At 36.2% G+C, this 1,068,922-nt stretch overlaps 1 protein-coding gene and 2 pseudogenes across 2 annotated transcripts; 1 reads left to right on the top strand and 2 right to left on the bottom strand.

The window, feature by feature from the left end:
* Window positions 1-167,006: 167,006 nt before the first annotated feature.
* LOC147918092 (glutathione peroxidase 1 pseudogene) lies at window positions 167,007-167,624 on the top strand (annotated as a pseudogene).
* An 18,212-nt stretch (window positions 167,625-185,836) lies between these two features.
* On the bottom strand, window positions 185,837-186,320 carry LOC147918091 (cytochrome c oxidase subunit 6A1, mitochondrial pseudogene; annotated as a pseudogene).
* A 20,812-nt stretch (window positions 186,321-207,132) lies between these two features.
* On the bottom strand, window positions 207,133-1,030,707 carry NEGR1 (neuronal growth regulator 1). Of its 2 annotated transcripts, XM_087449002.1 has the most exons (8): window positions 1,030,319-1,030,707; window positions 690,763-690,995; window positions 550,918-551,043; window positions 483,719-483,850; window positions 393,492-393,612; window positions 376,205-376,356; window positions 314,218-314,259; window positions 207,133-211,156 (listed from the first exon to the last, which is right to left on the bottom strand). In XM_087449002.1, the coding sequence occupies exons 1-8, from the start codon at window positions 1,030,492-1,030,494 to the stop codon at window positions 211,032-211,034; spliced, it is 1,107 nt and encodes a 368-aa protein (XP_087305128.1). In that variant the 5' UTR covers window positions 1,030,495-1,030,707; the 3' UTR covers window positions 207,133-211,031. The 2 variants fall into 2 exon arrangements, with proteins under 2 accessions (XP_087305128.1, XP_004431559.1); XM_004431502.3 differs by lacking the exon at window positions 314,218-314,259.
* Between the last annotated feature and the right edge of the window lie 38,215 nt (window positions 1,030,708-1,068,922).

Genomic DNA, 1,068,922 nt, shown 5'->3' with positions numbered 1-1,068,922 from the left:
CCTAAAAATTATTCATGCCCCAAAGCACACATGTCCTGGTTTGAAATATGCTAGTCTAAGCATGTGTCCTTTTGAAGATAGTTACTGGTTATTCAATACTGGTTATGTGAATGTAGGTTTTTCTATATTGGAACACAGAGACCTATGGTAGATTGTATGTTCCAAAATTGCTGCAAAAAGATCCCCTGCCCCTTATGCTCTTCTTAAAGTGTGACATCGACACTTTTCCCATTGAGAAGTGAGGATCTATTTTCCCTTCCTTTGGATTTTGGGGGGATTGTGACTATGGAGGAAGTAACTCTCTGATTTTGGAGGCTGGGTCTTAAAAGGTGATAAAGCTTCTGCCTGTCCACATGGGATGCTCACTCTTAAAACCCAGCTGCCCTGCTGCGAGGAAACCAGACCAGGTGGGAAGGCTGTGAGGAGGTATTTAGGCTGACAGCCTCATTTGAGATCCCAGAAAACAGCCAGCATCCTAGTCATCTGGATACGACTGCATGAGGACCCCAAGCAAGAACCCCAGAACTAACAGAGAGAATGATAGAATTGTCACCATTGCTTTAAGCCATTACGTTTTTTTTTCACAATTTTATTTATTTATTTTTCCCCCCCAAAGCCCCAGTAGATAGTTGTATGTCATAGCTGCACATTCTTCTAGTTGCTGTATGTGGGACGCGGCCTCAGCATGGCCGGAGAAGCGGTGCGTCAGTGCGCGCCCGGGATCCGAACCCTGGCCGCCAGCAGCGGAGCGCGCCGCACCCAACCGCTAAGCCACGGGGCCGGCCCGCCACTATGTTGTAGGGTGATTCATTACGTAGTAAAAATAATCAGAATAGTATCTAACAGAATACCTAGTAACCAAAATAATTTGACATCCATTCAATTTAAAATTTATAAAAGTTCTACCTGATTTGAGATGAAAGTTATCTTTGCATATTATGAAAATTGCGAAGTACATTAGTAGTGCATAAAGATTGCAGGGAATATATTAAACAGTTTAAGTTTAATTTCACTAAAGAAAATATAGCTTGATTTTCATATGTTCCAATTTATTATTGATTAGAGTACTGCATATATATGAGATTACTCAAAATCCTTATCTTTTATTTTATTTACTTTTAAAAAATTTAATTATTATTCTCAAAGTAATACTTGTGCTTAAATTTAAAAGCCAAACAGTACTACAAGCCTAAAAACAAACAAACAAGTAAATAGAAGCAAACCCCTGTCCCCTTCTCATTCTCTTCAAGCAAACATTTATTTTCAGTCACTTTTATCTGTTTAATCTGGTATTTACCTCCCAATTTCTGACACCATGCCTTATTTCTAGCTCTGTGCGTTTTTGTTTTTAATTTTAGACATTATTTATTAACTTTCTTCTATGAAAGATTAGGATTATCTCTTTTATTCTGCCTCCTCAACTCTAATTTCAATGCATACACCTATTTTTCCTCCTTTTCTCCTATTATAGTTATATCAAGCTTTTCTGATATATCAATACTTATAGCTTAAAATTGTATTGTACTATGATTACATTTCCCCTCTCCTTCTTTTCACAAGTTTTTATTATGTCATTTGGTTTGTTATCTAGGTCCCTACAACTATTTTAGCCCCAAACTTTCTCACAGAACTAGAAAACAGCTTTCAATAAAGTGCACACCTTTGATACAATTTCTCTTTCTTTGTTTCTTTGTGTTTATTTCTGTTCTCTCTGTCTCTCTCTCTCTCTCCATTTATCTCCTCTCTCTCCCCTTCCTTCTCTTCTCTCTCTCTTTCTTCTGTCTCTCCCTCCCTACTTTCTTTATTTCTCCCTCTTTCTCTCTCTCTTCCTCTCTCTTGCTTTCTTTCTTTCTCTCTATCTTTTCTGGAGCCCATTATCCTCCTGTGCCAATGTGGATTCATTGCTCTCTAGGTTAAGGACCCTAGCTGACATTCCAGGCTGTCATTGCTGGGAATTTTCTTCCCTTTTCCTTTTCCACTGTATTGAATTTCTTATTTCTTGGATTTTATGTCTTCTTCCCTCTTGATCTATTTTTTTGTCTTGATGGAGCACATCTTCTAGGATTTTTTTTTTACAAAGGCTGTGTACAAGATAAAATTTTTGGAGCTCTTACATGCTGAGAATATTTTAATTCTACCTTTGCATTTGATTTAACTATAGCTGAAGATAGAGCTCTAGGTTAGAAATGACTTTCCTTACAATTTGGAAAGCATTGCTTTGTTGATTTCTGATTTGTTGTTACAATTTTTAAGTCTGAAGCTACTTGGATTTCTGATTTTTTGTATATTCCTGAGCTTTTTTTGATGATTTGCTACTTGAATCTTTGGTTTTCAGCTTCCCAAGCTCTGGTAATCAGATTCCACCAGTCCATGTCCTTTCAATCTTACAAAATTGTGCTATCTCTTATCTACTGTTTCTGCTGTCTCATTTCCTCTTCTGTTTTCTTTGTCCTTATGGCTGTATACATTTTTTATTCCTCTACTCTGATTTTAGTGGTATTTCAAGATTGAATTTGTTTAATCCATCATGTTTAACCTGAATTCTGTAACTTTTTAATGTTTTTCACTTCAGAAATTTACTCATTCTTCCCTCTGTAAGTTATTTTTAAATTGCAAGATTTTGCAGCATTCATCAAAAATTTATATTTGTATATGGAAAATTAGCAAAATTATATGTCTCTATTGTTGTCTCTAGATTTATTAGTATTAAGAGAGATAGAGAAGGTGTATTATTAAGTGATCATTCAGGAAAACATAAGAAATTGTTTATGAAATTGGAAAGACTGAAGAAGTCAAGAGGGGAAGGTGAGGTTACCCGTTCCTGCCACCTGCTTGGTGGAGGAGGAACACAGACAATGGGGTTACCCAGAGCCTAGGATTGCTGTGCTGAGAAGCCTGTTGAGGTTCCACTGTTGCTCTGCTGCTGCTGCAACTATCGCCACCCTTTGCAGGCAGCTAGGAGCCCACATCCCTACTGATGCTGCAGGAACCCAAGAGCCCGCAGTCTCCTGCTGCAGAGCCCGCAGTGGCTGCTGCTGGAGCCAGACCTCATAAGCATCGTGCTGTTGAGGCTGATGGAGGACCGTGTCTGCCATTGCTCTGAAATTGCACTGCCTGAGCAGGACCCCACAGCCTGCGCTTCCCTGCCCCTCTCACTGATGCTTAGACGCACCACAGAAGTAGAAAGAAACTCACAAGATTTCTCCCTCCCTCCTGCCTTTCAATCCTTCAACAGTGCCTCCCGTTGGCAGAACCTCGCTAGAAAGCAGCTGGCAAAGAAGTCTGTGTGATGTAGTTTACAGGCTCTCAGCCATGCTGCGATACAGAGGAGATTCCAGAAGGCTGGGAATAATGTGGAGAGCCAAATGACAAATAGCCAGCCCAGAGGGTTTGAAGAGAAAGTCAGTAACTGACTTGTGAATATTATCATTTTTCCGGGTAGGCATATCTATCCGGCACATCCTCTGTGTGTAATACACATCTATAAATTTATTGTATATACATATTTTTAATAGTCAGAGGCCTTTGAGAATAACTCCAGAACTGCTTGTGGCAAAGAGGTTTGGTAATTTCCCAACTGTGAAGAAAACTTTAATGATTATGATATTTCATTGATTATTTTGGCATTTTCAGAGTTTATCTTATATGGCACTGTTTTTGCTGACACTTTACAAAATTTGGAGCAAGTATACTAATTTAATAGCTTATTAAGTAAGATTTTTCCCATTGTCTCAGATTTTCAGTTAAGGCCAAAAACTGAGCACAAGAGATGCTAAATTCCTCACATTTTAAAGATTGCTGTGAGGACAGCCAAGATTAGGTTCTGAAACTGCTCCCAGGGCCAGCTGAGAGAGAGCAGGACTGGACCTACTGCCACCAACCTACCTGCTCCTTCCTCCCACTTTTCTTTTCCCTGCCCTGAACACACCTGCCTAGGATGAGCAACTGGACCATTTTATTTCCCTTTTTAGCTAGTGAATGTGACCTTTCAGGTGAATCTGACTATTTTTTTGCTAAAATTAAAGATGACAAAACTCCTGTTTGACTGGCCAATACATAATCATAGAAAATAAAGAGGTGTCTTTCAGGTTCCTGTGCTCCTCCAGTTAGAGAGACTAGTTCAACTCTGCCCCCCAACTTTTTGCTCGTGTTTTGAAAAGTTGAAGGGAGGGCACTTCCATGACTGAACAGAGTATTCCTATTGACTTGTTCTTATGCCTTCAAGGTAGAGCTATTCAAAATAAAGGAATGAGTTCAATAAGAGTTGATGTCAACATGACACTTGGATGGCATTTGGCCAGAGGACTCATGAGTGTCCAAATCCTGCCCTGCCTGGGCTGTCCTTCGCTGAGAAATCCTCAAAGAAAGTGTATGTGCAGGATACACTGATGAAGAGAGCACGGTGACATCACACTGTAACGACTGCTGGGACTTCGCTCCCAAACTCCACAGCAGAACAAGAGGGCGCTAACCAGGACTCCACGGAAAACTCCCTGATCTACATGTCCTGGAATGGCTTCAATGGCCTGGAAGCAAAGAAAGCCAAAAGACTTGTTCCGACCCTTTCTACCCCACTATCCAATCTCCGTTTGGATCCTACCATTCTCATGTGGTGAAAACTCCACTCACCGGTGCCAAGGTAGGAGACGTAAGGACAACTGGACACAGAGAATCTGTCCCAGTGCCTTAATGTGCCCTCCCCAAACTCTCTTGGGCTGTCGATAAGCCTACCGAGTCAGCTGCCATGTGGAAGAGAAAGAGAGCAGATGAAGAGAGAAAGAAAGAGCAGGGAGAGAAAAGAGAGAGAGGACCAAGCTTTCTCCTGGGTTGAGCAAGTCTCAAGCTTAGCCTTACTTCACCACACTCCTGGAAGTCAGAGTCCAGAAAGGCAAAGATTGAGGGGAGAGTTAGCCAGCCTTTTTCTTCCCTTACTACCAAGAAAACATCTTAGAAGGAGGAGAACTGGAAGATAAGATCACACAAAATTTTACACACTGTGTAAAAATTTTACTGATGGCCCTGGAATTGCTTTATCTTCTCATCTGCTGAGGCACTTCTTGTCTGCCTTGTTGATTTTGTACTTTCCAGACTTTATAATGTCTTTTTGTGTTTGGTCCTGTGTCCTCGACTGGACAATGTGCTCCTTTGGGGCAGGTGCCTTCTCACTTAGCTCTTTGTATTTCCAGGATCCAACACAGTGCTTGGCATTCCGTAGGCACTCAATAAATGTTTGATGATGAAGTTCCCTAGTGTATGGAGGGTATTATTTAGGTTCATTATGGCTTTACCAGCACACTTTTTTTTTTTTTAATGAAAACTATCTTCAAATCTCTATTTTGAAAGTTTTTCTCAGTATTTCCCTTTCTTAAAAAATTGAGGTTGTATTTTTAATATAGCTTGATGGGCTAAATTTATTTTTTTGCCTTTGCACTTGTTCTTTGAGAACATATATGTGAAGAACATATATTTGAAAGAAGATATATGTGAAGAACTGCAGAGACAGAGGCCATGTCTTTTGAACCAAAGTGGTACCTGAGGGGAAAGCCATAGAAGGTTCTTGCTCTGGAGAGACTCAGCACAGGTGATTGAAATAGGAAGCAGGGATCAATCCTGGAAGGACAGGTTGAATTGTTTTTTCATTCTCATTAGGCTCCTCTCCAATGGTCTTCCTCAGAGCAAAATGAGGATTATAGTGAGAAAATATAAGTGGGAAAAAATAATGAGAGGTGATTATACTTTCTTGCCAGTAAATGTGCTAAGTATATCAGCTCATTTAATCCATACCACTACTCTATAAAGAACATAGTGTTATTATCTGTAATTTGTGAACTAGAAAACTGAGGCTCAGAGGATTTGAGCAATTTGCCTAAGTGCCACCACCAGTCACGGCAGAGCTGTGATGTGAGCACACTCTAGTCTGGCCTATGACCTTGACCACCACACTCTGCTGTTGCCTCAAGGCTAAGAGTGTCCTTGGGAGCAAAAAAGAAGGCAACCTTGGAGACCAGGGATGGCTAGTTTTCAGACAACTTTTGGCAAGTTACCCAAACCATCAGAAATCTGAGTTTTACATTTTACAAAAGTGGCAATCAGGCCAATTGAGGGTTTACTTAGAGTTTTGGACTGATACTTTTACTGAGGTTTAGAAGTAACTAAGAGACACTTTAAGTTGAAATTTGAGATTGACATGTTTTGCTTACTATTCCGCACGGTAGTCATTTTCTGCTGAAAAGAAAGATTTACTTGTATAAAAGAATGACCTGTGATTGGCTTATTGTCAGAAATAAATAAAAAAGTTATAATAAATCAAGACAGGTTATTTTGAAGGTGGTCAAAACCTGGGATGAGGTGCAGTGTTAGCTTTTTTATATATGTATGTAATTTCATTTACCTTGTCTAGAGCATTGGTTTTTGTGGGTTTTTTTTTTTTTTTTGAGTAATGAATGGAGTTATTTTAACTGAGTGCTAATGTGGTGAGTGCCAGGTGAAAAATCCAATTGAAATGCTGTCACAAGATCCTTTTGTTTTACTGACAAGAGGTGTCATGTTCTCTTGATTCCCGATATATGGAGTGTGAACTGATAAATAGTTTGGAGATGAAATTGTCAGTCACCATTATCACACTCAAGCAATTATCTTTTCTGGTGGCTTGCACTGCCATGAGATTCAAGTTCTGGAGTGTGGAAGCAAAGAGAAGAAGAAAACAATATGGATGTGGCTATAAATTGGAAAAGTGCTTAAGTTAGAAAAGTAAGATTCCAAAGAGCTTGAGTGTAGGGGGGAAATTTACTGCTACTTCTGAGACTGAGAGAGGGAAGGAAACCAGAAAGAGGGGGCAGGTCAGAGGTGGATAGACCTTGAAGCTAATGAATGAGGCTTAAGCTTCAGGGTCCCTTCCATGGTGGAGATTATTCCAAGGCCTTGATTACGACCCTAGCCATGTGTTCACATGGCCATATACTTTTGTAAAATTTATGCAAGATATTTAACTGCATCAATTAAGTCTCCTGTCTTTTTCTGCTATGTCTTCTCTTCCATTACATTTCTCCTTCTTTGGGGTGGTTTTGGAGTGACCCCAGACATTGTTTGAGGTCTAGCCAAGGAAATTTGAGTGGAAAATATATTTTTAGTTTAGTGGAATGTATTTATGTGATTCACACCATCGCTTCCTGTATATTTAAGTTACTACTCCTCATTCTGGTGAAGGAATAGCTTCTAGGAATACTCCTATTGCCCACTCTGTGGACCTGATTGATGTTGTGGCTCACAGGTATGTGGCCAGAGTGATATGAATATGTCTTAAGGTGCTCAGCATCTAAAGTGTGTGTGCAGTGGAACAACAACAAGTTTCGAGATATATGCAGCCAGCAGCTCGCCTGTGGAAAATTTTTCTAATAATCAGATGTGTAAAATTATAATTGGAGGATGTGGTTCCTATCAATAGTCTCACCTATCAGGAATATGCTTAATAATACAGTGTATAAATTAATCATATGTTTTTGCTTTTTTGGGTGGAAATTGTGTGAAAGAGAATTTGTCAGAACTCCTGTATTTGTAGGACAAATCTGTAGTATTTCTACAAATAGTGATTATATCTATAACAGCCATATACAAAAGAAACTTTAGAAAGAGTGTATCAGTTACTTACTGTTGTGTAGCAAGCCTCCCCAAAACTTATTGGCTTAAAACAAAAATCATTAGTCTATGGTTGGCAATTTGGCCTGGGTTCTTCTAAGACAGCTCATCTCACTTCACACTGTGTTTGCTGGGCATGCACTAATTCGGGGATCTCAGCGGGGGGTGGGGGCTGGTGGTTTTTCTTTTCCCCACAAGGTATTGCATCCTCTACAAAGCAGCCAAAGTTTGTTCACATTCACAGAGTGAAAGCATAAGCAAGGTCTCTTGAGGCCTAGGCTCATAACTCATTCTGCTGCATTCTGTTAATCAAAGCAAGTCACAAGGCCATGTTGGAGGAGGTCATCGAGTGGACTTGACTGTTAGTCGACCCTCGAGGGGGACCTGGGCAATTGGAGGCTCCTTACTCCCTCCCCTGTCCTTGGAATGTGCGTTCTGCCCACCATTCCCACACTAGGAGCTGTTTTAAGGTCGCAGCCATGAGAGAGTAAGTTGTTGAGACCATCTGGACCGAATACGTGACTGAACCCAGTTAAGGCCTCTGTATAAACTTTTAAGATTTTGTGGGCAGTTGTGGAGATCTACTTGTCTTGCAGCCCCCCAAGACAAGCCTCATAAGTAAGTTCCCTTACTTATTAAACCTGCCATCTACCAATCTGGAGTGGTCTGCCTCTTTCCTTGGTCTATCTTTGCCACCACCGCCCTCCTGCCCACCCGCCCCCCACACAGTGTACCAGGGCTGGTTTCAGATTTCACCCAGGAAGCTCCTGAGGTTGCCACCCAACAGGCCAAGCCAGATTCAGGAAGTGGGAAATAGACACCACCTTGTGATGGGAGTTGCTGCAAAGAATTTACGGTCACTTTTTGTACTCTACCCTATAGGCTTTCCCAATTTGACAAAAACCTTAGACATTTACATAACGATACTAAGTTGTGAGTCTGAAAGAAATCCTAAACTATCAATAATAAAAAATTAAGTCAACTATGCTAGAGGCAGGGCTGAATTACCATTCTATTCTCTCTCTATAAAATGATATTAGAAAATTGTTGTCATATGAAGAGGTGATCAAAGAGTATGGAGCCAAAAATATGATGGGCATGGAGAGAAGGATCAACGACATGTGTCTTTGAGATTCAGCTGGATTTACATTTGGTTTGTATAACCCAGATGTCAGCACCACGCTTGGGAGCTCATAAGGCCTAGGTTTGGATAAGTTAACATTGCTTAACAGTTGAGAGATTTTCAGAAAGCTACCTATATCTTTGAAAATCAGTTTTTCATCTAAGAAAAGAAATAATACCTATTTTTTAATATTTTATGGATATTTGTGTATTAAATAATGTGTTAAAGTTTAATACTCTTCTGGCATGTAGTAGGCAGACAGAGATTCATCTTTTTATTTATTTATTTGTTTGTTTGTTTATTTATTTTTGTGAGGAAGATCAGCCCCGAGCTAACATCCTCTTTTTTGCTGAGGAAGACCGGCCCTGAGATAACATCTATTGCCAATCCTCCTCCTTTTTTCCCCCAAAGCCCCAGTAGATAGTTGTATGTCATAGTTGCACATCCTTCTATTTGTGGGACGCCACCTCAGCATGGCCGGAGAAGCTGTGCATCGGTGCGCGCCCAGGATCCGAACCCGGGCCGCCAGTAGTGGAGCGCGTGCACTTAACCGCTAAGCCACAGGGCTGGCCCCCAGAGATTCATCTTTATTGAACATGTCTACTGTGTCCCAGGTTTGTTCTAGGAACTAGGGTTATAGTGACGAACAAGACAAAGCTGACAAAATTCCTAATCTCAAGAAGGTTCCATTCTAGTGAGGAGCTTACATCTAGGCCTCAAAATTTTAGTTCCCTTTCTTAACATAAAGACATGAATAAAATTATGAGGAAAAATTCTTGGAGCAATAGTCTATGGAGATTTTGTATATTTCCTACTTAAAAGTGTGCATTAATTGATCAAAAAGAGTTTAAGTAGAGGAGATGCTAGGAGTTCACATATGATGAACTTGCCCAAACCGTTAATGGAGGCTAAATTATTTAGGATTACTCTAATCCAGTTAGCTAGGAAAATTGTATCTCTTTCTGTCACATTTGAAAGAAAGATTCTTATCGAAGGCAAGCTGTTCCCTTGTTTCTTTAGTATCCTGGAGAACTAAAAGAAAATCTAATTTAGGAAAGCTTTTCTGTCTTAAAAAAAAACTCAATGTGTTGAAAAGGCAACATTAAAAATGCGTTCCCTATCTGAATCGCAATTATATTGAAAATATCAAATATTGAGTTTGTATGCATTTTCTTTCACCGTCTACTCTTTCTATAGAAATAACATTACAGTATGCGTTAAGCCTATTAATCTGTTTTTCTCCTAGAGATGAGTATAATTATCCTTATGTAGTTGCCTGGCTGGGGGGGAAAAGAACCCTCAATTTTTTTACTGAAGTTACAGTTTCAAGGGAGAGCTCATTTTAAATCTTGTCTGTCTTTAAACTTTGGCAATTGGTTTTGTGCTTGTGATTAAGTAGCGTGTTTCCAAAAACACTAGGAATACTAGGAAAGCAGATCAGCCTCTCATTTTATTTTTAATTCAGCTGTAAAGCCTGCTAATGTTCTAAAGCTTTAAAAAATTATATTTCCTTGGGTTTTACAACACAAATTAAAAGTGATGAAGGGCATAGTTACTTTGTCTACACATGTCTGGGAGGACGTGGAATGTTGACATATTGACTGATATGGAGCATTAAAAAATATAACTTACAGGGACCAGCCCCGTGGCTTAGCGGTTAAGTGCGCGGCGTGCTCGCTACTGGCGGCCTGGGTTCAGATCCCTGGTGCGCATTGATGCACCGCTTGTCTGGCCATGCTGGGGCAGTGTCCCACATACAGCAACGAGAGGGATGTGCCACTATGACGTACAACTATCTATTGGGGCTTTGAGGAGAAAAGGGGGCGGGGAAGGAGGAAGATTGGCAATAGATGTTAGCTCAGGGCTGGTCTTCCTCAGCAAAAAGAGGAAGATTGGCATGGATGTTAGCTCAGGGCTGATCTTCCTCACACACACACAAAAAAATCTATGTGTTTGTTGTTTTATTGTTTCTATCTTCGACTTATGAGTGAAATCATACAGTATTTGACATTCTCTGTCTGACTTATTTTGCTTAGCATAATACCCTCAAGGTCCATCCATGTTGTCGCAAATGGCAAGATTTCATCTTTTTTTTACAGCTGAGTAGTATTCCATTGAGTATATATACCACATCTTCTTTATCCATTCATCCACCAATGGGCTCTTAGGTTGTTTCCAAGTCTTGGCTATTGTGAATAATGCTGCAGTGAACACAGGGGTGCGTGTATCTTTACACATGCGTGTTTTCATGTTCTTTGGATAAATATCAAGAAGTGAAATAGCTGGATCATGGGAGAAGATATTTGCAAACCATATATCTGATATGGAATTAATATCCAAAATATATCAAGAACTCATATACCTCAACAACAAAAAAGCAAGCAACCCATTTAAAAAATAGGCAAAAGATCTGAACAGACACTTTCCTGAGAAGATATACAGATGGCCAACAGGCACATGAAAAGATGTTCAACATCACTAATCATTAGGGAAATGCAAACCAAAACTACAATGAGATATCACCTCACGCCTGTCAGAATGGCTATAACTAACAAGACAAGAAATAACAAGTGTTGGAGAGGATGTGGAGAAAAGGGAACTTTCATACACTGTTGGTGGGAATGTAAGCTGGCACAGCCACTATGGAAAACAGTATGGAAATTCTTCAAAAACTTAAGAATTGAACTCCCTTTACTATTCTTAGTTCATTAAGAGCTGATTCCCTCTTGCTTTGGACTCTATATTGAAGGAGGATTTGAACAAAGATAAACACGTTTGGCTTCACTTCTCTAAACTGAGACTACATCATTTTAAAATAGTAACTTTTATAGAATTATAGTAACAATTATAGAATTGATCTTTTTTTCCCCCTCTACCCTAAACCAAATACCTTTTTAGTCATGCATTATGAGCAAGGCTGTGCAACCTTCTTTATATTCACATTACTCTTTCTCCAAGCAGTCCATTTCAGCCATGCGAATAGATGGTTTAAATCTCTGGATTTGAATTGTTCCCAGCTACACTGATCAATGCTATCTCTTTAACTTTTTAATCATTGTCAGCTCCTTTTTATGTAACCTGCTTTTTCTATAAAGGGAATGTTTCACAAACAGCACAGACCATTAAACAAAATCGATAAATTGAACTTAATCAAAATGCCAAACTTTTGCTCATCGAAATACATCATTAAGAAGATGAAAAGGCAAGTCACATATATCTGATAAAGGACTTGTATCCAGAATATAAAGAGCTCTTACATCTCAACAATAAGAAGACAAACAATCAAATAAAAAATGGGCATTTATTCTTTGATCAGATACTTCACCGAAAAGATGTAGAAATGTCATCACTAGTCATCAGGATAATGCAAATTAAAATCACAATGAGATACTACTACATAAAATGAAAATAACCAATAGTACTAAGTGTTGGTGAGGAGATGGAGCAACTGTAACTCGCATACACTGCTGCTGGAAATACAAAACGGCACAGCTGTTTTGGAAAACAGTTTGGCAATTGCTTATAAAATTGAATATATACTTACCATAAAACTGAGAAATTCCACTTCTAGTTATTTACCCAAGAGAAAGAGAAATGTATTCAAATGCTCTCAGCCACTTTATTCGTAATATTAAAAAAGAAAAGAAAAGAAAATAACACAAATATCCATTAACTGTAGAATAAATAAACAAATTGTGCTGAATCCATACAGTGGAATCCTACTCAGCAATAGAGTAGGATTAATAAGAATAATATTTTTAGTAAACTTTTACTTGGAGAATTGAATACTACAGAAAATGCAAAATCATAGTTGTACAACTCAGTGAATTTTCACAAAGTGAGTACACTCATAAAACTATGACAGGGCCAATGAAATAAAACATTCTTTAGCACTCCAGAAGCAAGTCCCCTGCCCTCTTCTAAGCAGTAACCCCTCTAGTCGGTAACACCAGAGCTTAGTTTTCTCTATTTTTGAAATTTATATATATGAAATTATTTACTTTACGTCTAGTTCCTTTAGCTCAAAAATACCTTTGCAGTACTCATCCGCGTCGCATGTGGTTGTAGTTCATTGGTTGTTACTGTTTTATAGTTTTTCATTGTATGAATATGCTAGAATTTATTTATCCATTCTACTGTGTATGACTATTGAGTTATTTCCAGCTTTAGGTTATTAAGAATAGGGTCCCCACAGCATTCTTACATATGTCTTTTGATGACTAGAATGTATACCTATTAGGTAATACCTAGGAATGGGTTGCTGAACTTTAGAATATCCACATGTGCAAATTTAGTAGATGCTTTTAAATAGTTTGCCAATACGTTGACTCTCACCAGCAGCGTATGAGCATCCCTGTTGATCCACATATTCACGTTCTCATGCATTTTTCACAGAATTATGGGGCAATATCTCCAAGTTTATTCTTTAAATATTTATAACTTTTAACAAAATTGGTCTCATATGGTACGCAGAGATTTAAATACTGTTTTTGAGTTTCTTTTTACTTAACATTGTAACATGACCCTGTTATTAAATATTTTTTAGAAAGATGATTGCTAATGGCTGCATAATATTTTATCATAAAGTACCACATCCTGCAGCCACTGTCTGAGCTTCAGTTTCCTCAGCTATACAATAGTGATAGTCATATCCATGTTGTAGGGTTTGTGTAATTGTGAAAAGTAATAATCTAAGTAGTGCTTTACATAATATCTGGCATGTAATAGATGTTCAACTAATTAGTTCCTTCCCGCTCCCAGCACTATATTCATCTTCTCTAATGGAGGAGAATAATTCAAATATAGTAAGTAGATCTTTTACAATTTCTTTCATTAGAGTTTTATAGTTTTATGCATATGTACTGTACATTTTATGTTAGATTTATGCTTAAGTATATCATTTTGGGAGGTGTTATTTTAAATATACAGTGTTTTTAATTTCAAATTCCATTGCTCTTTGCCAATATGTAGTAAAGTAATTGATTTTTGTATATTAACCTGTATCCTGCAACCTTGCTGTAACCTCTTAGTTCCAGGAGGCTTTCATTGTTGTTGTTGATTTTTTTGTGATTTTCTACATAGGCAATCATGTCATCTGTGAACAAAGACTATTTTGTTTCTTCTTTGCCAATCTATACACCTTTTACTTGCTTTTCTTGTCTTATTGTACTAACTGGGTCTTCAAGTATAATGTTGATAGGAGTGGTGAGAGGGGACATGCTTGCCTTTGTTCCAATGTTAGTGGGGGAAACATCCAGCTTCTCACTATCAAGTGTGATGTTAGCTGTAGATTTTTTGCAGATGTTCTTCACCAAGTTGAGGAAATTCCCCTTTATTCCTAGAGTGCAGAGAGATTTTATAATGAATTGGTGTTGGATTATGCCAAATACTTTTTCTGTATCAATTGATATGATTATATGATTTTTCTTCTGTAGCCTATTGATGTGATGGATTACATTAATTGATTTTCAAATGTTGAACCAACCTTTGCATACCTAGAAGAAATTTCACTTGATTATGTTTTTAATTATTTTTATTCATTGTTGGATTAGATTTGCTTATATTCTCTTGAGGACTTTTGTATCTGTGAGAGATATTGGTCTGTAATTTTCCTGTCTTGTAATGTCTGTGTTTGATTTTGATATTAGGGAAATGCTAACTTCATAGAATGAGCTAGTAAGTGTTCCATCTGCTTCTGTTTTTTGGAAGAGATTGTAGAGAATTGATATCATTCCTTCATTAAATGTTTGGTAGATTCACCAGTGAGACAATCTGGTCCTGGTGTTTTCATTTTTGGAAGGATTAATTATTGATTAATCAACTGCTTTAATAGGTATAGATAGGCCTATTCAGATTATCTGGTTTTCCTCATCTGAGTTTTGATAGTTTGTGTCCTTTAAGGAGTTAGTCCATTTCATCTAAGTTATCAAATTTGTAGGCATAGAGTTGTTCATGGTATTCCATTATTATCCTTTTAATGCCCATGGGATCTGTCGTGATGGCCCCCCTTTTATTTCTGATATTAGTAATTTGTCGTCTTTCTTTTTATCTTGATTAGTATGACAAGTGGTTTATCAATTTTATTGACCTTTTCAAAGAACCAGCTCTTGGTTTTCTTGATTTTCAACTATTGTTTTCATGTTTTAAATTTCATTGCTTTCTGCCCTAATTTTTATTATTTCTTTTCTTCTACTTGCTTTAGGATAAAATTTATCTCCTTTCTCTAATTTCCTAAAATGGAAGCTTAGATTATTTATTTAGATATTTTTCTAACATATGCATTTAGTGATACATATTTCACTCTAAGCACTGCTTTTGCTGCATCCAACAAATTTTTATCAGTTGTATTTCCATTTTCATTTAGTTATGCATATATTTAAATTTCTCTTGAGATTTATTCTTTGATCCTTGTGCTATTAGGTAGTGTGTTGTTTAATCTTCAAATATTTTGAGATTTTCTAGCTATTTTCTTGTTATTAATTTAGTTTATTTAGTTGAATTCCGTTATGATCTAAGAACACACTTTGTATGACTTCTACTCTTTTAAATTTGTAAATGTGTACTTTATGGCCAAGAATCTGGTATCTCTTGGTGAATGTCCCATGTGAGCTTGAAAAGAATGTGTATTCTGTTGTTGTTGGATGAAGGATTTATAAATGTCAATTAGATCAAATAGATTAATGGTGTTGTTCAGGTCAATTATATCTTTACTGATTTTCTGCCTGCTTGATCTATCAACTGATGCAAGAGGGGATGTTGAAGGATCTAACTATCATAGTGGATTTGTCTATTTATCCTTGCAGTTCTATCACTTTTTGCTTCTATTTTGATACTCCGTTGCTAGATGCATGCAAGTTAAGGATTATTATGTGTTCTTGGAGAATTGACCCCTTAATCATTGTATAATGTTCCTTTTTATTTATGATAATTTTCCTTGTCTGAAGTCTGTTTTAATATAGCTACCCCAGCTTTCTTTTATTTAATGTTTCCATGGCATATCTTCTCCATCCTTCACTTTTAACCTATGTCTTTATACATAAAGTTGATTTCTTGTAGACAACATAGAATTGGATCTTATTTTTTCTATCCATTCTGACAATCTGTCTTTTGAATGGCATATTTACCTCATTCACATTTAAAGTGATTACAGATATAGTTGAATTAATATTTACCATGTTTTTTAAGCTATTTTCTATTCATTGAACTTGTGCTACGTTTGGTTTTTTTCTTCATGAAAAGATGTGGGATGCAAGGACAGAGAATGAAAGAGTGGGGGATGAGGAACCTTTGATTTCTGATTGGCCACACGGGCACCCATGGTATGGAGTAGTAGTTGTGCTGTGGTCAGTTACTAAAGGTAAAAGTTACCAGTGGCATTTACAGGCTTAGTTTTGGGTTTGCTTACATAAACTACTAAGGCATTAGAGCTACCTCAGTCTAATGGCCTCCTTGCTTAATTAATTTAACAGTAGGGTTAAAACAATGGTCTTAATACCACACTCTTAAAATTGGGTGGGCCTAAGAGACTGCCAGCTGGTCCCCCAACATCAAAGGGCCCCAAACAAGTCCCTCTATTTACCACAGTTTGGAAAATTTTTAAAAGCCAGAAGGCAAAGATTACAATGAGAAACCGGACCTGCAATCTTTTAGGGCAATAGGCTGACAACTTAAGATAAAGATTCACAAAAGGGCCAGGGTCCCTTGGTTCTACCTCCTGCTGGGGATCCAAAACCTTTTGCCCATGAGTGGATAAAATGGTCAAGGGTGGAGAAGAGAAGTTCCACGTCTCCTTGATGTAAGAGCCCCACACTCTGTGGTACCAAAACCCATTGGTGAAGCCGTGACTCAGCTGACTTAGCCTGAGAGAACATAAAAATGTAAAGGTTGACAGGATTATGAAAGTTGGAATGTTTAAACAGGGTTTATGTAAAGAAGTTGTGTCTCCTTTACCTAAATGTTTTATGGGAATGGATATTATGTCTGGCTGCGGGACACTTCCCCTACCTACTGTGTAAAATCAAAATCTGTTGGTGAAGTTCTAATGGAGGCCATAGATAAGAATGTAAGGATTGATGAAATCAACGTAAAAGTTTGTAGAAGGATTGGTATGTTTGAATAGACTTTATGTGAAATGGTTGCGTTTATTTTAGCTGGTTTACTATGAAGAGGGACATTGTTTCTGACTGGGGAATGTTTCATCTACCTAGTATTGTAAAACAGAAGACATGTAAATCCAGCCTTCACGTAATATTAATTGGACATGATAAATGGAAACCAGTAAGATAGCATGAGCCCACACGGTGTAGAAGAGAGGCTGGAGTGCCGGTAGGGACAAATTCTCCATGTGATAGCCCTATGTGGAGCATAGACAGGGCTTATGGCAGAATACTGTTAGTGCCTCCCTGCGATAACTGCTGGGATTTTGAACTAGAGAATTTCTGTTTGAGGAGCAATTACTAGCTTGCTATTGGACATTAATTGAAACTGCCAATATGATTTAAGGACATAAAATAATCATGCTTTCTTGGGTGATGTCAGAGAAACACTCATGGGGATTACAGTGCTGAGAAGATTTCCATAACAAAGTGGAAATGGTTTATATAGGATGACGCTACCCAGGGAATGCGAGGAGGAGATACGCACAAACACGGAGCCTCTTTTCCCCTAGCACTGAGTCTGGAACTATGTGAAGAGCTGCTGGATTCTATTGTCACCTGGTCAGTGTCCTATAAACAGCTCTTGACTGACCAACAAACAGCTGCTTGGTTTGTGGATGGCAGTTCCCAGGTGAATGGACAACATCCTATTTGGAAGGCTGCCGCTCCTATAGAAGGAGGTAGAAACAGATCAGCTTGGTGAGCTGAAGTCCATGCTGTTTTCCCAGCAGTGATGGAAGGATTGAAGAGTGGTAAAAGTCCCTGTGGTGGGTTTTTACTGACTCATGCACAGTGGCCAATGGCCCAGCCAAATGATCAGACAGGAGGGCGATGGAAACATGGCCCGTTAAAGGGATGCCCATGTGGGTCACATCCTTGTGGAAATTACTATGGGAATTTGAGGGGTCTATTAAAGTAGGGCATGCTGATGCCCATCAGAACTCCCTTTCCTGTTCAGAAGGTGATTGGAATTAACAAGCAGATATTCCCATGTGCTGGCCTTAGGTGGCTACCTGGGTCCATGAAATGAGTGAAGGTGGGGGTACTGTGGCAATGCAGAGATGAACTGAATGTAGATATATTCCTCTTGCGCCCTCTAAGGAAGAAAATGCCAATAAGAACTGTTCCGTCTGCCAGCAAAAGAGACAGAGACTGCAGATGACTATGTGGCAGATTCCCTGGTGGGAAGGCCCTGAACACAGTCGGCAGGTCAGGCCGATGCTGGCAGCCCTGGGGGGCTACAAATGGGTCTTGACAGGAATACACACTGACTCTGGACTGGGTTTGCTTACCAGGTGGTAGATGCGAATGCTCCCAGTGATATGAAATAACTGGAACAGAAGATGTTGCTCCAATTTGGACCTCTGAGTCATATTTCTCCAGACCAAGGAACACACTTTACAGCTTAAAACATCCAACAGCGGGCAGAGAGATATCCTCCTTAGAGAAATAGTTTGATAGAGAATTGGAACAGGCAATCACAACATTTGTTGTCTAAAACAGGGGGGAGATACAGGCATGAAGCACTGGCTTACACAGTTTCACGAACGTGTGCTCACATTCAAGAGGAGTAGAGCTAAAGAAGTGTCCCCATTAGACAGATTCCTCTGTTTTCCTGGTGGCTCTAGGGAAGAGGGTGTGGGGAGGCTGCCTGTATGACTATGCAATTCTTGCCAAGTGGGGAGGACACTAGTGTAACGACAACACTTTTCTCTTTCTTCCCCACATTATCTCAATTTTGTTTTTTCCCTACCTAATGCAGTGGTCAGCCAGCTCTAGTAGTCTAGTGGTTAAGATTCAGTGCTCTCGCTGCTGTGGGCCGAGGTTCGTTTCCTGGTCAGCAAACCACACCACCCATCTTTCGGTTGTCATACTGTGGTGTCTGCGTGATGTGATGCTGAAAGCTATGCCACCAGTATTTCAAATACCAGCAGGGTCACCCATGGTGGGCAGGTTTCAGCAGAGCTTCCAGACTAGACAGACTAGGAAGAAGGACCTGGCCACCCATTTCTGAAAAAATTGGCCATGAAAACCCTATGAAAAGCAGCAGAGCATTGTCTGATAGAGCACCGGAAGGTGAGAGGATGGCGCAAAAGATCTGGGCAGGGTTCTGCTCTGCTGTCCACAGGGTCTCCGAGAGTCAGAATCAACTCCATGGCACTCACAACAAGTAAACAATGCAGTGGTCAGATGACCAGGGATACAACTGTAAATGCAGGAAGTAGGGATGATTCCTAAGCAAGAAACTAACTATATTTTTAAACCTTTACGTCAGAATTCCCAAGGGCCTGGGAATTCCCATCTGGCAAAATTGGGGCTAACAGTGAATGCAGCTATATTGCCTGGTGGTAAAAATAGCCCACTAGTTCTGCAACTGTGTAACCTTACCTTATCTGAATGGGAATGGAATGAGGGAGAGGTACTTGTTAGACTAGTAAACTGCCTGTAATCTGCTCTCATGACTTAATCACCTCCCAATGGCCCCATCTCCAAATACTATCATATTGGGGACTAGGTTTCAACTTATGAATTTTGTGGGGATACAAGCATTCAGTCTATATCATTCTGCCCCTGGCCCCCTGAAATTCATGTCCTTCTCACATGCAAAATACATTTATTATATCCCAACAGCCCCAAAAGTTTTAACTCATTCCAGCACGCCTCTAAAGTCCAAAATCCAAAATCTCTTCTAAATATCATCTAAGTCAGTTATGGATGAGACTCAGGACACAACTTGTCCTCAGGGAAATTCCTCTTTATCTGTGAACCTATGAAATCAAACAAATTATGTGCTTCCAAAATACAATGGCGGGACAAGCATAGGGTAGACATTTTCATGTTACAGGAGAGAAATATGAAAGACGAAAGGGGTAATAGGTCCCAAATAGGCAAACTCCATGAGATCTTAGGGCTCAAGATAATCCTCTTTGGCTCAATGCTCTGTCCTCCAGGTGTCCACGTTCTGGACCCACTGGGGCAGGGGTCCTACCTTCCAGACACACTGCATTAGGAAATCCTGGCCCCGCAGCTTTGCCAGGCGGGAGTTGGCCCCCCAAAGCTTTGAGTGGCCCTGCCCTTGCAGCTTTGGGTAGAGGTTATCCATCCTGATCAGAGCAAGGTGATGGTCCTCCTTTTTGGCACCTAGGAAGCAGCCCTGAGGATCTCTGAATCAGATCGTCTTCAGGGTCATTCTTCCATTGTCTTTAAGGATAGTGCATGTTCACAGCACAATAGCTCTATGGTCCTGTCCTATAAAATCCAAGTCCAACAACCTTTCTTTATTCCTTCCTGTCTCCTTCTGCTTCAGTTCAAACTGGCAGTTTTCTTGCTGGAGTGGCTGATTAAGTTTGCAGTTCACACCCATACCAATCTCCTTATTCAATGGTCATGGTCACTGGGCCACACCCTTTGGTTCTCTTCCAAACACACTTTCTCATTTTTTTTGCAAGATGGATAGACTGCGAATTTTCCAAATCTCTAATTTCTAGTTTCTTTTTAGTTAATAATTCCGTCTTCAAATCGTTTCTCTCTTCTCACATTTTACTATAAGCAGTCAGAAGGAGCCAAGTCACACTTTCAACACTTTACTTGGAAATTTTCTCAGCTAAATATCCAATTTCATCACTCATAAATTGTACCTTTCACAAAATACTAGAACATGAGCACACTTCAGCCAAGTTCATTGCCACTTTATAACAAGGATCACCTTTCCTCCATTTCCAATAACATTTTCCTCATTTCCATCTGCGACCTCAGAAAGGCCTTTACTGGCTATATTTCTACCAACATTCTGTTTATGGTGACTTAGGTATTCTCTAAGAAGATTAGGGCTTTCTCTACAGCTCTCCTCTTTTCTTTCAGAGCCTGCACCAGAATCACCAATAATGATCCATTCACGTCATTGTAGGCTTTTTCCAGCATGTACCTCGAAACTCTTCCAGCCTCTGCCCATTAACCAGTTCCAAAGCCACCTCTACATTTTTAAGTATTTGTTACAGCAGCACCCCCACTTCTTGGTACCGATTTCTGTGACAATTAAGACACTCTGTGGCCACATAGCTTAACTATCAAGACCAAGATTTGAGAATGCTTATCTTTACATGACTTACCTACTTGTTCCAGGAAATTCTTATGTAGGAAGATATGGCTTGTAAACTAGTAAGTAACTTCACTATTTGCTTCAGAAAATTCCTAACTTGTCTAGGAAAATTGTTGTCTCTCCTGGGCAAAGAGCTTGCTTATGTAGCAAGAGCTTACTTATGAAGACTTGCTTCACAACTCTTATCTCACTGTGTCTATCAGTCATAGACTATTATTAATTAATTTGCCCAATTCTAATCAGCTCTTCACCTTGAAAGACGTACCTGTTTGAACCTAAACCTCAAAATCATATATGTATATTTTCTTCTGACCTCCCCCTTCTGAGAGCTCCTTGTCTCTTGTTGCAGTGGATTTAATCAACTTAACTTGGCTTGATGTGTTAGTTGTTCTGATGTCTTGGACTCCTTGTAGTATTAGAATTTCTGAGGCAAGTGTATTGATTAGACTCCACTGTAATTCTTGAAACACTGGATTCTCCTGAAAAATTAAATCAGATAGAAAAGACAGGCAAAATTTTTCTTTGAGTTTCGTTGCCTGCTTCTATCTGGCCAGAACCTTAGTCCACCAATTCCCATCATAACCAACCGTTAATTCTGACACATCCTATAAATTAAGAATATTCTTATCTCAACTCTACAGGTGGGGAACTTGGGACAGAGGCTAATTGACTTGCTCAAGGTCACTACGTGAACCAATAGCCTGGACGAGATACAGCCCAGGTCTCTTGACTCTCAGGCCCATGCTCTGTGTACCAGATGTGCTCTGCCATCATTCTGCTCTGCCATCAATAAACTACTGATCTCATTTCCTTCTTGCTTGGCAGAAGTCTACCCTATGTCATTTCTATAGTTTGTACCTGATTACTTTTTTACCTGGCCAACTTTGCAGTATTTTCAGTGTGTGGCAAACATGCTGTAAGATAACCTTTTTTCAAAATGACATAAGATATAGAGGTAGGTGAATTCTTAAAAGATATTGAGTCTTACAATGTATTGCTTCACAGTAGTAGAAAAAATTCAAATAGGTTTCAAAATTGAGCTTTTTTTGTAGGTGAAATCTATGTAGCCAATCACATACTGTACCCTTCAAAAGGAAAATGGGTAACTAATGTTGCTTTGTAGCACCTAGGATATCTAACAAATCATAAGTTATGCTATAAATACAGTGTCCTTTATGTAAACTCACTTGATTTAGCAGGATATCCCTGAGTTATAACTTCCTTCCCATTTCTATCTTGGCAATGCATCTCCAAAAACGTCATGAATTGAAATGGTTTGTCTTTCAATGGATTCCACTTTTTTTTTGTTTTATATCTCCTTTCTTCATTCATTAGAATCATCTTTACTATAAAGCTGCCTTCATGATTTGTTTCTTTGCAGGCCAAACCTGACCAAATTGACTGTTATTAAGGTCAATTGAGGGCTTGATCATTCTCACTCATTTAGAAAGCATAAAGAGAATAAATAAATAAATCTCATTTTAAAGAAGTTTCTGAAGCTCCATGGGGGGTGATTAGAAAGAGCTTTTGGGGAGCTAGAAAGTGAGGTTACTCATCTGAAAGAGAAGCTCCTAAGAATCTTGAGTAACTGCTCCCAGCTAAAAGAAACACAAGGTAGCCTCTTTACCCAGAACTTAAATAGGACATGATCACATTATGTGTTGCAGAATTTCTGGAATCTCAAAAGCTTGACTCCTAATATTTTAAAGAGGAACACCAATTTTTCCCCAGTCTCTTTGTTCAGCATTGCATAAAACTTTTTTTTTTTTTTGAAAAGCTTTTACTGCTTATTTAGCGAAGATAGATAAAATTCTTGAACTGTATTTTTGTGAACCAGAGGTAATCTCTGGATGAAGGGATTTGGATGGCAGCCGTAGGAATAGGGGATAGGAAAGAATTGTTCTTGAAAACAAATCCCTAAGAAGGATAGCAATACTAGGCATCAAGTAAGAAAAAGTAAACAAAGTGTCTGTGTTGAGCTGGGCACCTACGTGCTTTGTAGGGATAAAAAGATGATGAAGAAACAGTTCCTGCCTGGCTCTAGCTCAATGGGGAATACATTTATATAAACAGGCCAGCAGAAGAACAGCTAAGTGTGGAAACAGGATTCACCCAAGCTAAGGAGGACTTCCTAGAGGAAATAATGTCCAAGCATATTTTTTAATAATTCATTTCTGATATTTAAAATGTGCTTTACTTGTCTAGGGCCGTCATAACAAAATATCACAGTCCTGGTGGCTTAAATAACAGAAATTTATTTTCTCACAGTTCTGGAGGCTAGAAGTCCAAGATTAAGGTGTCTGGCTGGTTTGGTTTTCTTCTGAGAGCTTTCTCCTTGACTTGCAGGTGGTCACCTTCTCACAGTGTCCTCACATAGTCTTTCTTCAGTGCGTTCCCAACCCTAGTGTCTCTCTGTGTGTCCAAATTTCCTCTTCTTATAAGGACACCAGTCGGATTAAGTTAGGGTCCACCCATATGATCTCATTTAACCTTAATTACCTCCTTAAAGGCCCTATCGTCAAATATACTCACACTCTGGGGGTACTGGGGGTTAGGGTATCAACATATGAATTTTGGAGGAACGCAATTTAGTCCATAACAAAATAGTACAGATCTCTGAAAGACAGCATAGACTCTCCCTTTCCATCTTATTTATTTTTATTGTTTTCTTCTTAATTGCGAAGCAATGTAGCATAACAACTAAGAGCCTGGGTTCTGGAGCCAGCCCACGTGAATTAGGTCTTTGCTGTGCCAATTACTAGGGGTGTGACTGAAGGCAAGTTGTCTGACTTCTCTGGATCTCAGCTTCCTTGCACGTGAAATGAAGATGTTAATAACTACCTGGCTGGGTTGGTGTGAAGTTAAATGCATGAATACAGATAACATACTTGGTAGTGCCCGACACATAATAAACACTCGATGAGTGTTAAGTATAAACGATAATAACAATCTCTAGGCATAAAATTGTACAGTATGATACTTACACATACTAGTGCTCATAAATAAAGATTTGTATTCTGTGGAGCTGTATCCCATTTTTCATCAAATGTCATAATCAGAAAGGAAGATGTGTAAGTTTAAGGTGACTATCCCAACTACAATTTGTGTCACTTACTATTTACATAGTCACATACAGCGTATCTGTCTGATCATCTGCATTTCTAAAATAATTCCAGTGAGATTTCAGACAGCTAATACCGTTAATAATAAAAACTCCATGTGTCTTTTACATTTGTGTGGATGGTAACTCCACCCTTTAGTGTGCTGTGCTAAATTCACCCTTAATCTCATCTTTAGTATATTTCTGATGCATGTGTTAGTCCTTTTATTTGTTCTTTACAAAGACATTACCATCATTCTCTCTCTCATCTTCACAAACTCTAAATAATAAGCAAGTAGAAAAAGTTTTTTTAAAACTGGTAATGATTATGTGTTGTGCTTTCATAGACAGCACCTTTCACTGATAACAATGACCTTCTAATAGTCAAATCCAGTTAACTGCTTTCAGGCATCAGCCAACTTATGCAAAGTGATGTCTCTGCAGCATTTTGTTCTTTTTATTAACACTTATATAGCATTTGCTCTTTGCCTGGCCCTGCTCCAAGCACTTTCCATATATTAAATCATTTAATCCTCACAACTGCTTTATAAAATAAATGCTATTATCTCCATTTTACAGATGAGGAAACTGAAGTACAAAGAGATTAAGTTACTTCCCCTTCACACAGTAGGTTGTGGAGCCGTCAATCAGACCTGGGTAGTCATGGTTGGATTTTCATTCCTGGCACTCTTTCTTATTTTGGCTTAGAACATCGTACTCACTTCCCATCTTTCTAGGATGGGAATATCCTTAATATCCTTTATTAGGTCTTCCTCTTTAGATGAGATGGTTCTTCAATATTGGAGTTTCCCAGTGTTCTATTCCTGGGATGCTTGTTTTCTCCCTTTAAACCCCCTCTCACTTATTTCTAGGGCTATCTATGATCTAAATAGAAATGGATCTCACATCTTTATCTCCAGAGCCACCTTTTCCCTGAGTTAAATACATATTTCCAGCTACCTGTCAGGCACCTCCAACTTGGATGCTGAACATACACAACACTGAACTCTCCATTGGCCTCAGTCTCCCCACACGGCTCCTTCTCCTTCAGTTCCAATTCCTAAGCCTAGTAGGGAACTCTAAAGTCTCCCTCATTTCATATGTACTATCTGGCACCAAGTTCTACTGATTCTAGCCCCACATAGCCCTCTAATCTTGCCCCTCATGTCTAATCTGACTATCATTGCTTTAGTTGAACATCCATAGGTGTTGGTTTTCTATTGTCTTACCATCCAGTAATCATGTTTATTTGCTAAAAGTTATTGTTTGAACGTTGTGCAATTAGCTCATACCAGCGTTCTTTGCAGTTTGAGATCTTCCAATCATTTCATTACTGTTATTTCCCCAATATCCCAGGCTTGAGCCAGGATTTTATTTCTTGAGCTAGCTTTCTGCCTTCTATTTGCTTGGAAAGAATCCAGTTCCTAGTTCATCTCAGTAATGTTCTTCTGCAGAAACAAGATACTTTCAGGATCAAGCCTTTTTCAGAGTTTTAAAAAATAGATGCGTTTTTTGTTGTCTCTGTTAGCACTTACCAAAGCACAAATAGAATACAAAGAGATAAGGATCTTTTAAGAAAAATCTGGTATATTTTTCTTTAGGCTAGTTCCCTAATCTACAAAATCTCTTTGGGGAGGATATTAATTACATTGTATATTATCTCCCACCTGGACTTTGGCAACAACCTTCAAACTTGTCTATCTCTCCACCCTAATTTATCCTGTATATAATCTCCCTAAAAAGAAAAGGAAAAAAGATACACTGGCCACTGGATTAAGTGAAAATTCTTTCAGAATGGCTTGCAGGCTCTTTGACAAGTTAGCTAAAAATGACCTTGCCAGCTTCATCTGCGTCTCCTGACTACATCCTCCAAATTCAAGGCACTGTAACTTCTGGTCTCCATGCCTTTGCACATGCTTTTCTCTCTTTCTCTAATGCCGTTTGCTCCTTCTGTATCTAAAAACCCATGCATGCCATCAAGACCTGACTCTGACGTGACTTCTGGACACTCTTACTCAGTGTCTCTAACTACCTATCCATCATGTTACCCAGGACAACTCTGCCTGTCCCCTGATTATAGGCCAGGCCTCTTGTGCCTAGTTTTCAGCTGGCTTCTGGCCTCTCTCACTTTTCTTATCATTGTCTAGTTGTCTAACTCTCAACTTTTGGTTTTAAAAATTGACTTGGTTTCTATAACTTGATTATTATCACTTATTTTGGATAAGGTTTCACCTCTGACTTTGTCCCCAGGCTTGTGAGGCAACCACCCTCAGGATGAAGCCTTGATCCTAGACTCAGTCAGCTTTCCGGACACTCCTAGAAATGTGATGGCCCCTCAAAGGAGGGATCATAGCCTGTTAAAAAAATCTTCCCATTTTCCTCAGACAGAATTGGTCACTGCATCCGTGGGGCTTCCTCAGTTGTCCTCTATTCATACTTCTATTATAATATTTCTGTATTGTAGTTATAGCTACTGTAATACTTTAGACCACATTTTCAGGTGTGAAGAGTGTAACTTGGTGTTTATGTAACTCCGCATTTATTGGACACTGTCAGCGTTGCTCCCAGAGCCTCTCATATCCCTTTTACTAATTCTGTGCATTCTCCCCCTGAGGTCAGTGTGCCTTCACTTCCCTCAGCCTGCATCTGTGATTCTTCTTCAGAGGACTGCCTCAGACTTCTGAGGCTGCTTCTCCCAGAAGCGCAAAGAGCTGGAGATGCCTGGGAATTACATCCCTCCACGCTGGCTCCTAGCTAATGACTGAACGGTGAGAGAGGGTCACCCAAGGGACAGGATCACTCTGCACCTTGAGGTGTAGGCTGAAGCCATTTCTCTGAGACTTAGCCTGAACATTTGCTTGATTTCTTTCTCCACAATGCTCTGCTTCCCCTTCTCCCTTATGGGTTCCTCTCAGGTATAATTTCCCAATAATTGACTTGCATAGGACTCCTTGCCTCAGGGTCTACTTCTGGGGATCTTGACCTAAGACACCACTTAATCTCCATTTCAAGTCCATTTTGTTTGATTATAGAAAAATTCAGTGAATTCTGATTAAACTTAGTCACTCCTGATTTAGTGTCAATCAAGTCAGAATTTCTGCCATCCAATATCTTCTCTCTTCTCCACAAGTCCTGGTAGAGCAGTCATGGTGTGGTGATGTTTTTATAGTGTTGTGAGGGATTGTGTCCATGTGGTCTCAGTTGTCAGAATCTGTCTAGTGACATAGTATCTTGCCACCCAATTATCTGTTTCCATGTTTGTTCTCATCACTATGGTTAAGGCTTTACAGTGTCTAGGTCTCTATCTTTTTTTTTCATTTCCAGCACTTAGTACAGGAACACTAACTGTTGGGCAAAAGAAATAATACAACACCTTTGTGGGCTAAGCATTATCAGCCTAGCTTTACTGATGATGTAAATGAGGCTCATAGATATTAAATAATTGAGGCAAAGGAAGATAATTGATTAATAGAAGAACCTGAATGCAGGTCTCTGATTTGATATAAATTTTTCCACACTGTCCATCCTTGCCTTCCTCCTTGCCAAGATCTCATGGCTTTCTTTTTATGCCTGGTGCTCAAGGGAAGGTCCTGCTCCTGATCTCAGCCACCAGAAAAGAAAGTCACAAACATCTTCCTGTAGGCCTGTTAGACAAGAGGAGAGTCATTCTAAAGCCTTTGTTACTACTGGAAATGAAAACCAGGATCTTCCTGACTGGGCTTCCTCCTTGAATGTGAATATTAATTAACACTTTTCTTTCCTCCTCAGAAAAACTCTCCATATCTCAAAGCTTTCATTGGAAATCCACTTGGAATAAGATCAGCATCAGTTTTGATATCATTTTTGTCTGTTTGGTAAGCCATATATTGGGAGGGGGAGAGGTCTGCCATGCTAGAGGGGAAGTATTGGGTCTTTAGGGCAAATGTGTACTTGTAGCTTGAATCAGAAACCAGACCATGTCATAATAGAAATATCTCATGATGGCAATAGAAGAAATGTAGTATAGGAATGTTTGATGTAAGGACACTGTTCTTAAATGATTGATATTACAATGATCCAGAAGTCTCAGCACTGTACTCTTTTCTAATCCCATCAATTCTCACTCTTAGGAGTTCAAAGCCTTAAATCAGGTTGTATCTTGTAGGATTTAAAAGTCATCTCTGCCTTTTAAAAAGATATTCCATGCAAATGGAAACCAAAAGAAAGCTGGAGTAGCTCTACTTATATCAGACAAAATAGACTTTGAAACAAAGACTGTAATAAGACACAAAGAACGACATTACATAATGATAAAGGGGTCAATCCAACAAGAAGATATAACATTTGTAAATATTTATGCACCCAACAGAAGAGCACCTAAATATATAAAACAAATATTAACATACCTAAAAGGAGAAAAAGACAGCAATACAATAATAGTAGGGGACTTTAATACCCCACTTACATCAATGGATAGGTCATCCAGACAGAAAACCAATTAGGAATCATTAGCCTTAAATGACACATTAGACTAAATAGACTTAGATATTCATGGAATATTCCAACCAAAAACAACAGAATACATATTCTTCTCAAGTGCAGATGGAACATTTTCCAAGATAGATCATATGTTAGGCCACAAAACAAGTCTTAATAAATTTAAGAGGGTTGAAATCATATCAAGCATCTTTTATGACCACAATGGTATGAAACTAGAAATTAATTACATGAGGAAAACTGAAAAATTCACAAACATGTGGATATTAAACAACATGCTACTGAACAACCAATAGGTCAAAGAAGAAATCAAAAGAGAAATTAAAAAATACCTTGAGACAAACAAAAATGGAAATGTAACAAACCAAAATTTATGGGATGCAGCTAAATCAGTTCTAAGAGGGAAGTTCATAATGATAAATGTCTACCTCAAGAAACAAGAAAAGTCTCAAATAAACAACCTAGCTTTACACCTCAATGAACTAGTAAAAAAGAACAAACGAAGCCCAAAGTTAGTAGAAGGAAGGAAATAACAAAGATTAGAGCAGAAATGAAATAGAGACTAAAAAGGCAATAGAAAAAAGATCAATGAAACTAAGAGCTGGTTCTTTGAAAAGATAAAGGAAATTGACAAACTTTTAGCTAGACTCACCAAGGAAAAAAAGAGAATACTCAAATAAATAAAATCGGAAATGAAAGAGATGTTACAACTGATACCACAGAACTGCTAAAGATCATAAGTGACTACTATGAACAATTGCATGCCAACAAATTGGACAGCCTAGAATAAATGGATAAATTCCTAGAAAAACACAACCTACCAAGATTGAGTCATGATGAAATAGAAAACCTGAACAGACCAATTACTAATAAGGAGATTGAAACAGTAATCAAAAAACCTCCAAACAAACAAAAGTCCAGGACCAGATGGCTTCATTTTGCTGAATTCTACCAAACATTAAAAAAAGAATTAATACCAAGCTCAAAAACTCTTCCGGAAAATAAAAGAGGAAGAAACTATTCCAAACTCATTTTTTGAGGTCAGCATCACCCTGATACCAAAACCAGACAAGGATGTCACAAGAAAATTACACACCAATATCTGTGACAAACACAGATGAAAAAATCTTCAACAAAATATTAGCAAACCAAATGCAAGGATACATTAAAAAGGCATACACTATGATCAAGTGAGATTTATTTATTCCACGGATGCAAGGATGATTCAACATCCACAAATCAGTCAATGTGATATACTATATTAACAAAATGAAAGCTGAAAATTATGTGATCATCTCAATAGATTCAGAAAAAGCATTTGACAAAATTCAGCATCCATTTATGATAAAAACTCTCAACAAAGCAAGTATAGAGGGAATGTACCTCAACATAGTAGAGGCCATATATGACAAGCCTACAGCTAACATCATACTCAATGGTGAAAAGCTGAAATCTTTTCCTCTAAGATCAGGAACAAGACAAGGATGCCCACTCTTGTCACTTTCATTCAACATAGTATTGGAAGTCCTAGCCAGAGCAATCAGGCGAGAAAAAGAAATAAAAGTGATCCAAATTGGAAAGAAAGAAGTAAAACTATCACTATTTGCAGATGACATGACATTATATAGAGAAAACCCTAAAGACTCCATCAAAAAACTGTTAGAATTAATAAACACATGCAGTAAAGTTGCAGAATACAAAATCAATAAGCAAAAATCTGTGGCATTTCCATACTCTAACAACAAACTATCAGAAAGAGAAATTAAAGAAACAATCCCATTTACAATCACATCAAAAAGAATAAAATACCTGGGATTGAATTTAACCAAAGAGGTGTAAGACCTGTATATTGAAAACTACAAGATATTAGTGAAAGAAATTGAAGAAGACACAAATAAATGAAAAGATATCTCATGCTCATGGACCGGAAGAATTAATGTTATTAAAATGTCCATACTACCCAAAGCAATATACAGATGCAATGAAATCCCTATCAAAATTCCAATGACTTTTTTCACAGAAATAAAACAAACAATCTTAAAATTTGTATGGAACTTCAAAAAACCCCAAATAGCCAAAGCAATCTTGAGAAAGAAGAACAAAGCTGGAGGCATCACACTCCCTGATTTCAAACTATATTACAAAGCTATAGTAATTAAAACAGTATGGTTTTGGTATAAAAACAGGTACGTAGATCAACGGAACAGAATAGACAGCCCAGAAATAAACCTCTGCATATATGGTCAATTAATTTACAACAAACAAGCCAAGAATATACAATGGGGAAAGAACAGTCTCTTTAATAATGGTATTGGGAAAATTGAACAGCCACATGCAAGAGAATAAAACTGGACCACTACCTTACACCATATACAAACATTAACTCAAAGTGGATTAAAGACTTTAAAGTAAGACCTGAAACCATAAAACTCCTAGCAGAAAATATACATGGTAAGCTCCTTCACATAGGTCTTGGTGATGATTTTTTGAATCTTACACCAAAAGCAAAAGCAACAAAAGCAAAAAGAGACAAGTGGGACTATATCAAACTAAAAATCTTCTGCACAGCAAAGGAAATGATCGACAAAATGAAAAGGCAACCTACAGAATGGGATAAAATATTTGAAAATCTTATATGATAAGGTGCTAATATCCAAAATATATAAAAACTCATACAATTCAATAGCAAAAAACCAAATGATCTGATTTAAAAAATGGGCAGAAGTTCTAAACAGACATTTTTACAAAGAAGACGTACAGATGACCAACAGGTACATGAAAAGATGCTCAATATCATTAATCATCAGGAAATGGAAATCATAAACCATAACTAGATGTCACCTCACACCCGTTAGAATGGCTACTATCAAAAAGACGAGAGATAACAAGTGTTGGCAAGGATGTGGAGAAAAGGGAAACTTGTGCACTTGTTGGTGGGAATGTAAGGTGGTGCAGCCACTATGGAAAACAGTATGGAGGTTCCTCAAAAAGTTAAAAATAGAACTACCATATGATTCAGCAATTCAACTTCTGACTGTTTATCCGAAGAAAACAAAAACACTAACTCGAAAAGATATATGCACCCCCATGTTCACTGCAGCATTATTCACAATAGCCAAGATATGGACACAACCTAAGTGTCCATCGATGGATGAATGGATAAAAAAATGGTGGTATATATATATTAATATTATTCAGCTATAAAAGAGAATGGAATCTTTCCATTTGTGACAACATGGATGGACCTTGGGGGCATTATGCTAAGTGAAGTAAGTCAGACAGAGAAAGACAAATACTGTATGATCTCTCTTATGTATGGAATCTAAAAAATACACACACACACAAACCCACAAAAGCAAGCTCATAGATACAGAGAACAGATTCGTGATTGCCAGAGATGGGGAGTGGGGAGTGGGAGAAATGAGTGAGCTGGTTTTTGTGTTTTATTTAGTCTAAATAAATTGAATTAAAAAAATTAAAATTAAAATAAAAAAAACAACGAAAAAACCTCTTTTCATCAGCTTGGTGAATTATATCACAACACTACACTGCTTGGACAGGTTTAGGCAAAATTTGACATCTACCTTCACTATCTTTTATCTATTGCTTTTGTGCACTTCTTTCTGCAGAGTTAAATCTGACACCATGACCACCCCCTAAACAAAACTGCATTTGTTGACCAAACACCCCTTTATGGTTGGGTAACTCTGTGCTGTGGTAGATGCAAGGGCTCTGCATACTTTACTCAAATATGCATTTGCTGTTATCCACACTACCTGACCTTTTCAACTGTGTTCAGCAGAATCTCTGCATAGGATTTCCCCTGGGATGTGTTGGTTTATTTCTGGATTTTAGCCATGTTATCTGCATATGTTACCACATCACAGTTGGCCCTATCACTTCAGATTCTTTTTGGGTAGCTTCAGTCGTTTACCAGGTGGACCCACAATGTCCCTTTTATTATCTCTAAATTCATCTCTCTGCCAATTTACTGAAAGTAGGGATTAACAAAAATGCAAAGGATGATTCCTATGCTGCCCAGAGTCCTTTTACCTCAGAGCAGAAGCATTTACTAACCAGGGAATGATTCTGATGAAGTAAGATAGGTGGTGTTAGCACAATTTGGAACACCTGGAAGGCATTGCATTCTAATAGAGATATTTTTAAGGAAGGAGAAAAGATCATTGATCCCAAAGTAACCTAGTGTCTAAGGAGGTGACATTCAGCTTCTAACTTTCTATTTAGTTAGGGGAAGATGTGTGCCCTTGTCTCAGGCTATCTCTTATTCATTCATTGATTCATATATTCATGCATAATAGGTGGTGAGTGCTTGCATGCCTAGCTCTTTCCATTGGTGTGATCAATGAAGTCCCTTTACCATCTATCACACACACACACGAAAGGCAACTCTGCTATCTTCAGAGCAGCAGAGGTGACCTGACTTCTTGCTCCTGTGCATGTGTGCAGCCTCTAGGCCCTCCTGTTGTAGCATCCTAGCTGTGCTGAGCTCTGTGAGTGCAGGAGCTTTGAGGAGGGAAGCAGTAGGAGGGAGGAGCAGTATAGTTTGAAGGACGGGATTTAGTTAATATGCTGCACTCTGCTTCTCAGGCACTTGGGGGCACATCTTTTGTTGTTCCGCTTATTTCTCTTGACAAGGGCATGATTTGGCAGTTTGTTAGGGAAAAACATTACCACTTAGTGAAAGAGCACTTTTCGTTTTAAAACTTTAACTAGAATTAATGTCATGTAGAGTATATTTGTTTTAACCTATTGACTCTTAGCACTTAAACACCTTAGGCAAGATCCACCTTATGTACAGAACCTGAAGTCATTGGCAATTTGGTACCGTGTCTCATTGTAGCATTTTTGAATGCCATTATGAATTAAATACAGTAGTATCATCTCATATTCCATTTTGAGATCTTAAAATTGACATTTACTTTTTGCAAATAAATTCCAAGCAAAAATTGGCATGGTACTCTCTCCACCTTGCACATTTATTGTATTTTAATCTTTTCATTTAAAACCTGAAAAGCAATTTGGGGACTTTTTTTTATTCCTAGAGATATATTGGGAATAAAGAGATGCCTATATTAGGAGGTACATTAAAAGGTAAATAATAATTGGTACATTCAAGACTGCCTCCAAATAAAATTTCAAGCTTAATAAAATTTGCCCTCAGCTAAAGCTTCCTACTGTGTGTGTCCCCTTCCTTCCTCTAGTGTCCACTGTCTTCAGGATGGCCTTTTACCTTGCCTCTCTTGCATATGTCTTCTTCTGTGCCTCCAGAAGTATGATCTCTTCTGTATCGCCAAAGTCATGATGATTCCTTCTTCTGCAAGGGCTGAGGACACCCTCCAGCTGGAGGCCAGGAACAGCCAACAGCAAGGATAATCGCAGGGTCCTCCACTCTAGCTCAGCCTTCTCGCTCATGAGAATTTCAGGCTAGCAGTAGACCCTCTAAAAAACATTAATTTTACTTTGACACAGTTTAAACTCATACTGAAGGAAAAAGTATTGCCTTATTAGCATGTCTCTGGCCTTGTCAATAGATATCCATAATTGGCCTGAAAACCAATGGTTTTTTTCTGGCTTACCAGCTCGACATAAACTCCACTTTAACTTTTATAGGCTATTCTCTTTGTTGCTTGGGAAATGGTTTTGGGAACCATATTCAGAGAAAAATCTTGATTCATTCATCTAATAAATTTAACTAAGTGCCCACTATGTGATAGGAGTTGTAAGAGGGACTGAGGAGACAATGATGAACAAGGAAGACAAAGTCCAAACTCTCGTGAAGCTCAAGTTCTTGATGTTGTTATGGGCGGTGGGGAGACAAACAAAAAACTTTATGAGTAAAGAAGAAAACTATCAGGTTAAGTGTTATGCACAGTGTTAAAATGGAGTGGTGTGATAGAGAGTGATTGGAGCTGTGTTGGATTTTCAGGGAAGGCTTCTTCAAGGAGGTGATTATTCAGCTGCTAGCTGAAGAGCAAACAGCAGTGAGCAATGTGTGGTTTAGCGGGATACGATTCCTGGCAGGGCAAAGGCCCTAAGGCCAGAATGAATCTGTGTTGTTACCCTAGAGGACCTGAAACAGCCAGGATGGCTGAAGAGTTCTAGGCAAGAGGAAGAATTGTAGGAGATAATATGAGAGAGGTAGGCAGAGGTCACACCATCTAAGGCTTTGTAGGCATGTTAAAGAGTTTGGATTTTATTGTAAGTCTATGGGGAGTCATTTGAGCTTTTATGCAGTGTAGTGCTATTTTAAAATGGTCACATTGGCTACAGTGTGGAAGGTCAAATGATGTTAAAAACTCACAAGAAGAAGACAGAGGAAGAAGGCTGGCAAATGAGCATATACTTTCCCTTGGAGGTCTCCGTTTTCCTCTTCTTCCTGTGAGTTGTTAGCAGCTTTTAACTTTTTGTACCCTCTTATGACTGCAGAAGTTTGCTTGAAATCTTGACTCAAAGATATTGCTTGGTTCCCAGTGTTAATAGATTCAACAAATAACAAAATTTCATATCCTTTATATCAGCTAGGGGAACCATGAAGACAACACAATTTAAGACAGAGGGAGTAGTGAGGATGGCCAGGTGTCTATGTTTAATAGATATAAAAACCTAGAGCTGATAGAGGGTTGTGACATTGCTTAGTCCTGGAAGGAAATGGGCAACAAGAAGTTTTAACTGGAGTGACTTAGATGCCAAAATCTTGTGGCTTAAGTAAGAAGTTCTAAATAATTCCCCCACTGACCATTCTGATTAGTTACAAGACTGCTGAGAATCATGAAAGTACTGTTTGTGATTCTTCAATTTCACATTTCCATTTGAATTCCCTTTTATTGGTTTTTACTGTGTGTCAGTGCTAGACTGAGATACTGCTAAGAAGAAGATAGTCAGGGTCCCAGGCCTCATGGACTTGCAGCCTAGAAGGAAGGAGCAATTAGACATTTCACTGATTGAGTATGATGAGTGCATATATGCTCAACATCAGTTATTCTAAATCTTTCTCTACATTTGGAAAATCACTGATGCCTAGGCCCTAAAGCCGACTAGAATCTCTGGGTAAAGCCACAGGCTTAGTATTCCTAAACACTCTCCGGATGATTCTATTATGCATACAGGATTGCGATCATTGCCCTATATCAGAGTTTCTCAGTCCCAGCACTACTGACAACAACAGAGACTGTCTCCACACACTGCCAAATATCCTCCAGGGAGGCAGAGTCCCTTCTTCCCCCTGGTTGAGAACCACTGCTTACAGGAAGTAGGCCCTGGCGATCCCTTTGACCTACTCTCTGACCGCTCTTTCTCTTGCTGATTCTGCTTCAGCAATAACAGCTCCTAAATGTTCCTCAAACTTTATGCTCCCTGTTCAGGCCTTCGATTACCTCTGACTATGATGGCTTCCTCCAAAAAACCCACTTGGCTAACTTCCTTCTTCTTTCAAGTCTGCTCAAATGCCGCTTCCGCAGGAAAACATTCCCTTATTATCCTGTCTAAAGTAGACCTTCCCCACCTCTCTTTATACCTTTACCTTGATTTATTTTTCTTCATAGAACTTGTTACTACTTGACATTATATTAGATATCTTTTTTAATCTCCCCCTCCCAAAGCATGTAAACATCACAAGAGCTGTTTGTGTCTAATACATAGTAAGTGTATAGTATTTATTGAATGAATGAATGAATATGTGTTATGAAATGAGAAGGGCAAGGTATGAAGGAGAATTGATGTCTTTGGAAAGCAATCTAAAATTCTTTGTTTCATCATCCTCCACAATGATTAATTTTGTTTTGAACTCTTATACAGACTAAAAGCTGCTCTTAAGTAAAGGTCTTATGTATGTGCACACACACTCACACCCACATCCACACACACACACATGCACCCAGGTGTTTAACCACTGACAGGCAAATTAATATTAAAATTTTACCCAGTTAAGAGGAAGCAATTATATTGCAAAAACTTAGCACTTTCTTTTTGAAGTTATTTCTATAAGAAAACATTGCATTTTGCATCTTACTGATTTCTTTTACCAATGCAAAATGTTTGTCTCCAAAATGCTATAACTTAACTAAGTAAGCTATATACCCAAAGCTTTACTTGTGGTCAAAATGTTTGACTATATCACACAGTGTCAATCTATAACAAAATTTAGCCAACATTGGTGATAAAAGTCTACATTTTAAAAGTATAGCAAAGATTTTCCATGGGATAAGGTAGGTTTGCCTTGTAAATGTTCAAGAAAAGCTTGACAATATTTTAAAGACAGAATGGTGACTTTTTACCTAGGACTATGATGTGAAGGTGTTAGAGGAAGCTGTGTAAAAGCAGGATGTGATGAATGTAGAGTGGTGCTTTTCTATATGCTTGCTTTACCACCTACCAATGGGGAAGCCAGACCTTGCTCCCACCTAGGTTAGAATCTGGCTAACCTATGAATTAACCCTTTATTTCTACCGTTGTCATGAACAGAGAATTCCCAAGAGAATCAAAGTCCATTTCTTTGGATGGGAGGAGCATGCAGTCAGAAGCGTGAGCATGGACTGATATGGAGCCAAGATACCACATCAAAGGTACTAGGTAATCAGGAGCAATCTGTGCTTCCATCTGGGGGCCAGAGGCCACCGACACAGTCAAGTAGGAGGGAAATTAATTAACTAGCGTGTACAGTTTGCCTCTTATTCACCAAGGACTTTATGTGCATTGTCCTATTTAATCTTCACAATTACCCTACTAGGAAGATGTTATTAACCCTATTTTACAGAAAAGAAAATCGAAGTTCAGAGAAAGGAAATAAATTGCTAATGTTTCACAGTTAATAAGTCACAAAGGCAGGATTTGAACCTTGTTCTAAAAGGCTCAAAATCCATGCTTTTACTGCTATAACATATTGCCTAGAAGAGAAAAAGAGGTGAGACAGATAAACTTTGACACCATCACAATTTTGTGTCATTAATCCTTGTCCAACACTACACACTGTGTATAATGGAATATAATGTAAAATAAGATGTATTTTTGATTTGATGAGGACAGCTACACTTTCAGAACTCTGGAGGTCACTGGAGTAGGAGTGTGCAAATTTTCATGAGAACCTAAAGTGCTCTTTGGGAGAGAAAACATTGCAAATCCCCAACCTAGCTTCCAGCACCAGACTTAAGTGGATGTGCAAGTGTATTTATTACACTGATAAAACAAGAGGGACCAAACCTGAAATACGTGAGGAAACTCTGGAGGGGTGACCCAGGAAGAGTTTTAGGACGTCTTTGTGGTGGGGAGCTGGAGGTTCAGAGATATATTCATCTGAATATTAAAAGAAAATATGACCTAAAATGTACCCACAAGGTGGTAAGTGGGACAGAGCTACAAATGGAATGGCGGTGGATTTCCCTTTCCCTCTAACATGTTATAATTTCCCCTGAGGATATTGTTTCCTCTCTAGTCTACTCTCGAGGGCATTTCTAAGTCCTTTATCCCTAAATTCAATATGTGGTAGCCAGTGCCACCTAAGTCCCTCAGGGACATCCTCACACTTTGGAATGCTCCCGTTGAAACTTTTTATTCTCTCACATGACTGGGACTGGCCAGGGCTGGTCCTACCATCAGGGAAGAGTGCCCCAAGACTAGATCAGTACCTGCATCGCATCTGGTCCCATCTTAGCCCCTTTGCAGTGCTCTCATGCCCTCTTCTTTGACCCCCTCATATGGTCACCCAGACGCCTTGAGCAGCCCTGGGACCCATGCCTATGAGATCGTCCCAGGATCCTGGACTGGAACTCAGAGCCAGGAGGGCGGCATGGTGAGAAGATTGTTCCTGCCTGCTAGCGTGGTATTTCTTTTGCAGAATCACATGAGACTTGGGATGATTCTCACTTACATAGAGCACAGGATGAGTTTGGGGTTCTGGATATGGGCAGTCCAACTCCAACCTTTAGCCTTGTGCTACGTATATAGGCTCATATGTCAGCTCCTGCCTAACTGTGTCCTAATTGCGGTGCCACCTCTGGTCCACAGCACTGGAGGGCTGTGGTGGTGGCAGTGGGTATCTTTACTTCTGTACATACCGCACCACTGACAACCAAGGCACCATCCCAACCCCTCTGCAGGCTCTGTACCATAGAGCGGGCAGTCTTCCTGGAGCAACCTCACCTATCTCCTCTGAGGGTTTTTGAGACCATTGCTCTGGAACACTAATAGGCCCCTCTAGTCAATGTCTTCTTCTGTTTCTGATGGATCTAGTAATGCCATGCTCTCCCTGGATGGTTGTGCCCACAGGAGGATGGCCATTTCTTCAACAAATGGAACCATTCTTTTCACCATGCCCATAATTGCTTCATGGCTTCTTCTAGCTGAGTTTGGTACGTGGAAAGGGGAAGGGTTGACATCGAAAGACATCACGTTTTAAGAAAGGAATGAAAATAGCTTAAAGAGTTTGCTGTAGACTAAATGTTTGTGTCCCCTCCCCGCCAAACTCATGTTGAAGCCCTAACCCCCAATGTGATGGTATTTGGAGGTGGGGCCTTTGGGAGGTGATTAAGTCATGAGAGTGGAGCTCTCAAGAATGGGGTTAGTGCCCTTATAAAAGAGAACCCACAGAACTCTCTAGTGCCTTCCACTGTGTGAGGACAGAGTGAGAAGATTATCTATGAACCAAGAAGTGGGCTCTCACCAGATACTGAATCTGCTGCCACCCTGATCTTGGACTTCCCAGCCTCAAGAAACATGAGAAATAAATTTCTGTTGTTTATAAACCACACAGATTATGGTATTCTGTTATAGCAGACTGAATGGACTAAGACAGAGTTCAAGAGAAGATATGGTTGGAAGAAGTATTTTCCGATGTTTGTGTTATAAAATTCTAAATGGTAAATTTAGCAATCAGAAAATGAATTGTCATTCACATTTTCCTAAATACCCTAGAAAAGACCTGCATTTGGGTTCATCATCAATGAAACACAGCAACAACCTTTGAAAGAGTCATTGGAAGCCAATATACATGGGTGGCACAATGAACAATTACATTATTATATAAATAGTGATGTAACCAGCATTAAATAAATGGTTTTAGGGAATTACGTAGGCAAGAAGATCTATCATGTTTCAATACAAAAGTTTTCAAAGAGCCATGGCATGTGAGTAATAACAGCATTGCTACATTTTTCTCTTAGCAAGAGATATGAAATTAGCCAGGAGTAGAGCATTTGACAGTAAAGAACACAAAGAGATGGTTTCTGGGCCTGAACAGAAAGAGATGGTAGCTGGACACTATAAAGAATCTTCACTTGCACTGACTGGACTATGAAATAGATAAGTATTTCTTCTCTGCCCACTATTCTGAATCTTTATTCAGGTAACTCACTATACCTAACATGGGCTTGTGACTTTTTAAATATATTTTAAAGTCAAATTGTTTATATTGTATATAAAAAGTTTTTTCCCAGCGTCCTGCATTACCTAGGGATTCCTTGGTGTTAGCGGAGGAAACTAAAGGCATCACAGGATGTCTCCATTATAAAGAACCTGAATGCATCTATCAAGTCAGGAAGCAAACGCTTTCGGAGAAAATTAATATGTGTATCTAATGGGCAGGCTGAGGAAGTTGTCTGAAAAAGGGGAAACTCCCCAAAACGTTAATCAGGTAAAAAATGAATAAACAACTTTTTGTGTCAGTAAGAAAATCAACATGAGCATTAGACATCTCTGAGTGCTAAGCTTTAATAACAGGGAGGGACACAGTATAATAATAGGCCCAGCTCCTGATTACTTTTCCTAATGAGAGTGAAGCACAGCATGAAAAAGTGACAACATGAGATGATTCAAAATGTCACATTAGCTTTGAGTTTCAATCTCTTCTATAACCAGTCTTCATAAAAACGCTAATGAGTAGTAAATTGGACTGATGTGAGTTTTACTTCAATTTGCTTCTTGTGCTAATCTTTAGAGAAAGGGTGTAAGGCAGTGGGATGTCATGGATACCATATTAGAGCAGAAGTCACGTGACCTGGGTGAGTCTGTGCTCTGCAATTAACAATCTATGTGGCCCTGGGCAAGGAAGACTAAGAAATCAGCTGTTCGTGAACATCTGTCAGGTGCCATATACTGTGCTAGGTGCAGAGGAGACAGGTGAATAAGGCTGGGGCCATGTCCTCAAGTCACTCGTGGTCTAGTGGTGGAGACTGACATGTAAAAAGATAATTGGAGTATCCTATGACAGAGTTATGAGCAATGGACTGTGGGAGACCAGAATATAGCGTGATTAACAAACAATGAGAAAATCAACAGAGATACATGCTAGTCAGTGCTGTCCAATAGTAAATAATGCAAGTAATAATTAAAATATGTAATTTTAGCATTCTAGGAAGTACATTGAAAATAGTAACAAGAAACAGGTGAAATTCACTTTAATAATATATTTCACTTAATCTAATATATCCAAAATATTATTTCAACATATAATAGATGTAAAGCTATTGAGATCGTTTACATTCTTTTTTTTTACTAAGTCTTTTAAATTCAGTATGTATTTTACACTTACAGCACATTTCAATTTGGACTAGCTGAATTTCAATTGTTTAGTGACCACACAAGGCTAGGGGCTATCATCTTGAACAATGCAATATTAAGTCTGCATTTATGTCCAAAAAGACTTACAGCATATGCGCACTGTTTAATGAGAGATTCCTAGCTTAACATGAGTACATGTGAAGAAGACCTAGGAACTTTAATTCTCTATGACAATGGTTCTAATATAGGGGTTTCCAAACTGATTCTGGACTAGGTGCATAAGAATCCTCCAGGAAGCTTGTAAAAAGAGAGACTCCTAGATCTCTGAGATTCTGAATCATTAGGTCTGGGTGGGCCTAGGAATCTACATTTTATAAAAGGACTCAGATTATTCCTAGGTGCATGCAGGGAACTACTGGCAATAGGCTCAGAAGGGGGCAGCTCTTATGATGAAAAAGGTAACTTGATTTTAGGTAGTATTAGCAGAAGGATCTTCTTCTGTGTGAATGAGCTGTAAGTTAAGTGTTTCTTGAGAAACTACATCCCTTCTCTTCTTGGATGAGTGTGGTGTATAGAGCCAGCTCTACCCTCCTAGCAGCTCCATCCATTGCTCAGCTGAGAGTTACTATGGTCTCTACACTCCTAGGAAGGCTTCAGGAAGGTGTGTAGATTTCTTTTTATTTTTTTATAATTTTATTTATTTACTTTTTTCCCCCCAAAGCCCCAGTAGATAGTTGTATGTCATTGCTGCACATCCTTCTAGTTGCCGGATGTGGTACGCAGCCTCAGCGTGGCCGGAGAAGCGGTGCGTCGGTGTGCGCCCGTGATCCGAACCCGAGCCACCAGTAGCGGAGCGCGCGCACTTAACCGCTAAGCCACTGGGCCGGCCCATGTGTGTAGATTTCATTTTCCCCTTTGGTTCACACTTTTTTGTCTGATGTCTTTCAGATAAGTCATCCCAAACCTGGCTATGAAATCATTCTAGGTAACAATAAAAAAGTTTTCCATGGACTCCTCTCCAGGTCTACCAAATCAGAGGGTTAGAGAGTGGGGGCCTCAAGCTCTTATTTTTACAAACTCCCCAGAAAGCACTTGGTGTGTGGAAAGGCATTTGGGTGCAGTGCCCTAGAGAATCCTTTGGGGATGTATTGCTAGGGTTGCTACTTTCATTGCCAGGTCTCAATCTGTTTTGCCCCATATACAGTGTGGTGTAATGGCCTTGGGCAGTCAGTCCTTGTTTGGTAAGTCTTCAGCTTACTAACTGTATGATCTTGTTAGGTTATTTGCCGTGTCTGAGCCTCTGTTTCCTCAACAGTGAAATGGGAAGAATAATCAGTTCATAGGGCTGTTGTTAGTGCTCTGGGGCTCACTTCTTGGACCTCTTCTTTGTGTTCCATCACTCTGTGATCTCGTCTGGGCTTGTGGCCTTAAATAGCCTCTAAGTTGATGACTCTCAAATCAATGTCTCTAACCTGCCCTCTTTCTCTAACCTGGACCAGCTGTGCCCAATGCCTATGCAACAGCTTTACTTGAATATCTGATAGGCATCTCAAATCTAACAAGCCTGAAACATCACTCCCTGATCAGTTTCTGAGATCAGTTTCAACTATAATCAAACTAGGTTAGTAAAGTGTAACCATATCCCCTTAAAATGTGGTTGAACAAGCAGTGAGCCTCTACATCATAATCTGTGAGTTTCTTCCGATAGAATTTGGACTTGGAAATAAGAGACGTGAGCCAGCATCTCTACAAGTACATGTAGTGGGTTGAATTGTGTTCCTCCAAAATATATGTTCAAGTCCTGACCCCTGGTAACCCTGGGAAAGTGACTTATTTGGAAATAAGCTCTTTGCAGATGTAACTGAGTTATGCAATGAGGTCTGAGGAGCAAAGGAAGCTGCACAAGAGAGGAGTGAGAGGAGCCAGAGAGTAAGCCCTGATGACATTTGAGTTTCTGGTTCCAGTTTTCCTTGAGCCCCCCCAAAATTCCCAAGTTGGCTTACAATAAATTTCCAAATCAGTTTTAGTTGATTTCTGTTACTTGCAACCACAATAATTTTCATCAATACATTTCTCCTCCAGAGGGACTTCTTTGGTGGATCAGCTTTTCCTTCAGAACTTCCCATATGTAACCCTTCTCTTACTGTTTTAGTTAGTAGTTATTTAAACTAAGCCTCACTGTTTATCTCTTAGGACTTAAGGCAAACCATTTGCGTTTAACTTGAATGCCTTTGGATTTGCAAATGACTCCCACAGAAAGAAATGTAAAAATGAGAAAAAATTGTCATCATTAGGAAAATTTTCCTATTTCCATGACTTCTTTTGAGACCATTACATTGGAGCGGTTTCTGAACTCGATTTCTGAGACCCTGCTACACGTAAAGAACTGTTTTGGGTGCTGGAGGAATGTAGAGATGAATGAGACATTGTTACTTTCCTCAGGAGCTTAGAGATTGGTAAAGGATGAGACTTGGAAATATTACATTATAAACTAGGATGGACTGAGGCCAGTGCCATGATAGACGTACAACCAATGGGTTCAGAAGAGTGTGATTTTTTCCCACTGAGGTTATCAGTGAAGACCTGAAGGATAAGCAGAATTTGGTACGTGGAGATAGGTGATCCCCCACCCTGAAGAAAACCCAGGTTAGATGTCCCTGTTAAATACTTCCTATACATCTCCCTAATCGCTGAGTGTTTTTACCACCATTCCGTAAACTCTGTAAGAGCAATGATCACATTTGTCATGGTCAACATTTTATCTTTGGAGCTTACTCACCATTATGCCTAGTATGTGGCTGTTGTCAAAATATGCTTTGTGCATGAATAACTGAACTTGGTAAGAGGGCCATGCCACATACAGAAGGGAGCAGGAGGGTTCTTCTCTGTCTGAGTGGTTTTAAGGACCACAATAGGAACAGCTCACGTAGTCTTACTCCAGTGCTTTTATGTTAATGTGACTAGCTCTTGTCTGTTTCAGCTAGCCAATTCTCTCTACTACTCTGTACAGGTTACTGAAAAAAGAATTTTGCTTATTTGTCCATCTTTTCCAGTTAGGTCATAAACGTCAGATGATATGCTGGCTACCTTTGGGTCATGTGTCTATCAGTGGGTCAACCATCCATAGAGGAGGTTCTGTAGTTCAAAACATGGATGTCTAAGCAGTGTGATTTAGTTGTGGAATAGTTGTACTTAGAAGGATATGTGGATTTGTCAGGCAACGACTGATCTATCTAGAATATTCCTGCCGTACAACAGCCTAATAGGTACAATGAGAAATTGTCCTATCCACATTTGATGCAGCCACGTTAGAGTTTGGAAGAGAATATTGAATAAGTTAGCAGATGAACTGGCTAAAATAGATGGAAATACTGAATTCAGAGGTCAGTGTGACCAACATAGAAACGTGGCTTTAGATCAGGTCTCCCAATTCTCATACATATAGGTTATGGTTTCTTATTTTCCCCATCTTTTTTTTCCTGCACCCTTTTCACCCTCTCCAGAAAGAGGGGAAAAAACCTACAGCATTTGCCTATGATTCATCAAAAACATTCTCTTGGGGCCGGCCCCATGGTGTAGCGGTTAAGTGCACACGCTCCGCTGCTGGCGGCCCGGGTTTGGATCCCGGGCGCTCAACGATGCACCGCTTGTCAGGGCATGCTGTGGCAGCTTCCCACATAAAGTGGAGGAAGATGGGCACGGATGTTAGCTCAGGGCCAGTCTTCCTCAGCAAAAAGAGGAGGATTGGCATGGATGTTAGCTCAGGGCTGATCTTCCTCACACAAAAAAAGAACATTCTCTTGATTTTGAGTAAGATTTTCAACTAAGTATAGAATTTGTCTATTATTATGTATTTATTTTTTCCTTTCCTGACTGAGTTTTAGCTTTTCATCCATTCTTTTCTCCCTCTGAAGGTGGATTGGGTAGAAGACAGTAAATGAAATTCACATCCGTATGGTTTTGGAAGTGAGGGAATCCAGAAATTCAGACCTTCTAAGTCCTTTTCCTAAGTTTAGGTGAGTAGGGGCGGGGAACACAACAAAAAACCACTACTAACAAAAAGGAATCCTTTTGTGGTATCCAGTTTGATTGGGCAAATATATATATGGCTGTTGGAGATATTGTTGGCAGCCGGGATGATATGAAGGAGGCAGAAAGTTGAAATTACTGACTGGCATGAGTGTTTGGGATGTACTTGGCATCCATTAAACTATGCTGTTTCTGCCTTCCAGTTCTTAACCTGATTGAGCAATTTTTATAAATCACTTTGTCCATAAGGAAAGCCCATTTCCTTAACTTTACTCTGAGGCAGTGTAGACATATTTGGTAGAGTTGTATTTGGCTGAAATTTCGTCATTCTGTTTGACTACATTTGAAGATGGTCCCTTGCTATTTCTTACAATGTATATGGACTCAGGTTGAGAGAAGTGACCAACACTCTATCATATGTACTTTCATAGACCAGGGCTATAAAAACAAAACTGACCAGCTAAAGCTTGAGTTAGGCGCCCTCCCACCCCTCCTATGGCAGTAGGTGATGGTGGCAGTAAAAGGTGAAGTTAAGAGGATTTTATTCAGGATAAATTTATACCCCATTTGTTATGGCTTACAACTAGAGGAACCCCACAAGAACACTGCTACTAATAATCCCAACTACCAAAAAAGCTAAATTAGAATTGTGTCTCTCCTCCTTGCCTTCAGCTTATAGAACTCTGTAGCTGAAACTACTGGTTGCTACCCAATAGTCATATTTCCTCTTTCTTCCTTATTGGAAGAGCCTTGGACATCACGACACCTAGATGCAATGCCTGGAACCATGGCAACTCTCTTGTTACCATGAGAGGAACTGGCTTGAAGACAAAGCAGACACACTGAGACTCGTACACTAAAAGATATAAAGGACTTTCGTAGGTCCTCAAAGAAATCATTAAGCTGCTGAGTTAACACAGGAGCACTTGGGAATTTATTACATAATTTATTATTATTTTTAGTTGTTTTCATCTATTTGCAATTGAAAGCTTTCCAAATGACGCTTCTTTCCCCTCTTCTGCTACCCTGTTTCCTTATTCACATGTCCCTCTCCCCTGCAGTAGACTTAAGCTGACAAGTATGCTGAAAGTGTCTTGAAGGTGGGGACTGTATTTTAGCCATATCTGTTCATAGCTTTTGTTTTTCACCAGTGCTCAATCAGTGTGTTGAATGAATGGCTGTCTGTCTGTCAATTTATTTGGATTAAGATGTTAATTCATCTCCCAGGTCACTGATAATAGCTTTAAGAATTTCCATTCCTAGGGATATTTACCTTTCAGAAGCAGACAAGGTAGAGGGAAGGTTCTGTTAAACACTTACTAGGTCTTCGGCAATTTGTATAATTTAATTTAATTTTATTCTCACAAGAAATTTTGAGTGTATATAGTATTATCTCTATTTTTGCTTTGAGGAAATTAAAAAAAAAAAAGGAATACAACTTGCTTAAAGTGACCACTGTAGGAGTAGCAGAATTATTTTAAACTGTTAATTGAGATATAATATATACAAAAAAGTACACATAAGTACACAGCCTGATACATTTTCCCAAACTGAATACACCGTGTAATTAGACCCACCTTGGACACAAAACATTGATTATCAGTACCTCGGAAGTCTGCCTTGGCTCCTTTCTACTGACTATCCCTCTCTCCACCAAAAATAACCACTAACTCCTAATACAAAAAGACTTGCCTGCTTTTGTTCTTTCCCTAAACTGAATCACAGATTGTATGTTATTTGGTGTCTAGCTTCTTTTGTCCAATATTTTGTTTGTGAGGTACTTCCATATTATCTCATGTAGTTTTAACTTGGTTATTTTTACTGTTCTATAGTGTTCCATGGAATGAATATACCGCACTTCCTTTATCCATTCTACCTCATGCTCTTTTTAAAAAATATTGTTTAAATTATATATCTTTTGATAAAAATTATATATATTTAAGGTGTACAACAAGGTTATTTGATATACATATACATAGTTAAATGATAACTGCAGTCAAGCTAATTAACAGGTCATCTCTCACATAGTTACCATTTTTTTGATGAGTGCTTCTGAAATCTACTCTCTTAGCATATTTCCAGTGTTCATACAGTATTATTAAGTGTAGTCATCATGCCTATATATTAGATCACTAGTTTTATTCATCCTACACAACTACAACTTTGTACCCTTTGAACAACATCTCTCCATTCCGCCCCCCACCTGCCCTGGCTCCTGGGAGGCACCGTTCTACCCTCTGCTTTTATGAGTTTGACTTTTTTTTTAGATTCTATGTATAAGTGAGATTATACAGTATTTGTCTCTCTCTTCCTGGCCCACAAAATGTTAGACCCCCACCCTTGACCCCAATAAAAGCAGAACCCCAGACCCCTACACTCTCTCTCTACCCATGACCTCACTGTGTGGTCCCAAGTATGCTGTGTAATTTCCAGGTCCTGTAAGTAACAAACCTTTATTTTTTCAAAGTTTCCTGATGGTTATTGCTGAAGGGTGTCTTGCAATCATAATAAGAACCACAAGGATTGGTCCAGACACAACATTGGCTATTGATAGGCTGAGATAGGCACAAAACAACCACTACATTTTTAATCCATTTGAGTTGATTTTTGTGTATGGAGTGAGGTAAGGGTCCAATTTCATTCTTCTGCATGTGGAAAACCAGTGTTTCCAACAAAATTTATTGAAGAGACTGTGCTTTCCTTATTGTGTGTTCTTGGTAACTTTGTCGAGGATTGATTGACCGTAAATGTATGGATTTATTTTTGGGCACTCTATTCGGTGTCATTGGTCTATATGTCTGTTTTTATGCCAGTACCATGCTGTTTTGATTACTATAACTTTGTAGTATATTTTGAAATCAGGTAGTGTGATCCCTCCAATTTTCTTCTTTTTGCTCAAGATTGCTTTGTTAATGTATGAAAATGCAACTGATTTTTGTATGTTAATTTTGTATCCTGCAACTTTAATGAATTCATTTATTAGTTCTAACAGTGTTTTTTGGTGGAGTCTTTAGGGTTTTCTATGTATAAGATCATGTCATCTGCAAGCAGAGACGATTTTACTTCTTCCTTTCTGATTTGGATGCCTTTTATTTCTTTTCTTGCCTCATTGCTCTGGCTGGGACTTCCAGTACTATATTGAAAAGAAGTGGTGAGAGTGGGCATCCTTGTCTTATTCTTGATTTTAGAAGAAAAGCTTTCAGCTTTTCACCATTGGATATGATGTTAGCTGTGGGCTTCTCATATAAGGAGTTTATTGTGTTGTAATATATTTGATGTATATCTAATGTGTCAGAATTTTTATCATGAAAATGTCGTGAATTTTGTCAAATGTTTTTTGTGCATCTATTGAGAGATCATATGATTTTTATCCTTCAATCTGTTAATGTGCTGTATCATATTTATTGACTTGCATATGTGGAACCATCCTTGCATCCCAAGAGTAAATCCCACTTGATCATGGTATATGATCCTTTTAATGTGCTGTTGAATTCTGTTTGCTAGTATTTTGTTGAGGATGTTTGCATCTATGTTTATCAAGGATATTGGTATGCAATTATCTGGTAGTTTCTTGATTGGTTTTGGTATCAGGGTAATGCTAGCCTCATAAAATGAATTTGAAAATATTCTTTCCTCTGTAAGTTTTTGGAAGAGTCTGAGAAGGATTGGTATTAATTCTTTTTTAAATGTGTGGTAGAATTCACCAGTGAAGCCCTCAGGTCCTGGGTTTTCCTTGTTGGAAGGATTTTGATTACTGATTCAATCTCCTTACTAGTAATTGTTCTGTTCAGATTTTCTATATCATCATAATTCAGTCGTGGTAGGTTGTATGTTTCTAGAAATTTATCCTTTTCTTCTAGGTAACATTATTTGATGGCATATAATTGTTCATAGCAGTCTCTTATGATCCTTAATATTTCTGTGGTATCGGTTGTAATGTTTCATTTTTCATTATAATTTTATTTATTGAGTCTTCTCTCTTTTTTTTCTTAGTTTAGCTTAAAGTTTGTTAATTTTATTTATCTTTTCAAAAAGCAATGCATGGTTTTATTGATCATTTCTATTGTTTTTCTAGTCTCTATTTCATTTCTTTCTGCTCTGAGCTTTATTCTGCTAACTTTAGGTTTATTGAGTTTATTATTTTTATGGTTCCTTGAGGTGCAAAATTAGATTGTTTATTTGTGATCTTTCTTCTTAATGTAGACATTTATCTTTATAAACTTTGCTTTTAGAATTGCTTTTTCTGCATCCCATAAGTTTTGGTATATTGTGTTTCCATTTTTGTTTCTCTCTAGATATTTTTTGATTTCTTTTTTGGTCCATTGATTGTTCAGGAGTGTTTAATTTCCACATATTTGTGAATTTTTCAATTTTTCTTTTATTATTGATTTCTAGTTTCATTCCACTGTGGTTGGAGTAGATATTTGACATAATTTCTATCTTCCTGAATTTGTTGAGACTTGTTTTGTGGCCTAACATATGATCCTGAAGAATGTTCCATGGGCAATTGAAAAGAATGTGTACTCTAGTGCTGTTGGATGGAATGTTCTGTGTATGTTAGGTCCATTTGGTCTATAGGATTGTTCAAATCTGCACTTTCCTTACTGATTTTCCATCTGGATGATCTATTCATTGTTGAAAGTGGAGTATTGAAATCTTCTACTATTATTGTATTGTTTTCAATTTCTCCTTTCAGTTCTGTTAACAGTTGCTTTATATGTTTAGATGCTCTAATGTTGGGTACATAAACATTTACAGTTGTTATTTCTTCTTGATGAATTGACCATTTATTGTTATATAGTGACCTTCTTTGTCTCTTTTGACAGTTTTGGACTTAAAGTCTATTTTGTCTGATATGGTTATAGCCACTCCTGCTCTTTTGGTTGCCATTTGCATGGAGTATCTTTTTCCATGTCTTCACTTTCATTCTATGTGTGTTCTTAAAGCTAAAATGAGTCATAGGCAGCGTACTGTTGGATCTTGTTTTTTTATCCAATCAGTCACTCTATGTCTTTTAATTGGAGAATTTAATCCATTTGTATTTAAAGTAATTACTGATAGGTAAAGATTTACCATTTCCATTTTCTTAATTGTTTATTGACTGTTTTATAGTTTCTTTGTTCCTTTCTTCCTGTATTGCTGTCTTCTTTTGTGATTTGATTTTTTTATAGTGGTATGCTTTGATTCCTGTCTCTTTATTTTTTGTGTATCTACTACAGATTTTTTATTTTTGGTTACCGTGGGTTTACATAAAACTTCTTAGAAGCATAATAGTCTATTTTAAGCTGATTAACAACTTAACTTTTAACACAAACACAAACTCTATACATTAACTTCTCCTCCCTCCACATTTATGTTATTGATGTCACAATTTACATCTTTTATATATGATGCATCATTAATACATTTTTGTAGCTATAGTTACTTTTAATACTTATGCCTCTTGACTTTTATAGTAGAGTTAAAAGTGATTTTCATACCACCTTACAGTATTAGAGTATTCTGAATTTGACTATATTATTATCTTTATAGTAAGTTTTATACTTTCATATATTTTCATGTTGTTATTACCCTTTCATTTTAACTTGAATATCTTCCTTTAGCATTTCTTGTAAGGAAAGTCTATCTAGTGGTGATTAACTCGCATAGCTTTTGTTTATCTTGGAATGTCTTTATTTCACCTTCATTTCTGAAGGACAACTTTGCTGGGTAAAGTATTCTTGGGTGACACTTTTTTCCTTTCACCACTTTGAATATATTATCCCCCTCTCTCCTAGCCTGCAAGGTTTCTGCTGAGAAATCTGCTGATAGCCTTATCGGGTTCCCATGTTTATGAGGAATTTTTTTTCTTGCTGCTTTTAAAATTCTCTTTTTGTCTTTGATTTTAGACAGTTTTACTAGAATGTGTTGAAGATCTTTTGGGGTTGAAACTTTTGGGGCCTTTGAGATTCATGAACTTGATTGTTTAAATATCTTCCCTGATTTGGGAAGTTCTCAGCCATTATTTCTTTAAATAAGCTTTTTGCTCCTTTCTGCTTCTCTTCTCCTTCTGGGAGTCCATTAATGTGTAATTGTTTCTCTTAGTGGTATCCTATAATTCACATAGGCTTTCTTTACTCTTTTTCATTCTTTTTCTTTGTTCTCCCCTGACTGGATAATTTCAAATGACCTGTATTTGAGTTCACTGAATCTTTCTTCTGCTTGATCTTTTGTTAAAGCTTTCTATTGAATTCTTCAGTTCAGTCATTATATTCTTCAACTTCAGAAATTCTGTTTGTTTTCTTTTTAATGATTTCTATTTCTTTGTTAAACTTCTCATTTTGTTCATGAATTAATTTCCTGTTTTTGTTTAGTTGTCTACCTGTGTTTTCATATAGTTCACTGAATTTCTTTAAGAGGATCTTTCTGAATTCCTTGTCTTCCAGTTCATAGATCTTCATTTCTTCATGGTCAGTTATTGGAACTTTATTAGTTTTCTTTTGGTGGTATCACGTTTCCTTGATTATTCATGATACTTGTCGCCTCGTATTGGTGTCTGCATTTGAAGGAGCAGCTGCCTCTTCTAGGCTTTACCAACTGGCTTAGGCAAGGAAATCCCTTTATCAGTCCACTCGTTCAGAGATTCTGGGTGAGTCATTTCTTGGTGTCTCTGGGTGGACTTGCCGCTGGAGTCTTTGGGTGGGTAGGTCTGGTACCTATGTTTGCAGGTGGGCAGGCCTGATGCCTGGGTCTAGTGGGACAGGCCTGGCACTTGGGTCCACAGGGCAAGCCTGGCACCTGAGTTTGCAGTGGTGGGCCTGAGACCTGGGTCTGTGTGCTTGGGCCCTGATCCTGGGTCTGTGGGTGCTGACCAGGTGCTGGGGACCATTGGAGTGTGCCTGGTGATTGGGCCTGTGGGGACCAGCCTGGTGCTGGGGTGGGCTTGGTACTGGGGTCCATGGTGAAGGGGGGTGCTCGCTTCACTCTCCTTTCCCCACAGGGAGGGGATCTCTCTAGGTACTGAGCTGCCTGGGCTTGGGGGATGGTTGACAAGGCTAACGTGAAACTGTCTTTTCTATTGTTTTCAATGTATCTTTTCTTGTTTATGTGTTCCACTCACCTGCTGTAATCCCTCACTTGGAATCTTTAGTTCTTATGAAGGTATTTTCATTCATGGATAGTTGTTCAAATTGACGTGTCTGTGAGGGGACGAGCATTGGAAACTCCTATACCACCATCTTACTGACATCACTCTCTCCTCATGCTCTTTTAACAATGCCATTAAGGGGCAGGCCCAGTGGCACAAGCGGTTAAGTGTGTGCACTTCACTGTGGCGGCCCGGGGTTCGCCGGTTAGGATCCCAGGCACGCACTGAAGCACTGCTTGTCAAGCCATGCTGTGGCAGCGTCCCATATAAAGTGGAGGAAGATGGGCATGGATGTTAGCCCAGGGCCAGTCTTCTTCAGCAAAAAGAGGAGGATTGGCAGATGTTAGCTCAGGGCCGATCTTCCTCAAAAAAAAAAAAAATGCCATTAAAATTTCTGGAAAAATTTTTCAGTCTCAAAAGAATAAAACTCTAATGGCAAAACAATAGTTGAATGTAGATGATATTGTGGGTAAAAGTTCCTACTTTATGCTATTTTATATTTCACCCCATAGATGCCTATTTAAAAGCTGGTAAAGACCTTGTCTTTTTGTCAGCTGAAAAGGGTTTCTCAAATTTCTTAAAAATCTCTTGGGGTGAATGCTAACATTTGGTGCATGATGTGCATTCACACTAGGCAGTACTTTCATGGGTTGATTATATCCCCTATCTGAGAGTACCTAGTGCAAATAATAGCTTAATGTTACATTAATCAGACCCATTCTTTGACTGTGACATGTGGAAGTCTCCCTTCTTCTCTTGGCTCAGTGTTGAGTGTGCTGTACCCAAGTGAGGGACATGTTCTGACCATGAGAATGAGAAGCGAATGAGAAAAGGCTGACAATCATGAATGAGGCCTCTCTTTTTTTCTTCGGCTCATCCACTGTAGATGTTTCACAGGAATGTAAGCTCCTGCCTTCCCTACCCAATGTCATTCACTTTGTCTGCCCTTTACTTATAGATGATCCCCACTGAATTTTCAATCCAATTCTGACTGGGTAGTCAAATATTAACAACCTTACTCTTACTGAGAGGTGGGATTCGAGAAGGTACAGGACTTTGAACTCTAGGGCCTCTAACACATTCAAATTAGAGTATTGGGAAAGAGAAGTCTGAATATGGGTGTGATCAATTTAAGCTCTTGACTCAAAGAAGGAATCAATCTTGATTCAAAGAAGGAATCTTATTAAGACATCTCCCTCCTGAAGAATTACTGGATTCATTCCTTAGCCCTTTCTTTCTGAATAGGGGTAAAAACTGGGTGGGACTTTCAAGGAATTGAGTCTTAATCCTTATGTCCTATTTAAATTTAAGCTATACCAGTCTTTCTAGAACTATGTAGACAAAAGTAATGACTAAAATCAAAGTAACCATTTCAATCACCTCTGAGAGAAAAGGTTTTCCTTAGATATTGGGCATATTATTTGAAAACACTTTCTGATGTGTTCTTCCTCCTCAGTGCAATGGCTTCTTTGACTATAGACTTTCAGTTTTAAGACCTTTTGAAAAGGGAATAGAAAGGGACACTCTGATGTAGAGCAAGTCTCTGCCAGACAGGAAGAGGAAGAAAAAATAAAGACCTTTCAGTTCTCAGAGAAGGAGGGAGATAAATGGAAGACAAGAAAGAATAGATCAGATGTTAATCATTTCTATCCAGGTGCCCCATTTGACGGACCCAGGTCATCCTTGACAGGTAAGAGCAAAGTATGTAAACACAAAATGTAGAATTTGTGGATGAAGTTGAAATAAGAAAAACTTGTGCCCCACTTCCTCTTTGGGTTTCTGGGAGGATACTACCTAACAGAATCACCTACATCAGCACTGGTGTATATATGGGTGCTGAGCTGAAGAGAATGATGATGTAGTATGTTTATCTAGAGAGAAGACTGGATACCAGACGTCTCCCTTGGTTCCCATGTGGTTTAGAAAAGATGCAGGATGTCCTTGTATAATCAGAGGAGATGATGCAGATATAGCTAAGTATAGAGAGCCAGAAGGCCGGGTTTGGGCAGGGGCCATGTGGAGAATGTACCTGAGATTTTAGATAATTTGTAGTATGACTGGAAGCCACGATGGGCCAAGTCATCACAGTGGGCACAGAGATTACCAATAATGCTAAGAAAATAGTCAAGTTTCATCTGCTATGAATTTCAGTAGCATATACCAAAGGGAAGTAAATATTCTTAAGGGACAAAGAACATTTTTAAGGGAGCCAACAAAGTTCTAGAATAAAGAATGCAGGACAACTCTCTGATTTAGGGATCCTTCTTCCCTCTGCCATTAGGACACTTAAGATATTATTTATATCCAGAGTCTATGTTGTCTTGGAGAAGGGGACATGGGAGAAACCTTGAAAGACCATAAGTACCACAAGAGATTATGTTAATCTGATCATTCAAATATGACTGAGTTATTTGACTTGGTAAATTTAAATTTTCCCACTGCCCAGTAAAATGGGGGACTTGAGAGCAAGATGAGGTCAGTTGTAGAAAATAAAGAACCCCTATTTTTCATGCAACTGAGTTTGTAATATGTGAATTATTAGCTCCTACAATGCAATTAAACAGCAAGCTTGTAATACATGACATGTGACAGGGAGCCTCTCCTCAAAGACCCCTCCTCTGGCGAATTCTATGTAGTATCCCTGGGTCTTGATATGTGTGGTTTAATTGTGTGATTTGGGGAAATAGCCCTAATTCTGTAGTTCTCAACTTTATTATTAGTAAGGCTCAGTTTTAAAATTTGCCGGGTGTGAAATCTATAAATTTTACTGGCTAGAACCCATGTCAGGGCTAAAATGGGAGAAAGTCTGTGATTAGTGGCCGGAACGACCTTGACTAGGAACCCATGCAAGGCAAAGATCATAGAACTATAAATGTGTGTGTGAACTAAGGACCAGTTCTGTATCTGGGTCAGGTTCTCTGCTCTACTCTGGTAGAAACTTCTTTCCCTGCACCAGCCCTCCTGTCATGCAGTTGACCAGGCTAATGATACATCAGAATACCATGATTTCAAGCCCTCTTGTGGTAGGATAAAGACAATGTGTTATCATGGTATTGGCTCTTAAAATTGACAGTAGTGAGCTGGTCATCCTCTTTTCCCGTTTATTACTATTCTCTGTTTGTCATATTTTTAACCAAGAGTTTAGCCATAGTTTCAGCATCATGCAATCTCTATAGAATGCAAGGTGAATTCCTGATACCACTCATTTCAGAAATAGAGCTCAGATTAACAAACATTTATTGAACACCTATTTGTGCTTGGCACTATGTCAGCTGCAGTGGATATAAACATAAACAAGCCATGGCCCACACCTTTGAGGATCTCACATAATAGTGGAATCTGTGTTTGGGGTATTCTGTAGGGTTAGTTGAAAATAATGGTGATGGTGATGATGATGATGATGATAATAACCACTATTTAGTTAATACCTACTTTTTAGACTATGCTGTATGTTTTACATATATTACCATCAATTCTTTAGATAATAGTGTAAAAATGCAATTTACTTGCATTTTAATTAAATAACTTCCCTAATTCACTCAGATACTTATGTAAGAGGTTGAGCCAGAAATTGAACCCAAGGCTCTCTGACTTTCCATTGTAACAATTTATCTAGCAATTGAATATACAAAGAAAGATATAATTCATAATAGGCTCATAGAAGCCAAGAAAAATCTGCCAAAGAAACCACGTTGGTGTCGAAAAGAACAGTTAGAGCAGGATTCACACAATTTCTCCACACCGAAAGAGGAGGGAGTCGGAACTACCTTTCCTGTTTACACGCAGAGAAAGTACTGTTTACTGAAGAGGTGGCTTAGTGGCTAACGCACGTGATCAGTGGCTGAAGTGCCTTATTACTGAGCTCATCTCCATTCGAATATCATAGTTTTTCTGTCCTCTTAGGTCTCTGAGAACAATAGTGTCTAACTTTCCGACATTAGCCGTTTTGAAATATAGTGATATTCTTTGTTTAGATATGAACATGAATTTATAGAGAACCAGCAGATACAATTATTAAGTAAAACGAAGTAAGTTTTGCTTTATGTTTCTTCTACCTTTACTTTACACTTTAAAGCGGAATATGGGGATTCTTTTGATAGTCAAATGCATCCATTTACGTATCCAGTAGATGTCAGCATTGGGCTGTTTCTGACCATTTAGTCTGTCCCCATATTATTTTGAAAGGACCATAAATATTCAGTATGAAATATACTGAGATGTAAAATAGCAGGTGCAGCAAATCTGTGGTGAGGATACATTTAATGGGTGAAGGATTCAATATTCCATCTACCGAGCAAACAACTGTATATAAAAACCCCATCTGTAGCTTTTTTATCCATGTCCATTTTAAAAAATCAATTCATTTCAAAATGCCAGTATAGTACTTTGTAGAAGATAGCTTTATACAATTAAGTGACAAAATGGATTAAAGTCAGTGACATAAATGTAAATATTTGAGTAATTTTAGGTTGCATCTGCTTAAAATCAGAAAAGGACACTGAAGGGTTTTAAAAAGTCTCATTAGGATATAATTTCAACCATAAAGTTTTTGGCAAAGTGGTTTTGGGTTATTCTCTTTTCAATATTAAGATTCCATCTCCTTTGGAGCACATTAAAACTACTTCTGGTATTATGCACCCCAATGAAGCCAAATGGACGGTTGATCAACATTAAGTGGAAGATAATATGTATAATTCATGCCTCCGCCAGATTCTAAAGTCGACACTAGTATTTTAGATTCTTGGCATATAGAACACAAGTTTCCTAGGGAATTGCTCAGTTCTGTGGCTGAAATAAGTAGATCAGGTCTTGTGTCAAACAGACATTGATTAAGAAGTCAAGACATCCTTGTTTCCTTAAGAGTGAAGTCTTATTTGTCCAGCCTTTGTCAATTCATTGTAAGTAAATATATAGTAGCAGAGGGATTAAAGCTGGAAAAAGCCAGAGAAATCATTTATTACAGCACTTTCATGAGGAAATTGAAGACCAACAAGTTCTTTCTTGAGATATAAGAGCTAGTGTGTGAGTATGAATCTTCTTTCAGTATTCTAGTTCATTTCAGAACAAAAAAAATATATTAAGAACCTGGGCAAAACTCTATAGTAGACTCCAAGAGGAATTAAAAATTGTCCTTACTCTCAAGGACTTTGGAATAAGATAATTGAGGAATCAGAAACATCAATAGAACATCAAAATACATTTTAGTAACTTTAATGATAGAGATATGCTCAGGGTACAGATGAGGACCACATGTCTTAGTTAGGGAGGGTCTTCATGACTTCTAGACAATGAGCTTTTTCTTACTTGAAACTCTTCCAGGAGCTGTGCTACCAAACTAGGAACAGAGAACATCATTAATTGATAGGGCAGCACATGAAGATGGCTTGACTGCTCCACTGCATTTTGGTGTTTGAGGGTTTTTCCCCCCAAGTTGAGGATCAGTCTAGTCCAATATTTCCCAAGTGCTCATAAATGCCTATATCAGAATCATCTCAGAGATTAGGATTCAGAAGACTGGGTGGCCTAAAAAACAGAAGAACAAAAATCAAAATAATAGCAATTTTGCCATACAGCCGACTGAAGGAACCACTGATCTAGCCTACACTGGGCCACCCACATTGTTTCATCTTGAGACCAACAGCATAAAATTTGTCACTAAAAGCGATATAGTCTTTGGTCCTATAAGAGAACCAAGTTAGATGGTTCATATAGAAATCAAAACCATAACTGTAACCTCGTTTATACTCTGTCCTCACTCACAAAAATCTTAGGTCACCATGTGTGATGACTACATCCAAAGCGAGTAAGTAGTTTGAGGCTTTGGTTATATGTGTAACTGATAATATCAATATGTTAAAATGACATTCAACGTATGACCTACTTCAAAATAATTTAGGTGAGTTTCAATGGTCATGCAATAGACTGCTATCTGGAATTGATGGTTTAACACATCTTTCCCCTGCTTTTTTCTGAATGATGGAAAAAAAAACACCTCTTTTATGAGCACTACATAATATTTCCAACCATCTTTTCTCATCTCTTTGGGACTCTGCAGGGAAACACATTAGGTCATAACTCAGTACTAGAGGAAAATTCTGATGATGAACCCAGCTTGTTCAAAGCCTTTTTGACATTAATCTGCCATATGCAATCACTGTGTGTGAGATTGAAGATCATATTTCAGTTCTGTGTACCAGAACACAAAACCCTACCATACACTTCATCCAAATCATTGGAGAGATATTCCTCTTCAGATAGCAAGTGCAGCACTAGGAATATGGACAGATTCCAGGGAATACAATTACCTAGTTTCTCAGTTTATAGACTACTTGGTGTCGTGGTCAGTGACAAAAAATATTGTGCATTCCCCTGGATTTCTGTGTGCTAGAATTAGTTACACCAGTGGGAAGAAAATGTGCTTTAATACTCGAGTAGCTTTTTGTTTGGGCTAAGTAACAAACATTCTAAATAATATCTTCAGTATATATTCAACACTCCCTGTTTCTGTATGCAGAGGACGAAAGGGGGTTGGAGACAGGGAGATGGTTATGAGGGTGCAGTTCTTCAGAGATTGGGCTTAGCAGATTTTACTCTTCATTTGTAAAATGGTTTTTAGAAATAAAGTCAAATTTGCATCTAATTCACTCAATTTAAGTAGATTTAATTTTTTTCAGATTTAATTCATAATTTTTAAACATTGAAAGCATAGATTTACTTTATTAAGATCTTCATTTTTCCTTTTTCAAGATGAATTATTTTAGCATGTTCACCAATCTTGTTTCGTTACTCTTGATACTTTAATTTGTTTTATCAACCAGCTGCCATTTGTCCACACTCCTTTCTGCCATATAAGTAAGGTATTTTCTTTGGGGCTGGAGACCCAAGAAATGGGGTGGGATATTGGAGAAGGAGTATTTGTTTCTTTCCCATGAGTATCCTAGAAATCTAATCTTTCTTACTTGAGGCCACATATTTTGGTCTCAATGGCTAGACTGATCACTGTACCAAATACCATCTCACTGATGGATATTGACTATGAAGTTGATTACAATGATTGACTCTAATGGACCATAATCCCACGAGGAAAATGCAGATTTAGGGTTCAGTTGACTTGTTGCCATTCAGAGAAACAAATATCCTGGAACCATGCTGCTGTCGTATAGTCTCTAGGGTCAGTCTATTTATTTTTGCCAATGTACCAAACAAGTCTTGGAGGGTTTTAGCATACTTTTGCTGGTATTAACTGAGAAACGTGTGTGTGTGTGTGTGTGTGTGTGTGTGTGTGTGTGTGTGTTTTATAGGTAGTTTTATTTTAATTTTATTCATCATAGAAATGAGAATGATCTGCATACCTCTTAATTCAGGGTTAACTTTTTTACTTGATTTTCTCTGCAGATTGCCTGTCAGTGCTTCAAAAACATCAACTGATAGATTTCTATACAGCTGCCTGGGCAGCTGTGGTAATGAAATGTGAATGTGCTTTCATAATGTCTGCAGACTTCTATTTGGGATTATAAGCAGAAAGAAAGAATAGCACTTTAAGAAAATATTGGTATATTCTTCAAATGTTCTGAAAATGAAATTTAAAATAATTTATCATTCTAGAGCTTCTTTAGCTTTATGGGTTCTAACAACAAGATATCCTCCCATTAAAATCCTTTGTGTCTCCCCCTCTCTCTCTTCAGGGCTCGTTATAACAGAAGTCAGGAGATCTGGCTCTCCAAGACAGCACAGTAATAAGCACCAGAGGGCTGTTCTCAAAGAAGTGAGATCCTGCATGGGTGAAACATGAGAGAAAAGAAAAAGGCCTTTTCAATGTCATATATGCATATACTCTTATGATTTACAGTGATTTAGAAATTATTTCCTGTAATTTGAAAGAGACAAGTCATGTCTTCACTGAGTATAAATATTGCAGATTATTTTTTGCAATCTCAGCATAAAATAATTATTCCCTAAAAAAAAAAAAAAAAAAAAGATTTAGAGTCTACATAAAATCAGTGTGGTCACACTCTGTGTCTTTATTATTTTCCTGAAATACACAAAGCAGATGATTTTATTTTATTTTTTAAATTGAAAATTAAAATTTCTATTCATCCAAAGAGCATCAGTGATAAACAATGTTTAGAGGTACAAACTCAACAGGCTGACTCCGTCTCAAGCCTGAAGCAGCTCTGTGTGCGGTTGCTGTCAGACCCCAGCCAGGGAACAAGCTAGAGGCCCAAATGTCACTGCTGGAAAAATACAATATATTCCAGAGTCAGTCATTTGGGGTCCTGAGGCTGCCAAGAACACTCTGCGTCAGTTGGCATAGAGAACATTTCAGCACGGAGGAGGGGTACGGGTAGAGTGCTCCCACCTCACCAGGAACAAAAGAAGATGGCTCTTACTAAAATATAATACACAGATTTTAGCGTAGGATATCCAATTAATGAGATATTTTTTAAGAACTAAAATGAAAGGCAATTAATACTACTTCACCTCAAATCACCAGATCCCTTTGAAGTGAACATCTACACAACATCCTAAAATTTTAAACTTCCACTGGAAAATTTGCCTCAGAATACTTGAGAGGAAACATGGCCAAAAGCATTGTTGGGAAATACACTTCTTGAATCCATTTCCTTTACAATAGAAATCCAGTCTCTCAGACAACACACAATGACATTATAGGAGAATATTAAATTTCTGTTTGTCCTGAAAATGTAATGTATTTCCTGTATATTCCTGCCTCTACCTTTCAGCCTCAAGCTTTACTCCAGGAAGGTAGCTCTGAACATACCTATCTTTTTGAGAGTGAAATTTTATGGAATCCTGGATTTCTCCTACCTAGGAATAACAGAAGCTATTTCCCTCACTTAATGTGGAATTTTACTAATTTATCTGTTTTGGTTTTGGGGAGTATATTCACTGAATTTAAAGGTTCCTAACCCCAAGGAAAGTCCTAAGTATATGACCTAAAGTACTTTAGTTCATGCAAGTGAGTTCTATTAACAGTTATTCAAATTTAATACCTATGGATCAATACACTTGAAATGTGAATTTTGTTTTTTTTGGTAAGGAAGATTTGCTCTAACATCTGTTGCCAATCTTTCTGTTGTTTTTGTTTGCTCGAGGAAGATTAGCCCTGAGATAACATCTGTGCCAGTCTTCCTCTATTTTGTATATGGGTCACTGCCACAGCATGGCTTGATGAGTGATATAGGTCCACGCCCAGGATCCGAACCCACGAACCTGGGCTGCTGAACTGGAGTGCAACAGACTTAATCACTACGCCACAGGGCCAGCCCCTGAAATGTGAATTTTTAAATGTTTCGATACAGAAGACAGAATAGGTAACAATACTCTTGCTGAAAGATCCAAGTATCTCCCTAAGCACAGAAAACATAACCAAGCAAACTCCAGACTTTTCTCTTCTAATGGGTAGATGGCATTAGGCATCAAATTAGAATTGGTTTCTTTTGGTTCAGATGAAATGTTGTACCACTACCACATGTTTGGTATTTTTCTAGGCATAGGGGTTGGGAAATGTTACAAAGATTATATAAAATCAGTCTTGTTCTCAAAGAGGTGACAGTTGGGGATGTTTAGGGGTAAGATCCAGACACAGGAAACACATTTCAGCTGCATTTAGTGGAACAGAGCCCAGCTCAAGTTGCATGTGTGAGATGGCTTGAGGCGTGTCTTCGGGGATTAGACACACTTCACTCGGGTTCATTTTGATGATTTTTGAGACTCTAATGCTGAGGGCAAGGATTCTGGTGTTGTGGTTTGGGTTTCTTCAGAAGTAGACCCTGAGCCAAGGATTCAAGGGCAATTAGTTTCTCAGGAGGGCTTTGAGCATTGTAGTAGAGTGGGAAGAGGGACAAGGAATGAAAAAAAGCCAATAAATGGTTTCATTAAGTAAGTTGCCACTCTGAGCAACTCTACCTTAATCTAGTTGGGGATCTCTGGGGGACTCTGTGCAATATGTGCCTCAGAGTTAGTTCTCTCTCGCCATTTCTTGTCAGTTATTGGTTATGGGCTGCTTTTAGGGTTCATTCATTCCCTTGCACTTCTGGCCTGCACCATGCATGTGCAGAGCAGGCCTTGGTGGCCAGAGAAAACCCTCAAGTAGTTGCAGGGCTTGGTAGTTGGTGTTTGGAAGGTGTGTACAGAAATGGTGAGTGCAGAGAGCATATGGGAGGACCCTGACAGCATCTGCTTGCTAGGACTGAGATATAAGGTGCAAAGATCTTGGATCGATTTCACTTTGGCAGTAGAATGAAGAAATATTTTAGACTGAGGTTGAGACACATTATAGGGCAAATGTTGCAAAAAATAAAATTATCTTTGGAAATCCATTAGGAAAACATCATTCTGGACACTGGCATACAGTTTCTCAATAGATCCATCTTCCAGCCTTATGTTAAATGTTGGAACAGAGCACTGTTTCTACAGTTGAGCCGATGAAGTGGTTGGCTCGCATTTGGGGGCAATATTGTATGGAAAAAACCCTATCTTTAAACTTTGGAATCATATTCATTCTTTGAGAGGCTCATGAGACCTGAGACTGAGGAAATAACGTAACTCTTGTTTTCACAATTAATTCAGGGCATGTGCTCCTTGAATGGAATGGTGAGTGGAATTACCCGCACTGTTTAACTTTTCTCTCTCTCTTTCTCCATGGGACTGAAGTTAATTAAGTGCAACTTAAATATGCATATGATGCGACTCCATTTATGTATAAAGACTAAACTTAATGGAATCATAAATAGGTCCGCTCTTTGGGTATAATTGGAAAATGTGGTATGCTTAGGAAGTGGAATGGATTACAACCACCTTTCCTAGCAATCAATTAAAGCTCTTTTAATGATTGACACAATAAGTTCAGGAATTAAACAGATATAAAGAATTAGCTACCAAAAGGTAAACTGCACACTCCGCTGTTCAAGATAAAACAGTAGGATTAGAAAAGCAAACAATGCTATTTTACAGTAAAATGTGGAAGAAATCACAGATCTTAATCAAATTCTTATTTCTTTGAACAGGAATTAGGGAAAAACAAATCAAGAGTTGAAAGGTAGGAACAGAGAAAATGAGAGAAAGATAATGCAAATATACTGATCTACATGATTACAACTTGTTGGCACTGTTGTTTAGAAATAAGTTCTAAATGGTGGTTCTCCAGGAGGAAGACTTTTCTCCCCTACCTAACCTCCTAATAATCCCACCGTTCTTAGCTCTGGATTTCTATTATACTACTTTTGTCTGATCTCCCAGTCAGATTAGAGGAATAGAGCTGAGCCCCTGAGATGCTGGAATGTATACCCCACAGAAGCTGAGAAGTTCGTTATGCTCCCTGCTGTATCCCCAGTCCCTAGTGCACTGCCTGGCACACAGCATGTGAGCAATAAATAACTATTGAAAGGATGAATGGTGCATGTATTAAGATGATTTCCTTCCTGGTATCTAGCCAAATTCCCTGATTTCCAAGTTCTAGGAGCCCCATGGGAAAGACCTTGAAACCAGTCCATAGGAAATGGGGTTCAGAGATATTTCACAAGGTGGAATAACAGGTGGAGGGAAAGCCTAATGGAAGGTAGATGCAGGGTCATGGAGAAAAAAGTTTCCACCTGTGAAGAGGAATGTGGTGTGATGGGCCCAGTTCAGCAACAGCGCCGAGTGAGGGAAGGAGCGGTGGTTCTGCAGGAGGATGACACAATACCTGAAGGTGCTCTGGATTTCCCAGGTATATTTCAAGGCCTCTTTGTTCTAATGCTTCCACCTTTTGTGTATATTTCCATTTTCACATGTATCACATTGTATTGTCATTATTTTTTGTAGGCCTAACTCTCTATTCTTAGGTTCTAAGATCACTGCTCCAGATCCTGGGCTCCAGGGAGAGAAGTAACAGGAGCCTTCACTTGCTTTCTAGATTGCACATAAACACTGCCCATGAACAGGCTATGGCAATCTTTTCCCAAATAGATTCTGTTTTCTCACATTCTATGCTTTTGCCCCTGTTACTTTGGCTTGAGATGCCTTAGATCTGTTAGTCCGCTTGGCCAACTCCTACTCATTATTAAATCTCAGCAGACATGCTGTGTCCTCTGTGAAGACTCTGATTAGGGGACGCTCTTCCTATGTTTGCACTGCATAGCACCTACTGCGTTGTATTGTAACACCTTGCCTGATGCCTGTTTGCCTGCGAGGCCGTTGACGGGAGCCGGGTCAGCCTCATCTCAGTGGTCTCCACCGTTCCTGCAGAGTTTGCCAATGACTCCAAGACTTACCTAAAAAGAACTGCCTAGAACATGCTTGGGCAATCAGTTACCCATGTCTTACAACAGTATGAGAGAAGGAGAGAATGCTTCCAGAACTCTAGAGACTTGGCCTGGGTTTAGAGAGTCAGGTGTATATGCGATCTCAGAACTTGCCCTTATTCCACACTCAGAAACCCCTGCTCTTGCCACCTTCAACTCACCCCATTCTCTCTGGACATGATTTTCATGATAATTATCTTTTTTCCGCTTCTTCTGTCTCATCAGCGGGGCTAAGCAGTGGGTGGAATATGGCACATGAGCATCTGGAATCCCAAGAAGCTGGAATAATTTGTTGGTTCTTAGAGACATATGGTGGATCTCATAGTCTCTAGCTCCATAGCTGTACATCCCTGAGGACAGATACTGGGGTGTTTCTCCTTTGCATCCCTAGCTCCTGGAGATTATTAGCTGAATGAGTGGATGAGACTACGCAGTTACTTGGAGATTTCTTTACTGCCCTGAACCTCTAGAATCTGAATGTGAACTACCTCGTGCTGAAGGATGATAAACCTTAGTATCAGTCTTCAGGTTCTGATCCAGCTAACATCTAGAAGATAGGAAACATTAATTCTATCCCTTCTTAGCCAATTTTTGGATTTATGGCCAGAAATGAAGTACCTTAGTTCCTTAAAGCATTTATCTCACCTATAAAATAAGAATTATGGCTTCCTATCACTTAAAATTGGAGAGATTTATTGACCTTAACCAAATGGTTATCTGGAAATAGCCATGTATTATTATACTTTACATCCCTAGGATGTTTTATTCTTTTTAAAACATGATCACCCATCATATGTTATTTGATCCTTTTAGCAACACAATGAAGAACATGAGGCAGCTGTTATAAATTCAAGTGGTAGGTAAAAGAAAAAGACACAAGGAAGCCCTGTGACTTATCACTGTCTTATAGCTAGTTAGTGACAGAGCCAGGGCCATTCCATGAGGCTACCTCATTTTTAATACATAGAACACTTCTTCAGCTCTTAACACGAACCAGGCTCTGTTCTATGTGTGATACATGTATTAACTTATTGCAGCTTCAGAAGAACCCTCAGAAGTAGACTGGTAGGCTGAAATTCTGGCTCAATTCTTTTGTTTTTTAAGATTTTTATTTATTTATTTTTTTCCCCCCAAAGCCCCGGTGGATAGTTGTATGTCACAGCTGCACATCCTTCTAGTTGCTGTATGTAGGACGCGGCCTCAGCATGGCCGGAGAAGCGGTGCGTCGGTGCGTGCCCGGGATCGAAACCCGGGCCGCCAGCAGCAGAGGGCGAGCACTTAACCGCTAAGACACGGGGCGGGCCCCTGGCTCACTTCTTAACTCCTCCCTGTTGGGCTCTTCACCACATCCTTGCCGTGGACTCATTATGAGATAAGCTTGTTTCTCCACCTCTTGACTTGGCCGTGTGACCTACTTTGTCCAGTTGCCTGTGGGCCAGCATGCCAGCCCCAAGCATAGGCCTTAGAAGACCTGGTGTACCTCCACTCTTCCTCCTGCACCTCTGCCATTGCCACAAGAGAAACATGCTTAGCAAGGAGGAAGGAGGCTCCATGCAGACTGTCCCAGCTGATCCATAGACCTGCAGTAAGAAACAGAGCTGCCCCAGCTGCTGCAACTAGAAGCAAAGAACCTCACCCACGCCCAAGCCCAGCCCAGTGTAGATCAGCTGGATCCCAGCCTATTTGTAGATCTGTGAGTATAACGTCTCTTTAAGCCATTAAGTTGAAGAGTAATTTGTTAGGCAGCATTTTTGTGGCAATAGCTTACTGATATACATAGGTAACACTATTTTTATTCCTATTTTATGGACAAGGAAATTGAGGCACAGAGAGACTAGGTAATTTGCTTAGAGCTGCTCACTAAGCAGAGGATCTGGGATTCAAACTTAGGCAGTCTTTCTCCACAGACAAAGTTCTTTAATCTCATACATTGTTCTCTAGTATTGTAATGGAATTAATTCTCCAAAAATTTAATTATTCAGGAATTTTGTTTTGAAAAGGGAAGCAGAAAGGCAGTGTGGTATAGAAAAATGTTCAAGGATTTTGGAGTCAGACATTCTCAGCTTCAAATCTCAACCCTATCACTTACTAGCTATGTGATTTTGTGTAAATTATCTGATGACTCTGAATTTTAGTTTCCTGAGCAAAATGATAACAGTATTGACTGTAATACAAGTATTCATCACTTCATTAATCCCATTTATTGAGCACCTCTTATGTACTAGATACTGTTCTAGGCACTCACAATACTGAAATGAGTATTTCAATGAAGTACTTGAGTACTTCACTCAAGTAGCTACAGTCTAGAAGCAAAAACAGGCAGTACACAGCAAGATAAAGGAGATGGAAACTATGTGTCACAGGGCAGATAAAGAGCACAGTTAAGGTCCTAAGCTTGTGTATTAGTCAGGGTTTTCCAGAGAAACAGACCAATAGGATATATATTATCCTGTCTAATATAAGATTTACCCTAAGGAATCAGCTCATATATTATGGAGGCTGAGAAGTCCAAGACCCACAGGCAGTAAGCTGGAGACCCAGGAGAGCTGATGGTATAGTTGCAATCTGAGTCTGAAGGTCTGAAGAGGAGGAGAGCCAATAGTGTAAGTCCCAGTGTGAGTCTGAGTCTGAAGGCAGCAGAAGACCAATGTCCCAGCTCAAAGAAAGGCAGAGAGAGCAAATTCTCCCTTACTAAACTTTTTGTTCTATTCATGCCTTTACTTCAACAGGTTGAATGAGGCCCACCCACAATGGGGAGAGCAATCTGCTTTAGTCAGTCTACTAACTCAAAATTAATCTCATCTAGAAACACTTCACAGACATACCCAGAATAATGTTTAACTAAATATCTGAGCATTCCTCGACCCAATCAACTTGACACACAAAATTAACCATTATACCCTGATTTGGGAGGTGGTCATAAAAGGCTTCCCAGACAAGGTGGTACTTATCCACTTTGCCTTATATATATAAGTCTTATATAGAGTCTTATATAAGAGAATATTTGTAAAGCATTAGCCTAATATATATTAGATGCTCATTAAATGCTAATTTTCTTTCTATTTCCTTCAAAGGTCAGAAGAACAAATATTATTTTGTTGGCCCAGCAAAAACTTTTCAGACCATAAAGCATGGGAGATTTTTTTTCCTTTTGTGCTGAACTAAAGAAATGCTGACTGTCTTGCTGATGATGAGTGTCACTGGCATGGTTCATTTGTAATTGCACAGCATAATTCCAGCCCCAAATAGAATGCTTTTTGATAGTGTTTTAAAATCTCCGATTGCTTTTTACTTATGAGGTGAATTTGCAGTGAGTTATGTTACAAGGTAATTTAACCTGACAAGACACACCATACTAAACATTCACAGACACAGTTTTGCTTCTCCCTCGAGAAGAAACTGTTAGAGTCGAGTGGTAATCGCTGTAACATGATCAGCATGGGGGAAGATTGATCGCACCTAGGAAAGTGACCTCTTGGAGGGTCTTTGCGAAAGGCACACCTTTCCTGTTGATTGATTACACATCAGGGTGACCAACCCTGGATGGGAAAACCCAGTGTGGTCCTCACCTTCTGCTGGCACATGCACTTCTTTTGTTAAGGTTCATGCAAGATTGATGTGCAGCAGCTATAGCGTAGGGCCCCAAATATTCATGCCGTGAAAATCCAGCTAGTTTTGAAAGAGAGAGAGAGAAAAGAATTTATTATCCATGAACATAAATACAATAAGCCCAGTTCAAAATAGTGATTAAATTTGAATAAACCCACAGAGGGCGGTCCCCTTCAGAATTGCTGAGAAGGAGGTTAAGATGTATTATAGAAGAAAAGGCCACTGCCCTCTACATCCTGTTCCCCACATGCCTCAGGGTTAGTGGTGTAACGGTTGTTTTCACTCTTCACTTTCTATTCCAGATCATTGCTCTTTCACTTTCATACAAAATCTGTGTTCATTAAGGCTTACTCCATCCTCCACCCCAAATTGTCAGTGTTATCACCTAACTAACAGGTTACTTCCCCTCATTCTTTGCAGAAATTGGCACTGGCTTTCTCATCTTTTTCCTCACGGCGTTTCTCTCCACCCTCCTGGGTAGCTTCAACACACACAAGGACGGCACGTCTATTCCAGTCTCTCTGTGCTTCCACCTCCTCAACCTCCGGGAACTTCACCTTTATTAACTCACTTCCTAAAACATGTCATCACCTGCTTGTCATCACCTGGAACTGTTTCAAATTCTGAAATATTAATTTAAAACATTCTAATCTCTGATCACATCTTCCTATCTTTTCTTTCCCTATCTTTGCCTTTTCCTCTGTTATTGTCACTATTTGTCCCTCAAGTTCTTAGGACCTCTAATCCCTTGATCCTTTTTCTTTTCCTCTGTCAGCTCCCTCTCCTTGTCACTTTCTTACCCAGCCTAAACCTTACTCTCTATCACTTCAAACTTTTTTTTTTTTTTGCTATTATTGTCAAATCTCTTGTCCTTTTCTTATGTCTCAGCCATCTGGAAAATCCTCAGCTTTAGATCAATCTCGGTTTTTTTTTGCCTCTTTTCTTTATCCAGGATGCTGAAAGTTACTAAAAAAAATGATCATACAACTCTGAAAATTAATACCATTTAATTGTTTTTAATGTCAATTAATTTTATGATCTCCAACCTCAAGTGGATCCGTACCCCCTAAAATTCCTTCTATGGATCCCTCATCACTCTTCTCCCACACTGAACATCAGCTTTTCAGAATTTCTCCACTCTCTTCAAATATCCATACTTCCCACTTGCTTCCTCTCAGCAGATGACTTTGCGTCTGGCTTCATATTTTATTTTATTTTTTTTTATATTCACAACATTCCTTTATTTTTGTTGTTGCCCTTACAAAGACAATAATCATCTTACATTTAGTGTGAGACAAAATTGTAAGAAAAAAATATTTTGATCATTAATGGTAGCATTGCATATATGATATCCAATTTTCCCACAGAGTCCAAGTGTGGGAAAAGAAGAAATTGTTTTAGCATTCCCTTGTTTCATAAAGTTTAGGTTGCTTCTTTCTGTTTTAATTTTTTTGTTTATTGCAGTAACATTGGTTTATAACATTGTAAAAATTTCAGGTGTACATCATTGTACTTCTATTTCTGCATGGACTACATCATGTTCACCACCAAAATACTAATTACAACCCATCACCACACACATGTACCGAATTATCCCTTTCACCCTCCTCCCTCCCCCCTTCCCCTCTGGTAACCACCAATCCAATCTCTGTCCCTATGTGTTTGTTTATTGTTGTTATTATCTACTACTTAATGAAGGAAATCATATGGTATTTGACCTTCTCCCTCTGACTTATTTCACTTTGCATTATACCCTCAATGTCCATCCATGTTGTCACAAATGGCTGGATTTTGTCATTTCTTATGGCTGAGTAGTATTCCATTGTGTATATATACCACAGCTTCTTTATCCATTCGTCCCTTGATGGGCACTTAGGCTGCTTCCAAGTCTTGGCTATCGTGAATAAGGCTGCAATGAACACAGGGGTGCATGTACCTTTGCAAATTGGCGTTTTCAAGTTCTTTGGATAAATACCCAACAGTGGAATAGCTGGATCATATGGTAGTTCTATCGTTGATTTTTTGAGGCGTCTGGCTTCATAAAGAGGACTCGTTAGATTAAAACTACTTCAGAGTTCTGTCATCTCAAACTTATTGCATTCAACCAGTTCTCCCTTGTTTTCGCATCCCTCTGTGAAAGTGGAACTGCAAATCCTGTTGTAAAGCTAGTCCTCCATGATTCCATACCCTTTCCCTCCCATCACTGTTAGCTGATCTGATACATCCAATTTCTTATGCCAGAAACTTGATTCTCATCTTTGACTCTCCATTCTTCCTCATTTTCCACATCAGACAATCACTAAGCCCTGTCAAAACTACCTCCTAAATATTTCTCAAATTCCTCTCTTTTTCTTCATCCTACCCCACTGGGTTGCTGAAATAGACTTTTTTTTGTTTTGTTTTGTGGGGAAGATCAGCCCTGAGCTAACATCTACACCAATCCTCCTCTTTTTGCTGAGGAAGACTGGCCCTGAGCTAACGTCCGTGCCCATCTTCCTCCACTTTATGCGGGACGCCGCCACAGCATGGCCTGACAAGCGGTGCGTCAGTGCGCGCCGGGGATCTGAACCTGGACCACCATTAGCGGAGTGCGAGCACTTAACCGCTATGCCACAGCGCCGGCCCCTGCAATAGCCTTTTTATAACCATCCATTTTTTGAGGGGATAAATTTGACATGTAACGTTGCGTAAATATGAGATAAATTGTGTTTCTTTGATACATTTATATATTGTAATATAGTTGCTGTTGCAACAATATTTGTTACATACATACTTATAGTACAATATTATTGTCTATGTTCCATAAACTGTCCATTAAATCTCTATGGCTATTTTAGTACTCATTGCAAGTTTGTCCCCTTAAACACTATCAATCTTATTCCCCCACCCCACATCCCATGGTAACCACTGTTTTACTCTCTGTTTTTTTTTTTTTATATTTTGTATTTTTAAATTCTACATATAAGTGGTATCATATAGTACTTGTCTTTGTCTGACTTATCTTGCGTAACATAATGTGCTCAGTGTACACCCACGTTGTTGCAAATGGCAAAATATCCTCCTTTCTAATGGCTGAATAATATTCTATTTTGTATATATACTGCATCTTTTTTATCCATTCATCCATTGATGGGCATTTGGGTTGTTTCCATATCTTGGCTATTGTGAATAGTGCTGTGACAAACGTGGTGGTACATATATATCTCGTTGAATTCCTGTTTTCATTTCGTTTTATAACCATCCCCTTGGCCTCCAGTTGTACCTCAATCCAATCTGTTCTTTGTATCTCAGCCAGAGTGATTTTTCCAAATGCCAACATAATCCTGTGACTTCCCAGCTTAAAATCTTTCCGTGCTCCACATAGCCTTTAAAATTAAGTTCAGAGTCTGTAAGGCAGCTTGCAAGTCTTCAGTTACCTTGTAAACTCACCTCTCCTGCTTTATTTCTCACCAGTGGCTCCCACCTCACCTTGAAAACTAAGCTGAGAATCAACTGAATTTCCACACATTTGACACACCTGGTCTTACCACATTGTCATTGCATTTGCTGTAGCTTTTACCTTTCTTTACGCCTGATCTTTACCCCACTTCAAGTTTCAACTTAGTACCTCTTCTATGGACTTTTAACTTGACCCTCCCTTCAAGACTGAGATAGATATCCCTCTTGTGTTTTTCCATTGTACCTTGTATTTTCACCATTTTCGTTCCTATTACCCTGTATTGCAATCATTTGTGTTTCTGTGCTCTCCCATACTAGGCAATGAATTCCTGAAGGGCAGGGGTTGTCTTTTTCACTGGGTTATCCCCAGGGGAACTGGCACAAAGTAGAGTCTCAATAAATATTTGTTGACAAAAGGAATTCCGGTAGCATAATCACACATGCTATTGTATTTCTCTTTACTGGTTATAGAGAGGAATATATGGTTGGAACCACTCATAGCCAGGTAGGCAATTTGCAGAAATAAAGAGGAAATGTGGGCAGCTCATTCACCATAGCATGGAAGAGAATCAAGAAATATAATCATGGCAAATTTTGAATTCATCTTCATTTGAATATCATCTTTGTTTTGGAGAGTTTCAATGGCTTCTGATATTCTGTGACATTCATCTTCTTGTTGTAAATGGGATGATCCTTTACAGAGTTTTCTTTGAGGGGAGGGGGAGTGGGTAGGGGAAGACAATCTCTTGTTTTTGTATTCATGCCAGAAAAATCTTCAAACATCATGGTAAGATGTAGTATTTTGTTTTCATGCCAGGTGATTAGGCTCCATTCAACAGTGGTATTTTATTAGAAATATAGTATCACAGATAATTTCCAGGAGGACATTTGAAATGGATTATTAGATGGAAAAGGAATTTTCAAGTACCCAGCTCTATACTTGAAACTCTTGGATAAAATAGCAAGAGTGTAGATGGTCTAATGGGACCACTTAAAATTCTGTGTTGCAAATAGTTTTGCTAAAGAGAACTTTTAGGTCTCTCATAATTCTGGGTTGCACCCACTCACTGCTAGTTTTAGTCATGTTTCAGGGAGGTATCTGACAACTGAGTAGTAATGAGGTTTAGTGTACATTTTATTTAACCTTCTATCAGGTAGGCCAATTAAAATGTTACATCTGAAAAAGCACATATTCCAATTTCTGCCTAGGGATGTAATACATTAACTTACATTTGGACATACTTTGCCTTATATCCTTCAATTAATGACATCTCCCAATTTACTCTCTTGGGCTGATTAGCTTTCCTCCTCAAGGTCCAATGATAATAAACTCCAAGCCATGGATTTGATCCCATAAAAGACAGTTGGTATTCACTGAGCAGAACATGAAAGCCATGCCTTGCCCGTGTCCATGCTTTGGCTAGTGCTTTTTCAATTGTGGTTAAAAAAAGCAAAAGTGAGATTGGATGGATTTTTTTCAAGAGCATTTTTTCCTTCTGAAAAAATAAATCAAAGCAGCCTGGGCAAGAGGGAACTATTACTGTTACTGAAACATTTTCTTAGTAATTATGGTTTCCTTAGGATCCCAGGGTAAGGTAAAGAAAAATGGACCAGTCTGGCTCATAGAATCCTAGAGAACTTTATTGTCTTCCTGATGACACGAGGATCATCAAGACAAGCAACATAACAAATTAAGCTCAATTCTAAGGCAAAAACATTTTCCCATAACATAGTTCAATGATTTATTTAAACAGAAAAAAATGCAAACTTAAACAATGATAAGTAAATGTAAAAGTACAGACAGAGCAATCATGGGTCTGTTTAGGGGTACAGGGAAAGAGAGAGACGAAGCTGAACATGGTACGTCTGCCATGTAGCACAGAGTCTTACTATTGGAATTCAGTTATGCCGTGCATGAAATCATGTCAGTCTAAGAACTGTAAATTACATAGTCTAATTATTTGGCAGGTTTTAGATCTAACCTTCAATTTTGGCCCTGTATTATTCTGCTTGGGCTGCCATAAAAAAAAATACCACAGACCACATGGCTTAAACAACAGAAATCTATTTTCTCACAGTTCTGAAGGCCGAAGGAGAGTCCAAGATCAAGATTCCGAAAGGGTTGGGTTTCTGGTGAGAGTTCTTTTCCTGGCTTGCAGATCATGGCTTTTGTCCTCACATGGACTTTCCTTTGAATGCTCCCAGAGAGAGAGAGAGAGATTTCTCTCTCTCCGTCTTCTCATAAGGCCACCAGTCCTATTGGATTAGGGTCTTACCCTTGTGACCTCATTTAACCTTAATTACCTCCTAAAGACACTGTCTCCAAATACAGTAACATTGGTTGTCAAGGCTTCAGCATACGAATCTGGGGGCGGGAGGGGGACACAATTCAGTCCACAGCAGGCCCTAAGAAAGACTAAGAGAGATGATTAGAATCTAGGAACAAATGTACAGCCCATATGCAGTAACAGGGCTGTGAATGAAGAAGGTGGAGCTTGTATAAAACCATTGATTTTGTTACTGAGCAGTTGAAATTAGAATCCCAAATTCAACTGAACCAAATTTTTGAAAAAGCAATATATAACCATTGAAACGAAAGAAGATAAATTGCACGGTGAACATGGAGATGTGCCGTTTGTTCCTCCGTCAAGGAGGGACTTATTGCTGAGCTGCTGGGCATGCTGTTTGCAGACAGACTTCAGTGGTCAGCCCCTGCAGGTACTGCTTCAGCTGTAGAGAGCCCCTTGCCCAAGATGACACCATCCCTAGGGCAGCCACTATCCAAAGACTCATCGAGGTAGGGCTATGAAGAGGTTGCTATTTCAGCACAGCAAGTGACATCTCTCATGCGCCATTTTAGCTCCGGAGTTTCGCACGGGGTTGGATGAAGCTGCCACGGGGCCCATAGCCCTGCTTGCTTCTTTTCCATTCCATGAGTGTTAATCCCATGGCACATGCTAATAAACATCCCACACGCTGTACCCCATCTCAGAGTCTGCTTCCTGAAGAACCTAACCTGCAGCAGGATGTGATCCAGTTCTGTATGACTCATCTGTTTAGAATCATTACAAAGCACGATCAAGAATGAGTTATCCTTTTTTTTTTTTTGTGAGGAAGATCAGCCCTGAGCTAACATCCATGCTAATCCTCCTCTTTTTGCTGAGGAAGACCGGCTCTGAACTAACATCTATTGCCAATCCTCCTCCTTTTTTTCCCCAAAGCCCCAGTAGTTAGTTGTATGTCATAGTTGCACCTTCTTTTAATTGCTGTATGTGGGACACAGCCTCAGCATGGCGGGAGAAGTGGTGCGTTGGTGTGCGCCCGGGATCCGAACCGGGGCCGCCAGTAGCGGAGCACGAGAACCCAACCGCTAAGCCACGGGGCCAGCCCAAGAATGAATTATCTTTATGTAAACCAACACCTAACTTTACAGCCTAATCCATTTGACTCATCACCATTTCCAAGGATTTCTATTGTTTGTTTTTTTAGTGTACAAATGCGTGTATGTATAACTTTTATAAAATTGGATCATTATATGTATACATATATAAATACATATATGGTCTTTTTTCCATATTAATACATAGATAGTTTTGTAATACATAGTTTCAGTTTTTCCCCCAAAACTTTTTTATCTGAAAAATCATAACACTTCAGGAAAGTTGTGAGAATTCTCTTTAACTAGATTAATCAATTATAAATAGTTTGCCATATTTTCTTTCCTTTTCTGTGTGTTAGGGTGTGTGTGTATATATATATATATATATATTTTGAGGACGATTGGCCCCAAGCTAACATCTGTTGCCAATCTTCCTCCTTTTATTTATTTATTTTTTCCTTTTTTTCTCCCCAAAGCCCCAGTAGATGTATGTCATAGTTGTCCACACAGTTGCTCTATGTGGGACGCCACCTCAGCATGGCTTGATGAGTGGTACATAGGTCAGCGCCCAGGATCCAAACCAGTGAACCCTGGGCCGCTGAAGCAGAGTGCGTGAACTTAACCACTATGCCACCGAGCTGGCCCCTGTATATATATTTTTAACTCAGTTATTTGAAAGCTAGTTGCAGACCTCAAAGACAGTTCACCTATAAATACTTCAGGATGTATTTCCTAAGTACAGGATTTTTTTTTTTTTTTTTGGTGAGGAAGATTAGCCTTGAGCTAACATCCATTGCCAATCCTCCTCTTTATTGCTGAGGAAGATTCACCCTATGCTGACATCCATGCCCATCTTCCCCTACTGTTTATATGTGGGATGCCTGCCACAGCATGGCTTGATAAGCGGTACGTAGGTCCGCGCCCAGGATCTGAACCTGCGAACCTTGGGCCACCGAAGTGGAACACACAAACTTAACCACTACATCACCAGGCCAGCCCCCCTGAGTACAAGAATTATCACTTAATTACAACAAAGACAATATAATTATCATACTCCAAATATTTAATATTGTTATAGAATTTCTAATATACAATCCATTTTCAAGTTTCCCCAGTTGTCTCAAAATGTCTTTTTTTAAAAAACATTCAGGATCCAATTAGAAATCATATACTGGATTTAGTTGCATGTCTCTTTAGTGTTCTTTAGTTATGTTCTCCATTTTTTTTTCTTTTTGGGTCTTTTATGACATTACCGTTTTCGAAGAGTCCAGGCCAGTTGTTCTGCAAAATGACCTTCAATTTGGATTTGCTTGAATGTTTCTTCATAATTAGTTAATATTATGTACATAGTGTATCCTTCAAGGTATATTATTTAAGGAGCTATATTATGTCAATTTATCCCATTGATGATATCAATATCTCCAGATTTCTCCATTGTGAAGGCCGTCTTTGAAGAAGAAAATTTTCATACAGATTTATATAGACTAAAACTCCTTTCCCATCTAAACAAATTCTTTAACTTTTACACTTTAGCTTATTTCCCAAAACCATACTAACCCACATCCCATGACAAACAATGGGGACATTATCAAAAGGTCTGGGGAAAGTGGACCTGTAAATGTGACATTCTTTCTCAACTTGGAAATGTTTGTCCTTAGAAGTACCATCTGGTAATCTTATCATCTTATTGTGGCCTTTTGTCATTTTATGACATGCAGTGTCTACCCAAAAATACTTGGGAAATTTATCTCATGGATATGAGCATTCCTAACCTCTTGCCACCTAAGATATTGCTCGTATCTGTATGTGTCCTCCCCAATCTCCAGTAAAACTAACGTAGATCACTTGGACACCAACACTATATCAACCCTATTTATCAAAGAGGGAAGAGTGAAGGGGAACCTTAGAAGATGACACAATGTAAGGCAGATGATCACCAGATGGCCCTCTCAAAGTTAGAAAGATGAAGGATATTGGAGATCATATTGATCAAGGAAAAGAAAAGAAAAAGTGGGGGCACAAATGTAAGCAAATTGACTGCAAATTTCTGTGAATAGCTCATCCCAATTCCAGCGGAATATTTCTCTTTTAACATTTGAATTAGCCAGTTTGGGTTAAAATTCTGGCTCCTCCCTTTTATCACTGTTTGATCCAGGACAAATTACTTACTTAAGCTCTCTAAACCTCATTTTCCTCATCTATTAAATGGGATATTATCCCATATTGCCTAATTTTTACGAGAATTAGAAATATTGCATGCTCAATTGCTAACTTCCATTAGGTATTAAACAAATGGTATCTACTGTTGTAACTATCACTAATGAACCTTTTTATGGTGCTCTGCTGTGTAGGGACAACATTCACATTAGACATTCTTTCACTTGAGGCTTGCAAAAAACCCGTTTTACAGATAAGAAGTGGAGGGTCAGCAAGATTAGCAGAACTAGCACTTGCCAAGTCACAGGTTGACAAAACATTAAAGCTGGAACCCAAACCCGAGCCTTGATTTTTGACTAGCATGCCTTTCACCATACAATGTTCAACTAAGAGAAGTAATAGTGCCATCTTCCTACACGAAGAAAATGCTTTTTTTGTGTGTGAGGAAGATTAGCCTTGAGCTAACATCTGTTGCCAATCCTCCTCTTTTTGCTGAGGAAGATTGGCCCTGGGCTAACATCCATGCCCACCTTCCTCTACTTTATATGTGAGATGCCTACCACACCACGCCCGGGATCTCAACCTGCAAACCCCGGGCTGCCAAAGCGGAGCACGTGAATGTAACCACTACGCCACTGGGCCAGCCCCGAAAAACACTTATTTTTAATGTCTTTAAAGTAGATGAATAAATAGCAATCACATAGTTTATCCAATACTAATATTAATGAAAGGAAAAATGTTAACTCCAAATCCAAGAAAATAAACCATTAAGCAGAATTGCAAGAAACAATGTTTCTTAGAAACAAAACAATTATCTCAACATTTCCTCATAGAAGATATTGTCCCCAAATACTGTGTGTGAAGACCAAACCACTGTTCCTTTGTCTTTTTGAAGATCTACAAGATGAGTGTTAGCAGCATGATTATTAGATGTGCTAGCACTGTTTGGCAGGAATTCATGCTTATTATAGAATAAATTATTCTTTCTAGCTGGCTTTGTGGGCACTTGTTTATACTCACATGAGTTAATTAATTATTCAAATGATCAATTATATAAGTATTTTAATATGTAAACTATGTGCTGGCCTGAGCCTATATAAAATGGCTTATGTCTACATGATCTTTTAATCTATTGAAAGATAGGTAAATAAACACATAATGTAAATAAATCAAATAAACATTCATTAAGATCCTACTATGTGCCTTGTACTGTGCTAGGCCCTGGAGATGAACAGCAGCAAAAGACACAGTTATTGCCCTCAAAGTGATTACCGTTTGTTGGAGTCAAACAAAAATTAATAGACAATGAAAATATATCATGCAATGTACACTAAAGAAGTTCCACGAAAGGAGGTTTGTGATATAGGTCACAAAAATAACAAAAGCACATCTTTTCAGGATTCCAGGGAATAAATTAGGGCCCTGCTTCCTTTTCTGCAAAGATCTGTGGGGAGTCAGTGAGATTTACACGTCTTCAGAACAGCTTTCTATCTCTCTGGATCAACCACTGGGCTGAGCCATGGCCCTTTGGGACTTCCCTGCCCTGAGTCATGTCTCTATGGAGTTGGAGTTGTCTTTCTGTAGAGTCAGCAGAAATGACTTTGACTCCAATCCAAGGCCCTTGCTTTTATCCAGGGACTTGTCCTCTAATATGAATTTTAAAGGAATTCTGTCAAATTACATGGCTTGGGCATAGGAGGGTGGACTGATATTTTTTTAGCACCAAATTTTTAGTCTCCATTGGGTTGCTTTTCTTACACAATAAAGACGGAGTGGGGTGAAGGTGCACATAGCAAGTTAGGCTGATGTTCAGAGGCCATCAAGGTGTGTTCTGATACCTGGAAAAAGAGATCCCTTCAGTATGGCCTTTTTTCTCTGACCATCTGCTTTGTTAAGCAGTTGGAATCATAGGAGTCCTATATTACAGCTCTTTATGGTTTATAAAGCACCTTCATGCATTACCTCTTCATACAGCAACCCTTAAAATAAGATGAGCAGCCTTTTACCCTTTTCTAACAGATGGGGAAGGAGAGAGACAGCAAGTTTATTTAGTTTGTTCAACATCACATAGAGAATAAAGGTGGAGCTGAAAGTAAAACCTAGTTATTCAGGCTCTGAAATCTCTGTTCTTTTCACTCCCTCACACCAGCTCCCTGCTGGGCTACCTGGAATATTATGGTGCCGTGTTCTCTGCTCTCCTTTTCTTCTTCTACCCTCCCTCCTTCTTTTTATCCCTACTCTTTTGGCCCCTTCTTTTCCTCCCTCACTCCATTCTCCATTCCTCATTCTTTGCCTTCCTTTCCTTTCCTTTCATGCCTCTCCTTCCCTCTCCTGCTCTCTTTTGTATTCTTCTGCTTGAAATTCATAACCAGACTGACATTGGCTAGGCAAAGGAAGACCTCCCTTATCAAACTGCCCCCACTTCAGTGATTTGTATCAGCAGGGGTATTGATTTTAAAGAAGCCCATAGGAAAGATTATATTTATTATAAAACCATAAACTGGGATATGTAGACTATCTGGGTTGGAATGAAACTTCAGTCCTTTCTACTCCTTCCAGTGAGGAGTTGATCTCCCTTTGGCCAGATAATCAAGCCTATGAGGGGCAGGGGGCTGGCATCCAAGGCAGCAAGGACACTTTCCATGGGAAAAGAGCAAGAGAGAAGTAATATGGGCTTTTGTAAACTGACAGCTCTTGCAAACAGTTCCCAATGTCATTTTCTGTCTGTTCCTGCCCATTTCTTGAAGAGTCAGATCAAAACAAGGCCAACTAGGGACATCTGTGTATGAAGCATAACAAAAATTACCTGTGTCATATGTGACACAGATGATACAAGAACAATTTCATCAAATAGTGGCCAGTAATTACAGTCTCAAAAGAGTAGCTAGGAAGTGGGAGATTGAACAGAGAAGTCATCCGTAGGCACAATGTTTCCATTCTTCTTTTCTAAACATGACGTAATGAACCTTTCATTTCCTCTGCCTATTTTGTTTTTGCCTATTTAAAATAAAGCACTTGTTGATGTATTTGTAATTATTTCTGGAAATAATTGGAGCATGCAATCACTTGAGTAACATGCAGAACATTTAGTCCCTTTCTCTTCAGAGCTTCAGAATGGTCCGTTTTGGAGTTTGCAACTCATCCACCCATCTGTGCATTTGGTCCTGTTGTTGTTAGTGCTGTTAAGTCAGATTCTGACCTCCAGTAACCCTGTGGACAGCAGATGGGAACACTGCCAAGTCTTTTTCCACCATCATCTCACCTTCCGGTGCTATATTAGACAACGCTCCGCTGCTATTGATAGGGTTTTCATGGCCATTTTTTTCAGGGGTGGGTGGCCAGGTCCTTCTTCCTAGTCTGTCTTAGTCTGGAAGCTCTGCTGAAACCTGTCCACATGGGTGACCGTGCTAGTATTTGAAGTACTGGTGGCATAGCTTTCAGCATCACAGCAACATGCAGCCGCCACAGTCTAACTGACAGATGGGTGGTGTGGTTCCCTGACTGGGAAATGAACCTGGGCTGCATTGGTGAGAGCGCTGAATCTTAACCACTAGACCACCAGGGCTGGCTTGGTCCCCAGAGACCAATGCAAAGGCAGAAGAGAGGAAAGTCTTTGGGAGTCTTTAGGCTTTTGAACATTAAAACCACTGGATCTGGAATCAGGAAAATTCTGGATTCTGGGTCCAAGATCTGCCTTTAGTACTCTGTGACCTTGGGAAAAAAACACATAATTTCTCTGCAATTTCCCTATATGAAAAATGAAGAGACAGGACTAGGACAAAATCCTGTAATTTTAAGATATCGCAGGAAAAGGCTGTGTTTCCAAAGGCCTGAAATGCCAAAGGAAATGCGGTGGGCCACTGGGGTAGATGAAAATCACTTTCTGGTTTATCTTTCATTGACTTTTACAATAACATTGTAATAGAACAGATGTTTTGATGTTTAATGAAAAATTAATATAAATTACCATAATAATATTGCTTTACTATTTTCATCCTGGTTCATTAACTGTCATGAAAGATAGCATGTGGCTTATATTTTACGTGTGCTGTGATGTAATCAGCTGGAAGCTGTATTCCTTCCCCCATCAAAGGATCCCCAAGTCTACCATTGGAATCAATGGAGGTGCGAAATTCATTTCCAGATCATCTTTTTAGGAGATCACAAGGTCACTGGCTTTCATCAAGAATATGGGTGAAGAAAACTAGATACTGGAATAGAGCAAGAAAGAGAGAAGCCAGTTTTCACCGCTCCCTGAAGTTTAAATAGTTCCCCTGTGGTTTCAAGTTCAGTTCTGTTCTGCTTTTAATTTAAAACCATTCTCTACCAGGCAACTGACTTTTGCTAGTCTCTTGGGTGATTTTCTAAGACAGATTTCACTGTATTCTACCCTTGTGTGTGCACTTAGCTCCCATTAGCAGTAATGGGTGTTATGCATGTATAGCTCCCATTAACAATAATGGAAATTATGCGTGTGCATCCAGAGGAAAGTATGCTCCCCGATGTTGGAATTTTTTCAGGAGGAAAAGTACTCCTTATGCAGCATTTGGCTCTTGTTTTAGGCTCTCTATTTTGGTGACGATTTGTGCTGCAGAGAATGAACACTGTGTGAAAGACTGCCAGCCTCCCCATGTGCAATCTGTACAGTATTTTTAAAAATCTTGGCTTATAACGTTTTGCGTGACTAAAACAACAGTCAGGCAAACTTGTTAAAGAAGTAAAACAGATCCAATCACTTAATAAAGGGTGGGGGAGGGGGCTAAGTGAGTCTCTTCAAGCCAGGAATTCTGGTAGGTAATGTTACCTGTTTCAGGGTAACAAACATAGGGTAGATTTGAACAGATGGAGAAAATAATTCTTCAGAAATAACTGAGTGCTATTTATGCAGACCATAATAACATTCCTCCAGATGAACATGCTTTAACCCAAAGAGAAAATTTCTATCATAATACAGTGAGGAAAAATGATAGGCCAAAGGTGATATTACTAGGGGTTGTGAATCATCAGCATATTAATTTTGGAACAAATCATGCAAAAAAGATATTTAACTGTAATATGAAGTCAAGAATATGATTCATCTTCATTTTTATGATTGGCAGAATGCATTTAACCCTTAAAATGTTTTTGAATTGTGAAAGTGATGGTCTAAGTATTTATCTCTTCTGAGAGTGCCTCTTGTTGAATTTCCAATATTATTGTTTATCTGTAACAGAAACTGGTCTGGGTCTCGTCTTGGACACCCCCCGGCATTGCTTGGAGATGTGTAAAGTGAGAGCCTGCGTGAGTCTGGGGCTTTGTTAGTAGGAGGGAGGCACATCAAAAGCCTTGGGGTGTTTAACAGCACAATCCTGGGGGAGAGAGACACCTAAGGCCAAATGATGCCTCTGTCACTTGGGGATTTATTTTACTTCTCTGAGCCCAAGTTTCCTCATTTGTAAGATGAGGATCATAATTCTCATCTTGCAGTTGTTGTGAGGATTAAATGAGGTCTAAAATTGCATTAGCTGAACTATTATTAACATATTTAGGGAGATAAAATTTGACAATACTAGAAATCAAAACATTTCTCTAGCCAGATCCTATTGGCTAGCTTCTAATTATCTCTAACATGTTGTATACTTTAAACACAAACTTAATTTTTCCCTTATTTAACCATAAAGATGCCCATGATAGTCAGTGTTTCTAATTTTCAGGGAAGGATAAACATAAGAATATTTTCAGGAAAAGAATTCCAAATGCATAAGCTGACATTTTCTTTATTCTTTTTTTTTTTTTTCCTTCTTTTTTTTGTGAGGAAGATCAGCCCTGAGCTAACATCCATGCTAATCCTCCTCTTTTTGCTGAGGAAGACTGGCTCTGAGCTAACATCTATTGCCAATCCTCATCCTTTTTTTGTTGTATGTCATAGTTGCACATCCTTCTAGTTGCTGTATGTGGGACGCGGTCTCAGCATGGCTGGAGAAGCGGTGCATCAGAGCGCGCTCAGGATCCGAACCCAGGCCGCCGGTAGCGGAGCACGAGCGCTTAACCGCTAAGCCACGGGGCCGGCCCTCTTTATTCTTTATACTAACCAAAGTTAAAAAATTATAACTCTAAATTTTTAAAGAATATACAACCACACAGGAACCTAAATTTCTTTTTTGAGGATGGTGAGGGCTCATATTTTCTTTCCCTTGTTGACTCATTACTGTGATATTGAATGTGCAAGAAGTTTGTAAACAATGAAATTCTTTGCAATGCTTGTACATACATTCTGACTATTATTGTTTTAAAGATATTGAAATATCATGTAAAAATAGAGATCTTACTCATTCCTTTAGTAGATTGACTAGCTGGTCACTTAGCATGTTACATTGGAAGGAGAAAGAGACTATGTGTGTGACCACGGATATGGTACTAATCTCTGTAAACATCAGTTTTTTCATCTATGAAATGAAAATAGCAGTGTTTACTTCAACAGGTTGTTTTGAGGAGTAAATAATATAACATATAACATGTATAAAGCACCTATGTTGTGTTTACTAAATGCCGTTTCTCTGAGCAAGGTCTTGAGAATGGGGAGAGCAGCCTTAAGAAGGTACCAGAATTGTAGGCTCTGGGCAGCCAGCACCACATGAGGTACTTTGGCTCCTGAGGAAATACTGGGATGGGAAGGGGAAGTACTCATGTGAATGAGGAAGGCTCTAGAAGGTGAGAAAGGATATATATTTTGCTGATTACTCAGGTTTTCCCAGGGCCAGCATAGCCAGCTGCATGAGGACACACCTAGGTTCTTTACAGAGTGGCCGGCCGTGAGGCTGAATGGGCACAGCTTATCTCCAAGAGACGCAGGGGCAGAAATCCCCTCTGCTTTGTCCTAGGATGGATGGTGATTACAACCTTATCGTGGCCAAGGACTACTTTGTATAGTCACTAATTTTTGGAAGGGTTCATTGTTTTCTACCAGGCAAATTGCATTTACTAAGTAATGGCTGGGGTCTCCATTTTTATGACATGTATATCTGTCAGTCAGGATTTATGATTAAGTCTAGATAGTCTGGGCTTCCACAGAGATGATATAATCTGTTTTAAAAGTTAAAAAAAAATAGCCTCTAATTATTTCTCTTAGGAAATATTCAATTTATGCTTTTATTGTTTATTGATTGATTGATGTATTGGAAACACAGAATATAGCTTGTGGACCCCTAAGAATCTATAAACTTGGGCGTATTGCTGTTGCTCACAGGTCATTGTATGTAAGTGTGTGTGCTGTGTGTGCTGATTGGCTCAGGTTGGGAAAGAGCCACTGGGTGACTAGTAACTGCTACCCCAACACTCTATCCTCTTACCTGAATTTATATTTCTTTTACAGCACTTACTTCCACCTGGACCTACATGTTGTGTTTTTGTTTATTGTCTCTCTCCATGAGGGCAGTGACTTTGTCTATTGTTCTTACTGCTCCATCTCCGTGACCTGGATCATTGCCTGGTATGCAGGAGTTGCTCAGGACCTATTTGCTGAATGAGCTGGCTGATGAACAGTTGCCTCCAATAATAGCTACATTCTCCTGTCTAGGTGCAACGGAAAACGGAGAAGAAGTGTCTGTGGACTTCTAGCTGCAAGACAGGCAGCACGGTATTGGGCACTGACTCGATTCAGTCTCTTGGGCCGAAGATGCAGGTGTGAGCCTTATCTTTTCCACGAGCTCTTCAGACATGTCAGTTAATCTTTCTGAGCCTTGGGTTTTGGGTCTGTGCAAAGAGGATAATAATACCATCCTCATAGGGTTGCAGTAAAGATCAAGCATAATAACATATGCCCTATCGTTTTGTGGACTGCAAAGCTTTGTTGTTCTTAGCGTGGCATCCCTGGAAAAAGCGAGACATTTGGGACATTGTCCAAACAGTTGTGCTCTGCCTCTAAAAGCTAGATGAGCTTGGGTCAAATCTCTTAACTTTCTTAAGAGGTCTCGATTTCTTCGTCTGGAAAGGGAGTTCTTATTAATGATCCTGAACATCCCATCCAGCTATGAAAGTCCATGTCACTAAGGAATATATTTTTGTTTTCATGTTCCTTCCTGAGGTTAGGGATTATGTAGGTGTTCCTCCAACTTCTATGAAAATACCATAAAAGAGATTTAATGTCAGGTGTTTGCTTCATTTTCTTTATCACTATTAGGCACTGTCCCACTTAGAGTGACAAATTCACCACCTAACAGTGCTCAAATTTTCAGTATCTTTTACTATGACAGCGCACAGTGGCTACAAGGAGCACCTTTTCCCACATAATTACTACTGTTGACACGAGACTCAGCACATTTGACAGAGGTGGCTTGCTGTCATGGCAGGAAGGGTGCCGAGTTAGACTGGAGTCCAGCTTTAATGTTCACATTATTCTGTCTTTGGAAAGTGTGTCCTCCACCCCCAACTAAATGTGAGAGACGAAATTGCTTTGCCTGTACAGAACACTCTATTTACAGAGACTCCCTGAGGAGATCGTGACAGCCATGGGCTGGGCTGATAGGTGAGCTGTGCTTAGCAGGTTGCATCTTACATCTTAGGATGATGAAACCCATGGTTCATGTTAACGTGTCTGGGCCAGTGGAGCTCATGCCTTCCTCTAGGAGGCAGGCCCTGAGGGCCTGGGAAGCTGCTGCAATGCACTGAGGGGCATGACAGCATGTGGAGAGATGCTGTTATTAGGAAAAGAAACCTCCTTTAGGGCATCGACTTTTATTCCACATAAGGGATATGGAACTGCCCCTGTACCTGTCTCAAATCCTAGCAGGGGCTGGTAAACAGCAATTGGACATGAAGCTGTTGGGAACTAGGAGTGAACACAGATAGACAGCTGCTAAGTCAGTATCTGAGAGGGCGGTTACACCTGGATTTCACTGAGATAGGTAGAGTGACAGAGAAACTGCTCAGACCAACTGGAGTTCAAGTACCTTATATTTTAATTAATTAAAATGTTTTAAGGCTTGCCATAACCTCATTCCAATTTATAGATCTAACTCTTCCCATGTCTCCCCAGAACCTGTCCTCAATTCCAATCAGGCAAATCTTACAGCCTTTACGAAGTCACATTGAGCTTCATCTATGTTGCTTTGCTCATGTGATGCCTTTGGTCTGGAGGTCTCTCTCCTTTCCACCAATCATCCAATTCCTGTATTTCTCTTAAGGTACAGATCAAGTCCTGCCTGCCTCATTTGACCCTACAAGCCATATAAATTTATGCTTTTCTGAAACTATTACCATGTTTCATGCTCACTTGTCAGATTTAACTCCGTCATAGATTATATGGCCCTCTGAAGTCAGAGAATACTTTTTTTTTTAAACGTCTCATGATCCTTTGTGAAGTGTTGGGAATATAGTAAGTTCACATAAATTTCTTATTTATTGGATGCAAATGTTTAAATGATTTTTAACAATCCTTTTTCTCTCTAATTCAAAATAAAGCATCTTTGATCCCCAACACTGAGTCTTTCATTTATTTTGAACTCTCTTCTTTTTAAATCTGTAAAGAGCCATGTAAAGAGCCTGGCATAGATCTTGGCATACACTAAATGCTGAATTAATGTTAGCTTTATCAGTGTCACCTTCACTGCTTTTTTTCTCATGGCTCAGGTTTTTGTGTCAACATAGAATACGTTTCACCCTTAGTCCTCCCTAAATACACATGCCCCTACATCCTTCTCCAAAGTCTCAAGGAGGAAGAATAACCCTAATTCATTTTCTTTGGGGGAGGTCACTATCTTTTTTCTCTCCCCTCCACCACCATAAAACTTTTTTCTGCTAATGAGTATTATTTCCAGCATCTTCTAAATTTATTTTCCCCTTTAACCAATATGCTGACCTTTTTCCCCATGGAATCTTCCATAACTCATGGGCTATTTATGCTTAATCATAGAATTACAAATTCATCGATGAAACTCTTATGAATGATAATAATTTGGGCAATTTTTGTGTACTTCTTTCTAAAATAGTGCAAGATCTTTCAGTGATTCTGTTTCATATACTTTATAGAAGGCATTCAAATTCATTTGCTTGGATTTTTTTCCTGAATGCTTCCTAATCATTCTTAATTAATTTTAGATGTAAACAGAATGAGACATCTTTTCTGTTTAAAGAAATGTTATTTACCACAAAAGTAGAGCATGCAACAGCTGGCTGAAAAGAACCCAAAATGAAGAATTATGACATCCTGAACAGAAAGATTAATTTTCTTTCTTATTAACTTGTTTTGATTTTTGAAACTAGCTTCCATGTCTTCTAAAAGTTGATTGAGGGATGGAGGTGGAAGGACGTAGGCTATATTAAGGGTGTCTGTGTACTGGAATCAGTCAGATCTATTTGGAATTCTGGCTTTGCCATTCCCTAACTGGATGACCTTGGACATTTATTTAACTTCCCTGGGCCTCAATTTTCTCATATATAGAATGAATATAATATAATTGCACCTACCTTGTAAGGTTTTCATGTTTTTTAAATTAAATAATGTTTGTAAAAGATAACCCAATGCCCCTATAGTAAGCACGTGTTGCCACTCTGGAGTGACCGTGTGTCAACCAGGAGAAAACTTTGCTTATTTCATAGTCCATCAATAATTTCCCAGGCAGCTGCCTTGGCCTGCCATTCTACAGCTTTGAAGTCACTGGCGTCACCCTAGCTACGGTCCTTTGGGAGTTGCAGAGCTGGGACTTCATTAATTGAACCATTTTGACAATATCTGGAGGGTTCTCTATGAAAACTGGGGAGAAATATTAGGAGGTTTAACCATAAACAAAGTTATGAAGGAGACAATTCATGGCCTTTAGTGTCTTTGCATTTTCTTTTTCTGTACTCATTGTTAAAACTGTCATGTGCCTGGGAATGTGTGGCAGCAGCTGTAGTTAATTCTAGATTTGTCATTAATTCAGTTCATGGACACAGCTTCAAGCAGAACATGGTAACTGGAGGCCATGGTAATAAATGACGGGGGCAGTTCAGGCAAGGAGTTAGGAAGCTCTAACATGGAGTCCTCTTTTACTCATGTATTTATTCATTCATGTGTTCATTTATTCATCCAACACTTATTGAGGACCTTCTGTGTTCTAGGCACTGTTCTAGGTGCTTGGGATATATAAGTTAACAAAACAAAGACGGAATGTCCTCCCTCAGAAGCTTAAGGTCTAGAAAAACAGATACACAATAAATTAGAATGGATACACAATAAAATGATAAGAAAAATATAGGAAGATAGGAGGGTGTAAAGAGGGACCTACCTTAGTCTGCGGATCATGGAAGGCCCCCTCAAAGGAGTGTTATTGAAGCTAAGTAGGCAATAGGATGAGGCAATGAAGCTTGTTTCAAGGAGAGGAAATAGCATATGAAAAACACAGGGCCTTCAGGAGCATGCTGAGAACCACAGCCCGTTAGGCTAACGTTTTGTCACCCCTTAAAATGGATATTTTGAAAACTACTTGTTCAATATTTGTTTCCTGGGGCCAGGAAGAAATTGATTTTTCTATTACAAAAAATTATAAGCAAAACACTTTCACGTAGTAATTCACTTCAGCTAGGTCAAAGCAGAATCGATATTGTAGAATTATTCAGTAAAATGTTCCCCATTTTTTCTCTTTCTTCAGTTTGTGTTTTGAACCAAAGAATTTCTTGGGAGGTGTATTAAAAGTGCAAAATGTAAATAATTAAATGAACTACTCATCCCTGATAAATAGCACTCTGCCACACATTACTTGGTTTTAGAAATTCAACTTATTGCCAACTTTCAGCAGTTACTCTAAATGTGTTTTCCAGAAATACTTATTAAGTGAGTATGTCTGGGGCAGAAGGAGAGTATTTTTATTTACTTTTGAGGGTGCTGACTCCTTTCCCAGGAGCAACCCCAGTGTAAATTTTGCCAGTTAAACAAGGAATTGGAGACCCAAGTTAGGAAGCCCAGTATTTCTAATGAGCTCCAGTGTGGTAAGCACCCGGCTGGTGAGCACCCAGCTGGTCCAGCCCCTAATCAAGCTCTTAAGTAAGTTAAGGGTGACTAACATAACTTAAATAAGTTAAGGGAGCATAACATCAAGCGCACAGGAGAGAGTGTGTGAGACAAGACTGAAAAGGTAAGTGTGGTCCAATTATGAGGGACCTTGCATGACATATGAGGGGTTTAGAGTTTGTGTATAAAAAAAACTTGAAACCATTGAAGGGCTTTAAGCAGGGAAATGATGTGGCAAAATTTTTGGTTTAGAAAGATCTTCCTGCTGCCATGTGAGCCAAGGCATTAGAGAGAAGCAAAACTTAATAAAGGAAGATGTGTCAGTAGAATGCTGGAATAATTGAGGTAAGAAATGATAGCAGCTTGAACTAGTAGGGTGTCAGTAAGGATGGTGAGACGTGGAGTTTAGGGAGTGTCTTGATATGTGAAGCATGGTAACTGGACACATTAGAGAAGGCATTATTGAGTGAAGCCATTGGCAGGTAACAAAGCCCCATCTCCTAGACTGGAGTCCAGGGGCAGGGCACCAATCCATAGTCATAGGGTATGAGTGGTAAGAGTCAGATGAGGTTTAACTAGGTGAGGTGGTGGCGTTTATAAACCTCCAGCTGATTAAAACAGGGATCCTGGCCGTGGGACTGACATGCCGGGTAGTCTTTATTATAAGAAAAAGGGCATGAGAAAAAGGAAAGGAGAGATACAGAGAAAGGTATAGTTCAGTGAGGGCGTGGATATGTAAAGGCCTCAGTCTGAGGGCTGTAATTGTCACACTCTTGTGTCAATAGCTCCTTGGAAAGAATTTGAGAGACAAGGATGCTAATAGCTGATAATGGCATAATGTTTTACATATTCAATCTTTGCCTCCCTCCACTTCATTCTCTGCACAGTAGCCAGAATTCTTAAATAGAAACCTGATCATTCATTGCTCTGTTGAAGACACTTCATGGTCTTTTTGGATAAAAACTGAAATCTTTGTTATGGTTTACACAGCCTTGCATACTCTAGCTGCTGCTCACCTTCTGGCCTCACTTTGAGGCACTCTCTCCACCCCTAGGGTTGAGCCACCAGAGTCTTTTTTCAGCTTTTAAAAAATTCTAAACTACATTCTGCCTATTTCAAGGCCTCCAGACATGCTGTGTCCTGTACTTTGGTATCCTCTTCTCCTTTTCATTTACTTTTTAAGTTTTAGCCTAAATGCTGCTTCATCAGGAAAGTTCCCCTGTTACATATTTTCACAGATACCTCCATTTTCCTTTCATAGTCCTTATAATTGTAATTAAATAATCATTTTAGAAATAAGTTTTGTCGTGTCTCTTTTCACAAGTAGACTGTAAACTCCATGAGAGGGGGATGGTGTTTGCTTTTTTATTGTGGTATATCTTATGCCCAGCACAGTGTCTGGCATATATAAGTTATTGATAAACATTTGTTTAATGAATAATTGAATCCATGGGTTAATATTAAGTACCCTGTAGCTATGCCTTAATCCAAAATATTTTGGATTTGGTTTCTTTAGTGGTAGCACCCCAGTCATCAGTAACAGATACAAGCATCTTTGAATGGGGACAGACCTTCCTCATATCCCTTAAATTATATCGCTTAGGCAGTTGCCTACTTTACCTAAGCGGAATGTTATCTTTGTTGGGCAAAGAGCAAGTGGATAGAAAGTGGAGAGTGGAGGGTAGGAAAGCTAGGCCACCTACCCTGAAGCAATGAAATCCCTAAATATAGATATTCCTAAGCAGAAGGAGGATGCATGACAGACATTTTGCTAATATGGATTCCCTTTTTTGATACATTAACTGAAAATCTGAGAAAATTTTTCTGCTTGAATTTTCCCGCTTTTCTGCCCTCCATTTGAGCAGATGAGTTCCATACTTTCTTGCCACATGAAAGGTTTATGGCAGGGTTTTCTGGCTTCAGTTTCCCCATTGAGGATAGTAGAATTTGAAGAGAGAGGAAACTGGTATCCCTGTGTGAAACCAGGAGAGACAGAAGGTTCCCCAAAGAAAAAAGAGCTTTCTCAAGGTCTGGAGGAGGAGTAGGGTCTGCTGGTTCTTGAACAGAGGGGACGTTTACCTCCTCCCTGGAAGCACTCAAGGCTGTAGCAGGACTTTGCCTCGTTCCAGGTGGTGAACCAGGTCGGTTAGAGGCCAAGCTGAGGGTCCGAGCCTTGTTAAAGAGCCCCGGCCCCAGGCATGGCATGGAAATGGCACACTGGCGGACCTGACGGGGTCATGTGGCTGTAGCAGAATGCAGCTGTTATCAGTGTGGGCAGCTGCCTAGTGATCAATGTGCTAATGCCTGGACCTGGAGACCTTAGAACCTCAATACAAACCCAGGTGTGGGAGAAAGCCTGGAAATAACTGAAGTTGAGTTTCTTACAACTGAATGGGACTGGGTACTCAAATAGAAATTAGATGATTTACAGGCAATAATGAAATGTAATCTTGCTTGTTCATCTGATTAAGACTCATACCTGTCATGTTAAGCAAGTGAACAATAACCAAAAAAAGATATACTAGTCTTCCTATTTTGAGGGGATAGTTCATTTTTATTTAACAGTTTTTGAATTCCTACATTGAGTTAAATGTGCAAAGTATTTTAAAGAGCTCTGCACTGAACTAACTGATCTCATCATCAGTAGACAGCTGTTAACAGTACCTTGACGATAAGAGTAATAAATAAAACCCAACTCTAATCCATTCTGATAGTCACATCATGCTGAACATGTCTGCGGGGGCTGCCCTCTTTATCTGGAAGAAAAAAAGTAACACTGAACACCAGTCTTCCAATAAAGAGTTGATCTATTATCAGCAAAGAGTGATTATCTCAGTGAAGCACAAACGTATTACCTTAAACAAAGTAAGGCAGTCAGATATGCATTCCCCGTTATAGATGGAAGATGCAAAGGCAATATGTTTATTGTAAGAGTGTGTTGATGATGGGCTGGCAATACCAACTTGATGTTGGTAGAGAATTGATGGCAAAGTGAAACTTGGAAATCAGAATGTTGACTACTTATTTATGTTGCTTGATATTGAAGCAAGATTTTTCTATTTAGCTGTTTTTACTTGTGAATTCTTTTACTCATTCATTAGATTTTTTTTCAACAAATATTTATTGAAGCCTCATTGTGGACTAGGCATTGAGCTGGGTGCTATGGGAGACACAGAAATGAATGAGACACAGGTTCAGTCCTCAAGGTATTTTTAACTTGGGAAAGTGATAAAACATGTGCAAGAATGACTATAACAAAGGCAAGTAATAAGTTTGTAAAAGACAGAGAAAAATGATAATCCTTCATTCCTTTTCTCTCTTCTTCTCTCCTTTTTCTTTCTCTTCCTTTTCCTTCTCTTCCCTTTCCTTTCCATCAATACTTGCATACTAATGTATAAAATTTTGTAAACATAGCAGGTTGACAATTTCAGCCTCTGTTACCAACACTGGGTGTGGATAGGAACAATAGAGTTTAGGAAGTGGCAAAGAGAGTGGGATCTGTGAATTTATAGGGAAAAGTGTTTCCCAAGGCAAACAGAAGTAACTTTTTCTGCTGGTAAAAAGCCACAGAGAAAGGCTGAGATAAAGCGAAATGAAGACAGCAGGGCCAGTAGTGTGTTGGAGCTAGCTCACATCCGTGAGAGATGCTTGTCGACTATTGAGGAATTTTGTGAGCCAGATGTTAAATCGTTGGTATCTTGAAATCAGCCATGGTGGAAATATTTACATCACAGAAAGAAGTGAATGCTACAAATTATGACTTAAAAAAAGAACAAACCAGAAAGCTGCTTTACCAGCCCACTATGGAAATGACAACTTAGTTTTTCACCTTCCTAGTGGGCAAAGGTATGAGTATTCTGTGTGTGAACTTGAAGAGCATCTAAAGGAGTAATAACATAGTTGAGGATATCCTAGAGATCACAAAAGAGTTATGGATCCCAGAGAAGCAGGAAACTTGTGGAGCTGAAAAGAACAGAGAAAGAGGGCATGCTGCTGATGCCCAGATAGCCCACCCTCCACCTTTTGATCATCAGGAGTAAGCCAACGGACAATTAGATGAGTGGATAATAATCATTTGGGGAAAGAGAATTTTCATTCCATATGTCAGCCACTGATTATATTTGCCATGGTGTTTTCTGTTAAATAACTTTCTTACTGTAGGCCTATGAGAAGGCATGATACATAACGGTAGCAGATAGCAGAGCCCGGTAATTGCGTAAAACTTAAACCTTTATTATCAGAGGTATTATTGTATAATGTGGACCTGACTTGTATCATAAGCAAGACTTACATTTCATTTTATTTACTTATTTATAACTATACACTTATATATGTGCAGACACAGTAATAAACATCTAAATGGTACAGGAAGGTACAAAACCAAAACGAAGTCCTTGCTTTCTAACTTCAGTAAGATGTTTCAGTCTCCTCCTGGGTTCTACTACTTGTAAAATGCAGTCAGCCACACTCCTCAAGCTGCTCTAGTTCCTTTTGTTAAAAAATAACAATAAACATCAAATCCAGGGGCTAGAAGTAGAGATTTTAGTATTTTACATGAGAATTGGGGATACAGCATGCTAGTAAGCCATTTGAGTTACAGAGCAGAAAATATAATTTTTCTTTTTAAAGAAAACAATTTTATGATGATATTTTCAATTTAACCAAGTTTCTATTTTAGTCTTAATATGAAAATTTTTAATCTAATTTCCTTTTTCTCCAGTAGTTTTGATGTAACTTATTGTCACACCAAGAAAAATTTTGTCTCCTATGTTAGAAGTCTCCTATGTTAGAAGCCCAGTTCCCTAGACTTGGCTACTCAAACAACGCCCCTTATCAGCATTTTAGAGGACAAACTGTCTGAGAAGTAAAAGAAATTCTACCCTCTTTCCTAAGAAATTAGAAAGACTATACAGGCAGATGGCATCCAGTATTTCAAGTGGAAGCCTATACAATTAGAAAACACCAGTGGTAAAAACATGAGCCTTGGTGATTTCGCCTAAAAAGAACCTTTAACTTATTATTTCCACGAGCACTTTAGTCAATATATATCTTTCATCTCAGATAGCTGTGATATTGAATTACAATTTATATATACAAACATTTATTACCTCAATGTCATCGTATCAGTCTAATTTTTCAATTAGAGAATGTCAGATAGTACATCTGAATAAATGCTGAGAATTATCAGAATGTTTTCAAACCCCAAAAGTTCGGGTGGAACAATTTCTGCAGGTAACAGCCTGGTTCCACAAGATCTACTCAAAATAGACAATAGCACATTGCATTATAACATATTTCATATTCAATATTACGTGTAAATTACATTTAAATATTCTGTAATTCTTTTACTAATAATTCCAGAAATTTTTGGTCTATTCCTAATATTTTTCATTTTAATATAAGATAAAAACAGAATTAAGTTTTAGCAAAGGAAGTTTCAATTCAAATATCCTTTCCAACCTATCTGCCTATCTACCTATCTACCTATATATTTGCAATAGTGGAGTATACATATGGAATATACATATATGGGATATATAAATATTATATATATTTTTGATAGGTTGATGCATAGTATGCCTGCATTCCCAAATTGGTAATTTGTATTAATTAAATGATCCTCTCAAGATAAAACTCCAATTATCTTATTCTTGTAATTTGGTAAATTTAGCCCCAAAAGATCCACAAATGTATAACATAGTTTTGCCAAAATCTTGACACTCTGACCAGGCATTGTGCTTCTTGCTTTTGGCTTATGATCAGAAATTTGTTCCTAAGATTCTGTGGTTTATTTTAAACACTTTACCACCAAAGAGATTCCCAGGAAATTAAATGCTTTCAGATTGACCCTGTCAAACTATAATCTCTTCTTTTGCATGTCCAATTAGCATCAGAACTCGTTTAGGGGAGATGCTGCCATTTGAGGGCACTGTGTAATCCTACACTTAGTTCATTCAAATGTCACTTCCACAGAAGACTGCTGGCCTTACTTTCAGTCTTCTGGGGCAACTTGCTGTGTTCTGTTGTATCAGTTCTCAGCATGTGGCTGTTCCTCTCCCACATTCCTCTCCCACATTTGTGGTGCTAGAATTCCCGATATTTTATTAACTTTAATCCATTTTTAACTCCCTTGTATAATATATTTTCCCTCAGCTCAATATTATCCATTCGATAACCCCTCCTATCTAGTCTAAGTAGGAAAATGTTTAGATAGACATGTACGAGAAATTGACATCCATAAGTTCATTTTCAGGATGATACATGGTTCCTAATAATACTGAATTATAATGTTGTCAACATAATTCATCTAAAGAGGATAAATAATTTATTCTCACAGACATAATTTTGTTTAGAAGAGATGACTCTCTTGGACGGGGCCCAACCGAGATAAGGAACAGACTGGTAATGCTCTTGTTTTCTCTAAGTCTACGAATCTTGGGGAAATAATTCTCCTTTATCTTTTCATTCATTTTTTTAAATAAGTGATTTAGAATCTCGATGTGAAGCTGTCATTTCTTAATAGAAAAGGGGTGGATGTTCATTCCTACAATAGAAAGTGAAAGAATGTTTTAAAACAGAGGTTGGCAAATTATAAAAAGTGGGCCAGATTTGGTGTGTAGCCTGTTTTTGTATGGCCCATAAGCTAAATATGGTTTTTACATTTTCAAAGAGCTGTAAGCACACACACACACACAAACACACACACACACAGGATATGTAAAAGGGATCATATTTGGCCTGCAAAACCTAAAATATTTACTATCTGGCCTTTTACAGAAAAAGTTTACAGAACTAAGTCTTAAAATAGTTGTATAAAATGATAATTTAAAATATTTTCTGTGTGACAAGTACATAGGATTTCATATGTATTAACTCATTGAAATTTCAAGGGAAACTTAAGTGTATTGAGTGTTGAAGTATTGTCCCCATTTTGGAGACAAAAAAACCGAGGTGTGAAAGGTTAATATCACATACCATGTAAGTGTCAGAGAAAAGATTTATACTAAGGCAGTTGGGGACTAGAGCTTGTACTTATAACCACTATACTATACTGCCTCTGAATGTAATCTGACATTTTTTGTTTGTTTGTTTGTGTGTGTGTGTGTGTGTGTGTGTGTGTGTGTGAATCTCACTCCTGACACCAATCTGCAATTAGTCAAAATAGGATGGTGATGTGATTGGCAGAACATTGTTCACACACAAGGCAAATTATACGAGTTCTTTTAAGCATGTAAAGGGCATAACTACTGCACATAAACTGACTACACAGTGTAGCAAACACAGCAACGCTATTAGTTGGATGAGTAAGACCCTCTTGCTCTCAAATCCCCATGAAGTTGTCTAACTGCTAATAATACTACTTGATCTGGTGATGACTCTTCATGGCACTAGCCTTGACATCCTCACAGTGGTTTATACCTTGTTGGTGTCTTACGACTGCTCTCTCTAGAGATTTGTGCTATGTGCCTGTTTGCCCAACATTTGAAATCACTGTAATTGATAATGCTCCCACAGCATTCCTCAGTGCTTTTGAAACACTGGAGACATTAAAGATAAATTCTAAGCTTGCCACCTGATTGGCAGGTTTAGGCTTCAGGCCTGCCTGAAGTATATCCCTACAATAGCCAGGCTGCTGTTCTTTCTCTCAGGTAGCTTTTCTTCTCTTATTCTTTGTATCTCTACCTATCAATTCAGGGAGAGGTTTTGGTCTGTCATGTGAAGAGTTCCTGTCTCTATTGCAATTTTCTCTTGTGCAAATCCTGAGCTCTGGATCCCTCAATTGTAATTTCTTTATTGATTTGATTTTAATTGCCTTTGGTTTTGCAGGTATCTGTTAAAATCTTTAGCTTGCTGTTATACTCTCAGTGCCTTTATAAATTTATTCCTTTTATAGTGTTATAGCACCACTTCAAGAGGACTTTTGGGAGGAGAGGAGAAGTAAACATACGTACTGGCTCCATCATTCTCAACTAGAACCTATCAAAATTTATGTGGCAAGACAACGCATTTGGGGCTACACTGATAGGTTTCCTTCCACTTCATGCTTTATTACATTTCTTCTCCTATATTTTGGGAGCTTTCTCATCAGTCCTGGAATCATGAAAATAAGAGAATCCAAGAAGCAAGTCTTGATTTTAAGTCAAAAAATCCATGGTGTAAAACAGAAAACATTTGGACAGGTATATCATTTTCCTGTCCCTAGACTAGATAGCACTCCATGCAATAGGACCAAGAAGAAAAGAGAAACTACGTGGACCAGAGTGAAGTCAGCATAAAGAGATCACCAAGCTCTGTCCAAGCCAGAATTCTCTGTGACTATTTCCTGGGAGATGCCGGGAACTGGGGCTATTTTTGAAGTCATCCAGCCTCCAATCTAGTGAATGGCATTCATTGCCTGGATTGAGCAGCTGTTAAAGAGTCCTTTTTGTTCCCATTGGTGAGGATCACTCATTGACAGACCTCGTCAGGGTGTTTGTTGATCTTTCAAAAGGGTTGAAGCCTTTGAGATTTTGTTTGGCATTTAAATGATCCAGCCAGTATGAATAGCCTCACTCTCATGGCCTACGACATTTTTAAGCAAACAAATGAGAGTGTGACTCTGTATACCTAGTGAAGAAATGGTGGAGATGTGTCTGTCAGTTAGGGGCCTGACAGAAAATAGTTGATACAATTCACTGGGTAATTTTAGAAGAGGTTAATCACATTCACAAATGTTTGGACAGGTTTAGGAAAATCAATCAAGTTAGTACAATATCCTATATCTATCTACAGCTGGGCTTTACTTTCCTAAGATCTGAAGGGTTAAGGGGAGAGAGTGGCTTAGAAAGGGTTCCTGTATGAAGAGGGATTGTAAAAAAACTTTGTTTTTAACCCAGCCTTTCTCAAGCTTATTTGACTAATCCTCTTTTTCATGTAATATCTACTACCATCTTGTGAACTTCGGGAAATGCTGGTATAGATGTATTCCTGCCTATTGAGGTAAACTAAATGATTCCTCCTGACAGTATTCCTAATTTTACGGTTCTCTAAAATTTTCAGAATTGGGTCTATCATCCAATAAGGCCAATTTAAAAAGCGGCCTTAGCTAAACTTTCAGTTTCAGAGTTGTTCTATGCTTTGTAGCTGCTTTTTATTGGAGAGTAAGAAACTTTTTCAAAGATTCATTCCTAATGAAGCAATTTTCTAATTTTATATTATCTTTTGCTTTTCATATTTATCTATGGTTTGTTGGGAACTTGTGATTTAGAGGAAAACTTGGGATATATTATTAAATACTTGGCTGTTGCAGTGCTTCATATATGTCAAGTTCTGAAAATCTATGATAATTTCATAGATATCTTTGAATAACAGTGCTGTGGAGCATTAATGGAGGAGGATAATTCATTTGATTTCACTGGGCATGTATCAGCACGTGACTTAACTATGCAAAATAAATTGTGTTAAGTTCAAGTGGGCATTGAGGGTAAAGATTTTGGCTCTTCTGACTTTTGTGACTAGATTCAAAATAAGGTACACAATCAAGGGTAGTTGGTTGTGGGGAGGATCAGAGACTCTTTTGGTGCCAATTCTGCTAGTTACTTATTACTTAATATCTGAATTTTCTGCAGGCAGAGAGTTGATTTAAAATCCTTCAAGGTGTCTCTTTTGCTGTCTGTAGTCTAAAAAAGAAGTTCTAACTTTTGTATTTTTCATTCTGTTTTCTACATATTAAATTTCTGCTTTGCTCAGAAAGGTCATTTAAGAGGGACAACAATCTATCACTTCATTGGTACTTGTTAAGTAAGTAAGACATTTAATGTATTGTGCATCTGGAAGTCTGAGGAGAATGGATTTTGTTCTTTTTCTATTACTGTAGGAAGTGAACATTTACTTGCCTACCCTAGTCCACAACATGTGAAATATCTAAGGGTATGTGAAATCTTTAGACCCAAGGGGTACAGGATTACATGGCAGTGATAAGACTAATTCTGTGACACAAAGATTGTGGCATAGCATTTTTGTAGAGAGAAATGATCACTATTTAAGGATAGGATGGTGTAATAGTTAAGAAAAATAATGTAATGGTAAATATTTAACAACCAGCCCTGATGGGGGAGGGGAGTGCTGCTAGTTTCTATGGTATAAATACTTCCATCACGGCCACTTTCAATTTATGAACGTGACGTCATTGAACGTGGAGTTGGGAGATGTGCAGTACCCCAACATTATATAAGGTTTCCACCATATAAAAATAAAAAGACTCAAGAACTTTGATAATAGTATAGTTAAATAATGAGAAAAAATTGTGTTTTGACTATTTATTACTTTTTTTTAAAATAATTTATTTAATTGTAAGTTTATATAATTTGATTTTCACTAATGCCTATGTTTAACAACCAACTCAGAAAAGTCCTAGAGATTTAACAATTGGCTTTTGTGAGCTAGTACACGGTGACTCCCACACATCACTGAACAAGAGTATGAGGTTTAAAATTAGATAGTTCTGAATTTGATTCCTTGCTTTGCCACTGACAAGTGGTGTGGCCATGTGAAGTTTATACTTCTTTAAGCCTAGTTTTCTCAAATGAAAGGCAAAGGTAAAAATTATATCTACTTCAAGTAGTTGTGAGGATTAAATAAGATGATAGTTCCTCCTCCCCTGGAGAGTGAGGGCCCCATGGCTAAAAATTTCACAAGATCCCTCTTAGAACTGTGATCACAAAACATTTTTTTTAAACTAAGACAGAAAGCCATTAAGAGGAGTATGCTCAGCTCCACATAATGATGTAATTTGCATAATTCAAGGGAAGATAGGCAGGCTTCTTTAAGGATTCAGACTGTCTTGTCACTGAGAATGAATATTTTTCCTTGGGATATGTGTAGTTTGGTAACAACAGGCATTCCTCCTGCCTTTAGTGGTAAGATTGCAAAGAAGATCTTATTCTTGGAGAGTTTGTATGTGCCCTGGAGTGTTTTGTGAGACCTGTAGGCCAAAGCCTCCTTCTTGGCTCCTCCTTACCATCCTGTGGAAGATGCTAAAAATGGGCGGAGACTTACACAGATTCCCTTAGAAAAGGAAGGGGGGAGACAGGCATGTCTGAGGTAGGGACAAGACTAAGAACTGCCAGTTTTATGATCACAAAGGTCAGCCACGGCTTTATACTGATGAATTCATTGAGTTCAATAAGTATTGTGATCTTCCAGTATGGTATGCTTCACTGAGAAATAATTTCATTCAACACTGTTTAATAAAAAATTGTTTTTTTGAAATTCTTCCAATAATGTTACAGAGAATCATACAGAACATAAAATAGGGAAAAATGTGACTCAAGGAGATATTCTGAAAATAAAATAAAGTGATAAACTATGGTGAGATCCTGACTTGTCTTTTGCAAGGCTAAAAGGTTGTATCTATTGTTTTGTTTAAGCTGTTTTTAACAAGACAGTCATTACTTACAACAGATGAGTTTCCAGACCAGATAGATGTGTATAACGAGAAACCTTGAAAGTCACGAAGACTCCACAAGCACAAGAAATCTATATTTACTTGGATTACAAAAAGTAAATCAATTACAAATGCCTCTACACTAACGTCTTGAATAACACATAAGAGAGAACATTCAGTATTATTTTGAAGAGCTTAACAAAAGTAATTAGGATTATTAAATTTTTAGGTGAAACACATTTGCCCTTCAGAGTTCACAATAAAGACTGGCTTTCTGCAAATTTGATCCATTTTTACATGAACAGTTGGGAAAATGTCAAAATGAAAAAAGTAAATGTGATATATCTGAAACAGTTTAAGAAGAATTAACTGTAATAATGGGAAAATGTGTACAAAATGAAATGGTAAACAAAATTGAAAAAAAGACGCTAAATATTAACTCATTTTTCTAGCTTCTCAACTGGATACAAAATACTGATTAATTAGTGGTTATTGTGCCTTAACTGTTTTACCAAAAAAACCTGATGAGTAATTTTTAAGGTTTTTGCCCACTGAAACATCCAGACATTGTGACTTTAAGTTAAAACAAAAAGAAATGAAAAAAGTTTGGAAAATGGTAACTGCTGAAAAACATTAGCAATAAATTGTATGACGGTGCAGCTCTTATGAAAGGTGAGAACAAAGGGCTGCAAACACTTGAAAAACTTTACTAAGTAAGCAGAATATGTGCCCTGCCAGCTCATTTCCTTAATCTTGTCAGAGGAAAGCTGCCGTGACAGTAGCTGAAACCGTTGACTACTTTAGTTTTTTGCAACAGTTATGTTTTCTTTCCAAATTCATCTCATAGAGTATTTTAAACACACGTGCAACTTAGATTTTCATTAAAAAATCTCAATCCTACCGAGGCCACTGATCTGGCTATTCCTTGTAATGATGTGCAGCAACGCTCTGTGCTAACAGCTTGGCTTCTAGAATCAGATCACCTGGATTTGCGGCTCTACCACTTAATGGCTAGGCAAACTTGAGCAGCACTATGTTTTGTCTTTTTCTTCTGCTAATGAGGATGGCAATATATTTACCTCTTTCCGTTGTCGTGAGGATCAAATATGCTGAAGAGCTCACTATACATTATTTAATAAATGAAAGATAAATAACACTGTCGGGGAAAGAGGGAGAATCTCCCTCTGCCCTTTTCTTTAAGGTTCTTATGGCTGGCCAAATAATTAACAAGACAGGTTAGCAGGAGAAAATAATACCAAGTTTAATAACATGTATACATGGGAGAAACTCAGAAATGAGCAACTCGCCCCTCTGTCTAAGCTGCTTGCTTAAGTATTGCAGCTAAAGGCGAGGAAGGTGTTGGGGACTGGTAGTGGTCTGGGACTTCAGAGGGCAGGAGGACAATTCTTTTCAGGGTCATCTATAGATAATGTGGTCAGGGAGAAACAGAGTTTTTGATAAAAGAGACTTGGTGCCTTTGCTATTGTAACCTCTATCCTACATTATTCTTTACAGCCATCATGATAGAAGATCTGTTCCAGGAAGGAGCCACCATGTCAAATTCTTTAGGCAGTTAGTGGGGGAGGTCAAATGTCCCTCAGAGAAAACAATCAAGGTAAAGAGATATATTTCAGGGTGGCCAAATCTTGATCTCCCACAATACAAATACCAGGGTGCCGGGTATAGTAAAAATTCAGGAAGGTGGAAGAATAGGAGGAACATGAGCCAAAGGGAATGTCATGATGAGAGGGCAGTGAGCAAAGACTGGGAGGAAGAATTGTCCTTAAAACAAAGCCCCATATGCATGGAATTCCACATTGCAAACTCAGCCTAAGGGCACTGACCGCTCCTTGTCTAACAAAGCCTCTAAGATTGGGCTGGTGGGGAGCATTGTAACTTATAAATCTCTGTTTGTTGATTCCTGACTTCTTCACAACATAGCTGTACTCTCTATATGAATTGTCTCCTTTGGGTGCCAGAATGACTACACAGTGATAAACCTCCTTCATTCTCAGAGGAAAGAAAACCGTTTCTCCACATTCCCTCAGGCATGGAAAAGAGCACTGGCCATCTGCCAGCAATCCAGAGGCCACCAGAGACCTTTTGGAAATAGGATATTTGCTCCAAAACAGACTGCACTGGGAGCATATTAAGGAGGGCACGTGGACTGAATGTGTGTGTCCTCCCAAAATTCATATGGTAAAACCCTAATCTTCAATGTGATGGTTATTTGGGGATGGGGCCATCGGGAGTAATTAAGTCATGAGGGTGGAACCCTCATAATGGGATTAGTGCCCTTATAAGGAGAGATGGGAGAGAGCTTGCTTCCTCCGCTCTTTGCCATGGGAGGATACAATGAGAAGGCTGCCATCTGCAAACCAGGAAGTGGCTGTCACCAGACACCTGATCGGCTGGCACCCCGGTCTTAGACTTCTCAGCCTCCAGAACCGTGAGAAATAAATTTCTGTTGTTCAAGCCACCCAGTGTATGGCAACTTATAGGAGCCCAAACTTGGCCTTCTTGGCTAGGGCCTGCATTGGTTTTCTGCAGCCCTTTTGCTAGGAGAGCAGCCCCCTACAAGGAATGACCTGTCCTCAAGCCACTCTCACCCATAATAATAACAAAAATGACAACCAACAGGGTGGAGCCATGAGTATGTCCCAATTCCAGGGTTCACTGTTTCAGATGCATCATCTGATTCCACCCATACCACACCCTCTTTTTCTGGAGGCAGCCCCCTCTGGCACAGAGTGAGCAAGTGGAAGATCTTGGTTCCTTCCTGAGTTGTTCACTTGGAAGATTCTCCTCTGCAGTGTGTGCTCCTCTCCATAACTCCCACTTCTCATGAGCTACTGGCACCATTTTTGTTGTTAAACTTTTTGCACACTTACGATGTGCCAGGGACTGTTCTAGGTGATCAAGGCACATCAATAAACAACAAAATATTGTCAATGGAATTTCGATTTGGTGTACACTTGGTAGATGCTTTCTAAGTTTTTTTTTGTAATCTTTGCCAAATTTGTAAATCCCCACCTTCACATTCTTACTTCCTTGGTATTAAATCATGCATTCATGTTAATTCTCATGTTGCCTTTTAACTGAAATCTTTCTAATCTGAATAAATTGAGTTATAATCACCAGTAACTTCTGGGTATAAGACATCGTTTATCAGGGATGGGTATGCTTTAAATTTTTCTTAGATTTCATAACCATGTTACATAGATGTGTTATGCTCCAAAACCACTAGAGGCCTGTTCTACTTAAGCATCAACTAATACTACTTGGAAGTGTGCAATGATTCTGGATGTTATATTTTGTCTAATGCTCTGTTCCTTATCAGTGACCATTACTTTCAGGTTAGTGGACTATCGGCCTCTAGACAAAACTTTTTAAAAACTGTTGGTTTCTACATTGCTCCAGGCTCGTACAAGAGAAGTCTGGAAAATCACAATTTTCTTAATCAGGTTGAAAAAATATATAAGCAGAAATAATATGGCTATGGTTAATTATAAAACCTATATTGCTGTTAAAATAGTTTTCTTCTGATTTTTAGAAACTAGGGCATATATCTGAGAGAAGGATAAAACAGGGACTACCATGAAATTAACAAAATAGACATAATTTTGCAATTGAGATAATCCAGCCAAGTTCCTTGTATTGTGGCTGTACTCAAATATGAGAAGTAGTTAGGATTTCATATGTGAATACTTCTGCAGACTCTTGGAATCCACATGGGAGACCGGCTGTAGAGCTATAGATCAGGGGAAATATGCACACATATCTTGTCTTGAATTCAGCCAAGGATTTGATAAAATGCCTCCATACTGTTGTCACTGAGCTGGAAAAATGCGAGTGGAATGAGGTGTAGATAAGTGAATCTGCAGAACCGTACTCAGTCTATTTGACTTATACATGTTCAGTAAATGTTTGTGGAGCTAAATTGAAATGAATTGATCTCTGTTAATCTGTATGGAGTGCCACAGTAATGTACACTGCAGCATTCCAAACCCTGTCCTGTTCAGTAGGCTGATCAAAGATGTGTAAAGATTTCCAAGACCAACTTGTCGAGCCACATTCCTTCAGTCAAATTGTTTTACCAAGTGCTTCCTAATAGTTTAAGCTAACAAGACTTTTTCAACCCTATCCTATCCACTGCGCCTGTGGCATGTAACACTGACTTCTACCTGTTTTTAGAAAATTGATCTTCCTTTGACTTTCAAGATACCATTATTCTAGTTTCCTTCTTAACTCTGAAAATTCCTCCTCCTTCTCTGATTTCACTCTTGTTTACCTCTTAAATATTCATTGTCCATCTTCACAATTTTACTACTCTCTGATTTCATTCATGCTCTTGGCTTTACTACCACTGATATTTATATGACTCCCAAATCCATATCTCCCATCTATAATATTATGACTCCCAGATCTGTATCTTCAGTCTAGACCACTTTCTTGGGCACCAGAAACATATGGCCCATCCCACTCTCAGCATATTGCACCCTCTTTTAATTTAATTGGTACCCTGAAACTATTCAACATAAACTATCTAACCTCCCTTCTCCCAGTTTCTGATAATTGAAAAAGCATTGGCATTGGACACAGAATTGTGTTTGATTTTTCACATCCATCACTTACTAGTTATATAACTCAGGGAAAATTATCCAACTTACCTGTATTAGTTTTCTATTGCTGTGTAACAAATTACCACAAACTTAGTGGCTTCAAACAGCACATATGTATTATCACTTAGCTCTTGTGAGTCAGAAGTCTGGGCACGGCTTAGTTAGATCCTATGATTAGGTGACTCATAAGGCTGTAATCAAGGTTTCAGCCAGGACTGAGCTCTTACCAGGTGTTCAACTGGGGAAGAATCCATTTCTAAGCTCCCTCAGGTTGTAATAAAACTGTGTACAACTTATTTGTATTTATTTGTAAAATGAGGTTAGGTATAAAACTCAGATAATTATAAGCAGGTGCTTTATCTACATGAATATTTGATGTGACTTTCAGAAGTCCTGTGGGATGTGGGTCAATTCTAATACAAACTTATTGTGTGCGTTTTTGGTCTCACATTAAATACCGTTAGTGTCTCCTATTTGTTTTGATAACCAGGAACACCTCCACCCTTTGTGAGTGATACTGCCCTCTTGCAAGTCACTGAGTGAGGGGTTTAAAATATCATTTCTAACAAACAAATATGCATTTTGTATCATAAATTAGTAAAAACATTGTACTATTCATTCATTCATTCAATAAATTCTTATTGAGTACCTCCTTGTGGAGGACACTGTTCTGGGTGCTTATTCCTGTAGTGAATAGGGCATTATCTCCCCTTCTCTCATGGAGTTAATATAAAACAACAGATGGGATCTTGAGAATAGATGTTGATCACTTAACTCTTCTTTGTTTCAAAGACAAACATCTTAAAAATATAGAACTTATCAGTTACCTGAACCCTCTGATTCTTTAACTCCTTGTTCAAAGTTCAATCAAAGTTCATCAGGCAATGTTCTGTGGAGAACAGGTATGCTTACTACACAATACATTTCTCCAAAATATGGCCACAACTTCCTTTCCAAGATTTTTTTCCTGTCTTTTCCCACATGAATTTTCTTTTCCAACCAAATTAGACTCTTGACTATTCTGTGAACCACTCTTAGACTCTTCTACTTCTGTGCTTCCCTTTACACTGTTATCACTGTCTAGAATGCTCTTCCTCACTATCCCCACATTTTCATCTGTCAAAATTCTATTCCTCTTTCAAGGCCCTTCCATGAAGTCTTTTTGATTCACCAGAATGATATGATGTGTGATAGATCCTACTTTTAAGTTACTATATTTTAAGTTACCACTTTTAATGATATTCTGTTCTCTTGGGCTTGGCATAGGGACAGAGACATATCAGGATGTCAATAAGTGTTTGCTAATAAAAAAGAAAGAAAGAAAGAAAAAATTCTGCCTTTTTGTATGGTTATCTGTGCATTTGACTAATCCATAGTCCCTATTTTATCCTAATGTTTAAGTACTTTAATGGTACAGTCTGTCTTACTCATTTTTCAATTTCCCTCAGAGCCAAGTACAGTATTGTATACTTACTGGTTTATTTTTTCCTCAGGAAATACTTGTTGAATGTCTACTATCTGCTAGAAACTGTATAGGTGCTGGGGTCCAGCACATTGGCTCTGGAATTAGAGAACCTGTGTTTTAATGCTACCCCTTCCATCTACTGACTGTGACATTGGGCAACTTCCTTAGAATCTAAAGGTCTTGACTTCCTCATCTGTAAAATAATGATGATAATGGTGGTTATGATGATGGTGATGATGATAATGAGGATGATGGCCAATGTACTGTGTACCGGGCACTCTATCAGGAATTAGGATCAAGAACTAATGTCTTTGGAATCAGATTGACCAGGGTTCCCACCTGGTCATTGTCTCCTAGCTCCATTGTCTACTAGTTGGGTGACCCTAAACAAGTTAATTAGCATCATGAAGCCTCAGTTTCTTCAACTGTTAATTGATTGAAGAGAGATAAACCTGCCAGTGCTTTCTATTGCTCATAGAATAAAATTCAATACTTACAATGGGCTAAAGCCAAGACCTACATCATCTTACTCCTCCCTCTCCATCTAAACTCATTCCGTCCTCTCATTTGCTTGCTTCAGAGTAGTCTGTTTTCTGTTCTTCAAATAAGACAAACACCTTTCCACTGTGGTCCTTTAACTGTCACATGAAAGGCTCATTTCCATGTTTACTTAAATGTCATCTCTTCATAGAAGTCTTGACACCACCTTAACTAGAGTAGCCCTCTGCTCCCCATCTCCCTCATCATCCAGTTGTTCTCTCCGACCTATTTATCATAAAAGATACATTATTTGTTACAATTATGATATCTAGTGATTTGTTTTTTTTTTTTGGTTTGATTGTTTGCTTGTTTATAGCCTATTTCCTTTCCTTGAAGGTTAGCTTCATCTAGGCTGGGCCAGTGTGTGTGTTTGCTAATCTAGTCCCAGTGTCTGGCACAGTGCTCAACCCAATTAGATGCTCCAGAAATAGAATTGCATGCATAAGTGAGAGAATAAATACTTCATAGGTTGTTGAGAAGATTAAATACATAGTGCCTGGGAGAAAATAAGCGATGAATTAATGTTAGTTATTATTATTATTACTAATGATAGTAGGGTAGAAACAGTCCATGCTTTCGTCAAGTTTGCAACTTAGAGAGGAAGATGCAGGTGTGTAACAAGCCAATTATAATAATAGTAGTGGGTGCATGAATGGGGCTTTTGTGATATGGGATCATGTAGACACGCTCAGGAAATATTTGCTGAACTGTCATTTTTACTTGAATGTTCTTGAAGAGCACTGCCTAGGAACAAGAACGGCATGAGAATGGAGGGTGGAGCCCATGCCAATCCTTCTAAATAGATTTAACATCTTGTTACCTTTAGAGGCAACTATCTGCTATCCAAGGCAGAGTAATTCAGTGTAGGCAAGGACTATGTTATATATTTCTTGACTGTATCATGTGCTCCATCATAGTTACTGAATGTGTAACATATCTTGGTGTAGATCATGTTTATGTTTTCATAATCTTTTTCTCTCCCTCCTAGCCCTGGCACCAAAAAGGGATTTATGAGGTTTATCCCTCCCATAATCTCTCAAGGCCTCTCCAATACTGCCCCAAATTAAATTCATTCTAACTGAAGGCATGTGCCTACCATACAGTTGTAGCTTCAAGACCAGTCCTCCAGCCTCCTCTTCCAACCTGTTTGCCGCTCCTAATTGTCTCCTGGGCAGACATTTTGAGGCTGCCACCTCCCTCTTTACTCCTTGCTTTGCCCATGCCTTGTAATCACCCTCCCCAATTCCACAGATTATACATTTATCTTCACAGAGTGTTCTATCTGCATCCTCTCTCCCCTCACCAACTCTTATTAATTACAGTTTTATTCTTAGGAAATACATTCCCTCCTATTAGAAAATCTTCAGAGCGCAGTTGTGGAGATAAGGCTGATCTCTCAAATTTTATGATTAGAACTATATGTTTCCATGTTGATAAATTATAGATATAGCAAGACAGTTTCTTTCCCCACCAGGATTTCTGTTTGGGCATACTAACATTGCCAAAATGTAAGAAGAGACAACACGATCGTTTTTTCTTGTTGGTTGATTTCCCACATCAGGGACATGCACTGGCAGGGGTTGAAATAAGAACATTAATTTTATTTTAAAATAAGAAACTACATAAAGCAAGATGTTAGTGTTATGTAGAAAATATATTACTGTTAGGGATGGTTCTGGTGAGTCATCTCTAAATACTTTCAGTTTGTTGATTTTGTAGACACACAAGTTCACATATCAAATAATGCCCATCGAGTTTGATGAGACACTAGTGACAGTTACCCTTCTGGCAATGCTATCACCGAACTTGTTAAGACTAACAAAGAATCCACCACTGAACCTCTCTGAGGACATCCCAGGCCCCTGGTAGGAGTGTGTCTAGGTGAACGGATAATGATTACGATCGACTAACTTTTAGAAGGAACAGGACCAACAACGACGTTTTGCCTCTTCAGATTATCAGGCAATAGATTTCCTGTGAGTAAGATTTTCAGAGAATTTCTTTGCCTTAGAACTTTAAAAAGAAGCTTAAAAGAAAATCCCACAAAAATGAGTGTGTGCTGCTAGAAGAAGAGATTTCAGGGTGGTAGTGGTAGTTGTTATAATAAACTATTATAACAATAACAATTACAACAGTATATGGGACAGACAACATACACATAGTGGCAACATAAAAACAGACAATATCAGAGAAAGTGACGAGCTAATGATGGTAGCTAAGAATTATTTAGCATCTAATGAATATTTTTACACTCATTATTTTATTTATTCACATAACAAACTGAAAAGATAATAAGCAAATAGCAGAGTTAACGTGTGAATCAAAAGCAGTCTGGCTCCGGGGCCCATGCTCTTAACTACTACACTATGTCACACTACACTATACTATACTACGTTATACTATACTACACTATACTCTTCTATACTATGTAATATAATGCTGCCTCTCCTGCACATTGTATTGTAGTTGTCTGTGGACCTGTTCTTATTTGTGTGTATCCTTCACCAGTTTGCAAGCTCCCTAAGAACAGGAACTGGATCTATCTAGTTTACCACTGAGTTCCCAGAACCTAGCCCAGTGCTAGGCACACAGGTCTCCAAAAAATGTTTATTGAATGACCAATGTCAACCAAATTAGGCATTTTTGGACTTAAATACTGAAGGAAGAAAGGAGTAAAACACCAGTATGCATCTTTCCTTTGAAAAACTCAAATCCCTTCATTTTCTCCTACTGTGTGCCATAACAAGAAAGCAAGATCAACAAGCACATTGCCAATGGCAGGCAGAAGGTGGTGGCCTCTGATGAGAAAAAGGAGAGCAAAGTGTTCTCAAAGGCTTTTACTAAATGACCATCAGTTTCATAAAACCTCAGGATATAGCTCTGCATGGCAGAGGTTAAATTTGAGGAAAGGCTTCCTGAATCCTAAGAATGTGTTCCATTTTAATTATAATTTTATTTATAAGAGTATAATCAACTAGACAAAGACATGAAGTACAAATTCCTCTTGGAGCTTAGTGCCCCATCCTCTTCTAAAGAAAAATTTGTACGAAGCAGTTTGGAACAACAGACCTATGTGATGTACAGGCTTTGTGTCTAGCACACCACTATGGGAGCTCCAGAAGAAGCACATATCACCCAAACATTCCCAAATCTCACCAAGCTATGGGTATAAATGAGATCAATTCTATTAATACCCAAGCTTTTCATTTCTAAGCTCATGGAGGAGTTTCAGTGCCTTTCAAAGTCCCACCATCCCACAAATATTTTTGGAAATCTTGACAAGTTTCTTACATAAGGTCATAAATTAATATAAGCTTGTATCATGTCATTTTATTTGCATTTCTGCAAGTCCCTCAGGCCCCTGCTAATTCACCCTGCTTCTGATCTTCTTAGTCTTCATGGTGCTATAAAATTTGGCAGCTCCTGTGAAGGCAAAAAATACATATGTAATGCTCAACTGGATGGTTTGTGGATTGTTTGGGCCCTGAACTATTCAGCTATTTAGGAAGAGATCACTTTCTGTTCACAGCAGTGGTCCTCTGTCTCCTTGGAGTGTATAATGCCACTGCGGTAGCCAGATTGGGATGAGATTTCAGTATCTGTCACCTCACTTTATCTTTGCTGTCATCTAATCTTCAAACCCTGTTGTGAAATTGCCATTCCAGATTCTTTGTTCCCTTGGTATGAATTCTCTCTCAGGGGATTTGCCATCTTTCTGTGCCATCTGGCAACCTTACTTTCTCCCTCTCCCAATCCAGTCCAAAAAATATATCTGTGTATATAAATCAGAATTCCTTTCACCATGTTGTGAATTAACCCCCATGTAAATCAGTAAATAGAAATAATGTGAAGGATGACATCTAACTCCATATGACAGTCATGTCTAACTCTGAGCCTTGGCCCAGCTGTGACCAGATCATGTAAAACACCATAACTGATTTGGTTCCTAAGTCCCAAGATATGTCTATCAATAACCAGGGCTTCCCTGGAGATTATACTAACTTATTCATTGGCATCCTCCTACTCTTTGGAAGTGGGGAGAAATATTTGATTCCTCAATTTACATATATCCATATATATATATATATATATATGTAATTGGCTCATGGAATTATGGAGGTTGAGAATTCCCAAGATCTGCAGTCAGCAAGCTGGAAACCCAGGAGAGCTGATGGTGTAGTTTCAGAGCAAATACCAGCAGACTCAAGACCCAGGAAGAGCCAAGTTTTAGTTCAAGTTTGAAGGCAGGAAAAAGCTGATGTCCTAGCTTGAAGGCAGTCAGGAAGGAGGAGTTCCCTCTACTCCAAGGAGGGCCAGCCTTTTGTTCTATTCAGGCCTTCAACTCATTGGATGAGGCCCACTCACAGTGGGGAGGGCAATCTGCTTTACTCAGTCTACCAATTCAAATGTTTATCTCATCCCAAAATGCCCTCACAGACACACCCAGAATAATGTTTGACCAATTATCTGGGCACTTCAAGGCCCAATGAAGTTGACACATAAAGTGAGACATCACAGGGATCATATGCCCTGATACCCATCCTCGAAAGATGTGTTTCCCTACTAAGTAGCTCTAGGCCTGGATAGAAGGTAAACAAGTCCCAAAAAAAGCTACAAAAGAGTGGAATCTTAGGCTTCAGATTAAAAATGTATAGTGGAACTATATCATAGAATCTGTGATGTAATAAACCAAAAGCGGAAAAAAAACCCATAAACGAAAACAGCCAAAAAATATCATCACCACCAACAACCGACAAGAAAAGGGGAACAGCACAATATCAAACCCTTCAGACAGACAGCAGCTATGGGAAGAAACAGCAGATTCTGGAGTGGAGCAGTGCTTTCCCCCTCACTGAGAAGCCTTTTGGGAATGTTAACAAAGTCCTGAGAATTCTCATTAATTCTGTAAATCTAGAGAGAATATGTTTAGGAGCATACACTTATGTTTTCCTTTCTCAAACTGGTTGGTTGACAGTATGAAACCATGGTAATGAACAAGAGCTGATTTTCTCTGAAAGAAGTTGTATTTTTTAGGTCAAAATTAGGCTACAAATGACAGAAAACTGAAAACAGTAGCTAATTAAGATATGCATGTATTTCTTTCTCAGATAAATGTCCTGGTAGGTGGCCCTGGGCTGGGTTAGGATGCTGGGTCTTATGAGCGACTTGAGGCTTCTTCTCCCTTGGTGCCCCACTGTTTGTTGTCTTGACCTCAGGTAAAACAAGATGACATTCACATTCTAAGCAGTAGGGAGGAGGAAAGAACAAGCATGCTTAGGAAGGTTCCTGAAAGCTTCACACACTTTCCTTGCGTGTCATCAGCTAGAAATTGGCCACTACACTCAACTGCAAGGGAGGTGTGGAAATGTAGTTTTTATTCTGATCAGCAGTGAGCACAGTTTATATCAGGAGTTCTATCACTATAGTAAAAGAGATTGGATATTGGAGAGAGGCAATCTGAATACTGATTTTACAGACTAACTAGAAGTCTGAGACTGTCCCCTAAGGGAATGACATATTTCCATAATTAGGGGAATTTAGCTCCAGTTCAGAGCATTTAACAAACTTTAGAACATTAGAACCCAGGGATTAGAGAAGAGATGCAGATTAGCTCATTACGCCCACTTTGATCTCTTCACCTCACCCTTTCTCGCCATGCCCTCAAGTTACAGAAAATGTGCGTAGAACATATAACATGGTCACACCTCAAACTGTAGATAGTTTGGAAGAGAAGACAACCTGGTCTCTGATGTTAAAGGAAGGAATCAGAAAGTCACTTACATTATAGAAGAGGAAATAGATAAAATTAGAAAATTAGGATAAAACTGCTCAAAGATAAACAAATGAAAGAAATGGCTTGGCTCAGCTATCTAAGCAACCTAAAAGAAATTGTTTTTTAAATTTACAATGCAAAAGACAAAATCCAACTTTGAAGAAAGAAAAACCCAAGGAACAGAAAGAAATTTCCCACAAGAGACTCGTGCTATGAAACAACTTAATAAGAATACAAGAAATCAAAGAGAAGATGACAGAACAGCAGGATGAGATTAGAATGGAGGCTGCATGTGAAAGGAAACAATGTAAAGATCAAAATAATATCATTTGGAACTACCAAAGATGCTGGACTAAAACTTAGAAATTATCAGTTATTCGGGCCGGCCCCAGGGCTTAGTGGTTAAGTGCGCGCGCTCCGCTACTGGCGGCCCGGGTTCGGATCCCGGGCGCGCACCAACGCACCGCTTCTCCAGCCATGCTGAGACCGCGTCCCACATATAGCAACTAGAAGGATGTGCAACTATGACATACACCTATCTACTGGGACTTTGGGGGAAAAAAAGGAGGAGGATTGGCAGTGAATGTTAGCTCAGAGCCGGTCTTCCTCAGCAAAAAAAAGAGGAGGATTAGCATGGATGTTAGCTCAGGGCTGATCTTCCTCAAGTCAGTTATTAATGATATATTTGCATTACAATAAATGGATGCAAATAATTCAGGTTTAGACCTCTGATTGTCTTTGCATTTAAAACAGGACAAAAAAGGTTTGGGGCTTGTGCGTCATATATATCATTTGATTGAGGAGACTGTTGTAGTTATCCAAACAAAAACATTTATTTTTTTCAGTAGATTAAATTACATTTTTTTTTAAATCATCCAAGACGGAAGAAACAAATGTGGAATGTGAAAATAGGATGCAGCATTTGACATTTTGAAATTTGTTTTCTACCAGTTCCGTACAAAGAATAGCTGCTACAACGCTGGTGTGAAATTTGGACCACAGAAAAAAGCTCAACATAGAGAGGTTAATGCCCTGAACAGACTAGACAGTTGGCAATTCACTCGGTCTTCTTGGTAGCATTTGTACCACCCACTCCCTTCCCTGTTCATTTCCTTGAGATTGCTACAAAAGTCAGCGAAGACACACATGTGTAGCTTTCAGAAATGGTTGGCTTAAATTTTTCTACTTGCATGAACTATATTTATCTAAACTGAAACTTGGCTTGAAAAGGTATTTTTATTATGGCTAGGTCTGTTTGTCTACATTTCGTTAACTTATGCAGTATATGTTAATTACCTTTTTTAATGTGAAAATATTTTGACATTGTCTTTTCTCATTTCTTTGACTTCTTGAATAATTTTATCATGAGCCTAGCTCTGAATCACATCTGCTCTCTGGGCTTCTAGCCTTTTATTTAGTGTATGCATCCTTTAGTATTGCTGCCTAAGTCTCTTGTTTCTGGAATTTTAAAACATTTTTTGCAAATTGGAATATTATTATAGATGTAACTTTAGTCAATCTCATTTTTTATTGTTTGTTCTGGATAATCACCCCATCTGGATATTCAAAAAGTAAAGATACACATTTAGACTAATTAAACTTAGACTTATTCATGTTCCAAGAACAAAACAAGATACGTACTTAGTTTTGCGCTGAGGCAGGTCATTCAACAAAATTGGATCTACCTGACCCTCTTAGAAGCTATATAATGTGTTTTATTTGTTGCCAAAGGATGATCAAAAAGATGTAATTTTTCTTTATTTGAAGGAAAGCATCCTGTGAATTCAGAGATAACACTTCTTACCTGCTCATCACTCTTCAAGTCTACCTAAGAAATGTACATGAGGAAGAAGACATGTATTTGTGAACTTGGGAAATGGATTTTGGAAGGTTTAATCTCTTCAATCTAATGCATTTATAAGCTTTCTAAAATCAAATGCCAGACCTAGATCATGCCCACCCCTGGACACGAGGCCCCTTGCTTGTCATTGTTTAGTATACGTATCACATTCCTTACCACCATCCTTTTCTGACAAAACATCACTCTAATGGTGCATTTAAGTGATGACAGAGAAAATGAACACGTAGTTCAAAAAGGCTCTCGTTGACTAATCACTTTTCCACACAGCTGATAAATCGTTATGGTTTTTTCAGCTGGTATTCCTCAAACATCTTATTAACAGTTACTGTTAGGAAATGTACACAGGTACAATGGGAATATTATGCTTCTTGCTGCTACCAGCTTGATATCTGGCCTATTAGAAATTAAAAAAAAAAAAAGTGGAAGCATGGTGCAGATTTTTCTCGGGGTATATTGAAGCAGCTTTTGCTATAGCTGTGAGATTTTAAAAAGTATTTTCCAAGACATCTATCTTACACAGACAAGACCATTTTAAATTGGACTCATTAAATCATTTGTTGTCACAGCCAACAGCCGTGTGGAGGATACTTAACAAATGAAAAATGAGCCTTTCTAACTTGTTTACTTTATATGGATGCTTCTTTTATTTTAGTTTTTTTTTTTCTTCTGGTGGCATACTGACTTAGGGGATCTTGTTACAGCACTGCGTGACAAAGACTAAAAATGTGAAGGCTGAGGATACTATAGACATGATGCCCAGGTTCACATAAAATACTGGTGAAGAGGTTCCCACTGGTGGTGATGTCTGGGCCTATCTTCCAGTTCAAGCAGGTGAGACAATTAAAACCTCATTTATGGGCAGGACCTGTGGCTTAGCGGTTAAGTGTGCGCGCTCCGCTGCTGGCAGCCGGGGTTCGGATCCCCACGCGCACCGACGCACCGCTTCTCTGGCCATGCTGAGGCCGTGTTCCACATACAGCAACTAGAAGGATGTGCAACTATGACATACAACTATCTACTGGGAGGAGGATTGGCAATAGATGTTAGCTCAGAGCCTGTCTTCCTCAGCAAAAAGAGGAGGATTAGCATGGATGTTAGCTCAGGGCTGATCTTCCTCACAAAAAAACAAAGAAACAAAAAAAAACCTCATTTACTTTGTTGAAAAGGTACCACGGAATCACTTGAGAAACACAAAATTCTTGGTGCAGGTAGAAAAAAATGATGATCTTAAATTCATCTCTGAGTTTTTCCTTCTTACTCTAGTCTGCTAGCTCAAGACTCTTCTCAACAATATAAAGTATCCTTGTTCATTTACTCGTTCATTCATTCATTCAATTGTTCATCAATCTGCTTCTAACAGCCACAGTGGATGGAAGCCACCTTTACAAGTTTGTTGGCAGGCAGTCGTATTTTTTTTTTTTTTTTGCTATTTGGTATAAATTAGTCTTCACTTAATTGTAGTTTATAAACATTCTCTTCTTGTTGTAGGACAATATTTGTGGATTTTTTTCCCATATTATTGCTTTCTTAGCTATGGCCTAGAAAAATGTGTTTACTTTTTCTTCAGTTTTGTTTTATTTTTCTTTCAGGAGTACTTTTTGGTTTCCTTACTTTGGTTTGTTTCCTAATAGCTTTCACTGAATGTGTTGCCAAATCTTAAGTGAAGTGGAATATGTTTTCTGATTAGCCCTGTGCAATGCTGTGTATCTCGGAGCTTGCAACAGGAAAATCTTGATGATGAAGAAGAATTTTGGGAATAGGTAGATCAAGATTTGAATCTCACTTCCACCAATGCCCACCATCTACCACTGGTTCCTTCAGCTCCTCAGCTTTCTCCTATTTGATGAGTGAATCTTGTGCAAATATTTGTATTTTTAAAAGAATTCAAATCAATTCTCAAATTTTAGTCAACTTAGGTTTTTGAGACAACTGGTATTACTTGAGAGTTGGGTCTTTACTGAGATTTGCAACAAAACTCAATTTAGGATTATCTACAGTTCGATTAATATGACATATATTTTCTTTTCTAGCTCATTAATAGCAATGTTAAAACAGCTCATACCTCACAACAATCCTGGAGATAGTACTTAGAACATTCCTACAATTTAATTTATTCCTATTTATCATTTCTCTACTCTGTGGTCTGATGATCAGTTTGCTTTGTAGAATGATATTGCAGAAAGCACATTGAACTAACCCCCCAAGTTGTTGTACTTTCTTCAAATTTCCCATTAACTCATATATTCTATTTGTTTAGTAGTTCCTGCGTTTATCCAAAATTTTATCTTCCCTAACTTTCTTCCCTGTTTCTCAAGTTTGAGTTAGATGTATCTCATCTGTAGTCTTATGTTCACTCAGTCAATAAATTTGTACCAAATGCCTACCATGTGCCTGGGATTCCTGGCACCAAGGAGAAAGCAATGACTAAAATATAGTCCCTGACTTCTTGGAAGTTACATTTTAGTGGAACGTGGATAAAGGCCAATGATCCTTGTGTAAGTAAATAAATAAATAATCTGATTTGAAATAGTGATGAGTTCTGTGCAGAAAATACAATATGGCAACAGGATAGGGACTTGGTGGAGTGGTGGTACAAGGGCAGTTATTTCAGCTAAGATGGTCAGGGAAGGCTTACCAGAAGAGGTGGGACCTAAGTGATGAGAAAAGAAGAATATGATAGGCAGAAGAGCAGCAAGTTCAAAGGCCCTGAGATGGGAATGGGTTTGGCATTTCTGAGGCATGAAACTAAGGTTAGTGTGGCTGGGGTGAGGTAGATAAGGGGGAACATGGCAGGAACTGATGTTGAGGAGGTAGGTAAGAGTCAGGTCATATAGGGCCTGGTCGGGTGTGGTAAGGTGTTTATGTTTTTTTCTAAAGGCAATGAAAAGACACTGGAGGGTTGTAAGCAGCAGAGTGGGTTGATCTGTTTTATGCTTTGAGAAGATCATTTTGGCCGTTGTATGGAGAATAGACTGGGGATGGTGAGATTGCAAGAGTTGAGGCAGGGGACTAGTCGAGAGACTATTGCAGTAATAGAAGTGAGAAATAATGGTGGCTTGGATTAGGGTTTTAAAGAATGGAGCTACGATAGATTGTCAGAAAGATTTGGGGGGCAGTACCAATAAGACTTGCCAATAGGTTGAATGTGAAATGTGATGGAAAGAGTGACACCTTGTTAAATTTAGCACCTGAGAGACTGAAACCTACACAGCAATTGTCATATGGCACGTAGTCATCTCGTTATGTCACTCTATGCACCCCTAAAGAACCTGGGAGCACCTTGAAAATAGTAACCTTTCTTATGTACCTTTGGATCACCAATACTATTACATAGTTATTGTTCAGTAAGTATTTGTGGAATGAATGGAAGACATGGAGATAAATCTAAAATTATCTGACTTGACAGAATAGTTGCTGTGTTAAAAACCATTTACAGGGCATGTGGTGTTGTGGTGTGGCATAAGAATAAAGGATACAACTTCTTGGCAACACACTTTATAGAATGATATGATTCACACAAGCAAATTTATATTCCAGAAAGAGACTGGAATGTTTACAGGTGAAGAGTAAGTATAAAAACACGCTTATGGATGGATCATAGACACCTTCTTATCTGAATGCTTAAAAGTTCAAAAATAAATAAGGTGCAGGTCCTTCTCTACTTGCTGAAAAGAAAATATAACTACTTTAAATCTAGAGCTGTTATTTGTGATATTAGAGAGACATCTCTATCAATTAGAACATTTCTGGATCCAATTGACCTAAGCCCAAACCCAAATGGTTTAGGTAGAGAGAACACTTATCGGCTCATGTGATAGAAAAGTCCAGAATAAGGCCTCCTTTGGGACATGGCCTAACCAGGGTTTAAATGATATTACCAGGGCTTCCTTTTCCTTGTCTTATGGCTTTATTCTTTATTCCTGCTTTAGCTTTATTCTCAAATAGAATCTCATCTTGTGATGGCAGCATCAACTCAAAACCCTACATCCTCTGATTTTCAGTGAGAAACTCCAGGAGAGCTTCAACAGTGCAACAAATGTCTTAAGCCCTGTTCTCATCGCCTCAGTTTGGATCATGGGCCCAGCTCTAAAGCAACCTGTGTGGCAGAAGAGAAGTGGTTCCTCAAAGGAAGTTGGGGTACTACAGGAAAGAAGGAATAGAAAAGGGCAGGCTAAAATATAGCAAATGTCCAGTACATAAAGGAATGTTTTCTGTCAATTTTTAAGCATGTGTGTGTGGCTTCAATACATTACAAAAAAATAGATAATGTTTTGAGGTACGTTAGACTTGCAGCTTCAAGAATGCAAGGACCTTTCATTATCTCTGTGTCTCTGAGGCTTACAGATGTTCCTAATATAAAGTAGGTACTCAATAATACTTGTTAAATGAATGAATAAACAAGAAACATCCCTTAACCTTACAGAAATCTTTGCTGGACTTCTCTATTGACTTGTGTGATAAAGCAAAATAAGAATCTTTATGCACATGTATAAATAGTTTGGAAAATTTATTCATAGACCACCAAAATAAACATAAAGAAGAAATTGTTAGATTCAATTACAACCTCCTGAAAAGGTTTTACAAGTTGAGATTTCGGCCTGCATTTTAGAATTTGGATTCTTTTTGATCTCTTTCACCTTTGGAGTATAAAATAAATGCCGTATTTCCTCTGGCATTTCAGAGAACTGAACTTGATCGTTCTGGCAGTGCTATTTTGCTCCTTCAAGACATTCAACAGCAAAGCACATATGTGTCTGACTAAATGTCGTTCTGCTTCAGGTTTCTGTAATTTGGATTTGGAAACTGGCAAAGGCAGAAGGAAGACAGAACTTTTTAGTTCTTATTATCCTGTCCATGATGTTTCTTTGTTCATTTGATTCTAATGATTCCAACAGGAGTTGAAACAAAAGCTGGAGGGTTGGCCTACCACGGGTTAATTACTTAGTGGAAGGGCTACGTCTTGAGTCTGATGATGGGGAATGGGTCAGAAAAGACTAATTAGACAAGCTTCAAGTTCTAGGGAAATGCTGGTGAACAGGTGAAAATAAACTGGTGATAATTGAGGGGCTAATTATCCTCCACCCAGCAATTGGCCACCAGGTGTTCTGTAGCACATAAAAGAAGGGACTGGCAGAGCAACAGAGGCTGTTTTTGTTCAGAGAAATAAGGAGAGCCGAGGGAAAAAACACACAAAAAAATCCCAGGGGGCTTTAAAATCCATAAAATGGTGTTCCTTATATTTTTCACTGGTTCTTTCCTGCTGCATTGGGTAGAAAACTGGACCGAGGATACGTGCTGGTATTTTATTTGTTTTTAAAGAAGTTGTGTCCCCTCTAGTCTGTATATTCACGAAGAATTTCAGTATTGGGTGTACATATACACATATCCTTGTAATTGAGTTTATCAATTACAATCTCTTAGTTTAACAATCTACATGGTGCATTTATCAGATAGAAAGTTTATTGGCATTTAGAAAGGCCAGGATTAATAATAGAGTGGAAACCAACCAGTCTGAATTGTTATGAGCAACGGTTTCCTAATGACCAAACTTTCTCTTATTCAGGCTGCATCGGAATATAATGAGTTCTTAGAATATCTCTAGTGGTGTGAGGGATATTACCAAGATATCTTATAAAGGATCTTTCAACTCTCTTTTACTGTTCTAATTTGTCATTCTGTTAAAAGTCAGCATTCAGAATTCAGTAACTAAACAGGACTATCTTTGATGTAATATTATAGGTAACATAAATCACTTGAAAAAGTGACTATCTGGGGTTAATGATCACCATTCAAATAACACAACATCCCGTTTATAAATATGTCTAGAAGGCAGAGACAGCATGACAAAGGTAGAAAATATCTTAAAATGACAAAGATGAAAAGTATGTTGTCAGAAGAGTTAACCTCAGACTTACATGACTCTTACCTTGTGTCCACCAGCTCTGATTCTGCTGTCCTGGCAATGATCAGGCTCATTTGGTCTAGGGTGGAGATGGGATGGCTTCTCTGGAGCAGGGCACTTTGCTCTGGAGCCAGGACACCTCTCGCACCAGACTTTCAGGGGTAGAGCTCCCCAGAGTGACACGGTGCTGGCCCAAGACACCTATGCTGCAGGTTGAATGGCTGCTTTCAGGCCTGGGCTTTTTTCCGGCTGTTGCCATTTCTCTGGGTAGGCAGGGCAATTGAAGGGTGACTTTGGAACTGGATTTGAATCATAACTCTAACACTTACTAGTGCTGTGACTTTGAGCAAAGACCCTAAATTCGCTGACTTTTGCTTTTTCTCATCTGTAAAACAGAGATAATGATTAGTACCTTGCAGGGAACGTGTAAGGATTAAATAAGATGTAAAATGCCTTTTGTATCGTTAAGGTCTAACTGGAAAAATGAAACTACCGCATAGTGTATAAACACCACGAGTGTGTTGTTCAGGGAACTGAGTACAGAGAATGTGTTACAAACATAATGGAATAGCCGAAAAGCCGAACGGGGAATGGCTAGGCAGCTTGGTGGCTAGTAGCAGCAGGAAGCCAGTCCTGCTTCTATGCCGAGAGGATGGGAGAGGGGACAGTGTTCCTAGACCTCAGGGATTATGCTGGTCTTGGCAAGCCAGAACGACTGCCTGTATGTCTCCACGGAGGACACACTGACAGTGATGCTCTAGGAACAGAGAGAGAGAAGGAGAAATATCCTGCTTCTCCCCTGTTCCGCCTTCCAATCTCTAGCCCTCACTTCCCATCCACTGAACTCAGCCAGAAGCCACCAGACCTGGGAGCCAGCGTGAGAAATACAGTGACTTGCTGGACACAACACCCCTGAGATATAGAGAGAACAAGAGAAAGGCAAAGAATGGCTCAGACATAGTCCAAGGCCTGGTATCCATGGCATGTGATACATGATTAGCACGTAATTGAGGCATCAATGGATACATGTCTTTTCTTTCCTTCGGGTCCACAAGCCTAGCAGCTCTCTTTCCCCTCCCTCTCTTCCCTATCTTGACCTTGTAAAGGTCCCTGGAGCCTGAGAGAGGTCAGAGAAGAAAGTTCAGCTTCTGCCTAGGGACTGATTCTTTCTAATGTTTCTCCCTTCCTACACCGCTAACCTGCTTGGAATCCATCTCTTTCCCTCCATTTTCCAGAGAGAGAAAATAATTTATCTTTTAGATGAATGCAGAGCGAGGATTTTCTTAAGACCTCTCACCTCCTTCCCCTCAGGGGAACCTTCCAGATTCCCAGTTCATCTTCCTAAATCCAGGGAACTTGATTTACTTTAAAAGCACACATTCATATTATTTAATCATATTAGGTGCTAGAAAACCCTACCATAACTGACTTTGATGAATATAACTCTTCAGAACAATGCCCATGCCTGATTAAAGGAATATCAATTCTTGAATAGCTGCCGAAAAATCAAGAAACTTTATTATTGACCCCTGGCTACATTTATTATAGAGTTCTCAACAGTCTTGTGTATCTGATTTCCCTCAGCAGGTCATCAAAAGCAAGAGTGTTGCAGGGGGATGAGGAAAATGGAACAATATAAAAATACACATATCCTTACAGATAAGCCTGGATTTGATGGAGAACATCAAGGAAGGAAGATGAAGAGCCAAAGTGAGCCGAAGCGTGTTGCCTTACTGCTCTGTATGTTGTGAATAATTATATTGAATAAAGGAATATTGAATTGTTTTTAGCATCTTCTGGTCATATACCTCCTAAAAGATTTTGAACCAAAAAAATGGTTAAAAATTTGACTTATTAAGAAGTAAGCCTCAGTTATGTGAATAATTATCTGCTCTGGGCAACTTTGACCTTCTGTTATACCATTCAAATGACGTATTACTGTAGAGCAAAGCCTGCTTTTTCTTTTTTTTTAAATAAGTTGCCCCACATAGGATCATCAAAGGCTTATCACTTTCTAAAAGCTGAATGAAGGACTAGATAACATTTATATTATAAAATAGATTACCTTTTCATTTTTCTGTGTTTAATATGTGTGTAGAAATTAGACGTTAAAGATCAGAGACAGACTGCAATCGCCGTCTTCTTTTGTTGTGCAGGTTCCCGTCCAAGTCTCCCGACTTAGAACTAGGAGAGGCATCCGTGGTGCAGGGAGTCGTGGGGATGAAAGGTTCAAGACGAGAGAACACTGAGTGCGGATCGTAATCCGCTGGGGAAGCTGTCAGCAGCATAATTAGAAGAGTAAGCTGCATAGGGACCGCGCAGAATGTGGCTGCCACACCACCGCCTATGACGATTGGGAAAATTCGTCTTTTTTAGCCTTAAAAAAGCTTTTCCCACGTCAAGGACCGTCTGGAGAACGTGTGTTCCGTCAACTCCGCGTGAAGAGCGATTTCAGATTACTGAAAGAACACAGCCCATTTCATGGGGTGCGTGTCCAAATCAGAACAGCTTTTCCTCACAGTGCCGCATCTCGTTAACTCTTCAGTGGTTTGAGGTTCTTGATTTTGTATGGCTCATGCTTTTTACGTTTTGAAAAGATACTTAGCCCAAGTCTAAATGATTTGGGAAGAAGAGTCAGCAATGGTTTGCTTTAGTCAGCTCCAACAGCCACCAATTCCCGAGAGAAAAGATAGGTAAATAAATCAACTGAGTCCTATACGAAAACATCTAGAAGGGCGAATGATCTATTACCCGGAAAACCAGCACTTGGCAGAGTAGAGGGAATAGTGAGAAAAAAGGGATTATAGATTCTAAGCCAAAGTAGTAAATTTTATAAACACTATAAGCGTTCAGGAGAACGCTTGATATTTCCATTAGTTAGGTGTTATTTTTGTTTGCAAGTAATAAAAATTCACTCAAGCTAGTGAAACAAAATGAGTTATTAAGACATGAAGTTTTGATTTTTGATTGTTCTTTAACTTCTTTCTCTCCTTATTTCAAATAGGTAGCTAGGCTCTTTTTTTTTTTTTTTTTTTTTGTAGTTCTTTTCCCCTCTCTCTTTTTTTAATTTATTTTTTTATTGAGGTAACATTGGCTTATAACTATTTAAATTTCAGGTGTACATCATTATATTTCAACTTCTGTATAGATTACATTGTGTTCATCACCAAAAATCTAGTTGTCCTCTCTTTTTTATTTTTTTCCAGTTTTATTTGAGATATAATTGACATACATCATTGTATAAGTTTCAGGTGTACACCATAAAGGTTGACTTACATATATTGTGAAATGACTGCCACAATAAGTTTAGTTAACATCCATCATTTCATACAGATACAATAAAAAGAAATGGAAGAAAAAAAATTTCTCCTTGAGTTGAGAACGCTTAGGATTTGCTCTCTTAACAACTTTCCTATGTATCATACAGCAGTGTTAGCTATAGTCATCATGTTGTGCATTCCATCCCTAGTACTTACTTACCTTATAATTGGAAGTTTGTACCTTTTGCCTTTTGACCACCTTCCTCCAATTCCCCCTGCCCACATCCCCACCTCTGGTAGCCACAAGTCTGATCTCTTTTTCTATGAGTTTGTTTTTGTTTTTATTTTAATTTCACATATAAGTGAGATCATACAGTATTTGTCTTTCTCTGTATGACTTACTTCACTTAGCATAATGCCCACAACGTCCATCCACATTGTCACAAATGGCAGAATTTCCTCTTTTTATGGCTGAATAATATTCCATTGTATATATATACCACAACTTCTTTATTCATTCATTCATTGATGGGCACTTAGGTTGTTTCCATGTCTTGGCTATTGTGAATATTTCTGGATAACCAGGCTCTTTATATTTCATATCTTCATGGTCATTTGCGGGACCTAAATTAGAAGCTGCTTGAAAGCAACCTCTCTTTCTATCTTTTGTGAAAGCCTAACGCCTCAAGAGATTACATAAGGGAGGAGAGACAAAGAAATGCCTTTAAGAGAATTTAGGAGAGAGAGGGTGAGGGCAAGAGCGAGAGCAAGAGCTTTTCTCCTCTCTTAATATGCTGAGAGAATAGCCTTTGTAGGTCTTGATGGTAGGGACTTGCTCAGTGCTCACAACAGTGACATCAGAAGGGCAAAACCTCAGAGCGTATGGAGTTGTGGTCACTGCCAGAGCCTAGACCCAAGGCACAAGACCTTGCAGTTTCACTAAAGTCTCACACACTAAGCTTGGCATGTGTGTCTGTGTCCTAATTTCCTCTTCTTATAAGGACACAAGTCATATTGGATTAGTCAGATTGGCCCACCCATACAAACTCATTTTGCCTTAATTACTTCTTTAAAGGCCTCCAAATACAGTCACATTCTGAGGTACTGGAGGTTAGGACTTCAACACATGAATTTTGAGGGTACACAATTCAGCTCATAACAGATAGATAGATAGACAGATAGATAAATAGATAGACAGATGGATAGAATCTCACTAGTTTATTTTGCCATGGAGAGACACTGGTCTGGCTGTGGGCCTAAGCGAAGAGGTCTGGGGTCCTCCTCCTTGCCCTAAGCCTTACTCCCACCCTCAGAGATTCCTAGCATCTGTAATTCCTGAGCCTTATGGGGACATGGCGTGAATCAGCTTGCTTCTTTTGATTTCCTGTACCCCATCTTTACTTCTTCCCTTTAGCAATCACTTACACCACAGAAAACTCAAACCATATTCAGTTAGTAGCCATCTAGCTGCTTCCTGTCTTCTGAAATATTGTTGGCATATCTTACTGGCTATTGTCTTTTCTCTTAATTCACTTTAACATTTTGATTTTTTTTTGGGGGGGGGGTTGAGGAAGATTGGCCCTGAGCTAACATCCATTGCCAATCTTCCTCTTTTTGCTGGAGGAAGATTGTCCCTGAGCTAACGTCTGTGCCAATGTTCCTCTATTTTGTATGTGCGATGCCACCACAGCACAGCTTGATGAGCAGTGTGTAGGTCTGAGCCCAGGATCTGAACCCTCAAACCCTGGGCCACTGAAGCGAAGCGTGCCAAACTTAACCACTACGCACTGAGCCGGCCCCTAACATTTTGGTTTTATACATTTTTTTTTCCTTCCTTTACGATCATTTTAGTAGGGTTTCATGATGGTGTGGAGATATATTTGCAGATTCAATGTTTCACGTTTAATTTAATTTAAAGTCCGTCATGTTACTTTTAGCATTGTTCAATATGACTTTAAGGTCCTAAACCCTGGTTTCTAAATCCTGGAGGGTCCCTTAATATTAATTGTGGAAAAGTGCTATTCTTAATGATCAATGCATTTATTATTATAGAATTATCTACATAAGAAGGGGTATTATCCAGGAAATTAAATATATTATATCTAACATTGGCTCTAGTTACCGTGGATCTGGTGAAATTTTTATGTATAAACCTGGGTCAATATATAACACAATAATATCACATCACGTAACGTTTAGATCATTAACAAAGATATTTGGCCCAATGTAGTTTTCAGTTGCGGTTCTCATTACTTGCTTAGACAAACTCTCATATAGTCCAACCGAATTATCAGCTATTGTTCTCTAAACATGTGCTGCACAGTTGAGCCTTTGTGCTTCTGTTTAGTGTATTTCTTCCTCTTGGAATGTTCCACCCTTATTTGTTAAAATCCTTTCCCTTTTTCAAAGCCCACCTCAAAAGCCACCTTTCCTGAGGCTCTTCACTCCATGTTCTGTCTCTCCTTTGAACTTCATGTTTGTGCTTCTCTTCTGGCCCTTACTTGACTCTAGTCAAGTTGTGAGTGAACTTGGTTTATCTTTCTTACTATAAGCATCTAGAAAACAGACAAAGTTCTAGTCAATTCTTTACGAGTGCGTAAGGTACCACTCTGCATTTAGTAAGAGATCAATAAAATCTGCGAATTTGGATTGAACTCCCAAGTCACAGTAACTTTTAAGTATAAAAGTATTTTAGTTGATAAATATCTCTACAAAATAACTATAAGGCAAAATCTGTTGTTAATACTATCATGCATCCCCTTGCCAAATTAAAACCCAAACCAAAGGATTGTAAATCCAAGATCATATTTAATTTTCATATTACATGGCTAATTTGGGGATTTTTTTGTTTTTGTTTTTTGCATTTTTTAAAATTAGGGCACTGTCTTGAAAACTGATTACCTAGACTCCTAAGGAAAGGTTTTAGAATAAATTTCATATAGGCTTAAAGACTTGTCAGTCTGTTAAGTGCAGAAGACCCAAGGAATGTCTTTGGTTATTATTAGCATCACAGAAAATGAAGAAGACATCTATTTAAGAGATATTCCTGCTGAAGCAGAATTGGGAGCAGAGATCAGTAGTTTAAGAAGGGAAGAGAGCAGAACTAAGCAGATGATACATCTAGCAGTTTTTCCCCAAGAGGGTTTGAGTGTAAAAGAGTGGCACTACCAATGTACTAAGAGCCCGTCAGGAGATCATGAAGCTTCAGCGCATTGATCTGTGCCCCAGCATAGGAGATGCAGAGGAGTGAAGATAGGTCGGCATCTGTAATTTCAGATGAGTTTGACTTCCTGGAAACCAACACACATTTCAATACAACAAATAGTATAATTTTTCAATATTGCACAGCATTACTGAGTGATAACCAATGATTTCTTCATTTTGTTTGTTCCATAGTTATGTCACCGGGGACAGAAATAAAGCAATTTTATTTTCCTGAATACTGTACACATGAGCAAGCAGTGGCATATCACAAGAAAAACAAAAATATAGGAAGACACAGGAATAGGCATTTAAGAAAATTAAGCAAAAGGAGTAGCTAACAGGCTAGTATTTTGTCACATTATGGGTAGTAATAAATATCTGCTCAATAAATAAGTAATAGGTTAATGCCTCAAATCTGGTCAATGATGATAAAGTGTTAATTGATACTTATAAGCTGATATGAAAGAAGTAACAAGAAGCAATCAAAATATCTTTTTCTATATTGTGGAAGTTGGCAAATCATGTTCCCTGCATAGACCCACAGCATGTTAGAACAGGTTATAACATCCAATAACTCATAGTTTCCCATTGTGTGCAGGTGAGCCTAGGACATGGATGGTTGAAGGCTTTTGTCCCGTTCCCAAAGCTAATTAGTGGAAAAGCTGGGACTAGAATTCCAGCCTCCTCCTTTTTTGGTCCACTTATCATACTTTTTCTATTCACCATACTGCCAAAAACAAGCTATGGTTATTGAGCAACAGATGCAACTATTCTGATAATTTACCAAAAAAGCACTTTGAAGCCTTAATTTTTTTTTATCAGGACAATTTGTATAATTCTTCAATTATCTTTATGTGTAGTGGTGTGTATTTATCTCCAGCTGGAAGGAATGAGTGACAACCATATGCCTTCATTCATTCACTTGGCCAACATTTACTACATTCCTACTATGTGTTAGTCTTTGCAAAATCTGCTGTTTCAGTTCATTGACAATATCCTTAACAATGATGGGTTTTTGATAAAAACAAGTACATTCATATATTTTAAGGGGAAACAAATAGGTTTTATAAAGCACATGACCCTGTTTTACTTAAGATCCTTTCATTTGGCACCCAACCTGTTTGCTTCTATGGCTATAAACAATTTCTTTAACTTGAGTCAGCTGTTAGCAAACCAATGCTCTTAATTCCAGAACTATTAAGAATATGGATGAATCATTGCACATTCTATCTTTTCTATGATAAGTAAGTAGCAGAGTCATATTATTATGAACAGAGCTACAGAGAAACAGGATGGGTCCACTATTACAGGTGAGATCCTCTGGTTTTTGAGGAATATTGCACTAAACATAATGTTATATAAAAGAGAAGTAATCTTAATAGCTATCTAACCGTCTTGCTGGAACTTAGTCGTTGGGTGGTAGTAAGGACATTTTTGGGGGCATTTGTGGTGGATTTCTTTTTATAGCTTTCATGATTATTAGGCAAAAGCATGTCATGAGACTAGTAAAGCCGTGTCTTTTGCTTTCTGAGCAGGTTTCTGTAAGCAATTTAATATGGTTCACCGAGAGAGGGTATGGTAGCTAGTCCATGTTAAGCCTAAACAAACTGCAGTAGAAATTGAAATGGTTGTTCCTGGCTCAATTCATGCCCCTGGATTAAATTGAAATATTACCCATGTCATGTAGGGATATTGAAGAGAGTTGTAATTCTGTTGGTTTCAACTAGGTACTGCCAGCAGTAACTGCCGTATGAAAAATAGTGAAAATACATTTCCCGAAGAATTATTAGTAAAAGGTGAAACTCCAACAAGGAGTGCAATTCAAAATAGTAATAAAATAAAGAATAAGAAAAATTATTTGCTATCTAGACGAGTAAAATTATGGAAAGCTGTCATCAGTGAAATTACCCTCCTCATAGAATTACAGAATTGTTAAGATTTCTTTTACTGCTTCTGTTGAGTAGGCTGAGTTTACATTGTTTCCAGAGATACACACATTATATTATTTATTTCCATAACTGGTAAAATTCCAGCATCATAAATAACTTTTCCCGCAGCCTGTATGGTTTTGTTTAGTGTGTACGTATTAATGCCTTAAATTATATTTCTATAGCACATTCAATGAGCATACTAATAAAATCATAGTCGCTTCAATGACCTTGAGAGTGAACCTCAATCCTTCACCTACAGAATTTTAAAAATACAGACATAGAGGAGGCACAGGGAAGATGCATAAGTAATTGTGAATTCAAAGCGTATGTTTATCTCTGGGAGTATTTGCTCTTCAAATGTTGTTAATATTTAAATACACATTTTCTGAAAGCAGCCATTCTCTGATAATGAGCATGCTTGCAACCAACTCAAAATTTTGCAGCTGCCAATCTTCCAGTTAGACCCCTTCCCTGTGCTCTATAATGGTAATTGTCAATTTGACAATCCCTTTAATCATCAAAGACTTTGCAAATATTAACTGGGAAATCTCACATAACTCCTCTGAAATGTAGTAATCTGCCTTCTTAGAGAAGGGACCACTGAGCTTAAGTGACTTATCCTTTAGCTGCACAGGAGTGGGAGGGACAGGACTGGGATTAGAATTCTGGGACCAGCAACTACTGAAATCAAAAATCTCGTATCAGCAAAGCTGTTTTTTGATTTTAATTCCCTAATGAGAAATGGAGTATAGAGACATGAAGATACTAAAGACTATTTAATTAAGTGTATTCATACTTTGCTTCTGCTGTGTAGGTTTATGTTTCCCTAATTCTTAAGAGTGAGCTTACAATAAAAAGTAATGGGACTAACAAAAACGCTAAAGCAATGAGAAGCTTTTTTTATATTATTACAACCTGGAGTGATCCCAAGTCTCACTACTACTTAACCCTCAGAAAATACTTGAAAAGAATCTCTTCTCTGAGAATACTACTATTGAGGACATCCCAGGGAAGGGCAATTAGGTGGTTATCAAATAAATAAAGTATTATCTCTGTTATCCCTCACTCTTTTTTAGCGTTAACATTACCATAGTATTTTAAAAAGTAAGCAGACAAAAAAGTACTTTTGGGGGCCGGCCCAGTGGTGTAGTGGTTAAGTCTGGCATGCCCGACTTTGGTGGCCCGGGTTCACCAGTTCGGATGCCAGGTGTGGACCTACACCACTCGTCAGCCATGCTGTGGCTGCGACCCATGTACAAAACAGAGGAAGATGGGCATAGATGTTAGCTCAGGTTGAATCTTCCTCACCAAAAAATAAAAACAAACAAACAATGAAAAGGTACTTTTGAGTGGTTGGTTTTATACCATCTGCTATTTGAGTAAAAATTAAAATGAGAAAAGTATATTTTTTCAATTTACATTCTACGGAATATGTTTATGTTCTATATTAAAAATTTTTTATTAAAAATTAGATCAATATATTTTTATTATGAATGTAGTATATACTTAAAAAATAGTTAAAACTAATATCACGAACACTATAAAAACCTGAAAATTAAGGTTTGGTTACAATTTACTTAAAGTGGAGGAGAAGATAGAAATATTAAAAAAAATCAGAAAATCTATTTATTAGGATAAGAATGGAGGAAGAAGGCAGAAGAAAAAGAGAGAGATGACTAATTAACATTCTGGGCAATTATTAATATGCTCTACTTCCTAGAAAATTCTAAACCACAAGCTCACTGAATATTTTAGACCTAGATGGATAGTGACAGAGATTATCTTTTAATATGTCTTCATTCAATACTGCATTTTCTTGATTCTAACACCCACAATTTTTCATGTCTTGATATTACTGAAATTGAGATGCATCCTATAATCAAAAGTTTCTTACTTTTACTGTTGGTTAATGTTTCCAAATTTCCAATAGATATTCATCTTTGGGATTCATGAATGAAAAATCTGAATTTCTGAAAAATTTCAGGAATTCTTTTAATTATGTTATTCTACATTTTTCATAACCCACTATTTATGTGTTTTAAGTAATAATGAGTGACCATAATAATAAATGGTGAATCTTTTTTTTGTGATAGGATTATATGGAGAGTTTCAGAGGTTTACTATTACAAACACTCAGAAAATGCATAGTTTATTGACATCATAAGTCAATATATTGTAATAACCCATAAATCTCTACCTGATGTAGACCTTTCTTAATGGGACACCTTATGAAGCTAGATAACAATCATTTAAAATATAGAAAGATTATACTAAGTATTTAATATCTAAAAGTTATTATTCTTCAAATGAAATTTTAAAACAGAAAGCATTAATTGCCCCATCTGATTGTCTTGATCTTTGTTTTGTAACAAATATTCCAGATGCAAAAAATTTCTTCCTTTTGCATTGATGTTAATTTGATTGAACTAAGAGTATGCCCAAAGCAGCCTTGACTTTGTCAAGTTTGTTAAGGTACACGTTGCTTCAGGTAAGCTCTTTATAAAAAAAAAAGTGAATATATTTTTTCAGCTTGCTTTGATTTTGATGTTGAAATCAATACTGCTTCTGCTATTTCTTATTTTAGGTCAGTTTCCAATTTCATGCTGTAGTGTTCAACAATATTTGCTTTTTCTTTTTGTTGCATTTCTTTTGTTAAAGTCTTTAGAAAGAAGTGCACCTAGAGCAAATATCCAAACACTACAAAATGCCGATGAGTATTACAGGGTAGTATTAGAAGAACATTACCACTGGATCTCCCAGCAAGGTCAATAGCACTACGCAGATTCACTTGTCAAAACTGCTGATTTAAGGACTCAAAATTTGTTAATTCTTGGAATACCACTCATAAGATTTGTATGAATATTCTATACTTAGAAACTTCTTAGTAATTATTTTATTTGCAAGAATGACTCACTGTTAGCTGCAGAAAGGACCACAAACTTGCATATAACATGGCAGCAACTACAGGCAAGAAGGATTGATTAGTAATGTCTCTCCTTTGGTTGCCAAGCTTTAATTTTCACAGGAGAATTCTAATACTTTCCCTCTTTTTTCTATTGATTTTTCACAAGATTTCAATTCAGATACATAGATATAAATTTCCTAAGGAATTTCCACATGGAAATGCTACTGTCAGGCAGACAGCAGTTACAACAGTTGTTGCCTGTGCATTTGTACACATCAAAGAATCAGCATCAGAATTTACAGAATGAGTGTCAGGAGCTTAGAAGAAAATTCCAGAGATAATAGTAGAGCACTCTTTTAATTCTAAATGGTTGTGAGGAAAAGGTAGAGCACATATCAGAAGTGTTTCACAACATTCCTGAAGTAAGTTTCAAAAGTAAGATAGTCCTACATAAATGCAAAACCTGCTTAAAAGCCCAGCACTAAAGCCTTTAGTTTTCTTAGCATTTTTTTCCCTTGAACTGCTGCACCAACAATAATTTCGATGGCACACAAGATGTTATAGTGTGGGGAAAAAATTGACATCAAATGACTCTTGAGTCAAAAAGTGATTCAGAAGAGTTGGAGTCTGCTGATCCATGAGCATAAATGACTGTTGTTTTAAGGCGTTGAGCTTATTTTTTCTGATGTAGTTTTAATGTGACAATACCTAACTGATATTACCTTTGAAAGATGGTGGTGAAACTTTGGGTAAATCTGTCACCTCTTATGACTTAGAGACAGTACTTGACGAACTTGTAAACCTGGCAGGATGGGTTCCAAGCAGAATGTTCCCAGTGAAGGCTGGTTGTTTTAAACCGCATTTGATAGTTTCCCTACATGGAAGAGAGAAGCTCAGATAAGAAGTTGATGGTTTGCAAGGAGAATTTAGAGCGAATGTAGCTGGCAGAGTTGGAGAAGTACAACTGTTTCTTATCTCCAGTTTCTGGAGTCAGTAAAAGATCCTCAAATGAAGATTGAGTTCAGAGACAAAAATTAAATCAAATGCATGAGCATTATGTATAACCTCTGATGACAGAGGCCACACTAAGGAAGTGGAGTTAAAACCTTTGTTAAGACCTCTGAAATGGTCTCTACAAAGCGTAAACTTGGGGTCTCATGTAAGCCTGGTGGGCCCAGAGTACCTAATTAAATAGAGAGAGAGGCATGTCTCAGGAGGAATTGTAAATGTGGCTTTTGACAGATGGAGTTGACTTGCATCAAATATACAGACAATCTATAAAGTTTTGAAGAAAGAACCACTCTGAGCTAAAAGAAGCTGAGGCTGTTGGAGTTTTGGAAAAGACTTTGTCCCTCAAATTTCTATAAGCAGGAAGCAGGCTGAGGAAACTGCTCAGCAATCAGAAAAGGCAAGCTTTCCCAAGCCTTCATCAGAAGTGGATAATGAGGATGATGGACAGGGAAGGAGCTCACAGAGGATGGAAGCAAAGCCTGTGGATAACAAGGGACGGGGGATGGACTCCCAAGCATCAGAACTAGGATCTAATCAACAGATAGTCCCTATCCCAAAGGAGGGTGACTGGCGGCATTTGATCAGTCAGATTTTCAGAACTGCTATTAAAGCAATGGCTGCTGTGCGCTGAGCCTGTCCCTGTTCCACCATGTGTTACTGGGTGCATTGGGTGCGGAGTAGGGGAGAACGAGGTGGGATAACTAGTTTTTTTAATTCATAGGTCTCTGGATTAAGAGAGACTGCATTTGGACCCGATATAGATCATAAGAGCCTCAACTCTCAGCCTGATGCCATGACTAGATTAGACTTTTTGGAGTCCTAGGATAAGACTGTTTGTGGCAGTTGGAATTATTGGCCTCAATTCTTCATTTCTTGTAGCATCCACAACCTCGCCATGCCTCCTCATGGGCGGAGTGCATTTCCCTACTCAGACTTGGTGCTTGGACTTGCATCTCTGCTTTCACAAGGAGAACTTTCTCCGGGTGGCTTCTTCCTCTTTCACCTGAGCCCTAGAATGAACACATGCGCAGCAGAGCCACTCCAGCCAACCCAGCGGAGGAAGCAGCTGCCCAGCGGAGCCCATCCCGTGGCAGCAGAGAGGCCCCGGTCAGGCTGCAGATCCGTGAGACCAAGCAGTTGTTTAAGGCAGTGGTTGGCAAACTTTTTCTTTAAAGGGCCAGACAATAAATATTTTAGGTTTTGCGAACCATGTGATCTGATTGTCTATAGTGCAAAAGCAACCATAGATAATTGATAAACAGATGCAATTGGCTGGGTTCCAATAAAACTATTTAGGGACACCAAAATTTGAAATTCATATAATTTTTACATGCACAAGATATTATTCTTATTTTGATTTTTTCTCAACTATTCAAAAATATAAAAATCATTCTTAACTCACTGGCTGTAAAAAAAAAATGTGGCAGGTTGGATTTGGCTCCTGGCCAAAAATGGTTTGCTGACCCCTGCTTTAAGGTTTTGAGTTTTGTGGTCTTATCTGAAATTTTCTTCACTACTCCAAGGTGGATAATCTACAGCCCATCACAGCAAATATTCCTAAAAACCCTTTACAGACACCTCCCTCTTGCCAAAGCTCCACTTCTGTGGTAGCTGTTGAAACTTCATCTTCCCTTTCTATTCTTTCTCTCTCTCTGCCAGATCCTAGACCCTTTCATTCCCATTAATGTACCTCCAAGCTATTTGTTACGCAAAACTACTTCTTCCCTTATCATTTTTTCTTCCATTTTCATTTTATCCTTCATCTCTGATAAGCAAACACCAAATGCTTTTCTTGGGACCTGCCCTCTTAGAAAGTCAGGTACATGGGAAATATATATATTTATCATTTACCCAGGAACACATACTTTACTGATGGCAATAGTATTACCACTTGATGCTATAAGAAAATTCTGTAAAATTATATTGTGTAATAAAATTAAGCCTTTTTAAAAGGTAGTATTTCATACAGATAGGAATAAACAGAAGGCTGGACTGAGTGCCTCCTGTCTTGGAGGCAGGAAGAAACGGTCCACTAACGGATGTATCAGAATTAAATGCAACCCCAGTCCCAGCATTTTTAAAGTGTGATTCAGCACTGCAAGTATTTTCAACTCCATTTCAGCAGATACTGACATTTAAACTGGGAGTTCGCTGTGACAACTACAGCAAAGCACTTTAAGTTACACATGTCTGCACTTGTTCAGATAAACGCACTCGCCAAACTCCCTCATTCCCTTTAGAGGGATAAGGAAGCCCATTAACCGGATCTCATCACTGACCAGGATGGAACTGGTTATCGTTTGTCAAGGACAGTTTATAACATATCCCTTGGTACCGAGAGCTATTTGATGTGCTTGTGGTATTTCAGATAGTGGAATATATATTCTAGTCTAAAATCCAAATAAAATGAAGAAGGATGAAGTCAAGCTTTCCTTTCACTATTTTCTTTTCCTCCTGACCTCCCTCATAATATTTTAATCTGAAACTATTTTTGCACAATATTTTCTAGGACAAAGATATGGATCAGGACATCAACCCCACAATAGTCAAGTTTGATTAATTTTCACCAAAACTTCAGAGGGAGAAAGAAGAAAAGAAAAGAGAAAGAGAAATGACAAGGAGAGGGGAGAGAAGAGATAAGACCAGAGAGAGGGCAAGATAGAGCAGGAGGGAGAGGAAAAGGAGAGGGAACCAGAGAAGAGGGAGAGGTGGGCAGCAAGGAAAGAGAGAGTAGAATTTATATTAGAGGGTGAGGGATGATTTCTCCTGAAATCTCCTGGATGCAGAGGAAGGAAGGAGCTGTGTCAGTTCCTCCCTGGTAGAAAAGACTTCATTAAAAAAATGAAAACTGCTGAAAATGCTGTTTTGTTGGCATAGTAGCTGTTTCAGTGTTAACAGCACTTTTGAATTTTAAACACAGCCGTTTGTCCCCAGTTCAGAAACTCTGGGAAAGGGATACATTTTTGAAAATTCAAACAGGAAAATACCTCAGCTTGGGGTCTAAAATTCTCAGGGCGAGGATAGCATCATGATTTCATCTTACCTGCCAACTCTCACCAGTTGACCTACACAGAGTGCTGTGTAGAGGACAAGTCCACTGCCACTTCTGGGCGTGGTGGACACGAGATGCACTGTCCAGACGACACTTCAAGGAAGGGTTTGTGGCCCAGCCGCTGGGAGAGCCGTCAGCAGACAGCCTGCGGCATTCTGGTGCCTCAGGGCTGCCTCAGCTGCAAAGAACCATTTCAACCAAGGTCATGCCCTCCTCAAGGCAGCCTACATCCAGTTGGGGTTATGAAGGTCCAGCCATTTTTGGACTATAGCAGAATGACTCTGATGGGCATATGCTCCAGAGCTCATGGGGGCGTTGTTGGAGGCTTTGTCAGGCCCGCATCAGACTTCCATCTCTCCCTCTGGCTGATCCTGTTTCCTCCCCCTACCTTCCACAGTGTTGATCCCTGATCAATATCCTGTACCCACACCCCATCTGTCTCAGCGTTTGCTTCCAAAGAACCCAGCCTGCAACATTAGGTTCAGGGACGTGAATGTTGTATTGATTTGTGATGTCTGCCGTGGGCAGGGATAAGCACGCTTTCTGCCAGGAAGAAAGCTGTTACTTCAAGCCTCTAACCATCAGGGAAGAATAATCAGTAATTTTCTGGGCCCGAGAGTTAACATCAAAGGGAATATTGGTCTCTTGTGGGGAAAACACCAGAAAGATTCAATCATTGATTCATTTATTGATATTAGCTCCATACCGGGTAGATTCTAACAGTACATACCAACAATTAAAATGTAATCTCATAGATACTACCTGGAACTCCTTAAAGGGACTGTGGAAGCTGAGAAAACTGCTGAGAGAAGTTGGCAAAAAGAAATTACATGTATTTTCCTACCATAGAAACTGGTACATCTTGGGTACCAAAGGTGGAATGTATACAGGCGTGAGCCAGGAAGCGTGGCGTGCTTGTGGAGCGGCAGGTGGTTTAGCATGATGAAGTGTAGGGTGAGCGAAGCTTGGAGAGGGGATCAGGTGGGGAAGCAGAATATGAGACTAGAACATCTGGTTATTGCCTATTGAGGAAGGTCTTTTTTGCCTTGCTCAGGAGTTTGGACTTTATCCAGCAGCCAATGGGCTCTTTTGGAAGGGAAACTGTGATTCTGTTATGTGTTAATGTCTTGGACAGATGTGAGGCTTTTCTTGTGTCGTTCTGGAATCTGATACTGTTGTCCTTTGGATTAGTTTACACCTCTGTGGCTTTTATCACCTAAAGAGGGTGAATGTTTCAGGAGTTCCTCATTTAGGAGAGGCACCCTTCAGAACAATTGGAGAAGGAGTTCCTGTTTCTCTCTGGGCTTCTCTTACTCTTGGACCTGAATTTTAATGAGACTCAATATGCTTGAAGTTACTGCGGAGTCCTGGGGTGTCAGGCAGGGTGGGGAGAGGGCCTCTGATGTGTAGAAGCAGGAAATAGGAGAGGGAACGGCAAACTCAAGGTGGTAAAATGTGACCTGTGAATCAGATTTCTGAATTAACTTCCTTTTTGTAATTCCAGAGCTTTAGGGAAATTGTGTGTGACAGTGTGCGTCTGGGCTGGACTGGAGGTCTCTCCCTGGTGTGCCAGCAAGTGGAATTAGGAAACAGCCCTCTGGAAGTCCTCCAGCTGCTCTGGGCAGGCTGTCTCCTTCACTGCGATGGGATGCTCAGGGACACAGACAGATGTCCGGCCACATTCCCTGATTTGTCTGGGTCTCAGGAGCCCCATAGGAAAGTCCGTAAACTTGTCCACAATTAGAGTTCATTACAGTACAGCTGATAGACCCAGTGAGGGGGTAGGAGCTCAGGAGGGTGGGAGGGAGAGGGGATGCTCATGGACTGGGGGAGGAGTAGACTCTCAGAAGTCTGAGTGCAGGAGCCTCACCAGGATCCTTGGTGGACACGACTCATATATGTAAGCTGAGGGGTAGACTCAGAGCAGGGCTAAACATGGCAAGGAGCAGGCTTTCTATACAGCAAGAGGTTGTACTTGAAACTCTCCTCATGACACTGCCTCTTAGAGGAACATATGCTCCCTGGGAAGGAGAGGGCTAGGTGGTAAGATTGATAGGATTGTCGCACAAGTAATTCTGCCATAAAACCTCATCACAAACAGCTGGACTAGAGAAGGGGTAGCTATTGTCCCCAGCTAGAGAGACAAGTGTAGTCCAGAGACTGGGAGGCAGGGCGTGAAGGAACTCACTGGCGTCATCAGAGAGAAGAGAAAATTCTAGTCTATAATAAAGACTTGGCTGTGAGGAGTGTGGGAAACATAGATGGTAACATTAACAGGACACGTGGCATTAAGTGTGAGGAGTGAGTGAGGCAGAGGATCTAACAGTGCTTCCACGACTATTTAAGTAGACAATGATGTGACAATTTACTGAGGGGTGTAGGTAAAAGGACCAGAAAGAAGAAAAATGAGAAAAAAGATGAGTTTTCTTTGGGGAAAGTTTTCATATGCTGGAGCATGTTGCTTGATTATCTGGTAGAGTTTTTGGGTGGGAAAAACACCAGGCAGTTGGATAACTTGGATTAGGAACACTTAAGAGAGGTGGCAGATGAAGAATTAATGTTGGAGATGGTTAAGAGTAGAAGCCTGGAAAATACCATATTTAAGGGACAATCAGAGGCAAGGGGATGAAGAAGATGCAGGGAACACGTGGCAAAAAATATAGGAGAAGCAAGGGGAGATCCAGGAATGAGTATTTTGTGGAAGCTTTGGAGATCACTGCTATCCTGGAGCTATATCACATTGGAAAGAGGACTTAGTGAGGGTGAGGTCACCACTGTGTGATCAGGTAGTCATTCAGCGAGACCAGAAGAAGATGCAGCCTGTGAAACTGTTGACCTGTGGTCATACAGCTGAGGAAGTTCCTTCAGAGCACCAGGAGTATCACATGCGAGGATACTGACCCTGTCACCATGGGGCCTAACGTACCATAGAGAAAAGATGCTAAGGGTATGCTCTCAGGGACATGGACTAAAGAGAAAGTCCAACCCCAAGAAACAAGTACAATTATTAAGAAAGGGAGGAAGTAAAATTAGTGCAACCCCTTCCCTATCCCTTTCTCTGCCCTTGTCCACTCTCTGTCTATGGTTCACAACCACGCCCAAGGGAGCTGCCTCAGAATCTCGAGGGAGTAAATATGGCCTTGGGCAGGTATGGGTAGTTCACCAAACATTTCACAGGAGATTTTATCATAAATCCCTATGGCTGAGAAACTCTTACCATAGATTTGCAATTCAACTATTTCTAAAGTACTAGGGTTGAGAAATTTTATAGCAGTTGGGGAACCCAAGTGGCCCCCTAGTGAAGATTGTAGAGCTCAGCAGCAACTACCTTGACATGGTCACCAGTTCTCCAACTACTCAGCAGTTGTACAGCAGTGGGAAGGCCTGTACAACTGGTGGCCATGCTGCTCTTTCAAGATTATTCTTTGATCCAGTGTATTTCTTGTTGAAGAGAAGAATCACTTCCCTCTCCTTTGTCACCCTTTCCACAGCCTGCCTTGCATGTGCCATGCTGTAGGGGACTACTTGCAAGTCTCACCTCCTTCTTGTGCTCTCTACACACCCGCTATGCCACCCCAGTCCTCCTTATTTGGATGTGTTCCCAGAAACTCTAGTTACTCCACAAAAAATGCTGCAACTGGGTATAGCTCTGAAGAATCACATTCTGCCTCTCGCCAAAGAAGGGTAAATTTTTCATTTTCCCTCAGAATTAAGGAAATAAACCAGTGCCATATTTTTCTTGTTTTGTCATGCACATGATAAGGAGGAAAATAGGATTTACTGAAGAAGAACGTGGATATATTTGTTGTTTATAATGTGGAAAACTAAGTTAAACCAGAGGAGGCTATTTTGGCTCTTACAGCCTCTGGATAACATTCACTTTTCTTGCAAATGATGTTTAACTGAAATCTGGTTTTCAAACTGTGCAAAAGCAGAATTAATTAATATTTTCCTCTTTTTTTTAATTATGGCTTTGTTTTCAAACATGAATGAGACATTTGAATCTATTAATAACTAAAAATGTAGATGTTATTATTAGCATAAACTAAGCAAAACTGAAACTCTTTTATAAAAGATGCTATTTGAAGATGCGAGAGAGCTGCCTGATAAAAATCAATCAAGATGAGTCCAGAAGTATTTCTTCTTCTTGAGAAAAAATAACGCAATTGGTAATTACAAAGCCAGAAAAAGAGAGAATAGCTACTCTTTAAATAGTTGATTAAGGTTCAATGAGCTTCTCTATAGTGTTTTGAAAAAAGTGTCTATTTAGTAGTTAAAGGAGAAGACCTTCCGAGAGAAACAAACGGAATTAGGTAAAGACATTTTCTCATTTATCTCCAGGCAGGGAAAAATCTTATCCTCTCAGCCACTCACATTACAAATTAGTTTCATTAAAAAACTGAACTAAATTCACTATTTGCAAAGATCTCATGTTTCAGATAAGTGTTTTATTTTCCAAAGATCACGTGAGTTTTCAACTCATTAATTGAAGGCACGATGAAATGAACTCAGAAATTCTCTGATATAATTTCTTATGAAATTTTAAGGCACAACACTCAATTTGCTTTCCTGAGTTTTCTTTTAATTCATTCATTTATTCTACATGTATTTGCTGAGGTCCCACAATGTTCTAGGTACTGTGTTCAGAACTCTAAGCAAAAACACCCCCACATTTTAATGTTGCTTTATGCAAAGAGTTGAGAGTGAAAATATTTTTCCTCTCATAAACATGCAAGGATACAACTTCCTTTTACCTCTTTTCATGGTGAAAATTTTTGGCATAAACATATTTTCACTTTCGACAAAAGAAAATGTTTTGTTTTGTTTTTAAAGCATTTTGCATGTATTTTTGTTGTTGTTTTATTTTATTTTTTATTATATATGTTTTTTTCCCAAAGCCCCAGTAGATAGTTGTATGTCATAGTTGCACATCCTTCCAGTTGCTGTATGTGGGACGCGGCCTCAGCATGGCCGGAGAAGCGGTTCTTCGGTGTGCTCCCCGGATCCGAACCCGGGCCGCCAGTAGCGGAGTGCGCGCACCCAACCGCTAAGCCACGGGGCCGGCCCAAGAAAATAAGTTTAGTTCTCACCACTGACAACAAATCTAAATGCAGCTTTTTAAGTTCTTAGTTCGATTACCGTTTGCTTTGCCTTGCAGGGCGCTCAGCGCTAAAAGAGGATATACTTACCTTCCTTTCTTCTCACTGTCCTTTATACTATTCCTACTGCTCTCCTTCCTAGAGCCTTTGCTAAGAACTCCTATCTGGCTAAATACAAGCAAACAACCTTACTGGCAAACAGAGACCCAGGGCCTGGTTAAATATGTTAATTTCTCTACGCTATTATTAGAAATTGACAACGGCTGTGGCATAGATCACCTTAACTGTGGCCTTCTTGGGCCACCGGAGGCTACCAATTGCTTATTTAAGCTTAATTGTTGTTTAAGTGAGAGAAAAAATAAATAACTAATCACGTTTAGAAGGCAAATCAACCAACCAAACCAACAACCAACCAATTTTAGGGAGTCTGGAGACCCATGTGGGGATGGCATCAGAGCTAATGAATGAGAGGCTTGAACAGGGAGTGGGTTGGAGAAGATAGCAAATCCCTTCTTGTAATGACATTTTGCAAAGCAGTAGTGAGAAGGTGTTGATAATTCCTTAATATATTTGCAATTGAGTGAGGCTGAAATTTCATATGAACAGAGGTGTGTAGGGGTATTCATTTCCAGTGGTCTTTGTAGTGAACACCTGAACTCAACTTCATTTATCCATTTGTCTCCCTTCTTTCCTTCCTCCCTGCCTCCCTCCCTCCTTCCCTCCCTTCCTTCCTTCCTTACCACATTCCTTCTTCTCATTTACTGACAGGGCAATATTATTTCTACTTTATGAGGATGAAAAACTCTCTTTTGGGCTCTCTCCAGGTGTTAGACAGATGTTGATAACTTGTCCTCAAAGAAGTCAAAGAGGTGAGTTCAGTGATTTAAAGCATGAGTTTTGAAATCAGATGGACCTAGGTTCAAGTCTCTGTTCTATTACTTGCTATCTGTGTGACCTTTAGCAATTTACTTATCCTAAGTCTCAGTTCCCTCCTGTGTAAAACACAGCTAATAATAGTAGTTACTTTACAGGTTTGTTCTAGAAATTAAATGACAAAAAGCAGCACTGAACATGTTATAAGACTTAGATAAATATGTTTTAAACATCTTTGAAAGAAGAGCTATGACACATGGCACATTAGTGCTTAAGAAATAGAGGTCCAGCATATGTAGAAGGGGTTCTTCTGCCATTTACTGTTTGCAAGGTGCATGACTTATTCATCATTGTATTCCCAGGATCAAACACCATTTCCAAGACAACAGTGGGCATTCAGCATTTGCTCAATAAATGGGTAAATGAATGATCTAGAAAGCCAAATAAATTTCATCTGTGCCAAATCTGATTAATTAGTAGGGTTCCGGAAGAATTATTATGGTCCATATGTGCTTGGCTGCACATAAGAATCAACCTGCCATGTCTGTGTAGCCAGGCCACAGGCACAGGGAGCAGCAGTACGAGTGTTTCTGATGCACTGACCCAGGCCTAGGCCTTAATCTAGCAAAAAAAGGGAAACCAGAAGTTGGAATTAAGGAGATGGCATTTCCTCCTGTGTTTTCTTGCTCTTAATTAGAAGAGACGAGCAATCTTACCATGTTCACCTTAGAAAGATTGGCATCAGAGAAAGTTGTGTTGGTCACAATCTAAAGCCCAATTATGCAAGCCATGAGCACAACTTTTCTCTTCTCGTTATTTCTTTTAGGCTCAGAGAAACAGATGTTCCTTCCACTTTAACATTTCCCATTATTTTTTAGCTCCCATTTCATTCAGATACTAGAGCATCTTGCATTCAATTTGCCATTTGACAGGTTTACGCCATTAAGCCAGATCAGATTTACCAATAGAGACTTAAAAAAAATAACCATGGAGACTCCATCATAGAGACTCTGATTCGCAGTTCTCAGCGTGGCACCAGGTATTGTACTCTGGAAAGTTCACAAGTGATTCTGGGGCATAGCTTTAGTTGAGAACTGTTAGTATACAAAATGCTTTTTATTAACTTCATTTGAATCGTGGTTTCAGATATTCTTACTTATGGATCCTTAGTTTCCTGATCTTTAAAATGAGAATAACGTTCTAAAGTTACTGTGATAATCAGACATAATACCAAATATTAATTATTAATATTTCTGCCTCTAAAGTGATGTTATAAGCAAGATGTCATTCTAAATCTAAAGGGATTTGAGGGATTTGGAAAAATGTAATATTATTTTCGATATTAACAATCTTTTAAACTTATAAAATGCTACTCGTTTACCCAGAATTATCATGGAGTTAGATATTCTAATTAACTTACTTCCCTGAGCTAACCAGAAAATAAATTTTGATTTAATTCTCATTGCCGAAAATATTCCTAAAATCTAATAGTTTTTTCTGCCTTAAAAAGTCTAGTATAGTGCACATAATTGAATCAATTTTGATAATTCCAATACCACAGTATTATCATTCAGAACCCAAAAATGTTCACTGGATAGCAATAGAAGCATTTCTGATTGAAGAAGACCAGGAGGAAGTATTCAGAGACTCAGGCTCTATCCGAGAGGTTGTTTTACTGCTTTTTGTTTGGTTCTTTGTTTTTAATATACACCATTATTAAATCCGCTCCTGGTCTCCTCAGTCATCTTGAGGATGAATGTTGTGGAATACTCCTGTGCAATAACATCTGGTATCTGCTCTCGAGAACTCCCTCCTCAATTGGGAGATTTTAAATTCTATCCCCAGCCAAAAAGTTAAACAAATAGGACTGGTCTTTTGATATATGTTAGCACTTTGGACTATATTCTAGGGAGGACGGGAGTAGGGAGACTGAATTTCCTGCTATTCTAAGCCGTGTGCTGTCTGCACTACTGCGAGGCCATTATTTATACTCCAAACAGTTAAACAGTCACCCTCTTGGAATAATACTTGCCTTACCAAGTTCTCATGAAGATAGTGTGTTAACATTTGTAAAAGCACAGAAGGGCTTGGTCCTTGTGTATTTTGCTTACCAATCTACCCCCACTGCCTAGAAGAGTCCTTGCAATATTTGTTGAGCGAATGAATAAACGTTATTCTTCCTTTCCTCATAATCTGAACCCCCACAGCACTTTTACTGCACCTTTCTAATGGCATTTGTCATATTCTATATTGTTATCTTGTTAGTCATATAATCTCTTGCTTTATACAATAAGCTCCTTGCGCAGGACTCGTGTCTCTCACAACTTTGTTCCTCCACAGAACAAAGCATAATATCTGACATAGGAGCTCAAAGAATGTATGTTGCACGAATGCACATTGTAAGTAAACCCAACTACCTAAATAGTATATATAATGAATGCTAATCACGTTATTTTCATAAACAGTGTTGACTAGTAATAGAAATACTCCATCCCAAATATTCCAAGTGAATTTAACGGAAAGAGAATTATTGATAATGTCTCATATTTTTCTTTCAACATTATTGGATAACACTGCTTGGGTTTTAAACTCCTAACACATTTGGTGACTGTTTTAATGATATTTAAAGTCACACAAATATGTAAGACCTACCATAATGGATTTTTTTGAGAAATGAAAGGTATTCTAAGTAATGCACTTCTTTCTTTTTTGCAGAATGCTGCCAACATTAGTCTCAATGGGAAAGAAGGAGAAATTGGGTTGATTCCTTATTTTTAACCTCCGTTAGATGATTGTAATTCATTATTTGCTAGGTTACCTGAGGATATACTTCATCAACTCGGATGCATTCAGCATACATCTGCTTTGTGTCTCCTGAGATCCAGGCTTTCTCAGCCTATCACTCCTCCTGAAATCTCCCCACTGCCTCCCAAAGTAGTATGTCAATATTATGCTTTTATCGATAGCCACACAATTCACGTTCCACTACTTTCCCTAAACTTTTTTCATTATGTGATTGTATCTGCTGGCTTAACCCTTTCATGCTAGTCATTTATTTTGCCCCCAAGCATCTGGCCTTTAAAAATATAATGCATCTTACTGAGATGTATGGCTGTGCTTACGGTCAGGCATGACTGTGGTTGCACACTAAGTCTTACTGGAGTACTTCAGCTTCCTCAACACTGTGATAATTCTCACAATAGCGTGCTAAATTTCCTAATTGTTATGTGATTGTTAATCTTATGCTGCATTAAAAAAGTAAGTTAGACTGGTTCTAAGACTAAAGACTTTGATACCCCCCAAAATACTATAATATACATCTCAGACCATCAATTTTCAGATGCAAAGTTATTTTGTATAATGATGAAGTGATAATTCTTATAAACAAAGAAGAAACAATACATGTAGAATATCTAGTTTTCAGGAAGATTTGCTTCTGCCTTATGTCATATTTTCATCCACCAACTAAAGATTAATGGCTTAGAAAGCATTCTTCTAAAATGTGAGTTCACTATTTACAAGACAATTATAGAAAGAGAAGGCAATTATTTTTAGCTAATCTAGAGGACTTGCTTTAAATGCAGTCAATGAGTAGAAAATGTGTAATGTTTGATACTTATCAAGGTATATTTTTAAATGTTATTTTACCTAGGAATTAGAGACAAGTTTTTAGATGATCAAAAATCTAAGGAAAAGTTACTCTACTTCAAAAGTAGGAATAGAATTTGTAACTTTGATACTTCAAAAATATTGACTCTAGATTGTTCATCCCAAGTGCTAGCATATTTAGGGATCAGTACCAGGCTTTATAGTTATAATCTAGGGGGAAATAGATAGGCACAACTTTAAGAAATTTTTAAAAGACCTGGAAGTCAGAGTGAGAGCACTAAAAGTTAATCAGCTGTTAGGAGGATGTGATCCTCCAATTAGTACTTTAGAGCCTTAATGACAGTGCGTTGTAGCACTTATCACAATGTATGGAACAGGCCTATGTACCCATCTTCCCCCCATTAAACTGTGAGCTCATCCTGTGGATTGAACTATAATATTCATCGGTGTATCTGCAGCAACTGACCCAGTGCCTAGCACAAGGCAGGTCTGCATTAATTTTTTAAAGGTTAAAAAATTAATTACATATCAATTAATTCATTAAATAAGTATAATAACTAAAATATAATAAAAATTAATTTATAGCTGTATTAAGAAGGAAGTAAAATTAAAAACTACAAAATAATCTGTGTAACATAGTTAAGTTTTGACAGGGTCTTTTAAATTATGGATTCAGTTTTAGAGTAGAATTTATAAGAATAATCTTGAGAAACTTGAAAGGTTAGAAAGAAGACAACATAACTATTTGGAGAGATGTGAAGCTTGTATTCGGATCAACTCCTCCCAAAGATTAGGCAAATTCCCACGGAATTTTGCCATAGGGATTTATAAAAGGGCAAGACTCTTCATCCCAGGGTTTCGAATATTTGTCTGTTTAGCTGTCCTTAAGGTTAATTTGTAAGTAGATTTTAAATAATGATGCTACTTCCTATGTCAGTTAGGATCAGGTTAGGCTGCCAGTAACAAAGATGCAACCTCTCACCACCCACCCCAGCCCCAAAGTGGCTTCAATAAGATAGACGTTTATTTTTCTCTCATGTAAACATGTTTACAGTTAGTTAGTCCAAAGCTAAGCTCCACTTTCAAAAGAGATCTAGGTTCTTTCTCTCTTGCTGTTTTACCATCTTTAGCATATTGATTATAATTTAAAGTGGCTGATCAAATCAGTCACTATATTTACATTCCAGCAAGTAGGAAGACAAAATCAAGAAGGGCCCATTGTTTTCCTTTAAGGAGACCTCTTGGAATTTGCACACAGAAGTTCTGCATGGATCTCATTGGCTGGGTTCTCTTTCTGGTAAGGAGGAGAAGGCTCAGCTACATATTGAAAGGCAATCAGCAGTTCCTGTGACATGATAAAAAAATATAAGTGTATGCCCATGGTAAAAAAAAAAAAAGCCAAGAAACAAAAAACATACAAACGGTGTAGAAGGATACAGGTGCAAAGTTGACATTTCCTTCCCTCTCTTTAATGGAATCTGTCATTGAAGTCTGCTTACACCTTTATGAACACCCTCTCTTCATAAGCATTCCTCACTACTGTCCCCACTTCTCTGAAGAAGAAACGAACAAACCTATGTGTTGCTGTTTTTCTGTCAGCCAGGGTATAGGTACATGGTTTAGGCTCCACCAACTGAAAGCATCTGTGTGCAGCCTTGGTTTAGTACTGAGTCATGTGGGGAGAGAGGCGGGGTTCAGGGCCCCCATGTGCTGAAGCAGGTTGTGGCAGAGCCCTCACGGTTCTGGAGGCTAGGGCTGTGGTGGCAACTTCTTGGTTCAGTGCTCCCTGACTGTAGCACTGCAAATACGCGTAAATGTATTTTCCGTGTGTCTCTGGCAGTGGTTCTGGAGCTAGCAGCCATGGGGGCAGCTTTTTCATTCAGCGACTCCTTGATCGTGGCAGAGACAGCAGCTCCATCAGTTGGCCGGTCCTGTGGTGTGTATCTGGGAGTCTTTTATGGATCCTCAGCCTGGAGATCCGTCTTCAGCTTCTGCAGAGATTCTTTCAGTTTAAGAAGTGACACATTCCTAAAGAGTTGAACCTCCCTGGTCAGAATATTCTCTGCCTTCTTTCCAACCCACTTCCTCCCAAACCAAGGTAATCACCATCCTGAATTTGGTGATTATTATTCCCACGCATTTACATTTTTTAGCCTATGTGTATCTCCTTAAATACATAGTACATATATAATATTGTTTTATATGGATTTACTTATATACGAATGATATCACTCTTCAAGTATTCTTCTTTACTTGTGAGCTTTATCCACCTCACATTATGTCATGAGATTCGTCCATGTTGATTCATGTCACTTTGGTTCATCCATTTTCACTATTGCATAGCATTATATAAATTTAACATAATACATTTATCTATCTCCTGTTAATGAAAAATTAGTTTTTGCTATTATAAATAATCTGGCTGAGAACTCACCCTTTGTTCTTTTTAATATGTGTCCACTTGTGTACACAAGCAAGAATTTATTTGGGGTGTATACCCAGGGATAGATTTGCTGGGTTGGAATATTTACATCTTCAAATTTATTAGTTACTGCCAAATTTTTCTTCAAGATGGTTGCATGGATTTGCATTCCTACCAACAGTGTGTAAATGCTGGCTGCTATCCACAGCCTTGTCCACACTTAATATTGTCAGAGTTTTTCATTTTTCCATTACAATAAGTGTGAAAAGTATTTTATTATACTTTTAATTGTTATTTTTCTGACTATCACTGACATAAATCATCTTTTAATAGGCTTATTGGCCATTTGAGATAAACCCCTGGTAAACTGCCCATTTATATCCTTTTCCCATTTTTTATTAGGTTGGTGTGTAGGAGTGTTATTTTATATTCTGGATAATAGTCCTTTCTCCATTGCATGTGTTGTGAATATCTTTTCCCAAGTCTGGCACTTGCCTTTTCATTTTTAAATGATCTTTTTTGACTAAAAAAGTTTAAATGATAACGTTATCAAATTTGTCAGTATCCTTTTTAATGGTTTTGTGTCGTTTAAAAAAAGTTTTTCTATTGAAGTCATAAAAATATCCCACATATTACCCTGTAAAAAGTTCTATAATTTTGCCTATCACATTAAAGTGCTGTATCAATTAGTACAATCAGGGAAGCAGAACCACTAGGAATGACATAGAATAAGGAATTTCTTTAGGGACTTGACCTTCTGTCACTGTGGGGTCTGGGGAAACAGTGTTGTTTCTGCTATTTCTTCTGCATCTGGCCCTGAGCCTGAAGTTATAGGGCAGGGAGCAGAGAAGAAATGACAGATGCGAAAGGCAGAGAGCTGGCAAAACTGGAACTGTGAGGAACAAGCTGGGACCTACCTTTGTCTCTCACTGGGCACATTGGCCTCTCCCCATTTCCAAGCCACCAACCTTGCAGCTGAGGATGACCTGCAGGAGATGCCGGCTGCCATGCTTGTCACAGAGCTACAAAGGCACCTGACCCAGGTTGTGGAAAAGGTAAAGGAAGATACCTCATTGGAGCTCAAGGAGCTATGGAACTCAGCTACTGCCTATGCCAATAAGGTCAACCAGCAGACTGAAAAAATGTGCCTGACCTGCAAGAGAGCTGACCTACACTAACCTTCAGAGAGTAAACACAGCTACTGTTCTCCTCCTCCTGTCGAGTCTCAAACAAGTTTCTCTGGCGGCCAAGCCTAACCACCAAAAACCAGAGAAGAAAGGAATTCTAGGAAACATAGTTCAGTTTAGCCAAGATGACTCTTTTCAAAGCCATACACAAAAATTAGTGTGTATAGTCTATGGAATGGTAAATAAAATCTATTTTTTTCCATATGGATACCTCAGCCCCATTTATCCATGCTATCCTCTGCTGATTTGTGAGGCCACTTTTGTAACACATTCAATTTCATTATATATTTTGTTCTGGAATATTTATTTTATTCCATTACTATTTGTTGGTTTCTGTGTTACTACCTCACAGTTTTAACTACTGCAGTTTATTATGTCTTAATATCTATAGTAAAATAAGTCCCACCATCTTATTCATTTTCATTAGGAATATTTCGCTTAATCTGACACTTCGCTCTCATATATAAATTTTAGAGTCACTTTGGGTTGCTTTAAGTTTATATATTAATTTGACATATTCATGATATTGATCCATTCTATATATAAACATGATGTAGCTCTACAAATATTTAGTCTTTCGTTAATGCTTTCAATAAAGTTTGTAATTTTCTCCCGTAAGGTCAGGCATATATTTATTCCTAAATACCTTTTTTATGCTGTTGTTAAAATGATATCTTTTAAAATGATATTTTCTAAATTTTTGCTCATCATGTATAGAAGTGCAATTGTTTTTTGCATATAGATCTCATATCTAGAAAATTTTCTGAACTTTTTATTAATTCTAATAATTTTCCTATAGATTTCTGGGGTTTTCTACATATACAACTAACACATCTGCAAATAAAGGCTATCTTGGTTCTTCTTTAAATTATTATTCTTACAATAAAAATAAATTATAATAAATACAATATATTTATGTTATATAATGTTACATATAATATATAAAAATAAATATTATTTTTATCTTTTTACATACCCCAGACCCCCAGTGTAATGTTAAATAGAAGTTTTGATGTTACATCAAAGTTTGACAAGAACTGGCTTTGCATTTATACCAAACTCACCTGTGGTCATGACTGAAAAGTCCATTGTAATCTATTTGCACAATTGCTTAATGTTTTTTAAAGGGTGATATTTTAAACCAATACAGCTACAATATTTTTTGTGTGAAAGACAATTTTTTTAAATCACAGATATTTATACGTTGAATAATTGCCATTTTTTGCAACTATCAAGCTTTACCTTTACAAAATGTATTTCTCTTACAATAAATATACTTTTTCTTTGATATATTTTATATCATAATATGTCTCTGAGATAAGAAACATTTTACAAACAATTTACAATAGAGTCCATCTCTCCTACACCTACTGAAAGTATTACATAGATGTGGAAATCAGTAACATTTTGCTAATTTGCAAATGTTATGTGCTAATAAAAATACTACATGCTTTATAAAAAACTATATGTTGCTTTAAGTTTGGGCTTGTTAAATTGTTCGTGGTTCACACAGTTCTTTTCAAGTTTTAACCATCACTTTGAAAATATGGCATGCTGACCCTCTTTGTGTCTAGAGACGCAATTAAAAATAATGGCCTAAATATTCAAGTGGTGGAGAACGTTGGCAATACGACACTGAGGCTATTCATTTGACCTTCTTTTGTGGCTTGCAGGCATGCAGTTTGTTTTTAAATGGATGGCGTGTTAAAGATCGGCAGTCATGTCATTTTTTTCCCTGACAATTAGTAAGATATAGAAGGAGAAAACTTTTATGAAGAGAGATTCCAACTAGGCTACCACCCACAGATCAATAACATCGAGTGTTTCCATCATGTAAATATGCTCTAAGCCCATCTCTAGGGATTGGAGAGAGATCAGCTTTGTAGAAACAGGTTTTTTGTTTGATGAGTAAACAATAGATGAAGAAAAAAATGTGCTATGGTTCTTCACAGAGTGTTTCTGGGGTCTGGAAATGATTTACAGATACAATCAATTAAAAGACAAGCTACTTTAGTTAAGTATCCCATAGTCTGTAGTACTGGAAAAGATTCTGATTTTAAACATCCTCTGGTCACAATTAAAAGTCAGAGAAGTCTTCTCAGACCATCCATATTAAGTTAAGGGCCCTATTTTATAATTCTCATAATATCTTTTCTTTTGTAGAGTTACCATGTTTTTAATTGAAAAGAAGTATGATTTTTTTGTTTAATTTCTGACCATCTGTAAAATTTTTAGCTCTATGAGAGCAGAAACATGTCTATCTTTTTCATTAATGTAAACCCAAAAACTAGCACCGTGACTACTTAATAAATATAGTGCATTAATGAATAAATGACAAAAAAATAACTGCTATTATTTCTTGAGAAATAAACATTATATAACCACCTTTAATTGCAACAACACAAATTTTTGGACTAACATAGGTACATAAGGAATTTCTTGAATGGATATTGGGCAGCTCATAGCATCAAATGAAATGCTGAAGCAAGAATCAGAGCAGGTTTAGGAGGCTAGGGTGTGGAAAACAGTGGACAGTCTCCAAAAGGCACTGCTGTCAAAAAGAATCAAAGATTTTTAGTTTTCATGTCCCTTTGAATAAGATTAAAATTCTATGGAGAGGACAGAATAAAATTGCTTTCTTTGAGAAATTTAGAGAATCAAAGAGAAATTGAATTTCTCTGTCTCTCTGTTTTTGTCTCTCTCTCTTTCTGCCTCCCTCCTTCCTTTCTGTCTTTTATATTTATTCACATACTTATGATTTCCCATGCATTTTTTTCCTTCTTTTCAATTTGAGTTACTGTCTGCTGAAATTTCCTTTCAGCCTGAAGGACTTCCTTTAGTGTTTCTTTTAGATCAGGTTTGCCAGTAACAAATTCTCTCAGTTTTGTTTATGTGGGAATGGTCATTATTTTAGTTTCATTTTGTAACAACAGTTTTGCTAGATTTAGAATTCTTGATTGACTGTTTTTTTCCCCACTACTTTAAATATGGCATTCCACTGCCTTCCAGTCTCCATTGTTTCTGAGGAAGAATAAGTTTTTAATTATGTTTTTGTTACCCTGTATATGAGTTGTTTTTCTCTTTCTGCTTTCAAGATTTTTTCTTTGTCTTTGAGCAGTTTGACTATGATGTGTTTAGATGTATATCTCTTTGTGTTTATCAAATTGGGATTCACAGTACTCGTAGAACTAATAAGTGATTATAGCAAGATTGAAGGATACAAAGTTAATATACAAAAGTCAACCAGTTTTCTGTATACCAGCAATAAAGAAGTGGAATTTGAAATTAAAAACACAATACCATTTACATTAGCACCCAAAAAAATAAAATATGAGTGATGTCAGCATCATGGTGGAGTGAGTTGATCCCTTTGTCTCTCCTCTCTAAGTTACAACCAGTAGGACATCTATTGATCAAAAAAGAACTCCCTGCATAACACACCAGAGTGCCTGAGAGATCCATACATCTATACATCTGAAGGTGGGTGGACTGGACCACCAGGAGGCAGTGGAATGAGGGGAGCAGACCCCTCCCATTCCCCCAGCTGCAGTGATACAAACTGCGGATTCCTCCAGCAGTGGCAGTGGTGCCCTGACCTGAAATATCAAAAAACACACCAGCCGTCACCAGCGACCAGAAGCTGCAGGATCAGCAGTGACACTTGCGGCTTAGTCCCTGCCTTCCCCCCAGCAGTGGTGGATGGGCCCACGACCTGAGGCTTTGGGAAACACAGCCATGTCTGGGACCCAACCCCTCTGCTCCCCTGGCAGCAGTGCCAGTCTTTCCAGCAGTGGGGAAGACCAGAGGCTACAGGAGCAGCAACAGCACTCACAGCATGACCCCTCCCCTCCCTTAGCAGCAGCAGGTGGCACCTACCACCTGAGGCTGCAGGAGCTACAGCAGAACCTGTGACCCAGCCCTGAGTGGTGGTACAACTGACACTGGCCCTACCAGCAGTGGGGGCTGCATACAAGACCCGAGGCCACTGACCCCAGGCAGCAGTGACACCTGTGAACCCAGAGCACCTGGCAGCATTGTTGCCAAAACCCCTAGATATCTGGGAAGCAGCACAGATAATGCATGGGACAGCAGCACCTAAGCCCATGGAGAGCCTGCGGAGAGCCAGTGGGGAAACATGAGACCCAGGTGACCCCAGAAGCAGCAGAGGCACTTGCAGCCTGGTGACCCCAGTGGCAACACTTGAGACTGTAGCAACATTGTAAGCAGCAAGGCACTAGCAACCTCAGAGGCACAAGTAGCATAAGGAGGGCCCTGATGACACCTCTGGCAGAGGCAGTGGAGGGCAAATAGCGCAGGCTATCAAATACAACCAGAAGCAGCTCAGAATCAAAATAACCCAAACTTTACCCCAATGAGAAGATTTTTACTACCACAAATGCACTGGCAGAGGATCAACTCATTAAGCACCATGAACTATAGTAACATGGTAGAACAGAAAGAAAATGACAACTTCTTCAGAAAGTAAACTTGAAGCCACAGAAGATTGCAATCTAACTGACAGAAAATTCAAAATAGCTGTCATGAAGAAACTCAATAAGTCACAAGAAAACTCAGAAAGACAGTTCAATGAACTCTAGAATAAAATTAATGAGTAGAAGGAGTACTTCCCCAAAGAGATTGAAACTCTCAAAAAAAAAACAAACAAATTCTGGAGATGAAGAACACAAGTAATTGAGACGAAAAATAAAGCAGAAAGCATTGTAAATATAGCAGACCATATGGAAGAGAGAGCTCAAAGATAGAAATCTAGAAATTATTCAGATGGAAGAGGAGAGAAAACTAAGATTTTTTAAAAATGAAGAAATTCTATGAGAAATATCTGACTCAATTAGGAAAAGCAACATAAGGATAATGGTTGTCCCAGAAGGAGAAGAGAGGGAGAAAGGAGCAGAGAGCTATTGAAAGAAATAATAGCTGAGAACTTCCCGAACCTGGAGATAGAAGTGGATATACAAGTACATGAAGTTAATAGAACTCTTAATTATCTTAACACAAAAAGACCTTCTCTGAGGCACATTGTATTAAAACTGTCAAAAGTCAATGACAAAGAAAGAGTATTAAGGGTGGAGAGAAAGGAGGAAATAACTTACAAAGTAACCCTCATCAGCTATCAGTGGATTTCTCAGCAGAAACTCTACAAGCTAGGAGAGAGTAGAATGATATATTCAAAACATTGAAAGACAAAAACTTTCAGCCAAGAATAATCTACCCAGCAAAGTTATCCTACAGATATGAAGGAGAAATAAAGACTTTCCCAAACAAAAGCTGAGGAAGTTCATTGTCACTAGACTTGCCTTATAAGAAATGTTGAAAGGAGCCATCCTATCTGAAACAAAAAGGCAAAGGTTTACAAAACCTTGAGAAAGGTGATAAATAGCCAGAATCAGAAAATTGCAATTCTGTATCAGAATTGGTTAGTAAACACTTAATTATAACTTAAAGGATAAAGGGAAAGAAAGTATCAGAAATAACTATAACCACTTCAATTTGGTAACAAACTCACAATACAAAAAAGATAATTTGTGACAACAAAAACAGAAGGGGAAGATAGGAAGGACAGAACCTGCATAGGCTAATGAAGATAAGACGCTATTAGCAGAAAAAGACTCTCTCATTTATGAGATCTTTTATACAAACCTCATGGTAACCACAAAACAAAAAATCAGAGCAGAGTCACAAAACATAAATAAAGAGGAAACTGAGAAAAACATCACAGAAAACCATCAAACTGAAATGAAAACAGGAATACAAGGAAAATGAAACAATAGAAATATAGAACAACCAGAAAACAAAAGATAAAGAGACAGTATTAACCCTTCATATATCAATAATCACTCTAAACGTAAACGAATTGAATTTACCAATCAAAAGACACAGAGTGGTGGGATTGATTAAAAAACAAGATCCAACAATATGCTGCCTCCAGGAGACCCATCTCAGCTTTAAAATCAAACATAGGCTCAGAGTGAAGAGATGGAAGATAATACTCCAACAAATGGCAACCAAAAGAAAGTAGCTGTAGCCATATTTATATCAGACAAAATAGACTTCAAGCCACAAAAGATAACAGGAGACAAAGATGGGCATTGTATAATGATAAAAGGGACATTCCACCAAGAAGACATAACACACATTAACATATATACTCCTAACATAGGAGCACCAAGGTATGTAAAACAACTATTAACAGACCTAAAGGGGGAAACTGACAGCAACACAATAGTACTAGGGGATTTCACACCTTACTTACATCAAGGGATAGATCATTCAGATAGAAAGTCAATAAGGAAACATTGGCCTTAAATGAAACACTAGACCAGATGGACTTAATAGATGTATATAGAACATTCCATCCCAAAGCAGTAGAATACACATTATTCTTAAGTGCACATGGAACATTCTCAAAGATAGACCATATGTTGGAAAACAGAGCAAGCTTCAATAAACTTAAGAAGATTGAAATCATATCAAGCATCTTTTCCAACCACAATGGTATGAAACTAGAAATCAACCACAAGAAGAAAGCTGGAAAAGTCACAGCTATGTGGAGACTAAACAACATGCTACTAAACAACTACTGGATCAATGAGGAAATCAAAGGAGAAATCAAAAAATACCTGGAGACAAATAAAAATGAAAATACAACATACCAAAACTTATGGGATACATCAAAAGTGGTACTAAGAGGGAAGTATATAGCAATATAGGCCTACCTCAAGAAACAAGAAAAATCTCAAATAATCAACCAAATACTATTCTTAAAAGAACTAGAAAAAGAAGAAATAAAGCCCAAAGTCAGGAGAAGGAAGGAAGTAATAAAAATCAGAGATGAAATAAATGAAATAGAGGCTAAAAATACAATAGAAAGAATCAATGAATCTGAGAGTTGGTTCTTTGAAAAGATAAACAAAATTGACAAACCCTTAGCTAGCCTCACTAAGATAAAAAGGGAAAAGGCTCGAATAAGTAAAATCAAAAATGAAAGAGGAGAAATTACAACAGATACCACAGAAATATGAAGGATTATAAGAGAATACTATGAAAAGCTATTGTCCAACGAATTGGAAAACCTAGAAGAAATGGATAAATTCTTAAAATCATACAACCTCCCAAAACTGAATCAAGAAGAAATAGAGAATCTGAATAGACCAATCACAAGTAAAAATATTGAAATGGTAATCAAAAATCTCCCCCAAATCAAAAGTCCAGGACCAGAAATCTTCTCTGGTGAATTCTACCAAACATTCAAAGAAGAGTTAATACCTATTCTTCTCAAACTCTTCCAAAAAATTGAAGAGGATGAGACATTTCTTAACTCATTTTATGAGGCCAACATTATCCTGATATCAAAACCAGACAAAGACAACATTAAAAAGGAAAATTGCAGGCCAATATCACCGGTGAACATAGATGCAAAAATCCTCAATAAAATGTTAGCAAATTGAATACAACAATACGTTAAAAGGATCATACACCACGATCAAGTGGGATTTATTCCAGAGACTCTGAGATGATGCAACATCTGCAAATCAACCCATGTGATACACCACACTAACAAAATGAAGAATAAAAACCAACTGATCTTCTCAATAGATGCAGAGAAAGCATTTAAGATTCAACATCCATTTACGATTAAAAAAACTCTGAATAAAATGGGTACAGAAGGAAAGCACATCAACATAATTAAAGCCATATATGACAAAAAAATAAAACAGGTATAAATCTAACAAAATGTGTACAAGATCTATATGCAGAAAACTACAAAACCCTGACAAAAGAAATCAAACAAGAACTAAATAAATGGAGATATTGTCCATGTTCATCAATAGGAAGTCTCAATATTGTCAAGATGTCAGTTCTTCCTGACCTGATCTAGAGATTCAAGCAATCTCAATCAAAATCCCAGCAGGTTATTCTGTGGATATCTATAAACTGATTTTAAAGTTTATATGGAGAGGAAAAAGACCCAGAATAGCCAACAGAATATTGAAGAAGAACAAAATTAGAGAACTGACACCACCCAACTCTAAGACTGTAAGGAAAAAACACAGTTTCTCACTATTCACTATTCACTAATATTTCCAACACCACATATGTGGGAGTTGACCCACAAAGAAATTCTCCAATTCTTTTTGTTTTTACTTTTCTTTTATTTATTTATTTATTTATTTTGTGCAAGAGAAGATTTGCCCTAAGCTAATATTTGTTGCCAATCTTCCTCCTTTTTTCTCCATCCCCGCCCCACCCTCCAAAACCCCAGTACATAGTTGTGTATAGTTGTAAGTTCTTCTGGTTCTTCTATGTGAGCCACTCCCACAGCATGGCGACTGACAGACAAGTGGTGTGGTTCTGTGCTCGGGCACCGAACCCGGGGTGCCAAACAGAGCACGCCAAACTTTAAACATTAGCCCATAAGGACTGGCTCTGCAATTCTTGGTAGACACCAATTGGGTGTCATACAATTTGATTCAATTCTGACACTGTCTACCTGGAATAAGCATCATATATCACAGTTTAAGAGCTCAATCCCACAAGACTGCCCCCCCCACTTCAGATGCCAATCACAAGTTTGGGTTATCACCTGTGCTTCTGACTGACCAGCTATAAATCAGAGGTTCCCATGATCTCCTCCTCAGGTTTGATAATTTGTTAGAATAGCTCATAGAATTCAGGAAAAGTTTATTTACTAGATTACTGGTTTATTACAAAAGGATACAACACAGGAGCAGCCAGATGGAAGAGATGCATAGGGCAAGGTATGAGGGAAGGGGCACGGAGCTTCCATGCCCTCTTCAGGCACACTACCCTTCCAGCACCTCTACATGTTCACCAACCTGGAAGCTCTCTGGACTTTACAGTTTAGAGATCTTTATGGAGCCTTCATTACATAGATGTGGTTGATTAAATCATTGCCCATTGGTGACTAATTCAACTCAAGCCTTTCTCCTTTCTCTGGAGGTTGGGAGTTGGGGCTGAAAGTTCCAACCATCTAATCACATGGTTTGTTCCCCTAGAAATCAGCACCCCATCCTTAGGGGCTTTCCAAAAGTCATCTCATTAACATAAACTCAAATATGGTTGAAAGTGACTTCTTATGAATAAGAAGACACTCCTTTCACCTTCATTGCTCTTATCACTTAGGAAATTCCAAGGATTTCAGGAGTGCTGGGCCAGGAATGGGGATGAAGACCAAATATACATTTCTTATTATAAATCACAATATCACAAAGATTTACTGTAAAACTATAGTAACTAAGATAGTGTGGTATTGGTGCAAGAATAGACAAATTAATGGAACAGAATAGAGAGCCAAGAAATAGACCCACGTAAATATAGCCAAGTAATTTTTGACAAAGGAACAAAGACAATACATTGGAGAAAAGATATTCTCTTTAACAAATGGTACTGGAACAACTGGACATCACATACCAAAAATGAATCTAGACGCTTTTCACAAAACAACTCAAAATGGACCATACACCTAAATGTAAAACAAAATTATAAAACTCCTAGAAGATAATATAGGAGAAAATCTAGATAACCTTGAGTATGGTGATGAGTTTCGACACAACACCAAAGGCATGATCCCTGAAAGAAATAGTTGATAATCTGGACTTCATTAACATTAAAAACTTGTGCTTTGCAAAAGACACTGTCAAGAGAATGAGAAGACAAGCCACACACTGGGAGAAAATATTTGCAAAAACATACCTGATAAAGTTCTAAAACTTATCCAAAATAAGAACTCTTAAAATAACAAAGAACACTTAAAACCCAACAATAAGAAAATGAACAACTCAATTAAAAATGGGCAAAAGACCTGAACACACAACTCACCAAAGAAGATACACAACGACAAATAAGCATATGAAGAGATACCCACACCATATGTCATTAGGGCAATGCAAATTAAAACAACAATGAGATACCACTACATGGCTACTAGAATGGCCAAAATCTGGAACACCCAATTCTAGCAGTGATATAGTATTTATCCAAGGGAGTTGAAAACTTATGTCCACACAAAAACCTGCACACAGATGTTTATAGCAGCTTTATTCGTAATTGCCAAAATAGTAACATCCTCTGCTTATTCTTTGAATTGTTCTTTCCTGAGAGTGCCCAGGATTTGATCTTTGTTCAGGAGCCATTTTCTTAATTTTACTATTGTTTGCCATCTGAAGACACTGTAAAATTTCAAAACTACTAAGTCCTGAATCCTTTTTATTTAGCAATTCTTATCTCTTTCCTAGTTGACTACAAGATACTTGAAGAGATCAGGTAGCACCTTCAACATTCTACCTCGAAATCTTTTTTGGTTAGATCACCTAGCAAATTAGATACATTTTCTACTTTCTACATTAGCATAGGCAACAGCATTGCTAAAGTTTCTACCTCTAGGTACTGGGAACCTCTATGCTAAAAAACCAATGAAAGGATTTTTACTATTCTCTAGGCTGCCACTGCAACCTCCTCAAAGCCATCACACTTCCACAAACAATTTCTTCAAGCCACTTTACATTTTTTCTAAAACTCTCCTCAAAGTTTCCCAGCTTCCACTCTCTGGCCAAGTACCAAAATCAGTATTTGTTATCTAATGCCACATAACAAGTTGCTCCATAATTTAGCAACTTAAAAACAACAGAAAATGTACTGACATAGTTGCATTTTTCAGCCAACATATACATAAACATCCACATTGGCTCTCTGAGAGGGTGTTCTCCTATAGCTGAAAAATAATACTTAGCCTCTGAGGCAGCTGAATTGACTTTCATCATAGAAATATATGTACAATGGATTATTTCTAAATCTATTTTGTCCAACTGTATTCAGAGGAAGCAAGTTAAAGAAATTTGCAAAGTTTAATGTGTGAGTTTTTTTTAAACACGGAAGCTATAGAGAAATGAGGGATTATTCAAGCCTGCAATTCATAACTGCAAATGGACTTCTTTTAAACTGGTGCGTTGTCTATTCTGTTAATATGGATATTAAGTGATTTGTGGATTGAGTCCTATTTATATTTGCTGGACACGTGAAAGAATTTACTAGAAATATTCTGTTGTTTACTAAAAGGAATAACAAGAATTCAACATAGCTTTTGTAATTTTGAATTTGGACATGATAGTTGTGGGTAAGGATGAGACAGGAGGAGGAGGGACTCTCTTAGAAATGGCTTGAAATTTTTAATATCATAAATGATGTGCAACTAATCTAATTTAATTAAATTTAGAATCATAACAGACCCCTTTGAAGAGCCAGTGAAATGCTTTTCTTTTGTATATCTCCTGACTACTGAAATGCCGTACATTAAAATGAATACGAACAATAGATAGTTTCAACTAATCTCATCTGCAACTCCATCTGATCGAATGAGAAGATTTTAATTAAAGCTGGACTTTGTTCAAAACGAGGCACTATTGTAACAAACCATAATTAAGTTGATTTTTTTCCATGACGTGTAGGTCACCCATTCATTTTTTTTATTGTGTTTGGTTCTCCTAGTGCCTTTAATATTTCTGTTTGTATATTCATAACAAAGTATGAATTGTCTATTTGCCTATAATAGGCATTATTCACTCACCTCAGTGATGAGCTGTCTAGTGATATTCTATATTTAAAAACTTTTGGAGACCTCTCCTTCCCTAATCATTCTCTTTTTAGTCATACCATGAATAAGAAACCATTTCTTGCAAAAATCCTCTGTTATACAATTTCACACATAGATGTAAAATAAATATCAGTGCATTATGTTTCTGTTTTCTTCTATCAAAATTAAAAATAGCTATGAATATAACTTAGCCTACTTTACCTGAGAATGTACAGTCCACACACACACATACACAGAACATAATATGTGCTGCAGTCAGAGCTGTTCAATGGTCTGAAGTATAAATACAGAGGAAAATATCTGATACATATGCATGCATTGCAGGGATTTATGCCTAAGATGTCCTAGCAAATTCTCACAGAATAACAATGCAATTGATTCAAACAATGATGACTGCTAATTAAAACAGTTTTGTCCAAAGGCACATATATATAATACAATAATAACTCCTAGTGATTGAAATGGCGGTGTGCTCCATAATTACTTGGCTAGGTAGAGGGTCAATACTCCATGGTCTCACAAAGACAGGTTGTTTACCCTTTTCTTTCTTCTATTCCCATGCTCTTTTTAAAAGCCTCAAGCCAAAAAGATTTTTATGATAACTTTTTATTTCAAGAACTTTGAGTTTTTAATTATTTAAAGTTTGAGTCTATAAAATATATGTATAAAAGACCATCCATATGCTCCCATCACATAGTTTGCAGAAAATAATATTGACATTTGCTTGGCAATCTACTATATGTCCTCTCAAATCCTAATCTTTTTCCTCCACTACCATTCCGAATTTTGCATTTGTAATTGTCTTCCTTTCCTTTAGTTTTTACTATATTTGTATCCCTATACAATATACAATAATGTTTATTTTTGTATTTATTTTATATTATAACTTAATTATACTTTGTAAATTTTACAACTGGCTTTTTTCTGCTCAATCTTATGTTTCTAAGATTTATGCATGTTTTTGCATGTAGCAATGATTTATTATCTTTTTCGCTGCTGTGTAATCTTCTAGCATATGAATATACCAAAATTTATTTACTTATTTTACTTCAATGGATATTGGGTTTGTTTACAATTTTCTGCTACTACAAACAATGTTGCTGTGTATATTCTTGGACAGTTGCCCAGGGCATAAGTTTGTTTAGGATTTAAATCTAGTGAAATTGCTGCATCAGAGAGCACAGGAATATCAACTTTATAAAATAATGCTAAGTTATTTTCCAAAGTAGCTGGAACTTTTTTTAACTTTTGCCAATTTGTCGGGTATGAGATGTTAATTCATTGGAGGTTTAATTTCTATCTCCCTGATTATTAATAAGGTTGAGTATGTTGTATGCTTATTGACTATTCAGGTTTCTTCTTCTGCATTGTACCTCTTCAGGTCTTTTTCTTTACACTTGTCTTTTTCTTTTCCTCAATGATTTAAAAATGATATATTCTGTATACAAATTTTTTGTCAGTTATAGGTTTTCAATTATCACCTCCTCTTTATGGTTGAATTTTTATTCTCTTGATAGTAACTTTCTTAAACAGAAGTTTTTATTTTTGTTTAGTTAAATTTATCAACTCTTTGCCATACAAATTCAGCTTTATATATTGTTTATGATGTTCATCTCTACCCAAAAGTCAAAAGATTTTTTCCCCCAAATTTTACTTTTACTTTTTGTATTTAGGACTTTAATTATGTGAAATTGATTTTTGTTTATGATGTGGGATAGGAGAGCAACCTAATTTTTTTTCATGTATGCAGATCTGCCACAGCACTAGTAAGTGAATGATCCATTCTTTCCTACTGGTCTGCAGGGACAACTTTGTCATACTCAAGTTTATATAATGATGAGTTGGTTTCTTGGTTCTTTATTTTGTGCTATTGGCAGTTTTCTATTCCTGAACAGTACTACAATGTTTTAATTACTATAAATTCATAATAAGTCTTAATATATAGAAAGACAAATATCCCCTTTATCTTTACTTTCAGAGTGTCTGGACTATTCTTGGCTATTTATTCTTCATATACTTTATAAAATAAAGTTCCATAAAAGAAGAATATTATGATTCTGATTAGAATAGCATTGACTCCTTGGATCAATATGGAGAAAATTATATCCATGTGATATTGAGTCTCCCCATTTATGAACATGGCATATTTACCACTTAGGGTTCTTATTTTATTTATATATATATATTTTTATTATTTATTTATATGTATTATATTATTTTACATTATATTATATATATATATATATTTCTTTTCCCCCCCAAGAGAGATTTTCCCTGAGCTAACATCCATGCCAGTCTTCCTCTATTTTGTATGTGGATCGCCGCCACAGCATGGCCTCCAAGGAATCGTGTAAGTCTGCGCCCGGGAACCGAACCTGGCCACCAAAGTGGAGCATGCTGAACTTAACCACTAGGCCATGGGACTGGCCCCTTATTTTATATTTTTTTAATATGGGCATAACAGTCCTAAATGTTTATGCACATAACAGAACTTCAAAAAACATGAAGCAGAAATTGGTAGAACTGAATGGAGAAATAGGCAAGTCCACACTTACAGTTGAAGATATCAATACCCCTCTCTCAATAAGTGATAGCAAGTCGACAGAAAATCAGTAAGAATAGAGAAGATTTGAACAAAAATATCAACTAACTTGACCTAAGTTTCATCTTTAGACTGTTACATCCAACATGAGCAGACTACAGACTCTTCAAATACACAAAGCACATTTATCAAGTTAGGTCATATTCTGGGCCACAAAACCAGTATCAAAAAATTTTTAAAACATTCAAGTCATTCAAAGTATGTTCTCTGACTACTCTAATAGAAAAATCTCTGAAAAATTCCCAAATATTTGAAAATTTAACAACACACATCTAAATAACCAATGGGTCAAAGAAGAAATCCAAATAGAAATTATTTTGAACTGAATAAAAATGAAGACAATATATCTTAATTGGTGAGATGTCACCAAACAGTACTTAAGGGAAAATTTATAGCATTAAACCTAAAGTTATAAAACTTCTAGAAGAAAACATTTGTGTCCTTGGCATTGGCAAAGATTTCTTAGATATGACACCAAAAGTGTGAAGCATAATCTATAAAAGAACAAATTAATAAATTGGGCTTTGTCGAAATTAAAATCTGATCTTTGAAAGACACTGCTTAGAATGAAAAGAAAATCCATAGCCTGGGACAAAATATTTGCAAATCATATAGTTCATAAAGGACTGTATCTAGAATAGATGAGAATCTCTCAAAACTTATTACTAAGAAAACAAATAACCCCCAAAATATGGTGAAAAGATTTGAATAGACACTTCACCAAAGAACATATACAGATGAGAAATACAAAGGATTACCACAATGAGATGTCATATCACTGCATATGTTTTAGAGTAAAGTTAAAAGACTGATCATGCCAATTCTTGTCAAGATTCTAGAACACTTGGGACATTTATCCTTTGCTGCTTGAATGACCAATTACTGAAAAGATACGTTAATATCTCCCATTGTAATTAAAGGTTTTTTTCCTTACGTTTTTTGCTTTATATATTACTATATTATATTATTGGGTACATTCACATTTAAGCTTGTTATCATGTAATGCTCTCTTTTTCTTTACTAATGATTATTGTCTTAAGGTCTATTTTATGTGATATTAATAGCTACATCAGCTTTTAAAATAGTATTTGCCTTGTATTTTTTTTATCCTTTTACTTTGAGCATGTATGTATTCTTATATTTGGAATGTATTTGTTGTAGACAGCATAGAGCGGAATTTTAAAATATGTCTTAAAATTCTTCTCTTTTTATGGGAACATTTAGTCAATTTTCACTTTTGGTAATTAATCATAATTTTAATTTCTAACATCTTACTTTATGCTTTTCATTGTTCCTTCTCTCTATATATTTTCTCCATTCTTGCCTTATAGTAAATGGATTTTTTTCTCATATCAATTTCTTTTGTATACTGTACTAGATTTTAAGTTATACATTTATATTCTCCAACAGATAGTTTAGACATTTTTAACATGTAGAATTAACTTTTCCAAATTGTAATATACTCAATATTTTCATTCTAGTTTGTAATAGTGCAAGTTCCATAGGACACTTTTGTTTTTAATGAATGTAACTTATTTTTTAATTTTTTATTTGGTTTTTTAAAAATTAGATGATGTTGGGGCCAGCCCTGTGGTATAGTGGTTAAGTTCAGTGTGCTTCAGGTTTGCAAGTTCGGGTCTCGGGCACGGACCTGCACCACTCATCAGCCATGTTGTGGTGGCGACCCACATACAAAATAGAGGAAGACTGGCACAGGTGTTAGCTAAGGGCTAGTCTTCCTCAAGCTAAAAAAGAGCAAGATTGGCAACAGATGTTAGCTCAGGGCGAATCTTCCTCAGGAAAAAAAAAAAAATCGATGATGTTGTAGTCACCTATTAGAGGTGGGACAGATAGATGATCCCACCTATAATTTGTTTTGAATATCAAGACTGATGACACTGTACACAAAACAAGAGGGTGTGAAAAAGTTTATTATTCATTTAATGAGGCTTTGTGAGGAGAGTAAGACAGTGTTCCCAGCTGGCTCCAAAATATTTTGAGAGAGCAGGGAAAGGAAACTGGGTAGGCTTTTATTTTGGGTTTGGGCCTGGGATGAGGGTTTCTGTGTTCTGGCCAGGGTCTGTGTGATTTGAACCTCCTGCTAGTGCCAAAGGAGGGAACAAATGATCTTTCTTACCTGCTTGCCCTGATATGGGGCAGAAGGAGAAAGGAAAGTGGTGGGGCTTGAAAGCTATAAGCAGTCAAGCATCAAAAACAGAGTCAGACTCTTTGTTACCATTTATCTCTGATATTTGACTAAAATGTGCCATGTTTCATTTAATTGAATTTGATCTCATTTAAGTAGGACATTACAGTGCTTTATGAGGCCCGTAGCCAGAAACTGGTAAGGGTGTTGAAAATTCTATTGAATACCTTGTTCAGGAGCCCAGCTTTGTATATTTTGAGAAGTGAAATGAATGCCTTGGTCTGGAACTCCAGAGAGGATAAGGAATGTCTTAGTGAGAGCTTGTACTGTGGCTTTAGCATGTGTGGGGACATGTGTGACCTTAATTTATATTTTGGTTATCTGTGAGGCAAGAGATACCTAGAGTTCTTTATTCTAAGGGGAAAATCTTGGCTAAGGAATTGCTGCTGCCATTAGGCTAGACCAGACCAAAGATCTGGTAAAAATGTACCGATGAGGCTGACTGTTGGCCAGAGTATCTCATGTTAAGATGGCGGACTGAAGTTCAGCCAATTATGCTGAGTCTTAGGTTCCATTCTTGACCTGGAACATGCAGGTAAAGGATGAAAAACAGCAACTCTCCATGAGCTCCATCTTGTGTAATGGTGGCTCTGCCATTCTTCTTATATGAACTCCCTTTGATACTCACTCAATTGATACCAAGGGGCTCCTCAGGAAACTAAAGGATACAGAAGAGGAGTGACCTCCTCCATCACTATGGCATTTGGTAAGGGAATGAGGACAGGACAATACCCCTCTCCTCCCACCTCCCTCCCATTCCTGCAGGTGGGATAAGCCAGAAAGCCCCGGTTTTATTCTGTCTTGTAGCAAAGAGACTCCAGTGGTCATGCCGAGCTCGAGGGGTGCTGTTTCCACCACTCAAGGCATAATGGTCAACTGGGTATGGAGGGTCATTGGCTCAGGTCCTGTAAAGCCTCTGTTTTCAGGAAAGCTCAATGTGTAGCCAGCAATTGCCACTTCAGTGGATACAGTGTGGGGCTAAAGAGGGCAATTTCTTGCAACGGAAGCCCACGGGCAACTTATGGCCATCATGGGTGAACCAGGGACTTGAGGAGGAATGACAGAAGGTGCCAAAGCCTCTGGAGTGAAAGTCTCTAGGGAACACTAATGAAGTTCCTGTTGTATTGCAATTTGGACAGATTCTAGAGCCTTTTGTTGCTGGAGGTTCCATTCACAGTGGACTGATTTGTGTGTAACAGCATAAGTGGGCTTAAGTAAGATTTTTAAGTGAGGAACATGTTGTCTCCAGAACCCAAAGCCTAAAAGATCTTGGGCTTGTTCGGGCTGCCCTGGCCGGGGGAACTCTCCCTCCTCCACGCCCATGCCCGCACCACCTGCCAGCTCAGCCGCGCCGCCTGGCAGCTGCCCGCGCTCCCGCACGTCGGGGGAGCCTGAGAGCCGGGGCGCCCTGCCCCACGAGGGGCTGCCCATTGAGAACGTGGCCGCGCGCTCAGGAACAACGGTCTGCAATCCACCCCGGTGAACGAGCTGCTGCAGCGCCTCAGCCTCTGGGGCCTGGTGGTGCGTGGCTTCTCGTGCACCCACTTCTGGCATCAGCAGAACGCCAAGAAGGAAGACACCCTGAATTTCCTCAAACGCTCTCACCGGGCGGCGGGGTCAAGCCCAGCGGCAGGCTCTTCGAGAACTTCCAGGGGAAGGGCGCGCGGGCGCACCTGCCCGCCCAGCGACGACCCCGCGGCGCTCATGACTGACCCCAGGTTCACCACCTGGTCTCCGGTGTGCCGCAAACTTGTCGCCTGAAACTTCGAGAAGTTCTTGGAGAGCCCGGATGCGCAGGTATAGCCGCCGCTTTCCCACCAGCGACATCGAGCCCAGTGTCGAAGTTCTGCTGTCCCAGGGCGCCCCTCCTGCCCTTGCGGCTTGGCGAGTACACCGCTGCGCAAAGGAGTGGGGTTCACCTGGGCGGTGTGTCCTCTAAATCTGCATGAAGGAACGCCTGATGTCCAGGAAAATCCCCTGAGATGGAGGCTGGTCCTGTCCATCCCAGCCTCTCCTCTCGCAGACCAAGGCTCCTCGCTAATCAAGTGCCTAGCGTCAGCAAAATAAAACAAAACACGCGCACGGCTTGGGCTTGTTTTATCATCCTGGGTACTGAGAGGGTCGGTACTGTTTCTTGACAGCGTCAGGAATGGAGCGAGCTCTCAGCTTACCAGATAATTTTTAGAAATTTAACTGAAGTGGTGGGGCCTTGTATTATGTGTGGGACAATGTCCATTTCCCTTTCATAAATGCTTTTGTGAGTTTTTATACGTCCTGAATGAGTGTATCAAATGAATCTCCTTGGAGAAGGATGTCGTCAGTGTGATGGCATACTTGTGCTCCTGGAGAAAGGTGGGTGCAGTTAAGATCGTGTAAAGACTATGTATCGTCACAGGGATGTTGAGGTAGCCTATGAGTAGCTGGGAGCATGCATTATTGTGTCCCTTAGAAGGTGAAGGCAAACTGCATCTGAAAGGCTATTGAAATAGACACTGAACATATTAGCCAAATCTATGACTGCAAAGTGTTTACCAGCTGATGGCTGGATGGAGTCAGTAATTTTAATAATATTGGGTATGGCGGCCTTAATTGGTGTGACTATAACATTAATGTTACAGTAATCCACTATGAGGTGCCATTCATTCTTTCCAAGTTTGAAAGCAGGCCAAATTGGGCTGTTAATTAGAGAAGCAGTGGAAATAATCACCCCTTCCCTACATAGGTCTTATATAATGGGTTTCAACACTTGAAGGCGTCGTTTTAATTTATATTGGGCTGTATGAACTATTTTATCTGAGGGGAAGATCCGTAGGGTCTTATTTTATCAAGCCAATTGTAAGTGCCAAAAACTTAATTTAATTTTAATTTATTGTTCATTGGGTCAGAGCAACCATGATCACCATGGGATATTTTAGAAAACTGGGCACTATGGCTTGAGGGAATTTAGGCAAGGCAATAGTTCCAATGGCTAAGGGAAGACATACCTGTTTATTCTCATTTTATGTTCCGTAACTCCCCTAACATTACCGGGGCACCTTGTTTGAATTTAGTGGGATCTCCAGGAATAACTGTAATTGCAGCTCCCATAATGATTAAGGCCACGAAGGTTTGCCAACTGGTACATTTCAGCAGATGTTAAAGTTAATTCAGAATCTATGTTGTAGAGGCAAACTGCCAATCATCACCCTTTTATCTTTTTGTTGCATAAATCCTTTAGTGAATTTTGGGTTTTCACTTGAGTCAAATTTTGGACCTCTGTTTCCATTTTTTGTTTTTATTTCCTTCCCCTATATTCAGGTTTATTTTTCTTGTCTTTTTTGGTGGTTACTAGATATATTTCAGCAGGGGAGGGTGTCCTCTCTACTGTGCTCATATTTATAAGATTTATAAGTTTCTCCTTCCACAGAGCCTCAAATCAGCATTATCAGGGTTAAGGGGCTCCCCTAGTGTTAAGTCTGTGGCTGTTCCACAGAGATGGCATGAGCGTGTTCTCTGCAACTAGGATCTTTGTTGTGACAGAAGCATAGCCAGCAGCAGCAACGATGGCATTTTGTAGCACCCTACTGGGCCATTTGTTTTTAGTGGTATGACAGCATGCCACATTGTAACTTCTCTTCCTCCACATGATCCATCACCCAGTGGGCCCACATATTGCACAGGGTATCAGTCATTTCCCTGAACACTCTATAGATGGTGTGAAAAAGGTCTCAAATTTGTACTTTAATAAAGATTTCAAAGTACTTTGGAAATGAAGAACATACCGTAGAATGAAGGGAATGCATATTTATTTTGGCTTTTAGTGTAATACTTTTATGCGAGAAAGTAAAATTTCCCAGTACCCACATCTGGTTGAAATACACACTCAGTGGTCACAGGGAAGCATCGTTCCCCTGACCCTAGTGTCGGTCATGGCTTCTGCTGGAATCAAGACACACACGTCCAGGCTGAGATGTACTACCTAGGCCATTTTAAGTAGGGCCTCAAACCCATAGTCCTCTCCTTAAATGCTAATTATCAAAAACTTCCAACTTGAGTTGGTGCTATGAACTGAAAGTTTGTGTCTCCCCGAAATGCATATGTTGGACTGGGATGGGGGTTCTTGTGAGGCTAGAGCTTGCTTGGTTTGAACTTCTTACTGATGCCAAAGGAGAGAGCACCTGGGCTTTCTGATCAGCTTATACAGATGTGGGACTTGAAAGCTGTCCACAGTCAAACATCAAAAATGAGGTCAGACTCTATCACAGATACTTTAACCATCTAATTATCACTTTTTTAGAATAACCTGTCTTTTTCTCTCTAGCCTTTTTCTCTCCACATTTAAGTTTATTTTTATTTCTCTTGCTTGGGATTCATGGAGCTTCCTGTATATTTGATATTTCATCAATTCAGGAACATTCTGTCATTCTCTCTTCAAAAATTGCCGCTGACTCATTTTCTCTTTCCTCTCCTTCTGAAACTTGAATTCATCATGTATTAGACTCTTCGTGTCTTCTAACGTCTCTTTCACATTTTTAATCATGTTACTTGTACATTCCCTCTACTATCTTATGATCACTCTTCAAACTCAGTCATCTATTCTTCAGTTATATCTGCTTTCCTGTGAGCACACTGATTGATTTTTTAATTTTAACAAGTGTAGTTTCCATTTGTAGAAGTTTTAATTATTACTTTTATCTAATTAGTCATATTTTAAAGTTCCCTTGTCAATCTGCATTTCAGTTCCTTTCATTCATTCAGAGTTTGATTGTGACGGTGTCAGAACTCCCTGGATTGTGCTGTGTGGCTTTGCCGTCTGCCTCTCACTCATAATGCTTGTTCTCCTTTCATTTTTGACTGTGAAGTTATATTTTTTAGTTTATCTGTGAAAATCCATTGAGTTCTAGGAGGAAGATGAATTCCTCTAGAGTGTATTAGATTTGGTTCTTCCAGGAACCTGGGGCACCAATCTAGGGTTACTAAATTAAATTCTTCACATGAAGTCTTTTGGACCATCCATGTGGTGTGCATTTTCATTCCAAAATTCCACTTTGAGGAAAGGTTTGGGGTTAGGAATTCTTGAGGAAGATATTTTCCCCTCTCCATTCAGTATTAAAATTCAAGACAAGTGACTTTCTTTGTAGTATTCTTGAGGAGGGGTTGGTTTATTTTTAATTCACTCCTATAATGAGGTTGTAGACACACAGGCTTTGTGGACTGTCCTCAATGCCACTTGTGGCCTTAAAAAATCAAAGTTCAAGTTCACCTCATTCATCAAATGACCTCAAGACAAAAGCCAGATACAGTACTCAGCAACTTATCTTGGATCTTTCCTTCACATAATTTTTGTCTGATTACACTTAATGTTCTTTTAAGTTTATCAGTGCATTTAAGCAAATTTATGGTTGATGCAATATATGTGGCTGTTTTCAAGGGAATCATCAGTCACTATGCTTAGTTTACTTTTTATTTTTATGTGCATTATTATTATTATTTGCAGTTGTCATAAACAACAAGAACCTTTTTGAATGAATAAGGTTTTTAAAACCCTGGTTAGGTAAATTTGGGTCTTCCCTTAGAAACTATTTCTTAGAAAAGTGAAGATAGATATTTCTAAGTGTCTGGAAAAATGATTCTTACATACTTACATATGGTAACTGGTTTTGTTATTTTTTAAAATCCACTTTACCAGTTGATTTTACACATAGTCTCCTGGATTTATTAAAAGGTGACAATTGTTTTTTTAAAAATGAAGTATTCTTCACCTGCAATATTTCTTATTTATGGACATTTTTTAATTTGAGATAAAAATGCATAGCAGAATTTTTTCTGCTTATCATAGAGTGATGTAGAAAAATAGAAATTCAATCTTGTAGACTCTATGTGCATGTAAAAAGATTTCTCATGTGTGGTAGGCTATTATTTTGAGAAGCGCAGTGAATATACCCCCTCCTTCCCACATTTACATCTTTTATAGTGCCCTCACTCAATTATGCTGGGCTTGGTCATATTCATTTAAGTCAATGAGACGTTACTAAAAATGACGCAAGCAGAGATTTAACATGTACTTCCACACTGAGGCTTACCTTCTCAGAATTCTCATTCTTGGAACTCAGGAGCCATGTTTGTTTTTTGTTTGTTTGTTTGTTTGTTTTTGCTGAGGAAGATTCACCCTGAGCTAACACCTGTTGCCAATCTTCCTCATTTTGTTTGTGAGCCGCCACCACAGCATGGCCATTGCCAGATGAGTGGTGTAGGTCCGTGCCCAGGAACTGAACCTGGACTGTGGAAGTGGAGTGCACCAAACTTAGCCACTACACCGCTGGGGATGGCCCAGGAGCCATGTTGTAAGTTAGTGCTCTCCTGCTGCAGAGAGGTCATGTGGAGAGGCCCTCACGTGAAGAGCTGGCTGCAATGAGGATAATTGAGGCCTCCAGGCCGCAGTCAACTCCAAGGCCCAGATAAGTGAGAGAGGCCTCCTTGGAGCTGCTAGCTCAACCTCTCTAGCTAAGTGCAGCCTCACAGTGACCCGGTGGACACTACACGGAGCAGAACAAAAGCCCAGTCAGCTTCAGAAACATGAAAAGTAATACACCCCTGTGGTTTTAAGCCAGTAGATTTTGAAATGGTTTATTATGCAGCAATAGATAAGAAACATGTAAAATGTTTGATTCAATAAGAAACATCATGTAAAATGTTTAATTCAGATGTGGGTACTGGGAAATTTTACTTTCTCGCATAAAAGTATTACACTAAAAGCCAAAATAAATATGCATTCCCTTCATTCTACGGTATGTTCTTCATTTCCAAAGTACTTTGAAATCTTTATTAAAGTACAAATTTGAGACCTTTTTCACACCATCTCTCTTTCAGCAAGATATCTTATTTGTAATGAAATCATTTGGCAGAACTCAAATAATTCTATTATTATTTTGATCTACTTGAAGTGAAATGTTATGCAAATGTTTGCTTTAACTGCTAAGAGCTGTCACTAAAGATTTATATTCTACACTGATTAATAATGCCAGCTGTGTTTCATACCCCTTAATAAAATTTTGACCTTATTTGCTCTTAAAAAAATCTCAGCTCTCAAAAGCTGTAATTCTATTGAGTGGTTTCTCAAATGCTTGGGGAGTTGCATTGTGTCGTATTGGCTATACTTCACAGTGGGCAACATTATATTGCATGTGTGTTTTACTATTGAGTGATTTTGTTTTGTAGTCTTGCTAGTACCATGATATAATTAAACTGTATACTCATGTGGCATAAAGGTTGGACACTTTAAATGTACAAAAGCAAATGTTTTGTGTATTTAGGGTTCTACTCTTTGCACATTGAAATCAGTATAAGGAATGAAAAAATCACGTATGTTACAATTGAAATTTCCAGTCTTTGGAACAAGGTTGTGCAGCATCTAGTTATTGTAAAGAAATCTTACAGAAAGTCTCTTAACATATCCTCCATTTTCTTGGAATACACATGGAGGAAACACATTTCTGTTAGATATTTTCAATCTAGTCATGGATGAGACTGATCGCTCTAGTTGGTGGCTGCTTTTTTTCTTTTTAACAATTGCTCCTATAAATATACCTTGATTTTTGCTTTGCGGTGGCTTTCACAGTAGAAATATACTATACCTTTCTTTCTGAGGACCAGAAATTTGGAAGACTGTAGCTGACCTATTCTTTGTATTTTAGTTTTTTTAAATGAACACAATAATTTCAAACTATTTCTAAAAGTGTTTCTTTAAAGTTCAAAGGAACACATTTGCATATGCTAACTATATTTATTCCATCTTACCCTTGTACATGGAGATTCCAGAGAGATCAAGGCTTGCTCAGTCTTGGGCAGTACTGTTATTAGATGGATCACCAGGATATTAATATATATGGTTCTTAGTAAAAAACATTTGTTATTCTTTGAGAACATTCTGAATTAAATTTAAATGAGCCAGGTGCTAATATGATAAGATAATCATATCATTCCTACCACATAACCTCTCAATGCTCTTGAGAGGTTATTCATTTATTTAGAATGTGAGAATTACCTTAGAGTAGGTATATATCTTAGAGCTTCGTTTCTTCACCTGTTAATTGATGTCTTCTACTGTTAAGTCTTCCTAACTAATGAGTCCATGAAGAGGCTTCCTGATGTTAAATTCTCTGTATATATCCATATGTGTATTCATCCGAGAAGACTATCCAAAGCTTTTATCAGATGCTCAGTGATTCGGAACTGCAAAAATGTTATGAACTTGATTATTCATCTCAGGCTTTCCACCCTGGATGTGAGTACTTTCTCTAGTGAAGAATATGTGATTTCTTTAAATTCTTGGAGTGAGTTTAAATATATTTCCATATTGTTTCCTTTTATCGTTCCTAGTTCTAGCCATCAGTGTCAATGAGAAAAAAATCAAATTATAACATTCCAGTCCTTCGAATAATTGAAAATAACTATTTTGATAATTCTCATTTGTACTTCTTAGAAAATTTGGTTTTTCATCATTTATAAATGATAAAAACAGAGTGACATAGTTGTTCATAACATCCCTTTATGTTTTTAATGTCTATAGGGTTTGTAGTGATGTCCTTTTTTGTTTTTTTTCCTAATGTTGGTTACCTATGACTTCTCTTTCTCTTAATCATTCTCTTCAAGGTTTTATCAATTTTATTAGACTTTTCAACATTTAAACATTTGGCTTTATTGATCTTTTCTATAGTATATTAATTTTCTGTTCTGTTAATTTCTATTATCTTTATTATTTTATTTTCTTTGTGTTTAATTTGCTCTTATTTTTTAAACTTTTTGAGCTAGAGACTTAGATCATCAATATTCAGCCTCTTTTAAAAATGCATTTTAAGCCTACAGATTTTCCTTTAAGTATAGTTTTAGCTGCATGCTACAAGCTTTGATATGTCATATTTTCGTTATAATCATTATCATACTGTATGCTCCAGTATATATGAAGTTCAAAAACAAGTATGAATCATCTGCTATGGAAGTCAGGATGATTGCTTGCCTTTGGAAAAGATGGTGTGATGGTGGTGGGGAGTGGTTTGTGAGGTGCTCCCGGGGTTCTGATAATGTTTTATTTCTTGACCTGACTTATGATTCTATGGGTATATATACTTTGTAGCAATTTATTGAGCTGTGTTCTTATGATTTGCTTGTTATTAAAAAATCTCTGAATTAGTTGAATAAAAATGTTTTAAAAATGTTACTAATAAAATAATTACTGTAAATAAAAATTTGATATTGATAAGAATTTAAAATACATTTTGCAAATATCATTAGTTTTCATTGCAGAAGGAACTGCTATATAAATATACAATCTTTAAAGAGTTAAATTCAACATAAATAAAAAATTAAAGTTCTCCAATTTCAATAAATATCCAATTCAAAAGATCAAAATAAATTCAACTTTACTTTTCTTTAATACTGATGCATATAGTTTAGTTGTTTTTTCACTCAAAGGATATATCAATTTTTCCATTTAGAATGGTTTCATTTGATTCATTTCCAGATAAAGAAATACCAGAAAGCCAAGTAATTAAGCTTAATATATTTAAGCAAAGCAAAAGTTCATAATTAAGCATCCTTGAAATTGTCATAATTGTAATTATTCTGGCATTATTCAGAATATTAGTAAAAAAGAGATTGTTAGTTGCAGGAATATATCAATACCACATTACCATTGGTCCACTGCATTTTCCCTCTTTTAGTTAGAGTTAGGGCTTAGAAATACATGGCTGAACTTGATTCCTTTTCTAGTTGTCATGTTTCATTGAAAATATGATTTAATGCTTTTTTTAATGCTCAAAGTCTAGTAAAAGAAGTTTTGTTTGTTTGTTTTGTAAGTGACAAAAGATTATTTTAACTTTAACTTTGTTTCCTGACATATATTCTCTAATATTAATTATGATCTCCAGATTTTATTTATGCTCTCTACTCCTTCCTCAAGCAAGGTTCTACTTATCCTCCAGCCTTTTCCTTGAAGTCTCACTTCTGCAGGTGACCCCCACCTCTACAGTACAGGTTACATTAATGCCTCTGTGTGTACACCTTCACTCTATGACATGCTTCTCACCTGTACTTACTTGTTCAGTGTGAACTCTCTTCCTGGACTTTAAACTTCCTGAGGACTGAGACCATAGCTGTGTCACACACCAGTGTGTATTCAGCACCTAGTGGAATGTGTGGCTCATAGTAAATTTCAGTAAAATATTTGTGGAATGGGCGGATTAAATGTGGATGTTCTAAGTAAAATAAGATTATCAGAGATACTTTGTCTTCTGATTCTTGAAGGCCTGCCAAATTTTGGTTCTTCTGGAGAATCTGAGAGAATTTGGAACAGACTTTAATTTTGTTTTGATCATGAGAAGGCTTGATGCAGCTGCCATTAGTTCAACCATTTTGAGGAGACATGAAAATATACACGGGTTCTCACCACATTTCTAATTCCTTTAAAATATTCAAAGCTGGGAAAAAAACTACCTTCCACGATCTTGATCCATAGAGGGGTAAGGATGGGAAAAGAAAAAGGAAAAGAAAACTGACAGCAAAGATTTTTGCTCGTGTGAGTGGAAACTCTTCAGGAGGGGAATCTCAAGCCCTTTCGTGGAGCCCAGCATCTCCTCCTGTAAGACTAAGGTCGTGATTTGATTGGAGATATTTGGAACCTTATTCAACACACTCATCTCCTCTACACAATTTACTTTTGAGCTACAATTGTAAATTTGATAGCTTGGTTAATATATAAAGCAAGGAGGATGCAGACAAATGTTAAACATTATTCAGAAAATTCAAGCCTATATTATTTTAGTATACGTGCTGTCGAGGCGAGCACAGCCTATATTATTTTAAAACTGTGTTGAAAATATGAAACCAATATTAGCTTGTTGTATGCACTGATTATTCTTGTCATTCTAAGAAATGTGAAACTAGAATTATTCTTGTTTTGGTGTATCTTCTTGGACATAAGTTCCCCCCAATTAGTGTTACTAATGGAAATATTTGTGAACTGTAAGGCAGATGGCTTGAAACTAAGGCTTATTCTCAGTGTAGCATTGTTTATGTCAAAATCCAAACCACATCATTTTAACATTTAATGACTAAGAATATTCTACAAAATACTTTATATAAAGGATTATTTAATATGATATTTTATTTATAAGAATGTTTGTGGGCAATAAGTAATGCAAGGAGGTGTTTTAGAGTTAACTCACTAATAATTTAATATCAGCAAGACCTTGATTTATGTGCAATCATGGATGGAAATTTTGGCAGAGGTGTTACAAAAGAGAAGTTATAAAAATTATAACATGTTTGTTCTTAGAATAGACTTGGTACTTTCATTGAATATCAATCTCTAGTCATGACCTTTTTAAAAAGTAATTACTTTAGACTGTATCTTGGGAAATATCTGAATAATCACCAATGTATGAACAAAACTTATAGGTAATTAAATTACAAAAAAAATTTTACCTATAAATGTTGAAAGCGTAGGGACATAATCTGCAAACACTTGATTTATATGTTGTGACATTGTATGTCTTTTTCATTAGATGTCTTTGCTTTTGTTATTGATTTTTGCTTTCTTTTTATAGATAAATACGTGAAATGTCTCTTGTATCTGAGCCGGGTGTACAGAGAAGACAAGAATGTCTTTTCCCCTCCGAGTCATTGTTCTAACTGCAGGCAGGAAAAGGAAGGAAAAGATGAAAATATCAACTGAAGAGTATATGGGATGTGTGCAGAGCTGACAGAAAATCTTGTCTTATAAGAGCTAAATTTTCTAGAAAATTCACATCAAGACCTGCACAAAGATATAATTCTTTCAAAATTCTTTATGCAAGCTTTTATAATTTAGCACCTGAGTAAAAGAAATTAAATGTCCAGTTTCTGCACTAATGAAATATATGAAGTATTTCTATGGGACAGACAAAATCTTTCCCTTTGTATTCTATTTTTATGGAATTTTGTGGAACAGATATTTTCATTCTGTATGTGGCTAAGTATGAAGAGCTTTGTTATCTTATGAACACTGATTCTTATAGAAAGAAAAATTACTTTGATAAATTGCCATGATAATGCAGCATAATTGGAATGCCCAATTTGACTTCAGAAAGAGTATATTTAAAGAGAGATAAAAATAGTGAGTGTGATGAAGTCCATCTTCGGATAATAATATTGATTCCAACCATCTAACATCCACAGAATGCTACCATAGAACTAGAGTATTTCCTAAACGAGAAGAAGCTATCATTCACAATCACAGAAGGGTGGCTTTCTCATTTTCAAAATGCACACCCTTTCTTAAGCTTAAAGACTTTCAACATCTTCTTTTCTTCTTCTTGTGAATCTGGAAGACAGCCAGAAGTTGCTTGGAGGTTACCTTTAAACAAATTTCTGAATAATGCCAGAAAATATGTTACTTTATGTACTTGCCAATATTTGACTCTAAATTTTTATTTACATGTCAAAAATTGTATCCAAAACTGCTTTAGAAGCTATGGTTTAAAAAAAAAAAACAGGTGAAATATTATTTTGAAGAGCCATTCAGAAAATTAGCCTTTAAATAGAATAAACTCCCACATACTCATCACCCAGCTTCAACAATTTTACCAAATTTGTTTTATTTATTCCCCCAATTTCTTTTTTAAACTGCAATATTTCAAAGAAAATCTCAAAAGACATTATGTTATTTTACCTTGTAAACATTTCAGTATGCATCTTTAATTGATAAGGACTTTTATTTTTAACTTCAATTTTCATACTTTACACAATTAAAAAATAATTATTTTTCCAATGTTTAGATGTTGAAAAATACCAAATCTTCTGAAAAGTTGTAAGCATGGTGCAGTGAGCACTGGCAAACCCTTCCTTCACTTAGATTTAGCAATTGTTAACGTTTGGCCATATTTGCTCTCTCTTTTTCTCTCTTGCTCCAGAGCGCTTGTGCACACTCGCTCACTTTATCTTTTGAAAGTATTTGAGAATTAGTTGCAGACATTACAATATTTCATCAGCCTTTGTCTCCTAAGAACCAGACATTCTCCTACATAGCCACAATACGATGACCACACACAGCAAATTTAACATTAATATGATACAATTGGCTAATACACAATCCATATTCAGTGTCTCTCAATTGTCCAAAGACTATCCTGTATAACTGTTTTACAAAATCACTTTCAATTTGTTTGTCTGAGTGTTGCCTCATGATTAGATTTCAGTTAACCTTTTATTTTTTCAGCAGGAAAATTACATGGATGCAACACATCAAGAGATACGGGATGTAAATTTGTTCCATTCTTGGTGATGTTGCGTTTGCTCATATGGTTAAGGTTGTGTTCACCAGATTTCTCCATTATAATGCTTCCCATTGTAATTAATAAGTAATATGTGGAGTGAAACATCAAGAAGATGTGAATATCCTGTTCCCCGACAAATTTTCACTCAATAGAAACTGTCCGTTACTGTATTATCTTATACCCACTCTTTATTCAAAACTTCTCATTTGCCTCATAAATATCGTGAGTTGTTTTGTTTCACTCATGATCCAGACAAGCTTTACACATTTAATTTCATTTTTATGTCTCTTAAATTTCTTTCATTCTCTAGCAGTCTCCCTTTCCACGTTCCTCACTCTGTCTCTCTTTTCATGTCCTTCATGGCTTTGTTAGAGAAATTGGGTCAATTGCTTTGTGGTGTGATATTTTCCGTGTGTTGTATTCAACTTGGTCTTCTGTTTCCCATATAAACTGGTAAATGTGAACTGGTATTGAGGTCTAGAGACTTGATTAAATTCCATTCAGATTTTTAAAGGTACATACTTCACAAGTGGTGCTGAGAACTTTCTATATGTCTCTTAAAGGAAGAATTTAATTGGTTTTATTTTGCAATGGTCTGACCAAAACCAGCACAATTCTATCCAGTGACTATGGGTTCACTGATTATGTAGAAAATGCCATCACTTTCAGGCTTAATTCACTGTCTAAGTAATGGGACAAGTTTTCAAATCAACATTTTCTTGCTCATAAGCATCTTACCATAGCTTATGACCACAAAATAAAGAGGAGATCAAGAGAAAATATACCCATGCATGCAAGTTTAAGATTAAAAGTGGGAAATTCTGAGCAACAACTACCTTTGTCCTGTAAAAGTTGTATTTCCTTTGTCTGCATGGCACCTGAAAGATGGAGAGGACTTGAAGAGCAAGGCATGGGGAATTTCCCAATAGAACAGCTATGTAATGACTAAAACTGTACTACTTTCATATCTCTAGATATAATGCAATTTAAAAAAAAAATAGAATCATTAATTTCAGGACTACGGGGACGATGCTATTGGCAATGCAGCTTTTACCAATATCATCAGTAAAAGGGTGCACAGTCCTTTCTGAAGAAGACATTTCTATTGTTAAATAGTTCCATCTCACAGGATACAATTTTTTATGTTCTCTTAAAACCTGTCCCCCGAGGCCAGCCTGGTGGCGTAGTGGTTAAGTGCGTGCGCTCCGCTTCGGCGGTCCGGGGTTTGTAGGTTCGGATCCCAGGCGCGCACCGATACACTGCGTGTCAAGCCATGCTGTGGCGGCATCCCATATAAAATAGAGGAAGATGGGCACAGATGTTAGCCCAGGGCCAATCTTCCTCAGCAAAAACAGGAGGATTGGCATTGGATGTTAGCTCAAGGCTAATCTTCCTCACACACACAAAAAAACCTGTCTCCCTATAACTCCACATTTAGGCTCCAGTTACGCTTTCCGTGAAAACTGAGAGTAAGTTCGTTTTCTCGTCTGTGTGACAGTCTGTAAATGATTGAAAACAGCCATAGCTCCTCCTGGCTTTTTAGACCACACATAACCAGAGCCTCACCTGGGATCTGTCAGTGACAAACCAACACACCTATAGAGGCCAGGCTGGTGGCCTGAATGTGTGAAGCTGGGTGGGTGAAGATGAATTCATCCCTTACCTAAACAGAGCAGGCAGCAGCTGCCCAGCTTCTGTCGATTGTCGTCAAGGGGAAAATGTGGGACTTACGCTGCCAGATCTTTTAATTTCCCAGAAATCTAGAAATCTGGTTTGTGTGAGAAATCGCCTGATTTCTAAATATTAGTATACATTCTAGCCTTTAAAGCGCTGTGTAGTTCAGTTCTGTGCAAGCCCAATAAAACACATTTGGGTGGTCAGATTCTGCTTGTAGACTGCCACGTGAGAATTCTGTTTTAATCATCCTAAAGTTGACAGATATTCTGACTCCTGGGCTTCTTCCTTTGGAGGTACTGTAATTTACATATCATCTTCTTAAACTATGGTTCATGGAGTTGAAACCTGTCATGTTATTGTGCTAAGATCATAAGACTGTCACTTCCGTTAATTCAGCCCAGATTTTACTCTTCTTGTCACTTCATTTTCTCATTACCTCATTTCAGTGTGGTCTACTAGAACATCCAGATCTTTTTCACATAACCTGCTACTAAGCTATGTAGTGCCTCTGCAGTTGATTTTCTTCCCATTAGTCCAACACTTTTTCTGTTTTTAAAATTTACCTATTCTTTATTATTTTTAAACTTTTGCATAGACAGTTGCATATTTTTCTTTAAGTAAATATGTTTACTGTTGAAGAAATAAAAGTTTGTAATGGGTAAAATCTAAACTAATTTTTCTGTGTGTGACTTAAGCAAGAAAGGTTGGGTAGATCACAAAAGATATTTGTTACATCAACATTTCATTGGGAAGAAGCAATGCTTTTCTTTTTTAGCTCTTTAAGGAAGAGGAATAAAAATTTCTGTAAAATGGAAACATGTTGTTTCATTTTGTGTTTAGCAGGATATACTGAATCTCAGTCTGACTACATGATATAAGCTATTGCAACATCCATTAAAAAGTCATTCTGCTAATGGCAACAAATGTGCAAATGTTACTTCTTTTAGAAATGATAAAATACTACTACAGTAGTCGTTATTATTTCATTAGCTAAGATACCAAGCAGTTTTTGTTTTGTGTTTTAAAAAAAACTGTTTTTAATTTAGGATCACTCTCCCCTGGATGCCAGTAGAAATTCTGAAAAATGAGTGATTTTATTTTCTGTATAGTTACAATTAGTCAGTTTGTTTAAGGTCTTCAATACAAATTTGATTTTTAAAATGCAATTAATGAAAAATAACATCAGACATTTAAATATCAAGACACGATGGACACCATCACTAATTTCCAGATTTTTCAGTAATGATCGCTCTTTAGTAACAACTACATTTGAGAGAAAAAAAAAGAAGCAGCTAGAGTCCTACATTCTTATTTCATGTTGCAAAGTTCAATTTTATTTCTAATTTTTATTATTACATATTTGGTCATGTATATTATTTCAAAGTAAAATGGTAACATTATTTCATATTTTTTCTCTTCCCCTTTCTTGTCTTAGAATTCACTGATGTTTGATATTGGGACTTTGGAGGATGAAAATCTGATTATCTGGAATAATGAAATGTGTGATAATGAAATTGGACAATTGAAATTCTATTCAAGTTCTGAAATTTAAATTTAACTTCTATTTGTTGGTATATTCTCCTACATATCTAGAAACACAACCAAAAGAGACAGCACATTACTCTGAAAGCAGCATAATCATCAGCTCTAATAATGTTTCCTTGAAGAAGAAAAAATCATACAAAAGTTGACTGCTATTTTACTTCTATCCTTCTGTGTCCTACATTTTTCATGAAAATAATACTATGAGTATGAAGGTATTTTTATGCAAATCTAAATTTTATGTCAATTAGCAATCAGTTTTATAAAGGAAGATCATGGCTCTTAAAATTATTTATATAATGTCATAATTGATGTAATATTTATTCATATTACTTATTTGTTATGTTAGTTTTTTTTTTAAGTGCTAATAGAAAAGTGCTCACAAGAATGGACTTTGCTGGTATATGAACAGAATGGGGTCTGCGTGTGTGCTGACAGGAAGCACGTTACCTTCCTACACAACATTTACTGTCAGTATTTTTGCCCAAATATGTTAAAGTACTTTGTTGATGACTAGAAGTGAAAACTGTTAAAGGCATAATGAGGCCAAATGCCAACTCTAAAGTAACAGAATATAGGACACATTTAAAAATCTTAATTTCTAAAGGTTAATTTTAGGGCCGGCCCCGTGGCTTAGCAGTTAAGTGCGTGCGCTCCACTGCTGGCGACCTGGGTTCGGATCCTGGGCGCGCACCGAGGCACTGCTTCTCCAGCCACGCTGAGGCCGCGTCCCACATACAGCAACTAGAAGGATGTGCAACTATGACATACAACTATCCACTGGGGCTTTGGGGGAAAAAAAATAAATATAATTAAAAAAAAATAAAGGTTAATTTTAAGACAAGGAATCATTCAGTGGTTTCATTTAAAATTAAAAATACAGGGAGTAGATTGTCCATTGCTCAAATCAGTCCAAAAAATTTTTTCTGAAGAACAGTTTAATGACTTCTTGGGGAAGAGGGTGCGAAAACCAGGGTATGTTGGCCAATCTAACACATCAAGCTATGTTATTACAAAATGACTGAAAAGCTCTGAATCTTTCTGGTTACTTTCAATCAGCAGCATTTGTGCAAACTGGTAAATTTCTGTAAGTTTCTAAGCATAATGCCCCAGAACTTGGGAAGCTCTGAGATCTGGGCACCGGCTGAGTGTGCGTCCAGAGAAAGGAGAAACGAATGATGGGGCCTCCACCAAGTTCTCTAGTTCACCGCTGCTCATTGTGTGCTCTGCGGACAACTTCACAATGAGGTAAGAACAGAAGTTGAGTGTGGGCGTTTACAAACTTTTATGGCACTTTGACATCGCGGCTATTTCTAAGCATGTGATCAGTGGGCTGATTTGTTAAATCTAATCATAAAATAATTGAGCTTATTTTCTGTGTAACTGGCTTCATATTTTCACTTAATTTTTGTTATTTATTTTTATTGCATTTCACAAAGTAATGATGTGCAATGGATTGGAAATTAAAACATACACAGAAATAGAAATATAATGATGCACATCTGAAATTTATATATTGTGATAAACCAATATTACCTCAATAAAAATAGATAAATAAATTTAAATTTGAAAACAAAAGATTTTTCACCACAGTTTGAGAAGCACTGATCTAAATGCTGAGCACCTGGGACCTGAGTTGTCTGTGACCCTCTATTCAGAATCCACCACGGAAGGGTCAGGGGTGTCCTACACTGAACTCTGCATGCCTGGCTTCACAAATGCCAGCACTATGTAAAAATGCTAGTTATTAACTTTTAAATTCACCATTTCTTCCCGATTTAATTAAGGTGGATTATTTTAGGAATGATGATGGAGACTGCTAAGAGGAATCTGGAACAAAATTGATATCGGTTCACTCCTGTCTCCATTACTCATGGCTGAGGCTGGGCTTTCTCATCTCTGTGATGTCAATAGTCTCCCCTTCCGGCTTGCTGTGAGGATCAAGGGAGGTGAGTTATGCAGAGTACCTGGCACGTAGTGGGTCCTCCACAGGGGAGAAAGCTTGACTTTTTACCTTCATTTCTCCTCTGAACACAACATATAAAGCTCAAGGTTTTTTAAACGTATGACTGAAACTGGTTCAAATAATCCTCATCAGTAGTTTTTACAAATGTATATAGATCTCTTAATAACATCTTTTGGGGGAAGTCCTGTATTTTCTTGCTTTTATAAAACTTTTTATGAGTGTAGATTGCTCTGAATATACAACCAAAGATATAAATCTGTTAGATTTTTTTCTCTACCTGCTGAGCCCTACAGGAAAGCCGTGACAATGGACAAGGGGATAATATCATAAGCCATTATTATTATCTCTATCAATGAAATGATTTATAATGATCATGGGACAAGCTGTGTGCTAATAATGAAGTCATTCCATACAATCTGTAAAAGCCACATATGGTGACACACCACTTCCTACTGTTTCACATCTATTTATAACTCAATTATCTGGTGTTATTGTTAAGGGGGTTGTTCTGAGATTCAACAGTAATTGAGCTAAACTGATAGCAAAAAAAAAAAAAATCTGTAAAAATGCTTTTGGCTTATTCTGTTATGTCTCTCTCTGCAACCCACTGCCTAAATCTCTATGATTCGAGCTAGTTTGTGTTTGGTTTAGAGAATAAATACAGTGTTTCCTTTCATTTCCTACTTGCATGTAGAAAAGTTTTTATATCTGGTGCCATTAGTAGCATGATTGCATTGTTAGATCCAGTCAAGGAATAAATTAGTCTCATTTGGGAAGAACATTTCTTGTCTGCTGCTAAGATACTGTTTCTGAAATTATCATTACGGTAGGTAATGACCACAAAAGTGTTAATGCCCTCAGCAATGTACCTCACTTCCTCAACGGCTCATTGGAAATGTAGGTAGCTGTATTTTCAGTTTCTTTTCCTCTAATTTCCTTTAGTTTGAGCACTATAATAAAAACCAGTTTTCCTTTAATCTATTGAGTGTGTGTGTGTGTGTGTGTATTGTGTTATATTATCAGGTTGTATACTTTTTAACAGTAGTTTAATGATAGTTACTTTGTGATTTAGGGAATTGATTTTGGTTTTTTTTCTAATTTGCCTTTGTTTATAGTTATTTGATATCCTATCAAATTATTTGGCTTTGAAGCAAAACAGTTAACAATACAGTGTTTGAATGATATGGGAATGCACTGGATAAATATTTCTTCAAAGAACATTGTGGCAGACTGAAAATGAATCAAACTAATCGTTGGTGTCCTACATTCATAGCACTATTAGGAAATTACTCCTCATAGTAATACATTGTGTTGTTTTGGCTTCCAAACAAGTTGACTTGAGGGATTGCAACCAACTTTGTTATAAAAGGACACATCACTGAAAATACTACCTTCTAAGCAGAAAAGAAAAATGCCTTATTGAGGCAATATGGTATTAACAATACCAGCTAAATAATGACAAAATTGCCATTCTTTAAATTAGAATACATTTAATAATTCTGTGTGGTGGGAGTGTTTAATATATTAAATAAATGATCTCCAACACCCTCAAAGTTTATGTAGGATCCCCCAAGAAATAAGGATGTTTAATAAGGGACAATGTCAGTAATATGTACCCATTATTAAAATGGATAAATAAATTACTTAAACTTTATAAGACATTTTAAGAAATATATGTTATTTATTTAAGCTATGTCCTGCCACAAGCAAAGGAATGGTCATCATTTGATACAAATAAGGGATACGTAAGGTCCTGTACACTTTTCTGGTCCATGTGCAGAGTAATGGTCCAAACCAGTGCTGTGGTCTTTGGTGTCTTGGGAGTAGTCCCGGTTCTCTTTTGTCATCTTCATAGCAAGTCAGAAGCTGATTTGCAGGAGGGTTATAAAATAGTATATGGTTACCACCTCCCCGGGGAAAGGGATTGGGCCTGATGTGGAGATGGTGGTAGTCAATAAACTTGAGTCTCTCATGCTTTCCTTGATGAGACTTCAGGAATATGTTCAGCATGCTCCCTCCCACCAGGGGGAACTTGACCAAGTAGATGAGAACCTTCCACCTGCAAGCTGAACCCTCCTCACTGTGGGCGCCAATTGACAGAGGCCAGCCCCTGTGTCTGAGACCAAGCTAGCAGCCCAGAAACCAGGCCCACTGCTGCCATTTTCTACCTGGACAGACACAGTGCTGCTTAACGCATTTTTTAAATTAATAAACTTTATTTTTTAGAGCAGTTTTAGATTCACAGCAAAATTGAGCAGGAAGTACAGATAGTTATTGTAAACCCCATCTCCCCCAACCCCCCACAACCTCTCCCATTATCAGTATCCTGTACCACAATGATACATTTATTACAATTGATGAACCTACATTGACACGTCAGTATCACCCAACGTCCATAGTTTACAGTAAGGTTCAATCTTGGTGTTGTACATTCTATGGATTTGGACAAATGTATAATCACATGTATCCACCATTGTAGTATCATATAGAATAGTTTCACTGCCGTAAAAATCCTCTGTCCCCTGCCTATTCATCCCTCCTTCCCCACTAACTCTTGGCAACCACTGATCCTTTTACTGTCTCTGTAGTTTTGCCTTTTCCAGAATGTCATATAGTTGGAATCATACAGTATGCAGCCTTTTCAGATTAGCTTCTTTCACTTAATAATATGCATTTAAGTTTCTTCCATGTCTTTTCATGGCTCAGTAGCTTATTTCTTTTTAGCCCTGAATAATATTCCATTTTCTGGATGTACCACAGTTTATTTATCCATTCACCTACTGAAGGACATCTTGGTTGCATCCAAGTTTTAGCAATTATAAGTAAAACCTTGTAAACATCCATGTGCAGATGTTTGTGTGGACATAAGTTTTCAATTTCTTTGAGTAAATACTAAGGAGCTCAATTACTGGATCATATGTTAAAAGTATGTTTAATTTTGTGTGAAACTGCCAAACTGTTTTCCAAAGAGGCTGTACCATTTTGCATTCCCATCAGCAGTGAAGGAGAGTCCCTTTTGCTCCACGTTTTCGCTAGGATTTGGTGTTGTCAGTGTTTTGGATTTTGGCCATTCTAATAGGCATGTAGTGGTATCTTATTGTGTTAATGCTTAAGGCATTTTTAAAGGTTAATAGTCTTCTCGAAAGTTAAAACTTCCATAAGAGAATGAGTATCAGCCAAAAGATTCTCATGTCTTGAAAAGAAAGACATTTATTACAGTGAGATTTAACTATTTTAAAGGAAATTGCTCTAACCGTAGAGTGGTTGGAAAAATTACTAGAAGAAAAGGAGACTGAAAATCCTAAAGACTTATTGTTATCAACCTAACCCCTTTTCAAATGCTCAGTCCTACAGAAAGAGGCATTTTTGGCTTTCATTTGTCTGGTGGTGGCCATTGGTTACCTAAACTTGTTTGCCGAGAAAGGCACCATAGACAATGACTATGCAGAGAGTAAACTCACAGAAGTTTTAAGGCTGAACTTTACGGCAACACTTGTAGTCTATATGGCGCTATTTTTTTCTTAAGATGATTGCAACATTATTGCAATGATAATTTAGCAATGGAACTTCAAAATGTTCATGAGCTAATTGGACTGTTTATGAATATGACATGCATGAAAGACCTATAAAATTTCTATAGGTCCTATTTCAACAGTAAATTGTACTAACATTATTGTCATTTTATTCCTCATACTCATTTTTTTTTTTTGTGAGGAAGATCAGCCCTGAGATAACATCCATGCCAATCCTCCTATTTTTTGCCGAGGAAGACTGGCCCTGAGCTAACATCCGTGCCCATCTTCCTCCACTTTATGTGGGAAGCCGCCACAGCATGGCCTGACAAGCGCTGTGTCGGTGCGCGCCTGGGATCTGAACCCAGGCCGCCAGCAGCGGAGCGCGCGCACTTAACCGCTACATCACGGGCCAGCCCCTCATATTCTTATTAAACAAACTTTCCATGTGGAACCAAAATATCATTACTGTTAAGGCACCTGATATAAATTGAAATTTAGTACAAGGGTAAAAAAATCAGATAGCTTCTTAATCAGGCAATACTTAATTATTAATTGGCTAGTCCTTTGGCTAGAAGCAATACATGGAAATTAGCATTCTCAACTTATTTTTTCTTTTGAGAGAAAGGTTCATATTGGGTTAACAAAATGCAATTACATTTTATAGCTATAAAATTATTTCTACAGTACCATTAATTGCCCTCATGTTATAACAGGTAAATTTACTGCTGGCAACAGCTTATTTTGTAATTATCACATGGGAACGTTTTTCCTAAACTCTAATTTCAATAGATATTGGTTTAATTTATCAGAATTTCCCATTATTGTGTTTTTAGGTAAGGCATTAAGTTATTACTCAAACACAATGGTGTCTGAATTCTTATGTATTACAAACTGAGTGAGCAGACAGAAAAAAAATTATATCTCATTCTAGTGAAAATGACAGCAACATTTTTTTCTCTAATAGCATCCCATAGGAGGCCCACACTGAGTTGCACTCTGCTCTCTATTTGTATAGTTAATTAATCCAAAAGAAGCATTTATTAACTTGAATTTTCAAAGTCTGTTTAACTTTAATTTTTTAAAGTCTCCTCCTAAGATTGCATATTATTTAGAGACAAAGGCAAAAGAAGTTGATGTAGGAGCCTAAAATATACTTAACACGAGCATGTATTAACATATTCCCAAATATGAAAACCCAGTTTCTCTCTTTCTCTCTCTCTCTTTCTCTTTCTGTCCTCTTCTCTTTCTCTCCCTTTCTCTTCATATACAGATATATAAGGGAGAGGACGGTAAAAAGGGAGTAAAATTGAATGTCGTATTAGTTTCCTATTGTGGCTGTATCAAATTACTGCAAGTGTCATGGCTTAAAATAACGCAAATTTATTTTCTTACAGTTCTGGAGGTGGAAGTCCAAAATGGGTCTCACTGGGCTAAAATCAAGGTATTGACAGGACTGCCTTCCTTTCTGGAGGCTCTAGGGGAAAAGCCATTTTCTTGACTTTTTAAATAGCATTAAAATGAGACTACAAAAAGGAATGAACTGTTTGGATGATATTTAATGCAATATCTTGCCTTAAAATTATACTTTTACCAAAGGTCATGATTAGACAGGAGTCAATGAGATTCTGAGGTTGGACATTTGTGCTGTGGTTTCAAATTTAGAATCTTTTTAGATTTGATCCCTTAAGAAAGCTTAAAATACAAGTTCTCCCATCGCAAGTTATTGATACTAGAATAGAAACTCAATGACCCTACTGAACCATATTCTTCCTGCAACCTGAAATCTTGTAAGTGAAAGTTCCTTGTTGCTTGTATTCTCTGTAGATGTTGACCTGAAAAGTCACACATAATGAGAGCTTTGCTGAAGTAGTAACCCTGTCATTTTTATAAAGTTTCAGCCAATAGTTTCCTGATATCAGCAATAGATAGAACAAATGACTCTCCTGAAATCCTATGACCTCAATAAAGTGTGAAAGTAATGAATGCATTCCTCAAGAGAGATGGTGTGGTAGAAAGAGCAGATATTTATAACTTGTCTGACAGCTCTCAATAATAATAAGTTATATGGATTCAATCCTGAATGAAATTAATTGTTGTCTGTTTGGCAAATATAGAGAATACAACGAGTTATGTGTAAGTGACAATACATACATAGATTTGACACAGACAGTTCATGTTCTGGTATATTTAGTGAATCATATCAGTCACTCTAATGTCCTAGAATTTTTAAGATTTGCAAACATGTCATTTTAAAAGTAAAATGCAGGAAGGTAGTAGAGTGATGGTTAAAAGAACTGACTCTGGAATCAGATCACTTTGTTTTACATCTTGTTCCGCCCATCACTCAGGGATAGGTTATTTCACCTGTCTGTGCCTCACATTCCCTATCTGCAAAATGGGCAAAGTAATAGTCCTTATGTCGTGAGGAATACATGAGAATTAAGTGTGAAATATGTAGCAAATAGCCTGCACTTGATAAACATCCAAAAATATTAACTACTATTACTGTATATAAGTTGACCTTATTGTAGATATTTTAATCTATAGTTGTATGATACTCAAATTCATGCTAAAGGAAAAGAAGCATAAATTTTTCTTGCAATTAAAGTCCTCCCAGAAAGAAGTATATTTTATTATGTCAATGTTTTAAGCCAACAGCAACTTTTAGTCTTCAAGCTTCAATAAAAAAAAAAGTCATGATTTTAATTGGAAATCTCATGTAAAAATAGTCAGCAAAGAGATTCAAGATGTTCTAAAATATATTAACCAAATACGTGCATTACAGACTTTGAAAATTTCATTTTATTAAACTTTGACTTTTATGTTAAATTTAGCTTTCATTTTTATGGAATAAAAATTTTAAAAAGATATTTGCTTATGTAAATTGCCTTTAGTGCCATGAGTCTATCTCTTCTGATGCCAGGCATAAATATTTTTAACACCTAACACGGCATCCAAGTAGGAAGTAAGATTCACTGAGATTAGCTTCTAGTGTGAACGCTTTTCCAAGTGCATGTCCTCTGCCAGTTCATCACATCAGGAAGTCAGTGAAAGGAGACATTTGTTGGTGGGGATTAGACGTCAATATCGGGGAACTTCAGCAGAATGTACTGAAAGATTTCAAGTGGAGGAAATGGTCACTTTAGTGTGAATTACTCTCAGGTATGGAATGAGTTACCTGGGTACTATCTTTGTGCCCTGCACATCCTTTCCGTGTCTTTTTGATTAGTCTGTAAATCTTACCCTCTCATCTACCATGAAGATTCATGGTCTTTTATTGTTTTGTCAGTTTATGTTTTTATCTGTCTTTTCTTTATAATATGACAATTCTATGAAGGCAAATGTGATTAGTTCCGTTGTTGTTAAAGAATGATTTCCTTAAAATATAGGGTAAATTTGCAGTCGGGAAAGGATAAACTCATAGAGCTAATGGAATGCAGTTTGTCCAGGGAGCTCTGGCTTTTAGCCCCATTGGTAGGCATATGATGATCTTGAATTATCCTGGGCTTCTCAGACTCTGCTCCCCATATGACATGTAGCAGTGGCGCCTGATGTTTGGATGAAGAAAAAAATAAATGAAATAAAAGAGTGTGGGAGAGAAACTATGACAGAAATTCTTTTTTGTTATTATTAGTAAACCACTTGACAGAGTTGTACTGGTCTAGACACCAGAGAGAAAGGGTAAATTATGGAGTTATCATGATACGGCATGGAGTTGCCTACGCGTTTTTACCATAGGTTGCAAGACCACATGCCATGCTTTTTCTTGAAGCGCGGCTATTATTTCTTGTCTTCATGGGGTACAAAGTATTGCTTTTATCTGCCATCATACATCTTAACCTTTGAGCTTGGAGAAGAAAAATATGTTGTTGGAATTGTGCATCCTCCTGATGAAATTGTGGCTGTCAACCTAAGGTTTATGTTGTCATTATTGGTCATTTTTAGTGACAAATGAAATCTTTCTCTGGAAAATTCAATAGTGCTTTGGGTCTCACCAGCAAATGTGATTGCAGAATACTGACACTGGAAGTATCTTGTATATTATGTTGATATTGTAAAATCAGAGTTGGATTAATTATGCAGTCTTGAGATGAAAATACTCCTGATGTGTGAGACTTCCAAAAAGGCTTCTTTTCTGTTATTTATCTGTTATGTATCTAGTACTCCAGTTTTTAACTCATTTATCTCATGAAAAAAAATTGTAAGCCAAATTCTGTTTTCCTTAACCTACCGTGTCAAATTTCACGTTATCTGTAGTGATGTTTTCAGATAGTAAACGGGACTGCTTGACCCATGTCAGAACATGATGTTTCGTGAATGATATTCTATCAACAGAAAAATGGAAAGCTGGCTCAATTTATGTTTCATGTTCTTCTGAATACCCCTTCAGCTCATCTCAGACAAACCTGTTTTCTGTTGTATGCAGTTTTCTCAAACTGTTGGTCCTTTCTTTAGCTGCTGAATACTTTCTTTCATTTACTCAATTATGCCTTCAAATGTACACTATATGAGTCAGATAACAAATAGCACTTACATTCAATAATGCTAGTTTATTGACATTTATAAATAAAACGATTTTATAATATACTTCTGCTATAAAGCTGGGTATGTTGCATGCTTTGTTGGGTTTTTGTTTTGATACATTTTCACCATAGCTAGGATGACCATATAATGTATTGTCCACAAAAGAACACTTTGAGATGGAAAGGGAGAGCTGTTAATGCTAGGTCAACAAACACAAAATGGACCTGTCCTGGGAAAACTATGTCCCGTGGACCAAATCCAGGCCACCACATGTTTTTGAATAGCCCGTAGACTAAGAATGATTTTTACATTGTTTAATGGTTAGGAAAAAAACAAAAGAAGAATAATGTCTCATGATATGTAAACCTTATACAAAATAACTTGTGTCCATAAATAAAGTTTTCTTGGAACGTAGTCATATCAAATTATTTATATATGGTCTATGACTGCTTTCATGCTGCAATGGCAGGGTTGAATAGTTGCAACACACCGTATTGCCTAGAATATTTACAGTTTGAATCTTCAGAGAAAAAGTGTTCTGACTCCTGATGTAGAGTAATCCTAACCATAGTCTAATTTAGACCATTTGTTTCAATAGGACAGGATCCTTCTTTTCTCATAGTGCCAGTGAAATGGCATATTTACAAATAATACTTATATGTATTATTGTGTGTACTATAATACTGATGTTACTGATGATGTTTCTGGTGATACATTTATCCACTCCATAGTTTCCTATTGACTAGAAACTCTTCTAGGTCACATTTTTGGCTCCATCATAAAGTCTGCTAGAAGATTCTTTAGTCTTTCAACATATACTTTTGCATATAATTAAATAAGTTGTTGATTTTGATATGAATTAAAAATAAGATTTTCTTCATGAACGAGACTGCTTCCATTTTCTCTGACAAAAAATTATTAGCGACCGTGAAAGTAGTTTTGGGTTTTTATGTGAATGCTTTTTTAAAAAGTGTGGGGTAGAGCAATATTTTAAAGTAACCTCATTCTGTCTCTTTGGTATTGAATCAAAGGAGTTCTAGGAATTCTACCTCATTGTCCAATAGGCCAGATAAATTTCCCCCTTAAAGTGAGTCATTTATTTGTTGGCTAATTAACAAGCCGTGTGCTCTCATAAAAGTTGGCACACTTGGTCCATTTGCAGCATCATTGTCTATTAAGTTTACCTGAACCGCGTGGTTGAGACTCTTCACCATCTTTCCGATTAGGTTGGATCTGTCAATATATTGTCCTTGTGGATTTGTTTACTGGGTAGATATCCAAATGTTGACCTTTGTGAAATATAGCACAGTTAGCAAATGGCAGCCAGTGTGAGCGGGAAGCCTGTTAGGAATGAGGTCTGAATTAGTATTCTCCTGGCACCAAAAATCTGCCATTCGTATCTTTTCATTTATAACACTAATTACATATAATAATTCTAGGTTTTAGTTTTAAAAAGAACCCTTCTTGTATAGGCTACTGTAGAACTATTCAGTTCATATGTCAACCCTAATTAAAACCTATCTTAGAATTCATTAAAATCTGGCTCAACTGTTTAACATCTCTTACAGCAGTGCACCTTTAGATGAAAAACACTGCACCCTGCATTTCTCCCCTTTTCAGTTTTTGTTGTCTAATTGATAGAAACCATTAATTTGGAGGGATGAATTAAAAATGGAATGAATAGTATAGGCTTTGTGTAATTCTCTGAAGGTTTTCTATGCCATAATCAAAGTGAAGAAAAAATGCTTAGTGCAAATGTCCTGAGCTGACAGAACTATATATTTAGAATCATTAAGTCTGTGGTAACCAGTGAAAATAAAATGTGTAATGAGGATAAAATTAAATGGATGATAGAATTTGAGCTTTAATGACTCAAAGAAAAAAAATCCTAACTCCAGTTCCTAAATCCATGCTAGTCGAAGGGAAGTAAAACTCTTCGCATTTTTTTTTTTTTTTACCTTTTAGCAAGGAAAATTACTGAATTAGATGTTTTAAAATTTTATCCAATTTGTAGTGTGGTGATGGAAATTTATTGAAGAAGTGGTTCTATTACACATTATTTGTATATATGATAAAGAATATTGAGTCCTTTGTTATTCAGAGAAAATCAAAAGAAAATATGATTGGCTGAGTAATTGAGAAAGAAAATATCTTCCTTCTGTGAGGGCAGAAGCGTGAGACGTACTTTGTCTTCACGTAAATACCAAAGTGATTTCCCCTGTGTTCTGGAAGAAAACTTTGAGAAGACATCCACAGACTAAAGCCTGACTCCTTTGGATGTGTCTTAGTCCATTCAGGCAAATTAACGTAGACTGGGTGGTTTAACAGAAAAAATTTATTTCTCACAATTTTGGACTCTGAGAAGTCTAATATCAAGGTGCTGACAGTTTCAGTGTCCAGTGAGAGCTGCTTCCTGGTTCACAGACAGCAGTCTTCTCGCTATGTCTCATGTGTTGGAAAGGGTGAGACAGCTCTCTGGTCTCATTTATAGGGCACTAATCTCATTCATGAGGGCTCCACTCTTATGACCTAATCACCTCCCAATGGCCTCACCTCCTAATACCACCCCTTTGGGAGTTAGAATTTCAACATATGAATTTGGGGGGAGACACAAACTTTCAGTTCATAACAGGGTGATAATAACCTTGAAGGTGATTCACAATGAAGCCATTGCCTTAGCTTTGCACAGGTCATATATTAGAGATTAAAACTAATAATAAGGGGTTAAAATAATAATTAGAGGTTAAAACTAGAGGTAACGGTCTAAATTATTCCTTTAAAATCTTTTGCTTGTCAATTTGTCCTGGGAAACTTCCATCAAGGAATTTTAGAGACGTTTAGACTGGTAATATTTTAGTTCCTGCTCCTGGTTCTATCTTTAGCCATAAGGAATAAACTGTCAGTATGTGAAGTCTCCCAGTAAACTCACATTTTTATCCCTGTCCTGAATCTTCCTTTCAGCTAAAATACTACTAGGAGTATTTTAATCTGTAGTGCTTTAACGGGAAAACCTATCTTGGAACTTGATGCAATGGACACCAACACCCTGCAGCCTCTGCCCTCATCCTAATGTTGCTCCTGGGACTTCTGCTTGAAAAAAACTCCACACACTAGACATTCATATATATATTAAAAATATAATTTAACTCAATTATTTTGTACTTTCACCAAAGAAAAACTCATATCGTCATAGGAAACTTGTTTCTTCTAATGCTTAAACATCTCATTAAGGCCACACAGTTGATGTCAGTGGTATTATAAATTATTAGTTAATTTCTCAAAAATTCATAAGAATGTATTCATATCCTCTTCTACTTCCTTGAGTCTTGAACATTTACTAAGGTTTGTATGGGTATCTAACAGTGAAAACTGCCTTTCACAAGCTAATAGTGTGTGGGGAAGACAGACAAGAAGCTCAGAGTGCACGGTTCTAAACTCATGCCAAAGAAAGATAGAGCAGAATGAGTTTTTTATTTCTCTAAAATTATACTATTTGTTTCCTACTTTTCACTTTTGGAAATCAAGATATAATATTAGATCAAGAGTGTTCAGAAAATGGAATTCTCATAAACGTTATATATTTCACAAACAGTCTGAGACTTTCTTGTCATCATCGTCTTCTCTACCATGAAACCTTAAAACAAAACGAAACAAAAATCCACTCTCCACATTGTAACGATCCTTCAAACTTAATAGTTGTGGCAGAAATTGCCTGGCTGCTAGTCAAACTGGTTTTCTTTCTGCTGAGTCTACAGCTAGACTTCATTTCTAAGGCTTTCTTGAAGTTGGGTAGGGCCACATGACTGGCTCACTGGCCCACAGATTGTGAGTGGAAATGATGTATCCTACTTCCAGGCTTGGCTCAAGAAAGGAAAGAGAATGAAGAACGTTCAGAAATTTGGGAGTTGAAAGGGAGGAAAATTGGCTGCCATTACACTTCTAAAAATAGGAAATAAAATTGAAATATCTTTGGAGGGTCCAACAGCTTATGACGAAAATCAGATTAAGTAAGGATGTGGCCTTCTTACTGAAGCAAGAATAAGACTTCCAAAGCTTCTACAGCCCCAAAGGAGTGCCTGATCTCCCACAACAACTTCAGATGTGGTGACAGTGATCAAGAAAGAAGTCTCCATAGGGTAGAAGAAGGGGTCAGGGAGAAAAATGGATAAGGGACATATTCCCAGAAATTAAACTCAAGAGTCCAACCAAGAAATGTCCCACTTCTTGTGTGTAGGGGCCCTTCAAAATGTCTACTCTGCGGGATTTCATAAATTCTTACCATGGTCACTATTTTTATTTTCTGAATGGAAGCTTTCATTGTGGTTATCTTATTTTTTCACTACCTTTGTAAATTGGGTATGTGTATGGCTTGGGAGTAGGAGATGGAAATACGTTGTTTTGTATTCACAAGGGTTACCAATTCATAAGTTGCCACATTTGGACTCAATGGAGAGTTGCTGCATCACCAGAAGATACTGGACTTCTAGCTGGATGTAATGACTGTACAGGACTTTAGTGGAGTGGAAGAATGAGTTCTATACGTAGGAGCACAAGGAAAATGGATATTTAGTGGCTAAAAGAGAAGACTGTGGCAGAGACTGGCTAAATTTAACAAAATCCATTTCGCTTTTCTCTTTGGTACACATTTTCCAGCCTTCCTTGACATAGGTTGGGGCCGGAAGTCTGGGTGCTAGCTGATGAAATGTAGATATGATATATGCCATGTCTAAGCCTAGCTCATAAAAACTCCCCACGTGTTCCTCTGCTCTTTCTCTTTGTTTGCCTTGCAGTTAGGTATTGAATGCCTGAGTCGACCGTAGAAGCCAGGTTTTGAAGATGGAAGAGGCTTCATCAGCCTGGGTCCTTGAATACCTGCGTGGAGGAGAGTACCACTTACCTCAACCATGATGCTACTTGGCTTTTGCATAAATGAAAAATAAACTTCACTTGAGATAAGCCACAGAGGTTTCAGCATTTATCTGTTACATAAGTTAGGGCACCTAAAAAATATACTAGTCAAAAAAGACAGATTTTAGAAGTCCCACTGAAAATAGTATTTTTTAAGATTAAAGAAACCCAGCATAGCTTATTGCTGATTTTAGTTGAGATTGTGTTTAAAATTATAAAATTTTGGATTATGTTATCATCTGAACATCTAAACAACCATTCTGTTTTCAATAACACTGGTGTTAGTGGCGTGGAAAGCCAAGAGAGTTAATTTCTTGTATTCCAATGGAAATATTTTGTATGAATTTCTGGAATAAAATAGAACATGAGGTTGCAAAAATAACAATATTGCACACATGACAAATAATATACAATTATTTGTACATTAGCAAATTCTTCAGGGGAGTGAATAATCCCAATTAGAAATGTCATGACAAATAAAATGAGTCTTTGACTAGGGTTTAAACTGGCTATATTTTTAGGGAAAATAGAAGAGAAATTGGGAAACACATTCCTTCATGGCAGGAATGCTGGCATCCATTAAGGTTCAGCTTCAGAAATGCCACCCCCTCGACTTTCTAGCTGGAATTTTGACCTGGGAAGAAATCAGGGGAGACTTTGGGACATGGATCCATGCCTTGATGTATTGCTCCCTTCCACCTCCTGGTGGAAATGACCTCTGATTTGGCAAGAAATGTACATATTCACACTTGCTTTTCATTAACTTCCTCAGAATGTAGGTAAGTACTCAGTACTGGTACTGATTTCTACAATCCTAAATCCCTATGTTGTATATTATTTATTAACAAATATTTATTGAGCATCTATTATGTATCAGGCACTGCTTCTAAATATTAGAGATATAGTAGTGAACAAAACCTACAAAAATCTTTGCCATCATGAAGCATATTGTGATGAGAAAGAAAATAAAAAAGATAAATGGATAAATTATGTAGTGTTAGTTATAAGTGCTAAAGGGAAAAATAAAACAAAGAAGAGGAATACAAGTAATTGGGATGGAAATTACAATTTTAGAAAGAGTAAGCTTTCACTGAAAAGGTGAAATTTGAAGACAGACCTAAAGGAAGGTATGGGCTTATCCACGCGGATATGCAGGGAAGTTCACTCCAAACAGAAGGAAGGGCCAGGCAAGTGTGAACACCTGAAGCGGGAGCACGCCTGGCGTCTGTGAGGAACAGCAAAGAGGCTAGTGAGACTGGAGTCAGTGAATATGGGGGTAGAGGTGTAGGGAATGATGACACAGAGATAATGAGATATTGGGTCACATGGGATTTGGGGATTCATAGCAAAAATTTTGGTTCTGTTCAGAGTGGCATGGAGAAATATGAGGGAGTTTTTAGCAGATCTGACAGGATTGTTATGGCTCCAGTGTTGAAAACAGAGTGAAGAAGCCTAGACTAGATTCAGGGTGACCAGTTAAAAGGTTATTACATAAATCCAGGCAAGAGATGACGTGGCTCAGACCAGGGCAGTGAAGGTGATAAGAAGTCATTACATTCTGGATGTATTTTGAAGCTAGAGTTGACAGGAGTTAATGATGGACCAGATGTGGAGTCTGAGAGAAAGAGAAGAGTCAAAGATGACTCCAAATTTGGGAGCCTGAACAACTGAAAGAATGGAATTACCATTTCCTGAAGTGGGGATGACAGCAGAAGGAGCTAGTTTAGATGGAAATATGAGGAGATCAGATTTAACATATTCAAGTGTGAGATGTTTTCTAGACACTCCAAGTGGACCTATTGAGTGGATAGTTGGGCAGAGCAGTCTTGAGTTCAGTGCAGACTTTGGGGCTGGAGATATAGATATGGAGCAGCATACAGGTGCTGCTTAAAGCTGAGAGATTGAATGATATCACTTAGGGGTTGAATTTAGCAGGAAAAGAGAAGCATTCTGAGGATTGTGCTCTTACATTGAGGCATTTGGAAGAAAAGGAGGAATCATCAAAAGAATCTGAATAACAGTAGCCAGAAGGATAGGAGAAAAATGAGGCAAACAGAGTTCAATGGAAACCAAGTACTCAAAATGTTTCAGAGGAGCGAGTGATCCATTAACCAGGTCAAGTAAGACGAGGACTGAGAAATTACGTCTGGATTTAGCAATGCAGAGATCATGGATGATAGAGAGTTTTACTGAAGGATAAGGACGGAAACCTGATCAGAGTGGATTCAACAGGGGTGGAAAGAAAGAAATAGTGGGAGGTGGTGAGTATCAACTTTGCCTTTGATGGATATAAGTGATGAAGTTTTGACTGTAAATTAAAATGAGTTTCACTATTTTGACATACATTGCTCCAAATGAGGACTCAAGCTCATATTTATCAAATATTTATTGCAATTTACAATCAGCATGAATGTCATTTGCAAGATCAAGTTCCAATGTCCCCTCTTCTGTGAAGTCTTGTCTGCCTCCCTCGTAGTTAATTGCTGTGTCTTCTGTGCTCCCCAAACACTTCATAAGTACATTTGCAATATTTGTGTCATAATCATTTATGTGTCTGTCTCTCTCATGACATTGTGAGTTCCTCATCTTTATAAAACAGCACAGTGTTTTGGTAAAAGTATGCACTCAGTAAATGTGTGGTGAGTGAATGAATGAAAGAACATCACATTTTAAGTTAGTCTGATGTAGGGCAATGTAAAAAGGAAATTTATTGAATGCTCAAGATTACAGGTAAATGCAAGGTGCTTATTCATTTTTTCCAAGATCTAAGTAAAGCCTGGTACCTTAGGGAAATAATGACACCTATTTCTCTGAATGTGGCCATACATTGCCCCTTTTATTGTGAAATAAAGGACTTAGAAAATAATAAATTGCACATGTGCCATCCAACTAATTATTATGCTTTTATATTTTGGGGTTTTTTTTCAAATTACCATTTTTTTAACTCTGTTTTTCTCATTATAACATTATTCAAATTATTAATTCTGTACCTTCATAGGTAACAAAATCTAGGTAAAGTTTTCTCTTTGGGACAAAAATCTGGAATTTGGTTCACAGACTTTTTGAAAATTTCCATTTCATCAGAGCTTATCAGTGCTCAAACTAACATTACTATAATTTCAATTTAAAAGAGAGACAGTTGATCTGATTTGGAATACTGGGCTGTTCTGCGAGGCTACTTTCCCAAGTTAATTTTTTTTTTGGTAAGGAAGATTGGCCCTGAGCTAACATCTGTTGCCAGTCATCCTCTTTTTGCTTGAGGAAGACTATCTCTGAGCTAACACTGGTGCCAATTTTCCTCTACTTTTGTATATGGGATGCCCCCACAGCACGGCCCGACAAGCAGTGTATAGGTCCGCACCTGGGATCTGAACCCCAGCCTGCCAAAGTGGAGCGCAAACCCAACCCCTGCGCCACCGGACCGACCCCCCCAAGTTAATTTTTAACATGACTCTTTTACAGCTTGCTCACACACATGATCCTGTTTGAGGCATTGAATTAGAGTGCAAGAAAAATGCCTGTTAAAGCTAAAATATTAAATGTGAATATAAAATCTTTTATGCTTCTCTACACTTTAAATAATTGTTATGGAAGCCAAACTACTCCTAAGAAACCTCTTACTTCAACTATGCACTGAAAGAAGTATATAGGTTCAAGATAATATGTTTATTCTATTCTAAATAACATTAGACAAATATTTTGAATGAGAGAAACTGTCTGTCTGTTTTGTTGTTTTTAAAAAGGAAACTTTAAGCAAAGAAATTGCTTGCACGTTTTTCCTCAACTAGAAAATGTTCATCTTGAGGAAAGAAAAGTTATATCTATCTGTCCATATCTATTTGTCTATCTATCTATCATCTATTGATCTATATCTATCTGTCTGTCTGTCTATCTATCTATCTATCTGTCTATCTATCTATCTGTCTATTTATCTATCTAGCAGCTATCTATCTAAATCTACCTTTCTTGAATTTTTAGTCCTTATGAAATATTAACTTGAGAATTTATATCAACTCCACTATACTTTTCAAAATGACATCAAATAAAATATAAAATCCTGATGACTTGTTCAATATATTGATTTTAATGAGCAGCTGAAGAATTTTGGTGTAGAAGAGCCTAATATGCAGGCATAATTGACTCTTTTTCTCAGATTATAGTTAAAATAGAGACTCTTTACTAAATTAGCATGACAGCAAATGTATAACGGCTCTCCATGTACAATTTTTTACAAACTCACCTGCTTACAGGCATGTGTAATGTATAATTTTCATATTTTGGCTAAATAGTATCTGAACTTTCTACCTCTTTGGAAATGTCTCATATGAATGGATCTTTGTGGAACAAAGGGTCCCATCTCCTACTTCTAAATCGCAGGCAGGGTAGATATTTTCTGCATCTGGCAGCTTAGCTCTTGAACGTGTAAACTTAGGTTTGGCCAACTGCTCAGGACTTTGGATCTTGGGGAAGTGAAGCAGATATGGGAACAGGCAGCTGTTACTCAGGGTAGCAGTAGTCGAGCCGAGATTCCAACGGAAGTGACAGATGTCCACGGAGGTGGTGTCCTTACCTGTGGCATGACCCTCGCTTTGTTTGGTTGCCTATTGGCTACATTTTCGTTGCATTTCCTGTCTTGATGTCATCCTCTTCTCCAGGTTTTCCATCATTCTGAGAGCTACTCAAAATTCTTTCAATGAATTCCTTTTCTGCTCAAGTTAGCCAGTCTGTTTCTGTTGTTTGCAACCGAGTCTGATAAAGTATGTCATGTGAATATACTGATATCATGGATTTATGAAACATTGAGACCCCTTAAAGTTTTATTTTTATTTGCTTTTGAAAAACATTTTTCAATTTTCCAGAAGCTTAAAATTAAGAGAATTAAATTCTTAAGGCTTTGGGGATTTCTTTTTTTGCAAACATCACCAAAAGCTTATACCTGACAATTACAGAAGATCTATTTTACTGTGCATATTTATAAAGTGGTGACCTATTCAAATTCAGATTTTTTTTTCTTACTAAGCAATTTCAGCAATTGCCTAGGGGAATTCATTGTTAACTATAAAAGTCACAGAGCAATGGAAGTTTTATCTCTTTCGTTATGTTATGTGATGAAACGGAATATTGTCATATTTTCTTGAGAAAAGGATATAATAGATTACTGTCAAATCTAATTTTAGATGAAAAATAATTAAACTTTTAAAGAAACAAGAGGAATGATAACTTGGAAAATATAGAATAGCAACCTTTATTCATATCACTGTATTTACTAATTATAAATGTGGAAACTGAAGTCATGGTGCAAAAAGAAGACATTGTTTTTCATGATAAATCGAGGCAGCAGGAAGTATACACACACACACACACACACACACACACACACACATAGGAAGTCTTTCTTTGGCAACTTTTTCCGGGAGAAAATATACATACATTGTTAATTTCTCTCTCTCTCTCTCTTGCTCCTCCTCCCCTCTTCCCTCTTTTTTTCCCTCTCCCTCTCTCTCTTTTTTCAGATTTAAGGTGAAGTTGGCTTCCTAGAGGAAAGGTTAGAGAAACAGATGCCTTTTTCTCCAGTTTGGTGACAGTCTTCTAAGAACATGCAGATTAACTCTACCAGACAAGTCTTTTTAGGTGGCTCTTCGAAGTTTGCCTAATCACACTTCCCTGTCAAATGAGTGAATGAATCAATGCATGAATGAATGGATGGATGTCACACGAACCTTTCAAGTTAACTGACAAAGCTTAAGGTAAATGTCTTTTCAGTCTAAACTGGATTTGATTTTTAAAATATACAAAATCAACAGATGTCAGATTCTTCTTGAAATGATACTAGTCTGAGAATGTACCTCAACATGAAAAGGGAGATCATTATATAAGTTCTTGTGTTACTTGATAAAAGATGTATATTTGTCATATATTACCCATAAAAGCTTTGTTAATATATTGTTAAAATTGAATTATGAGAGAATAGGAATTTCTGAACACACTAATTTGTCTATCTGTAAATTAGAAATAGACATTTCCAGGAAAAAAGTTATTCCGAATTAAAAAAAAGCAGTCTTTCTCCTTTTCATCATTTAAAGTTACTAGACAGTAAGACTTTCAAAAGCATAAACTAGTTATCAATAGGAAAAACATATTTCCAGAAATAAATTTTATTCCAAATTTTTTAAAAAATCTGCTTTTCTCCCTGTCAGCATTTAAAGCAGGTGCCATCTTCTGATTAATTAAATCACAAGATGTTCCTTATGCTAAAATCTTTGCAAATGAAACTTAAACAGAAACTTGGCTGCACTGTTGTCATTTCTTCTTCTTCTCTTTTTTTTTTTTTTGGATTATCCAGAACACTACATGGCTGGCTTGCAAGCTCATTTTCCAGATCACTGATAGCGGAGCAATTTTGTGTTTGTGTGTGTATGTGTTTTGTTTCACAAGATATCAGCTTGAAGTGGTTTCAAATCTCTGGCAACAATTTCTTAAGGAGTATGTCAAAAATGAGCTATTGACCACATTTTTGCCATGTCATTTGTCAAATGTGCGGTGGGCAGATGTCAAATTTCAGGCAACCACAGTCCACATTTATGAAACGTTTTAGAAAACTATGTAAGAGTTCTGTGGATCTTATTAGGTGCTTTAGAACAATCAAGAAACGCTTGTTCTTTATTATCAGCATATTATGATCTCTAAAGAATATTTTATAAGTCCTTTTTCTAAAATATGGTCCGTAAATTTCCTCAAGAAATTCCACGTGCTTGGATTACTTGTTTAAGCACCATTCAAAACTGCAGGAGGTAGAAGTCTGCTGTGGTTTAGTGTAGAGTTAACTTTTTTGAATGTAAAAAGGTCAAAATTAATGAAGAAACTAGCAAATTCAAAGTTCCACCTAGGAACATCCCAATGCTTTTAGCAATTCACTTGAAATGAAGGAAGAAAACCACCCCCTTTAACATTTTAAAGCTTTGAAAGCCTAATGAACCATGCTACCTCCTGCAGTTTTTACCAAACTAAAATTTGCGCAAGGACTGGGCTCATTAGCACTAAGTGAAGCAGCCCATTCAGATTATGCTGCAGCTTCTTGCAATGTTTTCACCATTATCCTCGTGTTTGCTGGATAAAATATTGCTGTCTCAACTGTGACTTCAGTTTTCTTATTGTTGTTGTAAAATTCCTGTTATCCCATGAATTAAATGTCCCTCCTCCCAAATGACAAAAAGATTGTTTTCTTTTAACAAATGTCCAAAATACATTAATTCTTCAACAAAGCAGATTCTTGAAGCAAGGTGGTTTTTGTTAAGTTTTAATTGTTTATTTCTCCTTCTGTATGTCCCAAACTATGGGTAATGGTTTGTGGGATAAGGAAGAAAATGAGTAATTAGAATACAGAGAATGTAGAATATTAGATATGTAGATAAACTTGGGGATTTTTCTGAATCATTACAATAGAGATTATATTATCAAACCTCAAATTATTAGCAATTCATTTAATTCAACTTTTTCTAAGATTTTTACATCTCATCATTTTAGGGAAAACTTTATGCTGCAATGAAAAACCCATACATTAGTGAGAGCACACCCTTCCAGGTTATCTGACTTGATTCCATGGAGACTCTGTACCTTTCATTGCATTTGAGCTATTTTACAAGTTGTAGATAAAAGTGATACTAAAACAAAAGACTTCTTGTATATAGACAGGTAAATAAATTCTGTTGGCTAAAGATTCAATTGACTTCTCTTCCTTACTCTGGAAGAAGCCAATTTTGCCTCCATTAGCACATTAATTTCAATATTCTTCATCTGTAAATGTGTCTCTTCTTTGGATTGTTCTTTTATCTGGTTGTAACATCTTACTTACTTGGTCCTTCATTAATGAATTAATGTGTTTGTTTTATATGTGTATGAATGTCACACTTTTAATTTTTTTTAAACTAAAAAGTGATATCCACAGGATTTGCATTATGTTTATATTTTGACAACAAAATACAAATGTATTCCTTAGGTTGTATATAGTTTAATTTCTGGAATTAGAATCTCCCTCTTGTTCTACTGCCCCAGCACAAACAGATGTGCATATAATTAGTATTTTGATATAAATTGGCTCAAACAACATCACTCAAGATTAAAATCAGTATTCTATCGTGAATTTTAAAAAAATGTGTGTATGTATTGTGATCTCCATTTCCTTAAGAATTCTGTTGATTGCAGATGCCTGGGAAATAGTCTTAGTGGATTATCCAAAACTTGGCAGGTCTTTTGCAAAATGCTATAGGAAAAAGATACATATGATTGATTATGACAAGATCCTCCATTTGGTGTGATGGGTCTTATATTACCAAGGGCTGTGTGTCCAAAGGCAATTGCATGGTATGTCCCACACCCCAAAGTTTTTAGAAAAGATGTATGATGTGATTTGCCTTTAAACATATCCCTCTGGAGGCATTGGAAAATAAAGGGATGGCATTAAAGAAAAAAGAATATAATGTATATATAAACAAAGTTACTTATATATAAATATAAACATACATATAGTTGTTTGTGAAGGCAGTAAAGCAATCATATTTTTTCCTATTCCTAAGAAGGCTAATGGAAATAGAAACAAATTGGGAGTATTTTGCATTGCACATTTGGCTCAAATCTGTCACTTAATAGAAGTATAATCTTCAGCAAGTGACTTAAAATTTCTTAATCTCATTTTCATCATCAATATATGATAATAATATTTTAAAGTACTGAGAAAATCAAAGTAACAATGTCTGCAGAAATACTTTGCTGCTGTAAAATGCAAGGCAGAGATAGTTGTGACCCTTTGGGAGTAACTCTAGCTGCATGTCTGTCTCTGAGGTGGAGCTACGTTCTTAGATTGAAGGCCCTGGGAGAGTTGTGCTCGCCTTAGGATGACTGTGGGTGGAGCTCTTAGGGAGAACAATAAAAACTGTTCCTCCTTTCTTCCTCTCCGAGAATACTGGAAAGTATTTATTTGACTCACTTGCCAATTTTTTCTCCTGCTGCTAGAGATGTCAATTCCTAAATATTTTCAGTATGGTTTGGGATTATTAGGAAAAAGTCCATGCAAATGTGAAGGCATATGCTTCTTGGGCAGTTCAGGAGTACACTGACTCACTGGTGTTTGGATCAAATTCCACTATCTTGAATGAATTATTTTTGGAAATTTTTCTCTTAAAATTTTTGTATTTCTACTTAATGGGCTACAGTGAGTTTTCTGAATACCCAGATGTCATTTTGAAGTATCCGTGTTTTAACCTATTACGTTCACACTCTGGCTTCCAGAGTCTGAGACTTGATGCTTCTGTTTCCATGTGACTGGCCACAGGATCGAGGTTACAAAGGGAGCAGTAATGAGCAAGTGGGAAAATCAGATCTTATTAGTGTGTTTGCATTTTGTTGTGGGGAGAGGCGTTTGGTAGATATGGTTTTCCCAGAATAGCAATGACACCCATATTTCAAAATAGCTTGTTATACCAGGTGTGGATCGTTTCCATGGTTTGTTGTTTTGTTTACTTACCACATTGTTCCCTTTTATTTGGTTGGCCAGCATAGATGGACAGATTTGGAGAAGAGGGCATAAAACATTCATATGGGGTGGCTCTCATTTGCATATTATAGCAGTCACAAACTAAGGGCTCTCAGCCAAATCACGTTTTGTTTGGAAAGCAAGGTGTTTTTAAGGAAATTGTATTGGAATGCTGTGGGTTAGGGTATATACTCCCTGTTTTATACCCAGCTAACTTATGAAGTTATAGTATTTGCCCAACTCGGATAGGCATTTGGGTTTCTAGATGCTTAACCTATGAAACCATCAGGATTTTATCATCAGTCTTTGTTGCTAACTAACTCTGCTGCATTTCAGCAGGTAAAAGTTCTCAATAATTGATTAAAGAATCTCTCCTGAAAACTTCTTCTTTAGGCTAGATGTGGTTCAGCTTGTCAAACCTTTTGGGAATCAGCAACAGAGAGAAAGGCTACAACGTGGAACTCTTTGAAACTGTAGCATCTAAAATTTTCACCCTGTATTGCTTCAGAGTACCTGAAAGATGTGAATGTGGTACAGTGGATGCAGCAGAAAATAAAGAAGGGAATAGCAGAAATATGTTTAAATTATCATTTCTTCCTTTTTTATCTTAAACTACTAGAGTTTTAAAATGAGTCAAATACATATTTTAATTGATAAACTGACTTTATATTCACCTATTGGAAACAGTACAACATATTTTACATCAGATTATGAAATATGGATGTTTTACTAAAAGACAGGAAGAGCTTTTTCCAGTCTTTAAAGTAAATACATATTCAAAGGATCTTAAGGCATACCATTTATTCATATTCATATCTATTGAAATACTGTACATCCACATACTTCAATAAATAGTTAAAAACCTGACCTCTTTTTAAATCATTTCTGAATTTCAAAAAACAATTTTTATTGAAAAGATTAAATAGGTAACTTTTGGCTGTGTCACAAAGCTAAGCACAATGGATAAATTAACAAAATTCAGTAAATTTGATCAATATAGACGATTGGCTTTGATAAGTTTCTCAGAATTTTCTGAATTCACACATAAGGGTATTTATATATATATTTATTTTGCCTTGAATTATCTGGGTAATTGTCTCAGTTCTCCAGTCTACTTTCTAGATATAGCTTAAATGTTATGATGAAGCATTAATTTTTCAGTTAAGTTTTAAACCCCCCAAAAGTGGTCTTAAGTTTGACATTCTCTCTCAAATCTTTTAGTGTCCCCCCAAAACACAATACTATAATATGGGAAATACTTTTTGTTGTATAATTGCTGCATATTCTGTATAATAACAGAAACTTAGTGGTGTAACAGGAGTTATGTTTTGAATGGGGTCACTGTAAAACATAATTACACCACTTGCAGTTAAACCAAGAATGCTAATAAATTAGGTCAACTACCCTAATATTCCGGATCTTTTCTCCTCATCCTTTCTTCCTTTCTTCCTTCCTTCCCTCCTTCCTTCCCTCGCATCCTCTCTCCCTCCCACCCTCCTTCCTTCTTTCCTTCCTTCCTCCTTTTTTTCCTCTCTCTTTACCTCCTTCCTTTTTCTGTCTTTCTTTTCTTTCCACTCTTGTTTCTCAACGGCTCTTTATTTTTCTTTTTTCTTTCTTTGAACAAAAATTCAGGGGCAACAAAAGGAGTCCCACAAATGGAACTTACGGAAATACAGTGCTGAAATAAATAGCTAGAAAAAATTGTTATAGATCAAAAGATAAATCAATTTTATAAAACTGCTATTCTGAAATTGCAACAATCTTGTACAGTCAGGACTGATAAAATGGAGTAATCAGACATTTCATATGCCCATAAATGTAAAATCATCTACTTGAACATTATATGCAATACATTCACACAAAAAAGCAAATACTGTAGCCTTATTTGAACAATATTGAACTCATAAATACTCATGATTTCACTCTGTCCAGGGCCCTAAGGACTAAGAATGCTGCTGTGATACAGAAAAACATAGTGAATACCTCCTCTATTTAAAAATGTCACTCAAGAAAGTCTCTTCTAACATAAAGGCAAATACATATAGCTACCGCGCTATGACTGTACTTCTGTCACATTCTATGGGAAAAACACCAGACTCTACAAATTCGGAATCATGACAACACTTTGAACTAATTATTTGGTTCATCCATAGTTTATACCTCGATTTACCTCACATTTACCCTACAAACCTTACAAAGAGGAGGTATTTTTAACTCTAGGAAAGCGGTCACTGTATAATATGCATTCTTGATCTGTTTCTTTCTCCCAAACAATGGTACTGATGGTTAACACTTTTGTGGTAGCACCACTATTTCTAGTAAGTAGATTATTATGGAGTGTGCCACTTTAAAGCTGCAATACAAAAAAAAGTATTTTGTAGTTTACTGACCAATTCCACAAAGAATATTTTTAAGAAGCAAATCAATAATAATCAAAGTGAAAATGCCATGTGTTTAAAAAACCCATTTTAATATATCAGTCAAAATAATGTAATAAATTATTACAGAGAGTAAATTTAATAGCATTATGCCATATTTTTGACATTTTGTGGAAAAATTGTATATTTATGCCTCCTCGTTTAAGATTCATTTTTCTAATTAAAATAGATTTATGGTATACTTTGGGACTGAATTTTGCTTGAAAAAAATCATGATTTTCAAGCCATCTCTCTTGGGAAAAAATATCAGACATCTTAAATACAAACAACCTTTGTGAAATTTCTTGTATCTAACTTTATTAGTAGGCTTTTGTTATTGTGACTTTCAAAAGTGAATATTTGCAAAAATCTCTCTATGTGTAATGACATTGGTAACTTTGTCAAACTTGTAAAATGGCTTTCAAGGCTATGTTCTTTCTTTAGGTAAGAGTAAAACCATCAAACTATTCCTGTAGTCTAATACTTCTTAGAGTAACAGCATTTTCCTTCAAAAATGTAGTTTTCATTCTTTTAATAGAAATAATTTAATATTCATGATAACTTAATAATTAATATATCTTAAGATACTCTCATCACTGGTGTCTTCTCTCCATCTGATCACATCTTACATATATCATGTAAGAAGAAATATAGCATGGTAATTTTTTTTTTTGCCTTACTTGTTTGAGCTGAAATGGCTATAGAGAAAGATTTTATTGCAGAATTAGTTATTTCAGGGATTGATCTGTGCATACCAGCATGGAACACTTGTTCTAACATATTTTGGAACATTTTTTTATATAACATGCATTCCAAACTATCAACTGAGTGATGTTTTCAGATGGAAAATATGCAAAATGCTCTTATCCACAGGAGACTATATCTATCATATCAACTTACCTGCCACAGACCCACATTAATTTTGAGTGCTTACCTACTCATGTAATATTAGGTAATCAGATTTTGTGTCCTTTCTGGCAAACCATCTTAAAAATTTTGACTTGGAATAGTGAAAGGAAAAGATGCTGTCCTGCTAGGCAATCCCTTGGATGGACTGTGCTGTTATTTTAAAGGGAATTATTTCCCAACGTGAATCTAATATTTAGCTACAACAAGAAATCATATGGTAAATATCTGTACTCTATTAGTTAAATTGTGTTTCATCACAAAACTGAGTTACTGGGGGCAAAATTCTCAAATCCCACTGGTGAAGAGGGAAGAGATTTTTACAGTCACCGCTGTCATTCGTGAGAGATCAAATATGGTTTAACTTTATCACTGTGGTTTATTTTGCTTTCAAATTGTAGAATTCTGCAAAACATTTTTATTAGTTGGAGATGAAGAGAAAGATATTATTTTATGAAGGCACACCCATGCTGAACTTACAGGAAAGAGAAGCAGAGCTGCACAACCAGTTATATTACAAGGCTCATTCCTGAAACCCGAATATCATGCGAGCAGAAAAATCTAGACATGTGTTATATTTTGAAGAAATGATCTGAAGGCAATATTATTTGCTTTTTATCGAAAAAGAAAAAAAATGCATCTTTGTAAATGTGGATTGACTCTCATTGAAACAGGGAAATGAACGCTTGTATTGCAGCCTTAAAGAATCACATATTCACTGCAATATTCGTTTTTGTAAACTACAGCCTGCAACCCAGCAGACCATGACTGAATGCTTTTGAGAAGTTGTAGATTACAAACATGAAATCACAATTAATATCCTCTAAAAGTAATTTCAGAGCTTTCACGTCTTAAAAAAAGGACAATGTGTACTGCTTCACAAGGTAATGTAGCTAATCAAAAAAAGAGTAGAATTAAAGTATTTACATAATGAGCAATTCTACAGAAGGCGATCATCCCCATGTAAGCACTGCTGATTATATCCCATGCTGCTTTTAACAAACTGTACCAGATTGGATCCAGCCATCAGCACTTTCAGAGAATCCTTAAAAGCCTTTCATGGGTCTTTAAATTTATTGTAGAATGGCATTCTTCAGGTAGAATATGCTGGTGACAGGGGACAGTGTCAACACAAGGCGCCAGCAGGAGAAAAGAACGTCAGCGCTCCCGGTAATTCCATACTGGGCTGTACTTGGAGCTGGAAAGAAACGGAAAAGATTAAATCAAAATCTAATTTGTGTCTTCCAGGTCCTTAACAACAATCACAAGGCAGCCAGGTATACTGGGGAGAGCACTGGCATGGGAGTCAGGGCAGGCCTAGGTTCATATCCGGTTCTGCTGTATGACAATGTGTGGCCTATTTGACTAACCTCTCCGAGCTTCAGTTTCCTCAAGGGCAAAATAGAAATAATATAACCCACCTGGCAGGAATGCAGTAAGAATTGGAGATGAATCACATCTAGCACATTGCACTGGGCTGGACCCATGCTAAGAACTCAGTAAACAGCAGCTAACATTATTATTCCTCTTGTTTGCAATGTAAATATCTGTATTAGTGGACATCATTCATGCATATATTTTTTAAAATTTATTTTTATTGAGATCTAATTGACATATTGTGTAAGTTTAAGGTGTACAACATGTTGGTTTGATATATTTATATACTGCAATATGATTACTACCTTAGTGTTAGCTAACACTCTTATCATATCACATAATTATCATTTCTTTTCTGTGGTGAGAACAATTAAGTCTCTTAACATCTTTGAAGGTTATAATACAGTATTGTTGCCTATAATCATTTTGCTGTGCGTTAGATCTCCAGGACTTACTTATCTACTAGTTCTAAGTTTGTACCCTTAAACAATATCTCCCCAGCCTCTGGTAACCTCTATTCTACTCTCTGTTTTTAAGAATTCAGCTTTTTTAGATTCCAGCTATGAGTGATATCATACATGTATACATGCATATATTTGGGGATCTTTTTTATTGGCCAAATACTGTACTAAATGCTGGAAAAATGAAGAAGAGGTCTCTCTTCCAAAAATTTCTTTTTGAAGTCAGGAAAGATATTCAAACAATTGTAATACAATCTTAGGAATATTAGAGTTGCATGTGCAAACCGCAGTGACACAGACAATTGTGTATTTAAATCTGCCTAGATAAGGGAGGGATAATTTAACAGGGAGTTTTACTGAAGTGGACCATCATTTGGGTAGAGGAAACAATAATTTCAAAGGCATGAGGAAAAGAGAGAACACAGCACATATGCTAGGATCGAAAAGTAGCTTAGTCTTGCTGGACGATGAAGTTTGAGGCCTGGAGTGGAGTGAATTGAAACTGGAACTCTAGGCAGATAAAATGACCTCGATTGTAATGAAAAAGATTTTAGTTTTTCATACTGAAGGAGATTTTGAAGAATCTGGAGCTGTTGAATTGTAAGACTACATTTATACGTTAGAAGGATCACAGTTTTCTATATGGAGAAGCTCATGTGGTACTGGGCTAATAGTTACATGGAATCTTCACTGAGAAATTTCACCTAGAGATTCACCAAGCTTGGGATATTGTGGGAGTCCACTGAAGGGAGTCCACTTTATGAACAGAGGACAGTTGCTTCTTTGAATGTGAATTATATTGTGTTCCAGAAATTGAATGTCGCAGGCATGCTCAGCCTTGCTTGAGACTGATCTTCATTTACCATAATAATAACAATAGTAATAATTAAAAATTCCACCAACATGCTTTTACCTATCTTTTTAAAATGAAACCTGGATTTCAAGCACTATTTCCTAACAGAAAATGAATAATGTAGTAAAAAATACACTATTTCACTCCCAAACTATAACTCAAATCCAGGAGCAGTTTTAATCACACTGAGTTTGAATTACCAGCAGGTAGTTTTTAATGGAACTTTCACCAATGACCATATTTCCGTGTTACAAAAAGAATAAATTGTGTTGTTTATATCTCTAAGAAATTAAAGGGAAGGAAAGATGCACTGGTCCTTGACACTACAATTGTTGATTCCGGGTGAGTGAGATTCAAGGCTGAGACCACCACTTTTTAGTAAATACAGAGCAAAATCAACTCTGTAATGCTTTGATTTGCATCACAAATGAGTTTTAAAAAATGAGAAGGTGATGAAAAAAATACATCTATTGTAGAACAGATAGCCTTTCAAATTTTGATGTATAAGAAGTCTAAAACCATGAAACTCCTTAAATTATTTTCTGTAGTTCAAGACCTAGAAAGATGTTTTCTTTGTTAATATATAAATAAATACTTAATTGGCCTGTTCCCTTCTCAATGACAGCTATTTCAGAGTTACTTTTTGCTGTTGTTTTTTAAGAATCTTGAGTGCAATAAAACCAGTATAATAGTAAAGGACTAATAATAATAAGCAAAGCATATAAAATGACTTCATAAATAAAAAATAGATCTTAAAAGCCAAGCATACAAAGCAAAGATAAAATTTTTATTATCATGACAAATTAAATAGCACATTAAGTGGGTAGAGTATAAAAGACCCTCAAAACTCCTTATCCATCTTTTAAAATGCATTTTGGGGGCAATCTTTCCTGAATCCCTGCTCCTTCTCCAACAAACTGAGTAGATTACTCTATTGTGTCGTTAGGCCACCGTATATATTCCTTTTTATACAATTATCATACTACATTGCAAATATCTATCTACATATCTGTATGTCTATATATACATACATACATGTATATGTACGTATACATCTCTCACCAGACTCTCTGAGTTCATGTTTTATTTATCTTAGTATTTCCAGACACAAAGTCTGGCAAAGTCTGGTGCACTGTAGATGCTCAAGAAATGGCTGTTGAATGAAGGACTCAGTTAGATAAATGAACAGGTCAGAGTTAAAAGAAGTATTTCTCTCCTACAAAATGGAATCTCTTCTGAAGCAAGCTAAGCATACAAAGAGAATCTTGCCTACAGGCTACAGAATCTGCAATATACCTTCTCTCATTCATTCAGCAAACATTTACTGAACTAGGTACTGGGTATTGTACTAAGTACTGGGAATACAATAGCTAATAAGATAGGTGTGATCCTTTTGTTACTTAATCCCATGTACCCTCATACCTACTCCTTTTTATCATATACCTTCAATGCCACCTTTTCCCCCAATGTGCCTTTCTTGTCTATTCAGCCTCCTACTGTCTGTCATAGACATAACATATTCAAGTTAACAGAGTATACATTTTTTCCACTTGGTGTCTCAAATTGATGTACATTTTACTTGTTTGTGAATGCAATACTTCTGTTAGCCCTAAAATAAAGTAGTAGCCTGCTGCTGCATTGTTAGCCTGCAATTATTATAGGAAATAGACTGTAGAATAACTATTGACAATTAATAGGGCAAAAAACAAAGAGTAAAGTTAGTCAAGGGAATGTGAGGTCAGCTGTCTAATGCCAAGTCATATATCATGATCTATACTTCTTAACTATATATTGAGCATCTTTTATGTGCTGGGGATGGAACAGAGGCAAAGATGAATAAAACTCAATCTCCTCTCTTAGGCAAGTTTCATTCTAGTTGGAGATATAAATAAAAAGGCACATATAGAACATTAGGATGTATACATTTATAAGGATAATAAACAAACGTGGGAGGGCTCCCCACGGAGTCATGGCAGATAAGCAGCCCAGGCAGCAGATACAAATATAATTTTTATTTTTGCTGAGGAAGATTAGCCCTGAGCTAACATCTGTGCCAGTCTTCCTCTCTTTTGTATGTGGGCTGTTGCCACAGCATGGCTGATGAGTGGTGTATGTCCATGCCTGGGATCTGAACCCGCGAACTCTGGCCACTGAAACAGAGCACGCCGAACTTAACCACTACGCCATGAGGCCAGCCCCCCAAATACAATTATTTTTTACAAAATGCAATGATATACACATTTTAGTACATGTACAATTCACTTTTTAAGATGGAAGCATAGTAGTCCATTGACTTGGGGTATTGTTTATTATATAACCTTAGTCCATCTGACCGATATTTATTATGTGTTTTTTTTTTGTGATTTGTTAACTGAGTGACTAACAGTTAGGCTAACAGTACTAAAGTTAGGGGTCTCAGTACTATCTGGGCCAATTAGATTTGCTTAGCAAGTTAAATCCCAATCAACTATTTAAGAAATTATAGAAAGTGTTAAAATAACTGTTAGCTATTAGAAATTAGCTTCAAAACTCAGATCAAGTATCATCTCCTTTAAAAAGAGAAAAGTCACTAAATTAATTTGGCCTCATATTTGATACCATATTTACATATATCTATCACGTCATCTTTACATATCTATCTTTTCCCATTATACCAAGAACATCTTCAGGCCAAGAATTATTATATGTATCTTTTATCGTTGGATGGAACACCGAGTTTGGTACTTAGTAAGTGTTCAATAAATATTTGTTGAATGATGATAAGGTTCATATCCATTTCCCATACTGTCACCATAAACACATAAGGGGACGCAATACCTTTATTTCTTTTTCAGAAGAATACTGTCTTTCACCACTCATATTTTATTGTATTTCTTCTCTCCCTACTTTGAGATTCATTATTACCTTCTAAGACCTGTACAGAGTCAGAATACCTTCCTTCAGTATTTGAGCAAGAAGATAGACCATAAAGCAGAATATATAGGGGAAGATCATGCATGAAACTTTGTAGCATCATCCTCTTGCAGCAAAAGACAGGGAGTGTAGATGAACCCATGGCCCCCAGATATAGTCCTGAATTTCTTAGGAGACATCCAGTTGTGCCTCCGGGATGGTCAGATCTGTTGTATGTTCTCTGTCATGTTTTTAGTTGCCTGTGAATATCATGCTGTTACTCATCCTAAATAAAACTAGGAAGGATAGGGCATGTGATCACAGGCATAGTTGGGCTATAGTGAGGCTTTCATGCTGAGTGATATGAGCAGCCACAGGAGAGTTTTGAGCAGAGGAGGCTAGCTGACATTTTCAAATGATCACATGGCTATTCTCTGGACAATAGACTGTACTAGCAGAGGCAAGAGTAGAAGCCTTTGTTAGCTCCAAACCTTCAGGGGTCTCCAGTGCCTATTGAGGGAAGCCACAGCTCTGGAGCTCAGCATTCAGGGACCTCTCCTATCTGGGTCTATTCAACTTATTCAGACTCACATACATTCTTAGCTGTAGTCACACAAGCCATTTTCTGGACACACAGAGTGTCTTCTTTACTCTCATCATTTACACATGCTATATTCTTGAGCCTACATGGCCCTCCTTCCTACTCCTCTTCTCCACCTAGCAAAGTCCTACTCATCCTTAAAGATCTAAAATACCACCTCCTCCATGAGGCCCCCCCAACCTCTCTAATAAGAATTGTTAGTCTCCTGCTTATACCTGATTTCAGAAATAGTTCCTTTTTAACTTAATAAATTACGTGTATCTTTCTCCTCCACTGGACTGTGAGCATATTGAAGTTATGGAACATTCCTCTCTATAATGTGTGCATCTATATCTTGTATTAAATGTGTTCATCAGATGGTTGTTGAACTGAATGTAGGAAAGTATTCCTAAATATGCATTTGTCTAATGTAAGGCAACTTTGATAAAATACCCTATTTTAATAATTGTTTCTATGATTTCTTGCTCTTAGGGAAAGTGTGTGAGGGGGAAACCGTTCTGTTTCCTTCCTACTGCCTATTTGTCTTTGGTTTTGAGGAAAAGATGAAGAAAGGAGAAGAGGTTTAAATTGAGAAGGAAAGGAGAAAGAAAAGGGAAGAGAAAGGAGGAAGAAAACAAAAGGGTGAAGATTTAGCAAATAGAGAGAGACAGAATACCCAGCCCTTGAGCAATCAGCTGGATGCCTTCATGTCCCCCATTTTATTTAAGAAAAAGGAAGAGAAGGAGGGGATGAAGTGGGGTAGGTCAGAGAGGCTGCTTGGGTGTGGTTTGTAGATCAGAGTTTAAAACAAACAACAGAAAAGGCTGGTTGTTATTCTTCTCACTTTTCTAGTAAGGCTAAAGGCATTCTAGTTTGTAAACATAATGTGCATAATACATGGACTGTAGATACAGGTGACTTTGGTCCAAAGTCCAGCCGCACCTCTTTCTAACTGGACTAACCCTGGCACCTCTCTTCACTGTGCTTAGTTCATATCTTCATCTACAAATGAGGACTAGTAGTATCTCAAAAGTTATTGTGAGACTTAAATGTGTTGATACATTTAGAGCACCCAGTACAGCATCTAACACTGGATAAATGCTCCCTCAATTATTATCCAAACACTCCTCGTCGGCTCATTCATTGAGTTAATTCAGTGTGTGCTGGGTGCTAGGCATTCTCTGAGTCGCCGAGCAAAACACAAATGGTCCCTGTCCCCAGAAAGCTTTCTCTTTAACTTGAGACATTTTCCACGGAACAAGCATATTTCACTTCAATCTTGATCTACACTTGATTAAATCAATGTTTCTCTGGTCTTACAAAGCCGTCCTCCATTTCATCTTACAAAAATATTTATTCTCTTCATTATCTTGGCTTCTTTTGGAGGACTTTTATTTAATGCCATTTATTGCTAGATGATTGGCCAGTCTCCTCTGGTTTGCAGGCTCCTTGAAGGCAGGAGTATGGCCTCTCCTTTTTTTCCCCAAGAGAACAGTATGGCGCATGGCCTTCAGAGAGTGTTTCCATGGCTGGTCCAGGGCCGAGTCTGGTTTTGGCGAGGCTCTAGGGCTTGGAGCGGAAGTGCCTGGCTAGGTGTGGAGCACAGGCCGTTGGGATTGCTCCCAGTGGTCAACAGGAAGATCCAATCTGGTTTTAACACATCTCTCACATCTTGTCTAATTATGATTATCACTCCCAATTACTTACAGCTGCTGCGTATTATTTTCAGTCTTGGCAGTTTTCCCTTGTATTGCTCCAGTTTTTATTTTTAGGCGAAAGCAAATGTAACTGTGAAATATTTAGTTTTGGTATAATACCAATTACTTGCCTAGGCGATTTCCTTAAATTACTCAAGCTTGAACTAAACTAGCTTTGAGTCATATTTTTAAGATTCTCGTTGCAATCTTAGGTAGAGTTACTTTAGCTACATTAACTCTGCTTCCATAAGAAAAAGCTGGCCTCAACTTACATTTCACTGGGAAGCTTCTACCTTAATGGGAAGTGAATGATTTACACCTAAATTAGATTTCATAAAAAAAGAGTGATTGGTGCGGATTCAAAATAGAGTGCACATTAGTTTACTGAGAAATTATGCAACATTGATTCTGTCCAAAAGGCAGTGCAACTCTGTTTCATTGCATACTGTGGGAGGAGCTTGCTCAAAAGGCATTTTAATCCTCTCTTTAGCAATATCCACCCCTTCACATCATTGGCAGGTGGAGGGAATAACACACTGGTGGCTCAGTTCACACCAGATTTTCTGTATCAATTAATTCTGCCTAAACACTGGGTGGAGATTAGGGGAGGAGAGGAGCCCTGGGATGGAATATGCTTTACAGCTGGATGTACAACTTTTGATTATGGTGTCTGGAAGAATCAGGCAAGTCTCAGCACAGGTGACATCCTCTCATTATTCCTTTCTGTGCTTTTTCTTGTGCAATCAAATGACCCTAGCCCTAAAATGGGATGTTAGAGACACAGCTCAGACAAACCATGTCTTTTCATGTACCATCTCACACCTCTGGTGCCTATTTCTGGGGGGAGGGCTTTGTTTCTATGGCTACTGCATGCTCCCTTACTGTAGCCGCTCCAACATCTTCTTCCCCTAGGCTCTGGGGTTAAGGAATGTCTGAGTAGCATAGTTGTCACATGGTGGGGCTACCAATGTATAGATTTTTCAGATGTTTTTGCTCAACACACCTCTATTGTGCCATACATGTTCCTGGAATACAGATATAGCGTAGTCCATTTTTAAACAGTTCTCAGTCTGGTAGAGTAAGCCTTAATTTATGAGCTCCCGCCACAGCCAGCTCCACTCACATTTAGGGAGAGAAAGTAAGAATTGGACCAACGGCTTCAAATTTCTGCCAGTCAGCCTTCCCTTTTGTCTTCTTTAGGAGGAATTAGGCTAACAAGTGCATATTGGTGCACTTTTTTCAAATTAGATGCCTAAGGTTATAGAAAAGTTTGTATTTATATACTTATTCTAACATTTTAGATTTTTACTTTTTGTTTTGGTCAAAAACCAAATGCCTATCTTCAGGAAGTTCCAACATCTTTTACAGACTGAGCCTTCACAAGCATAAAAATGTAAAATAATTATTTTCACAGAATTTCTCTATTTTGTGTTATAAACAAGGAGAATGGCTAGAGAAACCATACCATTCCTTGCTCTTTCTGACTCTTGGGATTTCCCTGCCTGCTTGTTCTTAGCAACTGCTAAGCTATTTCTCTGGTAGACCACTATCCATGATCCCTTTCTGCTTGCTGAATAGCCATTTTACCAAAGTTCACGGTATACAATCCTATTTACTCAACATCAACTACATTAGAAATTTTAAACATATGTTTGTTTCTGTTATTACCCATATTCAGAAATCTCCCTATTTGCAGATAAGTACTTCTATCTGCAAATAGCCAGATGAAACTCTCCAAGACTATTACCTCTAATTCGAGCTAAAGAGAGTAAGTAAGCAATCACCCAAATAGAAACAAATTCTGCTGCCATTTTTCTGTCCTTCATAGTCATTGGAAAAAGTTTCAAAGCCTGAATTGTTCATCAATGTCTAAATGTGTTGGATTTTTTTTGTTTACTCTGTTTTTAGCACATCAGGAGTGATTTACATGAATCTAGAGTAGCTCTGTTTTGAAGCGTGTTGCCAATAGGGGGAATTTTGTATCACCCTAGACGGTTCTCTGAATTTGGGCAAAAGTCCAGTTATTCATTCCACGTTGGTTTGCAAATGGGTTTCTCTATAGGTGTCACTACATATTTTGGAGTATGTGTGTGTACATGTGTGGGAGTGTGTATAAGTGTTTTAAAAGCTGGCTTTGTTGTGTGAAATATATACACAAACATACAATACAAACTGCCATGACTATAGAGATTTTAGTTTGGGTTTTTAAGGCACCATCTAGCTGAAGAAAAGAAGGTTTCACAGAAATAAAAATAGAAACCCAGCTGTGTTCTTAAGGTCACTAATAGTCACTGCCATCAGCTGTATCATCAATGTGACATTGCTAGTGTGGTAGGGGAGAAATTGCAAACTAGTAAACATTTTTGCCAGTTGAGGGAGTTTTTAAGATTTTATATTGTGGCTATGTGGGTGTGAAATTATTTAAGTTTTTATGCAAGTGTTTAAACTTGGAGCTTTAACGATCAAATTGTCTTGTTTATTAGATTTTATTCTTCACATCTTTTGTGTTAGCAAGGATATCCTAAACCAGCTTCTTTTTTGTTATTCTGCAGCATCGCTCTTTTAGCACTAAGGATCAAGAATTTCATAAAGTTTGATTATATTTTCCATTTTTTGGAATATTCCATTTGCCTTCCATTTCTTTTCTTAGCTTTTCAAATGCAATAAGGGCCAGTGATTATCTGGCCCTGTAGTTTTGATTTACTTAAATTATTCCACTTGTTATGATCCAGATTGATTTTCAGTTATTCTCAGTGATTCCCTAATCATTGCCATTATATTTTGGCTATTTAAAAAACCCTTAATAAAATCCAAATGACCTTGTATGGAACTCAAGACCCTCTGTAAACTTCCCAAAGTGACCTTTCCAGCCCCATTGCTGACTGCCCTCTGACACAGTCTGCACTAGTCCTACCGGGCAGGAAGGCTCTCCATTCTCAGGACATGCCCAGGCCTTTGCTGCATTTGTGTATTTGCTCACACTCTGCCTTTGTCTGGGATGGGCATCTGCATCTCTACATGTCGGAATAGTCCCTGTCTTTCAATGCCCATCTCAAGCACAACCTGCTCGCGCAGTTAGAACCTGTCGGAACTCTAAGGGGAATTGAGGATCATCTAATGCAACCCTTTGGTTTTACAGCTGAGGAGATGAGGCTGGTGGAGATTGCATGATGTGCTTGAGTTAGAGGCAAAAATAAGCCTAGAACTCAGGTGTCCTGACTCTGTGCTTCCATTTCCGTGTAGCCTCCCAGAATTACTCCCTAGCTCTAGTTGGACTTACTCTGCCATTTCCTTTTTTCTCCCAGAGCCATTTGCTTTCACCTCTACTCCCTCAGTCTCGTGTTCATCTCCTTCAATAGAGTCGAAGTTTCTTGAAAATAGGGATCATATTTAATTTTCCTTTAATCAAGTGATTGGCACTGTCAAAATATTTACTACAGAGAACTATAGATGAATTGTTTTAATTTCTGCAGTTTAATGAGGTTTTATTATAAAGCTCAAGAAAAAGAAAGGAGCACTCGAGGGAAGGTAATATCAATCAAGAATTCTGGATTTGGAAACACTGACTCCTATGGGAGAGGAAGAATGGTTCTATTTTGTTGAAAAGAAGAATCTTGTATTCTTAGATGTCTCTGAAGACATATACCATATACATATACATGTACCATATACCGTAAACATACAGTTACACACACACACTCCAAGAGAACTGTTTAAGAATCGCTTTTGTCTGTGACTGCTATGTGAACACGTTAGTTCCGGGTGGAGACCGCATTTGTAACAGTCAAGCACGCCATGTAGTGGCTTAGCAGCTCTATGCCTCAGTTTTCTCAGCTGAACAAAGGGGATAAAAGTTTCTTCCTCATAGTGTTGTGATAAGTAAAAGAGCCGACTGAGTAGGTGCTCAGCCCAGTACTCATTTAAGTGCTCATTAAATGGTAGCTTTTAAGATGTATTAGTATGTTTATACAAGAAGGACCAATGTAAGCCCCTACCTCGGCCCAAGAAGAAATATCCCCTTGTTGGAATGCGATCATGTGTACCTCAAAATCCTATAAATCTGAAACAATAACAACCATGCCAACAACTTGCTCCTTGTAAAGCACAGCTCTAAAAAGGCAGATCAGAAAAATCATTCATTTAACAAATAGTGTTTGAGTACCTACAAAGACCTACTGAGCACTTACATGCTCTATATATTGTTCTGTGTGCTGGAATATGGTTTTCATATGAAATTCCTCTAAGTAGATAGCAATGCTCTGAACAAACCATACCCTTTAACCTCCTGGGTTGCAATCCATGTTTCTTGTACTTGGAATCACCTTCTTCCACTTCCTGCCAAATTTCCAGCCTCCATATGACATACTTTTACTTCTCCTTGAGGACCTAGGTCAAGGGTTACCTGTATGATAACTTACTGGCCTTTTATCCATCACCTGCTCCCTCCCTTGCTCCAGCTCGTCCCTCACAGCCTTGCTCCTTGACTTGCCTCCTCCCTAGACTGTGAGGTCCTAAAAGGCAGGGACTTTGGTGTTTTCATCTTTCTGTACTCTTCTTTTTCTCTTCCTCAGTGGCCAGTACAGTGACTTCACATAATAAAGAACTGCTCTCTTTATCTCCACATGAGATAAATTTGCAAAATTTGTTTCACACACCTTTTGTGTCTTGCCTTACATCCGTTCATTACCTTTTTACTTTAGCTGCTACTATGACAACCAGCTGTGTGCAGGGCAAACAATTCTGAGATACAGTCCACATAGCTCCTCAGAGAGTCCCCAGTAGGCTGGAGCCCTGGGACCCACAGCAGGGACCAGCTCAATAATGCATTTTCAGACTGGCTTTCCCCCCTTCTCTGTTGCACTTGTTCCAATCTCTCACCAGTGTTCCTTGAAATTCTTCTCCAAGATAAACACCTATAAGTGAGCTGCTCATTTTAGGAGGACCTAGACAAAGAAGACACTCTTGTATAAAGAAGAAAAAAGTAGGTTATAGTTTGTCTAGTGCAACTTCATATCCCTCCACAGTGCATGGTGCTTTGCACAAAGTAGGTGTGCAATAAATTAATTTTGGATAAATAAATCTATGGAGAGTAAACAATTATTTATCTCTTTGCCTCCACTTTTCCTGGCTCATAATAATTCTGTTGCATCACTTTTATGAGATCTGCAGTAACTATACTGCCAGGAGGCACATACCCTTAATAATGAAAAAGTGGTCTTAAAATCTTAATTAAATCTGATATATTTTTTCCTCCTAGACTTCATCCCAGGAACATCACCCACTGTTTTACGCTATCATCATTTTGGTTTCTGCTATACCAGCAACATTGCCTAATGAAAGTTCTGTCTCCTGTTGTATTTCTTAAATATTTAAAAGCACTCATGGTTCTTATATTTTTATTATGATTTCAACTATAAAATGCTCCTCTCCCTACAACCTTGAAATGCTCTTTTCTAAAGGCTCCAGCCTGCCCTACATTTTCTTCCCAAGGTGATCCAACTTGTAAAACGGGAAAATGGGAAATGCAACTGCTATAACAGCACCTTGAGGACATGTGTACAAAATTCAGATGTTAGGGAATTCTAATCCAAAGGACTGTCCAGCAAGGGATGAAAAGAAAAAAGATGAATATATTTGCATAGTGATTCTAGTACTGAGCACATTCTACAATCTGGATTCATATTGATTTTTAAGGATGATTAGTAATTTTATTCCTGAAAAATAAAGACAATATGCTGCTTTTAATTTCTCTGAACTCTAATCAAAATATTTTAAAAAGAGACGTGTGAATGTTTTAAACTATTACATCGGAACACCTTACTCTGCCTCATTTTTATGAATATTGCAAATTTGGCCACTTACTTACATTACTCTTTGAAAGAGTTTTTGGCTGTAACAAAGGATTCCTGGGACTGCATTGATAAGTTTCCCCGTCTATCAGCCGGGAAGTTTATATCCACTATTCCTCTGATCACAAAACACTACGTGAAGCCTTGTCATTTCATGAGACAAAGCCTTTAGTTTATTAAGAGATGCCTCTACTTTAGCAGTATTTTCAATTATCCTTAACTTAAATATATGTACATTTAAACTCCAAACTTGAAAATTAATCTTAGACTTAGATAAGTCAGAAAATGAATAACCTCGGAGTAACTGATTTTTATCAGAGTAATCACATTATTTATTCAACAAATCCTGACCGAGTGCCTACCCTGTGTTAGGCATTGTGCTCAGTGCTGAATACACTGAGATGGACAAGACCTAATCTTTGCCTTTGAGGCACTTGTAGTCCAAGGTTAAAGAAACTTTGAGAGACTCTACTCCCCTTTGTCAAAGTATAATCTAATCAGAAACCTAGTTAGGGAAAGACATTTTAGGGTTATGCCACTTTAAAGCCAGAAGGGAGTGACGCCTAGAGAGCTTCACAGAAAATTAATGCAAGCCTCTAGACTTGAAGCTTGGAGTTCTTTCCAGCACACTGCACTGCCCACATTAATTTATTTACCATCGTGTTTAAGGTTTTTATAACCCTCACTGCTTATTAATATTGAATATAGCAAACATAATCTTAAAATGTTTCTGAATATAATATGATCAAAATAATTTCATAGTCTAGTAAATTATCCAACAGTTACACACCACTTTAATTAGTCATTTCAACCCATAAAATACAAAATAAGTTTGTCCTATGTACTTGCTACAAGTGACACGATTATTTTTTGAAATATCAAATGTTTGAAATAATTTCCAAGATCCACAATGTATGCTTTATTTGCATCTCTCCTGTGTTCAACTTGGACTTTTTTAATGCATCAAGCATATGAAGTACATAGTATTTCTCGATCAAATATTAGTGATATCTGAATAACTGTCACATTAGAACTCTGTTATGAATGGTTAATTTATTTGTATAAATGAGAATGCTGCTTAGAATCAAATAGATATCTATAAAATTCTGCATATATGTCTAGACTATGTCTTGATTCATCAGTTTCTCAAAGGTACACAAGAAATCAGAAAATTAGCATTCAGAACATCTCTGCATAAAATGCAGTTGTTTTTTTTTTCCAAGTGAAGGACCAACTTCAGTTTATTATTCATGCTTGGGGTCAGGACTTGAAAACTTGAAAGGCAGAAAAGGGATTAAGGGAAGCATAGATTCCTAGAGAGCAAATCCTATTTTAAAAACAATAAATTTTTCAATTTGGTTTTATTGCAGTAACCTTTCTCTACCTTTCTAGTACACCAAGATCTAAGAGTAATTGCTGATGAAATCAGAGAGCCACATGTACATACATGTGTTCTAATAGCACATTTTACATTTCACACTAAATTTAATTATAATCGTAATTAATAAGGAAACTTAGCATCATTCTAATAGTCAAAAAAGAATTTCTAAAATTCCCTGGAACTTTATGGGTAAGATTTAAGGAAAGCAGCCGTAAAGTCATTTCCTTTCTTGTGTATTCTTAGAAACATGTCTTATTATAAAAAAGTTTGGGCTACATAATTGCACTTGGGTGTACTTTTTTTAATCTTAAAATTAGAAAAGACAGATGATTATTTTCTCCCTTCACCAAAAAAGGGAAAGATATTAAATGTTAATATCTCATTCTTATACTTTTTTTTTCCCTGAAGATGAAGGCATATAAAAAGGATGCAGAGCAAGCATTGTGCATGTTCTTACTAATCTTACCAGAATCTCCTCCTATATTAAATGATTTCTCGTCTATCCTATTTCAACTATTCTTCTGATATTCTTCACATATGAACAAGATGATTCTTTGCTAAGTTTAAGCATTGTGGCAGCTACCAGCTTAAAAAGAGTAATAGAGCAGCTTTATCCACATGTCTGAATTAGGAACAAGAAACTCACCAACAATACAAATAGAGTTTTTCATTAAGCAGCATTTCTGTTTATTACAGAGCAACAATAATAATTTTTTTGGATTTCAATTTAACATTGAAAACAAATCTCAATTCCCCCATCTCTTTGATGCAGCTGTGCATAATGTCTGATATACAATGGCAGTGTCTATTGTTACAGAACTGGCTTATTTGTGTATTAAAAGCTTCATTCAGATTTGTATGGTTCAGAATGTTCAATGAAATGCACAAATTGACTAGTTTAGCATTCCTCAATTTGTCAGAACGGTTTTTGTGTGAGTGTTTTTCTTCTTTAAGATAGCCATACTGCCATTTTATTTCATAAGGAACAAGGGGACAATGCCTGTGAAATCTCACAGTCCACTGCTAACGGTAGGGTCCTAGGTCAAGCTCAAAGTCACTAATAGGAGTATGAAAACCACAATGTTGCAGGAAGAATTGGTCTAGGGAGACCCCTGCCCCCCCAATTGAAAGCATCAGCAGAAACACAAACCTACTCATTTCGGAGCCCTGAAAATACATCTTTTCATATTGGACATTTTGAGTCCTTTCCTATTCCTAGATATGTTTACTAAATTATATGAATCTAATAATTCCAATTACTCTTTGAATATGCATCCTGAAATGCATTTGACATCATTGAATTACATTTGGGTTTGTTTTTAAGTTACAGAAAAGAAATCTTGAGTCAGTAAATATGGCTTGATCTCCAGATCACTGAGTCATGAAAAGGATAGATTCAAAAAGCTATTTTAAAATAAGACAAAATGACAAAGTCCTGGAAGAAAAAAATTGAGTGTCACTATTTCTTAGGTGCCAATTAGAGACGTATTTAATTGCACGTTGTTCATTTGAAGATATTACCTTTTCAGCACTTCACTAGTAGGTAGAGATCAGAGGTCCTTTTCCAGCTGGTTAGACATAATGCTGGAAAAACTAGACTCTTCTACTTGACATAGATAACTTACTATTTTAATTCCTGAGCAGATGTATTTCCAGTGTTAAATACAGAGTAGAATAACAATCGCATTATAATTATCAAACATTTGAGCAAAGCATGTAAAGGACTGCCCAGAGTGTGGTTTTTAAAAAAGTTTCTTCCTTCATTTAATTCTTTGATTACAACATTATAACCACCCCCCCTTTTTTGCAAAGTTAATTGCTTTTAGAAAACTTTTACTATAAAGAATTAAGACCTTCAACAAAATATTGAAGTACTATGAGCCTCATTTTTCTATCTGTGGGGCATATTAATAGCCAGGGGTTATTGTGAGTGTTAGAGGAGTTAATGTTTGTGACTGTGCCTTGTAATGTATAAATCAGTTTATAAAAGCAATTTGGTTCCACGGCATAATTCTCAGGTGCTGAAAATTGGGTCTTTAAAGAACAAAAAAGTCCCTCTTGAATCTGTTGTCATTTGTTAAACCAAGAATGGTATGTTTTCAGGTGATCAATCAACCCAATCATGGCCATAAGGTGAAGTGTAATGACCAAAAGCTAACTTATTCAGGTGAAATAAAATTCTGTTCACCTGGAGGCTCAGTTTTATCTATCAGTAATTGGTGTGGTGAGATATCTGACTTCTAGAAGTGTCTCTTTGATCATTCATTAATTCATGCAGGCATTTGTGGATTCATTTAAGAAATATTTATTTAGTATCTACTCTGCACAGAATTACCTGAATGTCACCCAAGATTCCCATCTCCCAAGATTCCTATCCCCTGGTTGATCAATCAAACACTAATGTAGGTATTGCTGTGAAAGGATTTTGCAGATATAGTTCAGTTGATCTTAAAATATGGAGATGATCTGGGCGGGTCTAACCTGGACTCATCAGCCCCTTTAAAAGGTGGCAGAAGAGGAAGTCAGAGACTAAAAGCCAGAGGGGGATTCGACTTGCTACTGCTGGCTTGAGGACAGAGGGGCCCATGTGTTAAGGAATGCAAGTGATCTTTAGACAGAGAGTGGCCTCTGTCTGACAGCTAGCAAGGAAATGAGGACTTCAGTCCTACAACCACAAGGAACTGACAACAACCTGAATGAACTTGAAAGTGATTCTTCCCTAGAGCCTATAGACACCTTGATTTCAGCCTTGTGAGATCATACACAGACAACCTAGCTGAGCCATACTGCACTTCAGACCTAGAGAAGTGTAATCTAATACATTTGTGTTGCTTTAAACCACTACATTCACGGTAATTGTTCCATAGCAACAGAAAACAAATGCAATCAATGATCCTTTCATACTGGGACACATCACATAAACTGTTGAAAGCAATGCAAGGGTTAGAGAGACAAAAGTTAGAAATGGAAAACCGAAAGACATGTCAAGGTGAAATTACGGAGTGTCAGTAAGCAGCACGTATAGTAAGTGCTCTTAGTTCCCAGAAGAGTGTTTCACAGTGGGCTGGATTGTTTTGAATTCTTCCTGGAGCAGGGGGGGCGTAAAGCATGGGAAGGATTGGCAAGACAGAATTTCTCTCATAACTTCAAATAAATCTCCCTTTGAACCCATTTGTCTATCTTGAATACAAGTTTTTGTTTAGATGACATTCTATAATCCTATGCTCTGTTCTCCGTGCTTTCTACAAATCTTTCCTCACCTTTGCAAACAATAAAAACAAAGGCTCCAATCAGAGACTCCAGGAGGTCAGTGCTATTGTTCCATTGAGTTGAAAGGAAATAATCGTGAGCTACTTCTAAATCTAAGATTACTCCAATTCTGTGCTGAGCCCTCAATGAGATAATATGTACATATCTGTAATCTCTATCCAGAGTACAGCAAGAAATCTTGACCAGAAGCCCTGTGTGCACTCCCCCCACACTTTTTAAATGTAAAATGCCTAAATCTGAACACTTATCAGTGAATAACTAATATTAGTAAGCACATAACTATGCTCATTTCCTTAACTCCTTTGTGGTCGAATAATGAATACAGATGACAGAAAATAGGCACCATGGTAAATTTGTACAAATAGAATTTAGAGACAGTGACAGAAAGCTTAGTCAAGTATAATGCTCACAAAACATAAAGCAAAAATGAGGACAAAAAACATCAAACATTCCCCAAAGGTTCAGGACTGCATAAGAGGGTCTGCCTCTAGAGTTCTCTGGTGTCACGCAAACTCTTCTTTTTCAAGCAATGACAGTCTTACAGCTAAAAGTTGTTTGGACTATAACACTCATTATTTACAGTAGCTATTGGAGTGGCAAGAATACCTAAATAAATAAATAAATGAAGGAAGGAATGAATAAGTGAATAAATAAAATGTGTAGAAGATAAAGAGTAAAGCCCTGGGCTCATCTTATTTCCCCAAGGTTGAAATCTCATTGTGCTTCCAATCAGGAAAAAGGCACACACACACTCCCCTAAAAAGCACTTTTTTATATACAAAAAGTAAAGCCGACATACTTTTTCACTTGTGCCATTTCTCCATGTAAGCTGCTATTTGCTACTTATCATGCGTGAATAGAAGAATGGATGGAATGAACAAAGCATGGATTTTTGTTGTTCCTGCCATGTAAAGTTACAGCAAATAAATTGCATGGAGGAAAGAATAGTGTAGAAATAACCTAAATCTTTTTCTGTAGATGTGGTAAAAAAGCAGTCTCCTTTAGAATTGCTTCTTTAGATTATAATAGCAATTTATGTTAGAAGTCACTATGACAAATCAGCCCATAATTTATTTTAAGAAGTCAAACTAGCAAGATCAAGTGTACTGTAGGTGGTATTTCATCTTATCATATTAAAACAGTCTTCCCAAATGTAAAAGATAATCTCAACTGCTGTGTTCTGTAAGCAAGCAGAAAATTATGTGAATCTGATTTCCTTACCATGCGTTTGCTATCTCTTTACAGCTTACTAAATCATCTCCAGATCTGTAAACACAGAAGCACTGGATCCAAGATACATTTGCTTTTCAAACACTCAGAGTGAAAAAGGTACTTTGCAGGGTGTAATTGAAAAATTCCTATCTGTTTTCAAAGGCTAACAAATCAACGGTTGTGTGAGATTTAAAAAAAATACAAAACACCACCTCTTAACTTATGGGCTTAATTGCTTCCTCATAATGGAGTGTGACAATGTGATTGCAATAAGAATAGCACCTGCTTTGAAAATCACAAATCAAAGAAGTGCCAGCGAGGAGCAGGAAGCCCACGTGGCAGCCATGTTGAAGTTCCTCCTCTAGTCTTCAGTTGGCACCGCTTCGGCCCCCTCTCCTTTAGGCCTCTTTAGGTTCAGTGCCGGAATAACTGGTGTTTCCTTTGTTAGCTCACCCAAAAATGTCCGCACCCGTACACCCAGCTTTGAGACTTCAAAGACATAGAGGCACATGCAAATATTTGGGTATTTATCTAAGCCCGAACTCAGAGATTGTCTTCCTTACAGACACAGAAGCCCCCCACGTGGCCCAGACTACAATCTGCTTTGCCTGTGTGAGAGACGACAAACCCTGTGAGCCAGATTGCACAAGCATCTCGAGTCAATAATCATGCCGATGGGATGGACTATCCTCATTCTTCCTTCATTCTAAAGAAGAAAATCCTCTGATGTTAAGGTTAATTAGCTAAGTTCGTTCCTATCATGGATTTGCATTTCTTTGTATTAATATAGCTTAATATTTTTATAAATATATGTCTAATTTTACATATTCTTTCACCAATAATTTCTTATTTCGTGTCTAGAGCAAGAGAGGAAATCCTTTGCTTTTTCTGTGAAGAGTTAACCAAGGGCAATAAATCAATAGGTTAAAGAATATTTAAATTACTAGCTATGTTTTAGTTAATAGGAAAGCATAGTATTTCATGCATCTTTTAAAAATGAGAATAATAAAAACAAAATCTATGTCTAGTTCCTGGCATATAGTAGGTAGTTAAATGTTTGCTGAGTAAATGAGTCATAGTCAGTAAATTCAGTAAGCAATAAAATATAAGTTTTGGTTCTATATTGAGGAATTGTGTCAACTGTAAAATAAGTCAATACTTCATTCTAAATCCAACATTCTAGAATTTTAAGTGATAGACTGAGACGATGACATGAAGAGAGTCAAAGAGTATTCTGCACTAAGATATGGTATGAGATATGGTATGAGCCACACAAAAGGAATGGCCAACAAAGACAAACAAGAAGGAGAGATGTGCTCAAAAGGAACTACGCAGCCATATGTAAGAACACACAGAGGCTGACAACATACACACACACACACACACACACACAAACTCCTCATACGCACCAACGATTCAGAGACACACACAGACTCTTGTCGAAAGGGCAAAGGGAGACTGAGAATTATAATTATGCGCAGGGAGGGGTACAGCCCCAGCATATGTGTTTATAGGATAATGCTCTGAAAGACTGTAGGTGCCCTCTTGTATTTTCACAGCTGAGGGTACAGATGGCAATGCCAGCTTTTGGTGCTGTCCTGGCTAGACCACATTGAGCTGAGATGCCTTTTAGCCTGTGGGCTGAAGGTTTTCACACCTGCTGTAAAGACGGTCTGTCTTAGGTGCCATCCTAAATAGCACACACGTAGTCACAGTGTTTGAACCAAAGCTTCACAAAAATCAAAAAGACTTGTCTTTGTTTATCTATAAAACCACTATAATGTTAAGGCACTGAGAATAAGCCCTAACCATTCCAAATACTGGGGAGATAATGTCCATGTGCTATCAGTGAAATAACAGCTAAAGGAGAAGGAATATCATGTTTGGGGACCTCTGGGACTTAGAACAAAATAAGAACAATAGCTGATTCTTACACAGACCTACTATGTTTAAGCATTGTTCTAAAAACTTCATATACATAAATTGATTTACTCCTCACAACAGTCTATATTATTTTCCACATTTTATAAATGGGAAAAACTGATACATATAAGCGTTGGAGATCTGTTTTAACCCGGTCTATGCGGTTGTAAGATCTTTGCTCTTAACCACTTTACTATGCTGTCCCTCAGAGATAAGCAATAAGTATAAACGTTAAAAAAGTTTAGAATAAGATCTGCCATCAAAAACACACAAATAGGGGCCGGCCTGGTGGCGTAGCGGTTAAGTTCGCGCGCTCTGCTTCAGCGGCCCGGGGTTTGCAGGTTCGGATCCCAGGCGCGGACCCCCACACCGCTTATCAAGCCATGCTGTGGCAGGGATCCCACATATGAAAGTAGAGGAAGATGGGCACGGATGTTAGCCCAGGGCCAATCTTCCTCAGCAAAAAGAGGAAGATTGGCAACGGATATTAGCTCAGGGCTAATCTTCCTCACACACACACAAAAATAATAATACAAATAAACAAAATTATCTTCGAAGTTTCTCTAATAAAGAAAAAGAAAAGGATACTTTAAAAATCTTTATCACCTATAAGTGATAAAGCTTTTTTAAGACTTCTCGTTCACAAACACAGCAGTATGAAGTAAGGAGAAACCCTGGTATGATCAACACAAAATTCTTTGGTTCTATGAGTGAGAGGTAACATCTGGGTGATTGTAGAATTTCTTTCATAAATCATATTGACTAGAACTGCTGACATTGGCAAGCACAGCCGTGCTATTTTCCATAAACCTAGATTCAGTGAACAATCTATTTCTAAAGAAGGAATAAACTACCACCCAGTATTTAAATGAATTATTTTTCAAGTCAGGAATGTAAATCACTATGTACCATAGCAGATTTATCATTTTTAAGGTAAAATTAAAACCAAAAAATTAAGCAAAGTCTAAATTGCATTTCATTTTTAATTCAAATGCTCAGTGGATTGCACAATAAAATCCTTATCCATGAAAGACTGGCTGAGTAAAACTTCTTTTTGTTAATAGCCTGAGCCAAACCACCCGGAGCCAGTGGCCTCTGAGGCGGTCTGAACAGAGAGCCATCCATCGGCAGCTTTCTCCATCTGTCAGGTCCACTGTACAGTGCATATCGTTTTGTTTTTGCCCTGGGAGCTCTCCAGCCAGTCCTAGACGCATCCGTACCTCATTATTCTACAGCCAGACAAATGGCAGCAATTAGAACATCGTGGTAGGGATGACATAGTACGGTATGGTTGAGAAGGCCCTTCCATTTTAAAAACCACTGCTTTGTGACATTTAAAACTTTCTCAAAATATTCTTCAAATGGAAACTTTGTGTTTGCTTTTAGTTCAAAGTGATTCTGTAACAAATATTTAAGAAATATATTTAATTTTAAAGTGAAAATATACCTTGAAGGTTACCCATACTTACTTATAAAGGATTCACTGGGTAGTGGGGAGAGATGGATAATTTATACTTATTATTCAACAAAGTGTGTTGAGTGCCTACTGTATGTTCAAGGCCCTTTGCCCGCCCCAGTCTCTCTTCTCAGAATGCCAATTACCTGGTAGGGCAGGTAAAGCAAATGTGCAAATAAATGTCACACAAGGGCCAAGTGCCACCTCTCCTCCCACTGCAGAGCCACTGTTCACAGCCAGGTCCTGCAGCATCGAAAGGAGACAATGTCCTTCTAAACCACTTGGGCAACTCACCTCTGAACTTTAGTCTTTTTGGCACCTCTGGCAAACTTTGTCCATTGTAGTGCCTGACTCCCAGTTGGAAGACACTTTTCCTCTCTTCCTTTGTCTCTGTGGTCTGCTTTGGCTCTCAGCTCCTTTCTCCACCCTGCTCCTCTTCCTGGGTTTGCCCTAATATATCCTTCCTCCACAGCTCTCTGCAGGTTTGTCTTGGGGCTCAACTAGGTGACTGGGAGATGTAATGTGCCTTTTTTCCTTGTTTTTATTGAAAGTTAAATTTTATGTTTTAGATTTTTGAAAATGGAATTGAACTTTTTGTAGTTAAAGCAGTTACACTGTATTTTCACTCTAAAACTCTTAGATTATCCAGATTTGTCAAAGTCCTTATTGCATAGAGTTGCTTATAAAACATCCAAATTTTAGCTTGGCAGTATAGAAAGAGTACAATTCACATATTTTACTAAATTTTCAGAAGTAGTGTGTCTTATAGCTTTTTTTCTATAGCTGCAACTCTCCACATAAGAATAAATATAGGAGCAATTATTTTTTGTGATCTGGAAATAAATACATATTCCCTGGCATTGTTTAGATATATTCAAAACCCCTAAATACTGATTTGAAAGCAGAAAAAAAAATGTATCTGAAAATATGATGCAGCTATAAGTCATGAATTCAGTTTGTATAATATTAAAATACACAAAAAGTACAGTTTGGATAAAGTAAAAAATGGTTATAAACTTCCAATTTTCCTAGTAAAACATGCACTAATGGACGAAGAGAGGAAAGACGTCTATGCAGGACCCAACTGCAGAACGTGGGTGATCAAGCCTCCTCACTGCTTCTAATATTTCATCCAGGGACTGTAAAATCTCAGCTCTACATAACCCAGGTTTATAGTTAGCTTGTCCGACTAGAAACCTCCCTTATCCTCTGAATCTTTCCAAGTGTTCTTCAGGTCAAAATCAAATCAGCATTCTTTTTACCTAATTGAAAGCATCTAGTGTTCCACTCATGTTATACAATATCAGAAATAGGGCTAAAGGCTAATTTGTAGCCCTAAAAACAGAGTTAATCATTTTGAACTGTACGCAGAAAAAATAAAACAGTCTATAGAAATTCCACACTTCTCCTCGGGAGGTATTTTGTCTGAAGAATCAATATTTCTTTTCTTTCATTCATTCACCCATTTGTCCAATTATCCACCCATCCATTCATCCGTTCATTCAGCAGACATGTATTAAATATCTACTATTATCCAGTTACTACTTAAGCACGAAGGATACAGCAGTGAACAAACAACTTTCTTGCTGTCAGGGAATTTACATTTGGGCATTGAAAGGGAGAACAATCAATCAATCAATCTTCAGGTGGTGATAAGTGTTAAGAAGTTAAAATAGGACATGAGAATAGAAAGTGAATGGAAGAGTAGGGTGTTTTTTTATGTATGGTCAGGAATTTGGAGACTTTTGAGTAGAGATTTGAATAAAGCAACAACATAAGCCTACAAATATTTTAGGGAATATTATATTAAGCAGAGGGACCAGTTAGCACTAAGGCACAAAGCAGGAGCCTGCTCAGTGTGTTTAAAAACAGCAATAAAATCAGAATGGGTGGAGTAGAGTAGGAAAGTCCAGTGAGAGAGAGATTGTCAGAGATGAGCTTGCAGAACTGGGAACAATATCTTACCGGCCATGGTGAGGACTTCGGATTTTATTTTTAGTGAGTCAGGAAGCTATTGGATGGTTTGAGTAGGGGGGTGTCAAGTTGTAAATATATCCCTCAGCCTACTATGGTGGAGAGTAGATTAAACGGAGGTAGTGTGGGAAGCTGGGGAGACAGACTGGAGTCCATAGCAATAGTCCAAGTGAGACATACGTTTCAGCGGTTGTTTTTAAGGAATCTTTGAAGTGGACACCAATCACCGTGCTCCACACTGCCTGAAAACTTGCCTGGGCAATAAAGAAGTATTGGAGCCCAGTGTTCATGTGAGACAGAGAGACTGCCTTTCTCCGCGAGCTTACAGGTTTGTTGTTACTGGTAATAAACGCGATGGTTCTCTATATTCCCAAGCAGCTTCATACGCAAATAGAAACAATTGAAAACATATTTTTTGAAAATTGAAGTCATACTGAGGTGGTTGAATCAGTAATGAGCCAGTAAGTTAGAAATAAGTCCTGTTTCAATGGCTAGTCAAAGTGTGTTTATATATATTATTAACTATATGTTCATTCATAGAGTTTTAAACACAAGCTGTAATAGTAGTCCTACAAATATTGTAGGGACATGACATTGTAAATACATGGCTCAGAAAAACAAAATTATCTTTTAAGAATATTGAAATATATTAACCTGCATAAAGTCAATCAGTAAAAGTCATTATAAAACCTTATGATTCAATTTATATGAAATGTCCAGAATAGGCAAATATATACAGGCAGATTAGTGGTTGCATGGGGCTGAGAAGGATGGGAGGTCTGAGAGGTGATAGCTAGAGGGTACAGGGTTTCTTTTATAGGTGATAAAAATGTTCTAAAATTGATTGTGGTGATGGTTGCACGAATCTGTGAATATGCTAAAAACCACTGAAGTACACACTTTCAATGGGTGAATTGTACGGTATGTGTATTACATCTCAAAAAAGCTGTTACCCCCAAAATGATCATGTAACTGATGGATGAAGCCTTATCCGTATAAAGCAATGGTCACATAAATTCGTGTCAATAAAAAGAAGCTAACATATCAGTGAGTCAAGAAATGAAAGTGCTTCTGTGCTGAATTTCTTAGGAGAATGTTTACAAACTTCCTAACCACTTTGCATTTATGAATAGTTATGTTCATCTTTGTATTTTATATTCTCTACTTGGGAAAATCTGGGAGAGGGATAGGTCAAATTGAGCATGATCTCTTTGGAAAGAAAAAAGTACCATTAATTATTCATTGACTATCATTTATCATTAATTAACTGCTCCACAGAAATTAAGTGCCTGAATTTGTGTTTGTCTAAGATATGTCTAGAAGATTTGTCTGAAGTATCCTTAGTGCTCATGGTAAACTCGAGGTAAGGAGAGCTCTCTAAGTCAGGCATTGAGAAACAGAAGTATGATTTTCTTTAAGTCAATGGAGGGAGATTTATATTAAACATGCACTTCTTGAAGCGACATTGCCTTTTAGAGGCTTCTTAAGAATTCTCTTTATTAGTAATATCTTTTAACTGGAGAGACTTTCTCACAGGGGCTACATGCCCTGATGGACATGGTTCTTACATCTATTTCTACTAGCAGCAGCTGCGAATCCATGGTTCAAACCAGCTACCTACCAAATTACAATACTCACTGAGAGTTTCAATAGTAATAATATCAATACATGCAAACTGTTTGAATAGATTTGAGTATGCATAAATATTCTTTATTAAAACTTAGTCGAAGACTGCTGAGGTTGGTGGTGTACAAATGACAAAATAACAGGTGTTCTGATATCTAGGGTAATGTCTAAATTTTGCACCAAGAATAAATGGATCTTATGCAGAGGTTCTTAGAACTGCTTCTTGTGAAAAATACATCTGTACTTACATCCAAACTCCTAGAATAGTTCCCTGTTGTGAAGCATTTCTATCAGATTATAACGATACTTCAAATGTGATGAATCCTAGCACCTTCTTCTTTTTTGTTTTTGTGGTGCTGAAAAATTACTTTGCACAATAATAAACTCTCTAAACAAACACAATTGTCTTTTCATCCCACTGAAAACAGGATGAAGAACCACTTTCAGAGCAATAAAGAAAAGGGTTTTTGTTGTTGTTGTTTTGTTTTTTTAGGTTGAAAAAGTACCTGGGCACAAGAGCATTTTGTACTGGCTTTGAGCACCAGACAAAAGATGGCCCTGGATTAGGGTGCTGTGATGAACTGGTCTCAATCCAAGCTCATAATTCTGGTTGTCAAAGGAGCCTAGACATCTCATACAGACTATCACAAGTGAAATGGCTCTTGAGAGTGCCTGGCCCTCTTTGATGCTATTCTGGCCAGAACCTGACTATGCTGATCTGGAAGATTGGCAAGTGTCCCTGGCCAGTGATGGAGCCGTGGAAACCTGGCCTGTTGTTGGTACGCTCACAGGAAGAGCAGGCTCTGGGCGCAAGACACACATGTGGACAGGTGCTTACTTATGTGTCTGGCGGGAGTATATTTCTTTTTGTCCTGCTCTGATCAGCAAACAGCTGTTCACTATTCCTAGTGTAAAGTTCACATTAAAATCAAAGTTCCCCTACAGGCTTTTCCAAGTGATAAAATCCTCAAATCCCATTTTCTTTAATCTTTACTCCTGATTCCATTTTCTTTCACTGTTTTTATTCTTCTCCAAACTACTCCAGTTAATCATGTCTTTCAAGCACCATCTAGGGCTGTAATCAATTCTGAGTAGGGCTCTGTGTCTTAGAAGATCAACTCATTTTACAGAAGCAAAAACTGAGAAAGGTGAGTGGAGAAAGTAAATGTTCAGGTAAAAGGAAAAGTGTTTGTGTGATTGCAATTTGTTGTCTGTGTTTCTAGGGCTCAAATGGAATTTCACCATCTTACCTTTTCCTTCAACAAACTTTAAAATATACTGAATACTTCCACCCAAGATTGATGCCATATTCTTACCTTACCATGCTTCAGTAAAAGTCCTAAAGAAGACTCTGGCTGAGAGATTCTTATTTTTCCTTTTATAGACTTCCTTAGCACTTCTATTTACTTCTTAAGGAAATGACTGCTTCTGGCATTGTTTTATTGTTATCTGATTATCCATTTCTGTTCCCCGGTTTGTAAGCCTATTGACAATAGGTGTCATGTGTTATCCATCACTGTTTCACCTACAGTACCTACCACCATGTCATGTCCCAGTAGGTACTAAATATTTTTGATTGAATAAAATAAGTGACTTCATCTAAAATATATTGCACTTTATTCTACAAGTAAATCAATACATTTTGTTAGCTGATGAACACAACAACTGATGATTTACTATGAAGTGAGAAATACCGACTTATCAGTAAATTCTCACGAGCATTGATCCAATTTACTTGTGCAGGTGTAATTCTGCTCTTATTGCCAACAACCAGAGCCTGTGATAGAGCAATAAAGTAGTTGCTAGATGATAAATATGATTTTATTTTGATTAGAGATCTGTCTCCGAAATATAATTTCTATTCATTTTCAGCACCCAAAAGTATAGCTGGCCTCTGATATATGAAAAAAAGCCTTACAATAATCTACATGTTGAGGTCACTTCTCATTACTTTTTTGAAATGCAATTGTTACAAGGCTCCTGGGTAAGGATTTTATTTGGAAAAGGATGCTACTGAATCCTTCAGACCTCTGCCATTTCAGTGTGGTTTGTGCTCCAACAGCATCAACATCAGCTCGAGCTTGTTAGACATGTAGACCAGCAGCCCTCACCCCAGACTCCTGAATCACAGTGTGCATCTTAATAAGATCCCAGGGGATTCAAATGCACCTTAATGTTTAAGAGGCACTACCTTAGGCCTTTATTTCTGTCACTGGAATTAGAAATGTCATATTTATAGAATTGAAAGAATAAAGTCTTGTTGTGTCTGTTTTTGATTGGTCCTACCATCTCAATCAGCTTAGTTGATGCAGGCGAGCAGCTTAGTAAGGTTTTGAATATTAATGCTTCCTTATGATCAGAATCAGGGAAGCATATTGGTCACCTATATTTTGAAATGGGATAAAGCAGTCAGTTAAAAGTTAGCACTTATAGGGTGCTGTGTGCAGAAATGTAGGTGAGGCTCTCTGGGTCATTTTCTACAATTGAATATACTTCTTGGAAGATATGTTTCAAGATACCTACAGCTGAATTTAGGTGTCATTATCATACAAATGAGACCCGAATATTCTTCTCCCAGGCAAAATGCGTGGCCATGTCTGAGAATGTGATCAACCACATGACCACTGTGCTGTGTGATCAACAATCACTCAGAAGTGAGCATATCAACTAGTTTGAAATCAGTGTGGCTGGCTACAGAAAGGAGTCAGGAATCAGAAGACAAAGTGACATAAAACTGCACATGACCTGGTGTGGTAGGTCATGTCATTGGCCCCCATCCTTTAGCCCTCCCTGTAGCCATGTCCTTTTGTGCTTTTCAGTGCCTCCCACTGTGGGTAGTACGTCCTTCCCTGCCTCTTGACTGTGGTTCAGCCATAAGACTTGCTTTAGCCGATGACATGACATAAAAATGACAACGTGCCAGTTCTGACCCTAGGCATCAAAAGAACTTGGTGAACCACGATGAGCAAGAGCACATGAAGTGAGGCTGGGGAGATGAACAGAGGTCAGAGCATTCAGAATTCTGTAGACAACAGTAATAGGATCAGATTTTATTTTTAGTGATCATGGGTTTTTAGGGAATCCCATTCTGCTGTGTAGCATAGCTATCTGAATATGTGTTACCACCTTTGCTAGATTTTTAGCTCCTTGAAGATGAGAGTCTATATTATCTATCACTGAATACTTCCATGTAAGCACAAGGTAGGTGTTTGGTAAATATGTCAAGTGGTAACCAAAATGGTTACCTGTGTTAATATGTTACCAAGAACACAATATGGACAGTATTTACAAAAAAGACAATCAGATGGGGGAAAACCTTTCAAAATTATAAAAGATTGTTTTACGCTGACCATTTATTTTGTACTTTTTCATTCTTGAAGATGGGAATTTAAAGTATCCAACATGGAATACTCTCCATGCTTAGCACAAGGTTGATATTTGGTAAATACGTCAAGTGGTAACTGAAACGGGTACATGTAATTTTTAAGTCAGTATTTTTAAAAAATTGCTAATGATTACATCCTGTAAAAGACACTGAATCATAAAAGGTATAGATGTGCATTTACCATGTTAGGAAAGACTTTTTCATGATTTACCTTTAAAAAATTATCTATACCTCTATATAAATGCATCAGCAAATAGTAACTCCACATGTTACATAAACATTCAAATATGAAGCATTTGAAAATACTTTAGTTTAAAATTACTGCTTCTTAAAAATTAGCTATTATATGTTTCTTCTTTATCTTCGATAAGCAACACAGGAAAAATTTGCCGTTATTAAATAGACATTTTAACCTCACATGGCACAATCTTTTTAAAATTGTAGTGGCAGTAGGCCAGGGTAATGGGAATTAGTCATGGTTGGAAAAGCTTAAGACATAGAGGTGGGACAGTTCTGAGACAATGCTGGGAATCCCTCTACCAGGCCTTGTTTTGATAGAAGGTTATGGCTGACTCTGACCTTTTGTCAGAAGCACTTGAGGGTTATTGTAGACAATCATCTTCCTAGATGTTAAAGGGTCTGAGTTTTCAGAGAAAATCCTACAATCCTTTCCTCCGTGAACAGAGGATCTGTTCACGACCCTATGTGTTCAGGTTCATCCTTGATCTGTATCCTCTGAGGCTCAGCCAGCAGTGGGAGATGGTGCAGGGAGGACAGATGATGATTCCTGCCACCAGGTGGATACTCGTTCACCTTGAGCCTCCTGGTGGATCTTGGAGCAGGGTCCAGAAAGCTGGCAATTTTATCTCCTTGCGTCCTTTCTCTTCAATTATGTAAATCTTAGACTTACTCATGCATCAAAAATTTACTAGGTGTTTATTAACCCTTGAAATTCCTTTCTAAGTCTCTCTTCTAACAGGCAGCCTTCGCTGACCACTCCAGATCTCAGTGGTCCATTCCTCCCCACAACTGTTCTAGTCTTTTTTTCCTGTAATTGGCGCTTACAAAGACATTGTCTTTGAATGCCTTTTATTTTAAATTTATATTAAAACCTTTCATTAGGTCCATTTTTTTAGTTATATGTTATCTCCCCAGTTAAGGTGTCACTGAGGGACAGAGACAGTTTCTTATGTATTTTTGTGTCCCCACAGCACTTACTACAGAATAGCCATCAATGCATATTTGTTGGCCAAATGCATGAATGAATGAATGAATGGTTTTGTGAGCTTCATTAATTAGTTCTTTCACTAAATTTTATAGTGCCTCTCCTTGTGAAGCTCGTATTTTAACTGGGAAAAGCTCACATCTTGTGTTTTTATCAGTTGGATAAATTGAAATGAGAAAAAGAAATTTTATCATTCATTATCATCTAATGCTAAGTTTTTTATAATTTGTGAAAAATGTACATTAGCTTACTTCTTTGTAATGGACTTATGCAGTGCTCATTCAATTTTTACAGTTTATAGAAGATGGTAATCTATAGCCAACTCTTGATTAACTGATGTACAGATTTTCTAGATTTTTCATTAGCACCTTCAACTGTGTCAGGAGAAAAATGAGAAGTTAATTTCTATTGTTGTTGTAAAGTTGATAGAGAGATGAGAAGCCTAGCCCTATCGATTTATGCGACTCTACCATCGCCTGTGGGCGTCATCTGTGCATTTGATTCTTGAATCAATAATTATTGGTAACTGAGAATTGTGTTCTACATTTACAGACTCTCACCAGCGGGTGTGAAATAACATCTTACTCTCTTTCTTGTATCATTACTAAGTTTTAATTATAGGAACCCCAGGTCCCCAATACCAAAGTTTTGAACTTTTTACCTGTCCTGAAGAAATGGAGCTTGTTATAATCAGAGAATGTAAGGACAAATTCCCCATCATTTGCAGCCTTTTTTTTTTTTTTTAAAGGTTCTGCTGTATAGTTTATTTAATAGTCACAGCTCCTCAACTCTACCATTACAACACAAAGGCATTCACAGACAATATATAAATCAACAGGCATGGCTATCTTCCAATAAAACCTTATTGCTGAACACTGAAATTTTAACTTTACATAATTTTAAAGTGTCATGGGACTTGATTTTTAAAAATCATTAAAAAATCTAAAAACCATTTTCAGCTCAAAGGCCATATAAAAAGAGGAGGCAGGTGGGCTGGCTGCCTGTTTACTCATTGACATGTTGTCTGTGGCAACTTTTCTGCTACTACGGCAGAGTTAGGTCCCTGCAGCGGACTTGAGCACTTGTAAGAGAGATCAGAAGGCCCACAAAACCAAAACTATTTACTCTCTTGTCTTTCAAAAACGGTTTGCCAACCCCTGATTTAGACAGTAATATATTCCCATAGAAAAAGGAGTAAGTATTTAAATGACATGCTATTCAAAGTACAATATAAGACACAGTTTTTGCTCAAAACGCAACAGATATCCTTATGCAATAATATTCACGAACTCAAATAATATGTTTTGAGCAGCTACTGTGTGTGGAGCACTATTTTAGGCATCAGAGATACTATAGCCCTGGCATATGAATGGGCATGATCTCTGCCTCATGGAGTTTACAATTTGGGATGAGAGCCACGTAATAACACCTAAACATGTACACACACAGCACATAAATGTAATGTACAGTCAAAATGACTCCCACAAATACTTCCGGCTTCTGAGCAAAATTGGAAATGACAGAAGCGGTACCAACAATCCTCTTTTAGGGCTGTCCAAGTTCAATGCTACCTGCCTGCCCATTTAAACTCTAGTTGGGGTTAATGACTTATGAGGAAAAGCTTAAACCTTGTCTTCTCAGAAACTGCAATAGATCTAGGAGAAAATGCAAGCTCAAGGTGAAGACATAGCCTTAATGCATTTTTTTTTAACTGGCTTAGGCTATCAAAACTGTCTTAAAGCATATATTGTAGATAATGGGACAGTACAATTAGAGAAATGTGTAATTCTCTACGGAGCGCTACAGATAAAAATCTCTAAATATTGTTGTACTTGAAGTTAGCCGAGGATTTATGGTTTTAGGAGAGGAGGTTGATGGACTATAAAATACTGAATTAGAAATGATGAGTGGACACAGGGTTAGTGATCTGCCTGGAGTCTGATACACTGACTCCTGAGTGTTCTGAATCTGGCAAAGTTCTCAAAGAAAGATGTTCAATCTAAACTGCAGACATCTGAGAGGAGCTTGATTTGTATACGGAGAATAAGACCTAGGAAATGTATATGGCTTTAAATAAAAACAGAAAGTTCCAAAATGCTATTCCTATGTTTCAGCAAGCACTTGGCTTCCTGATGGGAAGCTGCATGGGAGAAGTCCTATGATCAAGTCCAATGTTGCAGCCACAGTCATGTGACCTATGGGACATTCCCAAGGGCATTCAGTAAATGCACTGTCCAATGTGATTCTGCGGTGGGAAACCTCTGTCACCGAATTTCATAGCTTTTTGTTACAAGAATTAAAAAAAAAGGAAAAGAGACCATATTATTATTTTCAAATTCTCCATCATATTTTTACATTACTTTTTAGATTATCCTTTTGTAAGGAATCGTCAAAATAGCACTAAAATGAACACTCCCACTGTTTTAAAAATAGTCAAGACAACTCAGAATATAAAATTTTGAATTATATTTCTATAAAAAGTTCTAAGTACAGAGAACTTTGCGTGACCGTTAGAGCCTCTACGACCACCTTAGAAGATACTTTTCTCTTTACTAGAAACCAAGCTGCCTCATTTGAGATGAACTCATTGGAAATCATTTCACAGAAAACCGTGAGGAAGAGGAAATAGCAGGCATTTCAAACCAGTTGTGTAGCAAATAGATTTCTGTTTAGTTTGTTCTGAGTCAACCGTCTCAGAAAACAAAGCTGGGGAGGTTTCCTGTTGTTTTAGAAGGGAGAAAAAGCTATATTTTCTTAAATGTCATCAAATAGTGAATTGTTTCATAAAATCAGGAGGCAAGCCTCTACAATGCGCTTATTATTTTGAGAAGGTAAGATGAATTATTTTTGACAAGATTGACTTTTAAGAATTGCACACAATACTATTGAGAAGGAGAAATAACTCAAAACTGACATGTGTTACATGGATTATGTCCCTACGACCAATTTAAGTGACTACAAATTTAGTTGGCATGTTTAGATTTTAATTAAAGATGACAATATTAGGCTGTTGTATGTTCATAATAGAAGCTGGTTACTTATATTCCTTTATTCTGTTTTCCTCTTTAATGTAAACTTTTAGTTGAAATAGAACAGAAACATGCATAAATGGTAACTGAACAGCTTGATGAATTTTCACAAAGGAAATATATCCATGCAACTGGGAGCCAGATCAACAAGAGCCTCTGAAGCCACTGTGTCTATCCCAATTCCTAAGAGTAATCACTATGTTGATTTCTAATTGTGGCAATGTTTTCACCTTAAATGAACAGAATCAAACAACATATGCTCTTTTATGTCTGGCTTATTTTCATTCAATATTATGTTTGTGAAATTCGTTCATGATGTTGTGTATAACTGTAGTTCATTCATTCTTCTTGCTGTATAGGATTCCACTGTATAAATATACCACAACTAAACAAGTTAATAGGTAAACAATCTATTCTGCTGATGGACATTTGGGTTGTTTCTAGCTTTGGGCTATTACGAATAACATTACTCTGCACATTCTTGTACATAACTTTTGGTGAACATATGCCCTCATTTTGTAGGTATACCTAGAAGTGGAATTGCTAGGTCATAGGGTAGGAATATGTTCAGCTTAAATTGATATTGTCTAGGAGTTTTCCCAAATGTCTGTGCCAATTTATCCTCTCACCCAAGTGTCTGAGAATGCTGTTTGATCCCAGCCAACTATTTTACTTTTTGTCTTTTTTATTTTAGCCATTCTGATGGGTCCGGAGAAGTTTCAAATTGTGCTTTTAATTTGTATTTGATGAGAAATGACTAATTTGTACTGATGACTAATGTCATTGACTATTCAGATATGCTCTTTGGTGAAGTGCCTATTCACATTTTTTTTACCCATTTTCCTATTGCATGGTCTGCCTTAATCTTATTGTTTATAGGAATTTTTATATATTCAAGATACAAGTCCTTTGTTGGAAATATGTACTACAAATATCTTCTGCAAAAGTGTTGGTTTGCCTTTTTACCTTTTATGATGTCTTATCTCATATTATTCAAGAGTCATTATCATCTTTTAGTATTATCTAGTTATTATTTTTCTTTTACTCACCCATCAAAGTAAAATACATTGTGTGTCGGAGTCTTGTGAAGCCCCCAAATAGGCATATCTATTTAATCAGCATCTTCAAGCTGCGCCCATATTCCAAAATTTGCCCCACTAGCCTAATTTAAAAAATTAGGCTATATAATATGTGTTCCCCCTTTTTAATCACCATATTAGTTTGGTCCTACTGTTTTAGTTTGTAATTAATTATTTAAGTTCATATTTAAAATATGATCTTCTATTTCATGTATAAATAAATGCTCAAAAGACTTGAAGATCATTGAAAATAGAAATAATGACATTTTACTGGCTTTATGAATATGTGTGTCTCATACTCAATATTTGTATGCCACAACCGCTTTATTCACTATATGTGACTCCTTGGAGCCTGTTATATTTTACATTATCCTCCTGACTAATATCCCTGAAGTGTCTGCTTCACCTCCATGTAATCTACCCACTTTCCCATTACCAGAAATATCTTTACAGAGGCACATTGACATAAATCACTTCCCAGGTCAAAACATTCCAATGTTTTAGGATAGAATTCAAGCCCCTTGGTCCAGCATTATGAGGCTAGGGATAATATGGTTGCTGCTTGGCCTCCAATCAACTGGTTTTACTTGCAGTTCCTTGAATAGCACCCTTCTGCATTTGGAGGGACTATCCCTGTTTTTTCTGTCTGCCGAACTCTGATTCCTCCTTTAAATCTCTGTTCATACACCTTTGAAAAGCCTTCCGTGACCTTTCTAAACACAGCTAATTCCACCATCTGTGCTCCTCAAATGTTTGAACATAACTCATCCTTATTTCCCTGTTGATACATTTTTCTCCCCGAGAGACTGTGAAGCTTCAAGCAGAGACTAAGGTCTTCTTCATTTTTGTGTTCACAATGCCTAGAATTGGCCAAATGAAGTGTCTGGTATAAGTTTATTGAATGAGCAAATGAATGAACTATTCTTTTCTGTAAGTTTTTTTCCTTCCAAAATACTTCAAAAACATCACTAAAATTTGATCACAGACATTATGTCTCCTACAATAAGGAATAATTAAAAGGTAAAGAATAAAGGCATATATTTGCTCTGGGGACTGGAAAGAGAAACTCTTCGATAAACTTGTGTTTCTGATACTTTCACACAGCTGACTGATAACCCTGTGGGAAAGAACAAAATGACCCAAGAGACAGGCAGTATAAACTTTTTCCTTTTGTCCACCTGGCCAAGAGAAGCCCTGTTTACTGGTCATTGAAAGGTTATTTAGAAATTTTAGTATTTGGTTCCTTTGGTCAGTGTTGAAAGACAGATGTGTTGAAAAGATAGAAGTGAGGCTTAACAGAGCTTAGAAGAAAGAGGCGGCTTGCAGTGCTTGCGGAGAAAAAAAAAGCCATTATTCCTTCTGCCCTGTCAGATAAGAGAAGTCCTTGGTAAGAAGAGGCTGAGAGAGATTAGAGAAGATGACGTACCATTCCAGAAGCAGAAAACTCTGAAAGCAGGTGGTAGGGCAAGGTCTCCCAATGGGTGCAGGAGAGGCTTACAACAAACCCAGTCTGACAAAAACACAAAGAAGGTTAAGGCGCTCCCCAACTCAGATGTCATTTACACAATTGGCTCCAATTGTACGGTAGTAAACATTGTAAGTTACATCACGAAGAGCTTTCTGGAATCTTTGATTAGAGCGAGGACTGCACAATAAAAGGGCATAGGATAAAAATCTCATTATTTTTCATTTTTTTCCCTTTTCAAGAGGCTTATCATATGTTTAGATGGTATGTCTTTGTCAAATTTATTTGAGTTGTCAAAGAGCAACATGAGAGAGAGTCTGAAAGCATAATGCTCTCATACCTCGTCCACGTACGATGCACATGGTGGAGTCCTGCCATAATCCACACTACCCAGGAGATGTAGACGCCAGACACTTCACACAGTCAGTGGCTCCCCTTAACTCTACAAACTCGAACCTGATCAGAGCAGAATTCATATTCACTATTGCAATATCAAGGCTGGGAGAAGTATGAGAAAGAGTTAAGGAGAAAGTTCAATCATCCATATGAAAATTTTATTGTTTGACAATATAAGCTAGCCTGATTAGAAATTGCTAACATCAGTTTGACATTATTTACATTGACTAAAACTGTATTCAGTGGTACCTACATTTAAAGTTTTGCAAATTTTGGACAATCACTTTTGTGGGAAAAACAAAACAAAACTGCATTCGAGGCTGTTATTCAGAGAGAAGGATCACCTTACTGATCAAATCTGAGCGTCTGAATTTTTTTAACTTGGAAGACAGGCCTTGTTGGTAGTATTAATTTTAAGTCAGGTTCTGTGAACCATTATGCAACGACAGATAAAGAGAACTATAATTCAGTTTTAGGAATTGAATTGAAGGATTAAATTTTAAGTTCAACTTACTAAATTATGTGCTAGCACTACTTGAGTAGCAACTTCAAGTTTATAACACAGTTTCATGTGCATCATTTCACTTAATTCTCACGATAAGATTTTAGGCAAATTTTATTATTTCCCCCATTTTATAGATGGTGGAACCAAGGCTCCGGGAGATGCATTGATGTGATCAGGACTGTAGTCGTTAAACGGACTCAGGACATAAACCCCTGTCTCAGAACTCCAAATCCTGAGCCACATTATTGAATAGTTGCTTCAGCCTGGACTCTCTTTCTTTTTCTTGGTGTTCCTGTTTACTAATACAAGCCTGGAATAAAACTTTTTTAAAAAATAAATAATTTTATTTTCATATTTGCTGTTTATTTTCAAATTTTTAGGAACTTATTGGAATTTTATATACAGTATTATTTTTTACCAGCAAGACATCTTTCTGTCTTTAATTCAGTGCACAGCAAAATCTGTGGCATATCAAGGTAGGATGTGATATATCATTTAAATTGTAAATACTGTACATAACTAAAATATGAGAAAGATTTTCTCAAGAGGGATTATTAATATATAATACTAAAAGTGGAGTTAGTGTCAATAGTGGTTCTCTTTGTGTGTTGAAAATATGGGTGACTTTTTTCTTTTACGTTCCTATACTTTCTAGATAGTCTTTAATGACTACGTAATACTTATAGCATTAAAAAATACATGTTTTAAAAGAAAGGGTGTGGCCTCCTCATGGTCTTCAATGTTTTTTAAATCTTTGATCTGGTCTAACCTCTAGTGTATTGGAATTCAGAGAAAAGTCCAATGCTTACTTCCTCTTCCCCAGACCAGGAATTACCTTTTGTTTGTTAATCAATACACCAGTTCCGCACTTGGAAGATGCCCCCTCCAACCCCAGAGTACTTCAGAGCTCCCTCAGGTAGGTCAGATCTGCTTGTTCAAGGCAGGAGCTTTAATAGCAGAAGTTCTTAAACTGTGCTAGAACTGTTCTAACAAAAGTCTGTTTCTTTTATTAGCTAATTCTACAGTGAAAAATTGATCCCAGGAAAGAACCAGTGGAACCAAGAGGCACTCAGTAGGTGCTACAGATTTCACAGTAGGTCGTATCATCACTCATTCTACAGCCTGACTGTTGATCTTGAGGCCAGTACTATGTGTACAGAAACGGCCAGGGCTCTGTCTTTGTCCTTGAGGACATTGTATGAAAACTATGCTACCAGGTTTATAAAAGCAAGTATTTCAAGTTCCTTTCAAAAAGGATATTTTAAATCTGATTATGCCCATTAAAAATATCCACCAATCCTATTTTATATTCTGGTACATAATCCTGAGAAAAAATGAGTCCCAAGTGTATTCTTCACTAGACTGTGAATTCTTTCAGGCGGGGTCCCTATCTTACATACCTTTACTCCCATACCTTATCCCTCAGGATCTGTAGGGGCTCAAAAATGATCAGCTGAATTGGATGGATAAATTCCATTCAAACATCATGAGGCAGTCTTCCACGTTACACTGCAAATAGTTGTAATTTTACTATGAGGAAAATAGTAGTTCCTGATGCCCAACAACTTGTGCCAATTTATAAACCACCCCCAATACACATATACACACTCACACACATACTCACACTCATGATTAGCACAAGATTCCTTTTATTTTATTTTATTCTTTTAAGTATCTATTTGGATGGCTAATTCTCATACTATTAAATTTTCCTAGTCCAGAGATGCAAAGATAATCCTCGGTGATATCACTACATATAAAACTCCACAAAATGTCTTAATTTTTGTTTTTACTTTAACAAGCTTTCCTGTTAAAGTAGCGATCTACATTGCTACAGGTTTGAAAATAATTTCTGCCTTTTATAACTAAAGCGTTGAAGTTTCTCATTTAATGTTCCAGATACAGCAGGGTTTCCATGGGGCAGGATAAAAGGATTGTTTCTAAATATGCTCAGAGTAGGAGAAAATACTTTGTGAAGACATGTTTCATTGGGGAGAACATGAACTTGAGCAGTCATTAAATCTATGTCCCTGTCTCAAAACCAGATAGGGTTCATACTGTCTCTTCAGTAGTGATTCTGAAGCCAGTCTTGACTGACATCCCCCTAACACTTGTTCCTGGCATCAGATCACGCCAACACTCTACCATTGATCAAGTGACGAAGTTTCAGAGAAATGAAAGCAGTTATTAGTGAGGAAAAATTGGAGCCTATTCACTTAAAACAACTAAGAAAAGTGCATAAAAAGTAATTGCAAGGAATATATAACAGATAATAGTGCTAACTCCAACAATGTCCCTTGAACTAACAACTTTTATAAAGATACCTGTAGCAGATTTATTTCAGTAGCATAAACAGTAGAAGAGTCCTTTGACTTCCAAGAAAATGAAATAATACACAGGTCATGAATACATAAGTTTTATTTCAATAACTGAAAGTATTTCACCACTTCAAGAAGTATTTATGAGGCAAATTACTGGAATAGCACAGAATTAAATTTGGTTTTATATAGCATCTTTCATACCCCAAGTATCTCAATAGCTTTTGGAAAGTACAGAAATGCAGTGACAATTGGAAACCGAAGAAGCTATTATGCATTTAAGAGCAGATGCTAGAGGCTGGGATTCAGAGACGTGCTTTATGGATTCAGGGCACAGGATGTTTTCCCACTCATCCTTTACAAGTTCTGTGTCATCTTTACATTCTACCTGAGCTGCAACCAAGGACACGCAGTGGGGCCTTAGTGCAATAGCTCCTTAATCATATAGTGACCTGTCCCTGGGTTGCAGGGACAGGGCTGCAATATTAGACAAGCTTTGGTTATAGGATTTGAAATCCTCAAATCTCTGGCCCTGTGATGAGTGAGACTTTATACTTGGCATAGCACACTCAGTGAAAAATACCACTCAGTGCCCAGGATATAAATAAACTTGCACTTAATTTCATGGGAAGGCAACAGTGACTGAGCCATGGTTTATGCCAAGATGGCTAAGAAATGGAAAAACGAGATTAATCAGCTTAGCCTGTGGTGGAGTTACAACCTTTACCAGGCTGGAGAAAGATCTGAAATAACACCCACAGTTTTTTCAAGAAGATGTGGGGAAAAGAAGTACAAACAAGTGCTGTTGCCCTTCATGATATTTTATGTGGTGGAACTATTTGTAACTGGAAAGTATTGTTCATGTCAGAGAGAAACTCCTAGGGAAATGAAAAGCTAATAAGGACCAGCACGAAATCTGGAATGTTCTGAACAGATTGTTCACTGACGGGGAACAGGACTAAACGGAGAAAGCCCCACACTCAGCAGTGGAAAGGTCAGAAATCAGAATTATACACAAAAGAAATAACCTCTGCCCTTTTCCTTTACTCTAAACGAAGCCACAATTATGCTGCAAATGTTAGATCACATTTACCCACAAAAACTGGTGGCCGACTGCTCCACTGTTTCCAGTTTTTTTCTTCCCTTCAGCCTTAATTCATGAGCTCGCTTTCTCATTTTTTAACTTAAATGTTAATCTATAGACTTGATTCCTCCATTTCTCAAGAATATCCATAGTCTTGGTTATTCTCCATCTTCCTTAGCAGCAACTCTCTGTGCATCAGCATCAAATGACAATGTAAATTACTCATATTTTTCACTAATGTTAAGCATTTCCTTCACATGTCTGTTTAAGAAATTCTTACTAGAGTGGATTTCCTGCTTTCCTTTTCTTGAGAGCTTATGATACTATGTCTGTTGTCATTAATTCTGGATTCAACTTTTTTTCCTATTTGATTCAGCTCCTTGTCCCATTACTTGATGGGAAGAGTCTTAGACATCTATAATATCGTCCACATAGATACTTTTCAAGGTCATCACCTCTACTCTCTGACATTTTCTCATCTTCTGACATCTAATCACATCACTTCTTTGAAACGCTTTTTAACTTGTTTGGGGACACAGGTCCTTTACAATTTATCCAAATATCCAATTTTCCTCATGTAATTTCTTTTTTTTACCTTTTACTCTGACTATGCGGATCCCCAAACCCTCAGGTGGGTGGAAAATTCTCAAGAAGAGCATTGGAAAACAGAGAGAGCATAACACTTGTGGCCAGAAGACCCAGCTTCAGGGTTTGGCTCTGCTACTTACTGTGTAAGCTTGGACAAATCACCCCTTTCTATTGCCTTGTCTAGAAAATGAAGATACTTATACCATCTGCCCTACCTACACCACAGAGTGTATTTGGGGATCAAATGTGATAACGAATGCAAAGAGGCTTTGAACTCTACTGCAGTGGATGTTTTAGCTTGCTCAGCATCCTTTCTTAGGATACCATCCCTTCCCTCTCAGAACTTGTGATTTCAGCCACTGAAAAATCTGACCCCAGAAGGGAATCACTGCTAGGTTTCAGTAAGGGTACTTCTAGTAGAATGGAGGATCTGACTGCTGGGTCCTTGTTTGTTCATAGTGCAGGTAGAAATATGTTGTCCAGCATAATGAGGCACGCACACATCTGCTCAACTATGAGGGCCTTGACTGTTTTGGAAGGCAGCAAATATGTCTTCATCATTTTTCTTCCCCACAATGGCTGGCTCATAGCAAGTCTTCCTCACATATTTGTAGGATAGTTCCTAGGCTACTATTACACAAAACTCTGTGGAAAGTTGAGAGGCAAGTGAAATTCTGAAAATCCCACAGATTTCTTATAAGATACAGAAATAACTACAACCAGCATCAGTGAACAAACATGTCACAACAATTTTTACCAAATTCTTCTGTACCGATAAGTCTCATTCCTTTTTTCTTTTCTTACATCTTTCCCTTTTTATATGCCTACTTTTCCCAATTTTTAAAATGTGTTATTTTGGCAGTCCAGCAATTTGAGTCCACCTGGGTGAAACGGAATGAATGACCAACTCATCCAAATTTGCCAGAGATTTGACTGAAAGTCGTTTGTTCTGGGAAGCTTCTCAGATCTAGGCAAATCAAGGTGGTTGGTCACTCTATCTTGCTCCCCTGACTGCTTTCTATTGGAAGCACTATTACCTTCCTCTGGTTTCTAAGAGTCCTCATGTCTATTCCTTCCTTCTCTCTCTCATCATTCAGTCACTAGGTCCTGGAATTCTTCATTTTCAAGGCCTCATATCTACCCTTTCCCTTCTTCCACTCTCTTAGTCTAAGTCCTCCTCACTTCTCCCCACTACCTGGATGCCAGAATAATATTTGTGATGTAGCACCTCATCACATTGCTCCCCTGCTTAAGGGCTTTCAATGATGCTTCACTGCCTAAAAGATGAAGCTAAGATCCAAAGAACAGGGTCAGCCTCCTACTTCAATTTCCAATATTTTCTCTTAGTTCTTTCTGAAGTGAACTCTGCCACACAAACACGTCTACTCATGACACCCAAATCCACTTTTAATTGTTTCAGTCATTCATCACGTGTTTTATAGCCCTTGTGTGATCCAGGGATTGTGCTAAGTTCTAGAAAAAAAAGAGAAAACAAGAGAGACTGCCTCCTTATATAGATTGTTGTCTAGCAAGTTTTTCTTATTGCAGATTTAGTGAGGAAACTAACATTTTATACATGCATATTTGGACCTGACTATACGTATATTATTTCCTTTAGTTCTCACAACAACTATGTGAAATAGGACCTCTTATCATTTTTCCTATTTTATGAGAAAGGTTAAACTAAGGCTCAGAGAAGCCACATCACTACCCAAAATCACACAACACAGATTCATGTGTTTTATCCTGGATCTATGACTGCAAACTCATGTCCTTCCTCGTACCACATCGCTACCCTGAGGAACCCATTTATTCATTCCAAGGTCATGTGAGACTTTTGGCTAGGCTGGATGCAAAGCCTACTGACCCATCAAGGTGTAGCTTAAGATCTGACTGCTCTACAAAGTCTTCCCTCGCTGTCATCATAGTCTCTACATTTCTATAAACTCTTATTATCTGTACTGGTCCTTCGTCATTAGATTAAACATTGTCTTGCTTTAATCTATTGTGTATTTGTGTCTTGCAGACTCAGCTAGATCATGGGCTCTTTGATGACTGGGGTTGAGTCGTATATTTTACAGTAGCCCTCATAGTGCCCACCATAGTAGTCCTTTACACACAGCAGGTTCTTATGAAATATTTATTTTTAATTGTCTAATTGCATTGCCATGTTCTACATAATTTCATTCAGATTGTCTTTTTGCTGCTCCATTTTGATATGGCTTTAACCATACCAGTAAGCCATAAGTATCTTGAAAGTTGGGACTATGTTAACTTTTGTGAGCCCAGTTCCTACCATGGGGTCTGGTGCACATGACACACAACACGTATTCCTTAAATAGATGAATGACTGAATTAGGGGCTCTGATTTCCTCACGGTAAGAAGGGATGCATTTTTTAGGTCCTTCTCCAGATGTTAATCAAATACGTCTTTGACATGGAATTATATTAGATCCAGAACTTGGTCATTTGTTACCTAAATGACTTTAACTTTTTCTTTAACAGCTCTCATGCCTCAGTATCTCCCAGTTTCCATCAGTCCCATGTGTCTCTGACAAAGTTATCTCCTCTCTGCCTCTTTGATCATGTCATGCCGTTTCTCAAAACTCTCCCCTGACACAACACCGAACCAAGTTACAGACTGCAAGCTTCAAGTTCTTTATCAGTCCTGGCTGTTTGTTTTTCTTGTCTCGTTTATCTCTTTTCATTGCTTTAAGCATCTTCTTTCTTTAAGTAAAAATTAAATTCTCCCCCTTCCATCTTTTAGTCAATATTTTGAAAAACACTATTCCAACTTGGGATACATTTTCTTCCAATTACAGCCATTCTTAATGTTAAAGGATCAGCTCTGAGATTTTCTCTTCCATAAAGTCTTCTCTGACCCTCATCTAAGAAAAAAGAAAAAGTCTCTCTATAGACACCAAGTTAATCTCTCAGATGGTTCACTAATCTGAGATGAGTGATCTCATACCTATATTTTCTGTTTTTCTCTAATATGAAACTGCATGACTAAATTTTATAGCTCTATTTATGTCACTTTTCCACTCAATACCCTTCAAAGACTTTCTGCTGCCCACCAAATGGGCTGGTATTTCGAGTCCCTAATGATCTAGTCCTAATTTACTCTGTCTACTATGCCACTATCCTGGCAAACTTTTTTGTACCCAGACTAAGCTTTCTTACCTCTATTCCTTAGCTCTTAATAAATCCCTCGGCCTAGAATGACCCCCTTGCCCCATGTGTGCATTTCTAAATCCTGCCAATCCACCAACATTCAGGCTAAGTGCCAACTCTTCCAGGTGGTCTCTCCAACTACCTCCAGCCAGAACTCCCACTCGAGCACTCACAATGATTTCCTTGCACAGTTTATCCCATTCTGCATTGTATATTGATTGTATATTGATGTATGTGTCTTTCCCTACCTGCTCCCATGCCTAGAATTTCCTTACTCTCCTCTTCACGTAGTAATTTCCTCATCATTTGGATATCAGCCCAATCATCAGTTCCTCAGAATCCTTCTAAGAATAACCTGAACAGGTCAAATATCAGTATTATTGTCATTCACAGTGCTATATACCTATTCACGTCTCTTGCCACAGTTGCAGTTTACTTTCAGGTGTATGATGACTGCATTAATATCTGCCTCTCCCTTTAGACCTTCCAGTGCCATGAAAGCAAGTCACCATGTCTCTTTTGCCCCATCAATGTACATATGCTTAACTAGGCATAGTATTTGGATTTTAGCAGTTACTTAATTAATATTAGTTGAAGAAATGAAGGAGTGTCACATATCTTTTATTTCAGGCTGGGGATGACGTTTCCTAGAAGAGATACCGTATTAAACTGATTTGCCAATTGGTTGGCGCCAGCAGTGTCTCTGAGTTGGGCAGTGTTGTTGGACGGTCGAAGCACAGGCTCTGGCGTTCGGCCGCTTCAGTCTTTGCAGGCGCTGTTTGTGTGGCCATGGCAATGGGCGCCGCGCTAGGCGAGACAAGCAAGTCACCCAGGGCTGGGGTGCGGAATGTGAGTAGGTTCTTACTCCCAACTCAGAGAGTGAGTACCACCCCAAATTTTGCATCCCAGGCACCTCACTTCCTTCACCCCAGTCTCCAAGCACTGATGGGCAATCTCCTTAACCTCGGTCAGCCCTGGTTTTCTCAATTATAAAATGAGTATTAAAAAAATTACATCCGCCGCCTAAGATCGTTTTGAATATTGTATGAAGCAGTATGATAGCTGACCTGGTGCAGAGGACCTCTCAATGGAAATTAGCTTTCTCACCCATTGTCACCAAGCCTAGAGTAGGATCTTGAGGCAATGGGGGGCCCAGGGTAGGTTTGATGGCACCGCAAAGCCGGGAAAATTCTGAAGTTATCTGGAGAAAGAAGTCAGAAAGCACTCCAGAGAGTTGTAAGAAATACAGACACCAGGTAGAAGGGAAAGAGAGGCAGAACAATGCCAAAAACAACTCTTTTGCTTACTTGACAGTTTGCCTTGGCCTGAATAAAACAGTAAAAACAAGTATTGGGGTATTTTTTTTTTGGCTTCATTCCAGTAGTATACTTTTTTAAAAAAAACTTATCCCACATCATTGCCAAATAAAATTTTTGGAGGCTGACTGCTGCCTGAAACTGAAGTAAACCTATCTTGTGTTTCTCATGGATGATAAACTTTCCGCTCAGGACTAACTTGTCTTCTTTACGAGGGAAAAACTGCTGCTTTATTTTCAATCAGTGGGTGTTCATCCAGCGTTACCTATTTGCAATATCAAGTGTAAAACCCCTTAACGTATAAAAACATAATTGCCCATTGGTGTTCTCAAAAAACAACAGACGTTCCAAGTCTTCAGATAAATTAACAAAAATATCATAGAAAATTTTTTTGCTAATCTATTATGTTGCAAAGTATTTTTTCCTAAAAATCATACACTATCCTAATGCATACTTTTTAAAATAAGACAGATCACTTCTACATGATTGTCTTTAAGATTTGCATAATTAGCTAAACTAAATTAACATCCTGAACTTGGTCATGATTGCCAAATTTGAAGGTCTTACTTCCATTTTTGTTGAAGAAGTTTGAAATAATTTATTCTCTTATAAAACTTGAATGCATAATCAGTTTCTAATTTGAATAAGCAAACTGGCCCAGAAAATTTTGTAAATTACTCTAATAAGTTCTCTTGGTATTTCCCACAGAAGGCTGAACAAATGTTGATAGAGGGACATGCTGTTTACTTATGTCTAATCTTCCCATCTGACTTCTATAAATGTCACAGATGAGTCTCAGACACATGTCCAGTGTCAAATATCCATTAGATGGCCCTGGGAAGAGGCAATCTACCTTTAGGACTGATGAGAGAAGATGGATTTTTAGCTTAAAAGAAATCCATTATTGGGATGTGGTGGGGCTCGGGGGGAAAGCATGAAAGTACGAGAGAGCTTTGAAGGAGGGGGTACATTCAGAAACAGATCAGTGATGATATTGTTGAGAAAATAGAGCCAATGTCATTATCTCTGCAGGCCAAGTACTAGGCATTGTTATAAAGACTTTATATAACTTTTCTTATTTAATCCTCATAGTCCCCTTAGTCTGTGAGGAAAGAGGACAAATTTGCCACACTGGCCAAACAAATGTCAGAATGGGGTTTGAACCCTGGTCTGTCTCATTCTTGAGTTTATGATTTTAACCACCAAATCATGCATGGGTTTGGCTACATTAACCTATTAACCTGCATCCTGTTAAAACTAGGTGTTATGGAATAGCTAGCATTATTGGAGTAGATAATTGCATATAAAACCTTTAAATAAAATCCACTTATAAGTAAAATCAATGATGTAATCTAATGCACTGGCGGGGAGGGAGAAATACTCAGCAGCATTAGCCTGAAACCCCTAATTGTTCCTTAAGTAGGAATGGCCTGAGTTTGTTAGGGATGCTTTTTATCCTTCTTTCAGAATAGGAGAACTCTTTTAAGATCAAGTAAAGATTTAATAGCTGGTATTTGGGAAATTCAACAGACCCTTTTAGAAGAAGAGCCCTTTAATGATGTGTGCCCGTTAGAGAACAATGAAGACGCAAAGGAGAAAATCAGGCACTAATAGGTGCTCTCAAGGTAATTCCCTTTTGTAGTGCAAAGCAGGCCTTAGAAAGCTCGGCCTTGCCCAGCAGGACGGCCCCCTACCTGTCTGGTGACTGTGAGCACCAGGTCAATCACAGAAGAAGATACTTCAAATGATTTTACCGTGCAAGTGTAGTGAGAGGCTTTTGTGTAAAAGCCAGAGACTACACTAGAAGTGCAGTTAGAGGAGACATTTAGCCATGATGAAAACAATAACGCCAACAATTCTTTTATAAGAGAATATAAAGAGCACTTTTATTTTCATCTTTTGGGAACACCTTATTTAAAAACAATCAATCAATCAATTAATTGATAAACAAGTTTTGGTAACAAATTTCATTTATCTTTGTGATTCTCAGAAGGAATAGTTCATTCATCATGGCAAAATTGCAAAGACTTACAGAGATGTGTGCTTGTGTGTATGTACGCATGCACGTATGTGGGTGTGTGTTTATAGCCACATTAGATAATATGTTAGTATATGAGGAGATTCGAGGGGAAAGCCATGGCAAGAAAATAAGATGAAGGTGAGTGTGTGCATAGCATAAGGACATGTGTATTTCATTCGTTCTTTTATTGGATCATTCATTTACTTAACAACTATTTATTGAGTGCCTCTTATGTACCTGACACTCCTCTAGACACTGGGGAGTTTGCAGTGCACAAAAAAGATAAAAATTTCTACCCTCGTGCAAATTATAGTGCAGGTTGGATGGCGGTGGGAGGCATGGATAAATACAATACCTCAGTAAGTTATATACATTGTACATAAAAAGAGACAAAAGATATGAAACAAAATCAAGCAGTGAGAAGGAGCCTGGGGAATGCTGGGAGAGAGGCATGTCATTTTAAACAGGGTGGTGTTTTAGTCATGAGGAAGATTCACTATATGCTTGTTCATCTCCTTCCAGGCACATGATAGGACTGCACTTCCCTGCGCTGTTGAATTCTGGCATGGTCAGGTGACTCACTTTGCCCAATGGAATGTGAACAGAAATCGTGTGTGTTGCATTTGAACAGAAATCTTCAAGAAAGGTACATACATGATTCTCCAAGTTTTCCTTCCCCTACTGTGGTCATCACTGACTAGATGGTAGAGGTTCCTGAGTCCAGGGGTAAGGACACAGGAAGCAGTGCCCTCTGCCGACCCTGATGGTCATGCAATGTGGGCAAGAAACAAACAGACTTGATGGTTGTTACTGCACTATTATCACTCATCCTGAGAAGTAGAGATGGTCAGGGTCAATTTTAAATAGTTGCTAAAACCAGGCTGCCAATTTATTTCTTAGGCTACCAGCAGACAATGTGAAACAATTGGATCCTTTACAGCAGAGGTTAGTAAACTACAGGCCAAATCTGACCCACCACTTGTTTTGTATGGTCTTCAAGTTAAGAATAATTTTTACATTTTTAAGTGGTTAAAAAAATCAAAAGATAAATTCTATTTTGTGACCTATGAAAATTATGTAGAATTCAAATTTTAGTGTATATAAATAAAATTTTACTGGAACACAGCCACACCCATACATAATGTATTGTTAATGGCTGCTTTCCTGCTACCGAGTCTAGTAGAGTTGAGTAGTGATAGAGTTGAGTAGGTGAGTTGAGATTGCAAAGCCTAAAACATCATTAGGCCCTTTACAGAAAAGCTTTGCTGAACCCTGTTTTATAGCAGTCACATGGCTCATGTCATTGCTCAGAAACTATAGTAACTCTTCCTGGGCATGAAACCTCTAATACATGGAACGTTTTCCAAAGATCCTCTAACAGGAGAACCTGGGAAATGTAGTGAACAAGCTCACCAAGAGAGTTTCTTCTCTGCATTTCTTATTGTGGCATATTGAAAGTAAATTCATAGTTCATGAAAAGCAATTCTACATCGGGACAAAGGATGCAACTCCATATTTGTACAAGGCTTTATGCTAGACTCTTGCCTTAACCTTCAAGGAATTTATCACCTAATTAGAGAGAAAAGGCCAAAAAGAATACTAAAAATAAGCAGATGGAGCTTATGCTAGATGAACTGTATCACCAGGAATCCCAGGGAGAACTGATCACTCAGAAGTGGGGCATGTCTTCATGGCGCAGGTCAGGATTAGACTCATCGCTTTCCTGGGCTGCTGCTGTTGCTTTTAAACCCCAGTTGGATTTCAAGACATCTGCAAAGGCTCCATGTAGTTAATCAAAGAAGATTAGAGTCAAGTTTTCGTCCTCTGTCATCAGCTTGCTTATTTAGTCTCTTCATCAAAGCAGCAAAACAAAACAAAACAGAATCTCAAGTCAAAGTTGACCCAGTATTGTATTATTAAGTCAGTGTTGCAAAACTACCACATATTACTATTACTAGGCCACAGATTACTAGTACCATGTGTTACTCTGTGTTTAAGTATGCCTCACAATGATTAAGGAATATAGCAACTATGTTAGACTGGGAAAGATTGCAATGGTTTTTAGTCATCACTAGCAACGTGGTAAGGTTAAAAGGGAAAGCAAAATGAACTAAAATAAAGATAACTAAATAAAGATAACTAAAGAGCATGCACCAAAGGAAAGGATTAAGGAAAAGATAAAGAAAAAAAGCAATGAATGATATCTAATCAAATTATAGTCATTAGTGTCATCCCCATTTTGATTTAACTTTACCAAATTAACTAAACCAATATTTTTAAAAACCTATTAGAAACGGAAAATGAGAGATGGAGTTTTGATTTCAGAGTACCATATCCTCCTAAAGATGCAGTTGTGTTGCAGACTCAAGTCCTTACAAAGCCTAGATGTATATAAATTAAAGAGCTTTCTCCACGGTAGAGCGTAGAAAATGAAGAGCACCTGTGAGCCAATTCGTCTGGGAAAATATGCTTTCCATAATTAAATAAAAGCATGCTGCTTCGATCTTGTGTATACTGTTGACTAGACAGAGCAATGCACACTGGGAACTGCAGGGTCTTGGTGTTGAGGGAAGTCTACACTATGGAGGCTATTATGATAACAAACTGGAACCTGGTTTCTGATGGCTGAAACACCAACAAAGGCGGTGGTATACAGTTCTGCAGGAGAGAATGGAGCTTGTCTGTTCATTCACGCTTAAGAAAATCCAAGGCAGTTATCTTCAGAAGACGATTAGGGATTCAAGACAGAGAAAGGCACTTCAGATCCTTCCTTCATTGGGAAAGGACAGTTCTTGGAATGCTTACATGCCATTTCAGACCTTAGAATCTGTACCATTTATTTCATTAAAGATCTCAAATTCCTGCGTCTCCTGCAATGTTACTGCAATTATAATACACATAATGGAAAAAAAGAATTAAAAATTAGAGTTTTGATAACAATAGCCATAAATGCAGTGAAGTCAAGTATTTATTGAGTTTTACTCTGTGTCAGCTACTGCAATAGGTGCTGAAGATATAGCAATGAATAGGACAGAGTCTCTGCCCTCATGGAGCTTACAATTCTTCCTGAGTGGCTACCAACATAAGTAATAGTTATGTACTTATTTATTTCAGGAGCTGAGTGGTGCTGCAACCTCCCAACAACTGGTCCCCTGTCTCTGTGGTCACTAGTGAGGCAGTTATGATCTGGGTACTCTATCTATCCCTAGTCTTCTGTAACTCTTTTTAACAATAACATGCACACATGCTGATGTGGAGAAAAGGAGTGATAATCCTTTTGAAGACAATGATGGTACTAAGGTCACAACCTGTTTAAAACTTCTATATTCATGAACCCATTCAGCTATATACAGGACTCAACTTTGTAGACCTTTTGTACTCATTTTATTACTAGCGTCTTCAAGTTTCTGGGATGGGTATTGGGGAGAGCAACCCGCATCAATGGATAAGTAAACTGGAGTCATATAATAAAGAGACTATGTATTTAATGGGGACACATTGGAGGACTCTGATCAGATTAATGGCACAATTATAGCTGCACTTTAGGCAGATTAAATAGCACAGGGTATAGAATGGATTGAGGTAGGAAAAGAGAGGAATATTAGTTAGGAAATTATTATTTTAGTACATATGACAAATAATAGGTCCTTGAATTACAGTGTATATATAAAGGATATTAAGAAAAAATGATAGTTATAACCAACTTTTACCAAATTGATATTAGAGACGAGCATTTTACGTGTTGTCTGATGGTTAACAGTGAAATCTCTGGAGAGCGGCAGACTCCTGTTCCACCCTACCTCCTCCTTTCCTAGCTGTGTAATAACTTAAACTCTTGGAATCTCAGCCTCTTTGTGTGTAAAGTAGTGCTAATAATATGCAAGTAACAGGGCCATCAGACAGAAATATGAGGATTTGTGTGAAACGGTTAGTGGTGCCGCGCACAGGGTGTGTAGGCACTGAGGGACAACCCTCAGTAAAAGCAGTAATAGCAGTGGTTATAGGGAAAGACCTACTAAAATGCTAACCTCCACATATAATCAATGTTCCAGACTTGAAATATACGTTTCACTGTTTTCAATCCATTCATTCAACAAATATTTACTGACTACTTACTTTCCGACAGGCCCCCCCTGCTCTGGGCCCTGGGGAGGCATTTACTTAACAAAACACCCTCAAGTCCCTGCCCTCTTGGAGCTTACATTCTAGTAGGAGCAGATAAATTATAAAATAAAACATAATAAATAGTTAAATTATAAATAGAATGTGATATGTCCTATGATCAAAGTAGAGCATGGTAAGGGAGAGGGAGAGTTCTGGGCAGTGCACCCAGTATACATGCGTGGTCAGAGTAGACCTCATTGAGAAGGCGATAATTGAAGAAAGATTTGAAAGGAAAGCGGGAGAGAGTCATGAGATGTCTGAGGTAAGAATGCTGCAAGCAGAGGGAATATAAAGCCTTGAGCTGCAGCATGTCTGGCGTGTGGCGAGGACATCGAGGAGGCCAGTGTACGTGGGGTGGGTGGGCGGGCCAGGGTAAAGGAGGTGGGAGATAAGTTATGGAGATAACAGCATGGGTGAGAACCCACAGGAGTCCACGGACCACACTTCGACAACTGCTGCCCTAGCGCAATAAGGCAGAGGAGAGAAGAGTCTAAACCCAGCTCTCTGGAGTGGCATAAAGATTGAGAGCGCCTCACACACAAGATTGTCCGACCTGCAGTACAAATTGCCCTTGAGCCAGCTCTGAAACAAATCTGGAAAGCTCTTTTTCATAACTTTAATGGATTTTTGTTTTACACGTCATTGCCAGAAGATTTAGTCCCTCTCCACTGTCAACATTTATGCAGTAATGCTAAAAACATGCATTCATAAAATATACCTTATCAAACTAACAAATGAAGGGAAAATAAGATAAAATTGGCCTATGTTTTCTCAGAAGTTATGCATTTTGGCACAAAGCTCGAGGCTGGATTATTTCATTAGGTTAGTCAGTAGGTTAGATTTTGACCTGGAATTACACGAATAAATCCTGAGGCTATGGTGGTGGTTAAGGTACGAAAGAAGCATGCCTGAGGTTTGTTGGTTTGCTAAAAAAGTAGGTGTCATGGTGTAAAACGGAAAACAAGGTAATAAATGAATGCCCAGAGAATTATATAATCTGCATTGCCACTTGCTATCTGTCATTTGTATTTCAGAGTCAAATTTCAATAATGTTTCAGTAACAGTATGCTAAAGGACTCCATTATTCACTGTCATATTTTAGAAAGTAAAAGGTTTTTAATATGAGAGGAAATTTTAACTAGTGAACTAATTATTTTAATTTGATAGAATTTTTCTCATTTGCATCTTTGACAATTATTTATGACTACTATAGATAATTAGAGGTTGTGTGTTTTTCAGAATACTGTAAACAGCATTATAAACATTAGCTGAACCATTAATTTCAAGAGAGGATGAAACACTTTATACTTTTGGCCTTTTACAAAATATTCTCCTGTTTGAAAAAAAATGCTTGTCAAAATTATAGCTATCTGTCCCACTGGTATCTGGCATTGTAAACAAGCTCTTGACTTACACATGGCACATTTAAATCTACGTGTTTGGTAGTAACCATTGATAATTGTCGTCATAAATCAAACTTCATTGGCTTTGTATATTTTAAATGGAGTCATATAACATATTGTAAATAATAAATTGTTATTAACTTCCAGTGAAAATATTGTGCTTTTCAGCATGTGTAAGGACCATTTCTCTTAATATATCTAAAAGTGAAAAACTTAAGTTTCTTGTTCCACAGATAAGAAAACAAAATAGATTCCATATATACAAATATAATATCAAGAACTTAAAATATCCAGCAGTATCATTTGTTTTTTCCTTATAATCAAATTGAATGATTTTGGCAAATGAAATGGTATACATATTTTAGATGATTATTTTGATGTTTCATTGATCATTTCTGTTTATTGCGTTAGCTTATACACTGGTGCTATGGGCTATGTATAACCGTGACTATTAATGAATTTTCTTACTCATAGATGAGTCTTCCACATCTGATGAATCCATCAATGTTAAAAGTCTTACTACCAAAATTGAGCAAACACATATCCTAAGACCTTATCAACCTTGGTATGGAACAGATGAGCAAAAAGCTGAGTTGAATTGATGAAAAGAATCCCCAGTCATTAACTACTGATGATGGAGCTTGTAAAGTACAGCATCTCTGGAGAAAGGAACTGACTTGCCTTCTATGCCTCATATTTTTATCTGCATTTCAATACTGCTTAAATATGTACTTCATTATAGGGCACAACCAAAATAGAAGGGCACCTGCTAAGTCAGAGCCATAAAACAGATCTACAGCCTGCTGGCATGTGAAATTTCTCTAATTCATATTTTTTATGAAACTACCGGCACATTATGTGGTTGGCAGCATAAATAATAAAGCATGTTACTTAAGCAATTTTACATTTACTGTATTAGTAAGTAAATGCAATGGCCACCCTTATTCTCAAACAATAAAAACTACCCAGCCTTTTCATGAAAGATGATTGCAATTTCCATTGGCCTGTATATGCAATAAAAAACCATAACTCATCAAAATTTTAGCTATTTTCTCTTGAGATAGAAGAACATTTTGCTTGAACATTGAACGTGATATTAAATATTCATGAAACTGAATAGAGTTTAAGTACTAAGTAAAACTCAAATTCTTTTCAACTAGATTGAAATTCCTTTTGAACCAGGTAAAAGCTGCCACTAACCTGAAGAGACGTTCAAAAACACCGTAAAGAGATTGTACAATATGTTCAAAGTGCAGTAGTTATTTGGGATTGATTTTTCTGAAAAGCCTGTTCCTCCTCTGAAATTGATTCATGATAACAGCCTCCATTTGGGTCAAACAGTATTTAACCGCTTGTAAATTTTAATTAAATGATTTGTCACTTTGAACACATAGTTTGTCATCTTGTAACTAAACGATGTGTCTTTATCAGAAAATGACTCAGGGGGAAGGCATTCATCTAATTCGTCACTTGGACACCCATTAAGATAATTTGGTTGTTGCATAGGGATAAAGTTGAAGATTTGTAAAATAGAGTGCACCACATTTAGTAAGCAGGATCACATTGTAAACTATTAAAAAACATAATTTGCTCTGTAATTAAATTCTAATAAGTACTTTATTTCTGGTCATTTTTCATTAGCAGATGTTAAACTTTGTGAGAAGAGAAAATTCTCTGGTTGAATTTAGTATCTACAGGAAAATATGGGGCTGCAAATGAAAAGTATAAGCTGAATTAGAATTATCTGGAGGAAAAAAAAACCTGTTCATAGGAAGCACTTACATCACTGTAGACCCAGCTGAGACCTTGTCTGCAGCTTGGTTAATAAGATCAGAGAAAGCCTGGGACAGAGTGAAAGGGACAACTGACAAGTTATTGAGGAAACAGAGATCATGAAAACTTTCTCTAAAGAAGGGTGTATCCAGTAGAAAGGAAGGTATTAAAATATATTATTAATTTTAGTGTCCAAAATTTAATAAAAATTTAATATGTGTATGTTTGAGCGCTCAAGATGAGTGGGCTAAAGTCAATAATCACTGTATATTACAGTGCAGTGGGTCCTTTCTGCACTGATACAGTGGTGACTATACATTGTTAATATTACCCAACAAGAAACAGACATGTTAGCCAAAATCACAAAATATGTTCAGACATAAATTTATTTTGAAACTGAAAAGTAAGATCTTTTTAGTCCTATTGCTCTCAGGAGGTCACAAGCTTGTGTGAAATAAAGGGAATTGGACCTTACCTGAAATATCTTTTTCCAACTAAAGTCTAAGTCTCTTGAAGTCAAGGACGAAGCGTTAGATGTCAATAGTCTTTAGGGTCTATACAGTCACGGTGCATTGAAATCATCTGAGAGCTTTTAAAAAATTCTGAGGCCTAGACTCTATTTCCATATATGTAGTTTCAAGTGTTCTGGAGTAAGCGCAGAGGCATTGGTATTTTTATATTCTAATGTGCAGCCAGGGTTAAGAAGCACTGGGCTGATATTGGCAGCGCTCAAGTAACGTGTAATGAATGGGACAATCCTCATAAAAGATGTGAGAAAGGTTTGTTTCTGTTAGTAGAGTTAGTAATCCTATAGTCATTCAGATTTAAAATTTAGCATTATCTTGAATTTCTATCTCTTCCTAACATTCTTTAATCTTCCCTCATCCCACCACTACCCATTACCCAACTGTTATTCTTTGATTTCTTTTCTTCTCTCTCCTCATTTTCTTTCATATATTCAGGCGCATTTACTAATGGCTATTGCAAAACAATTTCCCAGCTAATGCTGTTTTCTGTCTCTCACATATCTTTTCATTTCATTTACAAATGCTAGCAAAATCTTTGTAAAATACAACTCTCATCAAGTTATGTCTCTGCTCAATAACCTCCAACGGCTCTGAGCACTGAAACTATCAATCCCCCCACAGTTTACTAGTCACATTAATCTGACATTGCTGTTCCATTGTCTTTATTAGCAAAGGAGATTCTTGCCCAATAAATAATGAAATTTATTGTTCAGCATAGGGACTTTCTGAGAAAACTTTCAACTCTTCAATAAAAAGCATCAATAGTTCACACCCTAAGATTTTTGAACACCTCAGCTCAAAATCCTCAAAATCCTCTCCTTACAGTGTCCACCAATCCTAAACTATTACATTGTGATCCTTACACGATCCTATCCAAGTTATACATTGAAAGACCTACTTTAAACCAAACATCAAGTTCTCAGTAGAATGTGACCTTGCCTTCCCTCCCTGAGACACTACCAAATCTCCTGAGGTAGTCGCCTCAGTTACCTATATGAGCAGCAAACTTAGCCCTGTCTTGTCAACACACGTGTTAGTGACGTTTGGGAAGCCAGTATTCGACAGCTCTTCAATCTCAACGGAACAGTTTCCCAGCATTCCTTCTCAGCCTGGCGTCCCAGACCTTCCAAAAGCTGAACCTCAGCTATCTTTCTAACCTTATCTCTTACTGTTCTCTTTACCTACCCTATGTTCCAGATGGTCTGGGCAAACGACTACTGTCTGCAGACATCATGACCCTTCCGATTACATGCTGTTCCCTAGACCAAAATCCCCCTTCTGTTTAGTTTTCATTAGAACTAACATTTGTGGGAAATTTATAATACAAGTAAACAATTGGGATTAGATGATCTCTATGGTCACTTTGACTCTTCTTACTTTAAGATCCATCCTTGAGTCTGTACCAGCAGTGATATAAGAAATGAAAGATGGAAAGGGTAAAAGAATGGAATGGTGTGATGAATGATAGAAGTATGTCTACCACAAAATCATCTTATTGGTTCTTATCTTTTCCTAATTTAGAGATATTTACAAACTTGAGCTTTCACTTTACCTTTCTCCCACTGCTTAGTGATAAGTCTGCCTAAAAACAGCCTTCACGAAATCTCAATATATGAACCTTTTGATTCTTCACCCTCCAGGATGATGATTGTGGTGTGAAAGAAAAAATTCAATTGGCTTAGTGAGATGTGTGCCTCATGAAGATGCTTTCTTAGTAATGCAAGATCTTTTAGGGCCTTGAAAATTGGAAGGAACTTGATTTGTCTGCAGCTCCATTATCTTCTCAGGCAGTAGAACCAAGCTGATGGATCTGTAGCTGACTGGTCTCTATTTGTTTAGAAAGAGGAGTGGCACACTGGAAACCTCTCCTTAGACTGCATGGGAGTTGGTGGAAAAAAGCTATTTTTGTTTCACTCCGATTCATGAAAAGAGAGTACATTTATATTCTCTAAGTGAGAATTCAGACCCAGATATCACTGAGACATCCATTCCAAAAAAATTAAAAAAATAAGAAATTACAAAACGAAAACAGATAGAAATGAAATAAAAAGTATAAATATAGAAAAGATGTTAATGTTCTAAAAGTGAAGAATTAAAATAAAAGACTAAAGATATAATAAATTTTACTTTGGTAAAATGGAACAGAGAAAAAGTGAACCGTAAGAGAAATTCAGAGCCAGAGTGACAAAGTGATTTAAAAATGTGTGTATACGGGGCCGGCACCATGGCTTAGCGGTTAAGTGCGTGCGCTCCGCTACTAGCGGCCGGGGTTCAGATCCCGGGCGAGCACCAATGCACCGCTTCTCCGGCCATGCTGAGGCGGCGTCCCACGTACAGCAACTAGAAGGATGTGCAACTATGACACACAACTATCTACTGGGGCTTTGGGGAAAAAAAAAAAGGAGGAGGATTGGCAATAGATGTTAGCTCAGATACGGTCTTCCTCAGCAAAAAGAGGAGGATCAGCACGGATGTTAGCTCAGGGCTGATCTTCCTCACACACACACACAAAAAATGTGTGTATATGAATATCTGTATAGATAAGAAAAAGAAGATAGATTGAAGGGCTTCAACAATTGTCTGAAACGAATTTCTGCAGAAGAATACAGGGAATAATAGGGAAGCAATACTTCATAAGAAAACAGATGAGACTTTTCCAGAATTAAGTAAATATATGAGGAGCAAGATTGAAAATGCTCATTGAATACCAGTCAAGATAAATGAAATTAAATACATACTCAAACACATTATGACATTATAATGAATCTGCAAAGGACAACAATAAGGAGAATATCTTAAAAGTTAACAGAAATAGAGAATAGATTACCTACAAAGGAGCAACAATTAGACTGACAGCAAATTTCTCATTAGCAACTAGTAGATGTCAGCAGATAACGAATGATAGCTTCAAAGTACTGAGGGAAAAAACAAAATCAAAAGCAAAAACCTGTCAACACAGAATTAGACATCCTATAAAACAAATGGGAGGAAAAGGGTTAACAGCAGGTCTGCAACCTACTCATTCTCTACTGGGGACTTGGTTGGTGGGGAGTGTCAGGGAATGAACCAACTTCAGTTTACTTCCTTATATACATGCCAAAGACCTTGAATAGATCTCCTTGCAGTATGATAATGGTGTTTACTACAGATAGGGAGTCTGTCTTTATCTAGAAAATGTTTTTTGTAGGGTATACTTGGAGTAACTAGATTGCTTATTGTGAATGAACCTGGATTTTACGGATTTATGGAGCATGGCTTACTGGAGAATGGGGGGTAGTCATCTAAACATTCCCCTAACTCTGTAATTATCAGAGCATAAAACCAAAGAGCTCCAAATCCCTAATGGCCTCCTTTGTGAACAATTTAGCATGCATTGCTCAACACTACAATGTTTATCTGAAATGAAAACAGATCCTAAAGTAGAGAAAGGAAAATTTTTGGAAGCTGTATAGGTTGGTTTTGAGTTCCTGCAGGAAATGAATGTTTTGCCTGAGCCTACTACTTGCCCATATCCTTTGACTCATTGATAAAGTTTGAGACTGGGTAAGATCTATAATGTGCAGGAACATTCTTTGACAATGCAACCCTTTGGGTTAACGTAGCTATCATTCAAAAATTCTGAACAAATTTTCAAGCATACCTAGGGTAAGAAAGCTTGCCACCCACAGACTTGCACTGAAAGAACTAAAAAATGTACTTAATGAAAAGAAAAGTTAACCTAGAGGGAAGGATGACACGAAAGGAACAACAGTGAACACAGAAAGTGGTATATTTTGGTAAAGTTAATTAACTCTTGGAGAAAGAAAGAAAACACAACAAAACCAGTGTGTGTGTGTGTGTGTGTGTGTGATTAAACAGCAAAATAAAAATTTAAAACAGTAGAAGGAAGACTGTATGTGTATGTGGGGATGAGAGAGGAGGCTGTTCAGTGAATAAGTAAACTATACTGTTTTTTATCTTGCTTGGGAAGAGGTTACTGAATAAATTTAAACAAATTGGAAAAATGTATAGTTAACTCTGCATGTTCAAACGTAAAAGAAACCACTAAAAGAATGGAAATATGAAATATAAGCATATAACTTCCAAATCAACAAAGAAAAAAATGTGAAAAAAGACACAGAGGTCAGGTAAGGAGAAAAAAAAGAACATGTAAAAGTGAAAAACACAATATCCCCACATATATATTCTTCATAGATGCATATAAACAAGGTTGGGAAAGACACATCCTAAATTCAAGATGGGAGGAGAACAGGAGAATAGGATAAAGGAGACTTCAACTCTACCAGAAAAAAAAAGAGATCTGAAGCAAATAATAGTAAACATTAGCTTTTTTAAAGCCTGATTGGTGTGTATCTGGATTTTATAAAATCTGTCCTTTACTGGATAATTGAATAACTTGTGATTTTAAAAATTGAAAGTATATTACTTTCTAAAGATGTCTATTAAGTATTTCATAAATGTGATTTGAAACCCATTGAGTGATAGGCTCTTGTTAAAAGGAAGTTTGATAAACATTCTGTTTGTGTTATCAAAAAAACTTTTCCTGGGGCCGGCCAGGTGGCACAAGCGGTTAAGTGCGCGCACTCTGCTGCGGTGGCCCGGGGTTCGCCGGTTCCGATCCCAGGCGCGCACCGACACACAGCTTGGCAAGCCATGCTGTGGCGGCGTCCCATATAAAGTGTAGGAAGATGGGCATGGATGTTAGCCCAGGGCTAGTCTTCCTCAGCAAAGAGAGGAGGATTGGCAGATGTTAGCTCAGGGCCCATCTTCCTCACAAAAAAAAAAAAAAACTTTTTCCAAATAAAAAGAAAATACAGAGAATTGGTTATATTAATCTGAGATTTTTGTGAGAAGAGTAGAATATACTTGATATATTTGTATGCTAACCATGTATAATTTTGTGTAATTTTTTCTTTGATATGTAATAAATGTTCTGAATGATATTTTCCCATGTACACTATTGCTCAAAATTATAGAAGTTAAAACAATGACAACAAAAGTTATAGCATAACTCTGGCATGTCTGAGCACAAGTTCATTTAAAGAATTTAGAAGTAGCATAAGAGATTTCACATTTATTTGCTTAAGTAGGAATAAAACACTCCTAATGACATCTTTTTAGAAAATATATTATTCTTAATTGGGTTAGGGAAATAAATCCCGGCCTAAAATTTAAAACACGCACGAGGTGTTATCACAAAGCTCAATTAATCATTTATATCCCCACCTTCCTCTCTGATAAAAACTTGATATTATCTAATTTATTCAATTTATAATTTAGTGTTATAATTTATTCCCACACTGTTTTTCTTTAGAGACCATAATAGCTTCAATTATTCTTTATTTCATTCATGTTCATTTGTTCAAGTATTTAGGTTTTAATTTATAAGACTTCATTTATTTATTTTAATAATTTTATTTATTTATTTTTTCCCCAAAGCCCCAGTAGATAGTTGTATGTCATAGTTGCACATCCTTCTAGTTGCTGTATGTGGGACGCGGCCTTAGCATGGCCGGAGAAGCGGTGTGTTGGTGCTCACCCGGGATCTGAACCAGGGCCGCCAGCAGCGGAGCGCGTGCACTTAACTGCTAAGCCACGGGGCCGGCCCCTAAGACTTCATTTAGAATCAGCTCATGGTAATATGCATTCGGTGTTTATAAGACTTGATTTCTCCTTTGAGAGTTCTGCCTGGAGGTTGTAGGAAGATGGTTTTCCTAGGTTTTTCAGTCCTCTCTGAAATATATTTTTCTAAAAAAATAAAAAATAAAAAAATAAAATAAATTTTTCTTTAAAGAATATTTAAACACCCTTGATGTGTGTCATGTTTCATACAATGTCTTATAATTTTTCCTTATAGCAGCCTGATCTATCCAGAGAAAATATGAGTTACTTGATTTGGTTTATAATTGAAAGACAGGAATGACAACAAAAGGAAGACCACACTGGTCTTTAACAGCTTTAATAGATTGTAGAGTCAACTCACATCTCTCTTTTCTACCTTTCAACTGATAATTTTGACAGTACAAATCAAAATAAAATAAAATTCTAAAAAATAATATATGGCCACTTATATTTTATCAAGTGTGTGGTAAGGAATTGAATCCTGCCCAAAGAAAGGTCTGTTCTTTGTTCCTGGCTTCTGGGGAAGTAACCTCTAAATCCTTGGAATGTCACGCTTCACAGAAAGGTCTTTGTTTGCCTGAGGGTCTTGGGCCAGCCAGAGAGTAACAATGTGGTATAGAGGCTTTGAGCCACATCAACAATGTGATTTGGGATGGGGGCTTTGGGTCACATGGTATCAGCTCTCTCTTCTGAAGGGCTAGAAACTGAGAACCATCACGTGTACAGTCAATTGTGTCTACCTGATAGAGCCCCATTAAAGGCTTTGGACACTAAGGGCGCAGTGAGCTTCCCCGGTTGGCCATACTCAGTGCGAATTGTCGCATATCAACACCAGGAAAGTAACTGGGTCTTGCTTCCATGGGGAGAGGACAATGGAAGCTCCATGTTTGGAACTTTTCCTGGACTCTCCCCTGTGGTCACCCCTAGGCTGATTTTAATGTGTATATACTTTAGCTGTAATGAATAGTAATCACGAGTACAAAAGCTTTCGGTGAGTTTTGTGAGTTCTTCTAGCAAATTATTAAGACCAAGGGTGTTTTGGGAACACACTGAACTAGTACTAGGTAAAATAAAGATACTTAACGCATGCTCTTACATGCAATTATAAATTTATTTCCTTCACCATGGCTTATCAATAATGAGCAAGTATTATTAAGTATCAGCTTGATATATACACGTAGAAGGATATTGTCCGTGAATCAATTTTAATTCTAACCAAGGCTATCAGTGAACATTCCTTATATTAATAAGTCACTTAACCTGTGCAGTTTTAAAGTGTTAAAAAAACAAACAGGCAGCCTTGCTTAACACTGATAATCTGAGGTAACTGGCAGGTATTTCAAAGACTGCTTTTTTGTGTGTTTTAACAGCAAATTTTGTTGACTTTCACTGGAAATCCATCTTTAGGGCAGAAAATTTGGCAGATGCTTTTGTCCAGCAGGTTTCTTGACAACTGTGTATGAAAAGCTGTGTTTCGCCTTTCACAGGGACTGGTCAGAGGCTGAGGTTTGCTTTTTGTGACATTGCGTTAATTGTCCCCCTTGAGGCTGCCAGGGCGCTGTGGGTGAGTTAGCATTTCCTGACTCGTGCTTCCTCTTGAGTCTGGCTTCTTGCCTTCTAATAGTGCTGTTTACGCCTGCAGCGTGGCCAGCTGCCACCCTCCCTGCGCGGCTGGGACTTCCGCTGTCACCTTCTACTTACGCCCTTCTCCTGGGTATATAGGAGAGTGTCCGGTTACCTCAGTCGAGTTAGCTGCAGTTGATGCTGGACGGGCAGAGGGTGGTTTCAGGGAGAAGCATGGTTAGCAGAAGGTGAAGCCCTTGCTTGAAACCCCACGACCCTTCTGCTTGGGGCATTTGGTTCCCTCAGGAGACTGTGGTGCTTCGTTATACTTATTTTCAGTAGACATTTTGGATTTTGATCTCAGATGTCTCACAGAGAGCCTGAGGAAATACCCCAACAGTCAGGGATATTTCACTCTGGGAAATGTCTTATTTTGATATATAAGGTTAAAGATCAAAACCTGCAAGCAGCCTGAGGGCATGAGGAATAAAAAAAAAAAATCACAATGATTTTGTAATTTTTTTGTATCATTTTATCAGTGTTTTCAAATAAGCCAAGGAGCGTCTCTGCTGAACTGGGGTGTTTTCCACAGGTTCCTCACGAGATGAATGCCTGCCTTTATCCTTTGTCCCATCACACTCTGTTCTCCAGGAACTGACCCTCTCTCATACTATTGATTTCTTTTGCTATTAAAGGACACAACCACTGTGGCAAACTCAACATGTGTGTGTGCACATATGTGATGGTACAAAAATACTCTGAATGTTCTAAAGAAGCTAAAGGCTGAACACGTTATTCCCCTGATTAAAATTCTTCAAAATCTCCCATAGTAAGGGAAAAAAATCTCAAATTCCTTGGCATGGAATTTAAAGCATTTCATGATCTGGCCCATGGACACCCTTTTCCAGCCTCATGAAAAATAGTTCACAGTTACAAAGATTATTTGTGAATACACTGAGACTCCTCACTCTCATGTAAAACATTTTTAGTAGTAAATATATTGAGCCTTTGAAAAGGATTTTTTTATTGCCTTCCCAGTGCTTATTTCCTTCTCCTTTGCCCACAGTAACTTGATATTTATTTGGAAAGTGCGCTTTTCTTCTAGTCTCAGTTTGCGTAAGATTAATCCCCCACTTGACTTAACACATCAGCTCATCCTATTCCTCTGGCCATAGCAAATAGTTAGTGAACCAGTTTGGGCCACAGAGTGAAAGCAAGTTTCAATACATGCAGGAGCAACCAGAAGAAATTACTTTTTCACCCACCTGGATGGTGTTGTGTGAGAATGAGAGATCTGTAACTTGTGTATTATTTTGCTACTACAGAGAGAGAATTAGAATTATTGGGTGTTAGAGGAGGATGAAGCTGATATCATGGATGATAGATAGACAAAGGGGAAAAATAATTTCTCAGTGACACTCTATAAGCAGCTAGATTAAACCTTACCTGAAGCCTACATTCTTATTTTTCTTCCAGCTCTATTGAGATATAATTGACATATAACATCGTGTAAGTTTAAGGTTTACAATGTGTTGATCTGATACACTTATGTGTTGCAAAATGATAACCACCATAGATCAAACCTTATCTGAGGCCAGTCCCTCTTATCTTTTCAGTTATATGAATGAATATATTTCTTTTATTAAGCCATTTTAAGTTTTTGTCTGACATTTTAAAATATAGTCAATACAGTTCTACAAACTACTGCTTAAAACATATAAAACATGTAATCTAAGTATACGAGTTTCTTTATTAATAAAATATTTTTCCATATGAACTAGGTAGAAATGATCATTTCACTTTATTATTATAAAAATAATATAGATAGAGGAACCTGACCAGGCTTTATGAGTTTCCAAATCTTAACCACTTATGCTTGGAGCTGATTAGCTGTGCTGGTCAGTGGAATCTGCTCTAATGATTTTCATTGTGTTTCTTTAGTTGGCCTGGATCAACTTCCCACTGTCTTGTTCTTGCCTGTTCCTGTCCTCACCTGCTGCATTTCCCTTACTCACTTATGCACTACAGCAATACCCTGACATGGGATGGAAAAACCAATCAGAAAACCAGCATCCCATTTTAGCTGGTTTGATGTAATCCAGATAAATTCACTATCCAGTGGAATCAATCAGTAGAAAAAAGTCATTATAAAAATGTGCCTCACTTGCTTGTTTTCTCTTGCAGACAGGCTAAATATTTAATAGGAATCCAGGTGTTATTTGTTCATTTTTATTAGGTCCTTCTGACACCCAATCCCACACTGTGATGGGCAATTAAAGTAAATATACGCTTAAAAAGGAGAAAAGGTTGTTTCTGGGAAACTTTTTTCACACCAATCCCAGTCCGCTTGAGTTATGGCTTAAATTTCTCTTGCTTAAAACTTTTATTTAGAGGTAGTAGATCTACTTGAGACTATTTGTATTCTCATCCATGAGAAAATCTGAGACTCTGATTGGTAAGGAATCTTTTTTCCCTGCCAATATGTAATTAATATTGTCATTGATTTCATTATCTACAGTGGCGTTGTTGCTTATTAAAGTTTCCTAGTAGCTCTGTGATTGCTTGCATGTAAATAAGTTACAACTACACAATGGTTTTGTATGCTTTGAATATCTGTACTTCTTTTACACGGTTTATCTAAATTTTGCTTGGTTATGAAATTTTCAAGCACGGCTCACTTAACATTTTTAGGTTTTTGAAAGAGTGAAAATTGGATAATTAGAATGGCCTGAAAACAATGAAGCTAATAGGCTACATTTCAGTCAACCTATATAATTAGTGGCCATATTTCCCTAACTCCTATTAATAATAATAATGATGATAATGATAATAATAATAGCCAATACCTACTGAGTGTTAACTATGTGCCAGGCATTGTGCTAAGTTCTTTATAGGGAATAATTCATTTAAGCATTGGAGCAATCCTCTTATTGGCAATATTATTTCCCTCATTTTACAGATGGAGAAACTGAGGCCATAGGGGTTAAGTAACTGCTTAAGGTTTTAGGATAATAAGTAACTAGTAAGTAAATTGCAAATCCCCGTCCCCTTTACTTTGTTCTACCCACTGCCCTTCCTTCCTTCCTCTCTCTCTCTCCCCCTCTCTCCCTCCATCTCTTTCTCTTTCTTTCTTAGATAGCATTTATCACTTTCTAACATACTGTATAATTTACTCATTATGTTGATTGTGTGTCTCCCCCTGCTAGAAGGGGAGCTCCCTGAGGGTATGAATCTTTGTTTCCTGCTGCACCCAGGCTTGGAACAGCCACGGCGCACAGTGGGTGGACAATGCATATTTGCTGAATGAATGAATGAAGTTGTAGCACCAGCCTTAAAATACAGGGATCTAGCATCAGAGTTCTTGCTTTTATTCTCAACACTCTGTTGCCTCAGAACCAACTGGCAGCAAGTGGAACTGTGCCCCATAGAAAAACAAGAAGAGATATTTAAAATAATAACTTATGAATCCCAGCCACACCAGGAACTGTGCTTAGCATCTTCTATCCCTAATCTCTAATTCTCTCTCGAAGAACCCTGAAAGGTAGGGAGATTTATTCCTAGTTGAGAATTAATGAAACAGGATTTCAGAGAGGTCAAACCACTTACCCAAAAGTCTTATGAATAATAGATTGGACCCTGAGTCTGATATGCTGTTTTCACTTCCAAATCTTAGGCTCTTTCTGTTAAACTCTAATTCCTTTATTTTATATAATAATAATACTAATGCTTATTAAAAGATAAGCATCAGTATAACTGTTTTGCATGCTTATTTCATGTAATAAATTTCATTTCATAACTCCACGAGGTAGGCACTATTATTAAGCCTTCACCAGGCAAGGAAACGGATGTAGCACGTGCTGGAGGTCACACAGCTGGTCAGGGGGAAAAGCACTTCAGAAAGCCCAAACCCAGGCCTTGGCACGCCATTGGCGCTGCCTTCCTCCAGAAGTCGCCTCCCGAGCCCGGTACCGCGGGTGCTCAGTCAGTGCTCACCCAGTTGAAGGAATTGGAAAAAATACATGATAAATTTATCTTCTTTAGACAAATACTTTTGTGAACTGTAATCCCTTCTCCTTACTACAACCATCCTTCTTCACGCAATGACTTTTTGGGACCTAAATCACTTGGCTAACTGCAACTCTTTTCTTGGTTCTGTCCACATATACTGAGCATATGTAGGGGAGTCACTTTACTTCCTCGTGTTTCCCTCCCCAAAATGGCAACCATGGTAAAAATGAACTATAATGAATATCAAAATAAAACTAAACTTTTGAGTTGATTGGTGTTCCTTGGAGCATGTTTTTATATGAACAGTCTTTAGATATTTCCACCAATGAAGACTTAATAACTATTGCAATTATTCGCTGTATGTTCTTTAAAAAAGAAAAAACCACTTCGTAAACTTTATTGGTAAGAGCTTATATAGAACCTTAGGCACTGATTTTCCTTTCCCCATTTTTTTTCTTTTAAGTATATTTATTTGAGAGACTGCTTTTATACGTATGAACTTTTATTTAAATTGTTTGCCTCTTTTATTTCATTTGTTTGCCTGGTGAAGAAATGCTCTTTAGTCAATTTGTAGGTAAAAGTTATATTCATGCCCTTGGTTTAACATTTGTTAATTTGCCTTTTGTTCCTCTCCTTTTTTCTCTGAGCTTTATTTTTCTACTCTCGCTATACTTTTTTTTCCTGGATACTAGCCTAATCCTGAAGACCAGGAGCCCAATTTCTGCAGCGAATTGTAAACCATTGAGTTTTAGGACTAATGGACCATCTCATTTCCAGCACTAAGTCTTTTGATAGTGATAAAACACTGAATCTGAAGCAATGAAGATTAAACTCCTGCTTATTTTTTAAAGCGCCATTAATTCTTCATATTGATACCTCTATACACTAAATAGCCAAAAGACAGAAACAGAACCCACACCACAAATAGCCGTTCATCTTCATCGTTGCCAAAGCAGAAACACATTAATATTATGTAACTAGTTTTGGAAACAGTAGCAAAAAGTTATTTTGGGCTGAGTTGCTGAGAAACATCTTGCATATATAAAATTTTTTTTTAACATGGGAGGAAAAAACACCTGCCACAGCTCACCTTTCTAAACAAAATAGAACAAACTGCTAGGTAGTGGGAAACAGTGAAGAAACATATTTACCTGATTCACAAAATCTCTTGTGATTAAAAAATCCTTATACTTGTTAAGAAAGCAATCACTATTTTAAACAAAATTCCTGTATCAAATGATATCACTCAAAATTTTTTATGTTCTGTCTTCCATTTTTAATTCTCATTCTTTAGTTTTTCATAGGAACTTGTGCCATTAGAGGATTTTGAGGTTGTTAGAAAATAAAAATGTTTTAATATCTATCATTTTTAAGCCACAAATAGAAAGTCTCCAAACTGGATGTGGCAAATAGAAGTTGTGTTTATTATGATTATCTCACTACCTACTTCACATCTGTACTGCCCTGAGTCCTTGTGGGCATAGCTGTTATTAATGCATTGAGTCATGTAGGCTTCCAACAAATAATTGACAGCTAACAATATACTATCTGCACTGGGTGCTGGAGAAAAAGTGATGAATAAACACTGCCCTGATGAAATTTACATTCGGGTTGAGGAGGGAAAAGATAATTAAAAAATACAAAAATTATTTAGTATACATGAGATAAAGAAATAAATTAATCATGGAAGGGAAAGTGGGACTGGTAGGACGGGGTGTAATTAGTAAAAGGGTAGTCAGGGTAGGGCACACCAAGAGCGGACATCTGAGCAAAGACTTGAAGAAGGCAATGAGAGGTCCTGGGATGTCTGGAGGAAGTGTATTCCAGGTAGAATAACAGCCAGTATAAAGGCCATGAGATAGACTCTAGCTGGCATGGCATGTTCTGGGACTATCACAGAGGACAGTCTGATTGAAACAGATTGGCCACAGGAGAGAGAATTAGGAAATGAAGTTGGAGTAATGGCAGAGTACCAGATCATGTAGGGTGATGTAGACTGTTATAAGGTCTTGAGCTTTTACTCCAAGCGAAAGGGGGAGCTACGGAGAGTTTTGAGGAAAAGAATGAGATTATATGACCTATGTTTTAAAAGTTGGGATTAGACTGTAGAGGGGCAAGAGCAGTAGCATGGGACCCATTTAGGAGGTTTTGCAATAATTTACGAGAGATGACGATATCAGCATTATATCTTAACCTCCACAGATGACTGGACTCCAATGAGGCATTTGTGTGTGTGTGTGTGTGTGTGTGTGTGTATAGATATACATGTAGATATGAATATATATATGTGTATAGATATATGTAGATCTATAGACATGAATATATCAAATCTTTAAGGTGGGCATGGCTCATAGGTTTTATCTCCAGTGCCAACTCTCATCCATCGGTAGTGGCTGCCAGGTGTGCTGTGACGAGAACGTCTAAGGCCATCTTCTGGCTCAGAGGGAAAGAATCTCATAATTGTGAGAGGTGGCACGGCAGCCTGATGTCAAGTACATTCCTTCTCTGTCCAAGGGCAACTGTCAGTAGTGGATTTTAAAGAGCTAAGACTTTCTTTTGGCTTAAAACACATAAAAAACGAAAGTGCTTAGCATTTAACAGTAATTTCTACAATAGTGGTAGCTGAAAGGGTTTTTAAATGGCACTTTCCCTAAGAATTTACTTCGCCTAGATTTCTATTCCTTAGGACTAGAGAGCAAAAATGTATGGGTCATTTTCTATATTCTGGAAAATAACTGCTGTGCTCTTGGGGAGTATAAATTTAAAAATTGTATGGGTTTTTTTTAGGTAAACTGATCAACTATTACCATACTCTCCTTAATATGACTACGAACTTTGAGCCTTGACTGAGAACTAGCTTTGCTGATATCAGCCTTCCATTCTATTTCAGCTTTTCAAATAGGTTTTATGAACACCAATTTTCATGGCAATTTGAACATTCTTAAAGTGACTCCATTTGGTCACATGGATAAAATACCAGCTAGATGTTACCCTCTGGTACTATTGGGATACTATTCACCTTCACATAATGTTATATTTTTCATCCCCAAGGTCCACAATTTTATTCATTGCTACTGCCTGCAACCCTTAAATATATAAGAATTTCCATATACATCTGTATAGAATAAAGCTTTGAAATTATTTCTTCAAAATAGCAATCATTTGCATTTAGCAGGCAGTGCAAATTTATCTTTCCGTATAATGTTGCTACATCTTAAAAAGGCAATATCATAAATGAGATTATCCCTTCAGAAAGCAATCCCAGACTAAAATAAATCAAGATATGGAAACCTTACTAATGGCCTTGAATATATTGGATATTACCAGAAAGTGTGTGCAACTCAAATGTTTTAGGAAAACAATTTATTGTTGAATTCTCAATGTTGGTTTTCCTTTTAAAAATATCAGCTTTTATCCAACAATATTAATAATCTCCCATCCTTTTATAGCCAAGCAAATCAGCATAGGATCGTATAAACTGAAGTCTTCCTTCCAATTCTCTTTTTACAGGGATGGAGAAACTGAGCCCAGAGAGGATGACTGATGCTCCCAAAATCACACAGTTAGTGAACAACAAAGTCAAGAAACTACTTCTCCTAACTCCCTAAGAACTCTTCATGATACTTACACCGATTTGACCTAAATTTTCCTTATATGAAACTCTATCTCCAACCTCCATGAGAAACCTAATAGAACATAATAAACTTCTAATATTTGGAGGCAGTAACTTAGCTATGATATTTTTGGCTAATGGAAATATTCTACAGTGTTTTCTAACAGCAGACACAAAATTTACTAATTAAATAACTGTCTCCAAGATTGAGGTTATTTCAGTGAGATGTGGGTCAGGATTCTGACCTTGGCAGTTTTAGTCTTCGTTTAGCTAGTAGATAATGGTGGGAGTAGATGGAGTGGAGAAAGGAGAGAAGGCAGAGTAGGAGGTGTGTGTGAGAGGAGATGGAGAAAGGAGAAAAGGCAAATTCTCTTCATCTCTTATCCTCCTCCCTTCTGGCCATACCTTTTACCATATAATTTTTATGGTGAAAGAAAAGAAGGCATAATTCAACGTATCTCTCTAGGCTTGAGAAGAATATGAAAGGATTGGGATAGGTTATTATTTTTTCCTAATAACCCAGCTGATGCTTCAATTATCTTTAGCACATCCCCAAACAAGGTGACCTTCAGACTCAAACACAATCTCCACGGCACAGAACAGGTCTTGCCCTGTTAGTCTCTGGAACCCTTCCTCTGCTAGTTCCGCTTCTGCTGTTGAAAAGTTGGTTTTTAATGGAATATTTTTCTGAGGGTATGTTATATGAGTGTTACACAAACATTTCAGTGTCTTTTTTTTCCTAAATGCAAACCAAGTAAGAGCTACAGATAAAAACATGTACGCTAATTCACGTAAAGTATTTAGCACAGTTCCTGGTAACAGTAACAAGTCAATAAATGCCATTAATAATAATAGTAACAATACTTTAAATTATAATTAACAATGCTACTGTTCCTTTTCTTAATTATGTAAAATCATAGAGTCTCTATCATCTTCAGTTATTTTTTTCCCCATAATGCTCTACACTGTAGTCTTGAGACATGGTCAGGTGGAGGACTGTGTTTACTTAATTGTCCAAAATAGCAAGGTGATATAGCAGTTGGAAGGGTCTTGACCATTTCCGCTCCATATAGAGACAGAAAAACTAAGAAGAAGAGAAAGAATACATAGAAGTTTTTTGCACCTGTGAAATTGTTTGAAAATGAAAGATCTATCCTAAACTCATCCAGTCTTTCCTTTATAAAACCGTACCACATTTTTAGGAAGTAATCCCTAGTAATCATTGTGAGAGCCCAGCAGAGCAGAATCAGAATGATCTCGATGGAACAGCCCTATATACTAATGCTTCATCTAATGCAGCAATAACATCTGAAGATTCACACTCCTCTCCATCTACTAAGGGAATACTTTCCTCTTTTCCTGACCGCTATCTCCCAGGCAGATGATTTCAGTAAAATCTCTGTAACTATTCAAGAGCCTCTCCTGATGTGCACTTTGTTTTCTGAACCCTTTTAAGTTGTAGGCCCTCTGATTATTTTGGTCCTAGAGTTTCATGCCTTTTACACATTGTTATTCTAAATTCCACGAGTCACTTATTTTCTCATAACCCAGGTCTTTCAAACCCCTTTGAGTTTACACACTCTGTTCCACACTATTTGCCCCCATTTTTGTAACATTAGCCAAATTGACTAATATGAAATCTGCCTGGGATGGTTCAAAATGAAAATAATGAGCTAGCTGAGGAGTAAATAATCCTGACTTATGAATGACAAAGTTTTGCTCAGAAACTTTGCTTCTAGTACAAGTAGTTTGTTATGATGTGTACATACCCCAGCATGCATTTAAAAAAAAATATTTTGGTAAAAATGAGCAAAAGTTTCCTTTTAAGAAGTCATATTTGCTCATTAATTTTCTTTACAATGTAATAAATTTGAGGCAACCAATCCCATAGTCTTTCTATTTGAAATACACATTTTTCAAAACATGTTAATGATGTGGTAGATAGAACGGGTTAGCTTAATCAGCATATTTTCCATCATCCTTCTGATGTGTCTTCTCGCACTGCAGAGGCTAGAAAGCTAAAAATGACATTCTCTGAATCCCTTGGATTAAGGTTTCTAGACGTGATTTATATTTCAAAGTTCAGATGTATATGTTCAAGAGTTAAATTCAGAACTTAGTTAAACAGGGAAGCAGTGGTGTGTGGCTCCCTTTTGTTCCTGTGAAACTTGTAGGAGTGGTGTGGTTCTGGAGTTCACGGGGCCGGCTACTCCTTGCTGATCTCAAGATTCTAATTAGGCAGAGTTTTTGCAGAGGCAATAGTTTAGTGATGGATTTCCTGAATTCTCCAGCTTCCCGATGTTGGCTACCATAGCAGATTCCTTGGTGGTAAGGTACGCAGTGTTGTTTTGAGAGCCAGTTCTGGGGGTCAGCCTAGAGCTTCTTATTGCAGCCCTCTCAAACAATTTTGTCAGCCTAACCCCCTGTAAAAAGTCACTTTCTGCTTGGGGACTAGAAGTGGTTTTTGCAACAGAACTCTCACTGATTGAAGTTTGAGGTCCTGAAATTAGGGTTTGAGGTACTAAATGTTTTTAAATCTTCTCCAAGTTACCATTCCATTCCTCAGAGTCCACTCTTTTCCCAAACAGTGCCATAACTTTCTACCTACATTGTCAGTTAGTAACTCACAGAAACAGATTCTTCACCCAATTTTAGGTTAAATTAAGCAAATGTCTTTGCTACTTTTGTTACAGTGTATCATGAACTACTTGTATCCCTTCTTCTACTATGAACAGGTTTCCCTCGACTTTAAATATAGTCATTCAGATAACCCATCCCCGATCCTATCTTTGAGTGTCTGTTGCTTGCAACCACTAATGCAACCAGAAGGATTACATCATTCAAGATCCAATACAATTACAGGGTTTTTTCCCCCCACAAAGATGATGTGGTATAATAAAAAGATGGTAAAATTTGGAAACAAAAAGGATTTAGACTTGAAAACTGGCTCCACCATTTTATTTATTATTGGTGTGACTTTGGAATAACTATTTAACCTTTTTGAGTCTGTTTCCTGAGATTCAAATACCTTATAGAGTTCTTGTGAAGATTAAATGAGATAATATACGCACAGGAATGTAGCCCATGTCTTTCCTATTGGAGAATTACTTCTTTACCACTGTATATGGAATTAGTAAAGATAAACAGCTTCTGCAATACAAGCCAAAGGAGGCAAGTATTTCTTTTGTCTGTCTCAGGCCACAAAGGACACAGGAACAATGACCTAAAGTCAGTGAGTTGGGAGCTCTCTCCTGAGATTTGAAATCTTCCAGGTATACTAGAGGTTATTTATTAAAGAGACCAAGGTGGTAGCAATGGAGTCCAGCCCAGATACTTTCATGCTGAGTTTCCAGTTTTCTAATTCTTGGGTCTCAAGCATTCCCCCATTCCTGGTCCATTCTCAGGTCTGGTTCCCCAGTCTCATGTTGATGTTTTTAGCTCGTAAGATATCTTTCCAATACATTACTTTTTATGTCAGTTCTTCATAGTCGGTTTCTGTTGTTTCCTATAAAGAACACTAATTGAGAGAGTATTAATTTTTCTACTCCATAAAAGATGAAACTCAGCCACAGAAAGGTTGTGTTACTAATCCAAGGTCTCATAGCTAGTAAGTACTAAAGCCATGATTTAAATTGGGTCTTTCAGACTGCAAAACTCCAGTAAAAGCTGTTTTTCTGCTTAAACAGAGCTGTCACTAAGCCCAAATTTGTCTAACTGGTCTTATTTCCCTGGAGCATACCCAGGAAGCATACCCAACCCGCCCCCCCCAAATAAAGCAATAACTTTATGTTAATCCATGAATTAAACTGAATCACATTATCACTAAGGTACTAATCTATATAACCCACTTAAAATTTAAATGTATGACTCATAGTTTGGATAGATGCATGCTATGTATTATTCTTTACATTATAAAATAATCTTGGGACTGTCAATTCAAAGTTTATAGCAGACACTTACAAATTCCTTGTTTTTAAATAAGAAAGTATTATTTTGTAAATTATTCTTTTGTAGGACTGTGTTCTTTTTGTTTAAACCAAGATTGTATGAAATCCAGCCAAAGGTGATAATAACTTTTATATTTGTTTCAATTTTGAAATACAAATTTAGAATGAATATATATCTGTTATTCACCTCACTGACTACGAAGTTGCAGTATTCTTTTTTTTTTTTTTTTTTGGTGAGGAAGATTAGCCCTGAGCTAACATCCGTTGCCAATCCTCTTTTTGTGGAGGAAGATTGGTCCTGGGCTAATATCTGTGCCCATCTTCCTCTACTTTTTATATAGGACACTGCCACAACATGGCTTGACAAGTGGTGCATCGGTCCATGCCCAGGATCCAAACCTGTGAACCCCATGCCACCAAAGTGGAGGGCACGAACTTAACCACTATGCCACTGGGCCAGCCCCAAAGTTGCATTATTCTTATCCAAATACTGCTTATGACTATAGGATACAATGTGCATGGCCAATGACATTCTTCAAAAAATATGTAAGACATACAGCATGACCTAAATGAGCATTGTTTCTCCAACTTTTCATTGATCTGTTTTATTTTCTAACACAACATTTATAGATATATAATGGAGCAGATGTATTCTTCCTTGCTGTCAGAGCCCAATGACTTAGGGGTAAATCCCCATTGGGCTAAACCAGTCTAGGTAATGCCCTTCCCCTCGCCTGTGATTGCTTTAAGAAGGGACATGTGACTCAAGTCTTGGCAATGACTGAGTCACATCTTAGCAATGACATATAAAAAGAATGCTGCTGAAGGATTCTGGGGAATGTTTCCTCGCTGAAGAAAAGAAACACAGAAGAAGAAATGGCTCCTTTTCTTCCTTTGGATATTGATGTGCCTGCATGGAAAGCCTGGAACCGCAGCAGTGACCCTGTGATTTTAAGGGCTCTTAGCAGGACACAGAACGGAATTAATGAAAAGATCTGACTCCTTGAGTCAATGAATTCACTAACTCTGGAGCTGCTTTCTTGTTATGTGGAATCATAATGTTTCCTTATTATTTAAGCAACTTTTCCTTGGGATTTTCTATTATGTGCAGCCCAAAGCATTTAATTGATACAGAATGCAAGTATTTCACAGAAGGTCTTAGCACAAGGACTGGCCCATAGTGGGTGTTCAAGTAGTATTTATTAAATAAATAATGCATGCAAGGAGGTTAACATTATCTGGGACTTAAAGACTTCAGGAAACATTAAGAAATCCATATTTACTCTGCTAAGGATGATAAAAATGGTGGGTGACTATAAGGAAATAATGGATATAATGTAAGTGGCATGATGAGCAAAAAGGCAGGAAAATGCACATTTTAGAACCTGAAGTGATCACCTCAGGGCTTGGCCCTTTTTTCTCAAAGTGAAAACAAGAACTCACAGCAGAGTGTTTTTTCTCACCCTCCATCCTAGTGTGAATGTCATTCTGCCCTGTCATGGCAGAGGCTGGCCCCTCTACATTTCTAGCCTATAGGCACCACACTAGAAAACATTCTCTCATTCCCAAAGGGCTATATTTTTAAAACAGAAAAATAAGACAGCCACCAAATGTGTAAAATATAAAGCAAAACAGAAGAGTGTGCTTATTGGCTTTCCCTTCTATCAGTATTCTAGTAGAGAGAAGATTGTCTTTTGAAGGCTCATTTAATTGGGCAAGGAGAAAATACAAACTAAGATGCAAGGAAGAGTTTTAGATGAGGGAGAAAGGTCGAGACAACGCTGAAGAGAATGTCACTCACAGGAAGAAAGCCTGTCTACCTCTGTAAGTGTCCTTTAGACACAGGATAAATTTTCCTTCTAACGAGAAGATCTAAACCATTTACAATAGTGTCAGTGCCTCTTGAAAGTTATTAATTAAACCTTTATTGAAAAAAACATAAAAGCCTTTTCTCCATCCTCATTATCAAGACCTCACAGTTAGCCAGGCCTTGGATCTTGAAACTCTTACCTTCAAGTCTCCATAACAATGCACAACCCTGATCTTTCTCTTCTGTCTCCAATAACATGGCTCCTAGTTCAGCAACTTTCTCCTCCCTTTTCCAAGCTGTCAATACCCTCTTGCTATGTTTTCTCTGTATTCACTTAGAGGTTTTATATTTATGGATTTCCCTCGGATTTTTATTTCTAAGTAATTTAATACAAAGATATTTACTGGAAATGTGGAAGACATAAAACGGGTTTGGAAAATAAAAGGATGCATAAAACTTTGACCCTGCTCTGAAGAATCTCAGAATCAGGTTTAGGAGACAGATAAATAGCCCAAACACAAGACATACTGTGATAAATGCCACAACAAAAATCTTTAATCAATGAAAATAGAAGTAACTGGCCTCTCACTGGAATCCAAATGCAAGCTCTCTCCTGCCTACTGCCTATTGGGCTTCTCCCTTCATTTCAAACTTACCATGTTTAAGAAAGAATTTACCAGCGTTCTCCATTGTGATGACTGTTTCTACTAGCAGTTTCACAGTTAGCCTAGTCACTCATGCTTGAAAGAGGGGTATTCTTTTTATTTCCCTCAGCTTCATGCTTCCCATCTAGCCATTCACCATGTTCTGTTCATTTTTCTTTTGAAATGTCTCTTTTATCCTTCTGTTCTATGGTCATTACCCCCTCCCTAGTCCAAATTGCATCACTTTATACCTATATACCTGTAATTTCCTAGCAGATGTCTATGGATCCAGGCTTTCCCTAACCTAAATCATACTGTGTACTTCAAAGAACCACAGAATTCTAAAATAGGAAGAGACATTGCCCTCCAATGTAAAAATTTCTGCAAATTAAGTTGGAAACGTAGGTGAATAGCCATCTACTACCTGAATACTTATTGATGGAAACGCAGTTCTTCAAAAAATCTCTCATTTAATTTATAGATTATTTTAATTGATAGAAAAATGTTTCTTATGTGGCTAAGTCTCTATGTTTTTTTGCTCTATTTTTTCTCCCTTGAATCCTAGCTTTGCTAACCTGAAATATGAAATTCCATCAAGCCTTTGAAGCAAGCTAGTTTGTCTCTTTAAGCCCAATTTTTTAAAAACTGGCTAAACATACACTGTTCTCATAATTGGGTCTGATACAAATTTTAGGCCTCGCAATTTTGATTGTCAGCATTACTTAAAATGTGATGTCCAGAAATAGAGAGAATATTTTGGAATTTCTCTGTATTTTTCATCATTCTACTCATCCCACAAATTCAAGAATCTTAAATATTCCCAATTTTGATTGCTCCAAAGCACAACTCCCGAGCTCTTGTTGACATTTAAGGCCATCCAGAATCTATGTCCCTTGTTCTAGCCCAACTTATTTATCTCAGCTTCTGAAAGCGTGTCCTGCATTAGCTGGACTGGAACTCTCATGTTAGCATTCCCTTTTATTCTTTCATTTATACTTCCAACCCTTTCCTTATGTTTATCCTTTTGCCTAAAATGACTTATCTCCTCTCTGCCTATCTTAATCTTCTCTTTCCTCTAAAACTCAGTTCCAGACTGTGTAGTAAGGAATCTAGACTCATCCAAAGAGAAGTCTGGACTTTGCTCTTGCCTCCTGGGAGGAGATCTCTAGACCCCTGGAATGTCCTGGCTGACAGAAGTATCTTTGTTAGCCTGGGGACTTTGGCCACCACCAGACAGTCTAATAATGTGATGCATGATGCATGACTGGGGCTTTGAGGCTGCACTGTTTCAGTTCTGACCTCTGGAAGAACTGACGATTAAAGGTAGCCTGACATTTATGAGGGGCTAGAGACTAAAAGGCAGCCAGATGGGCAGTATGTGATTGAGCCCTAATAAAAACTCTGGACACCAAAGTCTTGAGTGAGCCTCCCTGGCTGGCATCCTCTCGCAGGGAGAGGATGGCCGGAAGATGTGCATTTGGACCCCTCCTAGACTCTGTCCTACTCTTCCTTTGGCTGATTTTCTGCATTCCTTCTCTGTAATAAACCATTAATATAATAGCTTTCAATGAGTTCTTGAGTCCAGTGAATTATCAAACCCGAGGATGATTGTGGATCCCTGAATTCATAGCCAGCTGGTTTGAAGTGAAGGTGGTTCTAGAGACCCATGAACTTATGGCTTTTGTCCAAAGTGAGGGTAGTCTTGTAGGGACTGTTCCCTCAAACTGTACAATTGGTTAAACCCATTGCACAGACCCACTTTCTTCTTGAAGCATCCTCTAAAAACTATCTCCTTCAGTGATATCCTCTCCCCCTAAATATCTATGGCATTTATATTGAGTATCACAAATCTGTCACTAACATGCATCATTGGAGGTAGGTGATTAAGCAGATATTTTGATAAGTACTGCAAAGATTTAGATTTTGGTAACCATGGAAATTTAGTAATCTGGTAACTTCTGAGATCAGGAGGAAGTAAAAGAAGAGGATAAAAGACTATCTATATAATGTTGTGAAAAAGTGGAAGAAAGAGAAGATGCTGGCAAGAAGACACTAAGCATTTTCCTAAGGAACTATTGCATTAGAGAAATAGCTCAACAGTTCCATCAACATTTATTGAGCACATGCTGAGCATTGAAAATGTGCCACCAACTCTCCAGGGATGAACACTTGATAAAGGTGCCTGATAACTGTTAAACCTAATTTGTTTATTTATTTTTTTGACAGAAAATTATTCCAGAGGCTTCGGGCTTTGGGAATCAATCTCTGCCTTTCCCACATCTTATAATTTCAGCTGAGTAAGACTGTCTACATGCTTACTGCCTGTAACTTGTAGTTTACCTCTTGATTATAACTTTTTTCCTATTTCCTTTTCATATGAAAGATGCCAAAGGTCACTGTGGGGCTCCTGCCCAGTTTAACAGAAAGACAGAATTCTACGTAAGGTAAGATACTCCAAAACAGAAAGAGTATTCATGAGTAGCATCTAAGTAGAGCAATAAGGAAACACAGCATGAGAAACCAGAAGGAATAGATGAATTAAAGGACCAGAAATGGGCTTATATTGGCATCTGCAATGAGTTTGCGGAAGATATCCATGGAAACTTAGAAAAGTCTTAAAATGAGAAATGGTAATGGATTGATTCCTGGTTTGAGTACAGCAGCAGGTGGTAAAAGAGGAAATGGGAAGAGTGAAGATACCCATTGGCCAGAAGTTTGATATATTTTCCTTGTGTAATATACCTTGCTTTCTTGGTTTTATTATCACTCCTCTGAGAACTGTAAAGGGATCAGGATTCACATTTCCTTGGGCTGGGATTATGACAGACTACATTCTTTTTTTTATCCCAAGATAATGCTTTTCAGAAAGAAAAACATCTCAAATAGGCATCCTGGAGGACCCTAAATTGGGACAATTCTATAAAAACAGAATGTTTGATTATCTGCTTGTTCTGTTCAAATAACACTACAGATCCTGGCTGATCTAGGGAGATGTGCAATAGATCAGTAACAAGGCCAGAATTCATTACCTACCTGCTAGAGTCCTATGCCAACCTATCAGTGGAATAAATAACATAAATCCCTATTTTATAAGCAGTCTCCACATTCCACTAGACCCCTTCATAGATAGTTAAACCACTTGCAACTTTGCCAACATCCACCCTTAATGCTGGAAAATTGATCAATCAAAATAATGCATTACATTTTGATGTGCTTAATCTGGTGTCTGTTTGAAACATTAGCTTTTATGAATCAGATAAGCAAAGTGTAGTGTGACCAGTTTTCATAACACTATCTGACTCCAATATACTAGAAAGGATTGGAAGAAGAGCTCATTAACATTGAAATTTCCAATAAGAAATGAATGTTTAGTCGAAGTGATGTTAGCTAGTACTTTAAATACTTGGGCTAGGAAGTGCTGATCAATTGACAGATGACGCTGTTCTTAAGTAAAGAGAAACTATTCTTTCTGATTGAAAGAGATGTATTTATTCAGCAAACAACAGTATATATTTATGGTTTTCTGTATTCAAATAGTCTTCCGAAATAATGCCACACATATATGTGTATTGTAAATATATACAGAAATATCAGGGTTTATCCTGTGAATTGCTTGAAATATGTATTTCTCTTTTAAACAGACACATTTACTCTCATTCCACAGTTTAGAAAATTTTGCCAAATATGCTTTTCTCCAGACAATTTGAGAACCTTTTTGAAACTGAGGGTTTTCAATCTCTTTTATGAGATCAGATAAATAAATTACCTTCAAGGTAGCTGATTCCCCAGGGTAGAAGTGGTTTCTCTAAATGGCAGTAGTTTAAAACTCATGTTTTGTTTTGTTTTATTTTCAATATATAATCTCTACTTCTTTAAGAAGCTAAATAGAAAAGATAAAAAAATACGTAATCGCAAAATATATAGATGTAAATACATGCAGCATAGGGAAAAATGAAGATATATAGATCAAGAAAAATATCTCACGTGAAATAAAACTACACACTAATGTTTTCTATGATTAGAACCTTCTTTTCAATTTGTTAATATCTGTTTCAGTCAGGATAGGATGTTAAATTATATAATTTCTGGGGTCAGCCTGGTGGCACGGCGGTTAGGTTCATGTACTCTGTGTCAGCGGCCCGGGGTTTGTGGGTTTGGATCCCAGGCGCGGACCTATGCACTGCTCATCAAGCCATGCTGTGGTGGCGTCCTACATACAAAACAGAGGAAGATGGGCACAGATGTTAGCTCAGGGCCAATCTTCCTCACACAAAAAAAATTATATAATTTCTGTTTCAGTCAGGGTAGGATGCTAAATGGGACAAAAAGTCATCTCATACCTATTTCCATTATAGACAGAAACAAACACTGTTGAATTAAAACTTAAGAGCTAATAGCCCTCGTGGTCCCTAGCACAGTACTAAAATCTCAACATGAGTTCATTAATAATTATTGAAATGGATATTGTTTCTATAAGTCTGGGCCCAGACCTGTCTAATAAAATATACAAACAGAAAAACATGGACTGCTCTAACTAGCTGAGGAGTAGTGGTCATCTAGTACCCTCTTTTCTTGGAATGGCTTAGCAATTCTCTGTATATATTATGAAGAAGTTTGTTGCATTCAAAATCATAACATTGTAAAACATGCCTTTATCTCTCTCAAAAACTTCCTTCTCTGTTAGGAAGCTTCCTGCAGCAAGATAGTGTGATGGACCAATTGACTTCCCAAGGTCTATTAATCTATGAAGTGAAAATTAATATCCTTTCATCAGACAAGGCTGGTATCCAATTATCGGTAGAGCAGATGTTGTGCTTTTCTGCTGGGTATAAAGAAAAAGAATGTGCATATCATGCATCAAGAGGTGTACCAATATAAGTAGGACATTCTCACTCTGCCTTACTGCGACCCTGAAGGTAAATTGCTCCAGTGTGCGGCAATCTCCTGCAGTCCCTCCAAATATCAGATATGAAAAGCACAGCTATGAAAGGTCCAGGCTTGGCTTTCTCCATCAGTAAATTATGGGAATGTAACTCATACAGCTGCTATGGGTATCTGCTGTCTGCCAGATCCCCTTGCTTCCATTTCTTCTGCCTACTGGATATAGCCAGTCATTTCCAAAAGCTAATTTGCAGTTGATTATGCAATCTGCCAAACCCAATCAATGTGCATACTCATGACCACTCATAAGATTATTTGCCTTAATCATAGGAGACCTCTAGGTCATTACTCCACCATGGGGAATATATTCAGCAGAGAGAGTTGTGGGGCTGCCCACTACCCAGCTGCCTGCCAGGTCTCTTGGCTTCCATTATTTTCATTTCTCAGATACAGCCAATTCTACCCAAAGTCGCTTCAAAGGCAAATCCATTCCCCATCGGTGAGGAACCCTCTGCTGACTACTGACTTCTGCGGCAGCAGGATAAATACAAAGACCTTGAGGACACTTCAGAATTCTGGCTTCTATTGCTCGCTCTTTAACAAAAAATAGTAATGTTATTTTTTGGCAAGAGTTAATTCTTTCTATCTAGCATAATACACTGTCCTTCGGTGTCTAACAGAATGGTCTTCTAAAAATCAGACCTCTTCTTGGGATTTATTGGGCTTGTGATACCTCTCCATATGTATAAATCACTGTGAACTTTTTATACTCAAAAAATTCTTTTTAAAAATGGACTAGATCATCATATTTCAACACACACACAGGGATTGCGACTTATAGATCATGGAAGTATACAACGACCTAGTGCAGAGAAGGCAAAGATACACCATGTGTGCTGCTATTCTCCTTCCTTTATTCTTCACACACAATATATATATATATTTATAGTGTCTGTTATATGCTGGACACTATTCTAGGCACTCAGGATGCAACAGAAAACAAAGACGACAATGCTCCTGCCCTCATGGTGCTTACATTCTAGTGGGGATAGAAACATTAGTACCCTTATCACAGTATCATTTCTTCCCTAGCCCTGGCATGGCCAAAGCATCCTTCTCAACCTTTGCTCCAGATAGTCATCACCGTTCAATAAGAGTAGGCACACAGAATGAGACTTATTGGTCATCTCTGATCTAGCGCAGTCTATAGAAATAGCTACATTTCTGAGAAATAGCTCAGCCACATGACAAAGTGCACACCACATTGTACTGAAACACTTGAATCAAAATATTTAAGCCACACAAATGCCAGATCAATGTATGGGACATTAACAATTTAACCTAGACCTTCTCTCAACACTGAGTCTTAGTGAACTGCCAAATAATGTGATTCTGTTTATTGAATTAAACGTCAATTTTAGAAATGCATCTTAAAAGGCTTATTTGTTAACAGATTATTAACAGAGGAATTTTTATAAACCAAAAAATCAAACATAATTCCAAAAAAATAAGTTTTATAGTTTCTTCTGCATATATAAATATATTTCAAGAAAATGATCTGTGCTTAAATTTTGTTTAACTCATCATGTCATAGGTTAATATGGCTACAATGGTATCAGATATACATTGTCAATGGCATCTTGGTTTGAGCAAGTTCTAGCCCCAGCTATCAGGGTCAGGTCACACTAGAATAAATAAAGCCATGTATGGCCAAATTGATGACTTAAAGGAATAATCCAAATGAGGAAATGATGAGAATCACTATCTTCATTTTATCCTAGTCTGAACTCTCCACCAGGATCCTAGTTTTATTTTTTTAACCAGATTTCTAAGGTGAAAACTGAGTTTTTGACAGGGGTAATGTCTTGCTTTTGGAATTGGTCAATTTCTTTGCATCTGTTACATAAAGAGGTCCTGCCTTCTTTGCCTGTGCAAATCTTTTGAACTTCCAAAGATAGAAGAAGTGCCACCTAACCTCAAAGTTCTCCCTTAGCTGCAATAGACTCTTCTCTAAGATATATCAACACTCAATGTTTATAACAATAATAGCACATTTAAGTATATTGATTTGAAACATTATATTGTAACTATTTTTTGTGATATATTAATATTGTTACAGATTTTGTCTTACTCCACAATAGGATTGGCATTAGTACGCAAATGATACCAAAGCATGAATATCAGATTTTCCGTGTATTTATTACTGGCCCATCTATTTATTATTATCAATTTATTCTATACACACATGCCCTGGCACATGCATGCACACACACATTTCTATGTGGGACCTAATAATAAGTTGTTATCCGTTAAAGACATAACTTTTTAATCACTTGGCATATATACAAAATTGATTTATATTGCTAAAACAACGATGGCATATTTTCTTTAAAATTAATATATCATTTGTGACACACGAGCGGTGATTCTATGAATAAAATGAACTTTAACCTTACCATGAAGTACATATTTCAACATGATTTTTAATGTAATTTGGGGTCTAAATGATCCTACAGTCTGGGGGATTGTTGATAGTCTCAACCATGAGTTTTCTGGGTTGTAAAATAGATTTGCCCTGAACTGAGAAACATTAAACCTAGAGTTTATCACCTGACTCTGCTACTAAGAGCTGTGTGACTCTAGACAAGTCATTTAGCCTTGAGAACCATTAATTTATCTGTCTATAAAATGAAGACTAGGTGGTTTCTATGGGCACTTTGCAAATAAAAAGCCAGTGCTTCTATGTTGATACAAATATGTCCACCCCTGGTAACATGTCAAAGAATGCCAAAATGTACAACATGAGCGGGAAAAGAACGTTCATAGAAATATAAATAGTAAGTAATTTCATGTGGCATAAGTACAGATGGGAAAGAGAAAAAAAATATAAGGACCATTTATGAATCTGCCCTCAATAGAGTTTATTACAGCTATTGTAAATCACACAAAAAACTCTTTATTAAAATAAAGCATACTAATTACTTATTTATATATTCACAAGTTAAACCTTGATCATCATCTTGCTATGTGTACCGTTCTATTAACCCCTTTGTTCTACTGTCAGAAGGCAAAATACATTGAAATAATCAACAATGAAGCAAAAGTGATTCTATTAAACTTCAAGTTTATGGTAAATTTGAATATATAATTAGATATGCCCTATGGTTATTTGATCAGAAGACAAATCTTTTGGAAAAGAAAGATACACTCAGACCTGAAGATTGTAAAATGTCTCCTAAGGCAAAATTTAGTCAGTAAAACTCTTGTGGCCTGAAACAATGTTAAAATGCTCCCCAAGTCGAGGGCCAGCTTCTGGGATTGGCTTGATGCCTTTGCAGATCCAGGCTATACACAACTTTTGGAGTGTGTCTTGAGAAGAGGGAGCAAAATGAAGACAGAGCATTCTGACTGCTTTTCAGGCACCTTAACTGCAACCGACAGCACAGTCCAGCATAATATGCTCTGCAAAGCGAGGTGTTGGTTAATAAAAAACGAAGAGTAGTAGTCCGTACTCAAGCAAATTTAGGAAATCTTGAATTAAACAGTTTACCAGGTTTGTTTACTGTAGGGTTTCTCAGTCTCTCTAGTGTGTTTAATGTATAACCTGAATCTTCAAGACAACAATAAAATAGTATGCAGAGTCTTCAAATCTATTTGACCAACAAAACCATCTTGTCTCAAAATATACCACAAAACTACTATTTGCGGTCAAGTATATAAATTCCCCTTTGTCTTCAAAAGCCTTTGTTTCACTATTGCACAACACATGTATTACATTTAATTGTTCATCAGAGGCTCAACTAAACAAAGTGGAAAGAGTTTACCTTCCAAAAGCCCAGATACTTCCACAGAAGTACCACAGAGTTGAAGCATTATTTTCACTTATTGATTCTATGTAGATCAAAACGCCAGGATGTTGTAAAACAAATTATCTGATAGGGAATGCTTTTCTGATTGTGTTGAGATAGCTGAACCAAAGAGAGATATGTCTTTTTATTATGTTCTTATGGTTGCAAAATATCAGCATCTGTATTTGCACTGCAATGATTAGTCAAAGACACAGAACCAATATCAACTAGACCTGATGTGAATAACCTTGTAGTGTAAATACATAATAAGGCAGATCTTTCTTCCTTTTCTTCCAAATTTATTTATTTATTTATTTATTTTAATTTTTTGTTTATTGCAGTAACATTGGTTTATAACATTGTAAAAATTTCAGGTGTACATCATTGTACTTCTATATCTGCATAGATTACATCATGTTCACCACCAAAATACTAATTACAACCCATCACCACACACATGTACCCAATTATCCCTTTCACCCTCCTCCCTCCCCCCTTCCCCTCTGGTAACCACCAATCCAATCTCTGTCCCTATGTGTTTGTTTATTGTTGTTATTATCTACTACTTAATGAAGGAAATCATACGGTATTTGACCTTCTCCCTCTGACTTATTTCACTTTGCATCATGCCCTCAATGTCCATCCATGTTGTCACAAATGGCTGGATTTCATCGTTTCTTATGGCTGAGTAGTATTCCATTGTGTATATATACCACAGCTTTTTTATCCATTCGTCCCTTGATGGGCACTTAGGTTGCTTCCAAGTCTTGGCTATCGTGAATAAGGCTGCAATGAACACAGGGGTGCATGTACCTTTGCAAATTGGTGTTTTCAAGTTCTTTGGATAAATACCCAACAGTGGAATAGCTGGATCATATGGTAGCTCTATCCTTGATTTTTTGAGAAATCTCCATACTGTTTTCCATAGTGGCTGCACCAGTTTGCACTCCCACCAGCAGTGTATGAGAGTTCCCTTCTCTCCACAACCTCTCCAATACATGTTGTTTCCTGTCTTGTTAATTATAGCCATTCTGACGGGCGTGAGGTGATATCTCATTGTAGTTTTGATTTGCATTTCCCTGATAGTTAGTGATTTTGAACATCTTTTCATGTGTCTGTTGGCCATCTGTATATCTTCTTTGGAGAAATGTCTGTTCAGGTCTTTTGCCCATTTTTAATTGGGTTGGTAGTTTTTGTTGTTGAGATGCATGAGTTCTTTATATATTTTGGAGATTAAGCCCTTATCAGATGTATGGTTTGCAAATATCTTCTCCCAATTGTTAGGTTGTCTTTTCGTTTTGTTGATGGTTTCCTTTGCTGTGCAGAAGCTTTTTAGTTTGATGTAGTCCCATTTGTTTATTTTTTCTATTGTTTCTCTTGCCCGGTCAGATGTGGTGTTTGAAAAGATGTTGCTAAGACTGATGTCGAAGAGCGTACTGCCTATGTTTTCTTCTAGAACTTTCACAGTTTCAGGTCTTACATTCAAGTCTTTAATTCATTTGGAGTTAATTTTTGTGTATGGTGTAAGGTAAGAGTCTACTTTCAGTTTTTTGCATATGGCTATCCAGTTTTCCCAACACCATTTGTTGAAGAGACTTTCTTTTCCCCATTGTATGTTCTTGGCTCCTTTGTCAAAGATTAGCTGTCCATAGATGTGTGGGTTTATTTCTGGGCTTTCGATTCTATTCCATTGATCTGTGTGTCTGTTTTTGTGCCAGTACCATGCTGTTTTGGTTACTATAGCTTTGTAGTATATTTTGAAATCAGGGAGTGTGATACCTCCAGATTTGTTCTTTTTTCTCAGGATTCCTTTAGCTATTCGGGGTCTTTTGTTGTTCCATATAAATTTTAGGATTCTTTGTTCTATTTCTGTGAAAAATGTTGTTGGAACTTTGATAGGGATTGCATTGAATCTATAGATGGCTTTAGGAAGTATGGACATCTTAACTATGTTAATTCTTCCAATCCAAGAGCACGGAATATCTTTCCATTTCTTTGTGTCTTCTTCAATTTCTTTCAGCAATGTTTTATAGTTTTCGGTGTACAGATCTTTCACCTCTTTGGTTAAGTTTATTCCTAGGTATTTAATTCTTTTTGTTGCAATTGTAAATGGGATGGTATTCTTAATTTCTCTTTCTGCTACTTCGTTGTTAGTGTACAGAAATGCAACTGATTTTTGTATGTTGATTTTGTATCCTGCAACTTTACCATATTCATTTATTACTTCTAAAAGTTTTCTGGTGGATTCTTTAGGGTTTTCTATATATAAAATCATGTCATCTGCAAATAGTGACAGTTTCACTTCTTCCTTTCCAATTTGGATCCCTTTTATTTCTTTCTCTTGCCTGATTGCTCTGGCTAGGACTTCCAATACTATGTTAAATAGGAGTGGTGACAGTGGGCATCCTTGTCTGGTTCCTGTTCTTAGAGGGATAGCTTTCAGTTTTTCACCATTGAGGATGATATTAGCTGTGGGTTTCTCATATATGGTCTTTATTATGTTGAGGTACTTTCCTTCTATACCCATTTTATTCAGAGTTTTTATCATAAATGGATGCTGATCTTGTAAATACATAATAAGGCAGATCTTTCTTCCTTTTCTTCCAAATTTAAATTGGCTAAATTCTACACCAGGATTTTAGGGAAAAAAAAACATCAAAGAATGCATTCAATTTAGGGTTCATATTATAACATCTACAGTATAATTATATTCTTCACACATAGATGGATTCATTGGAAATGTGTTGAAAGTTGGAATTAGTGGAATTTTAGATGCAAGTAAATTATAAAATATGATGCATGAGGAACTTGCATTCATAATGGGTGGCTTAATTAAAGTACCATTATTGTTTATTCTCAAACCCAAACTGATATTTTCCTCTTAATACAGAAATATTTCTTACTTTTTGTAGAAGCACGTGTTACATTATTAAAATAACTGTCAAATATGTTAAAATAAATTCTTTCTGTTTTCTGTTGGGAAGATTAAATGTAAAATAGTTCTACAACCTAACCCTATACTTACGAAGTACACCAATAGAAAGTATTTAACATAATGTTTTATTAAACAAAAGTGAAAATTAAAACATATGATTTGTAATAACTGGATTATAGTTAAGCAAAAATAATCTATACTCTTTAAAGTTCTATGTTTCCTGTGTTTTAAATGTTGTGCTATTTAGTTTGAGTACAATATTTACAAGGAGTAAACATCAGTGACACACAAAATTTGTATAATATCTGTCCACAGAAAAGCTATGTATGACAGTCCTAAACTAAGTAGTACTTAGAAGGAAACAAATACTAACAAAATTTTAAAAATCATGTAAGTAAAATAAGCCATAGGAATAAGATGCAAAAGAAACTATGATTATTAAGATACTAACAGTTTTGCTATGTATATAATATGGACAAGACATATCGCATATACATAGTATGCTAACAAATATGACAGACTAAATAATTTCTCCAGATAGAGGAGTTATAGATAAAATTATACGAATGATATACAAAGGCTGAATTCAGATGAATCTTGTAGAAATCAGTTTTATTACCTTATAAGAAGACTTTATATAGTAACTCAAATAGTTCAAGTCTGGGACATTTCTTTGTGGTAACTAGGCAGGTTTAGTTCACTACTTTGCCGAATGGATGTTCCTACCTATTTTCTGTCTTACTGATCCCACCCCCACCCCCTAATGAAGTGAGCTATGAGGAAAAGCACAGACAGTGGTTTTTATCTTGGCAAATCTACCATTATTTAGGGTCTGACTCTCAGTTTTGTGAGAGTAGAAACTTATTTTTTTCAATGTTCTTTAGTTGAAAAATGGGTGAAAGACTCTTGCTGCATAAATTCAGAGGAAGCTAAAGAAGATACGCCATCTTGTAAATGTATGATAAAAACTCTGGTTGATCAGCATCTTTCTCCTGAAGGCAGGCCAAGACTAACACTGATATCGACCTTTATTAAGTACATTAGAGTTTATAGATATTTTCTTGAAATATCTCAAAGCCCTAGTAGGTATGTGTTTTTACGTTCATTTTACAGAAGAAACTGAGGCCCAGGAAGTTAAATAGCCTGTTTAAGATCACACAGCTAGTAAATCACTAAGTCTGATTCAAACTGAGGTCTTCGGCAGGTTATTTTGAAACAGTGTTTCAAACTGACATATGCATGAATTCCTTTTGAAGAGATAATATGATCTTGTAGACTTGAGACAATGTGCATGGACCTGAGATTTTTAAAACTTTCTCATTATTTACTGAAAAGGGAAATGTCTTTTTTTTTTTTTAACATATCTGGTAAAATGATTCTTCACTGATTATCATAAAAAATGAAAGGACATAATTTCAAAATTCTCGTAGAATTTGTGGGTCCTTAAGGGTATGGGTGAGAATCTCAGCTGAGAAACTGGCTTAATTTTTAAGATCACAGGATTTGGAGTCAGATAAACCTTGACCACAGTGACTCGCTCACTTATCAGCTCTCTCGGCTTCAGTTTCTTCTATAAATTGGGATGGCAATATCCACTGTTGGGGTTGTCATGAAGGTTAACTGAGATAATGTATTTAAAATAATTTAACATGGTGTCTACCATAGAGTAAGTGCTTAATAAATGGTAATGACTGTGATTTGGATTTGCACCCCAAAGTTATCCACTAAGACATGCTGACCTCCCGCCCAGTTATCATAATGGTGCTCGTTAAGCCTGGAATCAGATTCAGCCCCAAGCATCCACCGCTCCCTGCTAGGCAGACCCAGTTGCATTTGTCTGCCAGGGAAATCTCTCCTGCACAGGACTTGGAGGGACAATAAATGGTTTTGTCTCAGTGATTCCCTTGGCAGGCTACCAATCCACACTTCACATTTTCTAATTAGATATATTAAAATCTATAAACTGTTTACAAGGCAGTCAAAGGCCTAGAACCCTTTTTTTGTTTATTCAAGGTAATGTTTAAGCCTTAGCTCTTTACTCTTGGAAGGCAGACATATTTCCAAGTTCTCGAAATAGCACTTCATTTTGGCTCCTGTGCACTACTTACTGTGAAAAATGTCTTGTGTGTAAAATCACCTAATCCATAGCTGCTCTGTAGTGTCACAGGCACGACTGGGATGAGGAAAGACAACAGGGAAAGCAGGTGGACAAGATGGGAAAGTGATTTCAAATCTGCTTTAAGAAGGTGCAAGGTACTCTGCTTTTATTTGCAACCAGAAGCTTTCTGTCACTCTGTCCTGATCTGGTAAGCTTTGAAGGGATCATTGATCTATGGTTAGATGAGCCCATTGGAAATTTCTGCCTTTGCACAAGACCCATAATTTCTGCAATTTGCCAGAGTGGGGGACAAGTTAGCTATGACTTGCCACTCTTGGGAATTTTAATTAGTAGGCTAATGATATGGGAACTTCTAGAGTTGTTTTCTCTTACTTGAGCTTAGTTCCAGGGCCTTTAACCTGGGGCAGAGATTTATGTCTGAGTTGAGTCTTCCTTGTTCTAAATTCCTAGACTCAATGCAGATATTTCAGAATAAACTATATTCACAAAAGTGCTATGTACACATCTGACTGGGAAACAGTCAATTTAACTAAGCTCATAAGGAACACCACAGCAATTTCACAGCTGATTTAGACCCACACACCTATTATACCCTTTTTATAGGAAAGTCATAGAGTTTAAGAATTAGAAGCAAACTTTAAGATCATCTGGCCCAATCACTTCATTTTATAGAGTCTATAGTCCCAGGGGAATGAGAGTTCCCCGAGGACAGGGGCCACATCTTATTCATCAATGTTCTTGATTGAGTTGGGACATGCCTGAATCCCTAAACTAGTAATTGACTTGATTTCATGCGTTTTGGATAACTAACAGTATCCTAATCACTATACTATATTGCCTAAGTAGATCATCCTATTTCACTCAATCCTGAACCAATGAAATATTAAATTCAAATAGATAGTGTAGCATAGTGTGCTTCAATAACCAGGCAACAGGACTGAATTTTTCATTTTTCAACTGGCAGTGGCTATGAACAATTTCAATATGTTACTATTAAATTTATAAGAGCAACCTTTGTTCGAGGGATTAGTGAAAATCACACTCTGATGAATATCACTGTAGGAGGGAAGAAGACATTACAAAATTCCAACACAAATCAGTATGTGGAAAGGACACTTGTGAGTCTTCAGTAGAGAACACAGCACAGAAGTGCCACCTAGTGACTACGTTCTTCTGGCTGGGAAAAGCATAGATTTGTTAGCATGGAGAATGAGATTTGTATATATTTCAGGTCATCTTTAAATACATTATAACACAAACTGTCTATTCATAATGTGCTCTGCTCTGCCAATTTCAGAAGATAAACTGAGTAATGCTCTGCAAGCCTTTAAAAACCACAAAGGCAAAACAGTCTAAGATGTTTATCAAAGTGCTTTGCTCCTCGTGGGTACATATATCCTCACTTCTAAATAAATCCAACAAACAGAATTTCTAACATATGATGTGGTGAAAAGGATAGAACACATTTCTGCCTCCACTATTATATTTTAGGGTTATCTCCTAAGATTATTTTTTTATTTAGCACAGTGTGTAGCACATAATAGATACTTGATAAAGGATGTTTAATGAGTGAATGCCTTAATGAAAGGATAACTACATGAATTCTTAAACTTAAGGAATTTCAAGAGGGATGACATTACCTTGGAAAGTGGACAGGCCCGATTTATCCTCACTACCTAGACGACTAGTAGTAAGACAACCATCTGGGAATCTGGGTATAATCTCGTTTTGAAATCTGAGAGAAATCCTGAAATCAAGAGACTTAGGTGGTTCAACGTGAAGAGAGTGGTGGAAAAAGAGGTAAAACAAGAAAAGGGCCACAAAAGTTCTACGAATGAAATATGCAGATTGGAGAAATGTGTCACCATTTCTATTCGGCAGCAGAAATCACTTCTGATGGAAATATTTATTCATGTGTGTGGACCTAGTCCAGTTGTCATTATTAGTTGTAAAACAGGGAAACAAGGTGCGCCTGTCCTTCTTTCTCTCTCTCTCCTCTCTCTCCATCTCTCCATCTCTCTCTCTCTTTCTCCCTCCCTCTCTCTCTCTCTCTCACACACACACACAATGCTTTTTTAAAATCCACCCTAACAGTAAAGGTGCAGTCTCATATGCTCACAGGTGTGGTTGCGTAACAACTGTAACGCCCTGCTGACTTGACTGATGCTACTCTGATACTATACAAAGCAATAAGTAAATGTGATGGGCAGTTCACGGATTGGAAAGATTTTGGATGCCCGGCCGCATAATCAGAGGCGGAAAGTCCATGTGCCCATGAACCAATCAATGGTTTTTTGAAAACCATGAACATCATCTCTCTTCAAGACCTCTATGACACAAGATGTGATACTAAAGACTGCCATTCTGTTTGTTTGTTTAGATGAGCAAAAGATAATTGGCTCACTTCAGGAAGAAAACTAACTGGCATTCTATTAGGAAGAAAAGGCTCAAACAGCAGCCTCCCAATCTATAATTGGCTCAGATTTGTGATGATTATCTAGGAGACAAGCAGCAGATGAGTTTGGGTGGTTAGATCGTTGTGACAATGAGATGAGAATATAAGTAAAACCCCTAACATAACTCAGGAAAACCTTCTATAAAAAAATATTTGCTGAGTTGGTGGGTCCCTGTGTAAGACGTTTAACCTCTCTGAACTTCAAATTCCTTACGTGTAAACTGTTGATAAAAACAATTCACAAATCACAAAATTATTTTGAGAAGTAGATGTTTGTTGAAAATACTTTTAAAAACTGTAATTCACTTTGAAATATGAGCTATGTATATCACCATCTTCAAACAAAGCACAAAACAGCCTATTTGCACTTGCAAAGTTAGTTTACTTAAGGTAAGCAATGGGAGAAGATCATAGCTGGCTTCTACAGCTGACCAGATGATCAGGCAGAGGCCTAGGATCTCCATCCCTGGATTGAATGATTTATATGGCAACAGAAAGGCTCTCCTGCCTAATATTGTTCCTTCAACGTGCATGGTTAACTTTGAAATTTGCATCTTTAGAAATGAATTTGTTGTTGTTGGTGCTGTCGGGTCAATTAGGACTCCTAAAGACTACCTGTGTACAGCAGAGAGGGCCCCTGCCCTGTCTTTTTACACCATCCTCTCACCTTCCGGCACTGTATCAGACAATGCTCTGTTGCTGTTCATAGGGTTTTCGTGGCCAATTTTTTCAGAAGTTGGTGACCAAGTCCTTCTTCCTAGTCTATCTTAGTCTGGAAGCTCCGCTGAAACCTGTGCACCATGGTGACCCTGCTGGTATTTGAAATACTGGTGGTGGAATAGCTTTCAGCATCACAGCATCACACAGCCACCACAGTATGACCACCGACAGGTGGGTGGTGTGGTTCTCGATGGTGAAATGAACTCAGAACCCAGGCCTGCAGAGGTGAGAGCACTAAATCTTAATCACTAGACCATCAGAGCTGACTAGAAATAAATTATTTAGGGTTTAATAGGCAGCTTCTTTTAAAACACAAATATCCCTAGGAAGGTGCACATTTTAGGTTATTTTTCCTTGAGACTATCACACCAGCATGCACTGGTTTATCAACAGATCTACTAATAATAACTGGGTAAAATTGGTTCATTTCAGTGGGTCCTGGATTCTTCATACATTTCGCATCGTCCTGAATTCCTAGTGCAGTGAGAAGCTCTGGGCTGGGAGGAATGACTGAGGATATGAGTGTTCTATAAGATGCAAGGGGCAGTGAAGAGAAAATTGTGTTCTCCAAAGGTGGCCGAGAAAAGCAGAAATCAGAGGGCTTACCTCCCAAGCAATTTTACCCTATTCTCCTAAATGCAAAATCTCCATTAAAACACATTTTTTCCTTTTCAGTTTGTCTTTAATATTTTAGAATTAAAGCCAAATTAAAATATATGCATTCCTATTTAGAAGAACTACAAAGAAGCTTTTGCATGTTGGTTTTTACAGAATCCTGTGTCCAAGAACAAAGGAACTGTTGCCTACATGTATTATTGAAAGACTAATCACTTATTATACCAAAAGTCATTAACTCCAATTGTTTTAAGATTTGCGAGCATTTCTGATTCTTTCCTGTATAGATTCTTTCTCTAATTGACCAGTGGGCCAGTTGGGATTTATCTCTTACATTAAGATCTTTTAGTCTTTGTTTGTGTGTGTATAATATCAGCTCATTTGTTTTATAAAATATTGTTGGCAATAATGTGGCCTGACAAATATGATTTCTTTTTTTTGTGAGGAAGATTAGACCTGAGCTAACATCTGTTGCCAATCCTCCTCTTTTTGCTGAGGAAGATCTGCCCTGGACTAACAACCGTGCCCATCTTCCCCCAATTTATATGTGGGATGCCTGCCACAGCATGGCTTGATAAGCCATGTGTAAGTCCACGCCCGGGATTCGAACCTGTGAACCCCAGGCCGCTGAAGCGGAGGGTGCAAACTTAACCACTATGCCACCGGCCCAGCCCCTAAGTAGAATCTTTTTAACAGATATTTATACCTCTTCTACAATGAAGTAGGTGATTACAAACATTTAACATAAAATTGAAGTTCAAATAGCCCATATTCTCAAAAACTTATTACCTGAATATTGGAAAAATCCAGGGAGGCTTGATAGGTTCTGAGGGAAAGTATTAGATGTAGAGAAAAGGAATTATTTGATCACCTGATGTGGTAGGAACAATAATGGCCTCCCAACGATGTCCACATCCTAATTCCTGGAACCTGTGAATTTATTATACTACATGGCAAAGGGGAATTAAGGTAACAGATGGAATTATGGTTACTAATCAACTGACTTTACAATAGGGAGATTATGTTGGATTGTCTGGGTGGGTCCAATGTAATCACAAGGGTTTTTAAATGTGGAAGAGTGAGGCAGGAGAGTCAGTGTCACAGTGATGTGATAAGAGAAAGACTTTAATGCCACTGCCAGCTTTGAAGATGGAAGAAGAACATAAGTGATGCAATGTGGGCTAGAAGCTGAAAAAGGCAGATTTTTCCCTCTAGCCTCCAGAAAAGAATGCAGTGCTGCTGAAACCTTGATTTTAGCCAGTGCGATTCATTTCGGATTTCTGACCTCCAGGATTATAAGATAATAAATTTGCATTGTTTTAAGCCACTATGTCTGTGATAATTTGTTATTGCAGCAATAAGAAACTGATACACCTAGGAAGTCATTCATTCATCCATCCATTCATTCATTCAACAAATCTTGCCTGTCTCCTAAATGCAAGACACTGCCGCATTCGTCTAAACAGGGTTCAGTCAGTGGAGTTGCCTTTTGTTGATTTCTATTTTCTTTCTTTCCACCGCTAAACCAGGACTGATTAGATGAGTAATAAACTTTCCCTTTTTTATGGGGATTTTGAGAGGAAATTCTACTTTGTATCAGCCTTTGGTTCTCTCCTTTTTTGAGTATATGTATCATGGGAACACTTTCCTGATGTAGATCTGGGCTCTATGCTGGACTTGCAATAATGCATGTTTATTTCTTTTAAAATATAAAATATAAAGGTATGCATTTCAATTCTTCTAATTTTTCATCCCACTGAAATACTCCTCACATTAATTTACTCATTCATTTATGCATTCATGCAATGAGTTTGAATATTCCAGTCACTCTTTAAGACACTGTAGATAGATTTTAAAAAAAAAGAACGAACAAAAAACTAGCCTCCTTCTGTAAAGGATATTGCAGTCTAGAGGTGAGACAGATGCAGACCACCAAATATAATGCAAGGCATTAGGTGCTTTGATGATTGTGATATAACTCCATAATTTCTCGTATAGCACAATGTACCAGTATGTTCCCAGTAAATACTCATAAGGAACTCACACTCATAAGTCTATGTTATTCTAGGTATATAAAATAAGAGTAGTGGTAATCATTAGTAATTTTAATACTTCTGCTATATATCAATCATTTTATTTAACATATTAAAGGCTCATTATTAGTATCTGTGGTATTTGACTTTGAAGCATTGATCCATATGATTGGTGGTGCTTTACTCCCAGCCCAGAGTAAATCAAAACACCAATAGCCTAAAATGATTTTTTGAGACAGAGATGAAGATATGTCAAGGAAGAAAGGATGGAATAAACAGTGAGAGCAGAGAGTGGAGGGTACCCCATTTTTTTCATCTTTAAAAAACAAGCATCATATTCTAAATTGCATCATAGATTTCTTGCTATACTTTTATCTAGAAATTAATCAACTAATTATGTATAATTATAATTAATATCTGAATTCATTATATTCAGGCATATTAATTAGAATTTGAAATATATTCTGAGCTGTCTTGAATTCCTTACACTCTAACAATCAGAGAATAATGGAAGCTTGATTGTTTCAAATCAGAGAAAACCCCACAAACCTTAAAATAAATTTGGAAATAATACCACAAGTTTGATAGCTATTTTGCAAGAACTCATCACCAGCTCGTAGAGAGATGTTTGTACTCTGGTAGCCACTTTCCTAAGATGGCACCAAACTTGTAGCTAGGGACTGTGCATTCATAGACTTTGCTTGATGCCTCCTCATCTCCATTCTTACTTTTCTACTTTTATAGAATTATATTTGCAAAACACAGTAATATTATTCCCCTGTTTAAAACAAAACCAAACAAACATTGATTCCTTTCCCAAACAACAAGATAAAGTCCAAACCACTTGGCATAACATTTGGGGTATTTCCTCCACCTCTATTGGTGTCCCCACTATTTACAGAGAGAGGTGGGAGTCATCCTTGTTTGACTCTCTCCTTATCCTCCAAATCTAATTGATAGCCTAGTCCTGATAATTTTCCTTGTAAATAATTTTTGATTTGGTCCCATTCTCTCCTTGTTATTACTACTGTCCTCTATGAGGTTCTCATCATTTCTTTCCTGATATTATACAGTAACCTTTTCTAACGCCAGTCTTGTTCATATGAATTAATCATTTACCCTGACCCTCAGGGTCACACAGGAGCCTCACAATCAGCCCACATCTCAGGTTAAATAGACTAAGCTTCCAAGTGATGTACGCAATACGCCTCATGATCTTGCCGTGTCCGCTTCCCTTCTCCCACTGCACTCTCTGCTCAACTTACACTCCAGAAATTATTTGGAATTTCTCTCAAACATATTGTGCTGTTTTATGCCTCTGTTTCTTTGCCCAAGCTGAGCTCTCTGTCTAGCATCATTTTCCTCCTTTAACTCTATATTTAAACTACAAAATTCAGAAATCACTTCCTCCAGAAAGCCTCCATAAATTTCTGAAATTCTTCAGGCAGGACACACGTTCCCAGAGTGCATTACACTAATCTCTTTTAGAGCAAATATTGCATTATATTTTCTTCTTCCGTTTCCATGTGTCTCATCCATTGGAATGTGAGATTCTTGAGAGACAAGCAGTGGGCCAATCACTTTTGCATCTCTAATACATCATGCAGCGTCTGACACACTCAGGTGCTTAACGAGCATTCGGCAGCTCTTGGAAACTGACAGAAACTTCACAAGCTGACTTACCTTGTCAACTTCTACCAGTCTCCTCACTTTTCTTATGCTGTAACCTTATGGACCACATATGAGTTTGTCATCCATTCATCTACCCATCCATCCACCCATTCATTCATCCATCCATCTGTCCATCCATCCATCCACCTATCCATGGGTAGTCAAGTATATACCTTTGATCTAGGCATTGAGATTTTTCAATTTTGTATTTAGTAAACAAATGGATAAATTACCCAGACTTTTCTTGCTATCATGTAGGTACTTGATTTTTTGATTATTTTCAACCCTCTCTATTTCTGAATGAGTTTTACTGAAGCACACTACTGTTACTTATGAGATTCTTCTTATGCTCTAACCCTGTGGACTACACACGGGTTTCTAAACCATTCATTCATTCATTCATTTCTTGAGGAAAGATAACCCCTTGACAAGTGGACATTTTTATTTTCTAGCATAGAACATGGTGATGCAATTAAAAAACTGGTTTAATATCCTTGCTCAATTACCATAAGAAATGTGAGCATGAAAATTATTTTTAGGAACCTTTAATATCTATAGGCTGATGCAAGAGAGTGAGTTTTGGTTCAATTGGTAGTAAATTTGTATTTTTATTTTTTTGTTTTCTTTTAGATGAATTTAAAAAAATGATGAAGGTTAGATATGACCTAATGTAAACCAAAAGGTATTATGTAGTTAGTTGTCAGGAAACCTCCTGACATTTGTATTTAATTTTTGGTTCAGACGCTTTGTTGAGTGGTTCAGTATTTTTGTTGAAACCATCTGGTGTACATGGAGGACGATGCTAAGTACCAGGCACATAGTAGATAATACAGAGACAGAAATCAAATCAGATTTTACCTTCAGTTTTCTACACTTTCTACCTCTTTGAATTTTTAAGCATTTCTTTTGCTTGGGATGGTACCCCCATTCCTTGCCAACTATGCCTAATCTATGAAGATCCTGCCAATATATGTGAAGATTTCCTCCAGGCAAAATTGTCTGCTTCCTTCTCTAGACAGAAATTATAGAAACTATTATCTTGAGTAATGGTTAGTTACACATAGGCCTGTCTCCTTAATAGATTACAGACCCCCTTTAAGATAATAACCTTATGCTTCCAGCGCTCAGTTTCTGATACACTTGTTACTCAATAAATGTTTGCTAAATAATGAACAATAGCCTTCAGAGGAAGATAGGAAATAGCACTTCCTGGGATAAGTTGAATAAAAGGCACTTTCCTTTCTAGAAAAACCCAAGAAGCCAGCAAAGTGAAAAATTACTTGCAAAGGACATGAATCAGGAATTATTCAATTTAAAGTGGGATATCTTTACATAATGTGGTGTCTTCTGGTGAATTCAAATGATTCAGTTTACAAACATCACATTCCATTTTTTCAAAAATGATTTCTGTTTTTTAAAGTGAGGTACACATAGTTGATGATCAAGTATTGGGCATTTTAATTTTGATTTTACAGCATACTTGCTGAGGGATCTTGGGTAAAACAATTGTTTTGTCTCTTTCCTCAGCTATAAAATGGAACTAGCCTTCTTGCATGGACTTAAAAATGATCTTAAAACACCGATAAATACAATGTGCTTAAAAATAGCCATTTTTAAACAGTGACATTTTCCAAGTCCTACTGAAGGGTCTCCATTGACTTTTTTGCCTGTTTCTAGACATGGAAAAATCAGATTTTTAAAGTGAATTTTCATTTGTCTAATGATTTATAAATAAAGCCATCTTTTTACTACGAATGACAATGGCATGGAGTTAAACTTATTTACAAAATAACCATTTTTAATTGATGAATGCTGAAGATTATTTCTAGGGACAAAGTAAGGACAAATGTTAGGTGAGGCATCTGTAATACATTAACAAACACCAAATTTTAATCCTCCACCTATAGACTAAAAAAGGTTGGCTGAATTAACGTTTATTAAATTTTTTTGAGTCTACATGGAGCCAAGTGAATGCTGATTTGGCTGAACGGTTCACTTTTTGAATGATCACCTGGACGCTATGTAGATAGTTATAACCTAGGAATGTAAAACCAGAATTAGAGCATCATTGTGAATTTGATTCTAGACTAGGGATTGACTTGACTCACTGGGCTCAAGGTCACAGCACAGTAGAGAGTACTTGTTTATTGTGTACTCAGACAGACAGGCTGCGCTAGGAAAGCAATAGATAGTTCTAGGAATACTAATCTGTCTTATTCAAGGTAGACAGACTTCAGCCTTAACCTCCTTTCCATCTTTGAACAAATAAAAGTCAAATATTAACATTAAAATATACTTCAAAAGTGATCACAAAAATGTAATTTTTTTTTAATTGAATGAAAGTGGTTAAGCTGCTTTAACAGGATGCTGTTGTTCCTGGCCTGATGGTAGAGGCATTTCTAAGCTTCAAGACCATTACCCAGAATAGCATAGGATCTAGCATGGCCATTACAATAAAAGTAGTCTCAATTTTCAAATTCGCTACCTATCTCATTCATTGTGCAAAATGCCCCTTACCTTTCAAACTTTGAGACTCTGAGACTGATCAAAAAAGAGGTTTCTTTTGTCCTTATTACTTACTATATTTCACGGCCTTTTCTTGAATAATGATGTTAATAATTCAATTTTCATTCCCTTCAATTGAAACAGATTCTGACTTGTCAAAAATATATAAAAATCTAAGTTATGACTTCAGGACCTTCATTTCTTTAGAAATTATGGATATAAATGATATAAATCTACTTTCTTCAATATATTTTCAATGTGTCCAATATTTTCATAACTATATCCACTTTATCTCTGCTTTAACTCTCTGGCAGTAATATTACAAAATATGAGATCTGTCTTGAGTTATTTTACATTCTCTTTTTCCACTTACGTAGAACTGGTAAATGGACTAGTTTGAAAATCTGATATTTCTTAACCCCTGAATACTTTTGTGAGAATTCTCATTTACTATTTTTATTTGGATAATGTGGTGTTAAAGCTTTGTTTTAAATGACTGGGACTTTTAACAGCTTGGCTTTATTCACAGGATAAATTATTTTCCATCTACCTTTATGATCTTTTGCTTAGTTATATATTACAAATTCTTCTCTTTTGTATCTTGCATAGCTGACTGCACATACTTTTAAAAGATTTATCATTTATACCACTTGGTAAATCCTGCTGAAATCACATGCTATTCAAATCCCTGAATAACCAAACCATTCTCAGAGACCTTTAACAATTCACAATTAATGAAGGAGGAGTTTCATTGAAAGCTGTGTTTGTTTTTCCATCCTTCAATTCAATTCAATTCAACATATATTTATTAATATTTCTAAAATAATATTTTTTCAAAAAGCTTGTATTGTCTTTTTTAAAGGCTTCAGTGCTAAGGAATTCAATTCTAAACTATTTGTCATGTGCTCATAGTTTCAAAACATTGAACCCTAGCAATGAATTGACCAATCTGGGGTCAGTGGCTGTTTGACCAGTTGAATGGCTGTTGTTTTAGGCATTCTATAGGCAGTGGAAATAATTATAAGGTCTCAGAGTACTTGAGAGACTATATAGGACAATTTATACATAGTCCAATATATCTATAAATATGTATTATATATATGTATATTTTACAGTATATATATATATATATATATATATGTGTGTGTTATACATGCATATTTTTCTCAAAATTTAACCTGAACTTTTATTAAACTTACTATGTACTAGACACGCTTATAGATGTTTTACCAATATCTAGTAAGTCAATTTTCATAATCACTCTTTGTGGTAGGTATTATTCTTACCCCACCCCAGTCCCATTTTACAAATGAAGAATCTAGAGAGAGGTTAAGTAAGTTGATTACATTTACAAAGCTGAAAGGTAGGACAGCCAGTCTTCAAACCTAGGCAGTTGGCACCACAGTCCACGTTCTTAACCCTTACACTATGCACTGTTTGAAGAAATATGAATCTTTACAGAGGTAAGAGCAAGTTCTTTGTTTGCTTAATGACATGTGAATTTTTTTGTAAGAGTCCCTATCATTGAGAATTTTGATACAGATGGCCTACTGAAAAAGAGCCTTTTTATACTTATCTTCAATAAAACTTTCTCCAAAAACACAAAGTCAGCAAATACTATGTTAATGAATGCCACCAGACACCACTTAAAATACTTTGCATTCCACTCTTCTTTATTTGAATAAATAAGGAAGATAATCTATCCTTTTAATTTATGAGGATTTTATCCAGAAATTAGGGCAATGGCTTAAGAAGGAGAGTAAATACTTAACTAATCTTCACTTCAGTCTTCTAGGTGACATAGTGATGTGGAAATTACTTAATATCCTCTTTAAAGTTGATGGAGAAAGAGAGATCAAAACGTTTACTAACAAGGTTAATAACTCTGAGATCTCATATGAACATAACTCTGTGGAGGCCATCGGTATTCATAGCAATAGGACTTAGTGAGTCTTTATATAAGTTAAGAGAAAAATCAGATTCAAATGACTAATAGTTCTAATTATATTAACATGGCACTCAAACTCGGGAGGCTATTAACCCTATCTGTAAAATGGGAAACTGTTATTAATCATATAACTTAAACTTTGTATGCATCAACTAGAAAATAATCTAAAATAGACTATTCAGACATGCTTTGGTTTGAGAGGTTATGAAAATGTATTCTATAATTTGACCAGAAAGTGTTATATTATGAGATTCTTTAAATACATAATCATAGACTTGCTCAAACTTGTTTCATTTGGGGGGTGGGGGTAATTCATAATCATCTAAAGTAATTTTAAGCATTTTTGATTGATTACAATTTGAGATAGAATTTTTTCACTTCTAAAACACTCAGTTTCTCAGATCAGCAAATCCTGTTTTAGACTAAAATTTAGTGCCATTTCTGGAAAGAGAGAAAAAACAACTATTTAACCAACTTATACCTCTTTATGGGTCGGCAGCATCAACAAATCCTTTAACTCAGCAGTTACAAGAAATCCCTGTGAACTTTTCAAAGCTAAAGAACTTTAGCAGTTTCACTTTCTTCTTTAAATAGCCAGCAGCCAACATTCAAAATGAACTGCTAAATTCCTATATAACAAGATAAAGGTTGTTTCTAATATCAATAGCTTTTATCTCAATTTCATGTCACCCAGAAATGTTCACAGTTGAAAATAACGCTTAAAAACACACTTACAGCAATGGCCTATCTTTTCAGACTGAGTGTTTGTGGTTGAATTAGGAACAGTCTGAAAATAAAACACAACTGAAATAAGTCCTTTGACTTGACAGTTTCAAGAGACCAAAATCTCCTACTATAATATTCCAAGAGTGGAAGTATAGGTTTTCCCCCAGCTATTGTTCCCTTTGGAAGTACTAAATGCTGTTCTGTTTCATAATGATTTTATAACAATGAAATACCACACCAAAGTAAATAGTTTTTTGATAGCTACTCAGAAACCCTTGTAAAATCTCTACAGCTCTTTTTGCAAAAATATTGCAGAAGCTAATCGCCTTGTAACTATTCCACAAGATGACACAGATTTATTGCATAAGCCCTAAAGAATGAAGTAAAATATGTTAGTCTCCAATCAGGGTCAGATCACAAAATCCACAGGGAGGACAAATCACAAATAATAGACGAGGACAAGTAACAGACATCACAGCAGTGCCGCGAGCATGCGGCCCATATTCAACTGGGGTTATTTCTGTGATGATGCAGAGGTTTTGTTTAATGGAGAAAGTACCCAGACATACTTTGTGAATGTATGTGGATACTGACCTGGACTTGTGACAGGACTAGAGGTAGTAGGCTCAATAATTTCTACAAAAAGGGAAAAGGAAAGAAAAGAAAAACATTTTGTGTATTAATCATACATAAAAGACAAACACTCATGAGACAATCAACAGTCATGCAACATATACACAGGTGGTCTTTCATTAGAAGGCTTCCCTGACCATGGAAACCACTGAACCAAATCCAGTCTCTGAGGTTGACACAACATCCCATCACTGTCTTTGGTATTAAGTCATCTTTCATTCTGAGACAACATTTAGCAGTTGTTTCCAAGTTCTAGTCTATAGCTTCAAGTTATGTTGTGCTAAAGTTAAGGGCCTGCCCTTAGAGTTCTCAAGCAACAGTTTTCAAAGCTTCCTTCTAGAAAAATACTAAAATCTACATGGAGGATGCCTACATCTGAGAGAGCTGATGCCAGTTCCTATAAAGTCATTCAATCAAGTGTTGCTTCTTAATATGTACCAAAAATTAAAATCGTGGGTAAAATTCAAATGATCTCAAAATGTCTTTTTGAAGATTAATCTCAAATTTTACAAGCACATCTACAGAATTTGGCCACTTAGAGGACGAGTTATGGCTGCCTTTATGTCTCTGTGTGAAAAGTAAACACACACACACATTTACACAAACATGTACACATTTTGAATGACTTGAAATGTATTTGCGTGTCAACAAGGCACTGCTGGCTATAGTCTAGGCTTAATTAAAGGGTAACTTTGTCATTGGTGTTTCAATATAATTTTCCAGCAAGTAACTAACAAATAATAAACTCTATGGCATTTTAAATAATGTATGTACTTTTATTTAAGATAGCCATTTTAACTTATCTTTTAATAGGACTGTTTAATAGGATTTCAAGTGTTAAATGACAGTGAGCATAAAAATAACAGTAATACAAAGATTAAGTGTCATCACTGGTAATTCTAAAGGATATAAGCAACTTTTAATGAGGGAGAATGGAAATATCAGGAAAACATGGCGTTCTTGAGGAACTCTAATAATGTAGTGGTCTGAGAGACTTGTTTCAGTACTTATACCTCACAGGTAACCTACTCCTCTCTAACCTAGTTAATAACCTAGTTATAATAGCAAAAACCAGTCTAAACAAACGCAGTGAGTGTGGCTGTAAGACGTAAAGCAGAGATGCTCATGCAAGATCTTGTCTCTGAGCATGACCTACAAGAGATTTTGCAGGGCCAAAAAAATCTTTTTTTTTTGGCCAACCTCTTTGGGGCTTTTGCTGTCTTTCACTGATTCTTCCTCTGGGAAGGCTGTGGCATTTCCCAATTCCATTCAGTAGTGAACTCACATTCCTTCCCTAATAGTCTAGTTCACCTACTGGTTTGAATAATAAAACCCTATAAAATGAAGGTTCCAAAACACATTTTTGGGTGCCAATTATTTGGGGGACTAAAGTGTGTATGTGTTCTGGTCTGTAGGGCTGATTCCCTGGGTGCTTTTTTGACTGTTCTGGGCCAATAGATCATGCAAGATGTTCAGGACAGCTGACAAGGATCATGGCCTAGGTTACAACAGATCTGGGATGGTGGAATACAACTTTTGAAGACAGACATTCTCAAATGGCCAAATAAGTAGATAATAAGCTACAATTGAAAATTCAAAAGTCCAGCCATCCATCTGGCAGTGTGATTTGGTGTTGCTGAGAAGGTTAAACTTACTAAGGCAACTCTGCATTAGATTACTTAAAAATGTGGGAATTTCTCTATTTTCCTTTTCCAAGGACAGCAATTAATGTTTCAATTCCTTCTATGTGTTAAGCAATATTCTAAGTGCTGGGATTATAGCAGCTAATAAAATAGTTAAAAATGCCTGGTCTCATGGAGCCTGTGGGCTGTATAATGTAGGGCTTTAAAATATTAGAACATTCAATTCTTATACCAAAATTCTGTTATTTATAGAAAATTAAAATTTGAAATAAAAAATCATAGAGAAATGCTGCTCTAATTTGGAAACTGTTCTCTTAGGCTGGCATAAACCCTCAAATATTTTTATGCTATCATGTTTTTAAATTTAAAGAAAGCTTCTTCAAAAATAATGAACATGTATGTTAAACTTAGTTTAATGCTATATAGTAAATCTCATTAATATACACTGAGTGTGTATGCAAATGAAGGTATTTTGTAATTCAAACGAGAAATGAAATCATAAAATGGCTTGGTAGAAGCTTAATCAGAATATTTATTCATGGGAAAACTAAATTCCGTAGGGCAGTGAACAGAGTTTTCTAAGTTCAGTAATTTGGACATTTGAACTTCAATTTCCTCAACTGTTTGACTTCCATAGTTTTGAATTTCTAATGCAGATTTGAGAGATCATTGACAAAGATGGCATGGCATATAACTGCAACTTCATCTCATTGCAAGGATGGTAGAAACACATAGCTATCCCATTGAACCAAGCTCTTAATTGTACTTGCTTATGTAGAGCTAGATTGCTTATAAAAGCCACGTTGTCTCATAAAAAGGGCTTTTAAAAGAAGATAGAAATTTAGTGCATGAAAAATTATGTTGCACACAGGATCCACTCCATAATTTTAGTTTCACATTCAATACAAAATATGTTTTCCCACATCCGCCGAGATACAGTAGAATCAGTAGTAAGGTAATTTTATATAAAACAAGAATTGGGACCAGAGAAGTTGGTTGAGTTGGAGGTTCAGATTATAAAAAGCTGGGGGTCACACATGGGGCTGGCTGGGCATGAAGCAAAGAGAAACCAGAGTGAGCGAGGTCAAGGCACTGAGACTGGGAAAAGCTGGTGCTGAGAGTTGTGGGTGATGAGATTCCTTGATGTGAGATGGCTTGGTGAGCTGGAAAGGACCCAGATAAAACTGGGATCAGATCTCAAACCTGCTATTATTCAGCTGCCTGATGGTGAGCCAGTGAATGAATCTCTCCAAGCCCAGTGTCCTCATTTATCGAATTTAGATGACAGCTCCTACTTTGTAAGGTTATTGGTAGGATTAAAGGTACTTTATACAATCGAGTGAGGGTGAGTAGCAGTACCAGTTTTTGTTGTCACCTATAGAAGGACATGGAAAAATCAGTATTTGAATCAATAAAGAGAAAATTAAGTAGAGTTTTAGGATCTGGGGAGAGTTTAACTTTACCTAGTAGAAGCAAATAACAAAATTCCACCTAGAATGTGGACATTAATTTTTTCCAATTAAAAGCATTAATATATTATGCTTTGGGGTAATTCTTCAGCAGTCATATTTGGTCTTAGAAGATAACTATAGAATCCAATGTATTTTTAACAGTTTCGATTTAGGTAAGAATAGAAATCTGTAGATTAAGATCTTATAATTTTTGTGAAGGACAAATGCACTTTAATTTTTAAATGGGAATTTTGTGCCAAATTGTAGGCATATATTATGAACATATACAGAAGTATTTAAAATTAAACTTTTCCTCTTTTTAACTCCAAACAAATTAGAATGATCCCACTAACTCAATATAGCCAAGTTCTTTTTTTTATAAAATAATATTTTATTATTTAGAAAATACAGTCTAGGTAAGACTTGAAGCTGACTAGATCCAATAAATCTGCTATAGATTTCCTTACACTCTTCAAATATCAATTCAATTTTTCAGAAACTACTTTTTCAATAGCTGTTATAACAACAGAAATTATTATTATTATATTAATTACACTTGCTGACATTTATTGAACTCTTACTTTGTGCTAGGCACAGTTACAAATATTAACTCATTTCCTTCTCCTAACAACTCTGTGAGGTACATACCATTATTAATTCCTCTTTTACAGATAAGATAGTGGCGCACAGAGGGGTTAATCATCTTGCTCATAGTCACACAGCTAATGAGGAGTAGAGATGGGATAAATGCTGTGCTAGGATCTCTTAGCATTCAATTTTCTCATCTTCCAAAAGAAATACCCTGCTCACTTTTATTATATCTCTAATTACTTAAATGGGACATTCCAATGCAAGAGATCTTACAATTCTTCACTAATCCTAGCTTTCCCAGTAATAGAGTTTTTCTATTAGAGGTAGCTGATAATAAGTTAGTGGCTTCTGTCATAATAAATGGAAGAGAGGCAAATGCAAAGTTAATTCCTGGAGGTTTCTATAATAGAGGACTTTGCGTGGAGAAAAGGATTTATAACACATGATCCTCCAATCTTGTTCTCATATTCCAAGCCAAAACCAAATATAGTTGTTTGCTTCTGTATAAGGTTTGATGTCATGGAGGGACAATTCTCCAAATAGCTCAGCAGATGTTATCATAACTGGATTACACATTCAAATAAGAATCTTGAACTTGTAAAGCCCCACTCTGTCAACACAGAAGTTCGACCAGACATTGCTTGGCTTTCAAGAACTCTGGTTGCTTTTATATGGATCAGATTTGAGCTGTGGTTCCGTGGTCTTAAAAATCAACTTGTAGCAGTGAAATATTCTTCAGGAGGTGCCAAGAGGGCTTTCCTGATGAACAACAGTAAAAGTTCTCAGTGAGACTTTCTTATGTCTCATTACATGGAGAGTCAGAGTGAGCGCTCCAGGGTTAACAGCAGAATATATCGTTGTGGGCCATTGCATTTACTGTAGGGAATGGCCTCAGCAAAGAGAGGATTTTAATTGTACGTAAAACAGAGGTGAAGAGAAGTTCACCAAGACAGACATTTCAACAGTTATATGGGAAAATGAGGTATGGTGTAAAACAAGATTTTACTTCATTAGTAAATGTGATTTTGGCCATGACAGGAGAAAATGTTATTAAAACAAGGTATTAAGGAAACTGTGTTATAAGAAGGAGCCATTTATAATGACCCTTTCTATAGACCTTGTTAATTATTGTTTTGTAACTCTGCATACACAATATATTGTTAGAACTGTCCAGTATCAAACCCCTTCATTTCTATGTATTTTGGAATGTCACATTGGGTTTCTAGGTAGTCATTTTATCTTTATGTTATTACACAGCTGTGATGTGTGTGAGCTATCTTGTAGACTGTCGAGAGATAACATGATTGTGTGTTAAGACACGGCAGAAATTAATCCTTTTGGTTGCCATGGTTTCATCTGAAAGCTTCCAATCATTGCGGAGTGGGAGCAACGTCATTTTCACAGTAGAATGAAGAGCGTGTTGCTGTGGAACGACCAGAGTTAGCGCTGATGGAAGCCTCAGAAGGTGGACTGTGAGCTAGGTCAGATGCAGAAGGCAGAAAAGGCAGCCTTTCCTTTTTACCTTTATGGGGAGACCCATAAAGTACACATCAGGCTTTTTAGGGCCCTGGAATAGCAGAGACTTTGTGCAGAGAGGACAATTTAGGCATCACACTTTTGCCTCCAGGGAAGAAATGCATGATCTATGAACATTCATGGAGTTTAGGTGACCTCAGTGACCAGGCGGTATTACTGTCTAATATAGACAGCACTGTTGGAGCAGTCGGAAGACACGTTCCATCCCATCTGTCAACCTTAGGTGTGGGACTCTAACCCAAGCTCTGGATTTCACTTTTCTGATATATAATTAAGAAGTTATAATAGTTGGCCCACATACTTCACTGGGTTATTTTTGTTGCCATCACATGGTTGTTGTTTAAAAGATGGTTCAACACAGTGGTTAATAACAGAGGTTCTGGAGGAAACCTACCTAGGACCAAATCCTGGGTCCAGTAGGATACTCACCCTCTCTAAGTTTGTGCAGTTAATAAAATGCGATAATGAGACTATCTACCATTCAGCATTGTAGTGAGGATAACCAAGATAATGCATACAAATCACTTCACCCAATGACTGCCTGGCAAATAAATAATCATGGCTCTATAAAAGTTAACTTTTTTTTTAATTGAAATTATGATAAATGACTTTTGAAACTATTACAGCACTAACAACACTTTATGTTATTATAAGTGGGTATCATATAATTCAACCTTAAAAGTAAATTTTTTCCCCCAAGAAAATAATTTATATTAATGAAAAAATTGCAAAAATATTTGCAAATGTTTACAAAGGAAAGCTTACACGTTAACATTAGCCGCACTCAACCACGAAAAATTCACTGTAACTTTACAAATGCACAAGATTATTCTGCCTTTATTTTGGAGGAGAAGCTTTTGTGCCTAGTGGAAGGAATATGCTACTTGTAGCTACTGTTTGCAGATGTTTGAGTGTGTATGTGTATGAGACGGGGTAAAGGATTGATGGAAGTGCAAGGATTTGAGGCTTGCACTAAGTATCTCTATATGTGTGTGTACCTCCAGGATCCATTGGTAGACAGAGCCCCGTGTCATAACTAGAAAAGATGCATGTCTGTTACTATCCTAGGAAACATCCTGAGGCAGTATAAATGTTACTATACTTGATCTCGGTCAAAACTACTTCTCTGAATATAAAAATATTCTCTCAGGAAACCCAAAGCCAGTTCTGTTACTAGTGAGGAAAACAGTTTCTGTAGTAACAAAAGGACATTAATAACAAATGATGCATTCATATGTTTAATAATATTAATAAAATAACTTTTGAGACTTATATTCACAGTTGCCAAAGTGTATTTCTCTACTGGATGAGATTTTGAGAGAACAATTTTGGAAGAGTTTTGATCCATGCTATGGATTACTATGGATTGAAATGTGTGTCCCAGACTTCTAAGTAAACTATTAGCTTTCAGTAAATATAATACTGACTCAAAAGGCTATAGAGAAACTCTGGGTTTTAGTGAATATTTCCTATGGCACTCGGATGCCAAAGACTGTGTGACTTTCATCATTATATAGAGAATTTCTGGAGAGGATCTGATCAAAATGTGATGTTATTTCTGAAAAATCCCTCCCCAAATTCACAGAAGAATAAACGTCTCAGCCTTTAGCAAACACACTTGGTTTCCTCTATCATACAAATTAGAATGAAAATCAAAGTAAAAGGAACGTACTTAAGGATAAAACAAGGATCCAAAAGAGGAGTATTAACCACTTCACAAAAGTACATTGTATTCATCCCATGCAAGGAAATGCAGATCCTGGACACCTAGTAATTAATACTTGGACTATTTATTGTCTTGAACCTGCAAAATCCTAATTACTTCCAAGGACTGAATTGCAACTTGTGAACTCTTTCCAATTCTTCCCCACATATGACTCTAAAGAGGAATAGCTTTTAGTGACTGCCTCTGGATTTTTGTTGGCATAGGGATCCCCAAGGAGTTGGCAAATGACCAGTTGCTTATGGTACCCATTTCAAGGCATTAGCACATTACTCATCAGTTTGACACGTTGGATCTAAAAGGTAGTTTGGTGAGTTCAAATCAACACTACTACCTAAGACTTAGCCATGAACGTATGTCTTCAATACGGTTAGAGTCATACCAGAAATGGATTCAAATCTCTGCCATATACCAACTATGAAATCTTTTACAAGTTAATGATCATAGGTAAGATGGGTTTTTCAAGATGAGTAACCAAGACGAGACACATAAAACAATGACCGGCATATAGAAGGAAGATATCAACTTTATATTCTTCCTCTCTGATCAAGATCCAAAAAGTCTAATATTATGGAAGAAAGCTCTTATTATCTAGCTATTCCTAGGCCCTATTTGGACAATATATTTGCAAACAACTGAATAATAAAGAAAAAAAAACTGAAAAATAGTAGTAAAAAGGCAGCTTAAGGATGATGATAAACGTCCCTCGAGTATAGGCTCCACCGAAGATATGTTGAATGAGTCCACCTGGTGACCAGTGTGAAACGGCCTGCAATGGCACACTCTTTAACAAAGAAGGATGCTATGGGATATCTGTTACAGGCACTGTAGGGAGTCTCGCTCACGTGTAGCTTCCGTGAGCCAGGTGAGGAAGGACAGGTTCAACATGGAACAGAATAGGCTGGCACAATATGTGTTACTACAGTCGTCCCAATGCTCTATTTGAAGCCATGTGGCAACAATATAGCTTTCTAGGATGCCAGTGCTAGCAGAAAACCAGGCCTGCCAAAGAGCCGCTATACCATTGGCTCAGCTAAGGAAAAATACCAAAGGCCAGGGGCAAAGTCTTGAGAGGTGACCACAGAGGCTTTCCTAGAGAAAAGCTGCGTGATCATTGCCACACTGATAAATCAGATTATTTTGGAGTTACTACTTCCTTTTTCAATACACCTTTTGAGTGTATTCTACTTTCCAGACATTATGCTAGGTGTGTTGATACAGTGGTAAATAAAACAAATTCCCTTCTCTGTAAAATATATTGTAAGAGAGATTGGCAATAAGTAAAAACAACAAAATAAATACAAAATTTATACTGTAGTAAGAACTATGGGAAATAAATATAGAGTAATTTAGGAGCATGCAGCAGGGGAATCTATCATGTAATCATGATACATAGTTAGGGAAATCCTCTCTGAGATCTGATACACTAAATTTTTGTTTTCATATTTGAATTATGTACTTTGTCCAGGCTGGTGACAGACAGCAACAGAAGGGGATGTCAGATTGCTTGTGCGAGCCTGCTAACAACAAGTTTAGCTACAGTATAGTCTGCACTGGGCAATGCTCTTGAGAATATAAGATGTTAAGAGGGCATGACATGATGTACTGTCTGAATAGCAAGGTCCCAAGTAAATAATCCCAGTTAGAAGCAGAGGATGGTATAGCCTGAATAATTCTTAGAGGCTATCCTGATCCCACTAGTTCATCTAACAGATGAGGAAATGAGGCCCACACACATATGCGATGTGCCGAAATCATACAGCCAGTCTATTACAGAGATGGAATTAGAAGCCCAGTCTTTTCACTCTCAATCCAGTGACAATGAAGAAGAGAGAAACCTTTGCAATGCTCTACCCAACAACATTAGCCTAACGATGGCAAATCAAAGAGAGCCAAGTCTCCTTAGTAATGTGGCAAGGCAGGTGGTATCATAATTTCACTCCTGTCATAACATTTGGTCCTCATAACTCCATGAGGCACGGAGAGCAAGAGACTGAACATCAAGGACTGCACAAGCAATTTTACTTGGTGTCAAAGTCTGACCCAACCAATTTTGGATCACATTTAACTCAGGAAAAAATTTCCACTTTGTCTTAAATTGACTTGAAAAAGTGCAAATATGTATATGTATATATAATAGAGTGTAAGCTGAGTATATATATACATCTACACATATACATACACGTATATATGTATGCACAGTCACTCATTGCTTAATGACAGGGATATGTTCCAAGAAATGCATCATTAGGCGATTTCATTGTGCAAACATCACAGAGTGTACTTACACAAATATGGATGGTATAGCCTACTACACACCTAGGCTCTATGGTACTAATCGTATGGAACCACAACTGTCTATGTGGTCTGTTGTCCACCGAACAATGCTATGTGGTGCATGACTGTATGTGTGTGTTATATGATATGAATGCACATGACATGATAAACATTTTAATTTATTTCCTGCCTTTCTCACTAGAATATAAGCATCACAAAGGCAGGAACTTTGTGTCTTTTGCTATTGTATTTTCAATACCCGGAACACTGCCTGGGACATAGTAGATACTCAATAAATATTTACCAGATGAATGAAAGAACATGTATACAATTGCATATATTTACATGCGGGCATTTGCTCACATGTAAATGTTTTGATGTGGGCATTTGTAAATATATACATGTCATGCACACGTGACAACACCCCAAAATCTGCTGGAACAGGAGGACTTGTGGAGAGTAGTGACTCACATACTCCAACCAAACATCTTAAGGTTACAGTTTGAACAGTTTCCCAAGATGAGAAGAGTTCTATTATTGAGCCCAAATGGAAGTTTCAGCTTTGCCTGCATATAAAAGCTTTTTTTAAAAAAAAGATTTTCTTTTTAATTACGTAGGATTGAAGCAATTATTACCATGCAAATTGAATAGTAAAGACTGACCAAGTACTTGATGCCCTGACCATACGATAATTTTCCCATGTTTTATTCTCCTGCCATTTAATTGCAAAATGTTTCATTATCACAAAGAAAGAAAATGCAGGAGGGCATAACAAGTTGGATATAAAGGTGTCCTAACTGCACAATCCATTGTACATACGTAAAAGAGATACATATGATTTCGGTCAAGTTTGGTTTTAGAGAACAAACTGGTTTCAAACTCAGTGCATCTAGGTTTAGCTTGGTCTGTATCTTCTAGTAGATGTTAATAATACTGAGACCTTTAACAGATTCAGAAACAATTTAAGTTTAAAAATTTGAGCAGAATATCAGTTATGACTGATTTTTACCACAAATTACATATTTCAGTGAAGCAAGTTATTCTTAGGCACTCAAAATTAAGTTCCTGGGAAGTGAATCCAGGGTGTAGGATCAGTTGGCTAAGTTGGATAGAATGCTGAGCCATTGAAATCACACTAGGTTTTAGGCCTCATATGAAGTCAAAGCAGTTGTTCTGGCATTATTTGCTTGTTTGACATCCTTCGTTCACCACAGCTGTATTTGAGGAGGAGGCACTCACAGAGGCAACTGTCAGAGACCAATCTTGTCTGTATATTGCCCTGCCAAATTCAGTAACTCCTCAACCTTCCTTGAACGTGTGGACTCTCCCTTTCCTTCCTACTCACTAAATGTTCCTATCATTTGCTAAAATAGTATATGTTTTAGGTGACTTCTTTGTTTAAAGTTCATGTATCTAAATTACTTAGTGTATTTTTGCCAAATTAACCTTAGTTTTGCACTAACAGTGCCTAGGGGCAATGGATGACAGGAAAAAAAAAATCCATGCTAGGAGCCAGAAAACTTGAGTTCAGGTAGTGTCATGTAGGTAGGTGGTTTAGTAATTTTGGGCAAGTTATAAACGCTTCGAGCTCCATTTTGTCATGTAGAAAAATGAGAAAAGTAATATATACCTCTTTTATCTCACTGTGGTAACATTGGGTACATTAAATACCTTCTCTAGGCTTCAGTAACCTAGCTGTAAAATGGGGAAAATAATAACTTACGCATAAGGTGATTGTGAAAAATTAAATTATTTCTGTAAAGATTTTAGCATAGTGCCTGGTACATAATAGACACTAAAAAATGTTAGTAATTATCATTAATATAACTTAGATAGATTACATATATGTTACATATTAAGTGTTACAATTATCATTCTCTTCTATCTAACGACAGCCCAGGATGGAAAATTGTTAGGGAGGCGGATGGGAGTAGCTACAGTTGGTATCAATGAGTACAGTTTATAATTCCATTGAGATTCAATTGACTTTATAGGAACACAATGAGCTATAGTGGAAAGAAGGTAGTGTTGGGAATCCATCCCAGGTCTGTGATTATCTCTGCAGCCCTGGGCAACTTATCCAACCTCTCTAGGGCCATTTCCTCAATCAAAACGTGGAGCAGAGAGCAAGAGAGAGGAAAAAACACGTCAGGTGCCACACGCTAGCTGGGATCAGAACCAAGATCAGAATTCAAGCTTTCTGACTGTTAGTTCAAGGCTCCTGCTTTAGCAGCTGATTGGCTGCTGGCTCCATCTGAAGCACTTCATAATTAGTTCATGCTACAAGGATGATTAATTATTATACCTCAAGGGCTATGTTGGATGCCAGAGATATAACAGTATGCAGGAAGAGATAGTTTCTCTGCCCTGATGAAGCCTAGTCTAACAGAGAGGAGATGTCGAGGGTGTGGGTTCCATGTTGATTTAGGGAACCTTGCCTAAGCTCAAAACCACAGGTCAGGATCTGTCTGTCTGCCTTTGACCTGTCCACAGAAGGAAGAAGTGTGCTTCACTCTTCTTAGGTAGAGACATACTACACATGCCCCTCACTGTTTAGGAGTTTCGCTTTGGGTTTTGCTGGCTTCCATAGCAACTGCCAAACGGGTTTTGTGGAAAAGAAAATCTCTCCTGAACTATCCCAGCTTGGAGGTGATTAGACTCCTTTGGAAGCCAATGCCCTTTGCTGGTTACAGGGTTTCAAATAACCCTTCTAAATCCCAATTTTGTGGATAGTCCACTGCCTTCTCTATCTTCTTTCTTTCTTTCAGTCTTTCTGTCTCTCTCACTCTCACCATATTCTTGCCTTAACTTTTTTCCTTTGTCTTTTAACTGTATGTGGGCAGTGGCACCTTTGTTGACATGATTTATCTTGTGATAAATCTCCCAATATGTCAATTTCCCATGGATTTGATGAGCAACGTGGAGCAAGCAGCCCTGGCAGTTGCCTCTACAGGAAGAATCAGACTTGTTGGGGGACTTGGGCTGTGTGTGGAGAACGGCCCATGAAGCATAATTTTAGGATTGACAAGGAAGCAATCTCTCTCTACAACTTCCCACATGTATATTTCTATATTTTGGATTCTAATTAGCTACATGATTTTGGCATCATTTGTTTCTTTCCTCCCTATATAATTAACAATCTGAAGATACAATATCCATGATGTAATCCAACTTGAAAATACTATGACTCTATGGATCAAATGTTTACATCTGTGAAGAGGAATCTGGGTCTGATAAGTGTATAAGAGGTACACTACCAAAAGGAAAAGTCGCCTTTTATTTAAGATTTTTAAAAAAATTAACACAACTACTCTTCAGTTACTAGCGTTTCTACCAAGCTTTTAAACCATGGTTTGGTTATAGTTAGTGTAAAGATTAAGTGACCAAACTTTTCTTTAATCTAGATAAATAAGGAATGCCCAGGGCAAACACAATTTTCAAAAACGCTCATTCTTTAAACAGAAGATAAAATGAAAATTTGACAGTGAAGAATAAAACCACTTGATTTATTTGTTAGTTAATTTATTTATCTATTTAAAAGTTGACTGAGTACCTACTAGGTGCCAAGTATCATGCTATGCACAGTTAGAACAAAGATTAATAAGATAGCACTCAATTTCAACTGGGACAAAATAATTAAAATAAAAATTGATATAACATATAAAACATAAATTGCTACCAAATAATAAAGAAGACAAATGTGTTTTTAAAGATGGTGATTTTAGTAGCACTTATGTATTGAGTACATTTCAGGCAATGTCCTAAATGCCTTAAATACATCAAGCCTTTTAATCATCACAACAATCCAGGGAAGTGGATACTATTATTATCTCCATTATCATAGAGGAGAAAACTCTGCATAGATAAATTTAGTCACCTGTCCAAGGTGACACAGAAGGTAAGTGGCTTAGCCAGAATTCAAATCCAGAGTGTTTGGACTCATTAGAGCCTATAACTCTTAAGCCTTACACGGGATTACAATTTTTAGAAGGTATTGAGTGGCCCTCAGATCAGCTGGGTGGAAAAGATAGCCTACAGGACTTAAGGACCAAGGGCAATATGAGTTAAGACCTGAATTACCAATTATCAGTTTTCTGTATAAAGAAACACACTATTGGTTGGTGCCTCTGTAAATCATCTCCAGCTACTAGCTAATCAGGTCACACATTTAGATGGATCAGAATGAAGTGAAAAACTTCATTCTGTGAGGGGAGGCTGGCAAGTTGGTCTGACACTCTAATCACTGTTAAAGTTGCTTTTATTTTATTTTTAAAACAAATTTTCTGACTATTATGGCCAATAATTATGTCTACCAACCTCCTCTTCTTCCAGAATGTTTTGATGTTTTCATATAGCAAAAGTAAGAGGTGGAAAAATCCTTTATGAATGGCTCTCCTCTTCTTCTCATCTAAGTTTCTTTGTCTGAATCCTCATTTCACTGCCAATTCAAAGCAACAGTCCCTTCCCTCGCTGTCTGAGACTGTCCATCTAATTTGTTCATTTATCAAGAGACAGAGACAATAGACTGGGAAGTATTCATTTGGGGATAATTAATTGGAAATGAGAGCACATGTATTTTGCAATTTAGCAAAGTCACTGGAGTGGAAAGAGGATGGGCTGTTTCTGCCACTCACAGTCTATTCTTGTGTCTTTCTTATTTGGGAAAAGGTCTTCTCAACACTGGACTCATAGCTCTGCAGCTTTAATATCTCTTGAAGAAGAATCAAAACAAGAATGGTCCACCACAGAAAGAGAATATAAAGTGAAGGATACTTAGAGATGTACAAAAATTTAAAAAATAAACATGAGAGATTAACAAATAAGATATTCTTCCATATCAGTGTGGTCCCAAAGGGAAGTGAGGACTGCATGCACATCTTAGAAAACTGACCCAGCCGAAGGAAAGAGAGGAGCAGGGACGAGCACTGTCTTGCTAGTTCTGCTTCAGGCATGGCCCCTGTGGTAGCCAGCCTTCAAGACGGCTTCCAATGATCCTGGCCTTCTGGGATGCACAGCATTGTACCAGAGTTGGTGTGTTTGACCAATAGCATATGGCAGAACTGATGGTATGTCACTTTGCTCTAGATTAAAAAAGCCAATGTACCTTCCATCCTGAGTGCTTCACACACTGCCCAACCCTCTGATCAGTACTTGGGAAAAGGCCTGCTATGAGCAGCTCTATGGAAAAGCGCACATGGAAGTGACTGAGGTCTCCTGCCAACAAGCACTGCGAGTGATCTTGGAAGCAAATCCTCTAGACTCATCAAACCTCAGATGATGAGACGACTACAGCCTCAGCTGTCACTTTGATTGTAGCCTCATGATAGACCCTGAGCTAGAACCACCTAGCTAAACCATTCCTGGAATCCTGACCCACTGACATTGAGATAATAAACGCTTGTTGTTTTAAGCTAATAAATTTGGGGTAATTTTTTATGTAGCAGAATGTAACCAGAACAGTCCCATCGCCTCTCTTCTTGAGATGGGGCTGGTTCTGCAGTCATGGCGAGCCTTTCCACAGCTGGTGGCTTTTCTGAGCTGTAACGTTCCTGCTGCTTTGGGCAAACACTTTTCTGAGATACCTTCACACTAAATGAGGCCCATTCCGTGCTGCCATCAAATGCAAGGTATTGTAATAATGGATTTCATAGGGGTTCAGCCTCCAACACCAAAATTGTGCCCTCTAAATTTCTCAACTTTCAGAAAAGAGGAGACAAGATCCTTTCAGGCACTGGGCTTCAGTCTGGATTTGACTTCAGCTTCTTGTCACTGTTTCAAAGACATCTTATATTCTTGGATATTCTTGACGTTTGAATCATGTGTCAAGATGTTGTTGATTCTAGTGATGGCAACATTTCATCTCATATGCACAGCAGATTGTTAAAACATGCCGGGGCTGTGGTGCTCCTTTCCATTCTGCTGTTCCCAATTTTATTGTCACTTCAGAAATAAACTACAACACATAAAGGAGCACTGAGAAGGCAGCTTTAAGAGCCCTGGGGTAGAGCTAAAAGCAGCTCCCTTGATTTTATGTTTGAGCCATCTGGTGCTTACATCAGCTACCACTTGTTTTCAAATATACATTATTTGCGACTTTGTAGAGCTGAATAACATGAGCCCCTTTGGTACAGCAAATATTGTCAACGTACAGTGATTTAAATAAAAGAAGGAGCTAGTCATTTCAGTCTGTATGGAAAGAGGTTGATAGCTTCCCTGTACTGAGAACAGGAGAGTTCCTAAATTAAGAGGGATGTCTAAAACTTCATCCTCCTGGACACTAGGAGAATACACTTCACTTTTTCAGAGAGACCGTCTGTGTCTGGAGCAAAGACTAGCATTTACTGAGTGCTTACTATATCCCAGGCATTGTGCTAAGCACTTCAAATGCTTTACCTAATCCAAGCACTTCAAATGCTTTATCTAGTCCAGAATAAATTAGACAACACTGCAGTAATCAGCGGCCTTAAAGTCTCAAGGAATTAGCATAACAAATATTTATTTATTGCCTGCTACATGCATATCTATATATCCCTCAGAGATCAGGTTAATCATCTGCTTTTGGGAGGGAAAGAGACAGAGTGTCATGTACCATCTTTTCTACACGTTGGTACGGAAGCCCCACATATCATGATTGCTCAAAATCTCATTGGTCCGAAAAAGTCATATAATCTTGTCTAAAATGTTCCCATACACTTGGAAGGAGAGGAGAACCAGATCTAGGTTCTCTTACTAGAAGTCCCTAAAATACTTTCTTTAAATAGACCTATTTTTTATGTGCAGAGACCGTGACACAGAGAGGTAAAGTGATTTTTCAAGACCATTTTTCTAAGTGGTGAAACTGGGTATATTTAAACCCAGGTCTGATAAAACTCAAAGCTCATGCTCTTAAGCTCTACAAATGGAAGAGAGAATTCTTGGCCTCTAGAAGCACTGATTAGAGGGAGGTGGAGGGTCATATGGTATCTATTCTGACTGCATAACATTCTTTCATGGATTCTTTCAAATATTTATTCCATATGCCCAAAGTGAACGATGGTAGGGACCATGTTGGCCATTGACCACGATTGAAAGCTCAAGTTCTAGTATAGTGCTAGGCACATAGCAAGTGTTTAGTAAATTTCGGTTGAAATCTATCGAATGGATGCCTAATTTGTGACACAGGTTATGTAGTACTATATGTAGTACTATATATACCAGGATCCAGAGAGCACACTTGGTGCTGCTTTCAGAATAATAAGGATGTTTCCAATGATCTACTCTTCCTTCCTCATTTATGTAGTAAAATGGTAAAATTAAACTATATTATAAATTGCCCATGAATGTAGCAGCATTGTGGGACAATTGTCCCTACTGTCCAAAGCCAAATGGTGGAGTAGTCAGTCTTGGAATTTTTTTGGTCTCTCCATCGTTTGCCACCTCTATGTGCTGTCTGGAGCTCCCAAGTTCAGCACATATCAGCTTCTCCATATATAATCATTTTCATTCTCCTTCTCATTGCTATATTACCTTACTAGTCCTTCAAAGATTTTTTTCCACTTATGTTAATCTATAAATGACATAACATTTTAAAGCTGAAACTGTCTGGACCTTGCTGTGCTATGTCCTTAAGAGCTCCTTCCCCTCCTGGGTCCTGGAGTTGCCGTTCCTAGAAGCACCGTTGCTTCCAGAGAGCTTTCCAGGCTTTAGCTCACACTTGCTCCTGTCAGGATCCTGAAGCTGACTTTTTACTACAGACCCAATTTCTCTGTCTATTGCTGTGGACATGCCTTTTCTTAAATCCAGCACTTTATGCAGGAACACTGTGACCACAGATATGGAACATCCACTCTCTAATCTAAGCCTGAGACGCTTGGATCACAAATACTTACTCCCTTCTGTACAATACCCTGTATCCACGGTCAGCCTCTGCTCTAGCTCCTGAGACCACAGCCTACACTAGCACCCAAGGCATGCCCCCTACTATCCATTTTCTGCTCCTTATCCAAATAACTTGGTAGGAGAAATTGGACCATACTTTTCTATGATACAGGAAAATCTACTTGTAGTATTTAGGGCAACAATCAGCTTGTAAGAAAGGATTTAGGGAATTTTGTTGCCTTTCTAGGATCCTGAAATATACCATCTAGGCAAGATATAAAATGAGCCCTACCTATGTCTTCACTGTTTAAAGTGTATAATACGTCTCTCTGAGTACAACTTATAACACTTACATCATGGTCATTATGTTGTTGCAGAGACCAGCATTATAAAAGGAATTTATTACACCATAGTGTGGTATTCTACATTTTATGCCCTTAAGAAGAATTTTTATAGATATTGTTTATAAGTACTTAATTAAATGATATTGCATACTCCATCAGGATTGCCAGTGGAATTTCTCCTATCTTAACACAAAAGTGCAAGTATTACTCTTCTATAATACGCAACATTATTCTTTCACAGTGACCTTTACTTCTTCAAAAACATAAACATCGAAAGTTTCTGAAAATAGAGCAGATTCCATTATGGACAATTGTGAAAGAAAAATCAATCAAAATTTAATTTAATTGAGGGAATTTCAATCATACTTTCTCCTATTTTTAAACAAATCATGAAAAAGAGAAATTGAGAAATACATTGCCTGATGGACCACTCATATAGTTGAGTGTTTCAAAAGCACGTTCAGACAGCCATACACATATGTACACGCACATAGATGTTTATAGCATATGAATATGTACACAAAGAATATATTTGGTTATATTCAGTGTAATATACAAAAGGAAGACTAGAAATCAAGAGACCTGTGGCCTTGTCCTTTCCTGCCCTTATTCATGTTTAAGATCTTAGGCAAATAACTTTGCTTAGCCAGCTATAGAATGAAAAATTTAAATCAGGGCAAAGAACATGTATGTTGGTTTCCCCTCTCCCTCACGTGACTGACGTTGCTACTCAATCAGGGCGTTCATTTCTGCTGACCAGGATGGCAGTCTCAAGACCCTTTTCAGTACCAGGCTCCAGGCAACACCTCCAACTGATTTGATTCTACACTTGATATCAAGTCCATTGGTCATCCTGGGCAGAGGACATTAAATGCTCCTTCTGTAAGTTCATTTTAAAAATATGTACCTTCTTTCATATTGAAAGTATTTGGAGCCTGAAAATTTGGAGCCCAATTCACATTCATGTGCATAACAGCGAAACAAGTGCTGAAAGTGTGAAAACTTCTTTTTCTTTAATCACCGATATTCTTTCTCCTTCTCCTTCTTCTTCTTCTTTTGGAATATGTTGCGTATAAATAGGCAAAAGTGAATTTTACTTTACAGCATATTCTCAGAAGACTTCAGCAATTGAAACTCCCCAATTCCTCAACAACAGTGAAAACTGGCATTGTCAGGAAAAGATGTTTCTTTGTATTTGACCTAAATATAGGGACATACACTAATATTTCTATTCTTAACTTTTTACAACACAGATTTTATTTATTTACATTCTATATCCTTTCACAAAAGAATTGAGTAGGCTTGTAAAAATTACATATACTTATGATGCAATTTCCTGCTTTTTTCTTTTTTCCCCTACTATTAAAAATTCTAGGGCCTGCCCGGTGGCGCAAGCGGTTGGGTGCGTGCTCTCCGCTGCGGTGGCCCGGGGTTCGCTGGTTCGGATCCCGGGCGCACACCGACGCACTGCTTTGGCGAGCCATGCTGTGGCGGCGACCCATATAAAGTGGAGGAGGATGGGCACGGATGTTAGCCCAGGGCCGTCTTCCTCAGCAAAAAAAAAAAAAAAAAAAAAGAGGAGGATTGGCGGATGTTAGCACAGGGCTGATCTCCTCACAAAAAAAAAAAAAAAAAATTCTACTGCGTATATACTTTCTAGAAATAAGAGTACATTTTGAACTACATTCTTTCCCATAGCATATGTTTCTTAACAGCATATACCATACTATCTTATATTTTATATTGACTCTCTTTTTGAATGACCAATCTCATCTCTAAATTTTCCTACTTCTTTAAATAATGAGGATGTTTCAAGCACTTCAGAATGAGTAATTAATCGCCTAGCTTGGAATCCTTCTGGTATCAAAGTATTAATGCCTGAATTAATTTTCAACTTATAACTGTTTTCATTTACACCTACTTCCTTGGTAGTTATTTAAGGCAATTTCGTCTTCCCCGTCTGTGGCTTATATGTTAATGTATTTCATTTTAATGAACACTTTTTAAGCTGCAGAAGTAGGCCAGATGCTATCAGAACATGTCATAAGTAGAGAAATCTGACTCAAAGATAAATCTTTCAGATGAAAAGGTTTAAAAGAAATGGGACAATGGAGATATTTTTAAGTCATAGCTGACACATAAGTCCCCTGAAATATACTGCTATAACAGGTTTCATCCTTTTCTAGGAATTGAACACAGACGAGGATTCACATATGTTTGTGCATAGTTTTTAAAAATTTTACCTGAGGCTGTGGTTGTACACACAAGCCAATCTGAAAAAGAAAGCTTAAGAGCTGATGGCTTTCAAAATAACTTATTTTACTGAACTCAGATTTGTGTAGATACAGCCCAAGTGTCTTTATACTGTTAGCATACTCCTAACAATTACCTTTAATTAGGTACAAAATTCCTTTCCTTATTTAACATATTTCCTTTTGTTAGTATCAAATATCTTTATCATAGAATATTTTAAAAGTAAGATTTAATAGTAAATTGGGCTTGCAGAAAAGGACTTTTTATTGCAATAACAAAGTGAGCATCCTTAATGAAGATTCATTGCTTTAATTAATACTTTTGAGAATTAATAAAAATAATTTTGTTGTTTAGCTTTCATCTTTCTGCCCTTCAGACACAGTAGATGCTAGAGTAGGCAAATAAAAATGGTTTATATTATATAAATGACTTAACTTTTTTAGCCCTAAAAAGTTTTCTTTTTTAGAATATTGATTTTTTTTTCTATTATTAAAAAATTGGGGACTAATCAACTATGAGGCAGGTGTCAATCAAGTGCTCATTGTAGATCATATTATTTTGCTAATGAGACAATATTATGTTGCTTATTAGGACAATATTTTTAAAGCATGGAATACTAATATAAAAATCAAACAATTATATTATTCTCTTAGTACTTCAGTTAGCAGAGGTCACTTAATTATCCATGAGGCAGTGACTTGTTCAGCCTGGGGATATTCTTTAGTTTCCAAGAGAGAGAATTTCTGTATTAAGAAAGAATGAGACACTCAATTGTTCAAAAAGTGAAGAGTTTAAAGCCAGAAAACCACATGTTATATTGGGGTTTCTCACCCTCCTGCATCCTATTATTGCCCTCCAGTTCCAAGAAATATACCATAGGGTGTTAAATCTCTATTTTGGGATAGGACTTCTTCACAGACCCCTATTATCCTCCTTTTCCTGGTAAAAAGATTTGGACAATCTAGAAGAGAAACTTGAGGTTTAATTTGTTATTTCCCTTAATTAGAGAATACATTTTGGAGTCTTGAGCTTCTGGATTTTTTTCCTCTGGATTTCACCAATTAGGTTGCCAGAATCAAAGATTGTCCTGCATGTAGAGCCTGCTAGAAGATTGGAATGAAAGCAGTTCAAGTATTTAAAGGGGAAACTTTGGAGCACCAAAGTCCAAGAAAACCAAGAACCTTAAGTTCAAGATCTTTTCAGTGTCTCTAGTGAAAAATACCAAGAAGTTACCACAAATGTATTCAATAGTTTTGTTTTCTCCATCCCTTCTGAAGTGCACTCTTTCAAAGGTATCAATTTTTCCTCCAATAGATTAGGAGCAGCCACTTGGAATTCAATTTGAGACAAAGAGTTATGAGCTTTTAGAGTAATGGATTGAGAAGCCCTAGTGAATATTGCTGTCCTGCACCCTCCTCACTCTCAAATTGCAAATTACATATATTTTACATCATACCCCAGTTTAAACAGTTAGCCATTCTCAAATACCTCTAAGCAAATAGGTATTTCTTGCATGCCAACTCTGATTGATTGGTGGTGGATGTTTGGAGGCTGATCTCGTCAGCACAGGGGGCCAAGGCTAATTAGCAATGTCTGCCAGGGGAGAGGAGAGGGAAGAAGATGCCCACATGCTATATTACCCTCCGTGCCTTAGAGAGAGAGAATTTCCTTTCTGAATCTTGGTTCATGATATTACTTGCTACATAAAAATAGGCATTTTTAAAACGTTTACTACTTGCAAAGGATGTATATGTAAAGATGATATATGTGTATTCTCTGTCCACAAGGAGAGAGAAAATTAACTTGTTACTCTAAAGAGTGACCAGGATTGAGAGTTTGATAGGAATACTGTTCAGTATGCACAGAGCATAGGACTAGCCAGTCTCAAAGTTCAAAGTTTAATATTTTGCCAAATTCTATTCCTTTCATAGGTAACTTAAGAAAATGAAGCCAACAGAGATCCATTAAAGGAAAATAAATACTCTCTAGTAAGACTGCATGCACTCTATCTTGATGGATGGAAATCACTTCTGCTTCTTTGTTGCTCTCTGTAACCCTAGGAGTTGAGAATGTCTTCAAACTTCCTTCACCCTCACTGGAGTATTAGTAATATATAGGTTTGAAGAAAACATCCTTCAGAAATTCTTTCCGATTTTTGTTGAGTTTCTATCTGACAATGTTCTTACATATCAGCCTGCAAACTTAGTAAAAGGTATTTTCTATAATGTTATGTAACCTAAGAAAATATTAATATGGATCATCTCATACTTGATATGACTAGATCATAAAAGATGGTACAAAATTCTGACTGTGACATTCCTAGTTAAAGAATATGATTTAATGTACTATAAGATATTTACTAGACCTCTTCTCTTCAAATGAAAATAAAATAGTTTTTAGATGAATTCTGAGAGCCCAGATTCATCAAACTTTAATGCACAATAGCAGTCTCTGTATTGCATTGAAACCTGCGAGATTTTAGCATTTGAGGCATAGAACTCATATTTCTATGTAATACATCTGAACGTCTTTCTGCCTTATGTATCTGATACAATCTGCTCATTACCTAGTCAAGAGATTGGACAGACAGGAAGTGGAAAGTGTTTGTTGAAGACAGAGATGCACACAGCTCTATTGGTTAATGGGAGAGAATTTCTTGACTGTCTGAAGAATTAATACAATGTGGCCGTTAAGTCAAGTTGAATGTTATGGTTTACTTAGCAATTCCAGAAGCATTTACTATGATAATTTATGAATCCTGGTATACACATTATCTTGGATATACATAAAATTCTAAGAAAAATCATCAATGGGCAATAATTTATCAGTCTAGCCCCTCAGTGATAATGTTTTAAAATGAATTTTTACTCATTTCCTCATTACACACAGAAGTAAATAGACACACACAAACTCACACTCACACAACCACACTCAGGGAAAATGAAATCTAAAGAGAGAGGGAGAGTTATACTCCCAAAGTGCAAACATGGAAGGGAAGGGTATATATTCTGTTTTGAAGGTAGACACAAATGTTCAATTAACCTATTTCTTATATCTCTCTCTTTTTTTCTTTTTGCTGAAGAAGATTCACCTTGAGCTAACATCCACTGCCAATCTTCCTCTTGTTGTATGTGAGCCACCACTACAGTATGGCCACTGACAGACGACTGGTGTAGGTCTGTGCTCAGGAACTAAACCCTGGCCACAGAAGCAGAGCATGCCGAACTTAACCATTAGGCCACTGGGGCTGGCCCTCTCATGTCTTTTTTTATGACCACATATGGTGACAAATCTTCCCATTTAGAAGGGTCACAGAACAACAGATGTGTAAATAGCAAAATGAAAACACTCAACGGATGTATAATTTTTGTTTTGCATGAAATGAATGGGAATGTGGAAAGCACATTTTGTAAAGCATGAAAAGCCCTTGAAGTAGGAAAGCTATGAGTTGGAATGGTTTTAGAAACATTCTATAGATCGATTTGAAGATTTCAGGACAGACTTTCCCCACTGCAGGCACCCGAATACTGTGAAACATGATAGTTTGTAGTCAAAGAATTAGTTCTTTAAGGTAGCTATAGTTCATCTCTCACATTTCTTTTTGGAAAACATAAATGACTTTGGGAGGGCACATCTGAGAAACAACCACCTTGAGGACTGCACAGAATAACTGGGAAAGATTGTAGAGGGGCGGGAAGGCAGTAGAGTCTTAAATCCTGAGTTGGCACGTGAGGGCTTGGAACTGCTGATATTTGAGTATGGTGAAGTCTGAGAAATTGGGCTCTGTTCCAGATAAATGTTAGCTGGAGGTGGTATGGGAGAGGGGGAATGTCAAGTTCAGAATGCTTTGAAAGTTACATCAAACACTTGGAGGAAATAAATCAAAATGAGGAAGAAAGCAAATATTGATAACATATTTCTAGTATTTCTAATTGTTTAATTCCATTGGACTAAATTAAGTTGCTCATCACTTTAATAAGGTAAAGTCTTTATTTTGACATAATTTTTTCTTTAATTTTTTATTTTAAAATAATTTTAGACTTCTAAAGGAGTTGCAATGATAGAACAGAGTCCACATATACCCCTCACTCAACTTCTTCTAAGGTTAAAATTTCATGAAACCATGAGACAATGACCAAATATCAATTATCAATAGTCAATATATTGTCAATACTAAGAAATTAACATTGGTACAATATTATTAACTAAACTACAGCTTTTAATCAGATTTACCCAGTTTTTCCACTAATGTCCTTTGTCTATTCCAGGATTCCATACAGGATACTATGTTGCATAGTTCTCATGTCTCTTTAGTCTCCTCCCAACTGTGATAATCATTTAGTGTGTTTCATTATCTTGACACTTTGAAGAGTACTGGTTGGCATTTTGCAGCATGTCCCTCAATTTGGATTTCTCTGATGTTTTCTCAGGATTAGACTGAACTTATGGATTTGGGGGATGAATACCCCAGAGCTGATGTGTCCTTCCCTTCCTATCATATCAGCAGTACATTATATCAATATGTCTTCTCACTGGTGATTATTAACCTTAATTTTTTGGTTATGATAGTTGCTGCCATGTTTCTCTACTGTGAAGTTACTACTTTTCCTTTTTCATACTCTATTCTTTAGCAGTGAATCACTAAGTCCAGTCCATACTAAAGGGGAGAGAAATTAAACTATCTCTAGCACGTAGAATATCAAAGAATTTGTGAACATATGTTAAAATCACCACAATAATTAATATACATTAGAGGGAGCTATTTTGAGGATATGCAAATGTCCTGTCTCTATTTCAAAATTTTCCCACTTATTTTAATATACATCAGTAGAGCTTACCTGCAGCAATTATTACTATGGTGCTCTGGTGGTAGTTTTCTATTTCCATCATTCCTATATTTATTACTTGGAATTCTTCTGTAAGGAAGGATTGCTCCTCCCCCTTTATATATATGTATTAAATCATTTATTTATATCAGTATGGACTCATGGATATTTATTTTATTTTTTGAGTTATAATCTGATACTATCAATATTTATTTTGTAACTCAAGTTGTTCCAGTTTTAGTCACTTAGAGCTCTTTTGGGTAGTTCCTGAGTCCTTTCGACATGTCCCTTATCCATTTTTTTAACACTTCTTTACATTGTGGCATTACAAGATGTTTAGACTCATCTTGCATTTTCGCTGCCCAGTCCTAGAATCAGCCATTTCTCCAAGAATACCTGGTTTCTTTTACTGGAGAATGGTATTAGAAACAAAGACCTGGCTGCTGGATGTGATTGTCACTACTGGGGTGTCAGTGCTTCTAGGCTTCTCAGCAGACAGTGTTAGGGAATGTATGTATCCATATTAACCCATGTATACACACTTACCTAATTTTATTTCTATATTTATCTGTATATAGATTAAAATCAACATGAATTCATATTGACATTTCCAACTCCAATCAAACACCACATACTTAACTCTAGCATTTTGCCTTTGCTTATTTGCAGTTTCTTTCTTAGACAGTGGGAAAGCTGGCTCTCATTATCTATAATATATTTACTTATTTGTTCAACCCTAGCATACATGCAATATTAGTTTCAGAATTGCTAACCATAATCTTATGAGAAATAAATTTACCAACTAGAGTACAGTTCATTTTTATCTTTAGCCTTACAGTATCAAATCAAAAGACAATTTTACAAGTTCCTTAGATCAGTTCCTTTCTTCCTCACTCTTTTCAGTGTGGTTATGTGATTAATTTGTTACACAGTTAGAGTCATTTGTCACAGTCTGCATTCCATCTTGGGTGTCCCTGACATCTTGCTGATGACATCTTGCTGATTTTTTTAAAATTTGCATACAATAAAGTTCACTTTTTATGGTGTACATTTCCATGGATTTTGATAAAGGCATAGAGTCATATATCCACTACCAGAGTACCATGCAGAATAGATCCATCATCCCAAAAGTTCCAAGCAAAGTATTTTGGAACAAACAAACAAACAAACAAAAACAATAACAACACTTTAGCTTTTAATCAAATTCCTAAAATGTGCATACGAGGTGCCTGCCAGGTTGCACTGTGATTGGCTCTGGATGGATCCCACTATTTGCAGGGAACATAAAACTCAGCAAAAAACCATCAAGAGTACACACTTTTCTACACTAACATCCCTTTAGTCACAATATAGTTCAGATTACCATTCTGGCAAAAAAATCTTTAGGGATTCCAAATGCTGTGCGTATTTCTTGGTCTTCAAAAGACTCCCAAGATCTCAGCTTGGACCTGCCTTTTCAACCTTAGATTCTTCCCTTCCCCCTTTGCCTGTTATAATCTACCCAATGACTCTCAAAGTGTTGTCCAAAGACCAGCTGCATCCCCTTTACTTGAAGTCCAGTGTCCATGGTTACCACCTACACAGATATTGCCCGAGACATGAAGAGGCTGTGGTGATGATGATGATGAAGATGATGATAATAACCATATTTGGAAGTCATCATTTAGAAAGAACTTTTCTATGCACTTTTATAAAGAGCTTTCTCATGCACTTTTATAAAAAATACTCATATGCAGTTTACAATGATCCTGAGAGATATTAAGGGCACCTATTATTACAATATCCACTTAATGAGGAGGAAATTGAGTTTCAAAGATTATCTCCAGGCTAAAAAGCTAATAAATAGCAGAGCTAGGAATTAAACTCAGGTCTCCTTTTTCAAATATCTTGCCCTTCCCATTATCTATGTTGAATTCTTTCAGGGCTATCAGGGGGGACAAGTAATCAAATCAGCATTCATTACATATGATCTTAACATGTGATAGGCACTGTATAATTTTCCATCATATATTTTATCTAATTTATTGTCATTCTTTCAATTCTGTAAAGGAAATACTACCAGATGAGGAAACTAGGTCTCTGGCACTAGGTCACTAGGTTCTTGGGAAAGAACAACTTTCCCAAAGTCACCTACCAGATTTCAATCCCAAATCGTTTGAGCACAGATTCCATCTTCTTTTCACTAGATCACACTGGGTTTTTGTTAAGGTGATTAGACTTACCTTTAGCTCTCAAGCTCAACATTTTGTCTCTCATGAAGGCAAACATTTTGGTTCTTGTGAAAGATCAGCCAAGATTCTAATAGCCAGCAAATGAGAAAGTGTTTGATGCTACATAAAGGGGTGAGCTTGATATCCATTCTCTTTTCTGAAGTAGGAAAGATTGTCCTGACTTTTGCCTCCTAGCTCTCTGAAGGCTGGACCTAAAGGAACAATTCTCGAGGGCTTTAAAAAAGAATGTAACTTTTGCTAGCTAGCTAGAACTGGGTTTGAATCAGGGTCCACTTTGCACTAGCTATATGGAGTTGGACAAGTTAATGTCTCTGAGACTCAAATTTATGTTCTGTAAAATGGGAAACTATGTCATAATGTTGCAGTAAGAACTAGATAATATACTGTACATAAAGTCCTCAGCACATCTTGCCCATGCGCGTGAGATCACACCTTAGGGCAGGCAATTCTCAATCTCACTAAGCCATTTCGACAGCCCCACCTTCCTGTTACAACTAAGTGATTGAGCAAGTTTAAGTTTACCGTGAACATAATTAAAGCAAGCCGCTAACAAAGATCAATGGTCCTATTAATTTTTTTGTTTGTTTGGTTTTTTTTGAGGAAGATTGGCCCTGGGCTAACATCTGTTGTCAATCTTCCTCATTTTTTACTCCCCAAAACCCCAGTAGATAGTTGCATGTCATAGTTGTACATCCTTCTAGTTGCTCTATGTGGGATGCCGCCTCAGCATGGCTTGATGAGCAGTGAAAGGTCCGTGCCCAGGATCCAAACTGGCGAACCCCAGGCCACTGAAGCAGAATGCACAGACCCAACCACTGTGCCACTGGGCTGGCCCTGGTCCTATTAATTTTGATTCAATATTTATATTCCAAATGTTCCCACAGCCAGGGTGATGATATGTCCTGGCTTGCCTAAGACAATCCTTATATAATTTTTAATAGGGCCCTTTTTCACTCTCAAAAGTTTTCCAATTTGAATGATAAACTATATGATCACACTACTTAAAAAGGCTTTTTTTCTTCTGCACTCACTAAATCCATTGCCTTTTACTCCTTCAAGATAAACAGATGAGACTTACTGAACTGGATAAAATTATGTGCTCACTTGAATATATAAAATACCAACCTCAAGCCAAATTTGAGTGGATAATCCTAAACATTTTATATAATGAAAATAAGGCAGCTATTAAAACAACAGTCATTTTGAAATAGAAATGTTTAGGGTGCCAAATTTTCTATATCATTGTTTCTTCATCTACTTTGGTGTCCAGATAGCTAAAAGCGACTATGAATCCTAAAAGCACAGACACTCAGTCCTGCACGGCCATTCAAGTGAAGTTCGAGAGTTTTCAGAGTTGAACAGATGGCTAAGGTATCATTTTAGTATCTGTTCTGCCTACATCAAAAGGAGAAAAAAGTGACAAAGTATTCTTTTTAGGTCTTTCTTTCATGAATATGCATAAATATAGCATTCATGAATCACTGAGATGTAGGAGAATGTTAAATTTCATTTTAGCTAGAGTTTAAAAAAACATATGATTAACCATACTTTTGACTCTGAGTAATTACAGTTCCTTATTTAGAGGTCATTTTTTGAATCTGTTCTACTGCTGGCTTGTGGGCTGCGTGAAATGGAGGCATAAAGATGCACTAATGATGAATTATTAAAGTTCTTTTTATTCCCTTGTGGTTAAAAAGCTTTCTAGTTACAGTGTAGGTGCCAAAGGTTTGATTTGGATTATCATGAATAAATCATATAATTTTGCAAAATAATAAAATAATAATAATAATGATGATATGATGATGAAAGAGTGAAAAGAAAAGAGTAAACTTTCTCATTAGAACTTATTCTGCTTTGTTACCTTTTCTCTTGTTATCTTGACACCCATTTGAAAGCATGAGTTTTCCCTAGAATCTAGAAGAATCTTATTTTCTTCTTTAAAGTACTGCAAATAAATCTTCAGGTTTACTTTGGTATTTTTCCTGGTTCTAGAACAAAAATAGCAAATATATTGCAGTGCTTACACACCTGCAAATATTAATAACAGGGGTTTTCTTTTTCTACATTTTCTTCCCAGCATTCAAAGCAGGCACTTCCAAGAAGGCAGTACTAAAATCCAGCTGGACTCTATATACCCTCCCTAGTGTAGATTTGCTCAGGTACAAAGCAGAATGTGACCTTCGAGTTCTCACCTACCTTTAAGAACTGCTGTAGAAAATTACTTGGACATTGAGCTCATTTTTTACTCTCTAGTTAGGGTCTTCACTCTCCTTTCCTTTAAATGATTTGTATAGGTGTAATGGCACTGATTTGCTCATCTTTTGCTAGGTTATGCTGTGGTAATAGTCTTAAAACCTCAGTGACTCCAACAAAAATTTATTTCTTGCCCACATTGACTGTAGGTCAACTGCAATTCCGCTCTTTCTCCACGTGTCTTCTCTGTTCTAGTGCCAGGTTCAAGGCATATCTCTTACCTGGCTCGTGCCCTTCTATGGTAGAGGGAACATCTGAGACGGAATTAGTAGTTCTTGGGGCTTCTGTTCAGATGTGGTGTACACCACTTCTACTATTTCATTGGTCAAAGCAAGGCACATGGCTACTGATGTCAATGGGAGGGAGGCCTTGCATATCATTTAGAAATTGCTAAAGATGTGTAATCCTCTTACAGGAAAGGAAGTGAATATTTGTGAAGAATAATGGAATCTCCCACAGGCATATATTGCTTTGTTTGTTGTTTGTTTTGTAGAGAGCTATTGCTCCATGCAATATATTGAGATAGAAAGAGACAGGACTACCTTCTATTTAAGTGCAGCAAGGGAAGATTTCAGGTTTCCTGCTGACTCTGGGAGATACTTAATCTCCTGGCAAGACATAACTATGGCTTTTGCCTAGGAGCTGGTAGATAAATGGCCAGTGCTTGAACCCAAGATATGGTTGATTTTTCCCTCAATATTTTTACTCAGCTTTGCACCTGGACTCCATAAGCTAGATCGGAGAAAGCCCACAGAGTATTTTTACAGAATAATGTCCTAAATGTCCATGTAATTTTAATTACAGACCAAGCTTAAATGGGTAATTTAAATATGCACCAATCACACAGAGGGAGAGTAAATTATCTTCTATTATTTACTGAAAGAACTAGAAAGACACATAAATGGTTGCTAGGCTTTTGCTATCGCTTGGAGAAATAGAAGAACATCAAAAATGGTAAAACCATGAGCCTGGAGGAACATAGGAGTGAGATTTGTTTATTTTTTTTGTTACATTTTCTTAACAGAGGGAAGTCTGAAACAAGCAAAGGAATAGAATTTTACTGGGAATGCTGTCTTTCTAGTGTACAGGAAGCTGATGACTTGAATCAATCATTTTTAGCATCTGAGAACTGGCAGTGGTGGCTTAAAGAAAGAAAGAAGCACAGTGCTGAGTGAAAGTTTGAGGGACTTGTCCCAGCAGGTTGACATAAAATGACTCGAAAATGATACACTCTTGGTGTCCTTTGTCCTGACTATAGGTGATAGATGACTTTGATACAGAACAGGCATACTGATCAGAAAAAACAAAACAGAACACAAAAAACAAAACCAACCTTCCAATCTATCATTTCAAAGCAAATATACACTTATGCTCAGAGGGGGAAAGACGAAGGGCAAAAGGCCCTCTATGTTTACTAAATACCTGGACCCTTGCTACTCAAAGCTTTGGTATTACCTGGGAGCTTGTTAGAAATGCAGAATTTTAGGCCTCAGTTCAGACCTACTGAATCAGAATCTATATTTTAACAAGATTGCCCGGTGATTTGCATGAACTTTAAAGTTTGAGAAGCACTGTTCTATGATGACTAGCTCCTTGCAAGGGAACGTATGTATATCATCTTACCTAATCATCACCACACAGTCATAAGTTTTGTTCTCAAAGTTTAAGAATCAGGGAACTTGGTTCCAGGTCTCAGAAATTCGTCAAGATCATATACGTGGTTACTAGTGAATCCACTAGTCTTTACTTCCCCCATTCTGCCATCTTTTCTTACTTTTATTTTTTTACTCTGAAAACAGAGAAAAATGAAAGCCCTGTTTCTTTAGCACCTCAATTTTCTATGATTCAAAGCCCAGAGCCCCCTCTACTCATATTTTCTCTCTTATCTCCCTCTCCTCCCTTAGAGCTCACGAGTACGAAGATGTACTGTAGGCACTGAAAAAATCCCAAAAATTTGATCATAATTTTCTTTTTTTCAAAGAAATAAGGAAGAATTTTATGAATAACTAGGTTTTATCAATCCTGGATACCAATAGTTTTCATAAAATCACCAAGGCAACAAATAATGTGTGGATATGATGGACTATTTATAACTATATCCCACAAGGATAAAATTGGAACTTACAGATCATATAATCATTGACTTAGAGCTAGAAAAGGATTTAGAGATAATCTTATCCCACTCCCTGAAAACTTAGCTGACTTTCAAGCTGTCCTATTGCAGCGCTGTGGCTAAAACCCAGACCTTCTGATTCCCGGCTAGGTTCATCCATTTCTACTACATATCACACCACTTCTAAAGGGCAGCTAAGAGTACCTGTCAATTAGAAATCATTAGGGAAGCATGAAAATTTTGCGTGGTATTTTCAGGTGAAGAACCAGTACTGAGAGCATCTCCTCACACCAGCCAATGGCCTATTTATTGAGAGGTAACCAGATAGAACAAAATGGTAGTAAAAAAACACTCCCTGATGGTTCCTGGGAGGAAGCCATGCTTCCATTGCTTCGAGCCTTTCTATGAATTCTACCCAGAAACAGGGTTAGATCAGATTCCCACTGAGATCCTACTTGACTTAATCCCCGGCTTGGGGTCACTAGAGAATTAAGGCGTATTCAAAAGAAAAGAAAAGGAAAAAATAAACAGCTGTGGTTTATGTGCTCGTGCATGCTTCTATGTATACATACACAATAGTTTAAGTCTGACTAAGACTTTTATGATTCATTTCATTTCTTGAATACAGACTTCATCTCGGTTCTTAGCGGTTTTCAGTAATAAGCTATTTGCTTAGCAGGGAAAATAAATGTCTCTCCCTATGATTGCCAGCATTGTACTGGTCTCTGTGCAGAGCACAGTTCCTCACCAAGAACTCAGGCCCTCCAAATAGGACAGAGCAACAAGTATTGGCATGCAGACAGGAAGACGCAGAGAGCGCCATCTGACTCTTCACTTCCTTCACCAAGTACATGGAGAGACGGAAAAAAGAAACAACACATACGCTTGAGGGAAGGAAAGGAAGGTGAAATAAATATGATGGATGAAGTGGAAGTTGGAGATATTGAAAAAGATAAAGTACTATTGGGGGCAGCGAGGGAGCAGATTAGGAACACCTTGGGTAGGAGTGTCTTCTTTAACAGACATATCATTCTTCAAACTTTTCTAAATTTTTTTTTTATTCTGCATATTTTGATACTATCTACCCACTGATCTACATCCACATATAAGTCAAATCATAAAAATACATGCCATGATTTAACACAATGTCTGGCACACAGAGAAGAAGGCCATTAAAGACACAAGCAGAGTTTGGAGTTATGCTGCCACCAGCGATGGGACACCAAGGATTGCTGACAATCACCAGAAGCTAGGAGTGAGGCAGAGATCAGATTCTCCCTCAGAGCCTCCAGAAGGGACTAACCTATCAACACCTTGATTTTGGAGTTCTGGCCTCCAGAATGTGAGAAAATAAATTTCTGTTTTTCTAAGCCACCCAGTTTGTGGTAATTTGTTATGACAGGTCTAGGAAACTTATTCAGATATTTAGGTGAATGGATTTCTAATGATACCTTTAACTTTTCAAAGTATTTGAATTTTTAATATGTTATTTTGTCATTACAAAATGTATCAACAAGGTAGGACAAAACATTTTACAGTGTTTTCTGTATTTTATACATAAGAAAACTGAGGCACAGAGAAGGTAGCAATTAGTAATAAAATTTTTAGCCCACTTTTAAAAAAATCATTTATTTGCCATTATTCTCCATTGGTAATTTGCTATGGTGGTCTTGGTGCATCCAACTCATCCATTCCTAGATTAAGTAATACTCCAGATTAAGTAACATGCTAGGAAGTAACAGAGTTGGATTTGAACCTAGGTCTCTCTAGTCTAACTAAGTCCATGCTTTTAAACAAGGGTCAGCAAACTTTGTTTGTAAGGGGCCAGATAGGAAACACTTTGGGTTATGCGGGCCAAATGACCTCCTTAGCCACTGCTTGACTGTGGTTATAAGTAGCCAGAGACAATACATAAGCAAATGAGCAAGGCTGTGTGCCAATAAAACTTTATTATTGACATTGCAATTTGAATTTCATGTAATTTTCACGCATCATGAAATATTATTCTGCTGACTACTACAATCATTTATAAAAGTGAATGCCATTCTTAGTTCATGGGCCATACAAAATTGGGTAATAGCTGGATTTGCTCTGTGGGCAGTAGTTTTCGGACCCCTGCTTTAACCATAACAAGACAGAATGGGCCAGCCATGAAAAAGTTCTGGAAGTTAAAACTAACAATACGCTTTAGTAGGATACACTGATTTTACTTATTTGAATTTGGAAACAAATATTTGGTTTCAGTTTTCTCTCTTTGCTGCATTTCAAGAATTTAAAAAATTTAAGTAGGGCATCTCTCTTATAACACAGAATGCAAAGGTGTCCCCTTTTCTTCATACTAATGTTAGAGTCAGGTTTAATTGGCCAATAAAGTCTTCTGTGAAAGAAAACTGAATAAAGTTTTTGTGTAGAAGGATAAAGTGGGCATGGGTGGAGGCCAGAATGGGGGAGGATTTGCTCATATGGAGGAGAAACAAGGAAGAATGTTACAGTTAAGGCCCGTGTTACCTGAGCCCTAATCCAGAGGGAGTTGTCAAACAATGACCATGGGGGATGGAGAGAAGATAGCTTAGGAAATGTCAGGTGAGTGGACCCGGGAGACGCAACAGTAAAGGACAATGTTAGAGGGACAAGGAGCCAACCTAGAGCTGTCTTCTTGCCAGTGGAGAGCCCTGCCTTCAAAACACCTGCAACCCTGGCATAAGCCAGTGGATTCCCAGCTCTGCCTGCAGAAGGGACCTCCACACTGTCTTTCCTAAGACCCCTCAGTTGATGCACACGCAACCCATCCTAGATGGAGCAAGAGATGTCTACGTCCCTTCATGACTCCTCTCACCCCACGTAGAGACCACATCACCATACTGACAGGCCATCTGGTAAGATCACAGGAGGCCAGGGCCTCAGCCTCCTACATTTGATGTTATCGGAGGTGGAATGCACAAAAGTGACACCCCTGAGCCAAGGAAATGCTCAGTGATACTCCTTGTTAATATTCTAAATCTGTGGTTTAGCTCTCATCTCTCTCTCTTTTTAATCACATTTTAAATTTTAAATGTAAAATAATCTACCACCACTTAAAATCTTTTTAACTGACATTGATGCAGAGGTAGAGAATACAGTAAAGTGCAGATTCAAAGGACTAAGTATTAGGAGTCTAGAAGATACTTTCTGATTCCTTGAGGACAATTTGAGACTAAAGCGAAGAAAAGAAAGAGATGTCTCAATTTTATTCAGAGAAATGCAGATGCACAAACATTATTTTCTTTGCTTTTTGTTGTGTTTTTCCCTCTTTGATCCCCATTTCCATCATATTCCTAAACTATCTACTTGAGATAAAATCTATTAAGTATTGTGGAGTTGGTGCAGTTTAAAAAGTGTATTTTTTATATAGATTCTGCTATGAATGTAATTAAGTACTAGAAAAATGACTTGAGGAAAGATTGTTCTAAAAATAATATTTCCAGCAAAGGTAGATATAAATGATGTAGGAATTGATAAGCATTAGCTATCACCTATACTTTAGTCCAATTATTTGTGGTTTTTTGAACAGTTGCATTTTCTAGTAATGATTGTTTATGTGCAACTGATTTTCTGCTTTCTTGATGCTTAGAATAAAATTCAGGTAAACGGTGCAATTGCTCTACTATTGCTTGATTTCCACATAATGGAGACACATAGGAATTCACAGTTTTCTGTGTTATTCATTCTAGATTTCATATTGTAATGTATTTCTGTCATTGTTCAGTTCACAATAAAGTATATCAGCATATGCAATGTATAAGTTCAAGGACTCATAAAATGATAGCATTTCCAGCTACCCATTCAATCACACTGTGTAGCAAGAGAATTGTCAGTTAGATTATTGATTTCCCTGATTGCTTTAGGAAAGTCATTTATTAACCTGGTTATAAGATGGGCAGATATAGGGGATATGCATTCTACACCCAAGAGCTCCAAGACCTCAGAGCAAGATGAGCTCTAGTGAAGAAGCATTTCTGCTAACTGTTCAGTCCTCAAGCACTGATTCTAGTCTTTTATCCCTGAGATATTGTCTAGATACCCTGGGAGAAAACCTGGGAGAGTAGGACCAGGGCTTCTAGGAGTCCCCGGCGAGCTTAGAGGTCACTCAGACACTCCAGATGAGCAAAATCAGAAAATAAATAATTTGTCCATTATTAGTCAGTCAAATATTTGTTGACGTTACAATGTGATGAGTCCTGTGCTGGGAATTGGTTTTTCAATGGTAAATAAAAAATATATAAGTGGGGATGTAAATAAACACTCAAAAATAAAAGTATGAGAATCTGTTTATATATATATACACATATCCATATATATATTTATATGTTTAGTATGTATATATTGTATGTGTTATATGTGCATTTGTCTAAATGTGTGTGTATATATGCAGTACATGAAATAAAATTATAAGAATTATATACATTTCATACGTGTATATGTACATATATGTGTCTGCATATATATAAATATATAAATAAAAATATACAAATACATATAATAAAAAAATAAACCTCTTTATTTCTCTCTGAAATGAACTAAATCTCATGCTAACTGCTCAAATATAGTCTTTTTTCTGTCTCTCTTCCAAGCTCAAGTTGTGCTTCTTTCTCCCTCCTTCCCTTCCTCTCAACCCCTCCTTCCACCACCAGATTATTAATTTTTCTTTCCTAGTTCCTTTCTTATGTGAAGTGACTTACTTATTTATCTGATTCTAAAATTCATACATTACTCCTAACAACAGATAACAAAGGATCCTTGCGCCTAAGAAACATTATATATATATATACATAATATATATATAATATATATATACACATTATATTTATGTAAATACATCTAAAGAAAGCGAGCCAGCATAGCTTGAGCTTGGAAGAGAGACCGAAGAAAAAACTGCATTTGAGCAGTTAACCTGAAGTTTAGTGCATTTCAGAGAGAAAGAAAGAGATTTATTACTATTGCTGTTGGAATAATTTTATGTCTTCCACATCCTTAAAAAAATTTTCAGTAATGATCTAGGTTACAGTTTTAAGGTTAAGTCACATTTATTTTTAAAACAAGATAACCCGTTTTTTGGGGGGTACACATGGTTTTTGCCCTCAGAAAGTGCAGAGTTGAGACAATAAATACCTGGTGCTTGGATTTTACTTGGGTGACTTCAAGAGAGAGCTGCAGTGTGTCCCCTTGGCAAAGGGAGACAGAAAGCATAATTATACATGCAGGTATTGAGCTGTTCCCTTCCCAGTTGAGCTATAAACTGGTGACTTGAACCGTCTTTCAGGTGACCTTCAAAACAGTTCAGGCTCACCAATGGGGTCATTCCATCTTCCCTGTTCTTGCTTAAATACTGTCTTTTTCTTTTCCAGTGGTGGTGGTTATAGTGTAACAAGTACTACATTTTACAAAACAAGGTTCCAGGTTCATAACTGCCACTATTTCTGTGACTTGGACTACTTAGCTCTTGATGCCTCAGTTTCCTGAAAAATCAGAAAAAAAGAAGTTCCTATGCAAGATATTTTGAGGACTAGATAGTGTTTTTAAGTACTTACTGTAATTTGGACAATGATATCTACTGTTGTTTTTCATAACCTATTGACACACATAGGAGTTTCCCAAATGGAGCCCATGTTTTAAAGGGATTCTGGGAGGGAATAGCTTAATATCAGTACTTAGTACTTGTATTAGTATTAGTAATTTTTATGTCTTTTAAAACAGGAAGCTGTTTCTAATTGGTTGTTATTATAGGCTTGGATTTTTTAATACATGGTCTTTTCTTTGACAAGTGACACATAGTTACAGTTGTACCCCAATGCCACAGACACTCTCACAGGACTTCTCTATTGATCTTCCCTGCCTAAGACTATATAGAGCTTACCAGGGGTCTGAATATACCTTTTTTCCCACTACCTCTGGTGCGTTAACCTGAACAATATACTGGGTTTCTATCGCTTTACAACTAATAAAATTACCTACAGGTAATTTTACCTTTCAGGTAAAAGATACATTATAAAATCTTTGTATTATAAATACTTTTATTACTTGTAAATGCATACTTCCAGTGGTCAAATTATTTTACTCTGCACAGTAAAATTTTTCCTTAATAGTACTTATAAACTTTGTTTATCCTGGGTGCTTATTATGATGATGATCACTTTTTAAAGGGAAATGCTATGAAATATTACTGCATGACTCTAGCCACCTCTTTCTGTTTAATACATGGAGGCACACAATTAAATTTTATAGAACAAATCATCATAGTCCCCAGAGGAAAACTAGCTAAAGTGTTTATAAGCTTTAACCAAATGGAAAGGCTAGAGAGTTAATAAAGCATTTCGTTTGTAGCTGATGACTTAGTCCAAGGCTTTTATAATTGTTTGTTGCTGTGTATGTGTGATTTTTGTTTGTTTTACATTCACGGAAAAAGACAATTTACTGATGTCTACCTTTGATTCCAGCTTGTTAGCTAATTGCCAAATTAAACTGATGATGTGTCAAGAAATAAAGGAAATTTTCATTTTGAACCTTGAATTAAACAAACTAATACATTAGTGGGTGAAGAGCTCATATAACATGTGAAAACTTATATTAGAAAATGGGACACATTTTAGCCAAGAATAGCATTTTCTTATTACTTCCTTCTTAGTCATGAATATATTTGGGGACAGACTTATCTGAAGTTTTCCAAAAGTCAAGATGGAGGAGCTATATGTGTTTCGTTGCCTCACTTATTTAGGAAAGATGACATCACATTATTTAATCAATACAGGACTATTCTCATAATTCCCTGAAGCACAAATACAGCTATAGTTAATCACAGTCTGGGTCAGCAGCATGAATTTACCATTCTTAAAAATAAATAGTAGTTTTCTGTATGATTGACCAGATCGATTTTGCCATGACCCGGGTCAAACAAAATAATTGGCCAAAACACGCAAAACTAATAGTAGCAAAAACAATAAAAACATTATAAAATCTGAAATGTGACATGATTATACTACAAAGCTGATATCTTCAAAGTAGACTTTTTGGAACATACATTTTTCAAAAGTCAAGGATGTAATACCAGCACAAACTAATGTGCCTCGCTTACATCATAGTCAATGTTCACATGATATTCAGGATAAGCTTGGCGTGGGGAAGAGGTGATGGATAATTCTTTGTTCTGTAAAGTCATACCATGTTTGGGCCATATTTTAGAGCTGCAATTTTTCAAATTAACTCTAGGCATCAGTCTTTGTCTCTTATATTAGAACACTGATGATTTCTGGGTTTCAATAGGATTTATTTAGCTCTGCTGCAAGTTGTTCATTGGAGTTGAAACTCTAACAAGCCATCTAAGCATTTGTGACTTCTCTGATCTCCGTTCCTTATTCTTAATCACAACTACTAAAAGTGCCCATTAGGCTTGCGACATATAGCAAGTCCAAACAAGGGCAGAAAGCAGGCTGTTGAGATTGCAGGAAATTCTAATTGCTCCTAGGGAATATGACAAGTAAACAGCTGAAATGAAGGCTCTGTTTAGACGAAGATCACTTCATCATCATTGCTGTTTCAAAGGGCTTCTCTATCCGAGGTGAGCACAAGCTCATAACACATGTCTACTTTCAGTATTCCGAACAGGAGATAATACGCTCAATACCAGTCCCTGCACATTAACTGCTTTCTCACTAGTGAGAAAAGCAAAGCTTCTGGGGCTGCTAATTGCCAGGCATTTTCTACCACTGCAAACTCTTGGTTAAGCATTGATTTCCAACATAGGGGTCAGACATGTACACTGGAGGTCCAGAGGCTTTAAATAGCAGATTTATGAGTATATGTTCATTTAAATATATCTCTATGCATTCAAGTTTATTTCACAAATGTATAAGTGTATCAACTGACTCGAGGTTGGAGTCATTGCTATGGAAACAACACTAGTTAATAAATGCCTGACTGCACATATCATTGTGCTAGACACTAAAAAATGAGACATGGCACTTTGGCTTCTGGTTTGTTACATCCTCAAAGGGACCCCTAGAGGACTAATCAATGATCACTTGAAAAAGGATGGCCATTTAGATTGGTTTGCTAATATCATCTTAAAAGCAATTTTCAGTTCCTGAGATGACTGGCAAAGAAAGTGCCCCCGCAGGAGCCAAGGGCTGAAGGAAACCTCCCGAGGCGAGTTCCTATAGCAGATGAGGGTTTTGCAGAGAATCCTCATTTGCTGGAGGCCTCCCCCTTCCACATATGAAGTCATGTGCTGACACTGCCTCCGGGTTAGGAACATTGCGGGTTTGTTTAATATGGCTATGGATTTTTGTGTGTTAAGAATATAAATAGTTTGAGACTGAAATTAGGAAGTTTGTTGAGCTAGACAGATATATAAGAAATAAAATACGAGTTTATCTTTGTATGCCACGTAAGAAGACTAAAGAGAGCTCTATCTGGAAATAAACAACTGTCTCTAATAAAGTGGGAGCCGAATAGATCATGATTACATGAGCCAATAGATCTGCTGTGTGGAGGGGAAGGAGATCGGACTTAGGGATATTCATGCTCCACATCTTCCTGATAGCAATTAGAAAGGTTAAAAGATTTAGTTAAGGCCTCTGCAGCTATCTGTTCACCAGCCAATGACATCCAGAGCTGTGAGATGTATTGTGTAAACCATCAAGCTTGCCACACCAATCTGTTTTTGTCTGTCTCTGTGTCTCTGCCCTGTGCCTCACTGTCTCTCCTGGGAAAAGGTGTAAGAGTTACAGGAGAGAGCAGAATATCCATTTAGGGGCCTGAGCCCCTTTGTACTTTTCGTTTCTCCCTGAGCAACCTTTTGGTAAAATAGTCAGCTACAATAAAAGATCTGAGGAATCTGCTTAGTTTATTGGAATTTTCAAAACTAAATATATTTATTTAACCCCACTCCATTTCAAGAACGAGGAGAATGAATTTCACAGACATGAAGTGACTTACTCAAAGTCACAAATCAAGGAAATGGCTAAACCAGGAAAAGAAGCAACCTCTTCTGAGTCCCAGGCCAGATTTCTGATTGAGACTTTAAGAGCTGATTCTGTTGGGGCAGCAATGGGCCCAAATAAAAAACAAACTATATCTTCTAGACTTCCTAACAAGCAGAGTGGTTATGTGACACATTTCAGGCAGAAAAGTGCAAGTACAAGTCACTGGGTGGAGATTCTGGGAAAGTTCCCTAAAAGAGAGCAGATTCAGCCATCCTATGCCCTTCCCTACTTGGAACATGATTGTGATGTTGGAGTGCTATCTGCCCTAGAAGATTGAAGGGATAGATTGTTTGGTCCCTTTTAACACTGTGGTGCCAACAAGATGGACCAGTTTACTTATCTCTAGACTTTTAGTTACACAAGGAAAACAAAACCACTAATTTGCCAACTACACTGTTTATCAGACAACTTTGACTTGCAATAGCACTTAATCCCTAACTGATATACATAAAGATATATAAACATACATGTGGTCACATAAGAACATGCTAATTAAAGTCTCTGAGTCTAACACATAATACTGTGAGTGCACTTTGTCATAAATGAGAACTCTGTACACACTATGCCTAACAGAGTAGGCGTATTCCATTGCAGAAGTACTTCTATCCTTGAGGTAGTATTTGTAGGGAGAATCGGGTGATGTGGCTTCTGCTCTGGGCTCTACCATTAACTCTCAGGGAAATGTTGGACTAGTTATTGGGCCTCAGTTTCCCCAACCAAAATATTAGAGGTTAGATAAAATGACCTTTTTAGGATTCTTATAGTCTTTAGACCTGAGATTCAACATCTAGACCTTTTCCTTTCCCCTTATCTCAGTCAATCTGTGATTCCACTTTAAGTATATTTATTATAGGTTAAACAGACTTTTGTGAACCCATCTGGGAAAGTCTCTCTTGCCTTGAGAATATATTTATACATACTGTTTCATCTGAAGTCTTCTAGCCTCTCCTTTTTGCCTGGCTAACATTCACTCTTTCTTCAGGTCTCAGACTAGATGCCAATTTCTTTAGAAAGTCATGCCTGACCCTTGAGTATCATATCTGTCTGATAGCATGTTTATGTCTACCACAGATGTCACACTGCTTGAAGACTGAGGCTATGTCTGCCTCATTGTCATTGTATTCCAGCAACTGATGTAGATCCTGGCACAGAGTCCATAATCAGTAATGAAAAGACGAATGAATGCATGAGGGAACATTGTTTCTGTAGAGAAAGGATATTTCAATTTTCAAATAGTGGGGTAATAACAGCAATAATTTCCAATGCAACATAGTTTATTTGTGTGTAGAGGTAGTTTGGCTATAGTTTTTAAGTATGTATTTATCTATGTCTATATATATATATAAGATTGAAGCCTTTTCATAACATTAGGTTTTAGATAAATTTGCTAAGTACAACAGGCTCTGACTGGAATATTCATAGAAATTAATAGGAATATTGCACAATATTTGATGTGATTTGAACAGTGGTAGGATAATTCATACATGTGGCATTCAATGGCAAGTTTCCCAAAAGTATTTCAAGAAGAAGGAAAAGCTCATTTGAGAATTTTTATTTGAGAGTATCTTTTTAATTTTTATAGGGTACTCAAATAATCAATTGAAGAAATAAACGAAATAATTGGTTGGACTTTGATTGAATTGCCTTTTGGAAGGGCTATGCCCCCATCTCACTTGCAGAATTGAAAGTGAGGGAAATTAGCTTGCCTTCTGAAAGTTAAATCATGAAAGCAACAGATCACAACAGATATATGCAAAATTACCTTTTAAAGACAAAAAAAGATTATACAGCAAACAGAACTCTACAGAAACCTGATTGAACATATTAACACATCTAAACAAAGAATATGTTACTCCTAAGGGGAAGGGACCAGAGATCTAGGATTTGGTCAGCTGCATGCATGGACAAAGGAAAGTCACAGAGGTAAATGAGGATGGAGGGGTGATCTAGAAATGGGTGCCATGTATGTATCACTCATATTAAAGGGAGCCGGAATCACTGAACTTTATGCATATTTTGTCCCACTGGTAAAATCGCCATTTTCTGTGACATGAATGAAGCAATGGTGCTTTTAAACTAACTCCATTTAATGTTTGATTTATTTATCTCCCCTTGTTCTGATTCCATGCTCACCAAGCAGCCTGCTTATTGTGATTTGGTGTCATATGGAGGTCTGGCTACAGGGAGAGAATGGCTGATCCTACAGACTTCTAGTACTTTCTGTCCTCAGACAGTGATTTCTCATCAAGAATTAATAAAATGACTTCTGGTTATGATGTGGCTTCTCATGTAGCTTCATTTTAGGAACAGAGTGAGCTGATCATGCCAATAAGAACATTATAATCCAAGTCAATCTCTTATTGTAAGTTAATGTCAGTATTTGGGGTTCTACTCAGAATCTATGTTGTGGTCTCATATATTTTTTAGTCAGTGTCAGTCTCTCATAGTCTGCTAAGCCCTAGGCAGTGGACCAGAAAGACACTCTGCGCCTTCAAATTAGAGGTCTAGAATCTAGAATATGGTGACCTAAACAAGCTATTCTCAGAGCCAACCAGATGTCTCTTAGAGCCTCGCTATTCAATGAAGTGTGGTCCTTGGACTCCTTGGGATCTTGAAGAAATTCAGAACCTCAGCCTCTGCTCTAGAATCACTGAATCAGTCTGCATTTTACCACGGTCCTCAGTATATTTTGTGCATAATACAATTCGAGAAGTGTTGCTTTGGAGGATACGGCCACCATTTTTCTCTCTCTATCTCTCCAGGTTGCTGAAAGACACTCCTTCCTGAGTATTTTACACTGCTACATGTTTTGTTGGGAATGCCAAGAATGCAAGGCCTCAGTAAAGAATAAAGAGTAAATGCTCTTTATTCAGGTCATTTCTTGTGGGATGAGGTAATGTCTCCCCCTAAGCAGGCTTGCTTACTGGTTGCTATAAAACACTGGGTTCCCAAAGCTCAGTGTTCTTCTCCTTTAATAAAACCCACGAATGTACAAGCATCCATTTCAGCCATTCATGTTGCCCCTGTGGGAATTTGGGGCTCAGGGAACAGAGGAAAACATGCTGACTCTCTGGCTATTGTTTTTGCTGTGACTAATAAAGTCTTACATCTCTGACCCAGGAGTCTTATGTTTTTTGCCAGCATCCATGAAACTGTGGCAAGCTAACATCAGCTTATAAGCTGGGTAAAATCTTAGACACTTCATAGTTATTGACACAGATTTCTTCAGCCTTTTTTAGCACAGTGGCAAAAACCAAAGTGTTAAGAGAACTGAGTTCTTATCTAGGTTCTACCATTAACTAGGTATACCAAAGAACAGTTATTACCTCTTCTCTCTGGAATGATTTCTTCATGTATAAAATAAGGAGGTGGGAGGAGGATGAAGTAGTTGATGACAGTTTATATACGGTTAGTTCCTTAGGGACAGGGTCCATATTATAAGAATTCTTTGTTTTTCTCCCTTCTAAGAATCAGCACATTTCTTTCAATGCTGGCAATATCAATAAATATATGCTCTATTTTAGCCCCAAGGACTTGAGAATCTCTTAGAAAACCCTATTAAATTATTTTCCTTACCCACCCTAATTCTACATTAAGGGAACGTGCGTATGTTCTATGCACACATGGTGCCATATTTGGTGAAGATAATTAATTTTTCATTAAACTCAAAATATGCAAATTGTTTTGATTATCTCTGGTTCAGTTTAATCTTGATAATTTTCAGGTGTCCACTCATTTGGGGTATTTTGGAAAGTGGACATCTTTGGGAGAACAACTATTCGTTCAATATATAAGACAAAAGTCTTCTGAGACTAAACCTGCAAATGTGATTTTCAAGGAAGAAAGAACAATAGGAGAATTCAGAAGGCTAATGGGTGTTGCCTGCATTATGTCACTTTCAGAGTCATGAACTCAGTAGAGTGCTAGCTAGTTTACAGAAATGGGAGGGAATACACCTTTGCTGAAAGAGGAGTTGCCTGCACCCTACAATCTAAATTGATGGAGAGTCTGGTAACTTCTATCTCGCAACAGTGAAAAAGCCAGTTGCTTCTGTCTCCAATTAGAACAGTATAGAAGTAGCTACAAACACCAACCTCAATGTGAAAGGAGACTAATGCCCTGTCATGGAAAGTCTGTGAGCTTTGGGAGCACAGACAAGACTAAGGGTATTGCCTTTGCAACCAAGGCCACTATTTCATATCTCCTTAATGTAGCTGCTGTTTGACTGAGAGAGAACAAAGAGGATATTAAGTAAAAGATTGAAGCTATCAGTATTCAAAACTCTTTCTACAAAAAATATTTTCTTAAGGTTACTAACAAATAAAATTAACTAGACTGGAAGCCTACTAAATTTTTTAGTAAATTGTTTTGTCAAAGAAACCACAAGCCTGGTCTACTGTTGTAACTGTTAACTCTCACAGAAAGTTCTATGTCCCCAGTCTGCATCAGGACAAAGCGAGCCACACAGGCAGTGCTTTCTTCAGAGGTAGTCATGGAGCCTAGCATCCAAGAAAGAATTTCCAAGAGGAAAAACACAAGGGGCCACAGAGGACAATGGACTTGGGAGTTCTTCCCAGAGCATAGGATGAGTAGCTAGCCAGTGACCCATCTAAGGAACATACCATACTGCCAGAAAAGGGAGTCTTGCTTCCTCACCCTGGCAGGATCTAATCATTGCTATGGATAAGTGGCAGCTGTGGGTTCCCCTTTCTCCCCTTCTCAGAATGGGAGTACTAATATACTGTTGCGGTTTACATTCCACCATAGCATATTGGGCTCGTGTGTGAAACATTTGTTTTAATCCCAAGGTTAGCCAACCATGATGTGTCACATTCAGGCTGACAGAGAAGACCGTGCATCACCCAGAGATCCTGGACCTCAGCTGGACCTAGCATCTGATGGAGCACTATGGTCTCCTACCTTTGATAGGAATGTGTGTGTTCTATACGTAGGAAGAAGTGCATGCCTGGATATTTGGGTCACAAAGGGGTAGATTGTGGTAAAGATGGCTAGTTGTCCCTCAATAAACATTGTATCCTTTTCCTATAATAAAAGAATAAGGAGTTGGCAGAGAATTCAGCTGGCACTAACAAAGAATATTATGCTAAGTGAAATAAGTCAGACAGAAAGAAAAAAAATGGCATGATATCACTTACATGTGGAACTCTAAAAAGGTGATACATAAAAGCAGAGAGTAGAACAGTGGTTACCAGGGGCAGGGAGGCGGGGGAAACAGGGAGATGTTGGTCAAAGGGTGCAAAGTTGCAGTTATGTAAGATGAAGGTCTAGATATCTAATGTACAGCATGATGACTATAGTTAAAAATACTGTGTTGAATACTGGAAATTCGCTATGAGAGTAGATTTCAGATGCTCTTATCAGACACACACAAAATGGTAACTATGTGAGAAGATATGGTAATTAGCTTGACTGTAGCAATCATTTCACTATATATATATATACACATATCAAATCATCGTGTTGCACATCTTAAATATATATATATGAGTTTTAATTAAAAAGTAAAAAAATAAACACTTTTACATGCAAAAAAAGTGTAAGTAGTGCGTACAGATTTGGGGAAGTATTTATAAAAGAAGGGGTGAGAACTTCTCCTTCTTCCTGCAGCCTGACGTATAGATACAATGTTCTGATCTGGAGGGGACATCTCGGACCACGAAATACCTAGGGAATGGATGCTACAAAGTGCAACAGCATCACACAAGGAGGCCAAGTCCTTGATATTATCATGCTATTCTAGACCTGGCCTGTCTATTGCAGGCTTCCATGGGAGAGAGAAATAAACTTGTATTTTGTTTGTCATTGTTTTGGGTTTTGTCAACTCGCAACTGATCCTAATCCTAACTGACCCAGATGCTTTAGAAAAATTATCTAGAAAGTTATTCACAGATTTTAAAATTTTGTGTCAGTTCTTTACAAATCTCACAAGATTTTAATATTAATGAATAAAAAATGATAAATTAGGTTTGGACTACTGCTCTTCGGGTGAATGTTCTCTAAGCACTTCAGTTCAATAGAATTTTAACGGTAAAGTAGAAAGTAGATAAAATAACTTGCTTTTATTTCTAGACCTTTGTTTTAGACATTTAGTTTTGAAAGGTAATTTTAAATAACAAATGTTAGAATTTTATAGCTTTAAAGAGTCACCTATGACATGGCTGTAACCACCAACAAGCTGTCAACAATGTTGGGGGAACAACCAAGCTCCTAGGAAATGACAAACATGAACAACTACTTAAAACTATGGATCTCCTGGTCTTAGAATGGCGAGGTTATAAACAATACACATAATGATGGTCATGAAAAACTGAAATCAATATTAGGTGATTTTTAATCTAGTTTTAGATACACACACATGCACTGTTAAAAGAATCATTTCCAAACATTATATTAGGTTCCAGATTGTTTCTGTTTTCCATCTATGTGGTAATCAGACCCATTTCCAGTCTGAAATTTTGCTCTGTTTAAGCTTGTCACTTTGCTGCACTTTCCTCTATAAACAATGACAATAATAACAACATAACATAGTATTTCTCAAAACTGTTAAAAGCCAGGTCTCTCTCATGTTGAATTCAGCTATTATAAATCAGAAAGGATAATAGAGTTGCCCTTTGTATTTGAAGATAATGATTCTGAATCACCATTAACAGAATACTTGCTTGGAGCTATTTTTTTCCAGTACCTTCATACTCACTCTCTCTGAACTGTGCCATGACGATCTTATCTAGATGTAGCACTGCATTACATTTTGCTTTCCTTAGTTTCTAACTGAGCCTAGATACTAAGTCTGATCATACACCAGCCATACTGAACAGAGGTTGGTATATTTCTCTCCTAATACTTCTCTTTCCACACACCCTTACCCTTCAGCCATTAGTAGAGAGTGGTATACATAGGCATTTATATTTATTTACTGATTAATAGCAGGGCTGGATCTGTGCTAGACCATCTCAGCTCTTTCACCTGGTCCCTATCATAACCAATTGCAAGATGGTGGACTAGGACTAGAGATATAGATTATGAAAAACCAAAGCAAAACAAAATAAAACACATAATAAAGGCAAGTTCTCCTAAAGAGCTTAACTCTTCCTTGGTCTGGGACTAGAGAAAGTACATACTATGCAGATACTTCATTGGCTAGAACAGACTGTAACTAAATTGGTAAGACTATCTTTATGGGCTATTTTCCAGGACAAGGAAATCATTTTTAATGTTTACCTATCAACTGTTATCATGACATTACTGACTAGGCAGTTCTCTAATCAGAGAAGACAATGTGTTATAAATCGATACAGGGAAGTTCTCTATGGGTTGATTCAGGGGCAAGAGAATTTAACTTTATTACAGTACTCAGAGATGAAAGATTTTGCTCTAAAGTATCTTTGGAGAGCTTCTTGCAACATCCTGTATAATTTGAAGGAAAAAGAGATTAGACCAAACAATTATAGCATGCATTAGTGAATAGATTAACAGTGTACTAGAAAAAGTTAGGGAAGGTATTAGACAAAGGTTAAACATCTCATTAAATAGTTCAGTACTAATTATTTTACTATTTGATCAGCATAGTAGATCAACAGAGTGAAGTAACTGCTCTTCCTTTAAGGAAAAATTGGCACAAGTATATATGATGTTCTAGACACATATGAGGAAGTGATAAATAACTATATGTGTCCGAGGAGAGCCAAAAGTGGCAGCGGAATTAATGCTCAGAACAAAAGTATTCTTTATCTTAGTAACTAGGGTTGTTTCACATGCCGAATGAAATATCTTAAGAACTAGAGTATCACGATATTCCAGTAATAAGTATTCGGTTCTTTTGTTATTCACATTTTAAAAGCTATCAATAGTAGAAGGAAGAAAAAATGTTTTTGGCTGATGACACTTTATAACATGTTAAAGAACATAGCATTTGCTTACAAGGCCATTCACAAGCTAGCATCTGCCTTTCTTTCCATCCTCATGTCTGTCCACTTTTCCTTTAATCGTCCTCTGTGCTCCCGCCATTTGGAATTTCTTTTATTCATTCGTGTTCATCATTCTCTCTCTCACTTCTAGGAATCAACTGCACTTTGTGGTAACTGCTTGTGTCGCCAACCTCCCCTTCAAAAACAGTAGTATTCAAAAGGTTAGGCATCAAGTCTTATCAGCTCACCTTTGTATTCCCAACATGGCATGGGACTAGGCATTTAGATGGTCACTAAATTGAATAAGTGAGTAAATACTAAAGTTTTAAAATTATGGCATTACTGGTTCATCTCATGTATGCAGCCTACAAACTACAGTTTTCTTGCTTTAAACAGGCAAGAAGAATGAGAAAATGAAAGATTTTAAGATATCGGGGGGAGTGATATGAAAGGGAATTGATTCCACTTACTTCGAAGCAACTTAAAATCTGTATTCTGCCTCCTCTGACTCTGGCCAGGTTAGAGGAGAGAGAACACTGGATCTGGAACCTATTGCGATGTTAACAAGAGACACTGAAAACTTTTTATGACCAGATAATACATTTTTCTCTCTGGCTTCATAGGATTAAAACATTGCAAGATAACCAAGCATTCCGTGAAGCCTCACAACTTTAGTCTAAAATGTTGCTTAAAAACTAGTGTGGAGTGGGAATGAGGTGTAGGAGTAGAATCCATTTTAAGAAGGAAATGTTTTGTTTTGCAGTAAATATAGACAAGAATGGTGCATGCAGGTGTGGACACTTAGGTATGCATGAGCTTATCATAGAGAGAGAATAAAATCCCAATTGTATATGAATTTGGAGATATTGAATCAAATCATCCCTACCTCACAGTAAAGTTGAGAAAATTACAGATATAATGAGGGGGATTGAAGTTATATAGGAGGAAAAGGAAAGACAAATAATGTATGACTCCCTCTCACGCATCAAGTGCCTTCATATATCTTGTTTAATATAAGATACTTCCACCTCTACGTGAGCCAAGTATCCTAACTCCATTTTACATGGCTAAATTGAGGATAAGAGAGGTTACGTAATCGGCCTAGACTCATGCAGTTTGTATATGGAGAAGACAAGTTTTCCTTTATATCCACCCAGGCAGATAGTGGAATGTTGAAACTGGCCTCTACCAGGTCATGAGAGCCGATTGTTAAATTTGTGGGAATTCTGGGAGCAGTTTATTAAATGTGGACATTGTTAAAATTAAATCTATATGCTTACAATTACATAAATTATATTAAAAACTGATGTAATAACTACTCAAAACATTATTTCAAAATTATTTTACTACATTTTTACTATTATCTATGATCTTCAGGTTTTTTATCTGCACTGTGGAAATATTACATAATGGTGTGATGCTGTACATCTTTTCCCAACTGTGCATTCAGTAGCATCACCTGGTAGCTTGAAATCTGCCATAATGGGAGTATTTTCACCATGGAAATTGGCAAATGTTCCAAGTTAGGGGTTGATTTATTTTTCTATTGATTGTCTAGACTTAAGAAAATGATGGTGAAAATGTTAATGGAGATTAAACACAAAAGTATGCTATGTCTGTAGCCATTGCATTGTGAATAGCACAAAAAATTGAGAGAATTTTCTTTCAGGATTCCCAACCTATTATCTGTTTCAGCAAAGAAACAGATTACTTGTTATCATAAATAAAAACACCAACCCATATTCATGTCAGAATAATACTCAAAGCTGGGATACAACTCCATTCGTCAAATCATGGTTGAATTGCAACCATAAATGGGCTCCAGAAACATGATTTTGGCAAAAATCAATAAAAGCACTCTATGAGAAGAAATTGGCTGTATGGAATTTACAATAAAGTGTATTGTATATTTCATTATTATTTGTAAAGTTTGTGATACATGTTCTTTATTTCAGTTAAATATTTACCAATGCACTACTGAATATATAATTGTGAAGCCATTAAATAGTGAAGCCATTAAATATTATTTAGTAAGCCTGCATAGAAATATGGGGAAGTTTTTGCAAGGTATAAAATTGAATCTATCTTATAAATATGTAAAATAAATACATAAAGATAGTAAAGCTAATGTGAAGATAAAAGGAGCTTTGTGAGAAGGGTAGATGATACACAATTAATACACAGTACAAGAGGGTAAAAATGAAAAATAGAAGTAGAAAATAACAAAAGCCTGTTATGTCCTAGAAGAGCATATGTAGTGCTTCTATGTGCCGATCTTATAAAGTATTTTGGAGAGGAAGGAGAGAGGTGCTGTCACAGGACACAATTCCATGGAGACCTATAGAAAGATCTTTTGCTTCCATCACAGTAAACACGTTTTTGTTTTTATAACTCCTGCTTCTAGAACAATAAAACACAGTGTGTTTCTGACCTTTCCTTTTATCTAATAGCAGAATACTATATTGCCTTATTTTTTCCTCATTAATTTTCATTTCCCCTAAATTTTAGTACACATATTGGAAGATTAGAACTCATCTTTTCAAAGTCAAAAGAGATTCTTTAGGAGAAGCAGTTTTCTTAAATCAAAACAAACATAAAAACAAACAAACAAAATATCCTGTGGGCAGCCAATTCCGTGATGAAGGATATTTTTAAAAAGTAAGCCTGCTTTTCCTCAGGAATGTATGAGCAAATCTTCCTGCAAATTTCAAGCACAACCAAATTGCTTCCCAAACTGGCCGTTTGCACTCCGGGGCGAAAGCTGAAAACGCACAGAATCGTCTGAGTAATCTATTTGCAGGAAGAATCGATGCAAGTGCGAACAACTGCCCTGGTCAAAGGTTGGCCCTTAGGCTGCAACTTAAATCAATTTTGGGTAAGCTAAGTTTGATTACATTTTCAGTGATGAAGCTTTCAAAAGCAACTATGAGCTTCCTATTCAGAGGCTGTTTGGTTCTCTCCGGAATCTATACCGCTGGTTAGAGCACCTACCTACCTATCTGTTTTGGTGATAATTAGGTCCTGGAGTTGAGGAAAAATGAGAGAAAGAAAGATAAAAAAAGAGGAAATGATCCAGAAAGTAGAAAATAAATAGCAGATGAGAGATTATCACTAATAATATGTGAATCAGTAATGTTTTATCTTTTTAAAAAATTTATAATGATAAGAATAAGAGGAAGAAAGAATCAAGGAGTATGCTAACAGGGAAAAAATAAGTAAATAGTAGAGGGAAGATTATTATGATGGTGATATGTGGCAGTCTAAGAATATTTTGGCATATGAGAACCATCCTTTCAGGTGCTGCTGGCAGGAGGGATGTTGGGGAAATACAGATGGTTCTGAAGTATGAAGGAAAATGGGTGTAAGAAAGGATGCCAAATATGGACTCCAACAGGCAATACGCTAGCTTGAGGGAAACAAACCTTTCAATTTATCTTTCTCCAGCAGAGTAAAGCCTGCAGAGCTGTTGTGCATCCACAGCTTATGCAGGTCTTCCTAAAAATGTGTTTACACTGTTAAATAGTTTGATTATAGATATGATCTACATATGAGTAAGCTTAATATTATATCACAAACTATAGTGCTCCCAAGAAGTTATGGTTCTTTTGAGAAAATACAAATTTCCCTATAGGAATGACCACTAAATCTTAAAACACAGGCTATTTTCCTGCCAGTTTCAGGAAAACATGGTGCTACATCTTGTCTTATCAAGTATTTTAGAAAACTTGTGATTCCTTCTAAGTGGATTGAGTGGTGACTCTAATGGATCTTTGACAAGAATTATGATCTGCCTCACTAATTAGGCCCCTCGACATAGGCACTAATTGGATTGATTTAAAAAAATCAAAGAAAGGAAACTCAAGAGCATGTGACTACCTAATATCACATTTTAGAGCTGGGTAACTCAATTTACTTCATTGCCTGTTGAAAGAGAAAGCTTATTAAAAAAAAAAAAAAAAGGAAAAGGATAAAGTTGGAAAAATCCACCCTACTAAAAGTTTCTTGCAACTCCATCAGTGAAATAGCATCTCCATGCAAGCAAGTCTTCCTTGATTTATTCAAATCTTACTTAAGTATATACTGGGCAGGTATCTAATTTTTGTCTCTGGAGAGAAATCTCAATTGAATTATATTTATACGTAAGGAAACTCAGTCTATGCTGAATAGATACATTCAATGAGGCTATGCCTTTTCAGTCCCTTCCCCAGCAGTTTTATGGCTACTAAAACAGAATTGACAGTGCTTCTGAGAAAGTGTGGCCCATTGAAACATCATTGCTTTCACAATTAAGTCTTCCTCTTTTTTCCTTTACCTGAAACATCAAAACAAAACAAAAAAATAGCCAATTTCACTTTAGTTTTTCCTTTGGTGATGTACTCTATTAATTATGCTCCACATTGCCTGAGAAAAAATGGGAAGTTTAATAATAATGGAATGCAGCACTTCATAATAATCATTTTCTTCATACATACCCCTGGATCTCCTATTAGGGCGCCCATCTAAATTTTTCAGAAAAAGAAACCACAGCACAGAAGTGGAGATGGGAGAGTAGGTCAGACTGCTACCTTATCATGTGCTCAAACCATTAGATCATGCTTCAAAGCTAGTCACAGCTACAGGGAAAACAGTGCATGCTGGGTAAATATTCTCTAAGAGACTTAGAAACAATGGGAGAGGAATCTCTCACGGGATCTCCAATATGCCCTAAGAAACAACTAATATGTTTTCTTTAGTTGGAAATGTTGGCATGTTTTCACTTTTACAAAGTCTTGATAGCCACAACTCCCATATATACAGGGTCACATTTTGGCCTAATCTGTTACAGGGTTAGAGCTGGGTGAAATAAAATAGCTAGAAAGAAGGTCTATTTTAGTGCCTTTTCATAGGTTATTGGCCAACAGAATTGAAACTGTGAACATAAAGGAAATTTCCCTGGAGAGTAGAATTCTTTGTACAGATGACAAAATGATTAGGCCAGCAGTGCTATTGAGCTCAACTTTATGGAAACTCACCACAGAGCAAAACACATTAAAATACAATTTTTTCTGTCAATAAAAAATAATTTCGAGTTCAATGACAAAAATGAACAGAAGGGAAAAATATTGGCAGCATTTTTGCTTTGTTGAGGAGTAAGTACACCTGCTTTTTAATAACAATCAATAAAAAATACTACTTTTTGAAAACATAGATAGATTTCTTAGAATCTTAAAGCATTACAGCTGAAAGAGAACTTGGAGATTAGTTATTCTATTCTCCTCCTTTTTATAGATGAGGAAACTGAGGCCAGAGAGTTAAGTGCTTGACCTAAGGACGTCTCCAAGTAAAAGCCAGAACTTCAATTACTCTTAGGCTAGGGCTCCTAATAAAACTTTATAGTTAAATTTGAAGCTCCTTTTGATATTTCTATACCTTTTTGGGACCTGATTCCCACAAGCCTGCTGCATTTCAAGGCTGATCAATGACAACAGCAAATACCAAAGTCCCCTTCTCCCTTTGGCATTTACTGACCCTGTGTCAGCCACCGGGATGTGTGTGCAGTCTCAGGAGATTGAGGATGCTGCTGTCAAATTGCCTCAACCTGAGAGAAACACATCAGTAGAGTAATTAATCTTGTACAACCCTCTCTATCAACCTGACCACTTTTTTTTTTCATCATTACAAGTGAATGCTTATGTGCATGGCTGATGTAATTAATCTAATAAAAAAGACAATATCATAGCGATATACACAAGTGCATTCATAAATGAATCAAAGAAGTGCTGTTCTTAGATATTCAGTTAATTTTTAGAAACTCTACGGCTTTTTGACAGCCCTCGGGGTCACTACGTCATATGTTAAGGAGGAAAAAGACGGGATTTTCCAGGTTTACCTCCAAATCAACCAAACCAACTCCAATTTTATTTATGTTATCTATTAAGTGTATGCATGAGGTTCTATTTGGGGAAGGAATGGAACCCATTATTTAATAAAGTTTGAAAAACAATTGACTAGGTAATATCTGAGACCTACTCCAGCTCTCAAGTCTGTCAATTGGCATGGGTAACGAAAGCTCTGTTAGCATTTGTATTTGGTTCTCACGAGTGGCAACTTGGTGAGCTGGAGCACCACCGGTTCTGACAGTTGTTCTGACTCCTTCAACCTGTTGGGTATCATCTCTCCTGGATGGCACTGAATGACCATTTTGTGTCTAACTTCCTAAGGATACACACAGGTTCTAGGTATAAGGTCAGGGAGGAAAAAAATCCTCTCATTTCACTCATACCCCATTTCAGCAAATTTGTATGCATCCATTACTTGTGTGACGATTATGTCTGTGTATTTCTGTTTACTAAAGTGTCAATTCATAGGCCAATTTAGCCATATCAAAATCTACCTACAACTGCAAACATCATTTCTGCCAAATATTTATTACTAGAGCATCCAGGAAAGTCTTCCCATTAACATCTTAAAGCTGTGAGGATAAAGCAAGTTGGCTCACATGGCCCGCTGTCTGCGATAATCACCAAGTCTAAATTTATTACTGCCTCTTTCAACCAAAATGAAAACCCTCTCCCTTTTGAGTTGTAGGAGGGGAGATCAATTTCAATCTAAAATATAAATCATTCAAATTTGTGGTATCTTTCACATGGAATCAGGGTTCATTAGAATAGGCACAAGTAACAGAGAGCCCATACAATTGCTTATTGGCATGTGGGGACATTTGAAGCAAGCAGAGAGCTGAAATATTACTTGTAAGGGCACAGCTGGTTCCATATTCAACAAATCAGTCAAAAAATAACGTTTGCCAGCATCAGTCAGATCTAAACAGGGAAAAAATGTTATGTTACGCACATTCTTACTTTCTCCAATAGCCACTTCCATTTTCCTTTTGGATACCAGCTACTGACTTGTTTTTTAATCTCAAAGAGGAGGTGTCCATCAAATTAAATAGACTGGCAGAAATATTGTCTAACATGAGAAAAGATTTTACAGAAAATTGAATAGCACTGATTGTATAAAGCATTTAAAATTGGAACTTCATTATTGTCTTCACAGGTTTGCTACGGCAGAGAAAAGACAAAGTTTCAGTGAGTCCTTTGAATATTTTATGTGTAATATTTCTAAGGCAAATGCTCTGTTATTTGAAAAAATGCACACACGTAAAAAAAGAGAGAAGTCCCCATAGCTTCATTAGGATCTACATTCTAGCAAAAAATTGACACCACACTTTTGGGAACACATTAAGGGGGGTTTGGCATCCACACATATTATTGTTATCTACTGAGGACTGTAAGCAAAGACTCTGTTAAGAGGAAAGCTTGAATTGTCTCAAATATTTTCATATATTAGGTCTTGTGAGAAGGTTGTATTAAACCAAAGTTATGTGAATTTTAAGCACTTTGTTTATGTATCTAAGATTTCTTCCTTCTTAACTAATTCTCTTTCCTTATTTCCCTTTAGATTGTGAGTCTTTTATTACATGCTCTATAATAAATATCTGTTCTTTTGTGAAAGTGGGAAACAAAGCATATACAACGTTTTACTTATAGAAATGCCTTCTATTGCTTACTAAATTATTGATCTAATGATGGTGTACATTTGATGAATTGGACCCATAGATGGCAGGATGGGATCATTCAGCTCACATTCTTTAAAGAGAAGACTTAGAGGAATAATCTCTTTCAGTTGCTCGTGTTCAGGAAGGAAAAAATACAGTTGAAAAATAATAATAAAATTCCAAATAATTCTGAATCCCTAATTTTTTACTAAATAAGGAATTTTGCTATGAAGAGTTGGCACCCTGTCATCCATTATTAATTTTGTAAAAGCACTTGTTCCCTGAGGCTGATCTACAGTGATCTGCAGAATATTCTCTCTCTGTCTCTTTCACAAAGAGACTTTTTTAATGCACGTATATTTCAGAAATTTCTGGATAGATAATCTAGTGGTTGAGGGATTCATTGAATACTAGCTTTCCAATAGTTTTTTCCACTCTCACTTGACAAAGTACATACTCTTTGCCTGAAGTAATTCTATTGGTGAAATTACTAACATCTTTACTTAGAATTACAGTAACTCTTCCAATGGCAGTCTAAAGCCCACAGGCCATGGAAGGTAAGGGGGTTTAAGGTGACTTCATATTAAATCAAAGCCCTTTCTTGTTTCTCTGGGACCTGAGACAGATATGAGCAAAGGGGCAAACAAACTGAGAATGCGAGAGGCTTGTGAAGAAGCGGGAGGCGTGGGGAGAGCAGTTCACCAGAGACTGGGGTGCTGCATCTTTGTTGGTTAGTGAGTTGTTGATAACACACATGGTCACTGGGCCTATTAATCAGAGAGCAGCCCAATCCGACCAGCTGCCGGGGCATCAAGGCAGATCATCAGCCTGTGTTCTTCCTTTCATAGCCCAGCCTATGGAAAGAGTGGTTTACTACCCATGTCTCTGCTTCCTCGTCTACCTATTTAACCTTAGTCCACAGCACGTGGCTTCCACTTCCAGTTTTCTACAGAAACCGCTTTGGTAAAGATCCCCAATAATTGCCAATTGTCAGAGACAGTCGTCGATTTTCAAACTTTCTCTGACCCGATGTAGCATCGGACACTGCTGACCCTCCCTCTTCTTGACTGGGTCTCCTCCTGTGACCTCCATGGCACTGATCCTCCTCTGGCATCTCCGTCCGCACTGGATCTGTGTGCTCCTACAGGATGCTTCTCTTCCTCTGCACACTCCTCGATGCTGATTTTACTTGGATTTCAGTCCTTACTCATCTTTTCACTCTACATGGCCTGTATGAGAAATCTTATTTACGCTCATGGCTGAAACTACTGACTCCATTCTGATAACTTCCAAATCGTATCTCCACTCTGGACTTTATACCCAGCTACCTACTGGACATTGCTTCCAACTGAAATTGAACACATTGTCTAAAATTGAACTCATTTCTCTTCTTTCAATCTCCAGCTTCTCCCCAAATCTAAAAGTGCTAATCCTCCTCTTGTGTTCTTTTCTTGGTTAATGTCACCCAAACTAAACGTTGGATGTTCTTTAGATTCCTACAATTCCCTTCCCATTCTCTCCAGATTTGGTCATTAACTCCTATCTTCTAATTATCTCTCAACTCTCTCATCTCTGGTACTCTTTTTTGTGCAATTATGTTCTTGTTGAGCCCTCCACATTGCCTAAGAATGTTTTTCAGAAACGACATCTGTTTATACCCTGTCTTTATTAGCATCCTTCAATGGCTCTCCAAAACCAGAAGGATAAAGTCCAAACTCACTTGCAGCCCTTCCTGTGCTAAATACACCAACTTGTCTAGCCTCATCTTTCAACGCTCTCTTCTCCCACCTTTCATTCCAACCATATTGAAATACTATCATGTCTTCAAATGTAACAGATTGTTTCATACCACCATGTCTTTACATGAGCTGTTCCATACTAGAGTCTCTCTTTCTCTCTCTCTCATCACCATTCCCACACCCAGGCTCAACCCAATCACACCCTCACTTCAAGGGTTATCTCTGCTATAACCTGCCCTGAGTCACTGAGACTGAGTTGATCATTCTCTCATTTGTGCCATGCACATTGTGCTCATGATTGTTGTTGAATGAACCCTGCAAAGTTCTCCCTCTGAAAATGAGACAATGGGGCTAAAAGGCTATTTTGAGTTATATCTTAGTTATAATTTATATAGTGATATTACTTACGCTAGATGACAGGCCTTCCATTGCCCTTGAGACTGGATTAAGGGCCTCTTCTCTGCCCTAGCATGCTACCATTGACTATACTGCATTATAGTTGTCTATTTCTTGTCCCTCTCCTCTCATTTGTCTGAGAACACTTTGAGGATGGGGTTCCAGTTCTATTAATCCTTTTCTTTCCAACATCTAGCACAGTGCTTTGTACACTGTAGGCAGTAAACATATATATTTGAAGAATGAATGTTGCTATTGAATAAATTATCTGAATCTCAAAATAGAACAATTGTTTTAGTTCTGCCTTTACCCTTTGCATCTCCTAGATGTCTCAACTTCTATGCTGCAAACATCATATTTAATCTGGAATTAGCACCACAAAGTCTGCTTCATGCCCTGAGCAAAGGATGAGGTTAAGTTATGAGCTGGAGTTGGGACATTATTTCAAATTTGCACACCTTCTCCCTGGCTTGCAAATGACAGTTTACCATCTAAATCCTCAGTAGAGTACTGGGCAGTCAGTCATCAAATTTGGTCAGCCATCTATATATAGGTTTTTGAAATGAGTTGAACTGAGTGTTCTTAAGGAATATGATACATCACAATGGCTAATTTTTATTGAATGCTTACTTTGATCCAGGCTGAATGATAAATGCTTTACATGCACGATCTCATTTAATTTTTATCCTGTAGGTGGAAGCTATTATTGCCCTCATCTTATAAATGAATTAACTGAGGCTTTGGCATTTAGGTAACTTACTCAAAGTCACACATACCTGATATGTGGTAAAACTGGGATTCAAACCAAGGCCTGCTTGACTCCCTTTAGTGAAACACACACACACACACATACACGTTTACACACCAAAAAATGCTGCTTTCCTTTTTAGATGGTCTTAGTTATGGCAAAGCTCTAAACTATAGCTTCTCGCCTTTTGTCTGGTGATCTGGAAAATGTAGGTTATTACAAATGAGGAGTAGATTATAATAGTCTCAGGATTTATCCTAAATAATTATGGAGGACAGAGAGCTGATTCCCAGTGGCTAAAGCTCTGTTGGAATGCTATTATCAACCAGTTTGAGTGTTTGCTATGTATAAGCACTATGCTAAGTAACTCACATTTCCAATTACCCTGTTCTTGAGGGTATTAACTATTCAGGGTTACAAATCAGGAAAGCATGAACATTTTCTTATTCACGGCACATTCCAAATATCACCATGTACACAGGTGGCAGACTCTTTGGAGTCTAATTCCTTTCTCCTGGATGAGAAGATGGGTAAGTTAGCTTTACACACTCCCTTAACTCTATGGAGGGCTGTTCTTTAGTAACAGATTTTGCAAAATTCTTTAGCAGGTCACAGGCCTATATTAGATCAGCTTAGAACTGGCTTCTAGTGTTGGATCAGTTTAGAGGTTGAAGACCCTCCCATTCACAGACCTCGTGAATACATGACAGGTGTTCTTATCAAGGGACACATCACTTTCTCCAGCCAGCATGAATTTTAAGACAGCTGCCTTTCCCCATAAATAGTTTGCAGATTCACAATGGCGGTGTTGCATGACTGTATCATTCCAAGGAGATTTAAAATCCCATAAAAATGCGTGTTTAAATGTCCCCGAGTCTCATTTTTGTATAAGCTTTCAGTCAAACGTTGACCCCATTCATCTTTCATACACTTAAATTTGATATCTGGTGTATGATTTTTATATCTAAATATTTATATAAAAATAGTTTTTATATATTGAAAAATAGCATCCAAAACAATTAAAGAAAAGTTGATCAAACTGCCAGAAGGTCAAATATGTTATTCAACTGATACAATTTATTTCTCACTCCATTGAGGGTTTATGTTCATAGTGAGAGACAGTCAAAGGTAGGAGTTAAAACCTTGGGCTCTGAAGCCAGATTGCCAAGATTCAAGTTTTTGCTTTGTCACTTATTAACAATTTGACTTTGGCCAAGCTTTTAATCTCTTTTCATCTTAGTTTCCTCATCTGTAAGAAGGGAATTATAGATTTACCTTTTGGATTGTGTGAGAATTAAATGAACAAATTCATATAAAGAGATTAGAATAGGATCTGGTCTATCGTAAACCCATAAAAAGTGTTATTTTTAATCACTGTGATATTGCCTCGTATATCTAGAGATTACAAATACAAATTCTATAGCAAAAACACAGTTCATTCATTCATTTATTCATTATCCATTCAATCACTTATTATTATAAACTAATTTATTTATTCACTAAAGATTTACTGATTGCCTATTAAATAGCAGGCACTGTGCTTGGTTATATGGGAGACAAAATAATTAATCAGATATCGATCCTGTATTCTTAACAAACATAATTTGGTGGAGAGATAAAAATATATATAAAAATAATTATTGTACAAAATAGAAACGCTTACTGCAATAAGAGTTTCAGATGAGGTCATATATAAGAGTTCTGAATATACAGAAATTTCTTCAAACTTCTAGAGCTATGTTCATAATGAAAGACAAGATTTGCATATCATGTCTTTATTAACAAATTAATCAAACTGCACTTGTATTTCATAACACCTCTACAGACAGGAAGCCAGTGGCAAAACGAGATCATTAGAGTCCATTCGGGAGATACCATATTTAGAAGCCTTTTCAGCACTGCATTATTCCCAGCTGATGTGTTGAGGTTGCCAGAGTAAAACAAACACTTAAATAAGTGACATTTGTTCCTAATTTGTCGCATTCATTAATGCTTCAGTTTTGAAAATCAGAATGTGATTTGGAAATTTAAATAGCAAAAAGTTAATGCATTATTAAGCCTTAAATTTTTCTTTACTTTGCCTTTTTAATTCATTTATTCTTTCAGGTTCTTGAATATTTAAACCATTTAAAATGTTAATAACGTACCAAAGAAGTATCAATATTTACATTAAATTGGAATTCATGCTGCTTTATAATATTTTCAATGGTTTATATTATTCATAATTACACTAAATAAATCATCCTCATGGAAGAAACTTAAGCAAGTATGATATACTATGGCTATCACAAGGCAGGAATGTTTTTCTTTCAGAGTGGAGATACTAAGAAATATTAGGTCATATTAAGCTGGAATAATAAATTATGTGATGTTTTAAAAGTATATATAGAACAAATCACTTTTAAATGATTACTTTCTATTAACAACAAACTGATATATTTTATTTAACATCAGAGGTTCTGAAATGATGGTAATCCAAAGTTCATAAATCATGAAACTTCTTATTATAGTATATTTTTAAGTAGTAGGAATATTATACGCCCCATCCCCATTTCTTTGAAATGGAAATGATCATGTCTGTGATGAACTACATAATATTTGCATTTTTCAGAAACAGCTTACTATCACAGGACAATAACAAATATACATATGTCAGGTTATTATAAAAATAGTAACTATGAAAGATAAGGATGATTCAGATAACTTTGTGGAACTGAAAAGACAGTGTATTCTGTGTAATCTTCTTCGAACATTTTGAGAAACACTCCACGTCAAATCAGGAATATTTTATAGTTATAACAATTTGTTGGTTACTCAGCTTCTAAAAAAAGCACTAAAACTAACTGTAGGAGAAAACATTAGCATAGGTTTCTCTCCCTTCAACTAATACTTGTGTTTGCTCTTCTTTTTTAATTTCTAATTTTTAGGAACTAAGATACATTAGAAATATAGCATTTATTTTAGTAAAACCTTCAGTCGTATTTCAAAATACAGTTTTGAGTAAAAGCATTATCTATATGGATAAAATACTTTGTCCATGATCATTAACTTCCTATTTCATTTTACTTATGGCATGTGAAATTCTTGCTATTCCAAGATGAATATCTAAAGTAAACCAACCAAGAATAAATTCAACCCAAATTAATCTATGCTTAAAGATAATATAACACATTTTTAAAAACAAACAAAACTCCACTAAACCCACTGTTTTCAGTCAGAAGACATTTTTCAGTGGGTCTTATTATTTATGTAAATTTTTCACTTTTCTTAGCTGTAAGACATTTTCCTGAACACATTTAGACTTCTATAGAGATTATAAAATTCTTGAACACCCATACTATTTTGGGGCCAAGTGTCCTTTGTGTAAAGAACATGTCACATCAGGCTGAGTTCTAAAATGAACTTACTCCATTCTTAGGTTTTTCCTCTACTACTGGATAGGAGCCAAGAGGCCCCTGGAAGCGTTTTGGCAACACTGTGTTACTTACGGGTGAGAGGCAGGCTAGCATTGGTTGTGCCGAGCTTGTTGGCAGCCACACAAGTATAGTTGCCGAAGTGCTCCTGGGTCACGTTGGTAACCGTGAGAATGGATCTTGTGCTAAAATTTTGAATTATAATTCCTTGTTGGCCATTGAAGAGCCTAGAAGACAAAATAAACTCTAGGTAAATATGTATTGTGAATACCATTTTCATTTTTATCTTAGATGGGGTTGTCATGGCAACCCATAGACAGTTTTGACTACACTGGTGTTAGCCTATAACGTGATAATGGTGCAATTATACTTCCCTTACATTAGTAGATATTGGGGAGGAGAGGTTGTATGATAGCCGTAGACTGTTCCTATGGGATTATTTGCGCTATAGAACCAATTGATCTTAGATATCCACATGTCTTATTCATATACTGATTTGTATTTTACAAAATTAAACACAACCAAGACAATGGCATCTCATCTGTTAAAGTCAAGAAAAAGTAAAAGGAATTAAATATAACTATTCCATTAAAAACACAAACTGATGGTTTCTAACAAGCTGGCTAGGATAGGTCTAGGCCATTTCAGATGATATTATTAGATAACTCCCATGAAAGTTAACCCTATGACTGTGATAGGGTGGTTCTAAGTCCAGCATCAACACCACTTTACTGCTGCTAAGTATAACCCAGATAGATGACTTCGTGTTAAATCTGGAAAAAGGCACCAGTATAGTATCGAGGATATCATTTAACGTTGAGTTTCATTTCTGCCACATTTTAGGAATGTGCCTGGGAAAGTCCTTTAACCTTTCCGGGCCTCCATATAGGATTCAGTTTTACCTGATTCCACTCTGACTACTCCACAATCTCTCTCCAAACTTACCATCAGAGGCCCTCACTCTTAAATAGGCTGGCATAATTTTACCATTTTCAATGCTCGACATGCCCACTCCTGCTTCACTCCTTTCCTGATTCTGCATCCAATGGTCATCATCCCCTTTTATCTCCACCAGCCAGATCCCTCCCTCCTCATTTAGGTCTGACCTAACTCCTATCTCTCTTTCTCTTATGCTCCTTAAATGACTCTCTTGTCTCTCTCTCTCTGCATATTTCTCTCCAAATTCTTGTGGGATTTATAAAACCAAAACCACATTTTTGCATTGTTCTCTCTAGCAGTTTCCATGCACACAAGTCTTTTCAGCCCCCCAAATATTGAATTGTTTTAAATTCCTCAAAAGGCAGAGCCATATGGACATACTTTATTTTATATCTGAGTCCTACATAGCACTTAATAGTGGCATCCTACCTATATAATAAATAGTTCATAGGTCAATGTAGTCCAGGTGACAACCCCACAACACAGGGATTGGTAAGCTGCCTTCAGTGGCCTCTTAAAGAAATTCTCTCCCTGAATATGAATTCTTCTATAATAGGGATGCCAACCAGACAATAATTTCTTTCTAACTAAGCCCAAAGTTTATTGGGGAAAAGATGTGCTGATCACAATATGGGCTATGTAAGGTCATAGCCCAAATGGCATGTTAGTTTTTCGTCTTTAATGTGTTCAAGTTTAGTACTAAGTATTTCTTGAATCATGAAGATGTTAATAAATGGCATTCCCCTGAGAGTTTAGGTTGAATGCCTTTGCATTAGGTTATGTGACTTGCATCTGAATTTAGATAAAATATACGGTAGTTAAATGCAGATTAAAATAAGCGGCCATGCTTGGTTACTCTGGGAATTACTTATGTTTCATGTAATAGCTGAATTTGGCTTATCCAAAACTCAAACTTTAATCAGATTAATAAAACTTTGAGTTGAATAAACATTGAAAAACTTTAACTTGAGCAATAAACCTAATGATCTCCAACTCTGACACAAGAAAATAGGGCACAAAATATCAAAGATATGGCAGTTTTTATTCCTCTGTCTCATATTGCAAATTTATCAACAATTATGATAAAGCCCATGGTGATTATTGCATATTTTTCTGTGTCACACTAATAACTTTATTTTTAACCAATTAGTATATGTTATATGTAAAAATTCACATTCATTGCCCTGAGAGCTTCAGCATTATGGCTCAAATCAATTTGCCCATGTCTATGCTGCAGACACATTTTCTCCAGAAGACTCAGAAACTCCCCAGACTACTAAATCCTCATTGTGTCCTATCTACCAAAACTAAGATACATTTTGCTGCTAAAGCGTTGAGAAGAAATTAGTCAGGGTCTTCATTTGGATAGACTCTCGAGAGAAAATCTCAAAGGAGTATATTTAGTTACTTCACAGCACTGTTTATGTTTCTTATGGCTGTCTGTCTAAGTTGGCTTCCAATTCTCTGCTCTTTAATGTATCTGAAGGCAAAGCCCCAGATGTTGCTAAATCACGCAGTGTATGCATGCTCTGTATGCGTAGGCCCATTTTTGGCCTCTGGCCAGCAGTGCTATGTGCATCCTTCCCAGAGTGGCACATCAGTGGCATATTAGCAGCTGCAACCCCTGCTGCTCCCATCAGCCTGGCAGGTGATTATAGCCAATAAAAAAGAAAAGTGTCATCCCTAGGGGGATTTTCTGTCCTCTAGAGAAAGCTACCTCTCTGAGATTACTTAGCATGCTAAAGCTTACTTTCTTCTATAGTTGGGTGTTTTAGAAGTGCTGACTCCTCAAACATCATTTAAGAACCTATCTTCACCTAGTAGATGGCTGGGATAGCTTTTCCAAAGCTGATCTTAAGGGAGACCGACTTCTGAGATAGTATATATCTCTGGAGGGTATATTTCTATGATTTTTCTCCAAGGATCCTGGCCAGGCGGTACTTTCTCAGCTATTCAAATCAATTCTGAAAATAGTCATTAAATTGCTACAAAGATGAGTTCTATGCTAGGTGATTAGGGACTAGGCTGGGCAATACATGATCTTTGAATATTTCTGAAGGCCCTTGAGAAGGTCAAAGCTGAGGAAAAGAATCAGACATATGAACAGGTGTTTACAACAAAAGGTATTTTAGTCATGATGGTGACTCTGTTATGATGATTACATCTTAGTTACTGGATATAGAAATTTAAGCCACGCTTAGAAGTCCCATCATGTATGGTCCTAATGTAATTTCACTCCTTGACTAAAAACAAATAATAAAAAAGTTCTTTAAGTGATGGCACTTTTTTCTTTATGAAACATATTTATTCCAATATGGTTGGGTATAATTATATTTTCTGTAAAGAGAATCATTCTTTTTCTTAATAAAAAACATATATTTGACAAATTAAATTGTTATTCTGTGTTACAGAAAACTCTTGATAGGCTTCAAGCATGCACATATGAGCCAGCTCAAAGAATGGCCCTGGCCCCACTGGATTTTTCATATCCATCCCAGACTTGTTTGAAACCAGACTTCCTTGCATCAGTGATGTGAACTTTGAAAGTGACAACTCAAGCAATAGTTCACAATACACCTTGCAATAAAACCAGAGAACTAAATCCAGAAAATTGCCTTCTTTGGAGTTCTTTCTCTCTTTTCCCTAAATACTTAACTCTTTCAAGTTCTAAGAGAAGCATTCTTGTATTGACTTACATTATAGAATGAGAGATGTTTTCCTATAGTCCCTCCACTCAAAAAGGGAGAAACTAATCCTGTTGAGCTAGGGGTTAAATATGGCGTTCCTTTCCTCAGCAGCACATGGTGCTTGCTTAGAAATGCCTGGCCATTCTTATTTTTTGCATTTTTACCATTCAGTGGACCCCATGGCTATATAAGATCCTTCTGTTACTATGAACCATGCTGTCCTCCACTCTCTGCCACTAATAAGAGTTTGTTCCATACTGCTATGATCTGAATGTTTGTGTCCTCCCAAAATTCATATGTTGAAATCCTAACCCCTACAGGTGATTGTATTAGTAGGTGGGGGTCTTTGGGAGGTGCTTAAAATTCACGCAGGTGGAACTCTCATGAATAGAATTAGGGCCTTATAAAAGAGGCTCCAGAGAGATTCCCAGACCCTTCTGCCATATGAGGATACACCGAGAAGTCTGTGACCAAGATGAGGGCCCTCACCAGACCATGCTGGCATCCTGATCTTAGACTTAAGTCTCTAGAACTGTGAGATGAATTTCGGCTGTTCACAGGCTACTTAGTCAGTGGTATTTTGTTATAGCAGCTCTAAACGACTAAGACACATACCGAGGACCATTGCCCTCACTCATCTTCCTTCTTGCTAATGCCTCATAAATCTGTGAACTGCGGGCATAAGCGACACAGCCTGACCAGCTAACTAGTTCTGAAGTAGAATAGCTCCTTATATTTTCAAGTGTCAGTCAGAAGTAGCATATCGAAAGTATGCTAATAACTAGGGATACTTCTATTTCTGATTCATGAAATGTTCACAGACTTTATAACCATAATCTCTCTCAGGCAGTGGCTATCTGGGATGGCTAGAAGAATCCACAGCAACATCACAACAGCAAAACTGACCACACAGCCATTGGCACTGATTGTTGAGATTGCAAAAATAAATGGAGCAGCTACACCAGACCTTATTCATTTTATGTATAAATCCAACCTCACTACATATTTTGGACCTATTTTTTACTATCTGCCTTTCTAGGTCATATGTAGCAATAAATATTTCCAGAGAAACAAAACCTTCAGGTGCAAATAGTCACAGAAAGACTTCATTGCTAACATAGGAAATATATATGAGTGTATCAGACAACAACATTTAAAATATTAAAATAACTTAGAATAGGGGTTGGGAGAGGTATTCTCAAATGATGATAGGTCTTTTGTTAGACTAGAATTACAAGGGCATGTGATAATATATCATATTATATAATTGGATAAGATTAATATGGTCTTATTAACTGATCTTTGGGTAGTAGCATGGCAGAGATGGAAGACAGTAGAGGAAGGAAGGTAGTTCTTGAATCATAAGAGTTATATTTACAAAGAAAAGAAATGTTACTTCCAATAATAAATTGCAGGCTTGTGGAGTTCCAAGAGATAGTTTGAACTAAAGATAGAACTCAAAAAAAGAGCTTTAGAAAAAGTCATGGGTGATGGCAGAACTCTGATATAGTCTTAATGGAAATGAAGTTTTATTTGGTCATTAAATGATGATAAATGCCTCTGATGATTGAGGCACTGACTTAGGGACCAAAGTAAAAAAGACAAATATGACACAGTTACTACCTAAAGCACCTTATCTACACCTGAAAATCCAGAGATGACATTATAGGACCTTGCACAACACGTCTCAAAATGCCTCTCTCAACAATAAAGAGTTCTAGCTTATATATATTTTGGCTCTGAATCATGGCCGTATTTCTCATCTTTTCAATGTGAGCAGGAATGCTTTATGCATGTAAAAAATGTTAGCTGTTCTCAGCACATTTATGACCGAAGTAATCTAACACTAAAAAATCTCAACACTGTGCAAGAAAAGTTTGGTGTTAAGAGTGTGGGAAATTGATATTCACAGAACATTTAAGCACTTTCAAATGTATATCAACTAATCTTCAGAGCAACCTTAGGAGGTAAATTTTATTACTCCCATTGTACAGATAAGAAAAAAAAAGTTAAAAAGATTACATTAATTTATATTCCACCATCTGATAAATGGTAAAGCCAAAATTCAAGTTCAGGTCTTCTGACTATTACTATTCTCCCAAAGTAGCAATTGGTATGCAAATCACCAAGTAGAATCCAGGGTATTGTATTTGAGTTTGGAGAGACAAATCAGAAATCATGGATGATGCAAGGAAATCAAGTCAAGCCGGGGAATAAAACCCATGGAGCTGAATAACCAAGTAGCATGTGGCATCCGTGCCAGGAAAGCCAGGTCCAATCCATGGGGTGACTCTAATGGGGTAGAAAGTCAAACAAAAATGGAAGGTTCAGTTCAGCCAGCTATCTGGAGATTTCCCTGGACCAGAGGCACTTAACTATCTATTTGGGGCTTAGTTATGCCCATCAGTGCCGCCTCTCACAACAGCTGTCTTTAGCCTCCAATAGAGTCAGCCTTTCAGGTTACTTACAGTCCCGAGATGAGAAGCATGAAATGCACTCTCGCTTCCCTTCCTCCTCAAACCACCTCCCCCGACACACACACCTTCAGCATCAATTATTGTTTGTTTCTTCCCCTAGGTTCACTAAATATTTGGGTGGTAGTAAATCTCTCCCCATAGTGTAGATGCAGAATATAGTCAAGAATGGCAGAAAAATACTACCTAGACGAGTGGCAAGAATGCAATATTTTTAAATAAGTCCAAAATTGACTCTACAGCTCAAGTTCTAGTGATGCTATGCAGTTGTGTTCTCTCTGACTTGGTCAAATCATCATCATAACATCAAATACAGTCATATTTCGCTTAACAACAAGGATACATTTGAGAAATGCGTTGTTAGGCAATTCCATTGTGCGAACATAACAGAGTGTACTTACACAAACCTAGATGGTAAACCCTATTACACACCTAGGCTATATGGTACTAACCTTATGGGACCACTGTCCTACATGTGGCCTCTCATTGAATGAAATGTCATTATGCGTCCATGACTGTACTTCTCTCTGTAACACCATTTTGCTTGTAAGTTTTCATATATTTTTGTAACTTTTGATTACTGCCCACATTTCTCATTAGAGTGTAAATACATTAAGGCAATGTTCCTGCTGGTTTTGTTATTCATTGTATTCCAAGCACATAGTATAGTGCAGGGAACTTAATAGGGACACAGTAAGTAATTGTTGCATGCTTGACTGAATAAATTATGCTTTCACATTTTTGTAATTCTTAGTTTTTTCATCTGTGAAATGGGAAAAATGAATCCAATCTCGAAGTGTTGATATAAGAATGTTTTTGAAGTTATATAAAATGTAATATCTATGCACATATACATACCAAAATGAGGTAGGCACTAGATATATGACAGCTGTTATTATTGTTGAATGATAGGGTCTGTTTCTTAGACAGAACAGATACATTTCCTCTCAGAGGGCAGCAAAATATTAAATATTGAGCATACAGGAAATTATTTTTAAAGAAAATATGTAGGAGAGTGACTGAAAATATCATTGCATCGTGATTTCAAGATGTGCCCAACTCAGTATCAATTACACGAGCGTTATCAACCTCCTCTGGGTTCTTCACAGTTGTGCAGGGTAGATAAAAAAAAATAAAAGTAAAAAGGAGGAGGAGTAAGAACTGCTAAAAACCAGACAGGAATGAAAATTTATGTGAACATGCTGCTATAGCAACCTATTGGTTTACTGTGTTGCTTTGTACATAAGGCTTGAAAACAATATGAGATCATTTACTCCTAGGAACAGACTGAAGAATATCATGCATCACTGTCTTAGCCCCAAGGGGTATCTATCTTTAGCGGCACATTTGAATAAATTAATGCTATTATAATATATTAGGACACTTTAAAGATTTTAGACTTTATTAGGCTATTTAAAATGTAGGTCTTGTTTACTTTATCAATTTTAATGAAATTAATAATTTTTGATTAGAGACCTTTGGGTTGCCTTACTTGTGACAGTCTTATTTGCACAGGGATGATATTGCCTTTTAACCCTACATCAAATAAACAAAGGCCACAGTGCAGGTGTCAATCCTCTCCTGAGTGCAGTAAGACTTGTATCCCTGACAACCTGGCCTATGACTGGATTTCTCCTCTCTGCTTGAACTGCTTTTCTAATATCAATGTGCCCAGGATTTTAATGTCAAATTTCATCCCACAATATACCAACACAACCATTTTGCAGCGACAACATTCACAAAAAAGAAATCCTGGAAAGTCAGCATTGAGCCCCAGAAACCAGCTTCCTTTTCGTAATCATATATTGGGTGTACAGTGTCCCACAATCTAAGGTGACAGGACACATTTGTGCTAATAGTGTCTTATCAATTTGAAAGTGTATTAAAATAAAAATGGCTCTACTTTATTATTATTAAAAGGCCACAACTTATTCTTGCAATAGAGTGTGTTCCAAACACCATGTTAGATGGCGGGAACACAACGGTGAACAGGGCAGTATCCTCACTCCCAGGTAGATTAAAGATTAGGAGGGGAGACGAACAAGTAAAAAAGTTGAGTATAGTTTAAAAAGTGGTGTGATAGAGGTGAGCACCTGGGAGTACATCCGGAAAGCTTCCTCTCCTAGTAGAAAAGGCTCAGGGTCGTTTTCTGAGAGAAGGTAACATCTGAATTGACACTAACAGACTAGCGGAAGACAGCCAGCCAAGGGTAGCCAGGGATGGGTGTATGTGTGGAAGGGGCTTATAAGCAAAGTGGCCAACACGTGAAGTGGCCTGAAAGACAGAGCTCATGTTACAGTTTGGGATCTAAAATACTTCAGGATGGCTAAAGCCTCTATAGTGAGAAATTAGAATGGGAAGATTCATAGCCACAGAGGCAGAATACGAAGGCCTCCCACGCTATAATGTGGCGTTAGGACTTTTTAGAAACAATCAAGAACCACTGAAGGGATTCAAGTATATCAAGGGATAAGATCAAGGGATATCAAGTATATCAAGGGACTATGAATTTTAAGAACACAACCCAAATCCGACTGTTTACTGGTGGACTGTGTCTGCAGTATTAACACCTCAATTTCAGTAGGTCCCAAACCAAGCTCAGCATGATCTCTCCCAAATCTCTTTTCCTGTGTTTCAAGCCTCAGCTAATGACTTCACCATTCACCTTGTCATTGATATAGGAAACTTGGAATTACCTTAAAATTGTCCTTTCCTTTTATCTAAACTGAAATATTCAAATACAACCTTTTCTCTCTCTTGCTTTTTCACTGCACAACAAATACTCTAGTTTAAGCCATATTTTATATCTTTCCCATCCATTCCTTCCAACTGCTCTGAGAAACACTTTGTGAAGACAAGGAGTGGATCATTTTACTAGTCTCGAAAAGCCCTTCAATGGCTTCCCAGTGGCTATGAAATCAATCCAAATGTCTTATCATGATATTTAACCCACTCCAAGTCTGGTCCTAAGGTGCCTTTCTAACCATACCTCCTATTATACCTGATTTCAAATCCTGTCCTCCAAGGCATTAAAAAACTCTCCATACAATGCTCATATGACCTTCATCATGTCCTTTCCTGGCCTACGATTATTCTTGACCCCTTACAATGCTTAGAAATACTGCTCATCATTTGGTGCCCAGGGCAAAAGCTACTTTTTCCCTGAAGCATTTGTTAATGCTCTGATTTCAGTTGATTGGACCCTTGCTGTGCACATTCAAGGACTCGACCTAGGGTTCCCTTAGGATCTTCTTGCTTAGTATTTATTTCATTGTGGTGATTTTTATGACATATCCTAAACTCTAAGTCAGGGGATGTAAACTGGAGTTGGTCCACTTTCAATTTTGTTTGACTGGCCCACTGCTTTAAATATAATAATATGTATTTATGTCTCACAGGGACATGTGCTCTCCAGTTCTCAGGAGGTGAAATGCTCCCACTTGTTTCACATATTTACTTTTTACCTCCCTGGCCTTGAATGACAAACTCATCACAGGGATGAGGGAGTTGTACTGATAAGACTTTAGCTATAAAAAGGAGTGAAATGTCATCAGAATGAAATTAATAAAATAATAAATAAATAATAATGAGCTAACATTAGAAATGTAATTTTCTTTAATGCAGGAATTTATTTCCTTTTCAAATTTTTCAAATTATCACACAGACAAGTGCCCAATGCATATTTGTTGAATGAAGAAGTAAAATCTCAGGTCAGCAGAGATCATTTTTAACATGGGGTGTTAATTAGGTTATTTTCAGTCCTCTTCTAAATCAAAATATGTAACTGATTACCCTTGTAAGAATGGCCTTGCAAATGAGAGGATGAGAGAGAGAAAGAGAGAATTAACTCATTTCTAGTCTCTTGTGACTAATCAAAGTTGTGGTGGAAAATTTAGAAGAGGGATATCTTGACACAAGAGTCAGGAAATTAGGGGTTTGTTTTGTTTTTGTTTTTTAAATCACTTTATCGAGGTATGATTGACATATACAAAGCTGTATATATTTAAAATATACAACTCAGTGAGTTAGAAGATAAGTGTATACCCATGAAACCATCATCACCAAGGCCATAAACATATCCATAATCTCCCAAGGCTTCCTCAAAATTAGATTTTACTTCCCATTCTGTACTTCCTTTCAACACATTATTTCACCTTTATGAAACAAAGTTTTTTTTTCGGGCATAATCTAGTTAGAATTATGCAAGGAATGGGTAAGATAGTATACAATGAGTTATATAATATGTGTTATAAGATTGCAAAGCAAGCACGTAGGGTAAAAGTTGCATGTCATTAAAATTGTTCTTGAAAATTCCTTAAACTTCCTTACTTTAAACTAACATACTTTACAAAAATCTCCAAAATGGAGGGCAAGTAACCAAGGTGGGTACAAAGTGATCTGTTGGACTGTGAGAAGAAAATAACAGAATGTCCATTTATGCTGTATTTGTATCTCATCTTTTAAATTTTATCTGTTGTAGGTCATTTAATGTATGCAACATACTAGTTCATAAATGCATATACATTTGCATTTATTGTATGCATATATTGGTAGTTTTTGCTAAGTTTTAAATTTTACTTATAGGGATATACGTTCCAAAAATGTTGTAGACCACTGCTTAACATCATTGTCCATGGTTAAGCACCTAACGACCTAGTTGGCTTTTGTTTTACAACCATGTTATATGAAATACACATCCCCAACATAAGAAGCTCACTTATAATGGAGACATACTCACACTATCAGTGGTATATGTGGATGAAGACTAATTGAAGGATTCGCAAGGTATATGTCTCCCATTGTATGTCTTTCTGAAACTTACATATTCAATAGAGTAACAAGTCCACATCATTTAAATTGTTACTATTATATGTTTATCTCCTTCACTCTGTTTTTATATCTCTCTCATATAGCACCCCATACTTGAAGAGTCGACTCTATATAAGAGGAATGTAAAAGTGTTCACACTTTGAAAAACTACCATATATGAAAATGCTTGAAAATCATGTGTTATACAAATGTAATGTATTCATAACTTTGACATAAATAAATTACATGTAAAACAGCAAAGAGAGGATTACTGAAGATACAGAGAAATATTTTAACTTATTTTTCTGGTTTCCTTGAAAATAAAAGAAGGGAAGAAGACCCTCCCTCTCATATCCCTTCGTCAAAGTGAACAACTCAGATGAAATTTATGGCCTGTCTAGATGATCGGGTAGTAAATATCCAGAATAGGGAAAAGGAGAGGAAAGGTCACTCCACTTCGTTATGATCTCTCAAGTTCATCTCACATCCGTAAAGCCAAGAATGAAAAATCATCATTCCTTAAAGTGAAAACCTAACCTGACTGAAAAAGGTCATCCTACCTCTGTGTAAAGTAACTTGGTGCACTCTATATGGTTGATTTTAGACATTTTCCTATCCATTCAATGGTACCTGTATACATTGTGTACGTATCTGTGCATGCATTTTTATGCACGTAGATAACAAATGCTTTGCAACAAGGTAAAATGGTAATACTCATCACATTTCCTCTGAAGCAGTGGTGTAGACCAAACAATTGCCAGGATTTTAAAATGAGAGATGTGTTGGCATGATGTTTGTTGAAAAGAATAACCTAAAAATGCATAAGCTAAATTTGAAATTTAATGCTTGAAAAAGTCAAAATATTATAGGTTCTCAATGTCAAATACAAATATATATATATATTTTTTTGTTTTGGTGAGGAAGATTGGCTCTGAGCTAACATCTGTTGCCACTCTTCCTCTTTTTGCTTGAGGAAGAGTAGCCCTGAGCTAACATCTTGTGCCAGTCTTCCTTTATTTTGTATGTGGGACACTGCCACAGCATGGCTTGATGAGTGGTATAGGTCCACACCCAGGATCCGAACCTGTAAACCCTAGGCTGCCAAAGTGGAGCGCACTGAGCCCAACCACTGCACCACCAGGCCAGCCTCCAAAATATTCCATTTTTTTTAGGTACACATACATTTTTTAACTGATATATTGATAACTTTAATGTTTTATAATATATTTGCTTTTCATTCATGGAGGTAATTTGTATTTACCTCATTTGTAACTTTTGAATCCTTACCTTAAATTACGATGGAAGATTAAAAAAGAAATCCTGTGCCAATTAAAGAATTCCAAAAAGCATTGCTACTATTGGCCATTTGCCTGAAAACAGACAAAGTGAATAAAATATTATTTAAAAAGCCTGGAGCAGTTAAACTCAGCATGAGAAATAAGAAGGTATGTCTTTCTAGGCCACAGGCTTGGATTTGAGGCAATCTAAAATAAGAGGAGGGAATTCAACCAAGCAAGCAAATAGCAAAATTCTGATCTAAGACAAGATGGTAATGCCATCTTCACCAAAGTGATACAAATCCCATATTTTTGCAATACCTATTTAAATGTTAGTCCATTACAATGTAATTTATGTTTTCAGTCTTAATCCTAAGTGAATGTACTGTTCTCAAGCCATAGATTAATTTCATGTCATCAAGGCCATGATCTGCTTAATAGTAATTAATCTGTTCTGAAAGTGTCCTTTCACTGCATATAAGGAGTATATTTCTTCTTATCAACCTTCTCTATTATCAACAAAAAAGTCGGCCGGCCCCATGGCTTAGTGGTTAAGTGCGCACGCTCCGCTGCTGGCAGCCCGGGTTCGGATCCGTGGCATGCACCGATGCACCGCTTCTCTGGCAATGCTGAGGCTGAGTCCCACATATAGCAACTAGAAGGATGTGCAACTATGACATACAACAATCTACTGGGGCTTTGGGGAGAAAAAGGGAAAAAAAGGAGGAGGATTAGCATGGATGTTAGCTCAGGGCTGATCTTCCTCACAAAAAAAAAAAAAAAGTTTAAAATTTTGGCTTTCTATATAATTCAACTCTGAACTCTGATTTTCCCAATATTTAAATGCATATGGAGTAAAATTAAGTCTGTTAGGACTGTCCCGACCAGGTATGCTGAAAGAGACTACACTGTCAAAAAAATGATCATTTTATCTCAAGGAATAATATTTTAATAACAAGTACGCAATCTTAGTCATTCTCATGATGCTTATCTAAATAGCGCAGTAAACTAAAGGTCAAATGGCTAATGTTTCTAATACAAAAAATAATTACATCATCCATGAGGGAGACAGTCTGGGAGCCATCTTTGAAGACGGCATCTGCTGATTCTCACCTCTTGACATTCATGTCCCCGTGTTGTCCCTCTCACACTGAATAGCGTCATCCTGTGTAACCAATAAGATATTGCAGAAACGACAGAGCATGACTTCTGAGACTAGGTCATAAATAGCTTCTACTTTGCTTTCTCTTGGATTACTCATTCTGGGACAAGTCAACTGCCATGTCGTGAAGATAGTCAAGCAGCCCGATAAAGAGGCCCATATGGTAGTTACCTGAGGCCTTCTGCCAATAACTAGCACTAACTTGCTGGGCATATGAGCGAGCTGCCTTGGAAGCAGATCTTCCAGCCCTAGTCAAGCCTGGTAGGGTGACATCTTGACTTCAACCTGATGAGAGACCCTGCACCATAACTATCCAGCTAAGCTGCTCCCGGATTCCTGACCCACAGCAACTGTTGGAGATAATTAAATGCTTATTGGTTTAAGCTGCTAAGATTTGCGTTAAGTTGTTACTTAGCAATAGATAACTAATACTGGCAATGTATGCAAGGGAAAGAATATGGGCTGAGAGGTTGACAATCTAAAATGTGCCCTGATGGCATCTTTTAAGTTGAGCGCTCTTGAACAGGTTAAGTCTCTTGTGTCTCACTTTTGTCATCAGTAAATTGAGGATAATAAATCTTACCTCACAGAGGTCTGAAGAATAAATAAGATAAAAGAATTTAAAGGACCTGGAAAGTGATTTATCCTCAGTAAGTATTTGTTTCTTTCTTTTCTTTAAATAGTGCTTAATTTTGCAGGGTTTTTTTAGAAGGTTTTCAAGCAGATTATTCCCAGTACACAGAAATAGATTTTACAGGATACAGAAGAACTGTAGGCACAGAAAATACTAGGGATGTTCAGGGACTGCCTCTTTTTTAATTTGTTTGTGTTTTTTTGAATGAAAATCTGGCTTTGAAGTTCTTGATTTAAGAGAGATGAGTTTTTATAAACATTCCCTTAAGTAGAAGTAGAGAAAGTAAGTTATGTCTGAATATTTTTGTAAGCCCCAAGTATAAAAGATCTCTAGGAAATAAAACTCCTCCAGATCTTGTAAAAACTCTGCTCTACTCTGACAGGGTCTCTGACAGCTTCATGCTCCCCTTAGCAATCTTGAGGTCAAGAAAGCTTGGAAATGTGCTGTATCTGTTAATTCTCTGTGTGTTTATCTTGACTCCATTATTTCAATGTCTTTGACTAAATAAATTGGGAAATTATAAGTGAGTGTTTGTACGTACAGTCTTTTATTTTGTTAATTTATAAATGACACGCAATGCCTTTACCCTTGGCATTTAAGATTGATGTTTTCAAATTATTATTTTTTAGATTCTGAGGTGCCATGATCTATAGCAGGTGCCATAGTTTAGAGGTTAAATCCACGGACTCTGTATAAAGATTTGCAAGTATTCCTGGGTTCAAATCCCACCAACTATATGAACTTCTGCAAACTACTTAAAAATACTCTGTGGTTTGGTTTTCCCCAAGCAAAAGGTGAGGATAATAATAGTATCTATCTTATAGGTTTGTTGTGAAAATAAAACGGGTTAATATTGGTTAATGATTTAGAACACCGAATGTCAAACAGGAGGTGCTTGTTGTACAGCTAGTTTTTCGTTTTGATGAGATAAACATTTGAATGGCCTGGGCCCTGAAGGTTCTATGGTAGATCCACTAAGTGAGTATACCAACAACCATTCACAACAAGAATCCTTCCCTCTCCTACTCCTTGGACATACTCAGATTTGCTTTACTATAATTTTGAGAGGAATTTATATATTCTATGGTGTTTGAGAATTTGGATATTTCCTCAAACGTAACCCTAACAAATGATAAATGTATGCTTCACTCTGAAATGAAAATATGTTTGTCTTTGACAAGTGCATTTGATTTTCACAGCTCCTAGATTTTCCTTAGGTGTGTGAGTGTGTTGGGAGGGACATGGATTGGGGAGAATCAATCTATCATTTTTAGCAGTAGTTCTAAACTCCTCTGAAGTCTAATAAAAGCTATAGTTCATCTCCCCAGGAGGAAAAAAAAAATCATAGACGCTCTGACTAGGGATACCAATCGGCCCTTTGCTATATTTGCTAGAGGCCAAGAAAGTGGACTGAGGATTATTGTAGCCTGTTTTGACAATGGTTGCTGAATTTAGGAAAGGGAAAGAGAGAGAGAGATAGTAAAAAAAATCCAGGACATCACTTCACAAAATATTGGAAACAAAACGAACTTTAACAAAGGAGCTCTCACTTGTACTACTTGGAATGATTCTGTTAGTTTTTAAGAAAGGTATGATACAGATTCAAAAGTGACTTTCAAGATATATAAAATAGCTTAAGTCATTATTTAAATTGTGTTTTGTGGAGAACCAGGGATTGGGGGGGCGGGCAGCAAATCCCTTGTTGTTTCAAGGATTTGTTCTAGTCCCAGTAGATGTTCTAATGGAAAGGAGGGTTCTGGGCAGATGGAATTGAGGCTCCATTCACCCCACATCTACCAGAGAAGTGTTACTTTCACAGATATTTCTTATTGGGCTTCCAAATAAGATTGCATTTCAACAAAGGGTTTCATAACTTTCAAGGACTGAGAACCACTCTTCTAGATGTTTGTCCATGTAGACATCCATGTAGACAATCCCAAACCTAAAGCTTCTCTGTCTGGATTATCAGAATCTGAGAAAGGTTATATTGGCAAGTATACAATCTTGTAGGTGCGATGAGGGTGACCACAGACCAAGTTTCTTTAATTCTAACTATATAAAAACATGGGGGCCTCCATGGATCCACAAAAAGGTAGATTTAAAATTAGTAAAAACATTAATTAATTAGTAAAAAGAATTAAAAATCGAACACCCCAAATTATAGAAGAGGTTGCATATAAAATAGCTGCAAAAAAATTCAGGTAAAAACCAGTCAGTTATCCAGAACAACTGAGACAGTTATGGGAACATGCTTTATGTTAAGGCTGATGTTGAAGAGAGAGAATATCTTCCACAAATCCTCTTCTGATTACAGTTTAAGAAACAAAGTACCTGCTTATGTCACATCCATTCTCCTCGTTGGTGGCAATACCTAAGTTCTTATGTGATTTCACCAGTATTTTGTTTAGACGTTTAGCTGTAATTAGTTATGAGCCATGGCACAAGTAAGTAAACCCCATACATCTATGTTGAACAGTATGGAATTGCCAACATTTAGCTTTTTTGATAAAAAAATAAGGCAATTTCATATAGTTCAATTTAACATTTTCTTGAACACATCCTTCCCTAGTTTTGAAGCAAGATGTATACAGTATAGATAACATCCTTCCTCTGCATTACGTCTTCCAGTTAACCCACAGGGGGCCCACTCTTCTTTGATGACTTGATAAGAGAACCTGAAGGGGTAGGAAGGAGCTTACTGGTTGAAAGTAAAGAGACTGCAGTCAAGTCCTGTCTTCCCTTGTTCAACAGCTCTTGCCAAGGCTTTCTGGGGCTTCTCGAGGGGACAATCACATAGAGCTGAAGTGGGATTGCCCCTAAAATCCCCTTGGTTGGTCCTTTAACCATGTATTTTATCTCCTCTCCAGCCCCTTTAGTGAGAGAATATCTAAAACACAGTGTCCTATAAAACAAAATGTTAAAATGTCTCATGGGAGAGGAAGGCAGGTGACAGGATTGAGGCAGGTGACAGGATTCCTCCCTTATCAAGGAAGCAGGCAGAGACAGCAGCCCCAATTGCTTTTGGAGTGCTCTCATGGAAGCAGTGTCCAAGTCCTTTAAGAGCTGGTTTACTTCCCAAGTAAACATGGTCGCCAGCAAAGCAATAGTATGCTGGTTCATGAGGGAGGGGAAGAAATGAAAGGCATCAGTGACGGGAATTCGTGGGCACTTCTGAGATCACATAAACCAAAGTGGACATTTCTTCTGGATGCTGTTAGCTACTCATCCCTCCCACGCGGGCCCCTTCAGTTTGCCTGCCTGCGAGGAGGCTGCTGAAAATTGCTCAAGCCAGTTAAAGAAATGGCTTAAAGTAAGTATCTGAAACACAAACACATTAGCTTAAAGTACTTGAAACACAGTAATAATCACAAAGTCCTTACTTCCTCTCTCCTTTGTACCATTCAAAGGCCGGAGGCGGCACACCTGCACCTTCGCATCTTATCAATCCACTGCGTCCGGGGGCCACAGTGCCAGATTTAATTTCCTGAATCGTAGGAGCAACTGAAAAAGAAACAGACAAAAAAACTGGTGGGTAAGTAAAAATAGTCTTCGGCAGAAATATAACACACATATATTTTTATTCTTTCTATATTCAATGCAATCTTATGCCTGATAGGCCAATGCATCACGTTTTCAGTGTTTTATGCTTCTTATACAAGACTAGTCATATTCTGCTTCATTTTTCAAGTTGGACAATAGATGAATGTTCCCAGGGAGTGCAGAGTAAATGTAGTACATTTCAGCCTTGCTTCCTATTGGAAAACTGGCAGTGTTGAGGGGAACGCTTCATCTGTACTGCAGTCAAAATATACTTCAACAATAGCTCTTGTTTATTGAGTGATCTCGTTTATTGAGAGCCAGTTACTGGGCTAGGGGCTTTATATCCATGATTTCTCACAGTAATACTCTAAGCTAGACAGTATTATCCCAAGCTTACAAATGTGAAAACTGAAGATCAGAGAGGTTAAATAATTTGTCTAAGGTCACACAGCCACTTAGCTGCAGAATTTGGCTATGATGTCAGGTGTCTTGACTCAAAGCCTTAGCTGTTTCAGTACTCTGTGTCTTTCTCTGCCTACTCCCAACGCTTTAGCACTTTAGGGATTTAATTTATGTGGTTTCTTCTACCTGGAATGCTAGTCTTCCCCATTTCCACAGGTTCAAGGCCCAATGTAGGTGTAACCATCTGCACACTCTTCCCTGTTGTTCTGACTGGAAATAGCTTTCCCTTCTCTGAGCAGTTTATTTAAATCTCTCATATCATACTCTTTCTATCTTGTATTGTAATTATTTGTGGGTGTGCCAGGCTTCCTTGTCAGCTGCCTGAAGGCAGGGTAAATATCTGATCCATCTTTGCATATTCAGAGATCAAGGCACAGTGCCTGGCACAACATGATGCTTGAAAAGCTCCTCTGTAGCACAGCCATTCCTTTATTGAGCAAATAGTTACTGAGCCATTAATACAGGCCAGGCACTTCTCAAGGCACAAAGCAGTTCCACTCCCTGACATGATGAAGCTTACATTCTAGATGGGGTGAGGGATGGGGGGAAAGACTATAAGCGGTAAATAAAATAAATAATTTAAATAAAATGTTAGAAGGTGATAAGAAATATGGTAAAAAGAACAGAGCAAGGTAAGAGGAGTTAGAGGAAGGAATGCATTGCAATTTCGTGTAGGGTAATCTGAGTAGGAGTCCTTGAGAAGGTAAGACTGAAGCAAAGACTAGATGTAGATGAGTGAGTTTGCTATGTGGAATCTGGGGAAAGAGCCTTCCAGAAAGAGGAAATAGCTTGCAGTAAGGCCCTGAGGCTGAAGCAAGCCGAGTTTGTTTGAGAAACACCAAGGAGATCAGTGTGGCTGAAGCAAAGAGAAAGAAGGGAGAGTAGTGGGAGATGAAGCGCAATGGTTAATTTTACGTCAACTTGACTGGGTCACAGAGTGTCCAGAGATTTGCTAAACATTATTTCTGGGTGTGGCTGTGAGGGTGTTTCTGTATGAAATTCGCATTTGAATCAGTGGACTCAGGAAAGCATGCTGTCCTCTCCAGTGTGGTGTGCATCATATGCTCCATTGGCCTGAATAGAACAAAAGGCAGAGGAAGGGAGAATTCGCCCCTTCTCTGCCTGACTGATGCCCTCAGACTGAGATTTACACCACTGGCTTCCCTAGTTCTCAGGCCTTCAGACTCAGACTGAACTACAACACTGGCTTTCCTGAGTCTCCAGCTTGCAGATAGCACATTTGTGGGACTTCTCAGCCTACATACTCACATGAGCCAATTCTCCATAATATAATCTCTTTATATATATATGTAGATAAATGTGTGTGTTATGTAGGTAAATCCATATACAGATATACACACATACATATATTATTGGTTCCATTTCTCTGGAGAACCCTGACTAATACATAGAGCCAAAGGATGGACGATCAGAGGGGACACTGAGGACCACTTTCAGGCTTTGGCTTTCACTCTGAGTGAAATGGAGAACCACTGTGGAGGAGGCATATAATCTGACTCTTGTTTTAAAGCTATCACTCTGGCTGCTGTGTTGAGAAAGGACCGTGGTGAGGCAAGACAAAAGCTGAGGGCTAGTAGGGAGCTGTCGCCGTACGCAAGGCACGTGATGCCGGTAGCTCAGACGAGGACGGCAGCACTGGAGGCAGCACAAAGTGCTGGCTTTGGGGTCTGTTGTGAAGTTGGAGCCAATAGGATTTCTTGACAGATATTAAAAAAAGAGAGAGAAGTCCAAGGTGACTTCATTTGGCTTAACTGGAAGCCATTGACTGAGATGAGGAAGACCATAAGTAGATGAGTTTTGGAGGGAAATGAGGAGTTGTAGGCATGTGACATTTGTTTTAATAGGCTTTATTTTCTAGATTAGTTTTAAGTCCACACAAAATTGAGTGAAGAGACAGAGATTTCCCACACACTCCTTGCCCCAACACATGCAGAGCCTCTCCATGATCAACATCCTCTACCAGAGTGGTACATTTGTTACAATTGGTGAACCTACAGTGGTACATCATTATAACCTAAAATCCATAGTATACATTAGAGTTCACTTTTGGTATTGTATATTCTATGGGTTTGAACAAAAGCATAAGGACATATATTCATCATTATAGTGTCACACAAAGTATTTTCACTGCCCTAAAAATTCCCTGTGCTCTGTTTGTCGCTACCACACCTCCACCCCTGGAAACTACTGATCTTTTTATTGTCTCCATAGTTTTGCCTTTTCTAGAATGTCATATAGTTGGAATCATACAGTATGTAGCCTTTTAAGACTGGCTTCTTTCAATTAGTAATATACATTTAACATTCCTCCATGTCTTTTTAGGACTTGATAGCTCATTTCTTTTTAGCACTGAATAATATCCCATTGTCTGGATGGACCATTGTTTATTTATTCATTCACCTACTGAAGAACTTCTTGGTTGCTTCCAAGTATTGGCAATCATAAATAAAGCTGCTGTAAACATCCATGGGCAGGTTTTTATATGGACATAAGTTTCAACTCCTTTGGGTAAATCTCGAGGAGAGTAATTGCTGGATCAAATGGTAAGAGTCTGTTTAGTTTTGCAAGAAATCTCGCAACTGTCTTCCAAAGTGGTTGTACCATTCTGCATTCCCACCAGCAATGGAAGAGAGTTCCTATTGCTCTACATCCTCACCAGCATTTGGAGCTGTCCGTGTTCCAGACTTTGGTCATTCTAACAGGTGTGTAGTGGTATCTCATTGTTTTAATATGCATTTCACTGATGACATGGGATGTGGAGCATCTCTTCATATGCTTATTTGCCATCTGTATATCTTCTTTCTCGAGGTATCTGTTAATGTCTTTGGCTCATTTTTTAATTGGGTTGTTTATATTCTTATTGTTGAGTTTTAAGAGTTCTTTGTATATTTTGGATAACAGTCCTTTATCAGATGTGCTTTTTGCAAATATTTTCTCCCAGTCTGTGGCTTATCTTTTCATTCTCTTGATAGGGTGTTTCACAGAGCTAAAATTTCTATTTTTAATGAAGTCCAGCTTATCAATTAATTCTTCCATGGATAGTGCCTTTTGGTGTTGTATCTAAAAAGGTCATCACCAATCCCGAGGTCATCTAGATTTTCTCCTATATTATCTTCTAGGAGTTTATATGCATGTTTCTTTTCATAAATATTTTATTTTCTATTAGTCTTTTTAACATAGTCCATATTTTAAATAACACTATGGGAAAGCGTTCAATACAACAGGAACCTTGAAGATGCAAATACTAATTCACTCACACAAATGACCCGAGTAAGTGTGCACTTTGGATATATTTTAGATTTCTTTAAAAAGCAATAAAAAAGTACAGATTTTTCAATATGCAGTGAATATGAAAACTGTAAACACTCTTACAACAGAACATTGCCTTTCCTTTAAAAAATATCCTAGCAAATTCATCATTTTCTGTTAAGGGTGATACTTCACTTTGAAATTATAACATGTCTATTTCTCTGTGGTATTTTTATTCTTAATAATAAAGGTTCAATTAATAGTTCTGGAAACAACTTGGAAAGAAATATTTATATTAAAGTGCCTGCTGATAACTTGGTGGAAAATAATGAAAAATGTTTACCAAAAAAGTTTGAATAGCAAAATGTTATGAGGTAATACATATACACACATTTATATATACGTGTATTATATATTTACGTATACACTACATATATATACACACACACAAATACAAACATGCTCTCTCATACAATATAAGAAATCATTCTATAATGATTTTATAAGAAAGAAATTTTAACTTTCTTTGTTAACGAAAGAGTCATGTGCCCCCCATAAAAGGCAATAAAATATGAAAAAGACATCGATGAATAAAAACCCACTTATTTGTCAATTATTATAACACTGTTTTGCTTGTGAGAGGTTTAGGTATGATTGTATTTTCACCCTTGTTCTCACAGGCTTTCATCTCTCACTCCCTAAGAAACCATAATCTTTTATGACATCCAAGTATTATTAAAGATGAAATAACCATACGCAACAGGAGATCCATCACAAGCTTCTATTGATAACCTGGTTAGTTTAATTACTCTCTTGTTTGTCAAGGGGGCCATGACTCATTACAAACAAAACCATGAAATCCAGAACATTGCCTGAAAACCCAGGCATAATGAACCGAAATAAAAATCTAATTTGTCATTAAAAGGCTTTTATGCAGTACAGTGTGCATATGGCTCAGCACAAGGTACTTTACCACACAAGTTAAAGGGACACGATCCTGTAGTCTAGGGGTTCACGGGCTGCTGTGACGGACGCTGAAAATGGAAAGACACCTAAAATGTCATATGGAAGCACAAATAAAGAATGAATCAAGAATTAACATTGTGCACAAGAAAAAGTCCTAAGAGCGTTGTGTGTGTTAGGGAATTAAAGGGCTATGGGCTATGAGTAATCAATACGGAGATATGAGTCTCATGTAGATTTCATTTTGAGGCTAAAATTATAAACTTGAACCTGAAGGCTCTATTGATTTTTCTTGGGGACATGAATGAACCCTTATTCACATTATTCTCCCTCTTTTCAAAATGACTGTTTAAGAGCAAGGGGGTTCATCCACTTATTTATTCTTCATTTCTTCATCAATCAAAAAATATTTTTATTAGAGACCACATTAATGAAAAAAATAATATTCGTGGCCTCATAAGGCTAACATTCTTGAGTTTGTGTGTGTGTGTGTGTGTGTGCACGTACATGCGTGTGCAAACAGTAAATAAATAAATAGTAAAGGAGCGGTGCAAACTAAGGTGGAAATCGAGCAGAGTAAAAGAAAAAGGAACAGCAAGGCGTGTTATTTTGTGTGTTGCAGTCACGGAGCTCCTTATGAGTAAGGCAATATTTGAGCAGAGAATTGAATGATGTGAGAAAAAGAATCATGTGGTTATCTGTAGGAAATTATTAAAATAAGAGGAAACAGAAAAGGCAAAGGCCCTGAGTTGAGGGTATGCTTGAGGTGGAAACATGCTTAACAGGCATATGGAGCAGGAGAATGGTAATTGTGGCTTAAGCAGATAAGTGAGAGGAAGAATCTAGAAGAGAAGGCTGGGTGGGCAGCTGGAGCTCAGATTCTGTAGGTTCTGGTAGCTCATGGTAAAGCCTTTGATTTTATTCTAAGGAGATGATGTTTTGGCTATTTTGAACAGAGGAGCGACATGGCTTGATCAACATTTTATAAAGATGCTTTGGCTGCTGGAACATGGTCTGCAGGGATGCAAGAGAGAAAACAGGCAGAACAGCTAGGAGGCTGCTGTAGTAACCCGTAGACGATGAGAAAGTCATTGGCCAATCCATGGAAAAGGCAGAAATTGAACAAAAATTTAATTAAATAGATCACTGGTCACATTGGACCTGAGTCAGCTCATTTTAGTTAACTGGCAGTGACAGAACATTTTTAGTGAGATTCCAAGTTTACACCATTCTGATACCTATTACTTTGTATAAATAAAAGAGTTTATGGCCACAGAAATGTCTGATTATACCCAGCAGGCTTCTTTTCTAGAGCACATCTCAGACTGTGCTGCCCATGTATGCCTTATGAATCTCTTGTAGTATGGAGCCTTTTCCAAACTTAGGAGACCACAGAATTGCAGAAGCTTTTATACTGGAGTTCTTGTGGGCCTAATATTTCTTGGGACATATTCTGAGTATGTTGGGCAGTTGGACTAGCAGATGTCTAAGGTCTATTCCACATCCTGTTATGTGATCCAGGACTTTCCAGGTCAACAATCATCACTGGATCAACAGGCTTCTGTGTGCTCAGGAGCTATAATGTACTCATTTTATGTGATGAGAAGGCTTCAATTATTTGCATCATAAGGATATGGTCATTTATTTTCCAGAAATATATACCTCACCATAATTATGACTAATTAAATCTTCAACTGGAGCTATAACAGTGAATTATAAGTATACTCGGCTAAGTTGTACAAAACGCTCATTTTCCCCTAAAATGTTCCACATTTTAAGAAACGAGATTGAGCCCTTCCTCGAAAAGATGAGCAAATAGTAGAACCCGAATGATTGCTCCCGGAGCCTATTTCTTTTACCATCACACTCCATTGCTCTGTGAAGTTTGGCCCTGGCCCAGCAGTGTAAGCTGTTTTTACAGGGAGTCAGAGTGTAAATGTGTGCATCTACATGTGCTTGTGTCTCTGGAACTGTTTTTCTGTACGTGGAGATAGTTTTTTGTTCTGTTCAGATGTAACTTCTCTCAGTTATACCAAAGTAGCAGAGAAGGTGATTACTGGGCCCCTCAGATCCATGAGTAAAACGGCATCCTTTGGAATAGACCGATTTATGTGCCCTGCTGAAATTTGGGCATATCGCCCTTGTGTCAGATTGTATATGTCTGTGAGCTAAAGCAATTGCACAGAGAAAAAAATCAATTTCAAAGGAGTGTTATTAGACAGATGTGGGGAACAGCAGAGCACAGATGTTGGGAAAAGCCAGCAGTGAAAGGGTCAAGAAGGGATATTTAACACCTGTGTGATTAGATGCTCATGGAAGAGGGGTCCTCCCTTTTCATTTACTCAGTGGGATTATTTCCTTTCATTGTTTAGCCAGTCATGTCAGGACGAAGATAATTAAAGGTTCTTTGTCCAAAACTCCAGGCTCTGCAGGTGCAAGCAACAGAACCTCTGCACTTGCCACCCAACAAGCCTGATCAAAATTCCAGTTTTCTTAGTTACATGACAATAGCCACAAAGACTTTCTTCCTCTTTTACCATCAGCAATGGGAGCTTCAGTTTTGTACAAAGTCTTGTTATCAAAAAATGATTGAATCCAAGAATTACTTTAACAGCCTTAGTGAATTGAGGTAGTTGAAATAAAGCTTTAGAGCTCCAATGGCAAAAGAATTTGACCACTACTCCACTCCCTCAAAATGATGGCCAATGATAAAGGTGCCATGTTAAATAATTACAACCATAAAGAAGAGTCAGGAATAGTAAAGAGAAATAAATCATGAAGAAATTCGTCCTACTGAAGCTACATAGGAAAACACTGTGATAAATAAGCACGTTGACCTTGGTGTAGATTTTAGAACTTGTGAGCTACACTAGGTGGTCTTGGTCAAATGGATAGTCTTTGAAAAAAATCTTCAGGTCTCTAGTACCTACCAGAGAATACATCATATAGCATGTGATCAATACACTATTGTTTCAGATGAGGAGGATGACAGTTGAAAAATTTCCTCCTTGAAGATAGGTTGCAACTCAGGGTGGGAAATAATGACAATCTTTCCAAGGGTGTCATAGGTCTCACAGAAATGGATCACAAGGTCAATAAACCCTTTCCATGAAGCAAATATGTCCTTGCCTTATGGACTAATTTGATCTTAAAGAAAGCTAAGAATTTCATGTTATTGCTAAGAGAAAATTAAGAAAAAAATTTATCTAATCAGATTTAAAAAAAAAAATTAGACTACTGAAATATGGTTGAAGTGTAATCTTCATGACATAAAGGACTTTCACATTGAATTATACCTTTGGTCAGTTTTCACTGGGAATGGTAATAATCCAGTTTGTAATGTACCTCCAGCTTCCCCCAACCTTCAACATTTACACAGTGGTGAAATAGTGTAGTATAAGGCTTTGCTGTGCAGTCAAACAAAAGTGGCTCTAACATTCACTGAGTTACTTAGCGCTTCTGAACCACAGTTTTCTCATCTGTAAGATAAATGATGCCTACTTCACAGGATTGCTGTAGAGACAACATAAAACACTTCATGGAGAGTGCTTACCCTAGTGCTTTGCACTGAGTTAGCAGTTGATAAAAACATTAACTGTTATTAAACAGGAATTATTACAAGTGAATAGGGCATCACAGCTATGTTCTCTTTAAGAGCATGAAATAATGATGAGATATGGATAGAAAAGGAAACTGATTTTTTAAAATTCATTGTCTTGGTATTGCAAGTATGTGATCATTTTAATTAAAAGCAGACTAGTATATCCCTTTTTTACTCTCCCAGAATTCTATCCATATCCTGCTTTTTTAGTGTAGTTAACCAAGAAAATTTTCTCTGAAAGTCACTTGTTGTAGACCTTGTTTTATTTATTGTTGACTAAGAAGTAAAAGGATTGGGTTCAACAATGTGATAGAACGTCAAAAGTGTAGGGAACACAAAGGTGTCCTTTCTAGAAAGATGCGCAATTGTGGAGGTACATTATGTGTTAGGTGTTAGGGCATATAAAAGATCAATGTATTGATTTAGTTAAGCATATGATGATACGATTAGATCATTTTCTCTTTCACAAGAAAGATAACGATAAGTGGAATTTCATATGTAAATTTGACTTTACTGGTTTTATTAAACATTCAGTATCCAATATGACAGTGTACTAAGCTGTGATCTCTGATTTCCTTATGTTTGCACAGGTGCATAAAAAGCAAAATATTTTTGTAAAAAATTTCAGAGCTAAGATATACAACTGCATATTAAATCTGATTTTAGGGGTACTGGTGAAGGCCCTTGTACTGGCCCCCTAACCCTCAAAGAAAAATCTGTGCATTGTTTAAAACTACAACATGGGGGCTGGCCCCATGACGTGGCTGTTGGGTGTGCGCGCTCTGCTGCTGGTGGCCCGGGTTGGAATCTTGGACGCACACCAAGGCACCGCTTGTCAGGCCATGCTGTGGTGGCGTCCCATATAAAGTGGAGGAAGATGGGCACAGATGTTAGCTCAGGGCCAATCTTCCTAGCAAAAAGAGGAGGATTGGCATGGATGTTAGCTCAGGGCTAGTCTTCCTCACAAAAAAAAAAAAAAAACTACAACATAAGGGATTCTTTTCTTAAACTCATAATTTAATGTTATTATAATATTTAACCCTTTCTAGGGAGTTAAATATACTTAAGTTTCCATTAGTCATTTATATTGCGGTGGGAATGATCTGACATTGTGTTGATTATGAGTGTGCATCCGTTAGAGGTCATTACAGGATGACCGGTTGGGTTATCTGTGACTCATAAAGAAGTAGATAAAAGAACAGAAAGGAGAGAAAGGGTAATAAAATGAGTTTGTTGGTGCTTAGGCAGAATTCATTCATATCATGCTTTTGGCAAAGGTCAGCACTAGTGAAATTACATCTTGAAGTAGCTGTCCCCTCATAGTCAGGAATGCTCACTCCACTGATGCATCCACTGTAAAATACGTCTGAGATTTATTGGGCCACTAGCTGTATCAATAGGAATTAAATGGTTCACTGTTTTCCTTGTTGTTCACCAAACTTTCTTTCTTTAGATTTTATTCATGATTTGATCTCTTCTCTGTTGTCAGTCATGCTGAAATTATAGCTGTATGTGATTGATTTGGATACATTGGACAAGTCTGCAAGATTGTGAAGTTGGGATTCTCCAAAGGCATCTCTATTCTCATCATGTACCATCTTGTAACAAAAGTTGCCCATTAGCACAAACCTTCTGAATCCTCAAACATTTTAATGCATTCTTTTTATATTGAAGCTATCATAAATTTCCTGATATAAAAATTACTTTTTAGTGAATCCCCAAAAAATAAAGATTCGAAGAGTTCAGATGCTGTCTTTAGATTACCTATAAAACATGAAAATATTCTTGGGAATTTTTTTGTCATGGGGAAACTTTTCTAGTTGTATTAATCAGTCAAGATGTTGTTTAAGTTTCTATTATGTTTATTGCCATGTTTTAAGTCATGGTACATTTTCAAAGATTAATACTGATCTCTCAGAATGTAAATAAACTAGACTTTTATATAAATTTAGGATTTTTGCAGTAAATCAATGTAAAAAATAATAGCAATAAAGATGTACTGGTAATAGATGGGGATAGCATTTTTGGAATCTTTCCTTAGGCTAATTTCTCACCAGATCATGCTTCCCTCTGGCCTCAGGGCCAGCTTCCTCCAAGGACCCACTGGCAAATCTGAAGGCAGCAGAGAGCCTTGGCTGTTATGACTTCCGCCCTCTGCAGAATAATCACTGGATCAGATTTCTTAGTTGACTGAATGGTTTATTATTTCTTCTTGTTTCCACGGCCTTCAATAATCTTAAAATAGCACATTTAAAAAGTTGATTAAAATTCAGTTATTAAAATTGTTTAATTCTGAAAAATGAATAATTCATATTGCTAATATATTCTAAAGAACTACTTTCCAAACACACTCTCTTGGAGGAAGAGAAAAGAAAGCCTCTGAATAGCTAGAAAAAAAAGGGAAATTAAAGAAAAAATAAGATTTATATTATAGAAATACAGTTGTAAACTATCCATTTTTCCCTGCCCACCACCCTCAAATGCATGAGGGAGAATGTTAGCAGTCTAGCAAGATATAGGAAACGTCTTAAGTGAATGACATTTTCCAAAACTATAGGCATAGATTCCTTAGTAAGAAAATGAACATTAAACTAAACGACTTCTACCTCTCAATTGATTTTGAGGTGGCAATTAGCTATGTGCTCAGACTTGCATCCTGGAGGTTGTAATGTTTTAGTATTTCTACATGGTTCAAAGAGTAAAGCAACAGAGGTCACGACTGAAACAGATGTGCTTTATCCATAGACTTGCTATGAACTGATGAACAAGGAGAAAAACAACACAGTAGGAAGTGATACTAGTTGTAGAATTGAGAGATAATTCTTCTTCCCATTTGAAAAACACAGTTTTGGACACTTCTATTTATGGAGAAAGAAAGCTAAAACAGGGCAAACACAGTCAGCAGTAACTAAGAGCAAAAGAATAAGACATAAAGTAGGAGAGACATTTTACCTACAAGTAGTGTATCTTAAAGAAATCAAAAGATGTGGGAGGAAGGGTGGTAGAAAAATTGTAATTTTCAGAAACAATAGTGTGGGTTTATTTGGGACTAAGAAGGTTTTACAAGGAAAAAAAAATGTCATCCTTCCTAAAATGATTAAATAAAATGTGGTATGAGAAAACTCTGCCTAACAGCAAAAGTAATTTGACAACTGAAGGGTGTGTCAAGAAAGGAAAAGTCTGACAGACAAATAAGAAGTTCCTTGTCAGCAACAGCAGAACATGAATAAATTTTTAACTAAAATGTTTGGGATCTTTGCTCAGAAATAAAAAAAGTGTATATGCCTAAAATGCAGCTGATGCTCGCCTTACCATCTCAATCTTATTTAGTGCACCGGTAAGTCAAAATCACTGGATTCTTTTCTCCTGACTGCTCTCATCCTGCAAAGCTTCTCTGTGCATTGGATGAAGTTCCTATTACCAGATCACCAATGTCATTACAAAACAGTTCCAAGTCTCGATAGACTCTATAATCTAGTAAGCTCCGCCTTTAAAATGCATCTTATCACTCTTCACCACCCCAGAACTATGCTGGTGCAAGCCATTACCTCTTGCTTGGAATATTCCAAGTCTCCTAACAGTTCCCCCTGGTTCTGCCCCTGCTCCTTCTACAGGCCATTCCCAACATAGCTGCCATAGTGTTTCTGTTAAAACAAGTCAAATTCTCCATCCCTGCTGCACACAATCACGCCCTGGCTTCCCCTTTAACTCAGAATACAAGTCAAATTTATTACAGTGGTCCAGAAACCCCTAAATGATCTGACTCTTCTGCTCTCTCTCTCTGACCACATTTCTGTTCACATTCTCTCTTGCCCAATCTGCTCTGGCCACACTGGACTACTGGATAGTCATGGAACACATACCAAGAGTGTCCCTACTTCACCTTCTTTGTACTTGGTACTTCCTCAGTCCGGAATATTCATCCCTCAGATATCTTCACATCTTGCTTGCAACCTCATTTCCTTTCAATTCCTGCTCCAATTCTACAGGACTGAAGAGGTCTTCCCTGACTCCTATATAAAATAATAATCCTACCCCCTTACCCTGCAACCTTTTCCTTCTTAACCTTCCCACTGTTCTCCATACCAACCGTCTCCAACTGACATAGTATATATTTACTTCTTTACTTGCTGATTGTCTCTTTTCCTTCATTGGAAGGTACAATCCATGAGGAAACAGCCTTGTTTTGTTCAATGATGTATCCCAAGTCTCTAGATCAGTGCCTGGAACATAGTAGGCAGTCAATAAGAAATAAAAGACTATACTATTGCTGTGGAGTGAATAAAGACTAAAACAACCATTCAGTTCTCTGTGTTGCAGAAATGTGGTACATTTTGATGTAGGCCAAGGAAGATGTCATAGTGTCATTGCCCTTTGCTGAGTAGAAAATTTCTGTAGCATTATCACCCGTATGTTTAAAATCCTCGACATTGTGTGCCTGTAAAATGAATAATGTAATGTCTGTAAATATAGCACCTTTATGTTTTTGGTAAGTTTTGCTATATAATAATACCTTATGATTTTTCATCCCTTTATACTTAGATTAATATATATGTATATATAATATATATTTAATATACAATAAAAACAAATGTCCATTTTATATATATTATATTTATTTATTTATGTAATTAAATTTAACATATTCTTTAGAGTACTTAGATATGGTTTGGAACAAAGCATCTGAAACTAAATGGTTAACTCGAGCATTTCATTTTTATAGATATACTATATCACACATAACACTATATAACTTGGCATTAAAATACTATATATACCCGGGCAGCAGAGCTCTAGAAAAAACTCAAGCAGTGTATAACAACCACCCACCACATCTTAGTGACATATGACAATCAACATCTATTTCTCACTTATCCTCTACTTTCTGTCATATATGTAACGCCATTAGTCAAAGCAGTCACGTGGTCAAGCCTGCCATGAATGGGGCTGGGAAATACTCCACCTACATTCAGAGGGAGATAGAAGTCCATATTGCGAAGGCATTATCCAGACCATTACTCATAGGTACAACTTTCCAAAGTCATTCAAGCTCAACGTCTTCTTCCATACCAAAGCCAAAGAGAGCTCTATAGGTCAGCCTTGGACAAGAAAGTTTGTTTTCTCTTCTGCCAAAGAAATGGAGTGTTTGAAATGAACTGTGGATTTCAGAGTAATCTGCTGGGAGGGATATCTGACTGAAGACATACCATGGAGAAAAAAGCTGCCACAGAAACCAAAAGGATAGCAAGTGCTATGCAAACCAAGTACAGTGGAAAGCTAGCATGTCAGGAAGGTGTTATTAGAGCACCCAGGAAAGACTGATGAGGACCCATCATAGCAAGACACCCCACTTCTTCAGCTACCACAAACAAGATGCATTTGATAACTGGGAGATATTTTTCCATGTTCATATGTCCTCTACTGACTCAATATTTATTCTGAGTTATTGTCTGTTCTCTTATTCATTTATTTACTGAGTGCTAGTGGTCAAGGATAGATTAAAATTGTTCTTGCCTTAGGGAAGCTCAGGGCTCTAGTGGAATTGGGAGCTGGCCAATGATGTGGCATAATCTTCTGTGTTTCTCTAAGGCCTGGCCCAGCATGAGGAACAGAGTAAAGAGTTTAAAATTGTTTGTTGAATAAATGAATGGGATGAATGAATGAATTATCTCTATAAAATACTATAATTCTATGATCTTGCTGTAATTTACTCTCCAGGCTCTCTCAACTCAATATTGAAAGTTAGCAACTCCAATGAGTTGATAGGTTTATGATGTTCATATAACACATAAATAACACAAATACATTTGTATTATATGGGAAAATATTGATATCAATGCCATTTCCTAATAATGTACATTTCTTAAATAATTTTTTAATAAAGAAATTTTAGTGGACAAAAATATGGAAATAGCAGAATTTCTGGGCATATTCCACCTAAACTTTAATCTAAAGCTAAAAATTTCTCTGAAAAAATTATATATTCTAGACATAAGGGCTATATTTTGATCTAATAAATGGAAATGCTTGTTAAGAAAATGAGTATTTATTTTGACTAGAAATCTTTGTTATTAGTTGAATCTGAAACATTTATGAGTCCAAATAATTTATTCACTTTGTAAATTGCAAGATATGATTATAAACTAGAAAGCTGATTCTGTGTATACTGGGCATATTGGAAGCACTTTATGTGTTTGTTTATAAAAGATGCAGGGTTAACGGTTCCAGAACAATGTTAGAAGCAATATGTTCTGCTTCTCTTACCATTTTCGTTAAGTGCTCACTGTAGGTTTTCTGCCTGAATTTGAGTTCACCGTTTTTCAAAATGGAAATTCATAGTAGGAGGTGAGTATGACTATAGTGTAAAAAGTGTAGACTGGTCAAGATAATGCTCCCTGTTGGGTCTATTATCTTCAAGCTCTTTCCAATGTGTTTCACTGTGTGCCCCATGAAATAATGGTCCATTATGGTTTTATGTTCTTCTTACTGAAGTAATCCTATGAGGTGGCCTAGTAATAGCATCAAATAAACTGTTTTAATGTGAGCATGTGTGTGTGTGTCTGTGTGTATTAGCTCTATTTCTTCCAAAATGGAAATAAGTCTGTTTTTGGTAACTGAACCAAATGTTTTCAGGGCATTTTAAATGCATAATTCATACAAACCAAAAATGGTAAAATAATGCACAGACTCTACTGGCATTCATTTAGCTATAGAAAATATGCAAAACACTAGGTAGAACAGGTTTTGTCTTTTAACATTTTAATGAGCTTTGGGACTTTCATGAATATTAGTTATGTTGCCCAAATTACTCATTATAATTCTAATGTGCATTTTATATTTAATTACAATGCTTATAAAGATTTGGTATGGACAGTAAATTATTATAACTAGCATGTGCATAATGATTATGAACTGAATTTATTAACTTTTACACCAGCATTCAGTGTGGTAACTTTCAGTTTTACCTTGGTGATTAACCACATTGTCTGATTAAACAAATATTTGTGTGGAATTAATTGAAAATGTCAAAAAGCAGTGTCTACTTTTTTGCTTTTTGCCAATTTTCATCAAATTTTATTTTTAGTTTCTTTAGCTCATTTCATTACTAGATAAGCTCATTTCAAAATACTAAAGCAAATATTATTAATTTTTCTTATTTAAAAGACTGTAGGCTTGTTATGACATTTCAACAGGGAGCCCAACGTCAGAGGACTAGAATCTTTCTGCTAGGGTAGGTAAAGCTAGGTGATTTTCTGAGATGTCAGCTTATTCACATCCTAAACACAAAAGTACACCATTTTTAAAAACTAATTCTCACATTTTATAAACATTAAGAATAGTTGGCTTCTATCAACAAGAATTTCTCTTCCCATTTGGCATAACACAGTTCTACAAGTCTTAGATGTTAATTCTTTGCCAAATTGTTCATATTAAAAAAATACAAATAGCTCCAGATTCATTTTCCATCCTTGAAATTTAGTCCAGAGCTCTGTATTAAGTGGGCAATCACTACAGGTTACTTGATAATTAGGATGGTAATAAGATTTTCTTGTAAAAATTCACATTCACTTAGAGAGGAATAAAAATAACCAGAACTTGAATGTGAACGAATCCATAACTTTGTTAGACGAGATCTGTATTTTTGGACTCCATATAGTCTGACCCCTGACCCAGGTAATATTTACCTTCAGTGAACAAGGGAGGGTACGAAGGACAAAGATCAAGCAAGAATTGGCAAGCAGTTTTCATCTGAAAAATTCCTAAATACAGGCATCCATACAGTGCAGCAGTTAAGGGGTTTGCATTAAGGATTCAATTAGGATCTTAGCTTGTGATCAGTTACTAGTCGTGGGATGCTGGGCAAGGATGGGAACATTTTAAAACTTTAATTCCCACCTCTGTAATACAAGGATGATATAATTAATCTCAAAGACTTGTGGCAATTCAATGAGAGGCTGCACATAAAGAATGAGTACAAGGAAGGACTGGATACAATGAACATTCGAAAATGGGTGAGGGGCCATCACACAAATGCTACAGCCACCCTGATTCAAAGTGATTGGTTATTTGGCAGAGCAATGTAAGTAGCTAACATTCATCTTCCTCAGATCCTCCAGTGTAATCTATCCACTGATGAATGTGGTGTGTGTATGTGTACATATATAATTATGTATGCATATCTGTATTAAACACTCATATATGTGTGTACATATACATAAACATATATGCATATATTTGCATACATTTTTCGTTAAAACCCACTAACTTGCCATCTCTTGACCACTGTGGATATATATATAATAATCTCATATACCTTGCATTTGTTTACTGTGTACTTGAATTCCTAGCTCACCTTTTGCATTACTCTTATAAACATAATCATCTATATACTTGTATGATACTTATTTATATATGATATTAATTGATATTCTTGAATTTCTATGATAGCAGTATTATTAATAGTAAAGCTATTATATGTAACCATTGTATTATTTTATGCAAATTATATTATATAATTATATATATAAAAATATATACAGATGTATAGTAATATAGCATATTATTATAGCATAACTATTAATAATAATGCTATTATTTCCTTTAGTACATTGTAGTCTCTAAGGTAGAGTTTATTCCTTAGTTGTCATCTTTTTTCCTGTAAATAACGAACACTTATTGACTATTTACTGCAAGTCAGTTGCCATGTTATGTCCAGAGCAGCTAGAACTACGCCTTGCACATAATAAATCTTTGTCATATGAGTGAATAGATGAATGAATTACAGTTTTCCTACTGTACAGTCTGTTGACTTATGGGAAAGGTTTTTCAAGATTATTTTTTGTTTAATACCCTGTGTCTATGGATGAGGGGAAAAATATTGAAGTGGTAGGTGAAACTTCCTATCAATCCATTAAGTGTTTTCATCACAAGATTATCTGAATATTTATTTAACTTCAAGAATTAAATAATAGGGTATTTTCTTAAGAGATAAACATAATTGCATAAGTCTTTTAAAGTATTTCTAACAAGGTTTAAGTCTAAAAACTTAAATTACTTTGAAATTGAGCTTGTGCCAAATTGTATATTGTTTGTGGTAATTTAACAGACAGCCATACTAGAGAACATTTACATAAAAATGTTCCCTGTGTTTTTACCCATTTCTTTGTCATCTACACATTTGAGCTAACATGCTCAATGTTACTACTTTCATAACTAAACAATCTGTCCCTTTGCCGCACCTGGAGCTCCCTGCCATCAGTGGATGCCACAGGAATTCTTGGTCATCTCTTCTGTAATGATATGTTATAGTCCCTTGGCAGTCACAGATATAATGTTTACACTTCTTAACTTACACTGAGGGACTTCAAAGGCCCATTACTTGTACTATCAGTAGTTCTTCTTTGGTGCAAAGTTGAATCTTGTGTAATTATATTGTGGGTAGTGTGGACTGGAGGAATTTGAGTCTAAAAGTGTGAAAATTGGCTCAGTTCAGTTCAGAGGTCAAGAACTGACCTGAAGAAGTTTCAACAGGAATGGAAAGTCCTGGGGGAGATTAACTGAATGTAGGAAATAGGGAGAAATGTTCATTCTCATGGAAAGGCAAGAATATGGGATGGATTTTAATTTAATGTATTTGGTTTCTCTCTACCCACTTCCTCACTCCCACCCAAAGAAGGAAGAATGGCGAGTATCTGCAAGAGTAGGAGAGAAATGGTCATTTATAGATTGACTTCTTCTCTCTCTTCACTCTTGGGTAGCTAGCTCTCAGCAGGACGTAAACATTCTGCTTGGTGACTCCCTGGAAGAGTTTTATACTAGCAGACAGCCCATGTAAGGAGGCCTATGGTTTTCCTGTTGTGTCTGTAATGGGAAGGTAAGTTCATTTCTTGTGAGTGTTACGATCTGGTGCACTGGGCTAGAAACCTTGAGGAACAGACAAGGAGAGGGATTTAATGAGTAAAATAAGCACTCAGAGATAGCGGTTTGGAAGAGTCAGGTTGTTTTGGACTTGGAGTTATAGGTACTCTGTGGATAATTTTTATAGTTGTGTGGCTGTCTTTGAATTGCTCTGACCAAATGCAACTTTGGGTCTTAGGTGTGGGCCATAGGGGCTTTTCACACTAGCTTGTGGGTCTTTGTCCTGGGAGGATGACTTTTATGATATAGATGAGCAGAAATATTATATAGAAACAGAGTCAGTTTTAACAGAAGTGGCCTGAGCAAGCAGGTGGGCCACGCCTGACCTTAAACAAAGAGCAGGTGGGCCCAGTGGGCGGCCTCAACAAAATGCTAAAACAGTAAGCCAGGCCAACTATGGCAAACACGGACAGCACTGGGGGGCCTTGGCAGGCACCAGCCAAGCTGGCTTTAACGTGGAGGCTCCTGAAGCTTAACTTTGAACTCTACTGGCACATGTAGCCTGGTAGTGGAGATGAGGTGGGAATCTTCCATACTTCTATTGTGTTTTTCAGCGAGGTCTGCAGGAAGGAAGGCCAGATCCTTGTAACTGCAAAGATCCTGAGTTCTCAAATAGGTAGAAACTGTTAGTTCAGCTGCCACAAATTCTGTTTCTGTTTTTTGTTTTGAATTTATATCAGGACTGAAAGCAGAGACTCTGAAGGGGCCAACCTTGAAACACAAGGCTTGTCCACAGGCTCTTAAGAGTCATTCTCCACTACTGTGTTCTCAAGTTGGGTCTGGACTTATTAATTACATGGGCTCAGGAAATGGCTTGTGACTGCTGAGATCCAAATTGTGGCTTTATTCATAGAAGGGTCTTATGTTTTATTAATAAATAAAAAGAAATGAGGACTCATAAGAATATTAGTCCATCTTCTTGGATGGAGGTAGAGAAACAATTCAACAATATTGCTGCAGATTCAAACGATAAAAAGTCAGTTTTTGAAATCTCTGGGCAGAAATAAGGAATCAAGTTTGCTCAGTAAGTTAAGGAAGAAATGAAGGGATACAAAACACTTGTTTCATTCATAACTGAGGAGCAATGAATGAATGAAAACAGAAACAAGGAATCCAGACTAATTAAATGGTAGAAGATGAAGAGATTCTCAGCAAAAGTTGAAATCTTAGTAGCCAGTCCAGTAGATATTAAGGAGAACGTGGCACATTAAAAACCTGAAGGCAGTGATATACTGGAGAAAAAAAATATGCGGTTTCCACTGCTCTTAATCAGGGTGTCAGAAAAGGGAGTTATGCGTGAGTTATCACTAGCTCAAAACAAACAAACAGAAACAACCCCTCTGCCCCCTAAAAAAAAACCCCAAATAAAACAAACTATCACTGTGGCTGTAGGGTGAATCTAATATCGGAGGAGGGCCAAGGAGGACAGGGGAGAATAGTGAGGAACTTATTGCAGCAATCAAGGTCGAGGTACAGTAGAGTTACAGCAGTCGAGATGAAAGCTGAGAAAGGATTTGAGAGAGTTATTTAAGAGGAAAGACGGATAGGGTTGGTTACAGATTGGATATGAGGGGCGCGGAAGATGGAGATGTTAAAAAATACTCCCGAGTTTTTGGCTAGCGCAATTGGATGTATGATCGCGGACAATGCAGAATAATGTAAGTGGTTGATGACAGAACGGTGTTGGGAATCCTAGGTTCAGTTTGAGAACACACTGAGTTTGAGATGCTCTTGAGACATCCAAGAGTCAATATCAGATGAAGGGATGGGTAGAAAAGTCTAGGGCCCAGAGGAGAAGGCTGGCCTGTGTTATGAATTCTTGAGTCACCTATGCAAAGGTGTTAATTGATGTCATGGGTAGGCATGCAAGATTGAGAGAGAGCTTTTACAACACTCGTATCTCCTATTTTGCAACTACACACTTTAAGAATCCTTCATATTGTCTAAGTCATGCTACTTCTATGGTACTTTGATTATCAATAAATATTTTAGGTTCCCATCCTGGGAGAAATAATATTGTATAAAAGCAGAGAATGTTAAAAAAAAGAAAAAAAAAAGTAAATCCTCAAAGACAAACTAAACCAAAGATAGAACTATTGATATCTTAAAAGTGCTTTTAATCTTTATCATGTACATATAATGGTCTGTATTATACAACTACAGCTGAATTTTGCATTCCTTTTAAATATTTTCTGAATAGAAATCTTTAGAGTGGTAGTGTTATGGCAGACCCAGAAATAACTAAAAACTTTGTTTGAAAATATATTACAGTAAGTTCTGAGAAAGAATGTTGTTGGTCTTGTCAAAAGAGAAAGTAAATAATAAAGGAATAAAAAAATTCAAGAGACATGAAGAAAATAATTTCTATTTCTAGTTGGTTTCCGGGAAATCAATAAACTGGAAATTTTTCTATGTATATTTTATACCTTCCTAGTCTTTATTAAACCATTTAATTTTTATGTTCTTCAGTTCTTATTTTTATTATCAAAATACTGGAAATATTTTTCAAAAGCCAAAGGTAAATAGACTTCCATGTGATGAGTAAAACTATGAAAGATTAAAATTACTACTAGGGTGAGGTTTATTACTGAATGATGAATTGACAGGAAACAGAATCATTGCCATCAAAAGGCAATCTTCTCCATTTTGAGAGAAGATTCCATAAGATTCTATCAGATTCTAATGTTTTCTAAGCAACATCATCAAATAATATTCTCCAGATATTCATGGTATATTTGTATTTGATTTTTTAGAATGCCTGCACTATTTTGAGCTGGCTATCATATTGTTTATTTTTCAAAAATTTGTAAAAACGCCTATTTTCATTACTGAATATTATTTAATGGAGACTTTAGTAACAACCATAAAACATACATGTTCCATTCAGTAACAAGCTAGATAGTATTTATAAATGTGCTTGGAGCCCTTTAGAGGAATCCTTTACCATATACCCAAAGTCTTGTTTCTATAAGTGTAGCCCAGTTCTCTGAAGTCAGGGAAAGGACTAGAGTAAATGTGAACAAAGATCTTTACAAGTATTTACGTGGGAAATAGGAGTAGGGTGAAGAAGGAGAAATTTATCGTGTGGAATGTATGGTATGAAGAGTACCGACAGAGATTTATTCTGTCTCCCTTTTTATGACAGAGAGGAAAACATCAGGTTTAACATTTCCTGGAGTCCTGGGGTTCTAGTAATATAGTGTATGAATCTCAACACATACTATTGATTTGAACCGCTCTGATATTCCCTCCTTTCATATGCATGTGTCCAAACAAACCAAAAATGCCAGGACATTATTACATATTGTCAAGCTCCAGGTTTTTTAGAAACAAATATTCATTAAGTAACTTATATGATCCAGAACTGTAGGGAATTTACAGATGAACAAAACAAATTCCTCTCATTTCAAAGAATTAGGCTTTTCCCACATTATTGTTTGATTACACATTCAATTATACATAATTATATAAAAGTAAAATATCCTAGTATAAAATTAAAGGAGTGCTTAGTTTAACTAAGATGGGCTTTAGGTGATACTTATCTTTAGGTGTATAATTTGGTATTATGCAATCCGATATCTACAGATAGCAAGGTAGTAATAATAGAAGAAAAGTTTAAATGTTCACTGCTCATAGCAATTATATAAAAGTCTATATAAAACTTTTTATATGCTATGCAATTATAATCACAATGAAGGTAGAATAGGGAAGCAGTCACATTGATGTCACTATGGTTAATCAATATTTACTAAGTATATCTTTCTCTAGGAGGAGAAGGAGAATAAGAAGAAAAGGACGAGGAGGAAGAGGATGAAGGGGGAAGAGGAAGAAAAAGAACCATCATCTGAGTAATAGGTTGGTAGAGACTTACAGAGGTCACCTAACCCATGTACTGCCTCCACGCAGGAACTCAACCTCTCCTCACTCACTGAGTCCCTAGCCAAATACTAATAATGATCACTAATCTGAATTAAGCATATACTCTGTGTCAGAAACAGCCAAGTTCCTTAAATGTATTATCGTATTTAAGAACCATATATGCTGGTGCTATTTTATTTTTATCTGAGATGAAAAGGCTGAAGTTAGAGCAGTTAAGTAACCTTCCTAAATTTACTTAGCTGACAAATTAGATTCAAATCCAGACCTGTCTCACTCAGAAATTCTCATTATGCAGATAAACATGGATTATTCCACAAGCAGTTTGGCTTTGGCTATCTCTCCTCCATTAATTTCATCATGAGACAGTACTCTTTTCAGCTCAACTAAGATACCACCTCTTCTTTGAAGCCCAACTAAATCCTTCCAGTAAGACATCATCCCTCCCTCTAGTGTGTTCTCATCTTGTGGATCACTTGGGACCTGTTAGCATGACAGCATGGTACAGCTTTGGAATAGATTTAATTAAATTCTGTTTGAGTCTTTGAGCAAGTTCTCTAACCTCCATAATCTTGTTTACTCACTGGTAAAACGGGAATAACACCTTCATTGTCGAGTTGTTAATTAGTTTATGAAAATAAAGCATTTAGCAAGTGTCTGGCTCAAGAAAGGAACTCAAAAACAAGAACTTCTGTTTGATGTTTAATTCTCCAAGTAGGATGTGAGGTACACAGTGATAAGAACATAGTCATTCTTCATGTCCTCAAAATCAACCAGAAGACCCAGCACATATGAGTATAGAAAATTAAAATTTAGCCAATTATATCCCATCCCAGTGAAAGACAAAGTACATGACCAAAGCTAGCATGGATTGAGCACTTATTCTATGCCAGCACTATTCTAAGCACCTTGAATGTGCCAACTCATTTAACTCTCACAACAGTTCTCTAAGTACTGTGACGATTTCCATTTCACAACTGAGGCAAAGGGCGGTAAGGTGTCTGAGATCACACTCAGCCACACTGTTATGGATGGTAAGCCTTTGCATTGAAAAACTCTTCATATTCTCAGAGAGGGATATTATTAATATATGGTGGCATTTCCCATGATGTTTCCACCATAATGCTGTTAGTATTTTCTGGATCTTTTAAGAATCCCTTTGTTTCCCATATTCAGAATCTTTCACTAGATAATACCACAGTGTCCAAATACTGAGGGAAGGAATGACTTGTAGCTTTTAACCGCTATACTCATATTCATTTCACCTGCTACAAGGGGAAGGAATAAAATAAAGATACAATCAGTGAGAATATGTTTATACTGCAAATTCACACCCTCACTTGAGAGCTGAAGCTTCTTGTGTGCAGGCACCATTGTGTCAAAGGGAATGCACGTTCATTTTCTCTGCCACATGTGCTGGTGCTCAGAGTACTGTGTGAGTAAACAGAAACATAGACCATCTTTGCATAGAATGCTTCTGCATATTTGAGGATGAATGTATGTGCAGGGGGAAAAAAACAGGGCACAAAGCAAGTTCCCCATGCCCAATCACAGGTTTTGTCAACTAGGTGAGTTTATGCTTTATGATTTTCATCAGCAGAAAAAAAAGAGTTGCAATTACGGAGCATTTTCACAATTCTGCAATGTGCAGCTACAAAGACTGGCTCAGCAAAGCCCCTTTTCATCACAAAGCTTTGTGTTCCTATTCCTTTTGTTGTTGCTCTTGCTGAAGACAGTCTGTCAATATTGGCTCAGTCTCCATGTTTCGGGTGGTATGCGGATTAGTGTGTATGATGGGCTGGCAGGATGGTGGAAAAATGTGTGTGTGTGTGTTTGTAGGGAGTTGGAAGGTGAGGCATAGTCCTTGAACGCTATTATATTAAAACCTTTTCTCAAAACAAATACTGCACTTCTGGGAGGGAGAAATCAGAGTCACCAAACATTCCTCACTCGTGTTTGGGCTCCAGGAATTTGTGACCTGCCAAACAACGTGGTGCGGGCCCACCCAGCATGTGTCATTAATGCACCTGAGTACCAGAGGCAGCATGAATGGAGATGCACATTTCATCTACAATGTCTTCATGATGTATTAGTAGAAGGGTGGAGGAAGGGGATGGGAGAACACAAAACCAATTAGGACTACCTAAGGAGAAAAATCAGGTCACTCATCCTAGCACGTATTTTCTTATCTCAGTCCTAAGGATGATTGCCACTCTTTCTGCAAACAAAGATCCATGGATCAAGGCAGAACTGCTCTGCTTCTTTTCTGGAACGGTCAATTCCAGCCTTATGTGTTACCTGCCCTCACAAGTCGTATTTTTATTACCATAATTATGGGTCTTATACGGCCTCTATTATTATTCTCTAAGAGCAAGTAATGTTTGTAAAATGAATGAACTGCTGTCCAGTCAAGTTTCCAGTACGCGTTACCTTGTGCAGCAACAGATTATGTGCTAAGTGCAATTCAGCTTGGGATTCTTTCTTGGTTGATTAGTGGCGACACTGCCAGCACAATGAGAGAGGAGATCTTGGCCATGGAAAGAGCTGTGTGATAAGCAAAATTTGGCTCTGTAGAGACTCATGGAGTGTAGGCATCTAATCTGCCTGGAACATGGAGCTCCCTTGAAACTGAAATGATGCTCTTGGCTTCAAAAAATACATTGCAGAGAAGATGTCTCAGAGTATCAATGTGAATTATTCCCCTTCAAACCCTTTTCTAGCACCCCCTAGTTATTCAAGCCAGGGAAACATGAATGGAATATTCTGGCTCCTATTATGGTAGGAAGTTCCTCTCTTAACAAAAGTGATACAGCATGATAAGCAGGGGGTAAATTTTAAGTATTTGGAGTGAAATATTCCCACCAACCTAAATCTCCCAAGGAGACAATTACTTGAAAAATAAAATTCTTCATTAATACTTCAGTAACAGACTAGAGGAAATTATTTCAAGAGCTGAATACTTGTGAGCTTAAATATTCAACCTCAGATTGGAAAATTAAGAAGTCATTTATTATTTACTAAAAATTGAGAGCTTTTGACTACAACACATTGCCTGTCCACTCTAACTTGGAGTGACCTGATATCTGTTTATTAATAGATTAAAATGGGGGCCGGCCCAGCGGCACAAGTGGTTAAGTGCGCGCTCCGGTGCGGCGACCTGGGATTCACTGGTTTGGATCCGGGCGCACACCGCCACACTGCTTGGCAAGTCATGCTGTGACGGCGTCCATATAAAGTGGAGGAAGATGGGCACGGATGTTAGCCCAGGGCCAGTCTTCCTTGGCAAAAAAAAAGAGGAGGATTGGCAACAGATGTTAGCACAGGGTTGATCTCCCAAAAAATAAATAAATAAATAATAGATTAAAATGAATGAGTGAAAATGGACATTATTCTTGCTTCCTTTTGTGTTCCCAATACTTAAGAGTGCCGAACACATAGTATAAACTCGACAGATGCTTACGAGATGGATGGTGGATGACTCCTCACCATGGGACAATTAACCAAAACTTCTGAAACAAAGAAACTCCTCCAAAATCTTTGTAGAAAACCAGCTGCTAATTCTGCTGGTGTTGATTTTGCAGAACCCACACAACAAAGTATGTAAATCCACTTACCCAGATTGTGTTTCTGAGGACACTGCTCATTACAGCTGTATAATAAATGGGAGTGCACAAGTCACCATTAGCACAGAACAGATTGTTTGGGCAGCAAAGACAGCAGCTGTCACAGCTTGACAGCTTTCTTGTTAGTGAATCAGCTTTAGTGACAGCCTATTTGATTGAAAACCACTGTTCACTGACAGTGCGTTATAGCTGATATACATATGTATCTCATGAAAAATGAGATGGTTGCTGAATACTCATGAAAGGTTGAGAAGCTACAGCTCTATGAACTACATTAAAAAAGAATGAAGTTCTTATAAAGCAGGTCTATTAGTGTATATAAACATTTTGCTTACAGAAAAACACATGCTAACAGAAGCACGTGTGAAAGCATGATGGGGGATGGAGCGGTAGTTTCTCTGTGCATTGTTTAAATTAGTCTTCCTGTCATAGGAATTTTATTTGCAACCAAATGAGGCCAATGTGAAAATAGAACCTCTGGGAGAAGCAGCCTCATTCTACTGTCACAAGATGACTGTAGGGGTGGGGGGCAAATCCCTTCTCAGACTTGAACTTGGGATAGAAGTACCATGAGCAGAGTGGGGATGACATCAGTGAGCAGAACCAGTCATGTATAATGCTGGCAGGTGTGGTGTATGCTACCTAGCACAGACTTGACAATGTACTGCAACGCTGAAAAGCTTCTCTTTCAGCACTGTGGGGCCTCTGCCTGAGTAGAAATGTAGGGATGAGAAAAGTTCAGATATTCCGGGGTTACTTGAAAAGTGACAAGGATGACATCTCGCTGGTACAGGAAGCACCAGATTCACTCATTTGGACTTCTCTGTGAGGTTCACTAATTTCTGTTCCTTAAGCTCATCCTTAGAACAATCCATATGCTTTGGGCTTTAGGAAGTACGGTGAGTTCATGCATTTACCTGCAAGCTTTGTCCAAGTGTTCATTTGTCATCATCACATAATTTGGCAGATTTTCTGGCCTCTATACAAATGAGAGACTGGATCAGAATAACCAACATGCCTGCAGGTCATGGGAGCAGTGTGGCTACACTCAGACATTGATTGGGTTGGGCTGGCAGGGCTGTGCCCCTCACTCCTGGCAAACCCAGCTGTTCTCGGTGCAGATGCTGCTAATAATGAGGGATAAAAGGGCCAGAAAATAAAAGTGTCTGAACCAATGGTGCAGTTTAAACCACACAGTAAAGATAAATTATAAAGCTGATCATAAAAAAAAACAAAAAGTCAGTGAAGTGTAACTTGGCATATGTGGAGAAAAAAAGAAAGAGAAAGAGAGAGAAGAGAGAGAGAGAGAAAAAAAGGAGGGAGAAAAAAACAGGGGGAGGGAGAGAGAGAAAGAATAAGAAAGAAGTCAGCTGTGTATAAGAGAAATATTTTTTAAATGGTAATGAGATCACAAATCAATTAAGGCACCAGGTTTTTGTTGTTTTGTTTCATTCGTTCATTCATTCATTCACTAGATTCACTAGAATTAATAAAGTACACTGTCTTGCTTCAGTATTTAGTATGCAGTAGGAAATCTATAAATGTTTATTATAGCTTACAGGAGGCAATTTATAAATATCTGTTCTATAAAAGTTGAATGTGTTTCTCCCTATCTCTTTTGACATTTCTTTTTCTGAGAACCCGTAGCCGCAAGAGTCCCAGGCGGATAGTCACTGTTTTATCTCGGATTGGGCTTGCATGTATCATTGGGACTTTTAGGCAGGACTAAATATATTCAAGAGTGAATAAGGAAAATTAAAAATAAAGAAGGGAAGAAAGAGAGACCAGATAAAGGAGCAAGATCATGAATGCGGTGTTGCCAACTCCGTCAAATGGAGACGATTGCTATTCTGTTTTGGGCAACCAGGTCAGCTGAGGAAGGAGGCAGCCTCTTCTTTAGTGTGATATAAGGTGATATGAAACCACGTGGACCGCCAAACACTTGCGCTTGCCCTCCCCTGACCTGACCTGCAGTTTCCCCAGTTCTTCCCATGATGTTCGGCTTGTCAACAAGTCTACAGAATACAATTGCCAGTGTACACTAATGCAAGCTTTTGGGCAGAAGAGACATTATGTCTCAGGCAGAATGTCTTTCTTTTCTTTTTCTTGTGAGGAAGATTAGCCCTGAGCTAACATCTGATGCCAATCCTCCTCTTTTTTGCTGAGGAAGATTGGCCCTGGGCTAACATCCATGCCCACATTCCTCTGCTTTATATGGGACGCCACCACAGTGTGGCTTGACAGGCGGTGCCTAGGTCCACATCCGGGATCTAAACCCACGAACCCCGGGCAGCTGAAGCGGAGCATGCAGACTTAACTGCTATGCCACCCGGCCGGCCCCAGGCAGCACGTCTTTTGAGTAATAATGGTGGTGATGTAGTCATTGCAGGAGTATCTTAGGCCAGGAAAAAATGGACCATTGGAAAAAATAGTGGTTAAATTTGAGACTATATCACAAAGTCAAGCAGCAAAGGTTGCATTGAATACATATTTCATCACCTTTTCAATTGTACTGGGCTAAACTTATCTGAAAGAAATACCCCAGCCTGTGAGGTTGCCTCTGTAAGTTCCTGAGACCCACTCTTAGGGAGCAGGATGGATAGAGAATCAGCCTTTAGGGAAGAGAGGAGGATATTATAATTCTTAAAACTGTCACTACTCCAATCATGATCCAAACACAAATGTTATGCATGTGGGTGGTTGCTACAATTTGTAAACTCCAAGCTTCTCCAAATTCTGGCTCAGAAATATTGTAATTTTCCTAAATCCAATAGGACCTCAGAAACAATCCAGACTCATTTAGTGGTAAATAGAATGCCTTCAAGACTGGTATTTGATATGATTTGGAATCATAAACAGTCAATAAAAGTCATTAATTAGCTTTCCTCATGGATTTTGCAAAAACTAAATCAGGTTTAAATGAACAATAAACAATTGACGGCAGTTTTTTATTACTTCCAGAAAATATGATATGTTTCCTGTGGAAAAATATTAAACTGCCACAGGGAAGGAACACAAAGAATGGAACATTCTTTTCTTGCCCAGTTTAGGGCTTCTTCCATGGGGCTGACAATGGCAGAGATCCTAAGAGCCCGAGGGAGCTCTAGTTTCCACTGGGAGCAAAAGCCAAAACCACAACAATGGCCTTCTGGTCTGAGAGTTTGGCCATGTGACTCTGACTACCTCTTCTATTCGTTGTCTGATTTCACTCCTCTCTGGCCACATTGGTCTTACCTTCAGGCCTCAGCACTAGTTTATCCCTGGGGCTAAATGCTCTTCCCTAGAGAGCCACCTGGTCACCCTCCTCACTTCCTTCAAGGCCTTGCTCAAATGTCACCTCAGTGAGGCGTACACAGAGAACTCCATTAAAAATAAAATTTCCAACCCCCAATCTCTCTTTACCTTCTCTACTATTTTTTTGTTTTCCATAGTGCTATCACATTCTAATATATAATTTACTTTTTTGTTGTTTTGTTTTTAATGCCATTTGTTTATCATCTGTCTCCTTTTGCTAAAGTGAAAGCTCCATGAAGCCAGGTTCTGTTTTATTTACTCATGCATCCCAAGACTCCAAGACTATCTGGCATGTGACAAGTACTCAGTAAATACTTGTTGAATGAATATAACAGGTGTGAGATCTTGGGAAAGGTACTTAAAACACATGCCCCAATTTCTTCATCTTTTAAATGAAAGTGATATGTCTTGTGGCAAGGATTAAGTAGGAGAGGTACCAAAGTGCTTACCATCAAGCCTGGTACCCATCACTATCACTGACATTAAAACCATCTTCAATGGGACCAGAAGTCTCCTGTGTTACTTCCAGGCCCAGAGTGATCCTTAGTCAGGGGCTTATTCTGGTAACTTCCCCAGACTAGCATCCGTTCATATATTATAAATGAAGGATTCTGAAGTCTGCTAGAAAGAACTATTTTTTCCCCTTCACACAATTTCCCTCTTTAGTCATTTTCCTCCTGGCTTTTCCTACCAGCTGCTCTCATACCATTTATACATTTATACAACTCTGCATCTTATGCAATTTTGCTACCTTGACAAGCTATATTAAGACATTCTCTTATGTACCCCACCCCTCAAACTCAAATTAGGAACCAACCCATGTAATAAGTCAAGTTTGCATCATGCCCTTTCAGTTTCATTTTTTTCACTTCTGGCAGAAATCTTAGATTATGTTCCAGTTTGGAGTTATTTTTAGAGCAACTACACATTTTCAGACTTTTGAAAAACGCAAGCACACTTAGAGTGCTTTGCACATAGTATGCATGGAATACACATTCGTTGAATAGTAGGTAAATCAAACTTTGTGATATATTTTAAGCATAACAACTCAATACACTAAATATTCAGGACAGCAGCGTCCCCTCAAAAAGTTTAATCCTTGAATGCAGAAAGAAATATGAGCACTTAATAACAGTGCTATTTATCACATATCAGTTTTATTTATATAACATAGTTTTAGGAATACAACATATTCCCGAATTGGGTAGTTTTTCTCATTCCCATGCAGCAAATAATAATAGTGTCTCAATAATTATTTTTATAATGAAGTAACAAATGAGTGAAATAAATCATTACCTTAGGACTTTTTATGTTTTTTAAATATTCAGTAGAACCATTTTTGAAGCCCATGGTAGATTTAATTTCTTTTAGAGGAAATGACTAAGCCTGAAGTTTCTGGACGTTTGAAGAATATACCGGAAGTAAGAGGCTAACATTTATCTCCACATTGTCTGTAGTTCTTTGACAGATTAGGTGGAATAGGAAAAATGGGTATTAAATTTCAATCAGTGTTAATCCGCAGACATATATCGGGTTGGTGAGACGTTGAGTAATGATTGGGAAGTTCCATATTTAATCACTAGTTGGCCACCTTGCCCTGCATAGGTCATGAACTCTAGGCAGGTATTTTTGGATTGTAACATTCTGAGGAAAGAAAAATTACTTCTCAGATTGTTATCCTATTCCTCTACTGCTGCTCTCACCATATAGAAGTGGAAATAGTATCGACACTTTGCCCCCAAAATGTGCAAGTTTACCATTATGATATTTTGATCTTTGCAGACTGTGGTAGATTCTCTGTCATTTCCAACAACGTGTGTGTGTGTGTGTACTTACGTATATACCTTCATGTACATAAATAATATTTATATGTATATATGAATGATGTAAACTAATCTTTTAAGCAGCATTTCATTATCTTTTCTGTGGTCTTCTAAGGGACAGTAGATATGAATTGGTAGGTCACCTTGAATTGGCATAGCTCTTCTGGAAAAGGAGCATATCCTAGGAATTCAACTGTATTATAACTAACTGACCTGAACCCTCATTACTTACGAAAATCTGTCAGAAATATCCAGAAATTAACTGATCATTTTCTTCCTGAGAACTATAGAACATGACAAGTGAGAGAGACTGATCACAGGTCAGCCCTAACACACTGGTTCATCCTGGCTCTCCAAAGTTAGAATGTGTACCAGAAACAAGGCAATCTGTTTGTGGAATGAGAGTATAATTAATGAGCACTACGTAATCGAAAAATTGCTTCTCTCTTTATGTTTAGAAACACATATATTATTTCAAAGTAAGGCATAACCGAGTCTATTTATCCTTGGCCAGAGGTAATATCTAAGTGTCAGGGAGAAAGCTGATCTGTTGTTCTGCTATATTACTGAGAGGGATCTTTAGGGACTTTCCAACAGAGATATTGAAAGGTTGCAAATGAGACCCAAAGAGAACAACTTGTATACTATTGAATTAATGTTTCTAACATAAAATATTTTCCCTCCATACATTAATATTTCTACTAACTATTACAAATTCAGATTATGAGTGAATATGGTAAAGAACTAGTTAGCTATGGATATGGTATTTCACTTTAAGGAAAAATAATCTTCATGTTTAGAATGTGCTGGCTCTAGCCATGTCATATTAGTTTTATTTAAAAAGATACACCAAAGGAATAAGCTTCTTTGTCCAGTAAAAGCAAAACCAACTGATTTCTCTAAATTGTACCAAATTTGTTCAGGAGTCTTGAGATTCAAGCCTAGTCATTCTTCATATGCTCTATCCAGTCTCAGTCTAAGCCATAAGAAAGTTTCTTTTCCCACAATTTTTTGCCTTTGGCAACAAACAGTGTCCACTGATACACTTAGTAGGATTTCTAAATGTTTGCATGCAGTAATCATTCTTTTCTAACCCAGGGGTCCATTAATTAACCTAGCCTTACAAACACCTTGCAGAAATTTGATCAGCCAAAATTCTACTGAATCCACAGAATTTGCACTGGCCTCACCCTGCTATGGAAGGAAAACCATAAATCTTTCCTACATTCTAATTCATATCATTATTGGTGAAGAAATAGTCATTTGTTCACAATAAATATTTGAGGCCACACATATGTCCTTTGGTTCTGTGCTGGTAGATGAACCACCCACAGGCCCTTTTCATTTTTTCTTCCCCCTCACTACTCCAAGCTCCAATGACCATTCAATGATCCATGTGTGAGCTTCTGTTCATTTGTTAGTTCCCTCATGGTAGTGATAGATTTATATGGAGTCCTCTATACTTTCTCCTTTCTTCACCTTTACGACTAATGTTACTACTTGCAGCTAGCAGTGAAAGAGAACCAAAGAACAGGAATTGATTGTGAGATCTTAGCCTTATTAGCACCATGCACTGATTGACAGCAGTCACTTCGCACCTACAAATGTCAAACAATCAGGCTTGTTGTGATCGTGTCTATACTTACCACACTGTGCATGTGGCTGTGTCACTGATGTTTCCATGAACGTCAAATTGTATTGCCTTGGCTACTTTAAATATTATCCATAAAAGCATAGGCAGTAAGGAAAGAAGGTAAAATATATATGAGGGGAAGCAAAGGAGGACTCCTTCAATGCCAATGAAAAATAATATTTAATATATCCGACTAGCTTTTCTTGAGTCAGAAAAATATGTAGTCAACTGGCACTGTCCCCACTCACAGTTGTTTATAACTTTCTTCAAATAATGCTTTGGGGGCTAAAATACCTTATAAATCATCTGGGGCAAGAAACAATTTTGTTCAGAAAATTCAATTTAAAACAAAAACCAGAGCAGTTTCTGAATTACCTGACCACAGGGAAGAAGAAAGCAGTTCAGCTATCTAAAAGTGTATACGCAGGGAAACACATTTTTTTTTTTTTTTTAAAGATTAGCATGGCCCAGAAAACTTGAGTGTCAGCTACAGGCAGATGAAATCCAATAATTCTAATAAAAGCAAAGAATGTTCATGTTTATTTGGTTCTGTCTTCTCATTTTAAAGGTGAGGAAACTAAAGATGAGAGAAGTTAAATGATTCATTCAAGGGACAAACATAACATTACAAGTCTGTTTGCTTGAAGATGTTTTAGTCCTATAAAATTGTGCAGAGAGCATTCAGCTGGGAATTGTGAGCTTTGAATTCTATTTTTGGCTCTTCTAACACGATGAGACCCTCGGCAAAGCACTTAACAGCACAGCTTCCTCATGGGGAAACTACACGGTTGAGCTCGAACATCTCCAGAGGTCCCTTCCAACTCTGAAGAGCCATGATTCAATCACAGAAATTGCTAGATTGTTTCTCTTTCCTTTAGTTTGTTTTCCCATGAGCCTTTAATGGTGCCCTGACCACAACTCTTCCTGTCAATTACTCACAGGACTGGATACAGAAACTTTCACTTGTCTTTCTCTGATTTGTTCATTAATTATCTCTGCCACGTTCAGTTTTCACCATTACCTTTCCTTAATGACACCTAAATCCTCTTTTCACTTTTGCAATGTAGTTTTTCCATTCAGTTCCACACCTCAAATTATTTTCCAATGACTCTAGACTCTAGCTACATGCTTTCTCTCATCCTCTCAGCTGAAATTGATTATTCCTTTCCCTGTCCACAGTTTCTGAATTTTACCACTCTCTGTAGTTATTTAGACATATGTAGAAATGTCCAAGAAGCATGTGAAAAGTGTCCAATTTCACTTTTAATTAGTGTAAATTAAAATTGGATGTTATATTTTACCTATCAAACATAAAATCATTAGGAAATGATAATATTCAGTGTTGTGCGTGCAGACAAATAAAAACTTTCCTATTCTGAGAGTATAATTGTAAACTGCTAAAGCTTTTCAGAAGGATAATTTGGCAACACATATCAGAAGGCTTAAAATGCATATCTTAACGACCCAAGAATTCCAATTCAAAGACTTTATCCTAAGGGACAGAAACAAAGATCTACAAAAGAGAAATGTACAGGGATGCTCATCGTAGTACTGTTATATAAACAAATTGGAAACAACCTATCAAACAATAAAATGCTGTTTTAAATTGTGGCACACCTATGTAAAATACCATTCAGCTGTTAAAAATCTTATTCATAAAGATTGATTAATTACCTGGGGACAGGATAAAATGTATTAAAATGGAAAGGATGTAAAACTGTACGCACATAAAATCCAAAATTTTAACAGTGATTGTTTAGGGCTGAATATTCTTTTATTCTCTGATTTGTAAAACCTATGATAAACTTGCATTACATAATCAGAAGCAGCAAGACTATAAATGTGGATACAGGTTATATTTTCCCTGGCAGGGCTTCTGGACAGCTCAAATTCTGAGAGGAATGCTAGTTGAGAACTTAGGAGTCTGTGGCCTTGCTCTTATGTCTCTTCTATGTGAGCTGAAGACAAGTCAGACAACTTTGTGACCTTCAGTCTCCACATTTCTAAAATGATGTGATCAAGAAAGGATGACCTCTTTTCCTAACACCTGTTTATTGTATAAGTCCATTAAATACTCAATTTACAAAAAAAAAAACGAGAAACCATGTCTTGTATACGAACCACGAAAAAATATGTGTACACGAGAAAGCGTACAATGAAAAGTTGGTGATGATAAAGAATATTTTATTACTGTCTGACACTTGATTTTCAAGTGCCTCCAAATAAAACTAAATGAATAGATGTATGGCAGAAAAAAACCTTCTGTCTCCCTTATTCATTCATTGGTGGAAAAGTTCTAAATGATTGAGTCAATCCATATGGAAATGCTGTGATGTTAAACAGAAATTTCAGTGACCCCTGCATCACAGGAGCTGTGATTGCCAGTTCCTCTCTAGTTTGAACTGGAAGTTAGAGCTTACTCTATTTATGGTGTAATGAGTCCATACAGATGGGGAAATCAGATCAAGTGGAATCAGAACTTTGGGTTCTAATTAGATCCAGCTGTTCCACGGAAGCTGTCTCTTTCTCCTTCGGCCTTAAAACTAGTAAGCATGAGTTTCACATTTTAAAGAGCATTTTGAACCTGTGAAGATATAAGTGCAGAAATAACAAATTTTGAAATGTAGACTTTTGTCTGTCTTATTATAAACAAATCCTGTGTTTTCATTGCTGTTACTGAGAAAAGGTCCCATAAGCTTTCTTCCTGCTGTTTGCTTATAAGAGTACTTGTTTTCTTTTCTTTTTGGCTTGGAATATTTCAAGAAAACTTTCTACCAATAAAGCTTTACTCTTTCAGTTGTATTTTTCTAAATTTTGATGAAAATAAACATAATGTCATCACCATGTTCATTCAAACAGAGTTGTGATTTTTAGTGTGAAAAGATAAAACAAATTTTAAAGTAAATATCAGTTAATATCAACCTTATGGAGATCTCATTTTGATTTCTAATGACTTCGATGCATCAGCTTTTTAATACTTTTATTTAGGAGAATAGAATGATAATTAGATAATAAATGACTTATGCTTTTTCTCTGAGGGAAATGTTAACTGTGTTTTGATAATATATTCTTACCTAAATCTTAAAAATAATTTTCAAAAAGTAAACAAACAAACAACTATAACTATGTGGCAAATACCTTTATCTATTTTCCTTGCTGATGTACATCATCTCTTAAAATAGTGCCTGGCACATGCTAGGCATTCAAAAATATTTTTTGAATGAATAAGAAAATGAAAAACAAGGATATAACTCTTTTCATTATTGAATGAAATGTGAGAATAAAAATATTTACAGTATCAGAGAGTAAAATTGACCTACATAGAGGGGATTAAGCCTCCACTTAGCTCCACTTGCTTTCAGAGAGTTTGTATAGCAGATGGTAACAACACTGACTTTGGGGAGAAAAAATGATCGCAGTTCAATTCCAGGATGAGCATATACTTGAATAACCTTAGGAAAGTTATTAAATCTTTTGAATCTAGATTGCTTTTCTACAAAGTCTGTGTAATAATGTCCAGCACACAGGGTTGCTTTGAGGTCTGAATAAGAAATGTGTAGATTCTATAAACAGTATCACATTAAGTTACTGCTCACTGCACATGCCTATCAAATCCCTGCTTCTCTTCATGGCTCTCATCCTTTGTTTCATCTTTAATATCTTTCAGCTCTTCTAATTTGAAATCTAATTCATTCTACCCAGACAGCTCAAATGCCATTTCTCTATGAATCCTTTTCTGATTCCCCCAGTCAGATGTGACTTCTGTATCTTTGTCATAGCATGTATCACATTCTATCCTGAACATTTGGAACTCACTTATGAATGTATATATCTTGTACATTACTGTATTTAATAATAATAATAACAACAGCAGCGGCCGCAATTAATATCAATTAAACACAACTAGGTGCGAGCACTGTGCTGTTTAAGTGTTTTTCATATGTTATCTTATTTAATCCTCATAATCTTATATAAGGTACTATTATTACCTTTTTTTCAACTTTCTATGTTGAAGTTTAAGTTACCCAGCAAGTAAATAATTACCTATCAATTCCTTGAGTGTGCGTACTTCATTCCAGGAATTACATTAAGTGTTTTATACAAGCTCTTTTGCTTATAGCATAGAACAATTTTATTATGTAGGATTTATCTATATTTTACAAATTGGGAAACCAAAGCTCAAATAATACACCCAAGATCATATAATCCATAAATGACAGCTAAGATGAAATATCAAGGTACGTCCAGTGCCAGTTCCAAAACCTGTGTTCTTCCACTGCCCAACAAATAGCAGTGTCTTATTTCTACCAAATGCTCAAGAAATACTCCTTTAAAAAACTGTATTTCTTCTCACACATATAATCATTCATTATCTGCACTGTGTCATAATATGAAACTGGATCATTCTCTACACAATCTGTCAGTCTTTGGTAAAAGATAGTTCGATCAGTCATTTTAGTTCATAACCTGAACAAAATGTTTTCAGGTTAATTCCACTCTTTTTCGCATTTTCTAATTCAGAAGTCTGCAAACTATGGTCAAATCCAGCAATCTGACTAATTTTATTGAAACACATCATACCCATCTGTTAACATATTGTCTGTGGCTACTTACACATTATTACATCAGAGTCAAGTAGTTGCAATAGAGACTACAGGGCCCTCAAAGCCTAACATGTTTACTATTTGGCCCTTTGCAGAAAAAGTTTCCCAGCTCCTGTTCTAACTCATCATGGGTTCTATATCGTGGTCTTATCTTTGGTAAATTATCTCCTTCTCTTTGAGCTCAATATTTTAAACCATCTTGGCAGAAGTAGGAATTAATTGACTCATTGACTCATTGACTCCATTCCCCCACCCCAAAGTGGATTCATTGATGCCAGGTCCTGGAATTCACAGCTCTGTCTTAGGTACAAAGTATTAGCAATATCAATGCTAAAAATAATTTGCTTTCTTCAATGTTTCTGTTTTAAAATCTCAAATATTTTCAGGCTCATAATTTATTATAATCTTAATAAAAGGCTGAAGGAATAAAGAGTGGCAATGGTGACTGTAAATACAGTCTACAACTATGTAACTCTTGACTGTCCTTTTAATCTATAGTCTTTGATTTAACTAAAACACTCTTTGGAGTGTTTATGAAGACATACTATATACATACAGTTAGTAAATATGAATTAACTTTAAAATATTTCAGAAGAGCCTAATATTCATGTGCACCAAATTTCCTTTCCTGAAACTGAAAAATTACATTGTAACTTGAAAAGCTTTCCATTTCAGAAATTCCTATCCAAGTAGATATATTAAATATATTAAATAAATTTAGTATATTAAATAAATATATAAATATAAATATATTATTAAATAAATATATATAAAATATATTAAATAAATTAATTTAATATATTAAATATATTAAATTAATTAATTAAATAAATTTATTTTGCTTGCCTATTTCTTTATACTAGGTTGAAACCTTTTATTTTATTTATCATATTTTTGTCAGTTGACTATACAGCCTCATCTAATTGCTAGTCATTAATGTACTAGTCTATCTGTGTTTATGAAATAAGTGATATTTATTAAAGTTAAAAAGGAATCACTGAAAAACAATGTCCTTGTATGTGAAGCATGTCACTACTAATTCCGTGAACATCACAGCTGCTGCCTCTGTTGCTGCCGGCATGACCAGGTGTTATGCTATGGCTTTACATGTTATTTCTTATCATGACCATTTCAAGGTAGATATTAATATTTTCATTTGAGAGATGGCAAACTGCAGCTGTGAGATCTTTAGTAAATTGCCTCAGCTCACAGCTAAAACATGGCAAAGCCACTTTTAAAAACCCATGGCTGTAAGGCTCCAAAGTCTTACTCTTTCCACTACATGACACCTCAGATAACTCCCTTTATTACTGAAAAACAATCATTATTTAAATATGGATGTGTATTATTTAGCACTTAAATGAGATGCGGTATCAAGACATGGAAAGACGTGAAGGAAACTTAAGTGCATATTGCTAGGTGAAAGAAGCCAGTCTGAAAAGACTACATATGGTATGATTTCAACGATAAGACATTCTGGAAAAGGCAAAACTATGGAGACAGTAACAAGATCAGTAGTTGCCAGGGGTTTGAGGAGGGGAGAGGGATAAGTTGGTGGAACACAGGGCATATTTAGCGCTGTGAAACTATTCTGTATGATACCGGAATGGTACATAGATGACATTTTGCATTTGTCAAAACTCATAGTATGTACAATATCAAGAGTAAACTCTAATGTAAACTATAGACTTAGTTAATATTAACGTATCAACAACATTGATTCATCAACTGTAACACATATACCACACTAATGCAGGATGCTAACAACAGAGGAAGCTGGTGGTGAGAGAGGTAGAGGGGATATATGGGAACTCTATATTTTCTGCACAATTTTGCTCTAAACCTAACACTGGCTCTAAAAACAAAGCCTAGGACTTCTGGTTTCCAGTCCTACTTGTAAGGATCTTGCAAGTTGCCACTCAGTCCTAAAAGTGAGTAATAAGCTGAAGAAGACTGAAAAATCAAATACTCTTCTTGGATCCTAAGGGAGAGGAGGACACAGAGCAAACTACTGCACCCAAGACTGGAGAGACAGATAGGCAAATACATGGAATCAGCTTACAGAAGCAGAGACTAATGAGCAGAAACTGCCCAGGGAACCAGTGTCGGGGTAGGAAAACCTGAACTGTAATTGACAAATTATTGGAGGCTCACTTTGGACAACTCTTCGAGTCAAAAACTCCAGGGGTACACAGTCACAAGGGAGGCCCCATAGCATTGTGAGATTTACCTCCAGGAGCTTGACCAGATTCCCACAGTAAATATCTGAGAAAAATGTCCTCAGGCTTCCAGCAGCAGGAGAGGAAAAGAATCATTTTGAAATACACCAGAGCACTCTATTCTCCTGAACAAGACCTATCCTCAGGGGAAACTAGTTAACTGGAACCTAATCTGCTGGGGCATCATCAGAGCCTGGCTGACCTGGGGAAGGGAAATACTCAACTCCAGCCCACTCTAGCCTTCCTGTCCCACCAAAGGGGGGAGAAAAACTGAAGAACATCTGTGAAGTTCACAGTCCAGAGGCGGAAACTTACTAAAAGACTGAGACCTAATCATAGGACTATAGAATGCTTCCCTCACACACACACCTCACCACCACATTACTAAAAGCTTATTTACAGCAGTTCCTTTTACCCTGTACATCGTATATAGCTGGCAAAAAAAAAAAAAAAAAAAATTTTACAAGGCATACCAAAAGGCAAAAAAGACAATTTGAAGAGATAGAGAAAACATCAGAACCAGACATGGCAGAGAGGTTGGAACTATTAGACCAGGTTAAAACAACTATAATTAATATGTTAAGAGCTCTAATAGTAAAGTAGACAGCATATAAGAACAGATGGACAATGTAAGCAGAGAGATGGAAATCTTAAAAAAGAACCAAAAAGAAATGCTAAAGATAAAAAACTGTAACAGAAATGAGGAATGCATTTGATGGGCTTATTAATAGACCGGACACAGTTGAGGAAAGAATCTTTAAACTAGAGGATATGCCAATAGAATTCCTGAAAACTGAAAAGCAAAGAGAACAAAGACTGAAAAAACTAGAACAGAATATCCAAAGGACTGTGGGAAAACTACAAAAGGTGTAATATACAAGTAATTGGAATATCAGAAGACAAAAGAGAGAAAGGAACAGAAGAATTATTTGAAACAATAATAACAGAATTTCCTCAAATTAATGTCAAACACCAAACCACAGACCCAGGAAGCTCAGAGAATACCATGCATGATAAACACCAAGAAAAACTAAATCTAGGCATACCATTTTCAAATTACAGAAAATCAAACATAAAGAAAAAATCCTGAAGGAAGCCAGAAGAAAAAAGCACCTTACCTACAGAGGAACAAAGATAAGAATCATGCCTGACTTCTCCTAAGAAACCAAGCAAGCAAGAAGAGAGTGAAGTAAAATGTTTAAAGCGTTAGAAAAAAACAAACTAGAATTCTGTACTCTGTGAAATTATCCTTCGAAAGTGAAGGAGAAACGAAGGCTTGCTCAGAAATAAAAATTGAGGAAATCTGTTGCCAGTACATCTGCCTTGCAAGAAATGTTAAAAGAAGTTCTTCAGAAAGAAGAAAAGTAATACAGGTCAGAAACTTGGATCTACATAAAGAAAGGAAGACCACTGAAGAAAGAATAAGGGAAGGTAACATAAAAACTTTTATTTTTCTTATTCTTAATTGATCTAACAGCTAACAGTTTGTTCAAAATAATAATGGCAACAATGCATTTGATTAAGATTATCTATATTATATATACACATATACATGCTTATATATAAGTAAAATGAATGGTAGCAATGATACAAGAGACGAGAGGAAGGAATTAGGATTATTTTGCTATTATAAGGTACTCACACTACCTATGAAGTGGTATAGTGTTATTTGAAAGTGGACTTGGATTAGCTGAAAATATATTCTGCAAACTCTAGGGCAACCATTACAAAAAGTAAAAAAAAAAAAAAAAAAAAAAGAAGAAATATAACTGATATGCTAAGAAAGGAAAGAAAATGAAATCATATAAAATGCTTAAAACCAGAAAAGGCAGAAAAAGAGTGGAAGACAAAAATAGGAACAAAGTACAAGGGCAATAAATAGAAAAGAGTAATTAACATGATAGATAGTATTGGAACTATAACAATAATCACTTTGAATGTCAATGGTCTAATTGCACTAATTAAAAGACAGAGATTTTCAGAGTGGATCACAAACATGACTTTCTTTTTATTATAAGAAACCTATTTTAAATATAAAGACATATATAGATTAAAAGTAAGTGGATGTATGAAAATATATCATACTAACCCTAATCAAAAGAAAGCAGAAGTAGGCATATTAATTTCAGACACAGCAAACTTCAAAGTAAGGAAAGTTATGAGAGATAAAGAAGGACATTACATAATAATAAAGAAGTCAATTCTCCAAGAAGACATAACAACCCTTGACATGTATGCACCTAACAAAACAGCATCAAACTACATGTGGAAAAAAAGATAGAACTGCAAAGAGAAATAGATGAATCTACTATTGTAGTTGGAGACTTAAACACCCCTCTCTCAGAAATGGACATATTCAGCGGGCAGAAAATCAGTAAGGACATAGTTGAACTCAACAACACCATCAATCAACTTCATATAGTTGACATCTACAGACCATTTCATCCAACAACAGCAGAAATCACAGTTTTCTCAAGTTCACATGGAACATTCACCAAGATAGACCACATCCTGGGCCATAAAATACATCCTAACAAATTTAAAAGAATAGAAATATAATGTCTGGGGCCGGCCCCGTGGCTTAGCGGTTAAGTGCTCGCGCTCTGCTGCTGGCGGCCCGGGTTCGGATCCCGGGCGCGCACCGACACGCCACTTCTCCGGCTATGCTTAGGCCACGTCCCACATACAGCAACTAGAAGGATGTGCAGCTGTGACATACAACTATCTACTGGGGCTTTGGGGGGAAAAAAATAAATAAATAAAATCTTTAAAAAAAAAAAAAAAGAAATATAATGTCTGCCCTCATACCACAATGCAATTAAACTAGAAATCAATAACAGTAAGATAACTGAAAAATCCCCAAATACATGGAAATTAAGCAACACACTGCTAAATAACACATTGGTCAAAGCAGAAATCTCAAGAGAAATTTCAAAATATTTTAAACTATATGAAAATGAAAACAAAACTTATCAAAATCTGTAGAATGCAGCAAGAACAGTGCTTAGAGGAAATTTATAGCATTGAATGCATACATTAGAAAGAAGAAAGGTCTAAAATCAAAAAATCTAAGTTTCTACCTTAGGAAAAAGAAGAGCAAATTGAATCCAAAATAAGCAGAAGAAAAGCAATAATAAGAATTAGAGCAGAAATCAATAAAATTAAAAACTGGAAATCAATAGAGAAAATCAATGAAATAAATAACTGGATCTTTGAAAAGATCAATAAGCCTCTAGCCAGGCTAACCAAGACAAAAGAGAGAAGACATAAATTACTAATATCACAAATGAAAGAGGGATATCACTACAGATTGCATGGAAATTAAAAAGATAATAAAGGAACACTATGAGCAACTCTATGCCTACAAATTTGATAACTTCGATGAAATGGACCAGTTCCTTGAAAGACAATATCTGATAAAACTCACATAAACAGAAGTAGATAATCTGAATATACCTATATCTATTAAAGCAATTGAATCAATAATTAATCACATTCTACAACAGAAAGCATAGGCCCAGATGGGTTCATTGGTGAATTCTACCAAACATTTAAGGAAAAAATTATACCAATTCTCTCCAATCTCTTTCAGAGAAGGTAAGCAGAAGGACTACTTTCTAATTCATTCTATGTTGCCCTAATACCAAAACCAAACTAAGCTTTATAAGAAAAAAAATTACAGACTAATATCTATCAAGAATATTCATGCAAAAATCCTCAACAAAATATTATCAAATTGAGTCCAAAAATGTGTAAAAACAATTATACACCATGACCAAATGGGATTTATCCCAGGTATGCAAGGCTGGTTCAACATTCAAAAACCAATCAAGGTAACTCATGACATCAACAGACTAAAAAAAGAAAAAAAAATATGATCATATCAACAGAAGAAGAAAAAAGTATTTGACAAAATCTGACACCCATTCTTGATAAAAACTCTCAGTAAACTAGGAATAGAGGGGGACTTTCTTAATTTGATAAAGATTATCTCCAAAATCCTATAGCTAACATCATACTTAATGGTGAGAAATTCAAAGCTTTCCCACTAAGACCTAATACAAGGCAAGGATGTTCTCTCACAACACTCCTTTCAAGAGTGTAGTGGAAGTCCTTGCTAATGTAATAAGACAAGAAAATGAAATAAAATGTATACAGATTGGGAAGGAAGACATAAAACTGTCTTTATTCGCACATATTGATTATCTATGTAGAAAATCCAAAAGAATCCATAAATAAAACTCTCTTGGAACTAATAAGTGATTACAGCAAGGTTGTAGGATACAAGGTTAACATAGAAAAGTCAATGGTTTTCCTATATACCAACAATGAACAAATGGAATTTGAAATTAAAAACACAATACCATTTACATTAGCACCCCCAAAATGAAATACTTAGGCATAAATATAATATAATATGTATAAGATTTATATGAGGAAAACTATAAAACTCTGATAAACAAAATCAGTGAACTAAATATATGGAGAGATATTCCATATTCATGGATAGGAAGAGTCAATATTGTCAAGATGTCAGTTCTTTCCAACTCAATCTATGGATTCAATGCAATCCCAATCAAAATCCCAGTAAGTTATTTTATGGATATTGACAAAATGATTTTAAAGTTTATATGGAGAGGCAAAAGACCCAGAATAGCCAACATAATATTGAAGAAGAGCAAAGTTGAGGACTGACACTATCTGACTTCTAGACTTACTATAAAATGAGTAATCAAGGCAGTGTGGCATTGGTGAAGGAATGAATAAGTAGATCAATGCAACAGATAAGATAGCCCAGAAATAGACCCCACAAATACAATCAACAGATCTTTGACAAAGGAGCAAAGGCAATACAATGGAACAAAGACAGCCTTATCAAAAATGGTACTAGAACAATTGGACATCCACGTGCAAAAAAGAAGACACAGGTCTTACACTCTTCACAAGAATTAACTCAAAATGGATCATAGACCTAAATGTAAAATGCAAAACTATAAAACTCTCAGAAGATAACATAGGAGAAAACCTAAATGATCTTGAATATGGTGATGTATTATTAGCTATAACACCAAAGACAAAATCCGTGCAGGAAAAAACTGATAAGCTGGACTTAATTAAAATTAAAAATTTCAACTCTGTGAAAACAATGTCAAGAGAATGAGAAGACAAGCCAAAGACTGGGAGAAAAATACCTACAAAAGACATATCTGATAAAGGACTGTTATCCAAATACAAAGACCTCCTGAAGTTCAACAATAAGAAAACAAACAACTAGATTAAAAAATGGGCCAAAGGCTGTAACAGACACCTCATCAAAAAAGATATACAGATAGCAAATAAGCATAGGAAAAGATGCTCCACATCATATATCATCAGGGAAATGCAAATTAAAACAACAGTGAGATACCACTGCACACCTATTAGAATGGCCAAAGTCCAGAATAGTGACACCACCAAATGCTGATGAGGATGTGAAGCAACAGGAACTCGCTCATACATTGCTGGTGGGAATGCAAAATCATAGAGCCAGTTTGGTGGTTTCTTACAAAACTAAACATACTCTTACCATAAAATCCAGTAATCAGCTTGCTTGGTATTTACCCAAAGGAACTGAAAACTTATGTCCATACAAAAACCTGCACAAGGATGTGTATAGCTGCTTTATTCACATATTGCCAACACTTGGAGGCAACCAAGATATCCTTCAATAGGTGAATGGATACATAAACTGTGCTCACCCAGACAATGGAATATTATTCAGTGCTAAAAACAAATGAGCTATCAAGACATGAAAAGACACAAAGGAATCTTAAATGTATATTACTAAGTGAAAGAAGTCAATCTGGAAAGGATATATACCGTACAATTCCAAATATATGTCATTCTGGAAAAGGCAAAACTATATACAATAAAAAGATCAGTGGTTTCCAGGGATGGGGGTGTAGGGGTAGAGATGAATAGGCAGAACACAGAGAGTTTTTAGGGCAGTGAAAATATTTTGTATGACATTATAATGATGGCTATATAGAACGTACGACACCAAGAGTGAAACCTAAGATACAGTATAAAGTTTGAGTGATTATGATGTGTCAATGTAAGATTCATCCTTGGTAAAAAATGTGCTATTCTGTTGAGTGATGTGGATAATGGGGATGATATGCATGTGTTGGGGCAGGGGATATGTGAGAAATCTTTGTACCTTCCTTTCAATTATGTTGTAAGACGAAAACTGCTCTGAAAAAAAATAAAGTCCTTAAAAAAAGTCTACAAAAAATAAAATATATCATAAATATGATTTTTACTTCATTTATAATTAAATCCATCCCTTTGTCCATCATCTGTTTTTGAAAGTGAATATTTTATACTCTGCACATGTTCAGTGGGGTGTGGAAAAGCAGTGTCAGCTACGATACAGGATGCAAGATTTATTGTAGGTTACTATCAAATAGGTCAAGTGATAGATAATTTTTGAACTCATTTTGACAGAAATGACAAGTGATACTGTTAATGCAAATAGATATATTTAAGCATAAATAAAGTTTTGACATTACGGGGTGCTGATTTTCAGTGAATACATAAATTTGGGAGGAGATTTTTCTAACACATGAGTTCAGTGATGGCATACTAAGTATTTTCCCACTGACAAAAAAAAAAAATCTCTAGATAACTGGTGATGGAGAAATGCAACACATTTTAGATTGTGCGTTTCAGCATTGATGTTGCAGTAAAATCACCCATCACAGATAGTCTACATACACTTTAATTTGCATGTTTGTAAATTGAATTTTCAGTTCTGTTTTGGGCTACGTCCAATTAAAACTCAGCTTATGGAGTCAAAACAGTACACTTTTAATTCCATTCAGAGGATACTTTATTATGTGTGCTTGTATTCATTTATTCAAGAAGTATTTATTAAGTGTCTTAATTTTGGCAGAGTCCAGATCTAATTGCTGAGGTGGGGAGTTTAAAAGAAACTTTAGTGATGTCTTGAACCATTAAGGAGCTTACAAAGAGTTGAAGAACTATCTCAAGCTAAAGAAATGATTGTATATACTGGGAAGGTGCATTTTAGGGCCCTGTGTATTGATGTATCCGAAGTAAAGAAGTGATCAGACTAAATGTACTAAACAGGCAGGGATGCCCATGGAAATGACACACTCTGTAGCCTAAAGCCTTAGGATAGACTTAAAAAGAATAGGTTCCTTGAATGAAAATTGCAAAGAAACATTTGCACAAATATATCTGCATCCAAATTTAGTGAATTTGTGGACTCCTTTTCTTCCTACAGTGAATGTTTCTTCAGTATTGGGAATCTCCTAGCATTAATGTATACAAACATAGAATATACATTTTGCAGAGATAACAAACAGAATAGCCATATCACAAAGCAGTCTTGTAGCCCTAAAGGATGGGGTATCTGGTGAAGTACTGATTCTTGTTTTTTCAGGTCCTTGGGAAAGTTCCACAAAAACTGATTCAAATTCCTCTCCTCTACTTGCCTTGGGCATAGCTTTGCAGTTATGATCCAGAGCACGGACTTTCGAAGACTCACTTCCCTCCATCATCCTCCCCCACTCCACTCTTCCTCGGCCATTTCAGAATTTGAAAAACAGGAGAGTAATACCCATATGTAATGTCTGTTTGTCAGGCTTCTGTGCTAGTTACTTGAGGAGAAGAATGGAAAACAAGACAGACATGTCCTTGTCCTTCCATAGATGTAGAAGACACTCAGAAAATTATTGCACAAATGATTGTTTAATTAGAGTTGTGAAAGGCACCACACAAGAAAAGTAAAAACTACCATAATAGTCTGTTACAAAGCACTATGACTTAATTCTTATGCCAAGGTCCTCCGAGCAGCTACTCCAGTAAGCTTTGGCTTAGTATCATCAAGTACCATTATTATTAGGCATATTAACATTATTATCTTTTTGAAGTACATATTCTATGGCAAATTTTAAGCTATAAGCACTATATATAATATCTCACTTAACCCTGCACACAACCCCATGGAATTTTCCTCAATTTACAAGTGAAGAAAGTGAATGAAGAGTATTTAAGAACCAGAATTGAGTTCTCACTCAGGCCTGATTGACCCCAAAGTCGATCCCCATACCCACTCCCTCAATCAGGTGCATTGCCTGTTTTAGACATCTAGTGCATTGACATAAAAATGAAGTCATTATCATTAAACCCTCATGATGTAGTGAAAAGGCAAAATTGCCCATTAGAAGGCATAGCAGTTCTGCTGGCCCTTGCCACTTCTGCCGTAGGAAAGAATCTCTTAACCTCTCTGAACATTGGTTTATCTATAAAAGGAGAAGTCAGCCTAGATATCTCATAGGTTTTTCCTATCATTGAAATTAGGAAAGCTTTTATTAATTAGCTTCTACAGCCCTGACCTAAGGGAAACTCTCCTCATAAAGGAGAGTTTATTTGGGCGTTTATCTCTATTAATAATTTAAGTAAAACTTTCTGAGTCTTAATTATCTGGATATATCTGGTTACGTTCTTGGGAAAGGTTTTGACCTGGATTTTCCAAATAATTGCAATGTGTCTCTATATTCATTTATTAACACACGAAATGGGTGTCCTCAAATTGGCCCCAAAGTCACAATATTGCAACATAGACATCTAATAATACTGTTCACTTCAAAAATAATAGCTAGGATTTGTCACATGGAATATAGAAAGATGCAAGAGTATTGAGCAAGAAACCCCACGGGCCACTGTAGTTTGATAAAGGAGATCTGAACAGCAGTCCACAAAGAATGTCTTGAAATAGCTTTACACTCAGATAGTGAACCACAATAGTATAAAGAACTAGCGAATTCTTTAAAAGGCAAACAAAACCTCATGTTTCTTCACAGGAACCATGCCTGGGAAAGGGCTCTAACAATGGTTCAAAGGGATTCTGTCTCGACCTTTACAAAAACCGTACTAAATATTGGAAAAAAGTCTAAGATCAAGAATAAAATAAAATTCTTTGCCAAACGTCTGTTCTTCGATGAGTTAAATACTCATATTAGCTGTAAACGTCACACTCATAAGTAACATTAATATGTACATTGATTTATTTATTGTTTTATGTTACTATAAAACCAAATCACAAGTCACAAAAGATGCCCAAAGTTTTGTTACTATATTTCGAAAGGTACACTCAATTTTGTTCTCATGAAAAATGTCCAACACGAAGAAAGTAATTTAGAAGATCATTCAGGAAAGAGGATTTTAATAATGGCAAAGATAAAAAAGGAAGGCAACATTAGGTTCTGACAGGAGAAGGGAGCAGATGCCAACAAGTAAGAAAACAAGCTTACAAAGAGAAGGGTGGGGACACTGGGCATGAACTCTACATACGCCAGCTTTGATGGTTTGATGTCTCTGGTGGCTTGCCTCCTTTGGTAACAGATAATGAGGAGGCAGTTTATTACAACAAATTACTTGGGGCTTAACAAGTGCTTTTTTTTCAAAATGTTTTCAAAATCTGTAGTTAGATTTAGAACTAAATTAATAACTACAACAGCATAGCTGAAAACCATATATTCTTGTACTTGTGCAGTAACGTTAACAGAAATAGGTTCAGTGACTTGTCCAAAGTCTCATGGCTAGACTTTCTTTCCTTCTCTACCAAATGTCTAATCTATTCAGTCACAGTTCAAATGTCATTTCCTTCCATGGTCCCTGCACAGCTTCATCCAAAGCAGAATTGCTTCTTGCTCTAGGCATCCATATCATCATATGCACATTCCTATCGTATTGAAAGTTCTTTTTAAGTGTTTTACTTTATATTAGAGAGCGAGCTCATTGGGAGCAGGAATTGTTCATTTATCTCTGGATCCACAAGATTCAGCACAGTGCTTGATGTATACAGATTGCCACATGTTAAGGGTTTGGGGTTTTTTTAGGGAAAAATGAATATATAATTAAATTCTTAATTAAATGAACTTTCTGATGCCTACTTGCTTTATGATTTATTCATTAATTTGGCAATAATTATCGTCTCATAGGGGCAGAAATAAGATATGTTTCTTTTTCTTTTTCTTTTTTTTCCTGCACCAAAGAATTCAGAAACCTGCATTTTCCAGTCTGTGCCAAATCCTCTAAATGTGCCAGATTTCTCAATTGCTTAATACAGGCCATGTGTTAAAGAGTTGCTGAATTGTTTATTATGGCAAATGGTGGTTATTGCACCTCTATTTCATACAAACGATCTCTTTTTCTTCTGGGCAGAACATTTTTAAGATGAGGACTCTAATGATATGTAGGTCTACTTCATAATTATAAATAATAATAAAAAATTAGAAAATATAAAATTAACCAGGATTTCCACAAAAATATACATTTATTTTAGCCATTTTAAAAGAACCTAAAATCTTTAGAGAACTACAGGCTTCTGGATATATTCTACTTTGAGAAGTTTTATACTTGACAGTTAATGTGGAAATATTATTGTGGGCCACAAAATTATTACTCAAACTAATTGTTCAGCAAAATCAAAATGTGAAGTAAGAAGTATTACTTAATAAGGAGAGATTTAAAGGTTTAGATGAGTATTTTTGTATTACAACTGTGCAGGCTATTAAATCTTCCATTTTCTGTAGCAGGTTTGACCCAATCTGATGAATTGGAGGTAGTGACTTCATGGAAAGATCATTGTGTAACCGGACTGGAGAGTCGGATTGCCCAGGTTCTTGGTCAGCATAAGAGAGGGATTCAGACACCGACACAACGGCAACAGCAAGCAAGTAAAGATCTATTAGAGGAAAGGTCAGATACGCTCCAAGTGAGGAGCAGGCAGTGCCAGAGAACGCATCTGCCCCATGTCTTGGGTTAGTTTTATTTTTATTTGGGCTTGTTTAGAAGGGAATTAGCACTATCTGGTTATCCGCCAATAACGGTTTTTCTTCCACCCACACATCGGGACGGGGAGTTCTTGACCTTCCAGGGGACTCTCTGGACCTGTCATGGCAGTGATCCCCCACGGAAGGGGGGCTAATGCATATGGAATTTGTATGTAAATTAAAGAAAAGTTAATGTCCTCTAGAGGTGTATAGCAGAAGGCTTTGTATGCGTTGTTTGTGCACTCGTTACTTTTATCGTCGTGGTTGAAGGTCTCAGACTCCCGTGGCGGTGCCAGGTGGGTGTCAGTTCCCCTTTATGTGCATCTTGTAGGATGCCAGGAAGACACGTCACTGATGCAGCAAGGTCTCCAGCCATGATTCCTATTCACGTCTGGATGCCAGGAAGACGCTCCACTGATGCAGCAAGGTCTCCAGCCATGATCCCCCTGCTCATGTCTACCTAGCTATCTATCTCAGTTGGACTTGGAGTCAGACTTTTACTGATGTTCAGCTTTCTTACTTACTAGTCATTTGACCCTATTCAAGTACTTAACTTCTCTGAGGTCAATTTATAAACAGCCAAAGAAGATTTTTACTCTTCAGTGTTATTTGGGCAGGGCAACCACAAAGAGTTGGGTAGTTCGTGTGTTGCATGAAGGCACCACACAAGAGAACAAGTGGGCATAAAACCCAATCTGTTCTTCAAGAGCCAAATTGTGAGTCCTGGAGTTGAGCTCCCTCTGTCAGGAGGAGACAGGGTATTTTTCTTTCCAAAGTCTCCTTCTGGATACCAAACCTTATACCCTCAGGGTTGCATCTGCTCAGAGAATGTGCTTTTTTCTAGTTCAAAGTTGCCATATAGGCTAGCCAAGGCCTCGATTGTGAAAAACAAACCAGAAACGATAGCTATAGAATTCTACACATACAGAAAATATTATTAATTTTAAACATTTTTGACTTTTTGATGTGGTCTTTTATAATGCACGTTATAGGAGCTGGACCACCAAATTATGGACCAACTAATTATCCTTTAAATTTCTATCATATAATGTAAATAATGAGTATTCTATGGCCAGTGCAAACTTTAAATCACTTAATTAATTCTAGTAGAGATATCTATCCAAAGGATGAGTAAGTGAAAATAATATAATAGAAATTGTTACCATTTATTGGCTATCACGTCACATATATTATGTATATAGTCTCTAATCCTCATGGCAGTTCAGCCATATAATTATTATGATGCCCATTTCAGAAAAGAACTGAACTCAGAGAAAAGAAGTAAATGTTCAAAGTCAGACAGCCAGTATGTGAAAAAATGAGAATTAGAAAACAAATCCATCTGATAAGTGCTATGTCTTTTCTTTTCATCCTATCATCTTGCTTATATTAATATAATGAGTTAAAAACATTTCTCTATCCTGCTTCTTACTAGCTCTATGGCTATAGGCTAATGGCTTAGAAGAAATGCAGCATAGAGATTAAGATTTTAGGCTCAGGAATCAAAGACCTGGGTTTAAAATCCAACCCTGCCACTAACCAACTCTGTGACATTTGGAAAATTATTAACCTTTCTTTGTAAAGCAAAGATAATGGTGGTACCTACTTCTTAGAGTTGTTGTAAAGATTAAATGAAATAATATATGTAGAGTTGTTAGCACCATGCCTGGCACATAATAAATGGTCAATAAAGTTTTTATGGGAAGCAGTATCATCTAGTGCTTAAATGAACAGATTTTGGAGTCTGAAAGAATTTGTGGTTTAAATATAAGTTCTGCCATTGACTGCGTGCAAGACCCCAAACAAGTTATTTATTCACTCTAAGCCTCAGTTTTCCTCATCAGCAAATGGACTCATACAAGTACCTTTCCCATAGTCATTGGGAAAGAATTAAATAATCAATGGTAATTAACACAGTGTCAGTATCATTCTAAGCTACCAATAAAGCCTAGATGTTTTCAATATCATTCTCAAATCTAATAGTATCCAAAGGAATTTAGAGCTGATTATGTGTGGATCAAGGAATTGAAAAGAAACTATTGAGTACAGCTCCCTCCTTGTACTGTAAAGCAGTAAAATTGAGAGATATTTAGATATTACCATGCCTTACATTCATAGGCTGAATCTTGGTTGTACCACTCACTGACAAGATAGTTAAGTTTTTTGAGTCTCATCTTTTTCATCTGAAAAATTAGAGTATTAATAATAGATATATCAGAAAGTTACTATGTGCATCAGTACTTTGCATACAGTAAATTACAACACAAATGTGATTATCTTTGTAACCTCAGAAAATATGCATTAAGAATATATACCTATTATATTATAAAGTAGAAATGGAAATACACTTCTAAAACATTTCTATAAAATTATATTCATCTGAAATTCCTCAAGTTCTCACAAATTACTTTTTAAAAATATAATTAAAACTGGTTCATTTTATTAAAATAGTATTTGCACATGACAACATTTTCATCTATATAGAAATACCTAAAAAAAATCAGGGTATTGCTATCTAGTACTATCTACCCACTCTCTGGAATTAATTACTTGTAGCAGTTTTGATTTTCAGTTTTCATAGTTTTTATTTGTATAGCTTAAAATAGTACATTACTTCTGTTGATCATATTTAAATTATACATATTCACTCCTGGGCATGAAAGATGAACAGATTAGGAATTAATCCTTCTTTCTTCTTCTCACTTTTCTACATCTTAAGTCTTGTTACGTTATCATTTTATATTGTCAAGGTTTCTAACATACTTATTCTTTTATTATCTATAATTATGTCTTCTTTGCCTATCTGCTGAGCCCAGTAATTTAAACTCTAAAAAATCAATCTTTGCAATTTTATGAATAGATAAATATTCTTAATTACAAAAGGAAATTGTGTTTTGCTATGTCATTAAATCCTTAGTCCTGGAAGAAGAAATTCCAAAATGCCCAAGTCTACTGGAATTCCATTTAATTATTTTTGCTTTTTTTTTTGCTTCTGCCAGTTCACTCAGTTGCTACTTTTAAATTTATCTCATGCCATCTTCTTTCTTGCAGTCTTTTCAAATTTTACAGGAGTACATCATTGAGAAATTGAGCTGAACCCTGTGTTGTTGCCTATTTGCAAATGTCTCTATTTTGCTTTCACACATGATTGACAGTTTGGCTGTATGGAATTCTAGGAACATAAGTATTGCTTCTTAGTTGTATATGCAGATTATTAAACGACTAGGTTTATTTGCCTGGGTTGCAGTCAGGTTTTTGCTGAAAGTGTGTACGTCTGTTTCTCTATCAGCCTTGTGTGTTGAAAAGGTAACTACCTCTCTTGAGAGATAATTATGGCGTTGAGACAGGTGGGTATACGGACTGTACACTGACTGGCCACCTCCATTTTAGGATGCATGAGGGTGAAGCTGTCACACATGCTTAGACTCTTAATTGTCAAAATAATAGACCATCGCAGTTCAGCAATAGAGAATTCTAGTGCATTCCCCCCTTAGTACAATTGACCTCTTTTTGTCTAAGTTGGTCTCTCCATGTCTTCTGTTGACATCTAGCATTTTCAAAAACTACGCCTCGTCTGTCTTAGACCCCCACATCTACATCATAAGTTTACACTGTGCAGCAAATTCTCTTCTTAGAACACGATACTTGGGTTTTATTTAAATGCTGAGTAAAAGCAAATGGGATGAAAGAATGGAGTACCACTGTCCCAGCTGCTCTAGAAGTAGTTCTTTCATTAAATATCTCAGTGATTGCCAGTGATCTCTGATGATTTCAGACTCACTTCTGAAATTGGTACATGATGTTTCGAACTTGGAAAAGATGGCGCCTATACTTCTATTTGCTATTTTGTTGTTTTCTATTTCAATCTCATTCTGTCTAATATTTTATCTTCTAAGATTACTTCATAATTTCCAGTTTGCCACTGCCTCCCTTTCTCACCAACGCTATTATGATTTTCTCAAGTTCTTCTTACCTTTTTTTTTTTTTGGTAATTTCAGTGGGAATTTAGAAGAGAAGGGAGGTAGATGTGTGTTAAGTCTGTTATTTTGTACTAAAATAAATAATATTAAATCAATTAAATCTGTTTTTGAACATAATTTAAAATGAAACCTTGTGAGAATTCATCAATTTTCTTTTTCTCACTATCAATCAAAACCTTGCCTTGTGTTATTTGGCCTCTTAGAGGGAAAAAAAGATCATATCTCCCTGGCAAGGATAGGCTATATTGTACAAAATATCTCTTTGTGTTTCTGACACTCTCTTTCCCTTGATCTGTTTAAGTTGATCCTATTATTGCAGCAGAATAGCAGCAGAATAGTAGCCTGCCATTTGGACTTACTTTATCTAGAAAAATGTAAGTTTCTAGGATAGATAACCTTTAATAAGAAGGTATAAACATACATTTTCTATCCAATCTTTCTTTGGAATGACTATCCAAATGTGGAAATGACTTAAATCCAAAAAGATCAGGCCAAAGTAAAATAACTGTCAAAAGGTTAGGTCAGCAAAAGAAAATTTAATAACAGCATATCAAATATTTACCAAAGCTATTTGCAAATTTAAATCATTCATGAAAATATATTAAACACTTTAAAATAGCCTAACTTTCATATGACAAATGAGTGATACTTGGGAAGGAAAAGTACAATATTCTGTAACAATAAAACTAATTTTTCTAAAACTATAGTTTCCTTTACACACAATTTTCATCCATCTTGGCTGTCTGGGACAAAAATACATATTACTTTAGTTCAGTTCTTAAGTTCAATGTACTTTGTCTTGACTTTATAGGGAGCCAGTGGGGCTTCTGCAAACAAAACAGATGTGTAGGTTAAACAGGAGGAAATGAGCCAGGCTACGACATCCCTGAGAGATTTCTATTGAGCCTGTGGTCTATTCATTCTGTAAGCACGTATTGAATCTTACCACGTGATGGATATGGTTATAGATGCAAGAGATACAACATGGCTCTTGCCTTTTAGGAACTCACATTTGACTTCATTTGAATATTTGCTGTGATGTTCCACACACCCACAGGTTGTGCTTTGTCCCAATGTTGGACAGCTCTAATTTAAAAATATTTTTTCCCTTAAACTCCATTGTTCTTCATTAAACTCTGATCTATTGGTTCTGATTCTTTTCTTTGGAACTACACAGATATCTATTCCTTTTTTTCATGGAGTAGAACTTCATGTATTTGGAGACTGATTATAATTGTTTCCTAAATCTTTGTTTTTCTGAGCAAAATATTCCCAGTTATTTCAATTGTACCTTATAGAATATGTGTTCCAGATACCTTAACATCCTCGTTATCCTCTTGTAAAGTATGCATTTTATTTATTTTTTGAACCTCTATGGGCTCTCTCGTGCCAGCAAGATAGAGTTCAAAGACCAATATAGAGCTCATTCATTCCTTAAAATATTAAATATGTTTATTTGACAGATTCCATGCCGGGCATTTGGGATACAATGGTAAACTAGAGATAGTGTCTGCATTCCAGAAGTTAACAGTTTGTCATCAGTCTCATTTCATCTTGCTCTACACTCACATTAATCACTAACACTGCTCCTCACTGTGAATGCACAAACAAACCAAAATGCTTCAGAGATCTGGATTGTCTAAATCTCTCAGTCACTCAAGTACGTTATTTACAAGCTTCCTCCAAACAATGAATGGTTTTATCTTTTATACCATTTTCCTGTTTTGAAAATAGTTAAAAAACTTCTTTAGGATTTTCAAGTCCACTCCTGACAATACTCTTTTGCATTAAAAGCATAAGCCTCAAACCATAAATAATTCCTTTATGGAAGCCACATGCTAAGAAAGCCTTTGAGGGGTTTTCAATTGTCTACCTTTGATTGCAAAGTGTGAAAAAAAGACCCACCATGGAAATAGAATATAGTCAGTTCTTTTAGAAGCCAAAGCATAGACACTCAATCAGCATTAAAAATGAAACATACCAACATCCACTCTGGATCTGTTACTGCAGACCTTTTATTTCGATTGGGCCATAGAATAGTCAGTGTTTATCTTTGGAAATGCCATTCAAGCCTTTCACAGGCATAAGCACCACATCCCTGGTGAAATATTTCAAGCCCAAACTGCAATTATGTTGGGATTTACTACAAATCCTCCACCTAGCAATATACCTACTCAGTAGTAAAAGCTCCCTCTCCCTTTGTCCTGTAAATTTATGCCAAAGTATAGTTCTTGTTATTACTTCAAAGGTTTAACATACCAGAAAAAGTTCTGCAGACAAGGCTGAATAACTGCTGCATTTCATCATTCTTTAAAGTGTAATTCTGAACCATTTTTTTAAGTTGCATTGTAAACCACATTCCAATCCAAGATTTAGTTTGTTCCTGAAGCTATTCTATTATTTCCCAACTATAAGAGCCTATAGAAAAATGTCTCATGACCTCATATTTAACAAACCAATTTCCAGTATTCTGAAGGCATCCGTCTGTAGCTGTTAACAAATATTTGGTCAAGTATCAACATACCTAATATTATTATAGTGTACCTTTCTATAGGAAAATATTAATTATGATGTCTGGTCATAAATTGAAGTCCATACGGTGAAAGAAACCAGAGCAGGCTGTAAAGTGAAGGCAGTGCACTTCCCCAAGGTTGTGTTCCCTAACAGAGGAGGTGGGAACCATATATCGAATAAATAGAATCTTACCAAATGCCAAAATCAAATAATTTATTCCTTGGTAGGTTTAAAGCTAGAATTACAAAGGTTTACTTTTCAACGTGACTGCTGTGAGTTAGCTGAAAAGTAAATTCAGAATGTTTTAAATAATTGAATGCAAACTGCCAGAGGGATAGGCAAAGCTGGTTTCTAAGACATGGTAAGGAATTAACTATGCAATAAAACCAAAGGCTGTGAAATACACACAAGTGAAAATGTGAGTAACAATTCCAGAAATACAGTGCCAGATGGAAAAATCAGTGTTGTAATCTGGTAACATGGTGGACAGAGGCCTGGATGAGGTCGGGAGATGTAGGTTCTAGTCCCAGTTCTATGCCTTAGTGTCTGGTGGAGAGAGCTGTCTAAATGGAAAGAAATACAGTAGAGAAGAATTACTTGGAAGGTCTTAGGGAAAATCTTCTTTTACTTCATAATTTTGTTAAGAGCAAAGAGGAAGCTAGAATAACGTGTCTCAACAGTGCATTTTTTATGAAGATTTGCATAAAACTTAGCCTTTACCTTTAAATTTAGTATAGCAAAATGATTAAGGGCACAGCCTCCCAAACCAGACTGTCTGGGTTCAAATTCCTCCTTATACTCACTACTCTGTGACTCTAGGCATGGTATTTAACCTCTCTTAGTATCAGTTTTCGTACCTGTAAAATAAGCATCATAACAGGTTGCAAAGAATTAATAACTATTCAGTGCTTAGCACGATGCTTGGCATGGTTTAGGCACTATATAAGTTTTTGCTATTATTATAGATATCATTAATCTATATGAAAGTAGCAATGGATTATATCTAATCCATTGGTTTACCTTTCTTTTTTTTTTTGCTGAAATACTCAAAATTTTTTACTTTTTTCCTCCTTTTATGAGTGTGTGTGTTTTTTTAAATAGATCCTAGGCACTAACAGTTAAAACCATTATTATAGTTGGGTTTAGCCAAATATTTATTTTCCATGGGCAAATCTTTTCTGTGTGTCATCTGGACATGTTTGAACAGCTCTCAGAGTATCGCATAGAGGTTCATTCAGCTGGTAAATTACCCATTACCCTTGCCCCTCTTTCTCATGGGAGAAGAATGCATCCTTATTTGACCAGAGGAAACCAAGACTCCTTTTACTCTCCTTTTATTAGAGGAAAACCTGAGTAATTAAAGCCTATGCCATTCCCAGGGTAGCAGTGGAAGCAGTCATTGAGAGCTAGCATGTCATTTTTTGTGACTGCCAGGCTGAGAGAGGAGGAAAGAGCCCAGTGCTTTTTAGCACAATAATGAGGGTACAGGACGACTAGAAGTTAGAGTTAGGGCTCATTCCTGGATAACTATCCTTTTTTTCAATTGACAGAATATTTGTCTTTGCGAGATAAACATCATTAAATATGTCATTAGTACTAAAAATAGCAGTTCCGTGGTTCTCACTAATGGGAAGATAGAACTTGACTGAGAAGACTTATAGTCACTTTTTTGAGGGGCTTAGGATCCATCCTTTACCTAGAGCCTGAAAACATCAGAGTCATCTGGATGACACCTGCTATTTCCTGGAGACTTAGGAAAGGAACAAAAATGAGAATGCCTTGTTTAGAAGAGTTGGTGTTTTCTCAAGGAAGGGTCAGCGTCTTGCAGAGAGGGATCCCCATGATTATAGGTGAGAATACGAGAGTGGAGAACCAGGTCAGGAATGGAAGGAATGTTCCTGAGAGCAGACTGCATTGTGTGAGACATTTTAGGTCATATATGTTGACTGTGTTGTTCTCATCTACTACACCGTTACTGATTTTGGGTTTGTTGTTCTATCAGTTATTCATTGAGAGAAGTTTGTTAAAGTCTCTCATACGATTGCGGATTTGCCTATATCTCTTTTTAATTATATCAGTTTTTTTCTTTATATATTTTGATGCTGTGTTATTGAGTGCATGGAGATTTAGAGTTCTGAAATATTCCTAGTAGTACACCTCCTTAACATTATGAAATGTCCCTCTTTACCTCTAATAAAGCTTCTTATATTAAAATTGACTTTGATATCAGTAAAATTACACCAACTTTCTTTTAGTTCATATTTCATGGTATACCTCTTTCTCTCTTTTTGTATTCAATGTTGCATCTTTATATTTAATTTGTATCTGAATAATCTTAGTCTATTAATCAGAGTATATAGTCCATTTACTTTTAATGTGATTAATGAAGTATATGTATCTACCATCTTAAAATTTTACTTTTCCTCTCTCAGTTTTTTAGTTTAGAATATTTTACTATCCTTTTGGTGGTTTTTCAAGATATTAAAGCATGCAGCCTTATCGCAGTGTAATTTAAAATATTACTTTCCCCATTTTACTTACAATACTAGGACCTTAGGACACTAGCTTTATTACTCCTCTCTCATCTTTTGTGTTGTTGCCATCATACATTTTAATTCTAGGTATTATTTTAATATTCTAAGACATTATTAATATTTTGTACAGTCAATATTCATTTATACATAGTGTATATTTACTTTTTTCATTGCTTTTCATTCCTTTCTGTATTTCTGTATCACCATCTGTGATTATTTTTCTTCTGTCTGAAGAGCATTTTTTAGGTTGTCTTTTAGTGCTCATTTGCCAGTGATGAATTATCTCAGCTATGGTTTATCTGAAAATGTTCTTATTTGCCTTGCCTTTATTTTTTATTTTTTATTTTTAGAGGAAGATTGTCCCTGAGCTAACATCTGTTGCCAATCTTCCTCTTTTCTTTTTTTTTCCTTTTTTCTCCACAAAGCCCCAGTACATAGTTGTATATCCTAGTTGTAGATCCCTCTAGCTCCTCTATGTGGGATGCCGCCTCAGCATGGCTTGATGAGCAGTGCATGGGTCCACCCCCCAGGATCTGAAGTGACAAACCCCAGGCCGCCAAAGCGGAGCACACGAACTTAACTGCTATGCTACTGGGCTGGCCCCTGCCTTTATTTTTGAATAACTTTTTTTGGGGTATACAACTCTAGTTTGGTGTTATTTTCTTTCAGCAATTTAAAGTTATCTGTCCATGATCCTCTAGTTTTCATTGTTTTTAATTGAAAAATTAGCTGTTAGCTTTATTGATGCTCTTTTGAAAATATTGTCTTGTTTTCTGGCTACTTTTAAGATTTTTCTCACTATCTTTGGTTTTCAGAAATTTGCCCATGATGACTTTGCACAGACATCTTTATATTAGCTTTCCTGTGGTTTATACATTTTTAAAACTTTGACTTCATGTCTTCCATCAATTTTGGAAAAATATTAGCCATTAGAGCAAAATATTTCTTCAAATATTTCTTCTGGTCCATTCGCTCTCTCTTCTTCTCTTGGACCTCCAATGATCCACAGACAACTGGTCCAGTGTCTACTATGATTCATATTCTTCTCTGTACTTTCTGCCTTGTTTTACTCTTTGGGCTTTACTTTTGATACTTGCTATTGACATGTATTCCAATTCACTAATTATCTCTTCTGCTATGTTTGGCATGCTGTTAAACTCATCTGTTGATTTCTTAATTTCAGTTATCATAATTTTTAGTTTTAGAATTTCCACTTGATTGTTTTTTATAGAGTCCAATGAGCTGATGAGATTCTCTATCATTTCACCTATTTCCTTGAAACTAGTCAACATAATTAACATATAGTCACTATGTGTTACTCCAGTTTCTGGGTTATGTGTGGGTCTGTATCTATTAACTCTTTTTAACCTCTTGGGTTTTGCCATTTGTTCCTGTCTTTGGCATGCTATCTTTTTAACCGAATGCTTACAGTATGTATTAAAAATTATAGAGGCTCTAGTTCTTGCTATCTTCCTCCAGAAAAACTTCACATTTCTTCTAGAAAAACAGAGTGGGGAACTGATTGTTTTAATCAAATGTAACTGATCTCAATTAGGTCTGGGCTTAGATTTTTAAAAGCTTCCATCTATCTCTGGTTGACCCCCACCCAAGAGCATAGCCTTCTGTGAGTTCCAAATGAGAGCCTGAGTGCTTACCAAAGCCCTTCCCTCAGCAGTTCTGGAATACTAAATCTTTTCTGCTCAATATAGAAAGATTGGTGGAAACTCTACTCTTTTTTCGTTTGTTTTTTGTTTTTGGTGAGGAAGATTGGCCGTGGGCTAATATCTGTTGCCTATCTTGCTCTTTTTGCTTGAGGAAGATTGTTCCTGAGCTAACATCTGTGCCAGTCTTACTCTATTCTGTATGTGGGTCACTACCACAGCATGGCTTGATGAGCAGTGTGTAGGTCCACATCCGGGATCTGAACCTGAGAACCCGAGGCTGCCAAAGCAGAGTGCGCAAACTTAACGACTATGCCACGGGACCAGCCCCATATGCTGTTTTTTTGAGGCTTCCCATTTAGTTCTTAAATTCCTGTCTTGTTCATCTTAAGCTGTGGCATATATTTGAGGGAAACTGGCTCTATATTAGGCTTAATTCTTTACCTGTCTTTCCTCACCTGGATCTTGAACCCTTAAATCCCCATTTTGCCTTCTTAGCTCTATGAAATTTCCAAAAACTCCTCTGGTTTTTCTGGTCCACAGCATTATCCTTCTGCTCAAGAAAAACCTAGGTTCCCCATCTCCTGCCCTAAACCTTAAATCAGCAGATGCCCAGAATAAAAAAGGCTGCAGTGTTAACTCACAAATTTCCCCCCTCACAAATATTTGCCTCAGCAATGCTTTGATGCTTTTAAATAATTCCTTGGTATTTTTCTTTTTTTTTCTCTTGTATTTCATCTTGAGCATGAGTCTACCTCAAAGTATTTCATCCTAGTTGGAAGCAGAACTCCAATAAGATGAAATTTTAATATGCTAAATATCAATCCTTACTCTGTTTACATTTTGTTCCTTTAACTTTGCCATAAAATAACTTTATATATTCATCATTATTAAGTTTGTTGGTCTAATTGAGGTTGATTGACAACATGATGGAGCAAGGTGAGAACAATCTCACTTCATTGTTGGGTGGTTTCAGAGCATAAAAGACTGGTGTCTTGTAATGTAGGTTACATACTTGCTCCTGGCAATAGCAGGGAGGGCTAAACACCTAGAGACACTGGAGAAGGCCTATGAGGGAAATACAGTCATGAGCAACCTTCAAATTGCCCCACAGTTAGTACAAGTCATCTCTGAGAGGGAAAGAGGGAGGAACATGGCAAACCTTGGTTACAGTTATAACAATGCTTTGAAAGAAGGGGAAAGTTGATAGAAAGAGATTGTAAATGATAGAGTTTGAGAGGCAAAGATTTAAACAAGGAAGAGATAAAAGTAATAAGAGAAAATTACTTTAGAAGGGAAAAAAAGACTTTAGGATATTGTTCTCAAGCAATGATTTCTATGGTATTGCTTATAAGCCTGCCATCTTGCCAAGTTCATCACAAACTCAGCTCTATCCAGGTCTCCCATCCTTCCTCCTTCACCCAGCCTCAGCTTCCATTACAGTGTCTCATTACTTATGATCTGTTCATTGCCATGGCCAGGGTCTTTCTCATTGTTCTCTATTCTATCCAATTCTTTGACTGCATTCACAGTTTGGAAATCACAGGTTCCTGAGAGTACTCAATTAACCATGCTCTCCAAACTCCACTTTATCTAACTACTCTCACTGGATTTGTTGTTATTATTGTCACACATTTCTAAGGCACATTTTGTTTCTGTCCTCTATTTATTCACACCATTCCATGAAATCTTTCATTGCAAGTTATATTAATGATATGGAGCATGCCAAATATCTGCTATGAATGGCTAATCCAAGCATTAAAGACTTACCAGTTTAATACTGGTTTCTAAAGTTAATATCTTGCTGCTGGGAACACTTTGGGTAATAAACCATAGTCATAATATTATTATTTGCTTGATTAAATTAATAACGCTTCGGGTGGAGACAAAATGAAATTAGAGAAAATTATTATATTGATTAAAAATTAAAGCAAGTGACATCTTTGTAACTTTTAGAGAAAAATAAAAGATACCCTGGGGTAACATTTTAAAAACCGTATTCCAAAGGATATCTATTCCTTGCTAGATTGTAAATTTTTTTAAGAAAGAGACCACGTTAATCTTGTTCACCACTATGTATCCATATCCTTGCATAATGGTACCTTGTAGGTGCTTAACAAATATTTGTCAAATCAATAAATAAATGAAAGGAAAGTATTGATGTCAGTAGAGTCAATCAGTATTCTATCCTTCATAACCTCTCAGAGCCTTTCATTGGGGCAGTGCTCTGTGATTACCCAATAGAGGGATAAACTGTTCAATGTTTCCCAAACGTAGCTTTCAAAATAGCATGCTGTGGTAAGCACTTTGACAGAGGCTTATTATTAATACTTTTTAACACAGGCTTATTCCTCAAGACAAAGTGAAATTGACAGCAGAAAAAAGTAGTTGGTGTCAATAAATTATAAAATAATAAAACTAAAGATCATTAATGAACTAGTATGAGGGAATGCTAAATTGGGATTTTTTTAGAACTCATCACATCACAGTTAACTTCATGGCAGGACATTGTGGGGGTTGAACCCAACAAATGGCACCTAGCAACTGTATCCATATACTATGTCCAGGACATCAGCCTATTATCATACTAATGAGTATCTTTGTAAAAAGTTAACCAGGCATTGAGGTGTAGATGTGAAAGCCCAAATGTATTATTCTTTGTTCACACTTTAACATTCAGCAGAAATGTGCTCAGAGCCTTCGCTGTGTCAGCTACTGAAGATACTGAGACAAATACAACATGGTTCCTGCCTTTATGGAGCTTACAATCTAACACGAAAGACAGCTATAAAAACAAATTATTCTAACAAAGTGTTAGAGGGTCTAGGATGGTATATTCATGAATATCAGTCCCCTAAAAATTGGAAACATTGTTTTCCTTAAGAGAGAATATTATTTCCCTTAAATATTGCAGGTGAAGTATATGAAAAATGTGGAAAGCCGCAATGCATTTTTACCCCCAACTAGTCTGTTATAGGATGTTAATGGGCATGTTTCACTTGACTTCTGGCGATATGTGGAGCAACCAAATCAATGCTTACAGCAACTGCACAGAGCTGGTGTCCACAGACATTTATTTCCATTAAAATGTTTTTTTTTTTCCATTCGATAAATGTTTGTCAAGCACCTCCTATGCTCTAGACACAGTTCTATTGAGCTCAGTCTCTATGGAGAACATAGACATGCAAACCATTAACAGAGACATTTAGGGAGGCTACTAAGTGTTAGGAACACACTTTTTGTACATTTCTTTTTTGAATTTTTACAATAAAGTATTAGTATTAGTATTATTGTAGTCCAGGAATGCCATTGTTGGTACTTAATGTGAAAAAATAATCTCTCAATATTTTCTTTCTTAACACTAAAAAAAGAAGCTTTGGAAAATGTATTTATTTCTCAGACAGCATATGCTGGCAAGGAATAGCATCATTTGTTTCTACTATTTTAAAGATAAATGAGAGATCTAGACTTACTCAACCTTCCCATGCTGTTAATAAAAAATGTTTCCAGGGCCTAGCCTGGTGGCATAGCGAAGTACGCATCTTCCGCTCTGGCAGCCTGGGGTTTGCCGGTTCAGATCCTGGGCTCAGACCTACTCACTGCTCATCAAGCCGTGCCGAGGCGGCGTCCCACATAGAAGAACTAGAAGGACCTACAACTAGGATATACAACTATGTACTGGGGCTTGGGGAAGAAAAAAGAAAAAAGAGGAAGATTGACAACAGATGTTAGTTCAAGGCCAATCTTCCTCAAAAAAAAAAAAAAAAGTGTTTCCAGGAGTTATCTAGAAGTCTAACTTCTTCCCAACTAAATGGAAGCATCCACCTAAAATCAACATTAACTACTATTTTAAATATGTCAAAATAACAAAGTAAGCACATTATTTAATTTTTCACCTGACAAAAGATCGTGAAAATGGCAAAATGAACACCAGATCAACAAATCGAATGTGTGGTATAATCCCAAATCAGGACACATTGGCACTTCCCATACATTTATTATTCCATTCAGTTGAAGATATTTTTTCAGCTACGCTACTCAACTCTTCCTCACTTATAAAAGATGGCAAGTATTTTGCTGCCTAAACTGTTCATATTTTACCTTGTATTATCTATTTAATGCTTCCATGCAGTGAATCTTTCCATAATCCCACTGACCCAATTGATAAACAGATTCTGGAGGCTTTTATGGGGAGAGCATGCATGCACAAACACACACACACACACACACACACACACACACGTATACTCTACTTAGCACTGTAATTTAAAATGTGATGTTCATGCTAGCCTTATCAAGGAGTTCAAGAGTATGTATTATAATAGTAACCAGGTATTGAAAACTAACATTGTATAGATAAGATTGCCTTGAATGAACCAGATATACATATGGTTCTTTCAATCACATTCCTCAATGAAACTCAAATGTAACCTTACCAGAAGGCCTTCTCTGACCATGTTACATAGAATTTCTCTATTTCACGTCCATCTAAACTTTACGTTTTTTTTCTTCGTAGCACTAATCACCACCTGACATACTATGTATTTGTTCATTGTATGTTTTCACCCAGGAAATCGTAAGTACCTTGAAACCTGTTTTGCATCCTTAGTGACATGGGCAGTGCTTATAACATTCTAACACTAAGTATCAGTTGAAAAACTGAATATATACCAAATATTTTTTATATATTATATAGAATTCTCAGAAGCAATATTCAAAGTAGGTATTAGTACTCCTAGTTAACAAATAGGAAAATTGAACTCAGTTAAATAGCTCTTTAAGTACGGGTTAGGTGTCTTTAACACAGATGTGGTCTGACATGAGACCTACCACCCCCTCTGCATATGATTCTTCTGGAATGTACAAGTACCAGGAGTCCTTGCACAGAAACATCCATGGCATCCTGAGCCATAACATGGCAGCGGAACAGAGAGAAGAATTTCCCATGCACTACTAGGCCAGCAAGGAGAGAGAGGAAGGCATTTTGTGTTAGAGGGTGCAGAAAGAACTGTTCTAGGCATCTGGGGTTATGAGTTTGAACTTGGATTGTAGTTTCCAAAGGAACAGTAAGAACTAATATTTACCACCAGGCATTTAGTTCAGATGCAATAAATTAGGTTCTGTGGTCCAGCTGGGAACAAAACATGCAAACAGTGTGTAGTACCAGGGACACAGGTTCTTGTACAAAATGATGACATTTCAGTCTCAACACTGATACTAAACAGTGGTTTGACTTTCAGCATGTTACTAAACTTTTACAGAAGTCAGGTATTCTATCTGTAAAACAGGAAAAGTTTTACTTGCAACATAGAATGGTTGTCAGAGTTAAAATGAGATATTGCATATGAAAGTGTTTTGTAAGGTCTAAATTTTAATTAACCTTATTTTCTTATTTTATTAGAAAAGCGTTCCAAGCCACTAAAGACATTTTTGGGGGAACACATTGTAAATTGAGGACCATGATTATTCTGGAAGTTACTGTTAAGAATGACTTTCTTCTACTGTATGCCTCAAAGGTTTTGTGGTTTCGTGATGAATGGAAGGGAGGTCAACGTCTTCTAAATTTTATCTCTCAACTAAAGACTATTAGCAGCTGGTAAGAAAAAAAATTATCTTGTGGTCCCAGATCATATTTTCTCTAGACTCCAAGCTCCAATGAGCTACAATCAATACAAAAATAGTGGCCACACAATGAAATGATAGCTGTCAGACAAGGGAAAATAGTAACAACGAACTCTGAGTGACCTCCCAGAAGGTCATACGAGTAACTTTCTTCTCTACTAGCACTTTCTTCAGTCTTTGTTGAGCGCTTTGCTTGGTACAAATCTCTCAGCCAGTGGTCTCCATTGCCCTGCTAACCACTATCTCTTTTCACTGTAACCCAAAGGGTACATCACAGGACCTTTCTTCTTCTTCTTTTCACGTAAGATATAGCTATCTGATAAAACAGATGAAAAAGGAAAATAATTTTACTAAGTCCCCCTTACAAATTATGGAGGGAAGAAAGGGAGAAGAGAGACTTGAAAGTCTCTCTTCCCTCCTGAGGGAAGGAGGATATTCCTAGCAAACATCTGTTAGACTGTAAATTATAAATGTCATGACTGGCAAGCACCAAGCACATTAAGATCGCAGGTAGCTGACTTTGCAGATTTTTGCTGGAGAGAGTGGTTTAAGTAGCAGTTCAGAGGTTGGACTTTCCAATCAGACAGATCACACTGCCCACTATGCAGCGTATGACCATGTGTGGATTACTTAAACTCATAGAACTTCATTTCCTTCGTCTGTAAAACGGAGATAACGATATTTGCCCCCTTAGTTTGTTGCAAAGATTAATGAGATAATGTATGTAGAGTGTTTAGCTATGGGCTGGTACATTGTTAGCCCTCTATAATGGTGCTCGTTATTCTGCCCCGCATGTTTTCAGGGCAGCCCTCTGTTTCAATTTCCATCCTCTGTGATTCATTGATGGTGACAGCAGCCATTTGTTCCCACAATCTGGTCTCTGGATAGGATAAAATCGTAACTTACCACCACCCAGGCAGCGTTATCTTTATTGCATGCTTTTTAATGATTAACAATCAATTACAATATCATCCTTTAAATCCAATCCGTAGCACTGTCAAATGATTATGTACTATAATTAAATTAATGATATTGAACTTTAATTTTAGTTGCATGGCTGCGTTTATTTGATGTCTGCTGTACTCTCATTGAGTGAACATCGGGTTCTGGTGTGAAGTTATGGTATTTATTTTACAGCCGCAAAAGAGCAAACCCTTAATATAATTTAAAAAGATAAACACAAATAGAAATATTTCCACATGAGCCCTTTTGGAGGTTCACGTTTGCTATTCATTAATTTCGGATTTGACAATTTAACATAAATTAAAATAAAAGCTTGTTTCACGGAGCCTGTGTCTCATTCTTCACTGTCTCAGCACGACCACACTGATGCTGGTCCTTAGTAATGTCCTTAAACATAATTTACCAATGAGAAAGTTAGTGGGGCTGGAATAATACACATATAACTTGCAGTCTAGCTTCCTAGGACATTAAAATCTTGTTAATCTGAGACTCGAGTTGTGAAGGAAGAATCAAGATTATCAAGCATAAATCAGCCTTTGCCTTATAAAATGTAATGGAAAAATGCTAATAAGATTTACTGGTAACAGGAAATTAGATTATAACTTATCTACTTTAAGTCAACTTGAAAATTGGCCTCAAAACTTGTGTCCTGATAGGAACTGAGCCTCAGATCCTATTACATTTTTTTCACAGAGCACCTGCAGATACACAGCGATAGATTTGAAAAGCACAGTAACAAAAGGAAAAGAATGCACACACCTCCACAACTTATGTAAATAAGTAATGAAAAATGTATGCATTATTGTATTTATACTACAAGGAAAGATAGGGAACCTGTTATTTATCTCTATCGGAAGCAGTCAAAGGAAATAAAGGTAATTTAAACCAGATAATTTTCATATATTTGTTTCATGTATTTGAAACAGTGAGCAGCCATGATATATGATAAAATGAATATTCATATTAAAAGCTTTCTCTTTACTATATTACACTGAAGCTTGGCATCTATTTCATCAGTCAATTACATGGTGTGGTAAGAATGTGATTTATTCTAGAACAAAATGGGGATAATGCAGAAATCAATGAAGTGTTTATTCAAAATTTATCTTAAATGCTTAACTCTGGACACTTTCTGAGTGATTGACCTTACAACTGCTTGTCAGGTCCTCCCAGAGTAAGTCTAGTGTAATGGCCACATCAAAGAATTCAATTGTACATGCATATAACATCCATGTGTGGAAACTTCCTTCCACTGTGAACAGGCTGCCAAGAATGTGCTATTTTTGTGTTATTTATTCAACAGTTATTTATTGGGCGCCAGGCACAGTATTGAGGGCAGGGTAGAAATAAGCCCATTAGGGGGAGGGCAGAAAAGGAAAGTCTTCAAGACAGTGTATTCAAACACTCAGAGTTAAGAAACCATGGCGAATTCGGGAAACTGTGGGTACCTCTGTATGGTTGGATACCATATTAAGAATAAAGAAAGGGGAGTCTGGAAGGATACTGAGCAGAGGTCAGATCAAGAAAAGGCTAGTGTGCCATGTCAAGGGATTCACACTTAATCCTGAAGGAATGGGAAGTCACAGAAGATTCTTAAGCAGGACAGTGACAGTGTAAGACTTGTATTTTGTACAGATTACTCTGGAAGTTACGTGGAGGAGCCCTGAAAATCATATAGACCTGGATTTGAATTTCAGCGGTAATTTTTGCCTATTACTTTGTTTCTGATCTCTTTATTCTATTTAGCCCTCTATTCATCTTTCCTTACATCAACATCACACTGTCTAAATTATAATGATGTTATACTCCAATTTTTTTTCAGGACTGTCTTGGGTTTTCTTGACTTCTTGATCCTCCATGTCAATTTACAATCAGTTTGTCAAGTTTGACAAAAATATCCGTTGGGATCTCAGTTGGAATTATATTAATTTATATATCAATTTGGGAATAATTAACATGGTCACTACATTTATAATTTTGAGTTTTCAGATACAAAAATACAGCATACTTCTCTATTCATTTAAAATCTCTTAAATTCCTCTCAATAAGTTTTGCAATTTTCTTCATAAAAGGCTTACACATTTTCTCTTAGATATAATTCTCCATATATTTGCAATTGTAGATGAATTTTTAAAAACAGAGTTTCTGATTGTTGATGGATTAGTCAGCATCACTGCTAAATTCTCTTATTAATTTTAATAATCTTCATATAGATTCTTTTGGCTTTATGATATACAACATGCTATTATCCACAAATAAAAGTAATTTGGTAGGGTTCTTTTTTTCCTTTTATCTTCTCGCATCTTTTATTTCTTTGTCTTTCTGTACTCCAATGGTAGGAATCTCTACTGAAATGTTGAGTATGAGTGCTAAGTCAAGTCTTTTTCCTGATCTAAAAAAGAAAGCATTTAATTTTTCAATATTAAGTAAGATGTTTGATGTAGAAATTTTGTACATGCTTCTCATTGGGTTAACTAAATCCCCTTCTCTTCATAGTTTACTAAGAGTCTATACGAAAAATATACATTGAATTTTTTCTTGAATCTATTAAAGTGACCTTATGATTTTCAATACTTCTGAAAGAATTCTGAGCCTTTGTTGTTTTTTGTTTATTTTGAATATTCCCTATTGCGCACTTACCCTTTCTCTGTAACTTGTCCTTATGGAATGATATTTTATGTTTTAGAGATTTACACACTATTCTTCATATCTCTTTCTTAAATTCTATCTCTTGATTTCTCTAAATAGCATTCTATATAATTTCTTCAAATCTTTATTCCAATTCACTAATTCTCTTTCAGGCTATATCTAATCCATTTTTCTGGTTGTAGAGTTTTTAATTGAAATTATTCTAATTTTCATATCTGGAAGTTCTATGAGATTTTTATTCAAAATTGCTTATTCCTTACTCATACGCAAGCTACACTCTTATTTCTTTAAAATCATATTTCTGAAATCCAGTATCCAAAGCTTTTGCAAGTTTATTACTCTTGTTTGCTGTTTTTGCTGATTTTCATTGATTTCTCATTGTTTCATTGTAAGTTATGTGATTTCTGCCTCTGAGATTTTCATTTTACTTGGCACTTTACCTATAGAGATTTTTTGAGGCCTAGAAAGAAATTGCACTTCTCTAGAGAAGATTTCTGTTCTTGTGTTTTGTTTTTGTTTTTTGCGAGTTTCCTGTGGGTTTCACCTGTAAATTCAATGAACTACTTTAGATTTTTTAAAATAAAACTGCACATGGCTACAAACTTCTTTGTGGGTGAGCTGAGGTTATAGATTCTCAGAGGAGAATTTTTTTCCCTGAGATTAGGGCCAGGTTTGTGAGAGAAAAGATCCTTTGTGTCTCCTTTTGAGACATGAGGTATATTTCTCGCTTATCCTGACATTACAGAGCTAGCCCCGTGGGGGTCTCGACTTTATAGCAGAGGGTCTCCTATAGTTTTAATGGGCCCTGGACTTTATCTCCTGCTCTGTGACTCTTGCATAGTCATCAAAATAGACATGCAGTGTCTCAACAGTTCAGCAGATCTCTGATGGAAAAAGAAAGCTTTATACTTTCTTATCTCCTAGTGGTCTTCATTTAAATTAATTTTAGGGCTCAGCATTTATTTTTATTTTCATTCAATTACAGTGATGCATTTTAAAACATACTTTTGAATTTTTATCCAGTATTCTAGTTGTTTCAGCCTAGAGGGTGGCTCTCAGGTATCTAACCCACCATACTTCTAACAGGTAAAATCTCCCTCAGGTTTTGTTTTTTAACTTCTCATGATGAATATTTACTAATTTGCTAGTATTCTTTCTTTTTTTCCAAATAAAAAGCTATTAAAATTATAAAGTTACTGCTGAGTACAGTTTTCCTTGAATCCAGTCTGTTTTGCTATGTGTGTACTGGCTCCTGCTATTTTTTCAACAGGCACCAAAAAAAGTTGATTTTTTTTTTTTTTTTTCCCCCAGAGGTTTGGGATCTTGTCATTGTGGTTTGGGGATTTAAGCATTTGTTGTTTTCTTTTTTAAATTTTTTTGAAAATTTAATTCAGTGCCTCCCTATCCCCACCAATTCCCAGAGTGGCCACACTCTAAAGCATTGATAGTTGATCATCACTTAGGTTTTGAAGCTTTTTGAAACATTTGTCATTAAAGTCGGATCAGAAACTATGATTCATACAATTTCTGCTTTGGGGATTTATTCAGATTTTTTTGTGGCCTGCTAGACAAACACTATAAAAATTCTGTAGCTGCCTCAAAACATAGTTTGTTCATTGAGGGTATAAAATCGAATATATATATTAATTCAACATCACTAATATTATTATTAAAATTTTTTATTTTCTTATTTATTTCTCCCTGATCTGGCAAAGGATGAGTGCTTTTAAATAACACTTTCTCCAAGGATTTGTAAATTTGTAAATATTTCCTATGTCTTTTTTTTGTAAGAAGACTTGAGATATATATATATTTATACCTACATATACATATATACGTATGCACACATACACACACACATATATATACACACACATAATACATATGTTTTCATGTGTATTCTATATTACTTGACCTATAAAGGTTCTTTACTGGTATAGATTGCTAGAAGAGGAACTTTCATTTCTCCGGCTTCATAATTCTATGTGGATTTTGGCTTTTGGCTAGAATAATACTACTGGCTTGTTTCTCTATTCCCATGGAGGAAGAGTGAGTTATCTGAAAGTTGAATTGGAAGAAGGAATTAGTCATGGTCCGACGGACTCAGGCATTGATTCTTGTCCGTGCTCTAGGTGACAGGGATAGGCTTTCCATTTGTCAAGCTCCTGAATCAATCTCTTAGTTGGTTCCAAACTCATGAGGAAAGCTTATTAAACTACGTACTGTGCTCCCTCAAAATTAATATTGTAAAATTATTTTTACTCCTCTTTTCATTTTCAGTGAATTGCCTTAACAAATCTTTGTCTATTCTTTAAGTTAATTTTTTAAAATTATTTTGCTTTAGATTTGCTTTATGTAAGCAATATATCATTGTTTATTATATTAGCATATAATAAACACTAGTGTTTCTAAATACAAACCCAATGTTATTTTTCTTTTAATAGGACAATTAATCATATTAGCTATTATATGTGATATTTTCATTTGCTTTTCTCTTTTTTGTAAGTTCAAATTTTTATGGTTCATGGATTTCCCTTCCCATTTTGCTCTACGTAGGAGATTTGCATTCATGTTTCCTGCAGGTAATTTTACTGGGATTTACTTTTATCATTTAACAATATTACTGAACATATGTTTCTTGGATTATCAGTATTCAACAATTAAATGATGTCATTTTCTCTAATAAGTGAAAGATAACATTTAACATGTTTTCATTGCCTCCCTATGAGTTTCCTCCTGCCTCTCCAACCATTCTGCTCTCCACTCTTCCATTCACCTCAAGGGCCCTGTCAGTTCTTGTTGTTTAAAGAATATATTCTGAGCTTTCATATCTAAACGTTTTGTATTCAATTCTTATATTTATATTATATAGACTTGAATGCAAAATGTTTTCGAAGGAATTTATGAAATCTTGTTTATATCAATTGTTTGGAATTACATCTGATAGCTGGTATCAAAGGACTCCTGTCAGTACTTTGATCCTATTTTAATTCCATTATTAAGCTACTAATGTTAATCTATCAGTTGTAAGCTAGACAGGCCTGTGGAGAGTATATTTGCTGAGATATTGCACAGCAATGAACTTTCCTGTTGTTATCACACATTAATGATTGGTTCTCATGCCACAATATATGTCTCTCTAAATTCTCTGAGCATGGTTCTATTACCAGTTGTTATTTCATACCGTAGACAAGAAATCTGAGGATAGTGAGAATTTTTTTTTAACTTCTCCATAGGAATACTTTTTTTGAGAGACTGAATTGTTTTATATTTCAGTCATACATATGATTTAAAAAAATTTAATAGGATATATCTAGGTATGTGGGCTATATTGATATGTATACTCAGGGCTTTTTTCAGTTCATAAAAGTTTTCAATTATTTCTTTGAATACTGCTTCTTTAGTTGTTCTTGTTTCTTCCTAGAAACACTCATACTTGTTAAGTTAAATATGAGTTCAGAGTCCTCCAAATCATTCATCTTCTCTGTCAGAGTTTCCATTTCTTTGTCATTTTCAGCTATATTCTGGAAGCACTCCTTCTTAGTTTTAGCATTCATGCAGTCATCTCTAAACAATATATTGTTGTATTTGGCTTATTTTTGAACTTTATATCAACAATCTCATGTTATATTTATTTTTCTGTAATTTTTTTCTGTAAATATTTTTTTCTTTAGCTTAATATTATATTTTTGAGATTCATCCAGACTGATTCATGTAGATATTATGTAGAAAAGTCTATTATATACCCAACTTAGTGTTGATGAACGTTTGGGTTGTTTTTAGTTTTGTTGCTAGTGCAAAGAATGCCTTTACAAATATTCTTGTATATCTCCCCTGGTTCTTATGCATACATATGCAGGGAATATACCTTAGAGAGAAATTGCCAGGGTGTAGGGTGTGCACATGTTCAACTTTACAGGTGATACAAAATTGCTTTACTAAGTTATTGTTTCTATTTGCATTCTCCTCAACAGAATATGCGAGTTCTTTTTGTACTACATTCTCATAAATATATGATATTTTAAGACATTTAAATTGTTGTTAATATGTTCCTGTGAATGAAATGTGATAATGTTTTAATTTGTATTTCCTTAATAACAAATGAGATTAGACAACTTTTCCTATGTTTATGATCTATTAGACTGTGCTATGAAATGCCTATCATTTTTTTCATATATTATGGGATTTTGTGATTCTTTTTTTAATTGATGTTCTTCATATTTTCTGTATATTTAATCTTTGTTGGATTTATGTATTTTAATACCTTTCCCAATTTGTGGCTTTTCTTTTTTCTTTCTTTAATAAAAGCTATTAATTTTAATGTGGTATAATATATGTCATTGTCTTCATAGTTCTAATTTTCCTATTTAGTTAATCTAAGGAAACTTTCCCTACCAAAGGGTCAGATAGGTAGTCTCCTATGTTGTCTGTTAGAAGTTTTTAATAATTTGCCTTCACAATTACATTCTCAGTTTATCTGTAATTGCCTTTGCTTATGTTATGAGTTAGAGTTTCATTTCCTTTTGTTTGTTATTTATGAAAACTAATTGCTCCCAAACCATTTGTTTAATGGTTTATTTTTTCCCTACTGATCTGCAATATCTTCTCTTTCATATATTGGAATTCTATATACGCATGGATCTGTTTGGGGGCTTTCTGTTCTGCTCAAGTTACATATTTGTTTATTGCACTGATATCACATTTTTAATTACCATATAGTTACAACACATTTTGATATCTGGTAGCGTATATTGCCCATCTGATTTTTTTTGTTAGAAATTTCTTACATTATCAATATAAATTTTAGAATTAGCTTGTCAAGTTTCATGAAAAACAGCTTGATTTTTTATTTGAATTCTAATGAATCTGTATTTTGTTTTGAGGGTAGCAACATTTCTAAAATATCACTGAGTATGTTACACCTTTCCATTTAATTAGGTCTTCTTTAATGTATTTAAATAATTTTATATGTATAATTTGTTAGATTTATCCTCAATACATTTAGGTTTTGTTGATAGCCTAAGTATTATTATTTTTCTCAATTGGACTTGCTGTTTCTGCTGGTTTATAGCAATATAATTTAATTTGGTATATTTAATTTGGTATATTGATTTTAGATCTATTAATCATGATAAACTCTTATTTAATCTATTAATTTATCTGTAAATCCTTCTGGGTTTTGTATCTAGGCAATCACATCATCTTGGAATAATGGCAGTTTTAATTCTTCTTTTCAAATACATTTACCTCTAATTTTTCCTGGTTTTATTGTCCCGGCCTGGCTAAGAAAAGTAATGAAAGAGATCATCCTTGTTTTAGCTGATTTTAAACGAAATGTATTTACATTTCATCCATGTGTTTGATATTTGCTGTAGCTTTTTATAGATCCCCTTTGTCAGCTAAATATACAGTCGTCCCTTGGTTTCCGCAAGGGACTGGCTCCAAGACCCCTGTAGATACCAAAATCCGTGGATATTCAAATCCCTTATATAAAATGGCATAGCATTTGCATATAATCTATGCACATACTCCTGTATACTTTAAATAATCTCTAGATTACTTATAATACCCTAATATGTAAATGCTATGTAAATAGTTGCTATACTGCATTGTTTAGGGAATAATGACAAGAAAAAAGAAGTCTGTGTATGTTCAGTACAGACACAACCATCATAGGCCTTTTGACCCATGGTTGGTTGGCTCTGCAGATGTGGAGCTCACAGATAAGGAGGGCTGACTGTTTTTTTAGCTTGCTAAGAGATTTTTTTTTTAAATTGTTTGATCGATTGGGATAGTATCATATTCTTTCATCATAATGTAATTCCCTTTTTCTTTCTTTAGGAAATTAACATCTTGTTCCTATTCATTTGGGATATTTCCAATATTTGTACTATTTGTATCTTATTTTGCAATTCGTTTGTTTTTCTGCTGGTGACTTGCTTTCTCTTTTGTGCACTAGATGTTTGAATGAGAATACATGTTTCTTTAACACCACTTACGGAAAATTTTTGAGCCTTGTGTTGAAAATTTTTTCTACAGAGAGTATTGCTTTTTCTTCTATCAGGCTTCCAAGGGGCCAGTCACCCTGCAACCACTTTAAATTTTCTACTTGGCATTTCTTAGACTCCATAGGGAGTGTGAATCCAGCCCAGAATTGACATAAGTGAACCTTGTCATTGGGAATTCTCAGAGAATAGTTTTCTCTTCTTTAACCCCATCACCCTCTATCAAGATGAGGATAGGCATAGCAGAGTGAGCTTTCATTTGTGTCCTATTTCACCCCTGAGTGTGTCACCCTTTCATTGCCCCAAATTTATGACAAGGGGGTGTCACTATTGTGAGTTTCCATACCAAAAGGGGCCCAGCTTTCATCTCCAGCCTCCCAAGACTGTCAAGTTAAAACCAGATTCCACACCTCCAGGGAGCAGCTGGTCAGGGCTCCTTGCCCAATGGAATAGCATTTAGTGGTACTTTCAAGCTTCCAATTTGTGTTTCTTATATTGCCACAAGCTTAGCCATACTATAACAGACGTATTTTCACGTTCTATGCAGCTTCTAGTAATTTCAGGTGTTTAATACTGGGAGGGGTTTTTCTACACATCTAGTATGGTTGACGGAAGGAAATAACTGGTCACCAGCTTTCTTTGCATCACAACTGGTCATCTTTATAATGCACCTTATTGTTTTTCCTCATGTCCTTTCACCTCAGCCTATTCTCTCTTTATGATTTTGTGATATTTTTGTGGAGGAAATGGCTTCTTGTTTCATATTAAGTTATGTTTAAAAAGTTTTCTAACATTTTCTCCCTTTTGCCATAGCCAATCTTTAAATAATATATTCATCTTCAAGTTTTTTTAAATGTGCTCTTTTTTTCTTGTTCTAGTGTACATTTGCATATTTGCTAAGGTCCCCTCCACTCCCCTTTTCTCTTACTGTGTGGAGTTCTGATTTGACATGACGCTGCTCAGCATACAGCTATGTAGTTTGTAAATACCCCACTCACTGTCTTCCTGATTGCTCGTTGGATACATTTATGAGGCCAAAGGGCAGAGCACGTCCATGGTCACAGTTATGGCTGCCTTTCCTGTGTCTAGCAGGATGAATCCATACAATCGACAGGATCGACTTGAGTTCCTCTCCTGCTGCTAGTCCCTGACACTATAATGCTTGGAACCAATGGAAAGCTACAATCCCCAGCATGGTCTGGTCCCAGTACTCATCTTATATTTTTCTTCCCACATATGAAGTTTTAAATTGTGAAACCATACCCCATGAAATGCAATGGACCAGTGGCTAAAGGAGGGAAAGCAAGGGAATAATTTTCTGACTACCTGCAAAAGCTGCAACCAGAGGGGAGATTGTCCAGCTTATGTGTGGTACAGTCTGGAAGTTTCTGAGCCAAGAAGCAGAAGCTCAGAGAGAGAAATAAAGTTCTCTGTTTTCTTTCAGGAAGGCAGGGCTGTTTCTTCCATGAGGCTAAGCTGGGTATATCATCATTTTTTTTTTTTTTTTGCATTCTAACTCCCTGAGCCTTTCACTTTGTGGAAATTCCTTCTGAATGCTGGCTTTGGGTAAGTTTTAGGTTTTGGAGGATTACAACCATTGTTCCTTTTTCTGTCTTCAAGTCGTATTTTGTCAGGAAAGTTCACGTCAGAGGTTGATGGCCAGATGCTATTTTGAATCCAATTTGATTTTTGAGCAAAATCATATGGAACTTTAAATGTATCATATTCATAAATTAGTTTTTTCACCATGATTGACAAAATTTGCAAATATAAATTCAGCATGCTCTTCTTCACCGTGGAGAAAAGAGACATCCATCATTTCCTTACCCTTCTCAGGAAACTTTTTTTGTGTGTGTGTCTGTGAGGAAGATCAGCCCTGAGCTAACATCCATGCCAATCTTCCTCTTTTTGTTGAGGAAGACTGGCCCTGAGCTAACATCCGTGCCCATCTTCCTCCACTTTATGTGGAATGCCGCCATAGCATGGCCTGACAAGCCGTGCGTCAGTGTGCACCTGGGATCCGAACCTGGGCCACCAGCAGCAGAGCGCATACACTTAACTGCTACACCACTGGGCCGGCCCCTCAGGAAACTTTTAATCATTGCTTCTGGACTAGATTTTTAAAGAAAGATATGAGGCAAAAAATTCTACTCTATGCAGAGAATTTGAGCCTATATCCTTGACTGTATTAATCAGGAGAGGCTAAGCTACAGTAACAAATAGACCTGAACATGCAATGAGTCAATGAAAAAGATGGTTAGCTCTCACTTACCTAATAGTCCATAGTGTCCCAGATCAGGGAAATATTAGGAGTGAAATGAGGTAAATGGGGGAGGGGTATTCTGCACACAATCACTCAGGGGTTCAAGATAATGGTAGCTTTGTTCTCTTCATCATGTAGCTTTCAAGGTCACCTGGAGATTACTATCCCAGTTAGCCAGAAAGGGAAACACACTGGAAGTGTGCATGGGAAGTTTTTATAGGCCAAGTCTGGAAGTGGCCCATGTCATTTCTGCTCACATTTCTTTCACTGGAACTCAGTCACAGGGCCAAAACGAACCCCTGAACAGGCAAGACACTGTAGTCGAAGCAGTGGGTGCAGGAAGGAGACAAAGATAGATTTTAATAAACAATTTGAAATCTCTATCAGATTGAATTATCTAGAAAATTCTGTCAGGATTCTGGACTCTTAGTCAAACTTACACAACTTGACTCCTAAAAAACTCACAAATTATCAGATTCATCTATCTCCTGTTGGGCTGTGCAGAACAGTTCATGGGAGGCTTTAGCAAAGACTGTATCTGCACGTGAATTGCACTGAGCATCAAAGTCCTCTTGACATCCACAGAGTAAAATAGAAGGTCTGCAAAAACAATATTCTCACAAATGTGAAACAGCATTAACAAATGTAGCATTTGTGAACTTCAGCAAATTACTGATACACCTGCTCCATCCTATCATGTAAATGTACACTAGCTGGTTGCACTTAATGCAGAAACACTCTCAACATCTGTTCTAGCATTCAGAACACTGATTTGCTTAGACTAGGTCAAAGTATGATTTATTGCAGAAAAAAATTTAATATTCATTAAGCTAATACTTCTCATTATATTGTTAAAAACTTGAAAATTTTATCTAAATTCCTAACTCTAACTCCTAAACAACTGAGGAGTGGGCATAAGATATCAATTACCACCAGACTACTTTTAAGTATTTGATAAACTGAATGAACTATGACCCCACGGCAATAAGCGCAGAGTAGTGAATCTTAAACATGTAACACACACAGAGCATTCTAAATAGTATCTTATCATCTTTCATTTTAGTTATGAAAATCATAACTGTTTAATGCTCCCAGCACAGTGGGCATTTTTTGTTTTTTGTTTTTGTTTTTTGCACTGCTGTTAACTTTACCGTGTAGCAGCGGCTGCATAACACTGAGACTTCCTATGTTCACTATTAAACAAAAGCTCTTATTTCCAACAATATGTGAACAAACTTATTTTGAGCGCAGCATCATTCCCAAGAATTATTTATCGTGATTGTTTTATCTATTCACTGAGAATTCTCATTTTCTTGGTTCTTTACTTTATTTCAGTGTCAGCCATTCTGACAGCTAGCACCTGTGCATATTCTGGTTATTCAAATCTTTCCCTCATTACACACAGTGATCCTGTCTCCTTACCCATCAGGCTATACTATCTTTCTAACAGTCTCTGGAGTTTACACGGTTTACAGAAAATAATTAAATTCCATTTTTGATTTACATGGAGGTAGGCTGGTATAATGAATTAGCCTCAGACCCAGAATCAGGATTTCTGGATTCCATTCTGAAGACTTCCGTGAACTCCATGATCTAATTTCCAAAGCCATCTGAACCCAAATGCAAACGTCCATAAGATGAAGGAATTTAGGTGATTTTATAATCATTATCAACTGTAGAATTCCATGTGTATTTATTTTACATTTATTTATTTACTCAACCAATAGACATTTATTATCATACACTGTGCTAGGTATTGGGAATAATAATAATATGCACTAAGCCTTTTTATGTGTTAACTTAGTTAATTCTCATATTCCCCACTTAATGCTTGAAGAGACTGACACACACAAAGCTTAATAATTTGCCCAAGCTCACGTAGTGGTAAGTGGCAGAGCCAGGATTCAAAACCAGGGTGACCAGCTCCAGAGTGTCCTTGTGACCACTGGGCATCCTGCCTGAAGCACAAAGGGGAGTCAGAGGGGCCCCCTCTTCAAAGAGCTCACAGGCTGCAGAGGAAGATTGACATGTAAACAAATGGGGCCACGTGTGAATGCTGTACACGTAAACATACGATACATGCAACATGGAAAGTCGTTTGCCTTGAGCTAGTCACTCTGTTGGCCATATATTATGACACTTAATCCTAAGAGGGAATCTTCAAGGCGGGTATAACTACCTCCAGTGTTATATGCAAGGAAACCGAGCCCCTGAGGGGTTACCTAACTTTCCCAATACTCCATGTTAATCAGTGACTGAGCTGAGACTAGACATCACGTTTGCCTGATTCCAAATCCTGTCTTCGTTACCCTCTGTCACAGTCTGTTGCACACACAGCATCCCTACTTTGAAATTTTCTGAAACTTACTTCTCCATTGTTGTACCTATTCTTTCCATGAAGTTAAAATTTTAGAGTAAAAAAAAAAACAACAGGGTGGGGGGTGCCGGCCTGGTGGCAGAGTGATTGAGTTTGGCCCACTATGCTTCAGGGGCCTGGGTTTGCAGGTTCCGATCCTGGGCATGGACCTACACCACTCATCAGCCATGCTGTGGCAGCGACCCACATACGAAATAGAGGAAGATTGGCACAGATGTTAGCTCAGGGCAAAACTTCCTCAGCAAAAAAAAAAAAAAAACCTTTGCCCAAATTTGCTAACAATGCATGAGAGAACAAAATTATCATCCTAATAACTTCTCAAAGAATTTACAAAGTGAAAGAATGAGATTAGCTAGAATCATTTGACACTGAAGCCAAACAGTTGCTTTAAACCTTTGCTTCCTGCCTGCTGGGAGTGGAATCCTTGCAGTCCCTAAGAAACTAGATACTTGGATCAGAGAAACACATCAGCATCTCAGAATTAGAGGATACCACAGAGATGATTCCTTTATTTTATAAATGGAAGAATTAATACCTAGAAGTTTAAGTTCTTTGTCCAAAGTTTTATAATTAGTTAAGTAGTTAAAAATAGAATTCAGATCTTCTGCTTTTCTTTCTCATACTCATTATCCTGCAATCCCCAAATTTACATATTTATTATAATCACCCAGTAAATTTTCAAAGAAGTGTTACCCATTTATTTATAGGTAAATATAATATAGACTTAATAACTCAGTATATTTGGGCAGTGGTTATGGTTATTCAGGAATCTGTATATTTAAAATGTTTCCAAGGTGACGACAAAATTCATTGCTAATTCCCAATACATAGATGTCTTTCAAATATTGGTTTAGTATTGTTATACACGTGGGTAGAAATAAGAGGGAGGAAAGGGAGGAAACTGAAAAAAAAAAAAAGGGTAATGAGAAAAGAGTAGTAACGTGCTAACGACGGTGAGAAAGAGAGAATGAATACAGAGATGAAGGAAGGAATGAGCGGGGACAGGGGAGCAAGCTCACATGTACAGAGGAAGTCTCCTCACATGGGGTCCCTTCTGTTCCAAATTTATCTCCCACAACTCTTCTACACCCTGCTTTTATTTATAGTATTTCTACTGTAGTTTCCCTCTAATCACTCCACGTTCGCTCCCTTCACACACATACATACACAAAACACACAAATACGTGCAACAGTGTACATAAGAATACTGACAATTCCTGTGAAGTTGAATCATGATGATGTGGAAAAGACCCAAGAAGATTAATTCAGCATTGCTCCCGTTCTGTGAATGGCTCTCAAGTGTTGAGTTAAAAACAATTCAAGGGCTGGCCCCATGGCTTAGTGGTTAAGTGCGCGAGATCCGCTACTGGCTACTGGCGGCCGGGGTTCGGATCCTGGGTGTGCACCGACGCACCGCTTCTCCGGCCATGCTGAGGCTGCGTCCCACATACAGCAACTAGAAGGATGTGCAACCATGACATACAACTATCTACTGGGGCTTTGGGGAAAAAAAGGAGGAGGATTGGCAATAGATGTTAGCGCAGAGCCGGTCTTCCTCAGCAAAAAGAGGAGGATTAGCACGGATGTTAGCTCAGGGCTGATCTTCCTCACAAAAAAAAAAAAAAAAAGAAATCTCTTAAAAAAAGAAAAATTCCATAAATGGTCTTGCTTGATCTGCGTCCTCACTGAGAATATGCTGATAAAGCTGGACTTTGATAAACACAGGTTTATAAACTGTATGTTTGTGCAAGGTTTGAACTTTCAAGATCAGTTTGAAGAAGAAGTTCAGAAGAGGCCAGCCTGCAGTTTTCAGAGTTTGACCCTTTGGCATCTCACTAGAGCGTGAATCTAGAGGAGGACACCATCAGAGAAGCACACAGAGAAGTGTGTGACAGATATATTTGTTCTTCTGTCCTGACTTCACCACTCTTCTTCAGTTTGGCATTGAGTCATTTTCAACCCACAGTATTTTCACCCTGTTGGAAATTGTTTTCTTACTGTTAACTGATGGTCAACACTCTATTATACCTACTACTTCATATCTTTTTTTTCTGAAGTGATAAATGCCAACCTAGAAAGAATCATAAACAAAACAAAATAAACAGACTCTCATCTAGAAAAAGTATTGCTCATGTATTAAAGCAAGGAAATTGTTTCGTCTTTCGCATTTAGAAAAAAAAGGAATAAAAATGTGTACATTTTGTGATCGCAGATGCATTTTGATTTTCCTCGAACAAACGGTAAAAGATCACTCATAGACCTTTAACACTAAAACTCCTCCAGTAACCTACATAAAAGTTCAGGAGAATACATTTATGTCAAATTGGATAACAGACTCATTACGTAAAAATAGCCTTCGCACACTAGTCATTAATTGAAGTGTATGCTAAGATTTAAAACAAAGGACCGATTATGCCCCCTTCAATAGAAGGAATCAGGTATTCTTTAACTGCTTGTTTAATAACACAGTTTTACTTCAACTGACGGATTATATAAACCGTAGAATTAAATCTGAACTTTTTATACCATGAAAGTCCCAAGGTGAAATGAAAAGGTTTAATTCTTAGATTTCTATGTTGTTTTATTGAAGGGAAATGTTTTACTTAAAAATGTTTTCTGGGTGATTATCCCTATGTTTCTAATACTCAATGTTCGATACCTGTAGGGATTTTCTTTCAAATTTCTTAGCTCCTCATAATTCTTTTAGCTGGAGTTGTTCCCAATATTATCATGTTAATTCTTTCCTTTGCCCTTTCCATTACAAAACAGAAATCCTCCAAGTGTACTCCATGGATACAGGAAATAAAAATATTTAAATACATTTCTTTAATATTCAGCTGTATCTCTGAATAGTTCTATCATCTCAAAGTTATTCTTCTTTGACTGTGAAACACTGGATCCAAGTCTGCCTATGAAAATTCATGAACTCCCCTGGAATCTTGCCCCGCCTTCCTCCACTGCCATACCCACCCTCCTTCCTGTTTCTCTTTTCAGCTGGACAGATCAAGCAGTGCCTTGTCCCCTGACAACTGTGGGGCTAAGCAAAGGCTGCTGCTTCTGTTGGGGAGATCATTCTTTCCTTTTTTTCAAAAAAAAATCTGTCAAATTCACTTTTGTCCTTCAGACACCACCAGGGTCAAGGCCTCTTAGAAGCTTTCCATGATACCCCAAGGCTGTGTGTTTGGTGCTTCTGATAGCCTCGTGTAGGACCTTATGATTGGTTTATCAAAACACCTGCCACACTGTATTATAACTATGTGTTTCTTTTGTCTTTGTCCTTCCCTAGATAGTGAACTCTTTGAATAGTCTCATGGTAAGCAATAAGTAAAGAGGTAAATAAATACATATATAAATCTAGATTTACTGAAGTGCTTCATTGTTACTCTAGAAATGGAATATGAACTAATACTTTATTTAGAAGACAACAACATGCACTGTTTATGCTTTGAATTGTTCCAAATAAGCGTTAATTAGCTTATAAGGAAATATAAAATACAGGAGTATAGCTTAAATTATAAGCAGATGTGAAAGATGAGGTAAACGGAAAGTGAAGATAGGGGCATAGAATGGAGCCAGAAATAAAAGCTAAGGTGATAATTATGAATTCACATTAACACTCATTTTTCTTCTGGTTCTATGATAGTATCTTTGCTCCATTCCCACTCTGAATACTGGGATTTTCTCCTTATTTAAGGTGGTATATACTTGTCATCTGCAATTTCTTCTAGTATTAAGTCTGAAATGTCTGCCTAATTCGCCCACTCACCCAAGGTTTTGGAGAAAACTTTAAGAATAACCTAAGAAAGCTGGTCATTTCCCTAGAATCCTCCTCCTTCTCCTACCTCTTCCTGGTGGCTCCTCATTTCAAGCTTTGATACAATTGTACTAAGTTACACTAATTGGTACATTCTATTCCACATGTTTGGAACTAGTTCTACGGGAAGATAAAGTGCATATTTGCATAAATGAATATGCATAAGATGCAAAATAATGCACAAATATGTGTCTGTGATTAATTGGATAAAAACTTGGTTCACAGTGTACCCCTAAAACATCTTTACTGTTGACCATAGGATGAGTTACTTAACTCTATTTTACTGGAAATTGTGTGTGCAAAATAATTTCTGATATCAAATAAAATGATCAATATACAAATCTATCACGAGTGAAAATGGAAATAATGTTTAGATATCTTTTTACCTTAATCTAGTTGATTCTATATTTTTTCTGGTTAATTAATAACTTCCTTTATTCATGTCTGTTTTGTTCTTGAAAATCATGGAAGTTATTAAATGTTTTAATTTCCTTGAACCTCAATTTTCTTATCTTTAAAAAAATGGAATTAGTGCTTCCTCTCTCTGGATGAAAGCACTACATAAATGTCAGGTTATCTTTATTGAATCCACATGAAAAATTTGGTTAAAAAATGGTATTGGAAGTAAACTAGTCAACATACAATTTACTTACTGTCCTGGGGGAAAAAATGTAAATGTGGAGGAAACCTAATAACTCTTCTCTGTTGTGCCTAATAGAATGATTCACGCAGAGAACCGCATCTTTTTAACAACTCATTCATTCAAAGACTATTTTGGGTGCCTCCCATGCAACAGGTGCGGTTCTATGCAATAGGAACACATTTGTATTTCTTTTCCTTGTTACAACACATTGTACAAAGGAAAGGAAAATCCCTTACCACACAGAGCTTACATTCTAGAGTGAAAATAGTCAGAGGGAGAGATTTTTTTCAATTACCTACAGTGAGCCAGGCACTTAAGATAGGTGCTATATGTATATATCATCTCATTTAATCCTTACCCAAACCCTGAAAATTATGTATTATTGCCCTAAATTTACAGAATTGGAAATTGAGACTCAGAGAGGTACAGTGGTTTCCCAAGGTCTCAAAACCCAGCAAATGGTAGAACACGGGTTCAAATCAATTATGTCTGACTATAAGGCCCACATTTCCAACACAGTTACTCTTACCTGGAAAAATACATATAAATCGGTGGAGAGCAAACAGCCTCTGTTACAAGCTCAGAGAACCCTACGCCTGTTACTAGCAGCGTTCATTTTGAAGGGCTAGGCTTGCAGGCTCTGCTTCTCTATAAAGATCTACATTACTTCATTCATCTATGATACTTTCTAAATTTCCCAGATTCTCAATTTGGCTTCCAATGAGTCAACTTTGCTGATTCTCTAAACTCCGGTTTCTCCTTTCCTAATCAGACCTTCACGGGTTCCTGTTTTTCCCAATTCACTTGAACGCACAGGCTTTCTGGAACTCATTCATTCTTCCATTTTTTAATTAACAATAAAAATTATGGGACTGGTATCCTCTAGGCCACTTCTAGGGATGGAATACAAATGCAAATGAAACAATGAATCTGTCCGACTCTAATCCACTGGCTCCCTCTGGCTTAGCTAATCAACTGGTCCAAAATTTTTCCTCTCTTGCTATGTGTGTGTATGTGTATTAATCTCTCAAGCTCTGGCTATGATAACTGTCATGATTCCTTTTTATTATTTTAGTTTGCTTTTCAATTTGACAAGAAATATATATATACTTATATGTATGTGTGTGGGTGTGTATATACATATATAAAGATATTTATACATATATATAAGAATAAAAGAAAATACAGATAAAGACAAAGAATAATTACCTACAAAATCTCCCTACCCAGAAATAAGCTTTTGCAGAAAATTTTACTAGCCTACAAATTTCTTCCTATCTATAGTAAAACTTCCTGTAAATAACTCCAATAAACTAATTTATTCAATCAACCAACTAGCCCAATCTATATAAAATAAGTCAATTATAACAATCATTTCACTAACTGCTGTTTAATAAAATTGAATGGAAATCCACATCAAAGTGCTATGAGTACAAAGTGTGCAGCAAATATGATGTTATTTATCATATATATTGAATGTGGCTGATGTAGTAGATGAATAGTAAAACACTAAATATTTTTAACTTGCAGGGAACCTAAGTCTCTTTCTCAAATTGACATATCACATAACTGAATCCACCAGACCTTATGAAAATTTATTACATTTCATCTTGAACCCCATTTGGGAAAAGGGACAGTTTCTCCTCGAATTATAACTCATAAAGTTACTGCAATTCTATATGCACAGTCAATATTGATTAAAAACAATGAAAAGAAGGGCTGCCTTGACCTGGTGCAATTCTATCTTCCAGGAACCTTCTGGTTATCAGAGCATGTGCACTTCCGTGCTGATAACATAGACCACTGTGTTCAATTTTGCACTTTGACAAACTCAAGTTTGTTCACTAGGCTTTGGCTAACTTCTTTTGGGAAATCAGCTCAGTAAAATCCATAGATAGTGCTCAAGTTTTGACTTTTAAAGGCCCAAAACGCACACTTTCCAAACCTCCTTATAACCAGGAACATATAGACATACACTCATACACCTACACAGCTTAGATATCTCTGGTATATGTGTGACATAACTATTCCAGAATAGGCAGAATTTAGGTCTTGACCAGAAGTGTGAACAAAACTCATCTCTTACATAAAATATCACTTCAACAGATGTGAATGTGATTGATCAATCAGTAGTAGACACAATTCATCATGGAACATTTAGGAAAAGATGAGATATCAAAGGTATAACTTGGGAAGGAGTAGAAAACAAAGTTGATTGTTTAAAATAATTAAAAAATCCTGTTAGGTCCATTTTTTTAATGTGAGCTATGTTAATACTGTGTTGGCACCAATATTTCCACTTATGACTGTACTTTAACTGAAATTAGTTCTCAAAAAAGGTAGTCTGTGTCATGATATAAAAAGTACCTCCTTAACTTTTTTTTTCACTTTCCTTTTTTCCTTCCTGTTTTCCTTCTTAAGTTAAAGTTAGGTAACAAAGTCTTCCTTCCTACTTATTCTTAGGGGTCTGACACCCTACAAAAGCCACTGAAGCCCCCTTCTCAGCTGATGGGATGTCTCTAGGCTCTGCTTCAAACTCTCCTGCGCCCATGCTGTGTTGGAAGACAGCTCTCCATGGGTCTCTTGTGTTTCTACCTGTCTTGTGAGCGGACGCACTGACAGGTTTTGTTCCTCACCATCTTTTCAAGGATGTTTGTATAGTGAACAGTCTTGGAAGACAGAAGTAGTAGGTAGTAGGCAGGTTTGCTTACAGTCCAGAAGAATAAAGATAATTTCTCCCCTTGCAGCAAAGGGCAGGTTTGCTTGCTGCCATTATTAAAAAAATCGAGTTTCTTATGCTCAGGGAGCCTCAGCTATGACATGAACCCACTGTGTGTGTAGATGTCGCCTAGCCCTCATCGTGTCACCCTACAGTAATTGGAACTTGGGGAACTGATGCAGGAAAATGACAATACTCCGGCTACTGCTATTGCTATGACTAATAAATTGCCCTTTGTCTCTGTCTTCTGCCAGCATCCAAGAAACTCTGGCAGATCCTTCACAGTTCTTGACATCATGTTTCTCTATTTTTCTGCTTTATATACGGATTCTCTTTTCCATTCAGATTCTGTAGATGATGACTCATTTGGTTGGTCATCTAAATTTTCTTTCAGTTCGATTTCTCTCCAAATTTCTGCCTCCTTATTTGACCTTTCTCAGTCTAAGGTCCTCACTTGCCCAGGAAAAAACAGAATCCTATTAATAATAAGTGACAATGAACTAAAGTGAGAGGGATAAAAAAGAATGTGTGAATACAAAGGGAGGTGTGGATTATACATGGAGCATGGGCCCCTAAGAATCAATACCGCAGCTGGGTTTTCAAGTCCATCCCATTGGAGACATCATCCTAGAGACCTGCTGGGTCTGGGGTTTGGGAGTGGGCTGCATCGCCAGGGTGGGTGCCTTGTTTATTGACAGTTTGACTCTGCCTTTATTTCTTAGTTCTCACCGCTAAAAATATTACTTCCTTAGTAGTCCTGTTTCTCATCTCCCTTCCCAACCCCCCAACAATGAAATCAGGAGACTCATATTCAGATAAGCATGGTTCGTGATACAATGATCAGGAATTTTTACTTGCTTATTATCTCTTATTTCAGAAAGTTTCAGAGGGATGAGCACCAGGAGTCCTGAGAATCAATGAGAACTTATCAAAAATGCAGATTTCCAGGCCATATACCTCAAGGATTTTGATTCAGTAGGGCTGATGTGTGGCACAGAAATCTCCCATTTTTACTAAGCTTCTTGGGTGAATCTGCTGAAGTTTGTCCGTGGAACATTATATGAGTAACTCTGCTTCAGAAACTGCCTCCTGATCTGGCACTCTGCACATTTGCTCAGTCTCCAGAGATAGTTCAACCCCAAATATATAAATTAGTCACTGATAAATGTTAGTTGATGGCAGTGATTTGCCCTGGTAGACATTCAACTGCCAGAAGTGTTTTGATAGTTATTATTTTGCCCATGAAACTGAAAGATTCATAGTAATGTCAGAAAACAGCTTAGTTTAACATTTTGGGATCTACTTGGAACAACTTCTTATGATCTATGATCTATGGTACAATACTATGTATGTATTATTAGCAATGGCGGTATATACAAAGATGTATAAATGGAACCAAAAAATTAGAAGCTGTAGCTTATAAACACTTTTGGTAAAATATTATTATCTCAAAAGTATTTTATTTGAATAAGTTAAACTATGTGAAAATTTTTGAAAGACTAAGGGAGTATTTTTGAAAAGTACAGACTACAGCAGTCATTGCTATTGAGATCACAAGATATAAAATAGAATGTTAACGAAAACACATCTTACATCAGTGTATGGGATGCATTTAGAGAAAGGGCATAACATAATGGCATTGATGGTTCTGCAGGTCTCTCTTAATATCCTAACTTCCTAATAATGATGCTGATGGGAAAATTCTTTTTTCATTTTCTCAATATTTTCCAAACTAAATAGAGTTAAATAACCCAAGTAATAGCAGCATCACAGCCATGGCTCTTCTCTTTGAGTACAGATCAGCACACTTCACTTCCATCAGGTTTGATTAGGAGTTTCACACTTAAACTGAGTTGGAATACACGCCAGGTGAAACCCATGAGAATGAAGAAAATACAATGTGTATACAGTGCTTTAGAGATAAGGACACCATAGTTTAGAATGCCGGGAGTAGGATGCTACTGGAAACACTTCCATCTATACATCACTGAGTTATTGTGGGATTACTCGGGACAACTGATGTTACATAAAACAGGTGAACAATATTCTAACATATACACATTTTCATTGTTAGTAGGTGGTCTTTATCAATAAACTGCCTCTTAAAAAACAGCAACACAAATTTCAGACAGAAGTTTTCAGCTGTTTTATCTTTTCTCTGAAGTTATGCTGATAAAAGGTGACGGCACTTACAGTTTACGACAATTTTTACTTTTCTCACGTCTGGGAATGACACATCGTTTTCCGCACTGCATTCATATTCTCCAGCCTGGTCCCTTGTAATTCCATAAATGTCCAAATATTGTCCATTTTCAAATGGTTTTGCTGCAAGAATAAAAGTTACAGCACGTTTAATTGTAGCCACCTCAGGTTTCATTCAAGTAAAACAACAATCTCATGTCTTCCTATTAGATATTGCTGACAAAACATTTCCAAATGAAGTTGGGGAATTATTAAACCCATTGTCCTCCCACATTCAGAGGAAAAGTCAGAGAAAAAGCAGAAACTGAACAAGGGATACTACAACAACCATTTCCCCAGAACAGGATATACATGTGTTCTTTTTAATTGATTGTGGTCTCCTAACCTCATCACACATCAGGTAGAGCTCCGCACATTTCTGTAATTGAGATCAACAACCTCCTAGCAGTGTAGATGAAATTCACCAATACGACTTGGTACATATTGACTTCTTTTACACAGTGTCATCTAGCAATTTGACACTTAACCTAACTAAATGCTACTTTTCTTTTGGGGAAATCTCATACTCATTTTCAAAGTTTCAAGCCAGACAGCTTGAGAAGAGTGTAGAGATATATTAAACCATTGCCATATTTCAGTTTCCAAAAATATTAATTTTTCCAAGAGAAGTACATCATATACTATATATATAACCTACCCAAGAAACCTCAGAAAAAAACTTTATGACTCTAAAACTAAGAGTTAAGTGGTCATAAAAACAAACTAAATTATCTTTATTTTTTAATATTCCAGGGAAAACATTCTATTTGACTAAAAATAACAGTAGATTAAATACATAAAGAAAATCACAGATGCGAGAATATCTCCAAATGAATGAGATTTGGGGAAAAAAGACCACTTTCTGAAATAAGAGAATTTTTATTGATTTGAAAGCAGAGAATCATTGGGCAGGAAGGATATCTAGTCTACTATCAGGAATATGGCAAAGAAAGAATGAGCCCATGAGAATTTCAAGAGGGGGGACCCTTCTCCCTCCTTGCACAGGTCTTGAAAAATCACATTTCAATGCATACCAAAGAGAAATGGAAAATGAAACAATGATTCCATTAAATGATGAGTTTTCAAAAGTCAATCTTATTTTTGTTCTCATCTTACTCTGCTGCCAAAATTATTGTAATGATGTAGAAATTAGAAAACTAGTAAGAAGATTCAATTTTATATGAATAAAACAAGATGAAATTTAATTATGGTACTCCAAATCTAAAACTTATGTCAATTAAAAAAGTTTTTCTTTTCTGTAGGTTCTCTGAGTCTCTATCAGTTGCCACACTTTCTGCCCTCCAGGTAACCATAACTTTGTTAATTGAAACCTAGAATGTTTAGAATGAGTATAATTAAGTCACCTCTCCACTTATTTGGCTGATTTCAGGTTGTAGATGCAGGGGAGCTATACTTCTGACATCATAGTTGGCTGATATGCTATTTCAGGTATATAGAGGTAAGCTGACGAAAGCAACAGTTGTCTTCAAAGTTCATATTCTTTTTTCGTGTGTGTGAGGAAGATCGGCCCTGAGCTAACATCTGACAATCTTTCCCTTTTTTTGCTGAGGAAGACTGGCCCTGGGCCAACATCCATGCCCATCCTCCTCCACTTTATATGGGATGCCTGCCAAAGCATGGCCCGACAAGCGGTGCGTCGGTGTGCGCCCGGGATCCGAACCGGCGAACCCCGGGCTGCTGCAGCGGAGCGTGCACACTCAACCGCTTGTGCTACCTGGCCAGCCCTCAAAGTTCATATTCTTAAAATCTGATTTTATAATCATCTTCTTAGCTCAACCTAGTGGCCTGCTCTGATTCTAATACACAAATATAATGTTGATTTTCCATTGTTCTCTTCTTTTGCTCTTAATTTCACCCTTACAATAAAGATAATCTAGGCTTAAATGTGTCTGTAAAAACTGTTGAAAGATAGGGAGGACAAAATCCTTATTCATATCCAAGAATTTTTAAAGTGTAACTTGAATTATAAAGTAAAGGCAATACTAAATGGAAATTAAATATGAGGAGAATTGATATACCATATCAGAATTAAATAACCTAGTTGGGCAGTACAAAATGAAGCCAATCACAAGTGAAAAGGTATACTATTGTGAAACTTTGTAAAAATAAATTTATTAGGATCTGACTTATTTTGAATATTAAAATGTTTCTTGAATATTCCTATTTTTGTGTACTGACATAATTTTAAGAAATTATATCCCCCCAAATGCATGCTTTTGATAACAAGCATATATTATAAACTATTTGAATAATCTACTATCTATTTCTTAAATAAATCATTAAATATGGTGTGTATGAGTGTATGTGTGATTGTTTTTGCTATTTAAAAATTGCAAAAATATGAACAGTCTTTTAACGTATTGAAGGATAGAAAGAAACACATTAATTTGTATGCATACCAGGCATCAAAAAGTATAATGAAGAGAGAGAAACAGTAGGTTTCTTAAAGAAGAAGCAAGCATTTGTTTTTCTCTCCTAAATGGCTAAATGGCAGACTCTGAAAGATTCAGAGCAACTACAAGAAGCTGTATGATAAAATATCATCAACATCAGGACCCATCACTCAACTCCGGAGAGCATTGTTCACATCTATTGAATGTTTCACTGCACAATCTACATAACCATATTGAGGGATCCTTCTCCAACCCCACCAGAGAACAACGTCCTTACAACTATCAGAATTACCAGTAAATGTGTATGCATTGCATAAATCAGTAGCTACTGAGGCAGTGAATGGATGATATTGCCAATACCAGCTGTCAATAATATAACACAAATATAAGGACACTCAGGAAAAACAAAGCATAAATGCATGGTCAACATCTTAATTTCCCCACTGGATTCCTGGTACTTTTTTTTTTTTTTTTTAAAGATTTTATTTATTTATTTTTCCCCCAAAGCCCCAGTACATAGTTGTCTGTCATAGCTGCACATCCTTCTAGTTGCTGTATGTGGGACGCGGCCTCAGCATGGCTGGAGGAGTGGTGCCTCGGTGCGCACCCGGGATCCGAACCCGGGCCGCCGGCAGCAGAGCGCACGCACTTAACCGCTAAGCCACGGGGCCGGCCCGGATTCCTGGTGCTTTAAGTCATCCTGTTACATACTCCATTCACCATGCATCAGCTCTTCCAAAAGGTGAGCTCTAAGTATTCCCCTTTTCTTACACGAATCGTTCTGTTTCCACCCTGAACTCATCTTTGCTTTTTTCTCAGTCTGATCTTACCAGACTTGAATTCCAGATTTGAAACTTGGAGTTGCTTTGCCCAGGATTTAAACCCTGTAGTTCAATAGCTGTCTGTAATTTGCTTGGTTGCCTCTTTGGATTTGGTTGTGCCATATATAGTAATTCTTTACCTTAGTTTTGGAACCAAGGAAACCAATTCTGTCTTTAGACACTTATCTGGGTTTCCCTCTATTCCCATCACTCCACTAACAAGGAGAGAGGATTTGGGTATAGTATATTAAAATGCAAAGAAGGATATTTCAGTTCATGAAATATAACTCAACTTATCCCCCAAAATGGGGGGAAAGACCAAGGCTGAAGGGATGTAGGGAGCTAGGTCATGAGGACTATTACCAAAGCCAAGACTACAATGTTTCTCAGGGATATGTACTATCCTAGGGTACTTATTACAAATCTAGATGAGTTATAAAAACATTATCTCTTAGGGTACCAATTATAAATGTCAGTGAGAGAGAAACACATTGTGATATGGCAGCCTTCTTCTTGTCACAGATTTTACCATTCTCCATGAGTGCAGCAAGTTTCTGTTTTGCTCATCTCTGTGTCCCTAGCTCTAGCATAATGCCTGAAACATCATACACTTGGTAAATATTTACTGAACAAATAAATACATACTTTGATTAATGTATTAATAAAGCCCTGTAACGATAGAGCACAGAAAATCTAAAGTAAACACTTAAAGTTGAAGAAGTTGCCACTTCTCTTTCAGAGTCATGAGGGAGGAAAAGAACTTTAAAAAGAGGTGTCATCCTTGGTGACATCCTGAAGTGATAGGTGATGGCACTGGTGAGAACAGTCTCTGTACAGTTATCAAAGATTCTTTTTAAAATTATAAAGACTAACAAAAACTTTAAATACAATTTTGAAGAAAAAAATATAAGTACTGTCTATAACCTAAACAATATTTTCATTTGTGCATAATCTCTTCCAGGCATAGATGGATTCTTCTCAAAAAATAGAGGACTGAAGAAATTCCACAAGCTTTCAATGATGCCACTATTATCACCATCTTCAAAGAGAAAGCTGAAAAATAGGATGCAGCTGTGCTTTATAATCTCTCTCTCATATTGATTTCTGATAATAACCTGGCCAGAAAGAGCTCTATATTTGCCACTAAACAATATCTAGATTTGGCTTCATGATTTGGCATAGCTGTGAACATACTTTATATCGCATATAGAAATTGTTAGCAACAGCATTATCTTTCCATAAAGTACAAATATGTTTCGGAAAAATATTTGACAATATAAATTTCTTCCCTTAATTTCTAGGACATTATCCTTTGATACTTTTCCTCTCACTTCTCTGGCCATTTCTTTTCACTTTTTCAAAATCCTTCACATCCTCACATTCCTCAAACACTGTTTCTGTTCTATTACCTCTTTTTCCTTCATTGAGTACACTGTTTCAGGGGCTCGTTCATTCATTTGTGTTTTGTTACTATCTATATATTGACAAGTGCCCCATGGGTCTATTTAGCCCATATCTATATCTTGAATCTTAGACACCTATGTTCAACTGGCCATCTCCACTTGGATGTCTCACAGGCATCTCAAAGTCAACACGCCAAAAACAAATTTACCTTTCCTGCCACACCTGCAGCTCTTCCTGTGCTCTAAGTCTCAGTGAGCACTTTGATCATCATCCAGTTGCTCAAGCCAGAAACCTTAGTATTAACTTTGACAATACCTTTTATCTAGGTCTATATATCCATTGATCACTGTGTCCTGTCAATTTTAGCTCCTAAGTAATTCTCAAAGATCGTCTAGTAGCCCCTGTGTCTCAGTTACTGATCTGGGAGTGCACATACTCAGACGGTATGCCTATGATTTCATACTGCTTTGCAGAGTCATTTCAATTATTTTCCCAAACACTTGCTCAAAAATAGTCATCCCACTTTTCCAGGCTGCCCTGCAGGAACATATTTTGTTAGGGTCTCATAGCCATTTATTACTAGATGGCACTCTGCAATTGAATTTTTAAAATATCCTTGGAATGGCTCATTTACATTTATGATTGTAATTATTTCCTGTCAGCTTGCTATCACCAGCATATTTGGTATCATGCAAGCATCTCTTCTGTGCACTGCACCATACTGAGTAGATAGGGATGTGGGGTCTAGAACCTGTTTATCTGGCTTCAAATCCCAGCTCTCCCATTTACGAGCTATGTGACCTTATACAAGGTATCTAACCTTTAGTTTACTCATCTGTGATATGTGAGGACAATAACAGAACCTGCCTTACATGGGTGTTGTGAGGACTAAGCGGATTAATACAAGTAAAGTGCTTATAACACTGTGTGATACATCATAGAATTAAAAAAAAAAAACATATTAGTTGTTATTACGATGCACAGGTTTAGGCATGCCAAGGAGGTTGGTTTAGACAAATACTGTTTCCATGGTGAGAGGTTAGTATATCAAGGATTGGTGCCTTTGTCTTAACATGATATTCAATTGGAACCAGAAATGAAAATAAGGACGGCACTCAAGGGGCATTAATAGCAATGACCAGTTCAGCTCTCAGGTCCCTGCAGCAGATCAGTAAACACATCTGCCTTGTAGATCTGCAGATGAAACCGAAGGTGGATCGCACGTTGGAGTCACTTTCTCTATGCCTGAATTCCCAAGGACAACTTAACCTTCTTGATTAATTACTCTCCTTTCTTAAAAGATATATATATAAAACTCTCTTTATCATTGGTCTAAAAACAGCACTCAAAGACGATTTTCTGATGGAAACTATAGGCTGAGATAAGGTCCTTATGGCCTCTTTCTCCTCATATAGCTGATCTTACTGCTGCTTAAAACTCTTTACCCTTATATTCACCCAGATAACTTCTTTTCATCCTCAGATCTTTGCTTAAACAATATCTCATCAGAGAAACCCTTACTGATTTACTCACTGCTCAGTCTAGAAGCTCCATGTTATATACTTTCAAAAAATAAAACTAAACAAAAACACCCTGCACTAATGTTATGTGGCATATACATCCTTGCTATTACTTATTTAATTATTAGCAATTTTTAAAATATTTATCTTTCCTTTTATACTCTAAGTTCTGTGATATAAAAGGCTACATTTTATTCTGTGTTTGATATGGACTCTATACATATTCATTGACTATATGATTAAAGAAAGATACCATAATAGAAAGTCCAGAAAATTTTCCATTTCATTACAGAAGGTAGATTAATCTTATTCAAATAATCATTAACCATGTCACCATACATAAAAATAATATTTACCACTTATTGATTCCTTATTATGTATAAGGTACCATGCTAAATGCTTTTATTGTGAATTCCTCAGTTAACCTTAGGTAAATGTATGAAGTAGATTCTATTATATAGAATAAGACTCTAATGGTTAAAGAGGTTAAATATTTTGCCAATGGACCCAGTGACAGATATGAAACTCAGAACTAATTCCAAAATCTATGTGCCTGATCTATATACCATTGAAATGCTGCATTTGTTCTCTCATTTGTAAATGGTAATAATAAAAATGCTTATTCACCGTAAGAACTAAATTAGGTCATGTGTATGTAACCCTTGCTCTTAGAACTATAAAGCACTCTATAGATGTTAATTTAATCTCTGAATGATATTATTTGTTTTTGTATTAGTTTTCTATGGTGGCCATAACAAATTACCACAAACTTATTGGTTTACAAGCATATGAATTTATTATCTTACAGTTCTGTAGGTCAGAAGTCCAGCACAAGTCTATGGTAACTGGAACAATGGGTCCCTCAAAGATATCCATGTCCTAGTCATGGGTGTCTGTGACTCTCTTACCTTACATGGCCAAAGGGACTTTTCAGATGTGATTAATGCTAAACACCTTGAGATAAGGAGATTATATTGGAGGGCCCAATCTCATCTTATGAGTCCTTAAGAGTAGAAGAGGGAGGTAGAAGAGTAGGTGAGAGAGATATGATGTGATAAGTCACTATTGCTGACTTTGACGATGGAAGAAGTGAGGCATGAGCCAAGGAAAGCTGTGGCCTCTAGAAAGTGGAAATGGTCCTCTGCTGACAGCAAGAAATTGATTCTCCTCTAGAGCCTAAAATATGGAATTCAGTATGTCAATACTTTGCTTTAAATCTGGTGAGACCAGTACCAGACTTCTGACCTACATAAGTGTAAGATAATAAATTTGTGCAGTTTTAAGCCACAAGTTTTGTGGTAATTTGTTACAGGAAAAATATAAAACTGATACTGGGTCTCACTGGACTAAAATCAAAGTGTCGGCAGTGCAGGATTCCTTTCTGGAGATTTGATTACTTGCTCATTCAGGTTGTTGGGAGAATTGGGTTTCTTGCTGTTATAGTACTAAGATCCTCATTTCCTTGGTGGATGGCCATTCCCAGCTTCTAGAGACCACCCTCATTCCTTTGCTCATGGCTCTCTTCCTCCATCTTCCAAGTCATCAAGTAGTGAGTCAAGTCCTTCTCCCACTCTGAATCTCTACTAACTCTTCTCCAGTCTTATCTCTCTGAACCACTCTTCTGTTTTCCTCTTATAGTTTCAAGGACTTGTGTGATTAAATTGAGTCCACCCGCCTAATCCAAGACAATCTCCACATCTCTGGTCCCTAACCTTAGTCACATCTGCAAAGTCTCTTTACCATGTAAGGTAACATAGTTATAGGGTTTCAGGCATGTATAGCTTTGGGGGCCATTATTCTGTCTACCACAGTTCTTCATTAGACTTTGCAGTTCTACTTACACATACAAATTGTAATTTGTCTATAATTTTCAGAGATAGCAGGAAAAGAAAAATGTGTGGTCTAATTTATAAAGTTGCTGAGTTTATTAATACCTCTGAAAAAATATGAGTGAAGTTCAGAAAAATAAATTTAATTACAACATTCCTTTGGAGGCAAATAGTTTTCATGAGAATGCACCACAAATCTAACAGGTAATGTGATTCTGTGAAGTTTTGTTAGAGCACAGAAATAGTGGGGTTTGAAGGAGCGATGAACAAGAGGGTGTATGTGCAGATAAAATTATGGACGTCATCTACTGAAATGACTGCAACAGAGATTTCAGAAGCAAACAAAAGCAACCCAATAAATAAAAAACTACAGATTTTAATTGTTTTGTTACATATTTATCATAGTCCACCAGACAGCACTGAAGGAAAGTTCTTAAACCAGCTCACAACCAATTGTTTCTTTCCTTCCTGCCTGCCTTCTTTCTTTCCATTCATGCATTCAACAGAGATGCAGGATCACTGACCAGTGAACAAGACTGTGTCCCTTTCAAAGAGCTTATAGTTTACTGGAGAAATAAAAGTATAATCAAGCAATTTCAATAATGTGTGATAAGTACTATATTTGGGGTAAATATAGGATGCTATGCTGTCATAATTGTGCTGCCATCATTTCAAGGAAAATTCCTAAAAGTTTGGTTAGGCCAGAGCATTAATTTGGTGAGAATGAGTAGAGGTGAGGCCAAAGTTTTCAGCAGAGGTCAGAGACTACATGGTCTTTTAGCTTTGTGAGGAATTTGGATTTTAACTTAAGGAATGATTGGAGTGCTATAAGTAAGAGTATGACAAATTTGAATATTTTAGAATATTATATTTTTAAAAAGATAACTCTGGAATTCTGTCCCCAGTTACAGTTAGGAACAAAGACCAGAACATAAACCACTAGTGAAATGAACAAAATATAAACATCTCTTTTCAGATATTGGACAACAGGCAACACATAACTGTGATCCCTGAAGCAAACAAGAGCCCCACAATCGATCTCCGTGACATTCTATCTGGAGGCAATTTTCAAACCTCAGGCTCAGGGAGGTGGAAACCAGAGCCCAGTGTTATTACTGAGTTGAGCAAAGAGAGATTGGAATTCTGGCAGGCCAAGGGGGCTGGGCATAGTGCTGCAGAATTCTGAAGAGAAGGAACCTACACAGACAAAGAACTACCCAAATCTACATGTCTTTCCTTGTCTTTACTGAGAACTAGGCTGTGCCTGCATAGGGAGACGATCCCAAAAGTTGGGGAAAGAACAATTGGAGAGTTTGCAGGCTGAACAATTCCTACAGCTCAAACAAGGTGAGGAGAGATTTGATCTCTGAACATCCAGAATGGATAGTCCTTTGTAATCACTGGGGCATTCAGCAGAGACTCCAGAGGGCTTATGTCTTAGTAGTAGGCTGAAAAAAAGCTGGAGTGAAGATTCTTCTAGACCTGTTCTTTAAAGCTTAAAACCAGGGTTCAATAGAACAAAATGATCTGTAAGTAATATAGCTGCCTACAAGTAAAAAGTTCAACACTTCCCAAATCAACAAAACAAAATCTCGACTTTCAACAATGTAACAACACAATGTCCAGTATCCCATAAAAAAGAATAGTATATATTTAAAGAAGCAGGAGACTGTAAGCAATAACTAGGAGAAAAATCAGTCATCAGAAAGAGACCGAGAAATGACAGAGATAATGGAATTCTCACAAAGATTTTAAAATAGCAATCTATTATAATTATGTTTAAATATTTAAGGAAAAACATGAATATAATGAAGAGAGGAATGGAAAATAGAAAAAAAATAGCCCAATGAAAATTATCTACATAGGAATACAAAGTATATCAAATGAAATATTAATTGGATGAAATTAACAGCAGATTAAACACTAAAAAAAAAAAAAAAAAGATTATTAAGCTTGAAGATATAGCAAGAGTATTTAGTATCTACCCAAACTAAAGCAGGGGGAAAAATATGAACAACAGAACCTCAGCGATATATAGAACAATATAAAATTTTCTCATATATGGATACTGGGGTCCCATAATGCATACAGAAAAAATTCTTTGATGAAATGAAGGCTGAATATTTTCAAAATTTGATGCATACAATAAAATGGCAAATTTAAGAAATTAATAATCTCCATGCAGGATAACCACAAGTAAAATCAGTCAAAAGCATATTATAATCAAATTGCTGAAAACTAGCAAGAAAGAGAAAATCTAAAATGCAGACAGAGATAAAATACACATTATATACAAAGAAACAGCAATAAGAATACTTGAGACTTCTTGTCAGAAACTATGCAAGCCAGAAGACAATGGACCAGAAAAAGAATAAACGTCTATGATCAACTTTTTAAACTTCAATCTTAAGAAGCTAGAAAAGAGAAAGAGAATAAAACCTCAGGTAAATAAAATTATGGAAATAATAAAGAATGGAAATCAGTAAAATTAAAAATGGACAATCAATAGAGAGAATCAATGCAATCAAAAGCTAGCCTTTTGAAAGATCACTGAAATGGATAAAACTTAGCCAGACTGACAAATCGTGAAAAGAGAGAGATAACACAAATTACCAATGTCAGAAGTATAAGAGAGGACATTACTATAGTTATAAGAAAAACTGAATGGCTACTAAGCAAATAATAAGTAAAACTACCTACAATTTAACTCAAGAATTTATATTAGGGCCGGCCCTGTGGCTTGGTGGTTAAGTGCACGCGCTGCAATGCTGGTGGCCCGGGTTCGGATCCCGGGTGCGCATCGAGGCACCACTTCTCCGTCCATCCTGAGGCTGAGTCCCACATACAGCAACTAGAAGGATGTGCAGCTATGACATACAACTATCTACTGGGGCTTTGGGGGGAAAAAATAAAATAAATAAAATCTTTAAAAAAAAAAAAGAATTTATATTAAATGGACAAATTCCTTGAAAGACACAAATCTCCAAACTGATTTAGAAGAAATAGAAAATCTGAATATTTAATATGTATTCAACCACAAGAAATTAAATTTATAATTAAAAAACTACCCACACAGAAAACTCCAGGATCATATTTATTAAACTTTTAAGAAAGAAATAATACCAAACCTACACAAATTCTTTCTGAAAATGGAGGTAGAGGAAAACTCCCCAATTCATTTTATGAGGCTAACATTATCTTAATATGAAAACTAAAGGCATCAAAAGAAAAAAAAAAACACCCATGAACATAGACACAAAAATCCTTTAACAAATTTTTAGTAAACAAATCCAGCAATATTTAAAAATGATAATACACCATGACCAAGTGTCGTTTATCCCAAGACTGAAAGGTTACATGACTGAAAAAAATCACATATTCATTCAAGATAAAAAAAAAAGTTTCAGAAAACAGAATTGAAGGGAACTTTCTCAACCTGACAAAACTTCTATGAAAACCCTACATCTGACTTCATATTTAATGATGTAAAGCTAAATGCTTTTCCCCTAAGATGAGGGTAAAGGCAAGGTTGTCCAATCTGACCCATATATCACATCTTAAACATTAATTCAACATTCACCATTGACCTAAATGTGAATCATAAAACTATAAATATTATAGAAGAAAACAAAGGAGAAAACCTTTGTGACCTTGACTTCAGTTAAGAATTCTTAGATACGACACTAGAAGCACAAACCATACAAGAAGATATTGATAAATTTGATTTCATCACAATTAAGCAAAACTTTGGCTTTGCAAAAGACACCATTAATTAAATAAAAGGCAAGCCACATAACAGGAGAAAACTTTTGTAAATCACATATTGGCCAAAGGACTTGTATCTAGAATATATAAGGAACTCTCAAAACTCGGTAAAAACATACAACTCAATAAAGAAATGGGCAAAAGATTTAAACAGATACTTTGTTAAAGACAATATTCTGATGGTTAAGAGGCACATCAAAAGATGTAGAACATGATTAGTAATTAAAAGTTAGGAAAACCAAAAGCAAAACAAGATTCCGCTGCATATGTATTAGAATGGTTAAAATTTAAAAACAAAACAGAGCAAAAAAACCCACAGATTAACGCTGGTAAGAAGCAGAGCAACTAGAGCTCTTCTCTGTTGCTGGTGGGAATGTGAAATGGTTCAGTCACTTTGGAAAACAGCTTGTTAGTTTCTCATAAAATTAGACATGCATTTGCCATGTTACCTAGCAATCACACTTCTTAAGAAATAGAAACTTATGTTTAATACAAAAAACCTATATACAAATGTTTATATGAGCTTTATTGACAATTGCTAAAAACTGGAAACAACCTAAATGTCCATTAACCAGTGAACGAGTAAAGCAATTGTGGTACACCCATATAATGCATTACCATTTGCGAATAAAATTATTCATATATATACAACATAGATGAATCTCAAATACATTTTATTAAATAAAAGAAACTAGCCAAATTAGCCAAAAGGCTACTTACTATGTGATTACATTTATATAACATTCTGGAAGCAGCGAAACTATAGAAGTGAAGAATAGATCAGTTTTTGCCATGGGTTGGGGAGGGGGAGGCTGACTGACTACAGAAGGGCAGCATGAGGGAATTTCTTAAAGTGATGAAACTGTTCTGTATCCTGATTGTGGTGGTGGATACACGATGATGCATTTGTCAAAACCCATAGAACTGCACACTAAAAAGAGTGATTTTTTCACTTTATGTAAATTTAAAGACAAAAGCATATTGATATACTATTATACATGCACTAAAATGGCCAAAATTAAAAAGATTTACAATACCCAATGTTGGTGAGGAGGTGGAGCATGTAGCACAGCTCTCTCCTAAGAACACACATCAAAATTCCTCTTTCTCAATCTTTTTAGTCCTACAGGGCGGGAGAGAGTTTTAGGAGTATTCTAACTGGTTCTTGGTTAATCGTATTTTAGAAGTTCCGTAGAGGCGATGTGAATTACAACTCACTTTGTTATCTGTTGCCTTAGGATTTCGGCTGAATGTTCCACTTCAGCATCCTATTATATTAGCTTTTGACCCAGAGCCCTCTGTGAATAATATACCCTGTACTCCAGAGTCTGGCCAGAGATAAAACCTTTACTTCTCTGATATTTAATTATTATTATAAGTTCACGTGAAGAAATAGTATTCATAAAGGATTACATGCAGGGAATTCATTTATTTCTTAAGCTATTTAAAATTTTTCTTTTCAGAATATGCCAATATATTAGAAAACTGTCCCTTTTCACTACCTTATTTTGGTTCTTATTAAAATTTCCTTTACCAAATTTTGCTTTTGTGTTATCATACCAGTCAGTCTTCATTGAGGGACATTATAAGAAAGGCCATATGAAACTTACTGTTATATTTTTTATCAGAAAAATATTATATTTTTATCAGAAAAGTGATTGAGGTCCTACTGCTATAATCAATGTGTCCACTTACTGAGCAAGCCCTGGTGGCCTAGTGGTTAAGATTATGCCCTCTCACCACCGTGGCCTGGGGTTCATTTCCCGGTCACGGAACCACACCACCTGTCTGTCAGTTGTCATACTGTGGGGGCTGCGTGTTGCTGTGATGGTAAAAGCTACGTCATCGATATTTCAAACACCAGCAGGGTCACCCATGGTGGACAAGTTTCAGTGGAGCTTCCAGACTAAGAGAGATCAAGAAGAAGGACATGACCATGCACTTCTGAAAATATTGTCTATGAAAACTCTAGGAATAGCAGTGGAACATTGACTCGTATAGCACTGGAAGGTGAGAGGGTGGCACAAAAAGACCAGGCATGGTTCCCCTCTGCTGTCCACAGGGTCACTAGGAGTCGGAATCAACTCAACTGCACTAACAACAACCACTTACTGAGGATCCATGGAAGAAATTCATTGCACACCTTAGTACTGGGAAAAACTCTGCTTTTGACATTCTAATTTGCTTTGATATTATGATCCATGATCTTACAAACTGGTTGTTTTCCTTTTTTTTTCCTAGGCCACTAGGAAATTTAAAGCCAAAATGAAGGAAAATATACTTTTGATGTCTCTATACATACTGGTGTTTTGAGGATCATTAAGTAATATGTGGATAGATCAAGACATCATAAATACCCTCAATGTCCATCCATGTTGTCACAAATGGCTGGACTTCATCATTTCTTATGACTGAGTAGTATTCCATTGTGTATATATACCACAGCTTCTTTATCCATTTGTCCCTTGATGGGCACTTAGGTTGCTTCCAAGTCTTGGCTAAATAAGTCAGAGGGAGAAGGTCAAATACCGTATGATTTCCTTCATTAAGTAGTAGATAATAACAACAATAAACAAACACATAGGGACAGAGATTGGATTGGTGGTTACCAGAGGGGAAGAGGGGAGGGAGGAGGGTGAAAGGGATAATTCGGTACATGTGTGTGGTGATGGGTTGTAATTAGTATTTTGGTGGTGAACATGATGTAATCTATGCAGAAATAGAAGTACAATGATGTACACCTGAAATTTTTACAATGTCATAAACCAATGTTACTGCAATAAACAAAAAATTAAAAAAAAAAGACATCATAAATAAGAATATAAAGCCAAAGATATTTGGAAAATAGCAACATTACAAAAGATAGAGCAGAACTGTGTTAAGATAAATAGATTAGATGACTTCCTATTAGATACTACCATAGAGCCTTGGGATTCTATTTTGTTTACAAGCAGAAATATTTGCTGAGCAGACAGAAAGCAAAGAGGCATAGTGCCTAATAGGAATGCCGTAATAATGATGACATCGCCCTGAGATCATCAAATAACATTCAAGTGACTAATCACAGTGAGGCTTCTAAAAGTCATTTAGCATCTTGAGGAAGTAGACATATACCAACAGTGAACTCAAAATGTGTTCACATGGATGCCCTTGTCAAAAAAAGAAAAAAAGGAGAGATTTTCTGACAATAATAAAGAAAGAAGTAACTAAGAAGGTGGGCTTCAGAGCAGATGCATTGGGTTTCATGTGATCTGGGGCAACGTTTTTAACCTCTCTTAGGATCAGTTTCCTCCTATGAAGAAAGAAAACAATATCCACTTCATAGGGCTATTATGAGAATCAAATGCAAGAATATGTATAAAGCCCTGTGCAAAATCCCAATAAAATGAAAATGGAAAGTTTTATTGATAAAAATGTATTAATAAAAATAAAATTGAAATTATGATGTATTGTTCAGTGCCTATAGTATGTGTATTTAAGAGGTAAGAATTGTGTTGTCAGATCTCACATCATAATTTGATTTTGTTAACCAAAGCCTACAGAGCCAGAAGAGCAGTGTAATCCTTTAAAGTGAAGGAAACACACATGCCGATTCCTATTAGGTAGGGATCATAGTCACTCAATTCAGCTAACAGATCCTTTCTAACTGCCTTCACACATTTTGGATTTTGTGATCATTTTTGGCCTGTCTACATTCGGTGGTTTGAGACTTATTTTCCCTGGAAAATAAGTGATTCAATTTGCAATAGTAAATTTAGTCATTGTTTTTCCTTCCAATATTTAAATTGCAAAAAAAGAGAAAAGCGAGATAACATATTGTACATTATACTGGGGAAGAATTCCCCCTCCACCTCCTCCCACCCCCCACCCCTACCACACTAACTTTCTTCAAAAGGGATAGATTATGACAAAAAATGCCAGCAAAGGAACCGGCTGTTACTGTTTATATGGTTGTTTGCAGCTAAGTTCTGTTCTGACCAGGTTGAATCCATTACTAGCAATGTATTTACTGTCTCTCTGAACGGAGCCATATGTTATTGGTCTGCACTATGTGAAACCTCTGTTACGTTCCATTTGAAAGTACTGTAACTTATCTGAATGCACTAGTCTACATATGCTGTCGTCTAATAAAACCGTCTTCTCCAAGTGACAATAGTTGCAGTTGTACAAGGTTCAACTGGGTATCAGGAAATATTGCTTACACTTCTACTATGCCTATAACTCACCGTATGGCTTAATATCTCTCAGCATATTCATTCCTTATTTCTGCATCTGCAAATAGGAATTGTTTTGTTCCTCGTATTACTTTTGTTGAGTAAACTCCAGTCATGGACACCCCTCTTCTTCCCTGTCATGTGAAACAGCCCAGTGCTTCTGTAGATCCGTAGATCTAATCCTACTTATGTGCCAGAACTCTCTTACATGTCTGTATATTTTTCATAATTTTCATCAAGGTCAAAGACTTAATCTACCAGTACTTTTTTAAGCTACACTTAATGTCTAATAGAACTTTGTTCCAGAAGGAAACATAATTCTTCAACAAATGCTTTTTGACTAACAGTGTTGATTACTATGGGCTGAATTGCATAACCCCAAAAAGTCATATATTGAAGTCCCAACCCCTAGTGTTTTGGAATGTGATCACATTTGCAGATAGGGTCTTTAAAGAGGTAATCAAGTTAAAATGAGGTCATTAGGGTGGGCCTTAATCCAATACGACTGGTGTCCTCATAAAAAGAGGAAATGTAGACACAGACACGCACAAAGGGAAGACGATGTGAAGACGAAAGGGAGAAGATGACCATCTACAAGCCAGGGAGAGAGGCTTGGAACACATCATTCCCTCACGGCCCTCAAAAGAAACCAGCTTTGTCACCATCTTGACCTTGGACTTTTAGCCTCTTCAACTGTGAGAATATGTATTACTGCTGTTTAAGACACCCTGTCTGAGGAACGTTCTTACGGCAGCCCCAGCAAACTAATACAGATGCCACAGGAAGGCAGTAAAGGCAAATCTTGTCTGTGGGGATATGTTACTTATATTTAAAATGCTTGAAATTTGACATACTCCCTTTTACTATTCATTAACTTTTTATTCTATTTTATTTTTTAGAAATTCCAAATATTTGTTTTTATTATTTATCCTCAAATAGCATGGAAGGTATCACAGGATGTACATGAGATCCTGTCATTTTTTTTATGCATTCAGTTTTTTTGTAAAAAACACTTGCAACATGTTAAAAAAAAATCAAAGTGATAGTCATTTCCTTATTCTATTTCTGTCCCCTGTATATTCTCCTCTGTCTCTATTCTTATACTCCATTTTCTTCCCAGTAAACCAGTATCCCTTTCTGTGTGCTTAAAATTCTGCCCATTTCTACCAATCCCTTGATTCCTCTTACAGAACTTCAGCCAAATCTAAAGAAAAAAATTCACAAGATTTTCTGTTATAAGCAAAAAAGTACTGCTTACCTCATATTTGAAGCTGGTGCTGAGAAACTGGATAAACTAAGAATTTGAGTTACAAAGTGTCATGGAAAAGAGTTTGAGGAAATAAAATAGTGCCACTCTCTGGGGAAAGAGTTCTAAAATCCTTCATGGTTTTGCCCCAAAACCCTTAAGCCTTCGGTTTCTGCAAAAGAACTATTTGGGTTAGGCCTTCTTGAACGTGAACCAACATGTGGATATGTGTGGCTTAATGAGAAAGTTCTGTTCTTAACTCACTACTCTGCATATAGCCAGTAACTTAGAGACAGGAAACTCAAAAGTTCTGGCTTATTAATACATAGAAAATGTTCACCACATTTGTTAAGTTAAAGAGTAATTGAATTGGTAATTGAATAAAAGAACAATAGAATCAAGCAAGAATGAATATACAAAGTAATGAACTGCTTGGCCTTTGCATTTTGACCATCACTATATGTGCACCCCCCTCAATACACTGTGTCCTCTTCTTGGTGGATCTGGAATTGCTATCTAAAAATAGAGGCAAACCAATTGCTGCCATCATCTTCTGGGGACCTCATGCTTGCAGTGATGGGGAAACTTTCCATCATCATCGCATTCCCACATCTTTCTAATGTTTCTGGACAGACCAGATAGACTCCACTATTTTTTAAAAGTCAAGACCAAAGTCAGAAAGGCAGAAACTTTAGAGTACTTAGGTTTAAAAAATTTCTAGCTTTACAAAATATAATTTTATGAACCCGTAAAGGAGCATGTGCTCAACACGATGGCTAGACCTCATATAGTACCTATTCACTAAGAAAAAGAAAGCTAAACTGAAAAGGCAATTGTGATAAAGGTATACAATGGAATACAATCACTCTCCTTTTGATTATTAGATATTATTATATGATTATAAGAGGAAATAAGAAGGAATGCAACTACATTGAAGAAAAAAATGAATGCAGAGATGATAGATACCCAATGTCAATTAAATGGTTTTTTTTTTAGACAAATAAAGCAAGTGTTTCTATTGTACAATATAGTGACAGTGTATGGAGGAATCTAATCGTTGGTGACAGGAACATATTGGTTCAATAAAAGTGATAAAATCCATTGACTTTATCAAGACTACCTCTATGCAACAGGACGAAAAAGAAACTCCTTTGAAACCCTAAGTGCCTTTGTCTATACAGTTAAATCAGAGAGCAGCGTACAAATGATCCATTCATATGCATGGGTCAGAAGATATAATGGGCACAAAAGCTTTGCCAGCTGTCAAATATATCCACTTCTGGCTTTTTCCTCATGCCTAAAATTCAGTCATTGTTAATTATTCTTTTAGTTAAGGCATTTTTTTTCCTAGAAACTCTTGCTTAAAATGTAAACACTTAACTAAGAAGTAAAACGTATAAACCTATTTCCTGTAATAGACCTAAAGTCAAGTCCTCACTCTAACCCTTTGTGAGCCTACGCAAATTACCTGACCTCATTTCCACAGCCGCGATTTTTGTCTTTGATTCACCTGTCATAACGAAGTAGCTACCAGGGAGAGAAGGAGTTATTGAACAAAATAAAGCAGAATCAGGTTTTTTTATGAGGGCTACTAGAGATAGATGCTTTCATGACTTCCAAACTCCCTGTTTCCTCATAACCTGCCTAAATGTGAGCACCATTATTCACAATCCTTGCTTCCCCTGGATTCTTTCCCTGCAGGAAATCAACAGTTAAAACTATTACCTTTCCTTGGACCAATGAGGTCAATAGTCATTTCTCAGAGAAAACATCAGCTAGCAGAGCAATATCTTTTCAAATATAATAGGTGGAAGCAAGTCAGATTAGATAAAAGTGTTAATTTATAGCACGACAGAGGAAAAATCAGAGATGCGAGTTTGCACATTTAAACACAAATCATTGACCCTGCAAGTGATTTAGGAAAATAGATTTATTTCACAAGCTATGAAAAGAATTTTACTCAAAAATCATGTGTGCTTAGCAGCTTTCCTTCCCTGAAGATTTCTGGTATTCATGCCATTTTTCTTTTTTAAAACCTATAGAAAGTTCATTCCCCCGTCCTTTTGTCTCAAATCATACCCTGGGGAAAACATGTCTTCAGCTGATGATGGAGGTCAGCTGTAGAAATACTCAACAAGTCATATATGACGCTTTCAAAGGAAAATGTGGGGGCATTCAGTCATTCAGTAAAGACTTATTGACAAAACATCCTGTGCCAGTCATTACTCTAACAGCTAGGAATACAAGGGTGAACACACACCTTACGTCCCTGTTCCCATTGGACTTCCAGACTATCAACGTATAAAAAATGAAAGAAAAAGGTAAACACAGACGAGAATATCAGATAATTATATATGATGGGCAGGGAATTAAAATAGAGCAAGTTTTCTGAAATTTGGCCCTGCTAATATTTTGGTCCATATAATTCTTTATGTGGGAGTGTGCTGTCCTGTACCCCGTGGGGTGTTTAGAGCCTCCCTGGCCTCTACCCACTAGAGGCCACTAGCAGTCATCCCCATCTCAAAATTTTCCCACACATTTCCAAGAGTACCTTGGGGGGCCAAATTGTCCCCAGTTGAGAACCACTGAAGCAGAGTGATATGAAAAAGAGCTACTGCCTCGTCAATGGATGAGTGGGATCTGATGGTCACAAAAGGCCATTTAAGCTGAGACCTTAATGTGATGGAGAAGCCATCCATGTAAAGACGGGAGAGAACAATCCAGGCAAAGGAAACAGCTCCAAGGCAGGAACAAGAACAGCAGGTTTGAGAAACAGAAAGAAGGCCAGGAAGGGGAAGAGAAGTGTGAGATGAGAGTGGAGAGCAGAAGTTAGTTCACACGTGGTTTCCTGCCAGATAAGGAGTTTTATTTCATTCTAAGTATAGTGAGATGCCATTGGAGGGTTTTTACCAACGAAGTGATATCACCCGGCTTATGTTTTAAAACAATCACTCTGGCTTCTGTCTGGAGAATGATGAATTGAAGAGGCATGAGCAGAAGATGGAAGACAGATTAGGAGGTGATAACTGAAGATACAGTGAGATGATGTTGGCCTCAATTATCTGCAAATGCAAGTTCTCCCTCAGGAAGCATGAGAGGCATTTACACATTTTACATGTTTGATTTCTTCCCATACCCTTTCCTGTGCACAGGCAACCTCCTCTCTTTCTCATCCTCAGGCATACTATAAATTCTCCTATTTTCATAAATACAATAAACCATAAATTTTTTCATTACTTCATTTATTTATACATTTATTTTATTAATTCATTATTTACTGAATAAAATTAAGCTGCATTAAGGGATTTAAGAAATAAAATATGATCTCTATCATTGAGCTAACTTTTCACTGAGTATGTTTCATATGACAATATTATGTCCACAATTTTTGTTTTCTGCAGTGAGAAAGATCTTTTAGAATTTGCTCGGCTTGTCTATATAACAAGGAACAATGAGAATAAATAACCATTAAAGTTTGATACGTGTGTGTGTTTTGTTTTGTTTTTTAACTAGCCTTGGGCAAACCTTTTTAACATTGCTTGATGTATTTAATTATCTATAAAATACAGGAACTATATATTTTGCATGGTGTTGTATGGACTACAAGAAAATTTTTTGTCCTTTAACACACATTTTATTTTTATTTTTAACAGCTTTATTCAGATATAACTATTATGCAATAAACTGCACACATTTAAAACAATCTTACAAGTTTTAACATATGAATACACCCACTAAACCATCACCACGACCAAGATAATGAACATATCCATCACCCTCAACAGCTGTCTCATGTAACCTTCAGAATCTTCCCTCCTGCTCCCCACACCCCCCAACTCCCACATCCAGGAAACCACTGCTTCTCCTGTCATCATACATTAGTTTGTATTTCCTAGTATTTTATGTAAATGGAATCGTACTCTTGCTTTCATAGTTTCTGACAAAAAATTCTGCTGTCCTTATCTTTGTTCCTTTTTTACTCTATCTTTTTTCTCTGACTGCTATTAAGATTTTTCTGTTTTCACTGTTTTTTAGCAATTTGTTTATGATCTGCCTTGGTGTAGTTTTTTTTTTTTCATCTTTACTGGGCTTAGATTGTGGTCTCTGGGTGTGGAATCATAGAAAGATACTCGGTTCCTAGCACAGAACTCCTAAAACCCTTGGAATTTCCTGAATGATATGAGTGATAGGAACATCTTTTGTTCTAATGAAGTGACTCTTGCTGGGCCTCTAGATTTCTTAAGGATGGGAGCTTGTCATCAGAAAGTCCAAAAATTGATTAAAAGCTTGGACATTTCAACCCCAAACCCCAACCTCTGTGGGGGGAAGAGGGGCTGGAGATTGAGTTAATCACCAATGGCCAATAATTTAATCAATCAAGCCTATGTAATTAAACTTCCATAAAAACTCCTAAACAATGGGTTCAGAGAGCTTCCAGGTAGGTGAATGCATCCACATGCCGGGGGGACTGGTGTATCCCAACTCCATGGGGACAGAAGCCCCTGTGCTCAGGACCCTTCTGGACCTTGCTCTGTGTACCTCTTCATCTGGCTGTTCATTTGTATCTTCTATAATAAACCAGTAAATGTAAGTAAATTTCTTTCCTGAGTTTTGTAAGCTATTTTAGCAAATTATTGAGCCTGAGGAGGGGGGTCATAGGAACCCTCAATTTACAGCCAGTCATTCAGAAGTACTGGTGACCTCAGAGTTGTGACTGGCATCTGAAGTGGGGGGCAGTCTTGTGGGACTGAGCCTTTAACTTCTGGGTTCTGATACTAACTTTGGTAGATAGTGTCAGAATTGAGCTGCATTGTTGGAATCCAATCAGAGAACCTGAGAAGTGGTGTTGGACAAGACACCACTAATTTGCATCAGGAGAAAAAAGAAAACTTCTCACAGGGTTTATAGTTTTCACCAAATTTGGAAAAGTTTCCATCGTAAGATTCTCAGTCTCTTAAAACTTACCCCCTATTCTCTCCTTTGGGGACTCCAGGTACATAAAGATTAGGCTGTCTAAAGTTGTCCCACGGCTTACTGATCCTATGTTCATTTTAAAAATTTCTCTGTTTCATTTTAGATAGTTTCTACGGCTATATATTAAAGTTTGTTAATACTTTCTTGTGAAATCTAATCTACCTTTAATTGCATCCAGTGAAGTTTTCACATCATACATTATAGTTTTCATCTTTAGAAGTTCATTTAGGGTCTTTTAAAAATATAGATAGATAGATTGATAGATAGATAGATACATACATACATAGATACATAGATAGACAGACAGATAGATAGACATCCCATGTCTCTACTTAACGTTTTATACATAGGGAATACTGGTATGAAAACTGTTTTAATGCCTTATCTGTTCATTCTAACATCTATATCAGTTCTGGATCAGTTTTGATTAATTGATTTATCTCCCCATTATGGGTCATATTTTCCTGCTTATTTGCATGTCTGGTAATTGTTCACTGGATAGCATACACTGTCAATTTTACTTGATTGATTGTTGAATACTTTTGTATTCCTATAAATATTCTTAGGCCTTGTTCTTGGATGCATTTCAGTTACTTGAAAACACTTTGATCTTTCCTAGTCTTGCTTTTCAGATGTTTGTAGGTGGGACAAGCACGGTGCTCAGTCTAGGGCTAGTTATTCCTCACGACTGCAGGCGCCGTGACCTGTAATTCTTTTGGGTAATTCTTTCCTCAGCCTGTAGTTTCTTCACATGTATGTGCTAAATGTGCTAACGCTCAAGGGCAGACTCTGCAGATCTCCAGAGTTCATTTTCTCTCTCTCTCTCTCCCTCCCTCCCTCCCTCCCTTTCCAGCTTTTTACTTTATGGTTCTCTGTCTTGTGAAGTCTAACCATCCTGCTCTCTGCGGACTCTTAGCTTCACCTTCTCACCTCAGTGAGTCGGCCAGGCTGTGCTTGGTTGTCATCTCCCTATACAACAGCCTAGTTACCCTTTCAAAGCAGTAGGCTGGGGCAACTGTAGGGCTTTCTTTATTTTCAGTCTCTGAGGAATCATCATTCTTCATTGCTAAATGTCCAATACCTTCCAAATTGTAGTTTCATATTTTGTCAATTTTTTGGTGTGTCATCAGGAGAGGAAATCTGCTCTCTATTACTCATTGGCTGGAAATGGAAGTCAAGATGTTTTCAAAAGATCTGGCCCACAGAAAGATCTCAACGAATAATAAGAGCTAAAATTTAATATGTGTCAGACTTTTATACTTGGTATTCTAGGCATATAAGGACCTATACTAGCTCCTTTATGTACATGATACTTTCTCTCCATGACCTCTCCCCATCACTCATTCCATCCATTTCTATTTTATGGGAAGTTTTATGGTTATAGACCTCTCACCTTGACACCTCTTTGAGTATAGCCTTGGGATTTAAATTTCATCCATGCTGATGAAGGTTAAGGAAACGGGTTAACTACATTATCATCAGTTAATTTTGTGCCCCTTTTAGTTTTCTAAAAGGTTATGAGCTTGTAGTTGCATCCCAAGTGAAAGGTATATGCTGAACTTTAAGATGAATCATTTTCTATTTTAAGTAACTGTAACTTCAAGTTAAAAGAACAAACAGACTGTTCAAAACACAATGTTAGCTTTCTCAGTATCTCTAGAGAATTTATTTCCAGAGTCCACTCAGGAAATCTCTGTAGGCTTTTGTTATTACTGTTATTATGCTCTTTGAGAATACTCTGAGGGGTCTAAACTTGCCGTCCTTTTCTTCCTTTTTCTTCTTTGATACACTTCTTAATCCATCTTGGATTATGGCACAGTTTCTAGTATTTATTTTGAAGCTTGAATAGGATAATATCCTATGCCAAATGAGGTCAATATCACTGCTGCTCCTCAGTGATAGAAGACCTGACTTTATCTGCCTGGCATCTCTCTACTTCTATATAAGTGACATTTGTTCCTGTGTCTGTCACCAGTCTGGTTGAAAAAAAAAAAAGCATTAACAAATATGCTATCTTCAGCAAGTGGACATGTGCTGAAGAATTGATCAAAGATAGCTTCTCAGTCCTGATGCTTGGAAAGGACGTCGAATGACAAATGACTGCTGTTGTGAGTTATGGGAGTTAGTATTTAGAAAACTTGGGGAGCACTTACATGACACTTATTGAAGTACAGCTGTTACCATCAAGTATTAGCTGGAATCTTTTTTGTCTGTGGAATCCAGAGTCTGTGTAGTTATTTTATATTTTTTGCAAGTAATCATAAAGTATGGATTTTTATCCCCATCCAGTTTTGGAGTGAGCAGGATAAGGAGAAATCATAAGCGATTTTTCTGATTTTGCTCTGCTCACCCCACAAATGCAATGCTATTTTGCTCTGCAGGGCACCACATGATAACTGCATCAGCCATGATTCTTTTCTCTCAAAGTGACAGAAACTCAATTTAAAGTAGTGAAACAGAAAAGAAAATTTACCGTCTTAGGTAATTGAAGAGGCCAAAGTTAAGGGCTAGTAGCAGGAACTCAGACATTTGTCATCAGAATTCACAAGATCTACATTTCTTGGTAATGCTTTCTTCTACGTTGTTTTTACTCTCAGGCAGGTTTCTCTATGCGATAGTAAAGCTAGCCCCCATGTCCCCAGGTTTATGTTGTCCCTAATGCCTTTAACCTCAAAAGGATCGAGATCTTTCTTTCCGGTAACCAATCAATTTTTGTTCCCAAAAGCTCTAATAAGCCCTGATGTGGCCACATATCTGTCTCTGGAGTAATCAGTGTAGTGAAGGGAACGGGGTAATAGGACTGTCAAAGCTTCCATTCCATGCTCATTCTGGAGGAGATGGAGTGAAGCCAGCATATCATAACCACCTACAACAGTTCCACCCAAGAAACACTGACTTCTGTTCCCAGAGGAGAAAGAAGAAATGCTGGGCCCACAAATGTAATGAATTTCCACTATTAACGCCTCAGGTAGGCTCTGTGACATGTCTTACTCCATGTCACCCAGGCTTCTAGTGTATAGCCTGAGTCCTCGTAGGTTGGGAAAACATGACACCTTTACTGTGGTCAGCATACGACAGGGCTACTACATCAGCACGAAGCTGGGTTTTCTGCCATCTATTTATTTCTGACCCTTATTAATCATCAATAGCTTTAACTAGGCACCATTTGTGAGCTGAAGCTAGATTTTATTTTCTGTATCTCCAGGGTGAAACTTGTCATTTGTTCCTCTATATTCCTACCCACTTCCTTTCAGTTTCTTCTCTAGATGTCCTTCCATTTCTCATAACTTATCTTTGTTTTGCTGTTAAAATTTTAAGGTAATTTCTAAGTGTATATAAGTTTAATATGCCATATAGAGAGGTAAATAAATAATAACCATTTTGAATAAGTATCAATAAAATAAATTCAAGATATGCCAAAAGATCCATGAAAGTGGTAGGGGAATGGCTAACACTCTGATAAAGAATCTTGCTAGTAGTCACACTCAAGAATTTACTAGGGCCCTAGTGTATTGTTCAGCAACGTAGAAAAACATTCCAGAGAAGTGGATATCACCCATCTAGCTCTCAAGGAGGTTGCAACCTGATTTGGAAGACACACAAGCATGAAAAAAAGCACAAATATAAGAAAGAGTAGTCATTTTTTTGTGCTGTGGTGTAGGCATCAAAAGTAATAGAAATTCATAAAATGGAGAAAACTCTCAGAGTGGAGCACTCAGTTAAGGCTTTGAGGGAGAAGAAAGACTTGTACAGTCTGAATGAGTTGCACTCATTGGAGGCATTTCCAGTTAATGGCAAAAGAAAACGGTACAGAGGCAAGAATGATCTTCTTCCACAAGTGGTAAGAAACAGTCCTAAGTCTGCTTGGGCACAATGTTGACTTGATGTTAAAGAAGAGTGGGAAATGCCCTGAGAACGGCTGGTGGGGTGTGAGGCCTTATCAGCCTGAAAGGTTGGGAAGCAACTGCAGAGGCCGGCAGTAGATGTTAGAAAGAGTGCACCATAGCTAAGCATCCTCTGGAATGGTCATACCCCTGACCATTCCAGAGGACGAGAGGAGTATGAAAACCACACAGTCAAGTCAGCAGAGAGGCTCATGGTTTGAATCCCAAAGAGCACAGGAACAGTTCCTAGTTGGAGCAGGAAGACCATGACCAGAAGTGTCTGGTCAGAAAGGAGGCCCCTGACTGAAGTGGGCTGCAATATAGGCAGGGATCCAAGGAGCTGGGGGAGGTGGACTGTGGGCTCATTTCAATTCGATTCAACAAATATGCAACCAGATTCTGGAAGCAAGAGACTCGTGCAATGAGTCTCTTGGCCCGTCACGCGTGGCCCCTCATCAGGACCCAGCAGACTGAGTTAGAAAAACGAGGAGACAGGAAGCAGGACTGACCTTGCTACTGAGGAAACTACTGGTGAGGTTTATGTTTTATTTGCTCTCCTCTCAGGACTAGAACTGAAATTGGGATGTAAGATGGAGACCACAGACCTAACACATTAGAGCAGTTCTATACTTTTTCTTTCTTTTCTTAGGCGTTCTTAACGTATCTTTTATTGATACTCATGTGAAAAATCCTTTCACCAGAATTAACACTGCTGCTTTCTCCCCTTGATTTTAGAATAGGCTTTACTGGCTGTGTGATTATAGGCAACTTACTTAACCTCTCTGAACTCCATTCTATTCCCTCGTAAAAATGAAAACCATAATGACCGCCTCTTAGATTTTTGAAGATTAAATGATACAAAATATACCCTAGTAAACAGCCAGAGCTATACCAAGTACATGTTCATTAATGCAAGTTTTCTTCAGTTCTTCACTACTTTCTTCTTCCTTTTTTCTCTTTCTCACTTCCACATTTTGAAAGATGTTGCTAAGAAAAGCAACAAGCAGCAAAATCAAGTTATTCTTTCCATAGTGATGTTCTACCCTGAGAGAAATCCGATGGGAGAAGAAAGATTGAGGAGCTGGGAGCCAGGCATCTTCCGCGGTTTTGATGTGATAGTTAGTGGAGGACCACCGCCCAGCTCTAACAGGAGAATACGATGAAAGGAAGAATGTAAAATCTTCACAATGGCCTAAAAGATTTGAGTGATCTGGCCTGCTCTGTGATCTCTCAGATTCCATTTTCTCACATCTCTCCTTTGTTCCCTCTACTCTAGCCACAGTGGCCTCCTCACCTCTCTCCACACATGAGACTCTCCTGCCCTAGGGACTTTGCACTGGCTGCTGCCTCTGCTGAGCATGCTCCTTCCACCAATGGCTGTGGGGATAACTCCCTTTCTGCCTTTACATCTTTGTTCAAATGTCACCTTCTCAGTGAGGCTACCCTGACAACCGTGTTTAAATTGCAACATCTTCCTCCCTGCTCCAGCATTCCCTATCCACTTGACTAGGCTTCATTTTTTTCCATCTAATCTAATCATCTTCTAATATGCTCGCTATGTGATTCATTATTTAGTATTTACTGTCCATCTTCCTTACTGAAATGAAAGCTCTACAAAGACAGGAGCTTTTGTCTGTTTTGTTCACTCCTTTATGCCAAGTTCTGCCACGTGGTAGGCTCTTAATAAGTACTTGTTGAATTAATAAAGGTTGTATTTTACAAGATAAATCTGAGAGGTTTACATTAGTAGCTTAACAGAACTCCTTAAGAGATATGGCTGAATAGTTTTAATGAGAAAAGAATTAAACTGTTTTTCTTTGACTGGGAGACGACACTTAGTTTCCAAAACTAACTTTGAAATAAAATCAGAGAAAAGTCAACCAAAGTAATTTCAAAACGGGAAAATCTCTGTTAAATCTGGTAATTGGAATGGGGATCAGGAAGATGAATTTGGTGACAGATACAAACTCTAATGCCAAGGGACATGAGAAGCCTCCTAAAAAATAGTTTTTACGATAATGAGACATAAACAACCCAGAGTAATTGATGGGAAAAATAACTAGTATGTGTACAGATTTCTAGGAATAAATATTATTTGGTCCAGTAAGAGGATGGTGACAATCAGAGCATCAGAGGGAGCTGCTGAAGTGCTTATTTGTCACTCCCATCAAGGAGGGACTTGATAACAGCAATAGTGAAGAACTAGGAAACGATTTGGAAAAAGAGATAAAATTCGGGAACTCTAGAAATAGGTCCACATGTCTAACCTGCAATTCACGCTGAGATGATAGTAACGATGACCATGATAAAAAAAACAAACAATTGTTTTAGTAAAACGTATAGGCCTTCCTGCTTGAACCAACGTTTGCAGTTTTCAAGTTGTATATGATGCCCACATCACACTATCATATAATTTCCTTGCACACATATAAATCTTATCTGGAAAGTTGATGTGACTTTCTACACTCTGCAAACACATTTTTGAAAAGCATTTTAAATTCTCTGCCACATTTTCCGAAATATTATCAAATAGACCATTAACATCTATAATTATCATGAAAAGTCACAAAATGTAAATAAAAAGTTCTTTCCAATATTCACAAGCATCTGTTTTAATTTAGCTTTAACAGCCAAACTGCTTGGTATTTAAACCTAAGAGTCTTTTTGATCCATCCCTACCAACAGATTTCATAGGCACATACGCTGCTGGTGTAGAGAAGCACTGATCTGTGTGTGTGTGTGTGTGTGTGTGTGTGTGTGTTTGTATTTGCTTTTAGAAAGAAATGACCATGGAAAAGAAAGCGAAAGATCATTAGCAAGTAAGAAATGGTTTAATTTTGTCATTATTACGCTTTTTATTTTATTTTTTCTCCTAATAAGCCCTGAGCCTCAGAAAGCAAGAAAAGAAAGTTGTGGGATTCTGTTCTTACACGGCTTAGTGATTTCAGCAATGTAATGAAGATAAGACCAAAGAGTTCATTCTTATTAACAAGACAATATAAGTCAGGAAGGTAAATTTGATATGACGAATGTTATGTGGTATGTACTCTACAGCCTCTCTCCTCAGTTTTTAAACCAAGATAGGCCACATTTTGTAGAATACAATACAGAGAACTCAACTCTGAGCACTGCCCTTCAAGAAGCCCCCTCTCCTCAAACTCCTCAAGGAGCCCTTTGGAGCACTACTGCCAAATGGCCATCCCTGCGTGATCACGGGATGGTGAAATTCATCTCTTGTGAGTAGCGCTTAGGGTGAGGAGCATTCACTCTGATACCTCAGATCTTTCTTTCCAATAAACATGTGGGATCCTTTTTTACCAAGCAGAGAGAATGTACTGAGATACATATTTTTTAACAGGTAACAGAAGTATTGCTTTTGGTAAAGGCAATAATACAAGTGGAAAAGGACAATTTGTTCAGTACAGACTATAGAGGCAAGAGTTCCCTTTGTTTCTGTACACATTTCATTTAAAAAGCACATTCTTTCTTTCTTGGCTCCCCACCAATGCAGCAGGTAAAATTGGATTTCCCTAAAATGATGGTTACTGTTATATTCTTCTGCAGGAGACGATATGAGATTGACATATTGTATTCACATACAGCATCTTCTGAAGACTAGTGTTTACTAGCACATAATCATTACACAAAACTGGTATAAAACTGTTGAGATTTAATTTTAAGGTGGTTTGGAGCTTTGGAGTAGTACTTCTATGAAAATTTGATATCTGCTCCCATTCACAAATGAACAAAGGGAAGAAAAAGAGCAGAATCAATCAGCATGATCATTCATTAGGCTTCTATTTACACTTTTATTGTGAAGATACTAACTGACTTAAACGGAAGCCTCCAGTTTTTATGAGACATTGGCGCTTATCAACAATGAATGATAAAGTATTTACATTTCACAAATATGTACGAATTGAAGATATTTTGATTTTATAACAGGGACCTAGGCTCAGTCAATTCAATTTTATACTCATCAATTACTACCTTTAATTCATTAGTGACATATTCAACACACATTATTAGTGTCTTTTTTTTTTTTTTTTTGCCAGCTTCCATGTTATACACTGGAAATATAAAGCATGATAAAAGTGCTTAATTAATATACTAGTTCTTTTTCTATATTGCAGATATTGTTTTGTCTTTAGCCTAATAGTAATTTCGGAAAGGTATGTAGGGGAAAATGTAATGCAACATTCTTCCATCAAAAAGTAAAAATTTGGGTATCAACTGCATAAGATTGCATTTAGTAGTTCTTTTTAAAGGCATTTGCATTGATATTGATAAAATGCACTGTTTCCTGCTGGTTAGCCTCAAAGCTCTTTGAGGACACAGTGCCTTTAGAAGAAAGCAAGTTTACTTTTCAGACACTTTCCAAAGATTTGTCAATTTTATATTACTAAAAATATGAATTTACATGACTAATCCATAATACTCAAGAATGCAGAATTTTCTTTTTATCCTTATTGTATCAGAAAGCAAAGAGCCAATCAGAGATGGCAGCATTGCATGAAATGTGTTTTGGGGGCTGGGTAGGAGACCACAAAACAACCACCATCAATAAAAACCCATTTTATAGGAAATTCTCTTGATAGGATTATGGAGAAAATGTTTTTCCATTTTCAAATAGGCTTGGTAAATTCTGGATTAAACAAAAGAAACATATTTCCATATTCCTGGACTACTTAGAGCATTTAATATACTAATGTGAATTACGACTCTCCAAGACAGGTGTGCTCAGCTATTGTCAAGTCAGTTTGATGACAGGATGATTCTTTTTTTTTCATACAGATCATCCTCTGGAATTACTGTTCCAAAGAAAATACTTTGGGAAAGCTGCACAGTGTGCATATTAGCTTCAGAGATTAGACTGAGATTTAAAAGGCAAGTGTATCTACATTTTAATACTCAAACATCGGATATATCTGCTGTTCTTTGGAAGAAAAAATATTGTCTTTGTAGAAAATGATAAGAATCAGTGAGAGTTCTGAGGGGGGCATTGCTCAGATTGTGTTGGCGGGAACAGTTGGGCAGATGTGCATTTTAGTGTCTGGGAGGCAACGTTCCTCCAGTGAACTTGAATTATAAATATTAGCCAAATGAAAAGGAACACTTTCTTAGAAATTTTAGTCTATTTTCTAACTGCAGTTTACCCTATTCCAAACATCCTCTTATTCATCATCATGCTTCCAGTTTGTTAAAATTGTAAATGTCACTTGCCCAGATTGAGTGGAAGTTTGTACAGTAGATCTGATGCATTATTTATATTTCAGCTTCATATCACACTTTTGGTTGAAGAGCCCAAGGCTCTAAGAACTTTTCAATAAAGCAAAAATAATAAAAGTTATTAGGAGAGCGGAGAAGTTAGGATAAGAAGAGTGAGAATGTGGGACCTAGGAAAAGTTAGAGTAAATACTGACAAATTATTCAGAGCTCATTTATTAAAATAGCAGAGGATAAAACAATAGTTATATAATAATATACCAAAATAAAATGACACAGAATTAGATGTCTCCCCTAACTGTATGTATAGAATCAGTTCCAAAGGGCAGGACCTGTCCATGGCATTCTCTTACAAATAAGAAACTTGATGTGTCACATGCTTCCCCTGCCCATGCATACTCTTGCCATCACTGTCGAAATGCTTTCTTCTCTCCTTTCCGGAAACCTGCTCCTCTTCAGTCCCTCAAGTGGTTCTCCCCTCTACTTGCCACTTAATTATAGTCATTCCCCTAACCCTCTACCCTCAGCATCTTTAAGTTCCATCTACATACGAATCTTTTTTACTCCTTCAGTTATATCTTGCTAACTTCTAAATTTTCTTCGCTAGATATGACCTTTTCTTGATTTTCAGTTACCAGTTACATTGACATTTTCACGTGGATGCCCCATCAGCACCTCTAACCCAGCATGAGTTTTCCCATTTCTTGATTCTCTGATTCATCCATTATAATGCTGCCAGATTTAGTATTCATTTTTCAACAGACATTTCAGATAGAACCTCCTTTAAAGGGCCTTCTAAGAGGTCCAAGTTCAATTTTATCAGTACTCCACTTTTTGTTTGAACCTCTTTCTTATTTATGGTTATTTTTACCTATACATCAATTTTTAACCCACCACTAACTGTAAGCTGGTGAGAGCCCAAAACATCACTATAATTTTCAAAGTACTTCAAAAATGACAGGGTGAACAAAGAAATCTGATATTTAATGAATGGTTGATGAACTGGATTGCTGAATGTAAAGGAAGACATTACCTCTTAAAATGGTAAATGAGATGGAGTGATTACATGATTTGTATAAAAACATATAAGAGCATAGTACAATTACAGATCCTGGAGTAAAATAATAAACAAGATTCTAACAACCATGATAAGAGCAGCCAAAATGAATATTTATGTATACATTTTTATATATAATGTGTATACATATAATTAAATACATAAAATGTTAAAATATAAAATTAATTATGCATATACACAACTAAATATGTGCAATACATAAAATATATTTTTGCAAGGTATTTCAGATATGCTGTTACCTGTGCTATTTTTGTAATGATAGGCACTAGAGGGCAACAACTGAAGATGATTCATCCTGGAATAATATTATGGGCTCCAGGGCATTTGAGAGAAATTATTTCTAAATTATTACATATGAATCAAAAGGCTAAGAAGGGCTGAGAAAGTTATCTACTTTATACTCCTGCCTCAGGGTTTACAGCTTTTACATTCTATTGAAATGATCAATTAATATTCAGAGAAAGAGAATATCCATAGAGTTCCCAATAATGTGCTTCATGATCTCCCTAGATTGTTATTGTTTTGATATTTTCATTATTCTCAGTGTAAAAAGCTCAAATTATCAGGTACGTTGACCAAAGCTAGATTAGCTAATTAGATAAAATATCTTATTTTAAAAAAAGAAAATACTACTTTCTAACTTTTGAAATTACATTAAAAAATTCTTATTGGTTATTTTGTTATTACATGTAATACTATGTATTACAGTATTAGATTCTTTCCATTTTTTATATATTTGTTGAAAATATTTTCCATGAATTTCATGTCTAAAACAAGATGTGAGTTTTTCCATTTAAAGACCTTGTCAAATAATATATACACATATACATATCTTTACAAAAACTATTTTTTCTTCTTTTGTATGCATACACTCAGAGATTATGATAATGTAAGTAATACATTTGGTTTCAAATATCTATTTTACAGTTTTCCATTAAATTACCATTCAAAATGCACTTTTTCTTTCTAAAGATGAGCAGGAACATTAGAGAAAATCATAACGCCCTGCAATAATCAGTAATTGGTAAATGGCTTTGTAACTGGCACAGAGTACAGTATCTAGAAAAGGTACATTTCCTGTCTAAGCCTCTCAGAGTTGTTCAGGTCGTGAAGGCGTCTGATGGCTGCCTCTAGGACATAGTTCGAATGGAATCAGGAAAGCCCTAGAGCAAAGTTTCCACAAGAGATTAATTTACAAGCAGGAACCTTCACTGTGATCAGTCTTTTGGGTTAATGCCTTCCAGTATCTAGAATAATAGAGAACTAAATATTTGCTGAAGAATCGAATGCATTTTTAGACACGAAGAAGGAGAAAAAATGTGGATAACTATCTGCCTCTTTCACAACTAAGAAAAGCAAAATTCTGCAATTCCATTCCAACCAAACTAAAAATGCCAAGTGGTATTTAACATCATGAAGGCACATTTTGGATGGGTTCTGTAAGAAAAGTCAGGAAGGAACACACTTGAGAATGCAACGCAGTCAAGTTGGGTGCTTCCTAAAATTGTTCTCTAATATCTGGATGAGAAGAAATCAGAAATCATTCATGCATGTTTTATGCAAAAAAACTTTTATGTGAAATAAAAAACAGTCTTTCAGCTATAATAAACTCCAAGCAAAAGTAGAGATGTAACCTGAATTTTAAAATAAATCCTGATTTTTCAACCTATGAAAAAGGAAATGAAGCAGGCTCAATCATATTATATTCCAAAATGTCTGCTAAAATGTGACCTTTAACTCAACTAGTTTTTCAATAGTTCTAGAACTACAAATTCTGGTCTTGATTTTTCCAAATATTTCATATTCAGTCATGTCTGTGATGGAGGTAAGAAAATAGCCTTTTCTCTTGTAGAGGAGTGTTCATGCTGGCTGAAGGCCCTGTTTGTTCCATCCCTCAAAGTGGAGATAAAAGTACAGAAATGTTATTGTTACAGCAACAAATAAAGAGAAGCAGAAAGTCAGAAGGGATGAGAGAACCCTCTCACCATGCAAGTTGGTCACTTATCTTGCCATTAGTTTTAAGACAAACAAAATGGAGAGTAAAACACATTTTATCCTTTCTTACTCTTTTTTCCTTCAGCCAAAGAAAGGCAAAAAAAGAGATAGCTAATTTTCTTACAGTGCTGTTTACCAAGAAGATAAAACTTGGATCCAACAGCTGAGTCTTCCTCCACCGGTAATACCTCCTCCTCCCTCCTGACCCATTTTTGCCATCTCTCAGCTCAGGTTTGTAGCCCTCATGGCTGGCAGAGGTTACAATCCCTTCAGGCCACCGTGCCTTTGCCCAGAGTCCAGCCTGCTGCTAAAGTCAGAAGACTTTTCCACCGTCTGCACAGCTATGGAGGGAGCAGGCCATGCTGAGTAATGTTCTCATCCCTCATCCCTCTCCTTTCTGGGCTACTATCATCTCATCCATTTCCCCTGAAGCGGACCTCTAAAAAACTGCGGACTTCACTTGTCCTCTATGAAAAGCTTTGTATGAACCTCAGGGTCTTTTTTCAGTTACTGGGAATACATAGAGTTACATGGTAGGAGCTCCCTGCTTTCCTTATTTAATTCAAATTATTACCTCTCTTTTATTCCAGACTAAAGAGACCTCAAGGACAACTTAACAAAAACAAACAGACCAAAACAAAAAACTCAAAAACTAAAACCCAAACCCCCCTTAAACCATTCTTACTTCTTTAAAAAAAAACCTGAATTTTTTTCCTGATATTCTACCTCTGCGCAATTGCACCTTTGTTCCAATGAATTCTAGGAGTATATCAAATAAAAGTTTACTTTTCTTTCATGACCTTCACAAAATCCGGAAATTGATTCAATTTTACTGAGCACATATTATGATCTAGGTGACAGGAGTACAGGAGTGAACCAAAAGGGTAAAAATCGCCGCCTTCACTTCACAGAGTCGATAGATTTTCATGTTGCTGCTTCCATATCCCTATAGATTATAAAGCCTGGTTCAACTTATGTTATTTTGTTGCATGAAAATATTTAATAGCTTTCAATTTTTATCAAAGAAAAAGTCTAAGATTGGGGCCGGCCCCGTGGCGTAGGGGTTAAGTGAGTGTGCTCTGCTGCTGGCGGCCCAGGTTCGGATCCCAGGCGCGCACCGACGTGCCGCTTGTCAGGCCATGCTGTGGCGGCGTCCCACATAAAGTGGAGGAGGATGGGCACAGATGTTAGCCCAGGGCCAGTCTTCCTCAGCAAAAAGAGGAGGATTGGCTTGGATGTTAGCTCAGGGCTGATCTGCCTCACAAAAAAAAAAGTCTAAGATCCCTACCATTTGCCCTACGTATTCTCATGCCGTTCCCCAAACACTCCTTGTGTATTATTACCCCTTCATGACACTCCACTCCAGACGTCCCTTCCTCTCCCATGATCTCTATTATTGCAAGATTATTACCAAGTTCAAATACTCTATGATGTCAGAATTAAATCTGTCCCATCTAGATATGGTCTATCTCATCTGTGCCTTCCCTAGAATTTTATTCATTATTTTTCTTAAGGAATTTACATCATTCACTTCTATAATATAACTATTTAGATCCTTATCTTCCTAATACATTATAAACTTTTGAAGGCAGTCAATGTGGTTTGTTCAACTTTTCAACCGTCCTTCACCATTTGAGCCTCTAATAGAGCATGAAATAAATAGAGTTCTCAATAAATTGTGAGTGAATTACACCATTATTGCTATGTAGTATTTGTATTATTCTTTAGGTTTGCTACTCTGTGCTATATATGAATTTCAGATACAGAGATTAATGTAAACATGATTTAAGAGAGGAATATATAAAAGTATTGAAATTAAATACCTAGACCACCTAAAAAATATGAAGCCTAATTTCACTCATGATTAACCCATCCTAGGGACAAGGTTGGGACCTAAGGAAATAAAATGAGATTATGGCATTATTCATGCCATAAACATGCTTTCTAAGGCAATAATGGAAGGATTTGCTTACTGTACACAGGAAAATAAAATAAATGCTTGAGTGACTGAGACTTAGATTTAGTGAAAATTTAATTTATAAGACATATCATTTAACATTATCCCTGGCAAATCTCAGGGGACCACATCTTTGGTTCCTTTTGGAACCTGGAGGCAGACACATTTTATTATTATTCTTGCATTACCTTCATAATGAAGGGATGGGGATATTTTAAATAATAATTGTAGAGTCAAGGTAGGCCATTGGACATTTTGGAGTTGATAAGTGAAAATTTATTTTCAGGAATTATTTTGCTTTACTTCAGCATGACTCAGTCTACTGAAAGAGACATTCTGTGAAGGCTTCCTCAAGTACCCAATTTACCTTTAGAAAATGGGAACTAAATGACTCACAAAGAGAATCTGATCTAATGATTTCTCCCATTTACTGTGTTCCAGCTAGGCACTCAAACACTTGATTTCATTTTATACTAAATTTCAGCACTTTCGTTACTGCTCTAAGGAGAAGACACCCGGAATCTTGGGTTGATCTGTTAATTTTCCATGTGGGTCCCCCTTGGGCTGAAGGTTCAACAACTGTAGTTGCAGAACATGGTATAAAGTTGCACTAAAATGAGGGCTCACAAAATATCTTAAAAATCTTTCTAATACTATAGTGCTCTGTGCATCCATGAGCATTGCAAAAATAATAGCAATGACAGTGAATATCACATTTGTATTCATCATTTTCTGCCACTACTGATCAATCCATTTTTAAGTCATATGATAGTTGCTTCCTCATATAACCCTACCTCTCCCATTCCTTTCTATTTCAAAAGTAGATAATCTATGCTTTAGTTCTTCCTGGTTCATCTTCCTGGGAAAACTCATTCATCTCCCCAAATATCCATTTATCCTTCCTGTAAGTATTTGGCAAGTACCTAGAATATACATTGCTTCTTAAGGTAGGAACTATGGAAGATCAGAAATATGTAATGCAGAATTATCTTTCTCGAGGAGAGGACGATGTAGTTGAATATATATATAAAATAACTTTAACAGAGTCTCAGACAGTACATGTAATCTGGGCAATTGCAGTTACCTGATTTCTCAGTAAGATTTTGATTTGGATAGTTTTTGATTCAGCTGTCAATGATTTCTTCAGCCTGAGAACAATTTCAACAAAAATTTTTATAACCAGATCAGCCTCTTTGATAACAAAGAATCTTAATTTTAACTAATGCTTATTATGTTGAATATGAAAAATGTCTTTCAGTATGGTATTATTAAAAATAATCTCAGCCATGTTCAAAATGGAGCCTTATTTATAGATTCCCTTTGAATAGTATTGCTCTCTCAGGCTCCCTACTCAGGCCCTAATAACCTGCAACATCATCTTCAATGGGTCAGATCTTTCCCAGCGTGTCTGTGTTGGTGTGGTTGAAGATCAGCCTACAGCTGCAGAGCTCTGTTGTCTTTCTGAGCATCTTTCTGCCTTGAAGCTGGGTATCAATGCTTGAGTTTCTCATTTAGCTAATTGGCACTTAGGTCTTACGAATTGAATTGTCCTGCCTTCGTCAGATAATTGAAGCAGTAGACTCTCCTCCTAGCCCCTCTTCATTCAAGCATCATCTCTACACTGCAAATTGCATATAAAATAACTCTCTTTTCTGTCAAGCCTTAGAAATAGGATCTGTCTTGCAATTATTTAGCCCTCTTCTCTGATAAATTCTGCAAGCCTCTTCCACTGGTGGCTTAGATGACCTTAGGATTAATGATCAAAAAAGCGATGCTGATGTAGTTCTATATCTGGGGAGCCAAAGTGGTCAACTAAGCCTGAGCAGATGACATTTGGACCTTATTATTATTATTTTAAGCCTCAGACTATAACCTAAAGAATAAGAGCAGGATTTTATGATGATAAAGCTCAGGTTCCAAGTCTAACTCTGCTCTTTAGCCTTAACTTTTCCTTTGTAAAGGAAGGATGATAATAGAATGAATGTTTATGATAATTAAATGAGATATGGATATAAAGTGTTTGGCAAATGTAGTATATAGTAAGTGCTCCATAAATATTAGCAACAATGATAATAGATTTAAAATACATAAGTCAACATAAAACACCATATATCCATATCCATGACATGCAGTTTTAGTTAGTGCCATACATACTCACCTTTCATCTCCATTTTTAAAACAGGGATCAGAAAACTTTTTCCCTAAAGAGACAGAGAGTAATTATTTTCATTTTCATGGGACATACTGTCTCTGTTGCAACCACTCAAGTGTGTTGCTGTAGCCTGAAAGCAACATAACCAATATGTAAATAGTGGGTGTGCCTGTGTTCCACTGGAAACAGTCAGCAGGCTGGATTTGGCCAGGGAGCTGTAGGTAGTTTGCCGACTGCTATGGACTGAATGTTTGTGTCCCTCACAAATTCAAAGGCTGAAGCCTAATCCCCAGGGTGATGGTGTTTGGAAGTGGGGCCTTTGGAAGGTGATTAGGTGATAAGGGTGGAGCTCTCATAAATGGGGTTAGTGCCCCTATAAAAGAGACTCCATATAACACCAAAAACATGATCTATGAAACAAATAATTGATAAGTTGGACTTTATTAAAATTAAAAACTTCTGCTCTGAGAAAGACAAGCCACAGACTGGGAGAAAATATTTGCAAAAGACACATCTGATAAAGGACTGTTATCCAAAACATACAAAGAACTCTTAAAACTCAACAATAAGAAAATAAACAACCCAATAAAAAAATGGGCCAAACACCTAAACAGACGCCTCACCGAAAAAGATATACAGATGGCAAATAAGCATAGGAAAAGTTGCTTCACATTATACGTCATCAAGGAAATACAAATTAAAACAGCAATGAAATATCTTTACACACCTAATAGAATGGCCAAAATCGGGAGCACTGACAACACCAAATGCTAGCCGGGATGTGGAGCGACAGGCACCCTCATACACTGCTGGCGGGAATGCAAAATGGTACAGCCACTTTGGAAGACAGTTTGGTGTTTTCTTACAAAATTATACATACTCAGCATACGATTCAGCAATTGTGTCCCTTGGTATTTACCCAAAGGAATTGAAAACTTGTGTCTTCACAAAAACCTGCATATGGCTGTTTATAGCACTTTCATTCATAACTTGCAAGCAACCAAGATGTCCTTCAGTAGATGAATGGATTAATAAACTGTGGTACATCCAAACAATGGAATACTATTCAATGCTAAAAAGAAACGAGCTATCAAGCCATGAAAAGACTTGGAGGAACCTTAAAAACATATTACTATGTGAAAGAAGCCAGTCTGAAAAGGCTATATACTATATGATTTCAACTATAAGAAATGGTGGAAAAGGCAAAACTACGGAGACAATAAAAATCTCAGTGATTGCGAGGGGTGGAAGGAAAGTGGAAGAATGAATTAGCAGAGTACAAAGGATTTTTAGGACAGTGGCAATACTCTGTATGATATTATAATGATGGCTGTATGTCATTACACATTTTTTTCCAAACCCATAGAGTGTACAACACCAAGAGTGTAGCCTAAGGTAAACTATGCACTTTGGGTGATGATGATGTGTCAATGTAGGTTCATCTTTGGTAACACATGTACCACTCTGGTGAGTGGTATTGATAATGGGGGAGGCACATGTGGGGGCAGGGGAGATATATGGGAAATCTCTGTATCTTCCTCTAAAAATTTTGTGAAACTAATACCACTCTGAAAAATAAATTCTTTAAATAAAGAAAAAAAAAGTGACCCCAGAGAGCTCTTTCCCTCTCTCCCGCCATGTGAGGACATAGCAAGAAGACAATTGTTTGCAAACCAGGAAGCTGGCTCTCATCAGAAGCAGAATCTGCCAGCACCTTGCTCTTGGACTTCCTACCCTCCAAAACTATGAGAAACAAATGTTTGTTGTTTAAGTGACCCAGTCTATGGTGTTTTTGTTATAGCAGTTGGAGTGAACTAAGACACCAACCTGTACTCAATCACTGGAAGATTTTCACAAAAAACTCCAATCTACACATCTCCAACATAAAGTTCTATATCCAAGTAGCAAAATGTCTGATGCCTGTCCATGATAAAGTTTTACTAGAGAAATGAGGGCATATTTGACTTTTTTCAAAAACAAGTAAAGATAAAGTTAAAGAGATTTCCTTTATTCTGACTGTCTGCCCTTTCTTCTCTTTTGTGTTAAAACATTTAATTGAGGAATTGATGGTGACAGATGATGCAAACCACTTTTTAATGATTTTATTTGATCACATAAAAAGCTGGCTCTATTCACCAATATAACCACTATTGGCCAAACAACAGAAATTGCATGGCGAACAGAGTTAGTGTAAAATTATCATTTTAATTTCTGAAAGAAAATACTTCATTACTAGATGGTAGAACTGTATTTCTAAATTGACTAGGAATTTTAAGGATTTTTGGTCCAATCCTTAACCTGTGCACGAATGGCCACTCTGGCATACCTCATACATTACAAACAAGTGACAGGCCATCTTCAAACACTGCTAATCTCACTACCTCAATGAAAGCTTGTTTTATTTTTACAGCTCTAATAGATAATATTCTTTTTTACATGAAAGTAAAAATCTATCTTCCTGTAACTTCCAGAATATAGATGGCCCTCTGTCTACCCTCCAGGATCAGACATACACTACTGAAAGTCTTACCCATATATAACACACTTTTGATACTTGAAAACAGCTCTCATTCACAAAATGAAATAGAACAAAACCAAAAGCCTCTCCTCTACTTACCAAGATAAAATTTTTCTAGTTCCTTCAATTTTTCTTTCAATCTTCCATACCTGTTTCTCGTCCTCACTCTTAGCTGGTGATTTTGCTTTATAATTTCATTGATAAAACATAAGCAATCATATGACAAATATCACAGGCTCTGATCATTACATATAAATGCTTATCAGCATTTGTACTTCTATAATTATTATATTGAAAATTTTTAACATTTCATTAAAGATGATAAATTAAGATTGTTAAAAAAGAAGAACTATATCATGTTCATAGAAGACTTAATATTGAAAACATGCCAATACTCCGAATTTAATCCATAAATTCCTGTGGGCTTTGTCGGGGAGCTTTTCAAAATTTTTACACACATCTATATGGAAGGATAAAAGTCCAAAAGGAGCTAAGTCAACTTGAAAAAAAAATGCAGGGGACAATTGTCTTACCACAGTTAAGGTATGCTATAAAGCCATTTTAATAAAAAGTGTGGCAAAAGTGCAGGGGCAGACAATTATACTAATGGAAGAGAATCATTCACTTAGAATAAGGTAGCACCTCATAGATCAATAGAGAAAGAATAAATTGTTTGTTACATGATATTGGGGAAGCTGGTTCACCATATGGAGAAAATTATTGTTAGATCCTTCACCATATAACATATACAAAGATCTTGATGGATTAAATACCTAAATATGATATATAAAAATACGAAGCTAATAGAAAAATGTATAGCAGAGTATATTGTGATTTAAGAACAAAAAACAAAAACTATAAGGTAAGAATTTAATAGTTCAGCCACATCAAAATTAAGAATGTTTGTTCAACAAGAGAAAATTTAAGCGAAATTGAGATACAGGTGACAGGCTAGGAGAATTATTTAAAATGTTTAAGACAAACAAGGGATTTTCAAGAAAAGAACATTTAAACAAAGTTAACAGATTGTCAGAAATTATTTAATACGTCTAAAACAAACAAGGAATTAATGATAATATACAAAAAATATTATTAAATCACCAATTAAAAACACTAAAATTAAAAACAGACAAAGAGTCAAATGTAGTAAAAGAAAATCCTCAAAATGGGAAATCTGAAAATTAGTATATATATATGAATAGACGCTCAATTTCACTGGTAAAATTTTGAACAAATGGGAAACCATCTTATACCTATAAGATTGGCAAAAATCACTAAGTTCTATAACACTAAGTTTTGGCAAAGATGTGAGGGAATGGAAACATTTAAGCACTGGCATTTATATAAATTTAAAACCCCAAAATATTTCTACATGCACTGTAAGAATATATTCATATTCATGAATCTATAGTAAACACATTGGAGTGGGTGGGGTAAGGCAGGAGAGGGAAAGGGGATGAGAAGAAAGGATGAAAAATAAAAGGAGCCGTGTGTGGACCAATGGCAGTTTGCGGTCAACTGAAAAACAGTATCTCCATGCTGTACACTGGAGATAAATTAAATAATAATAATAAAACAAAATGGATTTGAAATAGATATGAATTGAACTTTAAATGTTCCAAGCATATTCAATTACAAAATGCATGTGAAATTAGGTTCTTAAAAAGAAAGCATGAGCCAACAATTTGCAGGAAAAAAGTCTCAACTTCCTAACCAATAAGAAACAGATTTATTTAGAATTCTAGAAAAGCATTTTACAGGACTAATGTATTCTTTAATAACTTAATATCCAGAGTAGCTTGAGAAAGAAAGAAAACTACTTTCAACATATTTGGTTTTCTAATTGACTGTGAGCCCAACCCCAGTCATTTGAAAGTAAACATTGCTGACTAAGTACTTGCAAGATATTGTGATACGTTCAAACCCTGATTATAGAGAAAATACAGTCCTTAATCTCAAGGGGTGAATGATTTTAGAGACAAAGTACGGATGGAGCAGAGCATTAATGAAGAAGCTGGGGACGGGAAGATATGAAAAGATTTGAGTTGACTAAAAGGGCCAAAAAATGAACAAGAAGGCTAGCTTCTAGGATTCAAGATTTGTCATAATTAAGAGAAAATGACGTCTATGGGGAAAGAAAAGAAAATAGTTCACTTAAAATAACATCACCTTGGCTTATAGAGGTTGAAGTTTGAACCAAGGGGAACAGAAACACAGCAAGCGCACTGCTGCATATGATTTTGCCTGTAATTTGGCCCGGTACTTTGTGGCGGTTCTATATAAATATTTGCATAATGAATACATAAACTAATCAAATCCATAGTTTAGGACTCCAAGAGTGAAGCGTTAAAGGTTACCTGGAGGAAGTAGTGGGATTTCTAACAGAAGAGACAGCAAACTTGGACAGGCTGTTTCAGTAAATATGAAATACTCTTTTGTCTAAGATTATCTGGTTATACCTGAAAGGTATAACATTCTAAAATTCTTATTTTTTCTGCAAGGAAGTATCAATTTTCTTCAACTGCTCATTATCTAAATCCTGAAGTGCCTACCATATGAGAAAAATTTTTGTTTCCTTTTAACTCTCCCTGGAAGTTAACTTCATAATTCACAGTTAAATCAGTTTTCCTCATTGTGTGTTGTCTGTTCTGCCACTTCTGTCATAATACTCACACAACATCACCTCACCTGAAATATATGTTTACACATACTTATATGTTTGTACATTTCTAAATTCTCCAAAATGAACTTCAAGGATGTGTTCTGCAGTTCCATTCCCCCTTGAATTGCATGGCAGATTCCTACTCTAAAAGGCTTTTCAGTCCTCCTGAGTCTTAGCCATTAAAAATGGAATATTGGTTGTCTCAATTATGTGAAAAGCTTATCTGATTCTACGGGTCACTGAAGTTTCCAACCCTCTTCTGAAAATAAAGGATATAGCTAGTGTAAATGATTCCGTTGCATTACTGGCTCTCAAATGACAATTAAATTGAGTGTAGGAGGGAGGCTATCTTCCTTAAGACTATTTCCTCTAGTGAGTAGTAAAATACATCAGCTTTTTGTCATATAAAGGAGCAATTGACTTAGTCACAAATAGACATACTTGAAGAGAGCTATTCTGAAGTCAGGCATATAAATCTCATTTTAAAAAAAAAGTGAAGTATTTCCTCTATAGATATTTACCAGAAGGGATCAAATATCTTAGATAGGCAGATCAGTCAGTCAACCTTCTTCCATTAAATCCAGCTCAGTACAGTGCATAGAATCAATATTAAAAAGATATAAAAATAAATGTTGGAATCACTTAGTGTCACTTCTGAGTGAAAACAGTGGCCTGGGGAAAATTTCTTTCATCATCTTTATATAATAATAGAGACCATTTAACAGAAGCTGTGGGATGGGTTGATTTTTTATTTTTACAATACTATCTTTAATTCTATCCCACCCATACCCACCTATAATTCCAGATTTTTACACTGAAGATTTATTAGAGAAATCTAGATTACAAAGTTTTAGGAAAAAAAAATAGAGTTGGTAAAATTAAAACTACTTCCTAGCATTCAGGTCCTTTCAAACCCAATTTTACAGGACACAGCAAGTCTGCCAATATCTTACTTACATTCGTTTAAGACTTCTGACTTCGGAAATGTTTTCATGTTGATTATTTCATCTTGTCACCAAAACAATCCAGTCGGACAAATGAAACCTTCCCCTTTCTCATACAAGAAGATGAAATTCCAAAGGGGTTAAATGTCTTGCTCAACGGCACAGGCGCAATAGCAGAGCACTGAGAGAAAAAAATTCTTTTGACTCTCAGTCCAGTGCTCTTTCCATTTTCCTTACCTCACCTTACAGGATGCATGACGGTGAATAATTAGCCTTTTAAGGAGGGAGTCCTTCTCTCCAATGTCAGTGTCACAAGTTTCTTGATATTGATTATGTTCATTTACAATGTGGTTCCCTATGGGTAAATGTGAAGTTCAATCCTGATGAGAAATACAAGTAGGCCTGGATTAACTCACTGAGGAAATATACCTATCTTCACTTCTGCTCTTTCAATTGAAAGGTAGACTGCTATCTTCTGGTATGTTTTAAACAAATGTTAGTCTCCAGATAAAGGGAGAAATATGATGATATATTGAGACCTTATCGATGACTTATGACTGTATCCTGGAGAAAAGAGATGAAAAGTTCAAAGGCTATGCCCTTTGATTTTGTACGTTTATTTATTTGAGTCAGTTTATTAGTTTTTAGTTGACTAATCCCAATAAAATGCATTTTCTGTCTTTATAAAATTTTATTATCATTTTCTGAGAAAAATACCCAGGGACTATTTGGTTCTTACACGATGGCATAATTTAAAACAAATGAAATGAAACAGATACAATTTAACTTGGGTATGAAAAACGGACACTGTGTCTGAAGCTCTAATACAAGGAGGGACTGAGTTCTATAAAGGACTCTGACATGCTTCTTATGATTCACACAAGAGGAGAAAAAAAACATGTAGAGACTGATCAAAGAAAATTATCTGAATAAAACAGAATCAAACAATTGCACAAGGATAATGGAGGCAAACTAGAAAATGGGCTCACCATAAAAATTTTAACAAGATCAAAATACTATTGTTTTTCTGGAAACCAATGAGAGTTTGTTAACTTAAAATAAGAAGGATACTTTCACTATGTGCTACCAAAATACTCTTAAATGATCCAAAAGTAACAAAAAACTTATTTATAATAACAACATCTGGAATAAAATATTTTGATGCAATCTGGAGGGGGATATTTAATTAAGGAAACTATCCTCTCTCATCACTTTATGGAGATATCATGATTATTTACTGGATCACCATTTGGCTAATTTCTTCTTGAACAAAACACTGAATGCAATATTATCTCAATGTAAAATACTTATAATTTATACAGGCAAACTATATAGCAATGGTGTCTCTATTTAGTATTTTCATTTAACTTACCTAAACTTTGGTTTCTTTGTGAGTAAAACAGACATGATAATAATAGCACATCTTCTTTGTTACAAGAATATATAATGTAGTACACCTAAAGCACTTAGCATAGTATCTGCCATGATATAAGCGCTAAGGAAAGGATAGCTATTCATACTTTCAAGCTCTTGTCTCTGACACTCTTTGACTGCTACCTAGGGCCTCAAATTTGCATTCCTATTTCTTGTTTCTGGACTTGGTCAGCCTCTCCATGCTGCTGTAGCTAACTCTCTCTCTTCTTGGGGAGAAACTTTCTGCCTCAGCTCTAGCTCCATTTCATAGACTCTGATCAGATAGATAGTTCCAACCCCATTTTTAAACTTTCTGAAGAGCAGTTTCTGTTCAAAATTTAGAAGAGACAACTGGTTGTGTTGACCATTTTCCTCTCCAGCATTTGAATGCCATATCTCTTTATCAAGTCAACCATTGTAAAGTAACACACTTGGATTAAATCATTCTCTCCTTCCCAAAGAGTTGTTTGCCTTTATCATTCACCAAGGATTAATACAGAAACAGTCATCAGAGTCCTATTGGCTGCTTAGTGTCCCATATTTACAGACACTATAGACACATGTAAAAATTCCTCTCAAAGCTCACAAGGAAATCAATTTCTCCTGAAGAAATGCTTTCCTCCCTTTTTTTAGACAATAAGCTTTATATAAGCCACTGGGTTATTCTCTTTGCCGTGGGTGCTAATAAGCTCAGATTTTAGTTCTACTGAGCTGCTATTTGTTTTCCCAGAAAACCAATGTCTATTACTTAAATTTTGTCTTTCATATTTTGCTAAGAAGCTTTGGTTTGATTGTATCTCAAAAGTTTTTTCTTTTTTAAGTAATCAGACCATGACTCTGTGTATGTGTGTGCATGTGTATGTAAATTTCATGTATCTGTATTTTAGGATAATGTGATGAGACAGAATGTTGTATGCCCCATCTATGTCATTTAGCTTATATGTAGATTCACAGAATTAAAGGACTTTGGAGCAGGAAATACCTTAGAGATTCTCTTATACTTGCATTTTAGGGATGAGAAAGTTGTGTTCTTAAGAAGTCAAGGGGCTTGCCCAAGATTCCAAACTAAGGTGGTAGAGCTTAAAGTTATGACTTTTTCTCTTTTCATTAACCATGTTATTTTGCTCTGGAAAAGGTGTCCTATCAAATGAGAATATAATAAAATGTTTGGTGTAGATCTGTCATCCTTTGTTTTCTTAGTTTTGTTTTCTCCTTTAGCCTGTATCCTCCAACACAGAGTAACATCCAATGTGACTGAGAGGGTCAGTGGTATCAGGTTTTATCTCCTCTTCAACAAGAGATGAACCCTTCACTAAGGCCTGTAACGAGCATCCCAAGATCTGTTATTTTAATCTGCCATTTCAAATTTATTTACACAGTTCACTTATGTCACTTCTAAAGTGTAGAGATGGTGCTTATTATAGTTTAGATTGCAGTATAATTTGAACACATCAAGAAACGTATTTCACTCTTGGAACAGGGAATGATCAACATTTACCACAACGAGTCTCCGTTATGGGCCTAAGAGTTTCTGCTAGGATGTCTCTGAAGATCAATATTATTAAATCACACATTTTCCCATTGTTTGACTTCCCGAATCCCAGACAGAGCCCTTATTGATTTTACTTGACAACTTTTTCCCCCACTGTTTGTTTCTTGTGCTTTCTCTACCCATCGGATGTTGATCAAACAGCGACTTTTATCTTACTATGAGGGAGCTATTCAGCCTACAGCTGCTTCTATGGCTGTCACTCAATGAAGGCCCACAGGCCTCCTGGGCAAATGTGCCAGCTCCCAGCTCCTTTCCAAGAAAAAAATCCTGCCTCGCTCAAAAGTGGCCACATAAATTGGCTCAGAACAGCATTCTTCCTGGAGAGAAGTCCAGAGACACATTTTCTCTTATCAATAGAACAATGCAGTCAAGGATGTATCCCTTCCTAACTCTGTAATGAAAAGGATTCTTGGCATAGATATGAAGGAAATTGTGCGAAACTATGATCTATAACAACATGAGAATGTGAAATTTTAAACTCTAAGAATTTGAAGGAAATTTAGTGGTCATCTGCTTCACCGCAAATGAACTGCAACTTGGCAAAATAAAGACAAAATGGTACATTTGAAGAATTAGTTGAAGAAAAAAAGGAGAAAAAGTCCTCTATTGGAATTACGTAATACCTAGAAAGTACTAACCATGAAATCAAATATTGATCTTCTAAAGATGCAGCAGCAGTCCATAGTACGCGGACTGCTTACTATGAGAAGGAAGCACGCACTAAAAATAGGAGAGGGTATCCTTTTATGATCTACAGCAGGGGTCAGTAAACTTTTTCTGTAAAGGGCCAGAGAGTAAATATTGTCAGATTTACAGACCGAAGGTTCTCCGTTGCAACTACTTAACTCTGCTGCTGCAGCGTGAAAGAAGCCACAGACAATACATTAAAAAATGGGTGTGTTCCAATAAAACTTTACTTACAAAAACAGGCAGCAGGAGGAATTTGTCCCACAGGTTGTAGTTTGTTGACTCCTGATCTACAGGAAATAGACAGTTTTGGTTTTACTGACTAGATAGATAGACAAACAGACAAAGAAAGGTTATCTGATGGAAGATAATCAACTATCCATTTTTACTTAGGACTGTCTTCTATTCTAAATGTCCTGTCTTCTTTTTTTGCATTAACATATCTTTTTCTATGAAATAATGGTGAGACCAATGGCAAAATTTTGTTTAATGTGTGTGTGTGTATGTATATGTGTATATATATAATATATACATATTTACACTAAACAAAATTTTATAATTTTAATGTATATATATGCTACATATCATGTATACATACACATTAAATAAAATTTTGCCATTTGGTCTCACCATTATTTCATTAAAATGTATCTCTATAAACATTAACCAAAATTTTATAATTTTAATGTATATGTGATATATAGTATATTATACATACACATTAAACCAAATTTTGCCATTTGGTCTCACTTGCATTTCATAACAAAAGATACGTTAATGTGAAAAAAAACAGACAGGGCATACATTTAGAATAAGGCAGTGCTATGTAAAAATGGATAGTTGATTTTATATATATATATATATATATATATATATATATATATATATATATATATATCTCCTATTGGTTTTGTTTCTCTGGAGAACCCTGACAAATACACTGGTCTATAAATAAAACACTATGATAACAATCATTAGTGACTTCTCTTACTCAGTTTCATAAGTGCCAGAGTTCACTTAGGCAGCATTCCTGAAAAGAGATTATACAGTCTTTATTACTATTCCAGTAATAGGGAATTTACTACCTAATAGGGTCTCAATTTGATTTTACAATAGCTCTCATTGTTGAAAATTGTTCCAGCAAATCTTAGCCATTTTAAGATGAACATCATTCTATAATAGTAAACCCATAAACCAGAAATTCTAATTCTATCATTAGCACCTGAAGTAGTCAGTACTTCACACCCTGTGTCCTCCTGTTAGTGATGGTTAATAGCTTGGGATCTGGGGTCTATTAAAATTGAGTGTGAATTCTGACTCTAAAATATGTTAGTCCTTGGGAAAATTACTAAATGCTGAGTCCCAGTTTCTGGAGCCCAAAAATGCAGGGGCTGGCCCCATGGTCTGGTGGTTGAGTTTGGCGTGCTCTGCTTTGGCGGCACAGATTCGTGGGTTTGGATCGCAGGCACAGACCTACACCACTCGTCAGCCATGCTCTGGTGGCAACCTACATACACAATAGGGGAAGATTGGCACAGATGTTAGCTTAGGACTTATCTTCCTCAGCAAAAAAAAAAAAAAAGCAAATACCACCTAAAATATAGGGACTTTGTTGACGTTAATTAAGAAAATTAATATAAATTGCCTGGCAAATAATAAATGCTCACAAAAGGATAGTGTTGATGTCATTATTACTGCCAGTGGTAGTGGAAGAAGAGATCAAATCATTACCCAAAGTCACCAGGAATATAGTCATTCAAAAATATTTTTAGGCCCCTACCCTATTACAAGCACAATGAAGATCAGGATAGAAGTGGATTCAGCTCTTGTGGATCTTATACCAGAGCAGAGATAAAAGATGGTCCTATCTACACCCACATGAATCCTCAAAAGTGCGTCATGGTCAGTAGGTTTGCTAAATCCCAGGAGTCTTTTGCCCATGTCTGAATACTTCTAGAATGATAATACACATCTCTGTTAGGAATCATAGAGCTACATACTGCCCTTTATCATTCACGATAGGGAATCAATACAAATATGGTCCTCTGCCTGTGGATAAATTCCTGCTCTGATTTTCTAGTGACTATACATATATGTATATAATATATATAATATCCTTCTTTGTATTCTGAGGAATATATATATATATATACCCTTTGTATTCTGAGGATGGGTTGCAGCTATATATTTAGTGGGTCCATACCACCTTTCACGGGTAGATTTCAAATTTGTGAATGTTTTAAAAATATAAATGAAAGAATAATTTAAAAATAATGAAATTGAAAGAGTATGTATAAGAAAATTGATGTTGAAAGACAATCTGAATTGCATATCTTAATCTAAGCATGTTTGATGTTTAGTCTAGACATCATGATTAAAGATGATTATGTCAGGGCCTTAACAAGCTCAACATGTGTCCCTCTTTGCTTAAGTGGGGTTTGGAGAAATCATATTCTATGCAACCCCCTCACATCTGATTACCCCACCATCTGTAGGAAGAAATCCTAGAGAGGCTAAATTTGCATACCGAAACCAAGTAAAGGTTGTGATCCAATTCCATTACCAAACCACCGAAGTCAGAATTTTAATTCCACTTTAACCCTTTTAGATTACAGTCCTAGGCTGTGCATGAACTCTATGTATCACAGAAGCAACATTTGAGAGATGCAACACAAATTTAAGAATCTAACAAATGCATCAAGCATACCATATAAAAATGTTTTTTTTTTTTGATTATAGGCTCGAATTGTACTTATTTTCTTAATCAGAGTGAGCTAGTATACCTAATACAAATCAGATTCAAGAGGTGTGTGGATAGAAGGATTTTTTTTTTTTTTTCTATCTGGAAACTACATTAAATCACTTTCTTCCTTCCTCCTAATTTAACTCTGTGGATCCAACATATGCTTTGTAACATTTCAGAATGGTGCTAGGAGCAGCTGGTGATACGTGATGGCTGCAGAGCAAGAAAACACCTGGAAGGAGAAAGGCTGGCTTTTTCAAAGACTGCACCTCCTGTTACAGGCCACAAGGAAGGGAAAAGGATGGGGATTCCTTTGAGCAATAAATTGCCAGGTGACATTTCCAGGCTGGTGCCAGTCAGGGCAGCAGATGCCTGGGGTGATGAATTGGGCATAAAGCACACACAATTTCAGGGCTAAGCAATGGAACAGAACTAAGAGACTGAGCATGTTATCAAAAAGATGAGAATGGAAGATTTCCTGAAAGAGCTGGAGCTGAGGAACTTTGTGTTCCTCATAAGTGACAGCAATGTTCCAATGACAGAGCTGAGGAAAGGGAGCTTGTGAGCAGCACACAGCACACTCCTGAGAGTCTGCAGCTGTTACGCACCCTGTAGTGGTCAAACAGAAGCCTCTACATTGTGGGTTTAAGGACAAAACCTAAAAGAGAAGAGGACATCACTTTTATAATTGCTACTAGTACTGTTTTGTTTTATGATCTATTGGAGTTTAAATATTCTTCAATTATTATTGTTTATGGTCCTTTTAACATAAATGCATTTGTGAAATAAAAAAAAAATTCCTCCTTTAAGTTGGAGGAGGCAGCATAGATGAACAAAATTAGCCATGTACTGATAATTGTCGAAGCCAGATGATAGTACACTGGGTTTGTTATATTATTCTCCTTCTCTTAAAGAAGCATCCCTCTCTTGAACCTGACATAACAGTCCAGCAAACATCCCATTTCTTTTCTCCCATCACCACAAAATTTCTTGAAAGAGACAAGCTTTCTCCGCTTGTTCTCCACTCCCGACTTGCATTTCCTATTTAACCCACCCAGTCTGGCTTTGGTTCCCACAGAGTCACTGAAATGGCTTTTATCAAGGTCAAAAATGATTTCGATATTGCCAAACCCAATAGACACTTTTCTGTATGTATCTGATTCTACCTCTTATCACATTTCAGTTCATTAGATCTCTTTCTAATTATTAAAACAATCTCTCTGAGCTCTACTTACTCTCCTAGGTCTTCATCTGTCACCCCAGCAACTCTTTCTAAGTCTCTTTTGCTCTCTGGTCTTCCAAATACTCAGACATTAGCCATGGAACTTTCTTCTGTCTGTCTATCTTGCCTTTTTAGGACAGACTTCAACTCATGACTCCAAGTCTCATTTCTTGTCCTGGCCTCTTCCTTGAGATCAAGCCTCATAGATCCAGTTATTCACTGACATTTCCATTTGTATGTCTAATATTCCTTATAACTTAACATGATCAAAATAGAAATCTTGATTTTTCCTCAAAATACACTTCTCTCCTGGTTTGCCTCATCTCAGTTAATGACGTACCCATTCGCCAAGTTGATGAAGCCAGAAAGCTAAAAGGAATTCCCTGTCTCCCATCTCTCAGAGTCTTTGGTTTTGCCTGTATAATATGGGATTCACTCACTCCTCTTCATCTCCACTGCCATCACTCTTGTTGTAGTCAACATCATCTCTCACCTCACCTACAGTTGTTTCCTAAATGGCCTCCCTGCCTTGGCTTCAGGCTCCCTACAACTCATTCCCTACATAGCACCAAAAACTTCTTCTACATATTAAGATGAAATCATGTCACTCCTGTGCTCAAAACTCCCCATGGCTTCCTTTTGTATTAAGGAAAAATAAAAAAAAGTCTAATGTCTTCATCATGGCCTACAATCCCAAGTTGATCTGACCACCCTCAGCTAATCTTCCCCAATCTCACCTTAAGCCATTCTTCCCCTTTTATCAGCTTGTTCCAGGCCCACTGACTTCAGCTTTAGAACACACCACCTTCTTTCCTGCCTCCAAGCATTTACAAATGCTGTGCTCTCCACTGGAAAGGCACAGCACTGCTTCACACAGCAGCCTCCCTTCCTTCAACTTCAAGGCTCAGTTTAGAAGGTAACTTCTCAGAGATACCTTATTGCTGTATGCATAGTCTTTAGTTAACGTGTCATTGTTTCCCTCTTCGCCTATGTCTCTTCCAACAAGACTGTAAACTCTTTGAAGGTAGTAGTTGTATTTTTTCCTCTTATATTTGTATACTCAAAGTTTAGCAAACTGTTTGACACAAAAGTGTTCAATAGATGATTTCTGAAGAAAATAGATATAAAACAAGTATTCATAATATAACCATTATATAATGAGTTAGGGATATTTTACTTAAGCAATCTATTTTTGCAAAATGTGTAAGACAGATTGAATGCAAATACATTTAAACCCCAAATGTACTTGTACTATGATGAAATTAAGAGTCTCTCTGCTTTTTTAACACATGAGAGATATCCAAGAAAAATTTACCCTAGCAATAAGATTTATTGATCACTCCAGACAGCCCAATCTAGTGGAAATAGTCAGGAGCTGGCTAGGAAGAGTGGTTCGTTTCCCATTTGTTGCCTGCTGATCACTTTTCAGTCTGCTACCGTCTATCGTTGCTTATGTGTGAAAATTTAAAGAGTGCCAATTAAGACCTTATTTGAAAAGTAAATATTCCTTTATACCTATCACATTTGAATAAACCAATCTGTAGGTTAACTGTATACTTGAGGTTTGTATATTAAATGAATAGCAATGCTTATACACTTTTTCCAAAAATCAATTAAATGCCTCCCAAAAAACCATCAGGCCTTTACTGAGTCAAACGCAGGGTTGAGAAGCCATTTTATCTTACAGACGTGTGTTGAAAATCCATAATTATTCCCTGTCATGTCACAAAAGGAAAAATGGAATATACTTCCATGAAATCCCCGGTTGTAATCAACTCTGCCGAGAGTCTCGCTCTGAGAGCCCTCTCCTTCTCTCACCTGGTTCTTTTGTCCTGTAATTGAATAGAATTTGCTCCTCGCCCCATTCCTTCCAGACAGCTTCTCATTTGAGGGCTCTGAAGATGTATTACACTAATATATGGTCAGAATGACAATGCTATGATGATGCATGGGTATAATACATCTTCAGAGCATCGGCACTGTCCAGAAACAATGCAGCTGGTACTGGATTAAATTCAAACCTAATGCAAAAGGAAACGTGAAAAAAAAACTGGCTAACAAGGAAGATGAAAAAAAACCCTAAATAAAAAAAGTTATTTTAATGAACTCCATAATCCTGTACACTTTGAAGACAAGTTTTCAAGACTTTAGTATGGTTTATTATTAATTTGCAAATTTGTCCAAGAATATACTCTATACATTTCTGAAGATTACAATAAAACATAGCCTTAGACAAAAAAATACACAATAAATCTAGTTTTTTAAGTCTCAGTCTCTCAGGCAAAGTTTACATACAAAGTTTACATGCAGTAAATGTTGCATTTTGCCTCTTGTGTCAGTCTGGCAAAATTAGTCTCTCAACATTTCTTGAGACATATTCATTATGCATTATACTAGCAGACATTTCCTTAATGTTGATCCTCTTCCCTTAGGACAAAATTCCCGTTGTAACATTTTCATAGAGGGTGAAAGTACCGTCTTCTGATAAAAAATATTCATAAAATTTTTGGAATCTTAAACAGCCTGAAATGGGGTTTCACATTGGGTTAAACTAGGATTAGAGAATTTATAGATGATGATAATAATAGTAATAATAAACAGAAAAAGAGGGCACCGTTATTCATGGTCTCCTGGTCACAGCATCCTTTGCACCCTTTATCTTGGCATTGTTTAGGTGAGGAACCACACAGAAGTCTCAGAGAGACTTGCTCCTTATTGTGTGGGCAGCCCCTCAGAAATATACAGCTATGTGAAAGACTCTTTTCTTTTGTTATTTATATAGATTTTTTTTCCTACAGCACAGAATGAAACTAAAGAAAACAAATGTGTCCTTCCTCCAATACATTGTGTTTTTGTCCTCCCCTCTCATCACCCACCATTTACTAGAATCCCAATAAATAATTCAAACCTGTTTCTACAAGTCCTTCTGGTAGTAACAATTCATAAACATTCACTAAACAATCCTTCTTCTATTTTCTATGTAGAAACAACTAAATACAAAATAATATCTCACTAGTTTAGAAATGTAATCATTACATTGCATTTATCTGATTTTTATTACATAAGAACAAGGTATTTATCATCATTTATCATCGCCATTTTTTGTTATCTGCGCTCAAGCAACTTTTATGTCAAGATAAACTGTAAGAAAAATTTTAATAATAATAGCTAAGAATTTGGAACTCAATTTCGCCTGGGTATTCTTTAAACTCTTAACTTGTAATATTTTCTTCATATAGCAGTCTTGAGATATTATTATTATTATTATTATTATCACCTCATTTTGCATATGAAGAAACTGAGGCACAGAGAGTTTAAGAAATTTGCTCAGGTTAACACATGCGGTGAAAGGCAGAGTAGGGATTCGAAACCAAGTACTAACTATGTTCTTTTAAGCGCTATGCTATGTTGCCTTGTTTAATAGGAGTTTGATAATTACATATAAAAATGTTATTAGCTTTTTCTATAACCTCTTTGGGGAATGATCTGTTCAGAAAGGTTATAAATGAAAGTAATTATTAGGCATATTAATTTTTAAAACATTAATCAGTTATTATAAATCTATCAAGCATGTAAAGACTTTATAGTATTCTAGAATATTGTGTTAACAGCTATTTATTGAGTGCTGATATGTAGGTATATTTGCCTGAATCATGGATCTTAAAGAGATAGCACACTAAAAGTGAGAGAAATAAAAAGTATTCATCATCATTTTATTGATCTATAATCCAAGATTACTAAAATCATTCTAATTTTTCACCAGCGATGATTATTCTTAATTATGGTTAAGTTAATCAAGAAAAATACAATTTTAAAACAAGCTGGAGTATAATTAAAATTCAATAGCAATATACTCATTTTGAGCAAAGAAAAATAGATTTAGTGCTTTTTTATACCAGAGGTCATAACCCCTTTAACAATAATTTATTGTAAGCCAACTGTATGCTCTTGCTTATAATTGTCAAGGACACTTTGGGTCTTGATTTCAAAAGAAATCATTCCCAACATATTTTCTTTTTCTTACTTATATATATTTTAGTAATAATCCAGGAACAGCACTAAAATTCTAGTAGACCATGTTTGTGCAAAAATGTAGCCTTGATGGATGTGATCTTACTTTATGGGAAAGAAAAATCAAAAAAAGTGTATCTTCATTGACCATCAGGGGTCAAATAATCAGTACAACCTGCATTCTTATGAACAGTATGCTCTTTTCCTCATGAATGTGGTATATGAAGCCATAATACTTCACATGTAAACCAGTTAACATATGCTAACCTAACACATGTTACAACGGTGCCTGGGACATACTAAGTGCCCAATAAGTAATACTTAATATAAGTTTTATTGGGCTCATTTATACTTTCACAGTACCTACTCATGCTCTTTCTGGATCCTCATAGGATCTATTTCAATATTATGAAAGCAATTTTTACCCATGGAAAGCATGAATTAGCATGAAATTTACAACCAAAGTAAAAGCTGCATTTTCTAAGATGATAACCCTTAAACAAGCCCCTAACTTCTTTAGGCGTAACCATTTATATAACACCTTTCCGTAATACATGTATTGCAACATTGAAATCACTCAGGAAAAAGGCTCTAGAAAAATCTACTTCCTAAAATATAAACAGTCTAATGCCAACAATTATCCCAAAATTTAGTCCACTAAGGGGAGACATAATCTAGAGTGGTTTTTTTCTAATGCCCAGTTCTCTCAGAAAATCAAGTTCCATAAGGGAAAAAAAAAAAGAGATCTTGTATGAAATGCTTTGATATGCTCGATGGATTCCTGTTTTCTGTTTTACATGGGTAAGCACTTTCCTCTGCGAATAGTGAATTATTTTTTATATTGATTCCTCATATCATCAGGCCCATTGTTTAGCCTTATATGTGTCTTAAAATACTGAAAACTTTCTTGCTTTTTATTTTCAAATAATAGTCATTAACAGTTCTGAATACAAACAATTCCGCACAGCCCACCATTAACTAGATAGAAGTAGAGAGGACTTCAGAAACAGACAAATGAAAGTTAAAATTATAAAGAGAACTCTCAGAACACAGAGGAAATTTTAACTGCATCTATAAACTATCGGTGTGCAATCTTATGGTAAAAGTTTAAGTTGCCATCATTATGTAGATTCATTCATTATATAATTATCCCTTATGTAAAGCCATTATGGAAATTCACAAAAGCTCCACATACACTACAACTCTACAATGGAGATAGAACCATAATCTGTAATCTGAAAATCTGGTGTTGTTGAAATGTCATCGGCATCAATTGCTGGTTTTACTGAATTTTTTCTTCCTAGCATTAAAGAGCAAAGTGCAGTGTCAGGATTGCAAACCTGAAAAAAGACTTAAAGATTCACAGTGTTCGGGTGACAGGCTGCCAGCTTGCAAGAAGTACACAGAGCCTCTTCATCATGTCACCCTTGGTGCTGGGCCAGCACTCAAACATTTCAAAGAAGACTTTGTTTCACAAAATGGGAATGACAATGAAATCAAGAGCACTAATAGGGAAAGTAACACTTTCTAGTTTGTACCTGTGATGACTTGAACTATTTTCAGAATTATTTTAAACAACAGTCAGTAGTGTACATGGTTTTTAGATAATAATTTGCATTTTTTACAGTCTTCTATTTTTTCTGATAATTAGTAATTAGCGTTTTCTGTCTTAAGATTGTATTTAATTTTCTTGAAAGATTATAAAAGCTTTAATGAGCTAAACCTGTATGTCTTGTAGCTGGGAAACAAAATTTAAAACCCAAACCTCTTTTAAAATATCTAATGTAGGGGTCAGCAAACCTCTTCTTAAAAGATCAGATAGTATATAGTTTAGGTTGTGGGCCATATGGTTTCTATTACAACTAGTTAACTCTACCATTGCAGTAAGAAAGGAGTCATAGACAATTAGTAAAGTTCTGAGCGTGGCTGTGTTCCAATAACCACCACAAAATCTTCATTAACAAAAACAGAACATGGTCTAATGAATACTTGACTCTGTTTACTCTGTTAATCCTAAAACAGCTTTCATTTAACAATCTCAAAGTCCTTAAAAATCTCTTAGTTTAGAAAAATCTGTTGTATTCTTGATTGACAGTTTATGTTATTTAACTTATAGCTTAGGTAAACCCATAGCAATACTTATGGAAAGCATGAAAAATACTGCTTCTTATTTTTCAAGGCTTCTATACTTTGATCCACGCAATTTCCAAATACTGCCTTAAGGTCATTTTAAGGCTACTCGCATGTTAAATAATGACTGATATGTTTTATTAAACTCAGTATTCTATCCCAAACAAAAATGTCCTTCAGGAATGAAGGCAAAATCAAGACATGCTCAGATGAAGACTTATACTAAGAGAATTTGTCTCCAGTGGACCTACCATAAGAGAATGGCTAAAGGAAGCTTTCTAAATAGAAACAAAACAATAAAAAAAGGAATCTTAGAACATCTGGAAGGAAGAAAGAACAATGGTAAAAGTCAAAAGAGAGATAAACACAAAATACTTTCCTTCTCTTGAGTTTTCTAATATACATTTGAGAGCTGAAACAAAAAGTGTACCACTGTCTGAGGTAGTTCTCATGTATGTAGAGAAAATATTTAAGATAAGTATATTATGAAAGTGGAAGAGTAAATGGAGGTAAGGTTTCTATACTTCACTGAAACTAGTAAAATACAGATACCTTTAGCCCATGATAAATTATGTATATATTATGCTATACATAGAGAAACTGCTAAAAATCCTATGTAAAGAGACACACTCAAAAACACTATAAATAAAACAAAGTGGAATTCTAAAGAATGCTCAAGTAACCAACAGAAAGGTAGGAAAAAGAAAACAGAGAAACAAAAAACAAAGGGAACAAACAGAAAACAAGAAATAAGATGTTAGACATAAGCCCTAACAAATCAATAATTAAATTAAATGTAAATGGTCTAAATATACCAATCAAAATACAAAGGTTGTTAGAGTGGATTAAAAAAATGACTCATCTATACGGTGTCTACAAAAAAACTCACTTAAAATATAACAACATATGTAGGTTGAAAGCAAAAGTATGGAGGAAAAAAGCAAGATTGTTCATAGCAGCTTTATTTGTTATAGCCAAAAACTGGGAACAACCAAAACATTCTACAATACATTTATGGTTAAACAAATTGTGGTACATTCATATCACAAGATATTACTCAGCAATAAAAAAGGAACAAACTACTGATACATGCTACAATTTGGATAAATCTCAAGACCACTAGGGTGAGTGAAAAGGCCAATTTCAAAAGGTCACACACTGCATGATTCCATTTACATAACATTCTATAAATGACAAAATTATAGAGATGGAAAACAGAGTAGTGGTTGTCAGGGGTTAGGGATAGTGCATGTGGAAAGAGTGGATGTGACTATAAAGGCATGGCATAAGGTAAATCTTTGCGTTGAGGTAATAGTCCTGTATCTTGATCATGGTGGTGGCTCCATGAATCAACTCATGTGATAAAATGATGTAGAACTATATGCATGCATTGCATTAATGTCCATTTCCTAGTTTTGTTGTCATACTACAGTTACATATGATGTAACTAATGGGAGAAACTGGGTAAAGAGTACATGAAAGCTCTCTGTACTAACTTTGCAACTTCCTGTGAGCCTACAATTATTTCAAAGTAAAAAAAAAAATTCATATTCATTTGGGGCAATTTATTTAAACACTCTGAGTACCATGTTCCTCTGCACAATGATGATAACAATATCCACCTCACAATCTAGTCTTGAGGCTTAAACAACACAATGTGCAAGTACCTCCCATTTTGCCTAGAGTGTAGAAAGTAATGGATAAATGTTAGTTGAACCATGTTAGCTAAAATTGCTTCGGTGCAAGCTGCTTTTTATGTTAATAGAGTTAAGGTTCTGAACCCAATTCAACTGTAGTGGGGGGTTTCCCACACCACCAAGCAATTATCTGACACTCACTGGGTGCCCTACAATTCAACTCAGTTATGACACTACCCAGAGATAGCATTAGATTCCATAGGTTAAGGGCTCAGTCCCACATGACTGTTACCCCCTCCAACTTCAGACACCAGTAGCAAGCCCTGATTATCAACTGTGCTTCTAATCAACCAACAATAGATTGGAGGGTCCAACAACCTCCTCCTTGGCTTTGATTAATTTGCTAGAGTGGCTCACAAAACTCAGAGAAACATTTTATTTACTAGATTATTAGTTTATTATAAAAGGATACAACTCAGGAATAGTTAGATGGAAGAGATGCATAGGGCAAAGTACAGGGAAGGGGTGCAGAGTTTCCAAGCCCTCTCAGAGTGTGCCAGTCTCCCGGAATCTCCATGTGTTCACCAATGCAGAAGCTCTCCAAACCCTGTCCTTTGGGTTATTATAGAGGCCTCATTACATAGGCATGATTAAATCATTGGCCATTGGCTATTGATTCAATCTCCAGCCCATCTTCCCTCCCCAGAGGTTAGGGGGATGGGACTCAAAAGCCCAATCCTCTAATCACAGGGTTGGTTCTCTTTGCAACCAGCCCCCACCCTTAGGTGTGGGCCCCAAATCACCTCATTAACATAACAAAAGATACATTTATCATTGTCATCACAGGAAATTCCAAGGGTTTTAGGAACTTGGTGCCAGAAATGGGATGAAGACCAAATATATATTTCTTCCATATTGAAGTCATAAGGAAAATAAAGGGCTGATTCATATTTAGTATTATGTGTGTGTTTATATTAGGAGGACAGAGGTAGTGGGGAAATATCAGAAAGGAAATACTTGCTTGTGTCACTACCATGTTATCTCTTCAAATTGTGATTTCCAGTTATGAGGAGTCATGTGGGAAGCAAGGACAGAGAGCAGCATCCATTAACTCTGCAATACTTGTGGGGCCGCTGCATTGTGCCAGGCCCTGCGCTAAGCCATGGGGTACAAACATGAATAGACACTGTTTCCAGACAGAAGGAGTCCCCTGTCCCACGAGACCAGAGACGAATAAAGCCGATGACTACAATTCAGAGAATTACGTCCACACAAATGATGGCACAAGGTACTATGCAACCATGGAAGAAGAAGCACCTGCTTTTTCCTGGGATGCTTAGGAACAGTTTCCTAAAAAGCTGAAGGCTGAATAGGAGTTTCTCAATTGTTTAAAGAGACAAAGGATATTCTTAATAGAAGAAACAACATGTATAAAAGTAGAGAAACCAAATTTCCACTTTGAATAACTGGAAGTAAGAGTTTTGTCTCCACATCTAAGTTCTTCACTTCTCATTTGCTCTTTAATCCTCCACAATTGGGTTTCTGGTCCATTAATGTCACTGAATTGCCATAATGATCAGCAAACTACCTACCCGAAGGTAATTATTCAGATCTTATCTTACTTGACCCAATTGACATTGTTCACCACTTACTGCTCCAGGAAGCTTTTTCGTGTTTTGGCTTCTTGAAATCATGGTTTTCTGGTTCTATTCCTACATCTCAGATCACTTGCTTGTGGTCTCCTTTATAAGTGCTCAATATTGTTGATTAAACAAAAGTGATCAGTGTCAAGGGATTGATTTCAGAAAAGAGCAACTTGAGCCCATCTAAATGTGAACAGGATGGAGTCAATAGAGAGCAAGAGATTAAAGATGCAGGGAGAAAGAGGATATTGAGTGGAATGAGGACCTAGCAATGGGAAGGGATGGATGCAGTCCAAGAACCTAACAGGACAAAGGCTACTTAACTGAACAGTCTTTATCTTTGTTAGGCAATAGTCTTAATTCCTATGGATAATTAGGGTGACAATGTCCTGCCAAAAGGCACTAAGCATATGGAAATTAGACAAAAAAGAATTTGAGACTTACAGCCTGGTGTTTATGTTCATATTTTAGCTTCAGAGCCAAAAGAATATCTTTGTCAGCTAATAAACACCAGCAGAGTAGAGTGAGAACATCTCTGGAGATTCCAGATATCAAAGAATAGGAATGAACTAGGGAACAGAGATTAAGATAAACAGCAATGAATAATAAGTGGAAATTTTACAGAAGTGTTCCAAATGCCTCCACATTTGTCATCTGTAATCTATTGTTTTAAAATTTATCTTTTAACTTTTCCTATGTTTTTCTTCTGACTGGATCTACATTTATCAATACAATGATGTGTGATTAAGAATTTCATTTTGTCTTTATATTCCTATGTTTTTCTTCTGACTGGATCTACATTTATCAATACAATGATGTGTGATTAAGAATTTCATTTTGTCTTTATATTCAAAATCAGATGCCTTGTGTAAACTTAATGTTCTTTAGAAGTTTTAAGTGAGTTTTAGCATCAGGACACCCTCATTTGAGAGTAGCTATGTGAATTGCATTCAAAAGCTGTAAATACACCCCTCAATTTCAGAAACAGGGCTGGAGATTCTATTTGGTCAAAAATTCAAACATATTTCAATAGTAAATTAATAGCTAATATTATGTAATATTTACTGTAAGTCATGAACTCTGTTCAATTTAATTCTCATAACAATTCTGTGAATTGGGCACAATTAGTATCGTCATTTTATATTTGAAGTTTAAAGGAGTTTACAATTTTGTCTACGATCTTATAGTTTGTATGAGGAAGAACTGGCTCTCGAACCCAATTCTGAGTGACATCAAAGTTCACAATCTTAATCACTGTGCTATACTGGCACCATCTGATGCCTAAGAAATTACTGGTAGGAATGAAGGGAATCATATACCTTATACTAGGAATTTTGAGAAAATCTTGAACATTTTTAAATAGATAAGGAACCAATCACAGATTAGTTAAAGCAGTAAGATCTCTTGTAAGTTAAGATGTATAAACCTATCTAAATCTCTAGTGATAAAACAACCATCTCCTTATATTTTCCTTGATGTAAACATTTTTTACTATTAATTCTATAAGCCCCTTCTGTATACACACCAGGCTCCAGGCCCTGTTCTAGGCTTGTTAGATAAAACCAAACGAAATATGGTCTATCCCTTGCACCGAAGTTATTTAAGGTCTTGTTGTTATTAGAATAGCATGGGAAGTAGCCTAGACCTCTGAGTCTCTGATAATTTTACTATAAGACAGATCAACAGAGTTATATATTTTAAACCAATAAATAGTGGTCCCAACTTCAAGTGTACAATATCCAATCATTTGAAGTAAAGTGAAATGGTTGATTCCAGAGCTGGGACAGGAATGACGCAAGATGAGCCTGGCATATTTTGTCAGGCCAGAAAGTATGAAAGGGCTAAAAAAAAAATGATGGGGGCATATCACAAGAACACAGGAGTCAGAATGAAGTGACCCCCACTGGCCAAATCAGGGACAATTTGAGCATCAAAATAGTTAAAGACAGTAATGAATCATAAACAATTATAAAAAATTAGAAATCCACGAGTCTCTCTGCTGTAATAAACAGATAAACAAATAAATGAATAACGAATAGGGGAAAGAGAAGTTCTTGTTTATGGTAGAATGCCAAGCGCTAACTGGTAAAAGTAGAAGGATTGCTGAGGCTAGAAAAATCATCATTTTGTAATCATAGTAAAGACTGGTCCACAAAAGTATCACTGATAATGCTAACTCCAAGGGGAAGGTTGACAAGTAGCAGATATTTGCATGTTATGGTCTTAAAATCTCTCCCTACTGCTTACTGGTAGCATGGGGAAGGAAAAGGAACTATACAAGGCAGAAGTCGGAAAACACCTTGACTGGGTAATCAAAATTAACATCAAATGAAGGACAAATGGATATCCTGTGCTTCTGGGTATCATTTCCTAAAAAAGCTACAACTTCATTTATTTAGTCCCAGACGAGCATCACTAGAATCTAATTCCAAGGAAACATGAGTTAAACCCCAAATGAAAACATATCCTATTTAAAAAAAGAGGTGCACGCATTGTTGAAAAATGTCAATGTTCTGTAATGACAAAGAAAGACTAAGGAATTAGTCCCGAGACTAAAGAGGACTAAAGTGATTCGACAACCAAATACAATACTCGGACTCTGTACTAGAGGGAAAAGAATTCTATAAAGGACATTATTGGATCAGTTGACACAATTGGAATATGGACAATAATGGCATAAAAGTATGATACCAATGTTAAATGTACAAAAGTTGAAAACTGAACTGTGGTTATATAGGAAAATGTCCTTATTCTTCAGAAATGTACACTGAAATAACTAGGGAGAAAAGAGCATGACGTATGTAAGTTGTTCTCAAATGATTCAATGAAAAAAATATATATATACATATTTTTTACATACTCTACACACAGCAAATGCTGAAGCAAATGGGAAAAATGGTGAATGAAACTGAGTAAAAGATATGGGGTGTACTTCGTATTACTTCTGTAACAATTTTTAATATAAATTTGAAATTAATTCCCAAATACAGAACAGAAAATATAGAAAGAAATTCTAGTATAAGTGAACACTAAGGAAGCTCATATACCCAGAAATTTCTCAGGAAAGATGTTTTTGGGGAAAGTACACTGAGTTGTTTGAACAAACAAGTGGAATGCCAACTCCAACAGGCTCAGGCGATGTTTGTGATGTGCTGGAACTCTCAACCTCATTTTTCTGCAGATTAGGGAGAGGCTCTGTGGAGCCTTCATCCTGTGACCAGCCATTTTTTATTGATTTTTAAAACCAGACTAGATCATGAATGAGCCAGCAAGAATTACCAAAGGTACTGGTAAAAAAAAATCTAAACAAATCACATATATACAAAAACTAGCCTTTGCTTCTAATATTGACAGGGAGTATATCTGTATTCGTTTTTAACATTAAACATTGTTCACATGGTGATCACTGTTTTGAGGCACATTTTCTTTCCTGATATAGCAAAAGAAATGAGAAGAATATGCAAAATATTGATATTTCATAGGTAAAATATAGACAGATCAATGAAGTTTATAATTTTGCTTTCAAATATAAATATATTTAAATTGAAAGGTAATAGAATTATCAGACATGTGACTTAAAGTAGAAACTCCACAGTGCTGTGCATTTGAATATAGATCATTAACAAATTATAATTTGAAATTATTGGAAGCATTTATAAAAATATCAGCTATGTCTAGCTATTCATTGTACAATAGTTAATATTTACGCGAATTTTACTCATTTGCTCTGTATAGCAGGATCAGAAAAACAAATCTATGCACAGTTTAACTTATAAACTCAATCTGTCTTCTTTTGGCTTCAAGATGTTATCCATTATCGTTATTCTAATAACTTCACTAACCAACATTCATGCTATTTAATTAAACTGAAATGTATCCAAGCACTTAAAAAAGAATATGCATAATAACCAGCACTACAAAACAGGAGAGTTAAGTCCAAAATATTAATCTTAAATTATATGAAGACGGAGATTATGTGCTTCATTCTTACAAAAATGATATTGCCATATCAGATTTAAATCCTTGGAAAGATGATTAAGACTCAGCTGTATATTTGCATATCACCTTTTACTTGTTAAAGCACATTTATGCCTATTATCTTTTTTGAGACTCACAATAGCCAGGGATTTTTATCATTCGATTTTTGGAAAGTAGCAAACTAGCTGAGGGTGACTGGGGTTAAGAGATTTGCACAAGGATTGGCTGAACTGACTAAGAAGGAAGTTGAAAGGACCACGTGTATCCTAACTGCTAGTCCCACGTTTGCCTCACCTACACCCCACAGAGAGTCCTCCACGAAATCAGTGCTCACACACCAGTTTTATGATTCTATAGCTGCTCTAGAGAGTGAAGTGTTGGCAGTCAAGAGCATCCTCATGCTTCAGAAATATTATGGGAGCCATAATGCATATTATATAAGTGTATACTGCTGTTATATTGATTTTTTCTCACATTAATAGTAATACTGAGCATATAATGTGAGTAAGTCTCATTAGACCCAGTGCATAAATGAGGAAACTGAAAGACACTTAAGGATAAGTGATATGAAAGGAAGCATTAGCAGATAAAATAGATGTTCCAACTGTACTCTTTCTACGCCTACATAAAATGTGCCTTTCTGATTCCTTTAAAAGCAATTTCATGACACTAGCCTTGTTGGCTCCATTTCTACCAAAAATATAAAACAAATAAAGTCAAATTTCATTGATCTGAAATGTGTGTGTCTGGGGGGGGGTCTAGTAATTAAAAGTACCACTCTTACTTCCATGATACACTCAAAACCATATAGTACAAATATTTAAATTTTACACAAATTGATGGTCCTGTTAAAGTTCTGGCTGTGAAAACAGACTGTTTTGATGATGATTATCTCCAACTTCCGAAAGTTTACTTAATGTCTTTAGGAGGATGTGCACTGTAGCAGAAACACCAGAAACCTATAAACACGTCGGATTCCTTAATTTTACCTAGCCATGTGATCTTGTATAAGTTACTCAAATTCTTGGGTTTTTAGATCCTTCATCAGTTAAAATTTAATTCTAACTGCCAAATCCTTGATTCTGAACTGCAGGTTGAAATTAGACCCAGCAACCTCATAATTTGTATAATTTCATTCTCCCCTGATTACCTTTGCCGTTCCTGCTGGCCTATTAACATGTGAATACAGATTTAATAAAAGCCTTACACATTTAAATGAAGATATTTCTCTTATGATATTTCCATTCGAGTCTTTTGTCTGTTGATTTGTGATTATCCAGTATACTAAAGTGAAAATAACCTTGACTAGGAATCAAGAGACACAGGTTCTATTCTGGGCTCCGACAGAAAACGTTCATTTAACTTTGGTGAACTACAACGCCTTTAGGTATAAAGAATAAGCGTAAAGATATCCATCCCGCCTACCTTCTGAAAACGATGTAAAAAAATAAGTTGAATCTTGAGTTCTGAACAAGCGAGGTTACAAGAGAATACTGAACAGCACAAACAACACTGATGCATTTCTGCTTTACCTGATGGGGAGATGTGCCGCCAAGAGATGGAAGGCTCTGGTTTCCCAGTGGCCAAACAAGTGAGGGTGACATTGGTTCCTTCATTGATGGTCATATCACTTGAGATGTCATATATCTTCGGAGGAACTGAAATGGCAAAACATGCAGTGGTCAGAAAGAAATATATAAAATTCTGTTGAACTCCATGATATCATGCAATAAAGCTGTGGTGGTGAAATGTACCTATGGCCTACGGTCATCATCTAAAAGATAGATTCTCTAGATCCTCAGGACCCTCCTAGAGATTTTGTTTGTTGGTTGGTTTTATTTACTCTAATTTTTAGATATTAAATATTTCATGATAAATAAAATATTTAATAATTGTTTGAATATTGCTTAAATTAAATTTTTATTGCGAATTCTTTGTGTTAAGTAAACTAGAATATAGCCATCTGTCTGTTCCCGCCATGCATCTTCAGTATAATGATGGTTTTCCTGTTGAAATGATTAAATAAAAATGGAAACCTGGAAGAAACTTAAAATAGCAGAGCAGTTATGCCTACATGCTGATTTAATTGCTAAATGAGATAAAACATATACAGAATTGAGAGGTAAGAATTTCAGAGTCACAAAGGCATTTGGGGCCTCAACTTTCTATCTGCCAAACAGTAGGGCTGGACTTTGTCAGCATTTATGTTCTAAGGAACTGAAGTTCTAAGGGCTGTGAAAGGTGTGTTCACTATGAGTTTTCTTGTCAGTAATGGCTGGAAAACACTGGTTAAAACAGGTTTCTTCACTTCAGGATTTCTTAAAACATTTGCTATAGCCTTTTGCGCTAGAAATCTCCAAGAGTGAAAGGGAAAATATTGTATTGTGTTTTTTCCCCAATTTATTAGATTATGGAAGCTTTTAGTACAGAGCATTTGATGAAATTAGTGATCATGGAATACACTTTGGGAATGCTGGATAGGAAAATCCCTACATTAACTTCCAGGATGAAAATGTCCATAGTGTCTCAAATACTAAATGGTCTCATTTAATCCTTAAACAGCATGGGTATGAATCCTGTGTCCTCTAGGGGCTAGTTGTGTTATCCAGGGCAAGTTACTTAATCTATCATCTCAGCCTCAGTGTCTTCACCCGAAAGCTGGAGACAATAATAGCACAAACCCCATATAGCTGCTATGATGATTAAATAAGTCAATATATGTTAAAGGACTTAGAAAAGTACCTGGCATCATTGTTAGCTATTCTTATTAGATGCCTTAAAACAAATATATAGTGTTTGAATTTAATTTCAGTGCTATTCTTTTCCCATGCCTTAAAATCGCTCTCAGAACTTCATCACTTTGGTACTGTATATGACTGGCCTGTGGTGTAAGTTTTGGTTTACTATATAAAAATTATAGTATGTTGAAGTTCCAGGTCAAAGCTAAATAAACGGCAGTTAGATACTTTGATAATTACTAGAAAAATATGCTTTTTTACTGTAATTCTTTTAATTGTTCCATTCTTAGAGTTTCTTTATGCAAGAGATTTGTTTTCACAGTTATTTAAAAAAACAGTAACTAAAATCTGTCATAAGGATAAATTAAATTACCTATACTTTGAATAACATCTTTGATTTTTTAATGTAACCAAATTCTTTTACAAGAAAATCTAGGATGATTTGATTACAAATATAAAATATTCAGTTATATGTAACTGTTGCTATGACTGAGGAAAAGGCTTATTCCTAAGTGATATACCATTGTAACTGTTTCTAAATGACATACTTTAATTGGCATTTAAAACATATTATCATTAAACTCTTCAGTGAGCTCTTCTCAGGCAAATAAGAAAACAATAAGCCCTTCCAAACAGAAGACTCTTTTTTTAGCTTAACTGAAACAGAACAGAAATAAAGACATTAAAATACCCTAGGAGTAAAGTAGAGAAAAATGCGCATGACTTACTGGTGAATAGGAGAGTTAATAAAAATAAACTTACAACATTAAACAAAAATATCATTTGGGTATGTGGATGTAGGTATAGGTTTGATATAGTAAACGATGAAGTATGTATATACATATGTATGTATACACACACACACACACACACACACACACAAATACATGTATACCAATGTCCACGGTTAAATAAAATTATATATTACTTTCCTCCTTTACATAGAAGATATTACACAGAGATCAGTCTAGTCTGCCTAGTTTATTCATATAGTTCAAACATACAACTGATTGAACTTTGGACAGAGGTGTGTATATCTAAGAGAAATGATGGAGTGCCATAAGACCATGCATTCCATCCTCTGCATTACATTATTTTGTCAATTCTATCTGATCTTAAAATAGTTTAGTTTCATCTTTACACATCTATGTATACTTACAGAGGTAAAATAATATTAAGCACAATATTTGACTTCACAGAGAAACAACCAAGTCCCTTAGCAATAAACTTAGATTTGACATTTAACGATGGGAAATTGTGTGGTGGGGGAAGAGTGTTGAATTCCAGGTGCGACATGTCATCTCAGTGATTGCAATTGCCTCCTGGGGCCTCATAATTCAGGACATGCTACAGGGAAGAAACATCTGGAAAGAGGATGTTAGTAAGAAAAACTCCCTCTGGCAAGGCTCTTCTCCCCAGAATGCATCACCTGTTGACGGCAGATGCTGGGTGTAGAGAGGCCAGTGAAATCCACACGTGCTGCAGCTTGTGGAGGCAAAAAACAGGTGTTGCTTTGCTGAATATTCAAAGCTATTGCACATTCGGTTTAAGACTTCAAACTTTTACTGAGTATTATGGAGGGAACAATTCAGGACTCATAGGAAATGCAAAAATTTCAAAGCATAATCCTTGCCCTCAAGGAACTTAAAAGAGAGAGGTGGATAGGTGAGCAACTAAGAGAAGACAAATATTTTCCATGTTCTCCTTTCCCATTTTACACGAGTAACACACGTCTAATAGGTGTGCCTCCTGGGTTCACATCAGCAGAGATTAATTTTGTGTTGGTTTCTTTTGAAGTGAACAATGTAGGATAGTTTATGCACAAAGTTATTCACTGTGGTGCTATTTGCAACAGGAAAAAAACTATTAATAACCTCAATGTAGCACAATGGAAATGGAATATTGTCAGCTCTGCTTCCAGAATGAGGTATGGCACTGGAGAAGGATTTAGGATGATCCCAGAAAGCATCAGGCTAAGGGAAAAAGGAAGAGAAAAGGGAGGCTTCTACTTTGGCTGGCAGGAGCAGGGGAGAATGGTAATGTCTCAGGCATCTTAAGACCATCTTGTTCTGGTAGCTGTCTCTGGGTTACAGTTTGTGTATAATGATGCACGCACACAGGTGGGAAGGACTCTATTGAGCTTCCTGAATGACACAGCACCATGTCTTATGGTATGTCCAATATTTATGCACTTGCATAGAAAACAGAAAAATGAGGAGAGTTAAAATAACTTACTATTCTAGATGTCTGTTACTTTTCTGTACACCTTATTTCAGACTCCATCAAACCCTTTTCATTTAGAAATTTAACTTAAAAATAACATGTTTAAAAAGGAGCAAATGTGTTCAATCAATTCAACAATTTTTAAGTTACTAAAAACCTACATATTTTAATAAGTATTTCGGATTCCTGTGCACATTAAGTATTTATGACCTAGAGCAGAGTAATAAAGAAATAAGTCATTCATCTAAATGTAAACTTTAATTTACAGGAAATAATTATTTTAACCTTATTATCACTGTCATCATCATCATGACACCATAAATAAAAACAATGAAAGGTAAAAGTTCTAGATTTCATACTAAATCACAGAATATCCCTCTCTTATTGGGACCATAATTGGGGATATACGAGACTTTACAACTGTGTTCCTAATTCATTGTTGTGTATCACCAATTACAGAGATTGAAGAACACTGGAAGCTTTCTGAACAACAGAGGTTGAAAGTGGATTTAAAGGCTGTGTTGGGGTAAAATGTTTTTAAAATTCTCATATACGTTTAAAGAAATCACTCTTGGACCCTGAAATTAATAATGTGCTTTGCCTTTGATTATTCATGCACCTCAAATTCAACTACTACTTAGCACCTTGTCCTCATCTCCTATTCAGTTGAAGCCATGGTGAGGGGATGATGCATATTTAGATGTATCTATAGATTTAGATTCATGAAAGGTAATTTAAATCTCTTGCTGGTTTCATCTTCACCAAAAAATGATGCAATCTGACTGGCCCCAACCACCTTCTCCCATTTGCACCATCTATCAGTGTCCTCAGGCAGGGTATGGAGCAGTATCAGTAAGGAAAATCTCAGAATACACACTCAGGCCAAATACTAATGATTTCCACCCAGCCAACCATTTGGGATTACTCCCCACCATTTGCACTATGATGTGCAATTGAGTTTGTGAGTGGCCTCATGTGCCATTTTGATTTTTTTTACTTGTACATATTTTCTGATCTATATAAATAAGTTTTTGTTTGTTTAATGAGCAGCCTCCACAGATTTAACTTAAATTTCTTCCAAGAATCCATCGTGTAGTCTAGAACATAACCATTAAAAATTTCAGAAGTCAACCTAAGAGTGACTAATCTGTACATCACAGGAATCATATTAGCACAGTGTTTTATTGTTTTAAAAGTCTGTGCAGGTGATTTTCATGAACAATAAATAGAACAGAGTTCACACCTAACCTTAGGTTGCATGAGACGTGAGGTTGGGTCACACATAATATTGAACACCTTTAGAGGATGTATTTGATGGTTTTCTTAACTGTAAATACAAGACATGGACCATTTGAATCTGGAAAGTTGCATTGGCACACTAGAATCAATGACATGCCCCATCAAGTTCTTCAGACATAAGAGTACCTGAAAGACCACAGCACATACAAATCCATTTGGAGGCATTCTTTAGGCTGCCAGGGCTAAAAGATAGATGGAATATGTATTTAATCTGGCCTACAAACATTCACAGATTATTGAAAACATTGGTTCAGTATCTATCATAACCACAATGTTCGGGGCACAAAATCCACTTGCTTCCTTAGTCAGGGTGTAAAAATCACAGCAGTGTTTTATAGGCAAGTACACTGTGTGTCTTCCCATTAATTCTCTGAAGCTATGGGCTCATTAAAAAAAACCTTTAAAGGTTTTAATATATCCATTTGAATTATGCACACAATCACCAAATCTGTCCCTCAAGCACGTTCACAAGGCCAAACAAGAAATAAAATTAAAAAAAAGGTGATTCCATCTCTTTGGTGTCTTGCTTGACTCACTTCTCTCCGCAGTGACTTCCTTCACCCTAAAAACTCAGCACAAAGAGGAAACATTGAAATGTGAATTTCTCAATGTTGAAAGGTTAAAATTTCATTCTAAAGCATTGTGTCACTGCTGACTTTGATCATCTTAAAGCAAGATAAATTTTTCTGGATATGAGTCTTGTTGAAATAACCATTTGCACCCACAACTGTCCCTTATCTGTAATCATCATCTTGTAGTTTCTTTGTCATAGTATTCCTTACAGCCTGTCATTGTCATTGGGCATTTACTTCTTTATTTGTTTATCGCCTGTCTCCTCTTCACAGAACATAAGCAAAGGCCTTAGGTGGGACCCTTGTTTACTTTATTCAACAGCATATCACCAGCACCTAGAAGAAGGCTGATGTATGGGGGATATTCAACAAATATTTGTTTTATTGTTATTTTATGTGCTGAGCTAATATTTCTTCGACTTCTTAATGAATATTTCCCGTAGAATTTCTTACCATTGCAGGAATGATATAATATCATTTCTGAGAATATAGTGAAAATGTACTTATAGTGCCAAGGGTCCTATGTGGCTTTTTTCAAGAATTCTTGGAGTTTGGGGATTCAATATTCTTTTTAACTCATTTAAAAGCATAGTATTTTCCTATTGCATTGCCTACTATCATTTTTGCCATGCAAACCCAGAGAAATAATTGGATAATAATCATATAAATTTATTTTCAACAGAACAGGTTGTCATATCTTAGGCAGTACTGTGTGTATTTGTTAGAATATTGTTTTATTTGAGAAGTTACATAAATTTAGGGTCAAAGGGATTTGATTCTAAGAGTAGGTACATATTATTTCACAGACTTAGAGTCTGGGTTAATTCGAATAAACTATATCTCTGAAGATTTTCCAAACTCCTTGAGTCAACAAGCTAGACATAACTATAAATCTTGGGAGAATTGGCTTTTTTTGCACTCCCATTTCTGGTAGTGGCTGGCAATATCAAAGAACAGTCTTCCTTTCCCTGGGCTGGCAGTTCTCTTTTCAGCCTTGGCGGGCCCCCAGGAAGGGAAAGCAGATCTCCGTTACATAACAAACCTCCTGGAAAAGGTGCTGTTCTCAAACTGAGAGAAGAAATTGTTCCATTTTTTTTTTTTCCTAAATTGGTTTGCTTGTGGGTGCTTGATGGTTTCCTGGCCTGCATCTAACTAGCAACACTGTTTTCTCCAGCTCATAGACTATAACTGAGTTTTTGTAGTTCGTGACATTTCGGAGATTTCTATGGCTTCTCCCCTCATGCCATCGCTCAGAGAATGATAGGAGGAAAAAATACCCAAGTGTGACTTGTAAATGCAAACTTGCCAGATTCGTGAATTACCTACTGATGGAATATACTAGAACTACTTTTGGGAGCAAAGAATAGGTTGAGAAAAATGTATCTTTCAGACTTTGGTTCAAAGTTTGAATCATGTTGCTTAACTTAGTGTTTTTCTTTTTTTGAAAACCTATGTACAAGTTTTTCTTAATCTACCATGTCCTTCAGGGGCTCAGCTATATAAAATGGCAAAACAGGGGCCGGCCCCGTGGCCTAGTGGTTAAGTCCCGTGTGCTCCGCTTTGGCGGCCCGGGTTCAGTTCCCATGTGCGGACCTACACCACTCATCAGCTGCCATGCTGTGGCAGTGCCTCACATACAAAGTAGAGGAAGACTGGCACAGATGTTAGCTCAGGGCAAATCTTCCTCAGCAAAAAAATAAAATGGCAAAACAGGCAGTGACCCATTTTAATCCATTCATCCATCCATCCATTCACTCATTCAACAAACTTTTATTGAGCACCAACTTGATTAGGGAGACTAATATTAAGGAGTCCACGTCTAAAGACTTAGAAAGACCTAACACCATTAATTGTAATATGGAGTCATAAATCCTACAAAGCAAATATTGTGCTACAAGGTGTTTTGGAAATGCAGAGTAGTAAATCTAACTCTGCCTAAGGAGTCAGATTGGAGGGGATACTAATATTCGATAAATCTTTATGAAACAGATATCATTTGAGTGGAATTTATGGTTAAAAACAGTCGTTTCCTCTACCCAGCTAATCGCCAAGATAATCTGATGAGTTTTTTACAATCCTGGGGTGGGAGGAGGGCTGACTCAGGAGATCCTAGACCAATAGGTGTGGAGTGAGCTCCAGAAACACTAATTTACAGGACTCCATAAACTGCTCTCTCCCATTTGTTTAAAATCTCCACTGTAATTAGAGAGGCCTTTCTTTAGATCCTCAGAGCAGTTATTTGCCTTCAAGGTCCTAATATTAAATGCAGCTATCCCTAGAAGAGCTGGTGCCTTCATAGCTTGCATTTACTTTCATCCTTCCCGAGAGCAGCATGGTGGGTGTAGAGGGCTCCAGAGAGAGGGCTTCATACTGGAGGCAGAAAAGTGTCATGGGCAGCTTTTTCCCTCCATGTTATTTTCCCTTGGGAAAGTCCAGAACTGGTTCTGCATAGCAGTGAGCAAGACAATCAGCAATGAAGAGAAGAAAGTAAGCATCTGAGAGGGATAAATCCTAGAGGATATGGAATTATGGAAAAAATCAAAGTGAAAATAGCTTCCCTCTCTCTTCCTCTTCTTTACATCTTACCTTGACCACCTAATACATGGATTATGCATCAGTGGGATGAGAGAAAGCAAGTAATATCTAAACTTTAAGACAGATTTTCTCATTGAAGGAAGGCATAGGTATTTGCTAAATAGATTTTCTGTGGCAAAAGAAATATATATAAATGCACATACACACATATGTATATAGGTTATATTAAGAAGGCTTAGTATACATGAGGGTTAAATGTGAGAAAAGAATAAAGGCTATTGGTTTAGAAAGGACAGATTTGTGCAGCCTAACATTTATTTAATGATCTAAAAATTTTTGATTGAAGGCAACTTTCTCACTTGCTATATAAACATTTTGAAGGCAAAAATACAACATTGTTACACAAGAGTTTCAATATTTTGGACTGTAAAGATTTTTATTTCTGCTTCATTTTGGCTAGAGGATCAATAGCTGGCCTCTACACAAGAGTGTTTATACACTGGAGTGCAAATCCCTGCTGTACCTCAGGCTAGCTTCAGCTCCACTTACTTGCATGGTTCAAAGATATAAAATACTGCTTCAAATCAGGACCGTAATAGCAGCTACCCCCTCAGGCGGCAGCAGGAGCAACAGGAAGCCAGGGCGCACTTACAGCAGTGTTGTGTATCATAGGGAATGGACAATGCCTGCCTAATTCACCATCTCCCTAGCAGAAAATAGTTACAAATATACAGGGAGACACCACACCTGAAATAACTTAGAGCACACAGATGTAAGTGTACACACCTAATGAGGCAGAAGTCTTAAGGAGCAAACTTTGTATCTTCAAAATCTGCAGTCACGGTAACATTTTATTAAGAATTAACAATGGGCTTTTTCCTGGAAACAATTTGGCAGTATACTTTAAGAACTTTAAAAAGTTCCAGCTGAGTGAGCCAATGATTCCCCTTCCAGAAATTTATCTTAAGGAAAGCAGGTACTTTCTTTCAGTATAGTCACTCTTCCCATAAACCTGGTGACCAGCTTCACTGTTCTGTTTGAAAATGTGCCAGCAAATGCCCTCTGGAATGGCCCGAGTTCAAAAAATGAACTTTTCTTGGCTCATCCTTGGCAGTGAACTATTCTCCACATAAACCAGAGGAAATAGCCCAGCTGTGTCATACTAGAACCCAGCTGCCTCCTCTGCAAACATTTCCCATAGCTAAAAGCTTGCTTTAGCATTTTTTTAAAAACACGAGAGAGTCCAATGTCTACCCTTGGACTCAGAGTTGTAATGTAACACCTGGATCCTAATTTTACGAGGTAAGCCTGTTCTGTTCAATATGAATTTTCCTTGTTAGGCTCAGGTTTCTATAAATGTGTTTTAGCAGATTTTTATATTAAAAGGCTACTATGCTGTTTTTTGTACTTGCAGAGAAGATGTGTCATTTGGTGCAATCAGAAAAATAATGCCTTCTCTGAAGTACTCTGGTTTCTTTGTTCTTTGTATATAATATTTATTTTCCTAATTATGAAGATAATACACACCTATTGAAAAGAATGTGGAAAAATATATAAAGAATGAAGAAGAAATCTCAAAATCACCTATTAGGTTGAAACATCTAAAATTGCCCTTTGTGAGGTTAAAAACAAAAGGCTATCGGAAATTTCATGTGATTCAATTCAATATAATCCCACCATTCAAAGAGAATCACTATTAGTAGTTTCATATATTTCATGTCAGTCTTTTTATGCATGTATTTTCACATAAATTCCACGTGATCCAACAAGCTCACCAGGTAATTGTGCTTAAGCCTTGGCTGAAAATAAAAGAGGGTCTCCTTCTTTAAGACATACATCCTCTAAGCTAGAAGGTAGTTGGAGAATGATTCAAAATAGACCATTGTGGTTCTCTTCCTTTTCACTTTGGAAATATGTCTAACAAAAAGATACTTAAAGGAAAGTTTAGTATTTTTTGGACATTTGCTATGTGTAATGTACTGACAGCTTGATGACATTTTTTGGTTGGCAGGGGTGGGGTCTATCATGGGGCAGAGTTCTCTCTTTCTGGTCCCCAATTTCTTCTTTCACCTACTCACCTACTTTTTTGTTAGTTGGCTTATGTGGCAGTTTTATAACATGGCCCCAATTCTTTAACACTTCTTCCGTCACAAACAGGGTCTTTGTATTTCCCTCACCCCAGGTGAATTTGAGCAGGCACCTGGCTGCTTCAAATAACAGAGTTGGGGAAGAAGTAATGCTAAGTGACTTCCAAGACTGGATCACAAAATGCCATTTGTCTCCTGCCCTGTTCTCTGGAACACTCACTCTTGAAGGTCCATGTTGCTATATAATTAATCTGACCACCCGGGAGCCCCCACGCTGGAGAGAACACCTGGAGACACCAGATGTGGACCCCACACAGAGAAGTTTTGAGACAATAGGAACAAAAAGAGAGCCTAGGAAGCACCCCAACTCTTCTAGGCCCTAACTGCTCAAGTCATCCCAGCAAGCCTCCAAATATTGTGTCCAAATTGCAGTATTGTAAGTAAAATACATAACTGTAGTTGTTTAAAATCACCAAGTTTGAGTATAGTTTGAAAAAGAATAATGAAAATTGGAGGACTTACACTAACTGACTGCAAGACTCACTATTATGAAGCTACAACAAAGACAGTGGGGGCGTTGGCATCAAGATAAACAATGGAACAAAATAGAGACTCCAAAAATAGATGAGAAAACTTCCCCTGAGGATCAAAGCCCTGATTACTTATATTAAAAACTAAGATACCTAAAACAATGCCTAAGTGACATACACGAGTAATGCGGGTCAAGAGCAAATGTGCGTGTATACACTGTGAATGATTGGGCCTGGTGGAGAGCACCAGTCTACAGAGGGCAGCTACTACTGATAATTTCCATTTAGAAAATGGAAGTCCACATTTGCCAGATCTTTAGACACGAAGTTTGCCATTTTTTGTACCATGAAAACGCATAAAAATATCTGTGGATTTACCCTGGCACCAACATAAATAATGCCATTATGGGAATTAGAAAAATTTGCCATTTACTGAAGACACTTGATCATCATATGATGGACAACTGTCATAATATACAAATCCACATGGTCTATGAAAGTAAACAGTGCCCATATATTTACGTGTGTACAAAGTCCTCACCATAAGCTGCAAGCTGTGTGTGGTCTGGATTTGGTCATGGAGTCACAATGTTGCCATCTCTGCCCTACATCCTGACAAGACTTCGGCCGGTTCATTTGCCTCGGAAGACTCCAGGAATCCATTTTCACATGATATTGCTTTGTTTCTTATGAAAGCTGTACATTATCACACTATTGTGTGGTTGTTCTCCCATCATGGAATAACCATGTTTAGATTGTCAAAGTGACTAGAGTTCTGCCTTAGGAAATATTCTAAGAATAGGTGTTATTCACAAATTTAAATAATAAAACCATGATTCACATTAATATTTTGCTGTCCCCAAAAAACTTATCATTTACAATTTTTTAATTATCTTGTTTATTTATCTACTTTTCTCAAAGAAAATGCTTTATTTATGTCTTTTAAATGTAACAACCCAACGTTATCGTGCAACTATATCCCAGGAGATCTCAGTACAGTCCTATGGTTACACGCACAAATTCTCTCTAAAATTGGGTTAAAAGGTAATTTGCCATGTTGCTGGCCCCTGAATCATTAGTCACAGTGGCCTAAGTGCATTCTTTTATAATTCAATATCAAAGAAATTGCTTTCATGGCATTAACTATATTATATTCAAAATTGTATAAATTATTGAAATACTAAGCCTACTGCCAAGATATAAGACGATTCACATGGAAAAAGTTTCATTTTAAATTATTCATTGGGAAAAAAGTCAGTCTCTTGCCAGAAACTGTTTTACACTGGGGCTAGCTTCTGGGACTTACGTTTAAATATGAATCACAAAAACTCGGGAAATTTCAGATACTCATAATTCTCTTGGCTTTGAATAAGAGGTTTCTCTCTTTAACTCATGGATTTCCATCAAGTGGATTAAATATTATAAGTTGTCTTGTATCTAGGTTTATTCTAATGAGCACTTTCATTAGAAGGGAAAGTATTAATAGCTAATACCTAATAAGTCATGATAAAATGATATAGAAGATCCATATAAAAATACTGTAATTTGGTGACTTACATTCATTTAGTACTTTTGAGTACAATATAGAAACTATATAACCAATTAATTATATATATTACATATAGACATGCACATACATAATATATATGCATATAAGTATGAAATATACATATATGTATATTTTTTATATAGTTGTTATATAGTATCTTGGATATGTGTGTATGTGTATCTTCTAACATCATTATGTGCCTTTGTTAATGCTGGAATATGGTAATAAAGGGGCAAATGTAATATGGGAAGGCTAACCTCAAAAAGTCTCTCTATACATGTTTGTACATTATTCATTTGGTTAGAAGATATTTATCACTTGCTATGCACCAGGGACTATGATAGGTACTAGTGATTTAAAATTTAATAAAATAGAATTGCTGCTTTGCAGTAGCTTACATATTATGGGAGGAAACAAACATTGAAATAAATTAAAAATACAATTATATAAAGTTATATGAGAGACATATACATAAAATATTATATAAATCTAAAGAGAAATCACCCAATCCAGACAGAGATGGAAGGATGGTGATGGAGATACGAAAATAATTTGTGGAATAATATGTTGTAACTATCTAAATAGAGAAGTGCATTCCAAGTAGGGTGAGACGTGAGGGAAGGCACAAAGTTGGGAAACATCAGGAGACATTCACAGACCATGTATTCGTCACTGTGGTTGCAATAGTTGACTGAACTATTTGGCTGGTCACAGCTAAAATTATTCCCTCTATTCACTTTTTTTTTTTTTTTTGTGAGGAAGATCAGCTCTGAGCTAACATCCATGCCAATCTTCCTCTTTTTGCTGAGGAAGACTGGCCCTGGGCTAACATCCATGCCCATCTTCCTCCACTTTATATGGGACGCCGCCACAGCATGGCCTGACAAGCGGTGCATCAGTGCGCGCCCGGGATCCGAACCCGGGGCTACCAGCAGCAGAGTGCACGCACTTAACCACTACACCATGGGGCCGGCCCCTCTCTATTCACTTTTAAGCCATGAACAAATTTCTTTTTTTTCTACATATTTCTGGAGAACTCATATGAATGCAGGAACTATTTTATATGGATCCCTGAGTACTTTACAGGATTATATTTACTACATAGTAAGTGCTCAGAAAGTGTTGAATTAGAGTGTTTTCATCAGATCTAAATGTTCTTTATTTGGAGAGTTAGTTTTAATATATTTATTAAAAAATCATTCTCCCTCAAATTAATTACTACATTCTGAGGAATGAAAATATGTTATCACTTCTTCTTTTTGAATTAAAAAACATTATGAATAAACTACTCCCTGGGGTATTAAGTAATAAACATTGGCTTATTTTAGTTCCTCCAACATACTAGGTGTGTAGCATATTTTCATATCCCAGTTGAAAAGTATCATTTACTTTTATTTTGGCTTTCCAGATAATATCATGTTACATTTGTAAAAACTTAAAAATATGGGTAAGACTAAAAAGTATATTCCCTCAGGCACATGCGTTCTGTAACTACCTCTCCTACCTGCTGAACTTTCTTGTTTTGCACACTCCAGTCTCATCACTTGGCAAATCCTCCAAAAATAAGCCAAATCTTCTCCTCTTTCTGCAAGTTAGAAAACTCTAATAATCTACCCAATAAACATTAACTCTTTTATTCTATATTTTTGCCTATACCTACCCATCACAAGTATTTATTCTTTTTTCACAGCTACTACTATACCAGAAGGGTTAGAAAGTATATCTGAATTTTTGATTTGAGGGTTGAAAGAAATGAAGGGTAAAACTTAGCCATGTCAAAATAACCAAATTTACCTTTCGGGTAGGTTAACTAGCTTAGCAGATGAAGAGAATTCTGAGAACATATTGAGTGTATATAGATTTCAGGAGTCATTTACAGCTGTTAATGATAGTTGAAGCAATAAAATGGAGACGTATGGAGGAATCCTCTCTGGTTAAGCCACTACAACCAGTGTTGGTGGGTGGATTCACGTCAGTATGAAGGGAGAATGACAGAGGAATGCCATAGGAGTCTGTTTGGCCTTTTCCTTTCCTCAATTTTAAGCAACTTGGATAAAGCTCTTGGAGACATTTTCATCGATAAAACCGTATCGGGGTCATGTGTTCAGTTACAGTCACTACAATTTAAGAGTGAAACACTGATGTGTTTTTTACAGTTAGAAGTCAGTCGGAACGGTAAAGTGCCCAGACACAATACTATGTAAAGACACAGCTGAAGGAGCTAGGGATGTTTACTTAAGATAAAGAAATGTAAGGAAAGAAAATTTTTGGATTGACTTGTGGATTGATTCTAGGTTGTTCTAGTAGACAGAATAATGGTAGATTTCAGGTCTTCATAATGAGTATCCTAAACAAGACGGGTTTTCACAACGAAAGAGATTATTTTATGAGAACGTATACTCCCTGTTATCAAAAGATTCTCAGAGAATATGGAAGACCAGTAGGATTAGAGAAAGGATAACTACACTGAATGGGTGCTCAGGTCAAATATGCTCTTAGGATTTTTCAACTGTTGTGTTCTTTGACTCTTTACTGCACCAGATACGTGTATATGAGGAAGGAAATCCGAGTAAATGGTTATTTACTATGTTCCCTCTGATGGCTGAAAACATAATAGGCCCAAATAAGTTCTTGTTGAATTCTTGAAATGGAAAGAATATTTGATTAATATCTTTGTGGGGAAAAAGAAACTATTCTCTGCTATCTGAAAACTCTATTGGCTAATTTAATGTTTGTTTTTCCCAACACGATATGAATATTACATAAAGTTGTTTATACCTAAGCAGATTTTTGTGAGTTTGTGTGCATTATAGCAGTCACAGTGTATGCATCCAGATCAATGTGTTAGTATAAACAGATGGAAATGTTTCTCAGTTGATGAGGAACATAAGAACCCTTCTCATCCTGTTTCACCAAACACCTAAACCCACATACTTTCTGCCCTGGTTTCTGTTTTTTTCCACATTTATCTCTGAATTGCCTTTAATCTCCAGAGATGGGATGACCACCTGCCTTTCAAACATATTGCAAAAACAGCAATGACTATGGTTGATTTTTGCCAGTCAGTTATTTTATTGAAGAAAACATGTACCAAATGACAGCAGAGTCATCTGCAGATGAGAAGACTTATTATGTAGATAACATTGTGCTTTTGGTGGGGAGTCAGCAGAATTGTGCTATGACTGTAATATCAAACTGTTTCTACCAGGCTGAGAGCTGTAACACTCAAACGGTACCTTAAGGAATTGAGTTGTGCGCTTCCTACTGAATGATACTCTTTTTAAAAAAAAATTTTAAAAATTACAGGAGAATAAACAAACTTTTGTAGTAGAGACATATAATCTGTTCCTTTCTGGGTATAGCAAGCCTGCTAATTGTTCACCAAATTCATTTCCTCTTCTCGGCACATGACTAGATTCTGTTGCCCCAAATCCACTGCAGTTACATATGGCTGAATTTTAAACAATGGAATGTGAGCAGAAGTGATGTGTGCTACTTCTAGGCTTGGCCCACAAAAACTTCCCATGGATGATCCTCCATGTTACTTCTGCCCACATAGCTAGGCACATGGCCTTGGAAATTGGAAATCACATACTGAAGATGACAGAAATATAAGATAGAGAACTGTCTGCTGGAGAATGTAGCCTGCCTATAAAGAACAGCTGATTTGGATGTTCTATTAGCAAAAAATAAATAATATGCCCAGTTTTATAGATGAGATCTACCAATACTTAAGAAACTAATCTCTATGTTTTATAGCCCACTCAAAAGAAGATTAAAGAAAGAAAATGTAAAGAAATAATTGTTTTCTTATAAATCTATGCTGAAAATAAAAAGAGGAAAACATCACCAATTCATTTTATGAAACTGATATAATGTGATATTAAATATGGAGAAGGACTGCACAAGAAAAGTAATTTCACTTATGAACATAGAAAATTTTTAATTATAATATTGAATCCACCAAGTGAATCCAGCGATATATATAAGAAAACCATTGCTTAGTCCAAGACTGAGGATATTATTCAACAATTTATTAACTAGTATGCCTCAAAAACAGACTAAAGAAGAAATATATATATATGATCATGTCAATAGATATAGAGAAAGCATTAAATAAGAAAAAACACTATAATTTATAAGAAAAAAGTTGCAAACTAGGGATAGAAAATTTCTTTCATAAAGTGGCTAAAAGGATCTACCAAAAATTCACAATGATCATTATCTTTAATTGTGAAGTGTTAGACATAGTTCATTAAAACTGAAACAAGGTAAATGAGCACTTTTTTTTTTTTTTTTTTTTGCTGAGGAAGATTCACCCTAAGCTAACACCCATTACCAATTGTCCTCTTTTTTCACTTGAGGAAGATTAGCCCTGAGCTAACATCATGCCAATCTTCCCCTATTTTGTATGTGGGACAGTGCCACAGCATGGCTGGTGAGTGGAGTAGGTCCGTGCCCGGGATCGAAACTCGCGAACCTGGGCCACTGAAGTGGAGCGTGTGGAACTTTAACCACTCGGCCATGGGGACTGGCCCAGTAAGCACATTTTTATTGCTTCTATTTTACATTGTACTGGAGTTCCTAACCTGTTCCATAAGATTAGGAAGTAAGTTAGAAGTACAAGTATTGGAAAAAAAGGTCCAAACGAGTCATTGATCACACATAACATAATTATCTTTGGAGAATATTCAAGAGAAGTTACATACTATTGCAATTGATGAGAATTCAGCAAGACCACAAAGCAGATGTTAATTCTTCTCACAATAAATTTAAAAATTTGATAAAATTACATTAAAACTTCCATTTTTATTCACAGACTTCAACAGGATTAACCTAATATTAATATTGGGCATAAAGGACAAAGAACAGCCAAGACAACCCTGATTAACAAACATAAAGAAAGAAACGTTTCCTCGCAGACTGTCAAGACAAATTATAAAACTCTGGTGGAAAAATACAGACTGGAATAAATCTGATACACATGAAACACATAATATGCACAGAACACAAATGCACAGAGGGTTTGAAGGTGGAATATTACAACTCAGGGAAGAAGAATGTACAAGTCAATCAATGGTGCTAGAACAATTGGCTACCTTAGAAAAAAGACAAAAGTGGATTCTGACCTTACAATCATGCACAGGAATAAATTGGACATACGTAAAAAGGCCAGATATTAAAAATGAAATATTTAAGTGTTTAAAAAATATAAAATAACTTTATGATATTGATGTAGGAAAGAGGTAAGACATAAAACACAGACCATAATGAAAAAGATCAACAAACTTGACTGTAATAAAACATAAAAACATGTATACTTGTGTGTAGGTAAGACATCATAAAGAAATTTAAGTGAAGCTGCAGATTTGTAGGAGGTATTTATAATGAATCTAAACAAACAAAGATTAGTATCCTGAAAACGTAAAGAATTTCTACAAGCCAATAAGTTCAAAACAAAAGAACAGGCTAATAAAAATGGATAAGGATTATGAATAAGAAACTCATAAAAGAGAAAATTTCAATGGTCAATTGTTTGACAAAAAGTGAAACTTCATTAATAGTTAGGAAAATTTAAATTAAAACAACACAATTTCAAATCCCTAATATTGGTAAATCTTTAAAAAATAGATAATACCAAGTTAATGAGGATGTCAGAAAATGAAACACCATACAATGATTAAAACAGTATAAATCTGCAATTTGAAAATAGCTAACAAAACTGAAGAGGCACATATATTTCCACAAGTTCATTTCCAAGTATTTACATACCCTCGAGCCTTAATTCTTTAAAGCGTGGTCCTCCATCACCTGGGAGCTTGTTACAAATGCAGAATCTCTGGTGCACCCAGATCTACTAAACCAAAAGCTGCACTTGAACGAGCTCTCTAGGTAATTTATATGCACATCAAAGTTCAAGAAGCCCTGCCCTAGACAAGAGTAGGTTCTCAAAAGTGGATGCACGCTAGACCACCTGCGGTGTTCTTAAAATATTCCAATGCATGGGTCCTGCTGCAGACACACTGAATTGCCATCTATATATAATATTCAAAAGCTTCCCAGATGATTTCACCCTGCATCCATGATTGAGAACCTCTGTGCTAGAGAAAATCTCACATATGCACAAGGAAGTTTATTAACGATTACATAGTTTGAAAAAGCAAAAATCTGGACAAATCTTAAATGTCCATGGATTTATAAACTGTTAGGTTATACGATAATATCCTGAACTGCAGACAAAATGCTTTAATTGGGTCTATGTATATCAATATTGACTACTCTAAAAAATAAAATGTTGAGTGCAAAAAGACAATTGGTGGTGAAAATATAGGGAAACACATCAGTGGAACAGAATAGAGAGCCGAGAAATAGATCTACGTAAATATAGTCAACTGAACTTTGACAAAAGAGCAAAGGCAACAGCAAAGACTGTCGTGGAGTGAAGACAGTCTTTTCCACAAATGGTGCTGGAACAACTGGACATCCACGTGGAAAAATGTGAATCTAGACACAGACCTTGCACGCTTCACAAAAATTAATTCAAAATGGGTCATAGTCCTAAATGTAAAATACAAAACTATAAAACTCCGAGAAGATAACATAGGAGAAAGCCTAGATGACTTTGATATGGCGATGACTTTTTAGATACAACACCAAAGGCACAATCCATGAAAGAAACAATTGATAAGCTGGAGTTCATTCAAAGTAAAAACTTCTGCTCTGTGAAAGATAATGTCAAGAATCAGAATACAAGCCACAAACTGGTAGAAAACATTTGCAAAAGAAATATCTGATAAACAACTTAAAGCTCAACAACAAGAAAAAAAAAACAATTAAAAAATGGGCCAAAGACCTTAAAAGACACCTCACCAACGATGATATACAGATGGCAAATAAACATATGAAAAGCTGTTCCACATCATATGTCGTCCGGGAAATGCAAATTGAAACAACAATCAGATGCCTCTACATACCTATTAGAATGGCCAAAATCTGGAACACTGACAACACCAAAGGGTGGACAGGATGTGGAGCTACAGGAACCCTCATACATTGCTGGTGGGAATGCAAAATGGTACAGCCACTTTGGAAGGCAGTTTGGTGGTTTTTACAAAACTAAACATATTCTTACCATAGGGTCCAGCAATTGTGCTCCTTGGTATTTACCCAAAGGAGTGAAAACTTATATCCACACAAAAAACCTGCACCCAAATGTTTATAGTAGCTTTATTCATAATTGCCAACACTTGGAAGCAATCAAGCTATTCTTTAGCAGGTGAAAGGACAAATAAACTGCGGTACTTCCAGATGATGGAATACTACTCAGTGCTAAAAAGGAATGCTCTAGTAAGCCCTGAAAAGACATGGAGGAAACGTAAATGCATACTACTGAGTGAAAGAAGCCAATGTGAAAAGGCTACATATTGTATGATTCCACCTATACGACATTCTGGAAAAGGCAAAAAATACGGAGACAGTAAAAAGCTAAACTGTTGCCAGGGGTTAAGTGGGTGGGAAGAGGGATGAACAGGCAGGAGCACAGAGGATTTTTAGGGCAGTGAAAAGACTCTGTATACTATGATGATGGATACATGTCATTATACATTTTTCCAAAGTGATAGAATGTACCACACCAAGAGTGAAATATAATGTAAACTATGGACTTTGGGTGATTATGATGTGTGAATGTAGGTTCATCAATTGTAACAAATATACCACCGTGATGGAGGATGTTGATAATGAGGGAGGCTGTGCATGTGTGGGGGCAGGGAGCATATGGAAAAATCTCTGTAAATTCCCTTCAATTTTGCTGTGACTCTAAAACTGCTCTAAAAAAATAGTCTTAATATAAAAATTATATTTATTGGTCTTATAAAATTTCAAAAGTAATAAATGTTTAATAGAGAAAAAGTATCAATTGGGAAAGAATTATGCAGTATGAAAGCATCATACTATTTATGAAAATATATTAAAATATTCTGCAAGTTATTATGATTATATGTATATAATAAAATACAAAAACATGTACACAGAGGATACACACTGACAGAGTAGATGGAGCTAGGAATCACGGAAGGAAAATAGAAGGAGTCAATATTTAGCCTTCTTTATATATTATTTCCATTTCTTAGGTGAAGTAAGTGAATACTATCAAATGGTTAAATTTCTGCATTAGTAGATTGATGTCAATATTATTTTAAGTTATCTCTATTTTTCAAATTTCAAAAAAATTTAAAAATTTAAACAAAATCTAAGTGAACAGGGTCCTTATTTCATGAGGTGGTTGTGAACCTGTAAATGAGACGTGATGCTTGAATGAAGAAAGAGCTTCATAAAATGAATGCCACATAGGTATTGGCTGTTGTTATTGATAAAAATTGTTTTAACAGAAACCGAGACATAAATCACAAATATTAACTGTTACAACTAATAATGAAATCCATATAAATTGAACCAAAAGCATTCATCATTTTCCAGCATTATAAACAGTCTTCTCTCTAATAATTCCTTTCCCTTTTATGCTTTTCCCATCTTTCAGTATATATTCAACTTAATTTTCCTAAAAACAAACAATTATAAGAAAATAATACTACACCACCAATAAAAAAACATTAAATAATTAATTTTTTGTTGGTTTCATTTCCAGTACGTTCTATGGTGTGTGTCACCAAGCATTAGTCCACTGGACTGAAGTAAAGGGGGTATTAAAAGGATATACTTTCACATAATTTTTTGGAAACTGGAAGTTCACATCCTTCAGGAAGGGAGCAGTGTTCTGTTTGATGATGTACAGGTACCGTGAAAGAAAGAATAGCTATAATGTAGATCAGACTAGCCTTTGGTGATCATTTCAAAAGTCTCAGTCAGTCCCAGAGAAATGGTGCATTTCTGTGTGCCCACATAGGTCTCAAATAATCAAAGTTTTGGTCATGAAAATCTAGCTTTTGCAGCAATGCTGATGCTACCCTTGCTCTCCTGACTGCATATTAACATGGTTCTAAATTCTAATTGCTAAACATTCGGCTGGCCTGAATTCCCATCCAATCTCCTGCCCCGGCCACCATATACACTCAGGCAATTTTCCTTCCAAGTGTATGGATGCCTTCTCTGTGTGTTCTCCACCACTGTCTCAGGAGGCTTTCAGAGCCTGGGCCATGATTCAGTCAACGCTGAATGAGTCCTATTATTTCCACATTTCCTGCGGAGGTGTACAGGGTGCTTTTGAGAAGATCTGCCAATGTACAGCATTCTCATCAACTACTATTTTTTTTTCCCCTTAAGTTTGGAGGTAATGATAGATATAGTTATTGCTCCTTTCCAACCCATCCAAAAACAATGTTAATTTTGTGCTTTTTCATCATGTTTAAATAATCTAGAAAATGGAGTGAGATTCAAAGCCAGAAGAGAGGTTTGAGCAATCTGGATGTTGCTTGTTTTAATACAGTAACCAAGTTGCTTGTTTTAATACAGTAACCAAGTTGCTTGTTTTAATACAATGAAGAATGGCATATAATTAGTTGGAAGAATTTTTCAAAATGAATTCCACAGTAAAAAAATACTTTGTTAATTTTATCCATTAGAAAGTTGGTAAATACCATCATGTACAAGGGCCTGTGCTCATTTACACAAGGCAGATGTCACCCCCTACAATCTTCTTGTGAGCCAGGGGCTATGCAAGTACAAAGAGACATCACAAAGGGAGGAAGTAAATTGCTTAGTACCAAATAATGGGATATCAGTTAAGTTCTGAAGAGATGAGGAGCTCTTTGTCCAGAGTGCTAGGAAAGACTTTTTACAGGCCACAGGTTTTATATAGGGGCCTGATATAGACTACTAGGGGCCAAAGGGTAGGGACCATGGGTTAGTAATTTTTACGAAAGGCACTTACATAATTGGGGTTCATTAAATATTTGTCGGTTTGTGGAAGAAAGGTTTTGTATCATTAAAGAGGAGAAGAATGGACCTCAGACAAGCCAGCACTGTTTGCAGATAGACAGATGGAAATATTAAAGGAGAAAAGAAAATATTTCTTGAATACTTAACATGCATGAAACTCTGTGCTAGGTACTTCATATCCATTACCTCCTTTATTTCCTACAGTCCTGTTATGAATTAGGAATTATTACCCTAATTATTATTAAAATCTGAGAATAGTTATTAATTATTAAAATCTCAGAACACACATATAGTAAGTGGCAAGACTGGGTCTCTTCCAGTGCTTAGCACACTAAAACATGCTGCCTGCTACCTAAAGATCTAAGCCAGCGAGCATGGCAATAAGACTCAAATTAAAAATGTCCCTTATGCTGTTGAAGGCCATGGCCTCTGAGTCAGGCTGCCTTGAAACTCTGTTGATTACTATCTGTTTGACATTGAACAAACGAATTAAATTTTATGATCCTTGGTTTCTTCCTGTAAAATTGGGATACTTATAGAACCTACACAATAGTGGGATTTTTTTTTTTTTTTGGTAAGAATATATGAGATAATAGATATACAGAAATAGAACATTCCTGGCATAAATTACATAGTTGATAAATGTTAGCATTATAGAACTAGCATTAAATACTCTTGCATTGAATAGCTTCAGCAATCATGTTCTGGTTATTTTGTTAGTTTTTTTTTTTTTAATTTCAAAATGATTCTGAATAACGTATACACTTCTCTTAATTTATTTAGTGATCTTTATTTCCTTCTAATAACACTTTCTGGGCACTGACTCCTCTTCTATGATTAGGTAGCCTGCAACATAAACTTTGTCATAAATTTTCTATTTGTGCTGATTGTCTTTATGACATATCTTTAGAATAAATAAATAGGATTTATTTGGCTTAACCTGAATTGCTGTGATATCTAGTTATAGAATGTGCTCAAGTATAAAATCTCTAGGCTTTTCTCATTAGCTATCATTCCTTGTCATAAAAAAAAGGGGATGTGTGCCTTTAACATTGGCCAGTAGATGGTGAAGGTTAAAGGAAACAAAGAGCCCAACAGTCACACCCTTCCAGACCCCTGGGGGCTCTCTCTTCAGATAAAGCCAACAGAGCACAGCTGGGTGCAGGCAAGATCTGCAGAGAAGCCAGCCCCCTGAAGCTGTGAAGCTTTTCCATATTGCCGCTGACTCCAGCCCATTTAGTGGGTAGAATCAGACTTCGTGAAGCAGAGTGTGCCCACAGTTAGCACTGAAAAATACAGAAATGGTCTTAAAGAGAAAGTTCATGGCGAGGAATCATCTTAAATGAAAAAGAAAAGATGCAAAGGGTAGATATAAAAATATGAACTCCTACTAAAGAGTAAGAAAAAAAGATTATAAAAAAGAAAGGTGACAATAAAGCTAAGACACCGGGTGGAAAATACAAAATAAAATAACATGCAATAAAAGAACAGGATATATAATAACTAATATCGATTGCACATTCATTGTGTGCCAGGCACTCTTCTAAGACTCCTACATATTAAAGAATTCCATCTGCACAATATTGATGTGAGGTATTATTATTTCCATTTTGCTGATGGGGAGACAGACAAGTTCATTTACTTGCTCAGATCGCTTAGCTATTAACTGGGAATCTAGGATTCAAACTGAGCTGATCTGACTTAAGCCTAATTTTTGTCTCCAAGGCTGTGCAGGCAGCAAAGAGAAACATTAGAGATTTATAAAACAAACCCTGAAGAGAAGAGAAGCATATTGCATAGAGAAACCTTATCAGCTCACAGAGCTGGGGAAGAGAGTTGGTACCCTGCCCTTAAAGTCCCTTCCAACTCGTGAGTGTGCCCATGAATGCATTCACAGCAGGGATGTAGGCACACTTTATCCAAGCAGCTGCACTACTATACTCATATACTTTCTACTCCGCATTATTAAACCTATATCCTCACTTGTCTGCCTTATTAGACTGTGGGCCTCTTGAGGGAGGGGAAAAAGACCTTGTATTGATCTATGTTCTTAATCATTGGCAGAATGACTAATATATTGCAGGTGCTCAAAAATCCTACTTTGCTCCTCTCCCCATCCCTGTTCCTTATTCCCATAAAAACCATTCATATCCTCATATTCCACTTTCACTCAAAGTCATTTGCTTCTTTCCACATGCAATCCTCTGTGCCCTTCTGCTTTGCCTTCTTCCTTGTTAGCAGAGATGTCCCTCTATTCCCACGCAGGTCCAGCCCTCCACTGAGCACTAAGCCTATTCCCTTCAACGACTCAAGGGATTCATTACATTAATTCTCCTGCTGTCTCCTACATCATGCAGTGTTTCCCCTTTATTGGGTCATTTCTATAACATGTGTTGTAATTCCTGCAATCTTTAAAAAAAACAGAAACAGAAAAACAATACAAAACCTCTTGAGCCCTCTCCCTCCTCCAAATACTGCATCATTTTTACAATAAAACTCAAAATAGTGTCTATACTTACAGTCCCAATTGTCTTAATATCCTCTCTCCTGATTTCACTTTAGACTTCCAGCCCCTCTACTCGTCTGCGTTACCTTCTCTCGCATTACTCCACAGTGACACATGTTGCTTAATCTTGTGGCCAGTTCTCAGTCCTCATTTTACTTGATCTATTTCCCAACATTTGACATAGTTGCTCATTTTCTTCTCCTTGCGACACTTTCTCACTCTCCTTCCAGGATATCACATTCTCCTGGGTTTTTCCTCACTGGGCTCTCCTCTCAGTCAGCTCCGCTGGTCCTTCCTATTTCGCTGGCCTCCTGATGTTAGAGCATCAGGATGGATCCTTGGACCTCTCCTTTCTCTGCATTACTCCTTTAGTGATCCCATCAAATTTTATGGTTTTAAATACCAAGTCAAAAGTAGACAACTTTACCCTGAATTATAGACACAGATCTCTCCCAGATCTTTCCACTAAATTGTAGACATAAATATACAACTGCCTGCTTAGCATCTCCACTTAGGTACCTAACATACACCTCAAACTTAATGCGTCTAACAAGAACTCTTGTTATTCCCACTCAAATGTTCTAAGCCGTCAGCCTTCCTTTATCTCAAGTAATGATAACTAGTGTTTCCAATGTGCTCAAACCCAAATCCTTTAAGTCACCCTTAGACTCTCTCTTCTTCTCACACTTCACATCCAATATCAGCAACTCTTTTCGACTTTGTCTTCAGAGCCTCCTCACTGCTCTTCCTGGCGCCATTCTTGTCCCCTGCAGCCAATTCTCAACACAGAAGCCACAGGAATCCTAATACAATAAATCAGAGCACATTGCTCTTCTGCTCAAAACATTCCAAGAGTTTTCCATCTGTTGCCGACCGAATTGTGTTGTTGGTCGAAATATGGCTGCTAAAGGTGATTCTGGTGAGAGCTCAGAAAGAAAAGAGGAGAGTTACACAGAAAGTACCTATCATCTCAGAAAATATACATGCCATCATGAACAGATGGTAGTAGAAATATCAACATTAAGAGTGCTTCTGGTGATGTCTCAGATGGAAATGAGGAACATGCTATGGGAAAGTGGAGGAAAGGCTATCCTTGTTATAAAGATAAGAACAAAGAACCTGGCTGAATTGTGATTTATGGATTTGTGGAAGGTAGAACTTGCGAGCTATGAACTGAGATATTTAGCCGAGGAGGTTTCTAAGCCAAGCATTGAAGGTGCAGCTAGGTTCTTCTTACTACTTACAGTAAAATTCAAGAGGAAAGAGATGAACTGAAGAAGGAATTGTTAAGCAAAAAGGAACCAGAACTTAAGGATCTGGAAAATTCTCAGCCTATTATATTGCAAAAAATGAGAAAGTATCTTCTGGAGACAATAGGAAGGATGTGGCTGGATAATCACTCCATGAAGAGATTACCCATGGATTTAATCAGCCATCTCAGCAGAAGCCAGGATGGCACAATAGAGCTATTCAGCTACAAATCTGCTTTATCCTTCAAGAAAAGGGAACCTGAGGCTTCAGAGAGCAGAGCTGCCACCCCTGCCACAGGCCCAGAGCAGACAGGCCCAGAGAGCCAGGCTGTTTTCTCCTATTTCAGAGGGTAAGGCCACCTCCTGGGTTTAGTGGGCCAGGCTAACTCTGCAAAGGCCCACATGGGTGAGGCCATCTCAAAGAGCTGAGGGGGCAGGGCAGAAGCTTAGGGCTTTGGGGGTGAAACTGCAACCCCAGTGGGCCCAGAGGGCCGAGCAAACAGCCAGAGAGCATTATTCTCAAGCCTTAAGATCTAATGGAATTTCTCTGGCTAGGTTTTGGACTTCTTGAACCTGTCACCTCTTTATTCTTTCTAATTTCTTCCTTTTGGAATGGAAACACTGATGTCTGTTTCACCATGTATTTTGGAAAAAGAATACTGGTCTGGCTTCACAAATTCACAGCTGGAGACTAATTTTGCCTCAGGATGAACCATACCTGGAGTCTCACTCATACCTGATGTAGGTGATATTTAGATGAGATTTTGGACCTGGAATTGATGCTGAAACGGGTTAAGACTTTTGGGCTGTTGGGATGGGGTAAATATATTTTGCATGTGAGAAGGACATGAATTTGGGGGAGGGACAGAGGGCAGAATGTTACGGACCGAATTGTGTCCCCACAAAACTCATATGTTGAAGCCCTAACCCCTAACGTGACTATTGAAGACAGGGCCTTTAAGGAAGTAATTAAGGTTGAATGGGGTCATAAGGGCAGGGCCATAATCTCACAGGACTGGTGTCCTTATGAGAAGAGGAAGAGACACCAGAGCTCTCTCTTCCTCTGTGCGTGCACAGAAGAAGGGCCACGTGAGGACACAGCAAGAAGGCAGCTGTCTGCAAGTCAGGAAGAGAGGTCAGACCAGAAACCAACCCTGAGGACACCTTGATCTTGGATTTCTAGCCTCCAGGACTGTGAGAAAACAAATGTGTGTTGTTTAAGTCATCCAATCAGTGGTATTTCGTTATGGTAGCCCTAGAAGACCATCCCACTCAGAGCAAAAGGTCAAGTCCTTCCAGTGGCTAACAGTGGACTTTCCCTCCTGATCCTATTACATTTCCAATATCATATGTTACTCTTTTCCACTCTGCTCCAGCCCCACTAGCTCCTTGCTTTTCGGCACTCCTCTGCCTCAGGCACTATACTTTGCAGTTCCATATATATCTGGACTTATCCTTCAGATATATGCATAATTTCTCTTACACTTCTTTTAAGTCTGGTCAAATGTCATCTCATCAAAAATTTTTTCCTCATCATTCTATTTATAAGTCTTACCTTTCCACCTTCGCTGATAAAACTTCCTCCATAGAACTTATACCGTCTCACATATTATATGAATTACTTATGCACTTTGTTTGTTGTCCCCTGTCACTAAAATGAAAGTTCCATGGTAACAGAGATTTTTATCAGTCATTGTCTCTGTTGAATCCTCAGTACCTAGAACAGATTCTGTCTAGGTGCTCAATAAACATTTATTAAATTAATTGAAATGTATTTAGATTTCCTTCTGATAATCAGAGAATAACTACCTTCATCTTTGAATTAGTAGTGCCTACAAATATAAAATACTAAATTTTATGTTAAAATAATTTATATTTTATTAAATATGAAAGAGAATTAAAAACAACAATAAATCCAATATCAGTCTTAAATGAAAGAGTAAATGCTTGATGATATGAGGGAGAGGAATCAGGAATCTAAAATCACCACCCTATCACTTCTATCATTTCTGATATTTACATGAACATTTCTGTGTAACATTTAGAAATGATTACTAAGAATATGACACATTTTAGATTACATTTGTTTATCCATATGTTATAAACTTGATAATACACAGTAATTGCATGCCTTGCTGCCAATCTTCCCAATCACTGTGAATGTTGCAAGGTGAATTAATTAGTAAGAACAGATGTAATGCAGATCTAAGAGATCTGCTGGCCATGGTCCAGTGGCTGGCCTCACAGTACAGTGTAAATAAAGTACATATTCACATGTAGACGTCATCTAATTTATGTTCACATGTGGAATCACAGAGATGGCTCTACAGTTTTTGAATATCACCTTCAGTGATAACACACTAGCACAATTTTAGAGATAATTGGAATGTTGTGTTTAGCTAAAGACTTCATTGCAAGCTCATTATAGTTCGCAAACAATATTTACAATTTCTCATGTTTCTTTTTGTAAAATGCTTAACTACTTGCCTGCTGTAATGTATAATAGGAGGAGAACTGAAATCTGTGTGCACCTGGTTTATTTAAATGACAAATTTTTATTCATGTTCTCAGTAACAGACATTGGAAAGGCAAACAGAAATTAAGTGGTTAATGAAAAAATAATGACTCTAAAAATTTGCTTTTGCAAACCTCTCAAGCTCTCACTATCAAAATAAAAATGATTGAAAACAATCTTAAAATGACATAAGAGTTTGCCTATTACCTTTTTTTCCAGTAACTTTGTGTGCAAAATATCTGCCACCCATTTACCAAGAAATTTCCATTATTATTTCTAAAATTAAGGAATAGCTAATTCAAGAATCTCAATTTGGGGGTGAGGGGTCCGGCCCTGTGCCGTAGTGGTGTTGGGCATGCTCCACTTCAGTGGCCTGGGTTCATGGGTTTGATCCTGGGCGCGGACCTATACCACTCGTTAGCCATGCTGTGGTGGCAACCTATATACAAAATAGAGGAAGACTGGCACAGATGTTAGCTCGGGGCTAATCTTCCTCAACCAAAAAAAAAAAAAAAATCTCAATTTCGGGATGGATAATAAATAATTGTATGATATGTTATGAAAAACCACATCACAATAAACAAAATCTTTGCTATCCCCATTTGGACAGTGTTAGTTCCTTGGCCTAATCCTTTTAATCAGATGTTGTTTCAGTCTGGCCAAGAAGATATAGTAAAGATAATATTGAGATTTTCAAGAAATCATGTTATAAAATATTCACAAATCTAACTTCTGAAGTTAGGCACCATTTGAATTAAAAAATTATCTTAAAACTCTCTCTTTCATATGACAGTTGGAATCCCTATGATGTGGGGCTTAAAATGGTCAAAGAGTAAAGCCCTATGGTAATAAAGATTTTTAATACTGCAATATAGGATGTATCAAACGAGGGTGTAGATCTATGCAATCTAAGAAATAATTACAATTCAAAATCCTTTTGGAAATACCCTTCCACTCCATCCCACAAAAAAAATCCAGCAGGCACTTTTCTTAACTCAGCTCTGGCTTCCTCATGTTAGAGCCATAAACTGGCTTTAAGAATTGTATAATATAAACAATAGTTCATACTTATGGAGAACTTATTATTTTCCCAGAACTGTGGTAAGCAATTTGTATACATTATCTCATTTAATCCTCACAATGGCCCTATAAGTGATATTCTTATAATCTCTATTTAATAGATTTTTAAATATTGAGTAGGTAAGTAACCTGCCAAAGTTACAAGACAAGTACATGTCAGAGCGGGGCTCAGAGTGAGGTGTCTTTTGGCACTAAAATCCTTGCTCTTAATCACCATTCTATAATGCTAGTGTACCACACAAATTTAAGAAAAATCCATCTTTTTTTTTTTTTATTTGTGAGGAAGATCAGCCCTGAGCAAACATTCATGCTAATCCTCCTCTTTTTGCTGAGGAAGACCGGCCCCGAGCTAACATCTATTGCCAATCCTCTTCTTTTTTTTTCCCCAAAGCCCCAGTGGATAGTTGTATGTCATAGTTTCACATCCTTCTAGTTGCTGTATGTGGGATGTGGCCTCAGTATGGCCCGAGAAGCGGTGCGTTGGTGTGCGCCCGGGATCCGAACCCGGGAGCCAGTAGCAGAGCGCACGCACTCAACCGCTAAGCCACGGGGCCGGCCCCGATCCATCTATCTTTGAAATAAATACTCTACGGGATGTTTTGAAGAGTTGCCAGGAAGCAGAGAAGCACACAACATTGAATTTTGTGTAATTTGCCACCAAAATATGGCTAATGAAGACCTTCAATTTAAAATGCAAACTTTGAACACTGATTGACAGAGACTGCACATTTTCTGTAATAGGTAAGAAAATATAAATCCATCAAACAAATAAACAAGAATAACAACAAAACATCCTGAAAAAAGACTGACCAGTAGCGGATACAAACAGAAGTAACAATGTACAAAAACAGAAATAACACTACTACTACATTCCAAATCTAATAATTGAATCAACTCCTTGTGAAGAGGAACCAAAGTTAATAGAAATCTTGCATGTTCAGCTGCATACAGTACTTTGTGTGATTCTCACTCTATGCTATAGATTTAGGCTCAGTTTATACTTTTTCTCAGAAAGTCTAAGGTAACAAACCATTTCAAAATTTTCTAAATCAACATTTCAACCAAGGAGAAGTGGAAATATAATTCTCAAATTTAGAGGGGATCATCAGGTAAGCAGTTTCTCTTAATAAGGCTTATTCCTACTTCTCACCTGAGTAACTTGCACACTCTAGAAGCCCTAAGAGGAAAACAGTGGGCACTAACAGGGAGCACTGAGATCTCTGAGGAGGTTCTTTTTTTCTTTCTATTTTCATAAATATAAAAATATAAAGAGATCAGATTGGCCATATAACATAATTTGTTGCACTCTGCCCCAAAATATCTTATACTCAATTCTTATACATACAAGTTATTCTATATCAAACAGAAAATATCTGAGGTAGATGACTATAAGAAAAGACCTTGGTCCCTAATGTACAAAATTGCAAACGACAACATACAACTTTTGATCAGGAAAAGTCAAACATACCAACCTCTCCCCCACGAACACCACCACCAAACCCCAAAAAGTGAACACTCAGAAGAGGGAAAAGCACTCTGAAGTAATCTAAAACAAGGAACTGAATTCAATCAAAGAAGAAGAAAGGGGGCTGACCCGGTGGCTTGGCAGTTAAGTGCACGCGCTCTGCCGCTGGCGGCCTGGGGTTCGGATCCCGGGCGCGCGCCGACGCACTGCTTCTCCGGCCATGCTGAGGCCGCGTCCCACATGCAGTGGCTAGAGGGATGTGCAGCTATGACATACAACTATCTGCTGGGGCTTTGGGGGGAAAATAAATAAATAAATAAAACCTTTAAAAAAAAAAAAAGAAGAAGAAAGATATGTGCCAAGATTTTTCAAACTTTATGAAATTGAATGCTCACTTTAAATTCTTTGTTATTTACTATAGATTTTTCAGGTTCTGTTGTGAAGACTCCTTTAGCCCTCGTAGCATCAGCCACATAAGGGGGAGATGAAAACAAGAATTTTTTAGTGCCTACTGTAGGGTGACAATTAGGGGATTTAAATATATTACTTACTTCCCATAATCACTGTGCCAGGTAAATATTTTCTCTTCTTTCCAGGTGAGAAAACTAAGCCTGAGAAGAGAGGTTAGGGAGCCTGTCAGTCACAACTGGTTCAGGCCTGCAGGTATTTTCCACACATTTGCATCAAGACTTTTTATAATGCTTTTTATTGTAACTGCACGATTTTTGTGTAAACAAGAGAATGTACTTCATCTGCTCTGAATCCAAGGTAATACTAGTCCTTACATTCTAAAAGCATTAAAGTGGAAATGAAGAGGCTCTTTTGCATAATTACTTCCCCCAACTCCTCGTTACATATTGTTATTTCAGAAAAAGAGAAGAATAGGGGAAAATCAGAGATTTCTCACAGAGTGGTAGGCACCCAAAAAGGATGTGTGATGTTTTTCCCCCAAGAATAAATTATCTAAAGCTTTTAAATCAATGCACACCGAATCGGCTCAAAGCAAATAAAAATGACAAGAACAATACCCATCTATCTGTAGCTTGTTTTCTATATATGGCAATTCGTCACTGGCTAGCAAAACCCAACCAGAGTGTCTGTATGTGGTTTTTGCCATTTACATATTAGATCCTTAACAGCATCGTGACTGAAGAGCAGCCCTTTCAAGCTCCCCACCTGTTGCTTATTAAACATACATTTCTCTGTGTGCAAAAGCAGCAGCAGCAAGGGGGCTGACAAGATAAGTGATGGCTACACAGGAAAGCAAAATGGCTATGCTTCCATTCATTGCTTGCTTCCACCTTATTGGTGTTGCCGAAGCATGTGGGCCCTTGTGGAAAGCTGTGGTTTTCTGAGGTTTTGATTAACCTGTACCATCACACTTCCCCCATCATCATTACACAAGGCGGTTAAGTAAACAGATATAATAGGCCTTGGTCTCATCTCTAGATATTTGCTGCCATGGAAATTCAGCTAGCTACCTCATTTATCTCACTTTTCCAAGAATGATTTAAGTGCCACCCACATGGTGCAACAACAGTAAAATAAGTTGCCATAACCATTTCTTCATTCATTCACAAAACATCTCTTGTGCATCATCTATTTCTCAGGCTTTGTCCTAGGCATTGGGGTTATGAAGATAAATGAAGTATTCCCTCCAAGTCCTTGCAATGTAACAAATCCAGACGATCAGAAATTACTAATTAAGTATCCAAAATCTAAAAATTATTCTCTTTATCAAAAGTATTTTTAGCAATAATGAATAAAAATAAATAAAAAATCTCTCTCAATTATTTTCTGAGTTTATACCATATACTATACAACTATTCTCTGAGTTTCATCGTTATATATGTCATAAAAATTTCTGTGAACAGGAAGCTGATATGTGCAATTTGATACTGAACAGGTGTGTGTGTGTGTGTGTGTGTCTAGATGCTCAACACACTAAAGGGACTTCAGTGTGGATTGGGTTACAGATACAAAAATTGTAACATGACTTATCAAAGTTTTTTACTTTCTTATGATCCTAAAACATTTGTAGCTTAGGAAAAATTGCTTTGAGCAAGTAAAGGAACAATAAAAAATAAAGAAAAGTATGGCTTTGTATGAAGAGAAACTAAAACCATCTCAGACAAATGGTAATTGTCTGTAAAAAGATTTTCCAAAGGGTTTTATTGTCAGTGAACTGTGATGGTTGATCCAAATGAAGTTGCTTATGAGCCATGAGCTGCTTTATGTTAGAGGAAATAATACATTTTCATTTACTGAAGCTAGGAATGTGCACTATTAATAATTATTAAAACTCTGACTTCCCCAGCAATGGCAGGCAGAGCAGTAGCTTTGGGGAAGGAAGAAGGCTCCCACACTGAGGCTGAGCATTCCTCTGTGTTCTAGGACCTAATGGAGACTCTCCTAGTCATTTTAAATTTAAAAAAATCATATCTAATGATATTGTAATGATATTTTTTCAATCATAGTTTTCTTCCACACACGGAATGGAATTAACAGCATGGTGTACTTCTCCCCCACAATCTCTAGTACACATTTGAGCCACTCACCTTATAGTTAATTTTGCAATTTTCCAGTCAGGTAATCTAATCACCACCATGGATAGAACCGGAACAGTATTAAAACCGTATCAAAAATACAGTATTGAAATGCATTAAAAGCCTTTTAATGAGTTTACCGAAATAGGAATATTGTAAAAAACCTGCTAAATTTGTTAACCCTTGTTTATTAAGGTATGTGTTTCTCAAATTTGCTTTTCTATAAAAGGGACATTCCTCTGCCTAAATATCAAGAAAAACTTCCATTGACGTTCTGGTGGTTTTTAACAACACGTACAACGGCAAAAATTTCTTCTGTAGGCCCTGTGACACACAGCACAAAAGGTAGATCATATTTACCCCTTAAATCTTTCAGGGGTCCGTGCCATCTCTGTGAAGAAATACTGAAGGTAAATCCCATTTTAAAGATTACTCACTTTCTCCTAGGTACTGTGCCATATATTATTTATATTACTTATTTTTATAGCAACCTCTAAGGGAATATTATCACCATTTATTAATGAAGGAATAAAAGCTCAGAAAATTCAAGTTCCTTATCTCAGATGACACAGGAAGCTGCTTTCCTCTCTGACTGGAGTACTTCTTTTGTGTAAGTGGTTCCTTCTTGTCATTCAGACCAGAGCACCAATGTCACCTCCCTGGAGAGGGCTTCCCTGTCCACCTCATTAAACAGTAGCTGCCCACCTCAGCCCAAGTCAGCGACTATCTCATTACTTCATTTTATTTTGTTTATAGTACTTACAATTTGAGATCACCTTATTTATTTATTTATTCATTCATTCATTTACTTGTGTATAGTCTTTCTCCCTTCTCTACCCTGCCACTAGAATGTAAGCCTGTGAAAGGAGAACTTTCCAATGTGTTTATTGTCGTTTCTCAGCCTTTTGAAAAGTGGCCTGCCACTTCGTAATTGCTAAATTAATATTTGTTGAATGAATGAATGAATGAAAATAATAGAGCCAGGGTTCAAATCCAGGCCTTTTGCTTCAATAGCTGATGCTCTTTTTACTGTATCACACTGCCTGCAGATATCTAAATCTGAGGATTCCAATCAATGTCTCTGTTCCTTGCATGCACAAAGGAAACAGTTCTCTAGTCGATGCACTCTTGGTAAAATTTGTCATCAACACCCTGCTCTTCCTCTTTCCTGTCAGTTTCTCATTCCATGGAGGTCAGCCAGCCATTGCTGACGAATTGGATCACTCTTAGAGGGTGTAAAAGGCTTAACCTATTACTCTTTCTTGGAATTTCGCTACTTTGCCACTATCAGTAAACATCCCTCTTATGTCCTTAATTTGGTTTTTACTCAAATTGGATTTCAAAGTGGATCATTAAGATCAATTCCTTTCAGACACCCTTAATTCCCTCAAGCCCGTTATCCTTTATCACACTTATCTAGGAAGCTCAGAAAACCCAGTAAAACCTAGGTATTTGCCTAGCTACTTGCTGTCTGGTCTGAATTCAAATTCATGATTACAAAACTCAAACGAGGACTTAATATGTGCAATCCAAATCACTTCCTTAGTGTGCTGGCTCTCCTACACTCAGCCATTTCCTTCTCTTTCCTCAGATCTCCTATAAGAGTCCCTTCCCTTTCCACCCACCCCTGCAATTTCACTCCCTTAGTGGAAAACTTGTTTCTTATACTCAAGCAGGAAATCTCTCCTCTTCTCATCCCAAAATCTATCAATTAATCTGCATCTGGATCCCCACAATCTGCCTTCTTGACTATTACTGTGGATGAAATATTCCTGACTCCCTTAAGGGCCAGCCCTTCCAATTGTGCATGTATTACATCCATTACGGCTTCCCAAAAGCTTTCCTCTTTAAATTATCCTTTTTTTAATTAACAGCATTATTTCTTATTTTCTAGAGGGTTATCCTTTGTTATCTCCTTTTAAAAAATGACAAAAACCTCCTTGAGTCCATCCATCTATCTTTCATCCTTTATTTGCCTTCATAGTAAACCAACTTGCCAGGTTTTCTATAGTTGCATTCTCTCCTTAACCCACTCCAATTAGGTTTTTGCCTCCACCACTCTAGCAAGAGACTCTACATCTGAAGGTTAGCAATGGACGACTCTGTATAGACAGGGAGTGTGCTGCCCCATTCCTCTTAGAGAAAGGACTTGCTGTGCAGCTGCAGGGGTGGGGTGGGCAGACTGCCTCCAGCTGTCAGCTTCCTCATGGTTGGCATCAGCTGCAGCGATATTTCTGTTCCAAACAGCCAACACTCAACCACTGAGCAAGGTAGGAATATATAGTTTCAGCCATTTTGCTGACATAAGACTATTATGGTGTCCATTTTAGCTCTAGAACTTCCCCACCAGGTTGGCCAAAGCTTTGTTAGGCATTCACAGGAGTCTGACATCTTCCTCTGCCAAATAGGATTAGATGGCTATTGCTAAACACCACAGATGCTCTATAGGCATGCTACCCAACATAGTAGTCACTAGCATGTGGGCTATTGTGTCCGTGAAATCTGACTACTCCAAACTGTGTGTATAAAAACCACATCAGATTATAAAAACTCACTATTAAAAAAAATGAAAAATATCTCATTAATTTTTATGCTGATTACATGTTGAAATGATAATATTTTGGATATATTATATTAAATAAAACATATCATAATTTAAGCTGTTTATTTTGTTTTGTTTAGTTTTACTTTTTAAAATGTGATTACTAGAACTATTTGAAAGTATACGTGTGGCTCACATTCTATTTCTATTGCACAGTACTGCTCTATAGAAAACAGCTGAGACTGAGTTACAGGCAGTTAAAAGCTGGATGTTGAAGGCAGTGGCCTCTTTGGTTTTATACAAAGAAGCTAGCATCTGCTCTAGTGAGAGGTTGGATAAAGCTGAGGGCCCAGTTCTGGATTTAATAGTCAGATTGTACAAACATGAAAGAAGTTTAAACACCAACTAAGGCCAAAGGGAGGATGGAGACATCTGGGTACACGCCCAGAAAAATTGTGACTCCCTAGACTTGCTGAGTTTTGCGAGCCTGATATATGGCCTGCCCACCCTATTGAGAGCTTGTACCTGCTGCCAGGCGTGTTGGAAGACAGTGCAAAGTCCTCTCCCATCCAAGGCAATATGTACCCACATCAAGACCTGCTCTCCTCTCCTCTCCTGGCAGTAGGCCTAAAACTATGACAAAGTCACAGCATAACCCAGGTGGGGTGAGGTGGTCTGTACCCCAAAGGAGCTGCTAGACGCAGCCAACGTGTACTAACTGGGCTTGAATAAGTGCATGTGAGATTGGATTCCGAGGGTGGTTATTCAAGGGGGCTGGAATATGAAATTGGATAGGGAAGGGTTTATTGACTTGGGTGTGTCCTCCCTAGGTACAGGATTTAACTAGCAAAAATCTTCCCCAGAAAATGTTGTGAACTTCCTACTAGGATGACTCCTATAAACATGGAAAAACTGATGGCACACACCCAGCAAAGTTGAAATCCCAGAATTGCTATGGCAGGCTCTGGTGGAAGTGGATAGAAGGCTTGGGGAAATTCTGGAATGGACTTTCAATGTACAGTTGGTAGATGACTATGCTACACACGAAGGCCAGAGAACATACCATTTACTAAGGCCATGAGGAAGGTGCTAAAGGGATGGTACCAGTGTCAGTAAAAGTTCAGTGGTTGCTCTCTGGACAGGACTAGAAGGAGGAGAGTGTTATAAATCTTCACACACTGATATCAGTGTAGATAATAGGACTCCAAAACAATAGAGATTAAGTGGTAGTGTTTGAGTACCAGAATGCAAGTGGGCTAAATTTTTTGGTAATGAATGAAATATCAGAGGGGCAGCCAAGGAAGCCTGAACTACAGATGGTTATGGAGATGTTAATGGTACATGGCATCCTTAGGGGCAAAATAGATAAGCCGCCTATAGGAGTACAACTCAGCTTGTACTAGCAAAAGAACTCTAGGTTAGATGGCCAGGAGGATGACAGCAGCCATATCAATAAAAATTCATGATCCCTTGCTTAGTTTCCAGACCTGAGCCAGTTTCCAGACAGAGGACCCATTCACTGAAGATGTGATAGGGTGTCCAAATGGAAGGACCTCACAACTGTATGCTAAGTATACATGGTAATGATTCCTCCAGTCCTTCCTCAAAAATATCACGGCCATTTACTCGAGGAAAGCAAATACCCAAATATTTTGACGACTGTTGGACACAGGGTCTGAGCTGACATTGATATCCAGAGACCATCACCATGGTCTCCCTCTTAGACTGATAAATGAATAAATGGAGTCGTGGTCAATGTCTGTATATATATCCACTAATAGGATATCCACTAATTCCTATTGTCCTTGAATGTATAATCAAGAAAAACACTTAGATGCTGTTAAAACACTTATATTGGCTCTTTGGCCACCTGGATCATAGCTATAATACTTGATAAGGCCAAGTGAAAGCCCCTAAACCTGTTCCCTCCACCCCCTAGTCAATAGGAAATAAAAAACACTGTTGAATCTGAGAGTGAGAGAAGGAGCTGGAGATTAGTATTGCCTTTATGGATCTAAAGGATGCAGGAGTATTTGTTCTCATAACATCGCTATTTAAGTCACTAGTCTGAAGCCTAGAGAAACAAGATGGATCCTGGAAGATAACTGCAAGCTTAACCCAGTAATAGTCCCTTTGCAGCTGCCATGCCAGATGTGGTATATTTGCTAGAGCAGATTAATATGGCCTCAGGAGCTTGGTACGAAGTCATTATTCTGGAACATATATTCTTTTCTATCTGAATCAGAAGAGACAATCAGAAACAGTTCACATCCACATGGATTTAACAACAATATTAATTTACAGTTTTGCCCCAGAGCTATGTTAATTCTTCCACCCTCTGTCATAATATAGTCTGAAAATATCTGGTCCATCTGGACAAACCCATAGTACTTCACATTTACCCATTACATTGATGATATTATATTGATCATGCCAGATAAGCAAGAGGTAGTGGGCATTCTGGAAGCCTTGGTAGAACACAAGTATTCCAGAGGGTTAGAGATAAAACCTGTGAAGATGAAGGGGCCTGCCATATCCAAAACAATTTGAAGGTTCCTAAGTAACAGACAAATCATTGCATCTTGCACTGTTAACACAAAGAAGGAAGCACAATGTCCCAGTGGGTCTTTTCAGGTTCTAAAGTGGAACGTATCCATAACACATTCATTCCATACCTAGAAATGTATTGGTTTACACAAAAGGTTGACACAAATTTCACTGAAGCCCAGAGCAGAAAAGGGTCTGCAATAGGTCCAGGCTAAGGTGCAGCAGCCCCACCACTTGGGCCCTACAGTCTGATAGACCCTGTGGTGTTGGAGCTTTCAGTGGTGAGAAAAGATGCCACATGGAAACTGTGGCAAGCTCCAGTGGGAGAATCATAATGCATGCCCCTAGAGTTCTGAAAGAATGCCATGCCATTTGCAGTGGGAGAACTATATGGCTTTTGAAAAAAACATCCGCTGGTGTGCCACTGCGGTTTGGTAGATACTGAGCACCTGTTCATGGGACACCACGTGATGATTGTCAGAAATTACATGATCATGAGCTTGGTCCTTTCAGCTCTACCAAGTCCTAAGGATTGTGGCTGGACCCCTCCCTGCAACCATGATAAGACAGAGGTGGTACATTTGGGATGGAGCATGAGCAGGACAAGAAGATACAAGCAAGATGTACAAGCAGATAGTTCAGAACCCGTTCGTGCCCAGCACTATTGCAACAGCACCCCTTCCTCAGCCTACATCTAGGCAACGTGGAGATAAGGTGTGACCAACTGATAGAGAGGGAAATAGGCCCACTTCGGTTTACAGTACGGTTGTCTTTGTATGTGAGTCAAAAATATAGAGTAGCTGCACTATAGCCTTAGGGTACTCAGGGTGTCCTTAAAGACAGTGCTCAGGAAAAATTCTGTCACTGAATGAGGGCTTCAGGCAGTGTATGGGAACAGAAGTGTCCCAAAAAGTGGTTAAGAGGTGGCCTATGCAAATGGCCTGGAAGTAAAAGATTGGAATATTATAGATAAGGAATAATGAGGCAGACGCATGTAGATGGACCTATGGAAGTGGGCACAAAGTGAGAAAATCTTTGTGTCACATGTTAATCTCCACTAGAGAACATCCACAATGGAAGAGGCACTAAACAACCAAGTAGATAAAATGACTCATGTGTCATTGGCCACATAAGTGCTAGCACAATGGACACATAAACAAAGTGGCCATGATGGCAAATATGAATATGACACATGGGTCTAACAGCATCAGCTCCCACTTATCAAGGCTGATCTAGCTGCTATTGCCACCAAGCATCCAAGTGCCCACAACAGAGACCAATGCTGAGCCCTGGATACAGCACCATTTTTTAGGAGACTAACCATGTAACAGTAAGTTGAGTACATTGTTTCTCATGCATCCTGGAAAGACTAGTGTTTTGTTCTGATAGGAATAGGCTTCCATTCCTCATATAGGTTTGCCTTTCCTGTCATTAGTTCCTTAGCCAGCCCCATTATCAAAGACTCACAGTATGTTTGAGCCACTGTCATGGAATCCCACAGACCAGGGTTCCCCTTTTTACAGTAAAGGAGGTGCACACGTGGACCTATGACCACTGGATCCACTGGTTGTATCACATACTTTGCCCAGACTGCTGACCTTATCATGTGCTGGAACAGCTTGCTGAAGTGCCAAGCTGAAATGCCAAGTCGCAGGCACTATTCTGAAAGGAGGGAGCGCCATCCTCCAGGACCCAGAATATGCACTGAATCACAGATCACTGGTATGGTGCTGTGTCACTGACTGGAAGAACACACAGGTCCAGGAATCAAGGGGTGGAATCACTTGATCCTAATCTAACTCTATGTAGACATGACAGAGCCCCTTGACCACTGGAACAGGTGCCTCAAATTCAGGCTCAAATATCCCAGCTCTAGCACGTGCATCGACGCACCGCTTCTCCAGCCATGCTGAGGCCGCGTCCCACATACAGCAACTAGAAGGATGTGCAGCTATGACATACAACTATCTACTGTGGCTTTGCGGGGGGGAAAAAATAAAAATAAAATCTTTAAAAAAAAAAAAAAATATCCCAGCTCTAAATAGTACTGGAGGTGCTTCCTTCCAGAGTCCAGATTTCTGCTTCATTTCTTGCCCCAGGATTAAACACTTCTTCACAGGATGATGGGTAGTGAGTATATCCACTCTTTTCTGAAGAAAACCAAATTCCCATTCAATAGGGTATAATCTTGCCCCCAAATCTAAACACGATGATCACAAATTATTCCTAAATTGATTATGGTTTATTCCACCATATCCATAGTAACCTAGTTATAGCCTTTCTATCATTCTGGGTAGAAGCAATTGTGATAGGAAATAGAAGTTGGGAGGTAAATAAAATTTAAATGTTTGGGGAATATTTACTTTTCTATGTAAAGAAGAAAAAAAACTTTGAATTTCCAGGGTGATCTTTGCTGTCCAAACTTATAGGAAATGCACTTGAGGTCTTTTATCTATTTTATCCTCCATTCTCTGCATACTTTTTTCTACTTCTCAGTATCTCAGACCTGAGCCTATAATCTAAGGACAGGTTTCCTAAATTTCAAGAAACTTACAGCCTCACACCAGAGTTTCCAGTCAGTATTTTGTTTCGTCTTCCATATTTCCAGAATTTTTATTTCCTTAGGAAAAGGCTGTACAGATAAAGTGTTGAGAAAACACTAGCAATGATAGCAGATTTACCACCTGCCCATTTACTGCCTGCAGATTTATGGCCAACACAGCCTATTTTGCCATCTGGGTCAAAGTCATATTTTCACTGGAAATATTTTGGTAAGTTATCGCTGGCATTTTTTACATGCAGGTGGTGATCACACAGGTTTTATGGCACTTTGATAACTGCACGTCTGACTGAAGTGCACAGAAGCTGATCTTTTGTGAATGCCTACAGATGCGATTTGATGAAATGGAATGCACTCTATTCATTACATTCACCAGTGTGGGAGGAACTCCTTTAACATAAAATGTAATTCTGAGAGAGCTGACAAGTCGTCTTCCCTGGTTGTTCCCAGAGGTATAGATTGTGCTACTCAGAAAAAACCATTGGCTACTCTTGGACATCGAGGCTAGTATCATCTGTACAAAGAGAGGTACAGAGTTGGTGGTGGGGATCTGTTCAGAAAAGCAACAAAACAAGTTAATTTTAATGCTTTGGCCTTTGCAATTTTCTCATCTTAATATTTTTATTATTAAAAAACATGTTGTAGTCTGTTAGGTGTATTGTTTTTGGGTAGTTACATAGATACATTGTGAAGGACAGACTTATGAGTATATATGAGCTATTTGAGAATGGAAAAAGCATGAGACTCGAAATAAGGAGACCTGGATTCTGATGTAAGTTCTGTAACTCAGGAGCCACATAATCTCACCTATCACCTCTGAGCTGCAGTTTCCTCTTCTGTAAATGGAGGGAGAGGATGATAATAGAAACTACATAATTTTTTTAAAATTAAAGTATGATTTACATGTACAGATCTGAAGTGTTCACAGCAATGAATTTTGACATCTGTATATCTCTGTGTAACCGTCATTCTAAATAAGATATAGAATATTTCCATCACCTGAGAAAATTTTATCATGCCCCTTTCCAGTCTATCCCTGCCCCTCCCCCCACATACAGAAGAAGCAATCACTTTCTGGCTTCTGTTACCATAGATTAGTTTTGCCTATTTTTGTACTTCATACAAATGGAATTATCTAGTTTCTTTTACTCACTATAATGTCTGTAAGAATTATCCATGTTGCATATATCATGCATTTGTTCTTTATTATCGCTGAGCAGTACTCCAATATATGAAAATACAACAATTTGTTTATCCATTCTCCCATTTATGAATATTTCAGTTATTTTCAGTTTTTGACTTTTATCAGTTAGGTTTCTACGGACTTTCTTGTACAAGTCTTTTGTGGACATACGTTTTCATTTCTCTTGGGTATATGTCTAGGTGTGGAATTTCAGCATCATAGTATAAAAGTGTGTTTAACTTTATAAGAAATTGTCAAATAGTTCTCCATATTGGTAGTACTGTTTTATACTTTCACCAGACGTTCTAATTGCTCGACAACTTTGTCAACACTTGGTATTATCAATCTTTTTTATTTCAGTCATTCTAGTGGGTATGAAATAGTATCTCACTGTTTTAATTTGCATTTCCTAGATGACTAATGAGGCTAAGCTTCTTTTCATATGTAAACGACAGAAAACTTAGACACTTAAAACTTAGGTTTAAATCTCCTTCAGAAAACAGTCTAATTTATAGTCTCTTTCTTTGTTTTCCCTTGGTATTTTATAACTCACTTACTTAGCTTATAAAAACAACACTTTTTTTTTTTTTTCGTGAGCAAGGTCAGCCCTGAGCTAACATCTGATACCAATCCTCCTCTTTTTGCTGAGGCAGATTGGCCCTGAGCTAACATCCGTGCCCGTCTTCCTCTACTTTATGTGGGACGCCACCACAGCATGGCTCAACAAGCAGTGTGTCAGTGCACACCCGGGATCCGAACTGGCGAACCCTGGGCTGCCACAGCAGAGCGCACACACTTAACCGCTTGCGCCACCGGCCCAGCCCCCAAACAACACATGTTTTAATCTCACATACATTTTAATTCAGAAGATCTGGCATAAGACCTGGAAATACGATTCTGATTCATAAATGAGCCACTGGATTATGCCCTAGGTATCTGACAGGTCTTTTAACACTACTAATCTGTTTATTAGATCATAAAAAGGAAATAGGAGTAATAATTAAGAGCATAGACTTTAAAATAAAGAAGACTAGATATTGGATCCTAGTTACCACTTACCATCTATGTGATTTGGGAAAAGTTACATAATCTCGCTAAATCTCAGGTTCTTCATCTATAAATTGAGGGTAATTATAATATTTAACCTCATAGGGTTGTGAAGAAGATCAAATGTGATGATGCATATAAAATGGTTACCATTGTGCCAAAATCATAATAAACATTCAATACACATTAGAAAAAAAAGGGGAAAAATGTGAAAATATTATGAAAAAGGAGCTAAATAAATCAGAACACATAATGTTAGTATCTTGATATATCCCTTTTACTACTACTCTTTAACCTAACGATAAACTTCAGATAATCTTCCAAAAAACTTTTCCCACTTTGTTTCATCTTCCTTTCATCTATAGCATATTTGTGGTTTGAAATGTTGTGCTAGGTCTTGGCATTCTCAATTTTCCTAAACCTCATCTGTGATGGGTGGTGGAAGGCATGCTCTATCAAGCTGGTTTCCTTGACCAGTTTGAGGTCTCATGGGTGACCTCTGCTTTCCTCCTGAAGTTCCCTGTTTCTATCTGATGTTCCAATCTAAAATTGTTTGGTCCTTGCTTCTGGATTCTCAACTCTCTTTTCCCTTCCCTTCATACTTTATGTGAAAATATACAATCAAGCATGCTCTCTCTTTCTTTCTCACTTTATTTTTTTCATCTATGTATCTGTATATCTCCACTTCATTAGCACTCTCATGATGATATTTTTAATAGTCAGCATAAAGTTTTCCTTTCCTACTGCAACAACCATGATTCTACCTACTAATCTCTCCATTCACTGAATCTACTCTCTCCTTTTTAATGAAAACATCTGTTTTACACATTTGAGATTCTTTCTGCTTCTGGCTTTTTGTTTGTTTGTTTTGCTTTGTTTTGTTTTGTTTTTCAAGTCAGCTGTAGCCTCCTATTTAAATGGATCTTCCTTCTTTTATCCAGATAACTCATAATCAATATGATGTTCATTTCTAAAAAGAGGTATAAGTAGACTTTCATTCCCTTAAGATTATATGTGAGCCTATGGAAGTAAGGAAGAAAAAATTTTACCCCCTTTTTCTGTGAAAAGGAGTGTGTTTGTAATGTCTTGGTTTCAATCTCACAAGAGAGTTGTCTGTTATTCATTTGTATTAAAAGTACACAGCCCAAAAAGGAAAATTATTTTTGGGTTGTTAAAATTTTCTGCTTATTGATGAGGGAAAGGTTAGTTACCCACATAACTATATTTCTACAATATCAAAATAAAATGACTCTTTTTATGGAATAATTTTTAAGGCATTAGTGATATCTAAGGATGATGACAAAGGTAAAAAGAACATCCATTAAATGAAATGGAGATTTGTCTATAAATAACATTTTATTAGTAACAACAGTCAACATTTCTTTAGTGAAGAAAGGTGAAAACAACTAACTTCTATTAAGAGGGTAAGCTTACAATTTTGGTCAGAGCAGTTTCCACTATTGGCTTTTCTCCTTTGACAGTGGTTTCCAAAAACACGAGACTAATGGTGAAATCCGGCTTGGTATGATGGCTCAGTAAATATCCAATAATTATATAGAAAGATAAAGAAAACTTCATTTTTGTTTCCTATTTATCAAGAAATGGAGCAGAGAGGAAAAAGAAAAGTTTTTCCTAGAGAAATACATAAAGCTTTTTACTAGTGAGAGAGAGAAACAATCCCAACTTTACCTTTGATAGGTAATGTTTGATAGGCTGCTAAAAATTTTCACAAGAATGACTAGCTTTCCATTTTCCAAGTAAATTGAAGGGTCTACATCTCTTACCAACGGCTATTTTGTCATGCAACCCTGTTCAATCAATGAAGAGGCTTAAAGACTCTGTAGATAATCATTCTTCAATTTTTGATGCCATAGATTTTTCCCTACAGTTTGTGACTCATTGTTTTCATGATAAATGCCAACAGAGAGAGAGAGAGAGATGACTAGCACCAGTACTTACTGAATCCTTTTTTTCAGTATCTTGTGTGTATATGTATATATATATTTAATACTGTTCTCAACTTATCACCCAGAAAATACAGGAATTAAAAACAAACAAATGATAACACAGAACTCTTCTCCACAAGATTTGTTTCCAGAATTAAGTATCTGAAGACAAAAATGAGCAACACAGAATTCTTACTTTTTGGTTTTCTAAAACTATGCTCCCTTCTTGGCCCAGACTTATTATGTAACTATACTAAGAGAGAAACATGCACTAAAAAAAAAAACAAACAACAAAAAAAACAGCATAACATCTTCAAGATTGTCTCTTTAAATAAATGCAAATTCCACGTCAACTATAAATAAGTAAAAAAGAAAAAAAAGTGTGTTACCAGATGTAAGATCAAGTCAAAATTCAACAAATAAATACTTCATTTCTGACAGTTTCTGTGAGAATTCAATAATCCCTCTCTGACATACCTAAAATCTCAGAATCAGGTAAAGGGCAGTAATTCCTTTGAAAGCCAGAGGAGTATTCAAATTATGGAGTTATAAAATAAAGATAGCGACTAAATATTTTGGCGTAATTGGAATGGAATAACTAACTCATTGTTATTATTCTGTATGATAATTGTTTACCTCTCTTAATCTCCAACTAGACTGTGAACTTCAGAGCAAGACTGTTTTTGTGTATGTCCAATGTGATTAATTCAATTCTCTACTTATTGCTAGTATTCAATAAATATTTTTTAAAAATTTCAGCCCTGAATTAGTTCTATTTTTTACCCCTTTCCACATATGGAAAGCAGGGGTAGGAATAGAAAACAAAGACAAGGGACATAATAAAGAGAAAAGAGCAGTTGTATTCTGGGTCCCCAAGGGAACAGTTCAGAAACACACCCTGTTGCTGTTACATAGGGTTTTGACCTTTTCTTTTTCTCCCACTACAAAAGATAGGTTTTCTTTCCTTTTCTTTCTTTTACTTTTTTTCAAATGTTCACCTAGACACTCCACACAGCTGCCCACAATTCCACTCTGTCTTTTCACTCTTCTAATGAGTATGTTGGTCATGTCTGTGGGATGCAAGTACACATTGCTTCGTATTTCCCAGTAACCTATGCCTATTGCCATCAGAGACCCAATTCGTGAGTTTCTAACTTTCTAGCAAAGTACGCCTGCTGTCCTGAACTCCACAGGAGCTGCTGTTTGTTCTGATTCTGTGTCATTATTTACTGCCTGCGGTGTGAGCTGTGCTCCTTCAAGGAAAAAAGGTTTGGCTTATGTTTTCCTCCCAATCATTGCACAATGAATACTACCGATGGCTGAGCGATGAGAGGAGGCTGAGGCCCAAGAGTCCAGAACCTGTGTATGTGTTTCAGGGCAGGTTCCATTCCCAGAGAAGGAGGAGGGAAACACAATCACATCTGGAAATTGTATAACACAGGAATAGTTCAGCCCTCCTTTCTCATCTCACGGTCTATTGCTACTATCTGAAAACTGAATTCAAATTAAGTTGGAAACAAGCTTTCAATGTACTTCATGATTAAAAAAAAAAAATGATTCCTGAGTTTGGAGGATACAGGAGTTTGTCCGGATTTGGCTGTTATGTTGAATTAAACTGAAATCAATTAGAAATAAGTCCCTAAAGGTTTTTTGTCATATCATAAGTTCCTTTCAGTTTCTTTTCTATGTAAAATTAAACTGAAATCTTCATTCCTTCTGAGGTTGAACAGATATTGGATCCAGCACATTTCTGGCATCACCAACCAGTAGGTAAGACTCTGTTACATTTCCAGCAATACTCCAAATCTCAATGCAATGAGCTCCTATCAACTTGATGAGGAAGACAGCTAGTCTTTTTCAGAGATGCTACACTCCAATTATTTCTGCAGGGGGTTCTGATATATAATCAGAGCTGCTGCCTACAGCTCTGTAATACCTCAGCTCTGGATTCTATGGTTCCAAACACCCTTTTGTTCTCTTGACCTCTGTGGTCCAACCCATAATTAGGTGCTCATTTCCACAAAAATAGTAACAACCAAAGTGTTGTGGCCCAGATGTCTGTGTTCCCTCAAAATTCATATGTTGAAATCCTAACCCCCAATGTGATATATTAGGTGGTGGGGCCTTTGGGAGATAATTAGGTCATGAGAGTGGATCACTCATGAATGGGATTAGTGCCTTTATTGAAAAAGGCAGGAGAGAGCTTTTTTCTTCTTTTTTCTCTCTCTCTGATCTCTGCCATGTGAGACTACAACAAGCAAGATGGCCATCCACAAACCAGGAAGAGAGCTCTCACCAGAATCTGACCATGCTGGCATCCTGATCTCAAACTTCCAGCCTCCAGAACTGTGAGAAATAAATTTCTTTTGTTTACAAGCCACCTAGACTATAAATTTCTGTTATAGCAGCCTGAACTGACTAAGACACACAGATTTCCTCCCTCTCTACCCAGCAGGGAAAACCTCTGCTCCCTTTAACATGCTCTTTCCAAGAAGAAGGATCTCATGGTCTAGTTTTGGGGTCCAGAGTGAAATGTCTAGTTCTATTCTTGATATTGTAGCACAATCCTTCCCAAGGTGGTGGGGCCAGGGAAATGTCAGGCACCACCTTTTATTACCCAGAATAACTACTTTCCCCAAGGAGTTCCACTTGTAGCCCAGCATTACCAGATTTCTTTACTCAATGGTGATTTTCTTTCAGAAACCTCATTTATCTTCTCCTAATGTTCTTTAAGGATATCAGCCCATCAAAAAAGGTTTATACAGGGGCCGGCCCCATGGCCTAGTGGTTGGGTTCGGCTTGTTCTGCTTCAGCAGCCTGGATTTGTGAGTTTGGATCCTGGGTGTGGACCTACACCACTTGTCAGCCATGCTGTGGCTGCGACCCACAAATAAAGTAGAGGAAGACTGGTGCAGATGTTAGCTCAGGGCGAATCTTCCTCAGCAAAAAAAAGCTTTATACAAATCAACCCCCACTGTGGGCTAAATTCAAATTCTCTTCCACAGGACTACGGGTCCCTGTAGATCAAAGAATATGACTGGACATCTATTTCAGGGTCTCTAAGCATTTCAAGACACACAAAGGACCTTTGAAGACATGGTGAAGTGTTATGTAACTGAGTTTTATCTCTGACTCAAATATTTATAATTCAATTCACTCCTACAACAGACGTTTACTGAAAATCTATTGGGTGTCAGGCATTGCTCTAGGCCAAGAGTTGAAAAACTTTTTCTGTAAAGGGCCTGATAGTAAATATTTTTGGCTTTGCAGGCCATAAAGTCTCTGTTGCAACTATTCCATTCTGCTTATTGTGGCAAAAAAACCCAGCCATAGACAATATGTAAACTAAGGAGAGTGGCTGTGTTCAATAAAATACAAAGGGGGACAGGGAATGTTATATGGGACAGTTTGAAATACGATTCCATTAGGATACTTCTCTACTTTATTCCATATTGGTATTTCCCTCTCTGAGCCATGACGAAGTTTAGCCCTTAGTTGTTATAATTCAGTCATTCACTCAGCAAATATTCACTTAGTATTTACTCTGTGCAGAATACTAAATGTTATGGGAAAACATAATTATATAAGCCAAATTTTCTGCCTTTAAGAACATCACACCATACATAGTTACAGGGAAAAAATCTGGATCTAGGAGTTCTGGAGATATTTTAACCTGTTAAGTTAGGACACATTTCCAAAGACTCACTCCACATTTCTCAAAGCAGCCTTAAGCATGAGCCCATTACATGGACTAACGAAAATAAAACATACAGTAGCCTTCTTTGATTTGATAGGCCCCTACGTAAAGATCTAAATAGAAAATTAGTATTCTGTCTTTTAGGACAGTGTTTTAGCTCAGCCAGTTGTTGCTGTGACAGACCCTGGGAATTGTGTGCTCTAGAAACCTAAACATTCAAATCACCAGGTTCTTAGTTACCAGTACTGTGCTAGACACTATCAAAGGATCAAAGGGCTAATAAAATATGGTTTTTGCCCCTAAGGAGCTTTTGGGAAGAAAACAGTTATAAACAAAACAGATTGTTTGAGTTCATGAGCACTCTTTTATCCTGGGGTCATACATGTTAGTCATTACATTCCTCATCTTTAGATACCTGGCATATTGCTAAACTTTTATTCTGGCTTAAAGTTAAGCATTTAGAGAAGGGAAAGCTTTATCAAATGCTTTGACAAGTTTTCATTGAGAACCTACTATGAGTCAAACACTTCTGAGCACATACAGTTAGAAGATTGAACAAGAAAGATGATTTTCTGTCATCAGAGGGCTCATTATTGAGTGTGAGACACAATCATGTGAGTAGACAGTTATAGCACATTGTGATAGGTGCTATGACAGAGGATTAATGGGTGCTAAGGAAGCACGGAGGATGGGAGTGTGGGCAGAAGCTGTTGGGAGAAATTGAACTTGTGTTGGTCCCTGAGGACATTAGTAGGATTTCTGTAAGAGAGGGTACCCTGAGGAAATTCTGGATTGGAAGAAAAACATTAAAAAAGCAATGAGGCAGGAATGAGCATGTTGTTTATAAGTGTGGTGTCCATGGGATGTGCTGGGACAAGCGGGAGCCCTGGTTTGAAGGGAGGGCCCGCTAGAGTGTGTTTTATAAAATGGTAAGGGAACGACTCTAGGTTACTGAACAGGGAATAACAGAAGGAAAGTAAGGCTTTAGGAACATTGGACTGGTATATATATGCACGATGGATCAGAGATGGTAGAGACTAGAGTGAGAAAAATCAGTGGAGCACCCTTGCAATAATCACAAGCCTAGCTCAGTGTTGCGGCAATGGGAAAGGAGAGGAGGGCGGACACTGAAAGACAGTTCAAAGGAGAAAATGACAGGATGCAATGACAGATTGAATATAGGTTTGCATGAGAGGGAAGAGTAAAAGATAGTCTGGAAGAATGGTGATACCAGTGACAGAATCAACATAGCACTACGAACTGACAACCAGACAATCAAAGTGACATACCGCTTGTGCCATATATCTGAAAGCTCTTCATCAGAGACACAGAGCTGAAAGGAAAGTTGCTCTAGATTTTTCTTGCTCAGGAGTATAGGGGTAAATGATGAACTTGACAAAAAGAAGTCCTCTAAGGCACTAGCTGATGTGACCTCATGTGTCAAACCAAATTAAAGGCGCACAGAGTGAGGGTCAGCTCTGATGTCTCTACGATTTAGAACTGCAAATAGACATCACATCCTCATTGTGAAGTTTCATCCAGGTCACCTATAAACCACAATAAAACATCAAATAACAATACTTGGTAGGCTTTCAATAAAGATTTGTTGAACTGGACTGAGGATAAAGGGGTTAACAACAAGTCAGTGGAGATTAGGTCTAACTCTTTAACACTACACACCGTGTGAGCAGAGCGGAGAAAGAAGAGCTTTAATAAATCACAAAGCCAATGGCCAGTTAGGCAAAAGGGGATGGCCTCTTCTGCAACTCCGGCGTCAAGTGCATTGCGATGACTACATAGAGAATTTCAATCAGGGAAGCCCAGCATATTTGGAATGTGTTTCCTTCTCTACTCTACTTAAATGGTTGGCTTTGACTGAGTGGTCTTGACTACAAACAACTCATTAAGAACATAAAGTATTATTAAATAACTGAGCATCTAGATATTTACGATTTATATATTTGTGAACTCAAAGTGGAAAAAAATAGTCATTCCTTGGGCTCTGAGGTCGCACTGATACATGAAGATAAAAGCATCACGAAAAACAGATCCAGGGACATGATACAGAGGGAACACATTTTCACTACTTTGACCAAAAGGAGAAATTATCTTTTTTCCTCACATAGGCTACTATTTTTGAGATCATCATAAAATAGAATTCTTATTGTTTATTATGCATGTTTTTACAATGATATAAATATAAATCAAATACAATAGAAACATTCTTTTTTAAACCTGAGAAAAGCAATCCTTGTACCTGGCAGTGACAAGGTGTGGGACTTTTCTTTGTAATAGGAAAATAAAATAGATTGTGAAATTCTGAGTCAGGCCCTACTGCTTTCTAAAGGCAAATACCATTAACTCCTATCAATTGTTCCTTCTCAGGAGTTAGAAACAGAAAATTATGTACTGTGAGAGAAAAGGAAATTTATTTCTCCATGGTTGGTCAAGCTAAGAATTCTCTACTGAGAGAATCTTTCTGGAAGAAACCAGTGTTTTTATGAGCTAGGGCAATGGAGAAGAAAGCAGAGTTGCATAGAAAACAAATGGCCAGTGCCATGTTGAGTTGGTGGCTCTAGCATGCTGGTACTTGGTGTGATTCCCCATTCTGATCCTGGCAATATATAAAGTTGGGTCAATCTTTCAGTATTTGACTTGGGCTCATGGCTGTACTCTACCTGGTCTTATAAATCAGTTGCACCAAATTTATAGTGTGTTCTCTACAGAGTGGGCTGAAGAAATTTGGTTCCAAGTCCCATTCTTAACATTCTTAATTATTTTGACAAATTGTTTTAGAACTTTATGTGCATTTCCCTGTAGATCCATAACATGCTCACTGCAGTATAAGTATAGCATTGAAACTAGGACATTCTCAATTAGTCTGCATCCTTTATGAATAACTTGCCTTGTTCTGCCTGAATTATTCAGCTTAGAGTTGTTTCTGAAATAATAGATTCTTTTTAAATTAATTGTAGAATAGAGCCAAGCACAGAGCCTTGCATATGGCAGGCACTTAATAAACGTTTGTTGAATAAATAAATGACTTTTGCTTCAGTCTTGGATTTTGGCCTATCTTTTTATAATGTTAAGAAATAAACTCGCTTGTGTTGGAATGTGAAGCCATCTCCATGGATATTGGAATTTGCTTCATAAAACTTGTCTTGATTCATGGTTTAAAGATTTGGATTGAAAGTAAGGAGAAATTTGAGAAATCAGTTCTGCTGATTTGGGCCAGGCTTGGCTGGTTTCAGCGAGGCTTTCTCATGGTCTTTGCCTGGTAGTTGGCTAGCTGCCAGCGAGGGCGATAAGGGTAACTGGGCCATGTGTGTCCACCAAGCTTTCCTCATGGTATGGCAGAGGTTCAAGACAGAGAAGAAACAAATGCCCTCAGTCCTCTTGAAACCCAAATTAAGAACTGGCATAATGTTGCCTCTGCCACATTCTGTTGGTCAAAGTCACAAGGGCAGCCAAGATTCAAGGATTGGGAAAATAGATTCTATTTCTTAATGGGAAGAACTGCAAAGTCACATTGCAAAGGGGCAAAGACATTGGGAACAGTAGAGAACTGTGGCCACGTCTGCAATCTATTACAACATAAAAAACTGTTACCACAGTACCTGCATACATGTATTTAAGAAATAGCAATTATTGCTATTATTAACCTACAACCAAAGCTTCCTTGTCAGCTTTTTTCTTTCACTCTCACCACTCTTCACACTACTTTGATGTGTGCGATTCCATGGTTCTAACAAAAGAAGGTGGTTGATTAAGGAAACCACTCTGGTTAGCCCCTGTCAGATCCCCATCCTAACCACTTCAAGAATTAATTACAGGACAAACTATACCCACAAGAGATGGCTCTGTAATTTTCTCTAATCCTCCAGTTCTGAATCTTCCAGTTTACTACTGAAGCCAAGGGAGGCATAACGGCAAAACAACACTCTAGAGTTAGACTACTTTGTTTTGTATCATGACTGCCAATTTATAACTATGTGAACTTCTGCTAGTTAATCTCTCTACACTTCAGTTTTATCTCTAAAATGGAGTTATTGAGTTACTGAGAAGTTTAAATAAGATTTTATATATATATCTGTGCCTAGTATATAGTGAGCCTGGTGTGTGTGTGTGTGTGTATTACATTTAATTAATTAATTAATTTCAATGAGGTATAAAATCAGGAGTCTGGTCTCTCAGATAATTAGCAAACAACAAGGCGAAGCGAGTGTTGGGTGGCTGACGAGGCTCACTCATTTTCTCACACTGCCCCCGCCTCCTAATCTCTGACTATGTACCACATGTGATGAATTTTGTGTCAAACCCAAATAGACAAAATCTGGGAATTTTAAATCTACATATGCTATTTTGAAGGATATTCTAGGCATGTAATGAGAGTTTATTTTTCTTCATCTTGCACCATAAGTTGTTTTCTTAGGTTTTATTGTTCACTAAGTTCTATTTTCTATTTTAATTTTCTCATAAAACTCTACTCTGTGAAGCCATAGAAAAGGATTAACTGTATACAATTACATAGCAGTTATATATATCTGCACTGATAACATAAGGAACTTTGCAAAATTAATCTTCCTCAAGAATAGTGAAATACAACATTAACCAAAATTATTTTAAGTCAATACTCTTAGCACAGGCACAGTTTGGGAAAACAATGCAAGCTGATGAAACATATTTCTTCCAGTGTATATCAAGACTACTTAAGAAAAAATTGGGACTACAGAGATCCAATTTTAAAAAAAGAAAGAAAAGAAAATTTTTATTTGAAAAAGCTTACTCTAATCTAAACAATATTGCACCTATATTTTTGCCAACGTTTTTAATCTACAACATTTTAATATATAGTACTCTGTGCTGTTGTTAAACAAAGAACAGGAAACAAAATCTGAGCAATGGCTGATTCCTTCTCTGCCATACATTATGATCCTCCACCACACTTTTGAGGAAAGAAATATGACAAACTCAGGCCTGATGATTCAGTCCCCTGCAGAGGCCCATAGCTGTATTTCGCAACATTTCTAAGAAAGAAAGGAAAGAAGGAAGGAGAAAGAACAAAAGTAGTACTTCAATGTATTCAGCAAAATTTGAATTCTGCTAAACTCATCCGTGTATGAGTATGTTAAATAACGAGCTGACTGATTTAGTGTCCTCTGGTCAGGCAGCCTCTTCCTCTAGTTTTCCATTCTCCACCAGTACTAACCCACTCACAAGCAACTCTCTTGACTAGTAATTCTGAAGGGCCTCTGTGACATTGCTTTGGAATTGCTTATGAGGAGTATCTGATAAAATTAGTAGAAATAACACCAACTATCATTTATAGAAGGACTTCTATTAGGTCTGACACTATTCTAGGCATGTTACTTATGTCATCTTTGTTCCCAACAATAGTCTAGCAAAGTAGATATTATCCCACTTGTACATATAGGAGAGATTCAAAGTTGGCCAGCTCTTAAGAGTAGAACCTGGATTCAAATACAGGTTTCTCTCATTCCAGACCTTATGTCCTTATTGTAAAAATACTTGAACACTGACATTATATTTCCCTTCAGGTTTTTCTTTTTTTACTTGAAATACATTCATTCTTTATCTTGCGCAGAACATTCACTCCTGTCTGTTGTCCTCTCGTTAAGACTCTCCACAGTCTCTGTATGTCTCTTTTAATAATGAGCCCTGATTGAACACAGCACTCTATTTACCCTATGTTAAACAAAGAGTAGATAACCTTATGTTTCCTACATGAATGTTCTTTTAATATTCCTGAATATACAACTGCAATTTCCCCCCCATTGGCACAGCCTTAATTAACATCCATTTAAAACAGTAAAGCAAGGTCCATGAAATAAATATTGAGTTATGGTTAATCACTCACAATTGGGCACTCATCTAATTAGAAAAACACTAAAATATATAATCCAGTTGCTTCATTTCTTGTCTGGATAAATCAATAGGAAGCACATTTTAAAAGTAAGATGAGTTTGGATTCTCCTTGATGTTCTAAATACATTAATGTCAGAAAAGACCACTAAATAATACTGACAGGATTTATTTTTCTAAAAGTTTTATAATCCCTGGATAATATCCCATTTGTTCACATTATTTGAAGTATATTCATGAAAAAATGTGATCTTGTTTTTCCAGTTTCTACATCTAGTTTTTCTTTTTTCATCCAAAAATAGTATGTATTTAAAACATGTATTTTGAAAAAGTTATCTGGAAAATCATAAATATATGCTTTGAGAAAAATATTCACTTCACAAGAAAATGAATTTAGATGATACAAATAACCCAGAGGTTAGATACCAAGGGGGAAATAGTAGTGTTCTACCACATAGTTACAATGCATCATAAATTATTTTTCAAATATAACCATATAAGAAAGCACATGATTTTATATACTTTGGGAGCTATATCCTCTTTTGGGAATTAGTTATAACACTATGAACAAACCTTTTCTAAAGAAAAATACAATTATGCATATATACAAAACCAGTAGAAAATCATTATTCATGCCAAGTAAAGAACTCCTAGTTTTGATGAAGGCAAAGATCATTGATACATTTGGATACTGAGAATCCCTTTGGAAAGTATTGAGGTCATAAGAGAAGGTTGTATCTAGCTTACTGATGAGCTAAATGGGAAATAGAAAGGCATATTGTGAGTCTTCAGCAGTGAGTGTGAAGTGTTTTGTATCATTCAGAGTAGTCTTGAACTTTATTCTGTTAAACATCTTCATAAATGATCTGCAGTTGGTTGTTAATGACATTAATTAAATTCTCAGATGAGAAAGGATATCAAGCAATGAGACATCATATAACAGTATAAAAAGTCTAGAAAAAATGGTCTGAAATTAATCAAAAGAGATTTAATCTTCAATTGCAAAGGCCAGTATTTGATTAAAAAATAGATCCAATAAAAGTTGAAGTAAAATTAAAGATTGGTTTCAATAAAGAGATATTTCCAATAGTTAATATAAAGTTGATTTGATATTCTGGAATGGGCTTTGAGATTAAAATGTAAGCTGTTTTTAAAATAGAAATGAATATGAAATCCTCATAGTAACCATCACATCACCTAAAAAATTCCAGTGCCTGGCTGACCACACTGGGAAAGTTGAAATGTTATGGATGATTTGTGCTGTAATAGAACCTTTATGACCATCAGACATCTATCCAACAGAAGGAACAAGGGGTCCCAGGAAGAATCCTTGGAGAAGAAGATTGAAAAAAGAAGTGCAGCTGGAGGAAAAGATATCACATTCGTTATGACAATTTTCTAGAAACTCTTCAAAGGAACCAAACTTTTCTAAAGAAGTAATAAAAACTGAAATCGTGGAAAACAAAATCAAGATAGACAAAGAGATATGGCTGAGATAGAGAGAGACAATTTTGATTGTGATAAAATAGGCTGCTTCTTCCTTAGCAGAACCGGGTACATCATTTGCAAATACTCCAGAAGATTTGATTTTAACCAGGGCATTGAAACTCTTCCCATAATAGAACTTTCACCTTTGTTTCTGCAAAGATTCAAGTATGTTTTTGGAGAAAATATACTCACAAAGGGTTCTTCAAAGTGCTTCTTTTGTAATAGTCTTAGAGCCTTCGTATTATTCTTTGAAGGAGCTGCTGAAACTCGAGTTACATAATTACAGCTTTTCAAAATAAGTCCTCTATTTTGAGGTTCTTAGTGGCGATTTCTTCTTACTAGTATGAGAATAATGGCGACAGAACATAGCTGCAGGTGACGATGTAAAATAGATACCAAACAAGAATGTAATAAGGCTTTTTCCATTTTTAGCAAATGTGATTATATGCATTATCTCCAGAGCGGATTTCTCTTTTTCCGTAAATATAATTCCTGGAAGAGCTTGCTTTATGGAAGGACTAGAGAAGTGGGCTCAGTTTGAGTTTCTCATACCTGATTGAAGTGAATCAGGAAACACCATACACCTGTAGGATGACGCACAGTGAGTAAAATACAGTTCAACTGCTGCAAATATGTTTAGAATTTTGCTACCATAAATACTCTAAAATGTTCAGAATTACCACATCATTAGATTATGTTAAAAATTAGTATTTGTTATATGTTCCAAAGTAATTCTTTTTCGACCTCTAGATTTAAAAAAAAAATAGTGAAAAGAGTTCTAATAAGTAGATTCACTCTGCTATTGGGGTCCATTCAAGAGACTGAGTCCCTTTTCAATGACATTAATATGTTTCTGTGGTATTTCAGACATGAAAACAAAACCTTTAACTATTCTTTTTCTCCACTGTTACATTGAAAAATAAACCGTCTGGTATGCCTAGTTTAATTTTTACTTTAAAAATATAGACCCCATTCTACTACATAAAGGTTATGATTCTCACAGTAATCGTTACCTAAAAAATTCCAGTGGCTGAATCACCACATTGGGATATTTGGAATGCTAGAGATAGGTTTGTGCCACAAGAAAACCTCTGTAATGGTTATTTTTACATGTCAACTCGACTGGGCCAAGGTACCCAGATATTTGGTCAAACATTGTTCCAGATGTTTCTATGAGGGTATTTTGGGATGAGATTAACATTTAAATTGGTGGACTTTGAGTAAAGCAGATTGCCCTCCATAATGCAGATGGGCCACATCCCATCAGTTGAAGGTCTGAATAGAACAAAAGACTGACCTCCCTCAGCAAGAGGAAATTCTGCCAGCAGATGCCCTTTAGACTTGAATTGCAACATAAAATTTTCCAAGTCTCCAGCCTGCTGGCCTACCCTGCAGATTTGGGATTTGCCTGCCTCCATAATTGCATGAGCCAATTACTTAAAATAAATCTCTCTATATATATACACATCTTGTTAGTTCTGTTTCTATGGAGAAGCCTGACTAATACAACATGCATGACCATCAGGTACCTACTGAATAGAAGGCACAGGGGTTAGAGGAGAAATCTTTCGCAAAAAAGATTATATAAAATATAAATCTCTTCAGTTTCTGTATAAAAATGTAAACTGCAAATATGAATTTAAATTTAAAGTCTTTATTTTCAGAAGAAATGGGGTCTCCTATGGGAAAAGGGGTATGGCTACTATCCATATTTCCAGTATTCAAGAATTAGCTCTTTAAAGGGTATGACAAAAAGTTAGATTTGGTTTACTTGCTCACTGTGTCCCACGGTGTGAAAATTCCAAATCTGCAAGACTGAGACCGACACGTGTTTCTCTGTGCTAGCAACAATGATCCCCTCATTTACTCTCTTTTACAGACATGTTTGTACATATCTTTACCCCTGGAGACAATACACTATCATGTGACTCAGCATAAAGTGACGATTATGAGTACCCTTTCTGGTTCTAACGCTGGTTAACCTCACAAACCCTCAGGTTCCGCATCTGTAGAATAGGACTAACAATACCTTCTCCACAGGGCCAATATGAGAATAATGTATGCAATGTTCTTCACACAGAACGTTGTAGGATCCAATTCTTGCTTTTAGCCTCCTTAAGGGCAAGAATGGTGTCTTATATACATTCCTACCCCCCCCCCCCCACACACACACAGATCACCTGGTTCAGTACTTTTCATCTGGTCAATTAGTCAAAAACTAGAGATCATAGCTACTCATTATTGTGTATTTATGATATACCAGAATGATGTTTTTAGAACTCTCACAGAATTCCTTCAAAGCAGGTACTATTATCCCCATTTTTGCATGAAGAAGCCAAGGCTCTGAGAGCAGTTGCTTTGGAGATCACACACAGCCACTTAACAGTAGAGCCAGCATTTAATTCAGGTCTAAATCAGAACCGTGCTCACTTTGCTTTGCAACTCTCTGTCACTGCCTATTAGATGATCAGTAATAGGCATTTGTTGGTTCCAAAATCGCCTGGGAGGTTGCCATTGATCACAATATTCTGTCCTTTTATTTCCTTTTTATGCTGCTTGATGCTCTGGCTTTGTCACACTTTGGGAGCTAGAAGTCTGGCTGTTATGGCTTGTTAGACAGTGGAACAGAGTAAAAGGAAGGTTATGAAAGTGTCTTCCCTGGTGATTCTCTTGAAGGGAACACACTATCTATTGAGCTTAATTTTTACATTCATCATTCTTGGACAAGATACAAACTCATCATGAACAGCATCTATCTTTCAATGCCTCTTTCCAGGAGGCTGAAGATAAATTGTGTATGTTCTGAAGTTTTTTCTGCCCCCAGTTCTGTGATCTTAACAAAATAAGAAACTATTAAGAAATTCCTCTAAAATTTTTGAAAACATTTTCCATTATAGCTAATAAATAGTACACTAATATACACTGAAGAGATATTCCCATCCACAGTGTTAAATATGTCTTTCAACTTTTTATGGAATATTTTCCTGCATGCATTTAGTTAAAGTAGTATTAAAGACTTCATGTAAAAAGAAAGCTTGACAATATTAGTCTGGTTCTAAATATAAGTTCTAGTGTAGGGTGATTTCCACCATTATCGAACACCTTTAAAATTCAAGAGAGTAAAACATCTGATTTCTAAGATTTGCCTGCCTAACAATGTTGTCGTTAAATTACTGTCTTTATCCTATATCTTAACTCAGGAAACTCTATATAGTGTCTATAAACTAATTTTTTGTAACCAATAGATCTGTTATTCAAATACAGAATTTTGTTACCAAGTTAAATATGAAATGACCTTATTATCATGTGTGAGATAGAAGATTACAGCACTTTTCCCAATCCATGATAATACTGCTATTTTTTAAACTGTACTTCTTTAGGCAATATTTCTGCCTTTTTGATTTTGTAAAAATTATTTTACACTTTTAAGGAAAAGTAATCATGGCATTGCCTCGAGTGTCACATCAGGTACATTCAAATGGCAAATGAATGTCATTATAGTGCCCGTTAGGGAACTCACTTTTATTAAAGAGGACATCTGTGCCCAAGGACAGCTGCTGTCATCCGTTTCCAGGCTGAAGTAATATCCTGTTTGTGGCATGGGGGTGGGAAGGGCTTGTTCGATTGCTGAGAAACACGGGCTGTCTAATCTTTGGAGGGAAATAGACTTAGATATGGGAATAGAGCATTAAATGGGAAAACAAACCAATAAAAACAACAAAAGAACTTGCCGTTTGTTTGGGGAAATTTAAAATAAGTCCACTTTCCATTAGGCCATAAGAGAACAGAGATTGGGGGTATTGACTCCCCGTGCACTGAAATGTTAGCAAACGGTGATTTTAGCAGTTACACACTGACTGAGAGGAGCCTACTAGGTGAGGGTTTGTCAAAGTCCAGTTTTGTAACCTCTATCTGTTCCTACTGTTAAAAGCGCTTTTTTTCAGAACAAATAGATTCTGGAACTAAAGTCATATCCTGTTAATCAAGAGACAATCAGACTGGGAGTCAAGATGGCGGCGTAGGCAGACTCTGAACTCACCTCCTCCCGTGGACACAGCCAATTTACAACTACTCGTGGAAAAATTACCCCTGAGACAGAACTGAAAACTGGATGAGAGGAACTCCTGCAACAACGGACAATCCTAACTGGGGTGGAAGAGGCAGAGACTCCCTTCTGGAGAGGAAAAACGCCGCCGTCACAAGCCTCCAGCTTCACGGCCGCCGGGAGCAGCTCACAGGTACGCAGCCTCCCTGGAGGCTCGGGGCCCTGAGCCGGGGAGCACCCCCGCTGTGGGCATATTGTGGACCCAGCACAATCGACACCAGCGGCATAATATCTGACTTTGCCTGCTACTAAAGCATTGGGTAGCACCCCCAGAAAACCCGGTTCACAAAGAAACTAAAACTGGCTCTTAAAGGGCCCGCGCACAAACTCACCCATTCCAGAAAGCATCCTAAAATCACCAGAAAGAAAGGTGCACAGTGCTTCGGTGACAAGAGACTCACCTAATAGGCCCTGAGTGCATCTCCGTGAGGGGTGAGACCTCTCCAGGGACTGGGACATTGGCGGCGGCCATTGTTGTGGCCTGGTGTGAGCGTGCTGACACAGAGGCCATTGGAGTTCTCCCTGAGGCCTGCTAGCCCAGGGTCTGCTCCACCCGCTAGAGCACCGACTTAATCCAGCTCAGCCAGGGCAGGCAGCCCACCCTAGAGACTGGCCCCACCCAACAACAAGCCCTCAGGCAACGTGTGGGCCTGCATAGATTGGTGACTGGATTCTCTGCAGCCTGGCAACTGAGCTGACTTGAGCGGGGCAGGGTGTGCACAAGGAGTGGGTGGAGAGTGTGGGGTGGTGGCGGAGTGTGTGGGGCTCCCGCCGTGGAGAGACTGGGTCCGCTTGGGGAGGTCGGGGCGCTCACACGGGGCAGGACTGTGTTGACTGTGTGTGTGGACCTGTGGGCAACAGGGCTTGTCAGCTGCAGAAGACTTGTGCTTCTCAAAGAACCACATAGGAGGTTTGCCCCACCTTCCAAAGCCTGAAACAATTGGGTGCTCCTGTGCCTAAGGGCAGCCCCACCAAGCTGCAATCCTCAGAGAGCTGACAAGAGACCTAATAGGCTAGAGGTTTACAGCAATTGTAAGGCCCTGAGCCTAACAACCTGCCACACTGGGGGCCTACACACTTAAAAGAAATACTGCAACACAGATGTGGTATTAGAACTTGCAGCCAACTGTGCTGGGGCTCCCCACACCTGATAAAGAGACTGAAGGGCCCACAACAACTATAAGCAGCTGAGCATTACAACAGCTGGCCAGGAGCATAACTCAGCCTCACTGGGCGCCTATAGGGAGAGCTAACAGGCCACAATAGAAGGACACACGTAGCCCACATAGGGGCCACCCCTGGAACATTGAGAACTGAGGGAAGCACACTGGAAGCCTCCTAAGCCATCACTTACATAAGGTCACCTATCCAAGAGCAGGAGACGTAGCTGACCTACCTAATACATAGACACAAGCACAGGGAAAGAGGCAAAATGAGGAGGCAAAAGAATACATTCCAAGTAAGGGAACAGGACAAAACCCCAGAAAAGGAACTAAGTGAAACAGAAATGAGCAACCTACCTGACAGAGAGTTCAAACTAAGAGTGTTAAGGATGCTCACTGATCTGGGGAGAAGAATAGATGAACTCAGTGAGAATGTCAACAAAGAAATGGAAGATATAAAAAAGAACCAATCAGAAATGAAGAATACAATACTGGAAATGAAAAATTCATTAGAGGGACTCAAAAGCAGAGTAGAGGATACAGAAGAACGGATCTGTGAGCTGGAAGAAAGACTAGAAGAAATTACCCAAGGTGAACAGGTAAAAGAGAAAAGAATTAAAAAGAGTGAGGACAGTCTAAGGGACCTCTGGGACAACATCAAGCGCACTAACATCCATGTTATAGGTGTCCCAGAAGGAGAAGAGCGAGACAAGGGGGCAGAGAATCTATTTCAAGAAATAATAGATGAAAACTTCCCTAACCTAAGGAAGGAAACAGACATCCAGGTACAGGAAGCCCAGAGAGCCCCAAACAAGATAAACCCAAAGAGGCCCACACCAAGACACATCATAATCAAAATGTCCAGAATCAAGGATAAAGAGAGAATCCTAAAAGCTGCAAGAGAATGTCAAGTTACATACAAAGGAAACCCCATAAGGCTATCAGCTGACTTCTCAGCAGAAACCTTACAGGCTAGAAGAGAATGGCACGATATATTTAAAGTGCTAAAAGGAAAAAACTTACAGCCAAGAATACTCTACCCAGCAAGGTTATCGTTCAAAATGGAAGGAGAGATCAAAATTTTCCCAGATAAGCAAAAATTAAAGGAGTTTGTCACCAAGAAACCAGTGTTACAAGAAATGTTAAAGGGACTGATTTAAGGGGAAAAGAGAAGACCACAAATAGGAAAAATTATCTATTTCCACGATTAGAACGTAATGGATACAAATGCACAAAAAAGAATTTGGATATGATATCAAAAACATAAAAGGAGGGAGGAGGGTAGTTAAAGAGTACAGCTTTCAGACAGAGGTCAAACTAAAGTGACCATCAATTCTGTATAGAAGAAGTAAGGAACAGAGAAGGACTACTAAAACACTGAGGGAAAAAAAAAAAAAAAAAAGTTAAAACATGGCAGTAAGTACATACTTATCAATAGCTACTTTAAACGTCAATGGACTAAATGCTCCAATTAAAAGGCATAGGGTGGCTGACTGGATAAAAACAAGACCCATATATATGCTGCATACAAGAGACACACTTCAGACCTAAAGACACTCACAAACTGAAAGTGAAGGGATGGAAAAAGATACTCCACGCAAATGGCAATGAAAAGAAAGCTGGGGTAGCAGTACTCATATCAGACAAAATAGACTTTAAAACAAAAACTGTAAAACGAGACAAAGAAGGGCATTACATAATGATCAAGGGAACAATCCAACAAGAGGATATAACACTTGTAAATATCTACGCACCCAATGTAGGTGCACCTAAATATATAAAGCAATTATTAACAGACATAAAAACAGAAATAGACAGTAACACAATAATAGTAGGGGACTTTAACACTCCACCTACACCAACGGATAGATCATCCAAACAGAAGATCAATAAGGAAACATTGGCCTTAAATGACACACTAGAACAGATGGACCTAGTAGATATATACAGAGCATTCCATCCAAAAACCGAAGAATACACGTTCTTTTCAAATGCACATGGAACATTCTCCAGGATTGATCACATATTAGGCCACAAAACAAGTCTCCATAAATTTAAGAAGATTGAAATAATACCAAGCATCTTTTCTGACCACAACGGTATGAAACTAGAAATCAACTATAGGAAGAAAATCAGAAAAGCCACAAATACATGGAGATTAAACAAAATGCTACTGAACAACGATTGGGTTAACGAAGAAATCAAAGAAGAAATCAAAAAATACCTGGAGAAAAATGAAAATGAAAATACGACATGCCAGAATTTATGGGATACAGCAAAAGCGGTTCTAAGAGGGAAGTTTATAGCAATACAGGCCTATCTCAACAAACAAGAAAAATCTCAAATAAACAATCTAACAATGCACCTAAAGGAACTGGAAAAAGAAGAACAAACAAAGCCCAAAATCAGTAGAAGAAGGGAAATAATAAAAATCAGAGCAGAAATAAATGAAATAGAGACCAAAAAAACAATAGAAAAAATTAATAAAACCAAGAGCTGGTTCTTTGAAAAGATAAACAAAATTGACAAACCTTTAGCTAGACTCACCAAGAAAAAAAGAGAGAAGGCGCAAATAAGTAAAATCAGAAATGAAAGAGGAGAGGTTACAACAAACACCTCAGAAATACAAAAGATTATAAGAGAATACTATGAAAAACTATATGCCAACCAATTCGACAATCTGGAAGAAATGGATAAATTCTTAGAATCATACAACCTTCCAAAACTGGATCAAGAAGAAGTAGAGAATTTGAATAGACCAATCACCAGTAAGGAGATCGAAACAGTAATCAAAAACCTCCCCAAAAATAAAAGTCCAGGACCAGACGGCTTCCCTGGTGAATTCTACCAAACATTCAAAGAAGACTTAATACCTATCCTTCTCAACCTCTTCCAAAAAATTGAGGAGGGGGGGAAGCTCCCTAACTCATTCTACGAAGCTGACATTACCCTGATACCAAAACCAGACAAGGACAACACAAAAAAAGAAAATTACAGGCCAATATCACTGATGAACATCAATGCGAAAATCCTCAACAAAATACTAGCAAATCGCATACAACAATACGTTAAAAAGATTATACACCATGATCAAGTGGGATTTATTCCAGGTATGCAGGGATGGTTTAACATTTGCAAATCAATCAACGTAATACACCACATTAATAAAATGAAGAACAAAAATCACATGATCATCTCAATAGATGCAGAGAAAGCATTTGACAAGATACAGCATCCATTTATGATAAAAACTCTGAATAAAATGGGTATAGAAGGAAAGTACCTCAACATAATAAAGACCATATATGAGAAACCCACAGCTAATATCATCCTCAATGGTGAAAAACTGAAAGCTATCCCTCTAAGAACAGGAACCAGACAAGGATGCCCACTGTCACCACTCCTATTTAACATAGTATTGGAAGTCCTAGCCAGAGCAATCAGGCAAGAGAAAGAAATAAAAGGGATCCAAATTGGAAAGGAAGAAGTGAAACTGTCACTATTTGCAGATGACATGATTTTATATATAGAAAACCCTAAAGAATCCACCAGAAAACTTTTAGAAGTAATAAACGAGTATGGTAAAGTTGCAGGATACAAAATCAACATACAAAAATCAGTTGCATTTCTGTACACTAACAACGAAGTAGCAGAAAGAGAAATTAAGAATACCATCCCATTTACAATTGCAACAAAAAGAATAAAATACCTAGGAATAAACTTAACCAAAGAGGTGAAAGACCAGTACAACGAAAACTATAAAACATTGCTGAAAGAAATTGAAGAAGACACAAAGAAATGGAAAGATATTCCGTGCTCTTGGATTGGAAGAATTAACATAGTTAAGATGTCCATACTTCCTAAAGCCATCTATAGATTCAATGCAATCCCTATCAAAGTTCCAACAACATTTTTCACAGAAATAGAACAAAGAATCCTAAAATTTATATGGAACAACAAAAGACCCGAATAGCTAAAGGAATCCTGAGAAAAAAGAACAAAGCTGGAGCTATCACACTCCCTGATTTCAAAATATACTACAAAGCTATAGTAACCAAAACAGCATGGTACTGGCACAAAAACAGACACACAGATCAATGGAATAGAATCGAAAGCCCAGAAATAAACCCACACATCTATGGACAGCTAATCTTCGACAAAGGAGCCAAGAACATACAATGGGGAAAAGAAAGTCTCTTCAACAAATGGTGTTGGGAAAACTGGATAGCCATATGCAAAAAAATGAAAGTAGACCCTTACCTTACACCATACACAAAAATTAACTCCAAATGGATTAAAGACTTGAATGTAAGACCTGAAACTGTGAAACTTCTAGAAGAAAACATAGGCAGTACGCTCTTCCACATCAGTCTTAGCAACATCTTTTCAAACACCACATCTGAGCGGGCAAGAGAAACAATAGAAAAAATAAACAAATGGGACTACATCAAACTAAAAAGCTTCTGCACAGCAAAGGAAACCATCAACAAAACGAAAAGACAACCTAACAATTGGGAGAAGATATTTGCAAACCATACATCTGATAAGGGCTTAACCTCCAAAATATATAAAGAACTCATGCATCTCAACAACAAAAACTACCAACCCAATTAAAAAATGGGCAAAAGACCTGAACAGACATTTCTCCAAAGAAGATATACAGATGGCCAACAGACACATGAAAAGATGTTCAAAATCACTAACTATCAGGGAAATGCAAATCAAAACTACAATGAGATATCACCTCACGCCCGTCAGAATGGCTATAATTAACAAGACAGGACACAACATGTGTTGGAGAGGATGTGGAGAGAAGGGAACTCTCATACACTGCTGGTGGGAGTGCAAACTGGTGCAGCCACTATGGAAAACAGTATGGAGATTCCTCAAAAAAATCAAGGATAGAACTACCATATGATCCAGCTATTCCACTGTTGGGTATTTATCCAAAGAACTTGAAAACACCAATTTGCAAAGGTACATGCACCCCTGTGTTCATTGCAGCCTTATTCACAATAGCCAAGACTTGGAAGCAGCCTAAGTGCCCATCAAGGGACGAATGGATAAAGAAGCTGTGGTATATATACACAATGGAATACTACTCAGCCATAAGAAACGACGAAATCCAGCCATTTGTGACAACATGGATGGACATTGAGGGTATAATGCAAAGTGAAATAAGTCAGAGGGAGAAGGTCAAATACCGTATGATTTCCTTCATTAAGTAGTAGATAATAACAACAATAAACAAACACATAGGGACAGAGATTGGATTGGTGGTTACCAGAGGGGAAGGGGGGAGGGAGGAGGGTGAAAGGGATAATTCGGTACATGTGTGTGGTGATGGGTTGTAATTAGTATTTTGGTGGTGAACATGATGTAGTCCATGCAGAAATAGAAGTACAATGATGTACACCTGAAATTTTTACAATGTTATAAACCAATGTTACTGCAATAAACAAAAAATTAAAAAAAAAAAAAAAAAAAAAAGAGACAGTCAATAAACATGAGGACCAGAGAAACAATTGTAATCATTCTCAAGACCAAAGAGAAGAAAGTAGCCTCATCAGTGGCACCCAAAGCCAACTCTCCAGCAAAGACTTTTGAATATAAATTTTAGTTTTGCATTTGAAAAATCTGAAATTGGCCTATTTTTACACCTCATTGTTTTCCTAATTGAAGACAAGCAAGGCACGTGAGATGCATTATCTATGAGGAACAGAATCACTCCATTAATTCAATATTCTAGTGAAACCTTAGCACATCTAATTGACAGGAAGTGTAAGGTTTAAAATTTTTGGAGGTCACAGCCTGCACTTACTGCTAACTCCCTATGTTTGTTTGCGTCAGTTTCTCCAGGAAGCCAGGCTATCATTCTTTTAACTGAACTGGGGAGCGAGAGAAAGAAAGGATGTGAGACAGCTCCCATTGATGAGTGTCGCATCCAATTGCCACCTTTACCAGAGGGAATGTAACTAGGTTAAGGGGACAGGTTCTGTATTGTTAAAAATTACCTGCCATGTATTTTTTTCCCAAACGTCAGATGGCGGCCTCTAATAGAGATATACCATTAATCAAACTAATGAGAACTATGGATAAAACCATCACTTAAGAAAGACATGATGCCTCAATGGGGAAAGGAGTAGAACGGAAGGATTTTATGAAGCGGGCCTTTCCTCATGAACGCCTGGGTTTGAGTCTCACCACAGTGTGCAAACCAGGGCCTCCTGATCCTTACAGTAGTTAATGTTCCCCAAAGGAAGGACTGTATTGAATCAAAGTCAGCTTTACTTATGGTTAATTAAAAAAAAAAAAAAATCACACTTGCTTTGCAACAACAAGGCATTTCAAAATCATTCTTAACGATCTGATCTTTATTGGTGATCTTTCAGGTTTTGAAGAAGGTGCTCAAGAGAGAGGAAGTATTTTTAGGAAAATATGATCCTGTAATCACTGTTACCCCAAGGGCTGTTCTTGATGCTGTTGCACATCTCTAAACCACTCTGAGTTATTCTGCCTTCATGTTAAGTTGAGACTAGCAGGAATGCATGTAAATCAGGATTTTATGCCTTCAGGCCTGATAAGAAATAACAAGTTCCTCATCAGACCTTTCTAACAGTTCATGGTGAGCCTTAGAAGAAAGCAGCAAAGAGTTGGAGGATGAAAGCAATGAGGAAGTCAGCACACTAACACATAGTGAGTGGCCTTGGCCAAGCCATGGACAGAGACGGTCCTGACCAACTGGACATCCTGATGGACATCTTTGACCAGGCATGCCTGCCAGAGGTGGAGATCCATGATATACCCAAGAAACGGCATTTCTACAAGAGTTTACATTTACAGACAGAAATGGTTTTTCAGTTTTTGAGGTTCTGGAAATGTTTATTAAAATGTTCACTTAAACTTGTACTAGTTTAAACTAAAGTTGACTTATGTCAATCTGAAGACAAGCTAAACAGAGGTTTCTATTAAAGTTAGGAATAATATATAATGGCTCTCTTTTTTTTAAACCAATCAGTGAAATCACTAAAGTTTTGTGAAAGTTATTCTTAATAATGACGTACATCATTTTAATTGCAGAGTATGCAGTTACAACATTTCCTATGTTCATTTCCACATAACTGTATGGCTGGAGAAAGTAGCTTAATTTTTGTCTTAATGTTTTGATAATGAATTATAGATTTTTATATGTCTGTACAAAACAGATTTCATGGTATAGAAAATCACACTGTGCACACATAAACAGTCAGAAAAAATAATCAGTTTAGTAAATAGTTAAAATGAAAATTATTGTACTTAGAAAACCAGAATGAATAATAGGAGAAAGTAAGAGAAAAGATTAAAAAGTCCCACCTAATGGACTCCATGAAGACTTAGTTCTTTAACCCAGGGGAAATAAGGCCTCCCACTTTCTTCACAGGTACCACTAAAACTAAGTAATAATACCAAAGCTAACTAATAATTAACAGTAATATCTATTGAGCACTTACTCTGTCATGCTCTATTGTAAACACTTAACATTCAACTCAATTTTCACAACAATCCTGTAAATAGGTAATATTATTATCCCTATTCTTAACCAAATGAGGAAAAAGAGGCAGAAAGAGATTAAGTTGACCCAATTCACCCAGCAAACGGTGAGCAGAGCCAGATTTAAACCATGGGGTCTGATCCCTGGGCCTGTGCTCTTATGCTCTCTGCTATGGATCTGGGAGCCAGAAATGTTTCCTTCTTCTCTGCTCTAGCACTGCCCTTGGAAGTTGGGTGAACGAAAGGCAAGTGTCCCCTCTCAGCTGATCAAAATTCTTCTCCTAGTGAAGTGCTTAAGTAAGATTGTTTTTCTAACACCAAGCACCAAGGCATACTATTAGTCACATCTACCTAAAATATAAGAGGTCTTAACTATTTGTACATGATTATCTCTATTGTTCTTCAGAGCTTCAAACACACACACACACACACACACACACACACACACACACATGTGTAGGCTATGGAAGTTAAAAGATGGCTGATGTTTTCTGGGACAAGAAAAGTCAGCAAAGAGTGAAGTTAGTCATTGGCCACTTTCTACCTTCTTTTCTGCCTCTCTTATCTTTGAAAGTCATTGCATGACACAACCCTGAGGAACAATACTACACACATTGTTTCCTAGCTGTCCGCTGATTTCTTCACCACCACGTACATTCAAACGTCTCATCCAATGTTTTCTTCTTCGACTGTACCCTACTCTCAAAAATGAATTCCCCCTCCTTCTTCCATATTACTACTCTTCTTCACCGGCACTGCCAAGAAAAAACCCTCATCCCTCAGGATGGACTGTTTGACTCAGGTCTGCTCAGATTCCAAATCAGCCACACCAAAGTTAAGAACATTTTACCACAGTGGGGAATAAGCCCTCACTATGCCTCCTCTGGTATGTCGAGCTTGACTGTTTGGACCATTACTGAGAATTTCTTGATTGCAGTGCAAACTAAACTCCTGCACAGCATTAGTAGGAATGTCCTCTGCCAGCCTTAGCAGAAGTCCTGCTAAGTGAATCTGTGTATATTAGTGTCTACATCTTATTTATTTTGGAGTAGAATGATGGGGGAATTATTTCTAAATACTTATGCTTTTGATTTTATAGTGCTTTTTTCTTTTCATGTTAACATGGCAAAGACAGCAGTGCAGTGGGAAAAAATTGGCATCATGTCATGCATTTGGATGCTTTAATTAAACTTTAGGGCATCTGGAGAATGTAATATAGTTTACTATCTTGGGGTACCATAGTTATCTATAAAGATCTCAACCCTGCTCTTAGGAAATTTCCTCAGTAAAGTACACTTGAAAATAAACCCAATCCTAGAGCACTCAAGGCTGAGATTTCCCCAAGTGCTAAGGAGAGAGTTTCAAGTCACTTCTGATTCAGAGTTTAGGAGAGGGTAGTCTTTCAGACTACATGATATCAGGCCACCTGTATTTATCCTGACCCTCCCTGATGGTTTCAAGATGAGCGTCTGTTTCCTGTGAGCCTTTGCAAGTGCTGAATTGGTCTATTTGAGCAGAGAAGGCAGTTTTCCTAACAGATAGCTTTGGCTATCTACATGACAGCAAAGGAACATTTTGGCAGGAAACTACACTACACAGCAGGATACCTTGGTCTGAACAAAATGTTTTTATGCAGTGTGTTACCAGGGGAATTGGTTTGCATGTTGACACTACTGCCCACAATTAAGCCCCAGTTTATTTCCTGACCAAATGAGTTTTTTCCTCTTGATATTCTACAAATACATTCTATGTCTATTTTCTAAATAATTTAATAAACAGTTTTGATGACTTTTACTGAACTGAGATTTTTAAGCATCACCAGCAAGAGGAATGCTGAGAAATATAGATGAATTTTCTTTTAAATAGCGCTTTATTTTGAATTAGTATTTTTACTACATTTGGACATAGCAGGCTCCTTGTATCAGAAAACGGATAAAACTCCTTAATTCATATATTTCTAATTTCATTCAACAGAATTTTATAAAGTTCCAACTATGAGCAAAGGGCTGTGAATGGTCACACCATGTTGATCTTGTTTACGAAAAGAGCTGAGATCTCCACGCACATTTTAACACAAGGTGGATGAGAGAAATATGGGCAAGTCATAGGGAGCTCAGTGGAGGAAGAGGAACAAGGAAATCATTATAGGAAAAGTGGCATTTTAGCCGGCTTTTAAAATAAGCTTTCTTTACTTAGTTGTTTATTCACTTTCCTATTTATTTAGTATAGTATAAAGTTTAATAAGAGAGGAGACTCTAGATTTGAACTGTGTGCATTCATATTCTGGCTCTATTTATTCACACTTTTGTGACTTTAGACAAGTCATGTAACTCACTTCCCTCACTTGTAAATGAGGATAAAATTATTTCCTTTCTCCTAGGTTCCAGGGAGAACACATTTCCTTGTTAGGCATGTATGTGGGGAACAGCAGAGCACAGTGTAAAGGCATAGGCTTTGGAATCAGATAATGTTGTATTTGAATCATAAAACTACCAATTACTAACTATGTAGCTACCGCTAAACTTTTCAACCTCTCTGTAACATACCTTTTTCATGTTTTAAACGGGTATAATAATCCCTACTTCATTAAGTTGTAGTAGGGAGTGAATATCAGCATAGTACCCATAAAACGTAGGCAGAATATCAATGTTAGATGATAATAAGAGATGGCTGTAGGAAGAGGCACTGGGCTAGACTTTGCAGAGCCTTGCAATCTGGGCAACATTAACTGGTCTAACTCTATAGACTGGAGCTCACAAGCCAGCAGCCTGCCTTCCATATCTGGCAAGAAGTGGGTATGAGAACTACAGATACAGATAGAGAAGTATTTTATTTGAGACACACCATGTCCTAAAAATTAGGAAGTTTTATGTATTTTTTCTTGAAAAATTTTTCAGAAAGAACCCTGTATTCCAATAGAAAAACAATCAACTAGAACTAAGTTCTTTCTGTTTCTTATTTGGAGCCCATGCATGCCAGAGTCTCTACCAGTCCCTACTATATTAATTCTACTCACTTCACTCATTTTGTTACCTACCAGGTCCTTTTAGGCACTTGAGTTTGTGACTTTCATGGACACTGGGCCACTATGGATGGTATTTTAAGAGAGGGTGGTTTGTACAGGTATTTTCAGGAGTATTATATCTCTGCAATTTGATTAGGGGAAGGACAAGATCAGAGTAAACAGAAGGTTTTCAGTAGTCGAAAAGAGAGGCAAATAGGAGTCAAGTTAATGCAGAAATGGCCAGAAGAGAGTTGGTGGGAAAGTTATTCCAAAGGTATAATCAAGAGGACTTTGATAACTGATTGTGAAAAAAGGAGAAAAAAAACGATTAGTGTTACTAAAGGATGGCTGATGCACTTAACAGAAATAGGATGAACCAGAATATGACTAGAGATGACATATTTCAATTTCGGGCATACTGCTAAATTTGGATATTTAAATTTAAGGAAATTTCTACTTATCACAAGTCATGGTAAAAATCTATGCTGACCCTCAGAAATATCTACAGATTGTAATCAATGATAATAATCTGTGAACTTCCAGGGCAAGGATAGAATTATATCTATTTGTGCAATCTCAGAGTTTGCCAAAGTGTATACCCTTAGTAAATATTTATTGAATTAAATTATAAGAAATATGTATAAGTTTTTATCAATCTTTATAATGCTGGCATATTTTCACAGATCCTACTCATAATTTTTCTACAATTAAAAGATAATTTGCTATTTTCAAATCTACAGCACAATGAATTCTCAGAAACAACAGTGCTCTTGTTAATTACTCTATGTGACGTGATGGCATACAGGAATTTAGTGTGACTTTGCTGAACGATAATTATAAGAATTCCAAGCTATGTTTAGAAGTCCATTAAAAGACACATGGTGTTAAAATTTTCATTGTATCGTGTATAATGAAGTAGAACTCCACCGAACTGTGGCTTGTCTTGAGAATCCCATGAGCCATGGCGCACACTGGGGACTGGATTCATTCAGAGCAGCCGAAATGAGGCAGAAAGGAGGAGTTCCCACCAGAGAAAACTGAGGGCTAACTGGACATAGCTTGATTCTCTTTTGTTCATTCCTCTGTGCCTGTGAATTTATAGGCTTTCTGTTCACAAGAGCCAGATCCAGAAAAGGGTCAAGAGACAAAGGAAGAAAGGAGACAGAGGAGGAAAGGAGTTTTCTATTATCACAAACTAACATTTCTTTACAAAAAGTACCAAGAGTCCTCTGTGCTGTCATTGGGAGAGGATTATATTTACGAAGCAGTAGCCATTTTGTTGTTAGCATCGCTGGATGTCTGTTCTAGTACCAATGTGTTTAGTTCCCAGCAAAATGGAGCAGTTATAAAATATGCAAAATGAATTTCTAAACTTGAGATGAGCCTGGTGCTTTTCAGCCCTCAGTGCGAAGGGCAGAATGATTTCCAGCTGACGTTGATTCTGTATTCCGGTCTGTTGAGGATTTGATTTTCACTGAGAATGCTTTCTCTGAAAACTTAATTTAATATTTTATCTCTTCACCTTTACATAATTGGTTCATTCTGCTTTGCCCTATTCCTTGTCAACCTGGAAAACTCCTATTCACCCATTAAAACCTATCTCAGGCCCTACATCCTCTTTGAAACCTTCCTCAATCCCTTCCTTCAAAATTTATTGGATACCTTTATTCCTACACTTAGCATGCTGGCTACAAATTAGTTCCCTTGTGAGCTCCAGAATTACTTCCTCTAACTGTGAGCTCTCACAGTTCAGGCCCAAATTCTATTAATCTCTATACTCCCAGAATCTAGTACAGTGCCTAGAATATGGTAGATTCTCAATAAATGCACGTTGAGGAAATGAATGAATGAATAAAAATACAGTTTCTACACCCCTCCCCAACATTTAATACAGCACCTGATATTTAGAAGAGATTAAAATAGATTCATCTCAATTGAAATAGATTCATCTCGATACCATAAATCAATTGGTCAGTGAGGAGGTAATGAGAATTATAATCTTAGGTATTAAAACAAGAGTTGTAACAGCCAATGTCCCTTGGAACCAAGACCCAAGCAATTGTGGGGTATTACAACAGCACAAGGTCAGATATAGACATCTTTGAGTTTACCCTTTTCTTGACCTACGAGTTTTGATGCTTGAATTTAAGCTCTTCCACACTTCTTATCGTTAAATACTCCCCAGTGATGTCAAGTTTAGGCATGTAGAGGTTCTATAAATCACTTTCATTGCCCAAAGTCTCTTTCTAAAAATGTTACTCTGTTGTATATTTCCCCATATGCAGTCTGTCAGGGCAAACTGCAACCCATTTCATTTTCTTTCAATAAACCCAAATCCCTGACCTGCCAAGTTCCTTGTAAGGAAACGTGGCAATTAGAAGGCAAAACAACTTGTATTCAATCGATATATATTTGCTGACAAATAATGTTTGTATAATCTCTGGTTTTCCCTGATGGACCTTGAAAAAACTTCATTTTTTTTTTCCACTACTGAGGTTATTTGGAAGACCCATAATAATATACATTTTTTTCTTTCAAAATGGAATAAATGAATCTGGAGGCTCCTTCAGTCCTAGGAGAAAAGCAGTTGATTTATGAAGCGGAAATAGCCAAGCCAACTCTGGAGGAAGCTGTCATAGCCGTTTAACCTCTAAAAGAAATATAAAAGGTCCTTTATAAAATATGTGTATAGACATTTGGAAGATGTTGAAAAATTAATTGAAAAAATGTTTAATATTGAGACTTAGAATGTATTAAGAACAATTAGCTTATTATTTTGATTATGTTTAATCATCCTTATGGCACAGTAACCATAGCTTTGAATTATGCATTTTTAACAGAGTCTTAAAATTAATAATACTCTCTTAAATTTGCATTACACTTTTCTTTAAGGTACTCAAAGCATTTTAGAGGACACAGGTAATATTTATGCTATCAAGAAAAAAAATCATTTTTTAAATAGATGATTGGGTTGGCAACAAGGTGAAATTAATTCTATTAGAAAATGGCTGAATTTACAGAAGTATATTCCGAGTGCCTCATGTTGGAAATCTCTTTCTTAAAGATATAATTATGGACCATGAGTCCAGTAAGCAAATATCACTGCATTCTCGTCTCCAGCCATACCACACGACCCTCCACCCGCCCCTCAAGATGCCTTTTCACAGTTCTGTGTCTTGGATGCTGCATTTGCTGCACATGCTGTACTTCTTGTTCCCACCCGTACCAGCCCTCAGGCTGAGAGTATGGATGGGGCAGAAAAAGGCAGATATTTACAAAGTAGTGTCTTTGTTCAAAATACTGAGGTCAAAATAATGAGTGAGATATAGTGCCTATTTTTAAGGAGCACTTGGTCTAGTGAAAAGACAGTTACCTACCCAATTAAGCATCCTACCAGGCATATATACATGAAGAGACACAAGTTCATAAAGAGCCAGCCATACAGTATTGAGCCATCACGAGGGAAAAACTCTGCTTGGGGAGGTGACCTCAGGGAAAACTTCATGCAAGAGAGATCTCTCCCGTGAGGAAGCACATGATCCCAGACAGAACTGTTGTACCATGGGTTTATTTATCCACTTATTTCATCCATTTAACAAACGTGCATCCTCTACGGTGTGCCAGATACAGCAATTAGCCAGATTTAGTTCCTTGTTTAAAGGAACTCAGTCTAATACACCTCACATTATGGAAGCAGAAAGGAAGTGTACCTAATAGTTCTTGACTTAGGCAGGGAAAGAAAGGTTTCAAAGAGGAAGTGAAGCAAAAATGAGTAAACAGGATTCCAGATTTGTTAAAAATACCATCCATCTATCCATCCATTTACTCTTTTATCCATTTTAACATTTATTATCTATCAGTATGCTAACTGTTTTATCAAAATACTCTACAAATCCCTAAGTCTTAGCTCAAATGTCAGCTCCTCTATGAGAAATTCAGAATCTAAGGGAAACCCTTAATGCAATGTGAATTATTTTACTTTCATCAGTGTTGGCATCACTAGGATCTGCTGGAATGCAGTTCATGTTATCATGAGTTGTTCGAGGCAGGAGATATATATATTCTTGTGCACGGTTTTTATGGTGTAATGGAAGGAGCAGGGGCTTTGGAGTCAGAAGAGCTGTATTTCCATAATCACTCCTCTATTGACCTTGGGCAAGTATCTCAGACTTAGTTTCCTCATCTGGAAAATGGAAAGAGCAAATGAGATAATACAGGGATGGCTTGTAAACAGGAAAGTATAGTGCAAATGGTGGTGGTTAGTGATTCTTTCCTTCCAACTTCTGGATCATTGTGAGAGTCCAATATTGTATTTGAATACAATATAGAATCCATTGATGTCAAAGAGAACATGGGTATTGAAAAATGTCCCATGTTAGAACTCAGAAGAACTGGGTTATAATCCTGGTTCCAAGATTCTTTGTCATTTAATTTTCCTGAGCCAGATTCTCATTTGAAAAATATTCTGAACCACAAACCTCCTTGTTTTTGTGAGAGAATGTATATAAAAATGCTTTCTGAATTATAAAGCTCTGTAGAAATATATGGTGCTATTATTTATCTCTTGGCTATGATAAATTAGTTCTATCCAGCTTGGTTTCAACAAAACATACATTTTCCCTCTATTTCAAATATTCTATAAATTCTACGCTTCCCTATAATTTCTAGAGAATTTAATTGATGGGATGATTTTTTTTTAAAAGGCTTGCTGTAGAAAGTCTTTCTTCTTTTCTTCTTTGAGAAGCTAAAGAATCTTGCAGGACTTCCTTTCACCCAGAATATTCTCTAGGGCATTGAATTTGGCAGGCTTCACTGTGTAACACCAAGTGTTGTAATTTGGCTTTCACTTTCTTCTATCCTAATTTCCGTTTTTCTAAACATATATTCCCTAGTGTTCTACTGAAGTGGAGATCATCAATGGTTCCTCTCTGCAGCAGCACAAACACATTTTTGACTAGTTGATCCTTCAGGTCAACAGCCTAGAGAGCTACTATTGAGATGTCCTTCTCACACACTTATCCAAAGCTCACAATGGAATATGCTCTTCTGATTTTTATTCTTTTTCAATATTCTTTTCTAAAACTCAGGACTCTATTGCTCAGACCACCATTTCCAGATTTTCTTGCAGGTAAGTTTTAAAAGCCATGATGGCTTTTACATTAGATGAAACAGACTGCCTGCAGCGCAATGCATTTGTGTAGCCATCTCTGAACTCATCATGTAAAACCTGAACTTTGTGGATTTTAATGGGAAATTATTATAGTGGAACCTTGCTAATTCATGTTAGTGATGAAAAGTCCTATTTAAATTGGCCAAATTTCTCAGTGATAATTGAAGAAAAGTAAAGTAAAGAGAATGCAAAGGAACTTAGCTGACAGTGCCCTCCTTTTTTCAGACTGCTCACACGTTCACAATGGGATATTAAAGTCACAGCCTCCTTATGGAAAACGAATAAACAAAAATACTTTAAAATCCTAATTAGTAAACACCTTATGACTATCCCAGCAGAAAATATGGAGCAAAAGTTATATAATAGAAATATACTTGCATGAAAGTAAGAATTCATATTTTCTTCCATTTCAAAATGACATCATTTTATTGCCTTAAACTAAATAAAAGTGGTATTTAATTGGACATCAGGTCTGTCTTACTATAATTGTGGTTTTTTTACCACCTCCACTCCTATTTTCCAAGCCACCATTGCTTCTCATGCTTGGTTTCTTACAACATTTACCAGAAGTTCTCCCTGCTCCAGCCTTGTTTTCCATCATTGTGCTCTCAATTCAGCAGCCAGAGAAAATCCTGTTAAACTGTAAGTCAGATGCCACTTGGTCAAAACCCTCCAAAGGCTTCCAACTCACTCAGAATACAAGCCAAAGGACTTATGATGTCCTACAAGGCCCTACATAATTACTTCACACCTTCTGTCCCATTGCCTGACCTCCTACCTCTCTCTCCCTTATTCATTCTACTCCAGCAACATTGGACTCTCTGCTGTTTCTAGAACATTCCAAGCACTCTTCTGTCTCAGAGCCTGTGAACTTGCTGTTCTCTGTGCCTCGGATGTTCTTTCCTTAAAAGCTGCATGACTTGCTCTCTCATCTCCTCAGTGCTTTACACAAACGCTACCTTCTCAGTGACTTGTCCCTTGACCACTCTGTCTAAAGAACACCCTGTTCTTCTTCCTCCTCCTGGATTTATTTCCATTTATTTTTATCTGTACCACTTACCAGCATCTAATTTAGGGGTCAGCAGACATTTTCTGTAAAAGGACAGATGCAGGCCATATAGTCTTTGTTGCAACTACTCTACACTGACATTGTAGCACAAAAGCAGGCACTGGTAAAAGGTAAATGAAAGAGTACCACTGTGTTCTAATAAAACTTTATTTACAAAAACAGAAGGTAGGGCAGATTTGGCTCATAGGTCCTAATTTGCTGTTCTTTGATCTAACTTATTATATATTTTACTTATATTATGTATAATCTGTTTCTTGCCACATTTTGGACGTAAACTCCATGCGGGCTGGAGTTTAGTTCACTGCTCTATCACCACTGCCTACAATAGTACCTAGAACACAGGTGACACTCAATACATTAATTGTTCCATAAAAGTTTTTAATTTATCCATACAAATATCAAGGTAATTAGCTCACTTTCTTAAATGAGGACAGTAGAAGAGGAGGACCTCTCTATCCATACCCCTGCTCCCCTTTCTCCTGAAAAATAACCCAAGGACCATCTGCCATACTCACAATGATTAATAAAGGAAGAAGAGCTGCCAAGAGTCTGTTTCCAGATCCCTACTGCTCTGCAAATTCTTGCAATATGCCTGAACATTTCCTTCCAAATTCTGCCAATCCAGGTCATACCTGACCCTGTTGTCCCTATGGGAGCACCAAGAAGCTCACAGCCCTATGGTATACGTATACCTCATCGTTTAGTGACACATGACAGTACTCATGTGTTGCTGGGGGAGAGTCATAGAAATTCTACTCACTCATGAACTACCCCAGTTTGTGAAGGGCAATATACTCTTGCTTTCTTTCCTTCTAGCACTTACTTCTGAGAACATGACTTCACAAGGCTCTTAGGAGGTGGGAAGGATCATTGCACAGCACATTCATTCTTTTTATTAGTCTCTCTTTACAGTGCCTTTTTCAGCAGCCTTTTCACAATCTTTGTCCAGTAGACCTTGTGGACCAGCTGATATTGTCCAAGCATGGTGGCACGTCATTTTTAGAACACTTTATGTTTCAGGAAATTATAATTCAAATTTACTGTATGGCTATCTTAGAATAACTCTTAACCCCAGTGTCTAATTAAAATAGTTTTTAAAAATCACTATATTAGAATTTTAATTATCACGAAATACAATGAGAGACAGTAAGACTTACTTAGAATTGACTAGGTGCAAAACAACTTGATTTGCTGGGATGTATAAGTACCAAAAGCAGAACAATAGGAAGTTTCAATCCCACGCTTAGGAAACTGCAGAAGGATAACATTTTAGAGTGGAAAAGGCAAAAATTATACCTCTATCTTTTATGTACAGATGAAGAAACCAAGCCCTAGAAAGGATAAACAATCTCCCAAGTCATAAAGCATTTCTGTGGTTGGGAATGGGAAACATATGAGCATGAAAAAATTGGAGATTATATTTATAGAATATCTTATCTGCATAATCAAATTAAAATAATATAATTGGGCATCCAATGAAACCAAAAGTGAAAAGAGACCATAGAGAGGAAAATTACTAGTTTGCTACCTGCTAAAAGCAGAGAAGTTACTCTCTTTCAATGATGGTTTATTTTCATCTTACAATAGGGATACAGAGCATTACCTGTAAATTGTAGAATGTTTTGTGGGATCTGTATTTTGACAAGCCACAATGCTTAGTGTTTCACATCATAGACTCTGGAGCCAGCAGCCTGGCTTTGAATCACAGCTTTAACACCTAATATCTGCATGATCTTGGGCAAGTTCCTTAATCTCTTTGTGACTCAGTTTCTCCACCTATAAAATGAGGATAATGATAGCACCTACTTCCTTCAGTCATTGTGAGAATTAAATGTAAAATACTTAGAAGAGTGCCTGGCATACAATAAGCACTACACACTATTAATATGGTCTCAGAGGGCGGACTGCACAGCTCCCTGGGAGAAGTTTGGGTGCTTACGTACTTTTTCCCTAGGGACAGTTCTTGTCCCCTCCACTGGAGATGCCAGGAGACACCGAAGTGCCTACATGCATTGCAAATGGCTGAGACGGGAATCAGATTTCCAGGCCCCAAGTCCAGTTATCTGCAGACCTAGTTCCTTCCATGCTGCTCCTTTAACACCAACAAGAGCAGGGGAAATAGATCTGTCTGCATCTCCAGCCCTGGCTTCATTAGCACAATCAAGCAAGTAATGAGAAAGGAATAACTTTGCTAAGAAAGATGGCTAACCTTTATAAATAAACTGATTATTTGCCAGCATAAAATGAAATTAATTTTGGATTATTACAGGGGAGACATGAGTAAACTGCAGTTATTAGGGCATAATGCAGTCACATTAAATCAAGTTAGTGAGTAATTATCACTGTTTCCATTTTTCTTTTTAACTGTTTAAGAGGTCTGAGTCAACAGAGTTGAACTGAATGAACCAGATTTCCCTCCACAAAAAAAGAAACATGTATTTAGATAAAATAGACTCTGCCAAGATGTCAATTATAAAAATTATACCAGCTCTTCTAGGACATTAGGTAGGTTTTACATAGACAGAGGAGATAATCTGAGGAAATAATTTAGTTATTTAAGACAGAAGACAGAACACACCTTAATATTCTAGAGAAAAGTTTTTTTGCACTTCTGTGTGGTTTTTTTTCCTGAGTTATGTGTAACTCATAGTATTGGCTTAATTTTTTTCAATACAAATGACAATCAGCTTTTTTTGAATGCTTATTATATTCAAGTCCTCTGCTAATCATTAAAAAAAACAATTTTCTTTAATCTTCACAATGCCCCTGCCAAATTTATTAGATAAGGAAATTTGAACAAAAAGAGATTAAGGACACAGCTAGGAAAGGACGAAAGAGGGAATGAAACCCAGATATGCTGACTTTATACCTCACACTCCTAACTCTCTATTACAAAGCTTAAGTGCCCGTTCCATTCTCATTTGTAATATGCCATTATTTACCCATTTAAAAAAATTAGCATGAGGTAACTTCTCCTTTCCTCACTCTCTCTTTTCTTGATGTCTCCTACTCAAAACTGTTCTGGCCAAGTGATTTTACAAAAACATCTCAACCTGCTTCCTGAGATAAATCTTGGCATTGCCTGTGGATTCCTCGGCTCCGTACTTCTATTAAAGTGTCGGTGGCTTTCCGCTCTATTCCGTGTACTTGGCCTTACATTTTAGATTATACTGCACTGAAACCAATCTATTGACATATCTGTGTGCTTCTCAAAGGAGGGGCATGCCTTTATTCATCTTTAGAGACTCACTAGTTAGCGCAATGCTGAGCACATAATATGCCCTCAAAAACTGTGTTTGAATATATAGGTGAATGAACATGAGAATACTGGCTATACTTATTTTTTTTTTTCAATTAGAGTTTCTACACATGGATATTAAGTTTTTAAAGCAGATGGATCCTGCTCAATCAGGAACAGAAAGTACAAGTCTTCCAGAGTCCCCTCAGGGAGTATAACTTCCACAAGTCTGGCACCCACCCAAGGGGATGATTACACATAATGAACAGGAAGACTGTCCATTATTAATAGGACATTCAAATACCATTTCTTAACATTTGCTATGTGCTAATCACTTTATATATGTCCTCTTAGTCAATCTTCCCCACAACATTTTAAGGTGGTATTATTTTTCATGTTTTTATAGATGAGAAAACTGAACCTCAGCAAAGTAAGTGTATTGCCCAAAGTCACACAGTAGAGCTCAGATAATACTGCACGTCTCTGATGAGAACGTTTGTTCATATGACGCTCAATCATCTTCCCTCCCTGGTTCCCCCGCTCAGCTACGGTGGGCAGCTTTCACTGATGGATTGCCCACGTGGTTGCCGGGGAGCTAGGGCAGCGAAAGGCCACCTGGGTCCACAGGTTCCACGGTATCACCTGTTGGCATTACTCATGCTCAGTGACTTGCAATCATTGAGGGCTGTGCAACTTATCCTCTTTGAAGACACAAGTATGTAGCTCTTGGTCATGGGTGCACCCTGAAAGGGAAGTTTTGTCCCATTCCCCACTGTATCCCCAGGGCCTGAATGCTCGAGCAGTGGCTAGAGCTTACACTTAAGAATAACATGTGTATAATTTACTAGTTTTCACTACAATTTGATTACACCTAAAAATTAGAAGGTCATCACGGAAAAACAAGAAAATAAATTTCTCTGGGCAGGAATTGTGACTAAAGTAATTTTTCCTGATACATTGATGAATGTTGTATGAAAGGTGAAAAAGTGGCAAATGACATTTTTTATATCCTTAATTTATTGACACAAGTGCCCTCCAGCCTCTGAAGCACCTTCATCTGACAGAAATTAAACAAAATTTCAAAGAAAAGGGCAACATAAGACAGAAGCTATTTCCAGGGCTGAAATAGAGCAGGAACCACAAACAGAAAAATCCCTCCAACAAAGCACACAGTAAATAAAACATCAAAAGCACAAACAGAAGAACTCAATTAAAGTAGAAAAGTTTTCAGACTTCCCCTGAAGGACATAAATATTATTATTTATTATTTATACAGTGCTCTAGGTGCACATGGCTTTATATACCAGCTTGAATATCATATGAGGAACAAAAAACAGTGTCCTGTAGGGCTTCTGATTTAGGGACACACTTGGACCAGAGGGATTGTATAGGCCATTTCATATAAGAAAAGCAATATACTGAAAACAGTTCAGTGGGGCACTTTTTAGAGAGGACAGTTTCTAGTAGGTTCAATGAGGGAAGTTCAAGGTCTGATCTAATTTGGATGTTTGCATTACTTTAACAACCAATAACATGGTGAATAAAAAAACGGGAAGCATTAGGAGGGATAAAATGGTCAGAACTTTCCAGTGGCTTCCTGATTCCCATCTTCCTTATTTTTAACATTAGTCCCCCGGTAGATCAGATCTGAAATGTTCTTCTAGCCATACCTGGAAGCTCAATACAGAGCATCTCCAACTGCATAAGTGCCTAATCCTCTGTGTAAAAATCCCTTAGGGTTTAAAACATCTTGAGTGGTTTCTGTTTGCTGTACCGAACAAAGACATACACAACTTCTTAAACAGGTCTTATGAATAATACTATTAGAGTCTATTGTTCTCCTTTTGTGTTGAAAGTGTTATTTTTAAAATGCCAACATTTAAAATATACACAATCTTCCTAACTCAGGTTTGAAATACCTTCATTTTCCGTCATATGAGCATACACGAAAAAGGCCGCAGACAGAAGTCTTTCCCCTTACTTAAAGGAAAGAATGATGAGGAGAGAAAAAAGGCAAGTTACATGCCAATGGTAGTCTTTCTTGGGCTAAAAGAAGTCTATTTGAATAATTAAAAAATCTCTGAATAATTTAAAAACAACACGAGAAGAATAGTAAAATATCTCCTAACTAGACTATTAGCAATTACTAGAAAAAGGAATTTTGGCTTCAGAGGCAGTGTTGGAATTGTTTTTGACATGATGCTCCACAACATATCACATTCATCCATTATAATGTCAGTAAGAATAGGCTAATCAAATAATAACGAAGAACAGACACTTTCCCAACCATCTAATTCTTTTAATATTTCAATATTCAAAAAATAATAAAAGGCCAAAGCTATTGTGAATAATGTAAGCTGTACTTGAAATAACGACACAAATATCTGACCCTACCAAGTTTTGCACATTTTAATTAAAATGACTGAGATATTGAATTGTTTCATCAAAATTTTCCTTCAATATTTTGACCCTTTAAATATTCTGCACTGTTTGATAACTGGCAGTTTATAGATTCATCCCAAGAGGACAGTGTTACTTACGTTTAGACTGTGGCTGATTTTATGGGCAGTAAATAATATTTATGAGAGAAAATCGAGTATATTTTAACAACTATTGTACATTTTATAAATAAATGTGGTGAGGAGAGATAGTATAATGGGTTGTTCTCCGGATGCAGTGTCAGAAGGTAAGTCAAGGTTCTATACCTAGAATTATGAATTTGGTAAATCACTTAACCTTTCTGAATTGCAGTTTCCATCTCTAAAAAGTGGGAATACCTACTTCCTTTTTATTGTTATGATTAAGTTAGGCAATGTAAATGAAAGTTATTTGTGAGGCATAAGGTCATACAAATGATAAGTATCAGTATGATTGTGCTTTGGAAAGGGAAGATAGTGAAAAGAGAGGGACATTATCCCCATCCTAAAGGGGAGTTAAATCTACTGAATGGACAGAATTAACCTAAATTGTTTGACTATTATATCATATAAAGAATGATGAAGGAATTGAGGTTGCTTAAATTAGAGAAATAAATACTAAAGAGGTACTTAACAGCTATTTTAAAATATTTGAAAGTTGGTGAAATAGAATAAGGGGTAGCCTTCTCCTTTGGTGTTTCAGAGGACTGACTGATAGGTTCATTAAGACTCATGATCAGAACTGTCATACTCTGAGATAGATATTGTAACTTTCTATCTGCAGAAACACACTAGCCATAGATGGAAACCTGCCACACATGCTACAAACAGAAAGGATTATTTTATTGGGTGTGGACATTGAAGTCCTCTTCCAACTTTAAAAGTGTATGATCCCTTCAAATACATACACCAACTAATATCAAAACAGTAACATTTGTTCATTTTCTCACATCTCCACATTTTAGTGTCAATTAGTTATTTTACATACAAGCAACAAAGAAAAGCGCAGATTGACGTGGAGAAATATTACTTTGGGAGGCCCCATTCCTCCTTTAAAATTAAAAACAAAAAACCTCTACCCCTTACTGAGAAGATATGGTTTTAAAAATCCAAATAAATATCAACTTGAACTTGTAAAATTCTAAATCAATTAGGGCTGGTCTATTGGATAATGACAAGGAGCATGAAGTTTTGAACCAAATAGTAGGCCCTAGTAATGAAATGAAATTATAAGGTCAAATTAAAGTAAATAATTCAATTGTCAGAGTTCTGTATAGACATTGAAATGGAAGGACGACATTGGTTCTTATAAGATTTTCTGTAGAAAGATGATTTCCATTTGATACTCGGGATCAAGGACAAAGACACAACTATATTAATACAGAAAAAGATTAATAAGAATCAAATAACCAGAAGAATTGGTCAGGGAGGAAAAGAGAATTTGGAAATAATTAAAGGGCTTAGATTTCCTTTGAAAAGAAATGATGGTGAAGTTCAATCTGAAATAGAATTTTAAGCAAAGAGAAACATACGATTAGGAAGCAGTGGTGAGGAAGGCAAATTTTTGAGTTACAAAAAGAATTTTACCTGATTTTGAGAATCCAGATTTATGTTTTTGAATTTATCATTGTCAATAAATAATTTACTGAGTGCAAAGTGCATGTGAGCCACCGTAGTTTTACAATGAGAAATGGGTAGCAGGAAGAGCCAACACGAGTGACACCAAGACAAATACCACACGAATTCAGTGAGGAGAGAACTTTGCGGCTGAGACACTGAGGAAAGAATTAGCCTGGTCTTTAATAGTAAGAACTACCATTTTTTGAGTACAACTGTTCAACAGGCAGAAGATCCAGGATTTTGAGGGACTTTATACAATTTTGGGGCCCCTCTGTAAGAAAAAGAATACAAAATTAGAAGAACAAAATTCAGACAAAAATGAATTACAGATTTTTAAAACGACAAATATCAGAAATATCCAAAATCCAGAAAAATTATAATATTTTTATTAGTTAACTGTCTGACCTCCATAATACTTTTTTTACAAAGTGACTAGATATTTTTTGCCTCTTACATGACAATTACTTTGCAATATCATTTTCCACAGAGAGAAGAGAAAGATTATTTCCATTTTGTCCTGAGCAACACTGTTCAGACATCATTTTATTATTATTTTAGAAAAATACATTTCAGCATATAAATTCATTATTGGTTTTGTGCTGAAAATATTTTAGGATTGTTATCCAGTTGGGAAAAAGCTCTGTTGATTTCCCATCAGATATGATCTGTCTGATATCAAGTCTTTGCTCTTTGAATTGAGGACATCATTACACCATTTGTGATCAATGTTCCCTTTTGAGTGGCACATATAAATTTTATATTACCTTTGTCAATGTCATTATTTCATGTCTAATCAGCAAGAAATTTAAATCTTTCTCCAATGCATTTTTTTAATCCACTCCTCCTCATTACTTAGTAGGAGTACTCCTAAAGGATATTCTCATGGGAATAACTAAAAATAACTACTAAACACAGAAATAATTGTGAATCACATAAAAATATCCCACTATACCTCAGTCAAATGATTTCCCAACTCAGTTTCCTTTTATGTGGCCACTCCAATGTCTCCTGACACAAGGAACAGTGTAGAAAGATACAGTGGTCTTAATCAATTGAGGTAAAATACTTTGTCTTCACAAGTTTAGCTTTATGTATATAAACACATCGCCACAGTCCCTCTCAGGGCATCAGAAGCTGCTGTACTAAAAAGGGCCCCCGAGGCTTAACGGTCATTAGCTTCGTGGAAAATCCACTTTTGTTGCCAAGCAATGTTCTAGGTACTTTTCCATATTATGTTAGCCATAGCAAACTGCTTCTAGTTCATTGAAAGCTACATCCTATTTCTCAAACACACTTGTACTCCTTCCTCCCATCCTGCCTTCACTTTGCTCTCCTCTTTCCCTCTCCGCATACCCTACCATATACACACCTGCTTGCTCTCTCTCTTTCTCTCTCTCTCTCTCACGCACACACACACGCACACGCACACACACACACACACGCACTGGAAGGCAGCCCTTTTGTCTGGTTCACTCCTCCTCAGCCTTCATGTTTTAGCACAGACATCAATTTCTCTTAGGAGTATTCCATCATCTCCAAAACCCTAGTAAGGACACCTCCTGAGTGCTCTGAGCACGCTCTGCTTTCCCTACACCATTCCAGAACTCCTATTTGCTCATCTGCATCCTTCACCAGTTTTTACTTTCTATGAAGGCAGGATCCTTCTATGTCTTGTTTATAGATTAATATTCAGTCTCAAGTAGAGTTCCTGGATTAAAATAGTTAAGTAAATATTTGCTGAATGAGTGAATAGATGAGAGGAAGTAATTCTGGATAAAATTAAGTAAACTAGTTATCTAAGTCAATTGATACAAGTCCTCAAAACCTTGATTATATACAGAGAAACTGATACATATATACAAATATAGTGAGCTCATAAATTAAATCTATACCATCATGAGGAAAAGAAATGAATAATTGTGAAATAGAGAAAAAAATCCTAGAATATAGCTTAGTTGTTTAAAATAAATCTTACTGAAAAACATAGCAGGCAAAAGTGATCACCAAAATTCTGGAAGACAGATAAGGGAATATCCCATAAGGGAAATGCAATTAGTTTCATATTTATTTAATGTGATGGATACTTATTGCTAGAGAATGTTGAAATGCTATATAAGGCTTGTTATTTTCAGGTAATAGAGCAGTATGGTAGCTACAACATTGGCTAAACAGAGTATAAGTTGGAAATTTGCCAGGCAATATGTGTGCAGATAAAGATTAAAATATGATTAAAAAACATATGGAATATATATTCAGGTCCTAAGAATATAATTGCTCTAAATAATAATTATTTTGATTTCCTTTTTCCTCTCTTTCACTTAATAATGCAGGAAATATTAGCATTTTTCCAACAATCTGTTATATGTAACAGTAATGTTAATATATATTAATGGATTCCCCAAACTTGTTTGAATAGTTTTTGTGAATTATTTGTCATAAATCGAGCATTCTGAATGTACTTAGCGCTGCAAAACACAACACTTGCTTTAAACATCTTCAGACATAGGATTGTAATATTGACAAAGATCTGCTACAAAAGGTTACAATTTTTAAAGATTAATTAAAATAGTTCAGGCATAATTATGTTAGAATGTTACGTAATTAATAGTTAAAGGAACGTTCCTTTTAATAGTTTCTTTCCTGGACTTTGGTGAAAGAACAGATATTAGTTTGAAAAAATCACCAGTGGTCAAAGAAAAATCTTAAAATCCAGAAATTGGTTGAAAACATAAAAAAAAAACTGGCCTAAATTAAATTCATACTTTATTTGCACTGTAATTAAAGCTTTTTGGGCGGGAGGGAGCAATTAAGTATGGCTGCTTCATATTTCTAACTCCAGAATTTGGTATCATACTGTCTTAAAGATTAGGTAATAATTTTACTATTCATTCTGTTACATGGTGTGGAATTATGTTGGCCTAGAGCTAGGTTGAAAAATCACAGACCTATGAATGTGACTATTATCTGGCTCTGTAAGTGCCTTTTTATTCATTCAAACCTGTGTGCTCAAATTTGAGTTCATATCACACTCATGAGATGTTTTTTAATGAATGTGCTAACCTGAAGGAGTGAATGTTCAAAACACTGCAGAGGCACCATGCACCCAAAATGCAATAAACTAACAGATTTTGTATATGCCTCGCCTAAGCAGGGTTTTGAAAATTCACCCTGAAGGCTGGAATATTTTGTTTGTAAGAATCTCAGCTTTCATATGAACACCTGGGGATAAGAGAGCTGTGAGAAGCAAGTCTAATAGAAGCTACACTCTATTGCAGAATTGCGTTACGTAGAAGAGCCGTACAGAAGTTCTCCTCTGTCTCAGAGCTTTTTTCTCCATCACGTGTCAAGAATATCAAGTACTCTGCTATTTATCATCAATGTTCCTGCAGCTTGGGAGTGCCGAGTATATCTGGTAAAGCGTCACTTACGTAGGCTTACAAATGTAGTTGACATACTATGCTGAGACATGAAAAGACACAGCCCTAGGAACAGTCTCAGAAGTGAGTGACCTAGTCATTTTGGAAGGTCTTACCTAAATCTTAGATCTCTAAAATTCCGGTAGTTCTTTAGACTCTAAATTGGTAAAACAGTGTTTCTGGTAGACTTTGTGTGTGGACTACCATGTTTTGAGATAATTTTTCCTTGTCAGGGCACCTCCATTGGCACCATTTTAAGTATCATGAGAAAAGTCAAAAATAAAAATAATTGACTTAGGAACAGACACTTTTCCATGTGGTGTCTCAGTTGTTGTGGTTGCTTAATGTTCATTCCAAGCCCAAAATGCATATCAAGCACCCCTGTCAGTTGCACACACCCTACACACCTGCACATGTGTTGTCAGTCATGAAACAGCATGCTTTCCATTGGCCTGCCAAAGCACCACAAGTTAAACTGATTTGTACTACACAAATAAGAACCTAGCAGACTTTGAAACCCTGAAACCAGTAATGAAGGCTTTAAATCACATTACCTTCTTTACTGCCCACAAAATCATTTTTTTCAGATTCAGATGTATGTTTCTTTTATTCATGTTAGAAGAAATTTATTTTCTATACTACCTACAGAGGGTTCCTTTTTCTATTAGGTTTCATTTTCACGAGTCGAGTTTTCTAATAAATTGAGCTCAAATGATCTACTTCTATTTGAGAATAAGAGAAATATCAATTTATCCTTTCTGAGAAGAATTGTGTGAAGTATTAATCACAGCAGACTCTCTTAATATTGCTTGCCTAGGATCAAATACTTTCTGCAGCACCAACCTTGGACTTTTAGCCTATACAGTCTATAAAGTTTACTACTCTGGCCAACCAAATAATACAGTGGAAATAAAAATAAATGGTGGCAAACAGAGGAGATGTCATAACACCAGTGACAAAGTATAGTATATTCAACTGTTAAAGAGTTTCTGAATTAAACTTTGATAATTATGTAGTTAAATATTGCCTAAAACTTGCTTTGAAGAGGTGTGACATGTAGAAAGACAATGATGTTCCCTTCTAGGTGTACTTAAGCGGTAGACTGTGATTTTCTGAGATGGTTTTGATAACATTCTGCTGAATTAACTACTTGTCTTTTATGCTGTATGGTTCTCCAAGACACAGTTCTATGGATTATTCTAACAACTAAACTAGCGTTGTTGTGTTATAGACATTACTGCCATTTACCAAATATTCTTGTGACAGGCCAGTACAAGGGGCCCAGGAAGGATAATGAACAGAGGGAAGTGTTATGAGCAGAAGTGACGTGTGTCACTTCCTGTTTGGTTCGAGACCCTCTCAAGAATTCTCTCTCTTCCCCCCAGCATAATATAACGTTCAAGATGGCAGCTGCTCTGCTTTCCTGGATCTCTCGGTGACTATGATGAGCAAAGCTCCTCTATTTACCACGACAGACATAGAACACGACCAAAAAATAAAACTTGATTATGTTAAGCCACTGAAAATTAGAGGTGTTATAATATCGCAGTGTCATTTATTTAGCCCATTCTGACAGACATAGGCTGTATCTGGTTCAAATTTCAGTAACAGGCTGCTGGCCACACTGCTGAGAAGAGCAGTTTGTGTGGAACCTGGACCAAATGTAGGCTACAACTTAATGGCATCTCAGATTTTGATGGTACAATAAACCAGCGCTACTGCAACTACTCATTCTTATTTGTCTCCATGGGGACATTGTTGCCTCTCTTTTTCTACTTCATTTCTTCATTTTTCCTCCTGAAAATGCTTTACAAGGTTGGTGGAAGCTGGACTACCCTTAGGCTTCACCAACGTTTCACGCTCAAAGACAAAATGACCTGCATTTTATGACTCACACATACTTGATCTGCCTCTGCCTCTCAATTCTTACCTACTCCTAAAGATGCAGAAGAGAAAGCACAAGTAGGGTGTTTCGAGGTTTCTGTGTGTTTGGTTTTAACGTAAGAATTCATTGCCTACTTCTACAGAATAACACGTTTGTAAAGTAATTTGAGTTTCAGATTTGAACAAAAAATAAATATAGAAATAAATATATTAAATATATAAATTCCATGGCAAAACACTATCTCTAAGGTATGTTTTGCAGTGTGGAGTAGCTAAAATACCTGCTGACAAGAAAAAATAACTATAAAAACTTTAAAAGGAGAAATTTTATTGTTGCATGGGTTAGTGGAAAGGTTTTGGAATAAAAACATTAGGTTAAGTTCCTGATGAACAACTTTCTCACTATGTGACGTTGCACTAGTTAATTAATGTATATGAATTATAGTTCTCTTCTTAAAATATAGAAAAATGACATCTACCTTACTAATTCATCAGGTGGTTATATACAATTAAGATAATGTATATAAAGATACTGTGTATACTCTAAATAATCTACATATACATATGCAAATATCATACTTTATTATTGTTTTTGTTAATAACTTTTTCTAGTTTTCCTATCAATCTTCTCAGGACCTTGCCCCCAACCAATGGAAAAATATAAGTAGAATATGGTGAATAATGTCACCAATGAGGCAAGATGTAGTGGGTGTTACGGTAATAGTTCATAGCCATCATTGCTATGGTTGAAAATGTGCATTTAGTTGTGGTTGAATAGTTCACATCAAAACAAAATCTCATCTGTAAGACAGAAACTCTGTTGTGTTGGGCTTTGAACATAGTCCAAGATACTCAAGACAGTAGCAAAATTAGGCAATTGGAAAAATCATAGTAAGAAAGGCATTTTTCATGCTTATTTGCTTCAAAGGATGCTCTGATTTTGTTAATTGCCTCAAAGAGTGCTTCGATTTGCTATTTTCTGCAAACAGTATTCTAATCTAGTTTATCCTCCAAGTTGCAGCTGTGTTCAAGTATCCTAATAGATTTGGTGCATGCTGAACTATTCTTCTGGAATTAATTCACTTGGTTCTTCACATGAAATGATTTACACCTATTTAAAACTAAACTGGAAGCCATTCCACTATTCCTTATGAAGTCATTAAGATAGCTTTTAGATGACATTAATTTGCATTTAGTACCTTTCATCTAAGGATCTCAAAGCACTTTATGAAAATACATTATTTAATGGAGGAAAATAGAAGAATTGAACATTGTATTCAGGAATGATGTGCAAGGTAGGAAATGAAATGAAAATTTATCCTTATGCTTGAGTGTAAAGCAGTTATGGTGATTATTATCTTTATGCTCTACAACCCCCAATTTCTCATTTTCTCCACTTGTCTAGCTAGGTTTGTGGGTTTCTATCTCTGTTAACCACATCCCTCATGGACTTTCTCATGTTTTCAAGCCAACCTTGTCTGATTCTTCTACCTTATGGTGTGTCTTCCGCATTGTTACTTCCTGCCTTTTAAATATACCAACATAATATTACAATTAGCCTGCTCTGAAAAATATTGAAAGGATATGAATTTGCTTTCACTGAAATGGGTTGAAACTGGCAGGCTCGCTTTTTAAGTGTGTTAGCTTCCTAGAGGTCCATGTCTTCAATTAAAAGATGATCAACACTAGAAAACTTGGGTTTTCATTTGGTATCATAACATCACAAGTAAATGTTCTGTAGATATTGATTTCCGAGGAAATGTTTTGGTTTACACCGCAAATTTTTCTTTTTTATATAAAATATGCGTTTATTAAATTACAAAGACAAATATGAATAAACTGATGTGCCTTAAAAATGACGATCTAGTATACCATTTTATAATAAGTTTTGAGAAAAATAAATCCTAAGCCTGATTTGTCATCCTTCTCTCTACTGTGTTTATTTGCTTTAACTGTGCTGGAAAGCAGGTCTCTAATAAAAAATCTTCTTAAACTAAAACTCATAACTTGGGTACAGAATAATCCTGCTTCTCTCTGTAAAAGCAGATTTCTGATTATTCCGAGTCTTTGGAATTTAACCAATTCACGCTGTCAGTAACAGCAGCGGCAGTCCATAACGTCAACTGATTTCCACAGGGCTGCTGCAGATCAGTAAAAAGTCTTCATATGAAATAGAAAAGGCACAGCCCAGTGCTCGAGATTACAGCTTGGTGAGCAGGTGCAGGCTGCATTTAAGTCCCTACCTTACTCTTTCAATCAGGCATCCCTGTATATTGAACAATCTGAACAGTTGCATGTTGCAGTCCTGGTTTTCCATCCTAGAGACTTGGAAACGTCTGTCCTTCACAGAATACAGTTTAACTATTGGAAACACTAAGAACCAAGATTTTAATGAAGGACCTACCCAAACACCTGAGCTAATTAGGACCCTTCTCTAGAAAATATCTTTCTATATATATCGTCCCTAGATCTCCTCTTATTCCAAAGCACAACAAAAAGACGGAAAGACTCAATGGAATTAGACCATTCTGTATTATCTTCACGAACTTGTCCTGACCCAGAAGGGTTGCTCACCAAGTAAAGATAGTTATACTGTCAAATCAGGTGTTTTTCTTATTTAGTCTTAATCTCTCCTCTATTTGGCTTCCATACTCTGCTTCTCCCCTGAAGTTGATACTATCTATGGTTCTCAATTTTTTAAATTAATGAAGAAACAAGAAGCTCTGGCTTCTTTTTGGGCGACATTCTTAAGCATTTTTTTTTTAACATACTGACTGTAAAAAAATAAGCAGTTCTTGTACATAATATAGGAGTTTTTCTTTGTACAAGTCCAGTACAGTTCTATACTGTGATGATTCTACGATTCCATGCCAACAATATGAGAAACATAGATCAGTTCACTATCCACTGTTAAGTGAATGATAAAGATTAAAGGTTTTTCAGAAGATGAAACATTGGCAACAATGGTTAAGGAAGATCTTAGGAGAAAGTGGGAAGTGAATTAGACCTTAAAGGGCATTTCTGTATAGTTTTATGCTCTATACTTTGTAGAGATAACAATTCATGCATTCACAGCTAGCAATCTGAGGATCCTAATGTGTCTGAAAATTACCTGGAAAGACAATAGGAATGAGGTATGTATTCCGGTTGGAGGGAGAAGCTTATAGATTTGAATTGCTTGAGCACAAGTAGTATGCAAGGAAATGGGAAAAAAAAATGAAGCTGTTATAGGTCATAGTTCCATATTAGGGCAATTGGGGCTTATCATGTAATCAACAGATGATAAAGCATTGCTTTTAAGCTAAAGTAAACAAAGTCTAAAACAGGAAGGATGAGTGATTGGATGAGATAAATCAGACCTTTGCTTTAGAACACACATGCTACCTGCATTTTGGAGGCCAAGCTAGAATGAGAAGAGACTTAGAGAAAATGTAGCCTACAGGAAGATTCTTGGACTAGTTCAGAGAAGAGATGATGAACTATAGCAATAATAGTACGGATGGAAATATCATATGAAACTCTAGCAACAGTGACTGTGCAGGTGAAGGGGTAGAGTGTGAGGGTGGCAAGTGATAAAAGCATCAGAAAGCTTTCAAAACAATGGTACATGACAGAAAGAGACAAACAAAAAAAGGTTCTGAGAGTAAGCAAGAGAGGCAGCTCCAGCTGGAGAAAAATCCAGCAGGGAACCAGAAATAGCCACATACAGCCTTAGAAGGAGTGACTACAATAATCAATACTGAGACTATTAGTTTGATAGGCCTGCCATAATCAAGTACCACAAACTAGGTGGCTTAAATAACAGAAATTAACTTTCTAACAGCTCTGTAGGGAGAATTTGGAAATCAAGGTGTGGGTAGGTTTGATTTCTTCTGAGGCCTCTCTCCTTGGCTTATAGATGGTTGTCTTCTGTCTCTGTCTGCACGTGATCTCTCCTCGGTGCTGTGTCTGTTTTAATCCTCTCCTCTTCTAAGGATGCCAATCATGGGATTAGGGTCCATCCTCCTGACCTCATGTAACCTTAGTTACCTCTTTAAAGACCCTATCTTCAAATATAGTTACATTCTGAGGTTCCTGGGGTTGGAGCTGCAACATATTTGGGGGGGGGGGGCACAACTTACAGTTAATGATCAAGAAAGTAGAATAGACAAAAGAGTGGAATTGTCTGTGGTTTTATTTTCATATTTATACTTTTTACAATGATACACATTACTTTTATAAGAAGAAAACAAGAAAAAACTTTTTGGGGATTATTTGCCACTGCAGATAGCCCATATCCAATGGGAACATTCTGTTCAGCTGCTCAGCTCCAAGGACTGACTCCTTAGTCCCAGATGGAAGTGGTCTTACAAGTTTTATATTATAACTTAAGGACAACAGCAAACATACCATGGCCTGTCATGGCCTAAACTTCATTTAGACTTCACGTAGTGATGTCAGGATAATAATTCACTGTTTTTTGGTCTACCCAACTCAAATTAGAAATGACTCCCAACATCATCCTCTCCTGATACTACTTTCAAACACTGGAAAAAGTCTAGTGTTACTATTTATTCTTGTTTGGTGGGTGGAGGGTAAAGAATAGCTGAGTGATTTTTAAATCAACAAATAATCTCAAATTAATTCTGGCGAATTGCAGTAATCAATATATTCTTTAATTTTTTAAAAAAATTATTAGAACATATAAAGTTAAATTTGCTTCTCTTACAAAGTTGTTTAGCAAAGATTATCCATCTCTGGATAAAGTGCTTTCATTACCCTTCTCAGCAGTGGTCCTTAGGCATTGGCATAAATTAGAATCACCTGGGGGGCTTGTTAAACCACAAATTCCTGGGGCCACCCTGAGTTTCTTATTCATAGTCTGGGGTGGAGCCTGAGAATTTACTTGTTTAAAAAGTTCTCAGTAATATTGATACTGCCGGTCTAGCAACTACTCTGTGAAAACTTCTGCTCTATAGTAATGGTTGTAACTATAAAATCAAGTTATGCCATTTTACTTTGAAAACGTATTTTCCATTATGAAAATATATAGTTTTAATTAAATAAATTCACTTAAGTCACCATTATGAATGATTAGATATCACTGGTAATAATCATGAAATGCATAGTATCTTAGAAGATATGAAATTAACTGCAGTTATTACCACCAAGAACCAATTCAAGGGATTAATAACTCTAAGAAGTCAATGAGTATTTAAAATATTTCTTGCTTGTCATGTGTCACCTTGTTCTTAGCCACATTAGTGTGAGGACAATAAAAGGAATATAGATCAATATCATATCCATCAGTGAATTCCTCTAATAAGAGATGTATCTGGGTAATGAAATAATTATCTGTTACCACAAAGCAATGTACGAGATTTAGAACGCAACGCTGAAAGCTTAAAAACAACAAGTAAAACATACGCACATCTTATCTATTAGCCATCAAATAAATTATAAAAATGTATAAAGGATGATGAGTGATAAGAGGTGTCTCTTTTTCTTGTTGCCCTGACATTGAGGCTATGAACCAAAGTGAGGATGAGAGATGCCCTCCTCACCTCCATTCATCAATATAAAAAGAGGACTGAAAGGAAATAGGTTGGCAATCTTTAAGGAATTCAGTATCTAAGAAAAGAGAATAATTTTTAAAGACTAAGGGTACCTTCAAGAAGACAAGCCTTAGCAGCAAGTTGGCTCAGCCCAGCTATTTTTAATGAGGCCAGTCAACCAAAGGACACATTCATGGAAACATGGACTTTTCTGATGACCTTATGCTGACACTATTATTAAATGCACCATGATAACTACACAACAAACCCCTTTGCTCAAGAGTTTACGAAAATCTCTAAATGTGCAAAAAGTTCTGGTTTATCAAAAGTTATAAGAATTTCATTTTTCTCTATGAAAATATCTTAACGTAACTTTCTCACTCTTTACTAAAGCATTTCACAAAAATCTTAGAAACGCCAAGTTTTTAACATGGCATTCACAACATTTCTTGGGGCTATATAATTTTTCTCCCTATCTTCAGAGGGAGTATTGAATAAAACCAGATTTTTTTCAATTGAAAATCTTTTATTTAAAGATAAAGTATAAAAGGATTAAAATTCTCTTTTCTTTTCTGATGGTCTAATTTAGAAACATTAAATATACTAACGTACACCAGGGTGTGAAGTTATTTCCAACACGCTTCAGAAATTGAAGATTTCATATGAGTTCTGTAGGAAGATATACCTTTTAATATGTTAACTTTAGTATGCCTTGTTTTGAAATATTTCAAGAGAGCTAATAATATAAAATCCATTTCCTTTCCTGTAATATTTTTAGAAGTATATCATTTTAACTTTAAACTTTATGATTTCATAATGGAGAGATATTTAAGGTCTTATATTTCAAAACACCCCCAGGTATCAAGGTGGAAAGCTTTGAGGATATGTTTTCATAATAAAAAAATTAACAATTTTATATAGAGAGAATCTTATAATCTTTCATATTTTTATTGATATCTTTCCTAATAAAATATACTTATTGTTCATATTTCAAAGAACGGCTGCATTTTGAAGTGCATTTTGCATCACATCCTAGGGTTAATAAAATTATCACTTTAAGCCATTTAAAAGTATATTTCTAGAGATAAAAATGATGATGTTCCCAAGTACTTACCCAAATGAATCCTTTAAGAACATACGCAAACTAGTGCTGGCACAACAAAGATTCTTTGTTGATTTTTTTTCATTTGTTGTTCTCTGATCAAATTGAAGACAACCTTTGCTTCTAGATGAATTTTCTTCTTGCAAACATTTTTTAACTCCTTTGAAATGAGCTCCAGGCACTTTGATACAGATAGAAAATCTTCAAGTTTCAATGAAGCTTTTCAAAGTACTCTTTTACCCCCTGGTAAAATATTATTTTGCAGCTTCCTACCAAGATAACCTCCTGCCTTCAATTCCTGCTGTATGCATAAATATCTTTCTTCTTCCGACTCATAAAAGCATCACCTCAAAAAAGGTTAAGAGCTTTGGACAAATGCTGTATGCTTACGTCTACTAGCATTTTCCTTAAGACCTCACATCTTCTTGCCACAATAAAGAATAAATAGTGGAGGGGGATTAACATTTACTCGATTATTAATATTTATGAAGATTTAGATTAGATTTCCAGCTAGAAATTAAACTTCCTGGAGTTCCATGAGAATGATAGGCAACATATCCAGTAAATATAATAACAATGGCAAATACTCAGAACAGCAAAAGATGGGTGGTGTTCTTCTATAGAAGAAATTTATTTTATGGACTCACCTTCCCTTGGTATCTCACTCACACTTCTTACCTATAAAGGATTCTCAAGAGAGTCGTATTCTATTAGCGTCCTTCCTACAGTGCAGCATGTTTCAAGCTTCAAGGAAATTCCTCTTCTAAAAATTATATAGATAACAGGATCCCCCAAAATACAGAAGTTTTATGAGAGGCTTTTGTTTGGGACAATTACGGTCTGATATAGAAAGGAATCAGAAAAAAATGAGGATAATGAGAAGGATGGATAAGAAGGAGGACAGAACAGGAAACTGTTTCTCAACAAACTGAGCTTCTAATAAGAACATTAGTGATAGTTTCTTCTTTACGTGCCTTGACATCACCAAGCCCTCTGGCACTTCCACACGAGTTCCCTAAAGGGTCTTAAATCTTAGTCTAAAATAAATCGTAACTGTTAATTGTTTGGCAGTGTTCACCTCAATTAGGCCTTTGCACAGATTTCTAGATTTACATTTTCCTAACTTGTTATTGAGCATGTGTGTTTAAAAATATACAGAATCTTTACATACAAAGCTATAAATAAAGCACTTTAAACAAAGATTCCGCAAGGTGCATTTGTTTGCTTAATTTATTTTCATTTGATTATCAACTATTAAATCTGAAGAGCAAATTTTTACTATAAAAATGTATGTGGGAAATAAGATTGTTATAAATGTTTCTTGAATATAATAAGTATCAGGTGACTTTCCTCTAATGAAACAATGTGGCAGACCGCAAGTGAGTTCCCAACTGAATTATTTTAGTACTAATACATATGTTCTTTTTGAAAGTCTTTCCCTTTCTCCTAACTGCTTTTCGCCTGTTGTTTTAAGGGTATGCATTTAATCTTGCTATTTGAGCTATATCTGCGTACTAGAGAAAGCAGCCAGTTCTTAGAACAGCTGATAAACTAGTTGACCTCTGTAATCTACATTTTAGACAAATACATTTCAGCTGCAGATGTTTCCAAAGGTAGAAAATCTGTGCAGAAAATTAATCTGTAACTGACAGATGTTTACATATTAACACAGCTTTGGAATATTCTCTTCCAAATATGTTGCCTTCCTGTGGAATTCAAGAGCACTGTTATCTCACTTTCCTAGGCCCTTGGATCCTAAAGCATGGCACAAAGATGGACTGTCATCTAAATAAACAGATGCAAACCTTGCTTTGTAGTTAGAGAGTGCAATATTTAAATCTGTTGACTTTCACATTTGCTCCTTTCTGTTTAATTCAGTGAGTTGTATAACTGCTGATAAAATTTTCCCAAGTCCTGTGGAAGGCACAGTGAGTTGCTTAAATCAAAACTCAGAGTCAGTATAAACCTTAGCAGATTTCATCCTATTTGGGCATTTTATAGCATCTTAGGGAATTATTTTTCTCCTAAGGGCTTTATTATTAATGGGAACTGCCCACATGCTTTGTGGGAAGAATGGACTTCCTCAATTAGAAGACCTTTCAAGAGAGTTAACAGAGAATTTATTTTTTCATTTAGGGAAGAGAATGTTTCCCATAAGAACACTGAATCTTTCATGGCTGACTTTCTTGCAAACACAATGTGTAAAATTTTTAGTTCCTTAAAATTAAAGAGACACTGTGAAATTTAACAAGGCTTACGAGAGAACTATCTTTAGCGCCCATTTTCTCACACCCTACTTCTCGTGATAACAAGTTATCAGCTCCACATACTAAAAAACTCATCATCAAAAAGAAAAGCATGTTAGGTTCTTCCCAAGGATTTCGTGTCAGTGGTTCTCAATCTAGATCTGGAGGAAGTTACATGACTCCTTTTTGCTATTTACTAACTATGTGATTATGGATAATTTCCTTTGCCTTCTGAAGCTCTGTTATTTCATTTGAGAGCCCTATTACCCACTTTGCAGGGTTGTAAATATGGGAGAAAATTTATGTAAAATAAGTAGCATATGGTAGGTACTTAAATGGATGCTTTGTAACCATTTGTTAAATGCCACAATATTTACTTCTGTTTAACTCAGTTCAATATATGTGAACTCAAAAAGTATAATTTCAGCTTTGTTGCTGTTCGGCCTTGGAATGTCAGTCTTTCGGGGCCTCAGTTTCTTCCAAGTATAAAGCATTACTTCAAGAAATGTAAATCACACATAGTAACTCACCTCATCAATACCACTACTGTAGGATTTATTCATTACAAAAGTATATTTCCTCAGTCATATTCCATTCAGAACATAAAACTGCCACCTTGATTTTATAATGTTATACATTATATGCAATAATAAAATGACTTTGATAACTTCCTCTAGATTGAAATACCTGATTTACTATATAATCATTACATACATTAAACTTCTACTGTTGTTTGATATGCTGTCATGTTGGCTAATTTTGGAATGTTTGTTAAATAAATAGAAAAATCAAAGGGCTGAACTTTTGTTCAACTAGAAGTTGTATTGCAAATAGATAATTCAACACAAAAATCTGACCATTTGATCACTTTCCAGAAGAGATACAGTTTGTCTATCATAGTGATAATTACACGAAAATGTAGTTTTTGTGAAACAAAGAAGATATTTTCCTAAAGTTAAAATTGACTCAACTTGATAACCACACATAACACAAATTGTTCGCTATTATTCTTAGAAAGAACAAATATTTAAATAAGATAAAGTTTCTGAAAAGCGTCAACAGAAGAGTTAACCACAGCCTAATTAAAATTATTTTCTTTACTCTCTTCAATATTATGACTCTTTTGTGTCTTTAACCATAATGCCATTCTATCTTTATGCGAAATCAAATGGCTCCATTTCTCCATGGGCTTCTTAAAGTTTACTGAAAGTAATTCTGTTCATTCCCTCCTTACTCTATATCTTCTCTAACACTGCCTTTAATTGGCTATTGTTTCTTCCACCTTGGGCTTTGAATAGCTTATATCTTGCTTTTCATTATATTGTTTCTTTCTTTTGGTTCAAGAGTGATATTTTGCCTCATTTCTTGGTAGAGGGAGGCATAAAATTTGTTCAAAGAATTTCCATTGTTTGGCAAGTCATCTGTTATTCATTGTAACTGGACCACAACCACACACACAGACTCACCCACAGTCTAAATTCATACCGTGATTGATCACTATACATGTGTATCATTCAAATACCGGTGCATTGATCCATTGGTTTATAAAATACTTCTTTCCTATTTGATAAGTGAAATCAACAAAAATCAACAAATGATTAAAATCACAGAATTTGAAAACTGAATTTCTTCTTCTACATCCATGCTATGCAAAAACCTATACCTGGCATGTGGGAAATTGAAAACTAGGTGATACACTCATCACTTTCATGAAGCAAGGATGCCAAAGAAACGTTACATTTAAAAAAGTATTTCGTGATTGTTCAGAATGAGACTGGAAGACCTGTCAATAGGCAATTATATCCAATGATCAAAGCAGTTCCCTGGTTGTTGGTATAAATTCACATGGAGAAAGGCTGGGCTTCTCCTTGATCTTACTTCTTCCTGTAAACATTTTTCGCTATATATTTGAGCTAGGAATGTGAAAGAATCTGAAACAATTTATCGAGGGTCCCACTTTTATAAGCTAAGACCAGTGTCAAGTGTTTTTTTTATCCTGCTCATAAACCTCAGAATGGCTTTTGAATCCCTCTGCCTTGGCCAAAATGGAGTTAAACTGTGGAAGGGTGAGTTTGTGTTAGCACAGATACCGGTAATTTTTGTCTAACAACTTCCCACCTGGGTGATTCTAAGGATGTCACAGAATAATGAGCACAGTAAACAATTAGCATCATCCAAGAAACAGTCCGCAAATAGTCTGTGGCATCTGTTTGTCCCTGGCTCTAAAGCTAATAAGAGCCAGGACTCTCCAAGGTACCTTCCTTTTCAGCTTCAAGTCTAATTACACTTCCTGCATTTCAAACCAGTGAGGTACTTATGGCTAGGGAGAATACTCACATTATTTTATAGTAGAACAAATTAAGAAACCCTGCATCAGTGGGCAGAATGCCAGCTTGCAATTCTCTCAGAAGACCTGGCTCACATAGCGATGTTTCTTGCAGGATTTCTACTTGTTTAGATTTTTTTTTAGATTTTTTATTACAAGGAAAATTTTTCACATTAGCTCTTTTTTTAAAGAGCTAGTAAAATGCACAACTAGCATTTTGTGGTAAGAGGATCTGGATGAATAAAAAACACACGAAGTTTACACATAAAAGATGAAATATGCAATAAAATGCCCAAACTTCCTAGAAAATGGTTCACAAACCATTAATTAATCATGCTGAACATGATTTTTTAATATGCACAGAAATACTAGAGAATAGGGAAGTAGTCAATATTGTAGGGAATTATTTTTCCTTGATTATACACATTAGCATTATTATGATTTATCCACATATCTGGTAAAATACTATATGTTTCTTTTTAAACTTTTATCTGTCCTAGCTTTACCTGGATATTTTTCATAATAAAACAAATGGGTTTTACATTCAGCAGGAAAATTTATAAGATATATTTTTCACAGAAATACCTTTACACTGTAAAATGAGTAAGATATAGAAATGCTTTTAAAAAGCAGGCAGAAGACTTAGTTGAAAAGATTTATACTTAAAATGCTAATTAAATCTTGCAATGAAGTTTCTATATCAAAAGACGACAGCTTTTTCACTTATGCGCTTCTGGGAAAAGACTATCAGCCATTAATAGTCCTTATGACAAGCCTGAACTCCAATGTTTGCAAGCTTTCAAAGGAGTTGCTAATTACACACAAAGGAACAAAAGGTGTTGAAAACTATAACAAAAGGGCTTAGGCTAGTCGGGGAAAGTTTCCTGAAGTCAAAACCTGCTAAACACTTCTCCCTTGAGAATCATGAGGATTAGATATGCCCTAAAGAGAATAGTAAATGGAAATGTCAGTGTTTACTTTAGCAGTAATAATCTAAGGACAATAAGACCTAAAGTTTATATTGCATTTTTCTTCCATGGTATTAGCCCGGGTACTCCATGAGAACGGTCACTGTGTGTTAGATTATCTGTCTTTGTGGCCTCAGATCATACTACAATGGCCTCTGCAGAGTATGTGCTTCATCAAGGCTTATGGAAAAAAGGAAGGAAGGAAGGAAGGGAGAGATGGAAGCTTATTGGGGGCAGGACAGATAAATGAGTCCTTAGTTCTTCACAACTAATCAGGTAAGTGACTTATTTTGGGTGGAAGACTCACTTTTCACCCTCACTTTTTAGCATTAGTCAGCTTCTGAAATGGTAATCTAGCGGGTAGGAGGCACACTACATCTGCTATATCACTCACCCATTCCCCAGCTTGCCTTAACCTAGAGATAAACATCTTCAGTGAAGTCAGAAATAAAACTATTTGAGAGGTATTTATTACATTTATATTTTTACATTTATTACATTGACTAGTTTCCTGAAATAGGGAAGAGAGAGATGCTAACAAGTGAGGATAGGAACAGAGAGGAGAGGCTGTGTCAACTACTCTTGCCATTTAGTTATTTTACGTTGACCAGGGCTAAGAACAAGATTCCATTGGGGTGCAAAATATTGACTTTTTTGCCTAAAAGCTTAACAGCTCTTTAAAATTCAAGTCTTTTTCTTACTCTTCATCCCACTCATGAGGTCGGGAGCAAATATCTAGTCCCATCCCTTGTACTAGGATTTTTTTTCTAATTATCATTTTATTTTTAATTGCTGTGGTTCTTGCTCCCCCATATTGTATTCTACACCTTTTCTTTGCTACCTAAGGGTCAGAAATGTACATTCTTTTGGAAAGTCGGGTGGAAATAAACCTTCTTCATGTGGAATTTCTACAGTCTAACCACCCCACCCCGACCCGGAGTCCTGTTCACATGTCCCTTGTTGCTGCAATCTGGCCACACTGGGTGGTGCCAGAGAAAGCCAGGGCACTCTAACTTTTGAAAAGCCACATATCTACACGCCTTTAGAGTAACAAGCACAGGTCTCAACAGCCTGATGGTCTCATAATTGGTTCTTCATTTTCCCACTCTCCCAGAGTAGAAGTTAGCCAAGGTACTCCATCATTTTTAATTCTGTGTTATCTCTGAATAGAAAAAGAAACTAATTTGAATAGATGAAGTTCAGAACACAAGTCTTTTGAGATTTTCTTGAGTACTACAATTAATTCCAAAGCAAAACATGCTTAATAGTTCAAGAATAAGAGGAGGTACATTCAAACAAGGGGCTCAAAAGAGCCCCTAAACAAGAATAGGGTCTCTTTTGAACATGCTTCTAGAATCAATAATAATTAATAATCAAAGTATTTCCATTTATTGAGCAGTTACCATGCAACAAGCACTATACTAAACGCTTTGAATGCATGATATCACTTCCCTTAAAACAACGTTTATGTACGAAGTATTATCCCCAGTTTATAGATAAGGAAAATAAGACTGAAGAAGTTAAATAACTATTGGGATACTGCTTGACATTCAATCAGAACTAGAGGATCCTGATTACTAAAGTTAGTTAACTTAGCAAAGACAAGTATTTTTCCTTAATAAAACCTGAAGTCCTTTAATGAATTTTATCTAAAAAGAAAGAGAAAGAAAGAAAGAAAGGAAAGGAAGGAAGGAAGGAAGGAAGGAAGGGAGGAAGGAAGGAAGGAAGAAGGAAGGAAGGAAGGAAGGAAGGAAGGGAGGGAGGGAGGGAGGGAGGGAGGAAGGAAGGAAGAAGGAAGGGAGGAAAGAAGGAAGGAAGGAAGGAAGAAGGAAAGAGAAAGAAAGAGAGAGAGAAAGAAAAAGAAAGAAAGACAGAAAGAAAGAAAGACTAAAGAAAGAAAGACGAAAGGGAGGGAGGGAAGGAGAGAGGAAAGGAAGGAAGGAAGGAAGGAAGAAAAGAAAGGAAGATCTTCCTCTCAAAAAAAGAAAAAAAAGAAAGAAAGGGAAAGAATTAGTGAATGCTAGGAAAGAGATCATACACTTGTTTACTAAAATATATAAGAAATATCTGTAGTCTTCAGGCGTACCCATGGCATGATTCTGGTGTTAACTACCATTGTGTCCCCAATAGGAAATTTTGGAAGCCCTTGGATAGGAGTGACTAGGGTAATAGGTATGTTTAGGTTATGGTCAGGTCCTAATGTATCTCCTAATTATGTTCCTCAATTGGTCCAAGTTTTTGTCATTATTGCCATCATCCTTACCATTTAACCTTAATGAGTGCTTACTGTTTACTAGATATAGTGCTTCTCTTTTCATATATTACCTCATTTTATTCCCACAACAACTCTTTCCAGTAGATTATTTTTCATTTTTACTGAGATACATCTAAATACTACAAAAGTCATCATTTTCTGTGTACAAGTCAGTGATTTTTCATACATTCACAAAATTATGCAACCATTACCATGTTTTCATCACCCCAAAAAGAAATGCCATACTCTTTAGCATTCACTTCCCATTCCTCCCTCCCTCCATCCCCTGGCAACCACTAATTTATTTTCCAAATTTATGGATTGGCCTACTCTAAACATTTCATATACATAGAATCATAAATTATGTGGTCTTTGGTGTCTGGCTTCTTTCACTTAGTATAATGTCTCAGGAATAAACTATACTGTAGCATATCAGTAGATATGCTGATATCAGCAAATAGGGTAAAAAAAAAATTACTGTTGTGGCCAAATAATATTCCATCATATACATATATCACATTTGTTTATCTCTTTATCAATTAATGGAAATTTGGGTTGTTTTCACATTTTGGCTGCTATCAATAATGCTGTCAAGAACATTCATGTAGAAGCTTTTATGTGGACATGTTTTTGGTTCTATTGGATATATTTCTAGGAGTAGAATTGCTGGGTCATAATGATAACTGTTAAATTTTTTGAGGAATAGCTACCACACTGTTTTTCACAATAGCTACACCATTTTACATTCCCACCAGCAATGGATGAGGATTCCAATTTCTCCATATCCTTGTCAATATTTGTTATTGTTCATCATATTTGTAAGAGCCATCTTAGTGTGTGTGAAGTGGTATCATATTGTGATTTTGATTTGCATTTTCCTATTGATGAATGATGTTAAATATATTTTTATGTGCTTATTGGCCATTTGTATTTTCTCTGGAGAAATATCTATTCAAACTTTTTGACCATTTTCTAATCATTTTCTAATTGGGTTGTCATTTTATTGTTGGGTTGTAAGATTTCTTTATATATTTTATATACTAGTGCTTTATCTGAGACATGATTTGCAAATATTTTCTCTCATTCTGTGGTTGTTTTACTTTCTTGATGGGACCCTTTGAAGCATAAACATTTTAAGTTTTGATTAAGTCCAATTTATCTATTTTTTTCCTTTGATGCTTGTGCTTTTGGTGCCATATCTAAGACACCAGTCCCTAACCTAAAGTCCTGAAGAGCTACTCCTATGTTTTCTTGTAAGAGTTTCATAGTTGGAGGTCTTACTTTCAAGCTTTTACTCTATTTTAAGTTAATTTTTTTGTATATAACTGGAGGTAGGTGTCCAACTTTACTGTTTTGCATGTGGATATCCAATTGTTCCAGCACCATTTGTTGAAAAGGCTGTCATTTCCCTACTGAATTGTCTTGTCATCCTTGTCAGAAATTAATTGATCATAGATACAAGGGTTTGTTTCTGTATCCTCAATTTCGATTATTAACCCCATTTTAGAAATGAGAAAATTGAGGCATGGAGAGATTAAATAACTAGCCAAAGATAACAGTCTAGTAAACTGGGCTTCAAAGTTGGCTGAACTGATTCCTAACGCTGTGTCCTTAAGAACTGTGTTCTGATGCCGTGTTACAGGTATAATGTGTGCTGATCTATACTGGACTGATTCTCTTTTTAATCTCTCAGTTGATAAAATGATTGCTGAGTATTCTTCTCTGTTCATATTTAGAATATAGACATCACTATATATATTCTATAACTCCAAGTATTGCTCCTGTTTTCCATTTCAAAATATGTGTAAATGTAAGAACATCAGATGCTCCCCACACCCCAATCTGAGTAGCTACTAAGGAGTAAACTCAATATAACACAAAAGTCAGATAAACCAGGACAAGAAGGCAATGTTCTACATGGATTTAAAATCAAAAGGATAGCTCTCAGATCCCAGCTATGCAGCTAGTCAGTTACTTGTCCCTTGACAGATCTCTCAACTTCTTTGTTGTAACCTTTTTCACCTGCAAAAGGAGAAGTCTGAAATATCTAAAATCCCTTCCACATTTATAACCCTAGTTTGAGAGGTGTTCTTCAGGGCTGATAACAAACAAAGCTGATAAGTTTCTATTTGATATGTATACAAAAGGAAGAGAAAAGCATATAAGCCTTACAATCTTAAAGGTATTAACTCATACTTTAAAACATAGAGTAGATTTACTGCCTAGCATGAAAACTTGATAATGGTATAAAAACCAAAGTAATTTTACAATAAAAGTCATAAAAAGTACACAAAAACTTTAGGGCTTTTAAAATTTTTTTACCCCAAATTTGGTCAATTTCTTTGGTATTAGATCCCAGTAAAAAATTTTAGGAGTTCTAATCTAGAATTATAGGTTTAAATGTATATTCATCTAATAATTTTGATGTATACTGAATTTTCAAGAAGGATGAAACACAGCATATTCATGAACCGAGAGGAAGAAAATCATTTCCAATTTGAAAATTTTAAGATGATAGTTTTGGCTCTTTTAGAAAGTCAACAGAAAGTTTTGTCTTAGGGATAGTATTTGTTTGCAGGAACTGATAAATTTTAAGTTCTCATATGTCACAGTTACTAGTGCGCCATGACTAATAATGCAAGAAGACTCATTAACTAGGATTGACTGAGACTCTGTAAACAGTACATAATTTATCTTTCTTCTCAATTTGGCTAAAGGCGCTCAATGACATTCTGAAGTCAGTCTGGTTGGTGTTTATAATATCAGTCATTACGGAGGCTAATATGTTCTTTCTGAGTGGTATGGCAGTGTATTTTTATTTTCTCTCCTTAACACATTTTTATCCTCTTTATCAAAGAAGGATTTATCCTGTAAAATGTTTCCAGACATCAAATCAACACTTTTTTTAAACAAGAAAACTGCTATGCAGTTTGTTTCATTTAATGTTTAAATAAACTTTTGGAAGTTTAAAACATACCTTGCAATATGAGATCCAAAATTCTGCTTGGGTGAAAAAAGAGCAATCTTTTACATATATGCCTAGGACTACCATGGAAAAAATGTCTGCAAAGGTAAAATTCCATGAGGAAGAAGTCATTTTTGTAACCTCCTTCAGAAAACTGAGAAATGAGAACTTTGTCTCTTGCATTGATGCCTGCTGAACAGTTGAACCAAGGGATTTGTCATTGGTTTCTGAACTGCCTACACAGATATGTAAGAGTTCAGAAGGTAGACCTCAGACTGAGGCCCTGGGGAAGGGGAGGGTTCAGTGTTGGGTCAGGGCTGACCTCTGAATTTCAGGGTATGGAGGACGATCCAAGAGAGACTGAATGGCAAGATAGGGGAAGCAAGGCAATCTATAGGGACTGGCCTGCAGATAGGATCAACAAACAGTAGACAGAGATTCTTGGATACTAGACCAGGGCAAGAAGGTTGGAAAAAGAAGGTAGGGATTTGAGGCTAAGAGATTCCTTGAGCTGCGGTATTGTCACAAAGGAAAAGAAGAAATACTGAGGAAGCATCTGTTGAGAGCACAAATAAACTAAGATCTCTAAGTCCGTGAAATGGTCAAAAAGTTACACAATTGCATTTCAGTTTTACAGTATCTGCATATAGTCTCATTTACCCAAATTAAAACCAATATTTATTATTCTAATTAAATATGATATCATTTCATTTGTTGAAACATTTTTGATTAGTGTTGGGATGACTTTAATCCACGATGCACTGACTGTCATGTTATTCATAGTTAGGAACTACTCTATTCTGATTGGATTTTATTTTATTTCTTCTCATAGCAGGGTTTGTCTGAAATTTTGCATAGTTGCCTTTTAGTCTCATCTGAATGTCATCGAACAGGAACTACTGTTTTTCTTCATGACGTGTGCAAAATGTCAGTACCAATGTTCGAGGGGCCCTTCTCATGGGTGCTAATTCTCCTCTGGCCCTGCAGCTCTCCTCAAGTCCTTCTGATAGGATAGCCCTTGGAGTACCTGAGGTCTTTCCAAAGGGCTACAGAGAAAACATGGCCAGTGAGGGAAAGCATTTGAGTTATATACAACCAATAAAACCCTCGCTGAAGCACTGACTGCTTAAGTAGTTTTCCATTTCTCTACTTCCAACCAAACAATATGGTATGCCATTGAGTGTGAAATCCTGCTTAAGGAAAGTCCTATGCAGTTTCTTTGATCTGATATATGGGGATTTCCTCACACAGTAAATGGGAAGGGATTGAGAACTCTTATATGGTATGCTACAGTGGAGTTAGGGCAAATTTAATCCCAGTAAAGTGTCATAACTTACGAACTAGAGGTTTAGAAGTGTAGTAACCTATGCTTTCCCCTGTTAGTCTCTGTTTAGTATTTGCACAATGCATTCTTTATCCCAGTCATACAAATAAGCATATTACTTATTGTTATGAATTAGAATTATTTATTGCATTCACTGTACTATATTGAATCGTCCAATTATTTTTGAAGCAATTTAACAATGTAAAAATCCCTAAGCATATTTATTCAGTTTTTGAAACAGAAATAGTTCATTTTCACTTAATAATATTCAAATCATCTTAATTGCCTTCACTGATACATGTAATGTTTTGAATCTTAATAATTAGAGTTATTTAACTTGCAGGGTAGCCAAGTATGTACTGGAAAATGAGGGCAGGGCTCCAATTAATGTGGGAAAAGAATGTTTGCATGTTTTAATAACTTTTAAGAGAAACATAAGATTTAAGCTGTAACCACAATTATAGAAGCTAGAGAAGGAAAGCACATTGATTTGCCCAACTCACCTCTCAAAATGTACAGAATTTTTCCACACAAAATGTGTTTTAATTCCTATTAATTTGATTGTACTGGGAAAGATACATTGAAGGGAAGAGATGCTGAAACAGAGAAACAAGATCTGTTACTAGGCTATAGTTGTGTTTAGGTATAAAATAGAGAATAGTGAAAGAAAATATAATCACCATCATCATCACCACCACCATTATCATCATAGCTAAGCAGTGTTAATACGTTTAAAAATATTTCCTATTTAATCTTCATATAATGTATAAGTAAATGATTTGAACATAGGTCTATCTGACCTTAAAGTTCATTATTTCTAGTCTATAATCATCTGATGATGACATTAATCTTGGTTTTGTGATCTGTATTTGCTGAGGTATCAATGAAGCAGCAATATTGAATTATCTAAAGTATTTTATCAATGCACAGTGAAATTTGAAAATGAAGTTTGAATTTGAGACATAGTAGGTAGAAACAAAATGATCCAAAAATAAGGAATAACCTTGATATTTATTTCCTTAAGAGTCTACCATTACTACTACTACCACTACTGATAATAATAGTGGGTACCATTTATTAAGTACTTCTGACATATTGACACTATTATTACTACCTGATACATTTCTTATTTAGTATGCATCTTCCTTCACTAGAATGTAAGCTCTCTGAGAGCAGCCTCCGGAGGCTATCTTGTATACTGCTGAATCCCTAGCTCCTACACCATATATGGTACAAACTAATTTACTATTACTGCATAAACGATCAGTTTCCTTGGTTTATAGTGTAGGCAATAGGCTTACAGAAGATGAAACAACCATCAAGATGGGGCCCTGACATTAGAGTGGCCTCCTAGCCACTGTAGGACACGGTAGCACTAGCTGAGTGTCTTTTCAAAGACCCTCTTCCTAGAAATGAGATATAAACATCTTATATTTGATTTTTAACCATAATATCACAAAAATGGGAAAGAAAATATAATGAATATAATGTTTATTTTTCTTCAAAAATCATAAATATTTATACTGTTAATTGCAAGCCCAGGGAAAGTAAGGAAGGAAAGGTCTTCTTACTTCTATTTCACAGACGTAGAAATTGAAGGAGGCAGGCCTAGAGGCACACAGAGGTTTAAGGATCCTATGGTAATGACAAGACTGGATATCATAGCCCCAGAGCCCACTGTGCCAGTACTTATTTACTAGATGATAAAATATGAGAGCAGTGTGAAATCAGTGTGCTTTTAAATTTAACACATTCTGAAGAATTCAGACATGCATTTGCTAAAGCTGTCTAATACAAGAGCATTTGTCAGTTTATGCATTTTTATTGGCCCCTCACAAAAAGCTAGAAATTAACAGCAGTTGAAGAATTTTCCCATATGGATTACTTCTTAAATCCATTTTGGTTCATTTTAATTCACAAGATACTCAGAATCACTCATTCTTATGAGGAATTAAAACCTATTATAGCTACTGTATTCAAAGCAGCTATGGGATGATTTGCTTGGTCAAATCCTGTCATTTTTTTTGCTCAGAAATTCAGTGCCATTCAGGATCTACCCAATTTTTCAATTCGTGTTTGAACTAAACACATTATAACCTGTTATTTTACCTCAAAGATAAATCCATTACTTCAGAACTTAATTTTCCTTCTCATGCTCTAATCCAATATTGGTAAGGCCATCATCATATTATGATAATTTTTAAAATATTCATTGCTAACTGCTCTACTAAAGAATATACAATTTGTAAATTATTTTAACAAATAAATTTCTTTAGTACTTATGTATAATATGAGCATAAGATGTTACTGCTAATTCTAAAATATACTTTCAAATATATATTAAATCATAGAAAGTTATTACTTTTTCTGGGTGAGCTTCATTTGTAGATTATATTTTCATGTGTTCTGTGATAATAACTTATTAGCTATGTTATTGGAACAGGGAAAATTATTTGAGGCTAGGATATACAAAAGAATTAATAAAATGTTATGATGAATCCTCTTTTATTAATTTCTCATTTTTAGTTTGTATCTATCCATGAAATTTAGTTCTGCTAAGCGTAGGGATTTTTACATCAAATAAAAAGGAAGAAACTTGATCCAAAATATGTAACCCTCCAGAGATTCTAGTTGAAAGATTAGGAAACTAAATTAAGTCTTCACATTACTCTTCTCAAGCCCACATTCACCTCTGCACACAAGCACAAGTATTGTTGACTTTTGATACCACTGTGATGGTATCTAACCATTTTTTTATGTCTGCTCATATCTTTAGCATGTTTACTAAATAAGAAATAAATTTTATTTAGCTCAAAATTCTTCTGCTCTCCAGAAAAATTAAAGCAGGAATTTTATTTTCAATGTTATTTCTATGCACTTCACTCTATAAAATATTAACCAAACTTGACAAAAGATTTTTATATAATGATAGCATTTCAACTAAGATATTTAATATGTCATATATTGTTAGCTTTACATCAGTCAAAAAGCACCATTGTGACCTCAATCTTTCATCTAGAGATGTCCTGAAAGTTCCATGACTAAGGTGATGTATTTAATCATGTGACAAAAGTGATCATCTATGGATTTTGGTATGTGTCCAAATACATTTCCATTATACTCTTTCTCTCTTTCTTTGAAGGATATTATATTATATATATAGAATTAAATTATTTTACTTTCCATTAATCAGGCAGATATATAGTATGCATCCTATTGTTTACAGACTTTAATGTTAGTGTGCAGAAACAGATTTCTCACCTTATAATTTGTATGTCTTATTCATTCATTTAATAACAATTCATTTATTACTTTGCTTCCCTATTTACGTGGTACGAGAGCTTGTGATGACTCCATGTCATCACTCTGCTATGTGTTATATTAAAATCCTTTAGTCTACCTCTTATCTAGCCAAAATGAAATCCAGTATGAAGCAGTGCCTCAGGGAACAAAAACAAGCGTGCTGCCATTGCTAAGGAGAGCAACTGTGTTATCAGCATTACAGGAAGGGAAATAGTGGGGGCTTGGGCACGATTTCATGATTTCAAATAGATACTACTTACTAAAATTAATTTATATTTTAATGAAGCAACTGTATTATAAATTATAAAATAGCATGATTAATAACTTTTATGTGCCAGTTCTACATAACTGGACAGAATTGTTCGATATTCATGGTATGATCTCCAAAAAGTAATCAAAGTTGCTTTATGATACTACACAACACTATCACTCTTAAATGAAAGATAATACCACTGCCATGCTAGAGACACAAGTCTGATAAAGTAATATAAACTTAATGTATTAGCAATGTTCCTTATACTTTTGAAGACTGTCATTCAAGATTTATCTCTATGTCTTTTCCAAATATAGGACTTGGCAAGACTAGCAGTCTCTTCTTTGGAAGAGAAGTCATGTCTGACTTTTAAAGGTGGCTGGGAACAAATTTAAACTAGAGTTTGTATAAGCCAATCCTTATACAATTGCCTGTTTCTGCAAGCAAACTCACTAAAGAATGGTCAATAATTATTAGAATTTCTACTCACTTGGTATCCACTCACTTAATCTGGTGTCCAGAAAGAACTCAAAATCCAGATGACAGTGGCATCTGGCAATATTACTATTGATACACATATCTGCACAGAAGAACAAAGCTGTGTGATCCCACAATTAGGGGTATGGATTCTACTATATATCATACCCAAGATGGCAGCTTGGGTGCGAGCCCCTGCCACATACAAAGCTTCCAATACAGATACGGTAATTGAATCCATCTCTGATACAGCCTTTGAATGACTGCTACAGCAGCCACCTTAATTCTTTGCATAATTAGCATGCTCTCAAAGGATTGCGAAAGATTTTTCTCCTTTAATCAGAGCATTTTTGTGTAATTGAATTGTTTTATCTCCTTATGTAACTCTGTGTTAAGAATAAAGATATTTGATCCAATATTTTGGTTGAGATATTTGAAAAAGTAAAGTGTCAATTATAATGTTATTCTTTGATTCAGTTTTTCAATTCTGTTTTTAATGCTTACTTGTATGCAAATACAAAAAGGGGTAACTTTTTCTTTCTTTAAAAGCTATGTTTAGATATAGTTCTTTTATTTGAAAATCATAATATTTTTGATGAATTAAACATTTTTGAATGAATTAAAATGTAAAATTCCCATCATTCTTATATTTTTAGATAAATGTTTTTATTTATATTTATATATTATTCATACTAAGATAATTCACTCTGTGGTTATAATTTTCCTCTTATCCAGAATTTATTTCTTAGAGCAATGTAAATATAATCAATAAAAATCCAAATCATGAAGATTATTTATTAAAGTTACGTAATATGAAACACATTGGTCACTAATTAGTCCTTCAGTCTCTTAATGGGGCAAATAAAGTAAAATTTAGCTTCTGAATTTAACAATAGTTTGGGATAGTCTCTCTGACACAGGAAGAGTTAAAAAGCTAACAAAAAGAGAATATGTTTAAAACAGGATCCACTGATAATTGCTTTCCTAAGAAATGAAGCCACCTGTGATAAGAGGTTTAACACATTATCCTCACGGGCAAAAAGGACGGGAACATTAAAATACACTTATAATTTAATAAAATGGCATTTTGGAGGCTCACTAGAACTATTGGCCTATTAACTCTTTCATTCTGCCAAAATAAAAGCAAACGAACAAAACAACAAAATACAGTATAAGATGAAGAGCACACTTTGCATCCTGATAACTTGGATTTCAGAAGGTGTTTCTAGAGTTAAACTTAGCCCTGGTCTCTTAGCTATCCCTAACTCTTACCTAGCCCTGAGGCGCAATTAGCAAAGACAGTCTTTAGGAAGTCAGTTAGAAATCAGGAAGATGCTTCCTTTACTTTCACCTCTAGAATTTTCTTGCTTTAATTGCTACTGGCACCAGCCTACTGGTTAATTCCAGTTGGCTCTAGGGGAAAACGTTATAGATCAGTCATTTTGTTTTGGCTCTGTCATAGTCATTCCTTTTACTCTCTATCTGTACTTTATTTGAAAAAGTTTAAACTAAAAGTGTTGATCAATATTTATAAGAGAATATACCATTTCAAATTTAATGCAGATTAAACATATGGCCCAAAAAGAGCACTTTTATAAAGATTTAAAACTAATTTCTAGGTCTGGTCTTTGTTTCCATTACTACATCTCCATAGCAGTTATCTAGAAACTACATGGCACTTATTGACTCCTATTTAATGTGGTAATATAATTGGCCAAACCATTGAATTAACTATTGTCAGAAACATCAAATAATTGATTTGGAACAGATGGAAAATCATCAGAGAGAGAATTTGAAAAAGACACCAGTTAAGTCCATATGCAATAGTCATTGGGTCTCTTCTATACAACGTGCCTTTGAATCTTCTCCAGCACAGCTTTCACCCTCATTTAATGCAAACATTTCCAATTTAACCACAATTACAAGTCTGAATTATGACAATGTTTAATCCAAACACTGAACCAATTCTAGCAAATGTGCTATAGTTGAAAGAACTCCAAAGAGAAGAGCAGAAAGGGAGAGGAACTAACATGAGTTGAACACTTCATGTGAGACAGGAACCCAGCCAGATGCTTAAGTGTCTTAAAAGCTTCAATACCCATAAATCATCCTCAGAAGGTAGATAACTCACCTCAAAAGGTTGAAGAAAGGAGGCTCTCAGAGGTCCTCCAAAAAAGAGAAAGAAACAGATTTTAAACTTAGGTCTATTTGACTCATTCCATTACTATCTCTGAGCTACCAAAATCATTCAACTCCAGTGGGTTTAGTGCCTTATCTGTAAATTGAGACAGCTGATTTCTAAAACCTCTTCCATATATAAAAGCTATTATTTTAAATCTATATAATCAATTGTCACAGTTATTAATCCTTCAGAGCAGCATCTAAATCATTACTTCTCTCTATTCCAAACTAATTCATGTGTTATTTTTTGTTTCCAAAGTAGACACAAAGATTTTTTGTACTATTTCTATTTCCCTTCTTTTCTCAAATCTAAGAAGATGAGCTGACTTATCTTCCCTTATTTCTTAAATATGTATATATTTTTTAAATGGTGTAAAGTTTAACACTGTTGACAAAGGGAAAATCATTTGAAAGCACTCAAGTTTTTAAACATGGAACTCCCAACAGTATTAACTGAAGTTTAAGGACTCTCGCTACTGAGATACTTGGAGAATTCCGTTTGGATTGCTTGTGACGCTTTCAAAACAATTAAGTCTTTGCTACAGTGCTCCGTGGGCACAGTCCTAAAGATGAAAGACGCAATGGTCAATTTACGGAGAGCACTCTTGACAGAGGGCATTGCTTCACACTGCCACGGAGCAGGGCATGGCGGCAGGAGTCCATTTGAAATGGCTGGTGGTTTCTCTCTCATAAAGTATTCCACAAATCAGGCAAACAGGACTGGGAATAAAAGAGTGTGGAGAAACTGGACATGATTCTGAAAATTCAACTTTATACTTCTTCAAAGATATATCTGAAATAAAACATAGCCTTTTAATGTTCTTTGTGTTTGTTGAACACGATTGCTTTGTTATTGTTTGATTAATCTCACGAAACCACTTATAAATTCAAAGAAATTTCTTCTGTCTCGCTCTTTTTGTTCTGGGCTAGGACAAGATGATAACAGTGGCTGGCACTAGTGAGTTAATTTTATAACCAAAACTGACATCCCTCTCAAGTACCTACAATTTAAAAGAGTAATGAATTGTCAGTTTTAACTGGAAAAGGGTTTTTCTGTGATTTTAGAAGTCTTTTGAATATTTATTTTGTTCCACTTTACACAAATCTGTGTAATATTTATCTTGTTAGTTCCAAATGTAAGTCTCTCTTGGCCAGATTTGGAAAATAAATTAGGCTTCACAAACATTATGAATACTGAATCAATATATTAATATTGAGGAGGTGTCTGAAAGATTCATTAACTACAAAAAGACAGCAGATATTACATCGGATATATTAAACCTGTTTAATCAAAGTCATCAATTGAAGTTATGCATAGACTATAAATAGTATAGATATTTACTTAAATATGCTACAGGTTCAATCATGTCTATCATATGATTAGACGCTTACAGAAAAAAAGAAGAAATTAAAACTAAAGTTGACAGATGGATGAAGACAGTACATCTTGTTTTCTTTTAAAAAGTTTTTTTCTTACGACTGATTTTTGAAAGTAACTCTACAAAGTCAGACATTATAAGTCAGCCAAGTAATATTCAGTGAAGGTTCTCATTTATTCAACAAATATTTAACAACTGTCTGTTGCAGGCCAGACTGCATGCTAGATGCTGATGATAAACTTTAAATAAGACATCATCCCAACCTTTAAGACACTTAGAATCCAGTGGATAAACAGGCGAAAAAATAACCACAAACGAAACCCGAACATTTAAATCCTGAAATACTTTGGACAGGCTCTTAGTCCAAACTGGTGTTAGAGGTGTGTGGGCAATAACATGAAATACTTGGATACCTATTAGGTGCCAACAACACTCAAAGACAGGCCTGATTATCCTCATTTTACAGATGATTAAACTGACCCTGATTGATTATTTAACTTGAAATTGTTCAATGAAGGTAATGATGCTAATCGTGTAGAGTGGGAATTGAAGTCCAGGTAATTTGACTTGAAAATCCATTCTATTTCTGTTTTACAGCTCTGCCTACCATTCTAGTCAATTAATAAGTAAAATTACATTCTAAGTTACATTCAGTTTTTCTAGGAATATCCTCAGCTTCTAGAATCGGTTAAGTGACCACGTCTAAGGCTCTTCTAGAGCTTTGGCTTTTATCCAGAGTGTCCTGTAATGCTTGCAAAAATATATCCAAGTATTAGCACCACCCTAGTAAGAGAAATATCACTCTATTGTTTTTGTTTTATTGAAGTCCTTCTCCAGATGTAAATATATCAAACATTTTACAAAGGAAAACTAAGACAATATCATAATAGTCAAGGACATTTCTTCAATGTATTTAATTAAAATGTACATTGACTGGCAATATATTAATTTTATCAGTGATTAGATTGGTATAGAAAATACAGCATTGTGGAAGAATTTTGTATTGAAATGTCTATTAACACATGACTAAATGGAGGACAGGGAGAGGAGCTCTGGCCAGGAGGCAGATGACATCCATTTCAGACCTGGCTCTGCTACTTACCATCTGCAGCAAGAAACTCAACTTCCCTGCACTTCAACTTTCATATTTGTAAAATAGGAATAATTATACCTATTCATTGGTCCATAGGGAATTATTATAAATAATGCAAATAAGATGATGGACGCAAAATACTTTTAGCTGTAGGCATGAATAAAGCTAAGGAAGGGACTCTAAGCCCCAAGAGAGCAGGGACTGTTTTGGGGTCATTGATACCTAAAGAAATTAAAGCCAAGAAATATAAGATTACTTAGTTGAGGTTATACAGGTATTTAGTAGCAAATTTGGAAGTAGGATCTTTGTCTCTTAACTATAGTGTTTTCCTACTATACTAGTGTTTGCCGAAATAAACAGGCATATTTGGAAAGAAATGAAAAAGTTTAGTGTCATGTAAGTTTGATAAATGCTGAATTGAACAATAATAACTTTAAAGCATAAATTTGTAGTCAGTCTTTAGTTTGAGCCCTGGCTCTGATATTTCCTATTTGTGTTATTTTACATAATTTGCCTAACCTACATGAGCTCCCCCCCCCCAATTTCCTTGTTCATAAAATAGGGATAATTATAATATTTACATTTTATTTCCTTTGGGGTTGATTAAATATAATATAATGGATATTAAGCACTTACCATGGTGTCTGGTATATAGTAATCTCTCAAATAGGCACATCTGATGTATTAGTTGTCTATAGCAGCTGTAATAAATTACCAGAAACTTAGTGGCATAAAATAACAAAAAACCTGTTATCTTACAGTGCTGTAGGTTAGAAGTCCAATACTGGTGTTACGTGGCTAAAATCAAGGTGCAGGCAGGGCTGCATTCCTTTCTGGAGGCTATAGGAGCCAATGCTTTTCCTTGTCTTTTCGAACTTCTAGAAGCTACTCACGTTCATTGGCTCATGGCCCCTTCTTCCATCTTCAAAGCTAGGTCAGTCCTTCTTACATTAGATTGTTATGACCTCTTTTTCTGTCTTTCTCTTCCACTTATATGGACTCTTATATGGACATTGGGCCTACCTAGACAATCCAGGATAATATTTCTATTTTAAATTCAGCTGATAAGCAACCTTAATCCCATCTACAACCTTGATTCCCCTTTGCCGCATAAAGTAACACATTCACGGGTTCCAGGGATCGGGACATGGTCATCTTGGGAGACCACTATTCTGACTATCACAGATGCTATGATAAAGAAACTGCTCTTAGAGAATCTTATGTACATGTTTTACAGGGGAGTATAGTATTCACATTTTTTAAACTTATCTGAGACCTTTTATTGCAGATCATTTTTTGGAACTATTGCTCCAAAGAACAAACTTTAGGAAATGATGTATTCTACCATACTTCTCCCATACACCCTCCAATGTATTTGCTAATAAATGGACTGTGATTTTATATATGAGCATGTGTGTGTGTGTGTGTGTGTATTTACATGTATACATAAATATAGATTTACTATTAGATTGAATATTTTCATATATTTTGTAACAATTCCGAATTTCATTATTTAAAATAATTTTCTCTGATATATATTTAGCACTAATTATAATTGTTTGATACATGTGATTCAGCACAGTTCTCTGAAAGAAATCTTTATCACTTTGAATGAGTTTAAAGGTAAAAACTAGACCCTAAATTCATATATTTGTAGCTATATATATTTACTAAAATCTAGAAGCAATCCTTTTCTACATTACATTTTCCACTCTTGCTTAGAATGGACAAAAAAAGAAAAGAAGCCTCCATGATGTCGCTTCTAAACCCATATATTTTTTGTGTGATATTCCCATGTTGTTTTTATTGTTGGATTCTCAGTCTTAGAGACTAGATTTCAAAGGATGAGACAATATGTGCAAACTGAAAGAAGCCCCAATGCCAAATGACATGCCTTCATCAACTGATTAGAATTGTTTTCTATTCATTTTACCCTGATTTTATTTCCAATTATTTTCTTTCTAGTTGTTCAGCACTTTCTAATCTTTTATAACAAAGGAATGGATGGCACATACACACAAAAGAAAAAAAAAATAGAGCTGCCATTCCTGAATTTCATTATTTTAGTCATTAACACACGGTTGCAAACTCGAGTAACACAAAGTGTTTCCTCTAAAGAAAAGGAAAAGAAAACACTGATAACTAAGTATACCCCTTGGTGTATGCAAGACAAACAATATTTTTCCCAGCATGTCTCTAATCCCTCAGTGCTATAAGCTTCTCGGTGAAGAGTTGATCACAATACCAACATCCTCTCCCATTAACATAACAAACGCTAGATTTAAAACAAAGACATTCTAATTTCAACAATATGAGAAGATTGTGAGATATTTCTGGCCCTTGAGACCAGAGCTTATGGTCAACCTAGGATATGATTCTGAGACACCAAACCTGAGTGAGAATTAACTCTTTCTGAACCAACCCACACCACTCTCTGTATCTATAAGAAGACACCGGCAGGGCACCCATGAATACAGGACCCTGGGGCCAGTCTCACCATAGACAGACTTCATCCATCCTTTTACTTCAACAATCAAAATTTAGATGATTGTTACATTAATGCACGATCAATATTATCCTTTTTGTTTTGTCTTCCCCCCATATTTTCTTCCACTTATATTTCATAAAAGAGGTAAATGAGGCACAACCTTGTTGCTATGAATGGATAAATTAACTGGAAATATCACTTGCTCCTGGATTTCCAGAATATACCAACAAAGTCATAACATCTCTGTAGGCTACCTCTCAGAAGACATGAGAATTTTAAACTAATATTCATAAGAAAATCTGACAACCACAAAAAGAAACTAAACCAAGCAAATACAAACAGGCACATAGTTTCTCCCATTGAGTCAGAACTTTTGGAAATTCGTGAAAAACGAATCTATAGAGGTGCAGAATCTTTACATATTAAGTAAACACGTGCTTGTAAAACACTATACTGCAGTTTTGTGCCCCTTTTTCCCCTATTAACTCGTTAGGAATGTAGGACATCTGCTGCTGATACGGTACAGGTCCAGGCAATGAAAACCAGTTGCTCTAAATTATTACCATTCAGCTGCTCATTCCACCTTTCATATGATTTTAAGTTTGGTGCTACCACTTGGAGCCGACACTCCCACTTACAATTAAATGTAAGCCCCCTCAGTCTTTCCTATGGAAATATAGGGGTGTTAGTTTATTCTCCCCATGATTTTACACAGCATCCAAGCACTACAGCACTACAGTACTCGGTCTTGTAGAAAGATATGATTCTTCCTTTGCATGGCCTCCTGATGGGAGGTAGGAGTTCGGAACCACCTCAGTCAATGTAGCCCCTTCTGCTGTCTCCTTTACTATCACTCTCTCTCTTTGTCTTTATTTCTTATTTATGTCGTAATATCAAAAAGTAAGGAAACAATTTTGCTTCCCTTTTGAGTAGTTCCACATAAAGACCCATGCTGCCATCATTTTACTATGAAATCAGCGCCTGTTACCTATTTTAATTGGTAGATTTGCTCTTGTGTTCTTATTTTAACTATTGGTAATGACTACCATTTTGTATATAAAATTCTTTTGGCTGCTATTAAGTCTTTTTTTCTTCCTTTAGTTGACACCAAAAGTTTTTCCAACCATATGGTCTGTAATTAGTCTGTCGTTAGGAAAGTTAGAGGCCACACAATGAAATCTATTTTTTTTTAATTGTTTTGTTTGTCAGGCTGGGAAACGACTGGTATAAAATAAAAAGGTTGGCAAAAATCTCATTAGTTTTAATAAACAAAGTGGCTGGGTGGTATTTTAACACATTTAGGTTTGATAAGAAGGTTTTTTGTCATTAAAAAGTTGAAAAACAGCTTGGCATATGTATTTTCCTATGTTGTACTGTCATCTCCTCTCCATGAAAAAGAAATAGAAAAATAGAAACTTAGAGAAACAGGCAGCTAACATTTATAATAATGCTGTTCGACACACCTATTAAATAAGAAGGTAGGGGGACAAAGAAGAGGGGAAATTGAGGAGTTTAAATGAATCACTGATCTTTTCAACTGACTATAAACACACATACAAATCTCTTAAAAGCCTTTCATTACAAAGAGTAATAATATTGTCCTTTATTGAGTACTGACTCTGTGTCCAGTACTTGACACACTTCATCTTTTAATTCTTAAAGTAATTCTGGGAATTAAGTATCTCAATGCTGAGTTCACACAGCTATGTGGCAGAGCCAAGATCCACGTTCAGGTCCATCTTAGTACATAACATTGTACCCCTTCCTACTGCATAAGCCCAGGTAATGACATCAAAATTCTGGAGAAGTCATTTTCTCTACAAAGCATGTTTCTATTAGCTGATTCATATCCTTTATGGCAACGTGATTAATTCGTTATGAAAATGTTTATTGAGAAATATAAATAAAACACATGCCTGTCCTCACATGGTTTACATTTTAGCCAGAAACACAGATATATTAACCAATGACACACTATGATACAAGGGTGAGAAGGGTCAAAGAGGACTCAGAGAAGCCAGATTAATTCTACCTGGAGGGAGGGAAGAGGGTTCAAGAAAGGGGAAAACACAGAGGTGTGAAGCACCAGGGTTTTTTAAGGGGGTAGCAAAGTGTTCAGTACTTCCACAGAGTGAGGATGGTCAAAGAAGAGACGAGGGAGGCAGAAGGATTGTTGCATTGGGGGAAACAGGCAGTGAGGGCATTGCTTGCCATTCTGACTGTACTGCTTCCTAGAAATAGCACTTCAAACTCTAATCATTTATTTAAAAGCCTATTTATTTGATGTTCCTGTCTTTATTAATTTGGTAATTTTAAAAATCAAATAAAGTATAAAGTGAAAAGCATAACGAATCTTATGAGAAACAAAGTGCCTTATATTCTTCCTTACTAACCATCAGGAGGTAAGCAATAGCCAATTTGGTGGTTAAGTTCCAGGTGGTACTGAGATCCTTAACAAGTACCCATTTGAGGCCGGCACGGTGGCCTAGTGGTTGGGTTCAGTGCACTCTGCTTTGGGGGCTGGGGTGCAGTTCCCAGGCATGGAACTATACCACTCGTCAGTGGCCATGCTGTGGCAGTGACCCACATACAAAATAGGTGAAGACTGCCACAGATGTCAGCTCAGGTGGAATCTTCCTCAGCAAAAAAAACCACTACCCATTCATCATGAAACACTGAAAATGTAAAGAATACATGTAGAATCATCAGATCAAAATACCGAAACGCAGAGAGTTTTCAATCCCAAATACACAGTACTCTTTTCATTAGACAGGCTACCGTCATACATCGCATAATGATGTTTAGGTTAGTGACAGACCACATATATGACGATGGTCCCATAAGATTAGTACCATAGAGCCTAGGTGTGTAGTAGGCTATACTATCTATGTGTGTGTAAGTACGCTCTGTGATGTTCGCACAACAACAAAATTGCCTAAGAATACATTTCTCAGAATGTACCTCTGTCGTTAAGTGATGCATGACTGTATTCCAAATGATAGGCCTGGTGTTTTATTCAGCCATATGCAACGTTTTCACTCTGGGCTCAAGCAAAACAGTTCCATGGGGCTGTATATGATGGGCAATTTTTGATTATTTGGTTGATGATAGGAGTCTGGGAAACAGAGAAAGGTGGAGGTTGGTGTAACATTTTCTTCTCGGTATTTCATGTGTACGCATATGCCCTCCACATCTCGAGACGTGTCAGTGTTCTTGGTTTTATGTAGTAGGCAGAGAGGACTGAGGCCACGCTTGGCAGAGTGCACTACACAGAACTTGGAGCCTATGGCTACTCATAAATATCACTTTATGGTGATGATATGGAATGTTAAGTACTGCAGTCAGACAAGGAGAGAACTGAAAAATTATAGAGCATATTAAATCAAACTGGTATATTTAGTTATCTTTGAACAGTAATATAACATTTTAATAATAAGTATAACAAATAACTCCTATTCTTTCAGAAGGGGATGAACCAGAAGTCTGACCTCTTCACTTATCTTGAAGGAACAAAACAGGAGATAATTTTGCTTCTGAAATAAATAGCTCTTCCTCTTTGATTAACCCCATATTTTAAGCCTTAAGTAGGTTCCAAGAAGTTCCTGTGAATTCAAAGGGTCCAGGGATTCATACATTTCCTCCTTTTGATTTTGATAAGGCCACACCAACTTTCTAACTACACGCAAATGCAAAAAGTAAGTCATATCATATTTTGGCAGCAGCGAAAGTGGATAACAAACCACACTTCAGAAAGCACAGATTGAGTTAGGCTGCCTTTAAAGAGAGACCTCACTGCTGTGTACTGCGAAGTTAAAAGAGGAACATATCATACTGTCAAAGCCAAGTGGGCTGTGTGAACTGCAAACTCAAAAGCCTCGCAGTAATCTCAGCCACATGCCAAGTCTCAGAAAGTGGGACAGCATCTCCTCTGGAGATGGGAAAAAACACTCCAAGGTATGTAAAGCCGACAACTCTCCATGAGAGATGGATGAGCTATGGACTCTCTTCTGCCTTCAAATAATTGTTCACATGCTCTGCAAGGCATCTTCATTAGCTAAATAAATACCTTTGAGAGCAATTTTTATTTGTCCACAGCAGACTTCAAGTAACTATTTCCAGGAGTCTTTAGAAGGTCAGGAGCTTCAAGGGTAAATTTATGTTACTTTGAAAAATACACATAGCTTCTCTGTTAAAAAAGGTCTTTTTAAAAGAGAGTATGGTATGCTGCACCTAAAAAATAAAATGACTAATCTTAAAACTTGAGTTTTCTCCTTTGTGTTATTATTCTGACATTTCATTCTTGGTCACTCAAAGCCCAATTCACTAATATACTCAGAGCCTGATTCACTTCATTTCACTGTTTGCTCAGAACAGATTGTATAACAGGCAAAGACTGAAGGTCAAGTTTATCGATTAAAACCCACAGCAATGAAGTATCTATTAAGCCAGGGTCACTGACTCCCATGTGGCTTAATCCACATGGAATTTTTCTAGATGAAGTGATTTTGACAGAAATCACTAACATTATAAGATATAAACAAAACAAAAATATTACTTATATATTATAATTTAAAAATTAAAGTGCTCACATTCATGAGTTAAACATCTCTACCTCCCCACTCTTCCTTCCTATTCCATAGTACCCACACTGGTCCCCAGAGCCTCATTAAAGGGTAGTCTATCGCAATAGTTTTCCAACTGGATTTTCTTTCTCAAGTTCTTACACCATAATTTTGTCCCACCCAAATAAAAAATAAAAAATCTGTTAGTCTGCTTCTATTCCCCTCTTTTAACTGAGCCTATGCTAGCCCAAAAAGATACAAATTCAATCACTAATGCACCAAGGTATATTATCAAGAGGACAGCCTCATAGTAATGCTAGACAGAGTTCAACATGATGATTGTATAAATCCATTGGCTAAACAAAAGTGCCTTTTGTGGATCAACTGTTCTGAGATGTTCCCCAGTTCTCCATAGGTTGACCTTCTTTTCTGGCTTATTAATGCAAAAGTTTTAACCTATTTTAGTGTCAGGAACTTTGAGAACAGGATAAAAACGATAGTCTTCCCAGGGGAAAAATATCAAAAGGTACAAATTTTACCTATTCTCTCACGGACTTTATGGTTAAAGAATCCCTTAATTTAAAGTCGTGTCACCTTGTTTCGGCCAGTATAACAGCTATTCTTTAGGGTAAAAATGTTCCTCAATAAACAAACAACAAAAAGTCATTCTACATCAGCCAAAGAAGACTGTGTCAAAGTTTGAGGCAACTTGTTATTTAAAAATCTCAAACCAATTTTGTCAACCCTTCATCATTTCTTTGTATATAACCATTGCCAGCTGAACTGGGTGTTAACCAAAAAAAGAAATGCTGCTTTACTCAGTCTCAAAATGAATGATAAATATTCTTCTGCTTCTTATACATCCCATTCTCAGATATCCTTTTGTTTAATACTTGCCAACATGTTTAAAACTTGAAGAAGAGGACAATGCAGGACAGAATTGCTCCTCAACAATACTGACCACAACCTACCAACTCCTGGATTTCATTGCCCATCTCCTGCACTCCTCAAAAAATTATCCAACTCATGAGTAGATCAGAGGTACTTAAGTGCCAACCGCCAAGATGGCGGAGCTGGATAGATAACTCTAAAGGTTCCACATGATGACACTCGTAACTGCTGCTTCCTGTGGCAGCTTCTTAATCTGAGGAAGCTCCCAGCCGTGGCTCCCCAGGGCTCCCTGCTTAAACTCTCGGCAGCTGCTCCTCTCAGCAATGAACAACTCCAGTCAGCAGTCGAGCCCAGCAATTACAGCCTCCTACAACTGCTCCCCAAGAGTCCCATTGCTTCTCACACGCTCAAACAACCTCCAAAAGCATCTTGATCTCTCAGGAGCTGCGCGTTTGAGCATTTCTTTGTCAGCACTACTTCTAAAGGATGTCTCATGGCAATGTTCTAAAGGAGCCATTCCTCCAGTCTGAAGAGCTGGTCCCGTTCTCAAAATGCCCATCCCCCAACTCTCATTCCACTTTAGGGAACAAGACAATGTAGCATCTTACTTCTAAATGCTCCTTCAGCTCTTGCTGGGTCTTGAAGTAGCTTCTCACTCAGCCCTGAATGCTTTATTCCCCACACTAAGAGAAACTTCCAAGCTCTTCCCTATAGCTAACCATCACCTCCTGCCTTGTAATCAAACCTCAAACCCCTCTCCCTACCAACTACTTCAAAGTCAGCTGTGACTCTCCATAAAAAGAGGACCATTTCCTTCATATGTACCCTGCAAAGACATCTGTTGTAGCTCCTAACTTTAGTGCACTCATTTGCCTCGTGTCAGCGTTGCCCCACTGGTTTGTAAGTTCTGTGAAGGGAAAAGCTAATTCTTATTTGTTTGAAAGAAAACAAAATCTTTCTTATTTTGTTTTCCTAACACCTAGAACAACACCTAGCACAAAGCAACTGCTTAAAGAAAGTGCCTAGGTTGCACTAGAGTGAGTGTCCAAAGTCAGGTAACTGGTTTACTGGAGGATAGTCCCAAATTGCTTTTCATCAGTTTCCCCACAAGGCACAGGTGCAGCTGTAAAAATCACAGCCCGGAATATTGCTGGACAGCTCAGAGATTCCAGGGTCCATATACAGCCGCAGCTCTACAGCCTCTCTGTAAGTTACTCTTCTTCACGTTGCAGTCTGTGTGGATAACAAAAGACTGCCGTTTTCACTCATGCCATTGTGTATTTGTAGCTCTAATATTCATTAAACATGCAACTGAAATGTTAATGATAATTGCACCCAAAAAGCTAATAAAGAGAAGCCCAAGGCTCACATGAATGCCAGCATTTAATAATTATCCATACTTTTATCTTTTCTCCCTAATTTATCTAACTTTCTGATAATTAGTCTAGTAAATCTGAGATCCCAATATGTGTGTAATTAATTTTGAAATTTGTTTGTAAATTTACTTTTTATAGTCAGGAATGAGATCTATTTTTTCCAGAATGTAAAGAGATAACTATCATTATATAAAATGGCTACCTATACAGAAGATAGAGCTTAAAACATATCTCTTGCGAGTACTTACAAGTAGAAAACACTAGAAATTTTAAGAAAAATATTTGTATCAGTCAGGATCCAGTCAGGAAAACAGGAACCAATCTAAGTATTTCAAAAGAAGGGGATTTAATACAGGGAATTGTTTACACAGTTGATGAAGGGCTACGAAGGCAAAGCATGTGAAAGTGAGGGAATTTAGAGATTTGTATCGACAAGAAGACACTAATAGCCCTACAAGCAGGTGTTATTACCAGAGCCCAGAGGTGGGACTGTTGATGAGGAGCTAGATCCACAGCACATGACGACTCAGTATGAGCTGTGCCAATGGGAGGATGGGCATCCAGCGGAAGCTGGGGCCAAGGAGAAGAAAGGCCTTGCAGGAGACACTGCCTGTGGCGATGCGAGAGGGTAAAACAGCCTGACTTCTCTCTTCCTCCTGTCCCCCATCTCTTGCCAGTTTCTCCTACTGGATGAATCCTGTCACAAACCAGAAAACATAGCAGCCTGGGAACACACCCGTGGGAGTCAGCCAACTCTATGACACAAAGCATAGCAAAAGAGGGACAAAGAATATTTCTGAGATCAAACAGGCAAAAACGACTGCCATCATATCTTTCCTTTAATTTTAGGTAGTAATTACCTTTCCAAAAATGTAGAATTCTTTCCAATTATTGTAGCTCAAAACCTTAATATTGGTTTACATTTATTATGTCTTTTCACATGGAATTTCTCCACAGGAAGGAAGAGTAATTAATTTTGTTAATATTTTACAGATTAATTTTATTATTTATATTCTTAAATAAAAATCACTTGGAATCAATGAGGACATTCTCAGTTACATCCTACTTCAAAGAGAGAAAGAGGAAAGGATTTATCTGTGCTTTGTTAGTTCACTGGAAAAAGAAAGATGGTAAAATTTATTGAATATCTATTCTGAACCAGACACTTGGAGAAATTTCTCATACACCTAATTATTTTTTAAAGTTTCACAGCAATCCAGAGAGTTGGGTATTACTTTTCACTTCTCAGAGAATGAAAATTAGTCTTAAAGAGGAGACACTTAAGCAAGTTCATATGCTTTATAAACATCAGAGCTGAATGTCACCTGTGGTCAATCTAATGCCTATGCCATACTAAACTACTTAAGAGAACACTGATCTTAACTCATTTCAAAGGGAAAAATAGCCCAAATCATTATTGAATGAAAAAAAAATTCTGAAGAATTTTATCTGGTCATTGGCTAGCTTGTGCTCCTAAGGGACTTCAATAATTCATTCTATCCCTTATTAAATATTTATTTTAGCCACAGGTACATGCCAGCCCCTGTTCTATTCACTAAGGGTAGGGTAGTGAGACAGATAAGATCCATACTTTCATGGAGCTTGTCACAACCTGCTATGCACTGGAAAATTAAAGCACGTGTCTATCTTTTCTACTAGTTCAATGGTTCTCAACCTGGGGTGATTTTTACCCCAGCAGACATTTGGCAATGTCTAGAGATATTTTGGGGTCAATCACAACCAGGGAATGATACTAGTGTCTACAGTGTGGAGGTCAGTGTATTAAGTCCATTTGGGCTGCTATCATAAAATATCATAAACTGGGTGATTTATAAACCACAAACATTTATTTCTGACAGTTCTGGAAGGCGGGAAGTCCAAGATCATGGCCCTCTTTTCTCTGTTACATATGGTGGAAAGGGGGAGGGATCTCTGTGGGTCTCTTTTATAAGAGCACTAATCCTATTCCTGAGGGCTCCACTCTAAGAACCTCCCAAAGGCCCACCTCCTAACACCATCACATTGGGCATTAGGTTTCAACATATGTATTTTGGGGGGGCACAAACATTCAATCTATAGCAGCCAGAGATGCTCCTAAACATCCTACAATATATAGGACATTTCCTCCCTTATCCCTGCCACCCCCCCCCAAACACACACATACAAATACACAATAATTATATGGTCTAAACTGTCAATAGTGCCAAGGTTGAGAAACCCTGTTCTAGGTTTATATGAAGGTATCTTTATTTTTGAGTGTGTGTGTGTGTGTGTGTGTGTGTTAGTTTCTATTTGCTCCATAAATGACTACAACACCACCTAACCACAAATTTATCTTAGCATTCTGTAGGTTAGATGTCCAATATAAGTCTCTCAATGATACCTGCAGTATTGCCAAGGCTGTGTTCCCTTCTGGAGTCTCTAGTGGAGAATCCATTTTCTTACCCTTTCCAGCTTCTAGAGGCTACCCGTATTTGTTGGGCTCTTGATCCCCTTCCTCTATCTTTAAAGCCAGCAATGGCTTTACATCATATCACCCTGGCCTCCTTCCACAGTCCTATCTCCCTCTGATTCTCTTCTTCTGCCTTCCTCTTCCACTTTTAAGGACACTTGTGGTTTCATTGGGCCTACCTGGATACTCCAATATACTGTCCCTATTTTAATGTCAGGTGATTTGCAATCTTAATTCTTCTTTGCCATGTAATCTAATATAGTCACAGGTTCTGGAGATTAGGACGTGGTCATCTTTGGGGACTGTTATTCTGCTTATCACAGAGAGGAATGCACGTGCAACTTTTAGTAGTTATTTGCACTGAGTAGGTATTGAATTAAAGTGAGAATACATAAGCATTTTTTTTCCCTTAGGAAGATTTTCCCTGAGCTAACATCTGTTGCCAATCTTCCTCTATTTCCTAGGTGGGCCACCGCCACAGCATGGACACTGACAAGTGCTGTGGGTCTATGCCCAGGGAGCGAACCCAGGCCACCAAAGCTGAGCGTGCCAAACTTAACTGGTCTGGCCCCACAAATATTTTTTGAATTACACTGAATTAAACCTACATGTCCTTTTAAAATAGACTACCCTTAAATGAAAAGGTCATAAGCAGAGGGAAAATAATATACGTCTTGCCTAACTCTGCATTGGTGAATATCTCTGAAATCTGTTTCTTCTCAAGTCTTCAACATGTAATTTTTAAAACATGTCCATCCACCAACTTGCTCAAATTGAAACCTGAAAGAATGAGTGAAATACCTGAGAGGAAATTCTAATTGTGTCATTCTTAGCCCTTTTAAAATGTTAACATCTTACCTGGGTTTGGCATTAGGAACCCTTGGCTATAATCTTTGTGACTAACTCTGCCCCATATAAAGTATATTTTTTCTCAAAATAATATTGCTAGGAGAAAAATATGTATTTTTTTTTATAAAATGCTGTTATCTCATTTATTATTTTGTCACTATAACATGCAATAACTATTCTGCATTTGTGAAAACATGTGGATTAGCAGAGGATAAGAATGCTATGACCTGGCATGAAAATAAGTAACCTAAATCATGAATGTCTAACTAATCCTTTTAATTTAAAAACTTTCCTATGTCAGCATTCCTGGTGTTATGCCCTAAAGATAGCATCAATACATTCAGTCACAGCTTAAGCAAAGTGATTGGCATGAAGCAATGGAGAAAGAAGCATGTACATGAACACAACCAACAAATCTCTATTGAGTCCCTAATGTTTGGGAATCAAAAAGGATTAAGACCCAGTCCTCACCCTCGAGGAGTTCACTGGGGTTTTTATTTGGAGTCCACACATAGATTTAGCATTCTGCTCACATAAACAAGTTTGGAAAATGTTAGCGGTATATTTTTCGAGAGGCCAGGTCTGCAGGTTTCATCGGATTTTCAAATGGGTTCATGACCATAGAATATCTAAGAACCACTGGTCTAGACACAAACCTACTAAAGTGGGTTAGAAACTCTGACAGCTTAGTGCAGGTATGTGATCCACCTTTCCTGAGTCTCTCTACTGCTCTCGCTAGATCACTAACCAGAAGATGCTGAAGGGATGGGAGGTGAAGTGGTGTGGGGCAGAGAGACGTCAGGACACAGAGTTACTCTCTCATTCTGCAAATTCAACTTTGCCACCAATCTTAATTGTGCCCATTTTCCTCTTGGCATGATTAATTCTTATTGTTCTGTGACAAATCATAAGATAAACAATATCATTAGCAGATTCAAATTTTCTCCTCTGCTAAATTTTATCTTTGTCCTACATAAAGATTAAATGGGGTATGCCATTTAGAATTTAGTTAATGAAAACAGCAAAGTCTTAATTGTCTTGGTTGTAATTTCTTCCCTGTACACAATTTGGGGAAGAAAACTAAAATTATTTCATAGATGAAATCCTATTGCAATGACTTCCAAGGAGAAGATAAATTATTTCACCAGATTTAGATTTTATTTGCAAGATTTCTCAAAATAAGTGGACCAGCTAAAGCTTGGTAATCTTTTATTTATAGAGAGATTTTCAAACTGATAGTATACATCGCATTGGGATTTGACATGTATTACCTACACAGTTATTTTCTTTGTTATTTAGGAAAAATAAAAATACTCCAAGACAGGCAAAAAATATAACTATTCTGAAATGGCAACACACACAAAAAAACTCATAATTACTATCAAGAAAATAAGAAATGTGATCAGTCTGAGCTTTGAGATACTTATCAAACTACGTGTTTCAAGAACTAGAATAAGCAACCATTAATCATTGAAGGGACTTTTAAAGGGCGGCAAATCTTGCTTAAAGAGTTGATTAGTTTTAAATATTTCAAATTGCATTTTGAACTGTTACCAAAAACAGAAATACTGCTTTACTCAGTCTCAAAATGAATGACAAATATTGTTCCACTTCTTATACATCCCATTCTCAGATATCCTTTTTATTTAATATATGCCAACATGATTCAAAACTTACAACTTGAAGAGAAGGACAAAGCAGGGCAAAATTGCTCCTTAACAACACTGAACACAAACTATACAAAGTTGATTTCATTGCCCCTCTCCTGCCACCCCTCAAAAAATTATCCAACTCATGAGTGGATCAGAGGTACTTAAGTAGAACCTTCCTTGCTGGCACAATTCACTAGTTAGCAAAGATGCTTGTTTAAATTTCCGTGTTGTTCCCCTTGCTAATACCAACTCACAATGCTCAGCAGTTTTCACACAAGTTCCTTCTATAGGAAAAGGGGTGACTCAGACGGAATCTATCAATGTGCAATATCTATCAACGTTATTTTTCTTGCTCTTTCCCACCTCTCTCTTATTCACAAATGACAGCATATTGAAAGTTTATAAGAAAACATCATAAACTTATTCATTCCCTCTGTGTATAGTAAGCAGTACATTGTGGATTTTTGCGCAGTTTTGATCTATAGTAATGTTCTAATATTAGATCTTGTATTAGACAATATGTAACACTTCATGTACTCATTTTTGGTTAGGAAAATATGATCACTACACTTACTGAGAAAATCTTTTTTGAGGAAAAATACTATTCACTGAAATCTACCTTCTTTTTCGACTACTTCTTTTGTCTCAATCGCAGAAAAATAATGGCCAATAACCTTTTCTACAGACTATAAAAGAGAAAAAAAAAGAAAGAATATTTAGAAGAAAAATGTCTATTCTGGAAGAAGTGCCAACATTCAAAAGGGAATTTTACTAAAAATTAGTTCAATTAAACCTATTTCTTATGGACTCTAGTAACCAAAACAATAATCTAATCAATATCAATACATTCACAGATAAAATTAAATAACAGTTTCCTAGAAGCTGGCCTGATACATGCTGCCACGTAACCATAGCAATTCTAGCCAGAATGGAATGTCTGAAAATAAAACTGAAAATGTCCACCTGAAAAATGCATTCATTTTAAAAATTATTATGCAATATTTCACTGCCTACAAAAGCCTATCCCACGTACGTCCAGATGAGTGAATTTGTCCGTGAAGGGATGTTTGAGGGAATAATTTTGCTGAAGTCTAGATCACAAATGACACCTGAAGGACTTATTTTTTCCAAATTTCAAAAATTAGGCATAATTATTCTAAACTGCTTGGATATCAGATCATTATCTTTCTGGATCTCAATAATGCTACCTCATATATTTCAACAGATTAAGCATTTCCTATTGGATAAAGCACCTGGGGAATACAATGACTGTCCTCTTAACTAATGAGTCATATGCTCCAAAATACTCATAAATTCTTTTCTCCATAAATTGCAAATCTGGACATTTCAGAACAACGGAAATAGAACAATGGGATGTTTTTATGTCTGGTTCCATCGTTACTACTACTTCATTGTAGGGGAAATCTGTAAGGACTAATACAATCTTATTAACATCATTGATCCAACTTAATTGATTTCTGACCCAGTGATCAGTATCAGTATTCAGGTATTGATTAGTCTGTGAGCTCAGTATATTTTGGCTCCCACTGGCCTTCACCATAATGTGAATTGGGGTAAGCAAAGGACGATTTATGGTAAAATAGGAATGAACACCCTGCAGAGGGAATGAGAATGAGTACGTACACCCCTATCCATGTAACTTTTATCTTAATTATTTGATATCACTTATAACCTAATTTTAGAGAGTAAGTGATGAATGTTTTCTTATAAACAGATAATATATATTTATCATCACATATAAGGTGATCTCAGAAATTTATCTCTGTTATCTAGTTAATGCAACAAAGATATGGATCATGTATAAAAAACTAAGGCCATTTTTGAGAGATATTCTCCCTGATTCCTCTCTAAAAAAAAAAAAAAGAGCTCATGGATACAGAGAACAGATTGGTGGTTGCCAGAGGCAGGGAGATGGGGCGGTGGGCGAAATGGGTGAAGGGGGTTAAAAAGTACAAACTTCCAGTTATAAATAAGTCCCAGGGATGTCATGTGCAGCATGGTGACTATAGTTAATAACACTGTACTGCATATTTGAAAGTTGATAAGAGAGTAGATCTTAAAAATTCTCATCACAAGAAAAAAGTTTGTAACTAATTTGGGTTCCTATGTATAACCTTAATCTCTCCCCCAACAGGTATAAATAGAGCTTGAATAAAACAGGGTGGGACCCAATCTGAGGGCCTTGTCCTGAGCCATCGTTGTGTTCAGGCAACGACTATTTTGACATCTATGGGTTCTGTAAAACTTTTCCTAATGTTGATAATTTGCCTTTGGTTTCATTTTGTAGCTTGTTGTAAATTTTGAAATATTTACTGTTGCAGAACAATGACTTAAATTGTCTAATGTGTGTGGTATTTTGACATGCTTTTAAAGCATTATAGCTTCTTTCCCCTTTGGGTCTTTTGAGGATGGCAGGCCCACGTCCTGTGATGCTGTGTTATTGCCCATCAGCTCAACTTGGGGCAGAAGTGTGGTATCTTTTTCTTCTAGTATGTACCTTGTAAAGGATTTAATATTCATAAAAAGGATGTTATCATTAGATTAAGATGTGCTGATCTTTAAAGCATATGGCTCTATACTTGTAGCCACATGGAATAATTGCTCTCCAGATACTCACTGGTAAGTATAAATTTTAAATAGCTGTACCTGAATTCCTATTGAAAGACCCACTGAGAGAAATAATATTTGTGGATATTTAACTCAGGAAGGGTAGGTCCTCAAATTTGCTTATAGGTTAAGGCAATAATCAAAAAGCTATCTCCCTGTTATTGAATTGGCATCTTACTGAATTTATTTTTAGATTTTTAATTTTTTTTTACTTTCCTGCACTTCAGGTTATATTGAGAGGTGTTATAAGGAACAATCCTATGAATCACTGCTGTGCGTACTATACAGTTACTGTTGAGATATTCCTTAAAGCTCACAGTGATGCTCTGAGATGACACAGTAAAAATGCTTCTCCATTCTGAGTAATAGGATCAGAGTATCAAGGAATTTAAGTTTTAACCTTATGGACCATGAAATGAATAACTGATCCTGTTTCTCTCTGGGTATGGGCTACTAGAAATCTTAGAACTAAATTTTTTACCAAGCTATAAAAGTATATAGAAATCATGACATAAATTTTATGATCTAACCTCATTTCTGACTACATCCTACTCTAATCATCCTTATCTTTTGCCCCCAATTTCTCCAATTTTTCTTGGTGTACTAAATACTTCTTTATAAGCCACTTTAAATCCCTTCCAGTATAAAACAAAATGTTAACAATAAACGGTGTTTGAATGTGTTGTCTTTCCATTTCACAAAGGCTTTCTCAAAACAATGGCTAATCCAGAAGCCAGGGTCTAACACTGTCATAGTTTGGGATCTTTGAGAAGAAGACACTGAAACAAGATGGAGTTTACGGTGCAGGATATCTATAAGGGAATGCCCTTGGGATAAATCCTTGGAGAAGGAAGAGAAAGGAGAGAGGATTGAACAGACCAGGAAGTTGAGCTGTAGTGCATGCTGCTAAACAGCCTCGGCTGCTCTGGAGCCAAAACGGCCCGTCAGAATTATCCTACTTTGGACTGAAAAGGAGGGGTTTTTCTGCTCCATGCCTCAATCACTCATCAAATGTTGGTTGCTCTAGGCAAAGCTTGACTTGATCAAGGTGGCTGTCTACAGCTGAGGCCATCCCTGAAAAGCTGGTCATTAAGTGCTATCTGCTGACCACACTCCCAGCAACTAGAAAAACAAGACCATCCTTGAAAAGGGAAGTGTGCCACCCCATCTATCACAAATATTCTAGGTAAGTCAGACACCCTAAAGGAACAAGAATACCCCGGGGCAGCTGAATACCCTTGAGAAGTTATTTTGGTCATAGAGTTAGGTGCTTCTTCTACTCTGCCTAGAGAAAACCCAGAGTAAATGTCCCTGAAAAGGACACAAGTTGAGTGATAAACACTTCACATACTCTGTGTGTGTGTGTGTGTGCGTGTGTGTGTGTGTCTGTGCATGTGTGTGGGGCTTAGGGGCTTAAAACAACATACATTTATTATCTCAGTTTCTGTCCAGGCATATCTTAGCTAATTCCTCTGTTCATCGTCTCACAGGGCTGCAGTCGAGGTATTGGCTGGGGCTGTTGGATTCATATGTATTTAATACACAATATCTAAGAATGCCTATTTTGTGCTGCACACAACCTGGATTTTAGACATGAACTCAAAGTAGAAGCCACCCCTGTCATATATATGCGTGGACAGCATTTACATTTCATGATTCCTATCATCACAGTATTGTAATGGGGGTTTCTGGCTTCATAACAAGTCTTCCAGCCTTGTACATTTTTATATTCTGGAACAAGAAAGATTGCTCTTAGTAAACGCTGCACCACGTGATTTGAAACACTGAACAATTAGGTAACTTGATTTACCAGTCCTATATTATATATAGGTAACGAACATTTTATTTTCTTACTGAGTCTATTAGCCAATTTCTATGCCCTTGAAGCAAAACTCCAATTCACCACATTCTTCAAATTCCATGAGTACATGCATTGTTCAGCTCAGTTGGTGAAACAAAAACATGGAGATAAATAAAACACACTTGCAGAGTAAATTATAGAAGGTACTACTCTTTAACGATTAGTTTGCATGGTGCTCGATACAAGTGTTACACAAGTGTAATAGAATATTTTTCATTTTTTAACTTAACTTTTTTTCCCTTTCAAATAAAAAACAAATAATCATAGTGGATTCTTTTTCTTTTTTTTTTTTTTTTGTCACCTGTCTTTTGTTTTTAACTGGCATGGCCCTTAAGATCTTCCGGTCTGAGTGTTCCTTTTTCAAATGAGGAGACTAGAGTTTAGAGAGAGTTGATAATTACTCATTTCATGAGGGAAAAGTCAGGACCGGAATCCAGGTTTTCCAACTCCTACTCCAGTGTTTTTTCCCTCCTCCATTGTTCCATCCTTTGGTATTAATAGCTCTAAGAAATCAACAGCACCAAAAAATTTCCAATGCACAATGTCTGCATTGGCAAGATATTCCTTTTATTATCCCCTTTCTAAAACAATTTCCTTAATAGCTCCCTTGAGTACATAGCTGCAACAATTAAAGATAAGCTTTGTTTTTACCAGCCAACGCGAGTTTGACATCAGTGATTCATACAGTCTTCTCTCAGTTGCTCAGTTTCTTTATCTTGGTGAATAAAGTCTTGACAAACTTTTAGGCAAGGAACATACACTTCAAAACTCTCCAGATGCACCTGAGCATCAGACAACTCAACAAATATGGAGACTGAAGAGATGTGCACATCAGTTTGTTTTCGTTCATGGAGAGGAAATGTAACTTAAGTGGGGTTGACTTTTTATGACATTTATTTAGTTCTTGAATTCACTGACAAGCCTATTAATGTATTCCCTGAACTTTATTAATGTAATTGGAAAACTGCCCACATGTCAATCAACTTCTAGTAAGTAATTATGTTCATAAAAACTGTAAAATTATTAGCTTTTAATTTGACCCAAGCACATACTTTGAAAACTGTAACATGAATTTTCTTTTTTTAGAGGAACAAAATATTATACTGATACAACATTCAATAAGTGCATTCCTAAAAGGCACTTCCTAAAATGATGCCCCAAAATTCACCATCATCAAATGGCCAGCAAAAAAGAGTGCCATAGTATGTCATGTAACAGTTTAAAAAGTTTGTATGGTATTAAACAATCTATGTAACATAAAGTTATAAAGAAATCCTATGGAAATTAAACAGATGCTTGGGCAGGGCTTATTTACCATAGTCTGGTTTAAAAATATGGGCCTAACATGGAACAAGAGAGAATGGAGAAAAGGAAAGAAGGACATGTTTAGTGTCCAGAAATATATCATTTAACCCTACAAGAAGCAAAGTGTCTATATCTCAAGTGACTCAAATATATTATTGTCCAAGTGTACTTCTTCTCATGTAATAAAAATCTTTTGTAGTCTTTGAGTTAGAAACTCAAGTCAAAGGGCACAGAACTAAACAAGTGAGCAGAATTAGACTTGGATAACAGAAGAAACGTGTTTTTGACTCATAATCTCATGTTAGTTTCTGAAGCTGGACAAACTCTTGCCCTCCGGAATCTCTGGAGAATCTCTGAATAAAAATGGACTTTGGTGAAAACTTTATTATAGTCTCCTATCCTTTTAAATAAGGAATGTCACCACAGTCTGCAATGATCTATAATAAAAACCATTGAGGAAATTCACTGACTTATTCTTCAATTTATACTTTCCTCCTCAAAGTTGATTGTTTAATTAATGTTTAACCTTTATCACAAAATTAAAATATTTACTAATAATTGAAGCTGTGTTTGAATTCAGGTTTACCTTTACGTAAGGAAATAAAGCTCATTTAATAAAGTTGTAGATTAACAATCTTTTCCAGATGCAAGCCATGTACCTAAATTAATACTTAGTGTTGATTTTTTGAAGCGTAAACTCAGAGATAATACAACTAACTTGCCCTCTCAGCTTTCCTGTTAGGAACAAAACAGGCATTCACTGGCACCACATTATTATATAATTCATTATTAATTTTACTTAGAAATGCTGCAATGTCATTTTGAGTTCCACAGCATAATATTTCTATGCAACCAACACATGATTAATCTAGAAAGCGCAAGGAAATAATGTGAATAAAAGGGCAAAAATATACATTTTCCATTCTACTAGCATTATAATTGCATTTTTCTTGAAAACTATTTGTATTGGGGATAAATATGCTCTCACATTTTAGCATGCAAAGACAACTAAAATAATTTGATGATGCTGTATTTGGAGATTGTAAGTTAGCTGGCATGATTTATGATCTACTGAAAGTAAATCAAAGTATAAAGCACTGTGTACAATATTTTTTCAATTACTCTGTATTTAAATAAAATAATTCCAGAAAATTGCTTTTTTTTCATTGTGACTTGAATCAAAGTAAACAGAAGTTGGATTGAGACAGAGTGTTGGAAGGCTAGAGGATTACTTTTAGTTACTATCCATATTTCAAAAAGTTCTAATATTTTAATATACCCATCATGGGTTACTAAAGATTTATTGTAATGTAGCAATCATGAGTTCTCAAAGATTTATTGAAGGGGTGACTCAAAGAAAGATACAAAGTGAATCATATACGAAAAATCATAATGTGTTGTTAATGGATAATTTTTGATCCTGGTAAGTGGGAATTTGTATGCCTATAATAGCCATGACACTTAATGGAATCTAGGCACATAAATCCCTGAAGAAAATGACAGTATATCTTTCAGCATTGTTCGTTATTTCTGAGTCATTTTGATATCTGAATATCGAACATTTCTAAGCGTAGTTCTTCAAATATAGCAGTGACGGAAATGCATACCTTGCACAGTTAGATGCACCTGCATTGTTCTCGGTGTATGTTGAGTCTGAACAGAACACGTGTATGGGCCATCATCTGTCACATCTACATTCTGTATCTGGAGGCTGTAGTCCCTTTTATTCAATGTTGAAATTGAAACTCGAGGATCCACGGACCACTTATCACCTCCCGCAAAAATAATACTTGACCGGTTCAGCCAGGCACCCTTTGAAGCTCCATCTTCCAAATAACACCTACAAATTACCAGAGACAGAACACTATTAATAAAAGTGAAAATGAGAGACAACATGATCTTTGTTCTGAGTGTATTTCCATATGCTGAATTATAGCACTGCATCATATGCAAACATCAGACGTAAACGCAGGAGCCAGGAACACATTGGTACATCTTCCATTCCCAATGCAAATGTGAAACTATACCTGCACACAGTTTTGTTTTGTTTTGTGTCCATGTGTCTACCTTAATTCAAAGCCAGTCAAAATCCTTTTTCATTCTATCTGGATGACAAGTAAATTTAAATAAGGTTAAATTATTTCAAATAATTTTCAACATTAAAACACATTTCTTTCTTTGAAATTATAAGAAGTAGAAAAGATCTATGAGTTATACTGGTTCAACCCAATCCAATTCCGAATATAATGTACCAGATGCAGAAAGCATAAAATAGTAGCATATACATGTTTATTTTTAAATTACCTGCATTTGCAGCATGGTAAGCTTGTACACTGAAACTATAAACTGCATTTTACTGATAATATTGCTATTGTAATTAAATGTAGCAAGGCTAATATAATACTTATAGTAGCAAATTCTTGCTGTCTATTCAATAAACTGACTAATGGTTTTTCCAGGAAGCGTTCATTTATCCAGCAAACATTTATGGAGCATCTACTATTTATAGATTCAAAGAGGTATTGTCCTTGCTCTCCAAAACTTTTAGTTTAGTAAGGAAGACAATCAAGCAAACCAATTCATACTATACAGAAAGAAGAATATTTTTATTAAATCAGGCACAAAGTATATGAGAGACAAAAGAGGGTTACCTGAGTCAGAAAGCGTGTTGGGGGTACAGAGAAAGGCTTTCTGGAAGAGCAAATGACTGAGATAAGGAGGCGAAGAAGAGTGGAAGACACGGCATCCTAGACAGAGCTGCTAGATGTGGGCAACACCAGCAACACCGGAGAAAGGTGTGAGAGCCAGGCGTTTCAAGAAAGTACAAAGAAACATGAGCTATAGAGAAGGAGGATGCGAGATGAAGCTGGAAAGATAAACTAGAGCCAGATGATGAAGGCAAGCATGACGACAATTAGTAGATTTTAAGGCCAAATTTGAAGCCAGTTATTCAAAGTTGTATTGTATAACAAGATTCAAAAATATAGCTTTGTATTTAACAGAAGTCAGGCAACTCAACATTTAGAACAGAAGAAAACTGCGGTCATATGTCAGTGATTTTGCTGAGGCCTGGAATTCTATGTTTCATCTTGAAAACATTCTGATACAAATTAAAGACTGGTTCTCTTAAATGAGTACAAAGCACAGCTACAGAACAAAAATACAAATACATCGAAATCGTTTGACAGCATTTCTACAGAACACCTTAGGGGATTGAACATGGGTTTGAGATTGCTACAAAATCGCAAGCTGAAAGCAACAGGGTAGGCTGCTGCCAACTGTAGGAAACTAATCAGTGGGTGAAAAAATAAGGAACAAGGTACGTTGTGGAATCTAATTCGCAGTCAGCTTCACCATCTATAGAATTCAAACCAGTAGAAGTCATAAAGGTCATTATTAATTGAAAAGTTTTTCCTTATGCATTTAATGAAGAAAATAAAACTCACTTTAATGACATTATTAAACAATTAGAGTATATTGTCATTCTTAATAATATGCAGAAAGAAGATGGAGGGGACATATTTCCCATTTCACAAGATCACATTTGCCCTAGTAGAGGATAAAGCACTGAAACACCACTACCAGGACTGTGATAATTCCAATGTCTGCATTTAATATCTGGATTCATTAAGTGTTTACTGTGTGACCTCTGCATTTGTGCCCTCACACGTTATCCTATCTGGTGCTCATAACAAACCTGTGGGGTATGGATTGCTATGTCCAATTCATCTCTAGAAAATAAATGGAATGTTTAGGTTAAATGACTTGCCCAAGCCACACTATTAGTGAGTGGCAAAGCTGAATTCATAATCAAGTCTTATATTTCTACATTCAATGTCCTTTCCACCATAATGCAGATCAAAGTCTTTTAAAATAGGTTTCAGAAATGGGAAGATGATTAGAATGTTGCAGAAATTACTGCAAGTAATTTCTTATTTACTGAATATGACCAACTGCTTAACTTGTCCTATTCTAAAGTAAGCAGAAAATTAATTATTAATGGCTATTTTACCATGAAAGTCTGATTTAGAACACTCTGCCTGGCATTTCCTTTTCCCTAGAGGCAGCAGCAGCTTTCCCTTTATTGGGGGGTGGGCGGGTATCAGGAAGAGCATGGACATTAACTAGCCTTTAGATACTAGAGCTTTCCTAGACCTGATCTGGGTTATAACTCTTAGACTTAGCATAAGCACTATCCCTCCATCCTGGGATGTCAGGGACCATCATAGAAGAATAGATTGTAATTTCTTCACTGTGAAAAATGAAAAAAGGAGCCCTTTATGTCTCCTTGGCTTGGATAATATATTTCATAATTGTTATTGGTCCCAACCAAAGCTTTTCAAGACATACATTAGGAAGACCCTTGAATGAGAACCATAAAAAAAAAAATTGTTTTTATTACTTTCTTGGATTTCTGTAGAATTATTCTCAAATTATACCACTGAGTTAGAACTTAAATCAAATTACCATGTATGGGATTTTACAAACCTGGAATAGCAAGGCCTAGGCATGGCTTTCTACTTCATAAAATCATAAGATACTTATATAGAGTATATGTAGTTTTAAGGTCAACTATGAGATGATTATATACAATATATGAAATAGGCCAAACACACACATATGATTGCTTGAGAATAAGGGCTGTATCTTCTACCTCTATACCGCCTCTTTGTTCTCCACATCCACCCCATTTTTTTTCCTTTACAATACAAAGAGATACTGCCTGGCATGTGTATGTTGTATTGGGAAGGAATTCTGGAAAGAAGGAAGGTATCCAGAGAATGACAGAATGGGAGGAGGGGCAGAAGAAGGACGGGAAGTGGTGACAATTTAGTTTTGCCCTCTCTGGGCACCAAACACTTTTCTTGGTTTAAGAACTGTAATGTCTAAAAATATAAATCTGTTGGAATCTGGCCCATACAGAATTTATAATTTAGCAAGGATGATAAAGTATATTCATGAATAGCCATCATGCAGAATAGGAAGTGAAAAAACAGTAATTAAATTGTTGTTATAATTGGATTATTGTAATTGCCCAAGAGTCTCTGACTTCTGCCCTTGACCCCTGTAGCCAGGTGCATTCTTCCCACAACAAACAGAATGAAATTTTTAGAGTGTAAACCATGTCATCAACAATTCCAAGCCTTCCTATTTCACTCATAAGAAAAACTCTAATGCTGATAGCGACCAAGGGTCTGACGTAATTTTGTCCCTTGATGCTTTTGTTTTTCTGACCTTATTGGTTTCCACCCTTTCCCAGTTTACTCTGCTGAGACTGTGGTCCTCTAGCTATGCTTCCAACAAGTCACGCATGCTCTTGCCCCGGGAAGTTTGCATCTGCTGTTTCTTCCACCTTGAATTCTCTTCCCCTAGAGTTCTGCATAACTTGTTTCCTATTTTCCTGAGGTCTTCACTGAATTACCTAAAAAGAACACCATTGTTCCCAACACTCCCATTAGACATAGTCTCTGCTCACTTGATTGATTGTTTTCTGTCTCTCTCTGCTAAAGGTAAGATCCAGGCACTTCATCTATTTGGTCACTACAGAAGTGACCAAATGTATATTCCAAGGGCCTACACAAAATGGAAAATAAATATAAATATTTGCTGAGTGGATGAATGAAGGTAAAAATTAAGATAATTTTAGAAGAAAGAATAATATGGTAAAGTATATCAAAATTCACAAAGTACAACCTAGTTGGGAAAGCAAAGTCATGCCCACATTGATTTTGATAACATATAATTAAATGCAAATATCTGTGGCACAAACAACTGTTATGTGACAGAGAGGATAAGCTAAGGAATCTGAGTCAGTAGATGGGGAACCGAGCTTAGTGAACAGAGTCAAGTGGTAGATGTGGGGCAGCGGTGGGCTGGGCTCCTAACTACTTGAAATACGAAATAACTACAACATTTGACTCTATACTTCAGGAACCACTTTAAACCATTAAATATTCTGCTTAGTACGTGCAGGGCACTTTACATTTATTATCCCATTTAATCCTCACATAACCCTATGAGCCAGATACTATTATTTTCATTTTATTGAGGAAGAAACAAAGGCACTGGGAGATTGTATCTTGAGCAAAGCCAGTCTGCCCGCGAGCTCTTAACCACACTAATAGCTCATACTGTGCAATCTTAGAGTCAGCTAGCAGCAGGGGTGAGGGGTCCTCCTCTTGAGGATGGAGGAAATAATGCGTGAGGGAGAGGCTGGTGAAGTGAGGGTGTTTGAATTCTCAATGAGGGCAGGATGACGCAACAGTTCTTGGGTCACAAACTCAGATCTTTTTTCCTCTCTGGACTTCAAAATGGAACATTTTAACCGCCAGTGATCTTAGGATCCCTTTGAAGCATAGACAATGAAATAATCTGAATAAAAATATGAATATATTTTTAAATTGAGTATGGCATGGCTTTTCTTGAAAGTGTTTTTTTTTTTTTTCTGCTTAAAAGAATCTGCTAGTCTACCTGCTTTATAGGGAGATGAGTGAAGCAGTTCCAAAAATATACTCCTCAGCATAAGCTGTGTTAACACTGTGCCAAATATCATGACAAATACTTAAATTTTCAGTCAATCATCTGGATGTTTTGTACACACAGTTCCAAACATCTGGCTGTTGGAAAATGTATAGAAAATAGCCTGAATATTTCCTTTGGTTTCACGGTTGTTAATTATGTAAACCCAGGCTTAGGAGAGCTAATGCTTTTCTAATAAGAACGGCCTTGCTGCTTCTGAACTCTTTAAGGAGCTCCTTTATAAATGACGTCCTACACATTAGGCAGGTCCTTGTTCGGAGGGTATAAAGTCCCATTTGGTGAGCTGCTTGTTGATCAAACTGGTGTTGGAATCATTCCAACAGACTCTGTCTGTGATACTATCTCCCGCGGTGATTAAATCTGAAAGGTGGACATCAGAGAATTTAGTGGAAATTAGCATATTTAGGTTTTTTATAATGTTTTTAAAGCTCTATTAAGAAAAAAAGCCCATGGCTGCTGAGGAACGATTTCTTTTCTCCTTTCATATCTCTAATTCCCTGTAACATGCTCCAAAAACATAAGCCTTAGCACCATTACCAGTACCCCACACAGCAGGATTTAGTCAGCTTTATGTAAAGAGAACAGCTTTTCTCAAGACATGTTGATTAATGAAAGCTCCTATTACAGGTACTAATTAATAAAAGAAGAAAAGTACAATTTCCCTTGGATTCAAAGCTAAGCCATGTGAAAATGATATTCCTCTGAAGGTACTGGCCAGCTACTTTCACAGCTGTCTTTTCATTGTATAACAAAGTTCTAAATTTGACAGGAGAACTTTCAAAAGCAGACAGAAAAAATAAAAGATTCAGAACCCCATACAATCTCCATGCTAATTCTGCATACAAAGAGAGCTTTGATATCCTGGATTCCAGGCCAAAAGGAGGTAAGGGAAGTAAAGCAGAGATTAAATGGAACAGAACAAATTCTATCCCCTCGACCACTTGCCTTTGTTTTGAAGGCATGCTCTTCTCAATGTCAGTTATTCCCAATATAATATCATAGATATAGATATGGATATGGATATGGATACAGATATGGATATAGAAATACCATCATGTGTCCCTTAACAACGAGGATGCATTCTGAGTGTGATGTTAGGTGATTTTGTCATTGTGCAAACATCATAGAGTGTGCTTATACACATCTAGATGGTATAGCCTACTACACACCTAGGCTATGTGGTACTAATCTTATGAGACCACCATTGTATATCCAGTCTGTCATTGACCGAACTGTTGTTATGCAGAGCATAACTGTAGATAGATAGGCACACATATATGTATATGTATATATACATAAATCACATGATTATATAATATATATAATATTCCCTAGATAATAATATCATTATATATAATATTATGATTGCTTTAATATTTTAAGTTATCTTTGACTACTACCATGACAGAAACTACTCTGGGGCAAAAATGATTCTTATTATTTTTCAATTTTGGCAGGCGTAGGGGGTGCAAGACTTTGTCAAGGGAAATCTACAAAGTCAGCAATTTGTTCAAAGAGCTTCAGTTGTTGAATGAAATATTCACCCTTATAGATGAAGAAAATTATATTTTTGAAGAGATATTTAAGTGAAAATGCACTTATGCAGGTAACAGTTCAATACTGTTGCACAGGTCATAGTAATATACTAACATTACTATCTGCCAGATACTGTTCTAAGCACATTACAATATATTTCTCATTCAATCCTCACAACAGCCCTTTGAGATAGATACTGTCAAGTACCATCATTATGCCCATTTTACAGAGAAGAAAGTGAGGTACAGAGACATTAAGTAACTTACAGATGACTTGCTTATTGAAATTCGTAATCTATGGAAATACCTTTATTATAACATAATTGTATTAAACCTTCATGCATAACTAAGTAATATTAATGATACATGGACATTTATTTTTAGAATGGGAATTATGCCATTTTCGGCATATTTACTTCCTATGTGGTAGCAAAAAATAAATAAATAAATAACATTTATTTCTTATTTTGTGAAAGAAAGAAATCTATTTCCTGTATATTTTATTCTAGCACTTCTTTGCAATAATAAAGCTATATTGAAAATATCTTCAATAAGAGCTTGAAAGTTATCAGCCACTAATTATAAGACCAAATTCTCAAACAACTTAAAATATTTTCAATATTGTAAATCAGAGAAAAACAATAAAGCTTTTTAAGTTTTTCTTGCCTTTTATACAAACTATACTATACAAACTATACAAACTATACTAATTCCTGAAAGATGGAAATGTTGATGTGATCAAGTGATACCATAAATTCATACCTTTTAGTCTTATTTTAATGCACAATTTAAATTTTTTAAGTTTGTATTTAAAAACCATATCTATAATCCAACACTTTCAATGCCTAGGAAATCATTAAAACTTGGTTTTAGATTGTTAAAAAAAAGAAACAGGCCCAATATGGAGTCACTTGTGCTTAACCCCACAGCAGCAAACCAAGACTTAATACTTAACCTAATTGTAATTTCAGCCTCTTGCAGGAATATGACCTTTAATGGGTCAATCTGGAATCACCTGGTCAGCAGGAGTTAGGTCATGTGCCTGACAGAACCCCGCCTTCCCCCAAAGGAAGGTGACCTTGCCTGGAACAATCCACTCTTTGCTACAATAACTTGGCTACCTGCCTTCTGCCTATAAAAGTCTTCCATTTTGTACAGCTCCTTGGAGGTCCTTTCTGTCTGCTAAGATGGTATGCTGCCCCACTCATGAATCATTAAATAAAGCCAATTAGATCTTCAAATTTCCTAAGCTGAATTTTGTTTTTTAACAGGATTAATCACTAAATTCCAAACATTAAAATCATTTATTTTACCTTATAATTAAACGATGCTTTTCTCTAATACCACAAAAATTGCTTTATCTTATTCTTTCTATTGACTCATTTAAGGCAAGCTTCCATCTAAGCATATATGTCTGTGTTTAGAAGGGACAATACCAAGGAATTTTTACATTTAGGGTGCTTCAATACATTATTAGTAAATCATTCAACATACAAATTAATATTTATTAAGTTAAATAGGCATGGATGGAGTGAAAGAGAGCCTGTACATTATGACTAAAGAAAATATGAGAGTCTTGGGGCTGGCCCCATGGTGTAGCGGTTAAGTGCGTGCGCTCCGCTGCTAGCAGCCCGGGTTCAGATCCTGGGCACGCACCGATGAACTGCTTGTCAGGCCATGCTGTGGTGGTGTCCCATATAAAGTGGAGGAAGATAGGCACGGATGTTAGCCCAGGGCCAGTCTTCCTCAGCAAAAAAAGGGGAAGATTGGCATGGATGTTAGCTCAGGGCTGATCTTCCTCACACACACAAATAACAATAATAAAATAAATTAAAAAAATAAAGAAAATATGAAAGTCTTAATGGCAAAATAACTCCATTTTTGGCCTGTTACTAAAGTCTAATTATCATCTTGTCCCAATAATAATAAATTCCATTTGCTGAATGATAGCTATGGATTAAAAGGAATAGAAAATACTTTAATATATTGTCTTATTTAACACTCACAAAACCATTTCGAGAGGTGAGCAGGTCTTAGTACCCCCACATTAGGAATGGTACATGATTAGGAATGGTACATGCACGAATGCAGGATTTCTGAAAGAGGCAGAGAATGTAAAAAGGAAGAGGTGTTACATATTTGAGAAGCTAGTTTAGGACTAGCTTTGTTCAAATGGCTTTAATCAGGAATCAAACTGGAAATCTCTTTGTCAATTCTACTTTTTAGTTTTTGAATTCAACTAAAATAGTTTGCTTTCTTGCACATGGACTTGAATGTGAGATATCTGGATCTGGAAGGGCTTCAAGATTTCTGTTAAGTGGCAGGTGCTCTGAACTGCTGTGGGGAGAATTCCGTCTGCAGTGCTGTCTCCCTGGCAGCTGCTTCCTGGAGAAGTTGGACTTTCACCTGAGGAGCTATAAAGCGAATGAACACTACATTCAAAATGCATGCAGGGGATGTTTAAAATAGCAGTATCCGGGAGGGAGAACACAATCAGGCCCAGAGAAGTGGCTGAGATAGAGCTCTACGCTCCGGGCAAGCGCCTCTATTCCATCGTCTTTGGGATGGAGCCAGATACAGACACCTCATTCTCAAAACAAGGGAAAAACCAACATGGAATTCTGTACTAAAAACAATATCATGACTCTACTCCCTTCCATCAACCATCTTTGTGTTTAAGCCATTTAGAAAGTATTCTATTTGCATATAAATGAAGATGATAAAATAAGAAACATAACAAATGGATATACAGAAAAGTTCTAAACTCATCTGTTTTGTCAAACCAATTAAGTATATGCTTCTTTACAGCATCAGTGAATATAGACATTTAAAAAACCAAAAAGAATTATTCTCTCTCGCTGGCTCTCTCACTCTCTCTCTCTGCTTATGTTGATCTTTAAACTTTCTGCTGGTCACTGATGGATATTTCATCTTGCATTTTTTTCTAATAAAAAGTATTCTGAGCACAAATTTTATTTTATGAATAAAGAATGGCTACAGAGCAAAATTAGAGCCAGCCTTGCAATCATTAACTGAAGTAGCCATTAATCCATATTTATCTGTCCTCTCTTGAGAAAATTGACTAAACCATATTTCAGTATGAGCTATGCCTTAAAATATAAATTAGGGAATGTACCCCAGAAGAACAAAAAATTAGTGTGGTTTTTTTTTTTCCTCTGTTTCCTGCAAACAAATTTAAACTGAGCATATTTTCTCAAAAAATGTTTAAAGTTAAAAATAATCTCAAATTTTAGTCTTTGCTAGATCACATGGACAGACTATTTGCCCCTGAGAGGCAGCACAGTGCAGCAATTCATGATAGCTAATATTGGAGTTCCACGGTCCATTTTCTTATGAAACCTGGGCAAGTTAATTTACCTTAGTTTTCTTACCTGTAAAATGGGATTAGTAAAATCACCGATCCAACAATATCGTTATGAGAATTAGTTTGTTTAACGTGCTCAAGATGGAGCCAGGTTCACAGGAGGCATGTAATTAAGGGTAACTATTAACCCACCTTCCTATGGCTAACTTTGTGTTTTAAAGAAAACAAACTACCACCAACAACAACAAAAACACCCTGTACTAATAAAATAGAATTGAAAGAAGGAAAAAAGAGGCATTCATAGAGTTTGGCTTGCTACAGCAAAACTTGATTTATCTACATGGTCATAGCACAGGGCTGGTTCACAAGAAATAATTTTGCAGTTAAAAGAATGTTATACTTTAAAGTTCTTCTCCTATTTTACCCTCCTTGAACTTCCAGAAAAGCATTTTTTTGGTACTTCCCCACCTTACAAGCAGAATATGTAGAAAAAGAGAGCTTCAGTGTTATATTAAAAAAAAAAGGTTATATTGAGACTCAATACTTATGATTAGAAACTAACTCTGTGGTTTACTAGTAATTGTTACAGGCAAGAAACTCAACCTTTATTAAAGCTTTATTTATTTCTTTGCAAAATGGAGATAACATCACTTGTACCAGGTAACTCCTATTTTGGCACAAGATCAAATGAGACTGTACATGGGAAATAGACTTATAAAGTATAAAGCAAAACAAATATAATTATTAAGAGGTTTCAAAACTGTCCTCATAACTCTAGGACATAGTTATGAATTTCTACCTGGAGACTGCATGAACACAATGATCTTCCCAAGCTCGGTCAGATGAAGTAAAAGGTTACCAGTTGTGTTCTTTTTGCTTTTATAGTCCATAAAATGATTTTCCATACTATGTAAACTCTTATACTTTTTTTTTTTTTAAAGATTTTATTTATTTATTTTTTCCCCCCAAAGCCCCAGTAGGTAGCTGTATGTCATAGCTGCACATCCTTCTAGTTGCTGTATGTGGGACGCGGCCTCAGCATGGCCGGAGAAGCAGCGCGTCGGTGCGCGCCCGGGATCCGAACCCAGGTCGCCAGCAGTGGAGCGCGCTCACTTAACCACTAAGCCACGGGGCCGGCCCCATAAACTCTTTTACTTTTTAAAATTGCCACCTAAAATTTTTATCATAAGCTACGGCCTTTCCAAAAATTATAATTTCTGATGACTATAAATATAGCTATTTTAAAATAAACCTTTAATTCTCACTTTTAAATGTGTCCAAGGAAATCTAAATAACACAGTGATTTGATATTCACTACTGTCGGTTTAAAAAAAATGACAGGCTCTACTTTGAAAGAAATGCTACATTGTTTCTTTTTCTCCTCAAACTCATATTTTCATTTCACTTCTGCCATATAATTTGATCCTAATCTAATTTTTTTATTTTTTAAAGTCTTTTATTGATACCTTATCTTCACTGCAATAAAATTAAGTAGGTATGTGGGCTATAAAAAATTCTTATGACTATAAGAATCTAAGTGCAAAAAACATTCTGGATAAAGTTATGTTTACAATTATTAATAGTGTACAATTGATCAAATTATATCTATCACATATTTTGATAAATATCTATTAAACATATTATTTTTACTTTATGTAGCTAATAATGGATGCCTTAATGAGATGGTTTTATCTAGATACTTGGATAAACTTCTTGCTCATATGAGTATAATATCTGCTTACACGAAACAGGGTCCAGAATCAATTCTGAGAAACTTTGTTTTGTTAAATAAGACTGTGGGAATGGAAGGAGTCCTGTTACAGCAATGCCGTTCAAATCTTTAACTCTATCAGAGTGATATAATTACAGTGATCTATCATCAAAAGTCATTCCTCATGCTCTATCAGTTTATAACTCTATTATATCTTCCTGTACATGTGTTGAAAGCAAATTGGAAACTGCCTAAATTGCAAAAGGATTTACCGGACTCTAGAATTCATTGTCTCAATATCAACACCAATATTTTAACTCATCTCTTGGTTTCCTTACCTGAAGATCTTACAGCTTGGGCTATGCTCCATGATAGGATTTTGCATGTTCGAGAGATTTTGTGAAAGACAATTGTGAAAGCAGGAGGTGGGGTCTTGAACCAATCCAACCACAGACCTACTCTCAGGCAGGTCACTTTTAGGAAAGAACACATATAAAAATTTAATTTCAAGAAATTTTTTTAAAACTATCTGTTCCTGCTTAGGTGCTGGAAAGGCATCATATACCTGAAGGGTATTTATACCACAGTTAAAATTTTCTGATACGTAGAACGCCATATTTTGTATCTTTTTCTATTGTTAAGCTATTTAACTCCTTAAATATCAGCATATGTGCCTCTGAGTTTTCTCCCTTTTAACCTTCAGCTTCTATCTACCTAGGGGTAGGGAAAAAAGAAACTGAATTTGTGTGAGAATTATTGGAATATTAGTTTACAGATTGACTTTAGTGCCCCAAAGACATTCTTTATAAAGAAATAGACTTTTTCAATACTTGCTTTAAAAAGTCTTTTCACTTCCTTCTGTAATAAGTCTACATTTAAATTTGCTGGAAATCTGTTAAAAACAAAACAAAACTTGGGTGAGACAGGCTGTATTATAATTGTCCATGTATGAGTAAATTAAAAATATTTATCCTGTCTCTTAAAATAATAATGTTTTAATTTCACTAAATCCCATGAGCTTGATTATTCTTTTTTTGTTTACCCAATATTTAAATACACTTGAAAATTTTAAGCCAATACCCATATATTTTAAATATTTATTTTTAAAGCTATGTGTTGTTGTTAGTAGTCTCTTGGGTTTCTTTTCCTTTTGAGGACTGTAAAATATACTTATTTTTTCTCTATAATCAACTCTTTTATTGTTAAATCTTTGCTCCTTTTGTTGTTAAATCTTTTCTGCTTCAAGAGATACGTGTGTGCTTGAAAGAGAGAGAGAGAAAAGACATTTGGTGCAAAAATGGACAAGAAGTGAATAAGGAATATTTATAATTACAATAGTAAAGGATGACAATTAAAATTTGAATATGTAACCAACATATAATTTATATTAATTTCATCTGAACTCTTTCCTATAGAAAGTACCAGAATATCCCCAAATACCAATGCTTCCCTTGCTAGAGGATCCATCCTCTAGTAGCGTCTAGTGGACAGCTGGACCTGTCATATTTCAGTGCCTGGCTGGCTCAGGAAAGCAAATGCCTCCAAGGGATGTAAAATTCCACTGTGATTTACCAAAAGCTGAAATTTCTGCCATGAATTTCTGGTTGGACCTCTCCTACTAGATTGCTGCATATTTTCCTATCACTATGACTGAATCATCTCTCAAGGTCAGAATTCTGTGATATTAGTCATTATTTCCTTGAATCACTCTAAAAGTAAACCTGAAGAGTAAAGAAGGAAATTATCACTACAATGTTCTCTAAAAATAGGTGAACTGGAATCTGGGGAAATGTTGAAATGCTTTCTCCAAGGATAACTGTACCCTGAATTCAGAACAACAGGAGGGTGAATCACAATTCTTCCTGACACTTACCAGCCTTCGGAATTTGGGGACTACTTAATTTTCTCAGTCTTCACATTTGATTCTCTAAAATGGGGACAGTAAGATGTACTTGGAAGGGCTGTTTTGTGAGGATTAACTGAAATGTGGAAGGTGACAAGATGTAAGCACCTAACCTTAGATGTCGTTTCTTTGGAAGCTCTCCCTGACATTTCTATTCCACACCCTAGATAGGTTTAACCAACCTCTCCTGAAGCTTGCACTGCCCCCGGCACATTAACTATCTTGCTTTATTACCCCACGCTGTAAAATTGCTTACCTAATCATTTATCCACCCTGCTAAACTGTAAAGGACCCTGGTTGACTTATTAATTGTGATGCCCAGAGACATATGCAGTGTCTGTCACATAGTGCTTAAAAAAAATTAGATGTGTGTGTGTGTGTGTGTATTTTGAATACCATGAGAACCCTAAATAAAATACTGTGTGAATGATGCATGAAAGAGAAGAAATCACAAACTGCTGGACACACGAATTTCTGGATTTCCTCTATGGTTCAAAATGGAATCTATCATTTGGAACAATGGGCACGCCCACTTGTACATGCTTGTTCATGTTACAGATAACATTCTGTTATGCAAAATTCTAGCTTTGATGCACAGAAAGTAGAGCAAACTGCTATTTGTCTCAGAAAAACAAATGGAAGCCATTCATATGGTGGTATTTTCTTTCCTAAATTTCTGGAACATGTGAGAAAAACTCAGGGACTAGGTTAAACCGATAAGTAGTGGGTGAAGAGGAGTCATAAAGAAAACTTTCTTGACAAATGAACAAATATTTTATTTAAACATGGGAAAACCTTACTCATTTTGTTTCAGTTTGAGTGGAACAACATGATATTTTTAGTTACTATCCTTACAAAAACAAAGTTAGGTTTTTAAATTTTTATTTGATGATCGACAAACATGTTCTTTGTTAAATATTACTAATGTTTATGTCATTTAGCTCAGAGTTCCTACTTTGAGACAGTAAGTCTTTCATTTCTTAGCAAAAGATAAATTTGTCATTCACTGTCCTTAAATTTATCTGCATTTTCTTGCTGAACACACAAGTAATTGCTTTTAGTATAATATGTAGTTAACATAATACATATGTGGGGAATATAATTAAACATAATAAATGTATGGCAATAATAAATTAAGGAAAGAAAAGAGGAAGAATGGAAACTGAGTGCTTTTTAAAATTAGAAATATAAAATGTAGTGCTTTTTAAAATTTTAAGGGTTACTACATTTGAAATTCTTTTTTACTTGAAATATTTTCATCCTCCAAGACGCTGTTTTACTCTTGAACTTGTTTCCTACATAAGGAACTCCTTACCATTTACAATTCTCTACCTTAGCCATTAATCTCTCATGTGAAGCTGTCAAAATCTTTTATGAAAATCGAAATGTACTATAACCACTTTTCTTATCTTTCACAGTGCATTATTTTCAACCAGCCCACCGAGTTAGTTAAGCACAAACTGCCTTGTGAAAACCATGTTAGAAATACAGGCACACTTTCCTCAGCTTTTATTCTGTTACCAATATTTCACCATTGTCTCTGCAATCAATACTGAACACATAGGGCTATTGTTTCCTGGCTTGCTTGTCTCCTGAGCTCCTTAATTCATGACTCGCTTCTGATTTAAATGGACTTCGTGGATATCACACTATATATACACATGCATCTTTTTCTTTCTCTCTAATTAGCCTCTCTAATTATGAGCCCTTGAAAGAAGCTATCATATTTTTCTCTTTGTTTTCTCTAAAGCGTTTGTTTATCACATGTATGTTTTCAGGATTTCAAATCAACACTGTACAATTCTTTAAAGACCTATCTTATTTTTCATGTACTTAGTACAAAAGAAAAAAGATGGGTTATAAAATAAATATAAGACTTTATGAAGAGCTAATAGATTTTAAAGTGGTATTTTATTGAGTTATAAGTAAGTGAATGGATTAAATTTCTGGTCCAATAAGTAAAGGAAACCATTTTTGGCAAAGTATACTTTTGATTTTGCCAAACCCCAAATTGTCTTACAAATAAGGAGAAACATTTGTCTTTCATCTTTAGTAATGGCTGAAAGTCATCATTACCTAACAGATACTCAGTGATCCTTGTGAAATGAGTTGGTCATCCCAATCAGCTATTAATGGGAAGGCAACTAGAGCAGGAAAATCACCAGTAGTACCACTAATTAAACTCCTCTTTGTATTTAAACCCAGAAAACAAGGTGAAACTGAGATATACTTGTCTAATCTTAGTGAGAAATAACCACACTTAAAATGAATTCAAGATTGTTATTTTGAGAGAGAGTCTAAATCAATTGCTATTTCAATTCCCTCAACACATTTTCTTTTGCGTTCTGACTATGCAAGTATATTAGAAAATTAAAACACAAATAAAAAATATATCCTTGCTTTCAATAAGCTTACAATTAAGAATGGAAGATATGCAAAATATTTACATCATGACAGCCAAGATAGAAGGTCCATAAGAGATACAATGGTTCATAGAACTTCCAGAAGGTAGAGGTCTCACTGCATTAGAATAATTACAAAAATTACCTAGAGAAATAGGGATGTGAGATGGCTCTTCTAGAAGGAATCATTTAGAGAGTTCAAAAGGGGGATGAATAAGAACTATCAACAGATCAGTTGTCAGCAGGAGAGAACAACAGAAGCACAGGTAAAGAGATACAAAACAGGGAAGGAGGTTGTAGGTTAGCACGCAATCTGGTAGGATTGAATAGGAGTGACAACAGAAGTGGGGAATAAGGTTCTAAAATTCATCTGGAAGTGAATGATAGATGATTTCAAATGCCACCTGCGGACTTTGGAACAATTTCAGTAGGCAATAAAGTTATTTAGAGTAGATAAAGGATATTTTTTAAAAATTTGGGAGCTGGGCTTTTTTTAGCATACCCTGTGAACTTAATAGTAAGCTGAGTGATTTCACATATACTGTGTGATGTAATTTTCTTTTTCATAATAACCCACTGAAACATATATTCTTGTCCCTTTTATATACTGAAAAAATAGAGGGTCCAGAGCTATTAATAATTTTCCCAAGATTGGAGACTCAGAAAGCAGCAGCACTTTAAATGTTCCCTTCATTCATTCATTGATTCAATCATTATTTTCATCAAGAAGTTATTGAGCTCCCTACTTGTGTTCAGCACTGCCCTATTGGCTAGGGATACTAAATTGGAAATATGTGGTCCCAGAAATTCCAGGAATTACCAGAAGAGTAAGGAGACATAGGGTAAAGAGATCATAAAGACTTACTGTGATAGGTACTATACTGTAGGTAGGTAAAAAGTCCAAAGAAAGGATAAAAGGGGAAGCATAAGTCCTCCTGTGTAGTCTAAGTTGAAGTAAGGATTCTCAAAACAAGCAGAATATTCAGTTAGAAGATACTGCCTTAACCAGAAGTCATGACAGACAAGACTGGCTTGTCAACAGAGAATATTCAAAGGAGAAGATATATGGGAGAGTCATGGTCAAGGTGGAATTGTTAGTCTTGAAAGAGATGAGGGGTCTACTACAAAACAAGAGTGAACAGAAGACATTCTTTCTAACTGTTTGAACTTGGCTATCCGGAAAAATACAAGTACTACTTAAATCTAGGGAAATTAGAAAGAGGGCTTGATTTGAGTGCAGAGATGATAATTACTTTCGTTCACCCTATTGCATTTGAGTCACAGTGGCATCACCAGGACGAGATGGTCAACAAGCGATTATAAATACAGTCATTAGGAACAAGACATATTTGGAAATTATTCATGATAGATCTAAGTATGGTCATGCTATGGGACAGTATGAATAAAGAGGAGTTTCAAGGACAGAAACTTGGAGACCACGCATATTTTGATATTGAGAATAGTAGGAAAAAACATATTTTAACATAAAAGTAAAAAAAAAGCTTTAAAAGAAGGGGTGTTCTTAAGTGTCTAACACTATAGAGAAGTCAAAGAGGGACTGAAAACATGTCATTAACTAGAAGGTTCTTTTTTTTTTTGTGCGAAAGATCAGCCTTGAGCTAATATCTATTGCCAATCCTCCTCCTTTTTTTTTTTTCCCTTTTTCTCCCCAAAGCCCCAGTAGATAGTTGCATGTCATAGTTACACATCCTGCTAGTTGCTGTATGTGGGATGCTGCCCCAGCATGGCCTGACAAACGGTGCGTCGGTGTGCGCCCCGGATCCAAACCGGGGCCACCAGTAGCAGAGCTCGCGCACCCAACCGCTATGCCACGGGGCCGGCCCCCGAAGATTATTTCTCAGTGATGTTACTGAGAGCAGTTTCAGTAGAGTGGTGATGATGTAATGACGTAAACAATTTAAGAGGTTTTATTGGAGAGAAGGAGGAGCAACAGAAAACTACAGTTTCATCAGCGCTCAATCATGCTCTGTTTATAAGAACTAGATTCATGTAAAGTTGAAACTTTTATCAGCTTTCCCAATCTTCCTCCTTTTCAATCTCATTGCATTTTAATGTCTCTAAGTATTCTTCCTTTAGCTTACTACTTATACACAGCAGGCTTTAATTAGAGATAAAACTGACCTATTAGATAATTTGAGCATCCCTGACCTGTAGCCTTTGAAACTGCAAATCACAAACTCCCTATTTGGTCATTGTTGATTTGGCAAGCATCATTTAATTGCCAACTATTTTATTTTAAAAATTTTACTCAAAGTCTCTCTTCAGCCAACTAACATTTTCATACTAAAATTTCTTCAGCATCTAATCAATATTTCTGTCCTCAGTATAATTTCCATCTCATTTAACTTATTTTGATAATTTTACATCTATGGATACAGGACCAGCATCTGACACCATTTATTACTCACTTAGGACCTTAGAAAAGAATAATGCTTAGATCGTTTATTTCTTTCTCATCATTATATTTTCAATTACTGTGTAGAGGGGTATTTTTGCTTCTTAAACATGTATGACCCTGTTTCTTATTGATATCAAAAATAGCTACTTTATAGCCAGCTATCCTGAGTATATCTGGAGAGCAAAGACAAACCAAGGAAGGAAGAAATTACTTTCTTTAAGGAAAATGCCTTTCATATAAATTGATTTACTGTATACCGATTATCATGAATCCAACTTCTCTATCTTCCTGAGAGACCATGCACTACAGTTCATAAATTCAGGCTTCTAAATATTGAATGAGGATATAAAGTTGGTTGGATATAAGCCTAAAGAAAATGGAAGACTCAAAAAAATCTTGCTGACCTAAGCAATTTCCGGGATAATTCACATAGATAATAACCTCAGAATTAATAAACACTAAATTGAGGATAAGAGAAGTACTGGCATAATCATCATCATTTTCAGTGATCCATGCTTTTCTGACTTCAAAAAGGAAATTGGAGGAATCGAGATACTAAAAACAAAAATCTATATAAGCTCATTGATGAAAATACAAAGTGCAATAATACAATCAATATTAACCCAAAGTATTGCAGTTTTGGAGCTGTCAACCACACATAGTAAATGATCAAATAATGATTGCCATCATTCTATCATTAGTGACATGCTAAACACCAATCAAATACGCAAAGGCACTGTATAAAGTTGCTGCTGTTGCTATATTTTACAGAAGAATAAGATGAGTCTCAAGGAAATGAATAGTCCCAAGCTACAAACTAGAAATAGTTAGAGCTGGGATTTGAACTCAATGTCCAACTGAATCTAAATTCCTGGCCTTTCTATCATACTTTCTAGACTACTACAAAACTCTGATTTTCTAAGGTATCCTTCCATTTACCCATATGCCACTGAGTAACTCTTTTTGTCTTAGTGTGTTACAGAGAATTGTCTATATGAGTCCAGGAAATAAATAATATTTTCTGGTAGACGACGGTCAGATCTTGTGTGGGCCCAAAGATACAGTTAGCAAAAGAACAGGAAGGCAAATAACATTGCGCAGAAAGTAATTCTCTTATTTGGTAGTGGATAAATACTTGAATATTAATATTGTTCCTTTCCTACCCTACAGATATAAATGACAGTGAACTAAGGGCTCTGGGATCCTCGACAGACTGCGAATTCCTCGAGGGCAACCTTGACCACCAAACCTCAAGCAGACCCCCCTGAGAACACAGAAAGAAATGGTGGAATGCCTCTATTCGCTTATATACTATGTCTGATCTAAACTTCAAATTGTTTGCTCACTTACTGGTCTCCAGGGACCATGGATAGAGTCCAAGTCTTGCTCTCCCCAGTGAACCAGTATCATCCATTTGTGATTTGCTCTAGATCAGTCTTCTGCTTTAGTATTAAATGAAGCACTGTTATTAGTTTTATCGTTTGTACTTTTGCATTCACTTTTCCCAAAAGAGTTTAGCATTGGGAATTATTAGAGGAATGTTTGTTAAAATATCCAAACCTCAGTTGTAGGTCAGCAGAGGCACAGATCATGATACACGACTTTTGATGTCAGTCATTTTTGTGCTTTGGTGGCTGAGACCATGAAATTTAGTTTCCGCAAAACCTTCAGCCTGGTTCAGTTAACTACGTTGTTGCCGAGGAAAGAAAGGGCTTATAAACAGATCATACTCTGTGTGGAGGCTATGTTCACACATTGTCTATACAGAACATTTGCTCTGTTTTAAAAACACAGATGTGCTGAAGACAGCATTAAAATAGATGAATTCAATTTCTTTTCATTTGACTTTACCAGTAAACTAGGTATATCTCAAGTAGATAGGTAAATATTTTAAGAAGGCAGAGCTAATATTGAGTAGTTTGGGCCACCAAATGATACTCCAACAAATTGATATATTTTTTTCTGATTTATTTCAAGATTAAACATAGCTTCAATATGAAAACTGATTACCAACTCCTTGAGTATAAGGATTTTCCTGCTGCCAATAAATTCACAAAGTCTAGCATACTGTCTCACGTCTACCAAGTGCTCAACAATTATGGGTTGAATAAATTATTAATTGAATAAATCATCTTTCAGTATGATTACTAATAACATAAATTACAAATCTATCATGTCTGAGTTTATTAAAGGGGATTAAAAAGCACATCATAAACCCAAAGAAATAATAGTGAAGTAGCAGCCTTTACAAAACTAAATTCTCACCTTTCAATTTGCTCTTTTAAATATATTCATTGCTAAAGCAGCAGGTAATCTGGGGGAGGGAGAGTTCTTTTCATACATGACAAAAATCATGAGAAATAAGTAACCTGAGATTTGATTAGTAAAAATTTACTATTAAAGTCAAAGTGAAAAATGAAAATCAATGTTTTTAACACTGATACTTTAAAAGCTATACAATGTTTGTGAAATTTTCTGTCAATATATGTCAAAAATATCAGCAGGAAATATTCCTCTTTTTCCTTCAGTGAATTTTAATGGTCATGTAGGTACATTTTGTCTAAATTCTAACTGCAGAGCATGTGGGAGTCTTAGTAACACAACCTAGTATAAAGGGCTTGAAGATAGAATGTGGAGACCTGGACTCTAGTTTTTATTCTGCTACCAACTAACTGTTAATCAGGATTTAGTCTCTGTAGATCTAGGTTGCTTTATCTGTGAACTAAGATCGATATTTTCCAAAGTGGGTTCCTTGGAACTACTTCCTTGGGATGTTAATGGGCATCTCTTCAAAATGTAGCTCGATATTCAAGTAAATGAATTCAAATAATCAGGTTAGTGCAGGAATTCTCAGAGCATTTAGTATATTAATGTGCATGAGGACTCTCCAAGAAAGAGAGATAATACATAGGTATTCCCATACTGATTTGTCTCTGAACACAGTGTCCAAGATTAATCTTGCAGAATTAGTGTTCCACAGAGACAAAAAGGATGCCAAACTGAAAGCCATGCCTCTATCCTAGTGCATTCTTCAGCGAGTTTCCCTTTGTCCACTCCAGCTCATTTAGAGATTTAGTCCACGGAGCAGAAAACTAAATGCCAATAGCCATAGCACTAGGATTAAATTCAAGGGTAAGCATGACATCATCAGGTATTTGCTCTACTTAGATAATCGGAAGCTCTAAAATCCAGTTTTATAAGCACTGAAGTTACATCAAACCAATTCCAGGCAGAGAATTAGTTCACTCTATATAAAAATGAACAGAACCAAATAGATATATAATTGGTATTTTTATGGACAAATACAAATCAATACAGTGGGTCATGATCAGTAAATATAAAATTGTTGAAGATCTATAGCAAAGGAATGCTTATGTTTCTGCAGTTGAGAGGAATAAAGCATATCCTAATTAAGTTCTTGGTAAAATATTATCTTTGTATGTGACCAAAATATTTCTCAGTAATCACGCCTAAATAATAATCACACTGAAGGGCCAATTGGGTTTTGGAACCAATTCAACATATCTATCCATCTCATTGGTATTGTAAAATTGTTTAACATAGAACAAATGTCCATATGAATAAAAACTTATTGCTGGTAAATCAATAAATGTAAAAAAAAATATCGTAACTGACTCTATCAAGTGCAAGCAGAGACTTAGTGAACCAGACAAAGCTCCCTGCTTTCAGAGAACTTATAGAATAAACTTACCACCACTCTACTCACTTTTATTTGATTAATTCTTCTCAAATTCTACTTTGATTATGCAATTTTCTACTTAACACCATCAAACAATTCTTCATACCCCACAGAATCAAGTCCAAAGGCATTATCCTGGAATCAAAGATGTTTTACAATATGACTTCTATCTACTTTCCAGACATTTCTCCCACAACCTTCCAATATGACCATTGTGTAATAGGCATTGGTTCCTTTTCTGTCTCACAAATAATCTAATTACACTGAGCCATTAATGATAAATTTGTTCGAAATGTCCTCATTGTATTTACCATATTTTAGAACCTCATCCATCCTTTAACATCCATTATAAATTTCCTCTTTGAAGTTCTCCTTTCTTATCATCCCACATGCATAGAGTTTTCACTAAAGTGTGTGCAACTGTGGGTCATGAAGGACCTTTATAAAAAAGTTCTATTTGTCTACATCTCCTGAGTATAGCTCTAGCATTTTCATGACAAAAATGTGAGATTCAATTTAATGTCCCTACCTCTCCCTTTCTACTACATTTCCCTCCTTAGGGACATCCTTTCCCTTAGCATCCACGTCTTCCAATTTTCTGACCCCTTTCCCCAAAGTAGGAGGGAACAGATTTCAAAATGTGTATTTATTCACATCAGTATATTAATCTAATCAGCCATTTACATGTTTAAGCGTAACTTGTAACTGGAAAATGAAACTTCGTCTTTCCATAAAAGAATGCAGAAAAAGCTATGAAATGAAAGAGATAAAGAAGGGACAGGCCGGCCCCGTGGCTTAGTGGTTAAGTGCTCCCGTCCCACTACTGGCGACCGGGGTGCGGATCCCGGGCGCGTACCGACACACCGCTTCTCCGGCCATGCTGAGGCCGCGTCCCACATACAGCAACTAGAAGGATGTGCAGCTATGACATACAACTATCTACTGGGGCTTTGGGGAAAAAAAAGGTGGAGGATTGGCAATAGATGTTAGCTCAGAGACAGTCTTCCTCAGCAAAAAGAGGAGGATTAGCATGGATGTTAGCTCAGGGCTGATCTTCCTTACAAAAAAAAAAAAAAAAAGGGATGAAGGGGATACTTTCTCATAGTCCAGGGAATCATACTACTTCCAAGACTGACCCTGAATATAATACTGATTCATAATTTTCAAAAGTTTGATGAATAGAGTATTTCCTCAGTCTCAAAAATTTCAGGGCACCAACTCATGTAATCTCTCTCTCCCTTTAGTCCTACTCTGCATCTACAAGATGTAATTAATCTTTTAAGATCAAGCCTCTTGGTCTTAATGTTGTCATCTATATAAATTCTTTCTTAACTCATCCCAGCCAGATTAAATTAATCCTTTATTGATATTATCTCAGTATTTTTTTTATACCATTAAAATCTCATTCATTATGTCAATGCAAAAAACAAATGACAACTGATATTCCCCCTTCTAGGTAATCTAATTTACTTTCATGCTTCTATTACAACTTTTATAACATGATTCCCAAATCTATATATCTAGCCAAGATCTCTCCCCTGAATTCCAGATCTTTGAAGCCAAGCATCCACATCTCAAACTGAATTTGTTTGTCTGAACTAATCATTCTTCCATATTCTATATCTCTTGCTATTTTCACTATTTTGCAAACTGGTAGCTCTATCTACCCAGTCAAACAATACTTTCTTTTTTTTCCTGGTACATACCAAAATAAATTACAAACTTCAATCAATCTAAACTTTTTAAATATCTCTCCTTCCCAACATATCTCCTTCTTTGACAATGTTCCTTACTGGTTGGAGAAATGTGTTAGGTAAGTTCTTTTAAAAATACACATAGTAAAGTATTTTAATAAAATATTAATACATGGACATGCTAGATATAGTTTTCTTTGTCTCTGGAGTCCAATCTATTTGGGGTCTAAATAAACTTAAGTGAATATTTAATCCTGTCATCCTCTTCTTGACATACGTACTTCCTAGTAGTTTAATTGCCAATAATATTTTTCAGGTTGCCACAGTGCTTCTAAAGCTTGTATCTATTTCTTCATATCTAATTCTTATTTTAATTATTTTCATGACAAAAGTCATCTAATACTTATTATTATTATTAATTTTTTTTGCTGAGTAAGATTCGCCCTGAGCTAACATCTGTCACCAACCTTCCCCTTTTTGCTTGAGGAAGATTCGCCCTGAGCTAACATCCATGCCCATCTTCCTCTGTTTTTTATTTGGGTCACAGCCACAGGATGGCCAAGGACCAGTGGTGTAGGTCTGCACCTAGGAACTGAAACTGGGCTGCCAAAGCAGAGTGCGCCGATCTTAACCACTAGGCCATGGGGCCAGTCCCTAATACTTCTTATTTTTGACTGATACTTTGTGAATTGAAAACCTTTACATCTATGCAAACATTTTTTCCCCAATATATTCCATGACCAATTATGATAAATAAGCAAATAAATGAGAAGAATCCCAAACAGGGCATCATCAAGAGATGAAAATTCAGTCCAGATTATATTACATTATATATTTTCTATACCAGTTGTGCCAAAAATTGTACATCATAGAAATGATAATGATGCAAATTCACATAGACATTTCTCTATCCCCCAACTCTCAAATCAAGAACTCTCATGAGTAGGCACTAAGGCAAGTACGTATTCACTCCAAAAGGTGTCCAAAGATGGCATTAGCATTTATGTGTGGTACCATTTTGTTATTATTTTTTATTTTATTTACTTAATTTTTTTTGGTGAGGAAGATTGACCATTTTAAATGAACAACGTGGACTTTAAAACATTTTCAAACATAGTCTATAGAATAATTTTTATGTTTACACAAATGTTTGAAGAACTCTCACACGTCTTTCAAATAAATTAACTCAGTGACAGTTACTGACCCCCTCCTATGTAAAAGACATTGGACTTGACCTGTGAAGCTTCTTTTGAACTTGGTTCTTGAATAAAGCTGTTCTTCTAATTGTCCTATCATAAATAATGTTGCTAGTTTCTTTGTGCTTTGTTTTATATTCTATGGTCAAAGTTACAAGAAGGCATGTGTTGAAGTAGGTCCTGTAAGAAAGGTTTATTGCCACACAAATCTCAATCTGATAAAAAGCAACTACATATAATTTTATAAGGGTTTTATACTGTCTAGACAATTACCATAGCATAAAATGAAAATGTAAGTTTCCTGTATTTCTTATTAAAGTTGAATTTTTAATGGCCAGAGCAGATTCTCAAATTCATTATTGTACTGCTATTAGGCTTTCATTTCTTGTACTCATTCTACACTCTGTCCAGAGTGCCCATGAACACAGTGGCTCATTACGAGGCTCAGAGTTAATCCGCAGGGCTAAACATTTGTTCCATCATTAAGGCCTGCTTTTCCCAGACTTAGAAATAAGCAGCAATCTAATTTTGGTTATTTTATTGCCTAGGTCATAGTAGTAAATTCGGTTCAGTCTGGAAACAGCTCTTATAAAATTATCTTGTATTAAAATGAACTATATGTTTTGTAGAAATGCAAAAGTATCCCCTTTGAGACAAAATTCCTTAAACACCAGAATATAAAATAAAAATTATGCTTATTTTTCTCAGGTATCATTTAGTACAATATTAACTTCATGGCTTCTAGAAATTGATGACTCCTAACTTTTCCACACACAAATTACAATAATGCCCATATATTAGACTTTTGTCAAACACACATGGGGCAGGATTTTACCATATTGTCATGTCACTTAAGCAATTCCCTCGTAATATTTTAGGCTCACTGAGAAGCATCACTCACTTATTGCTGTAGACTGAACATTCACCTCTCCCCAAAATTCATAAGTTGAAACCTAATCCCCAATGCGATGGTATTAGAAGCTGGGGGCTCTGGGAGGAGGGATTAGTACCCTTATAAAAGAGGCCTCAGAGAGCTCTCATCCCTTCTGCCAAGGGAGGACACAGCAAAAAGACAGCTGTCTATGAACCAGGAAGCGGTCCCTCATCAGACCCCAGATCTGCCAGTGCCCTGATCTTGGACTTCTCACCCTCCAGCACTGTAAGAAGCGAATTTATGTTCTTTATAAGCAACCTAGTCTATGGTATTTTTGTTATAGAAGCCCAAATGGACTAAGACACTTACGAAGTTCCCCAATTTAAACTGAACTTTCGTTATGGGTGAGCAGAAGGATATGCTCCAATCCAGTAAGTGCTCATTATTTAGTACTTTCATCCCCAAAGTTTGCGCCTGATTCCAAGTCAAGCATTTCCTCTTCCTATCTTTCAAGGAGGAAGGCTGGGATCAACTCTGATATATGTTCTATTGAGCATTATTTGTCCCGGGCTTGAAAGCAGAGCTACAAAGTGAAATTCTACGTTTATAGATGACACTAATTTTGTCTGCCATGTAAAATATCAAGAGGATAAGGCTTAAATAAGAGGCATTCTTGTGAGAAGTGATTTTGGAGTCAGTAGATGTGAGATCCAGCCCCTGGCACTGCCACTGACCATTTATGGTCTCTTAACATCCCAGAACATCAGCTTTTCTCTGCTGTAAAATCAAGATTACGAATTCACCAACCACACAGGTGGTCATGAGGATTAAATAAGGTGATGTAATGGGTGTAAAAATCACTAAGGTATGTGAAGCACAATGGGAAGAGCCATGGGAATCAAGAGGCCAGAGTTCAAATTGCAGGTCTGTCACTTTTTAATTCTGTCATCTGAGGTAGCTCACTTCATTCCTGAATCCTTTGTTTTATTTCTTTGCAAAATTTCAATATTAACAACTAGCTTTGGAGCTGCTTTATGACTAAATGAGATTATGTCTATGAAAATACTTGGTAAACTGTAAATAATTTTGCAAAGATATTATCCTTATTAGTAAAATGTGGATAAGAGCAGAGATTTGGAGTCAGACCTAAGTTGGAACCCCATTTTGCCACTTAAAAGTTATACGAGTTGGGAAAGTCACATAACTTATCTGAGCTCTAAGTTTTTTCACTTGTAAAATTGGGATAATAACTCTGACATCAGTTTTCATAAGAATTAATGAAATAACCTTAAGTTTGGGAACAATATCTAAATATGCTCTTGTTATTAATATTCATATTCTTCTTCTTCTTAAGAAATTCTTGGCAATGAGGAGAAACGATAGACAAACTCGACTGTTGGCAAGTATAAAGTAATGCTTTCATGAAAAAAATCCAATACAGTCTTAAAAAGTGACAAATGCCAAAATGTCAGATAAGACAGAAGGAAAAGGATCTATTACTACAATCTGTTTCTTGAAGACAATAGTCCAATGTGCTCTTGTCAACACGAAAGGTCAATATAATCATGGGCATCATTTAAAAGGTTATCGGAAACAAATCAGAAAACATGATTTCTTTTTGGTTTTACACAGATATCAGGGGATGATGGTAAAGGGAAGTGTACAATTATTGTGACAAAAATCCACAGCATTTGCTTTCACAAATATTCTCCCCTTAAAAATGATTTCTTCCCTTATTAAACTACCATTTCACTTGCTCTCAAGCAAAATGAGCAGGATTGAACATTTACAAAGGAAATTAAATCCTCTTGATCTAGCATGGTCAGCGGTCAGATCGTATAAGTGGGGAATTAGCCTGCAATCACTGCTATAATGACATCACTTTATAATGAAAAGCCGCCCTAGTTGGCTCTATTCAATACACTTAAAAATCCTTTAGAAATTAAGATGCACCCATCTCTTAGATAATGATATAGTAAAGCATATCTCATTATTGCATTTTCAGATGCTAATTTAGAAGAATAAAAAATGTCTCCTATTGATTTCCCTCAAAGAATACACTGTTAAAAAACCTTGGACTTTTACTCTATTCCTTCTAAATTTTCCAAGTATTTTTCTGTAAGTATACCTTTTCTTCTCCTTACACTCACTTAAAAAAATAAGCGACATTAATGACAGTTATTCTCGACCTTGGGTGGACATCAGAATCACCTTTGTAGCATTTTAAGCAACAACAAAAATATACCAGCCATTTGTTTTAAAAACAATGAATGCTCATGATTTTTTAAAAAATCACAGAGAAATAGTCACTTCTAGATCTAAAACCCCAGAATCACTCCCCCAAGGAATGGTTAACTATTTCTTGCATGTCTTTCCAGAAATTATATAATCAAGAATATTTTTCTATATCTATTTAAATTTTTTTTGTTAACAGAAATAAGATCATCCTATAAATAATATATTATTAATAGCTTCCTTACCTTTACAATAAATCTAAGATATCTTTCTATAATGCATACATGTAGATACATTCTCCTTCTTTTAAGTGCTTGAAGGTTCATCCACAAACTATATATAGGAGAGGCCCTGGACAATTCATTAATCAGAGTGAAGGGTGTCCTAAGGAGACAGCCTACTAGCTCTGAGAGGTCATCAGGAGTCATTCTCTTTTATAGAGAGATGCAGAGAACTGGTACTGTTCATGTCTTTCAAGCAGAGGTTGGTTAGCTTTCTCCTAGTAGATGTTTTGCCAATTCAGTGCTGTAGTAAATAGACTTTGAATGTTAACAATGTAGGGACAGTTAAAGCATAAATTCATAGAAGTGGAATTGCTGGGTCAAAGGCTACATGCATGTTCAATTTTGCCAAATCATCTTCTCCAATGTTGTGTTAGTTAATACTCTCACCGTCCCTGAGTTGGTGGGAATATTTTGTATATTTTTACGAATACTTACATTTAATAAAAAAAAAAATATATATATAAGAAGAGAGAGAGAGAGACTGCACTGTAAACCAACATAATTAGAACTTCTGTGACTGGGTCTGAAGATTTCTGTATACATTTTTTTTTCCTAAAGGCTCCCAAAGATAATCCCATTGATTAGCATATTTAGTAATCCCCTCCTCTTTTTTGAACCATACTAGATTTGTTAGACAAACATTACTTGTGGAAAATTATCACCAGAATTTGTGATGCAGTAAATATGAATTGAGATCCACAAAACAATAAATCATAAATTTCTCTGGTGATTTATACAGCCATGTTATTCGGGAATTATGGATTTACATACATCAGACTCCACTCTACATGCAGACTCATTAAACATCAACATGATGAGGGGTGGTATTCCCTTCTTTTCTCCTCAAAATATATCTCGAATTGAAAGTTCAAGTCGTACAAACGTTACACCTGAAAAATTTAAAATAAGAACAATTATAGTGCCATGACCAATTCCACCTCAACACTCTTCACCTTCATCTTACTAATTGTGGCAGGTTATATTTTCCAAAATGGCAACAACAATATCTTGCACCCCACATACTCTTCTGCATTAAGACTTGGCCACTCCCTGGCCAAACGGTGGAGTCTAAGTTCCCTTCTCTTAAATCTTGGCTAGCCTTAGTGATTAGCCTCTAACCAATAGAATGTGGCAAAAATGATGAGAAAGAAATCTGGGACTAGATCAAAGAAAGCCATATGGAATCTACTTTGTCCTTTTGTAATGCTCACTTTCTTGATTATTCCTGCTGAAATGTCTTGGAACCCAGTGGCCAGGGAAAGGCCATGTATAGATGAACTGGTCAACAGTCCCAGCAGTGCTCAGCCTTTGATCTCTACCAAAAGAGGTACCAGACATATGAATAAGGAGGCCTCCAGATAATTCCATCCTCCAGTCATTCAAGTCACCCCCAGACATTCAGTTCTTCCCAGCTGAGGCCCCAGAGATATCTGAGCAGACATAAGCCAACCCCATTGTGCCCTGCCTGAATTCATGATCCACAGAATCTGTGGGCAAAATAAAATCGTTGCTATTTTATGCTACTATGTTTGAGGTGGTTTGTTATGCAGTAATAGAAAGCTAAATCACTAAAAGACTGTTTTATATTTGTAAAAAGTAAGAAAGAATATTTACTTATTGCATTTACATATAATCACATGAAAATAAAAGAAAATATTCCCCGAAGTGTGTTTAGTGATTGGGAGTTTGGGAAAGAGGGTTCCATGTTCAACTTGAGGAAATACTGGATGTAGTGGACATTGTTAGTGGTCAGCCCAATAGCCCTAGATGGTAATCAATAATTGGTCAAAATCAAACATAGTCATTCTATCCCCTCTGCTAGTTACTAGTTTAGCAGTGGGCTTGTTTCCAAGTTCTCCCAGTGAAAGCAGACTCAGACCCAATGCAGGAGTTCTGGGAAAGATTTTCCTTCCCTCATCAATCAAGGGTCACACAGAGAGTGATTTCTTGATGTCCTGGTTATTGTGCCACTGTGACGACCGTGTGATCATTGTCTTTGTGCTTTTAAAATTTGCCATATGAAGAGTCCAGACTTGATGCTGGAAGCAGTGGTGGTTATCTTGTGAACATAAAGCTAGGACCAAGGGATTAGAAATTCTGAACCAAAGTACAGGTATGACATCATTGATCCACTGGACAGAATCACATATCTCTCATCTTAAGCACAATGCATGTCTGTATGATTTAATCAGCTTTAGTGGGGTTTTCTGTTGCCTGCAGCTGAACTCATTAGAAATGATACCCTGGGTTTGGACAAAGTTACCTTCCACATGTGGCCACTTAGGCAATTCTTTATAATATATGACGTGAATGATATTGCTGTATTTGTGCAATGCAGTGGCCCTGTCAATATGCATTCTAAATCTTCCAGGGGAGTAAAGTATTGCAGGGCTTTCTAAACTAATTTAACTGTAGAACTGCCAGAACCCCCAACATTTTTCTTTTGGAGAGACATTTTGGTCTGAAAAGTATTCTTTGGAAATGTGCTTGAGAGTCTCTTTCTTAACTTCTAAAGGGATGTCTGATTTCCCTTAAGCTCTTTCTGACTGGTTATATATCCCAGACCCAGGAGCTCTGCTTTGAATGGAAGTTTGGTGCGGATCAGGGAGATATGCTTTATTTTTTTTTTTTTCCTTTTTTCTTTTTTTATTTTTTTGTGAGGAAGATCAGCCCTGAGCTAACATCTGTGCTAATCCTCCTCTTTTTGCTGAGGAAGACTGTCTCTGAGCTAACATCTATTGCCAATCCTCCTCCTTTTTTTTCCCCCAAAGCCCCAGTAGACAGTTGTATGTCATAGGTGCACATCCTTCCAGTTGCTGTACGTGGGACGCGGCCTCAGCATGGCCGGAGAAGCAGTGAGTCAGTGCGCGCCCGGGATCCGAACCCGGGCCGCCAGTAGCGGAGCACCCGCACTTAACCACTAAGCCACAGGGCCGGCCCTGATATGCTTTATTCAGGGAAAAGGGCTAATGAAAATGTAGGTTGTCCATATACCAATTCTCTCTTGTAATTTGGGATTTTACATATCATTTCCTGTGTTAAAGTGTAATGGTTCATTTTTGATTAAGAAAATATTGACCTTCCTAATAGAACCCAATATAATAAATTAGCAATTAGAAAGTTACATTTAGGAAATGAATATTGAACTCAGATCTAAATCACCTGGGAAATATTTTGGGAGGTTAAACTTTCTCTCCCCCTTTAGAGACCAGATCCAGTTGATCCTGGTAATGAAAAAAAAAGAAAAAAGAAAAAATACACCCAATATTCATTTAGCACATTTAGAGAGTAAGAAAGTACAACCACATCAATGTTTTTCTGGGCTTGTGTAGTATGCCACTTGATAAAAATGGCCAATCTAGGAACAATCACATTATCGCATCTGTTGATTCATTCATTAATTCAATAACCACATGCAGAACATTGATGCAGAAAGCTAATAACCATGCCATCCAAAGTTCAATAATTCTCCTCATTCATTCAACTAATATTTGCTATTAGTAGACTCCAGGAATAATGTTACAGACTCAAAATTTAAAAATAAACCTCTGTCTTTTCTTAGTTTAGAAATAAGTGCACGTCACGATTCTTAGCACTCCCTCAAATACAGATGGCCTTCATTTCATTACAGCACAGCGACCTCTTCAAGTGACAGCTGATCTGACAGAGTTATCCACGTTCAGCGTTTAAATATTAACTAATTAACACACGCCCTTTGTCCAAAGCAACAATTTTCTTTTAATGTGTGCATGGATCAAAAAACGTCTGAACTATCAAAATTTCACATACCATGGCAAAAATGTGGAATAAACCCTAAAGTTCTTTCAACCAAACTGAGTCGACGGCTGCTTATGCTGCCCATATGGATTTGAGCTATTTGAGCTATTTTCTCCTTTTCGTATACCTATTGATAGCTGCCCTCCGCAAAATTTCTCCACGTCAGGTTTTAAAGTATGTCTTATTCTTGGTTTTCCAAGTGTTTTTGCAAATAATAAACTTCTAGTTGTTACTGACTTATATAAAAGAATCAAATGGCTTTTTAAAAGTTACAGTGCATTCAAGATTCCACATACTCAGTCTTCAGTGACACAAAGGCGTCGTTTGTAGTATGCTGAAAATCAACCACGCCTCAATCACATCAGCAGGCAAGTCAAAAATTCCTGCAGGTGATGACAGCCAATGCAGATGGTAACTTCTCCCCTCTTATTTTCTGCTCTGTGGCAGAGAAACAGATATTAAAGGAGTTAAAACACAACATACGGTTTGAGACCGTAGACAAGTGGTTGATCATGCCTAAAGCACGAGAAAATGTGCAGCTTTAAAAATTCTTCATAATATTTAACATGCTCATAATTTGGAAGAAGGGTGCAAGTCAGTTCTATTATAATTTTATATTCAGTCGGCTAAATCTGGGCTCCACAAGCTGGTGGTTAATACAGGTCAAGGAACAATTAGCTGCATTTGTTTCAGTTTTAGAAAAGCGAAATGAGATCTGAGTATGTTCAAGGCTAAGAAAGAAACAAAGATTTCTTCACTGATGTAATAGGTTCTGACAAAAACATGAGAGCAGAGAGCAGAGGATTATTACACTAAGATGCACTTATGAAAAAATAATGAATGGAGAACTGATATTATACTTGCAAAATTCAAATAAATGCCACAAGTCTGCAATAAATGGATTATGATGGTGGGAAACATCCATGCTGGGTGTTCCTACTCATAGGAAGCAGGCAGGGAAACAAAACAGAGCAATTCAATCAAACCATCATCCAAAGGCACCAATCATTTTTCTTCCTTGGTACTCCCAGACATCGGTGCATATAAATTTTGTATCACTAAAGGCCTTTGTGGGGAAGGAGAAACTGTAAGCCTGAATTTTAAAGAAATATGATCCTATCTTACTTGGAAATTTTTAAAAACATGGACAAGTTGAATCACTGGAGAACATACATTATTATAATTTTTATATTTAGAGTTTTATCCCAAAGCAAATTCATCTGCCATGCTAACTATACACATAATAAATGAAGAGTATCTCCATATAATCTACAACTCTGGCTTGATAAATTCCAAAAGACACAAAAAAATAAAATAAAAATAAATGAATGCATCCAGGGGATAGTACTGGCCATTATTTCTCTTTCATTTACATCTTTTACTTCAAATGCAAATAATCCATAGGTACAACATTTCTTAAAGTGGATGAAGCAAATATTTGGTGGTACATTATATTATTTTCCTAAAAGCCATATGACTGGAAGAGAAGTGGTTGCATAGGCTTATGCCCAATGCTTATATGCAATCTTCTCTATATTACACAGTAATTTTTTTTTTACTCACAGATCCATGTGCTGAAGTGGGAAACCATTTTTTAGTAACGTATGGTGATTAGTTGCAGAGAAGACTTGAAAAATAGCCAGACTACACCTCGCTGTAACTATCGAGAACAGCATGGAGGAAGCCAAGTGAATTTCTCAGGTTGTCATGTTTCAAACAAATATGCTTTAAAGGATATCACTTTCACTCTTCAGCCTGCTAACAAATCACTTCAACTATCGGCTCTCTCTAAAACTTTATCAACTTTCCCTTCAGAAATTAAATCCATATAAGAAAATGTACAAGTTGCACTGGAAAGAGTAGAACACAGGTTAGTGTTACTTAAATTTTCGATTTCAATCCTACACTGCAGGAAAAACTTCTGAATGGACTCAATCCTCAATCAATGTGAGACACGATACCCCAACGATACACATAATGATGGGTTTAAATAGTGAAAAATAGATTCTGAAGTTGATATGAAAAATGAAGAATTAGAAAAAGAATCTTGGGGTATCAGGCTTGTTATAGTCAGTGAATGAGTTAAAGCCATAATACATTTCTTTTATATATGTGTATTTATTTAAATATTTATTGAGTCCCTATTATGGACTGGTTTTAGACACTAGGGATACATCAATGGACAGAACACATAAAAATCTTATGGAACTGACATTCAGTTAAAAAATTTCCAACTTTCATTAGAGGGGGAATAAGCCTTACTATGCTTAAGAATGCTATTAGGAAGAGAGATTTACCAAATTTTGCATAGAAAATGTTTTACAAAGTAAACTGCTAAAGGAAGACTGAATGTTCTAAAGGTATTTTTTCACCAAGGTAGGGAGCCCCTATATAAATCTGATCTGTTATTTTCTGACATAATCCATCTAGGTTGGATTATGCATAAAACTGAACATTAGTTCTATAGATACTCTACACAATGGCAAACGTTTTTTTTTTTTTTCTTTTTTGGAAAGAAATAAATTGATCAGAAGCCCTGTTTGTGGATGGTAAAGATTTTCTCATGGAAAACCACTTTCTGAACTGCATAAATCATGATGTTTCAAAATGATACACTCTGCCATAGGAGAAGGTGGCTTCCTGGTAAAATGTTTTGTATGAATTCTAAATGAGAGCTACCATGCTGAGTGACTGTAGCTCACAAACCATGCATCTAATACTGCAGGTGTTATATGTTCACTATCATGTTCTAACAATTGAGATTCTTCAAGTGAAATCTTGCTAGATCATATTGCCCTGCCTCTGTCATCATGTGACATTGGTGAGCTCTGGAGGAAGCACATGGTTGAGATTAGGTTTTGTGCAACCCTGGGATGTAGGCAGGGCCATCACCAAGCAACTGACTCAATCATCTTTTTGAGTCACGAGTGTCTTACCCTGAAAATCTAGGATTTGCCTCCATATTTTTCTCTCCGTATTTCAACACTTACCACTGAAGTCGAGGCATATGGAACAAGAAATGTAAGTATTCCATCTGAATTCTTAGAGGATGATTAGGAAGTTCTAGACTCATGAAGAAAGAGCAGGAGTAAATGACACTATACATGCGTTGTTTGATAGTCAACTGTTTGCTGGAAGACCAGATGTGTTTCCTTCTTGAGGAGTCAGGCACCAAAAAGTCAGAATAAGCCTTTTTGGAACAAGAGGAAGACACTGAGTCATGAATTGCTAGGCAGTTTTCTGCCTCTGCTTTATCCCACGCATAAAGATATTCTGCCATCAGTTTTTCATAAATTGCATTCATTTATTCTTTCAACATACATTTGAGTTCAGTCATTATACTTAGGAGTGAAGATGCAGCTGAGAATATACAGCTGTGGACTTTGCTCTCACAAACTCAGAGACCATTAAACAAGCAATCACAGCAAGGCACAATGGGTTGGGTAGATGCTGCTTAGATTGCTATGGGAGTTCATAGCAGATTCACCAAAGCTACTTTAGGTTGTCAGAAGGGACAGCCCAACAGAAGTGACTAAGTGAGACCAGAAGAGTATGCAGAAGCAAAAGCGTGGCAGAAAGTGTTGTAGGCAGAGGAAATAATGTGATAGAAAGCTTGGAGGCCAGAATGGGTTAAGCATATTGAGTATTGGGAAAGGAGAAGTAGACATGAGTTGAAGAAGAAAGCAGGGTCCAGATCTTGGTGGACCCTAAAAATTACTTCAAGGAATTTGGTTTTTATTCTAAAGATAATAGGAATGCATAAACAAAATTTTAAGCAGGATAAAGTCACAATTTCTGTTTTAGAAAAATCATTCTGAATTTAAATGTTGCTGCTCTGTGACACGTGACCTTGGGCATTCTCATGTGTGAAAGAGAGAGAACATTTACGCAGAGGATTGGAGTGGTTATTAAATTAAATATGTACTGAGCACAGTCCCTGGCACAATCATGCACATTTAAAGGAACAGACTCTGGAGTATGTCTGTGTTTGAACAGAGCCTCCAGCTCCACCATTATAGTGGAGTGAATAGTATCCCCCCCCAAATTCAATTCCACTCAGAACCTCAGAATGTGGCCTTATTTGGAATTAGAGTCTTTGCAGATGTAATGAGTCAAGGCTCTTGAGAAGAAATGCTCCTGGACTTGGGGGGAGGGCCCCCTAAGTCCAATAACTGGTGTCCTATAAGAAGAGGAAAGATCATAGAGAGACACGCCGAGAAGGACCTGTGAAGGAGGAACACGAGATTGGAGTGATGCTGCCACAGGCTCAGGAACGCCTAGGGCCACCAGAAGCCGGAAGAGACAAGACAGCATTCTCTCCTAGAGCCTTCACAGGTAGCTTGGCCCTGTCAGCACTTAGATTTCAGACTTCTAGCCTCCATAACTCTGCTAGAATAATACATTTCTGTTTTGCTGAAGAAACGCTGTTTGTGGACTTTGTTATAGCAGCCCTAGGAAACAAATACAACCATGCACTCTTGGTGTGCTCTTGGGTAAGCTACACAACTTTTCTGTGTCTCACTTCCTTCGTTGTAAAATTGAGATACTAATACCTAACTTACAGGGTTGCTATGTGATTACATGAGATCATTCCTGTGACATACTTAGAGCATTTCTTTGCTTGATACAGTGTAAATAATTAATGTAGTTTGTATAACTATTGTGAAAATACTAGGTAGATTATAAAATGAAAATGTTTGAAAGACAAATATTTTGATTTGTAAAGCATCACATCCAAATTAATAATCACTTTGTAATTTTTTTCAATTATCCACGCCACACTCCATGATATTTAATATTAAAATATTTACTTTTACTGTCAAATTACTAAATAAATTTATCAGCCTTTAATCAAAATATGAGCATGTAATTTCAAAGAAAAATTCAAACTCTGTCCTTAAAGTTGCATATTTCATTTTTATCAGAATATTTTCAAGTACGTTTGTTAACACTAAGTCTGCTTCCTTCCCTGAATACAGTTTTCCCCTCTTTGTGTAGGGACAGCATTGCTCTGACATTCTTACTTTAAGAAGGTACTCACATTTCAATATAATTCTCTTGAGATTATTTTAAGGAAAATAATGGAGTAAATGACAGAAGTGAACTATCCATTGCAGTACAATTTATCATGAAGTGTTGCATACCATTATCTGAAAAACATGCAGTGTGGTAATCACTTGGAGTAGTGATAACACATAATTGTATGCTAGTCATAAATTATAGGTGAATGGCAGCTCCAGCTAATGAGTGCCAGATAGCAGTACAGTCACTGTAGTGATTAGAGAAGATGTGGTTATGAATGCAATTATTACCTGTGTATTACAAAGCTTTTCAAACTAGAAATGTCAGGTATATAAATAGATCCAATGCTGGAACACCTATAGTTACAAGGTAACATATCGAAAGACACAGATACTTCACCATTCCCCTCTCCTATATATATATATAGAGAGAGAGAGAGAGAGAGAGAGAGAGAGAGAAGAGGGAGAGGGAGAGAGAGAAAGGTGAATGAAATGCAGAACAAAATAAATCCTTCTGCTTATGTGCCCTTTCTTCAAAAATACTTGTGTCAGATTAAATTCATTTTCTATCACTTGAGGAAGAACTTGGGTATATCTAACTTCAGCTATATTTTTTCTCTCCTTTTACATCTTAAATTCTATTTGTATTGTTTTTCTGATATGTGAAAAAGGTCACTCTCCACTGGCTGGTAGTATTAGTATTTGTCTCTCTAGAGGAGATTTCAAAATTCTACAAAACAGCTACGATTTTATTCCTTGCCCCATAGATACTATATATTCAACTAGTCTCTATTTATGCTTGGGATGCTATGAAATTTCTATTTATTTTGATACCGCAGAACTCAAAGCTAATTTGAGGTAGAACTGAGTATAGACGATTTCAGTAACAATATTTCTTCCCCAGTTGATTCTTCACTTTAAGATACACTGTATACTTTAGTTCATTGTTGTCTTTTGGTTGGAAAATGGAAAGACAATAAACACATTTTTAAATTGTTAAATTGTAAGACTAAATAATGACCCAAAGTCTCATTTTAAGAGTTGTTATAAGATTCACTTGCAGAGGTGAGTAAGTAAAGGAATACATATTAAAAATACAGGAAAGTGTAAGTTTTTAAAATATAAATTATATCATTTTCTCTCAAATTATAATAAAATGAGAAAATGCACAAAATTCACATTTTAATTATTCTTACTTGCCTGCTTTTGCCCCACAGCCCTTATGTTGTTTCTTATAAACTGTCTTTCTATTAGATTTCTCTGAATAGGTTTGGTTATTATTTGGACAAAAATAAACAGGTATGTGCCAAAGCAAAAATGAGTTTTGCTGGGAAAGATTTTATTTCTGAAAATTAACTTTAAAACATATTTTCAAGAAATCAACTGTCGGCACTAAAGCTATCACATTTTTAAGATCTTTTCCAAAGGTATTTCTTGCAATCCTTACTCTTAATTAAAATAAAATTTAAGTGTATTCTCTTTGGGTTAATTCAATATTTCCTTGCTCAAAAAACATAAAAAGTATCATAGTGGAACTTTCCGGTCTCCAGTTCTGAACAGAATTTATTCTGTTATAATGAAGTCACCACTTCATTATAACAATGAGTAAAAAGCTGAAGAGACTGAAAAATCAACAATTCTTCTTAGACGTGGAAGAGAGGTGAGGACGCAGGGCAAACCACTGCCCCCAGGATTGGAGAGACAGACAGGCAAATCCCGGGAGTCACAGCTGACCAGCAGAAACTCACGAGTGGAAACCACTGCTGAGTGGGAAAGACCTGAACTGTAATTAACAATTGGCTAGAGACTCAGTGTGGACAAGTCTGAGAGTTAAAAATTTCAGGAGTACCCAGTCATAGAGAGGCCCCCACACTTCTGTGAGATTTATTTCCAGGAGCCCAACCAGATTCTCACAGTAACATCAGAGGAAAAAAACATTGTGTTTCTAATAGGGGGAGAGAAAAAGGAACCATTTTGAAATACACCAGAACACTTTGCTCTTCTTAACAAGTCTGTCCTCAGGAGAAATTATTTAACCGGAGCCTAACCTGCTGGGGCTTCATTAGAGCCTAACTGACCTAGGGGAAGGGAAACACCAAACTCCACCAGCCCTAGGTTTCCACAAAGGAGAAGGGAAATACCCAATTCCAGCCCACTCCCACCTTCTATGTGAGAGAAGGTAAATACTCAACTCCTTGCCCTTCTAGATATTCTGTCTCACCTAATTGGAGGTAGGCAGGTGGTTGGGGGAGACACTGAGAATCACTCGTGAAGTTCATAGTCCAGAGGGACAGGCTCACTAAAATACTGAGACCTAATCATAGGACTATAGAACTCTTCCCCTCTCCCTGCATCTCAACAGTCTATTACTAAAGCCTATTTAGAGCAGTTCTGTTCATCCAGTACATCATGGCTGGCTACGGAGAAAAAATTATAAGGAATACTAAAAGGCAAAAAAACACAATTTAAAGAGACAGAGCAAGTATCAGACCCAGATATGGCAGGGATGTTGGAATCATCAGACAGAATTTAAAACAACAATGATTAATATGCTCAGAGCTCTAATGGATAAAGTAGACAGTATGTAAGAATGGATGGGCAATGTAAGCAGAGAGATGGAACTCCTAAGAAAGAACCAAAAAAAACCTAAAGATTTAAAAAAAGGGGGGGGGGCAGGTCTCATGTCGTAGTGATTAAGTTCAGCATGTTCCACTTCAGCAGCCCGGGTTTCTGTGTTCGGATCCCGGGAATGGACATACACCACTTGTCAGCCACCCTGTGGCAGGGACCCACATATGATGTAGAGGAAGACTGGCACAAACGTTAGCTCAGGGCTAATGTTCCTCAGCAAAAAACAAAACAAAACACTGTGACAGAAATGAAGAATGCCTTTAATGAGCCCATTAGTAGACTGGACACAGCTGAGGAAAGTATCTCTGAGCTTGAAGATATTTCATTAGAAACCTCCCAAACTGAAAAGCAAAGAAAACAAAAACTGATAAAAACAGAAAATCCAAGTAACTGTGGGACAACTATAAAGGTACAACACATTCATAATAAAAATACCCAAAGGAGAAGGAAGAAAGAAACAGAAGAAATAGTTGAAACAACGACTGAAAATTTCCCCAAATTAATGTCAGATGCTAATCCACAGATCCGAGAAGCTCAGAGAACACTAAGATAATGCCAAAAAAACCTATGCCTCGATATATCATTTTCAAACTACAGAAAATCAAGGATAAAGAAAAAAAAAATCCTGAAAGAAGCCAGAGGGGAGAAACAAAAACCAGAGCAGACTTCAAAGTAAGAAAAATTATCAGGGATAAAGACAGGCATTACATAATGATAAAGAGGTCAGTTCTCCAAGAAGACATAATAACTCTAATGCGTATGCACCTAAAAACAGAGCGACAAACTACATGCGGCAAAAAACTGATAGAATTGCAAGAAGAAATAGAGGAGCCCACGATCATAGCTGGAGACTTCAACATTCCTCTCTCAGAAATGAACAAATCCAGCAGGCAGAAAATCATTAAGGACTTGGTTGAACTCAATAGCACTATCAATCAACTGAATATAATTGACATCCATAGACTTGTTCATCCAACAAAAGCAGAATATACATTCCTCACAAGCTCATATGGAACATTTACCAAAATAGACCATATTATGGACCATAAAATACACTTTAACAAACTTAAAAGAATAGAAATCATTTAGACCACAATGGTATTAAACTAGAAATCTGTAACAGAAAGATAACTTGCACATCCCAAAATATGTGGAGACTAAACACCATATTTCTAAATAATATATGAGTCAAAGAAGAAATCTCAAGAGAAATTTGTAAATATTTTGAACTAAATGAAAATAAAACACAACTTATCAAAGTCTGTGGGATGCAGTGAAAGCAGTGCTTAAGGGAAATTTATAGCAGTGAATGCATGTATTAGAAAAAAAGAAAGATCCAAAATCAATAATCTAAATTTCCACCTTAGGAAATTAGAAAAAGAAGAGAAAATTAAATCCACAGTAAACAGAAGAACAAAATAATAAGAATTAGAGCGGAAATCAATGAAATTGAAAACAGGAAATCATTAGGGAAACTCAACAAAACCAAAAGCTGGTTCTTTGACAAGACTAATAAAAATTCATAAGCATCTAGCCAGGCTAGATAAGAAAAAAAGAGAAAGGAAACAAATTACTAATATCAGAAATGAAAGAGATTCCAGCACTAAAGATCCATGAACATTAAAAAGGATAATTAAAGGAACTCTATGAACAATTCTACGCCCATAAATTTGATAACCTACATGAAATGAACCAATTGCTTGAAAGACCCAATCTGCCAAGATGTACAAAGGAATAAATATACAATCTGAATAGGCCTATATCTATTAAAGTAAATGAATCAATAATTAATAATCTTCTAAAACAGAAAGCAGCAGGCCCAGATGGATTTACTGGTGAATTTTACCAAACATTTAAGGAAGAAGTTATAGCAGTTCTCTACAATCTCTTTCAAATGATAGAAGTAGATGGAATACTTCCAAACTCATTCTGAGGCCAGCAGTACCCTAATACCAAAACCAGACAAAGACATTAAAAGAAAAGAAAGCTACACAACAGCTATGTTCTCATGAACATAGATGCAAAAATCCTCAATAAAATGTTAGCAAATTGAAACAACGTATAAAAAGAATTAATTCACCATGACCAAGTGGGATTTATCCCAGGTATGCAAGGCTAGCCCAACATTCAAAAATCAATTAATGTAATCCATCACAGCAACAGGCAAAAAAAGAAAAATCACATAATCACATCAATAGACGTAGAAAAAGCATTTGACAAAATCCAACACACATTCATGATAAACACTCTTAGTAAAATAGGAATAGAAGGGAACTTCTTCAACTAAAGAAAAACTACAAAAAACCTCCAGCATACCTCATACTTAATAGTGAGAAACTTAAAAGATTTCCCACTACAATCAGGAACAAGGCAAGGCTGTCCTCTTTCACAACTGTTTTTCAACATTGCACTGGAAGTCCTAGCTAATGAAATAAGGAAAGAAAAAGAAACAAAAGATATGTAGATTGGAAAAGAAGAAATAAAGCTGTCTTTGTTCACAGATGACAGGATCGTCTAAGTAGAAAATCCAAAAGAATTGATAAAGAAGCTTCTGGAATTAATACATGATTATAGCAAGGTTGTAGGATACAAGGTTAATATACAAAAGTCAATCACATTTCCAGAAATGAACAAGTGGAATTTGAAATTAAAAACACAACACCGTTGATATTAATACATCAAAAAATGAAATACTCGTGTGTAAATCTAAAAATATATATATAAGCTCTATATGAGGAAAATTAGAAAACTCTGATGAGAGAAGTCAAATAAAAACAAAATAAATGGAGAGATGTTCCATTTTCATGGATAGGGAGACTCAATATTGTCAAGATGTCAGTTCTTCCCAATCTGATCTATAGATTCAATGCAATCTCAGTCAAAATCTGAGCAAGTTATTTTGTACATATTGACAAATTGATTATAAATTTTATATGGAGAGGCAAAAGACTCAGAATAGCCAACACAGTATTGAGGAAGAACAAAATTGGACTGACACTACCCGACTTCAGGAATTCCTATAAAGCTACAGTGATCAAGACAGTGTGGTATTGGTGAAAGAACAGACAGATAGATCAATGGAACAGAATGGAGAGCCCAGAAATAGACCCATACAAATACAGTTAATTGACCTTTGATAAAGGAACAAAAGTAACACAATGGAGCAAAGATAGTCTCTTCAACAAATTGTGCTGGAACAACTGGACATTCACAGGCAAGAACAAAATCTAAACACAGACCTTACACTCCTCATAAAAATTAACTCAAGATGGATCATAGGTGTAAATGTAAAATGCAAAACTATAAAACTCCTAGAAGATAACACAGGAGAAAACCTAGATATCTTGGGTATGGCAATGATTTTTTAGATACAACACCAAAGGCAGGATTTACAAAATAAATAATTGATAAGTTAGTCTTCATTAAAATTAAAAACTTCTGCTCTGTGAAAGATGATGTTAAGAGAATGAGAAGACAATGCACAGACTGGAAGAGAATATTTGCAAAAGATACATCAGATAAGTGATTGTTACGCAAAATATACAAAGAACTCTTAAAACTCAACAATAAGAAAACAAACAACCCCATTAAAAAAATGGGCCAAGGACTTTAACAGATACTTCATCAAAGAAGACATACAGAGGGCAAACAGGTGGAGCACAGAGGAGTTTTAGGGCAGTAAAAATATTCTGTGTGATACCATAATGATGGATAGACGTCATCATACATTTGTCCAAACCCATAAAATGTACAACATCAAGAGTGAACCCTAAGGTAAACTATGGACTTCGGGTGATGAAGATGTGTCGACACAGGTTCATCAATTGTAACAAATGTATCACTCTGGTGGGGGATGCTGATAATAGGAGGGCCATTCGTGTGTGGAGCAAGGAGCATCTGGGAAATCTCTGTACCTTCTTCTCAGTTTTGCTGTCAATCTATAACTGTTAAAAGAAAATACCATCTCAAAAAATAGTAAAAATAACTGTTAAAAGTCGAAAAGATGTTATAGTACTTCAATTGATTTTTAAATATTTTTATTTCTATAAAATAGTTAAAAACAGTTTCTTTGTGATTTAGTGTGTGTAGTCCTTCTGTGGCACTAATCCATTTTGCTTTACTCTCTATATGAATGCATCTCATCTTCTATAAGTTCCTTGAGAGCAGGGACTATGTCTCATCCATCTTTGTATCTTTCAGTTTTAACACAATATCTTGAATAGTAGGTGTTCCATAAATTTATAAAACAAATCATCTAATATACATTTAACACCTAACAAATAGAGCTTGGCAAAATCCAGCATTTCAAGACGTAGAAATCTGTGTTATATCTGTTCTTCTCAATTGACTCGGTTGATGATCCTAGAGTTTTAAATATCTGATCAACAAACTCTGACAACTTTCTAATTACAAAAATAAGTGTGAGAGAATACAAATATTTATGTCATACCAGTGGCATACACTCAAAACTAGGTACTAAGCTATTTTGAATGGGTCAAGTGAAATTCAAATATTAATAATAACATGCTTTAAGCACTATAATATTGCTATAAGTATATTTTACTGACCTCTTTTAGTGTCTAGAAATGGTACCAAGAACTTTATATTATCTTGTTTAATTTTCACCATGATTTCATGAGAAAGGAGCTGGAACCAGCCCAACCACAGACCTATTCTCAGGCAAGTCACTTTTATGAAAGAATACATATGAAAATTAAAGACAAAGAAATTGTTTGAAACTATATGTGCCTGCATAGCCCATAGAACATCGTTGTGTACCCTACGGGTATTTTTACCATATTTGAACCCTTCAGACTACTATCATGGTGCATGTAATACTATATTTTATATCTTTTTATACTGTTGAAATTATCTACCTAATGCCACATAGCTAATAAGCGATAGACACTGTAATTCAAACCCAGGTCCATCCAACTGTGAAATTGATCTTTTCAGCACTTTTGCTCTACTGCTTCCTATGGTTATACTGATTACATCTCATTGGACTGCACACAAAAGGAAAGATTTTTAAATAATCAAAATGAAATCTGGCCCCGCAAAATGTGTTTGTATTCTAATTCCTAGAGCTTGGTGATGTTATCTTATTTGGAAAAATTTCTTTGCAGATTTAATTAAATTAAAGACTTTGAGATAAAGAGATCATCCTGTATTATCCAGGAGGGCCCTATATCCTATATCAGTATAAGAGACACACAGGGGAGATTTGACAGACAGAAGAGGAGGAGGCAAGTAACAATGGAGGCAGAGATTGGAATGATGCTTCCACAAGCCAGAGAGTATCTGGAACCACCAATAGCTGGAAGAGGCAAAGGACAGAATCTCCCTTAGAGCCCTGGAAGGAGACATGGCCCCACTGCACCTTGATTTTGGACTTTTGGCCTCCAGGCTGCGAGAAAATTAATTTCTGTTGTTTTAAGCTACCAAATTTGGAAAATAATACAAATTTTGATTTTAACCCAGAAACCATTGGGGTTTTTAATCTACCATGCACAACAGGAAGAACAAAAGATCTCATTTAAAATATTTATCTTTAAGCAATGTTTGAAAATTACTTGGAAAAAAATGAATGAGTGATCACTATCTTTTTTTCCCCATTACTCAGCAAAATAAGTATCACAGGAGACAATAAAACCAGATGCCAAATTTGTGCTAAAATATGAATGAAAATTTTTTCAGCTTTTTTTTGGAAGGATGTTCACACAGCATAAGAACAGGGTATTAGAAACTAAAAGGGTGCCCTGAAGAGACGCCTGGATCCAGCGTTGATGCTTTGTCTATGGGTTCTTGTGCATCCACTGTTCACAGGATGACCTCTTCTCTCCTTTCTTCCTTTCCTTTTCCTTCCTTTTTTTCTTCTTCTTTCCTTCCTTCCTTCTTTTCTTCCTTTCCTCCTTCCATCCTTCCTTCCTTTTTTAATTTATTCCTTCCTTCTTTTTTGAGCACCCTGGGAGACCATTCTCACGTTCATGCTGTATTTCCATTTGATTCATTCATTGTGCAAAAGAAATTTTACCAGAGGAATTTAGTTTTTTATGCAGTCAAGGAAGTAGATTACTTAGCAAAACTGTCATTTCCACTCACCTGGATCTCTTTATCTTCTCACTGCGGATACTCACACCACTGCTACAGTAACTCAGTCTAAAGAATATGTCCCATGAACATTAACCACACTACCTGAGGACATTCACAACTATTGCTTACGACATGCTGACCTTCTCTATAAAATTGCTCACTATCTGTTTTGACGTTAAAGGAGGCTTAAGATTTTCTTATCTTAATAAAATTAGATTAGGCTTTGATTAATAACATATATTCTTCTCTGAAGAAATAAAATGAATAAAACAATAATCATGCTTCTATACTTTGAGGATATTAAATGAATTTCCATACAGTTTTTACACTATATTATTAAATTTGGGGTTTCTTTCTTTGAAATTTTTATAGATTATTAAATAAAACTATTTTAAAAGTAGAATTATTCAATATAAAATATTTCACAAATTGGTGATATATAAAATTATAATATAATTAAAAACATAATTATATTTATAAAATATAAAAAGATCCAGTAGTGTAGTGGTTAAGTTTGCGTGCTCTGCTTCAGCGGCCCAGGGGTTCACTGGTTCAGATCCTGGACGTGGACATACATACCACTCATCAAGTCATGCTGTGGCAGGCGTCCCACATATAAAGTAGAGGAAGATGAGCACGGATGTTAGCCCAGGGCCAATCTTCCTCAGCAAAAAGAGGAGGATTGGCGACAGATGTTAGCTTAGGGCTAATCTTCCTCACACACACACAAAAGTTATAATTAAACATACCACCTATTAGTTGTGAATTGAGCACTAATGAAATAATCATTGAAAATTAATGAAATTGGGGCTGGCCCAGTGGCATAGTAGTCAGTTCGCATGCTCCACTTTGGCGGCCCAGGGCTCGCTGGTTCAGATTCTGGGGGTGGACTTACGCACTGTTCATCAAGCCATGCTGTGGTGGCATCCCAAATACAAAAAATAGAAGAAGATTAGCACAGATGTTAGCTCAAGGACACTCAAGCAAAAAGAGGAAGATTGGCAACAGATGTTAGCTCAGGGCCAATCTTCCTCACCAAATAAATAAATATTAATGAAATTAATAGTTGTATCTCCTGATCTGCTAGGAATATTTAAAAATTACTTAAGGGCAAGTTATTTCTGAACCTTATACAATTAACAATTCATTCCATTTTAAAATATCTCTTTTATATCTGATAATATAACAATTATTTTTGCAAATGTCTACATCTGAATTAATTTACCCAACATTAGAGATTAGCATCTTCTGCTTATTCCATAAATATGACAGAATAATACAGGTGATCTATTAAAAGGTGTATACCTTCATCTGGATGTTCCACCATCTTTTATTCAAGTTCCCACTGACATTAATGGGAGCTTGAACTAGATCAAGAATAACACAAGACCGAGAATGAATGTTTTCCCCTTTATGTCAATGTTTCCTTCACTCATGTACTTAAATGTTCAGTTTGGCACTCACAGAAAAGACTTCATGCTAATAGGAGTCTAGTGGAAAAATCTAACATTAGGAGAAGACACATCAATTCTTTTCTTCAGTTATTGTTCTCAATTACAGAAAGAGTTATTTTCTACTAAATATATGTTGACTCACTTATTAACAAGCATTACAAATGTCAAAGAGGAATTCAGACTTTTCCTAAGAAAAAAAGTTTTCAAATGTATCCTACGGCAAGGCAGAATGTAGTCAACATAATTTCAGAAGTAGAAAAGCAATGTAAGCTTATTTTTCAGGAGGTGTGGGGAGATCGATAGTGGTCATTTTCTTTCTGGCACATTTCTTCTCATTTATTTTGTTTTCTTATATTTATTTTCCCATTTTCACAGTCCTCTTAACATGTGTCCAATATACTGAGGTTATATCTTAGGACCTTAAAAGTTGAATATTAAAATATCGCAACTTAAAGAGGTACAGATAACTAGAATAAGAAGGATGTGATACTGTGGAAGAGAAGTATTATGGAACCAAGCTGAATCTCTGTCACTTCTATCAACCATTCTTTTGTCCCATTTCTCATGCAAAATTTAGAAATTGGTAGTATTTTTAAAGTGAGGTCTGACACTACTTTTGCTGGAGCTCCTAGGTCTATACGATGAATCAACACAAGCATGATGTAATCTCAGATAAGTGTCCGTAATCTTCCTCAAAACATATTCTGTGCAGAAAAAAATAGGCCTGACTCTGAACCTGATATCTTCTTCACCGTACTGGGCTGAGTCCTAATTGCAAACCCCTATTAGCCATGTGACTGAAGGCAAGTCCCTTCAGTTCTGTGGCTCACTTTCTTCTCTATAAAACAAAGGCTGTAGTTGGAACAGATAATCTCCAAGATCCCCTCCAATTCAAAACTTTTAATTATTAGATTTATTTTACCATGCCGCTGAACTCACCTATGATTTTGGGAAGAAAATATCAATGAATTTAATCATCTGCTATTTAGAAAGAGAAAACTACTCATTTCCAGTTTCTCCCAAGTGCAGAGACTTTGACTATGTTGTGTGGTCATCATCCAGCATAATGCTTGGCATCCAACAGATTCTCAATAAATATGTTCTTAACAAACTGAGTCCCCATTAGCATGCCAGTATTGGGCTCCATAGTCACGTTTACTCACAATGCAAATAGAACAGCTTACATGTAAGACTCACGCATAAGCACAAAAACCCGATTGAGTAGATCTAAAACTCCTGAAAGGAAAGTTATCTTTTCATGGGTTTTGTTTTTGTTTTTTCTTCACTTTCAGGACTCACATCGCCACCCCACAACATTGAAACCCAGTTATGATAGTCCTACAAAGATCTACATATGAAATGTAGATCTTTGATGCAATGTGGATCCCATCAGCTTACGTAATATGTACATGAACCAAGAGATAAGAGAGTAATGAGGCAGGTGCCTTTGACAGTACTCTGAAATTTCAGCTCTACTGGTTTACTTTATGATTTACTGGAAGATTTCCTGTGAATACGCATACTTGGAATACATTGGATCCAACCAGAGAGTTTCCATTCCATTTATTTTTAACACCTGATAAGTGAATCTGATTGAGGGAGACTTGGTGGTGGCTATAAGAGCTAGCAGAATTTTTTTGAGTGATCTCAACTGTAGACGATTATCTCTTTTTCAGTATTTGGGATTTAGTACAGTTTTTTAAAAAGTTAATTTTAAAACCAAATGCTTTCGAGTTTGTAAGTAAAACAAAAAGCAATTTTATTGTGCAAATTTATTGTTACAACTTGCTTTTGTCTTTGCACTAGAGCTTTTTGAACAGAAATCTTTCTTTCCAAGCACTTTAATCTGACTGCCTTTAAAAGCAACGGATACGTTTTGAGTGAAATGTCAACAGGAAAAAAACCCAAATATTTTCAGTATATTCTTCAGTGGATTTAATTGCAGAGTTCACATAAATCATTTAAAAATAGTGAGACAACATTTAATTCAGACAGTTTCGTGCCTTATTGTCTATTTATTTCATCTATTTGGAGACTTTTTTTCAGAGCCAAGTTAAATTAGAAAATTTATAAAATGATATAGAATGCTAGGTACTATGCAGTATAAAGGATAAAACTAGAAAGTGCCTGTTTATTCCCGGATTTCAAAGTTTCCAAAATATTCAAGATGGTCATTTGCTATTGTTGAGATGCATTCACTGCCTGAAGGGAATCTAAGCACCTTCAAAATGGTCAAAGAGCATATTTCAAAACTGATTTTCTAGCTGACCACTTTAAAGACTCCATAAGACCTGAATCTAGAAAATCTTGAATTTTTTTAGCTACCTCTATTTTATCAATATATATGTAATGCAGAGCACATATCAGATTGCATACTTTTACTGTCTTTTCATTATTAAAAATTTTACAAGAATATTTTCCTTTCTAAAAATCATAATGGACAAAATATTAGGGAAAATAATGACAAGATAGAAGTCAAAAAAAGGAATCTCAAGGAACAGAACAAAGAGAAAGGCAAAAAAAGTAGAAGAAAGAAGACAGCAGCATCCTTACAAGGTATAATTCAATATCTAATTTCACTATCTACCAGAATAAATTTCTTTGCAAGCAGTGCCTGCTACTGCTGTTGTTTCAAGTAAGATGGGGCAGGTTTGAGGAATGAGTGACCAAGAGCACAGTCCAGGTGAGCTGCCTATACTAATCTTACTGGTGATGAGCCTCTCTCAAATGGCTAACCCTAAATTTTCAACAATGTGTTTAAGAGAGGGTGAGGTCTCCTTAGAGCTTTTTATATAAGCTCTATTATTTACAAAAAATAAGAGCCTTTTGTTTCATAATCAAGGGCTTCTTCATAATGTTCAAAGAGATGCAGGTCATACTAAACCTGATCAACTAAGTGCTGCCTGAAAAATATACGAGATTCAGCAACAAAAATCACTTAGTTTACATAGGGAGAGTGTTTTGTCCACTTCGAATATGCAAGAGTTAAACATAAAAATTAAATAATGTGGACTGCTCTCGATATTTAAAAGACCTTTTCTTTGTGCCATGATGCTAGAGTTTATGTCTCCATTTTCTATATTTATTTCTGAGGTTCCAATAATGTGCCCCTGTTTTCTACCCTGCACTTTGTGATTTACTATAAAGACCACTAAAGATAAAACGAAATTATGGTCCTAAAACTGCTACATAACAACTACCAAACCCAACGCAAGAAGCTGTTTCCACAACTTATAAAACAGAGATAATACCTACTTCATCTGTGAAACATTCCAGATGTTGTGAGAATCAAATCAGACGATCAATGCAAAAGCATTTTGAAGTTTTTAAATGCAAGGTGAAAGTTCGATTGAATGTGCAACATCTTCAATTACTCTCACAATCACACTTAAATATCAATAAAGAATAAGCCACAAGGAAAATGAGAATAAAAACAGACATGACAATAGATGAGAAGAAACTTTTCAGATGATGGAAAGCTGATGGATGACTGGTTAAGTACTTAGTAAAGTAGAGAAGGCTGAAAACTGAGTTCCTTCTGAGGTTCTGACCAAAACGAAGCAAGTCAATCTGAGCCAAAGAACCTTAGAAGGGTTAGAAAAATCAGAGGCACCAGCTCATTTCAAAAGTGTGAGTCAGGGGTAGAGCCGGAAAAAAAAGATAATGGTTTCAAATTTGGTATAACTTAGACACTTCTCCTTCTTATTCAGCCAGGGAAGTTAGACCAGAGACCCCCCAGTCAGGGACATCATGCCCAACAGTGGGTAAGACATAATGGTGAAAACAGAGATAAAAACTGGAAGTTTACCTTTAAACAATGAAATGCACAGCTGCTTTCACTGGGCATCTACCGGAAAGCAGGCAGACAGGCTCTCATCCCTCCCCGGAAAGGAAAGGAGGTAGGAAGCTTTCTTTTACTTCTTTGAAGAAAATTTTGGGTCACGCCCTAAAGACACGACCAAGAGGTACTGATATTTGGGGTTTCCCCCAAAATGACTTGATTACGTACACTTTCGTTAAAGCCACCTAGTCCTACACATAGCTCTACCCATCCGTTCCCTAGAGTCTCTTTCTTAACATGATTAAATAGAAAGGATCCTCAAGCATTTGAGAAAAACAAATGAATTTAACAAGACAAAGGAACACCAGGAAAAGAAGCAGATGCAAGAAGCAGAAGAACATTTAGGAAAGAAAAAAGAAAAAAAAAAAAACATCATTAATGGCTTCAGAGAAGTGAAAGAGGATACTGCAGCCATAGAAATAAAGGGATCAGAAAGAGTTACTGGATAAAAACAATATAAGTTCATAAGAAAAATAAACAGAACGTCTAAAATGTTACGTTAGAAAATCTTTAGACAATTTAAATAAAGGTATATAAAACTATGCAAGTGGAAAACAAGAACATTTATTAAATATAGTGTTTTTAAAAAGCTGTAAATGAAAGAAAATGTAATCATGGTACACGATGTAGTTCAGGTGGAAATAATCTTTATAGTTGTGATATTGTGTGCAATGATTAACCTCAAAATGTGATACAACTATAAGAGGGAGATAGGGAAAGAAATGGGACAATACGTACAAGCAGAGACGGGTAACAGAGCTAAAATTTCACCTTCCATATTTGTAACTCATTAGGAATGCCTCAAACTTAAAAATCCTCAAATCATAGAATATATATATTATTTAGAAAATGGAAATGTGTGCTGGAAGGAACAGCTAGAAGACTTACAAGAGTTGCTTCTGAGGAGCCAGATGTAGTAGTGGCAAGTCTTGTATTACCTTTTGGCTTTTAAACTATGAATATGCACTACTTTGAGAAAATAAAACTTCAATCTAAAAACACAACTAAGAAAAATTCAAATATAAGACATTATTAGTTGGCAACACTGTGTCAACAGAGGACGCTTCCTCTTATGCATAGCATTGTGCTTCATTCAACAAAGATTATTGTAAATTTTCCATGTGCTAGGATTTATTCTAAACAATAGGAGGAAAAATAATATTTAAGTAGTATTCCATAGGATGTTATATCTATATTATCTCATTGAACTCTTCTAACAATAAGTTAAATATTATTCTACACCTTTTACAGATGAGGAACCCCTCCCACCCTACCCCCAACCGCACACAGCATGTGCCAAAGATAGGATATAAACATGCGTCTGCTTTAAAAGATCCTTTATCATAACCAATTCCCACCTTAAACCTTTCAGTAGCTTCTTTTCATCTACAAAATGAGGTCCAAGCTCCTTAGCATATCACATAATATCATCCAAGGCTTGATCTCAATATTGCAAATATGCAATATTATGATCACATATTATCAACACAAGGCTCAAACTCTCTGGCTTGTTAGCCACTTCCTGTCCTATATACTTAGCTCTGTTAAAACCAAACACTTTCTACTGGAGCATCACGCCTCAATGCTCCTGTTTTTCCATGTTATTTCCTCTGCCTAAAATTCTCTTCCCATCTTCCTTGATATGGCTTTCTTTTTTTCATTTTTTATAATCCAGTCAATCTATGAGTGACCCCTTCCTAGAAGCTTTCCCAAACTCTGTGGTTGAGTTACATGTCTTTCTTCTGTGCTTCTCCCTCATCTATCTCACCACTTACACACAAGATGCCTAATATTTTGTCTGTGAGAGACTTTGCCATATTCACCATTGTACTCCAAGAGCTACTGGGAAAAAAATGACAATGTTCCCTACCATAAACTTAGAATCTAACAGTAGAGATAGAAAAATTACATGGAAAGATATATTCTAGACAGACATTGAAAGTTACTCTAAGAAATGGGTAACACTCTGTGAGAATCTGGAGAAAGAAGATATTATAGAGGGTTTGCTGCATGAAGAAAGCTTTGGTTAGGCTCATTACATAATTAAAGCAGAGGATGAAATGCCCAGTGGAAGATACAAGAAGGTCTTAAGCAATGCCAGCAGAAAGCCTAAGTCTTCTTCCAAGGAAGATTCGTTCAGTTTTACAAATGTGCAAGGTGGAAGGTTTAGTTCTAGTGCTTGGAAGAACTTGAATACATGAACATGGCTTGTATTTAACATGCATACAGTTGATGGAAATGGAGTTGATGGTGGAAATGAGACTGCTGAAAAGGTATTTATGAAAGCATCATGAAAGATCAGCGGAGAACAACAAAGAAAGATTATGGAAGACTCACTAGATGATAGGCTCTATGAGGTTTAGTGGGAAGTATAATTTGAGTGAGAGGAAGATGTCTCTATGGATCCAAGGTTTTGAATCTTAGTGTCTAAAGAATATAGCACTATAACAGGAACATGGTTTATATGTGATGGTGCCAGCATTCCCAGTAGGTAGAATGTGAGATCATCTACTGAGATATGGGAGGATTACAGAAGTTAGAGGCTCCATGGACCACAGTGCAAGAAATGAAACTAGCTCCACAGTTTATGTTCTGATGTGAACTGGTTAAGGTTTTTAAATACGTAAGTAGATTAGAACCATTCAGCTCTCACTGGAAATAATAAATCACATATATTAGCATTGAATACATTGTGGAGGTAACAAAATGTTTAATGACTTTTGTTTTTGTGCAGCTAATGAGCAATGTCCCATAAACAAGTAATTTGTTACACTGTTACTATCTAGTTCTTTCAATTTATACAAGAAATGAGAGTTTCAAGATATATGAGTAAAAAAAATACAAGAGTGAAAAAAGCCTACTTTTCAAAAATGAAATCTCTCTTTCTCTCAGCTTTACAAATTCAAACTACAGCCCGCCTGTAAATATGGGCTTATTTTGAACCCTTAAACATCGAAGTTCAATATTAAACCCATGTGCATTTTACATGACTCTTTTTCTTCTAAGCAACTGTCATTACATCACAAAAGAATCTCTCATTAATCCTCACCAACTCCTGGCTCAAAGGGTAAGATTCCTTTAGCCTGTCACTTGGCATAGCACAGGAAACTTGACATCTCAATGGTTCAGTACAGCCTGCCCAGAATCCCAGTTCCTTTAATTTTACTTCAACTCTCTCTTCACAAAAGAAACCATTGATTTCAAAATTTTTGAGTCTTGTTTTCTAGTTGCTTTCCCAGTTTATTCATAAAGTTAGCAATTGCATCTATTATTTCCTTCAAACAATTCCACAGTGTTTATTTCATTGTAGTGCATACAGCAGGGGTTCAATAATGTTGACTGATTAACTTGGAGCAGGCTGCACAGTGTTTGGATACATTTAAAACTCCAAGTTGATTCGGATACTCAAAAAGAGGAACAAATGAAGCAAAATTATTTAATTGAACTGAATGCAATTAGAGAGTGACTGCCACAAAGATTAATTAAGGAGGATATCAACAAGTACGAATGAAGTATAATTCACAAAAGTGGAATTTTAAGGGGAAAGATCCTTGAAGGGCTACACATCCAAGATCAAGAAAATGGTGAGCTTCCTTATATGAGCACAGATGGAAAGATAGGTGCATTCAACTTCAGGTACACACAGTTCACTGGGAACAGTTCTCCTCCAGGAACTCTCTTTGATGTTCACGTGACTTTGCATCTTTGTAGTTCTTATGAATCCTGTACATAAAACAAAACCTCTGCCACATGCTAGCTAGATTTGATAAGTTCAAAAGAATAACTCCTCTTTCAAAACTATATTTAATAATTTAGTCCTAGAGAAAACAGCACAAATCATAATCATGCTTTAATCATTATATCACTTTGCAATTGAAATTATTTTCCTATTGTAGGCAATATCCGGAAAAGCTAAGAAAAAATACTGACTCAAAGGTAAACTTCCAATTATTGAAACTATTAATCATTACAAACCTTAATGAATGTCAAACAGCAATTTCACTTATATACATTGATGAAAATATAAATAATTCTACACAATGATATCTCGAAAATGAAATAATGGAAAACACATTTTGCAAAAGAAAATTCAGACTAATGAGCTATTTTTTAATCTACTGACAAAGACAAATAAAATGGGAGTTTTTAGCTGACACAGTTTACCCCTTTGGACCATGTAATGGAAGGGGTACTTCTTGCATTTGCAGAGCAGAGCATAATTGACCACCTTCCAAAAATTTCTGCACCCTTCACAGGGGCTTAACTTGTGTCAGTTTTACTTTCAGCAAATAGACTCAAATTAAATACACTTCTCCCCTCTCCAACCGCTCTTGCTAAGCTTTCAGAAGTTTAGACAGCTTTGTGGACAACTAGAGCCTCAGACAGAAAAGACTGTGAATCTCACAAATTGGAGGTTGGACAAAGGGATACGTCCACGGGTGGTGCATATGTGTTCACAAATATGGAGCAAATTGACCTCTAGAGGAAGCATGCCTACAGATGAGCCATACTGGAGTTAACTGCGCTTTTATTATAACTGATTAATTTTTCTATCCATAACTTTAAAATATAGTCAACATATTCTTTATTGAAAATAATCAGCCCAGGGCCGGCCCCGTGACTTAGCCGTTAAGTGCGCGCGCTCCGCTGCTGGCGGCCTGGGTTCGGATCCCAGGCGTGCACCGACGCACCGCTTCTCCGGCCATGCTGAGGCTGCATCCCACATACAGCAACTAGAAGCATGTGCAACTATGACATACAACTATCTACTGGGGCTTTGGGGGGAAAAAATAAATAAATAAAATCTTTAAAAAAAAAAAAAAAAGAAAGAAAATAATCAGCCTTTCTTTTTAAAATGACTGTGATTAAAACATTCATGAAATTTTTCTGAGTCATAGAAACAAAGTGTTGAGGAAGTGGCTATGCTTTCATTAATCCAACTATGATCAAATGTGTCTGTCTGAAATATTCTATGTCATTATACTCTGTGATGTAAATCCAGCCCTGAGTAAAAGCTTTGAGACATTAAAGTTTGTATTTAAGTTATTTCCCTGCTACCTATTGGTTCTCTTCCTCCTCTCCTCTTCTTTCCTCTTCACTGTCTCCTGCCCACCCACAGCCACGTGATCCTAGCTTCCAATGATTCTTCAACTGAGTCATCATCTATTGTGTACAATTACTTCAGGGTTCTATTGCTTGACAGAAGAGTTATTCTGTTGAAACACTGTAAACATGTGAAGATGGGCCAGATCTCCCTTGAAACTTCTCTCTTCAGTGTACCTTTCAAGTCATGAAAACATTTCCCTTCAAGTCTATATAATAAAGATATTCAAAGCACCGTAGTGAGCACCTTATGTGCAATAGCTCATTTAATCCTCATAGCGTTGTTGTACCTGAGGAAACTCAAGTGACTTGTCCAAGATTATCCCACAGGTAAATCTCAGAATGGAGATTTGAAGGCGGGTAGCCTGATACTGGAGTCCACGTAACTATATGTTGTACTTTACACAGTTTCTAGAAGAAATGGGAAGAACATACTCATGTCCTCGGTTTTTCATGTAATATCTTGGAAAATGTATGGACAAATACATTAAATAGCACCTATATACAATTCTATGGTTTCTAGAAATGGTAACCAAAGAGTAATGCATAGAAAAAAAGCAAAAGTACGTTATCTCTTTGAATCCATTAGGAATTCCATTTATTTTTACATTGGTGGCTCCTAGACTATCTAGAAGATTAGGGTATTTGGTAGACCTGTTTATGTCTACTCTCTAACTGGTAGACAACTTGCATTGCTTCACCATACTTGGAAGTGCATTATATCTGATAAGATAATTTTCTCCAACCACCAGGGTTTCTCATGTTTGAAACGAGGATAACTTTGCTCATGAGAAGGAAATTGGAAAAAAGAGCACTTGAAATATGTTAGCTGAGAAAATATATAATAAAATACTATAAAAGTGAAAGGAAGGCAAAATCTTGAGTACACATGAAACAGATAATGCTCATATATATTTATATTTATTTGTTCTCCAATCTCATCTGGAAAGACAGAGCTAATTAAATCTGGTTTCAGTGTGTGAGAATTCCGTATGTGATAGAGTAATTGTTTTTATCATTTCATAAAACATATCTTAGCTACGAAAAACATTTAAACCTCTAAATCCAAAATATTTATCACCAGCTTAAAATTGGGCTCCAGGCCTTCACCACAGCTGGTCATTAATCTACCAGATATGTTCCACGCAACAGCGCAATATGAGACTTTAAAAGAAACATTTGTCTTAGCTGAGTGAATGTTTAAAAGTTTTCTTTTCCAGTTTTTTGGATGCCACAACTTGGTATCACTAAGATGTCTGCCACATCTGGACTGGCCCTAAGGACGGCCTTCGTCCTATGCTTCTTCTCCAACCCCTTTTGCAGCTTTCCAGCTTCTCCCACTTGGTCCTCACTCCCCCCACCCCCTTTTATGCTCTCCTCCAAGAACATATACCATGAAGGGACTTCGAATTCCTGACACATGCATTGAGGCTCCATGGTGTAGATCAATGGAATCAAGATAGTCTAGGAGGAAGACTGAGGTTTCAAAATAATTTCTAAGAGTCTGGTCTCCTTGGGCCACCTATAATGTGACAGACTCTCCCTTGACACCCTGACCTGCTATAAGTGGCTTCATTGGACTCTGTCAGATTTGCAGATTATCAGAGCCCACTTTCACCAGTATCTTTAAGTGCTGCTTTCTAGTAATTCCCCTGTCAGAAATTACTCAGAGTCCTTCTGCCCTTTGACTTTTCCCCAGGGCAAAGTTCTTGAGAGCAAAAAGGGAATAATAATTTTGCAGCAGGCAACTGCAGAAACTAGAGATCACTAAGATGATCTGTAAAAGTAAAAAATTACAATACCTATCTTGATATTGATATTTTGAGGCAGAAACATTTAACGCAAGGGTTCGGCGCTTTAAAAGCGAAATTTGAGTGTTTTGTGAGCAGGCGGTCTCCAGGAAGGGGCATTTCTTTACTGTCTCTGGAATCAAGATGCTTAGAAAGTAAGTATCAGTTTTCAACAGGACGGTTTCATCAGCCAAACTAGAATTCCTAAAGAGTTAATGTCCAGTCCTCTCCCAGACCTACTGATTCCTGTATGTTCTATAACCTTCGTTTACTGAATCCAGATAAAAGGAACAAGATGTAGGAACAGCAAGTGGTGAAAGAGCTACTGGAGGGTTTCCATCAAGGTCTGGTGTCAGCTTCACGTCTGGCATACAAAAAGAGAGAAAGAGACAAGCAGGAGAGAGAGTGGGAAGCAAGAGCTACCAGGGAGAAATACAAACCACTCACATGGTAGCCATCCACAGAAAGGGTAGGCAAAGGGGGAGACAGCAGAGAAATAAGACTAAATAATGTTGACCAAACAGTACAGTGCTGAGCAAAGAAAGAAAAGGGGAGAAAGAGAATACAGGGCATTGACCCTCTCCACTCACTGTTGCTGGAACATGAATGTACCTAGTGGTGTTCAATGATCCAAATTTATTTGACTGCACGGGGATAGAGCACATTGGAGAAGATACCACGGAAGCACATTCAGCTGCCATTGAGCAGTAGGAAAATAAACACCCCCACTTAAGGCACAAAAGGGAAAATTACATCTATTGATTGCCTGGGGAAAATCTCTGGAATATTATGATGAAGAAATTAGGGGATTTTTTTTATAAAATCTGCTTTATCAAAGCCATTTATTTTCTGAGTCTCAGTTCCTTTTCTATACAATTAACCCACTGAAAGGACGTGGATGTACGTAAAATAATCAGTTTTGCCACAGGGAATTTGAAAGAGTAGCCCTGCATAAACGATGCTTTGCCGGCTGTTTTAAACATCATTTGAAATGCTTCTCCAGCTCTAAGTCTCTAATGAAGGAAGATACTGTTTCTTGCTCCGTAAACCAGCCCAGGGCTACAGAGGAGCATGTGGAGAAGGGGCCTCTGACTCTTGTGGCCACTGCCCTGATCACACCATGCTGCTGACACGCCATGCCAGACACGCCATGCATCAGTGTCTTTTTGGTCACTAAACTCCCTAAAGGAGATGAGTCCTCCCTCCAAACACACAAACATGCAAAGATAGAGGCCAGAAACGTAGACTAAACGAAGAATTAAAAAATAAAGTGTCACAGGGATGATAAGAAGAGTCAGGGAAGAGAAAATAAGAGGAGAAATAGAATTATAAATTTGCAGGTGAGGAAAATATACAACAGAAGGAGGTAAAAATTTGAGGATGCTAAATTGCAAGGGGAAGCAGAGTACTGAGTTGAATGTATGTATGGATTTTACAGTAGTACACACACAAAGAAAGTCTATTATAAAGAATCACATGGCTAGAGAAATCACAGAGAATAAAAACCTGAAAGCAAGGAAAATCCACACATCCATGTCTTACTCCCAGATTATCATTGATACCTGAAATCACAGTCAATTCTTTGTGTTAAGCACTGCCCTCCTTAGAGGTCGTCTTTTGACTACTTCAGTCTCATAACATGTATCAAGGAACTAATAGTCTGGTGTGAATTAACTTGAGAGACAGAAATAGAATACTGGAGTTGGGAAGGGAAATGGGATAGAAGTGGCCGGCATAGCAGAAGAAAGTGGTAATGGAGTTGAAATCCCCAAAATACACACAACTATTATCCTTTGTCCTGTGACTCTCGTGGAGGAGGGACTGAACATGTGCAACGGGGAATCAGAATGGCCAGGTGTTGGGCTTTACGACGCCGGGTGGAAAAAGGCTTCCTGTGCCCTGGAAAAGACCTGGGGAGATACACAAGACTTAGAAGGAAAAGAATATTATTACCAAGGTTTTTCGTCTCAAGCATCCAAATTACTTTGTTTCTCTGGGACCGCCAAGTGGCAGGAAGAGCCAAAACTAAACGCCTGATGGGGGGTGCTGAAAGAGAAAGGAAAGGGGGATGAAAAGATGGGAAATGCTGAAGACCCGTTCTGCCACCTAAACCAATTTGCCTACGCTGTTCCTGCAGGAGAGTACAGAGGTGATATGAGTCCCAAAGTGGATGTAAACCTAAACACACGTTTACCAGCTCTCCTCTCCCACAGATGTTCAATGAGAACAAAATAAATTAGATCAACATTTTAGAAATGCATCCCGTAGCTATTTGCCCAGGGAAAAAAGACAAGTGGCTATTTCAAAAGCTGATGTACCAGGTCAGAATACTCAATATATGATAAAAATTAACGAGCCAGGAAGTGATCCAGCTGCAGAACTGATCAATCCAGCAACTGCATTTGTGTTGCTGAAGTAGAACAAATGAGTAATGGCATTTTATGGCATGAGCTTACATAACTGCAAATGTTATTAATGATTTTAATCCATCTTTAAAAATGACCCAAGTCCATTAAAAAGAAAACCCTCCCAGCATGCTTATTCTGTAAATTTGGGGAAGATAAAGCCTATAACTGACCATAAATTGTACCAGTAAGTATATTACTGAAATCACTACTAATTATTTCTATTAAATTGTATTGGTCAGTGTATTTCTAACAAATTTAACAACAAAAACCTCTATTTTTATTTTATAAAATATAAAGCAGAATAAAGAAGACATTGGAATCATTTTCTATCATAGCTTTCACATTTGTGACTCTCTCAACCAAAACTCCTTGTGTAGATTTTCTCATTATAATACATACCATTGCAATCGCTATTTTCCAATCACTCATCATATGTAAATCCTAATGTACTTCTAACTACCCTGGCTGTTTTCTCTGAACCTTTTGATCTCTGATATATGTCTTAAAATGATATAATCTAACTTGGACCATGTACAACAAGGATGCATTATTTGATATGGAGTCATTATGTCATTTTACTATGAAAGGTTTTCCTTTTCTTTGTGCACAAAGCACTTTTGTTATTAACTATTGAAGTGCGGTAGAAAATCGTCTTCAGTATCTACAGTGCTACTTTCCTCACAGAATCCAAATGGCTGCAATATAAAAGTTCCAATAGTTTTATCTACAAAGAGCAGATCAGATTTACAAAAGTTGTTGATTTTCCATTGAGAAGTTGAATTCTATCTGTCATAGTTACCTGATTCCCCAGAGTGCTTCAAGTTTGTTGGAACATCTCAATAGTTTTGTTTTCCTTAATAATATTATTATTTAATATTGGTAAACAAAAACACTGCTCTTTTACACTATTTTTATTTAGATTTTTGTAAGTGATAGCTAAAATTGAGGGTTGTATGTTTTGATAGCCTTTCCGTGATTCCATCCTCTCTTTTCTGTCAGCTTTAAGGGGCATCTTAATATCTGATGTGTATGTCAATTTGGTATGCTGAGAAAACTGTGGGTCATAGCCATAAAATACATGCCAAGAAATATATTTTTTATATTTAATTTACATAATTTTGAATAATAGTGTGAGTTCTTATCATTTATCACTGGTAAAATGATGATAATTTAGTGAAATTATAAAACAGCTGTCTTTCTGAACAGTCCTGGCCTACTAAAGCCATGGATTATATTAGTAATTTTGAAAAATGTGTAACACAAATTCTCCCTGGATATATCTCTAATATCTTCTAATTTTCATCAAAAGATTTAACTAGTTGTTGGGCCTCTGCTCTTGTCAGTCTGCATTGTGTTTCTGAGAGAGCTCAACCCACAAACATATTAATGAAACTATTTCTTAAATAATGACTCCTCAATCTACATCTCCAGGTCTGTCTGTCTGTCTGTCTATCTATCTATCTATCCATCCATCCATCCATCCATCCATCTAAAATTAATGATTAGATATTCACAGATACCTCAAATTCAATGAGTTCAAAGTTCAAAATACGATATCCTATAATCTAGGACAGAAACCTGAGTGCTATCCTAGATGTCCATATTTTATTTATTCCCTGCTCTACCTCTTATAGAAAACAAATTCCTTAGCTGAGATGGTTATAAATTCTTGTCTGGACTACTGCAAGGACCTCCTAATTGACTTCCTCACCTCCATTCTTCTCCCCATGAAATATATCTTCTAGTCTTCTGTCAGAGTCAGCTCACAAATTGCAAATCTCCCCTCCCTAACACACCTTAATATTATACAATAGATCTGCTATTTTTAGAATCACATATTTTGGCATCATCTGTCCCAATCTCATCTCTTGCCACTACTCTCTTCCCTTTCAGCCCCTACTCCCTCCCTCCAACAACAAATACATTCTTTATTTAAGCTGTAGAGAACACAATTATTTCCTAAATAGATCACTTTCATGCCTCTGTACCTTGGCTAATGCTGCTCCTGGAATGCTCTTACTTCTTTTTCATCTGATGAAGATTAATTGGTCCACAGAGCTCCTAACACTCAGCCTCAACTCCTCTGGGAAGACTTTCCAACTCTCTGCATTTTCATAACAACTTATGTTTACTTCTATCAAAATGCATTTCTGTACACTGTCACTGATATTTATCTGTCTATTTAATCTACTACACTGTCAGTTATTTGAGAACAAGAACTAAGTATTACCTAACTTCATATCCCAAATCTAACATATAGATCTTCATGGAATGTCAGTGAACAGACAAATGAGTGTATGGCATTATTAAACATATAACATTGTAGTCTATCTATTACTAATATAGACGACATAGTGTCATTTTTTGAAGAATGGTATTACTATCATGAGTATTATTATTTAGAATTTATATATGTGTAGACATATATTTATTTTTACTATAGAAATCAAATTCTTGATGATATTTCAGGAATATATAAAAATAAATATAACAAAGAAAAAATTAGACTTTAAATACAAATTACTACAAGACTTGAAATCGTGCACCACTAAAAACTTAAATATTTGAAGGAATCACTAACGCATGGTATTCTTTAAAGTATCTCTAATTACATGTCTAGAACAGCACTGTTGAATAGAAACATAATGTGTATCACATATGTAATTTTAAATTTTCTAGTTTCTACTTTTAAAAGTCAATAAAAAGAAACAGGTGAAATTAATTGTAACAAAATATTTTATTTAGCTCAACATATCAAAAATATTATCATTTCAACATGTAATCAATACAAAATCATTAATGAGATACTATACAAACTTTTTTTATACTAAGTCTTCAAAATCTGGTGTGAATTTTCTAGTTCCATCACATTTCAATTCAGAACAGCGGCACAGCAGCCACACGTGGGTAGTGACTACTGTGTAGGGAAGTTCACAAGGACGGTTGGGTTAAACTTCACTCCATGACACATCAAACTGCAGCTCTGAATGAAATCTGAATTACAGCTAGGAAACTGAGTTTTTTTGTTTGGTTGGTTTTTGAGTAATAACTATGACCAAAGTAAAGTTTAAATTACTTCTTTGAAATAATTAACCTGGAGAGATATCTTCCATACAAAATAAGAATGACTCAGGAAGTGGTAAATGGGGTTTCCTTGTCACATTATCATAAGTTACACCAAATGAGCAAAACATACTACTTGCAGATTTGAAAGCAAATTAAGGAGGCCCCGCTTCCACTGCTAGGGCTTTCCTGAGGCAGTTTTATTACATGGTGTATTCTAGGAGGAAAATTGCTCAGCAGGTTACTTCACGGCCAAATTTGGTGTGGCTAACTTTGGCAGTTCATACTCTTCTCAACTGAAGATTCACAATCCCCATGCCCTAGCCATGGACCTAAGTCAAGTTCTAAATTATGAGAATAGTATATATTCCCCTAACAACTTGCTTGGAACGTCTAAGAGAACTTTGAAGGCAGCAAAGTAATTCTTTTAAGTAAGTGAGCATAATGTAACGAGCAAAGAACAGAGAGGGAAGTTAAAAGGGCCAAATTCTGGCTGGAGTGGGACACAGACTGGCAATACGATAAGCCATTAATCCTCTCTGTGCGTCATGCTACACATGACTAACCTTGAGAAAATAATGCCTCATCTACTTACTAGACAGCATTTACTTGTAAAAATAATGTAATCTGCAAGGCTCAAATCTCTGAAAAGCCAAATGTTATATAAAAATGGATTGTTTTATTAAGATAAGTATGGATATCATCTCTGCTTATAAGAAAACGGAAGTTGGAGAACATTTAAGAAATAATGATAATGATAACAGCCATATGTTCAGTGCTTACTGTGTGTCACAAAATGTGTTAAATGCATTATATCACTTATCTTCATAGCTATGCTATATAAAGCAGGCACTATTATTATATCCATTACACAGATAGATAACCTGAGATAAGAGAGAATAGTCTCCTACATGTCACACAGTTAACAAGTGGCAGATGTGGGATTTAAACTCTCTAACTCCAACGATATGATCTTAGCCACTATTACTTATCCAAGAGAGCTGCCCATAGAGACTTAAAGAATTTTCTAGATCCAAACACCTCTTAGGAAGTCCTTCTTTTCTATCTGTACATGTCCAATCTGGCCCCTAGGACTAGCCATTATAATTTCTCCATTCTTCCTACCATCTACAATATGAAAGTCTATAACATAGCAGGGAGCGTGCCTTTATATCCCCAATAGCTAATACAACATAAAGCATGATTCTGTTCTAAGAGGTATGTTGAACAGATGAATGAATGAGGCCCGCCATTTAGAGTATTGTCAGTTACCTCCAAAAACTGCAACTTTCAGTTTGCTAATGTAGAAAGATCAAATCTATGAGACAGTGCCCATTTCTTTTAGAATCATCAGCCTCATAGCCATAAGACATTAAATATGATGTATAAAACTCGCCATGAAACTCCAAATGCCTACATGTCTTATTCATTAAAAATTCACCCTTCTCTCATTTGTTCAGAGCCAAAGAGTCAAGCAGTAAATGATTATTATTATTATTGTTATTATTATTATCATAAAAGTTTGAGGGCCACTGTTTCCCAGATGGCTTCCACCTAGAACACTTGGAGGGAAGAAAGAGGAGTTAGTCAATAAAGTCCCTATATCATCAAACTTAGGCTAAGTGCTTATTTCAATGTGCAGTACCTAGAATCATGGTATTGCTCTGTGAATTTCCTGTTGTGACAGTGTCAAAGTCCCCCAGAGACAAAGAGCCTCAGGTCTCATTTCTTTCACCCTTACTTCGAATTCCATAGTAGCATCAGTAGCTGACCCTTAACCTAACCCTTCTTGCCAGGCATTAGTGTGCCAGGAGGATAAGCATTTGGGAGTCCATAAATCCCCAAAATCACTGGAAGAAACAGCTTTCCTACTTGAGGAATCCTCCAAAAAGAGTTATCATTTTCTAAAAGACAACCTAACGTCAAACCTAATTCATGAGCTCAATGTATAAGCTACAAATCCCAGGAATACCTCTATCTGTAGAGAAAACCTTCAACGGAAGGAGCTGAGTCACATCCAGATCTGAAGATTTAAGAGCTGGCATCCATCCTTGGTTGGAAAGGGTGAGCATAGATATTAGTGGATAACCTCCTTTGTGTCCTCCAGTTCAACTCTATTAGGGGGGAAATTGATGACTGAAACCCTTTGTATAGTGCCCCTAAGGAATAGCCTATGAAGGAGGATATGTGGAGACACAATCCTATGCCTTTTGATTATACCATGAATATTGCTATTCTACACATGTCTAGAGCGCAACTGTCAGAGAAAGAACTTTCAGAAAAAAATCACCATATAGGCAAACATATCAGAGAAATACTAATAGGACAAATAAACCTGAATCTAAAAAATGGTGGAAATTCTTATATTTTTAATCTTTGCCCATTATGATCTTTACAGACTTAAGGACCAATTGGAAATAGTCTATTCAGAGTGTATCACTACGGGCCTAAATGTGTCTCGATTCCTTTCCTCTGTCCTACTTAACCATTCAGACCTCAAACGTTTTCAAGGAAATGCTGAAAAGACATAACCAGTGCTTTCTGTGTGTGCATAATTATGGCAAGAAACTTAAACTCATTTTTTAATGCCACAGGCAATCAACATTTTCTTTCTTTGAGCACTTCATCAGTCACCAATTATAACTCAACTATGATATTCTAGAACAATTTTGCAAATGAAATTAATGGAACTTTTGTTTTTAATAATGTTCATGAAACTCTAAAAAAATCTCCTTTGCTCTCGTAGTAGCTAGCGTTGTTGAAGATGTTAAATAATTTGGCATTATTTTAGAGAATGAATTTCCTTCAGAATTGGGATATTTATGTATTTACATCTGTTAACTTTACAATTGCAAGAAGAGTTAGGGATTACAATGAACTTGATGGAACAAAATAATAATATATACCATATCAGAAATTTCCTGGAGAAAGAAATATTTTCTATACAGTCTATATACAAATATCTTCTACCTTTGAGTGTATAATAAATATGCAGTAACCATGACAACATTATAAAAATATAGGTGTATTTAAAAATCAAACCAAGTTGCTCACATCTTATAAAACATACTTTATATCTCTTTATGTAATAAACACATATATGTGTATATATGCACCCACTTGCAGCCAAATATAGCTGTATGAAGTCACATAATTATTTTTACTGAGACAAGTTAGAATCATGCTATCCTACTACAAATAGACCCTCACTACTTCTGCTTGTTCATTTGTGCATATCTATTATTTCGTCATAGCCATGTTTCAAGCCTTTTCTAAAACCCTCAAGAATTTAATCAATTCTATCATTTTTTAATAGATGACTTCTCTTTCTACACTATGGAAAAGATCAAACTCATTAAGCTGGATACTCTCACAATCTTTCTTTCTAACCATCTCAAAAATATTTCTGATTTTTTTACTCAACTTTCCTTTCAGGAGAACTATCCTCACTTCCAAGGCTACTTTCCCAACATATGACCCTGATCTCATTCCTTCTTACCTTCTTTCAGCAACCCTCACCTCTGGGAAATCTTTCCTCTCTCATTCCTACCAAGCTCCAGGCATTATGGCGGCTAATCAGGAGACATAATAATAAATAAGATGATCTTTGCTTTCAAAGAGCTCACTTTCATTGTCATGCACACGTCTCAGTTTTGACCTTTGACATTAATGTTCTGAGTAAAATGCTTTCTAAAGTTACTAACGATCCCTGAATTGACTTCTCAGCTTTTGTGTTCCCTGATTCTCTTTGAAACATGCTCCTCTTTTATTTCTGTAATACTATATTTTCAAAATTTCTTCCTCTTTGCTCCCTCCACCTCCTTACTATAACCCACCAAAGGGAAGTGTGCTCCATTTCTTTTTTTTTCAATCTGTTTCTAGACAATATGATTATATAGCATTAATGTCACCCCTATTTGATGTCTCTTAAAACTAAATATCCAGCCCTCATTTCTATTCTCAGCTTTAGTTTTATAATTCAAACCACCTGTTGAATAACCTGCCTTTTTGTAAAATGTGACATGGCTAAAATTGATGTTCTCATTTTACCCCTAAAATTCTTTGGTTCTCTCTAGGTCTCTAAATATCAACAAAATTATCCTGTTACCCAGCTTCAAAACTTTGAAGTCATCTGGATTTCTATTCCACGAACCAATTAGACAACAAATTTTATTGTTTTATTTTCCCATTATTCTCTTGTACTTCAGGATCTCATCACTTCATGCCTAGATGGAAGTAAAATTCTTCCAACTGATATTTTTTTATGTCTAATATCGTCTCCCATATTATGAATCCTCTACCTACTGACAGATTAACCATCCTAAATCATTGATCAGGCGACTCCAAGTTCAGAGACCTTCTATGGATCCATGCAGCCAAAATATTTATGAAACAAAATCCAAACTCCTTAGGATGTTGTTTCAAGCTCTGCATGATCTAACTTCAATTTGTCTTTCCAAGTCTAAATCCCACTACCGACTCCCCATTGTTCTTCCTAAACTGTAGGCACAATCAACCAGTTTCTGCATTTCAAACTGTAAACATTTACTTATGGTCATTTACACATTGTTTAAGGGCAATGTCCAAGTACAAATCTTATCCATCATTTAAACTCAAATGTCCTTTCCCATGAAGTGTCATCTAATACATCTAAAACACTGCTTTTAATTCTTAAATAGTGCTTATCACTTTATATCCTATAGTATAGATCTTTGGTTTAAGTCCAATTTTCTTCGCTCCTGTGAACTTCTTGAAGACAGAAACCACATAATTCTTGTTTTCCCTAAGAATTCATTATAGTACCTCACATACATTAAGAATCCAATAAACGTTCATTGAATGTATTTCTTAAAAATAATACGGCACCAGAACCTATACATTAATAATTTATATTTATGTCTCTTACGTTTTCTTTCTACTTGCATATATTACGTTTTTCTCCATTTAATTGGTAGTATTCAATGAGCTAAGTATGTTTCTCATCTATTAAATTAGGTATTTGTCTAAATAATCTCCAACATTTTGCCAGTAATAAATTTCAAAATTTTACATGAGGTTTGACACTGTACCACCTCCTACTTGTAGTCATACCAGGTATAATTAACTTTTCTAGGTTTTGCAATAACAGTTCTTAACAGCAACATATTTATCTTTTGCTTATGAAAATGAACAATTTTGAAATGAGTTCTTAACTTTCCCTAACCAAGAAGAAAATTTCCAGGAGTTGCAATTGTGAATAGGAAGGCTAAAATGCTCTACATAAGGGATAAATACCAGGACTTTTAAATCAACAACCTTGTGCACATTTCACTTGAATTCTCTAAATTTTTGTGAACTTATCTGTTAAACGGGGCTGATTTAATACCTATCATAAATGGTTTTTGAAGATGAAACTAAATAATGCATATAAAGTAAATTCCATAATTCTTGGCATACAATTCAATAATTGATGTGTATTTTTATTAATTAATTTTATCTTACTCTCCCTCTTCTAGGCAGGGGGCTGTTTCAACGCAAATAATTTTATCTTATACCTGTAAAGTAGGCCAGCTCATAAAAATTCAATTTCAAAGAATATTCTGGAATTATTTCTTTGCAATTTCTTCTGATGGTATCATTTAAGTAAAGCCCCCACTTATAAAGTGTGTAATTACAGCATATAAGGAGTGAAACAAGCTAGAGCCATCAGAGTAATGTCATGGTTTCCTGCATAAATGTGCGAATTCTTGTGATTAACAAATAACAGTTTTGAAAAGGGAAGCGATCGCTATGAAAGTTCATGAGATCTTCAGTGGTTGAGTTCTCAGTATCCCATTCCCAGTGCTACTACCCCAGTACAGGCTCCTACATCCCTAACCTGGCCTATTGAAATAACTGTCGAAATACTTCAATCCTACCTCTTCCCATTATTGCCATGGTCACCTTTCTAACACACAGCCCTGATCATGACTCTCTACTGCTTAGAAAATTCACAGAGCTTCTTACTGCTTCCAAAATAAAATCCAAAAATCACTGGAATAGAATTCAAAACCTTTTATAATAGAAGGCTAATCTACCATTCCAGATTTACAATGCTATTGTTTATTTCACTAAAGCCAAATAAAAGATAATTTATACACTTTTAAGACATGTTTTTTCTTCTCCCTACAATGTTCTTCCTGACCCCTACTCCTTCTCTGAATCTCTACACAGATTCTTACTCATACCTCAAGATATTGCTTAAAAGAAGATCACATCCTACACGACAATTTCATTTGCTACACTTCCTTTGACTTGTGTGTATGTATACATATAAATACATATTTAAAAATATATTATACATTTAAAATATATTATAGATATATAAAATAATGTATAAATATATGTTTATGTATATATTATAATTACAAGTGTGTGTATATATATTATAGATAAATAATTTATATACAATACATACAACTTGGGACTATAATAATTCAGATACATAACTTTTTCTTTTATTCGGTCATAAGCTCTGTGAGACATGTATCTTACCACACCAACTGGCACATATTAAATGATCAATATAGGTTTCTTAAATGGGTGAATATGTGATTGAATGAGTTACCTTCTATTTCATCATCTATGAAACACACAAATGCCAGGCTTTACACTGGTTCTCAGTACTGCCTCACTGCCAGATATCAATTTCTAAAACGTACTTTCCGAGTCCCAATTATTTGGACATCACAAAATTACAGGACTGAAGAGGAATATAGGAATATTCACTCCAGGCTTCAATGAGGCTATCATTACTCAGGAAAATATCTTCTATTTTAAAAGAGTTCAACTTTAAATAGGATTTCATAACCTGCCTCTTTCACTCAACTCTTTCATGTTTAATAATGTCCACTATTAGTTCCCACAGACAGTCTTGAGATTATGTTTCAAGGTAATGGAAACATTACTGTTTTTTTCCGCCATTTTTTTTCCTGTCTGGGAAGATGACATAACACCAGAAGATTTTAAGAGAGTTAAATATATCAGAATAAGGAAGGACTATGACAGATGGGTCTTGACTTCAGAACTGAAGCTCATCTATTTACAAGCATCTGTTTTCATTTGGGTTTGTTGATTCTGTCTTCTAAAAATTTCTAAGATAAGCTCTTTCCCATTCCCAAGATTCCAGTGTATTCGCATTTTGATCAAGACAACCTTTGTTTCCCCTTGCATCTCTGCGACTTGGCTTTCCGTGCAGTCACTTTTTTTTTTTGTGAGGAGATCAGCCCTGTGCTAACATCTGCGAATCCTCCTCTTTTTTTGCTGAGGAAGACCAGCCCTGGGCTAACATCCGTGCCCATCTTCCTCCACTTTATATGGGACGCCGCCACAGTATGGCTTGCCAAAGCAGTGCGTCAGTGCATGCCCGGGAACTGACGAACCCCGGGTCGCCACAGCGGAGCGCGCACTTAACCGCTTGCGCCACCGGGCTGGCCCCTGTGCAGTCACTTTTAGTCACTGAAAATACATACCTTTCATTATGTTTAAGGGCCATTAATGACTCTTCTTGAGCCTTTAAGGCATCAGCCTTAAAACCTATCCCTAGCTAGGTTTAGTTTTTGCTTACTTTGTCACCAAGTAATCTGCTTTCATATTCCCCTTGTTTTAGTTGGCCTATTTTCTCTGAAGAGACTTGGGATACAAAACTAGCATTGATAATCGCGTCTCTACTTTGTGTTGGCCACTATATTGTGAGCTAACATACATTATCTTGTTTAGTTCTCATAATAACACTAGGAGATTGATGCTAAAACCAAGGCTCAGGAAGGCTAGGCAACATAGTCAAGGTTCTAAGCATATACTCAAATCTGACTTCAAAGCCCACACATTAAAATCTCCAAGTTATTCTGAAAACTGCAATATCATGGTGATGACTGTTCCAGAAAAGTCATCATGTATGATCATTTTTTTAAGCTTCCCTTAATTTCTTCTTAAATTTGAAGTTTGGACACAGGTAATAATTATGAGTATAATTAAAATGAGTACTATTTATTGAACACTTAATATGTGCTGAGCATATTACTCATACAATCACATCTTATTCTCACAATAATACTGTCTACTGTAAATCTCTATTTACAGATGAGAAAATAGAAGGAAAATGTCACAAAATAATAGATGCAGTTTAAGCTTTAATAACTTCATAAGTATAAATGCTACACCTTTACAAAAAATAAAATTTGAAAGTTTATTTAAATTTCTTTTAAATATACTTAGTTTTGTGAATTTAGTACCTTTTAAATTTTTTTTGTCTCAATTGTTTACCTTCTTATATCAGAGCAAATGAATGTATTTACTTGCATCATGTGCCATGTTCTTAAATGCAGCTTATTAAAAATTTTTTCTATACTCTTATGTCACAAAATCCTCCTTTTTAAATAGTATCTAATGATGAATCAATGAGCAGTTTACCAAGCTATCCCAAGGTGAGGGTGCTTTGCAGCCCTCGTTTTATTGCATCATTTCTGCCATTTATTTTATATTTTTAGGGTCTAACTACTTAAAATGTACATCATCTGGGACCTTCTTTTAAATGCAGAATCTCAGGCTTTACACGAGACCCACTGAATCAGAATCTGCCTTTCAGCAAGCTCACCAGGTGATCTGTGTGCACATTAATACTGAGAAGCACTCATTTCGGCATCGGATTTGATCTATAATCACAAAATCATGACAAGTGAATGTTTTGGACTTGCCACAAAGAAAAAAAATGTGGGATATTAAAATATAAGCATTAACAACAGACACTATCCAAGAAAGGCAAAAGGAATGATAGATAGGCAACTAGGCATACTCAAGTCTTTGAAACTAAGAAGGGCATTATAAATATTGCATGCAGTCCTATGGAGAGTAGCTAGAACAAACTAGCCCAGTGGTGTGTCAGAACTACAGAGCATTGAAGACAATGGAAGAGTAATTGCCAATAAAACATACCAGGAATGCATCTCCATAGAGGCTACCCTAAAATGTGTGTACTCTTGACTCACTTACAGGTCTCATTTCAAGGAAACTATCCTCTTGTGCTACACAGACTATGGACATATATTTTTTCTTGAGTGCTCCCCTTCCAAAAAAAAATTGACTTGATAACTCATTCTAGAGTTTTCCTAGTGGTTGACACAAATTTGCAGTTTTCTTAAATCAATTATTTTTTTTTTAATATTTGGGTATGAATCAAATTCTAGTCTTCTGGTGTTTTTTATTTTTGCCACTGCTTCTCAAAGTTTAATATAAGCAGTTCTTTGATCGTATGTGAAAATTCTTAAACTACTTTGGAAGAAACTTAATTTGGGCCTGGACTTAAACTCATTTCTTTCCTGCCTTTAAATTGTACTATGAGACACTAGGAGGAGAAAACAAGTTGGGAGCCTGGTAATGGAGTCACTATTATTTTATTACTATTATTATTATTCTTATTATCATTTTAAATAAAGTTTCATATAAGAGTGTGGGAAATTTGTTATGAGATCAGAAAAATACAAAATAAAAATTTTTAAAGTATAGCAAGGTGATAACTATTGCTCTTCTTCCAATTACATATTTTTCTTTAGTTCCCCTCATTGAATTCCTAATAGTCCTAAGACTATAGAGAATGAGTAAAGCACAATTCAACAGTGTTACCTAGGAAAATAAAATGAGGACTCTAATATCAACTAATTAACAGGAGCCGCTCAGCATCTGGTCTGCATTAGCAATGTGAGAGAATCTGTAGCTTCAAGGAGCCTATGGTCCAGTGAAGGGATAAATATAATCATTTAGAGAACAATACAGAGAGCACATCACTGTTTGGTAGAGTTTTATTCTATAGTCTAGAGATTAAATGTTCAGTAGGAGTTTAAAGAATTGGGTAGAAGAGTGTTGGAATAATGAAACCATATAACATGAGGAAATGATATAAAAAATTAAGTATTCATATTGTTAATCAATAATGTCATATGGATTGTCTACTCTTAAATGTAAATCAATAGTAACTTTCAAAAATGCAATTCAGCAATTCATTAATTATTCTTCACAAATTGCACCAAAGAGTTGACCATAGAGCTCTCCTGGTTTCCTTAAATCAATGCAAAGGACACATCAAATGTAAAATGCTCCATGTTGCTAAGCTTACTAAAAATAATTGCTGCTAATGGGCTACAATTTAAATAGCATATGAATAAAAACATTTTGAGAGGTTATACCTGTTATTAACCTGTAAAGTAGCTTGAAAGCAGCACTTAAAACTAGACAACATTCAAATGGACACTTTCAAGGTTAGCAAATTACAACTAAAAACAGAGATTTTTTACAAAGCTAGAAAGAAATTTAATTCTATGTTCAGATATTTGCTTCCTTAGAAACTTTCACTGAGTCAGGAATAATCTAAAATACTTATTCAAATGCTTAAGCTTTCCTTTTGGCCTTGAGGCCTTCACACACTACATGAGTTTTGGGTCTGCAGGTTAGGCTTTACAATTCAGCTGCTGTCCTGCTCTACGTGGTACAATATTGACTTTTACAGGACGCTTTGTAAATCTCAACATTTTTACAGCTAAACTCAAGCAGAAGCAGCACAGCCAAATGCAGCCTGCCAGCAAACATGCAGTGTCACTCTAAAGGGATATTGGCAGAATTTAATTAGAAAGTTAAATAAAGCAAGGAGGAAATATTGGTGGAAAAGGAAAACACAACAAAGAGGAGAAGGATGGCATTGCAGAAGTAAAGACATTAAAAAAATACAAAGCTAATATTTGGATAATGTTAAGCAGGTAGAAAAATGCAGAACTTGGAAAAGAAAAAGACCTTGGAAGAAGCCATGAAGTTGTTGAAAGATAGGACTAAATTCCATTTTTAGACCATATTAAGTGAACTTGGTTATACTGATAGACTTTCTTTATCATGCTGGGCTTACGTAAATAAGCACGGTATGAAAAATATGAAATCTTACATAGAAACATCACGATGAAGGAATATGCACTGCATTCTTTTTTCCAGAACCAATTCAATGTAGGCAAAACCTAAAAGATCTGAATGAACAGAACTAAAATGTTTTATTCCAATTCAGAATCGTTACGAAGCATATAATTTATTTTTGTTATAGCATTGTATAGTCAACCTAGTACCACAGATTTATAGTTCATTTACATGAGCCATTTTTCATGGAGTAAGGGAGAGATTAATGAATAGGTAAATGACTGAGAGATTAACGGGTAGAAAAATAAACTTTCTTCCATTTCTTTTAGTTTGTGTAATCAGCATGCCTCGTTAGTTGAGAAGGATAGAAGTATAGAGAAAGTAGGTGTCTTTGTTTGGCTGCTAAAACAAATACCATAGACTGGGTGGCTTAAACAACAGAAATTTATTTCTCACACCTCTGGAGGTTGGGAAGCCTGAGATCAGAGTGCCAGCACAGTGGGGTTCTGGTGAGAGCTCTCTTCCTGGTTTGTACACAGCCATCTTGCTATGTTCTCACATGGCAGAGAAAAAAGAGGAAGCAAGCTCTCTCCTGTCTCCTCTTATAACGGCACTAATCCCACCATAAGGGCTCCACTCTCACGACCTAATTATATCCAAAGGTCCCATCTCCAAATACCATCGCATTAGGGATTAGGGTTTCAATACATAAATTTTGAGGGGACACAAACATTCAGTCCATAGCAATAGGGGTAACTGAACAGCCCATAACCAACAACTGCTTTAAGCCACAATTTTATTCCTCCCTTTTCCTTTCCCTTTGCCCAACTCATTATATATATATATATAAAATGTATATAAACAAAATCAAGAAGTGAACCACCAAAATATATGCATGACCCTAAGCCATAAATACAAATCCTAATTGATGAGCTACTCTGATTTTTTAATTAAGCATTCACATTTTACAATTAAACATATCTAGATTTATATTTATTTGAAATTTACAAAAGATCATTTTAAAAACTTGGGTCTGAATTGCTTTAAAGAGTTATAGCTGAGTTATAATAAATACCTAGTCATAATAAATGTTTGTTTTTTAGAAATCCAGTTTCTGTATTTCTTTTGATTAAACAGTAGGTTGATCATCTGTAAAATGTTTCCAGCGACTTCAATATTTCAAAATATTCAGCAGCAGACAATCACGCACAGATTCAGGAAAGAATATTTAGACAAGGAAACCACTTAGCAAAATCAGCTATATAATTACCTATATTTTGATTCAATTTATCTTTTAATTCTCCTCATGTATTAGTAATACAAATAGTAATTACCAAATATACTTTTCAGTGGCCAATGTTTTTCAATAAAACTTCACTCATTTTTGCAGGGCAGATATCTTTTTCACCAAAAAATAACAAAGGCTTCAATTCCTACAAACAGGAAAATTTATGATAGACCATCAAGTTGGCCATTGCTATGTCTGTCATTTAATCGTGGCATTTATTTAATTTCAAACCTTCTTCAGTGTAACTCACATATATTTGAAATAAAATATGCAAATAAATTCAGTCTCTAGAGAAGGGTAAATTCAACTGTGAAGCAGAATAGATTTCCATTTTCCTAATGCACTTTGGCACTTCTGTGTGTCCACTTACATTTGCCTATAAAAGTATCTCCAGCTCTGTCAGCCCCCAAGAATGTGTTAAAATGACATGGCAAATTGAGAGTTCTGAGAGTAAATAAGCCTTGTGTAGAAAAGGGCTTCCAGACCACGTAGGTATAGCAGAAACATTCCATGCATTTTTAAATGCCTATAATCATAATTCTCCACCACAAAATGTAATATATGTTCTATCAGAATAATATTTTCCTCTATAAGTATCAGGGCCACCAAACTAACTGTCCTGCTCACATTGTCTCCTGGTCAGCACACAGCGTAACACTGCTGAGGGTGTCAGGAAGGAAAGAGAGGACTCCATCCAGGCACATTATGCATTTTGACATTAAGTACCCAGTAATTAGCCAAGTACCTAACTGCATAATGTGATGAGGGAGAACATGACAATTAAATCAGAAGAAAAATGTTTCAAAAAAGTCCCACTAAAAATAGTACTAGCAACTCAAACAATGTGGAGGTGAATCTCCATTTCTAAAGTATTGTCATGACTTACTACAGTAAAAACTATGTCAAAACAAGGTGGCTTGCAAAGACAAGGTTAGATTGCCTTTCACAAGTCCCCTTGACCCAGTGTCGAACAGTCTCTGCAGCATCCTTACCTTCCTTACAGAGCACAGTGGGGACAGGTACATTGTTAACTGCTTTTTGATGGGAGTGTAAAGTGAGAGATTAAGGTCAAAGTTAACGGTGCAAATTATTTTGTTTGTTTTTGTATATTTTAATAAGCCTACGTTTCTCCACATATCTTTTAACTGTTAGTGAGGTCTGATTCTTTTCCTTTTAGAGGTCAAAAATAAATAATTGCTTCCTTTCATGAGAAAGGAGAGTAAACATTAACATTGGGAATTGGAAAAAAAAAAAAGTAGAGGGTGTCATTTAGCTACCTGAGTTTACCCTAGAAACAAACATGCTGGTAAGAATTGACTTGTGGGCATGAATGTTTTTGGGCTTATTTATAAGACTGAGCATTTCTTTCATAACTTCTCATATGTTTCTCCCAATTTGGAGTTCTTTTTTTGAAATTAGTGTCCCAGAGTGAATTCAGGCATTAAATCCTTTTAAAACTCTTTTTCTCCTTCTAAATCAAAAGGATAAAAAAAAAAATTAAGAAGAAGAAATTTTCTCCTTTCCTCTGTAACCTGACCAATTTTCTGGGTCAAGCTCACTGTGAGCTCAGTCGATCGGCAGAAGGGGAAGCCAGGGTGCTCCGGAAGAAGGTCACTTCTCTCCACCAGCTGTGACTTTTTTCTGCCACTGCTATACTAAGTTACTGATCGTCTTATCACTACCAGCTGAAAAAATGCATATAAGAAATCAAGTATTGCAGCCAGTAGAAAGAGTAGAGAGCCAAAACAACAGCTTCCTATATAGTTAAATGTTTTAACTATATAGTTTTAAATAGTTTTTTAACTAGTTAAAAAACAATTACTATCACTTTCTTCTGTTCAAAAGCTACATGTGTTGCGTTTGGAAACTTAAAGAAAACCTAATTTAATTCTACAAAATATACTGAGGATAAAGGCCATTTTCTAACATTTGTTAATAATTTTAGTTATTTCTTCATTAAATACATGAATACTTTGCCCAAGGCTTGACTCTTATATTTTTATTGTTTCTCAAAGAAAATATGTCAAGTGAGCCATGTTAAGGTTGGGTAATAATGAGGAATATGAGGATAGAGGGACCGGTTCTGGACAAAGAAGAAAAATTAGAAGAGATGTAATGAAATTCTGTATTTTTAAAAAGTAAGTCTGTGTGTCTCAATAATACTTGTTGGTTGAATAGATATTTGGGGATTTTTTTCCTCTGCAATTTTACTTAAAAAATACAAACATTACTTTTGGAAAGATGAGGAAATGATGGTGTGGATATACAAGTTCATTAGTGCTTTTTATTTGTGTCAATGATTATTATCCACATTTTTATAGAATAAGAAATTGAGTTTAGTAGACATGATGTGCCCAAGGCCACACAGTTAATAAACAGATTAATCAAAGAAGGATTAGACATGTGCTTCCAGGAGCCCCCATCTAGACATCTACTCCTGTGGAGCCTCTGTTTCTGTTGTTACAAAGAAACATTTTTTTTACTGGAATAAAATGCATGCATTTTGTCTGTTTGTGATCTACGAGTATGAATCATTACATTTTTCCTAGTCTACATTTGGAGTTTCCTATACATAAGTCTAGGGTACAGGGCAAGTTGGTGTACCATACCAAGCTCAAATTTCTCATCTGTAAATGGGAATAGAAATGGTACCTACCTCATTGGGTTGTTTTAAGAAATAAGAGATAGTCTATGTAAAGCACTTAATATAGAGCCTGACACACAGTAAACGCTCATAAATTTTAAATATTATTCTCAATTTCCATAACCATCTCTGATAGTAAACTCACTGAAAGTTGAGCCTTGGCCTATATAACTCTTTTTGTACAGCACTTTCTACAGTCCCACGATTAAGGCAGTGCTTAATATACCTTGTCCAGAACGATAAGTGGTGATAATACCAAAGATAAATCAAAACATGTAAGTGCAGTATTTCATCTTTATACTATCTTCATTAGAATTGCCTATAGTGTCTGTTAAATGCACACTCCTGGGTTATACCATTGATGTTTTGGAAAACCTCTTCAGAAATTACTTTAGTGAAAAGAGTGAAGTCAAACATATCTACATTAAAACCTGGCCCCAGTACATACCATTGCCTAGAACCATTAAACCTATTGGAACCATTTCTCATGTGAAAAAGAAAAAGGAAAAGAAAGAAAGAAAGAAAAAAAAGAGGGTAGTGTTAATAATATCAACCTCACAGAACGGTAATACAAATTAATGATATTTTTGTCAAAATATTTTATGTGATATCATTATGTAGCAGATGTTCGTACCTGAATCCTTATCTTTATCTTCCATAACAAAAATAATCAGAGCTCAAACATAAGGAGGTTTCATTATTGTCAACTACAGAAACTGGCCTGAAGATTCCCCAAACCATTCCATTTTCCTCTACATTTCAGGGACAGTTCCTCTTCTAAGTTTTCCCAATCTTTGTGAAGGTTAGCATATGGATCCTTATATAATATTCTAATTTTGATTTCATTTAAATCCAAAATTAGCATAGTGTTCCCCAACTTATGTTTTTCTTCCTTCTTTTTTTAATCATTCTACTTTTAAATGCAGGGTTTTTTGTTTGTTTATAAAAAGCACAATCTCAAGATAAAAATATTCTTTAGACAAAGCAGTCCTCAAAGACCCTAATACCATTTACAAATGTACAAGTAGCATCCTAACACTTAGGGTAGGAACTATTCTGTGACAGTTCACATGTAACCCAAGGGGTCATCCATTCAAGACTGCCAGGTTTGTCTCCCTGCATCTCTACATATCCGTCTGTTTTGTATCTAACTGGCCATTACCCGCTGAGCTATTCAATAACAGGTACCACGAGTTATTCATATCTTTGGTCCCAACACCTGGCGGCACTGGCACATCACAGACATTTATGTTCTCAAGGACTGAATGAAATCCAGGGTACATATTTGTAACTTTGGGAACACAGCTCCATACAGGGGTCAGACAGTCATTCTAGGCTTGTTAAATCCGGGAAGTGAAAAAAAAAAATATATTAGCTATTAAAAGCAGAGCCTGAAATGTGCAATAAAAATAATTCAAGCTGTCAAAAACATACATGGAGGAAGTGACAGGAAGAGAATACACCAGCAAAAAAGAGACAAAAATAATTTGACTGAAAACTGAGTCCCCTCTGCCACTGTCCAGCCAGCTTGTCAGTTTCATTTGCAATTTCAGAAAAGAAAGGGAGATGAGTCAAAACAGGTATTTGCTTTTTTTCTCTTTTTAATGGGGGAAAATCAAGTGGAAGCACGGCTCTGCCAGCTGTGAAGAGCTGCTGACACCTGTGGCTGCCACGGCCCATGCTTGTGAGACAGGTCAGAAGCAGCACAAGACAGCCGATAAAATGAGGTGAGGACACAGGTGGGGGAAGAAGTCAACAGAAGTCAGTCAGTGATGGATAAAAGCACAAGAAAAAGAAAGAACAAACGGTGCCCATAAAATGTCCAATTTCAAAATGTCCATTTTTATTTTTATTTTTCTAATTAGTACAAAGTCATACTCTTTCTGTTTCCTCCTTCTGTTCACTAAGGAAAATGTGATGAAATGGATAAAAATGAAATTTTCGCCTTATGTGCAGTATACAACTCTATATACCTGCCAGGCTCAACTAAGGCATTGCAATATTCTCCCCTGGCTATTTATATTCCTTTTTTTCATTTCCCCACCCCCCGACCCACACCAGGACAGTGGAAAGGAAGGATTTATTCTCTGGAAGCAGAATTGTGTGGAACTCAAAGGAAATTTGACTTGGGCTACAACTCTGAGGGGTCATGTCAGCACAAGTGTAGGAGAATGTGAGCATTTATTTGCTGGGAAGAGGAAGCCCATGAGGAGGACTGGGTGGATGGGAGTGGTTTCTTTGAGCACAGGAGGTCGTTATGACCATAGTTAGATTTCTGAAGATGATTTAAAATAGGTAGACATGGCAACTTATGACAATATGTGCCCTAGCCTTCACTGGTATCCTCACCCTGAGGCCTCTTATTCTAAAGACGCCCCGGAAATAGCATTTCACTGCAATTGACAGTGGAAGACGGAATGGTGATGCCATGGGAATGATTGCTTTAGGCTAAAGAATAAAGTAACAGGAGAAAAATTAAGTACATATTTAAAACTAATATTCCTTTGAAGTTCTTGGTTTCTTAATTATCTAATATAGTACCCTCTGCATGATTTTGGTCACGCCAATGAAGATCAATTTGGGCACCATGGGGGCTGATGAACACTCTGAGACTTTCCCTAGAAAGGGGGCTGAGAGAGAACATAAGAACTGAAAGGATATTACTGGGCTCAGCATGTCTGAGAAGTTCATTACCAGCAAGTGCCTGAATAAGATGCAGTTGGTATTAGAATAATTCAGAAAATCAGTGGGTGAGCTGATATCTTTGGGAAAAGGAAGTTTAGGGTTTGAAAGGATGATCTTTCAATGTTATAAGATGGCATTCACATAGGAATACTGACTCAGTAGTTCAAACACTCTCACACACGAGATGGAAAACTTGGAGGGTTCAAAAATTTTTAAGGTTAATCTGCCTAATGGAAATATTTCCTAATACTTGGTGAGGGTGATCACGAATAACAACCATAGACTGAGCAAGATACCAATGAGATGCTAGGAATCAATAAGCCACAATATTTCTCTCTAAAAGCTGACATTCTTAGAGACAAAGAGGCACTCAAACAGTTTATTAAAATACAGCATGGTCACTGCAAATAACAGAAGTAATAATGTGAAATGGGAACCGAGTTGAATGGTATTAAATCCATTTTTTGATTCAGGCGTTAGAGAAGGCTTCCAGAACTGGTGGTGTCTATGTGGAATCTTAAACAATGAGTTATAGTTAGCTGCCAATAAGAACCATATACACAAAGGCACAGAGGCAAACAAAGAAAATAACGCAAAGTGTGCAGGGACCCATAAAAATCTAAACGGTAAAACAGCATAAAGTGATGAAGTGCATAGCAGGAGAGCGAAGCACGTGCAAGGCCGTGGAGAGTCTTGTGCTCTGTCCTGAAAGCACAGGGAAGTCAGCTTTTTGTTCAAGTCATCCCTTTGGTGTCATGTGGAGGGTGTATTTTCCAAACTGTGGACAGGTAGACCAATTAGAATAAGTACAACCAAGGTAAGGACAGTATTTGAGACTCCAAGGTTTAAATTTTAAGTTTTACATAACTAATGACCCTTTCGAATAGCCTGGTTTTATAATCAACTATATAAGTAACCTATGAATTTTTTTGGAGGGCAAGATAATAGTCAGATCACTACTTCTTAGTTTTTTATGATTTTTTTTCTAGAAAAATGGAAACTGTTGAAATCTAAGTGGAATTGTGACAGTAAATAATGTCAAGCACTACAATGTTATACTTTTGCTAACGTAAAGTAACTGTAATTAAATAGATCACCTTTATTAGTACACGACAATTAATAATAATAGAAGGTATTAATTGGATATTATGTTCTGGTGATTATGGGCACTTCTAGAAAGGAAAGACTAATTGTGGTGCAGTTGAAAATTTTATTCCTAAAATTCTAGTTATCAGACTGTCATGTTCATTAAAAACGTTTTTTTAACATTCACTACACTGACATATGACATTTCGTATCTATATTTTTTTAAATTCAAGCAGTTGAAAAACTAAGCTATATTAATTTTACATGAATTATGATTAATAGGTAGTTGCTTACCTAAGAAATCATTTAAGGAAGTGTGTGGGAAGAATACTAGTCCCAAGAGATGCTCTGTAAAAAAAAAAAAAGGCAGCTCCATATAGTTAATTAAACTTGGGAATTGTAGAATTTTAAGAGATTCACGATGCACAATAGCATCTTAAAAGCTCTGAGGAACGCTGAAAAAAGGCTGTTCATCTTTTTTGTATGCAGCATTTCCAAAATTTCTTTAACCATATAACGGCCTTTATTTTAAAGTGATACTTATTAACATTATCATCATAGTACTATTATTTATTGACTGCTTACTCTACCAAGAATTTTGCAGTACAAATATTATGTTGGTTAATAATCCTATTATTTAGAGATTATTGTACCTCTTCTGATACAAGGAACCCAAGGCTTATATGAGGAACCGGCTTGAAGTCCTCACAAGAGGTAAGAGACAGAACAGGGATTGAACCCAGGACTGTTGACTTCCACAAGCCATATACGTAGGTGTTATATAATACCACTTTACTTACTAAGAATTTCTGTTTTTCAACTCACTTAAAAAATGCTTCCTAAGATACTCGATGTAACATTTCCCAGTTACATCATTATTATTGTTACTACTAACCTCACTTTAAAATTCAAGTTATTTAAAGATTTTCTAAGTTATATTAGTTAACATATATATTCCTGTACATAGCATATTATGTAAGGTTATTTAATATTTATGAAACCTTTGAAATAGTGAAATTTTATTAGAGATATTAACAATATTGTATTTATATAGCAAGACTTAGTTAAATAACGTGTTCAAATAATTATTTCCAGCTTATAAATATAATATTAACATATTATATTCTCATTAAACCAGTGTGGATATTGGGTTTTTAAAGGGAGTTCTTCATTTAACTATGATGCTCCCATAAAGCCACAAATACTTACTACTTATTTATCCATTACAACAACATTCTTCTTCATAATAATTATTCATAGCTTTTAGTGTGACCAGAAATGTGACAGTTAAGAGGTCTCTGAAATATGCCAAATGAAGGTATTCTTTTGCAAAGTAATACAACAAAAGTTCAGGCATTTGGTTGTCATTAAAATTATATTACATGGTATTTTTCACAGTGTTGTTTTCTAAGGATCTATTTTAAGAAACTCAAATAAATAAGACTGTGTTCCATATAATGCTACAGCTAACACCCTATTTGCTCCAATTATTGTTAACAGCCAGGAAATATATTTTACAAAGGCACACTAATAAGAGTTAAACTACAAAACAGAATTTTAGGAAAATAAAATTCAATACTTTAAGGGAAAAAACTCCCAGAACTTGTCATATAAATATACTTAGAAGAAACATACTGAATGAAAGGCCTGATTGCTGCTGTATGCTTTTATGAACATAAATTAGTTACTCAGTTTTGCTTTGTGTTTTTTTTAATTTAAAGTATTTGGTGTGGCATTTCTTCTTATAAAAAAACACATTGATGTACTAACATCTTGCCATCACAAACAATGCACATTTTATTGTCCTATGGGCTTGAGTATCCATCTACAAGCTAAAGCTGTTGTGGAGACAAATAGTTAACCTACAACCTTTCCCTTTAGATTTTTACCATGGATAAAATGACCATTACTATTTTTTAAGTAATTCGATAGTAACTCTGGTGTCCATGACCAAAGTAATTTCACAGAATATCAGAGTAAAAACAGGCCTCCCAAGTTATCTAGTCAGTCCTAAACATGATTACAAATCTAGGCTGACTTTTTGTTTGGTCCAAAGAGAAATGAGCAGAGCAAAAACAGTGCAGTGACTTTTATATAAAGCTATGTTTTCTCAATTTAAGAAATTGTCCTTCACTCTGAGATCACATTATCTTACATTTTTGTGTTTCAATACCCTTATTTATTAAAATTTCTTGTTGTATCACTGATAGGTTTGAATCCAATCTTAAAGGAACAATAACCTAGACCAACCCAAATGAGAAGAACAGGAGACTAAACTTAAAGTAATTGATGTAATGTGCAAGAAAGAGAGATGCAAGAAGAAATTAATGTTTGGTAACCCTTTACAAAGAACATCTAAGATAATCATTAAAAAGACCTGTGAGAGATAAACTGTGTTTCTATTTTACAGATAGAGAAACTGAAGATGAGAGAAGTTAATTCTTCCGAAGTGGTACAATTGTGAGTGACGGAACCAGTGTTGAAATTCCGGCTTGTATGCCTTTGGAACCCACGCTCTGTCTCCTACACTCATCTGCCTCCCAAAATAAAAAGGACCAGAAAGCCATCCAAGATTTGAAAGAACAGGAAATAAGTTGCAAATTTTTAAAGTTCCTGGAATTTCTCCCACATACTTCTATGATGAAGGTAACAGGATTGAACCCAAGATGCTTTCCTCTGAAATGTTGAGATCTTGCTTTCACGCACAGGGAAAAGACTGATCCGTAAGCCTAGAAGAAGATGTACAGTAATTTATAGAAGCCCACAATCCAAGAGTTCAGGTGCTTGGGTTCACTCTAAAAATCACTGCTCTCCCTTCTCTCAGAGGCAAGACACATGGTTCACCAAACTGTGCTCAATATGCCATCGCCACAATGCTACAAGCATTGTGATCTTTCTAGAGATTCTGGTTTTGCATCCAGTTAATTACAACCTCTTGTTCTTTTTGTCTTATACCTGAGCACAGTTATTTATTTGAATTTATTCAGCTTCTGTGGGAGACTTTGAGCATGATATACTTCTGGATTTATTGGACTTTGTTCTAGATTGTTATGACTATAACTCTTATAGTCACTTTAATTTATTCTATATAATTCGATAAAATATGTATCAAGTGAATGTGGTATGCAATGTAATGTGAATACATACATATATGTATAATATACATATAATACATGTATGTATAAGCCAAAGGGAGTTAAAGGAACAAGTAACATGAGTAGATAACTAGAATAAAAGCAGACTATGTCAGTTGACATAAAACAAGCTGAATGCTATAGAACATCAAAAGAGGGAGAGATTTTGTGAGCGTGTTAAGGGCAAGGGCAAAGTTCAATTCTATGTGCTTCCTTGCAATGTGCAATACTTGTTTACATTACTTTGATGTGATATTTGTTATTATTTCTTTACAAAATTAGTATGATAGAATGAGCTTTTTAAGAGCAGAGAACATGTACTATAACCTTTGACTTGGCATACAACTAGTAATTTTTAGCACCTGAGGATGTTTGTTGAATAGATGGATCAAAAAATAAATGAATGACTAGTTTGTGTAAAACTCAAATGAACTTTTAAATGATTCCAACACTTTTGCCATCCACAATATCCCAGAGCTTTCACTCCAGCTGGCTTTATTCTGTAGACTACGAGCTTTTCTTAAGACAGATGTAGTGGGTCTTGTAAATTCGTTACAATCCAGTTATTTTCTGTTGCAGAAAATTGGTTTTCTTTTAATTAGTCATAGTTTAAGAAAGAAAGAATCTTCTGAAATTACTTTGGGAAGTTGTTTTAAACAGCAGCACAAAAATAACAGTTCCAGTTACATTCAAACGAGAAGGATTCTTTAAAATAATTTTATGACTAGTCCTACAGAGGTTAATTGGCTTTTTTCAAAGTAGCACACTGAAAAATAAAAAATTCTTTAAAAAAAACTTAGATTTTCTTATTTCTAAAACTATAATTATCTACAGAATGTACCATTAGGATGAGAATGGAAGCTCCACAAGGGCAGAGATATTTATTAATTTCACTCGATTTCTGAGAGACTAGAATATTATCTGGTTCATTAAATGCACCAAATAAGCATTTCTTAAAGGGCTGAACAAATTGATGAAGGGTTGAGAGGTATTACTAAATTATATAGAGCCAATCATGCATTTTATTTGCATATTTTAGATGCAAAAGACTAACTAGGGAATTTTTGAAATTATGAACAAATATTTACTGAATATTTACCATTCTGAGGGCTAGTAATAGAGCAGTGATCAAAATAGATAATGCCCTTGCCTCCATAGAACTTACAGTCTATTGAGAGGAGAAAAAAACAAAACAAATACACCCTAGTTCTCAACTCTGGCTGTACAGTTTTTAAAAGATACCAATGTCTAGGATGTCTCCCCTCCCCCACCCAACCAGGAGATTCACATATGATATGATTCCGATATGCAGCTGGGGTAAAGAACACTCACATTAAACAAATAGACATAAAATATAAGGTCAGGTAATGATAAGTGCTATGAAGCAAAATAATGCAGGCCAAGGGAAAAGAGGCTGGCAGAGGCTGCTAGAGAGCCATGTGCCTATCTAGGGGGGACATTTCAGGACCTGCAAGAAGGCCAGTCTGGCTGGGACGAAGCAAAGAAGAGCACAGTAAATTCTTCTGAGGGAATAGCTAGGGGCCACCACAAGGATTTTGTGCTTTCATTTAAGTGTGATGGGAGGACACTGGAGGAATCTTAATGAAGAATAACATGATCTCGCGTTGGTTTCAAAGACATCCTTCAGGCTGCTCTGCAGAGAGAGAACATGCTGTAGAATTTCAAGAATGGAAGCAGCAAGACACGGCTAGGAAATGGCAGAGATGATGGTGGTGTGGACGGGCATCATGGCCCTGGACATCAGGGAATATGAGGCAATATGTATTGTGATGTTAGAAATGAAAATATGTCTTCATGGATTGGACACGATGTGAGGGAAAAGGGGAGAAGTCAAGGATGATTCCAGGGGTTTTAGCTCAAGCAATGAAGTGAACAGCAGTGCTGTGCTCATAACTCTTGGAGTTTCTTTCTTATGTTATTTCCAACTAACTAAAAAGATAAAGAAGATGGGTCGTGATGTCTTAATATAGGACGGTAAAATAATCTATTCAGAGTTCTCTTTCTCTTTCACATCTACATATAGTCATATGGACACAGCATCATATGCACACAGCATACAAGCATACTTGCATCACTACAAGCAACAGCTATAAAACATTCAAGTTTAAAGAGCTTTTCTTGTTCCACACTAGAAAATAGTGACAGAAAAAATAAAATAGAAGACAATATTGTGTTATAATGCATCTGTTCCATATCCTGGTTCCATCAGTATGAACCAAAAATTCTTTAAGAGTAATAAAAGCTAGGAAGAACTGAAAAAATGAAAGTGCCATCTAAGACAGACATAAAACCTTGATCAGACCAATGAATAAATTTCAACTGAGTAGAAGCTTAGAAATGGTAAAGGCATTTTTCAATTGGTTCTGTTGTAATTTTGAAGTTGCCATTTCTTTTTTGATAAAAGCTGAGAAACGGTTGAGCTTCATTACTGTGCCTAATTTTGCCATACAGTATCACATTTCCTCGTTTTGTTCCATGCATCACTGTAAATTTGAAGCTATACATTTTAACCTAAATTCATTCCTAGTGTCATTAGCAGGTTGTGTTTCATCACCTCCAGTTCCTTTTCAAGGCATTCCTCACCTAAATACTGTTTTTAACATAAATCTTTATGACTATTAATAATATTAATTACCATTTATCGAATATGTGGCTATTGATGAGCCAAGGGGTTCACATAGTCTAGTTATAATAAAACACCTAATGTTGCAAAGAAAGCATTAGAATTCTTGTTTTTCAGATGAAGAAACTGAGGGACTAAATAAATAAAAAGTTGGCTAGGTCACTTCTAAAAATTCCATCGGAGCCTAAGATTTTGAGATTATATTTTGAGTCTTAAATTTTTTTTAAAAATTCCCCTTTTGTTTCTGGCAATAAAGGATAATAGATTTGAGGAAAATAGTCCCAGTATCGATCACATAAAATTATTAGATGTATGGTTTAGCTGGCAGGAAATTAAGGGAAAGGAAACCCTCAGGGGCCAAAATTACAAGAATGCCTGAAAAAAGAGAAGTAAATCCTAAAATCTCTCTTACTCTTGGGTAGCCCAGTTTGGATATCTCAAGCCACTCTTGAGGCCATAGACAAAACCTGGGCCAGAAACTGCGGGAGGTAGAGAGAATTAGCTCCCATAATAAGAGACTTCTGAAAAGCAACACTCTAGGTAAGTAAACCAGGAAAAACACTCTTCCCAGAAAAAGGTATAGTAGGGGCACATGCTAGTTTATGCCTTACCAATAGACCAAACAAAAAATGTTAGACCAGATAAAAGAAAACACAGCCCAGCTTTATGCTATTTACAAGAAAAACGCCTAAAACGTAAGTACACTGGAAGTTAAAAGTCAAAGGACAAAAAAAGATATGTCAGGCAAATTCTCGACAAAGGAAATCTGATATAGTTATATTAAGGCCAAAGTAAATCGTGAAACGAGAGTCACTACAAATTGACATAAGGTAATTAGCAGAAAGATATAACATGCTTAATTTTAGATGGACTTATAAGACAGCTTCAAAATATTTAAACAAAAAATTGACACAGTTACTAGAATAAAATGACAAATAAATCATTATGGTGGCAGGTGTTAACACAACTCTTTCAGTAATTGTTAGATCATGCAGACTTAAAGAAAAAAATGAGGAAAGTGCAGAAGATGCGAACAATTTAATGAGACTGACATAATGGCCATAAATGAATTGTGCTCCTAACAGTTGAAAGAAAATGTTTTTGCAAGAACCATTGAAACATTTACGAAAATAAACACATAATAAAAAACCCCAACAAATTTCATAAAGTCTACACTCCGACTACAATAAAATTTGAAATCAAAGAAAGAAAAATCTATTTTTACAAAGCTCATTTGCTTGGAAATTTAATAATACAATTCTAAGTAATTCTGGAGTCAAAGAAAAAATCATATTAAAAAAAGAAAGACTGTACAATACCAACAACTGTATCTACTACGTTATCAAAACTTGAGGAATATATATACACAGCACTTAGAGGAAAACCAATACAGATTTAAATTATTATATTTTAACAGAAGACTGAAAATTAATGCACTAAGCATCTAAATTTATCAGTCAGGAAAAGAAGAAGAGAACAAAGTCAAAGGAAATAAAAAAAGAAATTAATTTTAAAAAGAGTAGAAATTAATGTATCAGAAAGTCAAAGATAACAGGATCATAACATTCCAAAGAATTAAATGTTAATTCAACAAAATTAATAAAATTAACAAATATCTAACAAAGTTAATAAAGGAAAAAAGAGAGAAGTCATAAAAACCATGTTGTAAATGAAATAGGGAACATAGCTATAGATGTGCTGGATTGAAAAGACAATATTACAGTACATTTAAGAACCTAGGCAAAATGGTAAAAGTTCTAGAAAAATTTACCCAAAACACTTTCTCGAAAATAGTATAACTTTGATAATATTCATCTAGATAGTAAAGAAATTGAAGCATTAGTAAAAAAATCATGCCCTAAAGACCATCAGGCTCTGTTTTGAGAGGAACATTCTATTAGCTATTTAAAGAACTGATAATCCAATTTTATCAGTTATAGGATAGAATAGAAATGAGGGAAAGAATGGAAATGAGGGGAAGGCTCCGTACTCATTTTTTGAGATAATTATAAGTTGGATACCAAAATCAGACAAAGAAATTATGAATAGAAAACTATAAACAAATCTCATTAATAAATACAAATCTAAATATTCTAAAGCAAATGGAATCTAGCAGTTTATAAAACAAGTCACGCTATTTGACTACATTATGTTTTGTTTTTTTAAGGATTTGATTACTTTAACAATGGATTAAAGAAGAGAAAGTGTATGAGCATCTCAATGGATGCCAAAAACACATTCAATAAAATTCATATCTATTTATAAATAAAGCTTAGTTAATTGAAAAAGGACATAAGCAAAAAAGTTTACGTTTATAAAGGACATATAGTAAAGACTACAATAAATATTGTCAATAGAGAAAAAAACTAAATGTATTTCCTTTGGAACTTGATGCAATATTTGCTACTATCATTTCTTTCTAAAATCTAACAAATATTTTAGCCAGTACAATATGACAAGAAAAACAAATAAGAGGTATAGCTTGTTAAGGAAATATCCAAATTGTCATTATTCACATGATATCCAAATTGTCATTATTCACATGATATAATTATCTTCAAGGATGCACCAAAAGAAAGCACAAATTCAGAATTAAATTCAATAATTGTTTGACAAGGTTGCTGTATATAAAATCAACATAGAAAATGACTGCATTTTTATAAAGTAGTAGCAAATATTTACAACATTTAATCTTAGAACAATACCTTATACAACAACAATATAAAGTATCTAAGAATAAATTTGACGAGAGAACATTTAAAAGTTAATGTTTTAAAATATTTTGAATAAAACAAAGATAACAAATCCACTGAATTTGAAAAGTTCTTAAGAAGCAATGATAATTTTTAAGGTCTTTTAAAGTTTTACTGTATTTTTTTGAAATGTGCCCAAGTCTCATAATATAAAACAAGGGAAACACAAAGCAGTAAGAATAGAATCTCTACATATCCTACTCCTTTCATTAAATATTATTTTATTTCCACAAATCATTGCATTTCAGTGCAATGAAATGCCCTGCAGTAATAAACACACCTGAACAAGTAAGAATAAAATCTGTAAGTATCCAACTCCTTTCATTAAAGAGTATTTCATTTCCTCAATTCATTACATTTCAGTATCATCATTATTGTCATCTTTGCGGCAGAAGTTTTTGAAAAGAAGGCTGACATAACTCCTAACTCCTTTGCCAGTCTTTGCCCATGCAAAGGTTATTGGGATTTTATTGCTATTGTGGTGGTAGTAGTGGTGGTATTGGAACCTGAGCAGAGCCCTTGACACTTGTCTGGTTCAAATTAAGCCCAAACCCTTTATACAAATAAAATTACCTCATTTTAATTGCTTATGTATCTGTAACCACTTAGCTAAGTGTTTACAGTTTCTCCCCATACCTATTTGCTGGATGAATCTAAAAGCTGATTTATCAAAAGGATATTAAAAAGGCTTAGTGCTTTAAAATGCAGATGCAAATTCCCCTACATAGAGAGGCCAATTGGCCTGTTTTTGTGTAAATGAGACTTATGCTGCTAAATCCCCCATAATGAGATTAGAAAATATCTTGCAAATTAAAGCAAGGGATTTTTAAAGTTAATATAATGCTTCCCTGCTAGTTTATATTCCATGTTTAAAACATTTTAATAAAAAAAAATCTTAACAAATAACACAAGAACAATAATTACTGAAATAACAAATTAAAGAGTTGAGCTATGTAAAGGCTTTCATATTCACTGGGGATCAATAAACATTAAAGTGAAAGAGAAAACCATTTAATGAACTAACAAAATAACATAGTAGGAGTATTAGGGACTAGTAAATGTCATCATATTTTATTATATTCTCCTATCAAATTATGCCATGCTCTCCTGTCTTGATACACTATATTATTTAAACAAAAGAACAATCATAGTCGTCTATAGACAAAGACAGTGAACTCAATGGGTTGCTTACAACTAGGGGGCATATCTCTTACCTTCATCACACTAAGAATAACCTTTAAAAGCACTATCTAAACTATCATATTTACAAAGAAAATTACCATTTATAACCCAGCTCTAACATAAAAGTTATTAATTCTCTTTAATTCCTGGAATCACCCTTGCTAAATTTTAGATTAAAATGTTTGATTTACACAGGTAATTTCTCATATACAGCCATCTGGCTACATGATTTATTACTGAAGAACATACCGGAAATTATTTGAGAAAAATACGTACTAAAGTTTTTTACCATCACATCATTTATTTTTCTCTCCATCTAAAATAAAAATCAAAAAGTCTGTAGTACATAGTGTATATCTTCTCATGTTTCTCTCTTAGTTGAAGCAAGAGATGCAGCATTTACTTTGGTTTACTCAGTGTTAAAGGAAATTCTTCCTGTTAAACCTTCTGATGAGCTATAAAATAAAGTAAAGAAAAATCCCTGGTGAATGGTGTCACAAAAGCACCACAACATTTTAGACCATAAACTAGGAAAAATTATGTATCCACTGGTCCATTTTATTAGGCAATGCAAACAAAATGCTTTTCTGCCAAGCTCTTAATGAGAAAATTCCCAAATAATTTTCCTCAGGTTGTTGTGAACTTCAGATGAAGATGCAAAAAGCCTTTTCCAGAATGTTTCCACAGCCATGTTATGCTTAATCAAGGTTATCACCATATTCAGCTCTGTATTTACTGTCAAAGGAAAGGTTCAATCATTATCATGAAACGTAAGAATGCTTCAAGCTCCCTAAACCTAACAATTGCTAATCTTTAAAACCTCTCTTTACACAAAACTTGACAGTTATGAGCCTACCTCTTTAAAAAGACAATATACACTGATGTATTAGAATGGTAAATTCAGATTTCTGAGCATAATATGCACATTAGCATAATATAATTGCTTCTGCCTTTAGGGTAGCCAATCAGATTGTGCAAATCTATCTATTCAGAGAGCTCTTGAAATGATTTGCCACTTGGGAGTTATACTGAAACAATACAATTCCACTTTTCTACAAATGAATTATGGTCCAAAAATCAAGAAAGTCTATTACACTTTTAAGGAACACTTTTCAATCTAGACACCAAAGTATAACTCATAAAACATATTGCTAAGTTTTTATGTCTCATACAGTATAACCTTCACATTGACCCCACAATAAAAGGCCAAAAGCTTCTTAAATTCTATGTATTTATAACATTGTAAAAATAAGAAGGCCTATATAGATACAGAACTTTTTTGCACTGACCCAAAATTATCTCATAATTTTGACTAGGTGTTTCCAAAGGGCCGGTTGGCCCCACAAAACTTATTCACAAAAATGGCTATTTTAACTAGCTTAATACTACTCTATCATGGCTTTTTAAGCCCTTCTTAAGTAATAAAATAATCCATTGATTGATTCAGTAAATATCTAGAGAACATCTTTCAGTTTCCAGACACTGTTCTAATCCCTGGGAATCAAAAGTTAACAAAATACCATCCAAACCCTTTGAGTTCACAATCAATCCCAAACCAGTCAGTAACACCAAGATAGAAAAAGTAACTGAAGAAGGTAAACTTGAGAGAACAAAGAATAGTTTTAATTTATATGATCTAACGGGAATCGTGTATCGAATTCTGATTTTCATTTAGCAGCATATAAATATAAGTATTTTCTGCCAAAAACTAAGTTGTAATTCTGGAGAAGGGAGCCCCACTTTCCAGAAGTGACATAATTAAAATAGATAGTTCATTGGATAAAATAAATTATTATCCCTGTTCCACCTGTGAAGTGGTTCTCGTTTCAATTGATTTACTATTAAGAACTGCAAGATGGGGAAGAGATGGGCATACAGCATTTGGACTAGTTGATTTCAGCAGTAATTTTGCAGTAATTTCTAGTCATTTCCAATAATAAATACATTATTAATGGCAGACTGAAACCAAAACCCTTGTCTCTACATCCGATGTATTCTTTTTCCTAAGGTACTGGAGTCTCCCATACCAAAAGGAGTAAAAACTAGTTGTCAGCAAAATTGAATATTGAAATAAAAATATAACTTTAAAAATGAGATTTTATGAACTATTCCTCTCTCCTTTATACTGTTCACAATGAAATTCCTTAAACAAACAAACAAAAACTATTTCCCTTCATTCCTTCTAATTCTCACCTCCCAATTCAATCTTCAAGCCACAGCTATCTGGCTTCTTCTGACCCTTTCCCTCTACTGAAATGGCCACCAATGCCATAATTGCAAAAATTCTAAGTACAATGAATATCGTCTGGAACCCATTTTACTTTCATTGACTGTGGCTTATAACATTGTTGAACTATTGCTCCCTGAAGCCTTCTTTTCTTTTTATTGCAATAACTTGATGAATTCTTGACTTTATTTCTTCTTCAGCAATCCTCCATTTGCTTAGCTGGCTTCTCTTTCTCTACTCACTTCTCGAATGTTCTTGTTCCACAGGGATCAGCCTTATGTTTCTTCTCAATTTATATACCCTTCCTCAATTCAAGTACTATTAGTGTGAGTGTTTGGGTTCCCTCACTTGCTAATTTGTTTTTATTATATTTTAAGAAAGGTTTCATCTGATTGGTATAAGATCTTTTTCACTTAAAAAGGAGTTGGCCTTTACTGATGTCAAATATCAATCCAGTAGCTCAAGAGATTTCGTGTAAAATATACAAAAGTTTTTTCCTAAAAAAAATTGCAAATAGGAGCTTCTCTGGTTGATAGGCTAAATGAGTAAAAGGCAGAATTTGATGAAAAAGCTATACTTTATACAAAAGCTTAAATCTGTCAAGAATAACATAGTTTTTAGCTTTTTATTAATCTCTCAAATTTTGGTTTTATAGGAAACAATTTTTTTATGGGCAAGCTGTATAAATAATCACTAGCCTGGCTTCAGCTGCCACCATTACGCTGAGAGCTTGAGAATTTGTATCTCCAGCTCATATCTCTTTGTTGAGTATTAAACCCAACCTTCTCTTAGATCCTTGCTTTGCAAAGTGTGGTCCATGGACAGACAGCATGGCCGTCTCCCAGGGGCTTGTCAGAATTGCAGAATCTCATGCCCCACCCCAGACTTACTGAACCAGAAGCTGCATGTGAAGAGGATCTCTTGGTGATATGTATGTATATTAAACTTTGAGAAGCATTGTTCTAGATTTTTCCATCTGGATTTTTGATCAACACTTCACACTCATAAAACTCTCCCTCCAATATATTCAACATTTCCTTCCCTGTCCTATCTACAATTTATTCTTTCTCCCGAAATTTCAATCCTAATAATCGGCTCCACAAATCCACTCAACTATCCAAACCAGTTATCCTGGAGAATTCCTCACCCTACACATCCAGTCACTGAATCCTATTTAATCCACAGCTAGTCCTCAAACTCTTTCTTCCTCTTTATACCACAGCACAGCAGTAATGCAAGCCTTCATCATCTCTTAAATCTGTGTCATCCTTGTTCTAATCTGTCTTTCACACTATATTGGAATTGTTTTTAAAAAGCATGAATCTTATCTATACTCTCTTGATTAAAGGCTCTCACATAAAAATATCTATTTTCACATAGGCATAAATAGAATCCACATGAAAATATATGTTATTGATAGGAAATCTGATAATTGAATGAAAATTAACATATGCAATTATTCATCTCTGTCTATAAGATAAAGATCAAACAACCCTCCATCTCCTGGTACCTACCACCTCTCTGACCACTTCACCCACAAATTGCAGTTTCTGGAGCACATCACACTGGGTTTGATGCATTAAGCCACTTCATATCACCGTCTTTATAAACACTGATACCTTTACCTAGAATGCCTTCTCCTATCCTTTAAATGAGAAATATGCCTACTCAACCTTCAAGAGTCTTCTCAAACATTTCTGCCTTTGTCAATTATTCTGACCTTTTCCAGATAAACTTTATCACTTCCTGCTTTATATTCTCACTGTATCCTACACATTTCCTTACTAGAGCAGTTTGAAAATTGTAAGAGTTAAAATGTTTATTTCGCTTATTAAACCATGAGCTCTTTGAAAGCAAGAACCACGTGTTATATTCCTAACTTAGGGCCTGATGCTCAATAAAATGTTTGACAAATGAATGAAATAAAATGAAAAGTGCAAAAGAATTGAGCAAATCAAAAAAATGAAAACTTAAGAATATTAAATAGTATGAATATCTCTAAAATATTCAAGGACAAAGAAAATTGAATCAAATAACTGGTTAAAGAGGATATCAGATCAATCAATTAATTATTCAGATTGATATGCAAAGATTGATTCTTAGGGTCCACAAACATAATTTGAACATATAGAAAATAGACTAGTGTAAAGGAGAAAGGGAACAAAATGAGAAACATATTTGTTTAAAAATAGAAAGAAGAAAAGGGAATGGGGCAGAGGCAACTTTAGTATTGTTTTGTATGCTGATCAAGATGTAAGAAAAAGCAAGGAAGGGGCATGACTAGTTAGCAACTGGAGTAGCTATAGAGCTGGCAGCTCTGGACCATTAAGTCTGTGGTCCTCACAGAATGGATCATTAACAGTCTATCTAGTATTGTGTGCCTATAACAGAGTCATTTTGATGTGTTTATTGCAAAGTAATGCTGTCGCCTGTAGAATATAAGCATATTTCATTGAAAACTGTGGGTTTTTAAATAGAAAATAACGCTTCAAGTTACAAAAAAATCAAATTTTATATTCTGTGCTTCAAAAGTTATATGCAACAAAATAGAAAGAAAGAAATATTTGAATAGTATGGAATACTTCTAAGGATGAAACTATATTTCAAGAGATCTTCAATAACATGCAGAAAATTATGTTTATGCATGATCTAATCAAGGGGATAATAATATCTAAAAGATAAATAAGTCAGAAAGCCAAAATATAGTACCACTACTCAGTCTTTTTGCCCTAATTTGGAAATTGAAGTAGGTTTATGGATAAAAAGTATGTAAACAAAATATAATTATAGTCATACTGAAAAATGTAAACCTGCTGTAAAAATTTAGTGATTTCTTTCTTCCTTCCAAGAATTCTGTGTTAAGAAACGTTAAAAAAGAGTTGAAATGTGGAGAAATACTTACAACTTTGCAAACAGGTAGTAAAAAATATAAAGCCAGTCCTTGTATAGCTGCAAAATACATCAAATCAGCTTTCCCTAGTGTTCATTTGGCACAAGTAAAAATCTGGATTTTAAAATTCTCACATGTAAGGTCACAACTAGGGACACTGCTGGGGTACTGTCATCTGCTTAAGGTTTAAGACATACAGACAGTAGTCTATGGGGAGGCATATTTAAGATAGAACACCATACACTAATACCTGGTATATAAGAGTCTCATTAGAAGATATATGATTTTATCACTTCAAAATTATAATAGTATATGATGTGTGGTTATATTTACTCATGGAGTAATACAGCAATCCTATTAACTATATCAGCAAGATAAAGCAACCAGGGCTCTTCTCAAATGTAAACAGCACATTGATAAACACGAGAAAGCATTTCTGTTCAAAGCAGAAAATGAAAAAAATTATACCATATGAAACCACATGGGAGCATTAACTAAAGCAAATGCAAAGTAATTAAAGTTTCCGAGTCATTGGGGTTAACACCCCACACCCTTGGAAAAGATGACAGAGATATTTTAATGTTCACAAGAATCATACAAAAATATTGGCTGAATGTTCTACACTTTCCTGGAAAAGAAGATACTGAACTTAGACACAGGAAGAAAACCAATTGAAGGGAAGAGTCTCTTCATGTAGGACTCCTCATCAAGTTTTGTGCACTGTTTGTTAAATTTTTCTATTATATGTTGTGTTTTCTCTGTTTACGTGAAGCTGGACTATCATAAAAGGCTTCCTTAGTAACTACTGGGATAACCAGTCTTTTGAGAAAAAGGAGAGAAGAAAAACCAGCAGCCTAAGGCTACCTGGAAATTAGGCCTTTCCTGGGTCATAAGCCCCAGCAGAACACGTAGCTTACATCAGCTTGCCGGAGTGATGGAACGACCCACTATAACAACCACCACTCAACCTAAGGAGTGGCTTTAAAATCATGTTTCGTGAAATTCAGGCTCCATGGAGCTACTTCAAGAGCCACTGGTGATGGGGAAGAGGTGGCGGTAGGATAAATCTGAGGCCAAGAGGGCCAGGAGGTCCTCTATATTCAACCCTATTTATTCTGTATTGGATATTGAAATTCAGCTTAAGACTTTGCTTGAAAATGAAATGCATTTCCTGTCTTAAACATTATCATCAGAATTACGTCCTTAAAATCAACCCCAAAAAATGACAAGTTAGGGGGAAGGAAAATATTTTCACATGGTCACCAGCTTCACAGTTACTGAGTAGCAAAATGGGAAAGACTTAAATAGGAGAGTACAACAAAGTATTGTCAAATTTTATAGATGGGAAGAGGCTGAAAAATACCATATGAAATCCTTCCATTTTCAGAGAACATTGAGGTCCAGCAAGGTTCTGGGATTTAACCAGGTTCCACGAGTCAGAGGCCTTGCAGGATCCAGAAGTGAGCTGGGAAAGGGTGCAAAGCTGAGCCTAATACAAGGACATTCTATGGAATGAGCTGCCTCATAACGTCATATGTTCTCCACCATGGGAATTATTCAAAAAGAGGAAGGGGAGCATCATTTACGGAGTATCTACCATGTGGTAACCACTTGATGTGCATTTAAAAAAAAAAAATCAATCCCCATAGCCCAATGAGGTAGATATTATTTTCTCCAATTTTACACATAAAGAAAACAGACTAGGATTGAGGCAATAACTTACCCAAACTCACAGAGCTAAAAAGTAGTAGAGCTGGAAAATAAACTCAGGTTTGTCTGACTTCAAAAGACTTGTTTGTCTACATTAACAAGAAGCATCCTGCATGCTGAAGGCTACTTATTTCTCATATAAGTTCTTATAACTGATTCAAGGTTTTTAAGATGGCTGGCTTTGATAACTTAAAAATCCCTAACATCTAGACTCTGTGGGTTGGGCTAATTTGGAGTGAACTATCATAAGAATTTTAAATAACTGAGATGCAAATAGAGAAGACTGGAAGCTTGGGAACAGAGGGAGCAGGAACCACAGAGAACTTAGTGTCCAGGATAAGGACAAGAGTTGGAGGCTGGGAGGAACACTCCCCAGCTTTGCAATTCTACTTGATCTGTCCTCGCTTAGAGTCTCTCTTATCTTGCAACGGCAGAGGCAAAGCTAGCGATACAAGGAACATGTTCTGAAATAGGACACAAGGATTCAAGTTCATAGATGCCTTTCATCAATTTCCTTCAGTTTATTCACACTCAAAATGAAAAGGCATTTCACATACATAAAATGCTTTCACAAAATGTTATTATTCACACAGTAACATTTCATATTCGTATATTTTGTTTTTAAAAACATCTTGCTTATTTAATATTCATCTTCATTAAATAAATTTTAGCAAATAAGAGCACAGACTACGAAATCAGACCACATTGACTAGCATCTTGGCTTAATCCCTTCCTAGCTGTGTAGCTTTGGGCAGTGTACTTAAACACTCTCAGACTCAATTTCCTCATTTATAAAATGGGAAGAATGATCAATTCTGCCTTACAGGTTTGTTACAAGGATTAAAAGATTTAATAACTCTAAGTATTTAGAACAGAGCCTGGCATATAATAATTGCTGTATAAGTGTTAGCTATTATTATTATTCAAAAAGATATTCTTAAAACTTATATCAGCATTTCCAGAAATAAAAATGTAGTACAAAGTTTCAGTAGTTAAACTGTTACTCAGAATCAAAATTTTATTGCAATGTACTAGATAAGTTCAAATATAATGGGAAGAGCATTTCTAAATGCACAAAATTAAACTTCAGGCTTTGCCACTATTATAAATTAATATATTTACTTAACTTAAGCAAGTATGAAATCTGTTAATATATGTATGGAATATGCCTGGCATGATAAAAGGGACTGCACTATTTCAGTAATCACATATTTTATTGAAGAGCCTTTGGGCTATTTTAATATTCAAATCAGTGCAATATTTAGCAGTAATAATGTAAGATTAATATTTGTACAGGCACTTGCTCCTTTAACAGCAGACATTGCAGTCAAGCTATTACCTTGCAATAATGGAAAGATCTTTTAAAGCACTGTCAAAAGGGAGGCTTTTACAGGTTAGAATTTTATTCTCCTACCATGTATTTCCATAAATGATGCTGTTTCTTAAAGTACGAGACATTAATCATCAACTTTCACACTATTTCACTTTCAAGTAAATTCATACACCTTAAATTTTAACCACATTAACATAGGCAATCATCTTATGATCAATTGTCTAGTTTTAATCATTTAATTGATTTTAGGAAATGCACCAAATTTTTGAGATATCAACAGTATGAGACATCTCACTGGGTTTACGAACAAGACAGCTTTTTAGAACCTGCATTTTTATACCCTGTTCATGTTTTGCCATGTGTATAATGTGTAGTAAAAGCAGAGATCTACATGATTTCCTTTTTATGTATAAATTCTATTTCATAATATTAATGCTACACTCCAGGCAGTGCTTTTCTGGGGGATTATTACATGTCCCTGAAGAGGACAAAGCCACTGGGACTCATGCTTTAAAATACCCCCTGAGGTGTGCTATAATCACCCAGAAACATCAGCCAGCCATGATTTATTGCTTAATTTCCATATTTTTACTTTAAACAAGAAAAGCAACAAAATGTTCTCCTTTTGTTAAAGAATGAAAATCTCAATTACTGCATGGTTTCAGGAATTTGGACAAACCTGAGCCATATTATTTTCTTGTATCCTCTCTTGCAATGAAAATAGCACAGCAGCCATGTAGCAGAGGCACCCTTGAACACGTGCAGAATGAAATGACATTTTTTTTGTTTTTTATGTAAAATTAGCTTCAGAGTACTCTTATTTGAAAACATTTGACTAGTTACAACATATAGTGGTCCTAGCCAAAAGCACACAGGTGTGTTACTTCCTTGCAGTATTGTTTTATTTCTTTAGCCGTTAGAAAACACCAGAAGGGGTTCTATTGTGCATGCAGGTGTGATCACCTACTGTAGAGTATAAATTGTATCTCCCTTTAATTGAGCAGGAAAGGAAAGAGAAGAGTGTTTGGAGTATTTACTCCTTGGCTTGCCACTAGTCAATTAACTCAGTGGTCCATTTTGGGAAAATCATAACCTCTACATAGCTCAGTTTCTCTCTTCTGGTAAATGTATTCCACTTGCTTCTTACCCACGAAACCTTATTTTGTGACACCATACTAAACTGAATGTCAAAGAGATAGAGCAGGTCAGAGATATTTCTCGTTCATAAGGAACTGGAATTTTAGTGCACAATTGTGGCGATCTCCCTGACTCAAACGTATATTACTGGTCGGGAAAGGCATTTGCCTTGTCCAGACCTTATTGTGCAACGATAGTAAGAAATCACAGAGGGGAAGGGGGGAGGGAGGAGGGTGAAAGGGATAATTGGGTACATGTGTGTGGTGATGGGTTGTAATTAGTATTTTGGTGGTGAACATGATGTAATCTATGCAGAAATAGAAGTACAATGATGTACACCTGAAATTTTTACAATGTTATAAACCAATGTTACTGCAATAAACAAAAAATAAAAAAAAAAAAAAAAAAGAAATCACAGAATAGTTGATGATAGTTGCCAAATGATTTTCAGAACATTATCAGGATCGAGACTTACATCTCCCCCAAGATCTCACTGTATTGAGTATCATTTCCCCTTGTCTATAGAGATAGATATGGCTCAGGAAGCTTGAATGTTTTCCTTAAAATAGCTAATGAGTCATGGACTTTAGACTCAAAAGACTAGTTTTTAGAATTTATGTCTAGAGTTCTTTCTATATACCATGACTTAGAAGTGAGGATGGATGAAGAGGTGCAGGGAGGCCAGTGGCACCATTGGGAAAAGGTCCTCAGAAAGAAACTATTTAAAGGGTTGAAGCAGTCTATAAAAATGAAAACCACTGCCGTGAATTGATAAGGTCTCTGGGCCAGTTCCTGTGCTTGGCACTTCTTTATTTCCTTAAACCTCCACAAAACCTCCATACGTGCTGTGGTCCTCTTACAACCTCTATTCTGCATACGAGGAGCCAGAGACCGGAACGCTAAAATAGTTTGTGAAAGCTCATGTGACCCTTGAGTGGTAGAATTACGATAGTTTCCCAGTTTCTCCCATCTCTCAGAAGAGTTCTTCCCACAGCCCCACTCACTGTTTTGCCATATAACTTCACAAGCCACAGATGGACAGATTTCGGAATAACTTTAAATGTAAGGAATTGCATCATACTTGAAATTTTTTAAGGTACGTGATTCAAAAGTTGTTCTCCCAGATACTATAACTGTTTTGATCCTTTCAAATACCATGTCAAAAATTCACAATTTCTAAAACAGCACTCTGATTTAGTGTAAGTACATTTTAGTGAGTCTTGATGTAATGCTGTTGGAAGAGAACTGTTTACAGCAATCTTCCTAGACTGATTACTTACATATTCTATATAAATTATTTATTTATATAGAAACGAATTTAGTCTTGAAATGTAAAACCTCTACAGAAAAGTGTGAAGCATTCCCAATAAGCATTTAACATTTCTGAATGTCACAAATGTTTATATGGTTCTGTGTCCTCCCAGGCTATGGTAGCAAAAAATACACATATCTAAAGAGTCACAACTAAAAGCTATACTACATTACACAGATAGGAAATTAAATATTTATATTTATTTTAAAATTATATTTCATTATGCTATTATATTAGGATGTTCAAAAGGAAAAAAAACATAATTCTACACTGTTTCTCTCAGCTATAAAGCTAGTCATAGGAAGATGAAAATTAAGAATATTATAAATAGGCTAAATACCCACAGACAACCAACACAGTTAATTCTTTTTTTGTTCTTTAAAAAGGTGGGGCATAATTAAGTATATATTAATTTAAAGTGTGTAGCACCAAGTAGAGGAAAACACAGTAAAATAAGAGCTTTGTAAAATTTTTAGGACGATGTAAACCTTATATGTTTTCCTAACCAGGAAAATGGCTCCCTTCTCAGACACACGTCAGATCTATCTGATGGAACAAGAGGGATGGTGCTGCCTGGACTTCATGCTCTTGCCTGTGACAGCGTGCTGCATTTCAACAGCTATCTCTGTTGCAAATAAATTTGTATCTGGATGTTTTCCTTAAATAGATAGTTGGTTTTTTATTGCCTCTGATATTTTATTCATAAAATCCAGGAAACAAACAGTGAGACTGACTCGAGTACAACAGATTTTAACAAGATATAGGGATATATAGAGAGATATTTAATAGAAAGAAAACATAGTTGAAGACCATATTAGAAAAGATAATTGTTACATTTTATTAAGCACTTACTGTATGTATTCCTGGCACTACTAACAATTTCTGTTATAATGATCTCATTGAATCCTTCCAACACAATGAGGTCAATATTACTGTTATTCCCACTTCACAAATGAGGATATATGTATTCATTCAAGTCACACATCTAATGACTGAGAGACCCAGGATGTAAACCTTGACAGTTAGACATCAGAACCAGGGTTCTTTTTACTCTCTGTTAACCAACTGTGTTGTACAATTCTTTGGAAGGCATGCTGCTTTTCAAAATTAAACTACAATGCCTGGATTATCATTCTTTGTCATTTTTTACTTCCTTTATTATAAACATACAGAAAGGAAACAATGGAATTAAATAATTTTATATTTAGAATCAAGCCATAAACTCTTTCAAGAATATCTTTCTACAAGACTGATTCAGTCTGGACCATTGCAAACACTTGAACATATTTTCATCATGTGTGGCACAGATATGATTTTACTTTTATGTAATATTATGTGATATGTAACAATGTAACACAACTCTATTAATAAATGTACTTCCAGGACGTAATATTTGCCAGGTCATTTGTTTTTATTTGCTCCCTGAACCATCTATAATTAACAAAGCACCATTTTTGGTATTTATGATTACCACTCAAAGTTGCTGCCACCTGCTGGTGGTATTCCCTTATTATAAAAGAGCTAGAGTTTCTTTGCTAAGCATATTTTCTAGCATGTAGTAATTCTTAGCCATTTTCTAAATGCTATGTCCTTACACGTCAGACCTTAGCAAAAGTTTCATATGAGTGGTAAGTAGTGTAGTGAGGTTTAAGAATTTTAAAGTATGAATCTAACCAAAGCTGTTAACCGCTATGCCACAGTGGCTTCCTTCTTAGAAAAATCTTTAAATATGTCTGTTACATCTATACTATCATATGTTCCACAGTGGTAAATAAGGATGAGCTAGTTCTACACACACCAGCAGGATAAATATCCATGATGTGGTGTTAAGATTAAAAAAACAGGTTGCAAAACATTATATAATAATATGATTACGTTTATTTAAATAATAAATTATAGGTTAATAAATTTAAGCTGAGATTGGAGCTTGGGCTATTCCCATGGGAAGTTCATATTCCTTCCACTAAACCATGATGCTTCGATAAAAAGTTGTTTTCAAGTTCAAGGGAACTATTCATTAAGTCAGGAGATTTAGCTGAGATATTGTGTTCTGCCACTGAGTGTATAAGCTCAGGCATATTTTTTAAAAATCTCTCTTACATAATATCTCCATTTGCAAATAATTTCTGCTCAAAAAACACTGGGGTACAAAGACGGAAGAGATCATCTCTGTCTTCAAAAAGCTTGTAATCTTTTCAAACAGTCACTTTATCAGTATCAGTTAGCACTGATGATAATTGAAGCAAAGTAAGCAAAGATCTTTGTGTTCCAAGAAACAACATTAGAAAAATACAGGAATGATGTTTTTATGGATGTTCCATGAGTCAACATATAATAAAATAAAGAGATTCCAATGTAACACCGAATACAAGACACCACTAGGTTCTGGAGGAATATGATATTCAGGTCATTGAGGATTCCACTGTTGAGTAGAGGAAAAGGAGAGCACTCACAACTAACAGTCATATGAGTCAGATTATGATAAATTCTGTAATAAGAACACAAACAAAATAAATTGTGAGTATATGTAAGTTAAATTTTCCCAAAGAATGATGGCAGTAGAATCTGACTTAGACTTTGAAAAATTATCAAGACTTGATCAGGTAACAATGTAGGAAATGGCCATTCCAGACAAGCAGAGCATAATGAGTCAAGGCATGGAAGTGAAATAGACTGTGAAAAGTTCAGAAACCAGTAAATTATGCAATGTGACTATAGTCCAGTGCACGTTAAGATGAAGTAGATGATAACAGTGATTGTCTGATGTTGAAGGAATGCTAAAGAAGATAACTTCTTCCCTGTAGGTATGGAGACACCATTGAGGTTTCATATCAAGGATGTGACAAGGACATTTCTTCCTTTCAAAGAGAACACCATATAAGCAAGAGAAAGGATGGATTAACAGATGTGGTGTGGTACTGCCGATGTCCAGACACGAGATCACGCTGGCAACAACGGAAAAGCAAGCAAGAGGGCATACGAGATATTTCAGAAGTAGGCTCTTGTTAAAGCTATAAAATAAAGAATTACATTTCTTCAGGCTTCTAATTTTCCAACATTAATCTATTTTGCATTTGACAGTAAGAACCCTCTGAGTGTTGAAGAGAAAAAAAAAAAACAACAACAAAATCCTTTGAGTTCCTGGATATCAGCTCAATATTGTGATCAAGAGGACAAAGAAGATTTTGGATTTTCTACTATGCAGAATCCCTGAAGGATATAAAGCATAACAGAGAAACTCTCAGCAACTTGATTTAAGAGGAATGAATATGATATCAAGGAATAAATACTCAAGGACTATCTTCTCATATTAAATGCAAACACCAATAGCGTGTCAAGAATGTAGAGAGGAGATCTTCCAATTCACAGAAATATGGAATTCTTTTACGATCAGAGGGGTCTAAAGACTTATTCAGTTTTTACTTACACTGATAATCATTGGTAATTCTGGCAATATATTTAAGAAGAGTTTCCAATGAGATAAAATGCCTGTTGTAGGCAATTGACTCAGAAATGTATTTCCCATATACCCTGAGGTAAAGGAAAAAAGTAGTATTCAATACACACAGCTGTGAAACATAATTGCTAGACACATATGCTGCTGAAAAAAAATAAGATATTAAGACATATACAAAACCTTTGATAATTTCATTTCCTGAAAAATTAGTTATACCACATATTTTTACACTTAACTATTTGTTATCTATAGATTCTCTATGACAAGTTATAATTGTCCAGCTCAAAATATATTTGGAACTCCTTGATGGCAAAGACTTTGTCAAAGTCTTCCCCCGAATTCCACATAGTGGCTCTCAAAGTGCTGGTGGATACTAAAAGCCAGATAAATACTTGTTATATTAGAGGGAAGAAAATTCTCAGAAGAATCTGCAATAGACAAGAGCATCACAGCAGCCTGGAATCACACAGAATGAACCATTCTAAGAATCATTCCCTATGAGCACTGCATTCACAGTGCACAGGAGCCAGCACTTAAGCACCACTTAAATAAAAACACCTTCTTGAATGAATTGGCAACAATAGACCTTGAGTATAAAATGGAAATGGAATAGATGCTGATTATGATGAACCTGTCAGCCTGCTAACCCTCGGCAGTTAAACTGGCAAGTGCAGTGAGAGCACTGACAAAAAATCAGAGAAAGAGTCCATCAACTCTGAACCTCATTGAAAGGAAAGAAATTGGGAGTGTGTGTGTGTGTGTGTGTGTGCGTGTGTGTGTATGCATATGCATGCAAGAAAGAAGGAAGATCTAACGACTATTACAAGGTTCTTGTAATGAAATATGTGACTAAGTACCTGCAGATTATCATGAATATAAAAGAAAACTTCAATTGAAGTGAAAAACAGCACTTTAAATTTGGTTAAATATTAAATTCAATGCAAATAACATCTTGCAACTATTTCCAGGATATCATCTTCATAATCTTCAACCTTCCTCTGTCCACTAAAGACTATGAGTTAAGGCGGACTCAATCAATTGGGTAGACCCAAGTTAAGGGACCCAAAGGCATCCCTCTCTGGCCATCAACCTAATAATCTGGTTTCTGTTTAGTTTCATCCATACGACAGTATGTTTCAAGGAGCCAATGCCTCTTTAGAGTTCTAATTGGAATTTGTTACAAAAGAGGCATTTGCCTGAGAATATCAATTTCCCTACAGGCCAAGTAGTACTTATTTAATCTAAAAAGTTAAATTAATTATGAAATAATTAAAAATATACTATATGTATATCAGTTTAGCTCTGGCCATCAATTCTTGTTTACACTTGTTTGTAATGGATTGAATCCCAATCCTATTGTCCCAATCATTGGTCCTCCATTTCCTTCTTCTGTCCCTATAGGTATTCTTCCAGCACGTTTTCAAGGATTTAGATTTCCTCTTCAGGGGTTTAAAGTCTAGTTAATATATACCTGTAGTACTTTGTTGTTTTGATTACAAATATTCAGGAGTTTATACTTTCTTTTTTGAACATTATTTCTAACCTACATCTTCTCTTTTCTTCTGTAGTTCTTTTTTTGTCTCCTGAAGTTGCACAGTCCATTTTAATGGGATGTTTTCCTTCTTGAACTGTTTGTATATTCAAAGACTGAGGACTAAACAAGGCACCGCGATGTTCCAAAGAGAGACACTAAGTCACCTATGTGGTACTCCTTCTAAGAGAGTAGTCGCATACTGGTTTCGTGACCCCAGACCAATTCCCACTTGAGGGTATAATATGATTGATGTTGAAGAGACTGGGAGAGGAAAATTTCTTTTGAAGAAATGCTTGCAGGTCTGTGGGGTACCTCTCTTTCCCTCATGTCAGGTGAAAGGATCTCCAGCACTCCTAATGTGGGGGTCTTTGAGCCACAGACACAAAGGAAAGATATCATGTCTTCCTTGTCCCTCAAACAGTGAGGAGCGGAGGGTAGGCAGGGTGAGGCAGCCATGTAAGGAATTTCCAACACTTCCTGGGGCTGTCAGAGCAAAGGGGGATGAGTATCTCCCTCAGGCCATTTGTAGACCCAAAGATGGAGAGAAAGCCAGCCTGTGATGACTTACAGGCATTGCATCTCAGGAAGCTGCTTCTTGGATCATGGTGAACCTACAGAAACTATAGAATGAGGGGGAAAGTCAAAAGAATTCGGCCAGAGACTGCATCTCCTGCATAAGAAGAAGTGTAGTTGGATAGTCCCAGTGCAGATATGTCCAAGGAAAACATTCAAGAAAGTATTAGTTTTGAACATCAGCCAAGCACAGAAGACACTGATATCAGATTGCAACAGCACAAGCCAAAGACTAACTTCTTTGCTTCTTATCTCTCTCAACCCATTCTCTCCCTCATCAACTCTGGAAAGTTCAGAAATCACATAAGCACTAGACAAGGAAATGGAGAAATTAAAGTCATTTACCAATCCTCACACCCTCCTTCCCACGACAGACTACAAGTTCAAAACATAGCAAAGCTGGGGGAATAAAATTTGGAATTTTGTCTCTTACACTTTGCAAGAAGTAGTAGACACATTAGCTCCTAACATACACATGATCTCACTAAATGTGACCAGGACACTTGTACTACTTTAGAACATTCAGAAAATTCAAAGGATCTACCCTAGGTATCGCCCAACGTGCCCACTCCCTACAGCAGTTTCAAACAAGCATGAGGGATAGGGATGGGGATAAAACTGTTTTGTGCTGCACTCTGTCGAGTTTCACCTTTTCAAACCGTACCTAGTCATACACACGCGAATCTCACTCACTTCGCTTTCAGGGGGCAACCTACCAGGCCACAGATCCCTAAGAACAAGTATCAGCTCTGTAGTCCACTATGTTACCTAGCCTGGTTGAGGCCATGAAAGAGCCTCTGTGGCCTGCAGGTGACCACAGCTGCCTGGAATTCACTCCTGAGCCCTCTTCACCACTTTTTTTCCCTGGAATTAGTAATTTCTGGATTATCTCATACTCTCCCTTTTCCTTTTCCAGCCTTTCCAATACTTTTGTAAATCATTTCCTCTATCAAGTTTTCTCTGTTGGAAATAACTAGCATTGCTTTTGTTTTCCTGACTGGGTCCTGACTGATACACTAACACCGGGTTACCTATCATATATAAATATAAATAGAAATGTTGAAGGATAAAATTGAAGTAAATGTACAAAGTTTCCTTATACATTTTTCACAAATAATTTTAACATGACTTCAGAACGAATACCAAAGATCAATTTAACTCAAGTAAAAAAAAGTAAGTCAAACTGAACACAGAATTCCCTTAAACAAACTGTATATTCTGTAGCAAAAAGCTGGCATAATTGTGTTGGCCTTTAAGAACCCTACTGTTACACGTTTGCAATTACAGCCTATTTTAGGTTTTTTTTTTTACCTTTTCAACAGAATTCTGACTTCGTTCAGAATAACATAACTGCGTTAGAATTCTCCAAGATTGAAATCTCCTATTCTTTTCATAATTGGTGCAAGAATGTTCTTCAAAATCTCTCTAGTGGTTTGAAAGCAAAATATATTAATGACCATTTGAAAGTGCATCCTAGTAGCAGAAAGATAAAGTATTAAATGAGAACAATCTTTAACATTACATCAGATAATCTGTCAAAAACTAGAAACAAACAAGTTAGATAGGTCAGCATATATCCTTATGTTTGCTTGTAGGACATCCAAATATTCCACATTTCACAAATTTCTCGATTATCAGAAACAGATCCAATTCAATATACAAAATGGAAGATCTTCAAGAGAATAGTGTAAAAGAGATTAGAAGAAAATTTATGTAATTTTGTATGGACCTATCTACAAAAGTTTTGAAAGCATATCTTAAAATTACAACATGAGTCCAAGTATAGTTCACAGGACTGTGAGGAAATATGATTTCATCAGTTGTTGTGAATTCCTTTGGTAAATGAAAAACCTGTTCAAATTTGAACTGAGACATTTGAGAGGAAAAGAATCAATGGAGAATATAATGGACTAATAGTTAAATGGAGACAGAAAGGTTCAAAGTGTCTTAAAAGAGGAAGATTAATGGGAAAAAAAACTGTATTGCTGATTGTCAAACAAGTCATTCAACCACCAAGTTTATTCCCACATATAACTACTAGCCTTAGTCTTAAGGAAAATAAATGTCCTATAATTGAACTAAGGGTAAAGTTTGAGAGAGAGTAAATATTGAAACTCTAGGAAAGTGAATTTGACACTTAAAGGACAAAATGATGAAAATTAAGTATTTTGAAGATGCATCAAGAGGAATAAAGCCAAGAGAACAAAGAAAGAATTGAGGAAAGCGAGTGTATAAGTTTATAATTTTGAGATTTTTTCTTCAGGAAAAATATACAAGGAACAATAAATTGACTTCAGAAAGAGATGATTCTTCTATTCAATTCAATGACATTGAGTTTAGGTCACTGTGATCCTTCAAAATGATAAATAAATTACAGGTTCTAGATTATAGCCAGATAAATTACCTGAAGCAATGGACATCTATTTTAGAATAGATTAAAGCAGGTAAATGATTCAATTTAGTCAGCAGTAAATGAAATCATCTTTAGTTGTTTAAAACTTTTGACCATTAAAGAAAAAAAATCAAAGGAGAATAAGACACAAACCTTTTTCCAGTGGTGAAGAAAAATACTTTCACAGAACTTTTACAGAGTTCTATATGTAGTATGCTTTATTTTACCAGAATAAAAGCACTTTAAATATGCTAGACATTAGAGAAATATTAATTCAAAATAAGGACATTTTCCAGAAAGAAACTCAATGTATAATAAATGAATCCTAATAAAATGGTCAGAAGGTCTGCAACAAGAAACAAAGAAAAATTTGGCAGGCAAAAATATTGGAATGCTGTATTACAGACTAGTTGGGATACACTCTGTGACCTACAAACCTCCATCTCCTTCTAATATCTATCATTTTCAAACAGGCAGAATGGCCCACAGATTGTAAGGGAAGATTAACCACCCGCCCACATTCACCACCAAAACAGCTCAGATTACTTTAAGTTGAGCATTCTCGTATTCCTGGCCTCTGCCCAAGTTCATTTAAAAGATTAGTTTTTGCTATTTTCTCTTGTTTTTTTCCATACCAGCAATCTGTTCTTACCCTTTTAAATATCTACTCAACCATTTCAGCAAACGTTTCAAACATACAGAGGAAGGATGAGATTTAACATTAATAAGATATCCAAAGTCAAATCTCTAGAAAACAATTTCAGTATTTATCTCTGATTGCCTCTTGTAACCCAGTAGTAAGTAAACGAGAAAGTGGAGCAGAAACAGAGTTAAAATCTAAAGAGAAGTCATTCTATTCTGCGAGTAATTATGCCAGACGATCCTCTTTCCTAAAATTGTACCCAATCCATGATTTTTAAATAAAATATATTGACAAATAATTAAATTAGTATGCACATTTTAGTATAAAACAATTAATAAGATAGCCTGATATCATCATTCAGATACCAGTAAATATGAATTTCATAAATAACGGGTAATCTAGAACTCAAAAAAAAAAGTTTTCCAGTCTTTCACAATAATATATGAGGCTCAAATAGCTTTTAGAATTATTTTTGAAATGGTGAGTTTGATCAGTACTTATTTTAAATTCACCAGGAGTATTCTTATTATAAGCAATCATTCAATTCTCATTTATTGAAGACATGGAACATACAGAAACCAAATTTTTCAACTTGAGAAATTTATATTTCTTAACAAGGGTTACCATTAATACCCTATAAGCATTTGATTTATCAATCAACTCTCAATAATTTTAATCTTTTTATACATTGGTGGTCATTTAAGTCTTTATTTCTCCTCTCGGGTAGATGAAATATTCTGTACAGAAGAATGTAGCACCAAGTATATAAACACTCTTCATTTGTACAGAATATAAAATGTGCTCAGCCAGGCACTCAAGGGTCTCCAGAATCTAGCCTTATATGTAATATATGAGGCAGCCAAAATGGACCAACTACTTATTATTCCTTTGACTCACTTCTGCTTTTCCTGTCTGGGTGCTTCCATTCACGTGCAATGTCCTTCCCTATCTCTCATCTTCCAATTCTTTCTCTGAGTGTTCAAAATCTAGCCATCCTGTGCATCCTTGAGAACTCCACTCAAACACAAAATTTTTTTGTTGAATATTATTTTTATTATCCTCTGCCAGAAGTGATATGAACAGCACTGAATTCCCATAGGACTTTTCATTTGTTATAACTCATATTATAACACAGAATGTTAGAGTTGAAGCAACTTGAGAGGTCATTTCACCCACGACTCTTTTTTGTGTATGTGCACATCAGAAAACTAAAGTCTCTATTAAATGAATTGCTTAAGAGCACATCATTAGAGGCAAAAAAGGACTCTACCCCTTCTACTTGCTTGCCTCATTTTCTAACTTGTATTTTGAGTGGATCTGTATGTGGTTCATCAACCCCTCTAAATGTATAACTTCCTTCAAGTTTCCTCTTTTCTTAATCTATATTTACATAGCAACTTTTGTATAGACGGCAACCATTAAATAATTCATGAACGGGGTGGAATGGGGGTCAAGCAGGAACAAGTCTTGATTCTACTAGGGAGTAAAAAATTCTCTAGGGACCTGATAAGGAATAATATTACTTTTAAGACGCTCTTCTAGTCTTTCCCCCAAACTGCATGGTTAATCTTATGACATCTTCAAAGTGAAAGCATATTCAGAAGGCTAGGTCTTTTCTGGCTTCACCATACACTTGAGATATTCTGAAAAAGTAAATCAAACAATTGAACAACTTTAAATAGCAAAAAAGAACATCACAGAGTAGGGATTCTCCCATTATGACCCCTATAATATTTACCCAAAATCACATAGACTGATTTTCCACTCTAATGATGGAAACAGCAAAGTCATCAGAAATAAGAGAATTATAGATTGTGCAATTTTATTAAGGAAATATATAGGATAATGAAATGGAAGATAATTTGGGGATCCACTTGAGATAGAGTGATCATTAAGATTTATCTGAGAAAGTGACATTTAAACTGAGAATGAGAGATGAAAGTGAAGCAGCCTCAGGAAGAATCTGAGGCCGTTTACTCAAGGCTCAGGAAATACTAAGTGCAAAGGTATATTTACACGACCACAGGTGGGAGCATGGCTTATTGATCAGAAACTTTTTCCGTGGTTTATAATGAAACAAATTAACCACGTAAGTTGTAGAACAGAAAGTTGTTTGCACACATATTTTTTTTTTTTTGGTGAGGAAGATCAGCCCTGTGCTAACATCTGTCAATCCGCCTCTCTTTCTGCTGAGGGAGACTGGCCCTGGGCTAACATCCGTGCCCATCTTCCTCCACTTTATATGGGACACCACCACAGCATGGCTTGCCAAGTGGTGCGTTGGTGCGCGCCCGGGATCCGAATTGGCGAATCCCAGGCTGCCCCAGCGGAGCGCACGCACTTAACCACTTGCGCCACCGGGCAGGCCCCAGCACACATTTTTTATTTGGATGCAGAGCCCCACAGCACACAGCATTTAGCCTCAAACTCATTCCTCTGTGTTCCCACCATCACTGTGCACATGGCTAACACACGTAGCCCTAACCAGAGAGTAGGCTAAATACGCACATGTCAATTTCCCTGACTAAAAGGTGAATTTTTTTGTGGGCAAGAACAATTTCTTAGTCATCTTTGTATTCCAATTCTTAGCATATTGCAAGTCATGAACAAAAACTGAATTGTTGTTGCATTACATTTTATTGCACTCCATAAATTTGGCTAAAGTACAGAATGGCTGAACCTTTTAGAACAGCAAGCTTCAATGGCTAAGGCAATATATACATCAGCCTCTGGCTAATGTGGAGGAATGTACTTACATTTTTTGCTACTACATCTGGTAGAAAGACTTTTTGTTGATTTATTGATAGTTGAGTATTTATGCATTGTTGTGGAGAAAATTTGGCTGCTAATATGGGAAAACAACATTTCAATTACATTATAATATTTGATTCTGTTAAAGTGCACTGCTTTTCTGGATAAAATAGTATCTTTCTATTCTAAAAAGGGACAGGTCAAAAAAATTAAGAAAATCATAAATGTTTTTAAAATTAATATATAGTATATAAAATTAAGTTTAATTATAATGATTAATGTTAAAATTATATTGGGAAAATAACTTAAAATCTTAATAAACTAGATGCTTTATAAATGAATTAGTTGATATACACAATGCACTTGCTGATATTGAAGGGTATTTCTACAATAAAAATAAATAATGTTTCATTTAAATGGATTTTACATCTTAAGTTGGGAACAACAATTGTCATAAAATTGTGTGGTCTATACCATTTCAAATAAAGAGATGAATAATTATTTTTGGTCTGACTGCAAATTTCACTGAAAATAAGTTGCTGGGTCTATAAATTGACTTACTCCAATCCCTTAAAGAACTGGATTACTCTCTAAAATGTTTTGACCACTTCAGTTCTAACTGACATGGAAAAAGGAATGACTTTTTATTCTTATCTATAGGTGACTGGTCCAGATGTTTCACTTGTGTGATGACAGCAATTGTTTATTATTGGATGTAGGGGTCAGCCTCCAAAATAGCTCTCAGTAATCTGCCTCCTGGTATTCATGCCCTTGTACGGTTCCTCCCCTCACTGAATAAAGCTGACGGTGTTACCAACAGGCTATTGGGAAAAGGACTCCATGTAACTTCTGAGGCTAAGTCATAAAAGACGTTCTGGCTTCTATCTTGCGATCTCTTCAATCGCTTACTCTGGGGAAAGCTAGCGTCATGAGGACACTCCAGGAACAGTATGAAGAGGCTCATACAGAGAAGAATTGAAGTCTCCTTCCAAGAGCCAGCACTGCCAGCACCAACTTGCCAGCCATCTAAGTGAGAATCTAGGAATTAGAACCTCCCGTTCAATCAAGCCTTCAGATATGACCTTAAATAATAACAATCTATGATAGTCTAAATTTTCTCAGAGTGAAACAATAGCTTGTCTTCATTTGACATAAAACTATTTTTCCTAGTTAAAAGAAGGAAATAGAAGAAATCTTTCTTTTTTCTTTTTTTTTTTTTTGGTATTTGGTTCATGGACCTCAGGAGCTTGTCCATTGACTCTCAAGTCTCATATTCCAGAATTCTTCTCTCCCTATTCCCCAAATAAGCTAAGCTCCCACCCCACTAAACTACTCACTATCCTGAAAATCTCACAGGGACTTTCTACTTTTTGCCTTTGCATGTGACATTCTCAATGCATTTTAAGCCCAACCCTTCTCTGAATGGCTAATACCTATTAATTCACCATCAAATTTCATAGAACACGTAATTAGTGTTTAATGTACAACAAGATTATAGTGAAAGTAAGTCTGAGGCCAAAAATTTTTATGAAGAATTTGTCCATCATGAAAATACACAGTAAAGCAAAATTACTGTCAGGAGAAGACAACTTGATATGAAAGGAATGCTTTGTACTTAATCTGAGTTTTTCCAATATAAAAATCTTTGTTTTAAGCATTACATTTCCAAGCAAAATAAGAAAGACTTCTCTTGGACTGCCCAGGATGATGTTGTGAACCCCGGAAAGAATCTAGCTTATTCGTGGTTTGGAACAAAATAGAATATTGTCAGTGACTATATCCACAAAATTGTTGGCATTTCTATTAAGATGTATTATTTTTATGGTATTGAAGAAGATTGCCTATTCTAGGCCCCCTTTGAGAATTACAACAGCCACTGACATCCTCAAAAGTGTGAAAAGTTTCTTTGCCAAGGAAAACTTAGCTTGGAAGAAAAGGCTTGGTGACTCGGAGCACAGACGGAGCACCTGCGAGGCTTGGCAACATCGTGGCTTTGCTGCCTTGGTGAAGAAAGGAGCTCCACACAAGACTGTGACTCACGGCTTTGTGAGTTGGCATACACTGGCAAGAAAAGCACTGCCAGCGATCCTGAGAGAATTTTTGTCTACTGTCCTAAAAGTTGTCAACTTTATCAGAGCCAAGGTCTTGAATCACTGCCTTTTTAAGAAACATGTCAAGAAGATGGAAGGATAATACGAAGTTCATCTCTACTACACAGAAGTTTGCCAACTTTCCAGAGAACATGTTCCAGAGCCCTTGATTGAAGTTTGAGTAAAAAGTTCAAGAGAAAGAAAGTTCAACTTTAGAAAAATTTTACAGAGCTTTTTGATGGCTTGACTGACTTAGGGGATATTTCAGGCCGTAAGAATGAATAAATATTTTCATGTAGGGCACTGTTCTTGACAGTAATGATAAACTATAAGTTATTTTGTTCAACTTCTTAACTGGGGACAGAAATTTGGAGGTGGACAGCTACATGAACTTTCAAATGCTAGAAAAAGTGCTTCTTCAGGGTTAAGTTGATAGTGACAAACCTTGCCACATTCTTCCAGGAAATATCTTTAGACCCCTGGAACCACAACAGAACTCTTGATTATTGGTTCTGCTGAAATGGCTTTAAAAATGAGCACAGACTGGGGCCGGCCCAGTGGTGCAAGCGGTTAAGTGTACGCGCTCCGCTGCGGCGGCCCGGGGTTCGCCGGTTCGGATCCCGGGTGCGCACCGACACACTGCTTGGCAAGCCATGCTGTGGCGGCGTCCCATATAAAGTGGAGGAAGATGGGCACGGATGTTAGCCCAGGGCCAGCGTTCCTCAGCAAAAAAAGAGGAGGATTGGCAGATGTTAGCCCAGGGCTGATCTCCTCACAAAAAAAATAAAAAGAAAAATAAAATTGAGCACAGACTGAATAATTCTGACATTGACTTAAAAAACTTTAGAGAAGGCCGTCCTGGTCAAATCTAACCCCAACAACTTGTTCACATGAACTCAAATGAAGAATCTTGGGGAACTCTGGTGTCTTGAACATAGCTAACCTCTCATGGACAGAGCTAACTATAGGAGCCCTGATTCTTTTTGGCATCACTGGTAAGGTTTGCAGCATTTCCAGTGGAAAGGAGGACAACCTCAACTGATGTCAAACATGACGTGTACATAACCTTGTTTCATAAAAAAAAAAAAAAAACACACACAAATTCAAATTCTTATTCAAGTAGCTGCCTTATCAAGGAAAGTAATTTTGAACAGAGTTAAAGTTTATATTTAAGTTGCACGAGTTCTATTTCTTGCTCTTTTTTCTTGTTTACGGAATTAGGTCGCTAACTTTTGCATAAAAATAGTGATACATTTTGTGAGTAGTTTAACTTAGTAGATGAATAAGATACATTCTAATGCATTACATAAATTTTATAACCAATTTTGCATTTATGTTATATCCGCATTTTTCCAGGGTGGGCACTCCAACAATTTCATCAGATTCTCAATGGATTTGGCGAACACAGGAATTAAGAGCCTTGCATCTCCTCTCTCACGCAGAGCTTGCTTTGACTTTCCTAGGCCAAGTCAGCATGGCCTCCCTCTGTATTCCAGCTACTTTCTGTTCTTACTTTTTGCCAATCGGATTTTATTGTAGTTTTCTTTTTTCATGTCACTAGATTGTGATGCTATTCAGGACAGGAAGTACATATTCATGTTTGTATTCAGTTCACATGGAATTAACGTGGACTTGCAAATGACAGGTGCTCATAAAATGTTTCATGAGTGAATAAGTGCAATACTCTTTCCTTCCTTCCGACTTTTTTCCCCCGGGGAGCCTGTGTTTGTAGGACAAATGATTTTATGTGGGAAGATATTTCCATCTTCTTTATTGTTAGCAAAGAAAATTGACCTGTAACTGGGTAAGGCCAATCATACTGAACAAATCATATGTAATAGGTTAGTTTTCTTTTTACCCTAGTACGAAGTAAACTGTCACCTTTAAATTACAAAAAAATACACTTTACACAAGGCTATACATAGGAAAATAGTAATTAAATTCTTGCCAATTAAATAAAATGTCTACATAGCATGAAGACGTTTTAAAATGACCTTTTAATTTTTTACATCATACATGTTGTGCTTGGTTCTAGGTACAATTCACTTGATCCATTCTTTAAAATTAATAGCCAGGAACCACAGAAAGTAATTAACATTAAACTCAAAGGCCACATATCTCCAGTCAAATTCTATCTCTAATTAGCTAAATTACTCATATAACTTAAGGAAAAATGAGAAATGTTGAATTATTTAGATACTGCACTTATTTTCAATCCCTTTTTGCCCTTTAGAGACTTATCTAATGTATCTAATAATATACTAGTTTCATGTTTTGTATTTACAACAGAATTTCAATATCAAAATATTTCAATTATTGCTAAAATTACACGAACTTTTTTCTATTTTAATTTTATTTAAGATTTGTTATACCTCACGCATATTAGAACCTCAACTAAATGTTTATTAAACTTAATTTAATACTCTAAATATTCAGAATGAAACCATCTCTTCTGACAGAAAGCATTGTTCAAGCAATTAGAAGAGTATAAAGCCATAAGGTAAGATGATAAGATCTAAACCTGTTGAAGTTAATTAGCTCTGGGGAATAATTATAAAATAATAGGTACATTAGCTAGAGAAAATTACAGCAAAATATCTCCTGCATAAAAAATAGAGCATGTGGCAAAAATAAAATTGTAAATAAAATGTCTTTTCCAACCTAGTGCAAAGTAAATCATCAGAGCTTTTTCATATTAAACCGGAAACCCTTCAGTGTGCAAGGAGGTGCCTTAGGAAGTTCTCTGTCACTGAGCAAATGACTGATGCATTTGACTCGGAATATTCCCATCTATAGCTGTATCATAGCACTTTCCATGTGTTTGTGTTCTCTCTCTCTCTTTTTTTGGCTTTTTGGAACCCTTTTCTTAACCTTCAGTCTCAGACTACAGATTCTTTGGAATAGTTTATTATTCAACTTGCCTGGCTCAATTCTACAAGCTAAGGTGCATGATTTCAAACAACTGATTTTTGAAAATAAATTGTATTTTTAAAAATTGCCCCCAACTCATATAATTTATATCTACTAATACCATAGTACCCTATTTAGCAATAACTATCTATTTAATTGTTTTGATGATAGACTTATTTTGTAAAGTTGGTCTTCCAATCTTTGCCATGTCAGGCTAGTATTCACCATAAGCACATGGTATCTCATTATTAATTTGCTGTGGATTTCACCCAATATTTCACTTTCCATCTATGCTATCTACACAATTAAAACACTACCTTTGAATACATCATCTTTTCCTTACCTGTACATAAAATAAAAATTTTCTCCCCAACATCCATATTTAAAAAGAAGAGTTCTCTCTCTACATTAGTATGTTGGAATTCTAATATAAATTTTGAGAAGTTATGATTTACAATTTTAAAAGTGGGCAGAAACCACTAATTATCCCTAGAGACCAAAGAAATGGTATTTCATTTGCAAATACATTCAATTTATGGAGCTTATAGTACTCAAATAATAATATTAGCACATATGGCACTTCTCATCTTCAAAGCCTTTTTTCCAAATATTAAGTAGTTAGTAAGATTACACATTCCATAGGTGACATATGGACCACATATTTTTCTTTTTTAAAAAAATATAATTTGTGTATGGTAAACCGTGTACATCTTTTTTCACTGGCGATACCAAATACCTCCTACAAATTTTAATCTCTACTACACATTGTGTATATCTGCTCAGGTTCACTAATATTATAAGAATATTTAACAAAGGGTAAATGTTTACATTAAGGATGAAGTTTACATTATCTTTGCTCTAAATGACACAGACCAGGCCTTTTGAATAAGTCATTTACAATGAGTTTCGATTAATACAATAGAATGAAATTCTTTACCCTATACTGAGCAAATAATTATCTTCTTTCACTGCTGTCTCTATCTTCTCCACTGTGATTCTCAATGCTGATTGACTTGACCAATTCTAGAACTCTCTGCTATTTAAATGTGTTCTTTCCCTTGATTCTTTGAAGATAAAAGTGTAATTTTTTTTAACTTCACTAAAAAAATGGTGGAAAATGAAATATGCCTGAATATGCAGGTACATCGGTTATGCTTTGATGTCAACATTGAGAAACACCAAACTATTTGAAAAATGGATGGTATCCTATTCCCAAATATATTAAATACTTGTAATAAAAATATAACAATTTGGAAAAATGAATATCAATTCAGATGTGTTTTGGGAAAATATAAAATATAGTTTGGTGAAAATCTTTTTGTAAAATAAAATTCATATTATACACGTTATCTGTACAATCCATTTATTTAGCCCTTTGGAAATATATAGCACGAGAAAACAAAAAAGGGAGATTACATACCTAGAAATTTGCCTTCTAATACTAGTTCTGAAACCGACTAGCTGTGTTACTTTAAGTAAGCTACTCAATCTTTCTTGCTTCCAGTTTCATCATTACTAAAATTGTGGAATTAACTCTATGATTTTATGATTTAAATGTGTATTTTTTCTTCTCAATTTATTTCCTATTTATTATTCTTACACGTTGGTAAGTCAGTAAGCTCTTTGAGAGATCTGAGTATGTATTATGTGGGTTTGAATCTCTCTCAGTTCTAAAAAGAGTAATTATGTATAATGAATCAATAATACTTCTTGATGTTCTGATTTTTGCTAATAATCTACTACTTTTAAGGAGTTAATCAAATCTTTCTTTTTCTCTTTGTGTGGGTCTTCTTTGGTTCAGGGGAGAGGCTGAATGAAGGGAGAGACCTTAATTTTGCACATGCTCCAAATAGAAGGAGAAATTTATTTACTATTCATTTATTCACTTATTGAATTTTCTTTCCTGGCAGTTCAAGGAGGGTTACTTTGTTAATGACTACAGAAAGGATCAAAGGGAGATTTTGGCTGGGCCTGGATAAGAATATAAGAGAAGAGCTTTTTCTTCAAAACGTCCCAGAGTTAATACTGTCAGAGTCCTTCCAGATTCTGTGGTGGAAATTGAAATTAGACTAATCTATCTAGTAAGGGAAGTTCTTGCTGGAATTACAGCAATTTATTTTAGAAGCTCATCAAAGTGATAAGAATATCATTAGATTCTCACTGTTACTATTTTAAGAAACAAATGTCTCCTTATGCCCATTAATAATATTATTTTCACTGATCTATGTCCTTTGATTACATTTAAAATATACAACAGTCACCAGTAATTCATTTTTATTGAATTAGTTCCTTTTCATTACACATAGTATTTTAAGTAGGAACTAACAGGATATAAAAGTTAACTTTTGTTTTGAAATCTATTCGAACCATATTTTCTCTACTTCCCCACTAATATGTCCACCTAGTCACCCATTTCTATTTACTTTGCCTCTGACCTGTTTTTCTGATTCCACACAGGTGCATTACACACGGGTCCTTCCACGTCCACTAACCATTGGTCATGCGGTTATATGCTTTGTCAAGCCTCCCTACACTGAGGCAGACTCAGTCCTCTCTGCTTCGTGCTCCCAAAGCCCTTGATACCTACTTTCTACCTCAGCAGTTTTCCCTTTTCTTTAAAGCCACCGCCTTCCCCCTCCACCACCCAACCACCACCGCTACTGCTGAGAGTGCCTGAAAGTGCTACCAGTCCCTTATTAGTTCTCTAAGTGCCTGGTACCATTGTTGGTACACAAAGTTATTATTTACTGGATGAAGAATGAATAGATGGATAAAATAATAAATTATCAAAGTTGCTTACTACAGCCTAAATGTTAGGAAGAAGGAATTCCTTGTTAAATTCTTGGCTACAAAATTCAGATTGTGCATTATTGGGATAAAATTAAATTCAACTTCAATTTTTTTAAGCATTTATTCAGTTTTCTACACCTTAGATGGTAATGGATAACACTCTCTGTACTAGTCCAGGTAGCTGGATTCTACAGAAACGACTCAAATGCTCATATCTATCATAGTTTCATAGTTTTCTTAGGTCATAGTTTCAATGAAGGAACAGTTGTGCAATTCACTTAGCTTAGAATTCGGCAGAAAATAAAAGACTTTCCACTCTTCACTCCCTAGCCACTAGGTGTGGTTGAAAGCCTGCTGGACTTAAGAAGTATGAGGTATCTTCATCAGTTCTGCACAATTCTAGAGTAGGAACTCCCCGCTGCCCAACATACACTGTATTAGTCAGCTTGGCCGCCGTAACAAAATACCGAAAAATAGACTCAGTGGCTTAAATAAGAGAGATTTATTTTCTCACTGTTCTGGAGCCAGATCAAGGTGCCAGCAGGGTCAGTGTCTAGTGAGGGCTCTCTCCTCAGGTCATAGATGGCTGGCCGCCTTCCTACTGTGTTCTCACTGGGCAGAGAGAGTGCTCTGGTGTCTCTCTCCCTCTGCTTATAAGGGCACAAGCTCTGTCAGATTAGGGTCCCACCTTCAGTTAACCTCAGTTACCTCCTAAAGGTCCTCTCCCCAAATGCAGTCACACGGGGTCTATGGTTTGGGGTTTGGATCTTTAACATATGACTTCTGGCGGACATGATTCAGTCCATAGCACATACACACACTGATTTTTCTCTTACATTTCTTTTCCTGATAGTTCTTGACTTAATTGGACACATCTGAACACAACAGTTCTAACAGGACACACACTGAGATTTCACACAATACATTTGCCTTTGGGGTTGAGGATCTGGGCATTCCCTTCACATGCAACTTCATTATGCCTGACACAAGATGAATCCTTGCATATAATACGACTCAGTCTGGTAATTTGGAAAGAAATGAAGGAAACATCACAAACGGAGCTCACAAACTTTTTGCATTGGCAAGTGCCAAAAGTAGAGAAACTTGGCAAAGAGTACTAAGAGAAAGACTTCCTTTATAATCTCTAACATTAGAACTCAAAGCATGTTCCGATTAGATTCGATGATATCTGGCATGCTATCTGGTTAACAGCAAGTTGAAGGGTCCAGGGCTGTTGACTCTGTCAAAGGTTTCTGGGAATTCAAGTGGTCCCTAAACAAACATAGCAGTAAATTTTGTAACATAGTAAGGAGTTAGAAGAAACATTTATACAGTAGTTTTGTCTATGTCTAGTTTGTTTCATGTCTTCCTTTTAAATAACAATGGTTAGGATTCATGTTATTATACCAGTGTTATCTTGGTGAGCTAGGCATCGGCTACAGCTGTCCTTTTAGTTTTGTGTTATTAGGCAGGCAAATGTTCCATTTACACAAGGTAAGCTTTGCACTTTGGTGCCACTGACAATCTATTGCTCTGAAAAAAAAAATCAATATGTATTTTAAACTACACATATAATTGTGCTGTGTTTTGGTGCCTAATTCCTCTCGTTGAAATGCATGAAAAGAATTAAAATGTTCAAACTGTTCCCTTTAATTCCTTTCATGCACTTTTGTGGGGGGAATTAACCTCCACACTCTACAATGATTGTGTAATATTAAAGATGGAACATCTCATTTCCTTTTTATTGCTATTGTGGGTATTGTAAACACCAGAGGTATCTAATGAAGACCTTACTTTTACAACATCACAAAATGAAAGAGGCACATTGGAAATACAACAATAGGCTTGTCTTTCAGATTGGTCCCCAGATCTACCACAATACACCGATTTTTTTTTTTTCCATTTTTCTTGTTGCCTTTCTCTTACTTCAAACTTCTAATGAATGCAATGTGACAAGGTATCAACAAAGCAGCTGCATGGAGGCCAGCATCTAGTAACAACAGGAGCCATAATTATTTATTAAGCTTCTTAATTTTCCAGTTTTAAGCCTGGGGTAAGGATTATGTGCACGTAAAGCCACTAAGTTTTGTCTACAATGCAAGTCCACAATAAATGGTCTAATCACCACTAACACTGCAGACCCTCCGTCTATTTTTAGACCCCCTCCCTGTAGAATCACAGACTATTCCTTCTTTGGGGGGGTGGGGGGTGAAAGGTTCTTAGCCACAACAGGTCAAGTTGTTACTTATCAGATCCAGACACTCTCAAATGAAATCTGATTCACTCTTTCCACCTTCTAAGTAATAATTGCTTACAGTTTAAATTTGTTTCTTTTTTAGCATTACTGACTTTAGCTATCCCATATACAATTATAAGCACATGGACAGCCTTGCCAACAATTTTTTCTGTAATAATACCCAGATTTTAATAGGTAGTTCGAATGATATTATATACAAGTAACAAAGTGAAACAGAGTAATTTTCTCCCTTTCGGTGGGTTTGCTCATATATTAGCAGGCTTCTCAGCTTTAGTCTACTGCAGATTGAACTATCCATGAATAATCATTCAACAAACATGTTTTAATAATTATGAAATCAAGTACTTCTAATAAATTTATATGCATGCATGTTAAATCTTAAATCACATTTTTACTAACGGCTATTTTACAAACACAAAACAAATAGCAAAAATCACATTTGGGAAACAAAGAAAATGTTCCTGCTTGATGTGTAATCTTTGTTTCACACATAAGACCAGTGTCCCTTCCATGACAGTGCCTGTAGCATTTCAGATTTCAACATGATTTAGATGGAAACTCAGGCTTTAAAGAATCCATCTTGCAGTCCTCTGACAAAGTAATTGGCTGGAAAAATTATAATAAAATTTTCATAAAGTTCATATTCATGAAGTGACAAAAATTGCTTTTAGGAAATTACGATATTAATAATTTACACTCACGTCAATAGCATTTCCAAAATAACTCAAGCTCTCTACCTTGAAAGTTAGGAACCTACTTTGATTTTTCACCCACACACAGACAGTTAAATATGCTGAGACACATTGAGATCTAGATACAGATTATTCATTTAAGAAGATAGCTCCTTGTTTAATTAGAGATTTATCATCTTAACTAGCCATACTATTGCTCTGAATTAGTTTTCCAGGGTTTGCAGAATTAAAGATGGTAAAAATTGATGAACCTTAGCCATATTTCCCCCTGAAGGGTACAAACTTTTATTACATTTCAGATGCAAAACACAATTAGCCTCTAACCTAACCATGTTAATCTCCTTGAGTTAAGCTTATGTGTTTCTGCTTGTCTAGAAACTTTTAATGAAAGATCTGTGTCTTTTACAGCTGATTTTAATAACCTCTTTATTTGCATCTCTGCCTTGGTTTAGAGGAGTTAATACAATAAGCTCCTGGATTACAGGACACTCTTTTACAATTGAGGATAAATAAAAATCTGAGACATTCAATTGGAGCAGCACTTGGCAGGCAATGGACATCAACAATAAACAGTGCTCAAGTTCCAAAAGTTTCCATGTAATTAACTAAGATGGATACACTAGTGTCATCCATTACGTTACATTCTGTAAATTCCAGGCTCCTGTCAATTAAACAGCACCATTCTGACAAGACTGGATTTAAAAAATTGATTTACTTTATGGATAAATAGTTCTTTAAAGGTGGAATTTTTTTTTTCTCAGCAACAGAAGTGTTGCAACTTATCTTAATGTCTTCCATAGCATATTCTCAAATGCTCACCTACTCCCAAACTATATTTTCTGCTGAGCAAAGGTTTTGGTGGAGTAAATATACTCTGTCTCAAAATGGGAAGTAAATGGTTACTTGTGGATTTCCTCACTCTGGGCTAGAATCTATGACAAAGCTACTTCCTTACCCCCAATGAAATGCTGTTAACTATCATGGGCATTCTAGTTCTATCCTGTGGGAAGGATTTACGTTAAAAATAATAATGATAATAAAGAAAGAAAAGAAAAATAAAATCAACATTCTCCATTTCCACACTGAACTACAGAGGTAAAAACTGTTTTCTGTGGTCCAGAATTATCTAAAATATGGGAACATAGTAACCTGATTAACCTCTCACTATACTGATGACCTAGTACAATGTCATCTGTTTCATTACCAGCAGTGTGCAATTATTTCCTCAAAATGTAATGGAGGGCCGGCCCCGTGGCTTAGCAGTTAAGTGTTTGCACTCCGCTGCTGGGGGCCCAGGTTCGGATCCCGGGCGCGTCAGTGGCTTCTCTGGCCATGCTGAGGCCGCGTCCCACATGCAGTAACTAGAAGGATGGGCAGCTATGGCATACAACTATCTACTGGGGCTTTGGGGGGAAAATAAATAAATAAATCTTTAAAAAAAAAAATGTAATGGAGAACTTGTGCCCCAAAATTCCCTTTAAAATGGATATACTTTGGACATTTAATGGTAAGTTTTCCAGAAGCAGCATTTTTCCACAGTAGAAGTTTTCCACATATAGCATTTAGAAACATAGAATCATTATAATATCTTCTGACAAATAGCGTTATTTCTTTTCCGTCACTTAACAGTGAGGTGCCCATAGACAGAGGTGTGTCTAATTCAACAACCCACACTTAGCATGGTATCTAACACATGACGCCAATCCATAAAGACTGACTGAATGAAGACCGAACACGTGATTGAACAAGCAGACTTTTACCCACTCATCACTACACAGCTAGAACAAGAAGGAAAGGAGAATAAGTTTTAAAAACAATTTTCATAAAAGTTTGCACAGAAATTTCAGCCTCATCCAAGTGACTTATCTAAAATTATTTCTATTACTGATGTAAATTTTCCTGCCTTATGTAGAGTCTTAAATTAATGTTCCTCCGTAAATAAAATCACATTCTATGAATCAGGAGCTGCAGCCCTTCGCCACTGAATTGTGAGTAATGCCTATCATATTGTGTTCCTTTCTCAGATTATTTCATGATTCTTATAACTGACTCCCTGCCTGCTAATTAATTTAAATTAAAACAAATGATTGTGACTCATTAAATTACGATTTATTTCATAATTATCAAATGTCTGAAGCCATGAATATACAGATTATGAAAATCTAAACTTTGACTCCTACATAATCCCCACATCACACCTAAAACCAAAGTCTCCTCCTAGCCCAATCATTAACTCCAGACTATTTCCCACATTTCTCCTGGACAGAATTTCCTGCAACATGGTTTTATCCTTGCCTTCCCCTAATGACAGTTTCCAAATAGCTAGCATATCATCGCTTCAGGAGTAAAGTCCAAGCTACTTAGCACATCATTCAAGATCCTTCCCAAATGGGTCTCAACTTTATCTTCTTGAACTACAACTCTAAATAAAATATACTTACCATCTGCATATAAGGGTATTCCCAAGAACTATGAATTTACCTTTCTCTCAGCCTTTATTTTGTTTCCTCTGTCTACAGAATATTTCCCAGTTTCCAATCCTCTTTATGCCATTGGTAAGCTCAGTCCCAATATCACCCATCCAGAATCTTCAATACAAAATTAATCACTCCTTATTCTGTGATATTTACTGTGTATTTCTATGACAGCACTGACCACATTCAATACTAGTAGTATTTATTAGGTGTTATATTTTGTACTAAGTGCATTTATGTCTCTGCCTCTTCTGAGAGGAAAAAGACTCTCCTTATTCATCTTTAAATGCCTAGCTTCTAGAATAGTGTGGAGATGCAGAATGAGTTCAATAAATATAGAGTATGAAATAAAGTGTTGACAAAGGACTTTGGGGATACATATCTTTTGCCTGGTGACTAGCCTGATGAAGTCCCAACAGACACGTGTAGTTTCTTGTAGTCTTTCACTCCCAGTGCAAAGGAGGGCTCCACACATGTCTCAGAGCCTCCTGCTGGCAAATAGCTTTCTGATCTAAAGTAAATGCAGACTAACTACTTCTCCAGCACCTGGGGCACGAGAACTTGCCAAGTGAGATGACCTTGGTGGTCTCCGCCTGTCAGGTCTCAAGTGGGTATGTTTTCCCAGGATAGCTTGCACTGAAGAGGAAACCAGGGCCTGCCCAGACTCTTAATAACCTATTAAAAAATGGGTAACCACTTTCAGAGAGAATTTATCTCCACCTCCATTCTTCTTTTTCTATTCAGAAGGGCACAATTAGTATATAAACTGAGTGGAACGCTATTAATCAATGGTACTAAGAAGTGGGAGGAAAGGCAAAGAAGGAAGTTCTTTCTGTATATCACATTTTTAAAGATGCATTTATTGGGGGCCGGCCTTGTGGCTTAGCGGTTAAGTGCACGCGCTACGCTACTGGCGGCCCGGGTTTGGATCCCGGGCGCGCACCGACGCACTGCTTCTCCGGCCATGCTGAGGCGGCGTCCCACATACAGCAACTAGAAGGATGTGCAACTATGACATACAACAATCTACTGCGGCTTTGGGGAGAAAAAGGGAAAAAAAAAAGATGCATTTATTTTGGAAACCTATAATAGATGAGGATACAGTAGTTATTTTGAAACAAATAAGCTCTGTTCCAAATCATTCATGAACCTAGGTCAGCAAAAATCATTTTATATGATAAAAATCATTTTATAAGTTTTGAAACTAAACATTCTCCTTGGGTAATTTGATAATCTATTATCCCAATGAGTTAACAGGTACTGTGTTTTACATATACATTCTCTAATCTGCTAAAATTCCCTAGGAAGTACGGTAAGGACTCTGGGACTCACATAATTTAACTGACTTGTCCTAGGTCATATCTGGTAAATGACAGAGCCAGAATTTGAACCTGAGTCTCACATATCCTAAAATCACTTCTATTTCCAGTATACTATGAACCTAGGGTGTGGTTTCTATTCTAAGTGTAACTATGTACACTTAAATATGTAGATTAAATACTTCAGCAGTTCATATAACCATCTCACATGCCATCCTAAAAGGAGCATCCAAAGAGTAACCCACCTTGTACATATTGCACATCTGAATCATGACTGTTAGCCCTCAGTGCAGTAACCAGCTACAAAGCCAAGATTTCAGCACTGATGACACCAGCTACATGCTCCTCCTAAGACTTATACTCACAGACTCTCCCTCTAAGATGTTGTCTGACGTGTTAGGTTCAGTGTAGTATTTGATAGCTACCATCCTGTAAAATAACGCCCAATGATGAGGTGGCCTTGCAGACTCAATTTCAGCTTAAAGAACAATTTGAGAGGAGTGTTTCATAAATTTTCTCATATTAGAGCAAAATACATATATAAATATCTAAAAGGTAAAAAACGAAGAAATTCCTTCCTTCTTGCATGTGTTTTCTTCCTCAAAATTGTGCTAGCCAAGAGAACAAGGCTTTAAGTCAGACGCAGAGAAGTGATGGGTAATTAAGTCTGTGTCATTTATTTTGTAGCAAGAAGAAGCCTTTATCACAAATCATATTGCCTTTATAGTCTCTCAGAAAGAACATTTTCACTTTACCTTTTTCTCTTCAGTTATTAAAAATAAGCCTTCCAAATACAGAAACCAGACACAGTTACCCAAAGAAAAGCAGCCCTCTAATCCTCTCTCCAGGCACGCGGAGGAGCCGAGGCTCCTTTCCCTCCGCGGCTTTGTCCCTGCCCCAATAACTGAAGCAAGATCAACTCTGACTGAACAAGCAATACGTTGATAGTGTCTGTGCAAAAGCTCCCGTGGTTCAGCCAGCTGGGATCAAACCAGAGCCCAGTGGCCCTGAGCACCACGGCTTCCATCATGCTGGCCCCATTCTTTCATCAGCGGTGTCCAAATACAGTCATTCTTGTCAATTTATGATGCATTTAGTTTAAATTTCTGCCCAGAATGGGCTTTTAATGAGATCTGTGTTCCCAAAGAATATGTTCTACAAAAAAGCAAAATGTACACTGTATCCCTTAATCATCCGGGATGAGAATCATCATTATTATTTTCATTATTGCCACTAACCCTAATCCCTGACATTCAAATTGTTCTTTCAACATTGCAAAGCATTTTTATGTTTTTCATCTTCTATTATTCCTACAGCAACCTTAAGAGACAGAGAAGATCTGTTTTCTTGTTTCATTTCAATAAGTGAGGGAACCAAGAAACAGACAGTGCACATCGTGCACTTCTAGGGTCATGATATTTGCTTGCAGCCTCTGAATTATAAATTACCACTAACTCCAGGTCCCATTATATATTATTATTATTATTATTATTATTATTAAGATTGAATATATAACTGTGGATCAAATATCAAACATCCTGAGGAAAACAAATTCCAAGCATCCAGAGATAACCACTGTTACTTTGGTATACACAGGTGTAGATATATACATATGTATATTTTTCATAACATATACAGTGAAAGCAAGCATACAAATAACTGTAATCATACAAAGCTGTAACTACTTCTTCACTTTTTTTACAGGATATCTTCATACTCACATTTTGCACACTGGTCCTATTACTTTCTAAGGATAAATTATAAGATGTGTAACTTCTGGGTCAAAGAGGGGGCCCAGATGTAAGGATTCTAGTAAGCCTATCGACCTGCCATTAAATCACCCAGTTCCTCCTTAAAATTTTATGTTTTCTTGGAGATCCTTCCTCTACCACACCCATCATTTAGTGAATGGCCCTAAATGGGGTGACTTGGATTTGTTTTATCAGAATACGGTAGCTACTTAATCATTTCTTTCCCACAGATTTAGACATGAAACACTGGCACTGCTCATTATCTACCCAAACTTCAAACAGACAAACAAACCAACAAAACCAATCCACAGAGACCACGTTGGGAGCTGAGCACCTTCTCCATCTGCCTACTCGGAACTGTCCCAAAAAGTAGAAGGAAAAACTTGAATTGCAATAAGAGCAGTTGGGAAAAATTTGGCTACTGTTAAGGTTTGGCTGAATTAAAAAACAAAACGAAGTGTGAAGCACACGTTTAGTAAACAGCTACATTAAGGAGTGTTTATCTTTATATTAATATTTATGTAAGTGAAAAATCATAAGAGTACTAATTCTTATTTTGTGCCAAGCAATGCTCTAAGCACTTTATCTACCTTACTGTATTTAAGGCTCACAATACCCTCATGAAGTGCTATTTTTAACTGTCATGTTGCCCATAAGCAAAATTAGGCTTGGAGAGGTTAAGTGGCTTCACAGAGGACATCAAGCTAGGAAGTGAGAAAGCCAGTGAGAAAGCCAGGATACAAACCAAGGCAGCCTGACACCAGAGTCCACACAGTGCTCCATCTTGCAATTAAAAATATTTTTTTAATTCTCCTTCACTTTAAATAATAATCAAAGAATTCCTTTAAATATCAGAATACATAGAAAAATATTCTCCATAATAAAAACAGCTAATACTTATAAGGCATTTACTATTTGCCAGAAATTTTTCTAATACTTTGTGAATTGCTTTTAAAGCATTATTTATACATTTTACACATAAGAAGACTCAGGCACAGGGAGGTTAAGTAACTTTCCCTGAGGTCTCTCAGCAGATAAGAGGTGGAGCTGGGATCCAAATCCAAGCAGCCTGGCCTAGATCCATGGGCTTAACCACTAAACCACACTGCTTCTCATTAACAATCATTTCAACTTAAACATTTTCCAACAGCAAAACAATTGTGTAAAACAAGGTCGAAATATACAGAACTAGCCTAATACCCATAAGGGCCTACAATTAAGACCAAATCTTAACTTTTAGAGGAAGAAAAGAAAGAATAAATAATGATCGACTGTTACGGACTGAATTGTGTCCCCTCAAAATTTATACATTGAAGTCCTAAACCCCAATGTGACCATACTCGGAGATGGGGCCTTTAAGGGGTTAATTAAGGTTAAATGAGGTTGTAAGTGTGGGGGCCTAATCCAGTAGAACTGGTGGCCTTATAAGAAGAGACAGGGACACCAGGGATATGCACACAGAAAAGAAAGGCCATGTGAAGACACAGTGAGAAGGTGTCTGTCTGCAAACTGAGGAGAGGCCTCAGGAGAAAGCAACCCAGTTGGCACCTTCATCTTAGACTTCCAGCCTCCAGAATTGTGAGAAAATAAATTTCTGTTATTTAAGCCACCCAGTCTGTTGTATTTTGTTATGGCAGCCCTGGCTGACTAAGACATTGACCAACCCTTAGCATAAATTTAGTAACTAAAGAACAGTTAGGTGTAGGAGAGCAGGTCTGAGAAAGAATTTCAACAACTAGATAGAATACTAGTGAAACATTTCCAGAGCAGGAGAGGATACATTTTAGACCCTCCCAGCACCCATTCAAATTTTACCATCAAGTCCCAGTATGATCACACATGCATTCATTTACCTTTAATTTAGTTCATGCTAGATGTATTGCACCTGGTTAAAGCAGTAAAGAACTACCTTTCTAGCTGTGTAGCAACATTTGGTGACAAAATAGCAAGTTCTGCAAACATGTGAAAGATAGATTTGATTTGTAAACCAAATTATATACCTTTTAATTTTAAGATCCCAACTCAACTCATGAATCTTTCATACTTGGTAATATCCTGTACATTAGAGATTTAAATTTTGTTGTGGTGTAACAGTGTCTGTATATGTTCAATTTCCATTACTCTTAATGAGTGTTCTGCTTAAACCGGTTTGTAAAAAGTTCACAGTGTGAAATGCATTTTGATTTTATGTAAAGATGAGATTCATCTTGTCATACCTCAAGCACCAAACAGAAGATAAAATGCATATTTTAACACTATAACCGTTTCTTACTACAGAAAAAATTGACTAGACGTCTACTCCAATTTTAGGAAGTACAATTTATTCAATTTATAAAACTTTGAAGATAAAGTACTATAATTTTCAGACAATTTACTTGCTCTAAATCCTGCTTGAACTGTGGTAGTTTTATACTGAGTGACTTTCCTAATCTATGCTCTAGCTTGTCAATTCTGTTGTCTACTCTAACAAGAAACATAGTCAGTGATGTATAATAATACCAGGTTTGTGGATTCGAAGGGACATGACATTCTAAAAAAACAAAACTGTTCTTAAAATATATCACTTGAATTAAAGTGTTTAACAGATTTATCCTACTTAAGACACGAGAATAAAAAGCTGGTATCTATTTTTAAATTTAGTTGAACTGGGTATAATAGCTATTGTTATTGAAGATTGTATTCATCATAAAATATTTGATGGACAATTTCCAACTTGAATATACCAAAGTATTGTTCCTTTACATCTTATGCATAGGCTTTGGCATTAAGCTATGAAATGCTTATTGACAAGTGTTTCTTGAGCACCATACTGCACAGGAAAAGTAGCACTATAAGGGAGGATCATCTCTTTTCAGCAACTTCACCAAATACAATTAGAGGTTCACTGATTATTGTTTAATACACTATATCATGTGTTGTGTTAACACTGAAACTGCTCTAGAAAGGACTCGTGAATACTCCAGGCAAAAATACTTGTGGCACGTTAATGATCTAGTCTTTTCACAATTGCATGATATGTTACTTGGCAGTTTTGACAATGCAATTTTCTTTCTTTATGGGATTCTAAAACCAAGAGATAATTTCAAATATTTCTGTTTTTATTCTTTGGGTCTACTAAAAGTAGCTTGTATTAATTGTTCACATGGCCACATATGACTCTTGTTAGTGATGTGATAATTTATTTATATCATAATCTATAGCCCAGGATAATTAACAGTAGACCTCATTTTAGAGGTGTAATTTTGAGATTAATTTAATTCCATGAAAATAAAAATATATTTAGCTTTTAAAAATATATATTGCAAAATTCCATAAACTTTGGAAAGCTGATCTTCAGATTACTGATTTTTTTTTGTAGTATACAAAAGAAAGTAGATTGGTTGCATTAATTAAATTGGCTTCAAGCTTTCTAGAGGTCTCCAATAGCTTTTTTTTTAATTATAGCTTAATGTTTCTTTCTTGCACTTGCAAAATTGAAATTTCTTTCCTAATGGCTATGTTTCTTATACGGGTTCTCTTTTCCCAAAAGAGTCATAGGATTCTCATTTGAAGTTGTGTCAATATTAGATATCAGTAGTGACTTGGTCAAGAAAGTTTTCATGTTTAATACTGAAGTTTCCCATGTTTCAATTTTATTGCTTCATGTAGCAGAAGTTTGGGATATGATAATAAAGAACCGTATTTATGAAATAATAAAAATACATGGATTCTAAAATCAACATCTAAATATTTAGATAAAAATACTAAAATATGAGGTATTTTATATTAAGTTCTATGGTAGTATGACACTAAAGCCCAGACTAACGCCACGGATGTGAACCCTGCTATTGGTAATCCCTGATGCCACCATAAAATCAAGGACGATACAGAACACTTCATACAAACCTATCCAACTGAAATTTGATTGTTTAACTTCATTATTTGCTATCTAGTAAGGATATTAAACAAAAGTCTAGTTAATTTTATAGTAAAGACGGTAGCATATTTAAAAGTTAAGATCTCTCAAAAAGTAAGTTATGTTTCCTTATAATAAAGGTATTCAATGTAAAAGTTTATGCCTCTCCACATTGTAAAATGCCTCGTGTCATTTTGCATAAACCTGTCCACCCCTGCAATTTCTAAGAACCGTAACCTAAAAACCCAACCAATCACAGTTTTACATTTCGTTCATGTAACTCCACAAGAGTAAGCAGAACATTGTTTTTGTTAACAACTAGAGAGCAGAACCCAGAACTTTAATGTTCTTCAAATAAGAGGGAAATTATACTCTCTTGTGATGCTACAACTTTTCTTCAAAAATTTCTCAGCCAAAATGAAACACACTTGCTATTGTATATGTGTTCCAGTCCAAAACATACTAATTTATGGCAATATTACTGAAAACAACTGATCCAAATTAACTCAGTACATATATACATGCCTTTCAATAATCATATTTTAGATGTCAATAATTTAAGACTGTAAAATCAATGTTGTTCAGGCAAAAAAACTGCATTAGCTGTTCTTCTGGTCTCCTTCTCTGCCTGCCCATTAGAGTTTGTATGCACATACTGCTATGATGATCCCTGATAAAGCATTCTTCCTCCTCATCAACTCAAGACAGAACCTTAGTGCCATTCTTAATTCTCCTCTCCCTCTCACCCTTCTTTTGCAATATGTCCAATTAGTCTCCTACTCCTTTTGAATCTACCACTGAAATATCTTCCAAAAGGGTCTTTTCTTATTTCCACAATCACTTACCTAGTTAGAAACCCTAATCTTCTCTCTACAACCAGTGTTTTTTTTGTTGTCGTTGTTGTTGTTGAGGAAGATTCGTGATGAGCTAACATCTGTTGCCAATCTTCCTCTTTTTGTACGTGCGCCGCCGGCACAGCATGGCCACTGACAGATGAGTGGTGTAGGTCCACGCCTGGGAACCAAACCTGGGCTGCTGAAGCAGAGCATGCCAAACTTAACCACTAGGTCACTGGGGCTGGCCCTACAACCAGTGTTTTAAACAGCCTCCTTGACATCAATGTCTTCACTCTCTCATCTTACTCTCCCAATCTTCCTCTGTACTACAAACTTTCTGAAACACATTTAAACATCATGCTCTCTTGCTTGCAAAACTTTTGATGGCTCCTGTGGCTGTTAGAATAAAGTCCAAACTCCTCAGCATATCTTATATTCTTGTCAGTCCCTTCCAAGAACATTTAGAGCAAATCCCTTCAAATGAATATATTCTGCTTTTACTAACCTCAGTTACTTAGCATTGAAACAGACTTTCCTTCTTCCATACATAGCAAATTCCTATTTCTTCCCTAAATTCCAACTCTAATATAATCCCCTCAGTTATAGGAAACCCTAACATATCAGTCTGAGTGTATTATATCTTTTGTAATCACACTGTGTTTTGTTTTTGTACATCCCTCAAATATACCTTTAACATATTGTATTGTAAGGAGAATAAATTGTTTCCATCCCCAGATGTTTGAACACTGAAGATGGGAGCTGTCTTCATCATCATTGAATTTCCAATACCTAGAATAGTGAGTGAAACATAGAAGATTGGATAGGAAACAGTTTCTTGTGCCAGGATACAGCTCTTAAAATAGTTTACTGGCACACAGACTTGCATCAATCATTTGGGAGAACAATTTCACAAACAAAATGCAAGAGAAATAAAACCAAATTCCTTTGCATATAATCCTTCCCTCAGAATAAAAACTGAGGAAAAAAATAGGGGTTTGATTAGCCTCTGAAGGTACCAGGTTTGGGCTCTCTAGATAAAACAAAGGCCGAGAGTCTTCACTCGGTGTTTTTCATTTCAGAGTCCTTATTCATCTACTTCTCACATGCGTGGATCTGAGCTCATTTCTCAGCACTCCTTGTCCCCTACGTCATAGAAAGAGAATTTCCTCTGCATTACTAATAGCACCACCTGCCAAGGCAGTCTCATTCAAATATTTCTAAATAATTAGTGTAGGAATATGCCTGGATTCTTCCTCCACATACAGGCAATAATCATAAAATATGCCCACCTTGTGTTTTTTACCCCTGGATGAAAAGAAATGTTTATGTACTTCATTTGTAAATTTTAGATCAGCTTGCTGTCCAAGCTAGGTTTGCCAAGGAGCAAACTTCTGCGTGGGGATTTCAAAGCAGGACATTTATTTGGAAAAGCTCCTAGGATTAAACACCTAGGGGTGGGAGGCAGGACTGGGCAGAGGGAACCTTGAGTAGTGATACAGTCCAAAGGAAGACCTCAGGCAACCCCATCCAGAGCTCTGGAGATCTGATAAGCCTTCATAGTTATTCACATTTGGCAAGGGTACCAGGCCTTTATACGCCCTGTGATGATTAATCATTGGGTACAGACTTCCATAGAAGGATGTCCGACCTTGAGCAAGGCAGTTTTCTTCAATGAGCCACCTTTTAACAGCATTCCCAGGAGTTAGAGGAGTAACTTTCATCCCTGAAAATGAGCTAGGTAGTACACCAACCACAGTTAATAAAATTTTAATTTGCTCTCATGCTGTGCCTATTTCTCTCATCATCTATGCATCTATCTATCTATCTAAAAGTATTCAGGTGAGGCAAGGAGAAGTCTATAGCTAAAAAACTTAGCAATATTATAAGAACTTTGTAATCATAATTATTACAGGGGGTATACAATTTGATAGATCAATTAAAAATGACATTTAAGTTGTAGGGGAGCAGAGTTTGCCACCTCAAAATGTGTCTCTGTGGCTTGATTATTTTTAAGAACAAAAGACTCAGGAAGAAACTTTGGCCTTCTCCCTAACTGCCTAAAAGAATTTAAGATAGGCCTGTTCCAGGAAGGAGCTATCACCATAGACAACTCTAGTATAATATGAACCAGGTGTGGTGGGCAGGGAGAACCTAGCAAGGCCCATTTGATCAAAGTCCTCTCCATGTCCCACTGTCTGTGCAAGGCATGGCAGACATTTGTTTACCAAACATTTGCTTTTCCTTCTCCATGTGAGTTGCCTTCCTCCCCTTTGAAGTCCCAAACCACCACCCCCAACATCTTCTCTTGTCTTTAGCCGAAGATGGTATTTATGTTATTTCATGGTCAATGTGACATACATACATTCTTAAACTACTACAAAATAAACTGGCTCATGGTGAAAGTTTTTTGAAAAATGGATGGAAAAACCTCAAGCTTTCCAGAGTTACAATTTGGAAAGAGATGTCCTTAAGATTCATTAAGGGGCTGCTGCAATAAAATAAAATAAAAATATTTTTTTCATTTTACAAAATAAGAAGTGACATGAAGAAGCAAAATGGAAAATCATGGCACATCTGTAGGATTTTATATGATACTGAACCATAACAGACCAATTAATATCACAGAATGACAAAAATATTTGATGATGGAATATATGAGTTTAAAAGTTTTGAGGCTGAAATATGGAAGATAAAACACTGCAGGCAGCATACTAAGACAATATCCTATTTCTTCAATTCTAAGAGGTGCTTTTTACATTTTATCACCCCTAAAATTAGGATTGAAGTTAGAATTAATAAAGGGTAATTTAAGTAAATTTTCTTTTCTTTCATAGGCATATATAAAATAATGTCTTACAAGAGAGGACATCTTAGATTTGATGAAATATGATATTAGCTCCAAAAGTGATGAGTGAAAATAATAGAGTGAATGGGTCTGATAAATTTATGAATGACCACGCTTATACCCCTAAAGTTTATTCCTTGGTCAGTCGATTGGGACTCAAGATATAGTTTTCCATATAAGAATTTCTATAAAATAATTGTTAGATTTCCAGGTGCTCCAGATAAATTTATATAGTTTAACTATATCACTATTAACACTATTCTTTACCATTATTTTCATGTGCAAATGTGGCATATATATCGTTGGGAAGGGAAAAGAAAATATATCTCCACCTACTGTGGTTCCAGGTTCTAGAAGGCATTCTCTACCATTCTTCCCACTGGCTCCTACCCCTACGGCATGGAAAGAGCACCAGCTTTCTGATGTAAGGGAAAGTCTACAATTGACTTTGATTATTTGGTATGGTATGATGAACTCCTATAATACCTATTCAAAAGTGTGAATAAGCACAGATTTTATTTATTTTTATTTCATTCTATTCATTCTCAGCCTTACTATATACATTTTATTCTGAATTCATACTTTTGTGATTTCAAACACCTTTTTTTTTCTTCTTAATGTTTCTAATTTAAACAGGTTGGAATTCTTTTCAGACTCAGTGTATATAGTACATATTTTACCCGACATTTCTAAATTCAACTTTAAGGACATAAATATAGACAATATTGCAGCCTTAATTTTATCCCCATAGATATGACATTTGAACCATGGAATAAAATGAATCAACATTTTTCTCTATAAATTACTTTTAAACAATTTTAGATATTTTTGGAAACATTACAATATTTCAAACTACCAAATAGATAAAAAGAAGCTTAGCAAATATTTTATTTTTACTAATGAGAAACCCATCATATTGTAATTAAAGTTGAAACATTATCTAGATAGCAAATAAGTGGTACGGTTTTGATGAATTCTTCAAACAAGTTTGCTTCGTCTCTATTATGTTAAAACAAGCTTCCTATAGTGTTACAGAAAACAGGCAAGTCAGTCTGGTGCGACAGACTACTTGTACTCTAAATTCCGACTTGCAAAAAAAGCTTAAAATGATTGTCCTGTAAACACTACACAATGTGATTATTAAGATTATATACTGGGAAAAAGAGATTATATGCTAGAATTAAAACAATTAATATGTAAACAGTAGCCTCTCTGTTTCAAAATAAAAACTCTGAGCTTTCAGGCACATTAAAAAAAATCATTTCAGCAGTGTCAAGCTGTGAAGCATCTCCAGCTCATCTGCATATCCTAATTTTCATCCAAATTTTTATGGTGCTGACCATCTGGATGAATGAATGCTACAGATGACTACCCAGGTCCTTTCAGAGAAGCTAAAGTTACGCCTGCTGCTATGGAAAAATATACTTCAGTTGATCCTTAGGAAGTCCATTTGTCAACATGCTGAAAAGTGGTAATGTGCCTGGGTATGTTCTATATAGAATTTCTCTTCTATGTGTTAACTATGTTTCTGTAAACTCTATGGACAAGGGTGTCAGTTCCTGGTTACTGGAAAAGAGATTTAAAAAGATTGGAGTCAGAGTACTTAGGTTTGAGTTAGGATTTAACACTTTTCCTGGGTTTTTTTTGTTTGTTGGTTGTGTGGGTGTGTGGCAAATCTTAAACTCTCTGATCTCCAAGGTCTTCATCTTTGAATGGAGATAATAATACATAGTTAGCAAATTGTTATAAAAACGGAATCAAACAATGTAAGTAAAACAAAAGCAGAAGCTGTTTGCTTATAAAGACTAATAACATTGATGAGCTTTTGTAAGATTGATAGAGAAAATAGAGAAGGCCATCCTGAAACCGTAAAACTCCTAGAAGAAAACATGGGAAAAAAGCTTCTTGACATGGGTCTTGGCAATAATTTATTTGGATACAATGCCAAAAGCACAAGCAACAAAAGCAAAAATCAACAAGTGAGACTACAACACAGAAAAAGCTTCTGCACATCCAAAGAAAGGATCAACATAATGAAGTGGCAACCTACGGACTAGGAGAAAATATTTGCAAACCATATAGCAGAGGAGGGGTTAACATCCAAAATATGTAAAGAACTCATACAACTCAATAGCAAAATATAGGAAGAGGACCTGAATAGAGATTTTTCCAAAGAGGACAAAGAGATAGCCAACAGGTACATGAAAAGATGCTCAACATCACTAATCATCAGGGAATGCAAATCCAAACCACAATGAGATATCACCTCGCACCTGTTAGAATGGCTATTATAAAAGAGACAAGAGGTAAGTATTGACAGGGATGTGGAGAAAAGGGAACCCTTGTGTACTGTTAGTGGGGATGCAGCTGTAAATCTGTACAGCTACTATAGAAAACAGTACAGACGTTCCTCAAGAATTTAAAAACAGAACTACCATATGATCCAGCAATTCCACTTCTGGGTATATATCTGAAGTAAATAAAATCACTATCTCAAAGAGATATCTTTTCCCCCATGTTCACTGCAGCATTATTTACAATATCCAAGACATGGAAACAACTTAAGTGTTCACTGATGGATGAAAGGGTAAAGAAAATGTGGTAGATATATACAATGGAATATTATTCACCCATAAAAAAGAAGGAAATCCCTCCATTTGTGACAACATGGATGGACCTTGAGGGAGTTATGCTAAGTGAAATAAGTCAGATAGAGAAAGATAACACTGTGTGATCACACTTACATGTGGAATCTAAAATAAGCCAAACTCATAGAAACAGAATAGAATGGTGGTTGCCAGGGACTGGGATGGGGAAAATAGCGAGATGTTGGTCCAAGGGTACAAATTTCCAGTTAGAAGATGAATATGTTCTGAGGCTCTAATATCCAGCATGGTGCCTATAGTTAACAATACTATATTATACTTGAAAGTTGCTAAGAGAGATCTTAAATGTTCTCACCACAAAAAGAAAATGTAATTATTTGAAGTGATGGGTATGTTAACTAATCTCATTGTGGTAATCATTTCACAATATGTATGTGTATCAAATCATCACTTGTACATCTTAAACTCACACAATGTCATATGTCAATTATATCTCAATAAAGCTGGAAAAGAAAAGAAAACAGAGAAGGCCAAATAGAGTCCACTGAAAGGCAGAATATAAATACATAAAACAATAGCCATATTTAAAATCATAAACAACTTCTGGAACTAATTTATGCAAATAAATCTAAAAATTTAGATGAATTATACTCTATTCTAGAAAAAATAAGTTATCAAAATTGACTTATGATGAAAAAGAAAACCTGACTAGCCCTATAACTGTCAAATAATACAAATATGATGAAGAAACCCAAATGGACTTCTGAAAAACTGCAAAATTTTACTGGTAATCAGGAAAATATAAATAAAAAAGTTATTACTCCATAGATATTAATATATTATAATTCCAAATATAATAATGACTTGAAGTAATGGAAACACTGATACTGATAAGAGTGTAGGTTTGCACAACCAGTTTGGAGAGGAAATTCATTATTACTTAATAATATTAAACATGTACGTATCTACCAAGGTAGGAACTCCACTTGCAGATATCCTCCTTAGAGGAAATCTTGTACATGAGTACAAGGTGAGTTGAGATAGATTGTTTCATTGCAGTTTTGTAAATAAATAAGAGCAAAAATGTACAACCCTAACAGTCTCTCGATAGAAGAATAGAAAACCTGCTTTTTATTCATTCAATGTAATACTATACAGCAATCAAAATACATCTTCATATTAACATGAGCAAATCTCAAAAATAGTATGTTGACCTGAAAATCAAATTGAGAAAATACGCATAACTCATCATGCCATTTGTTTACATTTTAAATATAAAACACATCCACAGTCTATTATATATGATTCATATCAACTTTCAGAATTACTTTTGTACATATCTTTGTCCATAGGATATAAAGCAAATAAGACATTAACATTTGTTAAATCTTGAGTTATGTGTGCTGCCATACTATGGCTACTCTTTTGTTTGTTTAAATGGTGACATAATTTAAAAGAAAAGCAATTTGTATAAGAAAAATATCAGAACAGCTATAAGAATCATTCATTCATGAGCACTTAAAATTTAACTAGGATAAAATAAGTCATAAGATGAAACCTACCCCTAGTATCCAGTTGTAGTCTCTAAATCTAATTTCCTAGTAAAAGAAACTAGGGTTCTTTGGATAAATGGCATATTCCAGGGTCTGGGTCCAAAAATGTACAAGGTGATCCTACCATGTCATGTTATATGAGGAAGGAAGGTAGCTTCAGAAAAGTAGTGGACTATGTGCTAAGAAGGCAGGACCCTCTCCCTTCAGATTATGGAGACAGAGTAAGTTAGCTGGCGGTCAACAGCCATTGGTACACATTTTTTGATTATATGTATCTTTTTTATTAAAGCTTCTGACAATAGATGATTTCATCTCATAGCCTTTCCCCCTCCATCCAAATTCCTGAAAAATGTTCTAAAGAGGTAAGGAGTTATCAAGCCTATTTTGACTCACACTAAATTATGTCTTTCAACCTAGACCACGCCAGTAATTCTGTGTGTACCTGTGTGAGGAAGACTGGCCTTGAGCTAATATCTATGCCAATCTTCCTCTATTTTGCACATGGGATGCCGCCACACATCACATGGCTTGATTAGTGGTGTTTAGGTCAGTGCCCGGGATCTGAACCTGCGAACCCCAGGCCACCGAAGAGGAGTGCACGAACTTAACAATTACACCACCAGGCAGGCCCGCATGTCAGTAAATTTTGAACTCTGTTCATCTCAGTTTTTTGTTTCATTTTTCAATTCATTAAAAACATATCGATTGGGCCCCCTCATACTCTCTATCAGTATGTTTTGGCTAAGGCACCGTGAAGAAAGTATCATTCTCAAGAGAGGTGGCTAACCCTTCACTCATAACCCATCACATCAACAATAATGACAAAGCAGAAGCATCTTTCAGTTTGGAAGAGGAGCTTCATGTTATGGCCCAAATTCTTTCCAAACTACTATAATTGCCACCATGGTCACCTCTTTACTACATCAGCAAGAGCTTAAATTTCAGAAATGGTTTATACATTTTAAAAGCTTTACTAGGTTTATAAGTGACAAAAAAGGAATACACAGAGAAAGCAATAGGCCACTGGATAATTAGTTTTAAAATAAGCTCATTCAAACATGCTTGGCCTAAACTCCCACCTACCTTCATAGTCAGAGACCATCTTTAAATTTTGCTGAAGGTTAAAGTCTAAACTGAATGTCCAGACTCAAAAGAATGAGTCAAAAAGAGAGAAAACAGTTCCTACTCATGCCCAAGTTCTGCCTTTGAAGATTCCTCATCTGAGGATCAGCTTCTTGTCTTCCTGAGTAATAACTCCTCCCGCTTCAGGGGATAATCTATACCATGTACCACATAAGTACCGACTGAACCAGTGGCTTCAGTAGGATGGGCTTAACTCATATCATCATTGGGCTACGCTTCGTCACTGTAAAGATCCATCCTATTCTAACTCAGTAAACTAAGAAATTAGAGCTATCTTTATTCTTACTCCAGTGACAACGTTGACTTTTACCCAAGCCCTGTGATCCTGGTGAAGAGGGAAGGTTAAAGAAATCCTCCCACTCTTTTGTGTTCCAGAAAAAGGCAGACTGCAATGAAACATCCTTCCCCATATGACTTAGATAAGTCTCATGGATGCTGCCCTTGTTTATCTATGGCAAGGTCAGGCAGACTTCCAGTTCTCATTCTTTGCCTCATAAATGATTAGCTGAACTGTTTTGTGCCCACTGATCAATCAGAACAAAATGTTTGTTAAACAAACTTCCTCCAGACTGTCGGACTTTGGCCTGGACTTTGGCCTCAACCAAGCCAGAATAAAACTTCAGAGAATAGGATGATCTCAAGTTAAAACATTCTCTCCTCTACTGTCCTATCACACCATTCTCGCTCATCCCTTGCCCACCCCCGGTCGGTTCTAGCTTTCTTGACTCCTTCCTGTTAAAGAAAAGCCCTTTTCTCCTAACTTGAGATGCTGGCAGATCTCATGCTGGAAGCATATTGCACAAGTCCCCATCTCCCTTTGCAACAGTCCCTTTCATGCTTCTTGCATGAAATGCAAGAAATGCTTTTGATTTAAGTCTCTCCTTATCTAAGTCCCGATTTATTTTTTATTGGACACTAGTGATGATACCCTGAGGAAGAAACTGTTGGTTTCTCCCCAGTATTACTTCTCCCCCTTTTCTATAGTAAAAGAATTTCTGATTTTTTTTTTAAGGTAATCACTACAGTAAAATTTTAATATATTGCCCCGTCACAAAAATGTGGTCCCAAATTTTCCTTACCACTTTATCTACGTATGATTTCCTTCATTAAGTAGTAGATAATAACAACAATAAACAAACACATAGGGACAGAGATTGGATTGGTGGTTACCAGAATTTCTGATTTTTAAATTTGAAATATAATCCACATTTCCTAGGATCCCTTATAACTAAATGAAGTCATATAACAAAGTCTGGCCAATGAGAGGTAAGAGGAACTTGTATTCAACTTACAGAAATTACGAATAAAAGGAAGTATGTGCTTTCCTCATCTCTTTTTCTCCTATCTGTTAATAGGACATGAACATGATATCTGCAATTGCAGCAGCCACACTGGACAATAAGATGTCAGCCATGTGTTGAGGATGGGGAAACAAGATAGAATGAGCCACTGTTTTGGGGGGAGTTTTATCCCCTGAAGCCAGATCTAATGTTAAGTGAACCACATCACTGAAACTCTCTTTTTCTCCACATAAAACCTCTACTAAAAAAAAGTTAAAAAAAAATTCAAACTCTGGCCACTTCAGGGTAAATCTCACTTATTGAATAATTGTTTTTAGAACTGTTCTTTTTCAAATCAAGCACAAAGAATCAAAAGTAAAATTGCTAGAAGTGAACAGTGGACAGTCCCTAGAAATTAGTATAAATCACCTATTGATCTAAGACTTTTTCTACAGACTTTATTATAGTGTAGCAAATAATTACAAATAATCAGAACACAGTGAAAATATGGAACAACTAATGTCCACCCCGCTAAAAAGATGCATATTCCTTGTTTATTAGCTTGGAACTTACAATGTCTTGGTTCAAAAGAGTATAATTCTGACATCCCCATCCATTAGACAGCCTGTCTTTTCATCCATGATCAACTATGAGTACTGATTTATTAGTCTCTAATTTAACTCAAAGAGTTATCCAGGTCACAGCAAAAGCAGACACAGTAGAGATGTCAAGTGTAGTTGATTGGTATGCAGACATCAAACCCAGAAAAGCAGCTGTAGCATTGTTAACAACCAGTGAGTTCACTTTACCACAAGGCCACAAAAAAGACTGAGAGTAATCTGAACCCCACTGATATCTTTCAACCTTTTACCTTTGACCTAAAAATCTCATTAAAATTCAAACATGGTTCTTTGGAAAGCACATGCACAAAAACATGCACACACACATAAAAAACCATACCCTTGAAGCCTAGAGATTCTACGGATCCAGTTTTGCCTTTGGATCTGTGTTCACAAATTCCATTGATATCAGTAGAAAGAACATGTATTTATTTAAACGTGAAAATTTCCCGACACTATAAATCAAAAATTATAGAAATATTTCTATGTATATATTATTTTACTATCACATATACTTATATTTATATAATAATATTAATTTTACTTTTATTTCCCTTTCAAACTACAGCTCCTGTTTCTGAATATAACATTAGTTCAAATTATAAATAATGTTATGGTAATACAGATAAAATTGGTATAAGTTCATGACATTAATTATTTAGATCACAAACATATGAGCATATTTAATAGATTATGTCATACATATAATCATATATGGTTAACAAGACATATAGACACACACATATATATACACATCCCCAAATTAAATGACTGTCATATGTAATATTCACATCTCTGACTAAAATAAAATAAATTCAAGTTAAAATGTGATAGTAATTTCAGTATTCCTACAACTCATTAGTTCTTTTAAGAATATACTTCCTGGGGCCGGCCCTGTGGCTTAGCAGTTAAGTGCATACGTTCTGCTACTGGCGGCCCGGGTTCGGATCCCGGGCGCGCACCGACGCACGGCTTCTCCGGCCATGGTGAGACCACGTCCCACATGCAGCAACTAGAAGGATGTGCAACTCTGACATACAACTATCTACTGGGGCTTTGGGGGGGAAAAAAAAAAAGGAGGAGGAGGATTGGCAATAGATGTTAGCTCAGAGCCGGTCTTCCTCAGCAAAAAGAGGGGGTTTAGCACGGATATTAGCTCAGGGCTGATCTTCCTCACAATAAAAAAAGAAAAAAAAAAAGAATATACCTCCTAAGTGATTTTTGAGTGGCATCTAGTTGTTTGATAACCATGTTTTACTCTTTTACTTTCATAAACAACTCTACAACATCACATCAATTCTAATTTACAGGAAATCTCACCTAATTAATACACCAGTGGAAACAGAAATATTAACCAATTCAGTCATTGTCCCAGTTATCAAAAGCCCATAGGAAAATATTAAGCTAGCTGGTAATAATTTTTTTTCCTGAATTTTTAAAATAAAAAGCAGCATCAAATTTAAGTGTAAATCAGTCCTATTTAACAATCTTAGTACAAGAGCAAAGAAAGAATTAACTACAGAGAAGTCCACATTTTTTTTTAAGAATCTGATAATTAAAATGTCAGTTATTATAATAAATATATGTTTACATGTATTGCATATTCAGTATTCAGTCAACACAAATATAGGTAAGATGGGCCATGTGTGAATTATTTCAGAATAATCAAAATTTGGGTCAGTCAATTTACTTTTGAATTCAGAGCAATTAAGAAACGAAATAAAGACTTAAATGCACCTTTACAATCTTCCATCTATATAAAAGGGAATCCCAAACTCTGCTTTTGAATATTAAAATATATACCCATGTATTAAAAAGTGATCTTTGATAGTTTCAAAATGGAATTGTTTTATTCATTTTAATTATATCTATATCTATGCATTTATCTCTATCTATAACTTTGATCTATTAGAAATCTGGAGATCACTGAGTAAGAAACTTAGGTTTTGAATTCCTTTTCACCTCTTAGATGTCTTAATGAGATACAAGATTGTATTTGTCTATTTGAAGAAATATCTCCCAAAAACTACTATGGCTTCTTCCACCAGATGGAGAACCGTTGGTTAGCTTGTTTGACTCAATCACCCTCCCTCTACTTTATTTAGCAGCCTATCATTAAGAGATCTTTTTTTGACAATGTGTAAACTCTATTCATATGTTAGTGCTATTATTGTTGGTCTTTACAACTGAGATTTGATGTTATAAACACATCCCATTGATATTCTTCTAGGGTTTACCATCAGGTGTTTTTGAAATTTAAACAAAATATTTAATATCAGGACACACTGAAAGGAAGTTTGTAGCTTTACAAACTTTTAGTATTTTGCATGTATTAACCATTTATGTACAAACATGCAAACAGTTTCTTATTGAGATAAAGACTCATTCCAAAACTATGTTTTCAAAAATTATTGCATTGATGAAACACTTTTTTTCAGATTCCTGGTTAATGCACAAGTTTCATTAATTTATGCATTCATAAAACATATTCTCCTAGGTACTGTGGATAATAAAAAAACACATTTAATACGTAGCCTGCTGACAAGCATTTCATATTTAAATATGGAGGCTGGATATTTAAATTTTTAAAAAGTATAATGAATTAAGCAGTAAGCACTACACTGAGATAATGAATCAAGCGTTATGAAAATGAAGAAGGAGAGTGTGATGGTTAAGACTGGAGAGTCTAGAATTATACACCTGGAGTTGTAATCTAGTCTGGCCATGTACCAGCTAAAGGCTGCATTTCCTCACTTGTGAAATAAGAATAAGAATAAGAGGATCCACCTTACAGGGTTGTTACACCTCATGGGGTTGTTGCAAGGTTTCAATAAAACGAAAGAATGAAGAGTGCTTAACACAGAGGCTTGTACATAGAAAGCACTCAATATATGGTATTTATAATCAAATGTCCCTGGAGGAATCAAGGAAAGCTTCCTGGAAGTTTTAGCAGATGATCTGGGCTCTAGCACTTAGCACTATGCCTGAAAGGAATGAATGACTGAATGGATCTCTGATTGGGACTGGTAGTATTTCAGACTAAGGGACTAGTTAAACTAAAAAGAACAGAGCCATGAAAGAGCAGGTTCAAGGAAAGAATTAGTAGTTTCATGACGACGCTGTAAACACAGTACAGACAAAAGACACACTGTAGATAGGTTCTAGCTGGCCAAATACTTGCAGGTGTACTGCTCAGAAAAACAGAGGCAGGACTTGGGCTCAATTTAGAAGACATCTGGAAGTCTTAAAGGGAAGGCAGTTAATCATGAGTCCTAAGTTCAGGACATTCTGGAGAAACCAAATAAAACTATAGAAGAATTGCTACAACATGACTTCCTCAAGCCTTGCCCTACTTGAAGGCAGAAAATAAGGTTGCCTTTAGAATGGAATAAGAGAAGCTCCATGAAGTTTCCCCACCTCCACCCACCGTTCAACTCTCTCTCCCACTCAATCCAGGATTCTACAACTATTCTTCCATAAAATTTTAAATCTGAAATACTCCTCAGCAGTTATACAGGCCCAAATTGCACAGAACTTTCAGTTACAGCTCCCTGAAATTTCTGTTCATTGTACTTACCACATTTTTAAACTTATATATCTGTATAACTACCTGATAAATCTCTGTTTCTCCCTACTAGACCATGAGCATCATGAGAGTAAGTAATGCAGGGTTTTTTGCTCACCATTGTATCCCAAGAAACAAGTACAGTGCCAGGCACATGGAAGTGAATATTATTGAACGACGGAATAAATGAATGAGCATATTACAGGTGAGGAAACTGAGGCCAAAGGAGTCTCGGTGCTTTGCCCTAATGAACATAGACAGAATCCGGACCTAAAAGCAGCTCTCCTGATTCCTATTCTACTGCCTTCTACTTCTGTACATTACCACGTGTTAATCATATCCTCTCCCTGACACCTCTTTAGCAATGACAAGCACTTCTTCAAGAGACTGTATTATATGTCTCTAAACCTTAGTGTGAGTGTATCAACCTGTTTTGTCTATCTTAAAACAGACTCAGAGAAATTTAGAATTTGGAGATTTTAGCAAGAGGTAGTGTAAATGGTGAAAGACAGTATTAAACACCAGCTTGGTTCATGTCCCAATTTTGCCTAGAACTATACCCAGGCCCTCCATCCTGTGATCATGGAAATAAAATATGTGAGCCGTCTTCCAATTAAAAGTTAGAGAATGAGACTCCACATGCCTTCTTAATTCTTCCAGGACATGAGTTTTTTATGCAGCAAGGACCAGAATAGGAATGAAGAGAGAGGGAGCAGGGAAGAGGAAGGGAAAGAGATCCCTAACAATCTTCCCCTTGAAAACTGACAGCTATTATCATGCATACTGTTCAGTAACTACTTGATGATTCCTAAGAAGTTGACAATAAAGAATGACATTAAAATGAGAAGGGATGATAAAGTTATTGTAATTCAAATGTCATTTTTATGAATGTATTAACTTATGTACAAGAAGTTACCTATTATTTCTTGCGTCCATTTAAGAATCCACATTCTCTCTAAAGATATCAGTTATTCTTTTCAAATACAATTCCACCTTGGAGATAGGAAACATTGCATTATCAGAGGACACACAAAAGGAAAAACTGTCAGAAAAGGAAACTTTCAATCTGTTATGCTGGTATTTCTACCATGACACAGAGGCAGGTATTTGTTTTCTTAGCAATATTTCTCCCTGGGTTAGTCACTGAAAAGGATGAACACTGATACTATAATTAACAAAATATTATGTTACAAAACAACAACAAAAACAAAACTAAAAACTAATGGATCATACCAAGGAACTTTAATCTTATCAGTGCTTTGTTGCTACATTGTCATATAAAATATTGCCTAATTAAATATTTTTATAATCAATTTTTGCATCTATTTCAAGCTTCATTTTCTTCACTCAATGCCAATAGAAATGGCATCTAAAATCAAGCTACAATCTAAAGATTTAAATGTTTATCTCAGTACTGGAATATGGAATTATGGACTGTATGTCTTACTATTGGTATAAGTGGTCATTTGCTTCATTATAGCAATCAATTTATCTAAAACACAAAGTATGCTCTGAATTTCTGTTTAACAAGTGAATTAAAATCAATTAAAATATCAGTTGCCCATGATTTTAAAACCTTGAATCAATATTTCTGTCTGATAGAAAGAAATTGACTATGCTAACTCTCCCAATGATACCTACTTATAGTTAAAACATTTAGTATGAGTTTATAATCAAGGAAGAAAACTTTACAAAGTGATAGAGTCTATATTTGTCTTTAAAAAATAAATTTAAAAATTAGATATACAAGAGGAACTATTAGAATCAGATTGGATAAAAACAATATTCTCTGATTTTATTTTAGTAATAGTGGGCATTTGTTAATTGTCTCTCAGCAAACGCCACCTCCCTTCTCATTAGCATTATTTTGGGGAGACAGGGGTTCTTTCTATGATTTGATTTTTTTGAAAAATAGACTATTTTTAGAGCAATTTTAGGTTCACAGAAAAACTGAGTGAAAAGTACAGTTTCCATATACCCTCAGCCCCCACACATGCATAGTTTCCCCCATTAACCCCACTAGTGTGGTACATTTGCTACAATTGATGAACCTACACTGACACGTCATTATCACCAAATGTCCATAGTTTCTATTGGGGTTCACTCTTGGTGTTGCGCATTCTAAGGGTTTTGACAAGTGAATAATGACATGTATCTACCATTTTAGTATTATACAGAATAGTTTCACTGCCATAAAAATCCTCTGCGTTCTGCCTATTCATCTCTCCCTCTCCCTAATCCCCAGCAAACACTGATCTTTTTACTATCTCGAGTTTTGCCTTTTCCAGAAAGTAATGCAGTTGGAATCATACAGTATGTAGACTTTTTAGTATTACTTTTACTTCCTTTTGAGAAATCCATCCATTCTCGTTTTCAGCTAGGGGTTGTAGAAAGAACTGACTTCTCCCTCCAGCTCTAAGGATGGCTCCTGAGGACTTAAGTCAATGAGCCCATCACCTGCCCTAGCCAAGCTTCACATGCTGTTCACACTTCTCCTCCAGATCAAGATGGTTCCCTCCTCAGGGCTTTACTTAAATCTTATCTTAGTGTTGAGGCTTTCTCTGGACATTCCGTCTAAAAATGTAAACCATTCCTCATAACCCTTCGTGCTCTTTTCTTCAAAAAGAGCAATTCCAATCGTAATTATCATTAACCGAAATACCACGTTTTACTTTTATTTTTTGTCTGTATTCATGTACTAGAAAGTGAGTTCTATGAGAGCCAGGATATTTGTCTAGTTTATTCATAACTATACCCCAGAGTCTATATTACTGCCTGGAACATAATATTTGATTAATAATGATGTGTCAATGAAACGAACAAAATATTTATAAAAATGTTTAACGTGGGTCTAATAATACTTTTGAAAGAATAGTAGGATTTAACAACACTTTCAAAATTAATGACCAATTAATCATGCATATCTTGAAAGAACCTCATATTGGATTATTTGAAGAGAAAAAGAAAAAATAACTGATCATGTTTGAGCTAAAATATCTGTTAAAAATTCACATATTACTAAGATTATAAAGTGAAAATGCAGCCATATTTAGAATGACGGGAAACAATGATAAAAGTGGGCATTAAATTTATTAAAAGCAAGGGGACCATCCCAGTGGCGTAGTGGTTAAGTTTACACGCTCCGCTTTGGTGGGCCCAGGGTTCGCAGGTTCAGAACCAGGGTGCGGACCTACACACCACTCATCAAGCCATGCTGTGGCAGGCATCCTACATATAAAATGGAGAAAGATGGGCACAGTTGTTAGCTCAGGGCCAATCTTCCTCAGCAAAAAAATGAGGATTGGCAACAGATGTTAGCTCAGGGCTAATCTTCCTCTCAAAAAAAAAAAAAAACAGAAAAAAATTTAGTAAAAGCAATATACATGCTTTTAGGTCAAGACCTTTTGTGGAACAGTCAGAGAGATTTACAGACAAAATGAAAAAGTGAGATACTTGTGGATTGAGCAGATTTTCAGAGTTCAAGTTTTCATAGATAAAGCTGGTTTTAGGCAGCTTCTGGATGATTGACCCAAGAACTAAAAAGAACAAGAAATTATGTTAGATTATTTTGTATTAGCTGCATTGCTTTAACAAAGATGATACATTTCATTAGATGAAACAAATGCAATGCATAATTATGAGTATATGCACATATACACATATGTAGGTTTATACATACAAAGATAGATAAAAAGATTACCATTTGTTATAATGCATCAGGGAAGGTTTAGTCTTGCAGAAAAAAGTCTTTGTTATTTGTAGTTTCAGCCTTGAAATAGTTTTAAATAACTTTCTTTTATTACTCTGAGTGACTATTGTCAGACCAGGAATGTACTGCACATTTCTTTGTTTTTTAACCAATTACTTCTCTGAGCTATATCATTTTTTGCTTTCTTTGTATATTCCCTATTATGTAATGCTACTGAACACTTTACAAATAATATAGTCAGGAACCAAAAGAAACTACAAATATTAATATTTCTCCTTCAAATTTTATATTTCCCAACAAATTAGATTCCTACAAATAAGAATTCAGATTGGGGCCTGTACCTCCAACACTGAACACTTGCAAGATCAACAGCAGACATTTCTCATGAGTGACCTATAAAAGCAGTGTGCAATTTTCATCCTTTAGACATTCATGGTCGTTTTGATATTGAAACGAAAATATTTGAATGACCTGTTACAAGTTATGTCACTGACTCATGAGTAATTATTGCCAACACTATCAATTAATGTGCTTTCTCCAGAGGCTGATGATATGATTTCTTAGGATGAACACAAAACAGACCGCATTACACTAGCCTCCCCTGGACTTATAAGGGCATAAATGGCATTGTGTTTGATTTCTACAATATTTGTTGTTTGCTATCTCTTTGTTTTCCAGAGATTTCTGTTAAGTATCCTAAGGTACTTTACAAGATTAAAAATGAGAGAGAGAAAGAAAGAAGAAAAGACAAAAGAAAAAGATAGTTCGATTCTTTTCCCAGACCACGTCCTTGTTGTATAGAATATTGAGTGCCCAACTTTATTCATAACATGAACAAATATTTTGTTTACCACATGAATTCAGATAACCTGTCAGACTTATTGCCACCCTACTTAACACTGCAAAACCTTTTTACTGAGCAGGTAGTGCTACAACTTCAGACTGCTTGGTTTCCTTTTTAATTAGGGTCTTGAATCTTGAATTTGTTGACAGGCCTATTTAAAGTTATGCGAGCCATTTTTGGTGTAAGATGATGTTATATTTATTATGAACACATTTTTAGTTATTATATTTTCATTTTTTTCTAATCTCTATCAATCATCCATCTATAATATTTTAATTTTTATTTCTATGCATATTTAATAACTTTAAACTAAGGATAGTTATAAAAACCTTTTTTTATGGCAGCACAAACAAGTTGTCATTCAGTACAGTAAACTACAGTGTGATAAAAAAACAGATGGTTAGAGTTTAGGAAATCTGGATTGTAATTATTTCATTATATTTCAATAATATGATCAGCTGTGTGGTTGTTGGTAAGACTCTCTAGACCTTATTCATCTTAAAATGAACAGTCAGCATAGACAAATTCTATGGGTCTCAAAATTCTACGACTACAAATATTTAGAACATTTTTGCTTAACCTCTATATAAAAAAAGTCAGATGCATGATGCAGGGGTTATACTCAAAACATTTAATAATAGAATGGCATTTACCATCAGAACCACATTTGCAGAAATAATCAATTTTACTTTTGCAGCATTTTTACTTAATCTGGAAGAGATGTCCTGTATGGCAGAATAAACAGAAGAACTGACTGAAGAAAAGCAGTAAATATGTATGTCCAAAATACTAGGTGTTCCTCAAGTTCCTAAGAAGTTTTCACCAGGTAGGTTATAAGTCCATCCAGTTTGGAAGAATCATTTCATTGACTTGCTAGACTCAGAGCTGTTTTGTGTAGAATGAGATTAGTGTAGCCTGGAGCCTTCCTTAACGGCTAATTAAATTAATTTGGGAAATACTGTTGGTAATCAACATAGATGAAATCAGAGAGCAGGAAAGTGACTTGTTTGTGTGTTCCCTAGGCCAGTAGTAAAAGCATTACCTGTGAAATTGTTAGAAATGCAAATTCGCAGATCTCATCCCAGACCTACTGAAATCAGAAACTTGGGGGAGAGAAGCAACAATTTGTGGTTCAACAAGACCTCCATGTGATTCTAATAAATACTAAGCTTAAAGAATAATTGACAGGCTATCACAGTGAGCTGGCATTACTAATGATCAAGAAGGCAGCTGCTTACATGGTATATTTCAGATATATTGGGCCTGATTCATCTCAAATTTTATAGGTTGGTTAACAAGGTTTAGGTAATTTGTGGTCAATCAGCAAGCAAGAAGTGGACCAGGTGAACCCAGATCTGCCCTAAACAGGAGTTCACCATTCCACCCATTAAAAAAGTAAGATCAAGAATATTAGAATAATAAATTCTTGGTTCAACACTCTAAATCTTAGCTTTGAATTTATATCCAGTTTTGAAGATGCTGAGCTCAAGGAGCTTTTGAGTTCCTTTAAAAAACTGAAATATACAATTATCAGTTAAGAATATAGGGGTTGGCCCTGTGGCCTAGTGGTTAAGTTCGATGCACTCTGCTTTGGTGGCCCAGGGTTCACGGGTTTGGATCCCAGGTGCGGACCTACACCACTCATCAGCCACACTGTGGCGGTGACCCACATACAAAACAGAGGAAGACTGGCACAGATGTTAGCTCAGGGCTAATCTTCCTCAAGCAAAACAAGAGGAAGATTGGCAACAGATGTTAGCTCAGGGCGAATCTTCCTCAGCAAAAAAAAGGATATAAAACAATATATAATATAGTTCTAAAAGTGTTTTAAAGAGCCAGTATTTACAGAGCCACGCTTATCAAACTTTATTGAATCACCTAGAAACTTTTAAAATGCAAATGTTGAATCATTAGGCTGGGGGTGGGGCCTAGATTCTGCATTTCTAACAAGCTCCTCATGGATGCCCCTGCTGCCCTTCTACGAACCTTTGTGTAGAAAGGGTATGGAAGTGAAGATGGCTGACTCTGGAGTCAGATTGGAACTACCAGCTACCGCTTCCAACAATGCAAGTTAGTAAATCTTTCTGGGCCCCATCTGTAAAATGGGGATAGGAATAGTGCCTATCTTTTAATGGTTGGCAGATTAAATGAATTAATATATACAAAATACTTCAAACAGCCTGGCATATAATAAGCCAATAATAATTTTTAGCTTTTAATATTTAGACCAAGAAGTTACCTATCACTATATAATGCATGTCATTTTCAAGCATGCTTTCAAGTAATTAATTCATATAAAGTAACATAAATATTCCATTGGAAGTAGCAAATCCTACAGAAAAAAAAATGACTAATTTTTAAATTAGTAGAATAATAAAGATTTTTCTTTATGAAATACTGTTTGAGTCCTAGTTCAAATTACATATTCTCAGTGCTTACATTTGTCCCCATCAATGATAATACCAATAACTGCTATGTAAACCTTTTTTTTCCTGATAGTCTTTTTTCTTTTCTTTAATTCTATCTCATTAGTTATAGCCTATGTCCATTTGCGGCACTTTAAATAATTTTTTGCCCTGAAGACAGAAGATTAAATTACGGACTATTAAATACATGTAACTAATTAGTGTAGTGATTAATTTCAAATTTAGTTGAGATAAGAAATCCTGAATCATATCTAACTTCAGGGATTTGTGGTTGGATATTCTCCTAATTTCTTAAATAGAAAAATGATTACTATTATATTTTATGAGCCTTTTAATCATGTAAGTGGCCAAATTGGAAATTAAAGTCGGAAGTTAGGGATTTGCCAGATGACCAACAGCTTACCATTAGATTTTAACCTCTATCAAAAAATTGGATGAAAATGTAAAATCACTCCTGACTACTCCAAATAACTGACTCACATTTTCATATTAACAGGAGAGTTGTGTATTTCTTTCTTTAAATATGTGCACAGGCCGGAGTCCTTAGAGATTTAATCACGCCCGCCCCCCAGCACGATGCCACTTAGAGTCCTTTGGGTATATAATCATTATATTAACGGAATCGCCTAAGGCAAAAAGTTTATCAAAGAGTAATTACATATCTGGGTGTCTGCAACCAGAGAAGATCAAAAGAGAAAGAGATCTAAAATATTCCAACTTCAGTTCATAGAAGAATTCTTTTTTCTTTTCTTAAAAAATAAGAGCTTCTACCATGAAAATAAAGGATAATGTAGTGAGGGTTTATTTTATAATTAATATGCATGGGAATTTACACAGTTAATTTACATTCACATTTATGGGAATTACCTCTAACCTACATATTGACAAAAGAGTCTCTTTAATTTTATGAGTCCAAGAAACCTATCTAAGTGCCTAATTTTTTTCTCCATTGCCTTTAATTAAAATAACTCCAGGATCATCTACCTGATAATTTGGATAATTTTTTTTAACAAGAAGCAAGTTTGCTCACTGAACACATTTGCTAAGCTCGCCTAACGACAACTTTAGATTCATGAAAATCAAAACGAGCTCATTTTCAGTGGGCAATAGGCCCACTCACCGGAATCAGAACGCCTGTCTGCTTGCGTCTCCCTGGGTAAATCAGAGCTGTGGGGTTTTGGGTAAGTCATGTAACCTCCGAACCCTAGCTTTCATATATGAAAAATAAGGGACTCAGCTAATCTCCAAGATGCTGTCAAGCTGAGATGCCATGAAATGCCATGGTGGCCCTGAAAAACCTTTAGAGATTCTCTTGGAGATAATTTAACAGCTTTCAGTGTCCACAAGGTTGTAATTCCCAGCTATGGAGCTTACTGGAGAAATGTGTATCATCACCTGCCTCTGACACATTAAAATATTTAAAATTTATTGGACAATCCTCCTCCCCTCAAATTGCAACAGACAGTTTCAGTTGTTTTTTTCCATTCTTCCAGGAATCTAGAGAAATTTCACTGGGAATGAGCACAAAGCTACAGCCTGCCCCAGTCAGAGAATATGCCATAGTTACACGTTTAAAATTATATTCTCTCAGATACATTAAGACATCTATTGTCATGCACCTTATATATCTATGATTACAGTGATGATGATGGTGATATTATAGACTTCCTATTTACCAGACTCTGCCTTCCTTTTTCCTTCCTCCATCCCTGCTTTCCTCCTCCCTCTCTCCTCTCTCCTTTTTCTTTCCTTTTCTTCCTTCCTCCCTCCCTTCCTCACTTTCTCCCTCCCTCCTGCTTTCCTTCCTTCATTTGTGCAAGATTCTGAGCTTGCTATATTCAAGGACATAACAACCCCATATGAAAGACAGGAATGAATAAATAATTACAATAATAGACAATGTATTTTCATATTACAGTTGTATGCAAGTCTCATGGGAGTACAGAGCAGAGAGGAACTGATTTTGTTTGGGTTGAAGGTAGAGAGGACTCCAGAAGCTTTACTAAGGAAGTTTATCTTAGCCCTAAAGAAGAACAATCTGCTGGGGCTGCCATAACAAAATACCACAGACTGGGTGGCCTACACAACAGGAATTTATTTTCTCATAATTCTAGAGGCTGGAAAGTCCAAGATTATTGTGCCAGCAAAATAGGTTTCATCTGAGGCCTCTTCCCTTGGTTTGTAGGTGGCTGCCATCTTGCTGTGTGCTCCCATGACCTCTTTTTTGTGTGCCAGAGGATAGAGAGAGCTCTCTTGTGTCTCTTCTTATAAGGACGCTAATCTTATCAGATCAGGACCCCACCCTTACGACCTCATTTAACCTTAATTACCTCCTTATAAGCCCCATCTCCAAATACAGTCATATTGGGGATTAAGGTTTCAACATACGAATTTGGGGAGGACACAAACATTCAGTCTGTAACATGGATGAAGAAGAAGGTGAACTTTAATCTATCTGAGCGAGTGGTGGAGGTGGGGAGGGTTCTATGTTCTGGGTGATATAAGTTCAGTACAACTAGGACACAGGTAGTATGTCTGGAAGTGTTAGGAAAAAGACAGGAAAGATAGAGACTAGCCTGAAATACCCTCCTCCGGAGGTTGGAGAGCGTCCTGCACACAGTTAGGCATGAAAACGAACTATGTTAGGATCCTTGGCAAAGACTATCAGCAAATTTCAGTCTAGCCCATGTTCTCTCTCTCCCAGTGGAATGGCTTTCTGACTAAACATGCTCCACCTCTAGTTACCAGCACACTGTGAGGTGGAGATGTACTGGGGTAGATTTCTAGCTGAACCAGAAATATATCTATGTATTATATATTGAGATTTTTTTCTGAAAGAAACATGTATAAAAAACTATGTTGCCATATAATTTTAATTTATCTAGCAAAGAGGACACAATCGACAAGTGAAATGCAATTATGCTTTTTCTCATTTCCAGTCCATAATGAACACATTAGAGACGAGCTCTTCTTCTTTGTTGTACTACAATGTACAATTTCCTCAAATTCTTATCATTACTGGGGAGTCTTTAATTTTACTTTGGATATTTTGAAAGCCTTGTACCTACTACAAAAGTTCCTTAAAAATGAAAAGACTCAAATGTTAAAGCAAAAAGTAAAACATTTTAGGGATATGAATGTAACAATTTCACATTATATATCTTCTTCTCTTAGTAAACTTCTGTAATTGGCTTCTGACTCTTCATAGATTTGGGAAAGAAAATATTTCCAACATATTAACACTCATCAGTAGTTTACAAATGTGTAAAGGCAAGATTATTCTGTGGCCATTATGTATTTGTGATGTCAGGGATTTATTATTCCAAACGCAAACCATATTTACATATCAAAACCGACTGAGATATGAGAACTTTTGAACACTGCATTATATTGGTAATGTGCTTTTCTGCCTAGAAAGGTGTTTACAAAATAGTGAGGCTCATTTAGGCCATTACTTATAAATCAGCATTTTACTAAACCACAGCTTCGTTAGATCAAATTTATAAATCTTGTCAGTAAATATTCTCAACTTAATGTTCTAATTTCTTAATGAGCTCCTTGCAATGGAAAAGGTTAGATAATTAGCATGCTTGTTGCTCGACCAGCATACATTCTGGCATTTCTGGGAAGATGAACATCTAGCTTCAAAACAGATAGGAAATCAGTGCAGTAAGTAATTCATCTTTTTTAAGGAATTGAACAATATAAAAAATTTTGTAGAATTTTGTTGCTTAAAAGTCAGTAATAATAAGGCATCCAGGTATAAAAATTTTGACTTATTTCCTCCCTTTTTCATACTATTTAATAATTAACGGTGTCACTTCTCACTTAAATAAAAGATCAAACATGGCCTCATATAATTGAAAATAGTATGTGTCAGTCTGATACTCTATTGGTGCTTAAAAATAGGGGAAACTGACTGAAAAAATAAGCTCACAAAAGAATCCATAATTACAAACTATGGAAAAGGTTATGAAGGAAAATATCAGAGAGAGAGAAAGTAATGAGAGAGAACTAATTTATGTTTGGTGGAGATTGTGAAGAAAAAGTCTAAGATTTCAGGGATTGATAGGCATTAGTCAGGGAAAGAGTGGGAAAGAGTACACCAGGCAGAAGAAACAACTTGTGCAAAGGCCCTGAGCTGAGTCAGAAATGAGGTCCCTGCTCTTTCTATCTCAATGAAACATTCAATGAGCACAGATGCTTTACACACACTGTAGGTTTTCATAATGTGAATTGGCAGTAACTGGACTGATTAATTATGGAGCTCGATTTTCATTAGGAAAGTATGTTGTGACCCTCATCTACAACAACTGAAAGCCCCAGGCAAAATTTACTAGGCTGGCAGCACAGTGAAGTTGTCTGGGTGGTTTGTTGTTTGTTCATCGGTGACATGAATTTTAAGAAAAGACGGGCTAATATAATGCGGCTGCAGTGGTGAGAAGGAAGGAAAGGCCATTACGCTTCAGCAAAAGCCAAATCTAATCAAAGGCTGGATTTTCTCAGTGATATTTAAATTGTCTAGCTCTACATTTATAGCTACAGAATACCTTTATTTCTGAAATTCCTCCAGAAAAATATAGTTTGCCATTGAAACTCAAAGCCATTGGCTGTTTTCTAGTCCCATTTTCCCCATTAAAACAATTGCTTCTGAAAGTATTTTTTAGCAACCCACAGTTTCTTAAAAACACAAATATATTCATGTAGTATTGGCACCCAATCTTGGAGCTAGTCTGTCTGACACAGATAACTCAGCAGTCTAGTATAGCAAACAAGACTGTCTCCTAAACCAACTCAATGCTTCCTCCAACCTAGATCCTCACCCTTCTTCCAAAGTATCTACGCTGTGAGCATTTAATCATCCAGTTTTGCCTCGCACTCACTCCATGAACTTCATCATCTGCTTTTTTTAGCAGATGTGTCTTGCATGGCAATCTGTGCTTCTCTTTCCTTCTTTTTTTTCTTGTCTTATGAAAACTGAAGAAGGTTCTCCCTCAGCCTTCACACATATACAACACACATACTTACTAGTTGAGTTCAAGCTATTGCCCTGAATAATTAACTCCAGAAACTAGTCTTCCTAATACTCACAGAATTCTATACCTCTCATCCAGGTTTTTTCCCTACTTTTCACCACAATTCTGTTTCCATGAATGGCTCAATAATCACTCAAATTCACTTTATCCAAGTTAATGTTCTCAGTACTTTTACATTGTTAAAAATCACAATGGGCTTCCTCTACAAAGAATTTGGAGATTTTTTTTTCTTCTGAGTATGCCTAAACATTCAAAAATTAATGGAACTGAACAAACCATAGAATCCAATTATTCAAAGGTAATGTCTACATAAGAATCATTGTCTCATCAATAGTAACTTTGGAAAGTACCAACATTTAAAGAAAGCTAATGTTAGGAAAGATATCAATGTTAGCAGGAAATATAAACATTTATAATCATATAGAGTGGACCAAAAGTAATGTAACTAAATTGGTGAAATAAGCAAAATATTGGATTTATATGCCTTAAAATATCATAATTCACAAAGGTAAACAGCTAGGACATCACAACTCCCTAAATGTTATGTATGAATGTCATATAACTTCATCTGTTGAGTTTCCTTTTCAACACAGCAAATTCCAGTATTCTTCCAACCATCACAATATACAAAAGAAATTATTCTACCTGTAGAGATGCCTGAAAGCTAAAATGTACAATTTAAAAATAATGAAATTGTATTATCTAAACACGAAGATGAAATTTTTTAAGCTTGGCTTTTTATATTATCTATATAAATCTCCATTAAAATTCATATTCTAGAACACATACATAGATTAATGGCGACTTTGGATTAAAATGCTACATTTCAAATAGTTCAATAACAATTCATATGTTTATTTTGCACTAAAACATGAATATTACTTTGAAAATTTAAAAGAAAATCTATTATCTGCTGCCTAAGAGAATACAGTCACATCTTTCTTATCTTATCAACAATTTCCTGTTTGGTATTTTTTCGGGCAAAATTATATTACTTGTAAGAATGTAAATCTTTTACTGTAGGAATCAAGTGAAGATTTAGGAACTTCTGTTAATTGATTACTATGGTAAATTTCCCTTGAATGCTGTATATTAATTAATGAATCCTCTGCGCCCCACCTACCCCTTGTAATAAAAATCTCTGTTTAGATCAAGTTCTGTTCTTTTGTGAATGCCAACTTCACTATATTGGTTACATTTCTCAAAGTTAAGGCATTTTCTTTCTAGTACCTTACACTATGTTTTGTTTTGTTTTTGTTTTTTTAATTAGAACTTAAAAAGAAATTGTTAGGTATTTTATGTAATTATTATTTCAATTCTTGCTTATATAAGTATTTAATAGGTTGTAAAATTTTGGAATCCACAAACTCCGGAACCTCTGTCATTTTGATAGCAAGCCGTCCCCCAAGCCAGTCTCAGGCTGTGAAGGCCTATTAGGGGTCATTTGTCGTGAAAATACAGCAGCTGTCCTTTCTCTCCAAGTGAGCCAGGAAAGGATTTTCTTTTCAATTCTCCCTTCCACTTCTTACCTCTGCTTCCCCGTCTCTTACATTCACTTTTCATAACTGAAAAAATGGACCAGAAATTTCTTTTTCTGTAAGCTCGGATCTAAAGTATACGATTCTTCAAGTCTGACTAAGCATCTTGCTAAGACTTGTGCAAGGACTCAAACCTGGATTGTAGCACTTTTCTTCTCTCTGTGGATCACGTTTCTTTACACTTCAAATACAAGTCTTATATGATCAATTTTCCAATTAAGGTTGAAAAAACACCGAATAATTAGAAATGATGTTTGATGTTTAAAGGTGAGCCTGAACTTCATTTCATTTTAAAAGCTCTTAAAAAGGCAAATGCTTAATTTATTCCATTCCTTGGTTTATGGAGACCCCAGAGCTTGAGTAAACAAAAATCTGAGCAGATAAAGTAATAAAGCAAAGGATTATTTCACCAAGAAAAAAGCCCTCAATATAGAATCTATTTATATGAATAATTATTTGAATTAATTGGACAATTCATTGAAATTTGGTTTGACTCATTTAAAAGTTAGCTGTCAAGTTTTGTCCAACTTTGTTTTAATCCACATTAAATGGAGTCAAAACAAATGTAGCCTAATATAAAATTCCATATTAAAATAGTTTTTTATATACACCAGAAACTCATAAAAGTCACTAAATAACTAATTATACTTTTTGACATTTTTATATAATTTAATTCATTTAGAAAAATACTATATTCACGTGTAAAAAGAAAATGCAGATTTTCTTTGAGGAATATCTCCAAAAAGTCCTTAATACTGTGTAAATATTTAAGATATTTTATTTTAAATTTTCAGGAAAAATAAAATTTTATAAAGTCTTGCACAGGTTATTTAGTTTTATTTTTATTTTCTCTTCAAGTCCTGCTGATATTTGAGAGGTGGTATTTTATTTTATTTTTCAGCTTTTTTGAGGTATAATTGACAAAATTGTAATAATTTTAAAGTGTACAATATGATGATTTAATGTAAGTATACATTGTGAAAGAATTCCCATAATTGAGTTAATTAACACATCTATTACTTGAGAGGTAATATTCTATAATGGTTAAAAGTGAAGACTCCTGAGGGTGAGTTTGAAACTCACCACCACCTATGAGCTAACAGGTATTTGGAAGTTATTTAACTTTACTCTGTCTCAGTAAGGTGGGGATTGTAACAGTACTTATCTTTTAGGATTGTCGTGAGGATTGGTTGAGTCATATATGAAAAACAGCTACATCTGACACCCATACAAAGTATGATATAAGTGTTGACTATTAGTATCAAACTATCTAGATTATTTGATAACGTAGATTGTCAAAGGAAGACCACCAGACTTTCTCTGCCCTGCCCCATTATTCTCCTCTACAGTACAGGCCTCTGATGCTTCCTCTATAACAGTATCACGCAGGGTCCAGTTTAATCCACCAATTTCCCTTTTTAGACAAAAAGATTTTAAATGGTTTAATAGAAAAAGGAGTTCAACTGGGCTTTGATTTGAGTTCAAAGTTTTAACCACTGAAGGGTAATTTTGGACTGTTTTTTTCTGCCCCCAAGCCTTCCCATTTCATGCTTTACAAAAAGCCTAGAAAGCGGGAAGAATTTTCCATGTTTGGTTCAGAGAATAGAGAGGGAATCAGACAATTTCACCAAGACCAAAGAAGGCCTTGCCTGAGAGCTTCATGAAATTGAACAAGCTACTTTACATGTAATATTGGCCTCATGAGTTGACTGACACATTCTTACAGGATCAATGACATACTCATGTGCTTACAGAGAAAACTCTGAGATAGTTAAGATCTTGAAAATGATCAAAGGAATCAAGAATTGTAGGCAGTTTGGCTAATAGCCCCATATCTCTTTCTCTGCTCTTTGCATTGGAAATGGGATCTGTTTTCTTGGCTTAATATGGGGTAATTTTGGCTCCTGGCTTAGAAACTCCGATTATAATCCTTCTCTTAGTATTTGTCTGTGTTGTAGGGTCAAATGCAATCTCCAGAGTTTTAAATGCTGCTGCACAGCCACTGTCCTGTAAAATGGTAGAATCATTGATCTTTTAACAAGAACAAGAACGTGGAACATCTACCCTCAGAAAATCTATCTGTGACTATGACAAATTAAACAACTATGTAGATCTGGATTGATCACTTTCCCAGACCATAATGGTTTATCATCCAATTTAGGCTGAAGAATGACCAAAAGGAGGGACAGAGAACTGAAACAACATAATTCCCTGTGCCTGTAGTAAACACTACTAGAAACAGTCATACTCTCCTGACCCTACAATTAAACGATACAGGGCCCCACCTACTTTTCTGTCCCTCTGCTAAATACTCAGGCCAGTTTAAAAAATTATTTAGGTGCTGGCTCTAGAAACACTTATTCTTCGCAGATAAAACAGACTACTCATCAAGAATTACTTCAAGACCCTTACTATTTCTGCAAAGCTATTAATGTCGTAATTCTGCCAATCCCAACCAATTATCCACTCTGCAAAACTTACCCTAATATCACCCAGTCCAGATGCTAAAATCTCTAAGTATCATTTCTGATTTTCCTATGTGAAGTATCTTCTAAGAATCTATGAAAGTGATGTTCTCCCTTACTAAACTAAATCTAATCACATTAGCTTTGCTTGATCAGCGAGTTTTTCTAGCAGCTTTGGGAAGTCTACAATAAATAATATCTAATAATAGCAGGTAAATTGCAAGTAAACAGAGTTATACCAGAAGTTTTATTCTGATTGTGGCTCATTATAACAAAAAAAATTTCAATTCACAGGACAACACAGTTCTTTTCTCTCTGTCAACCTAACATATAACCTTTCTTTTGGGCTGTAAACTTGACTCCAAAGTTTATATCTGTGTTAAAATTCAGCTTCTCTGGGTGAAGAAGCCTTTTCCTTTAAAAGTACACAACAAAACAAAATAAAAACTAAAACTAAGTGAAATGAAAAACGTCTGACTTTAATTAAACTTACTACAGGATTTCATTTTGAAATTAGCAGTCACGTAAGAATTGGAATTCCAAATCTTACAATTTTTTTTCTTTTCTTTCAAGTTCTTGTAATTCATTTCAGTAACATTATCTTTATTTACGTAACATATTATTTTTATTAGAGTTTATTCTTAACTAGAAAAGTCACAATTGTTATAGGGTGTCTAATTTTGTTTTAAATTTTATGTTTTAAAGTTTCATAGGATAATTTTCAGGAATTCAGGGCTATTTTGAATAATGAACTTTTATAGTATTTTTCTATTCCTTGTTATTCCTCACTCTGACAGACATTAAGATTCCTTGGTTATGCCTAAAAGTGAAGATGAATTTATTTCAAATAATAATGACTTTACTAATCTAGCATAAATTCATTATATATTTTATTGTACTTTATTTCTAAAATATGGGTGAGATGCTAAAAAGAACACGTCCTGTTCACTACTTAGGAATTGTAAAATTTTTGAGACAGTGATTTTTTTTTCGTCTTAAATGGAAAATGGAAAAAGGGAAATTGTTTCAAAGAAATAAATTAGCATATTTGTAGCCTTTGGCCTGTTGATTTCCTAGCTTGATGATATAAAAACATTATCAAATGAATAAAACTCTTTTACAGAAATGAATTTTCTTCTTTAGAGGTACACAGCAAATGACTTACCATTCACACTGGGTCTGATAAGTAAACACTGTGGAAACTTTTCTCCTCACAGGTCTAAGATTTTGCTTATTTTGCACAGTGACTTGGTCTTTCATTCACTTTGATTTTCTCACTGATTTAATTCTTGCTGATGTAGCAGTTAGCATGTAAACTGTTTTACAGATGATAAATTAAAACTTAGATGCTGTTTTTAATATGATATACAAATTTATTTTGTCTTCTGCAAACAGCATATAAAATACTTTTAGTTGACATAACTTTAAGTAAACAAAAATTCAAATATCTTTCTATAGGTATAACACCCTATAGAATTGGATCTTAAGGGCAAATGTTCCTATATTTAATACTGCATGAGCACTGAAATATAAATAAGGCGGCAATGGCGATCTTGGCATTGCCAACGTAGAAGACTGAAATTTAAATACTATAATACCCAAAATAAAATAATTTGATTTTATTCTAAGGACTAAAATAACTTTAAAATTAACTTATATGTTTTGTCTGATTGATTCGGTACGTCTGAGGAAGAAAGAGACAAACTTGGCACTGTAGTTATTACCAAGAGCCCAAGAGTGTAACTAGAAACTAAATCAATACTTAATTTTAAAACATCCACAAGGAAAGTTTTAGAAATATAAACTTTCTATACTAGTCCCTGCAGAGAAAATCACATTCATGGATGTCCTTGTTTTTACTTAAAATTGATTTTATCCGATTTCAGTGCTTCCTCCATTTTTATTATTACAATCACCCAAAACCATTACCTCATTATACCTCTGCTCATAAAAAAGAGCCAGCGTAAGATCTTGTTAACCACATATTTATTCAGTGTATTGGAGAGTTCAAAGTTTTTGGTGCTCTTCTAGAACCTAGTCACCCTAGTATATAGTTAATGTGACTTACTGAAACCACATTAATTTTAAGTGCAATTGATATGTTCCAGTTGTGGAAGTAGTATGGCCTGGTTTCCATCATACATACATGTAAACAGTTCTAAATTATCTTTTTATCATTTAGAATTATTTGGTCTGTGTTTCATATGATATGGAACTTCATCTACTGAGGACAAAATGAGCTAAGAATGAAACACCAAGGTTTTGCAGTTATATTCATACTGTAGACTTTTCTTAGACTTCTCTGGCTGCCATAACAAAATACAACAGACCGGGTGGCTCAAACAACAGAATTTTATTGTCTCAGTTCTAGAGCCTAGATGTCCATGATCAAGGTGCCAGCATATTTATTTCTGGTAAGGGCTCTCTTCCTGGCTTGCACATGGCCACTTGCTGGCTGTGCCCTCACATGGCCTTTCCTCTGTGTACCTGCAGAGAGAGCTCCAGTGTCTCTCCCTCTTTTATAAGAACACCAACACCATCGGACCAGGGCCCCACTTTCATAACCTCATCCAGCCCTAACTGTCTCCCAAAGGCCCCATCTCCAAATACCATCACATCGGGGGGCAGGCCTTCACCGTATGAATTTGGGTTGGATATAATTTATTCTATCACAATGCTTAAGCACAATTTACGCATTGGACTCTGCCTTTCTCTCTCCTGTCCTATAAAACATCCTAAAGATCAAAAATCAGTAGAAGGCGTCTGTGTAGTTGAGTTTCAACAAAAACGACAATAAACAAAACAAAAACCTAAGATTCTCCAAAATGAAAACGTGTTGCATAATAAACATATATATCGAAGAATTATCCAGCAGGAAAAGAGCTATCCAGCTCCAAAACTCTCTCAACATTTAGCATAAAATATTTAACATGAAGAAAGCAAAGAAATGGTTTTTAAATAATTTCTAAATGGCAAATTTTGAGTGTAATAACTGTATCAAACTAAGTTTGGTACGTTAAAAATCCAAATTACTAACTCCCTGCTCCTACTTCAGGATGAAGATCTGAACTAAATAAAATAAGCTTAAGCAGACTGAATTTACCAGGATTTCAGGACAATTTTGAGGAGAATTTTTCATTTTTAGGAACTAATAAGAATGGGAAATATAGACTATTAAAAAAGGGTCAAAGAGAAAGAGATATGCTTAATCCAGAACGATGAACCATATCATTGAGAGCTTTGTTTCAGAATGTTCTGGAAACAGCAAACTGCTCACTTCAAACACAGCAAAGAAATGGCACTGCTGACGATGGCCATAGTAAGTAAGGAGGTTAAAGGCACTTCTAATATAGGGATTCATTAAAATCAATGCTAGATGTCAAATTACAAATGGCTACAATTTTTACAGTTGGTTTTCACTGTTTTTGCATTGATTTATTGAGGTTTAACAACATACTATTGCTGTTTTAAATACAGGTTAGATCTTTACATATGTTTCAACAACCATCTATCCATCTGTCCATCCATTCTTCTACCTTTTATCTAATCCTAAGACTCACACCTACTTGCTGTGCTGACTCTGCAACTCTAAAAAACAGCACTTGATCACTCGAGGACAATAGTCAGGAGAAGTGAGTTACTCTAGAGAAAACTAAGACACACTTAGGTTACTCAACAACTTTCAATGAAAAGAACGTTATAAAGAATCATATAGCTAATTCAGGAAAGAGGCGTACATATAAAAAGTTTTATTAGTATGATGAAAAAATTTTGTGTAAGTAATACGATGAGTTAAATGACATAGCTGGTATTTCAATCTCCCCACTGTCTAGACAATTCAATTATGCTCTAAAAAATTCAGAAACCTTATGGTAAGAAGTTTCCATGGTCTTTATGAGTGTGACCTTCAAAATTAAAATGCTAAATTGGAAAAAGTGCCAATTTGCATAAATATTGCAGTCTTGCTATTTTACAAGAAACTTAGCTATAGGCAATATCCTATGCTATAACTTTGACCTTGCACCCATAAAATGGAAGAAAATAGCATTTAAGTTCAATGAACTACTGACATTTGGAAGATACTAAAAACAGCTAGGTCTGTAAACATGGTAGCTATATAACTTTCTGCTAATGAGGCTGTAACTGAAAAGCTTTTAAAGTGAAGTTTTTGCTAGCTGAATCCTTACCAAAGCAAACTAAAGTGTCACCTCTCATTATGTAACAAAGAAATAAAATATTATTACTAACATATGCACATATGTATGCAAACACACATATTTTTACATCTATATTTTAATATTATGAACATATTTATATTTACTTATATAGTAATTTTACCTAATCATTGCTCATTTGATTGCCAAAGCAATAATACAGAAAGTCAAATGAATCCACATTTTAATAAATAATAGAAATATTTAAGAGGCAAGCCACTTTAGTAGCAGGCCTACCCTATGAAATAATTTTTAAAACAAAATTTTGCTATGTTTGCTGAATGGCAATTACTTTCAAGCAAAACAAAGCAAATAGGAAAAAAGGGTACATAACTAAGCAACCCTTTGACTCTTTCTTTTTCCTTTTGTGTAATGCTGGCAACTCTGTTTTTATTTTTATTTATATTTTGTCTTCTTATTAAAAGTGCTTTTCTTTAATGTGCAACATCACAGCACGTCTTTTGTATTTGCTACAAAGTGAAATGAAGTTGTTTAAACAGCTCCACTGATCACGGACACTTGGCCGGGAAGGTGTTAAAACTCCATTAGCTTCTTTCTCATTTTGTAGTATATCCCATTGAGTTTATTTGAACAAAGATAGTGAATGAAGAAAATTTTAAAATGTACAGCCTTTATTTTTTCTTGGGCCCAACCCTCCTTTCCTAATATGGTATACTGACAGAGCATCTTTAATGACTTAATTAAAAAACAATTCATTATGTAATCAAAATATAACTCTTATGTTGTGTTTTCCACCAATTCCTTTAAGCTTTATTTATGGGGAAAATCTTCCCCTACTTGTGGATGAAGTATCCAGCATGCTTCCTTACTTTTCTGCTCATTCATAGATAATAGGCAGCCATTGGGTCACCATCTCAATTCGCTAAGAATGTCAAGTCCAAATTATTAATCAAGACTCTCAATTTGATTTAGTGTTGAGGGACCTACTCCTTTGACTCAGATCTGCTTCAAGCTGGAACTTCTGCAGTGGGACACAAGCGAGTGGTTAGTCTCTCTCTATTTTTCAGGTTTATATTCTTCCTCTTTCTCCCACTCTCTCTGCTATCCCTTGAGAACCTTTATCTGACCTTAGCAGGGAAGCCAGGTGTGGAGAGGAATGATAATGAAATAGGAAAACCCTTAGGAGAATATTTTTTAAGCAATTTACCCTTTCCAGATCTAGCAGATGATTGTAAGTCAACAGGGAATGGTGCTATAAGAATGAAATTGTGAGTTAATTTTAAAAAACAAAAGTTAGATCGCCAATCTTTTAAAAAAAGTAATACATTTGATTTCAAGTTACAACATACGTGTGTTTTAGTAGAAGACTAAGGACTTTGACACTTGTGACTATGCTCCAAGAATTGGCATTTGGGTCCCTTCCTTTCTCCCTCCCTCTCTCCTTTCCTTCCTTCCTCCCTCTTTCTATAAACCACATCCATATGCATCTCTTTTGGATTTGGTTTCTTCCGGGGAGAACATACAGGTCTACTTTAGTAGACAAAGTTGCTCTCCTAACTGGTAAGAAAGGGCCGTGTTAGTTTACTGAGAGAAGAAGATTTTTGGAAATGTTTATTGGAAAACAAAATGGAAGAATCATAAGAGACAGCAGATGACAGTGAAAACCTAGATATAACTAAGATAAATATGAATTTGCCCTCAAAAAAGTAGGAGCTAAACTTAATTTTTTTGAGCAGGAAAAAAAAATATTAGATCACAACTTTTCTAAAGTTACTGTATTCAGTTGAAGAAAACATAAAGAAATGTAAAGATAAATACTAGCTGATACATTGAGTTTAAGCTACAAGAAAACAATATTGGCAAAGTTAAAGAACATTTAAGAAAGGTTAACACTAGCATAGAGTCAAAAAGATCATTATTTGTAAACAATATCAAAAAGTTACTACACAAAAGGAATGGGAGTAGGGTCTTGGTGGTAGATTTGAAATTTCATGGTTAACTTTTCCTGCTACGCTATTCAGTAGCACGAAAAAGCTGAGAGGCGTTGGAGCACGCAAATTCAATTTGAGGATGCAGTGACACAGGAACACGCAACGGGAAAATTTCACTGTCCACTTCCCCAAAGTTCTCTGTTCATAGGCATGACTCATTATGTAGGAAAAGTTCAGTAGATATTGCTAACTACGTTAGTTTAAGTTACTCATATTAAATTTCAGTTATCAGTTCTCAATCCCAACTATGAAATGGGGAAGCTAAGAGAGAAAAACAAAAGTGGACTTGAATAATAAGGCTTTGATTTCTAGGATGACTGGATTTAACCTCTAAAATGACAGGTTATAAATTTCTTCCCATTGCCTTGAATGGAAAACTAAAATAAAAATATGACTAAGGAAGACAGCAATGCATTTAGAAGAAGAAGCTCATCAAACTTTTTGACAAAGAAGAATTGAATGACCCAGAGCAATGGTAGTTTAGAGATTAATTTACTACTTTGAGATTCTAAATTTTGGATAAATCTTTGGACATAATTGTGAATCAAGTATCATTAGGATTCAGTATTTTCAGTGTTCCCTCTCTATCAAAATCAAAAGTATCATTAAAATATAGACATAAATACAGATTTAGATAGATGGAATCTTCCTGTCTCCTGTCATGGTATCAGCAAGAGATATTCAGCTGCTTTGTAACAACCCAAGAAAATTCGAATTATAAAAGTGTCAAGCCTGATTTATACAGCTTCTTCAAGAAGTCATTTTTTCAGATAATAAAATTTCTCTTCTTATTAAATCTATATACAGTGATTTGAATGAAATATCATTAAGGTGGGAAATAATCACTCATCTTCTTAAAAGCAGGTTACAATGAATCAACTTATTGCAGAACTACTTTGCAATAATAACATAGGAAGGAAATTAATTTATATTAAGAATAGTATAAGTTTCATTACACGAAATTACCACACTAAAGATTGGCAAAACCATACTTATAAATAGAATGATCTACTCCAGAAATTTCAAAAGTCCTACTTATATTTCAGCATATCTAACTGCTAGAGAACAAGGCCTCACTTTGGAAAAAAAAAACTGTATTGAATAATGTGAAAAAAATTAGTCTGGGAAAAGTATGATAGATGCATAAATGTATTTTATTTCAGAAAGTTCTTACATTAAATTTTAAAATATGCTAAACACTTTACCTACTTAAACCCAAGTTTGATATGTTTCCTTTGGCTGGGTTTCTAGTCTCATTTCAAAGAAAAGCTAAATTTAGCATTTTTTTAGGCAAAAATATGTCATATCCATTGTACTTCGGACTTAAAAAATGTTTTCTTATTCATAGTATCTTTAAAACTAGTTTTTCTTCTCTAAAGCTATTTTGCTTTGTTTATTTAAATACATAATTATATCAATAGAATCTTCAATCACATCAATAGAATCTTCAATCACACACACATATATATATATTTGGAGCATCTAATAAGTCTGTGTCATCTGACACATTCCATTTTTTTTCAAAGCTAGAATACATTGGGCTGAGCCCTTACTTTATTTCATCTCTTTTCTGAAACCTGTGGTTCAGTCTGCTAAATATGACTAATAATAAGGAGTAATATTTTTTAAGTGCAGTAGGAATTTTGAGAAAAGAGAGAACAATTTTCAGGAAAGACCAAGATTTTGAGGAAAAATATGAAATTACAGCCAAACAATTGCTAGGACATCTTAACTGGTAAGTAAAATAACTGAATGGGTAATTACAAATAATATTTTAAAAGTTATCTTGCATTTCCCTCTCCTGCACTCGTACACCCATAAGATCAGATATGTGTGACAAAGAGATTCAGAAAGATTTTCTCATTTTCACAACTAATCATTGTGTTCATTCTTTATTTAAGTGATTATTTCAATACCATGAACTGTTAACATTCTCTCCTAAGTTCATTAGAGGCATCCTCAGTGAGACCTTCCTTCTAGTGTTTATTTTTCACATTTTGTCTCACAGTCGTTTGAGTACTTTAAGCACTATACTATTACTGGCAAATACAACATATATGCAATATGATTAGCCATGCTGGAACTAGATAAATAATATAGTATTCATAGTTTATAACATAAGACTAGAGTATGAGGATATATCAAAACAACTCAATATGATTCATTTCTATGTATCAAATTTTAGCAAAATATTTCACACCATTGCAATGATATAATGCTTGTTTATAAGAAGAAATAGATGATAATTTAGAGAAGATGCTTTATACAATTCAAGAACATATGAAGAGTTATTTGCCAAGGAAAGAACAATTACAGGAGATTAGAGCTAGACTAGGCTTTAGAATATCGCATCCTCCTTAGGAATGCTGAGAGATGTTCCAGCCCCAAAGGTGGATAGTGGCAAAGTGAGACCATGAACAAAGCTTCTGAATTCTTAGTGAGATGCTCTTTTCTATAACATTTTCTGGCCTGCTATGCTGGGTATTAATTTTAATCCAAAGCATGCCATAGTTAAGCAGCCATTTCTAGCTTTTTTCTCTATCTTTTTTTTTCTCCCACTTAAAACACAACTATACTTAACAGATTCTAATATTAAAGTCTTCTTCTCCTGGTTGCAATGAATCAATAACTTCCCAGGTAAGCAAGTGATATCATCAGACAAGATTATCATGTCTAGAAAACAGGTGGGATTCTATTACTTTAATCTCATTTTCACATAAGCACATTTTCAACTAAAAAAACTACAAAATAATATAATAACCTGATTGGACAAATTCCTTAATATCACAGCAGGAAGCCTACAATAGCAAGCTTACAGAAAAGCAGTAATGATATTAAATATTTAAAATTGTGTTAAATATTAAAACACAATTCCAAAAGACAAAGAAAAAATTCACAATCTATGCTACTATTTCTCTCCATTTTATCTGAATATTTCCTTGTATTCCAAGGAAGATTAATGTTATTGGTTCAGAGGAAAAAAAGGAATAGTTATAAATAAAAATACTTCATCTAATTTTCAACACGTGAAGAGTACAATGGTCTCATACCCTATTCTTTTTCTTTTAACACCTACAGACATGAGTACTGCTAATGAAAAATTTTTTTGAAAAGTGGCAACAGAAACTTATTAACCTTCAGTTGATTCTATGGAGTCTTTCTGAGACAAATATTATATTCACTGCTTCTCTTACAGATCCTTTTTATCTTCCAAAATTGTAAATGTGTATTATTATTTCTTCATCTCTCTATTTGCTTCAGAAATTTCATTGGTCTTAGTATGAAGGCAGCAACTTGAGAATTGTCTTTAATTTCTTCCTAAGGTCAGGATCCACTAGGAGAAAATGAAAACTCACTGTCTTGAGCAGTCAGCTCCTAACTAGCTTAAATGACCCACCCAAAATTTGCATTGAGAAATGATACATTTATTGTCATGTTTTTAAAACAAGAAAATGAGCAACAGGAAAATGAAAATAGGACAATGGGAAAAAATTGGACTATTTATGCCTGCATGTAAAAGCCTGTGTATATCATTAGAAATTCTTAAAATATCATCAGAAAACCCTTTTTTTCCCCATCAAGCTTACTGATGACAGAATGAAAACATTAATGTTATTGTTTAGGAATCCATAATATGGAATTCCCATTATTTACACTGATAGGAATTCAAAGATTTAAAAACAAATACTTCTAGAGCCAGCCCTAATGGTCTAGTGGTTCAGGTTTGGTGCTCTCATTGTTTTGGCAGCCCAGGTCCATTTCCCAGTCATGGAACCACACCACCCATATGGCAGTTGCCATGCTGTGGCAGTGGCTCACATAGAAAAACTAGAAGGACTTACAACTAGGATATACAACCATGCACTGGGGTGCTTTGGGGAGGAAAAAAAAAAAATGAATACTTTTAGAACTCGTCCATTCCCTGGCTGGGGAAACACATGTGATAATGCAACTCTAAAACACCAGACCAATTTTCAGTTTGGTGTGAGGATAAAAAGGAGATATTTTACACACATAATTTCCACTAGCAATTTTAAGATGCATGTGTATAAAAATGACATACAATGCACAAGAACCTGTTTTCTATGGTAAGAAAGATTCTACATGCCTCTCTTGTGACACTTGGGAATCATTCTTTTAATTACAGATGTGTAGTTGCAAAAGTGAATGCACTTGATAAATTGATAGGTCTAAAGTACAAACAAAATATTAAGGGGATGAAAAAGTAAGAAAAAATCTTTCTCAGATTTAACTTTTTATTTATTATGGTAGCCATGGTAATTAACTGCTCTCTACGGGAGGAAGTCATTTTCTATCATTAGCCCTTTTTGATGCTGAATTATTTTTTTAAAAGTCAGTTTATGCACAATTTAAAAATACTGTAAAGCAGAAATAGCTTTTTTTCCAATCAAAAGCTATATAATCAACTTTTAATTGCTTCAAAGAAGATTTCTATTAATTTAGAAACTTAAGGGTACTGTTTACTCTATGAATAAACATGCTTAGAAATAGGACACCCTTGCAAAATGTAAAGAACACTTCATACCTGGTCTTCAGAACTTTTCACCCTATTTTCACTTTTCCTGAAGCTTTTTTTCTGACCATTTTTATATGGCAAATATTAGATGTGTGATTTTTCAATACATATAATTCCAAACATTTATTATTGATAGATAGAAAGCTATTTTCATAATCAAGATATAGGCAGTAAAAATATAGGTATTATCTTTAGGAATATAAAAATAAATAGAAACACAATGTATGAATTACTCTATCCTGTTGCATACGTTTGGTGTTCTGGATTTAGTTTTGACTTATCAAGTAGGAGTCAACGGCAGTTACACAAGTTTGATAATTGCACAGAGCAACATGCAGATTTCTCAGGCTCCAGGGATATTGAACATGAGTGTATGACCTTGGGCTGGTTATTTAACTTTTCTAAGCATTAGTTTCCTCATCTGTACAATGCAGGTAATAATAGTGCCTATCTCATTGACTTGTTGTGAGGATTAAGTCAGGTAACTCACAGAAAGCAAGTAGCACAATGTCGGGCATCTAGCTGGAGGTAAAGAATATTAGCTATTATAATTATAATTACTAGATTTATTTCAGCTTCTCATATTAGGTTTTATAGAATTTAACCATTTGGCTCCATATCTTTCCTCCCTTCTCAAAGCATAGCAGAATATGAACTTAATATCACGAGAAAAAATGATTCATTAATATAATTATACCAACGTGCATAAAGTACTGTTAAGTCAATTTATTTCAAATCTTAATAAGTATTAGGCACAGCATTAGACATAGTACAGTATGAAAAAAGGAGTAAGATACAACATGGGTACGTAAAGACGTTAGAGTTTAATGGTGACTGACAGATAAAGAACACTCACAACAAATGAGTAAAGATAAACATAGAAAACTCATTTTCTTTTGTTATCCAAATTATGGAAGTTCTCATAGTTTGCAGTCATGGAAACCTTTTGTTCCACAAAAACCCCTTATTGATATGAGTAAGATAATTACTGATTTTGCAATGCAGTTTCTGAGAGTCATGCAAAGAAGAATTGCAGAGAATGGTAAGGATTATTGACCAATTTCTTGAAATGTTTGTGGCAGGAATACGAACAAACATACATCCTTCTGCTTCCTACAAGAGAGAAGTAACAAGAAGGTAACCGATTTTTCCTGAGCACCTACCATGTGCTAGATTGTTTTCACTTTGGTGATGATCATTAAATCTTCATAGTAATTCTGTGAAGACGGATCATTTTATAGACAGGAAAACAGGATTCAGAGTTGTTAAGATGAAGAAGACCACAGAGTGGCTAAGTAGCAGAGTGAAATTTTAAATCATTCCTGTTTTGTTCCACATGCTGTGGTCTATCCATAACACAAGGGAGTCTACTGCATTTCTCCATTTTCATTCTCCAACTTTAGCATAAGCAAAATAGACCTAATTTTCCCAACTTTTATTTATGTTTAGAATATTGGTGGCCCTGCGTCTTATTATTTTCCTCCTTTTTTATTTATCTCTTTGGCTTATTTTTTCTCATATAATTATCTGAAAATGCAAAGTGATAATAAGTGTCCTATCTTCAGTATACCTTCATTATAGCTTATATCTTCATTATCTTTTCCATAATTCACTATTTTTACCATATATTCACTGTTTTCATGTTTTATTTCCTAATATCCTAGTTTTTTCTTCTAAAGTCCTACTAAGTTTTCTAATCATCAACTGATTCTGAGTTGATATAATATTCATATGGCTTGGCTAACATTATGACACATTAATAATTATTTGGTTTCTTCCCTCCTGTATTGAAGCAAATAGCCAAGTCTGTGCCCATTGATTCAAAGGAACATAGGTCTTGGTCACAAACATTAAGGGAGACAATTTTCCCAGACTAGAAAATAATTTTCCCCAAAATTTCCAGCTATAAGATTAATAAGTTCTATACATTCACAATTAATGTACAGCATGGTGACTAAAATTAACAGTACCATATTATATACCTTAAAGTTGTCAAGAGAGATCTTTAATGTTATCACCAGAAAAAAAAAAAAAAACGGAAATTACGTGAGGGGATGGAAATGTTAACTAATCTTACTGTGGTAATCATTTAGCAATATATACATGCATGAAATCATCACGTTGTATACCTTAAACTTACATATATGTCAATAATATCTCAATAAAGCTGGGGGAAAAAGACACTCTTGTAATCTGTTTAAAAAAAGACATTATTCAGGGCCAGCCCAGTGGTATAGCGGTTAAGTGTGCACGCTCCGCTTAGGCAGCCCGGGGTTCATGGATTTGCACCGACGCACTGCTTGTCAAGCCATGCTGCGGCAGCATCCCATATAAAGTGGAGGAAGATGGGCACGGATGTTAGCCCAGGGCCAATCTTCCTCAGCAAAAAAAGAGGAGGACTGGCATCGGATGTTAGCTCAGGGCTAATCTTCCTCACATACACACAAAAAAGACACTATTCATTAAATAATTTAAAACTTAAACCAAGGTGGTGGTAAAAGGAATGGAAAAAATGGTGTAGATATAAAAGACAGTAACAATAACACATCTATACGTGAATATGGAATAACAAGGGCTCCACCATCTCAATTACACTGGTGGGAATCCAATTTGGTCCTTCTGAGCAACGTCTAATTCTGTCATTTAAATGAACAAATGGTAGCTGTAGACAGAATGGAAAACATTGATTTTGTGAGGTCTAATCCATACCTGGACAGAGATGATTAGTAACAATTTTGAGGCCTTTTAGTTAATAACTAACCTTAATTAGTTAGTAACTCATTAGGAATGATCCATATACAAGAAGTGACATCCATAGATAAGTGACATGTTGAGTGACGAAAAGCATAGAAAAAGAAAAGAATTTCCCTAGACTGGAGGGCAGGGGAAGAGAAGAGAGAGAGAGTAGTCTGTAGGTTACTGAAGAGAATAGATCTACTCCATGTTTCCAGGAGCAAGAAATGGCACATGCAACATCCCAACCATGAAGAAATATCTCATTCTCTATTTGCTACTGATTACACTGCCTGGGACCTCTGCCTTTCTCCTCCACTCCCCTACTTCCTCTGTCCTCCAGCTGAAAACGTCCTCTAACTAGAGCTGGTTTACTGGAAAAGATGTAAAGGTTTTGGATCTCAGCTTTGGGGAATACTTCTAGTCAGTATGGCTGATATATCTGTACCCCTGGTTTCTTTTATAGGACTTCAATGAGGTCCCCATTGGAAAATCATCATCCTTTTATCATCCCCCTCAGTCACTACCACCTTTGGCAAAGGCATAGCTTGTAAACCTCTCGCCTCCTCTCTTAAATAGGTTTTTGGTGAGGAATTTGGGGTTTCTCCATATCTTCTCTCTCTACTTTTTCTAGTGTTGCTTTTTTTAATTTCTCCTTCTCCTCAAATTCCTTCTTTTAGCATCACCTCCATGGCCACCCACCAACATTTTCTTTAATATTTCCTTCTTTTTGGCAAGAAGCCATCTGAGGCAATGACTCAGAATGAGTCTCTGACCTACTTCACTTAGTGATTTTAATGTATTTATTCTTCAGCAACCTTGGAAGTCAGTATTGCATACTCAGCCTGGTCACATGATACACCTAGTAAGATTGGACCCCTGGGAGGCACAGAGTCAAGAGCGCAAACTTAGCACAGAGAGGCACAGTGAGGCACTAGACCCAAGGGTTTAACAATGACCAGGATTATGGACTTATCATTACCTGCAAACTGTGTGGACCCATGGCCTAAGTCACGGTGCTACACGAGACTCGGAAACCGTGACTCAGCTTTGGAGTTGGGGAAGCCAGAAGAGACACTGAGATTACAGTCAACCCAACTGAATGGCAACTCAAAATCAGAAATTCGAAAAAGGGGAGAAAGGAAACAAAGCTTATTTGTGGCACATCTGAGTTGGTGAAGTTAGATTTACAGCTGCTGTCCTTGGTGAGTGGAGCTGGGAGTGGAAGTAGATTGATATGAAAAGTGTGTGTGTGTGTGTGTGCACGTGTGCGCATGTGTCTTTAGAAAAGAAAAATATGAGAAGCAACATCAGAGAAAAGGAAAATAGACAGTAAGCAGAAAATTAGGTACGAGCAAGGGAAAGTGTGGTGAAGAATGCGTAAAGCTGAGTAATTGTACCTACTTTAGTGCGGTATTTCAAATTACTCTTTCTAAGCAGATTCAGACTGTGAGCGTTCTCTCTTTAATCTCGGATTTTCTGTAGAACTTGTCCTCTCAGAGTTAGGTGCTTTTGTTTTCCTCAAATATCACCAGCCTGTCAGTTTCTCAGTTAGTATGACCTGGCGCAATAATACTTAAGACTGAATTTAAGTCCTGTGTATGACAGACCCACACAGACTGCTTTATCCATCAGGGCACTGCTGCTCTTGTATTCTGCTTTTTCTCTCACCATATAGTCCATCAAGTCATATCCTCTATTTTTCTATGTACAAACATTTGAGTAATGTCATGTTATCATCTACTAATCATAAAACAATGTAAGTTGCAATTATATACTTGAAGGTTTCAGAATTCATTGACTTATTGAGTGTGCTGGTTAATTTTATGTGTCAATTTGGCTGGTCCACAGTACCCAGATATTTGCTTAAACATTATTCTAGAATTTTCTGTGAAGGTATTTTTTTAGATGAGATTAACATTTAAATCAGTAGACTTGGAATGAAGCAGATTACCCTCCATGACGTGGGTGGGCTTCATCCAATCAGCTGAAGGTCTTCATAGAACAAACACAAGAAGGAATTCTGTCAGCAAACTGCCTTTGGACTCAGGCCGCAGCTCTTCTCTGCAGATTGGGACTTGCCCAGGCTTCACAATCATGTGAGCCAATTTCTTAAAATAAACCTCTCTCTCTCTCTCTCTTTTTAAACAACAAATATGATTTACTTGCAACACAGCCCAGTCCCCATCACTTCAATACAGTATAGGAATAGAAAAGAGTAATTTGGTCCAAGGCAGAGAGCCATGCCTCCCAAGACAGCAAGCCCATCTCAGTCAGAGACGCACACCCAGAGACAAACTGAACACATGAACAGGCAAGCACAGAATGAGGTCGACCCCAGGTCTCAGAATGTTTCACCCTTCCCCACAGCCCCTCAAGCTTCCTAACTGCAGTCTTCTCCTCTCTTCACCCCCAATCAGGCCAGAAGATATACATATAGGAGATAGTCATATCTATCTCAGTCTCTCTATCTCCTATTTGTTCTGTTTCTATGCATAACCCTAATACACTGAACATTAAAATCAGAACTTGAAATAGTTACATAAACAAAAATAGATTCTTTGGAAGGAAGCTTTCACTTCCTTGTAATATTTCTAACTTTGCGAAAACATTCTAGAAGACCCTGCTTTTTTGTTTCTAAAGACAGAAAACAAGAAAGGTTTGAAAACATCCTTTATCCTATTTATTCTGGTTCCCACCATCCTCAGGTCCAGAAGCACACATTCCTTTAGAGCAAACTGATCACAGGAGAGTCACATTTTTAGTCATTGAACTTGCAGTTTACTAGTAAAAAGGAGTTAGTGTACTCACGAAAACTTTGAGTTTTTGACCAAGTTGAGTCTTGTAAGAAGATGTAGTTTCATTTATGTCACTACTGTTTTTGATGCCAAAATGGGATCAGTAGAATCCTGAAAAAGCTGGCTTTCCAACCCTGGAAGCTGTTTTTTGTTTTGTAGGAGATAGGACCTTGAACATAACATACCTTTGGTTCAGATTTTTGCTTTGTTAAACTTCCTGGAGTGAGCCTTTTCGTTATGTCAGTGAAAGGCAAAGAACATCCTCAGGAATGGAAGTCCTTGAGAAGCTGTGAACAATGCATTGATTTTGGCCTTTTATATTTTTGTGTGATTTTTCCATTGAGCATGTAGAATAATTTCACACTGCTCTGGGGTGGGATGAACATTTCCCTGAAAAGAATGGGAATTCCCACCATAGACCATAGATCAAAAGTTAGGCAGGGAGACATCCCGAATAGACCCAAGAAAATGTGGCTGGCATTAGGTTTCATACTGATATCTAATAGCAAGTTTTAAGTTTATTCACGTCATAGCTCTCTTCTATTCCTCCAATTATACGGAAAGTTTTGTTCAAAATTTCAGCCTGGCCTCCATGTTGTGGGGCTGTAATCTTGTTAAAGACAGTGGGACACTGGCACCTCTGACTCAAGGGACATGACTTGTGGCAGAAAATCTGGTACCAGCAATGGCTTCTGGACAGAGCAGACATGAGCAGATTGCAGTCTGACAAAGGAGGCTAACCTCAGGGGTCTCAAGTGGTAGAAATACCTGGAAAATGTGTATGTGGGAAGTAGGGAAGGGTGGTGGTTTTGACTGACTTAGTTGGAGAGGGCTCCAGGCATTTAATGGGTGAGCCAGGGATGGTAACACTGCTGCCATATGCAGGAAGCAGCCCAGGTGACATACAGTGACTAACCTAAAGTCAAGTATGGAGCACCCACTAAAGGGAAGGAAACTTCAAATTTGGAGTATGAATGTTGAGGGTGTAGGTATTACCTCTTGCCTCTTCTGCGGTGCCACTCCGATGGTGGGACGAGTGGCAAAGGAGTTCTGATAACATAGATATAGACCCATGAAATCAAGAGAGCAATTAGGGTTCACTAGTAATAGCGAAGATATTCATTTAAGAATATCTGGGTTACATTTAAACTTTAGACGTTCTTTTATGTGTAGCCTAAATTTAAAATTAAGCAAAAGTTGATTGGCCTCTTTGAAACAGAAGGAACAAATTAAGTCAGCAAGGAAACAATCCTGGACAGCTTTATAGTATGGCTTAGGTTGGAGATGGTTTAGGTAGAAGGATAACAGAGAATTCCATTCTCAAAACAGATACAGTAAAAGTCCCACCCGAGTGAGTGCAATGGAGGGGCATGTTGGTGTAAGACTTTTATTTTTTATATAATAACATTGTGTACTTTTTGATTTTTTAACTCTGTGCACCTTAAAAGATATTTAGAAAGAGAGTAAAGCCACAAACTCTGTTAAAAGGTATCTATCCATCAAAATGTATTTATCTATCCATCAAATCTCTTTGAAAAGTAACTATGATCTGTAAAGCAGCAAATGCACTAGAGATGGCATTTTAAAAGAACTGGGTTGCAAAGAATAGATCTCTTTGAATTGTGAATAACATCCAATTTACAACCTCAGATTTAGTAATTTGGATTTCCTTAAAGTCATAGGCAACCTTAATGATTTAGCTAGATAATCATTAGCACATTGTTGTACACATAGAAGATAATCAATAAATATTTGTTGAATGGAAATAGCCAGAAGTGGTTTTAATTACAGTTAATTTAATCCCCATCTCATGAAAATAAAATATACCAACATGATTGCTACCCTCCTGTCACACATGCACACACATGCACACGTGCACACACACACACACACACACACTGATTTGGTAATGATGTGTATTAATAATAAAAAGTTACTTTAACTAGTTTTTTTTAAGTAGAATATTTATACTGACTTTCAAATAACAGCTTAACACTTAAAAACACGTTTAAATTATATAGAGATTAACATTTAAATCGTCAAATGATTAATCTGTGAAAATGTTTATATTAGTTACTTATTTCCACTTTTTCTTTAGAGACGATTTGCTAACCTTAAAATATCCTCTAATGTCCACATCCATAGGAATTTTTAATAAAACTTTTTCTTTGATCTTGATAACAAGGATATTAATTGAAATATTTTAATAAGTGGCATATGAAAATAGTTCACTCATAGCTTAGTGCCGAATACCTCTGAGAATGTATTTGTCTGATCTTATTACTGCTGGTCAGAAAGCTCAAGTGAAAAGCTTATGTAGTTTTCTGTGAACTTGGACTCAGAAAACAAGTGATGCTATTGCAAACCATGTTGGGTTTAGTCTATTTCTTCCCTTTACCTTCTTAGCTTTCTCTCTATTTGAGGAGTTTTACTAATAAATATTAAAATACAGTGGAACAATGAAGTCTCATTCTTTTCACATGCTATAATGCACAGTCCTGGAACATTTTATGCATGGTTTTTAAAGTTGTGTATAATTGGTTACTTTTATTAGACCTAAAGATGTTTATCCATGGTTACTTTTTGTCCTCACAATCCCAAAAAAAAAAAAAAAAAAGCTTAGTGGCTACTTTTGTTACTCTATTATTCACATTAGCAAGACTCTGAAAACAGCAGTGAATTACCTGTTTGAGAATACAGCTTTAATGTAAACCAGAATTTAGCAACACTGACACTGATGTCTGTGTTTTAATCTGCCAGAATTCTAGGCACAAAGAAAACAGCTACAAAGAGATTTCTAACCATGTTCTCTGGAAGCATAAAAAAAAAGAAAACCCCATGGTACATGGACAGATGCCATCTTTGTAGTGTGACAGTGGGATCTGAGACAACCTGTCCACTTGCGCACGCTATGTTCCTTACAGTGCTAATATTTCAGGAACTTCCTTCTCTTCCCCAATCTCTCGAAGCCTGAAATATATTCCCCAATGGGAAAGAAATACCTCTTTTTGGATTGTGGGCAGAATGCTCCTGGGGGTGGACACCTGCTAGTTTAACATTCTTTATATGGGCCAGACTGTAAGCAGAGGGATGTTCACATGCCTCAAGGTATTTTTGATCCTCAAGTGCCACCTGCTCTAGAAACTGCAGCCAAATGTTATCTAAGAGAAGTGGCATAAAGTATGGCAAAAAAATCCTGTGACTACAGAGAACTATCTAAACGCGTCAGCCATGTACTCTGGAAAGTCTCCTGCCTCACTTCACTGGAGATGAGATGGAAGGCAGCCATGGAGCACTGCTGAGAGTTCTCTTCAGACAACAAACCACTCTCCTCCTACTTCTCAAAGCTAGATACAATTCTGAGGACATAGACTTATTCCCATGTGTGCCCGAGGCTTTTGTCCCTACAGCACTAAACTCAGGGGCCTGTGCTTAATAGTGTATGGAACTGATTAAGGAGAATCTAGCATAGTCTTTTAAGTCCCCTTCAAAGGTTGAGCTATAAAACACTGGCCCTGGTTTCCTCAGTCTTTCTTCTAATCTCCTTTTTGCACCATTTTGTACTGCAGAGGGTGTAGAGTTAAAAATGATATTTCCCATACTCCCTTGCCCCTAAGACTCCAGCAGTGACTTAGGTTCTGCCAATCAGAATTAGGAAGTGGAAAGAGAGGTGGTGGGGAGTACTGTATTCATTTTGATGGTGAGGATCGACCAAGTATTTTGTGGCTCAGGTGACAGTAATTCTGGCAGTGGCTGGGGTGATGTGTTCCTGGAGCAGGTAAAAAGGAAAGCTGCATCCTTATTTCCCTACTTTCTAATTGTGGTCTAGTAGCAGTTCTACAATGTGGCTCTAGGATTCATTATTGGAGGCCTGGCCCAGAGCCTGATTCTCCAGCCCTTCCAGCAACTTTAAGCACCCAGTTTCCTAAATTAAATCCCTTTCTATTTAAAATGACTACAGTGGCTTCTGTTACCTTAGCTGAACCCTGACAAAATATATATATTTATTATTGTATACATTTATTTAAATCATAAGTTGCATGAATAAATTATGTATTATATAATATAATATATATTTGCACATACACATATATATTTCTATTTTTATGTTGGGAGCTATTTTAAATAAACATAGTTGTGATGATAAAACATTTTATTTCTTAAGCAAATTTCATAAAATTCGATCCTACATAATATACAGAAAGGATCTTAAATTTTTCTGGATATTGGCGAAAAGGTTTAGTTCAGAGATTATATCCTAGGGTCTTACTGATTTTTATTATAGCTAATCTATTTAGATTTTCAACCAGTCCTAAGGTAAAAATAAATAAATAAATAAAGATTATTTTATTTTCATCTGGTTAGCCTGTCCATCAGGTTTCATACTTCAGATATGACTTTGACATTTCTTATATGACTACTGTGTTGAGTATGAAGCTAGGCATTTGCAGTTTTACAATATTTAATGCTTAGTTGGAAAGTAAACATCAATATATGAATTAACAGATTATTAAATTGATAAATAATAAATTGATTAGGATTCACTTCATTCTAGAATGTGATATATTACAGCAACCTAACAGTAAGCAATAAATTACAATGTGATGAGGTAAATGCAATTATAAATGTTTGAACAAAGTGCTCTAGGAGCATAGATGAGGGGGAGACTCTGATCACTAAAATGGGCTGTGGAAGGCTTCATCAGAATGAGCAGCAACTGGGTCTTACAGGATGAATAGGGGTTTGACGAATGCAGAAAGAAGCTATGAGTGTAAATGTCAATTTAAATAAAGAGAATGACATTGCATACTATAACTTCCCAGTGCAGTGATTGCAGAACAAATTGAAATAGGTAAATATCTAGTAAATTTATTGCTCTCAGTAAGTCCTAGGTACTTAGAAATGAAAATCATAAATATAATTATCATTATTTCTTGTTTTAGTAAGAATAAAACTGGTCTAGAATTGTTAAATAGGCAAAATGACAGACTTATTTGTAAAAGTATTTAGGTTAAAATTTATGAAACTCTTCTAAGATTGTCCTTTAAGAAATGATGAGGCCACGCCTCCCCCCCGAAAAGAAAAATATATGGAAATATTGTAAGACCTGAATGCCTTAGTAGTAAAAAAATAGTGGGGAAGGGGCACGAGGATAAAAACCAACATGAGGTAGAATAAAACCAAGTTGTTTGTGTTCATCAAAAAACTGCTCGGGTTATCATATTGGGATAAATAGATCAAAAGGTAGTATTTGTATTGTTGTGAATCCTCAATGGGGGATGATTTTATCCTCCGTGCCCTCCCAAAGGAGACATTTGGCAATGTTGAGATATTTTTGGTTGTCACAGCTGGCAGGGAACTGGTCTTGGCATGTAAGGGCTAGAGGACTTGGATACTGCTAAATATCCTACAATGCCCAGGACAGCCCCCTCCAACAACATTGACCTTTTGGGTATCCAGCCCAAAATGTCAATAGAGCCAAAGTTGAGAAACCCTGGAATATCTTCAAAGAAGGCTTTTCATAGGGAATTTGCAGACAAATGTCTCAGTTTGGTCATCTTCCAGAACGGTTGGAGGTGCTGGAGGAGGGAGAATAGCTTCAATTAACTGGGTCTTATGGTGAGTTTAAAATGAATCATGTGTAAATGACTAATTAATAAGAATGACTCAAATGAATATGATACCTTGAGCCATAACCTGACAAGGTGAGAACATGTTGGGTTATACATATTTTCAAGTAAATAGGCCTTTAGGTTATCTCATAGCTAACCTACTTCCAGAGTAGTATTGATGACAAACACACAGAGTCTAGGTTGGTGACACTTAGAGAAATATGAGACTTTGAAAATATTGTGACTATACTGTATATTTGAAAGTTTTTAAGAGAGTAGATTTTAAAAGCTCTCATCACAAGAAAAAATAATTTGTAACTATGCGTGATGATGATCTTAACCAAACTTATTGTGGTAATCATTTTGCAATATATACATATATCAAATCATTGTGTTGTACATCTTACACTAACACAATGTTATATATCAATTATCTCTCAATACAACCGGGTGAAAAAAGCTATCTACAAAAAAAAAAAATTACAACTGACATATTTAATAGTGAAATATTGAATACTATCCCTCTGAGGTGCCAATACAATGCCGTGGAAGAAAATATGATTTTTTCAACATATGAGGCTAGAACTATTGTATATCTATAGGGAGAAAAAAATCCTACCAACTTGATTCCTACCTTATACCATATACAAAAATTAATTAAAGATGCTCATAAATATAAATGTTAAATAAAACTAATCAAATTTCTAGGCAAAAATACATAGGAGAGTATGTATTCTCCTTGAGTAGGCAAGATTTGTTGGAGTAGACTAAGATTTCTTAAACAGGGAACAAAAGATAATCACCATAAAAGAATAAAAACATAATTGGACTTCATTGAAATTCATAAATTTTGTTTCTTAATAAGATATTAGTAGGAGAGTAAAAGGCAAGTCATAGACTAGGATATTTTCATTATCTATCTATCTAACAAAGGGGTTATATCCAGAACGTATAAAGAACTCATACAAATCAAATAAGACAGAAACAAAAACCAATTTAAAGAATAGGCAGAAGGCTTGAGCAAGTACCACACAAAAGAGACTACCCAAATGGCCAATGAGCCTATGAAAAGATGGCCAACATCATTATTCATCAGGGAAATCCAAATTAAAATTACACGATACTATTATACATCCACCAGAAGTCAAAAATTAAAAAGACTGGAAATACCAAGTAATGGGAAAGACATGGAGCAAGTGGAACTCTCAAACAATTGCTGGTGGGAGTGTAACTTTGGAAAACTATTAGGCAGTATCTATTAAAGCTAAACCTACACCTACTCTATGATTGAGCAATTCTACTTCAGGTATATGGCCAAGAGAAATGAGTGTATATGCCCAATGAAGGGCATTACAAGAAAGTTCATAGCAGCTCTATTCATTATAGTCAAAAACTAGAAACAACTCAAATATTTATCTTCAGGAGAATGGAGTACTAATCTATTGTGTATTGCTATAATGGAATACAAAACAATAAATTAAAAAAGAATTAACTACTGATACACACAACAACATGGATGAATTCCACAGATATTATATTGAGCAAAGGAAGACATCATAAAACTGTTTGATTTCATTTATATTACAATCAAGAAAAGGCAAAATGGATTGATGTTGAAAGAAGTCAAAGGAGTGATCACCCCTGGGTGGGTGGGTGAAGAGCCAAAAGAGAACCTTCTGAGGTGATGAAAATGTTTTATATCTTGCTCTGGATGGTGGTTACTTAGATTTATTCACGTGTAAAAAATCATTGAGCTGTAAACTTCAGATTTATACACTTTCCTATCTCACTATGTCTATTTTAGACACAATTTAAAAGATGTTAAATCTCAAAAAAAAGAAATATTGTGCATAAATATGTTATGGGAAAAAGAATATTTGAAAAGGAGGGTTAAATATGTTTTCTTTATGTCCAAAAAGTATTTTGACTGCACTGCAAAAAAAAAAGAGGTCAATCGGTAAAATATATTCTATGGGTAGAAAGAATGATTTGCTGATGAAGTTGAATCAGGAGTATAACTGAAAAGATAGGAAATAGGAATGGTACCACGTATCCTGTAAATAAACTCAGCAGTTAAGGATGAAATTAGCCACCCAATACAAATATCCTATTAATGTTTTATACATCTGTGCATAACTTATTACTTAAGATGCTCATTTAACAAATGCTATTTTTAAAAGATGAAATTAAGGTCTATTAGGAATTCATTCCATTTTTCCTTACCCTTTGCAATTTGCAGTGAACCATGCATCATTCTGAAGCCATATGATTTAAAATACTTTTATAGTTCACTTGAACACACAATGTTGTCATATAAAACTTTGTTTTAAGAAATGAACAGTAACGGAGGTAACTACACTTGATGAAACATAATTCCCTGGGGAAGGATAGAACAAATTTTTGGACAATTTATATATACCAGGATTGTATGTACTCTTTAAATTTTGGGGTGTACAAAGAGGTAATTTGTCTTTCACACCTCAGTTAGTCATTTTCTTACATTTCTGTTATGTACTTTTTATATAAACAACTTTTATTACATGCTGCTATAATTTATGATAATCAACTCTTTGTTCCATTTAAAATTGCATAAATTTAGGCTTGTGCTGACATATCCAAAAGTTTACTATTGTATTGTGATACATCTCTTACACTGACATTTGCAAATACACACACACACACAAACACAGATACACACTCACCCACACCACACCCACACCTACACCCCCCACACACCAAAAAGCAAAAGTCAGTTTTATCAAACATCAAATATCAAAACTTACCCCGCTATTTTTTAAATTGCTGAAAATTAAAAAAATTAATCCCATAGAACTCTGAGCCTGATTTTAAGAAGGCAATATTACAAGTATAATAAGTATGTTGCAGCATATTTAAGCTTCTACTTCAGATACATAGTAAAACTATAATAAACATATATCTAAGCATCTAGATTATCTTTATCTACCTAACAGGTAGGTAGATAAAGGTTTATCTATGAGGGAGACAAAGATAGAGAAGATGGAGACTGTGAAAGATGACGTGAGTGGAGCCATATTAAAGTAGAGCCAGAGCAGCCATTTCAGAGGATTTGTCTTGCACCTTCTTTCTTTATCTTCCAAACTGGACCAAACCACCAACATTCCAAGAAGTCAGTAAGGACAAGCATATCCTGTTTGTAAGGACTGATGAAACTGGACTTTGCTGATGACTGAATTGCTCACCAGTCAATGAAGTACAAGTCTAGCCTTTTGCCTGATGACCGAATCTGAAGCCAATCAATGAAGTACAAACTTAGCCTTACCTCACCTGGCACTCTTCTCTAATACAATTCACCTCATCCTCCCTTTTTTCATAAAAACCCTAAGCCCCTCGCCTGTAATTGGAACACGTTTTGGGTTTCTACCCAAATAGGGATCTCCCAAATTGCAACCTTAATTGCCCAAATAAATATCTGCTGTTTAAATTGTAGTGATTTTCCCTTGGTCAACAGAGACTAAAGCTATAACTTAAGTTTTCCTTAAAGATGTTAGTAAATATCTCTTAAGAAGTGAAAGTCTAGGTTAGGATTTTGAAACACGCAAAAATGTAAAGGTATGGAAAGCAAAATATGTTGGCAGGCAAACTACCGCTGATTTTATTTTATCCTCCCCTTTTTTTCAGAAAAATTATTATTATCTAGATATTTGTTTAAAATCCACTAAGATAGATAAATAGGAATAAGGAGAGTGTACCAATTAATCTATGATCATTAAAAAATTATTATTACTTCAGCTTCTTTTTGTAGGACAATGTAGAGGACTTTTAAGATTCATATGCAAATAACTTTCTGGTATTTTTATGTAAATATTGTTTACCTAGGTATCAAATTGAATACTAATTGTTTTCCTAAAAGGTTTACTCTAAAGCATGCATAATTACTTTCTTTACAAAGAATTTGTTATTATCAATAATACTATCACAAGAACATATTTCCTATGCTTGTTCAAAAAACCAAAAAAAAACCAAACTCCCTATACTCAGTAAGCTTCTAACTGGATTTTGCTACAAATATATCAGAACATGTTGTCTTCATCTATTTCCAGAAAACATTAAACCACGGCTCTCAACAAGCTGTTCTCATTTATAATACAATGCATTTGTAATGTTGGCAAATGGGAAATCCCAGAGAAAGTGAATAAACAGGAAGCTTCATCTAGTGTTAATAATCCCCCAGGACACTATTTGTAAAGAAATGGCCTTTGCAAGAACGCGCACAAATATGCAGTTTCATACTTGGCAGAAAACTTGTGAATTTATTCTCAATCCATTTAGTAACTTTATGCTTTTTTTATGCTTTTTCACATACACACATGTATACAAACTTATGACTTTGGGCATGTTTATGAAGAAAAATATATATATACACATATATATATGTATGTAAGTATATATCCATATATCTGCATATATATTATTTATGCACATATTTATGAATCATATATATTATATGTATATATGTATCATATTTATATATGATTTAACAGCAGTTCTTAGGGCTTGTGCACGGAGCTCTTTAATTACAGAAAATATTAGCATGGCATGGTAATGGAGTGAAACTATCCTGGGTAGTGTGGTTCATTGCCATCAAAGCAATTTTTGGAGGACATTATAATTTAAAATATTGTTATAAATAAAATTATTTACAGTGGCAAATGTCACCAGCCCTTAAGCTGATGGAATGCAGTTCTCTGCAATTCCATAACCACCTTCACAGAAAACAATGAGGTCCAGTCACAGTGTTAAACTGTGATTACACTGAAGCACATTATTTTCAAAATCAAAATGAAACATCTTGGCAATTTGTCACTTCTACACATATTCTGAATGCGTCTAAATAATGTGAGACATACTTTGCGAATATATAATACCTCCTAGAATACTCTTTTACAAGATTTATTAGTTGTCGTACGTGGTATTAAATAAGCTTCGTGTCAGAAGTTTACTTGGGAGCAGTATTCGATCTCCATGCACATTGATAAGAACCTCTTTATGGAGCTATGTAAGTAATCAGAGTTTGGTTTTGGAAACTTCAGGGAGCAGTTATAAGCAAAGGTGGATTCACCATGAAGCTAATGAAGCCTAATCCTCAGAGTTCCTCACTTTGCAAGGCCCCTTCAGAGTTCCCAGGAGGAGCCTTAGCAACGTATATATATGGTCATATGTTTTTTAAACTTGCAAAGTAAAATGCTTTTGTATTATTTTTCTTACAGAAAGCCTCGAAATTATGTCACCTTAATTCCCCCACAGAATCCGGGTTTGCCCTCATTCTAAATAATCTATGTTGAATTTTGTTATCTCCAAGCCTAAAATAAAGTTCTGCTAAAAATTACAAAAAAAGAAGAATCTCTTTAATTGCAATCATAGACCCTAAGATCCTCGGCTTTAATTGCTTCTATCTTTGACTATTCATTTCCATGCATCTTCAGCTATAGTGAAAGAATGCTTTATTTTACAAGCCAATTTTGGCCATATGAGCAAAAAATTTATTCGCGAATAAAATCATTCCTACGATATTTTAAATTTATATTATATAATCCTGAGATTATGTTAGTATAATTCATGTAGGTGCATATAACAAGTAGAAAGGTAAAATTCCCCTAGAAGCATGTGAGCAGGCCCAGAAATACTTTTTGCTTAATATTTCATAATATAAAATGCTTTAAAAATGCTCTAGGATCATAACGATGATGAATTCTAACTATAGGTGGTCATTCACGTGCAGACAAAGGCCAATGTTTTGGGCATGGATGAAGAGTTCAACATGAGACGACACACTAAGTTTCTAAAGTTTATGAAGAAAGGTAAAATTTAGGAAATACAACGAGCTTCTCACATCTTTCAAGCAATTGCCTTCCTGCAGAGAAACATGATGTGGGCAGAGAAACTATATCCCTTTTGTATTCTCAGCCTAATAAATCCGTCCTAAATATGAACTAATCATTATCTAAATAGAGGAGGTAAGATATTCTTGTACGTAATTGATTTAAGAGAGAGAATTCTAAAGATTCTTTATTATAATGAGTGGATTTTAGGTTGTTAGCATTTCAACACCTATAAAAGCAGAAGGAAAAGATGGATTTATTTGGTATTATCTGCACATGTACAATTACAGACGTGAAAGACAAACATTGGCCCAGGGGTGATGCCGCCTTGGCAGTACTGGTGCTGCTTCAGCTACTTTAAGAAATAGATGTTCTTTTAAAGCTATGTATAAATCAGCTTTTTTGAAACTAGAAATTTGTCATTTATATAATTTATATAATCTCAGATGTAATGTTTGAAGAATTGGAAAGGGAATGAAAACATATTTCTCCCTTCAACCTCAGAAGCTGTTGGCTTGCAAATCTCTTGCCTTGAGGTTTGTTGATGATTCGCAGTAAGAAATTAAGAAAATAAGAGTATTTCCGAGCCATCACCAAGGAGATTTTAGCTCCCCCATAATCTCCATGCCCCTTCCCAGTCCTAAATAAATGTATATTAAGTAAATACAGTGTGCCTTCTATGCTAACTGCAAGTTCAAGATAAGTTCTCTAGATTGCCTCCTCTTGTCATTATGGCCTTCTTAAATTCCCTGCTTGTCCCCAAAGAATTCTGGGGAAATCCTTGAAGTACAGTTTACAAGAACTGAAAAAAAAAGTAGCACAGAACAAAACCTAAGCATTAAGATTGGGGTAGAAACACACACACAAAGAAACGAAAACAAAACAGAAAAACAACAACAGCAAAACTTGAGCAATATGGCAGATAAATAAAGATCACCTGGAAACTCAGATACACACGTACCTTTAATGGGAAAGTAAATACAAATGGCTCCCAGATTTGGGATTAATTTAGCTAAAATGAATCTGGTTGCCTGCACAGATATAAAAGATTACCAGAAACCTAATTCTAATGTCCCTATTATGTTATATTAATAACTGCCTTTATGTATGCTAATGATGGAAATTATAGGGGTTAGTTCATTCTTGGCGCTGAATACTTTTCATTTGTAGAATTAGATTGGATTTTACAAAAGAACTACTAATAAATGTATGAAGTTTGCTATGGAATTAATTTTGAGCTAGCATTTTCACTGATGAAAATATTGGTATAAATAATTTGATTCAAAAATACGAAGTGGTTAAGGGACTATATTTGATTAAGGGACTATAAATGGTTAAGGGACTATAATTTATTCACTAGATAACATATAAATGAAATTTTAGAATGAGTACAAATTTTAGAATGAGTACTAAGTTTTTCCTTAACAAATATATTGACTAATGATAATAAAATACTTAAGGTTTATATTAAAGTCAGAAGTTATTCTAACTTAATTCTTATATGTCACTTAATAACGTCACTCAGTAACAACCTCAGTAAACAGTTAGTGACATTTGTATAAAAACGGTATTGCTAAACGAACTCCTGTGATCACATCTCAAATTTCGTATCATATCTATCTAACAAAAACAACGAGAAACATTATTGTGCAAGAAATGTAAAAAGCCTTCACCCTTACAATGAACACCTGAATGCCCCAAATAAAGGCTACATGGGCACATAAGCAGGGGAACACATATTTCAGTTACCTTCACTTTTTTAAGATTAAAAAAATGTTCATGTTAAAATTTATTCACAGCCTCTAGAATAGCAATAATAGTAAGAAAAACAATTTTCATAGCACTATCATTACTATAGTATGCAAAGAGATGTACTGAGCAATACAGGACAATATAAAATGTAGTCAAATTAAAAAATTTAAATTCAGACCACAAACTATATATTGAATTACATATACCTATTATCTATTGTCATTTACAAATCAGATTATTATGAAATTTCAGTATGAAAATACGAGTTTCATTATATTTTATGAAAATAGCAAGGAAATATTATTACTATTATGGATATATGTAAAGCACAGACAGTGTATTAAATAGACCAAATATAGCAGCTAATGCTTATTGTATTCAAAGTATGTATGAAGTAATATAATAATGAGATCCACGTTACTTTGAAAGTTTTTACATTTCTCACACAGAATCAAGAAACTTCAACGGTTAGAACTGGACTTGCCCTTTAAAATTATTGAAGTAATCAACATTTTTTCCCCAGCACCACAAAGTAAGAAGCAACAAAGTTGAGGGATATGACAATGGTCATACAGCTAGTGACACAGGTGAGAACAGAGATCAGTTTCCAGACTCTTGGTCTATCATTTATACCACATATTGGTGTTTTTCAAAAATGGCTTTCCCAACCATGAAATAATTCTAGTTTATGATAGTTAGAATACTAAATCCTTAACAAAAACTACTAGAACTACTAGGGATAGTGTACCATGTGATGTGATTCCCTCCTAAAAGCCATCAGAAACTGCAAGTGTGTGTGTGTGTGTGTGTGTGTGTGTCTGTCTGTCTGTCTGTGTGTACTACAAAGAGAGAGAGGGGAAGCATTTTGTGAGAAAAAGGCAGTGGTGAAAATGAGAGTTTTTTAATTACTTTTCCCATATTATTCCTTGATCTTTGCAAGTTCCAGGAATGTCTTTTTTAAAATCAAACTAAATTTTAAAACTAAAGCTACAAAAATCTGAAACAATAATTATAATAATTTTTTAAAATATTCTTTTTATGTAAGCTCTATTGACGATGTAACTGAATCTTAATAAATACATATTATTTTATTTATGCCTGACTAAGTCTTTACTACTAAAATGAGCTGCTAGAAAGAATTCTGGCAGTGTTTACCTTCCGTTACTTCCCAGGAGATCATCAATTTAACATTGTCGGCTGAAAGTCCACTCCCAAGAAGCAGCATCATACTACGACACAAGCCTAGAACCAGAGTTAAGTTCTATCTCTGTCACTAACGGCTTCTAGGGACCATGGGCTAGTTTTTTTACTCTCCCTGAGCCTATTATTTCTTCTCTAAAAGGATGGTCATGTCAAGAACCGTCAAGGGTCAAAGATTTTTATCCTACTTGAAAGCTAATATTTCAGCCTGCCACACTTTCATAAAGGCTGGCAGCAGACATGAGACTCTTGCGTCAGAGACAAAGAACTTTATTACTCATTTCATGAGTTTCCTATTCTCAACAGTTGCCTTCCACCCCAAAAATGGTGGGGGTGATGCTGAATGGTCCAGGAGGATGCTGCAAAGTGGTCTTATGTCACAGTGGAGGATCCTTGAATTCAGGAAATCCCCAATCTTATAAGATGGCTTTCAGCAAGCCTACCCAACATTTGCCCCAGAGGGAAAGTTTATCTTGATTATACTGAACTCAAACAAATCTGTCTTTTGCCCTGGAGGAAGATACTCTCTCTCTCCTCCAAGTCTGTTTGCTTCAGAAACATACTTGAAAAGAAAGTCAAGGACAAAAGCTGTCATGAGATGTGTAGAAACACCATGAAGAATTGGCCCCCATAGGTAATAACACCATCTTTGTGACTATTGACAGCCATACTGTATGAATAATTTCACTTAAAATATGTAAAAATTGCAATTTGTTATACAATATTAGTTATCACCTAGAAATTTTCTAAAAAAAATATATTTTGTATAATGAAGTCTTGAAAATTAAAAGCTTCTGAAGATGGTATAATTGTCTAATTTGTTAAGTAATTCTCAATAAAGCTTGACACCTTGCATATATGCATTTCATATGTAAAATAAATAGATCAAACGTAGCAGGTGACGACTGTCTTGAGTGCATCCAAGTCTGATAAAACAGCCTCTAGAAGACACATAGTTCATCAGAGTCAGGGAACAACTGACTCACAATGTTTCTATTTCTAAAAGTAAAAATAAAGGAAATATATTTATATGTAACTATATATTTATAATCCTATATCATCCTTTCCAAAGTCTAAAAGAGAAAGTGGAAGTTATTATTGTTATCTCTAACTGGTTGAAGGACAAAAACAAAACAAAACAAAAACAAAATAGCTAATAAACATTCATTAGAAAGGTATTTTAGGAAGAAAGCAAATGGTATGAGAATATACATTTCTATCAGTCAAATGAGTATAAATAATTCCCTTTAAAAAATAGTGATCTTACACACACACAGCAGAATGTTAAACAACTATTTAATCTGACCTTAAAATTATCTGGATAAAAATCTTATCTCCCTTTGATAATCACAGTAAGTAAAGCATGAAATATTTCTCATTTGCTACAGGATATAGATTGTTAAAAGCTCAAGGAGTGTAAAAATATAAGAAGCTAAGATTGCATTACACAATATAATCACATCAGATCATGATAAAGCATTACATTAAGGGTTTGCAATGGCATTAAACCTCCTTACGAGTAACACATATTCACAAAGAATAAGTGTGGAACATTTGAACAATCGAGACAGTATTAAAGTGCAGCAATAAATCATGCAACTTGTACATCTGAAAAATGAGTTGCTGCTCCCTTGGTGTGAAGTGTAATAAACAGAGGTGCCACAAAATAGACATAACTAAAGGAATAATTTGCAATTGAAACAATAATAGACAATACTCATAAGCTGCATGAAATAAGATCTTCAGAGATATGAATACATATGGCAGTCATATAAAAGTGACCATTCATGCCAAATCTGAAATAGTTTCAGAAATTCTGCATATGTTTAAATAAAATTATTTTACAAAAAGTGATAAATATTTTCTACTAATTTGCTCTGAGTGCAGTATGCTCAATCCTTTTAAATGCTATTGTTGAATTTCTTGAATAAGGCTAAGAATTTCTGAAGGCACATTTATATTGTTTGATTAATATATAATTTAGTCACTTGACCAAAATATATTTACTTTTCTATATTTAATCTTACTAATGACAATATACATCCTAGAGAAAAAGAAAGTAAACCATATCCCATTAATATTTAAGCTACAACATCCTTATTTGTTAATAGTTACATAACTTCATCAATTACTTTTTGTCTACCAAAATCAGTGGAAGTGGGATCACAAAGAGGGAGTGAGAAAGAAATGTACAGCAAAGACTTTTGGCCAAACAAGGATAATAACAAGTGATCTGGAAGTTAAGGGTAAAAAGAGTTTCCTCAGAGATCAAAGTAATAAAATGCTGCAACGTAGGCAAGCAGAAAGATGTCTGGAGGTCCAATTTATTTTTAGTGTTTGGAGTAGAATCTAATTGCAAGGTCTAAGAGAATGAATGAAAAGGAATGGAAGTAAATAGCATTGACTACTCTCTCAGTTAAGGACACTTCTATTCCACTGAAAGTTGCTCAGAAGAAATAGCTTGGAGTCATCCTTCACTTCTCCTTTTGCTCTCACACTCCATACGCAATTTATCGGAAAAGACCGCTACCTCTGTCTTCAAACTATATTCAGAATATAATCCCTTTTCACTGTCTGAACTGCTAATGTCCTGTACCAATTCACTGTTACCTCTAGCCTGGATAAGGACAAGGATTACCTAAAATTTGGTACCTTGCTTTGATGGTTTCACCCCTAGAGCCTCTTCTCAATCCAGCCACCAGAATGATCCTGTTAAAAAGTAAGTCAAATATTGCAAGTCCTCTGCTCAAACTCTCCAATACTTCCCATCTCATTTTGAGTCAAAGTCACCTCTTTACAATGGAGGACAGATAGCCTGTGTTCTCTCATCCCCATTCCCTCTGAGACCTCATCTTCTATTAACTTCTTGCTTATTCCAGCGATTCTGACATCCCCAGTGAGGATGACCCCTAAATCCCTGCCTCATATTCCCAATAGAATATAAGCTCCATACGGGCAGGAATATTTATCTGAGCTCCATCTCTAGCACATAAAATAGTTCCTAACAACAAGTACTTCTTAATAAATATTTTCTGGCTGATTGACTGGATGAATCGATGGATGGATGGGGAATAGAAGAAAAGAAGGAAAGACAAAGAAATAGGGAAACTGCTTGATAGAGAAACATCTGTCTACAAGGATCTAATTTTTATAAGACAAATTTTCTATTGCTACATTTTTTAAGGCATATTTATATCTAACTGGCAAACATTTTTACATTGTAAATTCTTTCTCCTTAGTCTCCTGATTAACTCATTAAAATCTTTCCCCCAATCTTGATCAAGTTTCTTGACAAGATTAACGTTGTATACTTTAACATATAGAAATCATCTATTGAATATACTTATCTTTTAATATATCTGATAATTCAAATTTAATAAATACATACTTATTATGTTGTACCAGGTACTCTGATGTTATAGAAATAAATCAAGGAGAAAAAGACAAGCCTCTCCTTGGGATCTTATAGTATAATTGAGGAGCATGACATGCACACATACACGAAGGTAGACTACAAAATAAAAATATAAAAATTAAGATAAAAAAGAAATAAATTACAACTGAATGGGTTTATGGTTTCAAAACAAAGATGGCCCAAGATAGAATATTTTAATGAATATTTTCTTCTCAAATAAAATACTTATATGTTTTGGGGTAACTTGAAAACTAAGAGGAATTGTAGAAATAGCACAACAAATTTTTGTAAAGTTAGGAAGACATTCCATGGGAATATTTTAGTGGTTCATCTTTCCTGGAGAAAATCGTTTAAATCAAACAGAAAAACACATGTAGTAAATTGATTTCTTAAGACAACCTTATAATATTAATGAGTTTAGGTGATAAGTCTAGGAAGATATCACATATGCTTTTTACATTGCTTATGTCTACATTAGCAAACCCATTGTATAATAGATTGAGTGAACTTTAGACTTATTTTACTCCTACTATCCAAGAATATGAATTGGACACAAATGGAATAATGAACTACTGAGATCTCTTCAATACTTTGATAAAGTAATTACGGGTTAGAAATTCATATTTATTTACCCTTTTAATAGAGAATTGAATTTGATTTCATAGGTCATTTTGCCTACAATGTCGCAAAGAGGCCCCGTTTAGAAGAGAGCCTACCTGAGGTCAGAAAAAAAGGAAAGAGATAAGAATGTCCTATAACCAGATAGGAGCCTGAGCCTTGGAAAAACATCCCTTAAGGTAAGAATGTTAAGAGTAGAATCTGTATGGAGTTGTTGCAACTAAGCCTGCAAACCACTCAGAGAATAACCATGGTTTGGACAGAGAATTTGAAGGTGAAGATGTTGTAGTAATTTTTTGAAATGCCACTTCTTTAATTAATATGACACTACTATTCATACACTTTACTATTAACATAGGGCAACTTTCTAACTCCAATCAGTGAGCAGAGGAGGAATCGCCTACTCTCAATTGATTTTATAATAATCAAGAACAAAAATAAGATAAATATTCTGCTCCAAAAGACAATTGTCACCTTCTATGCAAATTATTATGGTGAATATAAAATTAAGGATGATTACTTTAAAACTGAAAACAGAATCAAAAGTGCATAGTGCAAGGACCAGAGAATTATGAAGATCTATTAGTGAAGTAAAAATTAGTCAGGAGTAGAGCTGAGCTATTTGTTTTTTCTCATTAAACAGTGATGAAGCTGTTTTTGAGATTTTCTTCTTGAAGCTGTTTTTGAGATTTTATTTACTAGAACAAAAGAGATCTGTCCAGCTAATTTCCTCTTAGATTTTTTTGTCTTGAAAAATTACAAGCATTCTTTTTTAACATGGCCTTAATAATACATAAGTAACATTCTTTTAAAATTTAACAATTATTTTGTCAGGACTGTATTTATTTATGAAAAAAAGACTCATAATCAGAGTTACTAATCAATCCATACCTTTAAAATATCTGGCTTGGCTCTCTTGTGGATATGTAGGAAAAAATTCTCCATAAATTTGATTAGCTTTAAATACAGAGCTCCTAGAGTCTAAATTACTGCTCGGAAGCAAAATCTTTTCATATGCATTGATAAATACGAAGTTTCCTTCATATGTGAAAAATGTACTTTTTGATGTTAAATTGTACATTTAATAGGCAGCATAATAATGCAATGGGAAATGTTTGTTTTCTATAAAAATTATTCTTTTATGGAGGTAAGCAAAAGGCAAGAAACAATGTAGACGTTTTCCTACTGTATTGTACAATATCATTTTTTCCAGCATTACTGAGCTATAATTGACATATAACATTGTGTAAGTTTAAGGTGTACAAGGTGTGGATTTGATATACTTAATTGCAAAATGATTACCACTATAGTGTTAGCTAACACCTCTATCTCTATCATGTCATGTAATTACCATTTCTTTTTTGTAGTGAGAACATTTAAGATGTACTGTTGTAGCAAATTTCAAGTTTCTAATACAGTATCATTAACTACAATCATCATGCTGCACATTAGATCCCCAGAATTTATTCATATTATTTATAATGGAAGTTTGTAGCCTTTGACCAACATCTCCCCATTTTTTCCACCACTCAGGCCCTGGTAACTACTATTCTACTCTCTATTTCTATGAGATCAATGTTTTTAGATTTCACATATATGTGAGATCATACAGTATTTGTCTCTCTTGGTCTGACTAATTTCATTTAGTATAACGCCCTCAAGGTTTATCCACATTATCACAAATGGCAGGGCTTACTTCTTTTTCATGGATGAATAAAATTCCCATATATCTCTATCTCTGTCTCTCTATCTCTATACCAATATCTATATCTGTATCTCACATCTTTATCCATTCTTCTGATGAAGGACACTTAGTTTGTTTCCATATCTTGGCAATTGTGAATAAAGCTACAATGAACATGGGAGTGAAGCTATTTCTTTGAGATCTTGTTGTCATTTCCTTTGGATATATACCCAGAAGACATACAAATGGCCAACAGGTACACGAAAAGGTGCCTGACAACACTAATCATCAGGGAAATGCAAATCAAAACCACAATGAGATATCACTTCACATTTAGAATGGCTATCATTAAAAAGCCAAGAGATAACAAGTGTTGGCAGGGATGTGGAGAAAAGGGAACTCTTGTGCACTGTTGGTGGGAATGTAAATTGGTATAGCTACTATGGAAAACAGCATAGAGGTTCCTCAAAAAAAAATCATTTTACCACGTCATCATCATGGCAGTGTGAGATGCTCCCTTTGGCTTTCCCATTCAATCTACAATGAGTAAAACATCCATAACTACACAGAGGCTACTTTGCCCAACATGCCAGTGTGCCAGAGAGATCCACACATTGGTACATACAAAGGTGGGTGGAATAGAGCACACAGAGGAGGCAAAACAGGGGAACAGTGAAGGCAGTGTCCACCATCCTGGGGACCTGCGATGGTGCCTAAGCCAACTGTCCTTAGCCCTGGAGAACCTGGTAGCAGAAGTAGAGGCATGCCCACAACTCAGGTTTCCTGACCACAGTGTGGCCTGTGGCCACAAGAAATCAAACAACAGCAAAGGTGGTGCCCCATGAAGCTGCTCCCTCCCCAACTTCCCCCTTTCCCCTGCCACAGTGGTGGCAGACCTTCCTACTCATAAGACCCTGGATGTGGTGGTGACATCCACCATCCCTGTGCCCCTGGCAGCAAAGCAGGTGACAGCAGCGACACTGGCAACAGCAAGGAATCTGTGACCCCTGGAGGCACAGGCAATGACAATGAGGGTACTGGTGACACCTCTAAAAGAGGTGGTGGAGGGTGCAAAGTGCCAAACCTCAAATATAGCAAGAGGTAGCTCAGGTAAGATAAACCAAAAACTGGTGCTATACTTACTGAAAAACAAAAGAAAAGCCTCTAATCATCGATCACTAGAATAGCTACAATCAAAGCAAATAAAGCTATAGCTAAATAAGAAAAGCATTTGCTATAACAAATGCACCAGCAGAGAAATAACTCATCAAGCACCACAAAAAGCCATGGTAACATGGCATCACAGAAAGAAAATAATAATTCTCCAAAATCCAAACACAAACTCATAGATGACTGTGATCTAACTGATGAAAAATTCAAAATAGCTGTCATGAAAAAACTCAATGAGCTAAAAGAAAACTCAAAAAGGCAGTTAAATGAGCTCAGGAATAAAATTAATGAAAAGAAGCAATACTTCTGTTTAAATATTTTTTAAAAATGTAGAAATTCTATGATAACTATCCAAGCCCATTAGAAAGGGCAACATAAGGATAATGAGTATCCCAGAAGGAGAAGAGAGAGAGAAGGGAGAAGAGAGCTTATTTTAAGAAATAATAGCTGAAAATTTCCCAAACTTGGGAATTAAACTGGATAAACAAATCTGTGAAGTTACTAGAACACTCAATTATCTCAACACAAAAAGACCTCCAAGACACATGATAATAACACTGTCAAAAGTCAAAGACAAAGAAAGAATATTAAAGATAGCAAGGGGAAAAAAACCCAATAACCTACAAGGGAACTCACATTAAAGTATCAGCAGATTTCTCAGGAGAAACTCTACAGGCCAGAAGAGAATAGAATGATATACCAAAAATATTGAAAGATAAAAACTGTCAGCCAAGAATACTCTACCCAGCAAAGATATCCTTCATATATGAAGGAGAAATAAAGGCTTTCCCAGACCCACAAAAGTAGAGGGAATTCATTGCCACTAGATTTGCCTTACAAGAAATGCTGAAAGGAGCTCACCTTCCAGAAATGAAAAGGCAAAGGTACACAAAATTTTGAGCAAGGTGATAAATAGACAGACAGAATTAGAAAATTGAAACTCTATATCAAAATAGGTTGGTAAACATTTAATGATAAAATAAAGGTTAAAAGGAAAGGAAGCATTATACACTTCAATTCGGTAACAAACTCACAATATAAAAAAAGGTCCATTTGTGACAAAAAAAAAAAAACATAAAAGGGGAGGAGGAAGAGGACAGAACCTATACAGGCAAATAAAGATAAGATGCTATCAGTAGAAAAAGGACTATCTCATCTATAAGACCTTTTATAAAAACCTAACAGTAACCACAAAACAAAAATTCAGAGCAGGGACACAAAGATAATAAAAGAGGAAATTGAGGAAAACATCACAGAATACCACCAAACTGAAATGGCAGACAGAAACACAAAAATAACAGAAAAATTGGAAATACAGAGAAACCAGAAAACAAAAGAAAAAATGGCAGTACTGAGTCTTCATATATCAATAATCACCCTAAATATGAAGGGATAGAATTTGCCAATAAGAAAAACACAGAGTGGGCGGCTGGCCCCATGGCCTGGTCTTTAAGTTCGGCACGCTCCACTTTGGTGGTCTGGGTTTGCAGGTTCGGATCCCTGGTGCAGACCTGCACCACTCATCAGCCATGCTGTAGAGGTGACCCACATACAAAGTAGAGGAAGATTGGCACAGATGTTAGCTCAGGGTGAATCTTCCTCAGCAAAAAAAAAAACACATCAAAAACAAAACATGCAGAGCACTTGGATGGATTAAAAAACAAGACCCAACAATATGCTGCTTCCAGGAGACACATCTCAACTCTAAAGATAAACACAGGGTCAAAGTGAAGGGAAGGAAGATGATACTCCAAGCAAATGGCAAATAAAAGAAAGTGAGTGTAGCCATACTTATATTAGAGAAAATAGACTTAAAGCCAAAAAAGATAACAGAAGACAAAGGTGGATATTATATAATAATAAAAGAGACAATCCATCAAGAAGACATAAAATATATTAATAGATATGCATCTAACATAGGAGCACCAAAATATATAAAGCAATTATTAGCAGATTGAAAGGGAGAAATGAAGAGAAACACAATAATAGTAGGGGACTTTAATACTCCACTTACAACAATTAATAGATCATCCAGACAGAAAGTAAATAAGAAAACATAGACCTTAAATGAAACATTAGACCAAATAGATTTAATAGATATATATAGAACATTCTATTTCAAAGCAGCAGAATACACATTCTTCTCAAGTGCACATGGAACATTCTCAAGGATAAACCATATGTTGGGAAACAAAACAAATCTCAATACTTTTAAGAAGACTGAAATCATATCAAGGATCTTTTCTAGCTACAATGGTATGAAACTAGAAATCTACTACAAGATAAAAGCCGGAAAAATGACAAATATGTGGAAACTAAACAACAAGATACTGAACAACTATTGGATCAATGAAGAAATCAAGAGACATCAAAAAATACCTGGAGACAAATGAAAATGAAAATACAACATACCAAAATATACAGGAAGCAGCAAAAGTGGTACTAAGAGGGAATTTTATAGCAATACGGACCTTGCTCCAAAAACAAGAATCTAACATTACACCTCAATGGACTAGAAAAATAAGAACACACAAGGCCCAAAGTCAGTAGAAGAAAAGAAATAATAAAAATGAGAGCAGAAATAAATTAAATAGAGACTTAAAAAGACAATAGAAAATATCAATGAAACTAAGAGCTGGTTCTTTGAAAAAATAAACAAAATTTACAAAGCTGAGAAGGGTCAAATGAAATCAAAAGAAAAGAGGAGAAACTATTACACATACCACAGAAATACAAAGAATTATAAGAAACTACTAGGAAAAGTTGTACACCAACAAATTGGATCATCTAGAAGAAATGGATAAATTCTTGGAATCACATAACCTTCCAAAACTGAATCAAGAAGAAATAGAGAATCTGAATAAGAAATAACCAACAACCTCCCAAAAAAACAAAAGTCCAGGACCAGAGAGCTTCTCTGGTAAAGTCTACCAAACATTTAAAGAAGACTCAATACTTATTCCTCTCAACCTCTTACAAATATTGAAGAGAAGGGGACACTTCCTAACTCATTTTACATGGCCAACATTACCCTGATATCAAATCCAGACAAGGACAACACAAAAACAGAAAATTACAGGCCAATATGGCTGATGAACATAGATGCAAAAACACTCAACAAAATATTAGCAAACCAAATACAACAATACTTTAAAAGGATTATACACCATGATCAAGTGGGATTTATTCCAGGGAGTAAGGATGGTTGAACATCTGCAAATCAATCAACATGATATACCACATTAACAAAATGAAGAATAAAAATCAAATGATCATCTCAATAGATGCAGAGAAAGCATCTGACAAAATCAAACATCCATTTATAATCAAAACTCTCAATAAAATGGGTATAGAAAAAAAGTATCTATCTCAACATAATAAAGACCATATATGACAAACCCACAGCTCACATCATACTTAAGAGTGAAAAACTGAAAGCTATCCCTCTAAGAACAGGAAAAATACAAGAATGCCCGCTCTTGTCAATCTTATTCAACATAGTATTGGACCTCCTAATCAGAGCAATTAGTCAAGAAAAATTAATAAAAGGCACCCAGATTGTAAAGGTAGAATTAAAACTGTCACTATTGGAAGATTATATGATTTTATATACAGAAAACCCTAAAGAATCCACAAAAACTTTTCAAAATTATAAATGAACACAGTAAAGTTACCAACTACAAAATCACTATAAAAAATCAGTTGCATTTTTATACACTAACAATAAACTAGCAGAAAGAAATATCAAGAAAACAATGCCATTTATAATCGGAACAAAAAAAAATAAAATAAAATACATAAGAAATAAATTTAACCATGGAGGTGAAAGACCTATACACTAAAAACTATAAGACACTGTTGAAAATAATTGAAAAAGACACAAAGAAATTACATGTTCATGGAATTGAAGAATTAACATAGTTAAAATGTTCTTATTACCTAAAGCAATCTATAGATTCAACAAAATCTCTATTAAAATCCCAATGACATTTTGCACAGAAATAGAACAATGAATGCTAAAATTTTATGGAACAACAAAAGACCTCAAACAGCCAAAGCAATCCTGAGAAAAAAGAACAAAGCTAGAGGTATCACACTCTCTGATTTCAAAGTATAGTACAAAGCTATAGTTAATCAAAACAGCATTGTATTGGCAGAAAAAGAGACACAAAGTTCAATGGAACAGAATTGAGAACGTAGAAATAAACACACACACATATGGACAGTTAATTTTCAACAAAGGAGCCAAGAACAAACAATGAAGAAAGGAAAGCCTCTTCAATAAATGGTGTTGGGAAAACTGGACAGTCATATGCAAAAGGATAAAACTAGACCACTATCTTACACCATACACAAAATTAACTCAAAATAGATTAAAGACTTAAATGTAAGACCAGAAATCATAAAACTCTTAGAAGAAAACATAGGCAGTATAATCTTTGACATCAGTCTTAGCAGCATCTTTTGGAATATGTCTCCTCAGGCAAGGGAAACAAAAGCAAAAACAGACAATGGGACTCCATCAAACTACAAAGCTACAGCATGGCAAAGGAAACCATCAACAAAATGAAAAGATAACCTTATGATTGGGAGAAGATATTTGCAATACATCAAATAAGGGGTTAATATCCAAAATATATAAAGAACTCACACAACTCAACAACAAAATAACAAGCAACCTGATTTAAAAAATGGACAAAGGATCTGAGCAGACATTTTTCCAAAGAAAATATACAGATGGCCAACATGCACATCAAAAGATGTTCAATATCACTAACTATTAGGGAAATGCAAATCAAAATCATAATGAAATATTACCTCACACCCGTCAAAATGGCTATAATTAAAAAGACAAAATAAGAAAAGGTAACCCTCGTATACTGCTGGTGTGAATGTAAATTAATGCAGCCACTATGCAAAATGGTATGGATTTTCCTCTAAAAATTAAGAATAGAACTACCATATGACCCAGCTATCCCACTTCTGAGTATTTTTTCAAAGAATATTAAAACACTAACTCAAAAAGATATATGCACCCCTACATTTATTGCAGCATTATACACAGCAGCCAAGACATGGAAACAACCTAAGTGCCCACAGATGGATGAATGGATAAAAAAGATGTGATATATATACACAATGGAATACTACTCAGTCATAAAAAACGATGAAGTCTTGTCATTTGTGACAACATGAATGGACCCTCAGAGAATTATGCTAAGTGAAACAAGTCAGATGGAGAAAGATAAAATCATATGATTTCACTCATATGAGGAAGATAAAACAAACAGACACATAGATATGGAGAACAGATTGGTGGTCACCAGAGGGAAGGGGTGGGTGGGAGAAGGGCAAAATGAGTAAAATGGGTTTTGTACAGTGATGGATGGAAACTAGCCTTTTGGTGGCGAACATGATGTAGTATATACAGAAGTTGAATTATAGTGATGTACAACAAAATCTATATAATGTTATAAACCAATGCTACCTCAATTAAAAAAAAAAATGACCACCTAGATGCTAGCAGTTACTACATTCATCCTTTGGATCAATACAATTCCTTGCTCCCCTAAAATTAACTGTTATTTTAACTCTGGTCCAAGTAACACATGTACAGGGTAAAATTTCCCTCCTAAATGAAGCCAGCTATCAGTTTGCTATGTAGGTATCCTTCCAGAAATAGACAATGAATCATTTTAATATGTGTCAAGCAGTGGAGCTTCTCTTCCACTCAGATCTATGTTTTCAAAGTTGCTCCATAAATATTATTAATATTTTGATACTCAATAGTATTTTGTTCCCAAAAAAGTAGTATTATGATTAAAATATCACTTATACCTGTAACTAAATGCAGTGTTAAGGGATGACAAGGCACATACGTATGGTGATGAATGGTAATTAGTCTTTGGGTGGTGAACATGATGTAGTCTACACAGAAATCAAAATATAATGATGTACACGTGAAATTTATATAACGTTATATACCAATGTTACCTCAATAAAAACAATTTTTTTAAGTAAGTAAATTTTTTTAAAAGGCAAAGGAATATGATACAAAGATTTTTAGGCAAAAGCTGAAAATATTTTAAGGCAGTTTCATTAGCACATAAGCAGCAGAATGGAGAATGTTTTCTGCTTTGACTTTTGTAGTTAATATTAAAAAAGGGCATTAACTATATATTATACTTTAGTCATAGTATATTTAACCCATTTGAGTAAAATAAGTTATGAAAGTAAATGTCTTATCAATATTGCAATAATTCTCTAAATTTTAAAAATTATTAAGCTATGTTTACATATCTCCAAATTCCATAGAAAGAACTGTAATGTTTTGTCTTGAAGAAAAGACAATATATTTTGTAAAACCAACTCCTTTGTTATAAGAAAGTCATTCAAATGTCATCTAGAAAAACTAAAATAGTATTATAGCACTAAATGTACTAAATAATTATTACCATGAAAATTTACAAATTGTCTTCAAATCCTTTTTAATTCACTACCTATTTTTCTTCATTGAAGTTATATATAAATGTTACTGAAAACCATAACAATAATGATTACTTTCGGAGGAAATTATTTACGAAGAATATCCTCAGGATCTATATATGAAAATCTTAACATTTTATATGCAAGGAAATTTTATGGCTAAGCCAACATTTATCCTATTTTTTATTATATTTCAAAGCAATAAATGAGGATTTACACTTTAGATCAAGATGGAGTAAGAGGGACTGTATTTATGCAACAAGCAAACAACCAGACAGAATATAATAAAGAACTATCTTTAAGACATGAGATTTAGGCACCGAAGGACAGTGATCCCTGGGCGATGACCAACAAATGAGGAGACAGAACTGTGAGACTGAGGTTTCTACGGCAGTTAGAGTTTGTGAGACAGTACCAGAAAGGACAGAATTTCACAGAGAAAGAAACCTGCATATTTTTAGAGGGTCTTCCTTAAGTATTCAGCAAAATACTGATACAAACATTTGAGGAAACTACCCAGAGCAGAGGAAAGAACTCTCTGAAAAAATTAAAGGGAGCAGTACTTGGCATTCACATAACTCACACAGAAGAGCGACTGTTGTCACTAGCCAGAGATGAAATCTCATAATTCATGGGCGTTTGGTTGAACATCCACAAGAGTTGTGCCTTAGTGGTGGGGAATAATTTGCCCGAGACTGAACATAGTTCTCATTTGCCTAACAGACTTTAAAAGTAAGACCCTAAAGATAAAATTGTTTCCAAATAATAAAAGTGCCTCCAAGAACAAAGCACAAGGATATTTATAAGATTACAAATATCAAGCAAACAACAACATAAAATTCACAGTGTCTGGCATCCAATCAAAGAATACCTGTCACGCAAAAAAGGGAAGTAAGAACCATAATGAAGAAAAAATTATATCATCAAAACTTACCTAGAATAACACAGTTTAGAATTACCAGACAAGTACATTGAAACAGTTATTATAACTGTATTTCATATGTTCAAAAAGTTAAGTAGAGGATATAAAAATATTATACTCTAATATCTGAGATGAAAAATAACTAAATGGGATTACCAGGCTTTGTAGAAAAACAGATCACTGCCTTAAAGATGTGGCAATAGAAATTATCCAAAATGAAACACACAGAAAAGAAACAATTTACAGCAATAAAAAAGCATAAGTGAGCTGGGGAAGAACTTCATGTTCCCTAACATAACTGTAAGTGGAATCTCCAAAACAGAGTGGTGGGAGGAGGAAAAAACTATTTGAAGAAATGACTGATGTAAAATTTCCAAATATTATAAAACTTTAAACCCACAGATCCAAGATCAACAAAACTCAAGCACAAGAAACACAAAGAAAACTTCACTAAGGCACATCACTGTTAAATTCCTTGAAACCAGTGACAAAGAAAAATTTCAAAAGCAGCCAGAGAAAAATGGCACATTATACACAGCGGAACAGTGGAGCAAGATCTTTATAGCACTGAAAAATAAGTCAACCTAGAATTCTATACTCATTCAAAATATCTTTAAAAACACAAAGAAAAAATAAGGAGTTTTTCAGACCCAGAGGAGCTGAAACAATTCACCACCAGCAGACTTAAACTCCAAGATATGCTGGGAAAAAATAGTACTTCAGGCATAAGAAATATGATATCAGATGGAAATATGGATCTACACGAATGAAGAGGACTGGGAAAGGTAACGGTGGGAAAATATATAAAGTTTTTCTTATTATTTGTCTTTAAAAATAATTGTTTGCTTAAACTAAAATAATAAAAAATGTATCATGACATTTATAACATATGTATAAGTCAAATGTAAGATAAAAATAGGATACTGACCAGGAGAAAAAATGGAAGTATATTATCATAAGGTTCTTATTGTATACATTAAGAGGTATAAATCACTTTAAGTTTAAAGTTGTAACAGGTTAAACTTGTATATTATAAATCCTAGAAAACCCACTAAAATAACAGAAAGATGATCTATAACCAGCAAATCAAGAAAAGAAACAAAATGGAACAATAAAAAATACTCCGTTAATCCAGAGAAAGCAAAAAAGAATGAGTAAAAGGGAAACAAGGAACAAATAAGACAAACGGAAAACACAAAGGAAGATCATGGACCTAAATGCAATTACAGGCATACCTTGTTTTATTGTGCTTTGCAAATACTGCTTATTTTACAAGACGCTCCACCAGCAAAAAGATTATAACTCACTGAAGCCTCAGATGATGGTTTGCATGTTTCAGCAATCAAGTATTTTTTAATTAAGGTATGTACATTTTTTTAGACACAGTGCCATTGCCTACTTAATAGACTATAGTATAGTGTAAGCATAATTTTCGTATGCATTAGGAAACCAAAAAGTGTGTGTGACTCACTTTATTGTGATATTTGCTTTATTATGGTGATCTGGAACCGACCCAGCAATATCTCCGAGGTATGCCTGTATATCAATAATCACACTAAACAGCAAGTGTTCTAAACACCCCTGTTAAAAAGCAGAGATGGTCAAATTGGATAAAAAAGCAAGTCTCAATTCTATGCTGTCAGAAAGAAATACAATCTAAATATAAAGACATAGGTTAAAATTAAAAGGATGGGCAAATATATTCTGTACAACACTAATCAAAAGAAAGTTGGAGTGATTATATTAAAAATACAAAAAAGCTTACTTCAGAGCAAAGAATGTACCAGAGATAAAGAAGGTGATTTCATAATTATAAAGGGGTCAACTAATCAAGAGGACGTAACAATCCTAAATTATTTTCACCTAATAACAGAGGTTCAAAATATATGAAGCTAAAACTGATAAAACTACAAGGATAAATAGACAAATCCACAATTATAGTTGGAGAATTTGAATACCTATTTCTCAATCATAAAAGTAGACAAAATATCACCTAGGATGTGAAACACTTAAACACTCAATCAAACTGACATAATTTTACATTTATAGAATACGAAACAGCAGCAGAATACACATTTTTTTCAAGTGCCCATGAAACATTGATCAATATAGGCCAGATTCTGGGTCATAAAAAGTATCTCAATGGATTTTTAAAAATTCAAGTCATATAAAGTACGTTCTCTTTCTACAATGAAATTAAAATTGAATAAGAGAAAATTATCTGGAAATTTCTAAAATATTGGAAACTAGATAACACAGTTCTAAATAATTCATAAGTCAAAAAAGAAATGAAAGGGAAATTAGAAATTTGTGGAGAGATTTTAAGTAGATTTAGGGGGAAATTTATAGCACTACAGGCCCATATTAGAAATAAAAAGAGGTCTCAATCCAGTGATTTCAGTCTCCTCCTAAACTAAAGAAACTAAAAAAAGGAGAGGAGAAAATTAAACCCAAAGTAATCAGAAGAAAGGAAATGATACACATCAGAGTGGAAATCGATGAACTAGAAAAGAGAAAAATAACATATAAACCAAAAGCTGGTTATGTAAGAAAAATAATCACATTGATATGCCTCTAGACACACTGATCAGGAAAAAAGAGAATAAATAATTTACCATTATCAGGAATGAATATGGTAACACTACCTCAGATTCTACAATTATTAAATGTATAAGAAGAGAATATTGAGAACAACTTTATGCCAACAAATTTAATAACAAATTCTTTGAAAGATACAAACAACAAACATTCATTCACAGACAACCTGAATATCCCTATACATATTAAAGCACATTCTTTAAGACATCATTTATGTAATATTCTAGAAGATGCAAACTACTCTATAAACAGAAAGCAGATCAGTGTTTGGCTAGGGTCCAGGTGGGTGGAGCAGGGAGGGAGGAGATTAACAGGGTGCATGAAGACAGTTTGGGGGGTGAAGATTATGTTTATTATCTTGATTGTGGTGAGGGTTTCATTTGTATATATTCACCCAAATATACCAAATTGTACATATTCAAAATGAGCAGTTTTTTGTAAGTCAGTATGCCTCAATAAAACAAAATTCTCAAAAAGAAAAAAAAGGAATAAGTCATTGTCAGGTTTGATTAATAGCTAAAAGCAAAGCTGAAACATTTAATCAATTTCTAAGACCTTTTATTTTAACTATTACACAAAGGAATTCAGATTATTCCCAATATGTAATAAAACAACATGACAGAGGAGAAAATAGAAATACAATTCCATCCCTACCCGTATTTCCCCAGTCATTATTTTAGTATGACTATTTAGAGATTTTTTTCTAAGAGCTTATTTATGGTCATAGAGTTTTGATATTGATAATTGACCTAACAAGTGACCTAAATTTATTTATTTTATTATTTTTTTGTGAGGAAGATCAGCCCTGAGCTGACATCAATGCTAATCCTCCTCTTTTTGCTGAGGAAGACTCGCCCTGAGCTAACATCTATTGCCAATCCTCCTCCTTTTTTTTTTCCTCCAAAGCCCCAGTAGATAGCTGTATGTCATAGTTGCACATCCTTCTAGTTGCTGTATGTGGGACGCGGCCTCAGCATGGCGGGAGAAGCGGTGTGTTGGTGCGCGCCCGGGGTTCCGAACCTGGGCCGCCAGTAGCAGAGCGTGCGCACCCAACTGCTAAGCCACGGGCTGGCCCACGAGTGACCTAAATTTAAAATTTCTTTAAACGCGTATTGGAAAAAAAGAATACTCAAAACTTACCGTCCTAAACATACACACATACACAAACACACAAACACTCATGCACACATAAAGCGTGACATAAACAATCCTTAAGGCTCACGATGGAACCTGCACCAGGTCCCTTGCCACAGTAATGACAATTTTAGTCAGTGACATGGACACGATTCTAAGACTGAAGTACGTAATGAAGCAGATATGACAACAATGCAGCCTCAGCTGATAGGGAGCCCTTTCACTTTACAAAAATATAGAAATGCTGAATTACACATTTTATAAAACATAGAAATATTCATGTTTTAGAAGTTCCAAAAATTAGACATAGAAAAGAGAATCACCTGATACCAGAAACAGAGAATTTATAGACTGGGTTTTTAAATTGAGCTTAACTTGCAGAGGCTGAAGGAGTACTAGATCTGTATACAGACTCTAAGAATGGACCACTGGGGTTGTAGTTACCAGATACGGATGGGAGACAAGGACTTCAGTTGGTAGAGGTTGTGGAACCAGAATGGAGACACTTGCCTTACGATGGCAGGGTTAGAGTATATTCCATTCATGAAGAAAAGCCACAAGGAAAGCCCCTCCCACCTGTCTAGAGGAGGGTCTATGAAGTTTCCTTCCATTTAGGCTCTGTGTGAGGAAAATTACATTGCAAATTTCTCTGAAATATACTTCAACAATCCATGGTGTGTGGTCCTCACAAAGGAACAAATAAGCAAATGGAAAGAAAATAAAATACTCTGGTCAAGATGCACTTACAATAAAAAATTATAAGTCAGATGAGGCAATGAATTGGCATGAGGAAGAGACAACAGACACAGCAAATAAAAGAATTTGCACCTTGAGTCTAAAACAATAGAACAATCTGATAGGAGTCATGTTTCAAATGATCAAGTAATAAAGAAAACATCAACATAGTAATAAATAAAATTAAAAAAATATGTCAACAAATCAGGAAGCATTGAAAAAGAAAAAGCTAGAAATGAAAAATGTATTGACTATATTAACACCAAATGAAAAGACTGAATAGCACATCAATATTACTAATCTGGAAAATTAGTAAACTGGAAATTATCTGAGATTACCCATGTTACAGCAAGTAGATATAAAGAAACAGCAAAAAAAGAAGGGAAGGTTAAGAAATATAAAGGACAGGATGAGAAGTCCCAATTCATGTATACTACATATTCTAGAATATGAAAATAGTTAAAATGAGAGAAGGCAGTATTGAAATGCTAATGGATGAGAATCTTCTAGAGTTAAAGTTTAAATCCTCAGATTGAAGAAGCGTAGTCAATCAAAATCTAGATTTAAAAAAAGCTATGCCTAGAAAATATTAAGTCTAAAAACAGCAGAACACCCAAAACAGAGAGAGAGAAAAGTCAGAATACCTACAGAGGAACAGTATTATGATTAATAGGTGACTTTTAATCAACAACATTAATAACCAATGTAATACAATAACATTTGCCAGATGCTTAAAAAAATATCTGTGCCTCTTGAATTCCAGACCCAGCTGAACTATCATTCAAGAGTCAGGGCAAAATGAAGAGATTTTCTGATAAAATCAAGTGTTCTTCATGTATTGTTGTTGAATATACCATAAAGGATGGAAAAGGGAAGGAATAAACGGAAATCAGGAGGAGAGACTGGGATGGAAAAACTAATTAAGCAAAGAAATTGATACATTTTGGTAAATGCCAATATACATTATCTGTAAAAATACCACAGCAATAATTTTCAATGGTGGGTTAAAACAGGGAAGATTTAAAACAATGCAGAATAAAGCAGGGATTTCATTAGGGCTAATCAGTGTCCAAGCATTCTGACATCTCTGGAATATTTGGCTGGAGGACAGAGCTACGGACCACCTCTGTGTATTGTCAAGTTGAGAATACTTGTTAAAAATCCAAGAATAACCAGTGTGAAACCAGAAATACACACAATTTAACAAGGATGTTGTGGGAAAAGGAAGAAGGATTCTTTAGATTGAATGTACAACAACAAAAAGAACATAAAAATTTTCTTTAAAGAAAAAAAAGAAAATGAGCCTGGAAAATATATTCATACAACACTATAAAGCAGATAACATCAATGGACTAGAGCATGATTTTAAATAAGTCACCAAAATGGCAGGTTAGTGAAAAAAAAGCAAATGGCCAAAATACAGATACTGCATGGTATAATTTATGTATTTTTACATACACTTAAACTGTTCTTGTTATATACTATATAAAAACTTAGAAGGCACAGACGTACTCCAACGTCAGGCTGCTTATAAAATCACTCAAGATAAGGGGGAAAGGAAAGTAGATGGACTTATTTATAATGTTTTATTCTTTATAATTTTCTTACTGTTTTATTTTATTCCTTTAAAAACAAAGGACATGGAATAAATACTGCAAAGTGTCAGCAGTTGCTAAATCTATTTGGCGGGTAGAGTGTTTATGTTATTCTTTATGCTTTTCTTCATTTTTCACTTATTTTATTACCACAAAAATGTTTTAATCTGAGGCAGTAGAGTATATTTTGCAACTATAACAGTTGCAAAAATGACCCCAGCAGAAGTTATAAAACAGGAGTATTTATTTCCATAGACTCTATCTTTATTATATACTGCAAGCAATCTCAATTATGTTATTTCCTCTCTGTTTTCCATGCCTCTTTCGACAATAGTTAGGCTTTGACCTAAAATTTTCACTAATCTGTTTTGGATGTTTGGGGCTGGGAGCAACAGCTGATGTCACACTTCCCTGATACCTGGAGCCCAGCCAATAGCTAAGTTTACCACCTCATTTTTCCTTGTTAGTCTCTAGAAGAATCACATTATTAAATTATATCCAGTCATCAAACAATAAATGGTCAGATCATTCTGAGGGAGAGACTCTAGTTCTGGAGAAGTGATCCAAACAGAGAAACTGGTTGTGGAGGCAGGATTTAATTTTTGAATCCATATGTCACCCTAACAAGTTCTCAGTTTTGTTTTCTTTTCTTGGCTGTATTCTGAGCTTCAAATGACTTAAGATGACTTAAAACAAAAAAAAGAAGAGGGAGTCATGAGGAATCCTTTTATTGTCTTTATTAAGAGAGAGAAACTAGAACTCTTCCTCCTGCTGAAAATTTTCCTATATTTCAACTACAAAATGAGCATTTTTTGCTTAAAAATAATGTTTTCTCTTGTTTAAGTTATAGATGATTGGAACTGTTACTTTCGCTTATAGGAAATTCACTTATGATCTGTAGTAAAGGGAATGAGTTCAGTAGGAAGTAATACTAGAAATGAATTGGAATTGGACAAAACTTAAGTTTTGGGGCAGAAACCTACCCTTGATTCCAAAGACATGTTTAATTTTTTAGTAATACATTTTTAAAGAGAGTCCATAATACATACATATTTAATACAGGAAATTGAGTTTTATACCAAATAATATGAGCAATATAAAAACTGCTTTTGTTTGGACGGTTGTCTTCAATCTAAAGTAAAAATGTTCCTCCATGTAAATTAAAATATATTCTGTTAAATTTTGGTAAAGAAATAATATAGTTAATTCTATGAATGCAATGTGATACAAAATAATAACCAACTAATTTTTCAGCACCATCAATTGGACATAACGTATTATTAATAACTAATATTGTTAGATAAGAAAAATGTTTTTCATTTATTCATTCTTTTCAGTATAACTTTCTAAGGAGGACTTATATTTACATTTGAAAGGGAGTTAGAGTTGTTAATTTTTTTTCAACAAAGTTATATTGAATGCCTAGTATGTGCCAGATAATTTGCAGGTGATGTGGATATAAAGATTAAAGCTGTAGCCCCTACGATCACCTACACCAACATTATATGTACACCACATAATGTAGTAAGTCCTAACACAGAAGAATGCACAAAGTGCTTGGGAACATATTATATTAAGAACGGTACGTTAGAAGACAGTATGGAGGAGGCATTCCAGAGAAAGAGACTCATGTGTGTAATCCACATATAATCCACATGGTGGATTCAGGGAGCCATGAAGTAGTTCAGTATTATAGAAACACAGACCTTGAATGCCAAAGATGCAACTGAAAACACACAGACCAAGCCACGGAGAGGTAAGAACACTGTGAAATAAGCAAATTTCTGTATATGTCATTTCCAAGGAATTATGAAATATAAATGATACATTTTATCCAGATTTTCTAGCATTGACATGATATGAATTTACACCAGGGAATTAGAGTAAAAAAATATTTAAAAATTACACATTATAGAATTATCCATTCACCCTTACGGTATGTATTATCCTGAACTTATTTGGAAGTTAGTTACTAAAATTTGAATAAGTTATTCTCTTGTTAAAATACTCGGCAATCAATAGGATCACCACTAAATTTATTGGAACCTTTTATTAAACTTTATTTCAGCAAATCAATGACAATAATATAGGTCATAGGGTGACTGCATAATTAAAGCAACATACTTCTCTAAGATTTGACTAGTGGAACTCTTTATTTAAATGATGGTATTTACACCTCTGACAAAACCTACAGGCTCTCAAAACAGTTTCTTTATAAATCTGGAAATATACACATTTCCTTAGGCTCAATTGCCGCAAAAAGAGAAGGGCTTTTCTTTAACACACTGCGTCCCTTGGTTTATGGCTGTCTAGTATGGCAGGGGTTTAGCAAAAGTAAATCTCCATAACCGCTAGTCAAACAAAGACAGTTAATAGAAGTTTTACCCAGTGCTATCAAGGTAATAATTAACAATTTATAGCAAAAAGGAAAAGCACGATAATAAAAAAGTCAGAAGCTAATAAAGAAAAGGAATGAAGTAACTGCACGAACACGGTAGTCGTGCAATCATCATAAATAAACGAATAGAGCAACTATCCCTTTAACAAAGCAATTGTATCAGAGAATCAAAGAGCAGAAACTGGAGGGGGCCCGTAGTTCATCATTCATTCTACTTCACCAGACTCCAACTCCATGCCCTCCCGACCAAGGAGGTAATTGGTACTTAGATTTTATAATTTAATGCTTCGTTAGGGCAGTTTCACTCTGTCAGAGTATGATTTTTTTTTATTTCCTGCTAAGCAAAAGGTAATTCTGAATGATTATCAGAGACACATGGAAATAGAGATACATAGATATGAAAAATGTAAGATTGATCTTCATCATAAGTAACCCAGTTTTCATCTACTGGATATAATGTTAGGACACAACGAAGCTCATTGTTACCAAAACATTTGTTCCACAATTTGCTATGATGTTGACAATTCATCATAAAAGACAGATTTTCCCACACCCGAGCCACTTTACTTAGACAACAAGATAAGCCAATTACTAATCACAGTAATCTCATACATAGATAGCAAAGAGAGAGAATACATACCACTTTATGGTTCAAAAATACTTTCAGGGGCCGGCCCCGTGGCTTAGCAGTTAAGTGCACGCGCTCTGCTACTGGCGGCCTGGGTTCGGATCCCGGGCGCGCACCAACACACCGCTTGTCCAGCCATGCTGAGGCGGCGTCCCACATACAGCAACTAGAAGGAAGTACAACTATGACATAACAACTATCTACTGGGGCTTTGGGGAGAAAAAGGGAAAAAAAAAAAAGGAAGAGGATTGGCAATAGATGTTAGCTTAGGGCCGGTCTTCCTCAGCAAAAAGAGGAGGACTGGCATGGATGTTAGCTCAGGGATGATCTTCCTAACCCCCCCCCAAAAAATACTTTCATATATTTTTTCTCACTTAAACAAAAGAACTAATTTGTTGAATATCTATTATCTTCCAGGGAACCGTACATACACAATCTCATGTAATCCTAATAGCATTAGCAACTCAAATACTAAATTAGGCTTAAACTTGGTTTTTTGGCTCCTGGTCCAATCATTTTTATGTGAAACCATATTCCTTTAGTTAAAATGCATGATACCTAGAAAGAAGGAGAGGATCCAAGATCTCCTACTAGAACATTTTTCACTAGCACATTCAAATCAATTACACTATCTGGTAAGTTTATATTTTTTCTGCAGAAGGTAAATTTTGCCCTATCATGATGGGATATGTAGAGTGGTTCATAATCTCTGAATGTATGTGTGTGTTTGTGTGTATGTATGTGTGGCAACCGTGTTTGTGTTGAGAGCAAGCAGGAATAGTATCTGAGGGATGTCGGAGAGAGCACCGTGAGCGGAGAATGAATGAGTGACAGGTGATGGTGATGGCTGTGGGTTAGATAGAGTCAATGGAGGTTGGAGACATATCTATCTTTTGTTGTGTTGTTTTATTTCCACACTCGGTACAGTGACTGGAGAGTGGGTGCTCCATAAATACTTGTTTAATGATTGATAGAGAATCAGAATGAAAGTCACCATATTAGACAAATTTCACAAATTTTGCTATTCTTGCACCACATGGAATGAGACTCCACGTATGACACTTTGTTTTGTTTTAATTTTGTTTAGCCTTTAATAATAAATGAGTAACTAAATCTCTATATAAACCTTAGCCCTTCCTCACTCTTCAGGTAACAAAGCTCAGGCAACCTCGGGTTCTGCTCAATGCACAGCATAGAGACTAACACACACGGCAACTGTGAATGAAATAATAAAAAGTACACGAACAAATACAATCCAAAGAACATGAGTGATGAAACATTAAAATACCGCTCATTACTTAGAAACAAATGCTTCCTCATTAACTATTAGGGAATGGCAAAAGGAATGACAAATTGACTAGGAAGTAAAATGACGGGAATCATCACTCACCCATGACCATGACCATGACCATTTACTTACAAAAGGCTTTTCAGAGAGGCAGTGTTCCAGTCTGTTAAGATCACAGCCTACAGAGCCACACTGCCTGGATTCATAACCCAGCTACAAAACTTGTTGTGTAATGCATGGCAATTCATTAACCTCTTATGTGTCTCCATTTCTCTTGTGTACAATGGGGACTATAACAGTGTCTATCTTATAGCATTGCAGTGAAGATTAAATTATTATGCAGGATTTATATTTAGCCAAATAAATAAATACTTAATCACATTACATACAAAATAAGATAAGTTATGGCCAAAAAAGTTAAAGTATAGAGTTCTACTTGAGGAGCTATTATCTTCAAGCGGCAAGTGATAAACTTTATATAGTTGAAATGAATTAACATAAAAATATAAAGCTAACTATGGATCAACAGTGCTGTGAACCTTACTACATTCTTTTGATTTTTTGGAACTTTTTAGTGACATGTAGATTTAAGCCTAATTAAACTTCCTTCACACTTAAATTTAGTAATACATAAACATCGAGATAGAAGTTAAAATAGTATTTAATAATTTTGAAAGAAAAGTGAAAATGCTAAGTTGTTTCTTTTGCATTTTCACTCTAGAAAATAGGATTTTCTAAAATAGAAAGAATTTCTATTTTATTCTTTTCTAAAATAGAAAAAATTTCGACTTCTACTTTCTTTACCTTTAGGTTTTTCAAACTGTTAATGAGATATATTTTTTTCATCTCACATCTAAGCGTCCATAAAAACTTCAATTTTAAAAGTGCGTTTAGTTTATTCACTCATTAATTCAGTAGATGAGTATAGAAAGCCTATCATGCTCCTAGACCATAGAAGACATTCTGTCACCATTTGTTGAATATGCTTTGCAGGACTTTTTATCAGCTCTGCCAGACAATAATGCAATGAGAATGTGTGTTGTCACATAGTTACTCTTTCCAAATTGGAAAGGAAAAAGTAAACTTATCTTTGTTTGCAGATGAAATGATCATGTATGTAGAAAACCCTGAAGATTCCACACACAAAAATGTTACGGCTAATAAATGAATTCAGTCAAGTCGCAGGATACAAAAATCAACATACAAAAATCAGTTGCATTTCTATATACTAATAACAAAATACGCAAAAAGAAAATTAACAACACAATCCCATTTACAGTAGCATCAAAAACAAAGTACTTAGGAATAAACTTAATTAAGGAGGTGAAAGATTTGTACACCGAAAACTGCAAAATATTGATGAAAGAAATTAACAAAGACATGAATATATGGAAACACATCAGTGTGCATGGATTAGAAGACTTAATATTGTTAAAATGTCTATAATACCAAAAGAAATCTACAGATTCAATGCTATCCCCATCAAAGTTCCAATGGCATTTTTCATAGAAGTAGAAAAAACAATCCCCAAATCCATATGTAACCACAAGAGACCCAAAATAGCCACAAGAATCTTGAGAAAGCAGAGCAAAGATGGAGACATCACACTTCCCGATTTGAAAATAAATTACAAAGCTAAAGTAATCTGGACAGTATTGTACTGGCATAAAAACCAATATATAGACTAATGGAACAGAAGAAAGCCCAGAAAAAACCCATGCATATACAGTTAACTGATCTTCAACAAGAGAGCCAAGAACACACAATGCTTAAAGGATAGTCTCCAACAAATGGTGCTGGGAAAACTAGATATCCACATGCAAAACAATGAAACTGGACTCTTATCTTACACCATATACAAAAATCAACTCAAAACAGATTAAAGACATAAATGTAAAATCTAAAACTGTAAAACTCCCAGAAGAAAACAGGGGAAATTCTTCCTAACATTGGTCTTGGCAATGATTTCCTGGATATGACACCAAAAGCATAGGAAACAAAAGAAAAATGGACAAGTGAATCTACATCAAACTACAAAGCTTCTGCACAGCAAAGGAAATTATCAATAAAATGAAAAGGCAACTGGTAGAATGGGAGAAAATATTTGCAAGCCCTCTGTCTGATAAGGGGTTAATATCCAAAATATATAAGGAACTCCTACAACTCTATGCCCCCCAACAAAAAGAAATCCGATTAAAAAAATGGGCAAAGGACTGAATAGACATTTCTCTAAAGAAGACATACAAATGTTCGAAAGGCTTATTAAAAAAACAAAAGTAACAAAGATCAGTAGAGAAATGAAAACTTGTGTACATTGTTGATGGGAATGCTAAAAGGTGCAGCTGCTATGAAAAATAGTATGGAAGTTCCTCATAAAATTAAAATTAGAACTACCATAGGATCCAGCAATCCCACTTCTGGATATATATCCAAAAGAAATGAAATAAAGATCTTGAAGAGATATCTGCATTCCCATTTCCATTACAGCCTTATTCATAATAGCCAAGATATGGAAACAACCAAAGTGTCCTTCGATGGATGCATGGTGTGGGAGATCAAGATTTGGCCACCCTGAAATACATCTCTTTCCCTTGATTGTTTTCACTGAGGGACATTTGACCTCCCCCACTAAGTGCCTAAAGAATTTGACATGATGGCTCCTTCCTGGAACAGATCTTCTATCATGATGGCTGTAATGATAATGTAAAATAGATGTTACAATGGGAGGGGCACCAAGCCCCTTTTATCAAAAAACTCTATCTCTCCCTGACCACATTATCTATAGATGACCCTGAAAAGAATTGTCTTCTTGCCCTCTGAAGTCCCAGACCACTACCCACCCCCAACACCTTCCTCGCCTTTAGCTACAATACTTAAGCAAGCAGCTTAGACAGGGGGACGAGTTGCTCATTTCTGAGTTTCTCCCATGTATACATGTTATTAAACTTGGTATTATTTTCTCCTGCTAACCTGTCTTGTTGATTATTTGGCCAGCCATAAGAACCTTAAGGGAAAGGGCAGAGGGGGATTCGCCCTCTCTCCCCACGATGGATAAAGCAATTGTATATATATGTACATTGGAATAGTATTCAGACTTAGAAAAGAAGGAAAACCTACCATATGTGACAGCATGGATGAACTTGGAGGACATTATGCTAGGTGAAATTAGCCAATCACAGAAGAACAAATACTGCATGATTTCACTTATATGAGATATCTGAAATAATCAAACTCAAAGAAGCAGAGAATAGAATGGTGGTTGCCAGGGATGATGGAAGGGGAAAATGAGGAGGAGTTGTTCATTGAGTATAAAGTTTCAGTTATGCAAAATTAGTAAATTCTAAAGATCTGCTGTACAACATAGTGCCTACAGTTAACAATACTGTATTGTGCATTAAAACATGTGTTAGAGGGTAAAGATCACAGATTCACTGAAAATCCAAATAATTTAGGATTTTTAAATGTGTATAATTTGCAAAAATTATATTATTATTTTTCTGAACAACTTTTTTGTAGGATTTGTCATGCATCTCATGATTAAATATTCACTTTTTCTGCTTCACAAAAGTATATCCTTTAAATCAGCCATTTATACCCAACAGTGAATATATTTTAAACAATTATGAAAAGCAATAGAAAAATCTTGTTCTAGGTACACATTTTAGCCAATATTGACAATGTTTTAGTATCTCATTATATTGTAAATTGAGGTCACTGGTTTTATTCCAAGAAAATATACTGACAATGAAGGAAATGGCTTTAAATGTACATATTCATCAATTCAGTGCTTTTCAATTGGAGAAAGACTTGTCAGAATGACTTGAGACTTTCTCAATGCCCTTCCCATTGCGTCAACTTCATTTTTGACTGAGAAGCGTTGTAGCCCTCAGATTTTTGGAGTAGGATTTCTTTAAAAAAGGAAAATCACTGCTTAAGTGAATAGGATTCTGAAAAATAAGTGCATAACCAATTCTGAGTTGAATGTTCCAAATACACAGGATCTTTCTGCTCACTCTAAGTTACGCAAACCTTACAGGACCTCCACGCCTCCAAATTATATCTCACTCATTCATTCATTGATTTTTCTTAAACATATATTATCGAGTAGCCAGGCATGTGCTTGGCTATGGGAATATAATGGTAGTAAAAAAACATAATAATTTAATATTATCTTACTTGGATTTGAGATACTTCTTACTAAAGTAGAGCAGATGTAATCACAAAACTATAAGAAACACTGTTAAAAATGGATAATCAATAAACCATATCTATGCACATAAACTGTAACTGCTACAGGATATGAATTGGAAATTCAGGACACAGAATGTGTATGTACATGGAGTACACACTTTTATAATGAGACATCCACATATTTCACATGTGAAAGAAGCAAAGTAAAAGTATTTTAGAGTTTAGCCCAGTCGGTACTCCTCAATAGTCCACTATTTATAACCAAACTGCATAGATTTGAACACTTTTCCCCAGACAGCTTCTTATCCCTCTGACAAGAATATCCAAATTTCACAGATGAGAAGATGGTTGAACAGGGGCCTGCTGAATTCTACACTTCAGAAGGAAGGACTCTGTCTTCTTTTGAAATATCTTCTTGTTTCTCTGACTGCTCCCCTACATCCCTCAGAACCAATGCGATTTTTTTCTGATTTGCTTATAATTTCTCTTAACTTAGAAAATTACAAAGGAAGACTTCATCTTGGTCCTTCATTCAAATCTAGATGTGCAGCTCCACCCCCAGGGTGTGTATTGTCCCCTTCTGTAATCTGTATATATTACCTACATACCTACAAAATGAACTCTTGATAAAAGCATTTCACACTCAAGCAGTTGTCAGTTTTAAGAAAGAAATATAGGGAAGACATTGGAATTCACAATAGCGAATCTGGGGTTTTATAAAATGTGAGTAAAAAAGTGTCTACATGGACCCCAAAGGAAGGAAAAAAATTCCTGAGAAATAACTTATCCTAAGAACCTCTTCAAATATCTGGGATAAGATAATACTAACACATCTCAAGTATTCTGCATAGTAAGTAGAAACACATGCTCAAAAAAAGGCATCCTCAGAGTCAATTACTTAAAGTTTATATTGTGTGTGTTCTTTTGACTTCATTACGGTATGCCCATGTAGTTTTATTTTTATTTCAGGTACATTAATCATTGAAAGTTCATTTCAACTGAATCGAGTTGTTGAAGAGCATTTTTGTTAGCTATGAACACTAAACGTGAGAGCAGAAAATAGTTTGCAAGGTTGTATGAAACCAAGTTTTGTTCGGGGCACTGAAGCAGCCATGTGCAAACTATAAGTTGACAGGTGAGCATGCAGGCATCATGCTTTTCTAAAATGTATGTTGTTTTTGCCTGCTCTATGAAGTGGGTTGTTTCGATGTTAAGATTTTATGGTCTAGGGTGATAAAAATTGCTTTTTTGCCTCTCCATAGGTAGGTGGGCATTTGGCAGCACAAGACACATCTCACAAGACCTCGAAAGCCTAGAATAATTTTGTTTTGACTTTGTGTTTTTCTGTGTGATCCCACTCTAATCTTTATTTTCCACCTTCATTATTTTCCTTACTCAAAATTATCATAAAACAACACTGTTCAAGTATCAGTCTATTTCTTCTTCTAAGGGATTTTTTTCCCTTGGTGATTGTCACTCCAATTAGGGGTTCTTTTTATTAATTCCACCCACTTTTTATACCTAATTTTATTTTATACTCAAATATGAAGAATTTCATCTGCTATGACTCGCATTATCATTCTGGAATTGAATTACTTTCTTCTTTCTTTGAAAGTTGAAGGATATTATTGTTCAGAATTCTCCGAGTTTCTTTCTTTTTTAGATGCTGTGTGATTCCCATTATTTCTTTTTTCTATTGACTGTGGTGGTGTGGAGTGGGGTGACATGTCTTCACAAAACTATATTTCAATTAGTGACAGACCAAGTTCTTTCACTGTGTCAACAGCAATACTGTAAAGCTGTTGTAATTTGCCATTTTAACACTAGTGGGGAGGTGGCATAAGCGCACATAGCACATGTCATTTGTGTGCATTCACACAATTCAGAGACTACATTTATAAGTAGAATCTAGGGTGGAATTTTGGGAAAAGTGAAGTTTCCTACTATATGATGGTGTGCAGTTTCTTTCAAATCCACAGGGACTTATTATATTCTGTTCGTTGACCTGTACTTCTAATTAATGTATTTTGGTTACGGCTGACTTAGCTGATCTCTCTTAGTATTAGAAACAGCACAATATGTGTGTGTGTGAGTGTGTTTTGTGTGTATGTTTGTGGTTGTATGCATAATGCATAAGTCATATTTAGGCAATAAAAACTTTGTTTCAAAAGTGCACATTTAGACATATATGAGTTCATAAAAAAGAATCTTCACTGATACAATATTTCCTAAAGGATTTATGAAATTTTTTAAAGCAAGTAGAGAAAGATCTTAAATCTTCAGAAGTTCTATGTCACATGCTATTTATATACTAAATTTAAAATAGACATTGAGAAATAATACATTTTCACATACAATTTTTGTTCAGAAAGAGTGAAACACAAATCAATTAACCCTGCCTACAAAGTTGGTATTTTAAATCTACCAAGTACTAATATCCTTATAAAAAAAACTATAGGACCACTCTATAACCTGAATTTCAGGCTTACGCTTGAAAAGCCTGTTGCACATCTTTGTGCTGTTCTCTTGATATTATCACTTCTCTGAATCCCTCATAATTTGCCTAGTGGCAATTCATTTTTATGGATATTAAAGTTGCAAAGCTGAGTGTCTTAGAGAAGATTTTGCACATTTCCTCTGCCATTCACTTATTATTCTTTAATATTAATTTGAATCACCAAGAGTCTTGACACCTGTCATGAAGCACAAGCCTTTCAAGCTACAAAGGTACTATGAATTTGTAAACGACACGCATTGACTTGAGAAGAAAAGCAATGCATTGCTTCTTTTAAAAAAGGACTTTATAATAAAGGAGGAAACCTGGCTGAGATTTCTTCCTAAGGGTGTGAAGTTTAAGGGACTGTGACAGGAATTTTTGCTTCTACAATGAGTAAATATTAACATTGCAAAAGTGAGCTGAAATAAATTGGAAGAGGATAATATTTCTAACAATTATTTGATGATTGCCAAACAAAACAAACCTAAATGAATTTACCTGGCACCTTAGCAAATGTCAAAGACAATAGATCAAATTTCACTATGTCTACTTCAAATCTTAAATTTTGGAATAGAGATATTTTTGGTGGTATTTGGCGAGTAGTCACTTCGTTAAGGAATGGTTCTATAATATGGTTGGTTAGAATCTGTGGAAAAGCCTGGACTACTGCAGCCACAATTGGACAGAAAGTTGTAACAAGTTAAGATTTGGTGATGATTTTTAGGTTTTTAAAATATGCACATTCACATTAATGTCTATACTATAAAATGAGGTTCTAAAAGTTGTATAAAGCTAAATGGTAATCTTAATTATTCACATAATTTTTGCAATGCCACTCTACAAAGTGAACAACAAAAACATACTAACACAAAGCTTACATAATCACCATCTTCCTGACTCACTTGTCTTTTTGTTGCTTGGTTTTGTGGGAGATCAAGATTTGGCCACCCTGAAATATATCTCTTTACCTTGATTGTTTTCTCTGAGGGACATTTGACCTCCCCCACTAACTGCCTAAAGAATTTGACATAACTCCTTCCTGGAACAGATCTTCTATCTGATGGCTGTAATATAATGTAAAATAGATGTTACAATAGGAAAGGCACCAACAAACCCACCTTATCAAAAATTCTCTCTCTGGCCACATTCTCTAGATTGCCCTACAAGGAGTTGCCAGACAAACATTTACATTTATAAGGGAAATCTCCATTTGTAAAGGTATCTCCCTCTCTGTATTAGGAAGAGGGAGGGATGACCTCATTTCTAGAAACTTATCAATGTGGAAGGTGAGGACTTAAATCTGCATAATAACCTTACTCTTGTTTACTGCGCTGTAGTGGTACTCTCCTGTAACTGATGCCCCTCACCCCCAACATCCTCCATTGTCTTTAGCTGAAGATGGTATTTAAGACAAGAATTTCTGCTATTGTGTGGAGAAACGCAGTGTCCCTGGTTTCTCCCATGTATACATGTTATTAAACTTGGTATTATTTTCTCCTGCTAAGCCGTCTTGTTAATTATTTGGCCAGCCATAAGAACCTTAAGAGAAAGGGCAGAGGGGGATTCTCCTTCTTCCCCTACAGTTTACTTCTTGATCTGACAATAACTCCTCTGACTCTTTATCAATGTTATTTTTAAAAAAGAAATAAAAAAAGAAAAATGAAAAAAGAAAACAATAAAAACCAGCTAACTAGACAAACATCTCTCTTGTAAAATACTAACTTTTAACAAATCCAGAAAAAGAATTTGTTAAAATAAAAACAAAGAAAACCCAAAAATAATTATCAAAGGTTTGTACAATGCTTTTCTCATTATTTATTTTTTAGTACATAAACACTTGCTTCCAATAGTATATATTTATCCATTTACTCTATTTATATTTAATAAATAACTTATTTAATACGTACCATATGTTAGGCATTATGCTAGCCATTGGAGACATAATGGTAAAAAAAAAAGATTCCCCCAAAGGAATTTACAGCACAGTAGATTGTTGGACAGATAAATAGGAAATAATAATACAACAATATATAAAACTATATGTACACACACACACAAACACACATACATACTCAAATGTGCATGATACTCTTTGGTAAAATTTTAAAAACACTTCATAGTTAATATTAAACACTTTAAAAGAGTAAGGACACTTACCATTACTATGACTATGTAAAGTGTACTTTAAGTCTCAGTCAATGCAATAAGACAAGAGAAACAAATGGGAGGTATAATAATTATAAAAGAAAAACAAAAAATATTGTCACCATTTCAGAAAATATAGAAAATATTTCTATGACCACAAAAAAAGAGTTGATTTCTTTAAAAAGATAAAAATCCAGAAATCACAAAAATTTTATGAATGTTTCTGCATCACAAGAGAGTCATTATATAATGATAAAAGGGTCAATGCGTCAGAAGATATAATCTCAAAGATGCATGCAGCTAATAAAAAAGTCAAAATTTTATACACAAAAATTGATAGAACCAGAAGAAAATTTATATAGTAATTACCTAAGTAGGAGATATCAATGTGTTTTTCTCAATGTTGATAGGTTATACTGAAAAAAAAAGTACAGATATAGAATATTTAAAGAACAGAATTGATAATATAGGTTTAATTGACATATATGGAAAATATGGAGAATACTGTTCCCTCTCAAGCATATATAAGGCAATTACAAAAATGTCCATATATTGGGACTTAAGCATAGAACTGATCTAAAGAAATGGCAAAGAATTATATTCTGTGACCATGATTCAATTAAATTAAAAAAAAATAAAGAACAAAAGAATTTAAAATTATACATATGGAAATTAAAATACATATAAGCAATATATAATGAAAGAAGAGATAATAATGGGATTCTTCAAATACTTAGAATTGAATGATAACAAAAATACTACATATCAAATGTGGAGGATGCACTGAAAACAGTACTTAATGGGACATTCATAGCTTTAAATAAATATATTAGAAAAGAATAAAGGCAAACATAAATAAGGTAGTATCCAACTTAAGTGAGAAAACATAGTAGTAGCTACCTGAGGAAACTAGAGGATGGGAAAAGAGAAGCTATGAAGAAAAAATTAATGAAATTGGTAACAAAGACACAATAAAGCAGACCAATGATGCCAACAGGCGATCTAGAAGACTGTAAACAGCATTCCAGATGTGTGGAGAGAAGTAACGTAGTAGCTGGGACAGATTTGGGGTGAGAGAAGATTGGGGGGGTGAATTTGCTTGTTTTCAATTGTTGGCAAGAGGTGACCATGGATATATACTAATGAGTATAAAGCAATAAGGAGGGAGAGATTTAAGACACAGAAGTGAACATTTTAAGGGATGAGGTCAAGTCCCTGAGAAGGCAGGAATGTGTTTCACCCAAATTCACTGATACCCAAATCAGGACCCAAATAAATTTTTCTGACCTCTAGTCCATGACTGGTTCATTGTTGTTGAAGCCAGTCTTCCCAGAGCCTCTCACAGAACTCATCTCTGTCATCAAGGTAACTCAGAGAGCTCTGTTTCCTTCAGGTCACAATGGTGATATTTAAATTTCTTGAGCAGAAGGATATAACAAATATCCTTCTACTGGGAAAGAGTCCAGGAGTGCCCAACTCAAGTAGAAACTCACCAAATCTGAAATATTTTTGAGCTGGTTCAAACATGGACAAAATGCTAGAGATTGTAAACTTCATGAAAAATTTTACCTCACTCAGAATGTGAATGTGTCTATAGAACTTGATAATGACATCTCAGAGTCGCATCCTAAGATCATTCCTAACTTTAGGTCACTATACTTTACACCTGACTCACAGGGCAAATCTGAGTCCTGCTGTTTTGGCGGTCATTAGAGTCCACAGGTCACTGGATACATTAATACATTAATAAATTATCCTTCAGAGTGAATGTCAGCATGCCATATTTCAACGGGATACATGAAAGATGAGACTATTATTAGAGGAATGGCTATGAATAACTATAGTGTTTGAATATAATAATAAGTATAAAACATAATATACCCAATGATAACTATTAGAGAATAATTCTGCAAATTTGTCCCCCAGGAAAAAAAATACATGGTAGGAAATAATCCTTAAGTGAACTTTGTGATTTAAAATTAGTTGTTCTTTTATTACTTTAATTCTACTTTTCTTCAATCATTTAAAACAGGTTCATAATGTACCAGAAATTCATGCATCTCAATTATGCCATGAGTACTTTCTAATTGTTCTAACCTTTTCATCATCGCTAAAACCACTTTGACTCTTATCCCAGTAGTGGTTCCAAGAGCATCTCTCTTTAGTAATAAAAACGCTCACTTCAAATGTTAGCAGTTAAAGGACACTGAAAAATTAACTATCAACTTCAGTGAAAGAAGCCCATCCTTCATAATATTTCCAAATCACAATTTAAGGGAAGAAATGTCATGAGCAGCCAAATCACGTAACCTAGTGGCCTAGTCAATTATCCTAAGAACAATCAGATTTCCATTTTGCAATAATTAACATTTCAGCAAGGATGGTATCTCTTTATAGCTAGTCATTTTATCATAACTCAAATTCTTCAAAAATCATATATTAACTACATTGCAATTCACAAGAGATTTGGCTATTTTCACCTACTAGGATAATTGAAAATAAAACATTTCTCTTCATTGTCCTATTATATAAATATTTTTTAAATATATTTGCTAAGCCAGGAATAATCTATTCCAATATTTGTAGAACCAGTTTAGGTTTTCAAGCTCTTTACAGGCAGAATGATGTGTTGAATTAAGAGCATAGAATTTGGACAAATTCTTTATCTAATCTAAGCCTCAGTTTCTTTATCTGCAAAATGGGGATAATAACAAGTACTTCACACTGTTGAGATAATGAAGGTAATGTAACATTAGTGCCTGACACACTGAAAATGTTTAATAGTGGTTAGCTATTAACACGAAACGTCAAACGTTAAATTGACAGGAAAGACAGAGAAAAAGCGCGGAATCAGGTCTAAATGAAGTGTCACATTTGATTTATCCAAAAAATGGGGAGGCCTGCAGCAAAATCAGGAAGTAGATAAAGTACGCTTTTGATACTTGTCCATTTCACATTTCAGGTCTTCTAGCTATTCCTAGTCATTTTAACACCTCTTAGAAACTTAACTAGAAAGTTCTCATGCTCCCCAGCAAAAAAATTTCTAATAGGAACCCAGAAACTAACGCTCATTTATAAATATATTTCAAATATCTGCTCCATGCCAAGTCTGCAATGCTGGTTGTCATCAACACATACAGACTTTGCCTCGATGGATCTTATAACTTGAAGTGATAATTATTTTGTTAATGCTGTCATTTTCAAATCGTCCCCAAACCAAATCAAGACAGCCAAATCAAGCCAAGCCAAACTAAGCAACTCAAAGGAAAGCAAAAGAAACAAAAAGCCTTTGCAGGATGCTTACTAGGTCTAGGCATAAGGGTGGTCCTGTTTATAAAAGAGTTTCACATATAAGCAAATTATCTGAATGATAACACTTTGAAAAGATCTGCTGCTCCTATAAGAAGTTAACACGAATCTTCTGGAAGAAAGGTACAATATTATAGATGTGTGTATTAATATAGGACTAAAGATTTTAGAAACGTTCACGATGTTATGTATTCTGATTCCATGCATTTCAATCATTTTTTATGCTTTATATATTATATTATGATCAATATTTCAGATCCTGTTGTAAATCTCCAGTTAATATAAAAGTCACTCTTCAGCACTTATCACTGTTTTGGGGTTTGAAAGTCAATAGGACTGTTTAGCACCTTTTCTCAAGGTTTCGAAGGAATTACTCAACATAGGTCTTGAACAAGAAGAAAACCACATTTTTGGAAGAAGTGGAAAAAATTATCTCATTTCTTGTAAATAAATTGTTTTACCTTTCAAATGACTTTACTATTAGGCAAAATCTTCTTTTTCCACAGTGAGAGATTGAATTTTCTTGATAGAATTGTACTGTGTCTATGGCAGATTCTATATATATGAACTATTTCTTCAATAAACACAAAAGTTACGTTTTTATTGCTGTTTTTGTCATTGCTGTAATTACTGTAGTTTTTGTTTTTTTTAACCAAGGTACTACAGTGTTCCTGTGATGGTCCTGCTTTCATTTCATAAATTCTATCCAACATGAACCAGTTAGCAGCATTAATAGACTAGAATAAATGGAAGAGGATAAAGGTTCACACAAATGAATAAACACAATGGCAAATGTTTTTTATTCTGAACATAAAAATTTTGTATTGTTGTCTGCTTTTATAAAATTTTATGATAAAGAGATTTTCTATACCTTATTTGATGTAAAATGTCTCCCCTTTCAGATTACTTGTTCTACTCCAGATAAAGCAGAGCTCACATTTTCTTTTCTTTTCATTGTCTTTGAGATTAATAGAAATGCCTCACACTTCCAAAATATAAAGATATTTTTATACATACATCAGTGATAAACATTATGATAAAGATATTTAATGTAAATATTAACTCATTCCCTAATTTCAGCATTTTGATCACTTAACTTTCACGACAGTGAGGTCCAGATTCTGCATGTTGTCAGTCTCATGTATACGTCCTATAGACAGATACGTATGTAGGGTTAACCGTGGTGCTCTTTACACTTACAGCTGAGGCAGGATTATAAAAGCACTGTTCCTAATACAAAGAGGGTATGTGTTCAATTTGAGCAACGATAGGTTAAACATCCTATGTGATGTGAGCACGTCAGCTGGGCTACCATAATGAAGACATTGACAAAAGGAACATAGTGGGGCCATAATCATAGCCACTGCCTGCTATGAAGCCAAGGCAGCACCACCTCACCATGCGAGACTAAGCGTGAGGACTGCCATTCATCAAACACTGGCATACATGCTCTTTGATTCCTTTTGAAGACTTTTCCATTCTTTGTGCAGGCCAAGAACAGAAGCCAACCCGACAGACAAAGTTCTCACTGCCACATACCTACATAAGAACAAAGCCACACACACGACTCCCTGTCTAAGAGCAGAGAAAGCAGCCACTGTGAGAGCAAACATCTGGCCTTATCTGCTGGAGCAAATCTCCCGTGTTTTCACCATACGATCCAAGGAATTACTGGAAGATAGAGCAAGGGCTCCCCAAGGCTAAAGTGTAGACCTCTACAGGAAAAGGCATGTGGAGATTAGCCATGGAAGGGATTAGGAATTATGGAGTGTTCCTCCAGTAGCACATGTGTAAAGCTCTACACTAGGGCCAGGCATTCTTTGACACCTGAGAGAGTGTGTATGCTGTCATCCATGAAAGATGGGCACTTCAAGTCTTTGAACTGTTGGCTCAGGGTCAAAAGACATCTTGAGGAAATATTCTATGAATATAATATTCTGTAATACCGGAATGATGTAAAGTCTCTTAGAGATGCAGGACAGGAAACAGGATATTCTGCAGAAACTTTTCCCTTTAGTGTAGCTCTCAGGTTCTGGTGTAGTTCTTGCCCAGCTACCCTATGGGCAGGCCCAGGCAGCAGGGCCCACTTTGATACTGATGCAGTGGAAAGGGCTAGTATCTGAGGATAGTTTTGTCCTCTTTAGATGGTCCAGTGGCCAAGCTAACCCTACTGGCTTCTGTATGACACACTCAATGACCCCTGCCATCTTCTGTCCCCACTTTCCCTCTTCTCTGCCCCTGCCTAATGCATTTACTTCTAAAATTTTGGATGCTATTTTAAATTGGATAGAACTGGAATCAAGCTGTCTCTACAGAAATAAAAATGAAGCCCTTTTTCTAGGTCACCACATTCCAGATTGGAAGACCATTTGTGCAATAAACTGAGCTATCATGTGAAAATGAATAATAAAAACTTATGATGTACAGGATATATGAGTTGATCAAGTTTCCCAAGGTCATTTCTTTGGTTGAGTCTAAAAATATGATGACCAGAATTGAAATGAAGATATTGCTGGGTTCGTTTTTAAGCATAAATACTCTGTGGCATGAATTGTCTAAGAATTCAGTTGATAAACATGAGACCTAAGAGGATTTAATTCAACATGTTAAACTGAACCTGAAATGAAATCAAACACAGGTGTAAGGTCCTTATGAGGCTGAATAATACATCTGCTGAGGCTGCAGGTGGTGAGTTCTTCACCTAGATAATGTGAAATTAGTAGAATCGATCCTAAACGTCTACTAAAGGTTAGACATGAGCATTTTCTTCTGTGCTTGTAGATGTCTACTGCCATCCTAATTTCGATACTTAGGCTTAAAAATCCACTTAGGTTATATTCTCAGCTGTAAAATTTTATTTCTGGCGAGAATCAGAGTATTTAAGATTAGGAAGAGTCTTTCCAGTAGTCTCCTTACTTTTCTGTAGCTTCTGTCCTTTATAAGTGAGAAGAAACTCTTATCGCTAAGAAAATGATAGGCCAAACCATATAGGTCTTGGTTGATTAAACACAACACCTTGAATGTCGCTCAGAGGTAAAACGGACTGCAGAGCACAGGTGCAATATTGGGTTCACAATCGTGAAGTAAATGGGTCACTGAATTCTGCATGACACAAAACCTCCCCATAGTCTTCAAGGACAGCTTCAAGTATAAAGTATTGCAGGACTTTAGTAAAAAGGACAATGGCTGGCTAACTTCGAACATTAAATACTGCAAGTCGTATCACAAACCCATTCTCCACAAAGTAAATAATTTGTTCTCAATGAATTTAAAGAACATGGAAGAATGTAGAGCTTTGCTTAGGCATTATGCATTTCAGTTTTCCTTGTGTCTGATGTCACACATTTTATTTGAATATAATTTGATATTAGATGCTGGGGTTATTTTTCTAAGAACTTCTAAATATTTGGGGGAGGACAAGATTATTCATATTTAAAGGAGATACTGTAAGAAAGACATAGATGGGCAAATATACAAATCTTATGAATGGAAGAACATTTTAGGCTTTACATTTTACATATTTGGAAATTTAGCTTTTGAATAAAAACAAACTCATGAACTATACATATTATCAACCAACCTAAAATTAAGGTGCATTATAACTTTTTAAAAGTATTTCCTGCCCCTCTGACACTAAAATAATGTATAATCATAGTTAAACGAAATAGATTTTATACAATTTGTTCATTAAATATATACATTTGAAAACCTGTCTTCATATTTTTCTTAACTATTCATTTTTGAATGAATAACCAAAGTTTCTACAAGCAATGTCTCACTTTCCTCCAAAAGATAAGTTGGATTTTCAGAAGCTGGCTTAGCTCATTATACAGTAGTACTGAGTGTGAAACTATCAAGGTTTCATTCCTTTTTCCAACTCAAACAGCTGCTACCATCTCGGAAGAAGCGGATGTTGATGCGTGAACAATATTAGCACTAAAAAGAACAGACCTTTTGGTGATGACTTTTCTCACTGGAATATTATATCAAAATACTTTTAAATTCCCTAAAGTGCCCAGGTGGGAAGACAAATTAAACTTTAAAAATCTAGAAATATCTCAATAGTTTCATTAGTTTTTCTTCCCCTTACAAATCCAATATGTAATTATAAGAATTACAACTTTAAAAAGGATATTACATTTCAGGGATTTTATTGTTTATATGACTCTCTATGAAAATATTTTTAAATAAAAAAGTCTTTCAACAGCAGAAATACTAGAGAAACAGCAGAAATATGTCAAATAGTCCAAGCATTGAAATCCAAATTTGGAACTTTAAAATAAGCCCGATTTCCAGCAATATATACATAGATTCTATCATGACACTTTGATGTTACTGAAAATACTAACAAAGGACATTCTACTTGTGTTGTTTTTCTGGAAAGGTCATTAGAAATCCTTATATAAATGCAGCTTTCTCAGAATGGTAAAAAGTCATTTTATGTAAGAAAGCATTCCTTTTGAGGCTAGAACTTAAAACTATATGAAGGTAGAAGAATACCATATAAAAATATACAAGCAGGTTCTGCCTTCTAAGGCTAAGACTTGGATTTTTATTTTTGTTGTCAGTTCTTTGGTTATTAAGGAAAAACAAACAAACAAAAACAGCAAGTTGAAACTTTTAAGTAGCTCCATAGCAAGAATCTATCCATGTTTTATGGCAGATTGAATTCTGTGAAAGAAACAGAAAACTGCTGCGTTTAGTAATGTCAATTAGGTGGATGCTTTTATTACATGTTTCCTCAGTTACTTTGAGCAGTTGTTGCAGGAACTCCAGAGCTTGAGTGGAAAGAATTACTGCCAAAGGGACCTGCAGCCCCGCGACTTTCTTCACCATAATCTGGGACAGATTTTGAAAAGACATGGACTTGGAGAGCACAAGGACACATGCTTTGGAAAGAGACCATTCCTGGGGCAGCAAAGAAGATATCAGGTGGTGGCCCTTAGACTGGTTTGTGGAAGTTTGGGTCTGGATTCTTAGGTATGTGATGGCTTAGAGTATTTCTAGGGTTAGAAGTCAGCAGGGCCTAGATTAGTGGATCTCAACGGAGGGTTTTCCCCCGGGGGGCATTTGGCAATGTCTGGAGACATATTTGATTGCCATGACCTGCAAGGGTTCTACTGGCATCTAGGCCAGGGATGCTGCTAAACATCCTACAGCACACAGGGCAGCCACCTGTTAAGAGAACATCCCATCCAAACTGTCAATACTATAGCTGTTGGGAAACCCAGGCCTAGATTCAGGCCAGGCATGATGCCTCTCTGTGCTCTGTACTTTTCCTGCGTTATCCTTAAGTATTCATTCAATTAGTGTTAAAAGTTACAGTTTAGGCTTAGAGATGCTGTCAAAAATTTTGGAAAAGGTAATAACCACAACCAGCTTTACATAATTTAATTCAGTTAAAGTAAATCATATGTTTATTATGTGCACAAGGAAATGACAGAGAAACAAAGGAAAGGCATTGCCCCACTGCCCCAAGTCTAGAGTGACAGTCATCAAACTGCTGTGCCCAGCAAAGCAATGACATCTTTTGTGACGTGGACAGCAAACATAGCAATATGGCCAAGAAAAGGAGAGGCTAGAGTACAACAGCATGAGAAGTTTGTTCTTAGACACACAGGAAATGGGCCCTGAGACGCTACAGAAATCACCAGGAGGCAAGCTGAAGCAGTCAGACCAATGGCGCCTTGAACAGTAATTATTTGGGCACCAAGAGCCATCATGACCTCTTTACGTGACCTCATATAGGCTGCAAAGGTTAGAAGCATTTAACTGATACTTCATTCAGCAACAAATACTTATAAACCTATATCTATAACATAGTAGGCAATGTCTGAGCCCTGCGAATACAGCAGTTTAAAACAAAAAAGTTACTGCTCTCTTGAAGGTAACACTAAAAAGCAATTGCAATAACGTATACCTAAGCATATCATATTTAATTAGAATATCACTAGTGAAAATTTCATATTTCTTGAGAGATATACAGCTTTCTAGTAAGATAGGAATGCTATGTCTTAGACAATTTTCCAGGAATGCTAGTGTTCAGAAAATGTAGATTTATATAATCTCTCATTTATTTTGCATTCATGAAATAAAACCACACAATAGAATTTTATAAACACCAGTTTTTCTTGGGAAAACTATTAGAAAAACATTGTGAGATTCACCAAAAATGCTGTAATGCACTTCTTCATCAGTATTCTACCACAGTGCCATCCTGAATTTAAGCATGCTATTTGGTTTTCTGGATTATATTTCTTTTACAATAAGTATATGAAGATGATCACACATATTGAGTAATCATTATGTTGTCATTTAATCTCCGTAACAGATACTATTATTGTTGCTGCTTTGCATATAAGTAAATTCAGCATATATAACCTGACTAAAGCCATCTTTTTGGTAAGTGATGAAGCCCAGATTCTAACTGAGCCTCCAGAGCATATACTGACATGAAGTTGAGCATTAGCAGTAAAGCCTTTGGTTAATAACTATATGCTTTAAAAGCATTCTTGCTACTATTATATGCTTATTTTTCTTTTACTCACTTTCTTTCTACCATGCCACACACCATAAACCCACAAATATGATTAGAAAGGATTAGCTACTGAAAATAGTCAAGCTAGAAGTTTGAACGCCATGTAAACCAAAGGGAGACATAAGAATGTTGTTTTAGAACAATTTAGTTGCTAAGCTAGGCTCAAAGTAGAGTTAGACCACTTTATCTGATTTATTAAATTATCTGAAGGTGCCACTTTATAAAAGCCAAGCCAAAACTTCTAAACATGAATTTTGTCCTTCTCTTAAACAATGTCAAGGCAAATGATACACTATACTCCTTGGTTAAATATGTACATTTTTTTTTTCAATTCTTAAGACAGTGGAAATATAGTGTATAATTTGATTATTGCATCATGGGTCATATTTTCTAACAGGAAATGAAAAATAAACAATTACAAAAACAAAATAACAGTACCACAAACAGTGAGCATTTTCTTGTAAGTACAGGTTTCTGCCTGACGTTCAGAGATATCGCAGGAATAGATACTCACAGGATACAAGGAGTATAAAGTAATTCTAACTTACATAAATTTTCAGACAAGCATTTTTTAAGTAAAGATAAAGCCATTTAAAATCAGAAACCACCAGAGTGGATGTGATGGCAGGCTTCCATCAGGTTCGGCAAATGTGCAGGCCACTGAAATAAGTCTCTCTTGAGCCTTGCGTGGATCCCGTTATTCCCTTCAAGCTACAGCTTACCTTGTGTTGAACTGCTGCCCAGAGATCCTAAAAGACCATTTAAAAGACTTAATGCATCTCTAAAAGAATGTAGCTTATATTCAGAATATAACGCGTTGCCTTGAAAACTGTTTTTTTTGGTGATAGAAGCAGGAATATCCTTGAGTGGTCTAAGGCCAGGTACTACTACCTGTTTATCACTCTGAAGACCACCTATCTCAAGTACCATCTCACAAGCATCTGAGACCAGCTCTGATATTTCTCCAGTATTCCACTTTGTACTTGTAGCCCCAGGACAAATGACATCCAATCCGTCTTCAGCTTCCAAATATCTCTCATTTCACTCATACGAATACTTTAAGATCCAACTGAAAACTGGTGCTATTTAAATATTTTCTTTGCTTTTAGAAATTACATATTTTTCTGTAGAGCACCTAATGCTTATAATTTTCTAGACCATCAGTGTCTCAAACATTTACATTCACAGCTTTCTATTTTTGTTTTGCTATGCCCCCCTCCTTTTTTTCCTACTTCTTTTACCATTATAGAAAGAAAATCAAAGTAGGGGTTACCAAATGAAGGGCATCTATTTGAGATTTTTAAGCTAATGCAGTGGTTAGACTAATGAGTATAACACTGACAATTCTAATAGAGAAATGGGAAGTTTTTAAAATGTCATTTGCTTATGCTCGGTATCACAGTGAATAACTCCCCAATCAAAAGTAAATTAAATGTTTCCTCTCTGTTTCTACAAACATCCTTTAAAATCTGACTCTCAGTAATTTTTTTTTTTTTTTAAGTTAACTAACATGACCATTTCCTCCTCCTCGGCTTGTTGGAGCACAAGGTATGAGCTTTGCCATAGTTCATGATATTAGATTTATCATTATTTGTATCATATTAAACAATTACGATTTATCAGAACAATGCTGGAAAATTACCATTAACAAATAAAATACTGAGGGGCCGGCCCCATGGCGTAGCAGTTAAGTGTGTACTCTGCTGCTGGCAGCCTGGGGTTCGCATCCCGGGGGCACACCGACGCACCGCTTGTCAGGCCATGCTGCGGTGGCGTCCCATATAAAGTAGAGGAAGATGGGCATGGATGTTAGCCCAGGGCCAGTCTTCCTCAGCAAAAACAGGAGGATCGGCAGATGTTAGCTCAGGGCTGATCTTCCTCACAGAAAAAATAAATAAATAAGTAAAATAAAATACTGAAAAGGGGAAGAGCGAAACATCAACAGTTGTTGCCAACTGTTATATGGAAGACAGCACTAGAAATTCTAATTAGAAAGATCACTCACGATCGGAAGATAGTTATGTGGTGAAACATTTCTATATACAAAAAATATATTGTTTCGGTAGAGGAAAACAGGGGGTCAAAACAACATATTAAATAAATATGTTAATATTAATTAATAAAATATAAGTTCACAAAGGCAAGTGAGGAAGCGAGGATATAAACAGATTGCCATCAGCAGTTTTAGAAGCAATGATTCTACTGAAGCTTTGACACGGGGTTTCCTGGGTCATTAATCCAGAAGCACACCCAGGGAACTCTAGAGAGGATGAAGCATTGCAAATTCCCCCTAGGTGCTCTCCTCTGTACCTGCATCAGGACAGGCGCATTTCCTATTCTGTTTTCTTTCGTTGCCATTCTCTCCTCTAGTCGTCCTTTCTTCTACCCCTGTCATTCTCTTAAGCAATGTCTCTTCTTTACCACATCTGGCTTCTTGAAATCTTGAAATCGATTTTGTAGCAAGGCATGACATCCATCCTCAGTATCTAAATATTTGTAAGGCAGGCAATAGTACTATGGTTGTTGAATAACACATCTTCCTTGGTTTGGGAAGTATCCTCCCCCCTGTTCTGAAACTTGAGGTTGCTGCTGCTTTGGGAGACAGGTAACAAGAAGGAACGGAGGATTATGGATATTTTCCAAATGTCTATCTCCCCTTCCAACTGTCACTCCGGCTTTTGATTAGGTATGAGTGACACTTTTGTTTCATTAACTGCCTTATTAAGAACTTTTTTGATTTCCAGTGTGAGAAATTCAACTTGACCTTAGACAAAAAGAGTTTACAAAATTAAGAAGGGCAATAGCGTAGGTAGAGTTGACTGAATTAGAGATCAGGCACTTTTTCCTCTATTTTCTCTCCTTTTCTCTGTGTGTCTTGTTTTCTTAAATAAGAAATCTCAAAGTAGACATTTATACCCAAATTTGGAGTCAGGGAAGCTTTGGGCTCACATTTAAAATTTTATCACTAAAAAGCAAAGGGACTTTTACTGCCAAGTGTCAGGTTAAAAAGATAAAATCTCAGGTCCAAATGACAGTCTCCTGAATTAATCTTTATGGCCAGAAATGGTCGAGACCTATGATTGAACTACCCTGAGTTAGAAGCTAATGCCTTGGGCAATCCCTGGGGGTACAGAGATGAGATTTTATAAAATCATAGCCACTACAACTCAGACAATATTGCCAGCTTGAGGTGGGAAGAAATTCCTCAAAATAAGAAGACAAAATTCCAAAAATAAGAAAGGAATTCTGTTTGGCCAAACTACAACGTTCCATCACATTACCCATATCACAAACAAAGCCTGAATTACCTGTATCATGAAAGAGCCTCCTCCTAGACTTTTCTTGGCCTATGATTTCCTTAGGCTTCACTCTCAACAGTAGAAAGCGTGATGAAAATCTCACAGAATAAAGAACAATTTTTAGAAATTACTCAGCTATTTACGACACAGAGAAGTTAAAGAAAAAAAAATCAGGAAATATAATTTAAAAATTGAATTGTGAATAAATAATTGAGATTTGAATAATTTCACATGATTGAATAATTTCACACAATATTACTGTATTTTCTAAGTAAATAAATTTTTAATGAACCAAATAAAATAAAGAATTGTTAATGCAACATACATAGTGGTATACAAGATGATAACTTGTACAAATTAAAATGATTAAATTAATGTATGAAAAGCAAAATGGGAAAAGTTAAATGATATTTTTCTTTCTATTGCTTCTTCTTGTCACTGTAAAACTGCCCTCTAATTTGAGGTTTCTTGCAACTTTTCAACAAAAACTTTTGTTTGACAAAGACACAGTTTATTTTAATTGAGCTTTCTCTATAAAATGAAATTTAAATAAACATTTAGATCATTTCACTTAATATCCTTTTATGAAATATTAAAGATTACATGTTACTTTCACTTTTGAATCAATTGCTTTCCTTCAACTAATGTCACTCCATATTGATTGCTTTACATAAATTCATCTTTAACATATTAATTGCTCCAGATTTACAAATGAAGTTTTTACAAATTTTGCAGTAAATTTTGTACCAATAATAGAAAAACAAGACCATTATTTGGAAGGTGTTTACATTAAATCTTGCAGAGAAACTGGTGAAGTAAAGAAAAGTCAGTGTCTTCTTTTTTTCCTTGCCCTCTTTCTCCTTCCCTCTTTTCTGTCTAAACACACACAAATATACATACAAGATCAATTTTGAAGGGCAGAAAATGAAGATTTTCTTTTTTCTTTTTGGACCTGAACAGTGTGGCTGCCAAAAAAATATTAACTTTGATCTAGGTAAAATTAGTGGGATTATCTTTTCAGGCCAAAGGAGGAAAGCACCCTACTCTACTAGGTAGTAGCCACGGGGGTGACCCCAGTCTACAGAAACTGTGAGGTAGGGAAGGTAACTAAAATTTGGTGAAGGTTTGGAAACTTTCAAATGCATAGTGGCTGAAATAATTATGGCAAAAGTGAGACTAATGGGAGATGCAAAAAACAGAGAAGAGGACATGACAATTGTTTTTGAATTTAAAAAAATCTATCATAAGAAAAATATATTAAACTTATTCCCCAGAATCAAAAATCAGGATAATTAGTAGGAAGTTGCAAAGAGTCAGACATCCACACATATTCAGCAGTTATTGTGAAGAAAATATATTGTGTTGTTGAACAAAATTATTATAATGTCTATATTAGGAAAGTGCAAAATGTAAATCAGACCTTTAAAAATCATATTCATATTTTTGAATCATCTTTAGACAATTTTTTTCTCTGAAAACCAGCAAGGTACAACTTTTAGGACATTCTATTAAATATTGCCCTACTGGACGTTAAAAAGGCTTCAAATAGCCTTAATAAACAACATATTATTTTACATATTAATTTAAGAATGGATATACTGCTGTATAGTATTTTAATTCCAACTTTTACGTTAATTATCTATTCTATGATATTTTGCCTCAGGCCTGGACTTCATGTGTAATTTTATAATTTAGGAATTAAGTATATTGTCTCTACTGAATTCTTCTTTATGGTTTTTAATATTATTTCTGCTTCTGACCTTTTATAAGATTCAACAGGTTAATGAAGTATAAACTCTCCAATGGTTATCCATATGCAAATAGTGCTTTTTTTTTTTTCCTGCAAGGTTTTTATGTGATCCAGAATTTATGCCAAACTTGCCATTAAATGGATCTATACTAATGAGGCTTTTCTTCTGACCCGTTGTTTTTAACACAGAATTATGTCTGACACTTCCTAATCCTTGAGAATCTTTTCCAAATTTAGTGAACTTTAATAAATGTCAGTTAAAGGTTCACTGACAAATTAGAGGTGAGTAGAAAGACAAATGAAAGACTTGACATACCAATGTTCAGTAGAAGAGGAATAAGAGGTATTTTTCAAGACCACCATATTCAAAAATAATAAAAGTGTGGGGCTATTAATACTGGTTTTAGGAGTTTATAGTTAATCAGAGGATTCAAATCTATATTCCTTGATACTCTATATACTTTATTTAGACACATAGAAAATTCCTTTATTTGTGTCTTTTTTAAAACCTCTATTGCAAAATTCTAAGTATACATCCTGATAGGTTATAAGCCCTCCAGGGTTTAGAAATCTTTCTCCTGCCTTAGGTAGTTCCATGCCCCTCCAGAGTACTCACAGTCTCACCCTTCCTAGGTACTCAAATGCTTTTTGAATTAAGGAATGAAGCTTTCATCTACATCTTTGTTACTTTTCAATTGACATGAATCTATACTCCTGTCCTTAAACCTCACCTTTTCACGACCTGTCTTGGCCATCCTATTTGAAATTGCAACCTGACTCATTTTTTCCCCTGATTTATTTTATGGAACTTATTCCCATCCAACACACTATATGTTTTACTCATTTATTTGTCTGCTGTCTGTCTACCCCAGCTAGAATGTAAGCCCCACGAGGACAGGGGATTGGACTGTTGTGATCTTGACAGTAATGCCAGTGTCTAGCCCATGGTAGGTGTTAAAAACAAAATGTGGAATGTGCAGATAAATGCATATTTTATCATTCTTGGAACTCAGAATCTTTTAGGTGGTTGCTAAGCCTGAAAAATACTTACTCTTTTGAATCTGAGTCCTTGCAGGCCCTGTTTATTTTCAATGAGCAATGGAAAAATTTTATACTTGTTTATGATTTGTTTACAATTTTATACTTATGTACCCAAGTTTGCTAATTTGCCATATTTCCTGTTTGCTGTAGTTGTTGGTACAGGAAGCTAACGTTTCCTCTGGTGTCCTTGTTTATGTATGCCCTGTTGTCTTCGGGTTTCCCTAGAGACTTCTTCATGAATAAGATCTGAGACAAGCAGTTCTTTCAGCTCTACTCACCTATTATTATACAGGAGCCCTAGTGATGAGGTGGTGGTAAAAGAGGAAGCATTCTAAATTCCTAGGATTAGGTCTCAGTCTTTTAGTGAGCCTGTACCCCTGGGCTGTGCCCTCAAGTGCTTCTCATTCCCCTGCTTGCCCCCTCCCACCCTTAGATAAGACAGGGAGGCCACAGGGAACTGCAGTTGGGTATTTCCATTTCCCCAGACCGGTCAGGCTCTGGTAAAACCCTACCAGTTAGACTCTGGTAACATAGTTTCCGTTGAGGGAAGGCCTTGTTAAGAACAGAGTGCTCTGCATGCATTTCAAAATGGCTCCTTTCCCCTCCTGCTGCCAGAAACATGAAGAGACTTTTCACCAAGCTAATTTGATGTGGAAGAATCCAAAATTAAAAGAATAAGTGCCCATTCAAGAAACAGAATCTAATACTTGCTACAAATATTACTTCAGTTACAAGAATCTCGGAATAAAGATATTAGAATGCCATATTTCTCTAAATCTGGGTGTATATACTGAGCATCAAAAATCTACAGTGGTGCATGGGTATAAGAACACACAAAAGTACACCTTTGCTCTTTCTGGCATCTATTGGGGATTCTATCAAAGAAACACTGAGTAAGCTCAAGTTCAGAAACTGCTGACAAGTAGAGACAGCAGTGGTAGTTAAATGTTTGCCTATGAGAAACTTAGGCTGTGATTCTAGAGGCTTCTGAAGTTTAATGAAGTTAATTTTTGCTGCCAATTCTTCATCTGCTGTTACTTTAAATGATTTCTCTCCAAGCAATTTTGCTTTTTTGTCATAGATATAACACTGTTGTAATTTACTCTTGATAAATACTAGTGTTATCCTATCTATATAAAGGATAAAAGTAAGTTTTTTATGAAAACATCAACACTTGAATGTCACGAAAGTTTTATTTAGAATTGACTTCAGCACTCAACTGATAAAGAGAAAAATCAATATATTTCTAAGAATTGTTATAGGAATATCAATGTTTTCGTGAAGTTTTATGGGAAAATATCAAAATGGGAAATGTATATTAAAATATCAAATTGTTCTTTCAACAACTAAACATTTTCTATCAGGTCACTGAAGAGTTGATTTGCTTGTGAATCGGGTATCTCCTATAGTTAAACTTTCATAATGTCAAATGACTCTACTAGAAAGATGACTGGAGACCATATTTGTCAGGCCAATAATTTTAAAGTAAACTTGTCTTAACAGGGAACTAAAGGAAAAAACTGGTGGATTGAAACAAAGCATTTTGATATTGTGAAATGATCATCAGCAGCGGGCGAAAAAGTGAAAAAGTCACCAGGATTAGAGAATGTTAATGATTTAGTCCTTTGCTTTTTTTATTGAACCAATATGATTTTTTCAATAAAATAATTATTAATAGGATTTTTCCACGTTAATTCCACATTAGAAACGTATATGAAATATCTATGCTAGTTCTTTTTGAAAGAACCAGCATTGAAATAGTTTTGTCATTATAACCAAACACCATAATTGCATCTACTTCCATTTGCCAAAATGTATGATTTTTTTTTAAGGAAACAAGAAATAGTAATAGCACACCAACATGAAACCTCTAAAGACAATTTAAACAACTTTATATCCAACTATATACAGCTGTAATTTCATATCCAAATATAACACCGTATTAAACATAATGAAGATATGGCTGCCTTCTCCACAAATAAAAGCCCAGCATCAAATACAATCTGCTCAAATAGGTTTCTACTCTACACACAGGGCTTGAAAATCAATTTTTCATCATAAAAATCAAAATAAAAAGTAAAATTATCATAAAAAGATTGAATTCCAAAAAAGATGTTATATTCTTTCCTTATCACGCTAAGCATATTTTATTAGTTTCTTATTGCCGCTGTAACAATTTACCACAAAATTAGTGGCTTAAAACGTCACAAACTTATTATTACAGTTACGGAGGTCAGAAGTCTGAAATGGGCCTGGCTGGGCTAAAATCAAGGTGTCAGCAGGGCTGCATTTCCTCTGCAGGCTCTGAGGGGGAATCTTTTCCAGCTTCTGGAGGCCGCCCACGTTCCTTGGCTCAGGGCCCATTCCTCCACCTTCAAAGCCAGGAATTTTGGGCTGAGTCCTTCCATGTTTGCCAACTTTCTGTTTCTCTCTTCTACCCCCCTCTTCCACTCTTAAGGACTCTTGTAATTACACTGGGTTCACCTGGATCATCCAGGCTAATGTCCTCATTGCAAAGTTAACTGTTTACAATCTTAATTCTGTCTGATAGTTTAACTCCCTTTTCCAGGTAAACTAACTTATCCACATGTTCTGGGGATTAATTCATTTCAATGTAATTTAATGTAGTATTAGTAGCTTCCATGGAACTATCATAAACACATTCCTTAAAATATGATTTTGAAAGATTAATTAAAAAAAAAGAAAATTTTTACAGTAATTAATTCACATTTTTTTCTTCTTCCTCATTTTTTAGGCTACCTAATTTCTAATGGTTTCATCTCCAGTTCAAATCTTGGCTATATATCTCATTACCCCTTTTTGACTGTTATTCTTGTTCTACCAAATGATAAAAGATAGGTGAAAATAACATGGATAGTGGCAATGCTAGTAAAATTGTAACTTTTTGGAGTGTTTTATAATTATCAAAGCACTTTCTCATTCATTTGATTTAACAACAATCTTCTGACACAGGCACACAGGACTTTTTTTTTTTGAAAATTTTCAATTTTATTTAAGTTTTTACATTTACTGGTATAAAAACGTACAATTTATTATCTTCATTTTTCTTTTTACATAGAATTTATTTTTTAGAGCAGTTTTAAGCTCACAGGAAAACTGAGCTTGAGATACAGAGATTTCCTATATATTCCCTGTCCCTTCATACACACAGCCTCCCCCACTATGAAAATCCTGCACCTGAACGATACATTTGTTATACTCAATGAACCTATATGACCCATCACCTAAAGTCCATGGTTTACATTATGATTCACTCTTGGCATTGTACATTCTACAAGTTTTGACAAATATATAATGACATGGATCCAACATTACAGTACCATTCAGAACAGTTTCACTGCTCTAAAAATCCTCTGTGCTCTGACTATTCACCCCTTCATGCCTCCTTACCCCTGACAACCACTGATCTTTCTACTGTCTCCATAGTTTTGCTCCACTGGGCATTTTTTAAATCTCATATTAAAGGAGAGTTAACTGAGACCTGAGAGGTACACCACCATTCCTCAAGCTACCTAGCCATTGAAGTGTCTGGATCTGAATTAGAACAAAGATCTTTGGAACCTGCATTTATTTTAAACCACGTTACTCGTTCCAAATGATGTTATAAGTTTGCATCCTAATGTTGATGGATCAAAGGTCAGGCAGTTATTTTATGTAAAAAAAAAAAAAAAAAACAGAAAAGAAAATCTGTACAGCTTTAAGCTTCCATTATATTGCATTACCATGATGCAAGGGACGCAGTGTGGGATATTGGGGAAAAAAAAAAAAGCACAGAAAGAGTTCATTCAGCTATTTTGTTGTGAGTGCCATTGAGTGGATTCTGACTCCTAGAGACCCTGTGGCCAGCAGAGCGGAACCCCGCCTGGTCTTTTTGCGCCATCCTCTCACCTTCCGGTGCTCTATCAGACAACGCTCCGCTGCTATTCATAGGGTTTTCGTGGCCAATTTTTTCAGAAGTGGATGGCCAGGTCCTTCTTCCTAGTCTGTCTAGTCTGGAACCTCTGCTGAAACCTGCCCACCATGGGTGATCCTGCTGGTATTTGAAACAACGGTGACATAGCTTTCTGCATCACAGCTCTAATATTAAGGACAATATTAACCTAGTTCTCAGAAGTCTTTAAAAGGACAGTGTTTTTTTAATATGACATAAAAAGAATCTATTTAATACAGTGAAACTGGCAGTCAAGTATACTGCACACATGTTTTCTCGTTCCCATTTTGTTTTTGTTCATTTTTTAGTGGGAGGGGTTTAGACTCAACGGAACAATTTGTCAAGTTTATTCAAAATAATGACCACTCGTTTCTCTATTCTTTCATCCTCAACAATTAATTTTATTTAAAAAAATCACAGATGTTGCATCTGTGATCAATAGCCAATTTTATTGTGTGACTTTTACAGTCAGTCCCCAAAGACAGGGTATTCCATTAGCCGGCCCACTTCTCTGAGCTTTGCACATCAGTTGGCTTGCAGAATCCCAATTCGTTCTCCTCGCAGTGGCATCCTGTCACAGCACTTCCCTCGCCCTCTACCGGTCCTGCATGACAGCTCACATGAGCTAGTAGGCTACGTCCGGACACCAATGACTCACAGAGTCTCGAGGCCTCCACAGCTCTCCATGCTCAGACCGTGTCTAGCAACGTTGTAACACTCTTTCTCTCCTGCCGTTAGGAGAATCCCTAGCTCTAAAAATTATCTGCTTATTAGGTGTGTTGGTTACATTTTTTATGATCCTGCCAGGTATATGATATATTGAGACTCTGCATAGGATTTACTCAGCCACTTGATGAAACAGAACAAAGAATGTTGTCAAAATGCATCAGATATGGAATTTTCTGAAAGGTTCTAGCATCGTATTTTATTATTATTATTATTATCATCTCAATTGCATTAGCTCAAAAGTTAAAAAACAAAGTCTACACATTAACGATGATGCGTGATCTGAGTTGCAAGCATTTAGTACTTGAAATGACTGCCTCACTATTTAAAATATATCAAAAATGAAGTGAAAAAGTGCACATGAAGAGGATTGAAAGGGCACATCTTCTGTAAGTACTGATCTGCTTCAAAACAATTCATTGTAAGTGTGTGTGTTCAATGAAACACAGTTCAGTGACTTATGGGCACTATTAATTAAATAAAGTAATATATCATTTGTGTATCTATTTGTAACTGTGTTTGTATATATATAAAACATATATTTTACATATATAATAATTATAGGCAAGTGATAGTTCTTACACAGTTTTATTTCCAGCACCTATCATAGGACTTGACAATATTTATTGATTTAATTACGCAAAGAACAATAGAAAGGCAAACTAATAGGGGCTGCAGGATGAATTTTTTTCTGGTCATTTTAGATATAGTATAAATCATCTTGACTTATTATATTTTTATAATACTTAAATTAACTGACGTACTACTATCTGTAGTATATGTAAAGTTTTTGATAGGATAACCAGCCAATGATATAAAATATAATCTAATTAAAATTTAAAATCCATTCTCTAGTACCACTAGGAAGATATATATTGTTTCAGTGTAACTTTTCCTTTGCAGAAGCTAATAATGAACAAAATTGGATATTTTTGACAGACATGAGCATTGATGTTCTCTTCACTACAAAAGTAAAGCCAAGGAGGTATAAAAGCAGGGCAAAGGCTCAAATACTCCATCTAAAACTATCCTCAAAGATTCATGCCTTTTCCTCCTCTTGGGATAAACTATTGACCCCACTCTCCATGCTGGTAACCACTGTGCTGCCTTTATTTATTTCTAAACTTCTGGATGGCCTATTTTATTTTCCTTTATATCCTCTTCAGCCACTCATTCTTTTCTTTCAAATCAAACATCTAGAATTTATGGGAAACAGCACCCTTTTAGGTCAACAATATCCTCAAAAAGTCAAACCTAATAAAGTTTTCATAGATGTGTTTGCAGTATTTGCAATTACACATTTTAAAATTTTATCTGCTTTTAGTTTCTGTTCCTTATACCATCCTGCTTCTGGTGTCTTGGTAACCACACTTCTGCTCCTTTTGGGGTCATTCTCATCTTTCTCATTCTGCCAAATGCAGTTTCCCTCAAGGCTCAGTTCCCGACCTTCAGAGCGCTTTCCTAGACATCAACCCTCCAATATTCATCTATAGCTTTAACTCTCGTCTCATGGTAAATGATGCCTAAATTTTTCACCCTTCTCTCTTTATGAACTCCAGTTCCCAATTTCTAACTCTCTGCTGGAAAATTCTATTTTTATATTACCCTATTATTATCTAAAACTCAACAAATCCAAAACCAAAGTCAGCATCTTTCTCTCCACAGCCCAGACCCCCTGTTTGATATTCCTGTTTCAGTGCATAGTTTCATTATGCTCAGGCTCAAGACCTTGTGGTTAAACTCAGTTTTTCCCAAGCATTTTCCCCAGTACAGGATAAGTTAGCAAGTCTACTTACTCTTCATTCCCAATATGCCCAACAACAGTTCTTTTATTTCTTATACCATCTAAGTTTGGGCTTCTTAATATTATACTTATGCAAAATAATCACCATCAAGCTGGTTTCTCAACATTAGGCACAGTCATAATTCTTCCCAAGAGGCCAGATTAATCACTGATCCTGGTTTCTACAACCAAATATCCTATCTCTTTTTGAACATTACATTGGCTCTGGTGTACTCACTGACCCACAAACATGGGCATAATGTCTGCCTGTATCCAATTTTCTCCTTATCTCAAACATTCTCTTTCCTGCTCTGATTATTCAAATTCTAGCCATGTTTCACCATCTGCTTCAAGTGCCACATTCCACAATACTGACTTTTTCTATGCTGCCATAGCAATTATTAAAAATTCTATTTTTCTTAAATCATATACTACTGGCATGCTCTGTTTATGTTAAAGTTATGCCTTTGTCTTATCTTCAACCAGATGTAAGCTCCCTGAAAGTTGGGGAAGGTTTTTAACTTTTTTTGTGCCTCAATTTCCTCATCTGTAAAACAGGAATGAGAAAATTACTTGCCTCTTGGCATATGTGTTAGACTGCATTATTGGTCTCAATAACTCATCCCTCCCTGTAGTCACACACTCTGCCGCGGAACTTTGCAGCAGTCTCCACTGCGGACACGGCTTACTTCTCTGCGTCTTGACTACTTTGGGCTTCCATTGACCAATAAATGAGGTTGACAATGTGCTAGTTCTGAGCCTTGACTTATAAATGCCTTCAGTGTTTTTATTTACCCACTTGCACTGCTCACATAACTGAGAGAAGATCATGCCCAGGCTAGTCCACTGATCCCAGAGATAAGATGAAAGGCACGTGAATCAGAGACGTCCCCCAGACAACCACAGATCTGTGAATGAGCCAACTGAAACCAGAACAATGGTTCCACAGATCAACTGACTCCTCAATCACAGACTAAAAACTGTTCTGGAGATTTGTGGCCTAAATACATACTTACTCTTCAATGCCACTCAGATTCTGCAGGTATTTTTTACACTGCATTTTTGTGGCAAAAGCTAACCAATACAGGATAGTTAAGAGAAATCTACGAGCATATGGGAAATGCTCAGAACAAGGCTTAGTACATAGTATGTGCTCAGTAAATAATAAAGCACAATTTAGCTATTTCCACGTGTCCTTCCAGAATACTAAGAATAGTTTTTACAAGAAAAGTTCAATAATTTTATAAGCAAATTGATGAAAATTCCGTTAATTAATATAGACTATAGGGCTAGGTACTTCATTCTATTTTTCAGACAAAAGGTAAGGTTGTAATTTCTATTTCCATTTGAGTGTGATAGTGAGAATGCACTCCTAATGGAGCAATTTACCAAGGAAGAATCTATACCCACATGTCCAAATGTACTACACCCACCTTAAAATTAATATCTGGCTCTATAAGGTCTGAATTGGAAAGACTTGGAGAATAACAATTATACAGTTATTTTATATATATAGAGAGAGTTAATAATATATAGTTAATTATATATATATACACACACATATAGTTAATCAAAGAAAAGAAATAATAGGAGGCTTGCTTTGTGGCCTGGAAGAATAGAATGATTTGTGATACATTATATTTCCCTTAAAATGGAAACAAAACATTTTCATATAATATCATACAGAAGAAAATTTAGGCATACAAGGGTATAGTTACATGCAGAAGTCATGCAACTAAGTACTAAAAGCAAGACCAAAATCTAGGTCTCCTGCCTCCTAATTTAGTATTATGGGAATAATTATTTTAAAGGTAAGCTCCTCCTCCTCTAACACATTAACTTAACGAGATTGAAAAGAGAAATACTCTTATTAAAGCACTGCATGGGTGCAGGGCGTGGGCCCCTCATACTCCCCTTTAAGAGATTCTGCTTCAGGAAATATAGTTGATTGGCACTTCCCAGCTGTGCACCTTCAGGTCCACCATGGCATTTATGCCAAGGCCAAGCTTTCCCATGCTTCTTCCAGTCAATGACCAAGCATATGGGCACTAGTGCTAGGCCATTTCTTACTGTTGGGGGTCTCTTCTGTCCTTGGCTTGGGAACTGAACACCAGTCAGGCCAAGACTATCTCAGAACCGTGCTGCATTCTGAGGTTCTTCCTCCTCAATCTTTCTTCCTTCCGTCTCCCCTTCCATAGGTGTCAGGCCTGTGTCAGTATCTGAAAGCTCTACCTGTCTACTTCAACCCCATGCCCTTTATCCTTCTCCCCTTTAACACTTCTCAAGTGTTTCCTATGTCGTATTGCACATCCAATCCTGGGTTGAGGACGGCTTCTCAGAGGACCTAAACTGACATACTACAAATAAATAATTCAAACATCTATTGATCACCAACTGTGTCTGTCCAATACCAGGTGCTGAGAATATGTCAATGAATAAAAAGAACTGCCTTAACTCATGCAGCTCAAAATTTAGTATCAGTGTCAGTTATCAATATTACCTTCAGTACATTTGCTAAATCTCATAATCCAGAGATGCAGAAGAACTTGAGAAAATGTAATTTCTTCTGCCAGCGGATAACCTACAAAGGTTTCACAAATGAGCTGACATTTGAGATTGGCCGTCAAGTATGAATATTATTTCTTAAATGGAAAATAGTGATGGGGAAGGAGACTGGAAGAGGGCATTTCAAAGAGAAGGATCAGAGCGAATATAGATAAGGCTGTGTGAAAGCACGTGACATGCTAAAGGGATACCCAACAACTTTAACTTTTTGTTGAATTATAATGAAAAACCACACACAAGATGTTTCCAAGGGCAAATTTTTATTGAATTACTTTTTGAAAACTTTTATCTTAGTTGTCTTAACAGATAAATGTTCCTTCTCTCTGCAGAACTGGTTAAGAAAAGAACCCCAGGCTTTATGCAGAGGGAAGAGTTGTGCTGATGTTGGGAGGAGCTCTGAGGGAAAGTTAGAGTTTCCCAGGCCATAAGCAGGAATGAAAGAAACGATAAGAGACAGTCGATTGTAGAGATTCATCTCTGTGCTTAGTTGAGTCAGGACCAGCAACAGCAACACCACTAGCAACAAAGAGGGTGTTTAGACCACAGGACACAGAAGACATCTTCAAGAAGGCAGGAGAAAGAAATTTAGCAAAGGAGATATCAAATAAGAGAGCTAGGGAGAAAGCTGGCAAAATCAAAGAGACAATGTGCAAGAGAACTGAGCAAAAAGCACAGGAAAGAAAGAGCTCAAGAAAGAATGCACTCTATGACCTGAGAGAGTATGAGGAATTATAGCTTTGGAAAGGAAATCACACATGAGAGAAGAACAAGGGTTGAGTCCTGAGTCACTGATTAGAGAGTTGGTGAGCCCCATGCATGCACTAAAAATGACACATGGAGAGGACAGAACTGGTCAGAAGAGAAGCTAGATAACAGGCCTGAATCAGTAGCATTGACTTTCCAGGCTACAAGTTTTTGATTTTTTCTTCATGTGATTTAAGCATAGCTAAATCTACATGTTAGTTGTACAAAATTCACTCACATTATTTAAATCATAACATTATAAAGTTTTTTGAAGCAAACTTCAGCAAGTATTCGAAAATGTTTGGTTGATCTTTATGAACCATCTGGTCCTAGTACTAGTTACTGAGTTCAAGTCCCAGCTCTGAATTCCTGCTAAGTAACTCTACTTTGTCAATTTGAGCAATTATTTAACTTCTCTATGTGGTGGTTTCTTCACCTGTACAAGTGGATAAAAACAATGCCTACCTCATAGGGTTATTCCAAGAATTAAATGAGATAACACATGAAAACGTGCTTGGCTCAGTTACACCATATGGGATATTCTCAACAAAAGGTATTATCACCTCTTTGGCAAGTCATTTAAGCTTTCTGAACCCGAGATATCCTATTTTTTAAGTGAGGATAACAACACAACTTTTTAATGTTTTTAATGTAAGGATTAGAGACAATGTGGACAAAGCAATTGGCATATGCTGCCTGGCACATGGTGGCTTTTAATGCATTCTCCTCTTCGTCTTTTTTCTTCTCTCTCACTCTGCCCTTCTCTCCTTTAATTATTACTAATACTGTTATTATTGTTCTGTCACTGATTAGATAAGTCTTAATATCTATCCAATTGTTAAAGGAAAAGACCCTAATTTGAATAGTGTTCACAATAAGAGCAATTACATGATGCAATTTTGCAGTTACATTTCCCTTGCCTTAAAGAACTATGAGTACAGGGAAGACTGCATAATAGTTCAACAAAACATGGTAAAATCCAAGAGCTGAACTCTCCAAAGCAATAAGTCAAATATGAATTTACCTCTTGTGACTGACTTCATAAACTTAGCAATTACTCGCGCAAGGTCTGAGACTGAGAAACAGTAGGAGCTGCCTGTTCCCGGGAGAGCTGTAGCATGGCGATAGGCAGGAGAAAAACTGCACAAATGGAAATGGAATTCACTGAGATGTTGCCATGCATTAAATAGGGCTTTCTACCATTAACATTTTATTTCTGACTCGAGGTCACCAACGTGGGGGGAGACTAGATGGCAAAAAAAATAAAATCCAACCTAACATTTTATTAGATCAAGATCTGAGATCAAAAGCAGTATCTGGTGAGAATTATTCTTAAAGTATATTTGGATGTTTCCTTTTTTTTTAAATTAATTAATTAATTTATTTATTATTTTGTGAGGAAGATCAGCCCTGAGCTAACATCCGCGCTAATCCTCCTCTTTTTGCTGAGGAAGACCGGCTCTGAGCTAACATCTATTGCCAATCCTCCTCCTTTTTTCCCCCCAAAGCCCCACTAGATAGCTGTATGTCATAGTTGCACATCCTTCTAGTTGCTGCATGTGGGACGTGGCCTCAGCATGGCCGGAGAAGCGGTACGTCGGTGCGCGCCCAGGATCCGAACTCGGGTTGCCAGTAGCGGAGCGCACGCACTTAACTGCTAAGCCACGGGGTCGGCCCCGATTTGGATGTTTCTTAATTTATTGCTCAGCTGGATAATAAATGTAGAAGTGCTGAAGACCCACATTTATAAGTCCTCCTGTAGCTAAAGCAACTGAGATGGTTCATAAAACCTTTGTATCATTGGTCAGCTTAATGGCACTACACACACTGTATTCACCCAAATAAGGGAAACATAAATGCTCTATTTTGGCATTGTATATTTTCATTTTTTAGATCTGATTTAATGTGAAATACAGAAGATCATATATAATGAGGTTGTCAGATTTAAAAATTTACTAAATTTATTAAGTGCTAGTTGCAAGCTTCAACGTTATCAGAAATGGTTAGTTATTACTCATTCAGTAACTTTCCAACCAAAAATCTTAGTAAAGAGAAGAGCAGATCTATCTCCACCCAAGGAGAAAACATCTCTGTAGTCGAAGCTCTCTTCTCCACATCTAACTTGGAAGATCTCATCTAACAGTTTAGATCATTTTGCCGCCTTCTGAGTTGTCCCAGGCTAGCTAAAGTCTAACACGCCATTTTGCCAACTTCCCACATGATTTTCAAAAATTAACTATAATCAAGTTCTATCGCAAGTCTTTCTCTATTCATAGAAATGTACTTATTAAATGGTTCTCAAGAGAACAGGTCATTCCTGAATATCCAGTTTGCTTTCCACTCATTCTGTTTTCCCTACTCAATCTAAATGGGTTTCATTGGAGAGTTGGTATCCTTAAGAACGGTTCATCTTGGATATTGCATTAATTCCTGACTAAGGTAATCAATATCCTAAGCCATTCAAGAGAGGCAGCACAGACTAAAAAATGAGTGGGCCAGATGACACACTGTAATGCTAAAGCCTCAGTTTAGCTACTTACTAGACACAGAACTGAGACAAGCTGAGGTGATTTTATCATTGTAATGGGCCTTAAGATATTACCTACACTATTCCATTTATATAAGCTCAAGAAACTCAAAAAGCTAATTAGTGATAAAATCTGGTCTTACTCTGAGGCTTCCCACCTCTCTCTGTATTACTCTTGGAATTGCGTCCTATTCTGTCCTAAGAACATGCCTCTTCATCTTTAAAGCAGGAATGATAAAATCTCACAGGGCTCTTTGATAATTCAATGAGATAAAACATTTAGAAGAACTTTGAAAACTATAAAATGTTCTGCAAAGACCGTCATCAGCCTTCTGACAGCCTACTCCTCGGTGTGCTTTGTGGGGCCTTCACTCACCACTAGAGGGAAGTGATTCCCGTATTGTTTTTTTTCCTTTCTCTCTCTTGCAAGTCAAGTGCTTGCCAACTTTCCTCTTCAATAGGAAAAAAAAATCTAGGTCAATTTTCTTTTCTTCCGCTGCTTCAAAGGCCACCACTATTGTGGCCTAATACCCTGGACTGAGGATGCTGTCATGTTAGACCTCCGATCTCAATACACTGAAAATGTATTTTTTCCTTTTACCAGAGAGGCGGGGTTCTGGTTCCCAGTGCTTTTCTCTGTAGCTGGAGGGGGGCTTTTCTTTATTTGGGGTTTATCCTCACCCTTAGCAATTTACCAGTTGAGATTTCTCCCCTCCATAGGGCTCAGCCTTTAATAGTAAAGTTTCTTAACCTTCAAAAGCTTACCAGCAAGCTCTGCAATTATTATCATCAAACGGACACTTATTTACGTGTAACATGTATTAGACTTTTTCTAAAAAATACTTACTGAAATAATATAGGAGATCTCTTAGCACAGTATTGAAAACATGTCAAGTATTCGATGTTTATTTATTGAATCTTAATTCTCAACATACTTAATTTGATAAAGTAAACCAAAGATGAGGCCTCAGAACCTTCTTGAATGCTTACACGCACGAGTTTACAACTGATAATACAAACTAGTCTAGTTCTGCTATGTTTTCCTGGGTTCAGGCTGTAAGATTTTCAGCTGCTTCTACTTTTTGTTCTTCTTTATTGAAAGTCCAAGACAAAAAAAAAAAAATCTTTACAAATATTATTATTTTAGACACGCCATGTAACATGCGAAAGCTAGTATATTTTAAAGGAATAACAGTAATAGCAACTAGCATTTACTGAACCACAGGGCAGGTGGACTGCTAAGAGCTTTCTATGGATAATCTTTAATCTTCACCACAGCCCCGTTAGGTTAGGTACTATTTTTAACTCTTATTTTGAAGAATAAGTAACTGAGACTTAAAGAAATCGAGTGGTGGTGGAGCCACTATTCAAATTCAGGCCTGTCTCGCTGTAGTAAAAGGTCTTAATTACTATGACACACTTCCTTACTTACATATATGCTTCACGGAATGTTCCTCTGAGCACGCCACTCTGGTAAATTGAGTCAATGCATAAGGAAGAGTTTAATACTATTAAGCATTTCAGATCATTCTAAGCGTTAGAACAGTTCTGGTTCCTCAAGCCAAAAGAAGGATGATAAATGCTGATACCTGATGATAAATGATGTTCCTTTGATGATAAATTGATGATAAATGCTGATCCTTTTACTCTCCTAAAACAAATATGAAGGGACTCACACTAGCCATTCTCTAGCTGTATCTGTGCTTGCAAATGGCAAAATTAAGTTTCAAAGTCAAACTGTTTTAGAAAGATGAACCTTTCAAAAGTTCTACCTTATCAGTAAATTATGAAGCTAGAGATCAAGAAGATTGGGATTTTTCTCAATCACTATGGACATAAATTTCTTTCAATGTGACCACCAATGGCACATCTTTTCAATCTTCACATTCTTTATATTTCATATTTTAGTTCTCTGCTGGTTATTTCCCTTGTGGAATTGCCATTGATTAATTCTTGGCAACAGTTTGTTAATTGCAGTAAAATGAATCATATTCTTCCTTTTAGTGCCTGTCCTTCTAAAAGTGAGTTTCTTCAGTGACTTTTATTTAAAGTCAATGGAATTGATTTTTATTGAAGATCTGAGTTAGTGTTTGTAGCCTTCTGCTTAAAGAAAAGAAGAGTCCTATACGATTAGTATTACTCATCCTAGGAAATGTTTGTAAATTGTACGTTATTTGCACATGATACACAAAAATCTCAAGAAACAACTGCTGGCATCTTAAACTTAGCTATCACCCTTCTGCTTCATAGTGATATTAAATTTGGATTTACAAACAATTTTCTGAGCTCCACATTTCTACTGCTTTAATCAAAATTAAATGATTATTTTGATTTTATTTAGACAATAGTCAGGCCATTAAGTCAGGATTGGCACTTCAATTTTGAGTGGTTTAGTGCCAGCTGTGGATAGCAGTTAAAGACAAAACAAGAAAGCAATTAATTCTTAACATGTATTCTTTCTTCAATATCTGCTCTTAGCTCCATAGATATATGTTCGTTAGGCACTGAGTCTTTTCCTCATAGACTAAGATGAAAATATGATATTTTATAAATGTAACACACTTGCAAATTCACTTCGAATAGTTTGCCAACAGCCAGGCTGATGCCCACTATCTCATTTCTCAGCTCCAGGAAAATAGTATCTCTATTGAAACGATAAATTTTACTTTTTGTCACATTATAAAAATCTATTACTGTATCTTCCCTTTAAATATATAATTATGTGTTTGAGCTATACTCATTCTTGGAATATTCTCTCCCAAAAGCAGTACAACATAGCAATTCTTCCCTTACCTCTGTCTCACACTTCATTTACTTTAAAATACAACTGATGCGCTTGAAATTTCAGACTATTTCTCACCTCCTTCAGTTTACTCATACTAATCACATATTCTTTCCCCTCAGCGTCTGGAAAATTCCAGTTTATCTTTTAAAGCTCAGCTCAGGGATCAGATTTTTAAAGATGTCTTCTTGACTTCCTCATGCTGTGGTAGGTACTTCTGTTCTGGACTCCCAGAATTGTATCGTCTTGTACTTCCCTCACTGTATATATGCCTTTCACTCTTGGAAAAGAGCTCACAAATGCTTGGATGCATTTTATTCATCTCTATATCCTGAGCGACTAGCATTATGGAGGTCCAAAGCAGGCCCTGGAGAAATGGTGTTTGTTCAATGATTGGATTAGGGTAACCATAAATTATAACCTGCATAAGAAGTTAGAGGTTATATCGCTTGACATTTATTTCCATGTTTTACACATTTTCTTCCTACAGAGCAGATATATATATAATAATGAGAGGCATATAATAAAAACAACTGGCATTATGTTGTTCATGATACAAGATTGTATTTCTCGAGTCATTCACTGAAGACCATATAGTTTTTAAGAAGTAGATAAAGGATTCAAAGGCAGGTCTGCTGATCTAAAGACCATATCTCAGGCTTTGGTGTCAGGTCATGAAAGGTACAACACGTGTCTTTTCATTTCTTCTCTCTTTTTTCTCTTTTCTTTTCCCAGTCCTCATTTATGTCTTTAATTCATAGCATTAAGAAGTCACTGCCTTACAATTTTTGTCTCAATATAATAAAAAAATATAAATATGTTATTAATAAAGAAAAATATTGGCACATTAGCCAATATAAATTACACATAAATGGGAAATTTGAATTCCACTCATCAAATATAGCTATATAAGTATAAGTTGCTGAGAAGAAGAGTAAAAATAAATGGATACATGTTGCAACTATACCAAATATCATGTATATTTTCTTGGGAAAGTTAATTTAATCCCTCTAATCGTCAGCTATGTATGTGTGTGTGTGTGCGTGTTTGTGTCTGTTTACTTCTATGGAAAAGAGTTAATGCAATAACTGTATACACGTTTTTGTGAGAGTCTAGGATATAATTTACATGAAATGACTTGATAAATACTAAATATATTAAAAACGCTTGCTGATAATTACTAATAAAATATCTTTGAGCAGCTTACATAGAAACTTGGCTTCAGATATCTGAATCTTTATTCAGATATTTACTTTTTGTTCCATTGAAATTGGAAAAAAAGTTTTGTTAATCCATAATGCAGATAATCACACATTTTTACTTCTTGCCACCAAAAAGGGTGTTCCTAAACATTCATTTCAATTCAATCTTGTTTTCTATTATGTTAATACAACATATCAATCAGAACTTATGTCTAAAAATTAACATTTTGGTTAAACTTTTTATAGAGGCAAGAAAGTATATGTCTGCTAATGTGACTGAATAGATAATATGATGCATGATGAAAAAAGCTAGAGTCACTAAACTGTTCTTTGGAAATAAATTACCCACCGTTCTCATTAGGTGAACTATAACTACTTAATCGTTTTTGATATTTTTATAAAAAGTCAATATTGATTGAATTAATATTCAATATTCAATCAATATTTTAATACTGATATATGAGAAAACATATGCTAGGCAATGATTAAAGCACTTCAACCCATTAAATTATTCTGCATTTAAAATTTAGTTTTTATGTTATACAGATTCTGCTACCTATTTTTTTTCATTCTCCTGGCTTTTGATACTCTCAACTATGTGTAAACAGTGGCTCAAATAATTTTATAATTTTTTCCCATGTTAGTAAAAGGTTTATTTAGGGGCCGGCCCAGTGGCGCAAGCGGTTAAGTGCACATGCTCCGCTGCGCCGGCCCGGGGTTCACTGGTTCGGATCCTGGACGTGCACCGACCCACTGCTTGTCAGGCCATGCTGCGGCAGGCGTCCCATATAAAGTGGAGGAAGACGGGCACGGATGTTAGCCCAGGGCCAGTCTTCCTCAGCAAAAAGAGGAGGATTGGCTGATGTTAGCTCAGGGCCAATCTTCCTCACAAAAAAAACGGGGGGGGTTATTTAGAGTGAAGGTTGACATGATGACTCAGTAACTGTGAATCCCTGTGCATACATCCTTTGATGTGATTCCCTAAATCTCCCACCACACACACAGGGTCCTGTGTGCACAACAGTCCACTAAGACTCTCCTAATATGAGAGCTCATACTGTCCCTCCAACTGACTCATAAAACATTAGTAAAGGTGCACACATATCACCAGAGTGTGGACTTTTCTGCTTAAAATGTTCAGTTCATTTTGATCCTGTCATTGTTTCTGTATGGTCAAAAATTCCATGAACAGTTCCTAAAGTAAATTTAATTTTTATCATTATGAAGCATCATCTTATGGATCAAGAGAAAACACACACACACAGACACACACAAACACAGAAGAGAAACTTGTAGCATCAGATGCTTATTTCAATTGGTCTGTTCTAATAAGCACGTAAAAATCTAAAATGCTTCCTTAGACTTCAGAATATGTTTCTTATAATAAAAACCGTCCGAATGGTATGTGTAGCACAATAAATAACTCCCTAGTGAGGACTGTTTCTACACATTCTCAAATCTCTTTTTCTCTTATTTACCCTGACCAAATTCACACACACATTATCATTTTACGAATGTTTTATCAATGCATATCAAAGACCACCTTTAAACTGTGATTGAAAATGGGGCAGCATGGGGGCCAGCCCCGTGGCTTAGCGGTTAAGTGCGTGAGCTCCGCTACTGGCGGCCCGGGTTCGGATCCCGGGCGCACACCGACGCACCGCTTCTCCAGCCATGCTGAGGCCACGTCCCACATACAGCAACTAGAAAGATGTGGAACTATGACATACAGCTATCTACTGGGGCTTTGGGGAAAAAAAAAAAGGAGAAGGATTGGCAATAGATGTTAGCTCAGAGCCGGTCTTCCTCAGCAAAAAGAGGAGGATTAGCATGGATGTTAGCTCAGGGCTGATCTTCCTCACAAAAAAAAAAAAAAAAAAGAAAAGAAAAGAAAAAAGAAAATGGGGCAGCATGCAGCCTAAATAGAGCATTGCAGGAAAGGGCAACTTTTTGCTAGGCCATTCATATCAGCTGTGTCTCTGTTGCTTTGGCCATGGGGGACGGGGAAGCAGGGAGTGTGATCCAGCCCTTACAGTGACTTGCAGCACCAGCTGGCATTGCCACTTTGCTCTCCCACAAATCAACACTCAGAAACAAACGTCTAGTCTCTAAGGTAACTCAGGTAATCCTCCAGGAAGACCTTTCTGCTTATCACTGAGTATAGGTATTGTTTTACCTCATTTGAAATTATAGTGTTTGCTTGTTTTATTTTAAGAAAGTGCATTTATAAAATAGTTTTGGAGCATTACAAACATTTTATTTAAATGGGTGACTCAAGCATGTTGGTTTAAATTAAACCACATGCTCGGGATATTCATGGAGTCATGCAAGCACTATATTTTATGAAAATGCAGGGTGCTGAGCAGCAAAATTTAATCTGGAGGGCATTTGTCCTCAGTCATGCGAGACAAGATGTATTAGCCATGAATGGATTGCAGCAGTGCTACTTGAGTTTCTTTAATTTTCTAAACCAAGATTGTAAAAAGAATCAGTGGTATTGAATCCCACTGGCTATAGCGAAAAGGCAATGCTCAGAGATAAAGAACAATTTATCTTCTGCTGTAAAAGAGAGCAGTTTTGGCAGATAGTAAAATACATCACAGTATAATATACTCTGGGAAGAACATTACAAAATATGGATTTTTTTTCTTAAAATTTTAAGAGTACTGATTCAGTATACTTACCCAAATACAAGGCAAATGATAGTGTTAATTGCAAATTACAAATATTAAAAATGTAAATTACAGTCTAGGAAGGCATATGCATATGTCTTTATGAGACATATTCTTAGCAGTGATTCAGTAAGAAGAATAATATTTCACTCATGTAACTAAAATACTAATTAAGCTTCAAATAGTCCATGTATTACCACTATTAAATCAAATTGGGTGTTGCCAAATTACAATGGTGGGTTTTTGGGGGATGTTACCTTGATTTACCAAGTTATAGTTTATGGATTTATAGGGTTTATCCTGTCCAGATTTTTTATAAATGCTTTGGTGACTCTAGCACTGGGTGGTTTCCCCTCAGTTTGAGATCCTGCTTTTTATAGTTTTTTTCCATGTACAAGGTTATTGATGACTGATTGTGTCTCTCTTGTTTATTATTCCTGTTCAGCACATCAGTAATATTTAACACATTTTTTTAAGGAAAAGAACATCCATTTCTAGGCTATGGCTTTTGAACTCTATGAGGAAGGAGACAAATACCTTTTCTAAAGTCATAGTGCTAGTAAGTGATGGAATCACTCTCTAACGTTAAGTTTTAAATATATACTTAACCTTCCTGTGTCTCAGATAAAAGGAGCAAATACCTTTGTAAGACAACAGAAACAATAGATTTTGTCTGATTTTTTTTTTTTTTTTAAAGATTTTATTTATTTATTTTTCCCCCAAAGCCCCAGTACATAGTTGTCTGTCATAGCTGCACATCCTTCTAGTTGCTGTATGTGGGACGCGGCCTCAGCATGGCTGGAGGAGTGGTGCCTCGGTGCGCACCCGGGATCCGAACCCGGGCCGCCGGCAGCGGAGCGCACGCACTTAACCGCCAAGCCACGGGGCCGGCCCATGATTTTTTAGATAATTGAATGTGTATAGCTTTTATTTTGTCTGTCACCAAGGTAACACTGATATTAGGATGCTTTATAATTGAAAAACAAAAGCTTTTCCTTGTCTATCTTTGCAATAATTTCATACAGAATAATCAAGAAACTATCAGCACATAAAAAATCTGAAAATCAATACAAACATAATGCAACATAAAGTGTCAGTAAAACAGGCACACAAGCCTCTTTAGTGTTGGTATCTTTGTGACTCAAAATGGAAAATTTAGGAACTACATTATTCCGTCACTCCTTCTAAGCACCCATATTACTGAGATTATTGGCAGCAAAGAATTGGACACTCAGGATCCTTAAAAGGTAAAAATATATTTTAAGGCCATAAACGTCATTTAATGCTCTAACTCAGTATCAGGGATATGATGTTTTTCATGTAACATATTCCTTTATTCTTATATTATATGGTATTCTTTTATTACAGGAAATTATATCTATAGTATGTTAATATGGTTCATTCTCTATCACATACAGAAATATCCCAGGTCAAATTATAGCCCTGAAAACATATCTACCATACACCATTTTAATTCTTTGGGACTTAGCCAGATACAACAACTCCAAGGGTTTACCATCATACTGTAAAAGCATACTTAGGAAACACAAAATCTAGGGATGATCTCAAATTTATTAATGATACTGGTTCAAGGTATTATTTCATTATTTAGTTCAATGAGCATCATCTCTATATAACATAAAGAAAATAATATATAAGGCAAACATTTTAATACTATTATGAAAATTTTAAAAGAGTGCAGAACTGGCAAATCCATTAAAATCACCAGGGAATTCCATTCATCACTTGAAATCACAGAAGGAAGTATTTGAACAAAATAAATGGCATTAATATTTGTCCAGGTGTTTATCTCTCCTACAACTTCTTTATATACATGAAAACAGGGACCTATTTCTTGACTAGACGCAGATAAATGTTACAGAGCTATGAAGTCTCGCTCTATGTGCATATTCAGAATAATAACGGGAAGGAAGCGAATATTTTTGTAAACTTATTTTGTATAAAGTACTGATCTATAGGACAAAACAAACGGGAAGTTTTTATTCTTAGTGGCAGCACGCTGCTCTAAATAAGTATTTTACTTACCATCTAACTTAGAGTCTCAAAAGTAGGGCAACTATCAGGAAGTTAGAGTCAAAGTTCAGAGCGAACATGTTCAGGGAAGTTGCCAAGATCTCCTAGCTTGTTCTCTCAGAAACATGAAAATCAATTATGCGACTCAGAACTAGACTGCAAGCAGGCTTACACATTTGGCCCTCCAGGGGATAAGAAACAGGGAAATTGACCATGAGTCTCCTCAACCTCGTGGTAAAGGCTGTTTTCTTCAGCACACAGGAGGGTGCTGGCATCATGACAGCATCTGAGAAACTGAAGATTTGTTCGGGATTTGGGGAGGCTCGCTTTGCCTTTCACCCAGGGGTTTTTAAATTTCTCTTGCTTTTGTTTTTCTGAAGATTGTCGTGTCATGACTGCATGTCATGTGAATGGCAAAATAAGCTTCTCAAAGTTCCTAATTGGATCTTCACATCTTATCAGATGCTTTCATTGGCCCCAGCTCCTTTCCCTGTCCTGGAAGGCCATGCAGATGGGTCCCAAATGGGAAAATGCTTGCTATGTCACCTGTGGTATGGAGTGATCTACACAGGCACACAACACAGGCACAGGACACCTGCACAGAATTTGTATCTTGAAGGAACTGCTCTCTCATGAAGGTATCTGTTGGCTTCTGTCAGTCATATCACAGTCCCATCACAACAATGAGGCACAGAGATTTATCAAGGATAGTCAGATAGCACTGCATTCAATATCCAAGCTTAACCATTGAAATAACAGGCTAATGGCCTAATTGAAGAAGGCTCCTTATTATGACATTGTTAAACAACCAACCCAAAATGCTTTAGAAAAGTCAGAATATCACTTTGAGGATGAAGAGTTACTGCTCTTAGCGTTGTTTATTCAATATTTCCTAGTAATATCAATTTTTACCACTTGTGACTCTAGCAACTCATTTGTAATTTCCAGTACACAGTTCAGATAAATTATTTTCCTAGAGGGTGACAGGCCTAAACTGTTTTTACAATTTTAGTTGCCAAGAATAAAATTCTTTTAAAAATCCATGTTAATTTTAGTTAAAATTATTCTTTTAAGATGTAGTAACTCAGATTTTTTTTACTATTATGTAATGTAATATGTTAGTTTAAAAACTAGCAACCTGACAAAGGGAAACCAAGATTTAAATATTGGAGATAAAAATGATCTGTTTTTATAGACAAATGAAAAACCCCCAAAACATTTGATCATTATGCTTCTGAAAAGCCCTGCAAGATACAGAGAACTTTTTTTTTTTTTTTTTGGTTGGGGGAGGAGGTCTTAACACCTACACAGCTTTATTACTCTCTATCATAGTATCCTGTGACCATATCCAACGTGAAATTCCTGGAAATGCAAATAGAATTAGGAATGACTGATATCTTTCATCCCTACACATGGTAAAATACCGCATATCTCATGTGAGCTTTAAATTACAAAGTGTTATATACCGTGTCCTAAAAATGAACAGCAAGCTGCAATTTTTCTTAGTGCTGTTGTTGTTGTGATGGTGGTAATTTAGGTTTGAGGAAAACTGAGAGCAGCTATGTAGGCATCACCCAAAGGTATTTCCAGCATTAGCTTTCAGTAAAACATTGCTTATCCCTCCCTCAGGTTCATCCATTCCCTGCCTTTCCTTCCACCAAATAATTTAAGTTGGGTATTGCTAGGAGTGATAGGCAATCTAAAAAACTTGTGTTATACCAATGAAGGAAGCATTCTGGGGAGGGGTTAAGAGTACCACAGGACATTCTTAATAATGCTACGTTTGTTTTAAGTTTTAAGTTTATTTTAACATTTATTTATTTTCTCGTCAATATGTGCTAAAATACTGACTAAAATATGCACTTATGTGAAAATTACAGGGAAAATGCAATTTTGTACTTAAAAAAATAATCACCGGAGAGAAAATGACATACATGTAACCAGAATAAAAGGATTTTTGGCAAATTGAGATAATAAGACATAGTCCCACAAGAAGTCATTTTAATAATTGAGATTAAAATTAAATTTTTAATAACCTTTTTCTCATTTTCCTGTGTTCCATATAACAGTGGAAAGTAGATTTGAGATAACATATAATTTGGGACAATTAATCACAGAACTTAGCTAGCATCAAATTTCTGTCTCAGTAGAATATTACAAGACATTGCTTAGACTATGTAGTTAAAATTACCTGAAAATTTTAATGATGTTACCTGGCTCATAGGAAATTGAAAAAAGTACAAAGACCCATAATATGGGTCTTTTATGTTCTATCAACAGTCAATATTTTATTGTTCCTTCTGTCAAAATGATATGATTGCAAGATACAAGGAAATAAGTGCTCAAATTAATTTTAATCATTAGAGTGACAATAATACCAACCAAAGATTAGAAAACCATATTCTTCAGTATTTCAGAAACAATACTAGAAAATTGCATATAACACCTTAACTTATTCAGTCTTATTTTGCAAAATGGCATGATTGAAAATAAAACCTTAATCAATAAAGTACTACTCTCACCATTTGTCTTTTAGACTTCAAAATAGTATATTTTACTTATTGAACTTTGCAATAATAACTGTTTTGATCAATTACTTAACTCAGCTATCTCTTTGACAGAAGTAGATTATTATAGACTGAAGATTAAACATTTAAAAATGAGGTTTTTAAAAGCAATTATTCATGCACTGATTAACAATATATAGTTATAAACAGCCACCTCATTCACTGGCACAGAGTCAACCCACAGTCCAACACTTGGCAATGTAAACTTGTAAATGCTGAAACTTTCTCTACTTTCACCTATAAGAAAAACTGTCTTCTATACAATATTCCAACAAAGAAAAGCATTTGGATTCCCAACCTACAGATCTAAGAATAAAAGACCACAGCAAAGGAGTAAATTAAAATACATTGCTCAAAAGTGGAGCAAGACACTTCAACATTTAGTAAGTCTATGATCTAAAACAAAGTAAGACTTTTCCATAGCTACAGATTAAGAATCAGTTTAGATTATTCATATCAAAAGCAGATTGTGATGAAACCAGTTAAAATTCAGTTCAGTATTTTAGATTTCCTTTTTGTGTTTTAAAGTTCCAGGGCCACTGCATTGCACAACTCCATGGGAAAATTCACATTATATTCAATTTGGATGATAATCCTGGAACTGTTCAAAAAAGTGGTACCTCAAGTACCAAGCACAAAATTCATAACTAATAAATATTTATTAAATGAAATGAACATAAGACATGTAAGGAATAACTAAGCCCTGGTGGTAAATTAATATTATATTTATCTCAAACATTTTAAGCCAAATAAGACAAAAAGTCTTCTCTCTTTGGAGTGTATAATCTGCCATTGCTCTCCTGGTTGCCAAAAGATCTATGATTGGTGGGAGGATGAGGCAGGGGCGGCCTGCATTTCCCCATCCAGTTCTATCCTTCTTTAGCTGAAAAAGTACCTTCACTTTTTAGGGGGCTGCCCAAAATAAAGATCACATTTCTCGGTCTCCTTTGTAGCTAGGGGCACACATATGACTAAGTTCTGGCCTGAGGATTGGAGGTAGAGGAAAAAGAAAGGGTAATGTGTCTGGCAAATCGGGAGAGTGTCTGACCTTCTCCTTTCTTGTCCTCTTTCCTGTTGGCTGGAATGACACGTGATATTGGAACTGGAGAGACCTTAAGCCAAGAGGTGACTTTGGCAATAGAGAAGACGCAAACTCTACCAACAGGTGGAAGCAGACTGGTTCTGTGATAAGCACAAATACCACACTAGGCCTGGGCTGCTTACCTCTGGAAATTAACGTGTGACAGAAATCAGTTTCTACCCTGTTTAACAACTGTTATTTAGTGTTTTCTATTACTTGTAGCCAAACCTACTCCTGATATAGAAGTGAATACTCAAATTTGATTGTCCCTAAAGATATTACGTTTTCTGGTTTATTGTTTTCTTCATCTTTTTTTACTTCATGCTATCTTTGACTAGAAGAACAACTAGAAATGGTTAATTAGATCATACCAACGGGGAAAATTATTTGACAAATTTGGAGAAATTGCTGGCCACTAAATGCAACAGAGGTAATGAATGACATTGCTGTCTTAGACTTCATCAGGAATGCAATATAAAGTACAAAATTAAAAATCACCCCAAATATTTGAAATTTAAAGGCAGCTAAGGATTTTGACTCCATTGTAAGATTCAGTGAGTACTACTTTAAGTTATAATAATCTTTCAACCTAACTTTTCAATAAAGAATCAGTTCAGATAGAGTACATTTTCTTCGAGCACTTAACATATTCCGCCAATTCCAAGTTGCCTTTAATCATCAGATGCACCCTTCCTTTTTATACTACCAGTGATAAAAATTCTCCCTATGTTCTATTATAAAACGACTTGATGGTAGTTATATTTGATATATAAATGGTTAATGCCAGCTCTACATACTTTGAAATTTCTTTCATTTAGTCCAAAGGATTGCCAATGTCTACCACCTGCATCTACATTGTGTGGAAATGACAGACAATTATATTACAGATATTTCAGGAACAAACAACACATCTTCAATTAATTGTGTCTGTCTTTATTAGGTCTTATAAAGTACTTGGTTATAGCTTTGAAAGAAAGTATATTATTTCTTGTTCTCAATATGGAACATTTGTTCCACTAATATCAAATTTATGCCTTTTTTCTTTTTTTTTATGTCTTCTGAGAACATAATACTCATAATTTCTCTTAAATATCACATATTAGCACAGTCGTTGAGGATATTTTAACTAGCAACTAAACTCCACTCTTGTACTCTTAACAATGCACATAACCCATCAAAGTGAGAAAAATATGAACAGCTTGAAGTTTGTCCCTGCACAGGCGAGGACGACTATGTCATTACTACTGCCTGACTGACCACAGGTGTGAGAGTCCATTGATTTTAAGATGTCATGATTTCAAAGATGTTAAAATGTGGGAGAGGTGGAGGTAGTGTCTTAGAATCAATGAAATGCAGGTTATATGTATTTACTAAATAGTTATTCTATGCTTAAGGGTTGATTAAATTCATCTTAATGAAATATTTAATTTTAAGAGAAAAGTATGGTAAATTAAAATTGGAATGGTCATAATCACCGAATCCTCCAACCTTTATATGACTCTGGCCTGATCCTCCCAAAGATCCATACAGGAAATGTCAGGATAAGAATTAAAAATATTAGAAAGCTAAAACTGCATAAAACAAAGCTACACAATGATAACTTGAATTATGTAAATGACTGCATAATGTTTTTCTTGACTATCATCACAAAGACCATTCAATAGGTTCCTTGTAAAGGTCTTTGGACCTTCTAAACTCCTCATTTAATGAGAAAAAAAAAATTCATCATTTCCTCCATCCTCACCATTGTCCCTTTTTTCTCTCCAGCATGCAAGCTCCAAATAAGGTCAAAATTGATTTTAAGAATAAAATAATCTTTAGAGAGGTAAGCCATAAGCCAATAAATGCCAACCAATCCCGCCATTTCAGTCAATAGTCATCATTTCAGTGGAACCTCTGCGTTTTTCAGTTCCCCAGGCAGTGATTTGTGAAGTCAAGAGTGTTGAGATTTACGGGGGAAAGACTGTTGAAGCTTGCTATCTTTTCCAGCTTTGTGGATCACTCACAGTTCACAGCATGTGAGACAATGCAATCTGTTTTTCATATACCCAAACTAATTACATGCTGACTTCTTTCCAGTATTGTTCCACTTTTGGTTACAAGGACAAAACAAAAACTCTGTATAAAAATAATCAAGGCAGTGTCAAGGAGCTATATAATTTATACATACAGATATACACTGATTCTCACTTCTACTTCAAAGCCATCATGCAGAATAATTACAATTCATGTTTAATTTCAAAATGAGAATAAAATGTTATGTAATTAAAGATGTTAATAGGTTATAGCTCCTAATTCCGATTTGTGAGAAACACGAAAAATATTTCCAGCCTCCTTTCTGCATCTTGGCAGATTTAAATGGCAAATTTAAATCAGATTGTGAGATCTTTAGGGACATATAACAATGCTTAAAAATAAAATTGTATGCCCTTGTGGAATATAATATAAAACAATAAGTAAATATGAAACTGTATTGTTCATAGTCAAAGCTAAGTACTTGAAGTATGAAAAACTCTATTATACTGCAAATGTAGGATTTTCCTGTCACAAGTCATAATTAAGAAGAAAACAAAAACATAATTTTCTTTGGGGAAAAAATCAGCAAATTGCATTGCTAATATGTAATCTGAAAGTGATTTTGAGTTAAAATACCAAAGCTCAACTTGCAGTGACCCTGTTCTTTGACTTTCTATTGCTTCTCCATGCTCACTCAACCCACATACTGATATCAGAATGTCTCCTCACTCTACGCTCACCACCTACTTGAATTTCCAGGTATGGGAAAACCAGACTGGGTTGACACTCACAGCAAGACTCAAAGACCTAGAAGAGTGAGGGACTGCCTTTCTGACTTTCATCTATTTAGAGATCACCTTCAAGATAGCACTGAACCAAGCAAATGCTAAAACTGCATGCTCAAGCCTAGTATTATTTCTATTAAACTGGAATTAGAATTTGAACCTTGTTAGTCTTCTAATATTTTTTTACATCCACAATCCTTTGCTACTTTTTTAACAATTTAAGCTTCATACTCAGGAGTGATACATAACAGGTGATTTTTGTTAATTTACTTGATTACTTTTCAAAACAATGCAGATACTTCCCATTGAATATTTAGTGTGTGTCAGACATGATGCCAGATGCTGGAGATACGGAGATGAATGAGATATCTCTACTCTCATGGGCACACGGTTTGATGGAAAAGACAAAAAGATATACAACTAACTCTAATATAATGTGATGTGATAAATGTTACACTAGAAGTATGATTAAATATAATGTGAGCACAGATGGCATGATTAATTCTGTGGAGGAGGAAGGTCAGGCAGTTTTGTGAGTTTGCAAGGGAAATGCTATTTTTAAAAGCATCAGATACACATTACTACCAGATGATTATACTTGAGTTTTGGCACAAACATATTTCTGAAAACTGTGGCATACTATAAGAAGAAAACACAAATAACTTCAACATTTATGAAAATATCTGAACCAATAGGAACACTGAATATTCAAGAAATACCAGTGTCCTAAAGTTCATTGAACAGAGGTACCCAGTGACACTAATTTTGTATGGGGTTTTAATGTGCCTCATAATTTGATGCTGCTGTTTACATGACTTGCTATCTTTCTACATTTATAATCTTGATCTTACTTAATGACATCTTCCAGTGAACTAACCTTGACATTTTACTTTGTTCTAACTCTACAAGTTGATTTGTTTCAGTACATGGGGATGAGGAATGAGTTAGAGACCAAAGAGGCTGGGTGCTCATAGTCGAGACAACAATTAAAAGAGAAGAGGGGGCTCCAGTCCTGTTACATTTTATGACATTAAATCTCATTTTCATTTTCACTCATGAGGGCATAACACAGCTAGTGTTTTAAAGTGACATCTTTATTTTGTTGTCAGTGCAAAGAACTTAAAAAAACTGCTTCTGATTTTATCTCCCCTTTAATTGCTTGAAGACCTCAGGATCTATCTCCTCAGCCTTCCTTCTTGATTATGTAGAGCATCCACATCCATTTAAAAGTACTTAAGGAGGTATATATTGGACCAAATGCAAAAACGGACATGTAAGTTATAATGCAAAGTGGGCTTCACACAAGTTGAAAATTAATAGCTAAAAAGTAAATCCATAAAATACACATTATATTTATGTTAATTTACACTGTATTTATGTTCATTATTCTAAAAATGGTAACTATATGGGAAAAATAAAAGAAACATTTTTAAGACACTAAATGTTTTAATAACAATATATAAGTAAAAATAATATCATCAATTAACAAAAAACAACATACAAATAGATCCCTTTTTATATTAACCAGGAGTCATAAACCAAGATAAAGAATTCAAAAAGGGCCAGCCCCATAGCCTAGTGGTTGAGTTTGGCACACTCCACTTTGGTGGCTCAGGTTCGGTTCCCGGGTGTGGACCTACACCACTCATTGGCAGCCGTGCTGTGGCAATGACCCACATACAAAATAGAGGAGGACTGGCACAGATGTTAGCTCAGGGCAAATCTTCTTCAAACAAAAAGAGGAAGATTGGTAACAGATGTTAGCTCAAGGCAAATCTTCCTCAGCAAAAAAAAAAAAAATATATAGAATTCAAAAACTACATAACTGTATATATATCTGAATGAATGTGTCTATGAAATTCATATGAAAAAATATTTAAATGTTATGCCACCGTTAAGGCTGTACATATATACTATTAGGAGTTAAGCAAAATTTGCACTTGCATTCATTTTCATACAAGAAATGTTAAGAAATGTTTCATATTAGCTTTAATATAAATCTTTAAGTCATTAGTAAGCAATTAAATATTTTCATAAAGAAGTCAAGGGGCCGGTCCAGTGGCGTAGAGGTTGGGTTCACGCGCTCCACTTCGGTGGGCCTGGGGTTTGCGGGTTTGCATCCTGGGTGGGGACCTAAGCACCACTCATCAAGCCATGCTGTGGCAGCATCCCACATGTAAAGTGGAGGAAGACTGGCACAGATGTTAGCTCAGGGCCACTCTTCCTTAAGCAAAAAGAGGAAGATTGGCAACAGATGTTAGCTCAAGACCAATCTTCCTCACCAAAAAAAATAAATAAATAAGTCAAGACCTCTTTCTGATTAATAGCAAATGTTAAAACTTATTATTTTTAATCATCTGTGGACATCTGACCTGATTTCATTGCCAGCATAATTAAAGCCCCAAACATTATCTTTCCTTATACAGATGATGCTTCTTATGACTTTATCCATTTCTTTATATACCTCCTATACTGTGTCTATGAGCCAAAATGGGAAAGTATGACATATAACATTTAGGAGAAAATAACTGGGGATTGAGCAAGGATGTAGTGACGACTGATTTGGGCATTTGCCTTTAAGATGACAGGCTACCGTTCTATCCTATCATTGGAATTGAGCATTTGTATTCCAGAAAGACTATGGCTAGAAATGGAGATTTGCTGCACTTCTTTATAAAAGTGAACTTTAAGTGGCTAAAATTGCTGAGAGGCCAAAATAAGGCTAAGGATGGGAATCTGGGGACGTATTTAGTTTTATAATAGGGAAGGAACAGACCAACATTAACCATGAAAAACAAAAAATAAAAAACAAAACAAAAAAAAGAAGACTGGAGTGGGATGAAAAATAGGAGTCCTAGACAAATGAATCATAAAGACTAACAGAGGTCTTATGGAGATATTTTTTAAAAAGAAGAGTTAGTTTCCAAAAGTGTAGACATTACAGGCACATATTAGAGTAGGAATTATTCCTAGTAAGTGTCAGGTCCATGAAGAATTGAAGGCACATGTTATTAGAAGATGTTTAGAACCAAAAGATGAAGAAGCAAAGGCAATGGATGGAAAGTAATATCCTGATATAACTGGCTTTGAAAGAAAGAAGAAAGATATGTTTGAGAAGAGAAAAAGGCAAAACTGAGCTAAACGAAACTAAAAGCCAATATTGGACTCCTTGAGCACGTTTTTAGTAAAGTAGATAAGGAAAATGAATGGTTTCAAGAAACAAGTACTAGATAAGAAAAGAAATGGAATGAAGAATACACTCACAGTGTATAATACCAGAAAATAGAAGAAAGGGGCTAGGATAGAGATAGAGCATACAGTAAAGAGCCTGGGGACATTGTATGTGCTCTCACAGGGAGGTCTTTGATCTTCTAACTAAAATAAAAATTGAAGTTACTTTTCGAGACAGAGGAAACGGAAAAAAATTAGGGAAGCCAGCGAGTTAAGATTTAGAAGAGTTTTTGTGGATAAAACAATCAGAAACGGTAAACATTTTCATAAAACCAAATTATTGATAAACTATGCCTGTTAATAATTCATTTATATTAAATTGATATACTATGTATGGTACTTTTACAAATATTTTACAAGCATTTTACAAATATTACAAATATCGGGAGTCCAAGTTCAACAAAATATTAATCTCACGCTTTGTTCAGGAAAGTTGGTTGTTGGGAAAATGTTGAGATATAATAGATCTGCTCAGTGTCTAGCTATGGTTATTTCTTGAAAACTACTTATTGAACAATTGTCAATTAAAATCTCTAGATTAAATAACATCTCATTTAATGGAAAATATAGCTACTTACTTTTTAACCAATAATTTGCATGAGCATATATTTTAGACAAATATTTATTGTATTGATTTAATGTATTTAAGAGGGCAAACTGAGCAAACAGTTCTCTTTATAAATTTACTTTTCAATAATTTTATTAATTATACTGTTAGATCAAATGTAAAGACTCAATAATACAGTCAAAGGAAAGAGAACTATAAGTAACGAGATAATTCCATTTGACTGTAAGAAGAATTCTGCGTGATATGGAAAAAAGTGGATGCCTCTGTTCTTCTTCCTCTGTAAAATAGAGATCTTATCTGCACCTGGCCATACATTCTACATTAAATAATGTAGTATCTAGCAGTAATAGAATGGAAAGGAGATAGATATGTAGAAAGACAGATTTTTTAAAGAACTTGGCAAACTATGAAACACTGACATGAATTTCAAATATTAGTTTATGTAATTTTAACTGTCAAAGTACAGATAAACCAGAGCAAGTATACCTTTAGTTTTAAGTCAACATATTTCTGTCACATAGGGATAAGATTTTGTTACTAACCCTCTGAATAGAAACGGGATTTTGTTTCATTTTACATTAGATTTATTCACTCAAATAATGAACTAGAGTTACATATTTTCAGCTCTCCACAGAAATCTACAGATACTTTTTCTTCCCATATAAGTTTTTTGTAGAAGGACTTGAATATCTAGAATAGAATTTTTAAATAGTTTTCTTTAGAAAGATAAGAATTGGTATTTTTTAAATTATAGGCATATTTTAATAAAGGAGATTATAGTTAGTTAAAGAGCATCACCTATAAAAACATGGCTTAATTCAGTAATGAGAAACATTCTTTCATTGTAGTCTATACCAGCCTCCCGAGGCAACCTTATTTCAAAATAGAAATGTACTATTATTTTCTTTTGGCAATTATGCAATAACTTAAAGGGTTTCTTTAGTTAGGCCATTGTAATTGTTTATATATTCTAACAAACTGCTAGCTATTTTATATTCAATGCCACTAGAAAATAATTTGATATGTATGATTACAAAATGCAAAATTAAGCAGTCATGTTCTGTCTTACTTTGATAAAGTATATTGCCAGAATGTTAAAAACAATGAGTGATTCATAAGTTAAAAATATCCATTAGCAAAAACAAAAAAACAGTGTAAGCTGCTTGTCTCCTCTTCCCCCACAACACAATTATTAATATAGTCATTTCTCAAGTTCTTGAAAATTTTACCTTTCCATTTATCTTGTGACGAGATAAAATCAAATGAAAAATAGATGTAGTTATTTTGGAGTAATTGGGCACTTTTATTTACAGGCTAGTTTGTGGAGATACACCTCTTCAATACCAAGAGAGACTTAGAAATCTTTTTCTTCTATTTAGCTCCTTTTCTGTGTTCTATTACTTTTCTAAGTAAATACTGAAAGCATAGACTCTGGAGTTAAAGGCAAATTTCTTAATCTCTCTGCCTCAGTTTCCTTATCTACCAAAGAAGGATAATGGTAGTACTAATTTGATAGATAACCGTAAGTAATCAATGTAATTTATAGCACCTAGATCTACGCCAGACACATACAAAGGACTCAGTAAATGGTAGCTATAATTATAATAATAACAAGTATAATTTCAGGACATTTTACTATCAAAGCACAGAAACTTAATACTGAATTGCATTTGACCTTTTAGGTCCATTATTCATTTTTATATAATAAAATTTAGATGATGAAGGAATGTACTAGATTTTAGAAAACATTCCTAAACTTACAGTAACACGAAAGTTTACTTTTTATTCTTTAGCATTACAGTTCTCAAATTGTGGTCCACAGACACCTGGGAGTCTGTAAGTCTCATTTATTCTGTAAGCAAAAGCTAATTTCATGATAATGATGAGACATTGTTTGCTTTTTCATTCATTTGACATTTGCAACGATGTTGCAAAAGCAATGGAGGGTAAAACACCTGGAATTTTAGCAATAATCAGCTCAGCCGCATCGTGTGTGCCTCTGGATTGAAAAGAACACTAAAACCTTGAGTAAACACGTTTTTAATATTCTAGAGGATGAAACAGAACGTACATATAAAGTGCTTGTGCTGCATTTCAAATCACAGTGGTTGTCTCAAAAAAAGCACTTGGGTGATTATTTGAAATGCAAGTTGAATTAGTCACATTTTTCATGGAACATCATTTTTACTTAAAAGAATAACTGATGGACAAAATCAAAGTTATACAGAGTCAGGTTTTTTGCAGATATTCGCTTGGAAATAAAGCACTATCCTTCACGACAGTTTCTGTTGCAAAACTGCAAATGAGCAAAAATTAAAATTTTTGACTTTTTGATTCCGCCACCATGAGCTTGAGAGCTTTCCAATTCACAAAGTACTTTTTAGATGATATTGGTGGTGATATTAACAAACGTGATTCTTTTTCTGATGCTTTTTAATGTAATTGTGGAATAAGTGCATGGCTCAGTGAACTAATATTTTCTAATTGACCAATGTATGACCTTACAAATTCAAGTATGGGTAAAGATGTGCTCAAAGTGCAGGATAAACCAATGGATTTTAATCTAACAGAAAACAAAAAGTTCACTGATATGGTTTGAGATTCCACGTTGCAATTAATTGTTTCAAAAACACCACTTGTTGAGTTTTGGTGTAGTATAAAAGAAAAACATCATGATTTTCTGAAAAGACTATTAATGCACTTGCCCTCTTTCAACTCTATATTTGCTTAAGGCAAGATTTTCCTTCTATACTCAACCATATATCAGACTGTCACAGACTGGATGCAGAATAAGAATGAGAACCCAGCTGTCGTCTACTAAGGAAAACATTAAAGAGACATATGAAAAATATAAGACAAAGCCACTCACCTCATTTAAAAAATATATATGTATATATATTATTTTATAATAAGAAAATATTTATATTAACATGTAATGGGTTTGGTCTTTTATTTATAAATAAACTGATGATAAATATGTTTAAATTTTTCAATTTTAATTTCTAATATGATATAGACAGACATAGGCCACACAAACAGAACCTTTTTGGTGTACTAAATACTTCTTACAGTGAAAGCAATTTTACTTTATCTTAGATTTAATAAAAATTTAATTATAATGAAAAATTCAAGCTAATTTTCAGAATAAACAATTTTCTGAAAAAAAACTGTATACCACAAACAATAACTTCGTGTTTGGTTTTTGCAGCAGGGTCATAAAGAGAGTCTTTCTTTTTTCAAAAAATATTTTTTAACTTTATTAAATGATCATTTTTTGCCCAAATAATACTGCAAAAGCCATATTCACCTTTCTATCATGTTGTGCTTTGAAATATTTTTTTCTCAGTTATTCTTATATCCAGGGTGGCAGATGGCTCATAGGTTAGGTGCCTGAAATGGACAGGACCAAATTAAAACGTTTGGCTGGAACTTATCTCAGGAAGCCAAGCTTGGTAGTGGGCAGCTGGACACCAAATTCATCAAAAGCCCAACAACAATCAAAGCCGAGATTAATCTCTAAAGACAGAAATGTTCACTCTCTGAAGAAATTGTTATAATCCAGATAACTACTTAACATTCACCCTTAATTATCACTTACATTCTGAGCATTTAATTGTTTACAATCTTTTCTATCTAAGCAGGTAGAAAGAAAACAAGGGGGTGATAATCAAAATAGTCAGTGTCCACGGGGAAACTGTGTGGAAAGTGATAAATAGGAAATTAGGAAAGATCAAATAAGAATTTTAAAATCCTCCCATTCATACAACAAAACTTAATGAATATAAGATAGAGAAACAAACTGCCCACAAGCTAGGTAAAAAGAAATATAAAAGATCTCCACTTCCTGAAACTTATTTTAATGTGAGTAAGACTTACAAAGTTGCCATAAAAAGTACAAAAGAAAGAGTCTTTAAAAGAGAAACTATACTGTGTCCGGTAGAGGGTAGGGACTAAGAACCACAATAGTCAGAGAAGACTGCTTAAGACAAACCAATTGAGGTAAGTAAGCAGGAAGGTAATGGAGTGGTGGCTAGACGGAAGGATGGGAGGGCATTTGAGGCGAACAGGCACAGGTAAAGGCATGAAAATAAGAATAATTCAGATGGAGAGGAATACCTCTTGCATCTTTCTGATCACACTGTCGCAGAAGTCAATGATATATAAAAATTCTAAAACTATTCATTGTAGTCAAATGTTCATATTCTTTTCTGGTAATTTAGGGAGGGAGCAGAAGACAGGGTCGGCATATTGTGGAAGCAAAGTGTAATTCACAAGAATGAATGAAGATGAATTCAGTATTTATGGAGCCAGATATATTTTTGTAAAACGTTTGCAAAACTGACTCAGTCCTTCCATATGCTTAGGAGATCATTTTTGTTGTTGTTGTTTCTCTTCCCAACCAAAAACTACACATGGATCTGACATGGTGATAAATTACGCAGTTTATAAAAATCCCTAACAAAAAGTTTCATACTAGGTATTTTGAAGACGCTTATGAACATAATTCACAAAAGAATTACTTCTACTTATAATCACATCTCTAGTTAGTACCAACTATTAAATTACCTTCCTATGAGAAAGCATCCAGCTCTATTACATTACAGGGGGAAAGGGAACATTGAAAATGAAATATGCTAAATACCAATAAATGTGGCCTCTTTAGAAAAAATATTGCTCACATTATGGAATACTTTGTTTAGTGAAAATTTTTTAAAAATGTTTTCATTTCATATTACGAAAGTTTATTTTCAAGGAGACAATTATTTCCTAATACAACATAATTACAAAGAAACCTGGAGTTCCACAAATGTACCACATAAAGAAAGCATTCTTGTCATCACAGAGAGAGAATCCAATTGTAATGACCACCTACATTCACAAACGCACATAAGCCCAAATGTCATCAGTGGACATGGCACTCTCTTCAGTGAAGCTTCGTCTTCCTCACCCATGAGGCCCCCCTTCCTCACACTCACATACCCACCCCAGCTTACCTCTAATACAGCCTTCACCATACTGGATTGAAACTGCCCAACTACCGGTGTTCTTATACCATGATGTCCTTGAGGGTGGCATTCAGATCTGTGTTTGGCAGTAGGTATCCAACAACTTTTTATTGAATGAATGAGTAACAACTGTTGCCAGGGCCATAAAATCCTCACAAAAAATCATCCCCAAACAAATAGAATTTGTCCAGCTTGGACTTCTTGCCACAGATAATGAACAAGTATGGTCACAGTTTTAACATTTTTCTATGTTCTTAGAGTGTTAATTAAAATTGATATTTATTATAGTTGCCATATTATATAATGTTTTATATTTAATTTCTCATATATAACAATAATGTTATATATACTGAGTTATTTACTTTATAGTACCAAGGCAATCTTGGCATTTCAAAATACTTTCTTTTTAAATTGAAATTAATTTGAGCAATCTTATTCTGGTTATATCTAGGGATCTCATGGGAAGAAAATACTAGTGAAAAATTTATATTTAAGTAAATAAACTATTTAGAAAGTTCTCTGCTTATATCTAATACAAGATTTATTACGTGTCACTCTTACCTCTGAACACCATAGATACATAAGCTATAGGCATGTTTATAATTACATGGAAAGGCTCAGATATATGGCTACAATACCATCAACCCCAACTTGACTTCTGTTATAATTACATTAATGCTGACGAATAGTGCATGAACATAGCAAATGTCTTCAGTTTTAAAGTTTAAAAACCAGTTGAACACTTTGGGGATAATGAAAAGTTAATCGTTAATCTATCATGTGCACAATTTGTAACAAATTACTTCTTTTGGTTGTACAAATGGAAATGGCATTGATGATAGTTACCTCCATTCCATTCCCTTGCCCTAAAGACAAACTGTTTTTATAATGTCTTCATGCAATTTCTATCTACCTATTGCTTTAGGCCGAAAATTCCATTGATTATATTCCTCCTGAAGCCCTTCTATGTACACAGCTTTATATTGAGTACTATTCCATATTACTATTAATTGTCATTTTAACTGTCTACAGTTTGATTTTACTAATAAACTCACATTGTTTTAAAACATGTAACAACTCTCTACAGTTACCTCTAATTCCCTACTAAATCTAAGAAAAAAATCAATAAAATAAACCTTACTTTTGGCAAAAATAATTTTCTTAAGAGAAGATGAAATTCACTCTTCTACCCAGTTTAATGAAGTAGGATTCAAATAACAGAAAAGTTTATGTACAAGATAGGCTTTTTCAGGAAACAAAGGCAATAAAATAGAATCACAGGATTTTAGAAATTGAAGAAAACTCAGTCCAGCATTTCCCAAATTTTCCTTCTGTGGAACTTTACCATTAGCAGATGTGAATAAGTATTAATTTAATAAAATATGCATTGATAAATTACAGTTGGTAAACATGGCATACAATGCCACCTTGGAAATTACCTGTCAACATTAACATACTAACAACCATAAAAATCCTGAAGTGCTAAACTTTGTTTAAACAAAGCCTTCTTTATTTGATCACTGGGCCCTTTCTCATCATGTCTATGAATATCTAGTTTTCCAAAGCATCATTTGTGAGACAAAGGTTTAGTCTGCAGGGGTTCTAAATCACGGCCTCAGAATCTTTGACATTCATCCCATTTAGAGGTAGGGTCTATAACCCCAAACCTGAGTCTGAGTGGCTTATTATTTGTCCAGTTAAGTAAGATGTGTGACACGTGACTTTTAAAGTTAAGTCCTAAATGGCCATGCACTTCAGCCTCATTCAAAGGCATGCACTTGAGAAGCTCTCTCTCAGAACTCCGCAGCTATGCTCTGAGAACCCCAAATGGAAATGTTGCATCGCGTACCTTAGTCAACAGTCTCAGCTGTTCCCAACCTTTGAGTCATCCTAGGCCAGCTATCAGACACACGAGTGAAGATATCTGTAGATTAGCACTGTCCAAGAGAACATTCTGTGATGATGGAAATGTTTGATATATGCTTTGTCCAATAGGGTAGCCACAGGTGGCTATTGAGCATTTAAAATATGGCTAGTGTGACTGAAGAAATGAATTATTAGTTATATTTAATTTTAATTAATGTAAATTTAAATATAAAGAGTGGCTACTCTATTGGACAATGAGCAGATAATTCTAGCCCCTAGTCATTGCATCACTCTCCGCTGACTTTCCAGAGATCACGGAACAAAGACAAGTCATTCTGCTTTATCTTAAAACTAAAAATATAATGCAGGAAAGAGAGTTTTGAAAATCCTATCAGAAATGGACTCTTTCGATAATAAGTCATTAAACTTGGTAACCTAAAAACCTATGATGAGTGACAGCTAGTTCTCTTCTACACAATGCATTCCTAGACATGCAGTAGAAGTGGCCATAAGAATGACTATACTTCCATTAGTCAAATAAACGTCTTGCCTACTTCATATTGTCTTCCCTTAAAAATGCAAAAATTTGAAATAAAATTATTTGCATACAAATTATAAAACTAAATAGCAAGTGATGCCTATTTGCTAAACACTGTCAAAAAAAGATAACATTACAATAATTCTGATGTTCTTCCCATGCCTCAAAAAAATGTCGTGATTAATTTACCAATTAAAGCTTCAATACAGTTTATTAAGTGAAATGTCTTTTTTTCATTTCTGATGTACTCAGTATATAAGTTAAAAGTATCAGAGAATAAATTAGCAACACAAATCAGCAACATCCCCATCTCCCAGCAGCTTGACAGCTTTGTTATGGTTTAGATTCCCCAAGGAGAGTCAGCACCAAGATATTGATTTGCACCACCGCACTTTTCTGACTAATTATTACAATGCAGACTCTCCAGTTAATCAGTTCATTCTCACAGTAAGAGTGGCCTTCAGTTTAAATCAATTATGCTGATAAATGACAACCTTAGAGCTGCACGACAATTGCTTTAATTAAAAATATTTTTGACAAAGATTAGAAGACTATTGCATGCTTAACTGTACCAACTTAACTACTGAAGTTTCCGTCCCCCAAGAACTCAGGCTTTCATTGCCGTATGCATTCAACATTTTCTGTCTTAGTTTTGAAAAGGAGGTTCCTTTTTAATAACATTTATCTTGAGAAATATGTCAGTAGGAATGACCCTGTAAGGAAAATTGATAGGAAAACTGTCAGATTCATTGACTTTTTTTCCTAATGTGTGGCCAGTTTATTTGAGATGTAATGAAGGGAGGTGGAAAAGTGGAGGATGCTATTTAAAATGAGGTTAGGAAAATTCTCTGTGAATTATTATTCTTATTCAATGTATGAATAAATCCAAGCTTACACAATTAAATAACTTGCAACTTGCCAAGATTATACAGGTAGTGCATTACAATCTGAATTAAAAGATGTTTCTTTTTACAGAGTTCATGCTATTAAACACAAAATGATGCTACCTCTGATACCTGAAAGAGAGAGAGACAGAGACAGAGAGACAAAGACTCAAGAGTACATTCCAAATATACTTAATTTGTTTTCATTTGGACTGGTCTCAAGACAATTTGTTTCTAGGTTCAAGATAATATATCTAAGATTAGTTAAGTAAACAGTACTATGTAAAAACATGAATGATTATAATTATTCATTTAATTGACACCATGATTTATGTTATAGGCTATAATTTTTCCAATGGCTTTAAAAACTACGTATTTCAATTTATTTTGGATTTTCCTAATAGTCTTGAACAAGAGAGTGAAAGAGGATATCCGAACCTCAAGGGAAGACCTGATTACAAGGCTGAATCTTACTGCCCTTTGTTTCTCCACCAGACAGCGGAAATCCAGCAGAAGTGCACTGAATAAGTGAATGCCCAGGCTTTTAAACACATGCCGGTGGTATTAGCTGAGGCCTTCAGACCAGAGTCTACATCATGTAGTCATGAAAACTACTGCTTATAATTTAAACAATAAGGGCATTATTTATTCTTTTTAAGAATTCTCTATTATGTTCTTGCTTATGAACAAAGAAATAAGAATAATATTCTTGGTAATAATTCTATGTCAAGAAAATTTTTAAATATTTTAATATATTCAGCTTACTAAGAAAACGTATTGGTGGGCCGGCCCCGTGGCTTAGCGGTTAAGTGCGCGTGCTCCACTACTGGCGGCCCGGGTTCGGATCCCGGGCGCGCACCGATGCACCGCTTCTCCGGCCATGCTGAGGCCGTGTCCCACATACAGCAACTAGAAGGATGTGGAACTATGACATACAACTATCTACTGGGGCTTTGGGGGGAAAATAAATAAATAAATAAAATCTTAAAAAAAAACAAAAAAGAAAATGTATTGGTAATATATTTTAGAAAGTGTTCATAAAAATGATTTTAAAAATATCCGGACTTTTATTAAGACAATCTCTTAAAATATCTTCAAAACTTATGTATGTTAGAATTACTGATTCATTATTATTGTCACTGTGAGGCAGTAGTTTTCTTGACTATATGATATACACTTCCTCATAAAATTCTCACAACAACCTTACGGAAGTGTCCGTTGTTATTTACAGATGAATGAACTGAGGACCAGAGAAGTAACTTACTAAAGATTCCCTCATGACCAAATTTCAGAACTTTATTTGAATCCAGGACTATGTGATTCAAGTGACGGTAAATTATTACCCGTATCATACTGTCCCTCATTTCTCATCACAGTTGGATTAAATGAGGTAAGCTCATGATGTATCTTTTATAATAAAGTTAGTTCATGATTGTTACATCTAAAATGTAAAGCAACTTATTTTATTTAAATATATGTTTTGTACTACTACTATATTTGAAAAGTATCTTGTTGGTATTTATATTACTTAAAAATAAAAATTGATTTCTAATATATTTACAATTATTGCTTATCTTATGAAATGTTGAATTCATAAAAAATTCTTCACCAAAATTCTCCTAGCATTCATATCCTGTGCTATGCAGATTATTTCTTTGAACAGAAGTAGTTAGCAGAGGGCTAAAAAAATAAGGAAACTATATAATTAAGACTCGGGAACTATTCTTAAATATTTGCCATTTATCAATTTACATATTAGGCATATATTCAATATCATTAATGGACACCTAGCATTTTTTTTTTTTTTACTAAAGGTCTCTAGTTAAATTTTAATGGGTAGTCTATCTTGATTAGTATTTTTTGTTTCTATTTTAGAACAGATCATTTCTAAAATAGCCTCATGTAGTTAGTTATCATACGACAGACAGAAGAAAATCAATTCTTAGGCAGGACAAGTACTCTTCACAATAATTAGTATCAAATTTAATCCAGATTACTCCCAGTTCTGATTAAAGATGGTGTTTGATGATTTTGAAAGAAATTTGTTTTTAAGGATTTATAGTTACATTATGATGTAAATACATATTTTGAGGAACTAACTTAGCAAGAAACTGTATATTGTAGAATAAAAGACCTAAGAAGATGAAGTTCAGAAAAAAACTACTTAACGGATTAAATGTATTGTAGTCTAAATAGCCATAAATATTGTTTGAGTGCAAGTGAAAGAATAACAAATCTTCAAAACATCTACTGGCTTAATCAGGACGTAAACTTCTATGGAAATCAGTATTTATGTTATATAGCACTAAAATACAACTACAAACTACGGATTTTTTTATTATTCAATGGGAACGTTATTGTTAGAAACAGAAAGTTGTAGATATATTATAAAAGATTATTTTACTACCATAAATATTTAAAAAAATAAGAATATCAGGAATAAATACCTATAAAAATGAGAGATCAATCAGAAACCTAAGCATCAAAAAGTTACATTTTACAAATGACACATGTGCCCTCTTTGTGTTCAAAGTCAATACTTCATAGAGGGCATATGAATCATCAGTGTCACAAGGCATAGACTTTATTGAATATCTAGAGAATAACTATCTTCCCGAAGGCAAATGTTATAACCTTCAATTCCTAATGATCTAGGGAGAATTTACATTTGACTCCATACATCAGTTCATACATTCAGAAATTCTCAAGTTATATTAGGAGATTGATTTGACCTTGATCATAACCAACTATATTTATCACTTACATATAGCTTAAAAATAAATAGTTACCAGTACATTCACAATATATTCTTCAAATGTTATTTATTTCTTGATAAAATGATGGTATTGTCATTCATAACATCTTTTAAAATTCAGAAAAGTGATTCAGAAACTAAATTATCTTTTTCATGTATATTTCCTTTTATATTTCTGAGCTCTATGGACAGTAAACAAAATAAAGCATCCTTTCTGTCACACTTCTATTCTCTAACTTTAAAAATGGTACTAAGGCTATGAGGGCTCAATTATTGGTATATTAGAGTAGGCACAATGGCCATCTATTCCATTTTCACAGAACAGCTACCAGATTGATCTCCTCCAGAGGAAAATGGAACTTAAATGCATGCAAAGCATTTAATCGCAAAATACTATGGTTAAATAATGTATTTAAGAATATTCATGACCTAAATGAGAAAAAAACATTGGGAAGAGTCTGGACTTTAGAATCTGGACTTTGGGATATGCAGTGTTACACTTAATGGTTTTGAAACCTTGGACAAGTGAATTAATTTCCTTGGAACTTAGTTTCTTCATCTCTAAAATGAGAATGATAAAAGTCTACCTCAAGGGAAAGTCAGAGGAATGAGAAGCAATGTTATAAAACATAGCACCTCATAACTAATGAGCACCTAACAAGTGGGAGAGAAAGTTCTTTAAATTGTATCATCCTGACTGCTCTTCCCAGAGTCCTCCAAGGGTGTGAAGTGCTTGCCTGGGAAAATACCTTAAAGTTAGACGGACTCAGATAAAAGGTGCAATCTGAGGTAAGGCAAAAACCAAGGCCATGAAGGAAAAGGCTGGGAGCAGACTGCTTTGCATGAGACAAGAAGAATCATTTTGCTCTCAAGAGGGAAGGACCAAGAAACCCAGGATGATATTACAAAGCTAGACACTGTGCAGCTCAACAGGCGCTGGACACTATCGTGGAGTGAAGGGGCTAAAAAAAAAATTCTGAGACTGTGAATGTTTGTGTTACATTTGAAGTATTTGGCTTTGCTAAGCTAAGTTTAAACCCTTTCTTTACCATAACAAACTTTGTTATGAACAGGGCTTTTTGCCTTGTGAAAATCAAAGAGACACTGGTTGATGTGGTGTGGATAGTGATGGCATATTTGCAAATAAGCATTTAAAAAAAAAATCGTTACAGTGAATCCACAAAGTATCAGGGAAAGGTTTGAACTTCATAGGATACGGACCCGTAATTTTGGCCAGTGTTATCCTAGAGCACAAGTGAATAAGACTGCAGACAATGGAGCCAGACTGCCTAAGTTAGAATACTGGCTTCTTCTACTACTGTGTGTCCTTGGGCAAGTTACTTAACTTCTCTGTGCCTCACTTTCCTCACTGTAATGATAGCGATTATAAACTACCTCATTAATAATGTTGTAGGCTTCAAATGAGTTATTATGTAACGCTTTGAAAACAGTGCCTGGCACATCCAAAGAGCTTTAAATACAGGCTACTGTTATTATTAGGAAAGCCCCAGCTGACCTTCCATCAACAGCTATTATTATGATGTAAAATACACTAAGTGGAATAGAGATCTTGAAGGTCCCTAAAACGACGACTTGAGACACCTCTGGACCAAAGAATGATTAGAGACTTTTGAATGGTGAAGCTCTCATGTCTTTATTCAGCTGCATTTCTTTGAGGAAAATGAAACTCAAAATAGTCTAATCCTGTGGCATTTTAATAAAGTTTTGCTCCTCACAATTTAGCTTCTTAGGATGGAGGCCATAATTAGCATGACGGAAAAACGGGGTCAAAGAATTATCACAAAAAATCACTTTGCTGACTACACAGTTGTCACCATATTGTTAATATGTTTCTGCTACCAGAATTAAAAAAAAAAAAAATTCAAAGAAGGGTCGGCTTTAATCTCCACTGCTTCACCTCTCCCTCTTCCCAAGCACAATGCAGGCCTGCAGTGAAATTAGATTCCCAACGGAATAAACAAATTTGGGGTTTACATTTCTATACATCTAGGTCATTAAATCATCAATTTTATATTTTTGAAAACCATTATTTTGCCAACTCCACTTGTAGAAAGGCCCATAAAATCTTGACATAATTAGCATCATTCCATGCCACTGCAATACTTAAGCAAGTTGATCCTAGAATCTATAGTATTAGCTCTTATTGATATTTTTTAGTTTACAGTCAGATAATTACACACACACACAGATATGCACACACATAAAAAAATATTTTGATTGTAAATGACATTTTAGGTTGCAAGAGTGGATTCTATCATTTAAATTTTTTAAAGGGCCAGAAGTATATATTAAATTTCGTATTTTTCCAAAGTAAATGATCTATATTTCCACAAAGATAACATTTATCGAGAGTTTTTCATCTTCATTCCAAAAGCAGTACTGGGAAAAGCAAAATTACAATTGGAAGATATACTTAAACTAATTGTTAAATCCTTTAGTATTATATTCATGTTAATCACTGTATCCTTTCATTCATTTATTTTAAAGTTGCTTTTTAAAGAGACCTAATGATCACAGTTTCTAATGTATTCTAAAACGTCTGTAAATTAAAATTTGTTTAGAGAATTAGATTCACCCTCAAAGATGTTTCCCAAATAAGAAAATCTGTTCCAACATGTAATGAAAATTACATTTCTAAATTCCACATCCTTCTAAGACATTCTGCTTTTATCAAAAAGCAGATTTTGTACAATGAACAGTGCACTGTGTAATTTTTCTACTCAATCCCTTTAAGAAGTTAGTAAAATGAACAATCAATCCACATGATCTTTACACAGTTGCTCAGTACATTAGAATATATCACACAGATAATCACTAGTTCAGTGGGAGTTCTCTGATTGCAGACGATTTAACTGTTTAAGCAACCACATTGGGTAGGGTACTTTTCAGATTTCACTGCTGGAAATATCACATGAATCATTTGCCAAACTAATTCTAGCAAAGCAAGTAGTCCACAGTTCACACTACAAGTTACAATCTGCTCTTTAAGAAGGGAGTTACCTATCTCCCTCATAATTCTCTTTGGTGTAATGATATGATAATTGATTTCAAAAATTATTATCTAATGCCAACTTTTTAAAAAATGTAATGCTGATTGGTACAAATGGCACCTATGAAATTATTTTTACAGCTTTATTGCTAGAAACTGATTTCCTGATACAAGGTAATCCCAGATAGGTTTCAAATGCATTTCACAAGTCATCAAACAAGTAAATGAAATTATGGTGTTCTTCATTACAAACAAAAATCTAGACTTCTGCCAAATTAATACCAACAAAGCAATAACAGCCTTCAGCTAGTCCTTGAATCTCAGGTTTCTTTCTAAAATATTTCTCTTAGCTAAGTCACTTTCCACTTTTTATATAAAATCTGATACCCAAAGTACACTCTGATTTGGTCCTATTCATCTCCTATAAAGCTGAATATTTCTCTAATTTGTCAAATTTAATTTTAATTCTAATCTTATAGCATCCAACATTCTATCAACCATGTCCAACTTTCTGTCATTCAAAACTTAATAAGAACTCTCTTGATTTAGCCTCCCAAATAGTAAATTATATGAAATAATACAGATCTTGGAACTACGTCCTGCCATCTAAGATTCAATATAGCCTTTTAAGTCAATATTGAGTCATTCACAAATACACATTATTAAGCTAGTCTAATAAGATGGACATTTTGCTAATAATCATTAATATTTCTAAAGGTTTGCATTGTGATCTCTAAAGGTAATGGAAGAATTCCAAAGGTGTCCAGGAAGGTCCACATCAGTGATTCATGCCCTGTCCAGAATAACACAGCAAGTTCATGATGAATGAACGCACGAAACTTATTGGCTACAGGAACAAGCAAGGAGAGCAGGGAGACAGAAGAAAGAGATAGCCTGTCACTATATTTAAACCCATTTCATGTCCACTCCTTCAGACTAACTCTGGAAGACTGGCCTGCCAACAACTTCCATAAGCTTTTTTCACATTTGCCTTTCCATCTTTCTTTTCTTTCTTTCGGTGAAATGATTTTTCCTTTCCTTTACTATCTGCTGAAATGTTGCCTCCTCCATAAATTCTTTTGATTAAGAGCACAAATTCTGAATCAAGAATGCTTGGATATGAGTCCCTGCTCCACCATTCAAGATTGAGATCTGGGACAAGTACATAACCTCATTTTGCATCACATTCCTGACACTTAACATGGGGATAATGGTAGTCTCTATCTCGGGATTGTTCTAAAGATCAGATGAGTTAAAGCATAAAAAGGACTTACAAATATAGTAAGTACCATGTGAATGTTTATTATTATTATTCTTATTATAATTATTGATGCTATGTGAGATCTTGTCCCCCTTGACAGAATTTATTACTTTATCATGTTTCTTCCCAAATGACTTTGCACATACCTATTCCAGAATATACGACATTGTAATAATTTTTCTTGTTAATTTATGTTATTCTCTATCTATACTGTGAACAACTAGAGAGCAGGAGCCATGTTACATTAATCACATAATATTCTGAACATAAATGGTCCTTATTAATTAATTTTATTTTTAGGAATAATGGCAAAAGAAGGAATGAAGGAATAAATAGGGTAGGGCTCTGTAAAGGAAGTCAAATTTTGGTCTTGCTTTATACCATAAATTTGGTAAGATAATTCACCAATACACAATCTCATTCATACGGATGCAGAAGGAATCTACTAAACTCTGGTTCACAAGTTACCTGCATCTGGATCACATGGGGGATGGGTATTTTTAAAACTACAAACAGGACATACTCACAGCTACTGAATCAGGATCTTGTGAGAGATCAAAATTGGCCACCCTGAAACATGTCTCTTTACCTTGATTATTTTCTCTGAGGGACATTTGACCTCCTGCAAACTGCCTAAAGGAATTTAATTCTGGGTGTAGACAGACTGGCAGGGTCCTCGCTAAGCTCATTCTTAACAAAGTTCTGTTTACCAAATATTTACATTTGTAAAGGTATCTCCCTCTGTGTAGTGGGAAGAGGGGGGGATGACCTTATCTATGAAAACTCTTATCAGGCTGGAAGAATGTACATACTCTTGATTACTATAATTCCTTTCTCTCCAGCCACATTCTCTATAGGTGGCCCTGCAAAGCATTGTCTGACAAACATTTATATTTCCCTCTTCATGTAAATTGTCTTCTTCCCCTCTGAAATCCCAAAACAGCACCCACGCCCAACATTCTCGTTTGTCTTTAGCTGAAGATGGTATTTAAGACGAGAATCTCTGCCATTGTGTGGAGAAACTCAGTTTCCCTGTTTTCTCCCATGTATACATGTTATTAAACTTGGTATTATTTTCTCCTGCTAACCTGTCTTTTAATTATTTGGCCAGCCAGAAGAACCTTAAGGGAAAGGGCAGAGGAGGATTCTCCCTCTTCCCCAACAATCTCATAGAGTGGCCTTAGAGTCCATATTTTAAGAAGCTTTCGAGGTAGTTCTAATGCACAGCCAAGCACATAAACCATGTCTATGCTACATTTTAATCCATTCAGGTAAGGACATTTGGTTTCCTTAGAGAGTAGGTAAGACAGAAAAATCTCCTCAGGTAGCTGAATGAGCTGTGTTACCAACCATTACCATGGCCATAAATGTGTTATAGCCTGGCCTTGAAAAACAACGTCTATAAAACTGTGTGCTGTGATAGATTTTTAAGTAATACTTTTTCCCTTAAAGTAATAGAAAATAGTTTCAATTGTATCATAGGACCGTATTTTTTCACTTTTATCAATTGTTGTTTTGTATATCTGGAAGGATAAGGAAAACACACTCCATTCTGTGGAGCTGGGCTGGGGAGAAGCAAGGGGAAAACAGATTTGTAAACCAATAGAAGTCGTTACCCATCCTTACATTTCCATGAATTCCATCCTGTTACCACACAAGCGTGAAGTTATCTAACCTCCTCAGAGCCTCTTTTTCTGTCCTCTAAAGAAGACAACAGAAGGACATGAAATATCGAAAAGGCAGGAAGATGAAAGTGAACTAAAAGGTGTACACAGGGAAGTCTTGAAAAACAGCCAACTGGCTATGTAGCTCGGTTTTCATTTCTCAATTCAGATAGTTACAGGGTGAAGGTATCTCTGTCATATGTTGGTTTTCACCAAATTTTAACAAGCATTTATAATCTGACTATGCACAGAAGAATGTAGATATACTGAAATATAGAGAAATGTTAATATAGCTTCTATCCTCAAGGAATTGAAAATCTACAAAGAGATGTTGACACATATGTGAATATGTGCAGTTCCTGTTAAAAGCAAAGTGTAAAAGCTAAGACAGTCCTGAGGAAGCAGTAGCAATCCGTTATGGCTGCCCTTACAGGAAAACTTTTACACAGGAGGTCATGTTTCTTCCCGGCCTGGAGGAATGCATTGAATATGAAGAGCATGGGCAATGATGGAGGGAGAAAGGTATCATTGTATTTTCAGCAGAAAATTGTGAACCAAGGTGCAGCAACGAGAAAATATCAGACATACTTTGGGTATATCAACGCATGGTGTTGTTTGTGAAGGCTGGTGTGTGACGGATGAATTGGAGGGTAGCAAGGAGGTATGAAATAAAATCAAATTTGTAAAAGCATTTTGTAAAACATGAAATACAAAGCATGTGCAAAATAGTACTATTATTTTCAGGAAGAAGGAGCAAAAAGTGAGAGACCTGGAGGCAGGAAGTACGGCATTTTGCATAGTAAAGAGAATTATTTATTGATAACAGAATAGACTTAATAAAGGATAATGGGAGAGGTGAATAAACGTGAGTTTTGAGGGGTCTGCTACTTTAATTGACAATAGGAAGCCACTCTAGGCCCTGAGCACAAGGTAACAGGATTAAGATTATGTGTTGAGACACAACATTTGAAACAGTTAAGATCTGGGAACAATCTTAAGCAAAACATACTTATGAATGTCAATCTTTTAAAGTGAGATCATGGAGATTAAAAAAACAAATGTGAAGACTTGGAATTAAATACAATTTTGGGCCGGCTCCGTGGCTTGGCGGTTAAGTGCGCGCGCTCTGATGCTGGTGGCCCGGGTTTGGATCCCGGGCGCGCCCCGAGGCACCGCTTCTCCGTCCAACGTGAGGCCGAGTCCCACGTACAGCAACTAGAAGGATGTGAACCTGTGACATGCAACTATCTACTGGGGCTTTGGGGGGAAAAACTGAATAAATAAAATCTTTAAATACAATTTTGAAACAACTATATTAACGTCTAGTCCATCATTGGAAATAGTCAATAATTGGTTCTCCTTTGTGTGTTCAATCATACATATAAATTATGATTGTATCATTTCAATATTAATTATTGATTATGGGATATTTCTCTCTAAACAGGTGCTCCCTATGCTGTAAAAGAGGAATGAGAGGGATGAAGGAGAGTCACAAGTTTATCTTTGGGCTCTCTTTCCACTGAGATCCTCGAATGTCTAAACAAGTCACTCTCAGTTTCCCTAGGCCTTTTCTGAGGTGATAAGATTCATTTCTTAATATTTCAGAGTACAATTTTAGTTTAGATACACAAAATAATCTAGAGAGCTTTCTGTTATGAAGAAAGAGCTATTAAAATTCATATTTTAATAGCTGAGGACTCTAACACAGAGTTAAAATATTTTGTTATAATTCCAGTTTCTTTTTGCTCAGGATAGTTAGAAAATGTTTTTTATACTATGCTTATTTTTCTAATAAAACATACATTTCTGACTTTAGTTAGAAAATGCAAAACTCTGACCTTTATTATTCACATTTTATCTCTTATTTAAGGTGTCCTCTTTCATGAATTTTCTCTGTTTTCACAATTTATGAAGGTAAAAATTGGGAATAGTTATATCAGCATATAAGATTCATCAGAGTCCAATGCCACACTAGTAAAGTATGTTAGAATATGAGAGACATACGTGAATGTTTAAAGAAAGATATAACATATACCTTAAGTTTTCACAGATAAGACCTGCATATGAAAAACCAAGGTAAATTCCAGAATTACAAATCATTTAAAACAAGTGTGATTTTATAGTTTATGATGGGATTCATGTTTTCTCTAAATAGTAAACTACTCTATTACATGTGAAAGTACGTTTATAGATTAGCAATGTCCTGATGGAGATTTTAAAACCAGAGAATCATACATGTAAAACCAATACCAATTAAATATCAATCAGACCAAAGAAATTTGATTTGCACATGTTCCAGAATATTATAAAATGAGAGGCATTGTTACTCAGTTTCCACATTTGTTACTCAGTTTCCAATTATTAAAAGTGTGAGGGTAAAATGTCTGTAATTTTCTTATTTTAGACCCTTTCTTTCCAGAGTATTTGATTAGGAAGGCTGGGTGGTGTAGAGAAATTTGGAAGGCCTAACGACCTGTGTTCTCATTTTGTTTTTGATGTATACCAGTTACATGGCCTTAGGCAAGTTACTTACAAATCATATATATGTGCGGTGGAGTTATTAACTTCCATATGTGGGGCTGCTCCAAGCATTAAATGAGATAATTCAATAAAGTTCCAGTACAGCACCTGGCACACAGTAGGTGCTCAATAATTGTTTTCCTTCCTTCTTTCTCTCTCGCCCACCTTGAAGACCATATTTCATTTCCTGCCTTATTATCTAAAATTAGTTTTTGTGATTTAAATGTCTGATAATCTGTAATTGGTCAATTTCCATCATTTGCTCTGACAAACGTCAAATCCCTACCTTTCCTATGCGACCCATTCAGTAAGGACACTGAGGAATCCCTCACATCTTCCTCTCTCCTCTTTCATCAAACAACTTGGCACTGTGGTAACTGATAACATTAAGATGAATAGCGTATGGTCCTGCCCTTAAGAACCTTACCCTCCTCTAGGAGAGACAGACATGCAAACAAATAATGAAAATATAACTGAGTAAATGATCACTTAAATACACGCCAAGTTTCATCCCCTCCCTTAAATTTTACTGTGTATACTCTATAAACCACGCTAAACATCCATATCAAATTGACTCAGTAAATATTTGCTTATTACCTGCTATGCGTTAGGCTGACGGAATTTAAAAAAAAAATAGTCTCTACAGGAATACGAGGTTTCATGGACCACAATAAAGGTCGAGCAGCACTTGACTCAGGAATGTCAGTACAGTCCTCCTGACGCACTGATGTCACCTTCCATGTGGCACTGGAGATCTAGCAATGCAACTTTATGATAGAGATCCTCGTATCCTACAGTCCTCATTCCTTTGATAGTGCAATCCTATTGCATTTCATCTGGAATAATCACATACATAATCACAAAGAGCCTCATGCTGCTACAGTCCAGCAAGGCACCTGTATTCCCAAAACTTACAAAACGCAGAGTGAATAAGAGAGAAATTTAAAGTACTGAAATTGGATGAGATAAAACGTGTGGGACAGAAGAACTATTCAGTGTACCTCATATCTCAGAACCTAGTGATTAGATTGAGTTACAGGACAAAAGATACTTTGCAGTAAGATACTTTTTCCTAAAAGGTCTACATTGCATTCTCCTTCCTTGCTCATCAGCCTCACTTTCCACGTTACAAAGTCTTCCAAACTGTTGAGAGAAACCTTACTTCACACGGACTTCCAGGTTTAGGAAATGGCCTTTCCAAGAATAATTACCCCATTTTTCAACTAATAAAAAAGGCAAATAACAAACTGAAAGATGGCAATGTCAACCAATCACTCTCTGGCATGGAAACTTAATTCTGATATGAAGAGCATATGCTCCTAATCTTTGTTCCTTTTCCACAATCAATGATGTATTATCCCTAAGTATATCAAACTGCAAATGAAAGCAGTCAACTCTCTGCACTCAGGAAAATAAGAAATAATATCCAATAAATAATCATCAAATAATTTATTTTCAGTCAAAATTCTTTCCTAAAATGGACCCTGTAAACAATTAACTGTTTTGCCTATTTTGTTTGTAATTTTGTTTATTTATTTGTCTTGTTTGAATTTAGAAAAAATTTTAGAGATAAACAAGTATTTCAACAAAGTGATTCATTGATCATTTTCTTTTTATGCTATTTAATTTTGCTGTTCACATAAATTTCCATTGTTTTGACTAGTTAAATACAATTCTGAAATTAAAATCTGAAAAGGCAATCCTACATGAAGCTATATAATTTTCATTCAATAAAAATTTCCTCCAATACAATAACAAAAGTATATTAAAGGAGGAGACATTAAATTTTGGAATAAAATTTACCTGAAAATTGCCCTAGAGCCTTCCATCATTTTGTGGTAGAAGAGATACCAAAAAGAGATTAGAATCAACTTTTGTATTCAGCAAAACTTTAAAAAAAACCTAATGAGCAATGTCTGACTCCTTCCCTCTGTAATCCACATAAATGCTGCATTGAAAGAATTGAAATGGAAATTGAACCATGATAATTTTACAAAAACGTTTGCTTTTTTAATATAAGAAATTTTCTATAACATGGTATTTTGATTAGGAAATTAGACCATATGTGTTGCTATACTTATAGAATCATCATGAATATAACTTTAGAAATGAGGACTTTCTTGTTTAACAGAAGAAAACATCGAGTCCCAGAGATTAAGTGAATTATTTAAATTCATATAACGAATAATCAGAAAGGTCCAGAACCCAGATTGCTCTTGAGTTTCCCTCTCTACCACAGTTCTAAGTAGGCTAATCCAGAGTTAATTAATTAGTTGTAGGTGAGAACTTTAGAAGAGACACATATGCCTTTTCTTTTGAACTCTAAGAATGCGGACCAACCGCTCATGTTCTACAAAATGTATGAAACAGAGCCCACAAATAGTTTCCTTACACACTAACTCTGATCACAGCTAGAGACTGCCTAGATGTGTTCAGATTCTTTTTTTTTTTTTTAATTTTTTGTTTATTGCAATAACATTGGTTTATAACATTGTAAAACTTTCAGGTGTACATCATTATACTTCTATTTCTGCATAGATTACATCATATTCACCACCCAAATACTAATTACAACCCATCACCACACACATGTGCCGAATTATCCCTTTCACCCTCCTCCCTCCCCCCTTCCCCTCTGGTAACCAGATTCTGAAACTGTGTAATATCTGCACGATCACATGTGGCGGGGTGATGTTATATGTTCCAGATACTTTAAATCCTCGAACTTTTTTCTTGAGCTGTTCCTTTACCCAGAAACCACCCAAATTAAAAAATCACTTTTACCATAAAATGAAAGAAAAGGAAGATGACAGCACAGATCTAATGTAACTTCAGATTTTACATTAACTAATACTTGTATAGGGCTATTGAATAAACTAAAGACTAGTCAGCAAACGAAACTATAAACCTACAGGATAAATCTGTCTAATGCATATTATTCAACAATCTGTGAAATGGGCTTTTACCATATTTTACAGTTAGAAACATGTAATTGCATGCTTTACTTTTCCACATTTTTTTAGGTCTTTAAATAAAATAACGAAAAAGATATCAAAGGGGAGTTAAATCCAAACTTAGTGGATCCTTATATTCCTCTATTTCCAGATTATCCAAAATAAAACAACTTCCTATTAGAGATAATGTGACATGGGGATGGTAAGATGCAACTTCAGGATCTAGATTTGAGTTTTCTCTCTGTCACCAGATTGTGAATGAGGACACATTACTCAGCCTCATTTTATCTCAATTTCTCTCTCTATTAATGTGTTTAATAATAATAATAATACCTACTTGAGGAGACATTGTGAGGCTTTAATAAGATGACATGACATCTGGAAAACCCTTAGAACAGTACTTGACATATATTAAGCATCAACACACATTAGTTATTATGTAAAGAAGGAAACATTTTTGTCTGTGGTGAACTCTTACAGTCAGGGCTTATTTTTATTTTAATTAACATTATTTTTATTTCTACCTGAAAGGTAAAGAAGGAAGGGAGAAACAATAATGTTGTTTATAATGTAAACCATTAATATCAAGGAGATGACAAATAAAATAATGGTGAACTCATGATGGTGTCATCATCACAGAATATACTTGATGCTATCTAAATTATTACTCTTAATATGTCATACATTTATTATTCAAAGTGAATTACAAATTAAATAATTATCCTCTTGAATATTATTCCTTTAAAAACAAGCAATTTCTACATGTTTCTACTTGCAGTATAATGAGTTAAGGTACTCAAAATTTGATCTGTGATGGGAAAAATTTACACTACAAAGCATTGATTAATAGTCATATACCACACATGTAATAGATTGTATATATACATGTATGTATATATTTCATTTTATTTTAAGTACTAGATTTTAAGTACCATGATAGTAGAGATCAGATCTGTCCTGTTCTTTGCACTACCTCCAGGGCTCAGTGACACATACTCACTCAGTAAATATCTCTTGACTGATTTTAGGTCCATATAGGTAAGAGCTTTCATTTATGTATTCAACAGCTCTTTATTGAACCTCTGATAGGTTTACTAATCTCTGCTACTACGAACTCATGACATTATATATAAAATATACTTATAGTAATAATAATTGCTAACACTTATCAGGCACTTATATGCCAGACTGTCTTAGTAAACTAAATGTATTCTTTAATTTAATCCCCACTACAAAGCTATGAAATACTTTATTTCCATTTGTGTAATGAGAAAAATCACAGCACAGATAGGTTAATTGTATTGCCCAAGGTTACTAAATTAGTAAATGATAAAGCTGAGATTCAAACTGTCTCATCCTCGCATCTGCACTACACGATTGCAAAGAGTTATAGCTACAGAGAAAAGGGCACTAACTCTGCCTGGAGGCAAATTAAAGAATTTATATGTAAATATTCCTATAGCATAGTGTTATTAAGTTCCAGGGTGTGATGCTATGCTTCTATAAAGTAAGATAATATATTTCTAGAAAGATAAAAGATTGCTTTATATTAATACTGTATTTGAAAGCCATGATATAACATGATTACTAAAAGTAATGTTAATTATACTCATATTAGTCATGCCATTATAACAGATAAAGGTATTGAGCTATAAATTGAAGACAGATTAAAAATGAATAATAATTAAATAAAACTTGCCTTTATTTTTTCATTATTTATATATCTTAAAATAATTTTAAATAACATGTTCTATATCTCTTTAAGTATGACTCTGATAATATTTAGAATGATATAGAATGATTCAGTTATATTAATCAAGATAGGTAACACAAATCATATCAAATTATTTGTACACTATAAAGGTACACTTCTTGCCTCAATTAACATCACTGAACACGTCCTTCCAAACACTAAACTTGAAAGGGTCACTTTGATTCTTTAGAGGAGTATGTCTCTTAGGTAGGCAAACGAATAAGCTTTAATTTAGTGTTGGAAAAATTACATCTATCTCATATGGTTGATTTGAGGATTAAAGAGCAAATAATCTAGAATTTTAAGAATGGTTTATGTGTCTGTTTTCACCACTGGACTTTGGGGCAGAGTCTGTCATAGTCACATTTCTGTGTTACCATCCTAGCACTCTTGATACTAGGTACATTTCTTAAGTAAACAAAAAAAGTTACTTTTCCTATACATGATACAAAAACAAAAAAACACCATTTGACCACAATTATAACAATGTAGAAAAATAAAATCTATGTGTGTAAATTTACTGGATTATATCCACTATAATTATTAACTCTCATTACCTAATTATATGCATTAAGAATCTCAAACATTACATTATTTACAGTGCTGTTTTATGCTACTTCAAATTATTTCTAAAAATATGTATACTAATTTCTGTATGATGTGAAGTCTGGATAAATACCATTGTGTTATTAGTATATACTTGATCAAGGTTTTTAATTTAAATTTGAATTGGAAATTAAATTCTCTTTGTTTTAGGTTAATAGGAGATTTATAGAGAGAGCTAGATTTATCCTTTCAGATTTATCTAAATATAGCATCTTAATCTGATTTTCCAGTACACCATATTTAGTCCCTGATCCCAAGTTAATTCTATGCCTCATTAATAATTTATTTTATTCAGCATTCTTCTTTTGTTTTGTTTTGCTTTGTTCGGTTTTGGTAACAATATGTGGTAGAGAATTTTTTCCCATAGATATGTGAATTCCTTATTTGTTCATATTCAAAATATATATTCCGGGATGCAAGGGAGGATTACTGTGACCAGGCTGCTACAAATGCCTTAGCTTTTTGGTTATTAAATTTGAGATGTACACCTTTTTAGAACTTTCTCTCCCTGACATCACCTATCCTAGTTTAACTATGCAAGAGATCAGGAAATTTTAGATCTATTAGATTTTGTAGACCTGTTCTATTTTCTTTACATAGCATGATACATGATTCAGGAGTTTTCTGCCCCTAAACATGAATTCATACACATTTTCAACTTTGTTTAATATATATATACGAAAGAAAGCAAAACACTGTGTATGCATCTTCTATGTCACATTGCCCAAGTTACCAGCTGGAAATTGTAAATACAGTCAGTTCTCACTATCTGCAGTAGTTATGTTCTACCAAGTTGCTGCACTCACTGAATCAGCAAATACTGACCCGTTGCTCCTAGGGAAACATAAGATTAGGTTCCTGGGAGCCTCTGGTCACAATATTTTCATAACCTGATCAATACGTGACCTTGTTCCGTGTGTGTTTCTGTTTAAACAACCCTTAACATTTTAAAGCATTGAAACTCACAGCCTTCACATGAGGTCAGGCCTCATAACGCATTGAACTCGGGGCCAACAGCACTATAACTCACGCCTGAAGGAAACTTACCGGACACACGTATTCTCTCCACAAGACACATCGCGGCCTTTTGTGCTGAGAAACACTAGACAGCACTTCAGCACTATGCTTGGGGGCCATTTTAAACAGTGAAATCAGGAACAAAAAGCAAAAGATGCTAAAAATGTGGCCCTAAATAAAACTGCAAAAAGGACACTTGTTTACAGAATAAGAGCTGAAACAAGAAGACAGAGCATCCCCATCTTTGACCTCACCTGGGAAGGTGTGCATTGGTCGACTCAAACTTTTTCCTGCTCTGCACTTGTCTGCAAATGACTGTGAAGTGCCGTGAGTACTGATTTTGGGGTTACAAACAAATCATAGCGAATTCACAAAGGGATCCACAAATAATAGGGATCAACTATATGCTTTCAGAATTTCCATGCTGGGTCATCCAGCCCAATAAAGTTTTCTAATTGGTTGCAAGGTGATTAGAACAGATTTTAAATAATGTATTTAGTAAATAAACTAAAATCTATTTAAAGAAACGTATAGGACTAAAAGGCTTATAATGCTATCTCTATTGGAACAGTCTGAGCTCCATCAGGAAAGGAGATCCTTCCACATCACCAGTTCTTCTCAACTTCTGAGTCACTGGTACAGTGATGGCACCATTAATAATTCCTAAAAGACTGTCGCATATTTTAATGTGATGTGGCATCAATTTATATTTTAATAATTGAGACAGATTTTATAAATACTCAAATAAGCATGAACTATTAAATCATATCATTTCAAAATAATGTATAAGAATATTATTGGTTATAAGAAAATAAAATGTTTTTTGCTATTCATTTAGAAGATTAAAACATTAATTTTAAATACATGAGAAATACATTTAGATGACAGAAAGATTTTAACTTAGCATAAAATTCTCTGCACGTACAGTGATGAAATATACTATTAACATTTCATTTTAACAAAATTGCTAAGTAAATATTCCATTAATCTAAAAGCAACTCTAAATTCTAGACTTCTAATGTATGTTTCCTAAACTAAGTTTGTAATCTAACGCTCTCAAGTTTCAAAAAATTATTGACATAAAACTGTATGTTATAAAAATACTAAATCCTAAATGGAGGTAAATTAATAGGTTACGGAAATTTATTTAAATAAATGTTTTAAAACTAGAAATTGAAATATTAATTATTTACTACCCTACTAATATTCTTTCAGTATTTGTCACAAGTGCTTGCTCCCTTCAAATATTTAAATTCCATTTTTACAATGAGATGAATTACAGTTATCTTATCATTGAAAGTGTTTTATCCCATTCAATAAAATCTCATTGATTTTCTCTCTCTATTGCCTGTTTGCAATAATCTAAACTAACAATCCCATTTCTAGTCTTTTGCTCTTTCTTTCTATCAATTACTGTTCTAAGTTATAATCCTGACTACATCATTCTACTGCTTGGAACAATTCACAGATAAATCAATCCACCAAAACAAAATCCAAACTATTGCAGGTCTTGAACATCCCTTTAGGATCGTGCCCTCGTCTAGTTCTCAAGCCTCACCTCTTGCCACGCCTCCTTCACACATTATACCCTCACAATAAGGTAGTAACTTTGATTCACCCCAAATCATGCTATTGTTTTATGTCTCCATTTCTTGCATTCCTATCTTAGAATTGCTTTTCCTTTAACCTGCCTGAAGAACTTTTACTCATTTAAAAATCAGCTCCAGTGTTGCCTTCTCTATGAAGCTTTGCCTGACTGCCTTGAGAAATATGTTGATCATTTTTCACTTTAGAACTTTTCACATCCATTTGTTGTTGCCTTTATCATATAGGAGTAGGTTTCCACAAGACTTAGTGTCATTATTAATATTCTTTATTTTATAACCCAAATACTAGCACAGTGCTCATCACAAAGTAAAATCAATAAATATGTGCTGAATAAAAAATGACACTAAAAGGACCCTCTGTCCACTCCACACTGACTGTCAATTTGGATTAATACAGAACACAGCAGTAACATGATAATTCTCCACTCAACAAGGATTCACTAGTAATAAGAGAAAATAGGGAAATATTTTCATTATATATATGAGCAAAACTCACACTGAAAGGATTAAAAGGATTAAGCATTTGATGAGAAGTGCATCAAATATCATTAACTGAACTATCTCAAACTTTATTCTTTGTCTTATTTATATACCATCTACTTTCAAAAGACTTGAAAGATTGTGTAAGGGTAGAAATGAAATGCAATAACATATAGGGCAGATAGGAGCCAACAAAGAATGCTGTTATCAGCTGGGCACTATTCTAAGTAATTTAGCCATATTGATTCACTCAATCCTCATGGCATGAAATGATACAGGTGCTATTTTCTCCACCCCCACTACAAACACATAAAATGAAGACAGTGGAGTTAAAAAAATAGATAAAACAAAACATTTGCCCCAAATTACTCAGGCAGTAGGTGCAAGAGCCAGAATCAAATGGAGTAGTCCCCGTCCAGAGCATATGCCCTTCATCACTACTCCACAGCCCCGCCTCAGGTGAGAGAAAGACACGGCAGATGTCGCCAGACCTTTGCTGTGAAATAACGGCTAGATGTGAGTCTACATTTAAATTACACCTACGTTTCTTTGACTCATTGCAAATACAAATAATTTTTGATTATTGAGATCTTATTCTGGACCAAGTACATTACATATTATTCTATAAAACAATTCTATAAAACAGTACTTCAGCACCTGGCCACGTAGCAGTATCTGAATAAATACTATTTGTTGACTAATTGGATAAGAGAGAGGGGATAGGGAATAGTTTTAGTATCATCTTATTGTTGAGAAATGAGAGTTAGCAAATTTAGGTAACTTGCCCATTTTCAAACAGTAAGCCACTGTGCCAGGATGGAAATTGAGATGTTTCCAAGACATAATGGCTTATTTGGTGTAAAAATTACACATTAAACTGAGTTTCAGTGAGTGTTTATAGTTCTGTAGGTAATTAAGCTCAAATACCCCAAATGCTTTGAGTTCCGATGCTCTAATTTATGGTGAGGAATACAGAGTGAAGTACTTAGAGGAATGAATGTAGAGCACACCTACTAAACTTTCTCTCAAATATCTAGCCGTTTGTTCAACAAATGTTTACTGTACACTTTGTATCAGATGCTTTTTTAAGTGCCAGGGATACAGCAGCAAACAAATCAAACAAAATTCCTCCCCTCGTGAGCTTATATCCTACATCCAACGTAAACAAATAAATATATAAAAATACAGTATGTCATGTGGTGATAAGCACTGGTCAGAAAAGCCTAATTGGTAAGGTGACCCTTGATTAGAAATCAGAAAGAAGGAAGGAAGCAAGCCACGTGGATGACTAGGGGAACAATGTTTCAAGACTTAAGCAACACGTGCAAAGGTCCTGAGGCAGGAGTATGATTACCTGGGAAGGCAAAAAAGAGACACAGAGCAGCAGGAGATGAAATCAAAGAAATGGTGGGCAATCAGATTACACACAGTCTTGTCAGCCATCTTAAGGTCTTTGGATTTTACATCTGATGAGATGGAAAGTAATCAGAAAATTTTGAGCAGAGGATTGAGGTTTTTCTGACTTAGCAATTTAACAAGAATTGTTCAATATTTTGCTGCTGTGCTGAGAAAAGATTGTTGGAAGGCCAGGGGAGGGGAGCAGTAGCAAGAGAATTAGGAAGCAGATCCTGGAGATCTTAAGCAAACGTAGACACCTGCGGAAAGCACTGTCACATACAATCTATAAGAAATAGCAATAAATGCTTTTCTCTGCCTCTTCTATTTAATTAACAAGCATAAGTTTTTACAGCTCCTCTAAAATAAGGCATATCTTCAGAATCATTTCTCTATGATTAATGGTAAAGTTTATTATCCCATGTATTTATTTTTTAATAAAATCTTTGGCTAAGGACTGAAGAAAAGAGAGTCAGCAAGACATGGTGCAAAAAATGACAAACTTAGAGCCAAACACACAGAAATCCAATCTCTTCCACTTCCTAGTTCTATGGATGTCATTAAATTAATTTGCTCCTTCTGTCTTTGCTCTCTAAATCTATAAAACATGCATAATCCATTCATATATTCAATTGAAATAAATTTAATTGAAAGCTTACTAGGTGCTAGACCCTGGGCTAAGTGGAGTGTATATTTGTAACCAAACCAACGTGGTCCTTGCTCTATAGGAGTCTAATGGGTGAGACCGGCATTAGATAAATATTCACACAAACAAATGTATAATTGAAAATGTGATAAATATGTGAAAAAATACACAGAATGTCTTGTGAGAAGAAAACTAAGCAATATAATTAATGATAATATCAATAATGTACATTGAATGCCTTATAGCATGCTGGTCTATATCTTAAGGCTTCATGAATGGAACCAAGTATTTTAAATAACAATCAAATAGCTTGTTATAACTGGAGAGCTTATATCATTTCTGACTGTACTAAAAAAAAAAAAACATGAATAAATAAAAATTCCTGATAAGTATCTCAGAAATTTTCATCTTACCAAGGAAAGCACATGAGAATGTTTCTATAGCAATAAGAAATTTTAGCAACTTTAAGCAATTTTTATTTTAAGGTATCTATGCATTTGTAAAACATTTAATGGGCTCTTCTAAAAATATTCCTGACAATTTATTGTTAAAATTTTTATGGACAAAATATAAACAGCTGTTGAACAAATGAATGAGTGGTTGGGTTAGTATTTAAATGCACAGGGTAATGAAAAATTCATAGATAGTGACTTTGACAGTAGAAGAACTACAATTATATTTTAAACACACATACTTATCAAATATATAATCATTCCCTAATGTGTTGTAATATTACTCTTTTCGCTACATATTCAAGAGACAAATGCATAAACATGGCCAATAATCTCACAGGAAGAAGTTCTTATTTTTCTGCTTAGAAGAATTTAGCTAAATTTTTGTCTTAAAAAATAAACATATTAGGGTAAAAAGAGCCACAAACCAATTTCTATTTAATATATATTTACATGGACTTTGTGTTAACATATTACTTTTATAGATTATTAAATAGCTACCTTTGAAAATTTTTGAATAATATGCCATACTAGATTAACTATATAGAATAGATAAATTATTTTGACATGAAGTCATACTTTTCTATGCTACATTAAAACAATATTTTTATTGGAACACTAAAAACTGAAACTTCTGATTATAATGTTGTTGGGGTTTAGTCTTGATTTATCATAACATTAATATCCAAACCTACCAATTATTAGAAATATGTAAAATGTAAAAACTTTCTGTAGAATGTAATACTAAATCATGATGATAATCAGAAACAATTAGACTTTTTAAATGTCAAAAAGTACTCAGTCCATATTCAAATTTCCTCAATTGCCTTAAAATACATGTATACATCTGTTTTTTAATCAACATCCATGCAAACCTACAGATTGCATTTATTTATAATGTCTATTAATTTGCTTTAATGTATAAAAGTTCCCTCTTCTTGCCCCTTTTCATGACATTCCACCACTGAAGAAACAGGTCACTTGTCCTGTGGAATTCCTGGATTTGGCTGATTGCATCATCATGGTTTCCTTGAGATTTTTTTTTCTTCATCCCCTATATTTTCTGTAAATTTGCAGTTAATTATAGAGGCTTGAAAAGATTCAGGCTCAATATTTTTGGCAAGATTATTTCACATTTGGGGCTGAATACTGCTTGTTTTTACCACATCAAGAATCATGTGATATCTGGTTGTCACACTTTTTGGTGATTTTAAGATTGCTCAGTTTATTCAATGGTTACTAGAAGATATTACAGAATTATTGTTAATATGGCTCCATGTGATAGTGGTATTTTCCTAAAGCTATTTACGAGTGACTTATTATGATCTAGGATTTGCTTCAAAATATTTCACAAAGGGAAAAGTATATGCGCTTATGGCATACAAAATTGGCAAAATGCTGATAATTATCGAACCTGAGTAATAAGCCTATGGAGATACACTATATTATTCTGTATGCTTTTTTTTTTTTTTTTTTGTGAGGAGGACTAGCGCTGAGCTAACATCTGACGCCAATCTTTCCCTTTTTTCTTGAGAAAGACTGGCCCTGGGCTAACATCCGTGCCCATCTTCTTCCACTTTATATGGGACGCCGTCACAGTGTGGCTTGACAAGCGGTGCATGGGTGCGCTCCCGGGATCCGAACCAGCGAACCCCGGGCGGCCACAGCGGAGCGCACGCACATAACCACTGCGCCACCAGGCCGGCATCTGCTTGCTTTTTTGTATATTTGAAAATAGGTATAATAAAAAGCTTTAGGGGCCGGCCCCATGGTATAGTGGTGAAGTTTGGTGGCACACTCCGCTTCCTCGGCCAGGGTTGGTGAGTTTGGATCCCAGGTGCTGACTTACACCACTACTCAGTCACGTTGTGGCGGCGATCCACATACAAAATAGAGGAAGATTGGCACAGATGTTAGCTCAGGGTTAATCTTCCTCAGTTAAAAAAAAAAAAAAGTTTTAAAAATTGGAAATATAAGAGTGAACTTTATACATTAGCTTGTAGTACAATGACTTGTACATTGTTGACCCTTACAGTTTACTATGCTGGGGCTGCCACACAAAGTACCACGGACTGGGTGGCTTCCACAATAGAAATGTATTTTCTCACAGTTCTGGTGGCTAGAAAAGTGTCGTCATTTTTATTTGGAAACAACTGTACCTTACCAAACAGAATGTGGGGAAATACAAAGAAATTTTATTTGGTGTTATGTAATACCAATCCTATAAGAGTAGAAAGGATAAAAAACAGATTATTTTATTCTACATTCTGTTACTATATTTTCTAGAAAGCTAGCCTTGATTGCTAACCCATAATTTATTTTTACATGTTCAAATTCAATGTGATGTATATTCTTATGATTAGTCCCACTATCCTTAATAGCTAGGTAAAAATATGACATGGACTCAGTAACTTCACACATATATGCTGATAGCTAATTATAAACTTACTATGGGCGAGAGGTTATGCGCCTACAAAGGAAATATGAAGTCGAGCTCCTGACCCAAAGGAGTTTACATAATAGCATGTGAAATACAAGATAGATATATGAAACAACTGGAGAACAGTTAAGGACCAAACTGTGTGGCAGAGATTATAGGTATTACAGGCTTTCAGGTAAAGAGAGATGAGTGTGAGCATGGAATATCAAATTAGACTTAACATTCACACTGAAGTTTAAAATGGATTGAGTTTAAATAGGGAGAAAGAGAGAGGGGAGGAGAAATGCAGTTCCAGGCAAAGGAGAATGGGAAAAGAAAAAGGAATAATACCCCATGTTCCCTAGAAAGAAGTCAGATTTATTCTGATACTTGATTCCTTTTTGTTACAAATACCCCCAAATCTTGCATTCAATATTTGAGAGATCTGTATTGATATCAAAGATGACAAAAAACTTGCGTTTTACTGCCTGTATTGGTTAATTTTACACATCAACTTGGCGAGGCTATGGTGCTCAGTTGTTTGGTGAAACATCAGTCTAGATTTTGCTGTGAAGGCACTTTTCAGGTGTGATTAACACTTAAATCAGTAGACTTTGAGTAAAGCAGATTACCCTCCACAATGTGGGTGGGCCTCATTCAATCAGTTGAAGGCATTCTGAGAAAAGATTGAGGTTTCCCAAAGATGAAAGAATTCTCCTCCAGACTGCAACATGGAAACCCTGCCTGAGTCTCCAGCCTGCTGTCCTGTGCTACAAATTTCTGACTTGTCACTCTCACAGTCCCATAACAATTCCTTAAAATAAATCAATCTCTCAATCTCTCTCTCTCTCTCCTTCTCTATCTGTACAAATAGATAGAGAGGTAGGTGGGTAGGGAGATGATAGATAGATAGATAGATAGATAGATAGATAGATAGATAGATAGATAGACAGATAGATAGATAGACACACAGGATATACACATATATGCAGGATATACACATATCTTCTATTGATTCTATTTCTCTGGAGAACTCTGACTAATGTACTACCCTTAAATTGTAACTAATTACTTTTCTTTCTAATTAGTAAGAAGAAAATTATTTTTAAGCCTTAACATATACATGCATGCTGTGACATTCAGACAAAAGAGAAATGACAACTTGTTAGAAAAAAATGACTGTTGGGAAATGAAGCTGCTATTTTGTTGAATTAGAGACAATGAAATACAAATCCCTACTTTCAAATAATAAATAATCAAATCTAAAAGAAATATGCAAAACAAGCGAATGAAGATTATCTACTTTCTTGTTTGCCATTGTGTCTAAAGATACAGCGTAACTAGCACGAAATATTCTTTAATAATCTCGGAATCCTGTAATACCTTCATACCTTAGAGAGCTTTAATAAGAGAATGATACATTTAACTGTGAAATTCCTTTCTTTTGTCCATTTTTATCAGAACCTGTATAGTGATTACATGTGCTCTTTTTGACATAATTAAAGTCGCAGCCATGGAAATACATTGAAAGCAATATGGAAACCAAGAAGAATGTGATTTTCCCTGCCAGAAGCAATTTGCAATAAGGCCACGTCTATACAGCCCAAACAGTTCACCCCCACTGGGAAATAGCAACCTCCCCATTATGGAGATGGCGTTATTTTTCAAGATGATCTGCTCCATGTACTGCTACCCAGCATGCTATCCATAACTCTCCAGATAAATTGAAGGGAGTGAAAGATTTATGAACTCATGAATTCTTTTCTTGCAGGGAACCCCAGCTGAATTCACCAGAGGATTTCTTACGCGTACATGAGGATCCTTTGGCAAAATACAAAATGTGTGGAAAGAGTAATGGGACATTAAAATCGACTCCTATTTACTAGAAATTCTCTTGTGAATGTGTACAAGAAAGAGGAGCCTAGGACCATATTATATCTTGCTAGGTTGTACTATATCTTAAAAGGGGCATATTATGTATTGCTGACCACTGTATCTTTTTTTAATCAGTTTTACATCGATTCTTTTGAAGCATAGGATTATTTTAAACAAAAGATGTTTTACGCATTACGTAGATCTTATTCTTTCTATGAATTATATTTGTCATAAAGATTATATTAGCAATCTATTAATAAGTAATCACAAAATATTTACTTCACAAAAATATATATATTCAAAAACAACACAAAAATAAAGGACAAACAAAAATACACACTATTTTGTTTAAATGATTTAATTATATCCTTATAATGAAACATTTTTCTTTCAGTATTTCTTCAAAACAATTCTAGGAGACAAAAAGGAGACAGTCCAGCCAAAATTAGTAAATTACTTCCTCAAAAATATGATTGATCAGAGAAGAGAGTTTTATTTAGAAAAATTTCAGCACATTGTTTTGTATTTTGTAGGTATCATGGTATTTTGGCTACAACTAATTGACTAAGTATAAAAGAACATTTTCTCATTAACCATATTTTATTTGAATCTTCCCAGAGCAGCTATTTGTGAATTTTTGCATAACAGTGTGTGCAATCTAACCTCTTAGGGATTTGTCCAGGGAAGTCAGTGAATTTATTCAAGAATTCTATTATCACTGTGGTCTTACATCAAGTTCCTCTCAGGGCTTAAAAACCATTTCAAACATTACTGTACCAAGCCCTAATACCATGACTTGGGCTTGATAAACTCAAGCCTCACTTAGCAATTCTAGTACATGTCTGCAACACATTTGTTGATTTCTCCTCTTTCATAATTAAGTTTTGTTACTTCACAATTCCTATGTAGAGTGGACTCTATAGTTTATACATTAATTTACCTTTAAAAAAATTTGCAGAAAGGGTGAGGAGTGTGTACCTGTGTGCTTACGTGTGTGAGAGAGAGAGAGAGAAAGGAAGAGAATGAGAAGAGTGAGAGAGAGAGAGAGAGAGAAGGCAGTGTTAATTCAGTGTTTCTTTGGGCACTCCAAATTAATCAGGATGAATGGTCATTCAGGGATCTACAGATACAGGTCCCTGAAAGTAGTCTATGATCTATACCATATACCATATAGATTTATAGATCTAATAGTATATGATATAACGTCACCCTATCCAGTTCAGACCTCTGATCATAAAGGGTCACATTTAAGGCAAAGTGAAATTTTATAAGTTTGGAATACAATTACATTGCTAAGGAACAATGAATCGGTGATGCCTACCTAAGAGGGGTATACATTTGCAGGTTGTTTTGTTGTTGCTGTTGTGCTTGTTTGTTGTTTTAATTAAAGGACTTTTTTTTTTTACCTCAAGCAGTAGTTTGACAAGTATAAACAATGAGGAGGTTTCATGTAGTTGGATGCACTGGCTCTTACAGGCCCTGAGATGTGGAGATTTTTCAAATTATTTGATAATGTCGCTTTAGAATTCATACTGAATTTGTTGGATAGTGTTTTTTGTTTAAGTTATTGGGCTGTAATTCTCCACTGTCTCATCCATCATCTCTTATTGTCAACAAAGAATCTCTAATAGTTCCAGTTTCATTCTATCTCTTTTGAAAACACTTGAAGAATTGAAAACGTTCATGTTAGGATGCTTTGGGCACTCTCTAGGAAATCCTTTCATCTCATCAGGCCAGATGCCCAGAAGTTTAGGCAGGGAAGTCATACAATGAATTTCACATCAAGTCACAGAATCAGAACGCTTTTATGGAGTGACAATAAGCCTGCAGACGGATGAAATAATCAATCAACACTCATCTTCACTTCAATACGTTATTCTTTCTGCCATATCTTGCGACACAGCCAAGTATGAGTATTTTCCATTAATTTACAGAAGGGAACATAGAGACACAGAAAAATAAGCTAGGAATAAGTGTCATACTGGAAGTGTTCATACAGGAATAAATAAGTGTTCATACAAGAAGAGATGAACACTAGAACACTGTATTACCAGTAGAAATAAAAATGAGGTATCTGTAACAGATTTCAGCCATTCCTAATCGAATAGATATAAGAAATAAGGTACAGGAAAAAAATTAATCCAATATATATGTCTTTAATTAGAATAAATGGAAATGCTATTTGGAATATCAGGATACTGTCAATAGACTCAATACAAGCATAATGAATGTGTACTGAATCAATGATTTAAAATGGAAATTTCAGGAAATTGGAACTTATCTTGGATATGTTGTTGGAAGAAAAAGTAATCAGCAAAGAGACACTAGCTGAAGCTGAAATGCAAGATTAATTCAACATGAAAGCCTTGAATGATAGAATTTTTTAAACTCCATCACTTTTCAGATGAAAAATTGAAACTGAAGTGTTTAGAAATGATTTTCCCAAGGCCAAAGGAACGAATTTCCCAAGGCAGAGATGGATGACATTCTCTAATAGAACCAAGACTAACCTATAACCTCTTCAAATTCTATACATTCCCCAAGGTCCACCTCAAACCTCTCTTTACTTCTATGTTTCTATATCACATGTACTCCCTCTTCTCTGGATTTAAGTATCATGTACTGTCTTTATAAAGCATTTGATAGGTAGTACACTGATAACTCTTCATGGGTGTGTTTCCTTCTGCGACAATCAAACATTCTTCTAATGAACATCATCTTTCTAACTTTCCCTCAATACATAGGAGAACTGTATGTACTTAGGAGGCACTCAAAGGATGCTTGCAGCTTGGATGAAACCAATGAAGGAGGAACGCCGCTGCCTTTCAAGCCATCAAGTTAAAGTTTTGAAAGCGTTTGTGTTTTCACAAATGATACCTGGGGGGCCAGCCCGGTGGCGTCGTGGTGAAGATCGTGAGCTCTGCTTTGGCAGCCCAGGGTTCTACGCACTGCTTATCAAGCCGTGCTGTGGCAGGCACCCCACATATAGAGTAGAGGAAGTGGGGCACGGATGTTAGCCCAGGGCCAGTCTTCCTCAGCAAAAAGAGGAGGATTGGCAACAGATGTAGGCTCAGGGCCAATCTGTCTCATAAAAAAAAATTAACAAAAAAAAATACATGTATACATGGCTCCCACTTCACGTATACATCAAGACAATGCATTTTATTCAACATACGTTTCAACTACTTCAATAGCCAGTAAAACACTAATAGTTTTACATAAAGTGTTTTGTCTTTTTCTTTCCATTAAACCGTATTTGTTCTTTCTTTAAAAACTTATCTCTTTCATTTTATTTCTAGTGAATTTTTCCAGAAACTTTACCGCTATTCCTATTTCTTCAGATATCCCCTTAGAAGATACATATATCCAATTCTACTTATACACCCAACTCTTCATCTATAGATGTAGCTAAAACGCATATATTTCTATCTACACATTTATATATTTTTGTGTTTTTTGTCTCATTATCTGCATTAGGTTTTCTATTTTCTCAAATGCTCAGGCAATCTTTCATTATGTCAGTCTGTCAATTCTACTTACGGTTCATGACAATTAGTATGCCCTGAAATGAAGTTGAAGCCTTATGAAAAATAAACCTGTTATCAGGTCCATTTTTGACCTGTACTTTTGACTAGAAAGTACAGGTAAGTCAAATGCTCCCCTTGTGTACTAATCTAACATGCACAACATTATTAATAGAATTTCATTTACTGTTGAAGTATTTTATTTCACTTACAAATGATTTGAATAAAATAATAGATAGCAGGAATGGTAATTCATATCAAATTCAAGAAAACCAATTATTTTATTTGCAGAAAAATGAAATGATAAACAGCTGGCACATATTAGGTGCTGAATATTTACTGAACGAATGAATGAATAGATGTCAAGCACACAATAAAAAAATCAGGATACCATCTTAAATTACTCCGGCTATTAACATACCCTGTCTCACGTATGGTACTTAAAATTTGCTCATTTAAGGATGTCTTTTTTTTATCAAAATTACATATTAATTTCAAAACATTAAACTTTCATGAAAATGTAGTGTTTATTATTTTTCTCGAAATTAAAGCATAGCTTGAAATCATGCTGAAGGGCAATCCAGAAGTTTGTATGTTGGATTTTGTATGGTAATTGTGCAATAAGATGAACTGCAATAAATAGAGCTAAAATAATGACCCATGCATTAACAAAAATAAGAGGAATTGGAATCCAGTCACTGGGAAATATATATTTTATAGAACAATGCACAACATCCATTTTGCTTACACCTAAAGTATCACCAAAACACGAAGTCTTAGTAGCTTGCAGTTTAGGTTAACAATTGAGCATACATTGCACATACTGAATAGATTTTCACCTTTTCAACTGAAGAGTGTTCACCAGATGATAATTAGTGTCTGCTAAGTGCTCTTCAGACTAACATGATATCATCAAGAAATATCACAAAAGTGTTGACACAACGCTCATCCAGCTGGAGATTCCAAACAAGTCTGTTTTCACTGCTATTTACTGTAAATTTTAACTCTGCACCAGCTGGCCAGATCCTTTTCCTCTACCCCATTCTCAGCAGAAGAGAACAAGAATGTGTTTTTTGGTTGTTTATCTAATTTATCTAGTTTAAATCGATGAGGAGGTAGAAAATACACACTTGAAATTAAAATTGAATTATGAGTTATAATTACTCTAACCATGTAACTTCATTACTTTATACATACTAAATATAATTTGTTTCCTAACATCTATTTCATTATTACAGTTCACAGAAGGAGAAGAAAATTAATGAGCTAAAATTTATGTAAAAACTAGAATATATATTTTCTACCTAAACAAATTTTTTAGTTTTATTTACTGTTTTTAATCAAATTTTGTATACCTAATTAGAGAAATAATATAGCTTAACTATAAAATTTGACTCTCTATTAAAGGATAACTAAAACACATTGGACTGTGCATATAAAGTCCATATAATGGGGTAGTGAACCAAATATGTTCTAGAGTAAGTCAAACCCTGATTTAAACTCAAATTGAGACCTTTGGTTTAATTCCTTCATCTGTAATTTCTTTAGCCAAACAGATAGGAATAGCTCATAATAACGTTTCTTACCTTACAAGGTTGGGTAAGTATTGAATGAAAAAGTAAATATATGTGTAAGTTGATTTACACAGTTCCTGGCAAATAGTAAGCACTTAATGAAGGGTAACTCCTCTTATCATCATTGTTTTTAAAGAAATGCTGATCTAAATATACATATGTAACACCACATTGATCTATGTCTCTTATGGCCCGTATGTCCCTCCTCCATATATTTTGAGATTTATTTATATTCCCATACTTTTTTTTAAGCAGCAATTTTTCTATTAGGAATAAATTGAAGGGTGAAAAGGGGAAGGCAACTTAATATCCATCTCTACGAAATAGCCACTGAAGTATCTCTTTCTTACTGTACTGAAGTATCTTTCTTACTCACTAGTTTGGGGGTGCACAGCTGTTTTGTGCCCTATTTCACATCTCCAGTGCAGAGATATTGACTGTAATCTGAGGCTTCAGCCGTTGCCTGATCATTCTTCCCTTGGTCAAAGCTTGTGTAGACTAGATATCATAAATTCACAAAGAATGAAAATCCAAATGTTAAATATTTAAGAATCATTTCCCCAGATAAATCACTGAATTTCTTTCGCAGAGAAAACAGACTTAAAATTCTCTAATTTACAAAAAGTTTATTTTTGTCATTGTTTTATGGTAAAGATGAGATTAAAAGCTTGAAGAATCCTCAGGCAAGGATGGCAATGGGCCACAAAAAGACATTCCCTAATATTCCCAACCCTTCCCAAATTTCCATTCACGCAGGTTTTCTTAACCTGAGGTCCATGAATCAACAGTCATTGGGCTATGATTCTATGGTTCTCAGCCAGGGGTGATTTTGCCTACCAGAGGACATTTGATAATATATGGAAAGCATTTTGACTGTCATAACTCAGGGGACTGGGTGCTACTAGTATGAATTGGACAGAAGCCTAGGATGCTGCTAAACATCCTCAATGCACAGACAGGCCCCACCAACAAAGAATTAACCAGGCCAAAATATCAATATGCCAAGTTTGAGAAACTCTGGAATCGGTTTTTAGAGGTATATGATGGCCGTGTGTGTGCATGTGTTTGAAAATTCGCTGACCCCACAGTCCCAGGGCCTTTGGTTCCATTGAAATTATTAAGAGCAAGTATGGCCCTAAAAGAACGAAGAGATTAATTATATATAAATAAGCTATAGACATTTATGAAATAAAATTTGCTACTACTCTGAAGCCTATAGGGTATTATGACTAAATTATTATATGTGATATAAGTTTGTAACAAACATGATATAAATATAAGGAAAGTAGATTCTTAGTTATTTGGGAATTCTACCTTTAAAAAATTAAAAAAAGGATAATAAATACTGAGAAAATAGTCTATAATTGGAAAATAATCTGTTAAATTTAAAAGCACTAATGTATTTTTGTGCACTAAAATTCACATACCACTTTTTTAGTTTCATGAGAACAATAGATTAAGAATCAGGATATCTCGTTTTAAATTGTTTACTAAATAGCTACATGACCTTGATTATTTTGTCTCTTGTACAATTCTTCCCACATTGAGCCCTTCTGAGGATAATAGGGAAGAGGAAATATGGAAGTTCTTGAAAAAGTATATCTCAATATAAAATATGATATTTTTCTGCTGACTTCCAAGCCCTTTATTGCTATACATTTTTAAATTGTTTTTTGTTTTCCTGTTTGCATCATGTGATCTGAACTATGACAAAACCAAATAAACGGTTTTATAACTAGGCCTAATCAAGCCAAAGTTTGCAATAGAGGGAGAATTTTATCTCATCTCTAATAAGAGGAGAATTTTTTACTATTTTATTGTATTTCACAGCAACACAGTGCAGTTTTCCAACATATCAAACTTATTAAAGAAAGGGAGCTTACACAGAAAGGGAATATATCTCATTACATCCTTCTAAAGGGCAAGTATCGTAAGTATCAGGGACCCTTACAAGAGCACGAACATGGGTAAGTCTAATAAATTTTCTTTGACAATAACGAGGTACAAATAAAATTATTTTTCTACATAGTTGTGTCTTAGGTAAAATTACAATTCAGGCAAAGTTTATCTTTTGTTATTGCTCATCTCTTTTACCGTTCTGATTCCTCATTTCTCAGTAGCAATTCTTCTGATTTTTACTAAATGACTTTTGTGTTTATACATTTGTTTCCTTTTTGCATTTAAAATGATTTTCTGAAATACTTAGCTATAATATAAAGTTAAAACAATAATAATAATAGTAACAATAACAAAAACCTATCAATTGGTTACTCTGTATCCTGCACCGCACTAAGTGCTTTATGTAAATTTCCTTTTTAGATCCTCACAGCAACTCTATGAAGTACAGATTCATTCTCAATTTACAGATAACAACACCATGGCTTTGCGAGGTTAAGTGAACTGCCTCAACATAACAGCTAGGAAGTACATGAATCTACCTTGCTCTGACTTTGAAATCTATGGGCTTAAAAACTATACTTCCCCTAAAACATGTTTATACAGTATAGAGACATCTTTCATACTTGGTTTCATCCAAAACCAAGATTTGATCATCTACTCATAAGTCCAGTTGGTATGAAGAATATTTTTGAACAGGAACTTTCTTCTCACCCACTAAATTATATGATCTATGTTAGTAAATAGTATGTAATAACATACTAATATTTACTAAGCATTTACTGTGAGCCAGGCAGTTTTAAGTAATTCACAAGTTTTATATAAATGAATTCTCATAACACCTCTATAAAATATGTGCTACTATTTTCCCCACTTTACAGACCACGGAAGAAGCACAGGGAGTAAGTGATTTGTCCAAAGTAACACTTAAATAGTGGCAAAGCCATGATTCAAAACAAAGCAATGTGATTCTAGAGGTGACACTATATATTACTATGATCCCCTGTGACCTTGTCAGATACTCCCCAAGCTAACTTGCCCCAGTGAAATGCACTGTGGATGAAATTTACATTTCTTAAATAGTTTCTCAAAATGGAAAATAATATTTTAGATATGAATTCTAGTTGGAATTCAACACAACTTCACATTTGATTCAGTATTTCATCCTATAGTAAGGCAGCCAACATTCTTAAAAGCTGACATTTGTATGCAGATTGGGTAATTACAGTCCTTTGTGATAAGTGAAAGAATTGTAAAAACAGTCTAGAAGCAAAATATAATTACAATAATTCTTGTGGATTTAAAAATAATAAATTTTAAGCACAAGCTTAAACATAAAATGTTTGACCATGTCAATATAATCTTTCTGACTCAGAAAGATTACAAGTTATGTTATAACTTACAGTCATAGTATAACTGATATAGTTATAAGATTATGACTTTTGTCTTTTTCATACAGTGAGATGTATTTTAGAAGGATCATAAATAAGTATGTTATAAAAATATCATTTGAACATTTTTATTCAAGGAGGGAAAAATCATGTTTTACAGTAATGTCAAAGTGAACAAGGAGTAATCACAATTAATATGAGCCTAATTAGATGGCTATAGAAATATATAACTTTTTTCACTACCATTTTACATATTTATATTTGTTGTCACTTAAGTTCATAGCCAAATTGGAGACCACTATTGTGATTTTGGCACCTAGCATCATGTGTTATAAATATTCTCAATTCAGGGCTGGACCCATGGCATAGGGATTTAAGCTCGGCATGCTCTGCTTCCGTGGCCTGGGTCCGTGGGTCAGATCCCGGGTGCGGACCTACACCACGCGTCAGCCATGCTGTGGCAGTGACCCACGTGCAAAATAGACGAAGACTGGCACAGATGTTAGCTCAGGGCTAATGTTCATCAAACAAAAAAAGAGGAAGATTGGCAACAGATGTTAGCTCAGGGGTTCTCCCAGAACAGTCTGGGAGAATACAGGGTGAATATTCCTCAGCAAAAAAAAAAAAAAAAAAAAAAACCTATATTCTCAATTAAATCACTTTTTAAAATAAAGTTTAATAGGCAAACTTTCTAGTGTATATGTAAATATGTTTCTCAAGCTATGTTATGCACAATACTGATTTGAAGAGAAATTTGTCAGAAAAAGAAATCCAAGATAAAATACTTTTGGTAAAACTATATAAATATATTTGATATAATAAATATATATATAAATATATATATATTTGATAAAAAATATTTAACATTGCCCTGTTAAATATTGAGAAGTCCTGCAATTTTAAAAAATCTCATTTCTAAAACTTACTTTTTCTGTCAACAAAACCTTATTGAGCACCAACTGTGAGACAGGCATCACTTGGTCCCTGGAGACACAGCTCAGCAGAAAGCACACAAGGCCCCCACTCTTACATAAGAGTAGTGAATAACAGTAGTGCAAGAAAGACAATTAAGACAACAATATGACAGAACTCAGCAGAGGTGGAAAGGGGAACGTCCTGTCCCAAGCCAGTCATGTTTGACTGGGAGTCTACCGTGGATTGGCTGGCAGGGCAGGCTCCTGAGGAGGTGCCTTTCAAGCTGAGACCAGAATGGCGAGAAAGATGTTAGAATACTATTTCACTTCCTACCAGAAAGTTGGAAAATCAAGTGTAATACTCTATGTGAAAATAATGGGGGTCTAGAAAGGGCAAGACGCTAAAGGTAAGTGGGACATGAGGCCATGGACCCCTAAGTCCTGGGAGCACTGAAAGCTCTCCTCAAGTGAGAACTCAAATAACGTTTACTTTCTCTTGTAGCCTGAGGTGACATCCAGCGGGAACATTCTGCGAGAATACAAGAATACTCCCTTATTAGAAACCCTATTTTCTTCTCTAGTTGTTTTGTTTTCCTATCTTGATTAGTTTACCTTCCAGATTATCAACTTCTTGAGGACACGGGATTTTTTTTTTTGTCCTAATGGATCCCAAGAACCTAAATAATGCCTTCATATACTAAGTGCTCAAGAAACATTAGTTATATTAATGAATAAATCATGATAATCACCTCCCCTCAAAGAGCAAGATATCTATCCTTTATAAATATCAATTTAAAAATTTCATTTTAATTCCTCTCCGTGGATGTGGAGTAAAGATAGATGCTTATTAAATAGTTAGGGGTACATTATTTGAAGATAGTAGCTTTCCAAAATTTTTCCCCACAGCATATTCTTCAGGAATGCCTTATAAAATAAGATGAAGATCCCACTGGTCCGTTAATCAAAAAGTAATTTATGTGCATACTCTAAATATTTTTTTCACTTAAAAAACGTATATTCATATACCAGTCTTAAAAGATTAAGCCATTTCTGTTGTTAGCAAATCTGACTATGGACTAAAGTCCCTCACCGTCTTTTTCTTACCACATAATGCTCCAACTGAAATCATCAGACTTTCAGGTTCGGGTTCTTCGAAGTGGAATGAGAATTTAAAGACATTTGTGAAGCATTCTGAGTGTAGAATGCATCTAGATTTTAATTATTTTCCTACAAATATTTTACAGGTACTTCACCTACATCTAGTTAAACATACAATAGTCCCTCCTCATCCTTGAGGCCTATGTTCCAAAACTGCCAGTGGATGCCTGAAGCCGCGGATAGCAGCAAACCCTATGCAGACTCCGTTTTTTCCCATACATGCACACCTATGATAAAAGGTATGTATTAACTAGACACAGTAAGAGATTAGCAACAATAATAAAATAGAACAATTATAAAATACTGTAATAAATGTTACTGTAGATCTGAGCAAACTCAGCATATGATTTTTTTTCTTTCCTTAGTAAGCCGAGAACTTGCACGTTTTCACTTAAAGGAAGCACTTTACAGCTTCTCTTGGGCGTATCTGAATTGCCAGCATCACTACTCTTGCACTTTGTGGCCACTATTAAGTAAAATAAGGGTTCCTTGAACACAAGCACTGTAACATGGGAGACGGTCTGATAACTGAGATAGCTACTAAGTGACTAACAGGCGGGTAATGTATACAGTGTGAATCCACTGGACAAAGGGATAATTCACGTCCCTAGTGGGACGGAGTGGGACGGCAGGAAATTTCATCACGCTACTCAGAACGGCATGCAATTTAAAACTTATGGATTGTTTATTTCTGGAATTTTCCATTTAATATTTTCAAACATCAGTTGACCACGGGTAACAAACCACGGAAAGTGAACTGCGGATAAGGAGGGACTACTGCACAGTAATTATTTTTAACGATTGCCTTTATGGAATATTTTCAAAGCATTCAACATTGTTTTTGTAGAAACAAATTCTTTTTCATCACACTCGAATTTTAACTGACTTTGCTAATCTCAGAATTCAACTGACAGGAAAAAATGTTTATGTACATATTAAAGAGAAGTTTATTGCATGCTGTGGGCACCAGTTAGAATCTTTTGGAGGAACTAAGGAATGCTGATCAAATACAGGTGTGGTATAAAAGAGCTTCTTTTGTATTAACACTGTATAAATTAGCTTTCCCCATAACAACATTTGGGCAAAGGCTGATCAAGAGTGACCACAGTGCTCTATTATTTTATTATTGGAAATTACCTATCCTAATTGGATGTTTATTTCTCCAAAAGGAATGTTCCACGTTTTTTATGTTTAAATAGTTTGGTTTTTTTTAACTAAAAAGGGAAGAAAAATCTGTTTTCAAAGTTAAATATATGCTTAATTTAAAAGTCCCAATAAAAAAATTTTAAGACTTGTGATGAATATATCTAGTGAAAACAAAACAGACCCTGTAGAATTAATTTAAAGTTCTCTTCACTTGAAAAGTCCGTTCTACCTCCCTTGAACTACTGCTATATAGGCACTTCTTTCTGCAAAGAATTATCTCCCTCTGACCTCCTATCCCTCAAAGTAAGTGACGTGGTAACAATTTCTCCATTGTGCAATAGGCTAAAGAACCAGCATTAACAATATTCATCCTCTCCTGTTACTTTCTTCTTTTAAGGTTGAGAGTGAAGGAAAGAAGGCATCAAAGCAAAAGAGAAAAAACAAATGACAGTGACAAAAGAGAATGGCAACAGTGTAATAGGGGAAGGATTAAGTCATTTTCACTTCATTATTCTTTCCCTAATTTTCTTCTCCTTATGCGATTTCATTTCTTCTTAGATGTTTACATTACTTACTCAACACATATTTATTCAGTGGAAATGGGGAGAGTGTGATGGGGAATGGAGCACAAAATAGGAAATAATGCCCCCTGGAAATTAGGGGCATCACTAGCCTTGACAAGTATGTTCAATATGGAGGCCAAAACGAAATCAAATGTTCTAGAGCCCCGTGAAAACAAAATAAAATCTGTAACCTCGAGTACTTTATGTTTGTGTTATCAGCAATATGAACAAAAGTATATTGAACAAGAAGACTGAGTTCCAGTTCAAGCTTTAATAGTTACAGGACATCATTATTATTCATAACCAAGAAGTCTTTAAACATCTAAGCCTATGTTCATTCATTTGTAAAATTGAAATTTTAACACTTGTCCTGCTTCCCTCTTAAAGTGTTGTGATATTTAACTAAGATAACACACAAACAATACGATATTTCAAGATACAATTATTATTTTACAAGTATGAAAGAAATAAGTGGAAATTTTAATTCAAAATTTACAAGCTATATTTACAATCGTATCTTGATTTCCACTTTAATGGGATTATTTACCATCTATTATTAAATAGCTAGACTCTATATTTAAGACTTTTAAATATAGAAAAAAATAATACAAGTTATTAAATATATTTTTTAACAATTATGTCATTTTTGTCCCTTTAAATCCATTATTCTATGTTTTTGTTGTTGATTATTCTAAGTAAAATAATATATATGGATACCAAATAGTTTTATAGTAATATTTAAATTTTTTCGAACTATTTAAATCTTTTTATAATATTTAAATGGATCATTATTTTTAACGACAGAAAATATAGCCCGTATTGACACCCATAAAATGTTTAATAATGTACAGACTTGGGCCGGCCCGCTGGCTTAGCGGTTAAGTGCGCGTGCTCTGCTGCTGGCCATCCGGGGTTCGGATTCTGGGCACACACCGACGCACCGCTTCTCCAGCCATGCTGAGGCCGAGTCCCACATATAGCAACTAGAAGGATGTGCAACTATGACATACAACTATCTACCGGGGCTTTGGGGAAGAAAAAAAGGAGGAGGATTGGCAATAGATGTTAGCTCAGAGCCGGTCTTCCTCAGCAAAAAGAGGAGGATTAGCATGGATGTTAGCTCAGGGCTGATCTTCCTCACACACACACAAAAAAAGAATGTATAGACTTTTTTGGTAATGAAGTAATCATCAAAACATCGATATTTTATTTTTTTAAAAATTCTCTTCTTGAACGTAAAGAAAAATTTGAAAAAATGTATCAAGTTTTCATACAGATGGAAAACAGTTAGCAAGACTTATTTTATATATGTGTGCTTTAATATTATTTATGTTAATCTAATAAATTTATAATTCATTATGTAAATTACTGTGCCAAGTAAATTTTAAGTATTTATACAATTGTCATTTTTTCATAAAATAGTTCAATAACTGTACATAATTTAACATTTCATCTTAAGGAAAAGTTGTATAACTACACCATTACTACCAATTTATGTACACTTTACATGTCAGAATTTTTCTCTAAGCTATACTAACTATAAAATCTTGGACAATTTTTTTGTTTTAATTATGCATGACTGATGACAGCTGTTTGACTACCAATCTCTCTACTAAAACCAAATGAAAATCATTTAAAATAGATAATAAGTTGACTCTTTCTTTAAGAAGATAGTTTTTGTTAGCCTTTATTTTATTTTATTTTTTGTGAGGAAGACCAGCCCTGAGCTAACATCCAATGCCAATCCTCCTCTTTTTTGCTGAAGAAGACTGGCCCTGGCCTAACATCCGTGCCCATCTTCCTCTACTTTATATGGGATGCCGCCACAGCATGGCTTAACAAGCGCTGTGTAGGCGCACGCCTGGGATCCGAACTGGCGCACCCTGGGCCACCGGCAGCGGAGCATGCGCACTTAACCACTTGCGCCACCGGGCCAGCCCTATTGCCTTTATTTTTAATTAGTTTTGTGGTACTAAAGTCAATCAGCTTAAATATTTTGATTTAATCTTAGAATATATCAAACCTTCTTTTTTGAATTTTCTCTAAGGAAAAAAAACTGAGATACAAACTCCACAATTTAATTTAACAATTAAGAATCAATTTTGATCCTAAAGTGTGTTTCTAATTTACGAAGGAATAAAAAGTCCTTAGTTAATAACACGTTAAGAGTAGTACAATGAAATGCAAAACACTCAATGCATGAACTACGTATTGAATGCCCCACCGAATGTCTGGAGTATATACTCCAGGCAGCGGAAATTAAAAGTTCTTTACTGTTAAAATGAAACTAAAGACTCTGTTTCTTAAATCCCTAAGGCATATAATACTAACGATACCCATTAGGAACTTATAAGATATCTGGAGAAACTTCAATGATTTGCCTTCCTAAATTTATGAATTTAAAAATTATTTTCTTATTAGACAACAAATCATAGGCATTATCATTGACATAACAATATTTATCACAGTTCTCCCGGTCTGAAACGTATTGGGTTGGTCCAATCCAACTGGAACTTAATTCTTCCTCCCCACTTGTGACATCCTATTTTATGATCTTCTACTCAAAAAAATTAAGGAGAATAAAACACTACAGCACCATTCACTCTAGCACTCAAGTAATTTTATTTAATCAAATACCCCCAAAATCTTATTTTTAGGTATTGTTACATTAAAAAACAAAAAACCACATTGCCTAATTGCTGAGATGATCTTTGGTGAGACTATTTCCCATCCACATGATTGGATCTTCATGATGTCATTGATATTAACACTTTCTGGGAGGATGACAATGATACTGACAGGGCAAACACGTCCCCCTGCCTCACAAAATGTCTGGTAAGTGATTCACATAACACTAAAATGAACACTAAAAAATGGAGATACGGATACATATTCACCCTAATATGTGCCCAAATGGGATTTGTGTAAAAATATATTAATAAACAGCAAATTATAACAAATTAAGAAATTAAAAATACATACGTATCTCATAAGTAGCTACACTCTCAAACTGAACATGCAAAGGACTCTATTGAGAGAAACTAGTTTTTTGTAGATTCACTTACTCATTTCTACAAATGGTTTTCTACTTACCAAGGCCTGTTTAAGGCCTCAAGGGATACAAAGGCAATTATGGTAACAATTCTGCCTTCACAAGGCCTTTACAGTAGTAAAGATATTTTATAAAACATGTATATAAATAACTAAAATCCAAGGAAAGAATTGCGTGTGTTCAGCAAACACATTTTGTTAAATCCAGCATTAATGCAAGGTAATTGGGCTTACAAAGTCGTGAAGTAAATATATGCACAAATACATACATAAATGTATCCAAATATATATATTTGGATATATAAATTGAGGATATATATATATATCTCCTTGTGTTTAAATTTTTGCTTTAAATTTTTCAATTCTGAGCGAATCATGAAAGTTCCATGAAAAATTAGCATTGAGCTAAGTTGAGAAAAAGAATAGAACTTGGAAATTACTGAAGAGCCATTTTGGAGAATCAATTGATAAGGACAAGGAAGTCCCAAAAAAGAGGGGCAATTGCAAGAAGTCCTACTTGAAATAAAGAATGATTAATGAAATAAGTCCCTGAAGTCAGAACATAAGCTCATCAATTTGTGAGATTAGTGAGAAGTGTCATCTATTCTATTGGGGGTAGGAGGCGCAGAATAGCTCAGAGAATGAAGTGGCAAAACCATGGAGGTGCTATTTCAATGAAGAATTATTTGCAGAAGAATTTCAAATATTGTTTGCTTCGCTGGTCAAACAGAGGATCAGGTGGTAATGATACAGTGTGCCTTACATATATTGCCATTCCAACCAAGAAAAACAATAATGCACATATATTGAGAAAAGTATAGGATTTTAGAAGAAACACATAATGATGACAAGGTTTTGACGTTAGAAGAAACTGTGAGGAAGAAATATACCCTTCATGGACATTCAGAATATGTCAAAAACTGACAATATATTTAGGGGAAAATCCATGTACAAAAGTCTTAAAGAGAGGACAGGACGCAAGCAAAGCATCTCAGATGAAGGAAAAAATGAGGCCAAGAAGTAGAAACAAGATGAACAAACTGGTCATCACATGTTCAGAGCACCTCTACTTTTCAAAGTATCAGCAAGCTGCCTTGAATTAAAAATAGGTGAGCCTCAGAGGTTATTAGGGAACAAATAGTATACAGGAAGCACAATATAACATGTAACAATTCCTTTAACTAAACAGACCTGACCCTAAATTACAGCTATATTAAAAGAAGGGAGAAAGAAAAGACATTGACACTGAGCACCAACTGTGTGCTGAATACTGGTTTGGGCACATTCACAGACTTGATTACTAGGATTCACCATAAGTACAGGAGTAGCTATCAGTATTTCTATTTTGTAGACAAGAAAAGTGAGTCTCAGAGAAGCCAAATAACTTGCTTGTGACCACAGAGCTGAAGTAAAAAGTCAAACAAGTTCTTTATGCTACACAACACTATTTAAGGATACAGGATGAACTAGAATGTAAATTCAATAGAAAAGACCTTATTTCTCACCATCACCGTATCTCAAACTCATAGAAAGCATCTAGCATGTGACAGGGACTCAATAACTATATGCTGAAAAATGGGTGAATGAATGTCTGAAAGAACTTGTTCCCTATGAAAAAACTATACAATGAGTGGAAAATATATAAAACAAATTCCTGAAAAAAGAAAGAAAATGAAAAATCAATTCAAGCATCCTAGAATTTAGTAAACGTAGTCTATACAAATAGCAATATGCAAAGTTCTGTGAAGGATTTGCAATAATGTAAGTGAATGACTTATATAAGACAATGGCTGTTATGTTCCTTTGCAGAGTCAAAACAGGTAACAATTTATTGTAACGTAAAATTGATAGAATAAACATTATGAAATGGGAAGATGTAGGAACCGGAATTCAGAGAAGGAAGAGTTAGAATTTGGCTAGAGAGGGTTGAAAATGTTCTTGAACAATATGAGACGAAAATAGGACTTTCTACTGGGAAACCTTGGATAGCCAAAGAACAAAGTCATCATGAAATTTACTCTCCTCTTGGATGCACACGTAAAATCTGTAGAAAGTGGATATGTAAAATACATTAAAGAAGATTCTTAAATCAATACCATCGGATAAAAACAAGTTTTCATTCAATTAGGCTCTAAACTATATATACTCCTTCTACCACCTAGTAAAAAAAGGCAAACTATCTAATTCCAACACGTTTCATTTTATTCTCTGACTGCAATTAAACATAAGACTCTATAACATATTACCGACATATTTAATGACCTTGGGGAAAAAAGCATCTATTTTAGGTCCCTGAATTTTTTTGATCTTCCCGTCTATCTTGGGAAATAACGGTGCTCAACCCTCTCGGCTGCCTAACCCTTTTCAAAGGAAGGTTCTAAATCAATTTGATTCAGCTGTTTAGAGTTATACTCGAATTAGCATTCAAATGATTAACTTGGGGACTTGGAATACTACAGCAAGCATCTACTGCTTTTCCTTTCTGTTTAGGACCACAGTGTACAAAAGCTCCAGGAAATATCGTGGCTTTAAGAAAACGAGTATGAGCTTTGGAGTCACATACGCCTGGGATCAAACCCCAGTTATGCCCTTTACTAGCTGTATTCAAGTTTGGAAAGCCAAACTTCATCTTTTTCTTCTATGAATTTGTTTCTCCACTTACAAAGTAGAAAAATTGTAGATTGTTGGGGGGATCAATGAAGTAACCAGTGTATAACACCTAACTATAAATGATGTTCAAAAGTTGTTCCTTTTTTATTTTTCCCTTATGTTATCAATAGCTTGTAATTATTAGGGATGGAATCATTTTTGGATGAGAGTTTTTTTCCAGAATATTTATAGTTTTAAGAACTCACTACTTTCCAATCTAGTAAATGCTTATGGCTATCTAATATATGCTAAGTATTTAATCTCATCTGAAATAATTTCACATTTTTCCTTAAATATGTAATACATCTTTTTTATTTTTTTTATCATTGTCAACTTAGCCATAGCTAAACTGCAGCTGGTCCTTAATAAATGTTCAATTACTAAATAGGCAATATGCTTATCAATTGTTTTGATCTTTTCTTAGTGAGAGACACAAGATAGTAGAAAAGTCACTGGGCTTGAGATAAAAGGACCTAGATTGAATTATGGCTCAGCCACTACCTGTTGTACCTGGGGCAGGTTATCTTACCTTTTCAAGCCTGAATATACTTGGCTATAAAACTGGGAAAGCAATACCTTATTGCATATTGTTGTGAAAGTAGGTCATACATAGTAGGTACTCCGTGAGTGTTAGTTGAATCATGATGTTGATGGTTCCATCATGATTATAAACTTAAATCATCCTGCTGTGCATTTGGAAAATATGCAGAATTACAGGCAGCATTCCTATTTTCTGAGCTTCTACTGAGTATATTGTCTATGGATAAAATGGCAATGTAGAGGGAAGTTCTTGCCTCTACCCACTGCTTGTGAACTGTACTGCCTTCAGCATAACATATAGATGCCCTAACGGACCATAGGGGCATATCAAATCCTGAATAACTATTTGCTATCCCATCCAGAATACACAGTTGGCTATTTTTTTTTTTATTCTAGCCCTCTTATCGACTATTCCAATGTTGTCACCAGTTATCTCTTCTTCTATTCTAAACTCTGTCACAAATGTTAATCTTCACCCTCTGACTCCTCCACTGCCATCACTTTGTACTTTCTAATCCCTCTTATTTCTTCTTTTCTGTCTCTTTTCATTTCTTCTTCTGTCCTCGATGTTTCATGTGACCACCCAAATACAGTGATCTCTTAGTTCTGCTAAGTGAATCAAATCACCATCAGTCTGTTGAGCATAAAATTTGTGGTTCCACTGCTATTTAGTGCTCTGGATCTGCACTCTAATAGCTAAAATGTCTTTTGATGTATTTCAGCTTCCAGATTTGGAGTCATTTCACTTGCTTACTGGGCTCAACAACAACAACAAATTGGGCTCAACAAAAACAACAACGACCCTTGTGCATCCTTTAGATAAGATGCCCATGGAGTTTACCAAAACCCCACTCGTTTTGGTTTGAATTGACCAACCCAGTCTTAGCCAGGGAACCCCAAAGCACTCCACCTACGAATCCTAATAAAGACACGTGCCCCAGGTCCCGCCACTCTCTCTGCCTGTATCCTGCCTTGGCCTCCCTGGGCGGCCCCTGGAGGCATGCCATGTTCCTCCTCCAGGACCTGTGAGTGATAAACTTCTCTATTTCAGTGTCCCTTGTGGTCTTTTGTTGAACCTCAGCTCACCATCTAACATTCCAGGGCTCTACTTAACAAATGTTATTTCAACAAACTCACAAAAAAACATATGTTCAATGAATATTGTACTGTGGGTTCACAAACAACTAAACAGTGATTTAAATGGGGGAAACTATATCCATATTAGTAAGAAAATAGTGCCAAAAAATTTCAGATTAAGATTAGGAGAAGAAAAGCAGCATAAAATGATTAGCAAATATGAATTTAGTGCTTACTGTGTGGTGGATGCTGTCTTAGCATTTTACATGCATTATCTCATATAATCCATGTAGTTCTGTTAGGGAAGTACTAAGGGAGGGTAGGCCATTTGTTCAAGGTCATGAAGCCAGTATGCAGAGAATCAGGAACTCAAACTCTCATCACTCCCATTCTGGACACTTCAAAGCAGGACGGGTTTCAATGCAACTAAACAATTACAATAGAAGATAAACTCTGTGCATAAACAAAAGTAACTCTCCATATCTATTATGCCATATTAATGATGCTTCAGCCAAAAAAAAAAGATCAATGACAAACGCTGTAGAAGACAAGTGAGCAATTATTCAAAGATTCATAGATAATTTCCTTTTGTGAATATATTCCAAAAAATTAGCCCCTGGCCCTACTTCAGACCAAGGTACAGAGCTACAATCTATCTTTTAAAATAAACATAAATGCACTAGAAACTTGGAAGGAAGATATATACCTGAGCGTAAAATACGATTTTAGAACTTTTTGTGCAATGTACATCACTTCATCACGCGAAGGATGTAGGTTTAGGATTATCAAAATTATTTGTTGAATTGAAATGAAATTTATTCCTTCTTATTTTAATTCTTCCATATAGTACAATTTACGGGCTTAATTTTATATCATCCCAGTGATCTAAAATTTTAGGTAATTTAATTAGAAGTCATTCATATAGCATAACATACTTTCTTCCCTTCCTTACTCCCTCTCTTCTTCAATTCCTCTACTCCACATTCAGGTTTTGAGCGTGAATAATGTGCCAAGCAATATGTGAAGCAGTAGAGATGCCATTTTAAATTCAGCTGATCAATTACCAAGATACTAATTTGAAAATAGTTTACTTACAAATCAAATATATTTAAATATGTTCTCCTGTAAGAAATATTCTATCTATAAGATTAGGAAAACTTCATGGTCCCTTTGATTTATTCACTTAATATCCCTATACAATAATATGTAGTGTTATTGGAGGAAATGTACAAATAATACTCTCTTGCCTTCCGATTACAGCTCTTACGTTCACAGTAACTCTTAAATTCATTTAATATCTCTAAATTTAATTTAGTTGAATGAGAGGAAAGGGGTCTCTGAAGACAACAGAACACATTTTTCCCATGGCCCTTTAAATCATCCAAAAGCTTTCAACACTTTATGACAATAGTTATAGCTTTAAAGAAACCCCATTTTGTAGCATAAGCCTGGGCACTGGACCTGTGTCCAAATGACTTAGTGAAATTCAGTAAAGAACAATTTAGTTCTGGACCAAAAAGGGTTATAAACATCTTCCTTAAATTGAACAAATTACCAGCTATCCAGAAAGTATAATGCATTGGCTTCTGTTCAAAACAGCAACACTTTAAGCTGGCAACACTGCCAAATTCCTCCTTTCCTATATCCCCCTTTTCCTAGAGAAAGTGATTAAAAGACCAACTCCCATGCCAGCTGGATGCTTAAGAGCATCAAAGGTGCTCTGTCAAGATTCAGAACTTGATATGGCTTAGAAACCACTATGCTAACAGATAACCTTCTCAACATTATAAATCAAAGCCACATGACCACATTAAAATTCTATCAGCTAGTATCAATACCCTGTGGTTTATAAAGTACTGTTGACCTACCTCTGGGAGATGGTTGGAATGATACAAAAGTCCTGCTCTGGTTTGGGGCGTGTAGCTACTTTTCATAATTGAGAGTTATTCTTTCATAGCAAATAGTCAATTCTCTCTACCTCTGTATCTTTATTGACTTTATTTAATTGAAACCTTAGGATAAAGGAAGGGGAGGCTCCATGAGTTGAGGTAGAAACAGAAAAAATTTTAGGAGGTCACAATAGACATTTTGCTATTTTCTACTGTTCCTATTATCTGCTGATTATAATTGCAAAGAGCAAACGCCCTCCTACATAATTTAAAATCTTACATCTTCTTAAAATTATAACTACATCGCAAAATCTTACAAGAACTATACCATTGCATCTCAAACATTTTCTGCTGAAACCTGCAGTAAGAAATACATCTAAAATCTTGACACAGCACACATACACACGAAATAAAAGTTGAACCAAACGATACTTACCTTTATTATGTATAACGCCTTCTACTCTATTTTAGTACCTTTTATTAAAAAATACATGTAGTATCCAGTACATTTTCTTAAAGAACCACTAGTAGGTTGTGTCCTGCAATTTAGAGACACTGAATGATTCCAGTGTATTTGTCTTAACCCACTAGGACTTCTGCAGGAATTACTTAAGGCAGAGACTATTGATATATGGATTCAATTAAAAGTACTTAATCACTATAAGTATGCAGATCCAACACAGTATTAAAGATATTACAATCATTGAAATGTGAAACAATTAATAAACTAAAGAACAAATACATTTATTCCTTCACTTGTCTTTCCACGGACTCATTAATTTAAAAAAATAGTGGATGTTAGCCTGATATACACCAGGTTCTGTGTTAAGGCCCTAGGGAGAGTTAACAACAGGCACAGAGCTCACAAACCCAGCTGTTTTGCCAATCAAAGTTAATACAGCCAAGAACAGAATGTACATTTTAACAAAACATCAAAAAACTTATTAAATTTCTTCAGTACCTTGTAAATTATACTACATTTTGAGACACAGCAGACTAATTAAAATACAATTTGATAACGATTATGATCATGCAGAAAAAATTCCAGATTTTACTCTCTAGTAGTATGGAAAGTTCTTGTTACCACGGTGAATTTGAAACACATAAAATACCTGACAAAAGAGCACGTGATCCAATTTAAAATTTGCTTTACAAAAGCCAAGCAACAGGTTAATATGATGCTCCTAGGGAAAAACGGAGCAATAAATTTTATTGTCTCATACATAGAAAATGTCGATGACAATCTATAATGAATCAGCAAAACTTTGAAAAGGATGGAATGGCAGATCAATAAGTCGAACTTCCCTCCCAATTCAGAAATCCTCTCTTGAGCATCCTTGAGAGAGGGTCATTTCATTAATGATGATTTTAAATTAATATCTTTCCTTCAAAAGCATGGAGAAACATACCAAAAGTAAGGCTAAATTATGGTGACCACTGTTTATATTGGAGCCAGACACCTGCATAAGTGTCTTTCAGAAAGTATTTTGAAGGGGGAGGGTCACCGCATTATCTAATACTCAGGAAGGAGAGTAAAAAAGAAACAATACCCACTAATGAAGCTTCCCTTAGCTCTTCTATGTAAGTTATGTGGTGTCTATAATGTCTTAATTTATGCCATTTTGAACAGGATATAGTAGAAAAATGATTTGATTTCTAATCAAAAAATTCAAATGGCTTGAGAGACTAATTTCTGCAGTGGTCAAATTCTTGAACCATAGGTATTGTTATGGTCATATACTTTAAATACTTCTTCATACTAGACTGAAAACTTTGATTAGCTCCTCAGGTATTAAGCTTCATAAAAGAAAGGCCTTTAATTCCTATTGATTTCAATAGGCAACACTGCAGGAATTATCTTAGCAGTTTGATCACAAATCCACAAACAGAGTTTAGCCCTAGTTCTCTTTTGCTCAGTTAAAATAAAAAAGGCTACAGTATTATTGAATCTTCCCAATATATATCCATCAATTTTCCTATCCACAGCAATATTATATATTTTTCTACTTAAATTACTTATTCAATTTTATTTTTAATTAAATATTTATACATTTGGTTTATTATTCTCACCATAATCCAGGTGTGGAAAAAAATATATCCATCTTTTTTCCTTATGGTACACCCCAATGTTATTATGGTTGAACTTTTATGCATGTTTCCTTAAACAACTATTGTATCCAGTGCTAGTAAGCTACATTTATAGTGCCATGGGCAAAGTAGTCATTCAATCAAATATAATTAAAATCACTGATACTACTACTTTTCATTATGTATCAACCAGGATTCTACCAGCAAAACTTAAACCAGCCTGGATACTTAAAACAGACAGAATTTAATGAAGGGAATTTATTTAAAAAGATAGAGAAAAGTTGAGAAGCTGAACAGGTGATGGTAAGACAACCCGGAAGTCAGAAGAGCAGGAAGCCACTACTGCTCCTAGGATAGAAGAACAAATGGATGAAGCAGTAAACAGAAGCCCAAGAGCCAGTTATCCAGCATAAGATGGAACAAAGAGGTTCCCGTGGGAGATGGAGACTGCTGGACATTGCCCAAATCAACGAAGGAGGGGAGAAACACCCTGGAGTCTCACTCATCATGTCCTCCCTTCTCCCAAACCCTTCCATTGACCAACCATAGCCTGAAGATAGCTGACATGGCTGAATGGGAAATGCAGCCTGAGGGCTTAGCTCCACTCTCTATCTCCAACAGCATAGAGTAGCAGAAGGAGGAAGGCTGGATCTGGTCAATCAGGCCCAGATTGTCATATACAAGATGTGAGCATTTCTCTAAACTCTTCAGAAGTCAGGTATTGCAGAATTAACTTACTTCATGGAGCTGTTTAATTGTAAATCCATTCTATTTAAAAAGAGTAGTTTATGAACATGCTGTGTTCAAAGATTTATACAACCACATGGGCTGATCAGTTCTTCTGAACTAAAAAGATTGGGCAAAAATAAATTTATCTAGAAAATTTAAAAATGCTATGTTGCTCTTTAATATAATAAATAATTGTGTATCCATATACCAAGTAATATGTCATGCTAATAGAATAGCTCTGCAAATCACTACAGGTAACAGTGTAGCATTTTATTCCATATTCTGGAACATATTTTTCCAAATTGACTCAGTATGACAACCTAGTACCCCTTCTTTTTTTCAAGAAGGAAAAAAATTCAGAATTTTAAAAATATTTGTTCCATGACACTATTTAGTCAGCATATAGGTTTTTAAATGTTGCCTCAATGTTCTAAATTGAAAATGCCTATATAATTAAGCAGTGTATTTGGAATATGTGATGCATCAATGAGTAGGAATGACTCAACAGACAATGTGAGACTCTCCAATGATATTCCAAGAGTACAGCATGATTGATTTCTACTGCTATTGGTAATTTTGCATTCTCATACATAAATCATTTCCTTTTTTGTATCCAACAGCATGTATTTCAAACCAAAACTAATTAAGGCACTCTAATCAAAAGGCAAATGTATCGGACAAATAGGCCAAGAAATAATAAATACTTGTCATATCCATTTATAAATCTACTTGCAAAAGTTTTGTGGCTTCTGGTGGAAATATCTTCTATGGAAATGTGCTCTATGTTCTTTGCTTTAAGCAAAAGTTCTCTTCCTTATTACAATATCATATTAGGACTTCATATAACTTCCATTCACATCTATTACATTAAAATGACAGAGTTTTGTTCATCTTTTCTAAGGTAAAAGAAGATATCACATTTAAGAATCTTTCTTCCTTTCTTTGATTAAAGCATGACAAGCAGAGAATAGGATATTTTGAATTCATATCAGGAAGACGGTTTAAAATGTACAAAATTCAAACAGAAGAGTTGGTGTAGAAACAGATTGAAAGAATTAGCTTAAAAATGACACGTTTTAAAAAATGTTCAGGCACTGGGAGGATATAAATGAGAATGTTCCTTGTATTGTTCATGAAGAATATTAAACATACTGGCCATGTTAACATAACTGTTTTTGTTAATAAGGCAAGAATAAAGCAATTGATTCACATTAAAGTAACTGCAAAACTATATTAAAAAAGTCATCTGAAATTTATGCATTGATCCAGAGCAGAGTTATGTTCCCCTCGATTCTCCAGGTCTGGAAACACTGGGTCCTGAAGCGTGACCAATATGGTTCTAGCATCTCCTGTTCTTTGCCCTGTCACCTCATGAAACATTAACTCCTATCTTCCATGTACTACAAAATGCAATTTGAAGACTGGAGAAAAAGTTAATTTCTCCATATGCAGATTAACAAGTTTTGTTAGGCATAAAATACTAATACACATTAAACATACTAGCAAAGTCAATCTTTAAGGAGTTAATGAAAAAATTAATTTGTGTTTGTAGCAACTTACAAATGTACTCTAGACATCCATGCATTTATGTAAATCCAAACTTTACATAAAAGAGGTACCAAATGTTACCACATCGAATCGACGCATCATTTGATGCATACTTTATCAAGAAGGTCCAAAAAGCTTAAGTGAATCCTTCAGAGATTTATCAGCAAACAACATTATTAGAAGTAAGGGACATTTTGACATTTAATATATTGCTTCACTAACTTTAAAAGGCAAATTTAAAATAAGAATGTTAAAATTATTAAATGGAATTTCATCATAAGTCCCCTATTGAAGCTAAACAGAGAAGATGATTTATAAAATGATACATACGGTTAGTAGACCACAGAATGAATTTCCCTTTTGTATTAGAACACCAGTGAGGGAAAGTTTTGTTTTTCTTGATTCTTTTCTCTAAAACAGACATTCTGGTATTTAGGAGATAGAAATGTATCATTTGACCTTTACACTTCTGTTTCATTAATGTAACCACAAGCAACAGAGTCAGTGACTGACATGTTTGCACTTTCAGGCCTTTAGCACTTAAAGTTATTTGATAACTGTTATGCCACTATTTGCTTTTTATTAGAGACTTTGAGGAATGTGTTACATTAAAAATAGAGTATATTGTGTAAAGCTTAATAAATGATATCATGTAATTCAGTAAAGCATTCTCTTGAGCACTAGACTTTTGTACTCTGATGGGGGGGTGTATGTTTCAGGGTAGATTTTGTTTTGTTTTGTTTTCTAATGAATTAGAGAACAACATCATAAACACGATTCTAAGTATCGAAAGTACAAACATAAAATATAACTCTGTGACATTAATTTTGATGAAAAATATGTTACTTGACTTACACTCAATTAGTCCTTAAGCTCTGTTTGTATTGGTCTGTGAACAGAGCAAATACCAATTGCAGGAGAAGAGTCAGGATAAATATTTAACTGACACCATTTAACATTTTTTTGTTTTGTTTTGTTTTTGTTTTTTAACAGAGAGAGAATTTCTTGTAAATGCATATGTTAAAATAGTGTAAAACCTATGGACAATGTAAAAAGGTAAAAAATAGGATACTCCCTAGAGAATTCTAGAATTACCATAAGCAAATTATTTTGGGTAAAAAGTAATGCAGATCAGATTTTTGTTTCATATGACCAAAATAATTCTATTAAAAAAATAAATAAACGCTGTAATTCGTTAGAAACATCATTTAGAAAAGACAGAGAGTCTATTCTTTTAAAAAAGTTTAAAAGTCAAAAGTTCTCTAAAATAAGATATTACAAAACTCAGGATGTAGCATATAAATGGATGAGGCACAGTGTACACAAGTAAACAAGGACTGCACCAAACCAACAACAGTGGAAAGATACTGTCTCACTAGTTAGAGAAGCTTCACTAATGAAAGCAACGAGTGAACTAAACATAGGTCTCCTAGAAGCAGAATGTGGGTCCAGCTATTTAAATTAGCTGTAGTATTTATTAGACTGCTCATTAGAAACAAAATGCCAAGATATATCATCAAAAGACAAGTAGTCTGTCAAATCCTTTAGGTTGAAAATGTTAACGCTCATTACAAATAAGCAACATGATGCTGTAAACATATAGATTGCAGCTCCCATGATATGTGTTTGCAGCTTCTGAAGTGTTTTATCGGTACCACTGTTATTCAAACTTCCAAAACAAACTTAATATAAAGAAACTAAATATGAGTTTAATTTATATCCTCGGGGTGACCAAGAGTTCATCACTTTTATCAATAATGAAAAGGTGTTTTACTAAGTTATAACAAATTATTTGTTAATTTTGTATACATCCAGTGGCATTTTGTCTTTAAAGCAAAGACAACATATATTACAAAAGCATGTTATTCGTGTACATTAGAAACTATAACAGTATTCCACCTGAACTTGGACTCATAAGCTTGTTTCAGAAGCTGTAAGTCATGTACCACACCCAGATCTCAGATCATTAAATTTAAAACATGTTGCATGATTCAAACAGAAACATACCCCACTCTCTTTCACCTTAGACATGCCATGTACACCGATTTTGTGCAATTCAAACACATATAAGCCAACTACCACCCAGTGGAGAGAAAGAAGATCTTTCAGGAGATTTGAGGTGTATGTCAGGTGGGGGCATCAGGGGGAGAAGGGAGGGCGATGGGAAATGAAGGAATAAGGGCATTTAGCCTTGTTTAGATCTAAGCACTGCTGATCGTCAATTTATATTTTCACGGGAGAGAAACCGTTTCCAGAAGCTCACTCTGCAGTGTGGCTTAGGGGTAAAATCAGACTGTGGATGTTCATTAATGACAAACCATTTCAATGCTCAAGCTTAGGGAAAAGAAGGGAAGAATGGAGAGTGAGAAAAAGAAGTAAAACTGAAGACAGAAGAAGGGAGGAAGGAGGGAAGGAAGCGGGGACAGAGAGAGAGGGGGGAGAGAGAGAGACCGTGTGTACACATGTGTGAGTGACAGTGTGTGGAACAGTGAAGGAGTGTGTTCCTTCTAAACAGTAAAGAGGATCTGAATACGAAAGTGGTTGTTAGAGCATGGAAGTGCCAGTCTGTGTGAGGACGTGAAATTGAGAGTGAGGGAGCGTGTTTAAGAAGAGATTTGTAAGGGTGAGAATATGGTGCTGGAGGGGTTAGAGGGAACAGCTATGTGTGTGTGACAGCGATGGAAAAGACATGGGGAGAGGGGTGGGAAACGTAAGTCAAAAAAGGGAAGACAAGATCACAGAATAGAGGCATTAATGAGGAAGAAAAATGGGGAACGGGGAAAGGCGAAGAGTGGAGGACAGGCGGTTACATCAAAGGATCAGAAATTAGAGTGGTGGAGATAAAAAGGAGGAGAAAGAGAAAAGAATAGAGAGCAAATAGAAAAAGGACAAAAAAGGCAATAGAGGGAAAGGAGCGTAAGAAGGAAGTGGGATATGGAAAAAGAGAAAGGAGGGAGAAAAGAGAGAAGGGAGAGAGCGGTAAGAGGGAAGAAAGCTGAGAAGGGAGAAATTGAGCTCAGCGTCCAAGTGAGAGGGAAAACAAATGGGAGCAGGGAGCCAGCAGTTTGAAAAAGTCGCTGAGGCTCGAGCAAAACAGAAACAAACCTGATAAACTTGTCGGACTCTCCGAGAGTACCCCGCGACAGTAACACAGAGACCTGGTGAATTGAGTTTCAAAGTGGCACCAGCCCCTCCTAAAGCTCACACTTCACTCAGCCCCGGGCTACTTGGCGTTCCGGAACGTGCTTTAGCATCACGAGTCCAGCTTGCTACCTGTCCCAGCGTGCAGGGGCCAGGACTCCGGGCACAATCAGCACCTGCATTTCTTGAGATGTTTTGCTGGTGATCACCACCAGCATTACTACTGGGTTTAAAAAAAAAAAAAGTCAAGAAGGGTGGAAAGAGACAGAAAGATAGACCGAGACAAGTACGAAAAGCACGCCGTTCTTCCTACCTAAGCACCGCCGTGTCCCCTTTTCTGACCATCATGTTGTCCACAGCCGCCCAGGGGAAGTCCACACTCTGTCCAGCTGGGAGGCAGGAGGGTAGCAGGCAGCACAGGCTGAGGAGCACCGCCGCCAGCCACTGGTTCGAGCAACAAGCACCCTGCACCAACAGCATCATGTCCATCCCTGCTAGGGCTGCTCACTCTCCAGCAGCTTTCAGCTCGCACTCCCCCACCCCCTGGTGCTGGCGAATCTTCCCGGGAACCAGGCGGCGCGCCACAGGATTTTTTTTTTTTCTTTTTCTTTTTTTTTTTTTTTTTTGGTGGGTGGGTGAGTTTCTTTTCTTTCTTTCCCCCCCCCCCTGCAGTTGTTGGTGTTGTTTCTCTCTTTTTTTGCCTCCCCTCCTCCTCCTCTTCGCTTTCCCTCCCTCCCTCCCCTCCCACCCCCTGGCACCACACTACACCTCCTCTCGGTTGCTTTTGGCCGAGTCCGGAGCGTGTCTAATTCTCGGGCGGCTCGCACACCATCTAGCGAGGAGGCGAGAGCGCCGGCGAGTGAGGGAGGAGGCGCGGCGGCGGAGGCAGGGCGAGCCGCGGCGGCGGCGGCTGCAATCGCAGCAACAGCAGCAGCAGCAGCAGCAGCAGCGCTGGGCGCAGCGGCGGCCGGCGGCCCCCGGGCTCGCGCGCGTTGCCAAGCGGCCGTTTCCTTAGCAACCCCGCCCGGGGACTGGGGATGCAGCAGGGAGGGGGGAAAAAGGAAGGAAAAAAAAGAAAGAAAACGAAATCGGGAGGAGGTGTATCACAATTATGCAAAGTGAGGGGAAAAGAGACGCATCGTAGACAGAACGCTTCCCTTCCTGTCATATGCACTAGAGGGATGCTTTGCTAGAAAAGTCTCTGTGTCGGAGCCGAGGTAAAGGGAGCAGAGGGGCGCTTTGCTTTCCCTCTCCGGTGCGTTTCACCTCTTGAGGCACCGTAACTTTAAAGTCCTCCAAGTTGTGGTCGGCGCCATCATGACGCCGGGGACGGTGAGGTTTTGTTGTTGATTTTTTTCCAATCTCGCCTGGGCGGCCGCGCTACAGTTGACAAGCGGCCAACTAGTTCACTCTTTACCTCTTTTCGGAAATAGGTAGGGACGGTGGCCGGGGGCTGCTTTTTGAGGGGACATGATGGGTGCATGCAAAGCCTGGCGGTAGAGCAGCTGGCGTGTCTGTTGGGTCAGCCAGTACGGATTGGAGCCCCCACCCATCCGTGCGTGTTGACACTAAATTGTGTGTGCGTGTGTGAGGTATGGTCAGAGGGGAGTGTGTGTGCACGTGTGTTTGAGGGTGTGTAGTATGCGCGCACGTGTATGCGCGCGACTGGTGCGCGCGGAGCGTGTGCGCGCGCGGTACGCAGGCGCGCTGGGAGGGACGGGCTGGGTCGTGCCGGGATGCAGAGTCGGGGAAAAGACTGCAATCAAGGGTTTTAATTGTGTAGAGCCAGGCAGTCCTGTTATGTAAGAGGCAGTTTAATCCGTCTGAGCCTGTCAGGCAGAACGATCAGCCCATCCGAATCTAGGCAAGGCAAAGTTATCGGGTTTAACGAGTCACATGGTTATATTTTTCTAACAGCCTCCAAAACCAGGTTGGACAGGCTTCCTCCTCGGTGGCGCAGAGCGGCTCCCCCCTCTTCCCACGCTGCGAGCCGCTGTCCTGGCCCATGGCAGAATGGGGTGCTGGGCATGGGGCCGCCCCCTACTCTTTTCTGCTTCTTCCCTTTTTGAACTCTTTTCCAGATTCAAGATCCTTTCGCTGTTCCGGGCCATTTGCAGATCAATGCGAGAACCCACCAAGGCTGGAGTCAATAGCAGTTACGCCGATCAATCTTGTTCAGTGAGGAGTTTGGGAAGCAGAGCGGGGAAGTCAAGGAAAGAAACAAGTAATTAAAAAATATCCTCACCCCACCCCTCCCCCATTCTCCCATTCCTCCACTCCTATCCTCCTTAAGCAGTCTTTGAAGATTTTCCTCGCCTGACCCCAGTCCTTCTGCCCTTGGGGGAAATAAATAAAGCAAAACCTCTCACATCCCTAACTGGTTTTCCATAATGCTAGCAGTTTCCTTTGGCAAAGCGCACAGAAGCAATAATCTCTGCAGGGGTCAGCCTCCGGCTGCCTCCCCAGGCTGAGCTCTTTACGAGGCAGGCAGGGAGTCGTTTTGCTAGGCGGTAGCGGTGCTCGGAGTGATTTTTATTGCCGTGCATGACGATATATAGAGAAAGCGAAGCGTTCCCATCACCTGTGACCACCCAGACTGACTGATAGAGGAGCCCCTAACCAGCGTCACCTCCCTGCTGAACGAACACTCCAAGCCTCGGCGCTTAACCGAGACGTTTGCAGCAGGAGTTACTGATGTTATTAGTATTCAAACTTAACTCTCAAACCTGGCTCGGAAATTGAGAGTGCAGTAGTATTCAACCGCATTTTGAAACGTCAATAAAATGTTAGTCATTTGCGGATGAATGAAAACATTTTCTTTACCTTCTGGTATGCTAGGGAAATAATTGTCAAATGACAGACTCTTGCTAATATTGATGCCAGATACCTAGATAACACTGTCATCTAGTTAACTGCGTTTTTCTTTCTCGGGTGGTACACTGATGGATAAAGCTTACAATTATCTAGGGCAAATGGGGGATTAGAAGAATTGACATGTCATATACATGGGCAAAACTATGCAGTCATTTATTTTCTCTAGAAATAACATAGATCCCATTGAAGAGAAGCAGAAGGCACAGCTTCCAGCACTGTGACTCGGTTTAGTGCTATTTTATGCAGAGATGGGGTGCCAGCGTTTTCTCCTACAAGCTGTGGAAAGCATCCTTTTGTAACTGCTGTTTTCCAGAGATCTGACATCTTCAGTGAGGAGCGGGGGAAGAAGGGAGAATTTCTGTGACCAGGGATGGAGCTATGCAGCAGTTTTAATATGTACAACAACCCTTCAGGCTTGTAAAAGGAAACTGGAACCACTTCTGTTTAAAGGCAAAGAGTTTATTTTCCTTATTTCTAGTTTTCATCTTAACTTCTATTCACTGATCACAAAGCACTTAACTCACAAAACCCATCCAAAGGAAACAATAACTAAACCGAGTTTATAGATGCATGGACTATCCGAGAGATTATTTATATGCACATCATCACTATTATTTAAAGCGAGTGCAAGAATGCTGAGTGGGGCAGCCTCTGTTACTACAGGTACTTTTGCTGTTTCTGGGTAGGGAGGAAAATGATTTTAAAAGCATTTATGACTTTCTTTTCCCCTCACCCTTTCTTTTTTTTTTTTTTTTTAATAATTTTATTTATTTTTCCCCCAAAGCCCAAGTAGATAGTTGTATGTCATAGTTGCACATCCTCCTAGTTGCTGTATGTGGGACACGGCCTCAGCATGGCCAGAGAAGCGGTGCACAGGCCGCCAGTAGCGGAGCACGCGCACTTAACCGCTACGCCACGGGGTCGGCCCACCCCCTCACCCTTTCTAAGGGCATATATCTGAGAGGATTTTACAGGGTTTCTGGTGTTTGCTTTTGAGGTCCTAGACTTCTTCCAAGCAAAGACTTAAATCCTGGCAGTCTTGGCTCCTTCTGAGGGAAATCCAGCACAAAAACAACCAACCACAAAATGAAAGAAAGAAAAACCTCCCAGCTCAAACAGCACATAATTCCGTAGTGGATTTTTTTTTTTTTTTGAGTATCAAGAATAGGTAACAGCATTGTTTGAGCTTTTTAGATGGTGAGGGTTGGAGTGGGAGTCCTAGGATACGTCCTTGGTCAGAGTTTTTAAGAACTGACATTGAAATGAATTACGCCTTCCTTTTGAATCCTGTACCTTTATTTTGTTTTCAAAGCTCAACTTCTAATATTTGAATAAATGCAATAACCAGTGTAGAGTTAGTGTGGAAGGAGAAAGGCGGACCCTGATTGTGAAAACTGATTACGCCATTGTCTAGATTGGTTTACACACTTGTTTTTCACGCCCTCCGACCTCAGGGATGTTGGAAGGGTAATGTCACAAAGAAGCTTTGTAAGCTGCCTTAGTTTAATAAGCTTGATTTTTACTTGGCGGTATAAATGAGATTGTTATTATGGAAAAAATTAGAATATAAATTCACATTTTTTCTGATTGTAAGTGAGTAAACACAGATACCGCTTTCGTGCTATTATCCGCTAGGCCTGAGAAATTTTAGGCGAGACAGATCCCAGGACCTAATGGAAAGGGCTAATGCGAACACTTTGTAATTCCTGAAGGAGTTGGTCAGGGAGCCCTTATAAACAGGACATATGAATAATAGCTCTCCAACTTGAGCCATAATTGATTCTTTATTTGAATTAAGCTGGCTCAATCTTGGAGCACCTTGCCCACTTAAACTGACCTGTAGTGATGATTTGCAAGTTAGTGTGAGAACTACAAAGCTCGGGAAATTTACTGGGGGCAGGAAAATCTTCCTTTATGGAAAGGTTTCTCAACCTAGGCACTTTTGGGCCAGGTAATTCTTTGTTGTAGAGACTGCCCTGTGCATTGGAAAATGTTTAGCATCACCCTAGGCTTCTACTCACTAGATGCCGTTAGCACCAGTAGATGCCAGTAGTTATGATAACCAATTTTTCTGCAGACAGAAACCAAAATTTCTCCAGGCATTGCTGAATGCTGTGTGGATTAGGGGAGGGGGGAATGCCCCAGATTGAAAACCATTCCATTATAGGTTACATTTCTGAAAATATATACCATCTTGTGCTTTTCAAATAAAATAATAAAGCAGACTTTTAGTCAAAACAAAAGTATTTTATTCGAATCCTATAGCTACAAAAGTAGCTCCTCAACATCAATTCAGTCTCTACATTTACAGCTAGGTAATTGAGTGGCCTAGGTTAGCAAATATGTAAGTAATTTAATGGCTGACCATAAATATCTTTCTGTGATTTCTCCATAGGAGCTCTTCTATTTAAGCCAGAGTTGAATGGATAGTTCTCATTTTTAAAAATTGTCATTTTGTGGTTGTTTAAAAAAAGTGTAATTAAATGGTGAGCTGCTTTTGGGCGAGAACTGACTTAAATCTTTGTATTTTTTATATGGTGATGGCTGCAGAGGATGCACTCAGGATGTGGCTATTGAATAAGGAGAGGGAAAACAAAGTAATTTCCCTGTTGAATCACTCTATGTAAAAATCATGTATTCATTCATTTACCATTTTTATCACCTTATCTATTAAACACCAGCTCTGATGGTAAGCAAAGAGGTAAGAAGTGGAGGTGGGGGTGTTGCAAGGATACCCATGCTACTTTCAAAGCTCGGCAAACCATTCCCATAGAATGGCCCTGAACATTTCCCCTAAATACTTAAGCCAGAAAGAGATGTCTTAGGATAAATGTTGGTGGAAATTATTTTTAAAGTACTGAAATTTTTATTCTTTTCGCTTGTGGGATAATGAGTACAGCTTTGACTACATATCACTATATATTTGCATGGTTTCTGGAAAAAATAATAAATACTTCTATCCTTATTCATTTAAGATTTTTCCTCACCTACTTCCAAAAGGACTTTAGGGACCTCAAGTGCATACATTTAAAAATAAATGTCAAATTTAATATTTTCTATTGGATTATCAAGAGTGTAAAATCTTACGCTCTCAAACTAGTATTTTATTTTATTATGTTATTTCATTTTATTTCCTAAAAAGTTCTGATTCTGATTGTAGCGATGTTTATCTTGTATATATATTTTTAAAGACTTTGTGTTTTAAGAGCTGTTTTAGGTTTACAACAAAATTGAGAGGAAAGTATAAAGATTTCCCTTGTACACCCTGCCCTGACACATGCATAGCCTCCCGCATTATCAACAGCACTTGCCTGAATGGCACATTTTTTTTCCCAAGGGTGAACCTATATTGACACATCATAATCACCCAAAGTCCATAGTTTACCTTAGGGTTCACTCTTGGTGTTGTACATTTTATGAATTTAGAAAAATGTGCAATGACATATAGCGATCATTATACTATCATACAGAGCATTGTCACTACCCTAATAATCCTCTGTGCCCTGCCTATTCAGTTCTCCCTGGCAACTCCTAATCTTTGTCTTGTCTCCATAGTTTTGCCTTTTCCAGAATGTCATATAGTTGGAATCACACAGGATCTAACCTTTTCAAATTGGCTTCTTTCACTTAGTAATAGGCACTTAAGTTTCCTCCATGTCTTTTTATGGCTTGATAGCTCATTTCTTTTTAGCTCTGAATTATACTCCATTGTCTGGATGTGCCACAATGTATTTATTCATTCACCTATGAAGAGACATCTTGGTTGTTTCCACGTTTTGGCAATTGTGAATAAAGCTGCTGTAAACATCCATATACAGGTTTTCGTGTGGACGTAGTTTTCACCTCCTTTGGGTGAATGCCCCTTTACCAAGGGGCATGATTGCCAGATCTAATGTTAAGAGTATGTTTAGTTTTGTAAGAAAACACTAAACTGTCTTCCAAAGTGTCTGTAACATTGTGCATTCCCACCAGTGATGTATGACAGTTCTTGTTACTATACATCCTCAAAAGCATTTGGTATTGTCAGTGCTCTGGATTTTGGCCATTCTAATAGGTGTGTAGTGGTATCTCATTGTTGTTTTAATTTACATTTCTCTGGTGACATATGATGTGCTGTACCCTTTCTTACGCTTATTTGCCGTCTGTATATCTTCTTTGCTGAGGTGTCTGTTAGGGTCTTTGGCTCATTTTTTAATCAGATTACTTTTCTTATTGTTGAGTTTTAAGTGTTCTTTGTATATTTTGGATAACGGTTGTTTTTCAGATGTGTCTTTTGCCAATATTTTCTCCTAGTCTGTGACTTGTCTTCTCATTCCCTTGACAGTGTCTTTCACAGAGCAGAAATTTTTAATTTTAATGAAGTCCAGCTTATCAGTTATTTTTTCATGGATTGTGTCTTTTGTGTTGTATCTAAAAAGATACCACCATACCCAAGGTCATCTCGGTTTTCTCCTGTGTTACCTTCTAGGAGTTTTATAGTTTTGCATTTAGGTCTATGATCTTTTGAATTAATTGTTGTGAAGGATGTAAGGTATGTTATCATGTATATTTTCAAATCCTACATTGACATGTTGATTTTATCCCTTTATCCTATTTTCCTATGATTGATAGATAATATGTGTAAATATGTATCAAGGGAAGTACCTCCTTGTGTAAACTTATGAAAGAATTAGTAATTTTTTATTTGGACAAATTTTTACTACTAATATAGTTTTTGTAACAAGGGTGTGAAAACATAGCTGTAAAACATGGTCCTAAGCAGAAAGAAAATAGCTATTGCCATTTCATTCCATGACCACTTCTAGCAACTATTGGTATTTTTATTGCTCTTGCAGTAAGTTATGATAGTCATAGTGAAGTAAATCATGGTTTTTTTCTAAGATTAGAGAAAAACAGCCAGACTTGAAGTGGAATCTCTTTAAAGGATTATATGTAATACCTTTCCAAATTTATTAAAGCCAGCTATATTCATGATATTTTTTTATTTTTGTTCTGACAAACACACTTTTCACAACACACTTTCAGAAAAGTACATAAAATATAAAGGTACAGCTTAATGAAGCATTATTTTAAGGTTAACATCCATTTGATTCTACCTAGATTAAGAAACAGAAAATTGCCAGCACCCCAGGCACCCCTCAAAGCCCTTTCTTGCTCACAACTCCCATTTTCTCCCTTAAAAGTAAACGCTGTAATTATTTCATGGTCATAATTTCTACATTTTCTTTATATTTTTACCACTTAATTTTGCAGAAAAAAACAATAAAAGCAAAGCCAACCAATAAAGTTATTCCATGGTCATCCTTTTTAAAAAGATTTTTTATTATTTATTTCTATTTAACCTTTTACCACTTAGTTTTGCATCCCTCTGAAACAATGACTTGCTTTTTTCTATGTACTCATACAAAGCCATATCAATCAGACAATATGTAATGCTACAGTATGTATTTTTTTATATCTTGATTCTTTTGCTGAATATCATATTTTAAGATTCCTCTGTGCTGTTGTGCAGTTGTTGTCCCTTGATTTTTGTATCTATGTAGCATTCCATAAAAATTGTATAACTATACAATTATATATTTATCCATTACATTGTTGACAGACATTCATGCTTTACATTACTTGTCTATTACATACGGTGATGGTATGAACATTCTTGGACATCAATGCTGAAAAGTTCCCCCGGATTCTCTAAAGCTGGGCTGCAAGTTTGTGGGAATCAGAGAGAGAGAGATTATTTTAAGGAACTGGCTCATGGTTTTGTGAAGCTGGCAAGTCTAAAATCTGCAGGGTAGGCAGGCAGGCTGGAGACCCAGGGAAGATTTGGTGTTATAGCTTGTGTCTGAAGACAGTCTAGGGACATAATTCCCTCTTCCTCAGGGGACTTTAGTCTGTTTTCTCTTAAGGCCTTCAGCTGATTAAATGGGGCCCACTCATGTTATGGAGGGTAATCTGCTTTACTCAAAGTCCACTGATTTAAATGTTAATCTTATGTAAAGAATACCTTTACAGAAACATCCATAATGGTGTTTGACCAAGTATCTGGGTACTGTAGCCTAGTCAAGTTGACACACAAAATTAATCATCACACTGGTTTACTTCCAATTCACTGGTATTCTGATGGATAGTCCTTCCTCATCTCAGCTCCAAGTAAAAAGGTTTATTAAGTACCAACCATTGGTTGTCCCATACTCTATTTTTTATCACCCCAACCATTTGAAACTGACAAAATTTCAGGTCAGTGTTAAACTATAAATTCTCTTGGTGCTTAGAATCAAATACATAACATTAATAAGGCTTTTTTTTCCCTTAAATCATATTAGATCAAGGATATAGGGGAAAAACTTTTTTTTGTTATGTTGTTGTGGATAATGTTGTCTGTGTTTTAATTGCATAGCTTTAAAATCTTTGCTGTTCGAAACTGTATCAAAACTATAATACCAGACAAACTAACTTTGAATTGAGACAGATCAGAATTCAGAAACATCCCTACTTTGAACTAAGAGACCCTCTTCTGTTAGAGCCAACCAGATCCTATGAACTGAGTGCAATCCTCAAGCACTGTTCAGACAGACTGTGTTTTCCAATATAGGATTCTCTTGCCCAGCAAGTTTACTAAGATCAGCTGTATCTTTCAGTGGGCCTCTATCTTATTAATACGAGTTTCTCGGTCACCTCTAGGGTTTGAACCACCACTAATTTGTTCTCCATTGTCATTATCTTGTTATTTCAAAAATGTTATATAAATGGAATTGTATAGCATGTGACCTGTTGAAGACATCCTTTATTCACTCAGCATAATGCCCTTGAGATTGATCCCAGTTGTTTCTTGTATCAATAGTTTCTTCCTTTTATTGATGAATGGTCCATGGAATGGATATACCACAGTTTGTTTATGCATTCACCTGTGTTAGGACATTTCACATGTTGCCAGTGTGGGGCTATTGCAAATAAAGCTGCCATGAACAATCATGTCCAGGTATTTGTGCAGAATTATTTTTATTTCTCTGGAATAATTACCCAGAAGTGTGATTGTGGAGTCATGTGGTAAATGCCTGTTTAATTTTTTAAAAAGAAACTTCCAAACTATATTGCAGAGTGGCTGTACCATTTTACATTCCAACAGCAGTGTCTGAGAGATCCAGTTTTTCCACATCCTCACAGCATTTTGGACAGTTGCTAGTTATTTTACCTCTTTGAATGGGTTTATAGTGATATTTCATACAAATATTTTATTCATTGTGATTTTCATTCATATCTCATTCACTGTGATTTTAACTTGCATTTTCCTAATGACTAATGATGTTGGATATCTTTTCATGTGTTTTATTTGCCACCCATATATTCTTTTCAGTGAAATGTCAATTCATGTCTTTTGCCCATTTTCTAATTGAATTGTTTGTTTTCTTACTGTTAAGTTTAAAAGACTTTTTAATATATTGTAGATATGAGTCCTTTTCATATATGTGGTTTGCAAATATTTTCTACCAGGCTGTACTTTTCTTTTCATCCTCTTAATGAAGTTTTTCATAAAGCAAAATTTTTTAATTTTAATGAAGTTTAGTTTATCAGTTTTTTTTTTTTTTGAGGAAGACTGGCCCTTAGCTAACATCTGCTGCCAATCTTCCTCTTTTTCTTTTTTCTCCCCAAAGCCCCAGTACATAGTTGTATATCCTAGTTGTATGTCCTTCTAGTTCTTCTATATGGGACGCTGCTTCAGCATGGCTTGATGAGCGGTGAGAAGGTCCACACCCAGGATCCGAACTGGCAAATCCCGGGCCACTGAAGTGGAACGCACGAACTTAACTGCTAAGCCACTGGGCCGGCCCCAGTTTATCAGTTTTTTTATTTTATGGATCTTGCTTTTGGTATCATATCTAAGAACTCTCACCAAGCACTAGATCCTGAAGATTTTCCACTGTGTTTTTTCTAAAAGTTTTAGTTTTCCATCTATATCCATGATTTATTTTGGGTCAATTTTTATACAAAGTGTGAAGTTTAGATTGAGGTTATTTGGTAAATTTTTTTTATTTTGCCTATGGATATTCAGTTACTCCAACACCATTTGTTTCAAGGCTATACACTTCCTGCATTGAATTCGTTTTGCACTTTTGTGAAAAATTGTGTGGGGCTATTTCTGAGTTCTCTATTCTCTTCAGTTGATCTGTGTGTCTGTTCCTCCACCATTCTTGATTATTATAGCTGTATAAGTCTTCAAATGAGGCAGAGTGGTTCCTCCCACTTTATCCTTCTTTATCAAAATTGTTTTAGCTAGTCATGTTCCTTTGCCTTTTTATATATATGTTGGAATAATCTTGTGTATATTGGCAAAACATATTGCTAGGATTTTGATAGGAATTTTGTGAAAACATTTAGGGAGAATTGACTTCATTACTATATTAAGACTTCTAATTCATGAACATGGCATATCTCTCCATTTCTTTAGAACTTCTTTGATTTCTTAACGACATTGTATAGTTTTCAACATACAAGTCCTTTGTTGTCTTAGGTTTATACCTAAGCATTATGCTTTTATTTAGAACAATTATGGCATTGCATATTTAATTTCTTTCCACATATTCATTTCTAGTATATAGAAATTCAGTTGATTTTTGTATTTTCACCTTGTAATCTGTGCCTGAACTCACTTATTCTAAGAAGTTTGTTTTTTGTTTTTTGTTTTGTATTTCTTGAGATTTTCTACATAGACCATTATTTCTTCTACAAGTAGGGATAATTTTCAGTTTTATTTCTTCCTATCCAATCTGTATATCTCTTATTTTCTTTAATTTTTTGTTTTTTTTTTTGCCTTATTTTGATGGCTAGGACTTCCAGTACTGTGTTGAATAACAGTGGTGAGTGTGGACATCCTTGCTTTGTTCTCAGTCTTTGGATGAAGCCATTTACTCTTTCACCATTAACTATAGTCTTAGCTGTAGGATTTTTTGGTGAATGTTCTTTATCAAATTAAGGAAGTTCTCTTGTGTTCCTAATTTTCTGAAAGTTTTGATCACAAATGGGTGTTGAATTTGTTGAATGCTTTTTTGCATGAATTGATGTCATGTGATTTTTTTTTCTTTTGTAGTCTTTTAATATGGAGGATTACATTGATTGCTTTTTGAATATTGACCCAGACATTTTTCTACTGTTCTATCAAATGTTGTTAGATGGATGTTGTGGGTCTCCAGCTATAATTTTAGATTTGTCTATTTCTCCTTTTAGTTCTATCAGTTTATGGTCCACACATTTTGCAGCTCTGTTGTTTGATGCATGCACATTTGGGATTGCTGTATTTCTTAATGGATTGGCTCTTTTCTCCCTCTTCCTCTCTGTCTCTGGTAAATTTCTCTGCTCTGAAGTCTACTTTATTTGATGTAAATGTAACCCCCATCTGCTTTTATTTTATTTTTATTTTATACCATTCATGTCTGCATGGTATATCTTTCTCTATTCTTTTACTTTCAACCTACTATTTTATTACAATGGAAGTGAGTTTCTTATAGACAGTGTATAGCTAGGTCATTTTTTTAATCCACTGTATCAATCTGCACTGTTTATTTAATGTATTTAGACTATTTCCATTTATAATCATGTGCCACATAATGGCCTTCAGGAAACAACAGATTACATATATGATGGTGGTCCCTTGAGATTAGTACCATATAGCTTAGGTGTGTGGTACCATCTAGGTTTGTGTAAATACACTCCATGATGTTCACACAATGACAAAATCACCTAATGAAGCATTTCTCAGAACATATCACCATCATTAAGAGACACATGAGTGTCATTAACTTATTTATAAGTCAAGATATTTTATTATTTTGTTTTCCTTTTGTTCCCTTTGTTTTTTGTTTCTTTTTCCTGTTTTCTGCCCTCCAGTGGGTTATTTGATGATTTTTAGAATTGCATTTTGATTTATTATAGTGTTTTTCAGTGTGTTTCTTTGTATAGCATTTTTAGTGGTTATTCTAGGTATTACATTATATGTAACAAATTGTCACAGTCTGCTAGTGTCGACATCTTACCATTACCAAGTGTAAACACCTTACTTCCCTTTAAGTGTATTTAACGTCCTTCTTTGTAGTATAATTGCCTTAAGTATTTCTTCTACCTACATTGAGAACAGCATCAGGCAATATTATAAGTTTTGCTTCAACCATCAAAATAATTTAAAAAACTCAAGATAGGAAAGAAAGTTTATTGTATTTACCTATATATTTGCTTTTTCTGTTGTTCTTCATTCTTTCCTGATAGCAATAAATCCTCTTAGTTTTCCTTCATCTGAGAATGTCTTGACTTGCTCTTTATTTCTGCAGTATATTTTTGTTGGGTATAGAATTCTGAGTTGACAGTTCTTTGCATTTCGCACTTCAAAAATGTGCCACTTTTTTCTGGACTCCATAGTTTCTGATGAGCTGTCAGCTTTCATTCAAGTCATTTTTCTCTTATAGGTAAAGTGCTATTTCTCATGTGCTATTTATAAAAATATATTTTTTTCTATTTTTAGTTTTCAAAAGTTTTACTATGATTTGTCTTCTATGAATTTCTTTGGGTTGAACCTGTTTAGGGTTTGCTGAGCCTCTTGAATCTGTAGGTTTATGTCTTATGCCAAAATTGGGACATTATCAGTAATTATTTCTTTAAATACTTTTTCAATCCCACCCTCTTTATCCTTTGTTTCTGAGACTCCAATGGCATAAATGTTAGATCTTTTCTTGTAGTCTCACAAGTCTCTGAGGATCTGTTGGTTTTTTTTCCTCAGTCTATTTTGTCTCTGTTGTTAAAACTAGATAATTTCTATTTTATGTTTGAATTTACTGATTCTTTACTTTATCTTCTGTTTCTGCTGTTGAGCTCATTCATTGAATTTTTAATTTTGATTATTTGGTTTTCTGTTCTAAAATTTTATTTTAGTTCTTTATATCTTTTCTTTCTTTACTGAGACTCTTTTTCTTTGCTGAAACTGTGTTTCTTTGTTGAGAATTTATTTTTTCATTTGTTTCCAGCATGTTCTTCATTGTTTTTTAGAGCATTTTTTATGATAGCTGCTTTAAAATCCTTGTCAGATAATTCTAACATCTGTATCATCTTGTAGTTGACATCTGTTGATTTATTTTTCTCATTCAAGTTGAAATTTTTCTGGTTCATGGTATTATAAATGATTTTTGATTGAAAATTGAATACTTGGGTATTATCTTATAAGACTTTTTTGATTGGAAATTGAATATTTGGGTATTGTCTTATAAGACTCTGGAAATTATTTAAATCATCTGTTTTAATAGCCTTCCTCTGACGCCTTTCCTCTGGGGAAAGGGGGTACTACCTCTTTAGCGCCAGATCAGGGTAGAAGTCTAGGTTCCTACCCAGGGAGGAGGGGCTTCATGTTATTGGTTGGCTGGTGTGGAAATTCAGGTTCCCCTAGGCCTCCACTGATACTACGCTGGCTGGGAAGGGAGTAATACCTTGTTACTGCTCCCCACATGGCCTCTGCTGACATCATAATGGGAGGGGTGGCCTCCCAGCTTATGAGTGGTAATGAAATTTCTGACTCTGCTAGGCCTCCTCTGACACCACCGCAGCAAGGATGGAGAGGGATGTTTCATTACTGCCTGGTGAGGATGAAAATCCTGGCTCCTCATCTTAACCTTTTTAATACCATCCCCAGTGGGGAAGGAGGTTTGGGAAACTTTGTTGCAGCCTGGTGAGAATGGAAGTCTAGTCTCCTCATGGGCCTTTGCTGGCAAAGGTGGGTGGGGCTGCAGTTTTTTTAGTGGTATTTGGCTGGACTAGGACAATTATTGTCTAAAAGCTTTCTTGCTTGCTAGGCTGCCCCTTTTCTGGTACTTTGGCCAGAGAGAACAGGCTTTCGTTTGGCCTTTTTTGTCTATGCTTGTTGGCATTTCTGAGTTTCCAGCTTCTCTAGCACCCAGTCTGGTATAATACATGAGGCAAAACAAAAACACAGGGAACACACAGCCATGTGGTTGCTCAAGTCCTCAGGTTCCTAGCCAGTTTGCTTTCTTGTCCCCATCTTTCAGAGTCATCTTATGTTTATTTTATGTATAACATCAGTGTTTTTAGCATACTTAGTGGGAAGAATGGGAAAAAGTATATCTAATCCATCTTTCCTGATACGTAACACCATTGATTTTTTTTATTATCAACTTATTTTTTCTAGTAAGCTCAACCTAGGTTTCTGTCTCTTCTGTCTCAGAATATTACTTGGACTGGGCATATTCATTACCACTATAGAATATAATGCAAATGATGTCTACAAGGGAAACATAAACACTTAAGGAAGAAAACTTTAGTGTATAATGAACTTCTTAATCATAGAACTTCTCTGACCCAGTAAATATTTCAAAACACCCAGGCTGTGTTTATATCATTCCACTGAAATGACTATGTTTCTATCAATCTATATTTCTGTGTTTCTGTCACCATTGTTGATTGTCTATGTCAATCAAAAAACTTTGTGGCAATATGAGTAAATATGAAGATGGCTACATATAGTGGAAAGAACTCCTGGTTAGAAATGAAGCAAAAGTCAAATTTGTTATGGTTGTAGCTAATTTTAAATCAGTATTTTTAAGCTAAATGATTATTATAACAGGAGTGAAAACTAAAATAGAGGACAAGAGACCTCATTGTTTTATCAAGTTTTAGCCAGTAAGTGGTGAAAGACCAAAAACAGATATCCAGCATAATTGGACGGACTATGTATGTTTACTGATTGAATAGTGTTGATTAATGCTACCTGATCACAGGTCATCTCAGCCCTTCTTGTGCACTCAATGCTTACTGTCCATCTCTCAATTCTTCTGGATATGATGACTGGAAGTGAGCTGTCCAGGTAATTAGTTTTTGTTCTATTATTATTATTTTAATGTTATAGTTAGAATACATCATTCAACATAGGTGACATGTAAGCTCAATTATTTTTCTCTTGGAGTTTAAGGGAGAAATTTATTTGGACTATGAGATGGGCATTTGTACACATTGATAGATTGTCAATAATGGACAAAGAGTCAAAATTGGATTTACAGGATTAAAAGAATTAGAATTTCTCTAGACATGTCATTTTTGTGGGAAAGTAAATATTTTCCTTTTATCCTATCCTGGCATATCCTTTCTTGGCATGCACGTGGAAATGCATGTGCATGCATGCACTTTATTGATAATGGAAGATATTTAAGAGACTGGCATTGGTTTAAAGATCATTTTAATGGAACTCCTGCAAATAGTTTTATAATTGAGACAAGTCTGCAGTCTAAAGGATATTTGCCCACCCCTCACAATTTCTACGTGTAAGGCATATAAATGATCAGGTGTTAGAACAAATAAAATTGTGCTCTATTTCCGTAATTATAATTTAGGAGCTACGCTTACATTTATCTGTCAGTTTTAATTGGATTTATAAAGTAAGATTTATCTGTGATCATTTATGGATGATCTAATTTCCCATTACCCAAAAAGCAAATCCAGATGCTATCAGGAACTCTTAATGATATTTAGTCCTTACTCCTCTGAGAAAGGAGAGAAGGACTGTGGCCAGACAATAGCAAAATTTCTTATAGTCTGGTTAGCTCATTTTTTCCAAATGCTTTTTCGGTTAGCCATATCACCGTTCAGAATCAAATTTTGGCATTCCCAAATGACTCATTTATCTGCATTATTCATATATAATGGGTGTGTTATTTTTTGGTGCAGGATCACATGGCTTTTGGAGACCGAAACCAACTTTATTTCATTATGACTGATTTTTCTAATGTTCCACAAAATTTTCACTGCAGATGGGGGCAGCAGCATGGAAGTGATGTTGGATTAATATTTATTATATTTCTCAAATAATTACTATTTATATTTATCATGATTCCACCTCACAAATGTATTTATTTCAAAAACATTTTTCTTCTAGATGATTAGTGATTTTTCCAAATTATCTTGTGACCTGGGACACTGTTATCATTGTCAAGTTTAAGAAGATATCCAGGTACCAAGTCAAGAAGCTTTAAGGCAAAACAGGTATAATGCATAAAAAAACCTAATATAAAACCCACCACAGACATTCACTGAGAACTTATTATGGGCCAATTGTGGTAAGTGTTTTTTATTAACTTATTTTACATATTATTGTTTCATATATTTGTACATTATATATATTTTACTTTGGAAAACAAACTGCATATTAAAAACTGAAGTGACTTACATTTACTTAAAAATATTTGTTAATTGTAGCTGTAATGTAAAGCATTAAGTTACAAAGCAATTTAATCAAGAAGATTTTTTTGTTTCAACATCATTCTGAAACCTATTATTCTTTTCTGTTTGTTTTAGTTAGGTATAATAAACATGTCATTATTGGATTTTTCGTGATTAAGACCCTTAGTGTATCTCAAAATTAATATTCTAAATCTAACTATTGTTCAAAATTATTTTTACTGTGCTTATATTAAGCCCTATTTTTTTAATAAGAATAAATACTTAATAAGGTTTTGTCTGTTGTTCACCATTTACCAGCAAAAAGTAACCAAAAAGTCTTCGTCTCTGCTCACCATAAAAATGATGATTCTCTATTGCCTAGATAACGTAACTGGTCTCCAACATTCCTTTTTGCTCAACTACAACCTAATCTTTCAGAGTAATTTTTCTAAAACACAGAAATTATCATGTCACTTTTCTTCCTACACTCTTCTACAATTTCACATTATACTGGGAAAAATGAGTAAATCTTTAACACAGTCTGCAGCCTACAAGATCTGGTTTCTCTCCTCCTTACCAGCCTCTCCATCCTGGTTTATGTATTAGTTGGCTAGGACATCAAAGCAAAATACCACTGACTGGGTGGCTTAAACAAAAGAAATTTATTTTCTCACAATTCTGGAGGCTGGAGATCTAAGATTAAGGTGCTGGTAAGGTTGATTTCTCCTGAGGCCTCTCTCCATGGCTTGCTGTCTGCTTGGCTTGCAGACGATCACCTTCTTATTGTGTTCTCTGGTGGCCTTTCCTATGTGCACACGCATCCTTGCTATCTCTTCATCTTCCTATAATGACACCAGTGTCCATGCTCCATTAGGTCTCTGTCCTACTTACAGTTATATCCCAAGTCTATCATAATACCTGATACATAGTAGATGCTCCAGAAATATTTATTGAAAGAATTAAAGAGTATAACACTTAAATATTCAGCATGTAATATGCCTAAGCATTCTACAAGGCTCTAGAAATAAGATGAAGACCAGATTTTCACAGAGCTCAAACACACACACATGCATACACCTAAATAAAATAACATATAAACAGTTATAATTGTTAGTCGCTTGGCTGAGATTTTCCCTCTGTAAGATGGGCATATTTTCACTTCCAGAGGAGCCCCAGACATACAAAGAAGAACTGGACATAAACAGTCACTGCCCATGAAAACAACTCTGGATGGACCAAGTTCCCACTCCAGTTCAATTGTGCCTTTGGTAGCTGTCCCAGTTTTGACTCAGGCTGACCTACGGAATCTAGTAGGTCTCTTTATGGGAGTTTACTGCAATGGTGACACCCTTTCCAATGTGGAGCAAAGTTCTATCTCAGAACACACAGGTGTACACCATTACCTCATTCAGAAATCAAAGGAAACTTTAGATATACAGATCCATTTTTCTTAGAAGTAAAGGGAAATATAAATATTTTCATCTATTATCTATCATCATCATCATCATCTATCTCTCCATATCGTGTACTTCTCCCTGAGCTTCGCTCTGAGCAAGCAACCCAAGAGACCAAGACAGGATGCTTTTATGACATAGCCTTGCAAGTCATAATTATCATATGCAAGTGGTTATACAATCAATGTGTGAGGGCACTCCTTGAATACCAGGGGGCAGGATCTCTCTGAGAGCCATCTTGGAACCTACCTACATATATTTATTTGCATTTATAAAATTGAGATCATACTATAAATATGTTTTTTTAATATTTAAAAATATTTTAACTTAGCCTACTTTTCAAGTCACTAATATAGTTCTAAATGTTATATTTAATCCAGAATAATATTTCATTGTGTAGCTATGTGCAATTGTGTAGCTATAATTTTTTGACACATTTGTTATTATGGGAACATTTAGGTCATTTTATTTTTTGCCATTTTAAAGCAACCAGTGAGCAAATTTAGTGCTAAAGATTTACACAGAAATAAATTAATACAGAGCCTTAAAATGCATTACTAGAATTAGACTTTCTGGGTCCAATGGCACAAGCCTGAATGGTAAGCTGTGGATATATTGGAAAATTGTTCTCCAAAAAAATTGTTTCAATTTATTTTCCTATTAGCAGAGAATTGTGGGTTGTCTATTTTTTTCTGATTTAATAATCAATGAATAGTCTTACTTTTGTTTTAATTAATGTTTTTTTGATTACTAATTCTGAAATTTATTCATAAGCTAACTAGTGATTCATATTTTGGAAGTTATATATATATACATTAATATGTGGGTATATATATTTAGATATACATATACATAGATCTTTAGAAATTTTTTTCACTTTTTTTTTTTTTTTTTTGTGAGGAGATCAGCCCTGTGCTAACATCCGCCAATCCTCCTCTTTTTTTGCTGAGGAAGACGGCCCTGGGCTAACATCTGTGCCCATCTTCCTCCACTTTATATGGGACGCCGCCACAGCATGGCTTGCCAAGCAGTGTGTCGGTGCGCGCCCGGGATCCGAGCCAGCGAACCCCGGGCCGCCGCAGCGGAGCGCGCACACTTAACCGCTTGCGCCACCGGGCCGGCCCCTTTTTTACTTTTTTTAATGAATTCTTAGTGCACATTATATGTGAAACTGTAAATTGTGTTTTATAATAGACTTTACAGTTAGAACAGTTTTAGATTTACAGAAAAACAGAGAAGATAATAGTTTCCCTTATATTAACACCTTACATTTGTTACAATCAATGAACCACTATTGATGTATTATCATTAAAGTCCATACTTTATTCAGATTTCCTTGTTTTTTGCCTAAAGTCCTTTTTCTGTTCCAGGATCCCATCTGGGATATCACATTAACTTTATTTGTCACATCTCCTAAGGTTCCTCTTGGCTGTGACAGTGTCTCATTTTTTTTGTTTTTGATGAACTGGCCAGTTTTAGGGATTACTAATTGAGTATTTTGTAGACTGCGCCTCTATTGGAATTTGTCTGATGTCTTTTTTATGGTTAGACTGGGGTTACAGGTTTTTAAGAAGACTTCAGAGACAAAGTGCCGTTTTCATTGTATCATGTCAAGGGTACGTGCTGTCAAAATGATTTATCACTGTTGATGTTGACCTTGATCTCCTTGAAAAAGGTGTGTTTGTCAGGATTCTCCACTACAACGTTCCTCTTTTCTTTTCCTTTGTACACTCCACACCTAAAGAATGGGGAGTTAATACTCCCTTTCCTTGAATAGCTACATAAATATAGATACATGAATATCTACATAAAATATTTCTCATTCTTCTGTATAGAAGATTTGATTCATCTCCCATATTTATTCATTTCTTAATTTATTTATATTTTTGTGGCACATGGATATTTATTTTATACTTTGGATTATATTCAAATATTGCTTTATTTTATTGCTGAAATTATTTGAGCTTTGGCCATTGGGAGCTCTTTTAATGAATTCTTGAACATACCCCTATCGATCTAGGTTTTTAAATTTTTTTTTGTATTTTCTGAAGATTTCCTTACATTTTGTCACTGCTAGATGTTCCAGACCTTCAGATTCATCTGGTATATTTCCTGCATCAGTTGTAAAAGCCGGAATTCTCCATGGAAACTTATTTATTTATTTATTTATTGTAATTGGAAAATGGTATGAGAAACCAAGATATGCGTATTAGTTATGCTCATTTCTACCAGGATGTCATTGTTTCTAGGCCTTGTCAGGTGATAAAGCAAAGAGATATGTGTTTATACTAACCAAGGTATTGCACATATATATAAATATTTCTACATGTAACTGTCTGTATATTAAGCTAAACATGAGTTCATACTGATATTTCCAACTTTAATTCACTAACATATGGATCATTCAAACCTTTTCCTCTTAGTGATCTGGAAATCCCACTTCCGATAGTGAGAACCCTAGCTCCCACTATCTGCCATCCGGTTACTTAATTATTCAGTTTTAGTATACTTGTATAGTAGTGTCAGATTGTCAGCCCATTCCTCCATGGGAAACTACTTTATTAACTAGAATACATGGTTTATGTGCAGTTCTCTTGACTTTGGTCTTGTAATTCTACTCATTTCCAAAGTTACTTAGGTCAGCACCTTTTCCTCCCACCCCCTCAATGAGGTTGTTTCATACATTTGAAGTAGCAAATTATTTTGTCACCATCTGCTTTCCATCCTGGGATCCCTCAATGTCTTAAATGAGATTTTTTTTCAAAAAAAATTGCGTATATTAACTTTCACTTTTTGTTCTGTAAAGTTCTATAGCTTTTGACCAATGCATAATATCATATATCAACCTTATAGTATCATACAAAATAGTTTTACTGTCCTAAAAATTCTCCTGAGTTTCTCCTATTTAACCTACTCCCAACCCCCTGGCAATCACTGATCTCTTTATTATCTCTATAGTTTCCCTAATTCCCGAATGTTCTGTAATTGGAATCATACAGTTTGTAGCCTTTTCAGACTGCTTCTTTCATGTAGCAATGAGCTTTGAAGGTTCATGCGTGTCTTCTCATAGCTTAATAGCTCATTTTTTTTTATTGCTGAATAATGTCATTATATAGATGCACCACAGATTGTTTATCCATTCACCTGTTGAAGGACATCTTGGTTGCCTCTAAGTGATTTTGAATAAAGCTGTTATAAAGATTTGTGTGCGGGTTTTTATGTGGACATAAAGTTTCAATTCATTTGGATGAACACCTTGGAGCACCATTGCTAGTTCCTGTTGTAAGACTGTTTAGCTTTTTAAGAAACTGCCAAACTGTCTTCTCAAGTTGGAGTACCACTTTGCATTTCCACCAGCAATGAATTAGAGTTCCTGTGGCTCTGGATCCTTGCCAGCATATGGTATTGTTAAGTTGTTTGGATTTTAGCCATTCTAATAGGTGTGAAATGGCATCTCATTGTTTAAATTTCCAATTCCTTAATTACAGATGGCATTGAGCATATTTTCATATGCTTATTTGTCATCAGTTTTTCTTCTTTGATGATGTGTCTGTTTTGCCCATTTTGAATCGGGGTGTTTTATTTTTATTGTTGAGTGTTAAGTGATTTTTGTTTTATTTGGATATAGCTTTTTTATCAGATATGTGTTTTGCAAATATTTTCTCCCAGGTTTTGGCTTTTATTTTCGTTGTTTTTACAGTGTATTTTGCAGAGCAGAAAATTTTAATTTAATAAAGTCTAACTTTAATTTTTTCTTTCATGGATAATGCTTTTGGTTTTGTATCTGAAAACCCATCATCAAACCCTTGGTCACCTGAATTTTTCTGTTATCTTCGAGAATTTTTATGGTTTTTCTATTTTATGTTTAGATCTATGATCCATTTTGAGTTCATTTTTGTGACAGATATAAGATTTGCATCTAGTTTCTTTCTTCCTCTCCCTCCCTCCCTCCCTCCCTTCCTCCCTTCCTCCCTTCCTTTCCTTTCCCTTCCCTTCCCTTTGCCCATTTGTTAAAGATCAGTTGACTGTATTTGTGTGGGTCTATTTCTGGGATCTCTATTCTGTTTCATTGATCTATGTGTTTTTTTTTTTTTTTCTACCAATACCACCCTGTCTTGTCAACTATAGCTTTATAGTAAGTCATGACATTGGGTAGCGTGAGTCCTCCAACTTTGTTCAATTTCTTCAGTATTGTGTTGACTGTTCTGTGTCTTTACTTTCCAAATAAACTTGAGAATAAGTTTGGCAATCTCTACAAAATAGCTTGCTGGGATTTTGATTGCAATTGCATTGAATCTATAGATTAATTTTGAGAGAATTTTCATCTTAACAATAATGCCTCTTCCATTCCATGAACACTGAATATGAAAATAATGCCTTTGTTTGTCTGTCTTTGGTTCACTCAATAATGTATAAATAGTAATTTATGTTATAGTTTATATTTACATAGTTTGATTTTGGATCTGTTAATATTTGAATCTGTGAAGTTTTTTTCTTTTTTGGTATATGAGATGATGTAGGAATTAATCTGTTTCTGGTTTATTCGCTGATTCATAAATTCCTATTTATCAAGTACTAATTTTTATATACCCAGAGGTGTCTGTTTTTCCCTTTCTAAGATTGCACCAGTATACTGTGGTTTTAATAATTATGGCTTTGTTTTACTTTCTGATGTTTACAGGATTGATACCCCATTGTTATTCTTTTATATCTAAACATTCTTGCCAAATTTTATGAAGTCCAGTTAGAGTGTTAGGTCCGACAGTGTTACTTTTTATAGAAGTCAGAAAAATACTCTATCTTTACCCAGAATCCCTGCCGCCTCCTACCAATCACAGTTTCTATATCCATCCTAAAATAGGATGTGGGCTGAGGGGTGTGGGGATGGTGGGAAGGAGGATGAGAGAACCCTGAGTAGAAACTTATGAATTACTTACAGTTTATTCTGATTATAGCCTCCCAGATTAGAGCTTTGATGTTTGAAGTGATTATTCACAGAAAGAATAATATCATAGAAGTGCTTTCTGGGAAATGCAATTTTTATGTACTCTGTGGGCTCAGAAAAGTAAGCATTAAGATGCCTCGGTCCATCCAAGTGGCATCAGGTGAATGAATGTCAGGTAGAAAAGTGGAATAAGATTGGTAGTTGTCCTTACAAATCAACACTTGATCTGTAAATCTAAGGAGACTTGATAGCAGTGTTAAACTATCCTGAAAGCTTAATGAAAGAACATGACTTTGAACAAACAAACAAACAACAATGAAGCTGCTGTTGGATCCAGAAGAAAATTTTTGAACACTGTAGGCTTTCCTCAATAAAATGAAAGAAATCAATACTGATATGAAATAGAATCAGAATTCTCTAAGGAAAGAATATACTGAGATGAAAGTAAACAAAACAAAGCAAGATTATATGAAAAGGGAGATGGAAGAGAATTACCCTGAAGGATTTCAAGGAAATAAACAAGAAAGTAGTAAAATTTGAATTTACGTTTAAGACCTTATAGATTAAAAGTGATAAAGCCTAAGATTGAATCAGTAACATGGAGAACAAATTGGAAATATTCTTCCAAAATACAGAATAAAATGATATAGTTATAAAAATAATAACTGAATTTTATTTTTTGTGAGTATAGAAAATTAAGAAATTATTATTCGTTTCAATACATATGCCACATATGCACATAAATACATCAATATTTGTGTATTTATCAGGTCCTCTCCAGCATACCAAGGATTGCAAAGGCTGTGGGAGAATGTTGTCTATATATGACTTTCTGCAATGATAAAAATATTTTAAAATCTATGTTGCAAAGGTGGCTGCCCATTAGCTACATGTGGTTATTGAACTTAAAATGTGGCTAGAGCAACTGAGGAACTAAATTTTTACTTTTGTGTAATTTTAACTAAATTTAAATTTAAATAGCTACATATGCCTGGTAGCTACATATTAGCACAGAATAGAAATTAGGGGTGTTGTGATCTTATTGATTAAAGCATTTTATTTTCAAAAGATTATCTATCCAGGCTTTCTCTGGTTACCTATCTGCTATCAGTTCTCTAGTTTTTGAGATATATTTTACATATAGCAAGTGCACAAATCTAACGTCTACAGCTAAATAAAGTTTTACATATGTCAAAACCGGTGTAACTACCATCCGGATCAAGAGTTTGAACACTTCCAGCATTTCAGAAGGTTTCCTTGAGCCCCATTCCAGTTAGTAAACCCTTGGAGGAGTAATCACTGTTCTGATATCTATCATCATAAATTAGTTTGGCTTGTTTTGAAGTAGTACAAATAAAGCAATGATTTGTATTTTTTGGTATCTAACTTTTTTCTCACTGTGATTGAGATGCATCCATTCTGTGTGTATTAGCAGTGTGGTGTTTTCCATTGCTATGTAGTGTTGTATTTTATGAATATTCCACATTGTTTTTTACCCACTCTAGGAGTGGGGACATTTGGAATGCTACCAATATTAGACTACTATAAATAAAGCTGTGATTACATTCTTCTACATGTATCAACATGTTCTTCTACATATACGTGTATATATGTATGTGTATATATATACATATCTCCAAAACAAAAACTTTAGTAGAAGAGCTAAAGGAAAGTTTTCAAAAGTGTTTACACCACTGTACATTCCTACCAATGTACATTCTCTCCTGTGAAAGACAACATGTTTTAGATACTGAGTAACTGGGTCATAGAAAGTTAAACTTGACCGGTGTCATAGCTAATAAATGGTAGATCTGGGATTTAAATGAGGAAATGTGGGATTGGAGACTGTCCTCTTAGCCACAAACTATTCCACAAACAAATAAATAAAAAAATATTACCAAACTGACACAAAACTTACAGAATACCTGAGTTAACCTAATAGCAAGAAAAAATTGAAGCAATATTTAAAAAAACATACACAAATTCTAGAATTAGATTTCTTCTTTGGTTGATTCTACAAATAATTAAGGGAATATGTATTTCTAATTTTATGCAAGTTTTCCTGGATAATTGGAAAGAAAGAATATTCTCAAATTCATATTATTAGCCCAGTATAGTTTTGATACATAATCCAAAAAGATATTGTTTAAAGGACAATGAAACCCAATCACAATCATGAATATAGATACAAAGATACTGTTAAAAATATTAGAAACTGAAACCCCTAATATATAGAAAAGGATATCTCATGACCATATTTTATTTATATCAGGAATGCAAGATTCTTTAAACATTCGATAATCATTTAAGTAATTCATCGTATTAACTAATTAAAGATATAAAACCATGTTCTTATTTGTAATCATTTCTATAGAGGTAGCAAAGATATTTATAAAATCCAAACTTCAATAATGATTTTAAAAAGGCATATCAAGCTAGCAAATAGAAGATAGTTTACATAACCTGATAATGACTACAAAAATTCTATAGTAAACATCTCACTTAATTGTCAGATATTGACCTCATTTCCACAGAATTCAAGAATAAAATAAGAATATTGTCTATTAGAAATCCTATTTAACATTTTACTCAAGCTTCTAGCCAAAGCAGTGAGGCAAGAAAAAGAACAAAATTAAAAGTGCTGTAGCAGAATTACAACACAATTTTTAATGATATATAGAATCTAAAAGGCTCTAAGAATTAAAATTGGAATTAATAAGAGAAATTCAAAGTTGCTAGAAACAAAAAATACATATGTATGTACATATATCTATGTGTATAATATAAATTTTATCTGTATCAAATAGACAAACAAAAAATTAAATTAAAAAGTACTATTTAAAATAGCATCAAAATACGATATACCTACAAATAATTCTTACAACTGTGCAAGATTTCCATGGAGAAAATTAGACAAGTTCCAACTCAGTAGCAACCAAGAAACTCTAGAAGGATAAGCCACAACATATATACAAACTTAATAAAATATAATAATTAACATAATGTGTAATGCTTTGAAGTAGAAGACTTTTTATTAAAAGACATGGTAGCGCTAAAAGGAAATGAGATATTAAGCCATGAAAAGACATGGAGGAACCTTAAATGCATATTACTAACTGATAGAAGCAATGTGAAAAGGCTGCATACTGTGTGATTCCAGCTATGTGACATTCTGGCAAAGCTATGAAGACAATAAAAAGATCAGTGGTTACCGGAGGTGGAGGGAGTGAAGATGAATATGCAGAGTACAGAGAATTTTTAGGGCAGTGAAAATACTCTGTATGATATTATAATGTTGGCTGTATGTCATTATACATTTGTCCAAACCCATAGAATAGGGTTCCAAACCCATAGAATAGACAACACTAAGGGTGAACCTTAAGGTAAACTATGGACTTTGGGTGATTAGGATGTGTCAATGTAGGTTCATTCTTGGTACTAAATGTACACTCTGGTGAGTGATATTGATAGTGGGGGAGGCTATGCCTGTGTGGAGACAAGGGTATAAGGAAAATCTCTGTACTCTCCTCTCAATTTTGTTTTAAAGCTAAAACTGCTTGAAAAAAAATAAATTCTTAAAAAATTAAATGTAAGAATGGTGAAATAAATATGATGTTACCTTATAATATATAATAAAAAATTCAAAGAAAAAATTGTCCTCAAAAATTGTCTACTTAAAAAAAAAGACATAATACTTAAGATAGTGTGGTAATGCTGTGGGGTAAATAAATAAAACAGTAGAACTAAGTGATCCCAAAAGACATGCAAATATGTATGGATGTTTGTTATATGGCACAGATGTAGGCTTACAAGTAATTGAAGAAAGGGGTGACTTTTCAACAAATGGTGCTGGCTATTGAGTGACAATTCTCTATACGTCTCATGTTTTTCTTCATGTCTTTTGAGCAGAGGCACTGACTGCCTTTGGTTTAGATTATCTTTTCAAGGATTTTTGTGTAGCAAACAGACTTGAAAGTTAGAGATACCGTCTCCATTCCACCCCTATCCTCCAAAAAAGCAGGTTTCTTTACTGTCCCAAACATTAAACATAATGTTTTCTGGGGCTAAATCTAAGCATACTTGCTGCTCATTATAACAAACGTAGGTTCTTTAAGCTCAGAGTTCTTCCTCTGTAACGCACCCCCGTGCGTGTGTGGGTGTCATCTAGCCCTCTTGAGATTCCCGTTTGGGAAAGGGGACTTGGGAATCTGGTACACATGCTGATTCTCTGGCTACTGCTATCGTTGTGATTAGGAAACTATGCTTTGTCTCTGACACAGAAGTCACATCTTTTGCCAGCATCCATGAAACTACGGCATGCTAACTTGTTAGTCTGCGAGTGAGGACAAGTGTCAGATCAGTCTCCATTCTTGGCATTGTCCTTACTGCATATTCATAAGGAAATAAAAACATAAGGAAAAATCAAAGGAGTGGCTGACACAATTTAAGATGGTGGTTATCTCCGGGAGAGGGAAGCAAGAAGGATTGATGAGGGAGAGATACTCAGTGGAAGTTTCTGGTGTGTGGACAATATTCTGCTTCTTCACGTGGGTAGTAGTTAAATGGATGTTGAATTTATAATTTTTGTTTAAACTGTGCATATGTGTTTTATGCACTTTTCTCTATGTTCTCATAATAAAAATTGTTAAAATAATAGATTAGGTACTCAGTGTGGGTAATACATATTTAAACACTAAGGACTTTGCATATGGTAAATACTAGATAAATTTTAAAAAGAAAGCAGCATGCACACATTTTATATTTATTATAATACTTAATTGTATAAAATGTAAAGCAAAGAGCCTAGAAGAAAATAAAGCCAAATTCTGATAATATTTATCTCTGAGAGGTGTGAATATGGGCTGTTTCTTTTGCCTCCTACCTTTACATTTAATTTTGCAATTTTTTAATAAGTGGTATATAAATGGAATGGAAAAGTTTCCTTAAGTTAAGAAAAACAAAACAAAGAGAATCTAAAAAATTTCTCTATCGCATATACTACTAAGCTATGGGGACCACCTGTGAAACTATATTGATGATGTTGAAATAATTTCTAATTTATGAGAGATTAAGAGACTACGAGTCATACACAATTCTTCACACTAGAAACATAAGGCAGGACACTCAAGAACTGCAAGAAGAAATCAGTCTAGAAGTCTGAATCAGAAAGTAACTCTCGGGCTGGCCCCGTGGCTTAGTGGTTAAGTGCGCGAGCTCCGCTACTGGCGGCTGGGGTTCGGGTCCCGGGCGCGCACCGACGCACCGCTTCTCCCGCCATGCTGAGGCCACGTCCCACATACAGCAACTAGAAGGATGTGCAACTGTGACATACAGCTATCTACTGGGAATTTGGGGGAAAAAAAAAGAGGAGGCTTGGCAATAGATGTTAGCTCAGAGCCGGTCTTCCTCAGCAAAAAGAGGAGGATTAGCATGGATGTTAGCTCAGGGCTGATCTTCCTCAGAAAAAAAAAAAAAAAAGAAAATAACTCTCTCCCCCTCCAAAAGCGCCAGACTGGCTGGAGGGGTTTACCAGGGACCCTATTTAAAGCAAAGTGTGTGCCTACACCAGAGTGCTCAGAGCAGTCGTTAAAATGCTTTTTCACTTGCTTTAGTAATAATGATAGATTAATAAAATAATAATGGTTTTAATATGCAGCAAAATATTAATAGGTAACATTTATTGAGTGTTTACTTTGGGAGAAGCACTATGCCAGCAGTTCACATGCATCATCTCATTTGATTCCCAGCACAACTCAGTGAAAACACCTTATCGTCCCATTTTACAAAAAGAGAAAAGTGAGGTGAGAGGGTTTTAAAGCCACGAGTCTCAGGACACACAGATCAGAAGTGAGGAGCCGTGGCAGAAGGCCAGGCTGCCCAGGCTGTCTGAATCCAGTCCCGGAACTTAGCCACATAGGAAATGAAATATGAAAACAGCCAGCAATACTGACATATTTTTTAAAATCATTTAAATGAAAGATATCCAGAATCTTTGAAATCCAACCCTTCTCGGCCTTATCCATTCTCAACCTCTGGGGCATAACTTCACTTTTTCTTTTGTTTGTTAGTTTAGGAAGACCGAATAAAAATTGAAATTCTCTTTGGAAATGTTGCATGAAAATATATCGTAATAATAATAATATCTCTCCATTTTTGACTATTGATACGTCATGCTTTCTGAAGTCAGACAGATATGGTATAGAATCCTGTTTCTGCCTTAAAATCCTTGGTAAAGTTTTAATAGCTCACTGATACTCAACTTCCTCATCTGTAAACTTTTCATAATAAGATTCATAAGGTTGTTATGAATACTAAAATGGGATAATTTAAATGAAAAAATGCCTAGTTCCATAAATAATTGGTAATATTACTTTTTCTGTTTGGTAGAGAGAAGTGACAGAGTAGAGAGAAAGTTAACACACCTCCACATATTTTCTACCCACAGCGCTCTCATAGAATCCACCTCTTATTAAAAAACTATGCAAAATTATTTTCTGTAAGGCTGGATTGTTTTATGTGAAAGTCATAAAGTGAAACAGCTGTTTGGTAGTTACTGTACTCTGAGGTGTTTTTTCCACACCATCAAGTAATCCTGACACCAGCTTGGTGTCCTACAATTCAACTCAATTCTGACACCATCTACATGGGACACTATCAACCTGTCCCACAGATTAAGGACTCAGTCCCACAAAATGGTCCCCCCACCACCACTTCTGATGCCAATCTCAAGTCCAGGTTATCACCTGTGCTCCTGACTGCTGTAGATCGGAGGTTCCCACGACCCCCTCCTTGGGTTGGATTAATTTGCTGGAATGGCTCACAGAACTCAGAGAAACATTTTGCTTTCTAGATGACTGGCTTATTATAAAAGGATATAACTCAGGGACAGCCAGATGGACGAGACACATAGGGCAAGGTATGTGGGAAGGGGCATGGAGCTTCCATTCTCTCTAGGTGAACCACTGTTCCCAAATCTCCATGTGTTCAACAACCCAGAAGCTCCCTGAACCCAGTCCTTTTGAGTTTTTATGGAGGCTTTGTGACATAGGATAGTTGATTAAATTATTGGCTACTGGTGATTGATTCGACCTCCAGCCCCTTCCCCTCCTCAAAGGTCAGGGGGGTGGGACGGAAATTCCAGCTCTCCAATCCTGTTCTCGGTTCTTCTTGCAACCAGCTCCCATCCTTAGAAGCATCCCAAAAGTCCTCTTATTAAAGTGTATTCAGCTGTGGTTGAAAGGGGCTTGTGCATATCAAGACTTTATAACTCTTATCATTTAGGAAATCCCGAGAGTCTTAGGAGCTTTGTGCAGAAATGGGACACAGACCAAATATGTATTTCTTATTATAAATCACATCACATATACATACCCATATACACATATAGATTGTGTGTGTGTGTGTATTTCTAGTCACTTAAGTAAACTCCCTGAGATCACTATAGAGGAAAATGTTATCTCAAAATGTTAAGTTTAGGTTACTGAAAACATGTTCCAAGAAAAAACATTCTGCAATACTGAACAACAATGAAAAAAATCTGTCAAGGCAGTGGATCCAGAGAATAAAGAGGAGTAGTAGAGAGGCCCCTGAATCTAATGAGGGGAGAACAGCCTCCTTGCTCCAGTTCTAGGTTTGTAAACCTGGGATGGAGAATCTAGGCTCCTGGCTATTACGTTATATATCAAAATGAACACAAACGAGAGGTAAAAACCGATCTATTAACTCTAAGTGGCGCAGTCTTGGGGGCAATAATCAGCCCTCAATTCCCCAAAGTATTCACTTATTTGGTTGAATATGTTCCTGTGAGACCAATCAGTTTGCTCAGGCTTATGGAATAATATACAGGGGACTACACATTCTGTCCAAGAAGCAGAATTAAATATCATATACTTCCTACTTCCTGAGCCATCTTCCATCTTTCTTTTTAGTTATTCCAACGTGAATTATGGTGGTGTTTGCGGAGTGTGTGTGTGTGTGTGTGTGTGTGCGTGCGCGCGCACATGTGTGTGCTATTTCTGTTTGGGTAAGTTATGAGGTGGAGTGATTTTAGGGAGGAAATAAAGAAATCTGTGACGTAACTTTTGTTTTCAGATCAACCCTAAGTAATATTGGAGCAACTCGATCTTGATAAATGAAGTGATTCAGATTCTTAATTTGTTTTGGAAATTCAAATCCAACAAAATAATACATATAGTAACTATATTATAATTTTATATTAATTGTATTATTAAGATAATATTAATAAATAACTCAAAAATTAGTGATTTTAAAACACTCTTTTTAGTAACAGCTCACAAACCAGAAACATGCTGAGTTATGTTTACTAAACAGCTTAATAAACAGCTGTTGAAAACATAAGATATAGTAATCTCTACCATGGTTTGTTGTACAGGAAGCACCATATGAAATAGGCTTATAAATGCTGAAGTAAAGCATAAAATACTGATAAGTAAATGACTAAATGACTTAGATTTAAGCCATTTTGCAGAATGTTTTGAGATTTTTCACTTGAAATTAAGGACTGAGTAAAAACAAATGGAGAAAACAAAAGTTACATCATAAGGCATCTTGGAATATAAATATTGCTGACTTTGTTCATGCACCATCGCTCAGACGGTGAATAGAAACCTGCAGCTCCTGGCTATATTTCACTTTTCTGAAAGTTTAAAACACTTGAAGCTAAAGTATTTTGCATAAAGAACCATGTGGTATGAACATGAGAGGTTGTAAAGTAGGAAATAAGGCAACAGAGATTATAGTGGAGTGAGGAAAATCCAGCAAAGAAGGAAAAACATCGCACAGATGACTGCACATTCCTGATAAATTTAAAGTGCTTCCACTTACAGAATTAGGAAATTGACTGAAGCATGGTAGTTGATATGTAGCTTGTAGGAAATGATGAAACAACAGAAACTAGCATGTAGCAGTTTGTTTCCTGGAGCAGTTTTTTAATAGCAGGTTCTCCAACCAGTGCTATAATTTACAGTAAGTGTGGGAAAGCTGCAGAGATTCAAAAAATGAAGGAAAGGGTTTATGATTAGTGGAGGAAAACTATCTAGGTTGCAATTATCTCAGAAACACTTTTCTTGCTCAAAGTTGAAAATTATATACTACCTAGAAAAAAGCCCATAATATTAATAATATTGCTGACTGTCAAGAACTGTGAGGAGTCTGTCACTTAATTTTGCTTGTCCACTTACAAAGTATATTGCCATGATTTCATGAATGCTAGAACACGTGAGACTCCTGGGTCAGAGACAAAAGAGAGTTTCCTGCTCACAGCATTAGTAGTAGCCAGAGTATTTTCTGTACCTATTTTCTTGCCCCTATTCTCCAAGCCTCGATTCCTACAAGAAAACAAGAGGGCCAAGTTATGTCTGTGCACATAGTGTGCTTGCATCACAGCTGAGGAATCCCAAGCTAAGGGAAACCTAATCTTTGTAATGAGCTTCCAGCAAACCTGCTAACACTTTGCCTCAAAGGAAGACATGATCGGTATTTTGCGGGCAGTAAATAAATCTTCCCCTTTTGTCAAGAGGGAGACACTATATCTATATTCCAAGGCTATTCACTCTACAAATATCCTTGAAAAGAGAGTTTGGAAGAAAACTGTCAGTGCCTCTGCTCACAAGACATGCAGAAACATGAGAGATCTCTGGAGAATTGTTTTCCAATACTAACTTTTCACTACGTGTCTAGCACTGTTATAAACATTTTGTTTGATTGATTTTGGTTAACTGATTTTATCCTCAGAACAATTGTATGAGGTGGGACCTCTCAACATGCTCATTTTAGTTAAGAGGGAAATGAGGCACAGAGGGCTAAGTAATTATCAACTGGTATGTGACAGTCTGGCTCGAAGCCCATACTCTTAATCCCTGTGTTATCATGTAGTGGGAATGTACTTGGAAGAAGCTTTGGATAAATCTATTCTCGCTATATATATGTATATTTATATATATATTAGTAGATTAATGCAGCAGCAATATGTATATTGCATAAAGTATCAAGAGAATACATAGCATCATGGGAAAGTCACTGCTTCCACAGTTTTGATGTGATAGATGTGTGCAACAAGAAAAAACCATCAGAATATCCACATGCCCTAAAAAATTAGTGAGTCAGGAAATGCAAGATTGAAAATAATGGGAATTTGGATTGACACATAGGAAAAGAGACATTTAAATGAATAATATGTAACTGGAAAGAAGAAAAGAAAATAGATGGAGACCACTTAAATTCCCACTGTTTGCCAGTTCCTGCTAAGGAAATTGTAGGAGTTATTGTAGAAAGATAATATATTATTGTAGTGTATTTGTTATGATTTATATTCAAATTAAATGTTTAATCAATCACACTTCAATATTCACAGAATTGCTTCAATATTCTCAACCAGTCCTTTTGCTATATTTTAAATATTTAACAAAGATTCATTTAGTTACTAATGGCACTAACCAGTGTTCTAGGTGCTTGGGTGTACGGTGGTGAATAAAGTAAAGTCTCTGCAATTGCTGAGCTTATATTTTACTGTGCAAGACAAATAATAAATAGATAACCAGATGTGGAATATATTTTTAAATAATTAAGGCATTATGAAGAAAAATACAGCAGGGAGATGGAAAAGACAGTGAATAACTGATATTTTAAATAGGGTGTTCACACAAAGCCCCTATGAGAAAGTGCTATTTGGCAACAATTTAGGTAAAATATCTTTCTAAAGTACTTAAGTAATGAATTGGTCTCAGTAATGTGAGGGAGAAGTGCCTATATAGGTGGATCATATACTCACTTCTACAAGATTGTGTCTGAGAGTCATATTTTTTTTAAGCAATGACAAAAATATAGAGTAATCATCATGAAAATTAGTAGTCAAGATAGGCGATTGTGGTTTTAACTAGAAATAATCATAATTTTTCCAGGTAGCTTGGCTTTTGTGATTGATTCGTCTTTGGTTGCCTGGTTTTGTTTTGTTCCAAGCCACAAATCCCACTCATGCATCTTCTGAGTTGCCTTGTGATTGCACATAAACTCAACTCCTTATGGCTCTTCCTTTTGTGCACGGTCAGAAATGAATGTCTCCTTATTTATAATGTAGTCTGTGTGCTCTGGGAAATCCTGCTTCCCAACTGCCTTACAACCTTCAGAAACTTCTTAGCTCTTATTAAATGACCCAGAATACTAAAAGTGGTGCTCAGATATATCTCTCTTGATCTGTATGTAACTCAGTAGCCTTTGGAAGGGAACTTGAATTCACTTTCAGTTAGGTTCTCAAATTAGTTGAGATGACAGAGAAAGACATCAGAGGTCCTCAAAGAACATGGTGGTAATTTTCACAGAGTACGCTAGATTTATTAAGGGGGTGTAAATTTAAGAGGACCAAACAGGTGTAGAACTGGCCTGATCATCCCTTGGGCGAATCCACTAGAGAAAAGCAGCATGATTTATTTTTTTTAAATAACACTGATCCTTCCCTAACACGATAATACATTTGTTTGTTTATTGTCTATTTCACCCTTAGGGCAGGAACTTTTTTGTTTATTACTGCATTTCCAGTATTTAGCAAAAAGTGGCACAAAATAGACATTCAATAAATATTTGCTAAATGAATGATTTAACTCTGTAATCTTTCAATATTAAAATATTTGAATCAATTTTTAAACATAATATTCTAATTTGTTTTCTACCCTTTTTTAGAATGATACAATAATAAAAATTGCAAAGCTGTAAAAAGTAACGCTAACCCACTTGTAACTATTTACTTTGCTGAAAGTGGAACTTTTTTGTTTATTACTGCATTTCCAGTATTTAGCAAAAAGTGGCACAAAATAGACATTCAATAAATATTTGCTAAATGAATGATTTAACTCTGTAATCTTTCAATATTAAAATATTTGAATCAATTTTTAAACATAATATTCTAATTTGTTTTCTACCCTTTTTTAGAATGATACAATAATAAAAATTGCAAAGCTGTAAAAAGTAACGCTAACCCACTTGTAACTATTTACTTTGCTGAAAGTGGAATTGCTAGAGAGAGAGAGAGAGAGAGAAAGAAAACACAACATAAAACAAAAAGAATAGCTCAGCAACAGAGGCACAAGCTTTAAAAAAAACTAAGAAAAATAAGCAAAATCAAAATGAAACGACTGCTAGTACAATTTTGAAATTGGAAAATATGTCACAAAATGGCGTTACGAAATAAAAGTGAAGAAAAAAGAGTGGGTATATAAACTGCAATTTTTTTCAAGTACTGGTTGGTAGAATCACCTACTTTTCTTTTATCTATTACTCTCCTGGGTTCCTGTCAAATTCTCAAAAAAGTTGGGCACTATTACTTTAATGGGCTAGATATAAAGGAAGCTGGTTATAATATTGACTTTGGAACCAAACAAAGTTGGTTTTGAATACCAACTCTGACACTTTCTGGCTGGTGACCTTGGGCAAGAAACTTGCTTAACCTTTCTTAAGCCTCAGATTTCATAGTATTTAAATAACGATAGTAATAGCTAACTCAGAGAGTTGGTGTGAATACTAAATGTGGTAAATCATATAATGCTTAACTGATTACTACCTGGTTAGTGATCAATAACTGGCATTTATTGGTATAGGGAATGTTCTAGACACATACATAATGAGAATTGATTCTAGAATGAATAAAATTGTTCTTCTTCATTGATGTTAATAGCACTGAAAGACCTCTGGGGCCTATGGAAAGAGGAAATTAGGGAACATTAACATGTGAGGACCTCTGTCACCACTGCCTGGCCTTATTAACTTGATTGTGTATTAGCATCAAATCCTGAATTAAATCTAAGGGTTATCAAATGTGGGTGCAAGGGAAAGGAATTAACATGCTCTCTGCACTTACTATGTATCAGGTACCATTCAAGCTACATGACAAGTGCTATCTCATTTAATTTATTTCTCATTCTGACCCGTTTGCCCTGTTTTTCAGAGGAGAAAAATATAGCTCAGAGTGATAAATTAACTTGCCTAAGATCATGCATATAGTTGATGGAGGATTTGGGATGTGAAACTAGAGCCATCTAGCTTGAAGACACATTCTCTTTACACTCTGACATGCTGACTTCTTCTATGCCTTGGGTTCACTGGATTTTGCTCTAATTCTGAAACATCTGTCTCAGGGACGAGAAATCGAGTGGAACTGATTGTCTGATGCCCAGAAAGCAGCAAAATACATATGGTGAAATGCAGATGTGGTCCAAATTCCCAAAGGGTTTGTTTTTTACCCAAGTAAGTTTGTTTATGTTTAATATCTTATTTTAGGAGCATGTATTTATGTTTTTAGTAAAGCTTTATCTTATTTCCTCTATAGAAGAATACCAGAGGTTCATTGCATTCTGCAAAGCTAAGGAGACTGTCTACCGGGCACTGCCTAGTGGACTAGGGGTAATGTAATACCCCGAAGCCCAGGAATTATCCTTGCAGGGTTTTAAAAATGACTTATAAACCCAAAACAATGGCCTCTCATACCCACCCTTTTAAAATGCACATTTTGTCACTGATTGTGCAAAACTGAAACAATCTAAGGCAGCTTAAGGGTATGATGAATTTGTTAATTGTGTATTGGGGTATCTCACAGCACTCAGCACAGGAATGAAGCCAGACCTCAACCAGAGGGACTCAATTAGAATATGGAAAGTACTCAGGAATCCACTCTCTTTTATCTGTGCTTCTGTGATATTGTGGAATAGCTTTCTCTGTTTCTGTGTTCACTTTGTAAAATATGGCTGTATAAAGAACAGAAGTGTATATGTTAACATTTTGGAACATATAAATCTCTAGCCACTCACTCCTTGCCTTTGAATCCTAATTCCAAATTGCTAGGAAAGAGAATATTAATAGTCCAGTTTAGATCAAGAGCTCAGTCATAATGCAGTCAGCTGTAGCCACGGGGCTGGAGTAATGTACAAGCAAAGCATGTGGGGCCCATTCTCGTGGGAAGGAGAATACTGTCCTGGAAGGGCAGATGACTTCTACGGAAAGATAACATCTACCTGGTCTTGTCTGCATATCAAATATTTTACATATAATTTCAGACAACTCATTACCCATTCATAGACTCAGATTAAAAAAATCATAAAAAAAAACGCTGTTCTAGATACCAAATCTGCACCGAGCCTTAGCCAGTTTTTTCAGTGGGTGTGTGTGTATGTGTGTGCATGTTAATGGTATGGAAATTGTTTTGCCTCATTTTGCGAAAGTGGTGTATGTTTCTTAAAACAGCAGCTGGATTATTTTCTGTATGTAAACATAGAGTCCAATTTACTGAAGTAGAGAGAATTTGAGCTAGACAAGGGAAAGGAGAGGCAAAGAGTATGTCCAGGAAGATATATTGTGTGTAATCACTTGAGCTTTCCTGGCAGATGGGGGCTCAGTAAACAATAATGCTTTAATAATATTTGCACCCTGTGCAATTCCACGCTGGTTCCGTCTTGCCTTTGCCTTTGCTGTGGTCAGCACATATCTGCCTTTGCAATGTGAAGTCAGAGGTGCCAGCTGTAGTGAAAGGGAGACTGTGGTGAGGATGCCTGTCTATTAAGAACCAAGCAATGATATCTACACTTTTATGTATGCTTGCTGACAGGCACTTATGATAATGACTTGCAAAGTTTGCTGACCCTGGTTTGACTTGATCTGTTCATTTCTGGTTTCTCCATTCCCATTACAGTGCTTGTTTATGGATGCAAATATTATTGTTAAAGAGAATGCTAAAATGAATGTATTTTTTTGAAAAAAAAAGTCCTAGCAAATGCTAGATATTTTTTAAGTCAATAAGCTTTTATTTTTGTATGTAATAATTCTGTGAGCCTTAAAATCTAGATACTGTTACCAAAAAGTAAAAGTTTTTCATATTAAAAACCAGTAAGTCATGCTTTTAAATAGTATGCCTATAATTTTAGCAAAACTAATTTTATGGGGGAGGGGAGAATGCTCTTAATTTATTCAATAGATTAATACTCATCCATAGATTCATATTCATAAAGCTTATATATGTATAGCTTAGTTTAGTTTATAGCTTTTCTAAGCAAAAATTAGATTTTTTATTTCTTAGTTCTAAAGAAATATATATACATAAATATATTCAGCAAAAGATTGTCATGAGAATTTATATAATTTATATTAGGAATTCAGAACTATCCAATGGTTAGGGCTTAGGCTTTCACTCTTGGTTCCTAAAAGACGCTTAAATTTCTTTGCATTAGTTTTTCCAACTGTAAAATGGAAATAGAGTTGTGTGAGAACTTAAACTAAAATGTTTATTTAGCACATAGCCTGCAAATATTAAGGACCCTATATATTGTACGTTATTAACAGCATTGATAATGATTATAGTGATAATGTAAAATTAAAGAGAGTATTAACTGATAATTAGTAATAAATTAATAATACTACCAGTAATAAACTAAACAAGAGA

Source organism: Ceratotherium simum, chromosome 2 (genome assembly GCF_057802395.1).
Source record: "Ceratotherium simum simum isolate JZ-2026a chromosome 2, ASM5780239v1, whole genome shotgun sequence".
Lineage (NCBI taxonomy): Eukaryota > Metazoa > Chordata > Mammalia > Perissodactyla > Rhinocerotidae > Ceratotherium > Ceratotherium simum.
Note: the sequence above shows the minus strand (reverse complement) of the source record. Positions and strands in the feature narration are given on the sequence as shown.

Bases quoted from the DNA above. Each gene is read 5' to 3' on its own strand.
- NEGR1 (XM_087449002.1), bottom strand. From the start codon at position 1,030,494: ATGGACATGATGCTGTTGGTGCAGGGTGCTTGTTGCTCGAACCAGTGG. The intron at 483,851-550,917 runs GTAAAGCAGAAA...TTATTCTTGCAG, and splicing joins GCGGCACATCTCCCCATCAG to CAAAACCATTTGAAAATGGA. The intron at 376,357-393,491 runs GTAAGGACTTTG...TTTGTCTTCTAG, and splicing joins TGGTACAAAGGAGAGAGGAA to GCTCTTCAATGGCCAACAAG.